The sequence below is a fragment of the Ischnura elegans genome, chromosome 12 (assembly GCF_921293095.1).
Source record: "Ischnura elegans chromosome 12, ioIscEleg1.1, whole genome shotgun sequence".
In the NCBI taxonomy this organism is placed as follows: Eukaryota; Metazoa; Arthropoda; class Insecta; order Odonata; family Coenagrionidae; genus Ischnura; species Ischnura elegans.
The window spans coordinates 52,744,520-53,897,952 of NC_060257.1; the positions used below are offsets into that span (position 1 = coordinate 52,744,520).

Consider the following 1,153,433-nt stretch of genomic DNA (forward strand, 5'->3'; position numbering starts at 1 on the left):
AACCTACCCAGGCGGGACTCAAACCCGCGACCTCTTGTTTGGCAGGCGAGGACGTTAACCCGCCGCCACCGAGGCCGGCAGATGATGCATTACGGCTCACAGAGCTATCATATGGAACAAGACATCATAGTAAATGAGAGCATCACATTCATACTTTGGGGGAGGGAAGTCCTCAGAATGATAACTGAGAAATGAGTAAGGAATAGAATTTACAGGAGTTTGTGGAAGGGATTGCAGGTGGAAAAAATGGTCGACACAAAACAGAGGGAGTGGATGGGTGGCCTTGTTTTTGTCTCCCACTCTCCTCTCCTCAAGATCCCTTTCCAAAAAATAAATGATCAAATTCCTAAATAACCTCTCTTGAGTTTCTGCATAGGTAAGAAAATTAAGGCAGTCAATTTTTCCGTTTCTGTCTCGTTACCTATTCTCAATGCTACTGACAAACATTTGAAGTGACCGTAGAAGCTAGGCATCGAGGGGTGGGATTGGTCAATCCTCAGTTGTTGTGGTGGAGGACTGTGGACCAGCAAAGACTTCATAATTATTTCCACAGTGCAAGTCAACATCAGAGATGCTGATCGAATAATCAGCATCTCTGATGTTGACATTTTCCTTTTCAAGTCATATCTATAAAGCCTCTTTTGTTAATCATACAAGTCATATTCTTGCTTCACCCTCCCTTTAACCAAACTCCAACCACCACTGAGTTTTTTCCGGACCACCCATCTACTTCCTCTATTTCATATTGACGATTTTTTCCACCCCTTCCCCAAACTCCTGCTAATTCTATCCTCACTCCTTTTCTCAGTTACGCTTCCAGGGACTTCCCTCCCCCACCACCTCCTTGCCTCACTATTTACGCCCACCTCTCCATTTCTAATGACATGAGTGCCTTTCTTTCACCCTACCCATTTCCATTCTTCCCCATTCTCCCCCTGCCTCAACAGCTGCCCAATCTCCTAAGTTGCCTGCTTTCTCTATGTCTCTCTACCGTACGTCTGTATCCCACGTACCCCTTCCTCTTGTCAAATCCTCCCCAGATCTTTCTCAAATATATAAATGTGATGTTCCCATGTACTGATATGTATTGTACCAGATGATGGCTCTGTAAGTCAAAATGTATCATAGGCCAAAATAATTGTGTTGAGTGCAATGAAATTTTATTTTAAGAAGGCATTTATGACCAGGAAAGAGTTGAAAACAGGAGAATTACCTTGAGTGTAAAGGAAAGGCTAGTGAAGAGTCTGATATGGAGAGTAGAGCTAAATGAAGTGTGAACTTGGAAGCTGAGGATGGAGGGAAATAGGCTGGAGTCATTCAAACTGTAGGTGTGAAGAAGAATAATGGTGGTGTAGTGTAAAAGTGATTTTAAAATGGCAGTGGAACTTGTCATGGCGCAAGTGTTCCGTCTACCAGATGAGCCATCTACCAGGTAGGCTGGGGGTGGCATCAGGGTCAGGATGTCAGCAGTGTTTTATGCCAAACTTTATCAAAAATGAAGGATATATAAGGGCCCCCCCCCCACTAGCAGGGCCACCCACATTGCCGAACCACAATTGTAATTTTTTTATATCATAAGATGGTATTGTCTAGTATATGTGTATAATCAGTTTAAATAAAACTCTCTTGAACTTAGTGAATTATTTTTTTATTATGATAAAAGTAAAGGTAGCTTAAGATATCTTTTGCCCCTTGAGTTTTTTTCTGTACCCACCACTGGGATGAAGCAACAAAATCATCCACTTTAACATAAGCACCAAGCGTTGATATTTCCCCCAAGTTATTCATGGTGAAGCAAAAACCCAGTACTGTTCGACTCAAGTTTGTGGAACTGTACTGGGTTTTTGCTTCACCATAAATACCTCATCATTCCACCAAGTCACGCCAAAATCAATTGATTTCATCCACCCAATTTACTCTAATTGTAAGATGGAAGAAGAGGAAAAGGAATGATAAAGTTCTAGATATATAGGAAGAGGGGAGGAAAATACAAAAAGAAATAAAGGGTACGAATGGGGTAGGTACGGAGGAGGGATGGGATACTACAATAACCAGTGCCACCCTTGAAGGGACTACCAATGGCAACTAAAACATAAGCATGGCCCTTATGCAGAGCTTAAAATTTGTTGATGAAAGGTGATCTTGCCTGCCAGGACATTTCGGGAATATTTGTGAAATTTAGTATGGCAATCTCGGCCCATCAGGTTTGCCTCTCTCTACCTCTGATGCCTACTCATACTATTGGTGATTAGCAATACCTAACTAAATACATGTTGTGGCGGAGCTCTTAATTTCAAGCGCCGTCACCAAGGCCAGCCACCTGGCTGAGGTCATTGCCCTGGGACCCTGCTGTCGCCACCAGGGTACGTGGAACCTAGTGCCAGAGAGGCGCTGCGAGAGAGAAACGCGGACGAAACAGCAACGGAGGACTATCGCACGAGAGAGACATTGAGCAAGTTTATCGCTTACCATCGCAATAAACATGGTCGAATTTACTTTTGTTTACTTGATCGAAGTGAGGTTAATTACCTCAGTACCCATAACCCCTTCACATGTTATTGTGGTAGAGCTTCTAGTTTGAAGCACCACCACCTGGCTGAGATCGCTGCCCTTGGTCCCTAACAAGGCCGCCAGGGTACGGGAAGCTTAGCGCCACAAAGGCACCACAGATAGCAACTAACAAACAACGTCCAAGAGAGAGAGGGACCCTCTTAACAAATAAGTTATTTTTAGTGATGAAAAAGTGACATCAGGCCAATATCAGCATACTTCCTTCCACAGGAGACGATCGCCAGTGCATACAGACCAGACTGTATCATCACTATCAAATAAACATGGTCCAACTTAACTTTATTTATTGCATTGAATTGAGGTTAATTACCACCCTAATCCATCCTTATCTTATCAATGGATATTTGATGGTAGGGGAGCCAAGTTTAAGGTAATTTGCTAGTGTAAAATAAGCAAAAAGTAAAAATATGGAGCTTACGGAAGAGAGTTCACTCTAATTTTTGATGGGACGCAGCCCATTTTCTCAAGAGAGGGGACCCTCTTAACAAATAAGTGATTTTTAATGATGAAAAAGTGACATCAGGCTAATATCAGCATACTGCTGGGGTATATAGGCTGAAAGCTACAGTAAGTATCCAAGCATTAAAGCAGATTATGATTTCTTAAAATATGAAGGTGACTGCAAATTACATACATATTAATATATTCAGCCTTCTACCCCAATACATGTGGTTATTACAATTAAAAAAGTGATTCATGAGACAACAAAAATAATCAGATTTATATTGGTAATCAATAAATTTCTCACTCAATTTGTGCCATGTTGGCTCCAAGTACATCCCAAATAATAGCATTGTGTGACATTAAAATTTGTATTCTAATTTTGGTGTCAACAGGCAGTAGAATGTGGTTAGCATATATGAATATGAAAAGAGAACTTACTTCATAATCCAATAAAGGACGAGCACCTTCTGTTGCCGCAGTCATGAATTAACCACATTCAAAGTTTTATGCAAAACCACTCGCACATACAGGCCAAAGGATCATTTATCTCACTAACAGACTTAGTGAATGCATGATTCATTAAAACATATTCACTTGATCCACTGTGACACATTCCATATTTGAATCGGGCCACCAAATCACAGCCAGGCTCCACTGTTGAAAGCCATAGAAAATCACAAATAATATTATTGCAACAACTTATTTATACACAAACTGCTGAATAAAATACTGAGCATTGACGCTGAGATCATTGATAGCAAGTTCGAAAGGGATTCAAAATAAAGTAGCTGCTCCACTGACACATTTGAAAACACTGCTCGCCCCTCTCCTAGATATGTTGCTAAATTATCAATCTGACCAATGAGCTCTTCACTGCACCTGAAAGTAGCGGAATGTATAAATCGCAGAAATGTTGTGTTCATGGTACTTATTAGTTGTGGCCTGTTTGCATTTGTATTTGCACACATAAGATCACCATAGTGTAGTACATAACGCATATTGCTTCTCCCGTACATGGTTTCATAGCCCCGAGATTTTATCTCCTACTATTACCGGCATTTAGATATTCCTGAAACACTCGCTTTCAATCTGTTCTGTGCTTCCATTACCTTATGCAAAGGCATCTCGCCTGTATCAAGAAACATTTTCCCCATTTACGAGGCTGAATTACTAGCTGCTTAACAACTTATATGGACAAAATTTCTAGTTATCACATGATACTGAACTCACTGTGTCCTCCATGCAGTTCAGTCAATTCCATTTAACAGGATAAATCCCACTGCTTAACAGTTCCCTACCAATGTATAAGAGACACTAACCTTGCACAAGCTTTCTTTTATGCCTCTGACCCCATTACTGCCGATCGCTGCAAATCCAATTCAAACCCTTTCAGCTCTGATTTCCAAGAACTACACAAGGCTCCATGATATAGAGGTGTGTGATAAGGAACCCAGGAAAGTGGTTTGAATGGATGCATCTGACAAACGGGCAGCTTCGCAAAAAAATTGTCAAACTCCATGCTACTCAGTCATTCCATGCACAACATCTGCTCCCTTAATAGACCAACCGTCTCAGCCCTGCTGCACGACATCACTGGTATGGAGACATGCCTCTCTTCACACCTGCACTATCATCCTCATTCCCTTTCTTCCCTGTTCATCACATATTCTGCAGTTATTTACCAACCCACATCTCAAACACCTCCAGTCTAATATTGTTCTCCTTCATTGGTGTCCATGTTTCTGCACCATTAAGCCCTGCACTCAAGTTAGATTCTTTCCTAACTTTAATCCTACCATTACCTCTTTCCTATTTATAATAATTTTCTTCACAGTTGCAATTCCTTTCCTGATATTCATTCTTACTGCTGTACCCATTTTACTCTTATGCATAATTCATATATTTCTATAGTCCATACCATTTGCAGAAGGCATCCACCTGTACCTAGAAGCTTTTAACCTACTGTCTAATCCAAATCTGCTTTTTCACTAACTTCTTGGACCAGAGTATTAATCCATCAATTGCGATCCTCTTTAACACCAAAATTCAACTCTCCTCATGTCTCCCTAGTCATCTCCTTTGCAGATGCGGATAGAGGACATCCGTACAAAATACATATGAGCATTAAAAATATTTGGATTGTCCTCACACACCACCAGATAAATGGATGGTTAATTAAATATAAGCCGGAAGCCCTTTGACCTTCACCATCCAATTAAATAGGATATTCCTATAAGAAAATACTACATTCATATCATTAATGAAGTTAAAAGATGTCAAAGAATGATGTTACTGAGCTAATTTGCAGTGATGGAGCCAATTAACCCAGTCAGCACACAGAAGTATATAATATGTATTATTTACTTTGAGCCAAAGTGAATCTTAAGTAAATGATACGTATTGCTTTGATATTGAATACATCAATAATACGTCTATATGTCCCACTTTATTTTGTAAATAATACGTATTACTAATACGTCAATTTACGTAAATGATATACATAAATAATACGTCAATGATATATGTATCTGGAATGTAAATTTTCATCCAACAACATTGCCTAGATCTCCACATAATATCCGAAGTTGCCGCCAAATGCCATCTATGTAATATCCTTTTGTATATTACCTAATATCCAATTGTCATCCAATAATATTGCATGAATATCCAAAAAGTATCGAAATTAGCAAAACAAACACTAAAAACTCTGTTCTGGTGGCAGTATGTATTTAGTGCAATCATGGAAGTACTAGTGAATCCATTGTGTCATTTAGTGTGAGGGACAGCTTCAGCATTTTGAGGCGTTTACATGCATTTGAGAACATCCTGTCTAGGAAGTAGAGAGCCTTCATCAACATAATATAACATGCTAATTTGTTTCGCATTGTTCTGGAACACTGTGGGAACACTTACCAGTTTGTTTTAGACTTCTACCTGACAAATAATTGAATAAAGAATAAAATCAGTGAGATTCTGGATTCTGGTCTGGTCAGTGAGATCTGGATTAACATGGTCTACGGAGAAAATAGAAATCACATAGAGTGCTGCTTTGAAAAAACAATTTTATTTAACTAAATATTACACATATTTTTACAAATATACCACACAATCTCAGAAATATATAAGAAATTGAATTCATTAGACACAACAAAGGGGCCAGGCCCAGATGGTATTCCACCTCTGGTGCTTAATTATTGTCAAGAGGTTTTAGCGGATCCTCTCATGGAATTATTTAATCAGTCTATCCATCAAATGTAAAAAAACGATCGTATTGCATGAGTAAATTCAATAAGCATAGTAAGTTAAAAGTCAGTTCAAGAAGTAGTCAGAATTTCGATTACAAATAAAACCAGCCAAATATTTTCTGAATATTTTGATAAGTGTTGATAAATAACAGATACCGTAAGAAATGCCCTTGTTCAACATATACGAAAATAAAGGCTAATAGGATCAATATCAATGTTTTTGCCTGATCATCCTTCCTTAAGGTCAAAAGAATCCATGAAGAACCAGCTCACTTTTCCTCGTATTTCTTCATAATTGGCATTTGGAAAATTCTTCCTTACTACACCTGTGAACAATATTAGATAAACACTTTATTAAAATCTATTAGTGATACATCTAATTTGTCTAATTAAAGTAATCTCTATTAATGGGATTTTCCCTAAAGCTATATAAATGCCAACAGGGCCATTTCATCTCAAATCAGGCAGATTGCGCAAAATCATGTCAGGTGACCATCACCGATTTCTCTGAAATTTATATATGTGAAAGCAGTATTCTTATGATGAATAATGATGCCTTTATCTCAGCTCAGAACCGAACCGTCATAAAGTTACCTTCCTTTGAACATTGCAGTGTCAGGCCTCAGAGTAAAAAATGAAAAATCACATAAATGCTGATTACTAAGGAACCATGGCCTGTAATGCAGTGGTAATTGTTTCATTTTGAAGAGAATTCATTTATGCACATTATAGCATAACTTGAAAGTCATTTGAAGCAATAATAAACAAATAGGACTTGTTTAAACAATAAAAATTAGTCATTATTTAACAATTTATTACTAAAAAAAGGCCACCTTTTATTTTCTTCTATTTCCAAGTAAAATGAGAGCACAATGTTGATTGAGCACTATGAGGAAGAGGATGCCAACAGTATACATCAGCATTGGCCCTTAGTCCTAGTTTTTTTTTAGCTCTGCATTATATGTCAATTGTATGTTTGGTTGAAACTGGAAAATCAGCCATATTATGTTGTTTAGATTAACTTGTGTAAAGAATGATAAAATTTGAACATGGTCACTCATAGACATTTCACTCTCGCCTCTTCAAAAGCTGCTGAGACATTATTTTCCCATGAAGTACATGTTTGCTATTTATCACTTTCTTTAAGTAAGTAAATTCTTGCCTACTATGAAACTTGCATTTTAAACATTCTAATTAGCTCAATTTAGACAAAAAATAATTAGGTGAAAGGAGCACCTGTACATGGCATCAACACTTTCATGTCTTGGTAGTTAACAGACATGGGACAACTACAGCTCTCTCTGTAATCCACACAATCCAACAGGCTGTGACACTAACAAAATCAGATATAAAGACATACAGTACTCAAAATCTCACCATGAATGACTTCATCGTGTGCTTCCGAAAAACATGGTGAATTTCTAAAATCACTGCAGTGTGTTTAGAAGGGAATGACATTAGTGTCTTGCGAATACATCCACAAGGTCCATCGAATTGTTTCACATGGCCCAAAGTAGGAGACTTATGTGAAGTGCCATTGAAAAATACTCTATGCAAATTGCGACTCATTCACCGTTTCCAGCCAGTAGCAGTGGGTGTTTGCACACATTGGATGCCGTGGAAGTAAACAAGATTGAACTTGCTTTCACTCAATATATGTAACCAATCATTCAGATATGAACTTTTCATTGTTATGAATGCTAAGTAGAATGGAACTTCATTTTTTATCTCCATGAAGGTATGCAATCTTGGTGTAAAAGAGTCGAAAACATGCCTAACTTTGACATGCCTTAAAACAAAAAGTATAAAAATATTACCTTTTTTTATTTTTTTAATTGAAAGCAGAGCATTTGAACTACCCGCTGAGAAATTTTAAAGAAAATAAAAGGTGGTCTTTTTTTAGTAATAAATTGTTAAATAATGACTAATTTTTATTGTTTAAACAAGTCCTATTTGTTTATTATTGCTTCAAATGACTTGCAAGTTATGCCATAATGTGCATAAATGAATTCTCTTCAAAATGAAACAATTACCACTGCATTACAGGCCATGGTTCCTTAGTAATCAGCATTTATGTGATTTTTCATTTTTTACTCTGAGGCCTGACACTGCAATGTTCAAAGGAAGGTAACTTTATGACGGTTCGGTTCTGAGCTGAGATAAAGGCATCATTATTCATCATAAGGGTACTGCTTTCACATATATAAATTTCAGAGAAATCGGTGATGGTCACCTGACACCCCTCTGCCTGATTTGAGATGAAATCCCCCAACAGTCAACAAAGGAAATTTCGAAAAAATCAGTTCTAAGTGTAAAAATTGACAAGTTATTCACATTGAAAATTCGAAGTACTAATTTGATTTGAGAATTTAATTGCCAATAACTTAAAACCAATGTGTACAAACCTAAATACTAAAATACCCTCTGATCTTCAACAAATATGATTACATTTTGAAGGAAGCTAAACTTATGACTCGACAGCGAATTTAAAAAATGGAAATAACTTTTAATGACTCAATAAATAGTTAAGCCGGGAAGTTTTTCTTCATAATCCTCCCACCATACAGTGATAAAATGCCTCAAGCATAAAAATAAAATTAAGTTTAAGCATATGCAACGTTTTTCAATCCACAGAAGATGGATTGAAAAGATGATTGACTGAGCTATCTCAGGAAGTGTAAGAAGGTTGAAAATATTAAGAATACGCTTCACTTAAAATAAAAATTGTTGCAATGAGCAACACTTCTACTTACCCAGATTCTGATGAAGGAAGAAAAAGGAGAACTTCAGCGGTTGATAAACTTTTGTTGGAGAAGTTTCGAAAAAAACAACACTACAAATTTCGTTGTAACGGTAGATGATTACGTAGGTGCTGGTGAAACAGGTAAAAGAAGAGCTTTAGAGGCTGATAAACTTCGGCAGGATCAATTTCGCTTACGACGAACACAACACAGTTAACGTAACATCAATCGTTGCAGCAGGACGAGAAAGTAGTAATGGGACGCCTGTGCGCCATGTGTGTATCGATGGAAATCGACTATTGGTGGAATCGACCATCGATGGTATCCACAATCGATAGGTCGAAATCGCGGGCGGGAGTCAATCTTGGCATTCAAAAAATTAAGGGCCGTATTTATAGTCGTTTCCATGGAAGACTTCCACAAGTCTTCCATCCGGATGGCTTCCTGACGACTTCTCGACATCGGTATTTATAAACCTCTTTTGGAAGACTTCCGACTGGGTGGCTTGTGGGTGTTATACATGGCAACGTTGCCAACGAAAGGATAGAGATTTGTTTTTCGCCGTTCCATTGTTTCTAGCTTAACCGCTGGAAATGGCCAAACAAATGTTGTTTATTTTCGGAAATAGAAAAGAATAGTTCGCTAGATGTGGGTGGAAACGGTTTGAGATCACAGGAAAATTGCAGGAAATATTAGAAAGAAGCAGTATCTCGAGGATAAATTAATCTGATTATCGTTTTGAGAAATAAATTCAACTGAATCAGCGAAGTTTCTTTCCATGACGAAAATCATTGTCCATAAAGGATAAATTGAAATAAAGGTAAGAGAAATGTGATTGATTGAGGTGAATAGATATGCAGCGAATATATTATTGTTCGTTAAACATCGCGGAAATATTAGTAGGTATTATGTATTCGTCAATTTCGTTAGCATTTTACGGTATTGCTTTTATTACAGTGTCAACAAAAATTACCAACGTGGTTTCGCGTGCTGAAGAAAGCAACTGGCGAATAAACCCTGAGAGATAGTTAAGTAGTGAGGAATCGAAATGTCATTTGGAACCACGCTACTTGTTGATTTTATGTTCCAACGTGCCAATCTATTACAGGTAACACAATGGTCAGCTGCTTGTTTTTTATTTATTATTTCTGTTAAGTAGTTCTTTCTTTGACATACGTTAATGTTAAGTGGTAGATTTAAATGCCAGTCATTATAACTTGTAATCCTTCAAAACTCACGAATATTCTCGAGTCAAAATCTTCGTTTTAGTTAGATATATCTCAAAAATTTTTATGTCGATCACGGCCCTCTCGCCTTTACTAGTGCCATTTCTATCGGACAGTCGATATAACTGGCCTTCCCTGTTCTGCATGAAATTTTTTCCTTGCGAATAAATGACATTCATGAGAGAAAAAAGTTCATGATAGCATTAATAATAATCTGGAATTGAATGCCAATCATGAAGGTAAGGTAAATCAGCATTCTATCTACATCATTAATGTACTGAGCCTTCAGCTTGATGTGTAGTAGGTATTTGAAAAGGACATTTATAAATGATAAAGATGCAATTACCGAATTAAGCAAGAAATTGAAGTTTTAAATAGTAAATGCAAGAGTAATGATAAAGCAATCGAAATATGCAATTTTGGTTTAGGATTAATTGCTTGCTGTTTATTTTGTTAATATTCATCCATTTATGATATTTTCAGCCTGAAATGTTTAGGAAGAAAGGTCTAATTTAGGGAAGACAGAATACAAAATTACATGCTGACTATCTTAAATGAAGAAGAGAAACTTTTCACTGGATGAAATGACAACCCAGAATTCTCATGAGCAAAAGCAAGTACATTGGAATCAGCAGCAAGAGAAATTCGAGAAGAGTGAGGAGCTTGCTGAAGCACAAATTCATATTTCTGTTAGGAGAATTCTATACCTGATTTATTTTCTTATATCACATTTTTTTCCAATAAATTATTTAAATATTTGTGGTTGCCTATTCCATCAATTCAGAGGATATCTAATGTGAAATGAGGACACCAAGTTTGGAAATCATTGGCATGATAATGGTGGTAAAATGTAAATATTTATGGGGGAGTGAAGTGGCTATTTTGCCAATATTATATTATCATATTCATGCAAATTCTTCTGTGGCCCATATTCATCCTAATACAATGAATGAGATCCTATGTCAGATAATTAAAATTTCATTCAAAAGTAGACCCACGATGAACAAAGTTAATATATGTTTGCTTCTTTTAAAATTGAGGTGGCCCTTAGATAAATTGTATGATGTAACCTTATGGGCTGACGATACAGGTTTAGATATATTTGCCTTTGGTAATGTGGTTAATAAGTCAAATTTTGTAGGAAATAGTGATGCAACCGTTGATACTTATGATCTTCCTCACTACTTACTGATTTGTTCATCATATAAAAGAAGTTTGTGGGAAGTATGTGCAGATGAAAGTATTGTGCTTATTGTTGCCCTTTCTTCAAAAGCCTTGAAATACTTACTGCAACTAGTATAAAAAGCATATTGCCAATTTTATTAGGAACAATAGCTTCTATTCATATGAAACCAGGAGATGTAATTCTTGTCAAATTATCAAACTTTACCCTGCAATCTATAAGGCCTGAGTTCATGAGTATGAAATTGTACAACAAATTACCTGCATCCATTAAAAATATAAGTAGTGTTAACCTTTTTAAAAAGACAGTTTCAGCATATTTACTAGAGAAGTGTTTTTGTAGGGTAAAAGAATATCTACACAGTGAATTGTAACATTTCCTTCATAAATATATTTTCTTTTGACGGGCCCTATACGCTTGATATCATGTATAATGATGTATTATGTCCTCTGGGAAACTAATAATAATTATTATTAATGAAATACTACGGTATAATTCGTCATGTTAGATGAGTTTGTTAAGGAGTTTCCATTTATTCTGCCAGTCAGTCTGTCTGTAGTCTTGTCTTATTGCCTCTTAAATAACATTTCTAAACTGTAACTAAAATTTTCTGAAACTGCACATAATAAAATATATTAATTTCAAGCTGAAATACACTGATAAGATTGGCAATTCATTAATAACACGGTGGGAAGTATTTTTAAAATTGTAGACCTCAAACGAAACATATTTGCCACAGCTAGCAAGTATATTAATCAATTTCATAAAACCAATAAAAATCAAGTACTTACTAAGGAAAATAAATTAAATTAATTGACGTTTACCGTTTGACGCCGGTGATGTTTTGGAAACTATCACTTTTGGCCACGTTTATATTCAAATTGACGGAACAAACGTAATTGTAGACATTAGAAACAAGAAAACACTTTCGCCATGTATTTTAGCACCATTTATTATTAAATCTGTCAATAATTCATAACAGATAACACTCGCGATGTCGGGTAGTTCTTGCTATGCATTAATGCACCAAAGTCATTATACGTAGCACTATTTCAAACACGATTCCACCGAAATTTTCTGTTGAAAACTAGTACCGTTACATAAACTTGTGATCACAACTCGTACGAAGAAACTTCGGAAGGATTATGAGCATCAAGAAGGAAATAAACTTGCAATCCTGCGTAAAGACACGTCATTCCCTCTACACAACTAAAAAATTCTTCCGTCGACACTGCATCGTCCTGAAGAGTATCAAAAGAGTGTAAGCGGAGGTTTCTGGAATTGTTTGGTGACCGATTTCATGAACGGAAACATATCTGCATCCTAAAGAAAGAAACAGAATAATGTTTACACCGTGAAGAAACTACTATTAACATTTGAACTATATCGCAGGAATACTTAAGCATACGATATCATATGAATCATAATAATAGCTAATAAGGTATAAATAAGTATACATAACTTCAAGAGAGCACTACAGAAGCAACTGAGCCTGAAAAACATTACACAATAACACAAAGATTCTTCTTCATCTCAAACTAATGTAGTTCTTGCTTCCACCACTTCGCGATTATGTCGCAGGGCAAGCTTGAATCCTCACCCAGCTTGTTGTGACAATGGGTGTATTCCAGAAGGTTACTATGCGTCTATAAATACCGATTTCGTACTTGGAAGACATGTGGAAGCGTTCTATCGATAGAAGGCTCCCAGAAGCGGACTATAAATACGGCCCTAAGTTTCGCCTTATGACTTGAGGTAAATCCCACTGAGAAATATATCTTTTTTGTGTCATCGCCTCAGTAGATTAAAAAGCACGAGTGAAATCACATTTTGAAAAGCATTCTTCTTTATGAAACGAGGAAAACTTTTCATGGCAGGATTTTTTTTACATCTTAAGGGTATTGATTGATTTTTGAATAAATCTGCATTTCATAGCAACCCAGGCGGACAGCGTTCTTGGATGTTCCGAACAGAAATGATAAAACAAACGTGGTAGGCATTTTCTCGGGCGTTCACCTGCGTTCCAACGCAGCCTAGTTGGATAGCGCTCATGAGTGTTCCAGAACAGAAAGGCGCAAACACCATAGGTAGGTGTTCTACTGCGTTCCTATCAGTGGCGGCTCGTGAGTCAAATGCTAGGGGGGGCGCACTCCACCGGGGGGTCATAATTTTTTAATATTTCGTGTATTTTATTAAGTTTTACGGCAATCTAGGAATTAAATTTTGTGATGCCATATGTTCCGTTTTTTTCAACAAAAATACCTAGTTTTCCTAATAAATCTTGATTAATAAATACTAAATGCCACAGACTCTCGGTCATACGGATCGGCTTATTCCGGACTCTCGATTATACTGATCAATGATCTTGAAGAATAAAAATATATTTGCTGCGATATTTTGCAAATACAAACGAAAATACGTAACTTTAGGTTTTATCGCATACATTCTTCGTGCGGATATGCCCGCAATACACTTCTGTTGTTCGTTTTGCAATCATAATACGTTATTTGTCAAATCTATACAACATTTGCAATGATTTAGGTAGCAATGACACTTGTAACCCCTGAGGAGGGAGGGGAGTGTCACTGAATTCCACTAGGCAACAAACACTACTAGAATGCGCGCGCTTTCCTATTGCAGATGTAAACTTTGATGGCGGTGTTCGCGATGATTCTTGAATACAGTATGATTTAAAATCAATAATTAAACATTTCTCACACATTTTTAACAAAATATGAAATACTCACATGCCTTTAGTTATATTGCAGAAGTCCATCCTTCTTTCCTTTTGTCCAGCAAAGTGATCAATTACACGTTCGTTGAAATCAGCGCCGGACAACAATTTCTTTCCGATTGAACACATGACAAGGGCACTAGTCTATAAATAAACAAGGGACGACACAAAATAGGCCGACGAAAAATACCACCAAAAAGAACAAGGTGCCTGGACACAGAATTGGGACAATTTTTCCCTATATTTCCCTAAAAAAACAAGCACTGTTGATTAATTCAAAATTGTCTTCTTGAATGTACACACAGCACTAAGAAACTTCTTAATCGGCAATTACGCACAGTTAACTCCTCGAAAATGATGTCTGAACTCATTTCACTCCGTTCTTTCCAAGAGTCTTGCCGTTACTATAAGGACGACTCAAGGGAGATAGAAGTCGTGGTCCACTAATGCTGATTCAGCTGAGGGACGAATTTAAGGTCAGCAAAGGCATTCAAGCAAACAAAGGACGTCACGGACCATCTCCTTGAGTCTAAGATTCATATGTGGTAAACACACGAGACGCCAACGGGTCGCATTTGAAATAACCATGACTTCGAAATCATTGCCATGATATAATAATATAGAAATTCTAGATCGTAAAAGAAGACGACTCTGAGCCACAGATGGGAGCTGTAAGGATCTCCGCACTGATATGAACTCTTCGAAGCCACTTAAATCAGACCCAAGTGGACATTTTCCGTCAGACAGCTACCGCTCTGCCGCTGATGAATTAGGTGAACATGAACTAACACAACAAGGACGGCTAGAAAAATGATGAACCTACACACAAAAGGTGCATTGTACGCGGCACTTCTTGACATTCATTGAATGACTCTATTTAAAGTCACGTTTTCCGGGTTAAATCATGTTTAATCATTCACCCTATCACGCACGCACCTATTTCTTAAATTATAAATCAGTGGGGAATGTTAACTGATTTTTCCTAATACTGCAGGTCTTATGATAAATTTATCTGAAAAATAGGTACCGCATTTATAATCATCGGGAAGATATTAATACATTGTTAAGGCCTAAATATTATAATATTAGTTTCCCCAAGGTTCTTGAAATTCGTAATCATAACAGAACTGTGGCAAATACTCGAGAATAGTTTTCCTTCGTCAATACGGCCTTTAACTGGTTGGATTTTATGTGTTCCGGAATTCAAACACCAAAAAACGCAAGCATAATGGGATAATTTATTTACTGTAGCAATACCTACCAGCAATTAAAAATTAAAATCGTATAACTACACCCAGTACAGTGACCATTCTGATTCCGTAGGTCCCTTTTCTGTGGCAGCACCAAGTAGACGCCAGATTATACGCCCGCCGGCCTGCGCAGCGATGTCAACTCACTCGTCGCTCTGCGCAATCTCGGACGACGTCCCAAGGCTTCCGTAAGGCAGCATGTTAGACGCGTCATAGCACCAGCAGCCCCCACCACTACTACTCTCCATATAATAGCATGGGGATGGATTGGGACGTTCTGGCCAGCGCCCCACGGCTACAAATACGAACTTTTCGCGCTATTTCTTTTCGTTTTTTTCCAACACTTTCGATGTATGGGACTGAAAAACACTTTCATTAATCAATGTATAATTATAAATTAATGATATTTATTTATTTTTTTTACTTTTTCAAATGTTTGGGAGGGGCGGCGTCCGAGAGTCCTTATGGGCAAACCGCCACTGGTTCCTATAGTGCATTTCTGGAACAACGTTTGCGAACGTGCAAAAAAAGAGGAACCCCCTGCTCCGTACCACTAGAAAGAAGTCTCTCTTGGGGCTCAGAACAGCAGTCATACTAATTGTAAGACGAAAACTCCCCCGTCTCGAAAGGGTCAGGTAGTTATTCTTATTTTGTTACAATATCATTTAGTAACACCTGTGACTCAGTTATTACATACAAAAAAGCCTGTTGTCAAAAAATAGTCCGCGAATATCCCACAATGGTTGCCAATGTCCGTGGGGCGAAATAGGAATATAGGGGATCAAAATAGGATATTCCAGGAATATCCCGTAATGGCTCGCAATAACCCTGGGACACAGTTGTGCCTGGGACGAAATAGGAATATTGGGGATCAAAATGGGATATTCCTGGAATATCCTCTGCTGTGTGGGTGGTCCAGTAAATGAACTATCTGGCATGAATCCATGAAAATGGTTTATGTATATTGGACGTAAATATATGTATATTTTACGTCAATTCTAAAAGTATATGGAATGTAAATAATTTACATTCAGTTTACATTAAATGTATCGATAAATGGGCCAGAAAATAGGTTTAAATCAATCACGTATTAAATAAGACAGCATTTTATGTTGACCTAAAATAAAAGTTAACAACATTTTCTATGTAAATATTTCCGAGTATATGATATGTAAATTTTACATATTTCAATATACTTTACATAGTTTACCAAGATTGACTTAAAAAATATGTATATTATACCTCGTGTGCTGACTGGGAAGCTATCAATAAAGCAACTTTTCGAAAGGAATTTTAGCTGCTGGCAAAAAATATCCTGGCTCATGATGTCACTTCTTTCCCCATTGAAATCCCTACCTGAAGTGGTGAGAAAAAAGATTACACGGCAATAATCTATCAATGCACGTCTCCATCAACTCATCATCTAGATTCAAAATCTTGAGCTGTAATCAAAAGATTATTTGGAAATTACATTTTTGAAGGTACACACAAAAATAAACCCATCATCTCTCATTACTATTTCCATTACCTTAAATAAATTTCTTAGGCATTCCATTTTCTTGTTCAAGAACAGTGGCGGTTTGCCCATAAGGACTCTCGGACGCCGCCCCTCCCAAATATTTGAAATAGTAAAAATAATAAATATCTATTAATTTATAATTATACATCTGATTAATCAAAGTATTTTTTCAGTCCCATACATCGAAAGTGTTGGAAAAACACGAAAAGAAATAGCGCGAGAAGTTCGTATTTGTAGCCGTGGGGCGCTGGCCAGAACGTCCCAATCCATCCCCATGCAGTTATATGGAGAGTGGTAGTGGTGGGGGCCGCTGGTGCTATGACGCGTCGAACGTTGTGTCTTATGGAAGTCTTGGGACGTCGTCCGAAAATGCGCAGAGCGACGTGTGAGTTGACATCGCTGCGCAGGCCGGCGGGCGTATAATCTGGCGTCTACTTGGTGCTGCCACAGAAAAGGGACGTACGGAATCAGAATGGTCACTGTACTGGGTGTAGTTATACGATTTTAATTTTTAATTACTGGTAGGTATTGCTACAGAAAATAAATTATCCCATTATGCTTGCGTTTTTTGGTGTTTGAATTCCGGAACACATAAAATCCAACCAGTTTCCAGCAATCCAACCAGGCCGTATTGATGTAGGAAAACCATTCTCGAGTATTTGCCACAGTTCTATTATGATTACGGATTTCAAGAACCTTGGGGAAATTAATATTATAATGCTTAGGCCTGAACAATGTATTCATATCTTCCCGATGTTTAGAAATGCGGTACCTATTTTTCAGATAAATTTATCAAAAGGCCTGCAGTATTAGAAAAAATCAGTTAACATTCCCCACTGATTTATAATTTAAGAAATAGGCGCGTGCGTGATAGGGTGAAGGATTAAACATGATTTAACCCGTAAAACGTGACTTTAAATAGAGTCATTCAATGAATGTCAAGAAGTGCCGCGTACAACGCACCTTTTGTGTGTAGGTTCATCATTTTTCTAGCCGTCCTTGTTTTTTTAGTTCATGTTCACCTAATTCCTCAGCGGCAGAGCGGTAGCTGTCTGACGGAAAATGTCCACTTCGGTCTGATTTAAGTGGCTTCGAAGAGTTCATATCAGTGCGGAGATCCTTACAGCTCCTATCTGTGGCTCAGAGTCGTCGTCTTTTACGATCTAGAATTTATATTCTATTATATCATGGCAATGATTTCGAAGACATGGTTATTCCAAATGCGACCCGTTGGCGTCTCGTGTGTTTGCCACATATGAATCTTAGACTCAAGGAGATGGTCCGTGACGTCCTTGTTTGTTTGAATGCCTTTGCTGACCTTAAATTCGTCCGTCAGCTGAATCAGCATTAGTGGACTACGACTTCTATCTCCCTTGAGTCGTCCTTATAGTAACGGCAAGACTCTCGGAAGGAACGGAGTGAAATGAGTTCAGACATCATTTTCGGGGAGTTAACTGTGCGTAATTGCCGATTAAGAAGTTTCTTGGCGCTGTGTGTACATTCAAGAAGACAATTTTGAATTAATCAACAGTGCTCGTTTTTTTTAGGGAAATATAGGGAAAAATTGTCCCAATTCTGTGTCCAGGCACCTTGTTCTTTTTGGTCGTATTTTTCGTCGGCCTATTTTGTGTCGTCCCTTGTTTATTTATAGACTACTGCCCTTGCCATGCGTTCAATGGGAAAGAAATTGTTGTCCGGCGCTGATTTCAACGAACTTGTAATTGATCACTTTTCTGGACAAAAGGAAAGAAGGATGGACTTCTGCAATATAACTAAAGGCATGTGAGTATTTCAGATTTTGTTAAAAATGTGTGAGAAATGTTTAATTATTGATTTTAAATCATACTGTATTCAAGAAACAACGCGAACACCGCCATCAAAGTGTACATTTGCAATAGCAAAGCGCGCGCATTCTAGTAGTGTTTTTTGCCTAGTGGAAGTCTGTGACACTCCCCTCCCTCCTCAGGTGTTACAAGTGTCATTGCTACCTAAATCATTGCAAATGTTGTATAGATTTGACAAATAACGCATTATGATTGCAAAGCGAACAACAGAAGTGTATTGCGGACATATCCGCACGAAGAATGTAGGCGCTAAAACCTAAAGTTACGTATTTTCGTTTGTATTTGCATAATATCGCAGCAAATATATTTTTATTCTTCAAGATCATTGATCAGTATAATCGAGAGTCCGGACTAAGCCGATCCGTATGACCGAGAGTCTACTGCATTTAGTATTTATTAATCAAGCTTTATTAGGAGAACTACGCATTTTTGTTGAAAAAAACGGAACATATGGCATCACAAAATTTAATTCCTAGATTGCCGTAAAAACTTAATAAACTACACGAAATATTAAAAAATTATGACCCCCCGGTGGAGTGCGCCCCCCCTAGCATTTGACTCACGAGCCGCCACTGTTCAAGAAGACTATCTAGTACATAAGAAACATCCTCCTTTCTTCCTCAGTTTCTTGTCCATAGCTTTCTATAATGAAACTTTCTTGGCTAATGTCATATTTAGGAGTGTATCCGCATTTTTAAATGTGAACACCAGAATACTATCTTTTCTTAATGCCTTGAGATTCGATCATAAAAACTCTTCAATTTTTCCACAAAAATCTCATATTATTCTAATGCATCCTTGGCTGAAATGAGCATTGTTAACAGAGAAATTTTAAAGAATTTTAAGATCTTGCAATATGTACAGAGATACGGTCACCTAGATGCTGAAATTCATCAGTCTCTGCTCTCGATAAATTATGACATTTTTTCTGGCTATTTTCCGATTTCCTCTTCAATAGATTATGATATTGTGGTTGTCATAATCCCACATCCTCTCCAAATAACCTTTAAGTTACAGCAATTCTAATTCTAAAAATGTACTCAAACCATTACAGTTTTTCCATTTTGGAGTTTCTGATCTTGTAACCCACAGATCATTTCATAGCTTTTTCAGAGCTTTGTTTTCTGACCTATTCACATGATGTATCTGTAATTTAAACACTCAGTTTTGGTCTGATATGTTACGAATTCACAGCCCTTATTTTTTCTGAGATGAGCTCTTTCTTCATTTTCAACCTGCCAGTCCACTAAAATGATGAGATTTCAAACATGAAAAAAATTACAGGAAATGGTGGGTTAGGGTAAAAACAGGTTGGACATACATATATGCACCAAATGAGTAAACACCACAGCTGAGTTGTAAATCCAAACGAACGTTTGAAATTTTATTCGATACGATCCGCTAGTAGTCTATTTACACTTATACAATGCCGAAATGAATTCGTTCCACGTAAAAAATCGAAAATTCAAATTCTAACACGATTTTCCCATTGTACAATATCACCATAATTTTTGATAAGTACCTGTAGAACATGTACAGGCATTGATGTACACTTGAGGAATCTTTGCACCACAAGTCACAGACTATACAGAGAGCCACCTTCTCCTCCTTTGGCCACTCCTCACACCAATTCACACATACGTAGACTTTCACACACAAGAGCACACTCACAGACACACTATACTGTTAGGAACTGCCTGGACGCGAGGGGCAGCTCCTAAATACAGAATGAATAACTGTTGCAGCCCTCAGTGAATGATGCCTTAAGGAGGCCTCAATATTCGTGAATACTGCCTTCGGCCTAGCTATGGAACCATACAATGAGGGGTTAATGAAAGATGAAGAGATGGGCAACAAAATTCTAACTGAAGACACTTCTGGATCTTATCACTGACAGGAAGTTCTACAGACATTGGCCATATTCATAAAGACACTTGAACAGTGCTAAAAGAAGCTGACAAAAGCTTTGATACTCAATAAGTGAAACCTGACATCAACTATTACAGGCTTGAAAGGGATTAAAACAACAGAAATGGGTAATTTCTCTCACTAGCTCAGCCTGCCCGAAATGTACTGTTTGTGTGAATCTCAAGCTTTTTAACTCTTGTAATTACCAAGAAACACACATGAGACGAACACAACAAATAGCACCAAGTGACTTCATTTAAACTCCTTTATGCAAAGGTTTCCGAAACCCTCTATGCTGAAAAGCTTATGCACTCTATGGGTATTGAAAAAATTAATTCATATATATGTACTCCCAAAAATTAGCAATGGAAGGGCATAACAAAATATTGATCCATCAACCACATTGAAAACACGACACAAACCAACAAGTAATTTTGACCATTCTTTTTTGGTTTTCCCGACGCTACTCCCCCACAATTGCAATACTCCCTACAACTTGCAAATTCAAGGATGACAAAACGAGTGGGAGGTAGGAGAAATTTTTATATTCAATGCGCAAAGAAAAAAGCCACAGTGGAAGAAATACGTTATTCATTTTTACATTTTTTCTTTTTTCACAGGTACCTGATTATATATCAACTCTCCCCTGTACTGCGAGGAGATAGCTACTCACATTATGGGAGATGCAATGTCATTTATCTTTATGAACGAGGAATAACGTGCTGACACCTTTTAATGCAATCACAGATGTTAACAGGAGTTAAATTAATATTAATATTACACTTTAATTACGCTTGTATCACATTGTTTAACCTTTGGAGCGATGGACTTTAAGAGGTTAATGATAGATGTCCATCACATCCTACGTTTTACATGAATGGCTCTTTAAGGACAAATATGAAACTAAAACAATGAATGGCAAACAAATATTCATACCCTAACCATGACCATTACAAAGATAATAGGAATAGATGAACAGGTACAACAAGAAAACTGCATGGGCTAATATGTGTGATACTGTATGCAGCTGGCCAAGCCACCATCCAAATCGAGTACCATGCAATTTTACCTCAAGCAAACTCTCAATATGAAAGCAGTAAATACATAGAGGCTTTAACCTGATGGTAGGAGGTGTACATGGCCATAGATATAGTACAAAAAGTAAATGTCATTCATTGAAGTCGATGAACAGATAATTGTATAGAGGTGGAAGAAGAAAACAAAAATTCCAAAGATATTCCAAGAGAAATAAGACCATCCAGCCACAAATGATCTAATCTCTGCAAGCTTCTTGGTTGGATTATTTTACCATCAGACAGTTAATACATTCAGTTATCTTTTTTTCTTTTAAAGGTACATGTTTCTTTAACTGTTGAGAGAAAAGGGATCATTCTACAGCAGTATATTACAAATCTATCTTCCCAAGGCCAAGATCTAGTCAACTTTCCCAAGGCTAATCTCCGCAACGTCAACTATGACAGCACTTGCAGCCCACTAAAAACCTTCCCAAAAATAATAATGAAAATATGAACATGTTACAGGTGATATTGGCACAGATTACAAGTTAGCTCAGGCCATGAATAGCTTGACATGTCTACCCACGTTCCCGGGATGGCATGCATAATGCTTTGGAGGAGCCTACATTTTGAATTTTACTTCATTAAAAAAAGGAACCAACATAAAATAATGTGTAAATGATACGGATGAATTACACATGACTAAGTGTAAGACCGAATGATGCGAGAATGAAGGTATGGAAGCAGTCGTTATGAGTACTCCAGTGAAGCAGATATCTACATATCCTGTCTTCAACTATGTCGGTGTTCTCATCATGGTGGAACAAAGAATGAGGACTTCCAAATAATTACTGTTTTAAATAACCTCTGAAAAAAGCATCATTTTGATGCATAATTTACAATGCTGACTCAACCTCTCACAGTGCAGTAATCGAGAGAGCAACTGAAAGTAAATCAAGGAGATAAGATTTCGCCATTGCCAGCCAGAAGCTTTTCTTGCCCAACTCGATCTCAGCCAGTCCCTTTATCCAATGAGAACGCAGCACCCCAACAGCTAGCTAGCCCCTTTAAGCCTCCGTGGCTCTTTCACATATGATGGTCTAAGGTCACCCGTGATGTCTTCAATTCCTTCCGCCATTTTTCTGGAACAAAGTTTCACGGCTGACGCCGCATCCAACGTCAGGTTACTTCCATGGGTAGTGAGTTCTTTCGTACTAGCTTGTCCACACAAACTTGATTACTAGCCTTTTCTTTTTCCCCTCCATTTGCTCCACTCTCCTTTACCTCCTCACTGCCGGAGAAAAAAAAGGAACGGAGAATTAATACATATGAAGCATTTGATTAGATGATAAGTTTAGGGGAAAAAATTATAATTATTTAATGGATGTTCTAAAAATACCCTTGAGCATATAAATTACAATAGGGTTTCCAAATGGTCCACTGGCAATGTAAGCCTACACAATTTACCTTGGTTTTAAGAAAACTTTATTCAGTCCTCCGTCATAAAAACAAGTTCACTTCACTGCATACCACAGACTATTACAAATAAATTTTTGGACCTTTTATATTTTTAACACTTCTTAATTAATATTGATTTAGGCATTTCCCTATTGATCCCCAGTCTATGCAGGATTTTATTGTCTATTCAGGTGAAAACATTGCATTAATATTGGACTTAAGGTAAACAATATTATTCAAAATTCATAATGACTTTTGAATGCTTTTTCACCGTGCTATATTGCATGTCCATACAAGATTGAGCATTAAAATAATATTTATGATATGGTTAAGATTAGACACCATGATCAGAGTTTACAATTTTGCTTTAACTGAGGAGGATATTCAGAATGACGTTATGTGAAATGATCTGTTATAATTGTGGTAGTATCGTATTTTTACCAATAGGTAGTCTCTACTTGTTCGGTCAAGTTGTGTCCTTTGAGAGCGCAAAAATTTTGATAGAGAAAATAAAATCTCAATTGAAAAAAATTAATACACCCATGTCTCGTATAGCGCAATTTCGATTAGCGCAATTTCGATATAGCGCAAATTCGTTCCTCGGGGAAACATTGCAACGCAGTGTAGCCTAATCAAAAATCTTAAACGCTCTCGTGATAAAACGTGAACTTGCGCTAAGTACACACGAAATTTCTATCAATATACGCATATTAATATTATTTCTTGCCTCAAATCTTCTTTTTTGTTTATATATTAATCGAAATTCATTGCTGCGCAATTGCCAAAAGTATTACTCGTCATTGGGTCTAGATAGCCGGCCTACCGAAGATTTATCTCGTCTCCTTAACAGAATGATAATAAATAATTTAGATCGTTAATTAAGCGTGTGGCTAGTGGAAATGAGTTTTTTTTTCAGCAATACGGTTTGAGACGTATTTTTGCCGTCGTAGGTTACCGGGCGATTGACTTCCAGGTAGAGAGTCTACGCTGAAGCCTTCAAGGTCATCGGTATTCACGGGGGAGAAATGAAGCGGTGACCGAGTTGCGCATGAATAGCATCAACACATAAAAGGGTCTGCTATAGAGTCTTAAACACAATGGCTTCGTTCCCTCCCCGCAGTCATAGCCCTTCTGCGTCTCAGGAATACAGTTCAGCAGAAGAAGGTGATTTAGATAGAGCCATACAGAGTAAAAACCAAGAGAATATGGCAAAAAATAGGAATGCGAGTAGAAAAGTCAAGAATTTATCAAGAAAAACCATTAACCTAGAAGAGGACTTGAGAGAGGTCAATTGCTTTGAAAATGGAGAGCGTCAAAGCGATATTACGCGGAAGTTTAAACTCACGATGCCTTATTCTGAATAAAGACGAAGCTAAAATATCAGTGACCTCTGCCGCACCAACTTCAACCAAGCGGTCTACACATACGGAAAGTTCATGGTGAATCAGTACAAAAAGACGAGAGTGGTAATCGCTCCGAGACATTAAGTGAAAGCTCCGGTTGGTTCCAGAATTTAAACGGCAAGCAGGTATTTTCAGTGCGGCGATATCAGGTGAATCTGCAAGTGTTGATAGCGCAGCCACCACAACATTTTCTGATGAACTCCAAGCTGTTATTGAAAGTGGCTCCTTTCCCCCTCAACTAGTTTTTAGTGTTGATGAGACGATATTCTTTTGGAAAAGAATGCATTCTCGTTCATTCATTTTCAGGGAAGGAAAACCTGGGTCAGGTTTCAAGGCATTTAAAGACTGTTTCACGTAGCTGCTAATGACTCGGAGGACTTCAAATTAAAATGATTTATCATTCATAAACTCCGCTAGCTATGAAATGGCATTTAAAGTAGTATTTTCCTGTCATTTCGATGAGCGACAAAAGGGCCTGGGTGACACGTAGTTGTTTTTAGACTAGTTTGAAAAATCATCAACTGCCGGCAACGCATTACGATCCCCTGAGATAGCAGATGTTAGCCCACCCGCACGACAGGATGGAATTTCGAAAGCACGTAAGAATTTTTTTTAACGTGAATAAAAGTCTTTGAATGCGTTAATACTATCTTTAAAGATGTTTTAAACTATAAATATTTATAGAAATAATGTTTTCTAAGGCTTTTTATGGGAATATAGATGTTTTAGAGGAAATTCAATACCCAAGACCTATGCTACCAGGAACGCATCCCTATCTTCCCTATGTTAAAACGCTCTCGTATAACGCAAATTCGTATAGCGCAAAGACCCCAAGGAACGCATCCCTTGCGCTATACGAGACATGGGTGTATGCTGATTCGAAACACACTCCCTGGCACTTTCCCTGAGTTCTATTTCTTGTGAGGTTGTTTAATTATTGGTAGAAATTTATAGTTTATGTTGAAAGATACAGATTGAATCTCTTTTAAAAGCACTGCTAACAAATTATATCTTCACATAGTGTGATTAAGGTGTTATATTTCACTGACATTTGAGTGAAGGAATGTTAAGTGAAATGAAAAAAAGGTACATATGACTGCTTCTATTTAAATTAATAGATTGCTTACTGCATGGATGTATTTTAGTGTCTTAGTCTTGCTTATGGTATAAAAACCTGGGAGTTCTGGGAAATGTGTGAAATTTTGAAAATTTTCTTGGAAATAACAGAAAATCCAAGATTTTTTATCTTCAAATCACCATATTTGATGGCATATAAAATGCATCTTTTTTCCAAAATAATTGCTCAAAAGAATTACTTGCACCTTATACGTTAAGGTTCGACCTACATGGGTTAATATTCAATACTGACTCTGTTATACAGTGGAACTTGGTTACTACGTTCCTCCTTAGTACGTTTTCCTCCTTAGTACGACGATTTCTCTCGGTCCCGGTACCATCGGAACAAAATACAGGCAAAAGTATTTGGTTAGTACGTTTGAAAAAATTGCGCTTTCCTGGTTAGTACGCTCAATTGCTAGCCGTGACGCAACCCGCAATTCGTTCTCCAGTATCTTCTTAAGGGTCATACAGCTCCGAATTCATGATTTAATTTATTATTACTAGCCATTAACATTCTTAAATTTATTCTACATATCTTTCTTCGACCGTGATTTATCCAAATGCATTTCTCAATTCTTATGACGTGATGAATTTATCAGGAATGTCTGACTATGCAAAACTGCAGCCAATGAGAAGCCACAATTTTCCCCACCCCGAGCTCCTCACCTTCTGTTGCCTGCTGGAGTGCCCACTGCGCACAAATTTCACGAGGGGGCATTTGTTGCTATTGCACGAGTTATCATGATGAAGAAATGAGTCTTATCCAATTCCCACTTTATCTAAAGCAGTACTGCACGACGTCAATGTTACGGGGTGCGTGCATATTTGACGACTGCTGCGGGAGCAGACGATGCTCTGGATCTCCACGCGAAGCTTTAGCTCAAAAATACTTGATCTCGGCACGAAAGCAGACGACATTAAACTAATTTTTAAAGAAAATTTCAACATTATAATATAAAATCTTCTTGTAATTACGTCGTAATATAATAATCTTGCGTGTTATTATTCGGTATATCGATCGATATAACAATCGATATGGCTGTATTCCAGAAGCGAATGTGTACGGTTGTTGCCGTAATTTAAGGTTAATATAATTTTGTCCAATTTTTATGAGTTTAAAAACAACCCGTTGACATACTCAGGGTTGTTGTTATATTCTCCGAGTATCCTGTGACAAAAAAGAAATGACTTAGCTTTACTTGTCCTCTTTCTATAAATACATATAGGATAAATCACGGGAGAAAGACGCCGTTTTCATGTAATTGTCTTCGGGAAATCTATGAAACATTGTGATTTTTATTCACATGGTATTGTTTTTCAATGTAGCGCCCATTTTCTTTATTTTAAAGGTGAAAAGAGCTCAGGAAGGCGATCCTACGAGAACTACCGATAGTAATTGTAATTATGACGACTTTTCCTCAGATTGCAATTACCCCGACTGCTATTTTTTACTTTCCTTGTTAGCACGTTTTCCTGGTTAGTACGTTCATTTTTTGTGGTCCCTTCAGAAACGTACTAAACAGGTTCCACTGTATTTACTAATATATATGTTTTATCCAATGAAACAATGTTGTAGTCGTTATTACTTTTATTAAGCTCATTGCTATTATGTGATGCTATTTATTGTTTATTTATTATAATATGGTACACCCGTGCCTCCCTTAGCACAATTTCGATTAGTGCAACTTTGATACTGTGCAAATTCATTCCTCTGGGATACATCCCAACGCTGATTTGCCTAATCAAATAACCTTAACATTCTCTAGATAAATCGTGAACTTGCACTAAGTGCACACAAAATTACTCTCATTTTATGCATATTAATAGTTTTTCTTGCCTCAAATCTTATTGTTTGTTTATATATTCGTCCAAATCCTTTGCTGTGCAATGGCCAAAAATATTACTCATCATGCAAATCGAGTAGGCGACCTACAAAAGTAATTTATCTCACCTCCTTTACTGAATAATATTAGTTAATTTAATTAAGTTTGCAGCTTTTGGAAATGATTTTTTTTTAAACAAGACGGTTTGAGATGTATTTTTTGCAATCCTAAGTTATCGGGCAAATTGACTTCCATGTAAAGGGTCCAGCTGAAAGCCTTCAAGGTCATAGGCATTCAAAGGTGAGAAATGGAGCAGGGGCCGAGTTGCGTATGAATAGCATTAACATGTAAAAGGTTCCAAGAGAGAATCTCAAACACATCTCATGGCTTCTTTCCCTTCCAGCAATTGTAAGCCCTCTGCCTCTCATGAATAGAGTGCAGCAGTTGTTCAGCAGTAGAGGGTGATTTTGATAGAGTCATATGGAGTAAAAACCAAGTGAACAGCAGCAAAAAATAGGCATGCGGATAGAAAAATAGAGAAGTTATTAAGAAAAAGGATAAACGTAGAAGAGAAATAAAAAGTGATCTATTGCTTTGAAAACAGAGAGCATCAAAGCAATATTGCGTGTAAGTTTCCCCTCACAATGTCAACGGTCTGCACTATTTCTCTGAATAGAAACAAAGTTAAAACATCAGTGACATCAGCCACACCAACTGCATCCAAGTGGTCAACACGTACGCAAAGGTCATTGCTGGATAAAAATCAGAAAGACTTCTAACTACCTGGATTTATCATTAAGTCAAATGATGTTCCTCTATCACAGGTAGTTATTTGTGCAAAATCTGTGGATACATTTGAATCTATAAGTGTATATAAGGGTGGTGATTGCTCCGAGATATCAAGTGGAAGCTTCAAGACAAAAGGGCCTTGGTGAATACAAGAATTGTTTTAAGACTGGTTTGAAAATTCATCACCTGTCGGTCATGGATTACGAACCCCCGAACTAGCATGTTTTTTCCTAGATGTTAGCCCACCTGCACATAATGAGGGAATTTCAAAAGGATGTTTTTTAACGGGAAATTTTAATGTGAATTTCTTTGAATGTGTATCTATGATCTTGAAAGATATTTTAAGCAATAAATGTTTACATAAATAAGGTTTTCTATGGCTAATAATAGGAATATATATATGGTTTACAGGAAATTTGATACCCAACATCTATGCTACCATGAAAGCATCCATATCTTCCCCATGTTAAAATGATCTTGAATCGAATAACGCAAATTCGATTAGCTAAGGCCCCAAGGAAATCCCTTGCACTAAGCAAAGCATAAGTTTAGTACAGTTTTGTAAGCTTCTACTATATTAAAGGAGTTAGAAGCGAGATATCAAACTAGCTTGATATATTTATATGTTATATATTTATCGTCTCGCTTTGATTTGTACGATCAGATAAGTCCTAAAAGGAACTAACTTAAACTGTTGTGGTTCAGCACCTTAGCGTGGACTGTGTTTGCCACACTGAAATGAGGGTGTGTCTTATATGCCACCAAATATGATACTTAATTTCTTTAGGTTTCCAGCTGATGTACATAATTCTCAAGATCCTCCTCAGTAAAAACTCAGAGAATTTACATACTTAGAAAGAATTACATGGTAACTTCATATGGTTTATGTTTTTCATGCCCATTTTCCTGGCATTTATGCAAGGGAACCTACACAATCCCTAAATCCATCGCGAAATGATGAAATGTGCTTAGTAACAAATGCGTATGTCTACACGAACACTAAATTCAGTTTATTGAAATTAGCTGGGAATATTTTACCGCAGTTATGCCTCAAATAATTAACTTAAGTTGTGAACTTGGCAGACAATTAACCCTTATAGTGCCAGCGGCCCGATCCATCAGCCCAAGGGGTATGTGAGAAAGAGTGCCAAGGGTCGATCGATCGGCCGGGTTTTTTTACACCCATGCTTTTTATTTTTTGTGCTTCAAGGAGCCTTTGTAAATATTTTTTAGAATCTTTCATGCTTTAACATACCCATATGAATTGAGAGCAAATGAAAATAAATAGTTTCTAAAAATGCATAGTAGACTTCACATAAATTGTCAAGTGCAGACCTACAAATTTGTCAAAGAAGTCCTGGCATTCATCAGCCAGGGTTCCCACTCTAACTACATAGTAAAATTCACGGTTTTTTCCAGGTTTTCACGGTCTAAATGTCATCAAAATCACGGTTTGTAGATAGGGCATTTTAGGCAGAAATATTGATCACGTAACAATCATCGGCCGCACGTTAACTTAAAATGTAACAAACGTGACAGATGCCTTGAATCCAAACGCAGCAATGACAGTGCTATGTCTCATGACGTCACCTATCGTTAGCAAAATTCATGTCCGGCTAAAAGGGTGTGAGTGGGGAAATGAAGAGAGCAGGGTGGCAGGGAAGTGAAGAAGTGCCTGATTTTTTGCCAGGATTAACGTCCACCAATCGCAGGCTGAAGGTCAATATGCTGTCATGGAATACACACGGACCAATAAATAGTTGCGTTTTCGAATACACGTGTGCAGGTAAATGCGTGGACATTGCCTGCACGTGAATGACCTTGAAACATGATTGAAATATCGTTTTTTTTTCTTTTAACCCGTCTATCTTTGTTCTACAATCAAGTTTGAGAGATTTTTAAGGTTTTATGACGAAATTCACGGCTATTTCCAGGTTTTTTTCACGGTAGACAAAATTCACGGCTTATTCACGGTTGAGTGGGAACCCTGTCAGCATACCCCACAAAATAGGCTGGCACTAAAAGGGTTAAACTTTACTCATGACCAAAAAAGGGTTAACACAATTAAATGCAGGCCTGGTTTTCATGGAAGTCGTCACAATCGGCCGATAAAATAAGAAAGAAAAATAGGGAGAGGTTTTCGCACCATAACTTCTGTTCAAATACTGCTATTTACAAACTGTGCACTCGGGTCGAAAGAGGGAAGCATGCTGAAGGCCATGCACAAGATCGGAAGACTCGGAAGTAGATATTAGTCACGTACGGAAGCGGAGTAAGGGCTCCCAGCCTTAAGGCAGAGCACGTCCATTGACGTTTCTCTGCTTGGACGGGACCACGTCAATTGACGAGCTTTGTACTGAATGTCTTAACAGCCCAGAGATAAAAATTTGTTAGTCCAGAGTTGATGGCAAGGTTACAACGCAGCAATCTGAATGAGTCAATACATTTATGCAAAATATAAACAGTAGAATCTCAATCTACCTTTTTCCATTGATTGTTTTCCTGCATTTATCATTCGTCATTCCTGGTCCCAAATAAAGTTCCATACAGACAATGTAATTTTTTCCTACATCTATTGTCCCCAAAGTATCATTTTCCCACATTCATGGTTAATAGATCACATCCATTGTTTGACAAAAATGAAACCAAGTACTTAAAATGTGTCATTCAAGGCAAAATAAAACAGAGACTTAGTATTCCAGCGAAACTCAATTTCCTTGCAGTTCAGCTGTCATTTTTTTCCGAAAACAGGTTACAATTTATGGGTTATGCTACAAACCTTTAGCTCTGAAATCTGTCTTTTCCGGATAAGTTCTTCCACTTATTGATTATTGTTCGCCCATATGGTCTTCAGCCTGTCCCTCAAATCTCAAAATTCTTAATAGACCTGTTAATTTCTTCGTAAACATCGTGAAAAACCGTAACCCTTCCCTCCGTAATCTCACTGCTGATGATCTCCTCTCTCAACTTGACATAGTTCCCTTAGGGCGAAGACGTACTCTTAGTGACCTCAGGTTTTTCCACCGAATCATGAATGGCCACTTCAGGTCTAACGACATTCTTTCAATGTTCTCCCTCCGTGTCCCTTCCCGTAAAACACGGAATTCGTCTCTTTTCCATCTACCTCTCCACCGTTTATCAGTGACCCAGAGATCCCTTACCTACAGGCTACCTCTTACCTACAATTCCATCAAAGCTCCTTCTGTTGACATAACATCATCAATTTCTTCATTTACGACCGCCATCAGGAAACTTCCTCTTTAAATCCCTCTTTCTTTGTCCACCCTTCCCAAATAGCATATGAGCGGATGAGGCGTTCATAGAAGTGGAGTAGTATTATGTATATCTGAGTGTATTTAATAAAGTTTTATTTTTTTTGTCCTTATTTCTTGTTCCACTTTATTATTTATCCATTTGTTTAAAAATCCAATGTAAAAGGTCTCATGTACTGTTTTTGGGTTTATTGCAAATAAATAAAATCTCACTGATGAGAGTCACTGATAAAGGTATATCTTCTCAGGATATTTCATTACTCCCTACTAGCCATTCGAATTCACCAGCTAATCTGATTGTATGATAGCTAGAAATAAATGGTTAACTTGTCTTATCTTTTGGACTAAAAATTTCAAAGTGCTGTCCCATAGTACTGCCTCACCCCTGACTGTTGTCTCCATGCACACACTAGCATCAATGCCAAACTCATACGAGTGGTTCTGTACTTTCCAGTCTTCGTTGACTTCAAACGAGTCAGTGTTTTCAGTGTGGGTTTAGGGGAGTCAGGTTTCATTTTTGTCATATTATCATATTTTATTTGCCTTTGGACCATGGCCCTTCTGAATAAGTGAAAACTTTAAAATATCGACTGAAAATAGAAGAAGTAGAAAAGAATCCAGGGGAGAATTTTGTGGATATTGCAAAATACATTGAATACAGCCCAAGGGAACGTGAGATTTTTTTGCACGCATGCATGTTTATGCTGCAGTCAGTCAAAGTTAAACGGAGAGGAATGGAGAAGTGGAAGTGAAGGAAAAGGAAGCAGAGATGATGGGCATACAGTTTGCATGAGTCGAACACGATCAGTCAGATGATCGCCTGCGTAGACAGTTTGCTAGAGTACATGGAGCATTGGGAATACGAATATATTGACATTCACTACTATAAAGATCAGTGGTTCGGTAAAGAAAGCTTTCAATGAGTTCTTGAGGCAATCTAAAATATGAGACTACGGGCATAATTCATAATATATTGTTTGATTTACATAAACCATGACACATTGTGGATATTTGATGTTACTTTTTACAATTCGCTCATTTGAGTGCAGTTTGTGAGAAATCAATCAGAAATCCATCATAGCAGTACGCTGAGATAGCATGCAAACATTTTTAGAGAGGTGGTGTTTCCCCTCAGGATATTTGAAAGAGATATTTGTCGAACCAAGTATATGCCCAAAGTGTTTCCATAAAACTCAATTATTACAGCAAACAGATGAATTCCTGTGTGAACTTTTTAAAGAATATCAGAATTTATCGCCAAAATCCTGCTTTTCCTGCTACACTGGGAACCTTGCCAAACTTTCCTTTCATAAGTTATTCTAGATTCATATTGTGTCCCAAAACAACAGGCCTTGAATCACAAAACCATTCCAAAACCAAAATGTGCAATCTGTACCTCAAGCATTGTAATGTACAGTGAGTCCTCGTTCTACGTCACCCCGCTTAACGTCATTTCGCGATAACGTCACGAAAATTTTGAGACCATCATTCGTTTATCTCACCTTCGCTTCGCGATAACGTCAGGGCTTTTAAATTTCGCGCGAGAAAAAAACGCGAAGCGGCGGGCGTTGAAGGTTGTTCGTTTTGTGGGCGGTAATACAGTCAGTCTAAACGAAGTGTAAAACGGTGTGTTTATTGTTAACTGGGATTACGGTTTTAGCAAATTTTCTGCAAAATGAATTCTTAGGTAGGCGCGCAAGATTATACTTGACATAATGGTTTTCGGAAACTAAAAATTGATTTCAAGGAATTTTTCCGTGTAGAACTCGGGAGTTTTTGTCGTCACTTTTTTCGGCGTGTTCACTATAATTTTGGTTCCTGTAACTGCGACGATGTTTCAGCGATGATGATGCCCAGGCTACGCTCGCCCGGGCGACCACCATAGCGAAGCCGAAAAGCAAATGCGGGAAGATGCAAAAATGGAGAAGGATTTACGTCACTGCTGATATTGTCATCGATGAAGACAGGAACTCGTATTTATGCCATAGTTTGGCATAAAGCGATATATTACAAGCTGTTACTGTATTACCGCCCACAAAACGAACAACCTTCAATGACCGCCGCTTCGCGTTTTTTTCTCGCGCGAAATTTAAAAGCCCTGACGTTATCGCGAAGCGAAGGTGCGATAAACGAATGATGGTCTCAAAGGAACTCGTATTTATGCCATAGTTTGGCATAAATACGAGTTCCTGCCTTCGTAAAAAATGCCCCAGATATGATACGCTAAAATTTTTTCACGTAGGAATTGTGAGGTCCAGGACCCGATATTCACTTTTTACATTGTTTCTTATGGGATATTATGCTTCGATTAACGTAATTTCGTTTATCGTCACATTTTTCAGGAACGGTAAGTGACGTTTAACGAGGACTCACTGTATTGATTATGCATAAATGCATATTATGTACTGTGCCAGTTATCAGTTTTTCTAGATGTGCATTGTCCTCCAAAATGATAGGCATCACATCACAAAATCAAGCCTTTTAATAACGATGATAATGAGTATCATCCTTTCCATTATAAGAGAAGAAGCATAAAATTATTACTGCACAAAAACTTTTAGAGACAGCAAGCAAAGTGATGACTTATGATTATTTTAGCATTCAAATTTACAACCAAGAGGACCATTAACCTGTTCTATATGTATTCAAATCATAGAAATATTACCTAATATTATCCAACAGCAATATTTCATTGGGAATATATTTTAACACATACAATTCAGATTCATCATCAAAAAACAGTTTTTTTACATATAATATTAATCAGTAAGCAATCTCATCAACTTTGTCTGCAATCTCATACAGTGTATCACTTATTCTTCAAATAATGCTCCAGTGAATGCTCTTATATTGCGTATTACAAATTTATCAAATCACATTACAAACAATGAACCACTGCTCCCCAATTGGTAGCATGTTTAATATCTGAATAATTTAATATATTGGTAAGAGAACAGTAGACCAGTTGAACAGGACGAGGAATCAGTTTAAAAAGCATCAATGCATGTAAAAGCAGCTATATTACATTTTTTTTTAAATAAATAAACGAGGCACAGAATTATATGATTGATGGAATATTGTGGGAGTGGAAACAAAATTGGCAAAATTTGAACTTTTTATAAGTGCAATAAAATTAGTTCAGATCATATGCAGAATCTGTCATAATTTGAAACCTCCGTAATTTTAGGGTCTGCTAAATATTATCATTGAATAAAAATATAAATAACAAATGCTTACCCTTTCAATGCCACTTCCTTTTGAAGAGTCGAGGATGATTGAATGGGGTGAGAGGGTGGAAGCAAAGGTGCCATGGGGGGCGCTGGCGGGTACACCGTCTGCGGAGGGGGTGGTGCGGGGAGCGGAGGCGTGGCCATCGACAGAGGTAATGCCCGGCCCCCTACAAGCAATTTGGAGTTGTGCGCAGCAGCCGTAGCAGCAGATGACACGGTAGGCCCCACTGACTTTGAGCCAAGCACAGAGGCCGAAGAGGGGATGAGGACGCCCGAGGACACAGGCGACGAAAGGGTGTGGACCGAGCTCAGCAGGTTGAGCTGAGACGTGGTGAACGAGAGGGAATTTGTTAGCGATGAGGAATTGGTAATTACAGGTGCAGACGTCAAACACAGGGTGTTTTGCTTGGTTGCGGGTTGAGAGTGAGTTGAAGACGATGACGACGCCGATGATGAAGATGTGGATAATAATGACTGTGAAGAGGCCGTAGCCTTAAGCGTATTGGGAGACTGCTTTTGCGATTGTGGGATGGACGGCAGATGATGCGATGTAAGAACGGAAGAACTAGAAGCGTTTTCAGCAGAATGGCCCAAATGAGCCTGGGATGTCGATGATGTTGAATGCCTGGTCAGAGCACCTAAAGGAAGAAAGGAAGGAATCAATCAAATATTTCCATGCAAGATGGCACTAAAATAGCCACTTTAACAAAAATAACACTATAATTGATAATAAACTATTCCTTCAACACATTAAAGCTAGGAAAGATATAGAATTAATAATAGCTTATTTATAATTTTGGCTTTTGCCAACTAACAATTTGAACAAGATCATTCTGTATTATACCAGCAGAGAAGTAAGTGAATTATTGTACAACCGAATTGGGAGCTAACTAAATCCCCTTGTATTAAGCAAATTATCTCAAGTCATAGTGAATACTTAAACAAATGTTTTCAACCAATTTGTTATCATAGTAGAAAGCTAGTCAAATGAATTAAGTAGGTACTCAAGACTTTAAATCTGAAAGTAATTGAAAAAAATACCATGTCTAAGTGCCAGTTCACAAAAATTTAAGAATTACTGTTGTTTAAAGTTTTCAATCTCAATCCCTCATACACATTGTTTGAATCGCAACAAACCATGTCAATAAGCTTATCGTATACATACATTTCTGAAGACATAAGACCATAAAAAGGCATGACTCAAGTTGAAAGATTATGGCGATACTTTGAGGAATATGATAACATTGAAACACCATACTTAACAAATTTTCAGTAAACAACTGTACAAAACATACATAAGCAAACTATTGCCATAATTTTCTCTCATATGAAGACATTGCCCTTAAATTTAAGTGATAGAACCACTTAACTATGATGAAGAGTTATGTTTTTCTTTCAGGAAGATTTCAAGCTCAAAACATGATTTCATATAGTGCAACACCTAGAAATAAATCCGATTAGGTCTTGATTGATTTCTTGATTCATTAAAAAAAAAGGAAGAGAGATTTAATAGTACACTAACCATGCTTTTCAGTTTGTACGGAAAACCACAGAAAACACGCCAAATAGGAAAGGCCTATCGTACAGAAACAAGTAAAAATAATGCTGAGATTAGACTCATAGCATGATCAATGACACAGGTCTCGGTCTTCCTACTGCACTCAAGGCTCCTAAATACTGGTCATCCGACTTTGACTTGGTAGTAAAAAAAAATCAGGCTATCCACATTTTCCTCCCTGATATTTCTTTATGAGAAAATCTATGAAAAAAATATGGGGATGCTTTGATCTATGCTTCGACAAAAATTTCCATAGAGTGCAACAAATATGTGCAGATATTCATTGCTTACTTATTGGTTCAAATTAGCCAGTTGACTGATTTCACATAACTGCGGAGCCTGAGAGAGATTCACAGTTAAGCGAGAAATATCAAGGGATCTTGGTCATACTGAAATAGTATTTTTTTTTATATTCCTGCTCTTCTCCCCAACTGCTATATACATTCTTTAAAACTGAAGTGCTTCTAATTCAAGCACATGACCTAGAAAACAGACATCAAAAGTTATCTTCATTCCATAATACAGCTCTTTATCACCAGGAATGGACCAAAATTTTAGTAAATGGAGATTCATGTGAGATATTCATTAATATTAATTGCTTGAGAACCTATAAAGCAATATACTTTTCTATTTTCTTTTAATTATTACGTTGCATGATAAATATTAGTTTTGATATTATTCCATCTAATAAATTCAAAACAAGCATTTTTTTACACACCGCTCCTTCATTTTCCAAAAAATTAAAGCAGACTTCCCAGAAGCATACATTTGTGGAGTTTCATTCTAGTGTAGAAAAGATTCAAAAACTGACCTGAGGATACACCAGTACTATCTGCATCAGAATAACACTATTCATTTGAAGATATTAAAATAACACCCCAGGCAAGGAAAATGATTCTTTTTTAGTAAAATAGCCAGCAATCCCATCTAAGTGTAGTTAACGGCAAACTCCACCATTCCTAGTAGTCATAAATTCATTCATGTGCTCATGGCATGAAAGTTTATCTGTGTTTAACTGACAGCTTTTAATATTTGTTGCTATTTCACTAGTTTCACGAAAAGAGCTGGCATCAATGTGATAATAAAATAAGTCCTCTACTAACGAACTTTCAGAGACATGAACATTCAAAAAATTCAAACGTGTCTGAAATTTCAAATTTGGAAACTAAAGAGTTAGCCGATTCAACTGGCAGTGTGGTGTGGAGGAACTCCCACATTGAGTTAAGCTCCTTCCTCGTGAGTGGGGGAAACTCTTTGCTTCAAGGCAGAAAAGATTTCACCGGCTCAGTTACTTACACCACAGCATAGTCACTGCACAGATATTGTTTTTGAAATTTATTTCATTACATGAGGGAAGGAATAGAATGAGAAAATCAGCTTTTTTAATATGTTTTCAAGGGTCTAAGTATTGAAATTTATGTAATACTTTCCCAATAAAACTGATCCACATATCTAGTGCATTCATCTTTGCACAAACCATCCCCTAAAACAGATGTATTCTAGAAAAGTTCTGCTCTTAACAAGCAATGGCATTGAAAACAGAGTCTGCAGAGCCGTTTTCCGTCGAAGCTCCAAGCATCCTCAATTTTGCAGAACAAGCCCATATTTAATAAATTGAAAGTTATCTATCTTTACTCCCAACCATGTCCCTATTAACAATAATTATTATCAACAATTAACCCTAATAACATAGTAGATTACCAAATGCCATAAAATTCAGAGATTAAAAGAATCCCCGCTGAGGGATTGGCCTTCTGAGAGTGATATGATAAAGGTAGGATACGATTAATCCTTTATGAGAGAAATCCATTCCGTGGCACGAGTACATGAGTAAATTAAAACAAGAGAATTCAAAGATATAACATTTTCAAGTCTACACTTCTTGCAAAATGCACTGCACACAAACACAACCAAACAATGAGAGAAAGCCTAGCATTATGTTGCACGCAGTGAAATTTTTTTAAATTATTTTTAATGTCACGCTCAATTATCGTTCCCACAGACAACAGAACTTTTTCAAGTCCAGCCACATCACGCGTGTATCTAGATCGGCTTGTGACCATTGAGTCAACACAAAATTGTAATGCAGAGCTGCATGCTGCAGGAAAACTAGACTTTCCAATGCCTTGCTAAGGTTTTTCTACTAAAAAATAAGGTCTCTGAACATATCCTGTTCTAACAGGGTCCATTCAATAAGTATCGGGACTGGTTCACTGTAGCCTCAACAATACGGTGGATGAGGGTCCGACTTGTCGGCTTGGTGGAGGGGTCCCCCACCACTCAGGCGCACTTTAGTTGTTGCCTACGGGCATGTGTTGAGACAGCAGGTTGATTGTCGTGACAAGTGATTGTTTGTGATGTCATCTACCCAGCATGGAGAGCACTGTCAAGCAACACTACGCAGTTAAGTTTTGTGTTTAACTCGGGAAATCCACGCCCGAGGCCCTTGAACTCATTGAACAGGCTTATGGGGATGATGCCTTAAGCCGTACGTGAGATTTTGAGTGGCACAAAATGTTTAAGGAAGGCCGGGAGCTCGTTGAAGACGAGCACTGCGTCCGACGTCTGACGACTGCTCAAACTGACGCTCAGGTGGGCAATATGAAAAAAAGTTTTAGACTCTGACAGGCATTGAACCATCGCCCTTATCAGTGAGGATACAGGCCTATCAGTTGGCACTGTCCACACCATTGTAACAGAGGATCTTGCGATGAGGAAAAATGTGCGCGAAGCTGGTGCTGAAAGTCTTGAACGAGGAACAAAAACTGTTGCGGGTAGAAATTTTGGCCGCGTCCAGGAGATTTTATGGACAATGTTATTACCGGCGATGGAACTAGGTGTTCCCGTACGACCCGGAAACAAAACGTCAAAGTTTGGAATGGCACATGCAGGGGCCCCCTTATCGGATAAAGCTCAGACGTCAAAATCCAAAATATGCAGATTGTTTTTTTCAATCAACATAGTGCTGTTCACTAGGAGTTCGTGCCTACTGAAACGACCGTAAATGCTGCATTTTACGTGCAAGTACCGACACACTTGCGACATCACGCAATGCCTCTGCAATCAGCCATTGTCAAGAATTGGAAACTTCACCATGACAATGCACCGTGCCAGTGTGATTTTTGTGCGGCAGTTGCTAGCAAAATTCAGCGTGGTAACGTTGCCCCACCCTCGATACAGCCCCAGCCTGCCTCCACCTGATTTTTTCTTGTTTCCGCAAATACAAAGGGAGCTGAAAGGATATTGGTTCAACTCCAGGCGGTTCAAGTAGCGACGAAAAAGGCTCTGAACAGTATTCCGGTAACTGACTTCCAGGGGGATTTTGATGAGTAGCAGATGCACCAAACTAAGCGTATCGATGCAGGAGGAATGTTTTTGAAGATTATTAAGTAATTATTATGATAACTGCAATAAATTTTGATTTTTGGAACCAGTCCCGATACTTATTGAACAGAACCTGTATGTCGAGGACTTACTGACCACAATTCTAGTCCTCCATTTTAATTGACCAAGCAAACACTTTATGTTGCTTATGTCATATGCACCAGAATCTACTTCAAAAATCTTTGAGACCGGCCTTTCGTGCAAGCTCAGAATATTAGAAGTGGCATCGTGGTAGGTGGTGGGATCTGTGACACTAGGAATCTGGGGTAGAGAGAGAGAGAGAGGCGGGCATTGCCATGTTATCTCAAAAGACTGGCAGTGAATGGAAACAAAATGTCTCAAAAATCCTCTTTCCACCAGCCAACACTTGGCTCATTAGAAAGGATGGGAACCCTGGTTACCTTCTCGGGAGAAGGGATTAGCCCCTTTCACTTCTTACTCAGACTATATATTATGACCATTTTCAAGGACCATTGGAGAGCAATGGGTTGAGTACTATGCTGGTGACGTAGAGATGGACATGGACATGGTTTGATAACATCAGAATTTAGTCTGATGTTAAAGGAAAGAGTCACACTTTGTAATTTTCCACACCTATTATTATTTCCCAACCCTTTTCAGCACTTGATGCCATTTTCGAGGGGCCAAACAAATACAATGTTGAAAGAACATAATATAGTGCACCAGAAAGTTGGTGAAGAAATCGATGTACTTTCCACAGAAAGTCGAAAATTTCCTCGATGCATTAGTCTCAAAAGGGAGGTGAAATGATGGAAGGGATAATAAGGAATGTGAAGGAATGACGGTGAGGTGACAGAGACAGGAATTAGGTTATTATGTAGAACGGTAGAAAAGGAAAAAGACAAGAAAAGATCACCACGGCACAACAAGCAAGCTAAGGTAACGAATGTTTGGCAACACAGCTAACTTGTTCATGAAGCATTCACCATGGAGGTCTGAAAGTCACTAAATTTCCAGGGACCTAACCTCCGCCAATTGCATTTTGGTTGGTTTTCGGGAAGTCACGTGCCCCCCACCAGACAAAAAATTTGGTCTGCCGCTCAGTCGCAAAGATATTTGAATTAAATTCTAGTAAAATGATTATCACAAGGAATAGTGGCTTTTCAAAGACCCATAATACTTGTTTTCCTGTTTCCCTAAGAAATAACCGCGAAAACAATATATCTAGTTTTTATCTTAAGCAGATGTTTTTACTTATTATATGCCAAGTACATCTTCTGCCTAAAATGTATCACTTATTACACTGGTCTTCAGTTATGCCTGAACTAATTGAATTGAAATATCGAATTTAAAAATAAGCCTGAGATGCACATAAAATGAATTAGACTAAAAAAAACCAAACACCCAAATCATTGCACAACAATCAAACAATAATAATTGTAAACTTCATGGTACTCTCTAACTACCACAAATTTACAAATTGAAAAAATTGGATGAGTTAGTACGGGAATTTAAGTAAGGCATGGTGGCAAAGAAAGCAATTGTCGCTAAATACTATACTCAGTGGAGGTAGTTTTGTTGCCTAATGTATTAAGAGAAATATTGTCTTTCAGAAAAAAAATATATAATAAATTACGAAGAGGTTTCCCTGAATATTTGCATTTATTTTTAAATTACTACTTTATAATATAGGAAGTTTTAGTATATTTTTTTGCCTGCAAATCTGTCATAACACATCTGTCAACCTTATCTTGTGTCAACAATTTTTTCGAAGAATTAGACTAGAACAAAGACTAGAAGAGACTGGATAAATAACTCATTGGTTGAGAGGAGACAGATTTAGAGCAAAATATTCAATCATAAGGTGCCATAGGTTACCTTTTAAGTACCATGACTTAAGAAGGCATGGAAAAAGTTTGTTTGACAAACGAGAAAGAGGGACTTAACCTGTATGCTGCAATTTCAATGTCAATTTCCATCATAAGTGAGATCCCCATACATGAAAATACAGTCACTCTTTCACTATTAAATTAAATGATTATTTTGGTGTTTTTAGCTAGAACTTCAAGAAAAAAAATTTCATGACAACATTATGTAGAGAAGAAAAACCATTGTAATATCCATATTAATTGGCAACCTTTCTTCAGATATAAAAATTTGGTACAAGAAAAATTAATGGCAATTTAAGGTACTCCAACTCCCACCTTAACATTTTCAATCACTATGATGCAAATGAAACAATGCAACTTAAGTTCTCCGAGGTAGATAGTTTATAATTAAGAATCTAGTAAAATCTTACAAGAGCACTAAAGCTCAGATGAAATTCCCATAAAATTATCAATCGTAAAGACAGGAATACCTTCTAAAAGAAGAAAAATAAAATAAAGGGTGCAGATGTATGGTTGGAACAGTATCGTTCAGCAAATAGCAAATTGTTCTATGTTTTCAGGGAGACCACTCATGACTTTTGCAAAGACAATCAAGGTGTTAGATAGTACTGAAGGAGAGACAATTTCTTATAATACAGTGAGTCCTCGTTTAACGTCACTTACCGTTCCTGAAAAATGTGACGATAAACGAAATGACGTTAATCGAAGCATAATATCCCATAAGAAACAATGTAAAAAGTGAATATCGGCTCCTAGACCTCACAATTCCTACGCGAAAAAAATTTTAGCGTATCATATCTGGGGCATTTTTTACGGTGGGAATGCCAATCTATTGCATAAATACGAGTTCCTGTCTTCATCGACGACAATAGCAGCAGTGACGTAAATCCTTCTCCATTTTTGTATCGTCCAGCATTTGCTTTTCGGCTTCGCTATGGTGGTCGCCCGGGCATCATCATTGCTGAAACATTGTCGCAGTTACAGGAACCAAAATTATACTGAACTCAGCGAAGAAAGTGACGATAAAAACTCCCGAGTTCTACACAGAAAAATGCCTTGAAATCACTTTTTAGGTCATGAAAACCATTAGGTCAAGTAAAACCTTACGCACCTACGCAAGAATTCATTTTGCAGAAATTTTTGTTAAAACCGTAATCGCAATTAAGAATAAACACACCGTTTTACACTTTGCTTAGAATGACTGTATTACCGCCCACATAATGAACAACCTGCAACGCCCGCCGCTTCACCTTCTTTTCCCGCGAAATTTAAAAGACTTGATGTTATCGCGAAGCGTAGGTGCGATAAACAAATGATGGTCTCAATATTTTCGTGACGTTATCGCGAAATGACGTTAAACGGGGTGACGTAGAACGAGGACTCACTGTAATTATAATTCTCAGCATCCAAAATGCCCCTTTCAAATTGTATCACCTGCTTACCCTTTATCTCAAAACATTGCATACTTTACAAGCTAAACAACAGTTACATAAGCTGCCTAGAATAACCATTTCATAATGCTAAAAGGACTAGAATACCCAGGGTGCTCACTACACAGAAGGTAAATTGTAAAACATGAAGTGAAGCTAGTACCTTTCCCAAGGGTAAAAAAGCTTTAAAACAACTTAGTAGTGGGTTAGATTGAAGACATCACAACAAATTTTTTATGTTGTGACATAAAATGTGAATAACTGTGACTGGATAACATCATTCAATCTTAGCAAGTAATGCACTAATGCACCGTCAATGAGACAGGAATATTCTCATTGATAATGAATTATGCAAAGAAGTTCCAAATGACTGCATCAGTAAAATTGTTACCAATCGTAAAATTCCATATGAAATTCACAGGTACTAAACCCATCACTTTGAATGCAACAAGTGCATATTAACAGAATTGAATTTTTACTCTGACAATTATAGCCTATTGAGTTAAGTCAACTCAAAAAGCATAATAAACTCACACTAGAATTACATGTTACGGCAGTGGTTAAGTGATTAGAGCACTTTTTCAGCTCACAAATAGTAGAAATAGAAGGACAAGAAATGTACATGGGTAGGTAAATTGACCCGCAGCATTGATTACTGCAGACAGCTGAATCGTTAACATTTCCAGTAACAAGCAAATTTAGAATAAAGGTGACAATAATAGGCTTTTTGTTCCTATGCGTAAGAGAATCAACTGTAACATCATTTGACTTCATGTTCCAATAGATGGTACTAATAACTTCAATTTGCATTGATATCAAATTACTGATTTTGACTGTCGGATGTAATCAAATAATTACGGTTATTTCATAAGTTTTTAGCATATTTTCATCTTGTATAGCAACAGTTTTCTCCTTTTAAAAAAATTCCTGTAGCTGGGATACCCCAACAAATCACTGACGGTTAAAATGCGAATGTTGAGCGATGAAATTTCGCAAACATAAATAATGAGATAAATTTTTCAAAATTATTGTTTAATTTCCAAAACAGCTTAATTTATATTATATAATGATGGATACTTTTGAAAGAGGGACACCATTTCAGAATTACAAAATTAAAGGGCAAAAACTAGTGCCTAGGTAACAATGATTTTAAATGGTGGGCTTTCTAGGAGGCTCACTAAATTTTATTGTATTTAGTACAAAATAATTAATTTTCAAGTGGAATTTCTACTTTTGATAAGAAGGGGAAAACTTGTCATTTTTACTACCATTAACAAGAGAAACCCTTGTTTCAAAAAATAACACAGCTTTTTCAATTGCTTATGAGTGTTAAATGTTGCCATTTTCTGAGCTGCACATTAACTACCTACTTTATGAATAAAGAGTCGATTATTTTTGAGCACATAATTAATGATTTATTAAAATAATGCAACTAAAACTAGACCTCTGGTTTTCCAATTGCCCTGATATTTGTTAAAGTTACACATACAGATTAAAATGCTTGACTATATAGAAAATATTGAGTCCAATGGGTGTTATAAAATATTTCTTTGTTTTGAGATTTATGTAGTTGAATATATATTTCTAAAAATTATTTATAGAAAAATATGAAAACTTTCCCCTACTTGGTTGCATTCCATTTCATGGTTTTATTGGAATTAATAACTTTTAAAATATCATAGTTGCCATTTACTAGAGGACTTTAAAGAATGAGACCATTGAAAAAAAATTTAAATTTACTTTCGTAAGCATACTGACTGCACCTAACAATGTCTGCATAGGACAACCAATAAGAAATTTTAATTTTTGGGCAAAGGAACATATTAAAGTCTATTTTAACAGCAATGACAACAAAAGTAATTTTACCATAAGTTTTTATACCCACAACCATACAGTGTGTGCCAACATTGAAAATTCAATGGCAGCATCTTCTGCGCATATTTTTTGCAGCATGCCAAGCCCAACAATGCACACTGGTCACTATTAATTAAAAATTGAGTTTTCTAAGAATTAAGAAGTGCAAACCTAAGATTAATCATCCAATCTTCATCCTAGTACTGAGCATATTCTGGAATATTCACCAACTAATTTACAGCACACATGGTTCAAGCACCATGGCATAAACCTGTTCAGAAACAATGGTGCAGTGTTGCCCACCCCTGAGGTGCTTGAGCCTGGAGTCATTGATAAACGAGTACTTATTCTCTGCCTCATCACCTATCCTCAGTGCAGTTGCTTCCCTCTACCAAACTACAGCAGACCCCCGATTATCCGGCTGCAGTTTATCCATGTTGCAGCTTATCTGTGCATGCGTTTAACACTTCATCAATGTTTTCCGTGATCTTCACAAAAAAATTAATCGCATTGCATTTTAATGCAAGGCTACCATGAGATAATTGTTTCCATTAGAATCCTCTTTGTATAAGGGAATTATTTTATTTACTTTTAGACAAGAAATGTTTCAAGTTTACTTGAACATCTGCTCTAGCATGCAGACGACGATCAAGAGCGGGAAAAAACTCTTCGATTAATTTCAGAAGATTTTTCAATAGTTAACCAATGATAAATTAAGAAATATGTTGTCTATAATTGTATATTTCATATTGCAAAAGTGCAATTATTACCGTGGCCTCACATTCGGTTGAATATGGCCCAAAGTAACCACTGACTTCATGGCACTAAGACATATTAACACCATGACTAACAAGGTCAAACTGGGGAAGAAGGGAATAATAGAAGTGAAGGCATCTAGGGAAGTGGAAGTAGAGATAGCAGAAGTTATAGCCAGGCACTCGCCTGCATGGACAAATTGCCAACAGTCCAGGTTTCCTATAATTGCTACTGCACGATGGGATGATCGCACGCCCATTGCCTTCACAGAAGCTCCGTGTTCATATTATGCTCACAGTGCATGATTGCGCTCAGTGATCGTGGAACCACGTCCTGCAACAGTTGCATATTGGGCAACTTGCGTAAGACATGACTACGCAGCGAGGTGCTTGACAGTGCTGTTTCCGACGTCGCGCAGTGGTTTTGAAGCATTAGTGCAAACCAATTTTCTGAATCCGTGATCTCGCAGACACGGGCATGCAGTTTTCGGAAACCAGGTATAACATGGAGCAATAGGAATACGAATAAAACCACGTTGTCTCCACTAAAAAGATTGCGGTTGGGAAAAGAAAGCTCTGAATGATTCCAGAAAGCGATCTAAAATAACAGATAATGTGCGTAGTTAATAATTGGTAGCTTGATTTGCCTAAATAATGAAACTTACAAGAAATTACAGCGAAAGTTTGGACTATTCGTGTTTTCCGATTATTCGTGCCACATCTCCCCATCATTAGCCCGGATAACCAGGAGTATGCTGTACTTCCTTTTAATGTCCAACACGCCTTCCCCCAATGCCTAAACATTAAAAATCCCTAGCTCCCTTACTATGATTCCCTTTCTCACCATTTCTTTCATTTCCTCATCCCTGATGGTGAATATTAAGACCCCTGAACTACAGTATGAGCACCCAATGATGAAAATAAATCACTTGAAACCAGGGAGTACCTTTGTTGTACTATGGTATTGTAGAGATGATTGCTATGAATTTACCATATATATCTACAAATGCAGCCCAATTTTTGCCCAAAATGTCCGGGAGAAAAGTAATGGGGTGAAGTGTAAGCAACCGACTAATTAGGCAACCTGAATATCACTTTGGATTACGGTAAGGTGAATGAAATCAAATGCTTTTCTATCATTTTCAAAGGTTAATAGACAAATATTTGCTAATTGCACATCATAGTCTACTTCTATCATTTGGGCGTAAGAATTTGAGTGCTCTTGCTGAATCTTAAAGATTTAATTGTTTTTGTAAAATAAGAATATTTACTCACTAAATACTAAAGGAACTTTCTGAATCACCCAAAATTGTAAACTTAATTCAGCCAGTCATGTTTATACCAGAGGTATGATGGCTTAATCAATCAGCTGCTGTTTAATTTGATGACTATCAATTTAATCAAATAAGTTGCTTTTTTCACGTGCCCTACTTTGTAATGCATCGGAATAACCAAGGGTATGCAAAAACCCAAGGTAAAACTGATGCTAATTTTATATCAATACAAAACACCTTACAGTTTCTGTAAGTTTAACGTATCAAGAAGAGCAGGACGTAGGTAACTCATGTTCAATAGTAGTTATAACAATAACATTCTAAAATTACCACATTAATGAAGAGATTTATGATTTTAGTGATAATTTTGGAAGTCCATCAAAAGGGGCAGAAAGGAAACAAAAAGAAAAACAGGTGCTTTTCTATTCTTACTTACAAATTAACCCTTTGAAAAAAGTTAAGTCTCAAAAGTGAGGGGGTCGGAGATATATGGAAATTAATCAATTTAATATTGCCCATATTTCTCCCTCATTGTAATTATTTAAGGAGCTAATTATGCAAAATCAATGCTTGATACTTTTAATTGAAGATATTACCAGAATATACATGAGACTATGAAACATGAGACGAGATAAATGAAACTATGAGCAGCAAATCTCATAACCTAAAGATACAACAAATCATTATGGTCTCAATTAGCTAAAAACTGCAAGGGTTAACAAGTCAGTATTCTGCATAAATCAGTTCTCCCAGTCAAAATGAAAACCCATAATCAGTTCTTGTCCTACTTTTCCAAAGCTACCAAAGTGGCTGTGTCTTATGCTGGCATTATTGCAGCTGATGGTAAAGCCAATTTAAGTCACTGCATTGTTAAGTTATTCCAATTAAAAATGAAACTATGACTCAAGGCAAGGCAACTATGATTATTAAGAAACTTCAATACTTCCATAGCTTTGATGTCATGAGTAAAATGCTAGGAGAATCCAAGAATGAATAAAATAACATCTCAGATAGTTAAAGCAAGCATTTTTCTCATTATTTATCAATGGCAGTCATTTCAACTGTATGCACATCTTCACTCATCTCAACTTCACCAATAATTAATTTGGAGGAGTACACACCAGTCTTAAAAGTTAAGTTTCTAATTGTCACAACTCACATGTATCCACTTGCTTTATACTTTCAATCGAGCACTCAACATGCTTTTAAGAAAAGGCTGAATGCAGCCAGGTTATTTATGATTAAATATTTTGAATGGAATATATGTACGATGAGGTTTTTTTTCAAATTAGGTGAATTTTAAATAGCAAGAATAAAAGGAGAAAATAAGTCTAATTTTAAACCTGACACTGTATTCATCATGTCTTGAATCACTGAATACACATCTATACCAAAATTTCACAGCAAACAGGTTATACTGACACCTCAGGAGATGATTCACATATGGGTAACTCAAAGGCATGTTGATTGCTCTATAAGCTCCATAATATGAAATATGTGCACATGAATTGTAATCAGCAAAGACAATGAAAATGATAGAAATTCTAAACCATTAGATAGAAAGTGTTTACATTTGTATTCTGAGCTTTCAATATGAACTCCATTAATTTTTCCTTCGATTCTTCAATAATGAATTACCAACGTTAAAAAAATAAACTAAAAAGAGAACCATCTTAGAACTCTAGCCTACTACTCATCATAAAACTCAACTTAGAAAAAGGGCAAGGATTTTATAAATAAATCTATTAAACAAAGGACCATATTCTGCTTTAATATTTCATTTTAGAGTGAATTGTGAAACAGATAATCAAAACAACACAAGTATTTCAACATTTATAGCAAAGATAAGTTGTATTTCACAGGTCTTTTGCCTTCAACTTAGTCAGAGGTATTTGGTAACTGATCCCCACTTGAATATATCTTCGTGGAGTTTCGGAATCACAATGCAAAGAACATGGATCCCAATTATGCTACATGTATAATTATGATTTACTCATAATTAATAGTATAGCTTAAAAATATCATATTCCTAAGACACTTAACTCATACAAACGGCTTGCATGAGGTGAAATAGGTCTAACAAATAAAACAGTGACTTACTTTCTTGAAGGGGTCCGTTTGAAAGGGAGCCAGTGCCAACCGTAGCACAACCCCCAACACCACTCGACCCCCTCCCTGGCGCACCATTTGTGTCTCGATCACCACTCCCCACGACTAATTCAACACCATCACTTACTCCACTAGGGGTGTCACAACTCACTCCACTACCATGGCTTGGGGAGGAGGACAAACAGTTACTCTTGCCCAAGTGGGAGGGAGGACTAGGAAACACAGACACCTGGGAAGATGTTGACACCAAGGATTGGCACCGGTTTTGGCCCCTGACGACCGAGAGGGCCGTAAGCAAGCTGGCTACAGTGGGGGAGAGTTGGTCGGTGAGGTTTGACGACGCTGTTGATGGGGTATCACTGGTGCTGAACAGCGACGAGGGTTGCGAGGAGAACGACGATGACCTTCTCCTCATTCTGGGGTGCAGTGGGCTATGCCTAGGGTGGGGCCGGTTGTGCCGATGTGGTGGAGAAGACTGACTCGGAGACGGTGGGGACCCGAACTTCCCTCCGGATCTCTTTCCCCCTTGCCACCCTTCGCTGCTCTCCTCCACCTCGCTCGTCTCATCGTCCTCATCCTGCGACTCCAGCAGTTGCTTTTGCTGCTGCTGCAGCAGTTGGATGACGGACGGTGAAAGAGCAGGCATCCCTTCAATGCTTGGCATTAGGTCATCAATCAGATATTCCACCGTCTTGATGGCACCGTCCTCTTCAATGTCAACACTGATGGTCGAGGGTAGTTCGTACGCTCTGTCCACACCCTTCTCTCCCCCATCACTCTCTTCTTCGTCTTCCTCCTCACTCTTCACCGGGGGAGTCTTTGGTCTGAAGTGCAGCCTAGGATTGATTCAAAACCAACCATATTAGTGAAAGTTATATAAGCCACCTTGAAGAGGGAGAGAAAAAAAAAATAACTGTGGAAAAAACTGTCTCAAGTCCTGCCAAGTAAAAATTATGTTCCCTCTGGAAGACATTCTTTATGGGTGAAAATGAAAAACAAGACCTCAACAGAGGGTCAACACTTCATTTTTAAAAAGCATGTATTATCTCAAAAGCATGTATTATCTCATAAGCATCACATACGGAAGTATTGTAACAGAGTACATAAATAAAAATTGTTTGGACGCCAACCAACGGGGACAATACATCAGAAATAAAGAGGTAAACATACGAGAATACAACTGAAATTACTAACAACAACAAAATAATCCTAATGGAGAACAAATGAAAATCGGGTATTGATTTCTCATTGACTCCTTTAGTGCCACCTAAATGAATTAGCACTGGCAAGAAATGGCAGGGTATTTGAATAAAATTTAACACCTCTGAAAAAAAATTTCTGAGAATTCACGTTTAGGTAAAACATGTCTTTTTTAAATATTGATCTTTTAATATTAATTGTTAACTATGCAATTTATCTTGATTTTTTAAATCTGAGGGTTAATTACTGCATTAATATTAATTTGATCAATACCTACCTCAAAAGCCGGTATGGATTGTGGCATTTTTCAGCTGAGAAACATAAGAAAACATTTTGGCTTGCAGGACTATGAGGGCTAAGGATGGATCAGTTCCATTATTTTGCCAAATCCTACTCTGGTTTAGACATTTATTTTTGGTTTCAGTTCATGTTCTTAATCGAGTATTTGATTTTCATTGTTTACTTTTCTAAATCTCCTAAAGATTTTCATTATGGTATCAAGAAAACCACCTAAAATAATAAATCAAGTATTCTCACAATTGACTGTATCCATTACATCCCGCTATTTAAGGTACTTTCACTAAATGACCTAACCATACCAATAATTACACCAAAATATTTAAATGAGATCTCAATCTCATTTCAAATGTTTCAAAAACTGATGCGTTGAAGTAAAAAAAGAAGTTAAGGATTAACAGATACCTGGTTTATCAAAACAAAAATTAGTGATTTTAACAAGCAATAGCATTTCCATACTTATGTAATGAAGATTTTTTTCAGGTAAAAAATCCAAAATAATAGATATAATATAAAGAAATAATAAATTAAACAGCTTCAAAAATATTATACAATAGAGTCATTGAAGGGGTTATACCAATCTCAACAAGGGAGATTTTACACCAAAATCAACAATGAAAAAAGTATTACCTTTGAAATATTTTCTCACTGAATTTCAACGGCAAAAAATATGATTCTGAATAATAATCAATGAGTGTAATTAACTATTTGATGGCAGAAATCCCTAATTTTATGTGAAAATTGCCATGGCATTTTACAGAGCAATACAGATGTTGTGAAAAATGTCTATAAAAACCATTAATATTTCTACCGACTAGCTTAAAATTATCCTCTGAAGAGAAAAAATTCTCTTCTTTAATACAGTAGACTCTCGTTAATACGATCAACATTATTACGAAAATCTCGTTATTACGAAGCCAATTGTTGGTCCCAACAAAAAGCCCAAAATTACATCTTTTAAGCAAGTACCTTTGCCCAATACTGCAATATAAATAAAAATCTACTAAAAGAAATTAATGCTTGTTAAAAAAAGTCATAAATCTTTAAAACATCAATTTTCCAAAACACAAGTCACAGAAATATTCTCTAAATACGTAAAATTTTCTGTAAACACGATTTTTATTCATCATCAATTTGATAATTACCTCCAATAGTACATTTCAAAGCCTAAAGATGACCTTTAAAAAAGAGTAAATAATGACATACCATTCATTTTTGATTTCACTAATGAAGTCATCTGCAGGCTTTTCTGAGCTTGTTCCTACTCTAGGATTTGATGAGCCAGCTTCAGATATCGTGAAGTCCAGTGATGCCCAATATTCATCCATAGATGTGCAAGCTCGGTCCAGAATAACCCTGCAAAAATGAAAAAGTTCCTTAATAATGGTAATAAGGTTTGTGGGATCTTAACATGAAGTTTTATAGGCACAAAAAATCTCTATGAACTTTGATCAGTTAACTCTGCATTACTTATCTTTTTCAGTAGTAATTTGTAATTGACTAAACTTACATCCACTTAATGCTGTTGATATGACACAGTGATCAATCAAACCAAAGGCTTATTTTTTTAAGGCCAATGATTTCTTGGAAATATTAAGGTAAATAGCATTCTGCATTATTTTCTTGTATTAAATTACTCGTGAAATTTTTGATTGGATCCACAACATAGGTAAAGCACAAATTTTGCTTAAACCAAGTTAGGCCAATCTTAGAGACCCAATAGGATTTCAGAGAAAAATGAATTCATGTTAAGCAAACAATACCCGAACATGAAGTCTCAACAGAGAACATTTGCATTAAATATGAAAATAAAATTACAAAAGAACTAAAATATAAAAATGAGCAAAAAATACATGATGCTAGAATGTAAATAAGGGTTCTTTTTTTTAATTGGAATGGATTGGGGCCAGTGGTATAGCCAGGAATTTTGTTTGGGGGGTCGAAAACCAGGGGGGAAATTTTTGAAAAACAGGGTACCAAGTAATGGATTTTAAACCAATTTTAACACTTGTCATAATCGAAAAAAATTGAATTGTTGAAGAAATATTTTGTAAATTCATGATTTTTCAATATTTTGCTTTCATTAATGAAGGAAAATAATTTTGTTTATATATTTCAGGGGGTTCCGGACCCCCCACCCCTCCCCTGGCTACACCACTGATTGGGACCCTAAAAATTTTAAAACATTAATTATGTTAATTTTGAATCTGATTTCATAGTCTCAAGTACTAAGCCATCAGCAGGTCAACAAAGAATTTTATTCCAACTTAAATGTATATGATACAATAAATATTGCTGTGTTTTAAAAAATATTTGCGAACTTTACTTCCTCGGCTTCCACAAACCATAACTAAGATGACATTCTAACAGAAACTGATAATTCCTTGGTAACTAACCTGCCTCCCCGGCCAACCCTTCTCCTGGCAAATCCAATACATTGTGGTTGAGGCTTTGAAATAGAAGTCAAACAATAGCGGTATTTCCGATCCGCCATGCCACCTTCTTCTCGACTACACCATGGCCAATTACCCATGCCTCCAGATAATGGCTGAAATATAAAGAAACAACATTAATTGCATTTAAGTACTAAAAAAATTGTCAACTCAACTCCTTAAATAACATAAGGTTTACAGACAGATGAAAAGTGTATTAATAGAACATCCTTACATATTACCTTAATGCTTAGATAATAGACACTGGGTTCATCAATTTGCAGTAGAGAAAAATGGAGCTTTGATGAAAGCTTCTCCATCATAAGTAGTACAATAATCATCATAAGTGAAATTTACCAGTAACTCAAGAAGGATGGCAGTTGTTAATATCTTAACTCCACGAGTACCAACTTTCTCCAACAAAATATGATCAGATCATAAACAATTCCATTGAATAAACAATTCCACGCAACAATGCTAATGCCATTTCCAGAAATTTCAATTTAATGTAAGCTTAAGTAATTAAATCCCAATTCCACACAATTATACTGCATAAATGAAATCTGATTTGAGATCAATCATTGAGGCATCAATTGATTTCACTGATTGGCTGACTGTTTAATGGTTAAGTGCTAACTTATAAGAGTCTGGCAATAATAATAGAATTAGGTGATAGCCTTGGAAGTAGCAAGGGTAATTCCTTGCCGGCCAAACTAAAGGTCACAGATTTGAGTCCCACCTGGGTATGCAGGGCATGGGTAGTTTAAAATGTGTTTTGTCTACACTCTCAAAATGCTATTATTCAGATTAGCATTAGAGAAATCAATATTTCTAAGTTACTCACAGCATGGTAATTGCAATGCTTTTTCCGACGGAACACAAAGGGACCCTCTGAGGTATCAGTCTCATCATCTTGATCCGAAGGAGAGGCTGCACCTGGGGAATGTCCTCCAACGCGATCCTCTTCTTCTGAGCTCAAAGTATCACCTGCACCATACACCCCTGAAGCGTCTGACCCCATAAGCTGAGACATACCCAAACCACTAACTCTAGCCGAGCCCACTCCCGATTTGTGCTTCCGCTTCTTGTATTGACGTTTTTCTTTCCGAGGCATCGATTCCTCCTAAAAATTGAAAATTACAATCAGTACAGAGATTTGCTTCAGGCTTAATCTGGTGGAATTCTAACATGTTGATTAATTAGAACTTTCTGCCAATTTTCCACACATAACACAAAATACTGTATTTAACCGAAAATATCCCCCCTTTTTTTCCAAAATTGCCCTTGGTAAAAGTGATTTTTTAAATTTTTTCCCAAAACTGAAGCCTCAAAATAACAGGGGGGATTATATTCAGAGGGGGTCTATGTTCAGAGAAGAACAATAATTCGTGGAAATTTGTCAGTTTGAAGTTTTAATCATCATCAGTCAAAGTGAAGTCTACAATTTTGTTTCACTGTGAAGGTGAAAACAACAAAAATGTCAAATTAAGCCATAGTAAACATGCCATCCAACAACCAATTACCAACCAACCAACATCCAACCAAGGCAGTTATTGAAAGTAATAAGATGACTATATCAGCCAGACTTCTTTACCTAACAGGTTAAAAATAATAGGAGTGATATATATCATATATTCCAACTAATGACATGAAATAATGTTAACAAAAATGCTCACAAGCACCTAAGGTTACATCACATTTGTCACTTCTGCATTGGCTTCATTTATAAATCATAATTGAGAAAAAATTAAAAACTCAAAATAATAAGTAATTTCACAACATTAAAAATGTATAATTTCCAATGCCAATATTCTTCATTTCTAATGCCCAATGATTAATAAACTTGCAAATAAATTATCTAAATGAGGCTACATCTTAAATTTTGCCCGAGGTTTGACAAGCCTAAAAAAATACGCAATTGAAAAAAATCATAGCCTCTTCGCACCAGCAAAATCTTACAGTAGTAAAAAGCCAGTTTGGCACAAAAATTATTACATAATTAATCATAAATAGCCTTATTGCAAAATTTTGATTGTTGATATGATTTTCAGCAACCACATGGATACCTTCATTTAATTAACACATTCAAAGCGGGCCAAATTTTCATGAAAGTTGTCAGAATCGGCCAATAAAATAAGAAAGAAAAATAGAGAAGTTTTTGCACCATAACTTCCGTTCAAATACTGCTTTTTACAAACAGCACACACGGGTCGAAAGAAAGAAGCTTGCTGAAGGCCATGCACACAATTGGAAGACTTGGAAGTGGATATTAGTCATGTACGGAGGTGGAGAAAGGGCTCCCAGCCCGACCGGCAGAGCACGTCAATTGACGTGCTCCGTATCTCGGCTTGAACAGGACCACGTCAATTGATGTGCGCTTTGCTGAATGTGTTAAGGACTACAACTGCCTTGAAAATATGACAAACATGAAATGTAGCACTGAAATGTTTGGCACAAGGCACACAAAGGACTAAACAGTTACCTTAAAATTCAAATTTTAAATATTTTACCTGTTAGGGTACTTTGTAAGGAGAAATACGGCTAACGAAAAATTGAATGATAAAATAGAAAATTATTACCAGCTACAAATATAAGCTGGCATTAAAATATTATATCATCTAGTTATACAGTTCTTTATCAACCACCACCTTTAATGACTGCACTTCAGTTCTGAAAGTATTTCAGTTGAGTCTTTTCTTCGTCCCAATTGAAATTTGGAGTAGCACGCATACCCCAAAACAAACAATTGTGTAGTAAGACCTAAAGTTTCTTCAAACTATGACCAATCTACTTTCAAGGAGACTGATTTATAAGTCATACTTACTTTACTGGAAACTTTATTCGCCCAATTCTGGTTCATACCAAATTGATTGCTAAAAAGAGGTGCAAATGCCGGCCTTGTACTCTTTGCCATAAGCTCAGCCAAAAGCTGCCCACAGAAATCAGCTGCATTGTACCTGATAACAAAGCAGTAATTCCATGATTTCTATTCTTGCAGCTGAATACATAACAATATAGTAGCCACAATTCAAAAAACTGTAGCATTTTAATCAACCAAGAAGCATGAAATATTAGCATTTCCCATCAATCCATTTTCCTAGCATCCTGGCATTCCTAAAACATAGTAGTACAATCAAGTACCACTGATTCTAATTAGCAGCATATAAAAAAAGGTATTACCATCTTGACACTCATATTTTCTTTCAAGAATAGGGTAAAATTAGAACAATATCAACAGGACAAAATACAATTAAAGTAATTTAAAACGCAAAGATACACGATGTGATGGCAAAAAAATTGTAACAGAGGCTATACATTAAAATTTAGTCACATTTATAGCCTGAAGTTCACCAATAAATGTAATTTTATTCAGAATCTATCATTAGTAGTTCACTTGAACCTGATAAGGATTAAACTTAACACATTTCAACTTCCTCACTTAAAAATGGCACGCTCTCAGCTTATCCTCCCAAAAGGCAAGGATGTATAACTTCGAGCAATATTTTCATAACTCTGCACCAACTTCTTCCATTGGATACTAGTTTTAAATGGTAAAAAGAAGAGGGAGTTGTACCAGTCAATTATTAATACAAAAATATAAGGAATTTCCCCTTGTATTTTCTCTAGTTTCCCTAGAGGATCTCCACCCTTCTTAATGTAAGATAGTAGTGGATCTAGAGGGGAGATCATGAACCCTAACCAAATTTTATCAAAATTTTTAATTTTTATTAGTTTAACAGTATTTGGATCCTTGTAAAGGAGTAAAGGGAGTGTGTATGCAAATGTAAGCATGAGAGAAATTTGAGTAGCATTAATTGCCGAGCGTAGCACTCCCAGCAAAACATTTTACACAGGAGATCACCCCTCTCTTTCATACTCAATGATTTTATTCGTACTCTATTACACACTCCCCGGACCCAAGGTATGACCCCTTCCCCAAATTAGATGCTGAATCCACCCCTGAAGAACATTAACTTCAAGCATACAATATTTTTCATCTGCATTTTCAAATGTTTTTAGCCTCAAAAAAATAATTTATTATCCTCAGTTTGATTTGTTCAACCCATACATTATAAAACTTTTGTCAGCTTCTGACCACATCAGCAGTTACTTATGACGATGACAAAATAACTCCATGAGGTATCCCATCATAAGAGCAGTATGATATGAATAATATTTTTCCATTGTGCAAGAAATTTTCAACATTAAATTATATAAAAATGACAAAATGGCAAAATGAAATGTATCAAACAAAACATTTATTGCTCATTAAGTACTATTAACTTTGAATTCAAATACGGCTACATGATAATTTATAAAACAGACATTTCCTCTTCTAATTTCTCAATGAAAACTTTTACTGCTAATGAATTATATCAATTATAAATTAAATATCTCATAGCACAGCTTCCTCAGTAAAGAATAGCATAATTTGAACCACAAGCATAATAGAAAAGCATTAATTAAACTGTACATACCTCTTCTCGAAGACTTCAATCGAAAGATGCAGATACTCCCGCTTAAGTTTCTCACGACGCTTCACCATTTCCAAGATAGTAGTCGCTCTAACTAAATCTCGCCTTAATTTTAACATCTTTTCGTATGATGTCTCGTCATTTTTGCGGTTCTTCCTTGTCTGCATCTTCTCTGTGCGCCTTCGGAATGCAAGATACGGGTTGCTAGCAGCTGATGCCGAAGATCCCCCTCCAGCTGAGCTTCCTGATCCGACACGCCCTTCAGACTTCATTTGAGGAATGAGAGGGTGTTGCTGAAATGTTACAATACCATAATCAATACTTCAGGAAAAAATAAAATGGATTCATTCATAGCTTAAAATATGAAGCAGTAAATTTGGTGGACTTGGTATGAATAAACACAAATGAATGAATAGAGTTGAGGCGGTTCAGAAAATAGAATTTTCTGAAGTTTGCAACACTGAAGTGATTTTATGTCATCATAAAGAGCATGACTAAGAGGAAATCCGCAATCATACATGAATTTAAAATGATTTCAACTTCAACACATAAATTTACCAGAGGAAAAATAAAAGCTATTTTTTACAATGCTCTACTAAATGAACTTATTGTTAGTCTGATGTCTCTCACCACAGTATAGTTATCATTAGGAACCACATTCATTCAAAAATGACATTCAAAATAGCAGCACTTGAAATACCATATCATTGAAAAAGTTATCAACCACTAGTTACTTTAGAGACTAATTAGGCAAGTCAAACATCACCATTTAGATATAAATTATAGTGGGACTAATGTAATAAATTGCTATTCTACCAGTTTTTAAAATTACTTCCAATGTAGCAAAAACACAAACAAATGAGATGCAATAGTTAATAAAGACCTTGTGAATCTTCAGATGCATTCAAATGCACATGTGATTGGCTGTTTCTTTTCTGATTCCATCGCATGATGAAATTCACGTTTTACATACTCCAATTATAACTAGAGATGTGCGAATAGTATCCGCGAATACTCGAATACCTCGAATATTAGAAAGTATTCGATATTCGAGGTTTCGAATAGTTATGCGAAAAGTACCGCCTCGAATACCTCGAATACTTTGAATTTCGCGTCATACACTGTCGCACGCATGTCGTTGGTAGTTGACTCGGAAAAATGAAGAGAACTCTAGTCGTTTAGTGCTCGCTGCGCCGTTTTACGCAAGTTGACGAATTACATCAAATTCGTGGATTTTAGCGGAGAAAAGAGTTCGACGAGGGGAACCGAAATGGTCGGGTGAAAAAATCCGAAAATCCCCGATTCCCCCCACCAGGAGAACTTCAGTGCCGTGGGATAGCAACCTAAGGGCATTTCCCACGATCCGCTATCCCCCTCCATTCAGCACTTGCCTCACCCACTCTGACGCTTTCCTCTTATCCGAAATCAAACAAAAGGCCCCAGATCGCGCAGGGATCGCATTACGAAGACCCCTGCTTCGAAAAAAATATCAAGTTACGAGAACAATAAAAACGTGTTTCACGCCCTCCCCCCTTTTCTCACCCACTGACCTTTTTCTGGCTACCTGCTTCGAAGTTCCCCATTTCTGGAGGTCAACAGCTGTGTGAGTAACGTGGGATACTTACATTAGCGCATTTCCCAAGATCCGGTATCCCTCTCCATTCAGCACTAGCCCCCCCTCTGAGGCTTTCCTCTTCTTCGAAATAAAAAAAGGTCACAGCTCGCGCAGGGATCATATTACGAAGACCTTAGCTTCGAAAAAATACCAAGTTACACGAGAACAATAGAAACGTCTTTCGGGCCCTCCCTTTTCTCCCCCACTGACCTTTTTTCCTACCAGCTTGGAAGTTCCCCATTTCTGTGGAGGTCAACCACTGCATGAGTCATCTATTAGCACAAAAGGTGTCTAAGAATGACTTTCGTCAATTGATGTTACACCTTTATTGAATTGAAACATTAGTAATGTGCGCGTAATTTCAAAAAGAATAAGACCAAACACGAAGTATTTCTGAGTTTATTTAAGCATTTTACGCAAAGAAATAAATGTCAAAATACGACAGAGACTTAGCATTCTGGCGAAACTCGATATGAGCAGCAGAGCTTCTCGGGAGTTAATGCCGTATTTTTTTCCGAAAACATATATCAAGTTACAATTTATGAGTGGTGCTATAAATCTTTATTGTTACAGTCCCAGACAAAGGGATATTTTCTCAGAATATTTGGTTTCTCCCTGATAGCAATTCCAATTCATCTTCTTATCTCGTGAGAACTCCCAAAGATGGACTAATAATAATAACTAACAAAAAAAACTAACAAAATAATTGAAGAAAATCCGGTGGAAAAGAGCTTGTATTTTGCAAAATGCCTCAGATTGTCAGCTAGCACTTGGCAGCAGGAGTGAGGGTAAAGCGATGTTAGTTGAATTAATTATATGCCCAATTGTTTCCATAAAATTAAAATATTCATTAATAAGCTAAATTCCTGTTCGAATCATTTAAAGGAAATCAAAATTACTCCCCAAAATCTTGTTTCCTGCTTCATAGGCAACCGAGTCAAACATTCCAGCATTCATCATTTAGTATTCGAGGTATTCAAAATTCGAGGTATTCGAATATTCGAGCAACGATTTAATATTCGAATTCGATATTCGAATTCGAGAAATCTGCTATTCGACCCATCTCTAATTATAACGTAATTGCCAATTTTTTATTTAGTTGAAGCTTTTCTATAAACACAGTGAAGCATTACTAATAATATAACTTTCAATACGCAAATAATGAAAAAACAAATGAATTGCGGTACTCCATGCGCGCAAGTTTGATGCAATCGTGGGTTATAGTTGCGCCAGGATTTAGGAGCTGTATTGAAGTAGAATGACTTGTAAAGTGTTGAGCATTTTTTTATTTTAACCGTCATTTATATATAAAATTAGAGGAAAAATGCATACATTCAGTAGTCAGTATTGCAGTCTTCGACTTTCAAGTGAGGTAATTGGAAAATAATTTAAAATCCGTATTCCACATTCGAATTCGAGAAAAATGCTATTCAACCCGTCTCTAGAGAAAAGCTAATACAATTTATCAACTGATGTGTCAAGTTTGCCTCTCTCATTACATAGAAAATTTACTTTGAAAGAATACTCATTTCATGTGGCAAGATAAGTGGATATTAAAACATTATGGTACCAAAAGCTGTTACGGGGGTGGACATAAAGGGAGTAGCACGGAAATATTATCCTCAATTTTGGGGACGAAGTGACAAAATTTTTATCAGAAGTCTCAAAAAGCCTGAGGTACTCTCATAAATATTTTTTTTAATTCAGGTTATACTTGCAAATATCCAAATATATCACAAGCCTTACAAATTTAGGCAATCAACATATTCACTGCTCTAAGTAAAAACCTACCATTCGTTATTCTATAGTTACACTAAAAAGAGGCATGTAAAATAGCTCAAATAAAAGAATTAACTGAAAGCCATTATGTAAAACAGCAGCTGATCCACTAAGCCATCATACCAATTAAGTAACGAGTGACTTTTTTCATACTAAGTACCTCATGTAAGAGGAAAGTTGTTCCAAGTTTGGGAATACACCCATGTCTCGTATAGCGCAATTTCGATTAGCGCAATTTCGATATAGCGCAAATTCGTTCCTCGGGGAAACATTGCAACGCAGTGTAGCCTAATCAAAAATATTAAACGCTCTCGTGATAAAACGTGAACTTGCGCTAAGTACACACGAAATTTCTATCAATTTACGTATATTAATATTATTTCTTGCCTCAAATCTTCTTTTTTGTTTATATATTAATCGAAATTCATTGATGCGCAATTGCCAAAAGTATTACTCGTCATTGGGTCTAGATAGCCGGCCTTCCGAAGATTTATCTCGTCTCCTTAACAGAATGATAATAAATAATTTAGATCGTTAATTAAGCGTGGGGCTAGTTGAAATGAGTTTTTTTTTCAGTAATACGGTTTGAGACGTATTTTTGCCGTCGTAGGTTACCGGGCGATTGACTTCCAGGTAGAGAGTCTACGCTAAAGCCTTCAAGGTCATCGGTATTCACGGGGGAGAAACGGAGCGGTGGCCGAGTTGCGCATGAATAGCATCAACACATAAAAGGGTCCGCTATAGAGTCTTAAACACAATGGCTTCGTTCCCTCCCCGCAGTCATAGCCCTTCTGCGTCTCAGGAATACAGTTCAGCAGAAGAAGGTGATTTAGATAGAACCATACAGAGTAAAAACCAAGAGAATATGGCAAAAAATAGGAATGCGTGTAGAAAAATCAAGAATTTATCAAGAAAAACCATTAACCTAGAAGAGGACTTGAGAGAGGTCAATTGCTTTGAAAATGGAGAGCGTCAAAGCGATATTGCGCGGAAGTTTAAACTCACGATGCCTTATTCTGAATAAAGACGAAGCTAAAATATCAGTGACCTCAGCCGCACCAACTTCAACCGAGCGGTCTACACATACGGAAAGTTCATGGTGAATCAGTACAAAAAGACGAGAGTGGTAATCGCTCCGAGACATTAAGTGAAAGCTCCGGTTGGTTCCAGAATTTAAACGGCAAGCAGGTATTTTCAGTGCGGCGATATCAGGTGAATCTGCAAGTGTTGATAGCGCAGACACCACAACATTTTCTGATGAACTCCAAGCTGTTATTGAAAGTGGCTCCTTTCCCCCTCAACTAGTTTTTAGTGTTGATGAGACGATATTCTTTAGGAAAAGAATGCATTCTCGTTCATTCATTTTCAGGGAAGGAAAACCTGGGTCAGGTTTCAAGGCATTTAAAGACTGTTTCACGTAGCTGCTAATGACTCGGAGGACTTCAAATTAAAATGATTTATCATTCATAAACTCCGCTAGCTATGAAATGGCATTTAAAGTAGCATTTTCCTGTCATTTCGATGAGCGACAAAAGGGCCTGGGTGACACAATAGTTGTTTTTAGACTAGTTTGAAAAATCATCAACTGCCGGCAACGCATTACGATCCCCTGAGATAGCAGATGTTAGCCCACCCGCACGACAGGATGGAATTTCGAAAGCACGTAAGAATTTTTTTTAACGTGAATAAAAGTCTTTGAATGCGTGAATACTATCTTTAAAGATGTTTAAAATATAAATATTTATAGAAATAATGTTTTCTAAGGCTTTTTATGGGAATATAGATGTTTTAGAGGAAATTCAATACCCAAGACCTATGCTACCAGGAACGCATCCCTATCTTCCCTATGTTAAAACGCTCTCGTATAACGCAAATTCGTATAGCGCAAAGACCCCAAGGAACGCATCCCTTGCGCTATACGAGACATGGGTGTAACTGAAAGGCAACCTAAACCAGTTGCATATATTTCTATGTTGTCTGCTTCAGTGTTATGAGCTGGGAGATCAAGGTGAATGATTTAGTCATTGAGATTAGTTTAAAACAAAGTGGCAATTCATACACAAATAACTGAATAATTTAAAAATTCAAGGATTGTTGAGATGGTTTCAAAAGTACTTCACAGCCATAATTCTTATTTAACAGAAAACAAAAGATTTGTCAGCACAAGAAAGGAAATTTGAAATGATAACGTTCGCCACTAATTTTTTTTATGGCTATGTTTGAAAGTTAAGGCTAAAAAAATTATAGCCACATTGATTCTCTATTCTGCACTTGTTCGTGAGTTGAAAAACCTGAGCAAGGCTACAATTAGTGTGGCTGTCTCGCAGAATACAACACTGAATTGCAATCTTGCATTAACTCACGACATTAACGAGTTGATCTTGTACGGCATGTGACGCAGCTGGAACTGAAAGAATTTCACTGACCGAGGGAAGATATAACCAGATCTGAAAGTAATGATTGTTTTCTATTGGGAAAATTGCTCATCGACATCTTCCAAATCATTACTAGGTGGGGTTGGTGCTACCACCTCCTAAAGTTCTAAGAAAAATATTTTTGAGAAAAATCTTAACTCCATAATACTATGTATGGATGTGAACGCATAAACAGAAGTTTAAAATGTGGTGATTTTTTAAAATAAAAGAATATCCAAATTATTAGGGCATTACTAAACTGCAAAAAAATGTAGTAAAGCAAAGGCTGTGATATTCGTGGTGTGCTATAGTGCTACACCCTGCCAATTTCTGGGAATGGGATGACGAACTAGAGTATTACTTGAAGACTCAGATGATGAGGTATGCAGCACTCTTGATATTGGCGAGAATAAATTAGAAATTAACCTGACAAAGGCAGGACGGATAGACAAAGAAACACTGCACTTGTCTTGGGTAAGAGAATGGTTTGTAACACGAAAATTATTTAAATAAGCATAGGAACATACTAAAAACAAAATTTTAGTTATCATGATTAAAAAAACGCATTATGACTGGTATGGAAAAAAAAAACCTGCCAGATATTTCAGTACAGCCGCCGAGAGTTGACCGATGACAGGCAGATGTGTTTAGATCAGGGTGGGAGGCAAGGTTGCCACATAAAGAAGGGAAATGACTATGCCACATTTAAACAGAAGGGTTCCATGAAGAAAGGAACATGAAGTGACAACGAGCGTGAAGGACCCAAAAGAAGAATCCCTTGTTTGGTGATTTGAAGAAAGGGCTTATTTTGGTGGTTCATACGCACATAACAACTTAGTATGACTAAGCGAGGGTGTGACGTGCGTTTGGGGGACAGCGATTGGCTGCAAAACGTGCTGACGCAAGGTTTTCTGACCCTCCTTTTGAGCTGTCATCGGACAATTCTCACCGGCCAGACTGCAGTTTAGTTTTCAATGAACATCATTTATCAGAAGCCATTAGGGTGCTTTCTAGCGGTTGTAATGGCATTTAAAGGAATATGCCATTTTCCATAGAAGTGAACAACCCTATTCGTTTTAAATCAGAGGGTATCAGGGTGAACATGGCAAAAATACCAATGGCTTCTTATTAGCAATAAACATACAAACAATATTAGCGTAGCTGTGATTATGCTTTACCCAAATGCAAAGGACAGTAAGTGGGGTGGGTGGACAGTTGTCACTTCCTCTGTGAGCTCTCATTATATCCAAAGGTGAAGGAAGAATTCCCTAAATTCCTCTCTTATTCACTCTAATTAAAAGATTTACAATCACATTCGGGCAAAATCTCTGACAAATAAGATGTCTGTCTTGACTTGCATATTTGATATAATTTTGCAAATTAAATACAGCTAAAATTATTGAGACTCGTTCCTAAAATACCATGCATCTGTGGTTGCGTGTCGCATGATGTATAGCAATGTGACTGTAGAAACCATGTTCCGAATACTGTGCCAAATCATGATATCTCACAAAGCTGCTAGAGAAACAGTCGTAGCAGGAAGCACTTCCATGAGAATGCAGCAAAATCAATCATCAGCAACACTTGAAAACATATCACACATAATGCAACCACAGATAAGGGATTCTTGGAAACAAGTTCTTAAGGCCATAGATATTTTTGTATGTGAGTTTACCCAGGCACATTGTCATCAGTTAGTAAACTTCAACTTGTCTTTTTGCTCTTCAATATTGAGACTGATATTTATTTATTTATTTATTATCAATTTCCCCTTAAACAGCACATGACGGCCTTTTACAAAGAGGGTTTCCAATATTAACAAAGTAGGTACAACACAAACATCCATGCCCTGGATAGGGATCACCTACCCGGGCGGGATTCGAACCCACGACCTTCGGTTTGGCAGGCGAGGACTTTACCCCACCGCCACCGAGGCCGGCTATAGACAATCTGGCATGGAAACATCTTCTGAAATCAGTATGCCACTCATGCTTTATTTTGATTTTGGTTTCCATGCCTGAAAACTTAAATTCCCGGCTACTGCAGATTCATTTAGTTCAATTAATGACATAAGCTGAATTCATATGGGAGCAAAGCAGACTGTAACATGAAAGAGAAAACAAATCAATCTTCAACGGAGGTCGGTTGTGTGGGGAAGGTGCAGATATGTCGACTGGATTCTTCACAGATTGTCTATTTTCCGAGCAGTCTGCCCCATGCTAACTGAGCAAAACTCTGAGCTAACATCAGTCACCCAAACCATTGCTTCCTGCTGTCATCTAATTGGCTAGATGCGAGGAAAATAATCTATTCCCGAGTAACGAGAGAATTTAGTGAGCATCACGTCCTAGATTTGAATAAAACACAGTGGCAGACATGCCAGGGAAGAGGATAGGAGAGGACAGTGAGGTTACATGCAAAGGTGATGTTCTGACAATTCACAACATAGCCATGGCACATTTTGCATTCTATATTGCAGTCGACTAGCAATACTGATAGAAAACAAATTGGTTTGTGGCGAGATCTCTGCCCAGCTCTGGACCAGAGTCGATCAGCCAATGGTGCTGATCAGTAACCCTCAGCAAGTTCTCAACCCTGCCCCCAACAACAACAACAGACAGCCTGCTCCGCAGACTAAGCACTGATTTCTCCCAGCACGATGCTACGGCCTTATGGCTAGCCTTAATGTTGCAGATCTTTCACAAATAATCCGTACCCGCAAGCCACATAGTCATCCATAAAAGTTGTGGCTTGCAATTTAATCAACGTGATTGGATATTGTATTTGTGATGCTCAGATAATTAGTGACTGTCAAAATATACATATTTAACCTATTTTCTGATTTTCAACATCTGCCACCACCATGAAAATAGGTGACAGCATTTACATTAACACCAAACTCTCGATTATCCAGGCTAATAATGGGGAGAGACAGCACAAATAATCGAAAAACACAAATAATCCAAACTTTCACTTACATTTCTAGTAAATTTCATAATTTACGCAGGTGAAACAACCTATTATTATTTACACATACTACCTGTTATTTTAGATTGCTTTCCAGAATCATTCAGAGCTTACTTTTTTTGACCACGATCTTTTTATTGGCAATAACATGATTGAACTCATATACCTGGTGCTCCATGTAATACCCAGTTTCCAAAAACCATTATCTGTAGCTGTAAGATCACGGATTCAGAAAAGAGGTTTACACGAAATCTTCAAAACCACTGTGCAAAGTTGGAAACTACATTGTCAGGCACTATGCCATGTAGTTGCGTCTCACACAAGTTGCCCAGGGCAAAACTGCTGAGGGACGCAGATGGGTGAGCGCGATCGTGCACCATGACACTTGGGAAACAGGAACACGGAGCTCCCGTGAAAGCAACAACAAATTAATCAAAAGTTTTTTCCTGCCACTTAACGTCGTCCAAAATGCTAGAACAGGCGTCCATGTAAACTTGAAACATTCCTTGTCAGCAAGCAAATAAAATAATTCCATTTTATTCTATTTTAGGGAATGATGCACAAAGGTTAAGAAAAGACTTCGCTGTTTCACAAAATAAAATATATTTGCGACCGGTTTCGATACAGCGTATCATCATCTGGCCAGATGATGATACGCTGATGATACGCCAGATGATGATACGCTGTATCGAAACCGGTCGCAAATATATTTTATTTTGTGAAACAGCGAAGTCTTTTCTTAGGGTCATTCCACGTCAGTTCACCCAGGCATGGCACCCACCGACTCGGATTTTAATGAAATTTTTATCACTAGCTACTATCACCTATCTAATGACCCATGTAAAATATTTCCTCTCTCACTCTCATAGTTTGCAAGATATGAGGAGTCAAAGTTTGATATGTTTGCTCAGAAGTGGCGCTAGTGGGAGTCAAATTCCAGAGTGCAGGGCACAGCGTAAAAATTCATAACTCAGAAACCACATAATATATTTGAATGAAATTTTGACCCCTTGTCTATCCAAGTGCATAGCTTCCATAGTAATGTCTTTTATTCCCCTTGCATTGTTATGTTAGCCAAAATGATGTCAACAGTTGTTAATTAACCGATTTTTTTAGCTCAAAAACATTACTTCATATTTTCAGAATTATCACCAAAAGGCAGAGCAGTTAACTCATCCAATTTTTTTTTAAATTGAAGGTTAATATGTGCTCCAATATACTGTGAAATAAAAATGGTGGTGTTTTGACTGCCACTATGAGTATTTCAGGTTTTACTTTTTTTTCTGCCCCCGTGAGAGGGATTTTGGACACGTACTGTAAGACAATAAGTATAAGTGTATCCATACCTTCATGAGGATATATTTGAAATATTGGTCAGTAAATCTAAGACCAAACATGTAGTCTAGTGAATGTGGCTCTTGTTCATACAATTTTTTTAATAACAATACTTGGCTTGTGGCAGCTGAGGGGAAAAGAGTCCAAATGGCTCCGAAATGTGAAATGATGCTTTTTCCTGGAATTTACCCATTTTTTCAAGTATTTAGCATAGGGACAAATTGGTATCAACATACATTAGACTCTTACTGTGCATTAAGAGGATAAATGGAAATACTTATTTAAATAAAATTATTTAAATAATACACTTCAATGTGTTTAAGGCATCTCCCGAACATCTCTGGAGGCTCTCTCGGGCAACTAAACGCTTCACAATACCACCAATTCCATCACATGGGGATTTTCCATATGGGTGCATAAATTTCACTTTCACATCATGTTCTTCCTCGTGTTTAGAAATCACTAATCCAAAAAACCAGTGGTCATCATAAGCACATGCAATGTTCAAGTTTGTTAAGATCTGTGAAAAAGTGATTAAATGAGTCCCACTGAACTGGAGTTGTACAAAGTTAGCCTCACTTTCACAGAAGAAGTATGGTCTTCCAAACCCTTGGTGATGGAAGAGCTGGCAGAGCAATTGTATTACTTATAGATATGCAGCAGGTTGTCATCAATATCCACATTCCTTGATGGCAACTGGAGTATTAAATTTCTATTTCACTGGGAGAGATAATGCTGACATTATGTGCCACATTGTTTTCTCCCCTGCCTCACATATGATTGTATTACATGACAAACTTGAGAAGGTAATACAATCCCACCTATTCAGCATCACTTTTCAGTGTTATTCCATCTCCCCAAGGAATAAGAGAATTAAGTGCAACCTCTACATTAGGAAGAATAAAATGTTACAATGTATCACAGTGAGGGCATGATAAATCAAAATAGATTCTAGGGTACCACTTTTAGTCTTCTGCCAAATCTTCTTGTGTGAAGATGCTCCATGGGTGTCCAAGTTTATTCTGTGTGTACGATCCGTGTATTTTTACCTGTACATTAATTGTGTGTGCAATGAGTTAGGCGAAGCTGCTCATTGTGAACTTCAACATTAAAAAAGGTTGGTGTCTCCACTATGCTTCAAAATGAGCAAATTTTTTAACTGTGCAGCATCGAAAAGTAACTGCATCTGATTGCCTCAAAAAAACCTACACACCAGTGGTGCAACTGAACAAAATTGAGATCATTAGTATACTTGAAAAACAGCCGTTATCTCTCAGAAGTGGTGTACCTGGGGAAGTCCTATCCAATGTCTGCGAACATCACAGAATATACTATTTGAAAAAGTATGAAACCTACCAAATATATTGTCTTGATCCTTTTAACAGCAAAAGAAAAAAATATCAAAATCACTGAGAAATGTAAGTCTTGAATTTGCAGAAAAGGCCTGTAAAATCCCAATTCTTCGGAAATTAGTGCCAGGAATGAAAATATGCCAGCCATGTAGGGAGGAAGTACATAAACACTCCAGGTTTGGAAATGAGCTTTCCGATGTTGAAGAAGTAGATAGTGACAGCAATGATAGTATTTTGAATTTTGAAACAACAGTATCCCAAGAAAAATCAACTGAGCTACTTAACAGAACGCTGCAAGATAGAGAGGAGTCACCTTTAAAATTTCATGGCATATCATCTCACTGAAGGTCAACCTACGCTAAAAGGAAAGTAGAGTCAGCATGCAGTAATTTTAAAAGGAAAGTTAAAAGAGTTCTTGATAAAGAATTATCTCCAGAAAAGGATGACCCAAAACTGCCAAAAGAACTACTTCAGAAAGTTCATGATATGGATGTGCTCATAGACTTAATCAAACAAAAAGTTGACACATCAAGCACTCATCAAGGAAAGGTACATCTGTTATCATTGGTACCAACTTCATGGAGCAAGAAGAAAGTAATGGAAGAGTTTCATGTGAGTGAGTACACTGCCCGCCAAGCAAGAGAACTTTTCAGAGACAATGGAAAATTGGCTGCACCTGAATTGAGAAAAGGGAAGGCAAATATAAAACATTACAATTAGTTAGGACTTTCTATAAAAGTGAAGAGTACTCCAGAATAATACCTGGAAAGAAAGATTCCATTAGTATCTCCAAAAATGTACATGTTCAGAAGAGATGATTACTTGCTAACTTGAAGTAATTGTATTCCACTTTTAAATTTGACTTCCCCAGAATTAAAATTGGCTTTTCTAACTTCTGCAACCTAGGTCCAAAATGGTTTGTGGTAGCAGGTTCTCCTGGAACGCATTCAGTGTGTGTTTGCACAATTCATTAAAATGTCAACTTACTGCTTAATGCCTGTAATATAGAGGAAACAAGCCAGGACCTAATTGGTTATTTAGTGTGCTCTAGAAAAAATAGGGACTGTATACTGCGACATTGCTCTCAGTGTCCTTCACGTGAAAAGTTGAAAAGCTTACTGCTGAAAAAGCTTGAATAATGTGACCCCGGAGATGAAGTTTCATACAGTCAGTGGGTTTCCCGTGACAGATCTCAACTGGTGAACTTCACTGCGACATTTGATGAGTACTGATTAACTTTAATTGAAAGAGTGGAAAAACTGGTGCCCCTTTCATTTATTACGAAGGTACAGGCAAACTACCTTAAGCAAATGAAAGAAAATCTTGGACCCCATGATGCAGTTGTTCTCCTTGACTTCAATGAGAACTACTCATATGTTATCAAAGATGAGGCACAAGGGTATCACTGGACAAGGGATAGTTGTACGGTACACCCTGTTGTGATTTATACTCGAGATCACCTGACTAAACAGCTTATTATTTCCAGTTTATGCATCTTGTCAGATGATTTGGAGCATGATGTAGCTTTTGTTTATGAAACCCAAAGAATAATATTTTGCTTTGTGAAGGAAAATTTTACGTGAGTCAAAAAATTGAGTTACTTTAGTGATAGTTGTGCAGGACGGTACAAGAACTGCAAAATATTTCTCAATCTTTGCAAGCATTACCAGGATTTCTCTTTAATGGCATCATGGACATTCTTTGCTACAAGCCATGTAAAATCCCCATGTGATGGAATTGGTGGTATTGTAAAGCGTTTAGTTGCCCGAGAGAGCCTCCAGAGATGTTCGGGAGATGCCTTAAACACATTGAAGTGTATTATTTAAATAATTTTATTTAAATAAGTATTTCCATTTATCCTCTTAATGCACAGTAAGAGTCTAATGTATGTTGATACCAATTTGTCCCTATGCTAAATACTTGAAAAAATGGGTAAATTCCAGGAAAAAGCATCATTTCACATTTCGGAGCCATTTGGACACTTTTCCCCTCAGCTGCCACAAGCCAAGTATTGTTATTAAAAAAATTGTATGAACAAGAGCCACATTCACTAGACTACATGTTTGGTCTTAGATTTACTGACCAATATTTCAAATATATCCTCATGAAGGTATGGATACACTTATACTTATTGTCTTACAGTACGTGTCCAAAATCCCTCTCACGGGGGCAGAAAAAAAAGTAAAACCTGAAATACTCATAGTGGCAGTCAAAACACCACCATTTTTATTTCACAGTATATTGGAGCACATATTAACCTTCAATTTAAAAAAAAATTGGATGAGTTAACTGCTCTGCCTTTTGGTGATAATTCTGAAAATATGAAGTAATGTTTTTGAGCTAAAAAAATCGGTTAATTAACAACTGTTGACATCATTTTGGCTAACATAACAATGCAAGGGGAATAAAAGACATTACTATGGAAGCTATGCACTTGGATAGACAAGGGGTCAAAATTTCATTCAAATATATTATGTGGTTTCTGAGTTATGAATTTTTACGCTGTGCCCTGCACTCTGGAATTTGACTCCCACTAGCGCCACTTCTGAGCAAACATATCAAACTTTGACTCCTCATATCTTGCAAACTATGAGAGTGAGAGAGGAAATATTTTACATGGGTCATTAGATAGGTGATAGTAGCTAGTGATAAAAATTTCATTAAAATCCGAGTCGGTGGGTGTCATTTTGAAAATTTCTGGGTGATTTGACGTGGAATGACCCCTTAACCTTTGTGCATCATGAAGGAGTTTCACCATGTTACGCCAACCAACATCTCATTTATTTTAGGGAATTCTAATGGTAATATTAAGCCGAGTGTAGCCTTGCATTAAAATGCAAATATCCTACTGCTTTTGTGTCCTTTTATTTTTTAATAAAGATCGCAGAAAACATCGAAGGATTACGAACTCATGCACGGATAATCTGCAACACGGATAAACAGCACCCCAATAATCGAGAGTCTGCCGTACTTTCAAGTCAACTACTTTTTACACCTCTCGTAAGAGTTATGCCTCAAAATATCCAGTGCATACCACAACAGGGACTTCCTGGCCTCCCTATATCCAATTTTTTTTTGCATGTTATTCCTAGGGGTTTTGATGGCATACTGCAAATTTCCCATACTAACATGAATCTCGCTATATGTCATACTCACAAAAATGAGCTTCCACTGCATACAGCTTTATTCTACATATAAAATAGCCATTTCTGTAGTTGCAATGATAACAGAAGTCCAACCATTTTCTCAATTTGTATCGTCAATCAACATAAAAAAAATAGCAGTTCATTATGCATTCTAATAGAAAAATTACTTATTTCGATTGGACCAGGGTTTGAGATAAGATGCAATTTGAAAATGTTTTTCAGAGTCCAAATGTCCCACATATCTACAATTTTTTTCAATAAATTAAAAAAACCCATCAAACTGGAAATTGATATCATGGCTCTTAAATGTAAGCTTCTTAAAAATAAGGAAAATGCTTACCGGTTATTGTGTCTACTTCAAAAGTATTACAGAAGGTGTTGGTTCAAAATATTAACCACTTTCACTTTTCTATGAAATAATCTTTTTAAAATCAACATGAGACCTTACGCAGCACTGGTATACTTCGCATTCTATTGTAGTGGCCTTGACAAAATTATAGGGGATCCGACAATTGGTACCTTTCAATTTTACGACGATTGAAAAGTAAGTAATAACATTATTTTAAATACTGAGATTGATCACAGTAATAGGCACTGCAGGTGTATCAAGAAAAACCTCTCCTCATGCAATTTAATTTTTAACATATCCTCAAGAAAACAAAATTGCATAACCTAAGGTAGTGTGGAGGAAATTCAATTTCATATAAGATATGTCAATCACACCCAATAAAAAACATACAAACAGTGAATAATATCATCCAACCAAACAAGTACATCCAATGGGTTGACAGAATGTAAGTGTTGTAAGTATGTATGTTGACTATGCATTGGGGATGGTTGTTCATTGTAATTAATGATTTTAATGGAGAATAAATCAGATCTATCAGTTCCCAATAGTGATGTCCAATTCCAGTTGGGTAGACATTGAGCTTTACTCTATCGTGATTTTCGTATGACATGACATAAACAGCCACCACATACATAATCTTGGGCATAGACAACAATTCTCAATGTGAAAGAACTCTCTCCTAAATTTACGAGCATGAGCCATTTCATTACTGAGCAGATGATTTTTTCGGTCATTGTCACACCATCATTCACTAGCTGAAATTGTTTCAGTTAAGCAATTTTAATGCTGCCTCCCTTGTATATTGTTAGTTTTTCTGTAATGTTGTGTACTTCGTTGACACATCAGGTTTTACTGTTTATCATGGTTGGTGTTGCAATCTCAGAATGGGAAGCAGATATAACCCCAAAATAAAAATTAACACATTTCATCACAGTCAATTAAGGGGAAGAATTATTTGAACACAGAAAAATAAGTTAGAAAACCTTATTTCTGAGTTGACAACTATTTTACTTCAACCAAAAGGTCATCAATCTAATTTTCATGACTAAATTCATTATCATTTCATTCTAACATGGGATAGTCTATAACAACAAACCAGTGGCCATCTGAATTCAATTCATACAAAATTTTCACCCAAAATAACTTCAATGGGAAAAATTAAAACTACTTACCGTTTTAAGTCGCTTATTCAACCAATAGTCATAAACTGCTATAGTCAGGTCATCGTCTTCCTTCAGCAAAATCTTGGCTTCCTGCAGAGTAACCACTGTCTGGCCACTGGCCTTTTCCAATCTGTCCATCATCTCTTCAAACTATAAACACAAAATTTTCGGGAAAAGCAATTAAATCACACAGCATCACAAAGAGTACGTAGTTTTATCAGGCATATAAATTCATTTGCAAAAAGCAAGGGAAAAACAAATATAAGCCGATGAATTTCCACCAAACTTAGCCATGTATAAACCAATCATCCATTCATATTTCATCGATTGGATTCAGACTGGAAGACAGTCAATCTACAGAAAATAATACTGCAACATAAATGGCCAGCTTTTAATTATACCACATTAAACTTAATACGGCCGATTTAAAACAGAAGTGACAACAAATATGATTATCAGGAAAAGTTGACACAAGCGCTCACCTTTAAAGCAGTTATGTCCATCTTTTTCGACTGCGCGTTCACCCATCTCTCATCTTCCGAGTCCATATCATAATCCGGGATGTCTTGTTCCATGGCAAATGCTGTAAAGAAGGATATTTGAAAATTTTGTGTTAATAATCATAACGGAACCATTTAAAAGGCACACGAAAATTGAGGCATTAGCTTAATGTTTATCTCGTCACACTTGATAACACAATTGCATCTTTAAACGTTCCAAACTTATTGCCTTTATCCTTCAAGGATTTAATTAGACGAAAATTAATTCCATACCAAAATGAAACTTACGCGGCATATGAATCAATTGCCGAGGAATTTTATAATCAGCTGTGTAAATTCTGTTATATGCTTCCTCATCGGCCAAGTCATACACCTCAGGGGTTGGAATGATTAATCCAGCGCAGATAGCTCTCTGAAGGTGATGTTCCTATGATAGTAATAAAATAATAAAACCGTGACATGATATGCAAGGTTTTTATGGGACGTGGTGTATTTAGTCCCGTTAACTGTCAACAACATGCACTTCCACCTCTTAGCATTAACCTTAATTCCATCAAAAAAACATACCCCTTCCATAGAGAATTCTCTGTAGAGTGTAAACGTAGAGAACATGAGGCTTTAATTGAAATAATATATGGTTTTTCCACTTCAACATTATATAGAAACCTACATAACCTTTGTCGGCTTGTGTCAACAACACAGGGCATGTGTGTTACATGATAGTTGCCGGATAGTTAGGGAATGCATAAATATAGATGAGTTTTCACAATTTAATTCTCAAATCATAGTATTGAGAGTTGATAAGTAACTCCTCTAATGTTTACAACATCTTTAACATGGGCGTCTGGGCCCTTGCTCAACATGAGTGATTTATAACGACTGACAATCTCCATTTCTAGTCACACAGAGATCTGGATAGAAATCTGGTTAATCAAGATAGTAATGATGGAATAGAATTTATTTTATCAGTAAATAAATGTGCATATTTTAAAGAATTATAGCATTTTTTATAAATGTAACATGAGTAGTTACGAGCCAAGACAGTAGAGGTGCCCAAATCGACTTAATTCAGGTTTTTTTGGGGTGAAAACATACATTTCTCAACATGACAGCAACGTTTATGTTGCCAATGGCATGTATAACGTAAACAACACCTCGTGACGACATGGAATACAAGTTTGCCTCGGACATGTTTGAATGTCCGCCATTCCAATATGGCCGACCAATCACGCTCTACAACAAACTTCTTAGTAATTGTACTTACACATTCTTCCTCTTTTTCCATCCCACTCGGCATTTGGGGCACGGCCCGGTTGATTGCCGAGTAGTCTGGTAAATCAGGAAGTTCTTCGGACATGTAAATAGGCATGGGCTTCGCGGCGTCCAGCGCCCGAGCCCGAAACGAGAGCTTGCTCATTTTTGTTGACAGACTATGAACACATCGGACACGAAGAAAGGGATGCTGTAATGTCCCTTGAGAGGGTAGCGAAGGGTAAAAACCCCACACCAAATTATCCCCCCGTTGCCTTATATCGTTCCCATGATGAAAATTCACTCACACCCAGTCACAATAATAAAAATACTATATCCGAACATGTCTGTTGAGCTCGTTTTCCTAACAGACATCATGGCGGATCCATACCATTCAATACCGAAATGCATTGCGCGGGAATTGACGCATTTTCGTTCCCCTTGTGGCAAATCGTACGTTGCCTCGAGATCAGTGAATGAATTTAAGTGAAGATGAAGAAAATAGTCTCGAAAGAAAACTTAACCAGTTATTATTTCATGTAGTTTTTCGACCGCAATAGTATTTTATTATCAAATCGAGTGAAAAATGTACGAACAAATTATTATTCGAAAAAGAATGAGGTGTGAAGTACTACTCTTGACTCCGGAATCACTGAGAATGGCGTCTACTCCGAAGAAGAATTCGGTGCGTGTGGAGTCAAAAATTATATCAATGCGGTCGTTGGAAAAATCTTGGTTGGAAAGTAGTAAAAATCTTCGTTGTTATCGATGGCAGTGATAATTCAGTTATTCAACTTCTTATTTGTGCGTGATTGACCGTATAACAGACAAGTGATGTGTTCCTCGTTTGCTATGGTGTTAATAAATGGCAACGAATTAATTATTAATTTTAACGAAGCCTACATATTGTTGAAATTTCTATGTCAGTTTTTCGATAAGACTTAGAATTCGTGTGGCTCAAATGGGGATTGTGTGGCAATGTGTTATTTGTGTTTTAGTGGAATACTAATGTTGAAACATTTCTGTATATTTCTCTGCGACATTATAATTGGGTAAAATAACATAGTTTGGGTATAGTACTTTGCTGTTAATATAGGGATGGCGTAACGTGGGGTTTATTTAGTATAATCCCTTGCATAAGCACTCCAGGTTTGAAATTGGGTATTCATTATGATGCTGGCGTGAGTGCATTTAGGGTGATGTGAAAATGGTTTTTGGTGCTGCAGCTCGATGATTTCTTTCTGGATTGAGGCCATTACTTTGGACATCTGCTGTAATCCCGAGGTGCATTATGTTACTATTTGAGTTGGAAATTGCCGAGGAAAATCATACCGTCAGAGCGATTGGTTTCATGCAGCGACTGTTTTTTTGCAATGGATAAGATCTCGGTCATTTTGTGTTAATTTTGCTCTCCCCAGTTTGGAAGGATATGTTGAGGAGTTGCAATTTTCTGCCGATAACTCCTTATGGGAGTCGTGAGTATCTGCGGAAGTTGTAGGGTACCGTTATCGCCATCTAAAATTGTCAACCCTCAGCCTCAGCTTTGTCCATTACGTGTGTAGCTCAAGTATTAGATTTGTTTACTCTCTATTTTTAAAAGTGTAGAATTCGTATATAAATATAACCACGACTGACATCGTTCTCGAAGTCTTAAGTGGATATCACAAATAAGTCAGACTCGGTGTTACGGGCAATGAAGCATGCCAGGCTGTCAGTGACTTTATGCTGGATATAATAGGTTTATTTAATTTATACCTCGCTCATTTTGTATATCTAGCTTCCAGTGGTGAGCGTTACGGTCTTCACCTCAAGATAATATTCCGATTGTGTTTATTTCTACATTGACGTTTGGTTATGAATTCGTGACAAACTATCCTACTTAAGATTCTTCCATTAGGTGCATTTTTTGTTATTCATTCAGATTCCGCATTTCATCACCTACCTCGTTCAGCCGCCTCACTTCAAGCCGGTCGGACTTTTCGAATTCTTCTACAAGCCGCAGCATACCGTTCAGGCTTTAGAAGTGTTAGAACAAAGAATACCCCTTGTGGTGTTGGTGATATTCATGTCGAATTTGAAGTCATTGCTCATTTTAATATTTACTGACGTTTCGATCGGGTAGGTTTCCAGTGTCATCGGAGTGAAATATGAAGGTATTGCATGCTCGGGTATTTATAATCCTTGCCGATATCATGCTGATCCCGATTGGCTTCAACTTGACCCCGATGTGATAGCAGTGATCGCCTTCGAAATGTCGGGGATAGAACTTCACGTAGCCGGAAACCGAGAAAGCTCACAACAACTGAACGAAAGGTCTCGAAGGTTTTGGGCCTCGCCCACTTACTCCAATCATATGATTGCAAGAAGCTACTTGCACACGCAACATAAGCCGACCCAGAAACAAGATTTGCCGTACCAGAACGCTGGACATAGTGCCAAGTGTCGGGTGCAGTGCGAGGGAATGGTGCATAATGTGGGTGCAAAACATGGACTAGTGTGTGACGGGAACATTAATTCGTTGAACACCCGAATAAATATGCAGACATCATTTAATAACGAGTCTGGGGTGGCGATGAATGCTGCAGAATTCCATTGAGAGTACACGTGGGATTACTGGTGGTTGCTATGGCATTAGCTGGGTATTCCCATATCAATGAAGTAATACTTTATATCCCCAGTAATGGGGAATATGGTAGGTACCAGTTCAGTATGGAAGAGTTGTGATTACTCTAACCGTGCATCCGATAGTTCGGTCCCCTTTTGCGCGCTGGGAATGTTTAGTGAGGGGCTGGAATGCGAGGGCAATATGCTGCAAGAACGAATGAGTTGTAATGCTTTGGCTCGTAATCTGGTAACGATGAAGGCTTGTAACATCGATGATGTGGGATAAAGATCGGGCGAAATTGAAGGCGTGAGGATGCGTGGTTAAGCTGCCTAGTTCAACTGGCGATATGCAGTAACAATACTGGATGTAAATATGTATCGTGAGTATGGGACGCTGGTAAGGGCTTGGCACGGAGGTGCTGATTGTGAATGCGTTACAATTTTGTACGTATGGTAAGTAAATGCCGCTATACCGGGTTACCCAGTACAGTATTCGCCAAGTTTATATGTGAATGCATGAACGCGGAAATTCGTGCTAGTCGGACGAGGGCATGAACAGAATTTAGAACCTCATGCAAACGTTTAAGTGCCGTTCCGTTAAATCAGTCACGCGTGTGTAGTCGCAGCTAAAGTATCGTTCGTCCAATTTTTCACACGTGGAGATCTGCACGATATATTAGCTGAAAAGTGTACATCTCCATTCGTGTGAAAAACTAAATGGAGCCGGTTCTTATATTCCTACTAGTTGAATGGCTACAGGGTGCGCATTTGCGTTTATACGTGCACTCATTAACTTGTACGTTGTTCACATGTACACATTACCTTGCATTCAATTTTTCGTCACATTTAAACATGCAATGACTGACCTCACGATCCACCAGATCTAGGCTTAAGAGGTCGGCTTTTCCAAGACCAAACATGATTGCAGGTCTAGTGGTGCGATTCTTAACCAAGAGGGTATGCTTCTGTGTTAATGCAATACAGGCCCCAACCTGAAACGGGAGGATGTTTCGTGCCGGGCCACGTCTTCGGTTGTAAATCATTATTTATACGTAAAATTGTTATAACGTCCCAGATAGTATTACCGGCGTATGATTGTTGCTGTATTCATGGTATATATGATATTTGGTATACATTAGAATACGCACTCACCGGCGTCGGTAACCCTGAATGTTTTCTTTGGGATAACTTGCGCACTGCCGGTTGTGAAAAAAAGATGACCTTTTTTTCAGCTGCTCCAGTTACCGGCTGAATTCTTCCTGTCCTTCATATTTACGAATATAAGGGAAATATAGTGAAAGTCCCAGCTCCCGCCCAATACCATTGGTAACACCATGAATATAGGGTAACGCACAGCTTTCATTTTCCATAAGATAAAAATAAGTCACCAACTTCACAATGGGGCGGCATACGGATCTATATTTTGTTAATGTAACGAGTTGGTGATAGGGGGCTCTTTCGAGGCTCCCTCTCACGAAACGCCGTAAATGGGGGTGCGGGCCTAAGGATTTACCCTTAAAGAAAAGCTTTGCAATTTCATCCCCCAATGTTTTCCATACTTAATAGGGCAGTTTCCTTCATCAAAGAAAACGAAAGGCATTCATAGATTCGTTACCCACCATTAGTGTATTCATAACATACAAATTATATGGTTTTAGAAATCCCAGTTTAGGCGAATGTTAATGGTCAATTGGAACCACATTTGAAAAAGGTCAGATAGGCGCCCATGAGATGCCACTCCACGTGACGTCACAGGGACCAAGATTCACCAGTTATAGATAGGAGTTTTACATCGTCTGAGATAAACATTGCACGCATGAGGCATGGAGCTCAGGGAAGCATATCTTAAAATCGCCTATTAACATTGCCTTAAGTCGGAAAGTTTCCTTCGTTTGATCAAGTATTAATAATCCTTATTTAAGCCATGCGCTACCTGCTAGCAGGGCACTCCACGCTACCGCCATACTCAGCAGCAAGCATCGTGGCGGCGTTCATAGCCTCAAACAGCAGCAGCGAGACGTCACACAGGCATTTTCCCAGCATTCATACTCAGCCGCCGCGTTTTCGCGCGCTTGAAATTTTTCATCAAATCGCGAAAAATAGATATTGTCATTTAAAAATCTAAAAGCGTGAAGTACGTACTCCAGGCGTAATAATTTTTCAATTTAGGCAATAAAAAAATAGGAAACCACCCTATTGCCTTGCTTCGATTTTCAATCATGCCACCAACAAGTACTGCGGTCTCATTGAGGAAAGAATTCCATGTTCGGCGGGTCTGTAGCCGAAATAACTTGGGAGGGGACGAAGATAGGAGGCTCCTTTGGACGGGGTTTACCTTTCACTCTGGGTTTGAAGCCCTTGACCTGCTGGCAACGGTCTCTATGCTAGGTAATGTTCTGTACAGAAGCAACTGTAGGGGAGCCACCAACAGACCCCCCCCCCCGTGGGTATCCCATTTAGTAGATACGAACAATGATAATTCTGTTCGGACCTCCGCTACCGCTGGGAGGTTGCTCCACATAGTCCGCCCTCCTGTCCCTGTCCTGGATCCACGCTGGTAATAGTAGGAGTTAACTTGGTGCTAATTTATTGTTCCGTTCACAGATTACTAAATGAGCAAAATTAGTTAACCATGTACCTCCCTCTTCACTGTAGTGACGTAGGAAACTGTGGGGGTTGAATCAAGGAGGTTGTAAATACACTGTGTAATTGAATGAAGGCCTACCCATATTTGAAGGAGAGAGGTGTACCCACAAAATGAACTCACCTCTCCCCCATAAGAATATTTTTCAGGCTATCTGCGGCTTTCCCTCTATCCCATACTACTATAAGTAGGATTCCTGTCTGACTTATCCGCATTATTGTTGGCTGGAATCGCGATCAAAAGTATTGATGTACGCCTAATTTGCATGAAAATGGTATACCCACTGCGCGTCGACATGAATTTCGTTCGGGGGGGGGGGGGGATTTATGAAAAACAGGGTACTAAATAGAGGGTTTTAAACTAATTTTAACACTTCATAATCTAAAATCTTCATTCGTCAAAGAAATCTTTTGTACATTCATGATTTGTCGATATTTTGTTTTCAACTTTTTTTGAATCTGACTAAATATATTTCGGGGGGGGGGGGTGCAATTAACCTCCCCCCTCGCTTCGCCATTGACGACACTGTTCTGAAATTATTTCTATTTGAGAAAGCCTTCCCTCTTCTGCCGTAAATGTGCTGTAATAATAATTTTTCATTTGATTGTAATAAATGAATAGATTGGTAATTTCACCCAGGGTTTGAAGAAGGTATGGTTTGAAGCCCCTTGAACGGCTGGTGTGGTCTCGGTGCTTGGCAATGTTCTGCGCAGAGGCAACTGTTGGGGAACCACGGAGCACCTGCGCAGAAGCAAGTACATGGGAACTACTAAGCATCTACGCATGCGTGTACGAATTGCGAAGTTTCCTGTGTCAATTATGTTTCGTGACTCTGGACTCGCAGGGGAAGTATTATGGTAGTTTCTGTTGTTGACAGGGGTGAAGACGAAGGCCGAATCAAAAACAGTGGGGGCTTAAGTTGCAAAAATTATTTCAATTAAGAGCAAACCCCTTGGCCCGCACCTTCATTTACGGCAATTCTTGGGAAGAACGTTTCGTTCAGAAATTATTGGAAATAGATGTTCCAAATTGGTATCATTTGTATCTATCAGATCGGGAGTAATGCCTTGAATGAGAATAACAGAGGGTCGCCGAAGCACTTAAGATTTTCTGTCAAAAAACAAAAATTTTCGTTCCCCCCTTTTAATTAACGTAAAATTAAATTATCTCAAGGTGTAGCTACTTATTCCCTTAACTTAATTTACCACTGTCAATTGGTGACCTTACCTAAAACACCCTCATTTCATCTTAATTAAACCTATTTCCTTGGTTTTTGTGTCGATTGCCACAATGCATCCGAACACCATGGAGTTAAGAAATAGCATGTTCATGAAGAATTTCTAGACGGTTTGCCTTGCAATCAACATTTTATGAACATGAATATAGGGTTTTTACGATTCATAAGGACAAGTTTTTGTGTATTACGATTAGCATTAGTCCAATTGCGGCTAATATTCAGTGAACTCGAGGGCTAACCTGGCGCACACGATTGTTCTCAATGGATAATCGGTATGAGGTGTTACATACGGCGCATATTTGACATGATAAAATGCATGACTTGTTTCAATTCAATAACAGGAACGTATGAGAGATGTGATAATACCGTAGCGTGGGTGTTGATGTTCTAGTACGTTTCGAAGCGTCTGCCTCAAGAAAATGTAATCCACCGCTGATGTTGACAAAGAGATCGGTCACGAACAAACACAATTACTGCCATGATATTAGCAAATTGTTAAAGAAACTGGCTCTTTCTTTTGAATCAATTGTGTTTAATGAGGACAAATCTGCATTTTTACTTATTCTTGTAAGAGGAACTATATTTAATAGTCACAATCATGCTGGCGGTCCTTCACATCATTAGATGGCATTGTTTTTCGTGTATTTCGTAACTTGAAGATTTTAGTAAATTATGAATATTTAGTAAAAGAAATAAAGGAGGATCATAATTCATAAACATAATAATATCCATGGAGTATACACTATACTATTGTCATATAAATGTGATTATTCATGACAATATCACTCAAGAGTTTGGTAAAATAAATTCAAATGGAAATTCATAATAATGAATCGCTTGACTTCTCGACAATTATTCGATGTCATAAAAATAAATTGAAGCGATAATAATTACTGGAAATACTCTAAAATTCAATTCGATAAAAAGCGAATTAAATTCAGCAATGCGACTTGCGGCGTGATATTCATTTGTCGATTTATTGCGCGTTGCTTGAATTTCACCCCGCGGCCACGGTCTTAAGCCGTGTCCCAACTCGTTAGCCATTAGGCATCATGTATTTAGCCAGCCAGATTCTGGGCAGCCAACCACAAGGGAGCATGAATTGGGACATCCTTACGGAGGTGCTGCCATCTACTGGGCACTAGGCCAATGCAAAACAAGAGATAATCGGAATGATTTGAACAAATGATGAACAAAACCCACCCTAAATTGTTAAAATGTGATTTTGAGTATTAGATGTCGGAGAAGAGTATTTAATCATAATTTTAGTATCTTAGACAACCTTTTTGTAATAGTAAAGTAGGGGTATACTTTCAAATTCGTATTTTTAGTTCCGTATGGTTTTGTTAAAGAGGTTTTAGCTAAGTTTGTGGCGAAATGTTAACGTATATCCCTTTTAATTGGTTTGTAATATTTAAATCGTCTCTCAACCAAGTACTTTTTTGAATTCCTTATATTTTAGCAATTTAATTTTTAGTTTTGTATTATTAGAACAGGTCTATTTAGTCTATTCAAACGGTTACCGTCTGATTTGGGATTTATTTAAAGTATGGTTTACGTACATAAATCAGGTTTCGGTATCATCTTTTAATCACCATACATTTTAATTTTTGTTACTTATTCCGATTCCAATTTCGGGACTTTGTCCAATAACATATAATAATAATTGTTTATTCTTACGGGTGTTAACCTAATGTACAAAAAGTGTTAAATAAGAATTTAGACATAGTGTTACATAATTAAGAATATATTAGAAGCATATAAACATCAATAAGCATTATTTAACACGTTAGAAAAGTAAACGGTAGCAAAAGATAACATGTGATCGGTATAAAAAGTTATAAAATAACATATACATACACAAGAAGCATATAAACATTAATTAGCATTAAAATTAACGCCGCCTTCTCTTTAACTAATTTCTCCGTAATTCTTACACTTCCATTAACGCAATTTCATTATTATAAACAAAATAAAAATTAATAATTATTCGAACAAGTCTCAAAATATCAACACTACTTGCAAACAAGTACTATCCCTTGTTGACAGCCATGATGCCCTTTCTCCTGAAGACGCTTTGCACGCTTTGAATCATGGGAAAAGTGGGGCGAAGGATGCACTCCTCGATGCCTAAATCTGGCGGCCGCGTTAGCTGCCTAAATTCCCTCCCTTATGCTGGCTAACGAGTTGGGACATCCTTCCAAGATGGCGTCATGGCTAAATCCTGGAATTGGCATAGCCAAATGGCCAATTGGGACACGGCTTTAGAATATGAGAAGGTCTGGACACTCTCCGTTCAGGCATGGTCATTTAATGAAGCCGTTTCCCGTTGAGGCCGGTAGGGGCGCCACCTATCCTGAAGGGCAAGTTTTCTACGTATCTGTATACGATACTTCAGTAATTATGAACTAATTTATGACAAAAATGAATATAAACACATCGACAGTGGTTACTAGTTAACAAGTTCATATGCACTTAACATTTTATAGCGAAAAATACCTAGAAATCGTTCTCATACGTGAGTATTAATCAAATGGAAGGCGTTGGATTTCAGCTTCGTCTGCTTCCATACCTTTGTAAAATCAGTTACAGCCACAACGAAAGATTGTCAGCAGTTAAAACCTTACGTAGTGAGGAAAGGTATTTTTAAGGAAATAATTATTTATAGCTATCTTGTGGTAAACGTTAATATAAGTTGTCATAGAAGCTACGTACGCACCATTGCCTCTGAGCCCATCGGCATGTTTCCACGGCCTTATAAGAATATAGATGTTATTCCTTGCTTTCAAACACTATTAACAAATATAATATCAGAAACGCAAACGGCTTCTCACCAAGGCCGAAGTGAAATACTTCTTATGAAGTGACGTATGTTAATGTTTTTAATCTCCTGAGTCTCGATCAAGTGATAATAATAATGGCAGGGCACAGCAAACCTAAAAAAATGATTCTATCCTAGGGACGTTTTGCGGGTATAGAATAGGCATATTTAATCGTTGAACAGTGTGAATAATTTCAGGAAGTACCATTATTACCGTTAAAGGCTATTTTATAACGGTGCTTGCCTACTCACCAAAGGAATAATTTGAGATTTAAGGAAGTAAAATGCCATATGAAAGATAAGAACGAAAGAGATTTTGCAAATAATTTCCGAATGAACTTCCACGAAAACAGTGCAATGGATATAATCCGAGGGATTTGCGGAGGTATGATCACTTTCGGGTGCTGGAAAATCTTAAATATTATCCCTCGCCCAAAAATAAGATGAGTAGTACGACAGAAATCACAGGCTAATACTGCTAAATACGCGGTAAATGTGCATTTCATGAGAGTTGCACGCACCATCGATAACAGCTGCATTAAAAGAAATCATCGAAAGAGGTATTAAGAATGAAAACGATTCACATTTTTCCAACTTATATAATGTACACACACATCAAATCTACATTTCCAGAATGATTACACAATGCTATTGAAACTGAGATTATTTATACAATCAATGCAAGGTAATGTCATGAAAAATAAATTTTAAGTATTCACAATTTAACATTTCTATTAATTCTTTCTATTACTATAGTAAATTATAATTTCTATTTCTAATTACTAATCATTCTAAGAGATTCAATTTAGTAGGAGAGAATGATGAATAGTTGATGAAAGCCGTCGCACATCTTGCATTTTCTCAGTGTTACTTCATTCCTCCACTGTGAATGACATTGACCACTGGAACAGCAGAACCTGTAATTTAAATATGTATAAATTTTGGAGCTTTAGCACACCAAAAAAAGGAATCGTACAGCTATTTCATCGCTTCTCAGGGTCCTTGGGGACTCTAAAAAGCGAAATCCCCGAAGTCTTGTGGCCATAACCAGTGGTGCAACGCGGTACCACACACGTCCACGGCATTTTCCTTTTTTCAGTAAATCCGCGATATATATCCACGAAATATTAATGTAGAACAATAAGGAAATAATGCAGAAGACTAACATTCGAAAATAAATGATAACTAAATCTTAATTAATTACAAAAATGACTATTTCCACTCACCTGTAGTATGCGCTCAACAATGCGGAAATTAACTTACCCGCTAATTCTTGCCCTCCAGAATACGTGGCGCCGCCCCGGCAAACGTGCGGCAGGTTGAGGAAACGACTTCAATAAAAGACCATGGGTTCCCAATGAAGTGGGATAGGAAGTGTCATGGGCACGGTCTTAGAATATGAGAAGGTCTGGACACTCTCCGTTCAGGCATGGTCATTTAATGAAGCCGTTTCCCGTTGAGGCCGGTAGGGGCGCCACCTATCCTGAAGGGCAAGTTTCCTACGTATCTGTATACGATACTTCCGTAATTATGAACTAATTTATGGCAAAAATGAATATAAACACATCGACAGTGGTTATAAGTTAACAATTTCATATGCACTTAACATCTTATACCGAAAAATACCTATAAATTGTTCTCATACGTGAGTATTAATCAAATGGAAGGCGTTGGATTTCAGCTTCGTCTGCTTCCATACCTTTGTAAAATCAGTTACAGCCATAACGAAAGATTGTCTGCAGTTAACACCTTTTGTAGTGAGGAAAGGTATATTTAAGGAAATAATTATTTATAGCTATCTTGTGGTAAACGTTAATATAAGTTGTCATAGAAGCTACGTACGCACCATTGCCTCTGAGCCCATCGGCATGTTTCCACGGCCTTATAAGAATATAGATGTTATTCCTTGCTTTCAAACACTATTAACAAATATAATATCAGAAACGCAAACGGCTTCTTACCAAGGCCGAAGTGAAATACTTCTTATGAAGTGACGTGTGTTAATGTTTTTAATCTCCTGAGTCTCGATCAAGTGATAATAATAATGGCAGGGCACAGCAAACCTAAAAAATGATTCTATCCTAGGGACGTTTTGCGGGTATAGAATAGGCATATTTAATCGTTGAACGGGGTGAATAATTTCCGGAAGTACCATTATTACCGTTAAAGGCTATTTTATAACGATGCTTGCCTACTCACCAAAGGAATAATTTGAGATTTAAAGAAGTAAAATACCATATGAAAGATAAGAACGAAAGAGATTTTGCAAATAATTTCCGAATAAACTTCCACGAAAACAGTGCAATGGATATAATCCGAGGGATTCGCGGATGTCTGATCACTTTCAGGTGCTGGAAAATCTGAAATATTATCCCTCGCCCAAAAATAAGATGAGTAGTACGACAGCAGGGGTGCCGACTTACAAAAAATATTTGGGGGGGCCCAAACCGAGGACCTTGCCCCGGTAAATTTTATAAGTTGTGAAATTTAAGTTTTTTTAAGCATTTTAGAAGAGCCATATGATCAACCCAGTCAACACAACAATTATGGCCACAGTGTGGCCATACTGTGGCAAGGCATTGTGGCCATAGTGGGTTGCCATTATGGCGCCATAATGGTTTTGACCCCCGGCCACACTGTGGCCACAGTGTGGCTAGCCATAATGTGGCTTTAGTGTGGATAGCCACACTATGGCCACATTTTGGCTAGCCACAATGCTCCACCACTAATATATTAATATTTATACATATAATAATTCCTTTTTAATAGTATTATTATGCCTCCTCCAATCCTAGCTATGCCCATCAATGTAAAAATAATGATTTTTTGGAAAATTAGATGCGAACCAAAAATTTTAATTTACCATCAATTTAAATAATAAATACGATAAAATGCCCTCTGGTTGGCACCCCATACCCCAAGTAGCACTTTGCGATTTATGCCCCGTTCACATTACCATCTTTCTTAACCAGCGTAAGATGACGTCAGAACCAACGCGCGTTCACATTCAACCATGGTTAGACCCTGGCGACATCTGATGAGTGGTAGAGTAATTCCAAGTGAAAAATGAATTGACAAGAGCGAATAACTTGTTGGAAGGAAATATAGAATGTGCAGGGAAAAGTTCTTGTGTTAATTGCAATGATATTGATGATGAATTTAAACATATGTGCATATTATGAGCTGCTTATGAATTAAAAATTGCATTCCAGCGTCGACAATCTTTGTTCCTTGCTACGTAGAAGGTAATTCAAATGTGTTCGTTCAACTAATCATTTCATCCATAGTGTGGCTTGCATTCTTCTACTGCTCTATTTAATACGAATGAAAGCGAATATTGCTGATAATTAGGTTGGTATCAACAACATATACTACCACTTGCCCTTGATTCGGATTTGTCGACAAATCATTGATGTAGGTGAAGAAAATCGAGGACCTAATCTTGAGACTTGACCCTCAATTTGAGACACTTGTGATTTGGGATGGAGATACACTTTTCGCTGCATTACATTCTTAGCTATTATTGTTTTCTGACTTTGACAAAGGACATGATCCACTCTGATGCTATACCGTAAATTAAAACTCTTTTACCTCTTCTTCAAATGTGGACGAATAACTTGCAGAAATGTGACGATTGTTGAAATTTAACTTATGAAATAAGAGAGAGAACGTGGTAATTTTTGCGATATGTGGTATCACCCGACGTTTCTAAATTTATTTTCTATCGTTACATCTGACTAGCCGTTAGCCTGATACTTTTATTGATATGGGAAGAACTTTTGTTCAAGGATGAACATAAGTGATCTTTTTCAAACTGGGACAAAGAACTCTTACCAAAACATTAAAATCATTGTGACCTTCGGATTTTTATTATGGTAGTTTCGCACATTTTACTTACTTCTAGCGAAATATTAATATAGATTATTCAATCTGTCCGTAACAATACGAGCTAATAGCTAATTCACTACGAACTATAAAGTATATCGCATAACTTAAATCAGGTTTAAAATCTCATACTATACAACACATTACGGAATGAATCAATAGTACTTTCCTTTGAATTAATTCTGACGAATATAATTCAACAATAACGACCCTCTCCTCTTCGAAACTTTATTTTCTGTTTTCTTTCCTCCTATCCCACTTCGTTGCTGCTTCGCCTTCTTCTTTTTCTAACCAGCTTTTAACCAACTTGCGTTCACACACGCATGAAATACCGCCAACCATGGTCGGAAAACGGTGGTCAGAATCCCAACCACGGTTAACGGGAACTTGCGTTCACACCTCGTTTTGTAACCATGGTCGGGGCTAACCGGCGTAAAAAGGACGTAGTGTGAACGGGGCAATAGAGTATCAGAAAGGTAAATGCAAATAAAAGTTCCTACTCAGTAAATGATGTTTGTAAGTACTTTATTATTGCAGTAAATTAACCATGAATAACATAATATCACCATTAATATTGTATTAATAATTGATAATATAACCATTAATGATCGCCTAGGTTAGCCACTAAAAAAACATAACAACATTGCAGATAGAATAGAATAGATATTTATTATGCTCTGGGAAAAAACCCTTGGAGCAAAAAACACAATTTACAAAAAATGGCTCATCAAAGCCAAAGTTCATGAAAAATGTCAAGTAAAGTTGTTTGATACGCATCTATAAAAAAAAGAAATAACACGTAACAAGGATTGAAATTTGACATCATAGGCAGACGGAATATTGGGCAATAGTACATAATACATAATAATGATACATAATAGGCTGTATTTTCGTGGGAGTTTATTTTAGCTCTCCACTGAGGAAATCCATGTACAATTTAATTTTAAAAGCATGGATGGAGCCCCTCTGTCTAAGATCCTCAGGGAGAGAATTCCAGAATTTTGATCCCGTTATCAGAAATGATTTCTGGTAGATATTAGTACGTGGAGTAGGATAACATAAATAGTATTACAATAGAACAGATAAGCTAGTATTACAATATTGCCTTGGATTTGAGACAATAACATGTTACACATCCACCTCAAGTTATTTTAGCTAGGCTTATGGACCAATCTGTAACAGGTAAAATCACATATTTAGTCATTACAACATTTACGGTAGTCTATCTAATCCTCTCCACATTTCAACATCACAGTACTCACGGAAAGACGCTGAAATAGATTAAATCAATAAATAATGTGGAAGCCTTTTCTCTTGAAATAAGTACATATTATTCTTTCTTTAACACACTTTCTTTATATCAATGAAATCAGCCAACTCTCATTTTGATAACTCATCAACAAGTCTGCATCTATAGCAACCGTAAACAAAATTTATCATCTGTGGCAGTTGTGGCTTTCCAAAGTGTGGCCATAGTTGAATATGTGTATGGCAAGCCACACTATGGCTTGCCGCATGACAACCACAGTCTGGCCATAGTATGGCAAGCTGTGGCTAGCCATAGCCATAGTTGCCACAGGTAAACCACAGTTCGGCCATACTGTGGCCATAATTGTTGTGTTGACTGGGAACATTAGAACCCTGATCACTCGAATCTCGATATCTGGATACTCCGAGGAAAATTGACTAGCCTGACACATTTTTTCCTCACGTCTGTTACGAATTTTTGGGGGGGCTCGGGCCCCCTCAGGCCCCATGGAGTTGGCGCCACTGTACGACAGAAACCACAGGCTAATACTGCTAATACGCGGTAAATGTACTTTTCATGAGAGTTGCACGCACCATCGATAACAGCTGCATTAAAAGAAATCATCGAAAGAGGTATTAAGAATGAAAACGATTCACATTTTTCCAACTTATATAATGTACACACACATCAAATCTACATTTCCAGAATGATTACACAATGCTATTGAAACTGAGATTATTTATACAATCAATGCAAGGTAATGTCATGAAAAATTAATTTTAAGTACTCACAATTTAACATTTCTATTAATTCTTTCTATTACTAATTTCTATTTCTAATTACCAATCATTCTAAGAGATTCAATTTAGTAGGAGAGAATGATGAATAATTGATGAAAGCCGTCGCACATCTTGCATTTTCTCAGTGTTACTTCATTCCTCCACTGTGAATGACATTGACCACTGGAACAGCAGAACCTGTAATTTAAAATATGTATAAATTTTGGAGCTTTAGCACACCAAAAAAAGGAATCGTACAGCTATTTCATCGCTTCTCAGGGTCCTTGGGGACTCTAAAAAGCGAAATCCCCGAAGTCTTGTGGCCATAACCAGTGGTGCAACGCGGTACCACACACGTCCACGGCATTTTCCTTTTTTCAGTGAATCCGCGATATATATCCACGAAATATTAATGTAGAACAATAAGGAAATAATGCAGAAGACTAACATTGGAAAATAAATGAAAAGTAAATCTTAATCAATTACAAAAATGACTATTTCCACTCACCTGTAGTATGCGCTCAACAATACGGAAATTAACTTACCCGCTAATTCTTGCCCTCCAGAATACGTGGCGCCGCCCCGGCAAACGTGCGGCAGGTTGAGGAAACGACTTCAATAAAAGACCATGGCAAGGCCGTGAAAGAAGTATTGGCAAATGGAAGGAAATCCAGGTGGCAGCACTAAGTTAGGTGTCATGGCCGAATAGGGAGGTTCGCCCACTTTAGTACGTTTGTTTGTGTGGAACGATAACCTGCGAATACCCGAGTTTTATGTTCTTATTGAAAGCGTCATTGTTCTTATTGACAATTGCATCTGGAAGGGAATCCAGGTGACAGCACTAAATTAGGTGTCATGGCCGAATATGGAGGATCGGATGCATTATAGTACGCTTGTTCGTGTGAAACGTTAGCCGGCCAGCACTATACCGTTTAGCCGAATATCAATGGCATTATGATGAAAAACTTAGAAGGAAAAGTTCATGAGCAACAAAATGTGCGGTGTTTATGATTGCACCGACCAGTGTGAGACAAAAGCTATCTCTCTACATAGATTCCGCAACACCCCTAATTTGGGAGCAACACCCCGAAGTGGGAGCACGTCATGAGAATGGGCAAGAGTGAGCTAGCATGCTAGTTTTATTTAAGAAAAACAAGAATGGGTCATAGAGAAACATATGAAGGCATGAAACCTTCATTGTATCATTTAATGCCTACTTAAAAATTGTTCGCGTAAGTATGGAGGTGTCAGAGGATGAGATGCAGACGGAAAGAAGGTTGAACAAACTTGCAATAACTATCAATGAATTTTCAGATATCCAATAAGCCAGGAAAGTTAAGGTTGGGGAAATGATTCGAATCGCGACAACTGAGAATTATATATGAATATTCCCGGCCGACTACCCACCAATTGCCGGGACTAAGTCTGTTTGAGACAAGTAATTTCTCCCAAAGTCGCACAAACTTTTCCCAGGCGATCCCCCCCACGATCGCCGGGACATCTTCCGCCCGGGGGCCCGTCAAAACCGGGTCGGCCCTTAAAACATCTGTCTCTTTCTCATTCAATAAGAAACATATTTTAATATTGTGTAATGTTATCTGCGGATACATATGAATGATATTTTATACGGATTAATGCATATTGTGCAAAAGTAACCTACGCCACTGTACTATGCGAACATTGTGCAGTTGCTTTACGTGCCTATGTTTTTGTTGACAGAAACATTCGTTTTGCTCGAGGTATTACCAGTATTACTCAGTTATCTCGTTATCTGGACAATTAAAACATGAAAATAAGTGGAAATAATTATGGATGTTCGATATTTGAGTAAGGAAGGATGTGCCCTTGAATTGAATTTCTATCATGTTGAGGTGTGAATGTTGGACGTGGTCAACTCTATGGAATAGGTAATTATTTTAATTAAATTCTATGACTAGAACCTCTTTGATTGTGCACCTTATCCCATTTGCTTTTTTTCTTCATAGTGTAATATATGCTATTATTCATCAATCACATATAGCATGAGACATTGGACGTGTATGGTGTATTTTGTTAAGTGAAAATTGGCGTATTCTATTGAAAAAAGCTCTTCAATTTCTATCACGTTGAGGTGTGAATGTTGGATGAAGATCAACTCAATGAAATAGGTAAGAACTCTAATTACATTCTATGAATATGACCTCTTCGAATGGGAACCTATCTTATTTTTTTTCTTCACAGTGAAATTTATGCTATAATTCATCAGTCGCGTATAGCATGAGACATTGGCTTTGTATGCTGGACATGGTTAAGTGAATATTGGCAAGATCTGTTGTAAAATGCTCTTGGATTTCTATCATGTTGGGGTGTGATTTTTGGATAAATTTCAACGCAATGGAATAGGTAATGATCTTTGAAATTTAATTTTACGATTACATCCCCTTTGATCTGAACTGGAGTCTTTCTCTAGTAGAACTTTTTCTCTTCGCTGTGTAGTCAATGGTTTTATTCATTATCCTCTTCTATCGTGAGACATTGGATTTGTATGATTGAGGTTCTGAACTGTTGGGTGCCCTTTACTGTTGAAAAATCGTAATTTTAATATTGTTCAAAAGTGGTACACCCATAGCTGGTTCTGATACTAAATATCTACCAAATTTTAAAATTGATATAAGTTTCTTTATGGAATAAGAATTCTTATGTTTGGAAAAACTGGCTCATAAATTAATGGTGTTGTTTCAGCTATACTTGTGGCAGTCCTAATGGAGCTAGAGAGCTGGTGGCCTAATGGAGGCCATGTTGCAGGTTATTTTATGCTAATTCCAGTTTTACAGATCACATTAAATGATCTAGTCTGAGTAAGGTTACAGTAATTAACTGAATTTTACAGTCAGAGTGGAATATGTTAAATTTAAATTTACTTCAAGGGAGTCTTGCAAAGTTTTAGGTGTAACAGTTTCTCAAGGGCAATATTCAGAATTATGTACGTATGTTTCAATCAATTGAAATGCTATTTTGCACTGCATTGCTTGTTATTACTTAAGTTATTTTCTATGCCACATTTTGCTTGGCATTGTCACTCATTCATTTTATGATTTGTTGAGTTGAATATTCACAAGTGGGGTGTGGCCACTCAGTCCAGCTAATAATTAAGCTAATAAATGAATCACTCAACAGATTTGATCATAATCATGACATAATGTAATAGCTTAGCCATGTGGTACTTAATTTTATCTTCAATAAAAATGTAAGGAAAAAGTCTCAACAACAGAGAAACAAGATAGTCGTTCATTATCTGGTTGTAGATTAAGTCTTGTGAAGTACGGACTCAGAAAGCCTCAGATAGGCCCATAGTCATGTGCATCTATTTTATCATCAGAGGTTCTATATCATTATGTCTCAAACTCCTAAATTAATACTTAATTTAGATGTTCCACCTGTCAAAAGAATATTGTTTAAATGTCGAGAGTCATCAAATTTGAAACATCTCACTCTCCAAATTTTCAAGTTCCCCCACTTTAGGTGTTTCTGAATAGGCACTTGTCTATTTTATTTATGTCAACTCAAGCTGATTTTTTAATTCAGTTGACATTTTTTTTCATTTGAACCTTGACTTCCAGCCTGAAGAAGCAGACTGGAACGCCTGCTATACATGCCATCACTTTATTTTAAGTGTGTTGCATTGATATGGAATGGCTCGTGTTGAACTTGATGGAATTGACTATGTACTTTGATATTCACATCTATGGCCATCTCTCTTTTACCTGGTAACATATTGTCATTTATCTTTTTTTTTACCTTGACAGTATCTGAATTGATGTCATTCATCACCCAAGTACAATGTGAAACCTTAGATCAGGATAATGGAGCAGTTAAACTGATGAATGGGATTGAATATTGAAAAATTCCATTGGATTTCTAACATTCCAAGGCATGGAGCTTAGAGGTATGTAATCAACTTGATGGGATTGCTAATGTACTTTCGCATTCATCTTTATGAGTACCTGCTTTTTATTGGGTGACACATTTTTATATATTTTTTGTTTGCTCTGACAGTATCTTGAAACTGAAGTTGCTGAAGTGGTTCAACCTGTGGATTTCTCCCGCGGTAATGGACATGGAAATGAAGCTTTGCTCTAAACCAAATTAATAACCTTGATAGGAAAATATGCAAAAGTAAAATTTTTGACATTGCCATGGTGTACATCTAAGGTACCTATTCCTTATCTTTACCTACAGGCCATCTTATAGTCAATCTTTTTATATCAATGGTGTAGCTGTATGTATTTGGAATTACAATGATGCGTAACCAATTGGGATTATGACCACTTAATTGTGCCATTAGATTTTTAAGAAATCTGTGTATTTCATTTACATTTTTATTTATTATGTTATGCAGTGCCATACAAAGTTTTTTTGGGGTAAAAAAGCATTTAAGGGTGCGATTCATAGAGACACTAAAATTGCTCACTTTACAAAGTCTCTTTACGGTAAAGTGAGAGTTTAGCTAAAGTTCACTTCAAAGGCATCCCCAGGATCTCACTTTATAAAGTGGAACTTAAGCTGCTAAAGTCTCGATCAGGCATTGAAATTTTGAGTGTTGGCAATGAACGCTTCGTAAAGGTTAACAAAAAGTTGACTCAGGATATGAATTGCTAAGTTGTTTACAGGTTTTTGGGGACTAGGTTTCCATTTTGTATTGTGCAAAGATTTTATTAAGCTACATTTTCTCGTTCTCTCATTTTGTGTGCAGATGTGAATTAATACTGCGTTGTCCGAAGCTTTTCTCCACTAGCTTTTTTGTATGATAATGACTGAGTTAGGTGAATGAAAGCTCACTTTTAATTGGCTTCCTGCATTGGAAATGCACTTTGATGTTTTCAGCAAAGTAAAGATACAAATGCTGATATTTTCACATCATTTTATGATAATCTTGCCTGTTTAACTGCACACGGTTGTTTGGACTACATGTTAGTCGAAGTTTGATGGTATAAGTTCATTGAAGGTGGGTGAAATAGTGAAATTCTCTCACGTTAACTTGAAACTGTAGTAATCAATTTGAAGATTTTCCAATCAGTGGTTGTCTCAGGTGGACGCATATTTTGAAGTAGGTATTGGTGTTTATTGAATTTTTTTGTTCTTACCAGTATTTTAATTCTTGGGATGTTGATGTATGCGGCTGTATGTATGTACATCCTCGATAAAATATTGCTTAGCTGCAGATAATATGACTATGAAGGAAAGTATGTTTTACTTATTTATTGCTGCCTTTCATGGCAAGATACTATTTCATCATTGTAAACATTCAAATGACTAATCGGAAAACGAAACAAAAACTCTCTAGTTTCAAAATGACAGAAACAGGAAAATGTTAAACATAATATGGAGGCATGTGGAAAGAGTACATAAAGCAATTATGGAATGAAAACGCTTAAAATACAATGAAACGTTTAGAAAATAGCATTTGGTTTGCCAAACGATTTGAAAATCAAGTCTGCTTACGAGGACCATTGGCTCCAATATAAACAGAAATTTGCTATCATTTCTAGGGGGGGAAATTCTAGAATATAAACACATGCATAACCTAAGAACATAATTAGCTTGTTTTCAAAATCAACACAAATTATGACAACCTATTCAACCACTTACTGTGCTGTAATTATCACATAATCGTAAAAATGTCCTAGGTAGTATAACGACTAATAGAGTTCAATAGGGTAGTTTCCTTCATCAAAGAAAACAAAAGGCATTGATGGCGATTCGTTACCCACCATTAGTGTATTCATAATACACAAATTATTTGGTTTTTGAAATACCTGTTTAGACGAATGGCAAGGGTCAAATTTTATCCTCATTTGAAAAAGGCCAGATTGGCACCCATGCGATTCCACTCCACGTGACGTCACAGGGACCTAGTTTCTACACGAGAGGATAGGAGTTATGCATCGTCAGAGGCTACCAATGCATGCATGAGTCACAGAGCTCAGGGAAACATGTCTTAATAATCACCTATTAAAACTGGCTAAGGTCGGAAAGTTTTCTTCGCTTGATAAGGTATTAATAAACCTTTTTTAAGCCATGCGCTACCAGACAGGAAGGTACTCAGCTACCCGTTAGCATCCTGCGTCCTATCAGCGCTCAGAGCCTCGATCAAGGTCACCTACCAGGCGGGAGGGGGAACCAGAAATGCGTCGTACGGACTTTTTCCCTTCATTCCTACTTACGCGTCGCGTTTTCGCGCGCTTGAAATTTTTCACTTTTCATTTGATCGCGAAAAATAGATATCGTCATTTAAAAATCTAAAAGCGTGAAATACGTACTCCAGGAGTAATAATCTTTCGATTTAGGCAATAAAAAAATAATAGGAAACCACCCTATTGCAGAAGTAATGGGTCATCTCCAGCAATACTGACTCGATATATTTTCCGGAAAGAGAGACACATTACGTGTCTGGTTATTTCTTGAAATATGCCTGTCTTCTGCTGAGTCTCACCAAAGAATTAATTCCTATTAATTTCCGTAACCCAAATATCTTCATATTTCAACTTCAAAAGCAGCCATATTTATTCATCCATAAAGAACACTTTACCCTAAGTGAGCTTCGGTTGGGCACTTTACGGTAAAGTGACAATTCTGCCATTTTTCTTCTAAAGTGGTGTTTATGAAACAGAGAAAGCAGACTTTAGCCTGGCTAAAGTAGACTTTAGCCCAGCTAATGTATACTTTAGCTTAAAGTGCCGTCTACGAATAGCACCCTTAGGGATTCATTTCATTATTAATGTTGAGGTGCAGTTCTCAAAATTTTCTGTTGCACATTTGATATTTACTTCACATTTGTGGATATAATCCCATATTTTTGTATAATTGTTTTGCATCATTTTATTGTTCTGTGTCAAAGGCTACTGCAGTGTGATCACAATGTAATATGCAAGAAATCTTAATAAATGTGCTTTGTATTACTCAATTATTTTTTTTAGTGTTTTCACCCTAGCGAACCGTAATGGATATCAACTATGATAACGAGTCATTGGCCCGAGTTGTTAATAAGTAGTAATATTGGTAATCCCTAGGAAAGGGGGGCGCGGAAAAAGGCTATTCAATTTGAATTTCGCGCTCTAGCATAGCCGAAGTTACTTTTTTGGCCGCTGCAAAAGTAGGATGGCGCTACAGTAGGCGGCCAAAACTTGCTACGTCATTTTTAACACGTAGATACACATCTTTCTAGAGTATATAATCTTTGGACCATGGGTTCCCAATGGAGTGGGATAGGAAGTGTCATGGGGCTGGTCATGGGGCTGCCCGCGGCTAACAGGCATGTGTGATGGGAGATTGATAATGCATATGCGTCCGTTTTGATCCTCATCCACAGGGAGACACGCTGGCTTTACTTATTTGATTACCGGCGAAAAGGGTTCGTATATGCGATGTTGTTGCATTATGTAATGATTATTTCCCGGAAAACTTAACAATATGAGCAAGAATTATTCCATGGTAGCCATAGTTATGACAATTAGTTAGAATCGTGGTTTAGAATATATCAAAAATAAATATATGAAGAGCATTAACAAGGAAATAAATTATAACAATAGATCCCTAATGCTTATAATTATCGATGTTGACATGCCGGCAATTATTTGTTTAATTCTCTTAAACTCAAAATAATTCCTAAAAGAAAAGTCCAGCTTCTTGCTATCGAGGAACTCTGTATAGCCAATGCATTTAAAGTACGTATTTACTTTTTAATGTGCATGTAAATAAAATTTCAATTTCATCTTCAAGAAAGCATGTATTCACACACAACCAGTCATCAAGCCACAACGTGAGAGAATTAAGATCGAGAAGATAAATCAGAAGGGCTAACATTTATGCAGAGGAGTTGCCAAGCAGTGTGAATAATACAATATAAATTTCAGTATATTCCATGGTGAGTCTTTCTGATATCATTGGATGATGTGGGTATTGAAGAAGCATCACGCACATGCATACTACCATAGGCGGATCCAGGGGGGGGGGGCACGTGCCCCCCCCCCCCCCCCAGACCCTCGAAAATATGCAAGATTTTTAATACGGTCCCATTATCATTGCGTTTGTTTTGTATTACGAGGTATCCTTGTGCCCCACCCAGAACAAAATCCTGGATACGGCCTTGCTTGTGCCCCTCCCAGAAAAAAATCCTGAATCCGCCCCTGCATACTACCATGGAGAGAGACACCCTCCAATTCTGATGACACATTCCCCACAAAAAGCATTTACTCCCTCCCCTCACCAGTATATTGTTTGTTTTTATAAATCATCCCATAAAAAATTCCTTAGCACTAATTGCACCATACTCTCCCTTCCAAGACGACAGATTTGCAAATACACAGTTCTCCACTGACAGAGCCAGATTAAGGTCATAGTTCTGGGAGGGTTCATTGCTATAGATTATACAGACCCAAAACTAGGGTGGGGCAAATAGGGCACATGCCCTGGATGGCAGATTTGAGGGTGCAGCAAAATTTGAAAACTTCATTAAAATAAATTATTCATTTTTTCCAAATAATTATTAAACAATAATCAGCAACGATGGAAGCACAACCGCCGACACACGAGCTCGAATTAATGCAACATGGCTGAAATGGCGCCAATTGACTGGCGTATTCTGTGACCATCGAATGCCCGAACGATTCAAGGCCAAAGTATACAAGACCGTAGTCCGCCCTGTGACCCTATATGGAACATAATGTTGGCCAGCCACAGCAAAACAAGAACAGGCCATGCATGTCATGGAAATGAGGATGCTGCGATGGATCCTAGGCATCTCCCGCCTTGATCACGACATGAATGAAGACATCCGGAAAAGAATGGGAGTTGCACCAATCACAGGCAAGATGTGGGGGGCTTGACTGTGGTGGTATGGGCATGTGGTGCGTAGCGACGAGAACTCCGTGGCGAGAACAGCAATGCGGCTAAGCCCTGAAGGATGCCGACCACGAGGACGACCTAATATGTGCTGGCTCGACAGAATTAAGGCAGACATGAAGACCATCAACGCCACGCCAGTAGACACCCTGAATCGAGCCAAGTGGAGAAGACTTAGCAGAACAGCAGACCCTGCAATAGTGTGGGACAAATGCTCGGATGAAGAAGAAGAATTATTAAATAATAATATTCATGAAACTTCTTAACACCAAGCATACGGTGTGTAATTTCAACCACCTTGTGATACCTTATAGTGATAATGCAAATGCAGATTTCTGAGGTGGGATATGCATAGACAATAGGGTAGTTTCCTTCATCAAAGAAACCGAAAGGCATTGATTGCGATTTGTTACCCACCATTACTGTATTCGTAATATTCAAATTATTTCGTTTTAGAAATACCGGTTTAGACGAATGTCCATGGTCCATTTTTATCCTCATTTGAAAAGGGCCAGATTGGCGCCCATGCGATGCCACTCCACGTGACGTCACAGGGACCTAGTTTCTACAGGAGAAGATAGGAGTTATACATCGTCTGAGATTACCAATGCATGCATGAGGCGCAGAGCTCAGGGAAACATGTCTTAATAATCACCTATTAAAACTGGCTAAGGTCGGAAAGTTTTCTTCGTTTGATAAGGTATTAATAAACCTTTTTTAAGCCATGCGCTACCAGCCAGCAAGGTACTCAGCTACCCTCTAGCATCCTGCGTCCTATCAGCGCTCAGAGCCTCGATCAAGGTCACCTCACAAGATGGGAGGGGGAACCAGAAATACGTCACACGGAGAGATTTCCTTACCCGTCGCGTTTTCGCGCGCTTGAAAATTTTCACTTTTCATTTAATCGCGAAAAATAGATATCGTCATTTAAAAATCTAAAAGCGTGAAATACGTACTCCAGGAGTAATAATTGGCTTTTAAATATTCATCAATTATATTTAATATTGTTTAATAAGTTGGTGATATAAAAACTTAAATTGGAGACCCACCTCCAAAATTACCATCTTCCATTAGTATTCAAATTCATTTTATTATTGGGATTTTACTTGGTTTAGTTTATGATTGATGTTTCCCCAGTACCGGATACAGAAAAAACTCAAGGGGGGCACAAAAGATATGCGCCCCCCATCTGTATCTGCCACTATGTTTCCCCCACCACGAAAATTGCTAATACCCCACACAGCACAAACTATCTTCTAGGTGTCTATATATATGTGTATACCATAATTACAAGAAAATTATAACGGCACTTTATTGGTTTTTGAAATATTTGCTTGGAAAACATAATTTTATTTTGAATACATGTTTTATACAAATATCACTTTTCTTGGATTATTAGGAAATTTGTTCAGGCATTCCAATTTGAAGTAAATTTATATTTGCTTCTACAGTCCGGCCGCCGAGAGTTGTCCGTTGACAGCTAGAAGGGGTAGGGGGCAAGGTTGCCAGGTAAGAAAGGGAAACGCCCACCTCACGTGTAAACAAAAGGGTTCCGTGAAGAAAGCAGCCAGAAGGGACGACGAACGTGAAGGATCAGGGGTGCCGACTTAGAAAAAATATTGGGGGGGCCCAAACCAGGGATCTTGCCCCGGGAAATGTGATAAGTATTGAGTTTAAGTTTTTTAAGCATTTTAGAAGAGTCATATGATCAACATTATAACCCTGATAACTTGAAACTCGATATCTGGACACTCCGGGGAAAATCGACAAGCTTGACACATTTTTTTCTCACATCCATAACGAATTTTTGAGGGGGCTCGGGCCCCCTCAGGCCCCACGGAGTCGGCGGCACTGTGAAGGATTCATCGGAAGAATCCTTTGTTTTGGCGATTCGCTGAAAGGGCTTGTTTTGGTGGTTCAGGCTTATTTCGGTGCTTCATATGCATGTGACAACGTTGTATGACTAGGCGAGGGCGTGAGGTGCATTTGGAGGAAAGCGATTGGCTGCAAACCGTGCTGGAGCAGAGTTCTCCACCCCTCGTTTTGAACTTCCATCGGACAACTCTCGCCGGCTGGACTGGAGGAGGGGGGGGGGCAGCTGCCTCCTCCTGCCCTCCGCTTACAGTGGCGCCGACTTATAAAAAATATTGGGGGGGCCCATATCGGATGTCTTGCCCCGGGAAGAGGTTAAATTCAAAGTGTGTCGCAGCACCGAAACACTACCATGATTCACACCACTTGATTCAGTTAACCGTTTATAACCCAGAGCTGCTTAAGGTAGAAATCAAATTTCAAGATTTTTTTATTCTGACTAGATAAAAATTTTGCACTCGATCATAATTGTCGAGGCAGATAAATATTTCGTCATCAAAATTTACACCCCAAAATAATACATAGTTTAGATATTTCCTAAATAGAGCTGAAAATGTATACATTTTTGACGTTGCTTTGAAGCAACATTGGGTTATAATGGGTTAACCTGCTTAACCTTATAATTATTTGTTTCAGCACACGTTGTTGAATTTATTTTAAAAGGTAACTATTGCCAAACATGGGAAATAAAAATCACCAATATATTTTTGTGATTTCACAAAGCATTATATTACTTAATTATTTTCTTGAATTATTGAGGGGGCTCCGCCCCCCCAAACGAATCTTTGAGGGGGCTCGGGCCCCCTCAGGCCCCATGAAGTCGGCGCCACTGGCTGGGTACACCCACGCTCAGATTCCAAATTAAGTTTTGATTTAAGTTACCAATGCAGCTTATAATTTCCTTTTAGATTTCTCGAAGAAGTAGGCAACATTATCAATGAATGTTGATTCAGTGTCTTGCAATATAGGTCTTGAAGAATTTTTAATGCAAGTTCTTAGACAAAAGCTGGACTTTTACGAGAAATTTGAAATTGTTAATAGCCCGCATAATCTTTGTAACGATGAAGTGCATTTTACCCAATCGCCTCTTTTATCCCTGAAAATTCCTGCCCGCTCGTAGATGTTTTTAATTTCTGACCTTCGCCAACACCCGCTCCTCTCCTGGTTGTCATGACTTCTCTTCCTTCCTCACCGATTCACTAATTTACGTAATCCCTATTCCCAACCCCTCCTCCAAAGACCTTCCTTATTGCCCTCCTTTTAGTCAAACTGTCCCCCCCCCCTCCCTTGCTAGCCTTTCCACCTCACCTTTCTCTTGCTGGATGGTATACAGACTGTCCCAAGTGTCGTGTGTCATTTTTGACCTGTAATTTTAGTAACTTTCCGTAGAGCTATGTTCATAAAAATTGGCACACTTATGGGAAAAGGTCCTAAGTTTTGTTGAGTGTAAGCAAAATTTTAAAATTTTGACCATTTGACCTCACAATTTGGGTCCAAACCAAAAATTTGAATTTGCCTTATGGGGTTTCAATGTTAAAAAAATCGAGATAGAAAAATGTCTGAATTTCATTGACCAAGGTGTCAATTCTTATGGTTTCGGACCCGAGAAACCCGAAAATGACAATTTTATTTACGAAAATTCAACCTTTGACCCAGTAAGGTCACCGTCAAGGTCATAAGGGTGGCAAAAAGAATAGCATACCGACAAAGGTGTCGATCTATGGGTTTTATAGGGTGCCCAAGTCATTGGTATTGTCCAAATACCCGTATTATTCACTAATTGACCTACGAGGGTCACAATGGGGGTCAAAGGTCATAGCGTTAAACGTCGGGCCATCGTGGCAACTAACGTGTCAAACCATAGGTTTTGAAGGGTCCCAAAGTCGGTTAGGCAGTTCATAGATCAGTATTGTTAGTTTTTTGACCTCCGAGGGTCACAATGGGGGTCAAAGGTCATAGAGTTAAACGTCGGGCCTTCATGACAGCCAACGTGTCAAACCATAGGTTTTGAAGGGTCCCAAAGTCGGTTAGGCAGTTCATAGATCCGTGTTGTTAATTTTTTGACCTCCGAGGGTCACAATGGGGGTCAAAGGTCATAGCGTTAAACGTCGGGCCTTCATGACAACCAACGTGTCAAACCATAGGTTTTGAAGGGTGCCAAAGTCGGTTAGGCAGTTCATAGATCCGTATTGTTGGTTTTTTGACCTCCGAGGGTCACAATGGGGGTCAAAGGTCATAGAGTTAAACGTCGGGCCTTCATGACAACCAACGTGTCAAACCATAGGTTTTGAAGGGTGCCAAAGTCGGTTAGGCAGTTCATAGATCCGTATTGTTGGTTTTTTGACCTCCGAGGGTCACAGTGGGGGTCAAAGGTCATAAAGAAAATATGCAATGCGCTTACCCCCCTTCCTTCCAAAAATTTTCCATTTCCTCGCAGTGCTTTCCGGCAGGCTTCCCATGCCATCTTAGCTTCATGCCGAAGTTGATCATTTATTTCTCTAAACATCATTTTGATTTGCAGCTCAAAGTGAAAGACAAAACTCCGTTTAAAAAGATATTGGCTATGTCCGAAACCATAAGGTAAAACGTAAAAGAAATGGATAAATCCAGCTTCTATTTTGATTGTATCATGCGTTGTGATAAATATTTAACCATTAAAGAGAAATATCACAAAACGACAAAATTAATAGTCTACATTAGTCAATAATTAGTTTACATTGGGCTAGTCAACCATCCAATTGCAGAAATGGTTTTGATTGCCATGCTCTTCTACTCGAAGCTGCAACATTACACTTTCTAGGGCTTCAAGTTTAGAATATTTAAATTTTGTTTTATCGCACACCTGGAATTGTCCAGTACACGCTGCGCGGACAATAGTGCTCAGCGGCAAAAGCATCTTAATGGAAAGGCCAAGACATAGCAATGAGACTGTTGGGTTTTATACCCAACCAATTTGCAAGTTTGAATGTGAAGTGAGGTCCTGATAAATTTGCAGCCAGTAATGTTTGCAGGACGAGGGTCAGTCAGAAGGTTGCGGTCTTTACAGTCAAACTGGGACTTTTTCTTAACTACTTATTTAACATATTTTTAGGACTTTCATGGGAAAAACTCGCAACCCTTAACTTGAGCGTTACCAATGGAGGTCTAATACTTAAATGAAAAGCGGCATGAATGGGTTTTGCTATTTGCTTGTTGATCTTTAAAACCAATGGGATTTCAGCGTAGTTATAAAGAAAGTCCTATGTGGAGTTAGACCTCCTTAGGACCTTCTTTGAAGAGAGATGTAGTGGAAGAATGTGGACACAGAGTCGGGAAAAAGGATGTCTAGGGAAATAAATAACCAAGAATGGCGTGAAACTAAGAGGGTAAGGGAGGCTTGTCGGAAAAGGCAGTGGATATGTGTACTACACCACTCACTTGGTCACCCTTCCAAACCTTTAGTTGGGGAAATTAGTTTTCCTATTATTTCAAAACACACATTTGTGACCTTTGACCCCCCTTATGACCCTCGATGGTAAAAAAATCGACAATATGCAAACTGCTACGAACTGCTACACTGACTTGGGCACCCTTTAAAACCTATGGTTCCACGCTTTGGCTGTCATTATGGCCCGACGTTTAACTCTATGACCTTTGACCCCCATTGTGACCCTCGGAGGTCAAAAAACCAACAATACGGATCTATGAACTGCCTAACCGACTTTGGCACCGTTCAAAACCTATGGTTTGACACGTTGGTTGTCATGAAGGCCCGACGTTTAACGCTATGACCTTTGACCCCCATTGTGACCCTCGGAGGTCAAAAAATTAACAACACGGATCTATGAACTGCCTAACCGACTTTGGGACCCTTCAAAACCTATGGTTTGACACGTTGGCTGTCATGAAGGCCCGACGTTTAACTCTATGACCTTTGACCCCCATTGTGACCCTCGGAGGTCAAAAAACTAACAATACTGATCTATGAACTGCCTAACCGACTTTGGGACCCTTCAAAACCTATGGTTTGACACGTTAGTTGCCACGATGGCCCGACGTTTAACGCTATGACCTTTGACCCCCATTGTGACCCTCGTAGGTCAATTAGTGAATAATACGGGTATTTGGACAATACCAATGACTTGGGCACCCTATAAAACCCATAGATCGACACCTTTGTCGGTATGCTATTCTTTTTGCCACCCTTATGACCTTGACGGTGACCTTACTGGGTCAAAGGTTGAATTTTCGTAAATAAAATTGTCATTTTCGGGTCCGAAACCATAAGAATTGACACCTTGGTCAATGAAATTCAGACATTTTTCTATCTCGATTTTTTTAACATTGAAACCCCATAAGGCAAATTCAAATTTTTGGTTTGGACCCAAATTGTGAGGTCAAATGGTCAAAATTTTAAAATTTTGCTTACACTCAACAAAACTTAGGACCTTTTCCCATAAGTGTGCCAATTTTTATGAACATAGCTCTACGGAAAGTTACTAAAATTACAGGTCAAAAATGACACACGACACTTGGGACAGTCTGTATATAGACCTTGGGAAGCCAAAATGGGTACCTTGATAATGACACTACGTGTCGAAACCGGGTCGGTAGTTTGTTAATAAAAAAGTGTGTGGAAGTTAACCATTTTATTTTATCCTCATGAATATAAAACATTTCCACTATATATCGCCGGACACTGTGAATTATGCTACGAATGAATGATATTAATATGAATGGGTACTTAAATGTGATATGCAAAAGGTTATGGCAATATTTGTTACATAAGTATAAAAATAGTTGTAAATTAATTATAGAAAGCAGAGACTAGAATTTTGACATATTATTCCATTGAATTGAATTTGATTATTGATGGTAACTAAGCTGAGACATTTCATAGCTACCTATCAATTTTGATTAATTGAATAATAATTATTCATTTCTCTAAAGTTGTTGATGTCTGTTCTTTCATCACAAATATTTTTGTTTTTTGAAATATGCATCATTTCTTTAAATAATGGTTTTGTTAAATTACTTTCATTATCTAATATTACGGTATTTTGAAGGCTAAGCAGAAGCCATAATTTTATAGAATAGATACAGTGTAGGCATCCAGTTGATTTTTAAAAAAGAAGCTACTGTAACTATAAATCGCTTTTATAAACATTTGTCAGAAGAGCTGCCTTTGCTTTAATAGTTTAAGTGCATACAATGACTTTATGTCTATCCATCCACCAAAAAGAATAGCTGTTTTTTTTTTCAAGATTGGGGTGCTTTTTGGCTTATTCCACAGAACATACAATAAGTCTCTCTACTCAAAAAGAACATATGCTAGACATCTTTAGATTTTTAAAATATCCAAGACAATGAATGTATTTCCTAATCATCTAGAAGATGTTTAAGATATCCAAGGCATTGAAGATATTTTCTCGATATCTAGAAGATATTTTGTGCTCTGTGGGAAGTGGGGAAAACTGAAAATTTCAGATTGATGTGGGTAATAGAGTGATAGAGATAGAGTGGGTGGATTTACAATGGCTACTCTGATATATTAATGTTACTTGGAGTGAGGCGATTTGAAAATGGGACAAAGAGAAGTCAGGGAACTTCTTCTATGGCATCAAACAGATTTTTACCTGCAAATCAAGAGAACCTAGCTGAAGACTTATGCCTTTGACACCATAAGATACTGTAATTTTGTGTTCGGGGTACTATGATGCAGGTGCACAGTTAGGAATTAGGGCTTAGGGGGTTTTAAGGGCAACTAATACTGGGGTAATAATAATAATTTCGTCTTTATTGTTCCAGCGAATTTAGGACATCTTTGTCCTCTCTTACAATTAACTTGATTGACAATCACAAACATCCATTCCCTGGATGGTGGTCAAGCCACCCAGCCGGGATTCGAACCCGCGACCTCTAGGTTAGCAGTCGGGGACTTTACCCCCAGCGCCACCGAGGCCGGCATGGAATATGGGAGGTGCGGGTGCCCTCCCCCATAAATTTTTTAAGATAAATGGTTCAAAATGGTGAGTTTTACAGCTTTCTGAGGGATATCGTTGTAATCCTAACACTATTCTATAAGTAATTGTAACCGATGCCGTTTGGCAGGTACTTTTAAATCGGCGTTCATGAGGGAATGAAAGCTGACGCAATATTTGTGTGTGAGTGTATAGTGAAGCGTGAATAGACTCAAGTGTAAAGTGTTCTCTCCCCTCCTCCCACGATTCCCCCCCCCCCCCACTTCCCGATTTCAGGTTTTTTCTGTGTGCATACATGACCAGTGAAAGGTTCACATTCCCCCCATCCCTCCAAACAACACCTACGAGCAGCGAAGGAGGGTGATGTAATCTGCTCCCCCAAATTGAAAGCATGCTTCGGCAAAACCCCCTCCCCTCCCGATGGTGACGATTGGAAGAAAATCTGCCTCTTTCCAGGTTTCCCTCACCTGCCCCAACCACAGAAAACAAACCCTCTCTGACCTATAAAACCCAGGCGTATTCCGGCTCAGAAGAACACATCATTCCCGGCTTTGTATTGCTGCCGAAGGCTCTGCCCATCAGCTGAGATGCATCCTACTTATTAAATGGAGGAAAGACAGAGAAAGGAAAGAAACGTGGAGGTCAGACGAAGAGGTGAAGAGTGGCAAAGTAGAGGAAACAGGAGAACAGACAGTAGATTTTCCACGCCCAAAGGAAGAAAGTAATCCCATGACTTACAGATTTAAATATTCTCTCAGCCCATGGTGGATGAAGACCCTGCGACAGCGACCCTGACCGGAGCCAGCCGAGGAGGTCATCTCCATCCATGACCCAGAGAGCCAAAAAATAAAACTGTCATCCCACATTACGTCCCCCGCTCCCAAGTTGAGAAGATTCACGAAGAGATACCCATTTCCCCCCATTAAAAAACAGAAGAACCATGAAGAAGACCCACTTCCCCTATTAGAATTGTCCCATGCATTTTTTTATTCATTTTGCCCTCCCGTTTTCCCTGTGAATAATTTTAGTATTAGGATAGAGTGTTTAGGATTAGTATTGGCATTTTCAGTAAAGATAAACAGTCAATTTCATGTGTTTCAATGTATTTTTCCTTGTTGACGTTTGCAATAATTTTTTTTTTGAATTTGTAATGTGTAGCAAGCCTTTTTTCTTTCGTGCATGCCAGCCTACAATCAGCAAAGAAACCCACCTCACACCCACTTTCCCTTTTCTTACCCCCTCTCTCTTCCTCCCCCTTCCCTTTCTCCCAACCCACGACCCATCCATCTCAGACGAACCCTCCCACAGTACCATGCACCCCAGCACGTTATATGACCAGATGATGACGTCTTACGTTGAAACCAAGGTCATGTAAAAGTGTGAATAAATATTGTTAAAGCAAAAAGTTTCTTTTTTTATTTTTCATAATGAATTGCTATCACAAAGTTACGTCTCAAACCATCAATTTTACCCCTTAACTTTTTGAATATATTCATCATCTCCAGGATCCATATTAATGTACCTGTACCTTCATAAACTGCCTCCTATTTAATCCTTTTACTTTCTTAAAAACATGAGTCCACAGTGCAAGTTTCAAGATTCTCCATCTTAACGCATACTCTTTCTTGCAGTCATAAATATTGTACATAAACATGATAATACACATAACATAAAATTATACTTGAAGTCATCCATGCCTCTGAGACATAAAATACATTAATCTGCTGCATTGGTGCTATCATGGAAAATTGGGGTGATCTTAAAAATTTTTGCTCCAAGTTAAAAACAAAATATGAATTTAAATTCCCATCTCTTCAGAAACCCTTGAGAAAGCAACCAGCATCAGTCGAGAAACGTTGGGGCCACCCAAAAATTGACGCAGCGATATAGCCCAAAAGTTTTTATTCAATACTACCCAGTATTCAGAGGGTTACACTACCACAGAATTTCTGAGAAATGCAAATTAGACTTCTTGGTCTCTACTTTAAATTGGAAGAATTGCTACCTCTTCTATTTCTTATGAAAGAACCAAAATCTCAATTCCATGGCAGAAGTAAGGAAATGGATAAGGAAAAGAAAATATATGATGAAAAAATCTTCACCACTCAGGCATGATCTCATGATATTAAAAGGTAAAGGATGCAAAAGTTGCCACCCATTTTCATGATTTTTACTAACTCGTTGAGGGTAAATGTCAATCGCAAGAGTAAACAACTACTAGATACAATAGACCAATGCGAGGAAGGGAAGAATAGATAATAAGTGTTGACCTCCTCAGCAGGAGCATGTGACTTCACCAACTCATTTCCTAAGGTCAATCATTTTCTCCCACGGACAAATTGATGAGTAAACTATTGATCAAATTTTGAAAGAGTATAATTATAATTTTTATCAATCAACAATGTAATAAAATCAATAAATAAACCCACAAAAATACACAGGAAAGATCAGTTCTTCCTGTGAATCAAACTTACAGGAGGAATTCACTACACCACTTGGTCTTTCACCAAAAGATTAATTAAAGCCTTGACAAACCTAATTAACCAATCATCAGTGACCACTTGTGGCTACTGGGAGAATGATATAAGGTATGATATTTGAATTAAAGAAATTACCTGTAAACTAGCCAGTGGTGTATGCATATGGAATCGCCTGGTTGCACAGTCAAGTCTTGTGCAAACAAGTTGAATAAATGTAAGAGCTCATAAGTGTAATATCACAATAACACAGTTGGAATTGAAAAGCTTTATATTAAAAAAAAATTGCTTCAAAAAAAATCTCCTCACATAAATAAATGCAATACAAATCTGTAAATCTGACATTACACAATATTAAAGCCTCACGAGGCAAGGAGGGAAAGGACATAATTTCACATACGAAATGACCTCAACATTACCCGAAGATGAACACATTTCATACCATAATCAGCAAGAAAAAGATTATACTATTTACTCTCATCATTGCCTTCATCTTGAACAGCAGACACGGTTGTTTTTGGACACAATCCTCTAATAGATAGGTCATAAACAACCTCCTCTATTTTTTTCACATCGTACTTAAGGACATCAAATCGTTTTCGAAGTCCGTCATTTTTTAAGTTGAGGAGACGAAACCCGGAGTTCAATTCCGTGACGAATTTGGAAATAGCGATTGGGCGAGTATAATCCCCAGCTGTCACACTATTCACGGCAAATCTCGCCTGAAAACACAAAAAATACAATTTATTGCCGGTGATATTTCCGAAGTGAAACTGGCTTGAGAATATTTAAGAGGGAGGGATATGCTTTAAAATGAATGAAAACAGCTATATCAAAAAACCCACCAGCTCTGAGGCCAACTGCAAAAGTCCCACGAGATAATCCTCCAGGTCGAGTACAAATCCATCTTTTCTGTTTGTTTTCACTTGAGGTAAATAAGTAAAAGTCAGTATTTCCATAACCAATTAATTCCCTCATAAAAATATAATACCATAACCAATATCATACTTCCTAGAATGTCAGCCACCTCTTCCCTCGTGGCTAATCTTCCTGTTTCCAAATATATAGTGAGTGCTATTAGAAAGACAAGCCGTTGTGAGACAAAGCGCCAATGTTCGTGGAATCGGTAATATTGACCGTCAGGGATAATTTCCATTAACTCTGAGTACTTGGCTTTCGCATTTTCAAATCCCTTCCTTGCTTGCACGCAGTTTTCAGGGACTGAAACATAAAAAAGCACAATGCAGTGAGAGAGAACGCAACTCCCTTAACCACACGAACGGTGTGATGACAATTGTGACAACTTACTATCTCTGATACCAGTTTCAAGATGAATACTCTGAAGAATGGCTAAGACCTCTCTTGCTTGCTGCTCAATATCTTTCACAGTGCTTCGTATTTTCTGCGGAAAAATGTAAAATACCTCACTCATATTTGTGTGAAAATAATTTGTTCAAGGGACTCATACCTCTTTGAAAAGTAAATACCTCACGGGACTCTTGCTCGTGGCTTATGAAAGTTTGAAATTCACTGAATATATCCGTAATATTAGAATTTGCCATTTCAAAGATAAACAATAAAACAGTGTCAAAAATATCAGCTAAATTTCCTTTCCAACTTCAACTACAACGACCGGCGGATGCGCAAATAGAAAAAAATCTAATCGAAAGAATCTTAGACCATTTAAGTAAGTAGACCTGCCGTTCGGGCGGAACGCTGTAGCCAACATCGCACGGCGGGGAAGTGAGTGGGATGAGGGATCGTGACGTCACGGTTGGGACTGCAGACGATATTCCGTATGCGCGCTTGAGATATTTTAACGCTCATACGCTGCAAAGTCGCTGAAAAGTGACAATATTGGGCACGCAAAATGATTATACACTTAATAAACATATTTTTACGATGAACTAAGGCATTTTATAGCCTTGACTCTGCGCAAAAAGCTAAATAAATCAAGACGAAGCGATCGCATTAAATACATTTATTAAGAATGTAATTTTAATAACTTTGCATGGAGCAATATTCATGAAAATTGGTACACTTAGATTTTTTGAGTGTAAGCAATATTTTACAATTTTGACCTTTTGACCTCACAATGTGGGTCCAAACTTGAATTTGCTCTATGGGGTTTAAATGTTTAAAAAGTCGAGATAGAAAAAGTCTGAATTTCATTGACCAAGATGTCAATTCTTAGGTTTTTGGACCATAGAAACCCGAAAATAACACTTTTATTTACGAAAATTTAACCGTTGACCCAGTAAGGTCACCGTCAAGGTCATAAGGGTGGCAAAAAGAGTAGCATACCGACAAAGGTGTCGATCCATGGATTTTATAGGGCACCCACGTCATTGGTATTGTCCAGATACCCGTATTATTCAATAATCGACCTCCAAGGTTAATACGGTGGTCAAAGACCATAGAGGTAAACGTCCGGCCATCGTGACACCCAGGTTTCGAACCATATGTTTTGAAGGGTGCCAAAGTCGATTTTTCAGTTAATAGATCCGTATTTTTGATTTTTTTGACCACCGAGGTCTCAAAGGTCATAGAGTTAAATGTCTGGCCATCATGACAACCAACGTGTCAAACCATAGGTTTTGAAGGGCGCCAAAGTCGGTTACGCAGTTCATTCATCCGTACAACAATTTATTTTGACCTCCGAAAGTCGTAATGGGAGTCAAAGGTCATAGAGATTTTAGCCGACCGCTTTGACTTTCTGACTTGATTCAGATATTTTAAACTTCATTCACTACTTAGATTACTTAAATTTTATCACCCTCAATAACTTCAATAGCATTTTTAAAAAAGGTGATTGATTGTTTTTAAACTCTAGCTAAATTTGAGGATTATTTTTCAAAACTATCTTCTACAACTGTAGGGCATTAAGCCTGATATAGAAAGTAGGAATTCATGGTGTGGTATAATTTAAAAATTCTATCTACAGCTGACGAAAGAGGTAACTAGCGCGTTTTACAGTAACCAAGTATTTTCTTATACATGCGACTTCCGCAGTTTCACAAAATTCTTTCAGCATTTGAAGACGCACAGTGTAATGTAAAAATAGAAATATATTTTAATGACAATATTTTTCATATCTGCGGGCAAAAAAACAGCAGCTGTTTGAACGGCGTTATGTATCATGTGCGCTGCAAAACCGATCTGATAACGTGTGATGTACATGCCTTTGATCTGAAGGAATGACTATGAAAAATAGCATGGAAAGACATCCTAATGCTAATGCTAATTTCTTTTCTTCGTCTCCCTAAATTGTTTTTACTAAAAATTTCTGTATTTTGGAGGAAGATGCAGCAGCATTTTAATATCTTTTATGCTCTTGCGTCTCCAAGTGCTTCGAAATATCATACTGCCGTGAAAAATAGAAAATTATCCGTTATATTTCACACATTTGACAGAGTAATCGCTTCTGGATTTTTTAATAAAATGAGATTCACTTCTTAGATGATTTTTGAATCCGCATCCTCTTTTCTTATGTATTGTGACAAGAATATAAAAAATTAAATTATGTCGTAAATTGTTTAAAAAAATTTAATTGAAAACTCTGTAAGTACATATGTACGTATTTACGTACAACATTACATGAAAATATTTAATAAGTTATTCAATGAATTACATATAATTGATTGTTTTATAGCAAATTTATTTTTAAAATTATTTTAATCCAATCCTCTCTTTCTTTATAATTATAAATATGTTGATAGGTATTATTTATTCCCAGAATTTCCCGTAGCGTACGTAAATCGTAGGTGTCACTTGCAAAGCCGGCGACCTTTTTCCACCATCGCAAAATATAAATAACACGAGAGCTATCTGCTAAGTAAAAAATTATGCATTTATGAAATAACTAAATTACTAAATTACGCAGTTCTTTCCTTAGACCAAGAACTAGACCCGCGATTCCCCACCCCTACCCATGTCTCGCCGTGTGGCCAACATCTCCCCTCCGCTCCCTTCCTTCCCCGCCCACTTTTAAAGGGGATTTTTTTCTTATCTCGTTAGCGATCTAGCATCATTCGGAACATCGTTATAAAAACATGAAATCTTGCATAAAAGTTGTAAACGGGGGAATTTTAGAGAGGAAAAGGGTCATGGTGTAAAGAATTTGCCGGTCGTCCACGAAGTAACGCGGCAACTCCTCTCATATAGTAATTTTTAAACGGTCAATTATGCGATGCAAATTGAACTGCGCGCTAGCGCTACTAAAAAGGGATGTCAACAAATCAGCATGTTATTTAGCTAAGTAATTTAGTTATTTCATAAATGCATAATTTTTTACTTAGCAGATAGCTCTCGTGTTATTTATATTTTGCGATGGTGGAAAAAGGTCGCCGGCTTTGCAAGTGACACCTACGATTTACGTACGCTACGGGAAATTCTGGGAATAAATAATACCTATCAACATATTTATAATTATAAAGAAAGAGAGGATTGGATTAAAATAATTTTAAAAATAAATTTGCTATAAAACAATCAATTATATGTAATTCATTGAATAACTTATTAAATATTTTCATGTAATGTTGTACGTAAATACGTACATATGTACTTACAGAGTTTTCAATTAAATTTTTTTAAACAATTTACGACATAATTTAATTTTTTATATTCTTGTCACAATACATAAGAAAAGAGGATGCGGATTCAAAAATCATCTAAGAAGTGAATCTCATTTTATTAAAAAATCCAGAAGCGATTACTCTGTCAAATGTGTGAAATATAACGGATAATTTTCTATTTTTCACGGCAGTATGATATTTCGAAGCACTTGGAGACGCAAGAGCATAAAAGATATTAAAATGCTGCTGCATCTTCCTCCAAAATACAGAAATTTTTAGTAAAAACAATTTAGGGAGACGAAGAAAAGAAATTAGCATTAGCATTAGGATGTCTTTCCATGCTATTTTTCATAGTCATTCCTTCAGATCAAAGGCATGTACATCACACGTTATCAGATCGGTTTTGCAGCGCACATGATACATAACGCCGTTCAAACAGCTGCTGTTTTTTTGCCCGCAGATATGAAAAATATTGTCATTAAAATATATTTCTATTTTTACATTACACTGTGCGTCTTCAAATGCTGAAAGAATTTTGTGAAACTGCGGAAGTCGCATGTATAAGAAAATACTTGGTTACTGTAAAACGCGCTAGTTACCTCTTTCGTCAGCTGTAGATAGAATTTTTAAATTATACCACACCATGAATTCCTACTTTCTATATCAGGCTTAATGCCCTACAGTTGTAGAAGATAGTTTTGAAAAATAATCCTCAAATTTAGCTAGAGTTTAAAAACAATCAATCACCTTTTTTAAAAATACTATTGAAGTTATTGACGATGATAAAATTTTGGTAATCGAAGTAGCGAATAAAGTTAAAAATATCTGAGTCAAAAGCGGTCAGAGTGTAATTTTCTTCCATTAACCATCGATAAGAGCATAAGTGAGCTCGAAGTGGGTGCAATAAATCATGCAGATATCATGAATCACGTTAAAAATTTCTATCGTAACTGCAAAGATTATTTAGAAGAGTGGACGCTATATTAAAATTATATTGAACATTTTCATTGGATTACATTAAAAGATAAACTTAATTGGAATGATGTTCTAAAATCATTCGATCATTGTGCATAAAATTTTCCATATAATAATATTTCCAAAAACGATCTTTTTAATGAGGTATCATTATTTAAAAAAATATATTGGTTAAAAAAGGGTAAAATCTTGGGCTTCAGCACAAATCTTGATAGAGTACAAATGGTTATAAATATTTCATCATTTGAAACAAAGCATATTCCATACAATATTGCCCTAAAATTAAGAAATATTCTTTGCCCTTACCACAAGCAATTGCTGCGACTGAACTCGTTTTTTCTACTGTAAATGAAGTGTGTCCATCAGAAAATCAATTCAATGTGTGAAATATAACTAAACAAATTCGTGTGAAAAATTTCACGACCTTTTCCGCAAAAGAAATGAAGAAAAAAATCACTCAAATATAAGAAATATGCCAAAGAAAAAATTATACGAAACTTAATTTTTAATGCATCATATTTGCTATTCTTTTTGCCACCCTTATGACCTTGACGATGACCTAACTGGGTCAACGGTTGAATTTTCGTAAATGAAAGTGTTATTTCGGGTTTCTCGGGTCCGAAAACCTGAGAATTGACATCTTGGTCAATGAAATGTAGACTTTTTTCTATCTCGATTTTTTTTAAGATTAGAACCACATAAGGCAAATTAAAATTTTTGGTTTGGACCCACATTGTGAGGTCAAAAGGTCAAAATTGTAAAATTTTGCTTACACTCAACAAAACTTAGGACCTTTCCCCATAAGTGTGCCAATTTTCATGAATATTGCTCGATGCAAAGTTACTAAAATTACCGGTTAAAAATAACACACGACAGAAGGGACAGTGTTAATATTCATTTTCTAGGAATGTCACTGTTAGGTTAATCTACTAGTAATAAGTAATATTTCTAAAATAATTTTGCCTTTTTATGGACCCCTCCCTTCATCCTTTGTGAGATATCGTGGGATTTTGCCTTCTTTCTAATCTCACGTAGGATTTTTCAAAATACGTATTTTCAGTGTAAATACGTTAATCTAGGCTTCATTGTGTTGGGTTTATAAATAAAACGATTTGTTTAATTATTTTTATTGAAGATTACCGAGATCGCAATAAACTGGTTTTTGCGGAAAAAATTACGTGATACTTGCCAGGACCCTTTCTTTTTACCTAGAGGGGGTGAAGCCATGGTGTAGGGGGAGGAAAGCCATGGTCTAGGGGGGGAAGCCATGATCTAGGAGGGGGGCAAGCAGGGACGCCGACTTGAAAAAATATTGGGGGGGCCCAAACCGGGGACTTGCCCCGGGAAATTTTCTAAGTAGTGAGTTTTAAGTTTTTTAAGCATTTTAGAAGAGTCATATGATCAACATTAGAACCCTGATCACTCGAATCTCGATATCTGGACATTCTGGGGAAAATCGACAAGCCTGACACATTTTTTTTCACACCCATAACGGATTTTTGAGGGGGCTCGGGCCCCCTCAAGCCCCATGGAGTCGGCGCCTATGGGGGCAAGCCAAGTTGTGACATTTTAGCATGGAAAAGATGAATGAAACCAACATTATAAGAAAATTATAACAGCGCTTTATTAGTTTATGAGATTATTTCCTTGAAAAAATAGTTTTATTTCAGTTACTTATCTTATACTAATACATATCATTTTTCGTTGGTTTGAAGAAAATTTGTTGAATACTTTCGTTTCAATTCAGTACTGATTTTGCTTAAAGACTTATGCGATTTTTGCTTCTAGGGGGACAGCTGCTCCCCCTGCCCTTCGCTGGGTACGCCCATGTTTACATATGACATTCTTAATCAATTTATTTAATGCGATCGCTTCTCGCTTTATCTTGATTTATTTAGCTTTTTGCGCACAATCAAGGCTATAAAATGCCTTAGTTCATCGTAAAAATATATTTACTAAGTGTATAATCATTTTGCGTGCCCAATATTGTCACTTTTCAGCGACTTTGCAGCGGATGAGCGTTAAAATATCTCAAGCGCGCATACAGAATATCGTCTGCGGTCCCAACCGTGACGTCACGCTCCCTCATCCCACTCACTTCCCCGCCGTGCGATGTTGGCTACAGCGTTCCGCCCGAACGGCAGGTCTACTTACTTAAATGGTCTAAGGAAAGAATGAAAAACAATTGAACTCAATGGAAAGAAGCCTGGAGCGGGCAACTTCAAATAGATACGGCCGCAGACTTTCCCTATTCACGAACATGCAGTAATTTTGTTTCCAGGCCACCTCATAAATGGAAAATTTGAAATGAATCCATAAAAATTGTATGCCAGCTGTAAAGGCTCTTTTTGCGACTTTCTGCAGCTATTCAAGCCTAATATACTCATAATTATGTATTATCGCGTACCAATATGCGAGCTTGTTCAGTGTCAATGGCTTCTTTCAGGCAAGTTATTAAAAATTACTTATTTCAGTTCCAAAACTGTGTTTCTCTTGCTCCATTCTCCAATTAATTCATGCACAATAGCAATTTAAAATCAGGTGGTAATCATTTATACAGTATGCAAGTGCTACGGGAATATTTTATCAAAAATGATCATATACATATATCGCCATGGGCGTAGCCAGGAATTTCGTTCTGGAGTGGGTCCAAAATCAGGGAGGGAAATTAAAAAAAAGGGTACTAAGTAATGGATTTTTAACTAATTTTAACACTTTTCACGATCGAAAAAACTTCATGTTAAAAAATACTTTGTATGTAAATTCATGATTTTTCAATATTTTGTCTTCTTTGGTGAAGTAAAATAATTGTGCTTTTATATTTCGGGGAGGGGGGGTCCCGACCCCTCTGGCTACGCCACTGCATATCGCGCTTTTCCGAAAGGAAGTAAAAATAAATTTTGAAAACTGATACTACATTTTGTTCCCTTCTTATTGCTCATAATTCGAGTCCACTCGCCAGCGGAAAACTTCATGTCGTTGCCATGGAGGAAGGAGTGCGTCCTTCTTCCTTGTCGTTGCGGCGTCGAACTGTAGCAAAGCATTGTATGACGCGTGAACACCCTGTGCGCGTGAAGGAACCAAATGTTTTTTTTTCCAATAGTGGAAGTAGTAGTGATGGCTACATCAGGTTTTATGTACAGCATATTCTATATACAGGCATCCCCCGAGTTACGTAAGAGATGCGTTCCGGCAGACTATGCGTAAGTCGAAATTTACGTAAGTCGAACCTTTGCGTTGGCGCTTCAGAGATTGCTGTATAACAAGTTGTATCGTACAGGAATGAGCGCAACCACATACGCCACCACATCCATCGCTAGAACTGCAAATTTTCACGTTGATTATTGACTTGGGATTTATAAGCGATTTTTCTACAGAAATTAATGAAATTTCCTTCGAGGAATGACAAAAATGGGTCACTTTGTTATTTTTAGCACGTAAAAAACTCTATAACTATTCGATATTTTTTCTACCATAGGTTGTACGAGCGAATATCTACTTCTTCGCGCTCGCATTCGAAAATTAACGTAATAATTTGAAATACGGTTATCGCTTACGTAAGTACGGATTTACGTAAGTCGAGACATACGTAACTCGGGGGATGCCTGTAGTTGCTACTCTTGAAATATGTAACAATAGGGAACTTGCATATATTTCAGATATAATCAATAGCCTCAAAATTACATAAAAATATATGTTTGCATACCTCGGTGAAAGTTTTTTAAATTATTTTTTGACGTGGTTTGCGATATTTAATGCATCAAAGTTCACGAGAATTTTCAAATGCAAGTGAGAAGCGAAAACGACCGATGATTGGCTGGTAGAAAAGTGACGTCATAATTCAGTACGAGGAGGCACGGCGGCACGGGGTAGTAGAGGTTGCATACTTGAATACAAGCGACGGCCGTGGTTATGATTCATTTATTGAAGTGCAGACGTATCGGAGGTGTTCATTGTGACTTCAGGGCTATTATTTGATCTATTTCTCCTCCATTGAAAGTGATAGCATGCGTAAAGATGAAGGGATATGGTTATTCTTAGGCTGATCCTAGCAAGCTTCCTGTTACTGATTCCATCATGATAACAGGGTATTTTAGTGAAACTGTAGACTTCGTCGGCGCCGAAAGTCGATGCCGAGAAATGGAAAGGTAGCTGATGTGCATCTGAAATGTTTTATAGTTCATAACAAAGTGAGACTTGCGTATAATATTGGCGAAAGCGTATAGGTACTCATGTGAAATGTGTATTCTTTTGGCAGTCCGGTAGAGAGTCTTATGGTGAACTTATTTCCACCTCGAAGCTGTCGATGATACTTTCAACTTAAAAATACCTTGCCTGGAGGGCGACAGGAAGCTCTGAGGAAGCCAGAAATGTTTCAATTTAGTAGCGATAATATAGACGAACTTCCAACACAATCTACCATCTTGTGCCTCAAAAACCCTGAAGCCACTTCCTATTCTGCATAAATAATCGGTCAATCGCACTTCGATCAATATAATAAACACAACGTCTTCAGGTGTTAAGAAGTTACTTTTGTAATGAAAGCCTTCCTAAAGTGGCATTAAAATGTGAATATTTTCCAAACAGAGTCTTTAATACATTTTGGGAGCTTTTCTCACGATATATCTGAAAAAGCTAAATAGCTGAAAAAGCGAAATATCTCAAAGCGAGCTCCTCGTCATTGCGATCGGTTGTCACTTAAAAATTCCGTATCGGAAATCCTAGAGGGATGACCAAGAGTGATACTTTTTTGAGGGCGGTCTTATCGACGGAACCGCACGGAACGCTGAAGAATCTAGCCAATGACACGATAGCGGAACCACAGAATAGAAACCTAGCGGAATTCCGCTAGGTTTCTATTCTGTGGCGGAACGCAGCAGTTGAGTAAGGGATGAGTTTCGATTGGCTACCTGCTTTTGCCGTCAGTTTCGTCCGACTACATTTGGACGATGTGGGTCCGGCAGCGAACGACTCAAAACTTTGTTAAAATGGCAAAAAACGGTTCAGATATTTCGAGGGATGATGATTCTTATTTAATCAATTAGAAATATTTACTCCCAGTTTTACAGGGAAAACGAGCACGTTGCGGTTGAGGAATTTCATGTTGCGGCGTTACGCTCCGTTACGCCCAGACCTTGGTCACCGCCCTTTGTTTTTGCTTTCCCGGGCCGACGCCGGGCGCACCACTTCTCTCTTTATTTTATTTTGGTAGTCTTCGACGGTTGATCAATAAATGACCTGCGTAGAATATCAAAGCTGATCAAAGCTAGTGAAATTATTCGTTTCAGAACTTTGATGTATCTAGTGGTGAAGTGAGATAAGTATTTCATCGGAAGTTGCGCATGATCAAGGGTCAGTTCTTTCAACATAAACAAGGAGCAGAAGCTTCACAAGTTGAGGTTGTAGCATTAATCTGATATCCTTGTGGATTAGGAATCCATTTGTGAAATAAGGCATTGGAAATAGTAGCATTAACAGTGGAGATGAGATATTAGTGCGTGGATAGTCTGCGCTGGGGCGTAGTGCTTATCTATAATATTTGATAAGTTGATAGTTGATTGTGTCGAGTGTGATGACTCCTGAAGCCGTAACGCAGCGTTACCATTGGAAAGATGTCCTATACAGAGCTAGAACATGGTTATCAAGGACTTAAGAGGGCTCGACCTTCATTTTACGTAGGTGATGATGGTGAAGGTGGCCCATCTCTGAGGACCGCCAAAAATAGAGTGAGTAGTGTGTGCCTCCTTGATAATGTTTTTGTATCTTTTATTTTATTCGGTTTGAAATTGCAACCAAAGTATTTCAATTTTAATTCAATATACAATGGTTAATTTTATTTCTTTACAGTTGTATTAGTGTAGTGTACTATCCTAAGCTGTTGTTAGGAACTATGGCTGAATTTCCTCAGATTCCGGAAGTTTACATTAGTGATGCTGACTGCATTGCTGAACCGTACTGGCAAATGATGGTACTAATTGGTTTTTGAGTGATGTATTTGGGTGAATCTTAGTTGGCGGATAAATGACTTTAACACTACATGTTGACTGAATGAATGAGACTAGTCAGATGTCAATGGCTAATACGATTGTGGTTCAGTTGGTTACTAACTGCATGCTACTTTTTGTTCATGATTCATCTGAAGTGTTACAGCGTTGATGCTCTGATTTGTTTTTCCACCGATGGCGTTATGCGAACTTTGTTATCACCGACTTGCCTAGTTCAGGAGCGTGACTAAGAAAACATGTTCACCAAATGGGAAGGCTATTTCTGTTCTTATCTCCGCGGGGCGATCGTCATAAATTATTTTATGTCATGCATGTAAATCTCTCGGTTTTAAACTCGAGTAGCTTCCGTGGTTAAGTTTTGGTTGTTTGTGCCCTCGTTCGTAGATAGCAGATATTTCGCAATCCGCCGTGGTATCACCGTTTACATAAAATGTAGGATAACTGTGCTGTGGTGGGAAAATGGGCGCACGGCAGATTTTTGTATCTTATCTACGGTTTCAAGTCGGTGTATTGGTTTACGTACTGATGTTCAAAGTAAATACAGACTGACGTTTTTTCCTGAAAATTAGTTGTTCCGTGCCTTGCGTGATTGTATCTTCTATCAGATCTAATCCCCGCTTTTTAATCAATTGATAGCCTTTTTGCTGAACTCTACTAAAACAGATTAGTTCCATGCTTCAAATCTTCGGTAAGCAGTCAGTTCAAATCACATCTTTTTTTTCGTGTATTATAGTCCCCATTTTGTAAAACCACAGTTACCAGTTGGGTTTACTAATTGTTGACAGAGTGACTTCTATTTCTGTCACATTACCCATTGCACTTTATTCATATAATCTACATTTGACCGTGCCCATACCCTTCAGTTTTGACACTTGGTGACTTGATTACTCATTTTCTCCATATCATGGCTCCTCATTCCGCACCACCCGAATCTTATCTTTAAATATTTCAGCCAAAGTTTCTAATTCTATACCTAGTGTAATAAAAATATCTTCTATTCTTCTTGCTTCTCTCTTAATCTGAATGATTTCTTGTGAGTGTTATGCCATGAATATGTGAAAAATCAAATTGAGAAACTAAGGCGGTGGGAAAATTATATGGTAATCTACAAGTGCGGTTGCATCCTTAATTTTCTTCTCTTGTATTTTCATCCTTGTAATTGTCATGTGAATATCCTGCATTGTGATCTACACTCATATCAGATTTGGGTGTGGTCTTACCTTTGGAAGCTTCTATTACTTCGAAATTCTCCTTATAATATGGATGTATTGGGACTAACTACAGCATCGGTATTGTGGTTCATCTTGGATGACTAATGGGTGGTAAATAGTGGATAATGTAATCTGGGATTGAACACTGATTGTGCCATAACTTATATTGTCTTCAAAGTATTTAATTTTTTGGTTGTCTTTTTGAAATGATAGGACACTTGCTGATAGATATACATTCACCTGCTTTATTTATAAGATACACAAAGTCTGGATTCTGTCAGTAATTGCAAACATTATTACAAACTCATGTGCTTGGCGACTCTTGCCTTCTTGAGAAAAGAGACATAGTTAATAATGGAACCATGGGCATGGTGTCGCGAGTGGTGGAGACATTTGAAGAGAAGTGGTGAAGAAAGGAGAGCTCATGGCCAAGATGAAGAGCAGGATGAATGTAATCGAGCTTGTGTACATCACTCTTGCCACTACTGCGAGGAATGTGTAGGTGGATATAAAATTTCTCTTTACCATAAAATGAGTAATTATGTAGTTGTGTATATCATAGTGACTATCTACTTGCTTATATCTATTAACCAAGTAATCACAAAAGATACTTATGAAAATGGGAGGCTAAATTCATGTTAACTCTTTTCACTGCAATGGGCCTGTATACACAAAGGTATGACTGCTGGCATTCCCATAGCGCTCAAAGCATGTTTCCTACAACAGAGAATAAACTTTTCTCTTCATATTTGCAGCTGGTTACTACATCCTCTTGAGTTTGTGCTTGACTGCTGAAAAGTATACATTTTATCATTCATAGACAATAATTTAGCATTATCATGTATCCCTGCACTTGTTTTCTGTGTTGTAGAGTATTCAGCAGTGAAAGGGTTAATTTATGCGTCAAGTTGTGCTAATGCCTATTAATATGCCTAACACTTGATGATTATCAATGCAATTGCTAAGGGATTTTAGTTCTTCCTGAAAAGTTTAAAATAGTGATTGTCATTCCTGTTTGTATTGCTTCGTAGCAATTTGAAAACTGTTTAGCTTGAATTTTTATTCTTTATGTTTTGTGGCTGGTGTTCAGAATAAAAAATATCAGTATCTCAGGTTTAAGTTTTTATTGGTGGTAGTTTTGATTAATTCATTGCTTTCCTGCGTCGCAACATTGATATTAGTCTGGTCATGATAAGCTGGACTATGAAGTCAAAAGTTTCATTATATCCAATGTCCATATTTTCCTTATGTTTTTAATTTGGGCCACTGGACACCATAAGTCCTTAGTGTTAATTAAAATTTGTGCTATGATGTGTACAGGAAAGTCATTGAACATTAAGATATGAGCTACTACGTTAGCAATTCATTGTCTTTAGAAAAATCTTCTCGGGATTGCGTGCGGGTTAGATTATTTAATTACAATCAATGGGTAGCGAGTCGGTACCCGAAACGTCGGCGCTCTTAAATAATCTAACCCGCGCGCAATCCCGAGAAGATTTTTCTAAAGTTGTTCGCCGGGAAAGTGTAAAATCATATATAATTCATTGTCTGTCTGAAATGTAAACAGTAATTCAGCTTTTAGTATTTAGTAATCATAGTTTACTTAAGAAAATAAAATATGGGAATGGGTGTGGTTTTCTAAATTTTGTGATCAGGAAATGATGATTAAATTACTAAATCCTGCATTGAATCGGTTGAAATCAGTCAGCTTATCTCCTAGCCATATAGATTTTGAAATCATGTTTCAAAGTTGGGTCTTGTCATCCTCTCATTATGACAATATTTGAGGATATTGCGTATTGTAGTTGCTCTTCTGTAAATATTGTTGCTTTGATTGTTCTAGTATGTGTTAATATTTTGCCGTTCCAGCTGTGGATGCTGCCTCTAACGTCCTAGTCTGATGCCTATTTATTATATTTCCTTTTTATATATAATTATGTATGAAAAGGAAATAAAGTACGTATCTAAACAACAACTTCTCAATATTATTTTCTAAGGCCCTACATTCTCTTAAACTACCCCCATATTTATTTTTCGTAACCTAGCAAAAGATTTAGCCCTAGAAGAGTTAAGTATTGTAATTATCCGTTTGATATCTCTCTGAGTATATTTTAACATGATACATCAGCATGCGTGAGTTAATATTTAATTGTTAAAAATTATTTTGACTTGATTTAAGATAAGTTGAAAACCGATATCCTAGATTTATTTATTTATTATAATATGGGCAGCTACCTTGTACGCAAACATACATTAAAATAATACATGGTACACTTATAAAACATAAATATATTATATTAACATAAAATGAAGGCATTAAATATAAATCATAGTTCTGATGATATTATAATTAGGTATAAGTTTCTCATAATGGTTTCTTTAAAACACACCTAAAACAATCCGAGACATGAAAAAATCAATAGGTGAAGGAAGCATATTCGCCTCTAATTATTCTAGCCAACAGGGTGTTATGCATATAATTTATGTTGCAAAAAAATCTGTATAAAGAAATTTAGTGTGTTCAGCCTGAAAATCGTATTTACATTTTTGATCATATACTCACAACAAACTGAACTTTAGAAAAAAATATCCACCCTCACTCCTGATTGAGGACTTTTCGAAATAAGAAAATGTGCTCATAATTCATGGGAGGAATCGACAAAATTTTCTTCTTTTTAGGAAGTCCTTGACCATAGTTGAATCAAAGGTTTCAATAAAGGGGTATATTGGAGTTGATCTGAGTGCCTGGTGACCTTTACCCTTTTATTGTCAGTGGGATTTGCAGACGTATTTGCTTTCACTCCTTGGTCTTGAAGTAAAATGTGTCAACTTATTGGCATGCTAATAATTAGTGTTCAACTTTTTACAGCCAAAGAATAACATTTATTTAGAGAAAGCATAAAGTAGGTGTTATGGTTGGGTATTATTTTGTACTACATAATGTAATAATTAGAGATGGGTCGAATAGCAGATTTCTCGAATTCGAATATTAAATCATTGCTCGAATATTCGAATACCTCGAATTTCGAATACCTCGAATACTAAATGATGAATACTGGTATGTTTGACTCGGTTGCCTATGCAGCAGGCAACACAAGATTTTGGGGAGTAATTTTGATTTCCTTTAAATGATTCGAACAGGAATTTAGCTGATTAATGAATAATTTAATTTTATGGAAACAATTGGGCATATAATTAATTCAACTAACATCGCTTTACCCTCACTCCTGCTGCCAAGTGCTAGCTGACAATCTGAGGCATTTTGTAAAATACAAGCTCTTCTCCACCAGATTTTCTTCAATTATTTTCAGTCCATCTTTGGGAGTTCTCACGAGATAAGAAGATGAATTGGAATTGCTATCAGGGAGAAACCAAATATTCTGAGAAAATATCCCTTTGTCTGGGACTGTAACAATAAAGATTTAGAGCACCACTCATAAATTGTAACTTGATGTATGTTTTCGGAAAAAAATACCGCATCAACTTCCGAGAAGCTCAGTTGCTCATATCGAGTTTCGCCAGAATGCGTCTCCGTCGTATTTTGACATTTATTTCTTTGCGTAAAATGCTTAAATAAACTCAGAAATACGTCGTGTTTGGTCTTATTCTTTTTGAAATTACGCGCACATTACTAATATTTCAATTCAATAAAGGTGTAACATCAATTGACGAAAGTCATTCTTATACACCTTTTGTGCTAATAGATGACTCATGCAGCAGTTGACCTCCAAAGAAATGGGGAACTTCGAAGCTGGTAGGAAAAAAAAGGTCAGTGGGGGAGAAAAGGGAGGGCCCGAAACACATTTCTATTGTTCTCATGTAACTTGGTATTTTTTCGAAGCTAAGGTCTTCGTAATATGATCCCTGCGCGAGCTGTGACCTTTTTTTTATTTCGAAGAAGAGGAAAGCCTCAGAGGGGGGCTAGTGCTGAATGGAGAGGGATACCGGATCTTGGGAAATGCGCTAATGTAAGTATCCCACGGTACTCACACAGCTGTTGACCTCCAGAAATGGGGAACTTCGAAGCAGGTAGCCAGAAAAAGGTCAGTGGGTGAGAAAAGGGGGGAGGGCGTGAAACACGCTTTTATTGTTCTCGTAACTCGATATTTTTTTCGAAGCAGGGGTCGTCGTAATGCGATCCCTGCGCGAGCTGGGACCTTTTGTTTGATTTCGGAGAAGAGGAAAGCGTCAGAGGGGTGAGTCAAGTGCTGAATGGAGGGGGATAGTGGATCGTGGGAAATGCCCTAAGGTTGCTATCCCACGGCACTGAGGTTCTCCTGGTGGGGGGAATCGGGGATTTTCGGATTTTTTCACCCGACCATTTTCGGTTCCCCTCGTTGAACTCTTTTCACCGCTAAAATCCACGAATTTGATGTAATTCGTCAACTTGCGTAAAACGGCGCTGCGGGCACTAAATGACTACAGTTCTCTACATTTTTCCGAGTCAACTACCAACGACGTGCATGCGACAGTGTATGACGCGAAATTCCAAGTATTCGAGGTATTCGAGGCGGTACTTTTCGCATAACTATTCGAAACCTCGAATATCGAATACTTTCTAATATTCGAGTATTCGCGGATACTATTCGCACATCTCTAGTAATAATTATGTGTAAAAAGGGAAGCAAGTACATATCTAAAAAAGAACTCCACAATATTTTTTTTGAAGGCCCCACATTCTATTGAACTACCCTCCCCCTTTTATTTTTGTACCCCTACGAAAGAGTTAGCCTGTATAGAACATATTGTGGTAATTATCTATCTGATGTCTCTCACTTATTATTACATTTCAAACCTGCATCAATTTGTGAACTTCATCTTTTTCACATTCCATGTACCACAGTCTCTGAAATTGTTGACTGGCCAATGGTAGCCAGCCTCTCTTCCTTGAAAAATATCACCTCTTAAGGCCATATCAGGGTTAATTGTCGAAAGTAATTTTAGCTATCCCTCGAAAAGGATGGAAAAAATTATTGTGTGACTCAGGCATTTGCTGTTGTTTGACTGAAGTGATTTTGTATTATCTAGTATGATGTCACTACCTTAGCATGATGGTACATTAATCCAATATTTAGTCTATCATGGGTTTGTCTTTTAAACCTGAATGAAGTGTACATACTGTTGAACGGTCTAATTTTATTTTAGTCAATTTTTTTGACTTCATAGATAAATTTTGTGGAAGTTTTTCTGTGCAGGTATTCAATTGGTTCATGATTTGTTGTGGATTGGTTATTAACAATTTCCCAATGGTCTTAATTTTTTCAGTATATGTCCGTCAAATTAGAGTGGAAATCTTTCTCACTAATTGAAACTTTATTGAAGCATAGGTAAATGCTGAATCACATTCTCAGAGACTCCATTCAAAATTTCATTTGGCTCTCATTTAGAAAACTGGAATCTTTTACCCGGCAAAGGTGAAGGTTTTTTTTGAGTGTAACGATGATTGTCTTCTTGTTTTTAGAGATATATTATTTAGTTTCTTGTTATACTTTAGGAAATAACTAACCTTTACAATGGAGAACATCCAGCAGAAACAATGGAGTAATGAGTTTGTGCTGGGTGTGAAAAAATTTATTTGCTTAAAAATGAGTGAATTAATGTGTTGAAAGAAAGGTTCTTTTAAAAAGTACTGATGTTTTCTATACATAATAACATATAATGCTGTTCTTTTTGCTGTCACTGATTTCTTGTGGCATTTGAATCGTATTATGGGATTGTTTAAATTAGACATTTGTAATGTTTGATTTTTAGTAATCGATGTTGGTGTTTTTAGGGAGTGTTTGACAGGAGAAGAGGAGGGGATCTTTGAGAGGGAAAGTTGCTTGAAATAGGGAGGAAAAAATAACTGCATCTTTGAGAAAATAAAGAGGAATTGGAACAAAAAAATTTCTCACATTGCACGTTCAACTCTTTTCAATGATTTAATGTGTTCATGCTGGTCAGGGAAGTCACGTAAATATCAGGGAAATTAAATTATACAAGGAAAACTTGAGAGAGGTGTAACAAATAGATGAAAATTGTGGTTGAACATGTGGTCTAATATACTGTTGTGAAATAAAAAATGTAAATATATTACTTGTAGCTCAATTATGGGTATTTTAAAAATAATATCAGAAAGAATGCATGAAGAAAAATTATCAGAAAAAAATATACTTTAGAAAAAACATTATTAGAAATTTTGGTTTATAAAAATTGATCGGAAAGGTTGCACAGCAAGGGGTAGTGCTGATGTGGTTTCTACATGACTTTATTTCTACTGCTAGTACTGTCTTGACTTAACTTCGCAATTTCCGTCGCTACAATTTTCCACAAAATCTGTTTGTAGTACAGGCTTGCCATGTATACAAATTCAAGGAAATTAAAAACAATATGCTGAAAATAAGGGAAAAATGAAGGAAATTTAAAATGGGAAGTTGGTATGAACCATGAATTTTATTGAAGTATCCCAGAAAAAAACTCTGATGTTCACAGAGTTTGTGGAGGAGGGTGTTGTTTTGGCAAAGGGTACTTCTTATGGTTGTGTGTTAAAGAGTGGGAAAGTGAGCACTGATTGTGAGTGGGAAGGCCTTTGAGGGCAGGGTGGTAAGATTTCAAGGTATTGTTACCTCATATGTTCTCCATCATCTCTGTCGTCTTGGAGCAGCATGATGGATCATTGTGTTAGAGTCCACATACTGGGCATTCAGTTCTTCTTTCCTGGATGTTGACCATTTGTCAAGAATCAATACATCGGACAAAATTTTATTATAAATAAAATATTAGTAAATGAGTTATGTCTCGTTTAAATAATGTGAAGAATTGCATTCATTTCATGCAGCATGACATTTTTAGAGAATTTATTTCTTTGTATTTGGGAGAATAATTATTTTCATTGTCTTTATATCTGGTATTCCTTGTTTCCAAGAGCACAGTTATAGTATTCCATGTTTCCAAGAGTAGTGAGTGTAACATTTTGATTTGTGCTGAAGGCCAAATATGGTGGCTTATTACACAACAGTGGAATTGATATGAATTCCCAAATTTAAGTTACTGTAGGGTTAAGAAGCTACATTGCTGCAGAAAGTATGAGTTTGATGGTTCTTGGGTTTGTTTCCTGAGTTAATATTGTCCTAAAAGCTCTCTATGAATTTCATTATTTTTGAGTTAAAAGCTACTGGATTATCAATTTCTACTAGATGTATATGGGCTATAGATCTTGGTCTTCATATAGTTTACACAGTAGAGATGAAATCTGTCGAAAACTAATGTGGATTTGAATGCTGTGGATAAAATGGCTGGCTGATATCAGAAATGAGAAGGTTAATAGATAACAAGAAGTGAAGTATAGTGCAACCTCGATATAACGACACCCCACGGTGCACTAATAAACACTCGCTATAGCGAATTGTCGCTTTACCGGAGGTGGAGTAAATAATAGCCAATATACCTGTTGCGAACAGATATACAGGAACAGGAGTGGTGCGGCGACAGATAAACATCTATCCGATAAACGTAAGCATAAATCCAGACGAAAGGCGATGTTTTTTTGCATCACTGAATTTCCTTACTCAAGTAATGACTAACTATTCAAACAATTTATAAGCACCGAACTGAATAAAAATCATGCAAAGCATTGTTTTGTCAATCATTATATTTATCGAACGACAGTTTACCACATAAATTTGAGACTGTGCACTCCATTAACTTCATTTCTAACAGATTGCTAGCAATTACAGAGGTTAAGGAGTCTTGATGAAAGTCTTCCGGCGGTGAAACCCTCGCTATGGCGAGAGCCAACACCGAAAGGGTCTCGTAAAAACGAATTTTTTAACACGCTTATTATGGGGTCAATTGACGGTGCATCGGCTATCTCTCGTAATAGCGGGGGTGTCGCTATAGCCCGTACTCGCTTTAACGAGGTTCCACTGTAATTTGTAGCACTCTCAGCTAAAGAAGCATTTTATAAAAAAGCCTACTGCCTAAAAGTTGAACTCGAGCTCCAGTTTCTGTTACTATACCAGCAATGACACAGCAAATTATAAACTCCTAGGAGTTGCCTTTCTACAAATTATATCTAGAACCTTTTGATTGCTGTGTTGGAACAGATAAATTTTAATGTTTAAAAGTTTAAAAAAATTTTGTCAGTCAGGACCTGTTGTAATTTAACCTGCACACACAAATTCAGCCATCTCAGTCTCAATTATTCAATACAATAGACCATTTAATGTATTATTCTCCTATCACTTCAGTTGCCAGTTCCTTGAAATACTACCATACTTTCCCTGTCCTACCCTTTAAATTTTCCTTTTTTGCCCTCTAACATCAAGAGGACTAGTTTTCAAATGGCATGCGGTAAAAGATGCAGATAAGCCATTATATTGAAACCAGAGAAAAAATTATGTGGGAAGTGAATAGATAATTCAGACTTTCCCCTCCATAATGGGGACAATCAGCACACTAATTTACCTCTTTCTTGCAGTAATGTCAATGAGTTGATATGGAAAAAAGATTCATGGTTATGCTTATTATGGAAATGTTAATCTCATCATAGATTAAGAATCAGATAATTATTAGAAGTACATAGAAGGTGCTTCTTGCTTTTCTGTCCTATATTATTATTTGGGTAAGATTTTTCTGGAGCAAGATGTGTTTAATTTTTATATATTTTAATTACATAATTGTTATTGTTGTCATCAATACATTCACTCCTTGTAAAGGTTTTATGAGAAGAATTAGAGGATGATACATCATAAGGACATGCAAGTATTTATCTTTGTGTTTTAGAGTCCTAGGAAATTTTTTTAGAGTTATTAATCATGTACGTGAACATTTCATCTAGCTGCCTGTATCACCTGTGTATGCTAATAATGCATTGTGAAGTGATAATAATCATAATAAATGTAATAATGTGTGTAGCTGCTTCCATTGTTATGGTTTTTGAAACTCATATGTGAGAAGTTTTGTGAGAAAAGATAGGATTCTATTCTTGTGTGTAGATTTTGTGTGTTGAAAGATTATGCGATTTTCAGTATACCTCTCATATCTACAATCAAAAGATTCCCTTGGATGAGATATGCTGATTTGATCTTATGCTAACATTTATTTTTCTGTTAGATATCATAGTGTCTTGATTGTCTGTTAATCAATTAGCTGTTCATTGGATGATGTACCTATCAATTCCCTAACCTATCCCTATAGGCATTCCCCTTCTCTCTTGCCTACCCCGCTCTGTATCTAAAATTAATCAAAAAATAGTAATCATTATTATATAGTAAACTTCTTTTGATGTCAATGGTTACATCAGAAATTACCCTTAGAGTGCGGGAACATTTTTATACGTTTTGCGCACTGACTGCGGCAATTAGCCGAAATTATTATTTCCACATGGATATGTTGCACTTGGGCACTTTCCCTCACCACAAGGGGCTTGACTCGTGTAATAAATATTTGTGGCATTATCAAATATAAGTAATATTTGCGGCATAGCCCTGAAGAAATTACGATTCGTCAAGTGTATTGTGGGAAGATTTTCGGATGAGAAAGGTGCTATTTCACACTCGTCCGACCACACCATGAATATTAACACTAGCGAGCGTATGGGATCCGGTGCAGAAAGACTTAATCTGTGAACTGAACAAAATACAAAGGAAGGCTGAGCGGTTCGTCTAAAACCGCTACGGGCTTACAGACAGCATTACCCAGATGTTAAGCGAATTAGGCTGGGAGCCACTGGAGACTCGGAGGCTGCGTGCTAGGCTTAGATTGCTTGAACGATTGAGAATGGATATCTTAAAGAGCAACACAGAGAACATAATATTAGAGCTGCACTATATATCCAGGTCCGACAGAAGCGATAAATTAAGAGAGATTTTTTGCCGAACGGATAGATATGGGAATTCGTTTTTCCCCCGAGCCACAAAGGATTTCAATAAATGCTAGTCGTAATTTCCTTGAAGCACTACCTTTTTATTTGTAAACGGCTGGTATCCTATCACCCTCTGCCCCTTGCCTTTTAGGCGGCTTTCAGGGTATTATGTAGATGTAGATGAACTCTAGCAGACCAGCCCTCTTGGCAGGGTGTACCACCTGCAAAGGGACTTGAGAGGCAAAATCGAGAACTCCCACAGCCTAAGATTTAGGGACTTTTTTTTTATTATCAACTGCCCCTTAAACAGCACATGACGGCCTTTTACAAAGAGGGTTTCCAATATTAACAAAGTAGGTACAACACAAACATCCATGCCCTGGATAGGGATCACCTACCCAGGCGGGATTCGAACCCACGACCTTCAGTTTGGTAGGCGAGGACTTTACCCCACCGCCACCAAGGCTGGCCGGAATTGAACTATACAATCATCTTCTGGTCAACTTGATCTCATCATCGGGCAGCACTATTTTAGATCCAAGTTTGATCAAATGATGGTGCCATATTACAAAATGCATTGTTTTTGTTGTAACCATTGACTTTAAAATATTGGACTGTATTTAAATTTTTTTTTTCAAAATATTGTTCAACCACATCACACCAAAATTAGTTAAAATACCCTTTTCTGTTCTCTTTCCCACCTCTAATTTCTTCTCCACGTAAATGGAAAGGTTCCAAAAGATGAAGGGAAAGTGTGGCCTAGAAAGCATAGTAAAAATTTCTTTTTAGTGTGTAATCACAACTCTTAGCAATTACTTTATCTCCAACCTGCAGTTATCCTTGGTGAAATCTTTTAGATTTCTCTCATTATAATAAAACTGACCTCATAGTGATGACAAAGTTATCGGAGCCATGTTCAATGTGTGAAATATAACTAAGTTTTATTGATATGTATTATAGCAATAATATCACCAATGGAAACTGGAAACTGTTTCATTATTCATCATGATTTTTCATACAGTTATTTTTGTAAACTGATTCCTCGTTTGGAAATAATGCAGTTTCAACACATGTTGGAATTCGTGTCATGTTCAGTCCACAGAAATGGATTAACATTGTAATGTGAGGGTGTACTGAATCTCAACTCCTAGGAGTATAAAGCACCGCATGAATAAGTGACTTTGTATGCATTCATGCACCCTGGTGCAAAGTTAAATACACCAAAGGATGAAGTTCACCATGAAAAATATTTGACTTAGCCAGGATTCGAACCCGGATCTCCCAATAGGGTAGTTTCCTTCATCAAAGAAAACGAAAGGCATTGATTGCGATTCGTTACCCACCATTAGTGTACTCATAATATACAAATTATTTGGTTTTAGAAATCCCAGTTTAGATGAGTGGCCGTGGTCAATTTTAACCTCATTTGAAAAAGGCCAGATTGGTGCCCATGCGATGCCACTCCACGTGACATCACAGGGACTTAGTTTCTATACGAGTAGATATGAGTTTTATATCGTCTGAGGTTACCAGTGCATGCATGAGGCACAGAACTCAGGGAAACGTCTCATAATAATCACCTATTAAAACTGCCTATGGTCGGAAATTTTCCTTAGTTTGATAAAAGTATTGATAATCCTTATTTAAGCCAAGGGCTAACTGCTAGCAGGGTACATACTCTGCTACCAGCTAGCATCCTGCGTCGTATCAGCGCTGAAAGCCTTGCCCCAAGGTCACCTCACTTGGCGGCAGCGGGAACCAGAACAATGTCACATGGGCTTTTCCCAGCATTTATTCTTAGCCGTCATGTGATGAAATGTTCACTTTTCATTTAATCGCAAAAAGTAGATATCGTCATTTAAAAATCTAAAAGCATGAAATGCGTACTCCATGAGTAATAATCTTTCAATTCAGACAATAAAAAAATAAGAGGAAAATACCCTATTGCCGGGCAGGCGTGTTAGCCAGTTACACCACCAAGCAATTTTCTCAGAGTGAACTTCGGGATTGTTTTTACCGAACAAGATGTTGACGTCCACACTGTGGCACATGTGGCAGAGGTCGTGCTATATATGCCACTGTCGGAGGGCTAAGTCAAATATCTTTCATGGCAAACTTCATCCTTTGATGTAATACCCTTTTGCTACGGTGCACCCTCTGGAAACCTACTCGTCACATGTAACTAAAGTGCTGAGCGCATGGCAGGGAAGATGTAAAGGTACGTTCACAGCAGCCTACCGTGCGAACGTACCAGGTACGTTTACAGAAGCGAAAGGGTTAGCTTTGCACATGTGTGCATGACTACGTACAGTCTCTTGTTTCATGCATTGCTTTGAAATTTGTCTTTGTAAAATAGAGCGACAAAGGGTTTTTCACAGTTTAACTGGCCAAGTCAAATATTTTTTTAATGGCGAACTTTATCCTTTGGTGTCTTTAACTGCGGAGTATTATTTTTTTGTGTTGGTATAAATTTCCACGTTTTTCTCATTGAATGCATGTTGTGTTTATGTTGCGTATGTTATATTAACATTTCATCCCTGTTTTTCTTGTCTCAGGGAGATCTGACAGATGGAGGAGATGATGACGATAGCGGATCTGGGGGAATGATGGGAGGGATGGGGGTGGACCAGGGTGAAGATTCGGGAGGGGATGAGGGAGGCTCCGGCGGCTGCGGCAGTGACGTGTCGAAGCAGGTCATCGTTGGAGTGTGCGCCATGGCCAAGAAATCACAGTCCAAGCCGATGAACGAGATCCTCACACGCCTGAAGGAGTTTGAGTACCTCAAGATAGTGGTCTTCCCCGAGGAGGTTATCCTAAAGGTCTCATTCATATACTTATATTAGGCTCATCCTGGAGATGCAGTGTCAATGCACCATTTACAATTGTATCCTAATGTATCCCTGTTTTAGTTTAATTCCCAAATTATTGAATGTTGCATCTGTTTAGCATTTACTATTTTCAGATTCAATAGACTTATTGTTTTGTTAGCATGTTAGAGCACAAATGAATGTATGTTTGTAATAATTTTCTAGATTGAGTTTTGCTGGGTGTAATTGTTGTGCCAAATTTTTTAGCTAGGGCATATCTTTTTATTAGTAGATGGATTTTGTATCTTTTTATAGGTGGATGGATTTTTTTGGTAATAGAAAATATTATTTATACTGAGCTCAAATGGATATATATTAGTTGTTTTATTGAGATTTTTTTTGGATTTAGGTTTGATTGTTACAAGTGGAATTCACCAAAATTGTATATTAGTATTCTTATTCTCTACAAGTGCTTAGCTTTTTATAAATGGATGTATGTGGATCTTTTTATCCATCAGTGAATGTTTATGGTACGCATGAGAAAATTTTGGTTGATTTAATAATGTAAAGAGTGGCAAATTGATTTTTATCATAAATATATCCTCAGTTGTTTGCATGAAAATATTCAACAAATGATAAAATTTCATGTGAACCTACTTCTGACTATAATCACATTCAGCTTTTATGAATCAGTGTTGAGTATAAATGTATAAACATTTTTGATGGAGATTCATAATTGCATTCATAATTTTATGTGAAGGTAGTATATAAGGAAATAGGTGTAAGAAATAGAGACAGACAGAAATTCAGGAGCAGCTTAAGTTTCAAAACATTTCAAAATTAGTAATGTAAGCAAATAATTTTTGAAAATTTGGACGATACCACATGAATGAGAGATGTAGATGTAGTGCACGTAGATGAATTAACTGTGTGTTTTGCAAAATTCTAGACAGCATAGATATTTTACAATAATTTATGCCATAAAATCTTTGCAAAAAAGTATTTTAGATGATTTCTTTCTCAGAGAATATCCAAATCAATTTCAATTGATTGCCTGAAGACAAAAGAAGTTGGAAAAAAACAGAGTCAAGCATTTTTTGTGATTTATTAGTTCTTGACATAATGAAATTTGGTGTGATGAAGTGGCAATTTTCTGGTCCTGATGACTACATATTATCAAGAGCTTACTGCAGTTCTTTCAACATTTTTAGCCTTACATATGCCACTATGTACTTCTGTACCAACTAAGTGCCACATTTTTGTTTGGTGTTGTTGAATCCACTGTTTCACTGCCAGCAATTCACTTACAAACTCTTTTTTTTCTCTTTCATTCTCCAACTTGAACATGTGAAATTCCTGATTGGAAAAATCAACAGGAGCCTGTTGAAGATTGGCCCATCTGTGATTGTTTGATCTCATTCCATTCTAAAGGTTTTCCATTGGACAAAGCCATTCAGTATTCAAATTTGAGACACCCATTCATAATCAATAACCTGCATATGCAGTATGACATCCAAGTAAGTATGTGTTCGAATTATGTATTTTTTCATGGTGAATATATGAATTATTTCTGGGTACATTTCTTCATCTTATCTATTTTAATCATCAAAGTCATTCATGTTTATTTATTGGAATCTCGATCCTTTTAAGTCATCAGTCTTCAAACTCTGGTGTCCTAATTATCAATGAATATTTAAATGCTGCAGCTGGGTGTATCTACTCTGATATGCCAGAAGTGTAGACAATGTACTGAATAATTTTTTTTATGAAGCCTTTATATGCTGTAAATGTTCCCATTTTTATTGGCTATGAAAGTTTTTTGTAGTAAAATTGTTAGTTTGAACTCCAGATTAAAACTCCAGTTAGTTTAAATTCTCATTTGAAGTGTCATTGAACTTGACATATGTTTAATTCTTATTTGTTGGATCAAAAAGAGAGTAAAATTCAAGGTACTCAAGAACCTTTTATGATTCAGGTTTGAGTAGGGGATTCAGGTTCTAGAGTAAATTTAGGTGTCATTTCACTGACATTTTTCACACACTAATCTTTCTTTAAAATTTTTTATTTTTATATATTTCCAAATCTGAAAATTTATTCGTGCTTTTATACCCTCTTTCAGGATAGAAGAAAAGTGTACTCAATATTGGAGAAAGAAGGTATTGAAATACCTCGGTATGCTGTCCTAGATCGAGACTCTCCTGATCCAAAACGTGAGAACTTACCAAGGGAAAATGATAATACTAATGTTGATATTGCAATTAATAATATATTCAAAGTTATTGTTACTACATGAAATTTGTGTGGGCTTATTTGCATGATTTTTTTATTATGCTAGTGAGTTTGTACCGTTGATTGTTACACGTAACCTATTCAATGCACATGTATTTTTGTGCTCATAGAGAGTAGTTGATGATGTGGTGTGGAATAGGTTCACTTTGTTGTAAAATCCACTGTGCAGAGAACTCTGTGAGACATACTGATAGTATACTTATAAATCTTCTGTTCTCTAAACGCATTAATTTGAAAATTATTTTTGTAGACGAGCTACTCGTGGCTAATAGAAGAATCTTGGACACTTATCTTGAAAGTCTTTTCTGCACTGAGAGTGGCAAGTTTAAAGTTGTGGTTTTTCTCTTTTATCTATTTATAGAGGATGAGTTAGTTTTTCAGATTGTTTTTCTTAAATTCTCTAATTGTGGTGTACATATTTGGCAATGCAGTGACTAATTTTGGATTTCACGGAGGTAGTAAATACCTTTTCTTACCCATCAGATCATGAACTTGTTGAATCTGAAGATCATGTGGAAGTTAATGGAGTTGTCTTCAATAAGCCATTTGTTGAGAAACCAGTATCTGCAGAAGACCACAACATATATATTTATTACCCAACATCTGCTGGTGGTGGTAGTCAACGTCTGTTCAGGAAGGTGAGAATTGAATTAATTTGCCTCTTTTTATTCAAGGGATAAGGTAATTGAGATTTTAGCTTTTCTTAGCCACAACTAATTCATTGAGCTCTATCAAAAACTCTCCCATTCTACATTCTACAAGCATGGGTGATCTGAGTGATAAACTCATTGAAATTTTGTGTCGATGGCACAACGGATGTGTTTCCCAGTAAATATTGAATACCCTGTTATTCTCCCTCCTTCCAGTCCAAAATATTCCAAATAAGTCCATTCAATCATGTTTGTGCATACCTCCAGTCAATGGTCTCAAAACACTGATAGTACACATTCGATTGGTCATTCCTTTGCAGTTGAATGTCTTAAGGCAACAAAATTTATTTACTAACCATGCTGAAATCTTCCAATCATGCGCTATAAGCTCATTATTTTTTTGAAATAAACAATGAAAGAAGGCCTGAAAAACCCACTGTTATCCCTTGTCAGTGACAGTATTCATGCTAAGCTTAAGGAAGGTGGCCATCATAGGCCATGCTGGCATTCATTCTTATGGTAAGCTGCACAGTTGGTGGTAAAGCCCAATCAAAAGTGAGAAAATGAGGCTATAGGTCACAATGAAAAGAAACTCTTAGCTCAATTTGAAATTTGGTGAAGACATGGTAACATAGTTACTAAGTGAAAAATTTTGCAATGGAGATGTCATTTTCCTTACTACAGCCCACATGGGGACCCAGTCCCTGATTTCCCTCAACCAAGTACAGTGGAACCTCGGTAAAGCGAGTACGGGCTATTGCGACACCTCCGCTATTACGAGAGTTCGCGGATGCACCGTCAACTGACCCTGTGATTAGCATGTAAAAGAAATCCGCTTTTACGAGGCCCCTTTGGTGTTGGCTCTCGCCATAGCGAGGGTTTCGCCACTGGAAAAACTTCTCCTTAATCTCTGTAATTGCTAGCGATCTGTTAGAAATGAAGTTAATGGAGTGCTCCGTCTCAAATTTATCTGGTAAACTATCGTTCGATAAAGAAGTAGTTAATTTTGGTGAAAATATTTTGGCCATGCCCCTTACATACTGGTTGCTATCTCCGGCTCGGGATTTTTGCGTGAGGTTCCGCTTTTACCCCTCAAACCCCTCCCCTCAAACACAACTTTGGGCACAGTGCGAAAGCATATACCGCCGCCGACAGCGCAGTTAGTTCCATATTTCCCCTAGTGAGTGCACTGTGCCCAGAGTTGTGTTTGAGGGTCGGCGTTTGAGGGGTTTGAGGGGTGAAAGCGGAATCTCTTATAAGGACCATGATTTTGGCGGGTAGGAGGCAGTCGACAGCCACAGTCGTGACACACAATGTTAAAAAGTGTAGACAGCGTAGCGTAGCGGACGACGCGGCTGGGGCCACTACAGCGCATTCTGCGGGCGTTTTCCGTAAACTAGCACCCTCCCCTACCGTACCCCCTCCCCTCCAGTCCCCATTCCACTTTTATTCTTGCTTTGCGTGTTGCATGCGGTAGGGATACTATGCGGGATATCATTTAAATAAAATCACAACATGTGCAAAGCAAATGCCCATTTATTTCATAAAAGTTCACATAAAAGTCACTCACCTGCCAAATACAATGAATTGAATAAACACTATACACAGGATGGCGAAAGCCTGACAAGAATCTCTCTATGCCTCACTTGTGTACGCATAAGTCCTCGTACCCACACACACAGCGAACTATAATTCCTCAGTGTCATCACAAATTACGGGATAAGAACACCACAAAGAAAATTCCTTTACCAGTGGCCACTTCACTGCAATGAATATGAGATTGTTGAAAAACAAAAATTCGTAAGCAAAATCAAGATCACTACACAAGCGTTAATGGGCTGAATATACGTGACTTTTTCGAAAATATAACGTTGTCAACCACTTCACACACCACACGCGCAGGCTTGAAAACTTGATGCAGAGAGAATTAAGTTAAAATAGAATCAACAACTATATACAAACAACGCCTAAAACCGTACATCGCGAGAACACAAGATCTGACCGGTCCACAGTAAGTAGATGTTTCCCTAACGATCAAAACTTTCGAAATGAGGAGACGAAATTTCATTGGCCGATTCATGATTGGTCAATGGGTGAGACAGAGGAAGCACACATATTTCATATTTCCTATTTATTATTAAAGATACCAACTGAGTGACATTACACAAGTTATGAAATAATTTTTTACGCAATAATATTTATTAATCAAAAATAATCTTACGAAACGATAGCGTTAGTTCAAGAAAACGCCCGTCAGACTGTTGTGTCGCACACTGTCAACAGTTCGCCCGCCTTGTGCCAAAGCCCTGGTCGACAGCACACCCGCACGTCAGTGAGTCGCGTAAGGAGAGAGGGTTTGAAAGGCAGACACCATGGCTCAAACGCGGAAAACACTTAATCTAAGTGATAAAATCAAAATAATAGATCAGTGCGAGAGTGGCGCGCTGTCCAAAAGTGAAGTGGCCAGGAGAAATAATTTATCTTCCTCTTCGCTGTTCACCATTTTAAAAAACAAAGATAAGATTAGGTCTGCCGTATTGCGGGAGGGCAAACCATTGCACCAGAAGCGCTTGAGGAATGGTGACCATAAAGTGTTGGAAGACGCTTTGTTTGAATGGTTTTGCCATATTCGATCTTCAGGAACTCCCGTGAATGGGCCTATGCTTAAGGCTAAGGCGGAGTATTTTAGCGACAGATTAAGAATAGAAAACTTCAAGTGCTCGGAAGGTTGGCTGAGCCGATTTAAAGCGCGAAAGGGTATATCTCTTCATAAAATTAGTGGCGAAGCATGCGCTGTGAATCCCGAAGCCATGGAAGACTGGACTCCAATACTAGTGGAATATCTCAAGAAGTATTCCCCGCGAGATGTATATAACGCCGATGAAACTGCACTGTTTTATAATCTACTCCCTGACAAAACCCTTGCAGTAAGGGGTGATTCGTGCAAAGGTGGCAAGAGGAGCAAGGAGCGATTAACAGTTCTTCTGTGTACTAATATGGACGGATCAGATAAAATTAAACCAATGGTTATTGGGAAGTGGGGTCGGCCTCGTTGTTTTAGAGGGATCAAGAATCTTCCATGCACATATGAGAATAATTCCAAAGCATGGATGACTTCCGGACTTTTTGCTCAGTGGCTAAGGGCGTTCGACGCAAGAATAGGAGGTAAAAATAGGAAGGTCGTCTTATTTGTGGATAACTGCCCGGCCCACCCAAAAATCGACCTTAGGAATACAGAACTTGTTTTTTTGCCACCTAATGCAACTAGCGTACTGCAGCCACTCGACCAAGGAATAATAAAATTGTTGAAGCATCATTATAGAACTTTGCTTGTGAATTTTGTAGTCAGGCAACTGGAACTAAAAAACTTCAAAAGGATGAAGTGGAATATTTTGGATGCGATGCGTGCTGTTGTTTGTAGCTGGGACAAAATATCAGCTGATGCAATAGCCTCGTGCTTTAAACATGCTGGTTTTTCAGCTCATCAAGACGATAAAATCGAGCTTGATAATAATTTGGAGGACCCTGAAGGTTGGGAATCGATAGAAACTCATTTCGGTTCGTGTAATTATAGTAGTTTTGTAGAAGCTGATGACTCTGCCCCCACTCGTGAGGAAATGACTGACGATGCCATATTAAATACCGTGCGCAATGACGATGTACATGTTGAATCGAGCTCTGATTCAGAGGATCTGGAGGACAGTGCTGTTGCTCTTCCACCAAAATATGATGTGTTAAAGGCCCTTGACGTAATCAATGACGTGTACAGGGCAAGCAGTGCCTCAGCAGACGATCTTGGATCGTTTACTGCTGTTGAGAAGTATGTAATGCGTGCAACGGAAAGAAAATTGAAGCAAGCAACGCTTGACTCTTTTTTAAATTAATTTTCGTTGAAATCAAATGTTTAATTACTATTTTATTTTGTGATTGAGTCTAAGTGAGTTCCCAAGCCGTGGGGGATTGAAATAACGGCATATTTATTGTCTCACACAAGTTTATTTGAATAATTTTCGTTGAAATCAAATGTTTAATTACTATTTTATTTTGTGATCGAGTCTAAGTGAGTTCCCAAGCCGTGGGGGATTGAAATAACGGCATATTTATTGTCTCACACAAGTTTATTTGAATAATATATTTTGTTTATTAATGTTGTACATTTTCTAAAGTTAATTTTATAATTTATGAGGAATTTTGCAAATTATACTTCGTTACCTATTCTAGATGCAGGTAATGTGCTGTTGGCAAGGGCGTCTGTAAAAAGTTAATGGTGCGCTTTAATTTTATTTCAAAACTTCTACATCCTTTTTAATGTTTCACAGTCATGAGAGAATTGAGAATTTTAAATTAACAAATTGATACTTATTAGATTTGTTGTCCATAGGGTTCATCAAATAAATATGCTTTTCATTTCATATATGAAATGAAAAGCATACAATATATTGTTACATATTATTTCCCATGCGTCTTATATTACCTGCTGTGTCTTGCAGCTTACTTATATATTACTGAATTGACATCTGCATATTTGCGTAATATATTTCGCGAAGAACTTTCAAGTTAATATCTTTTGTACCATAGCTAATTTTGATTGAAATCGTTCATACTGCAGTGCATGCACTCAATACATTATAGCAATAACATCGCGGGCAGAACATTCCAATTATTACTTTATTATTGTGAAACAACAGCTGTTATAATAACATTATTTTGCACGATTAGCACATTTTTTACATCAATAATGCAGATAAATGCACTTGATAAAAGAGAAAGTTTCCCTAGGCAAGGTCATTCCGCCACCTTCTACTATTTTCGTCTGCGGAAACAAATGCGATACGATTTATCGCCTACCTTCAACGAAACGAACAGGTAACAATTACCATAACCAAACAAAAACCAATGGAAACATTGGATGAAGGATACAACCGCGATACAGCATTATCAATAATTCTTGGAATTTTCAGTAAACAAATACCGTATTAATGGATTGATCACGTAAGTGCTGTCAGTGCGAAGAAAAGTGTGGCTTGGTCAGTTGTGCATCGGAAAAATGATTGACAAAGCAATGATTTTCATTCGGTACGGGGCTTATAATTTGAACGGCTAGTTTGCTTTTAAGGTAAGAATATTTAGTGATGCAAAAAATATCGCATTCTGTCTGAATTCATGCTTCAGTTTCTCAGATAAAATTATCTTCGTCCTCAAACAAATCTTGTTCATATATAAGTGTTGACAATAGGATAAAGTTTACTTGTAATTAAGTTTGTTATTACGGTAAGGAAATAATATGATGCAATAAACATCGCCTTCCATCAGGATTTATGCATACGCTTATTGTACAGGAAATATCTCAGTCGCCACACCAACCCTGTTCGTATATAAGTGTTGACAATAGGTTCATTGGCTATTATTTGATCCACCTCCGGTAAAGCGACAATTCGCTATAGCGAGTGTTTATTGGAGCACCATGGGGTGTCGTTTTACCGAGGTTCCACTGTAGTTGACAATTGGCCTGGTTTAGGGCCTCAAAAATTCAATAATTCTCAGATCTCCATTAACTCCATGTGTCCTTAATGCCATTTATCTTTCACAATTCTTTGGTGTGCATATTTTGCATTACAAGACAGAAAATGCGCAACATTTTTATGGCTGTCTTGAAAATAAATTGAACATATACAATGAGTCACTCTGCTTCAATTACAAAAAATGAATTTCACTTTTAAACTCATTAACACAGTCATTCTTTTAAAAAAAGATGCCACATTGCAATCATAAGGAATAATAAGGTTTCACCAAATTCAAATAATTTTTAGTAAAAACTTGTCAAATTTACTTGACCATAAGGGAATACAAATTGAAAATTGTTCAAGCCAATTATTGTCATTTAATGGGACATTGATTGTTTGAATTTATTTATATAGGTTAAGTGTGTAATTTTATTTATTTTTGACCATTTTCATAATTTTAAATCACTAATTTGGTGACCTTTATCACAGATTGGCAGCCGTAGCAGTGTGTACTCTCCAGAATCACGAGTGAGAAAGACTGGATCTTTTATTTATGAAGACTTCATGCCCACTGATGGAACAGATGTGAAGGTGACCTTTTGTGCACTCAGATTTTATTTTTAACCCACTTCAGAACTAGTATTGGCTTATTTTGGCAGAGAAGCTTTTAAGTTCCATCTGGGGATATTTTAATTTCTCAATTCAAGAGATTTTTTATTGTTTATTTGAGTTGAGCTAGTTAAAAGTTTATTTAGTCACCAAATCAAAATGTTCCAGGAGTAATTTTGCTAAAAAAATTTTCATGATGGAAATAAAGCAAAATTTGCAAATTTCATTTATGAATTTTAATTATCGCCCTGTTTTCAGTTTTTTTGTAGCACAATAGCAGCACACCCAGGTTATAATTAAAATCCATGAGTGAAATTTGCAAGTATTGTTTCATTTCCATTTAATTTATCATACTATGAAGCTCCCCAGCAGTCACAAAGGCAGATGGAGAAAATAGAGGTCATACATACTCTAGAAAACTTGAACCATTTGAAGTATTCTGCCAGCCCTTCACTGTAAGGGAGAAGTGACCTGGGTCAGTTTTGATAAAATCTACTTCCTGTGCTGTTACTCTCCATGGTTGTGCCTTTGAGCGATGTGTTTTAGTATCAGTTCTATTGGCTCAATTGGCAAGAAAGTATTGTCGTACACTTTGCATTGCAACATCTTATTTGTGTGAATGTGTAGCAACCCTGTTAGTGTGAAAACAATGTCACCACACCCTATTGTTAAAATTTTGCAAAAACAGCTTTTCAACATTGCACACTTTCTGGTAAAATTTTCTGTATTGTAGTGTGTGACTTGCTGTGTTGAGTGATGTCATTTGGATGTGAGGAACTGAATTATCTTCACTCACACCACTAACTGGATAATCATCTTGCATTACTCTTTAATAAGTAAATTATGCTCGGATGATGTGTTTGCAATAAACTTTTAACAGGACTAATAAAATGTATAATTTTTGAGAACTTAAGCTCTGATGTGAAGCATGTTCCTGGATTATAACTTCAGCGGTTAATGACCTTTGATTTCCTATTGCAAACCTGGGGAACAGTGTACTATTTTTGTGTATGGAAAAGTAATACCGTATTTCTCCAAATATAGTCTCCCTCTGAATAAAGTGCCCCCCTAATTTTGAGGCTTCAGTTTCAGGTAAAAATTAAAAAAATGCATTTGAAATTAGTCCCCCCTTAATTTTTACCACGGGCATTTTTGGAAAAAAGGGGGTGACTGTATTCAGATAAATACGGTAATTGTTTAAAAATTCAAAAATTTAACTAGTATGGCAACTATTCTATTTTCTGTCTGGCTTGTTAATATTTTTATGTGGTATATTCAATCGACAATCCTGATATTGGTTTGATACTAATTGCCCCTCAATTCTTCTATCATCTAATCATTTCACCCTTACAAATTTATATTTTCAGTTTGGGAACAAACATTCGATGTACAGTTTCTGTTAAACCATGCAGGTTATTCAAATTAAATACTCTTTTTCCATCTCAAAGCTGCTGGAATATCAGTTTTCACTTTGTTCATTACTCTCAAGAAAATGTGATCATCTAGTAAGAATTACAACCAATACTCAGAGCATTATAATTGTATTCTGACAATAGTGTTAAGTATAGTAGATTTAAGGATATTGATTATGCACATCTTTGTGGTGTATTTCAAGCCTGCCTTGAGAATGGCATTGAAATTCACATTGACTGGCAAGAAAAAAAATTCTCCTAGAATAGGAGTTGAATCTTGGACATTTGGCTTTCTAGACCTCTACACTATCCGTGTTTCTTCATTTTTATGGCAATATTACCAAAGCTCACTGTGATGAATGTTAGACCCTTAGGGCCGTATTCTTGGTCAACCCCACATATCCGTCCCTACATAACAAGAGGCCGCTACATGCGTTTCTCAGTCGACCCTACAGAAGTGGTGGGGGGGGTAATTCCATCGTCAAGTTCTCTGTAATGATGTAGATGATGGCACAGCACCAGTTTTTTTACTCTGGTATGTAATGATACCTAACTGTGAAACTAAGAAAAAATGTCCGATAATTTTTGGGCGTATTGTTAGGGCAATGGTTCAAGGTAATTAAACAATCAGTGTCATCTGCCAGGTCGTGTCGGTACATTAATTATCGCTACAAATATTCTCATATGGAGCCAAAAGTAGAATCTTATTGTCTTTAAATTACTTCAAAAGCTGTATTTACAAGATAGTGATAAGTACAGGGCAAATATGACCATTAACGTGAGAACTTACTTTGCATCATCAAGGTTCGTCATTCGCTTTTACCTTCCATAGATAAGTTTATTATGTGGCAAATAGTGGATGTAGCATGTATGTATAGGATGTATGTAGCAAATATGTTTTTTATTGTTGTGCATAAACGATATTGGTTTCTCAAAAGCGTACCAAGTGCCAAACGTGAAAAATATTAATATATATCCGCAGAAACAAGGTGATGTATACCACTATATTGTACTTTTTATACTTCAGCCAATTTTATTATTTATTTCACTCGATGGATATAATGTGGTAGTATTATTACCTTTCTGCTGTGTTACAGTGCATTTTAAAATGGTTCGTGTGAGCTCGTCTCCTTTAATATCCATTGTATCATAGATTATTTAATCAAAGTGAGCAGCGGACAAAATTTGACCGCCATGTTTTTGTAGGGTGTAGGGCTAGTTCGGGTACCCTACATCAAGTAGGTCCCGTTCAGTTCCAGAAACAGCCATATGTAGTGCTTGATGTGGTGTATGTAGGGCGAGATTGGTTTATGTAGGGGCTGATATCCAGGGTCGGTTGGCCCTACAGGGTTGACTAAGAATACATAGGTCTGTGGTTCGATTCCTGGTCCAGAAGAATTTTTTCCCATGGAAAAAAATGTTTGAATGACTCAGTAAATACACACTACATTTTTTGTTAATATCTGTATCTATGTACACTCTCAAAACTTTAAAAAACTATATGTTTAACTTGGATTAGAGGAAATCTTAGCTCTAACTAATAAGTGAAATTTCTGGGTCAGGTCATTTCTGAATCGCATCCGCTGCTTATCTCATAGTTCCTGACTTGGCACTAAGGTGGTATCAGGGTAACTGTGTGACCTGTAGTTGATAAATGCAACACGAAGTATTTTTGATACAAGTTGGAAGCATTTTCATCCAGAGTAGATGAATGCAATTGTACAGATACAGTTATGTTTCCTGCAAAGCATACCTCGGAAATTAAGCTGGATTATGGATATTCCCGTAGTTAGGAATTCTGGAATTGGGGTGCTCAGCTGTGGTGTAATTTTTTTGATGCAGTAAGGCCTCTGGAAGAAATATTATGCATAATTAGGTAGGTTGTGTCCCTGATTTTTGAGCCACTATTACGTCTGCACCAAGGAAGAAATAATACTGAAATCTGTATTGCAAAGAATCAAGTTAAAATGTCTGCTGCTGTGAAAAATTGGATTGAATTCGGAGCCTTCCTCTGATTCAGGGTCTAGGTTTCAGAATTTTTTAGTGGTATACTGGTATCCTGCTACAAATTATTTTATTTTCGCCATGAGATAACTCTTATTTGAAAGAAAGTCATAATTTTTCTTTATTTGACTTGGCAGTTTTTCAGGAAATCTAATTAACAGTTTTCATCCAACCTCCAGTAATTAATTGTTTTTATTTTTTTATTTTGATGCACAGGGGCGGTCTGGGGTGATTTGGGGCCCTGGAATGGGGCCCAACTTACTTGGCACTAAAGTGGGGGATTTTGAGGAAAATTTTAAGAAATTGCGTGCCCAGAAATGAATTTTGACGCTATTCAGGATCTCTAAACTTAGAAAAAAATTTGATTAAAAATAGCAATTTCATAAGAAAAAATACTACGAAATGTGAGAATTTCACAGCTTTTAAAATTTGACAATGTATTATGGTTCTATTATATTTTAGTGAATTTGCTTCTCGAAACTGCCCTGAAATCTAAAAAAGAACCTCTAAAGTAACCTTTTCGAATAATCCTTTCAAAAAAAAGCATCAGGTTCTCTTTTATCATATAACACCTTTATTTTATTTTTTTATACAAGCTTATAAGCAACTAATGAAAACGTAGAATTTTATAATAGCAAAAAAAAAACTTATGCCCCCTAAGCTCGGGACCCTCGGGGATTGCCGAGCAGCCGACTTGGCCAGACCGCCCCTGATGATGCATTGCCTGTATACCTTACTAGTATTGGTCACTAGTTAAATTTTTTTCTTTTATGATAGACTACAGAGAGGGCAGTTTACCTAGTTGGTGGCGGAATTAAACAACGGAGTACACCTCTAGGGATAAGGGTTGAATGCAACAGCACATCAAGAAACACCACATATTGGTTAAATGTGAAAAAGGTACTAACACATGTTATTACAACTACACAGTTGTTACACGTTGTGTGATTGTCGACCTGGTGGAAATAATAGCTTGTCATTTCCATTCTAATGTAATGTTGGTGCACAAAAACAGTAAGAGCCAAGAACTGAGCCGATTTATTAATTTTTGTTTCATAATTTCATATTTAAGAGTTTCTCTGTTGCATTTAGTCTATTTTGCTGCCAGGAGGCAAAATTTATCAACATTTGAAGAATGAGGGATAATAGCACTGGTTAAGGTACAGCAAAACAGCCATTGAACGTGCATTGAAGAAAACTATCATGATGTCACCTGCATGTCCCAAGGCGTTTGACATGTTCATTGCAAGAGATGCTTCTTTATAATGAAATTGTAGGGAATCATAAAAATTAGCTCATTTTATTTTATACATATTACTCAGGAGAGGTATTCAAGATGGATGCTGCAGTGTGGGTTTGCAGCAGTTGTGGCAATTGTGTTGATAAATTTTCTTTAAAAAAAAAAGGAATGTGCGAGTACTCAAAAATTCGAGTCAGGTAATTTATACTTGACTCGAGTGCTTCAAGTACCATTGCGAATGTCGAGTGGAGTACTTTCGGTGTCAAGGCCAGTAGGTTCAGAAATCTGCCAACAGGCGCTATCATCAAACTCATTTAAGAATATCGATTTTAAAGTTGATATTGCTCTATTGCCTTGGCCTGGCTGTTTCAGCATGCTTTATACATAGAAGTCAACTACCATAGCAGTCAACGTGGACATCTTAATATCTTTTCGTCAGCGGTTCTGGCTGATGCTCTTCCCACCCAGCGATGTATACTGAGTGGACCGTTGCATCACTCATACTTTCTTATGCGATACTGTTATGCCCTACCCACTTTCTGTACTCAAATGCCTAGAGTTTATGTAAAAATTGTTAAGATTTCTATGTCTAGATTAAGGTTTTTCCCGTGTTTGACAGCTCAAGTGGTGCCATCTTTTAGCCTTTTAGAGTACTGCATACTTCTGATGTTAATTGCTGTTTATTCCTTTGTCGACATTTAGTTTCCTTCTTGAACCTACAAAATAAGAGTTGCTAAGGTTAATAAAACGAAGTAAGAATGAAAGAATGACTTATTTTGGTCTACAATGCTAAGTTCTACAGTTTGTTTGCTTCATCCACTTATATTCCACAAAGATTCAAGATTCATAAAAATCCCTGTTATAATTTTTCACAAAAATCACCAAGATTCCATAAATCTTCAAATTTTCACAAAAAAATACTTGTCCATTCCAACCACACAAGTGGGTAGCAAAAGCAATTTTCTGCAGGCAGTTATACCTAAATACTGTATCATGGAGACGTCAAAACCTGTTGCCTGAACATGTAGAATAATTGGTTTTTCTGCATGAGAAATTGAAAGTGTTAAATCTTACATGATTCAGATACATATATAACCTTTATTAAAAGATACATATAAATGACTTTACCCACGGCTCTTCCTAGCAGTTTGGATAATTATGTAAATGAAAGTGTCAAAATATTACTAGGAGGTTAATTCATTTCAATTGTGCTTATGGATTTGTTTAAGACACATTAACTATCTTTCATCTCCTAATTCTGACCCAATAGGGTAGTTTCCTTCATCAAAGAAAACGAAAGGCATTGATTGCGATTCGTTACCCACCATTAGGGTATTTATTATATACAAATTATTTGGTTTTAGAAATACCGGTTTAGACGAATGGCAATGGTCCATTTTTATCCTCATTTGAAAAGGGCCAGATTGGCACCCATGCGATGCCACTCCACGTGACGTCACAGGGACCTAGTTTCTACACGAGAAGATAGGAGTTATACATCGTCTGAGATTACCAATGCATGCATGAGGCGCAGAGCTCAGGGAAACGTGTCTTAATAATCACTTATTAAAGCTGGCTAAGGTCGGAAAGTTTTCTTCGTTTGATAAGGTATGAATAATCCTTATTTAAGCCAAGCGCTACCAGCCAGCTGGGTACTACGCTACCCACTAGCAGCGTGCATCGTATCAGCGCTAAGCCTCGCCTCAAGGTCACCTCACAGGGCGGCAGCAGGAACCAGAAATACGTCACACGGAGAGATATCCAGGTTTTCATACTTACGCGTTGCGTTTTCGCGCGCTTGAAAATTTTCACTTTTCATTTAATCGCGAAAAATAGATATCGTCAATTAAAAATCTAAAAGCGTGAAATACGTACTCCAGCACCCTAATTATGTAACTGTGAGAAGGGTGAGAGCGATGTCGTTGCCGGGGGCAACGCGATTCCCACGACGGAAGGTGATAGCAGCGATTATGAAACCGTGATCGCTCTCTTTATCACGCTGCCAGCGTCATCGGCCTATCACGTTCGAAACCGATGGTGATAAGCATATGCTGACATAAAAACGAGCACTAAATGCATATATTAGGAAAAAATTGTTTATTTAATTTAAAAATGCCCCATAATCGATTAAAAACCAATGAAATCCTTAATTATTTCTACTGGAGTGCTCTCTTGACATTATTAGTTGTCCACGTTGTTCAATTGTTTTATGCGCACGGTAGTGAATTCTATTGAGCTTAATTATTTCCACACTACGACTTGGAAAGTACTGCTAATTGAAGTACATCCGTGATTCAAACGTCAATTACTTTATATCGAAGTTTAATTATCAACATTTGCCAAGTACGTTCTCCAACATGTCAACATCGTTAAACTCAACTGATTTGGGCGTTACTTCTTGGAACGTTGAAATGTTCATGGTGAAACAAAACTCAGAACTATTCCACAAAATTTTATTTTAACAGTCAGGTTAGTCTTGATAATGACGGTATAAACGTCGAAAGTAGTAGACTGTTAAAATAAAAGTTTGTGGAATAGTACTGAGTTTTGTTTCACCATGAACATCGTTAAACTCCTTTTCGATTTTTTAATCATCATAAATCAACTATTAACTACTTACATTCAAATCGCTAGCGCGATTACTCTTCCATTATCATTTCAACATTAATTAGTTTCAATCCAAGGTCACGACTTTTCGGCCATTCTCTACGATATAGTAAATATAATGACTGCAGCATCTCCCGGCGAGCATTAGCATAATGGATTACGTTATCACACATCGAAAAGTAATACTACACTTTTCCAATAACTTTACCATTATACGAGTATTATCTGTTGGCGAAGCGAAGTACTTAGCTTTGAATTGCATCTATTTTATGTTTTCGTTGTTTGTTATTGTTATTTCAAAGACTCCGCAGACGATGCATTTTCGGACAAAGATGTGTCGAAGGATTTCATTGGCTCTTCAGATTTCTCAATGATACCAACCTCACGCGCTCGTACCTATATGATACGCGCGATGACGGTAGCTTACATGATCGCGCGATACAGCGGAACGTGACAGGAGAACGTGATGGTCATCTATCGCCGTCGTCGCTGTCACATTTACATAATTGAGGTGCAGGAGTAATAATCTTTCGATATAGGCAATAAAAAAATTATAGGAAACCACCCTATTACCATCAACATTCCTCATCATCTTTTGCTTTTTACATCAGGCTAAGCATTCAGAATAGAAAATTCACTAGAGGATGGGAAAAATGAGAATATGTTAGTGCCTGCATTATCATATTGCCAGACCAAGAAATCACCAAACTTGACTCAAATGGAGATCAAAAAGTACTACTCGCACATCCCTAAAAAAATTGAATTTCACCTATGTGAAAAACTTTCTCTTCGGTTGGTGTATCTTTTCTCTCATTGTGACTATATCCTCATATGATCTGTCCTTGCTAAAGTAATGAGAGAATTGACGTGTCAACAATTATTTGGATTTGTTTTTGTGGTTATTTGAGGAAAAAGCTATGGATTAACCAGCAATGTATGTACAGGAAGTCACCCACAAATTCATTTGAAGTGCAAATTATCCACTGAGTAAAATTATTTGCCTTACTAGGATTCAAAACCCGATACCCTAGATTTGTCTCTGTTACTCTGACCCTCAAGCTACCTAGGTATCTTCTTTGTGTGCCCGTTGTTGTTGGCTTTAGACCTAGTTCTGGACCTCAAAAGCCTACAACAATCTGAAGAGGAAGAAGATGGTATGGTAGCTTTGTGGAATATCACCAAGCATGGGTTCTGAGGATCCTGTCTTAAATAGTATAATGGAAAATGATTTTTCCTCTGAAATTTTTCCATTGTGGTTCCTTCCCACCAAACTCCAGGTTCCATTATCTGTGGTATTTCCAGAGTTCAAATGAGTGTACTTGTAAGGATCCTGTAACCTATTCCCTTAACTTAATGTGTGGCTGATTATTTCTTCCTTCCCTCAAATTCTCCTTGTATGTATGTGTGACTATGTGTTATATATGTCTGTTAAAACTTTCTTAATGTGATAAATGTGTTTTTTACTCTGCAGGTTTATACCGTTGGCCCGGATTATGCCCATGCAGAGGCTCGTAAGTCCCCTGCTTTGGATGGTAAAGTGGAGAGGGATAGTGAGGGGAAAGAAATCCGCTACCCTGTCATTCTTAGCAATGCAGAGAAGCTCATCTCTCGGAAGGTCTGCCTTGCGTTCAAGCAGACCGTCTGCGGATTTGACCTGCTCAGGTGGTAAACCCCGATTAAACTAATTATTCTCTTCTCAACATACTGTCAACTGTTTGGTTGGTGGATTGGTCATCGTGGCGCAAGTATGACCTGCTTTTCATGCATGCAGTAAAGAGTCAAATGGTTTGTTTTTACATCGGTACTTACATGAAGTCACGTGGGCGTACCCAGCTAGAAGGGTAGAGGGGACAGCTGCCCTCCCACCCATAATCAATAACAAATGACAGGTATTCACAGACTTTCAGACAGGATATGTCATGAAGACTTGGTCATAGGCCACATTAGTTATAAATATGAAATATATGTACAGGTACTCAATCATCTATCTACAGGCCAAAATCTAGCTGGAAATTTTACTGTGCAGACTGATGGATATTCGCACTGTGAAGTGTACTTTTTACTTGTGATATTTTAATCTCAATATTTCAAGAACATTATTGATTATAAATTGGAACAAAATAGTGAACATTACTACTCATGGAATAAGAAATAGAAACATTATGAATTATGGTCATTCATATCATGTGAGCTTCTGGTTGTAGAAAATGACTTTGGTACTTCTACGTTGAAGAAGAAATGTTGGGAATTTTTCAAAAGTAATTTTTCTAAATAATTTTGATTGGACTATTTATCAGACTAAATAACTTTTATGGTCGAAAGTCGAATAACTGTCAGGTTAAACCTAGGTTAGTGCTTGTTAATGGTTTTAAAGTTTTGAATAAGTTTTTTTTTAACCCCAGATAAATGAAAAAAGTATAAGACATTTAACTAGGATAATTTGGTTTTATTTGCCTATTCCATGTTGAAGTGTCATAACCTTAATGGCCATGGCATGCTCCCCCTCTAGTTATGGTTGTGGGTACGCCCTTGTGAAGTCATTATGCTGCTCAATCAGTGAATATTTCTGGCATAATTTTGCTTTTCCTTGCATATCTCTTTCAATATATGGTTTACCTTATCACTTCAGTTGCACATGATAGGAAGTAGTTACAGCATTAGTTACATAATCAAATTTCTTGGGTTTCCTCCAATTTTTCTATCATAAAATAAAGTTATGGATCAAAATTTGATACAGAATGCTTCTTGTACTAGATCTCCATTTCCAGCTGTCCCAATTTTTATGGCAACCAAAACAATATATTAGTTTTGTTGGTTTATATTGGTTCGTTATTTAGAGTATGGTGCATTTATCAAGTTTGATTAATTTTCAAATGAGTGTATAATTGCTAGAATAAAAGCTATTTATGATTGGAGTTTCATGTAGTGCCTCTTTACGATACTATACTTAACATTTGCTGCTGACTAAAATTTTCAGTGGGAGAGGATATTTATAATTACAAAAAGCTAGTTTTTTTTATTGGTAAGCATGCTGCATGCATGGGAATGTTGCAAGAATGCTGTGAATTAGTTAATTTAGGTGGCTTGGAAACTTCTAACAAATAAAGATTGTGGAGCAAACAGTATTGGTACAGTTGTTCTGTGCAATTTATGTATGTATTGCAGTAAATGTATTAAGTTTTATTCATACTCCTCTATAAAGGTCAGGTGTCATAGTACAGTGGAACCCCGATTTATCGTTCCCGCATTCATCGTTTTCCCGCATTCATCGTTCGCCGTCCCTGGTCCCAAAAAAGTCCCATAAAGACAATGTAATTTTTTCCCGCATCTATCGTTCCCCGAAGTATCGTTTTCCCGCATTTGTCGTTCGAAGATCACGGTCCCGATGTATTTTTTTCCCGCATTCATCGTTTGACAAAAATGAAACGACGTATTTACGATGTGGCATTCGCGGATTCGACCGGCACATAGTATTAATCTTCCCCAAGAGATGGAAGCACCATAGTGCCCTCCGGAGCAGCTCGGGGCCGTGGGATTGTCTACGTTGCACAGTTCTCACCGTTCTCACAATCAGCTACCCCCCTCCCGTCAGCCCTTGTCCCCCACCCCCTCTGACTCTTTCTTCCTCTCTGAAACCAACCAAGAGGCATTTAACGACCCGGGTCACGTTTCGCGACGGGTTCGTGTTACGAAAACCATAACTCATTAGCTCCGAAAGGAAATATCAAGTTACCCGAGAATGATAGAAAAGTATTTCACCCCTCCTCCTTTCGCTCCCCCGACCTTTTTCATATTCAAAGCTCACATTTCTGGAAGCCAATTGCTGTCTGAGTCACCTATTGGCCCCAAAGGTGAGTAACAAATGACTGGTAAAAGACGAGGCAGACGAAACTCGATACCCTGGCATTTGAGCTTCTCGGTGGTTGATCCAACATTTTTTTCCGTAAACAATATCAGATAACAAACTATGACTTGCTATAAATCTCTCTTGTCAGATTCACAAACATAGGGATATCTCAGGATATTTTGTTACACACTTTGGTCGCGCTTCACCCTCGACAATCGGCTCAGCGTCAGTCCCGAACTTCACCTCGTACGAGTGGTTCCGTATTTTCCTGTGTTCGCTGAATTAAAGCCAGTGTTTTCTTTGAGGCTTTGCGAAGCCTGGTGTTATTTTTATTAGTTCAATTTTTATTCGTCTTCTGACCATGGCCGTCCCGATGAAGCAAAAGAGAAATTTGAAAGATCGTCTCAAAATAATTGAAGAAGTGGAAAAAAATCCGAGGGAAAAGCGAGTTGACATTGCAAAACGTCTCGGGTTGCCAGCAAGTACATTGAACTCTATAATGGCCAAGAAGAGTGAGATTCGAGAGCAAATAGACAGATGTGGAAGCGCATCCAAGAAGAGAAAGACTGGCAAGGAGTCTACATTTGCCGAATTGGAAACGGTGCTCTTCAATTGGTTCCAGCAGGCACGGGAGTCTAATATTCCCGTTGATGGAGTGATATTAAAGGAAAAAGCGAAGATTGTTGCCACCCAATTGAACGTCGAAAATTTTAAGGCTTCCAATGGCTGGATAAGTCGATTCAAAAATCGACATGGCCTTGTATTCAAGAAGCTGGCAGGAGAGAGTGCAGAAGTAAATGCTGAAAGCACGGATGACTGGCTGGAAAGTCTGCCATCGATTCTGGAGGGCTACGATCCAGGAGATGTGTATAATGCGGATGAGACTGGTCTGTTTTTCAATGTGCTTCCTGATAGAACATTGGCCTATAAAGGAGAATGCTGCCATGGAGGTAAATTATCCAAAGACAGGCTAACGGTTTTGCTTTGCGTGAATAGTGATGGCAGCGACAAGCAAGTGCCGATTGTGATAGGGAAATCGCCAAAACCAAGGTGCTTCAAAAACATAAGAAAATTGCCGACAAAATATTACGCAAACAGTAAATCATGGATGACAACAGAAATTTTTATTTCGTTCCTCCATGCATTAGACGCGCAAATGGGGGGGCAAAATAGAAAAATTATCCTCTTTGTGGATAACTGTGCAGCACACCCCAAAGACACGTCTTTTTTGAGGAATATTAAAGTGGTACGGTTCCCAGCAAACTGTACAAGTACGCTCCAGCCACTTGACTTGGGGATTATACGCAGTTTAAAAGCGTACTATAGACAACGCCTCGTACAAAAATCCATTTGTCTTATGGAGTCAGGAAAGGCAATGAAGAAAAAACTAAACGTACTTGAAGCACTCCACTATATTATGGCAGCATGGAAACAAGTGAGCCAGAACACAATTCAGAATTGCTTCCGTAAAGCTGGGCACAGATACCCGATTGATAATAATGAACTTGCAGATGATGATGTTGATGATTTTGGTCAAGACTGGGAAGAAATGTGTAGAGCCCAGAAATACGATTTTCAGAGCTACGTAGCAGTAGATCATCATGTGGTTACAAGTGGCACTGAAACCATTGAAGAACTGTGCGAAGCGCACACATCTACTGGGGCTGTAGAGGAAGAAGAGGAAAACGAAGTAGAAGTGATCCCAAGCTTTGTCGAGACTTACGAAGCTTTAGAAAAAGTGAAAGCGTTTTTCTATGCGCAAAGTGGAAGCGACGAGGATCGTGAAAACATTTTAAGTCTCGAAAAATCATATTTTCGACTACGGCAGAATGCCGCTAAGAAACAGAAGACAATGCATGACTTCTTTCAAAAGCGTAGTGATTAAAATGTGAACAGTTTTAATAGTGTATCCTAGCCAAAAGTAATTCAATAGGTACTATTATTTAATGGGTTTTATCAATCATAATTTGTGTTTGTTCGACAAAGTTTGTTACTTATTAAAAACCACTAAAATTTCAATATGCTTGAGGTACCTGTAGTACCATAGAATAAGTATGTACTTACTCTATGGTAGTACCTACGGTATATTGGCGCCCAGTTTGAAGAGAAGCGATGCATTCTCGAGTGAATGAATGAGTGCATGGAAATCAAATAAAAAACGCGATAAAATAGGGAGGAATTATTTATTTTTTTAAGCCTTATAATTTTGAAGAGGGCTTTCCTGATTTTATGACATCCCATCAATATTTGACTATAGCCTGAAGGACGCATTAAAACAACAAGGAAGTGCCGCACCTACGACTAAAATATTTTCAGATTGGTTACTATTTTCCTCAGTTTCACCAAGGGAGTTCGTGTGGGGATTTAAATACCCACTGAGGTAAGAAAACATAATTTTAATACATCAGCGCATGAAAACATTTCCCTCCTAGAAAATAAATAAAATGTTCCGTTAGTTGGCTCGTTATTTTTGGGTTGAATCCAGAACTTCTCATCCCAAGTGGACGACCGACGTTGGGTCTTGAAGACCACTGACGAGGGGAGATATCGTACCTCGATACGCCTTTGTCAATGCCATATTTTGACGGCAATCGGAATGCCGAACGCTTCTCGAAATGGGTACGGTTCCATGGAATTGGCCTTAGTTTGATTGAATTTTTATGTGGTACATTTAACATGACTTACATCATTTAAAAATAGCAACCCTCTCTCCATGAGGTATGGTGATGTAATGATTATCGTTGTGATTATCCATCGCGGAGGCAAGGGTTTGCGGCTCCGAGAGAGCGATGTATTTTGTCGTTCTCAAATAGATCAGTTTTGCCCGGATTCAATGTAATTTAAATTGTAGCAAGCCTAGGCCAGAGGATACATTTTTTACCGTCGTAATGGCTTTTGGGTATTGAAGCAATCTTATTCCGAACGCGGAGATGGGAAGACTACTCTAGAAAGTGTTGGTGCCCCACAGGCACAATTCGTCTTCGGAACTCCGACGAAAAAACAGGCCTGCAACAGAATTCGAATACACTTCTGATGTGCACAAGTTTTGATGCAAAGCATGCGTATTTTAGCATGCAGTTGAATTTCGGTGATGAGAGATGTTCGTAATAAGACTGCCGAATCCGTCGTGGCAGTGTGAATGCCGAGACGGCGAGCAAACATTTTTTAGTGAGGTGTCGTATTCCCAAGGATTATTGAAAGATATATTAGTAGAACCAAGTATATGCCCAAAAGTATTACATAAAATTCAAATAAAATATTCAAATAGAAAACAGCTATATTCCTGCATGAATCCTTTATAGAATATCACTATTACGTGCCAACATCCTGCGCTTCCTGCCGCATAGGCAACCGCGCCAAACTTTCCCGTATTCATCGTTTTCCCGCATTCATCGTTCATTTCGTCCATCCCCTTGAAAAACGATAGATCGAGGTTCCACTGTATACACTCTGTCTTTGAAGGTTTATTCATGAGAAGTTCCAAGTCATTGATATCGTTTGCATAATTAACCAGTGTGAGAGTTCAGGATTTTATCTGCCAGACAGTGCAGAAGAGACTCCCCAGTGCAGGAGGCAGGCCCCCCATGCCACGAGGGCTGGTCTGGTAGAATTAAGACCCTTAACGATCCTTATGGTGAGGGAAAGTGCCCAAGTGCAAGATATCCATGTAGCAATAAAAATTTTGGGTAAATGCTGCAGTCAGCATGCAAAACATATAACATTGTTCCCACACTCTAAGGGTTAACAGGGTTCATGTGGTTGCTGAAAGCCTATGACCATAATTCTATCTTTTGGTTTTATTTATTGGAGGATGGAGGTGCAAAATAGAGGGGATTGTATGTTCAAATAGAGGCTTTATGCAGACTAAATTTAGCATGCAATAAACCCATTTTCATAGAGGCATTTTCACCTATGGCATCTTTGTAGAGTCCTAAGGTTGAGCAGCATTGACAGAACTCATGTGTACTGTTTCTCTCATTGCATGATACATTGTAAATTTAGGTTGCTCTGCTCATTAGAAAGTGCGGCATATCACTGTTTATTTTTGTCTTAATTTTTTTGTTATTCTTTTATTTTATCTTATCCTATTGCGATATTTTGTGAAGTGAATTTGCTGTATGTAGTAGTATTTAGCTAAGTAGAGTTTGTAGTCTTCTGTTTTATGCTCATATGGAATCAAATTTTCAACCTCAAGAAAATTATTTTTCAACTTCATGTTGCCCTAGAATCTCCATATACTTAAGCTATAATGTAAATGTGTTGTAATTGTAGTTTTATATCATTCTATGTTGGTGTATTATGTTCTTAGCTTTTATTTAGCATTCATGTAGTCTTTGATTGTAATTTTTTGTTATAATTGTGGTAGGTTTTGGTTGTAAAGCATTATATTATATTGTGGGTATGGATACTCTTGGGATAATGAATGCCTATTTATTCAAATCTCTTCTACTGTAGTCTGGCAATAGTAACACTGCTTGCATACAAATGGGTTCCCTTCAATTTTGCCTTTAGTATAGGTGTAGTCTATTCATCAAGACTTGCATTATAATCAAAATTTACTGTTATTTTTAGTTCATTTAATTAGAGTTATTTTTCAGTATTTCAGTAATTTAACCATTTGTATCTAGATTATGTTTTGTAGGTGTTATCATCACATATCCTGATAAACTCTGAAATTTTCAATCATTTTTATTAAATTCATTAATATTTATCAGTACTATTAAAAGTAATTGGGTGTATCTGTAATGGTAGTAATTATTGCCCTGCAAGATTGATTAAAATGATATCAATAGTGTCATTAAAGAAAATAAGTCAATAACTTGTAAGAATTTTGGCCATAAGTTTACGGTTCAATTAAGCCAGTAAGGAAGTTGGAAATTTCTGAGATCAATTATGTGAATCATATAACATAATTTGATGCTTTTATTTCTATTTTTAATAGACAACATTTTGGTAAACAATTCCAAATTATTTTTTTAATACCTCTCATTGTTTAGGATATTGGAGTGTCTGTAATTAATCATGCTCACTTTTTTATAGATTGTTGTACTTCTTCACTTAATATATCAACAACAGCAAAGGAACATTTCCTCCAATCTCATGTCTTTTAAATGTCTTGCAGGGCCAATGGGAAGTCATTTGTATGTGATGTCAATGGCTTTAGTTTTGTGAAGAATTCCAATAAATATTATGATGACTGTGCAAAAATTTTGGGCAACATGATCCTTCGAGAACTAGCGCCAACATTGCACATTCCTTGGTCAGTGCCTTTCCAGTTGGACGATCCTCCAATTGTTCCTACTACTTTTGGAAAAATGTAAGTCCTTTCTTTAAAAAATACTAAATTTTAGATTTAGCAATTCATGTCTCCATTAGGGGTAGAATGTTATCCTAGTGCTTTTTTATGTTGTAACGTTTTTTTTAATATTATTACTGTGTAACATTTTTATTTCCTCGTAAATTTCACAAATATGGTTAATACTTTTATTAAACACTTTTAAAGTTCTTTCCGCGAAAATGTTGGGAATGACAATGTGCACACCTGAACGCCAATCATTTCACTCTCCATTCTTTGTTCCATGCTGTCAACAACAATTACCGTCCGTTATCACTTGACTCATTATTTTTCTCTCACTAATTGATGATTTGAGGCGTAACTTTGTGAAAGCAATTCATTATGAAAAATGAAAAAGAAAAAACTTTGTGCTTTCAAACGAAACTTCATTTCAAACAAAAACATTTCATTTCAAAGTTTCTTCTTTTTAATTTCCCTTGCTAATTGTTACATTAACATTTTACTCAACGTTAATTGTTACAACCTGGAATGTTAGTTTCGCTTAAAAAATAATTTCAGTTTAAAAATCAATAATATATTTCAGTTTTCGTTTAAAGTTTTCAGAAATGTGGTATAAAGACTCATTCATTACTCCTTGTATAATACAGGAGCACTGAGGAAAAACATAATTGATGAATTTGAAGGGTTTTGCCAACTGGGTATCCAGTGGACAAGCTGTTTTTGTTGAATGGAAGAAGCCCTCTTCATACATTTTTCATTCTCTACATATATTTTTATTTTTCTTGTGCAGGATGGAATTGCGGTGTGTTGTCGCTGTCATAAGACATGGAGATAGGACTCCAAAGCAGAAAATGAAAGTTGAAGTCAGGCATCCCAAGTATGCGTTTGGATTTTATTTCTCTGTGTATAAATGATGCGTAGTGTATGTGTTAATTATATTCTCTCATTTTCCCCAGATTCTTTGAAATATTTGAGAAATATGATGGCTATAAGGATGGGCATGTTAAATTAAAGCGCCCTAAGCAATTGCAAGAAATTTTAGATATAGCTAGGTCATTACTCAGTGAGATCCAGCATAGAGCAGCAGATCCAGAAATTGAAGAGAAGCAAGGGAAATTAGAACAGTTGAAAAGTGTGTTAGAAATGTAAGTACAAGTTACTATAGCATATCTTTCAACCAGAATTTGGTGGGAGATTTTTATACCTGTTCTCAATGAAGTTTCTTCAACATGTCTAGTAATTTAGTTTGTTTTTGCCGGTGTTCTTCCTAATGCCTTCTAAGTGATTGAATTTTTGGAATGTTACGTTAAGATTGTGATTATGATAAGTAAGATTAAGATAAGAATAGGCTTTAAAATTTACCATTAAAAAACACTTGATTGTCATTTTGTCTATGTAATGTCTCAATCCAGGGATGCATTTGCTCTCTAATTTGAAGTATCATGTTTGTTTAGGTATGGCCATTTCTCTGGCATTAATCGCAAGGTCCAAATGAAGTATCAACCCAGAGGTCGTCCCAGAGGGTCAAGCAGCGATGATGGTAAAGGTTCTAGTACGAGTCTTTGTTATTTTCTCTTAGTAATATTTTATTGCTATTATTTTTGTAAGCTATTAAATTTTATCATTGACTGTGGTTTTGTTGATTATGGATTAGTTTTTTTTTTTTTCGATTATTTTATTTTGCATGAATATCATTTTAATTATTGGGCTGGCATTACGATGCATGTATTGGAGGTTTAGGCATGCCACCTTAATATTTATTGTATATTGTGGCCAAGATGATGATTTGGCATGTAAGAATATTCCAATTTTTTAAAGTTAAAATATAGACATGTACAATGTAATAATGTATCCATGCTTTTATATTTTTATTGCTTGAACAGCACTGTAGTTGCTGCTTCAGTATGGTCGCAGCATACAGTGGAGATACTGGTGCTAAATTCTGTATTTCATCAGTTTGTAGAAAGATTTTAAAAGTCTAAATGAAACTGATTTTACTGTATGCCAAGCATTTTTCAAAATGACGATCTTGCCTCTGTGGAACAGCCATTGCATGAGAGAAACGCTAATTAAGTAGAGAGCACGATTTCCTTTACTGTCGGTACCAGGTGAAGATATTCAGCTTTTTAATATTTTCTCATTGCTTAAAGAATGACATACAGAATGCATGCATAGAAAAAAATTGTAACAGGACTCTCACTTTGTGAATTTGGAGAATTTTCACTCATGCATATGCAATAGATTACCACATTATGAAGAGTTTGACTCACGATAGATTCGGCTCATTCGAGCTGTGCTGCTTTTGTACATGCTTTTAAAAATTTTGAATAATGCTGATTTTATTTCTACTGGCACAAAAGTGATATAGTGTACTTGCTAATGCTCTTCAAAAATGATTCCTTATCTGGAGATAATTCAGATTCAATATATTGTGGAATATATTATACATGTTATGGAATTTGTGGTCCTCTGGAATGGTTGATATCATGTAGCAAGGGCCTAATGCATCATGAAGTTTTATGATTATTTCTTGAAGCAATTAAAAAAGAAAAAACATTCACCCTGGGTCAGGGCTTTACAGGTGATTTGGTATGATTTTTAGAGATGAATTCTCATCTCGGGATCTATGGCTGTGAAATTGCTTATTTTGATCTATCAATAAATATTTGATTTGTGGCTCTTAAGGGTGCCATCCACAAAATTATGAGATCATTGAAAATATAATTAGCAAAATTAGCTTTCTCCATTAAATATGCATGCTTAAATTCATTCTTCAGCATAGTTTAACTCAAACTTCATTTATCTTCATAGGGCATTGTTGAAGAAAAATTTGAAATTTGAACTGACACTTGGTAATTGTTTTTTGCATAAAGTCTCATCAATGATGATTAATATTTTTGTCAAAATTTTTTTACCATGAAGAAGTGATGAAGTTTTTTAAATGTGAGATGGGCATAATTGATGTACATTTACTTATTCTCAAATATTTTAAGACTTCATTGGTGTTATCGAGATCATGTATTTTTGTACTCATTATGTGGCAAATTATCATTTAGACAATAAATGAGTATCAAATGTGCAACATCTATCTCATCTACTTGAGCTTTCCAACATGTTGAAAATGAACATCTTTGCATCAACTCTTTTGTCAATTTATATGTTATCCATACAAAACATAAGACTTTGATTTGAGTTCAGTGCTTGTAAAAGTGCATCCACTTTTGGTGTTCTTGTGTCTTGTTTTAGGTTCAGTTCTTGCCATGGGTTCTCAGTCCCGGTTCTTGTTGCCCATTCTTCATTGATTGTTTCATTTATCGAATAAATTTCTGTAACTATTATCATTAACTTGGTACTAAACTGCCTCAGATAACATATCTAGTTATCTCACTATTGACTGAATGATTAGCATTACTATATTAAAAGTACATATATAATGTAATTTTTTTTTCACTAAAAGTTTTCAGATTGGGCTATGCATAAATTACTTTGGTACTGATTCATTTCATTTTCAGTCCCTAAGTTCCCATCCTAAGTTCAAGAACCGGTGGAACTGACGAGCCAAACTGAGCCATCCCTAATTCTAATAGTACTAGCTGGTTATAAATTATAAAACTGCAATGCCCAAAGAATCATTTCTTTACCTGGAGGATATACTGACCAGTCTAGAAATCTTTACCTCTCAAAGCAAATGGGTCCAAAATTTAATCATTCACAGTGTGGAGGTACAAATGAGAATAATGGTATCGAGTATGAAATTTGTCATGAAAAAACTATTTGGCTTAGCTGGAATTCAAATCCAGATCTCCTGATTGCCTGTCAGGTATGCTATCCTATCTCAACTCCCCCACGGGAGAAGGTGGCGTGGTGGAGTTGCTGGTAGTTTGCCTGACTGGCTATCGAGACATACCTGTTTGAAACCCAGGCTAAGGGAAGTGAGTTTTTACAGCGACTTTCATCCATGGTGTAAATTGGCACCAGTGCATGTGATGGCGTACAAAGTTAGGGGACGTCCATTAATGAAAGTGATTTCTGCAATATTTAAACCCCTCCTCCCCCTTTTGTGAGATATCATGAGATTTGGCTCGATCCCCTAACCCCTCCCTCTAATCTCATGCGAGATTGTTTAAAATGCCTATTTTTGGCATAAAAATTTTAATCTATATTCAATTGCATTGGATTTATTAAAAAAACTTCAAATTATTGTTATTTAAGGTTAGTTACGGCTAGTATTTAAAAATACAGTAGATTCCGTTTAAAGGGTCCACCGGTTACTTGGGGCAGATCTTGAAGAACAGGGCACAATAGAGGAATATCCCAGAGTATTCTCCGCTTAATTGGGACAGAATGCCGCTTTATTGGGCCATGAGTCGGTGACATAGACTCTATACTTGCAACGAAATTAAATTTTTTTGTTTTCAGAATACTATTTTTTTATATTTTCCTCCTTTGATTTACTCTTATTTTTCACAAATTTTCCTATTCTTGCCCTATTTTGAAAGCTCTTGTTGTTATACTATCCGCAAGAGGATTGGACTTTTCTTTAATAGGACTTAGTGAAAGACATTCATTCAGCGTCACCCGAGGCTGTGAAAAATATTTTAAACTAAATTGTTATAATTCTTAACAATGATAATAAATTAACTAAACTCACTGATTTATTAATCAAATTAATAGTTTAATAAACTTATGTTGCATCATAAACATTCTTTAGTCTACTTTCTATCATTTTAACGTTTTTTTATGCCCACATATGGGATTGTTCGCCTAATTGGGGCAGCCGCTTAATTGGGGCAAAGTGCATAAGTCCCAATATGTCCCAATTAACCGGAATCTACTGTACTAAGATTGTAGTCTAGAATCAAATTTTACACTGTTTCTTGTTGAAAAAAAATATTTGATTCTTGTCAGGAGCACCACTCTCCTCCCATGAGATTGGGTGAGAATTGGCTTGACCTCATATGCATATTTAAATTCACTCTTCAACATCCCTTAACACAAAACAACATAACTTCACTCGTCACTCCCCTCCCCCCTAAATGCCTCACGTGGTCAATGGATACCCCCTTGCAGTATTTGCGATGCTTTGAGGATATGTATTGGTGTTGCTTTTTGTATTCCATTTGGATGAATGTATAATTGACTTAATTCTTCCTATTTTTTGTTTTACTTCCTTGGTCACACTTCCTTTCCACCATCCACTTCTCCTTCCTATCCGGCCTTTCCTCCGGGAATTGCCAGATGTTCCCAAAGAGCCTTCGCTGGTCCTGATTCTTAAGTGGGGAGGCGAGCTTACTCCAGCCGGTCGGGTCCAGGCTGAGGAACTGGGTCGCATCTTCCGATGCATGTATCCTGGTGGCCAAGGTAGAGAGATTAGTGGCCTCATCACTGGTTCGTAGTCAAATCCAATTTTTTTATTTCATTCTCAGGTTTTATATTTTTTTTGGAGAATGTTTAATTTTGATTTCGTTATGTTATGTTGGTGCTTCGTAAAAAGAGTCGACCATTAGAGTCTTTGCTGCCAGTAGCCCTTTGTTCACTTAGCATACTTGTAGGCTTTCTTTGAATTAAAAAAATTGAGTTTAGTTCCAGAGTAGTTTTTTCATAGTTGGCTTTTTGCCATCTCTGTCGTAGAATGGTTTGTTTTTTGTATCTTTATTTCTTTTATCACTTTGCCTTGATTTTTTATGAGTTTTGCATTGCTGTAGAAATTTAATGCTAGGTATTTGTCACTTTCCCCGTTTCAATGTGTGCTTTTTGCTTTTTCATCATGTTACATTTTAATTTTTTTTATGGATAGATGTTTCTGTTATAGGACACTGTTGACCCAAAGTAAGTTACCTATCATTTTGTTCCTCTTCAGTGGTACACAATAGTTGAGACATGTGTAAAAGTTGTATCTGTTGTATCTTGCCTATCAAAATTTACTAAAACTTTTCTATCATACTATATTGCCATGACACAATGAAGTAGTGCTTCTTGTATGTTAATGATTTTGGTGATTGGAACTGTTTCTTAGTCATAAAGGGCTTCTTTGATAACTTTTTAACATTTTCCATCGATGGCTCAGTGTGCCACTGTGAAATTTGAATCTTGCTCCATTTAGAAAAGATTTAACATGAATTTCTTAGAATGTTCCCTAAAAATAGGCTACTTACTTGAACTCGTCTACCTGCATGGCTTCGGCAGCACAACCACCTTTTCCTGGAGGCAGCTGGACTGGTAGTAATGGAATCCTGCATTTCTCTTCATTTCTGCTATGGTGGGGGGTCCCCATTGCCAGTCGATGTCTAACTTGTGAACGGATAATGGCATCCCTGAAGGGACAGTCTTACATTAGAGATGTGCTTCAACTTTCGGTTTTTATGCTCACTTTTCTTTATCACATCAAAGCATAATTTTCAAAGCTTCACTGGAAAGTTAACTCCTTATTTTCAATGGGGGATTCTCATGAAAAATTCATTACAACAATTTATTTAATGAATAACGGGAGTAGGTATTTAATCCTTCTACTGCCAACCCATTTTAGAAGGATGTACGAATACTGGTTGACTTAGTTGTTTTTGTGTCCTTTGCAATATTTGAAATTTTTAATTTTTTTTTTTGGGATTTATTTCATATAACATGTGTTGGTTTTTTCTCAATGGTGAATATAATGTTAGGGCTTAAAACTATGGAAGAAGCCAGGTGGTTGAATTTTATTTTTATGAAGGAAATAACAGATCAATGGTTATCATCGTTAAAAGTTTTTCCACACTTGCGGGCAGATTTCGCACATCCAGTGGTGGCAGTATAAGGGTTTTTCATAGTTCATTTGCAGCAATATAGCCAGTTGTGTTTATAATTTTACTATCAAAAATAGAAACTCACCCACTCGTGATAAATAGACTTCCACTCATGATAAATAGACTTCTTCATGGTCGATGTCATTTCACTCGATGTTTCATTGGACTCTACAAATGTGTTTATCACTGATTGACCAAGAAGAAAAATGATTTCAAAAGCAATTACATTCGTCCTGTTTTTGCCAGATACCTGTACAATCAAATTTTAGGCTTCAACATTTTTAGAAGCTTTTGTTATGCAAATGAGTTATTCTTTAAACGTAAAATTTTGCTCTAAGAAGTGGAATAATTTCCTAAAATCATGAAAATCCTCCATTGTGATTGCTAACATTTTTGTTTAACATTGCTCACGGTAATGTGAAGGTAGGCTGACATTGAGGTAAAAAAAAGTGCGCAGCAATTATTTAAAAATTTCTGCATTGTTTTAGAATTTAGTCACTAACCCTAGGTGTACTTGACAATTTTCTACTGTTTAGAAGTCATTGACTTGAAAATTAATGAATAAATAGCACTTAGAGAGCATGTGTATAAAGAATGGTGTTCAATGCAAAATATTACATCTTTATAGTGTGTGTTCATTTAGACTTTGTACGATAAGATATCGAATGTACTCTTTTTGGCCGTGCCATTAAATAGAATACTTTTATTTTTAAGCTCAAAAGTGTAAATAGGCTTGAACTGAAGCATATAAGTTTGCACATAACTATACTTTAAGAAACTCAGTTACATAATGGCCTATGATCATTTTCAGTATATTACTTGGGTTTGTGGTAATTCATATTCTATATATGTATATTAAATTGAATATTTTTTACAATTCTTAATACTTCCAGTTAATGGTTTATCATTTGTAATATACTCCATTTGTAAAATCATTTTTATCTTAAGCTTTCTGGAGGATAATAACCCTCAACTTCAAGTTTTTGCTTTGAGTAAATTATTGACAGGTTTTTAAAAGCCTACACTAGCTAAAAATATCTCTACTCTTGGTATAAGTTATTATGACATCTTCAGAAGTATTCATTACTTTATTTTTAAAATAAACATTCAATAATTTCAAACCAATGTGATGCAAGTGCTTTTGGCTTTTCTAAGTTCTCTTATCTTATCGCATTAATTCATTGTTGGCAAGATACCAACTGGAATACATTTGTTTTGGGAAAAAATATTTTGACCTTTTACTGGTATCATATTAATGACACACTGATACCTCCACTGCATAAACACTCAACAATCGCCCACTGAATCAAATCTGCTCATCTAGTAGGCCAATTATACATATCCGCTCAGCTGGCAATAGCCGGAGCATAAACACTCACCTCCAATTCTCCAAGCTTTTGGAGGTGAGCGTTTCTGCTTCGGCTACTGCCAGCTGAGCGGATTCGTATCATTGTGCTAATTGATGAGCGGATTTGATTTGGTGGGTGGTTGTTGAGCGTAGGTGCAGTGGAGGTATCAACACTCAAGTCAATATTTTTATTACGTGATTACTGGTTTCTTAATTTTTGCAAGGATTTTGTAAACTTAAAGTTTTGCTCAAATTCAAATTTAATATCATGCCCTCATCCACTGCCAAATTGTGAGTAGGAACTTTGTCAAAACAATGGAAAAGCATTAGTGAAAAGTGTAATTATATGTAACAAATTCAGAAACTTTCGAGCTCGTTTTATGGAAAATGGAGTGGTAGGAATGTGATTTCTAAGATAGGTCTCCAGTGTGTCATAGTATTTCTGGTTCATAAAATCAACATTCTATTTACCTGAGCATTGATATTGTGGTGTTGATCATTTACTTTGTATGCTTCCGTCAAACTGAGTGGATTGATTTTTGGATGATGTGAATGAAATTGTCTACTATTGGGAAAGATGAAGTTAATAGTCTAACTGGTAATCATTAATGCCAAAGAGTAGGCAATGTTTTTGGCAGTTTTGCCATCTAAGGCATTGTAAAATTATGTTATGAGGATATTACTTCATGATATTTTTTATTTCCATGATCATAGTCTCTGTTATGGAAGGTTGTAAAGTACTTAAATATTTGTAATAAGTCATCAATTGAATGATTTTATATTATGTGTTACGACTTTAATGGTTAATAGCACACTCTATTTTTTGTATAGGAGGGCATTCTTAGTTTTAATTTAAAGTGTTGGTATATATAATCTGTCTATACCCACTCTGCCACATATTTATTTTAAGGTAGCATGTATTTATAAAATGACATTTTTTCTCTATGTCCCATATTTTCCTAAATATTTTATAATATTATTTCAAAGTAATGTACATAATGCATCTAAAAATGTGATTATTTCTTGTATTAATCTTGTTTTTTTTTCATCATTATGTTTTGCTCTGATTGTTTTTCCCTTCGTCTGTCTTATTTCTTGTCTCCATCAACCTGAACATACATCTTTGCTGCCTGTCCAGGGGAATATGCGGGGACTCAAGGCCTTGGTCTTCTCAGATTGCACTCAACATTCCGGCATGACCTCAAGATATATGCCTCAGATGAGGGAAGGGTGCAGATGACAGCTGCTGCGTTTGCCAAAGGCCTCTTGGCTCTTGAGGGAGAGCTGACTCCAATTTTGGTGCAAATGGTCAAGAGTGCCAACACCAATGGACTGCTAGACAATGACTGTGATTCTAGCAAGTACCAAAACATGCAAGTATCTAAACCAGACTTGGGTGCTCAAAGTAAAAATTCTACATTAAACTTTATATTCAGTGAGAATATAATTTTTAATTTAGACATCAGATGAGTTGTTATATGAAAAATGTTCTCTCTTTGATTAATAGTTGGTGAGGAGAAAAAAGTTTTTAAATGTATTAAATCTCATTAACTTTGGTTATAATTGTGTACGAGCGTGCTGCGCCCCCTCCCAGCGGGCTTCCCCCACTCTTTTCAATGCAGGTCCACAGAGGGATAGGCGCATTTCTACTTTTAAAATGTAGAAAAAAAGGCAGGGTCTTATGTATAAATTTAATTGGAATGTTCATGTACAAATTGAGGTCAGAGGACCTCGGTAAACACAACATTGGAAGTAATTACACTATCCTCTGTTAAACGCACATGATGACTCATACTTGCGTATCATCAGGAGACGTGAATGTGGAATCAGCCGCATTTTGATAAAAGTTATTTAAAGAATGCGAGATATTGTTGCAAATGAACAAATGTATCAGTTTGTGCGCCGTTAACATCAGGAATATTTACCAGTTGTTTTTTTTTTTTTTAAACCAATTTTAGGAAACAATAGCAATATTTAGGAAGATATGCCGTCGCATGTTCTCTGATAAATTCTGTGCATTTTGGTACCTCATTTGTAGAGTTTGGTTGCGTATAAGTTGAGAAAAAGGTATCTATACAGTAGAAATAATATAGAAGATAATGTCATTTATTTTCAATATGATGCTGAAAGTTCAAAATACCACCATTTTTTGACTCGAGACGTGACGGATCAAAAAACAAAAAAGACAAGGCTCACCTTTATTTTAAAACCCTATCTTAATATGGAATTTTAAAGAAGTGGTTAAAGAGCCAAATCATTCCCAAGAATAGGAAAGAAAAATGGCTGACGTTCACCACAGCATGCAGCCTGTCTGCTGTGAATTCTTAAGGGTATCCAATTACCTGGAAAATCTGGAATACTCGGGGAATTTGTCTTTTGTGGTCAAACTAGGGGAATTGGGAGTGTCCTGGAAAAATTGGCTTTTGTTGCTAAGAGGTTACCAAGAGAAGTGGCAGGCTAAACTAAGGGCGGACTTGCTAGGGTGGGTGGTAATCCCTGCCGGAGCTTCTAGATGGCCTCATGAAGCCATGGGCTCTTTCAGCACCTTCCATTTTCCTTGGACTCTGCAAGTATGTGAACTGTAAAATGAGAGAACATGTGCAACCCCTGCATTGGTTACGGCCTGGCCATCTTTCTTTTCCTACTTGTCAGCATCCTAATATTATCACTATACATTGGGGATGGTAGCTACATCCCACTCCTTTGTAGGTTTAGTCTCCACGTTTTAGCTGTATGATTTGGTAGCTTGGTATGATTTGAATTTTTGAAGGGCTTAAAAAAATTGAATGAGAAACTTAAGATCATGACTCCAACTACTGTGCTGCTTTCTTTCAACATTGTCGATAGCGAGATAAATTCATGCTCACCTAAATGTGTTGTCTCACTCAGGGTAGGCTGAGGGGCTAGGTGATGTAGCTAGGGGGGCAATCAAATGCCCAAATCCCCGTTTATTGGGGGGTATTCCATGCCAAAACCCAACAGCAGTTTGCTCGGGTAAGTATTTTACCTTGAGCTGGCCCTGGTCTCACTTTTGTTAGGGGTTATGGGTTAGTCTGTTGGGGCCCTTTGACCACATTAACACCAGGGCCCTTGAGTAACCAGTCCGCCCCTGGGTTAAACTTGAGTGAGAAAAGAAACCCCTTATTGATACAAAAGAGATCTGTATTCAAGGTTGCCCTCTTTATCCACGTACAGCAGATTCCCGATTATCCGGCTGCGGTATATCCGTGTTGCGGATTATCTATGCATGATTTTCAATCTCGCTCAATATTTTCCACGATCTTTATAAAAGAATAAAATCGGACACAAAATCATCAGAATTACTGCATCAATGCTAGGATACACCGGGCTTATTATTTCTGTTAGAATCCCCTTAGTAAAATGTAAGCGGTTGTGCGCTAGCTGCATTCACGGGAGCACCATGTTCCTGTTTTCCAAGCCTTGCAGCACGCAACCGCGCTCTGAGATCACGGATACACGTCCCACAGCTGTTGCAACCCAGGCAACTTGTGCGAGAGGCGACTACGTGGCGTGGTGCCTGACAATGTAGTTTCCGATGTTGGGCAGTGGTTTTGAAGCATTCGTGCAAACCACTTTTCTGTATCCGTGATCACAAAGCCACGGATGTGTGGTTTTCGAAACCAGGCCTAACATGGAGCATTAATAATGCGGGTACAATCATGTTATCGCCACTAAAAAGATCGCGAACTGGCAAAGAAAGCTATCAATGAGTCCGGGAAGCACTCTAAAATAACAGAATGACAGCGTAAATAGTAGTATTTTGCTTGTTTTATGTAAATTATGAACATTACAAAGCATTTAAGGGAAAGTTTGGGTTATCCGTGTGTTCCGATTATTCGTGGAGTGTACTGTGCTTAATGTGGGTAATTGGAATTGCCATTGTGTTACGTAAGTGTATGCCTTTTAGTGCTATCTCTTTTTGAATTTCTCATTTAAGTTCTGTGACCTTCAGATAGGATCACTTATTATTTTAATTTTGGTAATAACTAATAACTTCAGGCTTTACTTTGTGAAACCTCTCCATATTGGAAGTAAGGAAATAAAACTTTGTAAGGTTCACTGTTATTTAATTATGGGCACGACCCGGGTTTCGTAACTTGGTTACATCGTCAGGTGACTGATCTTGCATGCATCATACATTTATACACAAAGTACACAAGTGATGTATGATGCATGCAAGATCAGTCAACTGACGATGTAACCAAGTTACGAAACCCGGGTCGTGCCCATAATTAAATAACAGTGAACCTTACAAAGTTTTATTTCCTTAATTTTGGTTGCCTAATTATCTCTCATCTCATCTTCACACAATCAATATCATGTTCAATCTGTCTCAATTATTCTAATTCAAATGCAATGAGATATGCCGCGACAACATAAGTTGATTTAGTAGCTGGATCGTATTTAGTTGCTGTATTAAATGCAATGTTCCTCTTCAACTTAGGGCCAAGGCTAGACTCCATGAGTTGATGCAGCAAGATCGGGAGTTCACGGCTGAAGACAGGGCGAAAGTCAACCCCTGTGGTGCTCTCAGCATTTCAGCTGCCTTGGATTTTGTGAAAAACCCCGTCCGTTGCTGTGAACGAGTTCATTCTTTGATTCGTCGTCTCATGGATATTGTTCGCACAAAGAGAGATGATCCTAAGACTAAAGGTATGAGAGCTTGTCTATTGTCAAACTAATTGACTAATTCAATTATTTGTACTTTTAATTGATTTATTACTTTTTACTTGTACCATTTTTTTTTACCTGTTAGTTAATAATACGTGACTTTTGTTTGTGTTTGTATCAAATGTGGCTTGGTGCATAGCTCTATTTGTCATTTTTTACTAAAATTTCATGCATTTGCTATATTTAGTTTTGTCATGAAATGAATTAACATTATGCATAGAAATTTAAAAAATTTCAGTTTATCATCATTGTATTCATCTATCTTGTATTTAATGTGCAAGCAAACCGTCATTTATTTATTTTATTTATTATTTTTTTTGTTCTTGTGGATTTTTTCCTGAACAATAAATATTTTTCAATCTATCTATCTAACACAAGATTGGATAATGTTTTATGCATATGATTTCGAAGTGTTTTTATAAGTAACAGAAGGTGTGTTTTAGAGCTTCAAACTTAGGGCATCTATATTCTTCTTTTCAAGAGTTAACAATCTTTATCTTTATCTTTATTCATCCACGGCGAGGATTGGCCCTCGCGGATGTTGTATACAACACATTTATGAAAACATTCGGTACAACGAAACATACAAAACATGTACATTGGATCAAAACATTAGAAACACATACATTACAAAGATTGCATTTAAAATAAAAGAGAAGAAAAGTCCAGCTCAAAATACTCATGAATTGAGTACAGTGGATAATTGCACAGCCACTTTTCCAGCACATTTTTCAGTCTAGTGATGCTCACTGATCTGGCTTTGCTGGGTAATTTATTAAATAATTTTACTCCCAAATTGTCAGACTGGTTGTTGGTCTTAAACAGCCTACAGTAATTAGTATTTAGGCTATTTTTAGCCCTAGTGTCATGAGAGTGGATGGTGGATCGAATGGGGTAGGTATCTAAGTTATCTTTAATGTGCATAATGCTGCAAAACACAAAGAGGCTGTAGATGGTGAGGATATGAAAGTTTTTAAAAATTGGCCTGCAGTGGTCATGGGGCCCAGCACCACTCAGAATCCTCACTGCTTTTTTTTGCAGTTTTAGAATTTCTTTTGTGGCTTTTCAATTGTGGCTATGATCATATTTCTTCCTTTTGCAGATGCTATCCTTTACCATGGCGAAACTTGGGAGCTTATGGGAAGACGTTGGGGAAAAATTGAGAAGGATTTTTGCACAAAAAATGCTAATACTTACGATATTTCCAAAATACCTGATATATATGACTGCATAAAATATGATTTACAGCACAATCAGCACACACTCCAGTTTGATCAAGCAGAAGAGCTTTATGTCAATGCAAAATATTTGGCTGACATTGTCATACCTCAGGTACGGATCGGATGCTTGCGTGCTAATTTTAGAATGCATTCTCTCCATCTCCTTTCGTTACATGCTATGATTAGTTGCTTAATTATGCTTATTATGCTCTATGCTGATATGAGGTGGTTCAGCTAAGAAAATGCTAGTAAAGCAAATACATTTTCTATCATTTGGAAAGCATAGAAGTCAATGAAAGAAATGTTAAAAAGTCCAGTTTTGATGGACTCCAGTCTTTGTCAACCTTTTTCTACTTCTTTTCTTGGCATAAGGACATGCAGTGTGGTGCCAATAGTAATCTTCTATTGATTTCATAGGAATATGGGCTTACGAAACAAGAAAAGCTGACCATTGGACAGGGAATCTGCACACCCCTCCTCAAGAAGATCCGTGCCGATCTACAGCGAAACATCGAGGAGTCAGGGGAAGAGACAGTAAACCGTTTGAATCCTAGGTATACATTTACTTATATCTTGTATGATATGAGGCATGATGTGGTGGAAGTACTTAATATTAGTTAAATGAGACATTGCAATATTTCCACCGGATTTATTTTAACAACACGCATTTTGTTGTTACTAATAACATTATCAAGTGCAACATATGTCCTGGTGTTTTTTCTTGTGCTTAAGAGGAGAGGGTAAGATGTAGGATGTGTTGAAAAGTGGGAATATTGTAGGTAGGTTGTTGGGGATAGGTTCATCGTTTAGAGTCTTGGTAGAGGAGTACCCCCTCCCCTTAAGCACTAAGACATACACAGGGAAGAACAACGGCATATGATGTACTTGATAATGTTGTTTGTAATAACAAAACGTGTTTTGTTAAAATAAATCCTGTGGAAATGTTTCAGTGTTTCATTTAAATAATCCTATTAGTAGTTCAATACTATTGGAAGTTATTTAACTGGCAAATTTATTGTTATTCATTTATGTTTTAATGGAAGCTTCTTTTGGGGTAATAATAAATATCAGGGCTATGTTGTTGAAGAGCCTGATATTTGTCATTCTTGTTATCGTCCGATAATTACCATTAGTCCTTTACTTACGAACATGCGAACTTTAAGAGATACAAGCATTCAAGAAACTTCAGGGGAGCCTGAAATTTCAAATTTGGCACCTATGATGTTGGCCGATGCAACAAGCTGTGGCGTAAAGGAACTCACTTTTTGGACAGTCTTAACGAAATATCAATTAAAACATGGTGAATTCAGGAACTGTTCAGGTTTAGCTCACTCTTCCTTCCCACAGACAGCAAAATTTTTTCGGCTCCAGCCTTGTCACATGCGCAGCAAGATCAGTTTGTTTCCATTGAGTGTTAATGCATAATTGAAATGCAGTGTTGCATTCTGCAGGATGAAAGCACTTTATGATGCCTTGCTTAGGTTTTTCAACTTACGAACAAGGTCTCAGAATGTATCGTGCTCGTAAGTCGAGGGCTTACTGTTTTCTCAATTAACTGGCTTAAGTTACTGTATTTTGTGATAATGCCATTATAGTAGAATTTTATGCATGTTGTTAGAGTTCAAATTTGATGGTATGAAAATAGAGAACAGTGATTTAATTGTATGACAATGAAGCTTCATCATATTTATTATTGTTTCACTGCTGCCACCATCTATTCTACTCTATTTCAGTCTTAAGTTGCTACTATGCACCATGTCTCTATATCCAATACATTATTCATACATTCATACTTCGAAAGTACTCCATTTATCGCATGTTACTTCTTTTTGTCACCTACAAAACACAGCACTCTCTTTGATGGTATTTTTATTTGAAAAGAGTACAGGAAAGATCTGTCATTGATTCAGTGGGAACTTGTGGCCATTTCTAAATGGATTTTGTTTAGGATCTCTGTTTCACTGTGAATATGTGATAATTTTTCTTGGCGAGGGTAGGCACTTAGATTTCTTTTTGAAGCTTGTCCCATGCTGTTTCCTTCTTCATTACTCTGATCAACCAGCAAATTCTACTTCTTTTCCAACTATGTTCTTGAAAAAGCTTGCCCAATAGATTAATATAACCAGAGAGAGGTTGCCTTAGCTGAAATGGTGTTCTGTGTGAATAGGTTCTTTACATTTTTAGGCAAATCTAATGGACAGAAGTTGATCATGGTTGGAAACTTGATGGTGCAATTCTAACCAGAGAACCTTCTAATTGTGGTTATTGGCATTTGGAATATGAACTCATTTTATCTCTATTCAAGGTATTCTCATGGAGTATCAAGCCCTGGCCGCCATGTCAGAACTAGACTCTACTTTACCAGTGAAAGCCATGTCCATTCCTTGTTGACTGTTTTAAGATATGGTGGATTGATAAATGTAAGTTGCTGAATGTTTGTATTTTTTCACCCTGAATTACTGTCCATTGCTTCAAGTTAACATATTTTGAATCATATGATGTTTTAATCATTACGCTTAAGGAGTTGAATTGCCTTTCAAAAAAATAAATAATTTTATAGCTTTGCATTGGATCTGTTAAATTAATTTCAATGTAATCCTTTCTTATGTGGTATTTTGTGCGTTAAATTTCATGCAGTTCTTAATAGATTGAATTATGGCCTTACAATATAAAATTTTAAATATAGTAGACCCCCCTTAATGATGTTTATGACTGGCAATGGTATCTATGTACCTACAATCTTGGCTGATTTTTGTGCTTGGTTTTTAAAATTTAAAATTTCACCATATTGTGTTACCAATCATCCAGTGTATCATCAATTGTGTAATTCTACTCCTTATTTGCCATTGAAACATTTCTTAGCGTAACATTTCCATACATTGATGTTCTTTGATGATGATTCCTCATCCAAAAACAATGCTGATGGAACACATGGTAGCATTTGCTTCAAATTTGGTCCTCCTGAACAGATGAATGTCGTAAAGGGTATTCTGTACCTTAAATTTAACGGAATCAAATTACTTATGTTGGAAGGCTTGTTTTTCAATGGCAGATAGTCAAATTTTATGCATTATCAATACCAATGTTAAGATTACTCTGAAGATTGTTTGTCCTTAGCCTTTTTTACTTGTTTAGAATTGAAATGGAAAGACATTGAATAAAATGTAATAATGATTTGCCATTAACCTCGTTGCTTCTGAGTGAATGGATGTATTTCCTCCTGGTGTTGACTGAACCATTCGATCTTGTTAGAGTGTTACTTTTTGAATCATTTGTTGACATGTTTTGTCATACCTTATTATTTTGTTGCAGGAGTTGAAAGATGAACAGTGGCATCGGGCAATGGAATACGTCAGTATGGTTTCGGAGCTGAATTACATGTCTCAAATTGTTGTTATGCTTTATGAAGATCCAACTAAGGATCCATCATCAGAGGAGAGGTAAGAAAAAGTAATTGTGGTATTCATATCCTCACAACTAAAGTGTATTCAAATGCTTAAAGATTTTTGAGGTCCTGATTATCCCCTTGAATTTCAATGAGAAATATATGTCCCACCAATGGGACAGTTATCCTGCCTACAAAAGTCAATTGTAAGAGTAATCAACCAATCCCAACTTCAAATGCCTATCATGTGCATATGACCCCCGGGCCATCATCAGACCCAATTATGGCCCAAAATTGCTTATGATTAGAGTCATGGAATTTTTGTGGACTACAATTTATTATGAAGATGTCTCAAAATTTATTTTGTTTTGAAAAAATGCATGTTTTGGTGCTTTTTTTTTAATTTTCAGAAGAAACCGTTTTTGGTGGAATTTTTTGTGATTGTTTCGTAAGGTAAACAATCACCCACAATTCAAAATTGAAACTCAATAGAAAATCACTTTTACTTTCCCATAATTAACCTTATGGAAGACTGTGATTAGAGACGTGGAATTTTTGTGGACCTCAATTGAATTTGAAGATACTCAAAATTTATTTGGTTTTGAAAAAATGCATGTTTCGTAGCTTTTTAGTGCAAAAATTTTTGAAAGATAACGATTTAGGTGGAATTTTTTTGTGATTGTTTCATAAGGTAAACTATCACCGACAATTCAAAAGGTTTTGGAAGACTTATCATTAAAAGCCAGTACAAAAAGGAGGTACTGAATAGGCATGAGTTTCACTTGTGTAGACAATTTAATTGTTGGCAGTAAACAACTGAACTGTTAGATAACAGGGGAAATGAGCTCTACGGCCTCTATAGATAGGTTATTCAAAAGGGGTTCATAAATAGCCATAAAAACTTACTAGGGGACACCAAAGACAAAATCGATACATTCAACAAATCCGGAATTTTTCAAATTTCTTGCTAATTTTGTGACAATTCCTACGTAGAACAAACAGGTAGAAACATTAGAACTAGATTCAAAGAACACATGTCTCATTTCAAGTATAACAGGCCAGAAAAATCCAGCATTGCTCAACATTTTATCGACACAGGACACGAAACCTCCAAAAACAACCTCAAATTATTGAAACAAACGCCCAACCATCTACTCGATGGTTATGAAAGTCTGTTCATACATAAAAACAATGGTATACTATGTAACGACGATGATGGACCTATTCCACACAGTTTGCTTTTTTCCATCTTGAAGTAATTCATATCTCAAAAATTTCCATCTACCAAACCATCGCGCTCACCGAGTCCCCTTCACTTCCCCCGCCCTCTCTCCCGCCAATGACCTTTGCTCACTGTCCCCCGGGTCCTACAGCCATTGATATCCTGTCCATCTATGTTTTCTAATATCAGACTTCCCTCCTCTAATTCATACCCACTTGTTCATGTACACCCAACCCCCAATTATGCCATTGATCCCCCCTTTTAAGTTCCTTTCCTATTTAAGATAGGTTGTCCTCCCTTACCATTTCACTTTTAACTACGTGTTGGAAGTGCTTATTTTTCTTCAGCTTGCTGAAGAGGGCCACATTGTGGCGGAAATACATATTCGATTTTCACCCTCGTTCGTTTGTTTTAGCGTTTGTATTATCCTGTCCATGCTCTCTTTGAGTGGTTTACCAGAAATCCGTACCCTAGTGCTTGTGTTGAGTGCTTGTGAGTGTGATTGTGGCAAAACTTGGCATCCTTAGCAGAGTCCCTACAGCTCTGCATAGGAGGACAAGTTATAACCCAGATTACCTTAGCGAGGTCACTATTGCCCCATAAAGAATTCTCCTGGGTAGTGTGAATGACCTGTGGTGGTCCCTGGCAGGGAAGTAACATTTCCGTAAGCTACCACAGAAGTGTGAGTGTGCAATAAGGTGGCATCCATAGGAGAGACCATCCAGCTCTATGAAGGGTCCCAGGTTACAATCCAAGGTCACCTTAGGGAGGTCCGACAGCCTTGCAAAGGTGTCTATTCGGGTGTGTGCTTATGTCTGTGGTAGTCCCTGGTGTGGAAGTAATTCCCGTAAATTGCCACAGGAGGGCATAATGGTGGAGTTTTTTTTTGTTTATTCCTCTGACGAGTGGTGTCAAATTTTACAGCCATTTGAGAACCCCTTTTGAATCACCTGAACTATCAGTGGCAGTAAAATTTAATTTGATCTCACAATTCCCTTTTCTGGCTTTATTTTTATTCTTCCTCCTTTACGTTACTTTTGCCTCCAAATATCCTTTAAAACTTGCCAACCAACTTTTTTTCCATAAGATGAGATACCAATACTCAAATATTTTTAAAACTTCTGAGAAAAATTTGTTTTTTAAATGGCGAAATAGTAGTAATAAATATGAAGAAATCATCGGCTGAAATTTACAGATTTATTTGATGAAATTTGCTGATAATTAAATTTTAATTTGATCATGATACACCAGATGGGTGATTCATCTCAGTTGATGGATTTTGGCTCTTTTACCAATGTCCAAATGGAGTTGTATTTGTGGCCTGATTAATTTTTATGGGCATTGATAAAATTTAAAAGAAAAATTAATGGTGCTTGTTCTTTATTGTTTTACAGATTCCATGTTGAGCTTCATTTTAGTCCTGGAGTCAACTGCTGTGTTCAGAAAAACCTGCCTCCTGGGCCAGGATTTCGGCCTCATAGTCGAAATGACTCCGTTGGATCTAAAAATATGGTAAGTTCATTATTGGATCGTAATCCAGTCTCCATTTCTGAGTTCATATTTGGAGCCTCAATGCATTTTGTTTAGTGAATCCACAAAATCTGACAGTGTCTACTAAGTATGGTACATTTGTTGCTTATTGCAATAATTTGTATTGGTTGAGTCATAAACATTCTTCACTTGCAGTCACCTTGATCTGTTTATCTCTGAATTTCACAATTTTTTAATCCGTAAATTCTGTATCATTTTGTATGCAAGTAAAATTTTCAATAATTTCTATGATATGAATCTTTAACAAAAAGTATGCTTTCATATTTTGTTTAGTGCACTCATTGCACTTTAGTGCACCTAACATTTGAAATAATTTATATGAGTATGCCATGCTTAAACAATGGCATAGTTTAATGCATGGTGCACATAATTTCCAGAATTTCTAAAGGACTCATGTAGGATTACTATTTGTTAGCAATCTGGGGGAAATTGTTTGATTTGAGCATTGTTTGCCTGCGAGACAACCAGCTAGGAGTAATAAGATAGGCAAAACTGAATTTTTGGCTTAATTATTTTCAAACTGGTGTAGTATTTGAGGAGTATTTGATATGCAGTTGCACTCTTGTTCAGTGCAGCCTCGATAAAACGAGACCCCACGGTGCTCAAATACACACTCGCTATAGCGAATTGTCACTTTACCGCATCCACTGAGACTGAGCACTCCATGTTAACTTCATTTCTAACAGATCGCAAGAAATTACAGAGATTAGGGACTCTTGGTGAAGGTTTTCGTGCGATGGAAACTCGCTATGGCGAGTGCCAACACCAAAAGGGCCGCGTGAAATGGAATTTATTTTACATGCTTATTATAGGGTCAATTGACGGTGCCTCGGTTATCTCTCGTAATGGCGGGGGTCTCGCAATAGTCCGTACTCTCTGTAACGAGGTTCCACAGTAATCGTTTCTGATCGTATGAATTTCATGCACTTATAAGGTATCTAAAAGTTAGGCAAATGAAACATCTATAATCGAGTAATCTAGGTATTCTCAATCAAGGTTGAACAGAATCACAGACTTGTAACTCTTTGCGGAATGATCAAGGAAATTAATTGTTATTGGTTTTGTGAAGGCAGGATAGAATCCCCTCATCATCTATCAGAATTGTCTATTCATGGGTAATGCAAATTGTGATTTAAAAATCAGTAAGGCATTTTAAAATATAGTCAATGGATTATTAATTCTTGTTGGTCTCATAATTTGGATAATTTTTTTTATAGGCAGTCTTACTTGACCGTTCTTATTTTTGTCAAAAGCTTTAATGTTCTCATTTATTAGAATTTATTCCTGTTTTCCCAAAAGTAAGATCCCTAATAAAGTTTTTGTGCTCATTTTTAAAGTATATGTGTTGACACAGTAGTGGTATCATTGTTGGTATAAGTTGTTCATGTGGGAATTTTGTGGGAAAAAATTGTAGGAATCCATAAAATGAACATAGTGAACATGTCCTTAATATCGCTGTGTAGATACATATTTATTTTCATTGTGATTGTCGAATTACTAATGTCAGAAATATTAAGTATATGTTTAATATAGTCCCCCTTTTTTTCCAAAAATACCGGTGGTAAAAGTGAAGGGGGGACAATATTCAAACGTATTTTTTTAACTTCTCCCGAAACTGAAGCCTCAGAATTAGGGGGGGGACTGTATTCAGAGGGGGACTATATTTGGAGAAATACGGTATTTGTGCACTGCCTGCCAATAGTTTCTCTAAAGGAATTTTTTATTGGGAAGGTTCATATTATGTGTGTTTATTCGTGTGTGTTTGGATATTTGTGTATATTAGACTGATAGGTTGAGCTGCTTCATTGAATGGCTTAAGCTGAGGCTCTGCTACTAGGCATTGGTACAAACCAAACTGATGAACTTAGTACTTTTTTGGTCTAGTGGTTAAGTTGCTAATTAGTTTGTATAGATGTATGTGTCTGTGAATTTACCAATACAAAGTAGGTAATGTACCGAACAGATACTATAACATATCTAGTTTAATTTTCTTGCCCTGTTTATTTGAAAATGAAAGTTTTGTATGTTAACAGGCTTTCTGGAGTGAATATCTGTGCAAGGTAATTACCTATGTTACTACTCACGAGCTATAAATGTCTATCATTAATTAGTTGAATTAGAAATAGTTTGTAGAAAATATTTTAGGGAGTATTCAACATTTCTAAGGGTTTGGATTTTTGCATAAACGCATTATAATTACATCTGATTAATAGATCCTCGTGAATGATGAAGCTTTCAGGTCTTCATATAAATGACTTAATTGCTGTTTATTCCCAAATAATTGCCCCATGCTAGATTTTTCACTTCTATTTTTGGTAGAAGCTTAAATTTTCAAGTGATTTATTTTGATAATAATTTAAACTTTTCTTGTAAAGATTGCGTTATTTGATATCCTGAAATGTGTTGGCAGCAAATTGAAATGTGATGTGTAGAATGTCTTTACCAAGTTATGAAGTAGCCATGTACTTAGGAGAAAAGAGTATTGCTACAAAGTTTGTGCTGCCATCGTTGGTCCGCAAGGAAAACAGTTTCCTTTCTGATGGCATGTTATTTGAGGCCAAATTTGGATGATCTCAATCCAAACCCATCCCTCTCTTCCTCCTCTTTACACCATAGAAATGGGAGACTATGGGTGAATATTGACCTTGGCCCAAGGTAAGAGAAATGCTCATTATCATCATTCGTTAGGGGACATCCATTATTACATGAAGCATGTAGGGGGGAGGGGGTGAAGTTGATTCTCACCTAATCTCACATTAGGGAGAGGAGGGATCCCGTCAAGTGGTTTAAGTCTACTGGGACTAGCCACAGAGATAACTTAACGGCATCTGTCAGGTAATATTTTCGCAACTACGTATTTCTTCTCTTTCACATCCTTCTTTATCTACTCCATATATTTTATTAATGTCTTCCTTTTCCATTCTTGCCATCTATGTACTTGTCTATCGACGATTATCTTCATCAGGCCATCATGTCTCAACATTTGTCGAAATAGATTATTTCATTTTCTTATCAAGGTTTTCACAAGGCTTCTCTCCTCTACTAATCTCATTAGGTTTTCCTCATTACTTACTTGGTTGATCCATTTGAACCTCATCATTCTTCAGGAGCACTACATTTTGAAAGTCTCTCCACCCTTGATTTCTCAGTTGCTGTCATTGTCCATACCTTACCTCCATATACTCAGTAGTACCCATGTACTCCGTACTCAGCATACTCAGTATGATGAGAAGAAAGTCTTATGAGAAAATAAGTGGTGATTTTTTTTATTTGGCGAGAGATTTAAATAGAAAAATTCAGAGGCATTAAATAAGGATTATCTAAAGTTCCACCAAGAGACCACAACAAGTTAAAAGAGGAACATGCAAGCTGCCGGTATTTTATCCCCTCTTTGTACGGTGAAAATAGGATAACAATGCTATATTTTTGTCCTTCGCATTTCAGATTTTGGCCTAAGTTTAACATGCGAACAGAAAGGAAACTGATTTTCTTGTTGACTGCTGGTTGCAGCACAAACTTTTTGGGATACTTTTCTTCCCCATAGTACGCAATACATATTGCGTGAGGTAATAAATGAGGCAATGAAAATATCATTCAATCTTTAATATTTTTTCTGTTCATCATCACAAGTCAATAATCCTAAGATTGGTTTGATGCTGCTCTCCGCTCAATTCTCTTGTCAGCTAATCTTTTGTCATCTACATATTACTTCTCTTTCACATCTTTCTTTACTTACTCCATAAATTTTATTTATGGTCTTCCCTTTCCATTCTTGCCATCTACTTGTCCCTTAGGGATTGTCTTCATCAGGCCATCATGTCTCATAATATGGCTGATTAGGTTGTTTTGTTCTTTTATCAAGGTTTTCACGACGGTTACTCAAGAAAAAGATTTTTTGATAATAATTCGAAGGATGAATGTTTTTTTTGCAATTTTGGCAACACTCACTTTATATTCGTTGGTACATGGTTGTTTTTTCTGTTATCATATCCACATAATTTACTTTTGCTTGCTTATATTTTTGGGGTGCATTATTGTAGATAACCCATTTCCATTGTTAAGAGGTAATCTTGTTACCACCGAGGTATCTTAAAAGAAATTCATACTTGGCAAAAGAGTATGGGGCTTATATTTGGAAGTATTCAGTATTTTAAATAATATACTATTCAAAGGAATTGAGTTTTCTTCAGATCTCATTAATTTATTTTGGACCAATTAATATCACTTACGCTTGGAATGCAAATTTTTATCTCCTTCACAATAAATCATGTTATTGTTTACCATTAGAGTTATTGTTGGTGTTAGAGTAAAAGTAATTTAATTTTAATGTAACAGAATTTGAATTTAAAAAATTGTTACAATATGCTGTTACTATTTAATCTCTTTTTCTCTATATGCATCAAGATTAATTCTACTGCACTGCTGTGCAATTTAAAGAAGTTATTGCATTTTTAATTTCTTTGCTTTTATTAGTGAAAGTTATATCATTTTTCTTGAATTATTAGTTGAAGTTGATGAAAGTATTAAAAATCGGTTTACATAACTTGCTCTCAACCCCTGTGTATGTGTGGTAAATCTGTGCGAAAAAGTAACAGGATTAAGTCTGTCGACTGGATTTTTAGTTCATCTCTCCAAATTTAGGGTAAATTTATTTTGTTTCATTGGAATTGATATGTGTTTGTGTGTTTTACGGTTGTTAAGAGACTTATTCCATTTCTTAAGTTTACGATAGATGACGGAAGAGCTCTTATATGTTAGATGAGGCTTTATTTTTTTGCCAGTTTAGCGGCATAATTAGAACATGATATTATTTTAATCATATTTTGAATTTCAAACATTGAGTACAAATTCTTATTTTGTATCCTGATGTTGTATTTAACTATTGTTAATTGCCTCATCACATGGACAAGATACCTAGTCCCCCAAATTTTTCATCCTCCAGGGAAACCATAAAAATGTAATTGCTATGAGGGTTTGTGACCAGGTGTATGACATCTTAAAAAAAAACAAAAACAATTTAAATTAAAAATATTGGAGAAACAATTACTACATGTTAGAGGTGGGTCAAATAGATCGGAACTGCCGAAACAAACTATTCCCTAAAACTCCCTGTTCATTGTTTATTTCTGCTCTGCACTCATGCGAAGTATTCGGGCCAGATAGTGTGCTCACCAAGACGTATTTTGAACTGCAGCTGAATCACTAGCTTACTCGAGCAAGTACGTTGTGATTGCAAGAGATGGCTGTTACGGTGCAGACCATCCCAGGGTGCTGAAGTCATGTCATAGACCCCAGAGCCCCTCCCCTTCATTCTTATCCATACCCCTTGGTCTTGCTTTTAGCCAGCACTAATGTTGAGTGGCGAGACGAAAATGAATGGCTTTACTGAGGTGTGGTTTGATTGGGTGTTCATTTCCCTGGGAAAATCATTTTGCGTGGGCATTTGTTTTCATCTGGATGTTCATGTTCATTTGGGTGTTTGTATTTATCTGGACGTTCATGTTCATTTGGGCTTTTGTTTGAAAAAATTTGGATCTAGTTATCCATAAATTACTTATCAAGTCTGTTTCTTCATAATTGAATTGTAATTTGACAATGGTGGTGAATAATTTCCAACTCAGCTGGAAAAAGTTGACAGAAGCATGTAGTCAACATTTTCTGAGAAATAACTTTGTCAATCACGTTGATTTATTTAATTACATTTTGTCATGTCATGACATTTTCATTAAATGATAATGCGGGCATCAAAACTTAAACTCTTTTTCATGTTTTATACTTCACTATGTTGTATGATTTACGTTTTTGTTAGAAGTGTATGCAGAGTTATAAAAATAAATAGTAAGTCAGAAAATAAAAAATAAATCTCAGAGAAAGTTGCTGTAAAATAACTCAATTAGCATGTCTTCAGAAATGCTTACTCCATTACTTCAACGCAACTTAAACCACTATATTAGTGCACTGTTTACATCCTTATTTTTCACTTATTTTCAAGTTTTCTGCTTCTGCAAATTTTTCCGGCTTTCATTCTCTGGAAAAAAAATTTCCCCTTGTTTTTCTTTCAATCGTACCCTTTCAAAAAACCAATGGGATAAATTTTCTCACAGCTCTGATTGAAGTTCCACAATCCAATTTTTTTTATCAGTTCCACCTCTTTTAACTGTAGAATTAATGTTTATGTTTCAGTTTTTTATCAAAATTATTCACACTTACATCTTGAACAATTCCAGATTATCAAATAAAATAGCATGTAAACCTTAATAACAAATTACAGATCAGATTGTTAGAATGCTGTAAGCAAGCATGAGCTAAGATGAAGGTTGAGATTTCCCAATTCCAGTCGAACCAATGACAGCTCAACAGTATGGAAAACTGTGAACTAAAAACTGTACGTTCAAAGTGTTCTGAATAATAGACTTTCAGTATCCTAGATTGCTGGACGATAGAGTTTTAACCTGAAATGAAATTGTGTACGCCTTGGCAGTACCACTAATAAATGGCAAACTTTTGACTTGCATAGAACATTTTTTTTAATAGAAGTTACCAGAACTACAGAGAAAAAATCTCTTTTTAGGAAGAAATGCACAGCTGTATGCATGGCTCATGATGGAAAATTGAGTCCAAAATATAGAGGGTTTGGAGATTTAGTGGGCCGGACAGGTTCAAAATCAGTTGATCATATTATCACTTGATTAACATCAGGGATTATGATTCATAATAAGTGTAGAAACCTAGTCATAAGGAATCTCTAATAAATTAGGCATAATGTCTTTTTTGGATGAATGTTGGATTTTGAGGTAGTTTATCATGCATGTGATTGAGTGGCACTTTAACTGACTACATGTTATGTTTTTAAACATGCTTTAAAAATGTATGGGAGGCTTTTATTTTCTTTCATCTACAACAGTTATGGTTTGTTCATCAAAGGCTTCAGGTTGCTGTTAAATTTTCATTTGATAATGTCCCCCATTAATTTACTCCTGAAATTAAAAAAATAATTTTTACCACAATAATTCATTCCCCTTGCTTTTTATAATTCAATATAAAGAATGGTGCATGTTATTATTGTGGCTTTAATTACGAAGCGATTTAATTAATGTAAGTAGAAAACATTATTTTCTATGAAAAGTTAAAGTCACTAGCAGAAAAACAAAATACAAAACAGTAATTTTATGTCTGAGTGTAGGTTTTTCAATTTTTACGGTCCTCTTAAAAGTGAGAGAATTGATTCCAAGATGTCATCGACACAATGACTACAGGATCATCATTTAAAATGGTGAATTTTGGGTGACTTAATCAATATCATAAATTTTTTGAAATCATCATTAATTAATGAAATAATGCTGGGGCGGAATTCTGTACACGGATACCGACGATCGTCGGTGTCGGTAGCTACCGACGATCGTCGGTCGCACCGATAGAAATGTGATTCACAAAACCCCGCTACCGACAGATTGTCGGTGCAACCGACAAATTCGTGACGTAATGCTTTTGTCGGTACGAAAGTGGCACCCGCACGCGAGGCTAGGCGCCTCGACCAATCATATTTCTCCTTTGTTTGCATTAAACAAATGAGGCTCCGAAAACGCCATCTGTTATTCGTCAGCCCGCGAAGAAGTTAAAAACAGTTGATCACTGCTTTGTGAAATATTTTCGATGTTTAATCACTCTGCGAACACAATTTCTTACTCCCGTTGGTGCGATGTGGCTTGTATTCCGAGATTTTGCTGTATTTACCATCGGATTTTTTCTAGCCCAAGTAAAAAAGCCTTTATATTCAAGGATTCAACGGTCGTTGATAGAAGAACACCGGCAACATTAGGTGCTCAATGTATTGGAATTTTCAAGTATAATTGTCTTGAAGAGGACTTTGTCTGCTACATAATTGTTCACCTACGCTTATTATAATTGTATCCTTGGGATTAGCAGTGACGAAATTATTTTTATTAGTATTGTAACAATGTACCTTCATCTTGAGCCACGGCTTGTTTACGCATCGTTTGCCTCATTGTTCGCCGTAAGTCCGATACTTTCACAAGGGTAATTATTTAATTAGAAAACATTTTTGTCGCTTGAATTCACATTTTGGGCTATTTAAAATACATTCGTTGAGAAAAACACCAAGATTCCACGGATGTCACGGAAGGTATCATCAGTATCATCGCGTCAAGTGTTGTGATTGTGAACTTGAGTGACATACTTTACGCTATCTATTTGGAAGTGTTAACTTTTGCATTTTGATACCATTTGTGTGTTATTTCAAACTTTGCGTTGATATTACTTTGACTAAATATGCTTGATCAGTGTTAATTTGTGATATACCGTTGGAAGTATGAAGGTTTTCTCGTGTTGAAATTAAATTTTTGTAGTTTTATGATGAATAATTCATTAAATGTTTCCTTGTTTCGTGCAATCATTCTTTTTATTTGCCCCATTCTACCGATGGAATACACGGTACGTACCTACTCAGTGCTCTTATAGTAATAATGAAAATCTATCTTGAATCTATCTATCGGTGTTTGGTTAGTATGGTGAAGTAAATTCAGCATTAATTTTACGGGAAGTTTTGTGCACCGGTAACGACGTCAAAGAGTGAGAGGAGTTAAGTGATGCCATTTATATTCTTCTAAAATATAGTAGCAATATGCTTTTTCTATTTCGTCGTTGCTGTCTGATGCTCTCAAGAGTACTTACGAAGGTAGGAGAGTTATTTTCATCATAAACCCCATTCTCAGACGCTCACATAGGGTATTGAAGTTAATATAAAAGTGAACGAAATGTCCACGTATATATTTCATTGGAAGTGCATCAATAGGCATTCGTTTTTATTGAAAATATAAATTAATTTCGGATCCAAACTTTACAAATCAACAATAGATACCTATCGTGTCTTGTTGTGAGTAATTTAAAAGCAAAGCAATATGTTATATACTTAAAATTACGGAATATTTATAATGTATAATACCTTACGCTATTGGAACGCATAATGTAATATACGTGTAACATTGGTTAAGTTAAATACTGCTCCCACTATGTAAATTTTACGTTTCAAGTGTTTAATCAATCATTTTTATTATAAATAACATACAATTAGAGCGCTTCCACGGATCTAGCGTCGTAGTTTATGATTTAAAATCGTCAGCTTAGGCCGAAAAGTGTAAACAAAAGTCTGCCATGTTGCTAAAAATTTGTCGGTAGGTCCTACCGAGCGTTTTGAAATCGTCGGTATGTACCGACGGGTTTACCGACAACTGTCGGTGGGATAACGACAATCGTCGGTAAAACGTGTCTCCTGAATCGCTCGTACCGAGACTTATCGGTAGGACCGGCTTACCGACACCGACAATCGTCGGTACGGTGTACAGAATTCCGCCTCTGGTTACTGCCAACTGTAGAAGTAAATTTTAATACCTAATATTTTACCATTCTTGAGCTGTGACAATTATAACCATCGGACTAATGACCAACACAGACTACTGTTTCAACAAAAATTAATTTGAAAAGTAAGATTTGAAATATCCCTAAAGTTTCTTCTCGAAAATACCACGAAAATCACACTGGGGGAGAGCAGCTACTGGTAGCCTGTTGAATGGGGAGGTGTTTAAGTTTTGCTGCTCTCTCATTGGGATGGGAGAAAAGGTGAATTCTATCATCTATATGCATTAGGGTGGTCCTTGAAATGTATCTTGAAATGTAGGATCAAATTTTCATGGTTGTGAGAGTAAGCATGTGAATCTTTCTTTTAATTCTGAGTGAATCTTTATTTCAAACTATTTTAGATCTGGTTCCCTACCCTGAATTATTTTCATGCATGAACTTTTTTGTTTCTTACAAGGGACACCTCTGACTTCAAACGCTCGAAATAGTGGCATTCGGGTGTACGCATCATCGCTCCCCATGTTTTCGCTGGGGAAACTTATAAAAAGTGTTTGCAATATGTATTAACTAGGTTTGTGAAGTTATGGAGCAAAGTGAACATTATTAGCTATACCACTCACGCAACTGGAGCACTGGTTAGTGCAGCTACACTATGCCACTGTCTAATGGTGGTAGCAAACAAGTGCGGAGTTTTGCATGGAAATGACTGGCACCACTGTTTTGTCTGTCTGCTTGTTGTTCTGAATGCGGTTTCATGCGCTTCTGAGCGTTTGAGGTCAGAGGTGTCCCATGTCAGTATTTTTGTTCTTATAGTATAAGGCCTAAGAGATTGCAATGGCATAGGAATTTGTTGATAATCAATACATATTTCGAATGTGAGCTTGGGCATGCTTCAACTGAACAGGGTCTGAGCAGGTGTCATACAAGTAGAGCAAGTCCTTATTATTGGAATTAATTCTCTTATTTTCAAGTTCTTCGAAAGGTGTCTTTAGTATTTCTATGGTAAATTTTAGCCCTTATTTGGCGGAGAGGGTGCATTGTAGCTGTGTGAATTATCGCCTTGAGGAACTCAGTATGTAGGGACCTGATAATTTGTAGAATATGTTCAGAGCATACCCAAGAAATGTTTGCCCATGACATTTTTAATTACGCTTTTATATACTTTTTAACTGGCACCATTGCTTCATTGCAATTAGGGTTAACCCTTTCAAGATGGTGGAGTTCTCTTGTTAGCATGACTGCTGGACTGAGAACCAAGAGACTTTTCCGTCCCCTCAGTACGCAGCATTTTAGCAGGACATAAGTTAAAAAGGGTATCGCGGATAATCACACAATGACCTTTTTCGACCCTTCCTAGTGGGAACTCCGCATTATCTCGGATTCCAAGGGTAATAGGGTAGTTTCCTTCATCAAAGAAAACGAAAGGCATTGATTGCGATTCGTTACCCACCATTAGTGTATTCATAATACACAAATTATTTGGTTTTTGAAATACCGGTTTTGACGAATGGCAAGGGTCAAATTTTATCCTCATTTGAAAAAGGCCAGATTGGCGCCCATGCGATTCCACTCCACGTGACGTCACAGGGACCTAGTTTCTACACGAGAGGATAGGAGTTATACATCGTCTGAGGTTACCAATGCATGCATGAGGCACAGAGCTCAGGGAAACATGTCTTAATATTCACCTATTAAAACTGGCTTAGGTCGGAAAGTTTTCTTCGTTTGATAAGGTATTAATAAACCTTTTTTAAGCCAAGCGCTACCAGCCAGCAAGGTACTCAGCTACCCGCTAGCATCCTGCGTCCTATCAGCGCTCAGAGCCTCGATCAAGGTCACCTCACAAGGCGGGAGGGGGAACCAGAAATGCGTCGCACGGACTTTTTCCCATCATTCCTACTTACGCGTTGCATTTTCGCGCGCTTGAATATTTTCACTTTTCATTTAATCGCGAAAAATAGATATCGTCATTTAAAAATCTAAAAGCGTGAAATACGTACTCCAGGAGTAATAATCTTTCGATTTAGGCAATAAAAAAATAATAGGAAACCACCCTATTGGGCTCCCTCTTTTTGGGGTTTATAACCACACCAGCAGCATTGCTTCGCAGTCAATCATGCTTTGTATATATGAATTAGTTATATGGATAGCTAATGCTTGTATGTAAATTGCTTGGACTTCGAATTGAAATCCTTGTTTTATTCTGAGAATTGTTAAATTTTGAACAAAGCTCTACCGTCAATATTAATGCATTTAATGCAGCAACAATTTTCATGTTGATGTTTATGCTGAAATCAAGATATAAGTTAATATTTATCATAGAATTTCGTTTAAAAGTTGTAAACGCTGCTCAAAAGACAAAGCATTCCATTCTTTGTTATATTTTTTGTGAAAGGAACAAGTATTTATTTCGAAAACTGACTGAATGAAGAATTGAATGACTGCGGTCCCTTATAACAAAGATGGGTAATATAAGACGGGGGGGGGGGGGGGGGGGGGGGTCCGGGTACCTGCTCCCGGATTTCTAGGGTACGGTCTAAGTTCTGCTTTGTTGGGTCCCGAAACTATGACTTCGAGAACCAGCGACCATCATAAAAGGGGGGAGAGCATGGAAATGTATATTTTCGGCATTGGTTTGCCTGTGTAGAAAAACCTCCAATGAAAATTTGCAGCTTTTGTCTCCCGGGTCAAGAAATGTCGTGCCGCATATTTTCGTCGTTCGTAGCGAAAAGGTTAATATCTTTTCTATCCGTCTCTTAGAGGCTCTGATTGTACTAGGCTACATTTGTAAATATGTGCAATTAATATGCATTTTAAATGCTTGAGAATTCATTTATATGTGTATTCTTATATTTGACTATACAATTTTCTCCCAATTTGGCTCCCCTATCATAGAGAAATAAGGTAGGCTTGTAATACGAGTCCATGGATGGATGGGCGTACCAAGCAAGCCCCCCCCCCCCCCCCCCCCAGAAGCAAAAATCAGAACTGGATTGAAACGAAACTTTTGAAGAAATTTTGTTTAAACAAACGAAAAATTATATGTATTAGTATAAGACATGTAACTAAATTTTTTTAAGGAAATAATCATAAAACTAATAAAGCGCTGTTCTAGTTTTCTTAAAATGTTGGTTTCATTCGCTTTTTCTTGCTAAAATGTTACCACTTAAACAACCATGGCGTACTCCCCCCCCTCGTATTGATCCTGGGTACGCCCTTGCATGGATTTGTTAATTTCTCCAGGCCACTGTAAGATAATAATAATAATAATAATAAATTTATTTCACCATTGGCAAATTATACATCTGCAAGGCTAAAGTCAATATGAGATACCAGCATACATACATGATTGAATATGAGATACCAACATACATACATGATTGAAAATTTTCCAGGTTCTTGGGAATTCTCAAGATAATCATTTCACCATATGTACAAAAACATTAGAAACAGATGTCATACTGCTTCAATGATAAAGTATCAATGCCACCAGTATGCCAATAGTTGTTAACGATTTGCTTTCAATTAAATTAATGCAAGGGATAAACTGAAGATGAATGAATGTGAGGCAACCAACTAGTATGACTTGATTTAAAATGCATATAGGTATATAATGTTAATCAAGCTCTATAACAGTGGAGGTGAATCCTCTGAAGTATATACATATTCCTTAAAATAGTATATTGTGTTTAAGTAGTAAGTTTCATTTAAAACGATGTTTTCTTTATTTAATAATTATATTTTTAATGGATAATTTCACTAAAACTGTAAATCAGTCTCTAAAAATTTTCTTAACAGCTCCTGGCTTCTAATTAAATTAAGTAAATATTGTTATTGTTTAAATCAATCTGAGACCTAAGCTTTCTATGATAATTTGATTTTCTTCATGTAATTTATTTGTAATTGTGATTGAATGAAAACTTAAAATGTCATGATGTTCAATGATGATTTAACAATTACATTATTCAATTCATATTGCATTTGTACAATTTCCCACATTAGTTGTTATTAAACATGTTATTTTTTTAAACGGATCGATTGAGTTTTGTCTCATGCTAGATTTTTTTGTATAGTCCTGAGCGTTTTAGCCTCTCTGTTTGGCCAATGGTGCCTTATGATGTTGGGTATCTGTGATCAATAATTTTAGTGCTTTATATTTGTGTGCAAGATGACCAAAACAGCATTGGGTGGTATAAAAGTTTCATAAAGGAAGATGCTGGGTACTGCATGTTCTTCTTGTAATTCATATTAATCTTATTAATATCACTTCATTTTTTCTTTCATACTGATTCACTGAAAGTATGCAGCACCATTTCTCTAGATTTTAATTAAATTCAAATGATTATTAGAGCATGGCCTGATAAATTATCTTAACATGGTTTGTATCAAATTTGAGCATTAAAATAATTTTTTTCAGGTCTTTGTAAGATTTTTCTTAAAGTTTCCTAAGGTCCTATCCATTTCAAGGAAGGACATGAGATTATTTCATGACCCAAAAAAATTTGTAAAACGCCGGAATGGTTGCCTTCTATGGATTTGAATTGTTTCTTTCTTTGATGCTTTGCTTTTTCACTTATTAATTTTCAGTTTTTTTTTCTGTGAGCTGCTGAATAATTTAGTTTTAACCAATGTATGCTCTTGCATGGAATTGCTTGGTGGCCTTAGTTTTGAATTCATTTTTTTGCCTCTGCAAAGCACGAATTGAGATATTTACAATGAACCAGTGTACCATGAAATTTTTTTCTTTATTTTTCACTTTAGCAAAAGCTTAGCTCAATGGATTACGCCGATGAAGAGGAAGAAGACGATGACACAGCTTCTGTGAGAAAAGTGGAGAGCAAAGAAAAAGAGGCTGAAGCAGCAGCAAATAAAAAGTCTGAAGATGAAGAGGAAGACCTCACCTTGGAGGAAGAAATACCAGTTAGTGAGCCTGTCGTTGAAGAAGAAAACCCTGAAGAGGTTGCTGAAGATGAAGTAGACGATGCACAGGTACATTTTCATAGTACATATTTTTTTATTTTTTGATCGGCTGGGGAATTGCTCTTCAAATTATTGAATTTTAAAAATAGTGTCTTAGTCTATTTCTAGTTAAAATTATCAGGATTATTTAGCATGGTACCAACTATGTTTTCCCAAGCTAAAATATTGCACAAGAATATGTGGTATAGAAGCAGCATACCATTTGGAAATTTAAGCTTGTATTGATGTTAGTATGCATTACTGTTATGCCAGTTTGAATATCAAAATTATTCAAGTACTTTAGGAAGGAAATGATTATTTTCATTTTTAAAACATTTTTTTAATATAGCTTTATTGCCATTTTTTAATCAGTTGTGTTATACACCTGAGGTATCAAACATAGCATCACTGCTTCCATATAACTTAATGCCTTACTGATTTGAAACATAATTGTGTTAAAAAAATCGTATCTATTATTTATGCTTGTTTTGGTAGTCTCCATGCTTAAATCAACTCTTTTCACTTGACAGCTATCAACTGATTCCCGTGCAGCTTCGGAACCAATACCTATAAGGTAAGAGTTAATGTTCAAATGTATTGTTATTACACCTACACATTACACTACAATGGTTGACACTGTAACACTACTCACCTTCTATCTTTTTGTTTTGTGTTACCTTAGGGTATAGAAACACACTTAATTATGAAATAACATTAACAAAATCACTTTTACACTTTTTGTATTCAAAACATCATTAAGGAAGACTAATGGGGCCCATTTTACAATCGGACATTATAACAAATAGATTGCATAACTTCCCCTTCTTTTCCAATGGGCATTTAACTCTTCCCCTTTTCCTTATATATTTATAATAATGATTTTTTTTAAATAATATAGTTTATTAATAACAATATATACATATTCCATCATGTCTTTTAACATATAACAAGTTTAAGTTTAACTTTTAAGTTCCACTTATGTCTTCTTCCGTGATCCCTCTCTCAAACTCTCTCCACCGTTTTTATTTATGCATCCTTTCTTCTATTAGTTCTTTCTGGTGGGCGCCTCCTTTTCCTTTGTGTCCTCTACTTTTTTTTGCCGGTCTTTTAAAACACGTCTTTTTCGTAGCTCTCTCAGCACACGATTCCTGTTAGTTTTCTCTGGCATCCTTCAATATTATTCTTACCTTCTCACTACGATCGTTAATTTATTTGTGGTAACAAACGACGTGGTGGTTTCTTTACAACACAGTGTGGATGATGTTTTGTAACTGTATAACTTATGCAGTCTCATGTCTTTGTAAGATATTGCCATATTATTAGGAAATAAACTGACACACTTTTGGTGAGTGTTTGATGGAGCATCCACTCCAAATGTGTAAATTTCATAAAATAGAACTTAATCTTCAATTCATGGTTAAATTAGCTTGATTTTTAAAGGACTGAAAATATAAAAAGCACATTCATGTAAGTAATTATCAAAAATTTTACCAATCGATGTTATTATTCAAGTTTTATCCTACAGATTTTAAGAAACTTTGATTGATTAATGATATCCATGTACTACTCTTGTAACTAATTTATTTTTAAACTTGTCATTTGTATTTATAATACTAAAGCTTTTATTTTTACTTTGCTCATTAATACGTCTTTTCTTAAAGCTGTTTTATATGTTTGTACTTGGCTGTAGTAAGTGCTGTGTTGTGAAGTAGACTCATGATACATGATCTATAACTACTCAAACCTCATGGGCACACTTGCTCACTCTGTAATTTGTACATCATTGCAGGTCATCACTATCACTCCGAGATTATGATTCGGAGATAAAAGCTGCTCGAGCTTCGTGTGATCCAATGGATAACGTGGATGATGATGCCCCGAGGCATTCATATCACCTTGGAAGACCGGTAACAACACTTTTGACTATATATGATTGTTCTTCTGCTGAAGATCTTCTGCTAAACTGCAGTCTAACTACAACTTTGTACTGTTAACAGAAGTTCATGTTCTTTCATAACATCAAAGTCTTGGTTCACCTCACAGTTGTTTACGTCTTCATGAAATCTTGATACTATATTATTTTTTAATGCAGTGCCCGTGTATTGATTTCTCCAACTGTGTAAAACCAAGGTTTTAGTTCATACCTTTTTGTTTTTGCTAAAAACTAGTGAAAAAAAACTAGCCATTTGTATGTTATTAATCTATCTTTTGCAGATCCAAAGATGTAGATTTTTATTGATATTAAACCGATTTTTTCGAATTTCCCCTCTGTAGATGCTCTTCCCGCTATTATGAGTTGTATACTGTGCAAGACTGAATGACCAAACTTTTGAGATATTAAAAGTAATAGTTTTTCTTTCTCCCATAAAAAAATAATTCTGGGAGGCAATTTTTTTCCTTGTAATTTATGCATGCAGTAAAGTAATTCCTTGATGTACGCACAAGATGCATTCTTTGACCATGTTAGCAATTTGAATAACCTAAGCAAGGCAACAAAATCTGTAGTTATCCTGCAGAATGCAACACTGCATTACAGTCTTGCGTTTAATTGCTCACTTAATCACACGGTGGTGACTCATTTGCTCCATCTATCCTACTGTCTATGTGATTGTGTCCATCTTTCATTTTCATTTCTCCTTCTTAAATAAAAACAAATTTACTATTATAATTAAATATTGGTAAATTTTAATGATGAGGAATAGGTTGCTAAATTTTCTGGTTGCTGTTATACCATTTTTCCGAACTGAAGGCGGCTGGGTGGAAAATAGAAAGTAGCCAATGGGAAGCGCTGCCCCTTCCACCTCTCCGTTCCCCTCCATCCCCTTCCCTTTTCCCCTCCGCTCCCGTCCATCCGGTCGACCGGTGTTGCCAGCCTTGGTAGTAACGGTACTTTCGGGGGCAGCAGAACGAGCGCTCGACGATCTCCAAAGATTCGGCTTGGCAACACTGCCAGCTGGAGAGCGATGTGCACTCAACGGAGTTCGGAGAGAGACTGCGGGCTCTTGCGCACTTTCTCCTGTCGCTCTTCTGTGATTGGCTAGAAGAGTGGGTGGGTTGCGAGCACGCTCAAGGTCAGCCGCCTTCAGTTCAGAAAAATGGTATAGCCAGATGCATCATATTGCGGATTGGATGGTTATGCATATAATTAGTTCTAGTTCTACTTTAACTAGTTTTATGCATATGATTAGTTTTAACGATACTTTTTAAAAATTGTATACTATTTTTTTTTTACTGCAGATAGTGTAATCATTGTCGTATATTCACAGAGCCAAGGTAGTCTTCCTCGAAGTGTGAACCCACTCAGTCCAGATTCGGAGATGAGATCTAGAAGTTTTGAACATGCACGGGAATCTACAAGCTCACATTCGAAAGGTATTTTACTGCTTGATGTTGATTGCTATAATGCGAAACTAATTATTCGAGTGTTTTGAATGTTTTTGGATTGCATGATAACTTTGCTTTGATAGAGTAGCCACAAAATTACAAGTATTAATCTCCTCATCATGTTGTCCTGCCATAAATGAAGTTAATTTTTGACATCCAGGGCTTTTCATCATTAAAAAAGGACTTGATATTATTGTTTATTTTTTAAGTTTATGTAAGATAATGATTTTTTTAAATGAACTATTTGTTTGTAATGAAGTAACTTTTCATACTTATTTCCAGTGTGAATATTCACTCACTGATTTTGTATTTGCTGTATTCACTATGTGTGCTGTTTTATTGGATCTTATTTCCATGATTCATTCATAAGAAACTCCCATGTAAAGGAAATCCTGATTACCAATTTTTATTATCAGAAGAAATGTTTAAATAGTTTAAATGATATAATACTCTTGTGTTTTTGTCATTATTTGGTCTAGCCACTCATGAGGTAATGTAATATGTAACTTTGGTCTTCAGTCAGCATAAAAGGAGAAAAGACTTCATAAAAATAATGAATTAGATTCTTTAAATTTTCTAATTGATTGGAATGAGAATATTTGCCCTGAGTTCAAATAGTTTCTCATTTATTAAACATGGATTTGTATTTGGGAGTTTTGTGATAGGAAATTTCATGAGCTGTTTCTGATGAAACCAGGTGATCCAAAAATCATGTTTGGCATCGGCTATACAAAATCCTTAATGATTTTTAACTTGAGGATAAAGTAAAGGGCTTGCTGTAGAATTATTATCAATACCTATCGTGCATGATACTTTTATTTTATAGTAGTTGCATGTTATACTTATGCGACCATTTTTGATAATTATCAAATTGTATTTCATAGCACACTTACATTATTAGATGACTTTGCGCTTGCTATGGTTGTTATGTTGATCACTTCCCAGTGGCGGATACAGAGCAGAGTGCACGCCCCCCCCCCTTGCGGGTCCACCCGTATTGCCGAACATTGCAAAACCACAATTGTAACTTTTTTATATCATAAGATGGCATTGTCTTTTACATCACTTAAATAAAATTTTCTTATACTTTGGCTGTGCCTTGACTGTGATCTTTTATTACGATAAAAGTAAAGACAACTCCAGATATCTTGCGCCCCCCCCCTTGAGTTTTTTCGGTATCTGCCACTGTCACTTCCTTACCTGAAACTGAAACCCTGTATTTGTTTTAGTCTCATTGATTACTGTTAAAATTAAAGCATGCCATTATTTATTATGAAGTTGTAGCAAAACTCATGCAGAAGAATTTGGCGGGTGCTCATTTTTATAAAAATTAGGGAGCTAAGTTTCATTTGTGATGGATTTGTTTCGGTGAATATTTTACGTGTGATATTGTCTATTTTAGATGTACAGCACACTTCTGATTATCCGGGCTAATGATGGGGATAGATGGCGTGTGAATAATCGGAAAACACGGATAACCCAAACTTTCACTTTAATGTCTTTTAATTTTAATAATTTAGATAAAACAAACAATATATTATTATTAGAGATGTGCGAATAGTATCCGCGAATACATCGAATACTAGAAAGTATTCGATATTCGAGGTCTCGAATAGTTATGCGAAAAGTACCGCCTCGAATACCTCGAATACTTTGAATTTCGCGTCGTACACTGTCGCACGCACGTCGTTGGTAGTTGACTCGGAAAAATGTACAGAACTCCAGTCTTTTAGTGCATGCAGCACCGTTATAAGCAAGTTGACGAACTACATCAAATTCGCGGGTCAGAGCGGTGAAAAGAGTTGGACGTGGGGAACCTGAATTGATCTGGGTGAAAAAATCCGAATATCCCCGGTTTCTCCCACCAGAAAACTCCAGTGCCGTGGGATAGTAACATCGGCGCATTTCCCACGATCTGCTATCCCCCTCCATTCAGCACTCGCCTCACCCACTCTGACGCTTTCATCTTCTCCGAAATCAAACAAAAGGTCCTCGCTCGGGCAGGGGTCGTATTAGGAAGACCTTAGCTTCGAAAAAAATATCAAGTTACACGAGAACAATAAAGACGTGTCTCACGCCCCCCTTTTCTAGCCCACTGACCTTTTTCTGCCTACCTGCTTTGAAGTTCCCCATTTCTGGAGCTCAACTGCTGCATGAGTACCGTGGGATAGTAACATTAGCGCATTTCCCAAGATCCGCTGTCCCCCTCTGAGGCTTTCCTCTTCTCCGAAATAAAAAAAGGTCCCAGCTCGCGCAGGGATCATATTACGAAGACCTTAGCTTCGAAAAAAAAGTCAAGTTACACGAGAAAATAAAAGCGTGTCTCACACCCACCCCCTTTTCTCACCCACTGACTTTTTTTACCTACCTGCTTCGAATTTCCCCCTTTCTGGAGGTCAACTGCTGCATGAGTCATCTACTAGCCCAAAAGGTATCTAACAATGACTTTCGGCAATTATTATTACACCTTTATTGGATTGAAATATTAATAATGTGCGCGTAATTTAAAAAAGAACAAGACCAAACACGACATATTTCTGAGTTTATTTAAGCATTTTATGCAAGGAAATAAATGTCAAAATAGGACGGAGGCTTGGCATTCTGGCGAGACTCGTATGAGCAGCAGAGCTTCTCGGAAGTTGATGTGGTATTTTTTTCCGAAAACATATATCAAGTTACAATTTATGAGTGGTGCTATAAATCTTTATTGTTACAGTCCCAGACGAAGGGATATTTTCTCAGGATATTTGGTTTCTCCCTGATAGCAATTCCAATTCATCTTCTTATCTCATGAGAACTCCCAAAGATGGACTGAAAATAATTGAAGAAAATCTGGTGGAGAAGAGCTTGTATTTTATAAAATGCCTCAGATTGTCAGTTAGCACTTGGCAGCAGGAGTGGGGGTAAAGCGATGTTAGTTGAATTAATTATATGCCCAATTGTTTCCATAAAATTAAAATATTCCATTTATCAGCTAAATTCCTGTTCGAATCCTTTAAAGGAAATCAAAATTACTCCCCAAAATCTTGTGTTGCCTGCTGCATAGGCAACCGAGTCAAACATTCAAGCATTCATCGTTTAGTATTCGAGGTACCTATTCGAAATTCGAGGTATTCAAATATTCGAGCAATGATTTAATATTCGAATTCGATTTTCGAGTTCGAGAAATCTGCTATTCGACTCATCTCTAATTATTATTTATGCAGTTATTCTGTTATTTTAGAGTGCTTCCCGGATTCAATGAGAGCTTTCTTTGCCAGGTTGCAATCTTTTTAGCGGTGATAACATGATTGTACCCGTATTATTAATGCTCCATGTAAGGCCTGGTTTCGAAAACCACACATCCGTGGCTGTGTGATTGCGGATACAGAAAAGTGGTTTGCACGAATGCTTCAAAACCACTGCTCAACATCGGAAACTACACTGTCAGGCACCACGCCACGTAGTCGCGTCTAGCACAAGTTGCCCGGGTTGCAACTGCTACAGGATGTGTATCCGTGATCTCGGAGCATGGTCGCGTGCTGCAAGTCTTGGAAAACAGGAACTCGGTGCTCCCGTGAATGCAGCTAGCTCGTGATTGCTTCCATTTTATGAGGGGGATTTTAATGGAAAAAACAAGCCCAGTGTATCCTAGCATTAATGCAGTAATTCCAGTGATTTTGCATCTGATTTTATACTTTTATAAAGATCGTGGAAAATATTGAGCGAGAGTAAAAATCATGCACGGATAATCCGTAACATGGATATACTGCAGCTGGATAATTGGGAGTCTGTTGTATCGCTGGATGAATGATAAATCCACAGGTCAGGCACCAATAGCCAGAAATTTTCTCTGGGGGTGTTTGGGTGGTAAGTGAATTGTCCATACTGATAATTCATTGTTGGATCCCCCCAAAGCCCATCCCCCGACTCTATTTTTGTATAGCACATTTTTTAGCTTTGTGTTATATTTGGGAAAGTTATGATGATTCGTAAAAGCATACTGACCAACTTCTGCTGTGTTTGTTTTGTATCTGTGGAAAGTACTTGTTTCCATGTAACCATTTTTTATCAGATGGAACCAAACTTCATGTATCTGAGCACAAAAATTTGCAAACCTGTCTCCATTTTTTTGGAATTAGAAATGATATACATATGCTTGGTGTGATTATGCTTCATACTTTCAATACAAAGGACTCGAGCAGAGCCAAACTTCATGAAGAGTCTGAAACTTAAATATTAAGTTTCCTTTTATTCTTGGTGTTGAATGTAAAATAGTGGTTCAGAAGTAAATTGTCAACAAGTAGTATTTGTTTGATTTTGCTTTAAAGTATATTAATTTATTGACTGATATGGCTGACACTTTTTCTCTTAACCATAATTTCTCTTTGGTTGGCTGTTGTGAAAGAGACCATGTTTTAGCTCAAAGGAGTTATGAATAGTTTTTCTTGTTTTTTATGTCTATCAGCATAATATATGTCCATAGTTTAATGTTATGAGCCGTCATCATTTCACAACTTTTTTCACAATATGTCCTAATAGTATTAATCTTAAAGTTTGCTGTTTTTAACTCAGTTTTTCTGATTAAGATTTCCATCTAAAAACTTGTGCTAGTTCAGTGTACGAAAATAAATAATGATTTTGAAAAAATAACTAAATAACGCATAAAGCATGATTGTTCTAATTCTTGTAGTTAATGCATCTATTTGTCTTCTCATCTCTTGTATAATCAGTAGCTGAATTGCAGTGTCAAAGTCTGGAAGCTGTTAACAGTGACGGTATGTGCATGATCTATTTCTGTAACATATTTACTGAATCGGTTTGCATCATAGCTATTTGCCAGTCACTTTTCCATTTCATTTCAAAAATATTTTTCTGGATGTTATGACTTATTGTGCATGGAGTGAAAATTTTTGGAGATTATGGTAGATGCTATGAATACTTAAGGGACTACTTCCATCATAATTTTGTCAATATTACCAATGGATAGAAACAGTAAGAATCTTTGATAGAAACAGTAAGAAATACTTTATAATTATTTATCTCTATATCTGTACCAGGCAGCTTAAATCTGTGGCCAATTATAAATTCAGTCTCTGCATTCTAATGTATGAAAGGGAAAATGTTGCAGTTCATGCATTAATTTGTTGATAAATATTGCATCAAGTATTTTAGGGAATCAATAGTGAAATTGTTGTTCCATTTATGTCAGTGATAACTATGAGTGTACAAATTTCTATTTATGCTCTAGAATATCATTAATTAATCTAATTCAAATCTAACCGTGCTAAAAATGTTTCCTAATGTTATTTTCCTTGGACAATGGTTTTAATTATTAAAATTTTATTTTTGTGGAGAGGTATTTATTTTAAAAATGCTTCCATCATGTTAAAAATAATTTAATCATGCACAGATATTATGTTAGTTGAATGATTTTGTTGTAAGATGATTTTTCCTTGGATAATTATGCTTGCATGTGTTTTATTATCTAAAATGTTTGATATTTACTACTTGAAGCATATCTCACAGAATGAACAGCTTTGAGTTTGAAGCAATTATCATGGATTAACAAGGTAGCTTATCTGTCCAGATATCCCGTGACTGTGGTGGTAAAATTGGTTGGTCACTGTGGCGGCTGACATAGATAGCAGGCTTCCCACAAACTTATTCTCTCCTGTCTTCTAAAAATCCATTTTGCTGTCTTACCTCTTGAAAATCCTCCCTATTTTCTGCCAGTATATATTCTGTATTCGTGTTGTGGAGTTCAATTCTTCATATCCTCATATTTTTCCTCTGAAATCATTATTTGTTGATATTTATTATCTTATATTCATTATCTTCTCATCTTTTTTCATATCATGTGGTGTCGTTGATTTTTTTATTTTTACTAATAAAATAGTTTCCTTGTTTGCTTAAGTTTTGAATTAACATTGTCCTTTATATTTAAATTTTTTCCTAGCTAGTGCATTGAGTTGAAGTTTTCAATAACTATCCCACCTTTAGAGTTTATTTTTTTGCTGAATACTGCAATAATTTGTGTTACAATTCTTGCATGATTTTCTCAAACAACTGTGTGACTAATTAAAGCAATACAATTTTCATATATTGAATTTTAGTGAAAGTCTATAACTTCTTTGTAAATGTTAATTTTTTAAAGTTGATAAATCTCTTTATTGTGCAAGAAATGTTCACTCTGCTTTGCTCATGTTATGATGCATTGTCTTCAAATTAAGATAATTGTGTTTAACGTTGAAATGCCGTTTTTTAATGAGACATATTGCCAGATTTGGAAGGTTTTGTCACATCCATATTCTAAACCTTCATTGTTTTCAGTTCTTAATTTTTCTCATTATCTGCTCCTTATTCTTAATTTTGTGTTCTTCCTAGCTTCTTATTGCACAACTCATTTCTGTCATCTTCCATCTTCTTTTTTTTCCATTTTTTCCCTCCATTGATCCAAACCATTGCCCCTCATTCTCTCTCTCTCTCTCGTACAACATAATGACATGTTGAAATGAATTAATGAACCCATGTTTTCATGTCTAACCAATTTCATCCTTTTTCCCTCATGTTTTTCACTGTTGTATGAATGTTATTGATGCTAATCCCCCCTATTTTGGCATAATGATTGGATCTAACTTATGTCTATAAATTGTTTACTCTTTATTTTTATAAATCATCGTGTTACTTTTATTTGCATTTCTGATTTAATAACACATTTTTACTGAATTTTTGTCATTTTTTTGCTGCTTTTGTTAATATGTTATGGGATTTTCCTTATGTTATTAACGTACATAAACAATCTCCTGACATTTGCAATCATAAACATTATGGGCTCAAATTTATTCCTTGTATGACCCTGAGTAAATCACACACTCGCTCAAAATTCTGATTCCTTGTAATAATTTCGTGGTTAATACTTTTAGATTCGGAATCACCTGTACATACCCAATCGTCCTCTTTTGCTTTCCCCTCAGTGGGGACGTCTCCTTCAGAAATTTCACCTAGATCATCATTTCTATGCTGCCCCCCTCTTTCCCTCCCAAAAACACATAGTCACTCACCACCCGATTACCATCGGTGTCCTTCTTATGTTTATGGGAATTGTTGTTGTGGCTGCTACCATAGGTGCTGTTGTTCATGCTTTTGCGTCACCAATTCTTCATTGTCTGCTTCCCCACCCACAAAATGTACGCTGGGTCTTGCTCCACCGCCTGTGTTCCCTGATGCCCCATCTCCAGAGTCAATATCCTCCGCAAATGCTGCCCTTCCAGTTGCTCATAGGGTGTCTCCATTCACATTTGATTCTTCATCTTCTGAAACTCCTACTAAAGACAACTCTATACAGATCTCGAGCTGTGATCGTTCATGCCATGAAAATAATGCTAGTGGGAATACCCAGTGTTCTGGTAAAAATTCTCAATGTACTGTGCAAGAGTCTGATACAGCTTCTCCTGACCAAAGTGATTCTGAACATATAAAAGGAGATGTCGAAATCCAAAAGCTTTCCAATCCTCAAAGTCCTCCTTTGTTATCCCCTGAAGGTGAAAACAAGACACATTCATCGTCTACAAAGCCCTTGACTTTCTTCAGCCTTTTTCAACCAATTTTGAATTTCAATTTCAACAGCTGTCCTCCAAAAGAGTCTTTAACGTCAAATGTAAATTCTCCTAATTTGGTTCCTTATCGTCCGTCACCATCCAGGGTTAGTTTTGAAATGCCAGGCGTTGATTCGCGTACAGAATTAAGTTCTAAAGCCGAAAATCTCAAGAGTGCCACTTTGAATGATGATTCACCGCAACAGTCTGGTACCAAAACCAGTGAAGGGAATGAAGGAATGGCCTACCATTCAATTTTGAAGACAAATATTGTCCCCTTAACTGTTCTTCACAGTTCTCCTCTGTCTTCAACTTCTTTATGTCCTCTTAAATCACTGTCATCTGATGACAACTGTCCTTCTGATGATAATTCCAGGAGTGAAAGTACAGTTCATCAGGCTGACGCTAGTGACATTCACCCTTCCGAGGATGAAGGAAACAAATCCACAATTCAAAGTTCCGAATCTCCTCTTTCTTCAGAAAACCTATACTCGTCATCAAGGAAGCCTATTAATACTAGTGCTGTTTTATCTCAGGATGAGCATGGGGATTTGACTGTGGACTCTGTAGATAACTCAAATGTAACTTCTCCACCGGCCATGTCATCATCAAATGTTAACATAAACCCTGATTTAACAGCACTAACAAATCTGAATATGCCTGCCTCCCACGGTTGCTCGCCAAAAGTTGCCTCTTATATGACCTCTTTGATTAGACCCGCCCGTCGCTGTTCTTTCCACCACCTCCCCATGTCCGATTGCCGCTTGCACCCCATCTGTTGCCGTAGCCAAATCCTATTCCTGCTGGATCCCTTGAATCGGTCCCGCTATGCGGGTCACCAGTTGGCCCAGAGGCACTGGCTAACCCTGAACCTCCCTCCCCTCCACTACCATTCGACCCCCGCCTCCCCTGCCTCTCCGGACGCGAGCGGCAGCGAGGCGGACGATGGCAGTCCTCCCCTTGCTGCCGTCGGAGAGGCTGGGGAGGGGGAGGGGCGGTCGGATGAGGGGAAGGGGGTCTCACCTCGTCCCGCCTCCCCCACCTCGCACTCTGATGGTTCCTCACCCGACTCACCCTCGCCCGCACTCGTGGGCGCAGGTCCCTCGTCCTCGTCCCGGCAGCTCCCACCCTCACCGTCCGCGGCCAACCCAGGCGAGGTGACCTCCCACAACTCCAAACACCATCACCACCACCATCACCACCACCACCACCATCGCCACAGTGTGTCTGGGCAGTTGAGCTACTTTCGCCTCCTGCCACTTGGGGGGGTTGGCGGAGCCTTCCAGTTCCTCCACCACCACTTTCGCGGGACCGGTTTTGGTGGGCCCGGTGGCGGGGGAGCGGGTAGACTTTTCAGCACGGCGGTGATTAGCGGTTCGTCCAGTGCACCCAACCTCAGCGACATGATTCCGAACGTTGGTGGATCTGTCTCCGGTGAGTGTGTTCATTCAAATTTTTTTATTATTATTAAATTCTTATATATTATTTAGATATTATTAATTACATATAATATATAAACACCAAAGGAGGGAATTAGGTTTGGTGATTGGCATGTAGTGTACCTGAGGGGAAATACTGAGGTTTTAGTTATAATCGTGGTCGTGACCAATGATTTTTTGAGGAAAATTTCCTCCTTTAGTGTTTGTGACACTTTGTACAGTCTACTAAAAGGATTTATTAAGTTAATTTTGATTTCATTACTCAACTCATCCCGTTTACTCTTACTAATTAGAATTGGATTTCTTAGGTGTTTGGTATCTACTTAAAAAATTCTGGAATACTTGTGCAGTCTAATGAATTGAAAAATATGTAAAAACTAGTACAGCCCACTAAATACATTAATCTAGTATATTTAGGTTTCTTTAATTGGATAATTGAATTTACTCTTGTGTGTTTTAAAGGGATTGATTTGTTAATTTTTGCATTAAAGTCTAAATAAATGGAGATGCAAATGGAGAGAACTCAAACAATATTTTACCTGTGATAAAATTAACATTTACATTAAAAATAATGGAAATAGCTATCCAAGGTTGATGTTGCAGTTCATTTGTGAATGGTGGCATAGTATTCAACATCAGTGGATCTGTTTCTAGAGAGTGTATCTGTTGGAATTTTGATGATCACCGTCACACCTATGAATTCTCTTTTGAAATGTATTACAAATCTTGGTGCTCTTCGAGGTATTTCCCAGCGATAATAAATATTATTACTATTCACGGAATCTTGAATGCCACTTCAGGTGTAACAACATTTTCCGAATGTTGTCCTCCATGTCCATTCCCACAAAACATGGAACTCGTCACTTTCCATCTACTTCACCACCGTTTATGTGCGACTCAGAGATCCCTTACCTACCGTCTACCTCTCACCTATAATTCCATCAAAGCTCCTTCTGTTTATAAGACATCATCAGTCTCATCATTTACGACTGTCATCAGAAAACTTCTTCTTTAAATCCCTGGATACAAAAAAGACTGGATGAGATGGACGTGTATGCAGTGGTGTCATGCTGCCGGAACCAGGGATGGCAATTGAAACTAAATGAGAGTCAAAACTAGTAAAACTTCAATACTTTCATTCCAGAGAGCGAAATGTAGAAACAAAATGAAATTCATTTAAACCCGGAAGCTAAACTCGGGGTTGAAATGAAGTTGGAGTCAAAACCACATCAATAGGGTGGTTTCCTATTATTTTTTTATTGCCTAAATCGAAAGATTATTACTCCTGGAGTACGTATTTCACGCTTTTAGATTTTTAAATGACGATATCTATTTTTCGCGATCAAATGAAAAGTGAAAAATTTCAAGCGCGCGAAAACGCGACGCGTAAGTAGGAATGAAGGGAAAAAGTCCGTACGACGCATTTCTGGTTCCCCCTCCCGCCTGGTAGGTGACCTTGATCGAGGCTCTGAGCGCTGATAGGACGCAGGATGCTAACGGGTAGCTGAGTACCTTCCTGTCTGGTAGCGCATGGCTTAAAAAAGGTTTATTAATACCTTATCAAGCGAAGAAAACTTTCCGACCTTAGCCAGTTTTAATAGGTGATTATAAAGACATGTTTCCCTGAGCTCTGTGACTCATGCATGCATTGGTAGCCTCTGACGATGCATAACTCCTATCCTCTCGTGTAGAAACTAGGTCCCTGTGACGTCACGTGGAGTGGAATCGCATGGGCGCCAATCTGGCCTTTTTCAAATGAGGATAAAATTTGACCCTTGCCATTCGTCTAAACCGGTATTTCAAAAACCAAATAATTTGTGTATTATGAATACACTAATGGTGGGTAACGAATCGCCATCAATGCCTTTTGTTTTCTTTGATGAAGGAAACTACCGTATTCGAAACTAAACAACCTCTGGGATGAAACGAAACAAAGATAATGTTTCGCACCAGAGGGACAACGTGCTTCACCTTAGACCAGTTTTGTTTAGCCCCACACACCGAGTACCAGGTATGGTTGAATGAAGTAGAGGTTCGGCCTACCGCCATTAGATGCATGGGGCACACATATTTTGACCACAAACAGGAGAACGGTGAACTCAAACTGGCCATTTGATTTTTTAGCTCAATGCTTCAACCTCTCTACACGTATGTCAAACGTAATGGTCGAAACTATTCCCTCTTATCCCCCTCCACTCAACTTCTCGGATCGAAACTCAATTATGAGCAGTGGAGTTTCGATTAATTAAGTTTCGTTCCCAGGAGTAAAGTTTCGTCTCGGGTCGCAACTAAACGTCATGGTGATTTTAATTTCGTGTGGGAACGAAACTAAACCTAGGCCTTGTATTTTCGTTTCCCTCCGGGTCAAAACGAAACATTTTCGTTTTGTTTCACTTTGCCATCCCTGGCTGGAATGCACGGGAATGCCTTTCTGACACTGGTTAAGAAAAGACAAAATAGACAAATGACACTTTTATCAATTTTGGTGCCTCAAAATTTTCAATATATACATTCGCAACAAAAGTAAATTTAAAACATGCAGACGTAACTTGAAATAAAAAAACACTCAGAGTATTATTTCTCAACATAAAAAAGTTGACAAAAGTGCTTTCCAGCACTGTTAATTTTGCCATGACACCACTGCATATAAGTGAAATAATACATGATGTCTTAGTGCATTGAATGCGTGTTTTTGTTGTTATTGAAATTCTTGTCATACTTTATTAAATTAACCCTGAATTTGGATTTTATTCTAATAAATAAATAAAGTAAATATTTTAAATTGAAATATATCTGAAAGTTGCTGAGGGAAATTTCTTTTTGACGTACAATGTATGTATTTAATTAAAATGCCTGTCTCATATTTTTATGTTTCTATCACAGCAATTGAGGGGTGTGGTGGGGTGCCACCTATTAGGCCCCTGGAGACCTTGCACAATGCTCTGTCCTTGAGGCAGCTGGATGCATTCCTGCAGGCAATGACGATGGCTCCCCTCTTTCGAACGACGCCCCTCTCCTCTCCCCCCCACGATCCCCCACCACCCGGGCCACCTGGAACGCAAGACATCCCCTCAACTCAAGGTGTGTCGACTCCGATGTCCTCATCACAAGCATCGTCGACCGCATCGTCCAGTGGGCATCATTCTAAGGAATCTCGTGAGATTCTACCTGGGGGGCACCCACCCCCTCTTCGACTACAATCTCCGAGCAATAGTGAGTGCTGTTTTGCAGCTTGTTCACTAATTGTATTGCATGCCAATTGATTGATCTGTTGATGTCAGTTATTTCTTAATTGTGCCAACTCAGCTTTTTTGTGTGTCATTTGATTCTTTCTCCTCTATCTAATTCTATCTCATCTCAAGTTCTATTTATTTCCCTTTTTTTTCTAAATGGAATTTTTAAGGATTTTAATTCATAAGTTGGTTCTCTTGTGCAGCCTCCCTACCCCATAGTGATGATAGCTGGATTAATGGTGATTAAATATTGTAGAGCATCAGTAATCCACCCAAATTGAGTGTTAATACATGTGGGATAATCGAAAGAGACAGATAATGCATTCATAAACATCTTTTGAGAAATATTTACTTTATTTTCTGTGTCTTTGCTTCTCTGAATCTTTTGCTCCCATTCCATCTAAAAACAAGTTGACTTCAGGTGACTGTCCAGGGAAGTTGATGGGGATTATCTAACCGAGAGTTAAACAATAGATAATTGAAGCTCTACTATAAAGTGAATATTACCATTGATCTTATCATTTTCTCCCTCATTTGAGTAAAGCTGAATCTTGATAATTAATAATATATAGCCAATGGGGAGGTTTTTCTCTCACAGAAAATATTTGGGCTTGTTAATGATGTTGCATGATTGGATAAGGTGGAATCTTATAAGGTGTTTGCTAGTTTTTATTTGGGAAGATTAATTCTTTTTAACATACTTCTAACTTTCAAATTATTCTAATTATTTATGGTGTTGTTTGTTTGGGTTATTGGAGAGGTGTTGGCAGCAAACCCATCAGTACTTTCAATGCTTTTTGAGGTGATGATGTGAGAAATTTTGATATACTTGGGACATCGAGAGTTATGTCAAAAATAAGGTGAAAGGTAGGTCACTCAAATACTGTCTTAAAAGTGTAGGAGGGTGCTATTTGTGAGCATTCATTATTGCTAGCAACAGAATGTGGGGAAGTGTTTAGTATTTTTCGTCAAGTGATTGAAAAAACATTGGAGTAAGATGAGGAAGGTTATTGAGGAAGTTGTGAGGAAGATCTGGAGAAAATAATTGTTCAAAAAATTTGGTCAACGTAATTTTGACATGAGATCATGCCATCAAATTCTATGCATGAGGTTCCATAGGTACAATAAACAGGTCTGGTTGCGGAAGATGCTTGGCTATCAGGCTGTCAAAGGGTCGGTTACTGCTGGAGCACCCCTTTGGCAAAGTAGCCACTTGCTATTAGCCTCAGAGGCTTTAAGGCCTGGAGAAGTCAAAGAGTTTTTTCATGTTATCTTATAGTCAACTCATTCGTGTCCCTTAAAGGGTCATCCAAGTAATTTAATTAATTTTTGTTCTAATTTTCCAAAAGTCTAATTCCCTTTTATGGAAGCTCCTCTTCCAAAAACTTTTCATTCAAAGGAAATTGCTCTTAAGGATTGTTCTGTACTTACTTGATATTTTTCGCCTATTGACAAGTTTTGGAAAATTTTTCATTTTTGGAAAACAGTTAGTAAAACTGTTAGGTGACTGGACTGCTACATTCGGTTACTGCATTGTCAATATTGCTGCTGTCTGGATAGAACCCTGGAAAACCTTAGAAATCTTCAGTATTTTTTAAAATACTTCACGGTAGACCCTGTGGTTAATCCAGTTGTTAATTCAGTTGCTGGTGGTTACGTTAATGTTAACATATCCTGAATAGGCTTGTGGACTCACCATTGTATCTGTCATATGTTGAGAAGTCTTGAGTCCAGTCTCCTTTAAGAATAAATGTCTTGATTTTTTCTGAATTTTTCCAAGGAAACTATTCATTTAAAAAATAATTTTTTGGAAGCATTGAATTTACTTAAGGTTGCTTCATGATATCATTTTCACAGAAAGTTATTTATTTCAATCTCTGTAAGTGTGAAGAAAGCCAAATATGCGGATAGAGTTTCTTTATGCAAAAAAGTCTTAAAATGAGTCATGATATTAGAAATAAGAATATGGATGGCTATAAGAATTAAGTGTGGAATTCAACCAAGTTAAAATACATAATTTTAATCTTGTAGATTAAATGTTTGGTATTTATCTTTTTGTGGAATGATATTTTCAGTCTTCATTCAGGAAATGTTATCAGTCGGCATGTTTTTTTTTCTGTTATGCATCTACTATCATTTCTTCAAATCATAAGTGTTTGAGAATTATCTTGTAATTACTGCTCTTTTTAATTTGTTAATCATCATATCCTTCAGTAATGAAAATTTGAAAATCTCCGTGTGAATTGGAAACATGTATTTCTCCTAATGAACTGATAATAGTCCCTACTTTTCAGTCCCCATTTTCCCCTGTAGCATTATCTCTGAATAATCATTTTGTGTAACTCAAGGAACATAAAGTGGCATACTGGTGAATCTATTAATGTAGCTAGTAATGTTGTAGTTGTTGTAGCATTTATTTAAGTTGCCTTTATATTTAATATCTATGCGGTACATTTTAATTTCTAATTTTTTATCCATCAACCTTCCCTTTTTTTTACTCTAAAAACTTTGATTAGGCATCTGTACATTTGTCATTGCTCTTAGGTGCATGTCCTTTGTTTAGTTAATGATCCATGCTAGATTATGTAAATGTTTTGTGAAAATATCAAGCTAGACTGTTCTTGCATATGAGGATACATATTTAGGCTCAGATTCAGACTATCATGTATCTTTTCATTCACATTCAAGTAGTTAATTTGTTTATTGGTCTTCACTGAATTTAGGTTTTAGGAATACATTTAGTATTGAAAACCCTCCAGGTTCCCTCTTATATGTATATATCCTTGCAGTACTTAAGTGTAGAGGTTAATAGATAGAATAACTGATGTAATGAATTATGCAATATATTTGAACACTCTTGGTAAACCCAAAATCTATTAAATCAGTTTTCCCATCAAAGAAATGTAGAAAGCACACGAAAAGAAATCTCATGTGTGTGGTTGCCCTTTATACCTCACATCGACCAACTGATATCAGATTGATCATGCCAGCTCAGAATGGATTTTCTAAATGAATCGACCCAAGCAGACTGGTTTGGAAAATGACTAACAATAAGTAAGTCGAGCAAAATGTGAAACCTGAGTGAATATCAGATTGATCCTAAGAGTTTATGTATCCAAGGCTTGAGTGAATGTATTAAACTACTCATTTGTACAATTTGTTCCTTCTTTGTCATGTAATTGAAGTCAGAATTAAGCTGAATCCTTTACATGATTTATGCTGAGGTCTATTGCTGCAGAAGTTGAATTTGGTATCAATAAGCGTCGGAGCAAAGCTACACAAATGACCTCGGACAAGGAAATTTGTAAATGATCGCCAATATTACCATTATATGATCCATTGTCACTGTCAATTTCCTTTATATAAATGAGTAACAGTAAATGATAACGATGTTTTGGTAATATCATGGCCAATTCCAGTGTGTTGTTTATTGCCAGACATATTTTTGCTTGATTGAAGAATGTGCAGATGTAAGCACTACAAAGTAAACTGTGATGTGCTAGTAGAATAGAATTGTAGGTACTTGAATATTGCAATGTTAACAATATCATAGTGAACACAACATATTTTGTCTCTTGCAAAGTTTAGATTAGTCTTTTTAATTTAGACTCATCTGAGATCAGTTGGTGTAACAACTAGGTTACTTACCCTGTGTCCAATAGTTTTGGTGTTTAGGATTTTGGAAACCAAGGTTATTTTTAGATTTTGCGCCTCTTCATTTATCTTTTCCCCTTTTTATTTAAAAGAAAAATCAAGGAATGCTTAGACACACCACTGTGTAAGGACTGAAAATTTGGAGTGTTTTATATTAAAAAGGTAAAGTCCTATGTATAGCATGAATTTTTTTACACCACCATATTTAAAGAAATGAAGAGTGCCTGATTAGTTACTTGTCACTGAAGCCTGAAAGAATTATCTTTACTTCTGCTTCAACCATTTCCACCTGCACTAACAATCGAATCACCATCACAAAATTTCACATTCTCTGGGAATCCTGATGTAAGTAGCATTCTTTATAATTATAAATAAATTTTTGAAATCAGTTTGGGTCTGTAATTAGTTTGGCCCTGAACTTGTTGAGTGAAATGTGAAATTTCTCATCTTGCTGTTTTTGTTAACATATTGAATCAAGCATATATTTCATTAGGTGCAATATTAGGAAACTTTTCACGTATGATGAAGCTATTTCAACAAAGATAAATTATAGACTATAATTTTTTATGCCATTGAATGCATTGAGAAGTGGTTGTTACTTAATGTTTTTGATTACCTTTATTATCAATTGGTGTAATGGATTGCATTTAATGATTTAGTTTTGGGATTAATCTTGCAAAATTTTCACCATGAAGTAGAATTGGAAATAAAAAATGCAGTAAAAATTCGATTTTATGATCTGTGATTTTACATTAAGTGTTGATTTTTACCCAATAACACGCAAGTCCAGGTGGTAAGCATAGGGAATTGCTATGGTGAAACTATGATTTTACGTCTTTTGTTGATTTTACGCAGTTCTTTTTATTTTGGGTGGTGTAACCTCAGGCCCAAAACATTAGATGTCACTGTGAATATGAAGAAGAAGGGAAAGTAGATGATAACTTGGTTAGTAAGAGTTATCTAATTAACCGCTCAATCAGAGAATCACATGCACCTCGAGATTGATATAGCATGGATGAAACAGGTCTCTTTCGGAAAGCCCCTCCTGACAGAACTATGCATCACAACAGAAATAAACGTCATGCAGCTCAAAGAAATAGGGACTGCCTTATAGTACTATTCACCACAAACTAAGATGATAGAAGCCTTCAGGCATTTTCAAAATTTTTGTTATGCACATTCAGAGATTAGTGAAGGTCATATTGAAAACAAATGCATTAGAGGCAGTTGTGAATAATAGATATGAGAATGGTTTTCAAAAAAGTGTGTACAATCAATGATTTTTTTCTCAACAAGAGTGACTTCATAAAAGGAAATGTTTTTGTAATTGATCCTATTGAATCAGAACTTAAATGAAGTATATAAGTGTTCTAAAAATGAAGTGAAAGGTGGTTAAATTTACTTTATCATGCATCAACAGAAAATATACCAAAACTGGACCAACCATAGGTGTTATTTGTTTGTCATGTTTAATGACAAGGTGAAGGTATTTTCAATATCCATCATTTTATTTTGAAATTGCAATGGCACTTCAGTCAAGTGTGCACTATTCCTGGCATAGTTTTTAATCTCATGCAGTTTGAGTTAAAATAGTATGTGGTATTTTTATGATTGTTATTTTTTGTGATCCATGCAGAATATTTTTTATTGAATGAGCCATTAATACAATATTTATTAGAAGAATGTGTGAACTTGCAGTACAATTTTATTTCATAATTTAGTTTTAAATGGTGGGAAAATAATATTTTGAACAGGTTTAACTGTTATTGTAAAGACAACTTAATCACAAACAATTGTATCCCTTAAAGTGAGGGTACATGGATACTAAGCAAATGAGTCAAAATTGAAGAGTTCCTGTTAACACTTCAAGAAAGTACTATAAAGCAATGGGTTAGAGAAAGAATGGGGCTTTATCAAATGGTTGACATCATGTGATAGTGTTAGTTTTTTGTTGGGAAAGTTTTAAAAAAACCTGGTAAAACTACTATTTAATTATTGCTGACTCTAAGCAATCTTAAGAATTTATTGATACTCCATACTAAACCCATACTAAACCAATAAAAAATGATATTCCTGACGATAGATCTGGTGGCCTATGTGTAGTGTATTTATTGCATACAGTATTCTTGGACTTTATTCTTAATGTTAAAATAACATGCGCTGTGATAAAATTGGGCTTGATACTTAGTATTCTACCCAGTTTTACTCTACACATGCATTATTTGTGATGGTGTCTGCTTATTTTTAGAACATCTCAACTTAGCTAACATTTTATTTGTTAAACTGAAAGCTCGATAAAAGTAGACCTTTGATATTTCCAGGTGCAAATTCAATTCAGAAAAACCATGGAAATTGTAGATGTACACTTTTCAGCATGTAAAAAATGGTACTTTTCTATGCTTGGAAATCCTAATCTTTAGGATAGTTAGTGGCTGCCACATCAGTGTAGTTGTGAATAGAATAATACTCTATGGATCAAAAGCATTCCCCAAAAAATGGAGTGGCACTGCAACTGCTGTAATTGAAATTTCAGCTTCATCTCTCTTGGTTTATTAATCGTAGGTGTTGCTGCAAAGACAGAAATTAATCTCAGTAACACATGTGAATCTTTTACGGTAGGCTTATATAATCTGGATTATATAATCAACTTACCATCCATTGCCATCAATTTACTCCTACTGGTCCACTAATGATCATTGCACAAGGTTCTTTGAATACGTTTGTTGAAGAAGTCCGATAACATAGTGACAACTGTATTTGTTTACTTTTCAATCAAAGTATATGACACTGAGAGTGAGCTTTTCCGTGTTTTATTTAAATTCTATTTTTACTTGTTTTTAATCAACTGATGAAAATTATTGATAACATATCGTATATGTCTGACTATAGTCCCCCCTTTTTTTCCAAAAATTCCTGTGGCAAAAGTAAAGGGGGGGACTATATTCAAAAGCATTTTTTTAACTTCTCCCGGAACTGAAGCCTCAAAATTAGGGGGGGGGGGACTATATTCGGAGAAATACAGTAATATAGTATTACAATGTTAGCAATTTCGATCTTTTAATTTCGCCCAGGAGTAAATAGAGGAAATCAAAAATGGTCCACAAGCATATGTGATGCTACTCTATTGTCGGGGAAACTTTTTTTTGACCCATAGTGCTAGTTTAGAATGCTTAAGGTGGTAACACCTAATATGTATCTGGAACTGGAGCTTTACCTACCCCTTGAAAATAATTTTGGGTGCTTTCATTTATGTTAATCTATAGATTTCTTAATTTGAACTTTTCCTAAGCCTTACTTAATTATTTTTTATAATTACAGTTTGCTTGGTTATAATATCTTTTTTCTGTGGTTGTGGCCTTTTTTTTGTTGACTAATAACCTAATACAACACTTATTATTGCATGAATGCCCTGCATGTTCCCTAAGGTGAAGTGAGAAGGGAGCTACAATAAGCTAAGGTAACAAAATTGATATTAATTCTTCTCTTTCATATAATGAAAGGGCAAACGTGGTGAAATCATTTCTTTAAAATGCCATGAGTGTAAATGCAATGCTCATAATATTCTCAACTTATTTAATTTGTGTCATTGACTTTGAAATAATAACTCTTCTAATTGCTGGGACCCTCTTTTTGAGTTGTGCTGATTTAATGTATATTGTTTTGCTTTGGCATTGTTTAAAATTTTCCGACATCTTTGCTCAGTTTTGATGTCTATAACTTTTTAAAGCCTTCTCGTTTGTGCTGTTTGTTGTCATGTTTATTTGTCTCATTAAAACTAATATTGTTTTCATTTCCACCTGAATCATCAAGGTATTGGATGGAGTGGTCCCCCATCATTTGTATCGAGCAGTTCAGGACCTTCATCTCCTAACGGATGCTCATCTTCCTCATCCCTCGACCTTTACCTGTTCTCAGCATCAGCAAGAAGTAGTGGTACGTCATCCACAACCCACGGACGGAGGCCATCTCCAGAGTTCATACCTCAGCAGACTTTAGTGGAGAGCCAACCATTGGCTCAGCAAGTGTCAAGTACAGGGTTATCTTCATCATCTGGTTTTGCTTCTTCAAATTCGGGAAGTTCTGAAAGGGTTACGTGCCCCCGTTCCCTTTCGACAACACCTACCCTGGAGGCATCCATGTCTTCGTTAGTTGTTGGTGGGACCAGTTATAGTGCGTACACACCATCAGCTTACCATTCTGCCACTACAACACCCAGTACTCCATCATACGTCGCCGGGAGCATATCCACCAGTAAACACATTCATCGTCCGGGAGCTGCGTCTCCATCGACCACCACCACATATTCTTCATCGTACACATCATGTCAGTCCTCAATCAAGCACATACCGATGGATGCTGGTGCCACCACAGCACCCTCAGCTGCATCTAGAGTTCCTTTCTCGAGCAGATTTTCCATGGAGATCGACGATGGTCAAGATCTCGGCAGTGCGGGAATTTTGCTTGATGCTGGTGGTGAGAGTGAGCTTATCTCCCCTGAAGGATCATCCACACCTCCATCAGGTCCAGCTGAGTTGCTAGTGGAGGATGAAGACTTTGGAGAAGCAGAAGAGGCCGAAGATTTGGATATCACTGTAGTTGAGGAGGTTAGTGAAGCGGTAGGTTTTCTGGAAGATGTACCGTCAGAAATTTCTCCATCCAACAACACTAACAAAGAAAATGTGACTCAATAGCATTGGTGATATATCTTGGGGGAGATTAATACGGCATTAATCTCTTCATAAAAGTTTTCTTCTTTTTTGTAAAGGGGGGGAATAATTGTGGTGGTTGGGAGCCTAACTTGAAGTCTGAAAATCGTGAGTTTTATGGATATTAGTGCTGGAGAAAAAGTGAAAATGTACAACAACTGATTATAGTTATTGCCATGTGATTAAATGTGTGCTTATGTGATACTAACATCAGTCATGTGTTCCTATGTTTTACTTTGAACGAGTCTTTTACATGCTCAAAATGATCCCGTTGAACTGGCTGTTGAACATTTTTCAACTTAGTTATTCTTTTACAAACTTACGTTGAGCAATCCTCGCAGTGAAATTATTTTTGAATTTTAAATTTTTGTTTTTTAAGCCTCTAGAGTTTCAGCAATCGTTTGACAAATCGTATCAAATGGCATGGTGAATTAGCCCTAAGGATGGGCTCAATCAATGTGTCTTAGCAGACTGTGATGGAATAAAGTTACTGGGCAATTATTGGTATGTAAACTGTTCAGTATTATATGAAAGCATAAAGATGGCTTATCATTTTTTTAAATACAAAGTTGTTTTATTTTTTCCCATCCCTTAGGATAATTAACTGTCAATTCAAATAATAATTTGAATTTATTCTTGAGGAATGATGTTGTCCTAAGTTCACCACACATACTTTTCAAACTTGTATCAATCTCAACTTGGACCTAAAGCAAACTGGCTCACATTATTTTTTTCAATATTCCCTCTGAAAATATTGATATTATGTCAGTGATCTACATGGTCAAAAACAGACAAGTAATCATGTGAGTTTATTTACACCACTCTTTTTAGCTTTTTAGGATCAATGCATATTAATATGGATAATTTAGGCCAAATTCCTAACTCAACCCGTCAGCACCCAAAGTTTTTTTAAATTCACACATATTTCACTTTTAAAAAATATGATACATATGAGCTCAACACAATTAACACAATTCAAACTGACTGAATGATAGAGGAAACCTTCTACTAAGTATGTGCACCGAAATGTAATCTAAAATTCACATATTAAATGCATTGCAGGAGTATTGGCTCAGCACTGCACTGGGTGCCATATGGCACCCGTGGGCGTTGATGGGATGTATATATTGTTTCTGGCTGGTGGACAAGAGAACGATTTGTGCCCCTCGAGGCCACGTAAAATCAATCTAACATATCATGCTGGTATCAGGCTTACTGCTCATATTAGTCTGGCCAGACCATTCAATTTACCATACTAAGCAAAGCAACCCAGATCAATTTAAGCTCAAATGGCTATCGTAAGGATTGGTTTTCAGTGAGCTGTCTCAGAGTCCTGCTGCTAAGACTGAGCTCTAGTCATGTGAGTGAGCAATGCAAGTGGAAAATTAAGGTTTATGCTGACGTTGTTTTGAATCCAAATATTTTAATGATTATATTTTGTCCTTAACACTTGTAGGGTGGAATGTTTGAAAGGGGTACCTTCACTATAAAGTTAAACACCCTCAAAAGCGGTCTAAACCAGGACTTATGGCCGCTTTACTTAGGGGAATTTTCTTAGGGAATAAGATTTTTAAAAAATAACTTCACGATGAGTTGAAGAATTTTGCATTAGCTGGGTCCAAATCTGCATAAAATGAAAGCATTCTACTGGTAGAAAATGCCTTATTTTTAGCGATTTCTCCATTATGACTCATATTCGTTATTGGTGGGCCATTTTTCAATATTTTTGAAAAAAAAACTGTCAATTTCATTCTACTTCTGTTATAGGGTTGACTTATGTTCAATCTTTGTTGTACTTCTTTTTCTTTCAAGGTATGCAGAAAGGTATAAAGTTAAATTTTCTGGTTTATTTGGGCAGAAAAAAAAGATTTAATTGATTGAAAAATAGTATATCTCCCACCTTTGGAGTCAAATTACATACGGACAAATTATTATCTTTTACCCTCTAAGGTTTGGAAGTGTAGTATAAGTATAGGTTAAAACTAGTTTTGAAACATTATATGTACCCTTAAATTATTTTCCTGTCAGACTTTGATGCACTTTCCAGTTCCAATTTGATATTCAATGTGAAATTTTGGAAGATAATCATTTTCAAGTGCCTTCAAATTTCTCTGGGCCTCCCTCATAATAACTCTGGAAGCTGGAGCAGTCAGTTTTTGGCAATAGTTTTAACAAATCTACTCTTATCTCTTATTCTCAAATATTCTCCCTGTACCTTGAATGCAAAATATTTTAAAAGATTCAAGTGATATCAATAACATTCTATGGTTCTGTTTAAGTGTAATGTGTGCCAGTGATCGGAAGGAGGTTGAGAGGGCGAGAGATGTTGACCCCACTAACCTAATGCATGGATACGAAACTGCTTTGGTGACCTGCAAATATTATGGCTCCCTGCAGGGGCACAGCCAGGAATTAAGGCTAGGGGGGGCTTTAGGTGCAACTAATACTAACGGGTGTGGGGGTATTGCATACCAACCAGGGTAAGCAGGAGTTGCAGGGGCCCTCCTCCATAAAAATTTTAAGAATAATGGTTCAAAATGGCGAGTTTTAAGTCTTCCTGAGGGATATTTGATTAATCTTAACACTATTCTATAAGTAATACTGATCCAAATAAGTAAAATGGATTAAACTTAAAAATTTCTCTGAGCTCTTGGGGGGGGGGGGGTTTAATCCCCCAAAAACCCCCCCTCGCTGCGCCACTGGCTCCCTGAGAGCCTGTTCCTATTTAACTTGCAAAATAGTCTGAGGGCCTCTACCTTGGTTTACAATGTTGGGCAACTGCTGTCTGCCCATAAATACAGCACCAACTCCTAGCAGGTGGTGTTAGGACACCAGCCATTTGCACATAAAAAGGAAATGCACTAACATAATTACAACTGGCATTTATTAAAGTCCTTTATGGTTCGAGGGAAAAATAATTTGTACATCTATCCATTCGGCATTGTATCTCTCTTAATTTATCGCTTCTATCGGAAAATAATGGCGTCTTCCCTCCCTTTCCTAAGTCTATTGTCATGTATGCAAAATTATGATGTGTTTTTTATTAAGAATGTGGAAATGTGATCAGGCTTCTATTATGTTTTCGTTTGTCTTTGGACTGGAAGCATGCATAGCATTAATTTTGGTTGGTGATGTAGAATCGCATAGACTATAATAATAGGCTAACTGTATTATTCCGTGTTGAGTGGAGTGGAAATAGTACTGGGGGAGTGGGCAAGGGGTCCCCAGTAAAGTCCGAAATCCTAAAGCCTTACTCCATGGAAATAGGCTTATAAAATCGAAACTAAAGATCATTATTTTTTTCCTTCCTTTGATATTGCTGTAGTGTGTTATTCTTTCTGTTATAAACTGCTATTATAAAAACATAATTCCCATATATTTGCACGAAAACGGGTCATTGTAGAGGATTTTTGGAAATCGACGGGACGCCCTCAAAAGCGATCTAAACCGGGACTTATGGGCATTTTACTTTGGGGGTTTTCTTCGGGAATGAGACTGTTTTACTTAACCCCACAATAAGTCGAAGAATTTTGCATTAGCTGGGTCCAAATCTGTGTATAATGAGAACATTATACTGGGAAGAAATGTTATATTTTTAGTAATTTGTCTCTTATGACACTCATATTCGTTAGTCTGCGAAGTATTTGTTGAGAAGAAAGTGGAAGATTGCTTTTGAAGGCGCGGCAGACAATCGAGGCGCATGCGCGAGTTTTTCCTGTAGCAGACAACAGTGCTGCTCCCTGGCGTTCAGTGCATTAACCGGTTAGTTTGGGATGTTCATCGAAATTGAATGGTTGTGCGAAGCCTCAGTCTAGGCTTCCATCTGTTGCTTCGTGCACCAACGTAACATTTGCATTTTGTAGTTTACCAGTTGCAAAATGGCTAGGTTAACGGAGGAAATGGTGATTGCTCGATCTCGTGCTTCGGACCTTGCATCGATTAAGAAGCTCAATTGTTGGTGAGTGGTTCACTGTTAATATATCCTTTGTTTTCAATATGCCTATGATCTTATTGTGGTGCCTTTATATTTTGATACCATTAAGTTGATATTGTCTTTTATGCAGTACTCGATTTTACCCGGTGCTCTGCTAAAGGCTATTAGGAAAAAACAGCAATTTGTTACTTGTATCTGAGGCACTTCTGCATTACCTTGTTGTAAATTAAATTAGTGAACCTAACATAAAAGTATTATATTTTGTATTTATTTACAGTGATGGTTTAATAAGTGCTTATTTTGCTCATGTTTTGTACTCATGAGTAGTATTTTTGTTGATGTTGGCTAATGGAAGACAAGTAATGTTTTGATTGTTCTCATGTCTTTTGTTATTAATTTACCATGTAGGCTGTAACCTCCGTAGCTTAATGTTATTACTTCTAAATATTTTAAACGTTGGCAGTGATCGTATTCTCATACGAGCCTACTTTAATTAATGAATCAACGCCTACAATAACCTGCGCAAAATCATTCAGCTCAAACCCTAGAAAATTTGGGATTTATTTTCTATATTATCGCAGGATTATGTGTAGACTGTAGTGATGTTTGAGTTTAATTTAAAGATTTAGTATGGCCCTGGTCGATTTTTACCTTTAATACGCAAAGAAGTGGAATAATTTTTTCTGTGGTAAAGTTTTATTAACGAAGTTGTGACAATCATGTTGTATGAGAGAATAATTTTTGTTTTGTCATTTATGGAAGTGAAAAAAATAATTTTTATGAATTTCATGGAATTCGCTGAAGCATAGCAGCAGACTTAGGGGCACAGGATTTGTGATCGATCCCCCAAATTGCAGCGTTGTAAATTTCTCACAATAGTCCGACTGATATTGAAGGTTTACAGCTGTGAAGGAATTAATGTATTTCAAGTTGATATGTCATGTCATTAACCCTTTTAGAAGGCGATCTTCGTTGTGTAGGGTTTGAAGGTATAAAGGTGTATTATAATATATAATTTTCTTGGTGATATACCCGGAAGTAAAGTCTATCTAGTGATTATGTTTCTTATAATCCGTTCAAATTTTCCAGGGGCAGCGATCTTTCGGATATAACCCTTCTTAGGAGAATGCTGAGCGTGGAAGTGCTATCGTTAAGGTGAGTAAAAATTCCATGGTATTACTTTGTCACCTATTTTCCTACAAAACGACGGAAATATTCGGCGAAACTGTTTCGATATTCTTCGTAGCCCCATGTAAATATTTAGAACACCTTTTTACTGCCCTCGAAGTATACGCATTCTTGGATGTGTATTTTATTTAAGGTTTGAGGATGTTAATATTTGTTTGAGAGACCCTTTATTTGTTTGGCCACCGAGGCCTATGGGAAGTTTATTGTGTCTTTTTCGTGTTGTCCAATTGATTATTTTTTATTTTGACGCAAGAACTTTTTAAAAGCATTTTTCTTCATTGAGATAAAACTTATGGAATCCCACCTGGCGGCGACATATATTTTGTTTTTTTTCCTATTATAAATCTGATCAAGTAATAAATTTCCATTATTTTAAGCTCGTCTCTTTAATGTACCGGGTTTGTGTGAAAAAAGTGTTCTCTTTAGGTTGGGAGAGGACATTTCTATAATGATGCATTAAATGAACCTTTAGTGAATTTATGCTTTTTATGCTTACAATTAGTCTCGTAATTCCATGCCGTAATGTCCGTTTTTATCGGGGAGTGGTGCAAATCCTGTTGATGAAATTTTTACCCTTTCTATCAGTCTCATTGAGTCAAAATTATAACCTGAATAAGTTTGGTGTCTCTGTGTGAATGTGCTGTGAATAGGGTTTTTATTTTTGCAATTATTTAATTCGTGTACCCGTAGCTATTCGTCATCGAGTCTGATTATCTTTGACGGGCGCTACTAGCTGTATAGTGTTTTGAATTTTTTATTGCTCTTATGCAGACATTCAATTATTATTTTCGCTTCCTAGTACATTATGGAGATCGCAGTGGCGTATTTTAAAGTATCTGGGGGTAAAGGATTCTGCTTTTGTCGCGAAACAGCCGTGCGGGTTGCTTGATTTTGTCCCGGGCACGGCTGTGAGTATCCCGCATTGCGTTGGTCTGGTTGCGGCGACTGTACTGCGAGAGGTAGGGTGGGGAATGAGCGTGCGGCGACAGGAGACTTACCAAGGCGCTGTAATCCTTAGCCATTTAGAAGGTGTGTCCGTCAATCGCGATTTTGTGGGCGTTGTATTATAGCTGGGCGCAGATTTCCCAGCTCTTGTGCGGTTTCGTTGGCGGCGGAAGATTTAATTATGAAATAGCGTCGTTGATAGCGGAGACAGTGGCGTATATAATCATTTATGGGGATACTCCCTTTAGGTCGTTTTACGCGAAGCATGTAATTGCAATCTGACGTCAGGCGCATGTCAAAGTATGAAGGTGCAGTCAAAATTGCGTGATGTTAGGTGGTGAATCGTTAGAACGCATGCATGGATGCGATATGGAAAAATAGCCCTCGAATCCCGAGCTAGCAAGAGTCACAGTGCCAAAACTTTTTTCAGTACTAACCTGCGCAATGGCATGCCCCTTGCAAAACGGCCTTAATGCAGGGTGATCCAGAAGGAGGTGGTTGGGGAGACATTTTAAAGAAGTTTTCGTCCTTAAATATGGGGTCGCTGCTCCTTAGTTACCGAGCTACGGTAACGCAAACATTCTTTGGATGCACTTTGCAGTTACCCTGAAAACGGTTTTTTTGTTATCCAGCCTTTTCGAAATTTTATTTAATACTCTGGATTTAAAGGTCATTTTATAAGCTAGGACAATGTGTGATCATAATTTCCTGCAACAATTAATCTCAAAATGCGTGAGGCTACGAAATCATATTGTTGTTACTCGCTCAAAGCTCTCGTTTAATTTATCTCAATGATCAATTATTGTTCCTAACAATAACAATCGCAATTACAAATAAAATGTCGAAAAGGGTGGATACCCAAGGAAAACGGTTTTCATAGTAACTGCAAAGTGCATGGAATAAAATGTTTGCGTTGCCATTGCTCAGTAACTTAGGAGTTACGACCCCATGTTGATGGACAGAAAATGCTTAAAATTGTCTCCCTACAACCTCATACAGTATTGCATATTCCTCCTGATTTCCCTTTGAAAGGAATGCCATAAGCAACGTTTATCATCAGTGTAGCCTCATCGGTGACGAGAGGCGATTGCGCCTATGAGAACAGTTAAGGAATATTTGTCAAATTCAGTTCGCCTATTTCGGCCCTCGGGTTTGCCTCAATCCGGGCTAGGAGTGACTTACGATGATAAATCAATAATAGTTTGGGGGAGTTCGGCTATCTCGTTTTAGGTAAGGGCACTCATGATTTTTGTTTTCAAGAGTATACGAATGATAATATCTACGAAAATTCATTATTGCTTAACGCGACCACGCAGTGGCGTCGCCACGGGGGGGTTCCGGGTTACAGTCCCCCTCTTGTGCCTTTAAAAGAGGCGCCAAAAACGAGTAAGATGACCTTCATTAATAACTTAATAAATACTCGTAAAATTTTACTCTTTTTTATTTAAAAAATCACGTTTTCAATATCAAAAACCCTTAAATTCTCCTTTTCCCAGGGACGTCTGCCATACACCCTGGAAGGGTCCCGAAATCTCCGGTAAACCCCCCCCCCCCCCACCCATTTAAAAATTCTGGCTACGCCACTGTGGCCATGTTCTCGTGGAAATATTATTACCCTAATCCAGGCAACAGTACCTAATTTTTCAGTCCCATCTGGGCCTTCTTGTATACGACTTTGAGCGGAGGGTTCAGTAGTTCAGGGATATATTAGTTCCGAAACGAAAGCATGATAAAAATTATAGCTTATAGTATCGTCCCAGAAAGAAACCATTTGGTCATTCTGGTTTTGTTTAACATACTTTATTCAAACTCCCCTCCAATTTTTTTGGTGCTGTCATCCAGCATTTGTTTCAGGGGGAGAGGGGCTGTGCGGTTATATTCCGGTAACCTATCCTGATGTACAGCCCATACTCTTCTGGTTGACCCAGAGAACGTCGTACCGCCTAATGAAAAATGAACAGTTACACCATTTATAATTCAAGATCGGCTGTACTGATTTTAATAATTTTTGACTTATCAGAATAATATATGAAAGAAATTCAATAAACCTACAAAAATTAGTATTGCAATGGCTTGTCTGAAAGACATTTTCTTTATTGGAGCGGGTCACGTATAAGCGGATTGTTTCAGTGAATTTTCTCATTTTTTTGTTTAATCTAAGGATATTTTAGACATCGTGGTCTTAAAAAGCAGTCAATGAAGTCAAAATTCAACCCATTCAGTCTTTAGACTATTTGTGTCATTAACCGCAAAAAAATAGTTTTAGGTCCTAATCTGTCGCGTAAACTTGCCCCGTTCTTGCAGCAAGTTTAATTAATTTTTAATGGATTTAATTGCCAATTCGTGTGCATCACTAAACCATACATTCAATCAAATCAAACATATTCTGTTTGCGCAATTTAGAGAGTTAAATTCATAGTTAGTTGCTGCCATATATTATAAAAATTATTTATACATTTCGAAAAATGGGAATAATTAATAGTAGTGGGCGAAACTTGGTGGAAATCCTTTATCGTAGGAGTTGAAGGAATAAAAACTTTGCTTTTTCCACATGGTGATTTATTTGGTCCGACCATGGTTTCGTTACAGAGTAACATTTTCAAGGTGATTATAAAGGATGGATGGCTTTGGGGTAGTTGTCTCAGCAGATATATCTCGGCTAGTCGCCACTGGGGAAATAAATTCGGGGAAGGGGAAGAAGGGGCTAAAGCCCCCAGTGTCCATCTATTTACGTGTCTGTCTCTCTATCATAAGACTTTATGCTGTGGATACCCCATCGGGGTCTCCATTTAATATTTACGCATGATCTTTTTTTAGTTTATAGTGAATTGCGATTTCGGATCTAGTAATAGGTGAGCGATCCCAATGGCACACCAAAAAAAGAAGATTGGTTAAAGCCTATCAAACTGGTATGATAGGCAGTACTTTCGTTAAATATACTTTAACTTTGATGCAAATGATAAAGAACTTTATTGATTTTATCAAACGTACTTCATGAATTTTATCGAACATTTCGGCAATTCGTAATTTGATCAATTGCACCAAATAGTTTGGTAAAAATAACTGCATAAATTCGATACGCCTCGGAGTTTTGGCTGTTAAATTCCGTTTCTACCACGCGGGAGGCCCATCTTCAATGCTTCACGAAGGCGTATTTTTTTCTCCACTTCTTTGTATTTCTTTTGCGGAAACTTGCGTTAAGCTCCTAATTTTTTTATTTTCAATCAGTACAATGTGATTATGGGTGGAAAATCTTTCATACGCTCATGCTACGACGGATTTATCATCCTTTTGATCTTATTAGTTTTTATCGGACTGCTGTGGCTATTTTGATAGGATTTATCAAACTCTTCTTAAAACTGGTTTGGTCACTGTTACCGAAACATTCAATGCTCCATATGAACCGATAAGTTCGATGAATTTTATTAAAATCTTATTTTTCTAACTAAACTTTTTTCCAGTGCAACCTACCTCGAAATTTAAAATAGGTTTACTTTCTCTGTTGTAATATTTCATTCAGTGGATCCTGCCTAATATGATCATTATTTAATATTGTATATCCTTTTCTGTGTTAAGCGTCGTACCGTGGACTCCCTTCAATCATTTTAAACTTTATTAATTTTCGTGGCGAGCGTGTAAAGCCAAGCCCGCGTCGTTTGGTGGTGCTATCCATTTTGATGTCGCCTTTGTATCTTCCCTTCCCCAGCCCACGGATTCAACGCTAATTGGATGATACCTTTGCCCGCTCCTTCCATTAGAAGCGATTGCGTGACCACCTTCCCCCTCCCATTGCATATTTGCATATTGCGGATTTTGCTTGCCGTTTGAAAGAGAAGTTATCATCTCTTCCAGAACTTCATAAGGTGGTTCATAAAGCTCCTCGATCTTCTTCCTTAAGGTTTTCTTTACCAGTTAGTCTCACATAAACTAAGATTCTTCGATATATTAATAGAATTTAGATGTAGATTCTTGTTTTTCTAAAATATATCAAATAACATTCTTCAGCTAATATATGATATCTTTCGAATAAAAAAAACTGCGTAAAACCCACTTATAATGAATATTTTCCTGTATAACCTGTCCTATGTAACTCTTTCGAGGCCGTCCCTTGCCCCTCTTAACTTCCACCTGTCCTTCTACGATTGTTTAATTCAGCTAATCATGTCTGACAATGTGGCCAACTAAGTTGTCTGTGGTCTTCTGCTTAAGGTTTTAAAAAAAAATTTCTCCTTCATCCCACTCTTCTTAGATCAGAGGATGTAAAAGAGAAGTACCTCGCTATGAAAAGGCTAGCGGATAGGAGAAAGGAATGGAGAGCTGCGTCAGACCAATCTTAGGATTGTTGACTAATAATGGTGATGATGATTGAATATTTTATCATTTATTTTCTCTGACCGCAACACGATACATACACTGCTGAAACGCTCAACAATCGCCCACCGAATCAAATCCGCTCATCTAGTAGCCCAACAATACGAATCCCCTCAGTTGGCAATAGTCGGAGTACGAACGCTCACCTCCGCAGCTTGGAGAATTGGATGTGAGCGTTTATGCTCTGGCTACTGCCAGGTGAGCGCATTCCTATTGTTGGGCTCCTAGATGAGCGGATTTGATTCGGTGAGCGATTGTTGACCACCTGTGCTGTGGAGGTATCGAATACCATTCTCTAGGTCACTTCGCTCTTCGAGATTTTTTTTAGGGTGTACGAAGGTTTCACCCGGAATGTGAACCTGGGACCCTTCGATCAGCCGACAACTTTCATCCGCTAGTCTACCACGCTCTCCTAATGTTATGCGTGTCTTTTGATATTCAAATTTGTTATTTGATTCATGTTGTTGAAACTTCCGAGTGTTCATATTTTTCTCTCTATTGTTCTGAAAGATGAATTGCCCCGTTCCTGCTGGATTATTCATGGGCTTTGTATATTACGTAGAAATGACGAAGCCAACTGGAACTCGTGTTTTCTATTGTATTAGGTGATGGTTAAAAGCGGAAAAACAATCATAGATGGCAATGATTTATTAGAATGCATATCAAAATCTCGTGCCATCGACTGGAATCATTCGCTCAGGTCCGGGCCGGATTTAGGATGCTGGTGGCGCAGGGCCCGTTTTGGTGGGAAGACCACTGTTTGAAGGTGTTGCCATTTGTAATGTAATAACAGGAAAATCAAGTAGCACAATTCTTAGAAAATTTATTAACAATTTTTATACATGTAACTAATGCATTGCAATCCAGGCAATTTCCTTGATTTCCGTGCTGCAAAATCGGCGATGATGCCACTGAAATCCAATTCACGTGACATGTCTGACGCAATTCTCATTAGACTACTTGTTAAAAAAAAAACAAGCTTCACTTCCAATCCACTCATAGGTTTTTTCTGTTCTTCTGATTTTGAAAGATTTTCCTCAATATTGGCTCATGCTTGGTGGGTGGCCCTGGGTTGGTTGGTCCCCTTTCGATCCGGCCCTGGATCAGGGGTGTGTTTGATTTAGATTTCGTATTGGATGTAAGTATTTGTTTCAAATTTCTAGTCTGGTCGAGACGACGCAACCTATACCGACTTGGTGTGATAGTATGGATGTTTGCGAAAGAATGGAATTTGTCTCAGGTGGGAAGAGGGCGAAAAAATCCTTAAATGCTGCCTCGTAATCGTGTAAGCCCTTCGCTCGAACATGAGACGCGTTGCTGACTGATAGGGTTTCTTCCTGTTGAGCTTTTCCTACTTGGATGAAGCCCCTTCCCTCTGTGCGGTGTAACCTTGTGGTCTGCCTGTTCGGCCGAAGGCGGCTCGAGGTGTCTCGAGTATTAGGTGGTTGAGGTGGGAACGGTGACGAAGTATAGATTTGGTTCACACATTGGCCCGTACGTTAAGTATTTTAACGTTTTCGACCATTTTAATTTTCCGCTTCCTTTTTCGTCTACAAGCGAATAGGGTAGTTTCCTTCATCAAAGAAAACGAAAGGCATTGATTGCGATTCGTTACCCACCATTAGTGCATTCATAATACACAAATTATTTCGTTTTAGAAATACCGGTTTAGACGAATGGCAATGATCCATTTTTATCCTCATTTGAAAAGGGCCAGATTGGCGCCCATGCGATGCCACTCCACGTGACGTCACAGGGACCTAGTTTCTATACGAGAAGATAGGAGTTATACGTCGTCTGAGGTTACCAATGCATGCATGAGGCGCAGAGCTCAGGGAAACATGTCTTAATAATCACTTATTAAAACTGGCTAAGGTCGGAAAGTTTTCCTCGTTTGATAAGGTATTAATAATCCTTATTTAAGCCAAGCGCTACCAGCCAGTAGGGTACTCAGCTACCCGCTAGCAGCCTGCGTCGTATCAGCGCTAAGCCTCGCTTCAAGGTCACCTCACAGGGCGGCAGCGGGAGCCAGACGGATAGATTTCCCGGCATTCATACTTACGCGTCGCGTTTTCGCGCGCTTGAAATTTTTCACTTTTCATTTAATCGCGAAAAATAGATATCTTCATTTAAAAATCTAAAAGTGTGAAATACTTACTCCAGGAGTAATAATCTTTCGATTTAGGCAATAAAAAAATAATAGGAAACCACCCTATTGGATGTAAACGAATAATAAATACTACTGTAGTTGTTTTTTTCATGTACGCGCTTAAGCTTTGTTAGTATAGATTATCAAGGTAACACAAAATGAGCTACAATATATGTAAAGCATAATGTATTATTATTATTTTGGATGGTAGCCTCAAACAGGTTATCCTTCGAGGCTACCTAAAATTACTCAATTTTGCTATTGTCATGTAATTTGTGTATGGAGTAATAAAATTATTTATTATTATTATTATTGTTTTACGCCTCCTATTTTAAAACTAATAGCCTAGGGGACCACATGAAGGAGGATCGTTTCTATCCCATAAGAGGTTGATTACTGCTTTTCAATGGGTTTTCAGAGATGTCCGCGGGGCGGCAATGAGTTCATTGTGATCCATTTTATTCCGATATTTTGCTGTATACTATTTGTAATTTCGAAGAATAGCATTGAAAAGTTATGAATTAGTTAAAAGATTTCACCAAGAAAGTGAATTTTCGTTAACATGGCAAGTTTGGTTGGTTATACCTTATTTCTCCGTGATATCCGGATCATTATGCCCGCCAGCGACGCGAGTGGCGATTTTGTCATTCCGTTAAATGCGCGGTGGGTCGTAACACATCAGGAGGCTAACTTGAGGAACTTCTATTGTAGTACTCGTGCTGATAGCGTTGCACACAGACGTCTTGCTTGTATCCAATACCTCTCAGCGATCATTCCTTTGTGGCCTGATGATGCGTAGACAAGTAGATTTTAGACGTATTCTTCAATTATTTTTTATCGTTTTTATTTATTTTTATTACACCACAAACAGCACTAAGGCCTTTACATTGGGTTTATAAACAAAATAAATTATGTAAATATAATTAATAAACATGTATAAAAATAATGTCATAAATAAAAACCATTTTCAACATATACAATACATACAAAGGTCGGTGTCAAAGAGGTAGACTTTTCACTTGGTTATTAAAATTGGTGCGGGAGGCAAAGATGTCAAGAGAGGAATTTTTTTATGAAAATGGTATTCACTGCTAGACCCATCGACTGTGCCTACTTTGTTTATATGTCTTCAGCAGGAAGAGTGGACCATTATAATTTCCATGCATCAAATTTTTACTTATCTCACCGATTTCCATTTTTTCAATTTTTTAAATCTCATCTATTTCCATTTTTTTTTTAATTTTTACAGATATTATCTCTTCACTGCTCCTATCATCACAATAGTTCTGCCTATAGTGGATTGTCATCGTACATATTTTCAGCATGGAGTGTGTTAACCTCGATGGGTGGCATCAATGGTGCACAAACGTTCTTTCAATGCCATCGGTGAAAAGTGTTTGTTTTGATTGCGGAGTCGCGAGCCCGCCTCCTTAAGTTAACTCTTTATGGCTCCACGATTGACTCCCTTTTAATGATGTCTGCTAGGTTATTGCTCTCTTTATGGCCGTGGGAATCGCATTAACATAAGAAAATATTTCGGGAGCTCGCTTGTATAGGTCAGTGATGCGGGGCTCATTCCGATTCATGAAAACGGTGGCGACCTCCATTCTCGAAGATTTCTCTGTCATGAGTCGGTGTGGTTGCCTTGACGAGAGAATATTCGTCCAGCCCCTAGGAAGGGCGTGCTCCTGACTTGTCGCACCGCTGCCTCGGAACGCCGATTCCCTCATCGTCTTCGACTTTCCGATCGAATGAACTTAACTTTCTCCAGATTTGTTGTAGGATATCCAACGGTGTTATCAAGGGGACTGCATAGAGGAGGCCCAATTCCATCCGATAGAACAGCGGTTCCCAACCTTTCTTCCTCCCGTGCCTCTCTATATGTATTAAACTAATATTTTACCCCCAAAAATTTAACTTGCACTTTATAGTACATCATTTCACTTCTGGTATGGGAGACATTTAGTTATAAATAATTGTATAAATAGAAAAATTGTTTTAAACATCCCATATGATAAGTATACATATTTCCTGGTTAAGAGATACATAGTTCCTGGCGTCCGCCATTACCGATTATTTTCGGCTGGTATTATATCCGACTGGTTCGTCGCATACCATCAAGGGGGTACACATACCACCGGTTGGGAACCGCTGCCATAGAAGGTTGATATCTGTTGCCACTGCGGTCGCATTTTAATCTGTTTTCAATAATGTCCGCGGCACGGTGAAGAGTGCAATACGATCCACTTGTATCCAATATTTTGCATTATAATGATAATAATTGCGAGGAAGAGCATTGAAAAGTTATTAATTTGATAGATCATGTATATAAATTTAGGTTAACACCCCTAACTGTACCTTATTACCCCGTGAAATAAGGTGCAGGGATTAAAATAGAAATACGTTTTCCATTTATATCCTCTAACTCTCTTGTAGTCTTTCTCTGGCAGTGCTTTTTTCTGCCCATTGAGAAGTTGTTTTTGTTCGTAAGAAGGCCAAATATGTCAATTTCGGTAAACACCCCTGACTAGACCTTATTTCCCCGTGAATTAACTTATAGTCAGGGGTTACCCCTTCTGAGGCATTTCTGAGGCATGAATGCGAGATTGAAAACAAAATTGCACCATGTAATACGGATCACTTTGTCCGTCAGAGACGCGAGTGGCGACTTTTGTAAACCCATTTAAATGCGCGGTGGGCGACGACAAATTTAGAGACGGACTTGAGCATCCTCTTTTTTAATATCCGTGGTAGTATCTATCAGTGCTACCGAGAACTCAGGGTGACTTAGGACAGCCGTTTTTACGCTGGAACCACCTCAACTCCGCTCGACTCGTGGTGGTCATGTTCCGTATCGCCGGTGGCGCACCAATTTTCCATACATCGCAGGTGGGCGTCATTGTTTATGGCCGCATCGGATATTTTCATTCTCCCGAAAATGGGTGTGAATCCGAGCGACCCACTCGCCGCTGCCGCTCTCCGTGTGAGTCAGAGCGTATCGCCGTTCTCGAGGGAACGCGGGAGGGAGGGAGGCGGGGTGGGCACGTCAAGGCGTGGAGGGCATCTTCCGGGCGTCCCGCCGCGCCCAAGCGTGACAATCGTCACGCCTACGGACACAGCCGATGCTGCTCGCATCCTACAGACTCTTCCCTCCGCCCTGCTAGATTCCTTAAGAAGTTCACCGGCGAATGCATTCAATCTTGCCTCTTCTTTCTATGCTGCAGTATTCTGGGAGATGCCCTTCCACTGATCGCTTTGTTTGGAACAATACCAATAGTATAGAGAAAGGGGGCTTCATAGAGGAGGCTCCTCTTCATCTCATATATGGTTAATTTCTGTTGCCACTTCGGTCGTATTTCAATCTGTTTTCAAAAATATTCGCAACGCGGCTATAAGTAGGTACATAGGGATCTAGATTTTGCCAATAGTTTGCTCTGTTGTCTCTGCAAATGCTAGGAATTGCATTGAAAAAATATGAAATTAATAGATCACATCATAAAGTGTATAAATTTAAGCTGACACCCATAATTATACCTAATAGACCCGTGTAACTCATATCACTTCGTCCGCCAGTGACGCGAGTGGCGATTTTCGTAAACCCATATAAATGCGCGGTGGGTGACAACATTGTAGAGAACAACTTGAGAATCCTCTTTTTATTAGATTCGTGTTTTGAGATTTTCAGTTTTGTTCAGGAATAATTGTCAGAACACTAAATTTCTATCAAGCTAAGCTTGGATTTTCCGTTGGGTCTTATGCATGTGATAAGGTTTTCTCAATATATCGAATGACACTACTCGAATACCCGATATTTTGATCAATTCGGGTCTCTCTACTTTCCAACCCGTACTAACAAGGTAATATAATAATAAATCATAAAGATATTTATTTCACTTCCCAAATATTACACCAAAATGCATAGAAAATCAGTTAAATTTGGCACCCTAGGAGATACAATCTTGTTTAGGCGTAGCCGTTCAATGAAAATAAGGCGAATGAGTACACTTTGCAAATAAGATTTAAACAAAAGTAGCACATTTATGAATCATCATAGTAACATGTGTCTTTATATTGTGAATAAAAAATATGGTCATGAAATATGAAAATTGTGATTATTCACGCGCAACACACTTATGTGTATTCTTGACCGTAAAACCTACGCTATACTCACTTGTAGTGGGGCTTCGGGTTGAGGGCTGGCCTATCACTGTGAGCCGAGTAAGGTGGAAACAAAATTGCTATTATGCACGATCTGTTTTGCTGGATTATTTCTAGCCGACGCGCTGTTTGGGACGTAAGCTTGCTATCCGAGCGTGTTTCCTTTCTCCCGTCCATCCGTTTGATTCGGTGCGTTTTCAAATCACTTTCACGGCGGTGGCCTAGTTGAGCGCGACGATTGACTTTCCATCTCGAGATTTTAGGGAGCAGATTCATTTCTTCAGCGATGCATTTCAAGTCTGTTGGGATGGTTGTTCTTACGCGACCGACTGCTAAGGACGCACAGTAAAACTAGCTTATAACGAACTTCAGAGCACCGTCGTTATATTTTGTTATTCACGGAATTTCGTTATATCCATAACAAAGGATTTTTGCCCTATGCATCACGGGATTGCAGGCTAATATTCCGTAAATCGTCGTCATTCAAGCAACAGATCCGAAACAATTAACCATTTTTCCACCCTTTCCATCAAACGTCCCTTTATAAAGGGAAGGATTTTAAGATCAACGATAGAAGTATTGTGTGTGGTGATGGCTACACGTGAGAACAACTAATGACAAGGTATGAAACAGATAAGCTGCCACGATGGCCTTAATTTCTTTATAATAGAGGAAATAAATGGAGTACTTATTATGCGAACTCGTTACATGCGGAGAAAATAACATTAGTGATCATAAAAAAGTCCAAGGGACCGCAAACTCACCTCGTTGTGGGCGGGATTTCGTTGCATGCGTGATCGTTATAAGCGAGTTTTACTGTATTTGTCTTGAGGTTAAGGGAACGCATTACATCCTCTCGCGCGGTCGTATGTTGTCTTTTTTCACGACGGAATCTGCAGGGTGCGCTCCGAAAGTAATGCAATTGAATTTCCTGCGCCGCTGTTATGGTTCGCAGTGAGATAAAACTACTTCGAGTAGGTGGGATCAACGCTAAGCTTTACAACAGCACTAGTTTCAGTGCTCTCCAAGCTGTGGAAGCGGCAGGACGTTAGTTATTGTAAACCTCTGCACAGTGGCCGTGTCAGTAAAGAATGGAATCGAAAATCGAGCGAAGTTAAGTTTTGTGCTTAACCGAAAATATCTCTTGAGGAGACAAACGAAATTATTCGTGAGGCTTACGTGTTAAATCCCCAGAATGGCAAGAATGAACAAATCAAAAGTGAAATCAGTGCTCGTTGTCTTTTTAGAAAGCAAAGGAGTGGTCTATAAGATATTCATGGTTAAATAAAAAACACAGTACTGTTCCACAACCTTATAATTTTGCAGTCTACTAGTTTCAACGTTACAACGTCATTATCAAGACTGATATATAATATAATATATATATAATATAATTCATATCAAGTCTTGATAATGACGTTGTAACGTTGAAACTAGTAGACTGCAAAATTATAAGGTTGTGGAACAGTACTGTGTTTTTTATTTAACCATGAATATCTCATCGTTCCACCAAGTAACGCCTAAATCTGTTGATTATATTCGGTCTATAAGATGTTTCTCGAGGAAAGACAGTTAATGTTGCACATTAGGTATAGTTGCTGGAAAGACTTCGTAAAAGGGTCACCGGGACGAGAAAAGATATATCCGCTACCTGGCTATTCCATCTCGACAAAACGCCTTGCCACAGCGCTCTACGAGTCCGCGAGTTCCTGGCAAAACACGAGGTTCAAACGCTGCCCCACCCCCTATAGTCCTGGCGTCGCCCCTGCAGACTTCTTTCTATTACCGCAAATTTACGCAGTCCTAAAATGAAACCATTTTTCGTCCTTAGAAGAGAGACAATCAGTCGTGACGAGGACTTTCCGCGAAGCTCCAAAGAAGGCAGCGTACCGGTTATAGCAGATTCGCTGGAAAAAATGTGTAGAGCCCCGAGGGAAGTACTTTGAATATTTAAATTGTTTGTGCAAATATGTTCAATAAATTTCTTTAAAAAAAGTATTGCATTACTTTTGGATCGTACCCTGTATATACTATAAAACCCACATTCTGTCACCGACTGACAGTATAATGCATACAAATGTTTGGGATGAACTACACAGGATACGATAAAAAGTCATGGAATCGACCCCGTTAAAATCGTTGAAACCCTTCGAATAACTCTCGAAACAATACATTTTCTATCTATTTTAAATCAAGCTAAGTAAAGGTATATCAGAAAGAACGATCCTTAAGGAACAAACGCGGATTATAATTGTAAGAAAGTGGCTTCTATGAACTCTGTGAGGCCTGTAAGAATTGTGTACACCTTTGCCTTCCCCTTTGTGAGATTTTTTAAGGTCTACGGTCTTTTCTGGTTACTCTGTTACTTCTCATAATTTTTTTACAGGCGTAAGCGAGTGATTATTTAAACCTGCAGTGATATCCTCGAAATTTTAGGGGTGTATAGTATTGTTATTATCGTTATCAATTATATGCTTTGGAAACATTTATTTTCCTGAATAATTAAGGGTTATGCCTTTGGTATGACTTAGGAGGTATGGACCTTAACAAAACAGACCTAGAAGAAGTTACTAACATTTCAAAATAAAATATTAAGAAGGATTTGAAGATAGGGTATGGAGGCCAACATTTGAAGAAGGGGTATGGAGGGTAATGAAAAACAGAGAGCTTAGGAACCTATACCGATGGCTAGATATTGTGGCTGCGATTATAAGTAGGAGAATTTGGTGACTTGAAATGTAAGGAGAAAGGAGGAGGATGCAATGATAATAAGGGTATGGAGAGGTCAGCCAGAAGGAAGTCGCTCATAGCGAAGAACAAGATTAAGATGGAATGACCAAGTCGTTGAAGACATGAGAAGACTTTGAGAAGGGGAGAGATTGACACGGCGGAGGACAGAGGAGTCTGGAGACAAATGTTGACGAGACCAAAAATCGACTTGGATTTGAATGGTCACAGGAGTAGTAGTAGCAGACTTAGTCATAAACCCTTTAAATGAATCCCATATGAATAAATAGTCAAGAGTCCATTCCCCTACCAATATGATTTCGTAGTTGAGATTTTGCTGAAATTATATCATCGTTCTTTGCCCTGTAGTAATTCATGTACTCTCTTGGAAGAGATGGCTGGTAGCGAAAATGGTATACACCATGCGGTAAGGATTGGAAGGAAGTATGGTGATAATTATACTGAACGGAATAAGTGGTTGTTTGTCCAGGACATGGGTTAGTAAATATAAATACTCCACGAACTGAGTATTTTTCCAGCCCACGTGACCGCATAGTGAGTGATATTTGCGAGAATTCAGGCGTCGCCTCCTCTCAGCCCGAAGAACTCAAGCATAGTTGAATGTATTAGAAAGCGACTGTAAGTAAACAAGATTGAAGATTAATAATGCGGCGAAGAAATGACATTTTATAGGGCAAAGAAAGTGAGGCTTCACGTCAAGGTAAGAGGAATAATCTGTATGAAGAGTGCTCATTTCTAAGAGAATATGAATGCACGTGCTGGTGTGGATACGGTAGTACGCCAGCAAGTGTAGGAATGAAAATAATAGCGGAAGCTGTAGACCGTGAAAAATATTTCACTCTGCCTGATATTCGAATGAAGATCTTCAGCCATACGTGAAATGCCCCAATCGAACGAGCCAACTGGCTTTCATCTTCATGCTTAACGAAAATTTGAAATGATGTCGCCGAAAAAAGTGTTTTCACGCTGGAAAAATCTCACTAAAATATTATTAATTTTTTATTTATGTTGTGTTACCGTTATTCCAAATTTCATGTTCCATTTTATGCATGTTGTCTTTAAAAATCAATGTTTTACGCTAAACATTTCTAATATTTATTTTTCGAAGGAAAAAGAATTCCTACACCTACCCTTTCGGCAAAATATCTCACTTTAATTATCGTTTCTGTCGAATGTGGAGATAAGTGGGTCCAAGACGATAAGAATACCCGGAGGAAGATGGCAGAGGCATCTATCGAAACGTCGACATAAAAGCAACGCGAAATCGCGATAACGCGGTGGGAAACGCGAGAAGATTTCACCAGTACCAAACGCCGGATAAGAAAAATTTGTGTATCCAAGACGATGTTACCCGTATAGCCATTAATTTTATTTCGTAATTTTTCATCTCGTATTCCTCTAATTGCCGTACATTTCGCGTAGAAGCTGTGTAACGCTTTCTGTTCGCTCGCAGCACATTTTGACGAATCATGCCGCTTACCTAGTATGTTGTTCATTTCGCGGATCCAGTTTATTTTGCGCTGGGTCCCCAATGTTTGGCGTGCCTTTGAGATGTGTGCCTGACGATTGTGAATTGGCGTCTTTATTTCAGTTTTCGTCTGAAGAACTTTCCCCGACACGCTTGACGAATCCTAGCTTCTTTAGGGTTCTGCCACAAATAATTGTTTTGTGCATTCCTCACCATAGGTTTGAAGTTATCGTATTCCGATATCGATATAAAATTTAATCTGTTTATTATATGAGCTGCTCCATCCGCAGCACAATAGCGAGGATGGCCTGGTGCGGGGTATGGCGGAAAGTGTTTAGCAAATTTTAATGTTTAAAATCTGATCGACTGAATCGTCTTTGAATTTGGATATGGGCAGGGTATAGCAAGGTTGTAGCGAAGAGTACATAGCGGGGATAGGGCTAATATTTAATTTGTTATAATATTGAGTGATCCGCGGACTTCTCCGATGTGGGAACCGCCGGTTTATGATGTAATTCCGCCTCGGAAGATGTCGTTCGCATTATTATCTTCCGAGTAAGCATCATGGATAGATTTTCGGATTCTCTTAATGTCTTCTCGTCTTTGGGCCTGTTTTGAAAAGGAAAATCCGATATCACATGATTGATCTTTTTGGACTGATTGTCTGAATACGACGATTGAGTTTGTTTCATGTTGTTTATATCGATTGGAGATATAATTTTCATAAAATTTAATGCTCATGAAGAAGTAGAAATATTGGAATTTTTGTAAAATTATTAATTGTCCTGTGGTCTGGGTTTAGATTATGAAGTCTTCTAATCCCTGGCTTTAGTTTAACGCCCTTGCGTTCTTCATTAAAAAAATATCTTCGTCATGTGTTTAAAATATCTTCCGGTCTGCGGAATCTGTCGTAGAATGTATCTTTAAATGATATCATTTCATTTATGGCTTGGTTGTCGCTGTCAGCTGGGTCGTCAAAGTATTTCGATACTTGTTTATAATAATCTCATTTGTTAATTATTTCAAATTCTCATAACACTACCGAAGTTGGGTTTCCAGTTTTGGCCGCGCCTGATGGTTACTGTGCTGCCACATTTGGCGCTCTTGTGTACACGTAAACTGACAATAATTTATTTTCTGCTATACGTTTCTGCAATACCTTTTCTTCATCTCCTATAAGCAAATTGCAAGGAATTCGCAAAGGCTGTATTATCCGTGAACTCCATCGGCGAAAGTTTTGAGAAAAGAATTGCCTGAAAAATATTTTCATTGAACGCGTATTGAGCTGAAATAATCTTACGCCCTAGTGGTGACCGACTTGCAAGAGAAAGGAACTACGTGGGATCGACTGGAATTTCTTATGAATTTTATTTATTCTGCTCTGCTGAATAATCAAGAAAGTCATGTTCTGCGACGATTATTGGGTTAATGTATGAGTGAACTTAATCAGTGCATTAAGAAGCCTGTTTGTGCTGATATTGCTGCAAATTTAATGGTATTAATATTAGTAACGGCATAGCGGTTTTATGGTGAATGAGCCGGGAGCAAAAATGTTGCCGATTAGGAAAATTTACTCGTAAAATGTAGTATTCAGGGCCGGATTGATAGTGGGCCCAAGGGGCCCGGGCCCTAGGCCATCCACCAACCCAGGGCCACCCACCAAGCACGAGCCTTCCGTCAATATAGAGGTAAATCTCATAAAAGATTGCTGAAAAATGTAATACTTGCTTTTTCTGTTATTACGTTACAAATTGCAACACCTTGAAACAGTGGGCCTCCCGACCTCCCACCAACATGGGGTTCGGGCCACCCGCATCCTAAATCCGGCCATGGTAGTATTGATAGTTTTCAGGCACCTATAAAAACTGCACGATGAATGGGTTAGGCCTTAACCAAGCATTTTATGCAGACAAAAAATTCAAGCCATTGATTTTAATAGCACGTTCGCGATTTGATTTGAAATGGATAGATTTTAGGGAGAGAATTGCCTCTGAGGAACCTATTTATTTTATGTTGTGGGAGACAAGTAGGAGATATTATAATGGGGTGTTGATGGTTATCTTAAGCGGCAGATTCTTTGGCTGACCAGGCATTCATGACTGAGAAAAATATTTAAGCCAGTAAATACACGATTATTTGGATTATGCTACATGACTTGGGAGATCCACGATCGATTCCCTGTCGGGGCATATAAATTTTCTTCTGTGGATGATTCACATTTTAATGGTACGTCCCGGTTCACCCTATGCAAGTTCCGCTGTGACCGATGATTAATTGTTTATTTTTATTTGCTCTGAAGTATTCTATTATCGTTATCTAAGGAACACGGAAACCTGTAAACGGGTAATATCATTATTTATTTAAATATATTTGGGCGCAACGCTTCTACAATAATTGTTACAGTCATTATTAGAGAAATGAATAAAAAATTACAAAATTTAAGGTTAAACCTGTGTATAATATCTATATTAACATGAACTATCAAAATTAGGTATTACAGCACTGCATGAAAGATGGTGTTAAATGAGAAACAGTGCTAATATCCTTGAATTTTAAGTCGCAGATTTATTTGCGCTGTTAAATTTTATGGGATGGATCAGCGAATGGATAGTGATTACATGAAGCAATAACTGTTGTACATATGATGAGCCATAATTTAGGTGTCGATTTCGTGAAGGCTTGAATTTATGAGATTGTGGGGAACTTCACTTTTCCTGAATAAACCTCTTCATATCCTGGATGTTTACCAGGCCTTTGAGTAGTTTAAATGCCTATTGCTTACTATATGCACTGTGCAGATAGTGGATGGTCGGTAATGTTTGCTAGATGTACGATCTTTACGGTTATTACTCGTGATCCTAGACCTAGGATATCTATATTGCACTAAAAGCCTACGTCTTCGAAGTGTGCACTTATCGGCTCTAGTGAGGAATGCCGCAGCTGCTCGCTTCTAGCTGTGTAAGCTCCCTTGTCATAAGTCTCTGTCTCTATTTTCCGCACGCCATTACGGCTCTATGTCATGCCTAGAGCATAGGTGTAAACGGAAGTGACTATAACCTTGATCGTGAGTCGCCGTAAATGCAGTCGTTTGTGTCACGTTCACGCTTCACTTTTCCTGTCGTCGAAGGTTTTGAGCTCTTGTCGTGCTTCGATTCTTACGAGGTCGCGTGGCATTCTGTTATTCCCTGTTTGTGTGCAGTCCTTCCGAGATCCTTAAAAAAAAAAAAAAAAATCATTGAGGTGCGAGGTGGTACAGGGAAAGGAACTGTTCCACCTACCCTTAATGTGTGAAAATTCACACCTGCATCTTATTTCGCGGTGAGCTCTATCCTCACCTATCCAAACTAACCTCTTGGTTGAATCGCTCAATGAGTGAATGTAATCCTTTGCTACAGAAATATGTAGAGGATCAAAGGACCGAGTAACTAATGAGGAAGTCCTAGTAATTGTGGGATGGAAGAGTAACGTGAGAAAAACTTTTTAAGAAGGCGAAACAACATACTCAGCTATAACTTGAGGCAATGATGGCCTTATAAAGAAAACCTTCGAGGGACAAGGTTGGAAAAGGAGGAGCTCGAATAAAATGTTTGGGACAGGCGAACAAGAATGTGAAAGAGAAGAATTTCGTAGGCGTGAAAAGGTCAGCTGAGAGGAGAATTGAGCAGATTGTATTGCTAATACTTCTGAAAGTAGTTTTGCTACGGGCATAAGTTTTCTTTTTGCCGTGATTCTTTAGCTGTAAGGAGTATTTCAACAGTTTTGTGTCAAAACAATATGTATATTCCAGTAGATTTTTCGTATTCGTAGAAAATTGTTGTCGTTGAAACCATTTTTTGTTCGGTGTCAGTCAATGAATCTCAATTAGAGAGAAAATTAGGAAATTTTCATATGAATGGCATATCGACTCTTCGATTCTCTGAACAACCGCCGCGCCGGGACTACTATACGATTTTTGCTGTGTACTCCCTTATAGTGACACTCGTCATGCCACACCTTGAATGAACTGTGAATATATGAAATCTGACGGAGAAAGACTTCATTAAAATACTCGAACTGAAGAAAATACAAAGGAAAGCTGCGTGAATGCTCAGGAAACAGCTAAAACCCATCAAAGAGCTTTGAACTGCTGCTAAACGAATAATGCTGGAAGCCGCTAGGGACTCGGAAGCATCCTCTAAGCACTGCCTCGATGCCGCTTGGTTTCAATGATCCTTGTGGAGGGAGAGTAGAGGCGAATGCTGGAACGGTATGAATTTACGTCGAGGTGGCTTATTCATCTCGTCTACATTATCCCTATCGTAATGTGTTTTAGTGATCGAGAGTGGTCGGCCATTGCCACGGAAACAGTCATCGGAAAATGGGATCGATGTGTAGGTCGCAAGTTGTCCGCTTCTATGTATGTGGATGAAGTCATATCGACTTCATTGGAGTTCGAACTGTAGTCATAGTCGAGTAGCATATGAGCTCCTCTCCCCAATACCTTTCTGCGCTTTTTAAGTGGTCTGCTAGATCGGGATTGAGTAAAATTTGGTTCGATAATGATTATTTCGTCTAATTACTATGGATTTACTGTTTCCTCAAAAAATTGCTTTATATGTATATAAACGGCTGGTGTCCTGACAACCCCTGCCACGCGCCTTTTTAGGCGGCCTGCGGGGTAGTAAGTAGAGATAGATGATGTAGTTGGAGACTTTATGTAGTCTATATATAATATTTATGTAGATGTGGTCTTTAGATTCGTAACCCTTTCTAACCCAGAGCTGCTTATGGAAGAAATTAATTTTCAAAACATCTCATGTTAGAAACGCGAAAATTTTCTACTCAATCATAATTGTTGTGGCAGCTAAAGAATTAGTAGTTATTGGATCGAGATTGTTGGTGACTATTGGTAGCGTAATTATCATGAGGCAATAAGCATAGAATTTTCCAAATTTTGTTTTATTATTTTTCTATATTTAGTTCTGATGGAATGGTGGCATGTAAGATTACTATGCATGGCTAGGGGAATAATATAAAAGCACCAGGAATTATGTTTGTTTTTCCATAACTAAGTGATATTTCATAGTTAAGCCCAAAAAATTACATGTTCTGGGAATACGGTCTCTTAATAATGAAAGAAATTGGAGTATATCGCATATTAAACAGCAAAGAGCTTGCGGTGAACATCCCCGAAGTTTGAAAAATCATGAAGTTACGATTGCATGTTTTATGATAGTAAAATATTATGCGTTTAATCTATAATTTAATCCCTTTCAAACTTTCCCGACTGCATTCATTCTAATAATTGTAGAGGAAATCCACCTAAAGGTTTTTTAACCCATTAATATCCCTTTTTTATTTATGATATTTTTCTCCTTTAAAAAATATATTTAGCAATTGCTAATGTCATTTTTGTATTTTTCTCAGTTATATAATTTCCATTATTTTCAATTTCGGTATTTTTTAAAAAATACATGCGTTTTTAAAAATGGAGAATCCTAATGTTGGATGATTTACTTTCAATAATATTATTCAAAACTTGAGACTAGATCGCTAACATTTTTTACCAATGTCATCATGAGGCAGAACTTTTCTGTTGGAATTCATGGCTTTGTTTCGTATGTTGGAAGCTTGCTTATAAAAAGCTGCGTCCTCGTGGGAGTACGATCTCTGTGGACCTTTTTTATAGTCTTCAAGTGTTATTAATCGTATTCGAGAATACTAAAAGTCTCAGGTTGAAATCATTTCTGCCAAGCCAAAATGTAGCTGGCGATGTGCGTTGTGTCTTTTTCTTCGCAATTCGCCGAAAAAAATGATTTTTCTTCCGTGTAACTTTTAGCTTTCCTCCTACGTGAATTTTACTGCCGGTCCACGACCAACGTCGACCCCGGCTGTGCTGTAGCCTTATCCGTTATCTCCTGAAGTAAGATCGTTGAACGAGGCCTTGAACGCTTTAGGATGTACATGTGGCCATTATTTATGATCGGAGCCAGTTCAAATTGTAGTGAAATCTTTGTAATCTAGCACTCCGGTAATCCGGCGTGCATGGCTGGTGACCTTCCTTCGGCCAATATAATTTCGTCAGACCTAAGTAAAAGATTTTCAATGTACAGTGAGTCCTCGTTTAACGTCACTTACCGTTCCTGAAAAATGTGACGATAAACGAAATGACGTTAATCGAAGCATAATTTCCCATAAGAAACAATGTAAAAAGTGAATATCGGCACCTAGACCTCACAATTCCTACGCGAAAAAAATGTAAGCGCATCATATCTGGGGCATTTTTTACGGTGGGAATGCCAAACTATCGCATAAATACGAGTTCGTGTCTTCATCGACGACAATAGCAGCAGTGACGTAAATCCTTCTCCATTTTTGTATCTTCCAGCATTTGCTTTTCGGCTTCGCTATGGTGGTCGCCCGGGCGAGCGTCGCTTGGGCATCATCATCGCTGAAACATCGTCGCAGTTACAGGAACCAAAATTATTGTGAACTCGGCAAAAAAAGTGACGACAAAAACTCCGAGTTTTACACGGAAAAATGCCTTGAAATCACTTTTTAGGTTCCTGAAAACCATTATGTCAAGTAAAGCCTTGCGCACCTTCGTAAGAATTCATTTTGCAGAAATTTTTGCGAAAACCGTAATTGAAATTAAGAATAAACACACCGTTTTACACTTTGCTGAGACTGACTGCATTACCGCTCACAAAACGAACAACCTGCAACGCCCGCCGCTTCGCCTTTTTTTCGCGCGAAATTTAAAAGACTTGACGTTATCGCGAAGCGTAGGTGCGATAAACGAATGACGGTATCAAAATTTTCGTGACGTTATCGCGAAATGACATTAAAAGTGGTGACGTAGAACGAGGACTCACTGTATAGTAAGCATTTTTTAAATCATTATGTATGTAACTATTTGCCTTTGATTTCTCCGTTACGGACTCGAGTGAAGTGTGGCTCTGTGTGGTGGTCAGGTTTTATTCTGCTCTAATCGATCATAATCGTTATTATTAATTTGGTTACCTACCTTGACTTACACCCTAAGCAGTAGGGGGAGTTGTCTTCCCTGCATGTATTTAATTGCAACATCATAACTTAAACTGTTTTTTGTGCATCGCGCTGTTTCTTGTGCGTTTACAATAATAATCCGGCTTTGCTACGGCTGCATTTTGTCGGATTGTCGAGATCGAAGTGTGCGTATTCATTCATTCATTTTATCAAAATCCAAAGTTTATTGTACCACAGCCAACAATTTCTCCCTTTCCCAATCAAGGTCTTTCTGCTACCTCATTTTCTTCTACCTTGTATCCTTCTGTTCTTGCACCTAGAAAAAATCTCTTGGTCTTATTCGGGGGCTTTTCCTTCAAGTTTTTCCCATGTATTATATGTATTACAAAATTACCGTGTCTAGTGGCGTGTGATTGTGTTTGTTTCTTGTGTGTTTCCGAGAATCCGGTTATTCAACGGCTGCAAATTTGTCGGATTTCCGAGATTGCACTGTATTCAATCTAATGACTACCCGCGTCTGGACCTTTTACCTTTAACTATCATACTTTCATTGTCGGCTGAATTGAGGCTGAATGATCTACATGGATTTCCCCTCATACGCCTCGCCGCTGCGAAATGGTCAGTTTATTGTCAAGTGGTCGTATAACTTACTCCATCTGCCATCTACTTCTCAATCGCCCACCACTATAACGTCATCCAGTCTACTCGCCAAACCCACGGAATCCGATTCTCCGCCGTATCTCACCTCCTTGTCTTCTTTCCTTACCCCGACCTCTCATTTGAGGACTTAAGAAGCCAAGGGGGATGAGTGCAGGTTTTTCTGGCGATAATTACCGATAATCGTTGGTGGGGCACACAATATTGTTGTTAAAAAGACATACATGTAAATCACTGAATCTTTATGTATATGCTTATCAGTGATTCACTTTGCCACAACAGTATTGTCTACCCCACCAACTATTAACTGCATTTATTTACATAAATATTAAAATGCGCTTGTCGCCAATGGCTTCTAAGGCCCTCATTTAGTTTCTCCCAACTTACAAGCTATTCCGCTTCTTACACTCCGTCTGCTGAATGTCCGTCCTTTCGTTTTAGTCTCAACTCCTGTTACCTATCTGCCTACTTCGCTGTTTTTTTCCTGATTTCATATCCTCCTGCCGTATTTAGGAGGTATGTCCGAGAATGCCTTACCCAAATCAAATAATTTTCGCGTGTATTACATAAAAAATTCAGCATATATAAAGGTTAAAAAGCAGAATTTTCATTTTATATTTATACTCATATAATGTTTAATACATTTACTCAGCTATTTGAGGCGACTACCAGGTCATTTTCATGTAAATTATTTAATTTGACTTCTATTACAGCGTTCATTTGGTAATAACTCGATTGTTTATCCGGACGAGGCTATAAAATTTCATTTTTGTCACTATTCATGAGGAATAGCGAGTATTTTGTCAGTTTTACGTCAAATACTCAGTGCGAATTGGATATATCCGGGTTCAAATCGGACTAAGGCAAATAAACTTCCCTCTGTTGAGTTTCCCCTGGAATCGCTAGATTGCTGATAACTACTCCTTTCCAGAACGAGAGAGTTAGGATGGTTGAAGGAAGCTGTTTGCAACGCTGGTTGGTCATTTGAGAGAACCTTTTATGGTACAATATAAGGAGTAAAAACATAGCATGTTTTCCGGGAATTTTTTGGGATTGTGCTAGAAAGTTCTTTCTCCTCCTTTTTCGTAGTTAATATGTGCCATATTTAGTGTGTATATCGTGGTTGTTTTTGGGGAATTTTTTGTTCAAAGTGTGGAAATGTATTCATCTCGCAATATTTAAATGTAAACGAATCAATCCAATTTGTCCTTACAGTGAACGACTTACTGGTTGTTTTTTAAGTATTTACATAACTATTTGATGACGTTCATTTATACCCACTTATTTCCAGGTAACTGCGCCACTCCTTCAACACTTGTTTTGACGTGATTCATTTCTTTATGCATTTGATTCCCTATTAAATTCATTTTAACCTTGTTGCTATGAAGGAAAATCTGAGGTGAAACTTCAGGGCAGAAAATAGACAGAAAGATAAACAAATGCATTAAAGGTGGCCAAGATATTCTGCTTTTAGGTCCGCAGCTTTAGCAATATTCAGCGCGATTCAATGCAAGTGCATACAAGGGTAGGGGGAAATATTCGAAATGACGAAATACAAAATGAAAATTTTATCCGGAAATTTAAATGGAAATCCTCATTTAGGATTATGTCGTAATGCCTCGTAATTGAACTGGATGCAAAACGTGTTCTTTCAAGCACATGCCCCGCATCTGGTGTAACCGCCGATTATTTTATGAATTGGCTTCAGTATAAATAAAGATAGGAAAGTGGGCGACAGTGGTTTCAATAACACATTGTATCGGTCCCAACCTCAAGAGTTGTGTACAAAAGGAATAACGGACTGCTACGCATTGGACCACGGCAATATCCTAGATCGCGTGACGGTGTGATGGGTCTACTATGATAGTGTTTGTATTCAGGTGCTTCTTTCGATTGATAACTGTATGTATAGTATTTCAATACTGCCGCGCGGACGGCAGTGATATTCATATGAATTAACGTGAGAAAAAATTCCCCTGAACCGGAACCATACCACGGATCTTTAGGGCCGTATTCTTAGTCGACCCTGTAGGGCCAACCGACCCTGGATACGTCATCAGCCCCAACATAAACCGATCTCGCCCTACATACGCCACATCAAGCCCTACATATGGCCGTTTTTGGAACTAAACGGGCCCTACTTGATGTAGGGTAGCTGAACCAGTCCTACACCCTACAAAAACAATATGCTAGGTCATAAATTTTCGGTCGTCTTTTCTTAGTTTCATAGTTAGTTCTATTACACCACCATAGTGTAAAATTAGCACTGCACCATCATCTACGTTATCTCAGAGAACTTGACGACGGAATTACCCCCCACCACTTATGTAGGGTCGACTGAGAAACGCATGTAGGGGCCTTTTGTTATGTAGGGACGGATATGTAGGGTCGACTAAGAATACGGCCCTTAGACTTCCGGGCCTCAGCGCAGACCAGTACGCTATCCAGGTTCCTGATTTCTATTGCACGGAAGTCCAAAGGTGCGTGTTTCGGTTGGTAAGGTATTTTGAGGGGGCGACCGACAGCGGAGGTCATTTGCGCCACGAGAGAAGGATATGGAAGGAAGGGTGTCGAGAAACCCTGCGTCGGCATTATCCTGCTCCTAACGAAAGGCGTCAAGGGAACCACGTTCCATCCGACGGACAAAGTGTTGCGCTTGAAATGTCCTCCACATAAAATTCAAGCAGGGATTGGGTAGTCTCTGAAAAATTCTCTGCCACCGCCGGGATTTGAACCCGAGCCCACGGGGTGGGAAGCCAACACTCCAGCCACCATACCAGCCCGATCCCTTCGTGTGTTTGTGTTCCCGTTCCAGGGGAATATTTACTCACATCAATTCATGAGAATGGTAACTGTATTTTAATTTAATACTCACGAATGAGGAGAAGCGTTATGCTATTAGTAGATTCCATCATAAAGTATTTAATTTGCTACATTTTTCCATTTCCCATATTAAAATTGAAGTAGGGCTTTCAGTGTTGCCATCAGCTTTAAGCTATTCCGCAGCATCTTGAGGGATCTTATGCGCATTTCATCTGAATGCCATATGTGAATCGTGTTTGGTTCCCCTCCGGGTCCTTATTTTCGATCCGTTGTTGTTTTGTGTCCAATTTCGTTTGGACCATGGTTTCGCGTTCCTCGGATTCCATTCTATGTAGTTTAGATTCTGCATTTTGATCGTGGGATAATTCTACTGAAACTTCGAAGGGACAGTATAGATAAGGCCCAATTTAATCCCATTGAAGTCTGATTTCTGTTGCCACTTCGATCGCATTTTAATCGGTTTTCAAAATTATATGCGGCGCGGTGATAAGTACAATTCGATCCGCTTTTTTCCAGTATTTTGCATCGTCATGTTTTTAATAGCATTGAAAAGTAATGAATGTGATAGATCACATCATCATGTGTATAAATTTACGTAGCTACCCCTAATTATACCTTATTTCCCGTGAAACTCGGACCAATTTGTCTGTCAGCGACGCGAGTGGCGACTTCTGTAAACACGTTTAAATACACAGTGGTTGCCAATACATTATGAAGCCGACTTGAGGATCCTCTATTGTAATATTCATGGTTATAGCCGAAGATTTTTCGGAAAACGGCTCTTGTGGAAGTTATTGCGGTTCATTAGCCCATTGAAGGAGAACCGTTCATTCAGGCAAAGAATCGGCTACACGAGTGTAATCAGTAAAGAACCACGCGAGAATGAGGCGTTGGTGAGAAGTGCTGACCCGCTCGGTAGGAACACGTGACGTCATTCATCATCTTATTTGTGAAAGTGTTAATGCAGTGGATTATTTTTCTGTCTCGAATAGCCTAAAAGTTGGCGACTGATCGAAAAACGAAAAAAATATCCAAACTCTGTAATAAGCAACGATATAAGAAAAATAATATCGAGCGAGTTGGAAATGTTTATTTCATGATACTTACGAGCAATTAGAACGCGACTTCATATGCTGTACCACAGAAAAATTCGTAGAATTGGGATTTTCCATCATTTTAATTCACATCTTTGCCTTAAGGGTTCCTGGTGGATATCAGGGGCAATTTATAAAGCTGCGGTTCAGTTCAGAACGCGTACTTTTCCTTTCGCCACCGTCTTCATAAGCCGTGGGCGAGTAAACTGGTCCACCTACATTGTTGAAGTGACTCATTCACCTTAGGGTCTTCCTTATGGGGAGCTCTTCTATTCCATTGAAACCACTCTTTCAGTAAATGAGACTGGATTTTATTTTTAACTCAGTCGCGTGATATAACGCGACTGTACATTAACATGTGATGTAATAAAATGAACTCGTTTTTTGTTAACTTACCGATGTATTTGTGTTTACAGTGCTTTTAACTGGCAGTGAAAAAAACTCAGTCAGTTAGTTTTATTTTAGAGAATTCGCAGGTTGGAGTTATCCTATGTAATGTTACACTGTTAATCATAACTACATCGCGTTTCGACGCTTTGGGTCATCATAAGATCAAATTGAAATTACAAGTCATGTTATTTTATTACCGACGTCTTTTTATTTCTATTTGACCTTGTGATGACGCTAAGCGTCGAAACGCGTTGTTATTATTATCCATAAACCTGGGGACAGTGCCGTGGCGGTACCCAGCAGGAGACAGAATGGGGCAGCTGCCCTTTAAAAAGTGAAAATAAATTTAGTTCCAAACGAAAGTTTTGAACAAATTTTCATTTGAAGAAAAATGATATAAAAATAATACAAAATAAGACATAGAATTAAAATAAATATCATTATTTTTTCAAACAAATAACATAGACTACAATGAAATGTGTTTACAACGAACGCCAATGTAACGAAGTATTCGGTATAACGAAATTATTTTCCGTCCCCTTGACATTTCCTATATTATTTCATGTAAAAGAGTACCAGTTCAAGGGAAAGATTTTTTGGCAGAAACTCAGTATAGCTAAGTCATAAATTACAGTCATGAATGGAAAAATTCCAAATTTTGGTTATCCATTTCATTTAATAATAATTTAATGTAAGCAGTAAATGGTGCCAATAAGAAAATGTAAGTGTTATGCACGTAAAAAGTTTTCAAGCCTGTACCTCTTTAGTAAGCACCATCCAAGATACGATTGGTAAGTAGGTACATTAATCTGATTTTTAGTTATTTTCGATTTTATTTGCCAAATTATGTATTTTGGATGTGTCGTTAAGAGTTTTTTGATGTACTTTTATTAATACGGGTTTCATGTTATATTTTTCGCACATTTCAATGTAACGAAATTTCAGTTTGACGAACGTATATCGGCGGTTCGTAGGATTTCGTTATAAAGGCATTTCACTGTAATAAAGCGCTGTCATAATTTTACAATTTTGGTTTCATTGACCTTTTCTGTGTCAAAATGATACAACTTGAACGACCACGGCTTGCTTCCCCTAGTTTTTATCCTGGGTACACCCATGGATAGTCCAATAAGTTTTATCATTTTATTCTTGGGTTGGAGCTTATTTCCAGCTTCAGTGACTGGACGAAGTGACTGTTCGAGAGTATGTGGTGAGGCGTTTAAGTTGCTCCCTCACCTCTTGTCTGAAGATCTGCCAAATTACATTCCTAGACGTTGAGCCTACCCTTAAGATGTGGTAGCTGTTGCCCCTTTCATCGTCGGGGTATGTCCCTACCGAGCTATCTTGGGACATCGGTGGCTTGATCATTCTCGTAAAGGAGCCATCGGACGCGGCGTCACGGGATTCCGCCGAAGTGACAGTCATGCCAGGAGCGTCATTCCTATTGTGCCTCTGTCTTTAGAAACCGTGGAACTCTCAAGAGTATAGATAGGGTGGAGCGCTTTGTTTTCTATAGCCCATGCTTCTTACGAGCCGATGCCAATGCGGCCAAGATTGAAAATCCGAAATGACACTCACCTTTCCAAGGTTGACTGGTTTCATCAACATTAATGTTTAGTTCAAGTTCAAAAATTGTTTATTTCACGAGCAAGTAACAATTACATAAAATTTGAAAAAACAACAACAACATAACAACAGCTCGTGAAGCTGGTATAGGCTTGCGCCTCTTCAGCGTTACTGGGGATTTGTCACTGGTACGGGAGTGGTGTTGGCCCGGCATTCGCCCTAAGGAGGTGGGAAACCCGTAAAACCACCGTCAGGCAACCACGGTTCAATATGAATCGTAGCGATGTATATATATTTTTTTTGGTAGCATTTTAATTACAATAAAATGCAGTTATCTATTGGAATGGGAGCCTGGAGGCAATTAATTGGCTTTGTTTAGGGGTTTTAACTTACGCTTATTCTTATGAAATTTATCCAGTAATATCGTTATAATATTTAGTAGCACAGCTTCCGTATGTCACGATGTATTCACTTGATATCAGCCCCAGCTATTGTTTTATGCTTTGGCAAGTTCGTCGCAGTACGTACTGATGTGATTTTTCGAGAACTCGTCAGCCTATCTGCCGAAATGCCCGCAGATAGCATTAGTAGGTATATCAGATATTCAAGCGGTAAGTCCGCGAATAAAAAGTAAAAGGACCGTATGTAGACCTATCGTCTATGTCAATTTATGGTCCCCAGATATGATTCTCTTGGCTTCTCAATTACGTATCGTCAAAGCAGAATTTATCATGCTCTTTGAATAAAAACGACATCGGAGGCGACGTTACGTGAGTTACCCAAGATGACGAAATGCCTAAATCATAAATGACTGAAAATAGTGTATATATGCAGAACAAATAACGTCACATTCTCGTTCCATTCTGCGTTATTTTTGGCAGTTTCGTCGTGGGGCTATTTTCGGAATCAATATCTCAGGCCTGTATTTATTTTTAGATCGATTATTGATTATTGATTTTTCTTGTGTTGACTCTTTTTTTATCGAATTCGTGAAACTTTGTAAAATGTAAATTGTAGAAATCCCTTTCATCATCCCTTCTAATCAAGTATTGTAGTCAACTTAATGTGCGAATTACATTTTGATTTCGTAAGTATACGTATCGTTCATGATTATAATCTGTTATAGATAGATCCCTACCCGTCACTCCTTTTAGGCTATTTCTTCCTATTTAATTCCCTAGATCTTTGTCGGGGTTCAGGTATGAAAATGAATTAAAATGTTCTGTTAACCTCGCTGAAGTTCTTCGTTGAATGTGCTTCATTGAAACAAAGATCCTTGGATTGTTGTTATGAATTGGTATTTTTATCTTGTGGAATAGTGATGGAAAGTCTTGAGTACCATCGCGTGTTATCGGTATCAAGGGTTTTGAAAAAAATTAAGGACATTTAAAAAAGGGAGACGGAGTTTTTTTTAGCAAAAACAATATAGTTTTAGCAAATAAAAAATATTTTCTCCTGTCTCGGTTTTTTTTACCCGTATTGGATCAAAGAATGGCTGTATCTGCAGCGTAATGATGAGGTACGATAGCAGGTTGATATTTCCACCTTTCGTTCCATGATTACTCTGATAGATTCTTTCCATACATCTCCCTTTGTAATGTGAAAACGGAAAACACCACTACATCTGCCTTAAAGTGATAATAAGGCAATAATGATGCATTTTCCGTTAAATATGTCATAATTTTCCATTATTTAGTCTCTCGACGATACAATTAATTCAATGCAAAACTAAATATATTATTAAAATCACTTAACCGTTTACTTATCATCTTCAAACGGCTATTCATGCAGTTGGTTTCATGGACTAAATTTTGCGCTGATACATATAATACCTTGTTGGATGTAATTCCATAAATTGAAAGGAATTATTCGATATTTTGTTCCTAAAAAATTCTTCATTCAGGATATTTTTCGGACTGCTTACATTTCTCAGGGTTTACTTTTTGTAAATCAGATTGTATTTCAGAAAGCTAATTTACTATTTAAAATTTAAGATATTATTTTCTGTTATTAATGAGCGCATCAAGTTGTGGTTTTTTATGTGTATTGCATAAATCTGCAACAGGAGTACATCATCTGACCATATGTATTTTCCAGAAGTTCATTAAATTCTCATTGTAATATGTTAAGTTAACTAAAATACTTTGGACGGGAGAATGAAATGAGATTTATACCAATTGTATTTTAAAATTAGCACGTTACCTTCCTTTTGTCTCAGATTTCGCTTTCTCCAGAATGATTCTGGGAATATACTTTTTGTTTCCAATTCAAGAATCTGTGTTGATGATTGAGTTTTGAAGCATGCAATTTTCTCTGCTTTTTAAGATGCGTCTTCCAATTTGATTCAGTTTAACATTTCTCAAAAAGTGTTGCGTTAATCAAATGGAAACTCATGCGAATGAACAGTTTGACTCTAGCCACAAAATTCAGTAGCATAGAGATGTCTTCTGCTTCTTCTTTACCCTAGTGTTGATTTTTTGGGTGATGTCTTCATCCACCCAAACCGAATTTTTTTGTATTTGTTTGACCTTCAACCCGCTCCTGCAAAGTCCGTAAACAATGACCCCAAGGGCGCTCCCCGACCCCTTGTGTCCCTTTACGTGCCACCCTTTCACCCCTAGCCCATTCTTTTCCCTTCTCCTGTACATATATTTATATCACCCTGTTCCCTCAAGGGCTCAACCACATTTCTTCCCGTATCTTCCCTTTCATTTTTGCGACACCTCTATTTTTGCGTCTGGTCCCGTTCTTTACGCACATCAGTGAACTCCTTTTATTTTAAGCGATGCAATGGATTAAAATTAAGGGTATTGGTGTGAGGAACGAATCATATACTCTGTACTCTATTCAGTGGCGTAACTTTGGGGGGATGAGGGGATAGATCCCCCCCACCCAAAGCCTCGGAGAAATAATATTTTTGTTAACTATTGTTTAGTTTTGAACTTTTATAATTGCATCTGCTTAAAGTTAAATTTTTAGTGCCAAAATGATGTAAAATGTATATCCAGGAATGTCGTTTTTCAAAACCTTTCCCGAATAAATTGCCTGGGGGGAGGGGTTCACCAAAGCATTTTCCTAGTTACGCCACTGACTACACCGAGTGACGCCCGAAAATATTATTTTTCCCTCCAATAATTTATTGAATTGCAATTAATTATGCGAATTTTTATCTATGCTCCTATGGCAGAACTGGTTTAAACATTGGAAAAATATATACTATTAGAATAGCTGCTCATTTACGTTTAATAACTCATTTTTAGTAAAGCTGATTTAATATCGGTTATAATAAGGGAATTATATATAAAGAATAAGGAATATAGAAAGGGAACCCTTATATTATTATCGAATAACAAAAATTAAGTGTGGACATGTTACTGTTCTAATGTTTGAGTAAATGGCAAAGTCATTCTGTAGAGGTCAAATCACCTTGGTTAAGTAGAAATGTCGTTTAGATTGATTAAATGTACGGAAAAATTATTTTTTAAACACTTTATTACGAATTTATCATCGTTTTTCTTTGTAACGTAATTGTGACTATCGAAAATAAGGCAATCGTTGTTTTTGCTATCGACATCGGCCTCGTTACCATCTATCCTCGAAATAGAGAGCTATTATGAATTTTGGATAACCGGTATCATATGGGCCGCGCATTTAATAGTATAATAATAGTTTAAATAGTATTAATATTAATAGTTGGGCGAAATGTAGTGTATCTATTTCGAATTTGAAAGGGATACGCAGATTTTATTTCCATGCGAGACTGTTAACCGGAAAACATGAACAAGAATATGCACTGCATTGAAAGGATTTGTTGATTATATTTGTCCAAAAGTATCTCAAGTGCTCACGTGGCGATGAAGAACTGTATGAAGATAGTTGCATCAAAAGTTAATATAATGCTAACAATGAATGATGAATCCTTTTATTATCCTCTTGTGACACGGTAGCCAATGAGGTTGCTCTTTGTCTCAGCATGAAGTAGCCGACTTCTGTATACGTTCAAGGCACCAACTTGTAAATGTAAAGGCGAAATACTTTGGATGCCGGAAACCTTTTCTGAGCTGACTTTCGAGAGCCAGATAGCGCGTTGATAACGTGCCCCGTCATTTGCATAATCATTGCCCCTTTCGTGAAGGTGAAGGTCAAAGGAAATAGTTTTCTCTCAGGGACCCACCCGTGAATTCCTTGAAACGGTACTCTCCTCTTATACGGTCGAATCACGAATTCATCCGTCCATGATGGGCGCCTTATGTAACAACGGATTTGGACTTAACTCAAAACTTTCATCAGAACTTAGTTTGGACGGAACTATGGAGCTATAAGAACTATTTCAAAAAGAGCGTCTGTTGGTTCATGACAAATTTAATGGCGTATCTAGATTTTGTATAGTTATAAGTAGAGAAAAACTAAATTTTTTATATTAACCAGCCATGAGTAAATAGTTTTTGTCTATAGTAAAGTTTTGTGTGTAGTTTTGCCTTTACTCTAAGTATTTGTAACTTGATCCTCTTAAGGGAATTTCCCATTAATATTTCCTTAAGTTATGCCATCACAGAATTTCTTTGTCTTGTCTCTGTGTTTTCTCACTGTTTCTTGAAATTGGTAGCGTGATGGTGTTTACCCCCTCTCCGGATAGATTAGTGTTTTGTATAATTATCTGTATCGTGAAAAAAGCGCACGGTTAAATTCTGTATTCCATAGCTTGCTCAGGGGAAGCTTTCATGATTACTTTTTCCTCTTTATTCATGTCCCATGTTCATATTTTGAGTATCGGACAATGTTTTGGTGGTTAATATTTTCAAAATATATTTTATGGTATAATTTGTATTTTTTGCAATGAAATTTAAACACAATTTTGCCTATTACCTGCGCGAAAGCATATTTTTATATGGTCTAGCAAACCCTTCATTTTTCTTCTTTGGCTTGAAGTCCTTTTAAGCGTATACGTTGCTCTATTTCGACTTGACTTATTTTATATTCGTATCACTCGTTTTTACAACTCTTGCCATCATACTGAAATTTCTAGGTTTCTAAAGGAGCTCCTGTCAAATATTTGCGTGTAGCTTAAATTTGAAAGGTAGTCATTAAACCTATCGTAAGTCTTCTGGAGGAACTTTGCAGTTAAAATTGGAATCAGTCATTGAGGCGATACATAATGTTAGTGAGAAATCGTCATTTTGGGAAAAATTATATTTTTTATCACTGTTTATTGAAATTCTAAATCGTCACACTATCTACACTCTAACTAGTACCCTGGGTGTTTTTGGTAGCGCGATGGTGTTTTTTTCCCAGGGTACATGAGGGTTTTGTTTTTATATCTATACCTTGAAAAAAGCACATCGTTTAATTCTGATCCTTTCAGTTGTTCACGGGGTGGAAGCTGTCTATCCCAAGTTTAATTTATCCTCTTTTGTCATGTCTCACGTTTATATTTGCGTTCGGACGACTGACTAATGCTTTGGTGGTTAATATTTGGTGAAATGATATTATGATACAATTGTATTTTTTTTCAATGAATTGATGATTGATGAGTGAATGAGTGACCCAATTTGACTATTTCCTACGCGAATCCACATTCCACGTACTGTACGCAAATATCCTCGTACGTTTTGTAACTACTGTATGCTCTTAAGGACATTCTCTCCTCCAACAAAAAATAAAGGAATGATGCGGTTGACTTGCCCTAACCTTCAATTTCTACCTCTCCTGTGCCATTTATTTTACTGATAATTTTATTTTTATTGTAATTAAGTTTATTTTATTCCCAAACAACCAAATACAGCTCACATTGGCCATTTTATATCGGGGTATTCAACAAATTCAACAATTAAACAAACACAAATAGCCATGCTTTGGATAAGGTAAACCTACCTAGGCGGGACTCGAACCCGCGACCTCTTGTTTGGCTGCCGAGGACTTTACCCCTCCGCCGCCGAGGCTATCGTATTATTTTTCCGACCGAATTCATTTTTAGTTCAGGGGTCGGAAAACTAACGTTATCTTTCGTTTCCTTCCTATTCTTCTGGATACCTTGTTGCTCCCTTGGTGTTCATTCTTATCTTCAGCATTGGCCTCCATCAATGTGATCAATGAATAATTTTGTCTCATCTTTAAGTTAACTCTTTTCTTATCTCAATGTTAACTCAGTTAACCCCGTAGTTCTTGCGACAACCTCCGTAATAGTTGGAAAATGTATGTGTGCGGCGTTGTGGTTGGTCTGCGCTTTTGACAGCCATGAACTCATTTCTTGTCGGGCCATTGTCTCTCCTAAAAATGTGAGAAGCGAGTATTCATGTTTTTCCCGCTGAGATTTTCCTTTTCCCGCTATTTAATAGACCAGGTCCGTGCTCCCAATTTTAGGCAGCATCTTGACTCATCGGAAAACCTCATTATTCTCGTTTCCTTACTTGTATTTTTATTCCTCGTGGACTTCCGAAGTCTTCATCAAGAAATTTTGCTTGCTGTTTTTATCAAAGCCCGAGAAGTCCTCTGCGTAATTTTCTGGTCGGAAAGATTTGAGTGGTGGAACTTCTTCCGCATTTTTCCGTTTTTAAGCGATAATAATTTTCCCGCATTCTACCAAGCTTCAAATTCAGTGAAGTGATTCACTAGATCCTCCGGCCTTTTTGTACCTGTCATCCAAATTTCGGGAATCTTCGTTATTGGTCCGTTCGCATATTATTCGTTTTTCTCAGGTTTTCGAGCAAGAATTTGTTGTCGAAGCCTTCTTGTTGGTAGTTTGTTTGTCAATTGCATGACGTCTCTGATTTTTTTTTATTGCACCTCCCGTCTTTCGTTGGTAAATTTCTTGACTGTGTAAATGCAGAAAATAACCTGTATCTCGTGAAAGTGTACGCAATTAAAACTGTCAATTTTGAAACTCATTTGCGACTGTTTGGAAACCAGGCAAATCCAACAAACATCTACCATTATTATATTATTTTTGTCAAACCGGAACATGATCGATTATGGTTAAACTGTTGTGAACCGATTTTTTTTTCAATTGTGAAACCAGTGTTCAGCTAATTATGCTCTATTTCAGTTTTTTTATTGGAGTCTCATGTCAAATTCCCCGTAATATAGTCTGGAGCTTAATATTGCAGTGGTTTACAAATATTTTCATTCGTAAAGCTATATGTATCTGAATTGACGAATACGAGGATAATCAAAGACAACTGAGTGAATCCGACTAATGACATTTCATAATTACCCACTGTGGTTCACGTACTGCGAAACCTGCTCAAGGGGTCTCTTCTATTTAGCTTTTACTTCGATAAGTGGCCACTTTTCCCTTGAACCTTACATACGTGCCCCTTAAATGCTATGTATATTCCACCTCTCTTCTGTAACCACCTCCTTCAGCGGCCGGCGTTTACGATATTCCTTCTTAGGTCAATCCCTACGTCACTAGCCCCCGACCTTTATTTCTACAAAATACCGATTGTTTTTGCGTAAAAAATTTGCCGAAATTTCCCTGCGTGCTCTCCTTTTCCCATATCTTCCGACCTATCCACATTTACCCGCACATGGTTTCCTCTGATCTATACTTATACTTCTCAGTTGGCTCACCCTAATATGACATTTCGCGGCTAATTTAGTTTTTTAAATTTTATTCTAGGTGAGTGACCAGGATATCATTTATCATACGTTTATCATCCAAGAGTGCGTGGAAGTAGTCGGGTAAGTGTTGTTGAACAAAGATTTGTTTAAGTGCATAATTAATATTGTCAGAAACGTGGCGATTTGGTAAAATTTAGTTCGCTTTTTTATGAAGGTTGTAATATAGAGAATTTTGTGTAATTTCCTTTTTTTATTCAATGTATAACATTTTCACCATCGGTACTTTATGATAGCATAATCTCTTACCCTTGTGTTCCTGTGTACCCTATGTATACCCTGCGTATTTGTTTATTCATGATTATGGTCCCACATGACTTTCGATTCGCATACCTTAGATTGATACGTTCCATAGGCTTACTCAAGGAAATTACCATGGACTAGCCAGTATCCGCCTGTGTGCGAGAGATTCCAAAAGAACCATAGAGCAAAATATTGTGCGTTGACCGGTATTGTAACTCTTGTTGAATTGAATTCAATTTAATACTCCAAGCTTGAATGTACACTTTTTTTTTAACAGGACAACACAAATGGAGCTTTAGGTAGCTCCAATGGTTAAAAAACCAGCATGGGAGCTACCATCTTAAAAAATTAATTTCACGGCAGACCAGAAACATCACGACAGGGGTTTTACGGCGTAATTACCAATTATTAATCTTCTTCCTCTGCGGAGTTATGTTGGCTCTTCAGGACATGATTTATTCTGCCAGTGCCAAAAGGTAGCATGGTCAAGGGCCTATGAGCTTTTTCAAATATCTGTGCGATAGGCCTAGTCGTGCAAGCTCGGAATGTTTCGAGTGGCGTCGCGGCAGGAGGTAGGATCCCTGCAAAACAAGGGATGTGGGATGGGGAGAGAGAGACGCGGGCGTTGCCACGTTTTCTCAAAAGACCTCGTCAGTGCATGGAAACGAAAGACTGTGTCAAAAACCCTCTTGCCACTTGGCAACACAGCTAACATACTCGCGAAGCGAACACCACTGAGTTCTGAAAGCGGCTGAATTTTCCGGAGGCAAGAATCCGACTATCGTATTTTCGTTGGTTTTCAGAAGTCACGTGCCCACCACTCTCACCCCCCAATAAACTTAGGCCTGTCTCATAGTCGGTACGATTTTTGAAATTAACTCTATTACCTCGGTCCCAAGGCTAAAGCCTGGACGCTGGGTCATTTACTAGGGTTAGTAGAACGTTAGTAGCGTTAAAAGTACACTTGGGCGTTCACCGTAGACTTAAAGTTAAGGAAATAACAGCGAACCTAGTCATCATGCGTACCTTTACGGACTCACCCAAAATTGCCCTTAAAGTCTGAAAGTATCTCTGAGGAAGGATTATAAATTTGCATTGACCGGGATTCGAATCCGGATCTCCCGAAATCGCGGCAGGTGTTCCACCTCTTAAATTGTAGAGGGATCTCCTTCCTGAGGAGAATGGATTTGTTTTTTTCAGACCAGAAATCACAATTGCTAGAAATATTTCGTTAGATTGAAGGGTAAGACGAGTTACGACGAAAAAAATATTCTTCAGCCATTCTCTCGTTATTTTAAAATTATGAAACGCGAAAATTATTGCTCACTTGACAAGAGTTGGTGACGTCATTACTTTTTCGGCTTTTAAATCGTTCTGGTCCAATGGATTATTGAGGGCCGGATTCGCTCATTGTCAGAATGATTTTCTCTGCTAGACATACCTAGGAGCTTATGCGATGTGCCTGTTGTGGTAAATGGTGTCGGAAATTCTTGTAAGGCCTCTTAAACGTTGAGATTTGCACTTCTAGCAAGATTTCTTGCACTCCAAAATTCATCTTGCCTTTGTGTTGGGGTTTGCGTGCGGACTCCCCCATTCTGTCTTCCTGGGGTTTGAAGTTTTGCATGTCTCGGTGCGGAACAAGAATTGTTAAATGATTGCTGGGTGAAATTTTATCTCGTGCAAGGGAACTTTCGTTTCCATTTATAGACTGCCCCACCTTAATTACCGCGGGCGAAAAGTGTTCAGGGGCCCGCTCGGGCACTTGTGTTGTCATTTGGGAAGAGGGCTCTGATATATGAGGCTAATCTTGACGGGCGGTGGTGCATTGACCCCCAGAACGCTCAATACGACGAAATGAGATTTTGTGCGAAGAGAGATAATTCCTTGCTCATCGTCGTTCGTTGTAATGCTAGACTGCATTCACGGTGCCCATTTTTATCTATTATTTATTATTAATACAGTAGATTCCGTTTAATGGGTCCACCGGTTACTTGGAGCAGCCGCTTAATTGGGGCAGATCTTGAAGAACAGAACCCAATAGATGAATATCCCAGAGTATTCTCCACTTAATTGGGACAGCATGCCGCTTTATTGGGCCATGAGTCGGCGACATAGACTCTATACTCGCGGCTAAATTAAAACTTTTTGTTTTCTGAATACTATTTATTTTCATTTTGCTCCTTTGATTAACTCTTATTTTTCACATGTTCCTATTCTTACCCTATTTTGGAAGCTCTTGTTGTTATATTATCCGAAAGAGGATAGGACTTTTCTTTAATTGGAATTAGAAAAAAGACATTCATTCGGCGTCGCCCGAGGCTGTGAAAAATATTTTTAACTAAATTGTTATAATTAAAAAAAATATAATAAATTAAATAAACTCGCTGATTTATTAATCAAATTAATATTTTAATAAACTTATATTGCATAATAAACATTACTTAGTCTTCTTTCTATCATTTCAACGTTTGTTTATGCCCATATACAGGATAGTTCGCCCTATTGGGACAGCCGCTTAATTGGGGCAAGGTGCACATGTCCCGAAATGTCCCAATTAACCGGAATCTACTGTATATCAATGCGGCGTTCTCTTCCCTTCTTACTGCGAGGAAAGGTTATTGAGTTTTCTTATCCAGGAAGTCGAATTACGAACGATGAACCAAGCCAAAAAGAAGCAGTCGGTAAAACAGCGCAGGCGAAAAGAGTATCTACAAAAAGAAGAATCTCTTTACAGCTGCAAATACAAGCGCAGAAGTAGGGGAGCAATTCATTAGATGCTACACATGGAGCATATTTTTTATGGAGGCGAGGTTTGGACGTTGTCAGCAGCAGAGAAGTCAAGGGTGGAAGCATTCGAAATGTGAAGCTACAGAAGGAAGATGGAAATAAAATGGATCGAGCGAGTATGTAATGATGAAGTTCTAAGAAGAGTGGAAGGAATGGGAAGACTCGTAAAAACTTTAAGGAGAAGACGGAGCAACTCAATTGGCCACATTATGGCCACACGGAGGCATGATGGCCTGTTGAAAACAATCGTGGAGGGATTTGTGGAAGGAAAGAGGGGCAAGGGAGGACCCCGAAAGAATTACATGGGGTAGGTTATAAATGATGTGAACGAGAAGAAATACGTAGCTGTGAAAAGGATAAGAGGATAGGAGAGAGGAATGGAGATCTGCGTCTAACCAATCTTGAGATTATTGACTAATGATGATAAAATAAATATACTAAGTATCAATGCTCATTATTTCCACATGAGTGGCATTTTTAGGCGGAACCATATCATTTGGTATCCTGGATAACCTATTAATTTGTCGCTTTTTTTACGCTAATTTTAGCGTTTATTTATATGGAATGATGTAACCATATTAATTTTTGAATGAAATGAATTCCTCAGGACCCTGCACTTTTGTGGGCAAATTACGGGATTGACCAAGATTGGCAGGGGTAGGGATTGTGTAATTAAATTAATTATAAGTGGAATAGTACTCCGGAATTTACTATAAATTCTGCCTGATGCCGTTTAAAGGCGGATATTTTTTCTAATGAAACGGTATTGTGTGGAAAATAAACTGATCCATATGAATGGTTTTTGTTTCCTCTTTGTTGCAAATTGATTCTGTTCCCGTTTTTTATTTGCGTGCGTTTTACGTTAATGTGTTTTTGTATTCGCGCTCTCGTAGCAGTACCGCAGCAATGTTCACTTGGTTCTTTGGGAATGAGGGGTATAATGACTAAAAAATTATTCATACCCAATATTTATTTATTTCATTCATTAATATTTATTCGTCGTTACGAGGAAATCATTTTTGACTGCGTGAAAAATCGCCTTTTACATGCAGTAGGTTGTAAAAAATATTTCTATCTTACTTTGGCCTATAGGGAGCAACGATGAAAAATTGCATTCGTTGGTATTGCAGTACAAGAGTGTTTCCGTTTTAGTATCGTCTCGCTCAGTATCTAGTACGGGAGGAAACGTTGAAAAGTTGGAGCCAATTTATTTCGGGGGCTGAAATCAGATTGAAAGTTCCAGGTCACCCTGACTAGAGTTGAAGTTATCCAACTAATACTTCCATTCTGCTGAGGAAGCACTTTCGAGAATGAAATGGGTGACTTGATTTTTGGCGGCCGTCCAAATTGCTCCTTCCGTGTCTCGAAAAAGAGTGGAAGGCGATTTATATTGTTTTATCTTATATCGATTTTAATGAATCCTTGTTTTTTTTTCTTTTTTGTGATTCCGCCGGTCAATATTAATTACATTGAGATTAGGCCTTTGACTCTAGGTCGTCTCCCTTGTTGCGATTCTTAATTAGGGCCGCATGGCATGATGGAACGTATTTTAATGATTGATTGGGTATGATTTATTAAAAGAGAGCATAATGGTATGTTTTGTTATCCCTACTCCGATTTTGGTATCTACGCTCGTAGCTATTTTCAGGAGGTTCTTCCGAATAACGAAGCGCCTGTCATTTTTTTTATGAGACAAAAAACAGGTCTTGATTGAAATGTTTTCTGGAGATCGCATTTGAAAATCTGCACTTTTATGATGATAGTTGTCTAGAGCTAAGAAAAATGTTGATTAATCTTTCAAATTCGTCGTTTTCGCTTATTATTTCGATTATTCGTCGTCTTGGCTTACAAAGCTGATATTATCTCAATTATACATTAATAATCATGCTGAAAATATAATCTAGACTGATTGCCGAAATACTCTTGAGGTATTAGTTTAGGATTGGTGTAAATGAAGCTAAATCCCGTTAGTTACATGAAAATAAGCTACGGTTGGCTCAAATGAAAAAAGTATCAAATATGTCGGCCTCGGTGGCAGCGGGGATGAGTCGTCGCCCGTTAAACTGAAGGTCGCGGGTTCGAGCCACGCCTGGATAATCAGGACATGTGGTTTTAAATGTTATTGTCTTATGTTGAATTGCTTGTAGTTGCGGGCACCTGTCAGCAATTTATAAATTATTAGTATTATTATTATTATATATGGATTAAGTATGTTAAAAATATAAGCACACGTTTTATGTACCTATTCTAATTTTGCTTTTAACCACGATAGCTGTTTTCTTGATTGAAAAACTTTTTGAATTCGGAATGAATAAAATATTCTCCCGAGGTATGATAACTTAAACGTGTGTGTTGTCTTCATCGTCATAAGTCATCGGTCATCGGAATATTAGATACAATAAAATAAAACGCTTTGTACTTTCCACACAATTTTAATATTTAGCGACTGGTTTCGACGTGTTCTAAAATGACGTAAACACGTCGAAACCAGTCGCAAAATATTAAAATTATGTGGAAAGTACTTAGTGTTTTTATTTTAATTTATTTTATCATGTATAACTTCCACAAAGTTAACTCACCTTTTCTCAACCTCATCGGAGTATTAGTTTGTAATAGCTCTTCACTTCGCTCTCCTGTATGCTAATCACTTCATATTTATGTCTTTCTTGTCTTTCACATCCTGAATAACCCCTCCGCATTACTCATTTGGGGCCGCCCTCCACACTTTTACCCGCCCATTTGTCCTTCGACGATTGTCTTCATCAGACCATCATGCATCATTATGTGATGGATATATTAAAGACCCGCATTATTTGGTACATCTTCCGAGTTTCGAGGATGACGTGTTCCGAGTGCTATTGCGGCTTTCGTATGCACCACCACGAGCGGGTTTCCCGCCTGCTTGTGGTTCGTTGGCCTGCCTGGGACGTCGGTGCTTTTTACCTCAGCACCCCTCAAGATGTTCTGCAACGCCTGACGGAAACTTCAGCATTAGGTGATGGAAATCGAGATCCTAAATCACTTGTCTGCGTCCATCCGTTACCTATGTTAACTCCGCTGAATGGCCGTGTAATGTGTATCACACCTTTTTCATAGGTTCTGTGAATTCAGGGGCCAAGTTTTGACTGGATTGCTGCAGCAGGCCCCGAACTAGGGAGGGGCAGAGGGGGCTTGTGTCCCGGGCGATAGATATCAGGGAGTGGCAAAATTGGAAAAGTTTATTTAAAAAGTTATTTAATTTTTTAAAATTCAATTATTTAAAATTATTATTATTTTTAAAATCATTAAACAGTAATGTTAATAATAATTCTTAATAGAAAACATATGGTGTGCAATTTCAACTAGGGCATCTAAAAAAAGAGCTTACAAATTATAATAAAACTTCTTAATGGCAAACATTCTGTGTATAAGATATGAAGTGAAACACTTTGCACTTTCCAAATAAAAATTTATTACACTAGAGTCTCAAGGGATATAATTTGAATGACCGCATCTCAAAAAATGGCTCACAAATTATTAAAATTTAGTGGTGGAGGGGGGATGATGGAGGGTGGCGAACTGATCTATGCCTCCCCCGGCTAAAATCCTAGTTCCAGCCCTGTCTAGGAGTCGAGACTGTCAACTGCTATAGCAGTCAACTTCGAAGAATGATTAACGCCATCTACCCATTCTGCTTCCAAGTGGTTCTGCGTACTTCCCATGGATACTCCCTCCATTGTAGCCGCGATGATTCAGAGATCGCTATCGGGCGTGCGGAGCACGTGCCCCGCGGACGTAAACACTCCCGGTCAAATGGGGCGCGTGGCCTCCCCTCCTCCAGACGTCCTTCTGCCGTCCTTGCGCCCTCCTCATCTCGTCTGTCGTCCTTCATAATCGCCCACCCTCCCTCTGCTTTATCATCGGGTCCGCCGCCACTCCCCCAGCGGCCATCTCGCCAACCTCCCCCCCCCCCCCCAGCTCGTCAAAGAGGCTTCCCTCCGCCCACACAACACCCAATGTGACGTCAAAATGCGATCGATCTGCCTCCGCTCTCGAGTCAGGGACCCCCGCGGCGCAGGCACTGCCGGAATGGGTCGCTAGGGGTGGAGGTGTACGGGTGGTTTTGCCTAGAGTTGTCGAGGAGGGCTACTCGGGTGATTGTTGACATTACTGCCGACGTTTCGATATCAGAGGCGGTTCCAATCATCTGGGCTGATGTCAGGTCCATGTCAAGAGGCCTTTATTTCTATTGCTTCCTGTCTAAATTAATAATGAAATTCTATGGTATTTTCAATATATAGGGTGGCTGATATATTATTAGGTATTGAAAAAGACGATGAAATTCCATGCCAATAGCACTAATTTATTGAAATTGATATCATAGGTGCAATATCATATAAGAATCTTGATGCATATTATAAAATTCCATGTATGCACTCTGGCATCGGCCAATCGTCTTTAAGCGGCATGGTATCTTTTATAAAACCTAGTTTTATTGCAGCCACCCTGTATATATGTCCAGCAGGCACCTCGTTATGGGAAATATTTCTCTTCGGGGCTTCTCATAACGTTGTTAAATATTAATGCGATGTTTTTGGGCTTATAGCAGACATGATAAAAGAAATAAAATCCAGAACTCTTTTCTTCGGGGATAGCTTATGATCGGGCATTCCCCCGAGACGTGGTGTAAACCAGCAAACCCCACGTAGACCGCCGTGTAGTATTGATGCTGGTGAAGAGATGACGATGTGAAGTGCCCATAGTGGTATCTTTCGATGCTATCTCGGTATCCTTTGCATCACTGGTGTAGCCGGTACCGTGATGATGATTATACTATTTGCAAAGTGCAATAATGTCAGATATTGGAATTATTATACATTATATCAAGGATATACTTAAGCACAATTGGTCGATTGGCATCAGACTATAAGGTCCCCAAAATATTTTGATATTTATATCCATCCCTCTTCCTACTCGCGAGGTCTTCTCCGATTGGCCGGTTTGTTTCCTTTGCAGGTCAATCGGATCCTCCTCAGAGTAGCCTTCCAGGCGTTGCTATGCGCGTATCCTGTGCTGCGTTTAAAGTTATCTGTGGGGGTGAGAAGCCAAGGTCCACACGTGTTTTTTTTCCTGAACTGAGTTAGGTACGGAAATGATAGAAGAAATATACAAGAACTTGGTGGCCAAGGGATTCGGCGAGTCTCTGCTCTTTGCTGACATCGTGTGCAAAATCTAATGCGCTACTAAATATCTAGTTGATCTCGTATGATTCATTTGCTGAATTTCTGTACCTAACTCTTTTTAGAAAAAAATTCACTTGTACACCTTGGCTTCTCACCCCCTCATTTGTCTTCAAGCCGGATCTCAATTGCTTCCTTTGTTTATCTCTCGTAGAACTTCGTCTCGTGGCACTGGTTTTTTTTACTCGGTCCGAAATAATGGAATGACAGTAATTTATGGATTTTTACAGTGTGGGAAACCCGAGTAGCTTTCCAAGCCGCTGTCCGCAGGGGAAATAATAGGGAATACTTGAGAGTTGTTTAGCTTCCGGTTAACTTCGTGTGGTCCCTGCTTACTGCCCCACGCAGGAGATACGTATTATTTAGCGTTATTACGTAAGTAGCATTATTATTACGATGAGGTTCAGTTGGAAGACAAATACTTTTAAGAATCCTCGGAAATGGCTCACTTCTGTACAAAAGCAATTGAAAAGTTAGGCTCTCACGAAGTTGCGCAACTAGTGATCTCGATAAGAGTTGTGCTCGAGTAGTTGTATTTATTAGTACACCAATTAACCCGTTCACAACCACTAACTCGGCGCAACTTGACTTTTTACTGGACCAATACAATTACTTACCAATCGTGAAATAAATTTCTAAATGTTCGATGGTTTTTATGCCCCTCGAAACAAATCAAGTCTTCATTTCTACTGATTAATTTCATGATAATATTTTTCCGCTAATAAGTATCCAATTCTAGTTTGGCCATTTTGAGCTAATGAGAACCGGTCTACTCTCTTTTTTGAGTCTTTAACAGTCTATAGTTACGGAAAGTCGTGTTGTTGTGAACCGGGCGAGTTTTTCTCAACCAATTAGTATCCTAATTCGAGTCCGACCATTTTGAGTTATTGAGAATCAATATACTCTCTTTCCGAGTCTTCGACTCCATAGATACGGTAAGTCAGGTTGTTGTGAACGGGACTTTTCATGTAATCACATGAGTGGTAGGCTCTAGCTTTTCGTGTTCAAGTAGTTAGAACATAGAGTATCTATAAGGGCACACAAGGCCATCTAAAAAATCCTTTTTGAAGAGTTTGATCATTTTTTCCTCCCACCTTTCACTGGGATTGAGGGAGAGGAAGAAGAATGCCGTGGAGAAACGGAAATGGGGGTCAGGTATTGGGGAAGCCCTCTGTTCCTTATCTCGAAGTCTATTCAGACGCCCACTTCATCCCGTTCCTTTGTTTTTATTCTGTGACGAGGCCACCGTTCCGCATCCCCCCACCCCCATGACCTTTCTTATTGCTGTCTGCCGCATTCGACCCCTCTTCATCTTCTTCGCCCCATTCAATCCCCCATCCCGTCTCGTTCCCAGCAGCCTCAGCGAATGAAGCCCGCGGCCATAGTAGGTATTTCTTGCTTCCCACGCTCTTACTTAATCGTCCTTCCTGGGGAGAAACTCCTCCTCTGACTGCTATCCATTAAGGTCGGTTTGAGCCGAGCTCAAAGTCATGGCTTGAAGGCGTAAATGAAGGCGCTTGAATATCAGTTTGTGACGCAAATATCTATTGCTTCGTTCTTAACGAGGCTGCATACTTATGATATCTGAGAAAATGTTATAGAATATGACCATTTTCCCCCAGTTTTAACGTGAATATCAAGCAAAATATTTTTTATTTACTTTTATTTTTTCCACTTTCACAAATTTATATGGACTAGTAAACAATCAATCAAAAGGTTAATATACGCGCCACGGAGGAACAAAAATACATGTGCCAAGGTTGCTAAATGATAAATTTTAAGTAACTCATGACAGCAAATAGTTACAGCAGCAATATGTTTTTATGAGAATCATAAAAATTTGTTTACATTGGTGTGTTCAGTGCAAAATTATCTTGAAACAGAAAAGGAACTTCAATCGAAATTTTTGTGCTGTAAAATATATGAAACTCAAGATTATTAAGCCATAGTTTTGTTATTTTATGTTATATATCTTGTATAATAATGTAATTGAGGAGATAAGGGTGATTTAAAAGGATGGTAACTAGTCAGTGAAATCAGAGAGAGCAAGAAAAAATTATGGAGTTCAGAAGCCGCCTGGAAATTATCGGGAAATCTAAAAGCCCCCTGGGGAATCAGAAAACATCAAGTATTATCGTCAAGCTGTAAGGGAAATTTTGATAAGGGCGAAAGTCAATGAATTGTTTAGGGAACAATTCACCCCAGATAAGTCTGTATATCTGTTTATTCGGTCTTCGTCTATTTGCTGCTCACTGAAAGGCGTACTACGTGTGAAAAATTGCGGGGAAAATGACATTTTATTGTCAGAGGACTTACTAGGTAATTTTTCATCTATATTTTTATATGCGGTGCGCAAGTGCCGGTCTTCTTGCATGATGCATCTTGGTGATTGGTCACTCCCTGCCAAACACCCTTGAGGTGGCTCGCGGGGTGATATGTAGATATAGTTGTAGATGTGACGTCGGAAACCATGGAGCTGGTCGGAATCCCAAGAAGCTTTTCAGCTGGTGACAGATTGTGACCATACTTTCATTTTTAAGGCCTCTTTCTAGGTATCAACAATATTTTTATCGTGTGTTAAAGTTATGAATTGTAGTAATTTAACGTTAGTTTGTCTTTTCACGAAAAAGTGCCCTTCATATAAATAACCCCAGTGATATGGTTTTATTAAACTTAATGACACATTGTACGTATAAAACCCCAAGTATGCGCGAGTAAAGTTTTTCTATACTTAATTACCTTTTGTGTTTTCTTTTTGTCTTCAGCAAGCTCCCGACGTTATGCGTCTCTGTTCTTGAGCAATTTTCGTTGTGAACTTGATTTTGCTTAATTGTTAGTGGTGGGAAAACCCCTTCCCTCTTTCGCAGTTTTTCCAGGCCGCATTTCTTCCCGTGAATAGCGCCATCGACTCTTGCGCCGTGCTGCGTTTTTGTAATGCTTTATTGTTGTTTTTTTCCGCTCCGTGGGAGTCAGGTCGGGGGTGTGGAGATGGTCGAATTAATTTTTGAGCGCGTGGTCATAATTGCTCGTTGGGGCAAGGAAGGAAGCCAAGTGACGTAGTATCCTTCAGCCCCGCTCCGTCGCGTCGGACGGAACAAAAGCCATGCGGTGTTTTCGTATAACAGTTGCCTCTCGGGCGCGCCTTTTTATAATGGTCGGACGGAATCATTGAAAAATCCTGCCGCTTAATTATCAGGATTGAGGTCACCATTCTTCCCTCCCGGGTAATAGGCGATCCTGATGACCTTGGAAAGAATATTCTGAAAATTTTATCTGGCGTCCGTTGCCATTGTCGGCTAGGTTGAATGCGTCATAGTTACGAAGCGAGGGTGTTTCCCGTCCATTAGTTTCTGGAACGTTTGATAAACATGCAGTGTTTTGAAACTGAGGTTAAAATTTACGAATAAATTTAATGATTGAAGGCGTAACTGTGTTGAATGTAACCACAGACAAGGCGAAAAATTACTTATCATAAACCTCACTTCATTTATTTCCGTCCCGGGGTCACGGTGCACAGCTATAATCTTCAAGTGACCTCTACCGTTTTTGCGAGTCAAGTCTCTCTTCACACATATTATTAATGTAACGTCAAAGCAAATGATTGCCTTGCAGTGGAAGCATAGGTTTGAATTAAAGTTTTAAAGTGTGGAATGTACTGTGTACGTATTTTTCGTCACGTATCCACGTATGTGCTTATTGATGGAAAAATTAATTCTCTTAAAATTTATTGTAAGTACAACACCCATATTTTTATCCATGACCACCTTGTACATATTTTTTTCTTTAGTCTTTAATTTCTCATACGTTGCATGTACCCGTACAGCTTCAATTTGTATGTTTTTATTTCATTTACTATTGTTTTACTAATATGTATTATTTCCCTAATCCTTAAATTTATTATTCTGTTTTTTTTTATTTGCCGGCCTCTCTGTGGCAGTAGTGACATTACCTTGGTTAGTTAATAGTAGGTTTTTCCTTTTTAGCGTTAGTAGACATTCTTTTTCCCGCTGTAAGTTACGACACTTTTCACTATTGTATTGTGTATCCTCTATCTATTTTGTTTAGATGTTGTGTGATCCCATCATAATATATTCTAAAGTGATATTTCCTTTTTTTATTACATTAATCTTCTGGGGGACTTGCTTCCTTGTAAGGATTCATTGCTGTTCTCAGTATACGTCCTTTGAAAACCATTCATGAGCACTTTTATTGTCCTTGAATAGTTCCTTCTATTGCTCCCCTGCATTTTTATGCCTCCTGTCATTCCTTTACTACGCCTCTTCCGTATGTATTTTAATAATTGTCGCTTCCAATCCACCACGATCATATTTCGCCTTTTCCATTTATCCCGACCACTTTATTCCTCCTCGCATCTATAATTGCCACTGCCTATCCTAATGACATTTGCTATGGCTCCGCTATTTCGAGCTAAATAATGCCATGTTCCTCGTCGAACTCTTATTTAAGAGAACAGGTACACATTCGAATTAATTAAAATAACTGCATTTAATTTTGGTAGGGAAATAAAGGAACTCCGGTTTCGTCGAATTAGTTAAAATTCTAATAATTTGATCTGTTGATTGTTTTTTTCTGTGGACCAAATGTAGAAAACTGGATCATGGAGAATACTCCGCCTTTCTTTGACAGAAAATGACGTTTATCCGAATTTACGGAGATAAACAAATCCACTTGCGTCACTAAAAAAATAATTTTCTTGCTGGGAGTGGACATGTAAACGACAATTCTGCATGCTGAATAAATCTGAGTTTCTGCGAGTCGGGTTGAAAGAGTGCAAAATTTCCTTTCTACGACACCATAAGGAGTTCGCAGATTCACGTCGAAGCGAATGCGTTCTAAACGTTGTAATTTTGTGTTAATACTGTTGCGATTAAAATTGAGCGTTGGAGCTATTTGAAAGGAGACAGTTGTAATCGGCATTTTCTGGATGAATTAGGTTAAAACAGATGTAATGTTTTATGTAAATTAAAGGCTAATTGAATTCCATTTGCTTGTAGACCATCTCCGTGAACTAGTCAAACGAAGAGAGAACCCCGATTTACACGGGGCATAAACCTGCACAATTTGAGGCTAATAGATGGATAGGTCTCAGATATTACTAAATACGCACTACTCTCTTCCCTGAAAATTGTTAGAAAATGGTGTCATTTTTAGACTAGGAATGAGTTAGGAAAATAAAAAGTGGCCAGTCGGTCAGCAATCATACGTCTTCATATTGTGCCTCTTACGTGGGCGTTAGTTTTTTTTTTCAAGTCAAGTGGAGTTTTTGAGAATACACGATTTTCGCGTAACGGTCTCTGAGGGTTTTTGTGTATGTACGCAGTGGCGGATCCAGGATAGGGGTAAGTGGAGGTTAACCTCCTAGCAGTAGTGAGGGTCCAAATAAAATTACAATTGTATCTAGTGTAAATTGGATTCCCAAATGCCTTAACCCCCCCATAGATCTACCTCTGCATGTACGTCCCGTGAATGTTTATTTAACGTCATAGTTTCATTTCCATACCAATGCCAATGCCATGGAGTATAAAAAAATACTTGAAACGAGTCAATTTTGGACGTTAACACCTAATTTGTTTTTGAAACTGAACGAGTAATTTTCATTAAAAATCATAATAGGGTAGTTTCCTTCATCAAAGAAAACGAAAGGCATCGATTGCGACTCGTTACCCACCATTAGTGTATTCATAATACACAAATTATTTGGTTTTTGAAATACCGGTTTAGACGAATGGCAATGGTCCATTTTTATCCTCATTTGAAAACGGCCAGATTGGCGCCCATGCGATTCCACTCCACGTGACGTCACAGGGACCTAGTTTCTACACGAGAGGATAGGAGTTATACATCGTCTGAGGTTACCAATGCATGCATGAGGCACAGAGCTCAGGGAAACATGTCTTAATAATCACCTACTAAAACTGGCTAAGGTCGGAAAGTTTTCTTCGTTTGATAAGGTATTAATAAACCTTTTTTAACCCAAGCGCTACCATTCAGCAAGGTACTCAGCTACCCGCTGGCAGCCTGCGACGTATCAGCGCTAAGCCTCGCCTCAAGGTCACCTCACCGGGCGGGAGGGGGAACCAGAAATACGACGTACGGAGATATTTCCCGGCATTCATACTTGAGCGTCGCGTTTTCGCGCGCTTGAAAACTTTCCCTTTTCATTTAATCGCGAAAAATAGATATCGTCATTTAAAAATCTAAAAGCGTGAAATACGTACTCCAGGAGTAATAATCTTTCGATTACGGAAATAAAAAAATAATAGGAAACCACCCTATTTCGGATAAGTTGAGGTAAATTTTCAAAATTGAAATATGTACATTTATTGACTAGCGTCTCTCTTCTGCACTCTGAAAATGTCAATAAAATGGCGTTAGGTTCAAACAAGTAATGAGGAAGGAAAGATGACAGCATGTGATCAGTCAGCCGGGAAAGATGTGTCTTCTTAACGTGCCCGTTATTTGAGTTTAAATGCCTTTTTTCTCGTAAGATCACTTGATGAGCATGTTGATTTTAGTGTGAAGTGTTGGTTTAGTTGTGTATTTTGCTCGGAAATGAATGGAGAGGCGGTTAAATGGACGTCGGATGAGTTCCCTCGGGATATTCTCTGCCAGACCGAGAGATCTCTTTGTCACCGGGCTATTCTCGTCCATCCATAACATCGGTGAAGGGAATGAATCATCCTCGCTCTATTTACTTTCTCTCTCCTTCAGCCCTTTTGCAAAACTGTGAATATTTCCCTTAAGTCATTCATTACATTTTTTTCACTGCTGAAGAATATGTTTATATGACGAGGTGGAGCAAACGTCTTAACGAGCATGAAATATACTTGAGTCCCTCTACTGTTCGAAACTATCGGGTCCGGATAAAGTTAGAAATACTTTCCGAATCATACTGAAGTCTTTTAATTTGCATGGTATATTTAATCACGGTAAAATAATCGTCAAGCTGGGATGATATAGCCTTTTAAGCAAATTTTTGTGTGTCTATTTAAATAAACTTTGAAAATTGGAATGCCCATACACCTTACTCAAATAAAGCCAAGAAATTGTGCATCTGGCCATCCTGAGTCGAAGTCGATCTAAATTAGTGAGAAATCGTGCAACTTTGAATTTTATTTCTTATCTGATTTATATAGGGTGAGGTTGCGACGTTCAGGATATTACTGTATGACTTGACACGAGGCAGTATTCGCTTTTGAGAATATCCTTCTATACAGAGTCCTCTGGATTGCCGATAATACACTACATAATACTAATACTCTACATCCCGATTGGGGAGTAGTGTCGAGAACTGCCATCCAGAGGACTCTGCCTCCTTATCGCGTGGAACGCCTTTTGCCGATGCGTCAAATGCACCATTTTCGTGTCTCTGCTTATTTTTTTCTCCCCGACCCGCTAAGGTCTAAGCCGGCCCACGTGCCTGGGTATTTTCGCCGTTCAGTCGTAAGGGGAGAGGTCATTTTTAGTGCGCGCCGAAGGGATTTCCCTCTCGGTATGTGTCGCAGGAATGAGGCTGTGCATTTCGTGACGGTATCCATTATGGCTTATGGCCTTCCCCCGGCACATCTCAGATTTAATGTACACAGGAGCCATCGAGACTGGATAGAGGAGGCCCAAATCCATTGAAGGGCTGATTTCTTTCCAATTCGGTCATCTTTTAATGGGTTTTCAAAAATGTCCACGGCGCGGTGATGAGTGCAATGCGATCCGCTTCAATGGCATAACTATGGGGGAGGGGAGATGATGGGGATTGATCAGGTTTTTTTTTGCTGTGAGAGCTACTCGTATGCTAATAATTTCAGAATTACTATGATCATTATATCATATATCATACGATCATTTAACAAGGAAAATTTTATCTCATGAAATGCCGTGATGCGGCGGTTCCATCATTTCTCGCCTGACGTTGGCTGTTTATCTATTAGCGTGCGCATCTATTATGGTCGCTCACTTGTCCTAGATGTTTATCATGCTCTAATTTGTCATTTCCTTTACCATTCAATTAAATGTTTGGGAATTTAAGAGTCTTGAATTTGTGAGGTAACGCCTGTGATTTAAAAGTCTTGAATTATGTTCTAATTTAAATGGAAGGAAATTTTTCTACGCCTTAAATTGATAAATGAGCCTGAAAGAGATGGGATCAGGCGATCGGGCGCGCGAAAAATTATATTTGATGCGAAATATGAGGTAGTTGTCACGGAAAGACGGGTAATTGCTTGATAAGACTGGCAGAGTTCGAATTTATTAAAAATTTATTTCGATTTACGACGTCAAATGCCATTTTATGCCCATATATTATTGTTTTAAATCGATTAAGCTTTTGTTACCTTTTTTATTTGGAAGTGCACATTATTCGACGAAATTTTTGTTTATTGTGCATCAAAATAAAGACTTCGGTAAGACTTGCATGGGGATATATTTTTCATCGATTCAGAACATGTAGACCAAGGATGAAATTCACTAAGATTATTCAGCTCTTTAGCATCAAGAGGTCAGGGATTAATTAATAATAATCCGCCAATTAATTTCATGGCGAAATTAGTACTTGCTTCGTTAAAATTTCCACAAATAAGGGCAGCTTCGGAGAAAATTGAATTTTCTATTCCCTACTTTGCAATTGTTTGTACTTAATGTACTTTCGTTAGCAAACCTTTCAAGAGCTCACGTGATCTTTAGTTTTACTGCGCGGAAATTCGCAAGTGAATTCAGTGAGTGATACGCTGGTTATTTATAAACGAATAAAATCGCGTCACATGTTCATGTTTTTCCGTGGAAGTTCGTGATCATCATCCCTTTTGACATTGATTGGCTTCTGACCATTGAACCTTCGGTGGAACGGTAGTTATTTTGGGATTTATCGATGTATTCGCGCCATAGGGCATTGGAATTTTGGAATCGTTATATTTTGATGACATCATTCTCCCTCATTTCGAAGGTCTTCTACTGATTGGAACAATTCGCTCCGAAATGCTGTAATTGTCCTTACTTCCTTCCTTTGGCTTGAAGTAATCTTCATTCGGAATGTATTTTATCGCGAGAGGTAATGATCATGCCTTCTGATACTGCTTCATCGTGATTGCGTTGGTCTCCTTAATTGAATTTTTCTGTAAATTACCCTCTAGAAGTGTGAAATTGAGCGTACGCTCGGCGAAAAATGGACTTACGGGAGACATAATATTAAGTTCACGTCAGGAATAGACTGCTTTGACTTAATTGCATTGTTGTTAAGGTCGTTCTATTGAGACGGCGCTACTCAAAACAATTTTTTCGAATTTACCATGCTCTTCACTCACCCAGTGATCCAATCCGGAGGTTAAGAAGTGTCTGGAGAAGTTACGAATAATTTTTATTTTTAGAGAGTTCAATATTATACCAGTTAAAAAGTTATTACAGTATATTGTTATCATTGAAAATTATTTCAGTGATAAATGCAAAAAGAAAAGAGTTAACTATCAAAATATTGAACTCAGGAAAGTTAATAAATTTGAAGTTCCAAGATGTTGCACACACAAGGACTGTAGGCAATTAAGCGTTTATGTTCCTAAACTATTTACTAAGATCAGTGAAGATTTAAGATTATGGAATGTATTTAAGGGAAGTTAAGAAAAAGACAGGAATGGTTGCTATGCACATGAATAATATTTTTAGAGATCTTATGTAGGAACTCTATTGATAATTGTAAAAGACGCCTGCTGATAAGCCAGTAGTGGTTTAGCAGGATCATAATGTTTAATTAATGAAATAGTGTGCGTTCATGTTAAACTGCCATATTCTAAAAATGTTGTTTTACTATGTCATTTACTTCAAAGTTACATACTTTGTTAAAATATTTTGTTTGTAGTTTAAAATCACATATGTTATTACAGAGAGGTCTTTTTCTGTCATTCCGTATACACTCCGTTAATACTGCACCTACAGTGATAAATGAGGTGTTATTATAAACGTTGAATCACCGTCTTCTGGCGAAAAATAAAATCTCAATCTCAAATATCACCAGTAACCCATTAATTTGACTTAATAATTTCGATTTTTCCATGTCAATTACTCGCTCGAGGTATGTCGACTGTAAACCCTTTTTCATTCTAAACTTTAAAAAAGTTGTTAAAAACCCGTCAAATTCATAACTAAACAAAAGAAACGTAACACAAGTCGGTAAATATATTAAAATTAAAATCTAAGTGAGAGTGTGAAATTTTTGCACGAGTTACCTTGTAAATAAATTAAAGGTTAGTGTAGATATGTAAGGTTAGAGCTCATCTGAAAAAGCCTAAGGCGTGTGGAAGTCACACATTCAAGAAAGAGGGGGCCCTGCTCCTTTCCCTGTGCGGATTATTTTCTGAGTTGCTAAAATTACGTCAACTTAGACCATATATTTGGTGCTAGTTGGGATGTCTAAAAGCTTCACCTGGGACTTGAACCCAGAACCCTTCATGCCAAACCCCCCCCCCCCCCCCCCCGGTATTGGGGTGAAACAACAGCTGTTTACCCGGGTAAGTATTTTGCCTTGAGCCGGCTCTGGGAAAGCCCATACCCCGGGCCATCGGGGAAGTGATCGCGAAAAAACAGTCGTTTTTTCCCGCCATCACTGAAGCTCTCCCTCGAAATGGATGGAAAAAATGACGGCGTGATTCAGGCTTAAGTATTGTGTCACAACAAAAAAGCAGGATTCAGGAATTTTCTTTGCTTACTTGCTAATCCAGTGAGTGAGCATGGAAAATTCGAAACATGAGCTCCCAATTTTGGGATTTTAGTGTTATGCATGTGACATAGACCTTGGCAAGGGGACTTCATACAGTAGGGCCCAGCAGTGGCGTAGCGAAGGGGGTTTAGGGGGATAAACCCCCCCAGAACTCAGAGAAATTTTAAAATTTAATTCATTTGACTTAATTGGATAAATATTTCTTATAGAATAGTGTAGGGATTAATAAGATATCTCTCAGAAAGCCTTAAAACTCACCATTTTGAACCATTTATCTTAAAAATATTCTGGGAGAGGGCACCCGCACCTTCCGTATTCCATTCCCCCAGTATTAGTTGCTCCTTAAGCCCGTATGACACTACCCAATTTATTGGTCAATCTATTGGCTATTGGATTGCGGTCTAACTGGCACACACCAATTTCTAGTACACTATCCTTTCCAAAATATTGGACTTAATTTCTTGCCCAATTTGAAATTTAGAACAGGTTCTATTTTATCGCGACCAATCTCCAATCAGAAGTCAGTTTTGTTGACTCGCAGTGGCCAAAACAAAAAGTTCTTTGCAAAACATCGGGTGTGGCTGTAAAAGATTGTTTTTTTTGGTCGAAAATTCGCTCGAAGTTTCTAAAATGTGGACGAGAGAAGATGTTTAACTATTGATCGAAGCGTGCAAATCACACGGATGCTTATACAACTTAAAATCATCGAAATGCAATTGCGTTCTGTTGCGGGACATTAGAAAGAACACTCTTAAGGCAATATTGGTGCAAATATTGATACGTGTCGTACGGTACGTAATGCCCAATATTTTAAACAATATTGCACGCCGATGTATTAGCCAATAAATTGGAAAGTGTCATAAGGACTTAAAACCTCACCAAGCCTTACTTCCTAGCTGCGCGCCTGTGCCCAGACCGACCAGTTGTAGGTTATTTTGTTGCTACTATTATATTACTAATAATAAGCCTATATATATCGCTCTGTACTCCTCGCAGCGCTGTGGACATTTTTGGAAACCGTTTATAATGCGACCGAAGTGGCAACAGAAATCAACCTTTCGTGGGATGGAATTGGACCTCCACTATGCGGTCCCCTTTGTCTGAGGGACGGTGCCAGCGATCGTTTCAGCTACGTAAAAAGCGACGTGCCGAGTGATCGAAAAAGGGAAGGGATTCCCATCCCTGGAACTATCGCGGAAAACGATCGCTTGAAACGATCATTTTTCCGCTATCATCGGAGCGATCGCTGGAGCTGTCCCTCCTAAGGGATGGAAAAAAATGATCGTGTGATTCAGGCTTTAGGAATGTGTGACCAGCCCTTGTCCCGCGTGAAATCCAATTTCTCTCCGTCCGTTACGTCTTTCGATCCGGAGTGGTTTGGTCGCGTGTGCGTCAATGTCCGTCTCTCGCATCGATTTGCACCCGCTCTGAATATATATTCCTTCTTCTCGTCTCTCCCTTCCAGTTAGTAGACACCTTCCCCCCTTCCATTTCACCATTCAACTGACCCTCATTCCCCGCCCCCCTTCCGCTCCTTCCCCTCGTCAAATGTCCCACCTTGACCCCTCTCTTGAACTCGGCGTCGTTCGCACCTCGTTTCTCCACAATCGACCCCTTTCCCTTGAGCCAAGTCATTCATTACACCCTCATCGGCAACCATCCCAGTTCGTTCGGAACTATGACGTGAATTCCTTCCGCATTACGAAAATTTACGATAGCAATTTGCTAAGTTTTAAGCCACAGTTGCAAAATGTGTATTCCCAAATCAATCCTTCTTATTAGTTATTAATTATAGTATTCTACCGAATAAGGTAGGTTTCCATGAAGTACCATTTCCCAATCATGGTGAATTATATTTTGTTTTGAAATCCCGATGCTTGCTTTTGGTATATGGACATAAAAATCACATTAGGTATATCTAAGGTATGCCACACTTTCTGTTGTATATAGTGTTTATACTGTTGAACCAGCAGGATTGTTCGTCGGATTATAAATATAACTGCATATCGCTTTTGTCCAAACTATTTTCGTTGAATTTCTATTTCAAAAACTCTCCTCCATGGTGCAAATGACCTCAGATATCGATGCATGATATGCCATAATTCAAAGTAATGGAATATATAAAAATAGGCAAATGGTATCAATATATAATAAGTTCAAGTAATCAGGAAATGACACTGCACATACTGTGAATTATGTCAGTGTAAAATGTTTTTTAAATTTTGGTGAAGTATTAATTTAGTTCATTGAGGCTAAAGGCCTGTTTACACGGTACATTAACACGTACGGGTTAATGTCTAAATGTATGAACGCGAGAATGAACGCCAAAATGCACCGTGTAACCACCCAACTTGTGCGAATGCATGCACAGAAAATAGAACCTGTTCTAATTTGGTTCATGCACTCGTACATATTCCGTTCCGGTCCACAAAAATCATTCACGCAAACGCACATTAACTCGTACGTGTTAATGTATCGTGTAAACAGGCCTTAACAGCAATATTTTTGATGAGAAATTTCTAGGGTTTTGATGAAAAAATAAATATATTACGCAAAAGTTTTAATTTTTTTAATTCTGCAGTAATGTTTTTCCTTAAATATTCTAACACTGCAATAATGTAAATGTTGATTGTAATATTTCTCTAGACTTGAGGTTAAGAATCGATCGCTGACGTATAGTGAAAGGGCTGGTAGAACTCAGTAAGAGCGAAGGATTCTCTGAAAAGGACTCCCACCCTATAATCATCGTCATATTGAATAATTTGTTTTCCCAGGGAAATGAATTTTTCTCCTCTTGACGAATAATAAACTTACAAGTCAGGCAGGGTCCCACCGAAGCGTGACTGTCGTATTTTCCCATGTTTATGCTCTTCTGGTTGGGTCTGTTGCTTTTAAAATTGCATTAAATTTGTAAGAACTCTCAGCATGAAATTATTTTATTCCTTCCTCGTCAATTTCTCTTCTTGATGAACATGAATATGAGTTGGTGAAGTAAATTTGCTTGCACGAATGGATATGCATTCGTGAGAATGTTGGCAATCAAACAGAAATAGTAATTATCGAAGTATCAAAAAACATATACAGGGTGTTTCAGGAGGAATCTGCAATACTTCAGGAGGTGGTAGGAGAAACAATCTTATGCATTTTTGTCCGTAAACAGGGGGTAGAATCTCCTTAGGTACTGAGCTATGGCACACAAGTAATTATTTGGATGCACTTCGCAATCACCATGAAAACTGTTTTTCTTGGGTATCCAGCCTTTTTGACATTTTATTTAATACTCTGGATTTTTAAGGCCATTAAAAAATTAATCTTTGAGCTTAATTAAACGAGAGTTAGAGCGAGTACCGGGAGTACGATTGCGCAATCTCAACCATTCTAGATTTTGAGATGTTTTGTCCACTTCCTATTGTCGTATCGGCTTGACATTTTGCGAACGTGCATCCTTCCGATGAAAGTACAGTATTCAATGATCAAAAATTTGAAATTGTTCCATTGGGCTCTAATTTATAAACTAAGTTTCCACATGGATGTTTAAACACTTCTATGTTTTATACTTCTATAGTTTTAAATTTTCTCAATATACGGCGATATGTATAACTTTTTTGGCTGAAATTTCTTTAGCAGTTGTGGTCAAATCGAATACGGGACCCCCCACTTAAAAGTTGAAAACAAAAAAAAAATAAAATCAAAAATATTGAAAAACATGCCTTTTTTCGAAAACAGTATTAAATGCACTAAAAATGAAGATTAAGCTTTAATTACTCGGAGAAAAAAGGTGGGAGCTAATTAGGTTTAGCTGTTTATACTGCGTAACAATCATAACTCACGTATTAGGCTCTCCTACATTCATTTCTTATTAACCTAATCGGCTCCCAAGCTTTTTTCTCCCAGTGATGGAATGCCTAATTTTTTTAGTTCCAATTATTCTGTTTGTTTTTTTTAAACATGTTATTAATTTTTTTATTTGATATTTGTTTATAATTGTATTTTGTCAGTGATTCCACTGGAACATAGAAACGCTACCAGGCAGAATACAAATTGACGAAATTAATTATTCTTTCTCCCTATTTTTCTTATCCTTTTGAAAAATTCGTATACTTACTTCTTTTTTTCCCTTCCAAATCTTTCAAAAACATCGGGTCACCGAACTTGTTTCAAAATGCTCTGCTCTCTCGAAGGAATTGCCTCCCATGAAATTTCTTCTGCGAATACATGTTCTCTTTCAAGATAGCATTATTTTCCCGGTAATGGTCGCCTCATTTCTCCAGATATACCCTCGGAAATAAAAATGCGATTCCTTGCTTCTCCTTGTGTTATCTTTTCTTTCCGCAGTTCCGCCGCCGCCTTTTTACAAGCTTTTTCTTCACTTGCTTTGTCTGTTTGTCTTTTTTAATCGATGGAATCCTGTAATTGATTTTTATCCAATCTCATTGAAAATTTTCACTCTTGCTTGCATCTGATATTAAGACAGTATTTAATAATCAGGCATTTGAAATTTTGTTCCATTGTGCTCGATTTAATCAACTAAATTGCCTTTTTTATTTTCTCAATAGATGAACTTAGCAGCTCTGGTTCAATCGATCACATGATTCATTGATAAAAAGTAGAAAATTAAAATAAATATAAAAAAGTTGATAATCACTATTTTTCCAGAAGTAGCGTAAAATTTTCAGAAAAGTAAAAAAATAAGCGTTACATCACTTGGAGACTAAAAGCGTCCGTGGCAATCTTTACTCAGCTATCATGCTCTTCTACGCTCATTTATCACTGAACCTAATCAGCACCCACGCATTATTGATGTGATGAAAAGCTTAGTTTTTACTTTTTAGTGAATTTTATACTGTTGGGGAAAAAGCATGTTTTTTTAAATCTTTTTTACTTTTTAAATGCATGAATTCACCTCTAATGTATTATTTTTCTACTTCTATGGCTATCTTCTCTGCTCAATATAAGTATGAAGATTATTTTCAATTATATTTTAGCATGCCTTGTGATTTTTACTACGATAAATTATGGTAATAAATGGAAATGTTTCTACGTATACTTCTAGTTGGGTTATCAGCACCGTATTTCTTACAATCAATAAGTATTAATCTATTTCATTCGCTGTGATCTTCTTTCAATGGGATAGTCTTTTAATATTAAGCCCTGTTTGCAGCAACGCTACTTAGCGTAGCAAATTATCAACCAGACGAATTAGTAACATATCCCTTAAACACAGCACAAACCGCGTATCAATCGTGAAATTGAGTGTGGTGGACCTACGACAATTTTAATTTCTCTCGATAGGTTAAACAATCTGGCTACTTTGTGGTCAATTTCGATAGTAATTAGAGATCTTATGAGTTTATTTTTATCCGAATTGTAGTTTTTTTAATGCCTTTCGTCTGCATTAGAAAATTCTAGTTATCGAGAGAACGTGTTGGCGTTAGAGAAATTGTTACTTTTATAATTTACCCCATTTCAAATGCTTTTAACCAATCCTCAACAACTCAAGTTTTCAACTCATTGGTTACCCCAAGTTATACCAAGTTACTATGAGTAAAGCCCTAGCCGCCCTGTGTATGATATACCTCCTTATTTCCTGATGACAAGTGGGCGCGTGTGAAATTCGTCATTTTTTCTCGAGCGGTGACTCATGGTCGCCATTAATCATCTGCGCACACTTACGAAATCCTTCGTACACGCCTTTATTATTCATGAATTGCCATGGCTGATCAATCGCTTGCGCGCCTACCTGCGATATCGTCACTTGTTTCGCCTCCTCTGTCTGGCCAGCTATTATAACTGCGAATGGCTTCTCGGAGAAGCCACGTCGCGACTGATTTAGTAATCTTTAACACTTTGACTGCGACTATTCAGGTGCCGTATGATCCAAAAATGCGGGAATTTTTTTTCTCGCCAACAGGTCTGAAATTGGATGTAATGAACAGCCAGTATCGCCAAACTAACATTTTCAATTTTTTTTTCGGTAAAATTAGATAATTTATTTTCCACGTCGATCGACGTGGTCCGCCGTTGATGATGGTCCGTGGTTATGCAACCCGCATCACATGGTGTTGTGAATTCACTAATGCTTAAATGCATCTTATTTAGACGCTATATATGGATTATTTAAATAATTAGATAGTTAATTTGTATTGAATTACTAGCCTCGTACCATTTACTGAATATTTGAACTCGGAATCCCATCTGACGTTCTTTTTTATCGTACATTTTTTACACAAAACATTTTTGGACGTTCACCTTAGCTTGGGGGAATATACATTTTGATGTTGATCTTCTGCACATATTTTAGGTAAATACCGGTATTAGGTACTTTTTATGCCTAGTCTCATTATACTTACCTTGGAAACCAATCTTAGACCTTTAGATCTTTTATACTCCCCACTTGAATGGTTATTCACTCGACGGTTCTTGAAGAGTGGTGGAAAAGAGTAGAGGTATAATACTATTTATGCACTCCTCTATGTTGAAAATACAGTAATAAATTGGTAAAAGTTTAATTTCTAGGATAATATGTATTTATCTCGGATTTAGATTAACAATTTGCATTCTTAGCTAATAAAGTAATAAAAATTGAAGGACTTTTACAAATTGTTTATCAGGTTTTATGACCATTAAAAAAGAGATCGTCAGTAAATATACAGGAATATGATAAAAACACTCACATAAACAAACAAATCTTAAACATATCCTCCAAGCATGATGCACGTAATTTAATCCATCCTTCCGTGAAACACTTTGAAACACTTTTCTAAGCAAAGAGGAGGATTTTCTGCGCAATCAGGGCAGTGGTATATAGTTTGCTGGCGTTTTCCTTTTTTTGTACGCACCCGGCAGTTTTTTGTTTCCTTCTATCCCCTTTAGTTGTCATGGGGTTGAACTTGGGAAAGTGCATCTCTAGTGGTTGGGTATTTATTTTGGAAACTATGACATTTTCCTGAGTCCGGCCAAAACTGACAAGTTTTCCTATAATACTGAGTCTAAAACTCTGTAGACTCATTTTATCTCCCTTTGAATAAATTTTGTACAGCTGAAAGCTGTTTAGTAACATTATTTGCACAATATGGAGAGCAACCTTTTTATACCAACGCAGTGTCTTTTTTGAGGTTATGTGGTAGGACAAGAGTTGATCTAACACCGCCCATGACTTTATTATATTCCCTCACCGCTTCTGGAACCCACCTTTCAATTTTTCTTTTGCTGACACAATTCACCAACTTTCCCGAGTGCTGTGTACTAATCATTGCCACCTCCCTTTTGTCCTTCCATTTTAGCACACAAACCCCGTCGTCCGACCACATTTCCACCACTTCTCCATTGTTTATTTTTTTCCCAGTAACTTCTGCGGGATTACATTTCCGATTACTCCTCAACGTGCCAGTGCACAAAATTTTATATGCTGCTGAACTTGCAACAATGTCCACACTGGTGAAGTAGTTGTCCATAAATACAGTGTCCTACTCCTCCATATGCCTGCAAAAGTTTATGAACAACACAGCCCGCGTGCCCAAGTCCTCCCTCGGAGTTTTCCCCGGCTCCAGTGTAAACGAAAATTTTTGTGACTAGGCCAGTGGGTTCAGCCAGCATGTATAGCTTTACACCGAACTTATGTTTTTTTTCCTTTGATGTACTGCCTGAAAGACAGTCGCCCCCTCCATAAAATCATAGACTCGTCAATACTCAATTCTCGGGAAGGGTAATATATTTCATCCATTATGTCATCAAAATGATTTAACAGCGGCCTTATTTTCTGAAGGCGGTCACATAAACGTGGTTTTTGTGTCCCTTCGGCAGGTGCAAAATGTAATATTCTTAAAATTATTTGAAACCTGTCCCGAGACATGTGTGAAGGAAAGAAAGGGATGTTATAAAACTTGTCTTTCCGCCATTTATCCTGAATCTGGGATATTTGGATCAGTCCAATGTGCAGTGGTAGCCCCATAAACACGTAAAACTCATCCTTTGTGACAGGTTTCCAGCATCCTATGCGTGCGCAAGGAGATAGCCTCTCTTTCAAGAAACGGTCCGCGTTATTATTTGTTTCTTGAATAATTTTTTCTACTATTTGGTCAGTAAAAAGCAGACGAAAAAAATCCCGTTGGGTGTCTCCATTTGGTTTCACTTTCAAATTTCTCTGTCCAGTGAAAGTCATTTCCGGCAATGCGGGGGTTTCCATAGACCAAGTGCGGTCAGTGCGGCGCGCGTGGATAGGCAAACCCGGAGTCACAGTTGAGCCATGGGTTAGGGAACTTGAGGAGCTATCACACATACCTATGGATGAATCTTCGAAAGCGTCATCATCCTCTGGATACACGCAGTCTTCGGATTCGGTGCTACCATCCATAGGCGGATCCAGGGGGGGGGGGGGCACGGCATGGGGGCACGTGCCCCCATGACACCCCCCCCCCCAGACACTCAAAAATATGCGAGATTTTTAATACGGTCCCATTATGATTGCGTTCGTTTTGTATTACGAGGAATCGTTATGCCCCACCCAGAACAAAATCCTGGATCCGCCCCTGCTACCATCATCCTCCATATTGTCGCTACTCAGAAGAAAGCTGTCATCACTGTCCTCTGAAATATCATCTTCTAGGATCACTTCAATTTCTTTTTCTGGTAAATTTCTATCTATGTATACCGAAATTGCAATGGTTGAAGGCATACCTACATTCGTTGACAGAATAAAATATATTATATAAATAAAAAATACACAGGAGGTGCAAATTTTAGCAGGCAGATACTTTGTCATCAATTTTTGCAAAATGTTTCATTTTCTTACCTAGTATTGATAAAGAGGCATTTGAAGGACCAGCTGGAGACTCTTTGTTTATAGAAACAGGATCCAACGACGGATCAGAGCCTAAAACGTTAATGCAAAGAGTGAAAGAACTAATCGTTTGCTAAGTGTTTCCGAGCGATCTCAAACTGACGAAGGAATAAAGCAATAATTACCTGGAGTTGATTGCACTTCAGGAGTGGATGACAATTTGTTTTTGGCAATCCTTATTTTTTTAAATTTTTGTTTCGATGATTCCTCTAAATAGAAAATTCGATTTTGAGAATAAGCACTGTACACAAACTATTAAAATAGGAAAAAACTTAGCTAGACATTGAGGAGATATTTCTACTTGACGTCTTCTTTTCCCCATTGTGGATACCACTGACCTAAAGTACTTGAGCTAAAATTGCACTCCCCGATATCAGAACGTCTCTCCTCCACGTTCACGTCTGTTCTGCGTTATCGAATGTTATATCTTCAGGATAATTTTCAACCGTGCCGTCACTTGGTAGTACATTGCTTCTGAGTTGTTGCTCACCGAGTAGTAGGTCAGAAGCACAGCTAATGTAGCAAAATGTTGAATCTGTCGTGTAGTTTTCTGATTACAACACAGAATGTGACACCATCAAATGTTTCCTTTATGACGTAATGGTATCCAGTTCCAGAAATATCAATTACAGCGTATTTATACCGACGTCCAGTCTCCATATACTCATCTTTCCGTTTCAGGTCTGAATATATTTTCGGCAACATTGCTTCTTCATCACGGTAGAATTATTTCTAACGAAGTTTCCACTTAGTATTCATTGTGTACCGATGGGTTCTTTAGCACTCATAACATAGCTGTCTCAACTACATCTGAGAAAAAACCTCCACTATATACTAATGATGGCAAAAAAAGATGTGCCGTTGTCTCTAAGAGCATCAATGTTTATTATTTATGTATCAGCATACCACACGGTATGAAATGTTCGTTAATATAAATAAAAATTGCATAATATTTCATTTATAAGGTTTATTACGGATTTTAGGGTAAAGAAAATATGCGAAGCGCCAAGTTCCTCGCAAAATGCTTATATTTAATCTGAAAAGAGACCATAGGAAAATGATAAAAGTAGCTCAAGATAATGATAAACATAACTTTCAATCTAAGAAAGGCATCTTGAAACGGCTCCGAATATATGATGCCTGGACCATAAAAAAGAAGAACTATAAAGGACATGTCGGTATATATAGAAATAATACAATTAGAAGCAATATCTTACGAAAATGACTGAGCACGTCGATCGACGTGTTCCGCCGCTGGCAGAAGATCACGACCACGTCGATAGACGTGCTCCGCAGTGAACGTGTTAAGACCATCAACTCATACTTTGTAATTAATTCCATTTTACTTTCATATTTAACCATACCTTTGGTTTTTTGTTTGCAGTGAGCGTTATAACTATCCAGTTAATAAATTATAATTCCGCAATATTTTCTTAAATAATGTTTTATCGTAAAAATTGGCTGTAAATAAAAATAGCACGCCAAAAAACATATTGAGTGCAATTTTTTTATTTATTTACAAAAAAATTATAAAAAAATATTTTATATTAATTTATAAGATGTATTTTATTATTGTATTTTTTATAAATATACAAAGTAATCCGACAAAAATTTGATTTTTTCCATCTTTTTCTCGATCTAGGCCACTGTGCGTAGCGTCATGAACCGCGTTTGAATTGTATAGGAATTACGAAGTATGGTGAAGTGCAAGAACCTGACCGTGAATATTTCAACCTTTTTTGAGTCATAACTTTGAGTGTATATGATAAATGCATATTTAACCCCTCGAGCTTAAATGACGAGTCTAGCTCGTCATGAACTTCCGATGCCAAATCGCGCAATGATGAATGTAGCTTGTCATCAGATTATCTTGATTTTAGAACTATTTAGGAGAACAAAGAAATATTTTGAAAGCTAGCAATGTTAAAACATCCGTAGTGTTCATAAAGAACTTATATTTTCTTAAATATGATGCATTTTAAGTGATAAAATATTTTATGCGATTTGCGAAAGCTGTGTTGTCGATGTTCTTACGGGAAGAGAACAATATGACGCGAACAAGAGTTCATGAACAATATGAAATAATAATCAATTTTTATTTTACTGTTCTACGTTGATTACAAACTAAAAAAATCATTCCATTACATACCATTCCATTTTAAAAGAATCACAAAAATGAATAGAGGATAGGACCACGGTCTTCAGAAATTAAATTGATGTGGTACGGGTTAATTTAAGTAATGAGTCAGTCATTGAAACAAGCAGACCTAGGTTAACTTTATATAAACGTTGCTTTTTCTATATGGGGCAAAAAATATTTAATTTACTGACTGCTGAAATAAAAAAATGAGTTGCCTATGCCTAAAACCGGCTTTTTTCTCAAGATAAAATTGGAAATTTATTTTAATGGTATTTCATTGTAACAATACTTATGTTACAGTGACTGCGTTTATTTTTATAAAATCCATTTTTATTATTTGCTGGTGGCTCAAATCTGGTCTTACAACCTTGGATACCAGGTAAAGCTCCCGTTCCTTTGCTGTTACCAGTTTGTGCAACAAGAATACTTAAGGGAGTAAAAAATTAAAAAATAAAAATGTTTAAAATATTTAAAAAGTGTGCTAATATATGTGTTATATTTATTTTATATTTTTATGTATTTATCTTATTTAATATTTATGTTTTATTATTTTAAAATATTATTATTATAACTGGAAGTGTTTTCATTTTTCATCTTTCAAAACCTGAGCGCATTTTCTATCGTACTGTTCTCTTTGCACTATCGAAAATGCCTAATAACTATAATTTTGATCCATTGATAATGGCTTGTGGGGAATCTATTTTTTGTAGGATTTTGAGCAGTTATAATTTATTTCTTATCGATATTATTATTGAAATCATTATTCATAATTCTGAAACGTATTGTGGGAGTTTACCAAGACAAGAATTTTGCGTTGCCCTATTTTTGCCGTCAAAATCTATCGCGTTCGGTGCATTAGTCCTTCATATCTTCAAAATATATGAAGGACTATCATTATTCATATACATTTCATGTACTGTATTGGAATTAACTAAACATAGAATTATGTTTTGGTACCCATTCGTGCTGTAAAATTCTAATGCATTTCGTGCATCCAATGAGTTGTGTTATACCTTAGGATGTATTTTTTTCTATTCCTCATATGTTGCTCCTTATAGAGGTTCAGTACTATTCCCTTTGAACATCCTTGTTTGGGGGCAATGACCAGGACGTGTTGTAGAAGCGCAGGGGACACTTGGACATAAGCACTCGTTTTGTTTGTGACACCGACAATGAGTCATCCGTGTCCGCTGGTAGTTCATCAAAAGGCTGCCGCGGAATTCAACGGCTATATTTTCCTGAGCCGTTCTCTAATACTTCCTCAACGCACGGAGCTTTCCAAGGACGCTCGGTCGCTGCAACTAGGCTTATCGAGTGGTCAAGTGCTACGTTTGACCCACGTGTTCGCCGGAGAGGGTAGAATGCCCTACGAAGAAGTCATCACCGTGCTCATCGTCTCTTCTTGTGCCATTCTTAAGTATTATTTAAGGTATTTTATCTGTTTAAATGCTTTTAAAACATTCTGATTAAATAAAAATCTCCGCTTGCGGCAGTAGCGTCACTTACACAGTGAATTATGCACCGTTCTCCTAGAAATGAAATAGCTATGAAGCGTTTTTATTTTCCTCACGACCATGCGAAATATTCTACCTAGTGATGCATGAAATGAACAAAATGCTTTGAAAAATTAAAGTCTTTATTGTATCGATGCCAATCCTACGTTATGTGCGTGAGAGTAACTCATTAATGTCTTGTATGCGTAAAGATTCCCGTATCCTCTGTCGTATCAACGGTTTTCATAGTATGCAGTTAAAGAGTTAAAGCACTTAATATCGTTGTTATCGACTTTTATCGGTAAGCTCCGGTTCTATTGTCCGACTCTTTATCTCTGCAAACTGAGGTATTGCAGATAAGGAGATGTACCCTTAGCTGATGAAAATGAGAGTAAAAGCATGAAAGAGCCGAATTTCATCGTAATGGATAACCTTCCGTGATGTTATCTTTGATTATTATCTTAAGTTTTTTATCTGTTACATGACGTCATTGTCTCACTTCCCTACTTACAATAAGCCTTATCTGCTCATCCCGTACCGTATTTCGTTATCATGCAATCAGCATTTCAATACTTATTTTGGCTGCCATAAAAAAGTCGTTGATTATTCCCGAATCTTTTCATTAGTTTGCTTGAGTACTTTCTGTGGTACCATTAATTTCTTGAAGAATGAATTAGTCCTCTTGTTTTATTCATGGTAAAATCAATTCAAATTTTTATATTATAATACCATTTCCTTTTTTCTACCAGTGATGAATCAACGTGTGTCAAGTGATGAATCAAGAATCAAGTGATGAATCAAGTGGACGGTCTTCAACAGCTTAAAACGCTGCTGTTCGACTCTCTATGTTTATTATTTGAGGAAATTTCAAATTTATCGCGATAGAAAAGTGTAGCAAGGGAAAAAGTAAGTCTAAGGAGTCATATAAACTCTCAATAGCCGTGTAATGAAGATTTCACGATCGATGCTTGGTCACTGATGTGATTGGTGGAATATTTCTCAAATAGTTGTGTGTATTAATGAGTCAAGATACGGCTATTTAAGTTGTTGTGAACGAAACTTAAGTTAAAAAAAACTATAGTAGACCCCGATTTACGATGGATTCGGAATACGATCTGAGCCTGCGCGCGCTTTTAAAATTTCAGATTTATCCGATTTTGATTATATTCGTACGATGTCATAAATTATGTGATTGTACGCCTTATTTGTTAACGAAACAAATTGTATAACATTGCAACATTTACCTGCGCGGATGATCTGCAAACCGATTCTTGTCCTGTAATTGCCAATTTGTAGAAATAATATATTCAGGGTGACAGATTATGTAGAAATGGAAAATTATGAAAAAAAAACGCTCTTCGAAACGTTAGCGGAAATTGATTTTTCAAGCACAGTGGAATCCCTAGAAAAATTCATTAGTGTTTGTAGAAAAATTCATATGCCTTTACTATCGATCCAAGGATACTGCATGGAGGAGGCCCAATTCCATTCGATGGAAAGCTGATTTCTGTTTCGGTCTTCTTGACTTCGGTCGCATTTTAATCGGATTTTAAAAATGTCCGCCGCGCGGTGATGAGTGCAGTGCGATCTACTTTTCTCCAATATTTTGCATTATAATGTTAGTAAATGCAGGCAATAGCATTGAAAAGTTATAAATTTGATGGATCACATTGTCACGTATATAAATTTCGGTTAAAACCCCTAATTATACCGAATTTCCCCCTGACACCTGGATCACTTTGTCCGTCAGCGACACGATGAGCGACTTTGAAACCTATGCAAATGCGCGGTGGTTGACAACACATTTAGACGCCGACTTGAGTATCCTTTTTTGTAGTATTCGTGTATCGATCCTGCGGTAGAATAAAATATCTTGAAGCGAAGCCTCAATGCAATAAGTCACGACAAAAAAGACTGGTCAAGTGATGCGTACTTTAAAGTGCCTTATTTTTTCGCCACGTCCACCGTTCAGTGTACTCCAATGATAGTTCTGAAACGAACATTTATAGTGTGGGAATGAATTTTCTCACGGTCGGACAATTGACGGATTGTGTAAGTAAAACACACCCGCTGCGAACACAGAGTTTTTGTCGGGAGAATGGAGTTGCCGGAGTGGCTATTTCAGCACTTGTGGGTGTATCGTGTAACGCCCTTCCTCCTATTCCAATGGAATTGAAAAATCACCTGCAGTAATTTCCCTTGGTGAAAGCCCTACTCCCTTTCTCACGCGTCAATGTTACTCTAGCCAGCGATATGTTCCTTCTTTAACAAGCGTAAGCATACCAATCAAGTCGGTTAAAACTAACGTGAATGCGATTATAACTATCACCATTCGTCAATTTTTGAGTCACCAATAGTAACGTAATAATTACGATACAGCGGTAGATCTGAACACACCAATGTGTGTACATTTTCCGCTCTGTTCACAACTGTGCTAAGGCATTTCTTTATGAAAAACTGCTGGTATTGTTTTTCTTTGACCTTTCGGTTTGGAAGATTACGTCTACCTGAACCGCGAGTGGAAATTATGTGTATAGTCATTGGTAATAGATTGAAGGGATTCAAGTTATAGGAATAGTTCTCATACTTATGAAATCGATGCAGTATGTTACTCGTTTGTCTCTTCGGTGTAGTCTGTGGGAATAATATGTTGTTATATAGCCTCAGTTTTCGTCTTTTTATCGATAGTAGTAAATACACGGTATGAATGCGTATTAGTTTAAACCAAATTCTATTGATTTTCCGATCTTTACTTGAATTTTCTGAAACTGTGAAAAAGTACGTCTTAACTCTGTAGACTGTTTACTTTGAAATATTAAAACCCGTACTTAACAACTTAACTTGGAAGCGTAGGTAAATTTTACGCTACATCAGCCATCATAGACGATGAAAGACGATCGAAAACAAAATGTTTTTAAGGTCAAAAAAGTTGCGAATTGTTTAGAATGTGAAATAAGTTATGATATATCTCAAGTTTGGTGAAGATCCGACGAAAATTGACGTTTCGATAAAACTCTACTGTCTCCGTTAATTTTGTCGCAGCAAAACCGCTTGTTAGTAGACAAACAGCAAATAGTATAAACAACTTAAGAGGATTTACGATATGTTAATGTCTCCTCGAGCCCTATCCACTAAGGCAATCTCTCGGATAGTTCGTGGTTGGTTCTCGGAAGGACGTCATCATTTCGGAATGAGCTATCTACCAAGGTCTATCCGAGCTTTCCGTCTCGGAAACTCGTCCGAGAGCAGCCGGAATGGCAGAGGGTCTCGGAAAATGACTTTCCGTTTCCCGGAATCGGAAATTGATGTGCCAGCTGATAAGTAGTGGAATATATTTACCATGAAAGTGGTGCTGCAAAACCTGGTAAGAAGGCGCAAGTAATATGAAATACTGGCACAGAATGTGTACTAAAAAGTATGGGTAATGGTTGTTGACGTAGTTAGGAATTAAATAAAGTTACTGACAAAACCAGTTGAAAGCCTTGAGAGGCACTGACGCTTGTCAACAGTGGAGTAAATTTTGCATAGTGGATAGCATAAAAGCGCTTCCGAGTGACGGAAGCAGAATCGGAGACGGACAGGGAAAGTTCGAATCCGAAATCTCGGAAACGATGAGACGTAGTTACTGGATAGGGCTCCACAATCCACATTGACAAAAACTATATTCCTCACTACTGGCTAGTTCCAAATTAATTCCAATAAAATAATATCAGCTTAACTTTAGTCGTGTTAGGTCATTTTAAGTTTTAATGAATGCAACGAAGGTATTTTCGAGTTATCACCTCCTGAGTACTCTAACAAGGGGAGACCACGTACTTTGCCAACTTTTTTATCGCATACGGAATGCCTAATGCATCTCGGAACTGGTAGTGATTTCCTTGAATGAGCTGTAGTTTGTCTGTAATTAATTATTTTGCATGCGGTTATTTTAACATGCCATATATAATTCCGGTTCGCGGCTCCATCATGTCGATGTATTTTATTATTATCGTCATTTTGACCATTTGGCGCCAAGTTAATATTTAATTTTAACACATCGATTTCTTCATCATGGCCTCAATGTGTGTAGTAATTAATTATTTCTTGGAGTATAGGTCAGTGAAATGAAAAAAAGTTTTGCAGACGTTTCGATAGTAAATTATTTCTTCATCAGGGCTATGAATAATGGTTGTAATGAATGTATGCATGAAGATATGAACAATTTTTTCAGTTATGTTTTTCACAATAATGAAATAAATAATATAAAAAGTGCTGCTGTACATAAATGAAAAACAGAAAAGATATCTTTTCATGTATTTATTTATTGTAACCATTATTCATCGCCGTGATGAATATAATATATAATATCGAAACGTTGGTAAACATTTATAATTTTAACTTATCCTTTCTTTTTCATTTTTACTAGCATTTTATACTTTTTATTAATTATTGTAAAAATTATTCATATCATCATGTATTAATTTATTGTAACCATTATTCTTAGCCCTCATGAAGATATAATATAATATCGAAACGTCGGCAAACATTTTAAATTTTAACTGAAGCAAGCATAGGCTGGAGAAGATGTCATCATAATGGCTTTTAGGTTTCAACGGAGTGTTATTTCGAAGGCGGAGATTAAGTTAAGTTTGATTGAACGATTTTTGTGTACCTTATTCCATACCTGGTCACTTCAAGATCGGTATAGACAGATTGAAGACATTCAAATCGCCGAAGTCGTTCTCATGCCGATGAAATCGACGCGTTTAGTCGCTCATATGGTGCGGTCTCGGTGCGCATTAAAGAAATGGAGAACTGCGGACGGCCTTGACGTATCTCGCAGTGCGGTTGTCGATCGAAGCCTCGATTTATTCTTTCGCTCTTACGAGGAAGGATTTTCGTTTGTTTTATCCAAGAGCTCGAAAGCGCAGTCACTTTTTTCATCGCGCTCTTAGACCAGCGGCTGGCTACGCAATTAATTGGTTCAATGGGTTGTGGGAAACTACCTCAGGCATCATGCTGACGATTTTTGCTGTATTCATACCTTAAGAGATCGACTTTTTGCGCTCTTTTGCAGTAGTCGGGCTGCGAAATTACTTGGTTGAATTGTATGAAAGGAATCATTCTGTGATATCTTGACAAGACCTCATGTGTTTTGCGGTATCGGTCGCATTCGTATCCTCAACATAGGAGATATTGAATTTTCGCCACCAAAATTAATACCTTAGAATAACAATGGGCTATCCCTAAGTAAGGACATAAGATTGAGCTCGCAGCGATCTTTAGGATGTCCGAGGAACCTTAAGGTTTTATTTGAATGAAACGGAAGTTAATGGTTGAACGAGAATTCATAGAGGAGGCCAGGGACGCCGACTTATAAATAATATCGGGGGTCTTGCCCCGGGAAGAGGTTGTATTCGAGCACCGAAACACTATCATGATTCACACCACTTGTTTTCAGTTAACCTGCTTACTACCTTTTAATGATTTGTTTTAACACATTATTGAATGTATTTTAAAAGGTAACTATCGTCATGCATGGGAAATAAAAAATACCAATATATTTTTGTGATTTTACAAAGCATAATATCACTTAATTATTTTCTTGAATTATTGTGGGGGCTCCATTCCCCCAAACAAATTTTTGAGGGGGCTTGGGCCCCCTCAAAGGCCCCATGGAGTCGGCGCCTCTGGAGGAGGCACCAGTCCGTCTCGTGGAAACCTGAAACCTGTTCAACTGTCCCTAGGCAATTAAAAATATAAACACGGGCGTCCATGAGTATACAGTTTTTCTATGATAATATATATTATCTCATTATGTAATACACGACACCTATTTTGTGGTTTAACTGAAAGCGAAGGCAGTGAGGTTCCACTTAGCTGTGGCTTCATGAACTAGCTTTATCTGCTTGGTGTCATGTTTCTTGAAGGATTGAAATAAGTCTCTAATCTAAATAGTACTGAAAATAGTGGTTTAATATTTGTAGCATAGGCGGATTTGGTGCACGGGGGCTCGTGCAACAAGATTTTTAATACGTTTGCATTACGTCCGTTTTGTTTTGTGTATTACGAAGCCTCTATAATTTAAATTCATATCCTTAATTTTCATAATCTATATAGCCTCAGGCTTAACTTCGTGGAAGTTCATTTTAATAATTAAACCGAACAAACTTTGTATTAATCCACCAATTTATTTTATTTTTATTTTTTAATACCAATGTATTTATAACGAATAAACTTTGTATCCACCAATTTATTTTCGTGGTACGACTAGTTAATTATTAATTTTCATATAAAAGCAAAGAGAATATTTCGTACAGTAATTGTTGTATGTTGTGTTTAATCTCAAATATGAGAAGACTGCTTGCCTGTCAAACCACTCCCCCTTCCCAGAAAAAATCCTGGGTCCGCCCTTGATTTGTAGATAGGTATTTGTGAAGTGTTAATTCCTATAGTTATTCAGAGAACCATTGATTGTAACCAATTGATGGACTCAGCTTCCTTCTATTATGAAATCCTCAATTTATTCTTGGTATCCTCCGCTCCAGTCCTTTGCTGAAGCGAAATACTCCTGCGCAGGCACCTCTTTCGTCATTGGCAGGTTCTTCGCGTGGGGTTTTTTGCTATCTGTTCTGCTTCGTATTCGAGGCGCAAGCAGATAAAATCTAATCGGCATCAACTTTCACTTCTTATTCTTTAGCGAAACTGGTGGAATATGTTAGCCTCACGGTCTCGTACCATCTATCAAGTCTGTTCTTACGATTTCCTTATATTCCCACCTGCCCTATCTCGGATCTTACTTCGCGCAGTGAAATCCGTAATTTGTAGGATGTTTTACCTTCGTAAGTTACGCAGGTTACTTCGGTGATTGACGGTGTACGCTGTGTGTACTCCGCACAGCATTGTACGTTCAATGCAACGTTGAAAAAGTACGTTGTCGGTATGGTGCATGGCTGGGAAACGAATCGCGTACATTTTCTGTACCTACCTGTAGACCATTTAAATATATATTGCTCCTTCTTCTGCTACACTTGCATGGACCTAACTGGAGCAGAAAGTTTAGTACAACAAATTCTACTCTCGTGCGCTGCTTAGCGGAACTTTACTCTTGTAAAAATGGGGAGCCGTTACGAGTCCATTGTTAGCTTTTCTGATTTATGTGCTTTATTTACCAATATATTTTACTGTGATACAGTCTATGAGTAATTATTTGAGCTATGCCAAAATTGCTAAACTTCTTCATTGATATATTTATGAGTTATCACAACCGTCATGAAATTTGATTCCATGTCAATAGTCTGCTTGAGGAGGTCACCGTATTTTACCCTGTTGTAGTGTGCAATTAATTATTCGAGCGATGCCAAATTTTCATCATTTTCACGTAAAGAAGGTGGATAAGAAAACTTAATCCTCGTACTGAGAGCTTTCCTTTCAATAATCTGCAAGTGAAAGATATCAACGCATGGTATCCAGTCACAGTGAGAGATTGTTGCTTTTCGAAAATACTATAGGAATTATTAGTAATCGATAAGAGCACTTTAGATGATTAGATTGTGAAACAAATGAATGAATAATGGAGACAGTTGAAATGAAGTGTTAACGCGCATGATAATGGCAAAATGATTACCAAAATGATCGAGGAGCATCAGCGAATCAAAATTCAAAGTCATTACTTGGTGCGGATGATGACGAAACTAATATGTACATGGATTCAATTTACATCCATCATGCCATATCCTTCTTGGGGTATGCTTTGTCAAGGAGGTAATCGGCTCGTGTTAGAAGCAAGAAATCACCTCTGATTCAATAATGTCATCCATTCTTTCTTAGCCATTTGTACCTTATTCACTCCATTGAATATCAAGCGTCTGTTGAACTCCTTTGTGAGATTTATATTTAATCTACGGCGAGATGAACACTTTACCCCGCGCTTTAAAAGGCTTTCCTAGCTTAATCCTAAGTCAAGGAGAAAATAAATCATGATCTAAATAACGAAACCCTATATATTCAATTGATCATTTTCTCCCAACTTGTAAAAACACGAATATTGTAACACCTGACGATACCCGTTTTTTTCGTTTGCCCCCAAGATCCGGATTACCACAGTCGAAAAATCTGTTACAGTTGTTGCCTCAAACTGTGGAATAATTTGCCTGAAACAGTGCTTCACTTGAAATATTTACAACAATCACCTTCACTTACTTACTATCCAGTGACTCATTAATGCCGACTGAGTTAATTGTTACTGTAATCTATCACTTTATTGATGGACGCGTTTTAAAGTTCATTTAGTGTTAGAAGGAGAAATTCAATTTTATCATATTGCTGTATTTTCTTTTGCTACGCCTATGTTTATTGTCAACTGAGTCATTGACTTAATTGTTTATAGATACGTTAATGTTTATTTAGAAGAAGAAATTAAAGTTTTTCATATTGTTTTATGATTTCTTGTGGTTGTATGATGGCTAATGTCAACGTACACCTTGTAATTTAATACTTTACTCTTAAGGAGTTCAGACTCCCAGAACAAAAATGCATTTTTTAAATTATTATTTTGTCCTGCATATCCAAGTCAGTCACATTGTCCTTTGTTGACTCTTGATATTCGACCATTTTGGAGCCATATATTTTACTTCACCTGTCGCTTTCATGTGAACACCATCCGCAACGGTTCAAAATGACCCAAAAATGGCAATGGGAGTGGTTCACCAGCACTTTTTGTCTTTGACTCGTAGATTTTATTTTCTTCTCTAGACACAATCCATTCAACCAAATAGCAATCCAATCCGAAATATATGTTCAATGAATCATGCGTTTGGGAATGGCCGTAGTATGCTGTGATACTCGTTCGTATGATATATATAGATATATATGATAGCCGGCCTCGGTGGCGGCGGGGTAAAGTCCTCGCCTATCAAACTTAAGGTCGCGGGTTCGAGTCCCGCCTGGGTAAGTTACCCTTATCCAGGGCATGGATGTTTGTGATTGTTAAATGTTATCAACCCCGATGTAAAGGCCGAACAGTGCTGTTTTGGGTGGTGTGTGAAATAAATAAATATATTGTTCCTATGAATTTAAATATAAAGTATCATGAGATGAACACATGAGAGGAGGTTGAGAGGCCCCCCGAAGTATTATTTATTGACCTAAATTTTGTTCCAGAAGTCATTTAGTAGTACACCCTCCTTATTTAAAATCATCATGCCCTGGAATGAAGTGTCACTTTGGGAAGAACTCCCATTTGAGGTCATCGACTCCAAAATTTCCACAGAAATACCGTTAACAACAAAATATTATACCTTCACAAGCTTGAAAAAGCCATGACACAAAATCTGACAGTTTAAAATATTTAAAATATCATGTTTTACGGTACACAATACGAAATATTTTTAGCGCGTTAAATATTTATTTAGTTTATCGTTTTTAACAAATAATGTATATCCTTCTTACCAAACAGCCTTTAAAACGAAAGATAAATTATGAGGGTAGCCACTGGTAGAATAATAATAATGGATGCTCAGGCCGCCGTGGTGGAAACAGCTTGGCACGAATATTGCAATAGTTATTTCTACTATCGGCCTCTGGATGTATTGTCAATTGTGGCCCAGCGCGTGTCGACCAACCGTAAACTGGAGTTTTTAAATAGAACTCTCGGTATATCCCATAGAAAGGTGAAATAAATAAGCCACCTGACTATACTTAGGCCTCACTTTGAGTGTGGCGCAAACGTATGGTACCGTTATAAAGTAGGACTGATAGCTTGAATCAGGGGCGGATCCAGGATTTTTTTCTGGGAGGGGCACAAGCAAGGCCGTATCCAGGAATTTGTTCTGGGTGGGGCACAACGATACCTCGTAATACAAAACGAACGCAATCATAATGGGACCGTATTAAAAACCTTGCATATTTTTGAGGGTCTGGGGGGGGCACGTGCCCCCGTGCCCCCCCCCTGGATCCGCCTATGGCTTGAATCGATAGAGTACAGCGCAGAGCGGCCAGATTCGTAATGAGTTGCTGGGATGCAAAGTGCTGCGTTTCCAATACGTTAGGCAATTAAGGCATGCCACTTCAATAGACGCGTGACAGGGGTATTAGGACACCAGACGTTCTTATAAAAAGGGAAAAAATCAAAGGATATATGCCAACTGAGTTCCACTTTACATTTTTTAAAGTCCATTATTGTTGGGGGAAAAACAAATTCCTCAACCTATCCGTTCGGCGAATTTTCTCTCTTAATTTATTATTTCTGTCGGGCATAAAAATATGCCGATGTGCAAAGAGAAAATTTCTCTCTAAAATAATTTTATGCGATAATTTACTCCATATTTGTTAATCTGCTCATATATATGAAGCCGACCATAGTATCCTTACTTATTTAATGAAATTACACAATTAGTTTGATTATGTTAAGTCTGAGATCGAATTTCATCCTATTAAAATAATTTGTTTACGCATGTCTGCGAAATCTACAACCTTTCTGATCATTTAATGCGATAAAACGCCTCCATATATGATATTTTTAGGCAGAGATAGACTTGGGTATGACAAGGAAATGATAAATGTGCCCTGTTCAGTTCCTTCCAGTTCCAATACTGCCTTTTCTCGCCACTTCACCCTCACAGGCAGAGGCGGATCCTGGATAGGGACAAGGGGGAGGGGGGTGAAAGGGGCTAAGTGGGTGTTAAAATTCCTGTAGTAGTGGGTGTTAAAAAATTAACATTCTATCTAGTGTAAATTGGATACCCAAGGGGGGCTATAGACCCCTTGCCCCCCTTATAGATCCGCCACTGCTTACAGGTAGATGGACCACGAATAACCTTCGAATAGCCTTTCTATGCCTTAAACCGTGCATTCCGACAGATCATGTTTCCTCTTCATATTTTCCCATTGAGAGGTCAATATGACCATAAATTCCAATTTCTAAGTTTCTCCTTCTCTGGGAAGTATCATTGCCGAGCAATGCTGGGTGGCCGGCTGGTTTATAAATTTCGTGCTCCATGTAGATACCTTGCAAGGTGTCTACATGGAGCACGAAATTCTCATCCAAGCTGCATGCTGCTTGGATTCTTGCAAAAACCCGCGTTTTGACCTGCGACAGTTCGATGTCGAAAGCATCCGCGCCTTCTTGTGGGGGACAGACCTTCCTTGGAAAGTAACGCGGTGAGCCTGTTTGAGTCGGATTCATTCCCGCGTGAGTCACGCCGTAGAGACCTCCCCCCTCCGTCGCGCACGTGTTTGTGGGCGTCCAGCCTAGTGGCGGTCCAGACTTCGATTCCTTCTATCCATTCTGGGCTGAACGTCGCCCCTTTTGCAGATTCAAGCACGTGGGGGAGTCCTTATGGCCGGCACGCCGACCGTCCGTTCACCAACGCTGTTTTTTTAATTTCTCTCCCTCCTCAATTCTTTTTCTCTTTTTATTATCAGTGTGGGTGAACCGGTGCTATTTTTACCGGACTTCAAATTTGAAAATCAGAATTATTTGTGGATTGATAGTTCACGTATTTTTATAGACTAGTACGTATTTTTATGAACTCGCTTTGTTGTTTGTCATGTCCGGGCCAAATCTTGCAACTCGATTTTAACACACTTTCCGGTTAGATATAAAGCTAATTTTATCATAACTACTCAGAACCAGGTGACATGCCATATTCTAACCTTTTTATTGTGATTTTAACTCTATTACGATTGTATGTCGATATAGTCAGAATTTAAATACAATATGGAGATTAGTTTTAGAAAAATGGCCACCAAAATCCGATGGCGGCGCTTGTTTCATTTAAAGGATCGAGAATGATAGAGTCTTAGCAAAAAATTTGTTTGCATCAAAGTTCATTGAAAAATAGATGGACCAAAAATTTATTTGTATTCTTTTTATCTCAGGATAAAAGCGTTTACAAATATTATTTGTATTTTGTATTATTATAGTCCAATTTAACCACGCCGTTTAGGAAAATGGATTAAAAAATAACAATGTTTTTCGTTTCAATGCGAACAACAAAGACTGATTGAATATCATTTTCGCCAATACGTTAGACAATGGATCGAACTATTAAGTTTGAAGGAAGGCATCTCCAGTGGTAATGCATTTAACCAGACTCAAGACCACTTAAAATTTCTGTAAATTCTATTTTTAATCAAATTTATGTTTAAATTTCGCGTCATTAACTTTTATGTGTAAATTTTGCGCATGCAAACAAACGGCAATATGATATACGATTGCGTAATATGTGTGACACGCGTATTGATCCGGTGCCTGTTTTTATATTTGCTAGTTATATACTCTTAGTTCTTTGTATTTTTGTTATTTTCTTTATTGTTTTTTTTAGCTATTTCCGAGGTGCCTGTAATTCCTTTTTTCTGGTATTTTTGTTTATGTTCTCAATGCTCTTAGAGGTACTATTATAAAGTCGCTGTTTGGTGAAATTGTATTCTTGCATTATGATGCAATTCCATTCCTGTCTCGCGTCTTCCCTTTAAGGATTCGCGTGCGTGGGGGAGTCGTTATACACAGTGAGGAGCGTGGGTGCGGCTCACAACCCACACCCCCAACGCTTTTTATTTTAATTTTCTGACACTGCTTCGATCGTTTTCTCTTTTCATCTGTAGCCTGGGTGGACTGATGCCATGTTCAGGGTTCTGATCTCGTTACCCCACTCCGAAAAATCCAAGTTGTACAAAATATACGGCTATTTTAGGCCTTCTAAGAGGGTTCTTCATGTTTGTTGAATGGTTTTTCAACAATGATAATGATTTTCATTTGTCAATTTAAAGATGGTGCTTTGGGAACTGGTTTAAAATGTGAGACCACCGAAAAAACGGCTTTTTTTCCGGAAAAGAATTCACTACCCCGCTTTTTTAAATAAAAATTTTCTTAATAATAAAAAATAATGGCATCCATTGATCATGGAAAAAGTACATTAATTTTACCAAATTACTTTTGCACCATTTTGTAGCTTGAAGATTATGTAGTAACATCGAAATCTAGGCCGGAATAAAAGTTTATAATCGTGGAAAATTGCGAGTGTTTAACTCAATATTTACTGAATCAGTCAAGGCCGTTTTACACGCGGCATGTAATTGCCCAGTCTGACATGTTTACGAAGACGCAGACGAAATTGCATCGTGTAAATTGAATTGCTACAAAGCTTACGAGGATGAGTGGTCGTGAGATGCCGGCTGTTCTAATTTCGTTCGTGAATTCGCGTAATTGCACGCCAAATGGAGAATTCCATGCTTTTGCAACTGCTTTTCCATTGATATTAACCAGGGAAATTAAAGTGATATTTGGACTGGAAATCAATGGAAGTCTGGGAAATTAAATGCAGATATCAGTATTTCTTAGGAGGCTCTTACATCGGTGCTGGTTCAAGCATAGGAAAAAAAAGCGGAATTTAACGCCACATTAGGTATTAAAAAATAATTTATAGTACCTTCGTAGGGAACGGGGTTATTATATCTGATGAGAGAATGCCTTTGCCGAACATTAGAGCTAATTGTAAGTACAAAGAGAGATTGGAGGCTGAAGAAAGATTCTATGCTCTCCCGGTAAATTTTTGTGTAGTTGTTGACCGAGTGAGATGTTAGTGATGTATTCGAAAAATTTATGTAATGGGACACCATGGGTGAGAAAAGTAGGAAGTATGGCATTATTACAAGAAATTCCAGACTTCGCAGCCTATTCATATTATATTTATCGAGTTATGGGAGTCTGCTAGCCAATTTTTTTATAAACCTGGAGTTATATTTTGTAAATTTTACTAGCATTACAATGTTGCTCAAGAGTCTCGTCTGTGGCGGTGAAAATTCTATTAGTGAGTGTAAATAATAACGTGGAAGGTAGAAATCGTAGGGCCTAGTCATTTGGTAAACACCTTTTTTGTAACTCGGTAATTTGAAAAATATTAAAATATTTAACTAACTTAACTATTTATTTGAATGTACTTTAAGGTTGAGATATCATTACGGAATTAATAAGAATGTGAGTGTGAAGCTGGTAATAAGATTGGCTTACTTTATTTTATGTCCTGATTTGGTCTGAGTTGGCTCTGACTCATAAGCAAGGTGCGATAAAGATAGTGGATTATGTTAACGTGAATTTTTCGATAACATAGATGTGGTACTAGTTTCATTAAGATTCTTATGATGAATTCCTGATTGACTATCTCGTTTTTGGTATAGCTCTTTTCATCTTTAAGATTGGTTGTGGATGAATATGTCGTAATAATTATTGTTTTATTTTTTTCTAGGTAAGAGACGGGCTCCCTGGCTACCCTTATTTATGATTTCATCATGAAGGAGTAAGTTGAGATGTTATTTATTCCTTTTTTTCTTTTTAACTTTCATAGGTATCGTGAATTTAAAACAAGTGTTTCTTTAAAAAGAATGGAAAAATATCTCCGGAAGCGAAAGGGTGGTGACAGGTTTTGCTGCGACGGTAATAATGATACTATCCTTAAATTATTATTCTTGGTAACTGAAGCTTGAATAGTGTATGGAATTGGCCTATTGGACCTAATATCCGAGTCTTGTGAACTTTTAAGGCTTAAATGGTTGCCTATATTAACAGGCTTTGATAATGCTTTTACCATTGGAAGCTAGTACAAGTCTTGTTCATAAGTGTTTTGTGTGATATTTGAGGTTTTGACAGGGTAGACCATACCGTCGTGAACAAGCTGACGGAATATTATTTTCGTATACATATGCTAAATCAGTATTCATTAGGAGCAAAAACGAAGTGGAACACGTAAAGGGAAATGTGTGTTCTACTTTGTGTTGTGAAAGGTCTCAAAATGAAGAATTTCGTAGAGGAATAATATTTTACCTTAACAAGCCAATTATTTATCGTTTGAGGATTTTTTCAACTTAAAATTACACTCGCGGGTAACTCCATTGCCACAACTTTCTCGAGGGACTCCGCTGGTCAAGGGCTGCTAATACCTGTAGAAATTGGTGTTCATGTACTCGAATGTAGCGACGGGGAAATGCTGAGGTAACTTGAACTTTGAGCTGCGATCCACTTTCTTTCGAAAACCATATTGCAAAGGAACGTATTTTTCACTGAAGACGTGTAAAGCCAAGGGCACAACATTGATTCTAAGCTTGAAATTGTTGTTTGCTTGTTTTTGCTGTAATCAAAATCGAACTTGGAGCTAAGCGAGCCATAGGAGTTCTTGCGATTATTAAAAAGAAAGCATTCTCTTATTACCTCTGTGTTTGCTAATTCTGAGATGACTCAAAATATGTGAGTGCCGTGGGTAAAATTTGCCTGAATGGATTGAAGTGTTGGCATGGGAAAGGTAGTAACTCCGGCTGGCCTCTGTGGCGGCGGTGAAAAGTGCTCGCCTGCCAAATAGGAGGTCGCGGGTTCAAGTCCCGCCTGGTTTAGTTAACCGTATCCAGGGCATGGTTGTTTTTGAACGTTAAATTGTTAATATCCCCGATGTAAAAGGCCGTATAGTACTGTTTTCGGTGGCATGGAAATAAAAAGATAAAAAACTCTTTAATGTGAATTTTACTGTGGACGAAAGAAAGATGTTTGCCTAATGTTAGTGTACAAAGTTCGTCAATCGTTGCAACTTATATATTGTACCGATTAACTTTCTACCTTGTCCATGTCATTGGCGTGCCCATGTACTATTCTTCACTATGAATAAACGAAATTTCGATTTTTTTAAACTGACTTACTCTCTTTCCCATGTCAACGCTCCAATTCATTCTGAAATCATTTTTAAAACACACCTACCGCTAGGGCTGCACGGGATTGGTAGCACACCTTTTCTATGAAAGATAATGGAAGCAAAATTTTGAGGTGCAAATGCACAATTACGTGTGAAAAGATACTCTCATAAAATTATTAATGGTGCTGCTTTTTTAGTCGAGGACTATTTACATCTAAAGGAATTTTATCACGTTACTTCACGAGTGTCTGTGTGCTTACCGAGTGAAGTGATGGTGCGAAGAATAATGCAGTTTTTTAAAATGTAGGTCATGCTAGACCTCACGTGCAACTCTCCCATTGGATAGAGTGAGTTGCCGGTTTACTTTCATAATTCAACGTTGTAACAAATACGTGTGAGTGAAAGAAGTTAGAAAAAATAAGAAACGTAACGGTAACCACACGGTCTCCAATTTTTACCTGCATGAAAACAATTGCGCTCACATTCTAAATGGCTTCGTCGAGAATCAATGGGAGTAAATTGCTTCAACCTTGACTGTAAAACGGGGAGAGTTTGACGCGTTTCCGATAGTCTACTGCTGGAGTGGAATTGTGTAAAAAAATATTTTTTCGAGCGAAGACCAAGGCCACGGGGACTACATATTGTGTAATATTCGTGACCAAGGCCATGGATTGAGCAAGTGATGCCAGCACCAGTCGGGATACGTTAAAATTAACTTTGAAATTGTTTCAAACGTATAATTTGGCTCGTATTAAGCATCCATTCAAATTTTAAAACAATTAACCTTGACTGTGATCTTTTTGCGTCGCCATTGTTCTTAGAAAAAAGGGCTCTCGTAGTAGCAGGGTAGACTTCCGGGTTTCGTCCGCGTGTCGTGTTGATGGCGATGTTTCACCTACTGTGCCGTTGGAGTCCTCAGCAAGGATGGCAACGAAAATACGAGGCCTGGGTTTAGTTTCGTTCCCGCACGAAATTAGTTTTGCACGAGTTTAGTTTCGACCCGGGACGAAACTTTACTCCTGGGAATGAAACTACGAAAAAACGAAACTCCGTTGCTAATAGTTAAGTTTCGATCCCCAAAAGTTGAGTGGAAGGGGATAAGAGAGAATAGTTTCGACCCATTACATTTGACGTGTGGAGAGGTCAAAATATTGAGCTTAAAATTCGAATGGCCAGTTTGCGTTCACCGTTCTCCTTTTAGTGGTAAAAATATGAGTGTCCTATGCATCTAATGGCGGTAGGCCGAACCTCTACTTCATTCAACCATATTTCGTACTCGGTGTGTAGGTCGAAACACCGTTCGAAGGTGAAGCACATGATCCCTGCGGTGCGAAACATCACCTGCGTTTCGTTGCGTTTCATGATTGAATGTTTTTTGATGTTGTCTTCGAAGTCGGCATATGCGTCACCTCTTCACCTGCATGGGATATTTAGCAAATACTTGGTTGAATTTTCATTTAATCTGTATATGTTATTTCTTCAGATAGTATTGATGTGCCTAATATCCTTTCTATGGTCACTTCGATGGATAGTGTTGTGAAAAAATATTCCACGTAAGTTCTTCGTCTTCTATTAATGCAACATATATTCGCGATTGGGTGGTGATTAAAAAATCGGTGGACTTATCTTTACCTGGACATGTAATCGGGGAATGAATTAGCGAATGGTTAAATTAGAGAGAAATTAAGCGTGGAGTTAGATAAATTTTGAATTAACGTGAAATATTTAAGTGACGTATATAATATATAACGTGAATATGTGATTGTCTTTCGTTATTTGCTTTCTGGGTCCGTGATTTATGAAAGAAGTTATTTCGGCATGAAAAATGGCGTGGGAATAATAATTGGGTGGAGATATAATTTCCGATGATGAAGTCAAAGTAGCTTACGAGCAGCTCAACTCAATTTTAAAACCTTAAGTGCGGCAGTTTTGTCTTGGTTTTCAGTAGAATGATACTTATTTTTTACCAATTCCCTGGAGCTGTGAAGCTTATTTTTCGTTTATATTTGAATCTTATTTTTTTTATTTTTCCATAAATCCCCCAAAAACCCAAACGACCTAGTGTTTGGCAGAGATCTGCTCTCATAAAATCATATTTTGCGTACTCATTTCCTTTCATATCTTTCTCAATTTTACTTCCTCAGAATCGTGTTGAATTTCAATCCTCCTCCTTTCTGCCAATCTACGTTCGTGTTATCGCGCGCTGAACTGTTCTCATAATCGATATCAGAAAGCTCGTTCCCGGAAGTATCTTCTTGAACGGAAAATTAATATTGATTTGGAGATTCCTTTGATACTGGGCCTCATTTCACGTAGCTCGTACCTCCACAGTGATTCATGGAATGGTTGATTCACTAATATATATAACCCAGGTTGGGTAAGACACAGTATAAAATGGATCGGGTTGGTGTGGTGGCTAGAGTGTTGGCTCCCCACCCGGCGGGCTTGGGTCCAAATCCCGGCGGTGGCAGAGATTTTCAGAGATTGCCCGACCCCTGCTTGAATGTTGTGTGGAGGACATTTCAAGCGCAACACTCCGTCCGTCGGATGAGACGTTAAGCTGTGATTCCCTTGGCGCCTTTCGTTAAGAGCAGGCAAATGCCGACACCGGGTTTCTCTCCACCCTTCCTTACCTACCCTTTCCTAACGGCGCAAATGACCTCGGCTATCGGTCGCCTCCTCCAATACCATGCCATACACAGTATAAAAGACAAAGAAAGGCACAAAGAACACCCACGCTACTAAATGTTTGGTGGCACAACCACCTTCCTCAGAGTAAGGGACAAGAAATTCTTGTGATTAAAGGTAACAACAATCAAGCAAGAAATTCTATGACTCCTGTTCCTAACTCCGAGGATGGTGTTAGTGCCACCGAAAAGTTCGTCGTAGTAGTGTTTTCTGTGTCTTTCATTGTCCTTTACACTGTATTTTACCCAACATGGGTAATATATAAGATACAGGTAGCACATAAAATAAATGATTAAAGTCACTGTCACTACAACATAGACGCATAAAAAGAAAAACTCACACGGGAAAATAAAATGTGGGGTTTCGAAGTTGTAACCTCTTTCTCAACCAGAGTGAATATGTATGCATCATGAAAATATCCCTGTTTGGGTACACACATTAAAAGACACAATAAAGAAAAAACTAACAAGACTGTGTATTAATATCTTTTGGGTCCTTTTCTCCGTTGAAGTATTTGATCTAAATTTATCAGGATCAGAAAAGGTCTTTATTGTCCTAAAACATCAATAGTTAGCCTTACAAACTGATTCAGCGCGCCTATCTAGTATTTATTTCTGGACATCCTCTGTGCGATAAAGCTTGTGCTTCAGTTGAAGGGTTATGTGTGGAGGATATTGAAATATTTTATAAGAAATTTCTTAAAAACTAGTTGTTAGATATTTCTTGGGAATGTATGTTCAATCACTTCTATTACTAGATTTCGAGTAATGTGTAGGTACAGTGTACCTGGTACACCCAACTTTGCCCTGATATTGGGATTGCTAAGTGGTTTGCTTGGATGGCGATAATTTTCCTTATGTATGCCAATTAATTAATGACCATTATGCCATCAAATAACTATATGGGGACAACCAGAGTCCTGAATAGATGAACCACGAGATAAAATCCGTTATTTGCCACCTATATTGTTGTTTTTATCGTGGAGACGGTTGTAAGGGAAACAAGTTTGTAGCAGTTAGTAGCACTGTGTGACACTGGTCAGGGTGAATGCCTGAATTCAAATGTTCTAGGTATAGCATATTTCTAAGCACTATTATAGAATCGAGATGGTTATAAAATGTCCGTAGGTGGAATGAAACGCCATCTTTTCTATTTTCGTGAACTTCAGAAGAGTGGAAAAATCGATGCCAGTCGCCAAGATTAGAATCTTTCAATGAGTATGTATTATCATGCTTAATAATCTAAAACTTTGTATCTTTCTAATTCGCCTCTTTCTTGGGCATTTCCCAAAATCGTATTCATATCATCTGAAATTCCGACTCTTATGGATTGAAAGACCTCGAGATAAGTCAATTTATTTATCATTTTCGTCAGCTACTTCTTTGTTCTTGTCGCTTTTATGTAATTTATTTAGCCTTACTTTAAGACTTACGTTAATTTTAGGGTAACTTTTTGGAAATTTTCGTTTTATTCCAATATTACTGAACGTAATGAATCCGTAATCTCTTGTTTAACAGGCACATTGTTTGAGGAAGCATTGAAAGATAAATATCTCTCTTTGTTGTGTGATCTCTCTTTTGGGTTGATTTGATTTTTTTTTAGTTTGTTCCACCGTAATAAGTGTTTCATGGCATAGCAGCCAAGAGTTGGCATTGGCATGACAGCCAAGAATTTCACCGTCCCATGTATGAATTAATTTTATTTTGCGGCCTGAAAAGCTAATGAATTGATAAACGTATACTTTAAAAGTCCACATAAAGATGGATATTTTTTTCCATTGCCCAAAATTCCATTTTTTCGCCATGTCATCAATCTCTGGTCATAAACGCTATAAGTCCCGTGGAGAAATCATCTTTAATACTTAAATGAAGCATATTTTTGAAAACTACGACATGAAAAGTTGGTAAGAATATTTAATTGGTCCTTCATAAAATATTCTGACGAAGGTTTCCGGAGGTCTTGTTGTTGGAGCCTTCAAACTTTCAAGAGATGAGTTTTTATCTTTTCTTGTTGCTCGTGGAAACTTTTTTTATATCTGGGCGGGAATCCTTTGGCCCTCCAAAACTAATATATTCTCGAGTGTGTCGGGAGAGGGAAATTTGGCCTAAATTCGCCAAAATTAACGTCGTATTCTTTACAATTTAAATTCATTTCGCCTATATTCTCACGGTGCGTTGACTGTTCTCTGAAACTTTAACAACTAGTATGGATTTTCTCCGCAGTTTTGTCGTCTGACACAGTTTTTGATGCTCGTTATCCACCGGGTTTTATTGAATGTATTTCGTGGATATTAGGTATCAAAGTGTATTTAGGTACTCAATTTATCTTTGCCGACACTGTCTCGTTTAAAGCAAAAGATGTAGTCATTAGTTTGAAGTGGTTAGAAAAATTATTGCTTAGAGTTATCGTTCAGATTAAGAACTGATAACGGACGGTTCAAATGATTCATTCGTAGGGTTGAACAGGCGTTATAAATATTTTCAGTTTTTTATTCAAATAACTGCCTTAAAAAAGACTGGATTCAGTGGATGTATTTACGTGGTTGAACAGGCGTTATAAATATTTTCAGTTTTTTATTCAAATAACTGCCTTAAAAAAGACTGGATTCAGTGGATGTATTTACGTAAGCTTTATTTGATTATACTGGAAGCATGAGTATACATATTAAGAAATGTTTAAGTTAATATTCTAAGCTGTTTTTTTTTCAACTTTAGTTTGTCATAGATCAAAAGTTTTGACTTTTTACAAACATTTTGACGGTTGCATTTTTATAAAATAACATGAATAATGAAAAATGAGTTAACGTATTTGGGTATCTAAGCATGCTAAAACAACACTAAACAACCCAATCGATACGATCAATGCATCATTATTAAAATTAAATGATGGTAGTTTTACGTTACGTTACATTATAAAAAGAAAATTGTGATCAATACGAAATGGTAAACAATTTGATTTTGGCCAGAAATTTCCGCATACTGTGCGGCGGTACATTACGAAAAATCTAATTCTTTAAATTAATTTCGATTCTGTATCCGAGCGATCAACACCATTGATGAGCGAGCCTATCACACATTGTGGAATCCTTTGTTGGGCCACTATCGGATCCTTGGCGGATAGTCGTCCTGCTTAACCTCCGTCCGTGACGGGCCTGGACGGGAGCCTTTCCCTCCAGCGAATCTTCTATCACCTAAGGATGGTTACAGCATAGAACTCTCCACTCCCCTTTGAGATCTCCATTATCCCTTCGTTTCCTCAGAGCGGAACGCTTTCTAGGGCAAAATCTTTCGAAAAATCACTTTTCCTCCAAGCCACCACCTACGGAGTCCTGCCCTCGCAATAGGGTAGTTTCCTTCATCAAAGAAAACGAAAGGCATTGATTGCGATTCCTTACCCACCATTAGTGTATTCATAATACACAAATTATTTGGTTTTTGAAATACCGGTTTAGACGAATGGCAAGGCTCAACTTTTATCCTCATTTGAAAAAGGCCAGATTGGCGCCCATGCGATTCCACTCCACGTGACGTCACAGGGACCTAGTTTCTACACGAGAGGATAGGAGTTATACATCGTCTGAGGTTACCAATGCATGCATGAGGCGCAGAGCTCAGGGAAACATGTCTTAATAATCACCTATTAAAACTGGCTAAGGTCGGAAAGTTTTCTTCGTTTGATAAGGTATTAATAAACCTTTTTTAAGCCAAGCGCTACCAGATAGCATGGTACTCAGCTACCCGCTAGCATCCTGCGTCCTATCAGCGCTCAGAGCCTCGATCAAGGTCACCTCACAAGGCGGGAGGGGGAACCAGAAATGCGTCGCAAGGACTTTTTCCCATCATTCCTACTTACGCGTCGCGTTTTCGCGCTAAAAATCTATAAGCGTGAAATACGTACTCCAGGAGTAATAATCTTTCGATTTAGGCAATAAAAAAATAATAGGAAACCACCCTATTCCTCTGCTTGAAAGTTATTTTTAATGTTTACAGCTGGTGTATAGGCTAAAGCCAGAACTAGTGGATGAATTCATGTTTTTAGTCTTTAATGTCATTATATCCGACTCTCTGAATGAATAAGGGACAATGATTGCATGTTAATCAGTTCTTTAGTTTTCAACTTTCTTTCTCGTGGAATTTCTTTTTATGACGATTTTATAAACTCGCTTTGTTGTTTGTCATATTTTCCGGGTAAAATTTTGCTCAGTTCTAATTTATTTACTCTTTATTTTATTTATTGTAAAAAAGCAAAAAAAGTACGTGATTTGAATCCCGCAGTTGCCTACCGGCCTCCATAAAGTACAAGCCGAGGGGAATGCAAAGAGGAAAACCAACTTTATCTCACAAAAGGTTAATTTCTTTTTCCACTTCGGTCGCATTTTAATTGGTTTTCAAAAATGTCCGCGGCGCGGTGATGAGTTCAATGCGATCCATTTTTTCAATATTTTCTATGGCGAAGAATATCATTAAAAAGATATGAATAAGATAGATCACGTCAAAATGTGTACACATTTCGTTTATTACCCCTAATTATGCCTTAATTCCGCGTGAAAGTCTGATCAATGTGTCCATCAGCTACTTTTGTAAAATATTCTGTCGAAGGTTTCCGGAGTTCTCGTTTTTGGAGTCTTTAAACTTTCAAGAGATGAGTTTGTTGACCGTGGATTTTTTTTAATCTAGGCGGGAATCCTTTGGCCATTCAAAATTAATATTGATTCTCGACTGTGTCGGGAGAGAGATATTTGGCCTAAATTCGTCAAAATTAACGTTGTATTCTTCACAATTTAAATTCATTTCGCCTATATTCTCACGATGAGTGGACAGTTCTCTGAAACTTTAACAAGTAGTGTGGATTTTCCCTGCAGTTTTGTTGAGTGGCGCAGTTTTTAATGCTCGTTATTCGCCAAAATTAGCGTCGTATTCTTCACAATTTAAATTAATTTCGCCTGTATTCTCACGATGAGTAGACTGTTCTATGAAACTTTAACAACTAGTGTGGATTTTCCCCGTAGTTTTTTTTTGTATGACGCAGTTTTTAATGCTCGTTATATACCGGGCAACCACCTACGCAGCTCTGCCTTCGCCATTCCTCTGCTTGAAAGTTTTTTGACGTTTAAAGCTGTTTTATAGGCTTAAGCTAGAACTAGTGGATGAATCCGTGTTTTTAGCCCTTAAGTTTACCCTACCTGACTCTCTGAGCGAATAAGGGACAATGCTTGTATTTTTATGCGTTCTCCAAGGAACCACACATTTAAACCCATTTAAATTCGCGGTGGGCGACAACACTTTTCGAGGCAGAATTGAGGATCCTCTTCCGTAATATTCGTGGTACAAGCGCTTAGGATTGTCACTCGAGTGAGCTCGTTGCATGGAATTCGGATTGTCCCCCCTCAGTTGCCTTTCTCCGCATCAGCGCGTATCATAAAAATATCTTTCGAGCACATGTTCCAGCCGAGTGAGATAGACAAAGAGGAGCCACCGGTATAAAGCCAGCGTGCGTGAGTTCGCTTTTCACTGTCGAGGTTATGCCCGGGAACAGCCGTCGACCCGGCATTTCACGACCCTTTTACCGTTAATGCCCCGTGCCCTCGGGCTCAATTACTGCCCTGCCGTCTTTTTTTCTTCTTCTTATACCATATTCGCCTCCATCGTGGGAGAGAACGGAACCTAGTTTATCCATCTCTCTAACGGTTCGTTTGGGATGGAGTGAATGTTATAGCCAAGGCGGCTGCCCAATATCATCCCATAGAAGAAGGGTCTTCAACCCGCTGCTCCTGGACCGGATGCGGCCAGTCGGCTGATTTCTTGCGGCCCCTGGAGGCTAAAGAAAATATTTTATCGCGATACACAATATAAAATATTTTATATGGGCCCACGCGTAAAAGATATAAAAATATCAAAAATCGCATTGATTGATTGGAATTTATAACCTATAAAGATTATTGCGCTTTGAAATAATGTTTTTTTTTTATTGATGTGGTGGTAAAGTAACTTGGAGCATTGTGGCCCTCCGCACAGTGTACCGAAATTGGAAAAAGCCGGACAAAGGTCCAAAATTGCTTTTTTTGAGGTACAGACTTGAAACTTGGTGTATGTGCTCACAAATAATTGGTGATCATGAAACAATAAGTCATTTTTCATACATGCCATCCATTGCTAAGATGCAGGGTGTCAAACATGACATAATTTCCAAAATCACGCCTGATCTCGTATTTCTTCGAAAAACTTCAGAGCTAAGCTGCTATTAGAGTTTTGGAAGGATATTTATGAAATAAAAACATTTATATTCCGATAATACGAGACTTTATCCACATATTTTATCATTTTTTAATATTTGGGTTAATATTGGTATGGTATAATGTCGAAAAATGGCGGACCCTTTTTTCCGGCAAAACCTGACATAAAGTGGACAATATCTATAGCTAGAGAAAAACAAGTTCTCATACTTTTCATCAGAGCATGTACTAGAGATAGTATAAAACAAAAATCTTGAAAAATAATGGCGGCTGTAAAAATGAACGCAATTTTTCGATCGCACTTCACGTCCCAGCTTCGCGACGTGGAGGCTTTACTCTGTGACACTGTTGGATATTTCACGTTCTTTGGAACTTAATTATTTTAAATCGTAACGAATTATTTTTTTAATTATTAAAAAATGATTCAAACGGAATATTAAGTCTCGTTTGGTTTTAAGTCTTTCATATTCTTTAAATAATTCGTTTTTTTCCGATTTCGGACCACTGCTCCGGTGAGAAAATGTGAGGCGGCAGACGTTTCGGGTTCCGTGACGTCTCCTAGTCTCAAGCCTCCTACTGATTTTTTGTTTTTACGCAGCTCTCCATTCCGCTCTCCTGTCTCCTAGCCTTTTCGTAGTGTCGTATTTGCTTTCTTTTACGTACTATTTCTTTCGAATTCAATGCCGCGTTATCTAAGGCCTTCTCCAATAGGGTAGTTTCCTTCATCAAAGAAAACGAAATGCATTGATTGCTATTCGTTACCCTCCATAAGGGTTTTCATAATATACAAATTATTTGGTTTAAGAAATCCCAGTTTAGACGAATGTCAATGGTCAATTTTCACCTCATTTGAAAAAGGCCAGATTGGCGCCCATGCGATTCCACTCCACGTGACGTCACAGGGACCTAGTTTCTACACGAGAGGATAGGGGTTATACATCGTCTGAGATTACTAATGCATGAATGAGTCACAGAGCTCAGGGAAACATCTCTTAATAATCACCTAGTATTAAAACAGCCTAAGGTGGGAAAGTTTTCTTCGTTTGATAGGGGAATAATAATCCTTATTTAAGCCAAGCGCTACCTGCTAGCAGCCTGCGTCGTATCAGCGCTCAAGCCTCGCCCCAAGGTCACCTCACACGCCGACAGCTAGAACCAGAAATGCGTCACACGGACTTTTCCCATCATTGCTACTTAGCCGTCGTATTTTCGCAGGCTTGAAAATTTTCACATTTCATTTAATCGCGAAAAATAGATATCGTCATTCGAAAATCCAAGAGCGTGAAATGCGCACCCCAGGAGTAAAATCTTTCGATTTAGGCAATAAAAAAATAATAGGAAACCACCCTATTCGACAAATGCTATGAAAGTCGGTTTGTTCTTCTCCATTCCCTTCTCTATGAGCCACCTAAGTGCCAAAATTGCTTCTCTTGTGATCTTGCTTTTCCTAAATCCGAATTTTATCTACTGAGAATGATTAGCCTTCGAGAATAGGTGACGATACGGAACACGAAACGTCGGCTGCCTTAAATTTTCTTAATCACACGGAAACCCGAGAAAAGTTAATCAGTTTTCAATGATGTTCGCGGCGCGGTGATGAGTGCTATGCGATCAAATTTTTTCCAATATTTTGCAGTATAAATTTTATTATTGCTAGGAATAGTATTGAATAATTATGAATTTGATAGATCACATCATCATCTGCATAAATTTCTGTTTACACCCCTAATTATACCTTATTTCTCCGTGAAAATCGGATCACTTTGTCTGTTAGCGACGCGAGTGGCGACTTTTGGAAACCAAATTTACCAGTGATGACTACAGTGTTAGAGGCCGATTTGAGGATCCTCTTTTGTAATATTCGTGGATATAGCCATAGAATAAGTAATCGGAGAACTACTTTTGGGGAAGTTATTCCGATTCATTTACTCACAAAGGGAGAACCGTTCATTCAGGTAAGAAATCGCTTACATAAGTGTAAACAGTAAGGAACCACGCGAGGCTGGAGAGATGGTGAGAAGCGCTGACCCGCTCGGGAGTAGTGCGTGACGTCATTATGTTATATTTGAAAGGGTTAATGCGGTCGATTTTTTTGTCGTGAATAGCTCGAAAAGTTGGCGACGGATATAAAAACGAAAAAAGTTGCTGGTCTCTATATTTCCAAACTCTGTCACAGGCAGCGAGCCAATTTCAAATGTTTATTCCGTGCTTCCTTTGAACAATCAGAGCGCGACTTTACGAGTATATACTGTACCGCAGAAAGTGCGTAAATGTATGCTTGAATCCCATAGTTAATGCTCGAAGACGACGCAAGTCGTAAGTTTCTTGGAATACGCAAAATGTTATGTATCATTGATGACGTTTTGGAACACAAGATTTGTGTAATGGCATGTCTTCTTCTAAGTAAAATACTCTGATGTCTTCCCCCTTGTACTTGGTAAAGGGTTGCATTTTTTCTATCGACAATGCACCCAGAACTCGAAGCATAACGCTGGAATGGAATGGTATTTTAAATCAGGGGCAAACTTTGAGCTTTCCAGGTATCGAAAAGCCTCCACAAGGTTTCCCTACATCGTGATCGATACGTACGATTAGGAATATGATGAGACAATTTTCATGTAAGCTTGGTTGGAAAAGGTAGTAGCCAAAGTGACCTAAATTTAACGTGGATGTGTAAAAGTCTAAATCCCATGTAGGCATCGTTTCTTTTTATGTCAATACTGGGATATTATGGGACTTCTAAGTGCTTTCAAAATATCCAAAAATGGCCGTAATGTATTTTTGTTTGCCCGAGATCATAATTTCGAAAAGTACCCCTGTGGCTTATTTGATTGTCTTGGTACGTCATTCGGAAAATTTTCAGTCATTCCTCAAAGGATGGTTTCGTGAATATTCATACTGTTCAGCACACAGTAGGAGAAGCAAAAGAAATTAAGATCAGAGGAGTAGGATGTATAAGAAGGAACAAATTGGGGTAAAGATACTTTGACTCTTAATTGGATGGCAGAGCAAATATTTCCTTTGGGTAATTGGCGCTCTGAAAATAGCGCAGATAAAGAAGCAACTCAAAATCACAATCTCCTCAAGTAGTGGAAGCTCAGTTAATAAAATCACGATAATCAAGGCTAAGGCCCATTTTTATGTAAGTTTTATTCCATTGGTGGGGGCAGAAAAATCTGTGAAACACGACAGAAAAGTAACTGTCAGAATTGTATCACATTTTATATTGACCTCAAATGTTTCAGTTTGATGAAATAGAGTTATTAAGATTTCCTCGTTTAGTCAAACATGCAAGACGTACCTTGAAATATTTTAGCAACCAATTACGGTAAAGTTAGGCCCATGGAATTGCGGAAAGTGGGCTAAATTTAATTAAGGTCATTCTTGGATATTTTCGTTTCGATTTTGTTCTCGAGGTAATTCTTTGAATCAAAATCTATATCGTCAACATTATCGCATTCATAATTTTTTTACGTTAGTAGCTAACATTGAAGTTAAAAATAATTCGTTGATAAGTTCAAACGCTTGCGAAATTAATCCTTTTTTTAATGAACCGAAAGTGTTTATTGAGAAATTACGTGGAGAAGAAGATTAAAATAAATAAACTTATTTGGAGGTATTTTGGCAGCTTAATTTGAATTTTTTTTTCTAGCTCATAATATTTTATTAATTTTCGTCCTTATCAATTGCGTATGGCTTTTAATACCAAATAATGTACAGTGGAGTTTTGAAAAATTCCATTGCCAAAAAGAAATTCCACTAAGTTAGTGGTGTTACTGCAGTTCATTTATATGTTATTCCTTTATCCGTCTCAGTGAATCAAAAGGCGTGTTTTAGTTGAATATGGTTTAACTGATGTCGTTTTAATCCAACTGGAATGTGTTTAGTTCTCACGTGCAGAAGGAAGCTAAAGTCGTACTCTTGCGCTTTTCATAAACTTTAAATTGAGCAAATATTTCTCGGGGGCTCTTTGCATGTTTGCGTACGACGAGTTCGCTCGACCTATCAAAACAATCTGCTATTTTTTGTGATAGTTGTTTGTACTCTATATAAAACTCACACGCCATTATAATCCGCCCTTGAAATAAAAAAATATGTATGTGATAAAAATGACTCGCAACACGGAACACAGACAAAACAATACGCCTCGCGCAAAGCTACCGCATTTTTGTGAGTGGCTGGCCTTGCAGCCTGGCTGAAGGATCGATAGCTCCGTATAAGCACTTCTTTGGGTTCTTCCGCGAGACTACGAACGAAGCCGTTAGCGGAGGAAATCGGAGATCCTATCCGGCGATGTGGGACCGATAAAACCCATGAGGTTGGTGATACAGATCAGGAATCGTTCACGTACCCAGGCTTTGGTAAATTCTCAAAATGAGGGCATTTGTGACATAACATCATAAGTACCCAAATCGCGGGCGCTCTGAAACAAAAATCCTCGAAGTGCGAGGTGGGACAGAGAAAGTAGGTTACAGTATAGGGTTGTATAGAGTAGTATGAATCAGTGGCGCAGCGATGGGGGTTTGAGGGATAAACCCCCCTCCCCAGATCTCAGAGAAATTTTTAGGTGTAATCCATGTTACTAAATTGGAATAATATTCCTTACAGAATAGTGTAAAGATTAATAAAATATCCCTCCGAAAGTCGTAAAACTCTCTGTTTGGAACCATTTATCTTAAAATTTTTCTGAGGGAGGGCCCCTGCACCTCCTGCTTACCATAGCGGGTATTCCATACCCTAGAGACCTCCCAGTATTACTTAGTCGCGCCTAAAACATCCCTAGCTTTAATTCCTAGCTGCGCCCCTGTTATGAATAGCATACATTTTCAACAAATTTCACAAGATTTGACAAGAACTTCGATTGTTTACGTATAAAATTGTTTCAGGCTTGATTTGGTCGAAGTTCGATATATCCATGTTAAAAATTTCAAATGGTAATTTTCACAGTTCAGTGCAAACTCAACTACCGACCATGGTTTCAACATATTATATCATTTTCAGGGTGTTGAAAATGACATGTCGAAACCATTGTCGGTAGTTGAGTTTGTATTGAAGTGCGGAAAATACCGTTTGAAGTTCTTATCATGGATGTTCGATTGCTCATCTGAATATTAGCGAATTATTTAACCCTAAGCATGTGGCCCTTAAATTGATTGAACTCTGAAAAAACACTATCATTCTGTTCCAATGAGTAGTTACTTCACTTCTTCATCTTCTTTTTCTAAAGATTTTTCTTTACCATATGCTATTGTGATCACAAAAAATGGGGTAGCCTTCATTTCAGATGTTTTTTGCGATGCCATTGCTGGGATGTAACACGGCTGCATTCCAAATTCACCCCATTCTAAATCTGGGAATACGTTACTCCTGTCACTCATTCCGAGATGAGCTCTACCCTCGCCTATCGGAACCATATCTCTGTTTTCATCTCTGAGCGTGTGAAGAAGAGGAGCGAGGTGGCCTAGGGAAGTTAGAGAGTTTGGATACTGATGTAAGGGTCACCGGTTCAAATTCAGGTCAAGGTATTGAATACACCCTTTCCAGAAAGGGTGTATTCAATACCTTCTGAATCTCACGCGAGGCTTTTAACATGACTTCCAAAGAGCCTCTGGACCCAATTCGGCCTTCATGGGATATCTTATTTTTGTGGAGGGCACAGAATTTCCATACCTAGAGAACAGTGGCGAAGCCAGGATTTTGAAATGGTTTACCGGAGATTTCGGGGCACTTTCGGAATCTATGAAAAACACCCCGGGGCATTTGGGGGTCCTCCCCAGAAAAATTTTGGGATATTTGATGTTTAAAACGTGATTTTTAAGGCTCACAAACAGTAATTTTGCACGAGTATTTATTAAGTTATTTATTGAGGCCATGTCATTCGTTTTTGGCGCCTTTTTTAAAGACCCAAAGGAGGGTGAGGAGTTGTAACCCGGATACCCCCCCCCCCCCCGTGGCTACTTCACTGCTAGAGAGTATTTTTTCAGCTTCAGTAATGGTAAATATTCTTTGCTTCTCTTTGTATGGCGGCACAAAAGACCATTTTATGACAAGCAATCGACTGAGTCAAGTCCACTTGGGTGAAATAATGAAGAGCGTTTCATTGGTTTGGGAATTCGAAATTGAATTCAGCTGATTGATATTCAGCAAGATGTTAAATCTCGAGCTCTCAACGTTCTCCTTATCGTTCACAAAACGTCCCGTCATGTATGGGATATCCATATTTACATTACAGAAAGAATTAGGAACACCATTCATTCACTAATGAACTAGCTTTGTTTTAAGGAGTTAAGTCTGAGACACGAAGGAAAAAAACCAAAAGCAGGTAGCGCTTGGCTTAAATAAGGATTATTAATACCTAATAATAATAATAATAAATTTATTAACCTTCAATTTTACAAGGCAAGTCAATAGTAATGATCAAGTACATAAAAGGTAATAGTCAAGTACATAAAGTCAGTAAAGGATATATACAAGTCAGTACACTATGGTGTACACCAAGGCACAATATACATTACAATCAAAATACAATATTACATTATAAAATTGACATCCTACAAATATTTGGATTAGAAATCCTGTGGTTTATAATCATACCTATAATGTGAAGGCATTTTTGTCATTTATGAATTCATTTAGTGAATAAAAAGCCTTTTTACAAAGAATTTGTTTAATCACAGAAGAGAATTTCTTATTATCTTTCATTGTTTTGATTGTGTCTGGTACCTTATTGAAATACTGAATTCCTGTGTAAAGTACACTTTTTTCATAAAATGCTTTTTTGTGGAATATACCATTAAAATTAAATCAAACGAATGAAACTTTCCCACCTTAGGCAATTTTAATAAGTGATTATTAAGAGATGTTTCCCTAAGCTCTCTGCCACATGCATGCATTGGTAATCTCAAACTAAGTAAAACTCCTATCTACTGGTATGGAAACTAGGTCCCTGTGACGTCACGTGGAGTGGCATCGCATGGGCGCCAATCTGGCCTTTTTTCAAATGAGGTTAAAATTGACCGTTAACATTCGTCTAAACTGGGATTCCTAAAACCAAGTAATTTGTATATTATGAAAACATTAATAGTGGGTAACGAATCGCAATCCATGCCTATCGTTTTCTTTGATGAAGGAAACTACCCTATTGTCGCCATGTGCAGTTTTTCTTCGCTATTTTTCCCTGCACTTTCAGGAAACAGTGCTAACATATTGGAAACCGGATAGGGAAAAAAAAACTCGCCAACCTTGTGGCGTTCCCAATCTTGGACTCCTCCGATCCGAAATGGAAAGTAGAGAAATCAACACGCCGGGCAAACTGTCTTCGCGGGTCAGGAATCAGAACTTTTCCTTCACCTTGAAAACAAAAAAATCTCACGGTTGGATCGCCTCCACTTTCCCGCGAAGTGATCGGAGATGTTCGTCTCGAATTAAGTGGGATTAATTGCGATTACATTAATTGCTTCGTGGCGCGGTTTTCACGTAAGCTGAGGATCGTATTCCATGACGTTACTCAAGTCTTGATCCCGACTCAAATTCGACTTGGTTCCCACGTTGGTATAGCGAGACGTCGCTCGAGTCCTCACTCAAATTGAGTCGCCTAGCTGCAAGATTTCGAGCGCCATTTCTATTACATCCATGTTTCTATAAGATATATTTTCATATCTATATGATTTGAAGTATAATTTGTGTTCCCACTTTATAAAATTGGAAACGAACGCGAAGTACCTATGGATCCATTTTTATCCAATCCAGAATGGCTAAAATTCTTGAAAGACTTGTCACACTGATAAGCTGAACCCTCTCGTTGATAATGTATTATCGAAAGAGTAGCGTGGATTTAGGAAGGGCCGATCTAATTAATTTTATTTGACCCCATTCCAACATGATGTTGCTACACTTCTTCAGTCTTTACCAGGTTGATGCCGTTTATTGCGACTTTAATGATGCCTTTTTTTTGAGGTAAATCGCCCTATATTACTTTCCAAATTGGCAACTTATGGCATTAATTTATTTTCATGCCTAAAGAGGTTCAAGAAGTGGAAGAAATCAAATATTTATTAAACTGTAATTCATCATCCTATTCCTTTGTCCCATCGTCGGGTGCACCCCAAGAATGTCTGCTGGGCCCAATATATTTCCCATATAGAAATAGAAAAGAATTCTATACAGTTTGTTAATGTTGTTTGCTCCTATTTTTATATCCAGAAAGTAAAATTTTTTATGGGTTGAAGACCTAAATTTCTTTTATCCAATGGATTTAATTTTTTTAGCATGGAAACACCATTAGGTAAAATTTAAATTTAGGTGGTTAGACCATCATAGAATGCCAATAATTTAAACTTTGGTTCACACTCAACTAAAAAATAACCTTTTACGATATATGTGGCTAATTTCTTCAAAATCTCACAACTTAAAGTGCCTAAAATTAGAACAAAAGTTACGCCAGATTAATTGGACAGTCTGATTAGACTTCATAATTTGATATCGGAATCTGCTATTTTATTTTTATTCCTATGCCACCGAATACAGAACATATTGGCCATTTGATATCGGGTTATCGAACAAATGTAATAATTACACGTGTACGGAAAATATGTGTCATGTAGAGGGAAAAGTTACCCAGGCGGAACTCAAACCCGCGAACTTTTTTTTGGCAGGCGAGGACTTTACCCTGCCGCCATCGGGGCCGGCGAGAACAAGATTTATGTTCATTAGGCCGAAAACAGCACTATTAGATATCGGGGAATTACAACAAATGTCCTGGTAACACAACCTGGAAAAATAACCACGTTTTGATACTCAGGCGGGACTCGAACCTGCGACCTCCGGTTTGGCAGACGAGGACTATACTTCGCCGCCACCGAAGCCTGTAATATCTTGGGTTCATGCGAAGCAACAGAAAATAGCTCTGGTGTTCGTCAACTCTGAGATGACTATCTTTTGGAAGCAGAGGCCAAGGAGCGTGTAATGAGATACGGATATATGGCCGTAAGCATGTATTATTGACACAAATATGCAGGATGAAGAAAATTATGTCACGAAATTTTAACCCTAGATAGCTGATGCCAGTAGGAACCAAAATTACGGATGATGCTGAGGTCGAAAAGGCACAATTTTTAAACTACAGAAACTTTTAGTCTAGTGCTTTAATTGGCCGCGAGTCTGCTCTGTAGCCGGATGATACGGGCGTACGGACAGCGTTACCCAGATGTTGAGCGAATTGGGCTGGGAGCCGCTGGAGACTCGGAGGCTGCGCGCTAGGCTTAGATTGCTTGAACGGATATCTTTAAGAGCGACACGAAGAACATAATATTAAAGCCGCACTTTATTTCCAGGCCAGACAGAAGCGATACATTAAGAGAGATGCTTTGCCGAAGCGATAGATACAGTAATTCGTTTTCCCCCGAACCATGAAGGATTTCAATAAATGCTAGTCATAATTTCCTTAGAGCACTTCCTTTTTATTTGTAAACGGCTGGTGTCCTAACACCCCCTTCCACACGCCTTATAGGCGGCTTGCGGGGTATTATGTAGATGTAGATGCTCTGGACAACTCAAGGAAACAGGGCAAATTCGCAGCCAATCGGAGAACTAGGCTGTAGTTTCAAAATGGTGATTTTTCGACCTTAACATAATTCGTAATTTTTGTTTCCTAACGGCATCAGCTACCCAGGGTTCAAATTTCGCTACACAATTTTCCCCTCTCAGTATAATGAAAAAAAGGAAGCAGTTATGTAATGAAGAGGCGGACGTTGAAATTCCATTGTCTCTCAAGAGAATACGGCCGCGAACGCATCTACTGGTGGCAAACACAGAAAACGAAAACAATGCGTGCCGCGAGGATAATTCCACTACGTTATGAAAAAAGGGGAAGCCGAGGAAATGCCGTCCCAGTAGGTCATCAAGAGGGCGAAACCAAATAACCGTGAGAGCTAAGGTGCACATAATGGTGGATACCATACACGGCATTATAGGGACACAAAAATCCGATTGAAACTGGAGATAATCCTTGAGGGCTATTCATACCATACTCATGAAAAAAGGAGTAAATTTCACCTAAATTAATAACGGTCGCCATTTCTTGCATAAAATAACACTAACTTCAATCGCAGATGGAATGCTGCAATGGGTGTCTAAAAATACATATTATGAAAATGGGAGCGAAGCCTGGTAGAATTAATGCACTTATTGGAGGTACACCTATTCTACCCATTAAAGTAAACACATTCACAGGTTATCGTTGTCTAGTGAATTGCTTTCTTACTTATTTTCAGCATTGTGTTAACGCGCTGTATTTCGCGAATGCCAGCCTGTACCCAACGTTTATGTATCGTTTTTAAATGTTTGCATTGACGCTATCGAGGGGTTGGGTGGAAGAGGAGACTTATTAGTCTCAACTTCGCCCGAATAAAGACATTATTATTGTTATTATTCAATCATGATGTCTTGAATTCGAGGTAACAATCCCAGTTGTGTCTTTTTCCTTATCTCCCTCAGTATTGCTGGAACATCTGGTGATTTTTTACGTTGAGTTTAACCAAAATAATTTATGGAAGAATAATTTACATTAAATTTTGAGTCATTCGAAGCCATATATAGCTCATCAGAAAGTTCTCTGCCTTATTATCTAAGTATTTCTTCAGGAGGAAGTTTTAATTTCCATGTGAAAAAAATACTTATCTCACTAATTTTCTTTTTTGGAAACTTTTAGTGATCTCAAGTATTTACTGCTCCTATCATCACAAAATGTTTTCGTTGTCTAATGATTTGCTTTCCCACTTATTTTCAGCATTGAGTGTGTTAATATGCAGTATTTTGCGAATGCCAGCCTGTACCCTGTAACAAAATGAACTTCCATCTTCAATTCCTATTGAGGCCCTTCCATTCTGTCTATGGATTCTATTTCCTATCCTTCCCTCGTTTACTTTACATTATTCTCTTTAGCGCGGTTTTAAAAATCTCCTCCCCGCTCAGTACTCTCTCCATTTAAACCATCTATTTCCTGCGTATTAACCTAGGAAGTTTGTTTTCCTCGCCCACCATGTCTTACACTTCGTCATTCCTTTTCCTCTCAGTGCACTTTCAACTTATCCATTTTTCAGTGCCCATAGTTCAAGAGCTTCCAGTCTATGGAAATACACAAAATTATTTTCCAACCACCGCTGAAGTTGGTCATTACCTTAAATTAAAAACCATTATTTTAAAGCATTCTGATAAAACCAGCGCAGTTCCTTAGTGGAGAAAATGAAAGCTATCTTTCTCCTAGAATATCGCAAATTTCGAAAGGGATTTATGCAAAAATATAATTAGATATAATGTGTTGTGCCAATTTAGGTAGTATTTCAGGCTTAAGATGTATTCATGCTGGAGATGTTCAGATCCCTTTCTATGGAATCCAAGCGAAACGGTAACGGTTGAGGCAGATTCACAAACTGTAGGTGAATTGGTTATTTAGAGCATAGCCAAACTCGTAGACAAGCCCCTGTTAAAGCGTGGTGGCGTCTTGGGTAGACCAATTTGAAACATACTGAATGGTCCCGGGTTCAACTCCTTGGTTAAGTCGTTAGACTTCCTCAAAAATAAATCTTCTTCAGCCCCCTTCCCCCCGAAAATTTTCACCCTTTTTGAATACATCCCTTTAGAGGACAACTAGCTCAGGGGCACCTATCCTATCACTTTCTCTTAACTATTATTAGTTGTGAACAGGACTGGGCAGTATTTCAAGTACAAGTATGTTAAAATCCGATTTTGAATTACATTTATAATTTGTATTTGGTATTTCAAATACGAAACCTGTATGTATTTTGTATTTCAAACACAGATTCTTGCTATTTTCCCATTCTAAAATTGAAAAATACATTTGTAAATTACTTTTGAAGTAGCTCTGATAACACAATTAAATTTCCCGTTGTTAGGAGATCTTTCTTTTGGTGGAATTCTCTCTTCGCCTGGAAGTGATCACTATGTATAATTTATTGTTAATTTTTTCTAAGGTGGACTCCATTGAAGGAAGCCCAAGAACATGGCGGTTATGCGTAATATCTGTTACCGTTCGCGCGCACTTTATTCAGCGGCGCCACTAGGCAGCGGTATCTCGTTCATCAACAATTACCGTTCATTTCGCCATCAACTGTTGTGGAAGTGGTCTTTTTTTAGTTGACAATCGTCTTGTACGCGTTACGTGTGTGATTTATTGTCTCTGTTACGTATTACTGCCGTGTAATTCCTCGTGAAAAGTGGGTATTGATGACTGGTAGCGGCGCCGAGTGGCGATTTTTGAAATTTGAATTTAATGCGCGCGAAGCGATAACAATTATAGCAGCGGACTTGAGAATTCTCTAGTAACAAGGGTCTTCAACCCGCGGCCCCTAGAGGCTAAAGAAAATATCGTATCGCGAACCGAATATCGACACATTCGTCAAAAATAAAGAAAGTAAAAAATAGCGTTGATTGATTTAACTCTTTAACCAATAAAGATTATTGCACTTTGAAATTATATGTTTTTTTATTTTATCGATGTGTTGGTAAAGTGACGTGGAATATCGTGGCTCACTAGGCGATATGAAATCGATTTTTGGTCCTTGCATTAAAAAAGGTCGAAGACCCCTGCTCCAGTATAATATTAGTGATTTTTTTTCTATGAACCGTCCTTTTGCGCGGCCTTTTACGGAGACTAGTATATTTCTTCGTCGGCAGTGTTCGGGCGCGCGAGCATGTGGGGCAATTGGACTGCTCTCCGCGATACGCCAGGCGCGAAGGCGGAAAGGTTGATTTTACCCCCGACCACTTTCACTCCGTCCTCTCAGTGCGACCGGCAGACCTGATTCCTCGCCACAGATGGCGCCTATCGCCCTACCAAGATCAATTTTTATTTCTCAAGGCCGGCGGGTTGGACAACGTTGTGGAGCTTCAACAAGATTGCATTAGGCGCGGCACACACCTTCCGGTGTACATCTACATAATACGCTGCGAGCCACCTTTAGGGTGTTTGGCAAGGGGTGGTCAATCACCATCGTGCAGCATGCAAGAGGAATCCCACATGCACACCACATGGATATAAAAATGTTTCGTATACTTACAAATTATACTTCCGCATTAGTGAAAAATAAAACTTGCCAGCTACCCATGAAGGCGATCTGCCAATAAAGCTAGAAAACATGCTGTTAGAAATACTAAGAAAATTCGAATACATAAGTTAGTAGGCTAAACTACAAGTCAACTAACCTATGTGTAAGTTCTAACGCTGCCGTTATAGTCTCTTATAGATAGTGGAAAAAACGACATTCTGAATCTATCTGTTCTACAGTCTCTCTTCCTTATTTTATTTATATGACCTGATCTACCGTAGTATGTTGGCATTGGTAAGGTATGGTTAATGTAGTCGCACAATACACTCCTATTAAATTTACGTTACAGGTTTAGTCTATTTTTAGTCTACGGTCGGGCAGATATTCCCACCCAAGTTTATCTAAGAGGTCAATAACACGAACAAGACTATCTTTGGTCGGTCGGTCGCATCATCTAAGTTTTATACTTTGTTTTCGCTAATTTAGTTTTGAAGCATCTGGATACATCTTAAAAAGCCAGTACTGATTCCTTTGCTGTGATTACAGTTACTTGAACGCATCTCTAGAATATGTCTCCATTCTTTCCTTCATCCACTTCGCTGCATATGCTCCGCTGAGCGACCATTATCGACTACATGATCCCTTTGTTATATTTAATTTATTGCCTTAATCTGCACACCCCGAGCTATCTTTCATGCCGTATTGTGATTAGTCTCGGGCGTTCTTTGTTAAAAGACTCATAAACGTTTTTGTGTGAATTTTTTATTTTAAATTGCTCTGGTTGTATGAAGCGGGTTATTGGTCTATTATTCTGTGGAGGGAAGTAAGTTTTCAAATGGTAATTGGAGAATAATTTATTGGCTTCTAAGAAATATCAGCTTTAGAATGTAATGTATATTTTTCAAAATCTGTCCGTTGTTTGACTATCACTGAAATTCTACAGCTTTGGCCTTATTGTTACATTTTTCATTTATAATTGTTATATATGGTCTTTTTAAAGCCCTTATGTGATCAATACAATATTTAAATCCAAGAAATTACTGCGTGATGCTCAAGCAAGAAACATCATAAACGCCTTATCCTGGTGGTTATTTTCCGTCTCAAATTCGTTTACGAGTTTTTACTTTTTAGTATTTTTTCATTTACGGTCTTTCAACTGCATAGACTATATCTTCTTTCGCTGATTTAAATTATAATGGATATCCTTAACGGGTGGTCAAGTCGATAAGTAATTGTGTGCGGGTGATGTGTCTTAAGCGACTCAGAAACGTTGAGCAAGTGAATTTTTTTGTGTTGATAATCTGCTGTTAAAGAAATATCCATAGTTCAATTGAAGGGGTCGGGTTAAAAGAGTGCCAAATGTTATTTCTAGTGTTTTGAGAGATTCACATATTACGGTGCGGTTAAATCTATAAATATTTATATTTCTTTATTAGTCGTGGTCGGTGATTTATGAGTAGACACGGTAAAGTTACTCCTAATTTCCCAACTTTGGTGTTCTGAAAACTTTGTTTTTGATTGTTTTTAAACTCTAAATATTAATTTATTTTCAAAGATTGCAAGGCCTTGAATATAAGCTGAGCAAACTTCTAAAGGAATAGCTGTTGGTCGGGTAACAACATTACGTTTAGTGTTGCATTGATGTAGCATTAACCTAATGCGATTTGACAGCACTTATTTGCTAATAGCCCTAAAGAGTGCGGAGAGGTACTTATATTTATTTTAATCTCACATATTAATGTATATCTAGTATGGTCGGTTTTTTAAAATTGTAAATTCTGTGCAATAAGCATTTTTCCTATGCGTTAACCAGTATCGATATAAGAACTTGTGTAAAATTCAGGTTTTCAAAGGCCATTATCCGGCAAAGTAACGTGGAAAGTCTTACTTATATATTGTCAGTGGTTGAAATACATCACAAGAGCATATTTTGGATACTTCCGGGCAATTTAATTTCCATCATATACTATATGCGGAGGAATATCTATAACCCTCCAATTAATTCATAAACTTATCTACATCTACATAATACCTTGCGAGCCACCTCTAGGGTGTTTGGCAGGGGGTGATCAATCACCAGCATGCAGCATGCAATTTGACTCCAACATCCACACCACACAGTACAAAAAACGTCACGCATACTAACAAATTATACTACTATATGATGTTAGAAATAATAATAAAATTAAGAAACCTGCATTAAGTTTTACATAGGCTAGTTGGCTACACCACAAGTCATGCAATCTATTTATGAGTTCTATCGCTGCCGTTATAATCTCTTATCGATCGTGGAAAAAATGACATTCTGAATTTGTTTGTTCTACAATCTATCTCTCTTATTTTATTTTCGGTATTAAGGTTTCCGTAAGTAATGCTGCCAATCTACACTGCTAATGGCACTATATACCTCAACCAGTGCAAGATTTTTAAGTGCATTATTATACTGAAATAGGATTTTAAGCTTTCAGGCAAATAATGCGGGTGAATTCTTCCCGGAAATGCCACCGGGTTAAATTCTTTATTTCAGTCAACGTTTCAAGCACCGACTCGGGGCTCATCCTCAGGGCTGCTGCAAGTCATTTTATTTGCTTTATTTTTTTATCATGAACATATAAAATGACATGCAGCAGCCCTAAGGATGAGCCCCGAGTAGGAGCTTGAAACGTTGGCAAATTAGGAGAATTAAACCCGGCGGGAATACAGAGAAGTGTTTAACGACATAATTCAATTACTGAAAAATTCACATAGAGGAACCCGGGGCGCAACGGGGAATCGTAAGCGATTTTTTAAGTGCGAAAAAAGGTGCTGCGCAAGCAGCAATAACTATATCTTGCCCAGATTGGTGTTGATTATAAGTTAAGCAACATCAATCGGGACTAGTTATAGTTATTTCCGTTTTTTCGCTCTTAAAAATCACTTACCCCGTTCCGCCCGTGTTCCCCTATTATGGAAAGGCAGATCGAGGCTAATGGAGGATTTCCTTCCGCTGATCTAAGTGAAAAAGTTTTATCTAAGGCAAATAATATGATATCACCATAAAAAATATTCATTTTGTATTATCACCCTCAATGGGTGTTTCATTTCGAAGGTTGGTTTGAACAATTGACGACAGAGCTCACCCGATTAAGCCATTGGCGTTAATTTTTTCGATGTACCGCTTCGCATATTAGGGAATTTTATTGCAGTCATCTGAAAGATCAAGCCCGGGTTTAACTGGCACCCTCTGGTTAGATGCCAATCGTCCTACCAACTAAATACTCACCATGCGTGTCATGCTATCTCATGGGTGGCAGTTATTGTTTTGGGATACATAAATAAAATATAATAAGTGAGACGAGTATTATGGCAGAAAATAAATTTTGAATGCATGCCAAATTGCATGCCATCAAAATGGAATTTATTAAATTTAAAAACAAAACGAAATTTAAGAAACAATTAAATTTGAATTTACACATTTCAAAAGGAAAAGACATATTAGAATGGTTGAAATTGGAATTTAGACATCAGTGATTTAAATCACTCGGTGAATTTCCATTCCAAGCTTTCAGACAAAAATAATCCACCATTCATAATGTCATCGCTAGATAATGGCACATCTTTTTCTTGGAGTGCATTATGTTCTTCCTGTAATATCACGGGTTTCCCCATTTTCTTCCAATTCTGGATGAGTACATAGAGCTCTTCCATCTTGGTGGTCCTTCGTCTCGCCGCCTTTTGAGCAGGAATGACGTTATACATCGCCTCGTCCAGGTCGTATCCTCCCTGCTTCTTAATGGTGAAGTGATGCACCTTCTCTGCATGCACGTCGGTGTCCTCTCTTCTCCGATCACTGATCAACGTCGTCAGTACCATCATGAGGGCACTGGATGCAAAAGCCATAGCATTAGAAGGCTGCAACCACTTCATCGCCTTCCGGAATCCCATGATGGACTTCCTGATACACGCCCTAGACGCAAAGAAAATGAAATAGAATGATTAGCCACTAGTTATGGTATTATATACTGAATAATTGAGTATTCAATGCTTCTGTGGAAATTTGTTGACTGAGGAAACTATTCCTCTGTGAAATATTTAGAGGGCTCCAACTTACCTTCTGCGTTGATATTGGAGCAAATGCTTTTCTCGCTGGGAAGAAATGGAATTCTTTCCTTTCGATGTGGTCGGTGTTGTACTCCACACACACAATGATGGAAAGTTTCCAACAAGTACTTCGTTAGTACTGAATTACTTTATAATTCGCTTGCAATCGCATTCGACTGTTCCTCTCAATTCGCTTTCAAGTGAATCAAGTGAAGTATTCCAAGAGTGTAACTTAGTAACGGGCTCGGATCATTGTTGTTAAATTAGCGTGCGCTTTAAATATAACGTAGCTGATTTCCACGTGCTATTACGCTTTAGATTTTCTTTTACCATAGAAGAAATAAATTTGAGGATAATATTAGTGCTTGCATTGTATATTATGTAATTAATGGCTCTTCTTCAGCTTTATTGTGCGTCGATATTATCCCTTAATGTAAATTTATTTTTGTTTGATGAAAATAATATGAATGATAATTTGATGTTAATATTGCATTCCAATCCTTATTCACCTACACTAATGAAGAGTTCTGTTTTTATATCCACGTGCCATTACGCTTTTGATCGACTTTTTCGTTGAATAAAATAATAATTTGCTAATATTAATCAAAATCATGTGCTTTAAACGTAATGGAGAATTTATCTCCGCGTGTTTTTGTCCTTCAGTCTTTTCTTGTATCTTGAACTAAATTTATTCTTGAGGAAAATTTTGATGCCTTAACATAACTTTAGGGGAGAATTATATGTTATCCATACGAGGAGAATGTGTGAAATTGTGATACATGAGCATTGAGCAGTATAATACTCATTCATGAGATATGTACCTCCCATGCTTTGGAAATATATTTCTGAATTATTAAATATTAATGAGGACATGCTTTGGTAACATATTCATTATAATCATAATTTTTCAATACAGTACCTACTGTATAGAAAATTTAGTATCTTTAGCCATTCTTGTAAGGGAGCACGGTAATCAAGTAGGTACATCACTTAGATGACAATGGAGGAGTCCCTGGTTCAAATTCCGGAGAACGCATCCCGACTCCCCGTAAAAAAAACTCCTCTAGAAGTGGGTGTCCCAGGGAAAGGAACTGGCCCCTACCACGTGTGAAATTAACACGCCCTAGCCACGCCCATTGCTAAGTTCGGGATGAGCTCCATTCTCACCGATACATCCCAACCTTAGGGGGCATGTATTAATATCGTGAGACATTCAGGGGAGGTTGGTGGTCAAGACGATTCCCACCTATTTCACGTGGAGGGAGAGGGGGTCCTGGCTAATATCACGCACTTTTATTGGCTCAAGAAACAGCGTAATAGTCACTCTTGAAACCGAACGTGAGTCCCTATGGACAGAAAATGAATGAATATTCTTTTACAAAATCCAGTAGTTGTGATTTAATTATTTTACTGTCCAATTTTTTTCGCTGCGATTCTAGATTACGATCTTCGTAACGTCTAATACTAGTCTTAAGTACCTACTGTTAAAAAAATAATGAAATTGTTTTTGCTTTACTTCCAACACAATGAAGCAAGATTAACGTATTTACAATTAGAATACATATTTTTACAATTTAAGGTGGGATTAGATGAAGGGTGTCTAGCCAAATCTCAAGATATCTCACTACGAGGGTAGAGGGGACCCAAAAATCGCCAAAATCACCTCACTTAATCAATGGACGCGCCCTTAGGGTTGAAACATAAAGTGAGTGATAGGAATTTGTGGGGATTCTTATAGAATGAAAGAAATAGTTATTATTATCATTCTTTATTCTTACAATATAGAATTAATAACACAAAAATGGACACAAAACATAAGGCATAGCTATACATTAAGTTTCATGTTTCTGTCCTTTCTTCGCGTGGTTGTAGATTACACTAGCCCATCTGATGAAGACATATCCTACAGAAGGAGGCGTGATACCAGGGAAGCGTTTTTCGGCTGCACCTGATTGAAAAATAGAGTTGTAAAAAGGTATTAAATATCAAATACAATTATAGAATAATCCAATGCTTGAATTGATATCTAAAAGTCTTGATTAATCCTACGATTGCAGTCACAATTAGTCAATCAAGAAGTTCGAAGTATCAGTGAAGGTGAACTGAAAAAGTTCTCAGCCACTATGGCCGCGATAGGTGGAAATGCGATAACGTAGGCCGTGGTGCGCTAAAATGTTTCAGAATATCCAAGGGAAAGATGAATTGAGGCAATATTTACCAGACGTTGTACTATGGAGCTATGGGTCATGTAAATATCCCTCTTACACTCATCTCAATTATGTTGATGTTTAACTCAGAAAAATAAAAAATTCTGCTATTTACAAAAATAAATTCTAGTTTAGTGATTTCAGGTCACGTAGCAATAAGAGTTAACTGGAAACTATGACGAAAATGTGCTTTGTCACGCGAGTGAGATAAACCTTCAAGTTAGAATATCTCGATTGAAGTTTGGTGTACGAAAAAAATGGTCGCCCTAAGGCACTGGTTAACGTGTCGGAGAAGGGCTGAGTCGCAGATAGCCGGAGGTAATATGCCTAGTAGAGGGCAAAAGACGTTTGGGAGGAACAAGTGAAGGACTTGGGGGATAATTTGTTGTTGTTTTGAAATTATTTGTTCTTTGTAATGAATAAATTCGCTCAAGGAGGCAGATTAATAATTATTTAAAATTCTGATCTTCAAATTCTATTGCAACACGGAACTCCCATTCCTGGAAGATACCAGATATACATTCATTATCAATGCTTCTCGCACATGTGGGAAAATGTATAGAATTATCAATAATTCGCATTATCATATGCATGCGTAAAGTTCTCCACCGGGTTATCTCCTTCATGGCTGCCGACGTTTCGATATACGAGTCGTACTCCATCTTCAGGGCTGAGTGATGGCCAGGGATGATTCAGCCCTGAAGATGGAGTATGACTCGTACCCCGAAACGTCGGTAACCATGAATGAGATTACCCGGTGGAGAACTCGAATAGCCTTCACTACCAGCATACGCCGGGAAAGCATCCGTTTTTAACGGCAATTAAGGTTTAATATGAATATGGCCGCTCTTTATTCTAAAAACCATGCTGCAGATATATGACTTAATTTTTTCATCTACATAATGCACTACGAGCCACTTCTTGGGTGTTAGGCTGGGGGTGATCAATCACCAGCATGCAAGAGGAATCCGACATTCCTACCAAATGGACATAGAATTTTTAAGCCTACTAATATATTATACTTCCCCATTGATGCAAAGGCAAAACTTGCCAACCACTCATGAAGGCATATTATACGAACGAGTATTATAGGAGAAATGAAGGCAATGTGCCAATAAAGTTGGAACACACAGAACATACTGTTAGAAATACGAAGAAAATTGAGAGGCATGTATCAAGGAATGCATATGTTGTAGGCTAAACCACGAGTGAACTAGATTATTTTGAAGTTCTAACGCTTCCGTCATAGTCTCTTATTGACTGTGGATAAAATGACATTCTGAATCTTACTGTTCTACAGTCTATCTTTCTCATCTTATTTACATGACCTATCCACCGTAGGTTCAGGTCCATTGCGGAGTAGACATGGCTTCAAGTATGCTAAATAATGATAATGGTTATAAAAAAGGCTCCGTGTTAAAGTGATTTTTAGTTTAAAAAAATGCACTACTTTTTTTACTCACCATATCATTTACTGTTCATTGTCAATTATCTTTTAATCAAACATGCCTTGTCGGATTTCAGGATCACCCGCCCTTTTTGTCTTACTTCCATTTTGTCTTTTGTCGTGATTATGTCCCCGCAATTGTGGTCGATGATTTTACCTCGTTGCCTTCATTTCTGTGTCTATAAGGTTCGTCGATTGGCAAGGATAAGAATAAAGAGACATATTGAGTATTACATTCACTGAATAAACATGATTGAAATACTTGAATCTTACCGCTTGTACAGATTATGCATTCATTGTAAACGGGACGGTCTACATCTATTAGCTAAATTAATGTGCCCTCACATTTAAACATAACTCTACATTATTTTCCTCAATCATCCCATCACGATCTAATAACTTAGTATTATCCACAGGCGTCGTCTGATGCATATTTCACTAGAACGAACACGTCTTATTTTAGGATATACTAGGCAAAAAATATTACAAAACTTACTATGCCAATAAGTTTTCCTTTGATTCCTTTTTAGGCTATTTCAATGTGTAAAAGTCTTATTTTTCCTGTTATTATTTATATGGTTGCTATGGGTGGTGTTTTCGATGTAGCGGATTTGGCTTCAGTTTATACCATTTACATTAGACATTATAATTTCTCTCAACTACTATGACGATGAAAAACTTTGTCAGGTGTGTAACAGATGTATCTGTTTCATTCACTTGCAAAATGAAGAAGGCCTTAACTAACTAAAAATTTCTTCAAAAATGAATTTTTCACATTTTAGAGGCATGTAAATTTAATATTCAGAACATAATGGATCTTGAGTGTGTAAGGTTATTTTGGTGCCGTATATCCACGAAAAGTGTTTTTATATTACCTTTGTTAGTGGTAATTATCTAATATTCATTTGTTTGAAATAACTGATTCAATAAAGATATTTGTAAGGATATTGGGAATTTCAATAAAATAATCCCATGATGTTGTTAATGGGTGCACTCATGTGCTTCAGGTGCTGTATGCTTGTAAAATCGTCATTCTAGATATATTTCTTCCATTATTTGAAGTGAAATTGGCTGAAGATTGAGAGCCATAATTTTCGTTATTGAATGAATAAAGTTTTAATGTCATATTCTTTCATAAATTTCAATTTAATAGTTCCATTAAATTATTGCGTTAGCAATTTTAAGGTTTATGCAAACCAACTTAATAATCGCAATTGAAAATGTCACAATGCTCCTCCATTTGTACAAATTTACTTTCTCGTTTTGAAAATTAGTTAAAAAATGTGTTGTTCAACGATTGCAGGTGTCATATTTCATTCTAATTTTTTGTTTAAGGAATTGAATGAAAGGCCATATCATGAAAACATATTTTTATCCGTAGAAAACATCCACTGAGAAAAAATGAAAAGAAATAACAAAAAGTGGACCGTTTGTAAATATTTTGTTATTCATTTTCAAAATAAATTACCAGATCATTTTTCTTTTTCTATAAACATGTCTGTATTTTATATATGAATTTCGGCATGCTATCATTGCTATAGACCCCAAAAGATGGACAAGTGACTGAACTCCTTTTTAATTTGAATTTAATGGAATAATGCACTTGAAAACTTTTCTTGCCATAATCGACCTTTAAATTCTAGTTTTAATAAATATATATCATTATTAGGTTAGTATCATTACAGTGACCTGTCTAATAATTCTGATTTTTAAATAACGTTTCCCAAAATTTTACCATGGAATGTCTAACTTTTTATTGTTTCCGGGTGACATGCAAACTTTGGAACCATACTTCAAAATTTTCATGAGGATAGAATTTCCTACGTCTTTCAACGAATATCCGTTACCCTGTATTAAACCCGGTAACTAAAAATTAAACTGCCAATCTTCATTGCAGAAACTGTATTATTTAAGAGATTGTGTGTGTATTATTGAGAGTTTAATTTTAAAGGATACCTGATGGAAATGTCAGGGGAAATAAATCCTCTCTCACAGATTTAAGGGAATAGTTTTAATGGTATTATCATCCACATAGGCATCATCCATTTAAATAACTCACTCGTTGTAATTCCTCGAAATTTGTTTTGATATGGATAGAGCTGGGCAGTATTTCAAATACAAGTCTTTAAAAATTCGTATTTGAAATACATTTGAAAATTGTATTTGTTATTTCATAAACACGACCTGAATATATGAAGTTTTTTGTATTCCTTACTCAGATTTTTGGTATTTTCCCATTCTAAAATAAAAAAAATTCGTATGTAAAATACTTTTGAAGTTGGTCTGATAACATTCCTGTGACACTCTGCTTCATATATGGCTTCGTTTTCGTTAAAAAGGTTTTATTCATGTATGCAAGTATCCATAGCGTTCCGAGGCAGGTTGTAATTTTTCAATCAGTTAGTTTTCATATAAATGCATTTTGTATTTTATAATCTATATAAAATAATATTTTCCAGTTTCTTTTTCAAATACCAAATTCAAAAGTATTTCGCATTTTGTATTTCAAACACCCCTGGGCCCATGGGCTTACCCAACGAGGGGGGGAGGAGAGGGTAGCTTCACCCCCCTTGAAGCAAAAATTGCAAATATCGTTAAGGAAAATAATATTTTTTTCAAGCAAATAATTTTAAAAACTAATAAAGAGCCGTTAAAGATTCCTTATAATGTTGATTTCATTCACCTTTTCCATGCTTAAATCTTATCTAAAACTTGAACAACCATGGCTTCCCCCACCCCCTAGTTGGCCACGGCCTTGAAAGGGCCTGTACTTTTCCCAGCCATTGATGGACGGTAGACCTCACCTCAAATTGTGCCACGGACTTATAAACTCGATATTTTCAGGGAAACTTCCTTTTCATGTGCATCTCTGTCGTCGAATATTTTTATTGTAGTTACGAGGAAAGTTAAGTCGGGATTTGTTTAGGGTCATTTTGATTAGATACCAGCCATAATATTTTCTACATCTTTATCGGCATGCGTGCCTTGTAAAGATCAATGAAATCACATGGGTGTCAGCTTTGGGTTTTGGATAATTAGATAAAATATAATAAGTGACACGAGTATTATGGCAGAAAATAATTTTTGAATGCATGCAAAATTGCATGCCATCAATATGAAATTTATTAAATTTCAAAACAAAACGAAATTTAAGAAACAATTTGAATTTACACATTTCAATAGAAAAAGACATATTAGAATGGTTGAAATTGGAATTTAGAGATCAGTATTTTCAATCACTTGGTGAATTTACATTCCAAGCTTTCAGACAAAAATAATCCACCATTCATTATGTCATCGCTGGATAATGACACATCTTTTTCCAGGAGTACATTATGTTCTTCCTGCAGTATCACGGGTTTCCCCATTTTCTTCCAATTTTGGATGAGTACGTACAACTCTTCCATCTTGGAAGTCTTCTTTCTTGCTGCCTTCTCAGCTGGTATGACGTTGTACATCGCCTCGTCCAGGTTGTATCCTCCCTGCTTCTTAAGGGTGAAGTGTTGCACCTTCTCTGCATCCACGCTGGTGTCCTGTCTTCTCCGGGCGCTGAGCACCGTCGTCAGCACCATCATGAGGGCACTGGATGCCAAAGCCATTGCATTAGAGGGCTGCAACCACTTCATCGCCTTCCGGAATCCCATGATGGACTTCCTGATGCACGCCCTAGACGCAAAGAAAATGAAATAGAATGATTAGCTACTAGGATTATATGCTGAATAATTGATTATTTAATGGCACTCTGTAAATGTATTGACTGAGGAAACTTTCCTATTCCTCTGTGAAATATTTAGAGGGCTCCAACTTACCTTCTGCGTTGATATTGGAGCAAACGCTTTTCTCGCTGGGAAGAAATGGAATTCTTTCCTTTCGATGTGGTCAGTGTTTTACTCCACACACGCAATGATTGAAAGTTTCCAACAAGTACTTCCTTAGTAATTAATTACTTTATAATTCGCTTGCAATCGCAATCGACTGTTCCTCTCAATTCGCTTTCAAGTGAATCAAGTGAAGTATTCCAAGAGTGTATCTTAGTAACGGGCTCGGGTCATTGTTGTTGAATTAGCGTGCGCTTTATATATAACGTAGCTAATTTCCACGTGCTACTACGCTTTAGATTTTATTTTACTATAGAAGAAATAAATTTTAGAATAATATTAATGCATGCATTGTATATTATGTAATTAATGGCTCTCCTTCAGCGTTATTGTGCGTCGATATTATCCCTAAATGTAAATTTATTTTTTTTGATGAAAATATTATGAATGATAATTAGATATTAATATTGTATGCCAATCCTTACTCACCTACTAGGCTCTACTACGCTTATTTTTTATTAACGTAATCAGCATCCACCTTTTAATCTCCGGAGAACTTTGACAATTCTGAAGAAAACTTTTTTCTTCCTTTTTAGTGCAACTTTATATTATTTTTTTTATAAATAAGCGTGTTTTTACCTTTTTCAATCATTTTTTTTCAACTGTTAATATGTCATTTTTGCTCTAGATTTAGATGTTGGTGATGAGCGCGGCGGTATACGCGACGCCGTATAGTCGAGTGCAATGCCACGTTTTCTCGACGTAATTTCATTCAGGCAATCAAAAACCTTCGCGCGTCGCGCTGCTCCCGGGGAAGATAACTGTCAGCTCTGGTTCCAATATTTTAACCTCTTGAACCTGAAGTCTGGATATGTAGCAATCGTGAATTCGCTCAGTCTCGCGGCTTTTGCTGTTTGCTATTTGTTTTTTTATGTTCAGGGATTGGTCAAATAGGGAAAACGTAGATTTGAACTTAGTTGTAACTTCTCTTACAATTTTTAACAGTTTGCTAGCACCAGGTACTTTACATTTAAGGTGCTATTTTTAAAATTATGTTATATTTTTCAAAAATCTTTGTAAAATTTCATATAAGTCATAGTGCACTGATCCATTTTCGGTGTTTCTAGTTAAAATCTTAAAAAAAAGATTTTACTCTTTCTTTAATTTTTCAACAAATGAAAAAGTCATTTTCTCTATGATAACCTGCTCATTCGGCAATGTCTATTTTTTTATCTCGTTATCGTAATCAAAGGCCTCTGAAATCTTGGAATTAAGAAAAGGATCTCGCAATTGCTTGTTATTTTATCGTGTGAGACTCAAGTATATAAAATAACGTTTGATTTAGAAAATAGCGAATTTATTCTCAAGTAAAATTGACGTGTTTTAAGTAGTGATAAGTAAAATAATTTCAATAAATTGAAAAAACTTTTATTGATTTATTCATTTTATTATTGAAATGAACTTCTCCAAAGTTGAGCCTGTGACGATAGAAAAAAAATCCTATTAATTTATAGTAATAAGTATTCATTTACCTACTTTCCCCATCTATGATAGTGTTATAATGGGACCGATTCAGAAAACCTGAAATAGCGTAAAGGCCCTGTCTTTGAGTGAACAAGGAGGAAATATCCTCCCAGTTCTGTGATTTTTGCAGTGAGGTACGTTAATGAATTTACTGAATGCGTATAAAAACAGTAAAATTAAATAATTTTAATTCTAATGTTAGCCTTGAAAGTAGCTCTTGCCCGTGACTGAGAAATGCGTATGAGATGGGAAGTCATTGTATCATCTTATCGTTGTGGGAAGAAATAATCTACGTCAGGAAATAAATAATAATACAAAATAAAATATTTTTCTTAAAAACAACGTTTTAATCGCGAAGTACAAAGAATACCACAAAATTTCTTTTTTTTTTCAACAGTCTCTCTAAATAAAGTTAAGTAGCTTAGCTTGTTAGTTGAATTTTTACAGCCGCATTGAAACGTACAACAGATGTCCCTTAATTAATTACTTCATAGGTATACAACGAAAAACCTTGGGCGCATGTTCCACTAAAGCACTCAATTTATACTTAACATTATAACATATGAAACAACGAAATGCTTTGAAATATAGTTAATTTGTAATATTTGAATAGTGGAATGTCAGACAAGAAAATAGAATCGAAATTTCTAGCACTCTTGACTCAAGTAAGATTCAAAAACACGGAGGATAGAATAATAGTAACGTCAACATCTAATATGAGGTCGAAGTAGCTTCTTGGCTTGCATTAAATTTTAAATTCAATGTGTGCTAACCAACGTATTCCTTGTCCTGGTAATTACACCATTGTGATATACTTCAAAGTATTGAAGTAATTTTGGGTGTTTTTAAATTCTTATCCATCGCAGTGTTTAGTATGCAAGATTAACCTGGAATTTTGTAAAATTTCTAGGGAAAACCGGAAATTATGCACTAATTCTTCTGCCTCGATTGGGTAGACACTCTGTAAAAAGAATTTTGATGGTAGCATATGGAATTTTCTTCATTTCGTGCGGAAAAATGAAGGGAGTTCTCATGGATATGTACAATTTTTTTCTTAATCGCTTTTGCACGTTAAAGGGTAGCTTTGGATGAGAGTCAGTCTGCCAGCCCCTCCGGTTTTTCTCCATCAATAATCGTGGAGATAACATCGTGGTGCATTTTCTAAAAGCTTTTGAACTCATGAAGCGCAAAAACGCATTGAAGACTGCCCGTGACCTTCGTCACGAGAATATTTCTGTGGGAGTTCTCCCCCAGTTAATTCATCACGTCAGTGTTTTTTTTTATTCCCCTTGGCGTTGGTTGGACATGAAATTCCAGCCTTAATGGTCAGTCACAGGACTTGCGTATCGATTTTTCGGCCCAGGAATCTCCCTCATCTGAACACGCAGATAGCCGACTTTGCCATTCGTGTCTTGTTCTTCCCAGAGGCGCCGCGCCGGTCTGTTCTTCATTCACGTCCCCCCCCCCTCCCGCCTCCTCTTGTTCATCCGGGTCACCATTGGGGCCGGGCAATATTTCGACGCGCCAGCAGCAGTAGTGAGCCGAAGAGTTTGTACAAGGACACTGCATAGAGGAGGCCCATAGAAGGCTGATCTCTGTTGCCACTTCGGTCGCATTTTAATCTGTTTTAAAAAATCGCCGGCCTCGGTGGCGGTAAGGTGAAGTCCTCGCCTGCCAAACATTCGGACATATCTTATATCTTGCTCGGGGAAAATATTTCCAACTTTAGCGACTTAAAATACTTAGGGGTTAATTTCAATTCCAAACTTAATTGGGGAATGCGTATTGATCAGTAGGGAAATCATTTAAAACTCTTCAATTGGTCATGAGAAATATAAAAGAGAGTAAAAAAGAAACCAAAGAAATGGTCTACTTGGCCCAACAGGCAATTGTCTACTTGCAGCAATATGTAATACTAATAATAATGATGATAATAATAAACCGTAGGTCGCGGGTTCGAATCCCGCCTGGGTAGGTAGTCCCTATCCAGGGCATGGATGTCTGTGTCTGCTTTGTTAATTTCTCCGTTGTTAAGGCCTCTATGTGCTGTTTACGGGGAAGTTGAAAATAAATAAATAAATGCCCGCGGAGCGGTGATGAGTGCAATGCGATCCATTTTTTTCAATATTTTTCGATATAATATTTTTAATTGCAAGGAATAGCATTGATAAGTAAGGAATTTGATAGATCACATCGACATGTGCATAAATTTCGGTTAAAATCCCTAATTATACCTTATTTCCGCGTGAAACACGGGTCAATGTGTCCGTCAGCGACACGAGTGGCGACTTTAGTAAACCCATTTAAATGTGCGGTTGGCGACAACACATTATAAGGCCAACTTGAGTATCGATGAACGAACGTGTATAGGGCAGCAACTCGCATTGCAGTACTAGCTAGAGGCCATGTAAAAATACGCTAGCAACTTAGTAGTGCTTGAAAAACCTACACCACAAAAAGGATGTCTCTTATCATTCTGCCACGTTGGATGCTAATGATGATGAAAAATTTATGTGAGCTCGCGGGAATTTTTATAATATTTTATTTTGATATTCATTTACTATTCTCTGCAATCGATATCGAGGAATTGAAGGGGGCTCAAAACCCCTGCTAAACCAGTCTATTTTCGCGATGTATTTCGAGTAAAAACTTTTATCATCTTTAAAATTTCAGCGAATATAGAATAGAACCTTGTCAGCTTTTTCGCATGTCGAGTGTTTAAAATTTGACCTCAGTATATTCTCAGTTGTCATTCTTTTTTTGTTTTATTGTAAATTTCTCGAGGGTTCTTCTCAAATGATAAGCAAACTTCGAAGACTACCGCCTAATTTTTAAATCTTCAAGAAGGCATTGGCTCAGAATTAATGAAATCGATCTGATCCAAATTTCATTGATTTATAAATCTGATTGTGTCTATGCTGAGCCTATGCTTTAATGAAACTTTTAAAATTTAATCGAAGCGTTTTTGAATCATTTAGCCAAACCCTCAATAAATTAGCGGAAGGATTTCTTTTTTTATATTTTAGGTAGAAGAATGTGTAATCTGTATGTGTCCTGAAATTTTTTGTATGAAAAAATAATACGTCATGAAAAATGAAAAAAGCAATCGGTTTATCCAGGCACGCAGTCAGAAATTTGCTTCAGTGGGATCTTGAGTTGCATGCGAGTTGCCGTTGTTATCAACAGACTTCCACTTACTAGACATTCCCTTTTGTTCCGCACTGCTTCTCTATTCAACTCACTCCCTCCACGCATTGCCCTTTTTGCACTTCCATTTTTATAAGCCTTTCCCTACATTATCTTTCACCTGACTAGCTTGTTCCTGCCTATTCTCGTTGTATTTTTTGTAAATTTAATCCTTGTTTTTCTTTCTTCTGAATTCTTCTTATTTCTATTTCAATTTTCTACTTGTTATATTGCTTGTCTGTCCTCAAATTGATGCATTGTTACCTGGCCTCTATAAAATAGTGACACTTCTGTGTGTGTTTATCTACTTGAAGAGCAGAAGTCGGTATAGTAGTTTTCGTTTTGCGATATTGGTACCATGCGATCTTGCCAGTATCAGGCAGTTTTTCGCAAATATCTTTCTTGTTTTATCATGGGCTTGTACTTTTCCGTACATATTGAGATTCGTCACAAAATGTTGGTTTTAATGAGTGCCGTCTCATCAGCGTCTTGTTAGAATCAGCCTCGCTAGCTCAAAATAACCCTGTTTCTCCATAAGTGCTCATTTAAAATTATCCTAATTTTACCGCCAAATGTCTCAAATATGGCACGTGGGAATCCCTTTTTCTTTGACTAATTATAAGTATCAATGGGAGAATTATAAGAATATCAAGAATATGGGTCCAAAGTTACATCAAATCGTTGTTACTTTTACCGAGGCGCTTATACTAACTCGATATCACCAAGAACCTTGACTTTCCTGGACGTGTAGGGTCAGAGAGATCGAGTTGTGTTACGGTGGACCGCCAAGGATACGTATGTATTATCTCCGGGGACTTCCGCTGCGCCGTTGGTGGTTCAGCATCCCGCTTCCCCCTTCGTTCTCCTCTCCTTTACCTTAAGCGCGATGAAAGGAGGGGGGGGGGGGTTTGGTGCGTGGGCCAGTGGACAGATGCCCAGCCTCACCCGATGTCCTTCCTTCCTGCCAAATACGGCACGGGAGTGGAGCGAGTGGGCAGAGGCATCGCAGATATGGTGGGCTTGACTAGGGAGTGGTCTTCTCGTTCCTGTGCACCCAACCAAAGGGATCGCATATGCCTCGTTCAGATTACGATTGTTCCAGCAATCGTTGGAACTGTTGTGAATTCACACAACGATGGTTTAAATCTGTGCCGCACTCTAGTGCTGACATCTAAAGTGAACGATAAATTGATCTCTGCATTTCTCCAGGGTTTTCTTCCGCGTCAGATTGTTGGTTGACAACAGTTTCGCTGGCTATCCTGCCAGCGTCTTCAGGTCGAAGGTTCACCTTCGACCTGAAGACGCCTTCGACCTGAAGACGCTGGCAGGATAGCCAGCGAAACTGTTGTCAACCAACAATCTGACGCGCAAGAAAACCCTGGAGAAATGCAGAGATCAAACCATCGCCGCGGAAACCTACGCTCTAACATTGAACGATAAATTGACGGAAAGAAAACGGACGAACGGACCAGAAAACGCCTCAGGCCTTTACCGGGTCTGGGTTCCCCCACAGTGAACGAAAGCGAGAAGATTTCTTAGATTCCATCTTGGTCCCTGAAACTTAATGCAAAAACATCCCGTTTCTACATATACAGTAATACTCGCTTATAAAATATTTCAGGGTAACATTTTTCTATTTTGTTACGAACAGGATTTAATTAAATCCATAATAAAGAATTTTGCTATGAATACCACAGAATAGCCGGCTAATATTCCGTAATTAGTCTGAATTCAAGCAATAGGTCCAGGGGACCAAAGGATAGTTCGTAGTAGCGGGAATTTCGTATCATCCATACTTGTTATGCCTCGTTTAGATTACTATTGTTCCAGCAATCGTTGGAACTATTGTGCATTCACACAACGATGGTAAATCTGTGCTGCCCTCTAGGGCTGACATCTAAAGTGAACGAGAAATTGTCGGTTAGCGAAGCTGTTGAGGTATGCAGGGTCAAGATATTACTGTGTTCAACGTGTATTTACCGAATAAATTTTCTTCCGCCCATATTCTTCCTTGCCTGGACAAATCCATGAAAAAATAGAGCGAAGAGAGCATCGCGAACTTTTCGTCTTTCTCTTGTCGCTTCCTTTTCCGGTCTCCCAGCGCCTAAACATCGTAAAGTGGCAACGTTCGGAACTACGTGAACTATTGTCAGGACATGCATTCACACGGCAAGTTCGGCCAACTATCGTTTGGACGATCGCTCGGACAATCGTAATGTGAACGAGGCAGTAGAGAAGGTACCATCCAGCCAGGCAACCGGCTCCGTTTAATTTTGAATTCTGTGGCTACTTTTTGAGAATTTAAATCGGTTTTCAAAAATGTCTGCAGCGCTGCGATGAAATGAAAGCATTCCATTTATCCCCAATATATTCTATATAATATTTACAATTGCGAGGAATCGTACGGGCAATCTTTGAATTTGATTGATCTCATCATAGGCGGACTACGGGCGGGCACGTGTCTCCCCTAGACCCTTAAAAAATAGGCTAGATTTTTAATACGGTCCCGTTATCATTGCGTTAGTTTTGTATTATAGGGTATTCTTGTGCCCCCCCCCCACCCCCCAGAACAAAATTCTGAATCCGGCCTTGGATCACATCATCATAAGAATACAAGAATTTTGGTGTTCATATTCTTCATACGCATTCGAGTCATTTTCGTTTCCACAACGAAAACGTATTGGGGTTGTGACTCGTCGTAGAATAAAATGTTAAAGGACATAAATGTGGCCCAGCTGTGCTACCTGATCTAATCGTACGTCCCTGCACCGTCTACAGTGGCTCCCATTCCTATTCTGGTCGCACATCGCAGCGCGATGTAAGATGTATAATGACTACTCCAATTTCCGGCGAGGCGAAAGCATCGCTTTGAGCCATGCCGGAAATTACAATGCAGCGTCGCTGATGAAAGAAGCTCATTAAATTGGGATGTTGGGTGGAAGATGAACTACTTGTAGCGTGAACTCGCTATTCAAGGCGGTGCTGCATCTAAGGTGGAGCGACGGGCGTGTATTCAGCTGGTAATTGCTGGGGCTGGGTACTTCCGTACGTTCGTATTTTTCAGTACCCACTGGCAAAAAGGCGCTTTATGTTCCAAGGTTACTTGGATGGATAACTATCTCTAATGCCAATTCTTTTTTATTATTATTCTTTTTAAGAGTAACCACACGCTTCGTGTTCGTTTAGGAAACGGAAATGACTCGAATGCGTAGTAGCAGACTGTGGACTGAAAACTAGACTTAACCTATTATGTACATTCAAGAGCAGTTTATTTTCCGACGAAGTTAGCCACGTGAACATACTACGGTGAAAGAGATCATAAAAATATGATAGAGATAGACTGGAATAGGTAGATTCAGAATGTAATTTTTTTCCGCGATCGATAGCAGACTTTTAATGCCGTTTTACACGGTGCACGGAATTGCGCATGTTAGAACTGCATTAATTTCTAAAATGGCGTGGAATTACGTGAATGCACGAACGACATTAGAAAAGGGGCTATTTTGCCATCTCACGTCCACGCATTCTCGCTTGTGTTCTAGTAATGCACCGCTTTACACGACGCAATTTTGGCTGCGCCTTCTTACACACGTCAGATTGTGCAAGTACGTGCCCCGTGTAAAGCGGCCTCAACGGCAGCGTTAGGACCTACTTATAGGTTAGTTGAACTGCAGTGTAACCTACCAACTTATGTATTCCTTTTCTCTGAAATTTTCTAGTATTTGTAACTTCATATTATGCACTTTCAAGCTTCATATACAGATTTCCTCCATGACTAGTTGGCAAGTATTGCCTTTGCATGAATGTGGAAGTATAATTTGTTAGCATACGTAATATTTTTATGACCATGTGGTGTGCATGCGGGAATCCTCTTGCATGCTGATTGGTGGTGATTGATCACCCCCTGCCAAACATTACTTAGATATTACTTAAGCCTCTTCTTTTTTATCAAAGCTACCAGCTAACCTTTTCATTATTCAAAATGAATCGCTCTCACGAAGTAACGCCTCAAACCATCAATTTTGTAAAATTACCGAATATCTACAGTGTGTAGAGTCAATCCAATGGGTTTTTACTTAGGAGAGTACCAAAAATCTACATCTGACCGAGTATTTATGATTGTTGTGGATTAAAATCTTAAATTTAACAGAAATAGATATAGCGGGTTACCAATGTGGTAATTTTGCATGAAGGATGCCATACATAAATGGCATTTATCTATTTCAAAATGGTGGGGTAAATATCCTTTTGAATTTATGGCCTCGTATTTTCCATGGATGATTTCAGTGGCCAATTGGTTCGAGTGTGGAGCTACTGATTGCATAGTGCGCTAGTTCTTTGCTGAATGTGATACATTTATAATATCATTTTTAGGATCTTATCCTCTCTTTTAAATAAAGCAGTTTGAGGAGCTATAGCATTTAAAGGAAGCAATCAATTTCAATGCAAAAAAAGCATCTGAAAGAGAATTTATTTCTACGTAGGATCATTTTCTTAAAAAAATCTTCGGCTCCATCTTATTCCCTATACTTAATTTTTTCTCAAAAAATGCACCCGCATTTGCGCGTGAAATCAAGTTGCCTAACTATGAGCGCTTGGTATTCTCGTAGTTTTCGTTCCATTAACTTGCCATTTTAATATAAGAAAGCCAGATGTAGCGTTAACAGTTTGCAGAAAACAAATTGTTTATTTCACTATAAGTGATGTATTTGTGGTAAACAACGCAAATCTCTGCTAACGTCGAAATAATGGGTCATTTGAAAATTGATTCGTACTGTTGTCTACCGTAGAATGTAAGTAATGCAGGTGCGTAGTAATAGTGGCAGTAACAATATTTTACGGTTAAATAATGGTACCTGGTAATCTTTGTTAAGTGGAAGTTCCCCTTCTTCCTGTATCAAAAGCATGTTTCTCACACAATTTTTTCTTCACCTCGGAATGGCATCCATCTTCGAGTTATCCTTATTTTTGCGAAAATTGTATTTAGTTTTTGCGTGTTGTATGTTAAAGTTTATCCAAAATTTCTGTATTTTACTTATTATATGCTCATGCTAGCCGTTTTGCAAAGTTCTTCGGTATGTTGAAATACAATTCATCATTGGTTGAATCAATAATGTGTGAACAAAGTAAAGCAGTGATTTTTCTTATTTTTCATAGCTCATATTTTTTAATCTCCCTTATCGCTGATTTTTCGAAGCTCCCTTATATCCCTTATTCTTCGGTACACAACCTCGTTTCTCACCCTATTCGTGGATTGAATTAAAGTTTAAAGCGTTTAAGTTGTCGATTATCATGCATTTATATGAAAATGGGCAAATGTACCACCACAAAGTTACTTCAGAGGTAATTCATTCATCTGAGATACAGGTTATTATCCAGAAATTTGCTTCGGAGGGCTGCTTAAGAAGATTGCGGGTTACCTGTAGTGTTGTTTTTTGTCAACTCGTACGCATCGGAAAACCATGCATTTCATAAGTTAACTGTACATTTCGTTTGCTTACCAAAGCTAGTACGTAGATGCATCCCCGTAGTACTACTTTCTATTGTGTCCGATGCATCCTCTTTGTCGATGCGTGGTTTTCTCATTACCGTTTGTTACGTCACGTGATACAACTTCTGCGGCTGGACATCCTGAAGGATAGGCACACCTCTTGACACCCTCAAAGAGGATACGTAAAAATCCCATACTATTATCATGAAATTAAAGTTCCAAGTTTCCCACTGCTCTGGGCGCTATTCTTCCCGAGCAAAGTCGGGTGGCCTGCTAGTAATGGATATAACGAAATCCAATGTATAACAAAATAGAAAGATGGTCTCCTGAAATTCGTTATAAGCGAGTTTTACTGATTGCAGACGAGCAACCTTACGCCTGGATCCGATGCGCCAGCGTAGTTACACTATGCGACATGGAGGCTGTCTGTGATCGCGAAAATGCTTTCTATATGTGCTGGAATCTCTTCCAATCAACGTGAAGGATATGAAAAGGTGTTTGGTGCACCGATGGCCCTCCTCAAATTCGGTGTACGTTTTCTCGCAAAAACGATCGGCATGCCATAAAATAGAGCACCTCAACTTTAGGGAGATAAATCAATAAATGGTGCAAGATACTTGCGCAGGAAACCTGCCGTGAGGAGGAGCCGGGATTTAATCCCATATATATCAAGGGCCGGTCGCTTTTGGTGTCCATAGCAAGTTATTTCTTCAATGTGGGAAAATTCCACAGCGGAAAAATCATTTGCTTCGACCGTGATATGAACTCCATTCTCCAAATTCGCTCCATATGTTCTGCCACTTAAACTATTGTGACATATTCTTTCTCTCTGGAGTTCTGTTGGATTTTAGAGAAGTTTAAGGTGCCGGAATACAACGCCACCAGCATAGGCGGATCTTGGGGCTCACGTGCCCCTCCCCCCCCCCCCCCCCAGACCCTTAACCCCTTGCGCTGTAATGACGAGTTTAATTCGTCATGAACTTTCGACGACAAACCGCGCAATGACGAGTGTATCTCTCCCTCGGATTTTCATAATTTTAGCACTATTTAGGGGAACAATATAATTATTCTGAAAGCTGAAATACATATGTTAAAACATGCATAGTATGTGAAGCGAGGTTTTCGGGTTGACCTCCGCGTCGATTCTTCTTCAAGACGACAGTTTCGCCGGCGTTGCAGCTAGCGTCTTCAGGTACTTCAGGAAAAAACCTGCATCAGATACTTCGTACCCGAAAACCTTGCTTCACATGCTGCACCACCCCGCGAAAGTCTCCATCAACATGCATAGTATGCATAAATAATTCATATATCATGAAACATGATGCATTGGAATGTTCACCATGTTTAATAATCACATTTTATTTCACGGTTCTACGTTTATTACAAATTACCAAATATCATTTCACTACCTACCATTTAAAAGAGAGCCACAGAAAAAATAAATAGAGAGTAGGAGTACGGTATTCAGAAAATCAATCGAAGTGGAAGGGGTTAAAAAACATGCAAGGTTTTCAATACGGTCCCATTATCGTTGTGTTCGTTTTGTATTACGAGGTATCCTTTTGCCCCCCCCCCCCCAATCCGCCCCTGGCCTCAAGGTATACGCATGTACAGTCCGGCCGCCGAGAGTTGTCCGATGACAGCTAGAAGGAGTAGGGGGCAAGGTTGCCAGGTAAGAAATGGAAACGCCCACACCACACGTAAACAAAAGGGTTCCCTTAAGAAAGGAACCAGAAGGGACGACGAGCGTGAAGGACCCAAAGGAAGATTCCTTTGTTTTGGCGATTCGCAGAAAGGGCTTGTTTTGGTGGCTCAGGCTTGTTTCAGTGCTTCATATCCATGAGACAACGTTGTATGACTGGGCGAGGGTATGAGGTGCGTTTGGGGGACAGCAATTGGCTGCAAACCGTGCAGGCGCAGGGTTCTCCGCCCCTCCTTTTGAACTGTCATCGGACAACTCTCGACGGCCGGGCTGTAGTCAGGGGGATTTGGGTGTTTATGGGGGGCTTCTGCGAAACAGAATTTTTTTCCTTGTGGTGACTACCCGCGGGGCAGTGGCGCCGGCTCCATGGGGCCTGAGGGGGCCAGAGCCCCCTCAAAGATTCGTTTGGGGGGGGCGGAGCCCCCTCAATATTTCAAGAAAATAATTAAGTTATATTATGTTTAGTGAAATCACAAAAATATATTGGTAATTTTTATTTCCCATGTTTGACTTTTAAAATAAATTCAACAATGTGTTAAAACAAATAATTATAAGGTGAAGCAGGTTGACTGAATCAGGTGGTGTGAATCATGATAGTGTTTCGGTGCTGCGACACACTTTGAATTTAACCTTTTCCCGGGGCAACACCTCGGATATGTATAACACCCCCCCAATATTTTTTATAAGTCGGCGCCCCTGCCGCGGGGCACCTATTTTTCGATATAGTTTTATTTCATGATATCTGCATATAGTTAACAATGAATTTTACTTCCAGAACTATGCTAACCAAATATTTAGCCGATTTAATGAAGCGTATGTTTTCCAATGCATGGTAATGGACAGCAAAAGATCAGTATAGGAAACACGAATGCCTCTCAAGCTCCCCCGAAGCAATTTTCAGTCTGAATGCCTGAAAATTAGCATGTTTGTGTGCATAGTGCCGCATTCCCGAGCGAAAGTGAAAACTTGGGACGCTAGTATGCTCACGTTTTACGTGAGAATAACCTTTGAATAGCCAACGGCTAATCATGACGGAGTGTCCCTCAAGTACATGCTAATCTTTGAAATCCCGCAGAAGAAAAATAATTTGCCTTGATGGGGAACCATGTGTCCGGCTTCGAATCCCGGTGCAATTGCTGGTGACTCAGTATAGGTACTTCCCTGGCTTATCCGCAATTTTTTACTTGAGTAATATTTTTGCACTATTTTGTGATTTTTTCTGTGTTCCATTCAAGTTTTGCGTATTAATGGTAGAACAATAAATCACAGTATAGTTCCACAAACTTTATGGTGCGATCAACTAATTTCGACGGTTATAGGATCATTCTCAAGAAAAACAGCAATGATGAGAATGACGCTATAGCCGTCGAAACTAGTCGACATCTCCATAAAGTTTGTGGAACTGCACTGTATTTTTTTTGCTCTGCCATGAATATCTCCTCGTTCTGCCAAGTCACGCCAAAGTCAGTTGGTTTCATAAGTTTTACGTACGTAAGAAGTTTTGGGTCGGGGATAGGCTCGACAATCGTGACATTTTTCAAAGTAAGGATGAAGGATAGGTGTACCGGAACCTTATTACGCGATTTTGGTCGTCGTAGTCCAATAATGTGTCTGTTTTGGGATGGAATTTAGTTGCGTGATGTAGAACCTTCTCGTTAATGGTATATATTCGTTAAGTCCAATCGAATACTAAAAAGATCCATATGCCTTCGCTCCTAAAAAAAGAACTAGATATGATACAAGATAGTAACGTTCAAAATTCACTAACTCTTGATTAACTTTGTGGTATTCCATTGTAAGTTTTCCTGGATATCACACAATTGCTTATACCACTTCTTTTTCCAGAGCGCGACCTGGGTTTCAATCAATTATCATCATCTTCAGGCGCTAATCATGATTTGCGCCTGAAGATGATAATAATTCATTGAAACCCGGGTCGCGCTCTGGAAAAAGAAGTGGTACTTGTAACTGTGTGATATCCAGAAAAAACTTAGTAACATTGTTACTTCTTACCTCAGTGGGAGGTCGACATTCGAATATCATTCAGTTCATATCAGGAGCGTAGCTAGGATTTTGACATGGGGGGATTTAACGGAGATTTCAGGGTGTATGAAAAATACCCCAGCGTAAGGGGGGTCCAGAAAATTTTGGGATATTTGATGTTGAAAACATGATTTTTAGGACTCAAAAACAATAATTTTGTACGAGTATTTATTAAAATAAAGTGTATAATATGTATAAAATAAAGTAATAAAGACTGAAGGGGGGATTGTAACTCAGAAAACCCTCCCCCCGTGGCTACTGGTTTACATCATTTTATCGCTATGCATTTTTTCTTTGGTGTACCTGATTGTGCCAATACACGTATCTGCAAACGCATTGATCTGGAGTTCTGCGTGCTGTGTACACGCTGGCATGTCGGAATATATTTCAAAATATATCTTCATACAAATTTAGTCCTATATTTCTCGGCGAGAAAAACTGCCGGACAATTGCCGACAAGAATGCGGAGAAATATTTTGTGCTCTTCTGTTACAATGGAATAATATCAGAGGAAATCATAATGCTTCAAATTTAAGAAAAATTCGCTGATCATATCACGAGCCCGCATAGCTCAGTCTGTAGTGCATCAGACTTTTAATCTGAGGATCCAGGGTTCGAGTCCCTGTTCGGGCGAGATATTTTTCCTTAATGATTTGTGGAGACTATTTTGTTCGTGGTGGCGGGGAATAAGTCCTCGCATACCATTCCGAAGGTCGCGAGTTCGAGTCCCGCCTGGATAGGTTGCCGCTATCCAGTGTATGGATTTTTGTGATTTTCTTTTGTTAGCTTAAGCTGAAAACCCCGATGTAAGGGCCGGGTAAAATTTTTCGGGGTAATAGGGTGGTTTCCTATTATTTTTTTATTGCCTAAATCGAAAGATTTTACTCCTGCAGTGCGCATTTCACGCTCTTAGATTTTCGAATGACGATATCTATTTTTCGCGATTAAATGAAAAGTGAAAAATTTCAAGCGCGCGAAAATGCGACGGCTCAGTAGGAATGATGGGAAAAGTCCGTGTGACGTATTTCTGGTTCTAGCTGTCGGCGTGTGAGGTGACCTTGGGGCGAGGCTTGAGCGCTGGTACGAAGCAGGCTGCTATCAGGTAGCGCTTGGCTTAAATAAGGATTATTATTCCCCTATCAAACGAAGGAAAGTTTCCGAACTCAGGTATTTTTAATGTGTGATTATTTAGACATGTTTCCCTGAGCTCTGTGCCTCATGCATGCATTGGTAATCTCAAACGATGTAAAACTCCTATCTACTCTTGTAGAAACTAGGTCCCTGTGACGTCACGTGGAGTGGAATCGCCAAAATTGACCGTTGCCATTCGTCGAAACTGGAATTTCTAAAACCAAATAATTTGTATATAATGAATACACTAATGGTGGGTAAGGAATCGCAATCAATGCATTTCGTTTTCTTTGATGAAGGAAACTACCCTATTGGGATAAGTGAAAATTAATAAAACTGAATCGAAATTTAAAAAAAGATTTTTTTACGCGAACAAAAAAGAATACCATTATTTTTTTCAATCAATTTTTCAGCGTCCTTTGAGGTAAAGAAATTGGTTGTTCTGACTCTACTGTTCTGTTCTGAACTTGAGATTCGTGGGGTTACTGATTCGTTCCCATTCTTGTGAAGTGGGTGGATACAGTCAGGTTAGGCAGTATTTCAAATACAAGTATTTTAAAATACGTATTTGAAATACATTTGTCATTTCAAATACACGACCAGAATGTATTATGTATTTCTAACAGATTTTTCGTATTTTCCCAATCTGAAATAAAAAAGTTCATGTGTACAATATCTTAGAAATAATTTTGATAACACTTCTTTAACATTATGCTTCAGAGATTTTTTCGTTTTCGTTATAAATGTTTCTTCATGTTTGCTACTATCCATGACGTGCCAAGGCAGGTTATATTTTTTAAAGATCTCTTAGTTTCCATGCGATTATATTTGAAGTGATATTTAAAATACTACTTCGTAGTTTTATTTTCAAATACCAAAGTCAAAGGTCTTTTGTCTATTGCATTTCAAATACATTTGGAGCTGTATTTTGGGTTTCAAATACTCTTCGGCCTATATTTTGCCCAGCCCTGGATACAGTGTTGTTCGACCGGTTGTATCACTTTTGTTCCACCAATTAAGCTGCTCGCAAGTACAATTTCACGTTTAATGCAATGGAAAGTGAAGGAAATGAACCAAACCTTAACGATCCATAATGTTGAATCCGCGTTAGTAGATATGAGTTATTAGGGTACTACGGAAAGTGTTTGACCTAGATCCCCTTACTAGGTCACGATCTCCTTATTAGCTTGCGAGGTATTTCCTTAACGGATGAGTAACCTATCACACAGTAAATATTCTTCATTAAACTCAATGTAGTCCGCATAGAACAAGTTACTTTGTACACAGTCAATCGTACTGGGTCTTAATAATTTCACACTTAGCGTATATAATTAATATATATTTGTAAAATTGGCGCTAATGACTGAAGTAGCTATATTCCAGGCGTAATTCTCGTGGCTTTCCCTCTAAATAAATATTGTTACATGACCCCTAAGGCTGTTTATATGGAGGAAAGCAACCTATGGATAAAACTGACGATTGTATCGCTTGTCTTTCTCGAATCGCTTGAATTTTCTCTTGTATTTTTATTTAATTAATATTTGACACTTTTTTGCAAACCTAAGAAATGATTATGATAAATGCACCTTTTGTAGGAATTACAGTACATACTGATTCTTACCAGTTTCCAAGGAATATTTTTATACTCAAACCAAACTTCGGGTCGAATAACCGAGTGATATTTGTAAATTGGCTTAAATTGCAGTTCTACTCGACTTTTTTGTATGGCTTACAAAAATATCGCCTTGTTAAAAATGCGGATATAGAAAAGCAGCTTCCGATGATATAATTAAAGCCAGAAATTATAATTTTTCTGTCCGTCAGTTGATGAAAATATTTTTGGAAGATTATACATACATTAATATTTTTATTGAAATGACTTCTTACGATGATTTCTTGCCAATTTCAGGAAAACTATTCCTTTGATGAAACTCCATTTATTTTGTGTTCAAAATTTGAATTGTTCCCCGTAGTGTACCTATTTAGTCATGCCCATTCTTTGAGGCATGGCTGCTGGCATTATTCTACTAGTGGGTGGGATGCGATTCTATGACCTTTAAAATAATGTGTAATAATGCATTTACTCTGTGAGCTCACGGGATCTTGTTACCTTAAGTCCCAGAGAACTCTAAACGCTTGCACTGGTTGAGTGTCAGCTCTTAGCTTGTACGGTATCATCTCGCAATTGGGTCATGCATACCTGATGAATGCTTCTACTGTTGTTCCAGGTATTTTATGTCCATCGTAGTTATATAAATGTCGAGCTTCGAATACAAAAACATCTGATGACGCCCAGGTCTCCAATCCACGTCCTTAGTCTGAGGCTTTGTTTTATTAGTCATGATGAATTTTTTATGATGTGTAGATAGAAATATTTGTGCTATAAAAATTCCATTAATTTTACAGTATTTTGAAAAAATCTGATTCTTTTTAAATAATTTCATTTAAAAGAATATTATTTCTAGGTTTCTTTACTTTATTATCAGTAGTATAATGCACTGATTACTGTAAAAAACGGATTTACAGTTTCCTTCGCAATTCACATATCTCGGTTAATTTAATCATTATGCCTATCGCAGCGTAATAAACTAATCGCGGTTTCATATACAATTCGCAGTTTAATATACTAATCGCAGTAAAAATATGGCCTATGCAAGAGAGAATGCTCTGCATGTCACTCGCTGCAGTGAGTACTGATCTATTTTTTTCAATTTGACTACTGCCATTCCATGCTTTTGATTACTGGGTATTGGAAATGGATTTTATGGACGTTCATTGAGGGATGTAATTAAGGATTTTAGTAACAGTGATGAGGGATTTAATAAAAAAAAGAGAAGAAATACGTCAATGTGAAAAAGATACTTATACAAAAAGACATCATCGGCTTCCTTGGTAACAAAACTCTTTCACCTCTTCAGCCTTTTCTTTTCCTATTTCAATATTTGTACTAGCCTCCTCCTTGCGCTTTATGTTAATATCCTAGTCTTCTTTATGTTAATATCCTAGTCTTCTTTATGTTGATTTTCAACTGATCTGGCAATTGCACTTTCCAAGTTAGTCAAAGTATTATTCTAATTATCCTCTGTCTTGGCTCATACTGCCATACTGTTAGAAAATCGTTGCTTACTAATTCTTTTTCCTTGGATATTGACACCTCATATTTTCTGTTTGATTTCATTGACGGCCTTCTCGATTAAAACATTGAAAATTACGGGGGAAATTTGAAATATTACACACTATATGATATTTACTGATTTTGACCATCTTTAAAGCATTTGGCCCCACTGTGCGACGGTTGAAATCACCATCGCAGCTACGCTAGTAGCGGCGAGAAGTCATTCTCGTATTTCTCTCGAATACATGGATAATCCTCCCGCTCCTACCAGTCCTGGTTTCCCCACAAACCTGCTGCACCCAAAACCACAACCGCAGACCGCCCCCTAAGCCACGAATCCTACCCCCACCTCACCACATGCGCTGTTCAGGTGCAGGCTGTTCGGAGTTCCAATTACAATATCGGTTACTGGGCCGTCAAATTTGAATTTAAAGATTTATGGTAGTTAGAGCGACATCGGCTGAAGTCAAGTGATGTACTCGGGCTACCTATTATGCACGCAAACGAGTCGCCAAAAAGATTTAAACAAAAGAATACATTATTAGGAATGAATGTGTGAAATTTTGCACCGCAGCACAATACAAACGTCAAAAATGATTTTTTTAAAGGTATTTTCAGTAGTCAACTTGACATGTTTTAACACTGCTTCGAACATTTGCACGCTGAACTGTTAACGACACACCGTGGTTAAATATTCACAATCTTAGTGGTGAATCATAGATTAGTACATACACTTACATATAAAAAAAAGATTAAGATACAAGAAAGAGACGCTCGTCATTTCATATTTCGCTGAAGTTGGCTTCAACGCCCTGAATATTATCCTCATCAGAACTGAAAGTGTATTTCCGCATAAAAGTTGCGTTTGCCCCATTTTTATGCAGAAATAGAACTGAAATGCATTAACACTCTTAAAAAATTGTTAAATATTTTAGCAAAAATCATTTAGCAGTAATTTACCAATCATCTATATAAATAATGCGGCTATCGCAAGAAAAGGTTTTATGCATATAAAGAAATGAATTGCATGCATAAATAGTAATGATGTTATTTAAGGTAATGTTATCGAAATCAAGTAAAATAGTATCAATAAATGGTTCTCCCCTTTCTTAACACCACTCTTTGTAGAATAACATCAAAACTGGAATTTTTCGTTATCAACCACGCTTGAGATTCTAGAGGTTCTAGAGTGAGATTGAAAACAACTGACATGAGTTTAACTGAGCGCTTTGTGTACAGAATACAATATAAGCGGCGACCAGCACTTGGAGATACTCTTAGACCAGGAAATCATAGAAAAAAACCAGGTGTATCATATATGAGTCATTGGAACGGAAGATGTTTAAGCTCGTATGAGGCCCAATCTCAAGAGTGTGTGGTGCTATAATCTTGTGTTTTACAATTGAATGTTTTTCTGGTGGAGGTATATTTTAGCCCTCATTGAAAGCAAATAGTGAACAAGGATTTCGTATTGCCCTCTAATTTTATTTTAACAGCTTAATACACGTGTTGTAATTGCTACATAATCATGATTGCATGCATTGCATGCATCGTCAGGTACTAACGGTACTAATACAATACGATATATTTGTTCCTCATTTGAAATGTTGTTCCACGACATCTCTCCGAAATGAGTTGACTTTGCTCATTGACAACAACTTAATTTGGCGTAACTACGGCGTTAAACATGTGAGAAGAGTGTATACGAGCTCAAGACGAGATTGCTAGATGCGCTAGCCTGTGCTGTGAAAAAGTGGAATATTTTTGCTCTGGTCCAGGACATATGAAATTAAAGCGTTGTGAACGGGGATAGCGTTGTAATACCTTGACAGCTTATTGCTTATTGTTATATATTACATTTCTCATTGTATCTCGAACCATTTCATCTTCGAGTGTTTAAACAATTCATTGCATAGGTGAATGTGAAATTGATAATTCGATATTTGATTATCTGTAGCTTTTTGAGATGTCAAGATATTGATGGTGTTGTGGCATCAAAAGTTTTATATTTTCACGTATTGATCCATAATCTAGCAGGTTTTTGTCCTTTTATATTTCTGAAAGACAAAATATTAATTCGCTGTACCTGAAATCTACATATTACCGCGAAAGTCGCCTCAATAGGCGTGTGACGGGGTATTTTAGGACACCAGCCGGTAGCCTGAACGATAGATAGTACACCAAAGTTTTTGTGCGCTCTGTAACATGTTCTGACTCTCTGAGTTCGACGTAGCATTTATTAAAGGTATTTATTGGAAAAACAAATTGGTAAACCTATCCGTTCGGAAAATCACCCCGAGCTTATGGGCCCCCCACAACGCTCGCGTACATCGTGAAGCGTATATAATTCTTAAGCTGTTTTATTTACAACAAACTCAGAAAAAATCACTAAATAGACAAGAAGACCATGATATATTATTAAATTTTATAAGCTGTGAAATTCCCACGTGTCGTAGTATTTTTCTGGCGAAATTGCTATTTTTTTATTTCTTCTATATAATTTTTAAAATCCAGGATAGCGTCAACATCCATTTCCGGGGAAGGACCCTCGGTAAGGAGCCTATCATGAGCCCCAACCGAAGGCCCCTAATCACCCCAGACCGCCCCTGACAGTAGCTAATGGTACGTAAGAAAAATCAACATTGATTGCCATGGGAAAAATTGGCCTGCATCGGATTGAATTATGGTTATTTGACTTTGCGGCACCTTGGCACCTTGATTCTCGTCGATTCCGTGGGAATCAAGGAACCTAGATAGCGTTGTGGTTTGCGCAATGGCCTGGAGAGGCAGAGGTCCGTGGTTCGACTTCAGGAGAATGTTTCCCATCACAACTGATGTGAAATTCGTCGATGGTCACACGGCAGAGTTGAAATATACCATACAAAAAAGTTCATAAATTCTGCTGGTGGCTTTATTCCATTTGATATGACGCGAAATCCCCCAATTAACTTCTCTAAGCTCTCTCGCTGTTCATTTTTTCTTCCGCATTGCGTCATAAGGGTTTATTTTGTATAGTTACAGGAGCTGGATATGAGATAGCTCTTTCATCTTCTGTGAGACGTAATCGAGTGGTCGTAATTGTTTGACATTTCGACGAAAAAGGAGAAAAATTTCGCGGGAAGGTCAATTTCACTTCAGTTCGAATTAACGTAGCCCCAAAACCAGTAGAAAACAGCGCGTGAAAGAACTTAATATTTGTGTCACCATTTTTCATCTCGTGCCTAGATGGTTCGCCCATGTAACCGGGAGCGATTTCGAAAAACTAATGATAATTAAACTTAACGAAAGAGAATAATATTTAATATACCAACTTCACTCTGTAATAATATTTTTGAAATTTGTTTTAGTGTGGCATATTTTTTTGAGATTCTTCAATTGAACGAGATCGTAGCGAAATTCTGAGCTAAAGTAAAGAGAAAAAATTAATGCTAATTACAGAATATATTTTTGCATGGGTAGGTAATTTAGGTTGGTATTGATTGATAACTTGGACTGGTAAATTGCTGCGTACAACGACAGAGTTTACCAATATGGCGATGAGCTGCTCCTGAGAATAGCGTGAGGCATAGAGGAATGAAGTGTTTAAGTAGATTCAATTCGGATAGGTTATCGACATGTGTGGTGAAAAACCTAAATGTTTATATCATTGTAGTCTGATCACTGGCATAGATTGAAAATTGGAAACTGTTGTTTCAGCTAGTTACCTTCTGATATTGATTTTGGATTATCGAGCATGTTAGGGACTTGCATGCATGGCTACTCGGAACGAAACGGCTATTTTTTCGTCAACTATTTTCAGAAATGGATGCATATTGTTTCTGATATAGAATATACAGTCTCGCAACAGTTTCCCCGATCGGAAAATCATTACTCTCGTTGAATAAGCAATAAAACTTAGTTTGCATTGTGCTGAAATTTATAATCATAGTTTTTTATGGAAACGGCGGTATTTGCTATGAATTGGTCTCAGTCGGCGTTTTTTCCAAAAAATATCTTTGTACTTTAGGTTCATGGCGATGGCAGTTAAAAGTATCCGATTTTGAGAAATTTTCGGAACTAAGCCATTGACCTCAGTCCACAGCGTATAGTAGTTAGAAAGTAGTTGTAGAGGAAGTCGGAGGATTAGTCCTAGGTTAATTAGGTTAGATTATGATCCTTTTCCAATATATTTGCGACTGGCCCAGTCGTGCAAGCTCGGAATATTTCGAGCGGCGTCGCAGCAGGAGATGGGATCTGCGACATTAGGGATGTGGGATAGGGAGAGACATAGAGGTGGGCGTTGCCATGTTTACTTAAAAGTCTTTGTCAGTGCATCGAAACGTAAGGATGTTACAAAAACCCTCGTTCCACTTGGCAACGCAGCAAACTAAATCACGAAGCGTACACCGCGGAGATCTGAAAGTGTTCCCGGAGAAAGAATTCCCGGAGGCGAGGCTCCGCTCCGCCAATCGCGCTTTGGTTGGTTTTCAGTAAGTCACGTGCCCTCCGACCTAACCCCCCAACAAACTTGGGCATGTCTCTCAGTCGCAAAGATATTTGAAATGAACTCTAGCTGACTCCAAGGGGGATGTATGGCGTGCAGTCGCTATAAAGAAAAAAATCCCGGGTAGTGGAGTGGGGGGAGGGCTGAAGTCACTTTAACCCCCCTCCGATGGGTAAGTGCCTGTCTCTCAATAAATACTGACATTATCTATGTGTTTTTTGTACATTTTACATATTTTATTTTGCTGCCTACATGGAATTGTTTCGTAAGATGCACATTGTCGACACCATCTTCTTGTTAACTGGAATCCATCTACATGCTATCCTGCATGCCGCCAAAAAAGCCGTGCGGCGCGGGGGTTTAGGACACCAGCCGTTTACATATTAAAAGCAAATGCTCTAACAAATTACATCCAACATTTATTGAAGTCCGTTATGGTTCGGGGGAAAAACGAATCCCTATACCTATGTTTTGGGAAAAATATCTATATTAATTTATCGTTTCTGTCGGACGTAGAAATATACTGGGGCTCTAATTATATGTTCTCCGTGTTGCTCTTAAAGGTATCTATTCTTAATTATTCAAGCAATCTGAGATTTGCGCGTAGCCTCCGAGTCTCCAGCGGCTCCCAGCCTTATTCGCTTAACATCTGGGTAACGCTGTCTGTACGCCCGTAGCAGTTTTTGACCAATCGTGCAGCTTTCCTTTGTATCACATTCGGTTCACCGCATTGGATCTATAGGGGGTGGGGACTAAAGGGGCAATAGCCTCCCCATTTGGTTTGAAGCTCACAATAGATAAAATCGAAATTTTTGGAGGTTGCCACTATCTACAAAAGTATTTATGTAATTATATATTCCAATGTATTTTCCTACCTTAACGAATGGAAATAAAAATTATATCTAAATTTATGGCTTATTCTTTATCCATTTGGTACATACAGAGAGGGGCTAGTAGGGGAATAGCCTCCCCCTTAGCTATACAATTTGCACTAGATAGAATGGTAATTTTGTTTGGACCCCCACTATTACTGCAAGGTTATTTGCCCCGTATAACTATCCTGGATCCGCCTCTGGTTCACAAATTAAGTCATTCTGCATCGGATTCCATATGCTCGCATTATATGAATTGGGGTTGCGTATCTCAGGAGTATTTTGTGTTTGTGCAGCATTTTCAGCAGAAGGGGTCTCACTGTCATGTGGAGGTCCCTGTTCGTCCTGTAGAATCGTGTCTCATACTGGCACTTATACTTTAAATTGATTTTCATAAAATGCTCGATGTGGGACAATTATTGCAGCATTTACTCCCAATTATTGCCATAGAGGACATATTTGCACTAGCCTAGGACTGCATTGAAAAGTGTTGAATTGGATAGATTTTATCACAGTGAATAAAAATTTTGGTTACAGCCCTAATGGTAGTTTATTTTCTCGTGAAATTCGGATCGCTCTACTGTCAGCATCCAAAAAGGCGACTTCTATGGACTCATTAAAATGCGCAATGGGTGACTGCACATTTAATGGCCGGCTGGAGAATCCTCTTCTGTAATATTCATCACTATGGGAAATGAGGCATTTTCATGTGCAATATTCTTATAAAACTTAAGTGAAATTTTTAAATTAGGAGATGGTGTGTGAAAATTCCTATTATCAGAAAAATTGATAATAAAAATTATTATTTTATTATTCATTGATGGGTATTAAAAATACTCCACTCTTATTTTGTTATTAAATCTATTTTACTTAATTACAATCAATTTTTTATTTTTACAATGTGTTTCTGTTGAGATAATGCTAATGATAAACACCTGAAAACTTTTGTATAAATGTTAACCTTTACTTTTGCCTTTTTAAACTTTCACTGTGGATAAAGTGAAAATATGTGCTATTTAGGTACTCCATTATCTAATTGATTGTCTATTTTGTGTCATTTCAGTGTCAACAAAATCAACAGCCTAGCGGACTTCCAGTACTGTCGAAATCTTCAAGAGCTTTATGTTAGGAAAAATGAAATTAGAGATTTAAATGAAGTGTGTTACCTTCAGGAACTGCCCAACCTTAAGTGTTTATGGCTGGCAGATAACCCCTGTGCAGATGTTAACTTGTAAGTATCATTTAATTACCTTTTTTACTATCTCTGTAGCATAGATATAAAATAAAACTTGAATTTGTAACATTAACAGGGGTGGTTTGGGGTGATTGGGAGCCCTCGGCTAGGCCTCATGATGGGGCCCTCCTTACCAGGGGATGTGGGGGCCCTCCCTCAGAAATGTTTAGGAAATTGCATGCCCGGAAATGGATTTCGTCTCTCTTTTGGCTCTTGAAAACAATATAAAAGTAATTAGTAGCAATTTCATTAGGGAAAATAAAACTAAAAGTGAAAATTTCACTGTTAATAAAGTTTAATGATTTTTTATGGTTTTTTAACCCTTAAAATAACCCTTTCAAGAAAGCATCATGTTCTCTTTTATCTTCTGACAACTTTATTTTATTTATTTTTCATATGATCTTTTTAAACTTAGTGTATTACAAATAAAGCAGCCAATGACAATGTATTACTTTCTAATTGCAAAAACCTTTGGCTTAATTAATCTGAGTCTTTTTATTACACCTTTCATGTATGCTTCACGACAGAAGCTAGCGTCGTTAGGGAAATCACAGAGGGCCCCCAAAGCTTAGGGCCCTCGGCGATTACCGACCTGGCCAGTCCGCCCCTGAATATTTAGTTCTACTCTTCAAAGCCACAGATGTTGGGGCTACCATATCATAGGCAAATTACGCCTAATATCCCATTTGTACTACAAAAAATTTATTGTCTCTCTCTTATTTTTTATGCTTATATCAGGTAGATATAAATTTATTAGATTTGACTGTTTCTACATGCTTAAATTTCTCTCTGCCCCACTCTCCATGACGTGACGGCGGGACGTGATCACAGATACACGTCCTGCAGTAGTTGCAACCTGGTAACTTGTGCAAGACGCGACTATGTGGCGTGGTGCCTGATAGTGTAGCTTCGGACATCGAGTGGTGGTTTTGAAGCATTCGTGCAAACCACTTTTCTGTATCCATGATCACACAGCCACTGATGAGTGGTTTCAGAAACCAGGCCTGACATGGAGCATTAATAATACGAATACAACCATGTTATCGCTGCTAAAAAGATCGCAAACTGGCAAAGAAAGCTCTCAATGAGTCCGGGAAGCACTCTTAAATAACAGAATAACTGTATGAATAATAATGTATTGTTTTTTTACGTAAATTATAAACATTACAAGACATTTAAGAGAAATTTTGGATTATCCGTGTTTTCCGATTATTCGTGCCGTCTCTCCCCATCATTAGCCCATATTGAATAGGGTAGTTTCCTTCATCAAAGAAAATGAAAGGCATTGATTGCGATTCGTTACCCACCAATAGTGTATTCATAATACACAAATTATTTGGTTTTTGAAATCCCGGTTTAGACGAATGGCAAGGGTCAAATTTTATCCTCATTTGAAAAAGGCCAGATTGGCGCCCATGCGATTCCAATCCACGTGACATCACAGGGACCTAGTTTCTACACGAGAGGATAGGAGTTTTACATCGTCTGAGGTTACCAATGCATGCATGAGGCACAGAGCTCAGGGAAACATGTCTTAATAATCACCTATTAAAACTGGCTAAGGTCGGAAAGTTTTCTTCGTTTGATAAGGTATTAATAAACCTTTTTTAAGCCAAGCGCTACCAGCCAGCAAGGTACTCAGCTACCCGCTAGCATCCTGCGTCCTATCAGCGCTCAGAGCCTCGATCAAGGTCACCTCACAGGGCGGGAGGGGGAACCAGAAATGTGTGGCACGGACTTTTTCCCATCATTCCTACTTAGCCGTCGCATTTTCGCGTGCTTGAAATTTTTCACTTTTCATTTAATCGCGAAAAATAGATATCGTCATTCGAAAATCTAAGAGCGTGAAATACGTACTCCAGAAGTAATAATCTTTCGATTTTGGCAATACAAAAATAATAGGAAACCACCCTATTGGTAGTGTACTGTAATAATCTTTCAACACATAATATTATAATACATAATATTCAAATAAAATTTATCAATTATCTCGAGTTTTTTTACAAGTTATTACATAGTTAGTTATTACATTATATAAGAGTCATAATTATTATTATTTATTATTAAAGTTATTAAAATAACATATTTTAATGTTATATAACATATTATTATATGTAATAACTATAACGTTAATAAAGTCTTTCACGCAATAATAATTCAAAATCATTAGCATTATACATAATGCTTTATATGTTAGCATATAATTGCTAAGTGCTAATAATAATGCTATAAAGCATTATAATGCTTTATATGTTAGCATATAATTGCTAAGTGCTAATGATAATGCATTATATGCTTACAGTCCCAAAACTTTCCAAGTTTTAGGTTCTCTTCCTTAGAATATGATTCAATCAAGATATTCTCTTCCTCATTTCCTGTAGATACCGTCCCACAGTGCTCAAAGCATTGCCTAGGTTACAAAAATTGGACAATGTCGCAGTGGAGCCGGAAGAGGTCCAAGATGCAATGAGAAGAGGCCTCGACCTTTATCATCCGGAAGAGCAACAGCCTCCCACTCCCTCCGAATACGAGAGCACAAACACTCCGAGAAGAAAAGCTGTAAACCATTCTCCCCAGGCATCCCCTTCAGACTCTCCACAAGGGTCCCCGGAACAGTGCTGGACACTCAGGCCAGAAACACCCGTTCACCATCACCAACAAAGTCCCAGCAATGGACATGAGGTAAGAAAGTTTGTTTTTGGGATGATTGCTCGGGCCTTGAGATGCACAAATTGGCTAAAAACATAAAAAATACTAGCATTAAAATTCCAGTTTGTGTTCCTTTTGAGTGTTCCTCTAGTATTATCATGGCGTGGTGTGTGATTTTTGGATAAATTTTACTTTCTTTGTTTTCTTAACCAATTTTTATTACATCGATGATTATGTGCTAATGAAGATTTTTTTGTTTTTTATTAAAAATATGTACCTTCGTTGTTATTTTTGAATTAGGTAACAGATGAAAATTTCAAAAATCCTTTTGCCTACGTCTTGCACATTTATTTTATTTTCTTCAGTGCTTCAAAATATTTAGCTGTTGTCACATATAACTCTTTGAATTCTTAATCAAGCTTGAAATTGTAATAATCGATATGTGTTCATTATTCCCATAGTTACTAATCCCCATAATATATTATAGTTTCAAGTTTGATGAAGTGTCCAGTCAGTTTGGGCTGTATGTGATAATAGTTAACAGTAGTGAAACCTTGGAGATAAAAATTTTAATGTTCAAGACATTGATTATGGAATTACTTTTTTAATAATGACCTAATTCCAAAATTAAAAAAAGATATTACATCTTGAGATTTGGTCAATGATATTTTTTTCAAGCTAATGCTTCAAAAAGTTTTATTATAAACATAGGAACCACGTTCTTACACTTTTATATTCGTAGCCATTACAATGAAAATAAATTTTTTGATAGGTAGGCTTGAGAAAAAAATATTGAATCATTGACCGAACCTTAATACTGAATTACGACAAAAGAGATAAAATTTACAGCATTTTGATGATTGTTTTGAAAGTAAGTAGATACTGCATTTGCTCAGATAATATTTGCATGACTTCAGTGCATGCATCACATATTCACAGGAGTCTGGAAAAACTTAGTTTGTGGGTTATGCAGATGACCAGCTGGTATTCATCATTCACCTTGAGACCATGACTTATTAACTTATCACTGATATGTAATGACTTGTACATCATATCATAATCACTGTTTAGTTGACAGTTTTAGTTAATGCATTGTAGTAAATGTGAGTATTTATTTTTTCGTCGTAGATTTTTTTTATATTTTTAGGTTGAGTAGGTTAATACATTTGTTATGATTATAGTGACTTTGTATGCTGCCATGGTTACAAGTGCTAATATATTTATGGGCAGAGAATTTGTCATTCCCTTTTGCTAATATATTTGCATCTGATGGTTATCGAAGTCACTTTTATTTGCAATACTTTCAAGATACCTGTCATTCATGGGGGACAAAGTTGCATTTAATTAATTGGACAGTGACTTATTTAGTGAATACAATGCCATTTACTGGGCCTCAAAATGGTATCACAGTGCTAATATCTTATTTGGTTGGCCCCCATCAAAATCCTTTTCGACTAACAATGACCTTTTGGTATAATTCAGTGAATGCCTCGCTGATAAGTCCTGAATCAAACTTTGAATAAATATTCTTCCTTTTTTATTTAAACCATCCCTGACATAAATTCTGAGATAATTTTGCATTCTCCATCTCTTTTCCTACAGCTATGTAATTACATTCCCATGAATTCACTAAACAAATTTATACTTTATGATTTGATGCTGGTTATATGTTGCATACAGGCCCAAGAGTTGAAAAATGAGCAAATGCAGTGCATACTTTATGATATTGGTTTTCAATTTAAAAAAAATCAATTTATTCTCATTCACTGATTCATCATCACTATATGTAGATATAGTTACGATGATGTCTATATATTCAATAAGTCTAACTTATTTTAACCTATGTATGTATTATATTTCTGGAAAAGGTTACTGTTGGAATTAGGGGCTCAACTTCTTTTTTTCTTTTTTTTAGATGCTCTAAATAGGTACTTAATATTCACATTTTTCCCATGGTTTGGCACGTACTTGAACTAGTAATGCTCATATCACGCTTTATTTACACCACCATCGTTGAATTAGAAGTGAGTTGTTCCTAATTATGCACTATTTCAATTGTTTAATTTTTAAATTAATCATTGTTATATGTTTTTATTGTTGAAAATAAAAGACCTTCAACTTTACAATAAAAAAATATTTATCATCATTCAACTCCATACTTCATTTTTACATGGTGACATCCAGAAATCTGTTTAAGCATTTAAATTTAATTTTATTTAAAACTAAACACCAACCATGTCAGTAGACATGTAATATGGGAGCCAGAGACTGCTCTAAAAAGATGCATGTAATTGTTGAATGCTGGCGTATTCCTCTATCACTAGGTTTTTTTAAATTATTAGCATCCCCATTAGTTTACGGATTTCATGAAAGAGTACCTACCCTAATTTGTTGTATGTATTTGAGAATAGTTAATTGGACTGTATAGATACTTAGTTTTTATGTAGCCATAGATATTTTTAGTCTTAATATTTTTTTGTATTCAGCATCCTTTAGGCCTAGGAATACATTTCCTTATTGTTCCTGCACTGTAATATGCCATGATAGAGAAACTTGTATTTTCGTGGTACAATTATGAGGATAATTAATAAATTTTTCCATTCATTTCTATTTAATTATTGTTATTCAATCTTATGTCATTGTTAGTGCCAGTGGTTATATTAGATAAAGCGTAACTGCTACCCAAAATATTTGTTAGTTATGTTCACTATTCAATGGCTGTATTTTGATTTAAAAAAAATATTATTTCTTAGAGTGTAAACTATGGTTTGATATTTATGATTGTATTTTCTTTCAAATAAATTTATAGCTGCTACTTAGTCTGTACATACATCCTGAAATATAGCTGTAAGCCATTATATTCTCTGATCAGTTGGTTTTTTAAGTTATTTATTTTATAATGCATTGCACAACAGATTCTTGTGGAGGTAATTCATATTGAAAAAAAAATTATGTTGTCCCATACTTGAATTCATTGGAATGACTCATGGGAATTATTGTAGCTCAGCTATGAGTAAGGGTGTTGTTATGACACTTTATAAAAGAAGGTTAATTTATCAATCTATGCTTTCAATTCCAAATTTTATTGAAAAAGTATGTCTAAAAGTTTTAGCCTGTTATTAAAATATGTTTTTATGTTGCACACATTGATTCTTATTTGTATAAATTTATTATTGCGAAGGTATGTATGGTGTTCAGTTATTTTGTTGAATATTCATTTTTAATTGTTATCATATGTTTAGCGAGATTGTACTGTTTATTTTTATGGAAATCTTTTTCATAGCTGCTGAAGAATTGTAAGAAAGATTTTTTTCTTTTTATTAGTGTCACTCATTTTGAATAGCCATATCCAAGGATATTAGCCTTTTGTTATAGGAATAGATAGAATTAAGGGACCATTTACTACTCATTGCAATCGAGGAGAAACCATCTTTAGCTCAATTATGTACTATATGCGCATGATAAAAATACTTTGTGTTAACAAATCATTTAATACTTGATGCATTTTGTACATTTTTACTCTACATCTAGTTAACATGTTGGTTATAGTATTATACGGCAATCCATTAGTCAAAAGTTTTTCATACGTTACCATTTCATGCATATGTGTATACATGTGTATGTTGATGTTCACAGCAGTCATAAAATCTGTAATTTTTCAGGAATATTACTTTTCCTTATCCTGTGTCTTGTACGTTGTATTATTTACTGTGCAATAGTTGTATTCTTTGTGATATCATTCCCTGATCATTAAATTTTTGAGCTTTTCAAATTCCTACCCGTGTATGTGTGATTACATAGCTACGAAATTTAAATAAAAATCAAAGCAGGTTGTTGAGTTTCCTCAACGTGACACTTCCTTCTAAATGAACGGTTTGTCTCATCATAAGGTAGAAATTTCCTATTCCTAAAAATAAGCCTATTATCCATCATCAATATCAGGCATGTCTTTTCTTCAGCAGACATTAATTCTCAGTGGGTTGTGTAGAATTTAACTTCAAATTCAAAAGTATTGCTACAAACTGTGCAGTACCACTTTGGTTGCATTTTGAAATCTTATATGTATTTATAGTCTCAGAATTTTTGTTTGAAGATTTTCGCAGCTTCTTTTATCTATCTTGTGTATATACCCTATATGAGGGGGTGAGAAGTCAAGGGGTACAAGTGATTTTCTTTCTGAACAGAATTAGGAACAGAAATTGATGAGAGAAATATACATCAACTTATGATACAAGGGATATGTTCAAATAAGGATGATTGGGCAAAGTTGTCATTGCAGAAATAAGGTAACTGCGGATAGTTTGCAAACGCGTCTTTATTAGCATCTTTGAAGTCACAGAATCATACAGTAAAGTTCGTGTGCACGAATACATACCAGAGTGCATAAGGCAAAAAGAAAAACAAAATACACACTAAATTTATCAGCAGACAATACTGGGAATTTAGATTAACAATGCAATTCAACATGATACGATTGAATCTCTGTTCTGTGCTGGCATCAAGTGGAAAATTAAGTGCACTACTAAATATCTAGTTGATCTCGTGTATTTTATTTACCTAATTTTTTGTAACTAATTCTGTTGAGTAAAAATATTAGCTTGTACTCCTTGGCTTCTCACCCCCCCTCCCCCCATATAAGATTGAAACGAGAACATTACTCTCATTGACTTGATAATGCTCCCAGTAAGAGGAGTGAAGATGTTTTCCACGCATCATTTCCCGTAGAACATGCAAGATAGTCTCAGAATTCTTGAAAATAATGAGTATTATTTTGAGCCATAGCAAAATGGCAATGCTTGATTCGTACCAATACATAATCCATATTTCATTTCACTGTACATCGAAGTTCAGTTTCCTGACGTACCTATCTGTTTAATTTTGATTTTTTGTCACTCATTAGATCACTGATTATTTTATGGTAAATATGGCGTGTAGGACTGCAGTGAACATTGAAAATTTTGATGATCCATAATATTCAGTGGCCTCTGATATTAAATACTTAATATACATAGTACATACTTAATACCTCATGTTTGGAGCATGATATAGGAACATCCTCTAGTCCTTTAATATTCAGCCAAATTCTCCATGTTTAATTTCTCTGTCTTGTTTATTGAAGGCATCTCATAATTATTATATATTTTGTTTGAAACATTCTAATTTGTCACTAAACATTTTAGAAGATTCTTTATAGCTGAGTCAAAAAGTTAGTTATTCATATTTTGAACCTGCATTTTCCCTTTGGTGAAGGTATGATTAGGTATTCAATGTTTTATGTATCCCCTCTGTAATGTTTTTGGACGTCATGTTTTCTTGGGTACCAGAGTTTTGTTCTGCTTTGGAATGGAATGAATCCCATGATCTATTTTGTATGCAAACTGTCTGTGTTCAGTTTTCTTATTGAAAGTAGATTGTCAAACTGTCATATACCTTTCAATATTATTTTCTTGGGTATAGTTGCTGAAGTTTGTTAGTGAAAGATAGCCTTCATTATTTTTAAACATTTTTATAGTTTTTTCTATAGCCCCTCATAGTTATAACATAGAGTGTAAATTTACTGTCCTACATAGAATTGATGTCACAATTCAATTCAAAATGGAATGATCACAATAAGGGGTATTTATGTTATGTTGGTATGTACCTTGGGTGCGTTAGTTTTAAGAATTAGTCACTTATGATTTGGTATTTAATCTTTGAATGTCAGTTGTATGAAATTGTAATTTTAACAGATAAGAGACTTAAGAGAATAAGGTTTTATTTTTTTATTTTTAATAGTCTTGAATTAAATCCTGTGAATAAATTTCAATTCAAAATATTTCATAGCACAGATCAAGTTCAATAGCATGCATTTTTAAAAATTCATGCATAGTCGAAGCCAGGTTTTTTTTTACTAATAATATTTTTTTTAATAAGCAACCTTTAATTAATCTTATCCCAAGTAGTTGGCTAACTTTAATGTGCTGCATAATCTTATGAAGTATCTCTTTTAAAGTCATTGTCTTAAGGCCGTTTTATACGGTACACGGAATTGCGCAATCTGATGTACATGCGAAGGCGCAATCAAAATTGCGTCGTGTAAAGTGGCGAATTGCTAGAACACATGTGAGAATGCGTGGATGCGAGACGGCAAAATAGCCTCTGTTCTAAGTTCGTTCAAGCACTTGCGCAATTCCACGCCATTTTAGAAATTAATGCAGCTCTAACCTGCCCAATTCCGTGCCCCGTGTAAAACGGCCTTTAAAGATACTTCAAATCTTGGTTCCTGCGTACTACGGGTAAAAAAAAAAGTTTGAATTTTTAAATGCCATGTAATCATTATTTGAATGATAAATTTTTTTAAATTTGATTTACTGTGCAAAAGGCAGATGATTGGCTTGGATTAGCCATAAACTGCATACATATTTGAGAATGTGGAATAATTTTAAAGAATTTTACCCATTTTGGATGGCTAAAATTATGGAAACCAGCATTTATGACAAAATTGAATATGGAAATGCTGCAAAAGTTGTAATATGACACATAATGGCTTTTTGAGCATATCCATATTCCATTTTCCATTTAACGCCTTAGAGCTTGTATCAATTTTTCAGTATTTATGACCTTTAATAGCATTTTTATCAATTCAGATATTCTTATCGGGGGCAAAACAAAGGGATCATATGTGTTATTATTTAGGGGGATTTTATTTGTTCTTTTTGTTATATTGTCATACATTCTCCCAATTCCAAATTTTATTTCATGTTGGCTTGATACATAACTTAATAGTTTGAACATCCATTTACATATGGGTGAACTCATGTGTATTTCTTTTGGAGTGATTGGCTATTTAATTAAATATTTTGTCAACTATAACTTTGCTAGCATTTCCTCGCAGCTGAACTTTAAAGCCACCGAGTGTGTCCATCAGGTTGCGAATGTGGGTCGATGTGTAAATACAGAGGTTAGCTGTATGATAAACGAGTTCATTTGTCAAGTAAGCAGTCATGGACAAAAGCTGTGGCATTCTGAGGGGATATTATTCTATCCTTGGGTAAGGTAGGCCATTTAAATGTTCTGAAACCTGTGAAGATGCCATGACTTGGTAAGTGGAGGCCGCCAACAATCATGCCTCTCTTCAACCGGGATGGAGTGCAGCAGCTCTTCTTCACATGAGTGAAGGTGGAGACCATAGTGATCAGTACAGCAACACACATTTCATTGCGGTGGTTGTAATATATTTGATTTAATGGCTGTAGTACAGCAATGTGGAATGGCAAGGGGAAACCACGACATTATTATCTCGAGGAGTAACAACTACTCCACTCATTTCTATATCATGACATGGTGGAATTCTCTTTAGTAAAATATTCCAGAGGTAAATTAGTCCCACATTCAGATCTCTAGGTGGGGATACATCGGTCAAATTTGATGGAATGTTAAGGATATGAAAAAGGAATGTAAATTGCTTCGCACCTGCGGTAAACAAGAAAACTTGTTGGTAGAGATGAGAAGAAAGATCATCGATCTAGTAGGCATCAGCTAAATGAAGTTATCTCAAGAAGGACATTTTTGGAGTGGAAGATACTTTATGATGCACACAGGATCTTAAATGGAGCCATGCTCCATGCTGGAGTGGGAATTATGTTTAGAAAGAGCTCTGGAATCCGTGTGAAAAGCTACTGGGGGTTTAATGAACGGATAGTAATGGTGAAGATAGAAACAAAACCTCAGTTTCAACAACCAGTTTCCACCAAAACAACCAGTTTCAATGCTAATGCATCATTTTCAAGAGCTGTCTCTGATGATGGGTGAGCATTGAAACCGGTTGAGAAAGATTTAAAAAGTGTGGAAAAATACTACAGCTGTTTCAATTATTACTATCATGGACTTCCACAAAGTCAGCTCGTCGACAATCAATATGGCGTGATGTATAATATTAGATGTATAAAATTAGAATATTAGAATGTAGGCACTATAAAAACCTGGCATTTAAATAAAATGGCCTTTCACTCCAAAGAAATATGCACCTATTTAGCGTAAAAAGAGTGGGGTGGGGAAGCTGACTTTTGAGGGCATAGCCTTGTGTAAGGGAAAGTTCTTTCCTGGGCATTTTAGTTGGAAGCTTGACTGTCTGTCGCTAACAGGAGGGGTTTGAGGAACAGGGGGAGTGTCCAAACGAAGAAGTGGAGGCTGCTGAGGAGGAGACAGCAAGTGCACCCTTGGTGGCCCCGTCGTCATCGCCTTGTGCCGATGATGTTAGTGGTGAGGGCAGTGCCCAGCCACAGGAAGACGTGGATCCCGAAAGGGTGCGACCCTATGATGCTTGGTGGAGAAAGCATTTTTTTGTTTTGTTTTGTTTTCACTGGGAGGGGAGCAAGGAATTTGGCCAGAAAATGTGGAAAACATTGCATATCACCCTAAGGAAATGTTTTTGGTTTTCTCTTGTCCCCTGAGAAATGCATGTTTACATGCATATGGCTTTACATGGATGACAGCATGGAGCGGTTGGTGTGTCTTTGCTATGTGAATGTACTTGAAGAATTTCAGGTGTAGGTATTGAGGTGGAAAAAGAGATAAATAGCTGGGAAAGTACTTGAAGGAGTGGGTAAAGAGAGAAACATGCTATTTCAACTCAGAGCCTCAATAACATGGAGTAACTTTATGTAGCCATTAAAGAGAACCTATAATTGGCTACCATCATTTACAAAAAGGTCATGCGCACACACAAAACAGTTTTAGAGGCAGAATTTGAATTTACCGTAAATACTTATATTACATGGTATTACATAAAAGGAATACATCCTCCATACTCTGTCTTGTAAATAACCAAGAGTATACTTTTTAGTATTGAGTTATGATTTTTTTATTTCGGAATCAAATCTGGTAATGCATTGTGCAGTTAAAAGGCAAAAAAGTGCACAATATGCACTATTGGGCCTTTTTAACTAGAAACAATGATATAGTGCAATGTTAGATTTAGGCAGTGGCGGCGCGTGCGTATACGCATGTTAGCAAGTACACACCCAAAGATGAATAAATTATAAAAGAAAACTATTCCTTTGCAACGCGAAGGATAAAAGTACTGTCTGCATATGCAAGAAACATGAGCCTCCGAACGCTACAGCTATCTCCTTTTCGAATTCACCGCTCTACAAGTGTGCGATCCCGTGGCATCATGCCGGGCGCATTTTCGGTCTGTGCGATCGCTTGAGGGTGCTCTGGCGGGACGAGGTAAGCGGGGGGTATGTGCTGTTCAAAGGGGCGATGGGAGCAGACTCAAAACCATGCAAATGCGCACGCGCATGTTTTTGGTGACTGACTAGCAGGTAGTGTAGTGGTGTAGCCGCCACCTACACTACCTGCGCCCAGGATCCTAGTCCGTCTACAGAGCCATCTGTATAGCCGTTTTCTACACTACTTCCTCATGGTGTAGTGAAAGAGAATGAATAGGGTGTAAGGAAAAGAGAATGAATTTCACCTACCGTCACTTGTAAAGGTGTGTTGAGAATAATTATTTTCATTCATGCTAATATTATTTCTGTTCATGCAATTTTAAGGGTAGAGTGTACCAGTGATATGTTTTGCTTGCTATGTATTCTATTACGACGAAATATGACGCTCATTGAATTGGGATTAGGATAATATAATTAAATCATCCTATATCTGCTATAATGCACACCCTAGATAAATTACCACCAGCCGCCACTGGATTTAGGTTAAGAAATGCGGGCTTTTTGTAGGGTGAAGGAAGGATGGTTGTACAATGATAAGATAGAAATTAAATTTCGTCCGGGATTCAATTATGTTATCTTCTGAGTCGCAATCTCGTACAAGTTATAAGACTTGAAAAATAATTGAAAGTTGCACAATTTCCAGTATATATAAATAGAGGCCTTGGTTGGTGGAAATCGGTTGTATTCGTGCCTTAATTAAAAACTGATTGTAGCTTTCCACACATATTTTATGGTTTGCACACTTAGCCATTTTTCCAAAGGTAATTTTCATTTGAACCAGGCAGGTAGCCAGGGAATGAGGGGTTAGTGGAATTTAAGCTGTCCCCCCAGAAGTTCTTTATGGCAACTACCCATGATACAATTGCTGAGGAGATTATTAATCCCTGGGGAATCTACCCTCTGACTCTCCATTTTGCGATTGAAGTTTTAGCTTTTAAATTTAACTTTGTCAACAGAATTTTTATGGTAGAGGCGCAATTAAAAATAGTGCTCTTACATTGACCCAAGTGGTTTGAAAGTTAGAGATTATTTGCTGTGAAAAATATTTCTTCTTCCAGAGAGAGTGACTTAGTGGCAAGGTGGCTAATTGTATGTAATAACAGGAATGATTTTCATCTGTAGCTTCACAACCTCGTTCATTTAAAAGAGCTTATTATTAGTAAATATTTCATTGACTTTGCTGCATTATGCTGTCATCATTGTAGAGTTAGTGTTGTAAGAATGTTGATGATAGGTTTTCGTTTAGCTTCACTTATTTCTTTCATTCTCATCGAGTTCCTGCACCATTCTCTTTAAATAATCATTTTAGTGTTGTGAGTAAATTAATCTATTGATCTTTGCATATTTAATATTTTGAGAAGAGTTAATCTCAGTGTTTGAATGTTTAGCATTTTTTATGGAGCTAACAATGCTTCACCTTAAATTTTGTTCTTTAGTCTAATTGTCGCAGAGCATATTATTATGCAAAAATCTATTCTTTCTCAACTTTTTACCCTCTTTTGATCTTTTTGATGTAGCGTGGACAAAGATTTACACTAGGCTTGATTTTTAGTATGAAAGTTAACTTTTCTGATATTCTACAGTAAAAAAATAAATAGATTATTATAGTAAAATTATAAATAGATACTAGAAATTCATATTATGCTGTTTTTTCATGATTCTATATATTGATATTCACGTACCCATGCTTCACCTTCTTATATTGAGGTGTTTTCGTGCTTGCAACCAGATATTTATTCCCCACCATCAGGGATGAATTTTCGTATAGGCTAATTAGACTTCAGCCTATGACTTCTAGATCAAGAGGGGCCTACATTCAAATTGTTGGCAAGATTAAAATAATAACTTTCTAAAAACAGTGAATATTGAAAGACTCTAAATATGATCATTTTTATTGCACATTTTATATTTATAGTCAAATATTTTCATTAGTATTTGAATCTCTTTTCATTGCAATTGTTGTGTGTTATGTTTGATTTGTTATTGTTACAAGTAATATTTATAGTACTGAGAATAGATATACAAATAAGTGTTCTCAACTTTTTAAAATGTACTATCCGTGCCACATTTATTATAAAGGCTAGTACCAATCACAACTGTTTCATGTAGATATATCAATCACAGTAATGATATTTTTATTAACTCTCATGCAATTCATCTCTCATGTAATTTACAAACTTAACCATTTTGCTCTCATGACATTTCAAAAGCACACGAGGCTTTCTTGGATTTTATTGATCTATATAAACAAATTCTTTTCTTTATTTAGAAAACTAAATACTGTAGTTGAAATACCATTTCATCAGGAGTGGTTAACACTTATATAATCTCCAGTATTGATGTGAAACTAACTTAAAATATTATAAACATTACTTTTACATGTAATTGTACATGGAGACGATATATCAGCATCTTGAGCATTTTAAGGAAACAAGCGAAAGCCTATATACATATGTATTGGCACTTTGAACTTCAAGGGTTAACATATTGGGTGGTGAAAGGACTTCATAAGTGGAGTAGCCCATGGCCTTCATTTCATCTAAATCCAGCCCTCCCAACCATTTGTCTCCTAATGTCATACATGATTTTTTTCACATGGAAACTTATCATTGTGATTTCAGTTTTGCAGATACTTTTACCTGTTTATTAGATGGTGCAAATTTATAACTCTCCACCATGGCATACTTGCTCCCCTTCCAGCTTTTTTGGAAGTACATGTATTGCATTTCATTCAGTTTGCTTGCTAAATTTTAGGCATTGCTATTTAGAAGAATCCTAAGAAAACGTTTGTACTCAAAGATGTGGAACTTGAGAGCTTATAGCTGGCATATAAGCATGCTCTATTGCTCCCTCTGCTTTGTAAATCAAGAAAATGTATCAATGTTGCTTGTGGCTACTCTGAAATGATGTTATAAGTTTTTGAAGCTACATGCTATTTGTAATTCCACGCAATTCTCTTCCCTCTTGTTTTTAATTTATTTAAAGCTATGGAGTGAATTATAATAGGTTCAGGTAATCATATTTTCAGTTATTAGTTGCAGTGAACGTATCAAACTAGTTCATTGTGGCATCCGAACTGATATATTGTAGAAGACAGCATTCATAATGGTGTGAATTAGTCCATATCTTCCACTAGGGGTACAGCTAAGAATTAAGGCTACTTGTTTCTGGTGCAACTAATACTGGGGGGGTCAGGGGGTACAGAAGCGGGAGGTGCAGGGGGCCTCCCCCCCAAACATTTTTAAGATAAATGGTTCAAAATTGTGAGTTTTACGACTTTCTGAGGGATATTTTATTGATCCTTACACTATTATATGAGTGTTATTAATCCAATTAAGTAAAATGGATTTAACTTGAAAAATTCTCTGAGCTCTGGGGGGGGGGGGGGTGGGGGGGGAGTTTATCCCCCAAAACCCCCCTCGCTGCACCACTGTCTTCCACCATATTGTATATATATTAATGTGTTGCAATAATATGTGAATATAACCCCCTTCATTCCTCTTAGATGTATATATTTCACTTGTCTCAGTTCTTTGGTCTCTAATGATCAATGGATTTTTTTATTTCTGTAATTTTATAATTACCCTTAGGTTTGGATGAACATTTTATGTGCCACATTGGTAAGATTAATGATATATGCATGGGAAAGAAGTATCAGCCATTATAGAAATCATGGTTAGAGTTGTTACCTTGGAAAATACTGCTTTTAATGGCAGGAGCGAACTAGAGCTCAAATTTATGTGCAATAAAGAAGTGGCCAGGCTCTGTGAAGTTGCACCATGTTTGATGTTATGCTCAAGCTGTTGGTTTTGGTCGAAATTGACACTTTTTCAGCAGTTTCTTTTTTATGCACATGAAAAAAGAATCCATTTCGAGTGCAAAAATGTGAAAAATCCATGTGGAAAAAAATATGTACTATGAGTGAGGTGGATGCAGTGAGATTGGGCTGATTGCTTATTCTGATTTGAGTGATTACTCAAAAGTAAAATGTTGATGTTTTTTGAAGATGTATGTAGCTTCAAAATTTGTATTTATGGACTTTTCAGTTATGCTAAACTAACTATGTACATAATATATTAGGTCTTGGAATTGGCAAATACCATACAGTGAATTTTATTCCTTATGATGATGGGTTTCCCAGATAGCAGTTTTTTTTGTTAAGGATGTGTTCTAATTGCCCAAATGACAGTTTTTTGTTGACCCATTTCCATTCAGATAAATTCTGATATTCACCTGTCTCTTTAAGCAATTGGGGTTATGTATACCAGCTTCAAAAATAAATTAATAGATGGATTAGGTCAACAAACCATTTAGCAGCACATTTGTAGCAATTTGGAAACAAAATACATATAGCACAGTTTTTCATCCAGAGCCTAACATACTCAGAACGGTAGGGTGCAGCCATATGGCTACGTTTAGCGGTAATGGGTTAAGGACATGTCCTTATTGGTTTTTGAAAACTTTTTATTGCATGCCAGGAACGCAGTATGTTTCAAGTTAATACCCACATGAATGAATAGTTTTTCATCCATTGGAGATAGAATATTTACCTCAATCCTTAGCCTTGTTTTCATTTTCATGGTACTTTTCTCTGCTGACATATTTATTTGTGTTTGCCAAATTGTAACTATTATTTTTAGTGTTATTTTCTAAACAACAATTCATTGCAGGTTTTTTATGTGTGAATATAGTCATGCTCTTTTTGCTGTCCCTTAGCTTAAGGATTGGTTTATGTTGCAGCATGCGAATTGACTCAGCTGCGTTAATACAGTTTACAATATTCCTCCATAGGAAAAGCATGATGCTGCATATGTTAAATTTTTACGCATCACATTTTGTACTTCAATCAGGTATTTTGTGAGAGTCTTCCATGTTTCATTTGCCATTTCAATATTTTGCTCTTTATTTGGTACTGATTGGTCAACATTGTATTTTCTCTGCTTGAAAGTGTGTACTGTTAAGCTTGATATAGAGAAATGCATAGATATGAGTTTTTACTTGTGGAATTTTCCTGTCTAGCATCATAATATTTTGTCTTAATAATTTTGTTCTCTATGATCTGAAGTATGAACGTTGCTCGGATAAGGACATTTGCTGTTATTGATTACATATATGTTCTTTTTGATAATTTTGTCTAGTAGACACTTCTGTTCCAATTACAGAGGTAGTCACTCCCTCAGTACTTATATTTTATCTATGCCATTGTTGAGTTAATGGTTACTACACTCATCTTTATAAATTCATATCATTATTCATGCACCAGTAAATATATTTCTTTTCACTGCTTGGTGTGTGGTCACATCTCATATAATTTTTTTTCGATAGAATTGAAATATCTTTGGAATCTTTGTGAAACCTGATACTTATTATTTGTTGGCTTAGCTTTCTTTCTCCTGATGGTTGATTTTGATTCTCAAATCAGGATGGTATTTTTCCTCTAAGTCTCTCTAGTGTATTGGTGATAGGCTCCATGTATGAATGTTAATTATATTTTACATGAATTCATCTTCCTGACGTATATTACATTGGTATTTTTTTTGTGTGTGAAATGTCAAATGATTTTGAGAGAGCTTTATCCATACCATCAGCATGATACAACTATGAACAGTAAATCACAATGATCTCCTAGAATATGCCCTTTCTGAATATCCTGCCCTGAGATATTTATTGGTGATCACAGTGGGATGGTTTGGTATATTTTTAATAACTCTGATATTGTTTCCACTTGCATAATACATCATCAGTAATGCAATTCTATGCCTTATTTTTAGTGAAAATCAATTTTAAAATTGCAACATTTACATGTGCTAATGCTCTTTAAACTGATTCATCTTTGAGAAAAAATGCTCATCCAATGTACAGTGGGAATTTGCTTTAAAATCAGTCCTACATAGAGGAATAATACTGTAAAGCATCAGTTTAAAAAGAGGGAAGTAAGGAAACCATTCATTGAGCTTTTTCTTATTTTTTTACCTCTGGAGCATGCTTCTTAATGGCATTGATGTATGAATGGTGACGGCATCAAGTCAAGATTTTCCCCAAGTCATAATAATAATAATACTTTTATTCAACGTAAAACACAATATAGTGCAGTAGTCTTCATCAATATATACTAAATCTAAAAAGTACAATTCAGAGTATTGCTCTCGGAAAACTCATTCAGTGAATAGAAAGTTTGCCTCAATATCCACAAGCAAAGAGCATGTTTAAACTTCGGTATTGTACAATTTCTGGCCTCTGAGGGTTAGTGGTTAAACACGCAAAGTTTTCGCTTGTTAAAAATAATTTTTTGTGGTCAACAACCTACATTGAGGCCTAATCGAGTAATTTTTTAACCTCATGTTATGAAGGTGGACATCAGCACCAGTTTTATTGCATTCAAGATTCACTTTTACATTAATCAGACATTTAAGTATATATTGACGATTCAAAGTACTTCGTCATCATAATGACGTCACAATCCCTGGCTCCGTAAATAATGGTTTGCAGTGTTCCCTAGCGTTTGTATTAGTAGTTATCCTAGCTAATTGCTCTCCTCTGTAAAATGAATAGCTCTTTAGCTGAGGAAGAATGGCCCCAAACCTTGATGCTGTAGTTTAGGTGGCAATGAAAAATGGTGAAGTAAACTGCACAAAGATATCCTGTAGGAATGAGTGTTTTCATAGTTTTTCAGTAAGTATTCCATCCCACTGTGATCCAGATGATGTCACTAAGCCATGATATGTGACACTGTTTAACATTTCTGCCTTAACTTTGAGGAACCATGATATGGGGAAATAAAATTCCCTTTGTACGGTCAATGGCGGAAATTTATTAACATGGGCCATGATATTGACACCTGTGTCATTATCATGGTTATCAAGGTACCTTGCTAATGATGTGACTAGTCGCTGTTAATAACTTTTCAGTAAGAAATGTACAAACAAGGGAAGGTACACAAGTTTACCACCAGATCCAATTAAAAATTCACTGTGAAATAGGAATTAAAATGTTGAAGTATGCAATTTTTTACTCAAGCATCCAATGGATCAAAGTTTTCTAGGTATTATCTATAGAAAGATGGAAGAAGGCCCCGATTTATGCAACCTGTGATAAAAATATACTGCAATGGCTATATAGTCCCTTTTGCATTCTTTGTCGAACCTTGCAATGGAAGATGAATCTTGGTGGAAGTGAATAGGAGTACATTACCATTGTGTTGCAATATTGTTGAATCGTGGATTGCATAAATGTTGGAATAAAAAAAATTACTTTCTATAGGCAACATCTCGAAAACTAAGTCCCATTGAATGCTCCAGCCAGAACACCTTCTGCTTAAAATTTCTGTTTCTATCACACTGTGGAGTTTGAATGCAGTCTGGTGGTGACACGTGAATATCCACCCTAGTATGTGGATTTTATTTCCCTGATAAAGGATACAGTTTCCATGATCCATGATACAACAATACTGCAACACAATGGTAATGTAGTATGGGCTATTCACATCTACCGAGATTCATCTTCCATTACTAGGCTCAGCTAAGAATGCAAAAAGGACTACATATATTACGATTATATTGCAATACAGTGGCATAACTATGGGGGGGGATGAGGGGATAGATCCCCCCCCCCCAAAGCCTCAGAAATTTTTACAGTATAATACTGTTTTCTCTGCTGTAATGATTTCCCGCAGAATTATGAGTGAAACCAAAATGTTAAGTGCCAAAATGATTTGAAATGTATTTCCAGACATGTCATTTTTTTTCTAATTTTCCCATTGCCTGGAGAGGGGGGTCGCATCCCCATCTCCCCCTAGAGCATATTCCTAGTTACGCCACTGTTGCAGTATATTTGTATCACGGGTTGCATAAATCTTGACATTTTCCCATAACTTTCTGCTGATAATATCTAGAAAACTAAGATTCATTTCCCTCTGTGCAATGGTCCCTCTTACATAGTATTATCATGCTGTATGGTTCTTCTTGTGTGTGTGTGTTTGGGAGCTTGGCTGTGAGAGCGGTAGTTTTTCTTGACGGTGAAAGTGGTCTCACTCAGGTGGAGCTGTGGCAAGGAGGAGGCGGAGGAGGAGACTCGGAGGAAGATGGGGAGGTGATGAGGATAGTGACTTGGAGAGGAGAGGGGTATGGCGTTGAGAGAAGGGAAAGGGGACCTCAAGCTGGGAGGGGTGACGAAGAGAACATGGAAGATAGATATGAGGTAGGCGGAGGCGAAATATGTCTGTCTCTCCGCTCGGCTACGTTTTCATTGGTCCTTTGCTGGACGTCCTAGCTTGCTGATGGTGATGGATTTTGTACGTTTACGAGTGTTGCCCAGAAAGTAATGCTCAATTTTTTTTTCTTCAAAATTTAGTTATTTTACATAATGAGAATTACACTCACGAAAGAATGATGTTTCAAATATACACCCTATTTTTCCACATAATCTCCATCCCATACAATGGCCTTATTCTAGCGCAATACAAGGGCATGTTTGCCCTGTATTTACCAATCCTTGTTCTGGTCCGCGATCACTGCAAATCTTGTAACACCGCCAAACAGCCTTCTGATGCCCTCGTCCTCTGAGCCCAGCGACTAACTGTATCCCTATTGGCAGCGGATAGACTGTGCTCAAACATTTTTGAGTATTCCCTAAATTTTCTTCTCTGCAGTGAGAAATTTCATGATGGAACATTGCTTTTAACGTATATCACTTAAAGATGCCATATTGAAACTGTCCTGCAGCTATGGTATCTGTTGTAAGAGCCGGACATTTTGCATTTGTACCCATAAAACTTCAGATAATTCGTACGTGGCATTTTGCATTTGCACCATTGTTGTCAGCTGAGAAAAAAATTGTGGTGCATTACTTCCTGGGTAACCCTTGTATTCATGGAGCTCATGCGATGGTATTATTATATCTTTTGAAGCTGTTATGGGGCAAGAAATGCATCTTCTTTCTTTGTTTGTATCGTAAATGGTGTGCTGGTTTCTTGGTGTCATGATATGTAGTCAGAGCTGCTGAGAGAGAGGATTGGACCAGGGCCAAAATCAAGGGGGGGGGGGTCATTACCCCCTCCCTCCCTGATTTTATCAAAATGTTTTAATTTTTTTAAGTTTAATATTTATTTACTAGGAGTAAAGGGAGTGTATAAGCAAACGTAAAGCTACAAGTCCCAAATGTTGGAGAAATTTGAGTTGTTTTTTATTGTAGAGCACTGCCTACAGAAAATTTTACTCAGGAGAACCCGGGGGTATTCCAGGCTCCCTATATCCAGGTCATGAACCCAACCCACCCCAAATTTGATACTGAATCTGGTCAAAATGGGCGGGCAGTGCCAGGGTTAAATTATATCTTATGCTTTCCCTGAGTATGTTTTTGGTTAATCCATGTGGGTTTCCCCTCAGGCTAATTCCTGAATCGTGTCCAGGAAAAATTGTTTGGATGTACAATATGCAGCAATTACTAGATGGCAAGTAATCATATTACCATTACATTAATCATCTTGATGATCCAAAGCCAGAAAAAATGCCAAATGTATGTTTGGATTTCCATCTCCCTGCCACTGCCTTATATACATATATACTTCTTGATACTCCTAGATGAGGTAATTAACACAAACATATCCCAGGTTGGGTAAGATGCAGTATAGAAGACAATTAAAGATACAAAAAACACTCACACGGCTAAATTTTCAGTTGGCATTACCATCTTCCTCGAAGTTAGGGACAAGTTCCCACTCTGAGGAAGGTGGTAGTGCCACTGAAAATTTAGTCGTGTGAGTTTTATTTGTATCATTCATTGTCTTCTATTCTGCGTCTTACCCAATCTGGGTTATATTTGTGTTACATTTATATATGTGACAATCTGTGTCTAGAAAATAACAATTTATTGACTTAATTCAGGCATCTTTTTGTCTGTTCCCTAGGGATTTACCGCTTTTGCCCTCTCCTCCTTCTCTGCAGACCTGAAGGTAGTCTTGTCATTATATTTTGTACAGCATTTAAAGTTTGTTTGTATTGTTTTATTTCTTTTTTTCTATTTTGGCTCTTTCGTGAAATCTTTTAGATGGTTTCTTTCTGTATCCCTGCTGCTCTTGACCGTTTTAGTCTTTCATTTGGGAAGAGGCTGGTTGTGTTTCACGGTGGCTGAAAAGTTCTCTCATTTCTTGGCTTCGATTGGTTTATGAATGCATTTCTTGGTAGTGATAGTTTAATCTTTATTTTTATGTATGTCGAACAAGGATGATGTTTGTCTAAATATTTGTCCGTCAATTGAGCATTTACTTCCTTTTTTTGGAACAAATAAAGGGTAAAAACAAGGAAAGGGAATGTTGAACATATGTGTGGGCCTTGGTGTGAGTACTGATGACCGAAAGCTGAGCCGTCAGAGAAGAAAACGTACGTAAAAGGAGGGAAGTTCACGAATGTTTGCAAATCGTACGCACAAATGTACTTTGGGTTGCATATACTCGGAGGATCTCAAGCTTTTGAAAATTACCGCCATCTTTGTATGAGTTAGCGTATTAGTCGATATCAAAATATTTACGGGAGAAAGAAATTGTTTCAGAAATATAAAATTCACCTGCTGAATGTTTTTTCAGTTGCTGTGTAGGGTCGTTGAAATGAAATAAACAATTTTTTGAGTTTTGTCATTGAATTTTACATCATAGGTGTTTTGCTATCTCACAACTATTTTCTTTCCATCAAAATATCGAGATACATCCTCAGTATTTATTCTCTCAGGTTATTGTACCTTTACCATTCTTCTCCTCTCCCATTCCTCAAGGACATAGATCCTATTCATATCCTCTTCCTACTGAGTCCATGTACCTATGCCATAAAATGCTCACAAAATTAATCACTCTTCTTCTCTTTATGATTGAGGTGTCCATTTACTCCTGTCCTTTAGAATTCCTCCTTTTCTGATGCTAATCTCTTCTCTCCGAAGGAATTCTTTGTGGAATTATGTATGGGAATATATGATTTCACATCATTCAATTACCTATATTTCATCAACAAATTATCTGATTTTGGCGATTTATTTTCAATTTAGTTGTATCAAATGTTTAATACTGTGTCCCTCTTATAGTTTTTCATATCATCAAAGGACATTCATATCTATCAATTGGCAGTAGTTGTACAATAAAGGAATATGTACGTAGCTTGAAAAAGCCAGGTATGATGTAGCTCCTCTGAGAATCATGTTTAATAAGTCCAAAATTCTTGGCATAAAAACGTGTTGGTGATGAAGTAAGTAATTGTAGGTGTCTAAGATGTATAATACTAGTAAAAACATGATTTACATTCTATATAATCTTGCGATTTTTTGGAATGCTTGTTCTAAGGAGAAGATACTCCATTTGAAATGGGAACTTGTTAGTTGAAGTGCTATTTATCAGTAAATTAGGTGGCTAATAATAATAATAATAATTACTATTATAATCAACTTAGGAAGCTGTGGCATGAAGAGTACGTATTATGTAATCACTTTTTGTTAGGTTTGAGTTTCACCTGTCTCAGTGCATATGTGAATGAAAGATGATGTTGTGGGAAAAATGTTGACATTTTTCCTTCAAAACATTTTTTTCTGTATTTTATGGAAAGAAAAGATCAGAAATATTTTATATGGGATTTCAGTTCTGACTTCTAATTGATACTTATATTTACTTTTATTATTTTGTGATGTAAGGTAGATGGATGGAATTCAATAATGATGTTTTTGTTTTCTTGACCTCAATATTATCATATATTTTTAAAATTACTCTTGAGTTTTAGGTCTACAAATATTGATTGTTATGTAAATTCTAATTTTGTTGTGTCACTGTTTATCATTTTCTATTCCATAATATTTCATTGTATGCCCTCAGGATGAAAAATGAAAATTTTAAGTATTGGCATACTGAAGTGTTTGTTAATAGACCTATATATCTAGAGTAATATCAAATAATTTTCTAAGAATGGAGTTTGTTTCTGCATGAAATAGTTACAGTGTTAAGAAATGTATTTTAGCATGGGGACTATTGATCTTTATGCTCTGTCATTAAGATCTTCCATAATCAGTCAGCAGTAAATTCCAGGGAGATGGAACTTTTTTAATGTTACTTATAGTTTGAATGGCTTGGATAGTTTTATTTTATGTCATGTGAAATAAATTCAGTCCCTGGTATTCAGTTTATGATTTCTGGAAATGTATATATGAATTATTGTAATCTCATGTATACATTAATTTACCCTTGGTCCGAGGTGCAGGCTTTTACGAGATTCATTCAGGATTAGTTTATCTACCAATTATTATATTGGGTCAACTGATTCTCGATGTATCAGATTAAACATTTAATGCTATGTTCTCTAAAAGAATTTATAAGATTGGATACTATGATTAATGCATAATGTGTACTGCAAAGGAATGCATAGCTTTAAAAAGCAGCCAGAAATTCCTTATCAATGAGTGCAGAGTTTTGTCAAACTGCTTGTCAACTGTGGATAACATTTTTGACCTGTTGCTACAAAATAACTATAGTTTTTTCCTGTTTTGTGTCAGATTTCTCACCTATATATCTTGAGGATATCATTTATAGAAAATCTCATGAGTTATGGACTTCTGAAACCTCTGTGTTGAGATTCCTTTGGTTTGGATAATATTTTCCCTAAGCAATTGCCATAAGTACATATGTATAACTTATTAAAATAAAGGAATTACCTATTTTTCTTATTTAATGGTTGTCTCTTAACCTGCATTCATTTGTCGAATTTAAGCAACTTATGTGGGTGAATGCTTTTTTTATTTAGATCTTATTTATCGCTCAAACTCAGTGTGCCAAATAATTTTGGAGAACATACTTGGAGTAATTTTTCTCAAACATTTTGAAAGATTCAAAATAACAATTATAAAATGATGATAATGTGAATAAATTCATTACCAGGGTGAATAAAACTCTGGTACAATATTTTATTTATGACCACCTTTTCCTTTTCTGGAATAATGACATGTATATTCAACTGCACTGCTGATATCTTAGGGAGCAATAAATCTATGATTAAATTAAAATTATATTTGAATCTAGGTAGGTAGCTGTAACTTCTGTGTGGTAGCCTTTGACTATCTCAGATGTGAACTTTTTTGCTTATGTTTTTACAGTGGCTAAATTATGCATGATTATTGATATGGCTGAATGAATCTCTAATGAATAGAATATTATTTATTCAATTAGATCATTAGTTATTTAAGAATGCTCTCTAACTTCTTGTAGAAAGAAGAAATTGTCGAGGAGAAGTTATTTTACTTTCTTAGTTCTTTGACCAGTGAGATCCTAAGAGAACTTCATCAAAGTCAATTATCAATGGATTTACTTATCATTCTCTGTCTTCCAATCTGACAGGCCTCTGTTTGTACTCAGAGTTTCATGTTGCTTGGTAAAGTTGAGAATATAATTTTTTTCTTCCAAGTCATTTAAGACATAGCTTGTAGCTTTTCAGTTTCCGAAGTCGTTTTATAGAGAACCAAGGGTACATTACAAATGGCTGTACAACCTAATGGCATTAAGCCCTGTTTACACGGTACATTAACACGTACGGGTTAATGTCTAAATGTATGAACGCCCAAAATGCACCGTGTAACCACCCAACTTGTGCGAATGCATGCACAGAAAATAGAACCTGTTCTAATTTGGTTCATGCATTCGTACATGTTCCGTTCCGGTCCACAAAAATCATTCACGCAAACGTACATTAACTCGTACGGGTTGATGTATCGTGTAAACAGGCCTTTAGATATGCTATGTAAGTACACATCCCTAAATTGTAAAAGATCACCATTGAAACATTTAATCAACAGGGACATGCATTTGTTTGTTCATGAAAAAGGTATTGTTATGGCTTTGTTAGGATTTCATCTGTATTTTTTAATTTTTAAGCTGAATCAGTATTTTTGATGTTTTTTAGAGTGACTGAAGTCTGAGTAAAATGTTTTCTCGCTTTGTGGATATTCTTTTTGATTTTTGCATTTACATATATTTAAGTGAAGTTAAATCTAAGGCATTAAAATTGTGGTAATTGGAAAATGTTTCTTTTTTCTGTGTAAACTTTTGTTCTCTAATTTTCATGTTCTCTATTTTATCTGTTACAGTGTTATATTTGTTGTTTTTGAAATAATGTACTATTCATGTTTGTAGTCAATATTTCATTTAGCATGATTATTCCACCCTGAAGTCATTTGCATAGCATTTTCATTTAGCCTTATGGCATGTGAATTTTTAGACTCTCAAGCAAGAATTTCGTCTTCTTCAAACTCACTATTTTCTAATAATAAGCTGCTGGCTGCTACTGGGCACTTCTTTCTCCAAGTTAGCTGAAACTATTAACATAAATTAGGTACCCTTTTAGTGCTAACAGCTGTCTTAAATGTATGTGTAATTTTTAGTACATTTGTACAATTTAATTTTGTTGCCTGTAAATAGGTAGTTATGTTTTTTGAATGTTAACATAAGAAAATATGTACATACATACATACGTAGCTTATGCATGAGAATGTGTAGTTTTAGTTGTGCTGTTATAAACTATTCAGGTATTCTATTTTGTATATCTTTTGTTACATAATTAAATAATCATTTTCAGCTTCTTGGATACCTATTTTCACATGCATATAGCTATGATTAAAGATTCATGCCTATGGATTTTAAAATTTCTTTGCGTCTAGAGACAAAAATGAAAAGATGTTTGTATGCTTGTTGAACATTTATGGTTTTGTGAAAATTACTTGCTTGTCTCCTTCATACTATATTTTTATGGATTTTTTTTACAAGTACTGGAATGCCTATATATTATTTGATTTATGTTAAGGTTAAAGTTTTTGTTTTTTTTTCTGCGAGGCTATCTGTGAACGTTCTCTTATGCCTTGCTGATTTACATTTTTCTGTGGCGTGCAGAGAAGCCCTCCCCGTCGTCTTCAGCGTCAATCATCTGAACGGGATATGGAAATCAGTGAGGGGACTATTAGGAGGGGACCCAGTGGCTTTTGCCCGACAACTCCAAACGACGACGATCTTGCCTACTACGACAATGACCGAAGGAATGCCAACAACTGTGAACAGCCTGAGTATGGGTATGTTCCCCATTTTCCATTCATCTTTGTTGTAGAATAGCTATAGGGTACAATTATACATTGGAAGTTTTGAATGAGTATTTCTGTCATCATCACTAAACTTAAACTGTCTGGCTGTAGTAGCTAGATCGCTAGTCTTCTACTCACATGGGGAGTGTCTGGAACTCTGGGTGTCAGATTTCAATCAAACTTTGTAGCGTTGTAGTCCATTGGGAGCTGTCCATGAATCACCCCCCATATGGGATTATACAGTAGACTCGTTATTACGAAGTCCATGGGACTGAAAAAACGAAGTTTCGCAATAACGAAGTTCATATTAAGTGCTTACTTAAGGGATTTCATCATGCACAAAATTTTTACATGCGAATATCTCTCGAACCCGGGCCTATGTGGAAGAAAGCCGTGACACTTTTTCTACCTTACCTATATAGTTTCAGTTAATAACATCCGCATCCAGATCCCGAACATCACTTTGGCGATGTATCCTTGTCAGTGGTAAAAAATGCTCCGAATCAATATCCCAAGCATATCCTCTCAGAGCAAATCTTTTTGAGTTCACTAGAGGTTTTTGGTCTACACACATAGCGATCAATACTGTGGACCAGGGTAATATGATCCCAGCAGGTTTTACGGAAATCGTTTTTTTTCCATTGTTTGTTATTCAGTTTGGCTAAAAATCCTGCTATGTGTCCATGAATTTTAAATTTCCCATTTCTCTGAGTAATATCTTTTCCCAGCAAAGGTGGATGGCCTGCTAGTCACTGATAATTTTTGTCCATTTTTAAAATTTGTTTCTTTCCTCTTCTAATGCTTAGAATTTAATATTAAACAAGTAACTTCAATAATGCCCATGTGATTTTACTGTAACTTCTATCTTTTCATTAATTCATACTCAATTTGATGAAACATGAATTAAAAGCCATTTTAGCACTGGGGTTACATGACACCAAACCTCTATGTTTTCTGGCCATACCAATGCATCTTTTTATGGATTGGTTTGTTTTTTTACTCCACTGGGTGTAAGGAAGACTTTATTTGATATGCTTTTGGAATAGAATAGGGCATTACATTTATAGCCTAAGATGGCATGAATATGGGAAGTTAATGTTTTATATCAGCATATTACTTAAGATAAATGCGTAATCAATTTTATTTCATTGCCTTACAGGTATGGTAGGCAAGTCACGTCATACAGTTCAAGTTATGACATTCCAGCACAGGTATGTATTAACTTGTTTTGTGCCTTATTCAATGCCATTAATCATTTGGTCACATCTCTTACAGATATTTTTCCCTCCCAATGTAAATAATACATTTAATCAGTTAAAGTTATTAGTCATAGGTTTGCTCAAATCATGTTTCTCTTTGAAAAGAGTTCAGTGTACTGCAATATATGAGGGCATAAGTATTTGAAAAGTAAGGTCTCCAAGGATGCCATTTCTGAACACAAGTCGCTTGGCAAATTTGACTACAGCACTGCATATTCCTTGGTTTCTTTGACAAAGTGTAGACCACCCACATGACCTAAGGCCACTTAGTTGCTGAGTAGCAGTGGTTTTGGGACGGTGCTCTCACTTAGGTCACCTGCAAGGAGTGGGGTAGCCAGGAATTTTGTTCGGGGGGGGGGGTCCTAAAAGCCGGGGGAATTTTTTTTAAAAACAGTAATAAGCAGAGGGTTTTAAACTAATTTTAACACTTTTCATTATAAAAAAAACTTCATTTGTCATAGTAATCTTTAGTAAATTCATGATATATCAATATTTTATTTTCTTTTATCAAGGAAAGTTATTGTGTTTTTATATTTCTGGGGGTCTGTACCCCCCAGACTTTCCCCCTCGCTACTCCACTGCCCACAAGTTGCGAACTGCGCTCAGACATTCGATTTTTAAAAGCAAAAAAGATTTCTCTGATAGAAATTCGTCATTGGTTAGTGGAAGTGTACAGTGAGGAGTATATGGGCATGAAAAACATGTGGAAATGGTGCAGGGAGTTTTCTGATGGATGGGAAAACGTTTATGATGAGCAGCAGTTGGGGAGGCCAAGTTTGCCAAAATCAACGGCAGGTCGAATTGGCAAGATGGTGCGCAATAACCGGAGGATAACCCTTCATGAGATAAAGTAAGGTCTTAATGAAGGGTGTGGCTACTTACTTCTCCGTGCAGAATATTGTGTTGGAGGTCCTCGGTTACAATAATGTGTGTGCAAGGTGTGTCCCCAAGCAGCTCACGGATGAACACAAGGAAAAGCGTGCTCACATGTGTAATATCAAACTATCGCCCTACTCAATAAATTCAGTTGAGATATCATCGACCACACTTCTTACAGCCAGAAAGTTTCCCTGAGCGACTACCTCCTTTCTCCTGCTTTCAAAAAACTCCTTTGGGGATAGAAATTCAAGTCAGACTAGGAAGTGCAAGACATAGTCATCACTTGGCTTCGTAGCGTGGGGGAAAGTGGTACGACACGGGTATTAAAAAGGTGATTACAAGAATGCAAAAAGTAATTGACTGTCGACTACATACATATTTAGAAAAATAGCTAAATGCTCAGCCTTTCCGACGATGTATGCAAAGTTGAGAGTGAATTGATTTTCTATTTTTTATTTAATAGGAGACCTTACTTTTCAATATTTTTTATTACTTTGTGTGCAGTGGTTTCTTTGTTGCATTGATTCATTTTCAAATGCATATCATAGGAAGCTAGCTATATGAAAGGGTTGCTGTGCTTTAGTTGGTGCTGGCTACTAGCTAAAGGGTCCTGGGTTCAAAATGTGGGTGAAGCCTTTGGACACCCCAACCAAAAGTCCATGTGAAGGCTGACCCAAAGAAAGGAACTGGCAGCCCTACTCTGAATGTCTTACCTATCAGGAGTGAGCTTTATCCTAACCCAAGGGTGGATCCAGGATTTTTTTCTGTAGGAGGGCACAAGGGCTTGACAGGGAAACAATCTTCTTATATTTGAGATTAAGAACAACTTACAACAACTACTATATGAAATGTATTTTTCATTTCATTGTAAAAGTTATTAGTATGAAAATATTAATAAGTTTCAAACATAGTAACTACAGTTTCTTTTATGTTTCCTTAGGACAGCTTCTATTTTTTTATTATATTATTATTATCCCATGATCAATAGCAAATAAATCAGTTTGGATTATTTTTATCTTTGTATGACATGCTCTCTGTCACTTTCATGATTTTAGTGCCATACCATCTTAGTTCACTACCTTCTTTTTTTAATTTTGCTAGCGATATATCTTTAGATACCTGAAATTAAGTGCGAAAAAAAATCTTTTCAAGAACCCTCTACATTTAATGCTATTACTTATTACACAAAAGAAAACAAACATAATGAAAATGGGACCTTATTAAAAATCTTGCGTATGTTTTAAAGCATCTTGGGGGAGGGTAGTGCCCCTCTCTTAATTTGCCTTTGGTGCAGCTCCAGTTTTTATTTTATTTTTTCATTATTATACTACTTTTTTAATCAGGGATGCATTAAATTGATGTATCCCATGACATGTACTATGGCTTCAGAATGAATAAATTATTGTCCATTTAAATCAGTGTGGTTTTCAGGGTGAAGAGGAACAGCAGCACTATGAGAGAGTTTGCAGGCAGCAAATGCAGCAATCTCAGCATCAAAGACCCACTGGCTTGCATTTGCAGTCTTCTGGGAAGCCGCCGTCGAGCCGCTCAAATGCTGGGAGGCCAAAAACTAGGGTGAGATTTAAGTTTTCGGGTTACCGACATAAGGCCCGACGACAAAACCCCCTGAGGACATAAGGCCCGGCAACAAAACCCCCTGAGGACATAACGCCCGGCAACAAAACCCCCAGAGGACATAACGCCCGGCAACAAAACCCTCTGAAGACATAAGGTCCGGCGACAAAATCCCCTCGACAAGATCGCCACAAAATCTGTGACAAAATCGCCACGGGGATTTAGTCTTGGGCATTTTGTCGCCACGGGGACTTTGTCTCAGGCATTTTGTCGCCGGCGGGGTTTTGTCTCAGGCCTTTTGTCGCCTGGAATTTTAGGAGCAGGCCTTTTGACTGTGACCCTGAGGTTTCAGCTAATAATAATTTTATTCACCATGATAAATGGCGTACAGTCGAACCTTGATAAATAACTGTTCAAAGGACTGGCATTTTTTTCTTGCTTATGGAGGTTTCTCACTTACAAAGGTTTCGGAATGAACTCTCTCCGTTATAGAGGTACATACAAATAAGGAAGTGGGGGGAGGAGAGTGCTGGGGAGCCACAGTTATATACAGGTGGTCCCCAACTTTTGCACTCAATGCGGTCCTGAAAATGTGTACGGAAGACGAATGTATGAAAGTCAAACTCCATAGAGTTTCATACTAATTAGGAGTTAATTTCCAAAAGAGCGACATATACATACTGAAACCTTATTTTTTGCACAGATTTTATTTTCATTATCCAATTTTTAATAATAAATCAATAAAATTCCCTACATTATATAATGTCTCTGCATACGCAGAAAATGAAAATAAAAGTTAAAAGACAAGAATTCTGTTCGATACCAAGTGAAACTTCCTCTCGGTGTTTAAGTTAATACTGCACTTATGATGTCCATTATAAATAAGAAGACATCAGGAAGCATAATAAAATGCAAATGCTGAACCCTCACTCTGAATACATTTAAATTTTGCACCAAAATTCCTCGGCCGGTGACATCTTGTCACAGCGTATCTCAGGGTCGCATATCTTTCGCATGTTATTCAAAAAAGACGTGCGGAATTCGGATGATTTTTCATGCAATATCATTGCTGAAGGTGTTGAAGAAGAATTTGGAACACACGAAAGTGTGAATTGTAATAAAGTCGAGGACCACCTGTACTTATTATTTATGTAATTATCTATTTTAGTAAAATTAGACATTGCAATATTTCCACTGAGTTTTATTATGATACTACGCGTTTCATCGTTATAAACAACATTATCAAAGTGCTTGTAATGACGAAATGCGTTGTATTATAATAAAACTCAGTGGAAATATTGCAATGTCTAATTTTACTAATATTAATAACTTCCAATAAATATCGTGCCTCACATCATACAAGACAATTATCAGCAGCCTCTTTATAATTTACAATGTTTAACTTAAGTAATCAGTTACTGTCTTTAAAGATTCTCTTTAGATATTATTTAAAAAATTTTTGATCACGTTTTTCTTATCAAAAATTGTTACCTTTTTTAAACGACTCTACAACAGCATGTCTCGATTCACTAGATTCGAAGATGCAACAATGGAAACTTCTCCAACTTCCTTCGAAAACATATCACTGTCTTCCTCTTTTTAAATTTTGTTAAAGTGTTTGTTAGGAATTGATAGAGTCATGAAGCATTCTCTTAAAGCCAAAGTTAATTGAGTGGGTTGGAAGCCAAGGGGTACAAGTGATTTTTTTTTCTCAACGGAGTTAGGTAAAGTTAATTGTTAGAATAAATACACAAAAACCTGGTTGTCCAGGGAAACGGCTGAGTCTCTGTTCCGTGCTGACATCGAGTGGAAAATCAAATGCACTACTAAATATCTAATTGATCTCATTTGTTTTCTGTAGCTAATTTCTGTACCTAAATCTGTATAGAAAAGAGAACTCACTTGTACCTCTTGGTTTCCAACCCACTCAATTAAAATGTGTACAAATTCAAAATTTGAGTGCAACATAGGTTTCTCGTCATTCCATTTTGAGTCCGACAGCGTGCACATAATTCCCAGTCTGCCAAAAAATCTCTCACTTAAAGAATGAAAGGGGGTTGGGGTAATCCGGTAATTAGCCTCACTTCAATAAATTAAACGAAAGTAAATTCGACCACGTTTATTACGAAGGTAAGTGGTACAGATGCTCTATGTCTCTCACGTGTGGAAGTCCTTCTCCGTTGCCGTTTCGTCAGCGCCTCTCTCTCACGGTGCCTTCCTGGCGCTAGGTTCCATGTACCCTGGTGGTGGCAGCAAGGACCTCAGGGTCTCAGGGCAACGGCCTCAGCCAGGTGGCTGGCCTTGGTGACGGCACTTGAAACTAAGAGCTCTGCCACAAAGAGGTTCCTTGAGATCTCACTCATAGAGGCTTTCAAGGGATAGGCTATGGCAATTAGTCTCACTCATCTGGTTTCTCACTTATCGAGGTTTGACTGTATACCATATTAGGTGTCGTCAAATGCAAAGGTATGAATTAGGGATGGACGGATCCAGGATTTTTTTCGGATTGGGATCGAATCCTAGATTTTCGGAGCCGGATCTTTCGGATTGGATATTTTCGGATCCAAATGCATTTTCCTGCAATTCCTGCTATTAAATGAAGTAATTATTCAAGTTTATTCTGGGTACGTACAATCAAAGGAATGCTTTTTAGATTTTCATACACATGTTAATATTTTTATAAATTAAAAATCATTTTTATAGGCTTTCAAGTTGTTTTTTTTTTTCACATCTTTACATGCTCAGGACCTAAACCGTTACGCTTGGGTTTGGAAATGAAAATAGTGTAAGACCCCCGATGCTCGATGGGGTGTCGCCGATCTATTGGCAGGGATTTTTGGAAGGAAACTCACAGACTCCGGAGAGATGATTATATTCACCCGTTTACATTATTCGCCGTCACACGTCTCACTCCGCGACGTCCGCCTCCCAACGGCCCCCTCCGCTGACCTCCCCTCCTCCCCCTTCCCCGGCCATCGTCTTTTTCTTTCATCCAGCTCTGTAGTTTCCCACTGGAGGATGGAATATGGTCACAGGAAACGAGCGTAAAGCGACCCGACTCTTCGCAGAGACAGAAACTCATGACTCTGGAAGGAATATGAAGGAGAGTGTAGGTGATGGGTTGGGGGCATGGAGGATGGGGACGGAAGTTGAGTCTGCTGTTTCTGTCTCTTACAATAGGAAAAATCTTCGGATAAACCACTGACCAGTGGCGTAGGACAAGAATTACATGCGACGACACATTCGAAGAGAGGATCGGGACTCTTTCCACCCTTATGGGGCGTTTCATTCACTGAAGCTATTATGTATTTAAAATTTCGGATCCAGATCATGATGAAAGCTATCGTCGAATCTCATGCATGGATTTCCCTTGCAGTTTTTGCTGCTGGCTCTTTTCTTGCACTAATATATATATGGAGGGTGGTAGAGAAAATGTATTTTGAAAATGGATGTCTTCCGCGACTTTGGATCCGATGTATCTGATGAAGGGCAATATCCGCAGATATTTGGATCCGAAGTATCCGATCCGACCATCCCTAGTATGAATATTTTGTTCCCCCTAGTCTATTGACTACTGAGTTTATTGATTTCTCTTGTGTATTGGCTCGTTAATTTTCATTTAGTGTTAGCAGAGTTCAGAAATTCAGTTTTTCATGTTGCTGTATGATTCTTTTGTTACCCTTATGTCTATTGCCAACTGAGTTATTGGATTTATTTATATATGGACACCATTAATATTCATTTTGTGTTAGAAGAAGAAATTCAATTTATTTATTCATTTTCTTGTACGATTACTTTGTCACCTCCATGTTGATTGTCAACATACTCCTTGTAATTTAATACTATGTTCTAAAGGAGTTCACTCCTAGAGCAATAAATAAATTTATCTTGGGTTTGAAGAAAACTTGTTAAAACTCTGAGACCATTTAATTTCTTTTGCTTCCAAAGAGCAGTAAAAGTATTACAGAAAATGGTAATGATATTAATGCATGATCCCTTCGTAACTTGCCTCCTAATCTTCTTTTTTCATTTTTCTCTTTCCATGTTCCTGTTCTGGTGTGCAGTCCAATGTGTTATCTGCCATATTGTGCCTGCTGAAGGAGCTTGATTACCCTAGTTTAGAGGTTGTTGAAATGGCAGTTAGGTCACGGATGGATGAGTTTGAAGACTGACTCAAAACCCCTCCCTCACCATATGTATATTTACTTTGGCATTGGGGGGGGAAGATACCACGTTTAATGGAGTGATTTTTGAATTCCATAACTGAAGGTACTCAAGTTATGAGTTTCATATTCAAATGTTTGCATATTAGTGCAGAACATTTTGACCAAGCAAATAATTAATCCCTGATTAAGAAATTACTAATTTCTGGTCACGGAAGAGGTTGTATTGTATATTTATCTAATCATTAAAAGGAATAACAACAAGTTACCTTAACCATTGCAGTGCGAAAGATGATCTTTATGGACATCCAGTGTTACCTGAAAGAAAAATGTTTGTGTTTTGTGTGTGGAATGCTGATTATCCAATCATATCTGAAGATTTTGTTTGCCTGAGTTTTTGTATAGAGTGCAATTTTTGCTTACTGTTTAGGGGCAATAATGCATAGTTAGCCGTCCATGTCTTGCCGTTCATCCATAGGGTATGATTTGTGGGATATTATTATTTTGTCACGATATCTCGCAGTGAACAAACTAAGTCAAATATGAAGGAGCAAAAAGTCTCCTGTTCCTTCCATGTATAGCAGTGTTTTATTGGTGATTGCGTTTTTGGTTGTGATTAAGAGATCAAGTATTTGTACATAATTATTAACAAATTGACTGTCTAACTTCTAGATATCTTTCTAGATAAGTATTCATTTCATTAGGTTATGGGTTTAACTTGTGTAACTTTGCTTTCATGAGCAAGTTCATGGGAAAACATGAGGTATTAAGAGCTGTCTTATCAACTTACTAATTGATCTCCATTTTAACCTTTAATGTAAATCTGAAGTTTTATATTTTAAAACAAAATATTATTTTTTGTTAGTTTTGTATGATTCTCTGGATAATCAGAGAATTTTTGCAAAGTTTTAATGAATCTATGAGATTGTTAAAGTATGTTTCTCAAGCCACAAAATTTATTTTAATGGTTTATCATTCTGGAAAAAATATCATTTCAACATGGCATTGAATAAAGTTGAGCTGCTTCTGTTTCATGTTTTTGAAAGGTTTGTGTGTGTTATTTTAATCTTATATAAAAATTTTTGACCAAACCTCCTTGATTTACATCAATCCAGCATATCAGTTTTTTTTATTTACAAATCAGAGAAGTTATTGCTCTACGACTACTAGTAAAACTTTAGGGGTAGACTTGCATATTTTCAACGAATTCTATAGCAGGCTGGCTAGCATGATCACTTATGCTATCCTTTTGCACTAGCTTCGGAGGTGGAGCATAAGGTGCAACTTTTGGAATCATGGGAAGTAGCAGACGAGAAGCGACAGAAAACAAATGTCCTCATTATAAAATTGGAAGGAATTTCATTTTGATGTTACTTCTTAGGAAATAAAACATCTGATATCTGAAAATACATCTGACTGGGTGAAATATATTAACAACAATAATTTTTCATGCAATTAAACAGTAAATGAACGTGAACTAATAAAATATAATTGAATGAAATGGATGTTTCTCATTAAAAACAGAGGAAGTGCTTATTTAAATGAAAACTACCTTAGTTTTAACATGGTAATTGATGAATAAACAATTTTCTAAAGAGCTTTATTCACATCATTGAGAATTGCAATTTTTAAAATCTTACTGTGGATTCTTTTCTCGTGAATGAAACAGTATCGTTTGCACGTATTGCAAGTGGATCCATGTAGTTTTGTTAATATGACAGCCAGGGGCGCAGCTAGGAATTAAGGCTGGGGGGGGGGGTTAAGGCGCAACTAATACCAGGGTGTGTGGGGGTATGGAATACCCACCAGGATAAGTGGTAGGGGCGAGAGAATAGTAAATTGTGGAATTTTAAGATAAGTGGTGAGTTTTACGGCTTTCTGAGGGAAATTTTATTAATCCTTACACTATTCTATTAGTATTATCAATCCTATTACGTAAAATGTCCCCTATTGCCAACTATCCATAACCTATATAACATTTCATGCTACTAAGTTCAATAGTTTGCCTTATGAAGCCAAACTTATTATGGAAGGTTACACAGGATTTCCACTGGGTCAGGTTCTCCAACTCCATCTCGGCCGACGTTTCGATGGGCGAGTTGTCCATCGTCTTCAGGGCATGTCGAGTCTTTGTCATCTGTTGGGAAAAGACCAAGGTCCTTTGTCGCGTTGAAAAATTTTGGGAAAGACTGGCAAGGGAGGCCACTGAAATTCGTCTCAACACCACCATGAACCGTGACACTGGCTACACTCTGAGCGCCTCATGGAAACCAGTGCTGAGGAGCATTCGTGAGGAACGAGGAAAAAGGCGGGAAGCTCTCGACCAATCAGATAACAACTGCCCCGGTTGATACCGCCGTCATCCACTTATAAGGAGGACGATTTTCAAGACTCAACATGCCCTGAAGACGATGGACAACTCGCCCATCGAAACGTCAGCCGAGATGGAGTTGGAGAACCTGACCCGGTGGAAATCCCGTGTAACCTTCCATAATAAGTTTGGCTTCCTGAGACAAACTATTGAACTTAGTACAGTAAACTCTTGATTTTACGAAGCAGGATTTTACGAAGTTTTCGATTATACGAAGTGATATTGCGGTCCCGGTGAAAAGCCTATGCTAAATACATGGCGCTATTCGATTATACGAAGTTTCGATTATACGAAATTTTTTGAATTTACGAACCTCGGCTCGGTCCCTAGGAACAAATGGCATTCGTTTATACGAACTACGGCGAAAAATTTGTCAACAAAACTAGTTACGCCGGCGTAAGTAGCTAAAAAATCAGCGCTTCCAACTGTGGTCCATCAAAAGTGCGAAATCGTAAATGATAATGCAACTTTGGAGAGAAATGGGTCGCCAAAAACCTCACTGTGGGAATTTAGGGGGAGTAGGAGTTCAGTTAAAATATCGCGGCTGACATTATGCCCCTATTTACGTGCCTGTTCGTAAACATAGCATCGACAATAATTCGTAGTTTAACATGTCAGGAAGGTCGCGCGGAGTATTTCGTACACCCCTAATTAACCCTTTGCACTGCTGTGAACGTACTTCGAAGACTACTTGACTACTTTTCGCCGAAGCACTTCGAAGGGTCCCTAATCCGGGACCCTTTCCTCGACGAGCTCACCCTCGCTGGCCCCTGAAACTGGGCTATTTTTTAATGCATTACCTGACGCAACCCTGGGTTTCAAAGGGCAAAGGTGCCATGGGGGGAAAAAGAGTAAAGTGCGTGTTACTGTGGGGCTGTGCGTCAACCAAACGGGCACGGACAAAATAAGCCCGTTGTCATTGGGAAATTTGAAAGGCCACGGTGCTTAAAACATGTAAAATTGGAAGCCCTCCCCGTTTTTTACCATGCAAATAAAAACAGCTGGATGACCCGAGAAATTTTCCAGCAAACAGTTATACGTATACAGAGAAAAATTGCTGGAGAGAACAGCAAAATTGTTTTAATAATGGATAATGCCACCGTTCATAAATACGTGGAAGATCTAAAATTGGCTAATGTTCGAGTCCTCTTTTTACCCCCGAACTCGACTAGCAAGTCCCAGCCCTTGGACCAAGGCATTATCCAAGATTTTAAAGTCCTGTACCGGAAGAAGCTTGAGCGGTATTACTTGCGATGGATCGGTATGTATACATTCATCTATTTTGCTCATGTGCGTTTGGATATCGATTTAGATATTTTTATTCATGATTATCATTCTTTCAAATCTATTTGCTACTTTTATAAATGGGAACAGAAATTAATAACATCCCGAAATGGACGTTGATACATGCAATCCACGCCATAGTATCTTTTCGTGTATGTATTGGCCTTTGTGAATGAACAACTTAAATATCTTAAGTATTGGGCTCTATTTACCGCCAATTTATATTTCAGGCTTCTCGTAATGAAGACGCACTTCCAAGTCCAACCATGAACTTTCTTCTCACGCGCTTCCCCGTTCTCCCATGCTGGGGTTCTGTCTTTCAAAAGCCTTTGTCCCTTCCCTCCTGCCGCCTTTGGCTGATCTTGCTGACACCCAACTTACGCATCCCAAACCCCTCCTTCCCCAGCATTTCCCATTCACTCCCTCCCTAAGGTGACTGAGCTTGTGTGCGTCGCAAAAAATACGGCCCCCAAAAGTAGACTGAGGCAGAGCTGAAGGCCATTTCCCCACCCTTCTTTGTCCTGCCCCCTTCACCAGTCCTTGTGATGACCACACTTCTTCCCTCAGGCAATCCCCATCCCACTCTTATTCACCCCACCCACTGGGAACGTTCCCCGATTGTGGAGAAGGGCATGGTTCATCTTTACCTGCAACGGGGGGAAGTTATTAACCGGAGAGAGGCGGAAGAAGTATCTTCCACTATCGGGAAAATGGTGCCGCGCTTATAATTGTCTCTCTTCTTCTCAGCTGACTTTTCAATTGAAATTATTTTCTTTGCTCTTTCCACACTATATTTATTTACGATTATGGCGCGACTATTTTTTAGTGCTAAAACTAAGAAAATCTTTTCTCTATGTCAATGATCCTTTGCATAACTTTCAATACGGCGGAGAAAGGAACACGAAAACTAAATGAGGTGACGGTACAGGTTTTTGCGTGTCATTTTTTGGGAATTCACGCTAGTGAACCAATACTTAACCACGCTGGGAAATGATAAAACGTCTCTTATAGGAAAACAATCAATGTGGATAATAACGTTTCTATCTATATTTCTCCGATACTGTAAGATGTTTCTCCTGTCGTTTTCCGGTTGGAACCTTGCTCCTGTCGGCATAAAAGGAGAGAAACATACTATATGAACAGGTCACCTCACACCCGGTATGAAGAATACAGTCCTGATGAAGAATTAAGTCTTTTATGGCAACGTCTGCGAAGATGATGGAACACAGTAGTCGGACGGAGAACTCAAACAGAATTTACTTCAAATATTCGCCAGAAGATAATCACATCCTACGTTATTTATGATCGTAATTGAATCTCAGTGAAAATAGAGCACATTCTGCTGAAAATACGATGTAACTCGAAATATTAACTTACGAAGGTTATTTTGGAAACGGGCTAAGACCCTTGTTTTTCTTTTTTTCTCGTCACTGAGCGATAGAGGGCGACATAAATGGCGGTTAGGCCGGCTGCCGCTAAAATTCCGTGGGTGTCAGAAACAAATATCTACCTTCTGCATACTTAATAGTAGCTATTGGCTCCTAACCACAAATTTATTACTGTAAATTCTTATAATAAACATTGCAATTCATTATTTGATTACGTTTTCTAAACTGGTCGGGAATTTCTTTAGCGATCGTTGATGTTGAAGTATGAACAAGAAATGGGAATTTTATGGTGGTATAATTATTTAACGATTTTTCACATCATAAATCGAGAGCAAAAAGCCTTTTCTATGAATTATACCGAGAATAACCACCGAAAACATTTAAATAAGACCACTAAAGACAAAAAACGGCGGAAGAAACAAAAGCGAACATTTTTTTCGTGACTTATGAAAAAGGTTTGAATTTACGAAACTCGATTTTACGAAGTGCCAATTTTCCGGTCCCACTGACTTCGTAAAATCAAGAGTTTACTGTAGTATGAAATGTTATATAGGTTACGGATAGTTGGCAATAGGGGACATTGAGGTTATTCCTGTTTCTGGTGAAGTGGTTGTGCACATTTCCTCTTGTCTCTGAGGAGTTTTGATTCACCTTTACATCACAAAGACACTTCATTATATACAAAGAGTACAGGGTCAAAATGCCAAGCCGGGTGAAGAGTGGCTACAGTGACCCCTGGGCTGGGCACAAGAAATAACTCTAACTGCCTTTTTTTGCATTTTGAAGAGGCATAAGGAGGATGAAGAATGATGGTCTTGATGGAACCTCTGCTTCAACCATCCAAATGCATGTTCCACAGTAATGTGGCAATTAATATGCACAAAGTTAACATTTCTTTAGCTCTGGTTAGAAGCCCAATATCCCTCTTTTCTGATGAAAATGCATTACAAAATCCCTATCAATATATAAAGGAATAATTTCCTCAATAGGCAGTGGCAGAAAGGAGCCTCAGAACTTGCTCCCTTCAGAACCAGCTTTGGGGGTGGAGCAAAAAGAGACAAGAGGAGTCGTGCAGTGAATCAGGGATAGTAGCAGAAATAAATCATCGACTTTTTGTCTGCCATGTACCATGGTAAAAGGGAAAGCCAATGAGATTGACTTGACTTAGGAATCTCTGCTTTTAAATGTTGTACACAGGCAAATAACAAAGCAGACAGGAGGAACATTGGCTATACATACATACATATTTGATTTCCTTGTCTCATTGTAAGTTGTTGGCTTATGTCATCACTCAGAATTTTCCCCCTCAGCATCAATTGGGTCTCCCATATAATCTACAACTGCATCCGCATCTTGCCTGCCCTGGAAGGCTCATGCATTCCTATCTGGAAGAGGCTCCTCAAAACCATAGAGATATTAGAAATCATGTGGGAACAAGAATGCTAAATGAACTGCAAACATTACTTTGTCAGGATAAACAAGGAAGATGAGATATTTGCAAAATGTGTACATAATACATTCAAGTCGTAAGGCACTACATAAATGTTCTAAAACCAAAAATATGTGTTTAGGGTGTGCCAAACTTCCCATATCTTGAAGAGTAATATGAGCAATCATAGTGCTTGAGAAATTCCTGTCCATTTTACATAGCATAATTAAATAAAGAATTGAAAATGTTTGCATGAGAATTTAATTTTGGGAATTTATGGTCAGCTGCGAAAACCAACTATTACCACTGCTGAAGATAAACATTTCTTTCCAACAGCTATGAATTTTAAACGGCAACCAACCTAGCCACCATTTATGTTCTCTCTCGCTCAATGACAGGAAAAAATAACAAGGGTCTTGTTAGCCCCTTTCTAAAATAACCTTTACAGGTCAATATCTGCAGTTCATTCAGTATCGCCAGCAGAATATACAATCTTTTTATTTGTAAATTTCATTACAACTTTGTTACGATCACAAATATGTACGATGTAATTTTCTGCAGGCGAATATTTTAAGTAAATTTTACTCGGGTTCTCCAACAGGGCAAAGCGCTACATAATCTTTCTACTGGTGTTTCAAAGGAAGACTTTTCAATCGCCATTGGTCCCTGGTGGGAGGTGCCCATGGGCATACCCAACAGGGGGCAGCTGCCCCCCCCATAGATGCAAAAGAGAAATCAGTTCAAAACGAAAGTTTTTAACACTTTTTTTTAATCCTAGAAAAGTGATATTAGTATTTATAAAACATGTATTTAAAATAAAAATATACTTTATCCGACAAACAATATTAAAAGCTAACAAAGCGCTGTTATAAATTTCTGTTAAAAAAAAACAACTTGCCAGGATATACGTTTTTCATCATTTTGGCAATAAAATTTGAACTTTAAGCAGATGTAGTTATTTAAGTTAAAAACTAGACAATAGTTTTAAATAACTTTTTTATTTCTCAGATGCTTTGGGGGGAACTATCTCCTCATCCCCCCATAGTTATGCCACTGGATTTCCTTTGATTTCTCATTGGCAATTATTACTCACACTGCACATATCCATCATGAAAGATAAAACCATCCTGATTAAAATTTCTTGGAATTCACAATACATGTACTTTGACATCCCTGGGAAAAATAGACAATAGTAAGCCAAATGTAATAATAGTCCACTGCATTGATTCCATTTATCATAGTAATGTTCCATCTGATTTTTTCAGTACCCTCAGATAACAGAAAAATTTGATGATTTATATAAAATTCACACATAAGAGAAACACAAAAAAATGTGGTAAATCACTATGATGGCTGTATTGATAAATCAGCTTACTTCTCTCTAGTTTGTCTTACTTCCCAATTTTCTTCTTCACCCTCTGATCAAATCAGAGCCATACTCTACACATAGGAGCTGCAAACTCCTAAGGGACTCCATATTTGGAGTATTATATACATGCATATATAAGAGGATGTCTGTTTGTCTATGCATTTCCATACGGCTGCACCGATTGCGACCAAAGTAAGTACATAGGTGCAACTTATGCTCCCAAATTCTGTAGTGCTATTTTCGGTTGCATCCAATGTGTCGTTTGCGACATTTTCTCCTTGCAGTTACTAGATCATGTTGTACAGACTCTGTGGTTGGACATCCTGACAGATAGGCACACCTATTCACAAGCTCACAGAGATATTAAAATCTTATATCATCATGAAATCCAAGTTCCAAGTTTCCAACCTTCCTGGGTATTATCCTTCCCGAGCAATGCCAATTGATCTGCTAGTCAACTATAAATGAAAGAGTCCAGTGATATCACCAGATCTGGGTCATGTTGGTATAATGAACATATGCACGTGGCAAAGGATGACTACCAATGTATCCTGCCATAGATGATCAATATACTACAGTTTAGGACCTCAAATCCGGAAAGCTTGGGACCAAAGGGTTTCTGGATTTCTGGTATTGAGGGCCTTCCCAAATATATTTCCCACTTTTAACCCTCTGGAACTCGCTCTGAGCCTGCTAGGCTCATATTATTGATATTTTCTAAATATAGTTCTTGACCAATTCTCAATAATGCGCTTAGATTTTTTCTACCTTTTCCTTACTCTTTTAGTTACGTTTTACACGTGCAGAATATCCCGATCAACCTATCATAAGGGTGGAATATGAAACTTTGCTTCGTATGCATGCGGTCTGAGCCCCTCAGGCTCTACGCGCATGCTTGCAGAATAATGTTAATTGCTAATTTTGCCTTCTTTTTATCCTAATACCAACACTGTGTAGTGGTTTTACAAGTCAATAAATCAATAACAACTAATGGTCATCTATTTTATATCACACTCGATATGAAGTAATAATTACATATTTTATCAGACTTAAACGGACTTGATTTTCATGAAATGGACCATTTCAGCATTATTGGTTTGATTTAAACAAATAAGAGAGGAAAAATAATCGACTTTCATAGGGGAGGACCTCAAAAAGAATGTAGAGCCTGACACGCTCAGCGCAAGTACTCGCGTTCCAAAAAGGGGCACGAGTCCTGCAGGGTTCTCCTCTTTGATTTAAAGTAGGACAGGCGAATTCTCCATTTCTCTAAGTCATATAATCAAGGAGAGTGAAGCTGATGACTTGTTTCATCACTCCTATTTTTCCATAGTGAAGGGTGTACATGTCGTCACCTATGACACCTCTACGTAGATGCTTATGTAGCCAAGTAAGCCGTGAGCCGTTCTGGATTTCTGGTTTTACGGGTTTCAGGATTCCGTATTTGAGGTTGTCAACTGTATATTACAGAGGCTAAGCAATAAAAATCACTTCCTCATTCATCAAGTTGTTTCATTAAGCTTTCTTTGTAGCATCTCACGAACTGTAGTGTTACCAACTTTTGCATCATCAACCTTGCCCAGATTGTTTTCTCCAATGACAAACTTAGCTACTTCATAACACTTGTAATAGGCATTTAGATCATCTTTGCGTAATACATAATAGAAAATATTTCCCCAAATTCTTTGGCTGTAAAGGAGAATGGCACTCACTTGTTCCTCTGATAGATATTCTAACATCATGGCTACAAAACATGAAATGAATAAACTTTTAGTCTTGCCACTTCTACCATCATATAACAAGAATGGAAATTGATCATATATCCAGATAAACTCTTCACTAAGCCGAGTAATCAGCTGCTCTTTGCCCAGTATACTGGATTCAAGTCTCAATTGACGCCGGAGGAGAACAAGAAATAATTTTAAGTGGATGCCTTCAATCTTCCTCTGATATTCATCCAAGATACCAATGAGATATCCATCTTTATCTGATCTAATGAGATCAGCAAATGGGAAAGACTGGATAATAGGCAGTATAAGTTCAAATTCTTGTTCAACTTCTGAAATAAATCCCTCCTCCTTATTGTACTGGTCCAAACGTTCAAAACAAGAGGGGGCCAACCAAAGGTAATAATTTTTCATGTTTTTGAGAATTTCTTGAGAATCCAAGTCTGCAGATATCAGGAATTCTTGAATTTTAAATAAGTACCTCGGGGAGAAAGTGGTGTAAACTGATATCAAATAATGCCAATCATTCTCATCAACCATGTTTAGCAAACGGACAGCATCACTTCGGTCAAGAGATCCATTTGCGACAGCATCACTCACACAATCCAGCAAACGGTCTGCTTTCAACATAACTGAGTCCATTGTTCTGCTGAAACTCTCAAACAGATATACCCTGAATTCCTCTCGAGTCATTTCCTCTTGGCATATAATCCAGACGAAAGGTAGAACTTCTCTGTTCTCCCAATTAGCACATGCAGAGTATATAGCATTCTTTCCTCTACCATCTACAGCTTTCAGAACTCTGATCCTATCTTCCTTTGTCTCTAGCATGCTCTTCAGGTAGTTCCACATCTTTTTCACATCCTCAACTCCACAAGTTTGGAACACATGACACCAACCTTTTAGCACATTATTCTTACTTGCAATGAGCTTAACTAAAGCCGGTAGCTCAAATATTGACTCCAAAAACTGGACCAACATCTCAAAAAGAAAAACAGCTCCATTTTGAAAAAATCCATCAGAACGATCCTCAAATATTTTTGACTTCAAGGCATCAGAAAGATGTTTTTTATTTCTTTCAAAGAAATTAAAGAGGAAACTGAAATACCCTCTACCTTTTTCACAACTCCATAGAGAGAACTCATTGAACCCCATCCATGACACACCCTCCTGAGAAATAACCGATGATAGATTAACAGCCAAGTTACGTTTTTCAATTAACTGCAACAATTCAGTGAGATATTTGAGATAGTCTAGCTCAGAATGTCCACCTGATTTGTATTCTGAAGTATTCCCAACATTGCTGGGATGATGTGACATCTCAGAATATGTGATCCCCACTTTACCTCTAATACATCTTCCACAAAACGTAAAAGCATTCCAATGACCATTCTCATGAATCACGGGGAACTCCAACATCTTGATATCCCAATCAGCTTGACAGAACATGATATCAATTAGGAGATCCTTAAAGCTTTCAGACAAAAACTGTGTCACACCGATATGGCACTCAAGTATAGACATGTAAATACATTTCTGAATGGATTCCACAAATTGTTTCTCCATACTTTGATCATCAAATTTCAGCCTTTTTAATAGAGGAGTTTTTTTCCCAACAGATTGCTTAGCCTTAGCTTCTGATCTTGGTCCACACTTTAATACCAACATACTGTTGATGAACTGCCGAACTTTATGGAATTGCTTTTCTAACAACACCTTCTTTAACGTAACTTTTGTAACTTTCTTTTTTTCACACTTCTCAAGAAGCCAAAGTGAGAAGATGTATTCACCCAATGTCCTATGAACAAAAACAATTGAATTTCTTATCCTTTCAACCAATCCTACTAGAAGCATGTCTTGCACCTTATCCTCATCCAATTCGAATTCTTCATCACCTAGGAAATAATATGCAGAGAATTTCTTCAACAATTTATACATATTGTCCTCAAATCCTCTATCCCTAGCATCTCCCAGAACACTTGCCTTGCTCCTAAGCTTCTCTCTGCTGTACATTTTAACCTTTATATTCACATACTTATCATACAGCTGAGGTGGATTGAGAGATTTTTCTATTTCAAAGTTCTCCTCAAAAACTACGTAAGCCAACATCCACGCATGAAGTGGATTTTCAGAAAAATTGACTTCATCTTCAACAGCTGACTCCCCCATCTTTATCAATTGATCAGCAACTTCATTAAATTCAATTATGCAATTTTTCCCCCCGTTGGACAAACATGTAAGATCTTGATGAAGTTTAGAAAATGATTGTCCTCTTCTTAAATTGTCAGTGGTCTGCAGAGCTGCAACAATATTTTCAATTTTTTCCTTCCTTTCATCGAGGGACAAGCCGCAAAGAGAGGCATTCCATTCTAAGTTTAGGAGTTGAATTTGATCCCCATGGTTGAAGGGCACAAATTTATATGCAAGGGTTGAGAATTTATCCTCCATTTCTCCAGCTTCATGCACACGGGTTGTAAGACACATTTTGACATTGGAAAAGTTCTTGAGAATCCCTACAAATTCCCCAACAATATCCCTGTAAGTCGGACAAATTTCATCAAAGCCATCAAAGAAAATGAAAACCTTGTTTCCATTGCGGAAGAAAAGTTGAAAGAATTTTTCCTCGATCTGATTTTGTGAACCAGTTTTCAGCAGGTCATAAAGTAAATCTTCCACAGAATCCTGAGATAAACATTTCTTATTCTCCCACACCTTGAAGCTGTCTTCGAAGAGTAAGAGCTCTATCACATCAATCCAACACTTTCTATATTTTTTCTTCATTTCTAGTGCCATCTTATTGACAAATACTGACTTCCCACTCCCGGGTGCATCTGCTACCAATAGAACTTCATTTGGTGTAGCGTCACTTTCTAACAGACTCACTCCTGAACACTCAAATGCAAATTGTTCATTTTTTAATAAATGCCTACAGTTTATAGAACCTATGAGGCAATAATCTCCATGTATTAATTCAAAGAAATGGACAAAATGCAACTTCCCACCCCTCTTACTGTTCCAGTCAATGATCTCCGATATCTCCCTGAATAAGTTCACACTGTGGGCAAAATTATGTTCTCCAGTTAAAATAAAGCAACGGGCATCCACTGGATTTTCCTCACCTTTCCACAAGTAAACTGGTCCCACACCTACATCTTCTAAATCTTTTCTCCTAGCTTTGGAGATGAAGAATGCATCATCGGCTCTCTTTACGAAGGTATGTCTGTTGAACTCAATTTTACTTAGTACTAAGTTGCGTTGTATAAAACAATTGTGCTTATGGAGAAGTTCCTTCACTCTTTTCCCCAGAATGGTTTTCAATGGCCTCCCAATTTCAATAGTTCCTTCATCTATCAACTTTGACAGTAATTCTGCATCATGCTTGAGTTCTGCATCTTTCTCAGATAAAGTTTCTAGAAGATCCCTTAATTTCAACACATCCCCACCAAAATATAATTCTTTTTCCAATAAAAATCTTTTTGAGCCCTCAGACAAGTCGTTCCAAGTGTAATTTACACAAGATATACTTTTTGGAACACGAACCTCTAAAGGCAGAATTAAAATCAAACTTCGTCGAACTTCTTCTCCGAAAGAATTACGAATACATTTTCCAGAACAAAATTTACTTGATCCACAAAACCAGGGTTTCTCCTTCTTATCCCAAACAACGGCCAGGTTTTTAATATCATTCTTGCGCACGCCTATTTTCAACATGCTGGTATCCTTTAAATACCTCGTCCAGTCAACAAACATCACATCTTTCAGTGACTGCCGCAAGTGGCTGACTCCCAACTTCAGATTTGATACTTGAAACACTTGAAGGAGATTATGATGGGAAATCTCATGGGTAGAGAAGGATGAATTCACTTGAATATCATTGTCACAGTAATCTGACAGCATTGCGGTATTCAGCCAGTCATCATATTTGTATTTCCCGGCAACAATGTTCCGTTTTATGTAGTCCTCCAATTCTCCCTGAACCCTCTCATCATAGAAACGCAGTAGCTCAGGGGCCTGTTTTACCAAGTGGTCCATCCCATTGCCTATTGTGCTATCTTCATTACTTTGTGTATGATATTTGGACATCATTTCTGGCACCCTTACTATCAACTCATGTTTCTTATTATAGCCAGCAGCCCTCTGAATGATTGGATCACAATCACACAATCTCTCATCTGATAAAACTGTTTCAACGACATATTCGTACTCCTTCTTAGCCTCACCATCATCTTGTCTGTATGGAAGACCACCATTTTCGAATACAAGGGCATATGCCTTGTGCGCACACTCATGGGCCAGATTGCTAATTATGCCCCGGTGCTTAAATTCCTCTGTTTCCTTTGCAGCCACATATATTCTGTTCACCTTAAAGTTTGTCAATCCCCAATTTTGGCCATGTTGAAAAGGATGTATACCATGGATATTGGAAGATGAGAAGTCGAAAATTATTTTCAGAGAAGGATCATCTTGAAGGCACTGTAGAATGGTTGAGCAGTACTCCTCTTCATCTATTTCTGTGAAGTATTCCATCACTTTCTTTGAGCATGCCTTGATATCCACTCCTTTGTATCTATTGGGATAGAAAAACACCACAATAATTTCTTTAGAAGATAAAAACGTTTTTCTAACATTAACAACAAGAGAACTGGTGGTTTCTGGTGATACTTAGAAGAATTTGATGAAAATTTTGAATGATTTTTTGTCATTAATCCACGTAAATGGTTTTAATGGTTAATGTAATCCATTAAAAAGATGGCATTAGCCATCAAAACCATTTTTGCGATTTAAATAAAAATTTCTGTAGAAAAACATACAAAACAGTTAATGAAATTAAAGAAAGTCTTCCGAATTAAAAAATTACAACCAAATAATGTTGATTCATATGGATGAGGCTTTATATAACCCTGAACTTAGCCACGGGTATGTAAATTTTCACACAGTCATGGTAGGGAAGCCGGCTCCCTAACTCAAGTTGCCCCAAGAGGATTTCTTGGGGACATCAAAAGATTTCATACAGGAGCCTTCAGTTAGAAATCTAGTACATACTAGCAACGATGCTACCACTCCAGGGTTCCCACTCTACTTGAATAATGAAATTCACGGCTTTTTCCAGGTTTTCACGGTTATTTTTCAGATTTTTCACGGTTTTTTTCAGGTTTTCACGGTCCGTTAATAAGCCAACAATAAGAAAATCACTGGCCGTATATGAACAGAAAATTAACGTACGCGACAAACGCCGTGAACGTTAACGCCGCAATGAAAAGTGATATCTGTTATGACGTGATCTATCGTTTGCAAAATTCAGGGCCGACAAAAGGACCAGCCCAACCGCGCTCTTGCCTGGACGCCGAATACCCTTCGGACCTTCTTCCGTCCGGGCACCCGAGGACCTTTTTTAATTCCTCGCCGAGAGATAGTTTTTTGCGCACGTTGTTATTACTGCACAGTGGCCGAATTTCCCCCACCCCAATCTTTCTTATTTAACGGAAAATATTTTATTTAAATTGTTTATAGAATATAATAAATTGATTCTTTCTTATTTAACGGAAAATATTTTATGAAAATTGTTTATAGAACATAATAAATCGAAAAACAATTTCATACACCGTATTAGCTCAATTCTAAGACGAACACGATTCTAAGACTACCCTCCTTTTTTGGAGCTCCACTAGGGGAATTTTTTTTTCCTAATAACGAAACGATAATAAAATGAATGCGGAAAAACGATCAATTCTTTATTTTTTTGCTAGGTTGCCTATGTCCCAGGAAACGCAGGATTTTGGCGAGTAATTAAGATATTCATCAAAGGTTTCAAACAATATTTTAGATAATAACAGGAATAGTAGTACTTTATCAAGACACAAAGGTCATATTGTTGATTCGACCCATATCTCTTTCAAAATTCTGAAGGAAAACGCCACCTCACTAAAAAAAAGTTTGCTCTCCACTCAGCATTTACACTGCTATTATGGATTTCAGTCTGATATAAAAATTCATATCCATCAAACACCATTTCCAGTACATGTATTCACGAAAGCAATGTGCATGTTGTGCCTAAAACAACCGCATTCGCCGGCGCAGTGACTGGTTGTGAGATAGATGACGAAGGCCAAAAATAGTCCATTACTTGAATTGTTCCTGTCTAATGAATATATTTTAAATATAATTCAGGTAGTGTTGTGTTACTTTCCCACGGCACTGAGCTTCTCCCAATGGTAGTTCCATCCCTTGGGAAGATTACAACTATGTGCTTGTCGTTATTAGCCATAAATGACACATTGTATTTATTTCGTCTCATTTTCGTCAAACGATGGATGCGGGAAAATTATGCGTCGGAACCGCAATTATCAAACGATCAATGCGAGAAACGATACTTCGGGGAACGATATATGCGGGAAAAAATTACATTGTCTATAAGGAACTTTATTTGGGACCAGAAACGGCGAACGATCAATGCGGGAACGATAGATCGAGGTTCCACCGTATAACTTTTCTTTTGAAAGCGGCAGTGTAATGACTTCTTTCCTCTGCTATCGTAATACTCTGAAACCAAAACTGAATCGATTTCTCTAATCAGAGGCAATTCATGTTCCCTTCATACTTTTGCTCTGGAAAAAATGGAACGACTTTTGTAGCAGTTTATATCGCGACGGCATTGAGGCTTTAACGTTACAATCCTCGGCGGGCACGGGGGCACATTCCCCCCAGACACTTAAAAAATATGCATTATTCTGAATACGGTCATATTATCATTGCGCTCGTTTTGTATCATGAGGTATCCTTGTGCCCCCCCCCCCCAGGAACAAAATCCTGGATACGGCTTTGCTTGTGCTCCCCCACTCCCCAGAAAGAAATCCTGGATCCGCCTCTGGTTAAAATTTAGGTAAATTGTAATCAATCACACAAACATTTTGTAAGTTGATCAAGCTCTAACTTGAATGGAGCCGAACCCAGGGTAAAGCAGGCGATCTCGCGGACACGGCAGAAGTGCACCCGGCGATTGATTGGCACGCACGCTTTACCTGCTGCCTAAAATGGCAATAGTTTTTCACTTAAACACAAAATTAAATAAGCTAAATTACAGTTCAGGTATTTTTGACGTTGATTTTTCGTTGTATAGCTATATATATTAGGTGACAAACTCTAGTATTCATAATTTTTCCTGACGAAAATTATGCAACCCGATTGACGTCGAGAATTTTGCATTCGATTGTAAGACGAACCCTCTTTTCTGCAGGAGTTAGGAGGAAAAAATACCTTGTTAGGTTGATAGGTGCAATTAGGTAAATTATAATTCACTTGGTTTGAAATATATAAAGACATAAAAAATACCTGCTGAAACATGTTATTTTCACTTTCACTTTACTTTATTACTCGTCAAATATTTCCACACAAACTTTCCGGTTGCGACGTAAAACTGGCAAGTCCCAGGTCGACGCATGCGAAAATCGTGTAATGCTCTGTTGCCATAAGCGGAAATCTTCTCTCGTTTTCAGGCCGCAACGCGCGAGAATTAGTTACGTCGCGCCGAAAGCTCGCTGTCGCCCGGTTCAAACTCAGGGAGCGTTATGTCCACTAGTGATGGGTCGATCATGAACGATTCGATCAAAAAGATTGAATCACTAGGTGAATCAAATGACTCATGATTCATTTCGTTAAACAAGTCGATCATCAATCATCAATCACTCCGAATTCCGGTATCATATCAATCATCCCGGTTTCCGGTTTATTTCAAAATTTGGAACGATCGGTGCTTGATCTCTTTTCGACAGGGCAGAAATAGTTGTGAGAAAATTAAATACTATGTTATAAAGAACTGAATACTTGTGTAATCTTTTTCTTATATGTTTTCCAACAGTTATAAGTATTAATAACACCAATACACGTAAAAGGAAAATATTAAGATGACTCTTAAATTGTAGGAGAACGTTAAGAAGTAGAAGTTAAAGCTGTTAACATTTTACTGTGCCGTTAATAAAATTATCCTGCAGATCAGATTCATGGGTGTGGTGTACTTAGTGTTATATTTTGAGATATATAGTTAGAAATTCTTCTATTAGTGTTAAGAAACTGTGGCAGTTTTGCCTTCCCAAATATTTTCATGACTCTACTTCCTTCATTTTTGCAATGTAATTTACTGATCTAGTAAATCACAATCAAAATAGTATATGAAATGATAATATGGATAGCAATCAGCGTTACCAATGATCTTCGCAGATGAGGCAGTATTTATTCGATTATTCAAAGTGATTTATTACATCCATTGATTGAGTCTTGTCGATCTTGATTCCTTTTGAGTCTTTTCGATCATGATTCCTTTGAGTCTTTTCAATCATGACTCTTTTGAGTCTTTTCGATCTTGATTCATTTGAGTCTTTTCGATCATAATGATTGAATCATTTATGTGACTCGAGTCAAAATGATTGAATCACCAAAATGATCGACTTTGCCCATCACTAATGTCCACAGCGAATAGCAGGTTGTCAAGGTTAGCGGTCTTCCAATCAGAGGATTGAGGGTGTTGAATATACGTTCAAATTTTTCGACACAAATGCCATCTAGATTTAGTTTCGAAAGCGGTCGCTGCAGCCAGTGGGAAGCCTAATTGGATGGAAGGGGGACTTAGGAGTGACCGAGGGAGGGGAAACCAAGCCAGTCGAGGAAAGTAAACAAGCTGATGAGAAGTGGTGTCATATTTCAGGAGGGGGGGAGAGAAAAGGCCTGCCCTGGGGAAAGATGTTTTTTTTCTTCAGGCAACATTCGTTCCCACGCTTTTCTGACCCATGCGACGATGCTCGCCACAATGAATAGACGTGCGCTGGCTACGAACGAAGTTGAAAATTTCTGGGAAGGTATTATTATCAAGATTGAGAGATTTTTAAGGTTTAAGGACGAAATTCACGGCTTTTTCCATGTTTTTTCACGGTAGACGAAATTCACGGCTAATTCACGGTTTTAAGGTTTTCACGGTTGAGTGGGAACCCTGCACTCTCTCGTAAACTAATTTTGAAAATTTATCAATGCAATAAGAAACCATAGATATACTGACAAGTGTGAGATATTGAACACCCTTTACTATGTCCGAATATATTCACAAATTATTAATTTATTACATTATTAATTAAAATTTATTAATGATATAATTACCCTTATTTTATAATGTTTTCTGACCTTTTTTTCAAGTCTTTTCAATATATTCCAATTTAATTTAGACATTGGTGTATCCAAAATGATTGGCTGCTTTGTCACAGTACTCTTACCCTTGAACCTTGCCAACCAACCTCTCCATAGACCCAATAAATGACCCTTTTCCCACAACTGTCTATATATCTACCCTCCCATGTCCAACCCCCACTCTTTCCTTCATCCCCTCTCAGACTATGCCCCGAAGACCTTGATAAAAGGACGAACTTGATAAAATATGATGCAATTGAGTATACTGTAGTGAAAATGTAACACTTTGTGCGGAAATAACATTTAAGGAAACATTGCACAATATATGATTTAATTCGTAGTTTTAGAATGGTAGGAGATCCAAAACCTCTTTCATAGAAAAAAATTTGAGGGTTACTCTTTTATCAAGGTCCAATTGGTCACGGAATATAAACCATGGTGACAATCAAATTATGCTAATAGCAGATATTTTGTGCTGGTGTGTGCATTGACCATATCACGTAGCAATAGTTAGATCTGAGTGTGCTATGAGCACTTATACTTGCCTACAACAACAGTGTCTCCCCCCACATGAGAATGTGCTGTATTTCTTCATGATGAGGAGTGAAATTCTACCGAAAAGCATCAAAGAATGAGTAATGTGTATGGTGACACTTTCATGAGAGACAGTGAAGTGAAGCAATGGTTCCGGAACTTTAAAATAGGACTTCCATGATGCATACCTTCATGAAGAACTTGAGTGTCAACTGATTTCTTGTCCAGCAAGTGGATCAGGTGATTCAAGAAGATAGTTGGTCCAATATTGAGGGCTAGGCTCCCTCAGATTTTCATCTTCTTGCTAAAAGAAATCCTACCTAAAAGGGTAGTGTTATGGCACAGACAACAGCAGACTGAAGACCAGTACAGAGAGGGGATTCTACAATGGGGGTTTTGGAAAATTATTACCATGGTGAAAAAGATGGCTATGTTGGAATGGCGAATATATAGAAAAGTAGCTGAACAGTGAAGCTGAATGTTACAAAAAATCATTTTTAATTTTTTCTTTGGTTTTGGGTTCATGACTGATCAGATCTTAAAGAAAGAATAGCCCCTAGAATCCTAACTATTGTATTACCAAACACTCATTTAAGAACTTACCCATAAACCTGAGACTTGACAAACAGTTTTTGTACATGACACCCTTGAATATCCACAAAATGATTTCCAATGGCATCAACAAAAGGTTTTTCAGGTTCTATGCTTCTCGCTTTGGTTCTCTCTCCTTCTGAAACATACTCGAATCCCGCAGCCCTCAGCATCGCCCAGGTGTTGTACTTTTGGCTTTCCAGAGCTGCACAGAGGGCCGACACACCATTCGAATTGATGAAATACCTGGGGGGATCACATTCATCTTGAAACGTCTTCAACATCTCCTCCACATACTTTGTATCTTGTTCAACAATAGTCTTATGGAAGCTGTCCCTCAGGTTGAAGAAATTACTCAGACCTTCATGTTGTAGAACCGCTGACTTGAACTTATTCACCAGATTCTCATCAGCCAAAAGACTCGGCAGTAAGGAGTTGTGGTTTAGAAGTATGTGCATTACCTCTGGGTGGTTCCCCACGAAAGCATAGTCAATGGACAATCTTCTTCCATTGTCAAGAGAATTGACCTCAGCACCACAATAAAGGAGGAGTTCTACAGATCTACCGTCACCAATCTTAGCAGCATTCATCAATCTAGTAGTCCCAGAAGAATCTATTCTGCCATTGGCAAGAAGATAGGTTTCTTGAGGGACAGTCAGACTTTTCTGCCCTCGAGCCACATCATGCTTCAACCCCAGCAAATCCTCCAGCTCCTGCAGATTGTCCATGGTGGGCCTGCAAAAAATACTAGGCATTAATTGTTTGAGGCGTAACTATGTGAAAGCGATTCATAATTAAATTAAGAAAGAAGAACTTTGTACTTTCACATTAATATTTAATCACGACCATGGTTTCAACGTTAGACGTCATCATCAGGTGATGATGACGTCTAACGTTGAAACCATGATGACGTCTAACGTTGAAACCATGGTCGTGATTAAATATTAATGTGAAAGTACAAAGTTCTTCTTTCTTAATTTAATACTAGGCATTTCAACGGTGCACACTTGTCCACCCTATTTTATTGTACTTGTAACCTAATTGCCAAGGCAAAAAATAAATAGTGACAACATTTTTTTTTGCTGTAACATTGTTGTTCTCTGAGTAGAAAAAGGTGTTGAGTCTCTTTTTTCCTAAAAGTATATAACAGTTCTGAGTCCATAGATAACCATAATTAGAACAGGTTATGGGCTTAGACATGACGAAGGAACAGTTCATTCCACAGAAATTGTTATTTTTCCTGTTTCATCGATGGTGAATAAAGAGGAAATTTTAAAAAATGGCACCTTCTTGGTCCTTGATATTTATTGGCTGACTCTGATATTGTGGGAAGAATAATCAAAACTTGTGATGTAGTATTCTTCAAAAACATGTTTTGGGAGCTAAAACCAGCCCAAAAAAACTCATGGAAACTCTGTCATTCTTCCAAGGGCTCCAAGGGAGAGAAGGGATAACTAGTTTCTTACCCGAGTCTGAGAGGGACAAAATGACAGTACTGATCATACAAAGGTAAAGAACCCAAGTAGTGAGGTAATGGCAAAGTTCCAAGTAGTGTAGACACTACTTATGAGAGTAATGAAGAAAATGAGAGTGTGTGGAAGCATGGGGGAGAAGCAGAAGCAAGAGATAGAGTGGCTAGAAAATTTCCACATCACTTACTCTTCCTGGCATCAGCTAACATGACTTATACTTCAGGTTCCAATCAACCTTGGTCTCTTTGTAGTCACCCTCAGACAGTGGCAGAAGCATTGTCCCAAAACAAAGATCAGTAGGAAAAGGCTATGCACATGGAATGTAACTCATTCATGAAGAAAGGAGTTGTTTTCTCTTGTGGACTTACCAAAAGATGAGAGGGTAATTAAGTGAAAATGGACGTCCAAGCAGAAAGTGAATGTTGCTGAGGAACTTGAGTTATTAGGCCAGGTAGGTAGCAAAGGATTCGCACAAAGGTATGGCATTAATTACCACGAAACGTTCTCCTCTGTTCTGATGTAATTACATATAATTATCTAATTTATTTAATTACAATTAATCTGCTCTGAGGCTGTTGATTGCTTTATCGGTAGAATTTGACCTAATAATCCATCATTTGGAAATGACAGTGACATTTCTTAAAGGTGATCTCAAAGAAACAATCTATGCGGAGCAAACGGAAGGCTTTGTCGTTAAGGGGGCTGAGAAAAAGGTGTATCGACTGCATAAAGCTACCCATGGCTTAAAACAGGCATTGAAATCTTAGTACAAGAAGTGCAAAGGTGTACTAAGAGGTCAAGGTTTTAAGAATTTATCTGCTGGGTGATGTACCAATAAAAATGGTAGTGGCCCGGAGATTTATATCATGGCAGTGTATGCTGATGATTTATTAGTGTTCTGTAAATGTGAGAGTATTGTTAATGAATTAATTTATCATTGGGAAAACATTTTGAGAGCAGAAACCTTAGATAGACCAAGTCAATTCCGAGCATGAGAATACCAATGACAAATTAGGGAATCGAGTTGGATCAGAAGGAATACATGAAGAGCATTTTAACTAAATTTAATACGATGGATGCTAACACAGTATCTATTCCCTTAGAAGAAGGTTTGAATGTAACACATGGCGACTCAAAACCTTGTCCTGACGTTCCACATCAAGTATTCCCTGAGTTGTTTAACGACAAAAAAGGAACAAGGCATGGGGAATGAAAACATTATCACTCGCATGCATTTTGAGGACAATTGTTACCACTCGTTCACATTAAACACCCTCTTCTTGTCAAGAAACATTGTCACCAGAATATGAATTCCCAGAAAAGCAACTTTCACCTATTAAACCTTTTTATATTCCTAATAGTATTTCCTGCGTATTCATGTACACAAATAATTGCACACACAGCAACATACAACTACGTTTTTTTTACCAATTATTCTGGTAGCATAAAATTAAATAGTTATGATTTCACAAGCTTCGGAGATTACCTTACGGATAAAACTTCTAATGACCCCGATAAATACAACTCTTTACCATTTTAAAACACACACACAACTCGGTACCATAAAACACAACCTGTTTGAAACTTTTAAACTTAACCGACTTAAGGAGGAACCTGCGCTTCGAAATACTGCTTTCATTAGTTAGATAAACTCGATAACAACGAGTTAAAATTGCTCAATTAGTCATTCATAAAAATTAAAAGTACTGCTAAATCAATCAAAATAGCTGTACAATGCATGAATTTTACTTAAAATGGAATAATCTAGTGATATGAAGAATGGCTATTATATTGACTCTTAGGTATCGGAAGAATTTAAGTACTTTCTCTGGAAATACAGTAAAGCTTTATAACTACATCATTTGTGATGAATAAAATGAACTTAACTAATGAGACCTTTTGCTCTGTTAATTTCAACCTAATTTGGAAAAATGGTTTATTTATAATTGCTGACCACCAACTTGACAACGCTGATAACATATCGTTGTTTCACAGCGATTGAGCACCTTTGTTTGTTTACGTTACCTCGTAGAGTTACGTTGCATTGTGACAATATTACTCGTTTTATTATCCCTTTTACTTACCCTTAAGTTATTAAATATACCTTTGGGCTGAAGTGATGGCGTCATTGTGCCGATTTAAAGGCAAATTTGTGTCTGAAGGTAAAGGTAAGAGCTTGGATTATTTGAGGAAACGAAATGTGGCCGAAAGTGAATCCATAATTCCATCGAAGCGATTTCAACGAGTGCATCTGTTGAAGGATACCGAATCGTTTACGTGCATTTTTAATTTCTTAAGAAATTTTTGCAATATTTCCCAACATAAAGTGTCCATCATTGTTAAAATAATCAATGTTTATGTCTTGATTTATGAATATTAAAGTCCCTGTCGAATGACTGACACAAAGCTCTTTAATGTTTATTTCTTTGTAGATTTTCCATTCAATAGCCTCATCCATACTATTAATAAGGAGTTGATTAGTGAAAATTAGAAACTAATGTGTCAGTTATAACCCAAATGTAATTCGAATCATTAGTATCCGGATAATTAAATAATACTTGTTCCTAGTGCCGAAGTTTCAGTAAATTTGGAAGGCTGGCATTGCAACTTCTACGGACTCACTTATGTCAGCTGCCATCGATTGTTCAGGAATGCATCCTAATTTTTGTCCTCCTGCAATGACTTCATGAATAGGTAAATGTATTTACTGTTGTTTTTTCAAATTATGCTAATTGGACCTCTGGAAAACGTATCAAAGTAAATTGTTTGGTCAGTGAAAAAGGAAGTACTCTTGTCTATTTTATTTTATACTTTCGAAGAATTACATGGGTGAATATTCGATTAATTAGTACGTTCGTGAAGTTGTGTTTCCAAATACTACATAGTCGGTACCCAATAACAATATGCTTGTCTCGTGGTACATTCATTTACTGTACACCTTATTCTAGACATTTAATATCAATTAAACTCATGATTAAATACATAATGCGCTAGATTTTCTACTTTACGCTTAGAACTTCTATTTAAATAAGTATTTTCTACAAGTTGAAAACGATGCATATTTTTCGAAATAAACGTAAAAAAATTTGAAGTAGTATTCAGAAGAACAGATAAACTATCGCAAGTCTCATTATATTCTATCATTTTCGCTTTTGAAGCGATACGCCGACAATTTCAAGGGATGTATTGAATTCCGGTCATGATTATTCGCATGTTTAATAAAATGTAGTTGCATATAGGAATTACTTAAATAACCAGCACTGATAAATCTCATACTTCGGTGTATAGCACGTTTCGAGATGAACTGAATATTCGTTTAATGAATACGTATAAAAATGACTCCGAAAAATCCATTTCACTGGAATTATGCAGCGGTCGACAGGTGCAATATCTCTCTTCATATTTTTACCTCCGTATATTTGCAACGTTGCCACTACCTCCGCCGCATAATGGCTGCTCGCTCTGCAGAAAACCGGAAGTATGTTCTTTAAACTTAAATACTGGCGCTAACATATCGGTAACCCCTTCTAAAAAAATAGATATATTAAGCATCGATGTCTATTCTATGCTGTGCTAATTTTTCAACGATATATTTCGGGCCAAATTTGAGATAAATGTTTTAAAGGGGAAGGTCATCATTCTCCCATAAAGACAATGTATTTCAAGGTGGAAATCCGTCATTTTCAAATCCATAAATCTTTCTTAAATGGCCGGTGACATAGTAATATTTTTTCACTATTCGATAGAAAAAATAATGAGCAACAACATATGTCAAAATAAGGGGAGGTTTTCGGGCATGTTTGAAATGATGGTTCCTCCTTAACGCGCCGCAATGTTACTTTGTTTCGTCGTCGTGACCTACGTACCAAATTTAAAGAAAGAAAAAACATCGGAGATAATTTTTGAGAAGTTATCTTGTTTAAAATACAAAATTCCAGAGCAAATTATTGGCCGACAATTTTTTCCGTCGACATAAGTCGCATAAAAATAATTGTTAATGCGTTTCTTTCTTAAATCTAGATGCATCAGTGGGTGCATTGCCGAAGTCTCGAGGACAATGGTGTTGCGTGTTGTCTTCGAAGGAATGGCTTTCAACGGAGGACGTCATGTTCTTTGATGTTCTTTACCTGCCGCTGCTCAAATGAAAATTTCAGATAAACGTCAGATATCACATTGCACAACGATAAGCTTCGTATACACGAGCTCCAATTAATTTTGCATGAACACTCACTCACGCAAATATTTCTGTATACTTGTATTATTCTATGAAGACGTATTCACAGATTTTACTGGGGATTAGTTCATTTCACCTTGTTGGTCCCACATCCAGACGCATTATTAGTTTCGTAGGTATTTTTAGAAGCAAATGGAAAATGGTTTGCTCATACGACTGTTTTTCCACAAAAGGGCATCTCCAAACATTGTAAAGATTTTTCAAGAATTATACATTTTTAGAAATTGTTGTCAGTATATTGATTGCTTATCAATGGAAATTAAATCACAAACCTGAAAAAACTTTGCCACAGATTTAGTTTCTCATGTTATAGTCTATAGACAAGTGGCATAGTATGACGTTCAAGCGTTATCTCATGTGTGGCATTTTCAAGGTTTTTTCATGAAATTTAAACTGTATGGATAAAGCAGTTCTTAAAAATAGAATGCTATGAAATGCATTTAAGAAGGTGTAAGATATAGGCGCTGGCCTAAGGGGATGAGAGGGTCTCCCACACGTTCAGCCGGCTGGTGCTCACTCGCTGATGTGCTGGTGGTCCCCTCAATGGTCTGCAGCTCGAAAATCTCCATATGCTATTGTTCGGTTTTCTCTAAGAGAATGGTGACGTCGGATTCTGGGTCACTTCCTTCCCCTTCGCTCTGCAATTCCTCAACTGTATGGGGTAAGGCGGATGCGACTCTGAGGGAAGTGGGTGTGGTGGGATGATTTGTATCACCCATTTGCTCATTGGAAAAAAATCACTCACTCCAGTGAGTCGAGAAGGGACAACTACGACCAGGATCTTCCTCGTGGGCGTTCTCTGCAGGGGGAACTCACATGTGAGCGGAATCCCTTGATGTGGTTTCAGATGGTTTTTTTGTTTCTAAGAGGGATGTAACGTTTTCTTTAATTTCCACTTCTATTACTTAACAAATGATTTTTATAACACTTTATAAATAAACTTTACAATTTAAAACTCGTGAGCATAAACAACATCAACAAGCCGCCATGACTATTATAATCCCATTTGTACTACCCGTACTGCCACTCACTGAACCGCTGCCATGGACTGCACCAGTGGGGATCTTGAGTTCTGCCGTATCCCTTTTCCTCCGGTCTCTTTCTCTCTCGTAGGCGCCTGCTTTTGGTCTGCGTCCTCTTCTTCTTTCTGCCGATCCTGAATTCTTCCGTATTTCTTCCTCCGGTCTCTCAATACACCAGTACTTTAATTTATCTCCCAATCTCTTACAACACGTCTATCTCTTCCTTCTCTCCATACACGACTGCCCTTTTTCTTTTGCGTCCCTCACTACCATTATTGCCTCCCATTATTGCTTCCTCACTACTATTGTTAATTTTAATTCATTTAAATAAACAACATGGCAGCTTGTTTACAGGGATCAATAGGGAAGCTGAATGGGCGCATTGCAGGGGGGGGGGGATTACTTCCATTAGTAGATAAGGGCCCTACCATGGATAATGGAATTTCTTCACATCAACCCCTTAGTGCATGGCTCACTCAAGTACGCATATTGACCCAGACCCATGCTTCACCCCTTCTTAAGGCCTGGTTACACGATACATTAACACGTACGGGTTAATGTCTGAATGTATGAACGCGAGAATGAATGCCAAAATGCACCGTGTAACCACCCAACTTGTGCGAATGCATGAATGGAAAATAGAACCTGTTCTAATTTGGTTCATGCATTCGTACATGTTCCGTTCCGGTCCACCAAAATCATTCACGCAAACGTACATTAACTTGTACGTGTTAATGTACCGTGTAACCAGGCCTTTAGGGCAGTGGACGGCTATGGCCAGACGGCGCCAGCGCTATGCATGAGGAGGACTACTGGGGGGTGCCAAAGATTTCCAGGCTGGAGGGTGCTCTGGGACACGTCCTGGTGGCCACTACCTTCTTTCGCTGGTTTCACATGTCCTTTTGTCGACAATTTTCCCTCATCCCTACAAATTTCCTCCTCAACTCTCGGAGATAGGCGTTGGTAAACTCAATTGAAAAGGTGTGGTACTTTGTCACACAATTTATTTAAGATGACTGGTTTCGTCACAGAGGCGACATCTTCAGGTGCAGAAATCGTTATTTTAATCTGTACCTCAAGATGTCGCCTCTGCGACGAAACCGGTCATCTTAAATGAATTGTGTGACAAAGTACCATACCTTTTCAATTGTTTACAATGGATTTTCACAAAGTTAAGCCTGAAACCATCGAGTTTATTGGTAAACTCTCCAAGTTCAGCATTATAATACTCGAAAGGGGAGTCATAGGATGTCCGAAAATGATTTCATGTGGAGGGTACCCAGTACTCCTGTGTATTGTAGGCCGTTATGGTAAAAGGTAGCCAGGTATCACAGTCTGTGCCCACATCATTAACCATTTAGCTGTGGGAGCATCAAAATTTTGCTGCCTCTGTGTGGGGTACATGAGCGGGGAAGATATTTTTCCATCGACCCCAGGCATGTGTCTAGCAGGTAGTAGACTCTCATAATCCAGGACTGCCCACCCTACCTCCTGACGACAGACCACATGAATACAATATGTCCTTACTTGTTAATTATGCAGGGATGGAAGACCCACCACCGATAGTTATAAGAAAGAGAGACCAATGCATTCAAATAATAAGTTTCCCCGGCTAATGGACAACAGCAAGATAAATAAAATTCCAAGGAAATAAAAGGATTCATTGGAATTGTTTTCATCGTGAATTCTCTGCGGAGAATAGGGAGCTCTCTCTCAGAGAAGGGATAAACCAGGTAGGGCTTGCCGTGGTGAGGGTGCCTAGTCCTTGAAAGACGCATTTGTGCTCTCTGCCATTTGGTTTTGCCGAGTTCAAGCAATCCCGAAAGGATGGCAATAAAATCTTAAGGAAAGGCTGCCAGTGGTAAGAAAATCTGGTCAAACGTTGAAAAACGTTTTCCCTACACTCACCATGCAGGCCGTTCAAAAATATTACCACAGCCTAAAGGTTAAAATAATGGCTGAGGATGTCAGCATTAGGGTAGTTTCCTATTATTTTTTTTTTGCCTAAATCGAAAGATTATTACTCCTGGAGTACGTATTTCACGCTTTTAGATTTTTAAATGACGATACCTATTTTTTGCGATTAAATGAAAAGTGAAAATTTTCAAGCACGCGAAAACGCGACGTGTAAGTATGAATGCCGGGAAATCTCTATTTCTCGTTCCCGCTGCCGCCCTGTGAGGTGACCTTGAGGCGAGTTGAGCGCTGATACGACGATGGCTGCTTGCGGGTAGCTGAGTACCCTGCTGGCTGGTAGCGCTTGGCTTAAATAAGGATTATTAATACCTTATCAAATGAAGAAAACTTTCCGACCTTAGCCAGTTTTAATAGGTGATTATTAAGAGATGTTTCCCTGAGCTCTGCGCCTCATGCATGCATTGGTAACCTCAGACGATGTATAACTCCTATCCTCTCGTGTAGAAACTAGGTCCCTGTGACGTCACGTGGAGTGGAATCGCATGGGCGCCAATCTGGCCTTTTTCAAATGAGGATAAAATTTGACCCTTGCCATTCGTCTAAACTGGTATTTCAAAAACCAAATAATTTGTGTATTATGAATACACTAATGGTGGGTAACGAGTCGCAATCAATGCCTTTCGTTTTCTTTGATGAAGGAAACTACCCTATTGTCCTGTGCTTCCTCACAATCATTCCGTTAGCCTGCAGGTGGTAAAGAGATGTGCGAAGCAAGGATATCTACATTAAATCCCTAGCTTTCAGAAAAAAATCTGATGTATAGTTGTTGCCTTGGTCCATAAGAATCCATGAGTCTGGCACACCAAATATTAAAATCCACTTTCTGACAAAGGCTGATGCAACCATCTTTGCCTTCTGATTTGGTAAAAGAATCATTTCCAGATAATGAGAAAAATTATCGATAATAGGGAAAATGTATTTGTTACAATCCTCACTGCACAGAAGGGGCACAACGGTGTCCAATGATGCAAAATCAAACGGCTTGCTTCAGGAGGGTAATCCTTTCAGTGATGCTCTCGTTTTTCCATAGGGACTCTGGCGTTTACACACGACACACTTCTTTGGAGTCTCTTTAACGTCCTTCACCATTCTGCACTACCACTGAATTGCTCCTACTCTACCTACTGTGGGTCTGACCCCAAGGTGACCTGACTATAGGGGAGTTCGTGAAAATTTTTTATCACATCCTCCTTCATGCTCTGTGGTATGACCACTTTGTTGCCATCTATCTACTGTCTTTTTATATGAAACGCCCCTCAATTAGGCCAACACGGTGGAGAATTTCCCCAAACTATTTCCATTATTTGCTGCAGCTTTTCTTTCTATTAAAATGAATATTGGAAGCTCATATATCTCATTATTATTACTGTATTTTAGTCAGGGGTGGTCTAAAGTGATTGGAGGTTCTCGGCTGGGGATCAAGATGGGGCCCACCTTGGTGGTGGATGTGGAAAATTTTAGGAAATTGCATGGTTGGTAATGTATTTTGACGCTGTTCTAGCCCTTAAAAAGTACATTAAAGTTAATTAAAAAATAGCAATTTTGTAAGAAAAATACTATGAAAAGTGATCATTTCACAGCTTATAAAATTTAATCATGCACTATGGTTCTATTACCTATATTTTAGTGAATTTGTTCCTTGAACCTAATCATGAACCATGAAATCCAAAGGACCTCTGAAATTACTTTTTTGAATAACCCTTTCAAAAAAGCATTCTCTTTGAGGTATCTTCTGACACCTTTACTTGATTTATTTTTTCATATAATCTATTAACACTATGTTGTAAATAAAGCAAGTACATAATAAAAACGTAGTATTTTATGATAAGGTGGTTTTTTTGTAATTGCCGAAATCGAAAGATCTGCTGGAGTATGTATTTCACGCTATCAGATTTTTTTATGACGATATCTATTTTTTGTGATAATATGAAAAGTGAAAATTTTAAAGCATGCGAAAACGCGACGGCTAAGTATGAATGCTGGGAAAAGCCCGTGTGATATCATTCTGGTTCTGTCTGCTACCGTGTGAGGCCACCTCGGTGCAGGGCTATGAGCGCCACTACGATGCAGGTTGCTTGCAGGTAGTGCTTGACTTAAATGAGGATTATAATCCTTATTTAAGTCAAGGGATAGGGTATTAATAATTATTAATTTCCTATCAGACGAAGGAAACTTTCGGACCATAGGCAGTTATAATAGGTGATTATTAAGAGATGTTTCCCTGAGCTCTATGCCTCATGCATGCATTGGTAATCTCAGGCGATGTTAAACTCCTGACTAATCGTATAACATCTGGGCCCCTGTGACATCATGTGAAGTGGTATCGCATGGCCGCCAATCTGGCCTGTTTCAAATAAGGTTAAACGAGGGTGCTGCACCCGCTCCCAGCGGGCTTCCCCTGCTCTTTTCAATGCAGGTCCACAGAGGGATAGGCACGTTTCTAATTTTAAAATGTAGAAAAAAAAGGCAGGGTCTTATGTACAAATTTAATTGGAATTTTCATGCACAAATTGAGGTCAGAGGACCTCTTTAAACACAACATTGGAAGTAATTACACTATCCTCTGTTAAACGCACATGATGACTCATACTTACGTACCAACAGGAGACTTGAATGTGGAATCAGCCGCATTTTGATGAAAGTTATTTAAAGAATGCGAGATATTGTTGCAAATGAACAAATGTATCAGTTTGTGCACCGTTAACATCAGGAATATTTACCGGTTGTTTTTTTTTTTAATTATTTAAAAACCAATTTTAGTAAACAATAGCAATATTTAGGAAGTAAGATATGCTGTCGCATGTTCTCTGATAAATTCTGTGCATTTTGGTACCTCATTTGTAGAGTTTGGTTGCGTATAAGCTGAGAAAAAGGTATCTATACTGTAGAAATAATATACAAGATTGACCGTTAACATTCATCTAAACTGGGATTTCTAAAACCAAATAATTTGTATGCTATGAATAAACTGATGGTGGGTAACGCATCGCAATCAATGCCTTTCATTTTCTTTGATGAAGGAAACTACCCTTTTCAAAAAAACTTTGCTTGAAGTACATAATCTGAGTCCTTTTTTGTTTGTAGTAGGGAGTTATGGCAGTGGTAATAAGATTCACACAGCGTTAGTTCAACAAGATATATTTGGATATAAACGGATACAACTCAATGGTACATTAGGCACGAACACACAGAGAGACCACTAGCGTGCACCGGAAGTGTGCGCGCACACAATCGACAATCATCCAATACAATCGATAGTATCGAACAATTGATACAGGATCATAGCAGACAGACATAAGGAAACTATTGAGCACACCCTTCAACATTGTTACCCCTTTCATGTTCGCTTCACGTTAGACGCAAGCAATGTGGGGGGTACCCTAAGCTCGGGGCCTCCGGTGGTTGCCGACCTGGCCAGACTGCCCCTGATTTTAGTATTCCAGTGGTCATCATCATCTTTTGGGGGATTCTGCCCGTCGGCAGGTCCCCCACGCCAATGCTGTCTCCAATCCCTCCTGTCCTGGGCCATCTCCTTGAAATCTACATATCTTCCAATTTTTAAGTTGTCAATAAACTTCAGCCTTCTCCTTCCCCTTCTTCTGATCCCTTCCACTGTTCCCTCCAAGGCTACATTCAAAATTCCATTCCCTCTCATCAAATGTCCCATCCAGTTACCCTTCCTTGTATTTATTTTTTCCATGATCGTTCTTTTCTCTTCCTTCCTATTTAACACTTGCTCGTTGCTAACTTGATCCGTCCACTGTATTCCCTCCATCTTCCTCCAAACCCACAGCTGAAACACCCCAATCCTGTCCCTGTCTCTCTTCCCCATCGTCCAAGTCTCAGATCCATATATAAACACACTCCACACACAGCACTTCACCAATCTCTTCCTCAATTTTAATTCCAGTGCCTTGTTACACGAAGCTCTTTTCTTCTTCTTGAAAACTTCTTTTGCCATTCCTATCCTTCTTTTTATTTCTCCCATACTTTTCCAGTCTTCAGTTATCAAAGTTCCCAAGTAGCTGTAGGTTCTCACATTCTGTATTTCACCTTCTTTTGTCTTCACTCTCATACCACCTACATTTCTAACTGTTATCACTTTAGTCTTTTTAATGTTTATTCTCATTCCATTAGTGTCCATTCCTTCCTCCAAACCTGTTACCAATATCACTGCAATGACACTGGTAATACATATTGAATTTGCATCATTTGAGAACCACTAAGTCAAGGGTGTCAAACACGCGGCCCGCTCCCTTACAATCTGCGGCCCGCGGCACCATGACTTCTTCAATTGCAAACGGCACTTCCTTTGCTCCTTTAAGATTTACAGCTCTTGCAGTTGGAAGATCAAAACTTACTGGCACTTCATCCATATTACCCACATGCATTTCTTCATGCAATAGTACAGGAAAAGAGGTGTCAAGTATCTGGGAGTATTAGTACCAGGGATTAAAGTAAATACACTTTTTCTTCTCTTCCAGTTGCCTTTATAAATAGGCAATAATAATTATAATATAGTTGTGGTAGTATTTTATATAATTCTCCTGTTATTGGCCCTGAAATATGCGGCCCTCGAGCTGTATGAGTTGGCTAATGTGGCCCGCCAAGGTGAATGAGTTTGACACCCTTGCACTAAGTGGTCTCCACTCCCATCTTGGACTTCCCTCTTCAAATCACAAAATGGCTTACTCCCTTCTGTCCTATCCAAAAATCCTATACTCTTCCTCTCCGTTCCCCGCCTTCCAAGCATTCTTCCCTCCATAATCAATTCACTTTATATTTGCGGGTGAGCTTTCGTGAGAGCCCACACACTCGTGGAAGGTTGATGGTTTGAGGCGTAACTTTGTGAAAGTTATTCATTATGAAAAATTAAAAAGAATAAACTTTGTGCTTCCACATGAATATTTATTCACACATTTACCCAACCATGGTTTCAACGTGAGACGTCATCATCAGCAGGGGTGCCGACTTACAAAAAATATTGGGGGGGCCCAAACTGGGTATCTTGCCCCGTGAAATTTTATAAGTAGTGAGTTTTAAGTTTTTTAAGCATTTTAGAAGAGTTGTATGATCAACATTAGAACCCTGATAACTCGAATCTCGATATCTGGACACTCAGGGGAAAATCGACAAGCTTGGCACATTTTTTCCTCACACCCATAACGAATTTTTGAGGGGGCTCAGGCCCCATGAAGTTGGCACTTGTACTTACATTCTTGCTTGTACGTTCCAATGACAACATTGTAAACAACTTTTTGCATGCCTCCCACTCCTAAAGTCCTGGGCTAATGACATGATGAACCCTTTGGCCTCTCTCTCACCTGAACCCCCCCTCCACCTGCCATACCCTGCCTAAGGGAACCTTCTCCCTCTACGTTCTTTCCACCATATGACCAAGTTCCTTCCCCCCTCCCTCATATCTGTTGACCAATCCGTTCAACCTAGTTACCTTCCTCCCTCCCCCTCCAAGCCTGGTGTGGTAATCGGAAGATACTCTGCGTGGCGGGAAAGGAGGCGGGACGCTACTTTTCCCGCCCTAGGGTGCGTGGGTCCAAGTAGCATTTCTTAGAATTCGGACCACGCCCGAGGGTACTCTACCCTTTCCCGCTGCGGCCCCTTTCCCTCCACCCGCACACCCAGAAAATAGCTATATAGGGCAGAAATTGTGGCCCGCGGTGGACAGTTTTTCGTGGCAGTACAGCAAGTGCGGAGTGCTTGGGCAGAGCGAGTTCGTCGTTCGGGGACTGCTGCGACTCTCCTCCGGGGACTCTTCGGGACCTAGACGCGGGAGCTGCGGTAGATCTCGAACGACGACTCGAGTGGGAATCGAGCCGGGTACAACAAGATCCACGTACATCGGCACCCCCTCTCCCTACTCGCCGCCACGTAAGTTCTCTGCCCAAGCATTCCACCTCCGTGCGCGCCAGCCTCAAATCCCCCCCGGTGCAAGTGCAAGAACTGAATAAGAACGAACAATAAATACTGTGTTAATTACTCCCAAATGAGCATTTGATTCGCTCCCCCTTCGGGACCTTATCCAGACCGAAGACCTACCAGTAGGTAGCAGTGTCGTCCAGTCGCGACATTTTGGTGTCAGGTGGAAAATTAATTGTAATTTTCGGGAGCTAGTTTTACAGTGAATAATCTAAAGGACATTTATTCCGATTTTTTGTTATTTTCGTGCTTTATTTTATTTTTGTTTGTGTTGAATTTTGGTATTACTTCACTATGGCCTGGCCGCAGGAAAATTTTATTTTCAAACAAAACACGAATCCATTATTTCGGCAGGAGCATAGCGCGGATTTAATTGATTTTCGTCCATCAGTTAATACTATAACCCCAAATCATTCTGAAAATTTACCTAATCCGCCATCCACGTCACCTAACTCCGCCATCCCTCACACTCTTGGGGGACAAGTATATTTTATTCCGCTATTCAGTGGGGATGATGACATATCGGTAGAAACTTTTTTCGAAAAATTAGATTTAATTCGCAATTTAAGTGCTTGGACCGAACATCAAACGTTATGTGTCGCGCGCTTACGCTTGGCAGGATCCGCTGCTGAATATGTCTCTGCTAATCCACACGTAGGCAAAAGCTTCAGTGATTTTCTTAGATACTTAAAACAAAGATTTTCTGCCCGCATTTCACCTCTGTCTCTCGAGCGCTTATTTTCCTGCTGCACTCAGCAGCCTTTGGAAACAGTAGCAAACTACGCAACACGGCTTCGGAAAATTGCAAGGCAATTGCTTGAAACACTCGCGGATCCGTCCTCGGAAGTGGCCACGGCGATGATAGGAAACAGGCTTCTTTTGCAATTTTTGTCGGGATTACGAGAAGAAATAGGTCGCTTTGTGCAAGTCAGACACCCAAAGAGTATGTTAGAGGCCGAAGAGTATGCTCTGCAGGAGGAAGCGACTGTGAAGAGTTACGCCGCCAAAAAAATAGACGCGCAGTATGTGCATATGTTGGATAGCTTTCCCTATGATAGCCTTCCACATCCCTTTACCCCAAGCCGGGAGAATACCCTCACTCTCCCTTTCTTCGTCCAGCTTTCCTCAAGTGAACCACATCCCTGACAGACAAGGCCTTCGCCCACACCCTTCTCCTAGACCCTCTCCTGCCCATAAACCTGTCGTTCAAGATCGCCCAACAAATGCCAACCGAAGCTGCTATTCTTGCGGAAAGGCAGGTCATATTTCTAAGTACTGTCGCTCGCAAGCCCAACGCTGCTATAATTGTGGGGAAAATTCACACTTCTCCAAGGAATGTCCACTTCAGTGTTGTGGAATTTGTAAAGAAATCGGCCATCGCCCGCTCCATTGCCCCATCAAGAAGACCTCCGAGAAACCGGGAAATGGGATAACCCCGACCGCGAGGTCGGGGATGAAGTAATTTTGGCAGTATCACCAGCATCGGGTATGGCAGTAAGAGTTCAAATATTGGGAAAGCCTTACCGTTTTTTAGTGGACACCGGAGCCGCAGTTACCATTATAAATGAGAAAAAATTTCCATTTCATACTCTCCAGGTTTTGCCCTACAATCGACCAATTAAGAGCGCCTCGGGTCATTGTTTAAAAACTTCTGGCCAAAGCTACCTTCCATGCTTAATAGGTGGAATACCATACCCCCATGATGCTCTTGACTTGGGAGAGACGGAGTATGATGGTATACTAGGATTAGATTTTATGACGCAGTATGGAAGTCAAATATGCCTCGCTAGCGGCACCTTCAAAATTACACCGGATCACACCGTGGAGTTGCTCTCGAGAGATGCCCCTTTGGAAGAGATAAAATTAATTTCTTTCGAAGAGACTAGTGGTAGCAAGGAAAATAAATCAAACTATATTCCAATTAACGATACGGATTTACTTTTCTTGATGGAAGAAGAAAAACATAAGGACTTACCGGAACCGATATTACCCCAACAGGCCTCCACCGCAGTAGGAAATTTGATCGACATTGACACATCCTGGTCGTTTGAAACAGAAACGCAAAATAGATTGAGTAATTTTCGGGAGACAAATGATATAATGCTTGAGGAATTTTCAGGACCTTTAAGGAGAATTAGTGAAAGTGGAGAGGAATACGAGAAAACGCCAGTGGACGAGTCTAATGGAGAGGATACATGTGAGGTTATCGAAATCATCCCGGCCGAAAGGCAAGAACAGGATCATCTTGGAGAAATGGGAGAGATTGACGAGTATTATGGGCCGTCAGGGACTCTACCAGGGAAATTTTGGAGTACTGACGATGAAAGGGTATGTACCGCAATCTCTTCCGCCGAGAGGCAATCGCGAGATGACCTTGTGACCAAGGGAGAGATATGCGATGGTTATGAGCAAAGCATCACTGATCCTCTAAAGAATTATTTTGGGCCGTCAGGGACTCTACCAGGAAAATTTTGGAGTACTGACGATGAAATGGCGTGCACCGCAATCTTTCCCGCCGAGAGGCAATTACAAGATGACCTTGTGACCAAGGGAGAGATATGCGACATGTATGATAAAAACGCTGATCTCCGACAAGAAAAGTTTCGAACGTATGCATATTTAAAAAAACGAGAAAAAATTCCCCCCTATTCTGCAGTATTAATCGCCGCCTGGAATGAAGAATTAGCTGGAAAAGTCGTGTCAGTGGAGGCAGCGGACAATGAGACACTTGTAATCCCCTCTGTCTCTAAAGTTTCCGACGATGGAGCCGTGAACGTTCTCCTCAGTAATCTTACTAGTTCCGAACAAGTCTTGAAAGCTGGAACAGGGATTTGTGTGGAAGAAGAAAATGAGGAAATTATGTTCTTATCCATTCAGGAGGGAAAGGAAGAACCACCAATTTGGCCAGAAGAGGCGAAAAATGGTGATTTGTTATCACTATTTAACTTTGATAGCGTACCGGAAGGCGCGAGAGACTCCTTGAAAAATTTAATCAGTGAATATTCAGATATATTCACTCATGGATCCACTCCTCTAGGATGCACAAATCAAGTGAAGCACATTATTAATGTTGGTGATGCCCGACCGATTAAAAAACAACCTTATCGCGTCCCCCATGGCCTTCGACCTATTCTAGAGAAAGAAATTAATGAGATGCTCGCTCAAGGTGTCATATCACCTTCTACGAGTCCTTGGGCTGCGCCTCTCATTCTGGTGAAAAAGAAGTCATCATCAAATAATGGTATCCCGCTGTACCGTCCTTGCGTAGACTACCGGGCGCTTAACAATGTCACCGTTAAGGAAGTTTTCCCTCTGCCAGATATCGAGGAGACGTTTGATCAATTAGGAGGGGCAAAATATTTTTCTACGATGGACCTCTGCAGTGGGTATTGGCAGGTGGAGATGGATGAAGCAAGTAAACAATACACGGCCTTCAGTACACCAGACGGGCATTACGAGTGCAACCGCATGAGCTTCGGACTCGCGAATGCACCCTCCACGTTCATGCGCTTAATGATGAAGGTACTTCGTGGGATGATCAACCATGGCTGCGCCTGCTACCTGGACGACATCATGCGCTATGATTCTACCCCCGAAGACCACATCAATGGGCTCCGAGAAGTTTTTAGCCGATTACGTAGTGCAAACCTACGACTTAAGCCGCAAAAATGTAACTTCTTCAAGGAGCGAGTAGGATTTTTGGGCCATGTGGTGTCGGTCGATGGAATACGGCCGGACAAAGAGAAAGTTGAGGCCATAAAAAACTTCCCTATACCTAAGAATGTTCAGGCAATACAATCCTTCCTCGGTCTCGTCGGATATTATAGACGTTTTATACCGGATTTCGCGGACGTTTCTTGCCATCTCACACGGCTGATTAAAAAAGGCAACGAATTAGTTTGGGAAGAGGAACAGCAACAGGCGTTCGAGAAATTAAGATTGGCTCTCTGCACTCAACCCGTTCTAAAATTTCCTGATTTTTCGAAACCATTTCTTCTTTACACGGACGCCTCTACTCAAGCGTTGGGAGGAATATTGGCGCAAAATTTTGAAGATGGTGAGCACCCTGTGGCCTGTGCCAGCCGGCAGTTGCGTAAGGCTGAGAAGTCGTATTCCGCAACAGAACTAGAGTGCTTAGCAGTGGTGGAAATGATTAAAAAATTTCGCGTATACTTGCTCGGACGAACCTTCACCCTCTATACAGATCATAAGCCGCTAAAATGGCTGCTAACGCAGAAAGAGCCGAAACCGCGATTGGCGCGCTGGATCATGGAGATCACTGAATTTACGTTCGACATCCAACACCGACCTGGCAAACAACTGCCCCACGTAGATGCGCTATCCAGAATAATTCCCGGGATTAACGCCCTCGAGGTGAAGATGGTCACTCACGAGCCAACGTGGGATAAGGAGAAAATACTGCATGAGCAACAAAACTGTCCCCATTTAAAATCCCTCCATGATTTGGCCCGAATTCATGACCCATCCTTTTTCTACGATGAAGATGGACTCCTTTATAAAGTTATCCCCGGCACACCCGATCCTAAATTTTCCCTATGTGCACCAAAAGCTATGCGTCGATATATCATGGACCGATGTCATGACAATCCATTAGCTGGACACTTAGGCGTGACCAAGACTTTGGAACTTGTTCGCAGGCACTTCTTTTGGGATGGATCCTCGGTCGATACGACTAACTATGTTAACGGCTGTCTCACGTGCAAGAAGAGAAAGGCAAGAACCCAATGGATACCAACTCAGCCCACAGAAGAAACCTCCTACCCCCTCGAAAAATTAGCATTGGATATCGTGGGGCCTCTTCCGAAATCTTCCCGCGGAAATCAGTACATCTTAACTTGCCAGGACCACTTCACCCGGTATCCCGAGGCCGTGGCCATTCCCAACCAATCCGCGGAAACAATCGCGCGAGCTTTTGTGGAAAATGTTATCTGTCGTCACGGAGTACCGAAATACCTTTTGACAGACCGTGGTGCGAATTTCACCTCCAACCTAATGAAAAATGTCTGTAAACTTTTGCAAATTAAGTCGATATTTACCTCCCCTTACAACCCCGCCGCCAACGGTCGCCTAGAACGAGCGCATCAATCGTTCGCGAATGTAATTTCCCACTATGTCTCGCAGGACCACACAGACTGGGATGACCATTTAAATTTTGCTCTTTTTGTATACCGGAATAGCAAAAATAGGATCACCGGGTATTCCCCTGCCTATTTAATGTACGGAAGGGAACTTAAAATGCCGTGGGATGCCGTATTAGAACCCTCAAGCGTTTCTTACGCCGTGGAACACCCCTACGAATTGGTAATAAAAAGAAGGCTGCAAATGGCGCATTCGCAAGCCGCAGAATTCAGTAAAGAGAGCTTAGAGAGCGACAGGGAGAGGAATAATCAAGGGATATCCCTTCCCCCGCTGATGGTCGGACAAATGGTACTACTGAGAAATATGAAGCTTCCAGGTGGTGCGAGTAAAAAGCTCGCCTCTCGGTGGATTGGGCCATATGAAGTAATTAAGGTGAGAAGTCCAGTCACCTATGATATTCAAAGCACTCAGCACGGTAGAACCCTGATTGCCCACCGCCGTAACCTTTTACCCCTACCACCTGATCCTGTGCCAACGCAACCCACCTTCCGTGCCGACTGCAGTGACCCCTCATCCCCCTGCCCCCCTTGTGAGCCTCGCCGGACGCCCTCTTCGAGACCTCTCGAAGAAGAAAGTGCGTCGCTGCCCACTCCCCCGACCCCCCGAAGTCATCCTTATAATCTTCGACCCTTACCAGGTCGTGGAATCCGCCCTTAGAAGTCACTCCCTTCACCATGCCGCACCCTCGGAAACGCCCTGCACTCCGACTCACCACCCGTTGGTGGAAACGTTCGGTGGTACGAGTTGGAGGAGAAGGATCCACCGATTCGACACGTCGGACGCCCGAGGACACCAGGACATTCCCCCCCCCAGTGCTCCGAGCCGTTAATTTTTTTCGTGTGTGAAAGGACAGAAGACTCGGTTTTATGCTCTATATGTTATGCTTATTTGTTTTTCCCTCAGTGCGACTTTGGACACATAAGTGTTATTTTTTTGTGCAGTGATTTTAGAGATTCTTTTTATTAAATGCAGTGCAGTGTTTTCTTTAAAAATTTTATTCTAGGAGTTTATAGTGACGATGGACACAGTTATTCTTTTGTAGCGTAAGTTGTAGAGCTATTTATATTTTATTTTAGGACTAAACAGTTACGTTGGACATATTAAGTGCAACATTCAGTGATTTTAAAAAATGTTCATGTTTTTTCAAGGTATTTTTTGTTTAAGTGTTTATTCTTGATATTTGCATTGTAAATTGATTTTCCTCCCTCGTTGAAAATTTGGTGATTTTTTTTCATTTGGTTTCTTTCAATGTTTTTTTTGTATGTTGTAATTGTCTATTTTTGTCAATTGTTTGCGAATTGTTTTTTTTTTCGTATGAGTTCTTATTTGAAATATTTATGTTGACTTCAGGCTGGAGCGCAATGAAACCTACCCCTCTCCTTTTCAAATCCCCCCCCGTAGATTTATTTGCCAAGGGGGTGATGTGGTAATCGGAAGATACTCTGCGTGGCGGGAAAGGAGGCGGGACGCTACTTTTCCCGCCCTAGGGTGCGTGGGTCCAAGTAGCATTTCTTAGAATTCGGACCACGCCCGAGGGTACTCTACCCTTTCCCGCTGCGGCCCCTTTCCCTCCACCCGCACACCCAGAAAATAGCTATATAGGGCAGAAATTGTGGCCCGCGGTGGACAGTTTTTCGTGGCAGTACAGCAAGTGCGGAGTGCTTGGGCAGAGCGAGTTCGTCGTTCGGGGACTGCTGCGACTCTCCTCCGGGGACTCTTCGGGACCTAGACGCGGGAGCTGCGGTAGATCTCGAACGACTCGAGTGGGAATCGAGCCGGGTACAACAAGATCCACGTACATCGGCACCCCCTCTCCCTACTCGCCGCAACGTAAGTTCTCTGCCCAAGCATTCCACCTCCGTGCGCGCCAGCCTCAAATCCCCCCCGGTGCAAGTGCAAGAACTGAATAAGAACGAACAATAAATACTGTGTTAATTACTCCCAAATGAGCATTTGATTCGCTCCCCCTTCGGGACCTTATCCAGACCGAAGACCTACCAGTAGGTAGCAGTGTCGTCCAGTCGCGACACTGGTATAAAATGATGTGATGGACCTCTGTAGAGTTTACCTGATAATGGCGTCTTACGTTGAAACCATGGTCGTGTAAATGTGTGCATAAATATTCATGTGAAAGCACTCTTGGAAGGCTTTGCTAATGGGGTGGGGTGGGGAGAGAGCAGGGGCACAGCTAGGAATTAAGGCTGGGGGTGGTTTAGGTGCAACTAATACCGGGGTGTGTGGGGGCATAGAATACCCACCAGGATAAGCAGTAGGTGTGAGATTGATAAATTGTGGAATTTTAAGATAAATGGATCAAAATGGTGAGTTTTACGGCTTTCTGAGGGATATGTTATCAAACCTTACTCTATTCTATTAGTAATATCAATCCAATTAACACGTTGCTTACCGGGGTATTTAAATTCCTAGGAATTCTGGGTGGAGGAGTTGAGATTGGAAATATGTGCCTATTAGGGCGTAATGCCTTTGGTTTAACCATGGTTAAAAAGCTAATGTTTAGAATATAACTTTACCCAACCAAACATTATGATGCATCAATTCATTATGAATAACGAACAACAACTGAAAACGTACTAACGATTACGTATGTATTGTACGCTTTAAAATGTTTAGGTTGACGCGCCTAAATGACGAGAATCTTCGTCATCCGTCCGGAACGTTCGGGAAAAAAATGACAAGAATTCTCGCCATCCGTACGCAACATGTTAAATAAGATGGATTAAGCATAAAAATTTCTCAGAGCTCTGGGGGGGGTTTTATCCCCCAAAACCCCCCCTCACTGCGCCACTGGGAGAGAGAGGAGGAGCGAAATTAGCATTGCCAAATTTACGTAGCCGCCCTATGTTGGACCTATCCTAGGAATTCTTAAGGAAAGCCCAGCAAACCCATATAAAATTTCTAGAATAACGATATGCCCTTGTCTCATAATTGCTGACCAGTATTAAGCAATTAATAATTCTTAGACCTTCGATTGTTGCTTGTGCAGTTGGCATCACAGTGATATGCAGTTAGTTCCTCAAGCACCCAGAAGTTGTACCATATGTGTCACTCTGTAGACCATGTAAATTACGAACTATCTTCCTAATTGAGAAATTTCAAATCCGTTCGCAGAAGCCCATGACATTGTCAGCTACCACACTGAATGAGGTACCGTTGGTGAAAGGCACAAATAAAGACATACAAGGAGAACAAGTGAGGTTTGGCAATGCAGCTCCATGAACAAATTCACGATGTTCACTCGACGGAGGCCTGAGAGCGAATGACTGAGGCCACGCCTACTGTCTGCTGATTGGCAAAGGGAAAGTCATGTGTCCAGAAACTTTCCCTCCCGTCAACCCCACTTGGTTTAGCCACACCAGCTCACCTGCAGGGATAAAATGATCAGAGTATAGCAGTGGCGGATCCAGTATAAGGGCAAGGGGGGCTGAGTGGAGTGTAACATCCCAGCAGTAGTGGGGTCCAGACAAAATAGGGTGGTTTCCTATTAATTTTTTATTGCCTTAATCGAAAGATTATTACTCCTGGAGTACGTATTTCACACTTTCAGATTTTTAAATGACAATATCTATTTTTCGCGATTAAATGAAAAGTGAAAATTTTCAAGTGCGCGAAAACGCGACGCTTAAGTATGAATGCCGGGAAATATCTCCGTACGTCGTATTTCTGGTTCCCCCTCCCGCCCGGTGAGGTGACCTTGAGGCGAGGCTTAACGGTGATACGTCGCAGGCTGCTAGGGGGTAGCTGAGTACCTTGCTGGATGGTAGCGCTTGGCTTAAAAAAGGTTTATTAATACCTTATCAAACGAAGGAAACTTTCCGACCATAGGCAGTTTTAATAGGTGATTATTAAGACATGTTTCCCTGAGCTCTGTGCCTCATGCATGCAATGGTAACCTCAGACGATGTATAACTCCTATCCTCTCGTGTAGAAACTAGGTCCCTGTGACGTCATGTGGAGTGGAATCGCATGGGCGCCAATCTGGCCTTTTTCAAATGAGGATAAAATTTGACCCTTGCCATTCGTCTAAACCGGTATTTCAAAAACCAAATAATTTGTGTATTATGAATACACTAATGGTGGGTAACGAATCGCAATCAATGCCTTTCGTTTTCTTTGATGAAGGAAACTACCCTATTACCAGTCTATCTAGAGAAAATTGGTTACCTAAGGGGGGGAGGGGCTATAGCCCTTCCTAGCCCCTCTCTGGATCTGCCACAGCATTGTACCTTAACAAAAGCATGTGAAATAGGCCCTAAGTTTAGTGCTAATTTGTATTTAAATTTGTTAAAGTAGGTAAATATATTGGAAAAGATAACAAAATACTTTGGCACAATGTTGCAGCCTCCAAAAATTTTGATTTTATCAAGTGTGTGTTTCAAACTGGCTCTAACCCCTTCAACCTCCCCCATAGATCTGCCACTGCCCTCTAGCAAGGCTTTTACATCCTCTCCTTGATCAGTACTCACTCAGTATGAACACATTGTATTTTCTGCATCTCATCTGAAGTCATACTCTTTTTGTCCACTACGCTTCCACTCCATAAAGTGCTGCGCTCCAAATCTTTCTCTTCACTAGTCTTATCTTCAAATCCTTACAGAATCATCAGCTCCTTCCTATTCATGAATGCCTCCTGTCATAACGCTATTCACATCCTGGCTCTCATCATTAAGCAATCTAAATTTGAGCAATTGGTTGTGTTCCATTGAGTTTTTTTTGTGAATGTCATTGGAATTTTTCCTTCATGGTTTGCAAAACCTGAGTGATTTTCAGGGATGTCTGCTCTTGTAATTCAACTCAATCACTCTATTCAAAATTTTTGGGCTGATCATTGGGGTAGCCAGGAATTTTGTTCGGGGGGTCCAAACCGGGAGGGAAAATTTTTGAAAAACCAGGTACTAAGTAGTGGGTTGTATATGTAGTAATTTCCCAGTACACACAATGTGTTGCGGAAACGTTGCAAAAGGGTTGCACAAAGTTGCAGGATGCAGCTAGGCTATTGACAACATTTCTGCAATGTCCTAATTGCGTCACTGATACACTCGTTTGGACTGAAAAATTTAATAATATAATATTTCAGTCAGAGGATATACATATTTAAAACTGTTTCATCCTATTCAGAAGACACTGATTGAAAGTGAGAGTGGAATATTCACTAGGCTGCAGAAAGGACATGTTGCTGTCGCATAGCGGAGTGTTATTTGGACATAGTTTTCCCCAAACATTATGCATATATTCAAATATGAGGATTTTAAAGCATATATGTATTAATCTTCTGAAGCAAATTGGCTCTTACAGGAAAAATTTTGTTTTTTACCCTTAAAACAGAGTTAGTAAGAAGAGGAGGAAATAACCTCACCAATGGAGAGTTTGGTATGATGCACTACATCTTTACGGACGATATTGGGAGGCTTTTCTCATGCTTAGGGAATTCCAAGACAGGCATGAGATAAAGGTAGTTTAGCTGCACGCTATCCTATTTTTGTTGTGTTAATTGTCGTTGAATGGGTTCTTATTTGGGGAGTAATAATTATCACAATCCTGTAACTGAAATCGAAATCCTTCATTTCAGACGGTTCTCGTTTAAAACCAATGTTGGTGTCTTACAGCCACAAAGATATTAAGGAGAAGGTAATAGATTGGCTAAGATATTAGTTTGCAGTAAAAGAGAGGAGGCTAAAACAAACATCAACCTAGGAAAGCATAAGCTTGAAGAGTGATATCACCAGATCTGGGTGATGTTGGAACAATGAACATATGCACGTGGCAAAGGATAACTACCAATGTATCCTGCCATAGATGATCAATATACTACAGTTGAGGACCTCAAATCCGGAAAGCTTGGGACCAAAGGGTTTCTGGATTTCTGGTCTTCAGGGCCTTCCCAAAGACATTTCCCATTTTTAATAACTCCTCTTTGATTTAAAGTAGGACAGGCGAATTCTCCATTTCTCAAGTCATATATGTAATCAAGGAGAGTGAAGCTGATGACTTGTTTAATCACTCGTATTTTTCCATAGTGAAGAGTGTACATGTGGTCACCTATGCCACCTCTACGTAGATGCTTATGTGGCAAAGTAAGCCGTGAGCCATTCCGGATTTCAGGATTCCGTATTTGAGGTCGTCAACTGTATATTACAGAGGCTAAGTAATAAAAATCACTTCTTCATTCATCAAGTTGTTTCATTAAGCTTTCTTTGTAGCATCTCACGAACTGTATTGTTACCAACTTTTGCATCATCAACCTTGCCAAGATTGTTTTCTCCAATGACAAACATAGCTACTTCATAACACTTGTAATAGGCATTTAGATCATCTTTGCGTAATACATAATGGAAAATATTGCCCCAAATTCTTTGGCTGTAAAGGAGAATGGCACTCACTTGTTCCTCTGATAGATATTCTAACATCATGGCTACAAAACATGAAATGAATAAACTTTTAGTCTTTTCACTTCTACCATCATATAACAATGGAAATTGATCATATATCCAGATAAACTCTTCACTAAGGCGAGTAATTAGCTGCTCTTTGCCCAGTATACAGGATTCAAGTCTCAATTGACGCCGGAGGAGAACAAGAAATAATTTTAAGTGGATGCCTTCAATCTTCCTCTGATATTCATCCAAGATACCAATGAGATATCCATCTTCATCTGATCTAATGTGATCAGCAAATGGGAAAGACTCAATAATAGGCAGTATAAGTTCAAATTCCTGTTCAACTTCTGAAATAAATCCCTCCTCCTTATTGTACTGGTCCAGATGTTCAAAACAAGAGGGGGCCAACCAAAGGTAATAATTTTCCATGTTTTTAAGAATTTCTTGAGAATCCAAGCCTGCAGAAGTCAGGAATTCTTGCACTTTAAACAAGTACCTCGGGGAGAAAGTGGTGTAAACTGATATCAAATAATGCCAATCATTCTCATCAACCATGTTTAGCAAACGGACAGCATCACTTCGGTCAAGAGATCCATTTGCGACAGCATCACTCACACAATCCAGCAAACGGTCTGCTTTCAACATAACTGAGTCCATTGTTCTGCTGAAACTCTCAAACAGATATACCCTGAATTCCTCTCGAGTCATTTCCTCTTGGCATATAATCCAGACGAAAGGTAGAACTTCTCTGTTCTCCCAATTGGCACATGCAGAGTATATAGCATTCTTTCCTCTACCATCTACAGCTTTCAGAACTCTTATCCTATCTTCCTTTGTCTCCAGCTTACTCTTCAGATAATTCCACATCTTTCGCACATCCTCAACTCCACAATTTTGAAACACGTGACACCAACCTTTTAGCACATTATTCTCACTTGCAATGAGCTTAACTAAAGCCGGTAGCTCAAATATCGACTCCAAAAACTGGACCAACATCTCAAAAAGAAAAACAGCTCCATTTTGAAAAAATCCATCAGAACGATCCTCAAATATTTTTGATTTTAAGGCATGCGAAAGATGTTTTTTATTTCTTTCAAGAAAATTAAAGAGGAAACTGAAATACCCTCTACCTTTTTCACAACTCCATAGAGAGAACTCATTGAACCCCATCCATGACACACCCTTCTGAGAAATAACCGCTGATAGATTAAGAGTCAAGTTACGTTTTTCAATTAACTGCAACAATTCAGTGAGATATTTGAGATAGTCTAGCTCAGAATGTCCACCTGATTTGTATTCTGAAGTATTCCCAACATTGCTGGGATGATGTGACATCTCAGAATATGTCATCCCCACTTTACCTCTAATACATCTTCCGCAAAACGTAAAAGCATTCCAATGACCATTCTCATGAATCACGGGGAACTCCAACATCTTGATATCCCAATCAGCTTTACAGAACATGATATCAATTAAGAGATCATTAAAGCTTTCGGACAAAAACTCTGTCACACCAATATGGCACTCAAGTATAGACATGTAAATACATTTCTGAATGGATTCCACAAATTGTTTCTCCATACTTTGCTCATCAAATTTCATCCTTTTTAATAGAGGAGTTTTTTTCCCAACAGATTGCTTAGCCTTAGCTTCTGATCTTGGTCCACACTTTAATACCAACATACTGTTGATGAACTGCCGAACTTTATGGAATTGCTTTTCCAACAACACCTTGTTCAACCAAACTTTTGTAACTTTCTTTTTTTCACACTTTTCAAAAAGCCAAAGTGATAAGATGTATTCACCTAATGTCCTATGAACAAAAACAATTGAATTTCTTATCCTTTCAACCAATCCTACTAGAAGCATGTCTTGCACCTTATCCTCATCCAATTCGAATTCTTCATCATCTAGGAAATAATACGCAGAGAACTTCTTCAACAATTCATACATATTGTCCTCGAATCCTCTATCCCTAGCATCTCCAAGAACACTTGCCTTGCTCCTAAGCTTCTCTCTGCTGTACATTTTAACCTTGATATTCACAAACTTATCATACAGCTGAGGTGGATTTAGAGATTTTTCTATTTCAAAGTTCTCCTCAAAAACTACGTAAGCCAACATCCACGCATGAAGTGGATTTTCAGAAAAATTGACTTCATCTTCAACAGCTGACTCCCCCATCTTTATCAATTGATCAGCAACTTCATTAAATTCAATTATGCAATTTTTCCCCCCTTTGGACGAACATGTAAGATCTTCAAGAAGTTTAGAAAATGATTGCCCTTTTCTTAAACTGTCAGAGGTCTGCAGAGCTGCAACAATATTACTAACTTTTTCCTTCCTTTCATCGAGGGACAAGCTACGAAGATAGGCATTCCATTCTAAGTTTAGGAGTTGAATTTGATCCCCATGGTTGAAGGGCATAAATTTATATGCAAGGGTTGAGAATTTATCCTCCATTTCTCCAGCTTCATGCACACGGGTTGTAAGACACATTTTGGCATTGGAAAAGTTCGAGAGAATCCCTACAAATTCCCCAACAATATCCCTGTAAGTCGGACAAATTTCATCAAAGCCATCAAAGAAAATGAAAAACTTGTTTCCATTGCGGAAGAAAAGTCGAAAGAATTTTTCCTCAATCTGATTTTGTGAACCAGTTTTCAGCAGCTCATAAAGTAAATCTTCCACAGAATCCTGAGATAAATATTTCTTATTCTCCCACACCTTGAAGCTGTCTTCGAAGAGTGAGAGCTCTATCACATCAATCCAACACTTTTTATATTTTTTCTTCATTTCTAGTGCCATCTTATTGACAAATACTGACTTCCCACTTCCCAGTGCATCTGCTACCAAAAGAACTTCATTTGGTGTAGTGTCACTTTCTAACAGACTCACTCCTGAACACTCAAATGCAAATTGTTCATCTTTTAATAAATGCCTACAGTTTATAGAACCTATGAGGCTATAATCTCCATGTATTAATTCAAAGAAATGGACAAAATGCAACTTCCCACCCCTCTTACTGTTCCAGTCAATGATCTCCGATATCTCCCTGAATAAGTTCACACTGTGGGCAAAATTATGTTCTCCAGTTAAAATAAAGCAACGGGCATCCACTGGATTTTCCTCACCTTTCCACAAGTAAACTGGTCCCACACCTACATCTTCTAAATCTTTTCTCCTAGCTTTGGAGATGAAGAATGCATCATCGGCTCTCTTTTCGAAGGTATGTCTGTTGAACTCAATTTTACTTAGTACTAAGTTGCGTTGTATAAAACAATTGTGCTTATGGAGAAGTTCCTTCACTCTTTTCCCCAGAATGGTTTTCAATCGCCTCCCAATTTCAATGGTTCCTTCATCTATCAACTTTGACAGAAATTTTGCATCATCCTTGAGTTCTGCATCTTTCTCTGATAAAGTTTCTAGAAGATCCCTTAATTTCAACACATTCCCACCAAAATATAATTCTTTTTCCAATAAAAATCTTTTTGAGCCCTCAGACAAGTCGTTCCAAGTGTAATTTATACAAGATATACTTTTTGGAACAGGAACCTCTGTAGGCAGAATCAAAATCAAACTTCGCCGAACTTCTTCATCAAAAGGTTTACCAATACATTTTGCAGAGGAACATTTACTTGATCCACAAAACCCGGGTTTTTCCTTCTTATCCCAAACAACGGCCAGGTTTTTAATATCATTCTTTCGCACGCCTATTTTCAATATGCTGGTATCTTTTAAATACCTGGTCCAGTCAACAAACATCACATCTTTCAATGACTGCCGCAAGTGGCTGACTCCCAGCTTCAGATTTGATACATGAAAAACTTGCAGGAGATTATGATGGGAAATCTCATGGGTAGAGAAGGATGAATTCACTTGAATATCATTGTCACAGTATTCTGACAGCATTGCAGTATTCAGCCAGTCATGATATTTACGTTTCCCAGCCACAATGTTCCGTTTTACGTAGTCCTCCAATTCTCCCTGAACCCTCTCATCATAGAAACGCAGTAGCTCAGGGGCCTGTTTTACCAAGTGGTCCATCCCAATGCCTATTGTGCTATCTTCATTACTTTGTGTATGATATTTGGACATCATTTCTGGCACCCTTACTATCAACTCATGTTCCTTATTATAGCCAGCAGCCCTCTGAATGATTGGATCACAATCACACAATCTCTCATCTGATAAAACTGTTTCAACGACATATTCGTACTCCTTCTTAGCCTCACCATCATCTCGTCTGTATGGAAGACCACCATTTTCGAATACAAGGGCGTATGCCTTGTGCGCACACTCATGGGCCAGATTGCTAATTATGTCCCGGTGCTTAAATTCCTCTGTTTCCTTTGCAGCCACATATATTCTGTTCACCTTAAAGTTTGTCAATCCCCAATTTTGGCCATGTTGAAAAGGATGTATACCATGGATATTGGAAGATGAGAAGTCGAAAATTATTTTCAGTGAAGGATCATCTTGAAGGCACTGTAGAGTGGTTGAGCAGTACTCCTCTTCATCTATTTCTGTGAAGTATTCCATCACTTTCTTTGAGCATGCCTTGATATCCACTCCTTTGTATCTATTGGGATAGAAAAACACCACAATAATTACTTTAGAAGATAAAAACGTTTTTCTAACATTAACAACAAGAGAGCTGGTGGTTTCTGGTGATACTTAGAAGAATTTGATGAAAATTTTGAATGATTTTTTGTCATTAATCCACGTAAATGGTTTTAACGGTTAATGTAATCCATTAAAAATATGGCATTAGGCATCAAAACCATGGTTGCGATTTAAATAAAACATACAAAACAGTTAATGAAATTAAAGAAAGTCTTCCGAGTTAAAAAATTACAACCAAATAATGTTGATTCATATGGATGAGGCTTTATATAACCCTGAACTTAGCCACGGGTATGTAAATTTTCACACAGTCATGGTAGGGAAGCCGGCTCCCTAACTCAAGTTGCCCCAAGAGGATTTCTTGGGGACATCAAAAGATTTCATACAGGAGCCTTCAGTTAGAAATCTAGTACATACTAGCAACGGTGCTACCACTCTCTCGTAAACTAATTTTGAAAATTTATCAATGCAATAAGAAACCATAGATATACTGACAAGTGTGAGATATTGCACACCCTTTACTATGTCCGAATATATTCACAAATTATTAATTTATTACATTATTAATTAAAATTTATTAATGATTTAATTACCCTTATTTTCTAATGTTTTCTGACCTTTTTTTCAAGCCTTTTCAATATATTCCAATTAAATTTAGACATTGGTGTATCCAAAATGACTGGCCGCTTTCCCACAGTACTCTTACCCTTGGACCTTGCCAACCAACCTCTCCATAGACCCAATAAATGACCCTTTTCCCACAACTGTCTATATTTCTACCCTCCGATGTCCAACCCCCACTCTTTCCTTCATCCCCTCTCAGACTATGCCCCGAAGACCTTGATTAAAGGACGAACTTGATAATATAGCATGATGCAATTGAGAATACTGTAGTGAAAACGTAACACTTTGTGTGGAAATAAAATTTAAGGAAACATTGCACAATATATGATTTAATCCGTAATTTTAGAATGGTTGGAGATCCAACACCTCTTTCATAGAAAAAAATTTGAGGGTTACTCTTTTATCAAGGTCCAATTGGTCACGGAATATAAACCATGGTGACAATCAAATTATGCTAATAGCAGATATTTTGTGCTGGTGTGTGCATTGACCATATCACGTAGCAAGAGTTAGATCTGAGTGTGCTATGAGCACTTATACTTGCCTACAACAACAGTGTCTCCCCCCACATGAGAATGTGCTGTATTTCTTCATGATGAGGAGTGAAATTCTACCGAAAAGCATCAAAGAATGAGTTATGTGTATGGTGACACTTTCATGAGAGACAGTGAAGTGAAGCAATGGTTCCGGAACTTTAAAATAGGACTTCCATGATGCATACCTTCATGAAGAACTTGAGTGTCAACTGATTTCTTGTCCAGCAAGTGGATCAGGTGATTCAAGAAGATAGTTGGTCCAATATTGAGGGCTAGGCTCCCTCAGATTTTCATCTTCTTGCTAAAAGAAATCCTACCTAAAAGGGTAGTGTTATGGCACAGACAACAGCAGACTGAAGACCAGTACAGAGAGGGGATTCTACAATGGGGGTTTTGGAAAATTATTACCATGGTGAAAAAGATGGCTATGTTGGAATGGCGAATATATAGAAAAGTAGCTGAACAGTGAAGCTGAATGTTACAATAAATCATTTTTAATTTTTTCTTTGGTTTTGGGTTCATGACTGATCAGATCTTAAAGAAAGAATAGCCCCTAGAATCCTAACTATTGTATTACCAAACACTCATTTAAGAACTTACCCATAAACCTGAGACATGACAAACAGTTTTTGTACATGACACCCTTGAATATCCACAAAATGATTTCCAATGGCATCAACAAAAGGTTTTTCAGGTTCTATGTCTCTCGCTTTGGTTCTCTCTCCTTCTGAAACATACTCGAATCCCGCAGCCCTCAGCATCGCCCAGGTGTTGTACTTTTGGTTTTCCAGAGCTGCATAAAGGGCCGACACGCCATTCGAATTGATGAAATACCTGGGAGGATCACATTCATCTTGAAACGTCTTCAACATCTCCTCCACATACTTTGTATCTTGTTCAACAATAGTCTTATGGAAGCTGTCCCTCAGGTTGAAGAAATTACTCAGACCTTCATGTTGTAGAACCACTGACTTGAACTGATTCACCAGATTCTCATCAGCCAATAGACTCGGCAGTAAGGATGTGTGGTTTAGAAGTATGTGCATTACCTCTGGATGGTTCCCCGCAAAAGCATAGTCAATGGACAATCTTCTTCCATTGTCAAGAGAATTGACCTCAGCACCACAATAAAGGAGGAGTTCTACAGATCTACAGTCACCAATCTTAGCAGCATTCATCAATCTAGTAGTCCCAGAAGAATCTATTCTGCCATTGGCAAGAAGATAGGTTTCTTGAGGGACAGTCAAGACTTTTCTGCCCTCGAGCCACATCATGCTTCAACCCCAGCAAATCCTCCAGCTCCTGCATATAAAGCATTATGTGTTAGCATAATTTTGTCGCTATTTGCCTGGGCGTGGGATGACCTTTCATGGGTTAAAATAATGCGCGTGTACGATACAACTTATTATACAGCATGCACACCCGAACTCAGACTTTCAACGATTTTAAAATTGTATCCTTAAGTATGGAAATTTCCATCTATGGAATTAAAAGAAAATGAAGTTCAAGCAGAAATCTTTAACGCGGAAAAGAATTGTTTAGTAACCACGTAACGGCATTGAAATTTGAGTGCTGGCAATGAACGCCGCGAAAAAGTCAAGAAAAAGTTGACACAAGATACTAATTGCGTAATTGTTTACATCAGTTTACATGCTTCTGGCGGAAAATTTTATTAAGCTGCATTTTCTCGTTCTCTCATATTGTGTGCAACAGTAAATGAATTCATATTGCGCCATTGATAGCTTTCCCCACTACCTTTGTTGCACGTTTATGACGGAGTTGGCTGAATAAATGCTCACTTTTAATTAGCTTCGTGCTTTGGAAATACTATTCGATGTATCCAGCGAAGTAAATATTCAAATGATGATATTTTCACATTATTTTATTGAAATTTGAGAGAAAGAAAGTATGTTTCCGTGCGTGAAAGATTGAGTGTATGTGCGTGAATCTAAGAATATAGTAAGTTACTGGTATTTTTTGTGTGTTATTTGCTCGTAATCCTAGACACTCCTACGTGTATTAACTGTGACAGTGAAACCACCAGATTCATCGATCAACGTAATATATAAAAGGCAGAAGATATATCGATTATAGGTAGGTAGACAATGCATTCTTTGGGGCCTTAGATCACTGTATAACATAATTAATCAATTTAAGTATTCAGTTTAGTAATGTAGCGTTGAGATACCGCACTTTCCTGAATCCACGCGATGTCAACTCTGGGAATAATATTACGCATTTTGATTAGTGCTCGAGATGCAACTCTCAGACTATATTAATGTTTATCGATTTTGTATCTAATAACGTAAGAATACGCGGTAGAGTTCATGAATATCGCAGTGAATTGAATGAAACTTCACCGAGAATTTACCGCGCATTTCTCCGCTAGGAATTTCACCGCGCCGATCGCAATCTCTGAAGCACTAACGCAAAGGTTCGACTTACGTAAATTTCGACTTACGCAGAGTCTGCCGGAACGCATCTCTTACGTAACTCGGGGGATGCCTGTACTTGTAACCTAATTGCTAAGGTAAAAAATAAATAGTAATAACATTTTTTTTGCTACAGCATTGTTGTTCTCTGACAATGAGTAGAAAAAGGTGTGAGTCTCTTTTTTCCAAAAATATTTAACAGTTCTGAGTCCATAGATAACCATAATTAGAACAGGTAATGGCCTCAGACAATACCAAGGAACAGTTCATTCCACAGAAATTGTTATTTTTCCTGTTTCATCGATGGTGAATAAAGAGGAAATTTTAAAAAATGGCACCTTCTTGGTCCTTGATATTTATTGGCTGACTCTGATATTGTGGGAAGAATAATCAAAGCTTGTGATGTAGTATTCTTCAAAAACATGTTTAGGGAGCAAAAACCAGTCCAAAAAACTCATGGAAACTCTGCCATTCTTCCAAGGGCTCCAAGGGGGAGAAGGGATAACTAGTTTCTTACCTGAGTCTGAGAGGGGACAAAATGGCAGTACTGATCATACAAAGGTAAAGAACCCAAGTAGTGAGGGTAATGGCAAAGTTCCAGCTGGAACTACCTAGGTAGTGTAGACACTACTTATGAGAGTAATGAAGAAAATGAGACAGTGTGTGGAAGGGTGGGGGGAGAAGCATAAGCAAGAAATAGTGGCTAGAAAATTTTCACATCACGTACTCTTCTTGGCATCAGCTAACTTGACTTACAATCAACCTTGGTCTCTTTGTAGTCACCCTCAGACAGTGGCAGAAGCATTGTCCCTAAACGAAGATCAGTGGGGAAAGGCCATGTAAGTGGAATGTGACTCACCCATAAAGGAGTTTTTTCTCTGGTAGACTTACCAAAAGATGAGAGGGCAATTAAGTGAAAATGGAAGTCCAAGCAGAAAGTGAATGCTGCTGGGGAATTTGAGTTATTAGGCCAGGTAGGTAGCAAAGGATTCGCACAAAGGTATGGCATTCATTACCACGAAACGTTCTCCCCTGTTGTGATGTAATTACATTTAATTATCTAATTCATTTAATTAAGATTAATCTGCTCTGAGGTTGTTGATTGCTTTATCAGTAGAATTTGACCTAATAATCCATCATTTGGAAATCACACTGAAGTTTCTTAAAGGTGATCTTAAAGAAACAATCTATAAGGAGCAAACGGAAGGATTTGTCGTTAAGGGGGCTGAGAAAAAGGTGTGTCGACTTCATAAAGCTACCCATGGCTTTAAACAGGCATTGAAATCTTAGTACAAGAAGTGTAAAGGTGTACTAAGAGGTCAAGGTTTTAAGAATTTTCTGCTGGGTGATGTACCTATAAAAATGGTAGTGGCCCGGAGATTTATATCATGGCAGTGTATGCTGATGATTTATTAGTGTTCTGTAAATGTGAGAGTGTTGTTAATGAATTAATTTATCATTGGGAAAACATTTAAGAGCAGAAACCTTAGATAGACCAAGTCAATTCCGAGCATGAGAATACCCATGATAAATTAGGGAATCGAGTTGGATCAGAAGGAATACATTAAGAGCATTTTAACTAAATTTAATATGATGGATGCTAACACAGTATCTATTCCCATAGAAGAAGGTTTGAATGTAACTCATAGCGACTCATAACCTTGTCCTGACGTTCCACATACAGTATTCCCTGAGTTGTTTAACGACAAAAAAGGAACAAGGCATGGGGAATGAAAAATTATCACTCGCATGCATTTTGAGGACAATTATTGCCATTCGTTCACATTAAACACCCTCTTCTTGTCAAGAAACATTGCCACTAGAATATGACTAGAACAGCAACTTTCACCTATTAAACCTTTTTATTCTCCTAATAGTATTTCCTGTATTCATGTGCACAAATAATTGCACACACAGCAACATACAACTTAGTTTTTTTTACCAATTACTCTGGTAGCATAAAATTAAATAGTTATGATTTCACAAGCTTCGGAGATTACCTTACGGATGAAACTCCTAATGACCCCGATAAATACAACTCTTTACCATTTTAAAACACACACACAACTCTGTACCACAAAACACAACCTGTTTGAAACTTTTAAACTTAACGCGCCGCGATGTTACTTTGTTTCGTCTTCGTGACCTACGTACCAAATTTAAAGAAAGAAAAAACATCGGAGATAATTTTTGAGAAGTTATCTTGTTTAAAATACAAAATTCCAAAGCAAATTATTGGCCGACAATTTTTTCTGTCGACATAAGTCGCATAAAAATAATTGTTAATGCGTTTATCTTCATAAATCTAGATGCATCAGTGGGTGCATTGCCGCCCTAGTAGAAAAAAGTGTGTTCATTCAGTGTTCTTTTTATGTTCATTTAATGTTCAAATTGTGTTCCTTCTATGTTCACCGAATGATCACTTTATGTTCTTTTTATGTGTTTTGTGACAGAAAGAACATAAAAAGAACACAAAATGAACACTCGTCTGTGAACATAAAAAGAACATAATTTGAACACAAAATGAACACTTTTTTGAACATCAAAAGAACACAAAATGAACATAAAAAGAACATTTTGTTGAACAACAAAGAAAAAGCTTTCACGGAAGTCCCATCATTACCATGAACACTGTCACATCTTTGTGAATCAGATGTCAGTGTTTGGATTAGTTTCAAATCATTTTATTTCCAGCTTTTTTTTATTAAATTCGAACTTATTCACATTTGCCAAATGCTCAGGCCTTATCCCTGTTTAGTATGCAATAAAGTACATATTGAGAGTGTTTTCAGGTGTTCCTTGATTGCATTCTCGGATCGTTCAATGTCCATTTTTTGATGATATGCCATCATTTAGGGATATTTTTCCCGGAAATTCATTATTTTAAATTTCTAGAAATATTATGGAAAACTGCTAAAAAATACAGTTTTGTGGATTTCAAGATGGCGAAATTCAAACTCATTTTTGGTAGACAAAGTCTCCAAAATCATCTGTAATACTTGTTTTATGTAAAGCTACTTGTCATGACACATGAACTGCAGTTATCCACAATCACCTCCAAGGACTGAGAATTTTTATACTGGTTTATTTTAAAGAGCAACAAAGAAAAATGTTCATTTTGTGTTCAACATAGTGAACATAAAATGAACATATAAAAAAATGTTCAATTTGTGTTCACCATAGTGAACATAAAATGAACACAAAGTGAACATATAAAATGAACGCATAAAAAATGTTCATATTGTGTTCACCATGGTGAACATAAAATGAACTCAAAGGGAACACAAAATGAACATAAAGAAAAATGTTCATTTTGTGTTCACTGAGATGAACATAAAAAGAACATAAATTGAACATCAAAAGAACACACCAAGAAATTGGTGAACATAAAAGAACACCAAAAGAACATCAAAAGAACACTTGAACACTGAATGAACATATAAAGAACACCAAAAGAACACAATTTTTTCTACTAGGGCGAAGTCTCGAGGACAATGGTGTTGTGTGTTGTCTTCGAATCGAATGGAATGGCTTTCAACGGAGGACGTCATGTTCTTTCTGCCGCTCAAATGAAAATTTGAGTTCGCGTCTATAATTCGAATACATCATCAGCGGCATGGAGAATACATTATATTACATATAATGTATTCTCCATGTATGTAATGTATTAATCATGGTCAGCGGTAAGCGAAGGAGGGAGTAAAATCACATTGTACAACGATAAGCCATGGAAGATTCTTCCATGGATAAGCTTCGTATACATACACGAGCTCCAATGAATTTTGCATGGACATGTCCATGCAAGCGCACTCACTCACGCAAATATTTACGCATGTATATATTTGTATTATTGCATAAAGACGTATTCGCAGATTTCACTGGGGATTATTTAGTTCATTTCACCTTGTTGCTCCCACATCAGATGCATTATTAGTTTCGTATAGGTTTTTTTAAGGTGGGCTAACCATAACTCAGCTAAAGTTTTGCCTTAAGGGAAGAAATTGGAAAATGGAATGCTCCATACCACAAAAGGGCATCTCCAAAAATTGTAAAGATTTTTCAAAAATTATACATTTGTAGGAATTCTTGTCAGTATATTGATTGCTTATCAATGGAAATTAAATCACAAAGCTGAAAAAACTTTGCCATATATTTAGGTTCTCATGCTATAATCTATGGACAAGTGGCAAAAGTATGACGTTCAAGCTTATTTATCTCATGTGTGGCATTTTCAGGGTTTTTTCATGAAATTTAAACTGCATGGATAAAACAGTTCTTAATAATAGTTTGCTATGAAATGCATTTAAGAAGGAGTAAGTTGGTGGTGGCCTAAGGGGATAAGGGTCTCCCTCTCTTTCAGCCAGCCAGTGCTCACTAGCCGATGTGCTTCTGGTCCCCTCTATGGTCTGCAGCTCGAAAATCTCCGTATGCTGTTGGATGATTGATGGTTTTCTCAAAGAGAATGGTGACATCAGATTCTTGGTCGCTGAAGCGATTATGTATGGATTCCATGACAATTTTCCATGGATTATGCACGCATTCCATGTGGAAATTTTCCATGGATTATGCATGGATTCCATGAAAATTTTCCATGTGGATTCTTTACTTTCCATGGAATATCCATGTGGAATCCACATGGATCCATGGTATTTCCATGGATTGCAGTTGGAATCCATACGGATTACACTGTGTGTGCTGTCTGGGTTCCTTCCCCTTTGCTCTGCACTTCCTCAACTGTATGGGGTAAGGCAAATTCGACTCTGGGGGAAGTGGGTGTGGTGGCATGATATGTATCTCCAATTTGCTCATTGGAAAAAATCACTCACTCCAATGAGTCGAGAAGGGACGACTTCCAGGGTCTTCCACATCGGTATTCTCTGCAGGGGGAACCCACATGTGAGCGGAATCCCTTTATGTGGTTTCAGACAGTGGCGTAGTCAGGGGGTTGTCCTCCTGAAATATAAAAGCACAATTATTTTCCTTTATAAAAGAAAACAAATTATTGAAAAATCATGAATTTACAAAGTATTTTTTTTTAACAAATGAAGTTTTTTCGATTGTGAAAAGTGTTAAAATTATGTAGTTTAAAACCCATTACTTAGTACCCTATTTTAAAAAAATTTCCCCCCCTGGTTTTGGACCCCCCCGAACGAAATTCCTGGCTACGCCACTGGTTTCAGATGTTTTTTTTGTTCTAAGAGGGATCCATAGGGGAGCTGAATGTGCACATTGCTGGGGGATCACTTCGATTAGTACGTAAGGGCCCTACCATGGATAATGGAATTTCTTCACACCAACCCCTGAGTCTGTGTTGACCACACTCATAGCTCCCATCCTTGGCGCATTTGTTGTATGCCACTGCCTTCTTTCGCTGGTTTCACGTATCCTTTTGATGACAATTTTCCCTCATCCCTACAAATTTCCTCCTCAACTTTGGAGATAGGCATTGGTAAACTCAATTAACCCTTAGCTACTGGCCTGGGGTGATGATAAACCCCCAGGCTCGTATTTTCCAAGCTGGTGCCACTGTCGCTTCGGCAAGGATGCTCACAAGTGCGTCCCTTCTGCTCCTCTGTTCCGGAAAACACCCCAGGCAGGTTGTAAGTGTGGCTGCCAACCTTTGCCCTACTTCCAGCCACCTTTTCATGACCGATGTGTTCACCAAGGTTCAATTCCTGGTGGACACTAGAGCGGACCTAACTGTGTATCCACGCTCATACATAAAAGGACCACGGACGCGGATAGATTATCAACTTCTCACTGCAAATGACACTATGATTAACACCTATGGCTGGGATACTCTGTATTTGAATTTCAACCTTCTTTGAGATTTCACTTGGCATTTTGTGGTTGCCGTCATATCAAAGCCAATCATTGGCATAGACTTTTTAACCCATTTTGGAGTTTTAGTGGACGTGAGAAATGCCAAACTTATCGATGGCACCACCTCACTGCATGCGCCATTGGTAGCATCGCCTCCCACTGTCCCTATCTGGGATTTTTCTTCCTCATAGAAAAATCTCCCCGGGATGGTGGCAGAGAAATTGCGTACGCATGGTTTCGCTAGGTCGGGCCCCCTTTGCTTCCATAGCGTTGGGGTGCTTTATCCCTACTCCCACTTCCTTCCAGCCCTTTCCCTTCCCTGGAGGCGCCGGCGGGCTCCGATCGCGACGGCGCTTCCATCCTTTTTCCTTCCCGTCCAGCCCCTCCCCGGGTGATCGGGCGAATAAGCCACGGGCTTGGGTCCCGGCCCCGGTGGTTGTAACCCCAAGAGGGTTCCCCTTGAGCCCTCATGATTCCTGGTAGCATCGCCGTCCACTCCTGGGACCAAATAAAAGCGGTTGCGGGTGAGTCCCGTGTTCACACCCTTTTGTCCTGTTTCCCGGAGATTACTCGCCCAGTAGAAGGAATACAGAGCACTCCACCGTGCACTTCATGCGCACCACCCCCAGCCAACCCGTATCCTGTAAGCCTCGTCGCCTGGCCTTGGATAAGCTTGAAGCAATCAAGAGGGAATTCGAGTTAATGGTGCGGATGGGTAGTGTCCCCCGTTCGGACAGCAGCTGGTCTTCGGCCCTCCACCTCGTCCCAAAGAAAGGGAACGAGTGGCACCCCTGCGTTGACTACCGTGCCTTGAACGCATGCGCAATACCAGATTGCTACCCCGTCCCCCACATAGAGGATATTCTGATCGCCTCAAAAGACAAGGACAAGCACTAGCACCACCTAAGCGAACTTTTCCTTAAGCTTAGTGATCACGGTGTTGTTATCAATCCTTCTAAGTGTATTTTTGGTGTGTCTCAAGTGAAATTTTTAGGTTGTAGTGTCAGCGTTGACGGCACAAAGCCATTAAAAGACAAGGTTAGTGCTATCCAAGAATTTCCCGAGCTGGTGACAATCAAACAGTTACACCAGTTTTTGGGTAAGGTAAACTTTTACCGACGTTCTCTACCCAACGGCATCATTACAGGTGCCACTTAATGATTTATTTGTGTGGTGGAGTGCGAGGTAATGACGAGATCACATGGACACCTGAATTGCGCCTCTCGTCCCAAAAGTGCAAAGACGCCCTCTCCAACTTTGCCCTCCTTGCCCACCCTCTTCCCTCCCTCCCCCTAGGCCTTTTCACCGTCACCTCGCATTTTACCCTGGGGGCAGTTCTTCAGCAACAAACTGACACCGGCTGGAAACCATTGGGTTTATTCCCTAAAAAACTCAATGGTGCAGAGATGAATCACAGCCCATAAGATGGAGAACTCTTGGCCATTTACCGTGGAGTTCGCTACTTCAAACACATGTTATAGAAGGGCAAACTTTCACGATATTCAAGGACCACAAGCCCTTAATACATATATGCATTCCATCAAAAGTCTGATAAATGCTCACCCCGGCAAATCTGCTACCTTGACTTGATAGACCAATTTTCAACGGATATCCGTCACATACCAGGGGCCGACAATGTTGTTGCGGACGCCTTTACCCAGATTGAGGAAGTGACTCGTTCCATTGATTTTGAGGCACTAGGCCATTCCCAGGAGACTGACAAGGAACTGGCCTCCCTTCTCAACTCCCAGTCATCATTAATCCTGAAGAAAGTGCCAATCCCTGGGTGCAGTGAGTAGTTAATGTGTGATACATCAACATGTAATGTTCAATTATTATGTCACACCAGAATTCAATTCGATTCATAACCTTGAACACCCTGGAGTGAGAGCCACCACCAAATTAGTGGCTACTCATTTTGTGTGGCCATCAATAAACAAAGATTGCCATCAGTGGGCTCGTTCGTGCATCCCCTGCCAGCTATCCAAAATAACATGGCACGTCTCCTCACCCCTTTCTGATTTCACTCTGCCAGGAAGGAGATTTGAGCACGTTCATATTGATCTAATTGGTCCCCTCCCCATCTGCCATGGTTATAATTGCCACACATGAAACTAACAGAGAATGTGCATTGCCATACCTTAATGTATTAAATAATAATAATTTTAATATGGTTTATTAACGGGCATAGAAACGATCAGTACAAAATTACAAGGCATACAAAAATATAAACCAATACAATAATATAAAAAAGATATTCATTACTTCATTATATTATGCAATCAAAACTCAATAAGAAAGACAATTACAAAAAGAAGACATGATGTGAATCGCCAAGGCTCACAAAAGTAATTTGAAAGAAACAATAATTATAAAAGTATCACACATTTACCTAACTGATAGTTAAATAAAATTACTTCCTTGTTTAGCAAGCATTTACTTCAGATACAAACTCTCAAGATAGCCCTCTAACTTGCCGGATTAGTACATATGCCAATACTCAGGCTATCAGTAATTAGTGGCTCTCTATTCTACAGTATTTCTGTCCTGATAAATTCTATCCTGGCTGACATAGGTCCATTTTTGCTGTTAATCAAAAATGTTACCCACTTGGTATTATCTCATTTAACAAATAATGGCTACATAACTAGCCTAATCTGGAGGCAGTGGCCACTGTAATCGGGATATTGTTTTTGATTTGTTAATATTTGATTTGTAATGGTTTATTTTTTTGCTAAACGTGCAATTTAAATTGGCAGGATTGGTGTATGTGTACCTTTTAATTTTAAATTTAAAATTAAAAGCATTTATTAAAACCTATGATAACTCTGTCATTATGGCTAAATCACAGTCAGTACTGTGGCTAAAGTACTATTTAAATCCAGCATTTTGTATTGATGCCGCATATGTTTTGGATAACAGTTTATCTGAAAAGAAATTCTAAAGAATGTAGTCATTTATTAAATTCAACACTTCATTTAGTGGATAGGTCGCCAGAGCAGTCTCATTGTGAAAGTGAAATTTAAGCACCGAACGGGTTCGAAGTTTACCCTCAGAGTTAAGAGCGTTAAGAGTTTACCTTGAGTTTACCTATTCATTTTGAATTCGCTGTTCGCGCTATTATTAATCAGCTGTTCTTTAATTTCGTCATTCATTTTGTAGTATGATTTGGAAACGGTGGCGCTTGTGTAGTTAGTGATGATAAGCTTTGTGGAACTGTCGTTGTATTCTTCGTACGTTTACGTTTCAGTGTTAGTGTAAATAATGTTGATGTTTATCACTTTGAGATATGGAGAAAACTCGTTGCGTCTCGGATTTGGTGTGCAGTGAGTAATATAATTGAAGAAATAAGTTTGTATGCTTTGCACGGAATGATTAATTCGCATGTGACGGACTGGTGTTGTTGTTGAGAATCAGTTTTCGAAGTGAACTGAGGAACACTATGCTATGCTTTTGTCAAAAAGTTTTGATAAAAACGGAGAATTTAAGTTATTGAAACTTCCAAGAAAGAAGAAGAGAAGATTAGCCGCCAAGTAAATCCTGAAATGGCATTTAATCTAGCTTGAAGTGGACGTCTACATTTTTCAGAGATCAGAAGCAACTCCTTGTGTAGATTGGGTTTTAAGTTATGCAATCATATGGATAGAGATCGAGAAGTAAGGGCTGCTGTTGAATCGATGATGTCTGGAAATGTGTTGGGTAACCAAGGCGTTTATAGCCAGCCCAATAGATCTTCAAGCATCGAGGGACTTTCATCGATAGATCTTAGTAAATCTATTTTTTCCTTAGTTTTTAAATTTCAATGAAAAATTAATGAGTCAGTTTAAATGAATTTAATAATCGTGATGACATTACTTCAACAGGCCATAGCATAAATACCAATAGAGGTGAATATTCCAATGAAGATCTTTTTTCTGGATGTCGACAAGATGGGCGGATGTCCGTCGTTCGTCGGTTCTTCTGTTTGTTTGTCACCTTTGACCTTCTCTTCACTGTTTTTATGTGGCTGATATGCATAATGGTTGGTTGTGGTACTGTTTGTATGTGTTATAGTTTTTGACCGACTTCTGTCGAGAAAGCAATTGACTGTTTTTGCACTCTTTCTTGTAGATGATTGGAGATGATATTTACTCAGCATTGGTGAAGCAAGTCGTAAATTTCAGTATTCATACTTCATTATTTGATATTGTGGTAAGCTGTGCCAATTTTTGTTTTCGTTTAGATTTTCTAACAAAGTGTGAGTTAAAGCATTTAATTATCCTTATTATTTGTGAATAGGCTGCTGCAGCTGCAAGGTTTACTCTCCTTATTATGTTTTACGCTCTGCTGTACATCAATCATTGGATCATAATAGCCGTAAGTACGAGCAATTTCAAAGTATAATTGGTAGCTTACCATAATACTGTGCAGGTTTTATGAATAATTGAGGTTTTCATTAATTTCTTTTACAAAAGCTTAAAATTATTTGTTTTCTTCATTTCAGATAAGTACATCAGGAACGTGTGCTTTTCTCATTGCCAAAGTGTTTCTTTACCATGTGAGTTAGTTATTCATAATATTTGTCGCATATTTTATTTTTCCAATCTTGTTAAACTTATTTCTCTTTTCCGACAGATTTATTGCTTCAGTCTTCACTTTTATTGTCTTTAATAATTAATTCTATAGGCCTGTTTACACAATGCATAAACACACGTACGAGTTAATGTCTGTTTGCATGAATGATTTTTGTGGACAGAAACGGAGCATGTGTGAATGCATAAACCAAATTAGGACAGGTTCTATTTTCAGTTCATGCATTCGCACAAGTCTGTTGGTTACACGGTGCAATTTTGTGTACATTCACGCATTCATATATTTAGACATTATATCGTATGGGTTAATGTACCGTGTAAACAGGCCTTAGCAGTTTATCAAATTATGGCTCTCAAAATAGTCAACTTAATTTTACATCTCTCACCTATCCTAAAAGAAGGATAAAAATTAAAAGTGGAATGTCATTGACAGATTTTCGAAGTAATTGAAAATAGGACTGCTATAATCTCTTCACTTTATGTTTGCGGGTGAGCTTTTGTGAGAGCCAGGGCTCTCCAATGCTTCGCCAATGGGGCAGGGGTGGTACTGATAGAGAGAAAAGGAGTGAACTTAACATTGCTATATGTACATAACCACTCCAGTTTGTCACAAAATGAGTGAGCCATGCGTGGCCACAGGTATTTTTGCCCTGATACCGAGTCAATATACCTACTTATATTGAAGGTATTGAGGATAATCTTTCCACAGAAGCCCATGACATTGTCAGCTACCACTCTTAATGAGGCACCGCTGGTGAAAGGCATACTTAGACACATACAGGGAGAACGCGTGAGTTTTGACAACACTACTCCACGGGCAGATTCATGATGTTAACTCGTTGGAGGTCTGAGAGCGAGTGACAGAGGCCACGTCAACCTTTTGCTGATTGGCAAAAGGAAAGTCACATGTCGAGAAACTTTTCCTCCCCTCACCCACACTTGCTTTAACCACATCAGCTCACCTGCAAAGATAAAATGAACTAAGTCTAGTTGTCTGAAAAAACTCTTAACTGATGGAGTGACACCCAAAACTTCCTTAAGAAGCCCACTGCAAATATTCGCAAACACAGGCTTTAACCCTTCTCCTCATCAAATGCTTCCTCGCTTAAATCAGCGAAGCTTTCTTCCTTTCTCTGTCATCGCGTCATCCACCCATGCTATTCATTTCCCAGTCAAGCATCTCCTCTTAAGTGGAAGAAAAAGAAAGATCACGATCCGGAGTAATGACAAAGAAAGAAATGGTGGAGGAATGGAAATGATGAAGAAGTCTGAATCCCTAACGAGCTCCCACGGAAAGTATCTTACGTCTCTATTTCTCTTTCGTTATTATTTCTTGGTAGACCTCTTTTCAAATATCATTATTGCAACAGAAAAAGAGTGACCATTGGCCTTAACCTCTTGAAGACAGGCCACACTCAGAGTGTTAAATTTCCCTTTGAAGCATACAGGGATGATGGGCCCCGGCTTATCCCTTTTGTCTTCTCTCTGCACTCCCTTTTCCCCAATTCTTCCTCCCTCCCACCTTCATCGTAGCAATTTAGCTCAAAATGAAGTCCATTGCATCTTGGTTATTTTGGCTTCGGCTGTAATGTCAACATGGATATAACCTCATTTGTTCCTAAGTCCCTCCAAACTTAAAAGTTCAGCCACATCATGGTGTTCAGCCACCGGGAAAATCAGGTATAGGGTAGTTTGCTTCATCGAAGAAAATGAAAAGCATTGGTTGCAATTCGTTACCCAACATTAGTGTATTCATAATACACATACTAGATATTTGATTTTAGAAATCCCAGTTTAGACGAATTTTAATTTTAAGACGGTCAATTTTAACCTCATTTGAAAAAGGCCAGATTGGCGCCCATGCGATGCCACTCATGGGACGTTACAGGGACCTAGATGCTGTACAAATAGGAGTTTTACATCGTCTGAAATTACCAATTCATGCACGAGGCACAGAGCTCAGGGAAACATCTCTCAATAATCACCTATTAAAATTGCCTAAGGTCGGAAAGTTTCCTTTGTTTGATAGGGTATTAATAATCCTTATTTAAGCCAAGCGCTACCTGCTAGCAGCCTGCATTGTTGTGGCGCTCATAGCCTTGCACCAAGGCGGAGAACTCCCAATCTAGCTAGCCACACAGCGGCAGCCGGAACCAGGATGATGTCACATGGGTTTTTCTCAGCATTCATGCTAAGCTGTTGTGTTTTTGCACACTTTAAAATTCTCACTTTTCATTTTATTGTGAAAAATGGATATTGTCATTTAAATATCTAATAGTATGAAATATATACTCCAGGAGTAATAATCTTTCGATTTAGGCAACTTAAAAAAAATAGGAAACCACCCTATTGTAAGCACTGAGGTTAATAGTAAGGGCTGGATTTGTGGAAGGCACAGTAAGGTGACAGGTAAATGTCTGGTTTAACACCTTTTAATTTGCACGCAGCATGACTTCATCGTTCCCTCTGACACCCTGCTCAAGACTCTCCCACTCCCCCTGGTGCCTTTGCTATCCAGCCACCTACCAAGCCTGTGTCGTCTTGTGACTCTCTCGGCGTCTTCCTATTGGCCGGAAAGAACCGCAGGATCTTGCTTTATATGCATCTTCCCATGATGACTCTGTCCCATGTCAAGATGTATCAACAAGTTAAACGGCGTAGGGTGTTTGAGCCATGCCTTAACACAGAGACCGGTCCCATGTGAAGAGGTTGCGAGGTATAAAGGGCGACAGATATTAGACCCCTGTCTTAATGCAACTCGGTCTCCATATCTTATGATACCCAGAGAGTGAAACCGAGTCAACGCAAGAATGGGAAGCAGGCTCTCTCACACTAATAAGCAATAATATTTCCCTTTGAGAAAAAGAAGAGGTGTGCGTACCTAGTAGAATTTCCAACCACAACCAAGAAGTTGTATGACGTGACATAATAAATGTAATGAGAAAACTTGTGCTACCGAAAGTAGCACTATGGGTTTTGGGAGCATGAGATGCTCATATGTACTAACTTTGATCGCAATCCGTGCTGCCATATGAACCACCCCAGTTTATGGTATTTACCCTTTCCGTAGGACCAATTGTCAAGTGAATTGGCTTAATCTCAGGTGAGGAATTGGTTTAAATGAGGCCAGTGAATTCAGAATGTGTGACTGAGTTCACATTTGAAACACTGGAGTATATGTTTTTCAAAATGTTATTTAACCAATCCTTAAAATTTGTCATCATATTATGTATTTCATTTGAATAGCTTATTTGGTTGAAAAGTTATTTAGTTTCTGTAAGGAAAGCATTATCTTTACTCATGTTGAGAGAGGAAATATTTGGTATGGGTAATTATTAATGAAAACTATATTCTTCTTTTCATCAAGTTTGTCACTGGCTACATAATAAATGAAATGTTGTTTAGCTTGAGATGATTCGTGTTATCTCAAGGCAATATTTATTCCAGTCTCACCAAAGGCTCCTAATTACTGTTATAATAGAATATTTAAGTCTTGATTAAAAATGTGGTTTGATGTTGAAAGAAGTGAAGTGTCTTTAGTGAATGGCAAATTGTGCAAAAACAAACGAAATTGGTGAGATTTGAAATTTTAGAAGGTACACAGAGTAAGGGCAGATTATGAAGTGAACCTATAGCAAAGTGAGGGTCTACAGTATTGGCGATGCAAAGATTCTCCCCAGCGCCCCTGGCGGCCGCGCCTGGAAGCACTCTAACTCAGACACATTCTTTGCTCGTAGCTTTGTTTACGTTGCGGAAATCATGGACCGCGATTATTTGTCGGTGCCGCACTCCCAGAAAAACTATAGAAACACCACATACTGCAGCGTTCCACAGTGCTCAAGTTGTAATGCACCTGAAGTAAGCTTCCATTATTTTCCGAAGGAAGAAAGTTTACGGCAAAAGTGGGTTATAGTACTGAAGATGGGAAAACGAGTGTCCAAACACAAATTATTTTAAGCACACATGTCGTTTAATAGCACGAGTGTTGAAGTTAGTGATACCCTGGCCTGATCAAGCTACGATCCGAGCCAACCTACCATCATCATTTTCAAAATACAAGTTCATCAGGATTGTACTGGATTGCATGGAAATTCCCATAGAAAAATGCAAGTGTCTCAAATGTAGAATTTAAACGTATTCCCAGTACAAGAGGGGTCACACTGCGAAGGTCAATCTTGGCATTGCCCCATCTGGACTAATAACTGAGATAAGTTCTTTGTATGGTGGAGGAGCCTCGGACAAGTTTATTGTCACTGATAGCTGCGTGTTGGACAGATTAGACTACCAAGATGGAGTGATGTTGGATAAAGGATACATAATTGAAAATGAGTATCGTCTGGTAAGATATTTTTGCATTTATTTTCTTGAAGTAATGTAATTTTGCAGGTGTGTAGGTAAGATTGTCCTATCTTGCAGAGAAATTTAAGACTCATCCGCCCTTCATTTCTTCAGAAAAAATATCAGTTATCTAAGGATGATGCTCTTGAAACAGCTGACATTGCTAAAGTTCATGTTGAGTGAGCGATTCAACGCCTGCGGGCATATGAAATGATAGTGCGTCCAATATCATGGACGCTACGCCCATATGCTGATGAAATTCCTCTTATTGTGTCGACTATTTAATTTTGGACCTCCAATCATGAATATTGACAAGTTCATGTAATGCTATTACACATAAGTACTGTGTTTGTGACTAGAGAGATTGATCTGTGAATAAGAACTGAGAACTTTTTATCTGAGAACTGTTCATCAAGATTTGTCTTTTCTCCTTCTTTTGTGTTATATCAACTTACATGTGGAGTTGTCAACCACGTACTTCACCACAGACACGGCTTTTGAGAGAGAAAAACATAAATGAAGTAGTTACAAAAGAAGTCCTGGTTTATTTTCTGATCAGGTACATAAAATAAAGTTACTTTGGCATTACGGATTCAAAAACATTGGTAAAATGCAAAACATTGAAAATAAAAATTCACAATGGTAACTTAATACTGGTGCATCAAAATACATAAACTATAACATCACAACTGAGCAAGAGAAAAAAAACTAGGTGAAGACAATATTTCTGGACAAATCAAATAGTTCAAGAAAACAAAAGAACACAATGACAAACACTAGAACTGAAAAACAAACCTGTAAACATAAGTTGCGTCAGTTTACATTTAAAAAATCAGCTCTGTGAGAAATCTCAGGAGAAAAAAAAAGTGAAGGAAAAAGCACCTCAAGAGAGGCTTAAGAGTTAGCATAATGATCCTCCATTATTAGAGGAAGAAAATGATCAAAATAAATATCATATAATCTACTTAAAAGATTGAACACATAATCTGAATGAAAAGGAACACGTACTTTAAGATAATCATTACCAGCCTGAGAATACACAATGCAATCACTTTCTGGATGCCACTCAAAGCCATATCTATTTCAACTTGGGCAAAATGGTTAGTATTCTTCTTCATATTAACATTGTTGTCCAAGGTCTTCACTACTCTTTGATCCAAAAACTCAGCTGCCGTCAAAGTCTCACCATCCTTAATTGTCTTAATTTCAACATTTATTACTACCCTGCCATCAACCAAAGTTGTTCCATCCAAACTTGCCCTCACCCAAGGAATTTTTGGACGGACTACAAGTCCTGACTCCACCACCTGACAACCCTCAAACACCTCATGCCTCTTTCTCGCTACAGTTTCAATTTTGTTGCCTCTGTCTGTGTACTTGTTACCAGTAAACTTGCTGTAGTACAAATTTGCATAACGTTTTTTCTAGTTAGCTTTAGGATTTACCGCATAAGTGAACTGGCTGTATGCCTTAGATTCTGGGGTAGACATATTTCTACCTTTGAACCAAGCATCAGTCCTCTGCGGGGTTACCAAGAGCAAAGCCACTTGGTCTTGGGTCACGGTAATATTTTGCTCATAAAATTCCAGCAGAACTGCATCCACACTATGGAGTTTTCTCTGGGTGAGAGTTTCCACATTCGAAATCACCTCGAAAGGGGGGTTGCTCAAGAGACTGCAATGATATGGCAGTCCTGAGACGCAGAGGAGGAGGACTGGAAAGTACAGAACAAAAGTCCTTCACCCACTCTAATCCCCGTGTAAAACATAGATATTTCACTACCAGGGGCACCTGAAGTGTATAAAGGAGGTTAATGATGCGCCAGTACTAAAAAGTTACAAACCAATACAGCCACACACTAAACTCTGATCCCTCGATAACCGATCGCCGTAATTCTGAGATAAATCAATCCACAAATCCACGGAATACGGATGCTCAGAACTCAGGCCCGAGGTGCGAAGGACCAAAGCCTGCACAATGTGCAGTGCACATGAACTACCGACTCTTTTTCCTCCCTTTTCCTCACCGAAATCACAAGGCCAGCATTTAAAACTTCTTCTCCCTCACGCATGGGCCTCACGAACCCTGAGGTTGCTTTCATGGTGTCCACAACCGATACCATCTTCAACAAATTACCGTCTTCTCACGTTTTTCACGTTGAAATACATGCAGTAAATACGGCTAAGGATGGAGAGTGTCTGAGTTAGAGTGCTTCCAGGCGCGGCCGCTAGGGGCGCTGCGGTAATCATTGCATCGCCAATAGTGAATCTTACTAAGTGTACTGTTTTAAGTGTCCATTATGGAAATTTATCACTGAGTGAAGCCTGAAGTTATGATTAACATTTTAATGTTCTTCACAATTCTTCTCTTTCAGTGGGCTGATGCCAGACAGCCTGCTTTTCATGTTGTTCTGATATTGACTTCATTTGTGATGTCGTGGGGAGAAGCATGGTTCTTGGACTTCAGAGTGTTACCTCAAGAGTCTCACGCAAGACGTTTTCTGTATGGTGAGAATTTTCCTTTTTTCTGTCATTTTTAGGTTTAGAAGCAATTTGATGGTGTAAAAGTATTGCTGATGAAAAATCTTTTGCCTTGAGCAAGAATTGAACCTAGATCCCCTCGTTAATGTGTAGGCATCAGGGTACAATGTGGTTTATGATGCCATAAATAAAACTTTCACAAGATGGTATGCTTATGCTAATTATGTCGCAGTCCTGAGGCAATGCATTGTAATCCAGCACCGTAGAAAAAAAACAATATGAAGCTAATTTTTATGAATCCATATGTGGCTTCAGAAAAATTATTCACGTTGTGTTAGTTGATAGTGATTAGCAGTTGTTACACTGTGTGGAAAACAAATGCTCTACAGTAGAAGGTTGATAATCTGGAATGTTTGGGACCTGATGCATTCCAGATTAACAATATTTCTGATGTTTAGATCAGCTACCTGGATGTAGACAGCACTGCCACATGGAAAATATTTTTTTTTCAGGACATGCGTCAGCAGAAATGACAATGTTGTTAAGTAAAACATCGAGTGATGAGAAAAACTCAATCAAATTAATACTATCGATGATTAAAGAAGTGATTAAAAAAGAAAACATTTGAAAAAGTTCATCGTCGGTGAATTGCAATAGGTAGATAAGTTGAGAAATTAATCCTGATGAAGCCACCTGTATGTAGAAGGAAAATTATGCAACATTTTTACAATCAGCTCAGAATATCAATATTTTGCCCGCTCCATATTTTTTTCCAGCATGCACCTTTTGTGAATTCCATGTCATTTTCATGTCTTCTAGCATAAGCGTATCTATAATTATCAGATCCTCTGGTCGTATATAATTCCTCTTTGAATACCTTATCCCACCCGCCTAACAACCAACTCTGGAGCGTAATGCAGGATGGCCTTTCACTTCTGTCATGGAACTGCATATCTCATTCCCAGGTTTTATTAAGGGTTGGAATATATTTGAGAACGTTTACATATTTGTGAAAAGAGATTGGCATATCTGATATAGCTTTAAACTACTGCAAGGGTCCCGCACTTGAAGCAATTGGTTATTTCAACTGTGGATTTTGAAAAGAAACTTCTGATTGGTAAAGAGTGCTTTCACTTGGTAAAACGGCATATGAAGAAACGTGTTTTAAAAAAAAATGTTGATTCTCACTACTGCAAAATAAGTGCATGTAAAGGAAAGACGTCGGTGGAATACCTCTTTTTCATGGTTAGGCTCAATAAATGAAAAAGTAGGCAATCATATTTCAAGGAGGAAACTAAATTATTATCATTTATGTGCCACTCATTTTTCATGAACTGTAGATCTCCTTGAATAGATTTAAAGTAATTTTGGGCATGGTGCATGCACAATCTAAACTTCAACCCATTTCCATTCCTCTCGTAATTAAGTCTGAAAAGTTTGAGAATTAGATATAGTATGTACAGTAGACTCTTGTTATTACGAAGAACGTTACAATGAAGTTCTTGTTATTATGAAGCAAATCGTCGGTCCCGACGAAACGGCCTATCCAGTCTATGGTAAAAGAAACCTTATTACAAAATTACAAACCTCAGTCCCGGTCCCGCCGGCTACAAAAAGAACTTTATTACGAAGTTCCATGAATAAGGAAGGATATTTTGGTGAATATGCTCTATGCTACATTATAGCCATTGCGCTACATTTAAGTTCTCTTGGTGCACTGTGCGCAAGAGCATCAATTATGGTTCTTTCTTCAGTAAGAGATACTGCAGTATGCATGCAACATCATATGATAAGCTTCATGTCTGTGGAATTATGATGACCCATTCATTACCGCTCGTAAATAGGACGTAAAGTAAGTCATCTTCTTATGAATATGCTAGATACGAGTTTCCAGAGGTACGAAAATTGGAAAATTTCAAGCGTGCCCGAATTTCAAATGTGACGCCTTTTGAGTTGGCCGATGCGACGTGGTGTTGGGTATAGGAACTCGCACTTTGGGCATAATCTGAACAAAGTTTCACTTAATCTAAGATTAAGTCAGGAACTGTTCAGCATTTTGCCCGTTTTTCCTTCCCACGGACAGCAAATTTTTTCGTCTCCGGCTGCGTCGCATTCCCAGCTAGATCAGTCCATCACAAAAGTGAGTTCACACACAGTTGTAATGCAGTGCTGCATTCTGCAGGATATCCACACTTCTGGATATGTGCCTTGCATAGCTTTATGGACTAAAGATTCCTAAAAGAAATGTTCATACGAACTTTGTTATTACAAACCTCCAGTTTTTCAGTCCCGTGAACTTCTTAATAATTAGGGTCTACTGTATGTTGATGCCGACAATTCTCTTGTTCGAAATCACCACATCTAGATATCCCAAATCACTTTATGAAATATTTTGCAGAAGATAACTGCAATTAGTTGAACAGCTCTCAAGGTATTAGCGTGAAGACGTCCAGGGTCTTATACAGTAATTAAACCACAAGTATAGCCATATTTTCGGCACCGCAAAAATAGAAATTTTGAAGAACTTTGGAAAACCTTCACTTATTTATATTTCTAGATTATCGACCCATATTTCGGCTTATATATTAGCCCATATTTTGGCTTGCCACATTCATTGTCCTAGGTATACACTAAATTCATTTACAGGAGGAAATATGTGGTGGGACGTAAACCTTATTGTAAAAATTGAATCCTGAACAATAATCTCCCGATCTTGAACACTGGGATTTTTACTGTTCTGACTTATTTTACATGTTCAAAGGATATGTCAGGTCTGGTATTATTTGTTAAGTACAGTAATCCACCAATAGTTTATTCAAACCTGAAAATGAAAACAGTGCAATCCAAGCAGTCTGACAAGGGAGAACTTAAACACTAGCAACAATGTGAGTTGCCTTTGATCAACACCAAAAATATGCATTATGAAATGCATGGAATGATGAATTGCCAAAATGGCAGTGTAACTACAAAATGTGAATGTAGCAAATGGTCTGTGCAGGAAGTATAGATCATAGTTGCATTTTCTTCTATATTTTTCCTTGTACATATTTCAATTGTACATTCTTGGTAAAAATTAATGGTCTTAAAATTGCTCTATAGAAAAAGGTTATAATGATAAGGTATGAGAATGTTGCTCGTGTATTTGTCTGTTATAAGTGATTATGTTTTTACTTTTATAGTGTCCAATCCTGGTGGTACAAACATGCCTTCGGAACGAGATCCCCTCATAGGTAACCATCATAATTATTACTCAGATGGACGGATGGATGTGACGTCTGGTAACTTTTACTCACCTATGGATTCTCCTGAAGGTAATTTTTCCCCTTTCAATGCAGAATGGAATACATTTCAAACTACATATATAAGCTATTTGAAGCTATGTAGTACTTGAGATTTTTGCTCCTGGTGAACTCGTTCTGACCAGAAATTCGCTGAAAAATGTCCAAAGGAAACTGAGTGTCATCATTAGATTATTAGTTATCATAATGAAGGAATAAAGCCATTTATTCACAAAAATGTTTAACGAAGGATTTAGTTTGCTATTAAGACAATGCATGTTTTACAACTTTCATACCATGAATTGCCAAAGTTTTGATTTTTTTCTTTAAATAAAATCATTTGTAACTGGAAAAATGACCTGAATGTTTGAGCCAATCTTGATTGAGGTAAGAATTAAAATTTGTTTAAGATTTTTACCGCCAAAGAACTAAATGAGGTGAAACTCCCATTAATGTGGGATATCCAATGTTTGATTGTATTGGATAAGTATGAAACTAGAAGGGTAACTATTTCCAGGATCTACTTGCAGTTCTTAATTTATAATGTTAGGGAGGTATTCCCACCTGTGATAGGAATTTTATGCTCTAATAATATCTTAATCAAAAAGGCTGAATAAGGGAAAGCATACCGTATATGTCTGAATATAGGTAGTCCCCCCTTTTTTTCCAAAAATGCCTGCGGTAAAAGTAAAGGGGAGGACTATATTTAAACAGATTTTTTAAAACTTTTCTCGAAACTGAAGCCTCAAAATTAGGGGGGAGGGACTATATTCAGAGAAATATGTTAATTTTTAGCTAGAATACAGTGGAACTTGGTTAGTACGTTCCTCCTTAGTACGTTTTCCTCTTTAGTACGGCGATTTCCCTCGGTCCCGGTACCATCCGAACAAAATACAGGTAAAAGAATTTGGTTAGTACGTTTGAAAAAATTGCGCTTTCCTGGTTAGTACGCTCAATTGCTTGCCGTGACGCAACCCGCAATTCGTTCTCTAGTGTCTTCTTAAGGGTTGCAAGCGTCTGAATTCATGATTTAATTTATTATTATTAGCCATTAACATTCTTCCATTCATTCCACATCTCTTTCTTCTACCGTAATTTATCCAAATGCATTTCTGAATTCTTGTGACGTGCTGAATAATAAAATGCGGCCATTTTTCGGGAATGTCTGACTATGAAAAACTACAGCCAATAAGAAGCCCCAATTTTCCCCACCCCGAGCTCCTCACCTTCTGTTGCCTTTGGAGCGCTTGGGAGTGCCCACTGCTGCGCACCAAGTTTGTGAGTGGGCAATTGTTGCTATTGCACGAGTTATCATGATGATGAAATGAGTCTTAACGGTATTAGACAATTCCCACATTATCTAAAGCAGTGCTGCTCCATAAACTCGACATCGTGCGTATTTACTTGACTACTGTTGCGGGAGCAGACGATCCTCTGGATCTCCACGCGAAGCTTAGCTTAAAAATACTTGATCTCGGAACGAAAGCAGACGACTTTGGACAAATTTTGAAAGTAAATTTCAACTGTTTAATATAAAATTTTCTTGTAATTACGTCGTAATCTAATAATCTTGCGTGTCATCAGTCGATATATCGATCGATTTTACAATCGAAATGGTATAATTCCAGAAGCGAATGTCTACGGCTGTTGCCGTAATTTGAAAGTCAATATAATTTTGCCCAATTTTTATGATGTTTAAAAAACCAGTTGACTTACTCCGGGTTGTTGTTATATTCTCCGAGTACGCTGTGAGAAAGAAAAATGACTTGTCTTCGCTTGCCTGAGCTTCACTCGTCCTCGTTCTGTAAATATATATAGGATAAATCACGGGAGATAGACGCCGTAATCATGGAATCTCCGGGATGTCCATGAAAAATTGCGATTTTTATTCACATGGTATTGTTTTTCATGGTAGCGCTCATTTTCTTGATTTTAAATGTGAAAAGAGTTCAGGAAGGCGATCCTATGAGAACTACCGATAGTAATTGTAATTATGACGACTTTTTCACTGATTGCAATAACCCCGACTGCTATTATTAACTTTCCTCGTTAGTACATTTTCCTGGTTAGTACGTTCATTTTTCGTGGTCCCTTCAGAAACGTACTAACCAAGTTCTACTGTATTGCCATAGTTTTTCCATCTTTTGGTCACAAAAAAATTGAAAGAAGTGCGTGCAGACAACTAACTAACAAACTTTAAATTTCCCTCCCACTCGTACAATAGAAAATACTGAAACTCGATTTCCAAACTGCAGCAAAAGTGGCGCCGCTCCATTTGTTGCAATACTTTTGAATCCGATTGTACATATTTAGCCTTAAATAACGTTAAAGTAGTACATTAGTTGCAATAATCCTCGAAGCCAGTAAGAGCATAAAGGTGACTTGCCTTGTTACAGTGGTGAGAACGGGGACATTGCTGGTTTGAGCCAATTCCATGGGCATACGGTATTCCTCTGATGTTCAGCCTGGGTAATGAGGAAATAATAATAGCTTGAGTTTACAGGAAAAAGATTTTTTGTGAAAAAATGTAAGGTTACCTTGCCGTGTCTCTCTTTCTTACTCATGAAATTTTATTGCACGTGTCCGCAATCAAGGTGCCCTGATCTTGAGTATGTCTGATGTTGTGGTTTGCTTGCTTGAAGTAGTGCCATTGAGATGAGTATGTTTTTAATTTTAAGGAAATAAAATGAAAAAAACTTTGCATATTATCATGAAGGATCTTCATGAAACTATGCTAATTTTATTTGTTTCATTACCACCAAAAACAGCTTTGTATTAGACTTTTACGTTGGGTTGTTTGTAGCAAGCTAACAATTTAATGCATGAAAATCTATGCTCTAGATAGGGGTGGCCTACCCTCGCAGGACTTGAACTATGACCTTTGGTACTGTAGGCGAGGACTTTACCTCACTGCCACTGTGGCTGGTAAATGGTGACACAAGAATGTCACTGACTGTGATGATCACTTAATGTCGAGATATTAGTATGCGTATGCAAGCACATCAGGATAAATTTCATGAAATAATTACCCATTTGTATCTATGAAAGTAGTCACCAACGAATAAATCTGTGGGACAGGGTGATACCTGAGATGTATATAGTATTCTTAGGCTTGGTTGAGCATGTTATGAGTGGGTTTTACTGTAACATGAATTTCAGCGATCAACATTTTGTTAAATTTATTATGTACATAGGTTAGTGTTGGGGTTACTATCCATGTATTTTTTGCCTTGCAGTGTCGGACGATGAAAGAGGTGATGGCTATCTGAAGGTCGACTATCACCGAAAGCTCACCCCAAAGGTACAGTAACTTTTTATTTCAAGATTTCTTTCTTTTTTTATCCCAGGACCTCTTTTACAATACATAGTAATTTTGATATTAGAGCGAATTTCCGAAAATTAAATCTAGTGACTAGCTGCCCAATGCTGCCTACTGTGCAGTCAGGTCTGGCTCATTGGGCAGAGCCAGTGTTGCAAGACTACAACCAAATAGCATTGAGAATAGGTCTGTAGAACAGGGCAGCAGGGGCGCAGCTAGGAATTAAGGCTAGGGGGGGTTTTAGGCGCAACTAATACTTACGGGTGTGAGTGTATTGAATACCTACCAGGGTAAGCAGGAGTTGTGGGGGTCCCCCAGAAAAATTTGAAGAATAATGGTTCAAAATGGCGAGTTTTACGGCTATCTGAGGGATATTTGATAAATCCTAACATACATAATTATATAAGTAATACTGATCCAAATAAGTAAAATGGATTAAACTTAAAAATTTCTCTGAGCTCTGGGGGGGTTTATCCCCCATAACTGCGCCACTGCAGGGCAGTACCATCCATGTCTTTGGAGGGCAGTATTTTACATGCCTTTGTCTAATAGCTCTTTAATATGCCATGTGTTGTTACCCACATCTGTCCCATGATCATTGTTTTTCCTAGTTTGTGGCCATGATTGCATAACAAGTAAACTACTTTTTGCAAGCAGCTAGATCTCACGGAGATCTGCGGAATTAGCTATTATTTCTTTAGAAAAAATTGTTTATACCTCAATATTTATGCAAAAAAATCAAAGCAAGTGATTTATTTCTTACAAAAAACTTCTTACTTTATGTCCACTTCTACACCAATAAAACATTCATGTCGATGTATTTTCGTCCTGCATCCACAGACGAGGGTTTATGTTAATCATTTAAGATATTATGGATGATTTTGGCGACTTTATCAAAAAACCAGGGCACACTTCTACAACAGCATGTTTGAATTTGGCGGTTTTCCAATAATATCACTAACACCATCTAAGTTCGATTAACATCATCGATTAACACCATCTAAGTTCCCTGGATAGCTTTTTTTTTGCATTTTCCATCAAATTTCCAGTAACCAAAAGTGTTCATAACCCTGGTGAAAATTCAGACACTTCTTAACTTTTCTTCCTCTGTGCTCCATCCATTTTCCATTCACAGCCTTAAGCAAGCCCTGAATTTTGCTAACAATAGGTGATGTCATAAGAGATATTTTTGACGTCGTATTACATAGATACTTTCATTTCTTCGTTTGCATTTACGGCGTCTGTTGCGTTTATTTAATTTTTAGTTAATGTGCAGCAGGTGATTGTTACGTGATCAATATCTCTGCCAGAAATGGCTTATCAACAGACCGTGAATTTGACAACATTTAGACTGTGAAAATCTGGAAAAACCTTGAATTTTATAATTCCGTCGGGGTGGGAACTCTGAAAGATCTTCAAAAGATTGAGGTGCCTAGACATGTAGTAGTAGCGCATGAAGGTATTACCCTCCCGTGTTGGCAGGATTGACAGTGTAGATGTGGCCTAAGCGCTTTGTTCTTCTTTCTGACCTCCCACCTTCCTTTTCACCTCACATAATCTTTGGGTATCTCATGGTAAAGGTACTGACGTGCAGCAACACTTTGAATGCACAACATTAAAAACGCCATGAGCCTAGATGCTTTTTCTATGTTAGCATTGGCTTCTCTGCTTGCCTGGAAAACACCATTTGTTCTTTGGGTAAATGCACAGGGAGGTACTTGAAGGAATGAGATTAGTTGAAAAGACGGCATTCATGCAACCGCCACATAGCTTCCCGTGGAGTAACAAATGGCAGTTCATGAAAATATCCAGTTCGTCAACCTTGACCTGTTCTTGAGCCTCTGCATCCGTTCATTAATATTCTTGAATACTTTACACATGATGTTTCTTTTAGAGAACATTAAACTTTTTTTGAAGTTTACAATAAAAAAAGTGGAGTCTGTGTACTTTGAACGAGTAGTCGATAGGGAAAAAGTGAACCTTTTAAGTCAAATTAATGGGTAATTAGTAAAATTTGAGATTAAGATGATATTTTTCGTCGGAATTCGGTGATTCAAGGTTTAAAATGATACCTCATTTATTACTGTAGGTGCAGTATTAACGGAGTATATTCGGAATGACAAAAAAAGACCTTTTTGTAATAAAATAAATAATGATAGATGGATGTAGGTAAATCATGTTCTTTACTTTTCCCATGCTTATAAAGAGGTGACATGAGATCTTTGGCAAGTTCCTAAATTGAAGTAATGTGAGAAGATTGAGCAAATAGAAAGCAATCTTGGGACCCAGTCATGTTATCGCAAAAACCACGATAAGTATATTTGTGTTATGCGAGGGAAACCTGTATGTACTCCATTCTGAAGCTGAATTCTGAAAGGTATCTTGTCTCCAATTTGAGCAGCTATGTTAATGATCTCCGGTTCCACGTTATTTTCTAAGGGGGTAAAATCTTTTTGACAGCTAATGGCAGTGGTGTAGCCAGGAATTTCGTTTTGGGGGGGTCAAAAACCAGCGTGGGGGAAATTTGTTGAAAAACAGGCTACTAGGTAAGTAGAAGGTTTTAAACTAATTTTAACACTTTTCCATTTAGAAAAAAACGTCATTTTTTAAAGATATCTTTTTAAATTAATTATTTTTCAATATTTTGTTGTCCTGATGAAGCAAAGTAATTTTGCTTCCATGTTTTTTGAGGGACTGGACTGCCCCCACTCGTTACGCCTCTACTAATGGTGCAAAATGGATTAGCAGGAAAATGGTTATTTAATATTGTTTTTCATGGAGTCTTGCAGATAATGAATGAGTCTCTCACTCAGTGATTCAAGTAGAAGGCAGTGTAGGACAGGTGAGGCTAGTGCTCTCCTTGTGGACTAGACCACAGGCTTAGATAATTTAAAAATAATTTGATTTCAATGGCTGCATGAGTTGGCTATTTAAATGAAATCCAAATAAATTTTCATCCTTGAAATCAAGTTACTGTGGTTCATGTTAAAGTTGGATAACCTCATAGCTCCCTTCCAGAATTTCCATGGGGGCATGAAGGGTTATTGACTCTGCAGGAAATGGATATTTATTTTTGACTACCAAATTTTTCCTCTGGTCCATGTGTCATTTAGAGCTTGTGACAAATGACCGTCTTCTTCTTGCCATCTTATCTTTTTTATGCTGTCCTGCCCTTAAATGTGTGAATATATTCAAGATGCCGAGATGCACAATTTCTTCACTGAGTCACTGAGTATGCGAATACCATTGTTTACAGTTCGGTGGTCTCCCAATATTTCATACTATCACAATCGACAATAAAAGATCCCATTCAAGCATGGTTTTTCGGTTTATGCAGATCATTACTCCAGCCTCTAAATCATACTCAAACAATAATAAGAATAATTTATTGACACATTACAATGCATATCATTGTTTGTAGCTACAAGTACATAAATTGGTGTTTTGTCATGGAGTAAAACATAAGTATGAATTGAAAAAATCTCACATTAAAAAGATACGTTAGAAACATATGTACATTACATGAATTACATAAATGAACACGCCTCATTAAGAAACTCGGTCACATTATAATGACTTTTTTCTATTAACATAGACACTATATCAATCAATGTGACCTTTGTCCTTACCCAGTTATTTGCATTAAGTTTTCCTATCATGCAGTTGTGGATTTTTACTCTCATATGGTTTCAACAGCTTTCAATATGTGAATTGGTATATTGTTTAGATGCTCTCTCCTTGCGTCATGATCATGTTCGATTTTATTGAGTATGGATAAGTTTTGATGCTCTATAACATATTTCACAAGTATAAAATGATGGCAATTTCAAATTTTTTCTTTTTTTTTTAAATATGGTCCTGCATGGTTCTCTCAAGTTTCTTTTAGTAATTACGCAGTTGCATCTCTTTTGTAATTTAAATATTTTTTGCCATCCACTTGCTATCCCCGAAGTGTTATCTGTATATAATACGTTTGTTGTGTGCAGGGCCGCATTTTCCCAAAGTTACGCTATAGGCACCTCTTCATTGAGCGCCCCTCCTCACTTGAGCCCCCCCCTCCCCGATTTTTATGATTAGACATAGCCACTCGCATGAGGAAAGTTTCGGAAAAAAGGAATAAACAGTTATATGGCAGGCAGCAAAAGTTTATGCTTCAATTTTTACGTAGGGAAAACATAGACAATTAAACTAAAAAAAAACAGCTTGGACTAAAACTAAATGGAATACATATAACTAATAACTTCAGGCTTTACTTTGTGAAACCTCTCCATATTGGAAATAAAGAAATAATACAATGAAAGAAAAGAACAATGCTTGGAGACCAATAATGAAGTCCATTATAGACGACAAAAATGGCGGGAAAACCTCCACAAGCGTGAACCAATCAGGTTACACCTGAACTCGGAGGGAGTGTATATATACGGAAAAATTTTGAAGAACGGTATTCGGAAGATCCCCTGAGGATGATCAGCAAGTCGAATGCAAGTCGAATGCAAGGATCGAAACGTCGGGAGACATGGACGACATCAACCGGTGGAAAACCCGAGAAACTTTTCTGCAACTGATACGCCGGGAAAACCTAAGATCATACAAAGAAATAATAACTTTGTAAGATTCACTGTTATTTAATTATGGGCACGACCCGGGTTTCGTAACTTGGTTGGACCTCACGATGTAACCAAGTTACGAAACCCGGGTCGTGCCCATAATTAAATAACAGTGAACCTTACAAAGTTATTATTTATTTATTTCCTAAATGGAATACTTTAACTTTTATGCAACTCAAACACTTTATGAATACCCTTTCCAAAAATAATGTCTAGCCTTAATTCATAAAACAGAAAAGACTATTAACTTCAAAAATAAAAACAATACGTACTGCCGTAACTAAATGAACTGCCGCCCTTGAAGGCACCCCTTGGACTGCGACGCCCCTAGGCACGTGCCTATTTTGCCTTACGGGAAATCCGGCCCTGGTTGCGTGTGAGTCTGTCTGCGTCGAACGTAAACTTCGTGGCCCCCTGCCTCGCACCCGCGGTGGCGAGTGTCGAGTGTCGAGAGCGGCAGCAAGTGAATTCGTGGATTGGAGTAAAAGTGGTCCGTTCGCATTGAATGCGAAAATAACATGCAGACGGAAGATGGAGCGACGCTTGGGTGACGGAAGCTCACCAAATCGCTGCGGCAGGAAGGTAATTGGTGGCTGGAGTCGAATTGGTCCGATGGCATTGAATGCGAACGAAATTATCTCGCCCGTCGATACACGTCGTGAGACGAGTGAATATGTGCTCGCATGACACGATAGGTGCTTTCGAAAATACATCGCGTAGTTTGCGTTTTGCGTGGACGCAGAATCTCTGCACTTACATTAGTTAGTTAGTAGTTGGTTTTTGTTTCACCGTGATCTGATGAATTGTTTCCTTACTTCTATGCTTGTATTCTCAGCTGTAAGAAGATTCTTCTTTATGGAATAGGGTAGTTTCCTTCATCAAAGAAAACGAAATGCATTGATTGCGATTCGTTACCCACCATTAGTGTGTTCATAATATACAAATTATTTAGTTTTAGAAGTACCGGTTTAGACGAATGGCAATGGTCAATTTTATCCTCATTTGAAAAAGGCCAGATTGGCGTCCATGCGAAGCCACTCCACGTGACGTCACAGGGACCTAGTTTCTATACGAGTGGATAGGAGTTATACATCGTCTGAGATTACCAATGCATGCATGAGGCGCAGAGCTCAGGGAAACATGTCTTAATAATCACATATTAAAACTGCCTAAGGTCGGAAAGTTTCATTCGTTTGATAAGTTATTAATAATCCTTATTTAAGCCAAGCGCTACCAGCTAGCATGGTAATCTGCTACCTGCTAGCATCTTGCGTCGTATCAGCGGTCAAAGCCTCGCCCCAAGGTCACCTCACTTGCGGCAGCGGGAACCAGAACGACGTCACACGGAGTTTTCCCGGCATTCATACTTAGCCGTCGCGTTTTCGCGCGCTTGAAAATGTTCACTTTTCGTTTAATCGCGAAAAATAGATATTGTCATTTAAAAATCTAAAAGCGTGAAACACGTACTCCAGGAGTAATAATCTTTCGATTTAGGCAATAAAAAAATAATAGGAAACCACCAAATTGGGCCTCCTGTGTGCAATCCAGTTGTCTATGACGGACAGCAACCCCTCCGCGTTAGGCGTCAAGGCAAAGACCGGTAGCGCAGCAGAGTCAATCTGGCTGTGGAACAGGCAGGTTGACAAGGCTAGTCCCATATTTATTAAGGTTTAGCAGGTCGTCGACGTTTGGTTGCGAAGCAGCGGATCGGAAATCCGATTCGATGAATCCGAATCGACATCCTGCGGGTGCCTCGCCTGATTGCACAGTTCCCAGAAATTAGACGTGGAAATCTGGTGGTGGTGCATTTAATGAGAACCGTCTACTTAAGGACTCGGCATTGCATCGTCAATGCGAACGTGAGCGCAGATGCTGGGTCGTATGAATGAATAAAATTTTCCTCATCTCCGGAGGCGCGGGAAGAATCCGTTAAGTATACTATTCTGACGTGCGCGCTGGATGCCCGATAGCAAGAGGGGTCGGTTTCGGATCTTGGTCAATATTACATTAGAGTAAGGGTCTCGGCTCCCGGTCCGCTTGCGGCCCCCAGAGGCTAAAGAAAATATTGTAAACAACTACAAAAATAAAACCAAATATCGTCATACTCGTCAAAAATAGAAAATGTCAAAAATCGCATTGACTGGTTGAACTTTTTAACCAATAAAAATTATTGCACTTTGAAATTTTATATTTATTTTTTAAATTTACCTATGTGTTGGTAAAGTGACGTGGAGAATTCTTGCCCTCCGGACGATGTGAAATTGATTTTTGGCCCTTGCATTAAAAAAGACTGAAGACCCCTGCATTAGAGGATTCTCAAGTCCGCCGCAAGAATTGTTGTCGCTCCGCGCGCATTAAAATCAGATTTCAAAATCTCCACTCGCGGCGCTACCGGTCATCGATATCCACTTTTTACAAGGAAATACACGACATTATTATGCAACTGAGTCAATTTATCATATACACCACACATGTAACGCATGAGAGACTTGTCAACAAAAAAATACCCCTTACATTACGGTTACAATGGGAGAAGCAAGAACGAAATTATCAGCAGAATAGCTCGGGCGTCGAGAGCATTCCATCAAAAGAAAGATCTACTCACAGCGGAAATTAAAACATAAATGATTCAGTGGTGAAATGCATAGTTTTGCAGACAATTTCCGTGTAAAAATTGTATCATTAACGTTTACAGAGAGTCGTAGAGCGGTATTTTTCAACACACGCGACCATTCCACCAAAAGAGGGACCTGCTAACAGCGGGAAACTTAAATATGGAAGTAAGGAAACAATTTATCAGAACATACATTTGGAGTATGATGATGATTAAATGGATCGACCGAGTTAGTAATCAGGATCATATCCTATGAAGAGAAGGAGAGAAGAAAAGCATCATGAAAACCCTAATAAGAAGATGGAAAAATCATGTAGGCCATGTCTGGGGACACGGTGGCCTGATGAAGGCAATCTTGCCATCTACGTGTCCCTGGACGATTGCCTTCATCAGGCCACAATGTCTCAAGACATGGCATATAAGAATGTTTCGTCTTCTTATCAGAGTTTTCATGAGGCTTCTCTCCTACTCATCTTAAGGCCTGGTTACACGATACATTAACACGTACGGGTTAATGTCTAAATGTATGAACGCGTGAACGAACACGAAAATGTACCGTGTAGCCACCCAACGTGTTCGAATGCATGAACGGAAAATAGAACCTGTTCTAATTTGGTTCATGCATTCGTACATGTTCCGCCGGTCCACCAAATTCGTTCACGCAAGCGTACATTAAATTTTACGTGTGTACTGTGTAACCAGGCCTATAGACTTGATCCTGATTACTAACTCGGTCGATCCATTTGATTCTCATCATTCTTCCATAGCAGCACATTTGGAAGGCTTTGCTTTATCCGTTGCTGTCATTGTCCATCCCCCACTTCTGTGCAGAAGCATGCTCCAATAGACCAAATGTGAGTTCTGGTAAATTGTTTTGGAATGACACACGGCATTGATATTATCCTTTTGATCTATACTAATAACTTTTCAGCGGTATACTTGCCCATTATCGCCAATTATGAACCAAATATGTAAAAGATTACAAAATGATCATATTCACTCCCATTGACTAGATTTTGATTGACTATCATCTCATCCTCTTATTCAATCAGAGATTTTATTCAGTAGTTGAACGATATTATCATTTGCCAGCTACATAGGCTTTGTCCAAAACAAGGAAAAGGAGATTGCCGGTGGACGCAAACGTATGTTATGTTAATGACTTTTAAGATTGTTTAGTCTTCTAATCATGGTTTTCATGATGCTTCTCTTTTCTCCTACTCTTCTTTGGACTTCCTCATCACAGGTATCTGACGATGACGACGCTGCGACGAAACTAGTCTTACCTTCAAATAAATTGGTGGAATAAATATAAGTTTTTTTTTCATTTCATGACATTTAAGTTTTTCCAATAGCTGAGAATTAGCTACAAATTACCAGCATTGGCAACCCGCATGCCTCGGAAGCTCTCCTCTGAGTTTATTTCTGGCTACGTGCCTGACGAGGATGCTCGGGTCACCCGAATATATTTCCATATCAAACGGTATAGATAAGAAGGACAAGGTGGCGGAGATTTAATCAAGCTCCGGCCAAGGAGTGGACTGTTTCACTGATTTTTCTTTTGTTTCATGTTTTCATGATTCATGTTTGCATGTTTTCATGTTTCCATGTTTCATGTTTTCATGTTTCATGTTTTCATGTTTCATGTTTTCATGTTTCATGTTTTCATGTTTCATGTTTCATTTTATCATGTTTCATGTTTTCATGTTTCATGTTTTCATGTTTCATGTTTTCATGTTTCATGTTTTCATGTTTCATGTTTTTATTTCATCTTTCATGTTTTCATGTTTCATGTTTTCATGAATCATGTGTGCATTTTTCATGCTTCCATGTTTCATGTTTTCATGTTTTCATGTTTCATGTTTTCATGTTTCATGTTTCATGTTTCATGTTTTATGTTTTCATTTTTCATGTTTTTCGTCGTTTTTCAGAGCTAATGATATCGCCGAACATTGACTTTTACTATAGTGACTGCTCATTAGGGTTACCTTCTATCGAAATTCTCATATCGAAGAAAATTTAGCACGAAGAACCAGGGCCGGCTGAAGGCAAAATACCTATCCGGGCAAACTGCTGTTGTGTCGTGTTGAGGACAACGGTGCTGTCGTAGATCGAACAAGCCAGCAATTAGAGGGTTAAGGTGGGTCCTGACTCGGACCAGACTTTTTGCTTAAATATTTCCTGCCCTATGAATTTATTTGTATGTTTGCGCTTAAGGCGTCGTGTGAATGAATTTATGAAGGAGTCATTATTCGGCGGGTATGTGTGACACGGAGTCACGTGAAGTTAAAGTTGGTATCGTAGATTCCCTCAGTTCGTTTCTGGCGCCCTCTGCTTTTATGATGCATCCAGCGTTTCAGGTCAGAAAGTTCAATGTATAGCGGAATAATCAAGCAGTTCGCTTGTACCCGGAAGACACGAAGCACTTATGTGATGGAAGATTGACCTAGATGAAATAGCATTCGAGATTATCGCAAGTTGTCCCTGTGGATTCAAATGTGATCTTTGATGACCAATGCATTCGCAGCAGACGTAATGCCTTCCGTTCTAGTTTTTATTTCCTTATTATCATAATCAGTGATCTACTTGGTTAAGGTTGTTGTTCAAGGAATACAGTACGCATGAACTTGACTTCGCTAATTTTAGCTTGGATATAGTCCATAATCCGTTATTCTTTGCAAATATTTTGGAAATATGATAATAAAAATATCTAGAAATCGATTGGGTAAATATAGATTGATGGAATAAAAATCCTGTCAAAATCAAAAAAGGACCTGTTTTAGATAGCGTTTTTATTTTTTTCTGCAATCCGATGCAAAACTTTGTCGGCATAATATATACTCCCTGTTGTACAAACAATTAAATTAAATGGTGAAAAATGGCCCTTGTTCGTATGAGCTACTTCTCCCTGAACTCTATCGAATAAAAACATATTAATTTAAGAATACCGGGACTAGCCACGATTTATATCTTTGCGGAATCACCCGCGATGGACAAATTGTGCGAAAAACATGTTAGTTGTAACTTGAATAACTTTTTTGCAGAAAAAATTCGGGCTATCTCCGTCGGATTACCCGAAAACTATGACAAAATCCCTTCTTTACTTCAGGATAATTTTTAAATTGTCGACTAAATGTCACAGAAAATTTGCTATAATGTGAAAACTTTGAACGTGAGCAGTTTTTAGCGTTTTTATTCTTCAGTTATGATTTTTTTTCGGAAACAAAATAAATTTTATTCTATCGCTTGTCGATAAATAATTCTCGTGGTTCGATGCTAGTACTTCTTGTCCGTGCTTTCCGCAGCCTTCAAATAGGGTACTTTCCTTCATCAAAGAAAACGAAAGGCATTGATTGCGATTCGTTACCCACCATTAGTGTGTTCCTAACATTCAAATTATTTGGCTTTATAATTCCCAGTTTAGACGAATGGCAATGGTCAATTTTAACTGCATTTGTAAAAGGCCAGATTAGCGCCCATGCGATGCCACTCCACGTGGCGTCACAGGACCTAATTTCTATACGAGTAGATAGGAGTTTTACATCGTCTGAGATAACCAATGCATGCATGAGGCACAGACTTCAGGGAAACATCTATTAATAATCACCTATTAAAACTGCCTAAGGTCGGAAAGTTTCCTTCGTTTGATAAGGTATTAAAAATCCTTATTTAAGCCAAGCGCCACCTGCTAGCAGGGTACTCAGCTACCTGCTAGCATCCTGCGTCGTATCAGCGCTCAGAGCCTCGCCCCAAGGTCACCTCACTTGCGGCAGCGGGAACCAGAACGACGTCACGCGGCGTTATCCCAGCATTCATACGTAGCCGTCGCGTTTTCGCGTGCTTGAAAATGTTCAATTAATCGCGAAAAATAGATATCGTCATTTAAAAATCTAAAAGCGTGAAATACGTACTCCAGGAGTAATAATCTTTCGATTTAGGCAAAAAAATAGGAAACCACCCTATTGTGACTTGTAGAAGATTGGTCCTGGAAACGCAGGGTTTCATTTTTATGAAAATATCAAAATATACTCAACCAGGTACCCCGTGCGGAAATGTCGCACTTTCACACCATCTGGGAATAAGTATGTTAACCCTCAACTACTGGCGGTTTTTTTTTGAGACGTTAGTACCGGCGTGGGGGCATACCAGATCCCAATATTATTTATTTAATTTCTTAATAACCACTGATATTTAGTCAAAACCACCATGCATTTTTGAAAGTTGAAATTGTTGTCAACAGTTGTAGATTATTATATTTTGATATTTTCAATATTTATTTTTATTTTATTTTTACTTTATTTTTATTTTATTTTAATTTTTATTTTATTTATATTTTATTTTTATTTTATTTTAATTTTTATTTTATTTATATTTTTTTATTTTTTATTTTACTCTCAAACCACCGAATACAGCTCATATTGGCCATTTTATGTCGGGGTATTCAACAAATTTAACAATTAAACGTACACGAACAACCATGCCCTGGACAGGGGAAATCTACCCAGGCGGGACTCGAACCCGCGACCTTTAGTTTGGCAGGCGAGGACGTTACCCCGCCGCCACCGAGGCCGGCAAAATATATGCTTAATTTTTTTTTCAATTTTTTAGAAAAAATCTTGAAATTTTTGTTAAAACGTAAAATCATGTTGAATCTTCTCTTCATTCAGGTCCTGGGAACTCATAATTCAACTATCATAACAAAAAGCAAAATAAAGTAATATTATACACCACTTCACTTCACGGTGGTAATTACTTCAATGCATAAAAAACGAGGTATCTATAGCGCAATTAGTGGCGCGGGGACATACCGAGTCCCCAGATCACTTTGCGCAAAATTTACACTTCACAAGGGTGAGATAGACTGGCAAAAACCAGTTTTATGGGAGGGGGATGAATAGACTTGTAGCTACTGACAAGGGGAGACCACGAAACTTGCTCCGCCTTTTTCGTTGCCGTATTTTTTATGGCCTTCGGAATGGTGAGCACATCCCTGAACTAGTAGTGGTTCCGTTGAATGGGCCATAGTTTGGCTGTAATTAATTAATTTTCATGCGGTACTTTTCACAAGCCTATTATAGTTCCATGATATCGCACCACGTAGCAGTTGGGTCAGGTGGGGTAGTGGTTGCGTTTAAGACAACCGCCCGGGGGACCAGGCTTCGAGGCTTCGTGACGGCTGTATATTTTGCTGTCTTCATTGTGATCATACGGCGTCAACTTTTTCATTAATTTTAATTACGACAAGCATAGACATGAGACTATTTTTTATCATCATAATGGCGTTTAGGTATTTAAGCAGTGTTATTGTCCTTTTCCCCTCCTTCCATTTTACCCTCTCCATTCTTCTCCATACCCACATCTCGAATGCCTCCAATCTTCTCTCGTCTTCTTTCGTCAGTGTCCACGTTTCCGCACCGTAGAGAGCTACACTTCAGATTAAACTCTTCTTTAATATTTTCTTTAAACTCTTACGTAACGATCCTCTCGGAAGCTCCTTCCTGTTCATGAACGCCTCCTTTGCTAGTGCAATTCGCTTCCTGATGTCCTTGCTACTGCGTCCGTTTTCCTCTAATGTGCTGCCCAAATAGTTGAATTGCTCTACCTTCTCAAGTTTTTCCCCACCTACTTTTATCTTAAGTCTCAATTTCCTCGCTCGCGATGCTTTACAAAACCGTATTACCTTAGTCTTCTTGTGATTAATCCTCATCCCGTACTTCTCGCACCCCTCGTCTAACGCATCCAATAGAGCCTGTAGTCCCCTCGCTGACTGGCTAATCAGCGCCTGATCATCCGCGAACCTTACCGATTTAACCATCATTCCTCCCACTTTCGCTCCAGCTTGCAACTCGTACCACGCTTCTCATACCATTTCCTCAGCGTATGCGTTAAAAAGCAGCAGCCTTGCCTCACTCCTCGGCCAATGTTTGCCCACCCAGATTCTCCGTCCGCTACCCTCACTTGCGCAGTCTGGGCCTTATAAAGATTACTAATTCTTCCTCCAATCTACACCTATTCTCTTGAGGATATCCCTCCAATCTACACCTATTCTCTTGAGGATATCCATTACCTCCTTGTAGCTGATATGGTAAAAATAAAAAAATGCTGGAACTTTTTTCCTCCGCGATGTTTATTTTTCCGACATTCGTCCAAGACGTGAGGGAAACCGGGAAACCCCTCGTAGACAGCATTTTTAAAAATACAAATTTAACATTTACACGCTTCGTGATAGACGCGAGCGTTGTGGGGGCCCCCTAAGCTCGGGGCCCTCGGCGATTGCCGACCAGCCGACCTGGCCACCCCGCCCCTGATGTGATCCTTGAACTCAATGCCGAGGTCCACCCCACTAATGCGCCAGAGGTGGGATTACAAACCACAAGTGTGGGCTCACAGGACTAGCGCGGAATTGAACCGACTACCGCAAGATTTTTTTCATCGGTCGGCTATCTAGGAGAGCGACCTAATGTTGCCATAATACACTTTCGTTGAATGCATTAGCGATCGAATCCTTGCACATATGTTCGCCCTTCAGTTCGATAGATTATGAGCTTAATATATACAAGTTTTTTCAGGAGGAATCTGCAATTCTTCAGGAGGTGGTATGGAAGACAATTTTAAGCATGTTCTTGCTCATTAACAACGTTTCGTAACTCCGTGCGGTGGCAATGCAAACATTTTTGACTGCACTTTCTAGTTACAATGAAAACGGTTTATCTGGGATAATCAGCCTTTTCGACATTTTATTTAATACTCAGGATTTTCAGGACATTGACCCTATAAAAACCTAACTAACAGATTTTTTATTGCATATCCTATTTATTTTGCAAATAATTAAGAGGTATTATGAAAGAAAACCAGAAAAAAATGTTTAAATGCGTTCCCAAATGGGAACACGCTACAAAATGTTGCTATTGCTTGAAAAATAAATACACTCTTGGCCAAAAGTTATTTTTTAGCCGTTATACTGCATGTTTTGTTTTAACTTTCGACCATTTCCTTATTTATGATCGGAGCACTTCGTGTTTTATATCATTCTTCTTAGCTTTTTTAGTACTTTACAAGTACGCTATTTATATTGAGATATTATGAGAAAGTAAAAAAAGTTAATAATTCTATTAGTGATGCTAGATGCCTTCGTCGGGGGGAGGATAGGAACGGGCGAACGGACCCGCCGGCTACCTGTGTCGGTCCCATACAGCTATTTTGTCGGTCCTTTCCTTCCCTCCTTTGCTCGCGGCTAAGGTACTTCGCGGGCCCGAGCGCCAACTTACGGTATACACACTATAATTTTAACACTTTTCATAATCGAAAAAACTTCATTTGCCAAAGAAATCTTTTGTAAATTCATGATTTTCATGATTTTGTTTTATTTTATGAAGTAAGGTAATTTTATTTTTATATTTCGGGGGGAGGGGGGGGAGGGGTCTTGACCCTCCGGACTTCCCCCCTCGCTACGCCACTGATCCCGGCATTTAGAGAATTATTTCGGAAAAGGAATCTTGCCCCATGCGGACTCCTGCTCCTCACTACCCTAATTGTTAGGCATGTGAATTTGGATTTCGGATACGGGATGGGAAAAAGACTTCAATTATTTTGCCAGTAATTTCCCTGAAGACTCATGGGTCAGGCTAAAAATTTCGCAATGTTCAGAGTCCGTGTCGGCAGTGTCTCGAAATCATAATTTTCCATCCCGCAACACTGAAACGACCGGGACGTCACAGTTCTTGTCTCGCGAAACTGAATTTTTGATCGAAATAATTAGTTGTCTGGCGTCAGAGTGTAATGGGACGAATTTGCCTCGCAAAATACCGCGATGCAGCGATTGCATGGAGTGCATCAGCTCAATTTATCGCTCGACCTTGGAGAAATTGATTACGCAGCTATTGAAAAGTGTCGACCTTCGGTGATGATAACATAGCGATCTTTTTTTAAAGTATGAATTGTTTTTGCTATGTCACGTATTTATTTTTGCTGATGTTCGGATTCAACCGTGGGGCATCTGCTACGGAAATAATCCTTTATTCTACAAAATTATGCAACTCTTCAATAAATGGTTTCGATCGTTTCGTTTTCATTTGTTCGAAGTTGGGCGTTGGTGCGTACAATTTGGCCCTAAGGGGCCTAGATGGTTATTTCATCTCCAAAGTATGAGCAAGAACCTTAACTGTATTCCACCCATAAAGAATTTGAAATACTTACGTAAGAATTCTGTTAATTGGTCCAGGGTATATTGTGGGCAGTGGAAACGAGACTCCGGGGCGGGCTCGCAAGGATACACTCCTGGGGCAGGGTCTATAAGCGCGAGCTTTTCATCTCTGTACCCAGAAGGGGGAGAACGGGAAGGAGAAAGGAAGGAGGCGCCGCCGCGATAGGAGCCCGACGACGCCTCCTGAGAGTGGATAGGGAAGGAAGGGAAGGGACGAGGAATCCCGCACCGTCACAGAGGCGGGCGGGTCCTACCATCAGCGGAACCAGGCAAAGCCATTAATATTCTAACGATCTTGGAGGATTATTCAATCAGGAAGAATAATCCAACGATCAGATCGTTAGATTGTAGATTATATTGTGGGCAGCTTCTTACTTGGAACAAATCTCCAAGAAAAATCTTCTTGTTTTTCCATTATTGATGGACCGTGTGGGTTTAACATCAAGAACAGCGGACTTAAGTAACATTTCCATTGACTACACGTCGTGCTTCAATAGTGCTCATGGATGTTTACGTATCGATTTTGAAATCCTCAGAAGAAGGTAATTTGAAACTTAACATGCAATTTTAAAATTAACTCACACCGTTTTTATGTGGAGTAGACACTGCTGTTCTACGTGACTCGCACGAATGAAAGTTTATGACAAAGATAACATTGAAGGCCTGCAAGTAGTACGCACGCTAGATATTGATAATGATATCAAGGTTGGAGTTTGCGTTCATCGCTATGAAGTGATTGCGTAGTGTTAGTTAGCATTGTTTTTTTAGCCTTGTACTGGTCAATCGCTTTAAATAGCACGAACGTTAGACATTAACAATGAGATCAATTAATGTTGAGTAAAAGTTCGTTAGTTCAAACCTTTGGCGAAGTATCATTTCTCTACAGCTCCACTTCCAAATATTTCAATCGGAAGTTGCAGCCTTTCGGCAAAAAACACTTGGGTACAGACGGAGTTAAGTTACGCGAAGACATAAATTAGGCCCCCCGCGCACTAGCAACTTATACAAAGCAACTATTTAGATGTTTTGAGGAAGTCCCAATGAAAAACACGGCATTGAAGACGTAGTCGTTGTTGGCCAGAAAATTCGGGATAGTGTGCGTTTATTTTAATTATGTATCCATCTCCTCTTTTCCACTTGATATTTGTCTAGTTTTCGTATTTTGAATAAGTGCCGCAACTAAAAAGTCGCCCTTGCGCGAGACCATAGTCGATGTCGTGTGTTTCATTTGAACTTTCACAAAGCAACTAAATATGTAGTTGCCAGTGCGCGAGGGCCCTAACAGGTAGATCTGTATCGTGTGAATTCCCATGTCTATGACAGCTCCGTCTTCAAGGCGAAACATCATATTTCGTAGTTTAGCTTTGAAGACGTGGTCGTTGTTGGCCCGAAAGTTCGCGATAGTGCGCGTTTATTTTAATTATGTATCCATCTCCCCTTTTCCACTTAATATTTTTATATTTTTCGTATTTCGAATAAGTTTCGGGTGTGACCGAATGACCGATTCACACGATCTTTGAATCCATGCATATAAATTCAAGGCCAGCGAATATAGCATTCCGAGGGCCAAACCTAGAATTCTCAAAAACGTTCTTAACTAAATCACATGGACCTTGGCACTTGCAGAAGTTTTTCTTTTGGTTTGTTTCTATTTTTCCATGGAAAGCTTTATTTATTGCCGAAGGGAATAGAAAGTTGAATTAGTTGCTATGTTGAAGAGTGTTGGTGCAGCAATCCATGCTGTCCAGCAAGAACGGCAGCACTAGAAAAAAAGGAGATTGGTGACATGTAAGCAGCTATTTCCGTATAACGCCCACGGGATCAGCTTAAGCCTCGCTCCACAACATTGATCGCTATGTGGGTCTGTACGTGCGAAAATCAAAATCGTCTTGTGAAATCATACGCCAGCAGAAAGGTTTGCACCGAGAGCGTTAACCCTTCAAGGTCCAAGGGACATAAATGTCCCAGATTTTTGAAATTCTCTCAAAATTAAATGAGAAGGTGTATGATAATAAGAATTGGTTCTATTGAAGAATAGGCTATTGGCTTCTAATTTTAAATTATTTTGGTGATCGAGGAGTTTGGGATGAGGATTAATCACAAGAAAACTAAGGTAATGCGGTTTTGTAAAGCATCACGAGCGAGGAATGTGAGACTCAAGATAAAGGTGGGTGGTGAAAAACTTGAGCAGGTTGAGCAATTCAACTATTTAGGCAGTATGTTAGAGGAAAACGGATACAGTAGTAAGGACATCAGGAAGAGAATAGTATTAGCGAAGGAGGCGTTCATGAGCAGGAAGGAGCTTCTGAGAGGATCGTTGTGTAAGAGTTTAAAGAAAAGGTTAGTGAAGAGTTTGGTTTGGAGTGTAGCTCTCTACGGTGCGGAAACATGGACTCTGAGGAAAGAAGACGAGAGAAGATTGGAGGCGTTCGAGATGTGGGTATGGAGAAGAATGGAGAGGGTGAAATGGACGGAGAGGAAAAGGAACGACGAAGTGCTGGATATGGTTGGCGAGGAGAGAACGCTTTTAGATGAGATACGCAGGAGACAGAAGGTTTGGATGGAGTTAGTGCTTAGCGGTGAGGGGATGTTGAAAATGGTTTTGGAGGGTAGAATGTTGGGGAAACGAGGGAGGGGAAGGAAAAGAATAGGATTTTTAGATAGGTTGAAAGAGAGTAGGCCTTACAGTGAATTAAAGAAGGCAGTGCTGGAAGGAAAGGGAGGCTCCCAGATCACCTCTTTAGTACTCCATGGAAACCTACCTTAATCGGTAGAATACTATAATAATAATCCTTTAGATATTGTAGTTTTCACATTGTTAAGAACTTTCACTTTAAATGCTGTGTACGAAGTGGGAATTTGATAGTTTATAACAAATCAATGATAAGGTCAATCATAACAAGACTTTCGGTTTATCCTTTACTTGTACCTAGCCAGTGCAGTTATTATGGCCGTTTTACGCGGGGCTCGGAATTGAGCAGATTAGAACTGCATTAATTTCTACAATGGCGTAGAATTGCGCGAATGCATGAACGAAATTAGAACAGGGGCTATTTTGCCATCTCACATCCACGTATTCTCGCATGTGTTCTAGCAATTCACCACTTTACACGACGCAATTTTGACTGCGCCTTCGTACACACGTCAGATTGTGCAAGTACGTGCCCCGTGTAAAACGGCCTTTACGAAAAACTCAGCATTTTTTATTTAATTTTCACAAAATTTGTGTTTTTATGTTATGGGATACATGTGTCCCTATGGACCATAAGGGAGCGAAAACTAGTATTATTTCATGACCCTGGCTGTATCTCAGAAACCATTAAAGATATCTCTTGTAATAGCTATTTATGTATATACTTAATTGTTTTTGGAATCCACGCATTAATATAATCGTAAAGACGTATTTTGTTACGCAATCTTATGGCTGCAATCTTAATGGACCTCAATGGGTCAGCACGTTCCTTGCTGCGAATTTTTCGACGAAATCACCCGTTGCGCCAAGTGTTTTTCTTTTTTCCATTTCCTTAAATACTTGGATGCTATCCATTTGAGTTTTCGAGTGCATTAGGCCACGCGCGCCGTGTCGACCCGTCATATACGCTGCTTCGAAGTAGCTGTGACCAAAAAAAGTGGCTCATTCTTCGGTTATTATGAACGAAGCGGCGTGAAGATGAATTACGTGCTTCGGTCTTTATGATCTAAGCGGCATGGGTATGTGTAATATCCTTTGAGTTATTTTTCTCTTTGGTGAAATAAAGAGGTTTGCCTACCCGGCAGGATGCCAAACCACATACGTTGTATGATGTGACGTAACAAATGATAGTGAGAAAACGACGCGAAGGACGTGTCGGACGCAACCGAAAGTAGCACTACGGTGTTTGAGAGCATGAGATGCATCTATGTGCTAACATAGGTCGCAATCCGTGCAGCCGTATGGATACGCATAGGGGACATACAAACAGACATTCTCTTTTCTATATATAGATAGGAGGCTCCACTATGTAGCAGGCCTAATGTGTACTTGGTCTCTGCGCATGAAATCGCACTCCAACTTTGGTCACTGGAGGGGGATCGGTAGGTGTCAATGCATTTGGCTTTGAATTCCCTTCAGAACTTCATGTAACTTAGAATATATGTTACCATGGTCCAGTGGCTACCATGTTCTACTCCTATGGCTTGATTTCATGGTCGATTCTAGATTGCGGTACATTGTTTTCATAATTTCTTCCTTTTCTTTTGCAGAAGCTTGCTTTTTACAATTTTTTCATGATTTTCACTGAAAATTTTGTTTCTGTGCGAGGAAATTTCTTTTGTGCACATGCGACGTCTTATTTTCCCCCGTTTTTTTCACCATGGAAGCTTCCTTTGAATTATTTTATTTCCGTGACGCAACACGACGCATTCTTAAGGTAAACAACTACTTGGTTTCCTTTTATGTTGAGAAGTGGTAAATTTACCGTTGGAGGCACTAATCAATTTTCTAATGTGTCATTGGTTTCGAAGTTGGCCGAGGTTAGCGTTGCATAGAGCAACTTCTTTAATTTTAGTTGTATAAAGATAGTTTTCCGCTAACAGCTACTAATAGATATATTGCCTTTGAATCAAAGCCGCATTTTATGAAAACGAAAATATGCATAAATGGTAGACGATTAAAGTTGGGCAAAATGATTTTACGTGCGAAAAAAAATTATTTTGCTGATGAATGGTGTTTACATGACGGAAAAATAATTTGATCCCTGTTTCCACGAGAAAGAAAAAAAGGCAAACATAGCACTTAAGATCATCATCTGTGACACTTCTTTTTTAAGTTGGTAGAAAATAAGAGCTTCCTGTGAAGTTAAATGACAAAGTTCGATGAAAATGGCGCAAAGGTCGGCCGAAATTGCTGGAGACGACTACAAAAAATAACGGCGGAAATTATCCACATTCTCTGCATTCCTTCCTGTTAGGCATTCAATATGATGCTCGCATAATCTTAGATGGCAAATCATTTCTTCAACAGCATACGTAAGATTATTCCTTTTGGACCGCACAGTTGTGAACCTCCCTTCAGAAATTCGTTCACTACCAGGCATATTCAATGACTTTTTTGCCCAAGAAGGTGAGGCTTGAGATAATGAGCAAATGTGCCCACTTCACATATCAACGCGCAGTGAGTGACGATCAAAAACAGCTTATCTCGAATTATGTTTACCAACAAATTAAGGTTAAACACGGTCATCGGAAACGCGCTCACCTGTAAAACAGATCGAAGATAAGAATAAGATAAATGCTGGCTAGGATTGAAACTTTCGAGGTAGAAACAAGACTCACCGTCAGTCAAAAAAAAGGAGCACAGTCGAGTTTTTGAGGGCCTATATGGTGTAAACAAAGGAACCAATTTTAAGGCAACGAAAAGCATTATGGGAACCGTTTATTTCTACGTAGGATCATGTACTTTAAAATACACTCCGCCCACAAGGATGTCTTGCATTAAATTTTTTCTCGAAAAAGTACGTTTTTTGCACATAAAATCACTTTTCCCAACTTTGAGTATTGGTATTCCTGAGGTTTTGGCTCCCATAACTTTCAGTTTTCATAAAAGGAAGCAGGATCTATCCCTAACAGTTTTCAAAAAGCTTATTGCACTTATTGACTGCTTATATATACCACTATAATCGAGGAAGTTGTTGGACTCAATGTAAACCTCTGCTGACGTCGAAAGATTCAGTTCAATGGAAAATTGAATGGTACACTGGTACAGTCATGTGCTGTAAAATTTAAGCAATGCAGGTACTCAGAAATTTTGTTAATATACTAATATGATGGCCAATATCGTAAGTTATTCTTAAGCAAGTATTCGTCGCCCGTACAATATGACGGACGCAGTTAACAATGGTGCCAATTTAGTAATATAGGAATATCTACCTACAATTGACACTATTACATAACATAGACGCAGCATAATCCCACTCCTTTTCACCCCATAGCTGTAAATGACAAGTTAATTGCTTGAGATACGTTGCGATGAAGCAGAAATATATACAATGTTGCAGTCGGAGAACCGAGGTCGTATATTGTTTGTGTGTGAGCATTAAAGTCTCGCACATGTTTCCTCATTCAGATTAATGATAATTTCAACATCTAGACCTTGTCATTTTAATGGTAGTTCTTGCTACAAACCGGTCGTTTGGTTAGCTTATATCTTTCCTCGCTGCACGGTGTGGGACGTCAATATTGCTCCTGCCATTACTTATTGTACCGTGAACCGGGGTATCCATTCGCTCACGTGAGGCTTTTAGGGGGGGTCAAGCCGATTCTCACCCAATCTCACGTGGGGTCAAAGGAGGGACCTGGAAAGTATCTTGTACCTTTTATTCGGCAAGAAACAGTGTGAAATGCGATTCTAGACTACGATCTCAGTAATCTTACGTACTAGTCTTAACTAATCTTAAACAAAAATAATTAAATTAATTGTTTATTAAAATTAATCCAACGCAATGAAGCATAAATTAACTTATTTACGCTGAAAATACGTTTTACAATGATCGATCATTTCATTGGAATGAACAATCTCACGTGAGGTTAGGGGGAGGGGGTTGTGCCAAATCTCACGATATCTTGGAAATAAAGAAATATAACTTTGTAAGGTTCACTATTATTTTAATTTGAGCTCGACCCGAGTTTCGTAACGTGGTTACATCGTCAGGTGACTGATCTTACATAGAACCCGTCGCGCCCGCATTAAAATAATAGTGAACCTTACAAAGTTAAATTTCTTTATTTCCAATATGGCGAGGTTTCACAAAGTAAATCCTGAAGTTATCAGTTATAGGTACTCACGATATCTCTTTAAGGGGGGGAGGAGGGGTCCAATATCGTCAAAATCACCTCACGTAATTGATGGACGCTCCCTCACCAGGTTTTTGAGAAATGTTATGTTTTGCGCCCTACCGAACTAACCGAGAGAGGCGCCTATGTTGTCATCACCCAGGCGATATAATTGAACCTCTATACAATGAAATCCGTGGCATCCTTACCTCATGCTGACGAAAATGTCGAAGTTTTCTCTTAATATTGAATTTAGTGAATTTTAAACATTCCTTTTTCAATGTTTTGAGTGTCTCCATGCACCTTTCTTTATATTAGAGAGTTTTCAAAGTTCAAAATAATTTTTTCCTTTGTTTAATTGAGATTTACACTGGTTATAGCACAGTTGCCGATCTATCCGTCGTGTATAAAAAAAATGGAAATTAAATATTATTCCCAAGTTTTGACAGAAGAAGTAACAACATTGATGAGCGCCGTTATTGATAACGTAAGTATAAAAATTGAGAATAAAAATTGGTTCAAAGCATTCGTATTTAAATTTTTATAAAATTCCGATCAAAATCGTGTAAATTTATAATAAAATACCTGGCATTCTTCGCTAGTAAACGTTTAAAGGGGGCCGCACTGTAAGGGTAAAGTTGTCATTTTTTCATACATTTTGAAAGTGGAGACCAAGACTAATGGTTTATGATGGTTCTAAAGCATAATCGTGCCATAGCTTACAAGAAAGGAGTTAGAAAAGAAAAAAAGGGGAAAAATTGTTCAGTTTTACGGTATCTATCTGTCTCCGGAAAATTTTTGCTGATCCCTTGCGCTGACTGCCTTGATATTTCCGTCGATGGAGCATATTCATCTGGAAGCGGACTCTTTGAAGTCCTCGCCTTTCGAGGAACATGCGGCAATTATGAAGTGACTTTGTATCGTCTACTATATTTCGCGAGTTCTGTTTTTACATTTCACGAAGTTATGGAGCTAAATATTCATGATGATGCGCGTCTACAGAATTTTTGTTGGCTAACTTTCGATTCAATCAAATAATTGAACTATAATTCATCAAATAGTTGACAAGTGACTTTGATTATGGATGAAACATTCTTAATATGCGTATAAATGTTTTTTTCTTAGACTTTGAGAAAGAAGCTATTGGCTTTGAAAGCTCCGAAAAAAATAACTCCCCTGTGAGTGTTTCTTTTTATTTGTTATTTATTTGGTTCTAGTGACTCGCTACTGTATTACATGCATGTAATTTTTTATTTTATTATTCTTATTTTTATTATTTTACTATTATTGATGTTAAATTGTATTTTATTATTTCGTAAGGCAATTTTTAAATTTGGGAACGGGGAAAAATCAAGCGTTGAGTCTTGGAACAGAGTAATTATCATATGACAATGACAGTAAAATTTCAATTTTCAAAGGTTCCTTGGTCGATTTATCTCTGTTTTCTTTTACGTAATTAACATTATCAGCCCTGGTGAAGGCAATGCATCATTCGAAACATCGCACTGTTTCCTAGAATCGAAAAAAGCTGTTCAAAACCTCAAAAACGATTTTTTTGAGACAGGAAGTTGAAACGTCGCATACGTATTTGCTAATAAAGTTCTCATAACTTGCCGCATCATTTATTCCCTGTGCCTGCTCGTTAACAATATATTCGAGGTCAAAGCTGAACAAATTTATCAAAATACGACCACCCTCGATTTTCTCTGAAAATAGCCAACTTTATCCCCGTGCAGTGGTTTTATGAATAATTTTACTGGCAAAACTGTATTACCATCTTAATTAACGTTTCTTTTTCTTCCATTTGGAGGGTTTTCGAAGATTTTGTTACATCCTTAACCATAGATGTGTATAACAAAATGGCGGAGCCTGTTTTCAGCCAATTTTTTTACATAAACGTAGAGAAAAAGTAGATACTTCCGCCGACTTCCGCCAAGTGACTTATACCATGTCGTTCTATGAAGTTTCTATGTTGTGAATATAAAGGTTGCATCAGTCTAGCTTTAATAAATATTAACCACCATGTGATCAACATTCAAGAAAGATAAGAAGATGCATATTTTTTATTGAATTATTTTGGAATGTATCTCTGGTCCAAATTAGAAAGGGTTTTATTGATACAAATTAAAAAAATATTACTCTCAACTATCAATTTTTGACTCAGATCTACTCTTTTATCTGAAGCTCTTTACGTAACGTATGCCCTTGACGTAATTAATACGCCTCGAATGCAGATAATGATGGTCTGATGATCTCCAATAGTCTTAAATTTCTATCACAACGTTTAGTTCGGGTGGAAAATCCCCTCCAAACCAAAAATTGCGAAGAAATTTTGTAAAAACAGGTTTGATTTAAGATTATTATTTTTCACATTATCTACAAAGAACTATCTTTTGAGCCGTAATTTTAATTATATCTCATTTAATAAGGTTCTTAGATCTGCGCTTTATCACATTTATCAAGGAGCAGTTTATTTATAGTATATTATGATTTTGCAAATCGATACATGACATTTACTATTAAATACATTTTTAATAATAGTTGGATCAATAACGTTGCTCAAGTAACTAAATTAGTCAAAACATTTTTAAATGCCAATTTATAAGAGTCCTGCTATTGAAGAATGCGGGTCTTCCAATTCGGTATTGTGTTCTTAAACAATGTTTTGCTTGGATGTATGCTTCTTTCTGCGATAGGTTCTCTCCAACACTTGCTCGACGAACTCGTTGAATACATCCCGCTAGGGGACTGCATAGAGGAGGCCCAATTCCACCCCATATAAGGATATTTTCTGTTGCCACTTCGGTCGCATTTTATTCGGTTTTCAAAAATATCCGCGGCGCTGTGATAAATTCAACGCAATCCACATTTTTACAATACTTGGCAGTATAATGCTTGCAATTGCGAAAATAGCATTGAAATGTTATGAATTTGATGGATGACTTCATCGTGTATATAAATTTCGGTGAACACCCCTAATCATACCTTATTTCTCCGTGAAACTCGGATCACTTTGCCCGTCAGCGACGCGAGTGGCGATTTTTGTAAACCCTTTTAAATGCGCGGTGGGTGAAAATACATTTCAGGGGCCGACTTGAGGATCCTCCTTTGTAATATTCGTGGTGTCATGTAAGAACGAAAAAGAAATGAGTAGCGCAGTGCAAGCAGGAGAAATCTCTCCCACTGCCAAACACCACGGACATGAAGTATTGGGTATTCGTGAATCACGCTCACCCCGTTTTTGACACTGCAATAAAGGAGGATCAAATAAATGTTCTCCACTCGTCGTCCGAAACCTTCCACAGTAGCCCTCGGTCAATAAAGGTTTTCATGGATTTTGTAAGCCTTAGTCCAAGTCAAAAATCCTAATATTGGTGGAAATTTTCTCTGTGGAAACCACGCCCCTGCTTGATTTCTGTATGGGAAGCATTACGAGTGCCTCGTCAATTTGGGACGATGGTCCCCTCGGTGGCTTAAACACAATGGTGCCAACTTCGGGTTTCTCTTTGCCGTAACTCCATTCCCTGTCTAAATCGTACCCTATGAACCTTTCCTCCTCACCAAATGACCCAGATGAGCTTATGTATCGTACTCCTCACGAAATGAATCAACCAACTGGCCTGAGAACTATAATGATATCTACATTCGTATCAGCATCTGTCCTGTAGGTCCCCCAATTACCTGGATGAAAGTTTCTCGGGTTTCCAACCGGGTCAGGGTCTGCATGGTGTAGGCCGACGTTTCGTTGGGAGACTTTCCTAACATTCTCAGGGCTGAGGATGTTGGGAAAGTCTCCCAACGAAACGTCGGCCTACACCATGCAGACCCTGACCCGGTTTGAAACCCGAGAAGCTTTCATCCACGCTATTCACCGGGAAAAGCTCAGATTCTTCATTACCCCCAATTACCTGTTTACTCTCCTCCTCAGGGGAACTTTAGTGTAGTTAGTATTGGAAAAAAAAACATCCCGACAAAGTTTTTTTCCTCCACAAACGGCCGGTGAGAAGTTCTGTTTTCTTTCTGACATTATTCTTTGGCCAAATTCGAACGAGATAAATCCAAACATATCACATCATCTTCCTCATTTCACCTTACAAGTCGGGGACTGAGCTCCCGAAACTTGCCTGTCGGAGTGTAATAAGCTCTTTTCCTATTTTTTATTACACTATTATTGTGCTTATCGCACTTGCCTAACTAACGATGTGAAGGTATTTTATTGAATACTTTTTTTTTTTAAACCTTCCGGTTGTAGCCTCCGGTAGCATTGAAGAAACATGTTATCAAAAATAATGCGGTGGGACGCCCAAAAATCATTTAGGAACCTTCTTCTCAAAACCGCGGAATCCTTCGCAGTAAATGGCGTATTTTATGATCTAGGTTACTAAGTTTATTTTCTCAATGATATTTTTTAAATTTAGGTTTCCTCTATCGTTCAATAATTCGTTTAATATTACCAAAATGAATAACGCGGCGGTTGGCCCAAAAATCATTTAGGAACCATCTCCTCAAAACCGCGGATGCCTTCACAGTAAATAAGGCATTTTATGATCTATGTTACCAAGTTTATTTCCCCAACAAGATTTTTTATGTAGGCTTCCTCTATCGTCTAATAATTTGCTAAATTATATGTATATTTAATACGCCCATTACCGACGGATGTGTGAATATATCTGTCCCAAGTGAATCGTCGCTTGGCTTGGAATGCATTCGCTTAGTTTGAAAAAAATGTATCAGTGTTCTATTTCTGAAAATAGAAAAGGCTAGGAAAGCTCTCCACGAGTGGCTTGTGACTTATGGAGTTCGAATAGTTTATTGTCGGGATGAAGTGAGATGGAAATTCTGCATGTATAACTTCTATTAGCCAACTCTGGCGTGAAGGAAATAGGTACGTGTTTGGCAGTTATGATTAGAAAATGAATTCCCTATTTGCTTAAGACTGCTCCTTATTTAAACCCTATTTAATTCGGCTTTCGTATCATTTAATAACAATAATTATTGTTTGAGGTAGGTGTTTCATGAAATTTGATCATGTCTTCTGCCATTTGATGACTGCAGCCCGTAAATTCCTACCGGCATCATCCATATGTGTAATTGTTTATGAGCCATCTATTATCTCTTTGCCAGTTTATTTTACGGAATTTTATATCATTGGTTCTCTCTAACAACCCTCTTTGCATGGACATTACCTACTCTCCCTCATCTGTGTGCTGATGCGACTTACGTGTAGCCTTCAGAATCACGTGAGACTCTACTGGACATAGTTTTTCTGAAGGTCTCGTCATTATCACCAAGGATTTGAATCCAGGGAAAGATGAAGAGACCTTAGGAATGTTCTTTTCGTTTTATTGATAGGGCTTCGCTTTCCAACTTAACTGGGGATGGAAGTTGGAAATCCTTACTTCACTTCTCTGCACACTCGATTATTTCTATAGAAACATTACGTGAGATGATTTTGGCGATTTTTGTCCCCTCCTCCTTAGTGAGATATCGTGAAATATGGCTCGAACCCCTCCATCCAATCTGACGTGAGATTGTTCAAAATGCGTATTTTCAGTGTAAATACGGTAATATGCTTGATTAATTCGGATAAAAAAATTGTTTAGTTATTTATATTTAAGATTAGTGAAGACTAGTATTTAAGATTACGAAAATCGTAGTATAGAATCATATTTTTCTCTGTTTCTTGTGGAAAAATAATTTCGTGATACTTGCCAGGACCCCAAAAATTCATATTTTGTTTTGATGTTGAAAATGCATACTTTCAGTGTACTTATAATTGTTAATACACGTATGTTAATCTATGTTTCATTACGTTGGATTTATAAAAAAATTGCGTAGTTATTATCATTTAAGATTGGTTGAGACTAGTATTTAAAATAACCAAGATTGCAATTTTACACCGTTTCTTGCAGAAAACAAATAACGTGATACTTGCCAGGACCCCCCTACTCCCCCACATGAGATAAGGTGAGAAGCGGCTCGACCCCCTCCCGCTCTCCACCCCTTCTTTCTTGGCATAACTATTAAAAATCTCTCGTTACACTTCTGCAGATGAAAGTTTTGAATGGTTATTTTTGAATTGGGAACGGATTCAGATGTTCTCTCGGCCAACCAACGTCGGGATTTTCGGAACCTTTCCAATAGGCGGGACATTTTTCTAGATTCCGCAATCGTCTTTCGAGCTCTTCCTTTTCTTTATGTTTTGATGCAGCCTCCGAGATTTAGAGGCCGGAAAATTCGAAAAACGATCGTCATCTGTTTGAAACTAGTAGCCCTGATTTAGTGTAATTCCATACGTGTGTACCATGAAATGTTTATGTACTGCGTTATTTGGGCGGCTAATATCGCTCGCTCCTTCAATGACTTGTATTTTCATCCCGAAATTATTCCTGCTGCTTTGGTGCGTATGAGAATCTCCATTTCAGCGTTCATGATTGTGCCCTTTTCCCGAAAAGAAATCATTGGAGAATTATTAAAATTTAAGCATTGGGGAAAAAGACGTATCAAGAGTGTAAGGGGCCATTGTATAACTTTCCAGTGTAATTGAAAGAAAAGTAGAAGTAAAGGCTGCTAGTGAGCTCGTGCATTGCATAGTACAGAAGGAAGAACATAAATAACACTACAGTACATGTTAACATGTCCCTAAACGTCTATTCAAACTGATACTAGCAACTTACTAACTAATCGTCTGTACATGGCGCCGGCATCTGGCCAAATAACGTTCCACTACAGAAGAAAATACTTACTAATAATAACTATGTAAAATTAGCAAATTATAAAGATTTTTCATTGGCAGGATATTTTTGTATTTTTGGCAGATTGTTTTGTATTTTTAAATCCTACTGGATGTTTTCGTTTTTAGTCCTTTTTTGTGGGTCTCTTTTCTTTTTTATATACTTTTTGGCTATTTTATGAACTTTTTATTTTTTTAAATCCATTTTTCATGAAACTTATTTTATTGACGCAAATGTCTATGTAATAACAAACATAAGTGATCGAGGCTGATGGCTCAAATAGCGTTTAATGTGATTTTGGCCAATACATCACCACATCCTTCAAAACATTTCGATCGGAATGTTATAATAATTTTTAATGATGATGGTCTAATGACCGCGTGCCTTTGTTACTACTCTTTTTATCAATTCTTTTCCAATGACGCAAGAATCTCACGCTAAGTCAGGGTGTCCAGCGACCGGGAAAATCGGGAATTGGGCGTGAATTTTTTCTCTAACCGGGAGTTTCAAAATATTTAATTTCAAATTCATTTCACATAAAATATTGCCAGTTCAACAGCCATTTTTTCTGCCCTAAAATGTGTTTGTCGTGCAGTAGTTTAGTAGAGGTTTTACAGCCGCATCGAAGCGTGGAATGTCAGACAAGACCACAGAATCTTAATGCCTAGCATCCTTGACTCAAGCAAGATAAAAAAAAACACAAATAATAGAATGCCAGGTGACGTCAACATCTACTTAGGAGGTCGAAGCAGCTTCTTGGCTTGCATTGAATAAATTGAAATTTTAAATACAAAGTGTGTTGACTAAACTATTCCTTGTCCTTGTAAATACATATATACAAAGGCGTAACTACGGGGGGGGGATGAGGGGGATAGATCCACCCCCCAGAGCCTCAGATAAATAAAAATAATATTCAAAACTATTGTCTTGTTTTGACATATAGTAAATTTTAACGTAACCTTTTAATGAAACCCAAATTGTAAGTGTTAAAATTACGTAAAATGTATTTGGAGGCCTGCCATTTTCCCAAAAAGGGTGGGAGGTCGCCCTTCTCCACCCCCTCTCATCCTCTCCAAAGCATATTTCTAGTTACGCCACTGCAGATATTTATCCTGGAATTTTTTAAAATTTCCATGGAAAACCTGGAATCATGCATGACTTTTTCTCCTTTGATTGGCTGGTCTCCTTTGATTTGAGCACCCTGTAAGTGCTCCCCAAGCGTATTTATTGCTATTTTTTTTTAAACCGTCGTCAACGATTTTCCCCCGTGAATGGCCCAAAATTATGGAAGGTCATTTTCCATATTTCCATGCGATTATCTGTGTTATAGATGTCGTGTACGTCAAATACGTTTGATATTTTTGCTTCCCTACGCTCTTCCTCTTCTAGCGTCAATTTTCAATTTATACGTTGTTAGTGACACTTAAAATATGCCTGTATATTTTTTACGCTACTTTATCCATTCACAGGAGACCTTAAGTGCAAACATAAAAAATGAAAACACGGTGTAAGAAAGAAAGGGATAGGCACATCATAGTGGAAAAAGGACGTGGAAAACGGTGCTGTGGTAGGTGGTAAAAGCTAGAAATCAGAGGGTAAAAATTGTGGGAGGGAGGTTCTGGGTTCGAGTCTCAGTCAGGCCGTATTTTTATCCTCTGATTTCTGTTTTTTTTCGATCTACCACAGCACCATTGTTCTCGTCCTTTTTCCACCATGACGTTCCTACCCCTTTCTTTCCTACTCTATGAATTTATTTAGATATTTTTTCTCTTTCATAATATAAATTTTGTGTTTTAGGTCTATATTTTGTAATTATTGCGTTTTGGGTTAAATTACCTTTGTTTTTATTTCATCTTTGACTACCAAACTCACGTCTAAGTTCCTGTTGCTGGTTCTATAATTCTAGCAGCGATTTTATTAAAGTTGGGACGGATAATGATATACTTATTTTAATTTTCTCCCTCACGTGTGACTGCGAGCAAAGTTACTTATATAACGTCGAACTTTGTAAAACTTAGTTTGTGAAAGGAAGAATAGGCCAAAAAAGTAGGTATGAAAAGTATGCTATTGAAATACGTCTAGGGAAAGAACACTCTACCGTCGTTTCTTGTACGCTGTCATTTAGATAACCTTCATGTGAAATCTAATGTTGGTAAAGTAAGAATAATTATCTGGCGTGGTTGAGATTTATTTCGCGCTTGGAAAAATAAAATCTACATCATCCAATGATATTTCTTCCGAGAATTATTTCTCACTTCCATAACTCTAATATCTCCGTACGTATTAGCATATAACTAAGTAATTATAGCAAAATATTAATATGTATTTATACCCATTCAAGTAATGTTAAATTCATCTCTTTTTTATAACTTTATAATGTGCACGCATTGGAAACAAACACCATAGTTTTCAATAGTATCAACAGTTTTTCATAGCTTTCAAGTTTCACCGATAGCCTTTCGTTATATCAATATGATTACGTAAACCATCCCATACCAAATTTGTAAGTATAATCAATGGTAGATTGTAACTAATCAATCCGTTTTTTTTACCGTTGAAAAGGGATCGTCGGAGATCGTACTTTCGATTAGATGCGAATACCGTTAATATTCATTTACGTGACAAAGATTTATTCCATCAGCAAAATCGAATATGCAAACCTTCCTTCGCTCTAGGCATCAGAGGCGCAATTTTTTTTCGTTCAGAGTATAGTTGGCTTCGATATGGGTCAGCTTCTGTGAATGTGATTAGCGTCAAAACTGGTGTTGCTGGCTGCAGGCGACTTCAAGACCTTTCAAATGCCCCTATTCAGCAGAGGAGTTGGTCATTTAATGTGTAGCGGGGTCATCAGTCTCAGTGATCATTAAGGTTTAGGATTTACCATTATTTGTCCATTTTTTTGGTTCTACGCGCAGTTGGTTTAAGTGGTAATTATGCAACGAAGGTCGTTTGTAGTAAAAAAAAACGTATTTGAAATTTTTTATTTTGTTTTGAAATGCCATCTTCGGCAAAATTCCATTATTACCTGCCTATATTCACGTTTTTTGACTATACTCTTTTTGCAAGTTCAGCATCATTTTCATAATGAATTTCAATAATGCAGAATATTCGTTGATAGCTAGCGGCGTCAGCCTGTCGCCATACTCTATTTCTCTCGGTACAAAAGTATCTTAAATTAAAGTGGGCAGTTGTTGATGCTGGTACATTTAACCCGTTATAGTCCAATGTTGCCTCTAAGCAACATAAAAAATGTGAACATTTTCAGCTTTATTCAGGAAATATTTAAGCTGCGTGTTCTGTTGCGTTGGAAAGTTTAATGGTGAGATATGTAGCTGCTACAATAACTATGATTGAGTAGAGAATTTTTCACATTTTTAAAATGAGAAGTCTTGAAATTTAATTTCTCCCAGAAGCACCTCTCGGTTAGAAAGGGTTGAACGGGAAATTAGAAGTCATAAAATAGAAGAAGATGGTGGATGAATGGTATGTGAGGAGGTGAGAAGCCAAGGGATACATGTGACTTTTGTTCTCAACAGAGTTAGGTTAATAATAGAACGTTATTGTACTTTTCCACGCGATTTAATTAATACGACCGGTTTCGCCGCAGAGGCGACATCATCAGGTACAGAAACCGTTATAATAACAGTTATTTTGTTGTTATAATAACAGGAAACTGGTCGTATTAATTAAATCGTGTGGAAAAGTACAATAACGTTTTATTATTAAGAATGGATTTTCACAAAGTAAAGCAGAAACAATCGAGAGTTAGGTTAACTTAATTGTTAGAAGAAATACACAAAAACTTACTTGCCCAGAGATACGAGTAGGTCTTTGTTCTGTGTTGACAACGAATGGAAAATCAAATGCAATACCAAATATCTAATTGATTTCGTTCGTTTTATTTACCTAATTTATGTACCCACCTCTGTATAGAAAATAGAAATCACTTGTACCCCTTGGCTTCTCCCTCATTCATATAATATAGTATCATCCGTAATTTTCGTGGTAGCCAGGTTGTTAAGTAGGTATATTATTGTTAAAAATTTGCTTTTAGTGAACTTTGTCCTTTTCTGAAACGAGAGAGGTGACATTAATGATTTCTTGTGCTCAGGCAACGTATAATTCTGTGAAAAAAATTCAATGACTATTCTGATGGTGAAGGCTGCTCGGGTGCTCTACCGGGTAATCTTTTCTATGGCTACCGACGTTTCGGGGTACGAGTCGTCAGGGCTGAATGTGCCCTTAGGATGGAGTACTCCTCGTATCCCTAACGTCGACAGCCATAGAAAAGATAACCCGGTAGAGCACCAGACCAGCCCTCACTATCGGCATACGCCGGGAAAGCATCAGATCTTTTTTTTAATGGCTTTGATTTTTCTTCTTTCTTAATTTCAAAATAGCTTGAAATGTGTTTAAGATATTGATCTTCAAAATTCCTAGTGACACAGAAAGTGTTAGTCACCTATTAAGTTCGGTAAACCCTTCTCGGGATTGCAGTGAAGTTTTCTCGGGTTTCACACCGGGTCAGGTCCTCCATTTCTCCTTCCAACGTTTCGATGAACAACTCCGGTACCAACTCAGGGATTCAGGAATCCAATACCGGTATTGGATTCCCGAATCCCTGAAGACGATGGGCGAGTCGTTCATCGAAACGTTGGAAGGAGAAATGGAGGACCTGACCCGGTGTGAAACCCGAGAAAACTTCACTGCAATTGCTCGCCGGGAAAAAACCAAAAATTATATTACCTTCTCGGGATTCCCACCGGGTTAATTTATCCATAAAGGCCAAAGTTTCAAGCTCCGACTAGGGGCTCATCCTCGGGGCTGAATCGTGTTTTATTTTTTATATTATAACAAAGCAACATTTAGCCGTGAGGATGAGCCCCGAGTCGGAGCTTGAAACGTTGGCCGTTATAGATAAATTGACCCGGTGGGAATCCCGAGAAGAGTTTACCCACATGATTCGCCGTGAAAGCATCAAATCATATTTCACAAATACCTACTAAGGGTGTCAACCCTAGGGTTGTTTAGGATGTATAAGCAAGGATAATCTTCCCCCGGCTCTAGCCGCTGAAGTGTGTAGTTAACACTATCAAAGTTAGCTCAGTTCTATTCCCTGAGACAGCTCTTAGGGCGATTATGTTTTGTTAGGACATTTAAAATCTTTTCCCGGATTTTGGCCCTGTATCATATGGTTAGCAGCCTTAAGCTCAATACACTGGGCTTCCATGTTCCAATTGCATATGGGACTTAATTGCTCACAAGGAGGCATCGCCAAAGTGATGTGTGGGATCTGGATGTTATTTTCTGAAATCTATAAGTAAGGTAGAAAAAGTGTCACGGCTTTCTTCCACATAGGCCCGGGTTCGAGAGATACTCGCATGTAAAGATTTCGCGCAGCATCACATCCATTGAGTAATCTCCATCTCTCAAATATGGCCATGGCGGTGTGGTCTAGGGCGCTAGTCCTTTAACCTGTATTAAGTGCCCCGGGATCGGAAATAGTTTTTCTCTCTTCTAATTTTTGAAATCACTGTTGCATTTAATCCCCATTCGTTTTATTTAGTTACTTCGCGATTTTTTTTTATGTAATATCAATTTTTGGATTTTAAACAAAACTCCGAATTGTGCCTTTCCACGCGAATTAGAGCGCGAATATCTATCGAACCCGGGCCTATGTGGAAGAAAGCCGTGACACTTTTTCTACCTTACCTATTTAGTTTCAGAAAATGACATCCGCATGTAGATTCCGAACATCACTTTGGCGATGCCTCCTTGTCAGTAGTAATAAAGGATTTTTGGTCTTTCCACACTTATTTTTAATATTCGGCAACCGGTTTCGACGTGTTCTACGGCAGTTGCGCTTGAGAATGACGTAGAAACCCGTTGCCGAATATTAAAACAAGTGCGGTAATTACAAAGTGTCTTCATAATTACTATGCATAACTTCCAAAAAGTAAATTCACCCACTATCAACGGAAATTAATTGCTCTTTGAGATATTCTCGGCGAAGATAGTCTTTGTCATGGCAGAAATTTATTCCAGCGGTTATGTTGAACTCGTAATAACTCGAGCATCACAATCCCAGCCTCGTGCGAACATTACTATGGTATCTAGGCCTGGGCGATCTATGGAACTATCTCGATATTTAAATATATCGGTAATGCGATGTTTGGTTATGACCTTTAACGATGTGTATTTGTCCCATGAAAATCATGTTATATCGCCCCATAGCAAAAATAAAAAATCCCGACCTATAACAATATCACATATGGTGAGATAAAATATCCATGAAATATCGCGATCCATCCGTCGATAAATAACCGATTTCACGTTATAATATTCCATTTAATCCGATGTATTGTGATATTTTATCAAGAGGAAATATTTATCGGGATTAATATTACGAAATTTGAACGTGATATATTGCCCGATATTTATATCTAGCATAAGACGATGGTTATGCACTTGTTAGATTTATCGAGGATGATCGATATTGAAAAATATCGCATGCCGAGGTTGAATTTTATAAATCGCCCACGCCTATTGTACCTCACATGTCTGCGTCCTACCGCTTCGTCTTTATCTCTTCTGCCAGGTGTCTCCGAGCAGAAGAGGGGACCATTGTATTGGGAGGGTGGGAGTCACGTCATAATTGTGAATGCTGGATTGAGCTTTTCCGTCGGGATAGATGCGGTGGTATTCATAGTTCTCGGATCATAGCGTGGACCTTAGAGTGCTGTCTAGAAGTTTGAAGGATGCAGAAGATCAATCGACTCACGATCTAAAGGCCGTTTTACACGGGGCACGGAATTGCGCAGGTTAGAGCTGCATTAATTTCTAAAATGGCGTGAAACAGCGCGAATGCATGAACGAAATTAGAACAGGGGCTATTTTGCCGTCTCGCATCCACGCATTCTCGCATGTGCTCTAGCAATTCACCGCTTTACACGACGCAATTTTGATTGCGCCCTCGCACGTACGTCAGATTGCGCAATTCCATGTACCGTGAAAACGGCCTTAAGAAACAATGCAACCGTATGGAATACGAGGGTAATAGCGGAATAGCGGTTAATTTGTGCTGGTGCGATTTAAAAAATAACAACCCATGTTCTCATATACCGACCACGCCTACCATGCATTTTTCCTTTATTGCAGTGTCGAAAACGGGATGCACATGATTCACGAATGCACAAATGCATGTTCATGGTTTTTGGCAGTGGGTGAGATTTCTCCTGCTTGCCCTGCGCTGCTCATTTCTTTTTCGTTCATACATGACACCATGATTATCACAAAAGATTCCTCCTCCATTCCATCCACAAAGAGATTCCTCAAGTCCGCCTCAAAATGTGATGTCACCCACTGCGCATTTAAATGGGTCTACAAAAGTCGCCACTCGCGTCGCTGACGGACAGATCCGAGTTTCATGGGGAAATAAGGTATAATTAGGGTTGTTAACCATAATTTTGTATGCATGATGATGTGTTCTGTCTATATCTTTTTAATGCTATTCCTCGCAATAACAAACATTATGATGCAAAATATTGGAAAAAATTGAATCGCATTGCACTCATCACCGCGCCGCGGACATTTTTGAAAACCGATTAAAATGCGACCGATGTGGCAACAGAAATCAGTCTTCTATGGGATGGAATTGGGTCTCTTCAATGCAGTCCCATTGATGTGGAGAATAAGAGGCTCATTTTTTATTTCCTATTTGTACGCGAGTCTCTCTTTACCTAAAAATGTTATATCGATACCTCCACTGCAAAAACTATTAGGGCTACCAGATGAGCGGATTCGATTCGGTGTGCGATTGTTGAGCGTTTATGCAGTGGAGGTATCGAATATTTAGTGGCGTGTTTTCGGATTCAATGATTAGAAAGGTTGTCGATTTCACAGAAATGTATAAACAGATCATTTTGATTGGATAAAATTCCATCTTATACTTGAAATAATCACCCTTAAAGTGTAATTTCAGCCTTCTATGGGATGTAATGGGCCTCCCTCTATACAGTCTCCGTGCATGACACAAAAAAATGCAGTTGCTAGCGATATTTATGGGAGGTCCCACTAGAAATGTATCAATTAACTATAGTGAAAGGAATTTAAATTAATTTCCATAGGAAATATAAACTGCATCTCTAGGTTTATCGTAAATTATTTTGGTATTCGACGATAGGTAAAATCTAAAGGAATCGTAATGAAGAATAGTATGCCTATTTTAAACTGATAATGCATTTATCCTTGCGAGAAAAGCTACGCATGAAAAGTTTAGTGCTACTTATATAATGTTTGAAAATTCGAGGAAAGAATGGCTTTACATAATGGTATTGAACGGAGATAAAACTTCTGAAACTTAAGGAATCTCGACTTCTCGTGTGGTAACTGATAAAAATTCGAGCGATGACCTAAATTTTCTCCTAGAAGCCATCTGTCTTTTGAAAAGCGAAAAGTCTTAGCTCATTGGCAGAATGTTATCTAACTTTAGTTATTGTTTCACTCTATGTTATTTATATTATGAACATTCTATTTATTCCTTCTGTATGAATGTAAACCTCGAATTCCGGAGCACGGTAAGAAGACATGGTGTCTGTAGTGTATGTTACTTTTCATCAAGGATCAGCCACTTTTTCATTTATATTTTGTGAACTTCTCTTATTTTATTTTTCCGAAATTTCTTCAAGTTGCAGATGTGTTGTATGAGGTCTAGTTATGTTTTGAGTGGAAGCTATTGTTGTGATATGTGTTATTTTCACTTATATATTTTTGGGTTTATTCATTACTAGCTGAACCAGCGAACGTCGTACCGCCTAATTATCAATGAACAGTTTAGTTACTCTATTCATAAATCAAGTGAGGTTGCACTGGTTAAAACAATTTTTTACTGATTATAATAAATTAAGAAAAAATGCAATGAAACTACAAAAAAAAGGATTTTAATGGGTTGTTAGAAGCATATTTTCTTTATTCAATACCGGGGTCACGTATACGCCGTTTTCATTTAATGAATTTTCTAATTTTAATGTCTCAACTTAGGACATTGTAGACATTGTGGCTTTATAAATCAGTTAATAAAGTCAGAAGTTTATGCATTCAGTTGTTGGCCTATTTGCGTTTTTAACCGTAAAAAAATGTTTTTTTAAAGGTCCAAGTCTTGCCCCGTTCTTGGGGAAAGTTAACGCAACGCTAGACCGTTGCTTGACTGACGCTCAATACCTCGTGAAAATAGTCCCTAGAAGCAGAATTAATATGTCAAGACTTGTGGCGCGCTACATGTAACTCGGTTCAAAAAAAGTGCACGGCGTAAACCTGCCTCCAGAGCGTAAACGTGCCCCGGTCTACCCTACACATTCGACTTTATTCACTTGAGTCAAGCACCTTCTGTTATACAACAGTTTTTGTTTTTCTGTCAGGCGGTAGAACAAATAAAGCGGATGATTTACCAGCACATGAACATGAGACGTATATTTGATCATGAGGAAAACATGGCGTTCCTGGATTCAGAGCACAATCACTCACCTTGTGCTTTGATAAACGTCATAGCGAATGCAACACGACTTACCGTATTTCGCTTCCGTATATTTAATTAATGCCATTTAGATTAGGAGTTTCATTAAATCCCTCGATGGCATTATTTTTTACGAAAAACAAAATGGTAGCGAGAGGCAAAATATAATTCCCGAGATACTCTACTGGCATTGTTCAGAAGACTAACCTATCATGATGGTAGCTTGAATTTGAAACGAGTAATACATTAGTAAAAAACAGTAATAAAAAAAAACACCGGTCGAGAGAGGGAGTGATGTGTCCTCTTATTGACATTAATTTTTCCGAAAAAAATTGACATTCATTTTTACAATTTTTTAAACATTTTAATAGAGAGGCGAAATATTATTCCCGAGATATTCTGCTAGCCTAGTTTATACCTCGTTCACATTACGATTGTCCGAGCGATCGTCCTTACGATAGTTGGCCGAACTAGCCATGTGAATACATGTCCTGACATTGTTCACTTAGTTCCGAACGTTGCCACTTTACGATGGTTAGGCGCTGGGAGACCGGAAACGGAAGCGACAAGAGAAAGACGAAAAGCTCGTGAAGCTCTTCTTTTTTCATGGATTTGTCCTAGGAAGGAAGAATATGGCCGGAAGAAAAATTATTCGCTAAATACACGTTGAACACAGTAATATCTCATCCCTGCATACCTCAACAGCTTTGCTAACCGTCAATTTCCCGTTCACTTTAGATGTCAGCACTAGAGGGCAGCACAGGTTTTAACAATCGTCGCGTGAATGCACGATAGTTCCGACAATCGCTGGAACAATCGTAATGTGAATGAGGCATTAGAAGAGCAACCTGTGCCCATCTTCCCCTAGGGAACCGGCCGAAGGTTAAATTTTACAGCCTAACTCCCTTATGGATGGTAGGAAGTTTAGGGTGCATGTTTCGGGGTTCTCCCTCTCAATTGCTGTTTTACCCTTCTCGGCCGTCGGTTCTTTGTGAAAAAATCCTTGAAAGTGACCGTGTTGCTGTCGTTGGCTACTGGTCGGTATCGCACCAAATTTGGCAACATTGGTTGCTATCAATTCAATGACTGGTGGATTATGTGAATGGGAAATTTCTCCTCAAGCCTAAATAAAACTTTTGTTTTGCCAAGGTCGAGAATTTATCATTTAATATATGTATTAAGTACTGAATTTTAGTATTAAATGGGCTAAATATTGGGCTAACGGGAGGGCTAAGATTACTATTCTATCTAGTGTTAATTGAATACCCAAGGGGGCTATAGCCCCTCATAGCCCTTCTCTGGATCTACCTCTGGATTGTAATATACCAAAAGTATGCAAAATAGGCCCTGAGTTTAGAGCTTATTTGTGTTTCAATTCGCCAAAGAAGGTAAATATGTAGGAAAATATAACTAAACACTTTTGTGCATAGTGGTAACCCCCAAATACTTCGATTTTACCTAGTGTGTGCATCAACCTAATGGGGGAGGCCTATACCCCTCTTAGACCCCCCCCCGTAGATCCGCCACTGCCCAGAGGGTCTGATTTGGCTTCAGTCAAAACCCATCACCAATCCAAATTTCGAATACGCATTTTTATCTACTCACTGTAAAGAACCCTCATAAGAACTTTTAGAACTAGCATCAGAATATCCAGGAAAAAAATATTGGAAATCTTTTTTTTTTTAGCAAAAACATATGGGAATAAGCGCTTTTTCGAATTTTCGCGAAAGTGAAATCGCTTCAACATGCGTCGGAGAATCCGTTAATAAGTCGGGAAATGGCCGAAGCTTTCCTATAGATGGCTGAAAGTAAACCGTTTTGACTCTGAAAGTAACGTGGAAGAACCTCTCGAATGTTCATGTTAGGATTTTTTGACCGTGGAAGTTGATATGAGTAGAATTGAATATCCAGTCGAACAAGTTGCTGCCCTTAAAGAAAATTGACGCCTTTCTATTTTGCCTGCAACTGTTTTGGCGACCGATCGCTACTTCCGGTTACCTTATATCGTTTCACATCCAGGTGGCATCGCCTTAAATTTCTGGAAAAGAGAGTAGAGATTCAAGCGACGCTGCTACCTGTCGAAGTCTATAATTTTATGAGGCGAACAAATTCACCGGAAGCTGTAGTGGCTAGGTGGGATGGTAATTCATTAATCGCATCCATAGGTATCATGAATTTCTAGTAGCGTTGGTGACTCGCAATCTGTTTGAATTTAGCTAAGTTTAAAGGAAGGGCTAGTAAAGAGTGAGAGTCTGATCTGGAGTGTAGCGATTTACGGTGTGGAAACAAGGCCGTTTTTCACGGTACAGGGAATTGCGCAATCTGACGTACGTGCGAAGGCGAAATCAAAATTGCGTCGTGTAAAGCGGTGAATTGCTAGAATACATGCGAGAATGCGTGGATGCGAGACGGCAAAATAGCCCCTGTTCTAATTTCGTTCATGCATTCGCGCAATTCCACGCCATTTTAGAAATTAATGCAGTACTAACCTGCGCAATTCCGTGCCCTGTGTGAAACGGCCTTTAGAAAGGATGACGAGTGAAAACTGGAAGCGTTCGAGATGTGGGTGTGGAGAAAAATGGAGAAGGTGAAGTGGACGGAAGGAAAGAGGAACGAAGAAGTGCTGGACGTGGTGTGTGGGGAAAGGCAGCTTCTTGACGAGATACGGAGGAGCCGGAAAGTAGGAAGGAGGGAGTACTTTGTGGGGAGGGGATGTTGGAAACAGTGTTGGAGGGTAGAATGTTGGGTGAGTGAGGGAGAGTATAGGATTTTTAGATAGAAAAAAAGGGAGTAGCACTTACCTACACGAATTGAATCGGGAAGTGCCTGAAGGCAAGGAAAGCTCCCAGAATGCTTCTCAAGTACTCCATAGAAACCTACGTAATCGGTATAATACTATAATAAAAATGAGGTCAGGACCCAAGGGGGGTCTTCTGACGGTTACAACGCACCGGGGCCGGGAACCTAGTCAGAAACTTATACGCCCGCGCTCCCGGGGAGGGGTGTGGAAAGGAAGGAAAAAGGAAAGAGGCGCCGTCGCGATGGGAATCCGACCACGACGGCGCCTCTGGGATAGGGATAGGGAAGGAAGGGAGGGACGGGGAATATACTTGCCGCTATAGAAGCGACTAGGGCCCACCAAATAGCGGAACCTGGCATCAGCCATTAATGTGCCAAGGATTTTGAAGGATTTTCCTATTAAAAAGATAAACCCATTGATCAAATCGTTGGATACTATAATAATAATAATAATAATATTGTTCCCTTGAATAGTGCTAAAATTATGAAAGTATGATGACGTGCTAGACCCGTCATTTCAGCGCAAGGAGTTAAGGAATACAGCCGCTCCACCATTTTTATCCCTCGTGGCCACTTGCCACGGCGATTAATTGCAGAGGGTCAGACTCTTTAGAAAGTCGGATTGTACTTGCCGTAACCCGTTTTTTCGCATGGAGAGTTGTATGTTGCAGAGTTCGCAATTTCCGTGAGACCTATGTTTATGTTAAAGAAAATAACAACCAAAAAGTTACAGGCGACAATATTGTTACTTCTAATATTGCCTTTAAAGAAGTTTTGTAAATTGCGTGCCATTATTCAGTGACGTACGTCATGATATACCTATACCGTTACCAAACTCTCTTGCCTGTATTGTATTCAAAGGTGGATTTAGGGGGGTACGGAGGTACGTGCCCCCCAGACGCTAAAAAGATAGACGAGCTTTTTAATACAAATATTAATACATTTTATGTTTTAATATCATCATCATTTGTCAACTATCGTAAGATTGATTTGACGCAGCTCTCCACTTCTCTCTCCTATCCGCTATCCTTTTTATAGGGACGCATTTCTTCTCTTTTCATCCTTTACAACTCTTTGTCTTATGTAACTCATTCGGGGCCGTCCCTTGCCCTTCCTCCCTGCCACCTGTCCTTCTACGATAGTCTTCATCAGGCCGTCGTGCCTCATGATACATCTACATCTGCATAATACCCCGCAAGCCACCTAAAAGGCGTGTGGCAGGGGGTGTGAGGACACCAGCCGTTTACACATAAGAAGGAAGCTGTCCCGTCTTCTGATTAAGGTTTTTAGGAGACTTCTCTTTTCTCCCACTCTTCTTAGCACTTTCTCGTTACTTACACGGTCAATCCATTTTTTCTTCATCATTATTCGGTAGCACCACATTTCGAATGCTTCCACTCTTGACTTCTCTGCTGCTGTCAACGTCCAAACCTCGCTTCCATAGAAAAGCATACTCCATATGTAGCATCTGATGAATTATTTCCTCAAGTCTATTCTTTTATCTTTTTTCTGTAAGAAGATTCTTCTTTTTGTAGGAAGACGTCTTCGCCTGCGCTATTGTACAGACTATGTCTTCCATTTTTTAATATAAAAAGTTTTAAATACTTCCATATGAATAACGTTTATAATAAAATTGAGGGTACATTTCATTACTAACTTGTTGCTTGTAGTTTTTAATGTCAAATATGAGAATACCGTGTGCCTGTCAGACCCTGGTGCCCCCCAGGAAAAAATCCTGGTTCCGCCCTTGATTGTATTAATATGCTTTGTATATTTTTATAAGAAAACAAGTATAGAGGTAGTACTTTACGATAAACCTTATTCTCTATTTAAAACCCAATTTTACCGTTTCCTTAACATAGGTACTAATACTAAGAATAAATAAAAATATCGTATTGGAAGAATTCAAGAATTATTTTCAACGGGAATTGACAAAAAAAATGAAAATAGTATGAAATGCCCATAGTGATTGAGCATGGGTGAATGGTATAAAATTGATATGTATAGGAGCGAGAGTTTATTGTGAAATGGTTTTAAGTCAAATATTTTTCTAAGAATAAATTCCTAGAAAAATACTTGGTGAGGGGTCTATCTGTAGCGCTGTGGGTGTTCTTTGACATTAGATATTACTTGATTTTTAATGATTTGAGAATTTCTTTAACATACTTATTCCCTACTTGCGTGAAAGTGAAAAATTTTCGTACGGGTAACCTAATGTAGATGTATTTCGAACTCTGATCACAATCGACAAAACTATAAATTTGGTGAACGAGCGTAGGAAGTTGTCAAATAAAGCAAGGGTGCACCAAGGATAAAAACTAGGGTGGATGGGATAGCAATGGTTGTTCAAGTTGTAACATTTATTATTATAGCAAAAATTGTGAAAAGTCGACCACAATATCATTAAATCAGAAAATATATGAAGACATTATAAAATACCAAGTACCAGCTTGGTCGATAACTTTCATCGCACACAAAAATTTGTATAAAAACCAATATACAAAACATGAAATACAAAGTACAAAAGTTTTGAAAAAGCCCTCAAAATCCATTTTTGCGCAATACATAACACACGAGAATATATGAAGTTTAAGCATGGGAAAGGTGAATGATACCAACATTTAAAGAAAACTATAACGGCGCGTTATTAGTTTTTAAAATTATTTAATTAAAAAAATATTTTAGTTTCTCGTCGTATACTAATGTCATATTTCGTGGGTTTAGAGAAAATTTGTTGAAAACTTTCATCTCAATACAGTCCTGATTTTTCTTCAAAGATTTTTGCGAGTTTTGCTTCTTGGGGGGGGGGGAGGAGAGGTGTCCCCTCCTGCCCCTCGCCGGGTACGCCCATGGCAGAAAACTATTCTCGTTAATAGTGCCACAGACGTGTTTGGCTCACGTACCTCCCCCTCCCTCCTTTCACTATTTCCCCCCTCCCGCCCACTCCACAGCTGTCCTCCCCTTCCCGCCCCGCCTCTCTCCCTCTCTCCCCCCCCCCCCCCCCCCCGAGGGCCAATAGTACCGCTCGCTGCCGTCTTGGCCTCCTCACACTACTACAATTCCTTTCAGTCTTGAGCTCGCAACGTGTCGTGGTGGGACGTCCGCGCTAAAAATCTTTCCCTTCTTTTCCTCTCCTTCCGTTTTGAACTCCTTGAGCACGTAAAATCACCTCGATTCCGTATTCTGTACACCTCCTGCCATTCCTCTCCTGTCCTAACTCTGTTCCTTCAGCCTTTTCTCCGAGGGAGTTCTTTGTTTTGGTGTAGAGAGTGAGCATTTGGTAAGAACTCCCTGTTTTGAACCAACTTATATACTCCTATCTTGCCTCTATCCGTCCCATTTATCATTCAATTCATTTACTTTCTTTACGTGGAAACTCTCGTCAGTCTTCCCATCTGTTATTCCTCTAAGATCCTTGACTGGCGAACTTTTTCCCAGCTCACTCCTCCACGCGTAACATTTTTTTTTATACATCTTGTCCGCAACTTAAATACATCTCGTATTCCTAATCTCTTCTTCCAAACTTTTATCCTGCCTTCTGATCCTCTGCGAAAGTTTATCAGTTCAGTGCACGGTCGTAAAGAAGTTCATAAGTTTTGTGTGTGAGCGGAAATTTAAGGAAGCAACTCTTACAATCAGCTGACACTCGTATCTCAAGTTGGCTCATCTGATTCGTCGTTCATTTCCCCTCGTTTTCTTCAAGTGTGAACTCAAAGTGAATCTTTCCATCTGCCATTCTTCAACGATCCGTTCCTGGGAGTGACTCGCGAACTGAGTTGCAAAAACATTTTTTCGCTTTCCTAATCACCTGATTTACCGTTGCTGCTTCTTGGTTCGGCATTTACACTAACGTTCTTTCCCTTCACCACTGTTTACCTGACCATCCTGTTTGCTTCGCCCACGGCCGTGATTTACCCAGGAGGACGGAAGATTCCTTTATTTCCCACCCTAATCGTGTGCTGTAGCCACATCTTTACCTGACTGTATCCCCCCGTACCTTCGTTAATTTGGCCTTCTCTACCCGCTACCCATCCTTTGTGCTCTTATCTTTTTTTAAGCCTTCCACGAGAGTGACTTTAAGGTACAGGAGATTGTCTAGATACCTTCCTTTTGCTTATATTTCCGTACTCCTTGCCACCAACCATACTTACCACTTTCCGGTTATCCCCGTGACCCTATTCTTTGTCCTTTGCCAGGCAGGAGTTCAGAGCTGACGTTTCCTCCTTGGCCCAGTGTCTCGCGAAATCTCACGTAACTCCGTTCAGTTCTGCGGATGTGGTGATAGACCTGAAAGGAGTCAGTGCTACGTTTTTGGCAGTCCTGCAAGTTTGTTCGTCGTTTATATTTTTACGACTACTGTTGTGCCGCTACCCAAGTTTCGCCCGTGATGAGGTTCCAGGCGGCGGAGAGCTTAAGGAAGCTAGTCTTCGGCCAATCTTCCGAAGAGGAGGTGGAGACAGTCGTCTGGAATGTGAGTTGGTTGACCCCTCAAGATTTATGTACTGACGAGAGCGATACAGGTGTCTGCGCAGTGCACAAAAATTAAGACCAGCGTTGGCACCCCCCTAATTTAGTGTTTTAGGCCGTTGAAGGTCAGAGATTTTAGTTCCAATGCATCATATTTCATGAAATTTGAGTTCTTTATGCGCATTATGCGTGTTTTTAACATTGCTAAACTTTCAAAATATATATATTGTTCCCCCAAATAGTGCTAAAAGTATGAAAATCTGATGACGAGGTACACTCATCATTGCGCGATTTGGGAAGTTCATGACTATATCTACATAATACCCTGCGAGCCACCTCTAGGGTGTTTGGCAGGGGGTGATCAATCACCAGCATGCAGAATGCATTTGGACTCCCACATGCACACCACACCGTCCAAAAAACGTCCCGTATACTAACAAACTATACTACTATATGCTGTTAGAAATAATAATTGAATTAAGAAACATGCATTAATTTTTACATATGTTAGTAGGCTACACTACAAGTCATGCAATCTACTTACGAGTTCTATTGCTGCTGGAAAAAATGACATTCGGAATCTGTCTGTTCTACAATCTATCTCTCTTATTTTATTTATATGATCTGATCTTCCGTAGTATGTTGGCGTCCGTAAGATATGGTTAACTTCGTCAGAAAAGACACTGCTCTTGAATTTATCTAAAAGGTTTAGTCTATTTTTCAATCTGCGGTCCGACAGAGATTCCCATCCGAGTTTATCTAAGAGGTCAGTTACACTAACAAGACTATCGTAACGACCTTTCACATATCTGGCAGCTCTTCTTTGCACGCGTGCAGGTAAGACTAGCTACACTCGTCGTTTCAGCGTAAGGAGTAAACAGTGCCACAAACCGCCCCCTCCTGTGAGCTTGTGTGCGCCGGGGAAATTTTTTCATAGTGCATGCATTGCAAGAACCGCATTACTGTAGGTTGGCCTAGGGCTTGCGTCATTGACATGGAAATTTGGAATGAATGAAAGCTTGTTCACACGGTACATTCATCTAAACCTACATAATACCGCCGAAAAAAGGCGTGTGGCAAGTGGTGTTAGGACACCAGCCGCTCCTAAAGATATCTATTCGCAATTGTTCAAGCAATCTAAGCCTAGCGCGCAGCCTCCGAGTCTCTAGCGGCACTCAGCGTAATTCGCTTAACATCTGGGTAACGCAGTCTGTAAGCCCGTAGCAGTTTTTGACGAAACGCGAGCTTTCCTTTGTATTTCATTCAGTTGACGAATTAAGTATTTCTGCACCGGATCCCATAAATTCGCTGCATAATCACATTAAACCTGCGCTACATTAGCCCGTAGTTAATGTCTAAATTTATGAACGCGTGAATGAACTCGAAAGTGCACCATGTAACTTCACAAGTTTTGCGAATAAATGTGTAGAAAATATAACCTGTTCCAATTTGGTTCATGGATTTGAACACGTTCAGTTCCGTTCCACAAAAATCATTCATGTAAACAGACAGTAACTCGTACGTGTTTATGTATCGCGTAAATAGGCCTTAAGGCCATTTTTTGTCTGTAATTGAGGTAGCGCGTACATTAGTTTCTGTTTTTATGTCTCCGTTTGAAAGGCTTTAGCTTGATGAGTCAATGTGTATGTGAAACCATATTTTGACTATTATTTGACTGATATATAGTGTACAAGTTACGACTATTATTTGACTGAAATGTAGCGTAGAAGTTACTTTTTTCATGACATTTGTAAAACATATTTCCGCGATTTAAGTCCTGCTGAGATAGTCAGAAGGTGCCTGCATTAACGGAACACGTAACAGATGTGGTCGCACCTTAGATTATTGTCATTGCGACATATTTAATGTCTCATTTCCATATAATAATAATTCGTCTTTATTGGGAGAGAATGGAACTAGATAGTACCATCTTCCACCTAACCCATTAGGTGAGAACAATTAACCATTTACAGGGTCATCATATTTCTCAATAATAATAATAATATTTTACCATCACTCTTTAATTTTGAAATTGAACTGATGCTCGATATCTTATCATTTACTCTATTTTTTTAATTTGAGATCAACTAACTTTCACACTATACCACCTTTCTCTGGTATTTTCTCTGTGCTCCTAGTAAAGAAATTAATAATAAAAAAATGATGAATTGCTTTTAATTAAAATCCTTTTTCTACTCCGTATTCGCCAGCGGTGAGTATAATAGAAATAAAATTTCCAATAAAAATAAATAACGTTTGAACAGTGTTCATCGGCCGGATCAGCTATGATGTTAGTATTCCGAATAGTTCACCGGGAAACGGAGGAAATTATGATAAACCTTTCTTTAAAAATTTGTTAGCAATCTATTTATTCTATTCAACCGGTTTTGACGTTTGTACCTAGTTATAGTTGTACACTTGATTGTGAACTCTTCTTTTTATTCTTTTGTTAGCCTTTATTGAAAAAATTCTGGCACCTACTTTACTATGAAGTCGTGTGTGAGGCCTTAGATACCCATACGATCGTGTATTCCGACGGGAGAAGTTTTTATATAATATTAAATCGTAGTCTCCTTGTTACAAAGAGTTTTTGTTTTCATTGAACTTATTCGAATCTTATGACAGCTCGTCATCTGCTGCTCATTACTGTAGGGCACATTATACGATGCAGTAATTATTAGGTGTATGTTATGAAACTTAGTTTATGTCATAGTGCCTTGTGTATTCTCAATTGAAGTTCACGAGTTTTGGTTGTCATTTTCGTGTTATCGTTTAAATATCATTGGGGCAGTGTGTGTCAAGCGTGCCTACGATTTCTTCGTTATCATAGCTCAGGTTTCAAAATCAAGGTGAACACCCACGGTTTGAAAGCAAACTTCCGTTTCGTTTGTTTCTCCGGGTCATTGAACTCGAATCTTCCATTTGATTAGAATGAGTTACCCGTGAACCGCTTTTACCGTCAACTTACTTTTCAGATGGTGATGAAAAGGTGTAATGAACGCGATAAGTATGAGAGATCTGCTAGCATCAGGCTCGTATTCAGGCAATTACTAATTCCAATTTCACCGTATGTATCATATTAATTAAAATACCACTACGCATTTTGAGTACATTTGAGTTATTAGGAAATTAATGCCATTATTGAGACGAAAATAAGTTAGTAAAATCCTAATATCCAAGCGTGATGGAGTGGAATCTTTCCGATGGAAATAAACATTTGATATTTCCACAGTCATAAAATTAATTCCTTTTAATTTAATTTATTATTTTGTACCTTGCATTTGAATTGATAACGTGGAACCCAGGTTGGAATAATTGTTTTAATCGTGGAAAATTGAAAGTTTTTATTTCAATGAGGAAACAAGTTTGTTAACTGAATAATGAAAACTTCGCAAAGTGTATAAAATGCTCAAAAATTTGAATTTAAATAATTTTCATGAGAAGTAATAGCGCTTTGATGGCGAATAATTGTTATTGAATTTCATTCAACGTACATAGCAAGGCGGCGATATGAAATCCGGTACCGACTGCGCCTAATGCTCTGCCTTTGAAAGGGAGTGGATCTATCCTACCTCCGCTTTAAATTATCTTATTCATGAGATATGAATAGTTTTCTTTGGAAACGCAGCTAGAAAAGATTATGCGGCTAACTTGTTTCTGCGGTTAAAGGAAGTGGCACAAAGCACTGATATCAGACGTCTTATTTGCATTGTATATTTAATTAGAATGGATTGCGAATATTCACGTGTCACAGGCATCGATTGACGCGTGTGCGATGTTGTATCTTTATACCACAGCGTTTCTCTAAGGATGAAAGGGAGACCATTAACACATTATGTTCATCTAGATGACAGGGCTGATGAAATATACTGATTGAAGAGAGGAATTGGGTAGTTTCCTTCATCAAAGAAAACGAAAGTCATTGATTGCGATTCGTTACCCACCATTACTGTATTCATAATATACAAATTATTTCGTTTTAGAAATACCGGTTTAGACGAATGGCAATGGTCCATTTTTATCCTCATTTGAAAAGGGCCAGACTGGCGCCCATGCGATGCCACTCCACGTGACGTCACAGGAACCTAGTTTCTATACGAGAAGATAGGAGTTATACATCGTCTGAGGTTACCAATGCACGCATGAGGCGCAGAGCTCAGGGAAACGTCTTAATAATCACTTCTTAAAACTGGCTAAGGTCAGAAAGTTTTCTTCATTTGATAAGGTATTAATAATCCTTATTTAAGCCAAGCGCTGCCAGCCAGCAGGGTACTCAGCTACCCGCTAGCAGACTGCGTCGTATCAGCGCTAAGCCTCGCCTCAAGGTCACCTCACAGGGCGGCAGCGGGAACCAGAAATACGTCATACGGAGAGATTTCCCGGCATTCATACTTACGCGTCGCGTTTTCGCGCGCTTGAAATTTTTCACTTTTCATTTAATCGCGAAAAATAGATATCGTCATTTAAAAATCTAAAAGCGTGAAATACGTACTCCAGGAGTAATAATCTTTCGATTTAGGCAATAAAAAAATAATAGGAAACCACCCTATTGTTTACAAGGTGTAATCAACAAAAGACCATGCAAGGCCTGAGTAAGGAAGAAGTGGCAGCTGAGAAGAAGTGACTTGCTTGGCAGTAGCTCGTCATTCAGATAGATGTTTCAGGCTTCATCTAATGCTACATGCTACCCCGCAAGCTGCCTAAAAAGGTGTATGGTGGGGGTGTTAGGACACCAGCCGTTTACGTATGACTAGGAAATGCTCTAACGAAATCTTTTTTTGCATTTATTGAAGTTCTTTATTATTCGGGGGAAAACGAATTCTCATACCAATCCATACGGACAAATATCTCTCTTAATTTATCACTTCAGTAGGATCTGGAAGTATAGTGGGGTTCTAATATGATGATCTCCGTGTCGCTCTTAAAGATATCTATTCTCAATTGTTCAAGCAATCTAAGGGTGTTACGCAGCCTCCTACTCTCAAGCGGATCCCAGCGTAATTCTTTTAATATCCATGTAACACTTTCTGTGCGCCCGTTGGATTTTTTGACGAATCGCGCTGCTTTCCTTTGTATTTTATTCAGTTCACGGATTAAGTCTTTCTGCACCGGATCACGTATGCTCGCAGCATATTCAAGGGACGTCCGTACGAGTTGGAAATAGCACCTCTCTTTTATTTGCTCATCCGAAAATCTTCTCACAATGCGCTGGACATGTTGAACACATCGGTAGCGCGGAGATGAAATGATGACCGTGAACAAATGGTAAAAATGAAATCTTATCAGGTTTTCCGCCGGGCGAGTTTCTTGCAGGCTGACGTTTAAGTAGATACCTCTGACATCGTCCTCAGTGAATAAGAACGATGGCAGAGGTGGCTATCTAAACGCCAGACTACAAGCAACTTACACGGTGGAAACCCCGAGAAAATCCCATCAGTATCCTACGCCGGGAAAGGTCAAAATCATGCAAGGTAAAAATTTCACGTCGACTGGGAATCGAATTAGTAAGTAGGCAGTTGGTATGGGGATGTTAAGGTGTATGTGTATGTGTGGTATAAGTTACTATGAGGATCACATTTCGGTAGTGGCTTCTTGGAAGGCCATATTCCTTTTCGTTGCCACCCTTGATGGACCGCAAGAGCCGAACATGTGGCACCATGAACCTCTTTTAAATTGCCATGTGAATTGAATAACGTGGAAAGCGTAGTGGTCTGCGCAGTGGCCGGGAAAATCAAATGTCCGTGGTTCGACTCACGGTCTAGGGGAATTTTTTCCTTGGCAATGTATGAGGATTTCAACACCGTTTCGGCGTCATCATAAACAGTTAACAATCCTAAGATTGTTTCGGAGGCTTCCGCTGTGATTAAATTGAGGATTGGTTTGACGCAGCTCTCCATTCCTCTCTCCTATCCGCTAGCCCTGTTATTGGCATAGTTATTAGCCAAAAAGCAAAATATGAAGAATTCTGCTGATTTTTCCGGGTACTCCTCCGCGTTTATCCATTTTGTAGGACGATATTTCGCCAACGTTCCAGTTGGCTTCCTCAGGTCCACTGAAGTAAATAAATTAAAATATCGTCCTACAAAATGGATAAACGCGGAAGAATACCCGGAAAAATCAGCAGAATTCATCATAATCTCCGCGAAAGCCTACTTGGAAACTTTAAGCAAAATATGAACATTAAAACAATTGAAAAAAATGGGAGCCAAATATGCTTGTTTCGTAAACTTTTATTGCACTAAATAAGTAGTACACTAAATAAAACTAAATTTCATACTTGATATATATTTATTAATGCGAAAAATGTGCTTGCATCTCCTTGGAAATTTTGAGTAAGTGAAAGACAAAGAGTATGAGTGTTCAAGGGGAACCATTCAAGGATACAACACACCGGGGCCGGGAACCAAGCCGGTGGCTTATACGCCCGTTCACCCGGGGAGGGGGAGGAGAGGAAGGATAAAGGAATGAGGCGCCGCCGTGATAGGAGCCCTTCGACGCCTCTGGGAAGGGATAGGTTCGGAAGGGACGGGACGGGGAAAAACACTTTAACGCTATAGAAGCGAATAAGGCCTGCATAATAGCGAAACCAAGCAAAGCTATTAATGTTCTAACGACTTTGGAGGATCATTCTATGAGGAAGAATAATCCAACGATCAAATCGTTAGATAATTGAGTAAGTCAAGTTTGTATGTTGTTGTCTTTAATTTTAGGCATGATTCCAAGTTCTCATCAATGAGATGACTTCTCAGTTTACTCTTGATAATGTTCATGCTTGAAGAAGATTGTTCGCGTATATACGTAGAACCGAAAAGGGTACGAACAGCAAACGTGAGCTTTTTCGGCTGATCGTAAGAGTCAGAAATACTATTTCAAGTGTTGAAAATGATCATGTCTTCCTTCTCCAGGTCATTCAAAGCAGACTACTTGTGTTGTGACCTAAGATGACATTTTTTTCTTCTCCAATACATCCAATTCAACTCAAAGACGTTCGAATTTAGAGCGACATATCTCATTCTTTTTTTAATGCAGCAATTGTATTTCAAAGCTACCAGTGTCATTTTCGAAAGAAGAAAATTTCAACTCGGTTATTGTAGCATTAGGATTTGTGACAAATGCTAAAGTTAATCTGCTGTTTTTAAATCCCTGAAACCTGCTAAGAAATGCTTCCCACATTTTTAAATTATTGTTTTAAAATGGTGTTTACCAATAGATGAATTATTTTCTTCGCGATGCTTCAGAAGGCTCGGAAAGTGAAACAATGTTTCCCTTTCAAAATCCGGAATCAAAATGGATTATTTGTTTTTGAATGTTATTAATTCTTCTAACATCGAAAAAATTTCCTTTCCCTTTTAGTTTACGATTAAGCTGATTTATATGAGACGTAACGTCTACCATGAAATAAAAGTTTTGGATCCGCTGATCGTCTGTTAGTTCTGGATAGTGAACGCCCTTCTCAAGGAGAAATGCTGTAATTTCCGGAAAAAGGGACGCGAAACGTTTTAACCCTTTCTAACACAGAGCTACTTTTGGGAGAATTCAAATATCAACATTTTTCTTTACGAAAACTTGAAAATTTTGCACTCAATCATGAATGCCGTGGTATCTAAATTATTAGTCATTACAATTGACACCACAAAATAATGCGTAGTTTAGATATTTTCTGATTAGAGCAGAACGTTTATACATTTTTGATGTTGCTTAGAAGCAACATTGGATTATAATGGGTTAAAACGTTCTCTCTTGATAACCAACGTACCTAACGTACCTTGTTATGAAGCAGAGGATCAGCGTACTCACTCTCCATTTCAAATAAAAATTCTTTTACTGGCGATGATTAAGAGGTTTAGCTAAAATGGAAGTTGATAATGGCAATTACTTATTCCATAACTTAACAAATTTCAACTGGAAATGTTCGCGCACAAAGCGCTTCTTGGTGAATGATACAATGGTCAACAAGTGTCTCGTGATTTATTTTTTCATTCAAAATAGCAACAAACCCTTTACTTACGCCGGTCATACTTTTGGCCCCATCTATTGAAATCGGCACAATTTATCGAGGGGAGTATACTGTTTATCCATTCACTCAATTGAAGCATTTGCGATATCTTTTCCACGCGTCTGACCTTTAAGCGGCAATAATCCTAAAAGCTCTTTTTTAGGGCCTGATTGAGACATAAATCTACAGGGTTCCCACTCAACCGTGAAAACCTTAAAACCGTGAATTAGCCGTGAATTTCCTCTACCGTGAAAAAACCGGGAAATAGCCGTGAATTTCGTCTTAAAACCTTAAAAATCTCTCAATCTTGATAATAATACCTTCCCAGAAATGTTCATCTTCGTTCGTAGCTAGCGCACTTCTATTCATTGTGGCGAGCATCGTCGCATGCGGTCGCATGGGTCAGAAAAGCGTGGGAACGAATGTTGCCTGAAGAAAAAAACATCTTTCCCCAGCGCAGGCCTTTTCTCTCTCCCTCCTGAAATATGACACCACTTCTCATCAGCTTGTTTACTTTCCTCAAATGGCTTGGGTTCCCCTCCCTCGGTCACTGCTTAGTCCCCCTTCCACCCAATTAGCCTTCCCACTGGCTGCAGCGACCACTTTCGAAACTAAATCTAGATGGCCATTGTGTCGAAAAATTTGAACGTTTATTCAACACCCTCAATCCTATGACTGGAAGACCGCTAGCCTTGACAACCTGCCATGCGCTGTGGACACTACGCTCCCTGCGTTTGAACCGGGTGACAGCGAGCTTTCGGCGTGACGTTACTAATTCTCGTGCATTGCGGCCCTGAAAACGAGAGAAGATTTCCGCTTATGGCAACACAGCATTACACGATTGTCGCATGCGTCGACCTGGAACTTGCCAGTTTTACGTCGCAACCGGAAAGTTTGTGTGGAGTTATTTACTGTCGGTGGTGATCCAGTTCCTCCGCTTTGTGCTATCTAAGGTAATGCTGTTTGTTTGTGTCGTTAAAGCCTCAATGCCGTCGCGATATAAACTGCTACATAGTCTCATGAATACAAGGATCAAGAACTTTGCTATTTCCTTGATCCTTGTATTCGTGATATTATGGATTTCCACCAAGTTACGCCCTCTACGATTAATTATGCTACATAGTCGTTCCATTTTTCCCAGAGCAACGGTAAGAAGGGAACATGATTTGCCTCTGATTAGGGAGATCGATTCAGTTTTGGTTTCAGAGTATTACAATAGCAGAGAAAAAAAGTCATTACACTGCCGCTTTCAAAAGAAAGTTATACGGTGGAACCTCGATCTATCGTTCCCGCATTGATCGTTCGCCGTTTCTGGTCCCAAATAAAGTTTCTTATAGACAATTTAATTTTTTCCCGCATCTATCGTTCCCCGAAGTATCGTTTCTCGCATTGATCGTTTGAAGATCGCGGTTCCGACGCAGAATTTTCCCGCATCCATCGTTTGACGAAAATGAGACGAAATAAATACAATGTGTCATTTATGGCTAATAACGACAAGCACGTAGTTGGAATCCTCTCCAAGAGATGGAACTACCATTGGGAGAAGCTCAGTGCCGTGGGAAAGTAACATTAGCGCATTTCCCAAGAACCTTTATCCCCCTCCATTCACCATTCGCCTCCCCCCTTCTGACGCTTTCCTCTTCTTCAAAATAAAAACAGGTCCCAGCTCGCGCAGTGATCTTATTACGAAGACCTTAGCTTCGAAAAAAATATCGAGTTACACGAGAACAATAGAAACGTGTTTCGCGCTCCCCCCTCTTCTCACCAACTGACCTTTTTCAGCCTAACTGCTTCGAAGTTCCCAGTTTATGGAGGTCAACTGCTGCATGAATCACCTATTAGCCCAAAAGGTATCTAACAATGATATTCAGCAATTGCTATTATGCTTTTATTAGATTGAAATGTAAGTAATTTGCACGTTAAAAAAACGAGATCACACATGACGTATTTTAAGCAAGGAAATAGATGGAAAAATACGATGGTGATTTTTGGCGAAACGCGATATCCTCGTAGCTGAGCTTACGGCAGTTAATTCGGCATTTTGTTCCGAAAACATGATACCAGGTTGTTATCAGTTATCAATTTACGAGCTATACTACTACTAGTAGTCTCACTTGTCAGAGTTACTGACGAAGGGATATCTTCTCAGGATTTTTGTTTCTCCCTACTAACAATCCGAATTCATCTGATCATCTGGCGCTACGCTAATTAGAAAAGAATGGGCATCTTTAGGGTAAAAAATTTCATGGCGCAGTCCTATGGTCACGCTTCGCCCTCTGCAGTGTGCTCTGCGTACCCCCGTACGCGATAGCATCAGTTCCGAACTTCACCTCGTACGAGTGGTTCCCTACTTTCCGGGGTGGCTGGACTTCGAACCACCGAGTGTTTTCCATGTGGGTTTAATAAAGTCATTTTCACTAGTTTAATTTTAGTCGTCTTCCGACCATGGCCCCTCCGAAGAAACTATTGAGAACTTTAAGAGATGGACTGAAAATAATTGAACATGAAGAAAAGAATCCAGGCTAGATGCGCGTGAATATTGCAGAGCGCCTTGGGTTGTCCGCTAGCACATGACGGTAGGGGTGGGGGTAGAGTGAGCTACCTGGAGAAAACAAGTAGAGATATGAAGGCGAAGATCCAGGTGGGCGTGCCGCTGACGATTAACGCAACATTGTTCACGCTTTACACACTACCTCAATTGTATTAAAAATATATTCATTAGACAGGAACAATTCAAGTAATTGACTATTTTTGGCCTTCGTGATCCATCTCACAACCAGTCGCTGCACCGGCGAATGCGGTTGTTTTAGGCACAACATGCACATTGCTCTCGTGAATACGTGTACTGGAAATGGTGTTTGATGGATAAGAATTTTTACATCTGACTGAAATCCATAATAGCAGTGTAAATGCCGAGTGGAGAGCAAACATTCAGAATTTTGAAAGAGATATGGGTCGAATCAACAATATGACGTATGTGTCTTGATAAAGTACTACTATTCCTGTTATTATCTAAAATATTGTTTTGAAACCTTTAATGAATTTCTTAATTACTCGCCAAAATCCTGCGTTTCCTGGGACATAGGCAATCTAGCAAAAAAAAAATTAAGCATTGATCGTTTTTCCGCATTCATTTTATAATCGTATCGTTATTAATAAAGAAAAATTGTCCCCTAGTGGAGTTCCAAAAAAGGAGGGTAGTCTTAGAATCGTGTTCGTCTTAGATTCGTGCTAATACGGTGTATGAAATTGTTTTTCGATTTATTATGTTCTATTAACAATTTTCATAAAATATTTTCCGCTGAATAAGAAAGAATCAATTTATTATATTCTATAAACAATTTAAATAAAATATTTTCCGTTAAATAAGAAATATTGGGGTGGGGGAAATTCGGTTACTGTGCAGTAATAACAACGTGTGCAAAAAACAATCTCTCATTGTCAGCGAGGAATTAAAAAAGGACCTCGAGTGTCCGGACGGACGAAGGTCCGAAGGGTATTCGGCGTCCGGGCAAGAGCGCGGTTGGGCTGGTCCTTTAGTCGGCCCTGAATTTTGGAAACGATAGATCACGTCATAACAGATATCACTTTTCATTGCGGCGTTAACATTCACGGCGTTTTTCGCGTACGTTAATTTTCTGTTGATATACGGCCAGTGATTTTCTTATTGTTGGCTTATTAACGGACCGTGAATTTAGCAAAATTGAGACCGTGAAAACCTTAAAAAAACCGTGAAAACGTGAAAAATAACCGTGAAAACCTGGAAAAAGCCGTGAATTCCATTGTTCAGGTAGAGTGGGAACCCTGCTACTGAGCCCGAAGGTACAAACAAGGAAACTTGCGCTGCATCGTTTATGTCACAAGACTCGTCAACTGCTATTGATAAAGCCGAAACCAATTTTAGATCTTCGATATGCTGGGTGGTTATATTCGAACTCATTTTAATTGTTCTATCTTTACTGGTTTTGGCAGACAATGGTAACTATTTAATTCTATGATGCTTTCCCGGCGAATATATTCGAAAAAGGCTAATCAGGCTATAGAGGGAGAACACCCGGCTGAATAGACGTTTTCGACTATTTAATTCTCTTCAGAATATCTGCTTTGTTCTTAAAATCCCGAAATAGCTCTTCGGATGCATTTATAAAACAATTTTTTATGTATTCGCCGTCTGTGTACGGCTTCCCTCTCTTAGCAATCCCTTGGCTAAAAACAAAACTTGCTATATTAATATTGCTGGTAGATTGTATCCAGTTATTAAACACAGAATTTGACGACTCTTGACTCCGCTGAAGTTCCTCACTGCTTTCTTCCTTGCATCACCGGCAGTATATTTAGTGCTAAATGACGCGTGATTTCTTGTAAAGCGTCTCTCTAAATTTGACTTCTTATTATGCGCGAATTTCTCCTTACAAATAAGACATGTAGAAATTCAATTCAAGTTTTGGATAAACGCAAAATTCTCGATCCTCTCAACTTTAAATTCGCGGTTTTCATCTTTCGTTTTTCTTTGCATTTTTTTGGTAGCCATGTTAATTGGGGTGCTTAAAAAGCATCGAAAACTCGATTACAAATACCGAAACCACAAACATATACATAGCAGGTGTAATAAAATCGTATAAAAATACCTGTAAGACGTGTAGCGAGGTTGAAAAATACAACAAATTTTTAATAAGACAGGGCAACGGTAGACATGGCAGATAATACAAAACTGTTCACACTGCAACTGCTGGTCTGTGATGCCAATTTGTAGCCCCACTACTTTAGAAAAAGTATGCGCGCGCATTCTTTTGGTAGTTTTGTGTCACACTAGAGTACGCAGGAAACATACGAACAATTTCAGCCGGTAGCTTGCACATGGTTTGTGCTTACGTTTACAAAAACCAATATAATTAAACTCGATGTTCGTTACGTATTTTTATATCAATATAACATTTTAATTACCTATCTATCTTTAAAAAGAGTTATTAGAAGAGTAGTGTCTTATTAGAAGAGTTGGAGAGAAGAGAAGCCTCATGAAAACCTTAACAAGAAAACGGAACAACCTTATAGGCCACATCTTGGGATATGATGGCCTGATGAAGACAATCGTCGAAGGACAAGTGAAAGGCAAGAACGGAAAAGGAAGACCTCGAACAAAATATATGGAACAAGTAAAGAAGGATGCGAAAGAGAAGAAATACGTAGGTGTGAAAAGATTAGCTGATAGGAGACCTGAGTGGAGAGCTGCGGCAAACCAATCCTAGGATTGTTGACCAGTGATGATGATCTATCTTTTAACTTAAACAAAAATTATGCAAGTTCTCGATTTATAGAAGAATTTTAATTTATCAAAATAAGATGTAATCTTTTTCTTACAAAGTTTTTTTAATGAAAATATTATTGCGCCTTCCGTGGATATTTGTTCCAGAGCCGCACTTAAGGAGCCAAAGAGCCGCACTTTGCGGACCACCGCGCTAGACTTTTCATAGCGGCGTATTTCTTCTGTTGTACATGCTTTATAACATGTCCTATGTAACTCAGTGCCGTCCTTTTCCCTTCTTCCCATCCACCTGTCATTCTATGATTGTTTTCATCATGCCTCATGAGACGTGACCAACTAAGTGTCTCGTCTTCTCATTAAGGTTTTTAGAAGACTTCTCTTTTCACCCACTCTTCTTAGTACTTCCTCATTACTTACTCGGTCGATAAATTTTATCTTCATCATTCTTCGGCATCACCACATTTTGAATTCTTCCACTCTTGAATTCTCTGCTGCGGCGGAAGGCTTGAAATACACCACAAATCAACAGTTACCAGTTATTGCTAACTTCCGAACCCGTCAAATTCAATGCTTCTTCAAGTTCTTGCGAAAGTAGCGTGCCCAAAATGTTTTCGAAGGTATCTCCGTCTTTACTATTGAGTATTTCGACATCATCGAACATACGGCATTTATCCAAGTTTCACAATACGGGGAAGGAACTAAATGGAAATCTTAAGGTTGATGACGAGGTCATCGTGGCCACTCTTCTGCAACATATTGAAGAAGGGAAGATTTCATTGTGCGTATAAAATTATGGATTTTCAAGGGAAATGAAAAAAAAAATTTGTAAATCCCATCGAATCAGTGGCGTAACAATGGAAGTTGAGGGGGACAGATCTCCCCCTCCCCAAAGCCTCAGAGGAAAAAAAACAATTAAAACTATTGTTTGGCTTTGGTGTATAATGACTGCATCTGCTTGAAGTTAAAGATCATTTATTTATATCATGACAGTGAGACTGAATACGTACCGGTGACAGAGGAGTCAGGGAGGGTGCGCAACACTCTCCAGTCTCCACCAAGCCCCGTCAAAGTATATTCCTAGTTACGCCACTGCTGTGAATTTTATATTTTAATTGTTCCTAGTTCTGTTACGCTTACGTTAAGGCTTCCGCGGGTTGATTTGAAGGAAGATCTTCGTCTTCATTTAAATAACCGATACTTGAACATCCTATTCCCAACATGTGATCGCTTCGTAGCTGTTAAAACTCATTCTTGTATCATAAATTGTTTTATCGATATGCAATGAAACCCACCTCCGACCACTTACTGACTCACTCACTCATACAAATGTTTGGGGCGAACAATACGAAGTACGACAAAGTCATAGAATCGACCCCCTCTAAAAATTGTCTGGAACCCTAGGAAAAATGTCGAAACACAAAATTTTTTATCCATTACAGTGTTATATAATTTTTTTCCCCGGCGAACAATTGCAGTAAAGTTTTCTCGGGTTTCGCACTGGGTCAGGTCCTCCATGTCTCCTGCCAACGTTTCGATGAACGACTCGCCCATCGTCATAAGGGATTCAGGAATCCTGAATCCCTGAATACGATGGGCGAGTTGCTTTTCGAAACGTTGGAAGGAGACGTGGAAGACTTGACCCTGTGCAAAACCCGAAAAAACTTTACTACTACAGTGGGTGCTTTCCATTCATAAACATACGTCGACACAAGTCGACTTGCGTCGTGGTTTTCGTGTTCCATTCTACGTGTGTCGCCGACTGTTGTGACACAAGTCAACAAACGATTACGCGCTGGAATTGGAGAGTTATAAACAGTTACCGTGTGTCGACACTAGTCAACGCGTGAGTCGCATGAATGGAAAGCACCCAGTGTTGCCGACTGCCTCTGTGTTTTTGCTTTTTTGGGGTAAAAAAATCGATCGAAAAAATATAATTTTCGATTCTAAAACACGTGATGCGTTTATAAACCAATTTTAAGACCGATCGAAGCTCTTTGAATTTTGGGTTTATCGCGCAATTTCACTCTTTCGTGAATTGTCTCACTTCTATGTTTTATTCTCAGCAATTAAGAAGTCTTCTTGTGTTAAAGCCCTCTTCGCTTGCGCCACTTTACTGAGTATTTCTTTCATGCCTTGTCCATCGTTGGTAATTCGATTTCCTAGCTAATAAAACTCTTTCACCACTGCAATCTTTCGCTTTCCTTCGTTAGTGTTTGTAGATCATTATACTTTCAGGAAATTCAAATTTGATTGCTTAATTTAAGATAATAGATTTTCCCGGCGTAGCAAGTGCAGAAAGGATCCTCCGGTTTTCCCCGGGTAATTTGCTGCATCTTTCCCGAGGGACAGTGGACTAAAATCGAAAGAAGATAGCTAAAACCTCAAAAACGATTTTTTTAGCTAGGAAGTTGAAACTTCGCATACATATTTTCAAATAAACTGTGCTTAACTTGCCAGATTTTTTATTTCCTGTGTGTTCACGTTAAGAATATATTTGAGGTCAAATTTGAACAAATGTAGCGGATCGAGTCCTTTCTTACCTGGAAACATTGCCCCCAACCCCGAACTAGACCCTTCCAACTGTCATCGGACAACCCTCGGTGGCCGGACTGTAGTGCAGGGGTCTCCAAAATATGGCTCGCGGGTCTCAGCATGACCATGATGGGTATCTAGGTGGTCATGGCCTCATCCTGCCCGGCACATCTACAATTACATAATACCATGCGTGCCACCTCTAGGGTGTTTGGCAGGGGACGCCACATCTATAGTGTGTTCACTTTATGTCTGCGGGTGAGCTTTCGTGAGACCCCGGACACTCTCGGATGGCTTAGCTGATAGGGGAGGGGTATTACCGAGAGAGAGAGGAGGAGCAAACATAACGTTGCCAAATGTACATAGCCGCCCTACTTAGGGCCGTATTAATAGTCGACCCCCAGGGGTCCCCTAGCTCTAGGTATCCCCTTACAGTCCCCCACGCACAAATCTGGTATTAATAGTCGTCCCCTAGGCTGTAGGGGCCCCCTTGCAGTCCCCTACAATGGGAGCGGAGTGAGCCTTACCTTGCGATATATGCATGAAGCGGAGAAAACAGGTACTACTGGAATTGTAAGCAGAAATCTTTAGTTGCTTTCGCATTTTATGGACTACATGTTGCTGCTTGTTCAAATACGTTCGCTGCTGTTGTGGTCTCGTTAAAAAGTTATTCATTTATGCCTTCATTCACCTCCATATTAATTCATACCATACCATTTATTCACCCTGTCACATTGCTCATTCGCCCATTCAAAAATCGTTTCGTTTTCACCCATTTGCATTAATTTCACCATATCCCTTTCACCTCAACCTTTTCCTGTGTATCACTTCGCTGTATACACGTTCATATTTTCCCATTTACCCGTGATTTGGGTTATCTTTGACGAGGATGGGCAGCCTGGAGGCCTTTGTTCGTCGTCTCGATAGCTTGACGAACCAACATCTGAGATTGAAGAAGTTTTACGTCCGTGATGCGCAAAATCCATTCGATTTTTTTAGAGATACAGAGTTCCTGCAGCGGTACCGGTTTCCTAAGGAAACCGTGAGAGGGCCTCTGCTTGAGATGGTGCGGCCTCATTTCGTCGGTCCTTAGTGAATCTCAGGTTAGAGAGTGTATACGAGGTTCAATACATCTGTGTGAAATCATGCGTAGGACAAACTAAAAGGGCCATACAATGCTGAATAAAAGAAAATTCTCGAACACTGAAGAATAGACAAGAAGAGAATCAGAAATTGTTCAATATGTCTTGTCAGAGCCAGGTCATGAAATCAATTTTGATAAAGCAAAAATCTTGGCCAAAGAAATGCAATATATCGTAGTAGAATAATCAGAGAATCGGTGTAAATTACCAAAATACCATAAAATATGAATCAGGAATACGGTTACACCCTTTCCAGCACCACGCTTGTTTCTGGGCCCCAGAAGGACCCCCCTGCCCCGTATAGGGACCAATCAGCGACGGGCAAGCGCTCCCTCAGTCTGGCGCCACCGTATAAACATCGGGCAACTCAACCTGGCCTGAGGACACCTACAGCACAGTTGGTGAAACGTCGCCATCAAAATGACAGCGCGGACGGAACCAGGAAAACTATCCAACGGCGTACTAGTTGTATTATTCGATCTTGGGAATGCAATTACTTAAACCTTTAAAACACAAAGGCCACATTATCTGGTTTTTATTCCGCTACATTACCTCCTCAGTCTCAGTTATCAGTGTTTGCGCCACAAAAAAATTGTATCTTGGAGCTTTTGGTCACCAGTGCGAATTAGGTACCTTGAACTACCACTATTCAACTTTGTAGTCTATTATGTTTATTGGCTGTTGCTAGATACCAAAACTTGTTCCAAATCAATTTCCCTTAATAGCAGGCACCGATTTCCTTATGTTCAGCCATTATCTCATGCTTTCATGATAGGAATTAACGAGTTGAAGGAATAAATTTATATGCAAATTTAAAAAAATGTAAATATATTTTATAAAAATAAAATGTACAAATTAGGGGTCACGTTTCCCACAAAACTCTTTCAGTTGTGCTTCCGCCAGCTTTCTAGCAGCCGCTACAGCTTGCCTCAGTCTATCTTTTGTTATTTTGTCCTTCTCTGGGGATCTTTTTATCTTCATTTCATACAATCTTCGTAAATAGTTCCTCTCCTCTTCCATCATTTCCAACCTGGCCCTTAACTCCCTCTCAGCAATGCCCATGGAAGTAATGGCTGAAAGCATCCAGGAAGCAATTATAAATTAACAACAATATATCATACATCATTTTGTAGGAAAAAATAAATAAACAGAGCTGAAAGCATGATCATTTTTCAATTTTTTTTAATCACAGAAAATGTAGCATTGTGACTTAAACGACATATTTTTTCGAAAACTTTTATATTAAAATGTCATTTAGATGGTTATAAATTTTATCCCACGGCCTTCCATAGCTTCTATTTAAATAATTTTCGATAGAATATGCACCGAGTCCAACGGCTAATATCATTTAAGTTAATAATGTAATATTACTAGCTATCAAAATACTAGCACAATTTACCCCAGCTAATTTTCAAGGGATATTAAGGACTATTATTCATTGTCATCAAAATTAGCAAATTCACATCTAATCACAATAAAGAAATTAATACAGTAGTTAGCAAATAATGCAAGAGCAAAAAAAGCACCCAAATTTCAGAAACACCGTTTTTCAGGCTCAATATAGACAAATAAATATGCGCCCGTCAGCACGAAAAAAACTCATACCGTAATACATTCCACATATTACTCCAACCCACATTACTGGATCCTCTCAAAATGAATGCACATTTTACTTTCTTAACTTCAAAGATTCTGTTGCTAAATAGGTACGCTGCAATCGCATTATGAAATCGACAGAAAATGATGAATCCGGCAAGGCGAGGATGTACTTCAAAATTGTATTACCAACTACGTAAAATCAGTTAACTGCAGATAAATACCTGAAAGAGATTTTCTAAACTTACCTTTACTTGCATAGCCTTTTTATTTACCTTTTCAGTTACTTTATATTTATTCTAACAACATCGCGGTGACAGTTGAACTCACTCCGTATAGCTAGCCACGCCTTCTTCTTCGCCTCACATTGAACGCTGTCCGTTCTCTTGTTTTCCATGGATCATTTACATTTTTCAATCAAATCGCACAATATTTTCTTCTCCGTAGCTGAAAACGAAGCATTTCGCGCCGACATATCAAGTTCTTTGCATAAAAACACCTATAAAAATAAAGTAAATAAACACCTCTGTTGTCGTTACGGCCCATAGTTACCACGTTCGGAGTCCCCTTACTAGGGGAGTCCAAGGGGACGACTATTAATACCGATGTTGAAGATTCCCCTTGGAGTCCCTTGGGAAGGGGGCCGCTAGGGGACCCTTAGGGGAACGACTATTAATACGGCCCTTAGTCACTGAAAACATGCGAGTCATAGGTGACCACAGGTATTTTGGCTCTGGCGTCGAGATAATATACCTACTAATTTGGAAGGTATTGTGGATAATCCTTTCACAGAAGCCCATCACATTGTCTGCTACCGCGATGAATGAGGCACCGTTGGTGGAGGGCATACTTACAATTAGTCACATACAAGGAGGTCACGTGGGGTTTGGCAACACTGCTCCACGGGCAGATTCACGATGTTCACTCGGCGGAGGTCTTGAGAGCGCACCGTTTGCTGATTGGCAAAAGCAAAGTCACATGTCGAGAAACTCTCATCTCCACTTGCTTTGGCCACACCAGCTCACCCCCAGAGATAAAATGAACGGAATATAAATAAAAGGGTTCCGTGAAGAAAGGAGTCGAAAGGGACAACGATCGTGAAGGACCCAGAGGAAGAATCTCATGTTGTGGTGTTTCGAAGTTAGGGCTTGTTTTGGTGGTTCAGGCTTGTTTCGGTTCTTCATTTGCATGCGAAAACGTTGTATGACTGTGCGAGGTGCGTTTGGGGGACAGCGATTGGCTGCAAACCGTGCTGGCGCAGGGTTCTCCGAGAGAGCTTTTGAACCTGTCATCGAACAATTCTCGCCGGCCGGACTGTTGTGTGATTGAGTCTGAAGATTCCCCTGAGGATGAAGGGCAAGTCGTTCTTCGAAACGTCGGGAGGTATGCAGCCAATTACCCGGTGGAAAACCCGAGATTTGATTGTTTAAGTTTTGAAAGTGTAATTCGTCGGGAGGGAACAACATGCGACCGATTGAGTTGGCGTGAGGCGTCCTGTTAATATTCGCATTGACAGTGGCCGGATGAAGATGATGCCGAATTCGTCCTTCGTTTGAGAGAAGCGGCCGTTTGGCAAGAATCTTCCTGTCACCGTAGATCAAGGTTGCATAGTTATGAGGAAGGTGACGCTCAATGCCCTCTTTCAGGGTCATCTGGCTTTGTAATCGACGTTACCTCGCTCAGTCAGCCGCATATTGTTATTCCTAATCGAGTACAGCTTATCAGCGAATTCACTACGCGCTGGGATTATCAGTGGGGCAATGCTTTATCTGAATATACATTTCACCCCACCCGAAGCCTTGATTGGCGTGTGATGGGGATGTCGGGATATAACTAGCTCAAAGAGTTGAATCAAAAACCTTGTCGATCTGACGTAATATTTTTTAATATCGACTAGTTGCGTACGTGTGCTACATCTTCACCTGCAAATACAGGAAAACATGACCTTACATACTCTTTCATTCTTTCCCTGAATTTGCACCAGATGATGCCGCAAAGCGACGAAACTGGTCGAAATTAAAATTATTTGTGTGAAATCTAAATGTTTTTTTTTTTATTCGACATGTTGCAGTTTCACGAAATCACGCCTCAAACTATACATTTTAGCTTGGAGATTTTAAGACTCATAAGGGATCGATCGTGTAAGTAATGAGAGATAATGCTAAGAAGTATGGTAGATAAAAGGAGTATTCTAAAAACCTGAAGGAGAAGTCGGGACTTAGTCGGCCACATTATACATTGAGATTTCAACTATTCATAATTAATGTTTTATAACACTAACCTCAGGTCTGTTTGAAATCGAATGCCGTAATTGTTGGAGTAAATGATTTATCATTATTCATGTTCTACTTATTTAGTTATTTAATTATTTTGTCATGTTCTACCCTATATGTTGTGATGGGTGTATGTGCATACTTAGGTTTCCTTGCTATGATTGATTGAGTTAACTTCAAGATTTCATTTCTATGCCCTGATGTGTTAGTTGTGCTGAATTCCATTCGGAAATATTTGATATATTTTGTACAAGTTTATTTTGTGATCTATTTTTTATGTAATATTCATCTTATGTTCTTAATGGACAATTTGTCCAAGAACAATAAATATTATTGTTATTATTATATTATTATAAGACATGATGGCCTGTATGTATGTTATATTATGTATGGAGCATGTGTCTCAATACGAGCGAGGCTTGGACGTTAACAGCTGGAGAAAGGTCAAGAGTGGAAGCATTTTAAATGTGTAGCTAGCGAAGAATGATGAAGATAAAATGGATAGACCGATTAATTAACGAGGATGTGCTAAGAAGAGTGGGAGAAAAAAGAATTCTTATGAAAACCTTAGGCAAAAGACGGGACAAATTAGTCGACCACTTCATAAGACAGTATGGCCTGATGAAAACAATAGGGTAGTTTCCTTCATCAAAGAAAACGAAAGGCATTGATTGCGAGTCGTTACCCACCATAAGTGTATTCATAATATACAAATTATTTCGTTTTAGAAATACCGGGTTTGACGAATGGCAATGGTCCATTTTTATCCTCATTTGAAAAGTGCCAGATTGGCGCCCATGCGATGCCACTCCACGTGACGTCACAGGGACCTAGTTTCTCGCCTCAAGGTCACCTCGCAGGGCGGGAGGGGGAACCAGAAATACGTCACGCGGAGAGACTTCCCTGCATTCATACTTAAGCGTCGCGTTTTCGCGCGCTTGAAAATTTTCACTTTTCATTTAATCGCGAAAAATAGATATCGTCATTTAAAAATCTAAAAGCGTGAAATACGTACTCCAGGAGTAATAATCTTTCGATTTAGGCAATAAAAAAATAATAGGAAACCACCCTATTGTCTTTACTTTCTTTGGTGGTGGATAATCATCATGTTTCCACAGCTTTGGCTGTGTTTTGTCTCTGAGGAATGGTAATGGACCCAAGTTTCATCTTTGGTCACAAACTGGTGCAATAAAACTTGTTCGTTTTCCCTAAAACGGGTCAAACATTGTTCCGATATGTCCATTCTCATGCGTTTTTGATCCAGCGTCAAGAGTCGCGGCACTCATCTTGCAGTTAATTTTTTCATTTCTAATTTTTCCGTTAAAATATAATAAACCCTTTTATATGACATCTGGCAAGCAAGAGAAATTTCACCCACTTTCAATCGGCGATCCTCCATTACCATTTTGTGTACTTTTGCAATGATTTCTGGAGTAGTGATACTTCTTGGCGGACCTTTGCGCGGACAATCATCTAAGCTCTCCCGACCAAATTTAAATTCATTTTTCCTTTTGGCAACAGTTGACTATGAAGGAGCAGAGTTTCCTAGTGTATTCTGGGAATCGGCATGAATGTCCTTTGCTTTCATACCTATCTTTACAAAGTACTTAATCACTGCACGAATCTCGATTTTTCCATCTTCGCCAATCACTATGCGGGAACAACAAAAAATTCACGTCACCGACACAGTTCTTTTCCACGAGCATTGACGTAGCATGTGTTTACAGCGAACAGTCCTATGAATATCACGTGAAAAGTTCGTTGCACTAACGTAGTACTCTCCAGATCAGACTCAATATATAGCCTTTATTTTTCACTCTTACGTGACGGTCCGATATTATTCATCTTTCCGTCTTTCATTCGATATTCTGTACTTCCGAGCGCGTAATTTGCTGCCGCAATGGTTTTCCCGATGATTGCAGGATTATCCATTTAATTCTTACGTGCTGCCCGAGCGCGCAGTGCTATCAGATGGCCTTGGAAATGTAGTGAGGTCGCAAAATAATTTCCTCTCTTGCTGATAGAAGTTGATCCTTGTTGCTCTGACAATGTATGGTTGTTTATTTTAATTGAATTCTCAAGTTCGTAACAGCCTTTACGCCATGTATCGTTTGCAAGGAGGTTGTAAGTATATGGACGGGGGACCATTGGTTTGGAGCGTGGAGCGATGTGTGGCCGGAATAGGGGTGCTTGGGTAGGACAAGCCACGCCCACTTTGACCAAAACATCGACTAACCCATTAGGATCAATGCTTACTATTTGGTGAAATTTTTGGTCATAACTCGTTAGTACATTAAAATTACTTATGAAATGCACAATGTAAACTTTTTTTTTTCTAACTCCATTGGCAGGCTTCGCGAAGTTATGACGCCAATATCTTTTCTCAGGGAAAAATTCATATCAATCACCACGGTTACGTTCTACAACCAGCTCAGCCGAAAATAAAATTTTACCAGAGTAAACTAGTCATTTACCTGCACTAATACTGGTATCAGTGGCGCTGACTCCATGGGGCCTGAGGGGGCCCGAGCCCCCCCAAAAATTCGTTACAGATGTGTGGAAAAAATGTGTCAGGCTTGTCGATTTTCCCCGGAGTGTCCAGATATCGAGATTCGAGTATTCAGGGTTCTAATGATGATCATATGACTCTTCTAAAATACTTAAAAAACTTAAAATTCACTACTTATAAAATTTACCGGGGCAAGGTCCCCGGTGTGGGCCCTCCCAATATTTTTTGTTAGTTGGCACCCCTGACTGGTATTGGATTTTATTATAGCCAACGGAAATATAACAATTACAGTAGTAAAGTATATTTTCAAAGATATCACCACCAGTAAAGTGGCTAACATACACAAAGATTACACATTAATAGAAGTACCGCGAATGATGGGAAAAATCTGTTGATACTAATGATTATGGTAGCATTTTTTTCACTTAATGTGATTCATTTTCAGAACAAAACTTAGCCACCTCAATATATACAAAGTCCAAAAATCGTCAAACCAAGATGGCGGAACTTTGATCGCGCTATCTTTTAATAAATACTCGTACAGAATTAATATTTTTGAGTACTAAAAATCACGCTTTCAACATAAAAATCCCAGGACCCTTTCCGCTGGGGTGTTTTTCATACACCCCGGAAGGACCACTGAAATCTCCGGTAAACCCCCCATTCATTTCAAAATCCTGGCTACTTTCTGTCTCTGGATGTATCTTCAATCAAGTTTGGATATGGGTTAGTTAATAACGAAAAAGGACACCAGATGTATTGATGCAGAATCACTAAATAATTCCCGATAGAATTTTGCAAGCAATTTAAAAATTTGACAATACCTCTCTTCTGAAATTTTCACTATAGTGATATAGTATTCATGGAAAATATATCCTAAAATGTACATACTCTAATTTGGTTTCGATGAAATTACTTGTTTCAGAGTTATGGTTTATCAATGTTGGTGTTTCGCTCGGAAACCCTCAAGAAACAGGATGGGTTTCAGTTATGAACGTAATAAAAAAATGTTGATGCTTTTATAAAATTATTATTTGGTCGAAAACAGGGAAGGATGGAACAAGGATAATGATGTTGCAGTGACATATCCAGGGTAGGGAAGGAGGAAGTGGGGGCCAGGTGGGGGACCATGAGGTAACCTGCCAGCATTTGTGGGGTTACGGGAGGTTATGAAATTTGTTGAGAATTTTGCGACTTGTAACAGCACTTCAAGGTTGTATCATTACTAGTGATACGAGAAAATCGCACGTGCGATAAATGCGATATTGATGCGATACACGTGAATAACTGCGACATAGGCGCGATGACTGGACTTTTATATTTGAACAACAAATTTGACTTTTCGATGGTTAAATTCGTAAATTTTGTGCCGAGCCCACCCCTCGCTGCGCCACTGTACCTTGGGCCTTACTGCTTCATACATGGTTACATGTATTTTCATCGGCATCTACGAGAGAGGTTGAGAAAGAACCCTGGTAGCTTCTGCGATGTTATGCAGATATTTCTTGCCTTCTGTTTGCAGAGAGGTAATTCAGCCAGTAATGTCTAGTTGTGACTGACAGACGCAACCGGTAGAAGGATGAAAGTTTTGAAACTTGTTCAGTGTTCAACTACATTAATGATATTTGGCCCACTAATAACAAATTTAATTATTTACTTTATGTCTTATTCCTTAATTTATAATTATTATACCCCATAATTATTCAAAGTGTTCCGTATTTGTTCATAAACTGTGTTTCATCACACATTGTCATCAACTACTAGTGCTACATTAAGAAAATAAAGAAAAAAAAATAGATGCTACAAATTGCTATAAACTGTAATTGAAAGTGCTATAAAATTAAAATGAAAGTGCTATTTTCACCTATCTCTAATCATTACTAATTTTCCAAAGAGTTAAGTTTTTAAACAAACATTTGATTACATTTTTATTAATTTTACTTCGTGGTAAGAATCCATTATGTTTTTATTCCTAATGATGAAAGTTCCAAAGCAGAAATGTTTTCATCGGTCTTATCTTGTTTACTCAAGCCTGGTTTTGAAGTGTATCTGTTCAAACCAAAGAAGTAATTTGTCTATTTCTCCTGTACGTACGTATTCAACAGCTGATCAAAATTACCATTTTATCTTGTGTAAATTGGATACCCCGTGGGTGGGGGGGTATCATCCCTTAGCCCTTCTCTGGATCTGCCACTGTAATGTTGTCATTTTTGTTTCTGTGTGCCTTTTTATCAAATTATTTGTATCTAAATTCTTTTGCTGTTAATTTATTCATTGACAATGAATTTTAATTATATCATTGTTCAATTTGAAATTTAGTTAATTTCTTTTGTTCTTTATTTGATTATCAAAAAATACTCACTGGTACCTTCATATTCCTCCATCAGTTTTTTGCATTCCTCGGAAACTATTTATTCACTCTATATTCTAAACTGGTAATCCGTTTCTATGTATGTTCTGAGGTAAATAATACACAAGTAGACAAGAAATGAATGCGTACTCACATCGAGTATGTTTTGTTGGTCTATCTTATTTGAAATATTATTTTACTGTAATTTTCAACAAATATATTTTCATTGTGCTTTCAAAAGTGATTGTCATCTATGAATTTTCACGTTCTATGTTTTTCTTTCTTGTTCTAGGAAGAGGAATACAAGAGCAAAGGAAAGGAAGCACTGACGTCTGCGTGGCGCCTCATCAAATCTGACGGTTGGCGACTGGAGAAACGAGGAAGTGAAGACAAGGAAGGTGGGGATCCTTATGATGAAGTCTTCAGTATGCATCTTGGATCATCTAAGGGAAAGAAAATTTACTTACTCAAGGTGAGACCCTTCTCCAAACAACTGTCCGTAGGTGATGAAGGATTTGATACTTGGGGTGAGGAACATGTTACCGTATTTATCTGAATGTAGTCCTCTCTTTTTTTCCAAAACTGCCCATGGTTAAAGTAAAGGGCGGGACTATATTCAAACGCATTTTCAAAATTTTTTCCCGAAACTGAAGCCTCAAATTAGAGGGGCGGGGGACTATATTCGGAGAAATACGGTATTTACAGTGAATTTTTCATCTTTTACTGGGTGTACTCAGTGGTGACGCTAAAGATTTGGAGGCCCCATTCAAAAATTTTGTGGGGCGCAAGTAAGCTACGTTTGTGTAAATGAAAATGAATTTAAGTCCTCCTATTCTATGTAAAAATCTACCTATGATTTTATGATTAAGAAAGGGAAGTTTACGGGATTATTTACGAGTTATTATTTTTTTTTCCTCCTTGGGGACCCTCATGCTTCAAGGTCTGCGGGGCCCTTATCACTGCCACTGGCTTTACTGCAAACTAAAGTTAAAATGTGGTCTTTCTCTCATATTCTACTGGGAAAAAACATCTTTCATACTCTGCCATTGTCTCATAAGTTTACCATAAGAAAAAGCCCAAACGTTGACACCAATTTCTTGTCACATCACTGGTGATATAATTACATTTTTGGTTCACAAACTCATTGGAATATGCAAACCAACAGTGTTCCTTATGGCCGGGGTGAAGGCAAGTTAAGTGTTGTCAGACTATTCAAATTCTGGCCTCATGAGCAGAAGACAATACTCGTGATCCGTATTAGGAGAGTTATTCCCGCTCTTTTTATCTTTATATGGTCTTGCTACTCTTGTAAAATATGAAATGCAGGGACGTTTCTCAAGTTTACACTGAGAGCCTACCCCTTCCCTTAGGTGTATATGTCCCCATGGCCGATTTAAGTGATAAGTAAAGTACATGGCCACCACGTGGGTCGCCAATCAAAAGGGGGCCTCGGCACCCAGTCCAGTACATACATAATTGCTTTTTTTAGCTCTAAAAATATCACATTCTATTTACATATACAGTGGAACTTGGTTATAACGGCATCGGCTGTAACGTCAACTCGGGTTTAACGTCACATTTTATACAGACCAGCCAAAATTGAACATTTTATGTTGTACGAAAACCCGTTTATATCGTCGACAAATATTGCGACGCTCGGGTATAGCGGCAAATATTTTGCGATCCTTAGGTTGCAAAAGTGGTAGTGTGATTTTATTATGTCCCAAAGTGCATAGAAACCATGCGTAGAAACATCAAAAGAAAAAAAAAAGGTCGCAAGCTGGACGTTGAGCTGGTGACGGGATGCAACTCTTTTGTTTATATTTGCAATATTTAACTGTGAATATCATTTTTTATTAAAGTTTTTTTATTATACATATTCCAATGTACGAGTAGATTTCAATAAACAGTGTTGTATATAGCAGAACATTTGCGTTTTTACTTTGTCCTTGCACTCAGATTTAAGGCTGCTTTTTTGAAAACGTCACTCGGATATAACGTTAAAAATCTTCTGGTCCCTTTGATGACGTTATAACCAAGTTCCACTGTAATTTGTTTTCAGTTTGTTGTGATATTCAAGTTTGAACCCTTATTCGGAAAGTATTTGTATTTATTTTAAATTGTATCCAGAGAGAATCACTTTTACCTCTAAGGTTATTTTTGAGGAGGAGGGGCGGAATGTTAAAATAAACAAAAAAATACAAAAATCGCCATTTTGTTAGTGTGCATTGCCAAGGGGCGATTTTGGTTTGTTACAAGTTAGAAGAATAATATAAACATTTACTTGCAAAATATGTTAAAATTATTTTTTTTCATTTAGCATACTCAACTTCGATATTCATGTACTTTTCTACACCTCGGAAATCGAAATCTACCTTTCTGCCATTTAAAAAAATCAAAGGATGGGTAAAATTTAATTTTATAAAGCTAATTATAATTCGAAGATGTTGTTCTCTGAATAAAAAAGACAATGAAATGCATCAATCAAATATTATTCCCGTGATGAGATAAAGAAGATGACAGTTTCACGGTTTTCATAGTTTTTTGCATGTTCTTTGTCACTCTTTCAACTGTAGAAGCTAAACCTTTTCTTTTAAACAATTTTTAATGGTTCATTGTTGACGTTAAATAAACAATGAGTAAAACGCTGTTTGACGTGACCCTATGGAGCTTCGGCAGAATTTCGTACAAATGCTTATAGTTCAGCATTCTACCTTTTTCAGTGCCGATACTAGTCTTCACTAATATTGAATAAAAACAATTGTTTTAATAAATCCAATACAGTGAAGCATAGAATAACATATTTACACTGAAAATGCGCATTTTGAACAATGTTGCATGATATTAGAGGGAGGGGGGATGGGGTGGAGCATAATCTCACAATATCTCACTAAGAGGTGTCCAAAAATTCCCAAAATCACCTCATATAATTAATGGATGCCCCCTTGTTCCAATTGTAAATCAAAACTTGAGCAGTCAAGCGTCTGCTCTAGACTGAAGTGGTGTGCAATGATGATATGTGTAGACATTAATTGTTCTGAAGCTAATTTGGCAAGCAAAAATTTTTCAGTAAAGGTCACCATTTTGTATTTTGCTAATTACATTTTCTCATTACAGGGTCGAGTGGAATTATCTCCAAAGTTCCTTCTGAATGAACTCTTCCATCGAATTGACAATGTCCCAAATTGGAATCCAACCTTGATTGAGTCCTATAGAATACAGGTAATTATGTTAAGATAAGCCTTAATAGTCTGAGAATATGTGCATGTGTGGAATAAAATTGCTGTGGGATTTGAGGATCCTAGATGATATTCTGGTCTACCTGGTGGCTCTAAAAGACAATAGTTTCCTGATGGGTTACAATCTGTTCAGTTTTCTGCATGTTGTTAGGAGGAGGTACCTGGAGTTCTAAGAATGAACTATGTTCTTCCTGTAGTTTTGCTTTGAGGTTTGTCTTGTTTTCATTTATACAAGGAGTTTCAAGTTGGAAATATGAAAAATTAAGCACTTACATGTGGCACATCATTGTGCAATGTCGTGTCAACAAAGGACGAAGGCACAGCCAAAATTATATTTTGTGAAGCGGTGAATTGCTAGAACACCAGGGCTATTTTGTCTTTTGGGGGTGCAATATTGCGCTGCCGCTATTTCGCTTTTATCAATAGAACCGACTTTAATTCTGCAAATTGCACTGTATTATATTACGCTGATTTTGAAGGCATTAGATCGCCCTGGTTAAATGTGTAGTCAGTGTGAAAATTAATGTAGGGAAAATGATACAAGTCGAGTACTTCAAAAAGTTATTTATATGTATGAAATTATTAGATATTATAATGATTAAAACATATTTTTTAAATTCTTTCATCTGTACGAGGGGGGACCCAAAATTAACCGGACACAAAATTAACACCTCTTGGTCCGGCACCCTTTAAACTAGACTAGCCATTGGGGCCGGTCATATTATATGCCATAGGCCTCAATATATATGTTCAAACTATTATAACGTCAATAAAAAAGACGTCAATAAGAAAAACTTTCACAAAAACAAACAGTAAAGCTACCTGAAGAAGCACAAACCAGAGCTAGGTCGAAATAGTTCCAAAAAAATCCGTAGAGGTCAGCAGGAGACTGCACTGCATGAAAACCATGAAAACGTAAAAACGCGTGATCGGCACATAAGCGCTGGCGGCGGAAACACGTAAAAACACGTGTGCGGACCATAATGTGTTAAAATAATTCGAAATTTAATTTTTTGTGTTACAAATGTTAGTCACCTTCGGTGTGCTCTCCATTTACACTGATACTTTGGTTTAATCATTTTTTACACTGTGCAAAACACATTTGACACTCGTCGTTACCGATGCCTTGCAGCGCTGCCTTTGATTTTCTTTTCACCTCCATAACGTAACGAAAACATTTCCCTTTCATCACCATTTTCATCCGAATGAACAATAATAAATTACAATGTGCGAGATCGGGTGATTAGGGTGGGTGAGGAAGCGGTCTCATACGGTTTTTTTCACCAAAAACTCAAGCCGTGGCAAGAGGCAACACGTGTTGATTTTTGATCAGGAGTCAACAAGTAGGGGATGAATTTCGCCGTGATTCATCTCATTTGCTAATGAGAGCTTAAATTCGCTGCAATGAACTTCATGAAAGACCAGGTTGTTCAGTGAGTTCGTCAATAGTACATCTCTTAGCCTCGTGCACAAGGGCACGAGTTATTTTGCACATTTTCATCAATTCTGGCAATAGGGTGGTTTCCTATTATTTTTTTATTGCCTAAATCGAAAGATTATTACTCCTGGAGTACGTATTTCACGCTTTTAGATTTTTAAATGACGATATCTATTTTTCGCGATTAAATGAAAAGTGAAAATTTTCAAGCGCGCGGAAACGCGAAGCTTAAGTATGAATGTCGGGAAGTCTCTCCACGTGATGTATTTCTGGTTCCCCCTCCCGCCCTGCGAGGTGACCTTGAGGCGAGGCTTAGCTCTGATACGACGCAGGCTGCTAGCGGCTAGCCTAGTACCCTGCTGGCTGGTAGCGCTTGGCTTAAATAAGGATTATTAATAACTTATCAAACGAGGAAAACTTTCCGACCTTAGCCAGTTTTAATAAGTGATTGTTAAGACATGTTTCCCTGAGCTCTGCGCCTCATGCATGCAATGGTAACCTCAGACGACGTATAACTCCTATCTCCTCGTATAGAAACTAGGTCCCTGTGACGTCACGCGGAGTGGCATCGCATGGGCGCCAATCTGGCCCTTTTCAAATGAGGATAAAAATGGACCATTGCCATTCGTCTAACCCGGTATTTCTAAAACAAAATAATTTGTATATTATGAATACACTAATGGTAGGTAACGAATCGCAATCAATGCCTTTCGTTTTCTTTGATGAAGGAAACCACCCTATGGAAGGCCGGCCCGGGTGTTGTGAATGTCTTCGATCGACATGTTACTGTGTTTGGATTGCGAATATCACTCTTGCACTTGAATTCTTTTTAAGGCAAGTTCTTTATAAGCTGAAGACAACATATTAAACAGGTCTGACTCAATTTTACCGAGCAGAGAACACATTTTCAATGCTGCTTGCTGTTCTTGAATATCAGCCATTTCAAAAATCGAAGAGGTCAAAATACGATTCTAATGTAAACTGTCACAGGAGCTTGCAACAACCATCTAAAGCCCCACCATTTTTCATACTGACTCAGAAATAATGAAATAACACCCATCTAGTGGGAGAAGCCCAAAATATAAGAACTATGCAAGCAGCAATTTCCGTCCAGTTTTTTTTGGGTCGCGCTTCGTAATTGATGGAATTTTGTTATGGAACTACTGGCATAGAAACTAACTCATTGTATTTGTCTTCATAGGTTGTGGATGACCACACTGATATCAGCTATCAAGTCACTGCTGAGGGAGGTGGCGGCATTGTTTCGAGTCGAGATTTTGTCAATTTGAGGCATTGGGATGTCGTGGAAGGTTCCTATATTAGTGCTGGTCTTTCTATAACCCACCCGGAGAAACCACCTGTGAAGAAGTATGTCAGGTAAGTTACTATGATAGGAATCCTGTCTCCAGGATGGATTACAGTTCCTTCCAATGTGCCCAAAAATGAGGACATTATTTCTCATAAATGTGTATTTTCAGTGTAAACACCTTAATCTATGATTCACTGTTTAGGATTTATTAAAAAAAATTACAATATGTTTAGTTGAAATTAAATAACTTGAAGTCATGTCACATGAGAATGTCACAAATGCAGTGGTGTCATGGTGTGGGAATGCGGCAGAACGCCGTTCCAGCTCTGGTGAAGAAAAGACATAATAGTCAAAAAACATTTTTTTTCAATTTTGGTGCCTCAAAATTTCTTATGTACGTATTCATGACCAAAGCAAAAATTTATTTTAAAATATGCAGACGTTACTTGTGATAAATAATCACGCAGAGTACTTTTTCACTTGTAAAAACAATAAAGAAAAGTGCATTCCGGCACTGCTAATTTTGCCATGACACCACTGCACAAATGTGGACCTACATTTTGGCTAGCCAGTACCGAAACAGTTGAAGAGCTACTTTGTGGCTTTTTCATAACCACGATGAATATTATTGCATAGAATTTAGTCATATTTTAATAGAGAAACACATTCTGCTCAATTCAACCCAGTTTTCTTGCAAGTTTACACTGTTGCTTGCGGAAGAAAAATTATGTGATACTTGCCAGGACCCCCCTCTCCCCCAGGTGAGATTAAGTGAGAATTGGCTTGACCCCCTCCCCCCTAAATTCCTAACATAATTTATTAATGCTCCCATGTATCTGCTCTTTCCGCTCTCCAACACAGTGATTTGTCGTTGATGTTGGGCAAGTGATGGGGGAGTTACACATTTTTATGGCTTGTTGAGTTTTTAATTAATTTGGTATTTAACCCTTGGGCTGTGGGAGTTCATGATTTTAGCTGCCAGCCAGTGCAGAAGAGACCCCCTTTGCAGGAGGCACCCCCTGCCACGAGGGCTGGTCTGGTAGAATTAAGCCCCTTATCGATCCTTATGGTGAGGGAAAGTGCCCAAGTGCAAGATATCCTGGTAGCAACAAAAATTTTGGGTAAACGTCGCAGTCAGCATGCAAAATGTATAAAAACATGATTGGATGCTTTCCCGGCGAATCATTTGGGTAAAATGTTCTTGGGATTCCCACCGGGTTAATTTTTCTATTATGGCCAACGTTTCAAGCTCCGACTTGGGGCTCATCATCAGGGCTGAATTTTGTTTTATTTGTTAGTGGTTGCTAAGTCTCATTGTTTTGATAAATTTGGTTAATTAAAATAACTACATTAAATAAACTAAAAGGTGTGATGCCAGTTCTTTTATTGAACCTATATGCAACTTATAAAACTATTTATTTCCATATGTGGCTTTGAAAAAAAATTATGTTCTTTAACAGTAATGACAAATAATAATCAAAAGTGACACATAGAAATAGATTGTTTCATAAGTTACATACAGGTGTGATAAAAGAACTGGCATCATAATTTTTAGTTTTTTAATTGTATTTTAACTAACCAAATTTATAAAAAAATGAGACTTAGCAACCACTAACAAATAAAATAACATTCAGCCCTGAGCATGAGCCCAGAGTCGGAGCCTGAAACGTTGGTGATTATGGAAAAATTATAGTCTTTTCACTTTATGCCTGCGGGTGAGCTTTCGTGTGAGCCCGGTCATTCTCGGATGCCTTCGCTGATGGGGGAGGGGTTGTACCGAGAGAGAGAGAGGAGGAGCGAACATAACGTTGCCAAATGTACATAGACGCCCTACTTTGTCATTGAAAACGTGTGAGTCATGGGTGGCCAAAGGTCTTTTGTCCCTGGCGCCGAGAAAATATACCTACTCATTTGGAAGGCATTGGAGATAATCCTTTCACAGAAGCCCATGACATTGTCAGCTACCACGCTGAATGAGGCACCGTTGGAGGAAGGCATACTTAGTCGCAAACAAGGAGAACGCGTGAGGTTTGGCAACACTGCTTCACGAGCAGATTCACGATGTTCACTCGGCGGAGGTCTGAGAGCGACTGACTGAGGCCACGCCTACTGTTTGCTGATTGGCAAAGGCAAAGTCACATGTCAAGAAACTTTCCCTCCCCTCATCTCCACTTGCTTTGGCCTCACCAGCTCACCCGCAGAATTAAAATGAACAGAGTATAACCCCTTGGGATTCCAGAGAAGAGTTTACCCGTGTAAAAAATTCCCACACTCTTAAGGGTTAAGAGACCTTAAGAGCTCAATTCCTCTTTTTCATTTATTCTAATGGTTTTTTTTTCTTTCTAGGGGCGAGAATGGTCCAGGTTGCTGGGCCATGTCTCCAATACCGGGAGAATCAGGATCGTGTAAATTCCAGTGGTTATTAGACACTAATTTGAAAGGATGGTTGACACCATATGTTGTGGATGGCGCTCTTACTGTTGCAATGTTCGATTATATTCGACATCTTCGCATCTATGCTAAGTGGTTGAATTCTTCCCAAGGACCGCTCTCTCACCGACTTCCTATTGAGAATCAGGATGGAGAACAAGTCGCTGTGGAGTCATGACCACCAATTCTGGACTAGTTCTCACGAATTCAGGATAAATAGTTGCAGCTTTTTTTTCTTACCATTCCAATGGTATTTCCCACCTGGGGTTGGAATCGGATTTGAAAAATCCAAGGTGTGTTCGTACGCCAGCCTACTCCATGATTCCTGAAGGTCACATTTTATCATTGATCGACATTTATTTTTTTCTCAGGATGAATTGTGACTGGACATTTTTAAATTTAAGGCAAATGCTTATTATAATTAAATAAGGGTATTCATGTGGACTTTGTTATTGACTGTGATATAAAATCCAGTGTTACAAGTGCTGGGTGATGACTTCATGATTATATAAGCCTAATGCTATTTTGAGTTTTTTTTGTCTGCCCCCTGCATTTCTGAAAGTTGCTGATGTGGTGGTTACCAGCTAAGTTTTTTTGTTCCCATTGAGCAGCGATTAATTTTATGCAAGTTGTAAGTGGCTTGTAAAATAGGAGAAACATACCGATGATTTAGTTTCTTTGGTATGTCATTTGGCTATCTCTGAAAAGCCTCGTAATTTAAGTCTCAAGTCTGAACCATGACAATTTATGGGGATTGGCATTAAGCCTTAAACTCCATGAAAACATGCCCAAATACTTTTATCCAATTCAGATTAGTTGAAGAGTCATCTGACTTATTGTGTGAAATTGATCCATACTCTGGAATGTAAAAGTTCCATGTAACATGAGAAAAATGAAACTTTTAATGTATTAAATTTTCATGTTTTTGCTATTTTTTTTATAAGATTAGCATTATTTTTAGGAGGGGAAGTTACTTATTTTATCAAATGTTGATCATACCTTTTATTATTACTTTATTTATTTTCTATTCCACGGTAAATGCTAAGGCAGTAAAATTCATGATTTGTGAAGATCTAATTAAGATAAGAAAACATTATTAATTGATTACTACTGCGTGCAATTAGGGGGATAATTTTATGGAGATATTTACCGCAGCAGAAGCAGATTTGTGAGAAATGATCTATATGGTAGTACTCATTGATCTCTAGGACTCATATTAATGATCTTGTGTGTGGGGATTAAACGTTATTTTAAAGAGGCTGATTGGGTTGCATTTTACATATTTTCTAGCCGTGCCATAAATATCTCCTCCTTTGCATTGTTGTGTGCAAGTTGTCTTATTTGGTGCAACATGCATGGAAGATTGTTACTATATATATATTCATAATCCTGTACTGAGGAGAATTGCCTTTCATAATAAATATTTCAACTCAAATATTTATACTTAATTCATGTGATTTGAGATGTTCATTTTCAATACCCTTCCCTGTTCTCACCGATCTTGAAATTCAAATCTTCCTCTTTAATATCCCAATGTTTTCGTAGATGCTCGGCAACTCTCCATTCTCTCTTTGCATCCTATGATTTCCACTTACTGGATGTTTTTCTTTTATCTTTTTATGTGTAGTCCATCAATTAGGGTGCATCCATTAACCCTTTCGAGACCGCGGAGTTTTCGTCTTAGCTTGACTGCTGTACCGAGCCCCAAGAGACTCTTCTTTCTTGTGGTACGGAGCATTTTTGGAGGGCATTCGTTAAGAAGGGTCTTGCTGAACCTTTTTCGACCCCTCCACGGTGGGACTCCGCATTATCTTGGACTCCGAGAGTAGTTGTGCTCCCTCCTTTCCGGGTTTACGACCATACCTTCGGCATTGGTTCGCGGTCAACTTATGTATTTAGCAAATGGATAATTGTTGCTTGCACGTAAATTACAGACATAGAATATAATTCCTCATTTTTATCTGAGCATTGTCAAATTTTAAACGAAGTTCTAAGGCCATTATCAAAGCATTTAATGCAGCAACAATTTCCATGTTGATGTTTATACATAACTCGAGATATAAGTTAATATTTGTCGTAGAATTTCGTTTAAAAATTCTAAACGCTGCTCAAAAGACAAACAATTCAATTCTTAGTTTATATTTCTTGAGAAATGAACAAATATTTATTTCGAAAATTGACTCTAAACAATTGTATGACCGCTGTCCCTTACCGCTGAGAGGGGTTATAAAAGACGAAGGGTCCGGGTACTTGCTCCCGGATTCGGAGGGTTAATCCTAAACCCCGAAGCGTTGGGTCCCGAGACAAAGGCGACCTAAACCCACGACCGTCCTGAAAGGGGGAGAGCTAGAAAACGTATATATACGGGTTTCGTTTTCTTGACCGGGAAAATCTCACACGTACATATACGCCCGTGGTCTCCCGGGTCAGGAAACGTCCACACGTATATATACGTGTACGGTAGGGAAAAGGTTAACTATGTGAGGCATTTTGGGAGGGTGAGGGGGTCAAGCCGATTCTCAGCCAGGGGGGATGAGGGGGTGCGAGGGTCCCCATCTTAATCTATGGCTGACGTGAATTCAACACTAGGTTTGCTGAGGTATCACTGTCTCAAGTCCATAGGAAAGCCTAGTCTTTAATTCACCTCATCCCAGGGGTGCCGAGTTGTGAAAAAATATTGGGGCCCATACCAGGTGTCTTTCCCGGGAAATTTTATAAATGTGAAGTGAGTTTTAAAGTTTTTAAAGCATTTTAGAAGAATCAAATGATCAACATTAGAACCTTGAAAACTCCACTCTTGGTAACTGGACATACTGGGGAAAATCGACAAGCCTGACACATTTTTTCCTCACCCCATAACGAATTTTCAAGGGGGCTCGAGCCCCCTCATACCCCATGGAGGCGGTGCCACTGCCTTACCCTAATTCCTTCCAAAATTCCTTCTTTTTTTGTTCATGCATTTCAGAAAGTGTGAGGAAAATAAGGATATGAAACTTTTACATTCTGAATTTTGGAGTTTTAGCGAGCTAGGTTGAAGATGTTGATGATGTAAGTCATTCCAGCAGATTTGACACTGGTGCTGATTTTCCAATGTTCGATCCTATATTTCCAATGCTTTGAAATGGAACCCCACCCCCCCAAGTGTATCCCACTGTTGACTCAAAATTTAAGTAAGATGGTGACAGGAAGAGTCTGAACAGTAGACAATGGAAAAAATGATTTCATAATACCACGCACGGGATTAGCATATGACTTGCTCCATAACATTGATCTTTATGTGTGTCTCTATGTTTGTAGACCAAAAACGTCGTGTGAACGCATGCCCCAGGAGAAAGTTTTGCAGTGATTGTGAGAGGATAATTGACGAGTGTAGAATCCTTTGAGTTATGTTTTCCCTTAGAGATTGTCAAGAGGTGTGACTACCCAGCAGGATGTCCTGTCATAGAAGATCTTGTATTGAATACTGGGTTTGTGAGCGTGAGATGTACCTGTGTACTAACTTTGGTCTCAATCCATGCAGAAACACATTGCAGACAGATATCATTTCTTATACTTAAGAGATAATATTGTTTAGTGCAATTAGGTTTGCCAGACTATCTCACATGGGTGTGGGTGAAAGGAGGCAGTATTTTGTGCTCCGAGGAATATCTCTTCATGCTATTGGAACAAGTTAATGGGATAGCACTGGATCTACTTTGTATTTGGCATTCGCATTGACCTTCTGAGGTTTGCTATCGTGAGTTTACACGCCGACGTCTGTGGTGGCAGGATAAAATCGTCACCTGCCAAACAAGAGGTCACATGCTCGAGTTTGGCCTGGGTAGATTGCATTTATCCAGGGCATGGATGTTCTTGTATGTTTAAACTCTTAACATATTGAAAATCCTGATGCAAAAGGCCGTAAAGAGCTGTTTTTAGTGGTATTGAAATAAATTTAGGAGACCATATTGAAATCTTTCATCTGACTGGCTGACGTTGTTTTGCATGAACAGTTATCCTCTGCAGTACAACATGCAGTAGACCCCCACTTTACTAGGGGTTATCCTTGAAATGGATTTGGCATAGGTCTGAGCTGAGTTTGTGAGCTCAAAGCTAAGTTCAAATTTCATAAATTTTGTTCCCAATCCCTTTACGTCATCAATAATGTAATTCTAGACCATATTTCTAAATGAAATACATTTTTGACGTATGTATTAGCATTTACCTGGAAATAAAGAAAGATGAAGTAAGTACCATTTTAGAAGTAAGGAAATAATTCACTAGATGCTACTGATTTGGAGCATGTTTCCCTATGGAAGCAAGGATGTTGACAGCAGCAGAGATTTTGAGTGTGGAAGCATTCGAAATGTGGTGCTACTGAATAATGATGAAGATAAAATGGATCGACTGAGTAATTGATGAGGAAGTGCTAAGAGGAGTGGGAGAAAAGAGAACTCTTCTAAAGACCTTTAGGAGAAGACGGGACAACTTACAACTTGCTAGTTAGCTATTGTGAGACATGATGACCTGACGAGAACAATTATAGAAGGGCGGGTGGAAGGGTAGAAGCGAAAGGGATAGCCCTGAATGAGTTACATAGGACAGGTTAAAAAGGATGTGAAAGAGAAGAAATGACGTCGATACGAAAGGCTCGCGGATAGGAGAGTGGAATGGAAAGCTGCATCAAACCAATCTTAAGATTGTTGAGCTATGATGATGAACATGTTGCACTTACCTGTGCTGGTGCTCTTTCAAATGATTCCTAGTTTGGAATTAATGCTGATGCAATTCACTTTACGAGCAGTCCTCCTCATGATTAATATTCATAAAATGAGTTGCAGTTCTTTTTATATCCATCATTAGCATTATGTGAGTTTCGATAAATCTGTTTTGCCTAATCAAAACATTTCTGTGTCCCGTTTCTGTCATGGCAGTTAGATTCGTTGCATCAAATACGAAATGGTGAGTGAAATAATTCTTATTACATTTGCATGCACGAGTCCTTTTACTGGTATTGGTCAAAGTCTGAGTAGCTGGCTGGATAATATCGTTCAACTGTTGAACAAGATATCTGATTGAATAAGAGGAAGAGATGATAGTCAATCAAAATCAAGTTAATATTGTTGTAGATTGTAAGAGCAGAAATGGAAGACCTCGAACAAAATAAATGGAACACGTAAATAATGACGTGAAAGAGAAGAAATAAGTGGACGCGAAAAGATTAGCTCATAGGAAAATTGAGTGGAGAGCTGTGCTAAACAAATATTAGGATTTTTGACCAGTGATGATTATGTGTGCCATTTATTTTCCGCAGAAATTAACTCGTGGGATTTTGAATTTTTGAAATTTTATTTACGCGGTCACAGAGGGTGGTACAGTTTGTTGCAGTTTCCTCGATGGCCGCACCGCAGCGTAGCGCTGCCAACGCCGTCCTTCTCTCTCAGCGGCTTGGGGGCTTGGGCGCCTTTCTCAGTTCAGTTTCGATTTCATCCCCGTTGGCGGAGCTGCGCGGTTTCGGCGAAGTCTCTCCGAATGAGATCTTTCGTCAGGAATTTTCTCGTGAAATTAATTTTTTCCGTCTGCTGAGTCCGATCCACTTACTTTCGCGAACGTAGCCGAAAGATAGATATTGAACGTCTTCGGTCATAACTTTTATTGGCACGCGTTAAAAGCGAATGAGTTTTAAATACATACTATATGTACTGCGAGAAAATATAGTACGGAAACGCCAAAGGTGCATTCTAATTTGTTATTGACAGAATATTGGAATTTTTGGATCATTCAGTCGCCGATAATTCGTGGATATTTTTCAGCCCACACAGAAAGCGACCAAATGAGTGCTCAGTGGACGACCGACGACCGACCGATAGTGTTTACTTTTTAGGATAATGTTGATGGTGGTAAGCAATGATATAATTTCAGCTATATTATCGGGAATATTGCCCTTTCTACGGTATTTGCAATTATAAAGTTATCGTTGAATTGTTTTTGATTCATTTACGAGGTCTGCAGTGATAATGCTTTCCTATGAAGTGCCGCTACCTGAGAAGAATTTCATTGTAAACTTATTAACTTTAGTGATTGTTTTTCATCGCGCTGTCCATAAGTGATCGAAACTAGCAATATTGGTCTTTGACTTAGCTCTTACTGTGCATCGGAGAATAGATGTCAAGGAGTTCAACGCCTCAAGTAATTCGAAGGTCAATGCCATTGGAAGGGTATTACTTTTCTTCGTTTTCGAAGTCAAATAGCTCCTCAGTTGACTCTAACGTGCGTTTTTAAGGGTGTTGGTGAATGTGGTGCTTTGGTTTGTTTTTGTGCAGGGTGAATTTCTGTTGATCGCCTGAAGTTTTATTTGACCATAGCAACCCTCATCGAGAATGCAGTTGGATGAGTAGCTCCGTTGTCCCAGAGGGCCACATGACCACGCGTTCGTCGAAAAATTTCCGAAGTGTGGAGTGCGCAAGCTTTGGATAAATACGCGACAGTATTCGGCAAGCGAGTCCGCTTGGGAGTCCGTGGAATTCAATCGGCCGTTGACAGTTCGCGGTGCAGCAGGTGGTTTTTCGCCAGATCCGCCTTCTCGCGCAATTCATCCCCTCGGTGAAAGCAAGCCGCTACATCGATAAGTTGCGGAGATGAGACTTCGTGCATACATTGGAAAACCCCCATATGTGTAATCCAACGAACTTTTTTCAATACTGAGCGTGATAATTAGCAAGCATTGTGATACGCAGTGCTAAGGCAACTTCGGGCAGTGTTGACGGAGGAAGCATTGTTGTAATTTATGTCGTCACACTGTCAAGTTTCTGTGATAAACATGTATGGTCATTTGTATGAACTATATCGTCTGTGACTAGTTTTCGTGATGAATTATCCTCTGTGATCCCCAGTGCTAATGTGTGATGGCGACCCAATCATTTTCCCTGTGTAGATGATATCTCACTATTCTACTCCTTTATTCGTGTTTCTTACCTACGAACTGCGGCCAATCCGGTAACTTAATTGCCGTTTTAACTCCTCGGAAGCTAGGGGAAAGTGAATGCTCTCAATTAGTGGTTCAACGCGATGGTTGGATTGCATAGGTGAGGTTCGAGCTCACCCCATATAAAATCCCAGGTGTGTGAACCTAATACATTCAGGATAAGGGAGGGGGCAGTACCTTTCCTTGGACCACGTTGGACATTGAGGATTCTCTTTGTGGGTGTCTAAAATCGAGGATTATCTGTTTATGGAATTAGTGAGTGTCATAAAGGGCTAGGGGGTGTAATTTACCCGGTATATGAACCCGGGACCCTTTTATTAGAAGCCAAGGACTAGGCTACCACGCTCCTCCAGGTAAAACAGTTGGAAGTATATCTTCTTCTTTAGCGTATGGTACAAATGCTCCTATGTATTTGATGAAGACTTGAAGAACAAGCAGTTCCCTTGCCGGGGAAGTGTGTGGTCTGTCGTTTCTGACTATTGTACATTTTTTTCCTGTGTTGATATTTACATCCTGAATGCAGACATGTTTGAAACGATTACTTGTGGTGATTGAATTGAGCTATCGCAATGTTGAGTAAGGTATGGAATGATAATTGGAGGAGGCGACCGACAGTTGAGGTCAATTGCGCCATGAGGGAAGGGTAGTTAAAGGAAGGGTGGAGAGAAACCCTGCGTGGACTTAAGCCTGCTCTTAACGGAAGGCGCCAATGGGACCACAGTTTAACGTCCCATCCGATAGACATAGTAGTGAACTTGAACTGGCTTTCCTTAGACAGGGGTCGGGAATGCTTTAAAAATTCTCTACAACAGCTGGAATCGAACTCGGGCTCTCTGGGTGGGAAGCCAGCACTACAGCCACCGCACCAACTGTATCTCCTGCTGAGTTGGGAGTGACTAGTTGTGGAAAGTGATGGGACGCTAGACTTGATGCCCTGATATTGGTTGTTTGGTGGTCGTCATGAACAACCTTTCGTCTTTCAACTCCTCCGACCCGGGCGCCGCTGGCGACGCCGGCTGGGGTCTATCGCCCACCACCGGTATCCCGAGGCTCAGCGACGGTTTCCTCATGCTCCACGACACTGCGGCAGCCGCGCTGGACGCATCGACCCCCGGACCCATAGCTGAGGCGGGCAACTACACGGGCATCAACATGGAGGACATCCCTCGCGATCCGGAGTACTACTCGCATCGATACAGACTGATTGGTGAGTGGGGGTTGTTGTATATTTGCCATTGAATATTTTTTCAGACCACTACTTACCATCAGGGCTGGAAAAAATACAGGCCGAGCAGAGAATACAAAATACCGCTCCAATAGGGTAGTTTCCTTCATCAAAGAAAACGAAAGCATTGATTGCGATTCGTTACCCACCATTAGTGTATTCGTAATATAAAAAATATTTGGTTTTAGAAATCCCAGTTTAGACGAATGGCAATGGTCAATTTAAACTGCATTTGAAAAAGGCTAGATTGGCGCCCATGCGATGCCACTCCACGTGACGTCACAGGGACCGAGATTATATACGAGTAGATAGGAGTTTTACATCGTCTGAGATTACCAATGCATGCATGAGGCACAGATCTCAGGGAAACATATCTTAATAATCACACATTACAATTGCCTAAGGTCGGAAAGTTTCTATCGTCTGATAGGGGAATAATAATCCTTGTTTAAGCCAAGCGCTACCTGCTAGCAGGGTACTCAGCTACCTGCTAGCAGCCTGCATCGCTCAAGCCTCGCCCCAAGGTCACCTCACACGCCGACAGCTGGAACCAGAAATACGTCACACGGACTTTTCCCATCATTTCTACTTAGCCGTCGCGTTTTCGCGCGCTTGAAAATTTTCACTTTTCATTTAATCGCGAAAAATAGATATCGTCATTTAAAAATCTAAAAGCGTGAAATGCGTACTCCAGGAGTAATAATCTTTCGATTTAGGCAATAAAAAATAATAGGAAACCACCCTATTGTATTTTAAATGTAAAATGCAAAATACATTTGACTTGAGTATTCGAAAAACAAAAACAAAATAGTACTTTAAATACTTTTTAAAATATAAAACTAATTTTTTATGGACACTATGAGATCTTACAAAAATGTAACTTGCCTAGGCACGTTATGGATAGTTGCAAACACGAAGAAAACGATTCTGACGAAAACGAAGTAATCTCTGAATAAAAATGTTGTGGAAGTGTTATCGGAGCTACTTAATAAGTATTTTACAAATGCATTTTTTATTTTTTCGAATGGGAAAATACCAAAAATTTGTATTTTAAAATACAAAATACATTCAGATCGTCTATTTGAAACACCAAATACAAATTACAACTATGTTTCAAATGCGTATTTTAAAGTACATGTATTTGAAACACTGCCCTGTCCTGCTTACAATTTATTATATTCCTTTCTTTATTTTCCTCGGGAGATATTTCGTACAATATTGTGAACTTCGGTGTTCTTTTTCTTACCCGTCAAAATCAACAACAGCTTTCATTCCTTTTCCTTCATGGCAACTTTGATACTAAAAGTTATCAAAATCGCCTTTGGTTCCTGTCGACAGAAGTCCCCGCTGTGTACGCGCCGTCCTCAGCTGGGCGATTTTTCTTTATCCTCCGAGCGCTTACTCCTTGCGCAAAGTCCTGTTACAATCGCCAATTTGTCGTAAATCAGCGATTGAATTATTTAAAAACCACTTCTTACAATTTATTATATTTTTTTCTTTATTTTCCTCGGAAGATTTTATGCACGATAATGCGAACCTCCGTGTTCTTCTCATTACTTGTCAAAATCAACAACTTTCATTCCTGTTTCCTCGATGGCAACTTAGATACTAAAGTTATTGAGGGTTTCTTTAACATTTAGACCATGTGTCAGGCTGTGAGCAGGCAACTTATCAGAAATATGATATAAGGAGGGTTGAATACTCGAGGGTTGTGCTTTTGTCGATGACAAGCAGAAAAAAGGTAAGACGAAAACGTTATCCCGTTTATAGAATTGTGACCCATTGCCTTGGTATCGGCTTGACATCGGTGAAAATAGTCACCGCTAAACATAAGGATTGTTTCTAGGAGAATCAAAGTAGTGACCACGGCACAGAAGAGACAGACAGTGGTCCCAAGCAATCGTTTTAAATGTAAGGAAGGTTGACTACTCCACAAGGATACCGCGAAAGACTTGAATAGTCGAATAGATTTTCTGCGATCTTCATCAAGTGCGTGCAAAATAGAAGTTAAATTTTTCGTCTTTTTATGAGAACATGTAGTACATTCAATAAAATTCTCATAATTTTAAGCCGAAAATTTCGGTTCACTCTATTATGCTATTTTTTGTGTGAAGTAAATGGAATTATTTTGCTTTGATTTCACTTTGAAAAGACGCCGGGGGAGTGAAACCTTAAAGGTTAAATTTACAGAGTAGAAAAAATATGGGTGCGGCCGTCTTGTACAAAAGCTGGTTCATAAATAGTCTCAGGCCATCGTGCCGCTGAAATTTTGTCCGCCAAAATACAGAAAAACAATATGGAACAAAAAGGAAAACATATTTTAATCAGAGCTTGCATGTTTTCCAAAATTTAAAAGACGATTCATGTGAAATTCTCGGTCTTCGTAGTGAAGGTTATCACTGCCTGTTCTTAGAAGAACTAGACATATTTTACTTTGGACATTTTTATTATTACAGCTCGGATGTTCTCTTGGGAACAAAAATACTTTTCACCCCTTGGCATCAGCGGTCATCATATCCAGAATTATTTTTTGTTCGTCTCACTTCATCCTAAAATCACAGTCGATGCAATCGTAAGGGATAATCGCAGTTTACCTGGCCAAGAACAATTTACCGAATGTGCTTAAATTATTCTTAATTTTATTTTTTGACGATTCCCTTCCATTTCACTTTTTCCAAGTTGCATATTGCTGAAAATATTTGAAATAACATTATGTTTATTTTACATTTTCATTCATGTTAACCAATTTCGCCAAACTTTGCCATATGGATATATCCCACTATTCTGAGTATATGAGATTCTTGAAGAAAACCCGCACTCATTTTTTTTACCGAATTTCCACAGGTATGTTGTTGAAGCTTGCGGTAACTTAATCCATTTATTAGTTTTTTTGAATATCGTAGAATTAAGCCCACTGACACAATCAGATGGGTGCCTAAAGGAAATTCAATATATGGAAACCGGCGATCGGGTTGTTGTGGAGGCTAGAGTGGTGGCTTCCCACCTTGTGGGCTCGGGTTCAAATCCCAGCGGTGGCAGAGAATTTTCAGAGATTGCCTGATCCTTGCTTGAGTGTTGTGTGGAGGATATTTCAAGCGCAACACTCCGTCCGTCGGATGGGATGTTAAGCCGTGATCCCTTTGGCGCCTTTAGTTAAGAGCAGGCTAATGCCGACGCCGGGTTTCTCTCCACCCTTCCTTACCTACCTCCCTCTTGACGCAAATGACCTCAGTTGTCGGTCGCCTCCTCCAAATACCATACCAATATGGAAACCTTCTTGGTCAAACCTGGTTGGTCAAAAAAAAAGTCTTTGAATTACATGCAAGTATCATGAAAGTAAAGAAATTTTGTGGATTATTTTAACTTCCTTTAATCCAAAAATGTGCCTGCTTTGAAGATTCATCCTTTTTATCAAGGTCACATCCTTTTTATCAATTGAAAAAAATTAGATTCTGCGTTACCTCCTTGTGTAGCCATATAGCTACGGGTTATTCCGAAGGTACACGTTGATGTGTCTCCAGAAAAGTTCACTGGTTTACTGAAGACAACTATTGAAGCAACGTACTTAAATATCTTCATGATCGCAAGCAGAAAGTTCTTTAGGCAGAAATTATAATATAGATATTCTTTTCACTGCCCAAAAATTACACCATAATACGTAGAAAATAAGTTAAATTAGGCACCTTAGAAGATACAACCTTGTGCAAGGGTTGCCAAGCGGTGAATATACGACAATCCTCGGCAGTACATTTTTCTAACAAGAATTAAACTATAGTAGCTCATCATGGTAACATGTGTGATATGATGAATAAATATAAGTGAAAAAACTGGAAGATCGTAATAAAATACTATTAGAACAAAACAATAGGAAATTTTCATTAGATAAAACTATAATCAAATACAATTTGAGGAAAAATAGATGAGTGTAAGAAATTAAAATAATCAGTGGAACCCTTATCTTGGGGAAAATAAAGTAATGCCTCAAATGGAAATTCAGCATTCTCATGAGGAAATAACCAGCCTCTCAATATATTAATAAATTCGACATCAATACTATTTTTTCCTTGGTTTATAATATTGTTTTGGTGATAAATAATCATAAAATTATTTATTTACTTCAATCATTGGTGTCGGAATAAATGTAATTTGGTGCTATCTGAGGGTTTTCATGCAGGGATATAGTTCGTTTTTATTTCCACTGCGATTTTAAGAAATTTTTAAGGTTTTATAACCGAAAAAATCGATTTATTTTCCATGAACTCAGTTATATAGTAATTAATAATATCTTAGATTATAGCTCTGGGAATTAAATGCAAAACTGTTTGCCGACGTTTCGCTATATTTCTTATATCTTCTTCGGGGCTATGAATTATGGTTTCAATAAATTAATATATGAAGGACGATTTTTCAACGTTTCTTTTTTACAATAAATTAAAAAAATTAAAAAGAACTCAATTGTTTATAAGTGAAAAAGATGAGACAAGAATTTTTGCATACCTTATTTGCACTTTATTTACAGATTGTAACTAGGCTAGTGAAATATCATAATCATCTATTTGGATATATGAAACTCGCAATTATTTTAATTATATTTTTTAATACATAGTTCCTGCCTTAATGAATTACTTTATTGTAACCATTATTCCCAGCCCTGAAGAAGATACAAGAAATACATGGAATCGTCAGGAAATATTTTTGCATTTCAATCCCAGGCCTATACTCCAAGACTTTTTCATATATATTATTAATACAGAAATGTATTTTTATGTCATTCCGTATATATCCGTTAATGGTATACCTACAGTGATGAATGAGGTATCATTTTAAATGTTAAATCACTGGCTTCTGACGACAAATACAATTTCAAATTTCACAATTTACCCATTTATTTGCCTTTAAAGTTTCCATTTTTTCTTGTCAATTACTCGCTCAAGGTGTACAAACTCAGCACATTTTTTTAGTTTTTAAAAAAGGTTTAAAAATTCGTTAAATCCATAAGTGACCTTTGCAATGACAGTTAATAAAGCATAGGTCCAGACTCCTCAGAGAGACGGATTGTACTTTCCAGAAACCGTTTTTTCGCATGGACAGTTGTAGCATTTTATAGAGTTCACGCTTTATGTGATACTTATGTTTATGTCAATGAAAATCACAAACAAAAATTTACAGACGACAACATTGCCACGTCTAATATTGCCTTTAAACAAGTTTTGTAAATTGCGAGCCATTATTCAGTATCAGACGTCATGATCGTTCCTACTGGTGCCAAACTGGTCTCTTGCCTGAATTGCATTCATATGTATTGTATATTATTGCAAGGAAACAATGAAAAAGAAAGTACTTTGTGATACACTTTCTTTTCTATTTATAACCCAATTACTACAATTCCTTAATATATTATTCCCTTATAACGTGAAAGTGCGAATTTTTTGCGCGGGTTACCTAGTAAACTCCTTACCCTGAAATGACGAGTGTAGCCCGTCATGATTTTTCGATGTCAAATCGCGCAATGACGAGTGTAGCTCGTCATATCAGAGCGAAGTTTTCGCACGGGTTATGTATTTAATTATTACAAAAAACAAATGACAAATGGGATAAGTTACCTTATAATTCGGCGTTGAAATGGGTGAAAGTGGCCTTGGTAATGGCTAGAAGTCGGGGGATTGCGACTTGACGTATCGGCAGCTACCCTGAATATCAAACTTGCATATCAACCCTCTAGCAAGGTAATAAAGATTTATGAGCTGAGGAGCAATAATACAGCTAATGATCGGAACGCTTAGCCGGTGCGTCGGGCATGGGATGATGATTTGATTAGTGGCGCACGCACGGAGGTCGTGCCCGTGATATTTCCACTGACTGGATTCGATCGTTAGCTCTTGGATTAATGGCTGCTTGATGAGAGGGAATGATGTCATCAGATACACTCTCCCTGGCTAGGGAAATTTGATTCTGGTCTGAGGTTACTCAGTCATCCGTAATTGCGTGTAATTGGATTATGACCTTGGAACTGAAGGTAATGAGTGCTCCAGGAGGTGCAGTTCTGACACATTCGCTAGATGAACTTGCTGTCTAGGGGTAAAAAAGGCACTAGAGCAGGTAGGTCGGAGAAACGATGGATGTGTCAGTGTCATAATTAGTCACCAATTCTAAGATTGGTTTGACGCAGCTCCCTTCCTTTATTTACCGTCAACTGGAGAGACTTAAAATCCTCTACGGCTTAATGTGACCTTGAATTAATCTACAATTCCTCAACACAATCACAGACTGTCCTGAACTCCTTTCTTTTCTAAATTTCCCTCCCGCCCTACGCGCACCCACTATCCGCTCCACGTTCCAATTCTCAGATTATCACTCATTCAACGCTCACTTTTATTCCGCTTCCCCTCACTTCTTAATTCCCTCCCTTCGAGCATTTTATCCCTTTTCTCTATCCCCAAACGTCTTCACAAACTTGGCTCTATCTTACCTCTTTGATCATCAGTAGCAACACTTCCAATAGCATTTTCTTACTCCTGCTCCGATTTTCTTTATTTTTATGTGCTTGTATTTGGTACTTTCAAGTATTCGATTCAAAGTTTTTATGTAAAATAAAAAAATATTTCAATAAAAACTTTGGCCCAACTTTTGATGATTTCTTAGAAAAAACAAACTAACTTATCTTATTTTAAAATTTATAAAAAGAATACATTTCAGAGGTTGAAATTACCGACAGATCATGTAACTTCAATTAAAGGCTCCGTGTAAGACCTAACTCTTGATAATTATTTTTCAACTCGGCCTCTTTTGTTCATGCTTCCCTCTTCCATGGTAGTTCGCTCAGTACAAAAAATTAAAAAAACACCTTCCTTTTCTCAGTGTATATTCTGTTTTTTCCTGCAACCTTTCACTTTTACTACTAGCAGGCCCGCCGTAACTCGGGAAGGATAGTACCCAGAGAAGTGGGAAAATTGGAACTTGGAATCCATGGTCTTATAGCAGGATTTTTAGGCATAGGAATAAAGCGAGTATTATGATGGTATTCATATGCAATAACAAACAATGGAAAAAATGTTTTCCGTGTACCGCGCACGAGAACAGCATATATCCCGCTCCGCAACATTGATCGTTGTGTGTCCTTGAGTGCGTAGATCAAAAACGTCGTTTGAACGCATACCCAAGCGAAAAGGTTTGCACCAAGAGGATTGATTTAAATGCGAAATCCTTTGAGTTATGCTGAAAGTACTGGGAAGGGACACACTAGGACGGAGAAGAAAAATAAATAGGCTTTGCGCACTCTTCCGCACACTTAAGGGAGAAATGGCATGGGGGGAACTACTGAAGAAGATTCAATACCCCAGCTATATTGGTAGGAATGATCACGAATACAAGATGAAATGCCGGCCACATAGGACTAACGTAAAGAAATTCTCGTACCTCAACAGGACGATTACGGAATGGAATAGACTCCCTGCAGAACTGTTTAAGCCCTACCCTAACAACGTAAGGATTTTCAAAAAGAGGTGTAAAGGATTTATAATGGAAAATTAATATCATTGCATTTTAAATATTCACTATCTAGTTTCATTTTGGTGATATATTTTTCATTTAAAATATTTTTGTTTTTTTATTTTGTATAAACTGTTACCACCTGGCAAATAGCCAACTTGTAACTTGTACAATATAATAATAATGCTTTCTCTTCGAGCGTATCAAGAGGTGTATCTACCAGGCAGAATGCCCTACCACAAAAGTTGTATGGCGTGAAGTAAGAAACGGTAATGAGGAAACGACGCCAAGGACGCGTCTAACACAACCAGAAGTAGCACTACGGGCTTTTGGAGTATGAGCATACTTCTACATACTAATTTTGGTTGCAATCCGTGTTGCCATATGGATAGGTATAGCGGATAGACTGACATTCTCTTTTATATACATACATGTTGTTTCAAGAGGAATCTGAAGTACTTCAGGGGGTGATAAGGGAGACGATTTTAAGCATTTTTGTCGCATAAACATGGGGTCGCAACTCCTTAGTTACTGAGCTAAAGCAACGCAAACATTGTTTTGGATACACTTTGTAGTTACCATGAAAACGGTTTTTCTTTAGTATCCAGCCTTTACGATATATTATTTGATACTCTGGATGCCGAATGACATTAAATACTACAGGATGGACCAATATGTGCGATTAAAATTGCCTGAAACTACGTAATCTCAAAATGGGCGCAATTGCGCAATCGTGTCATTGATGCCTGCTCAAAGCTCTCGTTTAGTGAAGCTCAAAGATAAATTGTTTCAGACAATTACAATCGCAACATTTTCGTCCACCCTTAATTTTTTATGTCCTTAAAATTATAAATATAAAATTAAACGACGAAAAGGCTTGATACCCTAGAAAAATCCGATTCCATATTAACTGCAAAGTGTATCCAAAAAATGTTTGTGTTGCTCAGTAACACAGGAGTTGTGACCTCACGTTTAAAGGGCAGAAAATGCGTAATATTGTCTCCCCTGCCGCCTCATGAAGTATTTCAGATTCCTCCTGAAACAACCTGTACATAAAGATTTTTTCGCGGCATCATTCTCTGCTTATCTTAAGAACACCTATATAATGACATCTACCAAGCTACCATCTTAAGCTACCATCTAAGGGAGAGTGTGTACAAGGGCTTTGATGGTGATGGAATCTGATATCCGGGGCTGGCGCCATATTTTGGTGAAACCGAATTCCACGAAAGAGTTCAATGAGATAATGGATCGGGTTTTTGCGGTTCGCCTCTAGGGTTCCTCCTCTCCATCAAGTAAAGTGTGCCGTGGATTCTTGGGAGTTCTTCTCATCTGTTGCATTTTCATCTTTGATGGACGGGAAGGGCTTAGTAGCAACACGATAACAAGAAGTTGCTTATAAAAAGTAAAGAGTCCACTTATGGCCTTATAGTGGTGTGCTCATTTTTCCGGATTTTTTTAGTGATGAACAAGGCGCCTTTTTTAAGTACCAGGGCATGAACTACTTAACTCTTTATAACCCAATTTTGCTTCAAAGCAACATGCAATATGTTTAAACATTCAGCTCTTTTTTGGAAATATCTAAACTACCCATTATTTTGTTGAGTAAATTTTAATGACGGAATATTTAGCTGCCACGATAATTATAATTGAGTGAAAATTTTTAAGTTTTCAGAATGAAAAATCTTGAAAAATAATTTTTCCCTAAATCAGCTCTGGGTTAGAAAGGGTTAACAAAAATAGTCAAATAACACTGTTATCAATTTTGTTGCCTCAAAATTTCTAATTTATACATTCGTAACCAAAACAAAAATATATTAAGAAAATGTATATAATGACTTGTAATAAAAAAAAACACACAGTAATATTTCACTTTTAAAGAAATATAAAAAAGTGCGTTCTGGCATTCTTAATTTTTCAATGACGCCTCTGGTAAGTACCGATTTGAAATATACAAAAACCGAGTAAACTTTTTGTGACAGTTTTATTTTTACATGAAAGCCCCCACACACCAAGGCTTAAAATGTTACGTTCAAAGAGAAGACATAATATCCTGCTATGTGACCATGTTAATTCTAAGTTATAAGTTTCTCAATTCTGTGATTATAATCCTTCCCGAGCAACGCCTGGTGACCTGATGGTTTCTAATAAACGTATTCAGCAGTTTTTGGAAAGAGCGTATCTTTTAATCTCTTTTTATTATTTCATTTTATTCCATCGTCAAGGCATTTTTCAACCTTCTTCCATACAGTTTTGGCGGTAAAAATAATCCCATGTGATGAATCCCTTTACAATATTACTTTTGCCACATCATTACAAGGAGAAGAGTTTGAAGTTAAAGTTAAACGAAGATATCGTATTGCCTACAATTCATTGACAGAGTACTACACGTGTTTCAATTGTTATGCAATCATACTCAGGTACTGCTAGAAACTAACAAATGAATTCCAATTCCAAAAGAGATATCTTTAATGTATATCTTCAAAAATAGTGGGGGGGCGAGAGGGGTAAAGGATCAGAAGGAAGAATGTGGTGGGGGAGAAAAGAAGAAAGGGGAGGTTAAAATAGGGGGGTATCGTGGTGGGGGTGTTTAAGAGGAGGCACAGAAACAGATTTGGATTTTAAATCATACAAACAACCAAAAACCTCCGGACTTGCGTCATGTCGCATGGTAAAAGGTGAGGAAGTGGGGTTACATCAGTAGGGAGTTACGTCGGAAATAGGGGTGTGACAAATGAACTCATTTTCGTTTGATAAGCCCAATTTCTTCCCTTTACTTTTCGTAATTTCTGTTTGGGCAATACGATGTCTTCGTTTAAATTTAGTTACGTTGTTCCACGACATCTCTCCTGAGAAAGTAGACTTTAGAAGAGTTTAATCCATTAGTGCATAAAGTTATATTTGTCAAATATTCATTCAGAAAGTAATTATTCTGGCTAATAAGGGTCATTTTAACTTATTTCTGCAATTTTTAAATTTTTACAATCGATAGTTTAAGTGATACAGCCCGTCCGATACACCGGACGAGCGTTTATTACAGATTCAAAATAGTACAGAAAAACTTGATAATATGGGAAATAAAAAGATCAGCCTTTAGAGGAAAAATGAGATAAAAGTTATCAACATATTGAGCAAAATACTACAATAAAAAATAACTTACTTACCCCGCGTGGGTAACTGAAAATTCTTTCAATGCCATGTCTCACATAAATGCTTCTCAAGTCGATAAATTCAAGGAGTCTACTAAAATATTAGCGCAGCGGTGAAGACATACAACCATTTGAACTTAATGCAGTATCACAATGTAGCGTGAGTCAACTGGAACCCAGAAAAAAATTAAATACGCGCGTCCGATATATCGGGCGATATGCACTAATGGGTTTAAGATTAAGGCCGTTTTACACGGGGCATGGAATTGCGCAGGTTAGAGCTGCATTAATTTCTAAAATGGCGTGGAATTGCGCGAATGCACGAACGAAATTAGAACGGGTTATTTTTCCGTCTCGCATCCACGCATTCTCGCATGTGTTCTAGCAATGCACCACTTTACATTAGAATTAATGCACTAATGCTTCTCAAGTCGATAAATTCAATGAGTCAACTAAAATATTAGTGGGGCGGTGAAGACAGACATCCATTTGAACTTAATATAGTATCAAAATGTTGCACAAGTCAACTGGAGCCCAGACAAAAAAGTAATACGCGCGTCCGATATATCGGACGCTATTCACTAATGGGTTAAGGCAAAGGAGGGAAGGACTGTTGGAGAAAAATGGGCCAATGGCCCATTTCCGTCTTTTCTCTGAAAAAGAAGTGGAGTGAACGCATCGATACATCCTCAAGGCAGGGATATAGGATAAACACGGCTCGTGCATCTAAATATACCGCGGGAAACCGCGGTGCAAAAAAAGCGAAGCAAAAATCACGGGATGTGGTGGTCGTACCTAGTCGGGGCATGTGCAAAAAGAGTGAGGTTAGAGCTTTGGCTTTGACAGAAGCAGGAAAAAGCGGCTTTTGGTGTTTTTTTTTAGGATGAAGAGGAGCGGGTTCGTTCCTTGCGCTTTTGAAAAATTTTCGCACAAAAAGAGCTGTGCCCGAAAGACCCTCAAGATAGTCTGAATGAAATTGCATCGTCGAGCTTTGTCCGTAGTACACTCCAAGTTGTCGATCTGCTGATTCACGCGTACTTGCCTGTTTTATCATGTTCAAACTTCGGTCATGCAAATGATAGATATGGTGATTCATCATCATAAGTAAACAAGCCTGGGATTGGTTTGACGCAGCTCTTCAATCCGCTCTCCCATCCGATAGCCTTTTCAAGGTGACGTATTTATTTGTAGAATCTGAGTTTTTCCCGGCGTATGCTCTGCAGGAATATTTCTCGGGTTTCCCACCGGGTGTCGTATCGGGTTGTAGTTCCCAACGTTTCCATGACTAAGTCCGTCATCGTCATCAGGGGTTAATGACGATGACGGACTTAGTCATGGAAACGTTGGGAACTACAACCCGATACGACACCCGGTGGGAAACCCGAGAAATATTCCTGCAGACGTATTTATTCTCTTTAACATCCTTTATAATATGTCCATAATATGTAATTCATTCGGGGCTGTCCCTTGCTCGTCTTACCTTCCACCTGTCCAGTGGCGCCGACTCCATGGGGCTTGAGGGGGCCCGAGCCCCCTCAATAATTTGTAATAGGTGTTTGGAAAAAAGTGTCAGGCTTGTCAATTTCGCCCGGAGAGTCCAGATATCAAGATAAGAGTTCTCAGAGTACTAATGTTGATCATATGACTCTTCTAAAATGCTTAAAAAACTTAAAACTCACTACTTATAAAATTTCCCGGGGAAAGATCCCCGGTTTGGGCCCCCCCAATATTTTTTGTAAGTCGGCGTCCCTGCACCTGTCCATCTACAACTTATTCCATCAGGCCATCATGTCTCATAATATGGCCAACTATAAGTTGTCCCGTCTTCTCCTTAAGGTTTTTAGAATACTTCTCTTTTCTCCAGTTCTTCCTTGAACTTCCTCATCATTTACTCCATTTTATGTTCATCATTCTTCTGAAGCACCGCGTTTTGGATGATTTTTCTCTCGACTCCTTTGCACCTGCAAACGTTCAAGCCTCCCTTCTATAGAGAAAAATGATCCATAAGTTGCAACTGATGAAATGTTTCCTCACCTACGTACTTATGTTTTCAGCTGATGTGGTGCTTAGGCAAAATATTGATCTCAGCCTTAGATCATTAATCCCTGTACATTTGTATGATTTGTACTTGCGGAAGTATGTGTATATTGTACGATTTAAAATGCGTTACAATTCTTACCGCAGTGATACAAAATCATCCGACATTTATTTGAAAGTACGAGTACTCATAGTTTCAGAATAGTATTACTTGTGCGGTAAATATCAATATTACGGCATGTGATTGCGCTGTATCCTCTGAACATCACAAGATTATCAAAACGAGACTTAATCCACTACGCAGTATATTCAATGCAGAATTAATGGCCATTAGGACGGCTCTAAAGAATATAAAAGACAATTCCGGTTCTTTCCTTATCTGTAGTGACTCTATGAGCGGTGTGGAAACCATTTCAGCGTATTACCCAATCCACCCTCTCGTCCAGGATTCCAAGGAACTCTTCCTTCCCTCAACAGCAGGGCCATTAATATCTCCTTTATGTGGGTACCCGGACATACGGGTATGCCTGGCAACGAGTGCGCAGATAAGGCAGCAAAGGAGGCACTAGATATTGCTGAAATTAAATGGGACATGATGACTGCGGAGGACCTTATGGCAATGTTTCGAAGGGTCATAGTCAACATATGGCAACATTCGGAGGATGAGACTGAAAGCAATAAGCTCCGCGCTATAAAAGCGGTGGTATCATCATGGCCCTCCTCCATCAGGAGTAACCGGAGAGAAGTCATAATTACACGCCTGAGGATAGGGCACATTTCTCTCACACTCATACCTCTTTACAGATGAGAAGAACCCTCCTTGGTGTGAAGAATGCGATTCACATTTGAGTGTTAAACACATCCTGACGGAGTGTGATAAGTTTCGGTCCCCTCGAGACAAGCCCTAACTGAGCGGTACCTTAAATCATACCATCGGTGATTCTCCGGGGCGTTTGTCACGAGTAATTGCCTTTTAAAAGGAAATCAACATTAAAAAAACTGAAAATTCGTTTTAAAAAATGCATTCATATTTTTTATTCGAACTAATAATACTCGTTATAATCTAGCAGGAAACAACATTTATTTTTTTACATAGGGACGGGTTTTAGTGCAAAATGACTTTTTTGTCGACGCAACCCCCCTAACCCAAAAAAAACACGCAAAGTATTACTGCTATGCTACCTTATACTGTTTAATTTCCAAATTAACTTCAGGTCATGACGTCAGGATTTATATTTGGGCGTCAATCCCTAAAATAATCGATTCTCAAGTATCGTTTACTATTAAATATTCTACTGGTTAAGTTAGGTTTGTGGGGATCGGGTTGGTGTGGTGTCTCCGTTGCAGTTTTTGAGGAATCGCGCAGCTTTAATTTTTTATTTCATTAAATTAACGGATTTATTCTTTCTGAACCGGTCTCTTACGCTCGCTGCGTATTCAAGTTATGGCAGGAAGAGTGCAAAGTAGCATCTTTCTTTTACTCTCTCGTACGAAAATCTTCCCACAGCACGCTTCACGGATTCTAGCTTCTTCAAGGCCCTGCCAAAAATATTCCATACATACTAGGACACCAGCAGTGTGCAAATGAAAAAGGAAATGCTCTAACAAAATTAGGCCTAGGATTTATTATAGTCTCCTATCGTGCGGGGGAATAAGGAATTCCCATACCAATCCGTTCAGCAAAATTCTCTCGTAATTTTTAGTTTCTTTGGGACCAAACATATATTAGAGTTCTAATATGATGCTATCTCTTTCGCTCTGAAAGATATGTATTCTAAATTACTCAATCAAGTGTAGCCTGCAGCCTCCAAGTCTCTAGCGGCTCCCGACCCAATTCGTTTAACATATGTGTATTGCTTTCTGGGGGATCGGGTTGCTGTGGTGGCTAGAGTGTTGGCCTCCCACCCAGCGGGCTCGGGTTCAAATCCCTGCAGGGGCAGAGAATTTTCAGAGACTGCCCGATCCCTGTTTGAATGTTGTGTGGAAGACATTTCAAGCGCAACACTCCGTCCGTCGGATGGGACGTTAAGCCGTGGTCCCCTTGGCGCCTTTCTTTAAGAGTAGGCTAAAGCCGACGCCGGGTTTCTCTCCACCCTTCCTTACCTACCCCTTCCCTCATGGCGCAAATGACCTAAGCTGACGGTCGCCTCCTCCAAATACCATACCATACAAGTTAGGTTTGTACGGAGAATTTGAGAATCAGCCCCTGTTAAAGATTGATTTAACAGTAGAACCGCTGAACTTTCCAACCCCACCAAAACCGCGGCATGGGACTTTTTTGTCCCATTGACAAAATACGTTGATCCTGTCATGTTTAAGTATGATTGACGGTTTTTTTGTGGTTTGGGTGAACAAAACACGTGTTTAGGTAATGTTTAACGTTTAAATGTGCTGCAAGGCGAAGCGTGTTGGTTGCAAGCTCAGACCTGCAGACGCGCCGGGCAGAGGTGACGCGGCCGGCGCAGTGCACAGATTATTCCCTTCTGCGCTTCTAACTGGCAGAATAACGATATCTGTGCATCGATCCCCTTCGTAATAAACTTTTGTTATGATAAATACAAAATAAGTGTACAAAAAAACTGAAATTGTATGTTTTCCCCACATGGGACAAAAAAGTCCCATCCCGCGGTTCTAGGTAAATCGTCGTTTTTCTCGCGAACCAAACATCGTACAATATTTTAAATATGACCATTCGAAAGAGCATAAAAAATGGGCGAAAGTCAGTAAATTTTAAAGGGATCAAACCACTAATACACGAATGGCAAACATTTGCAAAGGGCGATGGGACAATAAAGTCCCGTCCGCGGTTCTAGTGTTAAGAATATGTAGCTCTTAAACGGGCGCCTACGCAATTTTCTTAAATTTTAAAGGGGCTCAATAGATCAGGGAAGTAATACTGGTCTTACTCCAAATGGTCGATCAGCTAATTCACCCGCACTACCCATTTTATCCTGTTCACACTTAGATCTTGCTAACGGTAAATATTTAGCTCAGGCAAAGTATTGCTTCCCGCATTAGATCACGCATTCGTGTGTATTAGTGTGAATTATACTTGAAAAAATATATGCTGTACGATTTTGTAATCCTCTCACTTTTGGGCTCGCTAAGGAGAAAAGACACAATGGAAAACTGTGAGATAAAATTTTCAAATTTGAGATACAGGCAAATGTTAACCACAAGAAAGGTAGAACGCTGAACGTTTTTGGTAGTTTGTATTGCCGTGGGGAAATTTTTGTCTTTGTGCTTTATTTTATGTAAGAGGAATAATATCAATATTTCCTTACGTGAATATTTTGTCCATATAGCATACGTAAGTTCGATATTCACTTACTTTTCTGCTCCTCGGAAATTGAAATCTAATTTTCGGTCATTTACAAAATCAAAGAATAGATAAAATTTAATTTTGAAAAGGTATTTGCAAGGCAAAAATGTCGTTCTCTGTATAAAAAAACAACGAATACCACCAATCAAACATTTTGCCCGTGAAGAGATAAAGAAGACGATCGTTTCGCCGTTCTCATAGTTCTTCGCGTGTTCTTCTTCACTCTTTCGATCGTATAAACTTAAAGTTTACGGTTAAACGCTGTTTAATAAACATTGTTCTAGTCGAATAAGCAATGTGAAAAACGATATAGCCTACGGCCTCATGAGCTTCGACAGAGTTTCATACAAATGCTTTATGTTCAGAGTTCTACCTTTGGTTAGTGGTAGTTTCGTGGGGCCTAGAAATGGTCGGGTATACTGGACCGAAGGGCGACCCTTTTTCGAACCCTTTCTCGGGCTCTCAGAGATAATCCGGGTCCTCGGGAGACGGGCGTCACAGTATGAGGTAACCGCTGCCGATATGACCTGTCGTAGTACATTTTTTACTTTACCAATGCCGGTACTTGGAGGTAAACAAATACACCTATCATACTCATTGCCGTTGTGCGATTAAATGCGTCTTTTGATCGAGTTTCTACGATGAGAATTAAGGATTTTACGAAAAATGATCAAATTTACGCTCATTGCCTCCACTGAATTGGCAACGCCGGAATTACCTTTTCGCGTTTTTAGAAGGGTTTACTTCAGATTCTTTTAAAGATGAAGATCAAAGTAGAGGTTACACGAGAGCAATATGTATGCACCCCCTTAAAAGCAGCATCCTTGCCGCCGATAATCGCGAAAAAATTGCGTGGTTACCTTTAACGACAAGCTTTTTTTTTTCAATTTCCGTCTGAGCCGTAGTTACGCATTTTTTCTCATGTAGCACGCGAACGTAATTTTCGCGAGCTCCCTGGCACGATGTGCACGATGACATTTTCAGCAACATTTATCTCTCCACATTATTCTCTCGCGTGAAGAAGTGATACGTCCATAGATTTTGAATGCGGTGATATGTCCTGCGGTGGACGTGAACGCTCTTATAGTTACGCTGTACGAATGGCAAAAAATGGCGAATCATAGTCATTGTGTGAATGTTTCAACTTTCTGGTATCTTTGAATTAAAAATTGTACTGGTTTTAATATCAGATGTCCGCACGATCATGCTAAGGAGAGGTGTGATTCACTTTACATGAATATAAAAAAATATCCTCATTAATTAAGCCCTTCAATCTTAATGGGTTTCAATTCCATTAAATTTAACTCAATCTACAGGCATGATAAAATCAATTATTTGATTATTTCCATGCATGATGTGTCAGAATACGTTCTACATTTCGAGAATCAACAAGGAACCTCAGAAAACACGATTACCATAAAGGTAAGATGTGAATAAATGTTTTAATATAAGAAATGGGTTAGAATTTTCTGTTCAATATATATGAAAGAGAAAGTTTCTATTGATGTGACATTAACCTCTTGTTTAGATAAGGAGATTTAATAATAAACCGTTATTATTTTAAAGGGTGTTTTATTTCTTATGTATGATTAGACTTTAAGTGATTCCAAGATCATTTCATGATCAAGAATTAAATCCAATACTTATGACACACGCAAAAAATTAAAACCATGGATAACTAGTCATCTACTAAACCTTATTGAAAGGAAAAATTATTTACTTAAAAAATATAGACGCCATCCACTAAACGAAAGTTTAGCAAAGGAATTTACTAACTGTAGAAATAATTTAAAAAAGGAACTCAGGATTGCCTCCAATAACTACTATTTAAAAAGATTCCAAGGAGCAAATGGGAACTCTAAAATGCAATGGAAAATATTTAAAGAAATAACCGGTCGCATACCACTCAGCCCAATTGAAATCTGTCTGGAAATAGACGGTAGTATCACTTCTACTACGTCTAAAATAGCTACAGCATTTAACGACTATTTTGTTTCTTGCTTTGATGGCAATAATAATAGTGGTATTGATGAATTCGTCGCTGAGTGTTGCGGTTATTCACATAGCTTCGAATCAATGTATCTGGAACCAGTTGACCCCGCAGAAATAACTAAATTAGTGAGATCCTTTCCTTCCAGCAAAGCCCCCGGTTACGGGAACGTAAACAATGAAACTTTGAAACTAGTAATTGATGACTTAGCTCCCATTCTTTCACATATATTTAACCTAATTTTACCAGTGGTGTATTTCCAGACGAGTTGAAAAAGGCGGTGGTCACGCCCTTATATAAAAAAGGGGATCGTTCAAGTATACTCAACTATCGTCCAATTTCATTGTTATCGATATTTTCCAAAATGATAGAGAAGCTAGTCAAGTCGAGATTAATTAAATTTCTAGACAAAAAAGGCTTCTTCAGCAAAAACCAGTTCGGGTTTTTAAGTGGAAAGGGCACAGAAGATGCTCTTGAAAATTATTTCACTCATGTTTACAGTGTCATAAACTCAAATCGACGCACTGGCAGCTTATTCATTGACATTAGCAAGGCTTTTGATTCCATCGATCACAAGATTCTGCTCTTTAAGCTTCAGAGGACTACCACTACCACGTGGAATACCACTGAAATGGTTTAACAGTTACCTGTCATCGAGAATGCAGTGTGTAAAAATTGGTGATGTTTATAGTAATTATAGTATGATAACTTCTGGAGTGCCTCAAGGCTCTGTCTTGGGTCCAATCTTATTTCTTGTTTATATAAACGATCTGTGTAATTTCATTTTTAGAGGTCATGTGACAGCATTTGCTGATGATGTCGCCTTAAATTATTCAGGTTTAAACTGGATAGATGTAAAATATGATGTGCAGTCAGATCTGATCAATTTGTGACGTTGGTTTGCCTCCAACAAATTGAATATGAGTGTAGCTAAAACGAAGTATATATGTTATAACTTATGTAACAGGTACAAATTTGATTGGGTTTTACATTATCATGAAGAAAATTGTCCTATAACTTTATGCAATAGCTGTTTACCCATTGAACGGGTTTCTTGTATTAAGTACTTAGGAGTAACAATTGACGATTCCTTAAAGTGGAATCAACATATAAACAGTCTCACAAATGTTATGCGTCACACACTGGCAAATTTTTATTTCATTAGAAATAAATGTCCTGAAAGCTTTCTAAAGACAATTTAAAATACCAGGCTAAGCTATGGCATTTTTGTTGGGGTGGCGCATATCTAAACTCCTTGAAACCTGCTGTTTTTTTACAAAAAAGAATTGTACGTATTATTTTGAAAAAAGAACAGATTTGAAAGATCCTTCCCACTTTTTCTTCATTTGGGTTTGCTTCCGTTGAGGCATCTATATATTTATAAGGTCCTACGATGTTTTTATGCTAGAAGTGGCAATTCTAAAATATTTCAGTACCTGCCTTCTCCCTTTACCCTGCGTAAAATAAGTGTGCCCTTACCACAACCAAATTTGACTTTGTTTAAAAGATGCTTTTTGTACGTAGGACCAAAGGTTTTTAATTTGTTACCACAGTCATGTTTTATTTCAAAGTCTTTAAAAAAGTTTTTGCAAAATGTACATTCTTGGCTTCTCACTAAAGAAAGTGTAGAACAAATATTGTTGTAAATGAATTATAAATAGTACTTTAGTTGTTTTTTTTCATGTACGCACTTAAGCTATGGTTGTATAGATTATCAAGGTAACACAAACTGAACTACACTATATGTAAAGCATAAATATTATTATTTTGGATGGTAGCCTCAAACAGGTTATCCTTCGCGGCTACCTAAAATTACTCAAATTTGTTATTGTCATGTAATTTGTGTGTGGAGTAATAAAATTATTATTATATTATTATTATTATATTTTTTTCACTGATTTATAGTGAGTTTTGAGGGAATATGCTCTTTGTTTGAATTTATGCCAAATGCAATATTTGCCATTAATTCACTCAGACCTGCTCATTATCGTAAAAGTGTTGTAGATTAGCTGATATTTATCGTGGTTGTGTTCTATCTACGTCGGAAAATGATCAATCATTTGGTTCGGTGATTTTAAGCTGCATTGTATTGCTGTTTATTTTATACTACAAGAGTTTTTACCATCTCCTTTAGTGAATAACAAATGCATCAGTGAGAAAATGAATTGAATTGTAACCACACTTTGTATCAACAGATGAAAACTAATAGTTTCACGTTAAAAAATATTTTAAATTTCCATTTCTGATTGAACTCAAGTACCGTGCATCCAGGTAACGGTTTTTAACTTATTAAAAAAATAACTATCATTTAATTCGCCCTATGTATGTACATCCAAGAAACTGTATAAATATACTAATTGGCATATGATATAAATGATATAAATAATTGGCATCACACTTCTGTACATAGTAAATGATTTCTTATGATTGCTTGTCGTATTTGTAATAAGATGCCAACTGATGTTAAAATTGCATATCTGTTAAAACAAAAAAAAAAAGATTATGATCATGGTAATGGCATAAGTTGTCCTTGTTATTATGATTCATTTTTTTTCCTGTAGCCTTTTTTTACTTGTTTGGTTAATAATATGAGACTTTTGTTTGTGCTTGTATCAAATACGGCTTGGTGCATACCTCCATTTGCCTTTTCTTACTTAGATATCTTGCATTTGCTATTTTGGATATGTCATTAAATGAAGCAACATTATATAGAAATTTCAAAAATTTCAGTTTATCATCATGGTAATCAACTTCCTTCTATTTTATGTGCTTGCAAACTGTAATTTAATATTTTTTTATGTTTTTTTTCCTGAACAATAAATATTTTTCTATCTCTATTTATCTAATAATGTTAGGTATTATGAAGGAAGTTTTTTTCGATAATATTCTTCCATAAATTGCCCTACTTAAATTTTGATTTGTGCGCGTGATGGAAATTTGTTAAAAAGAGGATAAAACGTTGAATTTCAGAAGATTGGCTAAATATGTTCGTAGTAGATTGTAACTTTTTAAAAATCTCCTCTCTTCTTTATAAACAAATAATTCCAATACAATTCGAAACAAACTCTATATTTTGAAACTTAGAGCATAAAACCAACATCAAAAGCCACCATGATATCACAATTCCATTTATATCTACCACCACCACTCTTCTGAACCACCGCCATGAACTGCATCAGCGTGGATCCTGAGTTCCGCTATAGTCCTCTCCTCCCGCTCTCTTCTCCTCTCGTAGGCGCCTCCCCTTCTCTGCTTTCTCTTCCTTTCTCTGCTACACCGCCACCTTTCTTAGTCCTTATCCCGATCCTTCCTTTAAACACGTCTGCCTCCTTCAACTCTCTATACACAACTCCCCGTTTTCCTTCACAACAATCCCTCACTACCCTCACTACCATTGTGTCCCTCACTACCATTGTAAGTTTTAAATTATATAAAAACAATATGGTGGCTTGTTTATGTTATGTTACAAGATGAAGTTTGCGTCATGAAAATTTCACGGAAATTGCCGCAGTGCCTTAAAGTTAGTGCATGAGTTGTAAATATCATTTTTGTCTCCAAAAATAATTTAACCCCGACGCTGGAGATATGCTTACTTTATTAAAATGCACCTCGTAAAACACGGTAGCTCAGTTGATCAATATTGTGGGGTGTGTCACTGAGAACTGTTTAATAGATTGCTGACGTCATCGGGTCAAGATAGGGGACTTCCTCAGATATTAAAATCGTCGGAGGAAAAGTTTCTTCCTAAATAAGTCCAAATAGCCCCACTATATTGTGATCCGCTAAAAATTGTTTTTGGCTGATGCAAAAAAATAAATATTCTGGAGGAATATCGGATGTTTTTTCATATTAAGCTTCATAAATTTATCTTCTTTCATAAAATGTTTCATAAAATCATCTCAGTCCTCTTGATTTACGTACGTGTGATAGTTTTTTTGTTGGTAAAAATGGAATGATCTCCTCTTTGATGGAATTTATCTCATTACCTTTGAAAGAAATTAAAAACTAAATTACTCCAGAATCTCGTGATCGAACTTTTGGCGTAATCCATTGCAAGGAAGTAATGCAAAATAAAAATAAATTTGTGTAAAAAAACAACGTTTTTGTGGCCTACTTAAAACAATATTTTTAAAGAAATTTTTGTTCAATCAAATTTTCAATGAAATTTTATGTAAACGACATAGTTGTTACAACTCTCTAATATTCTCGTTCCTTTAGGTGACCGCAGCGCAATTTTAAAGCTAATCCCCATATTTAATGGTAAACTCCGAAAAACAATCGAGAAAAATTTGAAATCATACTAAAAGTGTCAGAATACTGCACTCTTATCTGGTTCTAAGTCATGAAAATTTCAGTTTGATAGCTTATCGGAAAGTGGGTTATAATTGAGTCGCAAGATTTGACCCGGACAAAATGACGAACAACAAATTGTGTTTCTGAAAACGTTATTGAATTATAGCCATTTGATCGGAAGTACGTTGAAGTAAGCGTTTCCGAGATAGATTCTGAGAACAGGGGCGCAGCTAAGAATTAAGGCTAGGGGGGGTTTTAGGCGCAACTAGTACTTACGGGTTTGGGGGTATTGCATACCCACCAGGGTAAGCAGGAGTTGCGGGGGCCCTCCTCTAGAAAAATTTTAAGAATAATGGTTCAAAATGGCGAGTTTTACGGCTTTCTGAGGGATATTTGATTAATCCTAGCTGTATTCTATAAGTAATACTGATACAATTAAGTAAAATGGATTAAACTTAAAAATTTCTCTAAGCTCTGGGGGGGCTTTATCCCCGAAAACCCCTCCCTCGCTGCGCCAGTGACTGAGAATACACGTATTGGTCTCAACGCGACGATTGTTTCGTAAAATTGACCCCAGGGTTCACCGTCTTAAAAGTCATGAAGAAAGATAAAATACCTTGTAATAAAGTAATTACCTATCCTCGTCAAATGCAAAAGTATCTTTTTATTATTTCGCTTTGAATATTTGTAAAAGTTTTTTTTAAGGTATAATAACAATTGTGAGATAATATAAATGTAAGATTTCACTCTTTCCCGGCGTATGATGGCGGTGAATTCTTCTCGGGTTTCCCCGAGCGATGGAGATGGAGCTAACCCGGATGGAAACCCGAGAAGAATTCACCGCCAGATAATATAAATGTTTTCTGCATTATAAAATGAAAGTAATAAAAAATAAATTGTAAAAAGCCACTCCCAAAGACGTCCTTGCAGAGAAAAACCGAGTAAAATAGAAAAACACAGAAAAAATCGAAAAAATATTTTTCGGAGCTTTCCGCATGGCAAACAGGCGAAGAGTGGTGACTGACTCTCTCCCATACCCTAACAGCGTTGGCTGGCGCTCAGGGCGGAACATAACGCAAAAGGGAATCATGGCGTAGCGTCTACGTCATCAGTCACTGGGTAGTGGCTGCCATGACGTAGACGCTACGTCATCAGCACGGAACGTGTTAAGCTACAGGCATGTGAATTTAAGGTGTTCAGGATTGAGTGTCCAGTTCATTTTCCTGCGTCATATCGCGCTATGAGTATATTTGTTCAGGGATTTGCGAAGGGTTCACCTGGGTTTGAGCCCGGGACTTTGAATCAGTAGGCAGGAGCTCAACTAGTTGGATCACTGCTCTTCCTCCATTAATTTCAGTGACGGTACATATGCTCAAGAAGGAAACCTCTCCCCAAATTTAATACAAAACCTTATTTATAAGGTTCCCCCTTTTTTAATTTTGGTTTCCTGAGAATTATTTATAACGCGTTATCACATTCCAGACTAAGTTATGACATTTTTTGTTGGGGCGGCGCTTTTTTGAATTCCTTGGAACCTGTCTTTTTTACAGGAAAGAATTATTTGCTTGAATTTGAAAAGCCAAGATTTGTAAGGTCCTTCTCACTTTTTCTTCGCTTACGTTTGCTTCCATTGAGGCATATATTTTTAAAGTTCTACGGTTTTTCAATGCTTAAAGTGGTAACTCTGAAATATTTCAGTACCTGCCTTCTCTTTTTACCCAGCGTAAAAAAGTATACCCTAACCAAAACCAAATTTGAGATTGTTTAAATGAACTTTTTGTACTTAGGACCAAAGGTAAACAATTTTTTACCCGAGTTATGTGCTATTGGAAAGCCTGTGAAAAAAGTTTTGGAAAATGCTCATTCTTGGCCGATCACCAAAGAGAGTGTAGAGCAGTTACTGTTGTGTATAATCGATGAAAATGAGTTTTGAATTACCTGTTACTAAGTAGCTTTAAGTTACACACTTACATTGTTAAGAGATTGTCATAGTGGGGATCGGGTTGGTGTGGTGGCTATAGTGTTGGCTTCCCACCCGGTAGACTCGGGTTCAAATCCCGGCGGCGGCAGAGAATTTTCAGAGACTGCCCGATCCCTGCTTGAATGTTGTGTGGAGGGATCCGTCCGTCGAGTGGGACGTTAACCCGTGGTCCCCTCGGTGCCTTCCGTTAAGAGTCGGCTAATGCCGACGCTGGGTTCCTCTCCACCCTTACCTCCATATCCTCTCCTCATTGCGCAAATGACATTAGCTATCGGTCGCCTCCTCGAAATACTACACCATACCGATTGTCACCGACCATTATACAAGCTATATGTATCTTTAAGTAAAAGTATATCGTATTATTGTTCGATGGTAGCCTTGAATAGGTTCTCTTTATAGGCTACCTAAAATTACTCTACATTGCTCTTGCTATTGAAATTTAATTTTTTGTATGGAGTAATAATAAAACTTATTATTATTATTATTATTCGGCCCCAAAAATGTCCACAAGAATCGCTTCTTAATGCTATATTTCTATTAGCCCTGAGATGACTGAGCGTTTTTCGTGTCAGGGTGGGTTATATTCAAAAGAAAAAGATCAAAGCGGGAACTTAGATGATAAAACATTTATGCATGAGCTCGTTCCCACTAAAAGGGATGTATTTTAAAGTTAGAACGTTTGCCATTTCCTTTTTAACTTTATATTGGGATGATGTTCAACAGCTTACTTGTGTTATCTTTCGCATTTTTTAACAAAGGAGTCATCGATCGTCTCTGCTCTGTTGAAGAAGAAAAAATAACAGGTGCTTGGTTGTGAAATCGTGGATTACAGCAGGGCCAGTGCGTTCTTGTCCCCGTTTTCTTTCTTCCTTTTCTATCGTTGGCCATTCGGATTCTCTTTAAACAAAATTATTTCTCCTCTTCATGTTTTTTTTACCTAGTTCACCTAACGCCAGTGTTGACCTTTTCTTTTTCTGTGTGCTTATAGTTTATATGTAAAAATTGTATATTATAAAGGGTGGAGAAAAAATTTCTCGAAATTTTAACCATGGATAGCCGGTACTTGTGGGAACCAAAATCACTAATTATGTTTAGGTCGAAAACGCGCAATTTTTTAGCTACAGAAACTTTGAGCCGAGCGCTCCGATTGGCCTTAAGTTTGCCCTGTTGCCGGATGCCTCGGATGAATTGCGATCTCCGGCAGGAAAAGTATTAGAAGTTATGCTCTGTCCATAGCATCCGGCAAAAGAGGAAACTCACGGCCAATCAGAGCGCTTGGCTCAAAGTTTCTGTAATTAAAATGGGGTGTATTATAGATCTAAACATCATTGGTAATTTTGGTTCCTACTGGCATCAGTTGTTATAGTGGATAGGCGAATTCCAGAGTACAAAGTTTCGAAAGGTTAATGTAGGCATTTATTTTTGTTAAAATAATAGAGTTAACACAAGTGGAATAAGTTTACTCTAAGAGCTTAGTCCTGCAACAACAATAGGTGAAAAGAGTAAATACATTTCATGATACAAGTTGTCATGTAAACATAACAACAACAAAAAAACTGGAGAAAAGATAGAATATTGAAAGTTGTTAGATTCAAAATTCAACACCCTCACTTAATCTAACAACTGACACTGCGTACAACAAAAAATTCAAGTATTTAAATACAGTAGTTTGACACAGTTTAACAATTTGTCTCCAGACAGAGCTTTAGTTAGCATATCAGCTGGCATTTCAGTGCTTGGCAAGTATTTAACACTCACCATTTTCAGCCAACTCTCTTATGTAGTGATATTAAACTAAAATATGTTTGGTTCGTTTATGAAACACTGGATTCTCCACAAGTTTCCCAGCACTCTGATTATCATTATAGATTGTTGTCACTCCCACATCTTTAGTCAACTCTGAAATAATCCTTTAACATAAACAAAATCTTTACATGTTTCACATATAGCAACATATTCTGCTTCAGTGGAACTTAATGATACAGTACTTTGCTTCTTGGAAATCCAAGATATAGGTCCATTATTATAAGTCAAAACACATCCAGAATAAGAATGACCATCTATTGTTACAATGTCCATAATCAGTATCAGCATATGCAGTCAGTTTACTATCACATTTCGTGAAACACAAAGAATAATCATGAGTACCTTTTAAATATCTAAGAACACGCTTTACAGCCACAATGTGATTCCTACCATGACAATTATTGAATTGGCTTAAATAGCTAATTGAATAACATATATCAGGTCTAGTACATACAGCAAGATACATTAAAGAACCAATAATTCTTTGGTAATCAAAATTCTTATGACTATCTTTTTCTTTTTCAAGTTTTAAATTAACTTCCATTGGAGTCTTACCTGGCTTACAGCTTTCCATGCCAAACTTGGCAATAATTTCCTCTGCATATTTAGATTGATTGAGTTTTATTGTGCCAGTGTCTTTGCTCCTAACAACTGTCATACCCAAACATTGCTTTAATTCGCCTAAGTCTTTCATCTTAAAGCTTTGACCAATTTGTCTCTTTAATTCTCTTGTCTCCGACTTATTACTGGAAAAAATGAAAAAATCATCTACATGAAGACCAATTACAGTAAAAATTCCATTATGATGTTTAACATACACACAAGGATCATATTTTGATCTCATAAAATTAATATTTGTCAAAAAAGAATGAATTTTGATATTCCATGACCGTGCAGTTTGTTTAAGACCATAAATAGCTTTCTTTAGTCTACATACTTTATTTTCGCATCCTGGCTCAACAAATCCCTTTGGTTGCTCCATATAAAGCTCCTCATTTAGCTCCGCATTTAAAAAGGCTGTAGTGATATCTACATGATCCATTTCTAAGTCTAACTGAACACAGCCTACAAAGTTTTAAAGACTATCTGAGTCCTGATAGGATTATCGGGTTTTGTAACGGATGATTGGCTCCATGTCTCCCAACGTTTCGAAGGACGACTTGCTCTTCATCCTCAAAGGATATTCAGAATTTGTCGTAATACAGCAACTGAATTATTTATCAGACCACTACTTAAAATTTACTACGTTTCTTTCTTAATTTTCCTCTTAATATTTGACGACACAATTTTTATCTTCCGTGTTCCTTTTCTTACCCGTCTTTAGGTAAAACTAAGTTCAACATGTTTCCTCAATGGCAATTTCGATACGGAAAATTATTGAGGGTTTTCTATATATTTTAGACCATATCTATGACTAAGTTCTAACTACACATATCTCAAAAATAGCAACTTTTCAGGAGAGCAAAATAGCGATTAATTTTTTCTAATTTTACGCTAAAATTAAAAACCAAAAATTCATAAAACTGAAAAAGAAGTATGCATTTGCGAACAAAGAGTTGTTTTTGCTTGAATATTATTTTTTAATGTCATTACACTTTGCTTAAGATACCTCTGACAATCCGGCCAAATTTTGAGACACGTGTTGTTAGAACTTAGCCATCGATACGTCAATCTTCCCCCAGGATTCCCTGAGGATGAAGAGCCAGTCGTTCTTCGAAACGTCAGGAGGCATAGAGCCAATTACCCGCTGGAAAACCCGAGAATCCTTTCTGCACTTGATACGAGAATCTAAGGCCTTATGTAACTAATTACATTACATTTAAACATAATTGGTTAGCATTTGGCCTGGTTACATTTTTTAGTATGTAATCTATATCTGTTCCCGATCGACTGGAACACATTGTGCTTCCTTTCTCGGGGCAGTATCCTTGACATGACATCTTTTTCTTACTCTCTCCGCGGCAGGCACGCTGTTCCAGGGTGTGATCCTGGCGGTGGGCGTGGCGGGGAACGCGCTGGTGGTTGCCGTGGTCGCCAGGAGCCGGAGCATGCGGTCCCCCACCAACTGCTATCTGGTCAGCCTCGCCATCGCAGACTCCATTGTACTTATCGCCTCCGTGCCCAATGAGATTCTCAGTTACTTCCTAATCGGTGAGTCCATACCTCAATCAATTCCATCTGCCATTCTATTTCTTCTCTATTTCATCTCTGGTAATACATTTCTTGAAACGAATACAATCTGAATACCGCAAGTAAATGATTGGTAATGAGAAGCCCTCTATTTCTCCCTTTTCCAAGCTAGTTCCTTCGGCTATTTGATTTTATACTTCTTTGTGAAATACTTCTACATCTACATATTACTAGGGACATGCAAAATTCGCAAATGCGATAACACGATTTTTAAAGCGAATTCCAGGGTTTTCCCGCGAATACGCGAATTTCATGTTAATTGCGACTTTCTCCAATTCAGACGCGATTTTCACCATTTTTTTATTCTGCTCATGCTTCTCCCACGAAATTGTTTTTCGAGGCGTATATTTTAGCCGTAATTTTTTCACTGCATTGGCCGCTTTCCGACCCGACGGATATTGGCCCGAGAAACGGCGTACAATGCATTGATGCTGGTAACAGCATAATGCAGCACAATATCTGTAGTCCGACCTTGCGGCAATCCGACTCCTCCAGTAGCCCAGGCAAGACGACAAATAACAAAGCGTTTATGAAAACGTTGCGAAAAAAATAAATTTCATCGCAGACTCCTATTTAATATTTGGTGTACAAGTAGAAGACTGCAATTGCGGAAGAACGCCGATATTAATATTACCCGCGGTAAAGGTGGTGCCATGAATTATAAATAAAGTTTGAAACCGGAGAAAACGTTTTTCTGACTGTCGAATGGTCGTGGAGAAAGGATTCTGCGAAATGGAGTTGTGGTTCAGTTGGAACACTACGCCTTCGCCTCGTTTAAAATGCCTTCAGGCAACAAGAAGCAACGACGCCACGTTTCCTATGTGCGAGGAAGGACGAATAGCAATCAAACAAAGTAACAACACATATACTTGTATCATCTTAAGGCTAGTAAAATAACTGGATAAATAACAACCAAAATATTATCGGGGATATCTCACAGAAGTATTTTCAAAAAATCCCCTTTTTAAATTTGTCAATTTGATTTTCATTCCATTGTTTTTTCTTTGCTGTATATAACATACATCAAAAGTTCATATGGGAGACATTTTTTGTGACTGCAATAATATACACATTATTGTTATCGTTTTCTGTGTATTGTGATCAGGCAATAGCCTTTGGGGCCACCTAAAGATTCAAAGTTGGTTTTATACCTATGATATATAAAAATGTATACTTTTTTAAAGGAGCAATAAATATGTTTTTACAATTATTATTATACAGAGTGTTTCAGGAAGAAATTGTAATACTTGAGGTGGTGGGAGGAAAGACAATTTTTACACATTTTGCGTCCATAAGAAAGTGGGCGCAAGTCCTTAGTTACTCAGCTATGGCAACGCCGATATTTTTTTGGATCCACCAGGCAGTTATCACGAAAACAGTTTTATAAGGTATCAAGCCTTTTCGAAATTTTATTTAATACTTTGGATTTTTGAAGACATTAAATAATTAAGGTAAGACGAAAATTTGCGATTATAATTTTCTGAAACAATCGCAAAATGGATGAGAAAGCGCAATCGTATTGTCGATACTCACTCTAAGCTCTCCTTTAATTAAGAGCAAATATTATGCTTTTATAAGGTTCGGGAGTAAGTTAGCCATGTCCCCAAGGTCACCTCACACAGCGGCAGCGGGAACAAGAATGACGTCATTCGGACTTTTCCCAGCATACTTAGCTCAGACTTAGCCGTCGCGTTTTCGCGCGCTTGAAAATTTTCACTTTTTATGTAATCGCGAAAAATAGATATCGTCGTTTAAAAATCTAAAACCGTGAGATGCGTGCTCCAGGAGTAATAATCTTTCGATTTAGGCAAAATAAAATAATAGGAAACCACCCTATTATTAACAATTTTCCACAAATTCTTCAATTTTAATTCAAGAACAGTGTCAATGCATTTTATTTTTCACGACTGGGCCTGGTGCAAACACATTTGAAAAAGATCATAGCCATGCTGAACAATTCTCTTCTAACAAGTGAGTGGAGCAAGAAGCATGTATTCCGACGTTTCCCCCCCCTCCTCCGCCAGCTTCGTGATGGAAGGATCATGCGCCAAGGGTCATGAATAAATCATTTGGCTTACTCAGGATTCGTACCCAGAACTCCCGATGCCGGTAAATTATGCTACCAGTTACACCACGGGGGCATTTTACTCATAGGTGAGTTCCAGACTGAGTTAACCGAACAAGAAATGGACGAAGAAGATGGAGGAGGTACTTGGTAAGCCAATGTCGGAGAAAACACCGCTTTGTGCTGTATCGCCACGGACGTTTCCTAAAGCAATGCATGTAATAAGTGACTTAGTATGCATATTCCTAATTCTATTATGCTACCCGTTAAACCACTAGGGTATTTCGCATATAGGTGAGTTCAGGACTGGGTTAACCTAACTAGAACTTGAAGAAGAAGACGTAGGTCGTATTTGTTAAGTCAATGTCGGAAAAGACCTAAGAAAACACCTCATTGTGTCCATTGAACGATGTATGAAATAAGTGACTTAATACGCACCTTTCCGATCAATTTTTCTAATGTAATGCTTCTAAACTACAATTTCTAACAATGCTTTTTTATAAAGTGTACTTTTTTCCTATTTCATTTTTTATAATGTTATTTTTCTAATACCAATATGTATAGCTGTAATTGCGCTACCAGAAAACCTAGGCATAATGCTTGGAGCTCTCATGATTTGGGCTCTAGCGTTCGTGCCTTCCAATTATATGTGCGAAATATTTGAGCATGTGAGAGATGAATTCTTCTTTCTGCCCTTAATCAACTTCTTCGTCATAAACTACATTTTTAGAAAAACTGCTTTAGAAATTTTGGTGGGGAACCAATAAGCAGTCACGAGTAAGGGTGCAAATTTCTACCGAGGGCGAGATTCGCGATTAAAAAATCATTTAAAAATAATATTTTAATTATATATATTCACTCCAGCTCACTTAAAAAATTGTTACGACACAAAAACAGGAAGTTTAGGTAGTTTCCAAGGTAATAAGACCTGAGTTGACGGATGCCCTTAAAATAAAATCGGGGACTGTTAATGACTACATTTGTATTGAGAAGACAATCAAAACAAATATTAAACACTTTCTATAGAAAAGAGCGGGTCTCAGGTACATCTTAACAATTTTCCTTTTAATTTAATAGCGGAAAATATTAAACTCTTTTGGTCCTTTGTGGAGAAATGAAAATTTGAACAATGTTAATCTTGATCTGATAATAATAATAAATGATTTTTTAAATTGCGATTTGCACCCCTGCACGTGACTGCGAACTATGCCATTCTTACTTACTGCGCTTTGGAAGGAACACCGCTCCTCCAACTTCACAATGCACTGCGGCTAACAGCAATGGGATATCCAAATTTATTGAAAGTATTAAATAAAAATACATTTGTGGTGGTGTTGTGACGGAAGAGGTGACCGATAGCGGTCCTGATTGATATATCTAGTGACCGACGATCGACCATTTGCGATTGACTCACTGAACTGAATCGTGAACGGTGATTGATATCACGGAAATGACCGACTCGGCCCATCACTACGTTGGAGTTACCATTCGTTCATCTTCGCCTTCGAAATATCACTTCCATTTCCGGCGCCAAATGTGACACCGGAGTGACGGGGAGCCCCCTTCTAACCGATAAGGTCATGAGGTCAAGCGGCATAAACTCCCTGAATATTTCGGCGTGCGGTTTGAAGCTGTCATTGGAAACCCACGAGGTCAGATGAACTTGAAATTCCGTCGTACAGTTCATGTTCATTTGTCATTGGCTTTTAACTTAGTGGCGTGGTGTCTCCATGCTTCTGGGTTTCACCGCGTGGATTTTCTTTGCGACGACTGTTTCTCCGGTATTCCAACCGGCGTCTTAAGGTCGATGTTCGAATTCAATGAAAGTGCGCATCCAGGAACACAGAAGATCCACAAGAAATAAGCAATTTCAGCTCTCCGCCATTGCGGAGTATGCAGGGAGCGAACCCGGACACCAGATACTGCTTGACGAAGCAACAGTTGTTGCAAAAGAAAATAGATATTATCCCAGGCTAATAAAGGAGGCTATCGAAATATTCAAGACGCCCGAAAACATGAATAGAGAAGACGGCTACCCTCTCCACAACTCGTGGAAGAGGGTCATACGAGAAAAGAGGAGGTGGACCAATCAGCATCCAGCATGAAAAACTGGCGCCAAGAATGCACTATATAAGTCACCAAAAATTGAATCCCGACATCGACCAGAAGACGCCGGTTCGAAAATCGGAGAAACTGTCGATGCAAAAAAAATCCACGCGGTGAAATCCAGAAGCATGGAGACATCATCTAGACAAAGCCGCGGAAAACTACGCATCAACTAGTGGCGTTGGGCTAGCTTTAATTTTTGATTTTCGTAATTATTTCCGGAACGAAAGTTTCGACATCATCATCATTAGTCAACAATCCTAAGATTGGTTTCACTCGGCTCTCCATTTCTCTCTCCTATCAGCTAGCCATTTCATAGTGACGTTATTTTCTCTTTTACATCCTATATATCTGTTCTATGTAACTCATTCGAGGCCGTCCCTTGCCCCTCTTCCCTTCCACCTGTCCTTCTATGTTTGTTTTCATCGTGTATCGTAATGTGGGCAACTATGTTTTCCCGTCTTCTGTTTAAGGTTCATACCGAAATTAAAGAGCATCAATACGAATTTATTTCCTGTCAAGCGCTTGAGAATATCTTACCCTCGCAAATTGATGACCATTTTTGCTTCATTGATAAAATTACTTTAATTTTTTTATTCCAGTCGCAAAATCCTCAGGACTGATGATTCACATCTACTTGAAGTATTTCACTTTCCTGGAAGTCCACTCTTAATAGACTCCAGAAATTATAAGGCATAATTTCATTCCCCCAACCTTTATTCGAACTCTACATGAATTACCTCTCGCTATTATCTGTAATAAAAAATCTGTTAGCTTCATATTTTCACAGTTTTTAGATATATATATGAGGTTCAGGTAATTATATTGTCATATCTTCTTATTTCTATTTTTTGCTTTTTAAAAATTCACAAACGAAGGCTATTTGTGGTTGGTTTTTCAAATATTTGTTAAATTAAAGGAACTAATCAGAGAACTAAATTCAGCTGTTGATCACCTGTGTTACAGACGTCACCGCCATTGTTTCATTTACTTGAAATACGAATTGTGTTCAGAAAATAACGCGAATTTCATTTTTTTTTTTGAAGAAAAATATTTATTTATTCATCTAAATCTATGTGTATCGCCTTCAAAATAGCCCCCATTCCATATAGTGATAATTGAAACAGCAGTAGTATTTTTCCACACTTTTTTATTCTTTCTCAACCGGTTTCAATGGTTACTCATCATTATCAAGAGCTGTCTAACCTAAGGAGCAGCAAGCCTGGTATTTATATTGAGGGTAGGTGTAGGTGGGGTAAAATATAGAAGCAGGAATGGAGGAGGGGTTGAGGTTGGGTACCCATTTGCGGGATGTCTATTCAGGGTCATTGGAAAAGGTTTTCAAGGGAGGAGGAGGGACTCTCGCGTTAAGGAAAGGTGAGGTCATCGTTGGTACCACCTTATTTATAAGCAAACAACTTCGAATATACATCTATTTCAAAAATTTCTACAAAATCCAGTTTTTTACCCTTGTCAAATATATGTAAAATTTTTAAATTAAAATCGGATGAATGGTCACAGGTATACAAGTGTTTTGCAAACATAGATTTGTCGTCACAATTTAAAAAAGACTTTTTATGTTCATCAATTCTTACGTAAAATTTTCTCCCAGTCCGGCCGACATAATAACAATTACAATCATTTGTTTTGATCTTCAGAAAGTACACTCCACTCTTTTAATTATCATTAATAGGGTCTATAGAATTAAAAAAACAGTTTACCGGAGGTGATAGGGCTATAAAAACATAACTTAAAATTATTTTTAGGAAACAATGTTCCAATTTTATATGATAGATGACCTAAAAATGGTAATTTTGTCCATTGTTCCTTTGACCGTGATGAAAAATACTACTGCTGTTTCAATTATCACTATCGATGGACTTCCACAAAGTCAACAATCAGTCCCATTCCATATTATACTCTTATGCCAACGCTTCTCCCAATCCTCTAAACACTTCTCAGACTCAGGTTAGCCTTTACGCTTCTCAATGATTTCTTTTAATGTCATCTATGCTTGAGAAACGAAATCTCTATTTTTAGAAATAGGAAAAAGTCACACGGAGCCTTGTCTAGCGAATATGGAGGCTGGGGCATCGTTGCAGTGTGGAAACGAGACTCCAGGGCGGGCTCGCCGGTTACACTCCTGGGGCAGGGACTATAAGAGCGAGCTTTTTTCCTCTGCACCCAGAAGGGGATGGACGCGAAGGAACAAGGAAGGAGGCGCCGCCGCGATAGGAACCCGACGGCGCCTCCTGGGAGTGGATAGGGAAGGAAGGGAAGGGACGAGGAATCCCGCAAAGTCACAGAGGCGGGCGGGTCCTACCATCAGCGAAACCAGGCATCAGCCATTGCTGTTCTAACAACTTTGGAGGATTATCCTATGAGGAAGAATAATCCAACGATCAAATCGTTAGATGGCATCGTTGCAGTGTAATTTTTGGCCAAAAAGTCACTAAGGAATGAATAGAGAGTCAAAATTGCCGAGCTCATAAAAACACGTCTAACCTTAGCGGCTGCCACGGACAAAGTAAACAATGAAAAAGCTGAATATAACAGCTGAATATGTTATCATAATTTAGGGACTAGTATACCAACAGACTGAAAAATTGACGACTCCGCGAAATTTAAACATTATTTCCCGTTATTTTCTGAACACACCTTGTGTTCTGTTAAAAATATTTATATATTATTATTCTGAGAGCAGCCTCCCTCAACCAAGGACTTTGGGAAGGGGTCTAGAGAATCATGCCCCTCAGTTTTATATAGCCCCTCTAAATGATCTCTCCCTGCAATGTTCCCCTTCTCCGTAAAACCCCCCCAGAAACTTCTTCTTGCTAAGACCTTGCTCACGACTTAACAGCTATCATGAGATCTTGGACCTCTTTGAAGTAGCGTAGCTTTTAAGTCCTCCGGAGGAATATTTTAATTTTGCCAGCATAGCTGTAATCATCATAAAATAGAAACTGGAAGCCTCAGGGGGCTTCATACTTAACTTGAATTTTTGTTTGTCCATTATCCCTGCAATTACGCCGTCTCGTCTGTTGTCTCAATAATTGAAAATATTTTAGTAACCCTCACCGCCATTTTGTTGGATTAAAATTAACTGGAATCATTTAAGCACCAATCTGCAAAATTAATTTTGGTTAGGACGATAATTTGATTTCAGTGGTATTCTTCATTTTCATTCGCTTTTCCCAATTACATTCTTCAATTTTCTGGTAATAGCCCGAATTTTAATTGACCGCGATGAGTTCATCTCTGAAATATTTTTATCTGCTTGCATATGCGGATATCTGAAGTTTTTAAACCGGTGGTGAGCAAATTGAATTTTATTTCGCATTAAAAGTGAGCGATGATTTTATTCGTATTTTTTTGACATTGATAGGTGGAATCTGCTTTCATTTATCAAGGCGTTCAGTTTCGGAAGTAAACATTGCAACAATTTGTTTAGTACCCACTCTTTGAGTTTTATTTCATTTTGATGATTTTGGTTTTATACGTACCTGCTCTTCTGTTGTTGTAGTAATTTAATTAGGCAATTTTTATTTCATAATTTGTATTTGCCTACATTGGCATATTTACGGAGTCCAATTGTATAACTGTATACTTAACATGTTTCAAATGATAATATCTTAGGACAATAACTTTATTATTATTAATTATTCATGCCAGTTATTGAGAAATGTTTACTACTTCTCGCTAATGAGATATTTGTTTTATCTCGTATTCCCTCATATACTTGTATTTCCTAGGTAACCGGAGGGTTTGTTTGGAAGGATATTATCCTAAGACAATGTATTCATTATTGTTGCTATTATTTTTTTTTCATACAAATCATTAAAAAAAAATTATTTCCAACTGTCCCGTAAACAGCACATAAAGGCCTTTACAACGGAGGATTAACAAAGATTAGCACAATCATTTATTGAGAAATGTATGCCACATCTCGCTAATGGAATATTTGTTTAATCTCGCATTCCCTTTTCCTAATTTACTCGTGCGTTTCCTTGATAACCGGCGAGTTTGTTTCAAAGAATATTGACCTTGGACAATAAAGTTATTATTATTACAATTATTTATTATTCATATCAATCATGGTGAAGTGTATGCTACTTCGCGCTAATGCGACATTTGTTTAATCTCGTATTCCCTATTTTCTTCGTGTGCAGCCTTGGTAACCGTTTGGTTGGTTTGGTAGGATATTATCCTAAGACATTGTATTTATTATTATTGATATTATTTATTATTCATCAATCATGGAGAATTATATGCTACTCTTCGCTAATGGAACATTTGTTTAATTTCGTATTCCCTTATTCTATTAAATTCGTGTGTTTCCTAGGCAACCGGTTGTTAGGTTTGGAAGGATAGTGTCTTAAGACAATATATTTATTATTATTATTGCCATTATTTATTATTAATTTCTGTTATTGAAAAATGTATGTTTCTTCTCGTTAACGGAATATTCTTTTAATGTCGTTTTCCCTATTGTACTCGTGTTTTTCGCAGGTAACCGGTGGGTTTGGGGCGAGCCAGGCTGTGCCCTCTTCATCTTCAGCCAGAACCTGGGCATCAACGCGTCCTCACTGTCTTTGGTGGCTCTTACCGTGGAGCGGTACGTTGGGATCTGCCATCCGATGCGCGCGCAGGCCATGTGCACCGTGTCGAGGGCCAAGAAGATCACGATGGGCGTGTGGGCCTTCGCCACCATCTACTGTTCCCCATGGCTGGGCCTAACCGAGACCAAACCGCTCAAGTACAGGTAAGACGGTTATTACTCGTTAAAATATGCATTTGAATATGCAGCGAGCATATGGAATTAGTGATGGAAAAATCGATTTAGAATAAAATCGAAAATCCAGTTTTAAATGCCGGTTTCAATGATAGATGTCTGGTGAATGACTGATGCCACAAAGGCAGCTGAATATAAAATCGATCAGATTCCCGGGAGTTCTGAATAACCAAAATGCGTGTATCCGAGTACAACAAAAAATCACCGTAGCACCTTACAACTTACCTCTTTAACTGCATGTCGAAACTAAAGTCAAACTTGCATTTCTATCTAGATGCGGAATCTTGATATTGGCTTAACCTGACCACACGCATGGAGCTCAGGATAATAGAAAGATCCTTTTTAAGGCAATATGGGAGTGCATAGGCTGACCGGCTGGTTGTAAAAACAATGTTATCTTTGAGGTTAGAATAAGCTTAAAAAAGAAGTTTTACCCTAACAAAGGGTATAATGTGCATACGAAACTCAGATTTTCATTTGAGCTAGTTTGCATTCGTCAATTGCGGGATAAATGGTGACTAGTCCATAACTATCGGTTGAGAAGGAAATTCATTTCCCTATAGTGATATCAATATGAAATAAAATAGTAACAGATGCGTTAAGCCGGAGATTTCCGCAACAAAACAACGTTAAAACATCGATTTTATTTTGTTTGATGCGCTAGGTTTAAGTTGATTTCTTTGGATGTACACTCTAAAAGGTTAAATGTAATTTAATATAAATATCTCGTGGTAACTCGGTGATCCTTTTTTATAATCTTAAATAAACTCTAAATTTCGACGAAAAAAATCCACCATTTTGTATGGTATTGGACACATATAGTACAACTAAGTCGTGAAGGTTAATGATAATTAACAATAACTAACCGTTAAATGATAAAGCAAAGTTTTGTTGCTATCTAATCACTACAAATGGTGTAGCATTGGTTTTAACATGATAAATTTCGAAAAAATTGAATACGTGCAAATTTTGCGATATATTTTCAGCTTTGAGGAGGTGTAATTTGTTTAAATAAGTAACCTATAGAAATTGGTTTGCCTCAAAACATTAACTAATGAGTTGACGACAACTGTTCGAAATTTCGAGTTTTAAACTAAAAAAACATTTTTGTGGTTTTGTCCAGGTTTTTTCGATTTCAGCTTCATGTGCGGCGGTGAGAATTACATGAATTGTTCATTATAACTACAATTACCAGCGGTGGTGGAGATTTATCAGAGATTGCCTCGATCCTTGACCAACCGATTTCATGGAAGGTACTTTAAGTGGAGCACTCCGTCTGTCGGATGGGACGCAAAGCCGTGGTCCCGTTGGCGACTCTCTTCACCCCTTACATAATCGCGTAGGGTCTATGTGAATAAAAATTACATTTAGTTAAATATTTTACCTACTTCCATCCCTTGTAATCTCATGACATTCTTTTCTATTTCTTCCATTGCTATTTTTCTGTCCGGATATAAGTATCATGTATAAAAAAATACCGTTTTGACCTTAGACGTCATCATCACTGGTCAAAAATCCTAACATTGGTTTGACGCAGCTCTTTACTCAATTCTCCTATCCGCTAATCTTTTCACACCTACGTATTTCTTCTCTTTCACATCCTTCTTTACCTTTTCCATATATTTTGTTCGAGGTCTTCCTTTTCCGTTCTTGCCATCCACTTGTCCCGCGACGATTGTCTTCACCAGGCCATCATGTCTGAAGATGTGGCATATAAGGTTGTTCCGTCTTCTTGTTAGGGTTTTCATGAGGCTTCTCTCCTCTCCTACTCTTCTTAGGACTTCCTCATTACTAACTCGGTCGATCCATCTGATCCTCATCATTCCTCTGTAGCACCACATTTCGAAGGCCTCTATCCTTGCTTTCTCCGCTGCTTTCATTGTGCATGCCTCACGTCCATATGGGAGCATGCTGCAAATGTAGGTTCTTCCTGTATAAATTGTTTCCTTACTTCCATATTTAAGTTTCCCGCTATTTGTAGGTCTCTCTTTTGGTTGAATGCTCGTGTGTGTTGACAAATACCCCTCTATGACTCTCTGTATGATACAATTTTGATGTGCGAAGACAGTGCTTGCAAATTGTCTGTAAAACTATGCATTAGACCGCTGAATCTTTTGGTAAAAAAATCTAAAATGCTTAAAATAGTATGACTTTCTTCTAGCTAAAAATCCAGATTTATACTCAATCATTTTGCCATTTAACACAATGGAAGTACTTGTCTATTTCCACTCGTATTTAATTGTATTGATTTTTTTGAAAATGCCGTTATGTGCCGAAATCTGGGTCGGTAGAAATAATAATAGTCGAAATAGACAAGTATTTTCATTATATTAAATATCAAAGATTTCCACCGAATTATGTCGGAAAATGTCGGTTATCATTTATCAATTATCACTTTCTGAGTCAATATGATCCGACGCGAGTAATTACGTAACTATTTCTCACGTGACTACTTAAGGGTTATGAGAAGGCTAATGCCGACGCCGGGTTTCTCTCTACCCATCCTCACTTTTCTACCATTCCCTCATGACGCAAATAACCTTTGCTGTCGATCGCCTCCTCCAAATGTCATGCCAATAAAAAAAGGCTGTGAGAATTGGCCCAGTAACAGAGGATTCTCAAAGCATTGGAAGCTTCTCAAGTAGTATGGGAAAAGTACCCACAGCGACAGTTACTGAAGCATCTTCTCTCGTCACCGTCCTCAAGTTTCAAGGAGATTCCACTGAATATATGTGAATTGATTCAAATACTGAAATCAACCAATTGTTTCTCATCCTTTCATTACACCGTTTTCCCAGATCTAACGTTTCAGTGAATGAAGTGGCATATTTTACCCAAAAACAACTAATTTTTTGTAAATTTACGTACTATAATCACTTGCTACATTCAGTCGAGGCTTTTTGGAAGAATTAAAGGTAATTGATACGCTTTCGTCATGATAAAAAAGTCATATTCCATATTCATATCATAATCATCCCATTATGGATATTTTGTTAACGTTAAATATCGTTAGATAGCAGGATTATAATGAGCACTCTCATCCAAAGTTGCATTTTAAAACTTGCTTTCATTTACACTGTAATTAAAGACTGGTAAATTCAAAAAACGATCGGAAAAATTGTGCATCCACAGAGAAACTTACTAAGCGTATGGCGCTGGTTGCATTTTAAACTTCTCACGTAAACGTTTCTACAGGGGTAGCTATGTTTTTACCTAGCAACGCGGTTTTTGTGATTACCTGTTTTCACGATCGAGGGGTGAAACAATTATTATTATCATTATCATTAAAGTATTCTACCGATTAAGGTGGAGTGCTATCATGGAGTACTTCAAAAGTATTCAGGCCGTCTCCCTTTCTTTCATAGACTTCCCTCTTCAATGCACAAAAAAGGCCGACTCACTTTCATTCAATCAAAACATCCCATTCTATTCCTTCCTCTCCCTCGCTTACCCAACACACTACCCAGTAACGGATTAAGCATCAAAATTTGGGAGAGGGGGTATTAACATAGGCCCGGGGATCATGGAACATCTCCCGAGAGTTTTTACGGTAGGGAGTGCTACGCTCCACAGTAAATACAACTCACTCTTCTCTTACGTTGGTGACGTTTGCGACTTGTAGTCTTAAATTTGCATAAACTTTCCCTGTACTCTATTACAAATATACAAAACTAGTAAACTAATAAAAAGAATTTTTTGATATTTAAATTTTGTTATTAGTTTTTTTTAAATTAATTTTTATTTAGGAGGGGGCTATGACCCCAGTGACCCCCATAAATTCGCCCCTGACCTCTACCTTCAACATTTCCTCCCCGATAAGTTCTTGCTCCGTGGCAATGAAAAATTCCATCCGCTGAATGACGATGTATTCGGAGAAAACTTCGACGAGTATCAAAAGAAGATATGAGAGAAAACAAGGACGGTGCGGTAAGCATTTCTTGGAGGAGACAGCCCGACTGTCAGAAACTTCGCGAGACGCAGCTGAGCTTGTTTCCCGATCCAGCTGCGGCTTCAAGATTTTTTATTAAGTTTTTTTTTTACCCCGTCAATTTCTCAAGAACTCACTCGGAACACCACTCATCCTTGCCATTCGGAATCTTGGAGAAGTTCGTGGAGAGGAATTGGAGTAGGTACTAAAGGCTACCCCTTTTCCAACGTCGTGGGAGGAATGCCAATAACTGCTGTCGCATACGACCCTTCGCCGCAGATGGTCTCATCGAGAAGTACGACGCGACGTCAGGTGTGGTTCATCCAGTACCATTGTTACAGGTTTTCTTAATCACCCACCTTACCACGAAATTTTAATCGCGGCAGGGAAAATTAGGAGTACTAACATCAATTCCTGAGAATAAACATTTAAATTTTTCCTGGTGAATACTTCTGACGAATATTTCTCGGGTTTGCATCCAGGTTAAAGCATTTATACCAGCCGACGTTTCGAAAGACGACTTGTCTTCCATCGTCAAGACTGTGTTACTTTATGGAAGTCCAATTTCAATTTGAGTGTGAAATTGGACTTCCATAAAGTAACACAGCCTTGAAGATGGAAGACAAGTCGTCTTCCGAAACGTCGGCTTGTACAAAAGCTTTAACCTGGATGCAAACCCGAGAAATATTCGTCAGAATTCTTGATTAATTGAATTTCTTAATGAATCAGGTCGTTTGTTACGATTCACATAAAGAGTGAATCTCTGTTTAAAAGGACATATAGCTCTTGCTGCACGGGTCCATTTTGTTGACAGATTACTTGCTCACAGCTTATGCTATTCATCATTATTTGTCAGCAATAGGGCAGTTTCCTTCATCAAAAAAAACGAAAGGCTTTGATTGCGATTCCTTACCCACCATTATTTTATTCATAATATACAAATTATTTGGTGTTAGAAATCCCAGTTTAGACGAATGGCAATGGTCAATTTTAATCGCATTTGAAAAAGGCCACATTGGCGACCATGCGATGGCACTCCACGTGACGTCACAGGGACCTAGTTTCTATACGAATATATAGGAGTTTTTCATTGCCTGAGGTTACCAATGCATGCATGGGGCACAGAGCTCAGGGAAATGTGTCTTAATAATCACCTATTAAAACTGGCTAAGGTCGGAAAGTTTCATTCGTTTGATAAGGTATTAATAATCCTTATTTAAGCCAAGCGCTACCAGCTAGCAGGGTACTCTGCTACCTGCAAGCATCCTGCGTCGTATCAGCGCTCAAAGCCTCACCCCAAGGTCACCTCATTTGCGGCTGCGGGAACCAGAACGACGTCACACGGAGTGTTCTCAGCATTCATACTTACCCGTCGCGTTTTCGCGTGCATGAAAATTTTCGCTTTGCATTTAATCGCGAAAAAAAGATATCGTCATTCGAAAATCTAAGAGCGTGAAATGCGTACTCCAGGAGTAATAATCTTTCGATTTAGGCAATAAATAAAATAATAGGAAACCACCCTATTGGTAGAAACTTTTAGTGTATTTGGGTACTACGTGCGTCCGATGTTAATTATTGTTTATTTCTTTGTTGCGTTTAGTCTCCTTCTTGCTCTTACAAGGAAATAGTTACTAATTTTAATTAAAGAAAGTGGGAAATAAAGAAGCATTTTTTGGTCTACCAAGCTAAAGCTAAGTTCTATAATTCGTTAGCTTCGTCCATTTAAATTCTATGAAGATTAATGATCCATTAAAATTTTTGATAAAATTTTTAATAAAAATTCTCAACGTTCCCAAATCTTACAATTTTGGCAAAAAGTACTGGTCCAGCCACACAAGTGTGTAGCGAAAGAAAATTTTGTGGAGGCAACAATACTGTAACATGGAGACGTCAAAACCTTCTGCCTGAAAATGTAGAAAAATTGTATTTTTCCGCATGAGAATTTGAAAGGATCAAAAATTTCATGATTCATCCATTAATCTTTGTTACAATTGTGCAAATGCATACACTCGGGTTTTTTTTTTTAGTAGTTTGGATACATAAATAAATTAAATTGCCCACATATTACGAGAGGTTAATTCATTTCAAAAGTGCTTATAGAAATATTTAAGACATATTAATTTTTTTTCAGCTCATAATTTTGACACAATTACCATCAAAGTTCCTCATTATCTTTTCTTTTTTACATTTGGCTGAGCATTATAGAGCAGAATAGAAAACTCTCAAGGGAAATGGAAAAATGAGAGTATGCTGGAGCACGAATTGCTGTATTGTCAGGTCCAGAAATTATCATACTCGACTCGACTCGATACTCGACTTGAGATCAAAAAGTACTACTCGCACATCCCTAATAAATATCATTAATAAAAAACCAATTTTGGGCCTCAGTATCTTTAGAATTTCATTCTTGTGGAGAAGCTTGTTAATGTCACCAAATTCATTGTGGCAGCCATTATTCCACACCTTGTAACAATCAGGAAGCATGCGAGCCAAGAACCTTGAAGCCTGTTTGGTATTCATTGGATTCAATTTGAGTATGTCAGATATCACCGAATAAAACGATTGTAAAGGGACAAACGACCGACAAAAATTGCAAAAACTCCCAGAGTGACCAGAAAAGGCCGCAAGCCTTTTCTGGCGAAAGTGAGTCATATCTTTAAAATCCTTCTTTTATTTCACTTCTCAGTACGTTAAGTTCCTATTTGGGAAGTCATAAAGCTTCCGCCCACAATCTTGGCTCTTAACTTCCTCGTAATTATATCTTTCCTCTATCTTTGTATTTCTATCTCTCTTTCATGTAGCCGCCGCATTTCTAGTGCTTCGCATCCTCCTTCTCCTGCTTCTAGCGTCTTCTCAACCTCCCGAATTTCTACGAATTCTCTTCTTATTATGATGACTGTGAATACAGACCTAGAGAAATTCGCAACGTTTTCCTCAAGTCTTAACCGTGATAGTAGCATTTGCATGTGTGTTTTGCATTCATTGGTCATGCAATTTGTCAATTTCTTTACAGTCGTAACGCGGTTTTAATATAGTCCTAAGTCGCAGTAGCTGGTGTATTTGAATGACAACGTCAATTTTAGAATTCGTAACGCATTGAAATTAATTTTTCGTGTTTTTTTATTAATTTCTTTTTTAATATTTTTGGTTAGGCCTATATATATATTTTGCTACTATATTTTTTATAGATGTTCATCATCATCATTAGTCAACAATCCTCTATTCATCCTAAGATTGTATCCATGATAAAAACACAAATGGTAATTTCCACACTATTTAATTTAGCACTTAAAGACCGACCATGGTTTCGACACTTTGTGTCATTATCAAGGTAATCCAACCAACACTCTCTTGGTATTTATACCTAGGCCAAGGTAGGAGGTGGGGGCATACGGAATTGGAGTGAGGAGAGTGGGAGGGGGAAGTTTAGTTGAACTAATGAATGAAAACCGAAACCAGAAGACATACAACAAGAGGAGCGTGGTAAAGGTCAGGGTTTTGACGTCACGTTTAGGAAGCTTTAACAAAGGTGAGTCAGTACAAAATAAAGCATCATTAAAAAGTCCATCCGGGCTATTGGAAATTTCAAAATTTTCCATAAAATCTAATTTAAGACCTTTGTCAATACAATGTAAAATATCTATGTCAAAATTGCTAAAATGGTTATTCAGGCATAAATGATTAGCTGAACAAGATTTTCCGTCATTATATATAAAACTTCTTCTGTGTTCCTTCACTCTGTCTTTAAACCTTATATCGGTCTGGCCAACTTAACACAAACCACAGTCCTCTCACTTTAGTTTGTACACTCCACTCCGTGGATATAACAATATTCCACAAAATCAAGCGTGAAACGATTTTATACAATCCAAAGATTGGTTTGAGGAAGCTCTCCATTTCTCTCTCCTATCCGCTAACCTTTTCATAGCCACCTACTCCATACGCCATAGTTACTCAGTCATCGGTAATAGGGTAGTTTCCTTCATCAAAGAAAACAAAAGGCAATAATTGCGATTCGTTACCCACCATTAGTGTATTCATAATATACAAATTATTTCGTTTTATAAATGCCGGTGTAGACGAATGGCAATGGTCCATATTTATCCTCATTTGAAAAGGGCCAGATTGGCGCCCATGCGATGCCACTCCACGTGACGTCACAGGGACCTAGTTTCTAAACGAGAAGATAGGAGTTATACGTCGTCTGAGGTTACCAATGCATGCATGAGGCGCAGAGCTCAGGGAAACATGTCTTAATAATCACTTATTAAAACTGGCTAAGGTCGGAAAGTTTTCCTCGTTTCATAAGGTATTAATAATCCTTATTTAAGCCAAGCGCTACCAGGCGGCAGGGCACTAGGCTACCCGCTGGCAGCCTGCGACGTATCAGCGCTAAGCCTCGCCTCAAGGTCACCTCACCGGGCGGAGGGGGAACCAGAAATACGACGTACGGAGAGATTTCCCATCATTCCTACTAACGCGTCGCGTTTTCGCGCGCTTGAAAATTTTCACTTTTCATTTAATCGCGAAAAATAGATATTATCATTTAAAAATCTAAAAGCGTGAAATACGTACTCCAGGAGCAATAATCTTTCGATTAAGGCAATAAAAAAATAATAGGAAACCCCCCTATTGCGTGTAATTGGATTATGACCTTGGAACTCAAGGTAATGAGTGCTCCAGGAGGTGCAATTCTGACGCACCCGCTAGATGAACTTGCTCTCTAGGGGTAAAAAAGGCACTAGAGCAGGTTGGCCAGAGAAACGATGAATATGTCATTATCATCATTAGTCACCAATTCTAAGATTGGTTTGACGCAGCTCCCGTCCTCCAACCCTCTGGATAGTCTGAATGGAATTGCATTGTCAATCTTTGGCAGTAGTTTACTCCAGGTTGTCGATGAGCTGATTCACGCATACCTTCCTGTTTTATCGTGTTCAAACTTCGGTCATGGAAATGATAGATGTGATGATTAATCATCATTCTTCAACAATCCTAGGATTGGTTTGACGCAGCTATCCATTCCTCTCTCCTATCCGCTAACCTTTTCATAGCGACGTATTCCTTCTCTTTCACATCTTTTATAACCTGTCCTATGTAATTCGTTCGGGGCCGTCCCTTGCCCTTCTTTCCTTCCACCTGTCCCTCTACGATTGTCTTCATCAGGCCACCATACCTCAAAATGTGGCCAACTGTGTCCCGACTTCTGCTTAAGGTTTTTAGAAGACTTCTCTTTTCTCCCATTCTTCTTAGCACTTTCTCGTTAATAACACGGTCGATCCGTTTTATCTTCATCATTCTTCGGTAGCAACACATTTCGAATGCTTCCACTCATGACATCTCTGCTGGTTTCAACGTCCAAGCCTTGCTTCCGAAGAGACATGTACTCCATACGTTAGCAGGGGCGTAGCTAGGAATTAAGGCTGGGGGGGGGGGTTTAGGTGCAACTAATACCGGGGTGTGAGGTGCTATGGAATACCCACCAGCATAAGCGGTAGGTGCGAGATTAATAAATTGCGGAATTTTAAGATAAACGGTACAAAATGGTGAGTTTTACGGCTTTCAGAGGAATATTTAATTAATCCTTACACTATTGTATTGGTAATATCAAACCAATTAAGTAAAATGGATTAAACTTAAAAATTTCTCTGAGCTGTGGGGGGGAGGGGGTTTTAACCCCCAAAACACCCCCCCGTCGCTGCGCCTGTGCATGTTAGTACATAAAATGCAATGGGATACTGGCTGTAATATCGATGCGGTAATATTCGCAGTGTCTACTAAATAAATGGAAACTCCACGTATTGTTTTATTGATCAATCTCAGCGCATGACTGGTTTGGTGGCAACTCGAGGCCAGAGGCTAACATCCTTAAGATAATGGGATTTGAGCCTGACCGCGTCTTTTCTGAACTTGCCCAGGGGGAGGGAGAATGGGTCAGCGTTGGGGAGTGGTTGAACGCAAGACCTGAAGCTTGAATCAAGGTCGAGACCCCGCACCTTCTGGGCTCCTTAAAGAGGATCAGTCAGCTGTGTCGTGAACAATGGGGGTCCAGGGCGTGTAACTGAGGCAGTCTGAAACTTGAAGTCAAGGAGACTGCATAGAGGAGGCCCAATTCCATCCCATAGAAGACTCATTTCTGTTGCCACCTCGATCGCATTCTAATCGGTTTTCAAAAATGTCCGCGGGGCGGTGATGAGTGAAATGCGATCCACTTTTTCCCAATATTTTGCAATGTAGTGTTTTTAATTGCGAGGAATAGCATTGAAAAGTAATGAGTTTGATTGGTCACATCAACATGTGTATGAATTTCGGTTAAGATCCCTAATTATACCTTCTTTCCCCGTGAAACTCGGATCACTTTGTCCGTCAGCGACACGAGTGGCGACTTCTGTAAAGGCCGCTTCACACGGTGAATGATCATTCTAATGACCATCATTCACAGTGTATAACGGAAATTTCCTGTATTCGAATGATCATTCGAATGAAATTTCAGGCATGTTCTAATTTGCTTGAATGATTTCCGTGAATGATATGAGCACATGGCGTCCATCTTGACATTGGCGTCCATCTCGGAATTTTAAGATCATGTAGAAAAACTTTGGAAGCATAGTAACGCATGCGATAGCTCAAATAATTAATATTAACTTCGAAAGAAAGTAAATTCACAAACATCAATTCTCTAAATAGGGTAATTCGGGAATAACATTCCGGATTTTTAAAGTTCAAAAACGTCGTTTTTATCCTCGATTGCGTCTTTATTTTGTTCATTTTATAATCATCAACCTTTTTTTAATGATTTGAACGCTAAAGTTTGGGGTGAGAGTCCCAATTTATGCCAATAAGAGCTGTAGCCGGTGGTTTGAGAATAAAATAAAATAAATGAATAAATAAAATAGCCATTTCTAAGCGGGGCTGCTTATGTGAGAAATTAAATTTCGAGACTTCTTATTTTAAAAAGTGTAAATGTTCTACTAAATCATAATTATTGTGGCAGCTACGTACTTCACCATTAAACTTTACAGCACAAAAGAACACTTTGTTTAAATCTTTCCTGAATAGAGCTGAAAAGTTTAAATTTTTTAGATTTTACTTAGAACCAACATTGGGCTATAATGGGTTAAAAACAAGCCCACACCCAAATTCTTGCCCAGAGATGCATGAATTTATGTTGTCTGCGGTCATACATACATCCCGAAACAGTTTCGGAGAACTCATTCACCACTGTGGACTCCTGCTCTTCAAAGAGAGGTGACACCTACGTTCACTTAGCCCAGTGGAAGGTGTTTTACGGTGAGATGGCATGAGCACTTTCCTTATCAGGAGTGTTTTCATCCTCCAAGGGAAATCAAAAGAGCCCACGCAATTCCATGCGAAGGTATGCTCGTGGGAGAGTTCCTACGACATTATCTAACGCCTAAAGTTACACCTCCAAATAAAACCTATGATAGCATGAAATCGTTAGTGTTTCCACTTCACTTGCAAGTATTCAAAGCAATGATTAACTGTGACGAAGTGGTATGAATACGTTATGCCTGGAAATTTTGATTTTAGAACGAATAAATTAGAACGTATTTTTCCGCGGCGATGGTTTGATCTCTGCATTTCTCCAGGGTTTTCTTCAGGTTGAAGGACCTTAAGACCCTTCAACCTGAAGACGCTGGCAGGATAGCCAGCGAAACTGTTGTCTACAAACAAGCTGACGCGGAAGAAAACCCTGGAGAAATGCAGAGATCAAATAAATTAGAAAAATAAATTATATTGTTATTAATTATACATATATTTATTTACTGTTTTATGTAGTATTTGTATAAATATTACGGTATATTTTCTTACCCGCCAAATCAGAATTATTTTATTTTTGTGGCGACTCCCTTAAAGCGACTACTGGCCCAGGCACAACTATCCTCTCATTTTCTCTCAACTGCTGTAACAGGGTTCCCACTCAACCGTGAAAACCTTAAAACCTTAAAGCCATGAATTTAGTCTAAAGTTAAAAAACCTGGAAATAGTCGTGAATTCGTCATAAAACCTAAAAAATCTCTCAAATTAGATTGTAGAACTACAACTGACAGATGAAAAGAAAAATCGATTTTTGGATCATGTTCGAGTCACGTGCAGACACTGTCCACTCATTAATCTACACACGTGCATTCGAAGAGCAGCTATTGGTCCGTGAGCCATGGCTACACATTGACCTTGAGCCTGTGATTGGAAGACCGGTAACCGGTAAAGTGTTCATTAACCCTGGCGGAAAATCAGACACTTCTTCACTTCCCTGCCAACCTGCTCTCTCTCCATTTCCCCACTCACAACCAGGCCCTCCATTTTGCGAATGATAGGTGACGTCATGAGTGGTAGCACTTTCATTGCTGCGTTTGCATTCACTGCGTATGTCGCGTTTGTTAAATTTGTAGTTAATGTGCGGCCGATGATTGTCATCTTCATCACTGGTCAACAATCCTAGGATTGGTTTGACGCAGCTCTCCACTCAGTTCTCCCATCAGCTAATCTTTTCACACCTTACGTATTTCTTCTCTTTCACATCCTTCTTCACTTGTTCCATATATTTTGTTCGAGGTCTTCCTTTTCCGTTCTTGCCTTCCACTTGTCCTTCGACGATTGTCTTCATCAGGCCATCATGTCTCAAGATGTGGCCGATAAGGTTGTTCCGTCTTCTTATTAGGGTTTTCATGAGGCTTCTCTTCTCTCCTACTCTTCTTAGTACTTCCTCATTACTAACTCGGTCGATCCATTTGATCCTCATCATTCCTCTGTAGCACCACATTTCGAATGCCTATATCCTTGCTTTCTCCGCTGCTTTCATTGTGCATGACTCACTTCCATATAGGAGCATGCTCCAAATGTAGGTTCTTATAAATTGTTTCCTTACTTCCATATTTAGGTTTCCCGCTATTTGTAGGTCTCTCTTTTGGTTGAATGCTCGTGTGTGTTGACAAATACCCCTCTATGACTCTCTGTATGATACAATTTTGATGTGCGAAGACAGTGCTTGCAAATTGTCTGTAAAACTATGCATTAGACCGCTGAATCTTTTGGTAAAAAAACCTAAAATGCTTAAAATAGTATGACTTTCTTCTAGCTAAAAATCCAGATTTATACTCAATCTCTTTCAAAATCAAGATTTGTACTCTTGTTAAGGTTTTCCCGATGATTATAACGCGATCAATATTTCTGCCTAAAATGGTTTATCTAAAAACCGTGAATTTGACGACATTTAGACTGCGAAAACCTGGAAAAAACCGTGAATTTTATATTTTACTTTGAGCGGGAACCCTGTCGAAATAAGTAACTGATGCCAGGGTCTCACATCTGAAATTTGCTGAAAATGGGATTATTTTAATTACTGCTACAAGAACCCTAAAGTTAAAAATATTTTGAAAAATCAGTCTCATTTCGGAAACAGACTCTTACGGAGAAAAGCTTAAAAAGGTTTGATAAAAATTTGAAAGCAGTATATTACGTGTTTATTTTTCTCAATGAATTTTAAGTTTCCATTTTCGTAAAAGTTATCGAAACAAAATCCTTTGAAGAGCAATGGCGGCAAAGAGCTTGAGTGACCATTTCATCCTCGTTACGCTTCCAAATGTTTGTTTGTAGCACCTTCTCAGCGTAAATGGCTCTGAGTGGATGGGCAATATCGTTTGATTTGATAACCTCTTGATGGAATGGGATAATTGGGCACTCACGGGTGAGGTTGCGTGCTTCGGGCGTCATGTTATCGATCTATTTGATATCCTGAAAGCCATGACCTTGAAAATACCTGAGTTGTGAGAATCTAAGCCCATGAATCATGTTCAAAAGTCATATTTATTAAGATTTTGGGGAAAATATTGGAAGGAGATTGATTTGTACATATACCAAGCATGTTTATGCTTCATTTTAATGACAACTTAGAATTACTATTCGAATATTCTTTTAAAGTTTCGCGCGCAAAGCGTGGTAATGCAGCAATCACTCACTCCGGCGTATTTTCATGATGTCCATATAAATTATGCTAAATGTAAATAATGCATTTACGGATTATATAAAAATTACAAGTAAATAAAAAAAAATGTTTATCTCAGTTTTATTTTTTCTTTCTGGGTGAATTGTAGGAGTAGATTATGTTTAAACACTTTTGTTAATTAACAACAAATTTTCTATCATAAAAACGCAAAAAAAGCCGTTTTATTTATCTAAATTAACTTTTGCTTCTTATTGTGGAAGCTAAATGCTGTAGACGTAGTAGTTTTCCTTAGGATGAGTTACAAAGTTCATGAAATTGAACAAACGGCTTATTTTACGGTGCTCAGAGACATTAATGGCACTGGCTCGTCTACATTTTTGAAATTTTCGTGAAAAAAATAAATCAGAATTTAGAATGAAGATTTCTTTAAAATCACGTTTTGTTCATTATTTTTGTATGCACACAAGCCCATATATAAAATTGCAAAGTACAGTGGCACATCATTCTGAAGCCGACTGTAGGTAGATGTATCAAAGATGATATTTACATTACTGTCTCGTAAAAATGAACCTCTCTGGAAAATCAGGATAAATATTATGCATAAATTTTATTTCAGAGAATTCGTGTGGGGAACTATAATCACTTCATAATTAACGCAAGTATGCATTCTATCATTACGACTTGATTGGTCGAATTGAATGAAAACCCATATGATTAATGATTGAAATGGAACATTACGTAGAATTGTATCATGCTGAATCTGATTGATGATGTGAGGATTGAAATGATTGATGATTAATAATGGAATTGTCGGGGAGAATTTAATGCTGGGCGCGAACATTTGGATCCTAATATTTAAGTCGTCACTAGAAGGGAGCTTTTCTAGATTGTCTATACGCTACATAACGCTTGTACTCAGGTAGTTCGGTGGTGGAAATTGTAAGATATTTTATTTTCTTTTTCTTGAGCTTATTTGATAAAATTGACTCCAAAATTTATTTCTCCTTATTAACCGTTTCAAATAGAAAAAATTAAAGTTAATAATTACTAATAAAGTTTCAAGCAAAGGTATTACGAGTAAAGACATTGGTTAGATAAGCTATTAAATCAGGCAAAACTGTATGTATCAGGTAAATTTTACTCGGTTATAGATATATTTAATTCGGTAAAACCCATCCCGAAGTTCGCTCTGAGAAAATGGTTTCGTGGTGGAACTGGTTAACACGCCTGACCGGCAATCGGGAGATTCGGGTTTGAATCCCGGTTAAGTCAAATATTTTTTCAAGGTGAACTTCATCCTTTGGTGTATTTAACTTTGCACCCTTACGCGTGACTGCGTGCAAAGTCACTAGTTCCTGCAGTGCTTTGAAATTCGTCGTCGCAGACCAGCGACAAAATAAGGGTTTTTCACCCCGACAGTGGCGTAGTAAGCACGACCCTCGCCAAAATATTTTTTCATGGCGAACTTCATCATTTGGTGTATTTAAATTTAACTCATTGACTATACTTTCATACTTCTCACGATAAAAAAGATTCAAATAGCTACGAATAAATAAAATAATTTAGAGTAGATAGGTAAGCATAATAAATGCAAAATATACGTGTTAATGATGAAAAAATAAGTTAGATATTCCTTAAGAACCGGCTAGAGTAATGATTTACTTATCATGTAATTTTTATGATTTGACTATTCTATTGAAAGTAACGGAAGAATAATGTTAATGTCAATTTAATACTTAATGAAATCAAACAAAACCTTCTTAAGTCACCGAATTCTAGGAGTTTTTTAAAAGTGTTTAGTATGGAAAAAGCGTAATTAGGGGATATGGGACACTTCATTCTTATTCATTATCATTTTTCCGTATTCCATTAGCTGCAATTGTCTTGACGTTCTCTCAACAAATTAAGATGCCACGTGTCGCAAAAATGGAGGAAAATCAAATTATATTGGCCATTGTTCTTGATTATTTCTAGAAAGTCAGAATAATTAAGTGCCTCACAATGGCAGTGTGCTCTATTCAAAGGAAATTTTTATTTTATCACCAAAGTGTTGAGGAGAAATCCTAGAGCTACTCTGTGATTAATGGATGAAATGGCTGCACGCTTTGATCACTGGATTAATCAGTCTGCTAGCTCAAAATTCCATTACACAACAGTGCCATCTGGCTTTCATTCGAGAACAATCAAACATGGAAAGAATTGCACAGTATGGGGCTAACGGTTCTTTATAAATTCTCTAACCCTTAATACGACCGATATCCAAATTAGGTACGAACAATTTGACCGAATTAAATCCGTAAAAGGGTATAACCTGGAATTATAACGCAGTAATATCGCGCCCACGTCATCGTTCGAATTGCAACGTAGCCTGTAGTGGTTTTGGGATTTCCGGTGACCGTTAAAATGGGTATTTTTTTCACAATGTTTGATTGAATTCGCCGAAATCGAGCTAACTACTATTTAACTGCAAATTCGTTTGTCATGTATGTTGTCGGTGAGGTGATAAATTCTCTTGGCTATCAACAAAGGCTGTTTCATATCATCTGCGTGAAGTATGGATACAGTTAATGTTGAGTCTACCAACCAAGAACCAATGTCTTCTTTCTCGAAAACTATAGACACTATTATTAAAGCTGAAATACATGAATTACTTTTAATAAAATATTTTTTTATATTCCCGATCAGTTTGAATTTTGGACAATTCATCGGATGTTATCTGTGGAGTTTGTCAATGGGAGCGAGGCTTGGACGATAATAGCAGGATAGATGTCAGTGGAAGCATTTTAAATCCGTAGCTACCGAAGAATGATAAAAATAAAGTGTATCAACCGAGCAAGAGACGAGATGTGCTAAGGAGAATGGGAGAAGAGAGAAGTGTTCTTAAAACCTTAAGGAGAAGACAACTTAGTTGGGTACAATATGAGGCAAGATGGCCTGTTGAAAACAATCGTATACGGACTGGTGGAAGGGAAGTAGGGTAGAGGGTGATCCCGAATGAGTTACATTGAAAAGGTTATAAAGGATGCAAGATAGAAGAAATATTTCGCTATGAACGGCTAGCAGATAGGAGAGCGGAATAGAGGTTTACGTCAAACTAATATTAGAATTTTTGACTGATGATTACGTGAACTTGTGACAGAGAATCACGCCACTCTCAAGAATCATATACCACGTGCTAGGCTTATTGTTGGACTACTTGAACAATTAAAAAAAGATGCCTTTGGTGCTGACGTAGAGAACATCTAAGAACCTCATTGTACCTATTTCTAGGTCAAAAACAAACGATAAACTAAAATATATTTTTGCCGAATTGAATGGTATAGGCTTTTTTGTTCATTCCCCTTAATAAAAGACGTCATTTATTAATGATAGACGGAGATCATGTTGACGTATATCTCACAACCTGCGCCTAAATATTTAAGTATTTTCGTGTAGGTTAACGGCTGGTATCCTAGCACCTGACGCCATTCGTCCATTGACTCGGTTCGTGGGTTGGTATGTTCATGTAGGTATATCTGAAATGTGGAAATAATGTATGAGTTAGTAATAAAAAGCGTCTGTTGTTCACTATATTTGACGGATGTTCCAAATTGAGGCAAAAAAATATTTACATCTCATGTTAATTGCATGTTGGCAACAACAACACGGTGAAATATATAAAAAAACTTCGTAAATTTCACGTATAATTTTATTAACAACCGGTTTCGTCGCTGTGTAACATCGTCAGGTTAAAATACAGGATACAGGGAGAGAATGACGGTATATTCCTTGAGTCTATTATGGGTGGAAGGTTGGCCATGGTGGGGAAGTTAGGAAGGGGAAGTATGGTGTTACTTAAGCCATACAAAGTTGCCAAATGGGAGGCAAACAAGTTACAAAATTATGAAATGGAAGGCACACCGTGATACAAAATGGGAAGGAAGCAATGGAACAAAATGCGAGGCACCTAATGTAACAAAATGAGAGGTGGAGAATAAAGGATGGCCTGGACGCCGTGGAGGGACGCAGCGGGTGGAGGAGGGGTCCGGACCCCCACCGCCCGAAATATAAAAACACAATCATTTTCCTTCTTAAAAGGAAACAAAAAATTAAAAAATCATGAATTTAAAAAATATTTCTTAAATAAATTAAGTTTTTTCGATTATGAAAAGTGTTAAAATTAGTTAAAAATCCAATATCTCGTACTCTGCTCTTCAAAAATTTCCCCCTCCGGTTTTGGATGCCCCCTCCGAATGAAATTCCTGGCTAAGACTCTGGAGGGATAGTGGGAATGTATGAAGGAGGATGTGGTTGTCCGGAGTCAACAATGTCAGAAAGTGGGAGGGAAGATACATTCATAGGATAGATAGTGATCAAAGGTGCGAGGCACCTAATGTAACAAAATGAGCGAGGTGGGTGGTTAAGTAAAGGGGAATCTGTGTGCGGTGAAAAAAAACTTTGCTAACCCACGATAGTGAAATTTTTAAATATCTGTATTGCTAGTATAGATATGTCGATGATATATTTTGCATTTGATGTGGCACAATGAGGCAACTTGAGTAGTTCACAAATTTTCTAAATAGTATTGACAAATGTTTTACTCTCAGCAAGGAGACTGAAATTAATTAAGAACTCAATTTCAACGGATACCCCATCAATATCATTGATAGCCTATACATAACGAAAAGACGCAAGCTAGCCATAGCAAACCTTTTCTCAACACTCCTCGCAGAAGAAAGAGTAAAAAAAATTGCGCAGAATTCTATTCCTGGGTAGCATTTCAAATAAACTAACCAAATATTTTCCCGCAGGTAAATTAAAACCAGCCTTCTATTCCAGAAAATCATTAAGAAGCTTAATCAGCCACGCAAAAGACAATATAGACCCATTTCACAAGAGTGGTGCTTATAAATTAACCTGTGACACGTGCCATAAAATAAATTCAATCGTGTCAGGCGAAACATGATGGAACCCCTTCATGATGCATCAGAAAGGAAAGACAATGGCAGGTTCAACAATTTATTAAATACTGTGACCGATTTCAATACATAGTATCATCATCAGTCTTTCTTTTCTGATATTTATGACATAAAATATATATTGAACAAACGGAAGGAACTTCAAAACCAGAGTAAAAGAACACAAAGCATGTTTCAGGACACAACAATCCCTCTTCATTGTTCGCAAAACATTTCTATGAATCCAATCATATCAGTGGTTTTGCACCAAAGATCTTCTATGTGGAAATGAAGGGGCACAAGCTGGATCCCCTATAGTCCATTGAAATTTTACATCATGATCAATGGATTTTATTTAATGAAGTTCTTTTCCTATCCCATTTCCCTTTACGTAATCTCCCACCACCTGCGGTCACTATCCATCCAATTAATGTACCTCCCCTCCCACTCACTGACTTTGTTGACTCAAGACAACCTCATCCTCCTTCAAAGCCACCCACCCTCCAGTCCCTCCACGGCGGTCTAGGACAACCTTTATTCCCAACCTCTCATTTTCTTACGCAACGTGCCTCCTATTTTTTTCCATTTCTTTCTTCCAATTTTGTATCATGGTGTGCCTCCGATTTAGTAATTTTTTAACTTGTGTGCATTCCCATTCGGCAACTTTGTATGGCTTAAGTACCACCATACCGTCCTTCCTAACTTCCCCTCCTTGGCCAGCCTTCCACCCCTACTGACTCACTGGATTACACCACTACATCCACCACAACATCCACCACTACATCCACCACTACATCCACCACTACATCCACCACTACATCCACCACTACATCCACCACTACATCCACCACTACATTAATTGGATGGATAGTGACCGCATGTGGTGGGAGATTACATAAAGGGAAATGGGATAGGAAAAGAACGACATTAAATAAAATCCCTTGATCATGATGTAAAATTTCCATGGACTATAAGGCATTCAGCTTGTGCCCCTTCATTTCCATATGGAAGATCTTTGGTGAAAAACCACTGATATGATTGGATTCCACATGTCGGATATACCTACATACCAACCCACGAACCGAGTAAATAGACAAATGGCGTCAGGTGCAAGGATACCAGCCGTTAACCTACACGAAAATACTAAAATATTTAGGCGCAGGTTGTGAGATATACGTCAACTTGACCTTCGTCTTTTAATTATTAATGCCGTTTCTTATTAAGGGGAATGAACAAAAAACCTATACCATTCAATTCGGAAAAAATATCTTTTATTTTATCGTTTGCGTTTCACCTAGAAATAGTTACGGTGAGGTTTTTAAGATGTTCTTTACGTCAGCACCAAAGGCATCTTTTCTTAATTGTTCAATCAATCAATGCTTAGCACGTGGTAAATGAAATACTAAAATCATACTAGAAATTTAAAACGTTTTTCATGAAAAATGAAGCAATTTTACGAAGTCACGCCTCAAACCATTAATTTTACGGTGAAATGATGCCTATAAGCTGGCAACCACTCCTGGGACTAATTAAAATCGTGGATCAGATTGGAAATTAATGTGAAAAAATTCATACCCTTTGGACAGTAATAACTTTCTGAATGATTGGTGCTTTTGAAAAGTATGCTACACCAAAAATGGGGTGTTTTCATCAACAAGAAGATTCCATCCTCGTCTCGTTCGAAACTTATGACAGGAATGAACTTGATTAACGCTCAGGGGAAACAATAGAAAACTCCTACAAACTTAATAGAATTAAAAACACGGAACAGTGAGAGAAGAAACTTTTGAAGGAGGTAAGGAGCTCCGTTGTTAATTTTAGAATGAAAAAAGTCGCAAAAAAAACTCCAAAAACGGCGTAAAAACAGCTGCTTGAAGAAATGAAAAGACATCAGCCGGAAGGGTGGAAAAATAGATGGGAAAATTAAAATAGCTGTGGAGAATCCTTATGAAAGAATTGATAACAACAAGTGTTTAGGAAGAGTTGGAAATAAACATAAAAATAGGAATAGGCGTAATTAAAATACAGTCTCCTTTGCTGATATGAATCTCGACATGAAGTGAAGAGGATATAACTTTAAAGCAACCTTTTAACATCTCACGAATTAATATAATAATAATAAATTTATTGTTCTAGGACCTTGTCCTATGGAACATACCAAATATTACAGTTAAGTCTCAGCAGTGAACATCATAGAGAAAGTGAAAATACAATTTAACAGTATTAATGACAAATATATTACAGTATTTTAATTACAATCATATTTTTCGAGTAAATAAACAAACATTTTCATTTTGAATTGATTAACAGTTTTACAATTAACAATATCATCCGGTATTTCATTCCAAAATCTTATAGCAGAGTTTAAAGTGGACATTTGGAACACCGTAGTTCGGCAATTTGGTATTTTAAAACGCCTTCTAGCTCTTACCATTCTACTGATTTCACTCTGGTTACATATAATCATATTGTAAAGATAGTCAGGTGTTTTGGATGACAATATTTTATAAACAAAAACAGATAGCAGGAATTTAGTTTTCTGTTGGGGTTTCAACCACTGCAGCTTTATGTAGTAAGGAGTGACATGCTCCTGGATATTTATATCATATATATATCTAATCGCAGAATTTAACAGTGTTTGTAACTTCTGATATAATTCACCAGTTAGGTCGGAAAAAACAAGGGAACAATAGTCCATATGTGGAACCAGCAAGCAAATTATGGTTGGTCGGGCGACAAAGTTCAGAACTTGTACTCATATTATGAGTTATTTCTCTTCGCTTTATAGTTTTTTCCTGATCCAGTTCATGGATTTATTTGAAAAATGCTATGTATTAGTCAGAATGTTTACGATTTCTTGCTGGTAAACGGTATTAAAGCGAAATAAGTAAAATGCTTGTCCTTTCTTAGTAAAATCTCCACCTCCTCATAGCACGTGAGCCATTTTTTGATAGCAGATGTGATTCCCCATTTTTTCTCCTTCTTTGCCGCATTGCTTGGCAACTAGCCCTGTGATGGTTAAAATAGTTATTCTTGTTTTCTGGTAATGTTTTTCCACAGTCGACGTTTCATGCTCAGTCGTCATCAGGGGAGATGACTGCAGTGGCGCAGCGAGGGGGGGGGGGGGGGGGTTTGGGGGATTTGGAGACATTGAGATGAGTTGTTTTTCAAAAAAATTTTCCGGACCTCCCATTTCCTGGGGGGAGGAGAGTCATCCCTCAATCCCCCCCCTAAAGTGAGAAGAGAAATTTTTAAGTTTCATCCACTTACTTAGTTGGATTAATATTACTTATAGAATAGTGCAAGGATTAATAAAATATCTCTCATAAAGCTGTAACACTCAACATTTTCCACCATTTACCTTAACATTTTTCTAGAGGAGGGCTCCCGCACCTCCCAATTACTCTGGTGGGTATACCATACCCCCAAACTCCTCAGTATTGGTTGTGCCAAAAACCCCACCTAGCCTCAGTGGCACAGCAATTGGGGGTTTTGGGGAGTAAACCCCACCCCCCCCTGAGTTCAGAGAAATTTTAAATTTTAATCTATTTTACTTAATTGAATTAATAATACTCATAGAATAGTGTAAATATTAATAAAATATTCCTCAGAAAGCCGTAAAACTCACCATTTTGAACCATTTTTCTTAAATATTTTCCGGGAGTTGGGGGGCCGCACCTCCCGCTTTCCCGGGCGGGATTGCTCACCCCCAGGCTCCCCGGTATCAGTTTTGCCTAAAACCCCCCCTAGACTTAATTCCTAGCTGCGCCCCCGGATGACTGGACCATCGAAACGAATCGCGAAAGGAAAGGCGTTATTAATTATAAAATAATTGAGGTAATGAAAAAGAAATAAAAAAATGAAATCTTTTCTTATTTACCCATTACGATTCAGCAGTTTGAATAGTGTTGTGATATACCCCATCGCATGCTTCATGTATGCTGAGCGATTGCCTGTGATACTGACAGATTCCGTTTATCCTATCTTCGGCTACCTCTCGTGCTTTTTCCATTTGTCCTGACAGGTTTCCACCCTGTTACCCTCCCGATGTAGTTCCACAAAGATCCGATAGAGAGGAAGAGTAATCAAGCGGTAATAATTCACTCTCTCTCTCTCTCCCCCATCTGCTCTGGACAGGGCTGAAATTTAGCTGGAGGGATGCCTACTGAATTACTCCGCAGCATCCTCCGTACTTGCCACCTCAAGGGTGTTTCATATAGGTAGTCTTGAGGCCTGGTTACAGGATACATCAACACGTACAAGTTAATGTCTAAATGCAATAACGCGAGAATGAACACGGAAAGGCACCGCAAATGCACTAAGTTGTGCGAACGCATGGACGGAAAATAGAACCTGTTCTAAGGGCCTGTTTACACGATACATAAACACGTAAGAGTTAATGTCTGTTTGCATGAATGATTTTGGTGGATCGGAACGGAACATGCACGAATGCATGAACCAAATTGGAACAAGTTCTATTTTCTGTGCATGCATTCGCACAACTTCAGTGGTTACACGGTGAATTGTGGCGTTCGTTCACGGGTTCATACATTTAGGCATTAACCCATCCATACGTTTTAATGTTCCGTGTAAACAGGCCTTAATTTGGTGCATTCATTCGTTCATGCTCCGTTCTGGTCCACTAAAAATCTTTCATGCTAACAGGTATTAACTCGCTCATGTTAATGTACCATGTAACCAGGCCTTTAAACACTCACGTTGATGCACCGATGATGAATGTCCCTCAAATTACTTTTATGCATGTTTTTATACGCGTTATCTTTGTTTCATTTTCTGAAGTTCATTTGTTGTTTCAGTTGCGTTTCTGTTCTTTAATTTTTTGGTTGATTCGGCTCTTAGGAGACGTATACAAAAACAAAGGATTGTGATATGGAATGATATATATGGGGAAAGAAAAAATAATGAAAACGTATAGTGTCAAGTGATATTGAAGTTTTGTAATTGCTTTGATGCGTTAATGTTGCTGTTGCTGTGCTGCTCTATCATCGATTCATCTTTTATTCCTCTTCTGTCAGCCTATTTTTTTTACATACCCTGTTAATTTTGGCGGCAGTCATGTTATAATGTTATAATTTTCTTTAAAGTTGACATTTTTATGGTTATTTTGAAATATTTTATTAGAAAAATTAATTATTAAGTCAGCGTGTAAAAACTTTGTCGTGTTCATTATGTGTTTTTTTTTTTTTAAATGGTTTAAAAATTGTGACTTTTTAAAATCACGTTCAACGTGTAAGGGAAAATATGTCTTTATTTGTGCATCAGGTAATATTTATTGATGATTTATATAAATTATTTAATAATTATAATGAATGGTGTAATAAATGGAGAAATATGCCTAGGAAAATATTTCATTGGATATTCTTGGTTCAACATGTTATTCTAATGTTAAAAATCTACCCAGCGAAGCGACGTCCTATTGATCTTAAGACAAAAGGGGTAGTTCACGTGGACACGAAAACATTATTCAAAATTTTTCTCTTAACTGTTTCCTATTGGAAATGAATGACATTATTATGAATGAGTGTATGATGATCAACTGAGTCAAATGCCTTGGACAGGTCAGAGAAAAGACCAATTATGGTTTCCTTGTTGTTTATGTAATGATTAACTAAACATACTGAGGAAATAATTACGCTCGTCACGTTTCAGTTGCTATATTGTCGTTTCTCTGATGCAGATAGATCGCGGGTGCCTCCTACGCGTAGGTTCGCCTACGTATAGGTTCGGTTCCATGAGAATAATGAGGAATATGCACATTTTTTTAAAAGTACTGTAATATGAAAGTCCTTTCCTCAAATGTACTCGCCGAAAATCTGGCGGATGAATAATGTTCTTTAGCTGAGTTATGAGTCTTTAAAAATTAATCATCATCGGCTGCGTGAAAACACGACGTCATCGGAGCGTGATGTCACGGTACGGTATCCACTGATGACAGACCGAGGAAGTGGATAGAAAATCGGTCTATGCAGGGGCTCAAACGCAAATTTGGCGATAATAACAGCTACTTTTACTTGGATATCTTGCATTCAAGGCTCTACCACTCTACTCTCTTAGCGAAGTGAATGGTGTACCGTCCGATGACGTCAGAAGGCGTTTCAGATCACGTGACTTCAAACGATATTAGAGCAATTTTAATTAGCATTTCATGACGTTTGTGGAATACAAGGAGAGTTTTGGCTTATATATTTCTACTCGTGAGAAAATTGTCTATTCAGTGAGACTAACTAGCATGATGAACAAATTTCATGCATGTTCCCCATTCACGCGAAGAATGACGCGGCTTCGCGCGCATGCGTGCGAGACGCATTCATGAAAATGTGCCTGAAGTAAGCTTGAAGGAGGACGGGTACCTACGCCATAAACCTACATTTCAAAGTATCCCAAGAAATATAAAATTCAGCCTTCCATCCGAAATATGGAGTGATGGACAGAGACAGTGAAAGTATAAACCTACCTTTGAAAGAGCCTTGATCCTAGATGTTCAAAATTTATGTGCCACCCACAGCGACGGAGGGAGAGCTCTTGTGAGTGTTTCTTATCGTAAAAATCCGAGCAGTATTTAGATTTTCCTCTAACAAATTCTTTCCATATAGTTGAGTACGAATTTGGGCGCCATATATTTATAGCTAGCACGGTAAGATCATGTTTCTCTTCCTTTTTATTACACGATTTTTCTCTTTACTTGCTTGGTCTGTCTGTTTGTAATTGAGTTTTAACCCGCTTACCATAATCGAATCGGCTGTAAAGCTGGCATACTTGCTTGATTTTTAAGCCCTTAAAATTTCCAATATGCAGATATTTGATATTTTTTCCATTAAGCTCTAATTAATTACCTTACTAAATTTCCGTGTGGAATATTAGTTTCATATTTTCTTTATAGTTGGCGTTAGTTATATTTTTTAACGTTTTTTTATCAGCTGTGTTTTAATTTATTGAAAAATTCACCACTAAAAAGGAAACTAAAAAAAATAAATAAGATTAAAAAACCATTTTCCCAAAAATAATATAAAATTCCCTAAAAAGCTAAAAATAAGGCTTTCACCACTCGGGGAATGAAGAATGGGTGCTGATTAGGTTTAGATTTTAAAATTGCGTGCAAATCCTCGCTCACTTATCTTCTTCAATCTTCTATCAGGCTCTGCCACGAAAGAGACCGCGGGTTCGAGTCCCGCCTGGGTAGGTTGCCCCTAACAAGAGCATAGATGTTCATGTGCGTTTGTTTTTTAAGTTAAAAACTGCGATGTGAAAGGCAAATGGAGCTGTAAATTTTTTAATCTTGGCGAGTGACGAATGGTGGATATCTCTGATAATCACGATTATCATAAAACCTACGGCTTGGAAATGCTCGCTTATCTAGTAGCCACCCCGAAGGCCGCACCTACTGGCGTGGCCATTTGGTGTTAAGGCACCAAACGTTAACTTATGAGAGAATAAAATAATATTTGGTACTCAATGTGAGCGATTTAATGACTTTAGTTCGACCTACCATTGATTAAATTATTTTATTTTTTATCGGAAAAGTAATTTTTATACCTATTCATTCAGAAAAATATCCTCCGTATTTTATCGCTCCTGTCTTTATAGTAAAATACTGGGATAGTAAATAAACCTCAATAGATGATGTTATTACAAACAGAAATTAATAAAGAAGTTTAGGTCGAAACACATCATTTTTAAGCAATAGAAACTTGAAGCCAAGCGCTGTGATTGGCCGTGAGTTTTCCCTATTGCTGGATGCCTTGGATGCCATCATCTTCAGCAGGCAAAGCATTCGAAGTCATGCCACGTCTAGAGAAACAGGGAAAACTCGTGGCCAATCGGAGCGCTTGGATCAAAGTTTCTGCCTTTCCTGGAAAAAGAGGGAGGTTTGAAGATTATGCCCTTTGTTTCCCTTCGAATGAAATCTGTTCTCAATTGCGCAAGCAATTTAAAGCTAGGTTTTTGCCTCTGGGTCTTTAGCGACTCCCAGCCCAATCTGTGTAAATGATGTGTAATTCTCTCCGTAGCTGTGTTTTACGAATCCCGCCGCTTTGCGGTTTATTAAGTTCACGAATTAAATATTCCTCCGCCGGATACCTTACGCTTGCAACATATTTTCGAACTAGTAGAGGGAATCTAGTTAGTTCATGCGTAGATTTTTTTTACGTTTTATACATCATATTCCATGCACATTAGGATGCCTCGTTTTGCCAATTTTTTTTTCAGGGATCATTCGGAGGGCGCTTAAGAAGGCATTTACGGTCGTTTATTCCGAACTAATGCGTGGTTCTCTGAATCGCAACCATATTTAAAATCAGCAGTGTGCAGCAGAGTCCATCGTTTTGCCATTTTTAAGGAGAGAATCGTAATACCTGGTAAAATTTGCGTACCCAAATGGGTAATACAGTGGAACTTGGATAATTTGAACATCAAGGGACCAGTTAAAAACTTCTAATTATCAAAAAATTCGAATTAGAAAGTCCGAAAAAACTTCGTTCCAATTCATCCGGGTCGCGTCGTCGTATGTTGATTTCATAACTCAGAGCAGTGTGGCCCTATACCACAGTCATTGTATTTTCTTTTACTTATGATAATCCCGACACCAATGACAAAAACCCAACGCCAAAACAACACAAATAACTTTTACTGCAAACTTCGTAAACATTTATACTTATCCTGGAATATAGTCTAAAAGCTCAATTTTTAGGCCTGGCGATATTGAAATACGGAGCACGTGAATTGACGTGGTGCCAATTTTTGCGAAATTAATTAAAAATTTTGCCCAAATCCTATACATAAACATGCATAAGGAACTGAACTAAACACAAAATAAGCAAAAAATTTTTTATCTGCCGATTCTGACGACTTCCATGAAAATCAGGCCCGCATTGAATGTGTTAACTCGTAATCGTGTACGTTTTGACAAAATGCCTGAAGTATAATACACTGCAATAGAATCATAATAACCAAAGAGATTATAAACATTGAATACGTGCTTTATTGACTAACAGAATATTTATACCTTATATTGTATAACTTAATTTGACACCAAATTTCGAAGTATCCAAAATAAAATCGAATTATCTGCGATTTTTTAGCATTGTTTAAATATAAAATGCTAAGGACCAAGAGAAATGTTCAAATTAAAGAATATTTCGAATTAAAGAAATTTGAATTATCCAGGTTCCACTGTACAAACATGAGTTTCTCTTCTAAATCGGTTAGTATCTTCTGTCCACCATTTTTCCAAAAAGCTTCGAACGTTTTAAAGAAATATGTTGAAAAATTTCGCGTCACTTATTGCAGGCACCGAAGGAGGCGCGTTGCTGGAGCCCTACCCCACAAAATTGCTTTCGGGGACACGGTAAAAGGTCATTTTCTCGATAATTAAAAGAAATGCAGCACACTTATTTGGTATAAAATATCAATGTAAGTCAAAAGTTATGCCCCATTGCAAAAAATGAGTACTAGCTCTGGCCAAATTTAAATTATTTACATATTTCTTTAAAAATTTCAAAACTTGTTGACAAAATGGCAGGCAGAAGATAAACCAATTATAGCAATTATATAAGATAAACCGTTTAAAAAAAATCATATTTCTAATACCCATCCGGGTACGCAACTATTCCCGAATATTTATTTCGATTCGCTCCCAAAAAAGGCAAAACGATGCACTCTAATGCACACTGCTGTTTTGAAATACGGTTGTGATTTAGAGAACCACAAATTAGTTCGGATTGAACGACCGTAAAAGCCTTCTTAAGCGCCCACCTAATGATCCCTAACGAGTTTTATCAACCTGCAACATGGCGTCCTCTAAATATTCGAGTGTTAGGAGTGAATTTGGATGCAGCTCCAATAAGCCCTCCCGTTTCTCTTTACCGAGTGAAATCACGAATTTGACTACACGTGATGTGTTCTCCTGCCTTCAGTGACTATTTACGTTCATTCACGCCAAGAGAAGAACATATTTACTCTTTATTACTCTTAATTGATGTACGTATACTAAAAGAAATAAAAAAGGCAAAATAAGGCGCTAAAGAGGAATACATTCTTATTTTGGGACTTCCATTCCAAAATAAATGGATAGTGTTTGGATGCCAACAGAGATAATTAGAAGATAATAGCTGAATTAATGATTGCAAAAGTTTTGTTGCATTACGAATTATATAAATTAAAAATTTTGATTGTAAATTCCAACTCTTAATAATCTCTATCGTAACCGTTAACCTTTTCCCTAAAAACCTTCACAAGATTGCTTTTTATAACCACAATAACCTGAAAAGAATATTTAACAACACTGAGGAAAGGAGTGACCCATTGGACAATAGTGGCATTTATTTATTGGAATGCAATTAATGCTCTGCAGCGTACATCGGACAAACGGGCCGCACTTTTCGGAAGAGAGCGGAGGAACACAAGAGAAGTTTTCGGACTTGTAACCTCTTCCAATCCCACTTTGCTAAGCACTTGTGGGAGGAGAACCACAACAGTGATTTCATGCCAAAAATTCTACACAGGGAGGAAAAGGCAGAAAAATGAACAAGCTAAAAGAGTTGGAGATTAGAAGACTCATCAAGAAACGTCCCCTTCTTAATGATACCCTTTTTGAAAACCTTTCCCCCCTCCTAATAGCCTCTCTGAACCTCACGGAAAAACCAACAACCCATAATCCTTCCCCTCCCTCCACTCCTACGGACTCCTCCGTCATTACCTTAGTCACCAACAACCTTCCGTTACTCCCGACCAACGGTCTTCCACACCCCGCCCCTCTCCAACTCTCACCACCCTCCCACAACGCCCAATCACATAGGTACCTCAGATTTCCCAGCCACCCCTTCCACCTACCTTTTTCCTTCCGATACCACATGATATATAAGGATGTTTGTTTCTTTGTAGCCTTTGTACCTGATGATGACGCCGCTGCGTCGAAACTAGTAGTACCACATAAATAAATTGGTGGATTTATAAATAGTTTTTTCGCTTATATTTATCCAACTCTTAATTCATACAGATAAACTAAAATGTAAAAAAGGGTAAAATAAGGCGCTAAATAGGTATAAAATCTAATTTTTGGAACACCATTCCAGAATTAATCAATCGTGTTTAGTTGCCAACATAATTAGTTCGTAGATAATAGCAGGCTTTAATACTGCATAAGTCATGTTCCGTTACAAATAAAAATTTCGAGTTTGAAATTTACGTACAAATACGAACTTTTCAATATACTGGGTACACCAGCAATACAAAATCTGCCTTATGGATTTTATTTCATTATGCATCTGATGCTTTTTTTTTAAACACCCTAGCTCTCCGTTTTCGAGAGAATTTTCCTGATGCATCCTTATGTGAGGTCTTCTGGTATTTTTCGACGTGAATGCCAGCTAAGCAATCAAAATAAAATGTTTAAGAAGCAATCCATACACGGATGGAGTTTGAAATTATAATGAACAGCTCCCGGGTGTTGTTGCGTATCTGCATACGATGCAAATGAATAATGTATAGCCTCATTCTTCGCTGAAATAGTTTGTGGGGATGCCGCAAGTAAGAGGACGAATCATAACCTACCAATAGGTCGTGCTTTGTATTTTTTTGCATGAAATTTCTCATTTTTTTTAGGTAGGTCGAAATCAATATTTCTTTAAAAATTAACCAGTTCTCTTGCAAAAGATCCGCACTTGTATTTTGCATCATCGGAAAATATCACCTATTCTTCTTCTAGAATTAAATTCATCCTTTGTATATCACCGTGTAGAAGTGTTTGTAACTACCTCTAAGCTAAACTGCGTGATGACGATAGAATACAATTTCGAAACGCTGGCCAGGGAATTGGATGAATAAAAAAAATTATATTGTCCTTCCTCCCAAAAATTCAGGACTTTTTTTTAAATTAGAGGTCAATAAAGATTCATCCATTAAAAATTAACGTCACTACCTTGAGTAGACCTTATTTAACGTTCTAATTTATTTTAAATGTAAAAAATACATATGAGAATAGACTGGTAAAATATTAAGATTTTAGTTACAGGCAAATGTTGTCAAGTATCTACTCTGCACTTACTAAAAACCTAGCCCATTTCCACCAAGAAAACTTTCTGCTTGCGGTTGTGAAGATATTTAAGTACGTTACTTCTATGGTCATATTCAGTTATCCAGTAAAATATTTTGGTGATACTGCAACCTGTTACTTCACAATGACATGTAGCCATAGAGCTAGATTGGGTGGTAACGACGTCAGAAGGTAATGTAGGTCAAATTCTATGCATGAATTTGATAGAATGTATCTTCAGGGCAAGCATATTTATGGATGGATGAAGGAAAGTTAAAATAATCTACGAATTGCCATTTCCTGCTTACTATTATGATTTTTGCACGTAATTTGCAAGCAGTGTGCGTCCATGCTGATTTTCCGTTTGCCACCCGTTTGCTTCCGTCAGTAGGCTTATTTCGACCGGCCTAAAAAATAGCAAATGGATTAAACATGGAACAAAGTTATTAAAAGCTTCAAAATCATATTTATGAGTATTTGAAAGGAGAAAAAAGGAGTGCGACTTTTCATCAAGAGCCTCAAATGTTCATAGTGGTAAGATGTAACCTTAGGCTCAGTGGCGCCGACTCCATTGGGCTTGAGGGGGCCCGAGCCCCCTCAAAAATTCATTATTGGTGTGAGGAATAAATGTGTTAGGCTTGTTGATTTTTCCCGGAGTGTCCAGATATCAAGATTATAGCTATAAGGGTTCTAATGCTGATCATACGACTCTTCTAAAATGCTTAAAAAACTTAAAACTCACTACTTAAAAAATTTCCCGGGGCAAGATCCCCGGTTTGCCCCCCCCCCAATATTTTTTGTAAGTCGGCGTCCCTGCTTAGGCTACGGTGAGTGGAAATGGGTTAATTGTTGCTCAAGTGTTCATCTACATCTACATACTACCCCATAAGCCGCCTAAAAGGTGTGTGGCAAGGGGTGTTAGAACACCAGCCATTTACGCATAAAAAGGAAATGCTCTAACGAAATTACGACTAGCATTTATTAAAGTCCTTTATTGTTCGGGAATAAAACGAGTTCTCCTGCCTATCCGTTCGGAAAAACAACTCTCTTAATTTATCGTATCTGTTGGACCTGGCAATATAGTGTTAATGATGTTCATGATGGTTCAAGTGAATGATAATTTTTCATTGGTTGGGAATGACTCTTATTCTTCTTCTATAATTAAATTAAAGATATATACAAATTAGAAAAGGTTTGGAAATATATAATAATAATAACAAATTCGTTTATTTCGTGGGACTTGTGGCCCATGAGAAAATTATTGTACAACTTTTACAAGTTCAGCATGACATTACAATCATAAAGAAAGGAAAAAATGAAAAGAAATACAAAAGATTCACTCGTTGCAGACAGCCGTTAACTTACAGACAATTCGGCAAAACAATATTAACGAAAGGAAAAATATCATACTGCGATATAACTGACTAATTATTACAAGAAATTAAGGCGACAATTTATTATGACAATAGTTACACACAAACAATATTAATTAAAATAAATAAATATATATCCATTACATTTCAGCTTTTGAGAAGTTTGCGTAATTACCTAGGGCATGATAAAACGAGTTATTTGTCGCGAAATTGACCCGTTCAGATGGAGTGGTGCATTCCCGTAATGAGGCTGCTAAGCTCTGCAACGGGTTATGAGTCTAGAAATGTTTTATGTGAAATCGATCGAGTGTCCCTGCTGTTGTGATGGTGAAGCTCGCCCTCTGATGTGGTCATTAGGTCGGTATGGACGTTTCGCGGGTAACCATCGATATTAATTTAAGGGTCGTAAATTGAGGAAAGGGCACATTCAAAGCTCTCAATTGAAACGCATCCGATGTTTCTAAGTATTGGTCATACCACCCAGGGAACATAGGGAGACTAAAAGAAGGTTATAATAATGATAATAATTTATCTTGTGTGGTAAGCCAAATAAGAACAAATATTGCAAAATATGAAAGATACAAAAATGGTTAAATCTGGCGAGACAAAAATAATTATGCAATATGCTTTTCAAATAGCGGCATTGTTTGAATTCTAACTAACAAAAATTAAATTGAAAACGTAATGAATACATTGAGTCTTGGAGGAATCAAAGAAAAATAGAATTTTACATTAGAAATATCGAAGTGACTGTAATAAATGTGTGATAAAAAGCGACTGTAATAAATATTAATTTTGGAGTATAAATCTCTACGGTAGTGAGGCATGGACAATGACAGCAACTGGTACTGTGAGGGTAGAAGGGTACGAAATGTGGTGCTACAGATGAATGACGAGTATCAAAAGGATCGAGCGAGTTAATAATGAAATTAAGAAAAGTTAAGTTAAAAAAATGATGAGGAGTATTTAATGCTGAAATCCTGAGAAGAGTAGAGGAGAAGAGAAGCCTCACGGAAACCTTAATAAGAAGACGGAACAACCTTATAGGCCACATCTTGAGACATGATGACCTTATGGAGACAATCGTGGAGGGACAACTAGGTGGAAAGAACGGAAAAGTAAATCCTCGAACAAAGTATATGATATAGGTTAAATAGGATGTAAAAGAGTTGAAATACGTAGGTGTGAAAACGTTGCCTGATATATATATTGCCGCGTATATGCATTATTGGACATTACGTCATCTTTCCTTATGTCATGCGAGTTCATTCAATTCCATATTGTTAAATCGAAACTTGAAGCTTGTACGTGGTGAAATGGCTCCATATCGTCAATAACAGACACTTTCTTACTAAAAAAATATATTCTTTTAAATTCTATTTTTGACTGGGTTTGGATGTTACACCATTATCAAGTACAGAAAATATCTTCTGTACTATTTTATACTTTCTGATACTTTTGTTCTATATTGTCACTGTGGAAGCAACTAAGAGTCTTTGATTGATTCCATATTGTTGTTCTTCATCGAATTTTTCTTCATTTCACCTAAGTTCTTATCCCTTGGTATTTTTCAAGAGCCTTTCTATCAAATTTGGTCAGTCTTATTTTTTCTTAAGTAATTGCTGTCTGTTATGATAAGAGCAAGTCGCCGTATTCTTTTATGGTATATGATGTTGCTACACTGTGAACGTACTCCTCTGTCTACTCTAATCCACTCTTTTATCATTTTTATTTCTAAAGCTGTGCATGAATAAGGCGACTCTGTACGAAGCCACGCTCACGCGTGAAAATTTATGTATACTATTTTACACATATATATTTTGGTTTAGCATCCCAATCAATATTTTTTCATGTTAAACTTCGTCCTTGGCGCGTAAGTATTTATTTTAACTTGAAAACCGTCGCCAGGTCTACACTTCGAAGGCATATATTCAAGTTTATTAACAACTTTTTCCACGAAAATCATGTTTCTGAATAGAAGGTGCCCTTACCTGCGCAAAATTTCCGCATGATATTTCTTCGTTTCCATAGAAATGATTTTCGAGCAAAAGCGAAATCTTTTCACCAGAAATTCCTTTCACCGTCTTTCCTTGTGAAAGTTTATTGTTAATAATTTTCCCATCGTTACCTTCCTTCATATTTATAGATACCGCTTATAGTTTTTATATATAGCTTCCTATATATTTATAGATACTTATAGTTTTGTGAGCTTTCCTCTCTCATAAATTCCCTTACAATTTCCTGAACCAACTCCAACCACGATTTCTATGCGGTATATCCAAAGCTAGAGCCAACTTTGACCTTTCAAAATCTTACCAACGGTCGCATGTTGTAATGATGTGTACATGGAGTAAAGTGCTGAATGTTCGTTTGCAGTGTTTGTGTTCGCCGAGAAGTAGAACCATACAATATCTCATCTCCAAAAAGCTTATTCCGAGTTTCTCTTGCTCCTGGTCGAAGACTACTACCCATGAGCTAATCATCAGAACGGTATAAGGAATTTTTGAAAGCGTAGGGAAGTAAACATGAGGCTTGCTGAGTTATGCAGGTTAATTTGAAAGGATTTTGCAGGGGAAATTTGATGCTGAGAATCAGAGGGTGGGTAATAAATTAGATGCACGAATCACTGCGTACTTGTGGTTGATTTTTCATGACTATAACATTGGTGTAATGGAGGAGGTTTTTGTATAAAGGTCCAGTTGGACTCACTTAATAAATATAGCTCCTGGTCTATCATTTCGCAACACCTTTTCTATGACTCGGAGTCCTGGTCCTATTATAACTGCAAGAGGTTGCCTGAAAGACTTTTTTACTCATTACTTTTTTTAACTCTGCACGAAGAGTTTTTTTTTGATTGAGCTACACATTAAGCGAAAATAGAATCACACATACATTGGAAGGCTGCGAAGATAGGTCGTGAAAAATAAGACCAGATCTACCTGTTACTTAGCAAACTCACTTATGCGTTGCGATGTAAAATTTGCAGTTTTTTAATAGTAATTTAACGTGCACTCCTTCATTATTGTCCTGAGTATACTACCAGTATTCATTGTTGCTGCTCATATTCGGAAAAATATATTGCAATCGACTAATCCGGTGATAGCAACGGGGAGAAGAAATATTGTACAGCTTGATTCGATTTTATGAGGGGAGGATGTTGTTAAAATTTGACTTACACATCGAGAAAAATTGCATCTATTGTTGAATGTGAACAAATTTTTCATTTTTAAACTTTTTCTCAATAATTTGGATCGGAACGCAAATTTTAATTTTCATGTTTATGATGATTCAATGTTAAAATTTTCAAGGTAGAAAAACATCTGAATTTCTTGATAAAAATGTCACTAAGTACTTGGGCATTGAAAATCTAATCGGACTTCTTATTATGTAAATAATCCATACGTCACCCGCGAAAGGCCACAGGGGTGGTCACCGCCGAGGTCAAAGTTGTGGAAAAAGAGAAAATTTTCTTCCAAGGTGTCCAACCTTAAGTTTTCAACGTGCATAAATCAATAGATTGATTATATGGAAGTATAATTATGCATAGAGCAAAAATAAGTGCAAAAATTCCTTGTGCCTTTTAATGCTTAAGTCATAAGCTCCCTCATTCTAGTTTTTTTACCAGCGCAGTGTGTAAATCTGTGGGTAATAAACCATATTTGGTTATTAACTTGTTTCTCATTGCCAATAATTATGTGAAATATACAATGAGAAATATGCTCTACAAGAAGTTGCTGCAGCCGTCTGTCAGTTTTAGTGATTTATTTATTTAAAGTGGTCCAAAAATAGATCAAGTACTCATACTAGCCAAAAAACAATTAGCAAATAGTAAACAGAACGTTGACTACAATGAAAAAAATATTTAACAATATTTTCAAATCTATACTTGAAGCCCTTTTCCAAACACTCACTCATACAATTGCAGTGAAGTTTTCTCGGGTTTCGCACCGAGTCAGGTCCTCCATTTGGAGGACCTGACACGGTGCGAAACCCGAGAAAACTTCATTGCAATTGTTCGCCGGGAAAAAACCAAAAATTATATCACTCATACAAATGTTTGGGGTGAACGAGGCGAGATACGACAAAAAGTCTTATGACGACCCCCTCTAAAATTGTCTGAAACCCCTGGAGAAATTGTGAAAACACTAAATTTCCCTTTATCACTCTGTCTATTCATTTAAAATTGTGTCAACCTTTTTTTTTTGGGATTGAATTGAATAATTTTGAGACTCTGTCAGACTCGTAGAAATTTATTTTATTTTTTTAGTCTCTCAGAAAAACGTTGCTCTTCTGTGAAAAATTATTTTCATATTGTAACCAACATACCATGCGTTCGTTATACTTGAAAGTGGAAATATTGCTCATATCTTATCTAGCGAAAAGTAAACGATCCTTAAGTAAACAAACGGTTGACAAAAAGCGTAAGACCTTCCATAGTGGACATAACAGGCCGTAGGCATCTTGCGGAGGAGTCTGGCAGGGCAGAGCCCCCCCAATGAGCAAAAATGTTTTACAAACATAGAAATAGTAGTATTTATTGGGTGGTACGAGGAGTGGGCGGAAAATTACGTTGGAGATGGTGCAATATAAATGAGGGATAAAAAAAAGGATCAAAATTTGTAGCATATTTTGATTTGGGGTTAATGGAAGAAGGGAGTCTGAATAGAAAAGAACGCTTAGAGATAGAAATGCGTGGTTTGAAACAATCAAATTGCTCACTCGACCTCGTCGTGTCCGATAAAAGGAAAACGAAGCGGGTATAGAGAATGGTCAGATGATCTTTATTTTTTCATTAATAATATTAATGAAGACTTTCCCGTTATTGAGGACACGGCGATCAGCCAGAAATGCATTACTAATAGAGGATCTAATATGAAAAAGGAATCATAATGATCGGTCTAAAGAATACAAACTGCCAACTTTTCCTGCTGTTAATGCTTTATTTCAAGTAATATGATATATTAATGGAGCAGTTAGTAAAAAATTAATGACAAGTGTTTCATGAAAGAGAAAATAAATTATATTTATCAATTTTACTTCAAGTTTAAGGTAAACACGATGGGCATTCCACAATGAAACAAAATATCTGTAATTTTGTCGAATGTTTACTCTGTTGCAATGCATTCCGAAAGAAAACGCACTCTGAAAAAGCATGTTGATAAAAAATTGCAGCATATAATGAGTTGTCTATTGCATCGTCAGTGGGAATTACAATTGAAATTAATATCAAGGATTTTGTAAAAAAAAGTATGTTTATATAAGAACTGTGCAAATAAACTTTGAAACTGTGCAATTTTTCCTCATGAACATTGAATTAGTGAATACAATTTATAATGATTTAATAATAGATATTGATTGAGTTGGAACGGTCGAAAATGCCGGTGCTAATAATTTTAACGTATTTTAATGAATGCTTCAATAAGTAAATATCAGGGTGCATTACGTCAAAAAGCTGACGGTGGAAACATGTGTGTGTAATGTAATTTCAATTTCTATGTTTCACATTCCACTCCCCTCACACCAATTCCATATGCCCCCACGACCTATCTCGGCCTGGGTATAAATACTGGGAGAGTGCTCGTTTTATCACCTTGAAAATGACGTAATATTTGGAAACTATGGTCGGTAGTTGAGTTTCGAATTAAAAGTGTTGAAATTACCATCTGTGTTCTTTTATCATGGACAAGATCATTTCTTATAACATTCTTGGATGACGCGTGTACTAATAGGCATTCAGTATAATATACATCAAGAGGGGAACTTGTTACGACCCCCGGGTCATGCTAATTAAAATATTTTCAATGAGCCTAACAATATTTATTCTTATGTTTTCTTTAATGGTCCATACGGAAGCTTATAACTTCTATGGTTATATATATGTATAAATAACCATAGAAGTTTCACAAAGTTTATACGGAATTTATCAGTTACTATCTCTCAGGTACTAAAATCAGTTGGTTTAAATTAAAAACTGAAGAATAGTTAAAGTGTTTATTCAGTTCTTCATGGGATTCAATTAAGTTAAGATCGAAGTTGTCCATATGGTTTGGCTTTGTAGATATTGGATAGCGATATTGGGTGCAAGGGCAGACCCAGGATTTTTTCTGGGGGGTCACGAGGGTCTGACAGCAAACGGTCTTCTTACATTTGATTTTAAAAACATACAAGAATTAGTGTGCAAAACATTCTCTTTATTTTAATGCGAATGTTACTATGAATTTAAATGATTGACGCTCTGTTATACGAAAAAAAAACGATCGAATTGATAGCCACATTGACTATGTTTTTAATTTTTTTAACCATTTAAAAACCCAGAGCTGTTTCTGGGAGAAATCAAATTTCAAGATTTTTCGTTTTGAACACTTGAAAATTTTGCACTCAATGATAATTATCCTGGCAGCTAAATATGTCGTCATTATAGTTTACACTACAAAATAATATTTAGTTTAGATATCTCCTAAATAGAGCTGAAAGTTTAAACATATTTTATGTTGCCTTGAAGCAACATTGGGTTACAAAGGTTTAAGCCTCCTCGGGGGGTGAGGGGGACAATCCCCTCCCATAAATCCGCCTAAGTTTGGGTGAGTATTAAAATAGGGGAGGAAGCTTGAGCTATATATAACTTTTCAGACCTTGTTTGGAAAACGCTTAGTTTGGTATCGAAACGTGATTGGTTTAATCACGGAGCTAGAGCGCTCGCTGGAAAGAGCAGAAAATCACGTTAAAGGTAGATGGGTTTATTTGATCAGCTTTACTGGTCAAGTGCTGCAGTTATGCGAACAGTCGCTAACAGGTCGCTGCGTCGCGACGTTAAAATCTGAAGTTGACTTTGCAGAAAATTAATCACTAAAGCCGTATCACCAAAAAAGTGGTTGAATTTATTATGGCCATAAAACTCATGAAATTTGATTCCAGGAGAGAGCGGTTTAAATATTCATTTTCTCTAAAGCGATCTTTTAGGCTAACTGCGGTCTGATCTATTCCATTACGGACTCGAAAAATATTGCAGAAATATTGCAGCAGATGTGATTGTGTTTATGAATGGGGAAATTAAAACTTCTCTTATATTTACTAGCTTATATTATGAAGAGGCGTTTCATACGATATTTGTCCGATAAATACGAACTTGAAGTTATTTTTGTTGTATCATTGATGTTGTTGATTTTATATATATATCCAATTAGTTAAACAATTAAATGTTAAAAATTAAAACTATTTTCAATTATTAATTCCATATGCGTTTAAGGTTAGAGGGGTTAATGTGATTAGCGTGACTGGTGCATTGCTGCAGTTATGAGAGCAGTCGCTGAAGGCCGTTTTACACGGGGCACGGAATTGTTCAGGTCAGAGCTGCATTAATTTCTAAAATGGCGTGGAATTGCGCGAATGCATGAACAAAATTAGAACAGGGGCTGTTTTGCCGTCTCGCATCCACGCATTCTCGCATGTGCTCTAGCAATTCACCGCTTTACACGACGCAATTTTGATTGCGCCTTCGCACGTACGTCAGATTGCGCAATTCCGTGTACCGTGTAAAACGGGCTTAACAGGTCGTTGCGTAGCGACGTTGATATCTAAAGCTGACCACGAAGAAAATTAATCATGAGAGTCGTATCACCAAAAGGTGGTAGATTTTATAGTGAGCATAGAACTCATAAAATTTGATTCCAGAAGAGTGTGGTCGATAGATGCGCATAAAATGTAGTCGGGGCAACTTTTTCAAACCTTGAAGATTTCTTGTACAATTAACTTTTTCTTATGCCACTTCTTTAAATTGCAAGAGTTTTATTTAGTTTTCTGGTGGGATCAATTAATTCTCAGGCAGTCGGATGACCATTTTCTCCAAAAATGATGAACTGCCGTTGTATTAACTTCCATCTGGAAAGCGAGCTGAGTTTTACATCACCCAAGTCTGTTTCAGGGACACAGGAAAGAGGGGAGTCAATCAGAAAATGTCCTGGGGTTAGGATAGAGAAAAAAAAAGTGGTATAAATAAAAAAATAATGTCCAAGAAATCGGTTAAAGTTTACCGTTAATAGGACAACGATAATGTCTGTTTCTATCCATCTTTGATCCATTGAACCTAAACGTAATGTTTTTTATGCATAATCTATTATTATTTTTAGTTTTCAATTAATTTGTTTTACAATTCAAAAAATAGCACAATAAGACAACGGGGAGCCGTTTGAAGATTTTTTGCCAGACGCTATTTTGAGTTTTCAAAGCTATAGTTACGCCAGGTTAAACTGTTATGACCGAGCAAAAATGCACGCTAGCGACTTCCTTAAGGTCCCCTTTCTAACAAGCCGAAGGCTTTCAGTACCTCTGGGAGTTTTCCGATTGCCAATGAGTTTTTCTTAGAAATGTGTATTTATGGGCTCAAAAACGATGCGCAATTTCCAATATCAATGGTACTCCTCCTTTGATAAAAGTTCATTCTAGTTGTTTACGTGTATGTAGCTACGTACTCGCTTTTTCTCTGCCAGTTACAACAATTTTTGTCATCCGTTTGCTGCTTAGCGATCGTTTTTTACGGTGACCTCTGACCTACTTAAATTGAATCCTAGGAATTCCAAACAGTTATTGGCTTCCATGCTATCTGAATGTTACAAGGTGTGGACTAATGGCTGCAAATTTGACTTTTGTGCCATTATGCCGGTTTCACATGGTCAAAATTTGCTTCAAATTCTATTCAAGATTCATTTATCAAGGTTTTTCGAATGGAAATGACGTCATTGAAACGTCATGATGGCAGCCATGCTGTCTTGAAACCTCTTTGAATGCTTCTTCGCCATCGAATTTCTCTCGTCTTGAACGGTTCTAAAATTTGTCGAATATTAAATCAGTTTGAAGCCTCTTGGCCAATAGCGAGCGACCATTGGCCCTACCAGAATTCCACTAGCTTCTTCTGCTTCCGCAAGGAATAAAACCAGATACAACTATCAACATGGCCTCCTGGAGTACATACAAGCAGTGGAACTCTTAATTAATGCCTATGAAGAAAATAGGTGCCTCTACGAAATCTCATCCCCAGAATACCACAATAAGGAGAAGAGGAATGCTGCCCTGAAGGCAATGGTTGCTTTTTTAGCAGATGTGAGTAAATTATTTCAGTATTATATCTTTCAATTCAATGAAGTTGGCGATTTAACGGTACGTGTGAACTATAAACATTTTAATTTGGTTGTCCTCTCCAACGAACTTTCTTGGCTCGAAATTCGTAAATTGTGCAGTGGTGATGTGTTCAGCGTTATGAAGGGCTAATGAATACTTTAATATTTTTTGGGGTCGATGGTGATGGTTTTCCATACGGACCACGTGCATTATAAAGCCTTGTTATGTTAATGGATTCGGCGTAAAATCGCCAACTTCGATGAATTGAAAGATATAACACTGAAATGATTTACCTACATCAGAAAATATGCTCAAGTCGCATTACGTTGCTATATTGTTTTACACATTGCAGCTGCGGCGCTTCAAATTCGTCATTGACGTCTTTGAACGTGTGAAAGTCCTTCCAATGACTCTTGATAAAATATTCTTGAATCGCCGTCTTGAATTATCTTTGGCGCAGTTTGACGCTCAATTTTTCTTGTTCAACGTTTATTCAACAAGGAATATTGGGTGGTGTGAAACCGACTTTAACAAGTTCCTTCACGATGTTCAAGTTCCTTGTTACCATCGATAATTATTTGACCCCATAACACATCCTAAAATGTTTGGAGACATTTGGCAACACTGTAATGAATAGAAAATTTCATCATCATTAGTCAACAATCCTAAGATTGGTTTGACGCAGCTCTCCATTTCTCTCCCCTATCCGCTAATCTTTTCATAGCTACATATTTCTTCTCTTTTACATCCTTTATAACCTGTCCTATATAACTCATTCGGGGCCGTCCCTTGCCCTTTTTCCCTTCCACTTGTCCTTCAACGATTGTCTTCATCAAACCATCGTGCCTCAAAATGTGGCCAACTAAGTTGTCCCTTCTTCTGCTTAATGTTTTTAGGAGGCTTCTCTTTTCTCCCACTCTTCTTAGCACTTTCTCTCTCTTTCTCATAGAAAATTTAGTCTTGCGAAAATTTTTATTAGGGTTTCAGACGATTTTAGAGGGGGTGGATCTTATGTTTTTTTTGTTGCAACTCGTCTTGTTCACCCCAAACCTTCCTTTTTATGAATTCAGTCAGTCATTCATTGGTCGGAAGTGGGTTTATAGCATAGTGACAACAATGAAGTGAAATTTTTCATCTTCATCCATTAGTTCTCTGCCCACTGACGGGTCCCAAACAACAACATAATCTCCACCTTTTCCTGTCCATGACCTCCTCTTTCACTCCTCATACCTTCTTCCTTACCTCACATTTCAAAAGCGTTGATCCAATTCCTATCTCTTCTTCCCAAGATCCACGCTTCACACCACTCCACACACAGAATTTCATCAGTGCCTTCCTCAGATCTAGGTTCGTGCTACTCCTAGGTACTGCATAAAACATTTCTATTCTTATTAAATTCTACCTTGCCCGTAGCTATTCTTGTGTTTACCCCTGTCTCCCCGCGGCCTCCTGACTTGGCTTACTCTAAAGATCACAATGGACTGAAAACTTATATATAGGACTGACATAAGTGTCACCCTTCCTGCTTACACCATATTATGTAAAAGAGCCCAGGCCCAGGGGAAGAGGGGGCAGGATTGTTGCCTCATCTGGGCCTGGTTAAATAAACAAAAAGTCAAGTCAAGTCTGTCTCACTCCTCCAGTCTTCAGTCATATTTTTAGTGGGAAAGAAAATATATTTTTACTCTAAATAAAGATGAAACATCAGCCAATGCTTTTGGCGTCATTTTTGCCAAGCACCGCTTCACTTTAAAAGGTAAAAATTACTCCTTGTACTCCTTCGATCATCTCCGAGTTTCATTCCGCTCAACGCTAAAATCATGTTCAATAAACAATGAGAATTTTAGCGAAATTCGGTAAAACTCGGGCCTGGCCGAGCGATTTTGGAAACAAAACATTTAAGGAATCACTTTGAACTCTGTACGTGGTACAGTGGCGGTGCAAGGGGGGGTCTGGACCCCCTCCCCGAATTATAAAAAAACAATTATTTTTCTACATGAAAGAAAACAACATATTAAAAAATCATGAATTTACAAAATATTTCTTTAAAAAATGAAGTATTTTCGATTATGAAAAGTTTTAAGATTAGTTAAAAACCCATTCCTTAGTACCTTGCTTTTCAAATATTTCCCCCCCTTGGTTTTGGACCCCCCAGAACGACACTCCTAGCTAAGCACTGACGCGGTAAAATATTTCTTTAATGCATGCGTCGTCTCACCGTTGATCTACATAGTAGGTACTCCGCGAGCCACCTCAAGGGTGTTTGGCAGGTGGTAATATCACCAGCATGTAACATGCAAGAGAATACCCACTTGCATTTACCTAACGGTCATAAAAATGTAACGCATATTAACAAATTATGCCTCCTCAATTATGCAAAGGCGAAACTTGCCAACTACTGATGAGGGGAATCTGCCTAAGAAGCTAGACAAAACATGCGGTTAGAAATACTAAGAAAATTTAAAAACATACATTAAGGAATACAAAAGTTAGTAGGCTAAAGTACAAGTCAAGTTACATATTAGTAAGTCCTGGCTACCGTCAGCTACCTATTAGTAGTAAGCTTCTGTTATGGTCTCTTATCGTTTGCAGAAAAAATGACCTGTGTTCTTCAGTGTATTTCTCTTATTTTATTTTTATGATCTGATCTACCGTAGTATGTTGGCGTTCATAAGATATGGATAACTTCGCCGGAAAATAAACTGCACTTTTGGGAAATTTTTTTGCTTTTATCAATAAAGGAAATAGGAATACATAAGTTAGTAGGCTACACTACAAGTCAACTAACCTGTTAGTAAGTCCTATAGCTGCCGATACAGCCTCTTATCGATCGTTATATGCTAGCTGCATTGGAAAATAGGATGTCTATCTGAATACTAAATTGATTTCACCTGATCAAGTATTCGACCATCACAAAGTGGCCTAGACCGGTTCAGCAACTTATGCGTCCTCTCCCATTGTGAATTTGTAGAAGTTTCAAAGGCATTTGACATATTCGCTTCGTGGTGTCCCCTTTCTCCAAAATAATCCCTCTTGAATTCCCTCATAACGTCGCAACGCCTCGGAGTGAGTCTCGGTTGACGTCAAAGCTTGGACGTTTGTGAGTCTACGTGGGACGCAGGAGCACCAAGAAAAGTTGTGGGCCCTTTGAACATGTCCAAGGAGGTTATCGGAAGTAAATTGAAGTGGAATTAGGCCCAAGCATGTAGGTACTTTGAATTTTCCCAGAGCAAACGCCCATGCATTTCAATATGGCTTTTTGGCTTAAATATAGGCTGTTGTGTCCGGGTAGCTCTTGAGGTTTTAGTTCAAGAATTACGTGACCTTGATGAGAACATACCATGGATATAACGTCCATTATTGTAAGCCTGTATTCCAGTTTCTTAAAGTATTCTACCGGTTTATTAAAATAAATAAAAGATCGTTGCACTTTTCCACAAGAATTTTCCAAGTACTAAGATCTTTTATTTATTTAAATATGTCTAACTTCCACCAATTGAAGCCTGAATCTGTTGAACTTATTCTACCGATTAAGGTAGGTTTCTATGAAGTAATTAAGAAGTATTCTGGCGGCCTTCTTTCCTTCATGGACTTCCCTCTTCGATTAACAGTATTCTATTTCATTCTATTTATAAGTCCTATTCTCTTCCTTCCTCTCCCTCGTTTACCCGACATTCAACCCTCGATAAAACTGCCTTCAACGTCTCCTGCCCATGTATTTTTGAGATCATTTTCGGTGATATTTTGGTTAATAAAATGCAATGTTCCACTTCTTATGTAACTAATCGTTAATTATTTGGCCGGTATTAATGCACTGTTATCATTTCCGATTATAATCACAATCTATATTGAAACTGTACAAGTAAGAGAGCTTTCAAATTTTTTGAACGTACATTTTTTGCCACTTTTGACCCATCCACAAAATAAGTCTTACTTGAACCAGTGCCCCACTTTCTAATGGATTCACTTATTCAGTTTTAGTTTTCTTTTGTAGTGCATTTTAGTATGACTTCTCTTTCTTTCAAAAAATTTGAAGCCTTTAAAAAAATGACAATATTTGTTAAAAACAAAAGAAAAAATACATAAAGCTTCGAAAATCCAAGCAAAACAATTGGAAAAATCGAAAAAATGAAAAGTACTATAGAATGAACAAAAGAAAAACGTCTATTATGGAAATAAAAAATAAAATAATAGTTAGGCCATTGTTCAGTTCGTATTGTTCCAATATTTTTTGTTAGGATTAGTTGGTCCAATCATTAACAGTAATCTAGTTCATAAGCCTCCTTTTCTCATAAATAACACATGACACTAGTCACGCAAACATGTCATTTTTATTTTAATTATTTTTCGTAACACGGTTAGTGGTGAAATTCACTAATTCTTGATTTACTTTGTGGTATTCCATCATAGGTTTTCCTGGAAATCAGACAGTTACTTATACCACTTATTTTTTATCAGAGCGCGACCCGGGTTTCAATGAATTATCATCATCATCATCATTATTAATGAATTTAGTATGACATGCATGAGGCACAGAGCTCAGGGAAACATGTCTTAATATACACCTATTAAAACTGGCTAAGATCGGAAAGTTTTCTTCATTTTATAAGGTTTTAATAATCCTTATTCAAGCCCAGCGCTACCAGCTAGCATGGTACTCAGCTACCTGCCAGCATCCTGCGTCGTATCAGCGCTCAGAGCCTCGCCCCATGGTTACATCACTTGCGGCAGCGGGAACCAGAACGACGTCACACGGAGATTACCCGGCATTCATGCTTACCCGTCGCGTTTTCGCGCGCTTGAAAATTTTCACTTTTCATTTAATCGCGAAAAATAGATATCGTCATTTAAAAATTTAAAAGCGTAAAATGCGTACTCCAGGAGTAATAATCTTTCGATTTAGGCAATAAAAAATTAAAGGAAACCACCCTATTGTGCGAAAAATCCACAGAGAAAAATCATTCGCCTTGACCGGGATTCAAACCCGGATCCGCCAATTTCCCACCTTGGCCGGTAGTGTTCACAAATATCCACCGGGAGGTATTACGTCCCCATAGATTAACTGGCTGAAGAACTCGGAAATCGGGAGTTCCAGGTTCGAATCGTGTTCAAGGCGAATGATTTTTTTCTCTCTGGATTTTTAGCATCATTACCATTTCATCATCTTGTTTTGATGATGTGTACATATCAGCGCCATAAGTTATCAGTGGTCGTATTGGGTTTTAATAAATCTTTAGTTTTTTTTCATAACAGCGAAATTTAATTGGGGAGAGGTGCATGTACAAAATTTAACCTTACGTCTTAAAGTAGATTTCAAATTTACAAATCCCTCTCCCTAGTAAGTACGATGTCCTGATACATCACATCATTTTTCTCTGGTATTTCTACTCCTGATGAGTTAAAACCAACCTCGAAATATAAAAATCGGGGCCACGAATTGATTAAAATATTACCTATGATCAAAACTCTATAACCATTTTGAAGCATTATTTCCAAGCCTTTTGGGAGACTCGATTTACCGCTTTCCTGACAGTTACTCTAGTTATTTGCACATCCAAGCTCCTGGCTTTATATGGTAAACGTAGCACCAGGGCGAATAGAAGTGTAACGATCCAATTGCTCTCTGCAATGGAACAGCGATCCCCTTAGCATGTTGGTGAATATCTTCCATTCCAGGCCGCATAATATTATGAAGTGTATCGGTTCAGTTGAATATTGCTCGGGGTGTATCGGAGGGCGTGAGAGGCTAGCAATGCAATAACGACGTTTATTTTAGGCGTGACAAAGTGACGTGTATTTTAGGTGAGTGGACTCCCCCCTATGAAAAAATTTTGTAAACCTACATAAAATTTGTATACATTCTTATGCAATTGTCATGGCAATGTATAAGAATGTATGCAAATTTTATACAGGTTTATACAATTTTTTCATAGGGGCTGTAATCGAAGCTCACCACAATGAAAAGCTCAGGTGTGTTTTCCTGTATCCCTTCAGGGAATGCTTGATATACCGTAACTATTAAAAAATTTGACAGACGATTGCCAAAATTTTGCGAAAAAAAACATTTTTTTTTGTCATTTCAAACAATGTTTTCGCATAAAAATATTTGGTAGTTTTTCCAAATTATTATGGATTCTTCATGTGCGCAATTATTCTACTTAAACCAAGTTAAAACTATAAACTGCTAAATACCTCTTGTTTAAAAGAAACCGAACAAAATATACGGAACAAGTAAAGAGAGATGTGAAAGAGAAGAAATACGTAGGTGTGAAAAGATGAGCTGATAGGAGAACTGAGTGGAGAGCTGCGTCAAACCAATCCTAGGATTGTTGACCAGTGATGATGATGATGATGATGATTCAAAAAAAAGGTCTAAAGTACCCCCCGTCGTGGCATTTTTATCGTTGAAATATTCCACGAGGTTGGGTTGTTTATCAGCCCTGAGTGTACACTTATTCCTGTACCTTTATAACTAGACTTCAAAGGTATTATCGAGCAGTCGACAAAAAGTCTTTAGGAGATCGTGGCTGGTTCTTTGGAGTCTTCCGTAAAGAACTTTGCGTTGACGTGGAATAGAGAGGTTCCCATAGCAACGCTGTTTACATGTTTGCGATAGTTTTCTTCGAATTGAGTAAAGGATAATACAGACGCATGCTTAAGCCATTACTGCGCGTCGGCAACTTTAGTTGCCAAAATTATTTTTTATAATACGGCGTATCATTCTCCTTTTTATCCATTTTTAATCAATTTAGTGTTCTCAATTATTTTGGAGCTCCTTATGAGGTAATGTTGGATTATGACTTTATTATGCCAGCAATCATCTATGTGGCAACTGAACAGAATTGTCGAACAAGTTGTCAACGGGCAGCAGCACAATTGAAACTTGCAATAAAATTGTATGCATAATTTTTTTCTTATTTCTTCTTCCTTTACTCGGATAGTAATAATTTTTCAATTCATATGATTTTTATACGATGTTAAGTATTTAAAACATGTATATATTATTTAAGTATCAACACACTAAGCACTCGTATAGCGTGCTGAACTGATGATCAAGCTTTTAGATAAATTTCCTTAGTTTTCTGTGCACCATGAATGCTTGCGCTTCGTTAGATTTTCATGAGTTTCACTTCGCGTGATTACTGCTCAGTTGGGTAACTGATTTAGTTGAAATTGGCATTTCCTGGGATGATGGGTCGCTATTTGTCTTTTTCTGTTTGTTTTCCGCAGTATCGTTGATAATGAGAGAGTAGTTAGTTACTCTAATGGCTAAACCGTATAGGTATTATCGACGTATCGACTTAAGTCCTTCGAAGGTCGAGACCGTTCGTTCTTTGGGAGTCTTCCTCAGAGAACTTCGCTGTGACTAGTAATAGAGGGGTTCCCCATGGCAACGCTCTATCCATGTTTGCAAATGGTTTACTTCAAACTGAGACGAGGTTGATGTAGACGGATGCTTGAGCAATTTTAATGCGTATCCGTGGAAGTTGGAGCTTAAGAGAGACACAGTATCCTCCAGTGGGATGCGAGTAAATAGGGAAACGATGTGACGGTCCATGAGGATGTACCGAGGGTGATCTCTTGCATTTACTTAAGCAGGTAGGTGAGAAAAACGAAACACATGTCAATTTCATGAATATTTCAAAATATGTTATTCTAGTTACATTTGTCGTCTGACGGCCTCAAGAAATAGGCTTTTCGAGCTAAATTTTCTTAAAATTGCCTTCCATTGCGTACATTTTTACGAGGGCTCTAAAGGCAGCTTTTATAAGCATATGAAATATTTTTTCACGAAATATATAAATACATATATTGATTAGTTATTATATGTACGGAGTAGAGGAAAACTTTGTCACGAAATTTTAAACGATTCCTTGGACAAATCCGCGACCTGCGACAGGAAAAGCATTCAAAGTCATGAGTTGCCCATTCAGAAGATATCTATCGCCTCTCGAAACAGCCGAGGTTTAAATCTGTTGGCCCTGGCGAGAACTCTGGTACATAGTTATTTCTCCTACTATTCACTACTCCGGTAAATTCATCCGTTGCTACATATTTTTGAGCATGTTTATCTATGGATGCGAGGCTTGGACGTTGGTGGCAGGAGAGAAGTCAAGAGTGGAAATATTCTAAATGTGGTGCTTCCGAGGAATGACGAAGATAAAATGAATCGACCGTGTAAGTAATGAGGAAGTGCGAAGAAGAGTGGGAGAAAAGAGAAGTCTTCTGAAAACCCTGAAAAGAAGATAGGAGAACTTGGTTGGCCACATGATGAGGTATGATGGCTTGATGAAAACAGTTGTTGGTTACAAACCAATCCTAGTATTGTTGACTAATGAAGATGATCTTTCACCTGTTTTGATGCTCTTTTCGACGATTCCATATTTGGAATGCTTAAAACCTCCTCATAAAAACCTGGAGGAGAAGAAGGGCCAACTTGGTCGGTCACATTATGAGTGTAACACTTATTTTTGAGTTGTTTTGGGTGGGATGTGGCTGTGACGATTGATGGGAGAAGGAAAATGAAAGGGGCAATAATGAGTAGCAGAGGGGAATGGAGCAATTGTCGTTGACGGCGCGGGAGGGAGAGTATGGGGAGTTGGATTGTAAAAGTTGTGGCGTGCGGATGTGTCTTTGCTCCCGAGTTTGGTTATAAAGTGTAATAAGAATACTTGTGAAGTTTGAAGAGGAAATAAAAAAAACGTTACATGAGGCATGTATTGGCTTGATGAAAACAACTGTAGGAGGACAGATGGAAGGGAAGAAGGGCAAAGGACGGCCCCAAAAGAGATACACAGGCCAGGTTATAAAGGATGTGAAAGAGAAGAAATACGTCGCTATGAAATGGCTAGCGGATAGGAGAGAGGGATGGAGAGCTGCGTCAAACCAATCTTAGGATTGTTGACTTAATATGATGATAACCCTCGAGATGGTTAGTCAGTATTTTCATGTTTAATTTGCAAATAGATACAAACACTTTTTAGGTATGCTATTGAGTTTTAAATTATTTGAAAAACTTATCGAATTAAAAAATACTTGCATACTCAGAGCGCTGGTTATTCAATTCCTAACTTACAAGTTAATGTTTTTCTAAGCAATTTTAGCTGATGTAACTTCATTTTCATTGGACTAATGTGATTTGTTTTCAACTACAGCATTAATTTACTCAAAACTGAAAATTTGTCCAATTACGAGCCCAAGATTTCATTTTATCGTGACCCTTATGGAATAGAGAGTATTAAATAATTCTTTTATCAAAATAATATAATCTTCTTTGCAACAAAGAAATTTTCCCTTCCCGGGTTTTCCACCGAGTCGATCCATATTCCTGGAAAACATTTCGCAAAGGCTTACTGGAGTCACTTTAATAGACGCAAGTTCGAATATTGCCCAGGGAAAACGAACGACGCGGCAGAGACACATAAAAGCTTAAAATCAGGCTCAGCTATCCTCCGGGTTGTCTTCCACGTCGATTCATCTTCGTGACGACAGTCTGGACGGCGTTGCATCATGCGTTCTCAGGTTTGCATTTTAGGTTCGAAACTTCAAACCTGAAAATGCCTGCTGCAACGCCGGCGAAACTGTCTTCATGAAGAGGAGTCGACGCGGAGGACAACCCGGAAGAAGAGCTGTGCCTACTGCACCACTCTGCAGAAGCCTCCATCAACTCCATAAAAGCTCATGTTAACTCTTTGTAACCCAATGTTGCTTCTGAGTGTAAATATATAAAAATGTATCAATAATGTATACATTTTCTGTTCTATTTAGGAAATATCTAAGCTACGCATTATTTTGTGGCGTATATTTAGTGAAGTAAAATTAAGCTGCCACGCTAATTATGATCGAGAGAAACATTTTCAAAATTTCAAAATGAAAAATCTTGAAATTTGTTTTTCCCAGAAGCAGCTGTGGGCTAGAAGGGATGAAATAAAAACTTTTGGGCTATATCGCCGCGAAAATTTTCGGGTGGCCCCAACGTTTCCCGACAGATGCTGGTCCCTTTTTCAAGGGATTCTGATGAGATGGAAGGGAACGATGCCTATACATATGGATATAAATTCCCACTTCATCAGAATCCTTTGAGAAAGCGGCCAGCATCGGTCGAGAAACGTTGAGGCTACCCAAAAATTAACACGGCGACATTTCCCAAAAGTTTTTATTTAACATGACGAGTACCCGCGAAAGTTTTAACGAAGAACCAGAAAAGCTGACATTTACTCTATCCAAGCCCGGCGGAAACATTGCGGCAGACTTTCTTCGCACCTTTTCATAGTTCTACAATGTAGGAAAACTCCTATTAGAGGCAGCTTTTTAGTGCCTTTAAAACATGCTCTCTATTGCCCTATGTGCATTATGGTCACGTAGAAGTTTTTCGCCATCAAAATTCCACACGGAGGCACGTGAAAATGAAAATGTTTCCCATTTCCTCCCGTAGCTTGGCGTTCGTAAATAATTCAAGGAGCTCACAGCATCCGTCTGATGCATGCCAAAAGTCGGCCCGAGTGGCGAACTGTGTGCCTTTTCCCACTCGTCACTAAAATGGTGTTCGAGATCTCTCTATTTGCACCTAGAGAGCAGGTATAAGAATCCTTTTTTAACCGTCCGCTGTGAAATTTCGTCGTGTCAAGAACCCAGGCAATTCGTCACGACCTATTTGGAGCGACCTTAGGTCGCTTTCATCGTGCAAGGCCGTGTTTTCCCTCGTTAAAGAGATGGAACACATATGGCTGCCGATGGAAACCTTTTGAGGGTGGAGGCTGTAACGTTTTCTAATCTTCGCTACTTTATAAACAAATAATTCCAATACAATTCGAAAAAAACTATATTTTGAAACTTAGAGCATAAAACCAACATCAAAAGCCACCATGATATCACAATTCCATTTATATCTGCCACCACCATTCACTGAACCACCGCCATGAACTGCCCCCGCGTGGATCCTGAGTTCCGCCGTATTCTCCTCCTCCCGCTCTCTTCTCCTCTCGTAGGCGCCTCCCCTTCTCTGCTTTCTCTTCCTTTCTCTGTTACACCGCCACATTTCTTAGTCCCTCTCCCGAATCTTCCTTTAAACACGTCTGCCTCCTTCGACTCTGTATACACAACTCCCGTTTTCCTTCACAACAATCCGCCCGTCCCTCACTACCATTGTCAGTTTTAAATAATATAAAAACAATATGGTGGCTTGTTTATGTTATGTTACAAGGCATGAGACACCATTGATGTAATGTTGTTGCTATTGATTTTTCTTTTCCTTTTTAAAGTAGGGATATAATTTGTTGTGCGTGCTCAAGGGAGAGGTCTGTTGTTGAGGTATGCTCTCTCCACCTGGTCGTCGTTCGGTACTGTGCGTACTCGTTACCCTGCTTAGCGTATTTCCGGAGTTTTGACATTTCGATAAACAAATTTCGACCTTTTTGTGTCTCCCTGGCGTGCGCGCGTGAGTGCGTGACGATGGAGAGGAAGCTGTCTTGTTTGCGGGAAGGAAGTCGTCAAGCCGTGCGTCTTTTATGCCTTCCTTTCGTGGAATTCGTTTTTTGTTCTTTGAACTCGGTGTGGTTCATCTCATTATTCCATCAGCGTTACAGTGTGTGCTGGACTAAAAATCTACTTTACAAATCCGTAATATAGATAGATCGGCATCGGCCGAAGTCAAGTAATGTACTCGAGCTCCCTATTATTTACACAAAAGAGTCGCCCAAAATTTAAACAAAAGAAAACGTACTTATAAGTGAAATAAGAGTGTAATTTTGCAGGTCAGAACAATGAAAACGTCAAAAAAGATTAAAAAAAAAGGAATTTACAGTAGTGATCTTGAGTAGTTTCAACACTGCTTCCAACCTTTGCCCACTGAACTGTTGACGACACTTTTGACTAAATATTAACAATCTAAGCGGTGAATCCTTAATAAATAGGTTTTTATAAACAAAAGATATGTAAGACGTTTGTAAAAGCTGGGAAACTAAATATACTAGCGTAATTTAGGCGAAGTCGGTGTAGGGCTTTCCTTTTTTCGATGTTGGTACCAGAGATTACTAACCGCCTTGCCAGCTTCTGGAAAATTTTCGTAAATTTTAATTTTATTAATTTATCTTTCTTATTTTATCATGGACTTATACTTTTCCGTACGTATTTAGTTTTGTCACAAAGTTTTGCTTGTAATGAGTGCCGTCTCAACAACTTCTTGTTAACAATAAAAAGTTATGATACCTTTTCACACGATTTATTCAATACGACCGGTTTCGTCGCAGAGGTGACATCATCAGGTACAGAAATCGTTATATTAACAGTTATTTTAAATAAAAAACAACAAAATAACTGTTAATATAACGATTTCTGTACCTGATGATGTCGCCTCTGCGACGAGACCGGTCTTATTGAATAAATCGTGTGGAAAGGTACCATAACTTTTTATTGTTCACAATGGATTTTCACAAGGTAAAGCCAGAAACAATCGAGTTTAACTTCTTGTTACAATAAGCGTCGCTAGCTCGAAAAAACCATATTTCTCCATGAGAGCCTATGTTAAATTATCCTAATTTTACCGTCAAATATCTAAAAAACGGCAAATGGGTATCCCTTTTTCATTGGATCATTAAAAGTATAGAATATGTGACCAAAGTTTCATCAAATTCTAGTTACTTTTACCGATGTTCTCCAACTACCTTAAGATTATTCTGAATTGACAAGTTTTGTTTCGTTTAGATGACTTTGGTTTTTATACTACCCCTACTCTTTTTTTTCAAATTAATATTAGCGGGCGTAATTTGGTGGAAAGCCTTTATCGTAGGAGTTGAAGGAATAAAAACTTGGCTTTTTCCACATGGTGATTTATTAATACTGACCATGCTTTTCTTACAGCGTAACGAAATCCCTTGATAATGTATAACAAATTGATCGTCGGTCATAATAAATCATTATGTGGAAAAAGTCAAGTTTTTATTACTTCAACTCCGACTCTTTTGTTGTTGTAATTATTCAACAAGACATTATTTTTCTCATTTTATTAGTTACATGGTATGTGGTATTTGGAGGAGGCGACCAACAGCTTAGGTCATTCGCGCCGTGAGGGAAGGGTGGATAAGGAAGGGTGGAGAGATACCCGGCGTCGGCATTAGCCTGCTCTTAACGAAAGGCGCCAAGGAGACCATGGCTTAACGTCCCATCCGACGGACGGAGAGCTGTCCTTAACATGTCCCCGAACAACATTCAAGCAGGGATCGGGCATTCTCTGAAAATTCTCTGCCACCGCTGGGATTTGAACCCGAGTCTATTGGGTGGGAAGCCAACACTCTAGCCACCACACCAACCCGATCCCCCATTAGTTACATTACCTTATATTGTCATATTACGGAGTCCAATTGTATAATATATACTTCATACGTTCCAGAGGATATTATCCTTGGGCATCAATTTAATTTTATTATTATTACCGGTAGGTGTAAACTCATCATCATCAGCAGTACGAAATCACCACTGTGGGATGGACGCGGATCTACACTAAATTCTACTATCAGCTAGTCGTTGCATGGGGTAGACCGGGTCACGATTGTTAGTGAATTTTTGGCGGATTTTTTTTGTGAATTTTCTAATTTTCTGATTTAGGAAATTTTAGATACTGCGGTTTCATAAAGCAGCTAATAAAGAAAAACTTAGCGCATTCGATTGTTGGGCCATTTGTGTTTTTAACCGAAAAAAAATGTCTTTTGGTCGTTCTTTTATCAGGCTTGGTCTGTTACGTAAACTTAACCCGGAAACGGGAACTGGAATTGGCAGAGTGACCATATTAGGCGTGAGGCCTTTCCTGGTCACTCAGCCAGTTCTCACAATTATTTTCTGCCTGTTTTGCTTGAGTATCGTTTTTTTTCGGTAAAATACATATATCATACTTAAATTGATTCCTAGGAATACCAAACAGTTCTTAATAATGAAAAACACTTTGTTACTTCCACAAAATTCCGTGATTATTGTAATCCGGTAATGTATTTGAAAATGGTGTAATAGCCGAAACCGGTAATAAAATAGAAACTCAGTGAATTTAGTGGAAGTAACAAAGTATTTTTCATAATTAATATGGAGCCCTTCCACCACGTAAAAGCTTCAAGTTTCGATTTAATACCAAACAGTTCTTCCAGGCTTTCTGACTGTAATAAGGACTAACGACTGACATAATGACTATGGTGACATTAACAAGATCCACCGCGATGCTCAAATTCCTCATTGCCATCGATTTTTTGACCACCAAATATCCCACTAAATGTAGAGGCACAGAGGCAGTAGGCAACACAATAATATAATAGATAGAAAGTTTATTGTTTCGTCAATTTTTCCAACTGTTTCAGACGGTTTTAAAGGGGATCGATCAAATGACTTTTGGTCGCACCATGTCTCGTTCACCTCAAAAATTTGTATGAATCAGTCATTCAGTCGGTCAGTGGTCAGAAGTGGGTTTTATAGGGTATAGATTATAGGTAGTTGCTTACTAAACTTTTTTTCCCGCGCGTGATGAAATGTTGACATAAAATATTTGTGCTCAAAGTTTCAGCTCAATCGTATTGAAACTAGTTCTTTTATATGAATAAAAATGTACGGGGTTACAATTATTCACTTTTATTCATAAGATTTTGCTCTTCCCTACTCACTTAACATAAGTATGATGAAGTATTTGCATAAAATATTTTTTTCCAAACTTTCGGTTCAATGGAATAGAAATTAGTTTTTGTATGAGAGGTATATAAGGGCTTACGATTATTCACTTTTATTCAAAAGATTTTGATATTCCCTACTAACTGTACATATATGTGATGAAGTGTTGACATAAAATATTTTTATCAAAAGTTTCAGTACAATCGATTTGAAACTAGTTTTTGTATGAAGAAGAATGGACAGGCTTACAATTATTCACTTTTTTTTCGTAGAATTTCGCTCATTCCTCCTCCCTAAACGTATCGAATCACTTACTTTATTAGCTTTAGTGTGGCTTGTTGCGTACCCAATTAGGGCGGTGTGACGTATTTTATCCGTCGAGAAACTTCGTCAAATTCTCACGAAGACGAATCATTCATGTGGAGAGTAAACGTGGCGCGTAGTCCGTTGGCAAATTAAAGTTTAAAGCAAGGGGCACGATCAGATTATGTGTTGCACATTTGATTGCCGCCAACCGAGGAATTATCGACAAACACGGTTAACGTATTAAGTAGCGCTGGGGTTGGTTGGTTGATATAATCGGCTCACTAAAGAGAATTTTGGGGAGCGATTCGGTTTATTGATGAGAATTTGAGTGCTCTAAAAGGGCGTCTGTGGAGGTGTTGGGTCAGGGTAAAAATTTAACGATCTTCAACGGTTGATCGTATCCTTTCATTTTATTTTCAATCTGAATCAAATTCTTGATCTTACGGGATCTTTCATATCGATATCGATTCATATAAAAAATTGTCATAACTGGGTTTGAAATTTTTTATATCGTGTATGAACCTATAGTTGTCAAATAAATTGGATAGTAATAGTTTAAATTCAACCAAATCAGGCGTTTTATAGTGAAAGGTCAACATCATCATCATCACTGATCAACAATCCCAAGAGTTGTTTGACGCAGCTCTCCGCTAAATCCTCCTATCAGCTAATCCTTTCACACCTACGTATTTCTTCTCTTTCATATCCTTCCTTATCTGTTCCATATATTTAATTCAAGGCCTTCCCTTTCCGTTCTTGCCAATACTTGTCCCTGGACGAATTTCTTCATCAGGCCACCGTGTCTCAAGATATGGCTTATTAGATTGCTTCGTCTTCTTATCAGGGCTTTCATGACGCTTCTCTTCATAGTACTTGATCCTGATTACTAACTCGGTCGATCCATTTAATCCTCATCATTCATCTGTAGCACCACACTTAGAAAGCCTCTATCCTTGATTTTTCCTCTGCTGTCATCGCCCATGCCTCACTTCCGTAGAGAAGCATACCCCAAATGTAAGTTGTGATGAATTGGTTCCTTACTTCTGATTTAATTTCCGCTGTGAGTAGATCTTTCTTTTGATGGAATACTCTCCACGCCTTAGCCATTCAGCTGATAATTTCTCTCTTCCTTCTCCCATCGTAACGGTAGTGGAAGGAGTACCAATTTTTTTATATTGAGAATAGTCTCTCATGTGTTACATGTGTGGTACATTTGATTTATTGACTCATTCACATAATAATGCCGTATATTTCCTCGTAAAAAGTGTACATCGATGACCTTGCCATCTACTTGTCCCTCCACGATATTATTCATCAAGCCATCATGCCTCAAGATATGTTCCATATAATTCAGTTTATTTATTGCATCCTATAGTGGTTAAATAAATTGAATAGTTTTAGTTTAACTTCAACCGATCCAAGCTTGATGAAGTGGAAGTTGGACATATTGAAACAATAGTTAATTGTACTTTTCCATAGTTTTTTTTTATTGCCCACGACGCGTTTTGGCTCACAGAGCTGTCATATTGTACTAGGCATCACAGTATATGGGAACATGACATTTGTTCATTTCAGGAAGAGGTGTGTGAGGATTTGACAAATTTGAGTAAGGGGTCGAGAAAAGACATGCAGCGGGACGACAGTGCGGTTTGAAAATCAGTCTTAAAATATAATTGCTTCCCTACCTTGCCACCAAGTTTATTTTGATAAAAAGCAATGTGTTTTCGAACAGTAATTTTGATTTCTATTTGCATCAGCAAATCCTTGGTTAAAATTTCGTGACATAAATTTTCTCCACTCTCTATATTGTGGGCTGTACAAGAGTGGGATAAAGAAAAAATAAGAATTATAAATTACGGCAATGCAAATGCACAAAAATATATCATTTGTTCAAAGATGTATTCAACGGTGTTCGGCGAGATGTTGTGGAACATAATGATACAATGGTAAATGAAGAGCAAACTTAGTGCATGTCCACAGTAATTTTATTTTAAATGGTAAATGAAGAGCAAACTTAGTGCATGTCCACAGTAATTTCGTTTTAACATTTACAAGCATTTACATGCACTAAGTTTGCTCTTCATTTACCATTTGTTCAAAGGGTAAAAATGGAGAAAGACTAGTAACCACAATAATAATAATTATTTATTTTCAACTCCCCCGTAAACAGCACATAGAATCCTTTTATAACGGAGGAATTAATAAAGCACGACACAAAAATCCATGCCCTGGATAGGGGCCATCTACCCAGGCGGGGTTCGAAGCTGCTACCTACGGTTTGGGAGGCGAGGATTTTACCCCACCGCCACCGAGGCTGGCAAAAATTTTAACAATGCAAGTACAAAAGAAATAACGAATTGAAAATCATTATTGATTCTTATTATTTCTGAAAAGAGAGGAAAACGTCTCTTCAGGAAATACTGCCTGGAATTGGTTTTCATAATTCACAGGTAGAGATTAAATTCAAGCTTTCAGAATTTTTTTTCGGTGTAGTCTTTAATAATGAACGTGTTTAAACTCTCATATATCCTCTGTATCCATCTCAGCTCCCCTCCATCCTCAATATTCCGGTTTTAATTGGTAATATGGGAAAGGTCGGTACCTGTTGGGCCTGCGTGGGCATCTAGCCGGTCATAATTACTGCTCTGAGCCTCTGGTAATGCTTTCCACTTTCACCTCTTAAAATATGATCAACTACGATAGCTTTGAATGCAGTGGGTCGTCGAATTTTGTTTGAGTCTAATGCGATATATTTATGGGAGTAGAGGAAGGGAGAAGATTTTCTTGCATACCTTAGTATTTAAGATTAATTTTACTTGTTTGATGAGTGGAGCATCTTAACTCATGAAATTAAATTTCTTTATCTTAACCGAATGAACTAATTACCAAAATCATACTTAATTCATTATGCGGCATGTTTTGGTAAAAAATAAAAAGGATTCAAAATTAAAATAGTTACAAATTTAGATTTTTATTATTTAAAATAAATTATGCCAAATGAATTCTTAGTTATAAATTATTTTAGTTTAATTTTGCTATGTTTCTGAAAAATTCGTATGAAGTTGAGTAATAAAGTATCATTGACGCTGCTACCCTCCCATACAATTTGGCGTCGAATACTTCGTGTTAGCGAAAACAGCGATTTTGAAAATAGACGTTATTCTGCTGTTATTTTGATTATGGAATATTGATACCAAATGTATGCTTCATTTGGGGAGGCAAATATTTTTTAAAACCAATTTTCACAAAATGTGAGAGGTTCAAAGTCTTCCGATTCCAAATCTGTATACCTACCGATTCCTCCTCAGTTCTTCATTCAATCCCTTTCTTTATCTCATACATTGGGATTTTCCTCGGCCTACCTCTCCTTTATCTTCCATCCGGGTTCTACTGCAACGTATTGCTTCCGAAGCCATTCATGTCCCATTCACTACATGTGTCCGTCCCGCTCCAATTGCTACGTTTGTATTTCGTCTAATAAATTGGGTCTTATGTACGTATTTCCATGATTCGTTACCTATTTCCGCTCACCGTAGCCATATAGCTACATCCTACCACTACGAGCATATGAGGTTCTTGAAGAAAACCCGCACTCTTTTTTTTGCTATCGAATTGCCACAAATTTGTTGTTGAAGGTTGTAATAACTTATATAATGTGGTGCCTCATCAATGGCAATCATAATGAAAAATGAAAAAGCAGGAGCAATTTCCACAATTTTAGGACCTGATGATGCTGAAAAGCAAAACCGGTAGTATTAATAAATTTAAAATTGTGGAAATTGCTCCTGCTTTTTCATTTTTCATTATGTCACGTTTCCACTCCATCTCGCCTGAAACCTCAGACTATAAATGGCAATCATCTGGTACAAATGCAGAGAGTAAATAGTCACACAAATTATTTAAAAAATCACAAAAACACAACGGTCTCAGGGGAGGGTCAAGGGTTGGAATTCCCAGGGGCGTAGTTTGGCCAAACTGGTGGGGAATGGGTGTAATATTGCGCAATAATGGGTGCAATAATTTTAAGTGCGACTATTTATTCTCTATCTTCTGTGAATCTGTGCCAGACGACGACGTGCCATATCGAAACCTAGGTCGCACATTAAATATTTATGTGGAATTACAAAGTTTTCTTTACTTTTCATTTGCTCTACTCATTCAAAATTTCAAATTTCTACGATTTGGTTTCCACTCACACAATTCATAATCAATAGTGTAATTCCAAACCTTATTTTTTCAACAAGATGCATTTATATATTGCAGCATATGCATGCGCTGATGCTTTATAAACCGATTACTTGTCCGAAAAGGATATACAGGGTCCGTCAGTGAAACCGGACGATTACAGGTGGCTGTAAGACGGAGTTCGGAATACATTTATAATATATATATATATATATATATATATATATATATATATATATATATAACGAGCATATATACATATATAATGTATATACGAGCGTGATGCGCCCACTCCCAGCGGGCTTCCCCCGCTCTTATCAATGCAGGTCCACAGAGGGATAGGTGCGTTTCTAATTTTAAAATGCAGAAAAAAGGCAGTGTCTTATGTACAAATTTAATTGGAATGCTTATGTACAAATTGAGGTAAGAGGACCTCTTTAAACACAACATTGGAAGTAATTACACTATCCTCTGTTAATACTTGTTTAGCGTTTTCCTTAATATTTACAAAAATATTTTGAAAAGATCTTACCCTAGAGAATGCTACATGAAGTTGTCCATGAGAGAATACAGGGTCAGGTAGGAATAAGCCAGCTCTTTGCAAAGTATGACCCTGAGCCTTGTTAATAGTTATCGCATGGGAAACCTTAATGGGAAATTGTCTGCGAGTCAAATTAAAAGGCATGGCGGAATCCGACGGCGTTAACTGTATTCTTGAGATGAGGACAATCTTGCCGGAATCGATTTTTTTAATCTATTATTTTTTTGATTTTAAAAAACCAATTTTAGGAAACAATAGCAATATTTAGGAAGTTAGATATGCCGTCGCATGTTCTCTGATAAATTCTGTGCATTTTGGTACCTCATTTGTAGAGTTTGGTCGGGTATAAGTTGAGAAAAAGGTATCTATACAGTAGAAATAATATAGAGGATACATTGTATAGGAATATATACATTGCCTTCAAAAAAGGGGGGTAACGTAACAACGCGTGGGTCGGTTGAAAGGGAAGAGGGGAATACCAGTACCTCCGTGAAAACATTGTAATCCGAGGTAGTAAGAAAGGCAAGGTTTGAAAAGAATTTGTTTTCTATTAGGTGTGTTAGAAAGGAAGGTCTAGAAGGGGAGATTAAATTAATTTTATTAAATATTAAATTATTAGCAATTTGAAATCGTTAACATTAAATATGGTGGGTACATAAAATATTTATGTAGAATTACAAAATTTTCTGTACTTTTCATTATGTTAAGTAGATTCTATAAAGTCACGCCTGAAACAACTAATTGTACAGGGTGTTTCAAAAATAATATACGCATTTCGAATGCATATATTTATTAAACTTTAAGGCGTACGATTATGAAACTGTACGCACATTTTTACGAATCTCTTAAGTTTGGATAACACATGTTCAATATGCCCTCCGTCAGCGACGTGAACAATATCACGTCGATACTGAAATTCCTCCCATACTGGGGCAAGAATGTCTCTCGTCACTGCTGTTATGGGAGTACGGATCCGGTTTTTCACCTCTCCCAGCTTCTGTGGGAGTGGTAGTATCAAGGGGACTGCCTAGAGGAGGCCCAATTCCATCCCATAGCAGGCTGATTTCTGTTGCCACTTCGGTCGCATTTTAATCGGCTTTCAAAAATGTCCGCGACGTGGTGATTAGTGCAGTGCGATCCACTTTTTTCCAATATTTTGCAGTATAATGTTTGTAAATGCGAGGAATACCATTTGAAAGTAATGAATTTGATAGAGCTTATCATCCTGTGTATACATTTCGGTTAATAGCCGTAATTATACCTTATTTCCTCGTGAAAATCGGATCAATTTGTCCGTCAGCGACACGAGTGGCGACTTTTGTAAACCCATTTAAATGCTCGGAAGGCGACAACACAGTTTGAGTCCGACTTGAGGATTCTGTTTTGTGATATTCGTGGGTAGTATATATAACTTGTTGTCTTTAACGAAACCCCCCCCCGGAAGAAGTTATAGAGTTTCCAATTCGGTGACAGTGGAGCCTAGCTGAGGCATGTTAAGTCGCCAGCTCCTTGGCAATCAATCCAACGTTTAAGTAGAGTTTGATTCAAATATTCACGCACTTGTAGTCTTCAGTGAAGGGGTGCCCCGTCTTGTTGAAAAATAAAGTTATCTTTGTGCAGCCTCAGAAACAAGTGAGGCGCAACGATCGATGGTTCGGATATAATTATATTTTGTAATACGTATATTCATCTTGAAACACCCTCTAAATTAAATCGAAACTTGAAGCACGTACGTGGTGGAAGGGCTCCATATTAATAACGAAAGACACTTTGTTTCTTCCGCAAGTTTATAAAAAATTATATTTTATGACCGCTTTCGGCTATTACACCATTTATAAAAATTTATATTTTATAACCGGTTACGGCTATTACACCATTCTCTTTGTGCAGCCTCGGAAACCAGTGAGGCGCAGTGATCGATGGTTAGGATATAATTATACTTTGTAATACGTACATTCTTCTTGAAACACTCTCTAAATTAAAAGAAACTTGAAGAACGTACGAGGTAGAAGGGCTCCATATTAATAATAAAAGACACTTTGTTTCTTACACAAGTTTATATTATTATGACCGGTTACGGCTATTACACCATTATGGTGTAATAGTAGAACCCGGGCATAAAATATACATTTTATAGCATTGTGGAAGAAACAAAGTGCCTTTCATTATTAACACCCTCTAAATCAGGGGTTCCCAAACTTTTTTGTACCACGCCCCCCCCGCTACACATATCAGCTTTCCATTTTCAATACCCTATTATTTCCACTGCTATGGATGGGGACGGTTTTGAGAACCTTGAACTCTTGTGTGTTTTGTAGTTTTAAAAACTGTAACCTTCTTTGATAATGTTTACTACTTTATTGAAACTTTACAAAAAACATTTATGAAAACTTAGAAAGACTTTATTTCAAAGATCTGAGGAAATTATTTTTGTAATTTTTTTATTTCATTTGGGTGTCACGCCCCCCAGTTTGGGAACCCCTGCTCTAAATCATTTAATTTTCTTTCCCTTAGGGGTCACCCGGAGGTGTGTTACTGCGACTTCAAGCGTCCCCGCCAGGAGTACCTGGCATACTTCTTCGCCGATCTCGTCGTCTTCTACGTGATCCCATTGCTCATCTCGTGCGTCCTCTACATCTTGATCGCCCGGGTGCTATTCGCGCGACGTCGCCTCTTCCGGCAGACGTGCTCGGAGGCCGCAGCCGCCGCCGCGGCAGCCGCCTCCACCAACGGAGCCTCCACATCGTCCGCCTCCGGACTCCAGGCCCCGGCCGCCGCCTCCGCCTCCGCGGCTGCGCACAACTTCAAGTCACCGCCGCTGCACATAGAATCCACGGCCAACGCCAACCACGCCAGGGCACAGGTCTGTGAAACTCATATTCTTTTTCCCTCGAATATTACAATCAAGGAGACTCCATTAATGGGGGCCAAAGAACATGGCGCTTAAGAACATGTCGTATAGTAACCTGCGGAGTGGCCCTGAAAGCCAAAGATCCGTGGTTCGATTCCGATTCCAGGTGAATTTTTTCTCATCACAATTTTATGTTACACTAATTGAACACTAAAAATTTCAAGATAACACCATAAGTTGTGAGGGAGTAATCTGTTTGCAAATGAGACCACTGGAACGCGAGTTTAAGATTTAAAAAAATTATTAAAAAATACGATTAGCACTCTGAATATTCCTTGATGAGGGAAACAGTTCGTGGTAAGTGATTAGGAAGACCCGTCACCAAGGGGATTCCATTACAGGAGGTCCGAGAACATGGCGGTTATGCGCCATATATGTTGCCGTTTCGCCGCTAGGCGGCGGTAGCTCGTTCAGTGTGACTTTTACCATTAACCGTCGTTGAAGTGGTCTTTTTTAGTTGATAATGCAATTAGAATCCACGGCCAACCCTACCAAGAAAGGGCACAGGCCTGTGAGACACATATTATTTTTCCTTCCTTACAATGAGGGTTAAGTCGATTCTCAATTCCACCGATTCTTGGGCACAGAATCGGAATCGATCGTCTAAAGTCGATTCTGATTCCATCGATTCCAGGAAGATAAATATTTTGAAAATAGACTATAAGCTTGGGGAATATAGGCCGCCACACACATCAGCCATTGTAAACAGTACATTATTAAGTTAACTATTTATGTCTGAAGCAGTGTGGCTTTCGGCCTTAAATTTAGTGGAAGGGATCTTTTTTAGTTGATAATCCACATAGAATGCACGGCCAAACGCGCCTGAGCACATGTTTTTGAAACTCATATTCTTCTTCCTACGAATATTACATTATTTTCCATGTTAGTTTAAAGGTTGGTATTAGAATCCTCAACATAGGATCCATAACATTTGGAAACTATGGTTTTTCAGTTACGCTTATCAAATGAATGCTTCGCACGATCTAGTTTTGTGATTAAGTCTGTATCGTTTGGTTTACAACAACTTTTTCACTACACCAATTCCAGATGCATTCCTCTTTGAGAGAAAATTTTTTCGTAGTTTATTGAGATAATTTTCACACGTACACAATACTACGTTGCATATCATAATTTGCGATACCTGAAACCGACATCAGATATACATATTTTGACAAGTTATTAATGTCATTAAAAAAATATAGTATCGCACATCTTAAGCGAGATACTAGTATATGATAGTAAAACGAGTGATTGCAGTACGAAGAACACATGATTATGGAAAAGGGGAAAAAAAGGAAATTGACATATCTGATAGGTGATTGATTAAGTTCATGTTTGAGTATTCTTCGGTAATTTTTTTTCTCCTTTCCCCCATTTTCATAATCTTTTGTTCATCGCATTTCCATCTTCTCTTCACCATCCTTTTTCATAACCATCCCCTTTCCTTGCTCAAGGAATTAAAGAAGGAATTGTACTACTACCATTAGGGCCTTAATTTATTATTAAACTTATAAAATACATGGCCGTAGAACGTTAATTATTAATTGATAGCACTCGAAATTTCCATATTCCAAAATATTTCAAGTTATATACTAGTTGTATTTAAACGAATAAAACTAATGGAAAAATAAAAATACACGCCTTTCCAATAGCTATTTTAAAATGCATTACATAGTAAAAAAAATAACCTTTTCAGTTCTTGGAGAACTAAGCGTTGATGCTGATTACGTTTATTAGAAATGAGTGTATAAGAGCCTGATAGGTGATTACGGATTGGCAAGCAATATTCATATACTTACCTGATCAGCACCCACGGTTTTTTCTCCTAGTGAAGAAAAGCTTATTTTTTTACTTTTTAGTGTATTTTATAATGTTATTGGAAAAAGAGTGCTCTTAATTTTTTATTTTCTAATTTTTAGTGATGAATAATGTAATAAATTAAACCAGCGCTGTTAAAGAGATGTACGCCAAACAAATTTTAGCTAACGCTATCTATTGAGAAATTTTAAACTTTTTTCCATGTGGAAATTTAGTTAATTCATTCTGATTACTGAAACTTTTATTGTCATTAGAAGCAAAAGATGAGCAAGTTGGCAAAATTTCAAGCCAATCCGACAGTCGGAATTGGGTCTATTAAAAAAATCTATCACAGATTCAATTGATGAAACAGAAAAGCAAAAGAAGCAAGTTAAGAAAAAGCGTGTAAAACAGACCGGTCGACCGGAAGTGATGCAACTTCTTTATAGGTGTATTCTATTTTTCCGTTGCATTGAAGGGAAGGGTGACCAATAGGAACCAACCCCATTCCGCGTCGATTTTTTAAAATCCTCTTGGGGTATGGTCCATCACGATCTCGTCCGAATAACCTCACGTTCGAGTCCAGCTCTGAATATCCTCGGGATGTTGAATCGTGAGGCTAGATATAGGACGCCTTAGTGGATATCTAGAGGAATTTTATTTTGTAAGTTTCTTCGCCTTATTCATATAATGGTCATATGTGCTGTGAGCTCGTATATTTTCGCCATTTTCCATTAGGCAATATTGTAGTCAAGTGAATTTAGTGTATAGATATTTCAATGACTTTCCTTACTGAGTTATTAATTGATAAAACTCAAAATTTGAAAATGACTGCACAGTTTTCAAAGGATTTATATTTTAGCGAATAAAAATTAAATAAAAAAACGCTTAAAAATATAAAATTCACTAAAAAGTAAAAAATAGTGGCGAATCACATATTATATCTCACATAGCTAACCGAAATAAGTGAAAAGTTGTGTAAATTATGTGCGTATGAAGACGTAAAAATTGATCCATGCGATAGAAAAATTCACATTTATCTTTTTGAACCTAATAATTATCAATCCATAAGGTCCTAAAAGTTTTTTTATTTTAGTATGTTTCGAAAGTATTTTTCTTTTGCTGCTCTCTTCTTGCGTATGCTACCTTCGATTTTGCTACGCAATGAGGTTGTTATGGATTCAGTGAATATCTCGGGCAATATGCCTACGTCAATAATTCCACAGCGTGGTGAAACGCGTATTTCAAGTCTGAAACGAACGGTGGATATTAAAAAGTTTACAAATTCAATCATGCATATAAAATATTTCAACCATGGTCTTCCTGAAACAGTCAAGTTTAACACCAAATAATTGTTGATTTCAGGTAACCAAGCATCTTTATTAATCTTTGACCCAGTGCACTAGGCTTTGATTATGGAAACATTTTTTTTGTGCCAGGTAATAAGAGGATCATCCCTCTCAATATAATTCACTCGCACTTTCCCGATATTAATTTCTATAAAGATGACATCTGCTGTAAGAATTAAGGGGGCGCCGATTAATTACATGAGGCGATTTCGCAAATTATTGGATCCACTTCCCTTGGTGAGATATCGTGAGATTTGGCTCGACCCCCTCCCTCTAAACTCACGTAAAATTGTTCAAAATGCGTAATTTCAGTTCATTATGTTAATCTATACTTCATTCCCTCCTGTCTCCTGCCATCTCCTTGAAGTCTCCATATCTTCCAATTTTTACGTTGTCAATAAACTTCAGTCTTCTCCTTCCCCTTCTTCTGATCCCTTCCACCGTTCCCTCCAAAGCTACTTTCAAAATTCCATTCCCTCTCATCTAATTTCCCAGCCAGTTACCTTTCCTTTGATTTATATTGTCCATCGACGTTCTTTTGTCATCTATCCTATTTAACACTTGCTCATTCCTAACTCATTACAATGAATGAATGAATGAAGGAAGAATGAAGTGAATGGAGACAGCATTGGCGCGGGGGACCTGCCGACGGGCAGAACACCACAAGATGATGATGATGATGCTTCATTGCGTTGTATTTATTAAAAAAAAACAATTTGTTTAATTATTTTTATTTAAGATCAGTGAAGAATAGTATGCATGATTACGAACATCGCAATTTTATACTGTTTCTTGCGGAAAATAAATTACATGATACTTGCCAGCAACCCCCATTTACCCCACGTGAGATTCAGTGAGATTCAGCTTGACCCCCTCCCTCCCTAAACGCCTCACGTAATTAGTAGATGCCCCTTTCGGAGTGGATGCATGTAACATACTTGAAAGAGAAGTTATCGATATACTTAGTATCTTACTCTTACACTTACATTAGTATCTTACTCTTATACTTAGTATCTTACTCTTATGTATTGCATGAAAATTTCACTGAATTCTTGTGGACGGTATGATTGCCTGATATAATAGATGAAAAAGATATGCTCATAGTTGAGAGATGCTAATAAAAATAACTTTTTAAAGAATCTTTTATAAAAAAAAAATTGGTGTCCAATATATTGAATCGAGGGTGAATAGCGACAGTCTTAATAACGGTGAAGCTTCTTTGGTGTTGAAGTCAGTTGAATGGAAGTCTACGGTGCTCTCTGGATTTTTAAAGTATCTAATAAATCTCTGGGAACTCGTCGGAAATTCTTTTTATTATTTTTTGGCTGTATTCATTGTAGTGATTTCTGAGTTTTTCGAATAGTATTGCTGGTGTATGCTAGCACTGCGTTTACATTTTTTGTTTTAATATTACACAACCATTATTTATTCATTCCTTACTTTATTTTGAAAGAATGTGTGAATAGATATTTTTCACAAATGAAAATTACGAAGAGCGTTCGTTCTTATTTGACTGCAATGATCAAAGGGCAATTTGCAATGTTGATTGAGTCTGAGGTATGGAATTCATACTATGCCTTCAATCGCGTTTGAACATCGAGTTGTAGGCTTAAAAAATCTTTTAGGAAAGGTATTTAATGGCCGGAATTTGAACTGAGTACCAATGCATTAGAAAGCGCAGAATGAAAAAGGGATATCCTGGGATGTTCAATTTTCGTCATAGAATGGTTAAATTGAATTCATGCATTCGGAGAATGAACTTTGTCGTTCATATTCATTCTAATCGCTATGATGTTTCATATTCCGGTGAGAGAACCTCAATTGACCCTATGTGTGAATGTTGAGTGCTTTATTAATCCATCTATCTCGCATATGGTGGCGGCCTTGGTCATTTTAGAGCTCATAGTATTGAAAACAGCTTATCATGGAGGCTACAAGAGTTTAGCTTCTGTAATGTCAGCAATTTATTTAGCTCATAAAATGCCACTTTTATGAAGTTATTAGTTGTATATAATCATCCCATAACTTTTGGAAGGCTATCGTTTTAAAACGATGGCAATGTCATTTTCTTCTTATATTTCCCCATTTGACGAACATTTTCTGACCTCCGATGTTTATCCTTTCTATTTGACTAATTATTTCCACGCACAAGCATTACATTTTAATGAGGTTTAATTATTGTATTTCTTATTCGTAATTTGAAGGGCAATGAGGATACAAAAAGTGGCAGATTTAGGAGGGTGACCCCCAAAGTTAATTTTTAATTATTATTATTTCAATATTTTTTGTATCCTTGTAAAGCAGTAAATGCCTGATATTGTTCAATTTCATCTGTTCTTGAGAATAAAAATAAAGTTTTAGGCTCCAAAGTGCGTAAAAAATGGCCAATTAAAAATGCTACTCGGGAAAACGCCCATATCTATATACAAAGGGCCTTAATTCCCAATGACCATCATAATCCAGATGAATACTGTGGAAATACTTTGTACAATTGTACAATTTTAATTCTAATGAGTGGGGTTTGAACAGTAAAAAAGACTTTGTAATTTTTTGAGATTTTAACTTTAGATTTAGAAAAGATATTTATTGGTCTAGGACTCTTGTTCTCTAAGAACAAATACAATTTACTTATGCAAATCATAGAGACTTAAATGTAGAATTAATTAAAGATAAAATCATGAAATAAACTCAACGTACTCATTGTGAGCGATAAACTAACAGGAAAATATAGCAAAAGTGTTCCATTTTACAAAGAAATCATATCATCACTACACTACAACAACAACAGCGTCTTATCTTAAATATGACTGCTACTTTCGGGTTATGCTGTCAGTAAGAAGCTTGTTTTGTGATGAAATGAAGCGTGATAACATTGTCTACGTTCAGATACCATACTTCGACCAGTCAAATGTTTTTGCTGTAATCGTTGGGCGCAAAATGAGTTAGTTTCATGAAAATGACGCAGAATCCTGTTTACATGTATGTTAAAAATAAAATAATATTGGAAAAGGAACATAAAAAATGTTTTTGGAAACTCTCTCGAAATTTAGAAGTAACTAAAAATTCAGATTTAGCGCCTCACGAGTTTAAGCTCACCATTTATAAAAACAAGGAATTAATGAAGGCATAGTTGATTTTTTAAATTAATTATTTTACTTGATCCATTGATTTATATTGGAGCATTCTCCTCCCCATAAAGGAATGTCACACGTCACCGACCTTTGCCAAATTAATGACCGAACTGATGCCATAAAAGAGGCGTTCTCATTTTTCGTTCTTTGCTGGATGATTTTCGTTTTTAATTATTCCTCTTTTTTTCAGCGCCACATCTTGTGACAAGGGGAAATCAATTAAAATAAAAATCATCCTGCTAAAATCGAAAAAAAAAATTAATAAACTGGCCGCTTATCCATTTCGCCGTCGAACTCGAGAGGGAATTTATTGTCATCATCATAAATTCATAGCCTTCCATAATTTTCAAGCTGTACGCTGTGAAAATATCCTTTCTTTCTGAGCGTTTATTCGTTCATGCATTGGTTGTTTCTTATGTCTACAGGAGAATTTTAGTCCCTCTAGTGTAAAACCTAATGTCTGAGAAACAAAACTATTCACATGTTTTAAATACCAATTTTAGCTCACTTAAAACATATCATATCGATGGCTGAGATCTAACAACACGTATCTCAAAAATAGCAACATTTCAGGAGAGCAAAAAAAAAGAATAATTTTTTTACTTATACGCTGAAATTAAAAACTAAAAGTTCATAAAACTTAATTCCTTTAATTTATTTTCTTTTTCTCTTAATTCTTTTTGTTTATTAATTTTTATTTTCTCTTAATTTTTTTAATTATTAAGATTCAGTTAACTTCATTTGCACACAAAGAGTTGGTTTTTGCTTGTATTTTATTTATTTTATGTTATTACACCTTGTTTAAGATTCCTGTCTCAAACCGGCCGAATTTGAGAGACGTGTTGTTATAACTTAGCCATCGATATGTAGATAGATTTAATACCATTGTCAAGGTAATCTATATTTGCTAAATTTGTTGCGTGTCAGTCTGTCTATATTTTGCTCAGTCATACTTTAGGGTCTATCTCAGTCGTACCAAGTGCTAAAGGGATGGGGTTTGATGCGTTTGACGCAGAATATTTGTACGTACATACATAGTAAACTTGGGCCCAGCGCTGTGGTTCGACATTGAGTAAAGTTGCGGGCAATAAAGGCAACGACATGTAGTGCAGCAGAGTCAACCTCCTAGTCGATCGATAAATTGAATTTTGCGGAAACTTAAAATTGGTTTTATTTTACATCATGAAAACTGCCGTTTACAAACAAAGTTACGTATTCATTCATGAATCCAGGCGAGCTGGAATCATTAAGGGTGAATAAAAATTTTTGAAGAGCACATAATTTTTTTTGGAAATACAATTGAAAGGCGGTGTTAGCAATATAGTTCTATTTAAGGTAGAGATTCGTATGTGATAAATATGTACGCGTTTCATATTATTCCAATTCCTGTGTTCCTTTTAAGTTGTGTTGTGTTGAAATCTTTTCACATTTTTTAGAAAAATGCATGGGTGCTAATATTCATCATTACGCATAAGGTATGCGGCTAGTATTACGATCCATTTTTAAATTCCGATTTTCATCTTTATTCTGCTGCATGCCAGCTTATTTTGGCGTTGAAATCTATAAATATACTCAAGCGATAGCCTATTCAATTAATGGTCGGGCGCGGAAGTTTCAGTTTTATTATAGCTTAATATGGTTCGCTGAATCATGAACCGATATATTATTTTTCCAATGCTATTTTCATTAATTTTTATTCCTAAAAACCGAAAAAATGTATTTTTAAAAAGTCTGTCGATTACCGCTCTTGTTCATTTTAAAAGTTGTGAATATTCTCTTGCGATAGCTTGTTTAATTTTATCGCTACTTTTCTGGTTCAATGTCAGCGAAATTGGAGGAAGCTACTCACCGTGTGAATGAAAAAATTGTTTTGCCTGTGATGGATATCTACCTCGACTTTATTTTGAACGATACGAATTAGGAACGGCGCGTTGCAAGTAGAAATCAAGTCAGGCGCTTGCTGGAAAAAAAAAATATTTTCCATCGCTTCTAATCTATTTCAGCATCCATGAGCACGTAGGCCCAACGTGCTTTCATAATCAAGTGTTCTTCCGTTTATATTACGCATTATTTTAGACTATATTGAGTGATTGGGATTAAAAAAAATGTTTTTATAAACTCGTTTCGTTGTTTGTCATCTTGTCCGGGTCAAATCTTGCAATTCAATTTTAACCCACTTTCCGATTAGCTATCAAGCTGAAGTGTTTAGGAGAACTCAGATCCAGATGGCAATGCATTATTCTAACACTTTTATTATGTTTTTAACTGTATCTCAATTGTTTTTCAGAATCTAAAACTAAATGTGGAGATTAGTTCAAAAGATGTCCACCAAAATCCGATAACGGCGCTGTGATCATTAAAAGTACCGTAAACGTGGGTTTCATTATGGTTTCATTGGCCCTGGTATCCTTCTTTGGCCCAAACTGAGAAGAAAGTACAACGCACTCCGGTTACCTTAAGGAAACAGTTTTTCGACTGATTCCAGCAGTTTTGATTAAGGTGCAGCATAAAGCTTTTAGTGATGCATTCTAAACATTTGATTGCTCACCTCTTGAATCAGCACCAGTGGTTTTCTTTTCTTCGTGCAACCATGTATTTTTTCTGTGCTATTAAACTTTTGTTTGTGAACACAGTTCTACATTTTCCATATGTTTGGGAAATATCTATTTAGGAGCAAAATTTAATAGTTAAGAAATTGGTGTTGTTGAACTTTTAACTATTATTAATTTTTTTATGTAAAAATTTCATAATAGCAACGCGTCTCCTAACCACAAAATTGAGACCTACTTTGGCCCACCATTTTTCTGGGACAAAGTAGGTTGTACTTGTGCAAAACTTATTTTACCACCATCATAAATCCTTTAAATGCATGTTGTGTTCTTCTTTTATGATTTAAAACTGGTAGTAGGCCAACATTTTAGTTTTTATGCATTATATCTGTCCAATTTTCGGCCCCAGTTCAAATGCTGGTAAAACAACCGAATAAAAGTATAAAAACTTATAATAAAAATATCATTACATAAATATACTTATTTATTAAATGCAACAAAAATACCTGCAAACAACATACTTCGTCTGTTGGGGTCACATGTTAAGCTAGGTATTTGTATAATATTTTCATAGATAAGGATAAAAAATTAGCTAATTTTTATTTGATTATTTTTAAAATAAATAGGTAAACATTAAGAATTAAACAACACTCATATTCCTGTACATATTTTTTACTTTCTTTTTAACAAGTATGTCTCTCTTAAACCACCTCTAAAATGTGTTTTTCTATAAAATCTATTGGTTTCCTCTTGAATCCAAATCTTTCTTTGGTCATAGCTATTCTTACAATGCTTTGAAGTGAGTATAATCACCGTAGACCAAAGAAACCCAAAATCAAGTGAAACATTGGCCCAAGTAAGAATATTTCATAGATTAAAAATTTAAAAAAATAAGTTTAAAACTATTCAAATACTCTACTGAAGACAGTCCATATGGGTTATAATCTTCTTAAGGCCTGAAAAAGTAAAATAGAAACATATAAGAAAAGAATCTAAAAAAAAGTTTCACACTGGGCCGAAGTACCTCGTATTTACGGTAGGGAGAATGATAGTCAAAACAACAAATTTGTTTATATCAAAGTCAATTAAAACGTAATTAATTATAGTTCCCTCTATTTTAAGGTCTCATTATTTTATTATCCTAAGTATAAATTGAGTATTACTGTGAATAGATATAGCCCAACGTTTTTTGTTGTATATGAAGCAATTTATTTTGACGCTCTGTCAGGCTTATAGAAAATGCATTGTATTCCTTTTCCTTTGCGATGAAAACGTTATTTTTCATAAAATATTGTATTTATTTTGTATTATTTCTTAAACTATTTGAGAGCTGCTTTTGATAGACTCCTATTAGTTTCCTTTCCGCTTGGCCCATCTCGACATGTCGATATTTTATTGCGAACCGAAACATTATTTATTTATCGATTCGTTTGAGTTTTTATTTATTATTTTCACGATCACCATAATCCCTCGAGCTTTTCGCTGTATATCTTGCGTCATTATGACGTCGACGACATGGATGCTTTTTTGCCGCTGGATTTTTTAAATATAAATGTCAACGAGTTTCCGCTGTCAAGCTTCCTTTTAGGGTGAGCGGTGTCAGATATATAGGTGTTGAATAAGCTCTGTCTTTACCGGTAGATGCATTTTGTTCCGGTTTTCTTGGGTAGCTTCCCGCGTCAGTTGTTCCTCAAATACAGGGGTTGCAGTTTATGGTTAGTGTGGATGTTATTAAGCAGGGATGGCAAGTGAAATTAAATGAAAATGTTTCGTTTCGACCCGGAGGGAAACGAAAATACGAGGCCTAGGCTTAGTTTAATTCCCGCAAGAAATTAAAATCACTAAGGAGTTAAGTTTCAACCTGGGACGAAACTTTACTCCCGGGAACGAAACAAAATTAATCGAAACTCCGCTGCTCATAGTTAAATTTCGATTAAAGTATACCGGGACTAGCCGCGGTGATAACTTTTACGGGAGTCACCCGCAATGCACATTCGTGCGAAAGTTCCACAGAGAAAAAATCATTCGCCTTGACCGGGATTCGAACCCGGATCCCCCGATTTCCGGTCGAGTGCTTTAGCCAGTTAAGCTACCGAGGCGTCATTCTTCCCTGTGGATATATTCGGACACTACCGGACAAGGTGATGCTGGACTGCTGAGCATATGATGCCACAAGCAGTCCAAATCGCCTGTCCCGGGCCTGCTCTCCGGCTGTGGCGCTGTGCGCACGATTTGGACTGCTTGTGGCATCATATGCTCAGCAGTCCAGCATCACCTTGTCCGGTAGTGTCCGAAAATATCCACAGGGAAGAATGAAGCCTCGGTAGCTTAACTGGCTAAAGCACTCGACCGGAAATCGGGGGATCCGGGTTCGAATCCCGGTCAAGGCGAATGATTTTTTCTCTGTGGAACTTTCGCTTAAATTTCGATCTCAGAAATTGAGTGGAGGGGGATGAGAGGGAATAGTTTCGACCCACTACGTTTGACATAGGTGTAGAGAGGATAAAGAATTGAGCTGAAAAATATAATGGTCAGTTTGCGTTCACCTGTCTCCTGTTAGTGGTAAAAATATGAGTGTCCCATGCATCTAATGGCGGTAGGCGGAACCTCTACTTCATTCAACCATACTTCGTCCTCGGTGCGTGGGTCGAAACTAAACTGTTCGAAGGTGAAGCACGTGGTCCCTCCGGTGCGAAACATTATCTGTGTTCCGTTTCGTCCTAAAGTTTTACTTTAGTTTCGACCCGATGTAGTTTTGACTCCGATTTCGTTTCGACCCTGCGTTTAATTCCCGGATTTACGTCCATTTCGTTTCGTTTCTGCATTTCGCTCCCGGGAACGAAACCATTGAAATTTTACTGGTTTTCACTATCGTTTCGTTTCATTTGCCATCCATGTAATTAAGGTGTGAGAATATGATAGTTACTCGCTTCTGCTCGCTGGGGATCTCAGCATCCCCAAAACCTGATGGAAAATGCTTGCAGCTCTTTATGGTCACTGTGCCAGTTCTTACAAATTTTGTTTACCGTTTGTTCCTAAAGGGTCGTTTATTTTCATGGCTAGATTATAAATAAGCAATAATTCCACTTTCAATTGTAAAACGAGCGAATAGTTTATGAATTGCATTATAAAGTAAATAAATAAGTACATTTTATACGGAACAAAAAAAATACGGAACGGGAATAATTTTCTAGGAGACTGATTGCATCTCTAAATTAATTGTTTCAACGAAAAACGTCAGACGCGAGTTACGCCTTCAATTTATGCGTAACACAAAAAATATAGTTCATTGTATTTCCTAGTTTTACGATAGTATGATGTTACGGGTCTTTATCATTACTTAACGTTATTACTGTGGCTAATAGTTATTTATTGGCAAATAGAAGAACTAATTCCAATAAAGAAATTTATAGACAGGCCGCCGAAATAAAACACTTTCCTGATTTGATTCGAAAATATGTTCTTTCAAGGATTGTCAGAGAGTATTCATTTTAAAATCCTCCTGGTATCTTTTCGTCCGTCATACCGTTTATCATAAAAATTTATGTTGATTTTATGGTACGAATGGATTTTACTTTGCAGGAAGAGGCTGAAACAGATTGCAATGGAAAATATTATTGGGCCGGCGTATATTGCTGTTGAATTTAGCTCTGTTATCCATAAAGCTTACTTCATAGCATAAATTTATTCACACCTACATGCAATCTAATTCGCCCCATATGGAATACATACTCCTAAATCTTTAAGCGAATTCGAAAATTCAGCCCTTTAATTTTTTTTGAGAAGAAGAACCAGTTCCATAAAAAAATATTTATGAGGGGACTCGAAAAAAAATGAAAAAGTAACTTTGCATCGAAAAATATGTGGATACTTCATCCACTTCCCATTGGGGAAAGGAGGCGGATTACGTTTTTGACGAGGGAAAAGCCACAAACTCTATCGTCCGTTCCCAAGGGAAAATGTCAAGGTAGAAACTTTTTCGCGATATTCACTTTCGAAGATATTCCTTTTAGAGTCTTGCCCTACACAATGGTCTCACTACCGTGATAATTTTTCGTTGCAAATTGAATCCAGTTCATTAGTTTCTTTTGAAGTCCGGGTAAGAATTATGAGCATAATAACAAGTGTTATAGAGGATTAGAATATTAAATTTTATAATGTATATTTCGAAATTGGAATTCTTATCGGTTTTGGATTTGATAGACGAAATGGTAATTTGCTATTGGTATTAATTTACGCCTATGTAATAACAAAATTACGTCTAGCATTAGTCATATACATGTAAATTAGTAGTTCACTTACGATACTGAAAGATTGAGTTTGGCATTATATATGTACACATACTTTGAAAAAATGTAGTTAGAAATATCAGATATTTATTAAATTGATCAAACTTCTCGGTCCACACGGAACATTGAATATTTCGGTAACAGTGACCAAACCAGTTTGATAAATGCAGTTTGATTAATTTCATCAAAATGACCGCTGCGGTTTGATAATAACTGTTAAAATCAAAAGGACAATAAAACAAACGTAGCTTGCGCATATGAAAGCTTTTACATCCAGAAAACATTGTGCTGATTGAAATTCATAAAATTAGGAGTTACATGTAGAATGCCTTATATATTCAATCGGGTACTATTTAATTTAAAGAAAAGCTTCAGAGGCATTAAACGACTGTTGTCAGTCGTTTTTTGGACATGGATCGGTCAATAAAAATCTTAAAAAATTACATGTTGAATCTGAAATGATGAATTTGCTTGCAGAAAGGATTTTCGGGTTTTCCACCGGGTACCATGTCATCCGACGCTTCGAAGAACGACTTGTTCTTCATCTTCAGGGGATCATCAATGTATAGAGATAAGGAAAGAAAGGGATAGGAAAATATAATAGAAAAAGGACGAGGACAACGGTGCTGTGGTAGATGGAAAAAGCCAGAAATCATAGGGTAAAAATAAAATGCTGTCTGACTGGGACTCGAACCCAGAACCTCCCGGTTGCCGGCCGGGTGCTCTGTATTTGTTATTCTGCTAAAAGTTTTGCATATTTTATACGTTGTTGTACTGGTGGAATATACATTGTTGAATAGGATTGTTTGAGATACGGAATTCAGGAGATACTCTGAGGATGAAGAGCTAGTCGTTCTTCGAAAAGTCGGGTGACATGGAGACAATTACCCGGCGGAAACCCCGAGAATCCTTTCTGCGCTTAATATGCCTGGAGGCTCTAAGATCCGTAATTGCTTATCGGAAAAAAATAATCGGCTGCTATTTTTTTATGAAAAGGATGCTATCATCCTCAGATAAATAATATTGGAAACTAGGGAGATGGTGGAATTTTTCTTTCATCACCATCTATTCATTACGGCACCCAGGTTTTTTTGTGGTTAAGTGGTCGGAAGATTTAAGGGGGATTAAATGCCTTTATCCCCAATAAACCATTTAACGATCCTTTCATATTTTCCTATCCCTTCTCCGTATTCCACCTGACCTTCCATTCAAGCACCAAGTCCTCAAGCTCATCCCTTTGCTGGTGATACCTTTTACCCCGCATTGACTGCTAAACTGATTGAGGAAATGGCCTGGAGTAGGAGGTATTCTTTTTAGTATATTTTGTATTCCCCAATTGAGAAACCTGAAGTGTCTCGATAGAATTATAGATTGGATCCAATTAAAACCAAGATGGAGCAGACATGTGTATTCACCTTCTTAACTCGCCCATTAAAAAGCCAATTACTTCGTTTAAAAAACATTTCTTTTAATTCTACGTAAATACATTAACTCTTCACCAGGAGTTTTGTGTATCGTGGAAGGGAGTGGTATTTGTAAGGATGAATGGAGTCCACTGAATTAATTTTCTGTAATTGGAAGAGGGTTGATTAGGCGTATGGAATTTCATTTTCCCTCGAACAGTTAATGATGCCTTTTAATCTCTTGTTCATTGCCAATTTTGTGTGACTGAAAAGTTAATCCTTGTCCTACAATAAGAGCTCCGGTTATAGTGGAAGGTATCTATTTGAGTGCAAAGGAGTTGATATTTGAACATTATTTTATTTTTAACTGTGATAAATACAAGTAAGGACTTCTAACAAACGGCTTCACGGATTGCAATTAACTTTGGTTGCAATCTTTGCAGCCGTATGGTAATGCATAACTGACAGTCTTTTTGCATATTTTTTATTTTTATTATCCTATTTTTTTGTATTAAAAGTTTCAAGCATAATACTTACACATGTAGTGTTCTCCCTAAAAAATATTAAGGCTCCACGTTCATCGCCGACTATTTACGACACAATTCATCACTTTGGTGTAGTGAGGTCTCTTTAAACCCTTTCCGGTGCAATTTTTTTATTATATTTAATTTTGTTCAAAACAATTTTCAGGAAAAAAAATTGACATGATTGATTGTTGCCCTCTAAATGTACTTACTTTATTGTTTAAGGTAAAAATCTACTGGTTTTTAATAGAGTCCATGTTCTACCAAAAAAGAGTTTTTCTTGGAAAATTTTCGATGTGTGATATTTCTTGAAGTAATGAATAATCCCTTGAGAACTAGTATAATCGCAGTGCCTCGTGATGTCGACCTAAACTTGTCGTTGGATCTGATGCTAGCACTAGACCTGCCGAGTCAACCTCGACGTTGGACCGCAAAGGGTTAATAGATATTTCTGATATTGATGGAGGCTTCCTTGGTGTGGTGCAATAAGGGCAGCTTGTCTTTCCGGGTTATCTTCCGCGTCGATATATCTTTGCACGACTGCTTCACCGGCGTTGCAGCAGGTGTCTTCAGGTTTGAAAGCCAGTTTTCAAGCCTGAAGTCGCTTGCTGCAACGCCGGCGAAAATGTCGTACGGAGATGAATCGACACGGAGGAAAACCCGGAAGCAAAAGTATTTTTGATATTTGAACATTGTTTTATTTTAACTGTGATAAATACAAGTAAGGACTTCTAACAAACGGCTGTACGGATTGCAATTAACTTTGGTTGCAATCTGTGCAGCCGTATCGTAATGTATATCTGACAGTCTTTTTAAATACTTTTTATTTTCCTATTTTTTGGGAGAATTTAAATTTGCATTTTAAAGCGATGAATAGAGACAGCTGCTGAGAGGTGTCTTATCAGAGTAAGGGTCAATTCATTTCTCAACTCAGATCTTTATATTCATTTGATTCAGGGCGGTGTTAGGGAATAATGGTTACAACGCAGAATTGCTGAAAAAATTTGAGATGTTGTTGTACCATCGGGTACCTTGAGAGATGTTGTGGTACCCTCGGGTACCACAACAACATCTCAGAACTGTGAACTTAATATAGTATCAAAATGTAGCACAAGTCAACTGGGGCCCAGAAAAAAATTAAATACGCTCGTCCGATATATCGGACGCTATTTACTAATGGGCTAAAAACGCTATGAGCAGATGGCTATTAGTAAACAGAAAGCTTTCCGTACTTTACTGTTCACAAAGGCGGAATCTGTAGTTACTGTACAACGTGCGTTCCTGATTAAGTTTGGTTGTGATCCTGCAGGTGATAATCACATCCGTGGCTCCACTATTAGCTGACATTTGCGAATAAAGAAACGAAAAGCAGCTGTTTCAACAATAGGGTGGTTTCCTATTATTTTTTTATTGCCTACATGGAAAGATTATTACTCCTTGAGTACGCATTTCACGCTCTTAGATTTTCGAATGACGATATCTATTTTTCGCGATCAAACGAAAAGTGAACATTTTCAAGCGCGCGAAAGCGCGACGACTAATTAGGAATGATGGGAAAAGTCCGTGTGACGTCGTTCTGGTTCCCGCTGCCGCAAGTGAGGTGGTGACCTTGGGGCGAGGCTTTGAGCGCTGATACGACGCAGGATGCTGGCAGGTAGCTGAGTACCATGCTAGCTGGTAGCGCTTGGCTTGAATAAGGATTATTAATACCTTATCAAACGAAGAAAACTTTCCGACCTTAGCCAGTTTTAATAAATGATTATTAAGAGATTTTTCACTGAGCTCGGTGCCTCATGCATGCATTGGTAATCTCAGACGACGTAAAACTCTCTCATCCTCTCGTGTAGAAACTTAGTCCCTGTGACGTCACTTAGAGTGGAACCGCATGGGCGCCAATGTGGCCCTTTTCAAATGAGGATAAAAATGGACCATAGCCATTCGTTTAAACTGGGATCTCTAAAACCAAATAATTTGTATATTATGAAGACCCTAATGGTGGGTAACGAATAGCAATCAATGAATTTCGTTTTCTTTGATGAAGAAAACTTTACTCGAGGGATACTTATCTACGTTTGTGAAGAACTCCTATATCGTCTTGTCTAGTGCCGAGTAACGAATGGTGTTGACATTGAACAATTTCAGGCTCTTTTGTGAATCTGTTTGAGTTGCTCTTTGATATTATGTATGGCTTGTAGCTGTATGTTTAGTGTAATGAATATTAGAAAACGATAAAATCCTGATATTTATTATGAAACACTCGTTATTTTCCCCAGGAATGTAACCGTGAAATTCTGGTGAAAATATGAAATTTTTTCTCCTATTAGTATTGTACTTAGAGTACATTGGGATGTGTGAAAATATTGCATTCAGATGAGAATATCTCGAAAAGGTATTTTGAAAACTGTTTTTACGACCTGAAAAAGTCACTCGGTAACTGAGCGAATTGGAAAAAAAAGGAATGGTGGCGGGCGTGGTGTTAGCGACTCAAAGCGGGTGGCAATGACGTACAACGTGCGGAAAACGGATTATCCCACGCGAGTTTACTCAGTTGCAGGGGCGGAAAAAAAAGAAGATAAATATGCGAGAGGGGGCGAAGAGGAATTCCCGCTGCCCACGGTCGAGCCTGAATGGACTGCGTAACCCAATCAAACTTTTTTGTCCGGGTCAAAACATCCCCGCTTCGGAGTTGCCTCTGAGGATTTTTCGCCTTTTTTGCGGGCACCGCTGCGTGAAAAAAATCGGAGAAGAAAGCAAAATTTGACCATCTCCGAAACCGCGTACTTTCCACCCTAGCACAACACGCTACCTCGTGTAATCGCGGTGAGAAGTACAGAGCCATCTGGAGTAAAAATGCGGGTTGAAATGAAAAGAGGTAAAAAACTTGCTTTTAACAAAAACTACTGATTAAGTTTACAAGAAACTAGCAGGCCAAGCGGCGTTGCTCGGGAAGTATACTACCCAGAGAATTGAGAAACTTGGAATTTATGGTAACATGGCAGGATTTTTCGGTAAAAGAACAAAGCATACATAATGATGATATACATATGTAACACCAAACAATTGAAAAAACGATATCCGTATACCGCATACGGGATCAGATTTTACCCCACTCCACAACATTGATAGTTATGTACGCGTAAACTAAAAACGTCTTATGTAAGATTTTACACTATCCCGGAGAACAGAATGTTTTATCGGGATTCCGCGCGGGTAAGATTTTCTAAGAGTGCCGACGTTTCGCGTTCCGACTCGTCACCCATTCTCAAGGCTACTGTAAGTACCAACCAAGTAAGTAAGTGAGTTAGTTTTTCTCACCATTTTTTCAGTAGCCGTGAGAATGGGTAACGAGTCGGAACCAGAAACGTTGCCGCTCTTAGAAAATCTTACCCGCGCGGAACCCCGAGCGAAGTTCAAATAAAAACGCCTTGTGAACCCATACCCAAGCAAAAGGTTTATCACCAAGAGGAAGTTTTGCACGAGTTAAGTGTAGAATCTGAGTTATGTTTTCCTTTGAGGGTGTCAAGAGTTGTGCCTACTCGGCAGGATGACATGCCGCAGAAGGTGTATGACCTGACGTAACAAACGGTAATGTGAAATGGCCGCGTCCAACACAAACAGGAGTAGGAATACAGGATTTGGAAGCAAGAGATGCACCTACGTACCACCTTTGGTTGCAATCCCCGCAGCCGTATGGAAATCCATGGTGGACAGTATTTTAAAAATATTTTTTATTTTCTTCTTTTTTGTTAAAATTTAAATGTGAATTTCAGAATGATTTATTTTTATCCCACATAATATTATTTTCATAATATTTTTAATGTAAAAATGAGGCCAAAAACTCCCTGATATAAAGTGCGAAATAGCAAACCCTTAAACGGTGCAAGAGGAGTAAATTTAATTTGTAAACACCATTTAAGACTATCAGGAAATCAATCTACTTTTCCAGGATTGGAATCGGTAATCTTCTGGTCGCTAGGCAGACACATTTACCATGGCGCCGTATGGCACCTGAATGAAATAATTAATGCTTACCCTTCAGCTGAGCAATCACGTCAACAGTAAATATTTAAATATTATGACTCAATCTTTCTCCGTAGACCTAGAAATACTGTAAAAATGCATTGTCATCAGGTTCTGATATATTCTGAAAATTTCAAGTCGATCCGATAGAGAAAAGTGGGTGAAAAACGAATTACAAGATTACATCGATGAAACAGAGCTAGCAGATGAAGAAAGCTAAAGAATAAGCATGTAAAAATTAGCATTGTGAGAACGCCAGGAATCACTTTACGCGAGGTTCTAGTATCATTTTGGTTCATTAGAGACAATTATTGCGGAATATGGGTTATTCAACAGGAATGTTAGAGTTAATGTTGGTGTCGATTTTGAATTAACGTAAACATTTGAGGGAAAAGTTTTGGAAACTGCATTGTGTTAGTCATATGTTTCATGCGCTAGACATGCGTGTTTTTAAAAACTCAGATCTTGAATCGTGGAAGGAGGTATTATGGACAAAAAATAACATAGTTACGATTTAGAATGGAGAATTAAACTCCTTTAAAGTCTTCGAAAAGAGAGACAGCTTTATAGAGGATATTTTCCAATTTTATGTGAATGGAAATCAGAACTCAATTTCAATTCATGAAGTGCAGCAAAAAATACCAGCTCAATAAAAAAGAAGAACTCAATGTCAACACAAGGTGTCTGAAAATCGCTGTTATTTCTGCAGAAGTGTGATATGTGACGTCCAGAACGCGTAGTTTCTATACAAACGCCCCAGAGAGTTTTAGATAATTTTTTGTCAAGTCCTCAATTTTTTTTCGATAGTTTTTGTGTAAACCAGCCTTTATACTCCTCTTTGTTACGGTGGCATGTTTATTATGGCATTTCTTTCGTTTGTTGATAATGTTTTTGTTTTGACATAGGCTTTGTTATGTTCTTGTAAGGAATATTCATGACTGTATTATGACCATTCCATACAGTGAATTACTCCTGGCAGTATTGTCCTATAAACAGTGGTTTTATATAAAATATGAGGCCCTATACTTTGGCGTAAAACTTGGATTACTTCATAATGAAGGTTACTAGTGTTACGAATCTCTCTTGACAATGGTTGCTCTATAATAATCTGATTATTCTTATAGTTTTTCTTATTAGGTCTCCCCCAAAACCTTCCTGTTACTCGCTTTGAATCTTTGGCGAATGAACTGCGACACTTAAAAGAATGTGTAGATTGTTAAGCTGAAAATTCAACCTATGAAGTTACAGTTAAAGAATTCGAGCTTTAAAACAGGAAAAGATTTGAAGTTTGATGCAAGTAACTTCATTACTGGTATTAACTCATAATTTCTCAAAAGTAGTTATACAATTTTATTCTAGTAAAAAAAAATCATATACTTTCGACGTTTAATGTGCCCATATCATCTGAGGAACTGGAGTTCTGTTATAAAATTTAGCTGTTGCTGTAAAATTTTACTATTAATTATTCTAGTGAGTTGTTTTTTTAATGATGTACATAATTTGGCAAAATCGGAAAGATTTTATTTAAAAAATTACCTATACTCACACATATATCGAAGGAAAAAACATTAATTAAGATTCTTAATAATAACACATGGAATCAGTTACTTCATTAAAATATACATCAGGTAATTAAAGGACTTAGTACAAAAGATTATCCAGTTCAAGTTACTGAGAACCAATTTCTAATGAACACCATTTGGGATATCAATTCTAAATGGATTTATTTAATGAAAGATAAGGTTGATAATTTCTTTTTATTCACTGCCGGGAATTTTTAGATAATTTGATAATATTTACACGATTCGGTTTGTTTATCATTCTTGACGTGTGGCGATGTTGTCTGGGAAGCGACGTGTGAACCAATCATTTCGCTCCATTCCGCCGGAAAATACGACGCGCAACCTATTTCTGTACAGCGTGCTTTCCATCTCGCTTGGTTGAATCGCCTATCGGCAAAGATTACCATACATGTGCACAGTAAACCATTGAGTAGATAGTGGAAATAAAACGGTAGCATGTGGATATTGACTTTCCTTTCAAATATTTCACATGTGTGGTTGTTACATCTTTTTGTTTCTTTCCTTAATTAAACTTCTGAAAAGGCGACCAATGATGTATTGAAAAATTGAAATGAAGGATGATGATTAAAAAAATATTTACGTTAATATTTTTTTAGTATTAGAACAGTTTTTGTTAGCTTACCAATATTTTTTGAAATTTTAAAGTGATAATATTTTTGCGATTTTTTTTGCTATTGATAAAGCTCATTATGCGATTATGAAGAACTTCAAAGGATATATTTGTTGAATGAATATTTTTGACGCTGTTTGAACCAACCGTGGAGGTATTAAACTTTTTATTGACTGCAATTAGGTACAGCTATCGTTTAATAATCACTAGAAAAGTAGGCCCTTGACGGGAATATATTCAATTTGTATCGGACTTTTTATGATATCCATGCATCTTCAACCAGTTTTTTTTCAAATGAGATTTCATATTCTAGTTTTAAGCTACTCTTGGAGTTCATAGGTTCCATAAAGGCATCATATGATGTCAAATTCCTGGAAGTTTTCATTTAACCAAATATCTCGTGGATAAAATCATATTTGAGGAAAAGCTCTTTAGAGGATAGCCCTTATTGTGCCAGCCGATCAATTTCTTGGCCTTGGGGTTATTAAGCGAATAATTCCGCGGGCGGATTCATTATTCGTTTTTTTCAGTTGTAATTTCAATTAAATATAATTCACAAGCCTTATTGATGTAATACATAAAACCTCATACAGATGTAATGCATGGAAGTCTTGAAGATGTAATACGAGGCATATTTATGATGTAAGCGGGTCACAGTAAGAACATATAATCCTATGAAACAAATTTTATTGGCACTTTTAGTTAGCTACAAACCTATTTCACTTCTCTACATGTTCGCCGTTCATTTCTAAGCATTTTTCACATCGCTACACCAGCTTCTTTAACCCCTCTTCATTGAAGCTCGCCGCCAGACAGTTGAACCAATTTTCAGTTGTAACTAACTAAAAGTGCCAATAAAATGTTTTATATGAGTATATTTTTTCCTGTGACCAAACGGCCCTTGTTTTATGAATATGCCTTGTATATTGAAGACCTCGAACACAATGTATGGATCAGTTAAAGAAGGATGAGAAAGAGAAGAAATACGTAGTTGTTGAAAGATTAGTTGACAGGGGAATCGAGTGGAGAGCTGTGTTAAACCAATTTTAGGATTGTTGACCATTGACTGGTTTAATAACAAGACCAGGGAGCACTTTTATTGATAACGTACGTCTATGTAGAAGTGGAGAGAAATTTGCTTCAACACATTCGAATCGACATTTTTAATAACATTTTAATCGAAATTGCACAAATTAGTCAACAAACCCTTGGTACCCTTCGCGTGTACCAGTTAAAAGAGAGCAGCACTGAAGGGGCTAGCATACGTCAAGTGTTTTTGGAAGATCTTCGGCCTAAAAAGTAAATTAAAGGTATTACATCGCTCTCGCTAAGTTCTACCTCGAATACGTGGGAATTATCTGGGATTCGGTGAGGAAAGATTTAGTCTGCGAAATAATAAAATACATTGGAAAATCCGCGCGATTCGTCAACAACAGCTACGAGTGAGGAAGAACCTTGACTCTTATTTTTAACGAATATAAACGGATATTTGAAGTACTTTGTTTTCCCCCGTACAAAAAGAACTTTAATAAACGAGCATAGCCATAAGAACCGAAATCAATTTAATGGCTTTTCAAACAATGTCTGCAGAAAATTTCCTTCAGGAATTCCGTATTTTGCTCCGCTGTCAATGAAATACGAGTACGATTTAAAAAATAATCTAATGCATTTCCTTCCCGGGTTGAACCCAGACAACTTACCTTGCCTTGCTCAGCAAAAATAGATTCGGATTTTCGTTGTGGTTGGTACTGAATTCAATTTTCACGTTGTTAGAATAAAAAACATCAGTAAATAATAGCCTAGGCTACGGTGTCATAAGCGTAGCGGAAGAAGGGAATTACTCAGGAATTCTTCTCGGGTTAAACACCAGGTTAATTCAGTCGTATTGACCGACGTTTCGGAAAGCGATCTGTATTACATTCTCAAGGCGTGTTACTTTCTTAATGCCTAAATTCATACTGAACCGAATTGACCGTTTGGGGTGTACAACGTCGTCCTATTGAAGAGAATTACTTTCGGCAGCTTAGCAACCGGACCCTAGCAGCCGAATTCGTTGTGATTTGTTATCGAAATTTTAATCTCTAAACTTTAAATGGAATTTTATGGTCTTGGAATATGATTCTCAACTGGCGTGATGGTTATTCAACTTTTTGTAAAATTTCATTTTCCTCTTTCTCATTTGGTATGCTTATGAGTTAGTTTCGAGTCTGGACGGGAGGGATAATCTTTAAAGGTTGGAAAGAGGGTGAATATGCAGAATCGAAGGTCTATATTACCCTTTTTCAGGGATAGGCGATGATGAGTTCCTTACGGTCAAATGGTGAGATAGGAATGTACGATCACAGTATGAGTTTCATGAAGCAAATTCTCTTTCATTGAATCATCTCAACTGTGACAAATTTTGAGATGGACATTACAGCTCTAAAATGGATTTACTCTTCATCGAATTAGGTAGCTAATTTCTGTTTTTTTTTGTAATAAATAAACTTATTCAATTGAAAATTTCGAAGCAATTTATCAAACCCGCATTTATGGCGGCGTTCATAGTAATTGATTAATGTTATCCAGCTTCGACCCTTTCTATTAAACGCTGTTGTCAATTTTAAACCTTTATTGGATTCATTAAAATCGCGTCACGTCGCTGGGACCAAAAAGGAGATCATTTGCCTATTTTATTGGAGTTAAATTTTGATGTAAAAATCATTTATTTACAATACTTGGGCTGGAAAAATATCATTTAATAGCTATCAAGGCGTCTCTCAAAATTTTGTTGAAAATATCTTTTTAATGCTGATGATGGATCGAAAATTTCCCTTTCGAAAAAGATTTATTTACGTGAAGAGTTTATGAAGCCTACCCGCGCATTTGCCTTCAGTACTATTAATATTACAACAGAGCTCTAATGAGCCTCTAGTTTGTTGTAACCCACCGCGAATTTTAATGGTTTGACCAGAATCGCTATTTGCGTCACTGAAGGGCAGAACGATCAGAATTCAACGGATAATTGAGCTATAATTTGGGCTCTCAACTTAAATTTAATATTTTTTATATAAAGATCTTTTATAACTTTTAAATCCTGAAGTCTGAATCAATAAATAATTTTTGGACCCTCAGAATAATAGCTCCACGGAAGGGTTTCCAGGGATCGAAAAAACGATCCCTCGAGTCATCATTTTCTGAATCAAGAGGTCATACCCACCGCTCATCGCGTATTCTGTCACTTTCCGCATCTCCAACTGCCACTCAATTAATTTGATAACTTTTGAATCCTGAAGTCTGAGTCAATAAAAATTTTTCTTGTCCCTCAGAATGATAGCTCCACCGATAGGTTTTCAGGGATCGAAAAAATGATCCCTCGAGCCATAATTTTATGAATCAAGAGGTCATACCCACCGCCCCTTTTTCCATCGCTTACTCTGTCACTTTCCGCATTTAAAACTGTCACACATAAAAGTCGAGCATGGCGCTGCAATCGATGTTAGCGGCCGTGTGTATTAATTGGTCTAAGGACGGTGCCAGCGATGGTGCTGGGGACGGAAAACGGGACGTTCTGCGTGATGGAAAAAGGGATGGGATATCCATCCCTCGATCCATCGCGGAAAATTATGGTGTGAAACGGTTATTTTTTCCGCTGTCGTTGGAGCGATCGCTGGAGCTATCATGAATGAGTAAGTAATGGAATGAGTAAGGAATGGAAAAAAAATGATTGTGAGATTCAGACTTAAGTAAATTCGTCCTGTTAATGAAGCATCTACGGTACCGACGGTTAAAAGAAGAGAAAGGTAAGAAAAGTAAAAACCAAGGAATGGGATGATTTTCTCCTTCCACCCCACCTTTCACCACCACATTCTCAGTTGTTTTGTGAGTGCGCAAATTTGTTCGAGACTATTTATTCCGTCATGGTTTACTTTTTTGTTAGTCTTGATAATGCTGCAGTGCAGCGAAACACGTTGACTCTGGTTAAATAAATTTTATGTAAAAATATAATATATAATATATAATTATTAATTTTTAATTTTAATTTTTATTTTTTGTAGTGTCTCTTCATATCTTATAATAGAACTCCACAAGGTATCTGCTTCTTCCAGTCAAGCGTCCATAGTAAAATTTTCCTATTGATGAAGCATCTACGATACCGAATGGGGCCTTATCTATTTAGTCCTCTCGGTGAAACTCTTTGGTGTTTTTTTTGCGATATTCAATGGTGTAAACTCATCGAAAAATGCTCAAAATATTGTGTGCTAAGACATAATGAAACTCCCTTTGTGGTGATCTTCAACTCTTACATAACCCAAAGCAGAGTTTTCGCTATTTCTGTTCCGGTGAAGTTTATGTCTTGTCCTCGGAAGTGGTCCCCGTAACGACGTATTTGAACCCTTAACCCGATGTTTATGTATTCACGCCTGCGAGCGTGAAGGTCGCGGGATATAACTACGCGTCGAGGTTCCGTTTCTATTTTCTGGTTTTCCTCGCTCGAAGGAGCCGCCCCAAGAGGGTTGAAACGACTGTTTGGATCATTACCACCCTCTCCCAAGTGCGTTCCCACTTCTCACCTTGAGAATACGTTTCGTCGGATATCTCGGAGCACCGAGGCAGAGATGGTTCATGCATGTCACCTGTTTAGGCGGGTCATACACTTACTTCGTACATTTCGTTGGTGCTTGAATTTAATGTGACGCTATCAAACCCCTTTGCGGCCTCCAGTACGTCATCTCGGAGTAAATATATAGATGAGCGCTCAAGGTGACACCGGAGTAATATCAAAAGCCGAGGATAAAAATAGAAATCTCCAACTTCAGTTTTGTTATGGGAAATGGAAAGAAAACTTGTGGATGAAATACTTCTAAATAGATTTTATTCAAATATTGATGCCTCTCTTACTGTGCAAGTACCAAATTCAACGGAAATAAAGTCTCTCATCGGAACAAACTACATTAATACTATTTCCAATCACACCCATCGCGGGATCCAGGTTTTTCCATTCCAGCCTCGGTCACATTCGCAATGGAAGTAAGGAGGCAATGTATCAGAACATATATTTGGGGTATGCTTCCCTACCGAAGTGCCGTCTGGATAATGACAGCGTCGGAGAAATAAAGGATGTGCACTTCCAAAACTAGGTGCAACAGAAGAATGATGAGGATCAAATTATCAACAGAGCTAAAGAACTGCCTCGGATGATAGTATATCATTAGTTGTCAGGATCCTGAGATAGTTTTTACGCAGCTCTCCTCTCAGTTCTACTATCAGAATTTATTCTCACCAATGTATTTATTCTCTTTCAAATCCTTCTTAACCTACTCCTAAAAATTATTCGGATGGCTTACTTATCCTTGATTTCCTCGTTATTGCAGTAAAAAGAGCATAATTTTACAAAATTCCATATAAGGAAATAGATTATTTTATAAAATACATAAATCTATGATATATGAGCTTGCATCATACTTTTTAGTTAATTTTTTATAGTTTAATAAACAAAATTAATTGTAACAATGAGACTAACGGCTGTTTTACATGGGGCATTAGGCAGGCCCTTATTTTTGATGATTTGCGAAAAGTTATGTTTTCCTAGTCTCAAAATGATCCAAATGAGGTTTATATTCACGTGTTAAAATTTGTTTTCTTTAAAATAACGGCAACCCGTGCCCCAAGGGCCCCAAGTACTGAGGACCGTTAATTGGTTTTTTTTGGGGCCTAAAAAGTGCTATCCCGATGCAAAACGAAAAAGCAAAGCTCTTTCGGGCCGATTTTATGTTTGTTTTGACGTATCTCTTAGCGTTTAAGAGATATCGTCCGTCGTAATGCAATCAAGCCCCCTGGGCATGGGGCATTTAACAGGTCATGTGCTTGTACAATCGGACGTGTGTACGAAAGTGCAGTTAAAATTTCGCCATGTAAGTCGGTGAATTGGTAGAACACATGCGAGAACGCGTGGACTTGAGATGGCAAAATAGCCCCTTGTTCTAATTTCGGAATCGGAAATGTATACATATTTTATCTATCAAATTCAACACTCTTAAATGCTATTATTCTCAATGAGAAACATAGTACTGCAAAATATTGGAAAATCTCATATTGCACTCATCACCGCGCCGCGGACATTTTTGAAAATCCACTAAAATGCGACAGAAATCAGCCTTCAGTGAGATTAAATAGGGCCTCCTCTATGCAGTACCCTTGATAATTACATTTTTCGTTGCGTCACGTAGGTTTTCAACTTACGAACAAGGTCTCGGAACGCACCTTGTTCGTGTGTCGAGAACGTAATGTATAGTGATAACTATGGAGTGATATTTTAAAAGTATTTTTACTGGGACCGGAACGTTGAGTATGGTGGTTTCCTATTATTTTTTTATTGCCTTAATCGAAAGATTATTACTCCTGGAGTATATATTTCACGCATTTAGATTTTAAAATGGTGATATCTATTTTTCGCGATTAAATGAAAAGTGAAAATTTTCAAGCGCGCGAAAACGCGACGGCTAAGTATGAATGCTGGGAAAAGCCCTTGTGCCGTCAGGCTGTTGCTGTGTGAGGCCACCTGGGTGCGAGACTATGAACGCAAATACGATGCAGGCTGCTCGCTGCCGAGCATGACGGTAGCGTAGAGTACCCTGCTAGCAGGTAGAGCTTGGATTAAATAAGGATTATGAATACCTTATCTACCGAAGGAAAGTTTACAAAAGGAAAAGGCAATTTGAAAAGGTGATTATTAAGAGATGTTTCCCTGAGATCTGTGCCACATGTATGCATTGGTAATCTCGGACGATATTAAGTCCTGACTACTCGTATAGCATCTAGGTCCCTGTGACGTCACGTGGAGTGGCATCGCATGGCCGCCAATCTGGCCTTTTTCAAATGAGATTATAATTAACCTAATCATTCATCTTGACATTCATCTAATCTGGGTTTTCTAAAACCAAATAAATTGTATATTATGAATACACTAATCGTGGGTAACGAATCGCAATCAATGCCTTTCGTTTTCTTTGGTGAAGGAAACTACCCTATTAAAGATTAAACAGCAGCCAATGCTTCAGCGTCATTTGTTTCAAGCACCGCTCCAGTTTACAAGATCAGATCCACGGATAGGAAGTCCTTGTTCTCCTGCTTGTTTATCCGTCCTAGGACGCTTGACCGATGGCCTCTCTTCCTTCCCTGCTTGGAAAATTGCCTTCCTTTTCCTCCTCCTCTCTTTGGTCCATGAAGGGCCGTTTAACCTCGTTTGGGAAGCTGGGTGGCAGCATCCTTACGGCTTCCCCTTGCGAGAATATTGTGTGCACCATCCTTCCCAATCTTCTCCTCTTTTCCCCCATCCATTTTTCTTTATTGGTAAAATACGCTGGGTCCCGTAAATCCTTTTATCCGATCGTAATCCGCTTTGCGTGTACGGAGGGGGAGGAGGAAGATTGGAGTAGGGGGGAATATGTGTGCCGCGCTAGCGCTGTGAAATAAATTCGAGTTTTCCGCGCGGTTATTCCTTTTTCATAAGCACACACACGAAGAGACTTAACAACGCGCGGAGATGGCGCTGTATTTATTTTATTTATTTTTTCTCACGGCGGGTGAATCGTTTTTCCATCTATTCGGCTTGGATTTTCTTTTTCAAGCGTCGGTGGTTCAATGGGATATTTCAGTGCATCGAAACAGGACCTCTTACGTTTTTTTTTCCTGTATATCATTTCTATTGCCTATTTCCCTGTTCAATTTCTCCTTCATCCTCATTCCGCCTTCCACGAATATTAGACCTGAGGATTCTCTATTCATATCCTATCTATTTGATATTCCCCCCCACCCCCCCCGATTATTTCAATGCGTTTACAAAAGTCGATACGTGCGTCGTTGACGGGAAGAGGAATACCAATTTCACGAAGAAATAAACTTAAGTAAATAATAAATAATAAAATTTCTTGGCTGTTCGCCGAAATTTATATTCTTGATAGTGTGATCAACGAATTTCATGACATATATATGCATTCCTCTTGATTGGAAATTTTATACTCTGAATATTTATAGAATCAGGGGAACCAAGCGAGAGGAAATGGAATTTTTCCATATTGAAATAAGAACTTGCAATGTTCCACGATCATTGGAATAATTGTGGAATATTGTAAGTGGTTATTTAAATATTTAGAATATGTACAGTAAGATACTGTGGAAAAATATGATAATAATAGCGGAGAATAATATTGCAATAACTACGGGGAATAATATAGTAATAATAGCGGGGAAATCAATGGTGGAGGCCTTCAAAATGTGGTGCTATAGATTATTGATGAGAATCAAATGGATTGACCGATTTAGTGATAAGAAAGTCATAAGATGAGTAGGAGAGAAGAGAAGCTTCATGAAAACCTTAATAAGAAGACGAAAAAACCTTACAGGCCATATCTTCAGACATGATGGCCTGATGAAGACAATCGTCGAGGGACAAGTTGATAGCAAGAATGGTTTAGGAAGAATTCGAATAAAATGTATGGAACAGGTAAAGAAGGATGTGAAAGAGAAGTAATGCGTAGGTTTGAAAAGATTAGCTGATAGGAGAATTGAGTGGAGAGCTGCGTCAAATCAATCATAGGATTGTTGACCAGTTACGATATGATGAATGAGAATATATGGTTTAAGAAAAGCGTACTTTGACTTATAAGTTATGGCATATTCTTTTGCGTCAGTTATAGCTTTTCGATAATTTCCTTGCCATCTCTGGTTAAATTGATTACTAGGTCCACTACTACAAAATAGAAAATAAAAATAAAATAAAAAATGTTAAGAAAATGCTTTTTCCAAAAACACACTTCCAGATCCGAGGAATGAGAAAAGCATGTTAAAACATGCGAGGAATTGTTCACATAGTTCGAGTAAGTTCCGCTTTAAGAAGATGGGAAACTCCTTGCTTCGATCAAGACAGTCTCCAAGACTACCTCCCTCTTTTCTCATAACCCTCCTTAGTCGCTAAGCCCGAAGTGCACACCATTCGTCTCCCGCAGCAGCCCCATCCATTCCCGCCGAATCCCGTCACTCGGTCGGCCGAGCACGACTTTTCCCTCCGACATTTCCGTATTTTCTCCCCGCCTGCAAGGGCGGCAAAGTCTCCATTCCGCTAATATTTAACACTGAATCGCACGATTATTTTTTCCCATCCCTTTCTAGGGACATCTCCAGGGATCGTTCCAATGATGGCGGAAAAAAATGACCGTTTCACACCATCATTTTCCGCGACTGCTCGAGGGATGGGAATCCCATTCCTTTCTGCATCACGTAGCACATCCCTTTTTCCGTCGCTGAAACCATCGCTGACATCGTCCTTCAGCCAATCAGCACGCACGGTCGCTTACAGCGATTGTAACGCCACGCTTGGCTTTCAATTGAATGATAGTTGTAAATAAGGAAAAGGACGAAAAAAGCGATGGAAAAAGGAAAAGTGGGAATGACCCAATTCCCACAGAATTCAGAAATAAAATCAGATCGCACGGCCGCTAGAAAGGCCGTTTTACACGGGGCACGTACTTGCACAATCTGACGTGTGTACGAAGGCGCATTCAAAATTGCGTCTTGTAAAGCGGTGAATTGCCAGAACACATGCGAGAATGCGTGGACGTGAGATGGAAAAACAGCCCCTCTTCTAATTTCGTTCATGTATTCGCGCAATTCCACGCCATTTTAGAAATTAATACAGGTATTATCTGCGTAATTCCGTGCCCCGCGTAAAACGACCCTAAAGTATTTACAAAAAGAATACCTATTGTCATACCATGCATAAAATTTCAAGTAGATTGGTTTAGTTTCACAGAATTCGGAGGCGAAAAGCTTAAATGGTTAGTATTAATGCGGGAAAATCCTTTCGAATACTTAAATTTCGCATCATTGGCCTCTCAAAATATATACGACACCCATTTTCAATCATTCATCCTTTTTCATCGGCGCCGTCTAGTTTAGACTCTAACACGTTGCCGTAACCGCCAATAAGCTCTGCTTATGACTTCCCATCGACCGCCCAAAGCGCCTTTGGACATGTGGCAACGTCGCAGCCTACTTGTGTAGAATGCGGGCGGTAACTCGGCGTGTTTTGACGAACGCTGTGCGCTTGTCATTCGCACCAACCAGGGTAGATCGGAGATTGCGAGATTGGGAGTTTGCCGAGGAAGTGACTTGATAAACTGCCTTCATCACCCACCTCCGATCCTGGGGTTTGTACCGCTGGAGGGGGCTGTGGTGGTTCACAAGGTTTTGACATTTTGCATACGCACTTTGTTGGAATCAGTTACAGCGACCGGATTGCAGAATATAAGAGATAGTATTTTAGGTTCGAGGGTGCGGTCAAGTCTGGACGAAATTTGCTATTTGATTAATCATCACTTCCACTTAATAGAATTGGGTACGGGTCTACATACAAACGGATTAAACCTAAGAACACACTAATAAAAAAAAACCATTAGTCTGAATGCTGGCATGAAAAATTGAACAGACATTTGACTGGATTGGCTCCTACCACCTTAGGGTGGAGGGGATACTTCTACATTAATGTAAACCTTTCATACATTATAGGTCATTATTATGCGTAGTGATTTATGAGAAGTTATGGTGCTGATACTCCAGAAACTGTCACAAAATTTTCGACATCATAATCATTGGTCAGCAATCCTAAGATTGGTTTAACACAGCTCTCCATTCCGCTCCCCTATCCGCTAGCTATTTCATAGCGACGTATTTCTTCTCTTTTACATCCTTTATAACCTATCCTATGCAACTCATTCATAGCCGTCCATTGCTCTTCTTCCACCTGTCCTCCTACGAGTTTTTTTCATCAGTCCATCATGCCGTATAATGTGGCAAACTAAGTTTTTCCGTCTTATTCTTAAGGTCTTTAGAAGATATAACTGAGAACTTCAGGCTTGACTTTTTAAAACCTCTCCATATTGGGAATAAAGGAGTAAAACTTTGTCGGGTTCACTATTATATCAATATGGTCACGACCCGGGTTCGGTAACGTAGTTACATCTTGTAATGTAATCAAGATGTAACTACGTTACGAAACCCGGGTCGTGCCCATATTAATATAATAGTCGGCCCGACAAAGTTTTAATCATTTATGTTATTAGAAGAATTCGCTTTTCTCCCACCCTCCCTAGCACTTCCTCATTACTTACTCGGTCGAATTTTATCTTCATCGTTCTTCGGTAGCAGCACATTTCCAATGCCTCCACTCCTGACTTTCTGCTGCTGCCAACGTCCAAGCCTCGCTCCCATAGGGAAAAATGCTCCTTATATAGCACCTGATGAATTGTTTCCCTATTTCTATGCTTGTATCGTGAGACATGTGAGAAGATTTTGTTTTTGAAGAAAGGCCTATTATAAATATCAGACATGATTTGATTCATTGACTAGAAATAAAAATGTGAAGAATTGACGTTGTGTGAAACTTCTCGCTTCCGGACATTAGCGTTCCGAGAAAAGGTGTCCGTAGGTACTGGTGATCCAAAGGAAATCTCATTATTACGCTTTATTACGCAAATATCACAATGTTGGAATTTTAAGGCTACTGAAAGAAATCCTTTTATTTTAGATATTACTTCTGAATTATGAATATAAATAGGAAATTATGCAATCACATAATGCATCTCCAGTTTGAGCCAGATTTGCTATTTGATTCAAGAACTTGAAATAAAAATGTGAAGAATCCAGGTGCTTTGAAATCTTCTTCCCGACATTAACGACCCGAGAAAGTGTGAGGCGTCTATAAGTTGGAGGTGATTCTAGGGAAATATAATTTTTACGCGTCATTTTACCACGAATATACCATATTGTAGGGATTTATAGGCAGTAGATAGAAATCCTTTTATTTCAGATATTATTTATGGACAATAAATATTAAAAGGAAATTATAAAATCGCATTTATAATGCATTTGCTCTTACGTGGACATATAAAGTTCTTGCAGCCTCTGCATATTTTAATATTGGAATTAGCATTTTACTAGATTGCATTCCAAAACACCATTATGTTAATCACTTGCGTATGGTTGTATTCTATCTGCTTTGACAATTGTTTCTGTCCTATTTTCCCCCAGTTATTTGTAAATGTTATTTTTAGAAGAAAAAAACTTCCCATTTTAGAGAAGACGAATCGATTTTTTTTATCACTAGTCGGAGGTGTCCGTGAAAGAGGTTTCTCTGTTTGTTCAGCGTCAATGTATCTTTCTTCGGCGAAAAGAAGCCACTCTTGTACTAGGCGACAAAGTAATAAAATTTTCTGGTGAGACATGATAGTGATTGAATTCAGCTATTCATCCAGCTCATCATCCAGCGTGCGAAATTTTTTTGCTAGAAGTTTGTAAAATTCTAATGCAAGAAATAGCAAGCAATTCTCTCTCATTGCCAGAGATTCAAATCTAAGGCTCAATTCAATTCAATACGCTTGATTATCAAGAGTCTTTCTGGCCATTGAGACTTTATAGACTTAATAATATAATTAACTGCGAGATATTAATACAAACGATGTCACAATTACAGTTTAACGTAGGTTTAAGTAGTAAAAAAACAATACGAGAAAAAGAAAAATACAGAAATAATTGTTGAACATAAAAAAAATCTAATGGTGAGGAAAAAAAGAGAAATTTCATGTTATTTCGTGAAAAGATTGATCTAAATATGTCAGCGTATAGCTCACGCCAGCAAAGGCCTTGCGCACATCACGTTCAGACATTTAGGGTAGGAGCTTCTGTTATTTGTGTCATTTCAAACTTCGATGAATATTATGGAGAAGTCCTTTGACAACCGTTCTTTGCGAACGGGTCCCATTTGATGAGTTTCCGAGGCTCACTTGATGGTACTCAATGTTTTCAGCGAAGAGATAATTGATATGGTTTCACACTTCCATTGCAAGTGTTTTCTTTACTACCCTTTGACCTGTATGGTATGAGTGGCCCTGCCGGGAGTAATTTAGAATTAATGGAGAGATCTGAATCTGAGACCCATAGGTTTGCGACCCAATGCTCTGGTACCGCGTTTTCCTAAGCGAATGTAAAGATATACAATAGAGTATCATAGAATAGTCATAGAATCGCTACTCAACACAACGAAATTAGTTCGGAATAAATTAATGAGATTCTAATGACGGTATATGAAAACGTCGAGTCATAATACTTCGCTTCTGGAAATCAACAGGAAAAAATCAACGGATTGAAATTCTTTTTTTTAAAGTGAACTTTGACCTTTAGACAATGGAATGCCGATGAGCAAGTGAAACCGAGAAATTGCGCATCTGACCATCTTGAGAAGGACCTCTAGACAGGCCATATTTAGATAAAAAGAGGCCGTAGGCTATTCCACGTATGACCTTTCACCTCCCATTTTTAAGTATGTAAAGTACATGAGAGATTATAAAATACATTATTTCTGTGATACATATATCAATATGTTCGATGAAAAATGTTGTGATTGGTACTAACCTTTATAAAAACTATGGCACGTAAAAGAAATAAAAAAATGTCGCTAACACTTAACCGATGATCATTAACAATACATGTTAACGTTTGTTTATTAGCCATATGCGTGGAATTTATAAAACAGCCAAGATAAAAGGAGGGGTTATATGGAAGTGGCTTGAGGAGAGTAGGGAGGTAGGGGAAAAAAGTTTGGGTGGACATAGGTCGACGTTTTTTAGGAATCACTCCTAACTTTCGGCACTGGTAATAGAAATACGTGTTGAGACTGGCCACACGAAATTTGATGGGAGGTATAAAACATAACTCTTCTTTATCTCTTCAGGAAAATGATTGCCACTTACAATGCTGCATATATGTGCAGCTTACTTCTAATGAATCAAATTGATCCCTTCGGTCGTTGAAGGGGGCAGGCCAAGTCCGGCCGTAACAGTGTTAAAGGGAAACTGATAACAGTTTTCCACGAATCCCAGTGAAAAAGAAGGAAGTCTACGTACTTTGACAAATTCAGGGACTAGAACTGTGATCTTATTACAAATTAATGGAAGTAAGGACCGATCACGTTGCAGGGAGCATGAAATTCGTCGTAATCCATTCTAGCTTCATGCCCCGAATTTATGCAGTAAAATCTCGAAAAAATCATGTGACTGTGCCTCTTTTTGATGCGAGGAAACAGAGCTTCCTCCGACGCTAATCCATTTCCCAGAATATATTTCTTTGATGTCTCAGAATTCGAGGAAATCTTATTTGTGGGCAACTAGAATGATTAACCCCACCTTGTAAAGGTTTACGAGTGAAAAGTCTTTTACTCGAATGAAAATCTTTTTTTGTATCGCGATGGAGAGCTTTGGGAGCGGACAAGAGTGTGGCCCTTCTCCAATATCTCATAATGAGTATTTACTGGAGCAGTTTTTACCTGCGGCGACGAATATTCATATTTTTTCTCATTAGTTTCAAAACTAGATTTAACGATGCTTACGTACTTCTCCTATGCTTCAAGGATTTTGTTGCGTATTATTTCTCATAGTTTTCGTTCTTCAGTTATTATCGTCTGCTGTAGGCTTCCCCGTGTTCCCGAGGAGGGCGCTAATAGTCTCCTGGCGTTTTCCTTCGCGGAGAAGCAATGCAGTTCAGTCGTGCAGTTCAGTTGCAGTTGACGAGCAGTTGACGAATAAGTGGCCCGAGAGGCAGTCTCGCCTTTCTCCCTCCCCAGCGTAGCTGAGTGTTCCGCCGGACTGCATGCTGCTAGCCTACTCCTGCATGCTGCCCGCTTATCCCTGCACGTTGCTGTTCGCGTATCTCCTGCATGTTGCTCGCCCTCTCCTGCATGCTGCTCGCCGGATCAACGCATTCTCACCGCTGCTCCGACTCTCCGTGACCTGTATTTCCAGGCTTCTCTATTATGTATTTTTTGTATTAATAGTTCATTATTTGTTTAATTGCTTAACCGAATTAAATGTGGGAATTGTCTCTCTTCCGCTTTATACAGTCCACTTGATTATTCTTTACCCCACATTAGTTTTGGTCCTTCGGGCCGGATCAGTGGCCGGATTGCAGCCGAATTCATTTGCGTGTTTGATATTTCTTATTTTCTCAAAAATGTTTTGTTCTTAGAGAAAGTGGCACATTGTAACTTGGACCACGTGCTCGTCAATTTGCTTAGACCTGTCCTAGTCAAATGCCTTCCGGTTTGAGTTTTGCTTTTGTCATAATTCAACTAATTGATCATTACTCGCGTCATGTTCTTGACGAATTTTCTTGTTTGATGGTATTATATTTGGTTACTCATTGTTGTATGAATATTGTTCCTCTCCTTAGTTTTGACCTTCCATACCCCTCTTCCTACTTGACAAGCGGGACAATCTTAAACGCTGGAGGTTAATCTACGGGAGATGCTCGACCGCGCTGGAGGACGGACATCGCATTTCACGCATTGGACTTCTTCCATCCAGCAGTTGGATTCGCAATGGTAGGACGAAATCTTTTCTACGTTCTTTTGGCCGCCCATAATTATCATCATGAATTTTGCTACTTTTGTACGGAAGGCAAATCTCCTAAAACGAAGGTGTGAAAAGTGTCATGATGCCGTTCGTCAAATTGAAATTACGGTCAACCAGTCTTCACTCACAGACATTTTAATAAGACGCTTAACTGGTAATCATGAAGAAATTGTGGAAAAGAAACGGGACTTTGAACATATTTTAAATTTGTGTCTTTCCGAAGATCCCTCAGATTACGACGAGGATACTGTTTTAAAACTTCAAGATGAAATAAGTGATTTAGTTTGTGAAAGTAGAGCAATCATTTCCTCCTTAATTCCCATGCTGAATGGCAATCCTCAAACTCCCACGGTAGATAACGAGAATGATGCCGCGCAAAGCGCTACTGCCGTTAGATTGCCCAAGTTGGAATTGCCACGCTTCTCGGGAGACAGCGTAAAATGGATGTCATTTTACAATACGTTTGACACCACTATTCACCAGAGCCTCTCTCTCTCTCGTATTGAGAAATTTCAATATCTTAACAGCTGCCTTCAAGGAGAGGCATTGGAGTTGATTCGTGGTTTGCCACTATCGGACTCGAATTACCTTATCGCTTGGGACTTGTTAAGGAAAAGATACCACAATATTAGAAAATTGGTCTCAATGCATATTACTAAGATTATGGATATGCCCAATCTCTCTGGAAATTCTTTAGTGTCTCTTAGATCTTTTCTCTCTACCTACCATGAGAATATTCAGGCATTATCCGCACTTGGTCATGACATAACTAAAGAAAATATTCTGTTGGTGACCATTTTGCTCCGAAAACTGGATTTTGGAACTCGCAAAAGACTGGAGGATACTCGGAACGAAAATCATGAATTACCGATAGCATCGGAATTGATTAAATTTTTGGAAAGGGAGTGTGCTCATTTAGAAGATGCCTCTGTTGACGCACGCGTTAAACCTCTTGCAGTAGGCACTACTCTCAAGAATATTTCTTCACGTCATTCAAAATCAGCATTAATCTCTTTAAATGCTAATGGATGCCCATATTGTAATAATGAAACTCACACAATTTACCAGTGCCCAGACTTTAAAAGGAAGTCGCCGCAAGAACGTCAATCCATTGCACGTACAAAACGTTGGTGTTTTAATTGTTTGGGAACATCTCACAATAAGCAGTCGTGTAAATCTACGCAATGTTGTAGAATTTGTCAACGCAAACATCATTCATTGTTGCATGTTGCTCATCCTGTTCCCTCGATGTCAAGCTCGCAGAAACCCTCTGTTTCAACTCCAGCATTCGCAGGACTTTCTAGTGATTCTCTCTCTAATGAGCAACCCTCTACATCAGACTTAGCTGCTTTATCATCCACTCAAAACAAAACCGCAGTGCTGCTAGCAACGACCCTCATCTCTCTCACTAATTCTGATGGAAAATCTCTAATTGTAAGAGGAGTCTTAGATTCGGCAGCGCAATGTACTTTTATTACTGAACAGTGCGCTCAACTTATGAACGTGCGACGCATGCGGACTGATCATTCCATCTCAGGAGTTTCTCAATCTCATGTTAAAACAAATGGCATGACATTTTTGAACTTAGCCTCAATTAGTGGCGTACCTCTCGCTCATGGACATCCTGTGATTATTTTGGAAAATATTACGTCTCACCTCCCTCGAGTTGCTATCTCACCTGAAATAAAAGAGAAAATGAAGTCGTTTGTACTTGCGGACCCGAGTTTTGATATCCCTGGCCCAATCGACGTGTTGCTTGGAGCGGATTTGTTTCCATTTGTTTTCTCGGGATTAAAATGTACTCTTGGGAAAAATATGCCGGTGGCCATGGACACTATATTTGGATTCGTACTGATGGGTTCAACTGCAGTTCCTTCGGTTAATCAAGAAGACGCGAAAAAATGTATTTCCCTCATAACTAATACATTTGATATTAACTCTGCAATCAAAAAGGTTTGGGAAATTGAAGAAACCCCTTGCCTCATACCTGTGCTAGACAAACAATGTGAGGATCATTTTAAATCAACCCACTTCAGAGACCTAACTGGACGTTATGTAACTCGTCTCCCTTTTAAGGAAGATCATCAAGCATTGGGTGATTCTTTTAGTAATGCTGAGCGAAGATTTTATGCTTTGGAAAGGAGATTTTCTAAGGATCCGGAGTTCAAAGGAATGTACGTGGACTTTATGACGGATTACCTTTCTTCACGTCACATGGAACTTTGTGAATCACCAATTGAATTCCCTAATTATTATCTACCTCATCATGGCGTTCTTAAACGCAATGCTATGCCATATAAACTTCGTGTGGTGTTTGATGCTAGTGCCCGAACCTCTTCCAATGTGTCTCTTAATGACGTTTTGTTATCTGGTCCAAAATTGCAAAACAATATTTGCGATCTCATTCTACGATCCAGACTAAATTCTATTGTTTTTAGGTGTGATATTCGCCAGATGTATAGGCAAATTAAAGTGCATACTGATGATCAGCGGTATCAGCTGATACTTTGGCGCTCAGATCCTTCTACTCCGTTACTTGTTTATAAGTTAACTACAGTTACCTACGGGGTAACGAGTTCTCCTTTTGTTGCTATTAGAACTCTACAGCAACTAGCTGAGGATGAAGGTGTTACTTTTCCTCGCACCGCAGAAGTTTTGAAATCGCAAACATTTGTAGATGATATTATCACTGGTGCTGATTGCATTCATGATTCTCTGCTGCTTCAAAATGACTTAAATCGTCTACTTCTCACAGGTGGTTTCGAGCTACGGAAATGGTGTAGTAACTCTTCCCAGCTCTTATCCCAAGTTCCAGAGGACCACCGAGAAATTCCTGTCGCCCACAGCATCTCAGGTGAACCACTCTACAGTCTCCTTGGGCTTCAATGGAATTCTTCTCAAGATTGTTATTCGTACTCTATGAATATTTGTGAAGGTCCTCCCACAAAACGATGTGTGCTTTCTACTATTGCCAAACTCTATGATCCATGTGGATGGCTAACGCCCGTTATTCTTTGGGCAAAATATTTTATCCAGTTATTGTGGACAGTTGGGCTTCAGTGGGATGATTCCCTTCCTCCGGAAATGTTGCAGAAGTGGAGTATGTTCTTGCGTGAGTTGCCAGAACTGAATAAAATTATAATGTATCGTCAAATATTTCCTCCTAAACCAATTAGTGTTGAACTACATGGGTTTTCGGATGCCTCGGAGCACGGATACGCAGCATGCGTGTACGTGAGATCAACTGACCAAAAAAACGGGATAAAAGTTTCCCTGTTGATTGCCAAATCAAGAGTTTCTCCCCTCAAGCGGGTTACTTTACCGCGTTTAGAATTGTGTGGAGCGCACATATTAGCTAAACTGCTAAAATACTCTCATTCAATTTTATGTTCGCATTACAGCATCGACGTCATCTCTGCATGGTGTGACTCAACGATCGTTTTGGCGTGGCTTCAACGATCTCCTCATCTGCTTAAAACTTTTGTTGCAAACCGGGTGGCTGATATCCAAGACAAAATACCCCCTCATCACTGGCACCATGTAGTCTCCAGCCAAAATCCTGCGGACTGCGCTTCGCGGGGTTTGATGCCTTCACAGCTTCAACATCATCCCCTGTGGTGGAAAGGGCCGCCATGGCTAAGTTTACCCCATAACCAATGGCCATTCTTAAAATTTCCGTGTGTAATTGAGGAAGATCTACCTGAATGTAAGTCTTCAGATGCAATGGTTTATTTCTCTGCTGCCCAACCAGAGTGGGATTTACTTACCAAATTTTCGTCTTGGTCTAAGTTGCAATATGTAGTATCATATGTTTTAAGATTCATCGCGCAATGTCAACGATCTTCAAGGTTCGATGACTTCATTACTAGCAAAGAATTAATTAACTCTACCATGATAATATGCAAACTGGTGCAACAAGCTATTTTTCAGCATGAAATAATTGCTCTTAAAAAGGGAAATCGCTGCAGTATCAAACTACTACGCTTGGCCCCATTTTTGGATGACTACGGACTTCTGCGAGTAGGAGGACGGCTACGTCATGCATCTATTTCTCAAGAATCCAAGCACCCCATATTGCTCCCTAAATCCCATCATGTAGTAAATTTAATAATTGACTACTACCATGTCAAATATTTACATGCTGGACCGCAATTATTGCAGACTCTACTAGCGCAAAAGTTTTGGATTTTATCAGCGCGCTCTATTGTACGCTCTAGAATTTACAAATGTATTCGATGTTTCAAATGCAAGCCCAAAAATGTGCCACCCTTAATGGGAGACCTTCCGAAATTGAGGTTAAATCAAATACAACCCTTTAATGTGTCTGGAATGGATTATGGAGGACCATTTCAGATACGAATTCATTCCTTGAAACGTTCTCCAACAGTGAAAGTTTATTTGTGTATTTTTGTTTGTTTTTCTACCAAGGCTGTACATCTGGAAGTAGTGACAGATCTCACCTCCGAAGCTTTTATTGCAGCCTTGACTCGCTTTATTTCTAGAAGAGGACTTTGCTCCCAACTTTATTCTGATTGTGGAACTAACTTTATTGGAGCCTCTTCTAAATTAAAAAGGATATTTCGGATTTTTTTTCTCTAATGCAAAAAAGGATATATGTTATTTTGCTGCACAGAATTTCATTAATTTTCATTTCATTCTTCCTGCCGCACCTCATCAAGGAGGATTATGGGAAGCCGCCATAAGGAGTGCGAAACATTATTTGTCACGAATTATTGGAACATCCCCAGGGGAAGATGGAGTGGTACGAGTTGTCCATCTCCGCACAGCCAAGGGAACCCTCACAAGACCCGCTGTCAAAGTATTTCCCTTGCCTCTCGATTCCTAAATATTTCCACTCCATAACCATTATTCACTTCCTTCTTTTCCTTCACCTTACCCTAAAATATGTAAGAACTGTTATTTATTTATATTGTTTTTTTTTTGTATATGTGTATGTTGAACTATTAGTTCAATGTGGGCGAGGATGTTGCGTATTATTTCTCATAGTTTTCGTTCTTCAGTTATTATCGTCTGCTGTAGGCTTCCCCGTGTTCCCGAGGAGGGCGCTAATAGTCTCCTGGCGTTTTCCTTCGCGGAGAAGCAATGCAGTTCAGTCGTGCAGTTCAGTTGCAGTTGACGAGCAGTTGACGAATAAGTGGCCCGAGAGGCAGTCTCGCCTTTCTCCCTCCCCAGCGTAGCTGAGTGTTCCGCCGGACTGCATGCTGCTAGCCTACTTCTGCATGCTGCCCGCTTATCCCTGCACGTTGCTGTTCGCGTATCTCCTGCATGTTGCTCGCCCTCTCCTGAATGCTGCTCGCCGGATCAACGCATTCTCACCGCTGCTCCGACTCTCCGTGACCTGTATTTCCAGGCTTCTCAATTATGTATTTTTTGTGTTAATTGTTCAGATTTGCAAAGCGAACTTCTACTTCGAGGAGTGGGCGATAAATAGTTGCAATAATGTTACAACAAGTAAGAGAACAGTTTAAAGTATACCGGGACTAGCCGCGGTGATAACTTTTACGGGAGTCACCCGCAATGCACAATCGTGCGAAAGATCCACAGAGAAAAAATCATTCGCATTGACCGGGATTCGAACCCGGATCCCCCGATTTCCGGTCGAGTGCTTTAGCCAGGTAAGCTACCGAGGCGTCATTCTTCCCTGTGGATATTTTCGGACACTACCGGACAAGGTCCAGCAACACCTCCGTCCGAAAATATCCACAGGGAAGAATGACGCCTCGGTAGCTTACCTGGCTAAAGCACTCGACCGGAAACCGGGGGATCCGGGTTCGAATCCCGGTCAAGGCGAATGATTTTTTCTCTGTGGATCTTTCGCAAGTAAGAGAACACATATTATACAGTAAATCGAAAGTAAAGAAACTCGAATTAGTAGTAGTAATTGATAGTAGATTTGTGTTAGTAGATTTTTCTTTATTTACAAGTTTTCTAACCCGTAGAGTAACGAAGTTGCTTAAAAGTGAACAATTAAGGCCTCTTCCACTGAAATTCTCCTAGCAACGTTGATCAGTTTTCATCAAAATCCATTATGGACAAATACTTGGAACGCTTTTTCCTGACCCCTATGATGCATGTTCAAGTTTTCTAACCCGTAGAGTAACGAAGTTGCTTAAAAGTGAGCAATTAAGGACACTTCCACTCAAATTCTCCTAGCAACGTTGACAACGCTGATCAGTTTTCATCAACAATCCAATATGGGCGAATACTTGGAACGCTTTTTCCTGACCCCTATGATGAATGTTCACGGAGGCTTCTCTCTTTGTTTATCATTAACCTAGTGCTCAAAATGTTTTAGCTAAATACCGAAGTCCTTTGATCTTCTCAGAAGTAAAATAAAGGGAGGGAGAGACTAATAGCCGTAATAATGTTTCTCTTTCCTTACACTACCCCTATGAAAAAATTGTATAAACCTGTTTCAAAATTTTATACAATTATATATAAATATATACTCGCGGCTGAGCTTAAAGCCACCGAGTGCGTCCACCGGGTTGCGGATGGTGGGTCGACCTTTAGATATAGAGGTTAGCTGCGAGATAAGCGAGTTCTCTCGTCGAATAAGCAGTCGCGGACAAAAAGCGGCGGTATTCTGAGGGGGTATTGGGCTACCCTTGGGTAAGGTAGGCCATTTAAAAGATACCAAAACCTGTGAAGATATCGTGACTTGGCGACTGGGGGCCGCCAATAATTATGCCTCTCATCACCCGGGGGAGAGGGCAGCAGCTCTTCTTCACATGTGCGAAGGTGGAGACCATACTGGTCGGTACAGCGACACACATTCCACTACGGGCGTGGTAACATTTACTTTAACGGCTGTAGTACTGCGGTGTGGAAGGCAAGGGGAAACCACCACATTATCATCCCGAGGAGTCACAGCTACTCCACTCAATTTATATTGAAAAGATTAGCTGATAGGAGAACTGAGTGGAGAGCTGCGTCAAACCAATCCTAGGATTGTTGACCAGTGATGATGATGATGATGATACAATTTATACAATTGCCATGGCAATGTACAAGATTGTATAAAATTTTGAAACAGGTTTATACAATTCTTTCATAGGGGAAGCTATTATGTTAAATAATAATAATTATTCACAGAAATCGAAATTATGGAATACTGGTTGTTAATGAGAACAGTTAAACCTAGGGTGAAGTCAGTAGCGTGGTTCAAATACCCACTCCAATGCGTTTAAAATAGGAAAATGCACAAAACTCGATCTTGAAGATATATCATATGGATGAATAAGTAATAAATAATATTAATACTCCAAAATAAGAAGAAAAAAATTACAGCATAGGAAATTGATAATAGGAACATACGTGTGTGGGAAGGTATTTTTTCATTTTTTCCATCATTTCTGTTTTTAACTCTGTTTATAAAAAATATCACTTGTAACTCTAGCTTTTCACCCGCTTCTCACCCCCTCAATTAGTATAATCGCACATTTTAGGACGTGCTTAATTATTTCATGGCCTTAAAAATCCAGAGTATTAAACATAATGTCGAAAATGTCCAAGAAAAACCCTTTTCATGGCAACTGCATAGTGCATCCAAACAAATGTCTGCGTTGCCATAGCTCAGTAACTAAGGACTTTCGACTCCATGTTTATGGAACAAAAAAGCTTAATAAATCCCCCCATAATATCTCATGAAATATTGCAGATTCCTCCTGAAACACCATGTATACAAACCTGTTGACGCTAACATAAGTAAATGTTTCCCAAACTTCTTGATGCCTGAGGTTCTAATCTTGTTCTTTTGAGGAAATGTGCACTAATATGCTTATGGGCCTCTGCGCGTGGAATTATGATTCAAATGGCAAAACCCGGGATCACGAGATGGTTTGATGGATCTGACTTGGCGACTACAACGATAGCGTTTGTTTTCATCCAATTTATTTCGAATAAAAGTTACCAAACGTTGCCATGGAGAGCGACGGGATGATGTGAAGGCGCTGACCGGAAAAAAGCCGCCATCGATCGTTAGGTTGCTGAAACTGAATAGCTTTGGACAATTTCCTCTTGCTAGTGTTGTAATTTTTTCTCTTTTTGGCATTCGAGTCAAATGTGAATATTTCCTCGTTCCCATCTTCAGTCTCTAGGGAGGGCGGTTTGCAATTCATCCGTGTGCGGTGCCAATCAGCCAATGCATCTGTTATTCAATGTGAAAGTGTACACATAAACTCATGAATTAACAATTAATGCAATGGTAATGGATGCACATTGTTGCAGACAAATTGACTGCGTAGAGGTAATGTGTGAATTTTAAACACATACTACGTTTTTTTCAAGAGAGGCAGAAAGTGAACATGATAAAAATAAAAAAATGTCTGTTTAACCAAGATGGTATTTTCCCACAATGTGTTACTTCTGCACGATACTTAAACAACTGTTAAGTCAGTATCAGGAACACTGGACGTTAACTCTGTGAATACTTAACTGTCAAACAGCGCCGCAAATAGGTAACACTTTGCGGAAAGAGCAATCTTGTTTGAATTATATTATGATGGCTTCATGGTGACTTATTCTGAAGGAAAAAAATACAAATTTAAAATAGTAGGTATATTAGGCTGGTGTAGTGCATTTCCAAATTCCAAAAGTACGGATGATCTTTAGGGGAGTGGGTGGAGATTTACTGGTGGCGGTTTGCGCACGTTGTGATTTTGAATATTTAAAGAGAACTGAGCAGAATTTGAGATGGTTCCCTCGTCACTATACAGAGAGAGCTGTTAATTTTTGTGAATTAAAAGACTATCTAAACCAAAACAACTTAAAAAATAGAAAATCTCTTAGCTCAGCATATGAATTTTGAGTGGAAAAAGGTTATTTTAATACATTTGTGGCTCACGTTTTCATGTGGATGGATCTAAAAGTTGAAAGCTCAAAATGGCCAACACTATTTTTTTTTAAATATAACTAATAACTTCAGGCTTTTTTTTATTACTACTACTATTACTACTATTTTTAGACTATTTTTTTAAAATTGAAATTGCCTAGTTCGTTAGTTAGTTTTTTACTCTTGTGAAGGGAGTGCCTATTTACATGATCGACCCGTCATAAAGTCTGTTTTTATGACCATCGCGTGGTAGTAATGGTGCGTTGTAATTTTTTAATGATTACGTCGTCTGCATGGGTGATTGCGTTACGCCAGGGCATTGATAACTTTTCGAGTCATTGCTTTGCCAATAAAGGAAACAAAGAAAGCTTTGCATCATTTTATATAGTTTTTTTTTGCTATTCATAAAATGATGCCTGGGATGGTTTTACATGCGAGTTTCATTCGGGGTAGACATTGAGCAACTCACAATACGGCTGTAACGGGATCGAATGTCGAGCTATCAATAGACGTGTGGGATTCAAATGTTATTACCACTACTTCGTTAGGATTTTTAAAAACGTGCTCAGTTTCGAATGTGATCTCGTTGAGAACACAATGATAAAATTATTTTCTCAAAACTTGCTGCTCTCCATGTATTTTGACGTCCTGAATACCCTCCTACTCAGAAGATTGTATCACCCACAATTCTGTTGTGAATCACATGCACCGTCAATATCGATAACGTATGCGTAGTTACATAATACTAATTTTATGGATAACGAATCCTATTTACGTAAAATATATCTAAGTTTTTACCGACAAATTATGGAAATATTCACACAACAAACGGATGCATGAAAGGAATGCGGAACCAAATATTCAACCAATCTATATCTTTAGTTTCTTAGTTAGCAGGCCATATCCCCTAATAATATCCCCTAGCTTTACCTCTAATAAGGTTTTTCTGAATGTAAATCTGCGTACTACCCCCCAAGCCGCCTAAATGGGCGTGTGGTAGAGGATGTGACGATAACAGACGTTTAAAATCCTCCATTGCTCTCGGAAAAAACGAATTCCTTTATCCATCCGTTCGGCAAAATATCCCTCTGAATTTATCGTATCTGTCGGACCTGGAAATACAATGGAGAAAGCCATCGCATCATTTTATTTGTTTTTTTTTATCCATAAAATGATGCCTGGGATGGTTTTACATGCGAGTTTCATTCGCGGTAGACATTGAGCGACTCACAATACGGCTGTAACGGGATCGAATGCCGTGCTATCAATAGACGTATGGGATTCAAATGTTATTACCACTCCTTTTCAAAATTTTCAAATCCTACCTTCGTTAGGATTTGAATGGAGTGAGGGTAAAGTGGGAATCTAATATGATATTCTCCGTGTCGCTACTAAAGATTCTCTATCCTCAAGCAATCGATGCCTAGCGCTCAGACTTGGTATCGCGCAGCTTCCATATGCTCGCTGCGTATTCAAGGTGAGGCCGGACGAGTGCGAAATAGGGCGTCTCCATTACTTTTTCATCCGAAAAACTTCCCATAACCAGCTTGGCGAATCGTAGCCCTACAACGTTATCATTCAGACGCTCGAGGTATGTTGGAACCAAATTAGTGACGTCACCCGCCCCTACTTGGCGTCTCGCCGATCATGGCAGACCAGTGGTTCGAGTAATAGGGTGGTTTCCTTTTATTTTTTTATTGCATGAATCGAAAGATTATTACTCCTGGAATGCGCATTTAACGCTCTTAGATTTTTAAACGACGATAGCTATTTTTCGCGATTAAATGAAAAATGAAAAAATTTCACGCGTGCGGAAACGCGACGGCTAAGTACGAATGCTGGGAAAACCCCGTGTGACGTCGTTCTGGTTCCCGCTAAGTGAGGTGACCTTGGGGCGAGGCTTTGAGCGCTGATACGACGCAGGATGCTAGCAGGTAGTAGAGTACCCTGCTAGCTGGTAGCGCTTGGCTTAAATAAGGATTTTCAATACCTTATCAAACGAAGGAAACTTTCCGATCATAGGCAGTTTTAATAGGTGATTATTAAGACATGTTTCCCTGAGCTCTGTGCCTCATGCATGCATTGGTAACCTCAGACGATGTAAAACTCCTATCTACTCGTATAGAAACTAGGTCCCTTTGACGTCACGTGCAGTGGCATCGCATGGGCGCCAATCTGGCCTTTTTCAAATGAGTTTAAAATTGGCCGTTGCCATTCGTCTAGACAGGGTTTCCTAAAACCAAATAATTTGTACATTATGAATACACTTATGGTGGGTAACGAATCGCAATCAATGCCTTTCGTTTTCTTTGATGAAGGAAACTACCCTATGGAGCCCTTATCCCATTTGTTTTGAAAGAAGCCGGAATACCTCTCTTCAAATTACTTTTCTCCCAAATCAACAATTGTTTTACTTTCTTTGGTATCCAAAAAAATTAAGGTAAACGATATTAACGATATTTACCTGGGATCATCCTCTACCTCATTCAGTAGGTGTTCTCCAAACTTTTCGGATGCCGTATGAAAATATTTCAGCTTTCAACTCTATTTTCTATTTCAATTTTAAACTCTTCGATCATCTAATTAGCCTTTTACGTTCATGCTCGCATAATCTATTCGTTTTTTTCTTATCTCATTGTGATTTTTAGCAGCAGTAATCATTGGGCATCATTTAAGTGACGAATATTTTTGCGTAACTTTTGTGAACCATGGAATAAGTTTTTGGGTTATCCTGTTTAGTATTATTCCGTGAATTCGGACAAGATTGGAAAATCTATCAAACGCTTCATGAGTATTTATCAAGTTCATTCATTTTCGCCACCCGTGAATAAGTGACAATACATGGAAGGAGAGTATTATTTGGAACTGCATTTCAACATCCGCAAAGAGCAGAACGAGCGACGGTGCTTTGTATGGTTATGGTATTTGGAGGAGGCGACCGACAGCTGAGATCATTTTCATCACGAGGGAAGGGTATTGAAGGAAGGGTGGAGAGAAACCCGGCGTCGGCTTTAGCCTGCTCTTAACGAAAGTCGCCAAGGGGACCACGGCTTAACGTCCCATCTGACGGACGGAGTGTTGCGCTTGTAATGTCCTCCACACAGCACTCGAGCGGGGATCGGGCAGTCTCTGAAAATTCTCTGCCACCGCCGGGATTTGAACCCGAGCCCATTAGGTGGGAAGCCAACACTCTAGTCACCACACAAACCCGATACCCCACCTAATCCTTACTCTAAGGAAATAACGCGTGTGTTGCAAATATGCGAAGGCATGAATCTTTGACATCATAATAGGTTGCGGTTAATTCAATAGCCAGGGAAAAGCGTACCTGAATACGTCAGATATCACAAGCAGAAGGTTCTCTGGGCGGAAATGAGTGAAGCATTGAAACCGATCACGACTAGAAGTAAACATTTGTTTAATACGAGATACCATAATTCCATTATGAAATTCCCCTAAGGGAGTGTCACGGTGCGAACGATGCCTTGATTTACGCGCGCTCTCTGCATAAAAGTGTGCGAAGGAAAAATTATCCTGTTAATTAAATCCAGAGGTAATTTCTTGGCCGCAAAATTTAGATGAAAAACTCTGCAAGGTAGGTTATGAATATGATACGTCTCGCTTCCCGATTTTGCTCGTTAATTAGGCAGTATACGATTAATTCCCACCAGAGGAAAAATGAATACCAAGCTGGTGGAAAATTTGGTTTTCCTTAGAATAACGGTGGATGCAAGGTATGTAGGCTTTCGGCTTGTGTTTGAAGTATAGAGGAAGCTATTATGTTCATCAAGGATAGTTTGGTTTTCCGTGTAGTTACAATGTACTTTTTTCAGTTCATAGAATTTTTCAATCGCTCTTTTGTTACGATGCGTCGGGAATATTAGAGGGTAATCAACGTGAAGAATATCTTATCACACAGATGATAGAATCTGCAATAAGAAAAAATCCATTCAACTTGGCATTAATTTTTACTTTATGTTAATTTTTTTTTATTCCAAGTCCTTATAAATAGGTCATGTCAAAATGTTTTCTTTAGTTTTATTCTCACTATTCAACAGGATCATAGGAGATAAAGTATAGGATTAATAGCAATGGGAGAAGCAAGAAAGAAATTAATTACCTTCGAAGTAGCCTAGGCAAAGAGAGTATTCCGCCAAGAAAAAGATCTTTTTACATCGATAAATTTAAGCATAGAAGTTAGGAAACAATTTATCAAATTTTACACTCGGAGTATGCTTCTTTACGGAAGTGGGGCTTGGACATTGACAGCAGCTGGGAAATCAAGGATAGAGGATTTTGAAATATGGTGCTATAGAAGAATGATGGGGAACAAATGGACCGATGGAGTTAGTAATGAGGAAGTTCTGAGAAGAGTTGGGGATAAGAGAAGCCTCATGAATACCTTGATATGAGAACCGGTCAATCTTATGGGGTACATTGACATTTTGGCCAAGGTTCGTAAATGACCTTTACCGACCTTGTTTTTGGCCTGATGAAGACAATCGTCGAGGGACAAGTGGACGGCGAGAACGGAAAAGGAAGACCTCGAATGAAGTATAGGGAACAGTTAAAGAAGAATGTGACTGAGAAGAAGTACGTAGGAGTGAAAAGATTAGCTGATAGCAGAATTGAGTGGAGAGCTGCGTCAAAGCAACTTTAGGATTGTTGACCAGTGATGATGATGATAATGATGTCTTTTTTAAACCTAGTAATTGATTTTTTTGGTGCATTATTATATGTCAATTCAATTTTATAGTTCAGGAACATTTCACTGCTATGACATTTTTTTATGCATGGGAAATATGTGATGAGAGCGAAGAGGTAGAATCTGAATGAGATACGGAGGAGACAGAATGTTTGAATAGGGCTGCTACCTAGAGAGGAGGGTATATTAAAAAGTGTTAGATGGAAAAAGTTAAGTAAGCAAGTGAGGGAAAGGAAGATAATTGGATTTTTTGATTGATGAAAGGTGGTGGGCCTCATTGTGAATTATGGGGGAATCCTGTTGAGAGAAGAGGCAAGCCGAAGTTGATTGGCAAAATACTCCACGGAAACTTATCTTGGCCAGTAAAATCCTTTGATGATAATAATATATTATTTTCATGGATAATAATAATATATCATATAAATAAATATTATTCGTTGAGAGAACTTTAAGTCGCGAACCAAAAAGAATACATTAAATTTTCTACGTGCCTGACGGTGTTCCTGAATAAATTGATTCATATGCAACGTGAAATGTAAGGAGCAAGTTATACTATAAAATCAATTTATAGATACTTAAAATCATGACATATTATTTAAATTCTGAATGAAAATCAAGATACAGTCAAAGTCATAATAAAATTTTCGTCTGAAGACTTTCACAGCTTCTTTTATCTATGTTGCTGGTGGTTTTCGGGTATTGCTGTGTAGAAAACATTTTAACTCGACGTTTCACTCCTCCTACTGGGAGCGTTATCAAGAGAATGGAAGGAATTTATACTCGTCCCGAGCTTATATATGTTTTTTTCGCTACCCATTGTTGTGCCGGATTTGAATTTTAGCCGATAGCCGTTGACAATTATATTGTGCTAGGAACCCTCTCCATATACGGCTGAGGTTATACCCATCCTCCCTATTAAAGTTATTAGGTCTTTTCGCAATCTCGATGGATTCACGTATAAGACGCGGATGGTATTCTTCCGTCTTCGCTAACACCCGTGTAGCGTCAAACATTATTCTATGCCCAGGGCTGGAGGCAAAATGTTCAGCAACAGCTGATGCGTCCCACTGATGTAATTTTAACGCCCTTTCGTGCTCCTTAAGCCTTTGGGAGATTGAACGCTTGCTCTGTCCCACGTAGCTTCTGCCGCAACAGCAGGGAACCTCATACACTCCCATAGATTGAAGGGGAGGATGGCTATCCTTCGGTGAAGGTAGGATATTCTGAATCTTCTTCACGGTGCAGAAGCGAGTCTTAATGTTGCCTTTATGGAGGATTCTGGCGATTCTATCGGTGACCCCGGAGATGTATGGAATTTTAGCGTATGTAAGTGGCTTCTTCCCCTTGTGGCCGTCATCTTGAGGAGGGTGTTTTTCTTTCATTGCTCTTTTAATGAAAGAGACACTATAACCATTGCCTTTCAGTGCCCACATAAGGTGTTGCATTTCATCACTGATATGCTCAGCATCACACACGATTTTGGCTCGGTGGGTTAGCGTTTTAATGACGCAGGCCTTTTGTTGTGGGTGGTGATGCGATGATGAATTCAGATACCTATCTGTGTGGGTCTTCTTTCTGTACACTGAATGGCCTAGGCTTCCATCCATTTTTCTTTTAACCAGTACATCTAAGAAGGGAAGACAACCTCCTTCTTCAAGTTCTTTTGTGAATTTTATGTCTGGATGTACTGTATTTAGATGTATGTGGAATTCCTCAAGTTTTTCTTTTCCATGTGGCCAGATCACAAAGGTATCATCCACATATCTCAACCAGCATGATGGTTTCTTCTCGCTCGTCTCAAGTGCCTTCTTCTCGAAAAACTCCATATATAAATTGGCAATCACAGGTGAAAGTGGGGAACCCATTGCCGCACCACTTTTTTGTTCATATATTTGCCCGTTGTAAAGGAAGTAATTGTTTCTAAGGCAGAATTCTACCTAGTTTGGGTAGTCTCCTGGTAGTCCATCACCTGTAAGAGTTCTTAAAATTTCCACTGAATCGGGGACAGGAACTTTGGTGAACAGCGACGTGACATCAAAGCTGACTAAAATATCTCTTTCGGTCACTCGAAGGTCTTTCAGGATCTCTATAAAATGCGCCGAATTTTTTTATGAAGGAGTCTGTTCTACCGACGAAATCCTGGATGCCTCTTGAGAGATAACGGGCTAACTTATAGGTCGGCGAACCAATGGTATTTACAATAGGTCTCAAAGGTGTACCTTCCTTATGGATTTTTGGTAGACCATATAAGCGTGGAGCTCTGGATGCGGAGGGCATTAATTTCCAATGATTTTCCTCGGGAATTGAAGACCTCTTGATCAATTCTCTCACTTTGCGCTCGATTCTGGCTGTCGGGTCTTTATTTAGTCTCTCGTAAGTATCGTCATCCAAAAGGGAGAGAACTTTCTTGCCATATTCTTCCTTATCCATGATGACCGTTGCATTGCCTTTGTCACCTGGAAGTACGAGGATGTTGTTATCACACTTTAATTCGTTCAAGTAACGTAGTTCAGCTGCTGGTAAATTTAATTTAGGCATTTTTGAACGTCGAAGCACTCGCACAATTTCATGTCTCATGCTGTCAGCCTTGTCTGGAGGAAGTAGACGTATTGCAGCCTCTGCTCCTGCAATGATGTCTTCCGCTGGTAGGTATTTAGGTGCAATTGCAAAGTTCAACCCTTTTGAAAGAACTGAGACTGTCTCTTGGGCCAAATTCTTCTTCGATAAATTATAAACCGCACTTGGTCGTTCAGTCTGCGGCTTCTCCTGCCTCAATGCGAAATTTTCAAATTTGCGCTTCTGCTTGAGAGTGGTATCTTTGAGAGTATGAGCGGATGAACTATTAGTAATTCTATCTACGATGTCCCAGTACTCACGATTCAATATTCCAGAAAGCTCCAAATGAAGGTGATATAATTCCTCCGCCACCACAAAAAGTGACATACGCGTAGCACGAACACGTTCACGTAGGAGAGCTAGGCTGGTTCGCTTGAGAATATTCTTGGCCTTTGGAGTTTTCAGGTGGTGTTTCACTCTCACACAAGTTGGAATTATTTCTGTATCCCGGCACCGTTGTAGGAAGGCAAAGGATGAGAGAAGTTTACTCTTCTTATTTCGAAGACATTCCATTATTCTCTTGATAACGCTCCCAGTAGGAGGAGTGAAACGTCGAGTTAAAATGTTTTCTACACAGCAATACCCGAAAATCATAATAAAATTGTTAGAGTATTGGATTGTCACCTGGTTTTGAGTAATCCTGAAAATTTCACCTTGATCGCTAATCGGAAAGTGGAAACAAAGGGAGTTTATGAAAACTCTATATTTTATCAGAAAGTTAAATATTTTCATCCACTTGATAACGTGCCATCACATCAAATTTTTTTTCCATACCATTCGATTACAGTGTGGCGTTACGTTGTCAAATCTTTGCAATTCATAACGCAAGCCCAGGCACAGGGTACCCATTTCATCTGTCACTGACTAGGTGAGGGAAAAACTCCACGAAAAAAGAATAATAGCCACCAAGAGAAACAATTGTATCAAAAATTACATATCATATTCAATTAATTAGCATGTGAGAGTGAAAATATTCAACATAACAAGTATTTCGATAATAACCATTAATAACTAATAATCTCAAAAAAGAACCTTAACCAATACAAAAACAAAAACCACAAAAGACGAGTCCGTTAGCACCAAGTAAGTCGAGAATCGCTGTCAGAGGTCGAGAGATATAACTCTGTCGAAGGCCGATACACTAAAGAGAGACCGGAAGAAGACCGTAATTCCAAACCAAGTAAAAGTTTTCCGTCAGCCAATTCCAGGACCACTGAAAAAAAATAATAATTGCCTTTATTTGCATATGAAAACTTGGTCCCTCTAAGCCATATGGCTTGTCAGAAGGTTCCAGTTATTCAACACAACATGTGGCATATTGAGAGCATAGCATTTATATTACAAGTTTCAACTTCAACTTTAGGGGCTTTTAAACAAAACTATGATAATTTAATATATTTTGTACATTTCAGATTAAAATAAAGAAATTACAAGTTTACAATATCACTTATTAACCAATCTTTCACTTTTCTTTTAATGTCGGCCAAAGATTTGAGATTACTTAAAGCCTTAGAGTTTTAGAAGATTAAATTGTCATTTTGTTCTGAAAGCGAGATATCCTGAAATTTTCTGCTTGATAGCTAATTGGAAAGTGGGTTACACCTTCAGTAGCCTTCAGTAAACCTTGAGTTGTAAGATTTGTCCCGGACAATATGAGAAACAACTAAGCGAGTTTATGAGCACGTTATAAATAGGGTGCGCCCTGTTCCATTTATCAATCTTCCTCGTGAAGGTATGAGAGTGGCCACACCCCCATAGCTTCCTCCAACTTCTCCGAGAAAGGATGAGGAAGACATGAGCGAATGAAAAATCTGTATCTCTAAAAATAAAAAAACCTTCCTCTCCACGTGCGGTAGCGGCGCCAGGTGCCTCGAGCGAAAGGAAAGATGAGGACGACGAAGAACAGGCGACACCAACGGCTTCCGACCCTCCGTGTCTTCCGTCCCATGAGGGAAGGTTGACGTAACCCTACCTCGCTTCTAAAAATTATTTATCCTCGTCTCATGCGTCTGTCTGGGATTGCTCACGGTCTAAACATTGGATCATACTGTAAAGCCTGAATAAAAAGATTTTACTCATAGTGCTAGCGATACCATTTCAGCTGTGTTGGTGAAAGTAATGAGAAAAGGTAACCGGGCTACATTATAGTTTCTTCGAACAAAAAATAATCAGTTACGAATACAAATTACTTAATTTGAAAAGTAATCAGTGAAATAACAGTTACAATAACAATCACCAACTTCTTGTAAGATTGTAACTCTAGAGACCACCTAGCAACCGTCGAATGTTGCAATAAAATTTTTGAAATAATTGAGTCTTGGTATTTAAATCTCTAATTGCAATTTCACTTGCAATATATACAGTTATAACTGGTGTAACAATACAAGGGGTGTCATATTTTGTATCCATCATGAGTAGGCTACAACTTAAAGAGTGGCTGAACCCAAACAATTGAATGATGTTACTCGGGACTTGAAATTATCTGTAGGCTTAGGTAAACCAATGAAATTAGTTAAGTAATCGTCGATTAGGAGAAAGTAACGGCTCCTCTTTCACCGTAAGGAGTAAATTACAAATAAAAATTACATTTCATAAAAAGTAATAATTTCAAGTAAAAATTACTACAATATTGATCGTTACTTACAATCCGATTACTTTTACTCAATTACTTGCCAGCACTGCTTTTCAGGAACCAAAATAATGATTGCTCAACCCACACGGTTATTAAAATACCTGTTTAAAAAATAAACTCTATCCACTGTTTTTGTGAGTTCGTGTTTATTTTAGGCTGTATCGTAGAAAAGCTTATGCTAGCGTTTTAGAATGACGATAGTAAAGTATAATCACTAAATATGTATACCTACCTATAAAAAAACTATAAATTGATTGTAGTGTTTATTTATTAATGCAAATGCTAACAAAAAAGCTTGCATCACCAACAAAACTACTTCATATTCTAAAATTACTGTGAAAATATTAATAATTTGCGGATGAAGTTATGCATTTCTGGATTTAGAACTGGGTGAATTTAGAGCCAGTGCTTACAACAGGAGACTCGCTTAGTATTTGATAGTTGGGATAGATGAGTCGACAATCAATCATGTTCTGTATAACACTGTATTTCCGCCGTCCCTTTTTTCATCTATGTTCTGACGATTTCCGCATCATTCCATTTTTAACTTATACGTAACTGTAAATAACTGTCGTTCTTAAAAGTCATACGTGTCGTTAAAATTAGTTTAAGCGCTCTTGCGTTCTCATTGGCTGAAAGACAGTGCCAATGATTATTTCAGCGATGGAAAAAAGGACGTGCCGATTGATGGAAAAAGGTCAGGGATTCTCATCCTTGCAGCCATTGCCGAAAATGATGGTGTGAAACAATCATTTTCCCGCCATTATTGAAGATATCCCTCGAAAGGGATAGGAAAAAGGGACAGGAAAAAGGGACAACAATTGTACCCTGATTGTTAGCGTTATATCGCCGATTCTGACGCAGTGAACCTGAAAACCATGGAGAGAACTGCAATCCAGCGCTGTGAAGGCTTCAGCAGAAATATTTCCACCAGCCGACCGGAGAATCCTCAATAGGGTACTTTCCTTCATCAAAGAAAACGAAATGCATTGATTGCGATTCGTTACCCACCATTATTGTATTCATAATATACAAATTATTTGGTTTTAGAAATCCCTGTTTAGACGAATGGCAGTGGTCAATTTTAACCTCATTTGAAAAAGGCCAGATTGGCGGCCATGCGATGCCACTCCACGTGACGTCACAGGGACCTAGATGCTATACGAGTAGTCAGGAGTATTACATCGTCTGGGATTAACAATGCATTCATGAGGCACAGAGCTCAGGGAAACATCTCGTAATATTCGCTTATTAAAATTGCCTATGGTCGCAAAGTTTCCTTCTTGTGATAGGGTATTAATAATCCTTATCTAAGCTAAGCGCTACCTACTAACAGGGTACTCTGCTACCTGTTAGCAGCCTGCATCGTAGCGGCGCTCATAGCCTCGCACCCAGGTGGCCTCACACAGCGGCAGCGAGAACCAGAATGAAGTCACAAGGGCTTTTCCCAGGATTCGTACTTAGCCGTCGCGTTTTCGTGTGCTTGAAAAATTTCACTTTTCATTAAATCGCGAAAAATATATATCGTCATTTTAAAACTCTAAAAGCGTGAAATACGTACTCCAGACGTAATAATCTTTCGATTCAGGCAATAAAAAAGAAAAAGGAAAACACCCTATCGTAATATTTATTCGGGGGTAATTCTTTTCTGGGAAGTAGAACTATGACTCGCAAAGTGTACCCGTGTGTTGGTTAACGGCTCTGTTTAGAACTAAGTCTTGGGATGAGCCGACCACCACCCGCTCCTGCCACCGTACGATTTCTTTCCTAGAAGTTCTCCGCAGAGATTTCTTGCTCGGGGTCTCGGGGAAGAGTTGGGGACCTTTACTTCTTCTGAGGAGTGTGGCTTCCTTTCCCTTTTGGCAGACCCATGTGCGTGGGCAAGGAGAAGACGCGGTATATGTGCACCTCTCAAAGTGTAAGACGGGTTGAAACTGCACAAAAACCACGACAAGGTATAAAAAATTCAAGGAATGCTCATCAGGGGAGGGCGCCAAAAAAAAGCTTTTATCACAGCTCTCATATTGAATAAAATGTAGCCCGTAAGGCCAAACTAGGGGGAGTGTAATACTTTTCAATGAAAAAAGACATCTTACAGTGGTACCAAGCAGTGGCGCTGCGAGGGGGGGGGGGAATAAATCCCCCCCAGAGCTCAGAGAAATTTTTAATTTTAATCCATTTTACTTAATTGGATCGGTAATACTTATAACATAGTGTTAGAATTTATCAAATATCCCGCAGAAAGCCTAAAACTCGCATTTTGAAACATTTTTCTTGAAATTTTTCCGGAGGACGGCCCCCGCAAATCCCGATTACCCTGGCGGGCATGCAATACCCCCACACTCCTAAGTATTACTTGCGCCTGAAACCCCCCCAGCCTTAATTCTTCGCTGCGTCCCTGGTACCAAGTTCATCCTCGAACTGTGCCACTGTGGATTGGGTTCATCTTGTACATGTTTGAACTGTGCCACCCACCCGCAATACACCCAGACTTTTCACTCTACCCCTCCAAATAATTTATTTGCTTCTTCGACGCCGAGCAAAAGAGAAGAAATCTAGACTAGCATTTGAACAGGGGAACGAAAACTGATAGACGTGGATGAACTCTGTTATCTGGAAAGCAGGATAGCTAGCGACGGGGGAAGAAAGAAAGAAATTATAAGCAGAATAGCCCAGGCGAAGCGAGAATTCCATTAAAAGAAAGATATACTTACAGCGTGAAATTTAAACATAGAAGTAAGGAAACAATTTCTCAGCACTTAATTTGGAGTATACTTCTCTACGGAAGTGAGGCATGTACGATGACCCTAGCGGAGAAATGAAGGATAGAGGCCTTCGAAATGTGGTGCAACAGAAAAATGATGAGGATCAAATAGATCACCCGCAACCTACAGGTATCCGTATCCGTATAATAACGGGGGCCTTAAAAGCGTTTTTTATATGTAATCATTTGAGCAATTTATGTGATAAAATTGCAAGTGTGTATACTGTATGTATCACTTCAAGTCTGGCCAATAAATATTCAATATATTCAAAATATTCAATATCTGGCCAATATTGTTATAAAATATTGATGTAAACGAATTATATATACTACTTCAGTAGTTTTTTCATGTACGCACTTAAGCTGTGTTAGTATACATTATCAAGGTAACACAAAATGAACTACACTATAAGTATGTAAAGCATAATGTATTATTATTTTGGATGTTAGCCTCGAACAGGTTATCCTTCGCGGCTACCTAAAATTACTCAATTTTGCTATTGTCATGTAATTTGTGTTTGGAGTAATAAAATTATTTATAATTATTATTAAATTATTCATTTATTACTCTGTAAAAATGCTTACAATTTGCGGCCGGCTAAGTAATGCCAACTTGAGTTTAACGGTAGCCGGCCTACAAAGGTAGCTGATCCCAGTGTGATATAGTGTGCATATGGCATTATACAGTGTACATAAAAGTAATAGTGCAGTGGAACATCAGCTACAGAGCAGTGAAGACTTAGCAGTTGTATAGGTTCCTCGTAGGTAATTAAGGCTGAACATGGATGGAGGGAAGTCATTGATCTGAAAACTATTGAGCTCAAAGGATAGGAGCTTGCAGCCTCATTTAGCGCACCCTTCATGGAAAATTACAAACGGTTTGGTTTTTTTTTCATTTAGTCCCATGCTACGAGCGAGTTGCGATCGGTTGAAAGAGGCTAGCGCCTAGGTGGAAACCAATTTTCAGCCGAGGCAAAATGAATGTGCAAATTGATCCTCCAGAGTTTTGCATCTGAAAATCATTATCTCTCTTTTAGAGCTTCAACCGTCCGAATAATATGCTAAGTAAGTATGAATGCCGGGAAAACTCCCGTGTGACGTCGTTCTGGTTCCCGCTGCCGCAAGTGAGGTGACGTTGGGGCGAGGCTCTGAGTGCTGATACGACGCAGGATGCTAGCAGGTAGCAGAGTGCCATGCTAGCTGGTAGCGCTTGGCTTAAATAAGGATTATTAATACCTTATCAAACGAGGAAAACTTTCCGACCTTAGCAAGTTTTAATAGGTGAATATTAAGACATGTTTCCCTGAGCTCTGTGCCTCATGCATGCATTGGTAACCTCAGACGATGTAAAACTCCTATCAACTCGTATAGAAACTAGGTCCCTTTGACGTTTGTGCAGTGGCATCGCATGGGCGCCAATCTGGCCTTTTTCAAATGAGGTTAAAATCGACCATTGCCATTCGTTTAAACTGGGATTTCTAAAACCAAATAATTTTTATATTATGAAAACCCTAATGGTGGGTAACGAATAGCAATCAATGCATTTCGTTTTCTTTGATGAATGAAACTACCCTATTGAGAATAAATTAATTAAGGGACACGGAGAAAATCATATTAGGGCTCTATTATATTTCCAGGTCCGACAGAAGGGATAAATTAAGAGGGATATTTAGCCGAACCGATAGATATGGGAATTCGTTTTCCCCCTAGCAATAAAGGACTTTAATAAATACTAGGCTCCATATCGTTAGATTATTTCATTTTCATTAGTAAAGGGCTGGTATCCTATCACCCCCATCACACGTGGCTTGCGGGGTTGTATGTAGATCTCCTATCATTAATGAGACATGATCGACGATATACTGCCCCCCTGAGCGCAACCGCGTACAGAGGCGCCGCTGAAGTACGGCCTGCACCTCTTGCTTCCGCTTCTAGACTTAAAAAAAATCACCTTACACTGAAAATTTTTTCCACTTTAAACTTTAAAGAGAATTCTCCAAGGCTCACTTTTCACTAACCCATTTCCACCCACCGTACCATATGCCTAAGTTTTATCATTCTGAGCATAAGAGCCTCTTGAAGGAATCCCACACTCCTCTTTGCTGTCAAATTTTCACAAATATTTTGTTGTAGCTTGTAATAACTTACTTCATTTATTGGTTTATTTTTGAAGCCGGTTGCAATAAGCTCACTTACGAAAGAGACGGTTGCGAATCGCAAATTCAGCATGTACGCCTGCTACCTGTAAATTGCACGCAAGTGTCGTAAGAGTAATCAGGAAATGTCAGTGAATAGATAATTTCAACTTTTCTTCGTCCAGAAATGAATTGCAAACTGCGGAAAGGCATCATGTCCAATTTGGACGATTTTTCTTTTTTCCTCTTTCAGTTGTTGCCAGGTGCAAGACTCAACCTTTCCTAATGAAAGGAAACATGTCCGCTCGGTGTTTTTAGCATGAAATGTTTTCTTTTAGTGGGAAACGTATCATTTTACGTGTAATGTGCTAGTGATTAATCTTTTCTATCAAGGTTACTCGTTGAAACTGAACAACATTAAATTTTGACATCGTTTCCACGCAGTTTTGCTATATGCCTAGGGGTCATTCGGAAGACACAATTGAAATATCTCCAGAATATGTAGTTCACTAGTTTACTAAAGATGACTATCGGAGCAACGTGCCCAAATATCTTCACAATCGCAAGGGGAAAGTTTTCTGGGCGGAAATGGACTGAGAACCCCACCTCCGTTTTGTGAAAAGAAACATGTGCAATGAATTTCGATACGTGGAAGGAATTAAGATGTATGCCAAAAACCGTGAGATGAATAGATCGATTCCTTATCTATATTCTTTCAGAATACCTTAGCCATGACTTTTAGTAAATCTGAAATTCGATATATTGGAAACTATAATTTTTAAAACATATTAAAACAATTTATTTTAACAGGATTTTGAGGAAGAGTGATTTATCCGAGAGAAATTGCTTGACCAATGACGCACTTCAGGCGTGAGTGTGATGCGTGAGCATTTGTTGAATTTAGGTTTAATGGCCCATCTATTGATGGAACAGGTGACAATGAGGTTGAATGCATCGTACTGAAAAGGTTTCATCTGGTGTATTGCGTAGATCATGGTTGCCTTGGACATTTATTACTATGCGAGGATACAGACAAAGGTCTCTCAACTAGCATTATCGGTTTTCTTCATGCATTCCTTATGCTGGAGTAGAAATTAGCGGGTTGAAAATAAGTATTCATTCACTATAGAGGTTGTTGTACATCTGTAATCGCAATGAATTTGAGAAGATTTTTGAAGGTCAGCATGTTTATCACGTTTTCTACAAATACGTCAAAAGAAACTATCATTTCAATATCGTGGAAAGCATTTTTTTCACTTCGACCACAGCTCATTAAACCCGATTTGTTGTTATGTTTTGTTAGAGATATGTATTGGATGAACAGTAACTTATTTCGACATATATGCTTCGAAATTTTTTTAAGCTATCCATAGTTATTGTCAGCTTTTTTGATTGTTTGTTTTGATAGTGCCTAGTACGATAAGTTCTGTCGTAATTAATTTCATTATGTTCGACGCATCTCATAACACAAAGTGTTTTTTCTTTTAATTGAAAAATTTTTCTATTTATTTTTTGATTTTTATGTGGCTAGTATTCTTTTACTTTGAAATTAACTCATATATCCTCGGTAATGGGTGCTAAACCCCAAGTGGCGGAAGCAGGTTGGAATATTTCCCAAGCAATCATAGTTCTTGGTCTCCAATTTGACAGTAGAAACTAAGGACAGCAGTGAATTATGTATTTAAGTCTTACGCAATTAAACCCGAGTTGAGGTGTAACATAAGTTTCGATGAAGTTCTTCCGGTGGTTTTGCGAGTTAACTGTAAACTCCAATGCTAGCGTGTTCATTTACAGGAGTAGTGATTAAAGTTCTGTTTCCGCACCCATCACCTCGAGTTGTCACGTGCCGACGCAAAACTTACCTCGACTACGATCTGGAATCGTCATCTAGTCCCCGAAATCGAGGGCACTTGAGTAGTCGGCATCAAGAAATTGAGCTTCCTTGGAAGTCACAAAATATATTTTCAACTTCTATCGATTTTTTATTGGATTTAGGACAAATTCTGGCAGGACGATCCCATGCATAAAAGTTTTTGATCCAGGGCATGTCCCAGAAGACCAAGGATTTCATCACTCCAACATTTAGTTCAAGCCTATGGCCTGTTTTTTTTGCGAAAGTTATAACGCAATGCAGAAATATTCCTAGGGTTCTTCACGGGAAATTAGCTCCATGTATCAAGACGTTTCGAAAAATGACTTGTTCATCATCCTCAGGGGATCTTCATAGTCGTCGTCGAGCAGGTTGTTCTACGAAACGTCGCACAGTGGGCTGGAAATGAAAAAAAGCTGGCCAAAAACTCAGAAACGATTTTTTTGAGCCAGGAAATTGAAACTTCGCATAAAAATTTTCAAATAGATTGCGCAAAACTTTCCAAATTTATTCTTTCCTGTGCCTTTACGTTAACAATGTATTTATGGTCAAATTCGAGCAAATTTAGCGAAAAATGACACCCTCGATTTTTTCTGAAAATTGCAAACTTCATCCTCGTGCAGTGGTTTTACGGATAGCTTTATTAACAAAAAATGTTATACCATATTAATAAAAACTTCTTTTTACTTCATTTGAAGAGTTTAAAAAATATTGATGTAATTGTTAAACTTATATACATCACAAAATTTATATTATTTATATTACTTATATATATTACAAAATGGCGGAGTCTATTTTCAGCCAATTCAGAAAAAGTAGACAATTTCACCGAGTTCCCCCAAGTGACTCATACCACGTCATTTATGAAGCTTCCAAATTGTGAATATAAAGTAAAATCGTGCTCCAACTTGCGACCCCGAATTTAACATCGTTTTTTCGAGCGTGCCGTCGACTCCGGTCCTGGCCGGCGGCGGCCAGAGGCGAAGAGGAAGGCATGGAGGAGACGGCGGTGTTTTTGAGGTTTTGGCTAGCTTTTTTCTATTCCAGCCCACTGTGCGTCGGGAGACATGGAGTCAATTACCCGGTTTAAAACCTGAGAAACCTCTCTGCACTTGATACGCCTGGTAAATCTAAGATCTTACTTCTCGCGTAATTTTTGTGCGGTTAAAAATATATATCATACTGCCAGAGGCGCAAATTTGCAGCTTACGTTCCTTTTTGAATTACCTTAGTGTACTTATGTGTAAAGCATCACCATCCCATGCATATATCCGAAGTCACTCTTCTCTCTCATCAGGACTTTGAATCCATATTTTTTTTCCATCAGCAGAAGATAATTGTTGTTGCTGTGCGGCTAGCATTTTTATATCAAATTTTGAAGAGAAAAATTGATGTACATTAATAGAAGAAAATAAAGTAAAATGAAAAAACATTAATTGAAAAACCTAATCCCATATTAATCGCGAAAATTGCGTCTTTTTTCAGTTAATTTTTTGATTCTATTTCTCAAATTTTCATTGAATTTTTTGTTTGGATTTAGAGCCACCTCACAAGACTCAACCCTAAATCGTCTCACGAAATTTTTTACCATCAATAAGCATTGCAGAAAGGTCTGTCAAAATCTTAATCCCTCATTTTTTTGCGTTTGTCTCTTTTTTCGAATATATTTATCCAATAAAAATTTTGTATCCATTTAGTATGTTTATGAATCATAATTATATACTCCTCTTCATTTCAAGTCGTGATGATGGCTTATAAATAAAACGAAGCGTCGGAAAAACTTGCATTTCAATTATAACTACTTGCATAACAATTAAGCTACACTCCAAGATTTATGCTTGATATTAAGTAAAGAAGTCATGAAAAGGAGAAAAAAAATATTCTAATGATAATTTTCACGGCTTTCGGCCCGAAACTTTGGATGCCTTTCACCTGATGGCGAGCCCGAGAGAAGTTCACTTATTTTATTCGCAGTGAAAGTATTTAATAGCATTTAAATATTCCCCTCTCTATCATAGGTGGATTTAAGGGGAGGGAGACAGGGGGGCACGTGCTTCCCTAGACGCTCAAACATTAGACGATATTTTTAATACAGATAGTAATACATGTTGTATTTTAATATACAAATTTTTAATATAATATATTGATATTTTTATATCAAAATAAAGAGCATATTTCGTACAGTAGTGGTTGAATGTTGTTTTTAATAAAATTAATGAACTCTGTACTAACTTTGTGATATTCCATTATAAGTTTTCTTGGATATTACACAATTACTAACATCACTTCTTTTTTAAATAGCGCGACCCGGGTTTCGATGAATTATCATCATCTTCAGGCGCAAATTATAATGATAATGATTAATTATAATAACTATTTGATTAATTATAAGAAGTGGTATAAGTAATAGTGTAATATCCAAGAAAACGTGTAGTTTTTAGTCCCAAATATGAGAAGACCGTTTGCCTGTCAGACCCCCCCCCCGCTGAAAAATCTTGGATGCGTCCATACTACCTATTATGATACTCGATCCTACGATGATATTTGGCCTTTGCAACAATTCCTCGCCAATTATTCCGATATTCCTTCCAGTTAGCCATTTCTACCCTCACTTTTCTCAGGTACTTTAAAATCTGAGGTTAACAGATTATTCGTTCAATAGGTCGCTCGCTTTTCTCTTGGTGGTCTTTCTTACACTGTTCTAATTGTATCATTTTTTACTATTCACCTGCCCATCTTATTGTAAGTATTTTCTTCTCGTTTATTGTGACATTATATCTGGTTTCTCAAGTAGCTTCTTTGTTGCATCGAAATATTATAACAATAAAACTTAATATACTCTCCACTGGTTTATTGATAATAGCATCGCGTTTCGTCGCTTAGCGTCATAGTCAAATCAAATCGTTTTCTCTTTGAGCGTGTCAAAGTGTGTGCTTACCCGGAAGAACGTCCTATCGCAGTATGGTATGACGTGACGTAACAGATGGTAATGGGAAAACAATGCAAACGACGCATTGGACACAACCAGAAGAAGCACTTATGGGTTTGGGAAAATTAGATCCGCCTATGTACTATCTTTGGTCGCAATCCGTGTTGCCGAATGGAAACACCTAGCGGACAGACAAACTGACATCTTATATTATAGGTACCTATAGATACCAGCAAACCACCCGGCGTTGCTCGGGAAAGATAGAAACCATAGTCCCCTTTTAGTGTGTAAAGAGATTTATGTGCCTACGAGGTAGGAATGATGTTCAACCGCATAAGTGGTATGACGTGAAGTAACAAACGGTAATGAGATATCGAGACGCAAAGGACGCGTTGGACACAACTAGAAGTAGCACTACGTGCTTTGGGAACATTATATGCACCTATGTACTCAATTTGATCGCCATCCGTGCAGCCGTATGGAAACGCATAGCAGACAAACAAACAGACATCCTCTTTTACGTTGCATGTAGATATATTCACTAATATCTTGATTACTCTATGGACCGCGTGAAGCCACCTTTACGCTCGGGTGATATTTTAATACCAGTGTGTCATTATATTCGTCAGTTCGTTCGCTTGCCGTTGATTGATTTCGACGTTTTTGACCTCCGCGCCGCCAGGGATGAAAGTCAGCCTTAATCCTTCTCTCCCCCTCCGTTTTGACGTGGCGTATTTAGCCCGAACACTCCCGATCGATGCGCCACTAGGTGGCCGAGATCATCAATTTCAGTGACGGAAAGAGCTCAAGTCCGCATCTGGGGAAAAAAATAAAAAGGAAATACGCAAGTTTTTAAGACCGTCAAAAAATGAAATATTATCCCTTCCAATTTTTTTTAACTGGAAGGGAAGGGTTGTATCTAAAATGTTTGATAAAAAAAAAAACAAAAAACAGGAATTTGTGAAAAATAGCAGTAAATGCATTGAAACATTGAGTGCTAATGGCGTAATAAATATTACGTTCTCGCGAAACGTTGTAGAATTGCGGGAAACGAAATATTACGTCTGTTTGAATTCGATCGTCTTTTATTTTCCGCCACAATATTGCGGTCGGATATCAACCTAGAATTGTACGCATAAAAATACACTATATTGAATATCTTAAGATATAGCAGTTTTTATTTCAGCCTCGTATGTACTGTGGTAAAATGTATAAAATTTGTGAAAAATGCGCAGAACTGGTGTAATTCATTTGATATCGATAGCTAATGCCACTTTTAGTGTTAATAAGTAAAAGATTAGCTTTGCGGCACTCGGAGAATAAACCGTGGCTGCTGATCAGGTTTATTAGAAATTAATGTAAGGGAGCCAGGTAGGTGGGTGAGGATTAGCCCCCACGATGGAAGACGCAAAGAGTCAACTTGTGAACAACATTTAAAAATATGAGGAAAACAATCAACTATTCCTTGATTCGAGCCTGTAATCCTCTGGTTGATAAGCAGACGCGTTAACTGTTATTCCAGATGACATCTGCTGAAGTTATAGAGAATGAAATTATTCATACTTGAGCAAAATATATGGAACAGGTAAAGAAGAAATACCTAGGTGTAGATGTAAATGAATCGCTAACTGCGGAAAGGTATCATGTCCAAGTTGGACTTTTTATTTTTTCTTCGTTAAGTTGCTGCTAGGAGCAAAACTCAACGTTTTATACTAAAAGGAAACATGTTATGGAAACATTTGCTCGGTGTTATTAGCATGACATGTTTCCTTTTAGTAGGAAACGTTTAATCTTTCACCAAGTAACACCTTTAATTGAAAAAAAATCGTCCAACTAGGATATGATGTCTTCTGGCAGTTAGCGATTCAAGTAAGAAAGAGAAGAAAAGCGTAGGTTGAATAGTTTTTTCTGTAGGAAGAATTGAGCGGAGAACTACGTCAAACCAATTTTAGGATTGCTGACCGGTGATGATGAATCAAATGAAAACGATTTGCCAAATTTGGTCAGAATCGGTAACCCAGTGGCAATTAGGCGTAGTGACACATTCATTAAAATTCATTGATATACCGCCTGATATTTAAGCCAAAGGACCTAATGCTGTCTACATTTCGTATAAGCTTACGGTCTGTTTTTTTAAGAAAGTTATCTAGTAAGTTTTGTTCCGAAAACAATTAAAAATCTTACAGCATTAGGCGCAAATTTTCATTACATTCATTTTAGAATTTACATGGCATGCTTCTGTGCGCAGCATCATTATCCCATTATTTATTCAGAGTGTTTAACCGCTTTATCTGAATCCATGTTTAAAATAAACAGAAAGTAGTTGTTTTTTTCTGTGCGGCTAGCATTTTCAGATAAAATGTTGAAAATTAAAATTGATAAATAAATAAAATGAGAAGAAATTAAATGGAGAAACTATTTACTGATAAAATTAATCCCTTATCATTCGTGGAAAGAGGCGGCTTTACCCCGCTAATTGTTTGCTTCTTCAATATTGATGTTACTTGTTGGTCCAGTGTAAATATTGTCTTAAACTGTGGAGAGTCGCTGTTGCCTAATTATTAATCCCTTGATAGTATTCCTATTTTCAGGACCTCAGCGCTGTTTACGTCTAGATCCTTCTACGTTGAAATGTATGTTTGTGGTTTCTTAGTGTTCTTCCTAATTGGCATTATACTGTCGGCACACATTAATTTAGGAATTTACGGGATGTTCCTCGTCTACAGAGAATTATTAGATCAGAGAAGATTTGTGTCTTCGACAGGGGGTGTCAGGGTATTAGCTAGGTTGTCCTAATGTAACAAGGGAACGTGCCTTCCATTAGGACGTCGAAGAGACCCTGCCCTGAATTGATTGATAAATGGAAGCTAAATGGCTTGTACACTCTTTTATTTTGATTCCATTTTCGAGTGTGATTAAAAATTATTTTTGTGACGTGGAGCTTATGGCCTTGGTATGTGTTTGTATTCATTGGTAAAAAAAGGCAAAAATATGTAAGGTTCACATTTCATTAATAATTTTTCCTAATTATGAGAGCAAGTAAGACCTACATTGAACAATTTGGCAAAATTTTTGTCTGTGAAAGTGGCTTTGGCTTCTCCGGCCACTGTGCGGCATTGGCGGAGATTTTTTGCAAGCTCAAAACCTGACATGGAGTCAAAATTCTTAAGTTTTTTTTTCAATAATTTCAAAATTATTGGTACTGAATCTTTATATAGTTTGCGGAACTAATGAACACAACATTCGACTCAGAGTTGATTTAAGCCATGAGTATTGTAATATAAAATTAGTTGATTATAATTTACAAATGTACTGAGCACTTTGCGCGCGGTTGACTTGCTATCTTCACTGCGGTGCTGTAGCTTAAAATACAATCGGATTGGCAATAAAATGTATTTCTCTTCATTTTTAAGCAAAGTTTTTGATTTTTGCATCGGTAAAATGCAGAAAAATAATTTTTTTCTCACATATTCATTAATTTAAAAACGAAAAGTATCTTACATAAGTGCAGCGTACCTTAATAAATACTTGGTCGAGCTAATGCAGTTGATTTTTTTTCAAGGCTCACCTGAATTTTATTTTAGTATTCTCGTTCGGCTAAACGGCTTTTGTCCTATTACCTTCCGTCACACAACTGTTAACTCAGCTTTCGGCGTAATAGGCACCAATGTAGAAGTAAGTGATGAAAGAATTGATGGATCTCATCAGACTTGGATGAAAATATCATCAGAAAAATTGAAAGTTTATCCGGAAAAACGATGTATTTATATGTAAACCCTGTTCATCACAGCCTTCATTATCTTGTTTCAACTCGTTGAGAGTGGCATTTCAGAGCGAAATCATTTCCAGCAGATACCGCACAATCGCCCTGGGGCTAAAAATCAACTTAAAGTCTCCATCTTCGTCGTGGACAAAAAAATAATCGAAAAAAACTCCCACAAATTTTTCGGGTAATCATTATGGGTAAAACTTTTTAGAAGATTCAAGGATCCAATGAGAGGAGTTGTGGAAAAAAAATAAAGATTTTCTTTTCCCTTTCGGCAAGAAATTCCTGAGAGTCTTTAACTCCGGGAATACATTCAAATGTAGTAAACACTTGCTGATAGTTGGAGTATCCAGAGCAAGTAATTGCGCCGATTTAGATTTTAATAAGGTAAATAGCAGACCACCAGGCACTTTTCGGTAAGGATAGTACCCATAGGGTTGGGAAAGTTTGAAAATGAAACTCATTTTGTGTCTCAACCGGACAAACCCGACCTTATTAAAACCTAAATCGGCGCAATTACTTACTGTGGATACCCCAACTATCAGCAAGTGCTTACTACATTTGAATGTATTCCCAGAGTCAAACTCATGGCCACATGGCAGGATTTTTAGGTTAAGGAGCAAAGCCGGTATGATGATTTTATGCGTATGAATTTCAAACAATGGAAAAAACGATTTCCGTATGCCATAAAGAATTATGAAAGGGCGCATTTATAAATGGTGAAGCGATAGCATTCATATCACTTTTGAGTTCTGATGAAAAAATATTACTTTATCGTGAACCTACGCAGAATGGCAGTAAACGTAATATTACGTCTGTTTGAATTCGATCTTATTTTTAATTGTCGGCGTAATATTTCGATGGGATATCTACCTAGATTATTGTTTAGACGAGTTAGTGCGAACAAAATTAACTTCATTGTTGAGTCTTGGATAGGGCTGTTTTTATTTCAACTTTCTATGTAGGTACACTAGCAATTTTAATAAAAAATGTCTACAATTTTAGAAAAATTTCTAGAACTCAAGTACGAGAAAGAATATAAAGGACTGGCACTGTGATATTCAACATGTATGATGTCGAACAAATTTAGGTTAGTTACATATAGGTGAATTTGCGAAAAAATAAAGACAGTAATAACAGGCTGGCTAAAATAGTATTTTTTTTAATATTTAAGAATACGTTAACAATGGGAAATTTGTATCCGTTTAAATTTTCCCCGCCCTCACCAACCAAAGGGAAATTGTAGGTTTATGAAACCAGCGCATTATTTTGTGATCACCCTGTTTCCCCGTTTTCAACTTCATTTTCACCGAGCTCGTTTCAGCCACGTTTTTTCCCATCCGCCAAAGTTTACGGAAATTTCGTGAGTGTGAGAGAGTTTGGTGGAGAAGTATCGGCCCTGAATTCGCAAACGAAATATTTGGATGGTCGCCTCATTCGTTTTATCAGGATTCCCGTCAGCCGCAACTTCCTCACCGCACTCCCAGGACCAGTTCACTTTGTTCGTCTGCGGCTTTTGTTCAAGCGTCGACGGAGACCACGATGAAAACCAAATGTGCGGACGGAGTGAATTTCGCTTCGGCACTTTTTCGCATAAGATTGAGTGGTTTCTATTATTGTTTAAACAGGTTGACCTTGGCAACATAGGGAAGTCGACGACTAAAACTAATTGTTTCTGGAACTTCCACGCGATTTGCTTTGAATTAACCCATTAGTGCACAAAGTTATTTTTGTCAAATATTCATTTAGAAAGTAATTATTCTGGCTAATACGGTTCATTTTAATTTATTTCTGCAATTTTTAAATTTTTTAAATCGATAGTTTAAATAATACAGCCCGTCCGATGTATCGGACGATCAGTTTTCAGTGTTGATTACAGATTCAAAATAGCACAGGAAAACTTGATAATATAGAAAATAAAAATATAATCCTTTAGAAGGAAAATGAGATAAAAGTTATCAACATATTGAAAAAATACTACAATAAAAATTAATTTACTTACCCCGTGCGGGTGACTGAAAATTCTTTCAATGCCATGTCCCACATAAATGCTTCTCAAGTCGATGAATTCAAGGAGTCTACTAAAATATTAGCGCAGCGGTGAAGACATACAACCATTTGAACTTAATAGAGTATCACAATGTAGCGCGAGTCAACTGGAGCCCAGAAAAAAAATTAAATACGCGCGTCCGATATATCGGTCGATATGCACTAATGGGCCAAGGCCGTTTTACACGGGGCACGGAATGGCGCTGGTTAGAGCTGCATTAATTTCTAAAATGGCGTGGGATTGCGCGAATGCATGAACGAAATTAGAACGGGCTATTTTGCCGTCTCACATCCACGCATTCTCGCATGTGTTCTAGCAATGCACCGCTTTACACGACGCAATTTTGACTGCGCCTTCGCACGTACGTCAGATTACGCGATTCCGTGTACCGTGTAAAACGGCCTTTAGACAGTGTCTCTTTTCCGGTCGTAGGAAACATCGTCAGGGCTCTTGATGCTATATATCTTATAGTATCAAGATGTAATAACTATCTAACCCGATCTATCTATCCTTAAATATATGAAAGAAAATGTCTTTTTTATTAAAAAAAATCTCTTTTCCCTTCCGGCCTGAAGTTCCTGATAGTCTTTCACGCCGGGAATACATTCAAATGTAGTAAACACCTGCTGCTATTTCGGATATCCACAACAAGTGGTTGCGCCGATATATATTTAATAAGCTAACTTGCAGGTCACCAGGAGTTTAAGTTCAATTTAAACAGATATAAATATCTTCACGAAGAAAAGATCTAACTTTATAAAGGAGGATATATGTTTGTCTGTCCGCTATGCGTTTCCATACGGCTGCACGTATTGCGACCAAAGTTAGTAAATGGGTGCATCTCATGCTCCCAAAGCCCGTATTGATACTTACGAAACGAAACGAAATACGACACAAAGTCGCAGATTTGACCGTCTCTAAAGTCATCTGGAACACTGAAAATTGTCGCAAGAATTAATTTTCTATTTTATATCCATTACAATGTTGCCAAACTACCGCTATGCCTTAACTTTTTGGATCCTTTGGGATGAACGAAGCGAGAGACGTCAGAAAGTCATAAAATGTCAGGGGAAGTCATGACCCTGTGAAACCCCCAAAATCCGCCCCTGCATTCAGATCGGTTGTCGGAAACATCACAATGAAGGTGATCACAGGATTGGATCATTAAATGCAAGCTTCGAATTCCACGACGAAGATAACAAATCACAATCGTACAGAATGATAAAGCATTTATCTCCTGCTGCCGTACGTATGCGGGACTCTAATTTACATTATTAATGAAAGAGTTATTTCATATTGCAGACTAGACACATTACTTCTATTTTCAACAGTCTCAACACGAAATAAAACAATATTTAGCCTTTATCATTTTCAGTACGCTATTTTTACTGGAATTTTGTTCCCGTAAAGTTTAAGCTGCCTCTCCTAGGAATCTGACACCGAAAGAAGTCAATTCGGTAACGTTTCCTTCCCCGTGATGTAATTTTTGGGAAAGCTTCCAACATCCGATCCACCATTGGATGGGAAATTACCATGGGAGGGCCGATTTTCACCTCAATCGCGCGTGAATATCGTATTTAACTGTGCCAGAGTTGGGCGTCCAACTGGAATAATTCTGGGAAGTGTATCTGTGGCCACCATTCATAATTATAATTATACCATTAACACTTTTTACATTCATTGCATGGTGATTCCTCCTTTGAGGAAGTCTTAAAAACTGATTGTTATGAATTTCTAGTATCTTTTGAATTTCATAATGATTTAAATAATAATCGGATTTTACTTATAGCGATTTAATTACACTACATGAATTTGAAAGGGAAGGTTTTTGTTCTGAATTCAATCAATCAAAATGCTTATAAGATAATGAAGAAGTTTTAAGTTAAGTTTTCGCCTAACGGAATTAACTCACCTACCTAGTTTTATTGGTTAGTAACTTTACCTTCATAGCTAGTAACTTAACTTTCATAGTTAGTAACTTTAACTTTTGTATATTCGAATGTATCTACTCTACTAATATCTCAAAATAATCAGCTAAAATTTTAAGTGGAACTTGATTCTTTACATTAAGCTAATTATTTCTTTTGTCTATTTTCGGCAAATCGTAGTTTCAAAGATATATTTTGGGCGTTTAAAGTGATTTTGTGTCAATTTATCGCAATTACGATTGGTTAAGGCCAGTAGAGGGCAGGTAACTCTTTTATATTTGTGCTCAATAAAGTGATCTATGAAGCGTAGACTTCTGAACATTATATTCACAGAAGAATAGAATACTCGAGGCATAGAAGTACTGGCAAACAAAATGGAATGACTAAAAAAACGCGAGCACGTAGAAATTTATCGAAGAATCGATGAAAGTAAGTACTCACCGTTTTGATGACGAGTAACATTTTATGATACGAAAAATCCATTGTAGGCGGAAGAAAAATGTAAAAATGATCGTACACCGCGTTAATCTTTAACCATGCGGGAACGTAAAAATCAATATGGTTGTCTGGTGAGGCGCTTAGTAAAAGTTTTGAGAGGTTTTACAACGAAATATGTCACGAGGGGAACTTTTACTTAGCGGAAACTTGCTTAGTTTGGAAAAAAGTTTTTTTTTTGCCTGCAAATGTATTAGTGTTGGGAAACATACAAGGTATCCTCGTTAAAGGAAACAAACGAATGTGGATACAAAATGATTTATAGGCCACGTGCATCCCCTGTACTTACAGTTCCAGGAATACATTTATTTCACTATATTTTATTATGTTTATAATGCAAGAAAATACTAAGAGAAGATGAAAATTTACTATGCAATTATGATTGTTCATTGTCATCTTCTCCGAGTAAATAAAATGGTTGCAATGAAACGGTTTTACTATTCAAATCAGTTTTTTTATTATGAAAATGTGCATTTTGAATGGCTCTTTGTAAGCTGGTATAATTTTATAAGTATTCGAAAACGTCCATTCATTTTTATCATTATCTCCTTTATAAATGTGTGAGTAATTTTAATGTATTGTTCTCAACTTCAACTCTACCGTGTGGATGATAAGATTATGCCTCTTCACCCGCTAGTCATTTAAGTATAAATTTTGGAGGAAGCCAGCATCGTCTTTAAATACCTTGATTTTTATGTTCACAATAGAGAAGATAACGAAAGCTCTCTCAACATCTAAGTTCCGCAGACTGTTGTCGACATTGAAATGCTTTACGCAGAGGGCCTGGGTTTTACACATCCGATTATATCACACCTGCATTCCACAGTATAAATAGAAGAATCTAATTGATAAGAATATTATCTCTTAGGCTCGGTATACTCAGAAATCTGAGCTTATGATATAAATTACTTCACGAAGAAAAGATTAAAAAATATAAAAAAGGATGTTTGTTTGTTTGTCCACAATGCACTTAAATACTGCTGCACGGATTGCAACAAAAGTTAGTACTTAAGTGCATCTCATGCTTTCTAAGCCCGAGGTGCTACTTTTGATTGCGTCCGACGTGTCATTTGCGTTGTTATCTCATCGTCACGTCATACAGCTTCTACGATTGGACATCCTGCTGGGTAGACACACCTCATAACAGCCTATAAAAATTCTGCTACGTGACCATGAATTCCAAGTTCTAAGTTTCCCACTTCTGTGGGTAATATCGCGAGCAACGACGGGTGGCCTGCTAGTAATTTATTTGAGTAGAAGAAGGTTGCACTGCCATTAAATCATTTCAAGTTGTAATAATCATGATTAAGACCAGTATTAAAACACCTTCGAGTTAATCCATGCTTGGTGTGCATTTTATGAATTTACATGTAATAAAGATGACAGAGTCTTAAGAATGTTATGATCATTAAAACGATGGTGGCTATATGTTTTCTTTAGCTAATTATCTGATCACCTAGTATTTTAAGAAGGTAAAATTCTCTGCATCGAGTTGTTTATGAAAATAATTTAGTTCTTAGCACTAGATTGGTTAAATCAGGGTAATGCAAAAATCATAACGGTGGTGAGTATATGAGTCAATAAGATCTTAAAACTTATCAAGATTCCGCTAAGGAGTTTTTCAAATGCGAGAATATAATTATGAAAAGAGATGATTGAAGTACTACAATTACATTTTAAATGACTGCTCGCAGTTTTTTGGATCAAAGTAGTTTCTGTTAGCACACGTAGGGAAAAGCCTTTTATTCATTAGAGGTTAAAACGTACACTTACACCAAGAACAAGAAACAGTTACATCAAACATAAACGCAACCTTGGCAACGCCTTTCCGAACTCCACCCAGGCGCTGCAACCACATTATACGTGTACACAAAAGAACTTATTTTGTTAATAACGTATACTCCAACAGTTTCAGTGTTGCAGCTGGGTAAAATCTCTGGAATGGTTTTCATTTCTATTTTGGTAGAAATATTTAAGGAATTGCCGATCATGATTACGGAATCATTCTTCAGTAGGTTCTAAGATTTATTATCAATTATATACCTATTGAATGTTAGACACACTGATTGAAAATTCTTGCACGCTGCCTAGATTTTGACCTTTTTTTTCAACCTTTATCGATGAAATTCTGTTAATGGAAAACCTTTAGGTCATTGGAAAAAAATTAGACGAGTTTAGAAAAGTTTCCGGAGTTATTAAAATTATTATTGCTGTAATAATTTGACAGCGTACTATCTGAAGAAAGCATATGTATTGGTTTTTAACTGACTTGACGAACGTTTTGACGCGAGTTTATAAAAAATTTTCATCAAGGGTTCAGAAATTCTTCGTTACATTATAAATATATGAGATGTGTTGAGAATTGATAAAAAAATATTCTTCTTCAGCGAAATACATGCCAACTTCTTGAAGATTGACATTTCTTTTCAAACTTTGCCGATGAAATTCTATTCATGGAAGACCCAAGGGTCATGGAAAAAATTGACGAGTTTATAAAAGTTTCCAGAGCTATTATTGGCGTAGTAATTTCACAGCGTACTATGTACAGCGTACGAGAATGTATGGGATGGCTTTTAACTGACTTGGAGATTTTTCATATGGGAGTTTATAAATATTCTTCATCAAGGGTTAAGAAGTTCTTCGTAAATACACATATATCTACTGAATGTGCTGAGAATTAATAAAATAGTATTTTTCATCAGCGAAATACGCGCCAACTTCTTGAAGATTGACATTTCTTCCCAAGATTCACCGATCAAATTCTATTCATAGAACACCATTAGGTCATCTAAGAAAAATTAGGCGCTCTTTTATAAGAGTTTTAAAAAGTTTCCGGAAAGAGCCCAGACTGCTTCAATTTTTTTTCTCCCTTGGCCCGGCGATTGAAAATTTCGAGAGTAGGCGGGTTGCGCGGAAACCTTTCGACTTCCCTCCAAAATTTCTCATCCCACGCTTCTCGGGTGGAATGGGAGATGAGATCCCATCAAAAGTTTTTAACCGTGAAGGTGGATGAGGGTTGCCTCGTTAAGACTACATTTTTTCCCCACAAATTTCAGACTCCCTTGAAAATATATATAAAAAAACATTCTTTTGTTTCCTTCCTTAACAGTCTGCGATCTACGACGCGTATCCCTTAAGGGTGAGGGTGTATATGTGTAAGGGTCTGTGCGTGACGTTGCTAATCCTTACCCCTGACTCGCTCACCCCTCACAACATCGTAACTCGGCTATAACACCCCTTCTAAAAGATTTCATTCCCCTCGAGATTTCTTCGCGATAGGCTCTACAAGGCTTGTTTCTTATATTTTTTAAGCATAAAAACTCCTCCTCTTCCGAGATGATGGATCTTCGCGGTCTGGTGTCGCACGGATCGGGGTTGTAGTCAACTTAATCAGCGCGCCGTTTAGTATGCTTGAGGTGTTTTTTTAATTTTTTATCTTTTTAAAAGGGTGAGGAAGAGAGTATGGCGAGAAAACGGAGAAATATAGCAGGAAGAAGGCCCGGGCGTCATATCAAAATATCGGAAAATATCACGATATTTATAGAAATCGGTAATGAGTTATGACCGATAATTCATTGTCCGATAATATCGTGATGTATCATTCGATAACAAAAAATCTAGTAATTGCGCCCGATAAAAATATTACGACAAACATCGGAAAGGATACAATAGTTTAAACGGTATCGTACGATATATAGTGGCATCACATAAGGAACAGTTTTTTCAAACGGATGAAATGCGTTATATTTAATTGGGAGGGTTTTGAATGGTGAGGAAGGGGAAACATATAGGTAAAAAAAGGTCCGAGTGGTATCTCGTAATATCAGAAAATATTACAATTTTTATAAAAATCGGAATCCGATGATGAGTAATAAGCGCTTGTGTTCATTAATTATTCGATAATATCGTGATACATCACTCGATAACATAAAGTCTAGTAATCGCTTCCGATAAAAATATTACGATAAACATCCGATCGGGTACGATGTATCAAAAAATATGATACGCAGTGGCGTAGCGAGGGGAAAGTCCGGGGGGTCCTAACCCCCCCAGAATATTATAACACATTTACTTTCCTGCATGAAAGAAAACAAAATATTGAAAAATCGATGACAAATTAAGTTTTTTCGATTATGAAAAGTGTTATAATTGGTTTAAAAACATCTATTTAGTACCCAGTTTTTCAAAAATTTCCCCCCCGGGGTTCGAATCCCCCCTACAAACGAAATTCCTGGCTACCCCACTGATGATACGATAAATCGTAGCATTTTATCGGGAAGCGATTTTTAGATCGCGTGATATGTGTTATATATATAATGAGGGGGCAATATTTTTGTCGGGTGATGTACCTGTATATTTTATCGTGGTATTTACGCTTGCATTATATCGGGAGGCGATTTTCGTGTCGCGTAATGTGAGTGTATATTTATCGTTATATTTTTATCGGGTGTGGTAACGATAGATTTTGTCCCGATATTAACTGTGTTAGTCACGAAGTATAGTTATGCAAGAGTTTTATCCTCCGATAGTAAATTTTATATCAACTGGCCCGGATCAGCGTGACGAGTGCTAAATATCACTTCTCTTTGAATGTTCAATTGATTTTCACCAAATATGCCTCTAATATGTGTACCCTACGGTAAGTTTGAAGTCATTGTTACTCCCAGATATTTGACTTCCTCTGACTCCTTTATGTTAAATCCATCCATCATTCAAAAAGTCGCGTATCCAATTACCTGATCTATATTTTGACACGCATGACTGTTATTAACATAATTTTTTTTTGTCAATGTCCGTGTCCGTGTCAATAACGCAATTAAAATTGAGGAATAAGGTGTTAGATTATTTTTTTTTCAAATTCATCTAACATGTGAATGAGCGTAAACCGTGCTTAAAAAGGTCTGTAATTCTTATGAAAGCCATGCTGACTACCATGTGAAAAGCTTCAAACCAGGAAAGTCATTGTATTACTAACACCGATATTTTCGAAAACTTCCTAAATAATCTATTTTAATGATAATGGGTTGATAATTTCCCTATTCCTTTTTTTTAATAGAGACTAGCGTTTGCAAATTTTCAATCCATAACTACCTTTGCTTCAGAAAGACGATTACTTGAAGGAACCTCAAAGGAGCTTACTATAAATGTCTTAGCATATTTTTGAAAATTATCACTAAATTGGGATCTGATTGAATATTTTATTTGAATTGGGATTTACTTGAAAATTATCTCTAAACAGGGATCTTCTTGAATATTTTCTCGGTAAAGGGATTTAATTGAATATAATCTCTAAATATAGATGTAGGTGTTAGGTCGATTAATTTTGGGGCGAACAAACCCCTTGTATACCTCGTTTCAACCCCCTCTACTTAATCGTCCCATCTCCTCGCCGGAAACACTTGGCAAGATCGATAAGGCACATAGGTTGTCCGTGGGTCAGGGGTAACGCCGGATCCCTATCCGATTCGGTCCCTCCACCTCCCAGGGCCATTGGTGGAATGGGTTATTTTTTATCCTCAAGGGAAAGGACCACTCTGGAAGGGAGTAGTAGAAGGGGAATTTCCCCGAACCCTCGTCAGGGATATAGGGCTAGACCAATCGAGTGTGATGAGACCGGAGACTCGCTCTCGAAAGAAGTGATGCGTCTCCACAGCAACGCGTAGGCGCATGACGTCACCAACAGGAGGATCCATTATAATCGTTCCATTATATTCGTCTGGTTTTAGCCTGTCACATTCCTATCTGAATCTATTTTCGCGTCGCCACGTCTTTTCCAATACAACGCATCCAGGTAGATTTCTTGGCGAGTTACTTAACGAGCGTGTTTTTTGCTCTATCGTATTTAAATCTTCGGGGTCTACAGAGTATCTATATGTACCTTAAAAATTGTATGATGAACATACATGACATTCTGTACACTTAATTTTTTTATTTTATATATTAATTACTTTGGTTCCCACTTGTCTCCTTCCCGAATAAGACGGAGGAACTGTCGAAAGTTTGAATATACACGTGTGAGGAAATCTGCTAGGGATTGGCATCTGACTAAGCTGTATAAGGCCATTCTGGTCTGATTCTGTCCATTAGCCTTAAACAGCCATGCCAGACGATAACCCTACCAACACCAGACGGTTACCCAATGTTTCATCCGGTGCCAAACGCGAGGAGATTTCATCAATAATATTATCCGGGAAACCTTACGATCTTATACACGCGTGAGTGTTTATTTTATTTTTATCTTCTTTTTCGTGGCCGCTCTTGGCATAACGGACGGAGTTTTTTTTTGGGGTGGGGCAGGGGGAGTTGGCTCTCCCAACTTAAATAGTAATTTGTCCGGAGAAAATAAAAAACCTGAAAATTCAAGTACAGTGAAAACACAGACAAAAAAAGATTGATTTAGATAAAAATTCTGAAGGGGTTATCGAATAACCAACGTTTCACGGAAGGGTATTCCATAGCCTCTAACTCTCCGGCAGGATTGCTGTCCCTCCTCTTAACATAAACTCTAAACTTCGCCCATGTTTGGCATTTGCATATATAAAGGTGTACTCCTAAAAGAATGAAAATTTATTGATGATGTCGTAGCCTTTAAATTGCGAATACATCAGGATATCAACACAAACAATAAGGATGGCAACGCATTGATACGCCACTCGTACTTTGTACACCATGATACCTAACCTTAATAGAGTCGGTAAATTAATAAGTAGCTAGCTAGTTCATAAATATTTATGATGGAAAAGAATAAAACCGTAATGAATTTCAACTGAATCACTATGCGAGATCGGAATCGAGTTTCCTTCAATAACTTCCATGTTTACGTCAACTTTTTCCGGAGACATATCTTGGCATAGCAACTTAATTGATACACAAACATATCCTACTATCCACTTAATTTATATCTTGTATGATGTTAGGCACGATGTGGATTAGGAAGTTCTTAATATTAGTAAAATTGGACATTGCGATATTTTTATACACATTTCGTTGTTACAAACATCGTAATCAAGTATTAAATTTGTTTGTAACAACGAAACGCATAGTGTCAAAATAAAACTCAGTGGAAATATTACTATGTCCAATTTTAATAACATTAATTTCAATTTCACTTACTCTACTGCAAGTGTTTAGATTGGCTTGCATTCATCACAAAAAAGATAAAATCAGCTCGACCTCGCCATAAAGTCAAACCTCGATAAGTGAGAAGTCTCTTTGAGTGAAACTCATCGCCAGGTCCTGCCATTTTTATTCTTGAAAGAGTCGGAAAGTTAGAATCTAGGGACCTCTATAAGAGATTTTTGGTCGACTTAAGATGGGAAAATGTGTGCACGCTGTCCGACTCAATGCGGAACGATGGGAAATCTTCATACCTCTCAAACTTTAGATTTGTATGCATTTTAGTTCGCGTTGACTTGAATGGAACACATTCTTTATGAATCTATCAATTCCTAATACAAACTTCAACGGAAGTTTAGAGAGAAAGAGGAATAAAATGGTGTAATTGAATTCCGAGTAAAACAAATCCTTATTATGATTAAAAACTTTTGGGCTTTATCGCGGGGCCAATGCTTTGGGTGGCCCCAACGTTTCCCGACCGATGATGGTCGCTTTTTCAAGGGATTACGGAGAGATGGGAATTTAAGATCTTTTATATAAGTGCCATACATTAAGGGGACGACAGACGTAATAGGAAATATCCTTCGAAAATTCCAGATAAGGACAATCTTCTCGCCTCACATACAGATAAAACATCGCCTAAACACCGTCAAGGATAGAACTCCACTCAAAGTGGAAGGGGTTTACCAAATTCCTTGCCAGACCTGCGAGAAGAACTACATCGGCGAAACAGGCAGGTCGGTCAAAACACGCCTAGAAGAGCACGAGAGAGCGATTCGACTGGGGCAATCAACAAAGTCCGCGGTAGCCGAACACGCAGCGCTTGGCCACATCATCGACCTCAAGGAAGTCAAAATCCTCGCCAAAGTTAAAGGTTTTAAACAGAGACTCGTCAGAGAAGCCATTGAAATATCCAAAGAAGATAAGAATAATTTCAACAGAGACACCGGCATTAAAATTAGCCGTACTTGGCAACCCGTAATAAGAAGAAACAAGCAGCAACCCACTCCCCCAACCTCCGGCTCCCCTCCCTCCACCTCCTGGCACAGACACCTATATAAAAGATCTTAAATTCCAATCTCTCCATAATCCCTTGGAAAAGCGACCAGCATCGGTCGGGAAACGTTGGGGCCACCCAAAGCATTGACGCGGCGACATAGCCCAAAAGTTTTTAATCATAATGACGAGCACCCGCGAAAGTTTTAACGAAGAAAAACAACTCCAGTTTCAGAAAAATAATGTGTTTAATTTCTTATCGAACTCTCCACGAGTTAATATGGGTATCTTAATGGGTACTGAAAATTTCAAAATGATAGCGTAAACATATAGATACGATGTGGAAATGTTAAGGTAATGAGCGAGAGGTGAAATGAATATCATCTTTGTGATAATTTCAAAATTGTCATTTTTTCTAGTTAGTAATAGGGTAGTTTCCTTCATCAAAGAAAACAAAAGGCATTGATTGCGATTCGCCACCCACCATTAGTGCATTCATAATATACTAATTATTTGGTTTTAGAAATCCCAGTTTAGACGAATGGCAATGGTCAATTTTATCCCCATTTGAAAAAGGCCAGATTGGCGCCCATGCGATTCCACTCCATGTGACGTCACAGGGACCTAGTTTCTATACGAGTAGATAGGAGTTTTACATCGTCTGAGGTTACCAATGCATGCATGAGGCGCAGAGCTCAGGGAAACATCTCTTAACAATCACCTATTAAAACTAGCTAAGGTCGGAAAGTTTTCTTCTTTTGATAAGGAAATAATAATCCTTATTTAAGCCAAGCGCTACCAGCTAGCAGGGTACTCAGCTACCCGCTAGCAGCCTGCGTCGTATCAGCGCTCAAGCCTCGCCCCAAGGTCACATCACAAGGTGGGAGGGGGAACCAGAAATGCGTCACAATGACTTTTGCCCATCATTCCTACTTAGCCGTCGCATTTTCGCGCGCGTGAAATTTTTCACTTTTCGTTTAATCGCGAGAAATAGATATCGTAATTAAAAAACCTTAAAGCGTGAAATACGTAGGTACTCCAGGAGTAATAATATTTCGATTCAGGCATTAAAAAAATAATAGGAAACCACCCTATTATCCGAAAGTTGAACATTCCCCGAAAAATTTTAAAATAATTTGACTTGAATGAGAGAATATATATGTAGGTCCGATGGCGATGATTGTTTGTTCAAACCTTGGCCAACGGAAATTACAACCGAGAACAGCTGTCAATTTCCCTTTAATTTACCTCAAAGGATGTGAAAGTGATTACGTGTCGCATGCTTCACACACATTAATGATTTTATTCTAAAAAAATGAGCAAAAAAATAATACGCGAAATGGCATTTCACGAAATGAATGTCATTATCTGTAAAATTTTCATTTAACGTTGAAACGCGAAAATAACGGCCCACCTGTTGCGCGTTGCTAGTTTAATGTGTTTATCCAGTGAATTGCGGCGAAAATGACCAAAAACGACATTATGCTTGTATTTTTTATGCACGATAGAGAGAAAGGATTTACTTGCGAATTTATGTGATAAAATCATCCGTCTAACCATGTTGTGTTGAGATAAACGAATGCGTGAAACTTGAAGTAAAAACCTTTTTACTTGTTCCATGGTGATTGTTAGAAAAATTTGCTCAATGTTATATTCCGGATGGTTACGTGATTATTATTGCTAATTGAGAGGGCATTGGGTTTTGCCTATGCGGCTTGACGTTCGCCCTCTCCAAAGGTGAAACAAATGACGAAAGTATTACTTGAAAATATCCTTCATGGATTCCGTCATTAATTTGTTTATATAATAAATTGCAATTCTACGCCTAGCTTTGAGGCAAAAATAAATGCCCAATAAATTAGTTATTATAGTCATGTAACCACCCGGAATATCACATTGAGCAAAACTTGATAATAATCCCCAGGGAACAAGTAAACGACGTTTTCCTTAAAATTTCTTTTATTATTTTATATCTGCAGAGCATGACTACACGACTAATTTTATCACGTTAATTCATGAATCCTTACCCTCAAATGTGCTTAAAAATACAAGTAAATAACTTATGATGACATTTTTACAAAATACAATTAAATCAATCATTTTTCAAAGTACAATTTTGACAAAATACAAGTAAATCAATCATTTTTGATGACATTTTTACATAAGGCTTGTGCTGATCAAAGCGAAGGTGAGGATAAATATAATATGCTAAGTACATGCGGAATATACCATTACGCCATAATTCTGTACAGGAAAAAGATAAAATCATCTTTGACCTAGAATATCCGCCACAGGGTGCAGTACGTCAATCGACAAAATGGAATATGCACGTGATTCACGTACTTGCATCACCAAAAGCATTAGCAAGATTTCCTCGCTGCTGTACAAATAGTGGCCCTAGGTCGCATAGTCATGATTGTATTGGACCACAGCACGTTGAGGTTGAGATGAAGTTTAAGCACTGAAGTGTTTACTTTAAGGAAAACCGCTAACATGCTAGTGGCGTGACCATTGTCGCGTTACTTGCAAATACTAGACGAGTAATTCAATGGAGGATTTTATTGTCCTTTGTCAAACCGGATGAGTTGCCGACTATGAAATTTTCTTACTTTGATTAGTGTTGGAGGAACAACTTAATTACTTGAGTACCACGACGAAGAAGAACGTAAACGATCGTAAAATGATTCAGGAAGGCTAATGCGTTTTTGAGGGGGTGATTTTATAAAGATATATATCTACATCTGAATAGCATTCTGCGAGACACCTAGCTATGTAAAAATTTGCTCATTTGACCTTAAATGTTTTTACAATGATATCTTAATGCAAAAAAATTTATGGCGTCATATTTTCAGTTGAGACACAGTATCTTAATTTAAAAAAGCCAATTGCAATATTTTTAGCGTAAGATTGTACTAGTTGAATACGGGGTCCATGAAGATTTTTAAAATATTACCTACTTTCGTAATTGCTAAGCCTATAGAAATGTAGCTATTAGATAAGAAATGAAAATATTTCAATGCTACTTACGTGACTTCTTCGTCTAAAATAGAAATATTAGACAAGAAAAGATATTGAAGGCTAGGCTGGTCGTTCTTTAATATTTGAAATTTCTAAAAAAAATTCACATTTATTTAAACGAATTAAAATAGATATAAGTATCCCTGCTTCTTAATGGGTCAGATCTGGTAATGTGAAGCAAATCATCGAAATAAAATCTCATCCGTTATAATGAGAAAATAATTTTTGAAATCTGATTCATTCTTTGAGACCCGATACGATGTTGAGGATTAAATTGAAGGAAGCTCTTAAAATCTATTTTGCACCACAGGAAATATTTTCTTCTAGGGACCATCATTCATTTTCGGTAATCAGCTAAATTCGCTTGAAGAGTGGAAATTAGGACAATCTCCATAGTGACTTGATGGATTGACGTTCACTAGGCCTAGGGAAGTGATGAATGCCATCTGAAATGGGTGGATAATTGATAACATCGCTAGAGGAGACGATTTTGAGGGAATTATGTGGATGTAAGGACGTCTTCCCCGGAGTGTATGTTTTCCTGGTCCGTGTACTCGTAGTGAATGGAATGGGCCACCGCGTTGCTTGGACGATGGGGCTTCAATACTACCGAAACCTCATCGCGTCTTTTTACTGTACCAGCAAAATACGGCGACGAGTCGAACGGTTTCTTAAGCAGTTATGTGAAGCTTTTATTTAATGAAAAAAGGTACTAAAACTTGCGAATTTTACTAATGAATTTTAATGATTAAACGACCATTTAATAGTTTATATCACCTTCAAGTCTTTGTATCAGACCCGAAGATGATAGAAAGCATTGAAAACCAGGCAGTGAAATCGGCATCTGCAAGCTTTATGCCATTACAAAACATACAAACAAACGCAAGTTAGGAGACTTTTTAGTGGCGTGAATTATTGCTCTTTATTAGATATTATCAGTTTCTAGCATAACATAATAAGTGGACCTCAAATAATTTCTGCGAATATAAACTAGCAATAAACCTTTGTGGAACTCTCAAGCGTACTTACCCGGATTTAGAGATTACAGGTACGAATCCAGGTTAGAGCAAAATTATTTTTCCATTGTGAATTATAATTTTCCTACTTCTCGAGGAAACATACTTTTTTATGGTTGAACTACTACAAAAGATCCTCTCAGCTAAGCATCTACGTTAATCTAGAATTTCACTCTTTTCTTTTCCAAAATGCTTTTTTCAAGCCTCATATTAGGTGATATTACTGTTTAAGAGCGGTCACTTACTCAATTAATGATTTAACATTGAGTTTGATTTTGATTGGTCTGGGGAGAGTTCATCCAGGACTAAATCAGAGATGTGTGAAATTCGCAATCCTCTGAATAGTTTTCTGCGCCCCATCGCAATGTTTGGATTTATTTTAAATGTGCTACGAAAATTAATAACTAATCTATTCATACAAATACAGATCTAAAAATAGGATAAAAATTTGCTAAAATTCATATTTTTGTTTATACTTTACAAAGTACTAATAGTTCACAGTAAGTGTCAGTAGGTTCAACACAAAATTTATTCACTGTGGCAGAAAAAAGGTTATCCTTTCCATATTCTAGACAGTGGCGCCGACTCCATGGGGCCTGAGGGGGCCCGAGCCCCCTCAAAGTTTCGTTAGGGGGGGCTGAGCCCCCTCAATAATTCAAGAAAATAATTAAGTTATATTATGCTTTGGGAAAATCACAAAAATATATTGGTATTTTCCCATGTTTGACGATAGATACCTTTTAAAATGCATTCAATAATGTGTTAAAACAAATAATTTTAAGGTAGTAAGCATGGGTTAACTGAAAACAAGTGGTGTGAATTATGATAGTGTTACGGTGCTGAGACACACTTTGAATTTAACCTCTTCCCGGCGTAAGACCCCCGATATGGGCCCCCCCAATATTTTTTATAAGTCGGCGCCCCTGATTCTAGAACGATGCTCGACTGATGCTCAAATGTGACAATACTGGGTAGGAATTGGCATTAGCATACCATGACTGGTTAGGCCGGCAATTATATTTAAAATAATTATCCAATTAAGAATTCGTGGTCTCAGAATGTGCGAATCGGTGGGAAAAATAATAAAAATGACGGCCCAGGCTCATGTGACGTCGGATAGCAGTGCTTGAAGCGCTGAAGAAAATCGCCATGATCATCATGAGCCGAAAATGCTGAGGCTGGTTTGACGCAGCTCTCCATATCTATCTGCTAGCCTTTCCATAACGACTTTATACGGTATGCAGTTTTCTGACGACGTTTCGAGCTTCGACTCAAGGCTCATCCTCAGGGCTGCTGAATGTCATTTGGAGGAAATTGTCCTTTCTCCTATACTTAATTCTCTAGTTTCCTACGCGGTGGGACCCCCGAGAGAAGTTTATCTGCCTCATTATCTTTTAATTTTGTATCCCAATTTCAGTCGGCTCTGAGATGGTACAGCTGGTTGACCGACATTACGTACATCCAAAGGCAAAGGACGAAGTGAAGTGGTTGGGAGTTACGATAAACGTTGTAAACTTTGTGTTAATGCTGGATATAATAACTCTGCACCATGAGCAATATCAGAGAATGAATTTTGAATATATATAACATATTTTACATGCATAGATAATTATCTTAAATTTATGAATATTATCATACATTTGTAATTGTAAATAATTTTGACCAAGTCACATAGTATTTTTCTTAAGCATGGGAATAAGGTGGTTTAGGTAAGGTTCAACTTTATATAAACAGTTTTAACATTTTTTACGACTTAGTTCATTTAGTCCATGGCAGAATATACTAGGAGAAAACGATTCAGAAAATAATGCAAAAAATGAAAAACGTATAAAAAACAATAATGCAGTTGTTTTTTAGAATTCGGTCCTGCAAAACAGGATACGCTTGTCGACAGGTCCCGTCTAATCTACCAATGCCGCCTTTGCTCTAATTGATGGTATGGTATGGTGTTTGGAGGAGGCGACCGACAGCTGAGGTCATTGGTGCCATGAGGGAAGGGTATGGAAGGAAGGGTGGAGAGAATCCCGGTGTCGGCATTAGGCTGCTCTTAACGAAAGGAGCCAAGGGGACCATGGCTTAACGTCCCATCCGACGGACGGAGTGTTGCGCTTGTAATGTCCTCCACACAACATTCATGCAGGGATCGGGCAGTCTTCGAAAATTCTCTGCCATTGCCGGGATTAGAACCGGAGCCCTCTGGCTGGGAAACCAACACTCTAGCCACCACACCGATCCCATTCCCCCTTTGCACTATATTTCTTAATATCAAGACTCACCACCATCGCGTGTTAAAAGCCTTATTGATAGCCACAAACACGTCGTTACAAACAGTATTATCAAGTGTATGTTGCTTGTAACGACGGAACGCGTTGTGTAATAATAAAACTCAGTGGAAATATTGCAATGCCTTATTTTAATAATATCAAGAACTTCCAATATATCGTACTCAACATCATACAAGATATTAACACGTTGCGTACCGGGATATTTAAATTCCTAGGAACGCCGATTTGGAAATATGTGCCTATTAGGGCGTAATGTCTTTGGTTTAAACATGGTTAAAAGCCTAATGTTTAGAATATAACTTTACCCAATCAAACGTTGTGATGCATCATTTCATTATGAATAACGGACAACAACTGAAAACGTACTAACGAATACGTATTGTACGCTTTAAAATTGTTTAGGTTGACGCGCCTAAATGACGAGAATCTTCGTCATCCGTCCGGAACGTTCGGGGAAAAAAATGACGAGAATTCTCGCCATTCGTACGCAACGTATTAATAATGAAAGGCTTAAAATAGGGGTTTCGACGAGGGAATCGAGTTTTCCTCCGAAGCAGAAAAGGTATATTTTTATATTGAGGTGAAAGGGGGGGGGGTAATTGCGCCCACGTGTTTCGGGAGAACGTAAGTTGGTTAGTTAGCTTCATCGCCCACGCTTGGTAACCAGTTTTGGCTTGATTTGAATGGGGGACGGCAAAGATCATTACCTCCTCTGGCGCAGCCGAATGGATTTCCTTGTCCTACGGAGAAGTAAGGAAATTGCTTTCTGTGCTCAAGGATGTTACGTTATGGAGGCTAGCCTGAGAAACGGATAGCGTATGTAGCATTATTGTGTACTAGATGGCGGCACTGATGCCATGTCTCCCACTAGATGGAAGTACTTGGTATTGGGAGCCCTCTGGTTGGAGAATTAAGAGTTACGGTAGAAGGAGAGAGGGTCATTATGGTACCGTTACGGTGGACGCGTGTGTGTATGGCTCGGCCCATTATGTATTATTCTTTTAGGGATGCTAATTAGACAGTTTTGTTCAATTTTTGAAAAAGTATTCCTCATTTGCCGCCCGACAAACCCCACAGTATGAGGTTCATCAAAGTTTCAACGTACCTGTTAGGACAATAGTCACGCACTATTTATTTTATTTTAATAAAGTAGTACACATACAGCAAGACTTCCAATTTATAGTGCACTTATAACAATAAACATTAAATAATTACATAAATAATTATTTATTACAAATTTAAATAGTATAAAAAAACGAAAACAACAAACATTTATCCAGCTATCTAGTATTCATGCGATAAATATACTGATGCCAGGTGAGTAAAATTTTTAATTGTCAGAGAAAACGGATCAATATCTCCCGGGAGAGAATTTGTTTGAAAAGAAAGTCTATGGAAAAGAGAGCGCTTAATTTCAGATAGCCTGGGTGTAGGAATGTGGAGTAAGGAAGTAGATCGGGTGTGGCGGGAAGGTACTCTGATGTTGAGGAAGGAATCAATGTCAGGACTGTCGAAGTGGGAGTTAAAGGCATTGTAAATGAATTCGACGTCTGATTGAAGTCAGAAAAAGATACTAATAAGGAATGAAAGAGGTGAAATTGGAGTTATAAGATAAATGAGTCCCACCAAGCATTGAACTTTCGTCGGGCGCAATGGATCTGACAGGCTCAATGCGGGTGTTTTTTCATTTCTTTGTACCTATAGGCGGCATAGACTCTAGGCGCTTATATTAGCTGTTTGTTTTGACATGCTCTATACAGCCTTATGCTTTTTGCATTTATTACGACAGATCAGAGGCGGATTATTCAGCATAATTAGTCAAAATAATGGCACAACAAAGTAAAATAAAAGCATTATTACATAAATAAGATAAGGAAAGCCAAATATTTTCATTATTTTCATGAGCCATGGGCTCATGAAAATAAAGAAAATATTATTATTACTATAGTATCACCACTGATATTATTGAGTATGAATTCGTTCATATGTCTATTCGACAAAATATCAGTCTCATTTTATCCTTTCTGACGAAACGTGGTAAATAGTACGGTTCTAAGATGCTGTTATTTATGTTAGTCTAGAGGTGTCTACTCACAATTGCTGGAACCGTCCAAGTCTACCACGCAACCTTCGAGACTCTTACAGCCTAATGCCCAAATGCATGTAAAATGTGTGTAACCCTATATACGAAGGGATGTCTCATATTAGAAGCATTAGTAGGTTATCTAAATGAAGAGCCTACTTTATGTTCATAAATTTAACAATTAACGATAACTACTCATCATCAGCAGTGTACAACTAGTCCTTAATCCAAAGATTGGTTTGCTTCATTGAATTCAAAAGCTAATCTTTTCACACCTACGTATTTCTTCTCTTTCATATACTTCTTCACCGAGGCCATATATTTCGTTCGAGGTCTTCCCTTATCTTTCTTGCCATCTAATTGTCCCTCGAATGATATTCTTAGTTTCCTCTAATGGATCGCCCCGCAGAAGGTAACCGACCACCCAGAAATTTTAGGGTAAGGGCTTGACCTTTTACGGAGGGCAAAGCAGGAAAATGACGGGAGGAGCGAATACGTTTGAGGAGAATTTGAATTGCATGATTATGGCCTGCCGAAGAAAAGACAAATGAAAGCGGCGAACCGCTTAGTTTAATTCCGAGGGTTGATAAGGGAGTTCTCCGAAACGAAGTTCCACTCGGAAATCCAGCCAGGCAAATAATGAAGGGCGAAGATCAACCCCTCGCGAAAGCGAAAGTGGGGAAAAAGAGGGATGGCGGAAAAAGGCTGCGTTGGAGGGAAATAATAAGGAAGAGGAATGGTATGAATGATTCGCAGCTGAAGAATGAATATGATCATGGCCTAACCTCTGTAAAGAGGGGTGGAAGCTGCCCTCATGAAGAGTATGAAACTTTAATGTTCACACAATTTTGAACGAGTTTTCTTTAGAACCAAACAAAAATGGTATTACATCTACATTCTACGCTGACAGCCGCCTAAAATGACGTTTGGCCGAGGGTGTTAGGACATCAACCGTTCGCATATAACGATTACCTTTCATTGAATTCCTTTTTTGTTCGGGAAAAAACGAATTCCCATATCCATCCGGGTAACTTAAAGTTGGGGAGTGACTGCTATTTCACTTGTAAACATTGAAAAATGACTGAAAACGGAACGGAGAAAATAGTTCCTTCGTTTTTCAATGGAAAGCTATCCAATTTTATTGAGGTATGGCAATATATGTACAACTCGTCGAAGGTTGGAGACAAATCTTACACAGGAATTTAATTGGCACTCAAGTTTTAAATCAAGTTCATCTATGTAGATGTAGATGTTTGTTTACGTGATGGCCAAATGTAAAGGAAACTTTCTAATAGGTATCACTCAAATGAAAATCAAACTTTTTCATTTCTTAATGATGCCTCGCCACTGGTTTCAGGAACTAATGTCATTTAAAACTCAGTGTTTTTTAATCAATTAGTAACAAGGATTGCGGCAAACATTTGTCTGAAAATATGTCAAATACCTGCAAGGCGCGGGAACCGTGTCACAAGGACACTGCCTTCCGGGAGAATGAGGCACCCTGTACTACGTGGTTCCACCGTATTCGGGCACCGTGATGTCTTCTAGGGAAAGAGGAGACCGGACCTCACAGATCTTAACTCGAGTTAAACGTAGCCACACCTAGTATTATTTGCATCAGAAACTTAATCAGATATTTGTTTCTGTTTTGGCCAATTGTATAGAATAGTAACAGCCCGAGTTATGCTGGAGTAAATTTTTTAAATGGTTTACCCAGATACTTGAAAGATGTGCATAACATTAGCACATTAAAATAAAATAAATATCTACGTAACCATCAATGATATGAAAAAAGAATTCTCATTACTATATGTTAAGCTATTTTAAATTCTGAAACATTTTTACACTCTCTGAGTGTTTACCTGTGCATATTTGTACTATCTGATACGTCTTCGTCCGCGAGCACGGATGGTAACAGCGACGCAATCGGCGATGACTAACATTGGCTTCTTTTAACGAGACGATGTGGAGAAAAATATTGTATGGTGAGTTTAATGCTGAAAATGCTCCAAAAATTCTATTCGTACTATATGTTCTGTATAAGTTTACCAAACGACTCATAGATTCCTCTCTCTTCCTCGCGCGATGGGTTACTCGCCGGAAAAACCTAGCGGTTTTCTCCACTTTCTTCGATGGTGGAATTGTTTGGCTGTGGAGGGGGAGAGGTTTCACGGAGCCTTCCTGCCTCTGAAATCGTGCTTGGGGCTCTTGGCGATGGTTAAAATCATGGTTAAAGTAGTCAAGTTGCTCCATTTGCACATCCAAATCAAGTCTAATCGATCCCCAGTTGACAAGGAACGCGTAAGCAATACGCGAAAGTCGACTTCGGAAAATAACGGAGACACCTGCGCCGAATTTGTGGACCGACTTTTGAAAGTGACTGTTCTAGCATTCTAACCTGTAAAACTTTTTTTCGACATTCCCACCCCACTTATCACTCGCTCCATCTATACTTTCTGTCTCCTCTTCTCATCTAAAAGCTGCCTCTTCCCACCCACCATATCCAGCACTTCGTCGTTCCTTCTCCTCTCCGTCCACTTTACCTTCTCCATTATTATCCAGTCACATCTCGAAAGCCTCTAGTCTCCTCTCGTTCTCCTTCATAAGTACCGACCTTGGTGGCGCCGGGGTAAAGTCCCCGACTGCTAACCTAGAGGTCGCGGGTTCGCATCCCGCCTGGGTCGTTTGACCACCATCCAGGGCATGGATGTATGTGATTGTCAAACAAGGTAATTGTAAGAGGGGACTATCTAGTCCTAAATTCGCTTGTGAAGTAAAGACGACATTATTTAAAAAAAGTACCCACGTTTCCTCACCGTGAAGCGTAGAGTTTCATTTGAGTTCGGAATTATTTTACTATACGAACTGGAGAGAGAAGAAAAAAATTCGGGGTATTTTAAACGAAAAGAACGAAAACGGGATGACTATATGAACATATCCGTAAAAAACCAAGCGTATCTCCGAATAATAATGACTTATACCACTCTGGAACAGAGATAGTACCTTCGCACTGAATGTCAGCTCACCAGAGCGGCGAAAATACGACTTGATCGCATGTTGGTATCTCATGCGATCAGTTAACGCCGTTTTCACCACAACAGTTCTCGTGATGCTCTCGGATACAGAGTCCTTTGGATTGCCGATAATACATTTTATAGTTAACCCTACGATGGAGTAGTGTAAAGAACTACCATCCAGAGGACTATGCACGCAGACTTTGACCGAGGCCATACCGGTGTTGTGTTCCATTCACGCCCCATTTGACGCGACACAATTGAGCGCCGATAGTCGAATCGGTCTAAGTTCACTGCATTCCGACGATCTGTGCTCAAGGCAATTGGCGATAAAGAATTTCCTATTGTCCCGAATCGTACACCTCACATCTCCAGATCGATATTCAGATCCTCTCGAAGGATCAGGGCGGAAAAGTTTTTAAAGCCTATAACAATATTATCCTTACATTATACTGCACGCCCGATTTCAACACATTTAATTGCAATTGTGAGCGTATTATTTACACCTGAAGATAATAAAAAATGTATTGAAACTAGTCTTTGAGTAAAATTTAAGTACTTGTCGCAAATTTCCATCATAGTCATCATTAGTCAATAATCCTAAGATTGGTTTGACGCAGCTCTCCATTCCTCTCTCCTATCCTCTATCCTTTTTATAGCGACGTATTTGTCTGTACTCTTTAATATCCTTTATAACCTATCCTATGTAACTCATTTTGGGCCGTCCCTTGCCCTTCTTCGCTTCCATCTGTCCTTCTACGATTCTTTTTATCGGGCCATTATGCCTCATAATATGGCCAACTTAGTTGTTCCGTCTTCTGCTTAAGGTTTTTAGAAGAATTCTCTTCTCCCTTTCCACTCATATTGACACTAGCTGTTGATTGAAAATTAATTCCCCAGGGCCGTACTCTTTGGTGGGCAGAGGGGGGTGAGAAGTTATAATGCTTACAAGGGGAGTAATAAACGAAAACACGATAAAACCTTACCAACGGCTTATTCACCGTCTACTCAACGTACCAATGAACATAAAAAATTTTCAAAAGGAACTCGGATACATTAAACACACCGCCGTATCGAATGGTTATTCGGAACAGCTCATCGACAAGATCCTCAAGAAACAGAAACACAAGAAATGTATTCAAGACAGCACGACACTCATCCCATCCAAAGACCAAAAATACGTAAAACTGCCATTTGACCCCACGTCCACTGAAGGACTGGAAGGTGTTTTCAGAAAACACAGCATTAAACCGTGTCATGTGTCGAACAATAAACTCAGAACTCTCCTTGGAAACCGAAAAGACCCGATTGAACCCCTACAGAAGGGGAATTAATTTTCTTTCAACTGTTTAAAGGCTGTGTTTCGTTCATTCACTTATTGATACTAGCTAATTACTTACTCGGTCGATCCATTTTATTTTCATTACATAATCATCTTTTCTTATCTCTCATCATAAGATTCTTCACCTTCATTTTGAATGCTTCTACTCTTGAAGCCTCTGCATCTGTCAACGTTCAAGCCTCCATTCCATGGAGAAACATATGTCAATATGTACTTTCCACGATTGAACGTAAAACCTCCAAAATTTTATCGTAGTGTTCTCTCATTTTCCAAGAGTCGAATTTTTCCGAAAATTAGTGGACTATAAAAGTGATTGATTGAAGTGTAGATTTTTTTGTATGCTACGAAGGTCAAATACGGCAGTATTTTGAATTGACCGCATTAATTGACATTCATTTTATTGTTGCCCTATTTTTGCAGTATCATTTGTGTAAACGGAAAATAGGAAGTGTACAAAATATTTTAGGCAAGATTTAATCTGCATTACGGAAATTACATACCAAGCAAATAAAACGGAAATAACTAGTGTAAATATCTCTTATAAAAGCTTAAATGACCTCGAAATGACATGGAAAAACTAGATATTAAAATTATACGAAAAAATTACTGCAAACAATTCATGGATATGATGTAACTGACTTCAAAATTTCCTGGAAGTGTTTTATGGTATTGAAGTCCGCGGAAAGTTAATATGCTTCAATTAGGAGACAAAAGAGTTTTTTCGGAAGTGACGAAATTAGGGAATATTAATTTTTCTGTATTTGTCATCCATTTTCATTCGGAAAGACTAACTGTGCTCAAACTTATTTGGAGAGCAATTTCGCTTTTAAATAGCCATCATTTACTCTGCTTTTCTACGAATTGCTCCCAAGATATTAATTATCTCGTAATGTTAGAATTTATTCGAAAGGAATGGGCTGTTGTGTGTTTTGAAACATTGCTATTTTTCGTCCTGTTATTATTTTCTCTTTCTGTCTGTTGGATTCATGATTTTGGGCTTGGGTTATCAGGAAATGATATGAAGATTAATTTTAATTGGGATGAAGGCATGCGCATTGCTCAGTTTCGTGATGCGCATCGATTGCTCTTCTTTAACGACGGAGAAATTATAGCTTTGTGAATCCATTGAAATACGTAGTAAAACGATATGTCAATAATACCTTGTAAATTCTAATAATGGCCTTTTACGATAATTTTTCTGCCCAAAGTATTGTGAAGGCAAATTAGCAATGAATTGCGAATGCAAACAGATATTCTGATCCTTCCGCGATAATATTTTGGAAATAGTATTTTCTTTCCTTAAAGAAGTCTTCTTTATTGAATATTGAAGAGTTGTTTCTAAGAAGTCGCTTATAGTTACTTTATTTCTCCTCCTATATCCTTCTTATTAATTTTTGTCTAATTTTCATTCGGATAAACTGAAATTTTCTGAACAATTTCATATGTCTTGCTTCTAAATTCTCTGTTCTTCCGTGTATTTATGGTATGATGGTGAATGAATTTTTAAATAACGGAATATGTAGTTACGGAGGTGACACTTTTAATAAGAGATTCGAAGTGTAGCTGAATTTCGTTGAATATAATTCATGTAGAGACCTCTCTATCTGTGAATTACGCAATACATATTTTTGATTGTAGTATGTTATTATTTTTTTCTGCTTCTCAGTATGTATGAGGTGATTTACAAAATTCAATTTTCAAAATGTTTTCATTTTCATTGCTCGCAGACTTAACTGCTTGGGTAATAGGCATGTTAGTGGCTTTCTTTATAGTTAAGATCTTCATTTATCCTTTACGCTGGGTCCCACCGAGACAAAAAGGTTCTACGTGATATAATGAATTGAAAATACTTGCTAACCTCTCTTGCAAAAATTATTTCTAGCTAATATTACGTGGAATACTTGATAGATAGTCATATAGATTGCTATACGAGGAATTCGTAATATTTTATGTCGCTCTTATGAGCTTTTATAGCCGTTTAATTTATTGCAGTGCATACACGAAAACTTTTATGATATTTTAGTCACGTTAGTGGACAATGAGTGTTACTAATTTGGTAATTATTGCATGTAACTATGGCTGGAAATTTAGTGAAATTTAAGCGTGTCTGTCTAAAAATTAACGCCCACAACTCTTTTTATGACATGTATAAAATGTTCAACAGACATTTATGAGATTTAACAATGTCCAAATCATTGGCCGAAATTAATTTTAATTCCTAATTACAGTTATCCTTTTATTTTGAGATACCTCATATATATTTCTGCTTGTGAGTGTTTTTTCGTTGTATTCTCCATTTCAATAAGTTACTCCTCCATTTGTGATTAATCTCTTCATATTCGCACCAGTCAAAAAGAATGTGAATCTCCAAGAGTCAAAATTTGTTCAAAAACCTACTCTTTTACGTACAAAGAGGATAAATAGCATCCCTCGTATATGATGAATATGCACCCCAAGTATAGGGAATCTTTAGGACAAACTCTTAGATTGCTTAATATTCGTTATTCTATGACAAAAATATTCCCAGGAAAATTGAGCTCTTCCTGTGATCGTGTGGGATAAGGCTCTAGGTGTGCTTTGGTTAAATTAGTTAAACTTTCGGAAACTCACGAAATATCAGTGAAATATTAATGTGACGTTAGTGTCTATTTTGTTCTTAATTCTCTCTGGTTCGTGAAAAGCTTGGCCGTTGATCCTCTACCGTAATTATAATTTGCAGACTTGGAAACACGGTTGAGTTCATATACCGTTCACGAGCACATTCAAATCTCTTTGCCTGGTATGATTGCGACGTAACTCTATTCTAATGAATGAGGTAAATATCCGTAAAATATCACAGTTCTCGCCATAATCTTTCTCTTCAGCCATTACCTCTTCATCTATTTTCTCGTACAATTCCAATTATCCTAATTATGGACCCCTGTCGTTGATTAAATCCAGCCGGTATTTCTAATTTCCTCGCTACAGATGCAAAACGTGCTTTATGTCGACTACAGGTTCATGACCCTTTAATTCCTTCCATGCACATGGTTCAGAACACCCATTACACGATTATGGCGAAGATATTGATGGAATTCTTCGTGTTCAAGAGACTTAGGGGTTCCTATCAAAATGATAATGCAATTTTTATAAATTTTTTTTCTAAAGTTTAGCTGAAAATTTCTAAAAACATTTTTCCTAATGAAATTATGTCTAAATTATACTATATTTTTATGTTTTTTAAATAGACAAATTTTCTGAGTTCTTATATTTATGGTGTAAAAAGTACATGTAAGGAGATCCTAGTCTAAAATCAATATTAACCTAGAGATATTGATATAGATTGTAATACTTGAGTACTGTATATATATTTTGTAATTGTTATGTGTTATGTTAATGCGGTTTCCTCTTTTTTACTTTATATATTTAAGCAAGCGCTTTCTGACGAGTCATGTGACTCAGGAGGGCTCGACACAAACACAAATGGTGCCTGAGTATGGGTGCTAGGTGGAAAAAGGAGTATTTCAGTAGTAGCTACTTTTTCCAATCTTCATGCCTTATACTGGTCTCTGAGAGTCATGTTATAAATTTTATATTAATTTAATAAAGAGGAGGACTAAATCGTATATATTACTGTTATTTAGCCGTTCAATTCGAGAATGCTTATATTTTGTGTAGAAAGTTTGCAGTAATTTTGCTCTTTACTATGTGGTCTCTCTAAAAGTTTGGAAGTAGGGGAAATTCAATGTCTGAATGGTAAAAAATCAGATAAACTTAGACCTTCTAGGAAAATAATTATCTTTGAAAAATTCAAATGGTGATACATGCTCATTTTATACTCATCGGCGAATCTTCTTCTGTTCGTCCGTCGTTAGCCATTTCGACGGCTGTATGTGGTACTTTAGAGTAATTGTAACAATAGAGCTTAGGGTGACTGCGTCGTATCCAATAGCTGAGGCCCCAACTTCTGTATTATTAATGGATATGGAAATAGTTATCAAATGAAATACATCGGATTCCTCTTTCTTCGCATCAAATGTATTAGAAATAGAATTTATAATCGAAATTAATAGGAAAAACAAAGGAAAACATTGTAGTCAGCCAATGAAAGCAATTGGGTTCATCACCTAACTAGGATTTCCTAACTTAAATCTTGGTCGTATGTGCTGAATACCAAACTAGCTTGTCCATATTTCCTCTCATTCATCGTTATTATTGAGTTAATATATATAGTTAGTCCTATCTGTGAATCTTCCTGGGAATGTAGCTAACATTTTTTGTGCCCTGAGTTTTTACGTTTTTCGTGATATGCTTCGATAATTTGCAAATGCCTACCTTGATACGTCATTCGCACGAGATGAATGATGTCAAATTAGTGGTGTATCATGGAACGTCGAATTCAAGAGGTTTTCCTTTCACTAAACGTGAGCCTTCAATATCTCCGGCAGCTTTCAAGAATTCCAACAGCACATAGCTACAGTAGATCCTTGATATGATCTTTCGGATATTTGGGACAGCCGATTATTCAAGAACAGATTGAAGATTTCTTCGTCTTTTCTCCGATTGGTTGGGGCTCAAAGTCGTTTTAACGGGTCGCGAATCGGTGGTATTGGCGATACTTACGAGAAGCGCATGTGCAATTATTATGTGCTAGGAACCGATTGTGTGCCTTCGACCGTATTGTTAGGGAATATCCTTTTTATTGTCTCTCACTACTGCTAATTGTAAAATCATATGCGATTGGGCTGAGGAAAACATGACTAATTTTTTACCTTCTCTCAGAATTTTTTATAATTTTACCATTTAATCATTAAAATGTATATTGGTTTGTCTAAAGATAAAAGGGTATCTTTTTGTTACACACACCACTTGATTCAGTTAACCTGCTTAACCTTATAATTATTTGTTTCAACACACATTGTTGAATTTATTTTAAAAGGTAACTATAGTCTAACATGGGAAATAAAAATTACCAATATATTTTTGTGATTTCACGAAGCATAATATAACTTAATTATTTTCTTGAATTATTGAGGGGGCTCCGCCCCCCCAAGCGAATCTTTGAGGGGGCTCGTGCCCCCTCAGGCCCCATGGAGTCGGCGCCACTGCTTCCTCCCTTATGTTGGATCCCATGGGAGTGTCGACATCTCGTTAACACGTGGAGGTAGCTCATTGTGGAAGTCGAGGAGGTAGAGACGGGAGCAGGAATTGATAGGTTTAGATTTTACGAACGAGGAATCTCACTGAGGAGGGTGTTGAACGTGTGGTGGGCTTGAGGCACGTTTCCTATCTCGATTGGGTCGCGAAAGGCATTTCGAATTAGCACGGTAGAGGCCTACGGGGCTTTAGGATTATTGGAAAAGGCAGGATGGATCGAGCGAAGGTCACGGATCTGAGAGGTAGCTCTCGCTCTGGTTTTGCGGTTTCAAAGGACGGGATAGTAATCCGAACACCCGCCTGATCCCTTGTGTATTAGAGTTGTATTTGAGATTTTGAAGTAAACACTTGCAAATTTACACGATGATTTATTCACACCTATTATTTCGATGTTACTTTATCATCTTCAAGGTGATATAGTAACAAAGAAACCTTGATCGTAATTACAGGCTGTCCAGCGGCCAGGAAAACCGGGAAATTTGGAATCGCCGGCAGGGGCGGATCCAGGATTTCTTTCTGGGGGGGGGGCACAAGCAAGGCCGTACCCAGGATTTTCTTCTTGGGGGGTGGGGGGGCACAAGCATAACTCGTAATACAAAACGAACGCAATGATAATGGGACCGTATTAAAAATCTTGCATATTTTTGAGGGTCTAGGGGGGGGGGGGGGCACGTGGCCCCCGTGCCCCCCCCTGGATCCGCCTATGATCGCCGGCATCGGTGGCGACGGGTTAAAGTCCTCGCCTACCCAATTGGAGGTCGCGGGTACGAGTCCCGCCTGAGTAAGTGAACCCTATCCAGGGCATGGTTGTTTGCGTACGTTAAACTGTGAACATGTTAATAACGCCGATGTATAAGACCGTATTTGGCCTTTTTCGGTGGTATAGAAATTAATAAATAAAGAAATAAATTTTGCGTGAATTTTTTTCCCTGAAATTGGGCATGATTTTTTCCCGAATTTTTGTTCCAACCTTGAATTTCAAAATATTTTGTTTCAAATTCATTTCACGAAAGATTTTGCCTGTTCAACGCCCATTTTCTGGAATAAAATGCGTTTGACGTAATTTTAAGTGCAGTAGCTGAGTAGAATTTTTACAGCCGCATCGAGACATCGAATGTCAGACAAGACAGCAGAAACGAAATGCCTAGCACTCGTGACACAAGTAAGATTTAAAAACACGAAGGATAGAATTCCAGGTGACGTCACTTCGCATATACTTAGGAGGTTGAAACAGCTTCTTGGCTTGCATGGAATAAATTTAAAATTTGCATACAACGAGTGTTAACCAACCTTTTCCTTGTCCTTGTAGATATTAAAATACAATATTATTTAAAAGTGTTTTGGGCGTTTTAAAATTCTTATCCATCGCAGTAATCACGTTTGATTTACCTGGAAGTTTGTAAAATGTCCCAGGAAAACCGGGAATTATGCATGAATTTTTCTGCTTTGGTTGAGTGGACACCCTGTAATAATGATCAACGTAAATATCGTATTGTCCGCAAAGTTTATCATATCATGCAACGAGTTTTATTTATAGGTATTTTCACTGATGTATGGAGTTTCATAGGAAGCGTAAATCTTTTTGTACCAAGAAAACCACATTGACAACCCGCAGTGCTACTGCATGGATTTTTTTGCTGTAAATAAAGCAATTGACTCAGTAATAGATGCATCTCATCTGACATATCCTGGTGATTTTTTTCCAGTTTCAATTACTGATATAAAATTTCTGATTGTGAGAGGTGCGAAAGCCGATATTGATTTGTTTGTAGGCATTTTACCCATCAATTTTTTTAAAATTAGGACTAAAAATACCCTGCATTTGGCCTCGTTACAATATCATATGCAACAAAGAGACATAAAACTTACGATATTTTACCGTAAACCACGTAAAAAAGTTTTCAATGGCAAATTTAAGATTTTTCGATGCATAGTTTCAAGTAAGGTATCTAACCATGACTAGTTTAGGAAATCAGATCGTTATAATATGCTTACGTCTTGCCAAATCAACTAGACGTTTATACGCTAAATAATTTTGTTATTGGTCAATTGTTGGTTGAAATGAAGCTGCAGCATTTAAATTATTGATCTGAATATTATCTCCCTTAATCGTGAGCTGAATGCAGTAATGCGTATTATTTTGTCATAATCAATAGTAATTGATAATTACTCTTTAGGACCTAATGACTAGAGATTAATTCATCAATTTTCTATCGTGTAACATCATATTTATAGGTTTAATTTGTATAGTCTTCCACCAAGTTACATAACATACACTTTAAAATATGATTCAGGGTTAGCCCTTTAAAGTTATTGTATAAGCCGAATTGCCGAATCGATTTTATTTTTTTTCATTTTCAGGTCAAAACATTAATACTAGCATTAAATGGTTATTGATTAGCATTTAACGGGTAGTCATTATGCCCTTAACCCTTTCTAACCCAGAGCTGCTTCTGGGAGAAATAAAATTTCAAGATTTTTCATTTTGAAAATTTGAAAATTTTACACTCAATGTTAATTATCCTGGCAGCTAAATTTTTCGTCATTAAAGTTAACTCTACACAATAACATTTAGTTTATATATCTTCTAAATAGAGCTGAAAGTTTAAACATTTTTGATGTTGCTTAGAAGCAACATTGGGTTACAAAGGGTTAAAGGATATACTATTTCAAACGATATGTGTGCGGTTTTCACGCTTTTGCCAGGTATTCGCGGAAGTCATTTTATCGTTTTAAAATGCATCCAAGTAGACGGAATTAAACAGTGGGTATAAGTCACGTCGCATTCAAACACCATTCGGTCACGCACTAAACACAAACCACAGCTTGTAGTTTTTTTTTCATTCGACTTGCATAGTAAATTTCTACCAGATCACGTCATCAAACTAATTTAATTGCCAGAACTTCAATAAAATGTGAATAATATGGATACCCATTTCATTATCAAGCCGGCTATGCCACGATACCACAAAAATTCTTGTACATAACGATGTCACAGAGCGACGAAACTGATAGTTATTAAAATCATATGTGAAATTGTACAGTAGAGCCTCACTTATAAAACTTTCAGTGGAGAACAAAAAAAAAGTTTCTTTATGGAGGAAATTTCATATGTGAGTATTTACGGTGAAGACAGAATATTTATGTAATATTGCTCGAAAAATTTGTTGATATAATTTTTAAAAAGCAAATTTTTAAAAGCACATTGGAGCGCTCTCGTTAGCAAAGTTTTTATTGAACATGATGGAAATATACTATAAAGTAAAAAAATGTCCCAAAATAGGCAACTTTCCCCTACCCCATAAATAGAAGCCAAAGCCAAAAACTGAGCAGGAATTCCAATATTAATTGAGATATTTTTGTTTTGATGATAACAGCATTGCCTACTACCATATCAGCTTCGCTTTATCCATCTGATGAAAATGATTTTATCTCCATCATAATGCTAATGATTAGTGTTCTTGGACATTGACAGGCAAATATTTCTCTCTTAAAGCCGCGCCCAGCTTCCAACTCTTTTCATATTCATAGATTTGGATCTTAGGTTATTGCTGATTCATATTTCTTTTCACATGTTTTAATTACAAACGATTTACCGTAAAAATTAACGTGCAATTTTAAGTGATTTTTGTCACTGAGCTTTTTCCTACACCTCCTACCGCTTTAGCTGGATACTTATAAAGGCCTACTTAAATTCAGCTCCACTTATTGTCTGCACACTGTGGTTTCCTGTTTAACGCTTTTAACGAGTTTGTTCTCCAAGGAAAAGCTGGGATAGCGTCTGAAATCAATAACGGCGCAGATAATGTTGAATCTGGTTGTTGACGTCACGTGATTGGATATTTATGAGAGTTTAATGTGGATGCAAAGTAAGGATTTGAATGCAAATTCAAATACGATTGAGGGAAGGGAAATGGAAAAAATGTAAAATACTTTGGTAAGCGTGAAAGTTTGAAAGAGATTCCTCAGGTGGTGGGAAAAGTTGAGATTGTAACATTTAAATAATTGAGGGGTTCATTTGACCAAGATGAATAATGAGGAGCTGAAAACATATTCAGGAAAACGGTGTTGAATTTCCATTGTTAGGAAAATGTGGTAAGCTTGTAAGTATGTAGTGCAGTGTAGATATATTGGATTCCACTCCCTCTTAGAGCGCTGAAAGATATGTGATAAATGCTACTTTAATTCTGATGCCTAGGTTATTTGAAGATTAGGTCGTTTTTATTATTTCGAAAAATTATTAATATGGTAGGTAGTGATCACCTTGTTCAATTGCATTAGATGAAAGAGTGAGAATTACGAGAATAGGGTAGTTTCCTTCATCAAAGAAAACGAAAGTCACCCACCCTTACTGTATCATCAAAGAAGAATCAAAGAAACCCACCATTACTGTATTCATATTATACAAATTATTTCGTTTTAGAAATACCGGTTTAGACGAATTGCTATGGTCCATTTTTGTCCTCATTTGAAAAGGGCCAGATGGGCGCCCATGCGATGCCACTCCACGTGACGTCACAGGGTCCTAGTTTCTATACGAGAAGATAGGAGTTATACATCGTCTGAGGTTACCATTGCATGCATGAGGCGCAGAGCTCAGGGAAACATGTCTTAATAATCACTTATTAAAACTGGCTAAGGTCGGAAAGTTTTCTTCGTTTGATAGGGTATTAATAATCCTTATTTAAGCCAAGCGCTACCAGCCAGCAGGGTACTCAGCTACCCGCTAGCAGCCTGCGTCGTATCAGCGCTCAACTCGCCTCAAGGTCACCTCACAAGGCGGCAGCGGGAACCAGAAATACGTCACACGGAGAGATTTCCCGACATTCATACTTCCGCGTCGAGTTTTCGCGCGCTAGAAAATTTTCCCTTTTCATTTAATCGCGAAAAATAGATATCGTCATTTAAAAATCTAAAAACATGAAATACGTACTCCAGGAGTAATACTCTTTCGATTTAGGCAATAAAAAATGATAGGAAACCACCCTATTGTGAGAATCATTGAACTTATATTAAACCGTCAAATGTATGCAGCTAATTATTCGTGTATCGAGTCATTCTTGTGCGTTCCCTGATGAATGGAATTAGACCGACGAAAATTCAATTCTCATGCATGAAATAACGTGGTAGAAATGCAGATCCGCTAGAGTGGGCATTTTTTTTCGTCTATTTAATTAAAAATTCTTTCATCATCTTTACTCCCTTATGTTTGGAGTCACTGAGATTATTGAAAAACCTTCAAAAATAGTTTTTTCAATCCTTTTTTATTCTTTGCGGTTAATCAATCTTGTGGAGATATCTTAAATATTAAAAAAAAGATGTCTCCGCTCGAACACTATCATCGTGTGCCGGAGACTATAATCCGTTACGTTTGATGCCATGCATGCGGAAACCAAAGGGACGCAAATAGCGTTCATTCGGTTAAATTTATTTTTTCCCCAATCGTATCGCGTTCTTTTTTGTTTGTTTATCGCGCGAATCGGTTCCCCTATTTGACCTGACCGTGTGATGTTCGATACGCATCACCTTTTTTTTCTCCCCGTGTATACCTACCGATCACTCTCACCTAGACTGGCTGGCCTGTTTAATTCTCGCTTCCTGTAATTCCCTCGCACCTCCCTTGACGTTCAAACACAGTGAGCAAATGGGTTTTATGTGTTTTCCACGGGAAGGGGCAGTGTTTCCTCACCTCAGCGCCTCGTTGACATTCAAGGAGAAAGTATACACGCGTTGAATCATCCATCTCACTTATTGTATTCAGCAAGGTTGAAATTTTAAGTTAGGAACCTTTTTCAAGTGACAGCTTCTACTTTATCTTCACTTTAATGAATTTGGCCCTTAAAAATTCAGAATTACCTGTTTCTTGAGTCATCTGTATCAATTTTGTTGATATTGAGAATGCATCTATTACAAAATGAACAAAGTATGATTACATCGGAATCGAACCTTCCCAAAAATTCACCGCAATTATCGCGCCTAGGATAAATCTACTCGGCTACGGAGCTACGTCTTTGTAAAACAGTAATAGTGAGTCCAAAAATGAATATATAGAGAGGAAAAAGCCTCGCCACGGAGCCCGAAAGAAAACACTCGGACGCGTCGCGACGACCCAACGTGTTCGTGGCCGTGAGTTTCCTCAGTGCGTTCCATCCGCTAGGGCTTTTGCCCTTGGAGTTGGACTCCTGTTTCGGTAACCAGATCGCATTGGCGTCCGTCCTCGTCGGCTCTTAGTGGCGTAAAAGCTATAGTCTGTATACCGTAGGGTGACACACGGGCCCACCAGATACCTGAGTCAGTCCGCTAGCCGCGAGCGCTGGGAATAGGAAAGCACCGACCATAAAAACTCTATCGGCCGTATTTATAGTTTCCTTAGTAAGTTAATAACGCCTAAGTAGCGTTCTAAGTAGTTGCATACTAGCACAATGGTATTCATAGATCGTTAGTAAGGGCTACTAAGCTTAGTATGCTACTATCTTAGTAGCCGGCTCTTAGTCGCCCTCCGGTATTGTCTAAGGGAGCTATTAAATATGGCGGACCGTTGTGGATGATCGAACTCCGGTTTATTTGTATACTGTTATAGAGTTTTTACGCATTGTGCCAAAATGGAATACGAGAATCCATTCTTCAAGTAAGGCAGGCAACGTATGTAGGGTAATTGTTGACAGGAATTGAAAGTTTTTCGTAGCTGCGAGGAAGCTACGACTTGCAGTGAACTTGTGCCTCTAGTGTAAGTGAACACAGTTTCTGCATTCAATGCGCCCCTAAGTGAATTGATTGCATATAGACGATGAAGTAAAGAGTGAAGCGACAAGTGAAGTGATTTGTGAGTGTACGAGCTTCGACAAAATTATCTATTTCTTCCATACTGGTTTAATCATTTCGATCAAAGGTATCTACAAGCTGTTGCGAAGGGGGTATGTTTCATAGTTGAAGCAGTTGTTTTTTAGGGATGCAGCAAACGCTTATAAATTTTCATTCGTTTGTACGCTTAAAATTTGCGTTTGATTTTATTACTTATTCTAGTCACTTCATCCTGACCAAAAACACTGTATGGGACCGACTCAGGTAGATGGCACACGGACCCGCCACCTACCTGAGTCGGTCCGCGAGCCGCGATCGCCGGGGGGGAAAGGACAGGCAATAAAAACTATGGGATAGACTGAGGGAGCCGGCGGGCCCGTGCACGACCCTACGGTACACAGGCTATAAGTATTGTACCTTGCATCGAGTGCCAACCTTCCAGGTTTTCACTGACCCGGCCCCTTAAGTAAAACAGGACACGTGGGTGTCTACATATGACTGAAAACGATAGTGCATGCGTTGAATTATTCATCTCACTTTTTCTGGTCAGCAACTTAGAAATCTTAAGTGTACGAACCCTTTTCACTTGACGGCTTGTATTTTTATCTCACTGAATATATGCTTTAGAAGATGAGCGACAAGCTTGCGAGGCACGTGCGGACAGCTGTTTAGATTTTGCGGCCTGATTAGACGTGAAAAAATCGTCTTGAAACGGGATTTCCCTCTTATGCACGATCGAACGTTTGGCTCATAGTTTAACACGGAGGCGGATTTGAATGATAGCGTAGAATTCCAACGTGTAGGGCTAATCTATTTTTCTCTAATGTTTAGAGAAATATATAACCAAATACGGCGTGAAACTAAGAGGGCATGGGAGGCCTGTCGGAAAATACTGCTAGAAAATGGATACATTTTGGAAGGAAGGGGGGGTAAGCGCATTTCATATTTTCTTTATGAACTTTGACCCCCATTATGACTTTTGGAGGTCAAAATAAATTGTTGTACGGATCTATGAATTTCCTAACCGACTTTGGCACCCTTCAAAACCCATGGTTTGACACGTTGGATGTCATGATGGCCCAGCGTTTAACTCTATGACTTTTAACCCCCATTGAGACCTCGGTCAAAAAATCAACAATACGGATCCATAAACTGCCTAACTGACTTTGGCACCCTTCAAAACCTGTCGTTCGACACATTGGTTGTCCTGATGGCCCTACGTTTAACTCTTTGACCTTTGACCCCCATTTAGACATCGGTGGTCAAAAAATCAACAATACGGATCTATGAACTGAAAAACCCTTCAAAACCTATGGTTCGACACCTTGGTTGTCACGATGGCCGGACATTTACCTCTATGACCTTTGACCTTCGTAATAAACTTGGAGGTCAATTAGTGAATATAACGGGTATTTGGACAATACCAAATGACTTTGGCACCCTATAAACCCATTGATCGACACCTTTGTTGATATGCTGTTCTTTTTGCCACCCTCATGACCTTGATGGTGACCTTACTGGGTAAACGGTTGAATTTTCGTAAATAGCGTTATTTTCTGGTTATTTTCAGGTCAATATTGTAAAATTTGTCTTACACTCAACAAAACTGAAGACCTTTCGCCATTAGTGTGCAATTTTCATGAAAATTGCTCGATGGAAAGTTACTAAATTTATAGGATCCAAAATGATACACGACCCTTGGAACAGTCTGTACTATAAAACCCACTTCAGACCACTCACTCTTACTAATGTTTGGAGTGAACGAGACGACAAAAATTCGAAGGATTTAACCCCCTGAAACCTGATTTGTAAGATAAATGACCAAAACTCTAAATTTTCAATTTTTTTGTCAGGTATTTATTTAAAATTGAATTCGGGATTACTTTAAAAAATGGCTACCAAAATCCGATGGCGGCACTGCGAGCATTAGAAGGAAGATAACAACCAATCATAATAAAAACAAATTTGATTTTGCTAACAAAAGAAGCAGAATTGACATAGGAAAGGTAAAAGTGGAGAATTAGAAGAAGGAAATAAAACGGTTAGAGGAGAAGGATAAGGTACGAAATTTATTTACTGTCGTAATCTACACGTAATTTCATTGTATATTTTTTATTGAAGCTTTCATGAATAATATGGTGTGTGTTCCACATTATTGCCGTATTTTTGGCGAAAAAACACCATTGTTAATTACTTTGATGCATGTAGCCTTTAAATATTAGATACTGAATGATGTCGACACATAAACGTTGCATCTGTGAATTGATACATTGTTACGTTAAGCTCTGGATTAACTTAAGATTATGAATAACGAAATGGAAATCGATATCAATTTCATGGGTATGCAAGCACGTCTATATTTCCGAATAATGACATGAATAATTTATATGTCAAAGATGGATTCTGCCTTATTTCAATGAGTACATGTGGCAGATAATCAATTGCACATACCAATGGGTCTACCTCAAGATATAGAGGTTATCTGCGATATAAGCGAGTTCACTCGTCGAATAAGCAATCAGTCGTGGACCAAAAGTGACGTTGATATGAAGGTGTATTGGTCTATCCTCGGGTAAAATAGGACATCTAAGTGATCCATTACACCTGTGAAGATGCCGTGACTTGGCGATGGAAGGTCGCCAACAATTATGCCTCCCATCACCCGGGGGAGAGGGCAGCAGCTCTTATTCATAGATGTGAAGATGGAGAACATCTTGGTTGGTACAGCGACACTAATTTCACAGCGGGCGTGGTAACATTTACCATAACGGCCGCATTACTTCGATGTGGAAGGCAGGTGGAAACTACCACATTAATATCCTGAGGAGTCGCCGCTGCTCCACTTACTGAATTTTATTGGTAAGCATTCGTTTCCTAGATATTGGGTTATATACATATTGAAATGAAGTAATCCTCTGTGCAATCTTTTTTTTTATGGACCTAAATTACTTTACATGTGTGTAGTAGGTCACGATGTTATATTTCTAACCATGGAAGCAATTATTATCTTTTTGATGTTTTGAATTGTATTTGGCCTTTTTCAATGGTTCAATATAGTTGGTGAGAAATAACAGTTTTAATCAGGCAGTTAATAGTGATAGCTAATAAGCTTTTTAAAAGCAATTTTCTTTTAAATAAAACTATGTCCGATTGTTTATCAGAAATGAAAAAATTACAGGCAGTACATTTTACTTGCCTTTTAGTAATTCTACCAATTGGGGTCTTTCACTTGTTGGAATATGAAAAACTGTTTTCATCATCGCGCCATCTAACTATATGAAGTATGCTACATCCAGGTATTATGTATTGAATAAAAGACACATTATTCTCTGTGGAACAAAGAAATTACATTCTATTAGATTGAAAGCATCAATATTGGATGTCTTTTTAGAACTACTAACTCTGCACAGCGTATGATATTCCGGTCGAAAGCTGAAATAATTTGATTAATTCCACCCTAGAAATCTAATTACATCATTCTCCTCTTCTGTCAGCTCATCGAACTCACAAAATTATTGCTGCCTTATCATACGTGTTATATTACTGCAGTAACCTATTCTGATGATTAAAAAAAAATATTCCATCTCTTAGAGGACCCGTATAAACGTTTGTCTGGTAATACTCTTGTGAATTTCCGAAAGCAGCCGGAGATATTGGAGCTCGGAGTCTATTGGAGGGGAGACACGGAAAATAGCTCGCGTTGCTTAGCCGTTGTTGTGACGTCATTAAGCATATCAATGGACGATTTGACCCAAAGCGATGATGCATGAAATTAAGTTTCGGAAGAGGGAGAGTATCGTCATTGGGAGGGATTTTTCTTTCTTCACGCAGTTTAATTAAGGACTTAATTGGCTCTAAAGCTGTAAATTAAGGAGATAGGTTTGCGTCTTCGTGACCCAAAACATACTTTTTGAGCAACTAACGTTAAAATAGCCTTGTGAAATCGTGATAAACATGAAGTTTTTTTACCGAATTGATAATTAAGTGCAAATGGTGTTAATAATCCTTTAACCCAAAATGCAGATATAGGACTTTTGCTCTGCCGCTAATGAAAGGTCTAATAAATTATTTTTATTAATTTTCATACCACCAAAAACAGCTCATGTTGGCCTTTACATTGGGGCCTTTCAACAATTTTCAACAAATACACGTTCACGAATAACCATGCCATGAATGGGGGCAAACTACCCAGTTGTAACTCGAACCCGCGACCTCCTGTTTGGCAGGCGAGGACTTTACCCCGCCTCCACCGAGGCCGACAAACTTTGTAATAGGGTAGTTGCCTTCATCAAAGAAAACGAAAGGCATTGATTGTGATTCGTTACCCACTATTAAAGTATTCATAATATACAAATTATTTGGTTTTAGAAATACCGGTTTAGACGAATGGCAAGCGTCGATTTTATCCTCATTTGAAAAAGGCCAGATTGGCGCCCATGCGATGCCACTCCACGTGAAGTCACAGGGACCTAGTTTCTATGCGAGTAGATAGGAGTTTTACATCGTCTGAGATTACCAATGCATGCATAAGGCGCAGAGCTCAGGGAAACATGTCTTAATAATCACTTATTAAAACTGGCTAAAGGGGGAACCAGAATTATGTTACAAGGACTTTTCTCATCATTCCTACTTAGCCGTCGCGTTTTCGCGCGCTTGAAAATTTTCACTTTTCATTTAATCGCGAAAAATAGATATCGTCGTTTAAAAATCTAAAAGCGTGAAATACGTACTCCAGGAGTAATAATCTTTCGATTTAGGCAAAAAAATAATAGGAAACCACCCTATTTCCACTGACTTATTCCATACTTGTACAATGTGTTTCACCTCACTGTTGAGCAACCACATGCGCTGACCATCGATATTCAGGGGTATATTTGGGCAAGGGGTTTTGTTGGAGTAGATGGCATGGAAAATTAGAAATACACCCCTAACCGTTGCGGTCTTTTACAACCCAATCCATTAACCCAACTTTCGTGACCAAACTTCACATATTATATTAAATAAATAAATAACTTTTTTTATTACTCCTAAAAATAAAAAGTACGGAATAGAATTAATTGCATAAAAAGGAGTAAATTTAGGTAGCCATGAAGGACAACCTGTTTTATGGATACCATCATTTACAAAGGGTCATGCTGACATAGAAATATTTTAGGCACATCATTTGAATTGAAGTAAGTACGTACATGTATTACATGGTATTATATCAAAGAATAATATCCTCCATACTTAGCATTCTAAACAACCAAGACTGTATATTTTTCATAATTGCGTTATTATTTTTTTATTTCAGACATGAATCAGGTAATAAGTTATACACTTTTGTGCCTATAAACAAGAAACGTAGCTTATCTAGCTTTTCATTATAATTATTATTAATATAATTTTTGCTATGACAGCGGCAATAAGTCGTCTCTCGAATCTTATGTAGGTATATAATTCCATCTGGAACTTATAGGAAGAAAAAAACTTGATTTTTTCAAAAAAAGGCTCACCTGACCGAGGCATTTACTAGCCGTAACTGACCAAACAGAAAACCATCGGCACGCGCTCCAGCTCTTTGATTGAGCCTATCTCATGTGGATTCCATGTATACCAGCAGCGCACTCTAAATGAAGTATCAGTCGGAAAAAATAGCCCGCTTTCTTATTTAGTCTTCGCAATTCCCTCGAAATCGTTTAACAAAACGAACGACCAGATACTGTTAATTTTATTCAATCCTCCTCCCTCGCCCATTTTTATTCGCTTTTTCTAAACTTGCTTCGTCTGTTTCATCGATGAAATATTGTAATGCATTTTTTGACCCACTTCCAACTGTCGAATCGGCTTAAAATTTTGCACACTTGCTTTTTCTGATGGAAATACTACATACAATAATCACGTCCTTGAAAAGTTGTTCCATTGTGCCTTAATTAAGCAACTAAATTTCAATCTAAATTTCGTCAAATCTAAATAAAATCAAATAAAAATAAGCAACTAAATTTCAAATCAAATATGGAAAAATAGTTTTAAATTTTCTCATTAAATGGCAATGGTAATACATTTTTAGGCAAATATTTCATAAAAGCTCTGATTTATGCAATTATACGATTCACAACTCGGAAGTGGAAAAAAATATAACAAAAAAAGACGAAAAACAAATTTTTTACAAAAGCTGTATGAAATGGACTAAAAAGTTAAAAAAATAAGCTTTTGGAGAATAAAGCGTGGTTACTGATTACGTTTAAATATTTAGATATATTGCGTGCCAACCCTTACTTACCTATCAGAAGGGTTGGAAAGTGAAATAAAACGAAAGGCAGAACCAGTAAAATTAATAGTTTCGTTCCAGGGAGCGGAATGTAGAAACGAAACAAAATGGATTTTAACCCGGGAAGCTAAACTCGGAGTCGAAACGAAATCGGAGTCAAAACTATTTCGGATCGAAACTAAACTAAAAGTCTGGGACGAAACGAAACGCAGGTAATGTGTTGCATCGGAGGGCTTCGAACAGTTTAGTTTCCACCCACTCACTGAGTACGAAGTATGGTTGAATTAAGTAGAGGTACGGCCTACCGCCATTAGGTGCATGGGGCACTCATATTTTTACAACTAACTGGAGAACGGTGAACGCAAACTGGCCATTCGGTTTTTAAGCTCAGTGTTTTAACCTTTCTACACCTATATCAAACGTAATGGGTCGAAACTATTCCATCTTATCCCGCTCCACTCAACTTCTGGGATCGAAACTTAACTATGAGCAGCGGAGTTTAGATTAATTTTGTTGTGTTCCCGGGAGTAAAGTTTCGTCCCGGGTCGAAATTAACTCTTTGGTGAATTTAATTTCGTGTGGTTGCGAAGCTAAACCTAGGCCACGTATTTTCGTTTTTTTCCACTTGCTATCCGTGCCTATCAGATTCTCCTATCAGATGCTAGTGGTCATTTGCGGAATACAGACGAACAGATTAGTGGACCTTTTTTTTGACTCTTTTTGGCGGTCATAAAATGTGCGGAATTCGGATGGGACTATTCTGTACCTAGGCCTCGTCTGAGGTACCATTTTCAGTTAATACATTCTGCCCTTCTCCTCCATTGCAGCCTTTCACGTTACCCTCTCCGTATCCCTCTTACCCTACCTTACCCCCCTGCACTTCACAACGGAACCACGTTGAGGTTTCGAGGGTCAAATATTGGAGAAGCAATTGCCGATTCACAGAATCCAGCCCATCCAAAGTTGGAAAGGGTTAAGGGTCCGTCCTAGGGAAACAATCGGGCTGGGGTATCCGGAGAAAGACAAAAAAACAACACCCTGGCGTTTAAAAGGGTTCGATCCTATAGGGTCTGCGGAGCTTAATTTATACGGGTTGCGGATGAATTAGGGGATAGTAAGTTTGACCAGCGTGAAAGGGCGGTGGTGTAAACAGTCTATCGTTTCGATAAAACAGCAGTTCTAGTGTGAGGCATTGTTTGAACAGTAGTATTCACATTTATTATCAAGACTGATGCTATTGTGTTTTTGACAGACAAACTAGAGTAGATAAGCAGAATTAGTTTTAGCATTAAAGGAGTAAGTCCTGATTTCTCATTAACTTCGCACTTAATTTATTTTTAATCATAATATATACTCTTTTCGTGAGCATCGAAGCTGAGGTATTTCCCATCACAACAGAACTTGCTTATGAAAATGTTTGCATAATCGTCCGTGACTAAAATATATTGTGCAATCATTTGTTTACGACTTTTTGACAGAGAGAAGAAGTCAGTCAAGCAGTGCTCGGAAGTGAGTTTTATTATGCGTGGATAACATGCTTTCAAATACTTGAATAGGCTCTATGTGTTACGAAAGAAGTTAGAAGTTACGAAATCCACAGATATGGAGTTATAACTTTGTTTATAGTTATTTTAATTTAAGGGGGAGGGAATCCAAGGGGGGAAATTGATTTTTTCTGTACAGAGTTTAAAACAGAAATTAGGTAAAGAGAATATACTATATCAACAAGATATTTAGCAGTAAATTTGATTTTACCACTCGATGTCAGCATAGAACAGAGATTTACTCGTATCCCTTGGCCACCAAGGTTTTGTATATTTATTCCTTCAATTTCTGTGCATAAGAATGTGTAGAAAAAAAATCACTTGTTCCCTTTAGATTCTCATCCCCTTAATTTTAGGTCAGTTTAATCCTCTTTTATCTAAATCTTTGTTGAATCGTTGTCATAGTAACCAAAATTAAATGGATTGGTGAGTTATTGAGTCGAATCCATTGTTCAGTAGCTAAAAGTTTTCTCCACCGAGGTACTACGCTTCATTTCTACAATGGACCTCTGTACAAATTTACAGAAAGTACATTAAAAAGTTCTTTCCGTCATTGCTAGAGTGTTAAATACTTAATTTCTCCAATATAACGTTAGTTTTGGCGAAATAATTAATAAAAATAGTAGATGATTTTGAACGAGTGCGAAAACGGCAAGAACGGGGAATTGTGGGAAATGACGTCACAAGTCATACCCAGTTGCTTTGTAGTGGTTCATTCTGTTGTTTTACTGGCTTTGCACTGTGCTTAATACGGTTAAAATCCAAAGCTATGGCTACTGTGGCTCGAAAAAAATGGTGTTTTGTACCCATGTGCAACAATACTTCTAAAAACTCTCCGGATATAGTATTTATTACTGTTCCAAAGGATAAAAAGAAACGAAAACGTTGGTTCAAACGCGTGTAAAAAATTCTCATGTTTTGCCGATTCGATTGAATTTTTGAAACATCTCTGGTCTGAAGTCACGCTCTTGGCACCATTTTCATTGCATAATTACGCACTGCGCGGTCAATCATTACTGGAGCGATTTGATAGTCGCCATTATCTCCGGTAATGAATTCAATTATCGATCCATGGATTCACTGGTATTTCAATTTTCATTCGTACTCATTTTCGTTCAGTAAAAACCTACGTGACTAATTGATTTAACGTGGTTTGATTGGATTCCAAATGAAAAATTATGGAATAAAATACTCTTATTAAATTTAAATTTTATTCCAGCGGAATTCTTTCATATATAAATTGTTATTTTGTACCAAATTCGTAGACTTTTAGGGCAAAATGTGTTTATTTATTCTCTTTGGATTTCCTTCGTAAATATTTTTATTCGCACTCTTTTTCCGTCATCAAAATGTCTAATGCTTCTTGGAACTCCATAAAAATTGCATATACCGTCACTTGTAGACGAAAATACCTATCTTTTCGTGGGATAGAAATATTTTTACTCCATGTATGTTTTAAGCTCGTCATTGAGATAAAAGGGAAACTTGATCGCTTCCAAAAATATTATGTTTACGCTGTAATATCTTCCTAAGCCTTAATTGTACTGGATCTTTTCGTATCTTTTTAATTTTCATGGGTTTCGGGGAAAATACTTTAAAACGTCAGGAATAGGTCTCACAGGTCAAGTTTCCAGTCTCACATTTTACCGTTTAAACTTACGTATATTTAATTGCATGTGTCTAGTAAAGTAGTTACTTAAAAGTATGTCCTTTTTTCATAACCAGCGTTATAATCCAACATTCCTGACAAATGCCTTAGGTATAATCAAATAGTAAGTAAATACTTACTCTTTGTGTATATATAATATTCGATTTCAAAATGCGAGGTTATCCAATTTTTTTTATGAAAAGATGTCTCTTATCCCCGAACGAGTTTTCATAAATCAATCCCTCCCATTCACACAGATTTGAATGATGAAATACGATGAAGCGCAAATCATATTCTTCCGTGAAAATTGGCACGGCAAGCAGCTTGAAATTAAAGCAGCTCCGTCCGTCGATAATGAGACGTTTGAGGATTACATCAACATTGATGTAGCGCTACTATACATGCAAACATGCATCGCATAATTGAATTTGTTCAGGAAAAAAAAGAAATTTAAAGACATAAACGATGATGGAAGAAATTTATACGTCGAAACTCAGTACTTCAACAAAGGCTATAGCATTAGAACGTAGGTTTCCGCGGCGATGGTTTGGTCTCTGTATTTCTTCAGGGTTTCCTTCCGCGTCAGCTTGTTTGTAGACTACTTCTATACAAACAAGCTGACTTGGAAGGAAACCCTGAAGAAATGCAGAGACCAAAGGCTAAAGCAATTAAAAGCCCTTGACGTTAAACACTGAATGATTTTTACTATATTCCAATCTTTTACCACTTGTTTCTGGTATCAACACGGGTAAGGGGTTTGGAAAATAGAACATTTTGTGTTGAAAATACTGATAAAGAATTAGCTATTATTCTTGTGTTCTACGTACCACCCCAAAGAATGCATTCTTGGTACATCATTGCTTTATAAGCGTTAGTATGATTCATAACTTGTTTTGATATATTTTAAATAGAAAGTGTGTATGAGAACTAATTTATAAGCCAGAAGTATACTTAAACACGTTATCTTACGAGAAAAGTCGTTTGATAAAAATGTTTCAGCAAACATTGAGGAAAGGGACAAAAATATAAGGTATAATTTTTTCCTTGGTGAAGAGTTCTCGGGATCGCCACCGGGTCAGGAACTCCATATCTGCCAACGTTTCGATGTCCGACTCGGTCGATGGCAGATATGGAGTTCCTGACCCGGTGGCGATCCTGAGAACTCTTCACCAAGTCCATTCGCCGGGAAAGCACGAAATCCTTCTTCAATGTTTTCCTTGCTTGTATTTTCAACGAGAAATTGCGTGAATAGTTTGGTTGCAACTTTATATGTTAATGAGGCAGTTGCCACTTCATATGCATCTGCATATTATCTAGCAAGCCGCCTCAAAAGCGTGTGGGGATAGGTATTAGGATGCCAGCCGTCTACATATCCGATACGTCTACGTCACGATTTGCCAGCCTCGGTGGCGGCGGGGTAAGTCCTCGCCTGCCAAACCGAAGGTCGCGGGTTCGAGTCCCGCCTGGATAGGTTGCCCCTATCCAGGGCATGGTTGTGTGTGATAGTTGTTGTTTCATGTTATACCCTCCGATGTAAAAGGCCTTGTGAGCTGTGTTCGGGGCGATGGAAATAAATAAATATCAAAAGGAAATTATCCATCGAAATAACGCCTAGCATTCATTTTAGTCCTTCATTGTTCTCGGGAAAAACTAATTATCTATCTTTATCAATCGTTTCTATCGTTCCCGGAAATATAGCGGGGTTCTAATATGACGTTTTCCGTGTCGCTTTTAAGATATCTGTTCTCAATTGCCCAAGCAATCTAAGTCCAGCCCCTGAGTCTCTAGCGGCTCCCAGCCTAATTCGTTTAACATCTGCGTAACGCTTTCTGCAAGTCCGTAGCAGTTTTTGAGGAATCGCGCAGCTTTAATGTTTTATCTTCTATATTATTTCTACTGTATAGATACCTTTTTCTCAACTTATACGCAACCAAACTCTACAAATTAGGTACCAAAATGCACAGAATTTATCAGAGAACATGCGACGGCATATCTTACTTCCTAAATATTGCTATTGTTTCCTAAAATTGGTTTTTAAATAATAAAAAAACCGGTAAATATTCCTGACGTTAAAGGCGCACAAACTGATAAATTTGTTCATTTGTAACAATATCTCGCATTCTTTAAATAACTTTGATCAAAATGAGGCTAATTCCACATTCAAGTCTCCTGTTGATACTTAAGTATGAGTCATCATGTGCGTTTAACAGAGGATAGTGTAATTACCTCCAATGATGTGTTTAAAGAGGTCCTCTGACCTCAATTTGTACATGAACATTCCAATTAAATTTGTACATAAGACCCTGTCTTTTTTTCTACATTTTAAAATTATAAACGCGCCTATCCTTCTGTGGACATGCATTGAAAAGAGCGAGCGCATTACGCTCGTTTCATTAAATTCACGGATTTATTCTTTCTGAACCGGTCTCTTACGCTCGCTGCATATTCAAGTTATGGCCGGAAGAGTGCAAAGTAGCATCTTTCTTTTACTCTCTCGTACGAAAATCTTCCCACAGCACGCTTCATGGATTCTAGCTTCTTCAAGGCCCTGCCAAAAATATTCCATATATACTAGGACACCAGCAGTGTGCAAATGAAAAAGGAAATGCTCTAACGAAATTAGGCCTAGGATTTATTATAGTCTCCTATCGTGCGGGGGAATAAGGAATTCCCATACCAATCCGTTCAGCAAAATTCTCTCGTAATTTTTAGTTTCTTTGGGACCAAATATATATTAGAGTTCTAATATGATGCTATCTCTTTCGCTCTGAGAGATATGTATTCTAAATTACTCAATCAAGTCTAGCCTGCAGCCTCCATGTCTCTAGCGGCTCCCGACCCAATTTGTTTAATATCTGTGTATTGCTTTATGGGGGATCGGGTTGCTGTGGTGGCTAGAGTGTTGGCTTTCCACCCCGTGGGCTCGCGTTCGAATCCCGGCGGTGGCAGAGAATTTTCTGAGACCGCCCGATCCCTGCTTGAATGTTGTGTGCAGGACATTTCAAGCGCAACACTCTGTCCGTCGGTTGGGACGTTAAGCCGTGGTCCCCTTGGCGCCTTTCGTTAAGAGCAGGCTTATGCCGACGCCGGGTTTCTCTCCACCCTTTCTAGTTTCTTTCCTACCCTTCCTTCATGGCGCAAATGAGCTCAGTTGTCGGTCCCCTCCTCCAAATGCAATAACCATACCACAACGGTTTCTATTCACCCGTAGAAATTTTGGACGAATCTCGCAGCTTTCCATTATATTTTAATTAGTTCCAATATTAAGTCTATCTGTACCGATGGGTATATGTGACTTGTATCTATGAAAATTCGAATCTAACACTAGCGTTAAAAGTACGTACTTAAACGGAGAGATAAAATTATGTTTTGGCGAGAATTTATTTTCAGCGCATCCATCATGGCCATATTTATCTCGCCCGCATCACGCAACGTTTCCATCTCGAAGAGGGATGAAAAAAATCCACTCAGCTTCACGTCAGACGCGAGTTGGAAGCAGCGCACCTAAATGGCGGGGAGGATAAGCTTTTTTCTTCCACGCATTGAGAAACAAATTTTAGCTCTCGAGTCTTCGTCACTTCAGAATCGTGTTTCCAGCCGTTCCGCATGCCGTAATATCGCTTCGAATCGCGCGCGGAGTCGTCTAGAATAGGGCTTATTTTCTTGCGTTTTGAATGCCCGTGATGATCGTTGCATTGTTGTTGCTCTTGTTTGATACTAGAGTGATGGGAGTTTTCGTGTTCTGGAACGTTTCCGGTCATAGACCGGGAGATTGCGACTGATTTTAATGCCTTTAAGTTAAATTGTTGTTTGGGTATTTGGTAACAGATAGATCTAATGGTATGCATAATTCTGTTTCTAATCTAAAAAATATAAATATAAACATGAGGTGTTTTTTATATTGGTGATATGTTTTTTTTAATATTACTGAATTTTTTTAAATTTTATGTACATTTTATAGGATAAAATACTCCTAAATGGCATAAAATAGACTATAATGTTAGAGCTATGTACCTGTAAATATTTCTAGTGACATTTCTTTTTATCAATAGTAGAAATAATAATTTTTTATTTCTTATTAAACTTTATAACTTAACTCAGTCATCTAGGAAAATTATTTAGAAAAATTGTATCTGTTTTTAACCGATATTATGACTGCAAGCATAAAAAAATCACAAAATAATTATTAAGTCATAGCTTTAGCTTATCCCGATTTCGAAGGTTTTATAAAAAAAATCCACATTTTTTTTGTCTTCTGAAATTCCCAAATACGTACCTAATGCCAGTGGCATACCCCCTGGGGGATAAAACCCCCCCAGAGCTCATAGAAATTTTTAAGTTTAATCCATTTCATTTTGGATTGATATTACTAATAGAATAGTGTAATGATTATTAAATATCCCTCAGAAAGCAGTAGTACTCAGCATTTTGAACCATTTATCTTAAAATTCCGCAATTTATTTATCTCGCACCAACCGCTTATCCAAGTGGGTATTACATACCCACTAGGATATACATATAGGGTAATACACTCCGGTATTAGTTGCACCTAACCCCCCCAGCCTTAATTCTTATCTGCGCCCCTGCCTCATGCAGGCATTAGGAACTATAACGTGGCTTGAAATTTGCTGCTATCTGCAGGTCTGTTACCATTGTAGTCTTCGTCTGTTTTTTTAATTTTATTTCAATCCGCGGCGCGATGTCTCCGCACGCTAGATTTCCAATCTCTCTTCGATAGTTCCAATTTTTCCCTCGTGCATCACAATCGATTGTGGAGCTGCATTCGTGCTCAAGTGGAGGCTTGCCAGTTTTTGGCTTCACGTCGCCGTACTCGAGAGTGTTGGTAGTGTCTGGCCAGGAAGAAATTGCATTTACGCCCGTATCATCCAGTGGTTAGGGGCTTTTTTCCTGAGTGGAATTTTTTTTCGCCATAAAAGCTTGGATGAGACGTGACATGTTGAAGCAAAACGAGTATCGGAACTTAATGCTATGGTTTCTGAATATATCAAAATGAACTGCGCTTGGGCATTCTCGTGCATTTTATCTGACTTTTTTTTTTCAACAAATGGTGGTGAAGTTGCTTAAAAAGACGCAACACTCGCTCACGACCGGGAGCGTCTAGCATTTCTTAGTGGCATATCACTCGTTTAACTCTAAAGCTGCATTTACACTGTGTAACATGCTCTATGTAACAAGTTAAATTTAACATGTTTTACGAAAAAATTACAAATCCGTCTAACAAGTTACATGTGTTACATTGTGTTATTAAATAAAATGTCGTTATACAACAAGGTTTTGGTTTCCCACTTCGTGTGGGAGACCAAAACTTTGCTGTATACGGATTTGTAACTTTCTCAATCAAATTGTGTTGGCTGGTGAAGAGTCAGTGAATCCGCGACGCTTGCGTAGTGGGTTCAAGTGATTTTTGTCTCAGATGAATTCTCAAGGAAATCAATATACTTAAGTATAATGCATACTAAACTGAGTTAAAGTCTGTTCACAGCCATTATAAAATTGTATTCTTTCCGCAAACTAAATTGGAATGCCAATACTCAACACCACTTTCAAACGTGTTACTGAAGGATAATGTTGTTCCGGATATGATTTTTCTGTTCAACGAAAATCCATATATGCCACAATCAGAATCCGCTGAATGTAAATCGTACGTCAAGAACGAGTTATGTGCGACGGATTCGGTCAGCTATACACTCGATTTCCTACCCAACCGGATTTGGATTCACCGTTCCCTACGAACGATTACGTTTATTTTGAGTGCAATCACCAGAGAGTGATTAATTAAATAATACCGTTCATGACAACGAACCGTTAAATACAAAAAAAAACGTTGGTTACAATTAACCGTTCATTACAACGAACCGTTCATTACTATAAACAGTTTATCACTCTGAAACGTGGATTTCGAGCGAATCGTTCATGAACGATACAACTCTATTCACCAATGATTTAACTGTGCAAGCGGAAGGTGTATGTTCATTTAAGGGGACGTATCACTCCCGCTCCGGAACATATGAGACTTGAGTTGTTATGGAGACAGGAGCTTTTTCTGATTGGATTTTTTTTTTGCCTGGAAAGCTTGGACGAGACGACATATGCTGAAGGAACATAATGCCATGCATTGGAACATAATGCTATGGTGTTTTAGTGTATTAAAATAAATTGAGCTTGAACATTCGCGAGCATTTTATCTCACTTTTTTCATTGAATGGTGTTAAATTGTCTGCGTTTTAGTATTCGGCAAAAGAGAGGAGGCTAGAAAAAGCATAAACTAGGAAATCATAAGCTTGAAGACGTAAGCTTCAAGAGTTTTGTTTCCAAGATAGCCGAAAAACCTAATATGGACAAAGCAAGAAAGAAATAGTAGAACAGTGCAGATGATAAAGGGCTTTCTACAAAGAGAAGAATTTATTTACAACTGAAAACACAAGTAAAGAGGTAAGGAAACGATGCATCAGATACTACACGAATTGACTTCCATAGAGAAACGTGCATCTGAAGAGCATGTTTCTCTATGGAAGCGAGGCTTCGACGTTGACTGCTACAGAGATGTCAAGAGTTGAAGGATTCGAAATGTGGTGCTATCGAAGAATCATGAAGATAAAATGGATCGATCAAGTAAGCAATAGGAAGTGCTTTGAAGAGTGGGGGTAAAGAGAAATCTTCTAAGAACTTTCAGGAGAAGACGGAAAACCTTAGTTTGTCACATTATGAGGCATATTGGTCTGATGAAAACAGTCATAGAAGGACAGGTGGAAGGGAAGAAGGGAAAGGAAGTTACTTAGGACAGATTTTAAAGGATGTGAATGAGAAGAAATACGGCATTATGATAAGGATAGCCGATAGGAGAATTGAGTGGAGAGCTGTGTCAAACCAATCTTAGGATTTCTGCCTAGTGGTGATGATGGTGGTATATTAATAAGGAGGACTCCCGCTTGACCGAACGAATGTGGTCTTTTTATTAGTTATGTATTGCTATTTCAACACTAATGTGAATGTCGTGAAATTTCCAGAGCGAGTACATTAGATGATCACATGTCTCCCCTTTCAACTTGTACACCACTCTTCGGTTCATGACTGACTGAAAGTGGCCACCACTACACCACTCTTCAAGTACCGAAAGTAGCAAGATCGTATGGTTCCAACATTGCAAAACGAAAATCACTACACCGACTTCGCCTAAATTACGAAAGCATATTTAGTTTTCTGCGTTTTACATACGTCTAACATATCTTTTGTTTATAAATAAATATATCTATTTAGGATTTACCTCTTAGATTGTGAACATTTGGTCAATGTGTGTCGTCAACAGGTCAGTGTGCTAAGGTTCGAAGTTTTATTGTAACTAGTTGACTACTCTATAGATTAAATAAAATAACTTTGTTTTATTCCACACTTTATTTCAAATAGCACGACCCGGGTTTCAGCATCTAATGCTATCATCAACCTGGTGATAGTATTAAATGCTGAAACCCGGGTCGCGCTATTTAACATAAAGTGTGGAATAAAACAAAGTTATTTTATTTTTTCTATAATGAAGCCATTCCACAAAGTAACGCCTGAGACCGTGTCTTATGTTGACTACTGTAATTACCTTTAAAAAAATCATTTTACACGTTTGATTTGTGCTGAGGTGTAAAATTGCACGCACATTTCATTCCTAAGTATGTTATTTTTGTTTGAATTTTTGGACGATTATTTTAAGCGGAAATATAAGGTATTCCGAGTATATCAATTTTCTACAGCCGATGCCGTTCTAACTGCCGTAATCCATCCTCGGATATTGACTACCGATCTCACAAGGGGCGGTGGGTCGAGACGGGTTCAAGAGGGTAAAGAGCCGGGGGGAGAGCGTCGATAAATCTTTTTAAAGTTCGTAATTTAGGAGCGCATTGTGAGGAATTATGAGTGCGAGCTTTGTCGCGGAAGTCGGAAACTTTCGGGAGAGAAAGTTTGCTGCCTAATCTGTATTGAAGCGGGAAATAAAGGACCGCAATGGGGGAAGAAGTGGGCATTTTTGGTTGGTACCCCTCAAGCGTCTATGAGAAACGAAGTAATTTCCTTATTTTTTTGATGTGAGATAACATTTTTATTCATGGAAATCATCATCATTATTCAAAAATCCTAAGATTAGCGTGACGCAGCTCTCCATTTCTCTCTCCTATCCGCCAACCTTTTCATAGACGTATTTCTACTATTTTACATCCTTTACAACCAATGTAACTTATTTGGGGTCGTCCCTTGCCCTTTTTCCCGTCGAAATCCACCCTTATCCCTCATGCGAAAAGTTTTTCTACCTTCATAGTGGTAATAGGCGAAAAGTTTTGGATAAGACCCATTCATACTATCTACGAACTTGAATACTTCATAGGTATTGTCCAAAGCAAATGTTATTTTCTTTAAACGAAGCTTTCTCTACCTACATTTACAACTGTTTGCCAAAAATAATCAAAGAGAATAACATGTATATAGCTTATTAAAGCGTGTGAAACTCTGGCTAATTACTACCAAACATATTATCGGGGATATATTACAAAAGTATTTTCAAAGGAAAAATTATTTTTTTATTTTGTTGATTTAATTTCAATTATATTTATTATTTACTGTATCGTGGCTGCATAGTTATCATTGCTACACGTATGTATATGTATTATTTATTACAATAATATTCCATTATGCTTATAGCTAAGAGTAATAAATATTACGTATGAAGCGTTTGAACATAGTCATAACATAGTACATGAGACAATGTAACTATGTTATGTCATGTGACAATGTAACTATGTGATGACTTGTCTATATATATTATTTCTATAAATAATACAATAGTTTAATGTATAAGTATTAGTGAATTTGCTTCTAGACTTCATTTCAAATGCCTTTTCCACTGAGAGGCAGGCCCAGGTCACCTGACGATGTCACCCAGGACGTACTGTTTCAAATATATTAGTTAAACTAAGAAAGTTTATTCTTTCATTTTCCATTGATAAAAAGTAAAATATTATATTGTGCTTATGGCTAACGTCACTATATACTACGTTTAAAGTGTTTAAACTCCGCTATTTACTTTGAAATACACCTTATAATAAATTGTGAGACAAAAACAAATTTGGATTTCTTCATTCTCTGTCGTCAGTGATTTTGCTTTCGGCGTTTATCCTTGAGGGAGTTGCGGAGGACTTCATAGAGTAGAGTTGAGAGGTGAGACTTTCTGAGAGATATTATGATGTTTGCGGATTCCACGAAAGTGATTTCAAGAGGAAGGCAAGAGAGACTTGGGTGAGGGCAAGAATTTTCAATCGGAAAGCGTCTTTTTTTATACCCGTGGGACGAATGCGGAGGAGGAATTTTATATTTCTGAAAGGTGGAGGGAATGCAGATGTCAAGCCTCATTCATAAATTCTTAACTTGGCGTAACTTCGAAGTCGAAAACTCGAAAACGGCGTCGGTTGGCTCAAATATACTTGAATATTTTCTGCAAAGTGGAGGGAATGAAGGTGGCATTCATAGCAACGTATCTTGTCTTAACTTGGCGTAACTGTGAAGTTTAAAACTCAATAATGGCGTTTGTTGGTGCTCAAATACTTAGATAAGTTACACAAATTGACTTTGGATGTTGAGTAATAGAAAAAAGAGCTGATATTTCTCATTAAATCGAACCCCGTTCACATCAACTTAACTTAGCATACCTTTGCGTGCAATGACCAGATCAATTAAGTACAATTTCTTGAATCACAGTGCTAAAATCGATATTGAAGTATGTTAATGGAATTAAACTAGTTAATAGTAGTAATAAAAAATAATTATGCATCTGAAATTTTGATCCATAGTGTTTTAATTGATTAACTGAATTTCCATATAGAAAACAGTTTTAAATTTTCTCAATATTTGGTGTTAGTTATATGAGGGGGTGAGAAGCCAAGGGGTACAAGTGATTATTTTCTCAACAGAGTTAGGGAAAGTTAATTGTTAGAAAAATACACAAAAACTTGTTGGCCAAGGGATACGAATGAGTCTCTGCTCTGTGCTGACATCGAGTGAAAAATCAAATGCACTACTAAACATCTAATTGATCTCGTTTGTCTTCTATACCTAATTTTTGTACCTAACTCTTTATAGAAAAGAATAGGGATGGTTGGATCGGATAAATCGGATTCAAATATCCGCGGATATTGCCCTTCATCGGATACATCGGATCCAAAGTCGCGGAAGACATCGGATCTGGATCCGAAATTTTAAATAATAGCTTCAGTTACTGAAACTACAATAAGGGTGGAAAGAGTTCCGATTCTCTCTTCGAATGCGCCGTCGCATTCGATTTTTGTCCTGATCATGAACCATTTTGATTGAATGCACTCTCAGAGGTTACGTAGAAGAATTTCAGCTATGGAAAATAAAAAAGGCAAAATACGAATGGCACATAGTGTGACTCCTCCCAGGAGATTGAGCAATCATCGGGGGAATCTCAGCCTCGTAGGATAATAACCACGTCAAAAGTGACTACGTCGCAAATTTCAGAAAACCACCCTCGGCCGTCCATCAGCCCGTGCCTCTGTTGTTTTTTGCATCCGAAATCACTCAGACCATACATCATTGCCTTCTAAGGAAAATATCATGCTACACGAGAACAATTGAAGCGTGTTTCATCCTTACCCCGTCTCACCAACTGAAAGTTTTTGGCCCACCTGCTTCAATACTCCGTTTCTAAACGAAAAATGCTATGTGAATGACTTTCTAGGCTCGAAGATGTCTCGATAGTCTCGACAATAAGATAACATGCTCGAGATTTTAAAAAGCTAACTGCATATACCACGTAGCTCGCACGGCTTCGCTTTGAAGGCAACGACGTCACTGAAGCAAGATCTGACTTTTTCGTCCTAGACTCCCTCATTCGTAGCCCCGTTGCTTGAAATACGGAGGGAGCGCGCTCCTTCCCCTCCTCACCTCTCCTTTACGCGCTTCTGCTGCCCACCCCTTCCGCATGCTGAGCGGTGGAGCACCTCGTCGCACCTGACGTCAATGCTGTTTTAAATACTGTTTAATGTGTTGCTGATTGCGTAGTTGCAATTTAATTTAATGATATAGGTACGGATATAAATGTCTTCCATCGTGTAGAAACATTTCTATTGAGATAAGGAGAACCAATGTATGCCATGTGCGTGCACTGAGGAGTGAAATTATTGCGAGGAATCGCTAAATCCACCTCACCATACTGAAACATTTTCGGGTGAAACACAAGTAGGTATGCGATAGGAAAGTGACAAAATTCGGGGGAAACGTGCGTGAGGAAAATTTGAATTCAATCGATGGCGGTGGGGTAGCCAGGAATTTCGTTAGGGGGGGTCCAAAACAATGGGGGAAAATTTTTAAGCAACAGGGTACATAGTAGAAAGTTTCAAACTAATTTTAACACCCTTCATAATCGAAACAAACTTCATTTTTCAAAGAAATCTATTGTAAATTCATGATTTTTAAATACTTTTTTCCTTTTATGAAGGACATTAATTGTGTTTTTATATTTCGGGGGATCCGGACCCCCGGACTTCCCCCTCTTGCTACGCCACTGGTCAGTGGTTTATCCGAAGATTTTTTCTATTTTCATTTCCAAACCCAAGCGTAACAGTTTAGGTTCTTATCATGTAAAGATGTTTAAAAAAAACAACTTGAAAGCCTATAAAAATGATTTTTAATTTATGAAAATAAAAAATGTGTATGAAAATCTAAAAAGCATTCCTTTGATTCTATGTACCCAGAATAACTTGAATAATTACTTCGTTTAATTGTAGGAATTTGAAAATGCATTTGGATCCGAAAATATCCGATCCGAAAGATCCGGCTCCGAAAATCAAGGATCCGAATCCGGACCCGAAAAAATCCTAGAATCGCCCATCCCTAGAAAAAGAGAAATCACTTGTGCCCCTTGGCTTCTCACCCACTTATATTACTTTACAAAATTTCTTTACTAGATCTGGTTCAATCGATATAATGATTCGCCAATATAAAGTACATAGTGGAAATGAAAGAAAAAAGATTAAAAAAGACGCCTTTTCCAAAAACGTTATAGAATGCACTGCGAAGTAAAAAAAATTAGCTTTTCATCCCTCGGAAAATAAAGCGTGGGTGGCTATTCTTACTCACCTATTTAGCTCCTATACACTCATTTCTAATTAATCTAATCAGCTTATTTTTACTTTTCAGAGCATTTTATACAGTTATCTGAAAAAGCGTTATTAAATCTTTATTTAATTTTAATTTTATCAACAGCTAGGAGACCACCCGGAATCACTCAGGAAGGATGGTACTCAGAGAAGTAGGAAACTTGCATTTCGAGATCGTATATGATTTTTATGTTTTCTTTTTGATCGTGTCATGAGGTGTTCCTACACGTGTCCGACCACAGACGTTGTGGTGTGACGTAACAAACAGTAATGAGAAAAGGACGCATCGGACGCAACGGAAAGTAGTACTTTATGATCATGAGATGAACCTATGTACTAACTTTGGTCACAATCCATTCAGCCGTATAGTGGACAGACAAACAGACCTCCTCTTATATATACATAGATGAAACCAATCTAACCAAAGGAAGATAAGATTCCTGCCTCGTTTTTACACAAATGATACTTGAACTGTTGACTCTGAGATGTCTTCATCTACACCTACGGGCAAAGTGATTTTATTCTGTTTTTTGGAAAAGGAGTGATTTTTAAAAACATTTTTATATAAATTTAATTCCATTAAAAGTAAATTTTCACTGAGTCAAGTTACCTTGAACTGCTTGAGGGTGGTGTCAGGTATGCACGAGAGTTTTACTACATTTATAAGCAGTTTTTGGAAAAAGCAAGTTTCCAATAAATCTTTTTAATTTAATTTAATTGTATCATAAGTAAAGTTACGCCAAGTTAAGTTGTCGCGAACTTATTTTTGGATGATGTTAGGTATGCACGAGAGTTCATCGGAAAAGGGATTGGAGGCGGGAGAGACGGGGCGGATATTCACTACATAACTCTGCGGAGGAGAAGAAGAAGAAGGTTTTTTATTGACAGAAAAGAGCCCAAATGGTCCGGAAGTTTTTGGATCATGAGGGTGGGCGAAGGGAGGTTCTTTGGTGACATTTGCCTGCGGGTACTCCACTCTTGTGTCAAGTTGGTGGAGGGAGAAGTAGGGGGGATGTATGGGAAGGGGTGGAGCCTAACGTGGGAGAGAAAGTTAGGGGAAAATATAAAGGCTATGAAATGCTGGTAAGAGGGGATAAATTTCACATACAAAAAGTAGGATGACGTGAAGACAGCCCCTAGGGGATTTCAAGTGAAATGGGTACTGCCTAATGGCCGGAGGATGCAAAAAGTAATCTCCGAGGAAACGGATTATATCGAACAATGAGACTGCTTTAAGCCGGCCAATTGACTCGCGCGCCTCATTAAGGGTGGTTGTTCCTCTTTAAGGAGAGACTTTAGCTTCTAATGCCTGTTGCATTCGGCGAAATATTCGTTCAAACGTTGTATTATATCCTTTGACACTATAATTCCGTAGGTTTCAAAATCTGTAACGTTTTGAAATAACATGAATGTCGTAATATTCCACTTATATTTATTAAAGAAACTTTTGTGCGGGTTTCGAAGAGGCATTCTAAGTTCTTCATCACCAAGCACACTGGTAAGTATGTAAGGACTACGAATATATAGTCACACTAGTCGTCGATGCCTACTTTTACCAATCTACCAGATGATGAAGATCTTCTTCGCAATCCTAGGTCGCCTTAAAGTTTTTATAATGTATATATATTATTGTTATTCAAAATGAAGAGTGAATTCTACCAAGTCACGCTTGAAACAACTACATACAAACCCTAAAAGACGCGCGTGTGCAATTGAAACATGATCCGTTTTTCATATATTTGAATTATATCTTTCCTCGTGAAAAATATTTAATTGCCTTTGAATTATACCCTCTCTGCTGTAGAGATAACATTCGTGCGGAGAGTGGCACTGATGGTTCAGAAGTTTGGTGCAACAGAGAAACTGATTGATGAGAATAAGAAGCCTTTGAAACCCGGTGCTGGAGGACGGAAGAAAAATTGTTTGTCTCGACGTGGATTACGCGTAAGGCGCGAATTCGAGCGATCTATCTTTGAATCCCGTTAAGAGGCAAATGATTTTTCTCCATGGAAATTTCGCACAATTTTCTTTGGGGTGACGCCGTTAAGATAAGCGGTTGTTATTACTGTGAATCGCCACGCAAGTGAAGATTTTTGTGTTGGTCATTGAACTTGCGTAGGAAACTTTTAGTTATCAATGATATCGGAAATAAAGAAATAAAACTTTGTAAGGTTCACTATTATTTTAATATGGGCACGGCCCGGAGTTCATAACGTGGTTGCATCGTCAGGTGTAACCACGTTACGAAACCCGGGTCGTGCCCATATTAAAATAACAGTGAACCTTACAAAGTTTTATTTCTTTATTTCCAAAATGGAGAGGTTTCACAAAGTAAAGCCTGAAATTATCAGTAATATTAATGATATCGCTATTCAAATCTATTTGCGGAAAATTTGTTTTCATGAACAAGAAAGTAGGCTAGGCGGCTTAAATGTGGTTTAAAAAAGAGAACCTTGGCATACGTATTTGTGAGTAAAATGACGATTTTAGAATCATCTTCCATAACATACCCAATCCTCCAAACTTTGGGCCTCTGACTCTCCTGTAGATTTCGGAATTCAAATTAGAAATTTTGGAATGTGCATTTTAAGGATCCTCTGAAGTGTGCATTGGTTGGATGACAGTAGGATATAGGAAGCCTCAATTGTAAGCCTAAACTTAAGTGGTTACTAATGAGTCGATGCTTGTTTCTGTGAGCCTCAGTATGCATTGCCATTGTTCTGTTTGTTCAAATCCACTACGCTTGCCTTGCTAAAGTAGCTGCCGTTCATATACACATAAAGCTGATTCCTTTGGAATTAGTGCATCTCTTTACCCTTATTTGGCGTGGATTCTTCGTCCCTCTCCGTAATATTGCGGTTTTCTACTCCTTTCTTTAATTTTAATCCTCACAAGCCTCTGACGTAAAAGCCTAACGTTCAGATTTTCCTTATTTTAAGGATCTTTCAGTATATCGTGAATTTGTTCAACAAGATTAAACTACGGATAGCATTTTTGTTACAATCAATTACGGATTCAAGAAAAAGGTGCTGCATAACCGAAATCCTCTGACTGGTTTCGATCCGAATGTAGACGGTGATGCATTTGACCCTTTTTGATACAGAGGTGCTTCTGTGAGAAATTTAATTTCAAGACTTCTCATTTTAAAAAGCTGAATAACTTCAACTAATTCATAATCATTGTGGCAGCTATAGAATTTACCATTAAAATTTACAGCACGAATGAACTCGTAGTTTAAATATTTCCTTTATAGTGCTGAAAATGTATAAATTTTTGAAGTTAAACGATTTTTTCCTTTTGAATAATATTTAGAAATTCTTTTCGGGTTAATCAACTAAGTTAATTCAGTAGTAATTGCCGACGTTTCGTAAAACGACTTGTCTTCCTTTTTCAAGGCCTTTTTTTGAACTTCAAAAGACGATCAGCCAATCGGGCGAAATCTGAGCCTTATTGTTGTAGTCGCTAAACGGTCGAATCGGTTCAATGTGTAATTGAACATTCGGGATCGGGTTGGTGTGGTGGCTGGAGTGTTGGCTTCCCACCCGGTGGGCCCGGGTTCAAATCCTGGCAGCAGCAGAGAATTTTCAGAGACTGCCCGAACCCTGCTTGAATGTTGTGTGGAGGACATTTCAAGCGCAACACTTCGTCCGTCGGATGGGACGTGAAGCCGTGGTCCCCTTGACGCCTTTCGTTAAGAGCAGGCTAATGCCGACGCCGGGTTTCTCTCCACCCTTCCTCACCACCCTTCACTCATGGCGCAAATGACCTCGGCTGTCGGTCGCCTCCTCCAAATACCATACCATACTGTATTTGGACAGTGGAAACGACACTCCAGGGCGCGTTCCCAAGGTTACACTCCTGGGGCAGGGTCTATAAGCGCGAGCTTTTCACCTCTGCACCCAGAAGGGGGAGGACGGGAAGGAGAAAGGAAGGAGGCGCCGCCGCGATAGGAGCCCGACGACGCCTCCTGGGAGTGGATAGGGAAGGAAGGGAAGGGACGAGGAATCCCGCACCGTCACAGAGGCGGGAGGTTCCTACCATCAGCGAAACCAGGCAAAGCCATTAATATTCTAACGACCTTGGAGGATTATTCTATGAGGAAGAATAATCCAACGATCAAATCGTTAGATAGTCCCTAGTGACAATGCATGAGGGCTTAGGGGAGCCCTTCGAGGATACAACACACCGGGGCCGGGAACCAAGCCCGTGGCTTATACGCCCGATCACCCGGGGAGGGACTGGAGAGGTAGGAAAAAGGATAGAGGCGCCGCCGCGATGGGAGCCCGCCGACGCCTCTGGGAGGGGATAGGAGCGGAAGGAAGGGGACGGGGAAAAACACCTCAACGCTACAGAGCGAAAAGGGCCCACTAAATAGCGAAACCAAGCATACGCAATTAATTTTCTACCAATCCCAGTGGATTTTCCTATGAGGAAGAATAATCCATCGATCGAATCGGACATTCATACAGTAACACGCCGTGAACATGGAAAACAAGTCGTTTTCCAGAACGTTGGCCAATGCGAATGAGTTAATCCGGTGTAGACCCCGAGAAGAATTCCTGAATATTTTCGATGTAACTCAGAAGCAACATTGGGGTATAGTGGGTTAACACGTCTCGCCATCGAAAATTGTCCAATGAATATATATAATTTAGAAGTTTAATCCTTTGAATTCGGAGAGACTGGCGACCGCATATTTGCCGCTTTAAAAACATGTGGAATATCTCTTCCGGAACAAGATACCCAGGGAATCCCGTCTTTGTTGAAAATTTACTGCCACGTGGTATCATTTTGGGATGAGTGCTTCTATTCCCCGGTTCGATAAAAATTTTTGTCCCGGCTTATAAAACGATCTTCATTTTTTTTCTCTTTTCTCGAGGGACGATCTTTCGAAATCTGTTGCGTTTTTTTTCTCTTCTTCCGACGCGGAAGTGCCTCTGAGTGCAATTCCCTGTTTCCCTCAACTTCAAATCACGAGTAAAAAAACTATCCTAAGTGTCGCGTATCTCCATGGTATTTTATTTTTACTGTGTTATCTATTCCAAAAAAAGCTGTTCTGTTTTTTCCTTATTATAGTAATCTCGTTTCGTGTAAAATGGAATTCGTATAATTTTTCACGCGCGTGCAATCTACTTGACCCGTCAGTGAATAAAACCTGTCCGAAGGTTGTAAATCTGAATGCCAAAAAAAGAGCTAAAATATAAAGCACATTTAGTCTAACCATGGAGAGTTAGCTAATATCTCCCTACCGTAGATGACAAGTCAATCGAAAAACCCGTTTCGCTTTTAACTATTACTTTATCCCTTCAATTAGGATTTACCTGCCTTAAAAAAATCATCGTGTAAAAATTTTGCCGGTACGAGACAGGTATCATAAACGGAGTGCAATGACATTAAAAAATTAAAAGCAAAAAAGAAACCTCTGCTTGCAAATGAACGCTTCTTTTTTCAGTTTAATGAATTTTTGGTTTTTAATTTCAGTGTACAAGGAAAAAAATTAATATTTTTTTTCTTCTTAAAAGTTGATATTTTTGAGGTAGTAGGTGTTGTTAGAACTTAACCATCGATATACTGTTTGTTTCCCTTTATTAGCTTATGCAAACACTCAGAAATTGTAGGTTGAGTACTCTAAACGAGTGTGTTATTTTCCCAAAGAACGTTATTTCACCGCTTATCATTTACATTCATGCTTTTATACTTATCAAGGGTGGAAAATGTTGACGCTAAAACAAAGTTACCTACTCAGAATTTTAAGACATGATGAGGACTTTACAAATAGCGGATAAAGCAGTTTAATCACGGAAAAAACATTTTTAGACTTAATTAAAGCTTATTATCTCTGTTAATGAATGAGATATTTATAAATGTGCCCTGGTTTTCCGTGTAATTCATCAAAGGTCAAGAACGATTCACGGCAGTATACATAAGAGTACCTGTGCAAATATCATTGCGAAATGATGCTGCAGTCGGATGTAATTGAATGATATTCAATTATCAAGTTACAGACTATTCAAGAAGACGGTATTCATAAATCGATATTGAATTTCGATCTTAGAACATAATTAAGAGTGTATTATTTAGTATGACGACATTTCAACCCTTCTCTAATTGGAGGCGATAAGTATCTTAAGAATCAATCGGATTTCATGGTATTTTAGTACATGGGTCGGCAGATCTTTTGGGCCGCATTCGAGATAGGGAATGGATGGTTGGAGTGTAAATGCTAATATGTTATGCATGTAGCTTTATTGAGTGATCTAAAGGAAGTATACAACCCCTGCTGTACAGGTCTTTTTCCATAACGTATTGCATGTTTAATACTCAATTAGTCATCTCGATAGTTGAAGTGCACAAATATAAAATGCACATAAAAAATTGAACTATTTCCTGTTTCTCAAATGTGAAATATTGCCTGAGTCTTTTGTTGGGTGTATAGTGTAAGCATACCAGGTGCAATATGTTGAGAAAGGTTTGTTCCATATGCCCTGGCATTTTTAAAAGTTTAAAACGACTAATTCGACACGCAAAAGTCAAAATCGACAGATTATGTGGGAGTGTTACCTCTTATTAACAAAAAATTTAGGAAATACCTTATGTAATAGCCATGTCACATTTATTTCGATCATTACTTCCATTATTTCAACTTTAAAAGTAATTTACCCTCTTGATGTGAACTATTTGGAGTGTTAACGGCGAGAAGTGGCAAAGGTGTTTAAATTAAACGAAGCATGTTCGAGGAAAAATTTCTGCTATTTAAATTTTTGGGGTATATATACAACCTTTTAAAAAAAAATACTGTTATTATGACATAATACTTTTAAACTGTATAACTAATCCTTATTCTAGAGTTTAGTTGTTATGTAATTATTAATATGGACAATTAACTACCTCAAAGCCGATATTTCGGGTCGTGGCCATTTCCGGCTGAAAAGCAAAATCCGATATATTGCCCACGGCACTAAGTGCGTTAATAGCCATCAGTTATGTTAGCTGAATTTTTTTAGTGGGCAAAATTCCCTTCGTGAACGATAGTAAGCCTATCCCGGCTTCAGCCGACCTGTACAATCCGTGACGTGGAAATACATCATGGAGTGCGTCATTCAGAGCCATCTATAAGTTCAAATTTAGTTTCACTGAAGAGAATGTCCCATATACAGTGCATTCCGGTTAAATGGGACACATCGGGAAGGGTCCAATTATACCCAACTAAGCAGCTGCCCCAATCTCAGATATTCCATACATATGCATTCGTGGAAGTCGAGATGAGACAAAGAAGACTATTTGACGTTTAATCAAATTTTCGGTTGTCGACCAAATTGCGCTGGCAAGGAATTTTACTCAACATGGAGATGTGGACCTATGAGCTGCTTTTGAGTGAAATTAGGTCGGCTGCTATTTTTCAGGTTCGAGAAAAGTTATGATTTTCTAGTCTCAAAATGATCCAAATGAGGCTTATATTCGCGTGCTAAAATTTGGTGCTGTTCAAGTTTTTATTTTAAAAATAGGCTTTTTTCTTTTGGTAGGACATCCACGAGCCGACTATTGAGAAATACTGGAGCTGACAATTATACAGGGTGTCCCATTTATCTTGACCACCCGAAATAACTTTTTGTCCAGCTGCAAATTCAAAAATGTGTCAAGCAAATGTTCGTTATCCGTCAGGGGACATTGATCAGCATGATTGCCTTCCTTGTGGCTTTGTTAATTACAAAGATATGAACAGCGGTCTTTTTTAAATGGCACCCTACATTTTTTATTCGGCATTTCATTTCCTCTCATTAAGAATTATTCAAAAATGTAGCACAGTGGACCATTTACATAAACAGAACGTTATGAAAGCATGAGAAACTCGTCCACTAACTGGAGTTAGCAGTAAAAAAATGACAAGCAAGTCAAAACATAACACAAAAGTCACTTTGAGCCCGGGAGCACAACCGCGTCCACGTCTAAGGTGCCATTTAAAAAAGACATACCGCTGTTCGTATCTTTGTAAATAACAAAGCTACAAGGAAGGCAATCATGCCGATTAATGTCCACCTGACGGCAAATGAACATTTGCTTGACACATTTTTGAATTTGCATCCGGACAAAAAGTTATTTCGGGTAGTGAAGATAAATGGGACTTCCTGTATTTCTTGGTGGAGTCTCTAAAGGAGGCATTCACTTCTAGCAACTGGACTCGATGCACAAATCCCCATGGAAGTGCAAAGCCATTTATTCCATTAAGGTGCAGCTTTTTCGCTCAAAATTCCACTCACGACGGCCACGAAACGTCGGGCAACAAACCAAATATGCACGCGGGGCAAACCCTAAAAAACATCAACAACATTTTTTTTACATGATAAATAAATTTCAATTTGCGCACACTTAATCGCTCGACAAGGGAGAAACGAATTAAACCCGGGGTTGGAAGCCTACACCCTAGCCATTACACCCATGTGTATCACCTCCTGTCGCCAATGCATGTAGGTATTCTACTATTTTAAGGTAACTTCACATGGAGAACGGAATTGCGCAGTTTAGAACTGTAATTATTTCTCGTTATAACGAGGAATGGCTCTGACGCACGAACGAAATTGGAACAGGGACTATTTTCTCCCTCACGTACATGCATTCTCGCATGTGTTCTATCAATTCAGCGCTTTACTCGACGCAAATTTGACTGCGCCTTCGTACTCACGTCAGATTGTGCAAGTTCGTGCCTCATGGAAAATACTCTTTAGAAATCCTTGTTTATCATGTCAATTTCTTACTATTTAGCTAAACTCGCGCTCGTAGTCGTGTGTTAAAAAATATGATATCGAAACTTCGCAAAACTTAGCAATGGGAAATTTAATTGTGGCTCATCTCCAAAAAAAGGTTTTTTTCGTCACGAATAGGAGTTTCCTTGAGGTCAGCGAGTTAGGGGAAGTCAGACAATAAAAGTTATTGTTAGCACGAGGGGGAGCAAGCCTTACTGAGGGTCGAAGAGAAAAATCCAAGTTGGGAGCGGAGACAGGCCGGGATAATAGGGTAGTTTCCTTCATCAAAGGAAACGAAAGGCATTGATTGCGATTCGTTACCCACCATTAGTGTGTTCATAATATACAAATTATTTGGTTTTAGAATTCCCGCTGGAAAATTGAAAATGTTCACTTTTCATTTAATCGCAGAAAATAGATATCGCCATTTAAAAATCTAAAAGCGTGAAATACTCCAGAAGTAATAATCTTTCTATTTAGGCAATAAAAAAATAATAGGAAACCACCCTATTAATAAAACGCTTCATGTAAACCAACGCTATCCTATAGAATATTTTAAAATTAATATTTATCGATCTGCATATCTAGCACGCACGTTGCTCCTGAACTCAGAGGCTCAGATAATGTGCCAAACGGAATGTTATTGTTTCTGCGAACGAATTATTGGTTATAACGTGTATTTTGAATTAAAGAACCAATATAGTAGATATTAGAGTCTATTCCGATATTATTTTTTCAAAATTACGAGGCATATTCAGAAATAAAGGGCTGTTTGACTTTACTTGACTTTTATTTTATTTTACCTGGCTCGCGTGAGGCCACAATCCGGCCCCCTCTTCACCCGAGCCAGGGCTCTTTTACATAGGTATTTAAGTTAATTCTTACAGTACAAAATATGGTATCGGTATGTATTATTTTCTTCTTTTAGTACATTTGGTTCAGCTCCTTGGACTTTCAATGGTCATTGGACAGGGGCGCCGACTTATAAAAAATATTGGGGGGGCCCATATCGGAGGTCTTGCCCCGGGAAGAGGTTAAATTCAAAGTGTGTCGCAGCACCGAAACACTACCATGATTCACACCACTTGATTCAGTTAACCCTTTATAACCCAGAGCTGCTTAAGGTAGAAATCAAATTTCAAGATTTTTTTATTCTGAATAGATGAAAATTTTGCACTCGATCATAATTGTCGAGGCAGATAAATATTTCGTCATCAAAATTTACACCCCAAAATAATACGTAGTTTAGATATTTCCTAAATAGAGCTGAAAATTTATACATTTTTGACGTTGCTTTGAAGCAGCATTGGGTTATAATGGGTTAACCTGCTTAACCTTATAATTATTTGTTTCAACACATTGTTGAATTTATTTTAAAAGGTAACTATTGTCAAACATGGGAAATAAAAATCACCAATATATTTTTGTGATTTCACAAAGCATAATATTACTTAATTATTTTCTTGAATTATTGAGGGGGCTCCGCCCCCCCCAAACGAATCTTTGAGGGAGCTCGGACCCCCTCAGGCCCCATGGAGTCGGCGCCACTATCATTGGATGTCAGGCTGGTCAAGTCTTTTCTTTGCTTCATACGAGTTTACCTCAGGAAATCCAGCATATACGATATGTATATAAAAAATAAATAAAAAATAAAATAAATAAATAATTAATTGAAGCAATATAAAAAACAAATACCTTGAATGTACAAGAAATTTAGGCTGCAATCTCACCTAGCAGTGAAAGACATGAATAAAAATCAGATCCTTTAAAAGTTGGAACATTATAATATTCTGGTAATCAGAATTGAAAATTTAAAATAAGTCAAAAAAGGACATTTTAAAATAAATTGATTCTAACAATATAAAGTTTTGTTATAAAAAATAACATAATTAAAGATATGTTGTCACCAACTTTTTTGGTGAGTGTTAAAGGAATAAAAAAAACTAAACCATGATGGAATTGAGATCAATCGAGGTTATAATTAGACAGCTAAAATAAATACTTAGGTATATAAAACTGATTTGAAATGCAATAAAATTGTAAAAATGTAGACGCATAAAAATTTAACACTACTGCGACAATTCCATGTAGAATCATTCCATATGGAATAGCTTGGTCATAGGAAGAAATATACTCATGTGAAACACATTTTTTTGGCACTTGTAGTTAGCTAGAAACCCATTTCACTTCAATACATGTTCGCCATTCGCTTCTAAGAATTTTTTGTACCGCTGTACCAGGTTCTTTGACTCCTCTGCATAGAAGCTCGCCGCCTGAGGGTTGAACCAACAACGCCGTTCTTGCGTTCCTCTTCTGTTTCGAAACGTTGTCCACCGAGCCACTTTTTCAAGTGCAATAAGAGGAAGTAGTCTGTTTGGACTTCGCGCCATAAGTCTATTTTACTTTTTGGCCTAAAGAGGGCAGTGAGGGACTTTCTCCTTACCCCGACACCTGTCGGAATATTTCCTTGATATGTATTACTTTCCTGGGACCATGAGGCGACGAACCCGGCCTAACTCACGGACGAACCGACGAAAAGGTATTACCATTATCATCCACACGTCTGACGGTGGAGCTTCTAGCCTGGAGACCTGGACTAAGTCACTCAGTGCTCTCGTGCAAGTCCATCATCTTTTTTTTCTCTTTCATACAGTCCACTTTTCTTTCCGTAATAATTATGAAATATCCGGCCTATCAGTAGCTCACTCGAATTCCGCCCAATTGCGGACGGAACGAGAGACAAGTCACTAGATGCAAGGTAAGGACGGTGGGTGGTCAAATAGTTCCCAACGAAAATCTTGAATCTTCATATTGGTTTTGACAGCAGTGTGAGTCTGTGGCTTCGTCCAATTGTTTCGACTCTCAGGTGGCGAGCTTCTATGTAGAGGGGGTTAAAGAATCTTGTTCAGTGGAACGAAAACTGCTTAAAACTGAACGACGATTATGTAGAGAAGAAAAGTAGGTCTGTAGCCAACTAAAAGTGCCAATAAAATGTGTTTCATGTGAGTATATCTTTTCCTGTGACCAAACGGCCCTACTCTATGAATATCTGAATATACCACATATTTATTTAAAAAGCTTTTATTGATTCAAATGAAATAGACATGAACTCTATTTGAATCGGCCTCAGCAGTTGATGTTAAATTCGGCATTCTGGTTAAACTGGGTGTGGAGTGGAGTGTCTTCAAAATTTTACAGTTAAAATAAAGGTTATATACATCACTGAAATCAATTTAACCTCTGTTTGAATTCTAAGTATTTGTTGAGTGTTGACGCGAGTTGGATTGGGTAAAATAATATTTAATAGTATATGCATTCAATTTTCGATGATGTCTTAACTTCTTTTAATTGCGTGTTTTATACTGTATATTCAATTGATTCTGAGTGTACTCCGAACAAAAATCCAATTATTTTCCCCCGAGTGGATGTAAACAAGATTTACGAGCAAAATTTTGAATTGTACGAATTTGTTGGCGTTATCAAAAAATTATTTCAACTTTATGGAAATAAAATCAAAATTACTTTTAGGCATTCCATATCAAATGGCCTTAAGTTTATGGTAGTTGCTTAATATCAAATTGATTATAATCATAATTTTATGGTTTTGGTTCTTAAAGTTGATGGTAAAGCTCTGAAGGCAACCCTTTTTGATGGGTGAAAGCGTCATGTTTGCTTGGGTCAAATCTAGTTTACTTAATTCAAAATTTAAAGATATAGCGTTCATGTTTTCAACATCAAACACGAGCATTTTCTGGGCTTTTAAGCATCGTACTTTACATTTTTATTAGAAATGGATAATAAAATAGAAGTTTATTGCTATCCAAATTTTAGGCAACGGTACTGTATGTATTATATCTTGGAAAGGTTTTTTACTTCAGGGTTGTATTAAATGCAACAGTCTAGCGTTGAAAACGTAGAGATTTTCGTAAACGTAGCTACTTTTCCGATTTTCAAAGAAGAAAATATTTTTTCAGATCGTTTTTATTTACATTTATGGTACCATTAATTAAATACTAGATGTTAAAAATATTCAAAACCGCAATATGTCATGCATCAAACTTTGTGGTGTCGAATTAAAAGGCCCAGCTTTTAAATTATATTTTTCATATCAAGAAGGCAATTCTAAAGTTAACGTCAAAAGTAGCGTGATGTATTGAGTGCCGAGAGAATTCTCGTTGGGAAAGAAATGTGAAGGAAATCTCCTAAAACCTCCTAAAAAAAAGCGTGGACTTAGCCCTCGAGGCTTCTCCAATTTCCTGGGGAGTGAAAGTCTTACTGAAGATCTTACCAGTCTCTTACACATACGGACAAAATGGAAGTCACAACCCTAAACGAACGCGCTTTGAACTTCCAAAGATATGGCAAACCCCCGCTAACTTCTGAACTGAAGAAACGAAAAAAGTGGGCGAGAAAGACAACAGGTGCGGGGGCTGAGAGTAAGGCTTTCGAAGTATTAGCGAACCTAATCCTTGCTATCGTGAAAAAAATCTGCTTTATATTGGTCCCATTTCCTACGTGTTTCAATTGCAACGTATCAGGCAAAATAACGCATAATTTTCTTGGATACAACAATATCTAAAACAACTGAATAGTTATACGCGATGTATACATTACAAGGACATTTTGCAATGGAACTAGGTATATTGGGTGAAACCTTTAAAAGAAAATATTTCGTTTACTTCCAGAATGTCAGAATGATTTCATAACAATGCTTATTGTAACTTGGATGGAAAGAAGGCGAACGGTGAGGTTTCAAAGAACAGTTTTAAAAATAAAATCCGAATAGTATGTTCTAAACCATATGGTGAAAAGGTTCATTTTATATTGTTAAAATATGTTTAATAGTATTTGATATTTAAAGGTGTTTTTGCTTCATTAGAAAACAGGTTTTCATAAAAATGTGAAAAATACACATTACCTGAAAATGAAAACTTCCTTGGAGCTCCCTGTCCCACACTGCCTCATCAGAAGGGCTCTTGAATACAGATCTTCATTAAAATGCCATTAGAACAGAGGTTGTTATAAAAAAATTATGAAAAACAATAAATTATTTTGAAATTGAAAACCTTTTTGAAGCTACCTGTACCTCAAATTGATGGTTAAATCAATTTCGATTAAAATCGAAAATCGAATTTTATAGTCAATGATCGATGAAATCGTGATCGATCCATGATCATCGAGTTTCAATTTAAACTCGATTTTTCAACTTCTATAGCATTTTGTTCGATAACAGCAGCATCACTACCGGCTTATGATAACATCATCCGTCCCATGTGAAAGACTTTCCTCTAAGCCTGGTTGAATAGGTGAGATATATGCCCTAGATCATCATGAAAGCATCTTAATCAGTTGATCCCTCTTAATGGAGTTTAATGGTTCCAAGCGGTGATCCCAAAACTTTAATGTGCGTGCATTAATAAATATGTACATTAATACATTAATGTACATATGTGCATTAATAATTCAATCATGTATTCAAAGTAGATTTTTGGGCTTTTTTCCTACGATGCAAATTTGTATTTTTTTGCTTTTAGAATAATATTAAATATGGTTTTGATTCAAACTGTATTTATACAAAAGATCTGTCGATTTTTTCGATTGATCGATCTTTTGGTTCAAATTTCGATTTTTTTTCGAAAAGTTGATCTTTTTATTTCGATTAAAAATCGATTTTGACCCACATTTTTTTAATCTCCAATCCCACCCTGCCTCTACCGTAGGTGCGCATGGACCAACGGTTCCCATCCAAATTTCGATTTTTTTTCAAGAGTCGAGCTTTTTGTTTCGATTATAAATCGATTTCTGGAAAAACCGATTTTTATCGACATTTTTCCATTACTCTGCCTACACCGAAGAGGCTCGTGAAACAGCGCTTTCCATTGGTCGAAGTGGTAAATGCCCGGGCAATATAAATCGCTGGTAGGACCATTTGGATTCACAGAAGTAATCAGCGAGCCTGGGAGATGGGAGGAGGCACTATATCATCCATACGACCCTCATTTTTTTTCATTATCCCCTACACGCACAGATGCTCTTTGATATGGATTCGCGCCCGTCCATTTACCTTGCCAATCTCGAGGGAGTAATCGAACCTAATGAACTCCTGATCGCGTTTCTCGGATCGCTAGCATGGCAATTTGGTCCCAATCGCCCTGCGCGTAACGTTTCCTTTGCTATCTAAATCCTCTTCACCTCAGTGCCATTAACGACGACATGCGCTTTCGTCTCCACCCTGCTCTTCTGCGCCTGCGCAGTATCAAGCGTCTCCAATACTTCTTCTATCCCTCTTTCACTTTCGTATCCACTTATTTTTGAACAGCTGGATTTATAAGGTTTTGAGGTGAGTAGTTCGGGTAAGAGTCGCACATATAATTGGTCATTGACACATGAAGGAGTTGACTAATATCCTCATGTGATACAGCCAATCTATCATTAAATCGAAATTAGAAGGCATGACGTGGTGATTGGCTGCATGAGAGTAATGAGGAGACTTTGCTACTTTCACAGTTTATTTAGCTTAGAACGACCGATTTCGGCTGTCAAACCAAAGTACATTCAATAACATTTTCAAGTAATTTAGTATCCTTATTGTGACATTATATCACGTTGATTTTTTCCATTGGCAAACGGGATATGTTACGTTTATTTATTTCGCTATTTTTCATCAATGAAGCTGATTACATGTTGAAACATAAAAAGCATTTTTTTCATTTGGCTATGCTTACTCTGATGGTATGAGTAAGAAAACTATAAAATTTTCTCCATTTTTACAGACGAAGATGTTTAATTTGCTCTCCACATAAGTACCATTAAGGACTTAGGCTTCTGTCTCCCCCCTACATTTCTGCGCCTCGGCAGCATACAGCGTCTCCGATACTTCCTCTGTCCATCTGTAATTCTCTTCATTGTGGAACAGCTGGCTTTCGAAAGATATTAAGTTAGTGGGACCGGCAAGAATTGTAAATACAATTGAAAATTGACGCTCGAGATAGTTGATAAATAAAAAAATGTACGATAAAGCCACTCTATCATGTTCCTTATTATCCATTGGCACACGGGATGTATGATCTCCTTATGTAGGCTTTCGCGGTGTAATGAAGATTCAGCGGAGAGTCTTATGGGATATAGATGGCGTATATACAAGGAGTGGAAACATATAAGAAGACAACAGAAGTCTATGAAGATTGAAACATATCTCTACGGGATAAAGGATGATTATTTATTGAATTCAAGGAAATTGGAATTTACTTGAGACGCTGTTTCCAAGTTTTTAGCGTGGTCAAAATTCCGCCATCTTAATTTGACAATTTTCGGACTCAGTCTCCTACTGATATTTTGAGGTGGTTAAGTTTTGTTTTGAAAATGGCCACAATAAAGGAAAAATGCTACCATTATCAACAGTGTTTCGCCCGTGATTTTCATCGGAGTTTTCCCATCATTAACGATTCTTCTATTAATGTATACACTACGGGTCCTGTTGGCCACTTTACTGGTGAGGATTCCTTTGTAAATATACTTTTGTTCTGTAATTGTTGGATTTCCATTGCCTATAATAAATTAAATACCAATTTTAGTGCAGGGAAATGAATAGTTCACACTAGTAAAATTTTGTTTTCTGCTAAGTTGGTTGTAGGAGGTGTTGCAGATTCTTTTGATTTTCAAATGTGCGCCTTTGCGGGCTTTTTAGTCCCTGCTCTCGCCGCTAGGGGAACACTACGGCGCAGCCTGGCCGCGTACCTCCGGTAGATGCGGTGAGGGCCTGCTCTCTCTCTAGACCTCTCTCTCCTGAACCGTAGAGCAAAGGAGAACACTTCTCTCCCTAACTTGCATGTTCTCTGCTACGTCTCGTTCGCCTTACTCTACTATTTGCAGTATTAAATCTGTCTTAAAAGGAGCTAACGTGCCTTTATTTTTTTGCAATACGCAACAGGAGGTAACCAAGGTGATTGATAATAATAATTTTTTCCTGGGAAAAGATGTTTGAGTTATAACTTCGCGAAGCCTACCAATGAAGGAAGAAAAAAAGGTTTACATTGTGGGTTCCATGGGTTATTTTAATGTATAAACGAGTTATGACCAAATATTTCACCAAATACTAAGCATTGACCCTAATGAGATTGCCAGTGTTTCAGTCAAAGTGGCTAATCCTACCCAAGCACCCCCATTCCTGCCACACTTCGCTTCTCGCACGGAACTAGTGGAGCCCCCTCCAGTATATTACAACCTCCTTGATTTATATACAGTGAACCCTCTCACTTACGGACGTTAACAGTCCTAGATAATGTGTACGTAAGCTGGAGATGGCCCTTAGATAACATCATTTTTGCGCTTAATTTTACCATACCAGATTATACTCTTAGAATTTAAGATAGATAAAATATATCCTTTTATTTCAAATATCACTCTGAATAAGTTAAGGTAAACTTGAAATAACAAAATAATGTATTGACTTTACTCAGTGGTAATTGGTTCTCCTTCGTTTGGGATTAGAATGTGCAATAATGCATTTTCAGGATACGCTTTAGTTCATTACCCTACATACGCACTGCTGTATCTTTTCTGGTTGGATATCATTGCCCCTAGGGATTCATAAAAGCTTTTTTTAGCAGAAAATATTACATGGTTTGAGAGATGGGTGTGAAAACTGATGGCGAGAGAGTCCGTATAAGACAAGGATTTTGTCCAAAAAGGTGTCCTTAAGTGTAAGTGTTCGTATACTAGAGGTTTTATCCTTAAACAAAAGCATACTCTTTTGCCGGGGAACTCAATACAGTCCTTTAGTCTGAGGTGCTCTTGAAAAGAGGTTTCAATGTATTTTTAGCTAGTGAAGCTGATGTAATGTTGAGACACATGAAGAATTTTTGTATCATTATGATTACACCGATAAAAAGCAAGTAAATTGTATATAATATTCTCTGTTATAACTGTCGTTGATGCGTTGATTCAGAATATTTCGAATTTTTTTTTCTAGAGATGGTTGCTATTGTTTTCTCTCCTTATCTCATCCTTCCACATCCAAGTTGCCATTACTACTCACGAATATGCTTTTTCTCGAATCTTCCTTTTGTTCCCTCGTGCGGGAAGTGTTGATAACGCCACCCTGGGCTTCGGAGGCTCTTTTGGCCACAGGAAATGGGATTTTCCGAATCCGTTTCTCGTTTTCCCACCTTCGACCCGTCTCCCCTACATTTTTGTTTCGCCCCTGGCGCAGAGGTTCGGGTTGGAGATGAATTCTTCAGAACTTGTTCCTCTCGCGAAAAATGTCGATGAAATACCCAGCTATGGAATCACAAGGGATCTCGGAATGGAAGGGATATATTGTTTAATATTGCTTTGCGTGAGAGTGGTTGAATGGGTATGAGAAACCTTTGAATCGCGTATGAAGGCCATTTTGCGCAATTCTTATCCAACGCGAACGAGAAGTGATAATAATTACGTTTAATCATCTACGCAATAACCCGCAAGCCTCTGCGATAAGTAAGTAAATAAGATGAAGTAGTAGAATAAATCGTTTATTGTTATTAATTTTATTATTATTATTATTATAATTGTTTTTTCATTTATATTTTTCCCTCTTGCTATCTTGCAAGGTTTCTTCACAGTGAACGGATCAGGTGAAGTTCAACCGTGTTATGTCTAGTTATTCCGGTTATGATACAGATGGGAGAAGTCGGACAATATGACAGGTTTAAGTATTACGGGATTAGCCTCGGTGATAACTTTACGGGAGTCACACGCAATGCACAAATTGTGCGAAAAATCCACAGAGAAAAAAATCATTCGCCTTGACTAGGATACGAACCCGGATACCCCGATTTCCGGTCGAGTACTTTATCCAGTTAAGCTACCGAGGCGTATTTTACACAACGACATGGCTATGTGGATATTTGTGGACACTACCAGACAAGGTGGTGGTGTTTTCTGGCTAAAGCACTCGATCGGTAATCGGGGGATCCGGGTTCGAATCCCGGTCAAGGCAAATTACTTTTTTTCTCTGTGGATTTTTCGCACCATATCACAGGTGTCTAGAATTACTGATTTTGTATTTTGGCTAGTATGCCTTCCAGATTTAGTTTTTATTTTAAATTGATGTAGCTCCTCGTTTGCTGTGATTCCTGTTGTTGTTACGAATGTTGGACAAACATCCAACGACTACTCTTTCCACGGGCTTTAATTTCTGCAGTAAATTCTGGACATTTATTAGTTTTAGAGGGGAGTGCTTTTTGCACGTTGTGGTTCGATGGGATTGTTACGTCTATGAGTGTAGTGACGCTCAGTGGTCGCTTTATCAAGGGGGTCTGAGTTAACAATGAAAGAAATATTGATTTCTAATAACCGATTCCTTTGATAAAACCAGTATTGGTCGGAAAACTTTGGAGCCGCCCAAAATTTTATGCTGCAAAGTAGTCCAAAAAGTTTTTAACCACAAGGGCGAGCTCCTGCAAAGGTTTTAATGGAAAGTTGTCTACATAATATACGATCTAAATGGTGTTAATACAACGTATCAATACGTGAAATTTCAAAATTGTATGCGTAAGATACAGAGTTAAAATTTTTAACTTTGAGACACAGGCAAATGTCGACAAAGGTATTCTCTATATACTCTGAAACTTAAGCTCTTCTCATGAATTTTTGAAACAAGGAAAAAGCCTTGAAACATGATCGGACGAACTGGAGTGGGGCGTTCCAATAATGCTATAGGTCACACATTAGATGCTAGACTGAGTAGGCTTGAGTAATTCATAAACCGAACCTTCGTCGGGCCATAAATTTTCCACCCGATGGCCCGCCCGTGAAAAACTCATCCATATTATAAGTCAGATATTTAAAATTTTTATGCACAAAATACTTACATTTGTTGAAAAATTTGTTCTTAGCTTCCACTTATAATTTCGTTTTTCATCTGTTATGTAACCATAATTTTTAACCCAGTTATAGCCGATAATCAAACATTCTATGAAACCCGACCACAGTAATCGTAGTAATTCTATGATTAGTGACAATACTTTACAGCTAAAGCAAATAAATACCTCACTCCTTCTTGTCCACCAACTTTCCGGTAAAAAGGAAAATCATACGAACTTTCTTACTCGAAAAATTAAAGGCTGTATTTTGTAGATTAGGTAAATTCTGGAGGACCCACAAAATTCAAATTACATCACCACAATCTCATTTTCGAAATTTATTTTGCTGTCTGAGTATCTCTGTAACAGTTACATAATGAGATTCTAAGTGATACTTCCTCTTAAATAAGTTAATGAAAAACTTCGGAAGAGATTTTGCTGGCCAATTAACTGCTATTAGGAAGTCTTTAAGGCAGACTTAAAGGTAGTAAATTACTTGAAAAGCTAATCACAGTCCGACCATAGTCACAATATCAGTCCATAAGAGGACTTACCAGTAGGAAACCTCTCGGTATTTCTTAGTTCGATAGAATCGATAATTTTTAGAAATATTTTGTCGAGCAGGTAGTTAAAGGAATACGTTTTCCCTAGCACAATAAGGGACACTAATAAATGCTAGTTGAGACTAGCTAATGCTAGTTCGCGCATTTACTGTTATTTATCATTAAAGTATTTGTTTTTGTTAACTTTGTCAGTATTTCTATGTATTTTGAGCATGAAACCTTGACGTTTGGAATATAGAATTCATTCAACATTTACTGTTAGCCCAGATAGCTCACTCGGTGGAGCATCAGTATTTTAATTTGAGGATCCAGGGTTCGAGCCCTTGTTCGGGCGAAGTTTTTATCGGTCTCGGTGGCGGAAGGGTAAATTCCTCGCCTGCCAATGAAGAGTTCGTGGGTTCGAGACCCTCCTGATTGGCTTGCCCCTATTCAGGCAATGGTATATCTAGTTGACTTCGTTTGTTTTCTTTACCTAATTTCTATACCTAACATTGTGTAAGAAAAGAAAATCACTTTTACCCCTTCTTCTCACCCTCTCATTATGAGATAAAGAACAATCCGGAGAAAGGTCTGCTCTTCTGTTATATAATGGGAATAATTGAAGCTCATGCGCAAGTTTTAAACAAGGAATACGTCTTGTAAATGACCGGTCGAACTGGAATGAAGTGTTTTTTTTAAATATCATCTAGACCGTAATGTATGTGTTGTGATTGTTTCAGGAGGAATGTAGGTACATTACCTTAGGAGGTGGTTGGGAAAAAAAAATTAGGCATTTTTTGCCCGTAAACATGAGATCGCAACTCCTTAGTTACTGAGCTATGGAAATGCTAAAGCTTTTGGATGCTCTTTATACCATGAAGACGGTATTTTTGTGTATTCAACCTTTTCGAAATTTTACATGATACTCGATAGATACAATTTCGATTTTCTAGGACAGTAAATAATTTAGATCGGAAGAAAGTGTGAGATTATGATAGTCTTAAACCATTTACGTTTAATCTTAATGAAACGAGAGCTTTATGCGGGTGTCAACGATATAATTACGCATCTCACCCATTTTTAGATTCATTGTTTCAGACAATTATAAACGCACATTGTTACCTCACCGTAATTACTTAATCCCCTTAAAAATCCAAAGAGTTAAATAAAATGTCGGAAAGCTGGATACCCAAGAAAAATATTTACGTTTCCATAGCCCAGTGACTAAGGAATAGCGACGCCAAGTTTATATGATTAAAAAGGCTCAAAATTGTGCTGTCTCCCCTACCACTACCGGGAATATTGCAGATTTCTCCTAAAACACCCCATATATGTTAGACGTTAAGTAGCCCTGAGAATGGATGACAATTGAATCGGCCGACCCTAAATTTATTTCGCGGAGGCGAGAGCGAGAAATTTTCGCACAAAGTATTCATCTGTTGGGGAAGTGTTAAATTATACGCGATGTCTTCTTCGAGAAATGTAAGGATAAGTGTCTGAGATGACGGCTCTATCTAGGGATGGTGAGAGAAGAGGGATGGTTATTTAATGGAATATTTTTTCCCCATTTGGACTGAAAAAAAGGGGAAACAATCTATTCAAACAGCTCTAGTAGTCCATTCACCGCAGTAATACAGTCGGGAAATATTTACACCCCATTTATCCCATAAAAATAATGGGAATTCACTTTAAGTTTTTTTTACGAAATATCTTCAACCCCGGAGACGTCCAAGCTTGGTGTCGGGGAATATTTACACCCCATTTATCCAGAAAAATAATCGATCATCACCCTCGCTGCTGAATTATTCGATATATTTCTTGCAGTTATTTCTTTTTGTAGCCCTTGAGGAAGCAATATATAGTATTGATGTATTTTGGAGTTCACATTCTCGCTGTGAATGAAATGTCGCCCAGGAGGGAGAATATCACTCAGCGGCTCAGAAAAAGGAGACAGTTTTAGATGCGGATAGGAGGAGAAAGGAATTTTCCGAACCCTGCACCCCGAGGCGAATGAGGAGAACGAACAGAGAGGAAGGACAGAAAGAAGACCGAAAAAGAATGATATAACATACGTAAAGAGTTTCTCTTTCGGAAATAGAGGTACATCTCCAAGACACGAAATTTATTTTTCATTGGAATGGGTTTAACGAACGAACTGATTGGGAACGATGGAAAAAGTAAAGGTGAAATGCAGTAGAAGAATTATTCAGGCAAGGAGCACCTCTTGCGGAATGAAAAATCTGTTTACATCTAGAAACACAGATCTTTACATAAGGACCAGCAGTGCCCACCTGCTTGTTCAGCACCCAGGTTAACATTCCTGGGCTACCGTTTGTTGCTTGTCGTGGGCCAATTAAGAGAAATGGTCACAGGAGGTTTTGGAGACATGGTATCCATTGTGACATGTCAGTGCCTGGCTCTCTTTTGCAAGATTTTGCAAAGGAAGAGACAGAAATTAAAACGGCTTGCCACTGTTTTCCCCCGTTTTTTAGGCAAACTATCTTTGGTTCGTTTTTTGCACGTCCTTTGCCCGCAACTTTACGCAATGTCGAAAAACAGCCTTGGGTCCAAGTGTAAAATGTACGTACAGGGATTCTGCGTCAAACGCTAACTACGCGATGTATTTTCGAAAGCATTCATTGAGTCATGCGAGCACAAATTCACTGGTTCTACCAAGGGGGCGACAGAACTGCGATATATCGTATAGAAAACCTCTTTCGATTCGATTTTTCCGGAGCCCCAGTGGTCCAACGGCCTACCCAACATAGAGGCGCTGGTGTAGCCAGTTTTTCTGAGCAGTAATGAACTGGGGGCTGCCATATTGAATCTCGATGTAAACAAACGTGATATTGAGGCTTATTGATTGTCATTAGTGTTAACTGCAGACTTTTTTTTATTGCTTACAGTGTCCCTTACGATTTTGGAATGTGCTCGATGAAGGATACGAGTCTCAATGATCTTGGTTATTGCTAAATTGCGTGGATATGAAATGTATTTGGTGATGAAAATGTGAGTAATTCTGTTTCCTTCATTATTCCATTTTGATTTCAACCTGTGATTAGCTAACCTTTTCTCATGTTTTCAAAATTTTATGGTGTCTTGTATTCCTTATATTTCAATATGTTTTTCATTGTACTTGCAGTTTTTCTAGTGTTCAAACTACTCATTTATCGCTAGTGCTATGCTTTAGTTTGTTTAATGCTAATCATTTTGTTGGTTATGTATGTAATTTGCTATTTCAACTCTGTCCTTTCAACTGTTTAATTGTCATTAATTGAGCATTATTCATTAAGTGTTCTGCGATGTTTACATTTCTTAAAACTTTAATCTCTTTCATTTTGAAGTAAGAACTTAATTTCTACTACATTGGTATAAAATATTCTTCACTTTTCTCGTTTTCTACTTTTGGAATACTACTTTCTTTCGTATAAGTGATGGATATTAACTTATAAGAACCTTTCATTTTAAGACTCCTCTGCCAAGATATGTTGTATATCTTAATGGGTACTCATCATGAACAACTTCCTACGAAATAATGTCCTCCTTTCATAATTAAATAATTATCTTCCATGAAAAGATATCCAAACTTGCATGCTTATTTCTAGTGAAGTATTGTTATTGTCTATGGTTTCAGGATTAGCATTATTTTCCCTGTACCAGAGCTATTGCAAGACACATCTACCTCAAGGAAAATTGGGTCACCCTCTTTGTCTGTGGAGTGTGGAGTGTTTACTTAAGTAATGGAATCTTTCTCCTATTACGCAAAGGCTGCTCATCTCATGTTGTCATTGATATTTGTTGCTTGTGCATCTCATGTGCTTGTAGAATGGTTAACTTCCTCAGATTTCATCTCTAGTGTGTCATATTGAAATTGTTATTGTTGTATTTCTTTTGCCAGTTATTGTATCAATAAATACTAATGTCCACTGAAGTAAGTTTCCGAGATCATTATTCTTACCAACCACCAGATCGCCAGTTGACTTTGTACATTAATCTTGTATTATGGTTACTGCTTTAGTAACCTGGGGAAGTTCTTCAGGAAGATTTTCCTACATTCACTGCTTTTAAGTTTCTCGCAATTGCAGTATCATTATTAGGCCTGAATAGCACGCTCTATCGTGACGCGTAAAAAAAATTGAAACACGCGCCGAGATGTGCATTCAAACTTCGCGGCAGCAATGGACCACTGGCATAGATGGCACTGATGTATCAAAACCTATACGCATTATCCTTATGGGTATGTCGCCCCCTTGGTTCTACTCCGTGCTCCTGCGGGCGAGAGTTTTTTGTTTGCATTCAATACCACCGGACCGCTTCGAATCCAGCTACGGATTATCTTCCTGCCGTTGTGATGTGGTGAACGTCCGTGGCCCAGGACTCGATCCACGAATATTACATTAGAGGATCCTCAAGTCGGACTCTGTGTTGTCGCCCGCCGCGCATTGAAATGGGTTTACAAAAGTCGCCACTCGCGTCGCTGACGAACGAATTGATCCGAATTTTACGGGGAAATATGGTATAATTAGTGGTGTCAACCGAAATTTACATTCACGATGATGTGATGAAAAAAAATCATTCCTTGTCAATGCTATCCCTGGCAATTACAAACATTATACTGCAAAATATCGGAGAAAAGTGCATCACATTGCTCCCATCGCCACTTTGCGGAAATTTTTGGAAACCGATTTTAATGTGACCGATGTGGCTATATAAATCAGTCTTTTGTGGGATGGACTTGGGCCTCTTCCATTCAGACCCTTTACCTCACCTATCTTCCGTCGGCGGACTGCATTTTATTTTCGCATTCAATTCGAACGGACCACTTCGACTCCAATCCACGAATTCACTTCCTGCCGATCTCGACACTCGCCATTGCGGGTGCGAGGCAGGGGGCCACGAAGTTTACCTTCAACACAAGCATTCTGACACGCTACAAACCTAATGCATGAGTCGCAGAAAGGCATCATGCCCAAGTTGAGCAATTCTTATTTTTTGTTTAAGTTGTTGCTAGGAACAAGAATAAACGTTTCCTACTAGAAGAAAACATGTCATGCTAATAAAACCGAGCATATGTTAACATAACATGTTAAGGAAACATGTTATTCCATAACATGTTTCCTTTTGGTAGGAAACGTTGAGCCTTGCACCTAGCAGCAACTTAAAGAAGAAAAAAGAAAAATTGTTCATCCTGGACATGATGCCTTTCTACAGTTAGCGATTCATATATGATACATGGAAATAACTATTGAAGACATGCGTTCGGAGTGCGGCTTTACATGAAAGAGAAACACGGATAATTGAAAGAGAAGAAGTTGACGACTTCTGAGGGTTGGTTCTAGAAGAGAATGCTTTATATCAGTTGGGTAGGTAATGTAACGAATGAGGAAGTGTTCAAGTGTTTTATAATTAACTTGTTTTTTGATTTCCCTTGAAACGTCTTAAAATGTACTGTGGAGTGTAGAAGAAATATGCAAAAAAATCAGATGGCTTGTTCAACATTTAGAGATTACTGCAATAACAGTCAAATTCCTCAAATAGACCAAGAAACATCGTTCCTGCCACAAATATTTTATGTACGTTTTCCCACGATAGGTTCGTGTTATGAGTGGGTGTACCTACCTACTGCTATGGTTTTCTGTTATCCATGATCGACGAACCCGTTGAATTTTTTCATGGTCCGTTGGCTCTCTACGAGACCAGATTTTATTGCTCCCTTTGTTTGTCCGATGATTGAATCGTCACAACCACACTTAATTTGATCAACTCCTTCGAATGTGTCTTTGGAGAGGCAGTCTTTTGTGTCGGAAGCAGGTCCTCTACCTTCGCGGCAAACTTGAATCTCCCCATTACCACACTCCACCATTTCCCTTTAAGAATGTCATTTAGAACTCATATTAGGTATTTTAAGTACTGTTTGTAGGGCTCCTGGGTTATCGCGTATACAAATTTGCGTGATATCATTATTTCTGGCAGATTTTGAATATGGCAGTAAAGTCTGAACTCTATCCAAAATCGTTGCAAAAAGTCTTAAATAACGACAAGATTTTGTGCTATTTATCGTATAAAAATGCAAAAACACATGTAGCCACGAACATATTTGGTCGCGAAAATCAAGGAGCTCTAACTATAGGTAGAATAATTTTGGCCCTTGTAAACATGTTCATGTATTTCAAATAAGAAAAGTTTTCCTTGATGTTTCCTGCGAGGAGAAATTCCTACTCTACATAAACAGATGTATTGATGTTGAGGTTTTACTACTTACACTCTGAAAATTTCAGTAATCTAATATACAAAACGAGCGTGATGCGCCCGTTCCCAGCGTGATTCCCCCGCTATTTTCAATGCAGGTCCACAGAGGGATAGGCGCGTTTCTAATTTTAAAATGTAGAAAAAAAGGCAGGATCTTATGTACAAATTTAATTGGAATGTTCATGTACAATTTGAGGTCAGAGGACCTATTTAAACACAACATTGGAAGTAATTACACTATCCCCTGTTAAACGCACATGATGACTCATACTTACGTATCAACAGGAGACTTGAATGTGGAATCAGCCGCATTTTGATAAAAGTTATTTAAAGAATGCGAGATATTGTTGAAAATGAACAAATATATCAGTTTGTGCGCCGTTAACGTCATGAATATTTAAAGTTTTTTTTAAATTTAAAAACCAATTTTAGGAAACAATAGCAATATTTAGGAAGTAAAATATGCCGTCGCATGTTCTCTGATAAATTCTGTGCATTTTGGTACCTCATTTGTAGAGTTTGGTTGCGTATAAGGTGAGAAAAAAGTATCTATACAGTAGAAATAATATAGAAGATTCTCGTGTCACGTTTATTTGTTACCTAACTCCTCCGAAACGGCTGGACCGATTCCTAAGACATTTGATGAGTATGTTCTGTGGGACTGATAATATGTTATGAACTATTTTTCATTCTTCTCCAGAGCCCATGAGGCCCTGGAATGGGTCCTGAGTCATTTCCATTAGAAATACATGTAAAGTTCGTTTTTAATGACTGCAGTCCTTTTTTCTTTTGCCATATTTAAATAAGTGGTTGGTCACATTAACTTGAGACATATCTATACCATTGGAAAGAAAAGGAAATGCCTATTCTTATCTTGCAATTGAATTTCGTTTTCCACGCGAGTCATGTTCAATTTAGAAAAAAAAACAAAAAATAAACAAAAAGAAGACTTCGTCGATTTCCACTGATTTATTTCGTCGGTACGATATGTTTTGATCCGTAGAGGTCATTATCAAATGCAGACGACAAAATTCAATATTAGGCAAAGATATATACTCCTTGAAGGGGATGAGGTAGAGGGTGGAAGGAGTGATTTCAGAGATAGTAGGCATAATTTTTGTATTATTTTATTTTATGGAATAATTTTGAAAATTTCACGGTGTACGTAGTTGAAGTTGGCGAATAGGGTGTAAGATTTACTCAAGGATTACGTAAAGGCGATAACGTTGGATTTAGATAAGAATCTCGTTACGAATTACTTCCGGTCGAGCAGGAACTTATGCGACCTCTTAAAGGAGACACTTCCTCGTTGGTGTGGAGTTTAACCTACATAGAAGTGATTCCCTCATCTCCCGTTGGCCGTTGTCCCCTCAGAGAATTCCCTTTCTCACGCGGATGGCAAATTCTGGGTCTTTCTGTTAAAATTCTCTGGGGCCTAATTCTGCAAAGTTGTAACGAGCCAAAATTAACGGTCCAAAGTTAGAATCTTTGCCGGCGTTTTGCTTGATTACGACTGTGCTACGATTCATTTGTTGAATCCTCTTTCTTGGCTCAAGGGTTGTTAATTAACCTCCAGTGTACCATTATAGCCCGGTTAAAATAGACACTGACCCTTGCATAAATTGCCAACAAGCTGAAAATTCTCATGAACCTCATGGATACCACTCAAATGAAATCCTGAAAAGTCCCCATCGATCCCGTGTGTGCAAAACATTTTATTCAAGGTCAAAGGTCACAAAAATGAGTTTTTTTTGCATTTTTTGGCTAAACGGTTCGTTTTATGATAAAAATTGCTCGTATCAAAATTGCAGATCAAAAAATTGTCTACAAAATTGTCATTCCATTTTTTCTCTAAGATTTACCGTTTCTGAGAAAAAGCCTTTCGAATGTAGGTTGGAGCTGTACTCTCCGTAATATGCTTGACTATATTGTTGCGTTCTCCGAACATTATTGGAACATTATTAATTATTATTTAAAAGGTTTTTTTCTCAGAAACGGTAAATCTTAGAGAAAAAATAGAAATGACAATTTTGTAGATAATTTTCTGATCTACAATTTTTATCTGAGCAATTTTTATCATAAAACTAACCGTTTGGCCAAAAAATGAAAAAAAACTCATTTTTTTGACCTTTGACCTTGAGTGAATTTTTTTGCACACACACGGGATCGATGGGGACTTTTCAGGATTTCATTAGAGTGGTATCCTTAAGGTTCATGAGAATTTTCAGCTTGTTGGCAATTTATGCAAGGGTACCCCTAATTTTTGGGCTAATTTGACCGGGCTATTATGCTTACGTTACTTAACGCCAAGTTATTGATGACGCTTTAACTTCGAAATATTTGAAGTTAAGTACTGTGGATCAAATTATATTTACGATTGTATGTAACTATTGGAGGGTTGAGAAGCAAGTCAATTATGGTTGATTTTGACATGCCGACTCAATAATTGTCTATCTACCAAGAAATATAAAGATGCTAGTCATAGTTATCCTTGGGACCGCCAGGTAGCAGCATATACTAATGTAAAATGTACTGCAGGAATGTTAGGTAATTATGACGTGTAACTTTCAGCTTGAAGAAATAGACGAACAAAATGTGAAAAGAAAACACAAATAAATGTGGGATGTAACCGTTCTTAAAAATTGCATTAATGCTTTAATTTATAAATTGAATCAGTGGGTAAAAAACTACATGTAAAGGTACAAAATCGCAATTATTTCGAAAACTTTCTTTTTATATTTCTATGAATTTATGTGTTCAGAACGCTACTTAGCGGTTAGCGATACACGTTCTTCGCGGTAAATTCATAAGAGCTAGCTTCCTCGTATAGAGATTATCCATAGTGTTGGAATATCTTTGTTAGATCGATTATCCATTATCGATTGTCGATATTGAAAAATGAATGTGGCTCCAATCTCTGGCTTCGTTGAAAGTCAATGAAAGGAAATCATCGGATCTTCGAGCGGTCTTCTGCGGTTCTATTGGAATACAGATTTATTGATGGATTAATGCTGGCGATAAATTATTTTTCGGATGCAGAATGATCTTGCTGTACAATGAATTTTCATATAGCCAGGGTTATTGAGTTATCCTTTTCTCAAAATGAAAATGTGGCGTGCTCAATTTTATGTCTATGACTGCAATTATAATTCGTTTTCCTTAATGTCAACAGTCAGCTGTCAAACATAAAAATTTCAAGTATAATTTTTAATGCCTACGTACTTAAAATTCTTACGCAAAAAATAGTGCCTTGTTCAATACTATTTGTAGGATAATTGATGGATACATTTATTGAAACGTTAAAATAAGGTTTCCTTCGGAACATTTACGTAGTTCTGCAGTTCCCAAGTGGTAGTACGCGTAGCCTCTGGGGTCACGATGAAAATAATCGGTAATGGCGGACGCGAGGAAATTTGTATCTCTTAAACAAGTCATATGCATACATATTAGATGGGGTATTTCAAACAAAGTGTCTATTTATAAAATTATTTATTACTAAATGTGTCTCCTGTCCTTAGTGAAATTATGTAATAAAATGTGCGCGTTATATATTCCCGTCGCACATGTTGTCGATTTTCAACCATCTGAGCGAGACATAACTAGTGTAACTTGGAAATTTTCAGCTATATTTATGGTTGACATTTATAGAATTTCAATCATAATTATTGTCTTCTATAATTTTGCACATCGGATAACCAATTGGCTTTAAAACATTTGCCGGCCAAGTTGTGGGTCCAGTGTTTTCCCGAACGGAAATTCTCCACTCGAATCAATCTCCTCTCTCAAAGGCATTTCCGGCTTTTATCGCTTAGCTGGCTCTCCACGGAAACGATTGTAATCGAAAAAGTTATTCGAGGCGTTTCCGGAGCCGATTTTCGGCGCATTCCTAAAAAGCATAAAAATGCCTAATTTTTCCTTGAGCCCTCTAATAATCCCTAAGCCACCCCTAACTTCGTCGTTGTCAGTCTTTTAATTTGTATTACGCTTGATTAAGGGCTTATGAGGAAAACTGATCATAATTAAGTACCGTATTCTGAATTAGTTCAATGAATCATGCAGATTGGCTCGGCCGAAGCATTGAACGATACTCCACCAAAGATTTTATTGTTCGTACAAATTCATATACCATGTCGTTTTTTTATTTAAAAAAAAAGACGATCAGGCAGGATTATAGCGCTCTCTTAGCCCTTTCTAGCCCAGAGCTGTTTCTGGGAGAAATCAAATTTCAAGATTTTTCATTTTTTTAAATTTTCACTCGATGATAATTATCCTGGCAGATAAATATTTCGCCATTAAAATTTACACTACAAAATAAAATTTAGTTTAGATATCTCATAAATAGAGCTGAAAAAGTTTAAACATTTTTGATGTTGCTTAGAAGCAACATTGGATTATAAACGGTTAAGCTACTCTCATGACTTTTCGAGGGGTGAAATTTTTTCAAGGTAATGATAAAAACCCCAAAGAAAACAAAACTTAGCAAAAATTTTTCAGGCGTGGTTACGTAGACTCTTCTTTGAATCTGGTTCCTAAAATTTTTACAAAGTTTATCCAAAATATATACTTCAAGATTTCAAAGAAAACTTAGGCAGCGGGAGAGATAAGAAGGGAGGATAGCCTAAAAGTTTTTGAATATAAGATTGTTCATTAATATTTTGAACCCAATAGGCCATTGATCGGGAACGGCATTGATCGGGAAGGATAGTATCAAGAGTAGCGGGGAACTTGGAATTCATGGTCACATTGCAGAATTTTTAGGTAAAGGAACAAAGCTGGTATAGTTATGGTATTTATAAGTAACAGAAAACAATGGAAAAATGGTTTTCGTATACCGCGCATGGGATTAGCTTAAACCCCGCTCCACAACATAAATCGTTATGTACCGTGCACGCATAGACTAAAAATTTCGTGTTAACGCTTACCCCAACAGAAAGGTTTGCGCTGAGAGGATTAATAAGTTGGTGTAGTATCCTATTACTTAGGTTTTTCCTTGCAATTGAGTAAAGAGGTGTGCCTACCGTACAGGATGTCAACCACAGAAATTGTATAACGCTACGTATCATCCGGTAAATAGAAAACGACCCAAAGGAAGTATCAGACACCACCAAAAGCAGCATTTCGGGCTTTGGGAGCATGATATCCACCTTCATACTAACTACGGTTGCAATCTGTGCTACCCATTGCAGTGACTTGATCATTTATTGAATAAAAATGATTGAAACATTAGTCAATCTTCCCTTGCTGAGATCTTGTTAACGTACCTGGTGTTTTAAAATCAATATTTTGCATAATGACTCTTACATTTAATGTTTTCTCAAAAAGGTGTCTGTGTTCTGCGATAACATTTTCGTTTCCTTACAGTGAGAGCTTGGTATTCCCATAATTTTCGCTCTCATAGCTTGCAGTTTAAATTACAAAAAGCTATATCTATTAAGTACTAACAGTTTTCAGAAAAAATTTTTTTTAGCATCACAAAATTAACACGTTGCGTACGGATGGCGAGAATTCTCGTCATTTTTTTCCCGAACGTTCCGGACGGATGACGAAGATTCTCGTCATTTAGGCGCGTCAACCAAAACAATTTTAAAGCGTGCAATCCGTATTCGTTAGAACGTTATCAGTTGTTGTTCGTTATTAATAATGAATTGATACATCATTAAGTTTGATTGGGTAAAGTTATATTCTAAACATTAGCTTTTTAACCATGTTTAAACGAAAGGCATTACGCCTGAATAGGCACATATTTCCATTCTCAACACCTCCACCCAGAATCGGCGTTCCTCTTCTTACCAGCGTTGGCTTCTTATTTATCTTTTTCCTTGAGTTACCCCACACACTTGGCTTATTATTTCCAAAGAGTTTATCCACATGGCCTTGTTTTATCTAGCGAGTTTGACCCTTATCTTCATCGCCGCTTCTTCGAGATGCACTCTCAGCAAGTGGACTGCTCTGCTCCGTCAACATAAACATTCTCGACAAAAGGAACTGGGGGACTCACAATGAGGCCCCCAGTTCTTTTCGTCCATGCCATGGAGGGAGATGATGCTCTCTTACTTGTTTCCTGCCTCTGGGTTAGTTTCCTCTCCTAATGTGTCAAGAGCAGTTGGTGTTTCCCTGAGTCCAAGTGAATAGAACATTTGGTGTCAAGTTTTTCTCGCTTGAAGGTTTGCACGCATTTGTGCTCTAAAAACCACTCATAAGAATATTCCATATTATGGCATCACATCGGAAGGACAACACTTTGGATGAAGAAGAAATTTTGTTAGACTTGTGTGCTGATGATTTGTCAGATGTACCATTAGGGTATGACGAAGATAACGACGAAAGTGAAAGCGATTCTGATGTTGTGGTGAATATGAAAACTAGAAAACGTATTCCTCTAGTTATCAGGGAAAGTGACTCCGATGCGAGTGAAAATGAAGACAATACTTTGGCAGGAAGTTCTACTTCATGGGAAAAAATAGATTTTGAGAGACATTTAGAGCAATTTTTGGGCCAACCTGGAGTGAAGCGATTACCAGAAAATTCCAATTACATCCTTGACGTAGTCTCACTATTTCTTGGTAATGATTTTTTTGAAATGATGTGCCATCAATCCAATTTGTATTACTGTCAAAATAAGCATAAATACAAAGAATCGCCAAAAACAGGGAAGTGGTCAAACATAACCATGGCTGAAATGAAAAAATTCTTTTCTATTTTGATTCTGATGGGTCAAGTGAGGAAAGATACACTGAAGGAGTATTGGAGTACAGATCCTTTCATCGAAACAAAAATATTTAGAGAGCTACTGACGAGAAACAGATTTGAGCAGATATGGAAAGCGTGGCATTTTAGTGATAACGAAGCATTCTCAGATACTTCGGATAGACTATATAAAATAAGACCCACCCTGGAATACTTAGTTGAAAAATTTCAAAATGTGTATAAACCAAAGCAGGAATTGTCACTTGATGAAGCCATGATTCCATGGAGAGGAAGATTGAAAATCAAGACCTATAATCCTGCAAAAATTGTAAAATATGGTTTACTAGTTCGAATGGTTTGTGAAAGTGATTCTGGCTACATTAGTAATTTAGAAATTTATTCAGCCGAGGGGAAAAAATTAGAACAAACCATCTTGTCTCTTTTGACGCCACATCTCAATCTTTGGCATCATGTCTATCAAGACAACTATTATAATAGTGTGAAAATTGCAGAACTGCTCTTAGATAACAAAGTAAGAGTGTGTGGAACCATAAGATCAAATCGGGGACTCCCTCCCACGTTGAAGAGCGAGGCAAAAACTTTGAAAAAGGGACAGAGCACGTTCTCTCGTAAAGGTGAGGTGTTACTAGTGGTTTGGAAAGACAAGAGGGAAGTAAGAATGATTAGCACTGTTCATAACGCCAGCATGGGTAACTCAAAGGTAAAAGATAGGGTTACAGGACAGTCAATCAGAAAACCCACTTGTATTCTAAAATACAATGAGTGCATGAAAGGTGTTGACAGGGCGGATATGTACTTATCCTATTACTCCATCATGAGAAAAACAATGAAATGGTCGAAGAAAGTCGTGCTTTGGCTAATAAATTGCGCTCTTTTTAATGCTTTCAGAGTTTATAAAACTCTAAACAAAAATAATGGCATTCGATTCAAAAGCTTTTTGCTCCAGACCGCCAAAGAGTGGGCAGCGAGTAGGCAGGAGTCGAGTGAATCATTCTCGGATGATGACTGCGATGATAAGCCAACAGGACGGGCCCCTTCAAGAGATCACCCACAGCGCTTATCGAGAGACCTTAGCAAACACCATCTCGTTCCTATTGTGGGGAAGGGGACGAAAAAATATCACACAAGAAGATGCAAAATGTGCGCTACGAGAAAAATTAGAAAAGAGACAAGATATGTTTGCTCAACTTGCGGCATTCCACTCCACAAGGGAAAGTGTTTCATGGAGTATCACACGAGAAAAAGATTCTGAAATTATTTGTGAGTATTGCATTCAAAATTGCATGAAAAAATTTTAATTTTTAAATAAGTTATGGCATTTTTTCGAATGGAAGGTTTGCTAAGTGAGTGATGTTTAAAAAACCGCCGGAACAGAGGGTTAAAAGGAATTTAAATACCCCGGTACGCAACGTGTTAAAAAACTTTTTTTAAACAACATAATCCGATTTTAAAGTCGAAATGAATGGCATTACTAGATCATTAAATGAATAAAAATGAGCGGAATATTATCACGTATTCCCTCGCTGAAAGCCTGTTAACATCGCTGGCGATCCCATGGACCCAACCAAGCCGCTTAGGGCAAACCATTTCTGAGACCTAACCACCTCTGACCCTTGTTCGTACCCTCGCTTTCAGCAGACCTCTTGTACCTTCGCCCTTCCCATAATCTCACCGACCAACCTCGCTTTACCCTTTCCCAACAGCTTCTCATTATTGCTCCTTGATTGTTTACCAGGCACTGAGTAGTGGTTTTAAGGATACCGTCTACCTCTCCTTCACGCACACTCTCCAATCCTGATTCGCTGAACCCTCAGGGAGATCGTAAATCTGAATCACCCCTTCCGAGGCTGGAACGGGTTTAAAGTACGGAGTTTCGTATTATTTAGTTTCCCGGACAGGCTACAATATTTTGCTGAAATTTTATTTGTTTAATATATGAATCAATTTTTGATCAGTGATTCGAATTCTTGCATTCTACCGGTTTTTTCAAATTGAATAGCGGGGTTTTTACGCTTAATTATATTTATTGCACTTCAATTATAGCTTCAAGATAAACTAAGAGAGATGCTTTGCCGAACGGATAGATATGGGAATTCGTTTTTCCTCCGGACCACAAAGGACTTCAATAAATGCCAGTCGTAATTTCGTTAGAGCATTTCCATTTTATGTGTAAATGGCTGGGGTCCTAACACGCCTCTTAGGCTATTTGCGGGGTAGTATATTGATGTAGATATGATGCATCAAACGCAAGAGCGGCTTAAACAGCTTTTTATGGCAACAATGCTCATTTTCCCCAATGCTACCACAGCCATCTGTTTTAAAGCGCTAGTAGCAAAGATGACTAGTGAACAGAAAGTTTTTTGTGAAAAGAAAGAAATGTTTCAATATTTGCAAAGATATAAAAAATAGTTACTGTGGAACGCATTGTGACCCTGCTCAGGGGCGCCGACTTATAAAAAATATTGGGGGGGCCCATATCGGGGGTCTTACGCCGAGAAGAGGATAAATTCAAAGTGTGTCTCAGCACCGTAACACTATCATAATTCACACCACTTGTTTTCAGTTAACCCATGCTTACTACCTTAAAATTATTTGTTTTAACACATTATTGAATGCATTTTAAAAGGTATCTATCGTCAAACATGGGAAAATACCAATATATTTTTGTGATTTTCCCAAAGCATAATATAACTTAATTATTTTATTGAATTATTGAGGGGGCTCAGCCCCCCTAACGAAACTTTGAGGGGGCTCGGGCCCCCTCAGGCCCCATGGAGTCGGCGCCACTGATCCTGCTGGCTATATCATTATCCGTGCCTACACTGCCACATGATCCGTCCGAATTAAGAAACAGTATTGAAGCACGTGTTGCAACATTTACTCGAGAGACACTAATCAACGTTTGGGAAGAACTCACATATTGTCTGGCCGTCTGACGAATGGTGCACACATTGAACACTTGTAGCCTTTTATGTAAAACGTTTTCTCGTATCTTAATGCATAGCTTTCATTTGATTTATGCCTTATAGCCGTAAGTTTAGCGTAGTAAATATAAGCGTAAAAAGTCCGCTTTCATTTTGAAACCTTCGGAATATTCGTTTACGATTATTGTTATTATTCTTTGATATAGAATATGAAATCCTTTATTATTAATTCCGATGGTTCGTTTTGATGGATGATGCTAAAGTTACCACTATAATATGCCACGGAATTAGATTACACCTCGTTCAGTCGGCTGAAGTCGACAAACTTGGACAAATTTTCAAAATTACGTTTTCTGAAGTGGTTATGATTAATGTTTCTGTACACATCTCCAAGAGTCATTTCTCATTCACTCACTTAAACCCTAAATAAACTGCATAACAAATTAGAGAAATTGTATGAAATAAAAGATAACACTTTATGCCCTTTGAAAACAGGTCTTTGTCCACCTGAATGGATGCCGTCAGAGGTATCGAATGGCTAGATATATCTAAGCCATTTTCCTTCTAGTATTTCCTGATCATAAGATATTTTGCTGACATTCCCTGAGTGAAATTTTAGCATAGTTTTTTTTTATTTGGAGTAAAGCCCTCACGACTCAAAAAATGATCCAAAACGTAAACCTTCCTTAACCTGTGGGATTACAAAAATATAGTGATAATTTTGTGTTCATAAAATGAAATACGTATATTTTGGAAATTCTGTAAAAACGCTCTACTCAATGTTGAAATGTAAAGCGATATTTTCTCTACCAATCGCATACTTTCAAATTATAGTGTCACTTAATAACTGCCTTAACAATAGCTGAATTCAACTTTTTTCCGGAGATATATCATGGAACATCATATTAATTGATACACCAAGATATCGTACTGTCTACTTAATTTTAATTTCACAAAATACAATACACGCTGTAACGTTTACTTTCATCTTAAACTTCATTAAATATGGTTAAACTTAATAAATAAATTTTAAAAGCACTTTTAATCAGTTCTCACAGCAAAAACATCGGGAGGGAAGGCACACGTACACCCGCACGCCACAACTTTCAATACATTACTCCTCTATTCTCTCTTCCTCGCCGTCGACAACAATTACTGTCCATTATCACTTGTTTCATTGTTTTATCCCATCACTGTTACCTTGGAATGTAACTCAAAAATAATTATTACTACGGTTTTGATTGCTTTGCAGTCATTATCAGGTTCAGGCTGCACTTGGTGAAACCACAAGCCTTTCGGGTGAAATAACTCACTTTGAAATGTTCCTCAAAAACTTTATTTCTCCGACCCTGGGTTTCAACAACTAGTCATTATCAAGGTCATACCTATAACCATTATCAAGGATATGACCATCAAGGTTATCAAGCGATTATGACCTTGATAATGACAATTCATTTTCAAGGAACGACCTTGATAATGACGATATAATAGTTAAAACCCAGGGTCGGAATAATAAAGATTTTGTGGAATATTACCGATTTATTCAGCAGTCTAGGTCGTAAGTAGTCGAAACACGAGAAAAAGAGATTGTGAAATTAAAATTAAGCAGGGTTATTATAATACCCTGTGTATCATTCAATAATAGCCGTCATGACCCTTTGTTACTCGCAGATTTTTCGTTTTATTTCGTAGAATTAACATTTTATTTTTTTTATAACCATTTTGTTTGGGGGAATGAAGCTTTTTTTTGAAATCTTTAACCCGGAATTATTCTCGAAATCCCTTTCTCTTCCTTTCTTCCCAGCCTTATTTGTTCCGCTTCAAAAAGAACATTCTCCCACGCTTCTGAGTAACATCTTCTTAAACCATCTTTTTTTTTAAATCGTCGTTTCTCTGATTCCGTTGAACAGATTGTGCCTTAAAAACAAATTGGCGACCCGTAAAATTCCCGAGAATCCTCCTATTCTTCCCTTTTCTTCCGTCCGAATAATTTTCGCACTCCGCCTCGCCTGTTTTTTAAGCTTGCCAATTTAATTTTTTCGCTGGAATTCAATTGAATGAGTTCTTTCGTGTGCTAATTTTTCTGTTACTTTCTGTGAGCCTTAAATCTTTCCGATTTAGTTACGTGATGTCGTTTTAGCTTGGTGGCGCTACTTTTTTAGGAAGGAGGAAACTTAAGTGTAAACTGTACCGTTAATGTGTAAAATCATTGTTATGTTCTGCCTAAAACTGTTAATAAATGAGATATATATTTGTTTTTTGATAAATGCTTTTGATGCATTTTATGATACTTCAATTGGCGTCACGTAGCAGGACTGCGACGACACAGCGAGATAAGATCGAGATGAAAAAATCCAGTGATTTTTGACTGCTTGAAATGTCTTGAGGTTTTCGATCTTCGATGTCGTCAGTTACAGAGTACCCATGCTGGTAATAAATAACCTGTAACTGGAGTCATTGAATTATTTTGTTGCAATCGGTAATTTTTATTGCGTAATCACTAAAAAACTAACTTCGCGAAGTGCTATTTAAATTTATTTACTATTTACGTTTTAGTTCTCCTAAATATTTAATTTTAGTTACTCTGATTCCCTTTAAGAATGTTAAGTGCAATTTATATGTTAAGCATCGCTTGCTTGAAGAATATATGAAGTATATGAAGACATGAAGTGAAATTCTGATAAAATTTATTTTGACCATTCTTGAATTTGTCATACCCACTGTAATTAGATTAGTATCTATGCACACGTATCTTTTCGAAATGTGAGGGGCATAATTTTGCCGTTCTCAGAAATGTATTCAAAATTAGCTCTAAATTGATTCTTATAGAGTGGGTAGATGTGTTTACTGCGAGAGAATCTAAATAAATTTTCTTGACCACGTGTAGTACACGGATGCTCTCAAAACTGATGATTGAATATAAATGATGATATAGTAGGAGGAAAACTGTCTATATTGCGAAATACGTCCATGTCTGTCATAACAACCTCTTCACCTGCTAAATGCGTCGAAATAATTAGTCTAAAGTTGAAAGCGTTTGCTCTTCGCAGTCTCACCGTGAATTAATCACTGAGTTGCAGCATCGAATTACCCCGAGTACTTAACGCCTCGCTTACTTAGCACTTAACTTTCTTGCCGTGTCGGAGGATAGTGTGATTAGTATTTTCATCGCAGAAAATTTCGAAAGGGTATGTATTGCTATTTTCGTCAATCTCACGTTAGATCCGATTTGTATACGGCATAAATATATAGAATGACAAAAATATTTAAATGTATAAAATATATTACCGAACTTAGCTTTGCAAAATATGCATAGATGACCTACTTCGTCACTGAAAACTTGTAAGTCATTGGTAGCCACAAGTATTTTGGCCCCGGCGCCGAGACAATATGCCCACACATTTGGAAGGTATTAAGGATAATCCTGTCAAAGAAGCCCATGGCATGGTCAGCTACCGCGCTGTACGAGGCACCACTGGTGAAAGGCGTACTAAGACACATATATGAAGAACGCGTGACAATTGGCAACACTGCTCCACGAGCAGATTCACGATGCTCCCTCGAAGGAGGTCTGAGAGCGGCTGACTGAGGTAACGCCTGCTGTTTACTGATTGGCCAAGGGAAAGTCAAATGTCGAGATACTTTCCCTCCCCTCACCCGTACTTTCTTTAGCCACATCAGCTCAATCGCAAGGAGGATAAGAAAAGATTATAATAAAACAGTTCGTAGACATTTTTATAAATATTTTAAAGATGTTAATAAGATATTTTTATGTGTATAAAATACATTATATAAAATAATAAAAAATATGTAAATAGTATAATGTAACTATCAAATCAGATGAAAGGCCTAAAAAAATACACTTTTTTGAAAAAAGATTTATCATACGAAAATATTTTTAATATGCAAGGTTTTACAGGAGGGATCTGTAATACTTCGGGAGGTGGTGGTGGAGGCAGTTTTAAGCATTATTTTGTCCATAATCATGGGGTCGCAACTCCTTATTTACTGACCAATGGCAACGCAAACATTTTTTAGATGCACTTTACAGTTACCATGAAAACAGGTTTTCCAGCCTTTTAGACACTTTATTTTACACTCCGGATTTTAAGGACATTAAATAATTAAGATTGGGTGAAAATGTGCGAATATGTGATTGCCAGAAACAATCTCATAATAATTGAGATTTCGTAATTGTGTTGTCGATTCTCACTCAAAGCTCTCTTTTAACTAAGCTCAAAGAATTTAATTATATTGACCACCATTGTATTCAATTCATCTCAACCTTTAAATACTTTCAATTTTCAACTTTAATTATAATTTTTGACCGAAAAAAAGGCCTTAAAAAGCCATTAACTTTTTTGAACCATAGCTACTGCACATAAATATTAAAAACATATGACCAGGAAATGGATTCATATTAACATTACAAGCATTTTTCAGTCAATGCTTTCGGGGAACATGAAACTGAAAATTTCTTTTTTATTATATTATTGTGAAAAAATTGTTGTACCTCTTTGTTATGTTTATGTATCAAATGCATTTCATTTTAAGACTCACAATCCGAGATTCAAATTTAATATTAAGGGTGACTTAAATGGTCTTGAGGCGTAGAAAATATTTTTTCAAGCAATAATATTCCCTGTATTTGAAAATGCAGCAGAAATGATAAAGAGACTTAAATCCTCAAAGCTTTTTGTTACAATAAATTCCAATAGAGCCTTGAAGAAGGTGCTGACGTCTTTTTATTTTTTTCCTTTTTTCTTCCCGGTATTCTGTGTTTTTCGCGTGTGATGAGCTGCCGTGACTTGTCAAGTAGTCTCCGGCGCCATAGACCTAGTTGAAAAGGTTCTTGGAAATTCTGCTTTGTGAAAATTGTCCTAGTGAGAAGTCTTTTTGCAGTTGACCAGTAGATACAAAACATTTTCGTGGTGAAATATAAAGTCATCTTTGCCGTAATCCCAGCCGTTCATGCTCAGATGCAATCTTTGGAGGTATTTCTATTTCAAATGTTTTATTCAATCGGGGAGAGATCTGGGGTAGACAGTTCTTTTCTGTTCCATAGAAGCGTTTAAGAGGACCTTATCCTTTTTCCTCGGATGAGATAAAAATAAGTTTCCAAGTGAAAATTGTACGTTTCTTTTTCAAGAGATGTGTGGTACCATTTGTTATTACATTTGCCGTATTTTCATCCCTTAAATCTTTTCAATAGTGTTCGAATCACTCCCGAATTCTCCCGCGGGGACTTTGTTTGCGAAAACAATGTCTAGAGTTTTCGCGTAAGCTCACTCTCTCAACCGGTAATGGGATAAAAGGGAACAAAAACGAGAAAATAGTCTATCGTAGACTGTGCTGTCGTTTTATTTCTAGCTGCTGACAAAATGGTATCACCAAGCTGCTGTATTCCCTTCGAGAATTTGAGGTAAGAGAATCACCTGGGGAGTAGGAGATAGGAATTTAAAGAAGAAAAAAAGTACTGTTCGTGTCCTGGATTTGGAAATGAAACGCCTGGCTTGTGTGTTCTATTTTTTTCTATTTTAAACTGTTTTGAGGTCTTGTAATGTTTCGCTGTCTAAGTGAACGCCTAAAATTTCAGTTTGTGGACAGATATACCTTCAAGTCTAAGATAGTTCTTCGAAGAAACTACTGAGAGGTGTTTTTTATGCGTATTTCATCATAAAAAAGTGATCTTAAACATAATACTACGTAAACAAATTGCAAAATTTCCATTTTATTCTTTGTGCAAGTGTATTATTGTATTTTAAGTTATAGTTTTCACTAATAAAATGGATAGTGTTTGATAATCTGAGCATAAGCCAATATCTTTTCTCAAAAAGTGTCAACTTGTCTCTTTAGAAACCAAGAAGAAATAAAGAATATCAACGTTAATATTACCCCAATCATATATAATGCTTCAAATATTTCGAGGGCATTTAATTTGAAAATGCAAGATTAATACTGTCTGTGTGTAATTAAACGCTTTTGTATGGGAATCAAAATTTTACATGGGGTAAAAAAAACAAAATTGTTTATCGCCATAATCCTTTCTTAATGCGCAAAAACGTTTGACAAAATGTATATAGTCTGTAAAAATAATGGTCCTAAATGAAAAGGCTGTACGTTGATGAGGGAATGACTCAGAAAATCATCAATTACTCACTTCAGGACACGCTGATTTAATTATTAGACTTCTAAAAGTCTTCTGTTGAATTTAACTTGCACTGAAAACTAAACAATGGCTTTACAATAGTAATTTTATGTTGAATAATATTGTTTAATTTTCATTCAATATGAATACATTCCATCAAGTAACGCCTCAAACTATTAACCTTATAGCTTTATAATTATTAAAGAAAGGTTACTTGCTTATCGCAGAGTTTGGTAAAAGTCGATTTGTTTTTAAACCTGCCTTATACTCAAGTTTGTACCTAGTTGGTACGGTCAACGCCACCTATCAGTACACATGCTCCAACTCATGGTTAGAACTAGTATTGTACAGCTTTATTAGATTGGGCCGACATTACTCCAGGTATTCTAGATAATATTGGCCCAAAGAAAAAATACATTCTGGTTGTTAAAATAATGGAGAGGTTTAGAAACAGCCCTAATTAAAAGCACATGATCCATTAGTTATTTTAAACACTTTGTGTACATTTTTTTATTAATTTAAAGAAAGATAAGTTTGATTTCGAGATATCATGAAACTTGGGCCCAATACCTCAATTTAGGGTACTAAATGTAGAAGATCCAGATGCATTTTTTTAATGGTACGATTGCTACTAATTTTGTATTCGTAGGAAGATTGAGATTAAACAATAAAGTACACTCCCGATCATCCGGGCTAATGATGGGGAGAGACGGCACGAATAATCGGAAAACACGGATTACCCAAACTTTCACTTGAATGTCTTGTAATATTAATAATTTACGTAAAACAAACAATGTATTATTATTATTTATGCGGGTATTCTGTTATTTTAGAGTGCTTCCCGGACTCAATGAGAGCTTTCTTCGCAAGTTTGCGATCTTTTAGCGGCGATAACATGGTTATACTCGTATTATTAATGCTTTTTGTACGGCCTGGTTTCGAAAACCTCACATCCGTGGCTGTGTGATCACGGATACAGAAAAGTGGTTTGCACGAATGCTTCAAAACCACTGCTCGACGTCGGAAACTACACTATCAGGCACCACGCCACGTTGTCGCCTCTCGCACACGTTGCCCGGGTTGCAACTGCTGCGATACGTGTATCCGTGATCACGGAGCGCGGTCGCGCGCTGCGAGGCTTGGAAAACAGGAACACGGTGCTCCCGTGAATGCAGCTAGCGCGTTTTACGAAGGGGACTCTAACGGAAGCAATAATCCCGGTGTATCCGAGCATTAATGCAGTAGTTCCTATGATTTTGCGTCCGATTTCATTTCCGCAAATCCGCAGATAATCCGCAACCCGGTTAAACCGCAGCCGGATAATCGGGGGTCTGATGTAAATTTTTATAGTTTCGTCATTTATGTCTCGTATCTGATCTCAGTTTACTTATTTTTTCAATTCGTATTGTAATTTTTTTTTAGATATCCCAGTACGAACAGTCTCTTAAAGGGATTCCTAATGTAGCCTTGTTTATTCTAAATGTAACATACGATTCTAATGCTGATTCCGCGGATAAATGAACTATTCTTATTACATTCATGGCTTCATCTTCTGTTGCTTGGTATATGCGTTCATTAGAGAGCGATACAGTCTGCTAATCAGCCAATCAGTCAATACACGCTGATTCATTTAAGAGATGACGTCTGATTATCATGTCTCCACTGGGAAATGCAGTCCTCAATGAAGAATATCCTGTATTGCTCGAATATCATTTCCTCGAACGCGAGGAAAAAAATTGCCTGGCTCCGAGATTCTTCGGTTATGAGTGGCACGTGAAATGAAGCGGATTGCTACGAAGTCCTTGGTCATGACATGTCCTTCCTTTTATACTCGCCGCATTACTCGTATGGAAAAGACAATTCCGTTCATCGCATGACCCAAGGAATAAGGATTGTTGTATGTGAGAGGTCTAATGGTAAAAAAAGTAGAATATTATAATAAGGTCTCCGAGTATAGGTCAGTGGGCCTATTCTAGTTCGTAGAGAAACACGGTGACGTTCACGGTATCGTTACCCTTCCGTGACTTTCCGTGCGGGGTAACTCAATTGCCCCAAATTATGTTAATACCGTATATTTTTTTATTTTGTTCCTTTGATATTTTTAGTATTTGAGCTCAACCTTTTTTCGGTATTTAGGTGACGATTGATTTTTACATTTATATTGTTTATGAAAACTTCAATTTTTATTTGTGAGATAACTAAGTTACCCTGCACAGCGGTTGGTGGGAAGGGAAAAAAACTGAGTGCTGGGATAAAAGTTTGATGCAATAAATTTTATTATATTATAACTTCAATATCGCCAATATTCTACGTGATGGCACCATTCACTCTTGTTTTTTTCATAGCATGTTTGTCAATGTGCAGTTATGATAGCAAAATATGAAAGATTCCTGACTATTTGCTCAAAATAAATGTTAAAACCTAAACGTAGCCTGCAATGTATTTATAAATTATACAAAACAAGATATGATATCATATAAAAAGAGAGCCTATGTGTTAGCGATGGAATAGTGAAGTCCTTGCTGATTCTTTTATAAGTAATAAAGAGACTTTACATTGAAGTTAGATATCGGTAGAAAATGAAAATAAACGTATGAATGGAGACTTAAGATAACAGAAGAGTCATATTACCTACCAGGTGTCACGCTGAAAATTTCAGACTGGGACTCTCAATAACGTAAGAAAAAATAAACTGATTGATGTAACTGCATATAGATACATCATTTTGAAAACGTGAAGCAATGGCGTAGGGGATCTTGAAAATTGACAACTGAAATCGACTTGGGACTGGAGTGAGGTCTCGTATTGCCAACGTGGAAAGTTAGTCGAGTTTGAGTCACAACCAAGACTTCAGTAGCGTACGTACGGCCGTTGACCGTATGTATGTTATTTGAAAATTGTAATGCATACATCTTCGCAATCTACTGGTGCCTTCTTCTGTTGCTGAGCCACTCCTGGAGCTACGGAGTCAACCTGGGCCGTTAGTGGACACCACCTTTCTCACTTCCCTATCTCTCCTACTACCACTGTACCTTATTTCCTTTCCTCCTTCCGATTTTGTTTTTTTTATCTTTTTTTGTTAACTGTGATTTTGCCCAACGTGTGATTTTTTAATGTTATCTAATTATTAAAGTATGTACTTACAGTAGATGTATTTCCAGTACTCAAATGTGTGTGTTGATAGTATTTCGAATAAATAATAAACATGTCTTTGTAAAAACTCTTTTTTTAAAGGAACCGTCTATGTTTTCGATCAACCGATCTTTTGGCTGAAATTTCGATTTATTTTGCAGAGAATTCGTGCTTTTCATTTCAATTTCAAATCGTTTGCTCAAAAAATCGATTTCGACGGACATTTCTCAATCACTCACCGTGTTGTAATTGGGAAATTTCCCAATTTTATTCTCCCTCTTATTGGTATATTTATAAAAAAATAGGAGGATGTGGGAATAAGGAAGTCGGATTCGAATGGAAGCAGTCATCACACCATAAAAATAATAAAAAAAATTATTCCAATCGGTCGATTCTGATAGAAAAGAGGAAGGAAATGGGAGAAATTTAAGATTTGAGGAAATAATTAAGGAAATCCTTGGCGAGCCTTTGAAACGCGACATCGTCCCAGAAGATATTTGCTCATTTAAAATGCCCATTCGAGTAATCTTTGACGGAGGAATGATCTCAAAGGGAATAATAGTTTATAATGGTAGCAGGAGGATTCGAGAGCAAACATCTTCAGAAGACCTTGCCTCAGGGGCCTCTCCCCCCACTTTTTCGGTGCAAAACTGACGCTTTTGCTCGAGGCTTTAGCTTGATTGAATCTCGCTTTTTGGGGCAAAAACCGTCTTTTATTCATTCAAAAATTGCAGAAGACGATTTTAGTCAATTTCTAACCACATTCATCACCTTTGTAAGACAAGGAACCGCTACGGTCGTACAGACAGCGTTACTCGGATGTTAAGCGACTTAGGCTGGAGCCGTTTGAGACTCGGAGGCTGCGCGCTAGGCTTAGATGATTCGAACAATTGAGAATGGATATTTTTAAGAGCAACACAGAGAACATAATATTAAAACCACACTATATTTCCAGGTCCGATAGAAGCGGTAAATTAAGGGAGATATTTTGCCGAACGTATAGATATGAGAATTCGTTTTTCCCCCGAACTAAATAGGACTTAAATAAATGCTATTCGTAATTTCGTGAGGTCATTTCCTTTTATGTGTAAACGGCTGGTGTCCTAATACCCCCTGCCACACGCCTTTAAGGCGGCTTGCGGGGTATTATGTAGATGTAGATGAAGGCAAGATTTCACAAACGCCATTTCCCGCAATCCGTTTTCAATATAACTTACGGAATCAGGTATGTGCCTACATTTCTTTAAATTCAATTCGGCAGTTTTGGGTCTCTAAAGATTTACAAACTCATTCAAAGCCTAGGGGGATCCGTTTGAATTTTGCGAGAGTATTTTCAAATTCCAACGTAACAAATGACCGGGATGAAGAATTGTTTTCACCAGTGTTCTTGTAGTCACAGTTCCCAGCCAGATTGGATTCATTTTTTTAAATTTTCAGTCACTTTTTGCGGTAATTAGAGTAACCATGGCTCACCCACTATACCCTTTTTCCAACTGATGGTGGGTGACCTTGAATATGCTCATGGCCCCGCCACTCTTCTCGCCAATCACAGAAAAGTGTATCAGAGGCCGCAGTCACTCTTTACTTTCGTGCAGTGAACATCGCTCCCCAACTTGCAGTGTTGCCAAACTTAATCTGTGGAGGTCGCGCTTGTACTGTCTCACGTACAGTGTTTTCCCCGGACTGGCAACACTGGGCGGGCGTTTGGAGGGTAGCGCAGGGGAAAAGGGAAGGGGGTGGAGGGGAACGATGAGGTGGAATGGGCGCTTCTGATTGGCTACTCTATCGCCCAGCCGCCAATAGTTCAGAAAAAGAGTATAATACTGCAATGAGCTATCTGAACCTTTTATTTTATTTTTGGGATTGTATAACCTTTTGTTGTATAATTCATTAGAAAATTATCATTTCCATTTTTTTCACTGTGATTTTTAATTTCATACTTTAAAGGTATTTTCTTCATTGTGCGAAAAATCCACAGAGAAAAAATCATTCGCCTTGACCGGGATTCGAACCCGAATCCCTCGATTTCCGGCCGAGTGCTTTAGCCAGTTAAGCTACCGAGGCGTCATTCATCTCTGTGGAAATTTGTGGACTATACCTGACAAACAATTGTGCATTGCGGGTGACTCCCGTAAAAGTTATCACCGTGGCTAGTCCCGGTATACTTAAATTCGTATTTTCTTCAGTTTAAAATTCAGCGTAATGCCTGAATATAAATTTCAAACCTTATTATCTCTTTAAATGGTAGTTTTTACTGTTGAATTTTACTATGGATTAGTTTTTGTTGATTTAATTTTTTTAAGATTCTCTATGACATTAGTTTCATTCAAAAAGAGCAATAATATACTGCGGGATTCTTTAATCTTTTGCTGGATTGTTCATTACAAAATTGCAATTTTCATTTTTTCGCCGAGATTTACTTTAATAATTACTGTATTACTACTCTTTTTTAGTATTTTTTTCAGTTTTACATTCTACGTAATGTTTGAATATTTATTTTACACGTAAATATCTTAAAATTTCTGTTTTTACTTTTGAATTTTGATATGCTTCAGTTTTGTCGTTTATTATAATATTTTCAAGTTTATATCTGAAATAATTTTCATCCTCAAAAAGAGCATTAAGTTGTATTGGAATGAACATAATTATCTCATTGCATAAATGGGCACTCAATAATAAATTATGTTATTATAATTATTTCGAATCGTAATTAATCTGGAGCGATTCAACCTAACCTACTCCCGTGAATTGCAACATAATGCTGCAACGAGTTAGTGTTTGTACCCTATAGTAAATCTATAAAAAAAACAAGTAATAAGGCGGTTCAATAAGGGCATATCTTGTCACAGGCGGCTCAATTTTATCGTTGTTTAACATCAAAAAATAACTCATAAATAGGGTAGTTTCCTTCATCAAAGAAAACGAAAGGCATTGATTGCGATTCGTTACCCACATTTAGTGTATTCATAATACACAAATTATTTGGTTTTTGAAATACCGGTTTAGACGAATGGCAAGGGTCAAATTTTATCCTCATTTGAAAAAGGCCAGATTGGCGCCCATGCGATTCCACTCCACGTGACGTCACAGGGACCTAGTTTCTACACGAGAGGATAGGAGTTATACATCGTCTGAGGTTACCAATGCATGCATGAGGCACAGAGCTCAGGGAAACATGTCTTAATAATCACCTATTAAAACTGGCTAAGGTCGGAAAGTTTTCTTCGTTTGATAAGGTATTGATAAACCTTTTTTAGCCAAGCGCTACCAGCCAGCAAGGTACTCAGCTACCCGCTAGCATCCTGCGTCCTATCAGCGCTCAGAGCCTCGATCAAGGTCACCTCACAAGGCGGGAGGGGGAACCATAAATGCGTCGCACGGACTTTTTCCCATCATTCCTACTTACGCGTCGCGTTTTCGCGCGCTTGAAAATTTTCACTTTTGATTTAATCGCGAAAAATAGATATTGTCATATAAAAATCTAAAAGCTTAAAATACGTACTCCAGGAGTAATAATCTTTCGATTTAGGCAATAAAAAATAATAGGAAACCACCCTATTATAACTAAAAATAACTCACTAATAAAAATGTGGTCCCGTACCAAGCGAAAATTTGAAGTATTTTGGTTCCAGACTCTTTCCCTCATCCTATGTAATGGAAGATGCCAGTAAATTACTAACCGGATGGTGCAAATGACCTTAGTTGTCGAGGCACCCTAACACTAAATACTATTACTACCACTAACCGGATGACACGACGCGCAAACAAATAAAACTGATTTATTTTTCTTCTGTAAAAGCTTTCCAAAGTAAATTACGGATATATCACAATATACGCGTGACGCACGTGGAGGTAGATCTGTTCATTGTAATCATCAATCAACTATTCCTAGCAACCTATAATTAGGGGAATCTTTTCCTATCTTTTTCTCAGTAGTGTTTTGCAGGTTTTTTTACACCCCCTTCATGTATTGGCGTTTTCTTGCTATTGGTTTTTTTTTGCCCAACAAGGACTAAAGTCAATATCTTTATTTTTTTCCCTCGTTTGTTCACATCTTTTTGCACTTTGAAATTGTAACTTTGTTTGCTTTGCATTCTTTTTTTGTTGTTGTTTTTCAAAAGCATTTTTATGTGTCTCTTGTGTAATAGTTTGACTTCATTAAATTCAAGAGTAACTAGCAATGTAGTTCTCAGCAAATATTTAATGCTTGACGAGAGGTTAGATGGAAGATGGGCCAGTTCCAATCTTGATCAATAAAGACATTTTATTATTTTTGCTATTATTTTAACTGAGCCCGTAAATCGTTCGACATACATAGCTCCAGATGTGAGCGGTGGATGTAATAAATAAAAATATAAGGTACTCTTTATTTTCCGAATTTCTATTACTTACAATGAACTAGTACGATGTCGTAATGACAACATTGGGTGAGTCTATGTAATAAATAAAAATATAAAGCACTCTTTTTTTCCGAATTTCTATTACTTACAATGAACTAGTACGATGTCGTAATAACAACATTGGGTGAGTCTATGTAATAAATAAAAATATAAGGCACTCTTTTTTTCAGAATTTCTATTACTTACAATGAACTAGTACGATGTTTGATTGAAATCTTCCACAGATTCTTGCGGAAGAAACTTTTGCTAAAATATTGCCAGGATACATCCAGCTTTAACTTTAAATCTCTTCTGGCCCCGGGGCATCTATTCGTACTCCTTTGCCGAGAAAGCCTGACTTCATTGCCGTAGAAGCACTCCAGGCATGAGCTCGATGAAAGCCCATGTTTTCAAACCGGAACCTTCTCCTCGCCCCGAGGAGAAGCGTTAGTGATAGGATCACGCGCTTTCTCTGTGCAAACAATCGTGCTATTCCTACCCCCCGACAATATGATCTCCACTACCACGCCCTAGATGTCATCTATGTAAACGCGTAACCGAAGGCAATGCACTCTATACAACCGGAGGAAGATCGCTCCATATCGCTAAGTTAACACCTTAAACTATCACCGCACGCTTCGCGCAGTCGGGAAATAAAGGGGGGATAGAAATTACGAAATGGACAAATTTCAATGGAAATAATAGTGCATTTTGAGGTGAAAAACTGTCGTTTTGGATCCAGGCTATTAATCTTCTAAATCGCTACTACATTTGAATTATTATTATTGTATAAATTGTTACAAGTCGACCGTGAAGTCGGTTGGTAACATAAAGTCATGAAGTACATTAAGACAAAAATATAAAATGCAAAGAACCAGCTAGGTTGGTAGGTCACATAGATACATCACACACAAAAATATACATAAACCAAAATACAAAACAAAATTCTGGGTACAAAAATTTTTTAAAAGCCATCAAAATACAATTTTTTACACAATACATGTCCCCATGTACATTGCACCAAATCAGCAAAAATAATACATGACTACGTTTACATTGCCCTCAACATCCATTTTTACACAATAATATATGAAGACCAAAGTAAAAAAACACAAGAAACACCAAATTTAAAAAAAATTAATGCATGAGCAGAAAAAAATATCGAAGCAATATCATCCGGAGGCGAGTTTTTTTGGGGTGGTCAGAGTTCCCCCATCTTAATTTAACAATTTTTGGACTTGCTCTCCAGTAATTTACGTACAGTGTGTGTGAGGGCACTAAGGTAAAATAGAATTGCTGCAATAAATACTCTTATTTATGCGATGAATCTCAATACAGTTTTCCTGTCATTCGTGATATAACCATTAATACTATAAACTCTGAGTCCTGCTAACCACTTTACTGGTGGGGTCCTAATAAATATAGATATGTACTATAATTATGACAGTTTCGTGAAAGTTAAATTTACATTGGCTGTAATCAAATTAAATAAGAATTACCATTGAAAGTGCAGGGAAATAGCCAGTTTACATCGTAAAATTTTATTTTGTAGTTTTACAACGTAACTGTGGTAAATGTCAACAATATCTCCCTGGGAAAAGATGCCGAGACATAACTTCGCGAAGGCTACCAAAGAAGTAAGAAAAACAGGTTTTCTGTGAGATTTTGGTGGTGTATTTTAATGTATTCAGGAGTACTGTACGTAAATGTAATGAATATTTCACCAAATAGTACGCATAGACCCTTACAAAATTGCCAATGTTTTGATCAAAGTAGGCGTGGCTTATTCTACTCACCATTTCCATCATTTGTAGCAACCCCATTCCACGTTCCACGTTCGTAACCTGTGGTGCCCCCTCCAGTATATTCCAATCTCCTTGTTGGATTAGTTGGGGAGGAGGAACAGCGTTCATTTCCAGTTTTAGAAGGTCGGTTTACCATCGACAATACGATATAACAATTGATTTGGATCATATAGAGATTATGTGGTATTTTCTTTTACTGAAAATTCCCATAAAATGTGGCCGATCGCAAAATTATTGTCTTCATATCTGGGCGCGTCCCGAAATTCACTGTCAGTACTGCTACTGCTGATGCGAAAGTGTACGGAAATTAGTACTGCCACTGATAAAATTAAGCAGTTATTTTAATGACTATATGACAATAGACCACAAATTAAAAATGTTACCGACAGTCGTCTGCTTAATGCTACTACAAACAAAGGAGTTATTTCTATGGCTTTATGAAAATACATCGCCAATTAAAATTTAACCGCCAGTATCTGCTTACTGTCACTGCAAGCAAAGGAGTTATTTCAATTACTCTATGAAAATACACCACCAATTTAAAATTATATCGCCAGTCGTTTGCCTACTGCTGCTCTCGGCTTGCAATAGATAAACAGTAGGAAACGTCATAAATTAGCTGACGTCATCGGTTACTGCACCGTATTGCCAGTTGATTTCGGAACGGTTTAGCAGCAGTTTCAGTACTGGCAGTGAATTTCGCACGTATACTACAAAAAAATCCCCAAGTCGGTCTCTGTGTTGTCGCCCGCCGCGCATTTAAAAGGGTTTTGAAAAGTCGCCACTCGCGTCGCTGACGGACTGAGCGATCCGCCACCGGACAAGTCGATCCGAGTTTGTCGGGGAAATAAGGTATAATTATGGGCGTCAACCGAAATTTTTGTACACGATGATTATGTTCTATCAAATTCATAACTCTTTAATGCTACCCCTCGCATTCATAAACAATATTATGCAAATATTGGAAAAAAGCGGATCGAATTTCACCCATCACCGCTCCACGGACATTTTTGGAAACCGATTAAGAAGTGACCAAAGAGGCAACAAAAATCAGCCTTCTTTGGGATGGAATTGATCCTCCTCTATGTATTCCCCCTTGGAATTTTGGACCGCACCCTTTATAGATATTATTATTATTATATTGTACAAGTTACAAGTTGGCTATTTGCCAGGTGGTAACAGTTTATACAAAATAAAAAGAAAAACAAAAATATTGCAAATGAGAAATACATTACCAAAATGAAACTAGATAGTGAATATTTAAAATTCAATGATATTAATTTTCCAATATAAATCCTCTGCACCTCTTCTTGAAAATCCTTACGTTGTTAGGGTAGGGCTTAAATAGTTCTGCAGGGAGTCTATTCCATTCCGTAATCGTCCTGTTGAGGTACGAGAATTTCTTTACGTTAATCCTTTGCGGCCGGCATTTCATCTTGTATTGGTGATCATGCCTACCAATATAGCTGGGGTATTCAATCTTCTTCCGTAGTTCCCCCATGCCTTTTCCCCTTTCAGTGTGCGGAAGAGTGCGCAAAGCCTATTTATTTTTCTTCTCCGTTCTAGTGTGTCCCATACTTTCAGCATTTGCCGACACTTTCGGTCCTTTTGTGTTTCCCCATGACGTACCTTGCTACCTTTCTTTGCATCTTCTCGATGGACTCTGTTTGTCCCTTTTCATACGGGTCCCACACTAGTGACGCGTACTCTAAAATCGGCCGGATTAGTGCCTTATATGCCTTCTCCTTTGTAGTTCGATCACTTTCCTTAAGATTCCTCATCACCCAATGTAACATTTTGAACGCCTTTTTTGTTAATTGTTCGACATATGCCTCCCACCCTAAATAATTCATTAAATACACCCCTAAGTATTTACATTTATATGAAGTCATCAAGATTTTTTTTCGTCTCGACGTTTCTCAGCCGGTGTGGCTTCGGACGTCTCTCTCGGGACACCTTGCTTGCGGGCGCGGAGACGAATTCCTGGGCAGAAAGCAAGCAAATTACAACCACCACTCCCACACGCCAGGGATCATGCAAAATTGATGAGCGACTGATGTTCCTTACGGGCGGAACCTCACCTCGATGGAGTAGTTACTCGTTCCACCACGATGGCGCTGACGGCGGCATAAGAGAGAGAGCCCTCTCTGTAAATGGGGGAACGGAACGGTGAAATGCAAATGGCGCTGTGAGGGTTTCTCCTCTCGTCGCATTATTTATAGAAGACGAGATGCCTCGAGCTACTACATCCCATACAATTCTTTCGGATGTAGGAAATGGAACGTTCATTCCTCTTCCCGGAGAATTTTCTCCGGAGATAGAAGTAGATAGTTTTTTCCTCTTTCACTGGATTCCCGGGCTTAAATAAAAGAGAAATTTCATTTGGGAACAGAGGGTAACGAATTAGGAAAACTCTCCTTTTTAGAAAGAGAAAAAAAAAGACTCGCGAAGAATTTAGAAATTCACCGTAGATTTATAACACGAAACAAATTTACCGCCGAGGGAAAATTGCCGAATGAAAGCATCTTGGGAATATTTCAATTTGGAGAAAAGGTAACTCACGACCAGTGGCGTAACTAGCAATGTGCTTTGAGAAGGATGGGGGTGCCTTTGGGGACGACCCCTCCCGCCGGGCAACGGGAGGTCCGGAAAAATTTTTGAATAATGACATGCCCGAAAATACATTTTATATCATGTTGGCACTTAAGAACTTTAAGCATGTGCAGTTATTATATGTCAAAACTGGGCAATAGTTTGAAATTAATTCTTTCATTCTCTGAGGCTTTTGGGGGGATCTACCCCTCTCACCCCCCCTAGTTATGCCACTGCTCACGACCGTAAATTAGGAGGAAATTGGGATTACCTACTTACCAATTTTGATGTCGTATTTTCATGTGATAAAGTATACGCTCGTGTTTTTCTTTATTCAGTATCGTATTGGGAGTGTCACTTATGTCTTATTTTCCTATAACTTTTTTTTCAATCCACATGTGGATTCTGTAAACTTAAAGTTGAACTTTACGTCTCCAAGGGCTTCAATTGATTTTAATTTCGAGAAGGAATGTATTATCTTTCGTAGTTAATGTCATCCACAACTATTAAAAATATTCTGGAGAAATGTATATTAAATGTATATTAATAGTATATTTAAATGTATTTTAAATTGTAATATTTTACTTTATGCTGATGATGTTGTATTGATATCTGCTCATAGAGATTTAAATACTGCCATTGCCTACATGCAAAATGATGTAAATAACTTAACAAAATGGTCACATGACCATGACCTCTCCATCAACATGAAGAAGTCCAAAGTTATGTCCATAGCCAATAATGCAGCTAACGTTCAACAGATTCACATAACAATACATGATTATAAATGCCTGCATACTGAAATAACCAAGTCTGTGTGTAAATGCAACAAATTAGAACAAGTAACACAATATACGTATCTCGGTATCATAATAGATCAGACATTCAAATTTAGGGAACACTGTGAGAAGATATGTAGTAAATTACGAAAGGTTAGTTATCAAATGTATCATATTAGAGATTTTTTGCATATTAAAGTTAAAAAGATGTTGTATTTCGCAACTGCTGAATCAATATTAAGATATGGCGTTACTATTTGGGGTAAAACCTGTAGGGTACATAAATTAAAACTATACAGTACACAAAACCGGATCATCAAAGCGATTGCATACCACAAAAAAAATGATAATAATTTGTCAGCTAACTCAGACTCTCACGATACAAATAATTTTTATAAAACACTAAGAATACTACCACTCGAAAAACTTCTAACCTATATTTTAGTAATAGATAATTATTTTTCCAATAAATACAAAACACTGAAAGACAATTTTCATAAAATGGAAAAGAGGAATCGATACCAATATAAAATCCCCAAATGCTTCAATCAATACGGTGAAAACAAAATGGTGGTTAGTGTTCCTAAATTGTTTAACAAATTACCTAAAGAAATGCTTGGTTTAACCACATATTCGGATGTCAAAAGTAAACTTTTAAATTATCTACTTGAGGACTTTAATTTTTAATTTTAAGACATAAGTTTTTTATCGTTTCTTTCATTGTTTTTAGATGTTTTTAACTTCTTGTAAATGAATTATGGAGAACCTGCTGATGAGCCTGTTTTGGCTCAGAAGGTCTCTTAATTGTAAAAATATTTTTTTATTCTAAAATATTGTAATATCAGGGTTTTTCTCTTTTATCTTTTCTTGCCCAATAAGTCAGAATATGTGTTGGTTATATAGTGAAAAGCGTGTTAAGAATTTGTAAAGGGAATGTTTTTAATGTATTATATATATTTTAATATTTGTGATATGTATTTTTGATGTATTGTAATGTGTTTATAAACAAAAAAATAAATTAATTTAAAAAAAATATATAAAATAATAGAATTGATATTTCCAAATTTTATTAATTTTCCTTGCTTGATATTTGTGTAGAATATTTTCTAAAGAATTTCTATTGAATATGGAAACGACGTCGGTTCCATTGAACGCGTACCTTTTCGAAGGGACTCTAAGGAAAGCCAGACTCCGTTCATATGGGGAGAAATAATTTATGTGGAATATAAAAGTATGCCCTCCTGAACTGTTTCCATATAATGTGTTCCTTAGAAAATGTCACTCGGATATCTTTTTCTAAGGCGTTTTGCGGAACACGAGGTCATGTTCCGTGGGAAAAAATTCTGTATGACCTTAATGTCGGATTTCGTACAATATGTTCGCTAGAACTTTGAATATATAGATACGCAGGATGTAAAAATTATCTATAAAATGGCGACTTATTTTCATTCATTATATATGTATAAATATAAACACATGCGACGCTAGTTCCACTAAAAATAATGCAGGAAACCTAATGAATTCCGAGCAAGCTTCACAAAATATACTTCATATTGCAAGGATATCTAGAGAACCTGCGCACTTACGTGTAGATATGTAGATATAAATAGATATGTACGCGTAAAGGATACGTGGAAAGATATGTACGCGTTCTCTAAATATATACGTGTTCTCTAAATATGTACGTGTAGGTAAAGAACGTGTTATAATCTTGACATTGTTTAGGAAGAATATAAGATTCCACGGTATTTATCATGCAATAATAGTTTTTGATAACTTATCGACACGTAATTACCATATTGTATCAGATTTATTAAAATTCGAGACTCGAAATTAACGATGAAATATTTCTACCAAAACATGGCGGAATGCCCTCACTTTGTACTGTTTAAGAGGCTTACATTATGGAATATCGTCTTCTACTGTTGATTTCAGTATATCAGGAAATAGCTACTATTTTTCTTGAAACTTATCAACCTTCAATTCTTGCATCATAGCTCATAAGTAAATAATTTCATTTCTGGATGGTTCTTCTAAAAATCTTTTGCATTATTGAAATCATGCAATAAATAGTGTTTATTAAAAACTTTGGAAAGTAAAGCGATAAAATTCTTTCACTCGAGTGGCGTAACACCTTTTAATTGGTCATTTTTTCATTTATGAATTACTGATGCGACATTAGACGTTTGTTAATTTTCAAATAATCTTTATTTTCTTAATGATACATTTTCTTCTTTGCCTCACTACTTCGAGCAACTTTCTCTTTTTTTCTCTCCTCAACAATCTATACTCTCCTTCCATCACCAACTTCCTAACAAAATCATCGTAATCAATGTTTTAATACGACACCTCACCCTGAAATAATTTATTCCAGTTTTCACGCTGTGGAAAAGTGCACCTAACTTTTGTTTCAAAGTTACGTATTTACGCTTATCATTCAATAAATTACTTTTATAATTTTCTGCCAAGTCATTTTTTAAAGAATATAGATCTTGCATTGCATCACGTACTGCTCTCAGAACGTGAGCCTTGCTAAAAATACTACTAAAATTTACGTGGTTCGTAAAAATTATTTTAACGTGGCATATTGCACTAGTCAAATGGAACGAAGAGTATGTATGTTTACATATGTTTGCCGTTATATTTCAGTCACTCTCGTATTTGTTGACCGGAGTTTGTCTGCGTTTGACGCAAAATAAGGAAAATTTCTGGATATGGAATGCGCGTAATTAATTGTTTTCGTCTTTTGACTCCCAATATTTCTGATCAATTAGAACCTTTGGAAAAATAAACAAGAGTATCGGAAAGTTCATGTTACAAATTCAATTTTCTTTTACACTTCACAAAAATTTTCATTTGCGTAATTGGCATCCCTTCAAAAGATTGCGAGAGAGAGAGTTCAAATTTTCGCGTCATGGAAAAAAATACATTTTGGACATTTTATCAGCCTCTGTGAATTTTTTTCCCTATTTTTAATCCCGCCTTACGCTGCGGCTCTTGTTATTGGCTGTAGTGTGGAATAAACTCCATGCGACATTGTTGCGATTCCTTTTGATGTGTGAGACGGAGTTAAAGGCAAACTTTTTGCCTGCTCCAGCCTCTTTTGCTAATTACATCTGCCATACGACATCACCAATGGCAACTCACATCTGAGAGTAGGTGGTGTAAAGTTTTAGCATGTGAAAGTCTTTGGTGTTCAATATACCTGAATGCTGTTGCTGTATAGTTTCCGATAATTGGATACAAGATTATCTTAGGTGCGAATTCAGCTTCCCGAATCAAAGGAGGGAGGCGAAAGGCATTTCCATGAAAAGTGAATCTTGTAACCAAAAGAAGTGGTTTGTGATTAAGCAATCCAATCATAACGTAATGGTATTGACGTGCCAAAATGTAATTGAAATAACTGACATTCTTTCGTTAATAAATGACTAATTTTGAATATGTGTTTAAATGAACCAGGAAGCGAAAATCTATGGCCTTTTCTCCAAACCGTGTTTTAAATGGGAACGTAATTTACTTTAATCATTTCGCAAAGTTTTCTCTTTGCAAGTAGTTGTTGGTGAATAAATTGATCCTTAAAACTGAAACTAATCCATGCAATACGCTCAATTTTTAGTGAAATAACTCGAGCAGATAGTCACGTTTTATAGTTGTCCCACCCATGATAGAAATTAAAATAATATAAAAATGATATCATTTTTATTCAATAACCCTGGGGAATAAATCGAGCTTTCGTTCTGCGTCCTGGAAATACTAGTAGTTATAATGACTTATACTCAGTATAATCAGCATTTAGATAAAAAAAGATTGTTTAGATTCAGCCGTCAACTTAAGTCTTCAATCAGATAATTTGAAAATACTTACATTGTTACCCTTTTTCACATTCTATGGATAATATATTTGAGACCTTCATTTGATGTACTTATCGTCATATTGCTCTTCGACGATTGTCTTCATCAAGCTGCCTTGCCACGTGTTTTCACCGAATAAGTTTCCCCATCTGCTTTTTAAGCTTCTCTGAAGACCATTCGTTTGTGGACTTTTTCATGACTCACTCAGTGGATCAATTTTATGTACAATATACATTTTCATGTAGTCAATATGAGCGCAATAAAGGTCTTGCATGAAAAGTTCTGTGGCAGTTTTGAATTTTAGTTTTGTCAACGAAATTTCGTTACGAAATATCACAAAAATATATTGTAATAGCGCGGTATAAAGAAAGAATACACAGCGTCTTTTTGCTCACAGCTTTGATTTCTCCCCTCTAATGGATAGCGACAATAACAAAAGCAATAATAAAATAACTGTTTACAAATATCAGCTGTTACTAATACTCCCTACAAATTAACCGTGAAGTGTTTAATTCCCCTTTAAAAACTTGGAATTTTATTACTTTTTATTCAAATTAGAGAAACCTATGGGAACGCCGACTATTTATAACCTACTGCAAAATTCAAGTTGCAGGTGTTCCGGAGAAGAAAAGCACACGCATGTGAAATTTAAGCGCTTATGGCTGAGTGTGGTTTAAGCTCTTGCTTCCAGTATTTCGAATCAGCATTCTGAAATCCGTCATAAGGAAATGCCACATATTGCAACATGACTTCGGAGTCCATGCATGCATTAATAATATCAACCGTATTCAACAATATACACTTCTTTTGTGACCTATAATTCGGAGTTTGCCCAACCAAATCACTCATCAAACCTGCTGCGATGACTGCTACGTGCTGAGGCCATGGGCTAGATGCTTGGGCTAAGGACTTCGGAACACTGGGGAACTATTTTTAACTTATTTTCTTTCCATTTAATATTTTGAGCTACTTTATGGTAGAATAGGCACGCTGATTTCAAAACTGTAGTTAGTTTTCTTCAAGCAGGTCAAGATTTTTCACTAGACCTTGTGTGACGTCGATCACATCAGGCATCATTGCTCTCCAATCGGCTGACATTAACCTTATGGGACTGATGCCGGGTGACTGACGCCGTAGGAGACCAGCGATAGGTGCATAGTTGTCTAGTTCTCTAGGATATACTATAGTTAGACGCAGGCACGTAGCTCAAAATTTTTGCTTCGTGGGGATATTCAATGCTGAACGGGTTGCATACACTGATATTTTCTTGTCAAATTCACGTGCATCGATAATAATAATAATGATTTTGATTTTATTAACTCCTAAATTTTGATTTTACAGCTGCATAATGAATAGAAGGAGCTTTAGGTGGTCTTCAAGGTCATAAGACAAGAATTGAGCCACCATCAAATAACAAAAATGTATGCCAAAAAATATTGCAGTAAATATTACATTAGTGTTTTACAAAGAAATAACATCAAAGTAAATTTTCAATCACTTCTTGTGTGAAAAACCAGTCTTTGGAATATCTTAACATATTGTTTAAGGATTTCATTTTTTTAATTTTAGCGGGCAGTAAATTAAATATCTTTGGCTCCATGTGAAGAAAGCAACGTTTATATAATGCTTATCTTGGTGCGCTGGTAAAAACGAATGACTCACTCCTTAAATTATATTTATATTTATCAAGATACACTCGGCATATTGCCACTTCTGGCATAAAACAATTTTAAGACTTTGAATAAATACAAATGCCTTAGTGGCAACAATGTTGACTATTCATTCATTCATACAAAACCGATCATCGGTGTTCATTCTATACGGGCAGTATATACGGCAAGATTTCCTTTTAAATTCATACATATAAAAATTATAAATTCCATGCGAAACAAAAAGAGGATATCCTGTGGTAAAGTTGACGTGATAGATAAAAATGAAGTCATTTTATTATCCAGAAGCAAAAAGTTAGTCAAAAACAAGTCTCAGATCTAATGCAACAAATAGATTTTACCCCAGTGTAATCGGATAGGCTTCGGATCCATTCGGAAATAATTGAACGGTGTCGCGCGCAAGGTTGAAACATGCTACTACTAAGGACGCCATTCGGAAATGGCTATACCGTACCGTACGCTCTGCTATATGGCTGATTTTTCAACTTTCCAAACTTGTTACAAGCAGAAAATGAAACGCTTTCAATGTTAAAATGCCGTTAATGTAAAGATATTAGGCCTTAGTATATATTATTACAGCGATATTATTATTTTGTAAAAGTTAGAATTATACAGAAAATGTTAGAGATTATTTTTTTGGAAAATATTGGCATTAAACAATGAAAAGAGAGAAAATATTAAGTAAATCCTCTTTTCTAAGCATGCCATTGGTACATAATTCCGTATATTATTGATGTATTATTCCGTATATTATATGGGTATATTACATTCTGAGCGTTTGCTTATCAATTATGAGCACTCTGAGCAACGTGAAAACATACTTGTGAAAAAAACAAGTGAAGGCAATGTGTAGTCCCCGTCACTTCTTAAAAATCAACCAAAAAGTTTAAAAATAAACACAAAATAACAGGGAGAAAGTAACACTAACGATTTTCCAGGCAAAGCCATATCCATGGAAATACGCCAACGAGGAAAGCGAAAAACAAAAATCGCAAATGAGGAATTCATGAAAGTGATAGTTAAGAAGTACGTACCTTGAATTTTTTAAATAAGCCTATTTCCTCCGTAGAGACCTCATCGAAAGTCTCCTTTTATCCTTTTGGATCCTCATTAGGCAGGCTTAATAAGAACCGCGAACAGATAGGAGCAGAATGGCAATTTAAAGAGCGATATTATTATTTTGTAAAAGTTAGAATTATATTGAAAATGTTAGGATTTAAAATGAAGCAATACACTTGTTTAAATTGTGATATGAGATACATATATGATATGAGATTGAGATATATATTTGTGTTTCAGTAATGGTCTTCCTTATCGTGTCAAAAATATTTCGGGATATTTGATATACCTCATTAATTATGGGGATCGGGTTGGTGTGGTGGCTAGAGTGTTGGTTTCTCACCCGGTAGGCCCAGGTTCAAATCCCGGCAGTGGCAGAGAATTTACAGAGACTGCCCGATCCCTGCTTGAGTGTTGTGTGGAGGACATTTCAAGCGCAACACTCCGTCCGTCGGATGGGACGTTAAGCCGTGGTCCCCTTGGCGCCTTTCGTTTAGAGCAGGCTAATGCCGACGCCAGGTTTCTCTCCACCCTTCCTTGCCCACCCTTCCCTCATGGCGCAACTGACCTCAGCTGTCGGTCGCCTCCTCCAAATACCATACCATACCTTCATTAATTATAAAGCTTAAGTCAGGGTAATTTGCCAACGATAATTGATATTTTTCAAACTTGTCGCAAAGACTATCGATTCAACAATAATTTTAATTATGAAAATTACCCTCACGGACGCTGTTCAGAGAAACGGAGTATTGTGTGTCATTTTTACGAAGTGTTCAAAATATGTTTCCCTGATCGCAACCCTTTACAGCCGTAGTCCACAGAAATAGGATTTCAACACTGTGTATTCAGGAAATCGCACTTAAAAAGTTGCACTATTGTGCCTGTTTTGTGGATGCGCAAGATGTAGTTATAGTTTTTTTTAAAGATAACTGAATATATGATTGTCAGAAATCTTGTATCAATGCTAAAGAAATAAAATGTAGGCTTTCAGGTGGGGAGTGGTGAGCTGCCAAAGTACTATCTATAGGTTACTCTAGTGGGCAAAAGCAAAGGGAGTTCTCTATGCATGCACGCCCGCCGAAATCAATCGGTTTGCTTATAAGGCTGGGTAGAACGTGCGTAGTTGTTTTGTTTTATTTGTAAAATTTTGACTCTATTCCCATACCACCGAATACCTCTCATATTTGCCATTTTATATCGGGATATTCAAAAATTTTAAAAACTAAACGTATGCGAAATACCATGCCCTGGATACGGGAAACCTTCGCAGTTGGGACTCGAACCCACGACCTCTAGTTATGGTAGACGCAGGCAAGGGCTTCATCCCGCCGTCATGGAGGCGGGCAATTATAAAATGGAATATTTGCATTTACCCTATTCAACGAAAAGTAGTTCTTTTCAATTTGCGCAGTCACGAACCTATCCCCTTGAATATATCTTACAGTTAGGATAGCAGAGGATATAATGATTCCAAGATTTGACGAGCAACGATCCAGGTGCATAGATGGGAGCTCATCCGAGTCGTATGACAAGGAATGATAAAATGGAAAATTTATATGGGAGCCTCATCCGTAGAATACATTTTAAAACATTGCCAAATTCGTCACGGGTTGGAGATCCTTCCGAGAACCCAGCAAAAGCCACATCCCGCCAACAGGTTCCGAGAATTGGTGGACTGGGCGATAACTTTTTGTTTCTGCAACCCTCATCGACAATCCGTCTTGGCTTAAAAGAATTGGACTGTTTTTGTACCTTCCCACCTACAGATGACTTATTTTTTGTTGCTGACCGCATATTCCATATTCAAAGGAATCCCATATTCCAACTGAAAATATGTCCCTTGTTTTCTTGCTGTTTGCCATCGACGTTGATAAGCGCACCAAGAAAATTCTCATGAAATTAATTCTCTGAATGAGATAATTCAATAAAATTTAATTAAATATCCCATCCTTAAACTGTTCTAGCTCCACGTGCGCCAAACAGAACTTTCCACCGAACCAAGTGAGACGTAAAATGTTGATAACCAGAAACGATCTGGCCGAGGTCACAAATTATCCAATGAAAATTATTTATCGTTTCCATCCAAGTTCAACTAATGAAAATTCTTTAATATTTTATCCTTAATGGTCCAAATTCCATGTGTGCTAAGCAAAATTTCCACAAACCAAAAAAAAACATAAAATATTGACGTCTAAATAACGCAGTTCCATAAAAGTTTAAAGTTATTTAAAATAATTTCTTATAATCATTGTTAAAGTTCTTTCTGTTACCATAATCATGGTCACACGTTTACTACTTTTTTATTCGAGTCTTTTACGCCAGCCAAATCCTAAACTGCAAAATACATTGAGCCTGAACGGATTTATTAAACGATTTGGATTTAATTACCCTCCTTCCATGAAAATCTACATGAGAGTGATATCAAATTGGTATCAAACGTAAATCAGGAATAATAATCCTAATAGCGAAGCTTAATTAGGATGGACTCCTTGAAAACAAGGAGATGAAAATTATGAGCAAAATCATACGGCTAAGACGATGAAAGACAGACATGGAGAGGGTCTCACAAAGTTTACGAATCTCACAACATTCCGTCATTTTTTCTTTGGCAGCCATATTCCATCAAATTGATGAACTCCCTTTGAAAACGAGTCCTTTGATCACTCACATACGCTTATAGCTCTCAAAATTGTTTAATTCTGGGAACATCCCAAAGCGATAAGGAAGGAAAATCAGATGCCTCCAAATGAGCCAATGAAACAGCACAGCTGTAAAGGACCGAGATTTTTTTAGACATGGAAGAGCAAACCCATTATGAAACTAGAAAATAGCTCAATAAAATATTTTTTTTAGTAGGACCCTCTATCATACTTTCGTTCTTTATTTGATTGAGAAGAAAAAACAAAACAATTTTCCGCTAGCATGTACTTTGGCTCACCGGGAGATACATTTCGAATTCGGAACGACAAGGGCATGGCGACACGTGAAATTGTAGTCTGAAAATTGTGCCTAATCAGCAAGGGCAGCAAGCAGCAAAACGTCGACTGTTTTCCTCTCGTTTCTTCGCCTTTCAATGAAGAGAGTGAAGACTTTTGAGAGTAGAGAGAAATCTTTCAGAATGTTCGAAGGAAATACTGACATTTTGAGGATTCCCATAACTTTTTCATCAGTCGGCACGTTTCTTTTTCAGTCGCTGAAACCCTCACTGAAATCGCATTACCGCCAATCAGAACGCATGGCCGTATACGGCGATTGCAGTCCAACGTTTGAAAATCATGAGAACAACATAGGTAAACATGAACAATTACTTCATCTACATCTACATACTACCCCGCAAGCTGCCTAAAGGGCGTGTGGCAGGAGATGTTAGGACACCTGCCGTTTACACATAGAAGGAAATTTTCTAACGAAATTTCGACTTGCATTTATTAAAGTCCTTTATAGCTAGGGGGAAAAACGAATCCTCGTACTTATCCGTTCGGCAAAATATCTATCAGAATTTATCGCTTCTGTCGGACCTGGAAATATAAGGGCTCTAATATTATGTTCCCCGTGTCGCTCTTAAATATATCCATTCTCAATTTTTCAAGCAATATAAGCCTAGCGCGCAGCCTCCGAGTCTCCAGCGGCTACCAGCCTAATTCGCTTAACATCTGGGTAAAGCTGTCTGTACGCCCGTAGCAGTTTTTGACGAACCTCGCAGCCTTCCTTTGTATTTTATTCAGTTCGCGGATTAAGTCTTTCTGCACCGGATCCCATACTCTCGCTGCGTATTCAACGTGCGGTTGGACGAGTGCGGAATATCACCTTTCTTTTACTTTCTCATCCGAAAATCTTCCCACAATACGCCAGTTGTGAGAACCCCGAAAAGTGACGGAAGCATTGAAGGAAAGGGTGACGGAAATAATGACCTAGTGATTCAGAAAAGATATGCTTTGAGCTGCGAATATTACAAGAGAGGATCCTCAAGTCGGTCTCTAAATGTGATTTTACCCACCGCGCATTTAAATGGGTTTACAAAAGTCGCCACTCGCGTCGCTGATGGACAATTTGATTCGAGTTTCACGGGGAAATAAGATATAATTAGGGGTATTAACGGAAAATTTAAGCACATGATGCTGTGACCTATCAAAATTATAACATTCCACCCATGGTAGGATATGTCGCGCGTGAAATTATTCAGGCTCATAGTGTGACGTAATGAAGATTTTTTTCTGCAGTTATACGAAACCTTGATACAAAAATCTTACCATTTCTAATCATCATGTACTTATGCATTTTTTTGCATAACAGAGACTACAGTAAATTTAAATAAATCTAAGGATATATGAATGCATAAGGTTTCCAAAGAATGTTAGTGGTTGCTATTAATTTTATAGATTATTTTTTAGTGCTATTCGTCGCAATGACAAAAATTTTACAGCTAAGTATAGGGAAAAAATGGTTCGCATTGCACTCATCGCCGCGCCGCGGACATTTTTGAAAACCTATTGAAATGTGACCGAGGTGGTAACAGAAATCATCCTTATATGGGATGGTATTGGGCCTCTTCTATGCAGTTGCCGTGCCTCGAGCGCTCATGTTTCCGAACCTGAAAGCGATCGCTCAAGTTATTACTAAGAGAAAGACAAAAAAATAATCGTTTGATTCGGGCTTAACTATTGAAATCAAAATAGATGATTGAGTGTAACCTCTGACCAGAAACGCGAACCATATATTTTTCCACTTTCTCCATGTTTTAATTCCTTTTCGCATTCCTGATCGACGGATCAAATTTTTTTTTCTCAGGGAGAGGCATTCGTGGGCGTCAGCTTTTTTGAGCGGCTCCTTCGTTGCCTGAGAAACGGAATTCCGGGAGATGTCTGAGGCACGTGCGAGAAAGAGATGGCGGATATTGAGTGTGAGGGAGGGAAGAATGTCGGGGATGAATCCGTAGGAAAAGGGATGCTTTCTCTGAATTCGGGCACCCACGGAATGATTGAATCATAAGATTGGTTTGGATATTTGCTCGTATTCACACAAACTCTGTACGTGCGTTGGGATACTCGTGAAGTATTCCTACAAGGACTTACGTAGTCACTTTTTGGAATTCTGATGGCTTCATTCTCGGCACGTGGGTAGCTTTTTCAGGTCCAAGTACTGATGCAAACAGTGACAAACCTGCTCATTTGAGATTCCACTTAATTTGTTTTTCAAATCATTTAATTTCTGGATATGCTTCAGATTCATTTTGTGCTGTACGCGCAAGAATTGATTGAAATCGTTAACAATACTTCTTTGGACATTGTTATAATTTTTTATGCATCCGTATGCTAAAAGCGTTTTTATTGTAACTTTTCACATGGAATTGAAATTAGCCAGAGATAATTGAGTCCCAATAATATTTTTCAATAACCACTGCGTAGAAAAACTTGTAATCCTCAGATAAAATTACTTATTTTGTATTAAAATCGGTCGTAGTTCTTTCGTTATAATATTTCTATCAATTAACGGTCAAGATACCGAATTTTTTCGAATATGAGATAAAATTATTGAAATTTAAGTTAATAGTAATTTTTTTTTTAACGTTTCGTCACCTGTGCTGGTACGACCACAACGGAAAAGACTGAACCACTTCTTTACCATTGAATTTGATGGCGTAGAGTTTCCAAAGTATTTATCAAGCCCTTCCTTGGTTTCGATGAAAGATTTTTTAAGAAAAAAATGATGAAAGTAACAGAAGCATGCGAGATATAGTGGAATAACATCCTGTAAGTATTGAAAGAACTGAGAGATGGCACTTTTCCACAGATTTATTATTGAAAGTACGACGTTTTTCGACCCTCAGGTCATTATCAAGTACAGAGAATGAGGGATCAGGGAAGCCCTTCGAGGATACAACACACCGGGGCCGGGAACCAAGCCCGTGGCTTATACACCCGATCACCCGGGGAGGGGGAGGAGAGGAAGGGAAAAGGAAAGAGGCGCCGCCGCGATAGGAGCCCGACGACACCTCTAGGAGAGGAAAGGTGCGGAAGGGACGGGAGAGGGAAAACACCTCAACGCTATAGAAGCGAAGAGGGCCCACTAAATAGCGAAACCAAGCAAAGCTATTAATGTTCTAACGATTTTGGAGGATCGTTCTATGAGGAAGAATAATCCAACGATCAAATCGTTAGATATTATCAAGTACACTGAGGATTGGAGGGGGAAGGTAAGAGAGGATATGCGTCATTGGGTGATGCGCTTGGGGAATAGTATGACGAGGAGCGGGGAGTGGCCAAAAAATGTTTGTTCGTCCATTAGATAAATGCCAGTATCCAATTTTCGGCCTTCCTTCTCCACGTGGACGATCTCCGGGTCAAATTCACAATCACAAAATCGCATCAAAATATTCTTTAATTGGCACACAAAATTCATTTATTTCCATTATCCTTAAAATTCTCGAGATTGTATGCTTTCAATGGCTGTCACGCACTAAGTAATCGACAGAACTAACTCAAAATTTCAGTTTTTTCCTTAACGGGAATATTGTTTTAATTATAATTGCAAAATTTTAAATTCAAGAATTCACGGTCTCATCAAAAGGCACCCGTAGAATTTTATAGGATAACACTCAATGGTCCATTCAAGTAATATTCCGCGTTAAAGACGTATAAGATCTAAGTCCTGTTTGTATGACTCGTTTTGGAGTTGGTTCAAGGGGTAATTTGGACGATTCTCTTCCTGGAACTAATTTCCGTTTCCATTCTTGTTCGCGGAATAGTACGACTAGCGTTTGAGTGGTGGGAAGGATGAAGAAATGTGGGGAGGTTGATGGGGGAGAGATTGAATGGATGGCTGGTGGTAGGTATCAAGGGGAGTGGATTTTACGGTTCCCCGGTGAAGCACTGGGGGGAACTGGGGCCAAGGGACAATTTGGTGCGTGGAAGGAACGACAGAAATAATAATTCTGGGTCGAAATCTCGCTGGAAGAACGTTGGTTGAGTATTAGGTTACAGGGATTATCATGATTTAATTGAGTATAAATTATAACCTGACAATAAAATGCACCCCTATTATAACCAGTTATATTTTAACTTCAGGGATGGTGAGAAACGTGGTTATTTTGACAGGAGTGATTGCTGGAGCAATTGAAAGGTTTCATCAAACTTTTAGGGGAGTGGATTTTGCGGTGCCCGGCAGGGGCGGATCCAGGATTTCTTTCTGGGGGGGGCACAAGCAAGGCCGTATCCAGGATTTTGTTCAGGGGGGGGCACAAGGATATCTCGTAATACAAAACGAACGCAATGATAATGGGACCGTATTAAAAATCTTGTATATTTTTGAGGGTCTGGGGGGGGCACGTGCCCCCGTGCCCCCCCCCCCTGGATCCGCCTATGGTGCCCGGTGAAGCACTGGGGGAAGCTGGGGCCAAGGGACAATTTGGTGCGTGGGAGGAGTGAAGGAAATAATAATTCTGGGCAGAAATTTCGCTGGAAGAACGTTGGTTGGGTACGAGGTAACAGGGATTATCATGATTTAATGGTGTTTAAATTATAACCTGAAAAGAAAACGCACCTCTATTATAACCAGTTATATTTTAACTACAGTGATGGTAAGAAACATGATTATTTCGACAAGAGTGATTGTAGGAGCTTTTGGAGGGTTTAACTAAAATTCGTTCGAAAAATTAAAGCATACTCATCAATCATGTACTACATACAAAATGAAAAAAAACGGCCATTATTTTCGAATTTGATTTAGATTTCGTGTAGGTGCAGCGGCGGATTAAAGTCTAGACCAAGGAGGAGGGGCATAGCTGCGATAATCACTACACATCCGGGGAGATTGGGGTACATTTTTTGGCGTATTTCGTCCAACTATCCCTATGTTGGGGAACACGGGGCGGAAGCGATTTATTAGAGTGCGGAAAAAGGTGCTGCGCAAGCGGCAATAACTATAACTATAAGCTCAAAAGCAAAACCTAATAACTAATAACTTTTAAGAAACACCAATCTTGACTATATAGAGTTATTACCGCTTGCGTAGAACCTTTTTTCCCCCTTAACCCTTCAAGGTCCAAGGGACAAACAGGCCCCAATTTTTTAAAATTCTCTCCAAATAAAATGTGGAGATCTATGAATGTAAGAATTGCTTGTATTGAAGAATAAACTATTGGCTTCTGGTTTTAAATTCTTTTTGCGATACCCTTTAGATATTGTTGTTTCTACATTGTTAAGAACTTTCACTTGAAATACTGTTTACAAAGTGGAAATTTGATATTTAATTACAAATCAATGAGAAGGTCAATCACAACAGGACTTTTGCTTCATCCTCTATGTTTACCTAGTCTGTGGAGTAGGTACGAAAAAATCCGTATTTGTGCTTTAATTTTCACATAATAAGTGTTTTAAGTGTTTTTATTTAATGGGACACATATGTCCCTACCAAGGACTATAAGGGAGCAAGAATAGGGATTTCCTTCATCAAAGAAAAAGAAAGAATTGATTGTGATTCGTTACCCATCAGTATTCATAATATATAAATTATTTGGTTTTAGTAGTACCGGTTTAGACGAATGGCAATGGTCAATTTTATCCTCATTTGAGAAAGGCCAGATTGGCGCCCATGCGATGCTACTCCACGTGACGTCACAGGGACCTAGTTTCTATACGAATGGATGGGAGTTTTACATCGTCTGAGGTTACCAATGCATGCATGAGGCACAGAGCTCAGGGAAACATGTCTTAATAATCACCTATTAAAACTGGCTAAGGTCGGAAAGTTTTCTTCGTTTGATAAGGTATTAATAATCCTTATTTAAGCCAAGCGCTACCACCTAGCAGGGTACTCAGCTACCTGCTAGTATCTTGCGTCGTATCAGCGCTCAAAGCTTCGCCCCAAGGTCACCTCACTTGCGGCAGCGGGAACCAGAACGACGTCACACGGAGTTTTCCCGGCATTCATACTAAGCCGTCGCGTGTTCGCGCGCTTGAAAATTTTCACTTTTTATTTAATCGCGAAAAATAGATATCGTCATTTAAATATCTAAATGCGTGAAATACGTACTCCAGGAGTAATAATCTTTCGATTTAGGCAATAAAAAAATAATAGGAAACCACCCTATTGGTATTAATTCACATCCCAGACTATATCTAAGAAACTATTGGAGTTATTGCTTTCATATGAATGCTTTTGAAATATACGTATCAATGTTAGCGTAAAAATATATTTTGTTATGCAGTCTAATGGCTGCATTCCTTATGGGCCTTAAATGGTTAAAAACATCGCCTACCCCGTTCCGCCCCCAGTTCGCCTATATGTTTTGGATGATGTCAACATAAAGGCCAAAAATGAAGTGAAATATTTTGGAATAGCGATAACTTCGTAGCTATCGCGGGAACACATTATTTTTGGTAGTGCTCTGAAGATGCAAGGATCAAGCGTGTTTTTGTTTTATTATTCAAGATTTTCGGATTTAAAAATTAAAGAAACTATTTAGCGCTCGCCAGGCCACACCTTGAATTTTCAGCGAGCATATGTGAGAAAAAAAATCCACTGAGAAAAAATCATTCTGTGATGAATTTTTGAATGAATTTTTTTTCCTCTGTAGATTTATCGCACAATTTGTGCATTGCGGGTGACTCCGTCAAGATATCACCGTGGCTAGTCCCGGTATTCTTAAAAATGAGCATATGTGACCCGGCGCAGAAAAAATTAATCCGTGAACTTAATAATTTTACAAAGGATAGCTGCGTTATTCGTCAAAAACTACTACAGGGGTACGGACTGTGTTACAGAGATTTTAATATAATTAGGCTGGTCGTCGCCGTAGCCAAGGAAGCTGCGCGCTATGCTTATATTGCTTGAGAAATTGAGGATAGCTATCTTTCAAAGTGACAAGGAGGAGATCATATAAGAAACCTGCTTTCTTTCCAAGAATAGGAATTCGTTTTCGCGCGAACAAATAAAAAGTTTCAATAAATGGTAGGTGTAATTTCGTGAGAGCATTTCTTAAGCATAAGAGCTTGTGTCCTAACACTCCCTATTGCGCCAATAGGGTAGTTTCCTTTATCAAAGAAAACCAAAGGCATTGATTGCGATTCGTTACCCACCATTAGTGTATTCATAATATACAAGTTATTTGGTTTTAAAAATCCGTGTTTAGACGAATGGCAATGGTCAATTTTAACAGCATTTGAAAAAGGCCAGATTGGCGCCCATGCGATGCCACTCCACGTGACGTCACAGGGACCTAGTTTCTATACGAGTGGATAGGAGTTACACATCGTCTGAGATTACCAATGCATGCATGAGCCACAGAGCTCAGGGAAACATGTCTTAATAATCACCTATTAAAACTGCCTATGATCGGAAAGTTTCCTTCGTTAATAAGGTATTTATAAGCCTTATTTAAGCCAAGCGCTACCCGCTAGCAGGGTACTCTGCTACCTGCTAGCAGCCTGCATCGCTGCAAAGCACATACCCTCGCCCTAATGTCACCTCACACGGCGAAAGCGGGAACCAGAAATACGTCACACGGGCTTTTCCCAGCATTCCTACTTAGCCCTCGCGTTTTCGCGCGCTTGAAAATTTTCACTTTCCATTTTATCGTGAAAAATAGATATCGTCATTTAAAAATCCGGAAGCGTGAAATGCGTACTCCAGGAGTAATAATCTTCCAATTTAGGCAATAAATAAATAATAGGAAACCACCCTATTGCGGTGGCTCGTGGGGCAGTATGTAGATATAGATGTAAAAGCTTTCCGTGGAGCCTAGGAGCGTTTAAATTTTGACTTTTGGAAAAGGTTATGTCATTTATCATAAAGATGCCTCTTCATAGTCATGTTTTACGGTATATTTTTTCATGCATGTACTTATGTCATTAAATTTATAAATAAATATGTTGACTCGCGTTTACTCAATAGTATTCCGGAATTTATGATAAGAAAAATGATGGTAAAATAGTTCTCGAAGTATAGGTCAATGTATGTGATGCAAAAAAGTTTAAGCCAACGTTTCAGTTTATTTTAAACTATCATCAGGGCTTACCTTTGCACATATTTATTGATATATACCTATACCTATACTGGGAGAACTATTTTACCATGAAGTAAACGAGGTTAAGATCAGAAGAAGAAAAAAAATAAAGATAAGAAAAATTGAACAGAGCATTTAAATCCATTGTCGTGACTGGTTTTTATCATGAAAACTATGAACGATAGAAAAACTCTTAATTTTGTATTTCAAATCATTTAATTCCTGGACATGCTTCAGATTCATTTTGTGTTGTACGCGCAAGAATTGATTAAAAGCGTAATACTTCTTTGGACATTATTATAATTTTTTTAAGCATCCGTATGCGTTTTTATTGTAACTTTTCACATGGAATTGAAATTAGTCAGAGATAATTGAGTCCCAATAATATTTCTCAATAACCACTGCGAAGAAAAACTTGTAATCCCGTAGTAAAGTTACGCATTTTGTATTAAAATCGGTCGTAGTTCTTTCGTTCTAATATTTTTCTCAATGATTGGTCAAGATTCCGAATTTATTCGAATATGAGATAAAAACATTGAAATTTAAGTTAATAGAATTTTTTTTAACGTTTCGGTCAATTGAGGCTTTTCATCGGGTTACGTGCCGTTTTATTATGTTTCTTAATAAAAATATCCAGCATAAAGAACTTCAATATGGACTGGTTTTTTAATGTTCCATCCCTACCATCTCATCCTGAGATTGGGGAGAGTGAAAGGCAATTTCGTAGGTGTTGATGGTGCCGTAAGAGGTTGGGGGATGCTTTGACTAAGAGGTTAGAAAGCACTCAGGAGCTAGATGGATGCCATTTCGACGGTTCTCTCGTGTAGGCATTTGGTTAATGGAGACAGGCACATTGAAATAAGGGCATAAAAGGTTCTTTTAGCTCAGATAATAAATCTTAGGGGCTAGAATATATTTATTTCAGAGAATTCTTGCGGGAATGCTAGTTTTGTTGAAATATAAAAGGCACTGCAGAGAACAAGTAGCTTTTTACGGGTGCGAAGGATGCGATTCACGAAGGATGAAATTCGCCTTTAGCTTGGCCGGGATTCGAACCCGAATGAAGATGGCTCAGGAGTGTAACTGGCAGCATACGTCACGGACGATCGCGAGATCCGGGCTCGATTCCCGTCCAAGTCAAATTATTTTCTTCGTGGCTAATTTCATCCTTCGTTGATTTATCGATTATAAAAACTTGATTTATTTACTGAAGTAAATATTACTGAAGATAAAATAAAGGTAACTCCTTTTATGTTAGTGTTTAGGAATGGTTTAAAGGGAGGTCTTATAGAACTCTTGCTAAAAAGACAACGTCCTCGGCCATAACATTTAGCGTGGTTGACTCGCCGAAGGACTAGTAGAGGGGAAGAAAGATATAGAATGGTCACAGCTAAACAACACAGGACAGGGTTTGAATGGTGTAAAATCAGGAGAAACGATGCAAGATAACGAAAAGTTTTTGCCGATTTGAAAGAGGATTGGAGTTCTGTATCAAACTTATTGTTGAGCTTTGATTGACAAAGAAGGAGAAAAGATGGGGATTTACATCCACTGTTAAAAATGGCTTATGCGCTATGAGGAAGTAGAGTTTTTGCTAAAAAAGGTAGCATAAAATATTCTCAATACAAGGCATATTGTACGAATGTATGTAATTGTTATGCGTTTCTAAAAGCAAGTTAGTTACCATGTGTATTAGTATTGTGTACATGTACATTACTGGAATATCACAATTGAATGCCAACGATTAGAAAAAAATATCACTGAATTCAACGAAAGAAATTAATGAGTCATGTATTGATAACACCAATCCTGTATGAACAGTGTATAATGGTAGCCCCAAAACGATTTCACAAGGGGTACATATATATTCCACCATTCTTAAAGGGTTTTCTGTTGCAATGTAATTGCATATGAGTGGAATAAAGTTATATTATTATTAATAGTGAGGCCCGGATAATCGGAAAGCACGGATAATCGAGGATGCATTGAGTGCGGCCGAAATATAGACATTTTTCTCCATAATGTGGAAAATATTTAGGATTAATGAATTTAAATCATAAATTTCATCATAGCCATAATTATTTAGATGACTTGTACAGAGAACCGTCATTTTGTTTGATTTTCATTTTTTGCCGTCTTTGAGAATTCTTTGTACTGAGAGTAGAAAACTAGCGCGGATAATCTGTGAACCGGATGATTGGGTGTGGGATAATAGAGAAGTTACTGTATGCCTTATCACTGACGATTCCTATCAGCCCATTTAACCTTTTTATATCCTTAGTTTCTTATCCTACGCAAGTATCAGTCCTTCGGTAGTTGTATTCCGAGTGGTGTCGAGAGGCATGGATTTTTATCGATCGGAGCAAATACTCGGTTCCTCGTTTCGAAAATAGCCTCTATATGATGGATTGTAACGAGGTAGTCAGCTAGGTTGAGTTCGATTTTTTTTCTAATCCTTTCCTGATCCATTTATTTTATTTTTACACATTCTCCAATTTGGAAGTCGGAGACTAAGTGAGGAAATCCTGCGAAAGAAGTAAAGCTGAGGCTAAAAAATTATATCCATCGGAAAAATATAAAATATTTCTGTTTCTTAAGCTTTCCGAAATAGCTTGACTATATTTTTTTAACTGGGACAAGGTATAAACGTATTCGCTCGGTTTATTCTTGACTAACGATATTGATTTGCAATAAGCTTAGGTTTTAGCCTAGGCTTAGTGGTGAACAGATTCCGGTCTTCCCTTGTATCTTATTTTATCAAAGAGATAGAGAAAAACTAATTTAATTGTATTTTTTCTTGTTTTATTCTTCGTTGTTTATACCAAAATGTGACTTTATAGACGCATTTTAATAGTTTCATTAACAATTCCAAGCGAAAACTATCAGTTTCATTATATTATTCGAGATTATAACTAAATTCATCTTTAAATGATGATATGACTATTCGGAAATAATATCTCCTCAACGTGTGGATTCTAGATGGTAGTTTTTCTCTTTGCCATCAGAAGAACAGCTATGGTGTCACAATTCGACGCTGAAAATATTTCACCATCAAGATTTTTAAAAACTTGGTGTGGATGGGACTATATCTGGCTTTAACCGCTCGATTCTTATAAAACCGGGAGCTATTCTGATGTGAGCATTCTTTTATTGACTACAATATTTAGGTGATATGTCAAAGCTGAAGTCGGAGTAATAAACTATTAAATTTAAATTCGTCATGGAGTACATTTTATTTTTTCTATTGAGAAATACAAATTGCTTACGAAAGTTATCTTTTGAGTCTTGCAGCAAAGTAATTACTCCTGTTCAATACTTCGATAAAATGGCATGGATTCAGATTCACAATGCAGAAACGCCGCTTTCCTTGCAATTAAATAAATGCTATAATGGAAAAGTATATTTTTTTGATCTCGCGTGGGACCTTGGTATATTTGTTTAAGACAGAATGACGTCATTGTGTCCTATAGGGCTGTTTCCCTCTCCTATGACAAGGAAATATAAAATGAGGTCAAGCGTGAGAGACTCGAACAATTTATTTATTTTTGATTTGAAAGAATTGCCAATTCCCTCAGCCATATAGAAAATACATGCTCGTATATGCAGTGATTCATCTGGAGATACGCGTGCGTGAAATCAAACAAACTATGATCCTATTAGGGAAGTCGATATTGATGCTTTTTAGTAATCACACAATAGTAATCAATAAATATACATGGCTAAACCAATGATTTCAAGCTTCATAAGCATTCTCTAATGTAATTCTGAAATTATGCTCTTAAAGACTGGCGCATAATAACGTAGCTCATGTATTTAAAGCATCAAAATATTGGACGTAATATATTTAGTAAAAGAAATTCTGAAATATCCAAGCAAGTTGTAACTATCTGTTTTTTTTAGCAAAAAAAGTGCACATCAGATGATTGCAAGGATGAAGGATTTTGAATTTTTTCTCAGTGTCTTATTTATGGCAGAGAAGGGTGTGAAATTAAGCCAAATGATAGTTTTGTATAACGTGATACAATATTAATGAAATTTCAATGAAATAAAAAAACAGTGGAACGGAATCCACGCTCCTCAATCGCACATTTAGAGTCATTCCGTACACATTTTTCGGAAGTTGTTCGACTTTGGGTCTAAAGGACCTCATAATACGACGTTAATGAAATTAAAAGTTTGGATGGAGTGTCATCCCTATGAAAAGTCTAAATGCGGAGAATAATAAAATATGTTTTTCATACTCTGAGCGATGTCATTGGAGAAAAAAAATCAGTCACGAAAAAGGATTTGGCTCAGCAAAAAGAGCCATGTATACACAAAAATGATAATGTGCATCAAACAGATAAAATAGAAAATAATTGTAGCAATGTAAAAATATGTAAATTTTCCTAAGCACATTAAGTTTAAAGGACTGAATTGAACATCCTGTGCATTCCTTTTCCGACGTATTTCAAAGCAGCCCCTTGTATGTTCTCTTTAGGAATTTGAATAGATTTTCAACGGAAGGTGAAGGCATATTTGAGTGCCATGTTCGTAAGATTTTCCCAAAGTTTTTCCCTATATATAAAAACATAGATGGACGTGGATCGCCTATTCCCTGTCACTAAAACGTAGCGTACCGTACTTAACCTAGTGTAGTATCTTTGACTAGTAGTTGACATTGCACGCAGTCACGCACCTTTGTGCAAATTTTCATACTCCAAGGGTGAAGTTCGCCATTAAAAAATATTTGCGGGAGGTCCCGACTGAGCCAAATATTTTTTACGACAAACTTCATCCTTTGTGCGTATAACAATAAGTTTGATTTTTTTCCGTATGGAGTTGATTCGGGTATAAAGCATCTATAAATTAATCAATGGATACTACCTACGGTACGTTTTACTGATGGGGAATTGGCTATACAAGTCGATCTATGTTTTCTTAGATTAAGAAAAGCATAGGAAAATCGACTTACGTGATGCTCAAAAGGGTTTTACTTCCCGTTGAGAATCCATTCAAATTTCTACTGCGAACATCCGAAGGGCTGCTTAGCAAGATGTTGGAAAAAGACCATGCAGGGTGTTTCAGGAGAAATCTGCAATACTTCAGGAGATGGTAGAGGAGACAATTTTAAGCATTTTTTGTCCTTAAACGTGGGATCACAACTCCTTAGTTACGGAGCTTTAGCAACGGAAACATTTTTTGAAATTCACTTTGCTGTTACTATGAGAGCGATTTTTCAAAGGTATCCAGCCTTTTCAAAACTTTATTTAATGCATTGGATTTTTGAGGACATTTAAAAATTAAGGTTGGACGAAAATGTACGATTATAATTTTCTGAAACAATTAATATTTCAGCTTCATTAAACTAGAGCTTTGAGGGAGTATCAACAATACGATTGCGCAATTTCAACCATTTTGAGATTAAATGTTACAGACAGTTACAATCGCACATTTTCGCCCTACCTTAACTCAAACTTCTTGATGCCTGAGGTTGAGTGTTGTCCTCCTGAGGAAATATGCACAAAAATTCTTGTAGACTTCTGCGCGTGGAATTAAGATTCAAATGGCAAAATCCGAGTACACGAGATGGTTTGATGGATTAGACTGGGTGACTACAACGATAGCGTTTGCTTTCACTCAATTTATTTCGAAGAAAAGTAACAGCAGCAGGCGATATTCAGCTGAAAGTCATCATAATATCATTAAAACCTTACTTTGCACAAAGTGTTACTAGTATCACACATTATTGTCCGCCCTTAATTATTTAATGTCCTTAAAAATCCGGAGTATTGAATAAAATGCCAAAAAGGCTGAATACCCAATAAAAACAGTTTTCATTGTAACCGCAAAGTGCATCCAAGAAATGTTTGCGTTGCCATAGTAACTAAGGAGTTGCGACCCCATGTTTATGGACAAATAAATGCTTAAAACTATCTCTCCTACCACTTCCTGAAAAATTGCAAATTCCTCACGAAACACCCTGTATAGAAAAATCAATTTTTCATTAAGGAATTAGAGCAGTCCTGCGCAATTGATGAGGGCGTTAAATCGTGTATCGGGATGTACACCATTTACTGTTTTTTTCTGTAAGGAGTCCAGTGCGCCATCCCCAGAGGCACAGCCAGTAGAAGTCTTTCCTCCTATTATGTGATGCTGTTTGATGCGAAACGGAAAGGTCGCATCCCAGTTGAAAGGCTGTTCGCTGGGTCCGAAAGCTTAACCCTGTGTTAGCTCAGAGATCCCTTTGACCCATGACTTTATACCCGATTTGTCGGCCGTAATTAGCTCAATAAATTGGATCTTCTTTGAGATCTCAGTTCATTCAATTTCTATTGAAGGGATATTTCGAATAGAGAAGTCTCGATGTAAAGGATCATGGAAACTTCTTATATCTTTTTTTTCAAGAGACGCCTTCAAAGTCTATTCCTTCTAATCTTTATTGAGTGGAATAATGGAGGAATTTTCTTAAGATGTCTCTTGTATCATTGGACTATCACGGAGCTGGTGATCTTTTCTTATCGTTCTTTTATCGATCATCTGCTTCGTTGTTCAAATTGGTGATTAATTTCTTTCTCTCAATTTGGTTCTGTTCATCCACATTGTCGTCTGAAAGGAAAAAACTTGAAAAATTAGTTCGCAATTACTTGCGCGCAATGGTCGCTCGCTTCTACCTAATCTTCACCTCCTTACATCGCCCAATCTGGTATTTGTAGTTCTTACTTTTATCAGTGAACCCTTCCCTCAATGAATGGTTCTACCTGAACGAGTAAAATAACATATTATCTTATGAAGTCACCAAATGAATTGAAAAGTGGGTGACATCCAAGCGTTTACATATATTTTAAAGAGGCTGATAGAGGAAGAATTGTTTCGTTGTAACTAACCTCAGTCTTTTTTCAAAGAGACGTCTTCAACGCCTGTCCCTCCTAGTCTTTTTTGAGCGAAATAATGGTGATTTTCTTAAGATGTGTCTTTTTTGCATCCTTGGACATCTACGAAGCGAATGATCTTTTCTCATCGTCCTTTTGCGATCATCTGCTGCGCAGTTAAGTTTTGTATTAGTAAGAAGTTTCTGTCCATCCTAATAATATAGAAAGAAAACTTGAAAAATTTGCTCGTAATTACATTGCAATTAGTAACTGCTCTCTTTGGACATGCGGGTAGTCTCTCTTAATTGTCCCTTTTCGATTATATACTTCGTAGTTCAAAGTGGCAATTTATTTTTCGTTGTAACTAACCTCAGTCTTTTTTCAAAGAGACGTCTTCAACGCCTGTCCCTCCTAGTCTTTTTTGAGCGAAATAATGGTGATTTTCTTAAGATGTGTCTTTTTTGCATCCTTGGACATATACGAAGCAAATGATCTTTTCTCATCGTCCTTTTGCGATCATCTGCTGTGCACTTACGTTTTGTATGAGTAAGAAGGTTCTGTCCATCCTAATAATATAGAAAGAAAACGTGAAAAATTTGTTCGTAATTACATAGCACTCAGTAATTGCTCGCCATGTACATGTGGGTGGTCTCTCTTTATTGTCCTTTTTCGATTATATACTTCGTAGTTCAAAGTGGCAATTTATTTTTCTCAGTTGGGTTCTGTCCATCCTTATGGGAGTCTGAATGGATAAAAAATTGCGGAATTCGTTCGAAATTACATTGCATACAATAGTCTCGTTCATTATTTTTTTATGTTTAGATTGTGATAGATCCTCTTTTATGTTTTTCCAACCGTCGCACAGTGGGCTGAAATCGTAAAAAGCTGGACAAAACCTCGAAAATGGTTTTTTTGAGTATGGAAGTTGAAACTTTGCACAGTTGTTGCCAACACATTAGTGCATTTTTTCACGCAAAATGTTTTCTTAGGCTAATTTTTTATATAAAATACATAGCCTCAAAGTTGAACAAATTTGGCGCAAATTGCCCGCTTTGAATTTTTTTCGAAATTCAGCATGTTTAAACTAATGTCACACCGTTAGTAGTAACTCAATAGCAACAAAAATTTATAAAATTGTTAAACGGTTTGTTATCATTGATTATCATCAACTTTCACGACTTAGTTGATGTATTTGTGACCAATACGATACAAAATGGCGGACCCTGTTTTTCGTCGAATTTTTGTGTTTATGTAGGATTTTAAAAAAAGGATCACCGAGTTACCTCGAGATATTTACACCACATATACAACAAAGTATATAGATTATGATAATCGGAAGTACAGCTGCGACCATCTGCGACGCCGAAATTAAGATCGATTTTTCGAACGTGCGGCACCACCCGGAGCTGGCTGCTGGCCACGGGAATTGCCGTACTCGACGGATGTTGGATAGTGAATCGTTTTAAGCAAGTTTATTGTATAAAAGCTATGATATATTATTACTACATTTATTTTCCTTTAGTTGTAACCTGATTTCTTTACTGTCTTGTAATATTTATCGTCGATGCAGTACAAAATGGCGGACGCTAATTTCAGTAACATTTTTGCCCGTGTGTGGCTGTATAAAAAGGAGGACACCGAGTTGCTCTCAGATATTTACATCGTAATTGCATCAAGCCTTTTAGAGTCTTCATCCACAGAAATCATCTGCGACCGTTCGCAACAAACTAAATGAAAACGATGTTTTTACCGTGCCGCGCAGTCCGCTGCTGCTCCCTGGGCGCATGGAATGTCGTGACGCAGCGTACATTATAAAGCGCTATGAATGCAAAGCCTTTGCTGAGGATGTATTAAATGTTATTATTAACTGTATAGGCTTTTAGGCTTCTTTCTCAGTCCTTCCATTTTGCTAAAAGGTTATCAATGAATATCTAAATAACTGTTGAACTTACCCTATGTACATGTAATAGCATCACTCCGAGTCGGTTGAATAACTGTCGCTTTCACTTCCAGGCTGCAGGATTTCTGGGTCATCATCATTTAGTAACAGTCAATTCCTCACTTCTATCGGCATTCTTCGGGATTTCTTCGCAATTAGGGGTGCGGCGTTTGATATTACTGGATCCGAGGTCAGGAGGAACCGGCGAAATACGTCATCGTTGGTAGATATTCTTGAGTGCTTCCTGCTAAAGCTTTCTCGATATTTTCTGCTATCTTTATTGCGTGCTTCAATTGCTTCTTCAGATAATTGCCCTAGAGAAAGAATCATCTCTGAAGCTATACCTGCTCCGTGTATTAGGACCTTATGAACGGTCGGGGGCACCATAGAACTCATAAACAAATATTCCTCCGACTTAGGCTCTTGTTGCCAAACTTGCTTATACTGTGAATGCCCAGAACTGCCGTCGAAACCTTATATACAAATCAGAGTGCACTTAAATTCATTTCTGGCATCAGGAATAGTTGCCACGCAAGCTAGAATCCGTGAGGCAGTGTGCGAAAGGAGACTTTGTAGATTGACTTCGCACGATATTTCTATAATCTCTATGCCATCCGGGTACGCAGCATGTTTAGCGAACCTCACTCTTTCATAGTTCGGGTATAATTTATGACCATAGCTTTCAGCTATTTTCCGAAGACCCTTGTACTGGTTTTTTGTTAGTTGCATCGATATGATAACAGAAAGAGCCTCGTCTACTGACATCATGGAGAAACCTGAAATGGGTGTCTTCCATTTAGCTAGGACTGTCCTTGCTCTGGTTGGAGTGGTCGTTGTAATTTCCTTCACTATTTTGGAGGCCGCCTCATCTCCTTCCTCTCTTAATGTCATCGATGCTGCGAATGATAAAGTTTCCGCCGAGTGAGAAGATCTAAGACTTTCAGTCTTCCTCCTCATAGTTCTTTCGCTAACTTTGTCAAATTTTTTTCCGGGCGTCCACCAGATTATATTGGGATCAAAATGAGTAAAAAATCGCCCTTAAATCCATTGAGATAATGCAACAACTAAGGTCACTTATTAATCGCATATACTTACCCGAAGAATTAGAAGCTCTGGTAAATTCTAGAACGTTTTCTGGTACATATATAGGTTCTTTCAGCCACTTAATATTTCTCCTCAAAAATCTTTCATTGTCTCTACTGCAGGCTTCCCATTTCCTTTGGTAGCGAATCAAAAATTATCGTTTAAGAGAGTCACTAAGGCCCTTCGTAGCTTCAATATTACCTTGCGCGTGTAATATTTTCGTCAGATATTACATTAAAAATTCATATCTCTCCGCAGGATTTGCATCCGGATTTGACAACTTTTTTATGAAGCAATAGACGAGTTACCTCGAGACCAGACATTTCTATAATTGCTCCAAATTTGTTGTTCAATTCAACACTGGTTCTATTTCAGGCGAACGAGTTACCAATAACAAGTAACATACATGAAAATTAAAGAAAGGGTCAATTCTAGAGGCGTTAATGGTAAATAAAAAAGGGAAATTGCTTAACGAGTCAAATATAAAGAACTACAAATGAAAATCTCTTACCATTTGGATGATAGATGTCTGGTGAATGAGTGATTGACACCGCCAATGAAGTTAATCAGAAAACCGATGAGATTTCCCGGAGTTCTCAATATCCAAAGCGTGTGTCCAAAGCATCAAAAATCACCACAGCAAAACCTCTTTCACTGTATATTCAAAACTAAATTCATATATGCAATTCTTTCTACAAACGGAATTTCCGAAAAAGGTAAAAGACACCGCACACGTGCAACGTGGGGTCATAAAAAGACCCTTTTCGCGACTACCGCATGGGGTGGACGGGCAAATACCAGCAGGCTGCGGGCTGGTCAGATGGTGGTAAAAGCTATTTTGTCTTTGAGGTTAGAAGCAGGATAATAGAGCCGTTTTACCCATCCAAGTGGTAAAATGCACGAGCGGAATTGTCAGAGTTTCAAGTCAGCTAGTTTGCATTCGGGAATTTGGTAAAGAGTCACTAGTCAGTAAAAATGGATAGAGGAATGAATTCATTTACCTGAAGTGATAACAATCCAACTTGAAATGGAAGAGTAATAATTATGTTCGAATAAAACATATCCACAGCAAAGACTTCATAGCGCTTTATGATGTACGCTGCGTCACGACATTCCATGCGCCCAGGGAGCAGCAGCGGACTGCGCGGCACGGTAAAAACATCGTTTTCATTTAGTTTGTTGCGAACGGTCGCAGATGATTTCTGTGGATGAAGACTCTAAAAGGCTTGATGCAATTACGATGTAAATATCTGAGAGCAACTCGGTGTCCTCTTTTTTATACAGCCACACACGGGCAAAAATGTTACTGAAATTAGCGTCCGCCATTTTGTACTGCATCGACGATAAATATTACAAGACAGTAAAGAAATCAGGTTACAACTAAAGGAAAATAAATGTAGTAATAATATATCATAGCTTTTATACAATAAACTTGCTTAAAACGATTCACTATCCAACATCCGTCGAGTACGGCAATTCCCGTGGCCAGCAGCCAGCTCCGGGCGGTGCCGCACGTTCGAAAAATCGATCTTAATTTCGGCGTCGCAGATGGTCGCAGCTGTACTTCCGATTATCATAATCTATATACTTTGTTGTATATGTGGTGTAAATATCTCGAGGTAACTCGGTGATCCTTTTTTTAAAATCCTACATAAACACAAAAATTCGACGAAAAACAGGGTCCGCCATTTTGTATCGTATTGGTCACAAATACATCAACTAAGTCGTGAAAGTTGATGATAATCAATGATAACAAACCGTTTAACAATTTTATAAATTTTTGTTGCTATTGAGTTACTACTAACGGTGTGACATTAGTTTAAACATGCTGAATTTCGAAAAAAATTCAAAGCGGGCAATTTGCGCCAAATTTGTTCAACTTTGAGGCTATGTATTTTATATAAAAAATTAGCCTAAGAAAACATTTTGCGTGAAAAAATGCACTAATGTGTTGGCAACAACTGTGCAAAGTTTCAACTTCCATACTCAAAAAAACCATTTTCGAGGTTTTGTCCAGCTTTTTTCGAATTCAGCCCACTGTGCGTCGCGTCGCATGCTTTTCTAGCTGTTTGTGACGAAAAAAGTACCGCCCTAACCCTTTCCAGATAATTTGATGACGTCACAGGTTAAGACCGAACGAGTCAGTGATTCTCAGCTACTCTTCTCTTCCTTAAATCAGCCTCGCTGGAATATTTTTAGTAGTACTAGTAACACATTCTCTTATGACGTCATCAACTTATGAAAAGTGGGCGACTTCCAAGCGTTTATATATATATTTAACGGAGGAGAATGGCTGATAGAGGAACAATTCTTTCGCCTTAACTTACCTCAGCCTTTTTAATGAGACGTTTACAAATCCTGTCTCCTCTAATTTCTCGTCTTTATTGAGCGAAATAATGGTGAAATTTTCTTAAGATATAACTGTTTTTGCATCCTTGGACTTCCGCGAAGCGTGTGATCATTTTATTTTATCGTCCTTTTTCGATCTTGTGCTTTGTTCAAATGACAATAAATTTTTATATCAGCCTGAAAGGATAAAAACAAGCGAAATTCGTTCGCAATCACGTTTCACCCAGAGGTGTCCTTCATAAAGAGTCTCGCACATCACTGAGTGTAAACCATGGAGATATGAAAGTAGTTGGATTTCCCGGAGGCTAGGCTCCGCCACATTTCGATTGGTTTTCAGGAAGTCACGTGCCCTCTGCCCTCATCCTCCGAAAAAACTTGTGCCTACCTCTACGCCACAGAGATATTTGAAAAAGGAAAATAGCGACGGAATAGAAGAGTCTCCGTAAATGTGAAATGGGTTCTGCTTCCGTTATGTTGAAATGCGTTTGTATTGCGGGTTGCTTACTTAACGGCGTTTTGCAAATGTTTTTGTTATCGATAATACCTCGGAAACGAGCATGTGCAAAGATACGTATCTCTTAAAACATATATCCTGCTGCAATAGCTTGGGCGTGACCTGGTGGTGAAAAATGAGTGCCTTCATCAGCCGTTATCGGTACAGTTACTTGCAGACTAATTAACAGGATGTGGCTTGGTCTTTGGTCCCATTGGTTGTGAATCGGATGCATGCTTTTTTACGCACTCTTCTTTGATAGGTTTAAATATGCAGATGAAAGATATAAACAAGATATAATGTCATGATAGGAATACTTTGCAGCCATGTGATCGTTTCTCGTGATTTTCGCAAGTCAGGTAATCTAAAAGAGTGCCTGTATTATTAGGCCGGCGCTTACTTAAAAAAAAATGATACCATTGAACACTTTGAAAGCTGGCCGCTAATTTTAAAGCCCTACTGAAAAATCCAGCCATTTTTACTAAATGCGCTAATTTTTTTTTAAACATTGGCATCAAAAATATATTTATATCGATGGGTATTTCAATAAAAATGGACTTTGCTCCTTTTTATGAATGAGTTGAATAACTTTTATTGCTAAATTTTAAATATACCTATATTTTAACAATGAAATCCTACTGTTTTTTAAAATGAAAAAGTTGCAACAAATGACGTACCGCCATAATATGCATAATATTGTTTTATTACGCTCAATTTGAACTATTGAAACCACGGAAATCATAAAAAAAGCACTGTTCCAAGCATAGCATTCAAAATCCTGGATGACAAAAAGGGTCACTGCACCCTCAACGAACGGTTCTTTCCGCCAAAGAATTTTCACACAAAGTAGGCTGAGATAAGGGTGCCGGTAGCTACACAGGACTTTTCGTCCTCAAGACATTAAAAGAAGTCTTTTTCCATCAAGCAGTTGATTTTTGATATAACAAAACCACTTGGCAGAAAACTGAAAAAGTACCATGGGCGAAATATTACGGCTTCTCGCAAACAAAGTCAATGAAATGGAAAGACGTGATATTACGTCCATGGCAATCCTCAGAAGGATTAGCAGGACGTAATATTACGTCCGTGGCACGCAAAGTGTTAAGATTTCGTGGTCTCAAATAGTGCGAATTGGTGAGAAAAGAGTTCCAGGTACATGCGTCGCCGGAATAGCCATGCCTGAGGCGCCTGGAGGTGCTTATAGGGCCTGAATGTTGTTATTTTAAATGTTTGGTTTCTATACCAGGATAAAACGTTTCCTAAGGTAAACATGACATTTTAAAGGTCTTTGGGAAAAATTTCAACCGTTTTGTCGTATCTCTGGTCGTAGGTGGCAGGGAGGCGGGGGGCGTGCGGTGGGCACCTTTGAGGCAGTGTTTCGACATGAAAGAATCAAGATACGGCAAAACGGTTAAAATTTTTCCTCAAAGGGCTCTAAAATGTCATGTTTACCTTGGGAAACGTTTTATCCTGGTCAAAAAACTCAACATGAAAAATAACTACATTCAGATCCTATAGGTGCCTCAGGCACGGCTATACAGCGTCGCACGAATCTGGAACTTATGCATATATTTTTTTCTCATCAATTCGCACATTTTGAGACCGCGAATTCTCAAATTGAATCATTTTTCAAAAATAAGCGCCGGTCTACTGTGTTACCTTAGTTGAACTTTACTGTCAATATTTGAGAACAGACCATTGTTGACAACTTTCTGAAATTAAATTCAGGTCTTGAATGCGTAATGCATCGGGAAAAGAGCTTCAATACTTTCAGTTGAGAGAGAGAGAGAGTCTTACATTGTATTGATGAATGATACCGCAGATTATGCAGATACTGCAAATCGCATTATGATCATAAAATTTCAAAACTTTTAGAGCAGCTTAAGTTTATGGAAAAAAAATTTCGCTAAGCGTTCTTTACATCATTAGATACCATATTCGTGTATGCTGAAGCGTGTCTTACTCATAATTAATATTGTCACGCGCAATGATGAATGTTATAAACTATCCAAGCGGAAATGGAAATAATTAATTTTCCCATAATTCTAGTATGCAGTGGCATTGAATAACAATGTACAATACTTGAAAATAAATCCAAATAAAGAGATGGTAGTGGAGATTATCGTTGATAGGTGGATTTAAGCCTTCAGTTGTTATCATTCTAGCCATTCAGATGAATCCTCACTCTTCAGTCCACGGTTTTCCTTGTTTCTGTAATAATTTCCTTCTCTTTCGTTATGAAGCGTGATATTATCCGGTATTTTGTTGTGGGAATAAATTAGAGTGTGCATTACCGCTATGAATACTCTGAGAGATAATATTTATCTTCCTCTCTATGCTTGTATATAATCTAGGGAACGGTCTTGAATAATTAAAATTTGTCCTGTAATATCTTCATTGTGTTCCATGAAAATACAGGTGGTAGCATGTGGTGCAAGGAAATTGCATTTCGTGGAAATAAGCCCTAAAACATTCCATATCTTTATATTTTAGGTTCAACGCAGAGAGCTCACTAAAATAATGAAAAAAGTGTGGTTGAAGTATCACCAAGTCCTTTAATAGCCGTTAGATATTTGTTTCACTGGCTTAGTTGTCCGCCAAAGTGGATTATTCAGTATAAATGTATGATAGAAAGGACTAATTACTCATCTGACCGCATTCGGAAACAGCTCAATGATTTCTTCACTAGGCCGAGGTATTATAGTATTCGCTTGATTTATCGTCGATTTACGATATTATTTAGTGATAATCCTCGGTTGTAGCTTGAGCTTAGTGTTGAGCTGACTACTGCCTTCGCTGGTATCTTATTTTTTCACAAAGATAGATTTAGGTTTTACTGGGTGTTATTCTGTTTCATGTACCTTATAGAATTTGGGTATTAATATTTGAATTATCGGGCAGATGAAAAAATTAACCTCATCCCTCAGTGAAGGTCTTGGAAAATGGCGATCGCGTTTTTGAACAGTTGACGCATATCCAACGGATAACAATCATTTTAGTTAAGTTATAACTAAATATTTTTTGTAAAATATTTCCTTTTGAGTCGTCCTTATAAAAAGATGGGTAATTTTTCTAACCAATATTGTGGAAAATTTTATCAATTTCTCCAAATCTTTCCAAATTAAGCCTAAAAAAAGCATTCTGTTTATCGTCGTAGTTGGATCAATATACAATAGGCAACATTACGTATTTATGTCTTACGGTATTTTGTCGGAGGAAACTCTTTCCATGTTTTTTATTGGTTGGAGCTAATTATAACCTAGAAATAAGCCCTTCCGGCTCCGAAAACTGGCCAACACCGTGGCGCTAATAATAATATCGTCACTCCTAAGAATAGAGTTCCTCCGAACTATCATCTATAATGCTCGATAAATAATTTTATTTTTAACACTTCTAAATTCTTGGAAATTGATTTATACACGTTCCCGACCAATTCGCGCAGTAATGACCACCGGCGTGGAAGCATGTGTAGCATGTCGCTTAACCCTTTCGCTGACATTAACTATCCACATAAAGCACACCTAATTTTATCCGCTCTTATTGTATCTATGTTGTTATCTACCGATTCGATCGATGGATTTTTCTTCCTCATAGGAAAATCCACTAGGATCGCTAGAACATCAATTGCATATGCTTGGTTTCGCTTATAGTAGGGCCCCCTTCGCTTCTATAGCGTTGGGGTGTTTTTCCCTCGTCCCGTTCCTTCCGTTCCTATCCCTTCCCAGAGGCGTCGGCGGGCTCCCATCGCGGCGGCGCCTCTATCCTTTTCCCTTCCCGTCCTTCCCCTCCCCGGGTGCCTGGGCGTATAAGCCACGGGCTTGGTTCCCGGCCCCGGTGCGTTGTATCCTTCGAAGGGTTCACCTAGAACCCTCATACTCTGTATCTATGTTGTTTCAATCTTAGCCACACCCAAGTATGCTTAGATGAGTGAGGTTTTTGTAATTAGCACTGGAGACTAAGTGACTAAATTTTCATATTGAAATATAAAATTATTATAAAATTTTTGTAAAAAAATAAAGCTTAAAATTTTGTCAATAGTTGGCGATAACTATACATTTTTTCGCCGAAATTTCTTTAACAACTCCGGTGTAATCGATGACGTGATGAACCTCTAAAAAATAGAAAATAAAAGAAATAAAGATAAAAAACACGCTTTAATCGAATTCAGGATAAAATACATATAAAAGTAAAAAATTAAGATTTTCACTATTTCGAGAAAAAAGCATGGGTGCTGATTAGATGAAGATGTAAGTATTGTGTGTCAAACCTTACTCTCCTATTAAGCTCTTCAATTTACATTTCTAATAAGTGTATTCGGCACCCACGCCTTTTTCTCTAAAAAGTGTAAAAGTTTCTAATTACGATTGAGTGTATGTTGTACTGCTTTTGGAAAAAGGGTCTTTTTAAAAATCTTTATCATTTTATGTTTTTCTGTATTCAGATCCATCTGTTGGGAAAGAGGGGAAACAATTTTGATCAAAATTACTCGTGGAATGGGCATGTCGGCCGTTATTACTGATGCGATCTTTGATGACAAACTTAAATTTAGGAGTTTCAAAGAAATAAAATTGACCACAACTGCTTTGTTTTTACTCTGGGTCCAAGGCTCACAGGTTGTTGTTTTTTTTTGACTTCAATAGTGTGATACAGACCCTCCACACCTTTCTCAAAACACATCCAGTCTCATCTCAATATATTTTGACCATTGGCGCATCAGTTCCTGCGCCCGGAAGTTGTTCTTTCCTCGGGGTTTCTCTTTAATGAGTCTCTCCAAAAGGATGTCTCTTACGATATTGGTCTTCAAACAGATGAGTCCAATACACCTTCGCGCCACAGATACTGGACGATTAAAATGGTATGTAGACGGTATAGAGCTAGTGACCAATCAGAGGCTCCTCCATCCTCCTCCATCTCGTCGTTCCCCTCCCTTTCTTTTCCCCTCCACGAGGCCCACCAGCGTTACCAGACCATGGGAATAAATGTATGCGAGGCGGAAGAACATTAAGTAAACTCCGGGCTCGGAATGCACAAGGATCTGATACGATTATCCTTAAGGTAAAGAGCCAGCAAACCTCCGGTAGCGTAATTGCTGTTGTTGTATTTTCAAATTGTTTATAACTAATTGTTTATAACTTATAATTGTTTTTAACTGAGGAATTTTTGGCTTTCCTCCATGGTATAATTCTTAAATAGATGGATCATTTAAACATAATAATAGCTTTGTCATTTTTTATCATAAATTTTCACATATTGGAGAATGATTTTTGCAGTATTTCTTAAAAATATATTGCCACTTCACTTAATCCAGCTTTTGCTATCAATGAGCCATCTACAGAATTAATAATATTTTATTCGTAGCATAATTTTAATCCCCCCCTTTTTTTAGTTTTAGCTGGAATGAGTTATGAGCTTGAATTTGGCTGGGCTATCATTTGCGAAAAGTAAATGAATAATGTCATTAATGTAATTAGTTCAGATGTAATCAGAATCTTAATAGCACTGCAAAAGCATTTTATGATTATGTAAACGCGTGGTGATAATTAATTTTGATAATTATTTTAAAATGATATCGTTTGGTATTTAGTACGATGTAGTGGATATTATTTGTATTATTTGAAAAAAGGCATTGTAATATATCCTATTATTTAAATTATAATTTAATTGTAATTAATCGATTAGAATAAATCCTGTCGAAATATTGCAATGTTTTATTTTCCTAAAATGTTAAAATTGCTTATGTTCTCATGGATCCATTTCAATTAATAGTGTTTGCATTTTAAAAATTCCAACTATGAACGAGAGGTGGTTTGTTGGGCTAGAGCATTGAACTAATTTCGTTGCACATATAACTATCTAACTATCATTAGTCCATTGATTGAATTTTCAGTGTGCATAGAAAACATCTCTGCTAATATTCGCTGTTAACATAAATATAAAAATTTGTAATGGAGAAACTACTGGGTCAAAAGTGTTTTACTTATAGAAGCGGCCAGGTTTTGAGAAAAAACTAAGATATATATTTCGTCACGAGACGAGGATCCACTGATTGTATACATTTTAAACTCTTCATGCGTCACCTAATGGACCAGTGAAGCAGGAGCGATTCTTCCTCTTGATATACATGATGGATAGATGCAGAGAAAATGATAAAAATGAGTTACAAAGAATTTATGCGATGAATAACGTATGGTGCATGAACATCGCATACTCTGAGAAGAAGAACAAGGTTTCGGGTGGTTTTGTATCTTTGTTCAGTGGTTTTGGCTGCACGTATACCTATCATCCACCATTTTTTCAAATGACCTTTCTGGTCGTAATAGAAGGGAAAAAATGGATATATTGTGCCGTGAATCGAGGAAACCCTCTAAATGCTTACCTTATGGCGTGAAATAATGTATCACTCAATATTGGAAATAGGAGACCTTTCTGCCGATGAGAATCTATTTTAGGGCAAGGCCGCAGAAGAATCCAATGCCATCTTGCAATTGCGGTACAAAGAATCTATCGATCCAACGCCGGCTCTATCCGAAATTAGCATGAAAATAGATCGCTCCGAAGAAGCTCTTACCCGTTAGGGGTGTTCTACGAATTCAGATAAAATAGTGAATGAGAGATGCTATTTCGCACTTGTCAGGCGACACTTCGAAAGCGACCGAATGGAATCCAGAGACTTCATCTGTGCGCTCAATAAAACTCAAAGGACAGATGTGCGTTTCGTCGCAAGAGTGCTGTGAGTGAACAGAAATAGGCAATCAGATTTTACAAGAAGTCGGCTAAAAGGTGCCGGAGATATTGAGGCTTCTTGCTAGGCTTAAAATGCTGGAGAAATAGTTACCTTCTAGAGCGATGCAGTCTTAGAACCTCACTATATTTCTTGATCCGGGAAAAACTATTTTTCCAAACAGATAGGTATTCGTTTTTCCCAGAACAATGAAGGTCTTCAATAAATACAAAATGGAACTCATCTCTAATGTAACTCAATTATTCTTCTTAATCATACACGATTTTGTTGTCTCTTTTAGCTTATTTATTCATCTGCCCTGGTAAATTGTCAACAACGTTTTACCCTTGGCAACCCCTTGCTTATTTATAAACTTCAACAATCTCCTTTTAGCCCGGTCAAAATAGACATTGACCCTTGCATAAATTGTCAACAAGCTGAAAATTTGCATGAACCTCAAAGATACCACTCTAATGAAATCCTGAAAAGTCCCCATCGATCCCGTGAGTGCAAAAAATTTTATTCAAGGTCAAAGGTCACAAAAATGAGTTTTTTTTTTGCATTTTTTTGGCCAAACGGTTAGTTTTATGATAAAAATTGCTCAGACCAAAATTGTAGCTCAAAAAATTATCTACAAAATTGTGATTTCACTTTTTTCTCTAAGATTTACCGTTTCTGAGAAAAAGCCATTCGAATGTAGGCTAGAGCTGTATTCTTCGTAATATGCATGACTATATTGTTGCGCTCTCCGAACATTATTGGACGCGTAACTCGCATACATTCGAATGGCTTTTTCTTCTTCTTCGACGATTTTAATAAGCATGAATGAGTTAGAAACACGTGTGAGCAAAGTAAAGAGTGCTAACGCGCGAGTTCTACTCTTTATTCATCCGGTCTCTATGGTAATTGGTCTCTCTAACGACTACTGAAATCATCCTTCCTTGTTCTTTGAACATATCGCACGGCAAGTAGGCTGACTGTTGATGTCGGGCGCAATGGAGATTACGAGACCGTACGGGTTTACTAATTTACGCCGATGAGACAGAGTTTCCAAAAGTTTCACGCATGAAAAACGCTTTTTTACCGCTGTCGGCGTAAAGTAATTGGTAGGGAGGAGTCCAGTTGGAAAATCTCTTAGGAAGAGTGAGTGAGAGACGTACTGAATGAATGCTTGGAGAAAAGGGAAAAACGTTCAGAGTGGACAAGGACGTGGAATATGGGACATGAAAAATTTGAATGACCAGCTACTCTGTCTACGCCTTTGATTATGACTGAAGTTGTGCTTTACAGAATAGTATTCAAAATCTGATGCACAGGTAATGAGCGCATGTTCATGTTAAAATACTTTTCAGAATTCTGTCCAAAATTAAGAACAATGTTTCTTACAAGTTTTTCAATCTCAAGCTTCATAGCAATCTTGGCTAATGCCTTAATTTTGTTTGCTACCTCAACTTTTGCTTGATGAAAATTAAAACATGATTTCGTAGTTATGGTTTCACCAATTTCGGTAGTGCAATTAGGAATATGGAGGTAGCCAAAATATTTGTTAGCGTTCAAGTGTGATGCTTTGTAGTTGCTTGAGATTACTTAAGTGCCCGGTTTATTAAATACCTTCGTCAGAAATGCTTTTATCCTTGATTAAATTTTAATGCCAGAAATTGTCAATAAGATAATGGAATGCAGGCCATAACGTTATTTTTTATATATTTTAATAGAGGAATCTTCGAGGCAATATCATAATCATAATTAGTCAACAATCCAAAGATTGCTTTGACGCAGCTCTCTATTCCTCTCTCTTATCCGTTACGCTTTTCACAGCGACTTATTTCTTCTTTTTCACATCCTTTATCACCTGTACTATGTAACTCATTCGGGGCAGTCGTTTACCCTTCTTCCCTTCCACCTGTCTTACAATAGGGTGGTTTCCTATTATTTTTTTATTGCCTAAATCGAAAGATTATTACTCCTGGAGTACGTATTTCACGCTTTTAGATTTTTAAATGACGATATCTATTTATCGCGATTAAATGAAAAGTGAAAATTTTCAAGCGCGCGAAAACGCGACGCTTAAGTATGAATGTCGGGAAGTCTCTCCGCGTGACGTATTTCTGGTTCCCCTTCCCGCACTGCGAGGTGACCTTGAGGCGAGGCTTAGCGCTGATACGACGCAGGCTGCTAGCGGCTAGCCTAGTACCCTGCTGGCTGGTAGCGCTTGGCTTAAATAAGGATTATTAATAACTTATCACACGAGGAAAACTTTCCGACCTTAGCCAATTTTAATAAGTGATTGTTAAGACATGTTTCCCTGAGCTCTGCGCCTCATGCATGCAATGGTAACCTCAGACGACGTATAACTCCTATCTACTCGTATAGAAACTAGGTCCCTGTGACGTCACGTGGAGTGGCATCGCATGGGCGCCAATCTGGCCCTTTTCAAATGAGGATAAAAATGGACCATTGCCATTCGTCTAACCCGGTATTTCTAAAACAAAATAATTTGTATATTATGAATACACTAATGGTGGGTAACGAATCGCAATCAATGCCTTTCGTTTTCTTTGATGAAGGAAACCACCCTATTGTTTTCATTAGGCCACCATGCCTCATACTGTTGCCAACTAAGTTGTCCCATTTTCACCTAAGGTTTTTAAGAAGATATTATACTCTCCCACTCTTCTTAGCACTTCATCATTGTTACTCCGTCGATCCATTTTATCTTCATCATTCTTCGGTAGCGCCACATTTCCAATGCTTCCACTCTCGACTTCTCTGTTGCGGTCAATATCCCGAGGCAATATATTATTTAAGTTATGGTCCATGAATGGCGCCAAAAAGGAAACTGGAATTGAAAATATTAATGCTCTTTGGCGACTGCTGCGCGTTGAAAGGCTCAGCATAATATCAGAGGGATGCTTATTACAGATGGTATTTATGGTTCGAATCGTTTCACCAATATTCATTTAACAACATTTTTAGCTAATAACTTCAGGCTTTACTTTGTGAAACCTCTCCATATTGGAAGTAAGGAAATAAAACTTTGTAAGGTTCACTGTTATTTAATTATGGGCACGACCAACCAAGTTACGAAACCCGGGTCGTGCCCATAATTAAATAACAGTGAACCTTACAAAGTTTTATTTCCTTACTTCCAACATTTTTAGCATTTAATTTCATAGATCCCCTCAGTTTCTAATTTATCGCATCACTTTGTTTGGGTACTAATGCTTGAAACCAAATGGGTCACAAATGAAGTACACTCTGAGAATAAGTATATTAATGTATAATATTACAGTAGGTATAAAATAATTATTTTTTAATTAAAAATTCCAATTTCATTAAAAAGAAGGAAATAAAGGCCGATGGATATATTAAAGGAATAGTATGTATTAAATTGAATACGGTTATAGTTAAAGAATAACATGACTTAAAAATAAAACGGGTAAGATAACGATGAATTACGGTGCTATTTCTAGTTTTGTCTTGTCTTATACTGTCTTCTAAGGTGTATTCACTCACTCACTGATTCAGCCAGGGGGTTAGTTTGGAAATATGAGGGTAGGGCTCATCCTAAACTAAGCTATAGACGTGTGAACAACATATTCAGGCATGTATGCCAGTTCCTTTCCCTGGGCCTTATTAAATTTTTAGTTTTTCGTATCCTGGCCACATTGTATAGTAATGATTTTTCTTGGGTATGTCCAAAGGCTTTGCCAACATTATATTTCGGTCGATAACCAATCGATTTACCAACTGAACTTCCCCGCTCATCTAAAATATATCTGTGGTTGCATGTAGTTGCACTAAAATATTTTTGCGAATAAATACGGCCAAAGAATAGTGCCCCTTTTATTTTTGGTTAAGTTATCTTAAATCGATAGTATCGAAAATCTTGATGCCATCGTTGTTCTGTACCACCGAAATCATTCCCTTTCCTTGGACTTAGTGGGATACCTCATCAGCGTCGGAGATTTATTTCCGGTTTTTCCTTATCGACAAAGTGATTGCTTCACTGCGAGTCGCTGTCCGTATCTTTCATCCCCTGAGGGAAAAAACATTGACTTACCATCCGGAATCGGTAGTCCCCAAGGAGACCTTGTGGTCATCGCTCTTTCTTTCCGTTTTCTTCTGTCCAAATTCTCATGATGCTTTCATCTACGTCTACATGCTACCCCGCAAGCATGTAGGGGTTTAGCGGTGGATGTTAAGACACCAGCCGTGTACAAATGAAAATGAAATGCTTTAACGAAACTACGCATATCATTTATTATAGTTTTCGGTTTCTGTCGGACCTGGAAATTAATTACACCTCTAACGTTATGTTCTCCGTTTCGCTCTTACAGATATTCATTCTCCATTGCTCAAGCATTACTCCATTACTAAGTCTAGCGCGTGGCCTCCGAATTTCGAACGGCTCCGGGTCTAATTCGTTTCTGTGTAACATTTTAGCAGTTTTTGGGTACTGTAATTTACGGCAACCTTTTTGTTGAAGTTATATTAAATTTCAGCTTCTCGGGTACTATAATTAATTTACGAGTTTGAGTTCGTTACCTGCTTTGGTTCTCTTGTTCTCCTACGGTTGAACTGTTACCCTTAAATCTAATTATACACCCTATTCTCCCTTCTACTATTTTTTTTGGAGAAAATAGTTGTTTTAGTTTTAAATTATATGTTTAGTACAGTTAATTCCTAAGTCCCTTCAACTCTTAAGAATGGCATAATCCAGCCCTCTATCCCCCTTTTTTAAAAACCTAGTTCTATACTTCCCTGAGATTGCCCTTCTTTTCCTGTATAGAGTACTCATGATCTTGACCTTCTATGGGTGATTTTAAATTTAACCTTTCCAAACCATGGAGATAAAATGGGGAATGAAAGGGGTTTATTCATAGTAATGTAAATTATGTCATGTGCCACCGAAATTATTACTTTTCGATAGACTTAGTAAGATACCTCATCACCGTCAGAGAAAATCTAAGTATTGACCCAAAGATACGAAAAAAATTCGAAAACTTTAAATACTTTCAATACAAAAAGTTGCCTAATTTACTTGTTGGATGAGAAAATGATTTTCTGAACGAATGTTGAACAAAACCATTCACGTTCCACATTGCCAATGATCTCGCGCAAATGTATGTTAAGCGAAGTGATTTTTCATTTTAGATATCGGAGAAAGCATTTTTTAATTCTTCAATTAAATTCGGCTCCCTTTTTGTTTAGCAGTATTTACAGTTGGGGAATTTTTTAATCGTAGCTTTGGGTCTGTTTTTAGTTTTTCACGTTTCGTTTGAGGGTATTAGCTCATTTCTTCGAAAAATCCTAGATTATATTCCTTTTTATGTAGTTAATAGTAAGTGTAACAATCGTCCTATTTACTAAGTACACCTTTTAATTTTCCTAATTTTTTTTTAGCAGTTCACTGTCTGTTTTGGTATTTTTAATGCCAGGTTTATCCCTTATTTTTTCTTATTGCAACGAATATCTCCGTCATATCAACGCTCACCATAACGATATTTCATTGTTGAAACGAAACAAAATTACCTATCATTCGAACAAGTCGAAAAATATCAATATTAATTATAAAGAAAAACCTTTCCCAAGTTGACAGCCATGTTGCACTTCCTCTAATCTCTCCCCAAAGACGCTGGTGGTGTATGTAAGAGGTTTCTGTTAAAGTTCTTTCAATTGTGCCGTGGGAAGCTTCAGGAATGCGTTCAACAAGTTCACGGAGAGTGACCCTTCGATCTGTGAGCAGCTCACTGTTGATCTTCTAGACCATCCAAAACCGGCACAGGTCTTCCACTCCGTTCTTCATCGTGAACTTCCGTGCGACTCGCAGCAAAATCCCTGCACCATTTGCGGACGTGTTGAACGGGCACTGTTCCCCATAAACTTCAGTCAGTTGCCGATGAATCTACTCGGGCGGTAACTTCCTTGCGTGGAGATGGCGGATTACTGCTCGAACCTCACACTTCTTGGCGGGAACGGGGATCGACACTTCCATTGTCGATGGTTGCTTAGCAACACAGTGAATCGCGGACGAGCGGACTCGAGAGTAGAGGAGCCACTGCGCACAGCACTGTTGTGGGATTTAGCCTAGCCCCTTCCCTCAACATTGTAGCTCAATGGGATCCTTACTTTCGGTACAACCCTTGTAACTTGGCACCCGTGCACGTGAATGGGTACAAAATACCTTTTTTCATGCGGTGCTCTGCAAAAAATCTCGTTTTTACCACTGCATCAGGGATGCCAACTAACGAAAAATATTGAGGTGGCCCAAACCGGGGATCTTGCCCCGGGAAATTTTATAAGTAGTGAGTTCTAAGTTTTTTAAGCATATTAGAAGAGTCACATGATCAACATTAGAACCCTAAAAACTCGAATCTCGATATCTGGACACTCCGGGGAAAATCGACAAGCCTAACACTTTTTTTCCTCATATCCATTACGATTTTTGAGGGGGCTCGGGCCCCCTCAGGCCCCATGGAGTCGGCGCCACTGCACTGCATGCGTGGGTCGCAGATGTGTGACAACTGGAATAGGCTCGCTAATCAGCTCTGATTCTTCGGCGGTGAAAGGTCGTTCTTTTCCTCCTTCCCTTGCGGCGTCTTCCTCCTGCGATCCCTTCTGCGTCGCCTGTCAAACCCACACTCCTGGCGACCGTGATTTCCCATCCATAAGGTGTCGTTCATCTCCACGTTCATCATGTCGCTCAACCTTCCGCGAAGTCTGTCCCTGTTCCCTCGTCTTCCTGCGGATCGATTTTTTTCTTTGTTTGTTTGAAATCGCGAGGGATACGGACGGAGAAATCGCTGAGGGCACAGAAAGGAAAACCTCACCTTCACCTCTGATCTGAGCCTCGGGAGTGACAAAGCAAGTAAATGGATTCGGAGTAAATTTAAGGAGAAAGGTCTAGCTGCAATGTAGGCAAAAGCTGAGGCCAATAAGAGGATATAAAAGACCCTACCGGAATGTTTGCAGATGATGCCGTTGTTTATAGAGTACAGTGAAGAGCGACGCATCCTTCAAAATGACTTAAATAAAATATCATCATGGTTAATCTCCAACAAAATGGATGTGAATACCAGAAAATGCAGGGAAATTACATTCACGAGAAGGAGAGACAAGGAGAATCGATCATAAATCCTGCTCGAGGAAAATATTTCTAACCTTAACGACCTAAAATACTTGGGGGTTAATTTCAATTCTAAGCTTGATTGGGGAATGCATACTGATCAGGTGGTAGGGAAATCATTTAAAACTCTGAATTGTATCACGAGGAATATTATTATTATTATTAAATAATTGGTTACAAGTCGACCATGAAAGTCGGGTGGTAACATAAAGTTATTACACAATAATATACATAAACCAAAATGCAAAACAAAATACTTAGTACCACAAAATTTTTGAAAAGCCCTAAAAAAAAACCATTTTTAAACAATAAATGTCCCCGAATGCGTAGCACCAAATCAGCAAAAATACAATACATATCAACATTTACACTGCCCTCAAAATCCATTTTTACACAATAATATGCTAAGACCAAAGAAAAGACAAGAAACACCAAATTAAAAAAATATACAATTACAAAGCCCTCAAGATTCAATTTTATCTATCCTTTTGGTAAATATAGAGGCGTGAGTTGGAAATGGCTCAGAAAAAATTTCTTCTGGTAAGCCATTCCAATCCTCTATCCCCCGATGTAATAAAAGAGTACAAATGAAACCAAAGAAGTGGCCTACATGACTATGGTTCGGCCTATACTAGAATATGCTACTTCGGTGTGGAATCCCCATTGTAAAAATGAATATTTTAAGCTTGAAAAAATTCAGCGAAGGGCAGCCAGGTACACTCTAGGGAAACATAGAAGTGGGGAAGGTGTAACAGCTATGCTGAGGTGTTTGGGATGGAAACCTGTAAAAGTGGGAAGAAAGATAAATAGGCTATTCGGGGTGTACGAAGCCCTTACTAAAGAACGGGGCTGGAAATAAATCGGTCTAAAGCTGGACTCACCCTGCTACGTAGGAAGGAAAGATCATAAATTACAAATTAAGTTAAAAAACAGAAAACAGATATTTTGAAAAAATCCTTCCTACACAGAGGAATTAAGGAAATGGAACGACCTACATGAAGTTATTTTTAAGAACTTCCCCGCAAATGCGAAATATTTTAGGAATAAGGGTCCATAATTTGTTGGTTGATGGCATAATGGTTTATTAGAGAGCGTGTGAAGTGGGGTTAGTTGGACCAATGTTCATTTGTTAGTTGTGTGATATTAGAATTAATGTATTTTATGGAGTGTTTGGAATAGGGTTATTGGGGACATCCATTGTTAGTTGTATGATATAAGAATAGTGTATTGTTCTTTTACTGTAAGTGTCTTTGCTGTTTCTTGCTTTGTTATTAGATTGATGTATTTGTTATTGATATGTGTAACTCTAATGCTGCCGCCAGGAAATTGACTACTTGCAGCAATATGTAAATATAATAAGAATAATGGACAAAGTAGATGATGGTGTGATTCGTTGTCTAGGGCGTGACTTCATGGAATCGACTTAGGAAAATTGATTGAAAAAATATTTATAATTTCACATGAATTAATTATAGTACGGCGTTGGATTCGGCGTACTTTAATAAATTTATGTGAAATTTCAAAGTTTTTTACTTTAATCAGATGATAGTGGCCAAAATACCCTGATTTTTCTAATAAAAATGGTCATCGATGCAAGCCAAACTAAATTTATTAGCTTTCGAATTGGCAGGAGTGCTCTCTTGAACGAGTTTTCACATTATAAGTAAGTTACTAACGGAAGAATTTGATTTGAAATATTTTGGAGTTATTTTAAGCAACGGTTTTCAATGGGGACCTCATACCGAAAAGACAACAACCAAAGATTTTTGAGCATTGCATTTTTTTGTTAAGAACCCCATGAAAGTGCTGCGGCTATACTAAACATAAACATGTAGTACATGTACATAATACCCGGCAAGCCGCCTCAATAGGCTTGTGGCGGGGGCTGTTAGGACACCAGCCGCTTACACATGAAAAGGAAATGCTGTGTCGAAGTTCGGCCTTGCTTTTATTTAGCTCTTTCATTGTTCGGGTGGATAATGAACTCCCATACTAAAGACTTTGCTTACAAAATATTTGTTAGGTCTATCTTATGATACAGTTTAGAATGCTCATATTAAAGGAGATATCAAGCTACTGACAAAGTTCAGCGTTATGCTGCAAGAATTACAGTGGGAAATTTAAAGAGAAAGTCAAATGTTACGGAGAGGTTGATAATGTTTGGCCGGAGGTCATTAGAGTTAAGGGGGAAGAGAGTGCACATTAAGTGTATCCACAAAGCATACATTGCTGTACAAGCCTAGAGGGATCTATAAAATGGCTTAAAAGCAATTAGTTAACAGACAAGGATAGATCAATATTGAACGGGGTGGAGAAGCCAAGGGGTACAAGTAATATATTTTCCAATCAGAGTTGGGATCATTAATTAGGTAAAGAAAACAAACGAGATCGAGTATTAGTTATTCTGTAGTGTTTTTGATTTTCCACTCGATGTATGCAAAGAACAGAGATTGACTCGTATCCTTTGACTACCAAGTTTTTTGTATATTTAAAAAAATCAAATTCTGCACCTAACTCTGTTTAGAAAGAAAATCACTAGTACCGCTTGGCCTCTATTGTAAGATAGAGCTTCCGAAGCAGCTTTCATAGACGCTAAAATTTTTCTTTCTTACATCGAGGGACAGGAAAATGGAAAAGTTTACCCGAGGATATGTAGGAGCCCTTCCTAATTAATACTCGGATATTTATGAAGAGGTTAAAAGAAGTTAGAGGAATTTTTTTCTGTATTTCGTATTTTACATATTTTTACACGATTTTACATAACTTGCTGTCAGTGCATTTCATCAACGTAATCTTTCCATTGACTTTTAACCCACTTCCCATTGTCATGTCGGCTTGATATTTTACTCTCTTTCTTGCTTCCGATGACAACATGGACATACCCAGCGGGGGTAGGGGGACAACTGCTTTCCCTAGAAGCGAAAATAAATTTCGTCCAAAACAAAAGGTATACACAAATATTCCTTTTGAAGAAAATTGATATTAGTATAAGACATGGAACTAAATTAATATCATTATTCTTTCAAGCAAATAATTATAAAAACTTATAAATTGCTGTCGTATTTTCCTTACATTTTGCTTTCATTAGCCTTTTCTGTGCAAAGAAGTTACAACTTGATCGACCACGGCTAAAAACATTCAAAACAGTGTTTTAATAGGCTAACCTCCTTCCCCCCTAGCTTTGATTCTAGATACGCCCATGAATGACAATACAGTATTCAATAGTCAGAAATTTGGTTCCATTGAGCTCTAATTATACTAAACTTCCATATTAAAAAATAGTTTCAAGTTTTTTCAAAAGATGAGACGTCAGTTATGAATTTTTTTTGGCAGAAATGTCTTTAATAGCCCATGTTTTAACGATCAGACTATTCACTCTAAAGTGTAGAAAATAAAATAAAAATAAAAAAGTAAAAAATACGCTTTTTCCAGAGACCGTATATAATTAACTACAATGTAATCTTCTTATCACTCGAAGAATAAAGCCTGGGTTCTGATTAGGTTTAAATATTAACATTCTGTAGCAATCCGTCCTCATATCAGGCTCTTATTTACCCATTCCTGATTATCCAAATCAGTTCCCACTTATAATTCTTCAAGTGATGAAAAGCTTATTCTTTTAATTTTTAATGCATTTTATACTGTTTTGGACAAAGCGTATTTTTAAAATCTTTTTTGCATAATAATTTTACTGTGTCTTAAATTATCACCTAACAATTATGTTGAAACCATATGGCTTCAACGAGATACCGGTGCTATTAGTTCAATCCGTGTGCGCTCAAAAAGATCCTTGCTAAGAAATGTTTGAAGTAAATAAAAAATTTCCCAACGTAATTTTAGGGCGCTGAACTCGAATCCAAGGTTTGTTAACGTTCATGAAATTCTTTTTCTAACGCGGTGCTTGCTTAATCACGGCATCCGTGGAAGAAAATTAAGTAATTGTGGTACCCTAACTGCTTTCCTCAGAAAGCTCAGGTAGAGATCCCGTAACATCAGGAGAACTCCTCTGGAATTCGAACCTGGACCGCAATGATGGGAAGCCAACACTGTAGTAACCCAATCTCATTCTCATGACCTTGGAATCGCTTAAGGCTATCTCGAATGAGCCTTCCGGCTCTATAAATATCTTACCTCGTGTATGTGAGCAGCGATATTGTTACCGCTTAAGGGATCTGCTCGTTCATTGAATAGGCCGCATGTTAGTTGCTGGAACACGTCTCCAATTAGGGCCACCCGACACGAAGGGGAGATCCAGGCAAGGGGCGGAGTGCGGGTAGGAAGAATAAGTGGTTAATTCACAAATCGCTAATAGATGGCGTCACGATACGCGTAGGGCCAGAGTCCTCTAGATTGCTCTCTCTACACTACTCTCTCATTATTATATGGCAATATAGAGGACTCTGCGTAGGGTGGCTCAGCCTCAGAGTAAGGATTGGGGTAGAGGGCGCTTTCAGGCTGCGCAGTAGCAGATTCTTGTAGTCAACATGGTTACCACGTGATCGTGGGAAGTAGTGCGGGAATCCCCTGTGGGAAGAATTGTGGGAAGTGTGGGATGTATATGCTGTATATGCGGGATCTTGACTACATGCGCAGTAGCCAAAGCGCACTCTCCCCCATCCTTACTCTGAGGGCTCAGCTCATTGTTTTGGCCACGCAGTAACAGTTGAAGCAAAACAATACAGACGCGAGTTTGTCGTTAAAGTGAATTGGAACGATTTTTGCTGTTTTTTTTTTACGATTTTCGCTTAGGTTTATACGTATTTTTTTTGCTCTAATTGCCTAACGATTAATCACACATTCTATTTATTCGTATGCACGTTTATTTAGTTTTCATTTGTGACTATAGTTTTCCACAAACCGCCAAATATATTGGAAAGTTTTATGCATCTTTCTAATGTTGTGGTTCCGGGCAAGATGGATATGGGCTAAATGGATGTGGGCAAAATGGATAGCTACTCGTTTCGGAGTAGAAACACAATATTGATGTGACTATACCTTATATAACATGGACAAACAGGTGTGAAGAGTAGCACAACCACCGCCATCAATAGTTTTATCCATCAAAAGTTAAAGCCAACTCGGATTAGTGAGCAGTTCACAAAGAGTCCACTGAACACTGTTATTTTCTTCTGAAATGCAGCCGATTGCTGTTTTCTTACGATTTTCGCTAAGGTTTTCACATATTTTTTGCAACAATTGTCTTTAAGGCAAACGGAAGGACGGTCAACTATAGTACCTTCGGCGATATTCAAATAAATTAAGAAGTGTTTATATCAATTTTATTTTTTCTTTTAGGGTTAATTTAGGACTAGATATTGTTTAATCTTTTTCATTATTTTACAACGAAATACGCGTTCTAAAAATTCCGCAAAAGCCATTTTATTAATTTACATCAATGTTGTCAACTTATTAGGGAAGATGAATGCTATAGGCGTAGTAGTTTTCCCTAGGTTGAGTTACAAAGTTCATGAAGTTGATGAAACGGCTATTTTTACGGTGCGCGGAGTCATTTATAGCTCTGGCGTGTGCACAATTTTGAATTTTTTCATAAAACAAAAAAATTCGGAGTTGAGAATATAATTTCATTTGAAATTACGTATTATTTTTTGCTATGGAATGCACTGAAGCCCAGACATAAATTTGCTAAGACAGGGGCGCATTATTTTGACGCCGACAGTAAGGTGATAGCCGGTGAATTCACTTCGTGGAAGTTATACTTAGCAATAATAAAAGTCACTTTGTATTTTACTGGTGTTTGTAATATGCATGCACAAATACAGTTTCTTCAGGCTTTAGAGTTGTTATAAAAGTCTCTTTGTGCTTTATAGTTTTACTTACTTTACAGTTGTATTTAAAGCTACTTTGTACTTTACTTTTGTGCTTGATAATGACGTCGAAACCAGTTTCCGATTATAACCAGTGAGGAAAGTACAAAGAAATTTTAATTTTACTTTATTTGTTACGCTTCGACTCATTCAAAGCGTGTGCCTGCAAGTCTTTATTAATTTATTAACATATTAAAAGTAATGTATGATTTAACATTGTAAAATGTTCTCGGGATCGCTACCGGGTCAGGAACTGCATAACTGCCGACGTTTCGATGTCCGACTCGGCCATCGTCCTAAGGGCTGTGAGTGTCGAGTGAGATTTTTCCTTGATTATATGCAGTCACTTTAGTGGTCTAGTGACTGCTGATTGGCTGTCATCAGCGGCGCGCTCTGATTGGCTGGCGTGTTGGTGATGATTTTGCATAGCCATATTGATTTTTTTAGAACTGGTTTCCACGTGTTGCTCAATGCAGGGGCGCAGCTAAGAATTAAGGCTAGGGTGGGTTTTGGGCGCAACAATATGGTATGGGGGTATTGCATACCCACCAGGTAAAGCAGGAGTTGCGGGGGCCCTCCTCCAGAAAATTTTTAAGAATAATGGTTAAAAATGGCGTGTTTTTTGGCTTTCTCAGAGATATTTGATTAATCCTAACACTATGCTATAAGTAATACTGATCCAATTAAGTAAAATGGATTAAACTTAACAATTTCTCTGAGTTCTTGGGGGGGGGGGTTTATCCCCCAAAACCCCCCCTCGCTGCGCCACTGACTCAATGCATATCCAGAATATCTATTGAGCGTGCTTTTGGCCACTCAAATTTCAATTGACTCTTTCATAAGTCGATCCCAAAAACCATTGGGTCGGCAGAGCATCTTGCTGTTTTCGAACTCAACTGTATTTTTTGCATTCCCACTGTCCCTCTCACTGGGATTTTTCTTCCTCATAGGAAAATCTCCCCGGGATGGTGGTAGAGAAATTGCGTATGCTTGGTTTCGCTAGGTAGGGCCCCCTTCGCTTCTATAGCGCTGGGGTGTTTTATCCCTGTTCCCCTCCCTTCCATTCCCTTCCTTTCCCTGAAGGCGTCGGCGGGCTCCGATCGCGACGGCGCCTCTATCCTTTTTCCTTCCCATCCAGCCCCTCCCCGGGTGATCGGGCGTATAAGGCTCGGCCTTGGGTTCCCGGCCCCGGTGGTTGTATCCTCGAAGAGCTCCCCTTGAGCTCTCATGGTTCTTTGTATTTTTTGCATTCTCTACGGAAAATCGTATACATTTCCTTCCTCGTAGCAATTTTTTTCCTTTCCGTAGAAACATTAAATTGTGGCCTCACTAGTAGTAGGACCCGCCCGCCTCTGTGACGGTGCGGGATTCATCTTCCCCAGTGGCGGATGCAGATGGGGATCGGAGGGGGCGCGTCCCTCCCTAGCAGGGCCACCCATAATGCCAAAAATTGCAGGACCACAATTGTAACTTTTTTATATCATAAGTTGGTATTGTCTTGAATATGATCTAACGATTTGATCGTTGGATCATTCTTCCTCATAGAATGATTCTCTAAAGTCGTTAGAACATTAATAGCTTTGCTTGGTTTCGCTGTTAAGACCGTATCACACTAGCGACTGCGACCGCCGCTGCGACCGCGACTGCGGCTGCGACTGGCCCGTCGACCAATTAGAGCGAGGCAGCCGACGCTGTGACGTGACGACGACCGAGCCGACCGGCTATTCTTCTGAGTCGCAGTCGCAGTCGCAGCCAATGCGGCAGACCTATTTGTTTTGGTTACCGTAGCGAGGGAAGTTCAAGAAGGTTGTGAGATAACGCTGAGATAATTTCGGATTTTTAAAGTGATGATGGAAGCCCAGCATATTAGATATTGGACCCGAGTACACAGGCAACTAATAATGAAGTACGTGTTAATATATTTTAGGAACAATTTCAACAATTACTGCTCTCTATCCATTCTTTGGGCTTTCGTAAACAAACAAGCGACAAGCAGAAACGTTCATACGTGCGCATGCGCGACCGTGGCGTCGGCCGCAATGTGTGATGGGGTGCAGTCGCAGCCGCGGCCGAAATCGCGGTCGCAGCGGCGGTCGCAGTCGCTAGTGTGATACGGCCTTTAGTAGGGCCCTCTTCGCTTCTATAGCGCTTAGGTGTTTTCCCCGTCCCATTCCTTCCGCTCCTTTCCTTTCCCAGAGGCGTCGTCGGGCTCCTATCGCGGCGGCGCCTCTTTCCTTTTTCCTTCCTCACCTCCCCCTCCCCGGGTGATCGGGCGTGTAAGCCACGGGCTTTGTTCCCGGCCCCGGTGTCTTGTATCCTTGGAGGGCTCCCCTTGAGCCCTCAATCCATTGTCTTGAATATGTGTATGATCACTTTAATTAAAAATTTCTGAAGCTCTACGTGTGACTTGTTATTTTTTATTACGATAAAAGTATAGGTGACTCAAGATATCTTTTGCGCCACCCCCCTTGAGTTTTCTCTGTATTCGCTACTGCTCTTCCCTACCCTTCCAATTATTCCCTCGAGGCTCGATATTCTTTAGATAGTATACCCTTGAAAACAGTAACCTTTTTCGCAAAAAAAATTACCTCAGTTTTTTTTAGCGATAAAAATTTTGTGTACGAGCAGGTGTCTAATACGAGTCTTATATTATAATAATTGACACAATAAGAGATAAAATAATATTTATATCAATAACCTAGTCCTGCGGACTCCAGGCTCAACATCTATTAAAGTTATGACATACCACCACCCTCGCAAATAAAAAAATTACTCGGTTATATTTCCAAAGAGTGCATAAGATATCTTCAGGTAAGTACCTCTATGACCCTGATTTATTTCACGCTGGACATATTCTACCATGGGACAAATTTGAATATTTTTTATTGCGTTTGAAATCTTCTGATATGCAGCGGACGGTGCATAAAACTTAACGCCTTGCCAGAGATAATTCACTCAAGTTTGCTCCTCGTGTCTGGAAACCGTGTGGACTAGTATATGCTTCCTTTTTTTAGTTTTTAGCAGTCTTAATGAGGGAAAAATATGCATAAATGCGTGATTATGAGAAATGGAATGAAATTTTTTATTGAGGTTGCGTCATATTAAGTACATTTCTTCTTCTAATTTTCGCGAGTCTAATCTCAAATGGTTCTGTATTCCCTATGCGAGTTGTTTGTTCGAGGAATGATCGAGAGATGCGTCCTCCTAATATCTCGTCGCAGACGGTATTGGGTGGGTTTGGGAAGGTATATGTATACAGAAGACGCAACGCCTTTGGTAAATTGGCGCCCGACATGCGGGCATTTTCCGGAAAACATTAAAAGAGGCTCGTCAAAAGACTTGGAAACGCGATCACACGCACACACCGCCCCATTCGACGCGCTGGGGGAAATTGACTGTAAACAAACATTCCACATATCGAGTGGAGGCCACAGAGGCGAACCCAGCATTTAGAGCGACCTTGAGCGTAAGGTTCTCTGTGTAACCGCTTGAATGCTCATGGGCGCTTTAATCGAATTTGATCCTGAAATTCATTCGTAGGGGAGGTGCGGGCTAGGGCAGGCGCCGACGACGGCTCAGGAAACGCGTTAAGTTTTATGCACCGTCCACTGAATTTCAGCAGCTTTCAAACGCGAGAATAGAACGATGAAATTCGGCCTTTTGGTGGGATATGTCGTGCGTGAAATAATTCAGGGTCATAGAGGTACTTTATTCACGGTTTTTTGCGCAGGTATATGCACCCATAATAAAAATAACTTTCCAAATCATGCATTTTTTTACATCACTGAAACTGCTATAAATAAAAAAAATGCAAGGATACATGATTGCACGCAGTTTCCAAACACGAAGACCAAAGTTATGTGAATTATCTCCGGCCAAGATACACTTTCACTTCATTTCAACTTATGTGAATTATCTGTGGATAAGTTGCTTTCAAACGCGAGAAACAACGATAAAATTCGACCCTTTGTAGGGTAAGTCGAGTGTGAAAGAAATCAGGGCCATTGAGATGCTTCATTTGAGATTTTTTCAGTAGGTACACGAAAACTTGATAAAAAATTTAATTACATTTTTATTCATCATGCATTAACGCATTTTTTTATATTACTGAGACTACGATGAATAAAAAAAGAAGGATATATGAAAACACACAGTTTCCAAACACGAGGAGCAAACTTATATGTATCATCTCTGGCAACGTTTTAATTTTTACCTACTGTCCCCTGAATTTCAGTTGTTTTCAAAGGCTCGAAAAAAGAAACAGTAAGATTCGATCCATTGTATGATATGACGATCGTGAAATTTAGGCTCAAAGTGTAACTTCATTAAGCTTTTTTCTGTAGTTACACGCAATCTAAGTAAAAAATTCTTTCCATTTATAATAATCATGCACTTTTGCATTTTTTACATAACAGCGACTAGGAAGGACTGGGACACATTTTGGAACATAATTTTTTGTGAAAATATTAGCAGCCTACATCATTTCTTTTTGCAATCCTTAGTTGCCTTGACCCTTCTAAACTCCATAGAAAATTCCTCAAGATATTTAGAACAGGTGCGTACTGTGGAACTCAGAATTTTCTGAACATATGACATTTGTCCCAGTCCTCTCTCATTCCGGGAGGAATGTCACGCATTTGCCTCCATCACAAACACTCTTCACAGCTTTCAAAATAGTACAATTTGGCACTGGTACCCTATCTGGATTTCTTTTGCACTGGTACCATTCTGGATCACTTAAGAAGCATAATTACCTAATACTAACTATTAAAATGCCTAATAAAATAAAACCATAAAGTAGCTATTTTAGAAGGAAATGCAGCTACTGTTTCTCTTACCTGTGTGAAAAGCAAGAGCTATAAAACTTAAATTTAGAGAGGGAAGTTGGAACTGTCTCATACCTCCCACTGTCTAATTCCTCCCTTGTTTCCCCTACTACAATTTATAAAAATCTTAGGTTTTATGGATGCATAAGGTTTAAAAACAATGTTAATGGATTTTAACAATTTTATCGACGATTTTTCAATGCCATTCGACGCAATTGCAAGTACTAATCTAAAATATATTGGAATAATGCCGATCTCTCTGCACCTATCCCAGCGCTGCGGACATTTTTGAAACCGATTAAAAAGCAACCGAAGTGGCGACAGAAATCAACCCCTGATGGAATGTATTGGGCCTCCTCGATGTAATCCCCTTAGCGTCGTGAATTGCTAAAAAAAAAAGCGACTCGAAATTGACGTACGTCGGTCAGCCGGCGTCAAACATAACGAGGATATGCCACACCCTTATCGTGTTTTTTACGTTTATATTTTCGTATGAAGAGATTCGAGCTAGAAATGGGATAAACTAATTACTTAATAAGTATCGTGACAGTTTCTGGAGTATGACCACCAAAACTTGCTATGAGTTACTACATACACTACGGTAAATTTTTCCTGGAATTGAGAGAGGTTTACATGGAAGTAGAAGTATCCCTTCCATCCTAAAGTGGCAGGTGGTAGGCGGTTAATTAAAAAAATATTTTACTTAAATTCCGATGTTATTAATTATTTTTCTAGCATTGAATCCTCATTCATTTACTGCTGTGTTCAATTCATTCTACATGCTTAGATAGTAATTTCAATTGTCTCTGTATTTAATTTTTTATTCCGTTATTTTTTTCGAAATTTCACTTTTTTGTGCCTTCGCATAATTTATATGGCTATTATGTATTCCATGAAAATTTCCAGATGTTTGATTTAGGTTTAAACGGATACCTGATGTAAAAAGACCCTACTAGTTGAAGTCATGGATCCTAATTAATGCCATCAGTATATAACGGAATACTTTTCCTAAGGCATCTTTCACATTCCTCGAGACGTCTTGAACTAGGAACAGGTAATCTTGAACGCTGAAATGAGATTGGAATTCCCATCATAGCTGTTAAATTATTTCAATTATGAATATACTTCACCCATCCAACCCCTTCAAATTGTAAAGACCAAAAATTCCTTCGCGTCCCCATTGTTCAAGAAAGAAAACATGGCATGAGAGTTCTCTTGCCAATTATTTTTATTCTGACAATGTTTCAGGGAAGTCTTCTTGGCGGGATTGAGAGGCAAGAAATAATTATTTCAGGTCTTTCTGCTTATTTATATCACCGTGTCAAATACAAGTAATTTTAAAGACTGCTTTGAAATTATTTCCTTGCGAAGTAATTAATTTTTGAGCCTACTTTTTTCTTACTTCTTCTGTGGCCATTTCACACCTAGTGCCCTTTCGCGACAGTTAATTTTCCATTTTTACTCCAGAGAGATTAATTTTTTTTCCTTTTTTGCCTCATCGAGTCCCCTTGAGCATTATTCCCGCCAATTTTTTTCTCAGAATGTTGAGGGGCATACGTATTGAGAGTGCATATTTCGGTTCTGTCTGGGAAAAGCGCGATGGCTATTCTTCCTTTCAAGGGGACTGTATGTAGGAGGCCTACTTATATCCCATAGAAAGGTTATTACTGTTGCTACATCGGTCGCATTCAAACCGGTTTTCAAAAATGTCCGCAGCGCGGTGATGAGTGCCTTGCGATTCACTATTTTTCCAATATTTTGCAGTAAAATTCTTGTAATCGGGAGAAATAACATTGAAAAGTTATGAATTTCATAGATCACTTAACCGTGTATCTAAATTTTGTATCTAAATATCTCCCTAATTATACTTTTTTCACCCTGCGCCATTGCACTCTCCAAAGAGACGATATTCGTCTTTTTGCTTTATTTCAGTAAGAGGAACATTATCAACATTTTCCTGCACGAAAATTTTGGAAATATTTTCTCCATATGGCATACTGAGCTTCGATATTAATTTTCTTTTCAACACCTCGGAAATGGAAATCTGCCTTTCGGCCGTTTAAAAAAATCCTAGAGTGAGCCAAGATATCGTTCGTTATATAGAAAATAGAATGAAATTCACCAATCAAATATTATACCTGCGACGAGATGATGAAGACAAGCGTTTTGTCGTTCTCATAGTTTTTAGCGTGTTCTTCTTCACTATTTCAACCCTGGAAGTCAAACGTTTACGTTTAAACAATGTTTGATGAATCATTGTTGCAGTGGAATATTTATAATTTCTATATATTTTAATATAAACTTTATAAATGTTTACGTATTAAAAACCTTTGTATTTAAATTACAAATACATTCCTTAGAGTAATTGTTGCATTTAGTTTTTAATCACATATATGAAAAGACCTTTTGCCTGTCCCAGAAAAAATCCTGGATCCAACCTTAATTTAATCATTATATTTTCAAGTTCGTACTTTTTCCTGAAAATGTAGGGTTTTATATATTTGTATATGCACGCGTTCTGTGAGACCTTGAGGTTTCGAAATGCATATTGACCCGCCCCCCCTGGGCCGCATACCTGTGACCCTTGGGAGTTGCCCAATTTCTCCGCTTCGTACTCACCGATGACAAATACCTCCGGGATTCCGCGGATGCGAGGGCAAGGAATACTTTCCGAATGAAGAATCCGACGGGGAAGTCGTCGGAGAGCCCGATTGAATTCCGATGCTGTTGTGGGCGCCGCTGGACGACATACCTTAGCCTCCATCTCACGTGGGACTCTAGCGAAATATTCCGAGTCATGCGGTGAACCATGAAATTCCCGCTACTGCATGCACGACTTCTATTACTATGGATTCGAAAAAGTAGGGTGCGTAAGATTTTATGGTGGAATATGATGCTTTCTTTTGATGCTTTCTCTTCACTGTTGCCACGTTTAGACGCTTAACCTTCATCTACATCATCTTCACACTACCAAGATCGCGTCCCGTCGGCAGTACTTTTTTTCATTATTTATTTCTACTTTTCTTTCACAGGACCTTGCTGTTTACAATTATTTTAATGATTTTTGCAGAAAATTATAGCGAGGAAAAACATTTCGCTGGTAAACGTTTAAATATGTTCTTTTTAAACTGTTGCTTACATAATTGAGGTTAATTGAGCTTAATTTTTGCAATAAATAATTACATTTCCCACGTAGAATATCTCTTTCGAGGTAAAACGTGTATTGGCATGTATCCTAGCGACTGTAGCGCCACTATTAACAATGGCAGTGGGAATTAATGTAACCGTGGGAGTGGAGAATCCTGTATGCAACATTTATGAAGGAAGGCATCTTCATTCGATGTTTTTTTTTCTTTACTGTGGCCACGTTTAGACCGCTTTCCCTTCCGTTGCCCGAGGTGGTATTTCAACTACCTCAGGGCTTTGTATTTTCGTTGATTCGGGAAAGACTTCACGGAGTCGACCTATACTTATTTATTCATAATAAAATATAAAACTTGATAATTACACATGAATTTATTTAACGAATTTGATTATACATATTCCCAGGGGCTTAGGGAAAACCGAATGAAAGATTAAATATTTGAAATTATTTTTAATTCCTCACTTGGGAATATCCTTTAAGTATAAAATAATTAATGTTAACATTCCTTGCCTAAGGGAATACTTTCAGATATTATTGGAGACTGTATTTTCTGGAATTATTTCCGGAGATCCATGGGGATAATGATGATTCTTTGGGGAAATTATGTGATATACAGGGTAGTAAACCTTATTTTTTATTATCATCGTACCATTTCTTCTGATACAGCCTTATTCATAATATTTTACATATTAAAAACTTTGATTGAGCGAAAGTTTACCATCAAAAGTTTCTCTGAAGTTATTCGCTAGAGATGTTACATAAATGCCGGTGGTGTTTGGGGAATTTTGATATTACTAACTATCTATTTTTTCATTGTATTCATCATATTTATTACCACTGTATTATCCTTGTGCGGCATTCAAACGTCGAGAGAAGAAGGCGAAGTGAAACAGGAAGATTATACATAAATGAAGATAGCAATAGTTTTTGAAACACCTATTGTATGACCATACGTATGACTATATGACCATACGTAAGATTGTGGGGAAAAAACTCGAGGGATGGTCAAATGAAGAGAGATGTATGAATCGATTCGCATATTTTCTATTTAAACTGGTCAAAATAATGCTGCAAGATCATATGAAGTTTAAGCTCGTTTGAATTTGCATTCAATTAACTTCTTTAGTTTCTTTAATTGGATCAAAAATTCCAAACCACCCTCTTTGGCTCTCGCTGAATCGCTTAACACGTTGCGTACCGGGACGCCGATTTGGAAATATTTGCCTATTAGAGCGTAATGCCTTTGGTTTAAACATGGTTAAAAAGCTAATGTTTAGAATATAGCTTTACCCAATCAAACGTTATGATGCATCAATTCATTATGAATAACGAACAGCAACTGAAAACGTACTAACGAATACGTATTGTACGCGTCAAAATTGTTTAGGTTGACGTGCCTAAATGACGAGAATCTTCGTCATCCGTCCGGAACGTGCGGGAAAAAAATGACGACAATTCTCGCCATCCGTACGCAACGTACTTATACGTGCTTCCATTCGCTTCATTAGCGATGCTCGTCATTGGCGAATGCTACGAGGAAGTTATGGCCTAACACTCGATGGTGGGAACTTATTATAACATAGAAGGACGGATGTTGGTCTAATTTTATCTCTGTGATTACTTTATGCTCACGTATCCACTGTAGACCCTCGTTTTACGTTCCGGAGGATTGAATGCGGGGCGAATTCCATCGTAAGTTGAATCAATATTCTTTTCGGACAAGGAATCAGTTTAACCCATATCCGCCCACCGTTGCCATATGGCAACATCCTACCATTCTGAGAGTATGAGGCTCTTGAAGACAGTGGCGCAGCGAGGGGGAGGTTTTGGGGGATAAACCCCCCCCCCCAGATCTCAGAGAAATTTTTAAGTTTAACCCATTGTAATTAATTGGATTAATATTATGTATAGAATAATGTAAAAAAACTAATAAAATATCCCTCCGAAAGCCGTAAAACTCACCATTTTGAACCATTTATCTTAAAAAAAATTCTGGGGGAGGGCCCCCGCCCCTCCCGCTTCCCCTGGAGGGTAATCCATACACCCAAACTCCCAAGTATTTGTTGCGCCTAAAATCCCCCCTAGACTTAATTCCTATCTGCGCCCCTGCTTGAAAAGAACCCGAATTTTTTTGCTGCCTAACTGTCATTAAGATATTGTTAACGTTTGCAACAACTTATAGCCCGCTCAAAATAAACGTTGACCCTTGATTAATTTCCCAACAAGCTGAAAATTTACAGGAACGCTAGGAATACCATTCTAATGAAATCCTGAAAAGTCGCCATCGATCCCGTACGTGCAAAAAATCTTATTCAAGGTCAAAGGTCACATAAATAGTTTTTTTTTTGTATTTTTTAATCAAAACTCCTACATAATCCTACTGCATTATATTATTTATAATCTGCTCTATGTATTTCGTGCGCGACCTACCTCTGTCGTTTTTCCCTCCCTTTCACTGTCTTTCAATGATAATTTTCACTATTCCTGCGTGTTCCATGACATATTCTACATCAGTGGTGCAGCGAGAGGGGGCTTGGGGGGATAAAACCCCCCTAGAGCACAGAGAAATTTTTAAGTTTAATCCATTATACTTAATTGGATTAATATTACTTATAGAATAGTGCAAGGATTAATAAAATAACCCTTAGAGCGCCTTAAAATTCCCCATTTTGAACAATTTAATTAAATTTTTTTTGTGGGAGGACCCCCACGTCTCCCGCTTACCCTGGCGGGTATTCCATACCTCCCAGACCCCCCAGGATTAGTTAAACCCCCCTGAATCCCCCAGTACCCTTAATTCTTAGTTACGTTCCTGCTCTACATTACTCCCTTCTGTATTACTCACGTGATTTATCCATTTCATCTTCATCGTTCTTCTAACATTCTTTCATAAAATTTTAATCATAATTTCTCCACTGCTGTCATCGTCTATTCCAAACTGCTAATGAGAAGAATTATCCAAGTTTAATTCCTAATAAATTTTTTCCTAACTTCAACGTTAATATTTCATATATTCAGCTATTAGAAGATTCCTCTATCTATGGTGTGACACCTTGGAAGCCAAACTCATCTCATGCTACCCCTTTGGCCTCAGTGTTTAACACCGCTGTGACCTTACAGGGGCTACGATTAAGTATTTTTCAATTTAAAAGTAGTTCCATTTGTTTTCCTATGCCCAAAAACATTAGACATTTTGTGACGTGACATTTTCACCTATAAACTCGAACTTTTTTTTATATCGAAATTTTTAGTATTGAAACCTCGTGAGAAAAGAATATCATTTTTGCGATATAAACCACATTATGAGGTCAAAAGGTTATAAGTATGAATCTTGATTTATGTTTAGCTAAACAAATAATCGTTTCTGATGTGTGCGTCAAATGTCATCAAATCTCATAGCTTTGAGTGCCTAAAACTAGAGGTAAAAAGTCATTAATGGGAAGGTTTGTACATAAGGGTAAGCCACCTTATTTTCCGCAGTTTGATGACCCTTCCACCGATGCATGGAACTCTCTAAATATGAGACTCCATTCTGGCGCATGGTGCGACCGCTAGCAGTCGTGAATTCCGGTCATTGGTTGGTTTTGTGGTCCTCTGTTCTCGCAATATTCCGTGACACGTGCCGACCGCTGTTGTGAGCGCTGACGTGAAAATTAAGGCCCGTACAGAGGCAAATTGTGCCCGTTTAGAAGAACCCCTTCGTTTGATTCAACCGCAAAGCATCCAAACTATTCAAGAATCCTCGACGAGGTTAATATCGCGAGGTCACTATCAAAGGAGTATCATGCTTTTGTGAAAGTGCCATCGCTTTATAGTCTTGAAGTTTTCCTTGCTTAACAGACAAAAATATATATTTATATACGTTTAATGTACGTTTTTGCTGTCATCGATACATTTGATTATTTTTTATTTATTCCAAAACCACTGAAAACAGCAAATATTGGTCTCTTACATCGGGTTTTTTCAACAAGTATCAAACAATCACAATCATGCCCCGAATAGAGGCAACCTTCTCTGGCGGGACCTCTTGTGTTGTAGGCGAGGACTTAACCCGTCCGCCACTTAGGCAAGTTTTTAGTCTCATAAAAATTTTGATTTAAAAAACCGTCGATGCGTGTCATCAAATTATTTTAACTCAACACGCTAAGATAAACCTTCGTTTAGTGTTCCTCGGCGATCTCAGGTCTCACAACGATTAATGAAGAATAAACTATTGCTTCAACCGGTAAAGAAACTAGTATTCATCATATTAATTTTTGTGTTTTCCGTAGAAATTTATATTTTACTGTGAAATTGAATACTGTGGTTCCTATCCTTATGCATTTAAAGAATGATGTACTGTCAGTTTTTTTAGCGCTTCTAAGTTTCGATGAGTACCGGGAGATGAAGATATTGTATTTAATTTAGTTACAGTATTTCCATGAAAATATTTTGTGTGAATGAAGTTGTCTTTGATGAAGTAATTTGAATTTTTCCAGTCCCTTTGGTATTTTTGTCGCTTATGCAGGTGACTTTACTCTTCAAAAGCAGGTTTCGTCTTAAGGCTACAATATTTACTATAGAAAGATCTGAATTACCGTTATTCAGAGGGTCTACATGATATTAGTTCTTGTTTTTAAAGGTCAAAAAGACACCATTTTTTGACAAATTCTCGTTTTCAACACTGAATTACAATACTTGCGCATTTAACATGTTTTCACAACGACTAAAATTGCATCATAATTATTCCACTACAGTTAAAAAAGACTATTAAAATGAGTATCAATTCAGGTATATGGATGTAAAATTGGCCACAAGAATATATATGTTTGATGTCATGGAGCACAAATATAATCCATCAAGTAATTCCATGACAAAGACTATTAAAATGAGGATCAATTCAGGTATATGGATGTAAAATTGGCCACACGAATATATTCTTGATGTTATGGAGCATGAATATAATCCATCAAGTGATTTCATCTCCGTTAAAAAATGCTGTTTGCCAAATTTGCCTATCAAATTCTTGAAACAATAGACTTAATTTTATAACTCCACAAAACCTATTGTTATGCACTGATTTTTTCCGTTACTTTTTTTACTGTTATTTCTCGTCTTATTTTCAGGTGGTGAAAATGCTCGCGATAGTTGTCGCTGTGTTCGCAACCCTTTGGCTTCCATACAGAGGGATGCTCGTGTACAATTCCTTCGCCATACTGTTTTCCAAGGAGAAGTTCATGGACCTGTGGTTCTTGATGTTCGCGAAAACCTGCGTCTTCATCAACAGGTAAAAAGATTCTATTTTTTCCTTATGCTTTTTTTCTCCTCTGCACGTGACCGCACAATGCCTACTTAAGCATGCATTCACTCCGTTTCGAGATATCGAGATATCGATTTATCTACTCCATTGTGATCAGCTAATGCTGCATTTTTCCTCTCCTCAATCAATCAATATCCATGCATCCGTCCCCTTCAAATTGTTCCCTGAGCATGAGTTAATCCCTGTTTTAATCTGTTCTTGCACGAATGGCCTGGTATGATTGTACATTTGTGCACTAAATGCAGTGAAATACCTTGTACGAAAAAAACTAATAAGTAATTGATATTCATCAGAAATATTTAGCTGAAATTCTTGCGTAGGTTTCCATGGCGACGATCGTGATGAGTATAATGTTTTGGGTTCTTCACCGCCAATGTTGTTTTACTGGGACGACTAAACCGTCATACTCGGTGGAGAACCCGCAAATATTTTACTCATCGGAGCGTTATTTACCGGTTTTACCGGTTTTATTTTTAGTTATACCGGAGCGGTAAGCGTTTATTATTGTAAATGAATTGGAGACGATGGTGGAATAAACACACTAGCATAATTGAAATTTGTTATTTATGACGATAAAATTGGCGGATTACCCTTTACTCATGATGAATTACTGGTGATAGTTATCGAAAAATTGGTTATGGATAAGGAGGATCCGATACTTTTTTGTCATCATTATACGAATGATCAAGACGTAATGGAGACGCTCGTGTTGGTGTATAATTAATGTTTTTACGTATCACCATAAGAAAAGTCAATTAATTTTTATGTATAAACAAATTTACAGTCGATTTACGAGGAATCAAGAAGCCGAGAGTTATCACGCATTACTTTCATTTTTAATTAAATTCTCCGAGATTTGCATGGAAGAGAAAGTGAAGGTTTACTTCTCGCATCGGTGCATATAATATTATTTTACAAAACATGATCGGGGCTTCCAATAATATTTATGGATGCTGATATTAAGTTTTCGATACTAAAATGTCTGTTGGGGAGATTAATACATATTCAGCATTCAGGTGTATCACAGTTTAACTTGAATACCCTTCGAGAATTCTTCATGGTAGAATAAGTCTTAAGCCACAAACAGCCAGTTACCGGTTAAAAACTATTGCCTATTTATTATGATAGAGACCGGGTATTTATGCGCGTAACAATAGATGATAAGATTATTTGTTGTGCTACTGCAATGTACTTTGATTTTATAGTTCGGAAGATATAAAAGAGTTCACATGGCGGTGGATAATGTAAGCAGAGTAAGCAAGTTTTAACATTCACTTATCTTGAAATGTTCACCCTTTAGATTAGGATCATTAACTTAGCGTATAATTTAGCACCAGGATGTTATGCGAAACTTAAATATCTGAATCAACCTCCATCCATGTCTGTGAAAAATACATATTTATTTTATTTTCTGGGGGTATATCCTTTACAAAAATTCAATCGAAAATTATTGGAATTGTCCTCTTATAAATAATACAGAAGTACATATCTAAATTAACTGTAGTCATTAAAAGTTAATGTCTACAGTCATTAAAAGTTTAAAAGTTATTATAAAATGTACTGCCGAGCATTGCCTTATTTGTATGTAATGGCAACCCCTAATCAAGACTCATCTTAAGGGGTGTCTAATTTCACTGTTAATGTATGCATATGTTGTAATATTTTGGGGCAGTGAAATAAATATCTTTATTTTTATCTTTTATCTATCATTTCTTCAAAATGAAAATTAGTCCTTCAATTATTACAAATTATACGCTGTGTCAATATTACACGAATTCGATGCGTAAAATTGATTTTGGTATATTATGACGAATTGATAAAATGTATAGTAAACCAAAACGAACCAAGCATTCGTTTAATATACTTATCGATGACAGTTTACCTTATTCAGTGGAATTATATGCATAGAAATTATGCAATTCGCAAATTTTATTGGGTACAATGACTCTTGCAATACCAGAGTTAGACTAATGATAACAATGAATCGTTGAAACAAGGGGCGTGTATTTGTATACTTTGACGGAAACAATAGTACAAGCCCTTCACACAATATTGCGTCCACCGTCATGTAGAGACCCGATGGGAGTGACGTGTGTGCTCGAGGGTCAATAATGCAATCAAAAACCTTCATTCCACGCCAATGCTATATGTATGTCACACATAGTTAAATGTTGCATAAGCACGTACTGATTATCTAGCATGATTTGAATATGATGTGTAGGCCTCTCAGGCAGAATTTAATTCCGTACATGTTTACAATGTGAATGGAGCGAGTGAGTCTTTCTATTACCGTCGTCAAGTTTCCGAATCCCTTCCACCGTTGTCAAATGTTTTATCCCTCACAATTTTGCCAATGGCGCACTCTTTGCTCGACGGTTAACAATATAATCAATCACCTTTAATCCATATCTATTCTGCTTGTATGTCACGCGTAGGTAAATGTTGCATGAGCATATGTTGTTGTTACGAAAAGGTGAATGTAGCATGAGTACGTGTTGATTATATCGCACGATTGGATGTCACAATGAATAGGCCCCTCAGGCATGTTTTAAGGCCTGGTTACACGATGCATTAACACGTACGGGTTAATGCCTAAATGTATGGACGCGAGAATGAACGCCAAAATGCATCGAGTGACCACCCAACTTGTGCGAATGCACGCACAGAAAATAGGACCAGTTCTAATTTTTGTTCACGCATTCGTACATGTTCCGTTCCGGTCCACCAACATCATTCACGCAAACTTATATTAACTCGTACGTGTTAATGTATCGTGTAACCAGGCCTTTAGTCTCGTTAATGATGTCGACGTGCACGCAGCGATGCATAGCGATCGATAACGTTCCGTTTTCTTCTCCTCTTTATTCTCGCTCCGGCCTCCCCGCAGCGCCATCAACCCAATTCTGTACAACGCACTGTCGTTCAAGTTTCGTCGCGAGTTCCAGAAGACCCTCTTGTGCGGCAAGAGGAGGGAGCGGTGGTCTGGAAGGGGTTGGGGACCGCCCTCCTCGCACCCGACCAGCACCAGCACCCTGTTGAGACACTCCACACCCAAGTGCCAAGCTTCGGCCGCCGTCGGGCAGAGGTCGCGGGACTGCCGAAAGGGCCGCTTGGGACATGACGTGGCCCATCAGCAGATGCAACCTCCCACCGAAACGGAAACCACCATATTCTGAAACTGATCAACTCATCCAATATAATATACTGTGTTCGCCGAGTTATTGGGAATGACGATACCCAATTTTGCTAGAGATCGGTGTCTCACCTAGTATGAATGAGTGTTACTGAAAGTGATAAGATATCTTAACAAACCCCTTGTGCAAATTATTTCCTCCGCCGAGTATAGACTCGCTGGGAGGGACTTATCTCTACGTGGATTGATTTCTACATAGCCTCCATTATTGTAAATTTTTTAATCCCTCCCACATCGTGGTGATGGCGATTGCGTTGTGATGTGACATTGCTGCCAAATTTGTGTCTAAATGAGCACTGAGTTCACTTCGTTGTACGCTATATAACAAACCTTCTTCAAACAATATTCCTTTAACCGCCATGTTGAGACTCGCAGGGAATGATTATTTCTATTAGTTTCAAATTTTGGAATCCTACCCGCCGTTGCCAAATATATTTAATCCTACACTTGCGCCAAATTTTTAACCCCTCCTACAGCTATTAAAATTTTGATTTGAAATGTGAGAATAGTAATCACTGTTGACTGTAACAACTGCTCCCAAATTTCTCTATTCTATTGTGTGTGATTTCTTGGATGCTTTCATTCTGGTTTACGTTCACTTTACTCCGGTTGCATATCACTGAACAACGCTACTAAATTGATCGACTTTTGCAAAATTTTTATATTCAGCTGTGAACGAAAGATGCACAGAGTCCTCCACTGGTAAAAATTCAGATTCAACCGATACGGACTTGAATGAAACTTATCAACAATATTACGGTTTTATAAGGTTTGCAAAATGGATTCCCGGGTCGTTCACTGTTCCCTTTGTATTTTTCCTTTTGTGCTAATGTCCACCGCATACCCTTGTTTACCTTTGCTGTATCTTAATTGATGAACTCCTTTCCTTGTCGATTCCTTTAACCCGATACCTTTTAACCGCTGGACTTGCTGTGCCAGAGAAATGAATTTTTTCATGTACAAAGTTTTCCTAGTAGTGAAAGTGATGTAGTTTCGAGTCATGTGGTGACTTTGGTATAAGACTAGATTTCTCATCTATTTCACCGCGTTGCCCCTACCACCTATGATATGCTTGCAAAAGTTAAATAAACTCTGTTTCGTTCTGCAATTAATCTGAATGTTCTCACAGTGTTGCCAAATTTCTTTTTTCACTTGATGCAAAAGATAATTGGCAACACAAGGAATACATTCATTTTGGCTATAAATCGTGACTAGAAATCCATTTCACCAGTTCGAAAAGAGGGATATCGGTTCCTGCAATTTTTATTGACGATTGGCGATCAATCAAAATTTGCTCAAATATTCATTTTGTATGCCGGCTCATCGTATTGTTTTACCATTTAGACTCATGAATGGCAACAAGCCAATGGAAAACTCTTTTCCCCATCGTCTTCCGACGCGTTCTATAGTGTAATTTTCCCGATCTTCGTGAACAAATAATCCCACGGCTCCCATTTGTGTGGATAAACTCAACCTTGTAATGTAAATTTGTTCGGAGAAGTTTGTCAAATGTGATTTTCAGTGGCCAAAGTGAAGTATTGTGAAGATAAATATCCCGAAACTGCGATTTGTGCGTCGAACATGGGATCTTGTTCTGAGTGATGTAATCTGTGAGAGAATTTGCGTGTGATATACTGCTAGAATGAAAACTTGAGTTTCTTCTGAGCTACATGAGAACATGCGCTTGAATGAAAAACTTTCTCTGTGTAAAATACATTCGTAAATGGGAGGGATCCCATTAGGTTAAGTGATAATTAATTCATTAAGTGTAAAATATTGTGGTTTTAAGGTGAAATATGGTGAGGAAACGTTAATGAGTAACGTACATTTTGTTTCGGTCCGGTTATGTTTCCTTACGAGGTGACAATAATTTTCAGAAAGCTGTAATTTTATGTGTGGTTGATCAAATTGACTTATTATTTTAATGGCTTTATTTAACGATTAATTTCTCGCGGTAATATGCTTCTCTTGTTACCGTAATTTGAAAAAGTATTTTATGAGCTGTAAAGAGTTTGTATGTGAACCGGATTATCGAAGCTACCACGCCTTTATTGATATTTTAAAAAGTGTTATTGAGGTATTAAGCGGAGCATCAATATAGTTTAAATATGATTTTTATTGAAGGGGTTGTTTGCGTGACATTTCCGGTGGTATATACAGTAATGGTCATGTAATTAATGAAGTTCCTGCCTACAATTTAACAGCTTATCCTTTTCCTCGATAGTAGGATCCTTTTGGATAATTTATTTGTCAATGAAACTCGATCAATCATGTGGAATTTTACAATGGCAACTGAAGAAAGTATCGCAATATCGTAATATAGTTGCAAATTAAAGTTCCCTTATCATACCTTAAGTTACATTTTCTGGAAAATTTTATTTTGTTTTAGCATGCTAAGAGCGATCAGAAAGGAAATCTGTGTCACAAAGAAGGAAAAAGTGAAAATCTAAGAACAATATCTGTTCATCTATATACATAGTTTTTTGATTAATTTCGTTTATTTATAGCTAATGCACGTTACACCGCTTTTATAAAAATCATCTTCTTAACAGTAGAAATAAGTTTAATTTGATGGAATATTTCAGTCACGATCAGTGGCGCCTACTCCATGGGGCTTGAGGGGGCCCGAGCCCCCTCATAAATTCGTTTTGGGTGTGAGGAAAAAATGTGTCAGGCTTGTTCATTTTCCCCGGAGTGTCCAGATATGGAGATTCGAGTTATCAGGGTTCTAATGTTGATCATATGACTATTCTAAAATGCATAAAAAACTTAAAACTCACTACTTATAAAATTTCCTGGGCCAAGGTCCCCGGTTTGACCCCCCAATATTTTTTAAAAGTCGGTATCCCTGGTCACGATGATGGACGAACTCGCAAACTTTTGTAATTTTCCACACTAATAATACTTGCATTGACCAAGATTTCAATGGATAACCTTCACAATTACGCTTGCATGTTTAAACCTAGATCGGTGTGGGTTATGATGGAAGAGAAGTTAGTTACATAAAATGATGTACTACTCTGATATAATGATGTTGTGGTATTTAATTGATGATTTGTCTTTTGTAATAAAAAACTGCAGAGACTTTTTCCTTCTGTCCCTGTTAACTTTAAAATATTGATCAAGTTTTTTTTCCCTGAAAACTATCAGGTATATGGGACTCTGATTTAATGTTGCTAGGTTCGAAATGGTGAAAATGTATCGTTAAATCCCTTTTTTTTCGAAAAAATGAACCAACCCTGTATCAGATCTTCAGCGTCGCTCTCGTGATGTTGAAATTCTCATTAATATTCAGATGCCAGTTGGTACGACGAGTAGGCTTCAATTATGGAAAAAAAAATTATCACCAAACGCCGTCTTTTGGTCCATAAAGTTGCCATTCACAAGGTCAGAAAACGTTTTACATGTTTCATGGACTTCAATGATTTTCCGACTTGTGAAATAAAAAAAATTGTTTTTTTTTTGCCAAATAAGTTTCATAATGAAGAACCGGTTGGTTCACCATGTTTCATTGCTTTACCTGTTCAAGGTTTAAATAGTTAAATAACCCGTATTCGTAAGTTATTTTGTTAACCAACGACTACTTCTGAGTTATCGGTGGCAAACATTTCTTGTTGACATAAAGATTTCAAGAGGAAGCATTATGACTACGGTGCACATTTATTTCTATTTATTATATGTATGTATTCAATCCCCTGCCCTATTTTCGAAAAAAATATGTATTTTAGTCCGAAAATGTTTCGAAACATTTTAATCTGTTTCAACGCTGTTGTGGCGTTGAAAGCCTCAATGATATATACCTAATTTCTGAATTACTAGTTAAGAGATTTGGTTTTGTTAGCTTGGCATATACGAGTGATGACGCAGAGAGAAATGACGTTGAAAACTTGAAAGGATTCATGTTTTCAGCGACATTTATAGCTATTCCATTTTAAGCGGTGAGCACGCTGTTGCTCCTGTATTGCTTTAGACCCCATGGCTGACCTTTTCCCAGTTTCTCAATCACTAGTTCACGACTTTGACTTTTTCTAGCCTCACTAGAGCGAGTGGTGACGTAGGACGATTGTCGTAATGGATGCTTGATAGGCCGCAATTGATAGACGTCACAAGGGATCCAGTAGACGTTTTTTGTGGCCTTTGCTAAACGATTCAATTTCAAGTCTCGAGCATGGCTGTAATGCTAGCCTGAATACCTCTTGGCTTGACCCAGTTTTGAGCGGAGTGATGGAGCCATCAAAATTCTTTGCGTCAGAGTTGATGATGTTGGATGTACAGGGAGAAATGCTTTGTCAAGTTCATTATGTGCGAGGCATTTCCATTTTAGCCACTAGCCGAAATATCGGCTTTGAGGTAGTTAATTGTGCAAATTAATTATTATGTAACAACTAAACTCTAAAAAAAACAAATATAGGATTGATTATACAGTTAAATATCAATATAATAGATCAAAATAAAAAAGAGAATGTTTATATGCCAAAAAATAACGAAGCAGACATTTTTTTCGAAGATGATACATAAAAAAAATACCTTTGGCATTTATTGCCAGTGCCATTCCAAGTAGGTGGCACTTTGAGGTTTAATTGTCAATCTACCATTACTTGCAATTATTGTTGAACCAAATGACGCAACAACGATTCTGCCTACGGTTTTTGATAATGATGCACGAAATAGTGGAATGGCTCGATTTGGCAAAATTGTAAATACTACGGTCGGTCTAAAAATTGGTTTCTCGACGTATCACTTGATCTAGATCCGAAAAATGATATTTTTGAAAAATTGATATTGATGAGTCCCGAAATGCCCCCAAAGAGTAGAGGAGTCAAGGTAGTAAATTCGGAGGGCCGAAATCGTATGAAAAATGAATTTTAAGAATTGTGCTGAAGTGCGCTGTTAGGCGCATTCGTATCTTTTCACAGAGGCCCGAGTCCAAACAAATGTTTGGAATTACTAATCCTTCTGGGATGAATGTAAGGGAGGTGTCCCAGCCCCCCTTGAAATGAGGACCTATGTACACCACATTGATTAACGCTTAATTTATCTCCCCAAGCAATTCGTCCTCTCACTGAGCTGTTCTCCCATAGCGAGTAAATTACTCCCAAAACTAATAATTAAGAAATTGGGTATAGATCATTGAGTCTTTCAACGCCCCAACAGCGTAGCAACAAGTAAACAAATTAAAATTTTTCGAAACAATTTAGGACTAAAATAAATTTTTTTCGAAAATATCGCATGGGATTAAATACATACATACAAAAACTATAAAAAACACGATAGTCATTGTGCTCCCTCCTGAAATCTTAAATGTCAACAACAAATGTTTGCCACCGATAACTCAAAAGTAGGCGATGGTTAACGAAATAACTTAAGAATTCGGGTCATTTAGCTTTTTTTAACCTTGAACAGAAAGAATCTACTTTCAAAAAAATTTTCAAGAATCCATTTTCAACGAACAAATGACGTAACCAACTCAAACTCTTGGATGAAATTTTTTTATGTTTTTTAATTTTGAAAACTATAATAAAATGGCTCAGTAAGGAAGATTTCTTTCCTCGTAACTTTCCCTTCCTTCAGGAGATACGCTTCATTAAATTGCGGGTCAAAGTAAAAGAAAAATTCATGTTCTAGAATTTTCCAAGAAAAAATTGTCATCGAGCAATTGCCGTCACCAACTCATGTGTCACGCAAACACCCCCGAATGGTCACCTTGCTTCCACATGACGCTATAGAGGAAGCACTATGAACTAGTCAAAGCGGGAATCGGAATAAAAAAATCTGAAAATATTTCTCCAGACACATCAATTGAAATTCCTAAAGGGCCTGCGGTGGGATCAATTTGTGTATGTATGTTTCCTTATGTAATGCCTCTTTTTTGGTATTCCTTTTGGTTCTGTGATTGAAACCCTTTAACCTTTACGTCGTCTAGGTTATGAGTCTACATCCGGTTCAAAAAAGCTCTCCTCTTCAATTACAATTTATTAATGGTACACATTGGACCACTGTGAGCGGTGAAGTCGAAAATTCGGCTCCGCTCGCCAACATAGCAACGACATTTCAGTGAATGGATACATTCAAATCTCGCTGTGAAATTTGTAACCTTGTCATTAAGCTTGTTCTTTGTGTGTGTGGTGTTAGCATACAGTATTGCCCTGGCTAGTGAATTAGGTTTTGAAGGGTTTAGAGTCCAGTGAATTTGATTTGATGGATTGAATTTGTATCTGACTAAAAATAATAAATGTTGAGATTTTCTCTTTAATATAAAAACATTTCTTTCACTGTATTCAACCCTATCTCTGAGAATGATGTATATATCTTAACCATGCTTTGAGGATCCGAGTACCCAATGTTCGCTCATGTAAATCTCTCAACTGTCTGTATTTTGACGGAAATAATGCGTGATGCCTTCACCTTTGGAAACTGAAATGTTAAAGATAAAATTTGGTTGAAAAATTCGTGTTTTGTAAGTTCGTTCAATGGTCTTTTAAGAAAAATTACGTTGATCACCGTTAAAAGTAGAAGAGTGGTAAAATTAACTGCTGATTTAAGGTAATATATCAGAACGGATTTAATAAGAAATATTAATACGTGTCATTTTCTGGTGTTGAAAATTCTAAAATCGATTGGTTACATTAGTAACACTTGCAGAAGAAATTTACTTTATCAGACTATTACAATTTAACTTTTTAATTCTATGCCTATATTTTATTCAACATGAAAATTATGCATTGAGATAGGCTAATAAATTGATAATTCTACTAGTAAACAAGATAATGACTTCTAGGTATATTCGTAATTCTTTTGGCCCATCGAGTTATCAAGAGATTGATCTGTTTGATAAAATGTTCCAAACATTTGCCCTAAAAAGGTTGTTATAAAATCTTTTCCCGATGGAAAAAAACTTGCACCTACTCATTTCTGATTGCCACTGCTTTTTTAGCAGTGGTTAATCCTATTTTGATTGGGATACATATGGAGCGTGAGCCTTGCAACATGGGTGCCGGTCATTTTTTGCACCTTTTGCCATTCTTGAGAGCCGCAGGTGGCCGGGGAAAAGGAAGTGGTTTTCCACTCAGTCGACACGTGAATTGGATTTTAGATCTCATTGGTGTCCCTCACAAACCCCCGATCGCTTTGATCGTATTTGGGGCAGTAGGCTGCGATGGAAGAGCGCAATACGGAAATGTGTTCCGGAGCAAATAGGTCACGCTTTTACTAAGCAGACTAAAGTCTCCAAAAAAACTATTTTTAGTCTAAATAGAGATCAATTTAGTAAGAATGAAAAAACTATGGATTCAAAATAAACATTTTAGAAAGTTACTTTGTATAATGAAATTAAAATGAAAATATAAATTGTCTCATTCACAAAATAATATTTATTGACTCTCTCACTATTTTCTATTTAGAATTCTGCCACAAAAAATATCTATTTAAAGACTATTTTATGATTGTAACCCACACCCTTTAGTCAAATGGGCAAATAGGACATAAATGCAATTACCTATTTATGTAACAATAAGAGAAACTGTGCCTTTATATTGAACACATTAGAAAATTATTAGCATGATAAAATTAGTATGATAATACCAGTTTGCTCATCCTCACATTAATCGAACGTATCCTTATTTTTTCGTTGGCTTACTACTACAAACAGTATCTATTTAAACAGTAATTCTGTGTCGGAAATGAGATTCTGAACGTCAAATTTAAGTAAAACTGATGGATAGAAAATTTATTTTAGTTATAATGAAAGATCTGTGCATTATAAATTATCAATTTAGAAAATTACTTGGCATGAGAAAAGTAAATTTCAAAAATTCTCATCCTTAAAATAATATTTGTCAAGTCTCTCCCCCTTAATTCCTCATTGGTATTCCACCAAATTACGTTTTTTACTTAATTATAACACTACTGAACATATAAGTACAGTTATTCCACGTATTAATTAATTTCCATAAAATTAATTAATTTTCATCTCCCACATGCTACTGTAAAAGTGAGTTTGAAATCAAATGCCATTTGTATCGAAATTTTGCTGAGTACGAGGCGTTTATAAAATGGGCGCTTTTGTTTAAATATATGTTCCTCGTTCGATTAATTTTATCAACTTTTTTTCTGATTTAATAAAAATTTAAACGCGAGAGAATATTTACTGGGTTTTCTTGTCCAGTCATTCATCACATGAAAAGAGAATTGGGTAAACGCATGTTTTTAAACAGCCTTGGGGTGATGTTTGTTGGTAACTATCTTCAGAAAATGCCAAATGTAGCTGGAGAGGTCACAGATCACGATGTCAATCAGAATATGTGAAGCGAACTGTGGTAATTATACATCGGGGCTGTGGTTAGTTTATGCGGAGCTACGAGTTTCGTGAAAGCCTGACTTAATTGACCTTTGTCTTTAATTAATAGAGATCCCTTTGATTTTCCCTTTTCACTGCTTTGCGTCCCCATAAATAACATGATCCTGGACGTGATTCTACTTTGTGTGCGGTTATATTGAACGTTGGCCACTAATTTGGAGGAGAAACGTATATTTAAATATCAATTAGACTCGGGTAAAAAAGAACCGAACTACCAAAACGACCCGTTCAATGAAATGGGCCGGTACGAAAATGAACAGTTCTTTGAAACTCTATGTTCACCGTTCATTTCCGCTGTACGCTCGTATGGCGTATTCAGGTCAGTAGGAATGATCACTAAGTGGTATTGTGAGCTACAGTTCAATCACTAGAGTTCATTTAAATTAACTATCCTACTGAGAGGCGGACCCAATTTTTTTGAAGGTGGTCAGGGGGTGAGGGCGGAGGGCACGTGACACTCTGAAAACCAATCAAAATGCAATAGGTGGAACCTGGCCTCCGGAAAATTACGTCGTTTTTAGACCTCCATGGCGTACGCTTCGTGAGTAAGATGTTGCCAAGTCGAAGAGTTGTTTTTAGGCACTCTTTTGATTCCATTCACTGGCATAGTCTTTTGAGAAAACATGGCAACGTCCGCCTGCCTCCCCATTCCATATCCTTGTTGTCGTCGGTTCTTTATCGTCAATAGTGATTTGGTGATGACTTAGCAGTAAACGTTCTTGAAGAATTCTTGAATGACTTGTGTTCATGAGTTTTCGGACATATTCGACAAGTGATTGAAATGAATCCCATTCCTTTCAGACTGTATGGTATCTTAAAGTTTCTCAAGCTTTAAAGGCTTCCGTGGATAATGGCGGGTAGCTCATATTTATTTCCGTGGATAGTAATCTCATCTGAAGAATAGTTCTTATTTCGACCGCTCCTAACAGCAACTAAACTCTTGACATCTTCAAAATATTGTTGTAGTTGTGGTAGCAAAATTTGTAACAACTTCGCAATGGATTACATAACTAAAAATTTGGTGTTCAAAACATGATTTTAAGCTATATCCACAGTTATTAGGTCAATAATTAGAATAATTTTGAGAGCAACACGGTGAAATTATACCTGGTGTGTTTTTATCGAATAGTTTGAATAATTTTTTATATTTTTCTTATTCCATTAAGTGCATTGTAGTTACAATAGTTGGAGGTCACGATGAAGACTTTCCAAGGCCGCCGAAATCGCGTAACAGATCACCGATACCATCATCCCCTTCGTTCTCTACCATAGCCCTCCGTCTTGCCACGGGTCCTCGTGAACAGCGAACGCCCAGATGAAAATGAATTTTTTTTAAGTTCAGTGGATCTCAAGTCACTGGTAGCTTTTTTTATACCAAACATGTCCCTACGTTTCCAATTCTAAAATATTTATTCACAAATCGTTTACCTAGGAGCCGCTTAGAGACTCGGAGGCTACGTGCTACTTTGAGCAATCGAGAATACGTATATTTAACGTCGACGCGGATAACATATTAAATCTCCACTATATTTCCAGATCCTACAGAAACGATAAATACAGAGAGACATTTTTCCGAACGCACAGGTATGGGAATTCATTTTCCCCCCGAACCATGAAGGACTTGAATGCTTTGTACGAGGGCAGTTTTTTTCATCCTCCAATGAGTAATGACCAGATGACGTAGTAAACTATTTAAGTTTTTCCTGGTGAATACTTATGACAAATATATCTCGGGTTTGCATCCAGGTTAAAGCTTTTATGCAAGCCGACGTTTCGGAAGACGACTTGTCTTCCATCCTCAAGGCTGTGTTACTTTATGGAAGTCCAATTTAACACTGAACTGGATCGACCGTTTACCGAGGGGCTCATGGGGCGATCGACCGTTTACCGAGGGGCTCAGGCAACAATGGGGCTCATGTGTCGTCCGATTGGCTGTAGGTCTTTTGAAATTCTTCACGTTCAACCCTTATGTTTTTCATACAGCGGATTACAGGTCTCCATGTAGTGCTTAGATGAAAGCCGGTGTCCCGATTGAAATTTTTGACCCGATAAAAGCTTTAACCTGGATGCAAACCCGAGAAATATTTGTCAGATGACGTAGTGATTGATTAAAAATTATTTTATTATTAAATATTGAGCACACTTGTGGTGTCCTTTAGACATAGTCGCCTCGGCAATTGAGGAATTGGTCGTGCCTGTAGACAAGCTTTACTATACCTTCTTCGTAGGATGTTATCGCCAATGACTTCCAATAAGTTTTGCCTTTGCCCTGAAGCTCATCGTCAGTTTAAAAACGCTTCCCTCATAGCCACATCTTCAATTTAGCGTAAAGATGAAAGTCACACGGCAGTAGGTTGGAATTTCATGGCGGGTGATCGAAAAATGTCCCGTTGAAATTGCTCAAGGAGCGGGTGGACTGCATCAGTGCTGAGATTACGGGCGTTGTCATGGATCAAAACACTTTCAGAAGTCAGCATGTCTCCTCTTTTGCTTTGAATGGGCGTAATGTTTCGCAGTTTAACAATGTAGCCACTGTGCATTACAAATTCTCTTTTATCGGCATGAAGGCCAAGACATGTCAATACTGAAGCCATTCGGCGAGTTTTCTGGCTGTCGCTCCGCGTTGCACATTTGGCGGGAGAATCAGTTGAGGCAGTGTAGCTAATTAGCGTACTAATAGCCTTAAACTAGCGACTAGCGATCAGAAATGACTAGAACGTGTGGTACGGAGGACGCGCAATTGCAGTATCTGCTCAGTACCCACCTTTCGCTTGCATGGTGTTTTTGTTGAGCGACCGGAGGTTTGAAAAATACCGCCTTCGTAGAATACTAGATGTGATTTCGTTAGAGCATTTCCTTTTGCGGGGTAGTATGTTTATGTAGGATTCTTAGGTGCAATTCATTCAAAATTTGTTAAAATGATTATTAAAGTTGGAAAACGAATATATTTTTAATAGTGATAATAAAATTGACCCCTCCAAGTCGCAAAGTAGTATATCAGAAAATCACTTTATTCAGTTCCATCCATAATGGGGGACATGCACAATTTTTTAAAAGTGCTTTAATAAGAAGGCCCCTACCTCAAATGTACTCGCCGAAAATTTCGCGGATGAATAATGTTTTTTAGCTGAGTTATGACTCTTTAAAAATAAAAATTCATCGGCTGCTTGAAAACAAGACGTCATCGGAGCGTGACGTCACGGCACGGTATCCGTTAATGATAGACTGAGGCAGTGGATAGAAAACCGGTCTATGCAGGGGCTAAAACGCTAATTTGGCGAAAATAAGTGCTGTTTTAACGTCAAAATGCAGATTATGAATATATTGGGTTGCAAAGGCGTTGTTGAAATAAATTAAGGGGATTGTTTGGGGAGATTTGGAAATATTTACATCAAAATAATTTGATTACACATTGTGATCTACGCTGCAAGGTAAACTCAATATTTGCCACTTTCATGCCGAAAAAGTTCGCAGCATGTCGACGCAAAACCTAAAATTTCGACTTGTTTCTGGAGTGGATTTCGGTTCAAAAACAGGAACTTGAGTAGATACAGCGTAAATAGTACTTGAAACTTATTTCTGTGTCTATCAAGTTCTTTTTTATTACCTATATAACGATCATTTGGATGTCAACTCCGGCCGATTGGGGAAAACTATCAAAGTTCCTCATGGTTACTAAGTAAATGCATAAGATAGATTTTCATCTAGCAATGGATTTATTTAATCTTAATAGACAAAAATAAATATTTAAAAACGTTCGTAATGTAATTTTGACTAACCGCACAGTTATTTACCTGCTTGTTTCTCCTTCACGCATCGCGCTAGTGACGAAGCAATCACTGTTTTTCTGAAAATCAGCCACCATATAAAGAAGTCGACCGAAAGTAAACTGTCGTATTGTGCCTTCTTAAATCCCTCTTAAGTCAATTTGTTCTTTGAGTAACTACTACAAAGCTCAAAGATGAGTTTTACTTCGATATCTTGTATTAAGGCTCTACCGCTCAACTCTCTTAGCGAAGTGAATGGTGTACCGTGCAATGACGTCAGAAGGCGTTTCAGGTCACGTGATTTTAAGCGATATTCAAGCACTTTTAATTAGCATTTACTGGCGTTTGTGGAGTACTAGGAGAGTTTTGGCTTATATATTTGGACTCGTGAGAAAATTGTCTATTCAGTGAGGCTTACTAGCATGATGAAATAATTTCATGTATGTTCCCCATTTATGGTCCAGATTATCGTATATAGAAAATTTGAGCCATAGAATCGTGTCTGAAATTTTCTTTTTAAAATTTTATGCCAGAATAGCAGTCAACAAAACTGTATCTCAGCTATCTGTGCTAACTTTTACAGATACGGCTTTGTGATATTCTGACATACAATTTTATGGTCGAAATTTCAGATAAGATAATATGGCACAAATTTTACACATACTATTTTCTAGACCAGATTTTCAAGATACTTCTGCAGTTGCGTAGCCAGGAATTTCATTCGGGGGGGATTCGAAAACCAGGGAGGGAATTTTTTTAAAAACAGGATACTAAGTAGAGGGTTTTAAACTAAAATCAGGGGGGATTTTTTTTTAAAACAATGTTCTAAGTATCAATCAATTTTCAAGTAAATCAATTTTAAAACTTTTCATATTCGAAAAAAAACTTCATTTGAAGAAGAAATGTTTTGTAAATTCATGATTTTTCAATATATCTTTTCTCTTATGAAGGAAAATAATTGTGTTTTTATATTTCGGGGGGAGGAGAGGGGTCCAACCCACTGGACCCCTCCTGGATGCGCCACTGTACGCCTGAATTAAAGGATTTTTTGATATACTTAACTTAAATTCATTCTCCAAGAGTTTATTTGCGGTTAGGGGCGGCCGAAATGAGAACTATTCTTCCGATGAGATTACTATCCACGAAAATAAAGAAGAGCTACACGCCGTTATCCACGGAAGCGTTTAAAGCTTCAAAGGCTTTAAGATACCATACAGTCTGAGAGGAATGGGATTCGTTTTCATCAAATCCCAATGCTCGTTCGTTCTCTGAGTGAGAGTAAAGACACCAGAGGATTCTGAGCGGAACAGTAACCGTTTTTAATTAATTTCGGTAATCCATTCTCCAAGATGGGAAGCATGCGCGCCATTTACACGGTACACTGTATTGATCCCTATCAAGTCGCTTAACTTAAATTCATTCGCCAAGAGCTTAATTTAATCGGGATTCATTGCCTAAGAGTTTTGTTCTCCGTCCACGAACGTTAAAAGAAAAGTCTGGCCTCGCAAGATAACACAATGGCGCCCGCTACAAGAACAAAATTTAAAGAAAACCGATGATTTATTTCACAGGGATGCAATGCAACACAGCGCGGTTTACTTTTATTTATTATATTTTGAAGATAGATAACCACAAAGAATAAGATAGATAACTGCACAGCGTTTCCATTTTATAGTGGCCAGGCAACAATGCAAAAATTTGTAAACGTACGAATACGCTCTGTATATTTTTGTAGATTCATGTTCTGCAATGTTCAAAATTTTAAAAGAGGGCCCCTCTGGTCAGATGCTTGTCTAGCAATGCTTATTATGGATTGAAGAAATCTTTCTATAATGATTTTTAATTTTTTATTTTATTTTAATGAGTCAGAAAGACATCGTCAGGAGTGTCAGGCAAGCAGGCAAGTTCTCGCGGTCTCGCATTCTTGAGGACTTCCTCCAGCCAAACACGTTACTTTTGAACAAAAAACGCAAAACCCATGAATTGTCGATACCAACACAGGCAGATTTAGGGAAGAGGCACGGGGGCACGTCCCCCTCCCCTAAATCCGCTAAATTACTCCTCCTGACGCTTAAAAATGGACAAGATTTTTATAAGATCATCATTACGTTCGTTTTATTATATGTATAACGGAGCCACGATCATTAAATTTAATATTAATAATTTTCATATCAAGATAAATAGAATATTTCCTAGAAAAATTGTTGTATTTTGTTTTTAATTGCAAATACGAGAAGACCTTATACCCCCCAGAAAAAATCCTTGATCCGCCTCTGGATACCAACTATGAGTATAGAAATTAATAATAAAAAACTGAGATGGTATAGTTTAATGTTTCATGACCGAATAAAAAAATGAACGACCCAAATTAAATTTACATAAATATTTATGACATTCATTAGGGTCTTGGAGTATAGTAATTTAGGTATTAAATACAAAATATTTGCCCTATGTTTCAGTATATTTTTTATGCATTCATCGGCAGTGGTGTCATTGGAACGCGCCGGAACGCCAAGCCTCCACTGGTAAACAGTATACATAATAGTTAAACAACACTTTTATTTATTTTTTTGCCTCAAAATTTCTAATGTGTACTTTCGTAACCAAAACAAAAAATTGTAATGAAATGTAAATAATACGTTGTAATAAAAAAGTACAGAGAGTATTATTTCACTTCTAAAAAAGTTAAGGAAAGTGCTTTCCGGTACTGCTAATGTTGCCATGACGTCACTGTTCATCAGGACTATGTATGAATATTATAACATTAATTTGGAACATAATGGCATAAACGGCTATTGTAATGTTTTTTATAATAATATAATATTACATAAAAAGAATTCAATTGTAAAGTCATTAAAAAGAATTTGATTCCTTAAGACCTCCACTCCGAGACACTATTTAGAGGTAAAAATTAAGGTCAAGAAAATAAAACTCAATTTATTAATATTTATAATAATATATATTTAACCAGTGGCGCTCAATTTACTCGGGCTGGAAATAGAAGTGTTGACAAGGTAGCTGAATTACTATCCCGATGAATTGGATTCAAATCTCAACTAATGTAGAAATTTTCAGAGGAATCCTAATTCTTACTTGGATTTCGAGGAGATGACAATTCAAAGGTAGAGCAATAAACGGAAGTGTCTTTGAAGATTCATAATATTACGACTATGAACCTATTGCTCTTATCCGCGGTGAGAATTCGTCAAGCATTCGATGGTGACTGCTAATTTCCGGGTTCTCCAGCCGCGTCTGTCGTTTGTGGTTGACTACAGTTTCGGAAGCCATCCTGCTTCCGTCTTCAGGTCGAAGGTGAGAAGTTTTCATTTTTTGCCGTCTTGCCGTCTGCGGAAAATCATATGTTGGCGAAAAATGCCGAGGAATGGCGACAAGGATGAAGGAGCATGTGATAGCTACCAATAAAAAACAACTGCACTTGTCAGCCATTGCAGAGCATGTTTGGAGTGAGGCCAGCCATAACATTGAATTCGAAAAAGCGAAGATAGTGGCAAAAGAGAGTCGCTACTACCCAAGGCAAATCAGGGAAGCAACTGAAATTCACAAAAGACAAAATATTAACAGGGACAACGGCTACCCAATCAGCAACGTTTGGAAGAGAGTTCTGACTAATCAGCGCACAGGAGGAGATCGGCCAGTGCTATATAAGACGGCAAAAAATGAAAACTTCTCACCTTCGACCTGAAGACGGAAGCAGGATGGCTTCCGAAACTTTAGTCAACCATAAACGACAGACGCGGCTGGAGAACCCGGAAATTAGCGGTCATCGTGAACAACGCCGCGGAAACCTACGCACGAATTAAACATTCGATGGTTTCGGCATATGGAAAAATTCGCGTTGCGTAAATATTCCAGTATGAACTGATACCTCTATTTACGTACTCAAAACAATGAATATTCTAAATTTCGCAAAATCAAACATTTTAACCCTCTGTTGGTCACGTGGCGTATACCAGAAGCCAGAACATTTTCTTTTCTTTGGGTACATCATATTTTCATAGTTAGGAAACTCATATTCCTTGTATCTCATTATTTAATGATTCTGAAATAGTCACCAATACGATTTTATATTTTTCATATTTATGGAATAAATTTTGATAATTTGTTGTTTTTTGAGTCTGCTAAACGCCACGGGACAACTTAAGTTACACTACGTTATTAACTAATAGCTTCGTGATATTCATTGAAAAGTTATTACTTACGTGAATAATTTCAACTAACAACTATTTAAGGCATTAAATTTAGGTTATGCGTCTTTTTCCTATGAATTTTTATTGTAATCATTTCAACTCCTGAATAAAACTATTATTCCGGAGAATTTACTTTGGTTCTCACATAATTTGTGTGGACTTTGGCGTATAATACACCGTTTTTCCCTCTGATTCATACGTTTATGGGGGCTTATTACATTGATGCATATACATAACATTACCCGTAAACATACACGAAAAAAATTTGAGGTTGCATCAAATAATAACCAAGGAAAATCCGTACTGTGAAACTGCGAAAAATATGTTTGCATTTACTTTCCAAATTAAACGTGTTCATATAATTTCGATGAAAGAGAAACTGTACGTAACGTCAAAATAAGTAATATTCAGAATTTTATTAATGCAAATATGTCAAGCATTACTACGCATAAATTTGTCATTTACTGTCCATTCATGATATTAAGTATTTAATCAATGATTTATTTCAGTCTAACAGTTAATTCTACTACCATGCATTTTGTTTAACCATTTCAAAATGGTGTCTGTGAGACTCCGCGCGATAAATAGACTTCCAAAATGTGACGCGATTGACGGAGGGTTATGTTGACTATGATATGGGGATACCTAGATATTACAGCCTTTGCCCTTTTAACTGCCCTTTTGGAGATAGAATTGTGTGGACTTAAATCCACATTTAATTTCCTCCATGTTAACAGTTCCCGCAGAGTAAACAGGCAAAACGGACAAGAGCTATTTATTTTACACAAACAATAAGATTGTTTCTATGTGGCATTCATTTATTTCCATCTCAAGCGATATTTTGAGGAATTTTATCAGTATTTTATGGCTGAGGGAAGAGAGAGAATGAAAAACGCTGTATTCAATACATGGGAAGCGATTGATAAATTATATGTACCCGAAGTGTTGTAAATATGAACTGTAGGCACATTGTGGCGTCAAGAGACGTAAAAATATAAAAATGCAAACGGCGGTTTAATAGGTTAAACTAAGTTTGAAAGTGATGAAAGCGTAAATTTCAGGTTCTAGCTTGCAACGCTCTATTGATGACGTTAAACATACGAGTGCTGTTTCGGAGAGTAACCTCCGTTTTTTTATAAATAAAACGCTAAGTATACTTACAAATTTATTATATACATCTTAAAACTACGACTTTCCTTTATTTTTTAAAATATAATTTCCATGAATATTTAGTTACATATCAAACCTTTAAAAAATTAATTTTGAAATTCCCTCTGCAAAAACTTTCTGGCCTCTCCCTTGAACGATTCGTTGGCTTCATCTTTGAGCTCTTCGTCATTCTGAAATGAAGTCAAGCCATTTCCAATGTATATATTCCAATTTCATATGTATAAACCTATTCCCGATGAACTCCTTCACTCACAATCTTTGGGCCAACTACGGCGCAAAGTCATCTATGAATTGCTGCTACCGTCCAGTAGCGGATACAGGAAAAACTCAAGGGGGGAGGCAAAAGAAATCTTGAGCTACCTTTACTTTTATCGTAATTAAAATAATCAAGTAACACGCAAAGTTTAAGAAAGTTTTTATCATAGTGATTATTCACATGTACAAGAAAATACCATATTATGATATAAAAAGGTACAATTGTGGTTCTGCAATGATTGCCGATACAGGCGGTCCCGCAAGGCGGGGGATGGGGGGCGCCGCCTACTTGTATCCGCCACTGGCTGCCGAATATTATATAAGTGGAACTATGGAATAACATCTCGCACTTCCCACGTGGCGGGATTTTCTATTGCAGCACACATTTTGACAAGCTGCCAAAAAAACAACTAGTGCTCAGACGACCTTCACTCTACCACGACTGTACACTAGGGCGGATCGGAATAATCGATTTTTTTCAAATTCATCTGGCGCAATAAAAAAAAGTTGTGGGACCGATCAAAAATAAGACCTGAAAATTTTGAGACCTCTATGTGAACCCCTGACCCTCGCTCAAATGCAATTTAGGGGGGGAGGGCCAAAATTAGAAAAATATAATATTTATGGTCATTCCCTATAGATTTTGCCGAGTTACTGTCACAGCTGTCGGACAATAACGGAAGAGAAGCGTATATCCAAAGTTCCCACACCTTTATAGCCACTTGAGAGGCCTCTTCATAGGCCGTAGGCTCCTTTCCTGCGTTCTTGGATCCAAAAATATTTCATCACTTCTCTAAAAGCTGGTAACATCGATTTGTTTAACGCCAACGAGGCGCCGAATTAGGGACAAGTCGTTTCACTACGCATCCTTTTTTACCATCTACCATCTTCCGATTTATATTGTCAAACATGAATGCCCTTCTAGCAGCACACGCGGGATGAATTTAGCTGCATTCGAGGCGTGGGAGGGGGAGAAGCGTGCGGGGAAGGGACGGGATCGGCCTGCTGCTCTTGTATCCGCGACGCTGCGTGGGCGTTGGAATATTTTCTTCGCGGGCGCGGACTCAAATTACCCTTAGCCATTTTGTGGCTAAACGGTGGCAGATACGTCAAAATGCACGAAATTTTTGCCCTGATGGACAGTAACTCGGCAAAATCTATACCTCGGGAATGACCATAAAATATTACATTTTTAGAATGTTGACCTTCACCCCCTAAATTGCATTTGAGCGAGGGTCAGGGGTTCACCTAGAGGTCTCAAAATTTTCAGGCCTTACTTTTGATCGGTCCCACAACTTTTTTTCATTGGGCCATATGGATTTGAAAAAAATCGATTTTTCCGATCCGCCCTACTGTACACCGACTGACCTGCCGTGCGTGTCGACGCAACAATGGCGGAACTACCCCCTCCCCTTTTCACTGAGTGAACAAACGGAGGTGACTTTTCGAACAGCCTTCGTATATCACAAGAGCTCTTAAAATTAGCATCATTTCTTCTTTACCAATCGTATTTTTTATCAGACATATACCTTTTTTTTAATGTTTGCAAACATCTTGAGAATATTCTTCCTTTGTGCGCCTTAGCAAGACACAGAGAACATGTCCTGAAAATTTCATTGTTGAATCATTTACAGTTTGAGCAAGGCCTTGATGAGGGTATGAATCAGTCAGTCAAGACATATTGCTCTTTATATAAAAGAAAAGAAAGAAAGAGAAGGCGTCATAACTCCGAAACCAATAACCTTCAATTAAATCAAAATGATGCCCGCCTTGGACACTCGGTCGCAGTGGTAGTATTAAGCGAGTGGGTTGTTATGACCAAAGTGTTTATTTTTTCCAAGTCCTTTTTCCCGGAAAGGGACTGGATCTGGAGGAGAAAATAGCGATAAATAAATCCCTCATCTCATTTACCATTTTCTGGTGATTGCGTGGGAGAATATCAACAGTGGACGGCGCAAGAGGGCAATTCTAGATTCATAGATAAATCTTCTCGGGCTCGGCATCGGTTAGGGCTGTGTAAGTTCAATTTTTCGATGAAAAACTACCTCATTGTCATCAGGGCTAAGAGTGGCCAGCCTTTTCTACGAACCCTTACATAACGATCCTCTCATAAGCTCCTTCCTGTTCATGAACATCTTTTTTGCTAACGAAATTCTTTCCTTGATATCCCCACTGCTATATCCGTTTTCCTCCAATTCAGTGCGTGAGTAATATAGCGAATACATTCAGATGTTGTCAAGAAGAATTCGGAAATTGTCTTGGAGTATTATCTTTTATACGAGGGAAATTTCAATATTAATGCGAAAAAAATATTTTTAATCATTAAGTCTTCTAACTGATTACGAGGGAGTTTATTATCGAAATATTTGCCTCAAACAGCCCTACCCGGTGTTAAATCCGAGAAGATTTTATCTATAGCATTCGTCGGCAAATTCTACTATCTACGAAGAGAGTTCAATAAGTAATGCAAAACATTTATTTTCTGATACAGGGGTTGTTTTGTTCAGCATTCGAATGCACCATGTTATTTCCGATCTTTTAGCTACAGAACACTATTTTTCAACTAAATTTTCGTTCATTTCATTGGCTTGAAGCCTCCTTGAAGAGAGAGCGTGTACGCCTGCACGATACCATTCCACTGGTAGATGTCGTAGCCAACGTCGTACTGCATCAGTAACTTCTTCATCATCCCCGTAGCGGCGATGATGGAACACGAATTGCCAAATGACTCAACGTGCTTTCGTCAGGGATGGCTAGTGAAACTAAACGAAAATACGAGGCCTATGTTAAGTTTTGTTCATACAATAGATTAAAATAACCAAGAAGTTTAGTTTTGACCAGGGACGAAACTTTACTCCCGGGAACGAAACTAAACTAATCGAAACTCCACTGCTCATACTTAAGTTTCGATCTTAAATGTTGAGTGCAGGGGGATAAGAGAGAATAGCTTTGACCCCATTAAGTTTGACATACGTGTAGAGGGGTTAAAACATTGACCTTAAAAATCGAATAAACAGTTTGCGATCACCGTTTTCCTGTTAGTGGTAAAAATATGAGTGCCCCATGCATTAATTGGCGTTAGGCCAAACTTCAGCTTCATTCAACCATCCTTCGCACTCGGTGTATGGGTCGAAACTAAACTTTTCAAAGGTGAAGCACGTGGTTCCTCCGGTGCGAAACATTACCTGCGTTTCGTTACGTCCCAGAGTTTTAGCTTAGTTTCGGTCCGAAGTAGTTTTGACTCCGATTTCATTTCGAGCCTGTGGTTATCTCCCCGGGTTTAAATCCATTTCGTTTCGTTTCAACATTTCGCTTCCGGGAACGAAACCATTGAAGTTTTTACTGGTTTTAAATTTCGTTTAGCTTCTATCGCAATCCCTGGCTTTCGTCCAATGCCAGGTCACTGTAGACATGTGGCAAGCGCCTATGAATATTTGAGATTCCGCCATAAGAAAATCAATCTCTGTCCATTGTTTTGAATGCACCTCGGTTACATACGCCATTTTAACAGCTCCGTTGATCGTGGTCATCTATCGGAAGGTAATGCAACTACACGAGACAAAGCGGGAACGTTTAAAAATGTTCCACAAAAAATTACAAGTTTTTTTCAGTTTAAATTGGCCGTGAAAAAAATATTGTTGCATTACTTACTGAACTCACCCTGTATATATTTACTAATTCTTATTCTTTACCATTACTTGTTTTCCGATTCTAATGGTAATCTTGACTGATTCTTTTACGATGCACACTAATATCTTGGTTTTCTTTGTGCTTCCCACCAGTTTACACCAACAGAGGAATTAGCTTTGAAAAAAATATATTTTTCAGCCGGGATTAAACTTTAAGTATTTGTGTTTGACTATTTGCTTCCCAATACCCAGAACCCGCTTAAAAATTTGACTTAGCTGGCCATTCTGAAACGTCACACCACAACACATTGAAATATGCATATTTTGGATCCGTATGGAATGGAATTTCCGGATAGTAAACACATCCATCACATTCCATTTTTGAACACTTATATTACTTATTGTACCCAAGGATTACGCTGCATTTAAATGGACAAAAATGACTTTCGTAGTGTACAATCTCCAATTAGAAGTAATTGGTGGGTGGGTGTTTTTTCCTAAGCGTAAATTCCTTTCGTCAACCCTTTCTAAGTCAGTGCTGCTTCTTTGGGAGAAATGAAATTCAAGACTTATCATTTTAAAAATGTGAAAATTTTCTGCTCAATTATAATTATTGTGGCAACTAAATATTTCGCCATTAAACTTTACAGCACAAAAGAATACGTAGTTTAAATATTTCCATAATGAAGCTGAAAATGTGTACATTTTTGATGATGCTCGGAAGCAACATTAGGTTATAATGGGTAATTGGAAGTAAAATGACTTTCGTAGTGGACAATCTCGAATTGGGTTTATTAGCAGTGTGGTTGTTATTATCTACACATATATCTCTTTCTTTAGTCCCATTTCATAGAGATGAAGCTGCAGTTGACGATAAATATGGCCCATATAACCCACCTACCATTTTCTGGAGAGTGGACGGAAGAATTACATCATCGGACGGCTTAACAGTGTGCGATAAAGGTTTTATGCTGTACGTGATTGGAACAGGACTATATAAACCTGTCACGTGCACTATAACACGTAGGATGCAAGAGAGACTAAATTTCGCGGGAGAGTGTGTATATCTGCTGCATAAGAGCCCGTGAGGCATTTATCTCAGGATAAGTGAGTCCCAGGGGAACGGTTGGTTGAATGCGAAATGCCGGCCCCAGAGTGAGGTAATAATCTTCACCGATTAGGACAGCTTGACGGGTAAGCTTTCGTGCGTGGGAAGATAGAGATAGAATCTGCTGTTTTCCGCGAAGTAAAATTTACTTCAACCCGAATTTCAACGTTAAGAGGAAGCATCACTATATCGAGACCTAATGGCTTCATTTTCCTTTTAATGTCCGCAAATCATCAATCGTTTGAAAATAGAAAAAATCTTAGAAGTAGAAACTATTTTCCGCGCAATGAAATTAACTTTGACCCGAATTTCAACGTTAAGAGGAGGCATCACTCTATCGAGACCTAATTGGTTTATCTTCCTTTTAATTTCCGCGAATCATTAATCGTTTTAAGATAGAAAATCTTAGAAATATAATCTCCATTACGCTCTCCTATTCGCGAGCCTTTTCATGGTGACGTATTTCTTCTCTTTTACGAGGGTGGTTTGAAAAGTTCTCGGAATCACCACTAGTTGTCAGCACTAGTGCAACGAGCTTTTCAAAACAATTATTATCCACCACCAAAGAAAGCAAACACAATTCTTTCGACTGCAAAGGTCATGGCATCAGTGTTCTGGGATGTGAAGGGGATTTTGTTTGTAAATTGTCTCCCCAACAGGCAAAAAATTACTTGGGAATACTATCCTAACCTCTTGGACTAATTGAAAACAAATATATGGCAATAAAGGCCAGGTTTAGTAAAGAATAAAGTCATCTTCCATCAATACAATGCGCGCCTGCACACATGCGCTGTTGCCATGGCAAAATAACACGAATTATAGTATTAATTGTTGCCACTTCCGCTTTATTCACCTGATTTGCCTCCGTCAAACTTCCATCTCTTCCAAAAACTAAAATTTTTTCATGTTGGACTCGGTGGATAAAATTATTCACTTCAAATGAAGAACTGATAGCCGGAATTGACAACTATTTTGCGAGAAATCTCATTTTACTAGATGGGATCAAGGCACTAGAACATCGTCGGACCAAATGTAGTAATCTTCAAGGAGACTGCATTGAAAAATAAAATAAGTTTCAGTGATGTAAGGACATTTTTTCTATTCCATTCCGAGAACTTTTCAAACCACCCTCGTATATCCTCTATAACCTGTCCTTAACTCATTCGGGGCCATCCCCTACCCTACTTACCTTCCACGATTGTTTTCATCAGGCTGTCATGCCTCATAATGTTGCAAACTAAATGTCTCGTCTCCTACATAGGATTCTTAGAAGACTTCTTTTTCTCCCCCTCTTCATATCACTTCTTCATTATATACTCGGACGATCAATTTTATGTCCAACAATTACAATATCGTCTTAATTTTTCAGTTGAAATTAAGGAAATACAGTCCTTTCTTACAATTAAGTTGATGGACATGCACGTTAGGGTGGGCCGAAAAATAACTTTCCCCGGGATAATTTTTTTTCTATGCGAGAAAGTTGCCAACTTATATCAAGGTCTCAGATCCAAATTTTTTCAAAATCGGATTTTGTTCACCACTACCGCCTAAGCCGTAAACTTTAACGTTTTTCGAAAATTCAGGCTGAAAATCGAGGCCTATGGACAATGAATGACAATGAATAAGCTCGTTTCGACAATAAGTAATGATGAATATAGAATTTAAGATTATTATTTGATTATTTAAAGTTCAAAGTTTTTCTGAAGGTTTTTATGGTTTTACGATGGGTGAGCAAGATCAATATCTGTACCATCTGAGTAATTTTATTTTCTGAGTAATTTGGAATCAGAGAATTATTCTGGATTTTTTTAATCTAAATCCATCGATAGGAGTATATTAGCAACAAGATCTGCTGCCGTAGCAACGATTATGACGGAAATGGCGTCATTAAAATGAAAAACATTTTTTACCGGCACTAGTGTTCTTTTAATTAATTTTGATTTTTGGACAGTTTGTGTTAACATTGAGTTCGATCTCTGTAAAGTTATTGCAAAATGTTTACTGTTGATTTTCGGCCCACTTAAATGCAAATACTTGAAGAGGGGGGAAAACTGACCCAGGTGGGATTCGAACACGTGACCTCTGAATTTACATGCTACGACTGTACACCGCCACCGCCACCTTTGAATGGCTCGTAGGAAAGTAAGAATAGAGTTGAGAAAAACTTCATCAGTATTTCACCGCAATACTTCACTATTTTCACCGCAACCCCGAGGCCGGAATTTGTAAAGGCTCGGAAGGAAGTAGGAAGGGCATTGAGAACAACTCCATCAGTCTACACCTATTTTCAATTTAAGATGCCTCACGGCGAAGTAAAGATTACGGTCCGCTCATCCACCTAACGCCATGATACCAGCAGATGGATGAATGAGAAACAGCCTCTCCGTTTATTAAAATGCCTGTTTTTTTCTCTCTTTTGCGACCATTTCGTGTACAATTTTCAAAGGACCTGAGGGCGAATGAATAAATATTCATCTCGGTTTTCATTTCTGTGGCTCTGTTTTGATTTCAAGACAAGAGACCCCGAGTGATTTCCATTCTACATCATTGCTTGTATTTATTCTTCAATCATTATTTGGCACGCCGCAAGCGCGTTAAAGCTGTCCCGGTAAACCGTATTCGCGCTAACCAGCCAATTCACTTTACAATAAATATCGTGCGCTTTTGTTGATGTTGTGTGATTAGTGTGTTTGTGAACAGAAACTTAAAACTAATCATTGTGTTAAGAATAAGAATTTTTTCTTGTTATCATTATTCATTTTTTAATATCATTATAATTTTTTATCTTTTTATTTATATTTTTTTACTTGGGTTTTTCTCTTTTTTATTGCAAGTAGCTTTATTATTATTATTATTTCTATTATTTCATGCACTTTCTCAGCTGGTTATACCAGACTTATTATTATTATTAATACAATTATTATGTTATTATTAATAATAAAAAATAGTTTATAAAAGGGTCTAGCCGATTAAGATGGTGAAAAGTGCCCCCTGATGTTTTGAAAAATAAAAAATATACATTTAAAGTGCATAAAAAAATATGTCTTTCCCCAAAGTTTCATGCCCTAAAAATGGAAAATAACCCCAAAAAATTGAAACATGATGCATCGTTTTTTAACCATATATCCAGTTTTTATTATTGTAAAATCTTTTTATTTATTTTAAAATGTATATACTATAACGTTTTACCATCCTGATTTTTGTCAAAATTTTTTGACCGAAAACGAAACTTTTGCTTAAGTTTTTAATTTTCAAAATTAAATTAAAATTTTTAGGAAACAATAGACACGCCGAAAAAATGTGTTATTACCCCTACATCAAAGTAGTATAATCGTAATTTTTTTCACATTTTTAAAATTGGTGGAACACTGTCAAAAACAGAATAACTGCTGTGCGCCATTTGCATCTATGTATTCCAGGAGGATATTTGATTTGATTGTTGAGGGCAACGATTGTTGATCAGTTCTTAATATTATTGATTAAGAGTAAAGATTAACATAAACAATGCTTATCACACTGAGATTAATCGCAGTTATTGATTATAATCATACTGTCAAGCTTTAAGCTCGTCATCAAGCTTCGAGAAATACAACGTCTACAGAAAATGATTTTTTCATATCTCCTGACTTTTATTAACCATTCAGTTATCAAGGTCAAGGCAAACAGTATTCCCTGTTTGGAATTGAGCAAATTTGGAAGTAGGTCCACACATGTATAAACATGTTAAAAGGAACCACATAGCACTTTCCATTCAGCATTTTAATGGCTTCAATCGATTTCAACAAAAAGTTGTTATTTACAAGAAGACACCCTGTTGTTAAAATCGGTCGGGGTAATTATTAAGCTGTGTGGAATGTATAAAGTAATTTCTTTTAACATGTTTAATGTACGAAAATTCCATGTGGCATCGTCTACATCCATCATTTAACTCAATACAATACCATTCAGGATGATTTCAATAAATAAGGATCCAGCACTAGTCATGGGTAACTTTTTACGATCAACTTTTGGGTGGATGGCGATATTTGGTGGAGCTGTATAACAGGAAACATAATCGCTCTAGTATTACATGTTCCACACCTTTTTAAATGGTCTACGTTTCATTCTCAAATCTCCCTTTGAGAATGACATCGTGTTTAGTGTCGAAACCTCGTTCAGGCCATTAAAAAAATGTCTAGAATGCAATATTAGTGTCTGTGATTATATTTCAACTTATTTTGGCATTGAATTTACTATATTCGGCCATTAATTTTATTTAGCTCTTTCTAACCCAGGGCTACTTCTGGGAGAAATTAAATTTCAAGACTTCTCATTTTCAAAACGTGAAAATATTCTACTCGATCATAATTACTGCGGTAGTTACATATTTCACCATTAAACTATTCAGCACAGATGAGCACGCAGTTTAAATCTTTCCAGAAAAGTGCTGGAAATGTTTACATTTTTGATATTAATAAGAAGCAAAATTTGGTCACAATAAGTTTGAAAATTTGTGTAACATACAATATTAGTGCGTCTGGGATTATATTTGAACTTATTACTGCATTGGATATACAATATTAAGCCATTGATTTTATTTAAAAGTGACCATCACCTGTTATCTATTGGGAAATTGATGGAAAGTAAATCCAAGAATAAAAACCAACCATTGAAAGCCATTCAGTCGTGAATGTTATAATTACATACATGAAAGCTTTAAGTACGGGAATTCCATGCAATATCGCCTAAATTCATTAATTTATATCAATATAACACTATTTACGGTGTTTTCGATCATTGAAGACCCAGCACCAATCTTGGATAACCTACTACGACATTGAATTTAATTTTTTCAGCCATTATTTTCATTTAAGGGTGACCATTATCTGGTGTCTATTGGAAAACTGATGAAGAGAAATTCTAAGAATCTAAAAAAACAATTGAAAGCCATGAAATGCTGAATGTTATGGAGTTTTCTTCGAGGGAAGTCCAGTGAGTTATATTAGAATATTTTTCCCTCGGCCTCAGGAAATTTCTCTTCTAATGGCTTGGGATCCGTGTCTCTTACGTCAGGATGTTCCGGAATGCTAAAAATTTTATTACCGACGCTCCTTATCCGTGATAAATTCCGCCTATTATCGGAGAAAAGTTTCCCGGATTCCATCAGGAGAATCTTCGACGGTAAAATTCTTGACTACGCACCGGGGAAAACAAATCCCACGTTCATTAACAGATGGAATGGAAAGCATATTTTTAATTCTCCTTACCGTGGGCGAAATATTTTTCGTTGAGAATTAATATTTTCAGGCGATGAAATAAATTCTGAGCTTATGAATATGGTTTTGCTGAAATCAAAACTCACTCGCTCTGAGGTTCAACCCGAAAGTTGATTTTCAAAGGAGAGGGTAGAGCTCAAACCAGGCTGAACCCCAAGGGTGAAAATTTTAACGAGTAAGATGGTCAACAATTTTCGCCTACGCCTAGATTTGAGGGCACATTCTCCCTGAATAATATTTCTTGGGGAAGCATTTCCACGAAAAAACGCGTGCATGACGCCGGAAGACAGTCACCTTGTCGCTCATTTTCCTTTTGAATGAAATATAGGACAGAAATTAAAGTGTACGACGACAGAAAAAGACAGGAATGAAATAAATTAAACTATAAATGCACGAGACATATTAAGAGGTTATTACAGTTCATGCCCGAGACGAAATAATGGAAATGACTGTAAGCTAAGTTCGAATACGTGAGATGCTGAGCTGTGAGAAACGAAGATTCAGTGACGTTAAGAGTTACATAAAATATAAGGTTTTGGAGGTATCACAGAAATGCGAGATAAGCAAAAGATCTATTAAAGAGGGATGATTAGGCCGGCCCTTATTTTTCGTAATTGCGAAAAGTTATGTTTTCCTGGTCTCAAAATGATCCAAATGAGGTTTATATTCACGTGTTAAAATTTGGTTACTTTAAAATAACGGCAACCCGTGCCCCAAGGGCCCTAAGTTCTAAGGACCCTAAATTGAGTTTTTTGAGGTCAAAAAAGTGCTATTCCTATGTAAAACGTAAAAGTAGCGCCCTGGGGGGGAATTGCAGTACGACGGGCGATATCTCCTAAACGCTTACAGATAGGTAAAAACAAACAGAAAATTGGCCCTAAAGGGCTTTACTTTTACGTTTTACATAGGAATAGCACTTTTTTGACCTCAAAAAACTCAATTTAGGGTCCTTAGAACTTAGGGGCCTTGGGGCACGGGTTGCCGTTATTTTAAAGTAACCAAATTTTAACACGTGAATATAAACCTCATTTGGATCATTTTGAGACCAGGAAAACATAACTTTTCGCAATTCCGAAAAATAAGGGCCGGCCTAGGGATGATTGTCAGGCAAGAAGCCAACAGGCGTCTGGGATTAGCATAAGGCACAATGCAGCCTATATTCGGCGTATGAATTGCACGTATAGAGTCCACTCCATCACCATCGCGCTGCTTAAATTTTTCGCCGGTAGTTGGCGTCTTCCGGGCTGGAATCGCGAATAGTGGAATTTGAATCTTTATCCAAATATTTTGGTAAAAACACTAACTGCGAAATTAAAGCACGATTGTTGCCAGGAAATTAATGCACCATATGTTTTTCTTCGTCATTTATTTATTGCTCACAATGAGAATTATGCACACAAAAGAGTGATGTTTCAGTTACACACAGTGTGTGCTTAGTTGGTTCCAATCCTTCGTCTGACCGCGGAGCAATTTCTTCACTGTTTAAATCAACTCCTCGTCGTCTTTAAAAGGTCTTTCACGAATGGCATCATTTAACCCTTCTAGCGGGCACGCCTGATATTTTTACACGACCAGGCGTACTTTGTCCACGATGCATGCATTTATATGATAACTCTCGATTTTTGTTAAAATTTATCTCTATTTGTAGAAATTAGTTCAATCTTGTACATTTATAGGTGATACTGATATAAAGGTACACAGGTGGCACAGCTGGTACACGGCCAGTCGCGCGGCGTAATTTATTCGCCACGGGTGTCGGGTTCCTCTTGCCGATCTAAAAAATTTTTCTTCGATACTTTGTGCTGTAAAAACTCACGCTATAGACAGTCAAAATGAAATTGTAAGAATACACGAGGCCATTCAAGAAAAGCAATGCAAGAGGTACACGGCCGATCGCGCGGCGTACTTTGTTCGCCAAGTGTGTCGGTTCCTCATGCCGATCTAAAAATAAATTAGGTACAATATTCGGGCTTTGAAAACTCGCACCATAGACAGTCAAAGTAAATTGTAAGAATACACGCGGCCATTGTAGGCCAGAATGTATGTACAATGTTGAAATTCTTGGATTTCGAAGATTGGCGTACTTGATACGCCAGCGCGCCCGCTCGAGGGTTAATGGCCCAAACAAATGGAAGTCTAACGAAGCCAGGTCAGGGCTGTCGAGAAGATGGGGTAACACTGTCCAACCCTGTTTTGCCATGTGTCCTGCAGTCCACAAACTTCTGTGGGGCCGAGCGTTATCGTGTTGAATCAAAAAATCTTTTGGGCTGGTATGGTGCTGAAGTCGCTGTAAGCATCAATTTTCTCTGCTGATTAACCGAATTAATGCCAACTGCCGAGCCTTAATGCGTTTTTATTCGCAAATGGCAACATCAGCTCGCTGCAACATGTCAGGTGTGACAGCCGCGTATGGTCTCCCCGACCGCAGCAAATCTTGGAACACCGCCGAATCTCTTTCTGGTGTCCTCGTCCCGTTAGCCCAGTGATTAACTGTACTCCTGTTGACAGCACATGCTCCATAGACTGCACAAACGTTTGTGAATATTTCCCTCAGTTTATTTTCCTGCACTTAAATGAGAGAAATTTAATGATGGCACGCTGCTTGTAACTTACATCACTTACGCACGCTATTTTGAAAGGGTTCCAAGGCAAACTGTTAGAAGAGTCGGAAATTTTGCATTCGCATTCATTAAGGCCCGTATTCTTAGTCGATCCTGTAGGGCCAACCGGCTCTGGGTATGCCATCAGCCCCAACATAAACCGATCTCGCCCTAAAAATGCCACATCAAACCCTATATACGGCCGTTTTTTTTAACTAAACGGGCCCTACTTAATGAATGGTACCCGAAACAACCCTACACCCTGAAAAAACATGGCGGACAAATTTCGTCTGCTGATCACTTCGAAGAACCTAAGTTATAATGGATATTAAGGAAAACAATGTCACACGAACCATTTTAAAATATACAGTAGCACAGGAGAAAGGTAATAATACTACCACATCAAGTGAAATAAATAACAAAATTGGCTGAAGTATAATAAGTACAATATAGTGGTATACATCACCTTGTTTCTGCGGATATATATTCATACTTTTCACCTTTGGCGCTTGGTACGCTTTTGAGAAACCAATATCGTTTACGAAAACAATAGAAAACATATTTTCATGCCGCTCTATGTCACATAATAAACTTAACTACGGAAGGTAAAAGCGAATATTAAATCTTGATGATGCAACGTGAGTCCTCACGTCAATGATCTTATTTGCCCCGTACTTGTCACTATATTGTAAGTACATACCGCTTTTGAAGCATTTAAATACAATATGATTCTACTTTTGGCTCGATATGATAGTATTTGTAGCGATAATTAATGTACCGACACGACCTGGCGGACGACACCGATTGTTTAATTACCTTGAGCCGTTGCCCTAACAATACGCCCGAAAATTACCGGACGTCTTTTCTTAGTTTCATAGTTCGATCTCATTGCGCAACCAGAGTGGAAAACTGGCGCTGTGTCCTCATCTACGTCATTTCTGACAACTTAACGACGGAATTACCCCTCACCACTTATGTAGGGTAGACTGAGAAACACGTGTAGGGGCCTCTTGTTATGTAGGGTCGACTAAGAATTCGGGCCTTAAAATTCAGATAATGCATACTTAACGTTTCGAATTCGCACCACAGTTGTCGGCCGAAAAAACAATAGTGGAGCATTACTCACCAGTGGCGCAGCGAGGGGGGGTTTTGGGGGATAAACCCCCCCCCCCCCCCCAAGAGCTCAGAGAAATTTTAAATTTTAATCCATTTTACTTATTTGGATCAGTATTACTTATATAATAGTGTTAGGATTTATCAAATATCCTCAGAAAGCCGTATAACCCGCCATTTTGAACCATTAATCTTCAAATTTTTCTGGAGGAGGGCCCCCGTAACACCTGCTTATCCTGGTAGGTATGCAATACCTCCACACACCTAAGTATTATTTGCTCCTAAAACCCCCCCTAGCCTTAATTCCTGCGCCCCTGTTGCTCACTAGGCAACCTGCGTATAATGCGATTTGAGTCTAATAAGAGTCACTTGGGGAAAATGCGAGGGGCACTCCAATATTAATGCACACAAACATTTCCTGACACCACAATCGTTACTCTAGACACTTCCAACTGAAAGAGTGCATAGAAACATCCATCTTGCTTCCATTCAAATTTATTTGAACGTAAAACCGATCGTGGCGGGGTTGAAGAAGTTCTATAACATGGTGGATGCACTACATGCCAGTCAAAAACAAACCCGCTGTTAAAGGGTAGTTTCCTTCATGAAAGAAAACGAAATGCATCGATTGCGATTCGTTACCCACCATTAGTGTATTCATAATATAAAAATTATTTGGTTTTAGTAATCCCAGTTTAGACGGATGTCAATTTTAACCTCATTTGAAAAAGGCCAGATTGACGGCCATGCGATGCCACTCCACGTGACGTCACAGGGACCTAGTTTCTATACCAGGAGATAGGAGTTTTACTTCGTCTGCGATTACCAATGCATGTATGAGTCACAGAGCTCAGGGAAACATCTCTTAATAATCACTTATTAAAATTGCCTATGGTCGGAGAGTTTCCTTCGTTTTATAGGGTATTAAAAATCCTTATTTAAGCCAAGCTACCTCCCAGCAGGGTACTCTGCTACATTCTAGCAGCCTCCCAGGGTGAGCCACCAGCATAAGTGCTGGTGGCCTCCCGTCGCCAAGTCATGGCATCTTCACAGGCTTAATATATAATTTAGATGGCCTATTTTACCTATCGATACACCCATACCACCTCGGAATGCCGCCGCTTTTTGTCCACGACTGCTTATTCGACAAGTAAACTCGCTTATATCGCAGCTAACCTCTATACCTAGAGGTTGACCCAAAAGATCAAAGCTCATATCTTAGAGCTCGGCGAGTAATTTAGCTTTAATTACTAAAATTACTTATGAATATCCAAAAGCCACTTGTCATCTCATATCAGACCTCAAATGCATTATATTAAAGACGTGTTGCATATCGCTAAGGGCCCGCGGAATGTGAATTGCCATTCTTAAAACAACTATGTACCCTAATCCGTCCCTGAACTAGATTAAAGATGTTTTGAAAGCATAAATCATCTTTAACACAGAATACAGAAAGGTGAAGAAATCATTATGCAAAATGCTGGTCATTTTCAATACAAAACCTTATTAATTGCAACTTTTTATCTCATTTTTGATATTAAGTTAAAGATTTGTCGTGAGAAAAAAACTCTTACGATGGTTTTTAAAGGTTCCATTACAGGCTCGCTCTGCCAAACACAGTCTTTTCCGAGCTGGATTTACGGCCACTAATACATGCAAATATAGCCTCCTTCCTTGTCCCCAAGTCCCGTTGGATAATAAGGGACCATCGGAGTGCATAATCCGCTTGGACAAAGGCTTACTAGAGTGGAGGGACGCTGGATATGTCATATGGAGTTTAGACTGACGAGCTCCCCTCACGAGAGCCACGGAGCTTCCCATATACGTGACACACATGGCTACACACATGGGAGTGAAACCCTCTATCAGTGGTTAATAAACGGGTGGTAGCTTTATGCTTTTACAGAAACTTCATTAGCAAGGATGGCCACTAATTACATCACTCTGTAACGAAGTACTCGATCTCATAATTTGAAAGGTCAGGGTAGATTAATATTTGAGGCTGAAATATCCGTCACTGTATGCTATACTAAGTAATGCTATAATAAGTATAGTATACATTTTAACATCTTTGAATTCTAGCGCATGTAATTCAACTTCGAGAAAATATTTACGAAATTATAGTTATAATGATTTCATTTCTGGGAATATTCACGACTATTTGTTGAACGTCTTCTGATCAGCAGTTATCAGCTAGATGTTCAAAGCTTTTGCACGCAGTGGATACAATTACATATGAAAATATACGTGGTAATTTGGCATTTTCACTTTTTAAATTTAGAAATGCTTACTAATTGCAATGTATAAACTTTCTTGTTTATCGGCAGAGTTATAACTGCCGAAGGACTCATACAATGTTTGGGTAAAATATTGAAAGATTTTTGTCACTATATGTACTAAGTATCTTGCAAGTCATTAAATACATATCATGATGAATGTTTGAAAGAATTTGCGTAAACATTCTTCGAATGTGAAAATTATTTTATCACCCCTGGCCTTCAGTCAATGAAATAACACAAACATTTCGATTAACCTCGATTAGCAAAACACCTTTATTTCCAATTCTGTTTATTTATTAAGCTCAAAAAATGAAGTTCGTTTTCAGTCCCTACGGTTATTATAAGGGGAAAATAGGGAACGGAAATGTTGAAAAAATAATTTTAGAATTTTAAAAATTATTTATTTAGAGATCGATTAGCAATTTCAACTACTTTGCTTTCTCTTCTACGTGTGTTAAAATGGGTATGAACGCAAAAATAATTTTTCCAGCAATACGATATGTTTAAATTGAAATATTTTAAAGGCAGACTTCGGTTATCTTTGGGCTTCTTTCATCGCTGTAGATGTTCTTTCCTCAACCCATTAACGTGCATGAAATTCCGAACTTTTGCGAATTGAATATTTTTCGTGTATTCACTATCGGATTCTCGGATGGCTACGGGGATACTACACATATATGCTAATGTAAGGGACAGATGGAAAAAGCCACTCCTAGCCCGAGGCTCCGAAGAAGGATGGCTATTCGCGCACTTTCCCACATGTTACCTACGCAAGCAGACGGAGGGACATTTCCCAGAATTCACCGGAGCAGCTAGTTCCAAAAAAGCTCAGCAGTTCCAAAAAAGCTATGATAGGAGGGTGACCTCATGGGCTTGAAGCTTACTATGATACTTACTATTCATAAAATAATAGTGTTCCCAAATTTCGGAGCATAAAATAAGGAGAGATGTAGCGATTTTTATTTCACTGAGGGTCAAAAGAGGAAAGAATGAAACTACATTGTGCTCTGGATACAGCCTTCTGAAGAGCAAACTGCAATGCAAAAGACGATGCAAAAAACTCAGATAAAAAAATGAAATTTAATTCGGGTTTCACGATTGTATAATTTTATCAACATATGAAGGAAAGCAATTGCAAACTTTCTTCAAGTGTACCTGCAAGGGTGCTTCAGGAGGAACATGCAATACTTCAGGAGATGGTCGGTGAGACAATTTTAAGAATTTTCTGTCCTTAACAATGGTGTCGCAACTACTTAAGCCTGAATCACACGATCATTTTTTTTCGTCGCGAAAGTGATCACTATCGAGATCACTTTTCTCGTCGCGAAAAGCAATCGCTCTAGTGATCATTTTTCTGAATCACACGGTCACTGCCGCCGTGGCTTTTCGCATCATTTCCAATATCACAGCTCGTTGTCATAGGACCCACATCACGAAAATATCGCGCGTGTTTGTTTATCTATGTCATTCCCACAATTGTCAAACGCGGCGCTGCAATCACACCATACGGTCATGAGTTCCGATTGGCTGATATGGGATTTTAGTGACGGTTTTAGCGACGGATAAAGCGACCGGACGAGTGATGAAAAATAGCGATGGGAATCCTCATCGCGATCGCGATCGCGAAAAACAATTGCCGCCGACGATCATTTTGCGCAGTGATCGCGGTAGTGATCACTTTCGCGACGAAAAAAAATGACCGTGTGATTCAGGCTTTAGTTACAGTGCTAAGGCGGCGCAAACATGTTTTTGGATGATTTCCGCAATTACCACGAAACATTTTGTTCTTGGGTTATCCAGTGAAAGCTGAATCGATACTTCAAGAATTATGTAATGCAAGGATATAGTCAAACACCAAAGACTTGTAAGCATTTAGGAACATCTTGAGTAAATACAGTCGAGGAGTTTTTGCGTTACTTTTTAGAGCAACTTGTATGAGAGGACAAAATCGCGTTGGCAAATAAACCTTTTTATACAGATCATCCCAGGAGGAATCTGGAATAATTCACGAGGTGATAAAGGAGAATATTTTAAACATCTTTTACCCATAAATATGGGATCGCAACTCCTTAGTTACCGAGCAATGGCAACGCAAATATTTTTGGATTCACTTTGCATTTACCATGAAAACGGTTTTTCTTAAGTATCCAGCCTTTTCGATATTTTATTCTATACTCCGGATTTTGTAAGACATGAAATATTTGAGGTTGTACGAAAATGTGCGGGTAAAATTGCCTGAAACAATTAGGGCTAAACAAACGAGAGCTTTCAGCGAATATCAAGAATACGATTGCGCAATCTCTCCCATTTTGAAGTTACTTATTTCAAATAGTTATAATCGTAATTTTCGTCCAACCCTATATATTTTATGTGCTTGAATACAATTTTACAGTTCCAAATGCAATAATCTCGTGAATCACTCCTCAGTGAAGCAGATGATTATACACAGCACTTGAATGCAGTGATTTAAAAATGTCGGTCGAAATCGATATCGCAAGGAATCGATTTTCAATCGAAATGAAAAGCTCGACTTTTGATAAACATCGGATCGAATGATACGGGGAATAGTATTTCTGAAGAAGGAGTCAAAAGAGGTCGTCATGGAACACGAGGCTGATGTGTAAAGAACTGGGTTTACAGAATTTATTCTTCAAACTTCAGGAAATAACTTTTTTGTACAATTTATAATGTTTTTCCCCGGAGAAAGCGTTTTTTATAATTTTTATGTTTTTAATAATAACCGATTATGGAGTATAAAAAATTTAAAATGTGAAAAACATAATTTCTCAATGAATTGAACTTGAACTCGTTTCCTCCGGCAACTATCAGGCTCAAAAGTTCCAGAAGAAGTTAACGCCATCTATTTAGAATAATTTTTACCATTTTCTACATGAAAATTTAGTTAATTTATTATCAGAGCATAATGGAAAAAATTTCAAGTGACTGATTATTGAATATTGTGTCCAAGAGCATTAATAAATATTAATTCCTACTGTATCAATACAAATGCAAGAATTCAGCAGAATTTTGTAGAAAAAGAAGGCGAGTATTACTAGACGATTCTGTATGTTTGCGGAAGTGCACACATACAAACTCCACGCGACTAGTCTCTACCCTTGAATAAGGTCACCCTTGAATCTCGAGGGTGTCGGTTTCAAGGAATTTTGGAGACCACGGCTGCACAAGAGGAGGAAGTCACGAGCCACTGTGTAGACAGCGTGCTATTCGCAACATCATTTACAGGTTTTACATTTGATCTTAACTTCCTCCTAAGTGTTGTTTACAGCATTTCACAGCCGGAGAAAATGAAGACCCCAGCTTATGGGGTACATACAGTTTTTCTGGCACTGAAAGACTAAATAGAATAGTTTTGGATGAAAAATTAAACTTATTTATTCAACAGAATATTTTTATTTACACGCTACCATGGTTTCGACGCTTCACGTCATCCTCAGGTGAGGAGTGCATGGGTCATCATCTTAAATAACTGATATACAAACTAAAGGTAGTGGGGGGAACTATTGGGGTAGGGGGAGAAGGTTGGAGGTTGTGAGGGTTGAAGGGGAGGAGTTGGGTCTTCCCCAGGTTGTAAATGCTATGGGAATGTCGGAGGATGGGCATAAAATATTTCGTGGAATTACATAGTAAAATTTTTCATTCAAAATGTTCAGAAAATTCTATGAAGCATCCCCAGAAATCACCATCTTTTTAAAAATTTAATAGGGTAAAAAGAACCAAATTGTACACTGGAGACAGAATTCCGGGTAGAAAACGGCAATATAAAAGAAGACGATAAAAATATTTGGGTAAAAAAGTAAATTTTATCGCATATATCACCAGTATAGATGAGATATTATGAATGAGAACTTTCCATTCAATTCAATCCAATTATTTCTCATGATGAAGATACTTTCTGATGCTCGGATATGCTTTTATTTTTCAGAATTTTTTATTAAATGGTATGTTTTTCCCAAAAATAACCAGAATAAAGTTTAAATACACGCGCCAATATTAGGTTACTTCAAAATATCAGGAACCCATGCTCCAAGGGGCCGAAGATCGAAGGACCCAAAATTGAGCTTTTTTGGTCTGAAAACACTTAGTCCACATGAAATAGTTCGTTAAATGTGTGTTGAATTACTCTTTCTGTATAAGAACTGGAGTCTTAAAATTGCAAAAACGATAGGAAAATATAAATAATCACCGTGTTGAATTATAGACTATTTTTATCTTATGTGCTATTTGCAGTTAACATAAAAGCGGGTATTCGTGGGTATCCAGCCTTCTCGACATTTTACATAACACTCTCGATTTTGAAGGACATTAAATAATTAAGGCTGAGTGGAAATTAAATAATTAAGGTGATTAAAATTTGCCTGAAACAATTAAACTTTGAGATCTAATAAACTGGAGCTTCGAGCGACTTACAAGAATACGATTCCTTAATCTCACCCATTTTGAGATAAATTGTTATAGCTAATCAGGTGACTCCTGATTGCCTGTCATTTGCATATAAGATTTGCATTTGCATTATTTAAATGATCACATGATGAATAATTTTTTTACCCTCGTAATTTGATAGTGCCTGGGGGAAGTAAGTGTGGGAACTAAATGTTGAGAGTTTCCTTTCCATCACTCGCGTGGGTTTCGTAGCGAAACTTAGGGGGGGTTCCAGGGTCACTTTTCCTCTGCTTGGGTATCTCTCTCTGTAGTTAAGGAGGTACTCTCCCATCTTTGCATCCAAACGCTTGAGGAGTAGACGTGCAAAAACACCAATTTTTTCCTTGTTTATACACGTGTTTAGTGTTTACGTGTATACTGTTTATAACTCTATTTCACATCCAAATTTTGATTACAGACAGAGCATGGTATACGATAAGATACCTGCGTGATGAGCAATGATAAATTGGTAAAAAGTTCTCAAAATAGAGGATGCGGCGTTTTACCGGATGATGTCAAAGTAAATTTAATATTAGTCAACGTGAAAATCGGGCAAAATAAAAAATTCAGTTCTTTTGAGACGGGTTAATTTTATTTTCGCCAACTTTTTCGATTTCACGCTATCATTATCATTAATACTATCACTAAAAGTAATTCCGTTAAGAGGCGTAGTTGGTTTTTTTTAGTCATAATACGATAAATCATCAAGGAGGTACCTCAGCGGAAACGTTTATTTAAATGATCACACGATGATTAATTTTTTTACCCTCGTAATTTGATAGTGCCCGGGGGGAGTAAGTGTGGGAACAAAATGTAGGGAGTTTCCTTTCCATCACTCGTGTGGGTTTCGTAGTGAAACTAAGGGTGGGGTCCCAGGGCTACGTTTCCCCTTTGGGCTTCGTTTCGTCTCATTCTGTGTTCAAGGAGGTACTTTCCCATCTTCGCACCAGAACGGTTGTGGTGTAGAAATATAAAACAACAATTTCTTCCTTGTTTAAAGACGTGTAAAGCGTTTACGTGTACATTGCTTAAAACTATAATCTAGATCCAAATATTGATTACAGACAGAGCACGGTAGACTATAAGATACCTGCGTGATGAGCAATGATAAATTGGTAAAAAATTCTCAAAATGGAGGATGCATGGTTGTACCGGGTGATGTCAAAGTAAATTTAATATTAGCCAACTTGAAACTCAGGCAAAATAAAAAGTTCAGTTCTTCTGAGAAGGGTTAATTCTATTTTCGCCAACTTTTTCGATTTCACGCTATCATTATCATTAATACTATTACAAAAAGTAATTCCGTTAAGAGGCGTAGTAGGTTTTTTAGTCATAATACGATAATTCATCAAGGAGGTACCTCAGTGGAAACGTTTATTTAAATGATCACATGATGAATAATTTTTTTACCCTCGTAATTTGATAGTGCCCGGGGGGAGTAAGTGTGGGAACTAAATGTGGAGAGTTTCCTTTCCATCACTAGGGTGGGTTTCGTAGGGAAACTTAGGGGGGGGGGGGTCCCAGGGTTACTTTTCCTCTTTTGGGCTTCGTTTCGTCTCATTCCGTATTCAAGGAGGTCTTTCCCAAACCCCCTACTTCCATCCTATTCCACTTTTTTATTCACTTTTCCCCTGGACCGCCCTCATCCAAACACACCAGTCTCCGTGTTATCTCTATTACTCCCTCTCTCTCTGCCCAGTTCCGCCCTCATTTTTTTTTACACCCTCAAGCCTTCTGACTTCCGGGTACCCTTCCTTTTTGCCATTTCTTGGACATGAAAGTGCCCGTGCCCCAGGGAAAAATAAATGAGGTCAACTTGTTTCATCTTTTGCCGGTTATCCTTCGTTAACCTCTCGTGCCTCGTTCGCAAGGTCATTCAGATACGGCAAATAAGAAGGTACGTTGCTAAACTCCAAAAGCTTAACTAAGCGCTTAATTCGACTTGTTAACGAACCAAATCAATACAACTGAGAACCTTAGAAGCCAAAGGGATAACTTTTTTGAGATAAATGCTGATAACGGTTGGTGTAGTACTCAATATTGCTGTAACAAAGACACATGTAAATCACTGAAACTATATGTGTATACATATCACTTGTATCTCTTTGCCATAAAAGTAATTTTTACCCCAATAACCATTATCTTTACTTTTCTAAAAAATATTTTGCATTTATCCCTATTTGCTTTTAAGGTCCTAAATTAGGGCTGAAGAATTGAGTTGGAGAATAAGCAAATCGGGCACTACAATTTTATGATCAAAATTTATATTATCAGGATGAAACTGATAACAAGGCATGAGGGTCAACGAGGGGTAACCCGAAAAGATGAGACAACTCTTATATACGTTTATCTTTCTTTGGTGCTGGACACTTTCGTGCCCAAGAAAGTGCGAAGGTATGGAAGATAAAAATCACGCCTGTGCCTTGCACCAGGTTGAGCTTTACCTTCCCTTATCTAAAAAGATCGGGTTGGAGCGCTGAGCGACTTAGATCATGTTCACACCAACTTAAATTGATATAACTCGTTGAAGCGTGGAATTAAAAGCTGAAAATAATATTCCGTTGGGTCACAACAATATAAAATGACAGAACTTGACTTCATACAGTCAGTAATTGAGAAAACACCAAATATATATAATAAGGAAACAATGATAAAATGAAAGGAAAACTTTGCTTTATTCCACCATTTTTTCAATGGTATTATTACAACGGGAGTTATGTCTAAGCTGTATTGAGGATTTTACGAATAGCAACAGGAAAGGATTTCAGAGGTATTAGGAAGAAGGAATTTGCTACTTGGATTAGAGGATCAAACTTTTCCCTAAAAAAAACTCGAGCTTTTACTGTAAAAACGTGAATAAGCTTAAACGGAAGTGAGTTTAATTATTAATCTCCTTAACTTTCCTCAAGGAGAAATACCTCCATTCCGAATATAATCCCTCTAATTATCTTTTCCCATTACCCGTCTTCCTCATAGTCCCTGTTCGTAGGGTATATGATACTCCGTAGACCCTACGTCATGGTAGTGTGCAATCTTGTTTTTTCTCTTTGTGGGTATGCATTTTTTTGCCACCTCTATGACCTTGACAGTGATCTTACAATGTAAAGGTTGAATTTTCTTATATTATTTTTTTTTGTTATCATGAGTCTGAAAACCTGAGAACTGACATTTTTGTCAGTGAAACTTAGACTTTTTTCTATCTCAAATTTGTTTAGCATTGAAACCCCATAAAGAAAATTGAAGATATTGAATTGGACCAACCTTGCGAGGTCGAAAGTTCAAAGTTGTAAAATTTTGCCTACACTCAACAAAACACATGCTCTTTTTTGATGAATTTTTATGAATATTGCTCGAGGCGAAGTTACTAAAATTAGAGTTACAAAATGACACAAAATTAATTGGGCAGTAGGTACGTAGGGTTTTTGTGACTTTCTCAATCACGCAGATATTATGGCGGAAATAAAGTTTCTCTTATAAAGGCTTCCACGGTTTGATTTGAATGAATATGTAGGGATGTGTGAGTACTCGAGAAATTCTAGTCGAGTCTAGTAGTTGGTCCTCAACTAGAGCGCTTCGAGTAGCATTACGAATGTCGAGTCGAGTCGAGTGGTTACATAGATGTCGAAGCCAGTAAGTTCAGAAGACAAGTTTTTAGCGAAAGAAAATTTTCTGCAGGCAGTAATACTGTTACATGGAGACGTCATGACCTTACTGCCTGAGCATGTAGAACAAATTGTTTTTCCTGCATAAGGACTTGAAAGGATCAAATATTACATGTTTCATTTACGTATATGATCCTTATTACAATTGTGCCAATGCCTACCGGGATCTTCCTAGCGATTTGGATGCATACATAAATTGAATTTACGACACATTACCAGAGGTTAATTCATGAAAATTGAGCCAATTGACCTGTTTAAGATACATTAATTTCCATTCATCTCCTAATTCTGTCACAATTACCGTCAGCGTTGCTCATTATCTTCTTATTTTTACATCCAGAATATAATATTCACATTGTTGAATTGCCTGGTCTTGAAATTACCATGCTCGACTCGACTCGATACTCGCGAGTAGTTTTCAACTCGACTCGATGCTCGACTGGAGATCAAAAAGGGCTACTCGCACAACTCTCTATGAAATATAGAAGTAGTGGAGATCACAGGACTTCAGAGATCCGAGGAAGACGGTTGTAATACCGGCGTTGTGTTGTCCGGAAGAAATATGGACAGACGTGGAGCACAATCAAGAATTACTTTATCTAATTTTTTTTATTATTAACGAACCGTTTTTTTAACTATCCCCGGCTATAGATTTTCTCAAGGATTAAATTTAATCCTATTATCAGGTGTAGTTACTTGTGAGATTTACAAGCAACCCAGTCTACCTAAAATAGCTCGAAAACAAGTAGCCAAATTTACTGTCTTGATAATGTCTCCAGTACAATACTTTGAATGCAGGGTTCAAAGGTCGAAAATAGTATTCCTTGCAGCACGTAGCTTACCATATGTCTATTCAAGTCATTAACGGAGAAATACTGGGTATATTCTATTTAGTCAGATGACCGTCCGCAATGTTCAATGAAAAAACAGTTGGATATAAATTCAAATGAATATATATTCAACAGTTTTGAATGATTCAACACTATTCAAACTCAATAGATGGGGATGTTTAAATAGCTAGAAGGCAGTTCTGACCAGAGCAATGCATTGTATAATATCAGAGAACCAGAACTCTCAGTAATCTATCAAAATTTATTGTCGCTATTTTCACAAGCTTTCATTTTTTAACTGAAAGTTTAAATTTCTTTCGAAGCGCTTCGATAAAAATCCAACGAAGTTTTCAAATTTTCCATGAATGGATAAAATAATGCTCATTTTAAACCAGTTTTCCATTTGGCAACAAATCCTAAAGAGTTGATGACCTTTTTAGCTGAAGGGAGAAGCAAAACTTACAGTGATATATAGTGATGTCACACTAGCAGTCAAAAGTGTATGTTATTGCAGCGTATGTACCACGGGGAAAAATCAGTGCCGGTTAAAATCCCGTGAAAAGGTTGAATATGATTGGCTAAGATGTGCTCAGGAGTAAAAAACTGAAACCTTTCACACAATATCTCACTCATCTCTCAATAGAGAAATATACACGAAATCAGACAAGTTTAATAGCTATCACAAAAACGCATTACATATTGATAATAAATGCTCAAGAAGTCTAGCACCCTATATGTCATTGACGTTTAGAGATGAATACACAGAGAAAATTTAGCTAAAAAACTTTGGAGCGTTGAAGACGTTACTATAATGTACTAAAAACTTTCATGCCTTTCAGGAAAATTGAAGTATATATTAAGGAAGGCAATTTTGTCTAAAGAACAGCTTTTTTTAAACAATAAATGTTTGGATGCTTTCACTGAGGCACGAATTCTAGCTTTCAATGTAAAGTGTTTAAATCTGTAGAACACTTACGCAAGGACTGATGCAGGATTTTTTTGGGAGGGCACTAAGGTCTCAAAGGTAAACGGTCTTCTCATATTTGACATTAAAAACAAAATGCAACATTTACTCAAGGTAACATTCTTTTTATTTTAAAACGAAAGTTACTGATATGAAATTAAATAATTTAGGTACCGTATTACACAAAAAAACAAACCTAATGATAACCCTATTAAAACCTTGTCTATTTTTAAGCGTCTGGGGGGGGGGTACGCGTGCCCCTGTGCCCCCCCTAAATCCGCCCACGCACTTACGCATTTATAGGGAGAGTCGTAAGTGGATAGCGTTGAACAGAGGGAAAAATGGGGAAAAAGTTATTTGGAGGAAGACCCAAGCTTTTGCATTCAAAAAGGGTAACTTAAATGACGAACCTTGAGATTAAATTATTCCTCGTTTGCCATAAACATCCGCTCTGGCCTCGAATAAAATGGTCGAGGGAGCAAGCCAGACCGATTCGTCCAGGGTCACTTTTTCGTGAAGTAGGGTTCCAATTAGGTAAGAATTAAGAACGAACTAATTGGAATCTCAGCAAGAAAATAATAATTTTCCTTATAAATACGATGGGAGTTGAAAAAATAATTTTCCCTTGCTTTAAGGTCCGCCGTGTTTGGCCTTCTATCCAATTCCAGAAATAGAATATATGAAGGATTCACTAAAATATGGTCACCAATTAACGGCCATTCGGGGAAAACGCATGATTTTGTATTCAAATTTCTTCAATCTAAACATACCTACCCTACATCGTTATATTGTGCTTTGTTCACTGAACGTTATGATATAGTCATTAGCAGCTATAATGATAAGATCAGTAGGATAAATATCAAACTCTTGTGACATGAATGAAAATTGGAAACCAAATTAGGGGGTGAGAAGCCAAGGGTAAAATGCGTTTTTAACCCTCGTATGGATTCGCTGCGCCTTAGCGGCGCTTTTGGTTTTAAAAGTGGTGTAAAAATTTTCGATTCCAACAAAGCATTCTGAAATTTTCCGTAATCTATTTTTTCTTCTTTTTTAGTCAACAAATATATTTTTGTTTATATGGTGTGGATAGTTTTCATTTTATTGGCCTCTGATGAAAAAGTTACGTCGTTGGTGGATTTACGGCTCCGCTGCGCCGCCGAGAATTGCCTGGCCGCTACGTCGGTGACAGAGTTAGGAACAGAAATTATCTAAAGAGAACAAACGAGATCAACTAAATATTTATTTGTGCCACGAATTATACATAAAAGGATCATCAAGTTCACCTCTAAAAGTGTTGTCACCCACCGCGCATTTAAATGCGCTTACAAAGGTCACCTTACGTCACCTTGTTTATGCGAATATATATATATATTTTTAACGTTTAGTGCCTGGTATGCTTTTAAGAAACCAATGCTTCGTTTATGTACGACCATAAAAACGTATTTGCCACATAACAACTTAACTACGGAAGGTAAAAGCGAATAACGAACCGTGATGAAGTAACGTTAGTTCCCACGTCAATGATAATATTAGCCCTGTACTAATACTATCTTGAACAGACCGCTTTTGAAGTAATTTAAAGACAATATGGTTCTAATTTTTGCTCAACATGAGAGTATTTGTAGCGATAATTGACGTACTAACACGACCTGGCGGACGACACCGATTGTTCATTTACCTTGAGCCGTTGCCCCAACAACACGCCCGAAAATTAATCGGACATCTTTTCTTAGTTTCATAGTTAAGTCCCATTACGCAACCGGAGTGGAAAATTGGCGCTGTGCCACCATCTACGTCATTTCAGAGAATTTGTTGACGGAATCACCTCCCACCACTTATGTAGGGTCGACTGAGAAACGCATGTAGCGGCCTCTTGTTATGTAGGGACGGATATGTTGGGTCGACTAAGAATATGGGCCTAACTCCCTCACGAGAATGAAATTTCCAGCTGTTGGTGGAATGCCTCAGATGCTGCGTTTCACCTACCAAGAATCTATAAAGCTTTCTTTAAGGTTGTCGCAAGATGATTTTTTCCTCTAATTAACCTATACCGTAATTAACGTCCGCTATACGTAATCTCGTGGAAATATCTGTCGTCAATAAGCATATGTATGGGCATGATATCGAAATAAAAGCTCAAACTCTTGAAGGAAGAAGAAGAAAAATCCGATATTGGAAGTAGTTGCACGTTATCGGCAGAGGTTAGTATTGGAGACAACGCTCATTAAACCCGGTCGAAAAGTTTATGAAATTGAAGAGCTCTCTCGATAATGCCCAAGTACGAATAAGAGGTTCACAAAAAAATCTTCTTTTCTTCCGCGGCTCCGTAAATATGCACTCAGGATTGGTAGCTAGTCTGTGTATCGATTTAGTGATGCATTAATGTCCCTACTTGCCTTGTTTATTTTTTTCTGTTGTCGTTTTTGAAAGCGCCCCAACGTCATGGTTCCTTGGCTTCAAGCTTACTTGAAACTCGAGGGAATCAGTCATATGTGAGACTTTCGAACTTGGTATCTATGAACAAAGGATGGGACAAGATACTGAAATATAAGCAATGGAATTCTGATACCCCTTTGCTAAGTGAAGTCACGAAATTGCGCATCTGGCCATCTTGAGGAGCGCCTCCAGAGTGTCCCTACATCTACGTACTTAGGTAATTGCGCGACTTTGAGTTTTTTCTCAGCTCGTATTATTTACGTTGAAACTTCACCTGAAATATATTTATACAAGCTCCCTTTAATTATTCTAATTGTATTTCATCGCTTCAATGTATTGCAATCATCTCGAACAATAAAATATTGGAAAATTAGTGCCATAATTGTAAAAAAATACATTAATTCATTCACTCTGCTATTAGAAATCTGTAACTGGCCAGCATTTTTAAAAGCGTTATATCTCATCAAGTCATCAGAACACAGTGGCAGAAATATGGGGGGGGGGGCTAAGGCGGCTATGGTCCCCCCTTTGCACTAGATAGAATAATAATTTTTGTCGGACCCCCAATACTTCTGGGGGTTTAACCCATACTTAGTCCCCCCCGTGTCCCAATCCTGGATCCACTAATGCAAACCAAAAGGTGGCAGCAACTCTAAACCTTCATGGTGAAACAATAACGCAGTACTATTCCACAAACTTTTATTTTAACTGTATACTAGCTACGACGTTTACATCTTCATTATCAGGATTAAAAGAGCAATAGAGTACAACGTCCAGCCTTATTTATCCAACAATAGTATGAGAGGAGGAGGAGGGGGGTTGGGCATTGTTGGTTGGATTGGAGGGTCAAAACACAAAGTATAAAAGTTGGGGGGGGGGGGGGGGGGGAAGGCAGATAGAAGGTCAGGTGGTAACGAGGTTAATGGGAAGGGGAGGAGGAGGATTGTCAAGGAAGAAATCAGATTTTACAACAGTAGATAAAAAATTAGAACATTTGAATACAGTCATATCATTTAAAACTTTGGTGTTACGTGCAAGAGTACATTTGGTGATTTCTAAAATTTCTAAAATATCAAGTTTTACACTTTTGTCGTGTACATGTAAAATTTTAATGTTGAAATCACTGTTGTAGCCGGATTCGGACAGGTGCTAAGAAAAATGGGATTTGGAGTCTTTCAAACGAGCACTTCTTTTGTCTTCATCAACACGAGTTTTAAATTTGCGGCCCGTTTACCGACGCGACGTACACACCATTGCACTCATCACATGTCAGGGCATAGACACCACTTCTGTCTTCAGGATGCAATCTGTTAATTGGTCGCGCAACGTCCGAGAGTCGGGAATTGATCCGTGCTACAAGGAAATGTTCTACCTGAGAATTGGTTAGTTCAAAATCAGAAATACGAAGGCAACCCTTCTCTTTTTAAAAGGTCGCATGACTTGATAATTTCCTCGGAATTCTCTTCTGTCTCATATTAATTGAATAACCAATCGTTTTTGGCAGCTTATATCCATCTTGATGACGCCTGGGGCACAGCGAACCATCATTCAGAGAGATATTTTTAGCTCTAATTAGCTCCACGAAATGAAATAACGTGGATTTTGAAGCTTTCACTTTGTAGCAATGTCTTCCGCTGTTTTTTTTAACGGACCAATTAAATTTTCTCCGATGTCGACTCTTTATAGAATGGCTAAGAGAAAGATAATTATTTCTTGGAATACTGTCCATATGACAGAAGTTATTGCACCTGAGGCACGAATATAGTTCTCTGAAATAGTGCTATTGTTTGACCCTTGATACTTAACTAAAGCAATGGGCACGATCAGGTTATGTGTTGCACATTTTTTTGCCGCCAACCGAGGAATTATCGACAAACACGGTTAATGTATTAAGTGGCCTTGGAGTTGATTGATAATCGGCTCACTGGAGAGAATTTTGGGGAGCGATTCTGATTATTGATGCGAACTAGAGTGCTCTAAAAGGTCTTCTGTGAAGGTGTTGGGTCAGGGTAAAAATTTAACGATCTGCAATGGTTGATCATATCCTTTCACTTTATTTTCAATTCGAATAAAATTTTGAGGGGGCGAGCTAAATCTGGAATAATAAATAATAAATAAATAAACTTTATTGGCTCTAGGAATCCTTTCCTTTGGAGCCTAAATAAATTCATAATCATAAACACTCAGACTGAGAAGGTTAAAAAAAAAAAAGAAGAAATCATGAAACACTTAACCAACCAACTCAAACAACCACCTTTATACAGATTTCCAAAAATATGAAGCAAAATCAAAAACCATACAAAAAACACAAGAACCCATAAATTGCAAGTTGCGGACGCTTATACAATTCAGGTATCATAAAAATAAAAAGAAAACAAAGAATTTTTGAAATTATTGAATGTTGAGATATTTTTTAACTCTTGAGGAATCGAATTCCATACATGACACGAATTAGTATAAATTTAATTTTGGTACATGGTTGTTTTATGAATAGGTACAATTAATTTATTTTTATTTCTTGTAAATCTAGTTTTTTTCATTAAGTTATCTATGTATAAGGCTGGAAAATGTAACAAGGAGTTTCAGTTTTTAAAAGTTTATACATAAAGAGACCCATTTGAAATTTTCTTCTTTTTTCAATTTTTAAAATTTTTAATTCCTTATAATATGGAGTGACATGCTCATAATATATTGGAACGATATTTACATTTATAAAACGTGATTCATTCCCAATATCCTTATTCTTGTCGGCTCATGACATTTTAATTAACTCCTTGCGATTTGAATACGCCGCAAATCAACAATGTAGAGGCATTTATTCCTCGGTTCATCAATAAACGATCTTTTACGGACGCGACGAATATTTTTGATAACATAATCGTTCTAATCTTATTCATCAGCCTGTTTTAATTTATAAAATATTTTACCTGCTACAATATTTTTCATTCTACTTCCTCATTATGGCATATATTTCTGGAATTCATGATATCTTACATGAAATGCGATTAAAATTGGGTGGATCGAGACAAGTAGCTAAGTGGGGAAAAGTTGAGGACGAAGTTTAAGCTTTCAGAGTCAAATTTTTAGATTTTAAATCTGGTTTTGCTTTAGTTAGATATACATCCACCCATGGTTAAAGTAAAGAAAATTAGAGCTAGAGTTTAGAATTAAAAAAATAAACTTAAAATTTAAGTCTAGTTTTGATGAAATGTTGAGAATTTTTCCTAAGGAAGAATGAATTTGTCTCCTATTCGCAAAAGTACCGTAAAGTATCTCATAATCGTTACTCACTCAAAAGGCTGGAATGCGTGATGAACTATTAATTGAATGATTTGCGTATGCATCACTGAATCTTTGGCCCCAAACCTTCGCAAACAATTTTATTAGGAAAGCAAGTGAACTACCTTGCGACATAAATTTTAGAGGCAATTCGCTAGCGCTTGTATGATGTGCGAAAATTCCTCAACAAAAAAACATTTACCTTTACCGTGACGAGCAACGATGATGAGTATGATTTTGAGTATCCATTTTTCCATTCAGGAGTTCAAAATATAACAAACTCACATATTTTTGTGACCTTGAAAAATTGTTGTGACCTTACAATTTGTCGCACGATTTTGAATGAGAAAGCGAGTATGATGATGGCAGCATGATTCTCTTCGGAGTTCACAAGAGGATATTATTTCGCGAAGACGGTTTGAAGGATTATCGAGATGGTAAGATTATCCCATGAAAATACTCGCTTTCGATCGCTGGGGGGGTGCTCTGCCCCCCAGATACCATCGGAAAAAGCCTGCGGCCTTTTCTGATACCTGCTATTGCTATGATGGGACGGAAATGTATGATTATGATTGTTTGAAACAATTAATCACAAAATGGGTGAGATTGCGCAATCATATTGTTGGCAATGGGGAACATGCATGAGAATTTTTCATCATGCTAGTAAGTCTTATTGAATAGACGATTTTCTTACGAGTCCAAATATATAAGCCCAAACTCTCCTAGCAATACACAAACGTCATTAAATGCTTATTAAAAGTGATAGAATATCGCTTGATGTCACATGACCTGAAACGCCCTCCGACGTCATCGCACGGTACACCATTCACTTCGCTAAAAGAGTAGAAGGTAGTGATGGGCAAAGTCGATCATTTTAGTGATTCAATCATTTTGACTCGAGTCACATAAATGATTCAATCAATTGATTCAATCTTTATGATCGAAAAGACTCAAAGGAATCAAGATCGAAAAGACTCAAAGGAATCATGATTGAAAAGACTCAAAAGGAATCATGATCGAAAAGACTCAAAAGGAATCAAGATCGAAAAGACTCAATCAATGGATGTAATAAATCACTTTGAATAATCGAATAAATACTGCCTCATCTGCGAAGAGCATTGGTAACGCTGATTGCTATCCATATTATCATTTAATATACTATTTTGATTGTGAATTCCTAGATGAGTAAATTAGATTGCAAAAATGAAGGAAGTAGATACATGAAAATATTTGAGAAGGCAAAACTGCCACAGTTTCTCAACACTAATAGAATAATTTCTTACTATATACCTCAAAATATAACACAAAATACACCACACACTATGCATGAATCTGATCTGCAGGATAATTTTATGAACGACACAATAAAATGTTAACAGCATTAACTTCTACTTCTTAACGTTCTCCCACAAGAGTCATCTTAATATTTTCCTTTTGCGTGCATTTGTGTTATTAATACTGATAACTGCTGGAAAACCTGTAAGAAAAAGATTACACAAGTATTCAGTTCTTTATAACATAGTATTTAATTTTCTCTCAACTATTTATTCCCTGTCGAAAAGAGATCAAGCATCAATCGTTCCAAATTTTGAAATAAACCGGAAACCGGGATGATTGATATGAAACCGGAAGTCGGAGTGATTGATGATTGATGATCGACTTGTTTAACGAAATGAATCATGAGTCATTTGATGCACCTAGTGATTCAATCTTTTTGATCGAATCGTTCGTGATCGACCCATCACTAGTAGAAGGGCAGACTCTTTATTGCAATATATCGAAGTAAAAATCATCAACGAACTTTGTAGTAGTTCCTAAAAGGACAAGTTGACTTAATAGGGATTTCAGAAAGCACAATACGACAGTTTACTTTTGGTCGAATTCCACGTGGCGGCTGATTTTCTAAAAAATAGTGATTGCTTCCAAATCTCACCGAACAATCTCTCCCCTTCATTTGTTTCAATAACGCCTTGGCAACCCAACATATTCACAAACTGCTGTTTGACTTTAAAACAGCAATTATTTTCGCCATATTTGCGTTTGAGCCCCTGCATGGACCGATTTCATACGCACTTCCTCAGTCTGTCAACAGTGGATTCCGTGCCGTGACGTCACGCTCCGATGACGTCGTGTTTTCAAGTAGCCGATGAAGATTATTTTTCAAAGACTCATAACTCAGCTGAAAAACATTATTCATCCACGAAATTTACGGTGAGTACATTTCACATGGCAATTATACCGAGGCTGCTGGTACTAGGTGTTAGGCCCAAGGACTTCCAAGAAGCCACATCCGGTTGAGAGCCTCAAACCTGCGCTAAAGCCGCGCAAAGCGGTATTTGTACATGTATTTTACAAATACCGCTTTGCGCGGCTTTAGCGCAGGTTTGAGGCTCTCAACCGGTTGTGGCTTCTTGGAAGTCCTTTCTCCCTCGCGTTGCCATCCTTGATGGACCGCGAGGGCCTAACGCCTAGTACCATAAGCCTCGGTATAATTGCCATGGGAATTAAAGAACCTGGATAGCGTAGTGGTCTGCGCAGTGGCCCGGAAAGCCAAAGGTCCGTGGTTCGATTCCCGGTCCAAGGGAATTTTTTCTCATGGCAATTCTTGTATATCAATTGAGGGGTTGAGAAGATAAGGGGCACAAGTGATTATATCTAATCAGAGTAATGTACAGAAATTGGTAGTAGAAATACACAAAAACGTGGCAGACATGGGATACGACTGAGTCTCTGTTCTATGTTGACACCGAGTGGAAAATCAAATGCACTAATCAATGTGTAGTTGATCTCGTACTTTTCGTTCTTAAATTCTGTACCTAACTCTCTTTAGGAAACAAAATCACTTGTACCCCTTGGCCTCTAACCCCTTCAATTGTTTCAGACAAGTATCGTCTTACATTTTCGTCCAACCTTAACCCTTGGAGTGCCCGGCGGCGCTATCGCGCTCCTCCTACAATATCACTCTTAATATCTGCATTCTCTTCGGGTTATCACCGCGCCCGTTGGGTTTTCACCTTCGACCCTGAAGACGCTGACTGCAATGCCTGCGAAACTGTTATCGCCAAAACCCAACGGACGCGGTGAAAACTCGAAGAGAATGCAAGGATCAACCGATCAACGCCGCGAAAATCTTCGAACCTACATGTCCTTCTTAAGCACGAATCACACGATAATTTTATCCGCCATTTCCGAGTGGTCACTATCGCGATCAATAGAGCGATCACTCGCAAATGATCATCGCCGGCAATTGTTTTTCGCGATCACTCCAATGATGAGGATTCCCATCACTTTTTTCATAACTGGACCGGTCGCTTTTTCCGTCGCTGAAACCGTCACTAAAACCCCATATCAGCCAATCGGAACGCAATCCCCTATGGAGCGATTGCAGCGCAACGTTTGACATTCGTGGGAACGACATAGATAAACAAATACGCTCTATATTTTCGTGATGCGGGTCCTATGACAACGAGCTGTATATATCGGAAGTGATGCGAAAGACCGTGTGATTCAGAAAAATGATCACTCGAGCGATCACTTTTCCGGTCGCGAAAAGCGATCGATCTAGTGATCACTTTTCGCGGCGAAAAAAAATGATCTTGTGATTCAGGATTTAGATGGTGATGTTACACCGATGATTCAATAGTCAATATTCATTTTATTTTATCATTATCTAATTTCTTTAAATTATAAGAATTAACTCTTCAATTCGTTAAATAATGCATTAAAAAGGTGAAAACACATATAATAAATATTTTCTTTGATGAAGGAAACTACCCTATTGCAAGTTGTTCGTTGATATATAGGGTGTTTCAGGAGGAATCTGCAATACTTGAGGAAGTATTAGGGGAAATGGTTTTAAGCATTTTTTCCATAACCGCCTTAGTTACAACTCCTTAATTACAGAGCTACGGAATTGCAAAACATTTTCATGCACTTTCCAGTCACCATGAAAACGGTTTTTCTTGAGTTTTCAGCTGTTCCGACTTATTATTTTATACTCTAGATTTTTTAAGAGGTTAAATAATTAAAGTTGTACGAAAATTTTCGAGTATAACTGCCTTAAAGAATTAGAGCTACATTAACGAGGGCTTTGAGTGATTATCAAAAATAAGATAGCGCATTGTCACCCATTTTGAAATTATTTATTTCAGTTACGTATAATTGAACATTTCCTTCCAGCCTTAATTATTTCATGTCCTTAAAAATGCACTATTAAATAAAATGTCGAATTAGCTGAATACCCAAGAAAAGTGGAAAGTGAATCCAAAACTTATTTGCGTTGCCCTAGCTCAGTAACTAAGAAGTTGCAACCCAATGTTTACTAAAAATACAGGACAAAAATACTTCAAACTGTCTCCCTTACCACCTACTATATTGTTGGTTGTACACAAGTATTGTAGATTCCTTCTGACACATTTTATATGTAATTCTTGAATGTTTCATCAAGTTTTCTTAGGATTTCACACGATTTCAAAAGGGGTCGATTTTATGGCTTTTTTGCTTATCCGAAGAATATGTATGAGTTAGTGAGTCAGTCAGTGGTCGAAAGCGGTTTTTTTAGTATATACATTATATATTTAAGAGCTACACGCGAGAACATAATATTAGATCCGCACTATATTTCCAGGTCCGACAGAAACGATAAATTGACAGATATGTTTTGCCGAACGGATAGATATGGGAATTCGTTTTTCCCCCGAGCCATAAAGGATTTCAATAAATGCTAATAGTAATTTCCCTAGAGCACTTCATTTTTTTTGTTTAGCTGCAAACGGCTGGTGTCCTAACACCCCCTGCCACACGCCTTTTGGTGGCTTGCGGGGTATTATGTAGACGTAGATGTGCTGCGGTGAAATTATGAGACAGGGCGATGGGATGAATAGCGGGACGGTGAGGATGTGTCAAGTACTGTTGAACTATTACGAATGGGGGGAACTCGAGGGCTATAAGTGGTCCTCCTCATGTTTCTATAGGTATGGAAGAAAATGTCCGACGAGGATGGAATCGTAAAGCGCAAGGAAATCCCATGAATATATTTATGCTTCATGCGGTGGATGGGAAAGGTTGGGCGGATGAATAGGGGAACCAAGAGTGAAAGGCAGTCACCAACGAACCAATTTTCCTCCTTTGGACGCGATTTTGGGATAAAAGATGGGACTGTTGCCAAAGGTGGGGAGCGTTACCTCCTCGAGAGCATAGTCTCTCTTTAAGGAGGTTGGTCCCATGTACAGGGTATTTCAGGAGAAATTTGGAATACTTAACCCTCCAAGTGCCACCTAATTGGAAGGGCAATAGCAAGAAAGGCCAACAACATTTTTTTAAATTGTATCATCTTCCGAAAAGCATTTCTGCTATGTTATTTTTTGGCATGTAAACATAATCTTTTTTATTTCACTCTTATTATATTAATTTTTAACTCTATAGTTAATCCTGTTTTTGTATTCAAGAGTTTAGTTGAATAATAACTAATTTGAACAATTAACTATCTTAGAGCCGATATTTTGGCTCTTCAGTCGAGAAGGTAAAGCCGATATGTCGGCCCGCAGCACTAAGAGAGTTAAAGAGGTGGTTGGGTCTAGGTATATGAAATGTTTCTAGGCATTGACGTGACAAGGAATAATCTTTGCGGGGGATGGGGAGGCCTGGTCGCCCGAGGTCGTCCTAGTCCTGGGCCCAGAACCCGAGGCAACGTGGGGTCCGAGAAAATTTTTGAAAAATGTCATGCTTGGAAATACATTTTAAATCATTTTGATCCATTATCTTTACTTCTAATCAGATGTAGTTGTTATATACCAAAATTACAAAATAGTTTTAATTTTTTTATTTCTCAGAGGCTTTGGGGAAAGATCTATCCCTCTCATCCGAAATAATTACTCTAAATTTGGAAACAGTTTGTTATTTTTTTGACGAATGAGGTTTTGTCTTAGAAAATCAATTACCAAGATCCCAGACGATAGTTTTTACCTACATATTCACAATTATTTCAATCGAATTATGCACATATTCGATCCTTTACTACATGACCATTTTCGGAGGTTCGAGATTCAACCTGGAACATTGTTTATAAATAGTTGAAGGCTAACCAATGCTTTTTAATATCAGCGTATTGTATGTCATAGTCACGCCACTGTTTCAAGGCATGGCTTTTTTTTACTGGATTCGGAAAATTTACGATGCTCATACATTGCACTAAATGTTTTCGCAAATCGATCTTGGTACACATGTGGTTTCAAGAGTAATATGAAATACTTCAGGACGTATTAGGAGAAAATGATTGAGCTTTTTTGTCTGTAAACTTTGGGTAACAGCTGTTTATTTACCGAGCGATGGCAACGAAAAGATTTTCCACACAGTGCTACGTTATTCATTATTACCGCCTTCTTCAATCAAGTCTGGGGTAATTCAAAAGACAAAGGGATATTGTCTAACACCAAAAACATTTAGGAACATCTTGAGGAGATTGAGTTGAGGAGTTATGGCTTTATTTATGAGAAAGTTATTGAGAAACGTTTATGAGTGGGCAGAATCGCGTTCATCTATGCACTTTGCAGGTACCATGAAAACGGTTTTTCTGGGTTACACTGCCTTTTCCACATTTAATTTAACAATATGGATTTTAAGGTCATGGAAAAATTAAGGTTGGACGAGCATATGTGATTATAATAGTTTGAAACACGTCATATTTAAGTTTCATTAAATGAGAGCTTTGAGCGAAAATTAACAATACGATAGAGCGTTCGCATCCATTTTGTGATTAATTGTTTCAGCCAAAATCAGCTCCATCATTCTCACCCATCGTAAAACCATAAAATTCTTCAGATAAATTTTCAACATGGTTACTTTAAGTTTCCAAGTAGGCTTCCGCGGAGATTATGATGATATCTGGTGATTTTTCCGGGTATTCCTCCGCGTTTAACCATTTTGTAGGACAATATTTCGCCAAAGTTCCAGTTGGCTTCCTCAGGTCCACTGAAGTGCTGATGCAGAAAGTTGTTCATCTTATATACACCCCGTTTGCCGCCTTTTTTGTGGAGGTGTGCCCTGATTGGTCAGGATCTTTGAAGACCCTTTTCCACGCGCTGGCGAGATTGTAGCCGTCCTCACGGTTGAAGTTCTTTGTCGACAGAAGTTCTTTGTGGGCAGAAAAATGACTTTTTTAGGATCAAATACGCCCTATGAGGTAAACTTGCCAACTTACACCAGGGGTTCAGATCCGAAATTTCTCAAAATTGGATTCTATTACTCAAATCTGCCTGGACCCCAAAGTTTAAGATTTTGCGAACATTCAGTTTGAATTTAGATAAAGGCAGCTTATCGCATTGTAGCGATAGAATTAATTATCTTATCACTACTTACAGTTTTGTTTAATTTCTTTATTCTTCCTCTTTGTCTTTTTTCAGTGCAAAAAAAATTCAAACTTCCGTGTTCTATCTCTTTCGTTCCAAACATAAACAACCACCCATTATTGTTTTTTTCCATGACAACTTTATAAGTGGAGTTATTGAGGGTTTTCTATTACCTTGATAACATACACGCCAACCTATGGAGAATTAATCACTGCTACTGAGTCCATTTTGGCATTTAACAGTGATAATTATAGCTATCAAGGTTAAATTGACCAAGTTTAAAGTTTATCTAAAGAATTTTATGGTTATACGAAGGGTGAGAATGATCAATGAATGACACCCTAAAGTGCCTGCCTGGGGTGGGTCGCGCTCACTCTTGCTACGATATCCCGGGAATCAAAGGGCAGGAAGAAAGAAATTTGAGGTGATACGCTAAAAATGTCTAACGAGTCGTTTTGAAAATCAGAAAAGTGATAGAATAATCCGAGAGTGATATCATCTTCCGTGACGTCCGAAAACACCCAAAAATACAAAAAATTCAAAAATTTAAGTGCAATTCGGCACGTTTTCCCGGTATCCGATTGCAAAAATAACTGTCAAGATTTATTTTCTCACAAAATTGAACAAAACTGGGGGCATCCCAAAAGGAATTCGAAAGCTTTAAAAATAAGGACCACCCTAATATATATTATATACAGTGGAACTTGGTTATAACGGCATCGGCTGTAACGTCAACTCGGGTTTAACGTCACATTTTATACAGGCCAGCCGAAATTGAACATTTTATGTTGTACGAAAACCCGTTTATATCGTCAACAAATATTGCGACGCTCGGGTATAGCGTCAAAAATTTTGCGATTCTTAGGTTGCAAAAGTGGCAGTGTGATTGTATTATGTCCTGAAGTTCATAGAAACCATGTGTAGAAACATCAAAAGCAAAAACAGGTCACAAGCTGGACGTTGACCTGGTGACGGGATGCAACTCTTTGGTGTCTGAGGGAGCGGGGGCTGTCCCGCATACCTGGGTCTTATCCCTTCCCACCCCTACATTCTACAAGGTCACTGACACAGGCACGCTGTACTGTATTGTATTCACAGATTTAAGGCTGCTTTCTTATAACGTCACTCGGATATAACGTTAACAATCTTCTGGTCCCTTTGATGACGTTATAACCAAGTTCCACTTTATATGTATATCAGCACTTATTATCAAATCGCTGTAAAAATTAGTTCGGTGACGTGCCTGGTTTCTATTTTCAGCCCGATTTGTATGATGGCCATTTTATTCGTATTATCTAAAACAGGGCGACAAACGGAAACCTTGTTAACGACATTACCTTTCCCAACCCATCCCCGTTATTACTCATCACCCTCCTTAATCCCCCACCCCCACAATCCACTTGACAAACTGTGTTTCCCACCCCTTCCCTAGATAGTTACCAATCCGAGCTCGGAACCAACCCCACTCCATTAACAGACATAGTATGCATAAACCTTTCCCCTCCATATTTTTTTTATTTTTGATAATGGTGTAATAGCCGAAACCGGTCATAGAAATTCTTATAAATATTTTGTGGATGCACCTAACAAAGTGCCTGTTATTGATAATATGGCGCCCTTCCACCACGTCCAAGCTTCAAGTTTCCATTCAATTGACGAAGTTTAAAGTTTATCTAAAGAATTTTATGGTTATACGAAGGGTGAGAATGATCAATGAATGATACCCTAAAGTGCCTGCCTGGGGTGGGTCGCGCTCACTCTTGCTACGATATCCCGGGAATCAAAGGGCAGAAAGAAAGATATTTGAGGTGATACGCTAAAAATGTCTAACGAGTCGTTTTGAAAATCAGAAAAGTGATAGAATAATCCGAGAGTGCTATCATCTTCAGTGATGTCCGAAAACACCCAAAAATACAAAAAATTCAAAAATTTAAGTGCAATTCGGCTCGTTTTCCCGGTATCCGATTGCAAAAATAGCTGTCAAGATTTATTTTCTCACAAAGTTGAACAAAACTGGGGGCATCCCAAAAGGAATTCAAAAGCTTTAAAAATAAGGACCACCCTAATATATATTATATATACCTATGTATATCAGCACTTATTATCAAATCGCTGTAAAAATTAGTTCGGTGACGTGCCTGGTTTCTATTTTCAGCCCGATTTGTATGATGAACATTTTATTCGTATTATCTAAAACAGGGCGACAAACAGAAACCTTGTTAACGACATTACCTTTCCCAACCCATCCCCGTTATTACTCATCACCCTCCTTAATCCCCCACCCCCACAATCCACTTGACAAACTGTGTTTCCCACCCCTTCCCTTCTAGATAGTTACCAATCCGAGCTCGGCACCAACCACACTCCATTAACAAACATGCTATACATAAACCTTTCCCCACCATATTTTTTATTTTTGATAATGGTGTAATAGCCGAAACCGGTCTTAGAAATTCTTATGAATATTTTGTGGAAGCACCTAACAAAGTGCCTGTTATTGATAATATGGCGACCTTCCACCACGTCAAAGATTCAAGTTTCCATTCAATTGTATTCTATCAAAGATTAATATTGAATTTTGTTTAGTGATATATTTTTGCATTCCTTCATCGCATAAATTATTAGCGTTTTAATAAAGAAAACATATTCCTTTCGTTGACTATTTTTTTTTATAAAAAATAAAATACACACGGTGCACGTAACTTACGTCATCACACGCACTTGTCCACTCATTTAATCCGTCATGCTGCTTATCTTATTAAAGAGACGTCCTTGAAAAGCCACTTCAAGGCAAAAGGGAAACCCGTAGTCCGTGAAAAAGGGTGGTAAAGCGGTCGAATAACTATGTTCAATTTAAAAGGCAAAGGACGAGAGCAAGTGAAAAGCGACTAGGAAGAGTGGAGCACTTTGCATCCCATGGGAAACTTTGCCCACGCCCCGCCCACGTTTGAAGTCAGAAAGGACATATTTAAGAAGATTTTACCGTTTAAGAATTTAAAAACTGGAGTGGCGCCGTAAGGAAAGGGGCCAACGCTCGCAAGCTGGAAGTTAATACACTACGTTTCCATTTCCAGAGATTGAAAATAGAAATTTAAATGTCACGGCGCATGTTTCAAAATGATTTGCGCATATGAAAATTAACTTTACTCAACAAACTTTTGACGCTTAACGTCTCTCATTTTTATCTAACTTCTGTTTATTAATCAAGGTTAATAAATATACGGAACCGCTGGCAATTTGTATTAAAAATTCTTAGAGACCCAGTGTTACAGCCAGCATTTTTGAATGGGTGAGGTTCATCGGAAAAATAACATATTAGAGGTATGACATGTATTTTACGGATATCATTTATTTTTCTTTTCCTGCGTAGGTTTTGCAAGAGGATTATATCGAAAGAAAGGTACGTACACCTGGACATGTAACTTAAGAGAGGTAAAGGTAATCACAGGAAATTGATTCCGGATGAGAGAAGAGAAAGGTCAAAGTAGTTCGCAGAGAAGTTGAGTGGAAACTCATACTGATATATCCGTCCAATTCCCATAATCTCCCTGGCGCAGGATTCCTTCCCTCGAACTTCCTTCTATCTCATCAAAGAGGTTCGCAGTCCATTCCCTACATGCTTTGCTACAGATCTTCCACTAGTTTCACCAACTTCATCGTCGTACTCACATAAACATAAACATGATCCACTCATCTGGATATGGAAGCAAGGTGCTCCACGCTTGGGTTATATTTCAATATTTTTGTTAATGTTTCAGAGTTCAGAGGATAGTTCAAAATAGAAAATTTTCAGAACAACGTGAATATCAAAGAATTTACGCCATCTTTAATTTAACAAAGTATTAAATATGTTCTATCTCATAAGTCAAAATAAACCTACTGAAGAGCCAAAAACCAATGTATGCAGTTTAACCTGGGAAAGGGTGCGCGGGGTGTATATCACGGTATTTAATTAGGTGGACTTATTTATAAGGTGACAAAGGATAACAGCATCATTCCAAGGAAAGAGAAAAAATATTTTTTTGGGGTGCCGATGACACTCCACGCGCCTTTTAATGTTACATTGCGTCGCGCGCTCTCTCCTAGGTTAAGGTTAACAAAAATGTATGTTTTTCCCAAACCAAATTAGACCCCGTTCAAACGCTCATTCATCTTTATAGGGCCAACATTATTTCTTTGATTGTCAGTTAGTAGAAGAGGTTCAATTGGTAAACATCTTGATTATTATTACTGTAGAAAATCCAGATGCGTTTACTTGATAATCTACTATTTATTGATTAACTACATTATTATTAGGTCCAAGGAATCTAGTCTTATTGAAACCTTTGGGTATCTCAGTGTGAAAATTTTAAATTGCGAAGGTGACCCAGGGAAAAGAATTCCATAATTATTATATTAATTATCAAGATCAAGCATCGACTCATAGAATGACCCATATTCTACATTCCCTCTGATAAATTGTCTATTTAAATCTATTTCATGCCGCATATTATACCGTAATAAAAAAAATACCATCGAGTTATTGGTCGGCGAACACGATAGATACGATAGATTAAAGATAATATAGAGTAGAATTTAAAATTATAAATAATTATTTCTTATTCGATTATGAAGCATTAAAATTTACCATCTTTTAGGTACTCATAACTAATTGCTATACTACACTCACCATTGGCATCGACATGTACTGAGTTTTGTATTAGTGGTATAGAAGTTACTTCCCTGGCTGGAGGAAGTCCTCATGAACTCAAGCCCAATATATTTTGTCCGCCATTCAAATATCGCGATAAATGAGATTTAATTTATTTTATTGAATGGAATTAAAGCTGCCCTGAATTTTGCCTTGAGAAAAATATTATTTAGAAGAAAAACACCCTATCCGGACCCCTGTGGCCTTGTCTGGGGTGATCTCTATAAATCGATTGAAACAAACCCTCGGGGTGAATCGCAGAGTCGGTGATGTTTGTTACAGTTCTTTTTCCAGTTAGAAGAAAATCATCTTCGGCATATTTTTCTGTGCGACGCAAAATATAAGTAAAGCATGTAGACCTTTTTTAAATTATCTAAATCTGTTTTTTCCAGGAAATGCTCCAATCCTCTTAATTCTTTTATTATCCTTTTTTAATTGAGAGAGCTTAAGATCTCGACCCGTATTAAGTTGTGGATCAGAGAAAGCACCGAGGGGTTTTCTCCTTGCGAACATTCATTTAATTTGAAAGATACAGTATAGCAAATGGAATGGAATGGATGACATATACTAGAACCATCTTAATATGATATATAGGCGAGAATCTCCCTCGGTTATTAATTTTTTTATTTGATTTTCCAAAAACAGCGAATTTTGCACTTGCATTGAATATGAAACTTATAATCTGCAGCCTTAACATAGGAGGGTAAAGTTAAAAGTAAATTCTCCTGAGTCGTTGAGTCGCCACATTAAGCGCTGGGGGCTTCATGACACAAAATCCGCCAACACCACCGTGTTCCTATGTTCCTCCACTAGTACTCTCGATCGTCGCGAAGCATTGTTGACCGCTCATTGTTGGCATAGCAGCCGTCTCCATGGAGCTTATCCTCACGTCTCCGTCCAGGTGTGAAATCCGGTCTGTCATACTATTTTTGACCAGGAAAAAGGTGGTACGTATCGACATTAATCGCCAATTGGTTGAGGTTTAGGGTGAAAAATTTATGGATTTGTTAGCGCGGTGTTTCCCTTGGGATAGACTGCAAAAGATTGGACTGATAGGACTCCAAATGATTTGAGAAACAAGTTATTCAGTGAAGATATTTATTGTGATTCCGTTACACATTGAGACCTGCAAACGCCCGCCCTTCGGACGTAAGTATACATCACCGACTGCCTTCCTGCGTACGCCGTAATGCCGCCGTCGCCTTATCCACGTGACCACCCAGCTTCCTGCAAAGGTTCTGATGGCAGCATGGCTCGCACTTAGGCACTTATTATAAGTGCCTACGTCTAGACATTAAAGTAAACTCGGATGGGAATCTCTGTCGGACCGTAGATTGAAAAATAGACTAAACCTTTTAGATAAATTCAAGAGCAGTGTCTTTTCTGACGAAGTTAACCATATCTTGCGGACGCCAACGCACTACGGAAGATCAGATCATATAAATAAAATAAGAGAGATAGATTGCAGAACAGACAGATTCCGAATGTAATTTTTTCCACGATCAATAAGAGATTATAACGACAGCAATAGAACGCGTAAATAGATTGCATGACTTGTAGTGTAGCCTACTAACCTATGTAAAACTTAATGCATGTTTCTGAATTTCTATTCTATATTCTATTTCTAACTGCATATAGTAGTATAGTTTGTTATTATACGGGACGTTTCTTGGACGGTGTGGTGTGCATGTGGGAGTCCAAATGCATGCTGCATGCTGGTGATTGATCACCCCCTGCCAAACACCCTAGAGGTGGCTCGCAGGGTAATTTGTAGATGTAGATGTAGATGTACCATGAGAAGTCATAATGACCATACGGTCTCACGGTCTGTGGGCCGGCGACAAACTCAAGTTCCGCCGCTTATAGATGTTAAAAAAATTCGTTAGTGTTTCTAAAGGTTTCTTTCTGGTCGCGCAATCGTACATTACCAAGTGGGTACCCAAACAGGTCACCGAATACCACCAGAGGCAGCGCGTGGAATGTGCTGAAGAAGTTTTGCGCCATTTTGAAGAGGAAGGGGATGATTTTTTGGGCACTACCACCCAGCGATTTCCACATGTTGCTCGCCTTGAAGAAACACCAAGGCGGGATGAAGTTCGCGACGGTCGATGAGGTGTAAGAGGAGATAGACGCCCATCATGGCAACGCGGACGGAAGCTGGTATGGCGACGGGATTCAAAAGTTCATCGTACGGATGAGGATAGAAATGGAACGCCAGGGTGGCTACGTAGAAAAATAGCTGATGCCAAGACCTTTCTAGCGATGTACCCGACGATGTAAATAAATATGACATTCAATGATAAAAAATAGGAGACCGTACTTGTTTTCCCTTGTATATAAATAATGAAAAAACTACAGAAAGAATAAAACATATTGATATAGGAGAAGATTGCTTTTCGAGGTTGCCTCTTGAATCATCCAAAGGCCGTAGAGAGAACCAGGGATAGGTAGGTAGACGAAATGGTGTTGACGAAATTTCTTATTGTCAATGAGTAAATCACCTTTAATTGTGTCTTAAGATGACCGAAGGCATGTATTTTCACGCGAGATGTGTTATCTTTTATTTTTCAATGTCATATAAAATGATAGTGCGTTTGAATGTCATCAGTTTTGTATTTTATATTCCTTCCAATTTATTAATGGCTATACTTATTTGGTATTAGGAAAAGTTGCAATGAAAACATTTCATGCGAATTATTTTCGGGAAGCATTCATATCTTTGCACGAGTCGTTGAAAAAACTGATTTAATTGGAGACCCACACCAAGAACTGTACTTAGCGGAACATAAGGCTTCATATTGATGTTTGCTTGTTGATAAAGCTGTTATTAGCTTATCATTTTGTTATTTCTAACGTACATCATAACGCATCTCCTATCCAAGCAAGTTGAGTTTACCATAAGAAAAAATACGAAAAAGAGAATGGTATTAGACACAGGGCATAAAATATGCACCGTAAAAGTTTACGTCACAGTGAGAAGTTTAAAAATACATATAAAATCCGAAGATTCATCCGAGGCAGAGTGGAATTTTTCTCTATGAAAATATATACTTTCAGTTTTCCTCTATTATAACCGTGTAAATATTCATTTAAATATTTTAAAAACAATAGTTATTCACTTTTCCATTTATTTTTATTACGGTTTATTATATAATATTTTCAGGTGCTCTTTTAAGCCCAAACTACGTTGCGTCGTGACTAATTTTCAAGGAATTTCTTGTGTGAAAATGTCAATTTTAGAGCCCACAGAGTCTTTATCACGCATATTGGGATGGATTTCCAAGTATACCGAATGGATTCGAGAAATCGTCTCACCTGTTGCTTAAGCTTGCAATCAAACGTTCTCGTCATGAAAATTAAACCACAGAACGGAGCTTAAATTTAGCTTTAAATCTCATCTGTACCAATCTCTTCTCGTTTACGTTATGGCCATCATTCAGCTATTAATTCCAGTTGATAGTCTAGATCGGTATCAGATACGTTATAATCGTGATTGAAATGCGAATATTTGCTGGGATTGTTGTGGATTAATTGGATTTATCACGTCTTTACATGCAAGTGTAGTGATAAACAGAGATGTAATTAAGTTACTGAAAAAAAGAAATGGGCTCAGTCACAGTTAATTTTTAAAATTTTAATCAGTTGCAAGTAAGAAACTTTTATCTTTATTGCACAAATGACAAACAAAATTGTCCCAGGTAATTACTCACTAGTGAGAAAATGAAATTCAAAATGCATACTCTCTGTGAACTATATACAAATATCATAAAGATAAACAGGAAATTGCGTTGAATACATTTTTATAACTTTCCTTCTCCATCTAAGAAAATGCTTGCACTGAAGATTAATCATTTATATCAAGGGCACTCGTAGAAATTGAACAAATGTTTATTCTGACCTTGTTACTTCCTACTGTAGCTTTATGCTTACGGGCTACTTTGAAGAAACAAGTATATACGACACCAAAATATTTCACTGGATTACCATAGACTTCCCTATGAGCATATCTACGTATGTAAATGTCTGCAAAATAGCAAGCAGAAAGTTTTCTGGGCGGTAATGGGTATAAGTGATTGAGCGATCTATGGCCGTTGAACAGTTGAAATAAAATAAATTCCCCAAGGCCGTACTCTTTGGTGGGCAAAGTGGGGGGTGGGAAGTTACAAGGCTGACAAGGTGCGTAATAAACGTAATACAATCTAAAAACCTATGAAACAAAACAATCGCGCAGCTCACTCACGCACCTCGTAGATTTGCTCTAAGGAACAAATTTCCGCGAAGGTCTCAATCACACACACATTCAGCTTTGCGAAGCCTCCCGTCTCGCCAGTGACCCACTCACACACAAGAAATAGAAAATTATAAAATTAATAAAAACATGCTCTCACTCACGCTCCTCGCGGATTTGCTCCAAGGAACAAATGTCCGCGTGGGGCACACGCACTCACTCACACATGTTTGTGAATCTCTCGCTTACGACAGTGACCGTCAAACACACGAGAGTTAGGGATAATTAGAAGGGTTGCAAGTACCCAAGTAGGTTCTTCTGACACCAGGTGTTTCTCCTGACAAGCAAGTCTCCTCAAAGGAGAAACTCAAACAAAACTGGTGACAGTGGATTCAGGCCTCGTCACCAGCCAGTGTAGTCATGCCCTCGCGGAAATTTGTTCCTTAGTGCAAATCTGCAAGGTGAGTGAGTGAGCTGCGCGATTGTTTTGTTTTATAGTGTTTTAGCTAGTTTTCCGTGTATTAACCCCCACTGTCAGCCTTGTAACTTCCCACCCCTCCCCCTTTGCCCACCAAAGATTACGGCCTTGGGGAATTTATTTTCTTTCAGCGGTAATGGTTGAAAACACCTATTCAAAGACCACCCCTCATCCCGACCAAAGGCCACCGTTGTGAATAAAATTTTCCACTTTTCAGGGAATGAAATAGCTCAATTTCATAGACAATAAAAACGGTATTTATTCGTGCATTTGTCTCTTGAGTATCGCATTTTTTTCGGATATTTTTGGTCTACTTGCTTACCAGCGTATTGATACTGACAATTCGTTTCCAATTGGTCGTATGCAGTGCTGTTGCTGGAAAAGAAATTAGGCGGTACTCACCAAAAATTCCAACAGCTGAACATGTATTATATATCCGGCCGCGAAGGTATTTTAACTAGTACGCTTTTAACGAGTTTGGATTTTAGGGGGTACGCTATACCGGCCCAACTACAGCAGAGGTCGTATGTATATTCATACATTTTGGTGGAAAATATCGACTTAAATTACAATAAACTATAAAATCTCTGGCGAATATGTAACAATATTTTAAGTTTGTCAAGTTCGCTCGAAAAATGTCAACAACATTATTCTGGCCCTTTTCCAAGCCAAGATTCAGGCCTCGTCACCAGCCAGTGTAGCCATGCTCTCACGGATAATTCTGAAGAAACAAACTGATGCATCACCAAGATATATCACTAGGTTACTAAAGACGACCATTGGAGCAGCGTTCCTAAATATCTTCACAATTGCAACCGGAAATTTTTCTGGACGGAAAAAATTCATTGCCGAGGACTTAATATACTTTGAGTGTTTTTATAAAGCTATTAAATTTACATTCATTTCCCTCGGGTCTCTGAATTTCTCCTTATTAATTATTACTTTTCCTTTCTTTAAGCTTTCTTTTATTCCCGTATTCTTCTTCTCCTTTCACGATTTTACCACGCTACCCACCATCTCTATGTATCTTTAATATTCCGTCGTTTCTCAGGCCTTCCCCGATTTTATTTTGAATACACTATTTCAAACTTTGGTAGAGAATTAACTTAAATGAATCCCTATAGCATGCTAAAAACATATATTTTCAGTTGCTTGTCTTAAGAAATTTGGATCTGGTGAATAGCTATTGCGTGATTAATGACTGTAGTAAATATATATACCACAAAATAGTTGGCAGAGTAAATACTGAACATTACGAATTAATGGATCTCTTTTTCAGGAAGTCTTCCACGAGTACGTTATTTATGGAAAATGACGAATTTTAAGCAATTTGACGTATAATTCTAGTAATTTAAATTTGTTAATATGTTAGCACTCCACCAAATTAAGCTGGAAAAAGCTCTCTAGTAAAAATGAAGGATTAAAAAAAAATATTTATCTTTGAACCCATAGTTCAATCGCATGATAAATAACAAAAACTTAAATGAATCTGAGAAATTATGTTCACAACTCTGGAGCGCATAAAAAAGTAATTACAAATTTACACATATTGGAACGATTTATACGAGTGAGTGTTACGATTTATGTGGAACGAGTGTTATAACGCGTAGGAGAACGTGGTGGGCCCGTGGGCAGACCGTATGAAGTTCCGAGTGATGTCGGTATCATATTGTAGTAAAGTTGATTGTGAGACTTCGCTCTCGATGCACCCAGAAGATTTAAATTCACATGGAACCATTACGTGGATAAAAATAAATGAGAGTGCAAGGAAAAATTATGCGCATTTTTTCTTTTCTATATTTTGGCATTTTAAAGTTAAAATATCATAATATGGAATTATATTCTGCGAACTGTAACACCTCGCTCAACACAATTAAAATAAAATACTCGAAAGCATCTGCATAATTTACCGATAAATGACATATCTTTTGGAAAAATTCGTATCGGGAAATAAAAATTTGTGGAAATCTGCACGCGGTATTTTTCCCTGATAATAATAAAAAAAACTAAAGTTATTAATTTTGAATCATTAATTTAAAAAAATGAGTAAAGATTGATTTTGAAAAATATTTAGTATTAATGTGCATAATTTTATTCGATCCTCACTTCCTTTTACAGCTTGATAACGTTTTATTCGTGGCGCGGGAGGAAATGGCGACGTAATTCAGATGTTAAAAATTTATGTATTTCATTAAAATATACTCAAGAGACATGCTTTTTCTAACAAATATAGGAACTTCTGGGAATCATACAATAAGTCCATTGAAAAAGGGAGCATAAAATGAATACCGGTAACTAGCTCATAGGATTATACATTCAAACTATCTCAAAATTTTAAATTTGGAATAAATAGTGTTATAAATACGTTATGAGCTTTTGTTTTTATATGATATCGCTGTCAAAGCTATTTTTCAGTCAAAAAAAAAGGATTAAAGCAAAATGCGAGGGAATTCCAATAAATTTATGGGTGCAAACCAAATTTCCAGGATGAAAATAATAAATGAAAATTTCACCAAAAGAATCGGTGAACGTATTCTTTTAATTATATTTGAATACCAGATATTTTTATCCAACAAGTAGAGCATTATATATTAAATAAAACGTTCTTTACGGCTAATTATGATTGTAAATGAACTCTTATGGGTTATCTCATGATTGGTTAATGGTTTTCGACGGGCAAGGATTAATTACGAAGACATTAGAGGAATATTGGGAACCAATTACAATCCACATTGAAGAGAGAAAGCGGAACCGGCTCTCAAAAATTCATTAACTGATAATTTAACAAGTTTTGACTTGAACACAGAATGCTCAAAATGAATTTTAATGGCATGTTTGCAAGATTAATGGTAAGGGTGATTTAACAGGCAATTTTCAAATAGACAGCGTACTCGAAAACGTGCATATTTTTCTGTTTTCACATACTCGTTAATCCTTAATCGATCAGTAATATCGACCAATAAAGTTTTCCACCATGTAAGTGAATTTGTTTTCATGTAAATTCTTAAAATATGATGTCGCAGTCGGATGAATTTTCCGTTTGATAGGTACATATTTAAATTTCTGAGAATCGTTTAAAGAATAAATCGGAGTTATGATTTAGTTTACGCTCGATTTCGTTCAAATACTCACAAATAAAAATGGATGTAAATTAGGATGAAAATAATAAGAATAACTTTATAAACTTCAAGTGTATGTGATATTACAACATCAGGTTTTATATTCTGATATTAATCTTCTTTGACTTAACGATAAAGTGAGGAATCAATAAGAAATGAGGAAGAAGGAGTTTGATGAAGTTGAAGCAGATCAACTGGCTGAGTGATGAGAAAACCTTAAGAAGAGTGAAAGTTGGGGAAATCTTCTTCAATCTCGGAGAAGAATACGGAAGATCTTATTCTCCCACAACAACTAAACTTACAATTAGCTTAATTCCACCAACACCGACTGGTGAAATATTCATTCAATCCCCGACCGCACGTCGATTTTATCGGACTCGCTTAAGTACTCCTGAATCTCGATAGGCATAGCTACATTTATTGCTACTGGCTTAGCACAATATTACCAACGCGCTAATTATACAGGCCAACAAAAAAAAATTTGTTTGAAAACTTTTTTATTTTAATAGCTGATCTTTATAGATTTTGACGTGCCAAATCCAAATCTGGACTTAGTTTTTTTTGTATCACCCATGATTTCCAAGCAATATGTATTTAATATTTAGTCTAATACCCCTATACGGTATGCAGGAAAATCAATGAAACACTGTGCTATATCATAAAATTGTTTGCATGTACTGTTCACTACATCGTGATAAAATTGTTTGTATTTACTACAGCGTGATAATACAGGGTTCACTTGTCAACTGGAATTGGTCTACATTTTCTTTCCCTTTTTTCCTTGAAGCTTCCTGTGTAGCTTTTTCTGTGATGAATCGCTTGGAGAACTTCTCGGTGAAGTACCAACAGTAATCCCCATTATCTTCGTTCATTAGACCTACTTTTTCAATTTTATTAACTATAACATTGCTGTTATTAAATAGGTAGCTGTTAAATTCTAAAAATATTGCTTGATTTCACTGATTTAACTGTAAGATGTGAATAAATGGCGGGTGATACAACTTTAAAACCATCATATTTGGATTCAGCAACTTTAAAAACATAAGAATAAGGTATTTTCAGAAAAAAAGTTTTTTCATTGATGGCCTGTGTTATCTCTGCTCAACTGTTTAACCAACTTCCGTCACTAGGCAGTCACGTATACGTCTCGTACTTCCGTTACCTGAATGCCACCAGTTGGCGACATAATGGCGAATAATACAAACTTCGGTGAAAATGTTGCACGAATATTACCTGGATATCCTTGCATGAGTATTACTTCTGAATATCCATAAAATATCCATGCAGTGTCACAGGCTGGATGTTTACAACGACATTTGGATATTTATAGCCTTTTTTGAATACCCATGCTACGTTTTTTGCTACTTGGGAAGTATCATACGAGTTAAATAGAAATTTAAACTTAGCGCAGCTAATAACTATCTCGAGTTACGCCGCCTTAAGATATGCTTAACAATAAAACGTCCTTTTCAAATATACAACTCAATTGATACGTCAAGTTTATTCAAGTATAGTTTTTTTGAGCATAGCTTTCATCGGCCACATTCAGGGCCGTGATATTCGGATAAAGACAAGTATCGCTTAGCAAGAGAAGAGCGTCGGACAGAGCCATTTGTTACCAGTGATTTCAAAACCTTAGTGAGTGCCGTGTAAAATTTCATTGTTGATTGCTCTCTATGCTACGAGAAAATTTTAATTCGCATGCAATCATTATATTGAAAACTGTGTGTGGGAGTTTAAGGAAAATCTCGTGCGATTTTTTCCGTGCAGTGTATATTTAAGCGTTTTGGAGGTTAAATTTCATAATATGGAAATATCTTCTCCGAAATGTCACGCCAGGTATAAAAATAAAATACTCGAAAAAACATGCATTTTCCAAGTATTAATGACAAAGCTTTGGCTAACATTTGGATCGGGAAATATAATTTTTTGGATAGGTGTGAGTGGTATTATTGGAACATTTAAAAAATAATTTTTTTAAATCATTGATCAAAAATAATTATTGATTAATTAACTTTGTAAAGCATTGAGTATTCATCTGCGCCATTTTTTCAACACTCATATCCTCTAGAAGCCGGAACACGTTTTACCTGAGGCACGGGAGGAAAAGGAGACACAATACAGGAAGAAAATATTTATTTTCACCAAAGCGTACTCAAAATAAATATTTAAACTTATATATATGTGCAAAACCCCCCATGAACCCATCCCCATTCACACTGCCTCACACAATAGTTCTTTCGATAAATGTTTTTCCCTAACCATCATTGAAATTCTGCCAGAAAAGGCAACCATCATCGAGGTGAGAACGAGGGAAATGGCACATATTTGGGTTGAAAAGGCGTTTGAAACGCCCGGGCTAAACATTGCCCACTAATAGTCAAAGCAAACCCTACCCTCCCTTCCCCCCCTCTCCCCTTCCCCTTCTTCCACCCCCACTACTTTACCAAGGAGAGCTTCTGGAGGATCCGCCTGCAGCAGTTCACCTTCAGCACTGACGATAGCGGGTCAACCCGCTGAAACGTTTGAACGTTTTTTTGTGAGTGTCCTTTTCTATGTGTTCCTATGTTTTTATTAGTGTTTATTTTGTCCGTTACATATTTATATATTCAAACGTATATATAAGCTGGTAAAGAGTTGAATTGAAAGCTGCGACGTATAATTTTTAGAGAATGTTTCCGAAGGTCTTTTCGAACTCCACAAAATACATCGCATGACATTTCAAAAGTCGTATGGCGAGAAATGATAGAGCACCTGCCTTTAACTAGTGCATGGGTACTATAAACTTAAGGTGCTTTTTGAGAGAAATTTCACTGCGTGAGTTAGAGCTGTCATGTATAAAAAATATTTCATTGTTCTGAGGAAACGAATATTTATACTTTCGGAAAAAATGTCTCTCCGAAAAATATCTCTCTTTTTTATCATTTTTTCCATACCTTGAGTGTAATTCTAAGATCTCTGTGTCAATTTAAAGATATCTGAGGTAATGTATGGAGGTCGTGGATGGAGCGAGTACTTTGCGGAGAGGGTATGTTGAAGACGGTGTTAGAGGCTAGAATGTTAGGTAAACGAGCGGAGAGGAAGAAAAGGAATAGAATTTTTGTATAGGGTGAAAGGGAGTAGGCCTTATTCCGAATTGAAGAGGGAAGTTCTTCAATAAAGGGGATTTATCCAAAATGCTTCTCAAGTACCGACTCCATGGAAACCTACCTTAATCAGTAGAATACTATAAGTATGATTATAAAATAGATTAAGCAATCTAAGCAAAACAGGCTGCCTCCTGGTCTCTAGTGACTCCCAGTCTAATTTATCTAAAAGCTGGGTGTCGATCTTTCTTTGTCCATAGCGATTTTTGGAGGATGATGATATTGTATTCATTTCTAGGTTTCGTTCCACTTGAAGCCCTTCAGGCCGGACCGTTTCACGCTTTGGAGGGCCCTGAAGCTCAGAAAGTGGAGCCCGTAAGCGAGCATTAATGGCCGAGTTTCATGGCTCCAAACGTCCAACATTTACATGGCGTAGTATATGTAATCGTTTATATCGATAATCGGTTTGTACTCGTACGAGAAATTGTGCCAATTTCCTATGTTGATATTATTATTATTATTCCCATATAAATTTGTTAGATAACTCAGTCAATAATAACTCGCGGGAATTGAAGATGTTATGTCTGAGAAAGACGAATTAATTCGAGTGTTAAGTACTTTTTTAGGCTTGAAAGGGATGATTGGACGTCAACAGCAGCAGAGAAATCAATAGTGGAAGCATTTGAAATGTGGTGCTACCGAAGAATGATGAAGATATAATGGAACGGCCCAGTAAGTGATGAGTGATGATGTACTGATTGTGAGATTAAAAATTTATTAAAAAATTTATTACTTCATGTATCTTACGAGAATTTCCGGGAGGGAATTATCCGAGAATCAATATAATTAGTGCATTCATTCCTAACACAAATTCGTCACGTCGCTTTCCAAGGCAATTTTCACACCAACTCTAAATTTTTCTTGCAGTCCTATGCGTAATATATAACACGAACACCTATGTTGTGGAATACTTAGAAACTCGTTTTGTAGTGTATACAATGAACCTGAATTTAAATATGAGTAAAACGTATTATTAGGTGGAAATAGGAAATAGTTCATCATATGTTACGTATACGGCATGTTTTTCTATCAGCACGAGACTTGGGCGTTGCAATAGCGTGGAATTCAAGAGTGGAAGCATTCGAAATGTGGTGCTACCGTAGAATGATGAAAATAAAATGGATCCACCATGTAAGTAATAAGGTACCTCTTATAAGAGTGGAAGAAAAGAGAAGGTTAAGGTTGTAGGTTAAGTAATTAAGGATGTGTGAGAGAAGAAAAACGTCGCTATGGAAAGGCTTGCGGCTAGGAGAGAGGAATGGAGAGCTGCGTCAAATCAAAACATTAGTTTCTCCAAATACATTTTTAAACAAATGTTATTTTCAACAAGTCCTTAGCAATCCTATTGGACTGTCCAGCTGCTACAAAATCCCGGTCCGTTTCGCAGATGTGCTTGAAGCTTTCGTACGAAAAAAATTATTGGACTGTCTCTTGGAGTGGTTGCGACCCTAGTTTCATTCCAAGCTCGTTTGTGAGACGTTTATCTACATCAGTATACCTAGCCCCCGGTCAACCATAATCTGATAGCCTTGTGAAGATTCTGTGGCAGTATTGGATCAGACACCCCATGACGAGCGGCTTATTGGAGGAACTAACATACCTTCGTCATCGCCTAATCTCGGAAGCACTCTCTCCTGTCACTAGCTTGAACATGAGCACGCATAGATTGACATAATGTTTATACAATGGGCCCTATGAGCTACCTCGTGGAAGGCTTGGTGGTAATATCCGTTGCCCAATGATGTGAGCGATGGAGTTCGTAAAGCTAGTGCCTCAACGTACTGGATGTTTCAGTAGGAATCTTCGGGAGAAATAGGAAATGAAATTTGTTATTCCGGGAGTCCCTAATGAATATACGTTATTATTATAAATATAATATAGTAAAAAATATGACATGCGCTATGAAGATTTTCATTAAGCATTGATGTCACAGAATGCGACTTAATATATGACAAAATATAACAAAAGAAAAATACATATCGTCCCAGTTAGGCCGCATTTTTACCCTCTGATTTCTGGCTTTTTCCATCTACCACTGCACCGTCGTCGTCGGACTTTTTCATGTATATGTTCCTATCCCTTTCTTTCCTTACCTGTGAATTTATTTTTATCGATATCTCCACTGCAAAAACGCTCAAAAATCGTGCACCGAATCAAATCCGCTCATCTAGGAGCCCAACAATACGAATCCGCTCAGCTGGAAGTGTCCGGAGCATAAACGCTCATCTCCTATTCTCCAAGCTTTGTGTTCGTATTGATGGGCCACTCGATGAGCGGAATTGATTCGGTGGGCGATTGTTGAGCATTTTTGCAGTGGAGGTATCGGTATGTTTGCTCTTAAGGCGTCGTGTGAATACCCTTAAAATAACCTCTGATTTTTTAACTGCAATACAATATTGACTTAACTTACAATATTACAGGAGGTGGTAGGGGAGGCCACTTTAAGGATTTTATACCGAATAAACATGGAGTCGCAACTCCTTAGTTACCGAGCTATGGCAACGCAAACATTATGTTGGGTGCACTTTACAGTTACCATGAGAAAGCTGAATAACGTAATGTGCAGAGACTGATGAGATCTAAAACTTGTACTGATTGTGCTTGAAATGTTTAGTTTATTTTATACTATGTCTAAAGAGAATGGTAGCTTATTTTTAAACTCCGAAAAATCGTAGATGTTTCAACTTTCACAGGCGTACTTTTTTGACCATAAAAGCTTCATTTTCACAGCTAACATAAAATTTTCGTAACTGACTTTTTAGAAAATTTATTTTATTGATTCTAGTGAACATAATTTTTGGATTTTTAATTGCACGGATGACAGGGGACCGTAAGTTATCGTCATTTATGTTATGTTATTCCTCTGATGGGGAGAGAGTTTTAATTTTCTCTAGTTACACAGGCGATTAGCTGCAGCAAAGGAATCCTGAGATAAATAAATTCACCATTCCCAACAATTTTCGGGATTAATTCAATATCAGCGTCAGTCACAATGTTAAAATTTGAACTCTGAGCGAGCATAAACAATGCGATTGCGCAATCTCAGGATCGAGGTTCTACAGAGCATAACGAGCACACAAAAGTAACAGGAATTGCATCGCAGGTGATGATGGGTATATTAATGGCAACTCATTTTTTATTTAACGATATTCGCTTCATAAATACTACCAAAAATTCTTTCATAGACCGTGAGAGTTATACTTTGATGCAAGAGAAACTTCCCTCCGTAAAATAGGCTGCTTATTACTCTACAAACTTCAAGTAACACCCATAATTGTGTGAAGAAAAAATGAATAATGAAATTTATGTAATAGTTAGTTTGGATTTCCATAAATTATGATTTCTCTAATATTTAGGTGATACAAAAGAACTCAGTCAGGATCGGGCAACCTCTAACTATCTCTGCCACTGCGGGTTTACTCGAAACTTTCTGCTTCTTTTTCCGGTGTAATGCAATAGTTCCACATAGATTGATATTAATTTGACCGTCGCCAGTTTTCATGTGGGGGGGCTTAAAGTTATCAAAATGAGTAGGAAAAATGGTTAACAGATTTTTTAAAGCACAGCACGAAAGAAGTGACTTGGTATGCAGTGCGCGGGTGCAAATTTATGTACACCAAGGTTTAAGTTGGTTATGAAAACAATGTTTGAAAATATATTTTTTCATGGCGATCTTCATCCTTCGTGCACATCACACATTTTTTGTATAACCGTGATAGCGCCGTCTTAGGAAATATTTGTCTCAGTATCAAATCTGTGGCGTATATCGAACCACAGTTTTTGCAAGCGACATCCTTTATATTCGATATACCACCCTACTGAGATTCCATACACAAAGAGGACACTTTTTTGAAGTGTCAATGTCAAGTATTTTGTGTCATTAGCAAAATATTTGTCACCACCTGATAAAATTTATTCGATCTTCAGAGAGATCTCTTTAAAACTACGTCCGATTTTTTGAAGTTGAGCCATCTTCCGTCTTCTTTCAAAATCCTTTTACGACTCTTATACTCTCGTAAACTTTTCCTGAACTTTGAAACTCTGCAGCGAAGGCAGTAATTTCCCCATCCTTATATCTTTGCAGCTGGGACGTTTTGAGGATTTTTGTGTCAAACAAGACTTCCCCAGAATCGTTAAGAATTGCAAGGATTACTAGGTGAAGTTTTACAAATTAGAGGCATTCCCTATTGATAAAAAGCATGTAGAGAAATAAATTTTCACTGATAGAGAACTAAAGGAACAAAAAAAGTTCCACGAAGTTTAAATGATATCACAAAAGAACAGTAATATATCGTCGTGGGTATCAGGCGCGCATATAGGAATTAAGGCTAGGTGGGTTTTAGGAGCAACTAATACTAGGAGGGTGCAGGGGCGCCGACGTATAAAAAATATTGGGGGGGCCCATATCGGAGGTTTTGCCCCGGTAAGAGGTGAAATACAAAGTGTGTCGCAGCACCGAAACACTACCATGATTCACACCACTTGATTCAGTTAACCTGCTTAACCTTATAATTATTTGTTTCAACACACATTGTTGAATTTATTTAAAAGGTAACTATCGTCAAACATGGGAATTAAAAATTACCAATATATTTTTGTGATTTCACAAAGCATTATATAACTTAATTATTTTCTTGAATTATTGAGGGAGCTCCGCCCCCCCAAACGAATCTTTGAGGGGAGTCGGGCCCCCTCAGGCCCCATGGAGTCGGCGCCACTCGGGGGGTGTGGAATACGGTGCGGGTGCCCTCCCCCAGAAGAGTTTTTAGGTAAATAGTAAAAAATGGTGTGTCTTTCGGCTTTCTGAAGGATACTTTATTAATCCTTACTCTATTCTATAATTAATATTTATCCAGTTATGTAAAATGGATTAAATTTTAAAATTTCTTTGAGTTCGGGGGGAGATTTATCCCCCGAAACCCCACTCGCTGCGCCAATAATAGGTAGTAGTATATAATAGAAGATAGTAGTGTATTTTAGAAGATAGAAATATATAGTAGAAGTAGAAGCAAATGTTTGCAAACAGTTTCATTAAAATGTACTGCATATGCACGCATGAATTACACCATCAGGAAGTCAAAATTCGTGCCGTGGGTTGTAAAAAAGTTTTAATCAATAAGTAAAATTAACGACAGAGGCCCTTTCTTGCAGAAAAAAAGTGTCATTATTTAATGATCAGTTTTGTATAAATTATAACGACTCCATAAAGTAATACTTCAATAGTTATATGAATGATTTGCGAGTACAGTTCGTAAAATTGCTTAATGTTGAGATGAAATTGCTTTGCTCATTAATCTTACTTGAGACACTAATTAATTAGGACAAAATTGATCTACTTATAAAAAGTAAACAACGTGAAATTTAAAATTTTTCATTCCGACACCTCAATTTTTCATGAAATGACCAGTGTTTTATTAGATTTAGAAATTATAGACATTTTTGCAATGACGATATACTCTGGAGGGACATTAAACGTCTTATGAAATATATTCATAAAAATTCTTTGAAATGTGGCTGTACTTCGTTTTGGTTGGGGAGCAGCATTTGTTTCTTCTACTGTATAGTCTCAAATTCACATAGGGCTTACTATTGAAGTAAGTCTTCAAATGGCATATACTTTGATCGAGGAATACGTTAATGAACATCATTCTGCTATCTCTGTAACCTTGAATGCCTTTTTCAATCTGGTCTTAAACCCTTTCCGCCAGTCAAAAACGTGATGTAACCTTTTTCCAGCCTCTCGATATGGGTCATGCGTGACTCTATTTGATCTTGAAAAAAATATTGGCCCTATATTGGAAAAATATTCTAAATAATTATGAATCTCAGTCAGTTTGAATGTCGTGACGGATTTTAAAGGGGAGGCCATTATTTTGAAAGAGAAAAACATGGAAATTCGTAAGAGCCATTACGGGCACCAACGTAAGATATATCCGAAATGTAGCTCTGCCGCATAAAGTTTGCCTATACCTGGTGAACTCGTCAATATTAGCTGTCAAATTTAACGGTTAATAATCAAAACATTGTGCCATGTGATAATTTGTTTTTTATAATATATAAATCATCGATTTCATCTGAACTTTCAAGTACTCAGATTCATCTGTGATAGCAAAAAGCCATCAATCAAGAAATCTATCATCAGTTTCGGATGAATATCAGTGATGATATTCAATGAAATTCAACATCATCACTGGCAGATTCATTAAAGGCGATAGCGATAAGTTCCTCAAGCATGCAGGAAGCATTTGTGCTACTTAACCATAGATTAAGAAGTCTTAAATTTCATGTCCTGCGTAACGCTATGTATTTCAGTTTCAATATGGGCATTAGTACGAGAAAAATTAAATATTGCGACTAATATCAATATATGAGTACCATTTCGTTGTTTCATTCTTGTAGAAATTATTGGTCAAAAATATTGTGTAAAAAGTGGAAGAGGGTGTGAAATGTTTCGTTATTACAAAAACCCTTGTAGTATTTTCTGTTATATGTAAGACGTTAATATGTTACAGTTTAAAAGTACATAAGTAAATTTGTTTACATGGGAAGAGTAAGAATAAAATTGGTTGTTATTTGCAGTTTCCTACAGTCATTAATAATAGAATGGCAAGGTTATCATAAACAGCCAATCACTTATCCGTAATGACGTGTCCGCTACCTCAGTAGAAATCCATAAACATCTTACGAATTCACCGTAATATTCATCCCATAACTGCCCCTTACATGCGCTTAACGGCCACTCGTTTCGGTATTTATAACGTAATCCTGTTTTTTATTCACTCTTGAGCAAAGCCAAAGGGGTGTAAATTCATTTCCCTGAAATCTAAGGGGAATGAAAAAGTCGTTACCACTCACCGAAATCATTAAATTTTTAACTAACCGCTTCATTATTTATATTACTGTTTGCGATTGATGTTTGCCGAGCTATGGCGTCGGGTCAACGGTCCAATCGGCAAATTGAGTTAGGTATTTTGAGTATATCCTTTAAAGGCAGCCGTGTGAAGAGGCGTTGTGGGTCATGGAAAGGGTCCCCTTAGGGTATATGCGCGCGCCGTTGACTCGATTATCCCGTGTATTTCTCCAGCGAGCCGAGAAATTTTTAATAAAGTTGTAATTTTATTTACGCCCCATTATTTTACGTCATTATCTTTTTATTACGTGTCATATTTGTGATATGTAATTGAATGTCCACTAGCAAATAAAAATTGGGCGATTTATTCGTTTACTTCCCGTATGATAAAGGAATTTAATAAATTCTAGGTGTTACTATTGAAGTGGCTCATGGGATAGTATATATATGTGGATGAGTATTATATATTATTTCGCTGTTTATTTAGCCGTGTGAACAGAGGTTGCGAATATCAAAAACTGACTTACACTGATGATTGGAGTTTAGTTAGGTATCCATCAAAAATTGAATATAATTTTAGCCAATTATGGTGACATATTTTTCTTTAGCCGAATCAGACCGTCTAGACTTGGAGTAACCATGAACAAAACGGCATTGCGAGCGAAAAAAAAATTATTCTACGCCTCAGTATGTACTTGTGTGTGTTTATATGTAATGGAATGTCCACTTTTAAGTATGAATCGGGAACTTAAATGAATTTTGCAAATTATTTCGCTGTCAAAGGAACCATAAATATTTAATTTATGAAATAGCTCATTCAGAATTTCAAAAACTCACTTTAAATATTAAGGTTGGAATTTTGTGAAACAGTGATCTATCAAAAATGGAATACAATTTTAGTGGATTATTTTGACGTAATTTTTCACATAGCTTTTGCCAAATCATCCCTTAGAATTAGGGAAACCGTGAACAAAACGGCATCGCGATTGAAAACGAAGTTGTACTCAGTTAACTTCATTATGAAGTTTAATTTTTAATTTATTTACTTTATTATCTCATAGACAGCAAAATACTGTGGGACTCACATTTTATTTGCCTTTACAAATTTTGAAGAATACAATATTAAGCATCAATCCCGCTCAACCGGTCTTTTTTGTGATGCATTGCTCATTGAAAGGCATTACTATCGTCTCGATATTCTCTAGGTGTATGGAGAACAAATACTACAGTATAAGTAATACTACAGTATAATAAATTCTCTGTTCGTCGAATTTGCAAATTTATCGAATCCATGTTTCAGACGTAAAATGTGAATGTTTTAAATGAGATTAAATGCTGATAAAGGTCCATTAGGTGTAGGTACCCTGAAATTTTAAATTATTTTTTTTAAACAAGGAATATTTCACGGAAATTAAAGAAAGAATATACTTTTGGTTGAGCGGAAACGTTGTGTCCATAAATTTAATGAAAAGTGGGAATTTTTGTTTTTCGAAAACATGGAAAGGAAAAATAAACACAATTAACTTAGCAACAACAACTCACGAATATACGGGGTGTGTTCATAAAATAACGGGAGTTTTATTATTTTGAGAAAGCTATTAATATATATTCGTCTATATGATGTCTCCATGTTCCTGGGATTCACCGCGTGGATTTTTCTTTATGACGACAGTTTCTCCGGTATTCCAACCGGCGTCTTCAGGTCGACCTGAAGACGCCGACCTCCATCGACCTGAAGACGCCGGTTGGAATACCGGAGAAACTGTCGTCATAAAGAAAAATCCACGCGGTGAAGCCCAGGAACATGGAGACATCATCTAGACAACGCCGCGGAAAACTACGCATATATTCGTCTATATTAATGTTATGGCCTTCATAATAGTCCCCTTTAGATAAATATACGCATCAGGCAGCACTTCTTCAAAATCCTCGAAACACTTCTCAAACTCGATCTTTGGGATAACCCTTAGCTATGTCAGCGATTTCCTTTAATATCATCTATGCTTGTTTATCGACGACACTTTAAGGCTTTGTTTATTTTTGGTATTGAGAAAAAGTCACACGGAACCATGTCTGGGGGATATGAATACTGCGGCAGTTATCGTAACGGTATTGCTTTTAGCTACATATACACGAACAAGCAGTAAAGTTTGAGCGGAAATTTTCCGAGCTCATTGAACAATTAATATAGCTGAAAATGGTATCATACTTGAGGGGCATGTATGATCATCAGCATGTATCAGGGGCATCATAATATTTTTTTTAACCATGAGTCTCTCCAGACTTTAATTTTAAAATTTAGATCCCGTTATTTTCGCAACACATCTTAAGTAGAAAAGGGTATAAGGCATGATGTTATGATACAAGTTAAGATGAATTAAAGGGGCAAACAACCAGTATCACTGATCTCTTACAGTGAAAACCTTTAAATTTTCAAGAGTCTATCCACCTGTGTGCCGTTAAAATTTCCAAGAACGAATACTACGCAGTGCTTTTACCGAAATTCCCTCAGTTACCCATGTCCTTCGGGGAAATCATTAACCCATACCAGCACCTTCCACAGCCGGACTCAACGACCTTCCATAAACTATTGTGATTTAGAAAACTCAATGTACCCCGCTAATCCTCTCTTTCTTCACCAACACCGCCACCTCCTTTAGCTCTCGTCTCCTCACCCACTTTAACCCCGCCCTCCCCTGGCTGGTCAGATACCTATCCTCACAGGAAAAACCCTCGTCCCAAATCAAGGCTGCCCCTTTCCCCCTTACCCCCCTCTCACTATTCCATTCCGTGTTTAACCCTCACCCCCGCCCTTTCAACCAGTCCTTTTCCTTTCTGAAAGATGTCCCCACTGTCACTTGTGTACTTTGTGTATAAATGTATGATGCATGCAAGATCAGTCACCTGACGATGTAACCAAGTTACGAAACCTGGGTCGTGCCCATAATTAAATAACAGTAAACCTTACAAAGTTTTATTTCCTTACTTCCAATATGGAGAGGTTTCATAAAGAAAAGCCTGAAGTTATTAGTTATAGTTTGAATATCAGTATACAAAAGTACCTATTGATAGAAAAATGTTGTTTATAATGAATCATAATTATTTTCTCCCCTTTTTTCCTCTTTCCTACTTGCGTTGAATATTTTAATATTCATGCGTTTTTTAATATTGCCTCTTATATTTTGTTGTTGTTATTTATATCTTAATTTTCTTACTTATGTCCATAATTATCATTATTTTGTCACTTTTCTACTGTGAATTTGTAGAAAAGCATCTATGTGATCAGCTAATCAATTAAATAAATAAATATATTAGTGGTAAAAAATGGCGGAAAGCTTCGCTGGAAAGTACCATTTTACCTCTATATCAGTAGCGGTAAACATTGACTTCAACTTCACCGTTCACAGGTTACTTGCCCTCGTTTTCATTTTAACCACGCATTCCGGCCAATCGTATTTTTTCTCACGCTTTTTCATATTTTCCCATTGAGAGGCCAATATGACCACGAATTCCAAGCTTCAACCCATTATAACCCATTTTTACTTCTGAGCACCTTCAAAAATCATACATTTTCAACTCGATATAGGAAAAAAAATTGACTACGCATTCTGTTGTCGTGTAAATTTCAGAGACGAAATATTTTGCTGCCACAATAATTGTGACTGAGTGCAAAATTTTCAAGTTTTCAAAATGAAAAATCTTGAAATTTGATTACTCTCAGAAGAAGCTCTGGGTTAGTAAAGGTTACGTTTCCCCTTCTCTGGGCATTATCATTCCCGAGCAACGCCAGGCGACCGATCAGCTTAAGGTTGGAAGGCGATATTTGGTGGAACTTGTTGACAGGAAACATAATGAAAATACACAATAAGGTTTCGGCAGTACACAGCTTGATAATGACAGTGTGTACTGCCGAAACTTGGGTCGGTATTAAAAACTCTTGTGGAACATACAAAAGTGTATCTTCATTATGTTTCCTGCCAGTCGACCGGCTAGTAATCAATAAATAGAGGATAAGAGCACTATATTAAGAAAATAAATGGAAGTGGAAAAGGTTAATAATTATGTGGGTATTGAAGACACAATATAGGTACTCGTGAACCTGTACGGTAACTTGGAAACCGTATACATAACTGTAATCGAATATTTTGGCCCCACTCTTTCCACGGGATACACCCGCGGGATCGTTCACGCAGATGTTTCCTTTGGGGGGAGAGGTTTGGTGCGCGCCGGCTGTTGAAACATTATCCGTTGGGAACGGGCTGTGACGCGCTACGATGGGTGCTCTGCGGTGGGAGGTTGCGGTTCAACCAGCGAGAAGGAAGGAAAGCGGCATTATTTGGGAAGCGAGAATATCCTCTCCCTACCCGTTGGTGCATTGTTAGGATTAGGGCCTGCCTCAGTGGGCCATTTCGGGAGGAATCTGCAATACTTCAGTAGATGGTAGGGGAGACAATAATAATAATTTTAATTTATATGTATATATTTATTTATTTATTCATTTACTGCATATATATTTAAGAAAACTACACAACAACAAGTATTTTTACGATTTAAATTTTCAACCCTCTGGTCCCGCTAAGCCGAAATTAACTTGTCAGCAGGTGCCACATTAAACAATATAACTTGTCTTTTGTCAAATTACAAAATTAACAATTGAATAAACAGGTGCCATATAAATTATTATGTTCTACATCACGTCAAATAACAAATGAAACATTTTAATAAGCAATTAGAAATAAGCCCACCATTCTATATAATATTTTTACGCTTAATTATAAACAACCAGTCAGTAACCATGCCTTAACATTTCTTTTAGCTTCACTCAACGTTTTCAAATCTTTAAATTCACTCTTTAGACTATTAAACAGTTCACGTACATCAACTTTTAATTGCCTGTTCGTTATCGTTAAATCGTGTCCGAAAACCTAAGAATTGACATATTGGTCAATGAAATTCAGACTTTTTTCTATCTCGATTTTTTTAACACCGAAACCCCGCAAGGCAAATTCAAAAATTTGGTTTGAACCCTAATTGTGAGCTCTAAATGTCAAAACTGTAAAACTGATTGATGATCGATTGTTTACCAGTGATTATGAATATTTTTCTAATTTATTTCATTCTTATTTTTATATTTCAAATCAAAAATAAAAAACGAATTCGTCACTTGAGAATCAAAAAAACATTTGAGGGAAATCTTTGCATTAACATTACTGCGGTTAATAGGTCCTGAGGGTCTTTAATCGCTAATGATGTGGAGTGGCCATGATTAAAATGAATAAAAACATATCAAACAACTCTTAATTTAGTGTGTGTATTCTTACTCTCCACGTAGAAAAAATCACCAATGCTCGATAGATTTTACAGTTTATAACGTTTCGCTTTTTTGTTTCCTTCCTCTGAAAGATTCAGTACGTGACCATTGTGGTTATTTAATTCAAAAACAAAGAATTTTAAAGTTGTTCGATGCGGGGGATTTTAACACTTTGCGTGCCATGGACGTAATATTCCGTCCTGCTAATCCTTCTGAGGATTGCCATGGACGTAATATTACGTCTTTCCATTTAATTGGCTTTGTTTGCGTGAAGCCGTAATATTTCACCCGTCGTAGTTTTCCAGTTTACTGCTTAGTGGTTCTGTTTTTTCAAAAATCAACTGCTCAATGGAAAAAGGGTTCACTTCATGTCTTGAGGACGAAAAGTCCTCTGTAGCTACCGGTATCCTCATCTCAGGCCACTTAGTGTGAAAATTCTTTGGGCAAATGGACCGTTCGTTGAGGGTGTATTGACCCTTTTTGTCATCCAGGATTTATAATGCTCTGCTTAGAACAATGCTTTTTATGATTTCCATGCTTTAAATAGTTCAAATTGAACGTATTAAAAAAAATTATTATGCATGTTATGGCGGTACATCATATGTTGCAACTTTTTTATTTAAAAAAAAAATAGTAGGTTTTCATTGTTTAATTATATATTTAAAATTAGCAATAAATGTTATTCAACTCATTCATAAAGAAGAGCAAAGTCCATTTTTATTGACATGCATATCGATATAAATATATTTTTGATGCAAATGTTTTAAAAAATGTTCGAATATAGCAAAAATGGCTGGATTTTTCAGTAGGGCTTTAAATTTAGGAGCCGGCACTCAAAGTCTTAATTTTAATAAAGCAACCATTTATTGGTCGAGTTAAAGCTTTGATGCAGGGTGGCCTCAGTAATAACTGCTGTCAATCACAATGTAATTATATCGAAGTTGAAGTGTTTTACTCCTGCACTCCATGGATATAAAATTCTTTGGATTTGAGTTTTTATTCAAGCCCTCATTAAATAATATATTACATATTTAATTAGGCTAACTTTTACTGCTACGTGGTGAAATGTACCAGTATGTCCCTATAATGATTATTTAATCAAGCGCCACAGAATTATAAAGCTTTGCGTTGGCTAAGAGTTTACTTTAAATTTTAATGAAGCCCTGTAGACTGGTAGTTTCAAAACGTAGATGGGTTTTAACTTTTACATCCATAAACCCCAATGTTTTTTATCATTTTATTCCAAATAGCTCCGTTTATTTCTACCTCACAGTTCATTAATATGTTATCTGCCAAAATTTTAAAATGTAATTTTTATAAAATTGAAAAATTTTTTAGGCCAGAGAAGCAGTAATCTCCGGTAAAATATGTGATTATGATTGAGCAGTATTGCCAAATTGTTGTTACGTAGAGTATTTGAAGGATCATAACTCCTTTTTGGTTTAATTATTAATTTTTAAGTATATGCATGTATGAATTTGCATATTATTTGCAGTCATTCCGTTGTTTTTTAAGTTGAGGGGCATATGTTATCGAAGAATACTTTTGCTAAACGATAAACAAAAAATTTGATGCATTTACTCTGACTTGAGTAGTGAAAAAAAGCGTCCTTAAGAGGACACAAAATATAAACTCGAGCGGTCTGATTCCCTGATGCATTTTTAGTATCGCTAACATTTTTAGATTATCTAGGTGCATAGAGTGGATTCTTTTGAAACTTTACCTGTATCATAGGCTTGAAAACTTTTCCTCAGCATTTTCTACGAAGTAAACTTTTCACATTCAAGATGCAGATTGATATTGACGTCTATGACGACTAGTCTGAGCTAAGGAGATCGTAAATTTGGAATTTGAAAATGATGGCGTATAAGATTTAACTCTGCCACGTGAATGGTGGTGAAATTCATGTGTATTGCCCTGGAAAAATTGCTTTGAAAATTGACCCATTCACACCAAAGAAATAGAAATAGAATAGAAGAAAAAAATAAAACTAGGACTCAGCGTAAGCGGAAGCTTCGTAATGTGTCTGTGTGTGTGATTGAGACCTACGCGGGATTTTGTTACTTAGAGCAAATCTGCTAGGATAGAGGTGAGTTTTCGCGATTGTGTGTTACAGTTTGATTTTTGTGTATCATCCCACGGTCATTCTTCTAACTTCTCACACGCATCCCCTCTTTTTTCCCAGCATAGAGACCGGCATTAGGGAATTTATTTTCCTTCAACCTTGTCGGCTCATATTAAAAAAATTGTTTGAGTTGCTCTTTTTTTGGATCATGTAGTGTAGCAAAGAAGCAGGAGCAATTTCCACAATTTTAAATTTATTGGTACTACCGGTTTCGCTTACAAAATTATCAGGTACAGTGTACCTGATGATGCTGTAAGCGAAACCGCTAGTACCAATAAATTTAAAATTGTGGAAATTGCTCCTACTTCCTCATTATGTTCCGTTTCCACTCCATCTCGCCTGAAACCTCAGATTATATGTAGTGTAGCGCTTTACGGTGCTGAAACATCAACACTTATGAGGGAGGACGAGAATATCCTGGAGGTGTTTGAGATGTGAGTATGGAGAAGAATGGAGACGATAAAGTGTATAAAGAAGGGAGAGGAACGACGAAGTGCTGTACTTGGTGGGTGAGGAGAGACAGCTTTTAGATGAGATACGGAAGAGGCAAGAGGTACGGTTGAAGCGAGTACTTAGCGGGAAGGGGATATTGAGAACAGTATTAGATGGTAGAGTGTTAAGTAAGCGAGGGATAGTGAGGAAGAGAATAGGTATTTTAGGTAGACTGAAAGGGAGTAGGCCTTATTATGATTGAACGTGGAAGTCCACGAAGGAAGGGGAGGCTGCCAGAATACTTCTGAAAAAAATGCATGCAAACCTACCTAAATTGGTTGAATACTTTAATAACATAAAGTAGAACTTTTTGTCAGCATTTTTCTGTCTCGCAGGTATTAGTCATATATTGCATCTGAGGAAATAATGAGGTAAAGTTTTTGAATTCGAAATACCAGAAAATGGTGAATAGGACCTACTGATATTAATCCGAAATTTTTAGGATAAAATAATATTTTTACGAGAAATTTAAATACTAGAATAATATATCTAGAATGATCTACAAGATGGAGTATGAGTCCCCCAAAGTAAATGCTTTGCAGGTCTTTTGGAAGCTAGAACTAAGAGTGCAAGCACATACCAGTGCATTGGCGCATCGAGGGGGGGCTTTGGGGGAGCTCAGAGAATTTTTAAAGTTTAATCCATTTTACTTAATTGGATTAGTATTACGAATAGTGTTCGGATTAATCAAATTCCCCTCAGAAAGCCATAAAACTCGCCATTTTTAACCATTAATCTTAAAATTTTTCTGGAGGAGGGCCCCCCCTCATCCCCCGACACCCTGGTGGGTATGCAATACCCCAACACTCCTAAGTATTAGTTACGCCTTAAACCCCCCCTACCCTTAATTCTTAGCTGCGCCCCTGTACCAGTGGTTCTAGTATTTGATATCACCGCAAAAAAGGTAGAACGCTACTCGATTCGACAACAACAATAATTCATTAGCGATTGGTTAAACGTAAATGTTTAGCTTCTACGGTTGAAAGGGTGAAGAAGAACACGAGAAAACGGCGGAACGATCCTCTTCTTCATCTGGTCACGGGCAAAATATTTGATTGGTACACTTCATTGTATTTTTTATATAGAGAACGACATCTTTGCATTACAATAGTCTTTTTGAAATTACACTTTACCCAATCCTTGATTTTTAAAATGGCCGAAAGGAAGATTTCAGTTTCCGAGGTTTAGAAAAATACGTGAATATTGAAGTTACATATGCTATCTGTAAAAATTATTTCTAAACTTTTACGGATAGAAATTTTTATATTCTTCCTCTTACTGAAAATAAACAAAAGAAAGACGAAAAGCGCCCGGCGGCAATTCACTCTACCAAAACGACGATGGTTTTCATAGTTTTTCGCGTGTTTTTTTTTCACTCTTTCGACCGTAGAAACTTAACGTTAATGTTTTTTATATAGAGAACGACGTCTTTGCAAGAGAGTAAGCTTTTTGAAATTACATTTTACCGAATCCTTGATTTTTAAAATGGCCGAAAGGAAGATTTCAGTTTCCGAGGTTTAAAAGAGTACGTAAATATTGAAGTTACGTATGCTATCTGTAAAAATGTTTCTAAACTTTAATGGGTAGAAATTTTTATATTTTTCGTCCTACTTGAAATAAAAAAAGACGATAATCGCCCGGCGGCAATGCAATCTAACAAAACGACGATGGTTTTCATAGTTTTTCGCCTGTTCTTCTTCACTCTTTTGACCGTAGAAGCTTAACGTTAATATTTTTTTATATAGAGAACGACGTCTTTGCAAGAGAGTAAGCTTTTTGAAATTACATTTTACCGAATCCTTGATTTTTAAAATGGCCGAAAGGAAGATTTCAATTTCCCATGTTTAGAAGAGTACGTGAATATTGAAGTTACGTATGCTATCTGTAAAAAGTATTTCTAAACTTTAATGGAAAGAAATTTTTATATTCTTCCTCTTACTTGAAATAAAAAAAAGACGAAAATAGCCCGGCGGCAATGTACTCAATCAAAGACGAAGGTTTTCATAGTTTTTCACGTGTTCTTCTTCACTCTTTTGACCGTAGAAGCTTAACGCTAATGTTAACCTAGGTGGCCCATATCCCAGGGGCAGGATTTCCTGCCACTTACTTTAATCTGCGCTAGATGGCAGGAGATGAGTGATACAGTAATAATTTCAGCATTATCTAGTTTTGCAGCCCTCTGGTAGACGTTGTTCATGATTTTATCACCAGGTGTCAGGTTCTTAGTGAGATACAGTCTAGAAAATATAATAACATAAGATACAGTCTAAAATATATGGCTGAGCGAACGAAGTTCAAAGGGTGAGTTCTCCTATAGTTTATGAGAATATTAATTATTAAGTTGGTTTACTATACCTATTAATGATTATATTAATTGCCTATAAAAATATTCCCGATTAATGTTGATTTGGCAGGAATATTACCCGTGAATTCAGGTGGCAGGATTTCCTGCCACTGGGATATAGCGAGGTCAAATTTTTTAACCTATGTGTAATGATTCATTTTTGTAGTCGAATAAAAAATGAGTGGAACGATACATGACACGACTCTACGGAGCTTCGGCAGAATTTCGTACAAATGCTTCAAGTTCGGCGTTCTACCTTTTTTTGCGGCGATAGAGGTCGCTTTCCTTGGGATCCCAAGGGATTCTCCAACCAAGAAAGCTGCTAATATTCGGCGCAAATCCAGTAACATCAACAGGAAATCATGCTTCCGGCTAAGCCACACCAATTTCACACTCCTTATGGTAGCTTTAAGGCGTTCGTATAATATGTTCTAAGAAGAAGACACCCCGAAGTTAGTCTTACCAGGAATTATTATGTGAAGTCACCGATTATCACAGCTAAGGAGCTGTAAAATCAATATAAGTCTAAAGAGGAAATTTGCACACATTATATTCCTGATTTCTCTTGCGAGTAATATCTGGAAATTTGTTTTTTATCGTTTTTTTCGAGGAAGATTCACGTCAAGCTTTTATTTGGCTATATTAGCGTTCTGTCGATATTAATGATAAAATTCACCAAATCTTGATTAACTTTGTAGTATTCCATTATAAGTTTTCCTGGATATCATAGAATTACTTATACCACTTATTTCTTTTTACAGAGCGCGACCTGGGTTTCAATGAATTATCATCATAATTTGCGCCTGAAGATGATGATAAATCATTGAAATCCGGGTTGCGCTCTGTAAAAAAAGAAGTAGTATTAGTAATTGTGTGATATCCAGGAAAAATGATATTAACGACCTTGAGTTCTTAAAGCATGAAGAATTTCTTTAAATTTTCAGCAGTGGGTGATGACCTTTTTAGAATATATAGAAAGGCGGCAGCCTTATTTTTCCACGAAAAAAGAGAAGAAAAGGCATAAAAGGTTTTGTATTATAAGGAGGCTTTTGGACAGGATAGATTTGACAATTATTCAATCCTATGTAATAGACTCTCTCTCCCCGCGCGAAGGTCTTTTCTGGACACGCTTCAAGTTCTTAAAATTTTTGTCTGCCGTTTCTTCCTTTAGGTCCACTTTTTCGGTGATGTAACCTGCTTAAATTGAATACTAGGACTACCCAACTGTTCTTTCCTTCCAGACACTCTGACTGTTTCAAGGTGTGGGCTGCCACAATGACTTAGTAGCCATTAGCAAGCTCCTCCGTGAGGTTAAAATTCCGTATGACCATACGCGGATTTAGAGAGGGGGCACGGGGGAACGCGCCTCCCCCCAGACGCTTAAAAAATAGACAAAATTGTTAATACTGAGATCATTACGCTCGTTTTGGTTTGTGTATTACGGAACCTCAATCATAATAACTTTGATATTATAATAAAGAGAACATCTCCCACATTAATTGCTGTGTTTTGTTTTTAATCTCAATCATGAGAAGACTGTTTGCTGGTCAGCCCCTTATGGCCCCCCAGAAATAAATCCTTTGTCCGCCCCTGCTTATTACCAGTTAAACGCCACATGTCCGGTGTCATATGCAGCCTTTCTATTTTTTCTATACGCTTATTAGTTGAAACGTCTGAAGTGAATTAGGGGGTAGCTTTTTGATACCTTTATTTATTATAAAAAACTACTCGAAACCTAGTGAGCCTTTGGCCTCACCAATTAGGCGTCTCCACATTCTCCGGGTTTGCCTTCCTTCTTCTATGAATGTGGCTCAGCCATCTTGTTCTCTTTCTTTTCATTATTCCCACGATATCTGTTCCTTTCTCTCCTGTTTCATCCCTAGATCCTCTCAAAAGTAGAGGTATGGAAGCAGTGGTCAGCACTTTAATACATACAGAATTTAGTGTATCGGAAATGTTTCCTAGGGTTTTAGACGATATCAGATCCTGGTCTCAGCTCTTTGTTCTTCCCAATTTTTTTCTCCTTCCTTCATTGGTGGTCTATGATTTTTTGTAGCACCTCGTCTCGTTCCCCAAGGAGGTTTTAAATGAAGAAAGATTTCGTACTTTCCCGGCGAATGGACTTAGTGAAGAGTTCTCGGGATCGCCACTGGGTGAGGAACTCCATATCTGTCGACGTTTCGATGTCCGACTCGGGTATCGTCCTCACACAGCCCTGAGGACGATGACCGAGTCGGGCATCGAAACGTCGGCAGATATGGAGTTCCTCACCCGGTGACGATCCCGAGAACTCTTCACTGGGGTTGTAAATATCAGGAGACGTTCTTTCCGAGTTGTTAGCGTAGTCAAAGTTTCGCCATCTCATTTTGACAATTTTTACACTTAGTCTCCTACTGATATTTTGAAGTTGCTAAGTTTTGTTCTAAATATGGACCAAATTAAGTGAAAAATGCTACCATAATCACTAATATGTAGCCGGCGATTGCCATAGAATTTTTCTCATCATTCGCGATATTCTATTAATGTATAAACTCTCTATCTATTAGCCACTTTACTTGTGGTGAAATCCTCGTAAATATACCTTTGTACTTTAATTTTTGGAATTCAATTCCCTATAACAAATTAAATATCATTATAAGAACCGGGAAATGACTAGTTTACCCTCGTAAAATTTTATTTTCCGCTAATCTGGTTGTAGAACGTAAGCGTGGTGATTGATGTTAACTTTTCCCTAAGAAAAGGTATTTCAGACATTACTTCGCGATCCCTGTCAGTGAAGTGAGAAAAAATGGTTTACAATGTCGTTACCATAGTTTATTTTGATGCATTAACGAGTAATATCCAAAAATTTCACCACATAGTAAGCATTGATCCTTATGGGATTCTCAATGTTTTGATCAAAGTAGGCGTGTCTAATACTACCCAAGCACTCCCATTCCTGCCACACTTCGGAACCCGTGGTGCCCCCTCCAGTATATTACAACCTCCTTGTGTTCATCCAAAATGCCCCCCAAAGTAGTGGCATAGATACACTTGGCAACATTGTAATACACAATAAAAAATATAGTACTTTTTCACACAATGTATTTAACACGACCGGTTTCGTCGCAGAGGCGACATCTTCATCTCGTACTGCAATTGTTGGACTTCAATTCCCTATAATAAATTAAGTATCATTATAAGTGCAGGGAAATTACTGGTTTACTCTCGTAAAATTTTATTTTCTGCCAGTCTGGTTGTAGAATGCAAGCGTGCGACGAAACTGGTCGTGTTAAATAAATTATGTGAAAAAGTACTAAATGTTTTTATTGTGTACAATGGATTTTCACAAAGTTAAGCCTGAAATAATCGAGTTAAACACTGTAATAGATAGAAATTTTAGAGTTTGGACAAGTTTACAGTCCGGCCGCCGAGAGTTGCCCGATGACAGGCGGAAGGGTCTAGCCACGACCACCGAGAGACAAGGCCTGAGCGCTCCATCGTGACGTCACGAGTCGTAGGCGGACGGAGGGAGTAGCGAAGACTGCCATTGATAGCGCCGATTGTTGAGGAATGCGTAAGAAAACCAAACGATATGTGAACACACATTTCTCCGGCTACAATTTTCCTTATATAGTATCATATGTACTTATATTTAAATGATGTTAACAATAAATCCCTACCTCGGGAAACATAATTGTTTCGAATGGACCAACGCCTTCGCCGAAAAATCTTCTTTGAAGAGAAACAGCTTGCTTCCAAATGCATTCGAAACCTCGAGAATATCATTAAAAGTCTTATATTCAGTAAAACATTTTTTTACGCATCAGTGGTACTTATAACATAGAAGTCATAGGCTTTTTACATCCTTGACGGGGCTTCTATTTTTTCAGCATCGCTGCACTAAACGATGATAAAATAAAAAAGTTATGTTCTTACACATGGGCAAGATTAGGATAAAACTAGATTGTGCTTCTGTTAAATTACATAGGGATTGTTTTGATTAGACCTATCTGCAAACAATAATTTCATGGCAATTTATGCACTTAATGGGGCGAATTGTAACCTTCGAAGAAACGGTGAACTAAGATTTGCTGCTTCACTTTGACTGCGACTATTCAGGTGCCGTATGATCCAAAAATGCGGAATTTTTTTTCTCGCCAACAGGTTTGAAATTGGATGTAATGAACAGCCAGTATCGCCAAACTAAAATTTTCAATTTTTTTTTCGGTAAAATTAGATAATTTATTTTCCACGTCGATCGACGTGGTCCGCAGTTGACGATGGTCCGTGGTTATGCAACCCGCATCACAGAGTGTTGTGAATTTACTAATGCTTAAATGCATATTATTTAGCCGCTATATATGGATTATTTAAATAATTAGATAGTTAATTTGTATTGAATTACTAGCCTCGTACCATTTACTGAATATTTGAACTCGGAATCCCATCTGACGTTCTTTTTTATCGTACATTTTTTACATAAAACATTTTTGGACGTTCACCTTAGCTTGGGGGAATATACATTTTGATGTTGATCTTCTGCACATATTTGAGGTAAATACCGGTATTAGGTACTTTTTATGCCTAGTCTCATTATACTTACCTTGGAAACCAATCTTAGACCTTTAGACCTTTTATACTCCCCACTTGAATGGTTATTCACTCGACGGTTCTTGAAGAGTGGTGGAAAAGAGTAGAGGTATAATACTATTCATGCACTCCTCTATGTTGAAAATACAGTAATAAATTGGTAAAAGTTTAATTTCTAGGATAATATGTATTTATCTCGGATTAAGATTAACAATTTACATTCTTAGCAAATAAAATAATAAAAATAGAAGGACTTTTACAAATCGTTTATCAGGTTTTATGACAATTAAAAAAGAGATCGTCAGTAAATATACAGGAATATGATAAAAACACTAACATAAACAAACAAATCTTAAACATATCCTCCAAGCATGATGCACGTAATTTAATCCATCCTTCCGTGAAACACTTTGAAGCACTTTCCTTGGCACAGAGGAGGATTATCTGAGCAATCAGGGCAGTGGTATATGGTTAGCTGGCGTTATCTTTTTTTTGTACACACCCGGCAGTTTTTTGTTTCCTTCTATCCCCTTTAGTTGTCATGGGGTTGAACTTGGGAAAGTGCATCTCTAGTGGTTGGGTATTTATTTGGGAAACGATGACGTTTTCCTGAGTCCGGCCAAAACTGACAAGTTTTCCTATAATACTGAGTTTAAAACTCTGTAGACTCATTTTCTCTCCCTTTGAATAAATTTTGTACAGCTGAAAGCTGTTTAGTAACATCATTTGCACAATATGGAGAGCAACCTTTTTATACCAACGCAAGGTCTTTCTTGAGGTTATGTGGTAGGACAAGAGTTGATCTAACCTATCGACTCCACCCATGAATTTATTATATTCCCTCACCGCTTCTGGAACCCACCTTTCAATTTTTCTTTTGCTGACACAATTCACCAACTTTCCTCAGTGCTGTGTGCTAATCATTGCCACCTCCCTTTTGTCCTTCCATTTAACACACAAACCCCGTAGTCCGACCACATTTCCACCACTTCTCCTTTTTTAATTTTTTTCCCAGTAACTTCTGCGGGATTACATTTCCGATTACTCCTCAACGTGCCAGTGCACAAAATTTTATATGCTGCTAAACTTGCAACAATCTCCACACTGGTGAAGTAGTTGTCTATAAATACACAGTATCCTACTCCTCCATATGCCTGAAAAAGTTAATGAACAACACAGTCCGCGTGCCCAAGTCCTCCCTCGGAGTTCTCCCCGGCTCCAGTGTAAAGTAAAATTTTTGTGACTAGGCCAGTGGGTTCAGCCAGCATGTATAGCTTTACACCAAACTTATGCTTTTTTCCTTTGATGTACTGCCTGAAAGACAGTCGCCCCCTCCATAAAATCATAGGCTCGTCAGTACTCAATTCTCGGGAAGGGTAATATATTTCATCCATTATGTCATCAAAATGATTTAACAGCGGCCTTATTTTCTGAAGGCGGTCACATAAACGTGGTTTTTGTGTCCCTTCGGCAGGTGCAAAATGTTATACTCTTAACATTATTTGAAACATGTCCCCAGACATGTGTGAAGGAAAGAAAGGGATGTTATAAAACTTGTCTTTCCGCCATTAATCCTGAATCTGGGATATTTGGATCAGTCCAATGTGCAGTAGTAGCCCCATAAACACGTAAAACTCATCCTTTGTGGCAGGTTTCCAGCATCCTATGCGTGCGCAAGGAGATAGCCTCTCTTTCAAGAAACGATCCGCGTTATTATTTGTTTCTTGAATAAATTTTTTCTACTATTTGGTCAGTGAAAAGCAAACGAAAAAAATCCCATTGGGTGTCTCCATTTGGTTTCACTTTCAAATTTCTCTGTCTTGTGAAAGTCATTTCCGGCAATGCGGGTGTTTCCTTAGACCAAGTGCGGTCAGTGTGGCGCGCGTGGATAGGCAAACCCGGAGTCACGGTTGAGCCATGGGTTAGGGAACTTGAGGAGCTATCACACATACCTATGGATGAATCTTCGAAAGCGTCATCATCCTCTGGATACACGCAGTCTTCGGATTCGGTGCTACCATCATCCTCCATATCGTCGCTACTCAGAAGAAAGCTGTCATCACTGTCCTCTGAAATATCATCTTCTAGGATCGCTTCAATTTCTTTTTCTGGTAAATTTCTATCTCTGTATACCGAAATTGCATTGGTTGAAGGCATACCTACATTCGTTAACAGAATAAAATATATTATATAAATAAAAAATACACAGGAGGTGCAAATTTTAGCAGGCAGATACTTTGTCATCAATTTTTGAAAAATGTTTCATTTTCTTACCAAGTATTGATAAAGAGGCATTTGAAGGACCAGCTGGAGACTCTTTGTTTATAGAAACAGGATCCAACGACGGATCAGAGCCTAAAACGTTAATGCAAAGAGTGAAAGAGCTAATCGTTTGCTAAGTGTTTCCGAGCGATCTCAATTAAACTGACGAAGGAATAAAGCAATAATTACCTGGAGTTGATTGCACTTCAGGAGTGGATAACAATTTGTTTTTGGCAATCCTAATTTTTTTAAATTTTTGTTTCGATGATTCCTCTAAATAGAAAAATCGCTTTTGAGAATTATCACTGTACGCAAACTATTAAAATAGGAAAAAACTTACCTAGACATTGAGGAGATATTTCTACTTGACGTCTTCTTTTCCCCATTGTGGATACCACTGACCTAAATTACTGGAGCTAAAATTGCACTCCCCGATATCAGAACGTCTCTCCTCCACGTTCACGTCTGTTCTGCGTTATTGAATGTTATATCTTCAGGATAAATTTCAACCGTGCCGTCACTTGGTAGTACATTGCTTCTGAGTTGTTGCTCACCGAGTAGTAGGTCAGAAGCACAGCTAATGTAGCAAAATGTTGAATCTGTCGTGTAGTTTTCTGATTACAACACAGAATGTGACTGCATCAAATGTTTCCTTTAGGACGTAATGGTATCCAGTTCCAGAAATATCAATTACAGCGAATTTATACCGGCGTCCAGTCTCCATATACTCATCTTTCCGTTTCAGGTCTGAAAATATTTTCGGCAACATTGCTTCTTCATCACGGTAGAATTATTTCTAACGAAGTTTCCACATTGCATTCATTTTGTACCGATGGGTTCTTTAGCACTCATAACATAGCTGTCTCAACTACATTTGAGAAAAAAAACTCCACTATATACTAATGATGGCAAAAAAAGATGTGCCGTTGTCTCTAAGAGCATCAATGTTTATTATTAATGTATCAGCATACCACACGGTATGAAATGTTCGTTAATATAAATAAAAATTGCATAATATTTCATTTATAAGGTTTATTACGGATTTTAGGGTAAAGAAAATATGCGGAGCGCCAAGTTCCTATAATAAAAAAAGTTTTATTATAACCCAAAGTTCATAGAAACCATGTGTAGAAGTGAAAATCATTTTTTACTAACTTTTATTTATTAGACACAGGCCGTTTTCCAATCCACGTAGTATGCACTCATTCCCTTGATCCCTTTCTCCCTTGCACCCTGTTCCCTTACTAATGCTCTACTGGCGCCATAAAGTGTGAACGGAAATAATGCGAACTATTGGCAGTAACGAAATGTGACGCTCGGGGTAATGTTAGAATATCTGGTGGTTGATTTAAGAATCAATTTCACCTTTATACTTATATTTTTGCATGCGAAGAGCAAGAATTCACAATGCCGATATAATATAACGTAGAAGAGCTCACATAATAAACACAAAATTACTTAAAATTCCAGTTCAAGATTTCTGAGTTTTCCATTGCCGCCATTTTGACGTCCACTTCCTACGAGGAGAAGGGAGCGAGGGAGCATCCCCGTTCCCTAGTTCACTTACCCTTCGTTCCCTTGCGCCCTCAACCGATTGGATCCACCCTTGCTGTCGTCACATCCGTAAGTTGACGATCGAAAAGTGCACGAAGGGTGAATAATTGCGAATTGGAAAACGGCCATATTCCAATGTACAAGTAGATTTCAATAAACAGTGTTGTATATAGCAGAACATTTGCGTTTTTACTTTGTCCTTTCATTCAGATTAAAGGCTGCTTTTTTATGACGTCACTCGGATATAACGTTAAAAGTCTTCTGGTCCCTTTGATGACGTTATAACCAAGTTCCAGTGTATATACGTTTTTTTATTTTTACTTATGTGTTGTCTGCGGACATGACATTTCCTCTAGATTAAGTTATGGCTGAGACTGACAATATGTTAGGACCCTGTTTTTATTTCATTGAACTTGCATCTTATAGCCGTAAAGGACATCAATACTCAATTGTAATTAGTAAAAGGTGCAGAGTTACATCTTTTTAATTGTCCACGGGCAAGGCTGATAATTTTGGCTCTTTCAGCGAACAGAACTCAAACCTTTTTATTTCAGCATTTAAAAAATTCTCTAAACCAAGCGTAAACTGAAAAAAAATCCAATATAGCTGACAATTTCCTTCTCTTTCCTGCCGCCATCTCCTATGAATTATTCCCCCTTTTTCCTATGTGTCCACGGAAATTGCTTTTTTTGGTAGGAAAAATATTTTTTATATTTTATAATAAATAATATGAAATAAAAGCAACCCAAAAAGACTATTTTGGAATGTTTTTTCTGTTGTTACTTATTTAATGATAGATTTTATAATAAAGTATTTGGTAAAAGTTGAGATTGGTTTGACGAAGTTTGGGTAAATGAAAAGACAGCGAAAACCTTCACAGTGGAACGGGTATGAATTCTTCTTAATTTTGCACCTATTTTCATCAGTAGGCTTAGCGAGCTCAAAACCTCTCTGAGTTTAAATTCTTTACTTTCTCAATTTACAAAAGGAGGGATACGCTGCTAATAAGTCATTTTTTTGTACAGTAGATTCCGTTTAATGGGTCCACCGGTTACTTGGGGCAGCGGCTTTATTTGGGCAGATCTTGAAGAACAGATTCCAATAGAGGAATATCCACGAGTATTCTCCGCTTAATTGGGACAGCATGCCGCTTTATTGGGCCATGAGTTGGTAACATAATAATAATAATGTCGTCTTTATTTCACAAGCGAATTTAGGACTAGATAGTCCTCTCTTACATAGATTCTATACTCGCGACGAAATTAAATTGTTTTGTATTCAGATTACTATTTTTTATATTTTCCTCCTTTGATTTACTCTTATTTTTCACAAATATTCCTATTATTGCCCTATTTTGACAGCTCTTGTTGTTATACTATCCGCAAGAGGATAGGATTTAGTAAAAGACTTTCAGCGTCACCCGAGGCTGTGAAAAATATTTTTAACTAAATTGCTATAATTTTTAAAAATTATCATAAATTAACTAAACTCGCTGATTTATTAATCAAATTAATAGTTTAATAAACTCATGTTGCATTATAAACATTCTTTAGTCTTCTTTCTACCATTTCAAAGTTTTTTATCCCCATGTGCGAGAGAGTTCGCCTAATTGGGGCTGTCGCTTAATTGGAGCAAAGTGCACTAGTCCCGACATGTCCCAATAAACTGGAATCTACTGTACTTAGGGAATTTTTTTCATTATTTGCCGGCAACATGGAGACCCGGGTTTGAATCCCGGTGAATTTATAAAACTTACATGTGAGATGGTACTTGCGATATTTTTGTACTGAAATTCTTTAAAAAAGGCCATCTACGCGATTTCTCGGGATCCAAGGTTAACCGGGTACAAGAGATTCCGAAATTGATACCATGCTTCGTCGAATGCGTAATGATGTTTCCTTTAGCGCGGTTTACGGGGGAGAACGGTATCAAATTAAGCGAATTAAACAACGTTGGATCTATTGCTTCCTCGAACGCGAAGTATCGTTGCGGACGGTAATAGTATCTGCGTTCCGAGAAGAACGAATGTAAACTTTAGAAAATTTGGGTTCCCCGTGCTAATTTTTCTGCATTTTTTACTTTAATGAGCTACATGTGGAACATATGAAATAATTGCGTGAACCAGATAGTGAGTGGATCAACAGTTTAAACGTGATTAATATGAATTTTGCATTATTAGTCTTCGCGGATTAGTAAAAAGTTTTTTTTTCATTGCCATAATTTTTCGTTTTGAAATTTATTGAATTTAATTAAAAATTAAATTATAAATGATTAAATCTACATCTACATAATACCCCGCAAGCCGCCTGAAAGGCGTGTTTCAAGGGGTGTTAGGACACCAGCCGTTTCCAGCTAAAAAAAAATGAAGTGCTCTAACGAAGTTGGGACTAGCGTTTATTTAAGTCCTTTATGGTTCGGGGGAAAAACGAATTCCCATATCTATCCGTTTGGCAAAACATCTCTCTTAATTTATCGCTTCTAACGGACCTGGAAATATAGTGTGGCTCTAATATTATGTTCTACGTGTCGCTCTTAAAGATATCCATTCTCAATTGTTCAAGCAATCTAAGCCTAGCGCGCAGCCTCCGAGTCTCCAGCGGATCCCAGCCTAATTCGCTTAACATCTGGGTAACACTGTCTGTACGCCCGTAGCAGTTTTTGACGAAACGCGCAGCCTTCCTTTGTATTTTATTAAGTTCGCGGATTGAGTCTTTCTGCACCGGATCCCATACGCTCGCTGCATATTCAAGGTGCGGTCGGACGAGAGCGAAATAGCACCTGTGTGCTCAAATGGTGATTTAGGATTAGTTTTTGGCAATTTTATCAAAAATAAATGAAACAACAAGCTACCCCTTAATTTTCTTCAAAAACCAATTTTTAAACGGAGTTAGATGGCGTCAAATGGAGTAGATGGGTGGAGTCAAATGGAGTTCGTCGGAGTGGACAGTGAAAGCAGTGAAAGAGTAAAAGATGAAACTTTTATGAAATGTAATAAATTTAATTTCGAATCGATAAGTACCTGAAAGAAGAGAAAGTGTGGCGATAAGATGACTGGAATGCTGTAAATCCCATCCAGTCACTAGAGAGAGTACCTTATTTTGGTACATTCTCTCTTATCTTTTTGGCCGAGTACATTTGGTTTTATAACGCGTAAACAAGAGAACCTGCTCCAATTGCTTAATTGCTTAATTGGGACAGCATGTCGCGTTATTGGGCCATGAGTCGGCGATATAGACTGCATACTAGCGACGAAATTAAAATTTTTTGTTTTCAGAATACTATTTTTTTAATCTTCCTCCTTTGATTACTCTTATTTTTCACAAATGTTCCTATTCTTGCCCTTTTTTTGAAAGATCTTGTTGCTCTACTATCCGCAAGAGGATAGGACTTTTCTTTAATAGGACTTAGTAAAAGATATTCATTTGGCGTCTCCCGAGGCTGTGAAAAATATTTTTGACTAAACTGCTATAATTCTTAAAATGATAATAATTTAACCAAACTCGCTGATTTATTAATCAAAGTAATAGTTTAATAAACTTACGTTGCATAATAAACATTCTTTAGTCTTCTTTCTACCATTTCAAAGTTTTTATGCCCATATACGAGAGAGTTCGCCTAATTGGGGCAGCCGCTTAATTGGGGCGAAGTGTACAAGTCCCGATATGTCCCAATTAACCGGAATCTACTGTATTTTGTTGTTTTTGGAGTCTGGTAGACCGCACGCGATAACTTGAGTTATAATATGTTACATGCTAATAGCTTCGTGATATTCATCGCAAAGTTTTAAATACGTTTATAATTTAAACTAACAATTATTTAAAGCATTAAATTTTGGATATATGTCTTACTGCTACGAATTTTTTATTGCAGTCAATTTAACACTGAGACAAAACTATTATTTCGAAGAATATACTATGGTTATCACATAATTTGAGTGAACTTTGGCGTAAATGCACCGTTTTCCCCTCTGCTACATACATATATGGTGGCTTATTACATTGATAATATAATTAACCGTAAGCATACGCAAAACAATTTTGTGGTTGCATCGAGTAATAAATTTCCAATCTAATATTTTGGTTCAAGTTCAACTAAACGCGTAATCAATATAGATGTCTCCAAAATTAATAATTTCCCTGTGGTCAAAATAATTTGTTAGGTTATTAGCAAAATTCATACTGAGAAGCTGTGAAAAATATTTCGGCATATACTCTCCAAATTAAACATGTTCATATAATTTCGATGAAAGAAAATCCGTAAGACACGTCAAAAATAAGTAGTTATTATTCAGTATTTTAATTATAGAAATGTCTTCAACATTATTATGCATAGATGTGTTGTCCATTCATGAAATTAAGTGATTTATTGCAGTTACAACAGTTATATCTACTTTCATGCATTTTGTTTAACCTTTCCAAAATGGTGTCTGTGAGACGCATCTCGACAATTGCGTTCCAAAACGTGACGCGACTGACAGAGTTAATGTGAGGATCTTTCCGTCTTCTGGGTTTTCGCCGCGTTGTCTATCTGCAGTTTCGCCGTGATTCCACCGGACATCTTTAGGTTTAAGCGCCGATAATGACATTTTGGCTTCTTTTATACATAGCCCTCATTGTCCATGAGTTTGGCGGATGAGAACCAACGCGGCGAAAATTCGAATAATGGATATATCCATGTGAATTTGCTTCCTCACTATAACTTACCTCCTTTGAATGTTAAGGATTTTACCGAGTTAAATCTCTATTCTTATACAATATTTATAGTATCGATCATTTTTTTCCCTTCTGCATTTTTTAGTTTATACGCATGAAATTTTAAAGTATTTTCCGTGTAATTTTTAGCATATTTATGAAATTCAGTTGAACTCTTTACAACTTTCTTATGAATTTTTGAAATAATTCTCATAGCCTTACACTGCGTAAACATTCATCATTATTCAATTTATGTTACTGTATGAACTTAATGCATTTTTCTCATCGTAAGCTTCATAATGAAATGAGATACCCAGATCGGTCGTGGAAATAAAACAACGACTGAAAAAATATTTGCCTTTGGTGAGCGTTATCGCATTTTTTTTTGTAATTTTTCACTAGGAATGGGGTGCTCTCATAAAATTAAAAAGGTATTTTTTTTACATATCTAGATAAGTAAATTAAATTTATTAACGTATGCGAAATATGACTTCATAATTCTCAATACTCTTGTTGCTAGAGAGCTTCAAAGTTCGCAAAAATTACTAAATGCTTTCGCGCTACAAGAACGCCCTGTGACGTCAGAATGCGAGCAAGCAGACTCGCTCCATGGCAATAACAACACAATAACGACGATAACAAACATCTACGATGATACTGATTCATAACTTAAACGGTGTGTGGAAACAGTTGTGAATAGTTAAATATTTTTACAGTGCGTGTATTGCGCGATGGCTGACTCCGACTTCGAAAAGACGCATTTTGGGAACATTCTGAAGGTAGATTGATTTAGTAATTTTCTAATGCTGTGGAAATCGCCGTAGATAAGGATAATGAAAAAGTAATAAGCGCTATTTGTCTAGACTGTGCTGCATCTTCCAGTATGCATACATTCTTTAAACTTGTCAATTATTCGGGATAAATATTTCACATGGCTGATGATGGAATTGACATATAAAAAAATAAATTGTACAGAGAGATACATAGGTTTTTCTAAAACTGGGACAAATAGTCTACTCTCTACTGGCATCACGTAAACGTATTGTTTACTGGACTCTGACGTCACCATCAGCCAACATGGCGATGGGTCGTTTGCAGCGCAAGATTAATATACAATTTTCAAATTGGAATTTTACGAATAATACGCAGGTTAGAGAAGAACTGCTTTCATTGTAATTTTCAGCACGAAGAATATTTTTTTATCGCATAATCATCTATTTTCAGTGGAATTCCCGATTGGTTGCATTAATATAACTTGTGGTGTTCACTTGCCAAACATAGAGTCTTTAGGAAGTATTAAATCATCCGCAAAGAGTTTTCATTGTTCTTGGTTGCCGTAATTAATATACTATCATTAGGTAAATAAAGTTTCTCAATCGGTACACTGCATGTTTGGTTGCTAGGAAATCTAATCTCACCCCGGAATCGGAATAATCCTATGAAAATGCAATTTCAGTTAAACATTTTGTTTATTTCCCTGTCGTTTCACGTTATTTATTTCACGTGGGTCGTTTTTTATTTCCCGAGGACTATATGTTTTTTCAGAGGAAACCATTGAATCAAAGCCGCGATTTTTACGGTAAACAACTGTTTGTAGCGCTCAGTGAGCCTCCGTAAGCCTTTCTCATAGTTTGAAGAGAGGACTGGATTCCATTTACCTCTACCATCGACGTTTGAAAAAATCCGAAAAATTCGAAAAAAACACAGTAGAAGCTCGCTCTGTTGTCCTTTAATGTTGTTTGTGAGCTCCGTAATATGTTTTTAGACTTGTTTTTATTCAAAACATACCGATAAGTGCATGGCATTTTCTCTGTATATAACCCTCTCTTTTAATCTGGCGCAGTTGACCCATTTATGCAAAATGGCCAAAGCATAAGGGAAGTGCATTTTTTATAACAAAAACGTAGTAACTGGAGATTAAACAGTAGAGTTTGTGATGCACAATGTGAGGAAATTACCCGATATATAGGTTGAAGTGAAAATATAACATTCATTAAGGTAGCTTTAACCGAAAATAATTTTATTTATCCGCATTCAATAGTTATGAATGAGATTAAAATCTTTTAATTTGGCTTAAAAGAGTACGTTAGATCATTTAACCTTTGGTTGGTCATTCAAATTCAAAGAAAGACTGGGTATTCTGCTTTTTTCGGACATTAACCATAAGTTTTTTAACACGAGTTAGTAATTAACTATCATCTCCTTAGCCTACATTACAGTTTTTTTATCACAACCATCATCAGAGTTTGGCTTCCTTTCCCTATCCTTCTTTAATGAAATTCCTATATTAATTTGCATTCCAACGCCATTTGCGTTATTTACAACTAAAAAAAAAAAGAACTAATCTGGCGCTGGAAACCCTTCTTTCCCAATATATGTTATTCATTTTATTTATTATAAATTTAATAGATCCCACTGGTGTCATGGTGCTAGAACGCGCTGGAACGCCGCGCCGTTCCGGTTCTGGTTAACAAAAGAAATAACACTTTTATCAATTTCGCTGCCTTAAAATTTCGTAACCATGACAAAAAGTTTTGTATTACAATATAAAAAATAACTTGTCGTAAAAGAATAAAAAGAGTAATATTTCACTTCTAAAAAAGAGTTGAGGAAGTACGGCACTGCTAATTTTGCCATGGCGTTACTGATACCATCTACATCATATTCGGTATATTTTCATCCCTTCATAACTGGTAGCATGTCAGATCTGAAACCAGGTAATCTGGGTTCCAACCCTGACTTATCCAAATGATTTTCCATGGAGGAGAAGGCGCGTATTTTTCTTATCTTTGGTGCCTGTGTGCATAACAGCGTACAAAGTTGCTAGTTCGATGCAGTGCTTTGGAAATGATGTACCGTTAGGTATGGATTCCTATTAGATGATATATTATTTTGAATTCAATGCTCTGCATTCTCATTACACTTTTGGCCATAATTAAGCGTATGGGTCGAGGTAACCCAGGTTTACGGTGTCTCTTGTGCTTTCAATACTTCTTTATCAATGTGATGTTGTTATAAATTGACAATATACTTGTATTGTAATTTTTAAAAATTATATTTATTATATTCCCAAAACCGCACTTAGTTGTGGATTTTCGAGTACCCTGTTTTCTTCGTATCCTCTGCGATCTTTTATTATCCCTTCTACATTATATCCGATACATTTTATTCCCTTCATAACTGGTAGCATAACGAACCAGAAATCGTGAGATCTGGGTTTGAATCCCGACTAATCCAAATAATTTTCCATAAAAAATTTCATACTTTGAGTGTTTAACTTTGGCGTCCGGCGCATGACAGGGTAAATAATTGCTAGTTTTAGAAATTATTATTAATATACCGTTAGGTGTATTAATAATAATTATTCGCCTTTATTAGGCAAGATTGGGACTATAAAGTTCTATCTTCTATGTAACCCTTCGTCAAACATAAAACATTTTCCGAGGAATACATTGTCAAGTTACTCTTGAAATAAGATTAAATGCAATGAGAACAAAAGAGACTTTGCTTTAAGAAAGCAACAGAAAACGCAAAGTGAACAAAGTCACATTTCGCAAGTGTAAATAGATATGAAAAAAACGCGGGAAAACCGAAGGATATTGAATTTCGTTCTTATTGGAAAAAAAACCCCACTGCAGATAAACGCCCACACAAGAAGGGGGCGATAAAAACCTGCAAAAAATAGGTATGGATGGAAACAAATAGGTGAGGATACCTATAAGAAGATACTATATTTCGATTTGAATACTCTGAAATCAATTTTCACTTATAAAATAATAGCAGGCCACCCGGCATTACTCGAGAAGGATAATACCCAGAAAAGAGGGAAACTTGGATAAAAAGAAGAACACAATGTTAATTTCCACCATTTTAATGTCACAACTCAGCAACCGACCATGGTTTCAACACTTAAGTGTCATTTTCAAGGTGAAAAATCCAGTACTCTCTCGGTATATATACCCAGGCCAAGGTAGGAGGTGGGGGCAGATGGAATTAGGTGTGGGGGAGGGGAAATGGTTTTGGTGAACAAGTGAGCGAAGGACGAGAACACATCGAGTGGGTCGGAGTGAAGGTCAGGGTTTTGACGTCATGGGGATGCATTTTAACAAAGGAGAGTCAGTACAAAATAAAACATCATTACAAAGTCCATCCGGGCTATTGGCAATTTCGAATTTTTCCATAAAATCTAGTTTAAGCCTTTTGTCAATACAATGTAAAATATGTATGTCAAAATTGCTAAAATGGTTACATAGGCATAAATGATTAGCGAAACAATATTTCCCGTCATTGTTTATAAAACTTCTTCTATGTTCCTTCACTCTGTCTTTGAACCTTCTTCCAGTCTGACCAACATAACAAATTCCACAATCGTCATATTTTAATTTATACACTCCACCTCTGTCCACTCGATCGTATTTGTCCTTAGAATTAAATAAAATCTTGTAACTTGGATATTATGATCATGTGAGATTTTTATGTTTCTTCTTTGAGCATGTCATTGAGCAAGATTAACTCTTAAGTCTGAGAAAGAAGTAACAATTCCGGAAACTCCCTAGTTTTACTATTCCCGTGTGAGTTTTTATTTTTATGTGTCTATGTTTTTAGTGATAGTGACTTGAACCATTAAAATTATGTGCTACATGCATCATTTTTCCACATCATTGTGGATAAATATATATAAATACCTTAAGCTCAAACATACGAATAAATTCAGAGGTACGGAAAGAAAGAGGTAGGAACAAAGAATAGAAAAAGGACGAGGACAACGGTGCTGTGGAAGATGGAAAAAGCAAAAAATCGGAGGGTAAAAATGCGGTCTGACTGGGACTCGAACGCAGAACCTCCCGGTTGCCGGCCGGGTGCCCTTTCCTCAAGGATTTCACTCTTTTAGTGCCTTTATAATTCATTTTCGGAACAATATATTTTTTCTCTATGAAACGAATGCATTCTTGTTGAGAAGAAAAATTTTAACCCTTAACCGGTGACGTGCGGTCTGAGAGACCGCTGCGTTTCTAAAATTATGAATATTTTCAAAATTAAGATTTAAAAATATCTATAATTCTCGTTAGCTTCATATTTTTGCATAACAAGGACATTCCACTCTTACAATTTAACGTTCCTTTTATTAATTTCTGTAAATTTGCAAATTGAACTCGATTAGCGGTCTGTGAGACCGCACGTCACTTAATAAGAATGCATCAAGAAAAGGAATTAGCGGGATAAATTTCATTGTTACTTACTACTTAGCCTTCCAACTTTAACATTTAAGGCCTTTTTTGAATCTGGCGAAATATTGATACATACATATAATAATTATAACTCAAGTGCTTTTGGCAACAGTTTTTTGATCCTGTTTCAAATCACAATTTTTTATGACAAATTGGTTCGTATTGGGAGTGTAAAAATTTTAATATAAGTTTTAAAATAGTTAAGCATTCAAAGAAAAATAAAACAAAACAATAAAAATGGCGTAGCAATATTTTATGAATTTTTGATTTATTGTGGTCTCCCAGACCGCACGTCACTGGTACCGCAAAAAGAATTGCACGATCCTGGTTAAGGGTTAAAAGAAGCTACCCTTTTTCGCATCATGATTTTGCTTAGGGTGATGTGTGATGTGAGATATATGTTATATATATCACACATCACCCCAATACCACTTCATCACACATCTTGGCCATAGTAACGCGTATTTATCGAAAAAAAAAGGATTTACCGAGTGACTATCGCTTTAAATCCTTCTTTCCAATTGCCCAAATCCCACTTTATCACAGACTTCCGAGTATCCAGTCCCCTTAGTCCGCGATCTTTTTTTATCCCTTCTATATATCTTCACAATAGTTTCGTCCTCAGCCCTGTCGAATACTCGCCTCCCATTCCATTTCCTTACATTCCCAACTCTTACCAACCGAATCATTCGCTTGCCTACGTCTCAAAGAGCCCTCAGCTCCTTTATCCAGCAAAAACACAATGCAAAGGAAAGGCTGGAATGTCCTATGTCATCTCCTTAGGTCTGAGCTTTTGGTCGTTGTTTTTTGTGGTATTTTGGGACTTTAGGAGGATTTTGTTGCGTAAACATCCTTCGTATGCCAGCAAAAAATGGTTGGCCTAACAATTTACGAAGCGCTCATATTTAAATTGTATCTTACTTATTTTTCTCCATAATACCATGCATAAAATGGTCTATGTAATGTTTTACTGTAAAATGTAAAGCATCAAACCTAAGAATAAATGGAATGGGAGAATACGATTTACAACAGCTGCTATTGTAGTTTTTACGACTTTTTAAGACTATGAAAAATTCATACGCACGTAAGGGTTTTTCTTTAGAAATTGCTTGCTTGTTGAAAAATATTTTTTCTTGCAATAAATATTTCGTTATTACTTTTTTTTGCGATTTTAACGATCATATTGTTACGCGTATATTTTCCTATTAAAGAACGCGTTGCTGGTGAAGGTATTAGATACCTTTTTAATACAATAGGATTAAAAGTCTTTAATGAACTTTTTAAAAGTTTTTCTAAGATATGTTTTGCATATCTTATTCCATAAATGTTTATCTTCTTGAAACCCTTGTCAGCAAATAAATCTCAATTCTACATAGTGTCCACAACTTTCCTCGTGATTAAACCTTAAAATTAATTTGAAAGGCGGAAAGAGAACATTTTAATGAGGTTTAATGTTTACCAGCATAATTTTTGTTTTGTTTTCCACATGGCCTCCATTGATGTTAAGCAGAAGTCGGTTCAAGTTTTTCCCCTGTAAGATTTCACGGCTGATTGATGTTTTCGAGAATCGGTCGAGAGAACAGAATAAAAATTATCACATTTATGCATAGAAGTTTATTTTTTCGTTGATAAAAGCTGAGATGAGAAACTTATGCTACAGTGACGCAGATTTAAAAATGTCTTTTAGCTCCGTGTTTGAGAGAAGAATAGAGTCAAACTTTGGCTTATAAAATAGAAAAAATATTGCAATTATTTTTAAGACCGTTCTAAGAATTCTAATTTCAGTAAATTTAATATAGTTCTCACGTTGAAGCAAAGCAATGTGCTATATTTTTCTTAAATCGATTGTCTCACTAAATAGACATAAATACAAGCTTATCCTTTGAACTTTAAGATAGAAAAATGATATTCAAGTTCACTATTAAACTTTTTATAAAAAGTTCGTTATCAATCATTTGCTGAAATAAAGCGAAATGCTATATTTTTCTTAAAGGGTTCTTAGACCAAAAGTGTAATCCATAGAAAATGACAGTTTGAGGTTAGCTATTATGCCTCATCAGAGGCAATCTACAGCTAGAAAACAATCCAGAAAAAGTTTATATAGAGACCTATAATTTATAAACTATTTATCTTCGTGACCATTTATCATATTGTCGTAAGTACCTATTATCATCCATTTGCTCCCATTCTTAATAGTATAATTGTGAGCATTTGACAATTGCAGGGAAAGAGGCTCTGTTTTTTTATCAGTAATTGAATCTATAAATACAGAATGTTGTTGAATTTTATAAAATATAATGTTGTTATATCCGTACTATTTTTTCTTTCCAATATTTAATTTAAGTCGAATTTTTAATCCATTTTAGGTCTAATTTCTTTCAGTATAAATTTAGCTCTTAATAATCGCGTTCTTTCAAAGATTACTAGCTTTGGGGTTAAGATTTTAAGCCATTGTCTACGCGCTTCTCTTGCCCGAAATGTTCCCGAAGCTGTCGGAAATGCCCACATTGGGGGTGAAATCCCCATTTAATTGGTTTCTTGGTATTTTCGTTCTCTCAATTGAGATTAAAGTGAAAGGTTCGGTTCAGATACCGCGTTGCTTTCGTTTCTGGTGAGGCAGGTACCCTCTTGCACTTACTCGTAGATGGTGCCATTGACCTGGTGAGTACTTATTTATCCATCATATGATCCATTATACCATGATTTCGAGCTGCATCAAACGTGAAGAGTTGAGTAAACTATTTCGACTGCAATTAAATCTGGATTTTGGTAACACTAGGAAAATACCCAAACTACTTATGATGGAAAAATCTACTGAAACACTATAAGGCGCTCGGGGGTAACTGGGGCATGGGTAGATCATATGCATGTTTATGGGAATTTGAAGTTTATTTTGTAGGCACACCTACTTCTCCTTCTCATGCTCCTTGAAATACATGCATTTCCTCATTTGGAGCCGTTTTCTGATTTTGGGCTGCTATGGAATTTTAGTGTGAAGAGTTTTCAAAGCAACGATCAGTCTCAGTGATGTTTGCTGGTTTTCATTGTATGTAATATGGTGAGTAATTTCAAACTATTAGCTACTATAAGATGAACATGAAGGTTGTTTCAATCATTTATATGGTTGTTATCACGCTTAAATATCCGGTAGGTTTTGTAATAGGGGTATTCCAGTAACCCCAAATTTTTTTAATAAATGGGGTCACTGAAGCATGGGGTTGGGGTAAGTGGGTCATGACGGAGATATTTATCATGTAACTTAACCTAGCTCATCAATAGCTTTAAAAAATTCCTTTAAAATAACCTTTTAACAACGTTTTCCTTGACTTACTTTCGTGTCTGCCTGTCTGTTTGTTACGGTGGAATTTTACTACACAATTTTAACACACTGAACGACTAGCTAGAGCATTGAAACTTTATATCTAGCTCAGAACTGGATGACAATGCAATTTAATTACACTTTTACCACGATCGGAACAGTATTTTTTTGTAATATTTAGGAATAAAAATTAAATCCGGAGTTCCAAAAATGGTCACCGAAATGCAGGCGCTGCAGTCAGGCAGGAAAAATATCTATCCTCATTTCTGCTCCATCCTCTAGAACCGTAATTACCAATGAGCCAATGAGATGCCACCCGCGCCTCCTGAACCAGCCAATGAGAAGACACCGGCCTCCGACGGGGTGTATAAGAGACGGGCGATATCACGGATCTCCTTTTCATTGACCTGAAGAAGCCTGCTGCAATGCAGGCAAAACTGTCGTCTGCAGAGATAAATTTACGCGGTAGTAACCCCGAAAACCTCCACGCTGGATCCTCCCCACACCGCGGAAGCCTACACAAGAATCTTACGATTATTGACCATTGATGATGATGCAATAAATCCGTTCAGGTACTTGTAGTAGTGATGTATTGCTCATCAATTAAAATATAATATTTTACATAGAACCATACACTAAGCCTATTGTTTACTATTCCGCGAACATTTTTATCAGCAGTTCATGATTAAATAAATAACTATTTTTGAAGATATTTTAACACAACTAATACTGACTGTATGACGTAAAGCCAATTCTAAATTTCACACGCAAGATGCATGCATTTGTTGTATAATGTATAGCGATATAAAATTAATGGCTACCTTCTTTAAAGCTAATTCAAGTGGATGGGAATTTTACGCTTAATTTCCTTACGTGTGAGTATAAATGAGAAGTTGGAGACTCAATAGAGGGAAAACCTTATAATTTCCCTTCCTCTGTGTTCTCATTTGATTTTCATCGCATTTGGAACGCGTCATTTAGCCGATGTTTCCATAGAGAAACAGCCAAAGAGCCCCCATGCGAAGATGATGTGGGACTCCACCGCCGAAGTCAGTGGAGCGCTCCAAATCGAATAATAGACTCAAAATTTCGCAAAGGCATGCTGATATGGCTAGGCACTATTCAAGAATATAACGATATTATCAACATCGAGGCTTTTCCGAGATTTTTTTGGCATCACCGAATTTTTTCATTGGAGTAAACTATCAATTAAAATTTTTTAAGAATCTTTTGACGCGAAATGAGTCCTTAAGGTTATTCTTTCTTGTTGTGGGGTATAATGAATTCATGGTTATTTATGATTTTTTATGGAATTTTATCATGGGTGGTATTCGTTCTACGTAATGCTTAAGGTCAATAATTCTATTGGAAGAGTTTAGTGTAGTCACATTAAGGACGTGTTCTCTAGTCGTTAAAGTTTACTTACTTGCTGTGGGAGATAATAAATCATGGTTATTTATGGTATGTTATAGAGTTATATTACACATGCTTCTGCGATGATAATTGTTCTAGATAAAACCTAAGTAAGAAATGCTATTCCAAGAGTTTCTTGTAGTTAAGACATAAACATTTCGCCATTCTAGACTTTGGCTAACAGTATTCTGAATTGATAAATAATAAAAATCTCTTTTTCATGTGCGGATAAAAATGACGTTGATTCATGCTCTCCTTGGTTAAGGTTTTACTAAATAAATTAACGTTGTGATGATCGTATCTTTTTTGCCTAGTCTATGTTAATCGGATGCAACGTTTACATGGAAATCACTCCACGCTATGAGTTAAATACTTCCCTTGGGCAACGATAACCACGGTGGATAGAATTTTCGTTTTCTTGTGACCTCTAAATTTCACCTTGTAACAATCAATTTTGAAATTGGACGCACATAAAAATAAGTTGATCAACTGATTTTCAGGGTTTCGTGAAAAATCAATTGTTAGTGAAAGATTTGAAAACCCAAATATGTTTATTTTTTCAGTAATATATAATTTTATTTATTACATGAGATAATGAGATACATTATGCTATCACAATCAGAAGTAATGGAAACAAAATTAAATTCCTTTTAATGATATACAAACAAAATATAAAAAAATAATAAAAAAAATTATAAACAACAGAAAAGTAGATACCAAAAGAGGATCAATAATTAATACATCAATACATACATAATACCGTTTAGGTCCTGCTAAGCCAAACGGCTTGTCAGCAGGTGCCTTAGTTTAATTTTATTATTATGCCGTACAACTTTGCGGACAAATATATAATTTCTTAATAATATTACTCTAACAACCAATTTTTTAGAGATTTTTTTAGCACATTCATGCTTTTAAGCTCCAACATTGATATGGGCAATGTGTTCAATAACCTAGGGACTGCATGCGCCAATAACCTTCTGCCATGGAGGTTGTAATACCTTGGTACGTACAGCCTATTTTTTTTCGTAGTTGGAGCACAGAAGTAACCTGGCGATTCTTTGTGTATTTGCTTACAAAATAGTGATCACATATGATCACATATTTATAAAGTTCTTGTAAAGGTATTACATTTTGTTTTTTGTGAACATCTCTCACATTTTTTTCCTTGACCATCAACAGCGCAACAATTTTATTTTGAAGACTAATAACTTTATTTAACCAGGTTAGATTCGTGCAGCCCCAAATTGTTAAGCCATATCGTATTACCGCCTCCGCTAAGCTTACATACATTAATCTTTTAACATTGTTTGGCAGAGAATACTTTAGGCTCGACAGCTGGAACAAAATACACCTAAGTTTATTGCATACATGAATAATATGGTATTTAAAACTAAACTTTTCATCTAAAACTATTCCCAAGTATTTTAAATGTTGAACTTGGGTTATTTTCTTACACGAAAAGTACGTACTGCACTCATTTTTCGGTTGGCCACCGTGTAAACATAGGTGTGTGTGTACTGTGAGGTCTAAGGCTTGCCTTTTTTCTTTAACATTTAAAAACTGCATAGAATATGTCTTATTACTATTTATAATTATTTTATTATCGTGACACCATAGTTGTAAAGAATATACATCATTTTGTAATTTATGGAGTTTCTCAGTAATTTCAGTAGTACAATATGTTATATTTAATTCGTGGAACGTCGGTACTTACTCTTCTACATATTCTGCGTTAGGTACATTAAATGTATTACACAGCAAAAGGGAGAAACCCTCGATAACTATGAACAAGCATCTATGTGTTAACTTAGCATGGTGAAACCTTTGGATAGAGGAACCGAATCGCAGAATTCCCAATTGGCAAAGTGAGTGATAATATACTTTGCAAACAAGAATGTGATTACACAAGTCAATGAATTTAAAAGTATTAACGCCGCCAAATTTTTAAGGTAAAGGGTAAAATAAATGTGATTAATAAATGTAAAAGGGTAATAAAAGAAACCACAGGTTGCTGGATTCGTATGGTGGAAAAAACATCAATTCCAATTTTAAGTAAATCTTGGAAATGCAAAAAAGCATCCATGGAATTGAATCTGTTCTAGGAATAGAAAGTTTGGGGTTCGTATCCAGGCGGTGGTAGAGAATTTTCAGAGATTGGCGGATCTCTTCTTAATTGTTGCATGGAGAACACTTCTAGTGCAACATTCCGTCCACTAGATGGGACTTTAAGCTGTTGTCCCCTTGGCGTAATTCCTTAAGAGCAAGCTAATGCCGACGCCGGGTTTCTCTCCACCATTTCTACCCTGTCCTACTTTAACCCCTAGACAGCGGAAAGGTTTCTATACATTTTGTACGCTGGCTGTGGAAAAATATTTTCAAATGTGCATTTACCTTCTTCAGTTTCCCAAAATTTTTATTGCTACCCGGGTATAACCCAAGTGTACTTTCCCTTACTGTAGGGATCGCAAATGCGGGTTAATTCTTCCCGGCCATCCCAGAAAGCAAAACGTTTAAAACGTTCCCGCAGTCTAAGGATAAAGGCGGAAATGACCTAAGCTCTCGGTACTCTGAGCTACCGTACCACCAACAAAGCAGTCATTACCTCGTGTGGTAAGTCATTTATAATAGCAACTCATGTACAGCACTCCGTCCGTCAAATGGGACGTTAACCTGCGGGCCATTTGGCGACTTACGTTAAGAGCAGGCTAATGCGAACGTCGAATTTCTCTCCGGCCTTCCTTCTATACCCTTCTCCGAGGTAAAAATGGCCTAAGATGTTGGTCACCTCCTCCAAATACCATGTCATGAAGGATGGGAGTAATGTATTAGACAAAAAATATATTAAGCCGTAAAAGATTAGTAGCTTAAAATAGAGATTGACGCTTTACATGGGCTAATTCCAACCAATTATCAACTAGAGTCAAATTCACTACATCACCATGGTTGTAGAGGTTTTAAAAAAATAAGTAAGCACATGGTTTTGACACCACTATCAGTGTTATTACACGTATGTTAAAAAACAAGGAGGTATCCTGAGGATTGCCCAAGAACCCGACAGACTTCATGGAGCGGTACTATTGAAAAACTCGTCCAACTTCTTGAGGATGTATGTGAATTTGGAACGTGCGAAGACTGTGGATCTGCTACCTTAATTTCCCACGAGGTCGAAGTTGTGCTAAGATTTATCGGAAAAAATGAGTTGCCTGTTTGCTCCATTTCTTGAAGCATGTTACAACTTTGATCGATTAAATTTTTAGAAAGATGACTTTTAGTGTTCTACCGGCTGATTCATATTTTTGACGCAATAAGCCCAATGTTTGAATTATTAAATTTATCGGGAAAGATGTGGTCTTTTGGATAGAACGTTTACCTGCTCACTGTAGGATACAAGGTCAAATCATTCATTCAAATTCTAAGACCAAGCAAAAAACACCAGCTGTGTGAAACCACTCGAGGAGAGCTCTACCCTCACCTACAACAAACCATTATTCTGTTTAAATCACTGGGTAAGTTAAATAATGCGCGGATGCGTGGCCTGAGGTATGTTATGAATTCAGTTAACGTTGGAAACAGATGGTATATGTGAACAGTAAGAGGCTTCCTTGTGCAATTATCGTTAGAATTTCCTGTTTTTTTGATACCCGAAGCCAACATTGTCTTCTAGGGCTAGTCTTTGAAACTTTGATTTTAAACTTCACCCAGTGATCCAGGGACCTAAGTAACAAAGAGCAGTAAATGATAAACTAAAATAATATCCTGCAATGCCGGAATGGTACAGAGATAACGTTTACAGCCTTGAAGCAATAGCTTTATTGGCTCCAATGTTTATATTATAATATATTTGCCATAATAAAAAGGTATGGTGTTTAAAATCGACAGAAATTAGTATCAGCTTTTCGTACATTGTAATACCTTCATTAGTTTCACTATGTGTGGCTACAAGAATAAGAATTTTCAGTGAAAATTTGTATCATGATTCCACGCCAGAAAATATGAAAATTATGCCTTAAACTTATTGTAGCAGACATTATGACTTTTGTAAAAATTATTAATATTATTAATATTTTATTATGAGTCAGTATCTCTCTATAATATTCATTGATTAATGCAAACTAAAATTATTAATGTTTGATATTACTTCCAAGGCTGAGCTGTATGAATCTTAAATGTATTTTTATAAATCTTAAGCCTGAATCACACGATCATTTTCTTTCGTCGCTATAAGTGATCACTTGAGCGATCGCTTTTCGCAACAGGAAAAGTGATCGCTCTAGTGATCCTTTCCCTGAATCACACGGTCCCTCCCGCCGTCGCGTTTCGCATCACTTTCGATATCACAGCTCGTTGTCATAGGACCCGCATCACGAAAATATACAGCGTGTTTGTTTATCTATGTCGTTCCTACGTTTGCCAAACGTTGCGCTGCAATCGCTCCATACGGGCATGCGTTCTGATTAGCTGATATGGGGTTTTAGTGACGGTTTTAGCGACGGAAAAAGCGACCGGACGAGTGACGAAAAATAATGATGGGAATCCTCATCGCGATCGCGATCGCGAAAAACAATTGCCGGCGACGATCATTTGAGAGTGATCACTCTAGTGATCGCGATGGTGATCACTAATGACGGATAAAATGATCGTGTGATTCAGGCTTTAATTAACTAAACAGGATTTATGAACACATTTATAAATAACTATTATGTATTTTACTATAAATTGATTGCTTTCATTAGGGAATATTTATGGTTCAAACGATGGACTGTCATCTATTCAAAAATATATCATATCATAAATTATGGGAATGACACGTTACGTGGATAAAACCATATCAATTTTCAACTAATATCTCCTCCCTGGCCCTCACGAAGAGATCAATAACTGTCGATAAGGTTAATTAATAATATTAAAATATAAACAATTTCATTTTCATAAAATCAGTTTTATTAAAAAGATGAAAATAACGGTCTACATCCCCGGCCGGTGGCACTCAAAGCCGGTGGCACTCAAAGGGTTAAATTGTTTATTATTGCAATATATTTGGTGAAAAAATGTTACAATAAGATTTAAAAGAATATCTTTGATAACAAAAACGAAAAATATGTTGCGCATGTAAAATTATAAACACATTTTTCGTTTCATTTCGTTCCGCATGTAAGATTTATAACAGATTGTTTGTTTTTGATATCCGATTTGTTCTGTTAAAGCTTATTGCAATATTTTTTCACCCAGCATATTGCAATTATCAAAAATTTATGGGGGAGTTATTTTCTTCTTTTTAATAAATATCATTGCATGAAGTTGACGCAGAGTGAAATCATTTTTACCCCAGCTCTTCGTCTAGCGTTGGAACACAGAATGTTACATCTCCTTTAAGCGTCAAACTTCCTCATTCTCACTGGGTTCTCGGGGAAGGTGGAATACGCTTGGCTTCATCCACATCAAGTAGCCACCTATATCCTCTTATTCCGCTCTCAAATTTCGCCAGTTTCTTTATTTCTTGGCCTTTTAATAATTTCATCGCTTCACTTATCGCCCTACCCATTCATCTCAAGCTCCTTCAATCCCTTTCACCCTGGGAATATCATTAAGACTGAAGTGAAACGGGAAGAGGGAAAAAATATGTACACTATAGCGAAAGAATCTGTCTTCAAATTCTTCCTATCGACGCTCATATTCTTCAGTGTACCTAAACTTTAAAATATCAACTCTGTTTTTTGTATTGATTTAGTGCAACTTACTTACCTAATTCCCGCCAAACTTAAAATGTAAGCATTGATAAAACCTAGGATTTATCATCAATAAATTTATGGGCAATAATGTTTTGCTATTTTAATTATATTTAACAACAATTAATTAAAATGAGGGTTACTTTGTTGCTTGGATCCGGATGTTGTTGTTATTGGTGAAAATACAACTGAATTTATGAGTAAAAGTGTTGTGCTATTTTAAATTTTGCGTGAAAAGGTCATCAAAATGAAGGTAAAGGAAGGATAATTAAGTTGTATTCACACCAATGATCTCATTAAATTATGTATTTCATGGAAAATCGTTATTTATCCGGTGTTATTGATCAATGAGTTAAATAACTATTTTGTGGTGTCACTCTGATATAATGTCAATAATTTTGTGGTCCCTATAAGGACGTTATAATTGAGTTATACTGTAATATATGTATTTGTCTAGATGCATTCTCATCATCACTGGACTACAATCCTAAGATTGGTTTGACGAAGCTCTTCACTCAATATCCCTATCAGCTAATCATTTCACACCGAAGTATTTATTCTCTTTCACATTATTCTTCACCTGTTCAATATATATTTCCTCCGTGGTTTCAGATTTTCCGTTCTTGCTATCTACTTTTCCGTCGACGATTGTCTTCATCAGGCCATCATGTACCTGCTACTTCACTCTTTTGATGTCTGCTACGATAATTTTGAGGTACAATCTATGTATATAAAAGAGGATGTCTGTTTGTCTGTCCGTTATGCATTTCCATACAGCTGAACTGATTGCAACCAAAGGTAGTACGTAGCCGTACATACGTGGATCCAGGTGGGAGGGGCACGGGGGCACGAGCCCCCCCCCCAGACCCTCAAAAATATGCAAGATTTTTAATACGGTCCCATTATCATTGCGTTCGTTTTGTATTACGAGGTATCCTTGTGCCCCCCAGAAAGAAATCCTGGATCCGCACCTGTAGGCGTATCTTCTGCTCCCAAAGCCCATAGTGCTACGTTAGGTTGTGTCCGATGTGTCCTTTTCTCTTTACCGTTTGTTACGTCACATGATGCAAATCCTGTTGTTTGATATCCTGCCGGGTAGGCAAACCTAATGGCACGCTCAAAGGGAAAACATAATTTATGCTGGGCTATGCGTTTACATTACGTTTTCGGTCTGACGCAAATAATTATCAAACCTTGCCTTGTGGATCGGGGTGCACGAAAATCGTTTTTTCCATTTTGCTGTTACGTATAACGTATACCATCATGATACCTACTTTGTTCCTTTGCCTTAAAATCCAGCATGGTCATGAGATCCAAGCTCCAAGTTTACCACTTCCTGGGTACCACCTTTTGCGAGCGATGACGGGTGGCCGGCTAGTTTTTAATATTTTATGGCATTGCATCACGTTGTAAGTTACATTAAATATACTCTTCCTTGCAGTCGCACTTTGTGCCACTAATATAATAGCGATACTCACAATTTACATCAAGTAAGTGATACTTAAAATATTCACTGAAGTAAAAGAATCCTCCTTTAAATTCTCACTGGCTACGTTCATATTCTTCAATGAGGTCGGTGTCTGCGTGACCCAAATAATTTTTGTGTATTATGTAAAACAAAAAATAATATATAATCATTGACGTCAACCTTCGAAATTAATGTGCAAAGGATACGAAGATTGTAGATGATTCAACCCTTACAGAAGTTTTCCTTACAGGATACCCTTATAGAACAGTAGCTTTTATATGGTCGAAATTTTAATCTTTACATATCTGCCAAAGGAAAAACACGTATCCTAAAACATGCAGCATTATAAAATTTTCGTAATTTTGGAACGATTTAATACATGCGTTCCAAAAATTGTGAGTGTAATTTTTCGCTTATGTAGTGAATATATGGAGAGGAAGTGCAGAAAATATGAAAAATCATATTACCAATTGTTGATAGCCCCATTTTTATGTAACTGACGTGGTGTGACTTCAGAAAAATCATCACAGAATTTATTAAAGAATAACTTCAAAAGTACTAAGGTGGCGTACCTACACTTTCTGTCTTCTTATTATTAACTATTTTATTAATATATATTTTGTTAATATCAATGTACAGTTTTATAGTTTTAAGGTAGGTTTTCACGTATAACGAAGGTTATAAGTATATTTTTAAAATGGCAGCAGCATTTTTCCTTTTGTGTTGTTACTTTTTTTTCGATTGAAATTGTGGCTCGCATTGTAACATCTAAAGCAATAATATTCCTTTTTCTAATGGATATTCAAACGAATATTTATTTCATTTTTAGTGAGCAATAATATCATTCCTCTTCCATATATATGTATAGTTGAATTAGGTATTTCATACAGGCGTAGGCTTTCAGTGGATATCACTATTTATGCCGGGGGAGATGGTGAAATTGCTTCTTGATATGAAATACGGAGGTACGAAGTGTGGTGAGATGAGTTTCATTTCTATGCTAATAATGGCGAATCAAAAAGAGGTTCCGGAATAGAAATAGGTAAGAAGATTACAGTTTTTTCGATTTACATATTCTTTTGATGGAATTACGTGTGCCTCACATGTGATAAGGCGAGTAGTCGGGACGCTATCATTCCTCCCTACTTTTTCCACGGAACAAATTTTAAAGTTTAATGGTGAGGACTTTGGAAGCCTTTGTGGATCAGTATTGTTATCACTTATTGAGGAAATTCCTACCGTTTAGCTAACATGTTATTTCCTGAATATGAAAAGTTGTTTCAGTCACAATCCGGTGAAATTATTGCGTAAAGTAAATTGAAAATTATTGGTAATTTTTCAAAAGTTGATTTCACTTTACGATTACATTTCTACAGAGGACAAAGACGCCTTGGAAGCTGAACTGGCAAAAGAATTTAGGAAATCGGGACATGCGGGTTCGAATTCCACTCAATTGAATTGTTAATTTTCTCCGTGGAATTTTCGCGCAAATTTTGCATTGCGGGAGACTCCATTTACATATCACCTTGGCAAGTTCCGGTCTACTTAAAAAAGTAAAATGCGCAGGTTTACCCGAAGATCATAAAAATATTGTAAACCGTTGTGAAGTAAAATTACAAAAATTTTCGGTAGCCTTTTTTATTTACTTACTACCTGAATTTTGGTGCTTCAGAAGAAACTTTAATGGTAGAACAAGAAAAAATGCTCTTCCATAAGATATTGATGCTCCTAGTCCGGGAAGTCTTAATCCTATTGCTAGAAGGAGGAAGTAGCGATAGTTCTAAAATTTAATCTTCAAGGTGTAATATCATCTTTTAATCTCATCTTTCGTATGCGGGAAATAAAAATCCCCTGGTTACATTATTACACCTTAAAAGCCGAGAAAGAATTCGATTTTATATTTTTTCCTTTTTATATATGGCAAAATTAGTTTGGCTTCTTTTTCTACATGATTCCAAGAAATATAATATATGAGCATATGCTTTAGTCACTTGCGTTTAATAAATTTTGTTGGATACTCTTGAAAACCCTTATATTAACATTTTGTGTCTATTTTCGGGGAGAGAAGAAAATATACTTGTTTTTAATTAGCTAATTGAAAATAAACATATAACTTAATATTATCATATCGCGGGGAAAAAATAAAAATATTCGTGGCAGGGTCCTAAGAACACTGGGATTAGTTTAGCGTGTTAGAGTTTTTTCAGCGAGTGAGAGGTAATCGGTTGAAAAAGTGAGACAGAAGTACCTACTCTACATAGATATACGAAATGTTTTCGATACTCTAGGTCACCTGTGGTACGCGTACCCCCTGGGGGTACGCGACGAAACAGTTGGGGATACGCCAAAAATAATCGCTAATGGAGGACGTTACGTTCCCTAATATTAGTCTGGCAATAGTGGCGGTTTAACTAGTATGCACCTTCATGTGTACAAACAAATAAAAGTGAGATCCCTATCAATATTTAGTCCTTCATTTGAAAACATATCAATTTTGTATACTTACATTAGTAGTAGATAAAATAAGAATGCAAAAATATATTATAAAGCAAAATGAATTATAACAGGGCATTTAAAAATCTAAAGTTTTAAATAGTGAAAAATAAAGTCTTTACCATGAAATATGTATGCATATTGTATAGAGTATTTAAAACAAAGTGCCTATCTTTACAATTATTTATGGCTAAAAGTGTCACTTATACGCAGTGAAAGTATGCAATAAAATATGCACGTTACATTTTTGGGAGTTTTCTCTTCGTCCCCCAAAAATGGTCTTGTATTCCTATCTTCAAATCAAGTGATCGTGGCAATGCACTGCTGCTGCTACGAACATAGATTTCTTCCATGCATCCACATCTTCATTCAAAAGAGAGTTTGGGATGTTTCCATATATTGGTCCTTAATCATTTGGTAAGTCTCCTCATTGAATATCAGGAAGATTTTAATCAATGCCTCAATTTTTTTTCGATTGTCCTTCTACGATTGTTTTCCTCAGGCTATGATGTCTCATAATGCGGCCAACTAAGTTGTCCCGTCTTCTGTTTGAAGGTTGTTAGAGGACTTGCTTTTTCTCCCACTCTTATTAGCACTTCTTCATTACTTACACGGTCGATCCATTTTATCTTCATCATTCTTCGGTGGCATCACATTTAGGATGATTCCACTCTTGACATATCTGCTGCCGTTAACATCCAAGCCTCGCTCCCTTAGATAAAATTATCCATATGTAGAATATGATGAAAATTTTCCTCGCCTCTTTACCTATATAAGTTGAATGTTCTTTTCGTAGAAAGCGCTCATGTCATGTTATCAGGTGTTATCAAAATCCTCATTCACTCGGTTGTTTTGCATGTATGCATGTATTCGAGATATGGGTGTGGGCGAAGAATGGAGAAGGTAAAGTGGACGGAGAGGAAGAGGAACGACGAAGTGCAGAATATGGTTGATGAGGAAAGACAGCTTTTAGATGAGATAAGGAGGAGATAGAAGTTATGGATGGAGGGGGTACTTAGCGGGGAGAGGATTCTCAAGACAGTGCTGGAGGGTAGAATATTAGGTAAACGAAGGAGAGGAAGGAAGAGATCAGGATTTTTAGATAGAATGAAAGGGAGTGGTCCTTATGGCCAATTGAAGAGGGCAGTACTTGAAGGGAAGGGAGGCTCCCAGAATACCTCTTCATTAGTCTATGGAAACCTACCCTAACCGGTTATTGTATGCTTATGTTTATAGATGTAATCACTTGGTATAGATATAATTTTTGTTTATTGCTATAGTCTTTTTATTTCGTCTTTATTTCATCAATATTTTAAAATGGTGTTATACTCAACGTTTAAAATAAAATAAATAAAAATAAATAAAAATTAATAAATAGAAGTGTTCGGGAGGAAACAAAGTTTGGGCATCACTGCGTATAAGCTAACCCTACGTTTGATTTCCTGGAAGTGCTTAGTGAGTGTACACGGAGCCGCGTAGAATAAAGACTCAAAGAAACTGTGGAACACGATCCTTTCACTCTTCAACGAAGAGTTGGCGGAACGTGTACCGAATTCAGGAATCTAGGAGAGTAATCGGGATATATAGTGAGCCATTCGTGGAGTGGAGAATTCTTCGTTGATGCTCCCTCCACGCTGGGCAGAGCGTCTGATTTTTACCAGTGTCCTCCTTAGGCAGAGCCTGATCAAAGTCCAAGGAGACTGGAGGTCCAAGAGACCCAGGCCCTCGGCCACCTACCAAGCATAAGCCTTCCGCAAATGTAGAAATAAATCTCACAAAATAAGAAAAACAGAAAAAACCAACATGTATGAGGGGATTCAGGGTGAAGCTGATTTTTTTGGGTTAACATGTAGTCGCTCACATTGACATTAATAAATGGTAATTTTCGATTTAAATTAGTTTATTCGCGTAGTCTCATAATGTGGCCACCTAAGTTGTCCCGTCTTCTTTCTACGGTTTTCCGGAGACTTCTCTTTTCTCCCACTCTTCGTAGCACTTCCTTATTACTTAATCAGTCGATTCATTTATCTTTTGAGACATTTTTTATTGTAACCTCACAAAATTTCTGGTACTTCCCAGAAATTCCTCCGAACATCCTCCAAACTTATTTGCAGAATATTTTCGAAGGTTTTTCGCGCAAAGGCCCTTCGACTCAAAGGCTCGGAGACTCTAAGTCTCCGAACTCTGACCTCAGAACTCTGCCCTCCAAACCAGCCCTCCGAACCAGCCATACCTGGGGATAAAGACTTATACAGAAAGTATGGCTGAGGAATACTTGCATCTGGATATCCAGGGGCAGTTGGTGCAGAGGCATAAAACTGCAGTAGTCTTTGGTAGTGCCACATTTTTAATTCTACGATAGGGCATAAAATATTGTAGTTTTATTTATATATTGAGTTATTAAATTACTTGGGTGAGGGGCGAAGGTAGAAAAAACGCAGGTGAAAAGGGCTTTCTACAAAAATTAGAATCTACCTAAAGCTGAAAATACATTTATAGGTGAGGTGAGGAAACAATGAATCAGATGCATGGAGCATTTTCTTTGTGAGAGCAAGACTTCGACATTGACAACGGCGGAGAAGTCAAGAGGGGAAGCATTTAAAATGTGGTACTGATAAAAAACACTTCATCTGTTGGTGCTGCTAATGAAGTTCTGAAGGCAACCAGTGGCACGCCAAGCGGTGCCGTCGGAAACAAGAGTTGCAGCTCCTTGAAACAGTGGGTCTCCGACCATAATGGGCCCTGGGGGCCACCTACATCCTAAATCCGGCCCTGTTCTTAAGGTATTTCTTTCAAATCCAGGAAATAATTCATCAGATGCTACCTACCTATGACATTTTGAAAATGAGACTTGGACACTGACAACAGCCGAAAAGTCAAGAGTGGTTAAGTGCAGAGATGTCAAGGGAGGTCAAGTGCACCTCTATACTGTCCTCAAGGTATTTCTTTCAGCCCTCGCTTGCCAAAAAGGAGGTCGCGACTTAAGTCCCGCCTGGATACGTTACCCCTATCCAGAGCATGGTTGTTTGTGTACGTTTTATTGTAGACATGCTGATAACCCCGATTTAAAAGGCCGTATAGAGCTGTTTTCGGTGGTACCTATGGAAAAAAAATTCCCAAGGAATGCATCGTCGTAATTTGACGAAGACTTCCTTGAGAGCAAATTTATTTTTGGAGGAGGTACATTTGCAAAATGGTTTTTTCCGTTCGGCGCCGTAAGTAGTTTCATCATCATCATACGTTAACGATCCTAAAGCCTGAATCAAACCATCATTTTTTCGTCGCGAAAGTGATAACTATCGCGATCACTGCGCAAAATGATCGTCGCCGGCAATTGTTTTTCGCGATCGCGATGAGGATTCCCATCGCTATTTTTCATCACTCGTCCGGTCGCTTTTTCCGTCGCTAAAACCGTCACTAAAACCCCATATCAGCCAATCGGAACGCATTCCCCTATGGAGCGATTGCAGCGCAACGTTTGACAATTGTGGGAACGACATAAATGAACAACACGATATATAATTTCGTGATGTGAGTCCTATGACAACGAGCTGTGATATTGGAAATGATGCGAAAAGCGACGGCGGGAGTGACCGTGTGATTCAGAAAAATGATCACTAGAGCGATTGCTTTTCGTGACGGGAAAAGTGATCTCGATAGTAATCACTTTCGCGACGAAAAATAATGATCGTGTGATTCAGGCTTAAGATTGGTTTGACGCAGCTCTCTATTCCGCTCTCCTATCCGCTACCCTTTTCATAAGGTCGTATTTTTTCTCTTTCACATCCTTTAAAATCTGTCCTATGTAACTCATTCGAGGCTGTCCCATACCCTTCTTCCCTACAACCAGTCCTTTTACCATTTTTTTTTCATCAGGTCATCGTGCCTTATAATGTGGCCACGTAAGTTATCACGTCTTCTCCTTAGGGTTTTCATAAGACTTCTCTTTTCTCCCACTCTTCGTAACACTTCCTCATTACATACTCGGTCGATCCATTTTATCTTCAATAGTTTTGGTAGCACCTCATTTGGAATGCTTCCACTCTTTACGTTTCTGCTGTTGTCACCGTCCAATTTTCACTCTTACAGAGAAACGTCCTCTATAGGTAGCACCTGATGAATTATTTTCTCGCCTTTGTGCTAGTATTTTCATCTTTTGGTAGATTCTAATTTTTGTAGAAAGCCCTCTTCGCCTAAGCTTTTTCTTGCTTCATCCTTCGCCCAAGTAATTAAATAATTTTATGAACAAAAATATATTATGCCCTATCAGACTACGCGTATAAACTAATTTCAATCGAAACGTATTTCTTGGAAATTTGTCGGTAAATTGTATTTTTTCCTCTTTTATCCCCGTTTTTATTTTATTTAAACGTTCAGCCGGGTCTCACATTAATCTGTGCATTAAAAAACGCTGGAGGAACTTTATAAGATATACAAAGGCTTCTGGAATCAATATGAGATTCTTAATGAAACATGCTTTGTTTCATCTGAATAAGTTACGAGTCAATGGCCATTTTCCTCAGATGCATAATAGCGCCGGCGGTTTCAAGGAATTTTTTATTTTCTTCAAGACCTCTTCAGTTGAAGAAAATTGAAAATGTACTGAAACCGGTCATGCAGTTGCGAGAGTTTAAAGTTTGCAATTGCGAAAGTTTGAATTAATTGCGAAAATTTAAAAGAAATGTTGATGGAGGCTCCCGCGGAGTGGTGCGGTATTCTCATCCAGGCTTTCCTCCGAGTCGATTCTTCCTTCTTCGTGATGAAACTTTTTTCCGGTGTTGAAGCAGGTGTCTTCAGGTTAGCACCGAAACCTGAATGCAAACCTGAAGCAAATTCAAACCTGAAGACGCCTGATGAAACTACTGCGAAACTGTCGTCATGAAGATTAATCGACTGAAGTTGATGGTGGGTGAATTAGCTTTGTGGAAGTTATAAATGCTAAAATAAAATAAAGGCATATTCTATTTTCCCTTCTTATTTTAATATTCTGCAAACGATTTCCACGTGTTCTACGTCATTTTCAAGCTAGACTGCGTTAAAATGACGTAGAATACATCGAAACCGGTTGCAGAATATTAAAATAAAGGCTGAAAGTACAATGTGCTCTTATTTTATTTTAGTAAGATAAATCGTAATTATATAATAGTAAGATAAAGCCATTAATAAAATCAAAGAAAATGCATTGGGAGTGAATATTCATGGAGAAAAAATTAGCATGCTAAGATTTGCCGATGACATAGCCGTTATAGCAGAAACAGAGACGGATTTGAAAAATATTCTAGTTAATATGGGTAGGGTAATGGGTAGATATCAACTGAAAATAAGCACAAAGAAAACCAAGATCTTAGTATGCAGCAGAAGAGAAGAAGTCAAGACTAACATTAAAATAGGGAAGCAAAAACTGATAGAGGTGGATGAATTCTGTTACTTGGGAAGCAAGATAACTAGTGACGGGAGAAGTAAGAAAGAAATTATCAGCAGAATAGCCCAGGCGAAGAGAGCATTCCACCAAAAGAGAGACCTGCTTACAGCAGGAAAATTAAGTATGGAAGTAAAGAAACAATTTATAAGATCCTACATCTGGAGTATGCTCCTACACGGAAGTGAAGCATGGACAATGACCGCAGCGGAGAAAGCAAGGATAGAGGCCTTCGAAATGTGGTGCTACAGAAGAATGATGAAAATCAAATGGATCGACAGAGTTAGTAACAAAGAAGTCCTAAGAAGAGTAGGAGAGAAGAGAAGCCTCATGAAAACCTTAATAAGAAGACGGAACAACCTTATAGGCCACATCCTGAGACATGATGGCCTGATGAAGACAATCGTCGAAGGACAAGTGGAAGATAAGAATGGAAAAGAAAGACCTCGAACAAAATATATGGAACAAGTGAAGAGAGATGTGAAAGAGAAGAAATACTTAGGTGTGAAAAGATTAGATGAAAGGAGAATAGAGTGGAGAGCTGCGTCAAACCAATCCTAGGATTGTTGACCAATGATGATGATGATGAAGGTAAATCGACGCGGATGATAACCCGTAAAACTAGCTGCGCTAATTGCAAATGACTAAAAATTTATGACCATATTAGAATTCCAACAGATTAAGACTGGAACTACTCATCCTTTCTTTAAGGTTAGTAAATATCAATTTAATTCTCTTGCAGTGGAATTATATCATGCTCTGGATCAGGGGTCTTCAACCTTTATGTAAGGACCAAAAATCGATTTCATATCGTCCGGAGGGCCACAATGCTGCACGTCACTCACTTTACCACCACATCAATTAATTATTAAAAACACATAATTTCAAAGTTCAATAATATTAATGAGCCCCGAGTTGGATCTTGAAACGTTGGCCCTTATGGAAAAATTAACCCGGTGGGAATCCCGAGAAGAGTTTAGCTACTTTTTTCTTAGTTACGTACAGTCTTGTCTTGTTTGCGCCGCGGAGTTCTAGCAACCATTAAACGCGTATTGAGTTATGTCGCTCATTTCTTTAATACGGAACCTAAACCCTTGCTCTAAATGAACCTCCATCTTTTCTCGCTTCTTCACCCTTTTTCCAATTTTTAACATCTATTTGATTGATTGGAAGGGTCAGGAATGAGGATGGTCGGATATGGGATGACAACCGGTCAAGGCCCCGCGTTACATCGATGCAAATGTCATTTTGCGTTTCCGTGGGCATTGCGGGAAATGATGAACGGGTTGATAGAGAATGCGCGCCCCAGAATTGAGGGTTTAATTTTATTCGAGGAAGCCAGAATCTCGTCAATGTCCAATACTTGTGCTCATTTTTGCCCTAACCCTTTGACAGCGAAATAAATTTCCCAGAAAATTAAGTGATGATACTTATACAATTCGACAAACTTTTAAAGATTGTGTTGTTAAATGCAACTCAAGTCCATGAAACTGAAAACCGCAATACTTTTAAGAACATATCTTCTAGGTTGATAATGTCCTCATGGAATTTGTATAGTTTAAGAAAAAGGAAAAAAATAAAGTTTCTATAGCTATAAATGTCTTTCATATCCAAACATTTATATTTAGAAGGTTTTCACACATTTAATCAAGGGTCTCAAAATGTTCTGCAGCTAGTGATCTATCCGATACCCCATAGCCCACCCATAATGATGCCTACCAATCAAATTACAGGTGCTTATTGTAAAATATTCATTCGAATCATTAGGAAAAGAACTATTCCTAATATCCGCATGTATTTAGGTGGCTACTCGGCATTAAATAGATATCGCAAAACTTGTAAAAATGATTTAGTTGCGAACATTGATGTAGGAAGAAATTTTCATTGAAGTGGAATGTTCATACGGTCAATGAAATTGAAAGTTCAATTCTTCAATAACGTATCGATAAATATACACATAATTTTTAGGTCTATTGTGAAAAAAATCATTTAAAAACATTAAAGAGGGATAAAGTTTGATAAGAATAATACATTCTCGTGGTAACATTTATTCTTTTCTCTTATTTAAAATGTGGCAAAGCTAACTTTAATATAACAAGGATGATTAATGAAATTATAGAACATACCTTATAATATTTTTATGAACCTTGTAAATGAAAACGATCCTTTCATGATTTTTAAGAATGTAATATTAAGATTATAGCAGTTTGTAAAGAGATACTCACCGAATATATTACTTAATTATGAAACAAATGAAATAAGACTTATGCTAGAAACAGTGGAACAAAATAATTTTTACATAACTCTATATAAATATGTATACCTTCTTTAGCACCAAATAGCCAATAGTTAAACATTAGCTATAAAATATTTAACATATTAGTGCCGTTTACCATAGAAAGTGTTAACCTCGTAAAAGAAAGATCTCGTGGTATTTCATTTTCATCGTTTCCTCTTTTCCTTCGAAAGGGTTACGTATCAAAAAGGGTTTCACGCCCTTTCCCATAAGCGAAGTAAATCTTGGAAACGGACGCATGTGAGCGATTGAGCTATCGGAAGGAGGGAGGAAATGTATTCTGGAGGCATATGCAGATGACTTCCACGGAATTGCGTATTTTGCACTTGAAAGCACACAGCTTTCACATCTCGAACGTGACATGTGAAATAGGGTTTCTTGCCCTTCTCTCGGTTGCGTTTTCAAATATTTGCTTTGCTTGCCGGTGGTTGAGGGTTTAAGATGAAAACTGTGCATCATATTCCATTGAGTGAAGAAATAAATTAGGTACCCATGCACGGTCATAGAATATTTATAGTCCTATACCCAATATATAAATTACATCTTCATCATTACCATACAAAGCCCTACTAATTCAATCATATATTTTTTCTTGGAAAATATGAAATGCACGTGGCACGTAATATAAATAGTTCAAGTCAATATCGATAAACTCCGAGACACAAAAAAGAAACACTCACATTGGATAAATAAACTCGGAGCTTTCGAAGCACTTGAGGCTTCTTTCTCAGCTGAAGTATGAATGGTGAGGAAAGGAGAGTGCTGAATAGTCCAGGGAAGTTATACGCCAACTATCGGCCGAATTTGAAGTACAGCTACGACGATTGACAAATTATTGTCATTGCTGCACACAGGATTAGAACACGCAGTCAAACCAAAAACTAGGAGAGTGCTTAGGAAACGAGCGAACTACAATGCAAATAAAACTAACAGTATGTGAAAAAGAAAATATAAAGGATTAACTATGAACTTTTTGGTGATTTGTAACGATTATTACTATGGTACAAATATAACTGAAACATATTCTTCAAATTTCAATGCATTTGGATCTAGACTTATTGTGAAACTAGATTTACTTTATAATTTTAGGTTAAGCATGCCGCATACTTAAAAAGTCCTTCCTTGCCTTCCCTGACTGCTGATTAATTATCAAACTTTAAGTATTCTCTCTCGTACATTCACCTGTATATGAATAATTTTGGTGCCTTTGTATCCTTGAACTTCGTCGCTTTCACCCTAACTTTCCATTCAGCGGTACGTTATTCATAAATGTTGCCTTCTTCAATCAAGTCTTGGGTAATTCACAAACCAAAGGGATAAAGTCAAACACCAAAGACTCGCGAGCATTTAGGAACATCTTGAGGTGATTGAGTCAAGGAGGTATGGCGTTACTTTTGAGAGAGTCATTGAGCAAATTGTATAAAGGGATTGGGGCGTGTGGGAAAATAAACCTTTTCATGCAGCGTTTTCAGGAGGAATTTGCAATACTTCAGCAATTGGTAGGGGGGAGAATTTTAAGTATTTTTAGTCCATGGACATGGGGTCGCAACTCCATAGTATGAGTAGCAACAACTTAAATAAGCTCTTATAAATTTTTTTTTTTAAAACCAGCCTTTATATTTAGATTACAGGGGATGAGCAACGTTTATATATGACACAAAGCAAAAAAACTCAGTGACCCCGAAAAACCAAAAGTGACGTATTAAAAAAGTCACTATATTTATTAAATTTTCAGTGAATGGTAAGCCCCCTATGTTAAAAATGCCACCCCCCTGTGTTAAAAATGACACCCCGTACGTTTTATGTAACGGTAAAACAATATTCAAACATTTACAAAACCTTACAATTGTTAATAAATATATGAAGATCATAATTAGCTGTTGTACAGTTTTCACAAATTAAATGTATACACGAAAATCGACCATTTGGAACTTCTTAGATCAAAAACATGTTTTGGGGGGCTATAGGTTGACTGGGGGGTGGTGGTTGGAGAGAAAAAGTTATATTTTCATGTATTGTCATCGGAAATGAAGAAGTGTGCAAAATTTCAGCGTTTTTGCTTCACAGGAAGTGAGTCAAATTTGAGTTACAAGATTTGTACCAGACAAACAGACAAACAAACAGACAGTTTGGTGAGTTGATATAAAGGCTGGAAAAATGAGCTATTGCAACGCAAACAATTGTTTTGGTACTCTTAACAGTTACCATGGAAACGCTTTTTTGCAGTATTAGTATTCAGCCTTTTCGAAATTTTATTAATTTGCTGTAGCTTTTTAAGGACATTCAATAATTTAGGTTGGACGAAAACGTGCGATTATGATTATCTGAAACTATTTTTCGCAAAATGGGTGAGTTTGTGCAATCGTATTGCTGGTACTCGCTCAAAGCTTTCTTATAATTAAACTCAAAGACTAAGCAAAAAAATTATTTCAAATTTATTTTTAAAATTATGTATTTTTTTGAAAAACTCTCTTTTTTTAAATTGACTCCGAGTACGTTTGAGGTGGATATAGCCCCAAGCAGAAAATGTAACCAAAATCCGAATCCGTAAGGGATAAACGTAAATTTAATTGAAGTGGAAGTCCAATTAATAATTCTCCTCGAATTTTCAATATCTACCTTAAAAGTGAATTTTATGATAAATCTGTTTTTGATTAGTGGAAAAATTTAATTTATCCAACGGTATTAACGTCAGAGGGGTAGCACTATAGCCACCTTTTCGAAGGATGGAAAACAGTTAGAAATCGTGCTATGAATAAATTGATTCCAAGGAAAATGCGATGAATGTTCAGTATGTATTGGGTGAGGAAATTGGAACATATATGTAGCAATATTTATGAAAGACGGTGAGATGTACCGTTGATTACCTTTTCCTTAATAATCCGTTCCATTGAGTGAATTTTCTCAACACTTTTTTTTCACAAGTCTTGACTAATTTGGTAGCTGATGTGATATATATTAACGGTTTAAAGTTTGTTCGGGATACTCTGGTTGAACGATAATGTAAAAATTAAATATTGTCATCTCTTCTTTCTTTCTTCGGCCTCGTTTACCAGTGCTTGGAACGCAACAACAGAACTGCTGCGATTTTCGGTGGAAAGCACTCTAAGGCATGGTTATTACATTGATCGACAGTCCCGTCAATTTGTTCGTTGAGCGAATCACCCGTCAATTCAGTAACTGCAGGTCACTATTGACAGATTTGAATTGCAAATCATTTTCGCCGAGGTCGAATTTCGATGGACCAGCAATTTTGCCCCCCCAATCAAGTTATGTTATTCTTGGCAATTATGAGCCTTTCATTAGAAGGAAATTCATTAGAAGGGAATAGATCCATGGAAATTATGTGCATCAAAACATCACTGAATATCTTTTAAAAAAAAACCAACTCAAATTTTCTTTCTTTATAAATACGTATCTAATTTTACAATATAAAATCTCACCAGTTAATTTATATATTTAAAAAAATTGAAATCTATAGGGGAAGCCAGGGTGGAACGAGGTAACCGATTTTTATGCGCGAAAAAAGCGACAATAACTATAACTAAACCAGATTGGTGTTGCTTAACTTAGAGGCAACACCAATGTGGATTAGATATAATTATTGCCACTTGCGAAGCACCTTTTTTCGCACTTAAAAAAATCGCTTGCTCTGTTCCGCACCGGGTTCCCCTATCTATATAAACGAGGATGTCTGTTTGTTTGTCCGCTATGTGATTGCATACGGCTGCACGGATTGCAACCAAAGTTGGAACGTATGTGCATATTATGATCTCAAAGCCCATACTGCTACTTTCGGTTGAAACCGACGCGTCTTTTGCTTCGTTTCCACATTACCGTTTCTTACGTTACGTCATACAACTTCTGCGGTTGGACATCCTGCCGGGTAGTCACACCTCTTGACACACTCAAAGAGAAAACATGAGATTCCTACATGGTCATGAAATCCTTATTCCAAGTGCCCCACTTCTATGGGTACTATCCTTCCCGAGTAATGCCGGGTGGCCTGCTATTGCTTAATAATAGTAATAAAGTTAACATTTATAGTTACGCGATCCAGGAAAAGGGTGCCTATGACAAGAAGGTTCGTTGAAAATATTACAAATAAAATAATAGTGTAGGTAATAATCCCAGTTGATGGTAGGCTAGCTCTTTTCAGTAGAGAAATATATTTCATCAGTATCATTATATACCAATTATCTCATAACTAGGGAGGAGTAGATTCCACTTTTTTCGATTTCGATTCTTTCAAGTCGATTCCCGATTCTCGATTCCGATTCCGATTCTTTTAAATCTATTCCAGACTCTCGATTCCTATTCCGTCGATTCTTATTTATAGTAACTGGTGGGATATTAATTTTTCGGTAGCATTACTGCCGTTTAACTGTAAGAATTTAATGGAATAAAATAACAAGACAATTAAGCGTCCAATACAGTATATTTATTAAAAATAACGCATTAGTATTATAGTAATATATGCTAAAATTTAATTTAATAATAAACTCTAACTTTTTCAGGCATAAATAGTTAACTTATTACCTTTTGCACTGCAAAATGGCTCAGGTGTGAGGCGAACTTTATAACCCCTGCCTATAGTCCATTTTCAAAATATTTATATTCCTGGAATAAGTTGAATCGACTTTAGACGATCGATTCTCGATTTCAATTCCGTGTTCAAAAATCGGTAGAATCGATAAAAGACATATGAAATGGACCATGCCTACTTATAACGGTACACTGCTATGAATAAGAGACGAAGGTCAAAGAGGTCATCCTTACAGGCACTAATCACGAATGGCCACAGTAAACTCATTTCATTTCTGTAAATTCCGTACCCATTATTGTAAAATAGATTACGAACCACGTTTTCCGTTTCACGTTTTAACTGTGTCCAATAAGTTGCAGACAAATCCCAGATGTTTGTTTTAAAAACTACATTCTTTGGAAAATTAGTTATTACCACAACAATAAGATGTTACTACAAGCTTTGAAAATATCAAAATTTTCGTTAGCTCCCGGACCCTTTCTGTCTTTACAAAAAAAGAGCGACTGTCGAGTTTAAGGACCTCTATCGTCTAAACGAGCATACGAATGAGAAAGTACCTCTACGTTGGATAACTTACTTTTAAAACTCTCCGTTTCCGTTTTATTTAATTTAATTTATTTTTCTTAAGAAAGTACCCGTTTTTTGCGCGTAAAATCAAGTTTTCCAAATTTGACCGCTTCGTGTCTCCTTAGTTTTCGTTGCAGTAACTTGAAATTTTGATAAAAGGAAGTCAAATTTAGTGTTAACAGTTTGAAGAAAAATCCTTCCCGAGTAATGCCGGGTGGCCTGCTATTGCTTAATAATAGTAATATAGTTAACATTTACAGTTACGCGATCCAGGAAAAGGGTGGCTATGACAAGAAGGTTTGTTGAAAATATTACAAATAAAATGATAGTGTAGATAATAATCCCAGTTGATGGTAGGATAGCTCTTTTCAGTAGAGAAATACCTTTTACCCCTCAAATCGACCGATTCGTTGCAAATAACGCAAACCTCTGCTAACTTCGAAACTAATTGGTCATATGAAAATTGATTGGTACTGTTCTATGCAGCTAATGATGGGAGGTTACCACCCAGGTCCACCACCTTGGGCCCCCCTTGTCCCTTTCCTGGATCCGCCACTGTAAGTCACCGATTTTTATGGATTAAACGACGATAGTTTCAGTAAATGTGCAATATGGTTTATTGCAATTCCATGGATTATTTTTCTTTTATAGGTCCAGACAGAAGCCATAAATTAAATCCAAGCCAGGTGCGACGGAAGCGATAAATTAAAAGAGATAATTTTGCGGACGGATAGATAAAGGAATTCGTTTTTGCCCTGAACAATAAAGGACTTTAATAAATGCTAATCCTAATTTCGCATTTCCTTTTTATGTGTATACGGCTGGTGCCCTAACACCTCCTGCCATCCGCCATTTAGGAAGCTTTCAGGTTAGTGCGTAGATGTATAGGAACTTATTACATGCATTAGCAGTCCATTGAGACAAAGCGAATTTTATATAAATTAGCCTAATTTTTTTGCTTACCAATTAGATAATACACTGGGGAGGCATATCGTACTCAGTATGAAGTCAACTATGTTCGCATTGTACTGTAAGGTACACATCGCTCTGTAAGGTAATTTAACCAAGGTCGATACTCTTCTAACAGACCTGCAGATCAAGCGCTAACCGTGCGGAAACAAATTGTAATTTAAAAGATACAGTGTCCGGCGTGATGCGGTGGAAATCTTTGATATTCAGCTTATTAAAACAACTTGTCTGTTTCCACACCATTAAGTTAAGGTGAAAATAAAATAGTGTGGAAACAGACAAGTTGTTTTAATAAGCTGAAATTGTAATTTCTGCGTGCATCAATCGGGGATGATTCGTCGATGTGATTATAGTGAATTCCATTTCGAGCGATCGCACGCCTATCCAATTGACACGCGTAAAGCGTTCGAAAACATAAAATCTCGCGAACAGTTGCTTTGCTGAACTTTGTCTCGTTTTGTGATTCCTCATCTCCTGTTTGAGGACCACTAATTTATAATGAGCTGATCCCAAACTTCCTGGAAGCCATTAAAAGCGTCCACAAAGATAATATAAACTCGAGGTCACCTCTGCGGAATTGCTATACTTGCCACGAGTCGCCGTGGAGATAATTTTGTAAGGGCTGTTTATTTGGCAAGCTTTGGTAGCCGTCGTGTTGCCTCAACGCCGAAGCAATTACCTTGTGGACCTTTCGGGGAAGACCAACCTTACTGCACTGCACACAGTGACACAACTATCTATAAAATATGATAGACTTTCCTTATATATTTCAAAATTATTTCACCTGGCTTAACTCGTGCTGATCAACCCATTATTCCCCAGACTGTGTTCGGGGCTTTTAACTTCGGTTGTTTCGATTTTTCCAATTTATTTTGGCCTACTTAAGATGAATTTTTGGAAAAGAAACATTTTCATTGCATTATGTGATTTTCGTAATGCTGCGTATACGCAGCGCTGGGAAAACTCCGGCAAATAAATAAAAAGAAAGTAATTTTAAAAACTAATATCTCTTTTATCTTGATTTGTACACTCGACATCTTCGCCGGGAGTTATCAGTATTCCTTAGGAGGAAATGCCCCATTCTGCCTTCCAACGGACATGCTGGGGTATGTCATTTTTCCTTGGGTGTCTCGTATGTGCGCACCGATTTTTATGCCATACGCCATCAGCCATAAAAATACAATTATATAAATGAAAATGTTTGTGGAAATGACAAAATTAGAACTAGAGATACTTAAAAAAGTCAGTAAATCGAAGAAAAAATTATTCTGAAGTAGAAACTTGTTCTTAGAATTAGGATTCAATAATGTTGCGTTAACGCAACGCTGGGGATTAATGGGTTAATACTAATGATTACATTTCGTTTCGTGTTCTGAATTGTCAGTACAAAACTTTTATGTTGCTAGTGTATGAAAGCCGGAGCTATTTTGATCATATAACTTCAAGGATGACAAGGAAAACACCTTCTCAGAACCACACTCTGCTTCCAGGTGCTACAGAAATGATATGCTGGATGTTTTGCAAAACGGGTCGGTAAAAAGATTCATTTTTATTTTCTAACAGCTGGAGACCAGAATTTTTGTTTTGTTCTTGGATAAAAGCTTCCTCCCCTTCAGGTAGCTGGTGCGATAGTACGAGAAGGTATATGTATATTTATAATTTGTATATTTTTATATGAATTAAATCAACAGCCGTGATAGTACCATATTTCGAAAGTAGTAGCTTCAGGACTTTCAAAGTTTTCCATTCATGCACAAAATGTGAATTTCACCATACGAAAGGTTGTTGCACCTTTTTCAATGAAGAATAAAAATAAATTTCAATCAAAAGACAAATGAATTTCGATTTTAACGGCTGAACCCACGAGAATTCAAGTTACGCTCATCATATTCCCCAGAGCCGCTGCTCTTTTATTCTTATCGCAAGGATTGGATAGCAAACTTCTTTTTTTTAACCAGGGAAACGTGATTTACATTTCGAATGGCTCCTTTTGTGAAGAGAGAAAAAAATTTATCTGTTCCTTTAACGTTACACTTCCCGGATTCCACTTTCAAGCACTTTCTTCCCGCGAGAGAACCCTGGAGACGTTCGTACCCTTTCAAAACGGTTCATATCCCGTAACACCCCAGCACCTTTTCCTCGCCTTATCCATTTGCCTTTTGACGTCTTCCCTGGATCAGAGCAGATTTATTTTCTGTATTTCAAGAGAGGGAGAGAGACAACATTTTATTCATACACTCTAGCGATCTTCTCTTCTTCCATCGCTCCGAATATTGTTTCATTTCCATTCAGCCAGAAAGCTAAAAAGGCAAGCGAGACACTCCAGGAATTTCATTTTTATCTCCCCGATCTCAGATTTTATATCCATAGACCTTTCTTCTAGTTTCAAAGAGTTCAAGAAAGCGGAAATTTTAATTTGTACCCTCTTCGAAAAGATGTCTTTGATCGATCTTCATTAATTTGAGAGAGATGTAGAAATTAAATTAAGAAAAATTTTACACTATCAAAAGCATTTATAAGAGAATTTTTCGTAAGAAAAAAAGATACACGAAAATATTTAGCGTCTAGAATTCTCCTCCTGCTCTCCGACGATGAATTCGAAACTCATAGTTATTTCAACATAGACCTCCCTGGTTGACATAACTTTTCTTGTAATATCACCGTCTTGTAATATCTTCCTTAAATTAAATTAGTGAACCAATCAGGTTTGCCAATATCTCTTTCGTAAAAATATAAGTAATTATTCTAAGCAAAAATTCTTTCGTAAAATACAATATCATCGTTAGAAATGAAATTTTAATGTAAATATCGCACAAAAGAGGTTATATTACGTGGGATATGTTATCCATCTTCTCAATCTCTGATAAACTCATCTCTTCTTTTCTTGTGTGCTCAAAGAGTTCAAGAAAGCGGGAATTTTTATTTGGTTCTCATTTTGTGCCCGTTTGAAAGAAATGTCTTCGACATTCAATTATTTCAGGAAAAAGTAGAAATTTAATGAAAAAAAGGCATCAATCAGCATTATTTATTTAAATCATAACGAGATGGAAAACATGAAACCTTTAGTGTCAAGGATTTATTTTAATTTATGGGAAAAAGTCAAGGCCCCAGTAATTTTAAAAGAGACCTCCCTCATTGGAATAATCTTATTTGTAATGTCATTGTCTTAATTTCATTTCAGTATCCTTGATCATCTTTATCAATGAACAATCCTAAGATTGGTTTAACGCAGCTCTCCATTTCTCTCTCTTACCCGCTAACCTTTTCATAGCAACGTATTTCTACTCTTTTACATCCTTTATAACCTGTCCTATGTAACTCATTCGGGACCGCCCCTTGCCCTTTTTCCCTTCCACTTATCTTCATCGTGCCTCAAAATGTGACCCACTAGGTTGTCCCGTCTTCTGCTTAAGGTTTTTAGGAGGCTTCTCTTTTCTTCCACTCTTCTTAGCACTTCCTCATCACTTACACGGTCAATCCGTTTAATCTCCATCATTCTTCGGTAGCACTACATTTCGAATGCTTCCACTTCCACTCTGCTGCTGTCAGCGTCCAAGCCTTGCTTCCATAAAGAAACATACTCCATATGTAGCATCTGATGAATTGTTTCCTTACTTCTATGCTGGTATTTTCAGCTGTAAGAAGATTCTTCTTTTTGTAGAAAGCCTTCATCGCCTGCGCTTTTCTACTGACTAAATTTCTTTCTTGCTACGTCCGTCGTAGGTAATTCGGCTTCCCAGGTAGAAAAACCCTTTCATCTCTTCAAGCTAATGCTTTCCTGGTTAATATTTGTTTTAGCCTCCTCTCATTTGCTGCAAACTAACATGTATATAATAACTCAGCATCCTTACGATATACAAATATGAAAAACTGTGGACTAGTCAGGTCAACCGAAACCACTTGCGAAAAAAAGTAATTGCTCAATGCTCAATACACGTGTTGGACTGCTATAACCGAAACTAAAATCAAAACTAAATATAGAATGACAGAGATAAGAATACAAAAGTTTTTTTCTTCTCACTAATTAGGGATGTGCGAGTAGTAGTTCATGATCTCGAGTCGATTATCGAGTCGAGTTGAAAACTACTCGCGAGTATCAAGTCGAATTGCGTATTGTTTTTTTCTGGATCAGGCAATACACCAACGCACGTTCCAAATTATTCTTATTTATCCAATCCCCTTACAAATTTTCTATTCTGAATGCTTAGCATGATGTAAGAGGAAGCGAAAATGAGGAATGTTCATAGTAACTGTGCAAGAAGTCAGATGTATGAAAATTAATGACTTAAACAGTTCCACGAGCACAATTGAAATAAATTAACCTTTATTTTTATGTCGAAACTTTAATATACGTATTCAAACTGCTAGGAAGTGCCCTGAGTAAAGGCATTTCCACAATTTTAGTAAAAATTAAATTCATATGTGAATTATGTAATATTTGATCCTTTCAATTTCTCATGTAGAAAAACCATTTGTTCTACATGTTCAGGCTGCAACATCTCACGTTTCCTTTTTAGAGTATTATTGGCTGCAGAAAATTACCTTTCGCTGCTCACTTGTGCGGCTGGACAAGTGCCTGGACGAAGCAAACGAAATATAGGAGATAAGTTCAGATTTGTAGACGAATAAAAAATCTTCCTTTTCTCACTTCGTTTGATCAACCTTAGCGCCTCCTGTTTTTGAAGTTCAAGAGAGAAAACAAACGCAGCAAAGGATTAAACAAAAATTAATATCAGACGCACATAGAAATCAAAAAGGCACACTTTGTGATATCAAACACCGGAAAAAACTGGTATTGCCTCAAAAACCTAAACGTTACGTATATTTTAATAGAAATATAAAATATTTTTGTGTATTATCTCAGTATTTGAGTAAAGAAAATAGGATAGGGCATAAATATATCGCGTGAAAAATATGAGCGATGCAGTGGTCCACTCCAATTACTTCAATTGCGCTGCCGGGTCGGAAGATGAAAAGGTATTTGGCGCCCACGTCGTCGAATACTATTGTGGTTGACTGCTGCGTATGGAGCAAGCTGAAACTCCCAGACCAAAAATAAAAGAGTGGCTTGTCAATTTTAAAAACGATATTATTACATGATTTTCATGATGGCACTTCCTGTCGGCAGATTTACAAACTTACTGACCTCGAGAGCTCTGTTACCGAAACTGGTCGACTCGACTCGACATTGGTAATGCTACTCGAAAAGATCGAGTCGAGTACTAAATACTCGACTCGACTCGAATTTTTGAGTACTCGCTCATCCCTATCACTAATATATGATTCGATATTGAAACACTCATCATCTCCTATTTTCTTAGTTCGAAGAGTAAATACATGGAAATGTTTGTTTTCTCATTTATTGGTTTTTAAAGTGATGTTGTCGATCAGTATTCAATAAATGTGTTGGTGATCAGACATTTAATTGAGACAATGCTATGCTTTCCGCAAGGAATTTATTTTCTATCCAATCGAGAAAAGATTTGCCATGTATTCATTTGTTTACCTTTTGTCCGGTTATATAACTTAGACCTATAGTTTATCTAAAATGGATCTATTTGGCTAGCGTTGTCCTACCTTGGTGTCTTATTTTCCCGTTTTAGCCCTAAGTGGACCAGATAAGGCTATGTATTATTATAGAATTTGTATAATTATTTACTATATATTGTATATGCCCATTGATAAATTTAGAAATCAGCTTTAATCCTATTATATAGAATAAGCGATGAACTCACAGCTCACGATCTTATATTAAAAATTAAAGTAAACAATTCCGTTGTCAAATTGTGGTGAAATTTGCCTATGGCAATTTTTGAATTAGAATTTGCTGCTTTGAAGGAAATATACGCCAATATAATTGATATTTTGCCTAAATATTCATGATGCATACTACAATATTAAACAGAAGTGTGGATGATGGGAATGAATTAGCATTCTATTGCGCGTGAATGTGTATTAATACTTTCTTATTCCAGTCATTATCTTAGAAAAGAGACTGTTTTGATATACACTACGACTTTAAAATTGTTGAAAGAAGTATGCAATGAGCGCAGAGACTGTGAGTTACTAACGCTGGTGATTGAGCCCGATTTTTCGGGGCAAAGTTTTCTTAAAGGGTATATATGAGCTCAAGCAGCATAAAAACAGTAAAAGGTTAAGGAACGTTCGTCTTAGAGACTGGAATTTTTTCCGTCTTTCCTCAAGCCTCTACCTTATCCAAGTGAAACCCTTATCACTTCAGTATTATTGGTTCTCTCAGGGCACAAAAGCGAAGCGCGCTAAGCCGTCTCTTAAAATTCTTTTGAAGCCGCTCTATCCAGACGGCTATTGTAGGCCGGAAAGAATGACCCCTTCATTTTTGTCGTCCTATGCTGAATTCTTTACCGAAGTGTAATAGGATGTGAGTGATCTCGACCTATAGGATGTAGCGGAATCGTCATACGATCTGCTGAGATAGGCTTGACTTTAATAAATGATGCCACAACGAGGCAGCACTATATGTTTATAATGTTCATCTACAAGCTTACTTTTTTATCATTTAAAAAATATTAATACTTAATATTCCATACTTTTATGCTGAAATTATCGAATTCGTATTTTTGATTGAAGATTGTCAGTAATAATTAATCTCCGCAATGATCTCTTATGGTAAAGAGGTCGGAGACTTCGTTGGGTACTGATACTTCGGCGATACCCTACTTGAAGTACCAGGTAAGTTTCATAAGTCTCATCTACATCTACATAATACTCCGAGCGCCGCCTAAAAGGCGTGTGGCAGGGGGTGTTAGGACACCAGCCGTTTAGCTAAAAAATAAATGAAGTGCTCTGACGAAGTTGGGACTGGCGTTTATTTAAGTCCTCTATGGTTCAGGAGAAAAACGAATTCCCATATCTATCCGTTCGGCAAAACAGTCTCTTGGGCTTATTTGATTTTTATTTGATTTTATTGCTCTCTGTTCTGTGGGAAGAGATAGTTGGTACAGTTTCCCAGTTTATTTGAATTCCAACTGTACTTCTTATTGGCACATTTGAACCCTTTGACCTATCTGGCATGCAGGGGGGGGGGGGGATTCTCCGGAGGAGACCGCTTGGACTTCCCAGCTGAACTGCCGTACTTTGTCCGACCAACAACCCCACTTCCTTCATCCCCTAACTACCCCATTCTCTCCCTCATCCGTTACGGCGCATGGGGGTTGCTAATCATCTAGTAATCAATAAAACTCACAAGCCTTCCCCCGTGACATAATAATAATAATAATAATAATATTTTATTACTCCTACATTTTGTTATTACATCTTTATACAAAAAAACAAGAGAAGGAACCTTAGGTGGTCTCCAAGGTCATAGGACCAGAATTGAGCCATCATCAAATACAAAATGTATGCCAATAAACATAAAATGCAGTAATGATACATGAGTATTTTCGATAAATAACATCAAAATAAATTTTCAACTATTTCTTGAGAGAAGAGCCAGTCTTTAGCAAGTCTTCGCATTAAATTTGAGGTTTTATTTTTTTTAATTCTAGCGGACAGTAAATTATATATCTTTGGCCCCATATAAAGAAAACATCGTTTATATAAAGTTAACTTGGGTCTGTTTGCTACTATACTCAAAGGAAAGGTTTCAATGAAATAATTGTTGGTTTACAGTATCAAAATTTGGAATTTACGATAATATTTAACATTGCTTATCCGTACGTGACGTAGGCTAGTCCGGAACTAGGGTGGGGCACAAAGGGAAAGCAAACGAAAAAAACCCACGTGCACGCACGTCTGGCACGTGCCCCTGGTGGCAAAATTAAAAAGTTCATTAACTTTTTCTAAATTATAATACCAATATCGTTCATTTTCGATTTTATTTTATTTTGTAGCACGTTTTATCAACTTAATCACTCTGTTCCTGTATACCAAATTACTTTCTTCATTATAAGACACGACAAAAGAATTGACGTGCCTCATGAGTCTGGAGAGAGCGTTTCACCGTCATGTCCACTACTGTAATGAATAAGGTAACTGAGCACTCGGCAGCGGGTTCATGGGCGCGAAAACAGTGTAATTATGTTTGTTAATATAAGGGAGCGTCCTATGATTACGTGAGGTGATTTTGTAGATTTTTGAACCCCCCTTAGTGAGATATCGTGAGATTTGGCTCGACCTCTTCCCTCTAATCTCACCCGAGAATGTTCAAAATGCGTATTTTCAGTGTAAATACGATAATCTATACTTCATTTCGCTGGATTTATTCAAAATACAATTTGTTATGCTATTTTTATTTAAGATTAGTTAAATCTAGAATTTAAGATTACTAAGATTGCAACTTTACAGTGCTTCTTGTGGAAAAAATTACGAGATATTTTCCAGGACCCCTTCTCTCGCCCAAAAGAGATTAGGTGAGAATCGGCTTGACCCCCTCCCACCATAAACGACTCAACTAACGCCCCCGATTGATAATAAAATTAATAAAACGCAACCGATTAAATCTGTAGTTTCAATTACCGCATCTCAAAAAATAGCTTACGGATGCATTATATTTTAGAGATTGAGGAAGAGGGTAGAATCAGGGGAGGGGGCGTCCAAATGATCTTTCCACCCCCCCTGAAAAAACTCCTGTTTCCAGCACTGGGTACCGATAAGTCAAAACCTCTAACAAATCCTCGGAGAATGGCTTTTTATGGCCAGTTGGAGGTTTGAAGGAAGATGGCTTACTCATGGTGAATCTCTTCAAATGGTGGTAAAGGGCAAAAACGTTATTAAAAAATGCTTTCTCCAAAAACAGTAGAAAATGTAGGGGAGATTGATGTACCACGGACATTTTTTCAATTTTTTAGATAGAGCAAAATATATTCACTTAAGATGCAGTCTAATAGTAACAATTTAATCCATCAGGATTACTTAACATAAGTTTTAAGTATTAGACTTGTACCTTTACTATTAATGGATCTAATTTAAACTTCTAAAAGTATTTATAATTTTTTCTATGTACATCATGTTCAAGTACCTCGGAAGACTACCTTTTGTGGCAAGGAACACAAGTTAGATTAGTGGGAACAGTAATTAAAAACGTGAAAAATGGGAATCAATACGTAGTTTTTTATTGAATATGAAAGTACATTAAAGTGTTACATAAAGGAAATAAATGTAGCTTAGGTAAATACTCAATTTTAAAATATAACACCTTTCAACTAAAAATAAACTTAGGTTACCCACCAAAATTAATGTTATTATCTAAAGTCCAATTATGTAATAAATGTGACACAAAAAAGTAAATTTTAGAATACTAGACCATAAATTACGGCTGACTACAAAAATGAAAAGAATAGGAACATGTTACTAGGTGCATCATGGGCTTGTGTTCCTTGGTACCACAGGTAGCCATTTTTAATTTCGGCTGAATTTTCTGGTTAATATTACGTCTAAAATACCAAATAAGTAGCTAATACTACTCACAATTATATGCCAATTTCACCTGTGCTACGATAACCACTATTGATGTGATCGATTTTCGGTAAAAGACTTGGATATATAACTAAAAATATTTAATTTTCAGCGAAAAAAACTTCAAACTAGCGTCTTCTTCGTAAGGATAACCCAAATGTACTCATAATTGACCTGTTTTGCACTCTAGCGCATCTTTCACCTAATATATAATAAATATTTTTTTTTTTTCAAAAAACTAAAATTCACGATATTTTCCGAACACGCCTCGTAAAGATAAAGCACGAAGTATCAAGCTTGGTAACATTATTTAAAAATGAACTCTTGTCCAATAAAACAAAGCTTAGAATATATAAAACAATAGTCATTCCAATATTATTATATGTCTCTGAGGCATGGGCTTTTACCAAAGTAGCACAACAGAAGCTCATAACTTGTGAAAACAAAGTTTTAAGAAGAATATTTGGCCCAATGAAGGAAGGAGAAAGATGGAGAATTGGGAAGAACAAAGAGTTGATAGACCTTTACAAAGGACCAGATATCGTGGCAATAATGAAAAGCAAGGGCATAAGATGTCTGGGCCACCTCCATACAAGAAGTTAGGACACCGTGCTGAAACAAGTTCTGGAAGGCAAACTCGAAGGCAAAAGACCGGTAGGAAGAGCAAGAATGCGCTGGGGCGATGAAGTTAAGAAGGATGTGAGAAAGATGGAACCCTAGCTGGATATGACAGGCGACAAGCCGTAGAATGTGGAGGCGCCTAGTTTGTGAGACCAAAGTCCTTCTAGGTTTTGAATGGCCACAGGAGTTAGTGTGAGTGAGGAAGGGGAGGTAGTGAGGGGGAGACAGGGGAAGGGGGAGGGTAGTAAACTGATCTTTGGCCACCCTGATTGGTATTGTTAAAGTCTGTAATGATGATCTATGCGGTAGTAGTTAACCTCTTTCATCCTCAACATATTCCAGGAAAACAATTGAACATAGCCATTGCCGTATGCTCCAAACTTTTCATCCATTTAGGGACAATCACAAACCTAATTTGCCTATTGAGTGGCTTCTATCTTTTATGACGCTGTTTTTCTCAGAATCCTTTTACCCTTTTGCGAAAATAAAATGTTCCCATGATGATTGACTTGAAATCGTTTTACTCCGATTTGGAAGAGTCCAAATATTGAAATTAGCTTCACACTTACCATGTTAATCTTTCTCTGATCTGAATGGTTTGTTGTATTTTCTTTATAAACTTAATTTTGTTAGTTTACATGTTTTTTTAAAATCACCTTATGCATTTTGTGAGATATATGTATTTAATTGAGAATTATAATTCTTGCCATTGAATCGCTAGAAAGGATATGAAATGGGCTTGAAAAAATTACTGGTGGATTGTAATAGTTTTCTTCAAAATATGGCAAATGTGTGCATTAGTTGCAGATATGCACACATAGCAACCACGTCAATTACATAATTTAGAAGGCGGGAATATTGTAAGAAGCGAATAAGCTAATTATATTCACCGATAATTGTTTTATCACATGCTCAACTGTCATATTTGTGGTGAAATCCTAATTTAAATTGATTATTTTGATATTTTTGGTCATTCCCAAATTTTCATGCCACATTTACGGAAGAATGATTGCAGACTTTCCCGGCGTTTAGTATCGTGGAAGGCTGCTCGGGATTTCCACCAGGTCAGGTTTTTCATCACGCCGACGTTTCGATGAACGAGTTTTCCATCGTCATCAGGGCACGTCAAGTCTCAAGAATCGTCCTCCTTATATAAAGAGGACGGGAGCATCAACCACGGCAGGAGTTACGCGATTGGTCGAGGAATTCCCGCCTTTTTCCTCGTTCTTCGTGAATGCTTCTCAACAACGGTTCCAATGAGGCACTTAGTTCGTGTCCTGCGTCACGATTTATGGTAGTCTTAAGCCGAATTTCGATGGGCTGCCTAGCCAGCCTTTCCGAACAATTTTCGATCCGACGTAGAACCTTTGTCTGCTCCCAGCAGATGGAATAGTCGAAAGAAATACTGAGATCGGCCACGGCCGATTTTTCTGGCTGACCTAAAATGCCGTTGATGTTCTTTCACTCTTGTGCCGAGGGTCCTGTCCATCTCTCCCACCTACATTAACGGGAGCTTGATTAATTTCTTGAAATTGCTTTTTTAATATATCTTGGAGGGAAATCAATGGAGGTCGACTATTCGTTTCAGTGTAAATTAAGAATTTTACCCTTAAATTGGGGTTATATTTTTAGCATCGTTCTCATTTTATGAGTGACGCATCTCTTCACTTAAATTCGGACGACCCTTTTTTTAATACCTTTCAATCAGTCTATTATAAGCTTACTTATATCAGGTGGTATGAGAAGTTGGGAGAATACCTCGAGTCATCAAGGAGATATTCGAAAAAATGTACACGCAGAAAGAATGTTAATAAAACACTGATTTTAATATAGCTCATAATCCTTGAATGAAAATGTACAACTGATTTTGATATTTGTTTCTCTTCCGTCCCTCTGTTTTATGTTTACATGCCGCATTCCTGTATTACAGGAAATTGATGTCATGTGCTTTTCAATGAAAATAAAAAGGACACCAATCCAATTTTACATGTACAAAAAATAGTTCTGAATGAAGTATACATTCGAAAAGTATGATCAGCGAGTATATGCCGTCAACTTGCAACTATATATGAGGTAAAAATAATTTAATTACCAAAGAAAATAGTGCCAACCAAGGTAAATATATAAAGAAAAGTTATACTTACGAAACTGAATAAATTTTAACAGCTTCAACGTGCTCACAGCATTCCATGTAAAGAAAGTAGTATGCCTCAACATATCAGAGTACCTCATACCAATGCCATGTTTCAGTCAGTGTATTGTAGTAACTTCATTTATCATATATTAATCTTAAATATCGTTTAATACGCTCGTTTAAGGTTTATTAACGGTTTGCTTTCATATGCTAATTGGCGGGTGTTAACAGTTACCTTGCATTTAAGTTTTTTTTAGTATGGAACACTATAATTGATGAAGACTTTCAGTTCATAAGTGTTTTTGGTTTTTTAAGATTAACAAATTTCGTAGAGCGAGTTTATATCAATCTAATTATTGAAAATCCATGGAGTTTGTGAAATTTATCTTTATATTGTTTTATTTAGGTGATAATTACCATTTCCATGAAACGATCTAGGAAGTTTTTCAATAGAATTATTAATTTTCATCACCGAATTGCATCGTATCAATAAGACTATTTATATTTTGATAAGATACGTAACAACGCGTACATGTGAATCATTCTTTAAACAGGGTAGAAGATTCGTATCATTTCTATTTAACTACAGGGCAACGAGTAAGGTATTGCAGCATTCCAATAATTTATTATACAGTACTTATAATACTGTAATTGGAAGAGATGACCAGCAGCTCGATTCTGTAAATGTCATACCTGTGCTTCGCGTGGTTCGAACCACAGTGGAGTTCTCACGCCTCTCACCGTGAAAGACGTTCAAGCGATCCTGTAAGCCTGTGTCGTGAGATGTTTGACGGATTGCGAACGATCACTTCAGTTTCTTATGTTGGTAGCTGTGCGGACGCGAGGAACGAATCAGAATCTCCGATACAAACTTACTTCAGCGGCCAACTGCAACTTCAGTTATCATAGAGAAACATATACAATGCCGTGGAATATTCACTCCCAAAGTAAATAATACTTCTTTACTCAATTTTGAGTGAGGTCTTTTCTTTTAAAAGTACCTGTTAATGATAAGTTACGGTTGTTTAATTAGTATATAGCTATAAACTGTACATTTCCTCTTTTATATGTTGTCAAGTGCTGCGTATCAAAGTCAGTTATCACGTAGCGGGCTCGTAATTGCACAATTAGCTCTAATTTCCTCATAATATGGAGCTAATGCTTACGCGGAATGAGAACAAGTGTTATTTTATTATTTAATAATGGTTCATTCTCGTATGCGTTTGAGCTGTTCTCATCATTTCAGTACATAATTTTAAATGCGCTGTGGTGCGTATACATATATGTCTGATTATGCAAGCACATGCCACTATATTCACGATTTATACTGATGAAAATGTTTCTGGCGCGAATACGAGTAGATTATCAACAGTTTCTGCTAGAGGACGAGATGTTTATATTTCTATAATGTCAACAGAAAAACGAATCATGTTGGTCGTGTTACTGAACGGCAGCAATAATGCATGGAAGTGATGGAATAGATGATCAATGTTTATCTTAACGTACTAAAGTATGCCCCGGCAAGCCATCTAAACGTCTAAGAATTAATCGTGGTGTGAACTCAGTGATCCATCGCCAATCTCACGTCTCGAAGGGATTGTTGATATCGCGTATCTGCCGCCGAAGTATGTGCATCTATTGCCTCCGTCGACATTGGTGCTCATGAAACAGTAGCGGAGGTATGTAAAGAGCCTCCATTCTCGTTAATAAAAACAAATCGAAGGCTTGAACTTACGAAACAAATATTAAATAAATCTGATAACATTCAATACCGCACAATACTTTTACCGTTGGTTCTACTCCAAATTATTATGAACATTAAGTTGTGAGTATTTTACTTGTACATTCTAGAAGATGCACAATTATAAGATAATTGTCAAACCCTCAGCGCAAGGTTTAACTTCCCACCAACTTCAATCGCAATGAAGGCCAATCAATTTAAATACGACGCGAATGTAAATTTAACTTTACGCATTTCTTTTATTTGTTTTTAATACATATTACTTATGGGAAGTGACAATATGAAATAGCCACCATCGTAATTAATTAATAATGTGCTATTAATTATCAATCACAGCGTAAATTCATAATGAAAAATTAGAGCGCATTGCCGCGACGAAGCTACCACGGGCCCTCTTGGGCGTGAATACTTCCACGGACGCGGCTGTGAGAGTGACGTCACTATAAAGTTTCAGAATCGCTCCAGCGTCAAAGCCGTGAATACATTGACGAAATCCGCTTGTGACGGCCATATCACATTTACAGAATCGAGCTGCAGGTGGAGATAATTTTATTCGCTGCGTCCACTTCGTACACTATTTCTATCATTGGAAAAATAAGAGGGCAGTAATGCATTCGATTAGCGCCTAGAGATCTGTGACCACCATAACAAGAGCGATGTTTAATTGCATATCCTCCAGGATATGAGCTCCCTCGGTTGCGTAAGTAGTGAGTTTTTTGCATTAAGTTACTATTCTTGAATTTTAGTATGTTTCATTATTCTTAATGGCATAAATATGATTAGTAGGTATTTTAAAGAATTATGTTATCCAATTCTGTCCATTACTTCTTTTTGCTTGTAAGGCGTATTTATGGAAATTGAGTAATAAGAGAAATAGGAAGGCAGTTGCCCGTGGAAAAACATTAAGGCGGTACTGCACTATATCTCTACATTATTTGGGAATTCTGTGGGAAGCTCCCAATTTTTCACAATTATTTATCTTGAGAATAAACAGTGTAAAGTTATTCAATGCAAACCTACTTAAAAGAAATGTTGAGTCTAATCTAGATCTGTTTTTTAAGCAATATAAAAGGTATTTTGATGAAAAATAGAGCTGAATATGTTTCACTCAATAATCAAATCTGAAGCTTGGTGGATAAATAAGGGTAGAGTTCATCTCACACTAAGCCACAGGCAGATTAATGTCACAATCAAGGTCGGAGAATTAGTATTTACCCAGGCCACCTAGCATATTGAAAGATTTTTTTAGATGTGTCCGTTACTTTCACCCAGGATATGAACTCAGGGACTACCGTTCAGTAGTCCACCTCTCTACTTTCTGAGATATATCTTTAAACTTTTTTGTATTTTGCTCTTCATGGTTAGCATTACTAGCGCAAAATCAATCGCTCTTGTTTGCTATATATCATATCCAAGTATCCCGGACTTGAGTCTAGGGATTGGGAAATCGATCTTTGATTGAAATCGACTGTGATTTCGTAAGTCGTGACATCAAAATAAATCTTAAATCGATTATATACCTCCGACTTTCGATTAAATCAAATTCGAATTTTGTTATGAAAAATTCATTAAATCAATCAAAATTGATTCTAGTTAATCAATTTTCAATTTTATCTTGCAACAAATGTCGAATTTTAACGCCGAGGTATCAATCACTTGCCCATTGAGTTATTTATTAAGTTTATTTTGCTATATGACAACCGTCGTTCTTTTTCCCGCCCAGAAAACTATCGAGTTACATGAAAACTGCGTGCTGCCGAGGGTTAATATCTGTAAAATAATACACCTCATCTATAAATTTAACAGAATTCAGTTCTCTTCCCTAGTGCTTCCATTAACAGATATTTTTATTTTTAATTTTTTTACGACAGCATGTCCATGTTTTAGCAGCATTCACTTCATTAAAAAATCAAATTTTTGTTTTTCGATTACTTTGGACGAAAAATCGAATTTTTAGATATCGATTTTATGTACCAAAATCGAAAGTTGACTCGTCGGAAATCGATTCTGGATTTTAATTTCCAATTCCAACTTGAATTCTGCTCAATTAAAGTTTAAAGCGCAATTGGAACATGGCAGCTTTGATAGTCTTACGTAATTTAATTGTAATATATTTCAAAAAATTATGCGTGTACGGAAGAAACCAATCAAAATAATACGTGGGCACAGGGTAATATCCTGCCTGTGGGAAAATAATTTGCTCCGCCCGAAGGTAATTCAGTTGGGCAACCATCGTAACCGTCGTCCTTCTGACCACGAATCCCTTTCTCTCTAGGGATAGGCCCTTCCCTGTAATAAGGCCTCCAACATCCAATCGACCCTCTGCACTTCCTTTTGACACCCACCCTGTTCCTTTATAATTTCCTCCCTCACTTTACCGGCGTCATCCTCTAGGCTCAGTCTACGTTAGTTGTCATTTCCGTCTACGGCACCGTAATTACTGCTACGTCTACGTAAATGTCATTGCAGGGTCACTTCATTTTCCAAGTACGAGCAGTTAGACGCCTGTCTTAAGGGGCTCATTATTAACATTAACAAAGTCTATGGACCATCACAAGGAGTGAATTAATTGCTTCCCCGGCGAATTTATAACGTGAAGAGTTCTAGGAATCGCCGCCAGGTCAACAACTCCACTCTAAAAAAATTAATTAACTCATTACAACTTTGTGTTATTCCATTTTAAGTTGTCTTGGATATTACACAATTACTCATACCACTTCTTTTTTACATAGCGCGACCCGGGTTTCGATGAATTATCATAATCTTCCGGCGCAAATAATGAACTGTTTATCTTTTTATTGTTACCTAGTTACCTGATGAATTTTAAAATAGACGCCAGAATAGGGGAAAAGCATGGGTAAAGTTATTCATTTATAAGAGTGCTGTCCTGACTTTCATTAATAGCTAAAAAGTCTAATTGCTCTCTGGAGTCGAATTCATGGCGGTCATTGCTAAATTTTAAAATATTTATTTTAAAATCGCTCCTATGGCAGTTGCATATTAAGTGATAAGCAAAATTACTTTTTTCATCTTTGTTATTTTTGTATGCACTTAAATGTTCTTTCTTCCTGATTTCAAAGTTTCTTCCTGTCTCTGCCCCACGTAGACACCATTGCAATCGCTGCATTTCAATGAATAAACTTCACATCTATCCAATTGATCTATCTGATCCTTACATTCCACAATCAAAGTCTCCAACCATTGCTTAAATTATCTGGATCTTACAATCAAACTCGATAAATACCGGCATTCCTTATCCATTTTTCGGAAACCCTGTTGTACCGATCATGTCATCCCATTTATCCTCCGTAAACAGATCCTAATTTGCGCCTGAAGATGATGATAATTCATTGAAACCCGGGTCGTGCCATGTAAAAAAGAAGTGGTATAAGTATTAGTGTGCCCTGATATCATGAAGAGATTCCGGGATCGCCGTCGAGTAAGGAACTGCATAACTGCCGACGTTTCGAAGTCCGACTCGGCCATCTTCTGGAGGGCTATGAGTGAGTGAGCATCGTCCTCATAGCCCTGAGGATGATATCCTACTCGGACATGGAAACATCGGCAGTTATGCAGTTCCTTACCCGACGGCGATCCCGGAAATTCTTCATGATATCACGAAGTGTAATTATATTTACATTTTAGAGAGGTTCTTTGGTATCTGACATTAAAAATGTAGTTGGATGATCCCAAAATGATGCGAAATGTTCCCAAGTTCCTATGAATGTACCACTATTTCCACCATAACATTTCTTTTACATGTGCTATTCTCGCCTATATATGATTGCCAAAACTTCCTTATGCTACGATAAAAAAATCTCATGCCTGCATTATTATTACCAAAATCATTTATAAATATTTGCCAGTTATTATGTGTTTTCCAATGCACTAGAACTAGGCTTGAACTGAGAAGCAAATCATGGTTTTCTGAGAATTTTCTCAGGCTTTGCTGACCCCAACAGAACAAGGAGGAAGATCTCACCTACCGAACCGTAGTTTGAACGGTTTGATCCATCCTGCATTTTTCAGTTATCATCAGACATTGTCTTCAGAGGATGGTTCTATGAGCCGGAACGCGTCGTACGCATTCAATTATTGTAGAAAAGTGCAAATTTATTTTATTTCAATGTGTCGAACTTCAACTAGATAACATCTGAATCAGCTTAACTCAGCGCATGGTTATTTGCATTTGTGCGTAACAGTCTGTTTATCAATTTACTTTAGGGGATCGGGTTGGTGTGATGGCTACAGTAATGGCTTCCCACCCTGTGCGCTCGGGTTCAAATCCCGGCGGTGGCAGAGAATTTTCAGAGACTGCCCGATCCCTGCTTGCGTGCTGTGTGGAGGACATTTCAAGCGCAACACTCCGTCCATCGGATGGGACGTTAAGCCGTGGTTCCCTTGGCCCCTTTCCTTAAGTTCTGGATAATGCCGACGCCGAGTTTCTCTCCCCCCTTCCTTACATACCCTTCCCTGATGGCACAAATGACCTCAGCTGTCGGTCGTTTCCTTCAAATACCATACTATACGATCATATACAACTGATATATTTTTTTATTTTGACTCTTGTCCATCTTTTTAGAGCGAATTTATTTTGGAAGATGTCGAATACCTCATTTTATTATTTCTGAGAAGGTTATTTTCTTTGGTTTAAAAATACCAAAACTAGTAACGGTGATAACTTTACGGGTGCAGTGCACTCATTTTGCGAAAAATACGCAGAGAAAAGTATCATTCGCTTCCCTGTCCCGGGCAAGGCGAATGATATTTTCCTATTTTTCGCCCAATTAGTGATTTTCTTTGCTGCGATCTTAAAATGTCTGAAAATTCTGAATTATTCTGAAATTATCTGAAAATTGATGATTTTAAGAGGATACCTTTCCGATATCATGCATAATTAGGCATTTATAGCGGTGTTTGGTAAATTTATCCCAGGACACTTTTCCTTGACGCAGTAATCGGCCTTTTCACTGGTCTTCAATAAAGAAAATAAATGTCGTATCCAGTGTCCTCATTAAAAATGGATGCCTTAGCTGAATAGTTACTACCTGTAAAGAAGTTATTTATATTGCTTATTTTGCACTTCTTGAGGTTATATTTTTAAGAGCAAATTTGGGTATGTTAAGGGTGTCTCTTTTTCCGCATTCTAATTTTATATTTTCATCATAGAATAAAAATAACTTATGTTACGGTTAAAATTTTTCATGTAAGAAAAAATGAGGAAGATATTACGATAGCTTTTCCTCTTAAATAGGTCCTGCAATATGGTGGAATGCCTATGAAGTTGAACTCCAACCTAAGTTGATGTAATTGTGATCGTATTTATTACTTATTAGTAATTCATTTAATTATGTACACTGTTTTGCACGTAAAAATTCTGTATAGCATATTACTATTTAGTGAATTTAAATACTACCATTGATATTTTAAACATATTTCAAGGATTTCAACCTAAGTAAGATTTTCTCACCAGAAAAATAAATTACTTAGTCACTTTCTTATGTGATTACTTCGAATTTAGTTCCCCATAAAATTAAGTGTTAATGTAAGTATATCGTAAAAATGGGTAAAAAATAAAAGTAATTTCTGTTTTCATCTTTAACTTTTACTGTAAATATACGGACTTGAAAATTCATAAAACTTATCATTGGCCAAAAAAGTATAAATTGCATGGTAAATGTAGTTGAAAAGTTGAAAAAAAACTGTAACCAATGGCTTTTGAAGTAAACTTCATGAATTCAAAAATGCGATTTTTTTCATTCTCAGACAACCTCCGTCTTCTCTAAAGGAAGCTACGCTACTTCTTGTTGTCATTTCAAGTATACATTATTTCTACAAGGACAATAGTGGTTGAAGTACCTACTGACGAAAGATTGAAAGGAAAGAGAAAGAGGTTGTTTTAACCTGTGTCAACGGAGGTCAAAGAAACCTTACTTTATTTTGACCATCTATTCAACTTTCCTCTTCTATCTAACCTTTTCGTCAGCCACCCCTCCAGCGGGACCCTCTTGTCATTGTGATACAGTTGGCTGACCTGAGTGGGATCTATTGTATACTTTTGGCCCTTCTTTACAGGACAAAGGGACTTAACCCGGGTAAGGGCAAGACACGAAAGAAGAAGACGCCATCGATACAATCTTAGTACATAAGATAGACTTCAATCTAATATATTAATAGGCTTAATTAATAGTGCTGGGAGATTAGTAAGCCCAGAGATGTGCCGATTTTAAACCTCAGAAGGATCATATTTGGCTTCGTAAATACTAACGTCAATGATAATATAAAGGTCGTTTTATATCGACTGCTTTTCTTCTAACGTCAGTAATAATATAAAAGTCGTTTTATACCGATTGCTTTTCTTTTTAAATTTGTTTAAAATATCTCAAGGGCTTCTTTATTTTTCACTGTAAAAAATGAGGCCTACAATATTCTGGAAAACTATTCAGTGGTCAAAAAAGCGTAAAAGACTACGTTAATTGCTTAAAAAAGTAATTTTTCTCTTTTTCTCCTAAATGGTTAAATTGATATCATCATCGTTGAGCAAATGTTTTGGTGACATCCACAAATATATTAGGATTGAATGAGTGCTATGCGAATGTTTTCGGTAAAAATAACGTGGGGAATAGGTATCGATGTTCAGTCCAGTGCAAGAACATTTGTCTCTCGTGGTTAAATTTAAAAGTTATTTTAAGCATGTATTTATCAGAAAATTCAGTGATTAATCATACCAAGCATATAATAACTACATGCAAAAACATCTAAAATTATATTGGAAAAATGGCTTCTGACATAAATTCAAGCTGTTTCCAAGTTTGATTTCCATAATAATGTGGAGAAAATAATTTTTTCTTTAAAAAACGGTTTAGTAAATCTATAAAATTTATCACAGAAAATGAAAATGCTAATTATACTTTGAAGGTACATCATCCTCAGTTGATTCATTTAATGAGCCCACGCTAGAATGCTTGATTACATCCAATTTTTATATTTGATAAAAATATCATTTTGTAACGAGGATTCGATTGAATTAGGCAAAATATAATTACTTTCATCGAAAGGACGAGTTTTTTTAACGCATTTTTATATAAAAGAGCGGAAAACTTAAACCAAATAATTACCAAGTGAGTATTCCTCACTTGGAAAATATAATATTCCTCAAATAGTTAATTTATTATGTAAATATGTACTTTTCTTATTATTATTATTATTATTACGATTGTTTTGAATTCATTGAGTTAATTTAATTTCTATCGTATTACATTTTATGATTTTGTCAAGACCCTACTCATTTTTTTAATATATTACATTCTTTCCTTTTCATTGTTGTCGTCATCTCAAGAGCAGCTGTCTGTCGAGGATGTCTCATCGCTCTCCCGTATATTCATGCGGCAGAGAAAAATATTTCTGCTGAAATTCACTTTATGAGAAGAAAACATCGACTCTCAGGATCCGGAGAGATTGGGAGCATGGATTGAACGAGTTCTAACCAAACCAGAGAAGCCAACAAACCTAAGTACACAAATTTTTCTTTGCCAGTATTATCTCACTCGGTAAAAATTTGATGAAAATAACGGTCAATAATTTAGATTGCCAGTAGTGGCTGATGGCCAGTTGCATTGTCCTAGTAAGCCCATTGCCTTCAATAATCTTCTCAGACTCTGCGTGCCGAATCTATTCCTCCGCAAGTCACTTTGGGCGCGCTTCCCAAACACACAACACCCTTTCCCCATGTGATTCCTCCTGCTTTAATTGTTTATGTAAGCCGACGCCGGCGGTACCGCCGTTTTTATACTGTGAACGCAATTTGACTTCAATTAGAGCATTCAAAAAGTGGTAGAGTGGCCTTAATTTGCTATCTTGTGTACGATAAAAATTAAAAGGCTACTCCAAGAGAAAGTAAAAAAAAAGACTTGCCATTATAACAAAAATCTGATATTAGAAACAATGACGTTTCACTCTAATTTTAATTAACATTTTCTGCTGTGCTAAGAAGAGCATTGGGTTAAGAGATTGCGTTACACAATGTTTAAATAATTTCCAGGAAAAGTGGCTCGTGTATCCAGATTGTTTTTCCTTCATTCTTTGAAGATTAGGTAAAAGAGCATTTTGAAATTTTCATGCATATTCATTGATGGGTAAGCGATAGTAATTTTCATTGACTGAAATGCGATATCATTCTCAGTATGTTTACCCATTTGAAAGCGGCCATATAGCATCTGGATAAATATTGAAGGCATTTCATCAATTTTGAGAATAGCGAGTGTTCTCAAGTTAGTTTTTGGCCATAATTTCACCCTGTTGTCAAAACAAATCGCCGCAATACCGTTATTATGGCTAGGTAAACTTTCCCACATGGGTTAAGTTGCACGTCTTGTGTAGCTCGTATACATTCTACTGTATCCCAAAGTGGTGGAAAGCTTTGAGGCTTCTAATAATCTTCCGAACAGTAGCGGTAAACAATGTTTTCATTCAAAGTTCTCCCTACACCCCATTGCTTAAATTTTATGAATGCAACCTCCCCTTCAACCGACAGGTTATAAATAAACCAGGTTAAGGCCTTCTCGGGTTTTACCCATTAGCGAAACGCGGGAGCTTTCTCTGTTTATCTGCCATAAACTCTCCCGTTCAAGTATTCATAATTACCTTCGCAAACATTTGTAAGTTATGCAAGTATATAGTCTTTGAAGTTACACCGTGACTGAACTCCACAAAAAAAACAAATACTTCTCCTGTTCTGTGTTGCAAAATATATGTATTTCTGTCACAGATTTTTAGTTCTGTTTCCAAGCAGTTTCATGAGAACTTTGAATTTGAACGATTCACTGCTGTAATTACCAATACTTTTCATCTTTGTGACGACCACAACGCTATAATTATGTTGCAAACAATAATGAACTAAAAATTAGAAAAATAATTTAATATTTATTAAATCATTATTTCAAAATACAATACTAAAACGATTTCACTTAAGTGCATTAACAACAAAATACACGTTTTTGTTTATTTAGAACTTTATTTTGTGCATTTTTTAATAAGGCGATACTTTTGTATTTAATTTAGAGGTCAAGAAAAGGAGAAAAATCAGATTTATACCTACATATGCGTTTTTATTCCATATTCAAGTATTATTGTTATTATAGAGGGAGATGTATCCTTTTTAAGAGCCGAAATAACCGAAGCTTAGATAGACATGTACATAGCAATTAATGTAAAGATTATTAACTAGATAACAACAAAGATAATCATGTATTTGGCTAAACATAGCCCCAGAACAACCACGTAAGCAACCTTGCATACAACTTTCTTAGGGGTACCCATATACTCTTTTAGCATGTAAAGTTAATTTATGATGGTTTTGATAATAGTTTTATCCACAAAAATAAGTATATTAGTACTTAATTTAAAATTAGTATCGTGACTTGTATTTCAAATTTTATCACAATTATTATGGTAACTCGTTATCTATATTGGAATTTTTCTTAGCGATACTTTTATAGGCAAGTGCGCTTAATTTTGATTAAATTTAATCTCATGCGATCACCGCAATTTAAGATTTTATGTATTTTTATTCCTTAAATGAAAATGTAATTCCTGGCGTGGAGAGCCCTGTTTTATAACCATTTTTCGAAGTGTAATTAACATAGTATTTTCTTTAATATGACGCTTTCTCCGTTTCTTCGAGATCGTGGTCACTTAATCTTACGCGGTCACTTAATTTTTTTATCCTTATTAATTACAGCTTTGAATTAAGGGTTCGCTAACCTCAGACCAAAGGTAATCCAGATTCATTACGCAAGCTTTTAATCCAAATTACAAAATATCATCGGTGAAGTTAACCACAGAGACCTCAAGGGAAAACCTCATCCCAAAATTCATAGTGCCTGCCATCCTTAGTAACTCCTCACTCCTGAGTGTACCACTAAAATATTAATTTCTCTGGCAATGTCCGGCAAAGCACACGTTATTTCCTTCCCTAATTACAAATTTTGCAACTATTTTCCAACCATTGTCTCTTATGCGAATTTACCTCAGTTACCTTAAAGAAAGTTAAGAGGGGCTTTGATTTTGTAAAAGATACAAATCAGTAAATATTTCTCTTACGGTATTGGTCAGAAAACTTCAGCACGGTAATATTTCAAACATTTATTTTTCTTCCTCAGGGATCACTCATATTGACATAATTGGCAAAATAACTGGCAAAATTGACGGTTTAGTCATCTTCAATGTCATAATATTTCATTATAAGCCGTACAATAATACAATGTGAACGTTACTGTAGTGAAGTGTTTGTTTCCAAATCTATGCATCAAGAGATATATCTACTAAAAACTGAATTGCAATTAAATCCCAAATTAAAAATCAGAGAAATACTCAAATTTTAGGACGGCTCATTGAATAGGAAAATTTAAAAAAATTTACTTTATTTTATTTTTCTAATTATAAATTTGCTACTATTTTCCAAGCGTTGTCTCTCATGTGAATTTATCTAAATTGCCATAATAGAGGGGAAGGTAAGAAGGACTTTGCTGTTAAATCGGGATAGTGGGATGGAAATTAAGAGATGAGTTTTGTATCTAACACACAAGGACAAGTTGAACCGAGTAACTATGGAACAATCATTTCTATTTTCCTTCAATGGCAAACAAAAATGCGGTTGATAAACTTTTCTCCGGATTTTCAACGAGTAATTTTTTGAGGTACGATTAGGGGCTCATCCTCAGAGCTAATGAATGAAATCTATAACAATGGTCCAATGGGTAAAGCTTGTGCTGAATTTACCCTGCGTCGGGCGCAATGGATCCGATAGGCACAGCGCGAGTGTTTTTTCATTTCTTTGTGCCAATAGCCGGCATAGATCCTTGACGCTCGTGGTAGCAGTTTGTTTTGAAACGTTTTATGCAGTCTTCTCGCTTAGTTTGACTTCAGCCGTCCTCACGGGAAGTTGTTTAAGTTTGGACCAGAGAAGCTCATTACGCCCGAACTCGTCACAAATTTAAAGGCATGTATTTTTGATAGGCAGAATATATTTTTAGGCATTTTCATTCGATCCTACTACGATGTTAACTACTCGATGCTTGAATACATTTACTGAAATATTATATATATATATATATATACAAATATATATATATATATATATATATATATATATATATATATATATATATATATATATATATATATATATATATATATAAGTATGTTACGGACAAAATAAACACTGATAAAAACATAGAAACACGTAGAAAAGGACACTCACAAAGAATCTTGCAAACGTTTCAGCGGGTTGACCCGCTATCCTCAGTGCTGAAAGTGAACTGCTGCAGGCAGATCCTCCAGTCGCCCTCCTTGGTGAGGTAGTGGGGGTGGAAGAAGGGGAAGGGGAGAGGGGGGGAAGGGAGGGTAGGGTTTGCTTTGACTCTTAGTGGGCAATGTTTAGCCCGGGCGTTTCAAACGCCTTTTCAACCCAAATATGTGCCATTTCCCTCGTTCTCACCTCGATGATGGTTGCCTTCTCTGGCAGAATTTCAATGATGGTTAGGGAAAAACATTTATCAAAAGAACTATTGTGTGAGGCAGTGTGAATGGGGATGGGTTCATGAACCATCTTTCTCAAGTGAGAAGAGGAGGAAAAGTGAGGGTAAAAGTAAGGGTACAAAGGAGAGGGTAAAGATGGAGGAAGGAAAAACGGTTGACGGGGATTGTTTGTGCTCTAGTGTGCGCGGTTGATTCCTGGTAAGGACCTGGAGCAAGCATGCATTTGAGCTTTCCGTGCGTTTTCTTTTTTTATCATTATGGGAAGGCTTCGTGAAAATATGCCTCGAATATCTTTTCCCAAGGATAAATTATTGTTAATCACAACTGTTCCGCTGTGCAACTAGCTTATCCGAAAATAACATTTTACAAGTGTAAAATATCCATTCCCCTGCAATTCTACTGGTAATTAATAAGAATACAGCCAATGGAAATTTTACGATAGCGGACTGGTCGCAGTAATAATATGAAAGTATGTTCCCGACGATATATTATCACCACGATATGACAATATGTACAGTTTAATATGCACAGTAGTATGACGTACCATCGAAAAACTCCTACGGCAATCAAGAAGTAAATCTTGCATTTTCATTGTATAAAGCAGAGGCGAATTAATAAACAGAATACATGATTATATATGTGCACTGTTTAAGACTAAGTCCGATAATTTGGAATACTGACCGCGCTTAAACCTCGAATACATCACCTGACATACATAAATACATACTTTTCCTGTATTTACAACCGCCTTGATGTTATCCACATAATTCATATGGAAAATATTTTTTATTACGGTATCTTAACCCATTAAATCCCAAGCATTTTAATAACTTAAAAATTCCAAATATTTTGATGAATTAGCGATAAAACAGACTCAAATAAGGCAAATTATCGATTTTTATATTTTTATTGTTTTTAGTTTGCGGTTGGTGAAACGTTGCGTATACGCAACGTTGGGAGTTCCCCGGGTCAAATGAGCCGTTTTGCTTTTTTTCGGAACTCTTTTATTTTTGCAAATAATTCGCTTTTATTGTAACCCAAATATATAATTAACCCAAAATATTGATTAAAATTGGTATTGTTCATGAAATTTAGAGGACCAATCAGTATGTAAATTAATATTGCACTTTTGGTAATCACTAAACATCTGGCTGCTACAAAATCGGCATCTTCGTCGTGAAGTTTTTCGTCACGAACAATATTGTGGCCAACCTTGTCTTTCCTTACTGTATTTCGCAAACTATTTATTCCGTCAGGTGCTATATTATGGCAAGTTTAGTGACTAAAAGTGTAGTTGCTCAAATCGAAACTTGAAGCTTATACGTGGTAGAAGGTCCATATTATCAATAACAAACACTTCGTGACTACCACAAAGTATTTATAAAAATTTATACTATTTAACCAGTTTCGGCTATTACACCATTATAAAGTACAGAAAATATAAAGAAACCGGTCAAATAATAGGAATTTTATATCGCGGAAATAACAAAGTGTCTGCTAATGATAATGAGTAATTGCTCCTTCACTTTCGCCAAAATATGGCATCATCTTCTCGTCAAAAGATAATTTATGAGAAATTGCATCAAACCGTAGAAATATTTGGTTGAGCTCGCAAAGTATGGACGTATCTTAGAAAACTTATCCTCCTGGTCCAAACTTCTGTTACCAGGCAGGCGTAAGAACATTTTAGGTTCAACAAAACGCTTCCGGGACATCGTTTGACGCACATTAGGAACGCGTCCTTACTCCAGTAATATTTTTTTCTAAAGTGTAATAACCACTAAATATCAGAACAAAGAAATACCACGCTATTGGAATATTTTCTGAGAATTTCACGCACTATTATCACTGGCGATTTAAGCGTCAAGTATTGTAGCCTCTCCTTGTCATTACTAGTTCGTATATTCTCCATAGCTGTTTCCGTAATAATCATCTCCGATTTGTTTATAATAGTGCTGTGGATTATCGAAAAGTACGGTACGTTAATTTAACGTCAATTTTAGTAATCCCTCCATGTTATTACTAGCTCTCTTATTTTCTGTACCATTCATTTGTTTGTAATATTGTGATGGAGAGGTGTTTGAATTGGGCGTTGTTTTCATTATGTTCGGACGGAATCAGATTGGATTTCAGAGGAGGAATGCTAGATTAAAGGTGCCCACAAGGTGGGGAAGTTATCGGGAGAAACAGGAGGAAATTTTCTCTTTGCAATCCAGGAAGAGAAAGGTAGTAGTTTAGAGCGATACCTCATTTTCAGGAAATTCTCTGAAAACATTCGCTCCGTAAACATAGAGAATTTCCTTCCAGAATCACTGGTAGAAGGTTGATTAAATGGATGAATGTTGGAGGTTTAATGGAGGTAAATCTTACGAACTTCGAACGTAATGGAATACCTAAGAACCTGAAAACTCGTCAATAAAATGATCTAACCAGGAAAACTCCTACGTATAATGCAACCCACACCATAATAAACCGTGAGTGCTCTTCATCCAAGCAACGGAGTGCGAGGGTCTATTGTCAGGCTGCGGTTTGCCTAAAATTTAGGCGTTTTCCTGTTAATTTTCGTCGCTAACGCCACGAAAAGCATTGAGCGTTGGCGGCTAAAACAAAAACTATACCTATCACCTAGCAAAATTAGGACGAGATCTGATGGTGACACATGAGAGACCTCCCTTGTAAGAGGTAATTCTAAAGCCTGTGAAACTTAACTCCATAGAGAATTAATTCTACGTCAAGATGCTGTATATTATTTCTTCTCGGCATAATATTCGATAAAAAGGCGCAATTTTTCGACCTCAGTATTTTTTTTGTAAAGTGTTACTCGTTTAAAGCCTGCATTATTTTCTTATATTGTTCAGAAAATATAAGGTAGACATTTTAAAACCTTTTTCTGTACCTTAAATTTTGAAAATTTGCATTAGTATTTTATCATTTTAAAATGGCCCCCCTGATATCACTACGACGATGGCCTAGAGGAGAGAGTGCAGAATTTTTAATCCAATTATGCTTTGGTTCAACTCTCGGCCAGATTTGAGACTTTGAGAATTTTTTTCCGAAGCTTGTTTATCGCAGTTGAAAAGCTCTTCCTTTGGATACGGTATTTTTTACGATATACAATTTTCAATATTGAAATAAAATATCAAAATGAGCGAAATTGCGCAATTGTATTGTTGAAATTCTCCCAGTTTCGTTTCGTTATACTCAAAGATTACTTTCTCGGATAATTATAATTGAAACTTTTCGTCCAACCATAGTTATTTAATTTTCTTAAAAATCCAGAGTGTGAATTTAATGTTAAAATGACGGCATACCCAAGAAAAACTGTTTTCATGGTAACTGCAAAGTGCATAAAAAAATATATTTGCGTTCCTATTCCTCAGTAATAAAGGAGTTGCGACCCCATGATTATGGATAAAAAATGCTCACAATTGCCTCCCCTACCACCTCCTGAAGTAGAGCAGATTACTCCTGAAACACCCTGCAGTGGCGGTTCGATTACCCACTGACCTCAACGTGTAGAACCCTCTCCTCAAGAAAGAGTGATAAGGTAAATTTAGGTGAACAGGTAATGACGATAAAAAAAGACAAATTACATTATAAACGAGCGCCAGAAGGGCAAATGCCTCTCTTCAAGAAATAGTGATAGGGCACACTTTGCAACATACGTTCGCAACTGCATAGTTACTTAGCTATGGCAACGCCAGCATTTTTTTGGATTATCTTTGTAATGAAAAGGGTTTATCTTGGATATCCAGGGTTTTTGACATTTTATTTAATACTCTGAATTTTTAAGGACATAATATAATTAAAATTGGACGAAAAAGTGCAATTATAGTTGTCTAAAATAATTATTTAAGAACAATATTAATTATAATTAATCTCAAATCTTAATCTTGGCTTAATTCTGAGTGAACTCTACCCTCATACAGAGTGTCCCATTTACTGGGTTTGATCTCGACCACCAGAAATAACTTTTTGTCCGGATGCAAATTCAAAAATGTGTCGAGCAAATAATCATTAGCCGTCAGGGGGACATTAGTCAGCATGATTGCCTTCCTTGTAGCTTTGTTATTTACAAAGATATGAACAGCGGTATGTCTTTTTTAAATGGCACCCTATATTTTTTATTCGGCAATTCATTTCCTCTCCTATAACTCCTCCTGTTCAAAAATAAAAATTTCGTAAATAAAAAAGTTACAAGGAAGGAAATCATGCTGATTAATGTCCTCCTGACGGCTAATGAACATTTGCTTGACACATTTTTGAATTTGCATCTGGACAAAAAGTTATTTCGCGTGGTCAAGATAAATGGGACACCCTGTATATCCAAACCAACCTAAGGATTGAATATAACTGAGTCAAGTTGTCCAGTAAAAAAATGGTTGGAGGTTGGAGGAGTAGGTTGTTGATTGTTTTTGCTGATTACTGGTTGTCAAGTACTGACATTTTAATGCCAATGTCCACGTTGAAATTGTTCTTCTCCACTTTAGGTATTTCTATGGCTTCTCTTACGAGTCTCTGTGTAAAATATTTGACTTTGGCAACAATTTTTGCTTCTTTAAGGTCGATTGTGCGGCCCAGCGCTGCGTTTTCGGCTACCGCGAACTTCGCGGACTGCCCCAGTCGTATTGCTCTCTCGTGCTCCTCTAGGCGTGTTTTGATCGATCTGCCATTTTCTCCAATGTAATTCTCCCCACAGGTCTGGCAAGGACTTCGGTAGACCCCTTCGACTTGTAGCGAAGTTCTAACCTTGACGATTTTAATAGATGTTTTATCTGCACTTGAGGAGAGAAGATTGTCCTTATCCGGAATTTTCTTAGCTTTTCTTTTCTTTTTTTAACGAAGAATTAATTCCACACCTCCGAAAACAGCACTATTCGGCCTTTACATCGAGGTTTGATGATAATATTAAACAATCATACGTGCACAAACATCCATGCCCTGGAATACTTACCCAGATGGGAATCGAACCCACGATCTTTGGTTTGGTAGGGGAGGACTTTAGCCCGCTACCACCGAGGCTGGCAGTCCAAACCCTTGTAACAAACGGTAATGAGAAAACGACGCAAAGAATGCTTCGGACGCAACCGAAAGTAGCACCACTGCGTTTGATACCATGAGATGCACCTACGTACCAACTTTGGAAGCAATCCGTGCTACCACATGGAAATGCATAGCGGACATACAAACAGACATCCTCTTTTTCTTTCCGAGATGATTACACTACGTGCCAACGGAGATTCGCGGAACAAGAGTTTGCATTTTTAAGCGGTGGCGGTGAAATATCTCCAATTTTCCCTTACTTTCCTCATCGCTGTCAAATGAAAGCGGAGCGGATGAGCTCTTGCTGTGATGAGGAAAGGACTGAGCAAAAACTCACTTTCAGAAGTCCTTAAACTTGTGAGTCGAGGTCCCAACCCTTTCCAAAACGAAACCAAATCAGCGCGGTCCTTTGAAGGAGGCGCGCGTCACAATCTGCCATCTCTCTTTTCCTAGAAATAGAAAGTTTTACAGCTTTGGGCACGAAATTGCTCCAGGAAATTCTAGAGATGGAATGAAATGAGAGAAATAAGGCATTGGCAGAGGTAAAATTCAGGTCCTTAAAGTCGTTCTTACGCATCCTAGGAGAGTGAAATGATAAACTTGTTTGAGTTTTATTGAGGAATGCCTCAGGCTGAGGTCATAGCCGCGTGTATAAACTCGCGGATTCATTCCAACAGCAGGCACTGTTTTCTTCTAAAATTTAGTATTAGACTTTTTACCGAATGAAATGACTTAATCGCATACAGAAATCCTCGGTCCTAGACCACATGGTTTTTCAGAAGGCTCACCACATGGTTTTCCATATTACTCGTACATAGTGTCTGATTGGAAGTACAGCTATTTAGATATATTATGAATTTTATATGTTGACATACGTGATTTCATGAGTATAACAATGTAATAATTGCAGAAACATCAATAAATAGGATTATTAATTCATAATGTTGCCAAGTGATATATCTTTAACTTCTCTCTTAATTTCTGCCAACCATTTTAAATTGATAAGTGCATAGGCATACAATCGAAAGTACTTGCTACGTTACTAAATAATATTTCGGCGACCTTTTCATATATGAATATTAGTAATCATATTTTTTCAACACTGAAACATTGCTTTCAATCGCGCAACTATTCGGTTAATTTTTTTCCTTTTACTATTCAGTTTAAGCAGTAAGTTGGTGTTTTTTTTTCATTTTTTACATTATTATGTTCAGAAGATTTCTTATAAAGACAACGGATTACTTCATAATGGTGAACGAAAACACTTAGGCCAATGTAGATGACAATTATGTGAAATAAATTAAGTGGAATCGTACTATTATTTCCTGGATTGGTTATTATTGTTAGAATAAACAAATATTGAGTTCCAGGAACGCGAACAGAAAACCGCATTTGAGCGACCACTATCCTCTTTCATTAGGAAAATATATACATATACTTTTGGACGTATTGATATCATTCGTCTTTCCAGACGAAATTTCATTTCTAAATTTACTAGTTTGACTGCTGTCAAAATTTGAGGCAGGCAGTTCTCAAATTTAATTTTTCAATAGTTCAATTCCCGTTTTTAATAAAAGCTTTCAATTAAATCGGAATGACACCAAATTTAGTAACAACAAATGCAGCCTCGCTCGTGTTTAGTAGCAAATAATTGTTGCAAACGAGGAAAAAGAAGAATCAGCCTATCATTAACGCAAATAATTTGGAATGCTCTGGGCTAAAGTTGATATATAATTTTAGTATGACATATACACATATACATTTATTCGTAAACATAAGAGAGGCTAGTGAGCTATGGAATATCAGGAGGTTAAGGAGGTCATCATAAATATCGGTAATAGTATGTGAATAAAGGGCAATTCCATTTGTGACAGAATTACCTTTAGAGGAAATTATGAGATGGGATATTTCGATAAAATTGTAAAATACAAAAAAAATGCAAAACTTCTACTGTGCATGATCAAAAAACATTTGTGGAGGCGATGTTCTTATGCAGAAAAAATAATTAATTATAGAAATACCTTCCAAATATGCCCAAAATTTACATGTGACGGAATTACTACCAGGTCAACCTCCTAAAAGTAATGATTTCAAACATATTCAAAACTCTTTGATTCGAAATATAATTTGAAAACTTTTAATATGGCTCTGAATAATGTTTCAAATACTGATTTCATAAAATTAAGCCATTTAGCTGTTTATTTATCAAGATAAAATATTTCCAGCTTAAATTTTAATTTGAGAGAAATAGTTGACATTTTCATGGAAATGCCCTAAACTAACTTAATATTAGCAAGTATTAGAGACATCTATTCTCTGCTCACATGGAAAAATTAATGTTACCATAAAGAAATATTTTTTTAAATAAACGCCTTTTTTCGAAACACAAAAGAAAAAAGTGAGTTTTCTTTGAGCCTGACAGAGCCTCTAAGCAACTTTATTTATATGGAACTTTTTACATATATATAAAATTTGTATATAAAAATAATTTATATACAATTTTTTTGCGCTTGTCCCACGAAAGCACTCAATTTATACTTAATATCGATTAAAATTTAATTATCTGTAGTTCATCGTATTTCATAGTTTAATAATGCTGAGTTATTGCGTTGTCATCTTGCTCGTCATGCTTGTTCTAAGTAACAGTACTGAAAATTTCAGTTTGATAGCTAATCGAAAGGTGGGTTGAAAATGAGATTCAAAATTTGGGCTGGACAAGACGACAAGCAACAAAGCGACTTTGTGATAATATTGCAAAGTAAAAATAATTTTTTTATAAAAAGCAACGTTTTTATCGCGAACCAAAAAGGATACAGTGAATTTTATCCGATCCTGACTGACTCTCTAAATAATTAGCTTCATTTGCAACGAAAAACGTTGAACAAATGTTCCACTGTGCATTGCAATGCATTTCCATCTGATTCTGAGTTATCCTGAAAATTTCCGCTTCATAGCTTATCGAAAAGTGGGTTAAAATTGAATTGCGACATTTGACCCTGACAAGATGACAAACAGTAAAGGGAGTTTAGAACAACGCCGTAAAATGGTAACCACTCTTTTTTAACTAACGATCACGCCGTCGCACATCGCGTTTCAAGCAGCCGTTCTAAGGAACCAGGGCTTGTACGTTGTTTCTTCCGTTACCAGTTGTGTAAATTTATCTTTATTCTTCAAATGTTTTTATTTCAGGACCAAATGTATTATTTGATGTAATACGTTCGGAAACAGAGAATTACAAATAAAAGTAAGCTACAATTCGTGTTGTATTATTATTTCGAATTATTTAATTAGGTACTCCCTGGTAAAATTTACTTTATTTAACTCGTCTTTTCCAACAGAATATTTTAAAATGCTGCTCTTGGAACTTGTAAGGAATTTCAGGAATTGTAACTATTTCCGTTTTTGAAATCAGTGAGAGGAAAGGTAAATGTGCAGGTTTTAATTGTAAATTTAATTGTATAACGTTAAACTTTATAATGCAAAAATAATAGAAAATAAGGATATCTTTTTATTTAGAACGTCATTATTACTCTAATTCTTCATTAGAATGCGAGAATAAATTTAGTGCAGGACGTGCTAAAAAAACCTACCTTTCAGGTGCATAATTACATAATCAAATTTAAAGAAAAAGATTATACAATAACATTATGAGGCAAACTATATCTAATCATCCGTAACAAATGCCCGACATTTTTTTTGAAACTCATTTATAACGCTATAATAAATACCAGACTAATAAGACCAGGTTTATTCATTTGGGGTGCAGCTTAAAAAATTCTAAGGATGTATTGTTGTACTGCAAAAAATACTTATTAGATTGGTTTAAAAAAAGAGCCGTCTTTAAAGTTCCTTCCTTTATTTTGTGGTATAGATTTGCTCCCATGAAGACATCTTTTTATTTACAAGGTTTTACGTCAATTTTTCATGAGAAGTGGAAATACGGGGTTATTACCATACAACCTTCTTTCCTTCACTCTGCGAAGATCACGTATTTCTTTACCTAGACCTAATCTTACGCTCTATAAACGTTGTTTCTTGTTTATAGGCCCAAAAGTGTATAATTTACTACCTGATTCATGTCTGAAATCAAAACATTATACCTCAATTATGAAAAAATATATAGTCTTGGTTGTTTACAATGCAAAGTATAAAGGATATTTTTCTTTTATTTTATACCATGTAATAAATTTATGTACGTACTTTAATTCAAATGCTGTGTCTAGAATGTTTCTATGTTAGCATGACCTTTTGTATATGATGGTAGCCATAAAACATATTCTCCTTAATGGCTACCTAGAGTTACTCCATTGCATGTAATGAATTCTATTCTGTACTTTTTTCTTTTTGGAGTAATAAAAACAATTTATTTATTATTTATCTTCAAATTAGGCTCAAATATTACATTTGCTCGTTCGCTACTGCTTCAGTTTGGTATATTCTTTACTATCTAATATAATACACTTTTTTCTCTGACTAGAGCACTAGGGCAGTGGCATAAGATGTTCTGAAACTTACTACTAATCAGCCACTGCCTACTATCAGTGCAAAAAGGTAGAACGCAGAACTTTGAGCATTTGCATAAAATCTTGCCGAAGCTGCTCCATAGGGTCGTGTCACATATCGTTTCACTCATTATTTAAAGAATATGAATGCACTCCTCGCGTAAATGCACTCTATCAATACGATGATTTTCGTCTTTTTGACTTATTTTAAGTTTTTGGAACAATAAAAACATTTCCGTAGATAAAAAGTTTAGAATTTCTTTTCTATATATTGCATACGCACTGCAATATTCATTTTCATTTCTATAGCTCGGAAATTGAAATCTACCTTTCAGCCATTTAAAAAATCTAAGAATGGGTAAAATTTAATTTTAAAAAGCTATTTTTTATTCCGAATCCGTTGTTCTATCTATAAAAAATACTATTAAATGCTCCAATAAAATATTTTTCTCGTGGCGAGACGAAGAAGACGACCTAATCTCCGTTCTCATAGTTTTTCGTGTGTTCTTCTGTTTCAACCGTTGAAGCTAAACGTTTACCTCTAAACAATTATTAATATTTTATTATTGTATTCGAATAAACAATGAGTAAAATGATATATGACACGATCCTATGGAGGTTCGGTAGGATTTTATACGAATGCTTAAATTTCAGCGTTCTACCTTTTTTCGGCGATAGAGGTCGCTTTCCTTGGGATACCAAGGGATTCTCCAACCAAGAAAGCCGCTAATATTCGGCGAAGATCCAGGAACATTAACAGGAAATCATGCTTTCGACTATGCCGCAATAACTTCACACTCCTTATGATAGCTTTAAGGCGTGGGTATAATATGTTTTGAGAAGCAGACAGTCCGAAGTTAGTCTTACCAGCAATAATTATTTGAAGTCACCGATTATCACAGCTAAGGAGCTTGAAAATCAATATAAGTCTCAAGAGGAAATTTGTACGCATTATATTTCTGATTTCTCTTAACCTTTTTTTGCGCCGATTGTAGTTTGAGTTTTCCTTTTTAAGTCTGCTACAACATTGTGATTAATTTCGTATGGAAACATTTCCATCACGTCGGTGGAGTGAAATTATTTTTTAATTTTTCGTCTTGATTAATTTGCAGTGATTATCATATTCACCAAGATGTGTAAATAACAAAAATTTGATTGTTCAAATTTTTCGTTCTCTCAATAATTCATTCTTAACGTTGGCTTGGATAGATTTCTCCAACATAAATAAGCCTCAGGCGTATGGAATTGACAAATTCATGTTGTGGAGACTAGCTCCTTCCCGTACGCCATCTTAAAATGCGAGGATTTTTGATTGGGTACATATGAATGCCTCCCTCGGGACTCCCTTCAGTAAAAATGAACGTTCTTTTTATCATACTACCACACCCCCGCAGGTTTATAGAAATCCACGCATACAAATATTTTATTTTCATTGAAGTATTTTAGTGGTCAAGGTACCAACTACATGATATATCTACAATGTAGATTCTATATGTATATTCGAAATACATGCAAATGCGGAAATAACATCTGTCTACTGAAATAAAAACACGGAGGAATATATAGAGGTATAATAGGTACCAACTTCGCATGGAACATTTCGGCGATCATCCCGGCCTGTCCCTCTTCAATTCACAATACGGCCCACTCCATTAGATTCTAACAATAAAACCATTTATCTTCCTCCCCCCGTCTTTGCTTACCTAGCATTTATCCCTCTAATACAGTTTTCGAAATCCCATAGTTCTTGCTGAATCTCAGCCTTCGGTCTCCTCCGTATGTCATCTAGGAGCTGCCTCTCCTCGCCCACCATGTCCCGCACTTCGTTGTTCCTCCTCCACTCCGCCTTCAACTCCACCATCTTCATTATTCTCCATAGATCAATATATTATGTTAGAAAAGAATAAATATGTTATTTCTGGAACAGTAAATATTATATGCCATTATGGTATTTAATGATTTCTGATTTTTCCATGTGACTGAATGTGTCGTAATTCGGCAAGTGAAATATAAAAGCTGAATGGCCTTAATGATTCAATTTCTCAGAATTCAAAAACGAGATTTTTTTCAAGAGAATGAATTATGATGAAAATTAAGAATCTGCTGACAACCTAGGTTAATATATAAGTATGACTCATGGTTTTCAGTGACATATGTGCAACATAATAATATGAACTCCCTGAATATGTGACCTGCGGATAGCAAAAACATTATTGCTGGCTTTTAAAGGTTCATAGCAGTAATATTTTTTTCATGTATTTCTTCATATTGAACATATTACGGTACCATTATTTCCTGTAAAAATATTGTTTAACAATTAAAAGTATGCATTATTTAAAAAAAGATTCTATTCAGGTAGAGAATGGCTCTGTGCCAGTAAGTGCTCTGCACGAAAGGATCACATGCAGAATTTGTCAAGGTTAGTTCAATACATCTCAAACGGAGCAGAAGGGTTACCTGAGTGGAATGGTACAATCGGAAGTCTCCAAGAAATGGGCTCTAGAAAGGCTAAAGATGCGTTTAAGTAAAAGAGAAGAAAGATCAAAAATCCGACTTCCGGGAACCAGGAACCTTTATGCCTCAATGATCAAAGAAGTAAGCGATCAAAAGACTTGATTCATAACTTCGGGATTTTGGACACATGGACGATATGCTGTGCAAAATATGGCGTAAATCTCCGCAGTCCAGATTTTAAAAGGATTCAATGGGTGATTTTCTACTAGTTTGAAAATTTCAATGTTTTTATTTTTCAATCTTCGAGAAATATAGAGAAGAAACTGGATTTTGTTTCAAAAATGTTAAATATTCTCTCAGAATATGCATACTTTACGAGCAAATCAAAATATTTACTCCGTATTTTTTATATATTTTAATCCATTTCCCCCCAGAAAAATTTTTGCTTGCAAATTTGAATATATTTACACGCTTCGCTCCAACATAAGTCGACATAAGTTAGCCTTTTAAATATTTGTCGATGGATGTTTGTGTACGCTCATTTGTTTACTTGTTTGAAAAACCCGAAGTAAAGGTCTTTGTAGTGCTGCTTTGGGTGGTATGGAAATAAATAAAACAAAATATTTTCCGAAAAATTCGGATCGCTTTCCCCGTAAGCAACGCGAGTGGCGGCTTCTGTAAACCCTTAAAATGCGCACAGAGTTACTACGCATAATGATAGCCAACTGAAGAATCGTCTTTTATAATATTTAACCTCTGTCTTGCATGTTTTAGTTTCATAGGTAGATCGTCTTCATAAGTAGGATGTGGATTGTTGTTCAATGCCATAACTTTAAGGGAGTAGCCAGGACAATGTGTTGAGGGGAGGGGGAGACACGACCCGGGGGTTAGTGGAACGGAACGCCCCCTCTGAGGAAAATGTGAACATTTTTATCTCTATAAATCACATTTTATGCTATTTTAGCCCTGAAAATTACACAATTGATGGGTCGTCGGGGTGCTATTTAACTGGTAGTTTAAAGTGTGTGCTTTTTTGTAAAAATAAAATATTTGCAAAAGAATTTACTGTTTTATATGTTTCAAACGGTACTTAGAAAACTCTTTTTGTATGGACGGAGGAGAAGTGGAGGACATTTTAAAGGAATTTACAAGCAGAAGAGACATTTTGCAAGTGAAAGTGCAATGACTGGCTACCACCACTGCAGTGCACTGGTGGCTGTATATCAAGCACGGGGTTTAAAAAAGCTTGACTTTTGATGATTATAAAATCACAAATATGTACGAAATTTCCACATGAAAATATTTCAAGATATGCTGCATGACAATTGTGTGTAGAGCTACAGATCTTTCAAGGACTAGCATATTTTTATTTATTCCTTAATATCATTCTCCGTCCGGGCAGTCCTCGTATCAACTCTCGTCATTCGTGCTTCCAATTTTAAGAAATTTAAAAGAGAACTTCGCAAAAGGGAGTTCAGTAGAAAATGGAGATATTTTTGACTGTGGTTTGTCTCACAATTTCCTCATTGAACTACTTCATTTTATTGAGGATGTTTTCAGAATACTGGTTGGAGTTCAATTTCCTCGTCTTTTGTTTTCAAACACTCACGAGGAATTTTCTTTCCAAATTTACGTCTCTTTCCACGAACTCATTTATTTGGTCCCCCTCCGAATCAATAATGGCGCAAAACGCAGGTGCTTTCAACTTTCCACCTCTGATTTATCACAATCTGTTATTCAAAACAACAACTTGAATTTATTGTAATACGTCTTTTTCGTTGAATTTTTAGTTTTAATTAATGTTATTTTCAATTGTCTGCGAGTTGAGTTTGTGGAACTTGCTCATTACTAAATAAATATTTAGGATAATTTGTTAATTCCACAAAGCATGTATTCATTCATATATATGTTTATATGTTATAAAATATTCATGTAATTATAATTTATTTTCATGCTTTAAGAGACATGTAGTTATAAATTTAATTACTTTTTAGGTATTAAATATTCTATGCGTGCCGTATGCCTTATTTGGATTGTCTTAACCCATAAGTTTTTGCAGGCGTTGCTTGTAAGTATATTTCCTCAAAGCCTGTTTACACGGTACATTAGTCCGTACGAGTTCATGCCTAAATGTCTGAACGCGTAATGAGCATATGAATGCACCGTGTAGCCACCCAACTTGTGCAAAAGCATGTGCAGGAAATAGAACTTATTCTAATTTGGTTTTTCTATTGGTACATGTTCTGTTCCGGTCGTTCATGCAAACAGACATTAACTCGCACCAGTGGCGTAGCCAGGAATTTCGTTCGGGGGAGGGGGGGGGGGTCCTAAGCCAGGGGGGAACTTTTGGAAAAACAGAGTACTAACATGAGGGTTTTAAACTAATTTTAACAATTTTAATAATCGAAAAAACTTCATTTGTCAAAGAAATCTTTTGTTAATTCATTATTTTTAAATATTTTGTTTTATTTTACGAAGCCAAGTGAATGTGTTTTTTATATTTCAGGGGGAGGGAGGGTCCGGACTCTTGGATCACTCTCTCGCTACGCCACTGACTCGAACGCGATAACGCATTGTGTTTATCGAGCCATCTGAAAGAATCCAGTTTTTTGAGTATGCACTAGGGTGCCTCGTTTTGCCTCTTCTTTTTTTAGGAGCGAATCGTATTATCCGGCAAAAGTTGCGTACCTCGAGTGGGTATTACAGACATGATTTTTTTTCAAAATCGGTTAATATCTTCTGCTCGCTATTTTATCTTGAAGTGTCGAAATTTTGAACGAAAAACGTTAAAAATGTAAATAATTTAAATTTGGTTTTAGCCAGCACTCATTTATTCCAATTGGGTATAGAATTGGTCTTTCCTTGATGTTTTAGACCAAATAAGTCAGCTCTATTGCTTTTAATTACCAAGGAAATGACCTGTTATCGTGACTCCAAAAAGCAGTTTTGTGGGGTAGGCGACCCGCAATACTTATCTCATTTTACGCTATGCATGCGATAAATGACGCGAGATAGAGATTTTTTTTTCAGTCAAATACGTGGGAATCACGTCCGTACTACCCGTAATGTGAGTGGCGGGAAACCATCTCAGGCAGAACTCGAACTCGCGACTACATAGTGCCGAGAGCTTAAACTTGTTGGCGGTGAGACGGTATGGGGATCTAATTGATCTTTTCCCAACTCTATGGCTCCTAATTTCTGGTTCCACTATATCCACTCTGTAGACCTTATGGGAAGGTCTTGTGATAAATCCAAAATAATTGGCTTTTAAGGACGATCCCTTAATCCTCTGGTGAAATCCTCTCTCGTAAGCCTCGTAATTAACAACGTATTTCACCCTCTTTCTCAATTATCTGGTAATAAAAGTGGTATAGCTAATACCTTACGATCCGTCTCCATAATTTCATTTGCAAATTCCAAAATTCAAAATGCCAATATTTTTTAACATCAACATGGTACCCCGCAAATCCCCTCAATACAGTGGCGTAGCGAAGGGGAAAGGTCCAGGGGGTCCGGACCCCCCTGAGATATAAAAACACGATTAATTTGCTTCATAAAAGGAAACAAAATATTGAAAAATCATGAATACACAAAGCATTTCTTTGAAAAATGAAGTTTTTTCCATTATGAAACGTATAAAAATTAGTTTGAAACCCTCTACTAAGTACCCCGGTTTATTAATTACCCCTGGTGTTGCACCCCCAGAACTAAATTACTGGCTACCCCACTGCATCAATACGATTGTGGCAACAACCCTTTGTACATTTAAAGTTAAATTTCAATCGAAATTACGATTATAATGTATTTAAGTCATTTAATGTACGGAAGAAATCTAATTTCAGTTACCAGCCGTTCGGCAAAATCTCTCTCTTCACTTATCTTTTCTGTCGGACCTGGAAATTAAGTGGGGCTCTAAGATGATTATTTCATTTATTATAGTATTCTACCGATTAAGGTAGGTTTCCATGGAGTATTCGAGAGCGATCTGGGAGCCTCCCTTTCCTTCCAGCACTGCCTTCTTTAATTCACTGTAAGGCCTACTCTCTTTCAATCTATCTAAAAAACCTATTCTGTTCCTTCCCCTCCCTCGTTTACCTAACATTCTACCCTCCAACACCATTTTCAGCATCCCCTCACCACTAAGCACTAACTCCATCCATACCTTCTGTCTCCTGCGTATCTCATCTAAAAGCTGCCTCTCCTCGCCAACCATATCCAGCACTTCGTCGTTCCTTTTCCTCTCCGTCCATTTCACCCCCTCCATTCTTCTCCATACCCACATCTCGAATGCCTCCAATCTTCTCTCTTCTTCTTTCCTCAGTGTCCACGTTTCCGCACCGTAGAGAGCTACACTCCAAATCAAACTCTTCACCAGCCTTTTCTTTAAACTCTTACACAACGATCCTCTCAGAAGCTCCTTCCTGTTCATGAACGCCTCCTTCGCTAATGCTATTCTCTTCCTGATGTCCTTACTACTGTATCCGTTTTCCTCTAACGTACTGCCTAAATAGTTAAATTGCTCAACCTGCTCAAGTTTTTCACCACCCACCTTTATCTTGAGTCTCACATTCCTCGCTCGTGATGCTTTACAAAACCGCATAACCTTAGTTTTCCTGTGATTAATCCTCATCCCATACTCCTCGCAACGTTCGTATAACGCATCCACTAGAGCCTGAAGCCCCCTCGCTGACTGGCTGATCAACGCTTGGTCATCCGCGAATCTCACTGATTTGAACATCATTCCTCCCACTTTTATCCCAGCTTCCAACTCATCCCACGCTTCCCTTACCATCTCTTCAGCGTACACGTTAAAGAGCAGCGGCGATAGAGGACAGCCTTGCCTCACACCTCGGCCAATGCTTGCCCACCCAGATTCTCCGTCCGCTACCCTCACTTGCGCAGTCTGGGCTATATACAGATTACGAAGCAGTCGTCTATCCCTCCAATCTACACCCATTCTCTTGAGAATATCCATTAGCTTCACCCAGTTCACCCTATCAAACGCTTTCTCAAAATCCACGAAACACGCATATACGTCCTGGTCATATTCTAGCCTCCTCTCCACGAGGGACCTCATTATTGCTATTGCATCACGAGTTGACTTCCCTTTTCTGAAACCAAACTGATCTTCGCCCAAATATTCGTTTGCCCTCACCTCCATTCGTCTGTTCAATATCCTCAGTACCACTTTCGCCGCATGCGATATTAGGCTGATAGTCCTATAATCTCCGCATTCCACAGCTTTCTTCTTCTTCGGAAGCGGAATTAAAACCGTCTTCACGAAATCTTCCGGCCAACATCCCTCTTCGTAGATCCTGCGCACTAGTTCGAAAAACCTATTCTTACCTTCCTTCCCTAGATTCTTCAGAAGCTCACACGGGATATTGTCCACGCCTACTGCTTTCCTAGCCTTCATATCACGAAGTGCTCTCTCTATTTCCGAATCTAATATTCCCGGCCCAAGATTGTCCTCCTCCACTGCACTTTCCTCCTCTAGAGTCAATCTCTCTGGTCTGTTCATTCCGTCATACAGGTCCTCCACGTATTCCCTCCACCTACCCTGTACCTCTGCTCGCTCGGTTAGCATCCTCCCATCCTTAGCCTTAATTTTAGACATGGTTTGTCCTCTTTTGCCGCCCGATAGCGACTTAACTTTGGCGTACAACGCGCCTACTTCTCCATCCTTCTGGAACTTTTCCATTTCCTCGCACTGTCCTTTCCACCAAGCCTCCCTTGCCCTCTTAGTTTCACGTCGTAATCGATTATTCAATTCCCTATATATTCTTTTGCCCTGTTCTGTGTCCACGTTCTTCCACTTCCTTCTCTCCTCCATTTCTTTTACCATTGCCTCCGTTATCCACGGCTTCTTTATCCTTCTACTGTCCACGTAGCCAATTGACTTCTCCGCCGCTTTGACTATTCCCGTTTTAATATTATCCCATCTTTCCTCAACAGTCTTGGTGCTTTCAATGTCCCGCATACTAATGTCCACTAGTTCCTGATATTCTCTCCTCATGCTCCCTTTCAGGGCTTCTACGTTCCATTTCTTCGTCTTCCTAACTCTTATAAGTCTTTTGAATCTTACGTTGCATTTCATGAGTACTAGATTGTGGTCCGAATCCGCATCCGCTGCAGGGAAGCTGCGCGAGTTTTTCACACTATTCCTAAACCTCTGTCTTACTATAATGTAGTCTATTTGATATCTCCCCACATCCCCTGGACTTTTCCATGTGTACCTTCGCCCTTTATGATGATTGAACCACGTGTTTGTGATGAATAATTTGTTTCTCCTACAAAATTCTGCTGCTTTCTCTCCCCTGTCGTTCCGTTTTCCTAGACCAAAATCTCCTATTTCGTTTCCATCCCTGCCTTCCCCGACTGAGGCGTTCCAGTCCCCCATTACTACCAGATTTTTCGTACCCGGTGTGTCTCTAATTATTTCCTCGAGCTGTTCATACACCTCATCTACTTCTTCCTCCCTATGATTGCTAGTGGGCATGTAAACTTGGACCACCACAAGGTTGGTGGGCCGCGCCTCAATTTCTACCACCAGAATCCTATCGCTTACCTGGTCTATACCTACCACACGCTTACCCATCTTCCCGTTTAGTACTAAAGCTACCCCCCGCTGGCTTTCTTCCCCTCCACTATATATAACCCTATACCCATCACTCCAATAGTCCCCCCCATCCCTCCACCTCACCTCGCATAATCCTAAGATGTCTATCCTCCCTTTATCCATTTCCCTTTTGATATTTTCTAATTTCCCCGCCCTCATCATAGTCCTCACATTCCACGTCCCTACATTTACAGCCGACTTCTTCTTCTCCATCTTCTTGGTCTTCTTTTCTTCTTTCTTCATTGCTGCTGCTGCTGATGGTGATGATATACAATGAAATATTACCACGTAAACCGCAGTGATTAGGCCGGGTGTGTTAAGACACCAGCCGTCTACCTACATATAAAAAGCAAATCCTCAAACAAAATTACGACTAGTATTTATTAAAGTCCTTTACGGTTCGGTGGATCATTCGCCATTACATCTCTCTTAATTTATCGCTTTTGTCGGACCTGGAAATATAGTGGGACTCAAATATAATGTTCTCCGTGTCGCACTTAAAGATGTCTTTTCTCAATTTTTCAAGCAATCTAAGCCTAGCGCGCAGCCTTCGAGTCTCCAGCGGCTCCCAACATAATAGGGTAGTTTCCTTCATCAAAGAAAACGAAAGGCATTGATTGCGATTCAATATCCACCATTAGTTTCTTCATGATATAAAAATTATTTGGTTTTAGAAATCCCAGTTAAGGCGAATGGCAATGGTCAATTTTAACCGCATTTGAAAAAGGTCAGTTTGGCGCCCATGCGATGCCACTCCACGTGACGTCATAGGGATTTAGTTTCTATACGAGTAGATAGGAGTTTTACATCGTCTGAGATTACCAATGCATGCATGAGGCACAGAGCTCATGGAAACATACCTTAATAATCACTAATTCAAAACTGGCTAAGGTCGGAAAGTTTCCTTTGCTTGATAAGGTATTAGTAATCCTTAATTAAGCCAAGGGCTACCTGCTAGCAGGGCACTCTGCTACCTGCAAGCAGCTGACATCGCAGCGGCGCATAATATCCTCGCCCCAAGGTCACCCCACACACGGCGGAAGCGCGAACCAGAATGACGTCACAAGGGGTATTCTCAGCATTCATACTTAGCCGTAGCGTTTTCGCGCGCTTGAAAATTTTCACTATTCAATTAATCGCGAAAAATAAATATCGTTATTTAAAAATCTAAAGCGTGATATACGTACTTTAGGGGTAACAATCTTTCGATTTAGGCAATTGAAAAATAATAGGAAACCACCCTATTTGCTTAACATCTGTCTGTGCGCCCTTTGCAGTTGTAATCGATTCGCGCAGTTCTCCTTTGTATTTTATGAAGTTTACGGATTAGGTCTTTCTGCACCGGATCCCATATGCTTGCTGTATATTCAAGATGTGACCGGACTGGTGCGAAATAGCATCTCTGTTTACTTTTTCATTCGAAAATATTCCCAAAATGCGCTTGACGAATCCTAACGTCTTCAGTCACCTGCAACAAATATTTCTTATATCTATGTTTTCCACACGATAGGTTCTGAGATATTAACTTATTAATAATGATTTAAAATAATATATATCCTTCTTACATAATCGCTTACAATTCAATTTAGCTGCTTTATTATCTTTTTTGCCAAAATTCCTCTTCAATCGTCTTCGGAAAACAAGTATCCAATCTCGTTTTAGACGCAAGAAAGAAAATAAGTCTCTGGCTGGGCAATAGTATTTGTGATCCCATTCATTTCTTTCTCGGCATTAACAAAACATTGATTGATGCTACTAACTTGGGATTACATTACGTTACGAACCAAAATATTATAAAGCTTTCCAGTGTCTTAATGGATAGTCGAACACTGTTTTTATATGAATTACGAGGATTAAATTGTTGAATTAAATTCATATAATTCTTCTTTCGGTGTTTAATAATACCGAAATAGTTTTTATATTCAAATGTGTTATTATTTAAATGGCTGGCTGTTGATTATTTCTTATGAAGGATTCATATTTAATAAAATTCAATTTTTATTAATTGTCTACTTTCATTTTTCACACTCACCTAGCTAATAAAAATATTTTACTCAATTTCTCCGAATCCTTAAAGCTACTCCGAGGCATTATATTCCGAGATATTATCTGCATCTCAATATTTCTAGGGAAATTGAGTAGACATGCGAACAAGTGTTTGCAAAGTTTTAGCGCAACTTCATATCAAACCTACTTGGTAGATGTCGTATTTGCACTACTCTCGGTGCAAAAAAAGTTATAACGATGAATTTAAATTATTTGTATGAAATTCTGCAGAGGTTCCACAGGGTCAACTTATATATCGTCTTACTCCTTTTTTATTTGCATACAGTATTAAATCATTTAACAGTTTTTACGTTAACGTTTAGCTTTCACAGTCGAAAAATTGAAGTTGAAATCGCGAAAAACTAAGAGAACGCCGAAAAGATCGTCTTCTTCATCTCGTCACTGGAAAAATATTTTATGCGTGCAATTCATTGTTTCTTAAGGAGATAACGACATATTTACGTTACAAATTATTTTTAAATAAACTTTACCTATCTTTGATTTTTTTAACCCTTTCTAACCCAGAGCTGTTTCTGGGAAAAATCAAGTTTCAAGATTTTTCATTTTGACAACTTGAAAGTATTACACTCAATGATAACTATCCTGGCAGCTAAATATTTCGTCATTAAAATTTACACTACAAAATAATATTTTGTTTAGATATCTCCCATATATAGCTGAAAGTTTAAAAGTTTTTGATGTAGCTTGGAAGCAACATTGGGTTAAAAAGGTTTAGTATGCCGAAAGTTAGATTTCAATTTCCCAGGTGGATAAGAGTACGTGAATATCGAATTTATATATGCTGTACGAAAAGAACATTTTTCCACAATTTTCATGCAAGGAAATTTTGATATCCTTCCTCTTATTTAAAATGAACCATGAAAAAGAAAATTGCAACTTGAAAATGTACACTACCATTGTGCGCTTTTTTTACACGACGCTTTTTTGCCATCGGCAGAATTTCTGGCAAATGCTTAAAGTTCAGCGTTCTATCGTTTTTGCGCCGACAGTAAAATTAGATGAAGTAATAAGAGTAATAATAAAATGTTTATTGTTCCACACAAATATAAATTTTAAGAAATATATGGCTACAGGAACATAGGTACCCCTTTGGAGTTAATACTCCGCTTTGGGATTACCGACTCGTTCTTCAGTTAGAGTGCTTTTGTACAAATTACACAAAAAATGTTACCTTGCTGGATCATTCGTATTGAGAAATAATAAGCTCCCTAGCATATGAAACACATATAATATGTAAACATAATATATATAAATAAACATAAAGAATATGAAACCACTGACTAACATAAAACAATCATAGCATCTCATTTCATTCATCAGAATGCCTCATTCACCTAAGCAAATGTGAAACATCATTATGAGCAAACAACCACATCTTTACCCTTTTGCAATATCTGTATACATTCATTTCGTCAGTTATGTATTTTGGTAACTCACAGTAAATTTTCGGTCCCAAGAATAGGTAACTTTGTTTAAATAACTCTGTTCTTGGTCTGGGTATGTGAAACGTATTACAATGTCGGAAATTATGTGATATTGGTTAGTTCTTTTCCCCACCTCTAGTATGAAATACTCTCAGGACCTTATAAACAAATAAATACCTCAAAGTTGGCAAAAATTGTATGCAAAATTTTTCAAGGCCTTATTTTTTAAAGCTAATTTAATAAAGTAACATTATTGTATGCTTTTCCTGAAACCCAAACTTTCCTAGATATATTCATTAATTTTCCCTATCATATTTGCTTTAATTCCTCATGGTATATTGCTTGTTCCTTTTTTTTCAAAAATCGTACCTAGTAAAAAGCATATCCCTCCCCGGAAAAATCTGAATGCATTTTCTTTTTCAAAATAAGTATGGAATTTTTTAAGTAAAATGGAAAATTTTGATTCACGATCTTATTCGTAATCTATTTAAAGCACCTACTTATTTTATTGTACTAAATTTCCATCTTCAAAAAAAAATTAATTTTTCTCTTTTTCGTGCTTCTGTTTCGTTAGAAGCCGTTAAATTTTTTTTAAGCTTTGAGAAAGTAATCTGTAAAAGCTGCTCAGTTGTCTCGAGGAAAGTTATGTGAAAAAAACAATACGCTACCTTTTCAAAGCAAAAGGAAAATTAAATCTTTTTTTTCGGTCTAAGTAGGAAATTAATCAGTTGCTCCGTACATATGACCCGAGGGTATGCTTTCCCCGTTTCTCTCATGGGGATTTTAGCAGACATATCTCCTGAAACCCAGACTTTCCTAGATATTTTCATTCATATCCCCTATCATATTCGCTTTAATACCTCAGGGCTTCTGCTTGCACTTTTTTTTTCAAAAATCGTATATAGACAAAATTTTCTCCCTTGAAACTTATTTTCTGCTACATTTCATCCCACATACATAAATGTTACTTTATTAAATTAGTTTTGAAAGATTAGGTCTTGAAAAATTTTGCATAAAATATTTGCCAACTTTTATGTATGTTTCTACACCTTCGTCAGGGCTTGGAATGAAAACGAGTACATAAACTTAATATATAAGCAGCATAAATAGTTATAAATAAATATTTACAATAATAAACTTTAAAAGAAAAAAATTAGTTTTAAATAATGAAAGGAAATAGAATTTTGATATGCAATATAGGTTAGTTTATTGGTGGTATCTAACTTATCTATGTGTCAAGTTATTAATTATAATAATTAGCTTTGCTTAAATTGTCAATTAGCATGGAAAATGTAAGGGAATTTTATTCTTAGTTAAGTAATTAAAATTTATGGGTAACCATTTACCATTAAAAATCATTGAAAGAGAGTAAGCCAAAACTTTAATCTCTTCTCGTTATTTTACAACTGAATTTTTTACCATTATTACTATTGTTAAAATATTTTATGTTTATACATCAAGATAATGAACTCAATTTTCATTCCAAGCCCTAATTACGGTATCTAAATATATAAGAATGATGGCAGAAATTGCATTAAAATTTTTCAAGATCTACACTCCAAGACACTTATTCATTACTAAATATAGAGATCAAGAGACCGACAAAACTGAATTTATAAAATATAATCATATTCAACTAATTTTTATTTAGTAAGGTTTATTTATTAGATAATTTTTATGCGCATGCATATTTTATTGCATTGGCTAACGAGAGAGGATTTCACCAAAGAATCAAGGCATCGTCCCTAAAAGCCAATTATTTTGGATTTATCACAAGAGCTTCCCATAAGGTCTACAGGGTAGCTTTAGTGGAACTTGACATTAGGTTCTATGGATACCTTTTAAAATCAATTCGGCCAATCATTTTCTACATTTTTCATATTATCATATTCTACCATTTTGCATTCATTTTCGCCATAATTTACGATTCAGATTAAATTTATTAATTAGTAGATCGGATTTTTATTCCCACAAATTAATGAATCCGAGTTCAATAATTTTGCTGGTGATATCCAAATGAAAAAGGTCATCGCCGACTAATTATTAGCTAATAATTAATCATTACCGAAGGTGTCTCGGACAATGAACATTTACTTAAAAAGTTAACAATTGATTCTCCTGTGATATATTTTTATGCTTTACTTCTTAAGATTTTATGCTTTAGTTAAGTGAAGATTATAAATTACGATAAATATGAATAAGGTTAGATATAATTTTGAGGTAGGACAGAAAGTAGTCTTTACCAATATGCATGTATAAATAATTTTAAAATGTCATTTATTATTGTATTCTACTTAGATCAAATAAAAATTCACGATATTATGCTACACAATACATTTTAAGCACCTACTATTTCAGTCACAGTTTATTTTCATTGTTATACAAATAATTTCATTTTTTCCATTTTTTTTACTCATAAAATTTGTGAAACTTTAGGTTTGGATATTTTTTGTGGTATAGTTATCCCAAAATGCTTCAAAGGCCAGTTTAACATTTTATTGTTTCATTTCACTAGTTATTAATAAATATTACTATGGTGAAGCACTAATATAATTTGAAGGCAACACAATGTTTGCTTTTCCTTGTATTTTTGCGTTTAAATATTTAGTTACATATTTTATGTAGCATTTACGACTGCAGATTGTTTTAATATACTGTATACAAAATAAATATACCTTGGTTCTAAACTATGCCATTCCGCGAACCATTTATATTAATAGATATTCTCATTGCTACAGTACCTAATTAGATGCGAGAGTCTTCCTCTGTCCTTCCTCTGGGTCGAGTGAAAAGCTTTCCAATGAATGTAGAAAGACACGATGAACACTCTGCCCAAGATGTCTGCCCGATAAAAGGACTGGTTAATTACACGTGTTTGCGTTTTCACTTCCTCTTCACATTTGGTCGATACTATGGTAATTAATTTCACGATTTCCTCGGTTGATTCAATTATTGGGTGATTGTATAAAATCGATGAGACAGGAGTACTATACCACTCACCGTTGAGTGGGCACTGCACTTACTCTGATTATATTCCTCCGGTCTCCCGAACGCAATTAAGAGGTCAGATGAGTTAGTAGTAACCTTGAAGGCAGAGTGAATGAACGGTGCAAGAGAAACGTACTTCGTGCTTTATCTTTACGAGGCGTGTTCGGAAAATATCGTGAATTTTAGTTTTTTGAAAAAATAAATATATTTATTCGTCTACATTATCGTTGTCCCCTTCAATTTAGACTATTAGATAACAAATATCCATACAATGCATAAAAAAATGATCACTTTCTGCAGTCTATCACCTTCGTTCATGCAAACGAAAAACGAAGGACATTTAAGGATCTCTTCATTATTGGATATAGGAGAAAGTCACAAGGAGTCATGTCTGGCGAATATGGAGGATAAAGCATTGTTACAGTTATGTTTTTGCTTAAAATTTGCGAAAATGCAGTTATATTTGAGTCGAAAATCGCCGGGCTCATAAAAACACGTCTAACATTATTGGCTGCCACAGACAAAGTAAACAATGAATAGAGCTCATAGTTTTATCATACTTCAGGGTTATTCACACCAGCATAATAAAACGAATTGAAAGTCGGAATTTACTAACTGGCGAGTACTTTGAAAATTTAGTTCTCGTTATTTTCTGAACACACCTTATATACCTTGTTGGGCTTAGTTTCCAAAGGTTAGTGTTTGCAATTAGATTTTGCCATGAATTCGTCCAAAAGCATGTCAAAAAAGGATATTATAAATTGAAAGGGTTGGTATGGTAAACCTGAACCTAAATAAATTAATAATATAGAAATATATTAATAATATATGTTAATAGCAGACACTATGTTTCTTCCACAACGTATTTTTTTATTTTTATAATATGAATATATTAAAAACATATATTTTACATGCATAAAAAATATATAATCTGTACGAAAAATATATTTTCTGTACTTGATAATGGTGTAACAGCCGAAATCGGTCGAACTTTAAAAAAATATATGTATATTTCGGAAGTAACAAAGTGTCTGTTATTGAAAAATTGAGAGGATGGTACATTTAAATATAAAGTTTTTTGTAATTATATTAGACTTGGTGCTTTCATGGCGAACGATGTGGATGAATGTTACGCAGGATGAGCAGTTCTATTGGAGCCGACGTTTCGATGGCTAAGATTTGCCATCGTCTTCAGGGCGTTGAGTGCTGGGTCAAGATGTTTCCGCGTTTATATATATCTTCCGGCCGTGCGTAGGGTGATTTCTTATCGGCCGTCGCCGATCTCGTCGTTTTTGTTTTGCTGTGACGTCTTAATAATCTCGAGCACTGGTATCCATCCTTGTCTAATTGAGCATCCCGTGGTTGAAATTTTTCTCTGCCAACCTTATCTCAATAGCCTCCTTTGTCAATCGGTCACAGTATCCGCTAGATCTGCAAAGAATTTTTGCGTCGTCAAAAACTATCCGATGGTCCCGCCTGAGGTTATGTTCCGCGATGGCTGACTTATGGGGGTCAATAGGGTAGTTTCCTTCATCAAAGAAAACGAGAGGCATTGATTGCGATTCGTTACCCACCATTAGTGTATTCATAATATACAATTTATTTGGTTTTAGAAATCCCACTTCAGACAAATGGCAATGGTCAATTTTAACCGCATTTGAAAAAGGCCAGATTGGCGCCCATGCGATGCCATTCCACGTGACGCCACAGGGACTTAGTTTCTATACGAGTAGATAGGAGTTTTACATCGTCTGAGATTACCAATGCATATATGCAGCACAGAGCTCAAGGAAAAATCTCTTAATAATCACGTATTAAAATTACCTATGGTCGGAAAGTTTCCTTTGTTTTATAGGGTATTAATAATCCTCACTTAAGCCAAGCGCTTCCTTTTAGCAGGATATTCTGCTACGTGCTAGCAGCCTGCATCGTATCAGCGCTCAAAGCTTCGCCCGAAGGTCACCTCACACGCCGACAGCGGGAACCAGAATGACGTAACACGGCGTTTTCCCGGCATTCATACTTAGCCGTCGCGTTTTCGCGCCCTTTAAATTTTTCACTTTTCATTTAATCGCTAAAAATGGATATCGTCATTTAAAAATCTAAAAACGTAAAATATGTACTCCAGGAGTAACAATCTTTCGATTTAGGCAATAAAAAAATTATAGGAAACCACCCTATTGTAATGGAGTTCTATTAAAAATAAACTGTACCATTATATTCTGTGAAAAAAGATGGTGGAACGAAAAATGTTTCATTATTATTTTTGTTATTATTAAATTTTCTTGACTTTTCACTTTTCACTGAGTCTGATGTCATGAATACGGGTTCTCTCCAAAGTAACTCTTTATTATTCTGTTGAGTTGTGAAATTTTCTCGTGATGTGGCAAGCTGAAATCATTACGGCCATTTGCATTTTTATGAATGTCTTTGGATGAAGGTTTTATATTTTGAAAATATTTTGTAAATGTTTTGGGATGATACCGGTAGCAGATATTACAATTGGAGCTATAAAAACCTGTTCCATATTCCATATTCTTTTATTTCTATTGCCAATTATTGGTACTTATTTATTTTTGCTGTCATTGTCTTTTCGATGTTATGCGAGAGTGGTACAGCAATATCAGCTATGTAACAAGGTCTATTTGTCTTGGTAATCGGCATAATATCTGGTCTGTTATTGATAGTAATTTTATCTGTTTGGATCGAAAAATCGTGATCAAGTTTAAATGAACTTCTTCGGGGTGGAATTCATAGTATTGGGTCTTGGTATCTATTATGGGGCCTTGGTACCTAATAATTTGTGTTACATAATTATTGTTATTGTTACTTTTATTGTTACTTTCACTTTTAAAATTAATCTACGGAATTTTATGTACTTGTGAGGATACAGCACTGAACTTTTTTGGAGTTTGTGATCAATTAAGGCTAGACACTTTCGACGATATCATCCAAAAATACAAACGGAATCCATGGATTCCAAAGCGCGCATTCTGAGGATAGCGTCATATTTAATTAGTAATTTGCTACTTTAATGCGTGGGTTTGCAATCTCCATCCATTCTTTGCCATTTCCAGAATTTATCTTGCCTTATTAATTTCGACACGATGCCTCCGAAGTTTTTAATGAACATAGACTCTTCGCAATTTAGTTCTCTTTTCTAAGAGTCAACAGAAAAAAATCGCTTCAATTAATTTTCCTTTCCCTTTGGCGGAGGTTCCGCTGATGAATTGAAGAAGAGCACCCTTGTCACTTTCCAAGTGTCTAAAGTTTTTATAAATGTTCTATCTGTCGCCTATGGCACGAGTATTTTTAATTTCTCTTACCCTTGACTTGAGACTTAATGACAATTAAGGTTTTCCTGTTCAAAGTTTACGACAAAACACCTTCAAAGCATCCCTATATCTTTTTGTTATTAACTATCACTTTAGGTATAAAAACAGACAGCTATTTATGAATACTTGAAAGGCAAAGGCAAAAGAATAATACATTTGAGCCTTACTCTTAGTCACGTACTGCCTTTAACATTGACCCTTCTTTGCATATTTATAAATTTATGAGCCACAGTAAAATGTTGTAAAATTTCTATAAATGTAGTGCGGTTTCTAGTTAATGATTGTTAGTCTACTGTAAGGCTTTCACTGTAAAATGGTTTAGAACCAATTTTTTTCTTGCCTTCTCTGGTAACCCTTGAATTTGGAGTTGATTGCAAAAATTAAATTTTCATGTTTCGATACTTATTTTCCCTGATACATCTAAGATAAATTGCTGTTTTCTTTTGCTTTTACTTTTTCATTCAAATGCGAAAACAAACATGTGTTAATGGATATTTGAAATCGTCTCAAAAAATTAATCCACGGGTTTAATTTAACTAGGGCTTTCAGCGGGTGTCAACGATACAATAGGGTAGTTTCCTTCATCAAAGAAAACGAAAGGCATTGATTGCGATTCGTTACCCACCATCAATGTATCCATAACATACAAATTATTTGGTTTTATAAATACCGGTTTAGACGAATGGCAATGGTCAATTTTCATTTGAAAAAGGCCAGATTGGCGCCCATGCGAAGCCACTCCACGTGACGTCACAGGGAGCTAGTTTCTGTACGAATAGATAGGAGTTTTACATCGTCTGAGATTACCAATGCATGCGTGAGGCACAGACCTCAGGGAAACATCTCCTAATAATCACTTTTTAAAACTGCCTAAGGTCGGAAAGTTTACTGCGTTTGATAATGCATTAATAATCCTTATTTAATCCAAGTGCTACCTGCTAGCAGGGTACTCTGCTACCTGCTAGCATCCTGCGTCGTATCAGCGCTCATTTCCTCACCCCAAGGTCACCTCACTTGCGGCAGCGGGAACCAGAACGACGTCACACGGGGTTTTCCCAGAATTCATACTTAGCCGTCGCTTTTTCGCGCGCATGAAAAATTTCACTTTTCATTTAATCGCGAAAAATAGATATCGTCATTTAAAAATCTAAAAGCGTAAAATACATACTCCAGGAGTAATAATCTTTCGATTTAGGCAGTAAAAAATTAATAGGAAACCACCCTATTGCGCAATCTCACCCGTTTTTAGATCAATTTTTTCTGACAATTTTTTTTTTGACAACACACTTTTTTATGCGTGTCTGTTGTTTTGGCCGATTCCATTTCCGGTCTATCCATCCTCTTTGTCCGTCTTATTCACCTTTTTTGCGATAGTCTCTGAAAGTTTCCATTATGCCTGTACGGTGCTGATTGTGCTGATAGTGGGGAATGCATTCTTGATACATGGTGCCTGAGCGCTTTTCTGAAAGGAAAGCCACTATGCTGATTTTGCTGAAAATCGGGATCGCATTTTTGATTGCCGGTGTGTTTTCACTTTTCGAAAAAGATTGGCGAACCAGTGGAAAGTTCTAGAACGCACGGAGGGGGGGTGGTCGGATGCCGCGATGCCATGAAAAGTGCACGAATCATTCACTCGAGGTCAAGAGTTGTAGTACGCGTAGTGGGCGCCCGAACGTCCGCGGAAGGGAAGCTATACGATTGACCCGGAGAAACCGAGGGACGAGGTTACTCTTGCCCAAGAATCAACAGACTCAAATATACCCCTAGCGGCAAACTCCGTATTACTCATTTTTCTCCTATACTGTCCTTTCGAGAGGACCACCTTCGCAGTCCGGAAGCCCTCAGCGTCAGTCAAAGATCCAAGTAAAAGTCGCCCCTTTTCCAGCTGTCCGCGAGAGGACAGGACATTATGAAATAAAATGTCGAAAAACCTGGATACCGAAGAAAAACCGTTTTCTTGGTATCAACAAAGTGCATCCAAAAAAATGTGTGCATTGCCATTTTTTTAGTAACTTAGGAGTTGCGACCTCATGTGTACGGTCAAAAAAAACTTAAAAATTGTCCACCCTAGTATCTCCTGAAGTATCGCAGATATCCCCCTGACTGAATTTTTACTTATGGGTCTATATTTTTTAGAGCATATAGGTGCTGAGTTCTCTCGAACGATAAAGGACTAATAAATTCTGGTTGGAACACGGCACGCCTATTTCCTTTTTTTGTCGACGGCTGATGCCCTAACACCCTCTGCCACGTACCCCCATTGAGACTCCTTATGGAGCAGTTTGCGGATGTAGGTGAATGAGGGAATGAGGAAGGATTTTCAGTTATCATTCTGATATTGAGGGATAATCACCACGGATAAGGAAACCATCATTTTTTGCTGTAATAGAGATGGCTGTTACAACATGAAAAAAAAGGAAATGACCCTTACGTGGTATAATTATGCCGCGAAGGAAAACAGACGGAGTAATGTACATTGAGAGTGAAGAAATGAAGGCGGACTGAGGATAATTTGATTTTTATTTGCATCCAAATTGGAAACGATAATGATTCAAATTAAGAAGGGAAATGAGGACGGAACCGCATTGAATTTTCTTCCAAATTAGATTCCCGGACCAGTCTTCTGTAATTTAAAGAAGGATTCAAGCTTTAATCTAACGTTTCAGCTTTTCCTTCTTCCTAAAAATTTTATTCTGGTTTCCAAAGAACTGATTTCACGTTACTCACGCCGCTTCAGTGACTAACTTAAATTAACATTTCCGATCAAGAAATATATTTAAATGCAGTAGGATTTTCTTCAAGCATGAAATATGAGTGTATCTGGTATTTCTTTTTGAATTCTACATCAATGATCAATTTTGAGGATTTTTATGGATGTTACTTAAAATGTAGATTTTTGTTAATATTTCATTTGGAGGTCCGAGATGAATATTTCTAAAATAAGCATGTGCAAATAACATCTTGCACGGGGCTGTACAAGTTAAAAACTTTATTTCATTTCATTCAACAAACAGGAACAAACTTACTAATTTATTTTTACCACCCTTTGTTTGAGAGGACAGATTAAGCCTGACCTGATCAATTAGCTCTCTTTTGAAATGAATGGTCAAATTCGTGACGGATCGATGCTAGCATTACCGCCCATAGAGAATTTAATATTTATGATTATTTCTTTAAAATTCCGGAATGATATTCTCGGTTCTATTCCCGAAGATAGTAGATAGTTAGCGGTGATTTAATTCAAGTTTTGGAATTTGAAAAATCTACTGTAGGAGTTGTATGCAATTATTTTGAAATATATTTATGAATGGCTTAAAGTTTGATCTGCAAGGCAAGCGGGCATGAAATGTGATTTCAGTTGTAATGAACACTTAATTAAAAAAACAAAAACTTAAAATTATACGTTCATTTCATAAAATTCGTGTACCTTTCATGGATATGAGGGAACATGATTTGATGTCAGTGGGAGTATAAGATGGGCAGGTTAAGCCAATTTTAAAGGTGAACCATTTTAAGCATCAAAGGAAGCCATATGAGGCAAGCGAAACCCCATTAAATTGCTCTTACTGAGGGAAAAGGCAAAGGAACCAATTCAAGGCAGAAGATGCCAAGAGGAAATGCTAAGATTGGGAATTTTAGGCCAAGTGAAATATATTATTTCGTAGCGAGTCGTGGAGATATTGAGAGAAGATGCCTAAGATGCCTAATGTCTTCTTTTAGCAAGGGTACAATTTTGATGCATACCTCCGGAAAACCAATCGACATATTAAGGTATGTTGTGAGTTCTATTTAAATAAACTATAACATAAAACAATTTAAAGGTATAAATTCGTGTTTTTAAACTGATTTTCTGTTGATGCTAATCGTAGAATCAACCCCTAATAAATTTGTACAGTGAAAGAAACTATCTTGTATATTCAAACCACCGTTTTCTGCATTTTGAATTCAAACATACGATGCAAAGCACAGGTTACATTTTCATCGAAGTTGATTCTTCGTTCGTAATTAATTGTGCATGTGTCTAACTCCCCCAGCGGGTGAAAGCATGTAAATTCATATAGAGACTCGATCCTTAAAGGAAATCAGCGCTCCTTTAGAGTGTAAATAACAATGAACCGGGTAAAGCAGATGCGTGAGATTTAGGAGCAGCGGCAAAGCAATGAGCAGCTCGGCAAGAGTCGGTGACGTCATCAACTCATCTGGTTAGGGCCCGTAGATTAATTTCCACGAATAGTTGCAGAATTAGATGATAAACGAAAAATATGCGGGTCTCGTTGATTTTTAAACTGACGCATCAACACTTAAAAAAATGGTGATCCAGGTATTGCACATGCTCATTTTCATATCCACAGCATGGTGGCAGCCTTCCTGGAAAAATATTCCGCTGGTAAGATGGCGCCCAATTGGATTTTCGGTTGGGGAGTATTGGTAAGGTTACTCAGGTCAAAGTTACCAGATGCAAGATAGGGGCATGCTGGCTAATAGGATGCACAAAGGAGTGTTGTTTGCAGATTGCCACGTCATTGGTTACGAGGGTTGCCCATGAAGTAATGCGCCATAATTTTTTTTCTTAGCCGACAACTATGGTGCGAATTTGGAACGTTACGTATGCATTATCTGAAGTCTCTTGAATGCGCATTCAAGATTTCTGGCTCTTTCGACAGAAAGCATAGCTGCAGGACCGTTTCAAAATGGCGTCTGTCAGTGATGTACGTAACAAGCAGCGAGTCGTTGATTGAATTTCCCATTGCTGAGAAAGATAGAGTGGGAAATATTCACAAACGTTTGTGCTAAGTCTATGCAGCATCTGTTGTCAACAGAAGTACAGTTAGTCACTCGGCTCAGAGAAAAAGCACAGCAGAAGGCGGTTCAGCAAGATCCAAGATTTGCAGCGGTCGGGGAAACCATCCACTGCTGTCACACCTGGCACGCTAAAGCGAGCTGATGTTGCCATTTACGATAAAAGACGCATTAGGACTCGGCAGTCGGCGCTAAATCTGTTAATTAGCAGAGAAAATCGATGCGTCCAGCGACTTCGGCGCCATACCGGCTCAGGAGATGTTTTGATTCAGTACCTACGGTATCGCTCGGCCTCACACAAGTTTGAGGACTGGTGAACAAAACAGGGTTAGACAGTGTTATCCCATCCACTCTACAGTCCTGACCTGGCCTCCTAGGACTTCCACTTGTGTTGCCCATTAAAATATGCCATTCGTGGAAGATTTTGTTGCACCTTCGGCATTTCAACATAAATGAAACGTTGTAAATTTAAAATGGACTGTATTTAGTTTTTTAATGTCGTCGTAACAGCTGTTTTGTAATAGGGTGGTTTCCTATTATTTTTTTATTGCCTATATCGGAAGATTATTACTCCTGGAGTACGTATTTCACGCTTTTAGATTTTTAAATGACGATATCTATTTTTCACGATTAAATGAAAAGTGAAAATTTTCAGGCGCGCGAAAACGCGACGGGTAAGGAAATCTCTCCGTGTGACGTATTTCTGGTTCCCCCTCCCGTCTTGTGAGGTGACCTTGATCGAGGCTCTGAGCGCTGATAGGACGCAGGATGCTAGAGGGTAGCTGAGTACCCTGCTGGCTGGTAGTGCTTGGCTTAAAAAAGGTTTATTAATACCTTATCAAACGAAGAAAACTTTCCGACCTTAGCCAGTTTTAATAGGTGATTATTAAGACATGTTTCCCTGAGCTCTGCGCCTCATGCATGCATTGGTAATCTCAGACGATGTATAACTCCTATCTTCTCCTATAGAAACTAGGTCCCTGTGACGTCACGTGGAGTGGCATCGCATGGGCGCCAATCTGGCCCTTTTCAAATGAGGATAAAAACGGACCATGGCCATTCGTCTAAACCGGTATTTCTAAAACGAAATAATTTGTATATTATGAATACAGTAATGGTGGGTAACAAATCGCAATCAATGCCTTTCGGTTTCTTTGATGAAGGAAACTACCCTATTGTTCGTATGTGTGGACTCGGCACCTTCCACCGACCGTCGCTCTCTTCACTCTTGTGACTGCTGCCTGCGCCGTCGTCCCTTTCATACCACTGTCTCCTTTCCCTTCCCCTTCCGAGGCACCCCCAACAATACAACCACCTGCCCGGGCACCCCAAACGCGGTCCATCCCCTTCTGGGGCAACACTCAGTCACTCACATCCATTTTCAACCATTTCATTGCCGTAGCATATTTTGAGGAGGAGGAGGAGATGATTAAGTCAGTGAAGAAATGGCTTAGTGGTCAGAATAGCTACCGCGCAGGATGACGGTCACAAAAACGGACGGAGATTGCGTCAAAAATAGGGTATGTAGCTAGAACACCATTCTTTTGTGTGAGTAATTCTCATTATGTGAAATAAATAAATGTCGGAAAAAAATGGTGCATTACTTTCTGGACAACCATCGTATTAAATAGAAGACACTTCCAAGAAATAGATAGGAATATTGCAGTAATTTAAGGGTATTATCTGAGGTAACAGCACAAAATCATGTTTTATCGGAATAAGAAAACAAACTACGATATTGCTTGGGATGACGGTATTCCAAAATGATATTTTAAAATTAAAATAAAACTTTATGAAAAACAGCGTTTTTTCCGTGAACTTAAAGAAATAAAATAAAATTTATGTGAACGTGACGGAGACTATACTTGCAATGCTTCACATACAACAAACTTGCTGGGCGCATATTTCAATATAGAACTCGATTATGCTTAAAATCAATGAACGTATGGCGTGATGTATGATCGGTGGGAGCTAAATCCGACTGCCCATGTGTACGTTTTCATTTTCAATATTGCATCTTTTATGGAAATGAGGTCCAAATGTGTCCATAGAGTGTAGGCATATATGTCCTTATGTTTATAGGTCAACGCAATTCAATTTTATAAAAAATAACTCTGTAGCTCGGGTAAAAGACATTACGCACGTTTTCCTAATTTTTCAGGTGAGCAGCTTTGAGATTTTTTTTAAATTTAACTAGTAGTTACTAGAAGGTTAGGAAACAAGTTTACAACATTTTTACATCAAAAATTTTGTTATTGGTATAGTATCCTAACCATAAAGTAACTACTGGTGAAATTTTTAATCATAACACTGCTTTCATGAAAAATTAGGAAAACGGAGAGTGACCTTTACCTCTGAGATTGAGACCTCAAAACATTAATTTTTTGATCATGAATCGGTAGAATTAATCACGAAAGGAATATTTGGTATGATATATGAAGTGACTGTTTCCCGGAATATGCGGGTAGTGAATTTCTCACGGGATTCCGCTCGGGTTGAAAACTACATGCAATCTACATGCATCCATATAACTAAATACAACAGTTTTATAATTTGCCGACTCTATATTCAAAATTATATAAACTTTCGACAGGTAATTTTATAAAACGCTAGATTATCTAGGTCAAAATTTTCAAGTGACAAACATCCAAAAGCAGGTCAAATTATTTGAAAATGCATACAGCTACTTACTTGCAGACATAAAATCATAACGGAATGAATCTTCAAGAAGCCGTGGCAGAACAGTCTCGCCTCTTCCCATTTTTCGGCATGGTTATTATAGGTAGCGTTCCCTGTGACCCCCGAAACATTGGCAACAATAGAATTTTAAACCCTACTGAATCCCAAAAAAATTCATTTCGAATATTCGGAAATTTTCAAGAAAGTCTTTATTTCGTGTACAATTGGACATTCTTTTCCCATTCATGCTTCAAGCCATTGTCCGGTGCAAAGGCGGAAGATATAAACTCGGTGGCCCAGTTTGGCTCTTTGATGTAATAAGGGGGAGCGAAGCTATATTATCAAATTATGTGGGTCTTCCTTGTTGTATTGTTGAAGAAAAATGACGGGCCAAAGCCGCATGCTACACAAAACTTCCTCTTCCGCGTGGAGCTAAAAATTGGGGTCCGCTGCCGTATAATTTAATAAATGACTCATTCATTCTGGTCTTAAATGAAGTCTTTGAGAAGGAATAAGACCAATATAATCGTGGTGAAGCTTGAGGAGGAAGGTTAATATGCTAACGGAATATCCAGCTCTGAGTCGACTGTGGCTTTTAATGCATGATTTTGAGATATCGCAAGTTAAACACGTTTGCATAAGTTTGTAGACTAACAAGAAAACTCTCCAGGATGGGTTTGCTGGGCACTATTCGGAATTATTATGATTCATTCCAATTTATTCGCGTTCATTCGTTCGAACTATTCATTCCGATTGGTTAGAAATGCCATCAAAGGTTGAAGTTAATCATTCCGATGACGATACTAGCGCTCGCAGTGAGTTGTCGTTCGTGGGAAATATTTGAAACGCAACAAATTTCGATCAAAATGATAGCCAATCGGAATGATGTCGATTAGAATAAAGAATAACCAGCTAGTACAGTAGAATGAAATTGTTAGCTGCATATTTGTCATTTAAGGTAAGTGGCGCCGACTCCATGGGGCCTGAGGGGGGCCCAAGCCCCCTCAAAAATTCGTTTTGGGTTTGAGGAAAAAATGTGTTAGGCTTGTCGATTTTCCCCGGAGTGTCCAGATGTCGAGATTCGAGTTATCAGGGTTCTAATGTTGATCATATGGCTCTTCTAAAATGCTTAAAAAACTTAAAACTCACCACTTATAAAATTTCCCGGGGCAAGATCCCCGGTTTGGGCCCCCCAATATTTTTTGTAAGTCGGCATCCCTGGTAATCGGAAGGCGTGGGCTAGTTACTTTTTTCGTGTCAACCTGAGTTACAATTTTCTTTGAGAAAATTTTGCCATCCCTGTGATTTTGAATGGACCTTTCCCTTTTCTACCCAGTAATCACAGGGTCGTTTTCCAACGCACGTCTAACACGCTACCCTTCTCTCTGTCACAGCCTTCGAATTATAACCACTCTCAAATTCCGCGGACCCCATGACAACCTTTCATGAACGTTTTAATAGGCCGCCAGACCTATCAACTCCCTGAGACGCTAATCCGAAGCGTCCCGGTCGTTCGCAAAATCTGCCGGAAGCCGTTTTGAGGGCGTTCCATGAAGACAAGGGACATGCTCATGGTTTTAAGCTGGGATTAAGTAGGATATCGCGTAGAGAAGCCACATGAAGGTATCCCGTGCTAATTCCATGAAAACTAATTTTACTTCCTTAACCACGCTTGGGCGAATTCCAGGAAAAGCCCATCTGAATGGAATATATGCTGAAACATCTAGAGCAAGGGTCTTCAGCCTTCGACACCCGGAAAGCATGTGGCTCGATGGTAATTTTCTTGCAGGATAAAGAAAATATTGCATCGCAACTACGAAAATAAAACCAAATGTAAACACACTCGTCAAAAATTAACTATGCAAAATTCCCTTTGATTGATTGAACTTGGCAACCAATAAATATTATTGCAACTAGAAATTATGTGTTTTGTGTTATTTTATTGATGTGGTGGTAATGTGAGGTGGTGCATGGTGGACCTCCGGACGATGTAAAATCGATTTTTGGCTCTTGCATTTCAAAACCGTGAAGATCCGTTATCTAAAGAGAATGGCGGTTGGTTGCGTAGATGCGTATTTACAATGCTAGATTTAGAATTGACTCACGCTGGTCTTATTCCGCCATCTTCGTCTACTAACGTCTTAATTTTTTCATTAATTTTTAGGAGATGACTAACCGTAAGGTGTGGGTATTAAAAAAAGGGCCAGTGGCATAAAGAATGTCATGGGAGAATCGGAAATTTCTGAATTCCTTTAAATAACTTCAGTGTTTTAGAAGCAACGATTTCAGATGAATATCATCCTCAGTTTTCGGTTGCTTGAGCAATGGGGTAGTTTCCTTCTTCAAAGAAAACGAAAGGCATTTATTGCGAATCGCTACCAACTATTAGTGTATACATAATATACTATTTATTTGGTTTTAGAAATCTCAGTTCAGACGATTGTTAATGGTCAATTTTAACCTCATTTGAAATAGGCCAAATTAGCGCCCATGCGATGCCACTCCACGTGACGTCACAGGGACCTAGCTTCTGTACGAGTAGATAGGAGTTTTACATCATCTGAGATAACCAATGCATGCATGAGGCACAGAGCTCAGGGAAACATTTCTTAATAATCACCTATTAAAATTGCCTATGGTCGGAAGTTTCCTTCCTTTGCTAAGGTATTAATAATCCTTATTTAAGCCAAGCGCTACCTGCTAATAGGGTACTCTACGCTACCGCTATGCTCGGCAGCAAGAAGCCTGCATCGTAGCGGCGTCCAAAGCCTCACACAGCAACAGCCGGACGTCACACGAGTTTTTCCCAACATTCATATTTAGCCGTCGCGTTTTTGCTCGCTTGAAAATTTTCACTTTACATTTAATCGTGAAAAATAGATATCGTCATTTAAAAATCTAAAAGCATGAAATACCTACTCCAGGAGTAATAATCTTTCGATTTAGGCATTAAAGAAATATTAGGAAAACACCTCATTATGTGATACGATAGCGTCAAAAGGAATTTAAACCATTAATCAAGCCTAATCATGTGAAATAAGAACCCACAAAGTCTTGTGGTTCCTTTGAGGATGGATTCTGGAGTGCTAATTCAGTGAGGAGGACAGAAAAAATAAAAGCTTTGGATTTGTGGCGGGAGAAAGGGGATGATTTTTTTTGCTAACGATACCAAGAAATAGGATGAAAAGCAGCTTCTCAAATCTATCTGAGGATTAATAAATGCAGGTATCATTAGTCATTGATTTCTTGGAGAAAAATACTCACTTCATTGATTTACAAGACACTCAGGAGAGTAAATAGTTATCTATGTAATTAACCTAGGTCTATGAATGAACTACATAAAGCAGAATTTTGAAAGCGATTAGTCAATTAATTGCCCCAGTGAAAGCAAAATATTAGTCCACAAAGCCAGCAGTTCAATTGATTACTCAACGCACGGATGTAATCAGCCATTCAGTGCAAATATTTGTTTAATTCATTCCCCTGCTTTGCTTTCCTCTGCCTGGCTCGATTTGATTAACTTGCTTACCTTGTGGGTGAATTTTATCATGACGAAAATTGCTATGAAATTTCTACATTGGTCCGAGATCTGAAGCTAATCTCATGCTAAGGTAATGGGGCAGCGTCTTCTGCAAGTCGTTCTATGTCTTTGATTGCGATTTTTGAGAAAAGCAAATATTTTATCTACGTTTATTTCCATCATATGAAGCAACTTCATTTAATATCTGCTCTCATATATCTTGACCTTTTTATCAACGCATGCACACTTTTCTGGATATTTCTTCCTCTTTTTTTGATTAATTATCGAGCCTGACAATAAAATTTGAAATTTCATCAAATTTGAATGGTAATTTTTCGTGCTAACGGCATATAATGAACAGAATACTGTTAATTTATTCGAAAAATTAATTTCATTACATTTAGAAGAAACACAAAATTAAAAAAAAATATTTTTCTTATCAGTGAAATAAATAATATTTTGGTAACAGAAATATAATTTGATAAAACGAAGACAAAAATAATAAAAAAAAGCAGTTCTAGCAAATAATAATCCATTTATAGCTATAGAATTAAAATTATAAAACTATATTTAGTGTTTTTTGGATGAAAATATTAAACTTTGTTTTTCCACAGAATTTTTTAAACACATTATCATGGTTTCGACGCTGCACGTCATCCGCAACTCCTGAGGAAAGAAAATTCTCTGTAAAACCAATTTTTAACTTTTTCACCCAAAATGTTCAGCGAATTCCACCTAGTACCGCCAAAAACCACCAAATATATTTATTGTTGCAGTATAATCAGGACAAGATAGGTACAAGTTTTATTATATTTAAAATTAAACAGTGCCCAGAACTTCTAAAACATTACGTACTACAATTAAAGTCGGAAACTGAAATTAAATAAAACCTAATTAGCCATTAACTTCAAGGGTAAGTATAATTTATTTTTCCTCTAAATTTTAATCATTAAAGAGCGCCATTTCTCCTCCTTTCTCTTTTGGGTGAAGCGTTGATTGCGTTGGTTCAGAATTGGAGCGGTTACCTTATTTCAGACGCTCGTCTCATTTCAAAGGAAATCACATCTAATGCCGTCTTCCGTATTAACGGCAAACGTATTTGGCGGGAGACTCTCTGTTGAAGCGAGGTAGAAGCGGAATTGAAGTTAAAAATACTCGTGTGGGAAAATAGCAATTGATGAAACCCTGCTTATATGAGATAATTTAGGTCGCGAATATGCAAATAAAGTAAACATCTAACTGCATCGATTCATGAATGTTACAGTTTTCAGCCTGGATGTAATAATCATTAAGAAAAACGCCACTATGAAAAGGTTAGAGGATAGAACACGTCGAAATCGGTTGCAGAATATTTAAAATAAGTGTAGAAAGAACAGAGTGGCCTTATTTTATTTTAACAAGATAAATCGACGCGGGTGACAACCCGGAAAACTAGCTGCGCTAATTGAAAATAACTACAAATTTAAGATCATATTTAAATTACAACAGATTAAGACTGAAACTACTCATACTTTCTTAAGGTTTAGTAAATTCCAATTTTATTCCTTTGCAGTGGAATTATGTCATGCTCTGGATCAGGGGTATTCAACCTTTATCAATCTATGGACCAAAAATCGATATCACATCGTCTGGAAGGCCACAAAGCTTCACGTTACTTTACAAACACGTCTATAAAATTAAAAAAGAACACATAAGTGCAATAATCTTTATTGGTTCAAAAATTCAATCAATCAATGCGATATTTGACATTTTTTTATTTTTGACGAGTGTGTCGATATTTGGTTCTATATTTATAGCTGTATACAATATTTATGTAAATTAGTCGGGGATACGGGTTGCAGTTCCAGGATGCAATTTGTCGCACGGCGTCTTAGAGACACCATTTAGTAATGGTTAAACCGGTGGCGTAACTATAACTATGAATTGGGGGGGTTGAGAAAGCTTTGGGGGCGGATGAGGGGGCTTTGGGGGGATGAGAAGGGTTTGTGGGGCATACCCCCCAGGAAACGTGGAGTTCAGGAAAAATTTTGAAAACTAGCATGCCTGAAAATGCATTTTACATTATTTTGGCACATAAAATTCAACTTTAAGCAGATGCAGTTATTATGTACCAAATCCAGACAAGATTTTTGAATATGTTTTTGATTTTTCTGAGTCTTTTAAATAATTGCTAGTCTAAATTATAAACGTATTTAAAAACTCTGCAATGAATATCATGAAGTTCTTAGCATGTAACGTATTGTAACTCTAGTAGTCAGGTGACTCTACCAGACTCCAAGATGAACAAAATATCGAAATTTATTCCATAAATGTGACAAAATATGTAGGTACTAACATTGAGACATAATACAGTATCTGATAGACTCCACGTGGCCAACGCAGGATTAACGGCAATCGTATTTATCATACCGTTTATTTATCGTATTACCTTATCAAAATTGTAAATGACACATCGGAAAGAGCTGCGAAATCACAAACATAACTTCTCCGGGGAATTTATCTGACTGCTGATGAACGGAATATCAATCGCTCCTCTTTAAAGACGCCATTTATAGAAAAGTAAATGAGCCATCATCTGACTTTTGAAGTCAATTACTTGAAAAATAAATAAATTTTCATTAAGAGAACTTTGTGCTTTCACATTCAAAAGAACTTTGTGCTTTCACATTAATATTAATGTGAAAGCACAAAGATCTTCTTTTTCAATTTTATTATGAATCGCTTTTACCAAGTTACGCCTCAAACAATCAATTTTAAATTTTCATTGTAAAGTAGGCAAAATATTTGTACTTGCTATAATTTATTAAGATCATCACCATTAGTTAGCAATCCCAAGATTGGCTGTACACAGCTCCTCATTCGTCTCTCCTATCCGCTAGCTTTTTCATAGCGACGTATTTCTTCTATTTTACATCCTTTACAGTCTGTCCTTTGTAACACATTCGGGGCCATCCCTTGCCCTTATTCCCTTCTACCTGTCCTACGATTGTTTTCATCAGGCCATCACGCCTCATAATGGGACTAACGAGGTTATCCCGTCTTCTCCGCGAGGCTTTTAGAAGACTTCTCTTTTCTCCCACTCTTCTTAGCACGTTCTTATTACTTACTCTGTCGATCCTATGGAGATGCTAGATGCTTCATGGGTAGCATCTTGTGAATCGTTTATTTACATCTACTTGCATTCTCAGATGCAACAATATTCTTCTTTTATCAGAAAGCCCTCTTCGCCTGCGCTATTCTACTGAATTTTTCTTTCTTGCTTCATCCATTGTTATTAATTCGGTCTATCCGAAGTCCATCAAATCCGCTATCCTATTAATAGCGACGTACTTCTTCTCTTTTGCATCCTTAATTATCTAACCAATAAATAATCCTATATATTTCATTCGTTGCCGTCTCTTGCCCTTCATCCCTTCCACCTATCCTTCTACGATAGTCTTTATCAGGCCATCACGCTTCATAATTTGCCCAACGAAGTTATCCTGTCTTCTCTTCAAGGCTTTTAGAAAACTTCTCTTTTCTCCTACTCTTCTTAACACTTCCTCATTACTAACTTGGTTGGTCCATTCTTGACTACTCTGCTTCTGTCAACTTGGAAGCCTTGCTCCTATAGAGAAACATTCTCCGTGTGTAGCATCTTATCTAACTAGTCTCCGCAATTCTAATATTAGAATACTGGATAGTGTGTCTCATAGCAAGGCCTATCAACCGAGTTCATATCTGGCATACTGTGAAATTCTATCTAATCACTATTAAACTATCGATTCGCTTGAAGGAAAGAATAAATGATGGCGGTTAGGATTTATTGACCTTATATTCTATTATTTTATGCTGCTACTTCATTCTTTCAGTTATGTCTCTCAAAAGGCTAAAATATGTGCCCCTTCAAAGCAAGGAGGAAGTACGATTTTACACTGTTCTGGCGAACAGAATGTATACAGCTTTCTCGGGATTCCGCGCGAATAAGATTTTGTAAGACGTTTCGGGTACCGACTCGTAACCCATTCTCACCTCTACTGAATGAATATTTGAAATGACCGTTGAAGCTCAGCATTAGGAGGGGCGGGATTGTTCGAGTCCCAATTGTCGCGGAGGACCGTGGACCAGAGTAGACGTATCTCTGGCAATCATAATTCTTTTAAGAGCTAATATCCGGTGTCTCTGTTTGCATTTTTTTCCAGTCTTATTCCTATAGCCTCTTTAGTTAAACAATCCCAAAATTGATTTGATCGCCATAAAACTCTGGTGTCATCCCATCTTAATTTTTAATCCAAATCCAGGCCATGCTCGACCATGGCTGATTTTTCCGGTTGACCAAGTCGGAAATGCCTTTGATGCACTTTGAGACGAGTAGATTGAGACCAATCCCGCCTCTCCTAATGCTGAGCTTCAACGGTCACTTCAAATATCCATTCAGTAGCCGAGATAATGGGTAACGAGTCGGTACCGTAAGGAGGAAGTGTAAAAAGTTCAAATTTCGCTCAGCGTCTTCCATTTTCAACATTATGGAATTCTTAGGAGCCGAAAACTGACTCAAAGGAAAGAATACAAAAAGAGAATAAGGGTTGAGGAAGGACGAAATAAGCCGAAAAAGGGGATTTTGAATAGCTGTGATGGGAGTTAGAAGCGCTTCACTGAGCTCTACTTAGAATACACTTAAATGCCATTCCAATTAATGGAAACGCGAATAATATATACTGGAGATGAAATAACGCCAGGAAATAATTTCGCATGCATCAATTATAAACATTATTAATCAATGATACTATGCTATTATCTTACTAGTATTATATATAGAGCATAGTGTAAAGACTAAAAATTACCTCATTTGGAGCCAAAATTAATTAAGGCGGTTTGGTCACTCGAAACTATAGTGCCAAAATAGTGTTATTAATTATTCCCGAAAACATAAATTTTGGACCACATATTTCAAATGAAAAGGTAACGAGAAAATTTTTTCGTGTTTAATTCGGTATTGTCCCATGGATAGAAATCACTAAACAAAATTGAGTTCAAATCGGTATTCCAGTTGTAATAATTTCAAGTGCTTAATTTACCTCATAATGATGCTGAAATTATAAGCAGAAGTAGAATTCAAAGTAAAAAAATGATTTTGTCCTAAAACTCAAACTTTGCAGTTTCATTTAATGCTATTATCTTGGTAAAACTAGATAAATAATAACCAATATTCCATTAAATGAGAACATGGAAATGAACAATTAATCTTGACTATGTAAAAATATTTCTACTTTCAATAGACCCTTTTTTTAGGTATGTAGCGCTTTGCCCTTTTATAAGGAAAAGCAAAAAAACTAAACTAAAGTATAAGAGGCGTGTTCATTGAGCAAAGAGGTTCATGTTTTTTTCAAGATGAATCATCTTCAACCAATAATCAATTCCTGTTTTATTCTCTTTAATACATTCTTTTGCGCTCCATCAAAACACTTATCGATGGCTAAGTTCTAACAACACGTATCTCAAAATTTGTCCATCTTGACACAGGTATCTGAAACAAATTGTAATAGCATTAAAAAATAAAATTAAAGCAAAAAACAACTCTTTGTTGGCAAAATGTATGCTTGATTGTTTCTGGCTTTACTTTGTGAAAATCTATTCTTAATAATAAAACGTTATTGTACTTTTCCACACGATTTAATTAATACGACCGGTTTCGTCGCAGAGGCGACATCATCAGGTACAGAATCCGTTATAATAACAGTTATTTTCAAAAATAAAAATAATTTATTATATGTTTATATGGTCGAGAGAGTGAAGAAGAACACGCGAAAAACTAAGAGGAATTGCCCATCAATTATCCGTTTTGCCCATAGTATCCAGGCAAAAAGGATACATAAAGTACATTAAAGTTATTTAGGATAAACAAGAACAAAATAACTGTTATTATAACGGATTCTGTACCTGATGATGTCGCCTCTGCGACGAAACCGGTCGTATTAATTAAATCGTGTGGAAAAGTACAATAACGTTTTATTATTAAAAAATGTATGCTTCTTTTTCAGTTTCATGAATTTTTGGTTTTTAATTTTAGCGTGCAATCAGAAAATATTATTCGTTTTTTGCTCTCCTGAAAAGATGCTATTTTTGAGAAACGTGTCGTTAGAACGTAGCCATCGTTATGGTATAAAAATAATAGTGCGTTTTAAATGTGTGTACGAAGACAGTACTTAAAATTATCTTTTAAAGTATGAAACAAGCCACTGAAACGTACAGGAAAATAATAGAAAACGCTTTAAGTGGATTGAGTTTCTTATTAGGGAAATCCTGATTTATTTCCGGTCTAGTGACCGTTATTACTTTGAAGGTACAGATTCTGGGTCAGTGTGACCCTTCGTGAGTAGTTAGTAGGCAACTTTTTTCTCTCGCGACTACTGAGGGTAAACTTCCACGCGTTATAACCCGAATAAAATGGTAGGGCATCGAAAGGAGGTGTGTCAAGATTACCATAAAACAATAATGAAACTTAACAACATTTCATGTGAAATAAAAAGCATTTTATTTAAAAGAAGCTCCTGATTACATTTTATTCTCTTGGGGAGAAAATTCGGGGTATTTGTCAATACTGATGAGGTGAAAAAATCTAGTGTGTGTGCTTGTGCTCTTTGGATTACTTGAATACTATTGTTTGAGTTACTTCCCATTACTTCTTGTTATTTTTTAGAGCATTCATATTTATGTTTCATTGAGCTAGAAAATATTTAAACTTATCGGTTAAACATTTTAAGTAAATTCTTAGTTGAGAAACTCTAACCTTGTTATATTAGCAAAGGCAGTACTTGTTAATACTGAAATAATAATTGGCATTGATAAATTCCTCTCGGATTTTCAACCAGGTTAACTCAGTCGTATAAGCCGACGTTTCGGAAGACGACTTGTGTTCCATTTTCAAGGAGTGTTACTCAACGAAAGTCCAATTTCACAATGAATTGAGGAAAGAGCCTTGAAAATGGGAGGCAAGTCATCTTACGAAACGTCGGCCTGTGTGATTGAGTTAACCTGGTTGAAAACCCGGTAAGAATTCGTCAATATTATTCACCAGGATAACTTAAAATCTTTTAATAATTGGAATACTTTGGTCTAGTTTACACCCCTCACTTTTTTATTGGTAGAAATATGTGTGGATATTTTTTGGTGATGTACTTAACCTTTTACGTCGATTTCACCTTAACTTCTAACTTTAGCTGTCCAGTCTAATGTCTTTTATACAGTGCACATTTTGCAACCAATATAAATGTTTTTTTTCCCAAAATGAATGAAAAATTACTTAAAATAGGATGTATAGCATGCACTATAGTAGTAAAGCAGTGGGAAGCTTAAATTCTGTTTAGGAAAAGGTAATATATTAATTTTAACGGGAACGAAGAAATATTTAAAGTTATTCCTACCCCTCAAAATGTATTAGAGGCCTGGGCAAGAAGAATAATGCGGGTAAGAAGAATAAAAGGTTTATTTTAGCCGATTATCGAAACTGGATATAGTGCAGTAGGTGCCAAGGATGGGCGCACGACAACTGCACATCATATGCAGGAGTAGGCAGGTACTTCTGAAATGATTGTCTAGAATAGTTCCTTAACCTTATAGTGCGCCGGGCCGATAGATCACCTCTTACATAGTTCATTATTTTATTTCCTATTGAACTATTGACATTGAAATTTTTTAAATATATTTAAGTAAACTTGAAAAATATTTTGCCCTATTAACCATGTGACCAACAAAGTTAACCCGTCTTCTCTGTGAGGCTTTTAGAAGACATTTTGTAACCAATATAAATGTTTTTTTTTCAAAATGAATGAAAAATCACTTAAAATAGAATTTTTAGCATGTACTATAGTTAGTTAAGCCTCATAAATTAAAAATCTGCATATGGATACGTGGTAAAATAGATTTGTATTGTTTTTTTCCTAATTGCTACATTTTTAAAAATACACTCCGCATCTCTCGCCAGGAATAAGGATAACACTAAGAGGGTTAATTTTTTAAGTTAACCTTATTGCCCAAACGGCGTATCCTTTTTGCCTGGATACTATGGGCAAAACGGATAATTGATGGGCAATTCCTCTTAAGTTTTTCGCGTGTTCTTCTTCACTCTTTCGACCATATAAGCTAAACGTTAACGTATAAATAATGTTTAATGATTCATTCTTGTAGTCGAATATTCAATGAGTAAAACGATATACGACATGACCTTATGGATCTTCGGAAGAGTTTCACATAAATGCTTAAAACTCAGCGCTCAACTTTTTTTGCTCAGATAGTAGTCGTAACATAGACGTGGAGAACTTACCGTGACTGCAACCTTCCTTCCAATTATCGCAAAGTTTCGGAAAACGCGATTGCACTCACGAACAATTCCTGGTTTTTTAATCCAATTGCAGAGAGAATGTTACGCCTTAAGAGCGATCTTGACCCATTAATCACGTCTTACCGTCTTGCGTTGGATAATTGGCTTTTTACTGGATTTCCTCCCGGGCGGAGGCACTGTTAGGGATGGCTGACAATATGAGCTCAGATGGTAGCTATTTTCCCTTGCCTTATTTAGAAAAATACCTTTCGTCGTCAGAGCGGCTGACGAAAAAATGTGGCTCAGAGTTCCACGTTTCAGAGAATCGCATTCCAAGCTTGGTGTTCTGACTTGCATTTCTGAGATTCCTGGGTGTCTGATTTAACCCGACCGCTTCCTTTATATATCTCTCTCTTGTATTATGGCAAGTGAGCAAAATTCTTGGGTAAAGCTCTGTCGTAAACTGTAATCTGGAGTACAAATTTTGATTACACAACGAAGAAAACACAGATCTGTGTTATCTATAATAATAATTGAAGTTCGGAGTTCGCTCTAAAAATATGACTTGGTGGTATGACTGGCAAATACGCCTGTCTGACAATAGGGAGATTCGGGTCCGAGCCCCAGTAGAGTCAATTGTTTTTCATGGAAAACTATATCCTTTGTGTAATTAATAATTAACAGTAATTCATTTACATTAAATTATATTACAAAATGAAATTAAAAGTAATATATTTACATTAAATACATATCCTTTACATAATGATTTCATCATCATTGGTCAGCAATCCTAGGATTGGTTTGACGCAGCTCTCCACTCAATTCTCCTATCAGCTATACATAATGATTTAGGCCCCGCTAAAACCAAAGGGCTTATCAGCGGGTTCCAGTATTACCAACAGACAGTACATCTTAACTCATGCATACATGTGTACTCCTTTTCTGTGTCATCCTCATATACACACATACACATACCTATACATACACTATACATACATACGGCTGAATGACCGGAAGAATCTATCTTCAGAAACTATGAAGCTGAAGTCCATCCTACATCTTAATGGTTACTATAACGGAGCTACATCCCGCAACATTAAAAAGATTACCGACAAGAACAGCAGGAACACATCCAAAGACAGAGAAGGCATCATTAGCCAAAAGAAAATCTTCCTACCATACGTGAAAGGACCGACAGATAAGATCGGCAATATCTTTCGGAGGTTTTACATAAAAGCCACTTTTAAACCACACACCCAAGTAGGACCCCTCTTGGGAAATGCCAAGGACAGGACGCTACTTCTGTTAAACGGAGTGTATGAAATCCTCTGTGAAATTTGCGATAAGAAATACATCGGGGAAACGGGACGAACAGTCAAAACTCGACTGGAAGAGCATAAGCGGCCCATTCGACTAGGTTACCCTACGATGTCAGCCGTAGCGGAGCACGAGGCCACGGGCAAGGTGGCTGGAAGAGGTGGTGGTCTCTCAGTGACGTCACGAAGTTTCACATTTCTTTACAGTTTCTCCAGAGATCCTGGCGAAAATTGAGTGAAGCGTGTTCAAGTGTTTTGAGATTTAAATGCTTAAAGTCACTTGTGAAAGCGCACTGAAAGAAATTTTAAAAGGCTTTTAGAGCTAAAATTAGGCGTGTTAAGAAATTTACTTCAGGATTTACTCTTTGATTTCGTTAAAATGCCTGGGAAAAGGTCTTCTGTTGCTGTGTATACGAACAACTTTTACGAAACTTAACTCACCTGAGTGGGGAGAACTATGTCGGATGTTTTAGTTTCCCAAAAGATCCTTGTTTAAGGAAATTTTGGGTCAAATCTTGTAAGAGAATGGATAATTGGAATCCTGAAAATTTTCACGTGTGATTCGAGCATTCTAAAGCTGATGACTTCTAACGAAACCTCATGGCTGAAATGAATTTTTCGAGGCCAAAAAAAATTTGAAACCTGGTATCGTTCCTTCGTTGTATTTTTTCCTCCTAAACCCTGTAGCGTTAACCCTGTAATTCCCTATACTATACCCCTAACTATACCTCTTCCTGAGCATGCAAAATAGATTTTTGACCCATTGGTAGGTCTCTTAGTCTGTAGCAAGGTAGGAAACAGTCACTCAACGGAAATCATTGTACAAACTAGCAAACTCCCAACAATGATAATAAATTCAAGATGAAAAGTTAAATGAGCGTAAAATTTTTGAACAAGATAAGGTCATGTGAAAGGAAAATAGAACTTCTGGGATGATGGGTTGAGGGTAAAATTCAGGTTTATTGGAGAGTTGTAGCATTTACAGAAATATGTTATATTCGAGACTCAAATGACCGATGGCGGCGCTGCTGTCGGTGACGTCAATTTCCAATATGGCCGACAGAGTGATGGTAAAATCAAAACAATCGTAAAGCATTGGCGTACGGAGAGAACATAAACCATAATATCACGAGCTAATAAGATAGAATTATTCCTTTAATAACCTTCGCACGGTGTATTTTTCGGCTTCTTTCGTCCGTATGAAGATCTAGAACTAAAGAAAACAGCTTGTCGACGTAACTAAAGGTGTTTATAATGTACCTCAGCATTATGACTCAGGTTTGATTCTCGACTTCCGTTCATCCGACTCGTATTGCGTTACTTCATAGTCATTTCTATGGAATACACTCCAAAAGAACTTAATAGTATTTTATACACAGTCTGCCGCTTCAATACACGGAATCATAATCCATTTCAGGCAGTTTACGTGTTGTATTTGGGTGCCACAGCCGTCTGCTTCATTGATGTGGATTGCTGTGTTCACCTATATTATTATCATGTTTCCGGATAAGGAATGAACTAAATAGTTATGTGATGTGATTTACCATTGGGAAATGAAATTGTTTGGTATGATTTAGAAATTTAAGGACGACTTAAGGATAATGGAGACGATATAGTTCTTCATTCTTTATCCCCATGTTGAAGTATGTACATACTAGTTACTGAACAGCAAGGTTTCAGATAAATAATGTCTACCACTACTAATTTAGCTATATTTAATAATTCCTCACATGAAAATATACAAGTTGCTGTAATTTGCAAAAGGCTCGTATGTATGTTAGGTTTTATAAGTCGTCTGCTTTGAGTTACAAAAACACATTCATTTGCTCAAAGTATTGCATTCAGAACTGGTATGCCCTATTCTTGACTTTAACAGAGTTATATGGCATCCTTATTATAAAGTGTAAATGATTACAACTGAAAGGGTACAAAGCAAATGTCAAACTACTATGGTGGATTCAATACTAAACATACCCCATACAGAGAAACAATTCATATTTTGGATAACCAATCGCTGATGGTTAGAAGGAAACTGAATGACCTGATATTTTAACATGACTCATGTCATAGTATGATATGTTGTACTTGTCTTAATAATATTAGTTTTAATCGTTCGGTTACCTCAGGAAGGAATTGCAATATTATCTTTGTAATATTCTGTTGAAAAAATATCACTTATAGCAATCTTATTAACACCAGGTTATGGTTATTCCACAGAGCATCACATGAAATTGGCTGGGTTTTGAATTTAAATTGGGTGTCACAGTTAAATAATAATCCGATGAATGAGTTACTGTAACTGTCTACGGGGAAAGGAATTTGGGGACTAAGTTTCTTTGCCCGCTATTACATTTCAAAGTCGAAATGAAACTTGGCATTGCCTTGAACAGGTTAAAGTCGTCCATTTCTTGTCTGAAAGCAGTATGCTCTGTGTATGACTTCGAATTGACTACTGAATTGGCCCCTGGAATCAATCAAAATAGGATAATAATGTTTACCATAATGCATATTACTAATTTACATCGTGACACGCTGTTAAAAATCGTTCTTTCGGTGCAGTAGGTTCATCCTCCTTGCTATTGATACTTAACGTCAATATTGAGTTACTTTACTCAGCAACTTTAGGTAAATTGTTCAATAGTACATCGCGCACAGAAGAAAAAAACACATTTATCAGACTAACACGGGCAAATACCATCCCGCTCATAATAATGGCAATGTAAATATTGATTATGATACATTGAAAATCTCGAAAACAGCGATCACGGATATCGGATACTTTGATGCATTGGATATACGCTATTTTTCTACTTTTTTCTGCGTAACCTGACACATGAACGATTTTCAATTGAAATAACACTATATTAATAGCTATAACATGTAAAACCAACGTATCTCCATTAAAATCGTCCTAAGCAAGAGCTTTCTGCTTCTACCTACGTGCGGAAACAACAGCCGTCGTCTCGCTTTGAAACAATTACACTTGTGCTGCAGTTATTACAGGGTCGTAGAATTAAAGAATATTTAACCTCAAGTAACGGTAATAATTGTTTTGAAACCGAAAAGTAGGTATCACCCCGTAACTAGTCAATAAAACAGTGTAAAGGTCTCATATACGCTATTCCTCATAGCACTACCGCGTCATGACCATCGTTCCTCTGTTTCGAGCGTTCTCCGCCAGGTGGTGTCTCCCTTGGCTGGAATCGCGAATTGTAAACCTTACGCCCTCAATTTATAAAATGTGGCTGGAGGATTGGTTGATATTTTTAAATACATGCATACCTATCACCAATAGCATCAAAATATGTGTATATATATTCTTGGTGTCTTCTAGGCTTACATACCAACTAGCAATGGTGTTGAAAATAAATAAATTGGGTGTATGATTAGCTACACTAATTTGGAAACCATGCGTTAGTAAAATCTAGGAATCATGCAGGACCAAAACATAGCATTTGGGGAAGGGATTAATTTAAATTGAATTGGAATATGGTTTCGGAATACCAAAGGAGAAAGAATGGAGGTTTTCCATACAACTTGAATGAACCTCAAATAGGTATGGCGCTATTGATGAATTTAGGATGCTTGTGTGTTCATTCTTACCACTGTCATGGGAAAGCTTTATGTGATAACACCACTTTTACTTTGAAATATTGTAGAACTTTCAGTGATTTTATTAAGCACTATTCACCCTGTACCTATGATAACCAGGCTTCCTGAACATTCATGTCAAGTACACATTTGCTCAGTCAGAAGATCGCATTCATCAAGGCCTCAAGAGAGATATGATTAGCGAAAATTTGATTTGTAAGAGGTTTTAGAGGTTGATGGAATTTGAATTTGAGAGATGGATATACGCACCTTGGCTACGGGACACGCGATCGATTTAAAAAAAATCTAGAATCATCGCGAGGCTGAAACATTTCAAAACCCGACTTATCCGCGAAGCCATGGAGATAAAGAAAAACAAAAATAATTATAACAGAGATACCGGATTGAGAATTAGTAATAAATGGAATCCAGTTATCCAAAACATTTCTTCATCTTCCCCCTCCAGTCCTCACTCCTCACCTCCTCCGCGCACCTGAAATAAAAGGGCAGCGGAACAAAACTCCATCACCATGAAGAAGTGGCCAGCAGTTGGTCACGAAACGTCGGAGGAATTCCGATATATCACGCGGCATACACCCGTATGTCTCTCTTTAATCAGACTAGTAACTGTTGACGAAAAGGCACATTGTCTGCAAATTAGTCACGATTCTGCCTACGAATTCATATAATATTCGTAAGCAGTATGGTAGTATAATATGCATAAAATTAATAACTACATTGCGATTATTATAGGACTTACCCTCGTCTAACACTTTAAATGACACGGACGTAAAATCGAAACAAGTAAATTTCATTGTCAAAATTACAATTACTTTGACTGCAGAGCTAAAACGCGTTGGCTGCATTTTTTCACTTTGATAATTGGTCAAAAAAATATGATTTGAATTCACCATAGCTTTTTGTAGAGCCGACAGTCTAATTTAATAAGAATTTAAATAAAAGTTTCAACCAATATCACCACACAGCATTAGATAATTTTACCTAATCAGTCGTAGCCAAACTGGTGAATTTAAGTGTCAATAAAATTTAGAGATAATAAAATAATAAAAATTTTAAAAAATTGCATGTCACCTGGACCTGGGCAGTAACAACATAAATACATTTTTATTTTTTCAGAAATGTGAAAGTTTGTTTTCTGGGTATTTAGACCTTAATGACGATATAATTTATTTGAAAATGGTTTTAATCCTCTTGGTGGTAAAGAAGCAAGATAAAGAGAATTTAACTTCAAAACTCTCTGCTAACTCATGAATTATCAAAAACCGATAAATGGATTTTTAATCGCCGCAGCTGGAAAGGGATATTGATACCCAAACTTATTTTCACGTTCTCCAATTTAGGAGCAATTTCCCAATAATGACGTTTTGAAAGCTATTCTCATTTGATGAAGCTGTAAACAAATTCATGAATGAAAGCCACCCCAGTAAAACGTTTTCATTGAATTATTTTAGGACTATTTCGTAGAACAGTTACGGCAAATGTACCGTTGGCCGATTATATTAACAAAAGTTCACTTTATACCAAAGTTTCTTCCACATTGGCCTCTGATGGAATTTTCAAATTCAATGAATCAACCGGTGATATCTCATTAAAGCATGTTATACGTGTTTTTATTCCATAAAAATGAAAATAGCTATCCATTATCGCTTAATAAAGTTTCATTGTACCATTAATTACTTAACATGATATGTTCAAATTAAATGCTAACAATATGGATTCATCTGATCACGAAAATTGTCATCACTGTGTATGACGTCATTTCCTACATTGTTGCATGAGCTCAAGGTATTATATCGGGCTGGATAAAACTATGCATAAACAGATATTACACCAATTGTAAACCAACGCAAAACATTTTTCAGGTTCTCTTCAATTGAATTACCTCCTAGTTTTCTGAATTTAACGGATGTACATACATACTTTGAATATTTCTATTTTCAAGTATCCCATAAATGATGATAGTTATAGTTAAAAAATATGAAAGTATTGCAAAAAGAAAATCCTTTCGCAATTTTTTCAATTATAAAACTAATTAGTAGCATTGTCTTGACTATTCAATGTATTCCATAAAAACTAGGAACTTTAAGCCCTTAAAATAACGTCATTTTGTTTGATCTTATCTAATCGTGAAACATTAATTTTGCCTGAGTACGTTAAATAACTAATTTGATAGAGAAAAATTGAGTCATGATTCTTTGTACGACTAATATTCCAAAATGAGCTCATTCGATTGTCTTTTTTTATTTTCAATTTCCGCCAAGTGCGCGAAGCTTCCGCTAATTGCTTTTTATTTGTATGAAAGATTGGGACGGAGTGATTTGTAGAGAGAAAATAGTTACTCATGACAGCTGACATGGTACTGTCATCCCCTTAAATACCAACAATATGAATTTATCTGATTAAGAAAATAGGGTAGTTTCCTTCATCAAAGAAAACGAAAGGCATTGATTGCGATTCGTTACCCACCATTAGTGTATTCATAATACACAAATTATTTGGTTTTTGAAATACCGGTTTAGATGAATGGCAAGGGTCAAATTTTATCCTCATTTGAAAAAGGCCAGATTGGTGCCCATGCGATTCCACTCCGCATGACGTCACAGGGACCTAGTTTCTACACGAGAGGATAGGAGTTATACATCGTCTGAGGTTACCAATGCATGCATGAGGCACAGAGCTCAGGGAAACATGTCTTAATAATCACCTATTAAAACTGGCTAAGTTCGGAAAGTTTTCTTCGTTTGATAAGGTATTAATAAACCTTTTTTAAACCAAGCGCTACCATTCAGCAAGGTACTCAGCTATCCACTAGCATCCTGCGACGTATCAGCGCTAAGCCTCGCCTCAAGGTCACCTCACCGGGCGGGAGGGGGAACCAGAAATACGACGTACGGAGATATTTCCCGGCATTCATACTTAAGCGTCGCGTTTTCGCGCGCTTGAAAATTTTCACTTTTCATTTAATCGCGAAAAATAGATGTTGTCATTTAAAAATCTAAAAGCGTGAAATACGTACTCCAGGAGTAATAATCTTTCGATTAAAGCAATAAAAAAATAATAGGAAACCACCCTATTATCATTGGTGTGAATGACGTCGTTTTCAACATTTTTGCATTTATTCAAGGTATTACAAAGGGCTGGCTAAAGCTATTCACGAAAAGATATTTCAACAATTTTTAACCAAAGCAAGACGTTTATTTTCAGATTCTCTGCGGTTGAATAACCTCTTTCATTCGTTCAAATTAAACTAATGTACATGTAACATATTTTGAATATTTCTATTTTTGAGGGCCCCTTAAATGATTTAAGTTATGGTTTAAAAAAATTATATAACCACTCTATGAAAAAAATCCCATTGAAAATTTTACAATTATACGTGACAAATATAGTAGCATTGTCTTAATTGTTCAATGTATTCCATAAAACTGGCAACTTTATGTCCTTAGAAAAATTTTAATATTGATATTATCTAATCATGAAACATTCACTTTGCCTTTGTACGTTAAATAACTTATTTGATTGGTAAAAACTCAGTTATGATTGTATGTACGACTAATGTTCCAAAATGAGCTCCGTCGATTGTCTTTTTTGATTTTCAACTTCCATCAATCGTGCGAAGCTTCCTTCATTAGTTTTTTCTTGAAGTGAAAACTTCTTTAGCGGCGTTAAGCACTTTTGCGGGATGGGGAAAAAGCATAGAATTCGCGTGAGCGTCACCGACCCGACACCGCGATCGCTACAGCGAGATATACATTTGTGTCTTAAAATTCGTCTCTAGGTATCACATCCTTGGTAGTATAGTGGTCAGTATCTCCGCCTGTCACGCGGGAAACCGTGGTTCGATTCCCTGCCGAGGACTTTTTTCTCAATCTCATATAATTTAAAAAATTTTTACAATGGATATTTCAACTACGCAGGCTGACTAGGTATAGTAAATAAACTTTGTTAATATATTGTTAGTATATAGACTGTTAAAGTCTTTTTGTTTTAAAAATATTAAAATTGAAAATACAAATCTATAGTGTATATTTATATAAGTTCATTAAATATAAAGATCTCGTGCATGAACGGGCAGAAGAGTGTACACTATAAAAATACAGGTCAGTACAATTTAAGGCAGTTTCTTTTATGTGCATAGTGAACAATTATAGGTTTAAAGCATATTATCCAAAAGAAATAAAAGCATATTATATTTTAATACATAAATGATGTTACTTTCTATTCATACACATCGTATTTTTAATATATATTTAATAATAAACAGTTTGCTGAAAAAAATAATTTCAATTTTTGTTGAAAAATGAGTATTACTGGAAAAATAAATTCTTTGATAATATTAAATCTATGTAAAAAATAAATGGATAATAATTATTTCAGTTTTCACTTCTGTCGGTCAGTCCCACGACTGCCCCGTTTTTTATTTGTATCAACGAATGGAAATGGGTGATGGGTAGAGAGAAAATGAATGGTTTTCTGCCGTGTTCAGTTGATTGATCCCAAATCGCTTTGATTAGGTTACCTTCGCTTCGATGAATCGACTCAGGAATAGGTTTCAAATTTCTGTGTCCGGATGAATAGAGGGAAGGAGGATGAAAGAAAATGGCTTCGAATCGATGCCTGAATAATTGAAGAACCATTATCAGACACTTCCAGCAGCAAAACTTTAAAGGCAATTTTCCGGGTTACCTTACCGGAAGTACGTATTATTTGCGTTCCCACCAATGAGGGAATTATTTAAGTATACCGGGACTAGCCGCGGTGATAACTTTTACGGAGTCACCCGCAATGCACAAATGGTGCGAAAAATCCACAGAGGGAAAAAAATGCACAATTTGTGCATTGCGGGTGACTCCGTAAAAGTTATCACCGCGGCTAGTCCCGGTTTACTTCAATAAGTCTAGAGCGAACACATCTCGTGTTCAAAGTTCGGGCTTTGCTCTCCGGCTGTGGCGCCATGCGCACGACCTGGACCTAGTCGCATAATATGCTCAGCAGTCCATACCACCTTGTCCGGTATAGTCCCCAAATTTCCACAGGGGAGAATGATGCCTCGTTAGCTTAACTGGCTAAAGCACTCGGCCGGAAATCGAGGGATCCGTGTTCGAATCCCGGTCAAGGCGAATGATTATTCCTCTGTGGATTTTTCGCACAATGAGGGAAGTGATATGAAGTCTATCTAGAAATGTTTCCTCTGTTGCGTCACTTAAAAATTAAGGCTGTTAAGGTCGGTGCCGATGAATATGCCAATATTTTGCATTGTGTACCTTAAGACGGAGTCAGTTAATATTATTGTTATTATCTTTCCCATTAAATTTTCTTCAGTTTTCACTGATTTTTTTACTAAGAGTACGGGTTCTCTGCAAAGGAACTCTTTACTGTTGCATTGGGTTGAGAAAAATATAAATTTGAATTAAGATTGAGTATCGCCAAAATATTTTGTTATTGCTTTGGGATGATAGCGGTTGCAGAGATGTCAATAGGCAACTATTATTATAAACATGAAAAACATAGTTATAAGCGACCCTTGGGTTGGGTAGTAATATGGATTGATTTTACCTAAGTCATTACACGATGCTGTGATGGAAAAGAAAACATTTATGCATGGAGAAACACGTCAACAAGAAATTAATAATAAATTTTACCCTAAGCATAGTTAAATATAATGGTGAAAAATACCCATACAATTCAATTTTATTTATCCTTTTAATGAAGGTCTTATGTATACGCGGGAAGTATTAAAACATTATCTTTGGTTGTCCACTCCTATCCCCTCACCCGATAAAGGAAAGAATATTTCACATATTTTGAAATCTGTTTCGGAGGATCTATTTTGCTATGTAAGATTTTACCCTTTCCCGGCGAACAACACGTATAAACTCTTCTCGGGATACCGCGCCGGTAAGGTTATGTAATAGCGCCGAAGTTTCGGGTGCCGACTCGTTACCCATTCTCACGGCTACTGACAGAATATTTGAAGTGACCGCTGAAGCTCAGCATTAGGAGGGGCCGGATTGGACGAGTCCCAATTGTTGCCGCGGAGGACCGTGGACCAGCGTAGACTTAGGTCTGGCAAGCATAATTCTGTTAACAGTTCAATCTATTTTGTGCTTGTGATCTCTTATTGATATGTAATTTGGTTTTTAAAATTGATTTTTGATGTCTATCCACGCAGGATCACCAACATAGGATTAGAAAATGCCCTTCAACTGCGCTTTCTCTCTCCTTAACTCAAGAAATTCCCACTGCAGCACGTTCATCATATCCGTTACACTGGCCGCCCTTCCGAAAATCCCAGTCACGAATCTGGCGGTTAAACGTTAAACGTTTTACAGGTATATATATATCCTATATACAGGTATATATCCTGTCCTACGTAAGAATAAACAATTTATAAGAACCTACATCTGGAGTATGCTCCTATACGGAAGTGAGGCATGGACAATGACCGCAGCGGAGAAAGCAAGGATAGAAGCCTTTGAAATGTGGTGCTACAGAAGAATGATGAAAATCAAATGGATCGACCGAGTTAGTAACGAGGAAGTCCTAAGAAGGGTAGGAGAGAAGAGAAGCCTCATGAAAACCTTAATAAGAAGACGGAACAACGTTATAGGCCACATCTTGAGACATGATGGCCTGATGAAGACAATCGTCGAAGGACAAGTGGAAGGCAAGAACGGAAAAGGAAGACCTCGAACAAAATATATGGAACAAGTAAAGAGAGATGTGAAAGAGAAGAAATACGTAGGTGTGAAAAGATTAGCTGATAGGAGAACTGAGTGGAGAGCTGCGTCAAACCAATCCTAGGATTGTTGACCAGTGATGATGATGATGATGATGTAAGAATATCAAAGTGACCCACCGTATTCTAAAATAGGCTTCAAGTGGTGATGAATAAAATTTTGAGGCCAAGGCGTTTGAATTATTGTTTTCTATTTGGCTAGTTCTGCTTAGGTTCTAAATTTTATCATATTTTTTTTTACATATTCTCAGGCCTCTATTCTGTTTTCCTTTCTATTGTACAAATCTTAGAAACCTAATAAATAAAGAGATTAATCAAGGGTAATTTAACTAACGGATTAATTACGGAAAAGAATGATCTGATATTCGTTTGTGCAAAATCACCCATATCATCTACCTCTCCGCAATAAATTAGCAATTGATCTTTGCGGCATAGGTTCCACTTCAACAAGTTGTACAATACAGTAATCTAGAATCTACCAACTCAAAATACACAGGGCAATTGACAAATTAGGGATAAAAGGAACGTGTTTGAAAAAATGTGTTTGCATAGAAATTATCTCTTGTTGAACTTATTTATATGACATTTTCTAATATGATTTTCCATCGATTTCATTGATAAAACTAATACAACTAATACAGGTACTGAGGGAAGCATTTCATGTTTTATATTTTCAAGATTTTCCAAAAAGAATTTCAATTTCATTTGCAGTAAATATGATAGGTTCTTTAGCTGCACTAAAAGTAACTAACATCTAGGAAAGACATCAAAGGTTAATGATTGCGCAATTGGATGGAAGTGCACGTTTTCGCTTTAAATCACGTCAGAGGCGGAAGAATATCTGGAGGCGAAATTCATGGAAGACCTTGGAGCTTTAATGCTGAAAGCGACGCCTCTTACGGGAAGGTGGAGACAGCATAATTGGTTGTTTTGGGCTGTTGTAAAGGGCACGAAGGTGCGACTCAATTGAGGCAACTGAGGGAGCAATCAAAATTTATAGTCAGCGATGCGTTAAAAGTAGGAGGAGTAGTGGTAGAAAATGAGAGAGTAGAATTTTCAGTGATTCAGCGCATTAAGTTGGGCCTTTAATAATGCCAGTTTTAATTTAAGATGATGTATGGGTGTTGAGGTATTTCTTAAACCAGTTCCTCGTACATCTCATAAAGGGTGTAAGAAGATGTAGCTTAGGTTGCACGAAAATGTTAGGAATAAGATTGTGTGAAATAATTCCTATCTAAATGGGTGAGATTGCGCAATCGTATTGATGATATTAAATTATTATTATAAATATATTAAATATATATTACTGATTTGTGAATGAAAAACTTTGCTGTTTCTACAATTTGTAGAAACCGTTTGTGGACAATTTGTAGACAAATTGTAGAAACAGCAAAGTTTTTCATTCACAAATCAGTAAGATGGATTTCTACAACGTGAAGGCCTCTACTATTCAGTGCATCAAATATATATTAAATTAAGCTCAAAGATTGATTGTTTCAGACTATTATAGTTTAAAAAAATTCGTCGAAACTTAATAGTTTAATGTCCAAAAAACCCAGTGTACAAAATTAACTCTCGATAAGGCTGGATGAACAATAAAATCGAATACCATTTCACTGCGAAGTAAAAATGTTTTCGTTGCCATAGCTCAGTTACTAAGGAATTGAGACCCCATGTTTGTGGACTATAAACGCTTAAAAGTGTCTCCCCTACCACCTCCTGAAGTATTGCAGATTCCTCCTAAAACACCCTGTTAAAATGTGTTTTCAAGCTTAATCAGGTGGAAGACTTTAGTATTAATTATGCACGCGCATTTTTTCACAAAATAGTGCAATTAATGCTCCAGTTTCGATGCAGTTTGATATCCCTCAGCTACACTCATCCCGCGAGGATAGCGCCAGTGCACGCTGGTGGATTTTGTTTTGTCGAAATAGTGTAATTAATCCACCAGTTTCGATGCAATTTGATATCCCCCAGCTACACGCATCCCGCGAGGATAGCGCCAGTGCAAGTTGGTGGCTTTTTTGTCGCACTTAAATATTTTTGGTTTTCCTAAATATAGACACTAAAATGTTAGGGTATTTTAACCCATTTAGATAACTGCTAATCAGTAAAAGCACTTTCAATATTTTTCTCTCCCATTTATAAACCAAAATAAAGCATATTAATGCGCATATTTCTTGATAATTGCTTTGAAAGATCGAGGAAAAAGTACAGGAATTGAATATCAAAGTGTCCCACCAGTGATCTATACGCAGTGAATGCCCTATTTTGAATTTTCTAAAAATGCGGCCGAATCCCCGCTTAGGGTGTAACTAAGGGATATAATAGTCTGTTTTTCCTCGTATTCCCTTTTTTTAATTCCTTTTCCGGTCCTTCAGTCCAGCCATAGGAATGAAATATGGACGACACATCTATCCTGTTGGACCAGTCCTTTTCGATTAAGCGTGAGGTATTTAAAACTTATTCTGTTTCCTCGAAATATTTTGGGCGATTTTATAATAATATTAATTTTTTCATTGCGCATTAACCGTAAGAGCACCACATGAATGAAATAAAAATATTGGTGTGCTCAAAGAAAAGGAAATAATAAAGAAATTGATAAAATAAGAAATAATATCTCAACAATTTTATACAGACCATTTTTGTTAAAAATTTAATATTTAAATTAGTAAAATACATTTTTTAAATAAGTAAAAAAATAAAGGTCGTCGTAGCCAATTTTTTAATTCAAATAAATACCTTAAAATAAAATAAAAAGTACCAAAGACGTTAAATGAATTCCACCGAGCAAAGCAATGAGTTAGATAAGGCATATAAGGATTTTCAGCGTTTGCCTGAATACCAAGCATGTAAACTTTATCTCGATGCCTTGTCATACACATATATATAATATTCATTAATTTCACATAAAGACAACTACTGAAAAGACTATATTCCATTGGCACTGAATATTTCAAGGAAATAGCATAACATTCAAACTATTCATCAGTCAACAACAAAGGTGAAATATCACCAGTCGTGCGGGAAAAATTCGTCCTCTTAACATGAAAAATAAGTTTTTAAAAGCCGTTTTCATTGCTGTGAATATAAATTCGTATATTAAACTTAAAGTTTGACTGCAATCGTTAAATTGAAATGAGCATGGAAATTAAAAGTTTTTGGATGAAATGAATAAAATGTGGGAAAAAGAGAAAATTAAACCGTCTGTATATGAATTTCTGGAAAAGGAACACGAACCACTGACGCGATTTAGTTCTGAATTCTACAGAGCGATATCATTGAATGGAAATAAATACCCATTTCCTTTAATCGGAAGCGTTAATGCGGAAAACGGTTCGCAAATCGATCGCTATTCACCAAACAAATCAGTAGAAAAAATATTTTTCACCTAAAGGTGATCAAATAACGTAGAAGCACGTAATTTTCCCTTTTAGCAATGAGAGAGCAGAAACTATCTAAGAATAGAGGATATTTAACACCTCTAAAGATGGCTAATTTTTCACATTCTGATTAAAAATTTGGAATATTTTGGCTGGTTTCATCGCTATAATAATATAATAGGCTACGTCTTAAGCATGCGAACTTACATAGTAGTGAAACACCCTCCATCTTTTCCAGTGTAATGTATAGAAGTTGAAAGCGCAACATTGTCATAGTTAGATCGGCGCCATTACATTGACTTATGACTTATGGAAAGCTGAGCAATGTTACCTGTTGTTGCATGCTATCTGGCGATGTATATTTCGATATTTCATTTCTGCATATGAATGTAGTTTGATCAAGACATCATCAGCTATTGCCATGTAGGAAAATCACAGTTATTACCAAGATGGTAAAATAGCAATCAACCATAGGTTAGCGAGCGAGGACTCAGCACAACTGAGCAAGCAACTATAAAGAAATTTGTGAAAGCAAAGTTTCGCTTCTAATCATAGTGAATCTTCATTATCTCTTCTTCATACTTTCCAAAATTCTGTATGATTCTAAGCTTCACATTATATCAGCAAAACTGTGCCATGCAATCCCTTAAATTTGTTTAAACGAATGGCTTAACTTACAAGGAGACGTCGCCAAAGTGATGTTCAGGATCTGGATACGGATGTTATTTTCTGAGACTATATAGGTAAGGTAGAAAAAGAGTCCCGGCTTTCTTCCACATGGGCCCGGGCTCGAGAGATATTCGCTTGTAAAGACTTCGCGCAACATGCCATCCTTGAGTAATCGCCGTGGTAAGGCACAATTCGAAGTTTCGTTTAAAATCCATAAATTGATAGTAAATTTAAAAAATCGCGAAGTAACTAAATAAAACGAATGAGGATAAAATGTAACGGTGATTTCAAAAATTAGAAGAGAGGAAAACACGGCCGTAGTTAAGAGGTAGCGATTACTCAAGGGATGTCATGCTGCGCGAAATCTTTACAAGCGAATTTCTCTCGAACCTGGGCCTATGTGGAAGAAAGCCGTGACACTTTTTCCACCATGCCTAAATAGTTTCATTTAATAACATCCGCATGCAGATCCCGAACATTGGCTTTGGCGATGTCTCCTTGTTAGATACGGGTTATCTGTAAGGGCTATGTACTATGCAAGCACAAATAAAAATTGCTATTTCCTACATCAAATCCTTTGAATCTCTTAGCAATGATTAAAAGCTGACCTGCACAAAAGGTCATTTGCAGCGTAAGGAAAGATGGAGAGAAACCCAACGTTGGCATAAGCCTGTTCTTAAATAATGGCAAAATACGTTATAAAATTTGGCACATTTTTGGTGCTCATTACGTTTTTTAACGTATAGTAATTTCTATCACCGGCTCTAGGTGTTAATTGCGATGCGGTCATATAACAACGGAATGTTATCAAATATGCTTAACCTTTTATTATTAATTTTTCCGTTTTGCCTTCTGGTTTTTGATGTTTTTAAAATTATAAATTTTGTCTACAACTCTCTTAAAATTTTAATATGTGGAGTTATCGGTAGTAGAACTATCGGGTTATTCTTTTAACCATAATACATAACCATTAACTCTTTAAATAAATATATTTTTTAAATATTTGTTTAAGATCATCAACGTTATTTATTTATTTTAAATATTATGTACAGGATGAAAAATATTTTTTGAAACGTTTAGAATGCACTTTACCTGAAAAATTCCCGTTTCAAATACATCTTTACAGCGTTAATTGAAAGAGAAAGCTCTCAACCTTGATTTTCACTCCTTCAGTATTCATAAACTTTTCCTTATGACGTGTAATCCTTTTCTTATTGTTACGCCCGGGGACTCCTAACCATGAAAAATTTACAGTAAGATCAAAGTTAAAAATTCAATCTTGGGAAAAGAGCTACACGCTTGGAATGGTTTTAATAATAAAACAGCGACGACTGTAATTGAGAAATAAGTGAAACATTTCGGTGTGAACTTTTTCGTTCTCAACTTGCGACATTGAAGTCATTGTAGCATTAAAGTGAAGTCCTTTCATTTGGAGACGAAGTTTAAAATGGTGGCCATGGCTCAGGTAATGAGAGGCGATGATAAAAGAGATAAGATCTTTTTTATTATTGTTATACCTACTGTTTCCTTCCCTCCCAAGAGCTTCAGGTCTATTGTGAAGGAAGGTTTTAATGCTGGGAGTGGATGACTTATTGTGTTCCAGTCAGAAGGATAAGGGCTTGGAGAATGGAAGAGAGCTGCTGGCTTTTGTGTTGCCTGTAGCTTGGAAACTGAAGGGAGAATCGTTAGGCGGTAGAAACCGATTTGGTTTAAGGAGGATATATCACTTTGGCGTCCCTCAAGGCCATTTTATACGGGGCTTCGTTGCGCTGGTTACCACTACATTCATTTCTCAATCTTGCGTGCAATAACTATTAAGAAGACAAATGCGTTGCCTCTAGTGATGGGTCAGTTCGATTCCTTGATTCTTCGATTCCTCGATTCTTGACCAAGAACCGGAATCGAAAACGAGTACTTGCCAAAGTGAAAAATCGATTCCGATTCCAGTAGTACTTCAAACCACAAATTTATATACGACCGTGTTTCCAACAGTCATTCGAATTTTCGCATCACGTAATCGTAATAACAAAACACATATCTTGGGATGTGCGAGTACTCGAAAATTCGAATCGAGTCGAGTAGTTGGTACTCGAGCGTTTCGAGTCGAGTAGTTAAGGTTACAGAGCTTTCGAGGCTAGTAGGTCCAGCAATCTGCCGACATGAAGCGCTATCATGAAACTCATGTAATAATGCAGTTTTTAAAGCCGATAAGTCATTCTAATGCCTTAACCTGGTAGTTTCAGCTTGCCGAATACACTATATTTGTCGACGTGGGCGCCGAATACCTTTACGCCTACCGCGGCGGCCGATCGTCTTCCGACCCGGCGCACACTGGTTCGAAATCGGAAAAAGTTGGAATAAAGTCCAAAATGACCTTTTTGAGGATAGAGATATGAAACTTAGCGTAAATACTCATAAATCATTACCAGATATAGATTAATATGCCATTTTACATAAATACGACCCTTAAGTGAGATACAGTGGCCCAAACATGACCACTTTTTCAATGCCACGCGAGATATCGTTTTTCCTCAAAAATCTTTGAATTTATCCAGGTGGTTTTGCGTTGGTATGAGTTTTATGGAATAAAAAACGCAATATTCCTTTGACCTGGTGCTTTGCCTATACTTTCAATAACTTTTGAGTATTTTGGCTCTCATCTGTCTGCTTTTACAACGCAAAATAGCCGACCCGTTTTTCACGTGAAATTTGACTTAAAGTAGACATTACCTTTCGTTTACGAAAAATATAACTCGGAAAATTTGAATCACAATATAAAGTAGAGATTTATAAAGAGTACTAATTAGAAATCTTGGAAAAAAGTTTGCGACGAAGGAAATACGAGCGATTTTTCAATCGCGCGTCAAGGCTGAGCTACACGCCGCGGAACTCTGAGGCTCGGTAACTGAGGCCGATTTTTCAAATTTTTTAAAACATTAGCCTTGAAAATTTAAAGCATGAATAATCGTCTTCATTGACTTAAAACACTAAACTGAGGATGTTAAAAAGGATTATGTATAGATAGACTAGACCATTTAGCGCATTACTCAAGTGAAAATACTAAGGATTGGATATTTTTCGGAACCACCCCACGCATAAGAAATACGGCTCGGGTATTGAAGTAAAGTGAAGAGATTAAGTCAGTTGACTTAATCTCTTCACTTTACTTCAATACCCGAGGTCGAGATACTGGGTCAACCAACAATCTGACGCGGAAGAAAACCCTGGAGAAATGCAGAGATCAATCCATCGCCGCGGAAACCTACGCTCTAACATTAAGTCAGTATGCTTAAGAGAGAGAAAAATGAACTGTTTCCGTGAAAGGCAACAACCGATACCCTTTTTCCCTTTCCAGCTTCGCCGAGGTGAAGCGCGTTGCGCGGAAGGGGGAGTTTTGACACCACAAGGCTCTTTTAGCCTTTTTTATTACTGCGTCCGTCCGATGTGATATTCATGTGTAGCGTTTAGTTTCTTTCTTGAACTTAAAAAAAGCAAGAGATTTGAAGGTTGATTTAATGACGTGAGAAGTATAGAAATTTTTTGGCCCTACAAGACTAAAGTTTAGTTCTATAGTTTGTTAGCTTCGTCTACTTGAATTTCATGAAGATTCAAGATAAAAAAAACGTTGATATAATTTTTATTAAAATTCCAAAGTCTCCGAAATCTTGCAATTTTGGTAGGAAAGTACTTGCTCAGTCACACAAGTGTGCAGCAAAAGGCAATTTAAATTGCCTTTTCTGCAGCAGCAATACTGTAACATGGAGACGTCAAAACCTGCTGGCTGTGCATATAGAATAATTGGTTTTTCTGCTTGAGAATTTTGAAAGGGCCAAATATTACATGATTCATAGACGTTTTATGTAATATTTATTGTAGCTGTGAAAATTACTATACTCAGGGCTCTCCCTTGTAGTTAGCATTCAATGGAACTAATGAAGACACATTAATTTTCATTCATCTCTTACTTCTGACAATAACCATCAACCATCCTCATTATATTTTCCTTCTTACATTAGGCTAGACATTCATCAGAGAAAATTGGAGTAGAATATATTGTAGTATGCATTGCTGTATTGCCTGGTTCAGAAATTATCATACTCGACTCAATACTCGCGAGTAATTTTCAACTCGACTCGAGATCAAAAAGTGCTACTTTCACATCGCTATTATATTCCGAAGGAGCAAATGCAGACTAGGGAGCCTGTGACAGGTATATGGTCAAGATCCAGTGATGCATTTGGAAAAGTACCCAAAGTCACCATAACAAACACTGTTGAAGCTGAAGTGGAAGCTTATTTATCAGAGATGAATGCAGCACCAAATTCCTTCCCTGGGAAATACTGAAAGACTTGTATCTCCTACCCAAGGCTGAAAGTATTAGCGAAGAGGTTTCTTGCCATACCGCCACCCCCTGTGTTCAGTGAAAAACATTTAGTTCTGCAGGAAAAATATGTGAAGTAAAATGCAACAGGTTTTATCCTGACAGAGTGAAGATGCTTTGCTTTCTGAGAAAAAATTTAAAGTCGGTAAAAGGAGACTAAATTTGTGAGACATTATTGATAATGATAAGATATTGTCAATAAAAGATAGATATTAAAGGAGATACTTTTACTTTAAATTTAAACATGAGTGCTAATATTCTAAAGAATTACCTATCATGTGACAACACTTTTCAGGAATGTTCCGTTTTGAAATTTAGCTATTATATTTTAATTACATAGTGATGATATGAAAGATGCTTTTGCCAACTGACTCTTTCACAGAGCAATATTTTTTAAAGTGGTTTTCTTGTTGCCTGGAATTAAGTGATATTTTTCTTGGAGCCTATGGCATCAGAATCGATGGAATCGGTATCGGTAGAATCGGAATCGGGATCGGAATCGATAATATTCTGGAATCGACCCATCACTAGTTACCTCTTTACACGGTACTCGTAATCAAGCATTCATTCACGAAATTTCGTCGACTGTAGAGTGCGCGAGTACCGAGTTACTTGTTAAAACAAAGAACAAACGAAATTCAGTGCGCAACGTTGTTGACATACTGGTCTGTTTCGTGTTAACAGTTGCTGCGGTGAACGGGACACGCCATTGCGCAGTTAGCTCTGAAAGCACGTCGAAATTGCGAGAATATGAGCTTAGAAATGGAGCAGGTGCTATTTTTCCGTCGCGCATCCGCGCATTCTCGCATGTTTCCTTGCAATTTACCGCTTTACAAGACTCAATTTTGATTGCACCTTCGTACATACGTCAGATGGCGAAATGACGTGCCCCGTGCAAAACGGCCTTAAAAGGACTCAGTGAAAGGTATTTGGGTTCTCCACAAAGTGCATTTTCTTATCTTCTGTATCTTAGTGTTAACCTGAAATTCCTGTAATTGGTAAACAGACATGGTGTCTCTGGTGCCTACTGCTATGCATGTTCAATCACTTTTCTCAATTATTTTATGAACTTTCCCCATTTTTTTCTCAAATTCTACCCTGCTCTAGATGAACACTTTTTCTTATTAATAGGTCACAACTTATTTGCTACATTCATGAATATGAAAATTGAAAAATTTGAAATTATGATTAAAAGCACCGCTCTCTTCGTAATTAATAATAATAGAGATTATATTTCTCCAGTCTTCAGTTCCGTGGTCTTCTGACTATTTACGATAGTCGATGTATCAATAAATTTAACCTAATCATTCTATTTTACAATGAATTTGTTTTTAAAAAAAGTAGGTTATGCGGCTGTGGCAGTCCTGGCAGTCCCGCAAACTGCCACAGGAGGGTTATTCGGGTACAGTAGTTGTTTAATGTGACGAATGGTTCCAAATTTTACGGCCATTGGAAATTAATTTGTTTCACTGTTTCATGTTTCAAGTCCAGTTGCGTATTGAGTGGAAGTTATACAAAATTCATTATTATTTTTTATTATATTCTGATTGAAAATGCAATAAAAAATTAAACCTTGTGGGTCCATGACAGTAAAAGTATATTAATAGTATTGCTATTAAACACAGCCAACGAGTGTCTTAGCCCTATCAAACCCAGAGCTGCTTCTGGGAGAAATTAATTTTCAAGACTTCTCACCTTAAATACGTGAATATTTCCTACACAATCATGATTCTTGTGGCTTCTAAATATTTCACCATTGAATTTTACATCACGAAAGAACACATAGTTGAAATCTTGAGAGCAAAAAATGCATACATTTTTGATGTTACTTAAAAGAAACATTGGGTTCAAGTGGGTTAAATCTTTGAAATTATTTTATCTTTTTTTTGTGCATATTTTTATAACGCTCGTATTTCTCCATTTTATTCCAAAAATAGCGTAAAAGTTAGCGTCCGCAAATTTTTAAGGTAAGGGCATCCCAACTCAGTTCAAAATATCTGAAATTACAGTTAAATATAGAAAATATATATCACATTCATAGATGATATTACCACTTTTTATCCCACTGAATTATTCCATTAGCGTCATCAAGAACTAATTTTCCAAGAAAACTAAAAACACTGTTCCTAACCAATTTCTGTCATATTTGAATGCCTTTTAATAAACTAAGGTGAATTTAATTGAATAGTATTTTATTTCGTTTTTAATGCGTCTAATCTCGTCCTCGAATGAGAGATTGAAACCAATAACTTCGAAGATTTTCAAAATTATCCCATCATTCGATGCAAAGATTTAAAAATAAATGTGCAAATAAAATACATCCATGGCATTTTAATTAGTTGTTTCATACGACTTTTGTTTTCTGGAAGAGAAATTAAAATCTGAAATTTTATTGACGAAGCATTTCAAATTAATCGTGTAATTCAATGCAAAGAGTTAAAAATGCAAGAGAATAAATTTATGGTATTTTATTAGTTGTTTTAACTTCCTCAGGCCCGGGACATATATATATTTATTTTTGCTCTGAATGTTATGTTTTATGGTCAATTACATATTAAAAACATTACCAGCAATTTCTGTGAATCATGCTTCTGTATGGTGCTATCATCTGTCACGAAGGGCTGAACAAGTTGCAATAAAAATATTTCCTTATGAAATCGGTACAAAATTGAATCTTCGATGTATTGTATCCATTACGCCAGGACCGAGGAGGTTAATGCGTCTATTCTTTTTCTGCGTATAGATGAAAACGTATTTCTATGAGTTTTTTTTCGAAATAATTGCTTCATTTGATGCAAAAGGTTAAAAATATGAATATCACTTGGACCCAATCGAATTGTTACCAAATATTTTCTCTTTCTTTTGAATGCAAGACTTCTATGCGGTTTGAAGATGAGGAAGGCGAGTCTATCTCACCCTTTGCTATGGAAGGAGAACTAGTGGCAATAGTTATGGCTTTCTGAGGCGAAGAATGCGGGCGCTTAGCGGGCAGATGGGATACCGCTCCTGAATGGTGGCGGCAAACTTTAAGGTACGCCTACCTCTCTCCTCCTCTGGTTGTGAATGCACTTCGCCGCCATGAGGAAAGCTTCTCTGATATTTTTTCAGAACTGGACTCTCATTACATGGAAATTATTCCGTTTTGCAAATCATTGCGTAGAACAAGTGACTTTGTACGCAGCAGCAAAATTTTTATACGTAAATGATGCAATTTGTCATGAATCGTTTTGTTGAGCCGGAAATCGAACCCAGACCTCCCGAGAGCCCGTCAGGCATGCTGCCAGATACACTACCAAGCTATCTTCTTTCGAGGCGAATCTCAGAATGGGTTAACCAAAGAATTTCATCCTTGGTGTACATTGAATCACAGTTTTACTGAGTTTTACAAATGTTCAGGGTGTTGTGAAGGATGGGCCTGTTTGATATTTTTCTCATCTTGAATGTAGAAAAAAAGTACGACTTTTACAGGCTCATGAGCGTGTCAGGGTCATTTAGGTTGTAGATTAGCGTGAATGATTCTAATTCTATTATTGTTGCCGAAGGGGCAACAACCCCCTCGGCTCTTGTTTAGAAATTTTTGAGGGGCACGTCGGGCAATGAGGGTCCCAGGACCAATCGCCTGATCACAAGCACCCGATCCGACATTTTGGGGCAGAACTTGCGGCCAAATTCCACGTTTAAATATTTTTCTCCTCGAAAATTGTTGCTCGTACGTGAAAAGACGTGAATGAACGCATATACAGAATTCACAAGTGCTTAAGTACATGTAAATTCAAAAATAGTTTTTCAGAAACAAACTCAGCTGATCATAAGCGCCAGACCCGACATTTTGGGGCAGAACTTGCGGCCAAGTTCCACGCTTAAATAATTTACTCCTCGAAAATGGTTGCTCGCACGCAAAAAACACGTGAATGGACGCATATAAAGCATTCACAAGTGCTTGAGCACGTGTAAATTCAAAAACAGTTTTTAGAAACTTGAAGCAATACAGTAAAAATACTCACATTTCATATAGGTAGAATATGCTTTTATTTGTTTAAGTCTTTTCTTAAGCACAATGCTTTCATTTCAGCCTGCCATATAAATATGTACTGGCAATGTATCGCCTAATTTCCTTAAAGGTCCATAAATATTGCAGTCGTTATATTAAGTAACAAAACACGTTTCTAGGCTAATATTAATGCGTAGATTCCAATAACATGTATATGAAAGCGATATCTCTAATAGTTCCTGAGATACAGTCTGGAACGTGAGATAATACCAATTTTCGCCCCCCTATGGTCCATAGGGACATATGTGTCCTATGGCATAAAAACACTAATTTTGTGAAAATTACAGCAAAAAATGCGGAGTTTTTCGTATTAACATCCGTACAGAAACGTTAATCGGAAACTTAGATCCAAAGGGGCAAACGTTCAATTAATTGAGATAGTATGATGCATACAGTGGCGTAGCGATGGAGGGATTTGGGGGATAAACCTCGCCCCCCCCCCCCAGAGCTCAGACAATTTTTTAAGTTTAATCAATTTTATTTAATTGGATCAATATTACTTATAGAATAGTGTAAGGATTTATAAAATATCCCTCAGAACGCCGTAAAACACTCCATTTTGAACCATTTATCTTAATTTTTTCTTGCGTAGGGCCCTCGCACCTCCCGCTTACCCTGGCAGGTATGCCATACCCCCAGACCCCCCAGTAATAGTTACGCCTAAACCCCCCCCCCCCTAGCCTTAATTCCAAGCTGCGCCCCTGGATCCATATGCATATATTTAGCATACTCTCGACGCTGCGTTTAAGCAGTGATTGAACGATAAAATAAAATCTGATTAATAATTAAATGTTCATGTTTGCCTCCCGCCTACCTCTGAGATACCGCATATAAATTATTACTCATAAGTTTCACATAATTATTTATTAACAATTATTATTGCGTAATCATGAATTTTCACTCTAAATTTAACGAGCTCAGCTATCGTTAACAAAAACTCATCACCTCATGAATTCATTATGTTTGTGTATGAAATTACTAATTTGTCTTTGCTCTCAAAGGATGGACATATCAAAATATAGCCACCCCCTAAAATGTCGTGGTACATCTGAAGTAATTATACAACTTAATGTTGCTCTCAGCAAGAGAGTACAAAAATCATAAAGAATAACTCACGGGGACAAGTCGGTTCTCTGTATAGGGCTGGCTTTAGGATGTGGTTCCAACTTCATCCGTAGATATGGCTGAAATAACAGTTTCGCAGAAATACCAGAGCCTCGTTTCTGAAAGCCTCGCCCCTAGGCACAAGTTATCCTCAGAGTTTCTCTGCTCCAGGGTATCGAATATGATTTCTCGAGCAATAACTTTCACCTTCTATCGCAATTCTATTAAGTATCAGGGAATGGTAATGGCCTCCGACATGGCGTTTATCTAAGCTCCTTATCGACGATTGTACCCAATGAGGTAGTTTCCTTCATCAACGAAAATTAAAGGCATTGATTGCGATTCGTTACCTACCATTACTGTATTCGTAACATACAAATTATTTGGCTTTAGAAATCCCAGTTTAGAAGATTTTTTATGTTCAATTTTAACCTTATTGAAAAAGGCCAGATTGGAGCCCATGCAATGCCACTCCACGGGACGTCACAGGGACCTAGATGCTATACCAATAGTCAATCGTCTGAAATTACCAATGAGGCACGCATGAGGCACAGAGCTAAGGGAAAAATCTCTAAATAATCACCTATTAAAATTGCCTATGGTCGGAAAGTTTTCTTTATTTGATAGGGTATTGTGGCAAATGGCAATGATCAATTTTAACCGCATTTGAAAAAGGCCAGATTGGCGCCCATGTGATGCCACTCCACGTGACGTCACAGAGCCTAGATGCTATACGAGTAGTCAGGAGTTTTACATCGTTGTGTAGATTACCAATGCATGCATGAGGCACAGAGTTCAGAGAAACATCTCTTAATAATCACCTATTAAAATTGCCTATGGTCGGAAAGTTTTCTTCGTTTGATAGGGTATTAATACCTAATCCTTATTTAAGCCAAGCACTACCTGCCAGCAGGATACTCTGCTACCTACTAGCAGCCTGCATCATATCGGCGCTCATAGCCTCGCGCCAAGGTGGCCTCTCACGGCGGCAGCCGGAACCAGAATGACGTCACACGGGCTTTTCCCAGCATTCATACTTAGCCGTCACGTATTCGCGCGCTTGAAAATTTTCACTTTTGATTTAATCGCGAAAAATAATTCATCGTAATTCAACAATCTAAAAGCGTGAAATACGTACTCCAGGGCTAATAAT

The 1,153,433-nt window shown here is 37.7% G+C and overlaps 11 protein-coding genes, 2 long non-coding RNA genes and 1 other non-coding gene across 34 annotated transcripts; 8 read left to right on the forward strand and 6 right to left on the reverse strand.

Moving 5' to 3' along the window:
- Positions 1 to 9,399: 9,399 nt before the first annotated feature.
- Positions 9,400 to 11,281, forward strand: LOC124169597. The gene is made up of 3 exons (XR_006867160.1): positions 9,400 to 9,821; positions 9,959 to 10,109; positions 10,711 to 11,281. It is a non-coding gene; the product is annotated as an uncharacterized LOC124169597 (long non-coding RNA).
- Positions 11,282 to 20,109: 8,828 nt separating this feature from the next.
- LOC124169860 (enhancer of polycomb homolog 1) lies at positions 20,110 to 76,782 on the reverse strand. Its single transcript, XM_046548661.1, has 12 exons — positions 75,278 to 76,782; positions 74,302 to 74,440; positions 73,996 to 74,096; positions 73,523 to 73,663; positions 57,397 to 57,686; positions 55,743 to 55,875; positions 53,763 to 54,041; positions 52,883 to 53,034; positions 51,693 to 51,842; positions 48,981 to 49,825; positions 34,783 to 35,413; positions 20,110 to 22,972 (listed from the first exon to the last, which is right to left on the reverse strand). The coding sequence occupies exons 1-12, from the start codon at positions 75,428 to 75,430 to the stop codon at positions 22,861 to 22,863; spliced, it is 3,126 nt and encodes a 1,041-aa protein (XP_046404617.1). The 5' UTR covers positions 75,431 to 76,782; the 3' UTR covers positions 20,110 to 22,860.
- Positions 76,783 to 109,925: 33,143 nt separating this feature from the next.
- On the reverse strand, positions 109,926 to 111,361 carry LOC124169328 (translin). Its single transcript, XM_046547910.1, has 5 exons — positions 111,160 to 111,361; positions 110,981 to 111,074; positions 110,681 to 110,893; positions 110,518 to 110,597; positions 109,926 to 110,394 (listed from the first exon to the last, which is right to left on the reverse strand). Exons 1-5 carry the CDS (start codon positions 111,232 to 111,234, stop codon positions 110,140 to 110,142), a joined length of 717 nt encoding a protein of 238 aa, XP_046403866.1. The 5' UTR covers positions 111,235 to 111,361; the 3' UTR covers positions 109,926 to 110,139.
- Positions 111,362 to 120,388: 9,027 nt separating this feature from the next.
- On the forward strand, positions 120,389 to 219,637 carry LOC124168927 (inositol hexakisphosphate and diphosphoinositol-pentakisphosphate kinase). Of its 16 annotated transcripts, none has more exons than XM_046547338.1 (31): positions 121,240 to 122,548; positions 122,651 to 122,935; positions 134,837 to 135,100; positions 136,465 to 136,605; positions 137,208 to 137,298; positions 137,628 to 137,696; positions 137,861 to 138,015; positions 144,021 to 144,122; positions 152,875 to 153,068; positions 160,373 to 160,567; positions 161,337 to 161,423; positions 161,503 to 161,691; positions 162,001 to 162,098; positions 165,785 to 165,934; positions 169,815 to 170,049; positions 173,142 to 173,350; positions 174,471 to 174,700; positions 175,006 to 175,142; positions 176,894 to 177,008; positions 177,901 to 178,028; positions 180,590 to 180,707; positions 182,780 to 182,806; positions 194,883 to 195,110; positions 195,611 to 195,654; positions 196,870 to 196,987; positions 198,347 to 198,452; positions 203,177 to 203,221; positions 205,370 to 207,475; positions 210,364 to 210,693; positions 217,793 to 217,824; positions 218,178 to 218,205. In XM_046547338.1, exons 2-30 carry the CDS (start codon positions 122,792 to 122,794, stop codon positions 217,816 to 217,818), a joined length of 6,081 nt encoding a protein of 2,026 aa, XP_046403294.1. In that variant the 5' UTR covers positions 121,240 to 122,548; positions 122,651 to 122,791; the 3' UTR covers positions 217,819 to 217,824; positions 218,178 to 218,205. The 16 variants fall into 16 exon arrangements, with proteins under 16 accessions (XP_046403286.1, XP_046403288.1, XP_046403279.1 ...); XM_046547322.1 differs by lacking the exon at positions 217,793 to 217,824 and having other exon boundaries at positions 121,254 to 121,914; positions 122,429 to 122,548; positions 218,178 to 219,637; XM_046547332.1 differs by lacking the exons at positions 121,240 to 122,548; positions 122,651 to 122,935; positions 217,793 to 217,824 and adding exons at positions 120,857 to 120,947; positions 121,069 to 121,189 and having other exon boundaries at positions 218,178 to 219,637.
- Positions 219,638 to 222,826: 3,189 nt separating this feature from the next.
- LOC124169779 (acidic leucine-rich nuclear phosphoprotein 32 family member B-like) lies at positions 222,827 to 402,451 on the forward strand. 4 transcript variants are annotated; one of them, XM_046548525.1, is made up of 9 exons: positions 222,827 to 223,031; positions 224,097 to 224,162; positions 366,412 to 366,579; positions 368,964 to 369,264; positions 377,355 to 377,516; positions 393,346 to 393,521; positions 394,690 to 394,741; positions 397,088 to 397,243; positions 401,308 to 402,451. In XM_046548525.1, the coding sequence occupies exons 1-9, from the start codon at positions 222,952 to 222,954 to the stop codon at positions 401,413 to 401,415; spliced, it is 1,269 nt and encodes a 422-aa protein (XP_046404481.1). In that variant the 5' UTR covers positions 222,827 to 222,951; the 3' UTR covers positions 401,416 to 402,451. The 4 variants fall into 4 exon arrangements, with proteins under 4 accessions (XP_046404481.1, XP_046404480.1, XP_046404482.1 ...); XM_046548524.1 differs by lacking the exon at positions 377,355 to 377,516 and adding an exon at positions 386,478 to 386,639; XM_046548526.1 differs by lacking the exon at positions 377,355 to 377,516 and adding an exon at positions 386,478 to 386,639 and having other exon boundaries at positions 222,828 to 223,031; positions 397,100 to 397,243.
- LOC124169781 lies at positions 336,185 to 338,594 on the reverse strand. The gene is made up of 3 exons (XR_006867232.1): positions 338,480 to 338,594; positions 338,000 to 338,162; positions 336,185 to 336,277 (listed from the first exon to the last, which is right to left on the reverse strand). It is a non-coding gene; the product is annotated as an uncharacterized LOC124169781 (long non-coding RNA).
- Positions 341,219 to 341,939, reverse strand: LOC124169780. Its single transcript, XM_046548528.1, has 2 exons — positions 341,793 to 341,939; positions 341,219 to 341,649 (listed from the first exon to the last, which is right to left on the reverse strand). The coding sequence occupies exon 2, from the start codon at positions 341,625 to 341,627 to the stop codon at positions 341,220 to 341,222; it is 408 nt and encodes a 135-aa protein (XP_046404484.1). The 5' UTR covers positions 341,628 to 341,649; positions 341,793 to 341,939; the 3' UTR covers position 341,219.
- On the forward strand, positions 356,308 to 356,380 carry Trnak-uuu. The gene has a single exon. It is a non-coding gene; the product is annotated as a tRNA-Lys (tRNA).
- A 6,412-nt stretch (positions 402,452 to 408,863) lies between the features above and the next one.
- LOC124169783 lies at positions 408,864 to 457,786 on the reverse strand. 3 transcript variants are annotated; one of them, XM_046548530.1, is made up of 3 exons: positions 457,686 to 457,786; positions 421,283 to 422,005; positions 408,864 to 415,541 (listed from the first exon to the last, which is right to left on the reverse strand). In XM_046548530.1, exons 2-3 carry the CDS (start codon positions 421,996 to 421,998, stop codon positions 410,750 to 410,752), a joined length of 5,508 nt encoding a protein of 1,835 aa, XP_046404486.1. In that variant the 5' UTR covers positions 421,999 to 422,005; positions 457,686 to 457,786; the 3' UTR covers positions 408,864 to 410,749. The 3 variants fall into 3 exon arrangements, with proteins under 3 accessions (XP_046404486.1, XP_046404485.1, XP_046404487.1); XM_046548529.1 differs by lacking the exon at positions 457,686 to 457,786 and adding an exon at positions 424,229 to 424,326; XM_046548531.1 differs by lacking the exon at positions 457,686 to 457,786 and having other exon boundaries at positions 420,868 to 421,371.
- Positions 446,303 to 453,523, reverse strand: LOC124169784. The gene is made up of 2 exons (XM_046548532.1): positions 453,439 to 453,523; positions 446,303 to 452,049 (listed from the first exon to the last, which is right to left on the reverse strand). Exon 2 carries the CDS (start codon positions 452,007 to 452,009, stop codon positions 447,261 to 447,263), a length of 4,749 nt encoding a protein of 1,582 aa, XP_046404488.1. The 5' UTR covers positions 452,010 to 452,049; positions 453,439 to 453,523; the 3' UTR covers positions 446,303 to 447,260.
- A 6,902-nt stretch (positions 457,787 to 464,688) lies between the features above and the next one.
- Positions 464,689 to 560,764, forward strand: LOC124168826 (steroidogenic acute regulatory protein-like). Its single transcript, XM_046547153.1, has 12 exons — positions 464,689 to 465,276; positions 465,372 to 465,529; positions 465,619 to 465,699; positions 465,787 to 465,864; positions 465,992 to 466,045; positions 472,792 to 472,924; positions 476,077 to 476,208; positions 479,412 to 479,476; positions 551,193 to 551,372; positions 554,018 to 554,122; positions 556,779 to 556,954; positions 559,233 to 560,764. The coding sequence occupies exons 1-12, from the start codon at positions 465,147 to 465,149 to the stop codon at positions 559,492 to 559,494; spliced, it is 1,554 nt and encodes a 517-aa protein (XP_046403109.1). The 5' UTR covers positions 464,689 to 465,146; the 3' UTR covers positions 559,495 to 560,764.
- A 6,185-nt stretch (positions 560,765 to 566,949) lies between these two features.
- Positions 566,950 to 668,714, forward strand: LOC124168682 (thyrotropin-releasing hormone receptor-like). The gene is made up of 4 exons (XM_046546949.1): positions 566,950 to 567,487; positions 595,537 to 595,722; positions 604,442 to 604,694; positions 668,282 to 668,714. The coding sequence occupies exons 1-4, from the start codon at positions 567,241 to 567,243 to the stop codon at positions 668,712 to 668,714; spliced, it is 1,119 nt and encodes a 372-aa protein (XP_046402905.1). The 5' UTR covers positions 566,950 to 567,240.
- Positions 668,715 to 704,384: 35,670 nt separating this feature from the next.
- On the forward strand, positions 704,385 to 729,365 carry LOC124168683. The gene is made up of 4 exons (XM_046546950.1): positions 704,385 to 704,777; positions 705,192 to 705,342; positions 708,129 to 709,393; positions 729,333 to 729,365. Exons 3-4 carry the CDS (start codon positions 708,293 to 708,295, stop codon positions 729,363 to 729,365), a joined length of 1,134 nt encoding a protein of 377 aa, XP_046402906.1. The 5' UTR covers positions 704,385 to 704,777; positions 705,192 to 705,342; positions 708,129 to 708,292.
- Positions 729,366 to 914,439: 185,074 nt separating this feature from the next.
- On the forward strand, positions 914,440 to 918,004 carry LOC124168772 (thyrotropin-releasing hormone receptor-like). Its single transcript, XM_046547063.1, has 2 exons — positions 914,440 to 914,591; positions 917,512 to 918,004. The coding sequence occupies exons 1-2, from the start codon at positions 914,440 to 914,442 to the stop codon at positions 917,798 to 917,800; spliced, it is 441 nt and encodes a 146-aa protein (XP_046403019.1). The 3' UTR covers positions 917,801 to 918,004.
- The last annotated feature ends 235,429 nt before the right edge of the window (positions 918,005 to 1,153,433 follow it).

What these genes read in the sequence shown, in the direction of transcription:
- LOC124169860 (XM_046548661.1), bottom strand. Translation starts at nt 75,430, where the DNA reads ATGAGCAAGCTCTCGTTTCGGGCTCGGGCGCTGGACGCCGCGAAGCCC. An exon ending in AGTGAAATCAAAAATGAATG is followed by an intron (nt 49,826 to 51,692) that starts GTATGTCATTAT and finishes AATCAATCCTAG; the next exon opens with GCTGCACTTCAGACCAAAGA. An exon ending in AAGGAAGTGGCATTGAAAGG is followed by an intron (nt 22,973 to 34,782) that starts GTAAGCATTTGT and finishes TTTCTCCGGCAG; the next exon opens with TGAGGAGGTAAAGGAGAGTG.
- LOC124169328 (XM_046547910.1), bottom strand. Translation starts at nt 111,234, where the DNA reads ATGGCAAATTCTAATATTACGGATATATTCAGTGAATTTCAAACTTTC. An exon ending in ACGAGCAAGAGTCCCGTGAG is followed by an intron (nt 111,075 to 111,159) that starts GTATTTACTTTT and finishes ATTTTTCCGCAG; the next exon opens with AAAATACGAAGCACTGTGAA. An exon ending in TGCAGTTGGCCTCAGAGCTG is followed by an intron (nt 110,395 to 110,517) that starts GTGGGTTTTTTG and finishes TTGTGTTTTCAG; the next exon opens with GCGAGATTTGCCGTGAATAG.
- LOC124168927 (XM_046547323.1), top strand. Translation starts at nt 122,792, where the DNA reads ATGGAACCATGGGCATGGTGTCGCGAGTGGTGGAGACATTTGAAGAGA. An exon ending in CCTACTACTTTTGGAAAAAT is followed by an intron (nt 160,568 to 161,336) that starts GTAAGTCCTTTC and finishes TTTCTTGTGCAG; the next exon opens with GATGGAATTGCGGTGTGTTG. An exon ending in GATCCATCATCAGAGGAGAG is followed by an intron (nt 178,029 to 180,589) that starts GTAAGAAAAAGT and finishes ATTGTTTTACAG; the next exon opens with ATTCCATGTTGAGCTTCATT.
- LOC124169779 (XM_046548525.1), top strand. Translation starts at nt 222,952, where the DNA reads ATGGCTAGGTTAACGGAGGAAATGGTGATTGCTCGATCTCGTGCTTCG. An exon ending in TGTGAACAGCCTGAGTATGG is followed by an intron (nt 393,522 to 394,689) that starts GTATGTTCCCCA and finishes ATTGCCTTACAG; the next exon opens with GTATGGTAGGCAAGTCACGT. An exon ending in CTGGGAGGCCAAAAACTAGG is followed by an intron (nt 397,244 to 401,307) that starts GTGAGATTTAAG and finishes TCTGGTGTGCAG; the next exon opens with TCCAATGTGTTATCTGCCAT.
- LOC124169780 (XM_046548528.1), bottom strand. Translation starts at nt 341,627, where the DNA reads ATGGGATTCCGGAAGGCGATGAAGTGGTTGCAGCCCTCTAATGCAATG.
- LOC124169783 (XM_046548530.1), bottom strand. Translation starts at nt 421,998, where the DNA reads ATGGACAATCTGCAGGAGCTGGAGGATTTGCTGGGGTTGAAGCATGAT. An exon ending in GTCAAGTCTCAGGTTTATGG is followed by an intron (nt 415,542 to 421,282) that starts GTAAGTTCTTAA and finishes CTATCCCAATAG; the next exon opens with ATACAAAGGAGTGGATATCA.
- LOC124169784 (XM_046548532.1), bottom strand. Translation starts at nt 452,009, where the DNA reads ATGGAATACTTCACAGAAATAGATGAAGAGGAGTACTGCTCAACCACT.
- LOC124168826 (XM_046547153.1), top strand. Translation starts at nt 465,147, where the DNA reads ATGGATAGAGATCGAGAAGTAAGGGCTGCTGTTGAATCGATGATGTCT. An exon ending in CTTCATTATTTGATATTGTG is followed by an intron (nt 465,700 to 465,786) that starts GTAAGCTGTGCC and finishes ATTTGTGAATAG; the next exon opens with GCTGCTGCAGCTGCAAGGTT. An exon ending in TTGAGTCCTATAGAATACAG is followed by an intron (nt 554,123 to 556,778) that starts GTAATTATGTTA and finishes TTGTCTTCATAG; the next exon opens with GTTGTGGATGACCACACTGA.
- LOC124168682 (XM_046546949.1), top strand. Translation starts at nt 567,241, where the DNA reads ATGAACAACCTTTCGTCTTTCAACTCCTCCGACCCGGGCGCCGCTGGC. An exon ending in TCTCAGTTACTTCCTAATCG is followed by an intron (nt 595,723 to 604,441) that starts GTGAGTCCATAC and finishes TGTTTTTCGCAG; the next exon opens with GTAACCGGTGGGTTTGGGGC. An exon ending in ACCAAACCGCTCAAGTACAG is followed by an intron (nt 604,695 to 668,281) that starts GTAAGACGGTTA and finishes TCTTTCCCTTAG; the next exon opens with GGGTCACCCGGAGGTGTGTT.
- LOC124168683 (XM_046546950.1), top strand. Translation starts at nt 708,293, where the DNA reads ATGAATATTTGTGAAGGTCCTCCCACAAAACGATGTGTGCTTTCTACT. An exon ending in ATGACTACGGACTTCTGCGA is followed by an intron (nt 709,394 to 729,332) that starts GTAGGAGGACGG and finishes TTCCTCTTTCAG; the next exon opens with TTGTTGCCAGGTGCAAGACT.
- LOC124168772 (XM_046547063.1), top strand. Translation starts at nt 914,440, where the DNA reads ATGCTCGCGATAGTTGTCGCTGTGTTCGCAACCCTTTGGCTTCCATAC. An exon ending in ACCTGCGTCTTCATCAACAG is followed by an intron (nt 914,592 to 917,511) that starts GTAAAAAGATTC and finishes GCCTCCCCGCAG; the next exon opens with CGCCATCAACCCAATTCTGT.